The 942557-nt window shown below is 45.4% G+C and overlaps 2 protein-coding genes across 2 annotated transcripts in view; both read right to left on the bottom strand.

The window, feature by feature from the left end:
* Positions 1 to 83152: 83152 nt before the first annotated feature.
* Positions 83153 to 697616, bottom strand: LOC138510283 (transmembrane channel-like protein 2-A). The gene is made up of 18 exons (XM_069625813.1): positions 697265 to 697616; positions 691693 to 691851; positions 686748 to 686838; positions 652839 to 652920; positions 600347 to 600453; positions 596526 to 596624; positions 481668 to 481810; positions 410029 to 410176; positions 396057 to 396245; positions 337730 to 337909; positions 314457 to 314609; positions 296962 to 297090; positions 275309 to 275376; positions 250693 to 250932; positions 180283 to 180408; positions 129930 to 130008; positions 103025 to 103148; positions 83153 to 86078 (listed from the first exon to the last, which is right to left on the bottom strand). Exons 1-18 carry the CDS (start codon positions 697546 to 697548, stop codon positions 85870 to 85872), a joined length of 2610 nt encoding a protein of 869 aa, XP_069481914.1. The 5' UTR covers positions 697549 to 697616; the 3' UTR covers positions 83153 to 85869.
* A 117648-nt stretch (positions 697617 to 815264) lies between these two features.
* LOC138510277 (transmembrane channel-like protein 2-A) overlaps positions 815265 to 942557 on the bottom strand; it is a 1079160-nt gene continuing 951867 nt past the window's right edge. Inside the window, exons 17-20 of the mRNA XM_069625812.1 lie at positions 937572 to 937697; positions 922768 to 922846; positions 888704 to 888827; positions 815265 to 816344 (exon numbers count right to left, since the gene is read on the bottom strand). Of these exons, the coding sequence (XP_069481913.1) occupies positions 816106 to 816344; positions 888704 to 888827; positions 922768 to 922846; positions 937572 to 937697 (568 nt within the window). The 3' untranslated portion in view covers positions 815265 to 816105. The remainder of the gene's footprint in view (positions 816345 to 888703; positions 888828 to 922767; positions 922847 to 937571; positions 937698 to 942557) is intronic.

Here is a 942557-nt window from a genome sequence, read left to right as displayed (position 1 = left end):
TTCAGTGTAGGTAAAAAAAGTGGTTTTTACCACAAGAACAGGGGTTAGGGTGGGGACCCCCCCAAAAAAAAATATAAATAAAAAAAAAAAGTTTTTCGAACCTTTGTTTTCGAGACTATTGACTCCAACCTTTTGTCATTCAACCCTTTGTAGTCGATCCTTTGACCTATAACCAAGTGTATCTACATCAGACACGAACGTAGGCCAGTAGAAATAAAGGGAAAGCCTTTCCTTAGTCTTCTTGAAACTCAAGTGACTAGCCAAAGAATCCCGTGCGCTAACTGTAGGAACTGGTGTCTAGTCTCTAGAGTCACTATAAGTCTCCTGTAGTCCCCTGGGATAGACTCAGTTGGTTAACTGTAGACGAGGCAATCTTCCCAGTATAAACTATGCTTCCCTGGCTCTTGACCATCCAGCTGGGAAGCTGCCTGTTGGCAAAGGCCTTCCAGAGTAGGACACTCTCTTTGACCTCTGCTGCTGAAGTCTGCCCTACAGGGGCCACCTTCTGCCAGTAAAGACTGCATCTCAGGATGGTCTGTAGGATCCAGATCTCCAACAGGGGGAAGTTCTTCTTCCAGCTCTGAATCTTCAACAGCTGATGATTCAAGCAGTCCTGGTTGTTCCTTACACTCAGCTTCAGCTGGTGGAGGAGTCACAGGTTGTGACTTTGGACACTCTTCTCGGGGATGTCCTGGTTGGTAGCAAAGGAGTGCTTGCTGGCTTTTTCTTGGAGTTTTTAGGTGTCCCCTTGTCCTCCTTTTTCTTTGAAATAGTCAGTAATTCCTGTGGACTGGGGGTTATAATTTCCTCTATAATTTCCCCTAGAGATCCTTTTAAGGTACTCTCTCTGGCCTTCCTTGTCTGTTCCTGTTTCCTCTTGCTGGGAGGCCTGAGGGTGCTTGATACAACTCCAAGAGTTTTTAAGTCATTCTCCAACTGCACTCTCCCAGGTACTTCACTCTGCACACTAACAGGTATCTTGACAGTCATATCATTGCACTGGATGAGAGCTGGTAACTGTGGAAGCCAATGGACAGGGCCTCCAGCTAGCTTAATGAGGTATTTGGGTGCCTTAGCAACATCCTCAACATTGAAAAAAGATTCATCTCCTACAGTTATGCTGGCCCCTGCGTCTCTGATGGCAGGGCTATCCTGACCATTCACAAGTACACTGTCTTTGTAATATTCTTTGGTATTGTCTGGGATGGAATTATAGACATCTACGTTCTGTTGTTCCCACAGTCCCAGGGACACTAAAGAAACACTTGCTGAGACCTCAGCAAGTAGTTTAAAATTTCCACCTGCCATTTGTACTTCTTCCTCTGGGTAGAAGGCTATGGAGACAGTGTGGATCCTTGAAGGTTTAACCTTACATCTAGGATTCTCTTTCACATGGTCAGTTGACCCACAAGCAAAACATTTCCCAAATGTTTTGATACATGGGTGTTTGGTCTGACCTCCCTCTGGTTTAGCACCAGAGGTTTCACTAGCCTGATTTGGTTTCCCTGGGGGCTTACCCTTATTATGTTTGTGGCCCTCCTTTGGAGTGGAGGTATTGGAATTCTCTTTTTTATCTTTCTTGTGCTGCTTTCCCTCATCCTTCTTCTGAGTAGCCCCAGAATCCTTGTAGATTTCCTTGGAATCAGCCAAGTGCTGTCTGAACTCAGGAGAGCAGGCATCATAGATAGATTCTAACATGAACAGATTTCTCATACCTTCATTAGTGTTAACCCTGTAGCTGTTAACCCAACCATCTAAATGTTTCAAACATTCACACACCCAGGTAGCCCAAGGGGTACCATCATGCTTTTTGAGGGTTCTAATCCTCTTAAGATACCGGAAATGAATTTTCCCAAACATAGCTGTCAAAGCTAGTTTCACATTTTCATACTCCATCCTGTCTATTTCCCCCACCTCCATTACAGCATCAGTTGCAACCTGGGGTAGTCTAGACAAAAGCCAAGGAATCAGCTAATTCCCTGTAAGTTTCTGAATCCCATAGTTAAATTCAAAAGCAGCCAACCAATCCAAAATATCAAGCTTAACCTCATACTTACTTACTGCATCTTTGGGCATGCGAGGCATTTTAGGCCTGGAAGACCTAGAAGACTCTGGGAGAGAACCATTCTCAAGAGACAATTTCTTCATTTCAAGAGCATGTTGTAATTCAGTTTGCCTTAGTTTAAGTTCTTGATGTTTACTTTCAGTTTGTGCTTGGAGCCTTTTGAACTCTGACTCAAGTCTCATCTTCTCAAGAGAGACAAATTCCGACTCAGTACTTGACCTGGTAGGGTCCCTTTGACTAAAGGTTGAGGCCTAATAGCGGTTGTATACGAATTGTTCGTTTTACAACTGTTCGAATTACAATTGACCTTTTCACAATTGACCGAATTGTGAAGGTCAATTGTAACATATATGTGGGGGGAAACCCCCCAAAACCCCCCACCTAACGCCAAACCCCCCAAAACCCCTATATATATATATATATATATATATATATTACCAAACATATATATATATATATATATATATATATACGGTCAATTGTGAAAAAGTTGATTGTGACCCTTTAAATTCGGTCAATTGTTCATTCGAACAATTGTAAACGAACAATTTGGGTAATACCCTAATAGCAGGTAGAGGTGCAGTAGGGCCTACATCTTGAGACTCCTCTGCCTCTTCTAACTTATCAATAACATTTGAGTTGGACTCTGAAACATTAGTATCCTCATCATCAATTTCCATATTTTCTACAGAAGTAGGTGTAGCAGACCTATTTCTCAGACTTTGAAATTCTAACAATCGTTCTATCAATTCATTGTTTTTGCCTTTAACAGTGAGGTTGGAAGTTTTATACATTTCCTTTAGTTGATCAACTATTAAAATTACTATGGCCTCCTGTCTGAAGTTATCCATATCAGGCATGATAAAACAATTGCTTTTCTAGTGGTGTTTAGCCTTGTGAAGGTTATTTGAACAACAGTAAGAGCAGCAGTCTCAATGTAACAACTATACTCTATCCTCACCACTTGCCACAAGTGTTAGGCAGAATTACATGCAGTTACCCTTTGGGAACACTACACACAATTAAGACTACAGGTGTAAGCACAATCTCACCTTTGGTATAAGGCTGTACTACACAGTTTTGTGGTAGCAGGGCTGAGCAGCAAGGTTTATCTCAAGAGGGATGTGGGTAGTGTATGGTGTTACACAAAGGACTTGCAATCACAGTGGTTCAAACAAACACTTACTCAAGGTTTCTTGGTAAAACATAATTAATTTGTTTACACGGTCATTTATAAAACATTCCACTAGCAATAAGTAGCTCAATATCACACTATAATACACTCCAGTACCAAACCAGGATGTTTCTGAATAAGTTATGCTCCCCAGAAGTGGGAGCAAAATGGCACTTCAGTAACTTTAAATGGGAGTAAAAAGACACAGGTTATAAGAACTAAACACAAATACTTTCTCAGGCAGGGCAAACAGTTTCAGTTCACTACAAGAGGCAATTCAATTCAATAGGCCTGGACCAAAGTCGATGGATCAGTGTCTTGGATAGGATAGCGCAGTTCGGGTAGTAAACGGTTAAGTCTTTTGTTCTTAGAAGTAGTTTGCACGAAAAAGAGTTATATGTCGGATTAGGAGCGAACAAGACTCCAAAGTTGGGAAATTTTCACTGCGGCAGAGAGGATTTCTCAACCGTGTTTGCACAGTACCTTGGTAATGAAGAAAAGCTGTAGCTGAAGCAATTGTTCCTGGCAGTTCCTGCAGATCACGCTGTTCCTGGGCCTCAGTCTTGGGGACAAGAGGGAGGACATCGGGAGGTTCCTGCACTACACGGGGACAGATCCACAAGCTTGGCAAAACATCAGTTTAAGGTGCGAGTGCCTTATAGTCCACAAGCTGGTATCCTTCTCACTGGCTATCCGGCTTTCAACAGCACTCTGAAGATAATTCGACTAGTATGGAGATGGTTTCCAGGTGGCTTGCAAGTTGATTGTTCCCACCAGCTCAAGGGAAGAATTCGTCCTGGAAGGGGCTTCTCTGTTGAGGGAGTTTCAAGCTATTCGGACCTGAAGCAAGGTTTCAACGGGCAAACCAACAGTCCAGGAGTTGCAGCAGTTGTCTTCCTTCAGCCCGCCTTCGGTTCTTTCGTTCCAGTGGTCAACACTGCCTTCCAAGTCTCCGAGAACAGTTTGCTCCCATTCATTCCAACCTGGCTGCCACTCACCCAGCAGGGTGGCTGTCCTTGCCAGACAGTCAGCCAGCCAATCACACCAGAGTGCATTCAGGTCTCCTAGGAGACTAAGCACAGGGAGTTTCGGGCTCCTCCCTCACATCCTGTCCACCCCAGACACTCAGGCGCCAGAGGGGAGCTTCAGTACTGAAGCCCGCCAAAGGCAAACAAACAAAGGGACCAGACCTGGTTTTGTGCACAGAGAGAAACACTTGAAGGACCTTTCCAAAATGAAATGGTACAAAAAGTTGATTGGAACCTGTTTTTACAGAGGGCTCAGACGCCATCTTGAAAGACATGGCTCTGGTGGATTTTAGCTACCGGAGCGTTTAAATGGGTCACGGTCTGGAAAATCATGGTAATACCACTGCCATCAGCCATTCTGAGAGGTAAGGGTAGCATTTGAGTGCTACATGATTTTTCTAGGCATAGGGAATTCTAGGTATTCCCTCCAGCACTCCGCTGCAAGGCAGTGTGTGCTGGGTCTAGCAATTTAAAAAGACTAGCAAAGTCACTTTAACTTTACATTCACAGGGAGACAGTAGTCAGTCCTAGAAAAGGTTTTTAAACCTTGGGAAGTCTGAAAGACATCCCTGTGCCACGTAGTTTCTCTAGGTTCTCGATGTTTACAAGCATGTCTTAAATACGCATTGGAAAGGCGTTTTCAACGTTCTTTCTGCTGGCATTCTTGGTGAATTTATGTTGTTCCGATGTTCACGCATGTTTCTATTACAGAAAGAGTTTACATGACAGTGTGGTGTCACCCGGCGACCTCCGGTGCTGTTCGGTTTCAGTATGTGGAACATTGCTTTATGTTCCCTTACACTCTAGGTGCTACATAATGCTAGATGCGATGAACCTTTATTCCAGGTGTCCAAGAGAACTATTCCTGTTTTGGGCTTTTATCCTGATGCAATAACAAAATGTGCTTGTCTGCACAGTTCTTAACAAGTGTTTTAAATTACATGTGTTGTAACACACCTGCTCTTTTCTTACCATCACCCATGCATTTGCCCCAAAATCTTTCTTTCATTGCAGTGTATGTATTGCGGTTTTGTCATACCACTCTGCATGTGTACGTTGTGAAGGGCAAGTATACAAACAAGAATTAATGCTTACATAAGAATGGGTTGGATTCAGGAGGGACAAGCTGCAGGCTATGGTGTAGAGACTTTGCAAAATAGCGTTTTTGAGGCCTAGAGCGTATGCTTTATTCTGCGAGTAATCATCAATATCATTGTATTTATTTATTTATTGAGCATTTGTTAGGTGCCTGTAAAACAAAATAGTGTTTCAAGGCGCCACAAGGCAAAGTGGGGAGGGAACAAGGGGAGAAAAAATACATAATGGAAAAAGACAGAAAATATACAATCATGGCCCTACTAGGCCTTGTGGCATTCAGGCATACAAGTGCTGTGAAAAGAAGTGCAGGAGAGGGGGTAGAAGAGAAGGGAAGGTATGGGCAAGTGCTGATGTGGCCAGGGGAGGAACTGCTGGCTAATTGCTAGGGTGAGCGGTTCCCAAAGGCGGGATGCACAGCCACCCGGTAGGAGGCCCAAAAGGGCAGTGCTGGGAGCGGGTGCTCGTATCTACTGGGCACGGGCCTGGTATCAGAGAGATTCAGGAAGGTCCAGGCCAGCAGTCTCAGTGGCAGTGGGGTGATTAGCAGGGAAGGGGAAGAGGGAGAGAAAAGCAGAGTTTTGAGAAGTTTCCAGAATTTAAGGTGGTCCGGCTCAAGTCAGAGAGTGGCAGGGAGGCTGATCCAAAGAGAGGCACAAGCCTAAGAGAGATCTGCCCCCCCCCCCCACACTCTTTGCTTGGAGAAGTGTTTGACATGCAGAGAGCTGGAGTTAGAGGATTAGAGGGCTCTAGCAGGGAAGCATTTAGCAAGAGAAAGCTGTAGATAGTGTGGTCCCAGACACCAGAAATTCTTATGGATGATGCAGAGTGTACTGAATTTGATCCTTGCAGCCATTTGGAGACAGTGTAGAGATTTTAAGGCTGGAGAGATATGATCCCTGGGTTTAAGGCCAATTATAAGTCTTGCAGCTCATTTCAGGATTAGCTGAAGGGGGCATAGGGAGGAAAGGGGAAGATTGAGGGAGAGGCTGTTGCAGTAGTCCAACCTTGAGAGGATCAGAACTATTGAAACGTTGAGCTTCTGGAGAAAGGTGAGGAAAGGAAGAATGCCTCTAAGAACGTGAATCTGAAAGTCGGCCTTCTTGGCAAGGTCTAACATATGAGGGGTGAAGGAGAGGTAAAAGTCCAAGATGACCCTGAGATTTTTAGCTTCAAGGGAAGATGAAGGTGAGGGGCCTAAGGAGGGAAGCCAGAGGGATCAAGGGATACAGGGTGCTGGTGTCCAAATAAGAAGGATCTACGTCCTACTGGCATTAAGACAGAGGTTGTTAGCCACACACCATGCCTGGATAGCTGTCAGACAATCGGGGAGTATGAAGAGGACGTGGTAGAGGGAAATTTGAAAGAAAGCTATGTTTCATCAGCATAGCACTGGAAATGAGGAGAGGAAGAGGAGATCAGGTGAGCAAGAAATGTAAGGAATACATTGAAGAGCCATGGCGATAGGATAGGGCCCTGGGGGACACCACAGGCAGAGAGTGAAGTGGTGGAGGAGTAAGGGCTCAGCTGCAACTGGGATGGGCGGTTTGTGAGGAAAGAGGTCAGCCAGTCCAGTGCCCGATCCATGAGGTCGAGGGTATCACGCAGCCATTTTATGGGGATAGAATGATTGACTGTGTCAAAGGCAGAGGAGAGATCAAGGAGAATGAGAAGAGTAGGAGAGTTAGAGTCAAGATTTGCAAGCATGTCTTCATGGGTGTTCAGGAGAGTAGTTTTCATGCCTCTGGTTGCCCTGAAATCAGATTGATGGTCATGGAGGCAACCAGCGAGTTCAGTCTGAAGGATCAATAGAGAGAGGACCAACTTCTCCAGGAGTTTGCCCATGAAGGGCATGATGGAATTAGGGCGATAGTTAGCTGGGCAGGTAGGGTGAACAGATGGCTTTTTTAAGACAGGGTACTCAAGGGAGTGCTTGAGGGATAGAGGGAAAGAGCCAGTGGCGAAGGAGAGGTTCCAGAAATCGGTAAGAGCTGGGGCTAGAGAAGAGATGTTGTCCTTGATGGTCCTAGAAGAGCAGGGGAGCACCTGTTTGGATGAGACCTTCATAGAGCTGACAACTTTAGAGACCCCATCAGGTGCTATGGGCAGGAGGGAGGGGAGTGTCAGGGGTGGAGGGAGGGGAGCAAAGGGAGGCAGGAGGGCGGGAGTGGGAGTGGAGGTGGGGTGGTGGAGAGTGAGGACAGGATGTCCTGAGTTTTAGATGACAAATGGGAGGCCAATGTGGTGCAGCGGGCCTGAGAAGGAGGAAGAGAGATTATGACTGCAGTTGGATTGGCAACTTCCTTATTTTGAAAAGCTCTGTTGTATTGTTAGTGGCTCCAGAGATGCAGGCTTGGATGTGAGCCCTCTTGCTGGTGCGGATAGATGAACGATATGCTTTTGGAGCAGGTGACAGGCCAGTTTGTTAGAGGATGAAACCGAGGTCTGCCATTTCTGTTCAGCTATTCTGCAATTAAGTTTCAGAGCTGCTAGATCAGAGTCATACCAGTCATTGAACTTTGAGGCAGGTTTCAAGCAGGTCCTCATGACAGGGGCAAGGATATTGAGGGTGTTAGAAATGGCAATGTGCAGGTTGTCGAGGACAGAGTCAGAGGGAGAATCAGGGGCAGTGGTGGGCGGGGGGATGAAAGTATAGAGACAAGCAGCGACTGACCCTGGTATAGTGAACAAGTGTAGCAAAATACAGCTGATTAATGTTAAATACATAGAACACAATCACAGACTTCTGGGTGCATAGCCTGCCCCACAAGCCTAAATAAATTGTTATGTGGGATTAAAAGGTGTGCTCCTATAATTTGAACGGTTGCTATCATATGGTGAACATATCTTTCAAATCAACAGTACTGAGGCCAGCAGGCATGAGGAAAGAGGTTTGTGGAGGGGGTGGGTTGAGTAGGTTAGCTTCCTTCCAGTCCCATGTTCACTGGGTTTAGTCTTTACAGATGAATGTGTTTTAACCAGTTAAAGTAAGTAACCGACACAGCCGGGTTACAAAGGATATAAAGAATGTTTTCTAAAAAGAAGGGAAAAAATGAACACATTTTTGGATTTGGCAAATTTTTGTGGCATGAGTCCCAAATTTGCTGATACGATTGTTAGAAAAGAGAGAGACTGGGAATATCTAAGTGGCATAACAACCAACCATGCCACGAAATGAAATGGCCAACTCACTAAAATGCATATTTCCAAACATTTCTGCCATACTAGCCAATGAGGAGCACACTAAAAAGATTTGCTCCAATCAGCAGCTTTGTAAGAAGCAAGTCGGTGGGCTTTCCACTTCTCAGCTGCGTAGAGATTTCCTCTGTTGGGCGAATTTGGGCCATGTTGCATACTATTGGGCTAATTTGGGGCTACTTTTGACAGCAATCTTTTTTCATTTCTCCCAAGGCTGCCTCTTTATTACCACCCACCCAACACATGCCCACTCTCTGTACCCCACTCCAACCCTCTCTGTCCTCACCCACCCCACGCTCTCTACCCTCACCAACACAATCCCCATTACAGACCCGATAGCAAATCCCCTCCTTTCGCCCAACTCTTTTTTTGTCCAGAAGTCATTTTCCACCACACAAAAGTGCTTGCTTGATATGCAGTGTGCTCACGGCCTCCTTGCTGATCGAGCTGTACCTGTCTGAATCATGATATAACATATTGCTGAGCAGCGTTCACAAGCAAAACTTTTTACGTATGCACAAACAACCGAGCACTAGTTTACAATCACACACAGCAGCCCATGATAGCGGTACATTTGCAAGTACGCATAACAAAATGCACCATTCCAGTGGGATCACTGCTGAACTACACCTATAGTACCACAGACTAGAATAGTGTGAATGTGAGTGCAGTTAAGCACACAAATAAGAGCATGTTATGTAAGAGGAAAATAAAGATACACTCTCTACCCCAGGGGTGCACAACTTGCTTTGCTGGAGGGCTGGCTGTAATATGCAAGCCTTCATTGATGGTTCGGACTAAAAATGCTGCAGGCTTTTTGCACCAGAAAAATAAAATGAGAGAAAAGGTGCATTATGAAATGTATTTATTGACTATCTTGCTCTGTGTCTTTTTTGTCTGAGAAAATCCTATAATATTTCGTAAGAACACAATGAAACCATAAACATTTGTTTGTTAGAGGAAAGTACTTAAGGCCTGTGGTTAACAAAAGGATGCTGACAAAATAAACCCTAAGCTTGAGATGTACTGTTCCCCTAACTGTGATTGTGTTTTATATATGGATGCTTTTTAAAAAAAAGAATACGTTGCCGTTTCACTTAACCAATACCATGCATGTTCCACGTGAACTATGTGTCATGCTGCATCATACCAAAAATAAAATTCAATCATCTGAAGGAAAAAAACGTTCAAATGCTTAAATAAACCACTGAAATTTAAATAAGTCAAGTTGGCACCCACTTGTCAGTCACCTTTTTGTCTAAAATGTAAGGCCTAATTGCTTTATCATGGTACAAATTAAGCAATATCTGCAATGTTTTTGTTTCACTTGCTTTGGTAAATTTGTTCTCTTAGATGTATAAAATAAATGAGACTGAAGGTCTCAGCCTTAAGTGTTGCTATGTTTGCTCTCTAACGTTTAGAGGAAATGAGCACACAACGGCTGCACCTTCTTTTTGAACTCCCCTGGTCTGGAGGGCCATGAATCATGATGTGAAATGCTGCATTTGCCCCCTCCTCCCCTGTATGTTGGGCACCCTTGCTCTTCCCCCACCGACCCCGCCACATTACATGTGTTGATTGGGTTATGTGTGTACTATCTTGGGCTACACTTGATAATGCCTCCAAGACTGATTTGTTGTTCATGTTTCCTGCCCCCAACCAAATACCACCACTTATTCACCCCACCCCACTCTCTTTGCACCCACCCTATCCCCAATCCCTCTCACATCACCCACCCCACTCCCGCTCCCTCTACACCCACTGGACCCACCCATTACATGTACTGGTTGGATTATGATTGGGCTATTTTGGGCTACATTTGAAAAGTTATTTTGAGGCTGATTGGTTGTTCATGTTTCCTGCCCCCAACCAACTACCATCACTCACCCACCCCACCCCCTACTCTCTCCACCTCCACCGACCCTACCCCCACTCTATAAACCTTCACCCACCCTACCCCCACTCTCAGTACCCCTCCCCTATCAATCCTACCCACACTCTCTTTCTATATCCCCCAACCCACCCTTCCTCTACTCTCTCTATCCCTGCCCAACCTCTCCTCCGTGCCTCGTGCCTATAAATACAAAATGCAAAGTACAGAACGCCCAAACTATTGGCATGGCCAATGCTTGTTTTTAGAGAGTTTTGGAGCGGGAACTTGGAGTGAGTGTATACAGACGGGAACACACAGGGTTGGAATTCTGATCAGTTTGATGCGGCATTGAAAATAGGGTGTGGTGAGCTTAGCTGAAGGAAGAGGTGCCATACCTTTCTTTCCATTCCCCTGCTTGTCCTTGCGCCTGGACTCCTGCTGGACGCTGACCTGCGCGAGGCAGAAGAGGCAAAGGGCAAGGCGGGCTGCTCGGAACTCCATGGTGTCGCGTGCAATGAGTGAGAGGCGAAGGCCCTCCTGCTTAAGAGTTGCTCTAATCAGAAGCGGCTGCCGCAAAAGCACTTCCAGACCTCCCTTCAGCATTCCCAAATCATGACATAGGAAGCAGACGTGAGCTTCTTCACAGGCGGGGGGGTTGGGATGGGGAGGTGATAAAGAGAAAGTGGCTCTTCCAACTCAAGATCAAATATTGGGAAAACTGGCTCACTGTACTTGGGTAATTAGCATTTATTTAAGCAGAGTAACTCATCTTGTGTATTCAAAATCGGCCAGTGATGGCAATTTCATATTGGCACATTTTATTTTGTTATGTTGTTCGTAAACACCACTTTCTCATCTCTCCACAGAATCTTTGGCCACAATTTACAAAGCCATTTTCTCACTTTTGTGAACCAAGTGTTCACGCACTATAAGAACGAGTTACATTACATTTGATTACAAGAAAGGCAATATTTATTTATTTTTATTTATTGGTCATTTATGTACCACCTATACACTTAAAAAGCATTTCAAAGCGCTCCAACACAGGGAGGGTGAGTAGTTAAGCAAACATTGACATTCTTAATAGGCATTGGAACATTCAGAATGGTCAAGTGCGATGCATTTAGAGGTACAACATACAAGGAGGAATACAAAGTGTTACCACATATGACATAATTATTGCATGTGCCTGACGGTGGTTTCAATAATGCAATAGCTATACATAAAGAAAGGGGAGGGGGTAGGGTAAGATGAACAGAGTAGTATAAGTGCATGAGACACATAGTAGGAGAGGAGGGGGTGTGCGGGGTGGTAGGGAGGGGCACACTAGACACACCAAAAACACCAAAAACCAAAGTGGCTGCATATGTAAAGTCACCTAAATAAGATTTTTAGCAGAGGCACACTAGACACACCAAAAACGAAAGTGGCCGCTGCAGATGTTAAGTCATGAGAAATCGAAATTAGGTGAGCTGCCAACTCACAAGTAAATCTGGAGGGGTGCCTGAAGTTCTAGAAGACCAGGAACGAGGGATCCCTGACGGCCCCCAAGTCCAGGAGACTTAATGAAGATGTGATGTGATGTGGTGGTGGAGGAAGAAAACAAGAAGGGGGGGTGCCCGTTCCAGCCAGGATCGGACATGCACAGAAAGGAGCCTAGATCACGGGTCTTGAAGACGAGTGGCATTTGCCAGCCGACTCGCCTGATTGGTGGTGAAGAAGGTGGCTGGTCCAATCACAGGCAAGCATGCTCAGGGCCAGGCCCACCAGTGTTGCTGGCAACAGGGTCGGCCCTCATGTAGAGGGGGCCATGTACAAGAAAGAATGGTGTTTCGGAACTCCGGCATGCAGCTGCAGCTGGATGCTGCTGTATAAAAACGATGGACACATTCTTTTCGTTATGTAGGAAAAATAAAGTAGATGTTGCAGGATAGAGATATTTTATACAAACGCCCAGTGTGCTGCGTGTCCAGGCCCCATAATAGCCCAACAGGGCTTACCTTCTGTGCTGTGATTCTCCTCAGGCCTCCAGGCTGCGAGGTGGGAGAGAAACCCCTTCATGGATAGACGACATCAGAGATGTCAGATGTTATACAGCTCAATGCCTGCCTTTTGGGTAGCCTCTTGGCGCTAGGTTCTGTGGATAGGGGATGATGGGAGGTAAGTGGCAAGAGAGGGAGAGGCAAGGAGTGAAAGCTGACGTTGATGAGTGCAGATGTAAAAAGCACGTTTTATGTGTGCCTGTAGTTTTTTTTTTTTAGAGATTTGGTGTGGGAATTTGGAGTGATTGTATACAGATGGGAACATATAGAACTGGAATTCTGATCAGTTTGCAATCAAAGAGCTGTTCCCTTAGAGCAAGGATGTGTGCATGTTGATGGATGCAGGCTTGGGGATCCTTGCTATATTTGGTTTAGTCACTTTCAAATTTCTGCTAAACGAGGTTACGCCTGAAAACATTCTAGTTTTCCCCAGATTGTTGTGAAATGCACAGGAGTGGATCTGATCTATGTGCAGGAGTGAAACACGTTATGGATTGAGGCTAATTGGCAAGATGGGGGTCCTGGATGAGATTCAATCCCAAACCAGAGTTTTCAAGCAGTAAATTGAATGCAGTACATGACAGGTCTTGAGCACCGGGGTTTGGCCTGATGCTTTAGGGTGGTCCTGTTTTCCCAGGTTCATTGGGAAGAGTATGTCAGAAAATTTGACCAAGCAGGGACGATATATCAAGCAAACCACATTCACCTTAATAACGGCATTATGCTATTCAGCATGGTGTTCATCTGTTGGTTGTGGTGCCTCAGACTTTCATCTTGGAAATGTTGATATATTGAGTATCATGAGTAGTTAACAGTAGTGTAACTGATTATGACAGTGCTCAGAAGAGCATCTACATAAAATGCAAAATAAATTACCAAATTATTATGTGACTAAGAGCCACATTTCTGAATGGATCATCATATGGTTGTCATGAAGCCAAGGGGATGCACAGCTACAGACACCAAGATAAGGTTGAGGGTTTTTTATTATGAATAATTAAGACATAAGGAAGGTGCATATAAATTTGATCATCATGGCTGTAACCTAAGAGTCCTTGGGATCAAGCAATGGTGATAAAGGTACTACAAACGTCGAAAACAAAGATACAGAATAAGTAGCTCTCCACATTAGTTTATTCTGGTGCTCAGATTCCTTTCTTATGGACAGACCACAAGGATTCACTGCCACTCTCCATATTTAGGGATTTATCATCTTCTATAGTCTCCAAAAATACAGCCACCTTTCTGAGGCTGAGCCCGCCCCCCTTCTCTGTCGCTCACTCTTTTGGGGATTATGTTTTTTTCTGATGTTTTATTTGGGCAGCATTCAATTCGACAGAATTTTCCTCTCACCCTAACCCAGGTATGCACAATTTCTATTAATTGAATAAAGTAATTTTTTGTACCAAGGACCCACCAATTTAATAATTATGATTTCCAACAGTCTCTCGCCCCTTTTGGGACAAGAAACATGCAGGGTTGCACAAAAAATATATGTATTAATACAAATAGAAATCATTAAGTCAAACATAAATATAAACACATTATGCATCTATGAAATTTCTATTTAAATAGTGACTACAATGAAGAATGATAAATACACTGGTTGCCTCACTTTTCTATGCTACATTTACTTGAATGTGGACTTTTGAAACACACACATCACCATATTTGGTTTACCCTGAACACTCATCCACTATTATTGAAAAATTCATGAGGACTCAGAACAAAGCTTTCATTGATTAATTAAAGTTGAAACAGAATAGCCTTGCCTTTCCAAGTCTCTCTACCTCCGCTTAACTGAACATAGATGCTGCCCCTCTTACCCCATGGACATATCAGAATTTCTAACAGCATTCTAGCAAACTCAATTGAAATACCTGCATATAAATCACTTGCAAAATAAAAATATATGATGGCTAGATTTATTTCAGTGGTGTTATTATTGCATTTGCATGGAAAATTAGTTGCAGTGAATAACCCATTCCCCTCTATCTTGAATGGTTCAGAACCAGTAACATAACTCCGGTTGGTGATTGAATCACAAAATGACTTCAATTTACATAGTTTAGATATGCACACAGAGAGATATCCTTTTTACTCACAGAATACTTCTTATGTATTTGACTATTTATTACACAGAGAAGAAGGCAGGTGATCTCCCAGTATACACACTATAGCACCTATTCTATCAAATATATAATTCCAGAAGCACATACACTTCTGAAATATTCCCGAATGTCTCAGGATGTACAGCCAATGTATACACCCCCACCCCTCAGTTCTTTCAAGTGACAGGGGCCATGGATTTATCTATTCCTCTTTAGGGTATCATGCCCTCAATGTTAATATGATACTAACATATTCATTTCCTTTGGCATAAGAGCTTTTTTAAATTCTCCCCTCAGTAACAGGTGGACATCAGTCAACAAGATGGGGTCAGCTTCCCTCCACACCCTGGTTTCCTTATTTCAGTTTTGGACATGTCTGTTGTCTCTTCTGCTGAAGAAGGCCTGGATCTTTAACTTCGGGTAGACCTCCCTTACAGTGTGCTGCTTGTGATCCAAAAATAGGTGTAACAGAAAGCAATCCATTAATACTCTTTCTGTTATTATCAAGTCTCCTTCCTTGTTTCTCCCCCTTCATCAGTCAGTGAGAGAGTGAGTGAGTGAGTGAGTGAGTGAGTGAGTGAGTGAGTGAGTGAGTGTCTCTTCAGAATCTCTGGGGTTAAACTTATACAGAGCAGCAACTATTGACTTCACATCTAGAGGTGTGTTTAATTGCACTAATCTAATTGGTCAATGTATGTGATTGGACAGGATTCCAAAAGTGGCATCACACTAAACTACCCCTTTGTACAAACTGGGAAATGTAATGATGAGAGCAGTCTAATGTGAATAAATTCTACGCCCAGTTTCCCTCCCATTTGATGTGATGTCATCTTAGAGATTTTGACATTACACAATTGTACCTTTCTAAAATATCATATTCCTTACATGTAAGCATGTTACTAATCAGATTGGTCTCACTTAGACAAATCAACTAATGTCATTTGCATCTCAACTTGTCCTATTGTGGTTGTGCTACAAATGTTGGCCTTGTATTCATGAATACTTCCACAAAAAAAATCAATTTCAAAATAACAGGCTTGCTGAAATGGATGGTAGGATATATAAATCACTGGTGTATACTGTTTTTGTGCAAAGATAGCCATATTTGCTTAATTTACATAATGAACACAGACAAAGATATCGTTTGATAGAGATTTTCAACCTGAACATTAAAAAAAAATAACTCTCTAGGATATTTAATTAAATAGTTAGAACTGATAAAGTGATTCCAGATTTGTGAACCAGGAGCAGAAATGTAAATCTGGCCATGTTTTCCAATGTCAGCCATCTAGACTGGTGACGGCACGAGGAAGTAGGTGTGAATTGAGGGAGTTCAAAGAGAGTCCTGGCAGCAAAGTTAATGATCTTGCTGAGAGGACAGAAAGCATAGTTGGGATACCAAAGAGGATGCTTTCACAGTAGTCCAGTTTACAGAATACAGGAGTAGTCAAGAGATGCTTGGCTGTGTTGAAAGGAAGGAGGTGTCTGCTTTTCCTAATGTTTAGGATGTTGAGGTAAGCCGCCATTGCAGTTTTGGAGATGTAAGTAGAGAAGGTGTGAGCAGGGTCACAGATGACACAGAGGTTTCTAAGAAAACACATGTATTCACTTGTCCTATTGGTTAGTAAGATATAGCACCAATATGTTCTATAGGCAAAGGCTACTACTATTAGTTATTCTTTAACTGATAACCCCTCCTAAGTTCATCCTCCTAAACAATGTCACATTTAATACTATTGCTTCACTAGTTGCCTCTATACATTGGTAGCCAACCTAGTGGATAGAATTCTAGTTAGTGGATTGTTTGCTCATCTGACTTGGGCATTTTAATGTGATGTTAGGTTGCCTGGTGAGGAAGGAGGAATGAGGGGCTGCTGTGATTCAGTTTGAAGAAGTTACTCCCTTCTCATTCCCAAGCCTGCAACCTTATCTGCCAATGTGTTTGTGGCCTTGGCGTCTGGTCCCTGTGTCTGGATGTACCAAGGGAGTAGCAGGTGCACTGTCTAGTTGAGCCTCGAATAAATGATCATTGTTCCAATCACATGGTAGACGACCACTGTTCAGAACTCATTTTCATATACTTATTGTGTTTTCCTTCTAACCTAGCCTGTCAATGCTGAACTGTGTGTTTATTCATTAGGAGGCTGTTGGGCATGGTAGCTATTCGCACCATGAGATCAAGGTTATCTGTACTTTCTCACTGCTAAGAATAGAAACTAATTCACTTTATAGTTGCATGCTGTCCACTTCTGGAGAACATTATCTAGTGTGGTTTTAATTCCTTTTTTGGGCCTCCTTCCTTCCTGACATTGACATCTGAGTGCCTGTCTGAACATCACAGGGCTTTGGATTGTGTGCAAAGCAGTTTGATGTCACGATTCAGTATTTCAGAATAAAGATTTTTCAAAGTTCTTTATAAAAATGGTGGTTCCCTGGTTCAATCTCTGCCATGTTGATGTTCTCTGTGTCTCGTGTGTTGCATGGCACTATACATTATTCCCTGCCCATGTACTCTGCAACCTAACCCTACCTATGCCCACCTCCATGCTACTTGTGTGACCCTACCTGTGTATTCTGCAAACTTTCCTTAAATATGTGAGTGTGCTCTACTTCTTGACCTACTTGTCCAGCTCAACCTATTCAATTCTTTATGGTGGTTGCATTTTCACTAATGTTTAAACTGGCTGTTTACAGGTCACTTGTCAGCTACTCACCTAGCCCCCCTTAAATCTATTTACCACTCTGCCGTCCGCACCCTCTGTCTCCTCTCCCGCCGTGACTCCATCTCTGCTTCCCTTTCCTCCCTAGGTTGGCTTCCCTTTCACTCCCATCTCAAATTTCAATTTCTCTGCCTAGTCTTTAAATCCCTCCACGGTCTTGCTCCCCCTTATCTCGCCTCCCTCCTCTCGTTCTACACTCCCTCCCACTCCCTTCGCTCAGCTGACCACTTCCTTCTCACTGTTCCTCCTTCCCCTTGCGCCTCATCCTGCTTCCGCTCCTTCCATCTCCTAGCCCCCTTCACTGGAACTCCTTACCTCTCTCACTCCGCTCTATTTCCACCTTTTCCTCATTCCGAACTTCCCTCAAATCTCTCCTCCTCCATTCCCCACCTTGAAACCCCTCCCCCTTCCTACTTCCCTCCCTCCTTGCCTTATCTCCTTGATCTTCTCCCTACCCGACTCCCTCCCCCATCTCTCCCCTCTCCCCTTCCTTTCCCTTCTCCCTCTTCCCCTCCCCCTCTCCCTCTCATTTCTACTGCACTCCTCTTCTTCTCTCCTCCAACTAATTGCTCTACTTATTGTTTTGTTGGCCCAATTCTCAATTTGTTAATTGCTTCTACTCTTACTGTTATAATGTTATTTCTCATGTATCCTGTTGTTAAAATGTGCAGCGATTTGGTGTAAAGCGCTATATAAATAAAAATAAATACAAATATACAAAATAAAAATCTGGGGCGTAGCCAAAATTTGTGTTGATTTTAGCTGCATCATCACACTTTCAACCACTTCAGAGTAGTATGGAAAGAGAGATGCAGGGTGAAACTAGCAAGTAGATTTTGGGTCAGCCCCTTGCTTTTTTAAGAGAGGCGTGACCATTTGGTAAATAGGGGGAAACTAAGCATAGTCAAAGAACACGTTGAAGAGTTCAGCAAAGTGAGAAGCCATTAAAGGGGCAATAGGCCTGACTAACTAAAAAGCAAGAGGGGGTTATCCATAATCAGTAGAGATTATACTTCTTCAGTGTTAGTGTGACTAAAGTGGGAGATGGAGCCAGAGGATGATGGAAGAATAGACAGAGTGTAGTATATGGGAACAGGGAGTGTGAGAATTGTCAGGAGAGAGTCTTTAATTTTTTTAATACATTTTTCGTTGTAATCAAAGACCTGCCCAAGACTTATCTTTTTTAATATTTCTGTAGATTTCTTTATACAAATCTGATTCCCAGTCCTGTAAACGAAAATATACACAATGCAAAGCCCAATTTGATTTTCGACGACATGTGATATGTAACGCTTTTCATCTCATATTGCACAGTTCTCCATTCTAATAAACGTTTGGTGGATTCTTTCTGTTAAACAACAATTCCTTATTGTGCTTGGTCAAATCATTGTAGACATTCAGGGCTTTAAGTGGGCCCGAGCCTGCTGGGGCCAGGCCCCGGCAGTCTCCAAAAAGTGAGACTGAGCCGGGGCCCTGCCGGGGCCCACCGATGCCACCAAGCCACGGCGGGTGCATCTCCCGCCACAGACGCACGACGGGAGATGAGCCCGCTGGTCGGCGCCGGTCGCCCATCAAGAAGTCAGGCGCCTGCGCCGCACAGCAGAGTCAGGCAACACTGCAGGCAAAGCTGTGACTGACAGACTTGCCAGCCAATCACAGCTTGAGCGACGCTGTGACTGGCTGACACTTCTGCCAGTCACGGCTGCCTGGAATGTCGTTGGAAATGGCGCACTTTCACTCCTCTTGAGCCTCGGTGACGTGACTTCCTCAGGCTCACTCACGAGGTGTGAAAGTGCGCCATTAGATGTGTTTGGGAGTGGTGGACTGGACCGTCCGTCGGTTTCCTTACCTGCTTGCTTCTTCTTGGCACTGGTAAAGTAAGTCTGCCACTGGCTGCCTGCTTTAATGTTCCTTGCTGTTGCAGCTTCAGCTGGTCAAGGCGAACTTCGCACTTCAATGTGTACGTGTTTGCCTTGGAAAGCTGAAACTGCAACAGACAATTCTGTTACGTTTAAAAATAAACGTTATTTATTTTTCAAATCAATGTTCCCCTTTACATGTTTTACTTTTCTGTTCCCGCGCATGCACTTTCTGCATTTTCTTTAGTTTCTTTCCCGTTTTCAAACATTTGGAATGCGGAAAAGTAACTAAAGAAAATACATGCGAGGGAACAGCCTGTGTTCCCATCATAGTTTCTTCATTTACTATACCTCCTGCCAGGGCCGTCACGAAGGGAGGGTGGGGGGGCAAACTGCCCCAGGCCTCGGGCCCTCGCGGCCGTCTGGATGGCAGAGATAAACAAAAAAAAAAGATTGAAAAAAAAGGTAAACACAGCATGGATACATGATATGATATAGGATTTATTTTATTTATGTCGCGCTCATGCACAGGTGTTTCAGAGCGTGACCAGGCAAAGGGAAGGGGAACAAACAGGGAAGAAAACAGAAACAAACGATCTTACTAGGCCCAGTGACATTGAGAACGCCAAGTGCATGGGGAAGGGAAAAATGGGGACAGTACATGGGAGGGGGGAGAAAGTGGAAAGTGCAGAGCATGGGAGAGAAACAAGATAAATAATAAGTTAATGAATAAATGGTGGGGGAGCGGGGCGGACAATACTTTGGCACATGCCCTGTAGTTCTCACTAAAACATACACATGAATGTGATGTGCGAGCGGAGTGGAAAGCATATTTCATCCTGAGTGCATCCCTTACTCATAAAAGCATGTTGCATGGGATACCCTACATCTGCGGCTCCTTCTACTGGATATGGTCTGCCCTGGTGGAGGCCAGGCCCAGCAGAAAGCACGATTCAGAGACGGGTCTTTTGATACCCCGGCTTGCATGGCCATGCCTAGAGCGAAAATGCTCATGGCAATCATGAGCCTTACCCTTCGTTTTTGCCTTTCAACGCCTGTAATATATTGCTTGCACTGAGTGTCAAAAATGCAAGTTGTTGCACCTCATTTACGCTACACGTACGTGCTTAACTTAGAAATCTAGACAGGCACAGTGGGATTCATTAAACTTACACTGGTGCAAGTGCAGTTATGCGCTATGGCAAAATCCGCCCCAGTACAATAAAAGTGTTCTTTTAATGCATTGTGGCCCCCAGGGCCATATTTGTCCTATTGATAATAAGGCATGGCGTTTTCCCTGGGCAATTAATTGCCCTGATGCAAAAATGCATTGAAAGTATGAATGTTAGCCCTAGTGCCAATACCATATCTTGCAACGTTGCACCTTTCTGTACCAAGACTTATGCAGGGCCTTCACTGGGGCTTGAAATTAGTGCTTTGAAATGCTTGCCTTATAAGTTGCCTTTTGACACTGGTTCCTCCACATCAACCACTTGCTGACAAAGGAGGATTTAAAGATTTTCAGTGGGCATTGTGTTTCAGCTCCCTGCTGGCTGGCCGTCTTGTGATAATCAGCGGCTATTAACTCCTAGCTGTATTTCTTTGTCTGCATCATAATGTATGTACCGAACGGGTGCCTCAGACTGTTTTCCGCTCTAAGTAATCATCTTCAGCCATGCCTAGGTAAAGAAAACATAAGTGTTATCAGGTGGCTAGACTGGCCTGCATTGAATATTGGGCAGTCTAGCCAGTAATAACACTTATGGTGCACAGCTAGTCTGCATATACATTCCGTGGCATGTTTCTTTTTTTTTTAGTGGCTGTGAGTTCTTATATGGTAATACTGGCCCAGATGCCGTTGGGTTTGGCGCGCTTTACATATGCTGAATAAATAAATAAAATAGATTGATTGCAGTCTCCATGGACATTCTTCAGTTCAAAAATTAATCAGCCACCACTGAACATCATCTACCTGTCACTGTGTATGATGTGTGTTTTAATGTGCACAAAGGGGCAGGGCAGTCCTCCCTAAAGCTGGCGTCACACCACCCGCCGTCATGCCATCCTATATATATTTATGCATAAAAATGTTAGTCTGGAGTGAACTTGTCTTCAGTAGAGAAACATAGCTTAGCTGTAGTTGATTTGCTGTCATAATAAAGAACCATATTTGGGATCCTCCACACACACCAGGGGAGAGTTATCGCATCTCCTGTTTGCGGCGGCGGCGGCGGCGCCGCTGGTTGCCCAGTACAAAAAATCATTAGGGGGCCTCACCAAACATTTTGCCCCAGCCTCGCCACACTTTGTGACAGCCCTGCCTCCTGCTCTTGTCTTCATGATTACACACAGCTGCTTTCTTTCCAAGGAGAGAGTCTTCCCTCTTGGCTAATCTCAGCTCTTGGAATTCTCGGCTTTTCCCTGGTGTCGTCATTTTCTTTGTCAAGTGTTTTTCCATTAGGGCTCTGCTTCTGTCTCTCCATGGACCTTTTTATGCGGATTTCTTTACGTCCCGTCTCTCGTCGCCATTTGTAGGGTTCTTACTTCTAATGTATTTAAATAAACTTCTTACAAATTCAGATTTGTGTTCACTTGTGATGTATTGGTTACACAGAGCTCAGCATTGCATTCTCATATTATGGCACATTTAACCAACCGCTTCAAACGGTCTCCACGGCCAGAATGTTCGGGCATATATGGTTCTACCCTAGGGTGTGCTCCTTCATTACATGGCATGTGAGGTCAGCACCTGGCGGCAGCGCCTGGTGTCCCACCTCACTACATAATGCCCCTGTGCCATTGAAGAGAATTCCAAGTGCTTCCCCTTCATAGTATCTGCCAAGTTGTGGAGCTCCCTCTTTGCTTTGAATCCTTATTTGTGTATGCTTGCTCCACAAATCAACCATGTATTGGGAAGTGAGAAGTAAACTCACTGAAAGTGAGTGTGTTTGTTTGTTTGTTTCCTCATTTATAAGGCGCACCAAACCCTCGGGTAACTGGGCGCAAAGGTTACAAGGTTACTTAAAGCTTCATGTTACAGACATTGCATGATATATACACAAGGTACAAAATTGGGAGTACAAAGAGTCCAAAACAGATGATACAGTATGGGAGACTATATTGCAAGCATCAAGGTAGTTAAAAGGTCAACAGGATAGTCGAGAACAAAGTGAGAACTATAGGTTATAGTGTAAAATTGTGTGGAAAGTGTAAGAACTAAAAGTATATGATTAACTGCAGAGAGGTCCAAGGGAAAACAGTAAAGGATTAGGCAGCCGACAGTAGCCATGGCCTTTTACCACACTATGCTCTACGCTAAATCTGTCTCTTGGATGCTGCAGTGTGCGCCCCCTGGCTACAGGGTGCGTTCAGGTGCTTTGCATCATCACATCGATACCCAGAAGTAAAATGCGAGGTTGGGGACACTACATACCTCTGTGAACTGAACTCACACTCTTGTGTTGTAAGATATCACATCCCATCCTATAGGAAGGGTCTCATTATTGGAATAGGAAGGATTGAGATTTCACATCTCAGGCTATGGGAAGGGTCTCATGTTTGGAATGGGAAGGAGTTGGATATCACATCTCATGTTATAGCAAGGGTCTCAGGTTTGGTATTAGAAGCATTGAGATATCACATCTCATGTTACAGGATGGATCTCAGGTTAGGAATGGCAAGGTGTCGGATGTCACATCTTATGCTACAGGAAGGCTTTGAATCCATTTATTAGTGGTTGTTAGGTTTATTTACCACCCAAATTAGAATACTGCCTTTGTCACTGCAATAACATGTAGTAATTTATATATAAACTAGGTTCAGAGCAGTAAACCACATTTTCTTTTTTTACAGATAGGAAGCCGAGAGTTTCGGCCGTGCACAGGTTAGAAACAGATCTGCTAGTGATACACCCATGATTTTGAGCGGCCATTAACGATGTCTGCGGTACTTCCCAAGCGCAAGTCTGTGCAGACTTCATTGTTTGACTACTTGCCATCAGCGAAAAGATGTAAGGTGGAGGAGGCTGCCACCATTCTGAGTGGAGATGAGGAAGCTAGCCCAGTCAATTCGAGAAGTGAGGCACCAGAAATATGCCAGGATTCTTGCGCTAAGGAGGCCAGTAGCTCCAGTGCATCTCCCGCTACACTGCAGCCTGTGCCAGAAGAGCATCTTCTAACCCCTGATTGCTGGAGCGTGCAGCAATGGTGCTATTTTAAGGGGGAATATGAATGGATTTTTCTGGCTTCAGGCCACATTGGATGCTCTGTGTGTAGGGACGTGAAAGCAACAGGTGGCTTAGTGCACTCATGTGGGCAAGGTTTGCGCATAAGCATGGAATGGGCCGATGGAAAGGTGGGTCCTTCAGGTTTTGGTAAACATGCTAGGCAGAAGCAGCTCCGAAAGAAGATTATGGAGCACAAGTCAAGTGGTGCTCATAAGGCATCACAAGACATTCTAACGGCGCGAAAAAATAACCACTTGACAGAAGTCATGCAGCAAAGCAGTGGCAAACATTTGGAAAGCACATGCAGAGTGTTTCACACTGTTTTCTACTTGACCAAAAAGAATCAGCCATTCACAGATCACCCTGATTTGGTGGACCTCCAGGAGGTGAATGGTGTTGAAATGGGTCGTGTGTTGCGCAGTAATGTTACTGCAACAGAGATAGTGAGACATATTGCATCAGAAATGCAAAAGAAGTTAGTGTGTTATATCAGAGAACACAAGCCAAAGATTTCTGTGTTTGTGGACGAGAGCACCACTGTCAGCAACAAATCAACTTTGATTATTTATCTCCTGGGTCTTTTCGGGGCTTATTGTAAACCAGTCACCATTTTCTTTGGTCTAGTGGAGCTCCAAGAGACAAATGCCTTGGCCATAAAGGAAGCTCTGCTGGGGTATTTTGAGAATGTTGGCATCACAAAGACCCTGTTGCATGAGATCTGGATTGCTATTTGTTCGGATGGTGCAGCTGTAATGTTTGATAACAAAGGGGTGGTGATAACGTTATTGCGAGCGGAATTCCCAAATCTTGTGTTATCGTGGCATTGTCTAGCTCACCGCCTTGAACTGGCCGTTGGAGACACTATTGATGATGTTGGTGGGGCCAATCATTTTAAAATGTTCATGGACTCTTTATATGCCACATACAGCATATCACCAAAAAACACAAGACAGCTACAAATGGCTGCCAGTGATCTGGGTTTGCAGCTGCAGAAGATAGGGAAGATGCTGGACACACGATGGGTTGCATCAAGTTATAGGACGGTTCAAGCTGTTTGGAACTGCTTCCCTGCTTTGTGTAAGCATTTCGGAGAAGCTGCTAAGGATCTCTCAAGACCCACAAGGGACAGAAGCAAATATGACGGTCTGCTTAAGAAGCTTACCTCCAACTCTTTTGTGAAAGATTTAGGGTTTATGTGCGATGCCCTTCAAGAACTGAAAGACTTGTCTCTGGCTCTTCAGAGCCGGGATATCACAATTGTGGATGCACACAGACTCTTGGTGGGGCAAGTACGGAGATTCTTTGCGATGAAAGAATCTCCGGGGGGAGTTTGCTTCTACCGCTCAGAGTGCAGTTGATTGTGGACACTTCAAGGGCGTTCATATTTCCCAGGGAAGGGCAAACTCTGTGTCTCTGAATGAAAGGCAATTTTATCAAAGCCTTTCAGTTAACCTTGCCAAAAGGTGTGCTCCAGACTTGGATAAAGAACTTGTAGCCAGTTTCAGTGTCTTGGATGCAAAGAATTTACCGAATGATGAAGACATTGTACTTTATGGTGAAAATGAGATTCAGAGACTGTGTACGAAATTTCAACTCCCAATCAGAGACACCATCCATGCCTTCAGGGATTTTAAGGACTTTGGTGGCAAAAGGTGCCCTGAAGCATTTAGGGCTTTGGTTGCTTGCATGGAAACGTTGCCCGCAAGTAATGCAGATTGCGAAAGGGGCTTCAGCGCCATGAATTTAATTGCTTCGCCAAGCCGAGCATCCCTCCATATGGCCACTATTTCCTCATGTTTATGGCTGAAACTTAATGGCCCTCCAGTAAAAGCATTTAAGCCATTGTCCTTTGTAAAAAGCTGGCTGGCAAAAGGGAGAGGAACAGCTGAGGAAACACACTGCGAGCAAGCTCATGCAAAGAAGGACTCCCTTGAAGATTATTATGTGGGGTTCTGGGAAATCGTCAATTAATTGTTTACACATTTGAATGCACCTGTTAATGTACTTCAACACCTATCCTTTTGTCAACGGCCCAGTTAAGGGTCCAATACATAATCACCTTGAGCTTTGATTTGTTATACTTTAAGCCACGTAGCAAGCAGTCTGCTACACAATATGTACTTAGTAATGTAGGCCCGACCAGTTGGGAAATTGTCAATTAATTGTCTACACATTTGAATGCACCTGTTAATGTACCTCAACACCTATCCTTTTGTCAACGGCCCAGTTAAGGGTCCAATAAATAATCACCTTGAGCTTTGATTTGTTATACTTTAAGCCATGTAGCAAACAGTCTGCTACACAATATGTACTTCGTAATGTAGGCCCGACCAGTTTTACCATGTTGCATTTAGGCCCCGCCCACCAATTGGGCCACGCCCATCATGTCTTAGGCCACGCCCCCAAATGAGGGGCCCCCCTCAGTTTCTTACCCCACTTAAAGCACTGGTAGACATATACCTTTATTGTAGATAGGCTGCAAACATTACACATGTCCCTGCATGCATCATTTTGCAGATGCTGTGTGCATGCTGTATTGTACATTTTGGTTTTAAAACTAGTGCTTTTCTTTCTTTGAATCTTTTTCTTTTGCCTAGATTTCCCTACAGGGCACTCCCACTCTCTGGTGTTCACCCGCTCTTGTGGGACTTAATGGACCCCCCCCCCTCTATGAGGGTCACTACCTCATCTGGGATCAAGAGATAATCTCCCTCTCTGCTGCTCTATCCCACTTTTTGGGATGAAGAGGATCACCCACTCTTTGGTTTCCCTCCCTTCTTCTGGGGATAAAGTGACTCCTGCACTTCTCTTCTGCTCTCTCCCCTCTTCTGTGGATCAAGCAGCTTTCTCCTTTCCAGTTCTCATCCCCTTTTGGGAATTAGAGAATCACCCCTCTCTGCTCCCCCACTCTTCTCTTGATAAAGGGGATCACCACCTCTCTATTGCTCATCCCTCTCTTAAGGGGATTCATTTAGTTATTGTATTTTATATATTTTTATAGCACCTTAGGCCAACGGCCAAACAGGCACCGAGAAATAAAATACAAACAAAATACCAGAGAAAGAAGGGTAAAAATGAAACATACGCAAGACACAACCTTACAGAAAAAAACAGAATAGGAAATGTCTCCTCAACAACTTCAAGCAATTCACAAACAAAGGATAGGCAAGATCAAGTGAATCCCCTTCTCCGCCTCCTCTGCTCGTGACCCTCTTCTGGGCATCAAGGAGCTCTCCCCTTTCCTGATTCTCATTCCCACCTTTTGGGAATCAATGTGCTCCCTGTTACTAGTGCTTTTCAGCTTCATCAGTGAACCCTTCTCTAAAGCACTCAGAGAAACCGTTGATGGCTCTAAGCATCTGATACAATTTCTCACCCTCACATTACTTTGTAAAACTAGAATTGGTTGGCGAATTGTTTTGTTGTCAGGCTTGCTCTATTGGTTGTTATATTCTAGTGTAGAGGATGACCTCCACCTCCAATTGGATCTGGGAATTTGTAGTTCAGGACCAGTGAAGACGGATTAAAAAAATGCCACACTATTTTGGAATTATTTTGCTATGCTCTCAATTTAGGAACTTGTGTTTTTCTTCCTGCTCTTTGTCATCCTTGCTTACTAGGTGTCCCTCAACATTGGAGATGGATTTGGATTTTCCGTATTGGTTAGAATTCCATCATGAGGGGTAAAACCCCTTTTCCTTTGAGAAGGGGCAGAGAAACATTTCTTTCATTAAGTGCTGCAGTTCCAGAGGTGGGAGGAGGGTCTTCCCATAGAACCTCCTATGTTGGGAGGGAAAGAGTTAGGCTTCTCCTTCCATGGCTCCCCGCCTGTTGTCTAGAGCTACTCAATGGTTGGGCTACGATTCTCCCATAGCTTATCTTCTCTGGATCCCTAGAAGACATTACCAGATCCACTCCAGGTTTTTTCTACCCGAGCATGGTCCTTAATGGGAGATGCAGTACAGAACATTCAGACTCTTCAGAACATGGTAGTTAAGAGCCATCTCTCCGCAGGGCCTCAGGGATAGTCCAGTGATTGTCTGCCTAACATCTTGGGTCCAGTTAAGAAAGTATCAATGGTAAATTACTTGGGGAAAATCATGTGGGGTTAGTCTGTAAGGAAAAATCTCTCGCTTTCTCTGTAGAACCTCTTTTTGCAGGGGACAGGACATAGTGTGACTAGCTGGCCAGGTTGCAGTGCATGCTCAGGCTCTGTCAGTCTCACTCTAAGTGTGATGGTGTGCACAGCTCTTTGACTATGTGACACCTCCAACACATTCTCTCTGGTGCCTGCTAGCTTTTCCTACCTTAGATGGTGCCAGCAGTATGTTATTCTATACAATTCTGACTTCTGCTCTCTTTACCATATAGCTGGTCCAACCAAAAACATTTCCTGGTTGCACGAGCTAGGGTTTGGCATACCTTCTTTTAACTTTCCAGGGTTTGGCTAAGATCAGGTTCTACATGTGGTGGAGCCTCTCCCTAATAGCCTGAGTGTGTCTTAATAAGTGTCATTTTTCATTTCCCAGGTTTTTCTTTTGCAGTCTTATCTCAACAATAACTTTAATTCAAGGAGGCCGGTTGTCAACAGTCCGTTTTTTGGTCTCCCTGGTATTACTCATTACTCTTGCTTCAACCCTCAATGATATGTTCCTTTTTCATTAGCACTTTGGCCATGGAGAAATATTCCAAATAACCATGGATGAATAGCATTGCCACACCAGTTTTCTCAAGATATGCTGCCTAGTTAGAATTCTGGGAAGGCAGTCTTCTCCTGGCTTCTCCTGTACAACTTGGCTATTAAATTCTGATAGTTTAAACTCACCTCTTTTCGGAATCCTCTTTGGTCTTGCTGAGGGACCTGTATAAATACATGGAAGTCTACTAACTGTGTTCATCATTTTTCCACAGAATGTGAACTTGGTTGGGAACGGAGTATTTCCATGGATAACGAATAACACATTATTGTGAATAAGACATGCAGAAATGTGCCTAGGTGGGCAATTTAGGCTGTGAATGAATATATCATAGCCTGACATAAACCCTAAACAAGAGAGAAAACATGCTTAATAGTTGTTTGTGTGTCAAAAGGGAACTCAATGGTCAAAAAGTATGACCAGTGGTTAGTGGGTAATGCCTAGTCCTATTAAGGTACGTTAAGCAAGGTGAGGAGGATGTGCTTGCTGCTATGAGTGTGCAAAAGGTATCATCACTGGCCTGGGCGGGTGATACATATCTAGAGGCTGAAAGTATGTGAGTATGAATCATACTTTAAAGCAGTGGGTGAAGTGTACTTACTGTTAGGAGAGAACAACTCTTGAACGGGGTGCTGCCCATGATACTGTCAATGTTGAGACAAAAAGTGAGCTGGGCACTAAATTCCTGAGTCTCTGAGTTTTTGAACATGAAAGAGGTTCCCAATTAGGGAACTCCCGTCCCCCGCACACTGTCGCACAAGTTTAAAATGAGGTAATTATGACAATTGTTTCATACGTAGTGTTACAAATGTGTCTTATATACAAATAAGGTCTTATGACTCTGATCATGACTATACATGGAAGAATGTATTTATAAGTGGAACTAAGTTTTAATATTGTTTTATTTATATTATTTTGTGTAACTGATTTCAAAATGTAACCCCTGATGAAGGGAATGATTTTCTAGAAAAACATTGGGCCTCATGAATACTCATTTATATGTTCAACTATTTGCCTCAAGACAAATTTGTAACACTAACTATGTATGAAACAATTGTCATAATTACCTGATTTTAAACTTGTGTGACAATGTGCGGGGGACGGGAGATCCCTAATTGGGAACCTCTTATGTTCTTAGTGTAGTTTTTCAACCCATGTGTCAGGGTTGATCGATTCTCCTCCGCACCTTGAATTTATAAGAATATCTTTGGGAACAACACTCTACATATACTTTCCTTTTAAAAGTTATACTTACGCCACTCATGATACCCTGATGAATTCTGTGAGTTTTTGAACCAAGAAGCAGGCCGGGTGCTGTATCCCTGAGACTAAGGTCTGAAACAAGGAGCACCTGTGGTTTTATCTCTCTGAAGCTCTACATTAGACTAGGAAATCCTGAACAGATCAATGAATCAGAGTTTCCTTAGATAGGCACTTGGGCCGTTCCATGCCAAAACCTTTAATAATAGATTTTTGTTCTTCAGGAAAAAATATCTATTGTCAGGGAATCATAGAGAAGACCCTCTGCATTACTTCTAAGTTCCGAAAATGCTTTGAATTATTCCTTCTTGACACTTTGTTGTGTAGTGATATTTGTTGAGTTTGGCTGGAACACTAGCCCTACATTTTGCCATCTTACCCATCCAGTAATGCATGAATAAGGATGCTTTGTGAACTGCGTGTGGATCTCTTGAGTTGCTATTACTCACTTCATAACAGGGCATAGTTGTAAATTGAGAGAGAGACAGAGAGGGAGATAGAGGGAGGGAGGGAGGGAGGGAGAGCGAAAGAGGGAGAGAGAAAAGGTGTTTTTGGATGAAAATTGGAATAGTTTCAACAATATGGTTAAAAATGGGCAGCAAAATATGAGGCAAAACTAAAATAACCCTAATAAGATTTAAATTAGATAGTGCCTAAGAACAAGAGTATTGGATAAACAAAATCAATCCATAGAGTACATAAAATGAGCGTTCACTGATACATGAGTTGTATAGAGAGAAGAAAATGATTGATCATAGGACTCAGTAGTGGACAAACAAGAAGCAGACACAATACAGTAAGGAGGGAGGAGGTAGGGAAGGAGGGCACAATTAATACATTCATTCATAAATCAACAAGGATATATGCGACAAATATTTAACATTGGTAGAAATTGATGAACATTAGGCAAAGAGAAATCAAGTCAAGAGCCATGAGCGGCCATATTAAAACAATCTAAATAGTTGATAAATGGAGCCCATTTCATGTTGTACTTGGGTATAGTATCAAGGTAGGTGGCCATACAATTTTCAATTATATGTAAATAGCAAATATTGTTCCAACTGCCCTTAATAGTAATGTTTGGAAAATGTGTTCAGTTGGTAGTTAGAAGCATGACGGCAATAAAAAGTCATATAATATGGAGGGATGGGAGTAATCCAACTTTTCTGATAGCAATACTACCAAGGAAAACATTATCAAAAGAAAGAGGGATGTCATCTTTAAAAATAGTTTTCAAGAGTATCCAAATTTCCTGCCACGTCTTAAATACAAAAGGTCAGTCATAAACATATGCTTATAAGAACCAGGGGTATCCCAACACAACCAACAATTCCTGTCTGATTCCCGTTTAGATTTTATCAAATTTTGAAGGGTTATAAAGGCTCTGTGCATGAAAAAGAGAAGATGTTGCGTAATGTTGGCCGAGGTGGAGACACACCTGATCTTAGGCCATAATTGAATCCACGTATTGTCATCGAAGACTTGATCACAATCTGGCTCCGATAGGGATTAAACAAGCCACCTGATGGAAGAAGCCACCTGATGGAAGAAGAGTCAACAGTAGCAAGCAACTTGTACAACTTGCCAGCTCTGACATCCAATATTCAATAGTTGTTTCCTGGAGGTATCTGGTGTAAGAAAATAGCTTGAGTGTGTTTGAAGGCTGTCAAGACAAGAATTTACCAACTTGTTATAAAAGGTGAAGTCTGATACAGGTAGAGAGAAAGGAATGTTAAAGGTCTTGACATGACGCGATAGTGTGTTTTTGTACAATTTGATAAATTAATCTGGTGTCCTTGGGGAGCAGGACCTATCATAAAATACTCTGTTGTTGATATTGATGAACCTGTTATACAACAAATATGGTGAGAGTTGAAGGGATGGGGATTTGATTGATATTGGAGGGAAAAGGAAGATTCTTAGGGCAGATCTTGAGACTTTGATAGGGTCGGAGTGTAAAGACTGGAGGGGGTATCTGTACTCCTGCCCTCAATATGGCAGAGTAGAAGCACAGAGCACTACAGACAATATTCTCTATATGGTTACATGTACAAGCAATCAAGGCTTAAGCTCTCAGGTGGTGATGCAATCTGGTTCTTAAGTACAGTGCAGTCCCCAAGCCCCCCACAAAGGAATGTCCACCCACTATGTTATGTGATAAAGCAGATATTTATATAAATAAGGTTCAATATACATATATATACACAATCAATAATACACTTTGTGTTTTGGAAAATCTTATATGGTAAATATATACAATGTCTATGTGGTACCACCGTTCACTCTTGACTCCTTTAAAATGCACCAACTGTTGACAGTTCCAATGGCATACAAATCAAATAGTCATGTGAATCAACATCAGACAAGTTAGCTTAAACAAATGGCAGTATAGTACTTTTGCTACTAAGACACAGTTCTGTGTGAGGATCTCCCCACCTGGGCAACCTGTGAATGAAGTGTATCAGCAAGCCAAGTCCATATATTTTTAAAATAGCCTTGTTACCTGCTAAAATGTTCTAGCACCCCAATGTAACTGAGTTTAGCAGAGTTTCTTCAATTGTTAATCGATGGATCCCTCGAAAGTGAACTTCCTTTGAAGCAGGAGGATGCCGGGTGTAGGCGGTGGCGCCGACGATCAGGACTCGACCATGGCTGGCTTTCGGAAATCCACCAGCAGATTCTCCTTAGTTCGTCGACAATCTCGACTTTCTCCTGCAGGACAAAGTGGTCAACGGTGATGGCAAGGGGGTCCTTTGATTTCAAATGTCTTAGGCAAAGGTGGAGCGGCACGGCTCCAGTTGTCGAGTAGCATGGCATCAAGCTGTCCCTCCTTCTGGGCAACAGGAATCAACTGGCTTCCAGCAGTTATGGTAATCCTCCGAACCCCAGTCGATAGCAATGGACTTCAACGGCCTTGATGTCCGGGTGCTTCACTTCGAGATTCCTCGGCGGTCGCCGTCTCCAGTTGACAGCCTTTCAGGACTGTCTTCAAGGGTGCCTCTGTGAAGGTCAACTTTCTGCACAATGTTCCCTCATAGCTCGGGGAGAGGTCTTGTAGACAGGTCATCTCTTGGATCAGTCCTCGCCAGACTACACAGCTTTCGGATTCGGTCAAAGGAAGCAGCAGCAATTCTTCTTCTTCCAGCTGGGATTTAAAGATAAGCAGGTTCAAGTTTCAACTTCAGCTTCTGAACAATTCTGGTAAGTGAGAGGTCCCCATATATACTGTTCTGTCTCTCATTAACACTGCTGAGCCAAGCTCAGGCTGCCAATCATTCAGAAGGGCATTCATTCAGGCAGGCAGTCAATCAGGCTCACAGTGCATTCAGGCCATGCATTTCCACCCAGACACCCATAACGAGAAATGTGGATTGGGGCAATCGCCCAGCCTTTCAGCACACCACACAGCATTCATGTCAGTTTCAGGCAGGGCTGTCTCATTCTTTGTGTCTCTCACACACACACAGATACCAGACACCCATAACATGAAGTGCATATTGGTCACACACTCCATTCACCCAGGTCCCATCCCAAGGATGTACCCACAACATACAGTCACTGGGAAGGCTTCAGCCAGTCTAGCCTGGACTTCCACACAATAACATACATGGTTCTTCCACCCAACAGACTGTCAGGGGAAGGGACAGAGTCAGGGATTCCCAGGACTTTGGGAAAACAAAGTAACAGGTCATAGAAACCAAGAGGCCACAGGGGCCATCTTGTCTCCTATCAGGAATAAACTGCTTCCTATGGGAGGGCCTGAGTATCCCAAAATGGTGGATACTCAGAGCACCTGTCAAATTCAGTATGTAGCTGCCACCAGCCCATACCCTGCAGGCCACACAGGTGCCCAAAAACATACTAAAAGGGTACAGGGATTAACCCCCACCCATGCGTGCCTTAAGGGTATCCCAAGAGTTTCTGTTCACACAACCAAAAAGAGGAATAGCTGCACTGCCAGGAGTCCCACATAGACCCGTGTGCAGAAAACAACACAGAACAAACATAATAAGGGAGTACAGGACAAGGAGATGGAGGCCCTGTCCCTCCAATGCATTTCCAGCATCACACAGAGTATGTAGCGGGAGAGTGGCCAACAATTTAGAATATTTCAACAATTTCACAAGGGGAAACTAATTGTTTCTCAAGTTTGCACCAAAAGGGGATATCACCAATATCAGGCGAGGCAAACCAGCAATTGGTCTGCTTAAGTAAGAAAGAGTTGTGATATGTTTTAAAGTCGGGAAATCAGACACCTCAATTTTCAAAAGGAGTTTTGAGCTTGTTAATAGCAATTCACTTGCATTTACCCTTTTCCCATAGTAAATTAAGCAATATTGAGTTAACAGACTTAAAAATATGTAGTTGGAATAGGTACAGGAATCATTTGTAAGTAATATAGGATAATGGGAGATAAAAACAATTTGATAGTATCCAGGCATCCCCACCAGGATAGATAAAGAGGAGACCAAATAGAAAAAACAACCTGTAAGCCTATTGAGTAAGAAATCCATATTCAATTTGATAATGTGACTGACAGAGGAAGCAAACCATAAGCCTAGGTATTTAAAAGAGTTATCGCACCATTTAAAACGAAAGACTTCCAATTCATACTTGTGGAAGAATGGATTGAGAGGTAATAACTGTGATATATCTCTATTAAGCTTATACACGGATACTGAAGAACATTCTTGTAACTTGGCCGAAGCATGGGGGAGGATTTGTTTAGGGTTTTTCAATAGAATGCGAACATCGTCTGCATAGGCAGCTATCTTGGTTTCATGGATGCCAGAAAAGATCCCGGGGATATTTGTATCCGCTCTAATTTGTTCCAAAAAGAGGTTCAAGGGATAACACATACAAAATGGGAGATAAGGGGAACCCCTGCCTCATACCTCTTTGTGAAGGGAAAAAAGAACAGGAACAACCATTAATGCATATGGAGGAATTCAGATCAGAATATAGAATTTTGACTAAAGATATAATGCCCTCCCCACACCAATTCCAATTCAGGGCCTGGAACATATATTCCCAATGAACTTGATCAAAGGCTTTATCAGTATCTAAAGCAATAGCGTCATAGCCCAATTTGTCATTTTTGTCCTTTGAGATAATGTACATGGCATCAAAAAGAAGCCTTCCATTGGCCGAGATGTGCCTGCCTTTGACATAACCCACTTTGTCTTGTTTAATTAAGCTGGGAAGGTAAAATTCAATTCTGTTGGCAACTAGTTTGGCACAAATCTTACTTTCTACATTAACAAACAAGAGAGGTAGGTCTATATTGTTCAGGGAGAACCAGATCTTTCACTGCCTTTGGGAATAGTAGGAGGAGTGCCTCGGAGAAGGTTCCAAACAAAGAAACCTTGAAGATAAAAGAGGAGTATAGGGTTTTAAGTCTAGGAGTTAAGGGGCCCGAAAAATTATTAAAACACTCTGTGGATAGACCATCTGATCCAGGAGCTTTGCCCCATCCCAAGTCCTTGATGGCTTTGTTGATGTCCTGTATAGTTAGGTCACTTTCTAGGGAACTTAGGTCTAATGAGTGAAACACACTTCTACTGATGTTCTCAAAGAAAGCTTTAATATTAGCCTCAGGGACCAATGTTTCCAGAGAATATAAATCAGTAAACAAATTCTTGAAGACTCCAATAATACTAGCAGGATCCATAATTAAAGAGCCAGAAGGATCTTGAATATGGGAGATAAGTATTTTTTTCTTTTCTGGCTTTGAGATAAAAAGCTAGAGCTTTGCCACATAGATGGAGGTTTGGTAGATTGTGGATTTATATTTTAAGATAGGTCCTGAGGCTTGTTCAGCGAATTTTTTATTAGTTTGAAAACATAATGACAGAACAGTGCATAGGTCGATATTTGAAGAGGAGCGACAATATTGCTTTTCTGCATTGGTGAGTTGAAGATATAAAGCATCAAGGTCTTTCTTATATAGCTTCTTTTTTACACTAGAATAGGCAATTTTGTGACCTCTTAAGGCAGCTTTAAAAGCATCCTAATTAGTGGACACTGAGGTATCTTCATCTAAATTTTCAGCAAAGAAATGTTGTTGGAAGAACACAAATCAACTGGATACATTGTTGATCCTGAAGTAGACTGTTATTGAATTTCCATCTGGAGGATGACTTCTTGATATTAGAGGGATCAAAGGAAGTGATGACTAGCGCATGGTCCGAAATAACAATATTGGTTATGAGAAAATCAATAATAGTATTAGTGAGGGATTTGGTAGTGAACATGTAGTCAAGGGGATGAGAATGGAAGGTATACTCTAAGTCGGATGGGTGGGCAAGTCTCCAGGTGTCAATGAGGCCGGTTTCTGCTAAGCAGACCATAAAAGCTTCATAGAACGTTTAAACAAACATTTGGATTTTCAATCTAAAAAGAGGTCCAGGACATGGTTCATGTCGCCGAATAAAATAAGATTAGTGAGATTTGATTTGAGAATAATCTGTTTGATCAAATCCCAAAAATCAGGATCAGGTAGAGTGGGACCATAAATACTCATAACAGTGAAAATATCTGACCCAATAGATGTTTTGACCCAAGCCCATCTACCATTGGTATCAACATTTTGACATAAAAATCTATATGATAACCTCTTACTAATTAGAATGGCCACTCAATTTTTGCCCCAACAGCTGGACTAGCAATAGCATCCTTGACCCAGAAGGATTTCACTTTCATAGCTTCCGTAAAACAGAGGTGGGTTTCCTGTAAGCATGCAATAGATGGATTCAACCCTTTGAGATGAGAGATGTTATGCCTCTTAACTGGGTTATTGCAGCCCTTAATGTTCCAAGTTACGCATTTAAAAACCATTGTACCTCAGAAGCATGGTTAGTACTGGTTTGTAAAAATACCTAGGGAAGGTAAAATGTTATAATACTGTAAGCTAAATCAGCATAGAGTACAACATTAGCATCGATATATCAAACTGAGATAAGCACCAAAAATACCAAGGCAAAGCACAGAGGGGCAACAAAAAGGAAACAGGGGAAGGAAAGGTAGACTTGACCAAGTGGAAAACACCAAAAATAAGAGGCATAACCCTCAACAGAATTAAGGGTAAAGACCCATCGAGTATAGGAAGAATAGAGAGGATCAAGTTACAAGAAGGAGAGAAGAGGGGAAAAGATATAGGAGCAGACAGCACTAGCAGGGCCAAAGAAAAAACAAATAACAAACCTCGCCCTGGAAGAAGAAGGGTACACCAGCGGTGCCAAGTCCACCATCATTGAGGGGAAAAAATGAGCTACTGCAACACACAAGTAAAGAGTCAGAGGAGGAGGCATTGGTAGGGAGCGGTTTATCCATACTGTCAGCCTGAGGGACCGGATGTAAGCTTTAAGGTCAGCCAGATCATCAAATATCGATGTACAAGCTTCATATGACACATTAAAAGAGCACGGATGATATAGTCCCTATCTAACATTAAGTTGTTTCAACACAGGACCATAAGAGAGGAACTCCTTTCTGCATTGGGCAGTCTTCTTAGCCCCATCTTCAGATATATGAATCCTATTGCCATGCTGTTGGGTGCATTTAAAGGCCCCAAACAGAAGTCCTGTTCACCTGAATGGCGGACATTTAAACTCTGCAACAAAAACGCCCTGTCTTTTGATTTTGTTTCATGTAAAGTTAAAGAGCCATTTGAAAGGGGGCCTACCTATCATTATCAATGGACAAGCAGCAGTTTGATTTACAAAAGAAGGAGGAATCAAAGAATCCTGTAAGATGGAAAACAGGATTTTTCAACAGTGAAAGCAAAAACAGCCTGCACATGTGTTTGCAAATAAAAACAACTTTAAAAAGCCAAAATGGGGAAAATAGCACTGCTTGGCAAAAAATTTCAGGAAAGCAAAACACGATGTGTTGCTGACCAAAGCAATGTATATTATGTTTCACCCACCAAACTCAAGTGACCATTGGAAGAGACACTTAGGGCCTCATTACAACAATTGCGGAATGGGTTAACGGGCGCCGCTAATGGTGGCGGCGCCGTTAAACCCATTCCGCAATATTACGAGGTTCCCCCGCGGGACCCGATGTGGACTTCTGGTTTTACCAGACGTCCAGAGTGGGTTTGTCGAGGGGACCAGGAAGCTAACAACGGGCCCGTCGTAATCGGCCCGTTGTTAGCTCCTGCAACCATTCCCATTGAGCCCTATGGGAGGTTCCCTCAAGGAGGAATTACCGGACCCTCCAAACTCAGAATGGCCCGGTAATTCCCCATTTAGGAAACCCAGACCCGGACCCGATTTTGGAAGCAGCCATGCCCTTAATAAGGGCATTGCTACCTCCAACGTCATAATGAGGCCCTTAGTCTTCAGGGAAACCCTGTTCTGGCTGACGGCAAAAAACCTCACAAGGGAAACCCGCTTCCAGCTGGATGTCACATCTCATATCTAATAATGCGCAATAAAATGTGGTCCTGCTAAATGCGTCAAAATTCAGTATACTCAAGACCTACTGACTAGGGAAGCAAGGACTTCAAGCGAAAGCAATCCTTGGCTGGAGCATGACTAAAAGGTGTGAATCCTTGTTGCACCCACTTCAAAGATACTCATAAAAACCGTAATTTCCAAGCGGTTTTGGGGATATAAAATGTATCTACCTGTGACTGTGGGAACTGTAATGGCCAGTTAGACTAGGTTTCTGGCTGTTCTGAAAATGGTACAAATGTGAGAGTCAGTGAAAAGGTGGAAAATGAAATTAGGAATATGCTGAATAATTTACATCTTCATAACTGCTGTACATTTTATGAAAATAGCAGAAATATGACACATGGCTATGCTACATCGTATAGATTTGGCACTAGGCTTATCTAATTCCCCATGATCAGCAAACACAGAACATATGTTTCATATGGCAGTTGCTAGTACAATTATGAAGTTATGATACATAACTCGCTTTTGCCAAAAAGTTGAAAGGTGAACAAAGGATGATGACAAATTGGAAAAGACAGATTTTGCTCCAAACCCCTAAAACAATCCTGGCTGGGGGCAGCGAGAGAGAAGGTGACTGTCCAATCCTAGTGGCAGGGATTATTGCAGGCTACTTCCCATAGATTGTAAAATTGTTGAGGTCATTTCTGCTATATAAGCGGGGTTGTACTAGGACTCAGAAACACACATACAGGGCAGACAGAAAAAGGAGGATGGCAAGAAGGCTGCTGAAACTTACCATCTTTGAGAGTGGAGTGATCAGACTCTTGTCCTATCTTTTCAGAGTGTCCTGAGGTGCAGCTGGCTTTCCTGAACCTTAAACAAAGGCTTGCAATGTAAGTATCAATAACCCGAGCCCTAAATTGCATAAACCCTTCATTCTTGTAGCATTGCATCCAATGTTTCCCCTTTGAAAATTCCCCATTGAAACCCCCAATTGCCTGTCTAGTTCAGTCAACTCCTCATAGAAGAATCTTTTGTGTGCTGGTGTATGCTAGCATATCCCCATTGAAACTCCCCTCCTTTGTCTGTGTAAATCCTTAGTATTCTTGTGAGTAAATCCATTAATTCGCCCATTGAATTTCACAGGATCGGGATTAGTGTAATTAGAAAACAGCAATCTTTTTCCCAGTGTTTTTGTTAATTGTTATACTTATAAAGTGTTGCCCCAAAATACTGATTCCCATTGTGATCTTAGAAACAAATTTGGTCCTGTGTTTAAATTGTGCCCTGATAAAGGAATTTCCATTTGCCACTGTCATTCCTCTTTGCATTTGCTATCCAAACCCAAACCTGATTTGCCTTGAGTGAGCCACCCCCTTTTTTCCCAGAGCTTACCTGTCATTTGCAGCCTCAGTAGAAAAAAAACAATTTTCATTTTGTTTTCTATTGAAATTCAGCTTAACATCCCAAAAAAATGATTTCTCTTTTCTGTTCCTCTTTCCCTATTTTGTGGTCAAAATTATTGATGGGGAAATATGGTACATTTTCAGTGCAACATGTTATGCTATTCTATCAACAAAAGGTGACTCCAATTCTAACCTACGGCATTGAATCCTTAAAGCCAAAAGATCACAAATGGTGGGATAAATTAGAATTCCTTTTCTGGAAGCCAGTGTTACATCTTCCAAACTCCACCCCATTACCTTTAATCTGATTTGAACTGGGCCTACTCTCCATGTACTCTCAAGTGGTCTGGAAATGTTGTGCCCTGTTGCGAAAATGTCTGCTGGGCCTGAGTTCTCCTAATATATTGGGTGTAATGGCTCACCATCTACTTGATCGGAACCAGATCTTTTCTGAAATCTGATGCCAATTTACTTGAATGCTTTGGCTGATGCCTCGGTTGAGTTGGAACTCCTTTTAAATAATCCGGTACGTTCCAAAGTAAAGATCTTTCAACATGATTGGTGTGAGAATCAAACTAAGTGTTTGCATTACAAGGATTTTGATACAAATCTGTTTGGGCACAAGCAATATCGAATAATGGCAGACTACTTAATCAAATCACCATCTTCATATATTCGGTATAAATATCTTTGTTTCAGATTAAATCTTTGGCCAACATTGGATGTGTTGGCCAGAAGAAAGCTAATTTCAAAAGATCAAAATGATTGTCGCTTTTGCAAGAAGGAAACACAAAGAGAGACGTTACAACATTGTATAGTATGTTGCCCTCAGTTGAATCATCAGAAAAGTTGTTTTTTAAGAATCTAATTGAACAACACTGTACAAGTGAATGGATGGAAATATGGCAGTGTATATTCACCAGCACAAAATTGGCCATCAGAGTGTCAGTAGTACAATTTTTAGATTCAATCTTCTCAGAAAATTCAGACTAATTATGTAAATAGAATGCCTTAAGTTTTCTCTGTACAATCAGAATGAGAAATGATTGGAGAATGTTATGTTTTTATGGTAAACATGCCTGTATATATTTTTGTATGTCCTTGTATAATGATGTAAAGATAAATGTGATTTATGTATATTGTAATGAAAATCTTTGATATAATTTGAAAGTTTGATTTTATCAACCAACCAAATAAAAAAAAAACTCTTTTTCATTTGCATTACATATGTGGTATATTCTAAACATCGATTTTCTCCTTGTGTGCTGATTAGTATTCCCTAAAAGCTCTGCCTGTCTTTATAAAAATAAGTAAGCAAATTCCCTGTTTTTCCATCTCTTTCCCCTAGCTTTTGTGAGAAATAATAGAAAACCCCATTCTTCCATTGGTGCTCCAAAAACAGATTTCCCCCTGCTTTGCTGGCTCCTCATATTGTTTCTGTGGGCATCACCCCAAAACCGACTTGTCCCCTGTATACCTGCTCCCTGCCACTGCCGTCCATTCAAAGGAATCAAGTCCAATTGATGTGGGGTTAAGTGTTGCAGGTTGGGTGCTTAACCTTCATGCAATCATTTTGAGTTGAATTGTTTTTGTCTTGCTTTTTCATTAAAAAAGGAAGGAGTATCACCGGATATCTTAACCTGGTTGCCTTCTAGAAGTCTTTGTATTTGTGTTGCCACAACATTGGTGGCTGTTGTAATTGGTTGATTTTCCTTTGACATTAAATAATAAATATCCTATTAATACACACTGGCCTGGTTCCTAGCCCATTGTGACACAGGGTGTTTGTGGCAGTTGGGTGCAAGACAGGATGGAGGCCTACTAAAAAATAATCCGTAATATACTAAAAAAAACGTGTTTTATTGTGCGCCACATTCATTTCAGGGGAAGGAGTTCCCTGGCTTGCGTGTGCCGTGTCTTAAACCGTGACAATGCCAGACCAGCGTTTTGTTCTCTTTAGCTTTTAAGATGATAAGCTGCATTTGGGTGTATGCTTTGAATTTTGAGGGGGATTTCTTTTGGGATGTGAAGTAAGGCCGATAACACATTTTGAAGAAACAGGATAGTGTCATTCACCTCACATCCCTCGGGAAGGCCCATAATGCATAGGTTGTTGAGCCTACTTCTGTTTTCCAATTCTTCATTATGGTTTGGAGGTCTCTCACCACCTTTTCCACCTTTCATCTAAGTGTTGTAGTTTTTGGTTGGTGGTTTCAATAAAAGATTTGAGAGACATAATTTCTTGTAAAATGGCCTCATTGGCAGGGTCTGTGGTGGATAGCGGCGGAGGTAACTCACTTTTGAGTCTTTTAAGAGTGGCAGATTGAAAATCTTTTGAGGCTATAGGGGATTTCTGGTTATTTTTAACAGAGGCCATGTTGAAGAATTAATAGCAGATGGAAAGCAGATAAAGGAATAAGAAGCACAATATCACACTGAAATAAGATATAGTTATTTCCAAGGAGAGGTGTTATAAGGTTACTGTTAGATAAAGAAAATAGGGTTACCTCCCATATTAAGTCCAATGCTATTAATCTCATGAGTAAATCCTCTTCTCCTTTTTAGTAACTTTTTTTGTTATAATTCCCTTTCCCTCCACAGTACTATGAAGTATCCATTATGTAGCACTGGATTTTGAATGAGAAAGCCTGACTAGGTCCGAACCAGCTGAATGTGTTACCGCCACTGCCGGGAGTCTCCAACCGGAAGATGGATTCTTTCGAAGCCAACCATCTCAGGGCACTGCATCGAGTGGACAGGTCAGTTCCAGCAACGGAGCATGCTCAGTGAAGAGTTATGCAGCCCGTAACTGTCACAGTGCGAAGGTAAGGAGAGGAGGAGGCTCTTTATTTTATATAAAAGGTGTTGCATTATAGAAAAATGTGAGGTGGGCCGGAGCAGCGTGCCTATGTGCCATCTTCTTCGGCACCAAGCCAGGCCCCCCCCAGAAAAATTATAACAGACATAAATGTATTATTCTAACAAACACATACACACTTGTCTTTCTTAAGAAATACATGTGATGTTAAAGGAATAAAGTAATTCTTTGTCCAATAATATGTTAAATAAAACTTTGAAATAGATACATATACATGTGTCGTTATGTATGGACTCATTGAGTACATTTGGGGTCAGACAGCTGCTGTTTTCTTGGGTAGTCAACTGCTGCATGTCTGCCTGAAAGTAGCTTCACTGTAACCGGTGAAGAAACTCAACTCCTTTTAAATCCTTCCTTTTCACAAATCAATATATTTTATCCCAATAAGCCAGAGGAAGAAACAGATCTCCTTACCTCCCACCGACCTGAAAACCGAATTGCATGTGTAATTTTCATGATCTTTTTGTCCTCTTAAATGTCTGTGGGGTCATTTTCTAAACCCACTGGATCGGTAATGAGTTGTAGGAAAAGTGGCAGTTATTGTTACTGCTCCCTTTCACGCCACCTTTACAGATCTGGAGGATTTTACTGACCTTGTAAGATAGTGCAACCTTAAAGGTCTGCTATCTTAACCGATCAACCTTGCAAATCCTACAGCATTACCCCAGCATGTGATTTTCATGCTGGTGGTAATGCAATGGATTCCTAATGGATCCTCCTGAATCTACCAACTAAATTCATGAGTCTCTGAGTTTTTGAACATGAAAGAGGTTCCCAATTAGGGAACTCCCGTCCCCCGGACACTGTCGCACAAGTTTAAAATGAGGTAATTATGACAATTGTTTCATACATAGTGTTACAAATGTGTCTTATATACAAATAAGGTCTTATGACTCTGATGATGACTATATATGGAAGAATGTATTTATAAGTGGAACTAAGTTTTAATATTGTTTTATTTATATTATTTTTGTGGAACTGATTTCAAAATGTAACCCCTGATGAAGGGAATGATTTTCTAGAAAAACATTGGGCCTCATGAATACTCATTTATATGTTCAACTAATTGCCTCAAGACAAATTTGTAACACTAACTATGTATGAAACAATTGTCAAATTTACCTGATTTTAAACTTGTGTGACAATGTGCGGGGGACGGGAAGTTCCCAATTGGGAACCTCCTATGTTCCTAGTGTAGTTTTTCAACCCATGTGTCAGGGTTGATCGATTCTCCTCCGCACCTTGAATTTATAAGAATATCTTTGGGAACAATACTTTCCTTTTAAAAGTTATACTTACGCCACTCATGATACCCTGATGAATTCTGTGAGTTTTTGAACCAAGAAGCAGGCTGGGTGCTGTATCCCTGAGACTAAAGTCTGAAACAAGGAGCACCTGAATGAATCAGAGTTTCCTTAGATAGGCACTTGGGCCGTTCCATGCCAAAACCTTTAATAATAGATTTTTGTTCTTCAGGAAAAAATATCTATTGTCAGGGAATCATAGAGAAGACCCTCTGCATTACTTCTAAGTTCCGAAAATGCTTTGAATTATTCCTTCTTGACACTTTGTTGTGTAGTGATCTTTGTTGAGTTTGGCTGGAACACTAGCCCTACATTTTGCCATCTTACCCATCCAGTTATGCATGAATAAGGGTGCTTTGTGAACTGCGTGTGTATCTCTTGAGTTGCTATTACTCACTTCATAACAGGGCATAGTTGTAAATTGAGAGAGAGACAGAGAGGGAGATAGAGGGAGGGAGGGAGGGAGAGCGAAAGAGGGAGAGAGCAAAAGTGTTTTTGGATGAACATTGGAATAGTTTCAACAATATGGTTAAAAATGGGCAGCAGAATATGAGGCAAAACTAAAATAACCCTAATAAGAATTAAATTAGATAGTGCCTAAGAACAAGAGTATTGGATAAACAAAATCAATCCATAGAGTAAATAAAATGAGCGTTCACTGATACATGAGTTGTATAGAGAGAAGAACATGATTGATCATAGGACTCAGTAGTGGACAAACAAGAAGCAGACACAATACAGTAAGGAGGGAGGAGGTAGGGAAGGAGGGCACAATTAATACATTCATTCATAAATCAACAAAGATATATGCGACAAATATTTAACATTGGTAGAAATTGATGAACATTAGGCAAAGAGAAATCAAGTCTCGAGCCATGAGCGGCCATATTAAAACAATCTAAATAGTTGATAAATGCAGCCCATTTCATGTTGTACTTGGGTATAGTATCAAGGTAGGTGGCCATACAATTTTCAATTATATGTAAATAGCAAATATTGTTCCAACTGCCCTTAATAGGAATGTTTGGAAAATGTGTTCAGTTGGTAGTTAGAAGCATGACGGCAATAAAAAGTCAAATAATATGGAGGAATGGGAGTAATCCAACTTTTCTGATAGCAATACTACCAAGGAAAACATTATCAAAAGAAAGAGGGATGTCATCTTTAAAAATACTTTTCAAGAGTATCCAAATTTCCTGCCACATCTTAAATACAAAAGGTCAGTCACAAACATATGCTTATAAGAACCAGGGGTATCCCAACACAACCAACAATTCCTGTCTGATTCCCTTTTAGATTTTATCAATTTTTGAAGGGTTATAAAGGCTCTGTGCATGAAAAAGAGAAGATGTTGCGTAATGTTGGCCGAGGTGGAGACACAACTGATACTAGGCCATAATTGAATCCATGTATTGTCACCGAAGACTTGATCACAATCTGGCTCCCATAGAGATTAAACAAGCCACCTGATGGAAGAAGCCACCTGATGGAAGAAGAGTCAACAGTAGCAAGCAACTTGTACAATTTGCCAGCTCCGACATCCAATATTCAATAGTTGTTTCCTGGAGGTATCTGGTGTAAGAAAATAGCTTGAGTGTGTTTGAAGGCTGTCGAGACAAGAATTTACCAACTTGTTATAAAAGGTGAAGTCTGATACAGGTAGAGAGAAAGGAATGTTGAAGGTCTTGAAATGACGCCATAGTGTGTTTTTGTACAATTTGATAAATTAATCTGATGTCCTTGGGGAGCAGGACCTATCATAAAATACTCTGTTGTTGATATTGATGAACCTGTTATACAACAAATATGGTGAGAGTTGAAGGGATGGGGATTCGATTGATATTGGTGGGAAAAGGAAGATTCTTAGGGCAGATCTTGAGACTTTGATAGGGTCGGAGTGTAAAGACTGGAGGGGGTATCTGTACTCCTGCCCTCAATATGGCACAGTAGAAGCACAGAGCACCACAGACAATATTCTCTATATGGTTACATGTACAAGCAACCAAGGCTTAAGCTCTCAGGTGGTGATGCAATCTGGTTCTTAAGTACAGTGTAGTCCCCAAGCCCCCCACAAAGGAATGTCCACCCACTATGTTATGTGATAAAGCAGTTATTTATATAAATAAGGTTCAATATACATATATATATACACAATCAATAATACACTTTGTGTTTTGGAAAATCTTATATGGTTAATATATACAATGTCTATGTGGTACCACCGTTCACTCTTGACTCCTTTAAAATGCACCAACTGTTGACAGTTCCAATGGCATACAAATCAAATAGTCATGTGAATCAACATCAGACAAGTTAGCTTAAACAAATGGCAGTATAGTACTTTTTCTACTAAGACACAGTTCTGTGTGAGGATCCCCCCACCTGGGCAACCTGTGAATGAAGTGTATCAGCAAGCCAAGTCCATATATTTTTAAAATAGTCTTGTTTCCTGCTAAAATGTTCTAGCACCCCAATGTAACTGAGTTTAGCAGAGTTTCTTCAATTGTTAATCGATGGATCCCTCGAAAGTGAACTTCCTTTGAAGCAGGAGGATGCCGGGTGTAGGCGGTGGCGCCGACGATCAGGACTCGACCATGGCTGGCTTTCGGAAATCCACCAGCAGATTCTCCTTAGTTCGTCGACAATCTCGACTTTCTCCTACAGGACAAAGTGGTCAACAGTGATGGCAAGGGAGTCCTTTGATTTCAAATGTCTTAGGCAAAGTTGGAGCGGCACGGCTCCAGTTGTCGAGTAGCATGGCATCAAGCTGTCCCTCCTTCTGGGCAACAGGAATCAACTGGCTTCCAGCAGTTATGGCAATCCTCCGAACCCCAGTCGATAGCAATGGACTTCAACGGCCTTGATGTCCGGGTGCTTCACTTCGAGATTCCTCGGCGGACGCCATCTCCAGTCGACAGCCTTTCAGGACTGTCTTCAAGGGTGCCTCTGTGAAGGTCAACTTTCTGCACAATGTTACCTCATAGCTCGGGGAGAGGTCTTGTAGACAGGTCATCTCTTGGATCAGTCCTCGCCAGACTAGACAGCTTTCGGATTGGGTCAAAGGAAGCAGCAGCAATTCTTCTTCTTCCAGATGGGATTTAAAGATAAGCAGCTTCAAGTTTCAACTTCACCTTCTGAACAATTCTGGTAAGTGAGAGGTCCCCATATATACTGTTCTGTCTCTCATTAACACTGCTGAGCCAAGCTCAGGCAGCCAATCATTCAGAAGGGCATTCATTCAGGCAGGCAGTCAATCAGGCTCACAGTGCATTCAGGCCATGCATTTCCACCCAGACACCCATAATGAGAAATGTGGATTGGGGCAATCGCCCAGCCTTTCAGCACACCACACTGCATTCATGTCAGTTTCAGACAGGGCGGTCTCATTCTTTGTGTCTCACACACACACACAGATACCAGACACCCATAACATGAAGTGCATATTGGTCACACACTCCATTCACCCAGGTTCCATGCCAAGGGTGTACCCACAACATACAGTCACTGGGAAGGCTTCAGCCAGTCTAGCCTGGACTTCCACACAATACCATACATGGTTCCTCCACCCAACAGACTGTCAGGGGAAGGGACAGAGTCAGGGATTCCCAGGACTTTGGGATAACAAAGTAACAGGTCATAGAAACCAAGAGGCCACAGGGGCCATCTTGTCTCCTATCAGGAATAAACTGCTTCCTATGGGAGGGCCTGAGTATCCCAAAATGGAGGATACTCAGAGCACCTGTCAAATTCAGTATGTAGTGGCCACCAGCCCATACCCTGCAGGCCACACAGGTGCCCAAAAACATACTATAAGGGTACAGGGATTTACCCCCACCCATGTGTGCCTTAAGGGTATCCCAAGAGTCTCTGTTCACACAACCAAAAAGAGGAATAGCTGCACTGCCAGGAGTCCCACATAGACCTGTGTGCAGAAAACAACACAGAACAAACATGATAAGGGAGTACAGGACAAGGACATGGAGGCCCTGTCCCTCCAATGCATTTCCAGCATCACACAGAGTATGTAGCGGCAGAGTGGCCAACAATTTAGAATATTTCAACAATTTCACAAGGGGAAACTAATTGTTTCTCAAGTTTGCACCAAAAGGGGATATCACCAATATCAGGCGAGGCAAACCAGCAATTGGTCTGCTTAAGTAAGAAAGAGTTGTGATATGTTTTAAAGTCGGGAAATCAGACACCTCAATTTTCAAAAGGAGTTTTGAGCTTGTTAATAGCAATTCACTTGCATTTACCCTTTTCCCATAGTAAATTAAGCAATATTGAGTTATCAGACTTAAAAATATGTAGTTGAAATAGACAGGAATCATTTGTAGGTAATATAGGATAATGGGAGATAACAAAATTTTTATAGTATCCAGGCATCCCCACCAGGATAGATAAAGAGGAGACCAAATAGAAAAAACAACCTGTAAGCCTATTGAGTAAGAAATCCATATTCAATTTGATAGTGTGACTGACAGAGGAAGCAAACCATAAGCCTAGGTATTTAAAAGAGTTATCGCACCATTTAAAACGAAAGACTTCCAATTCATACTTGTGGCAGAATGGATTGAGAGGTAATAACTGTGATATATCTCTATTAAGCTTATACACGGATACTGAAGAACATTCTTGTAACTTGGCCGACGCATGGGGGAGGATTTGTTTAGGGTTTTTCAATAGAATGCGAACATCTTCTGCATAGGCAGCTATCTTGGTTTCATGGATGCCAGAAAAGATCCCAGGGATATTTGTATCCGCTCTAATTTGTTCCAAAAGGGGTTCAAGGGATAACACATACAAAATGGGAGATAAGGGGAACCCCTGCCTCATACATCTTTGTGAAGGGAAAAAAGAACAGGAACAACCATTAATGCATATGGAGGAATTCAGATCAGAATATAGAAGTTTGACTAAAGATATAATGCCCCCCACACCAATTCAGGGCCTGGAACATATATTCCCAATGAACTTTATAAAAGGCTTTCTCAGTATCTAAAGCAATAGCGTCATAGCCCAATTTGTCATTTTTGTCCTTTGAGATAATGTGCATGGCATCAAAAAGAAGCCTTCCATTGGCCGAGATGTGCCTGCCTTTGACATAACCCACTTTGTCTTGTTTAATTAAGCTGGGAAGGTATGATTCAATTCTGTTGGCAACTAGTTTGGCACAAATCTTACTTTCTACATTAACAAACAAGGGAGGTAGGTCTATATTGTTCAGGGAGAACCAGATCTTTCACTGCCTTTGGGAATAGTAGGAGGAGTGCCTCGGAGAAGGTTCCAAACAAAGAAACCTTGAAGGTAAAAGAGGAGTATAGGGTTTTAAGTCTAGGTGTTAAGGAGCCCGAAAAATTATTAAAACACTCTGTGGATAGACCATCTGGTCCAGGAGCTTTGCCCCATCCCAAGCCCTTGATGGCTTTGTTGATGTCCTGTATAGTTAGGTCACTTTCTAGGGAACTTAGGTCTAATGAGTGAAACACACTTCTACTGATGTTCTCAAAGAAAGCTTTAATATTAGCCTCAGGGACCAATGTTTCCAGAGAATATAAACCAGTAAACAAATTCTTGAAGACTCCAATAATACTAGCAGGATCCATAATTATAGAGCCAGAAGGATCTTGAATATGGGAGATACGTATTTTCTTTTCTGGCTTTGAGATAAAAAGCTAGAGCTTTGCCACATAGTTGGAGGTTTGGTAGATTGTGGATTTATATTTTAAGATAGGTCCTGAGGCTTGTTCAGTGAATTTTTTATTAGTTTGAAAACATAATGACAGAACAGTGCATAGGTTGATATTTGAAGAGTAGCAACAATATTGCTTTTCTGCATTGGTGAGTTGAAGATATAAAGCATCAAGGTCTTTCTTACATAGCTTCTTTTTCATACTAGAATAGGCAATTTTGTGACCTCTTAAGGCAGCTTTAAAAGCATCCTAATTAGTGGACACTGAGGTATCTTCATCTAAATTTTCAGCAAAGAAATGTTGTTGGAAGAACAAAAATCAACTGGATACATTGTTGATCCTGAAGTAGACTGTTATTGAATTTCCATCTGGAGGATGACTTCTTGATATTAGAGGGATCAAAGGAAGTGATGACTGGCGCATGGTCCGAAATAACAATATTGGTTATGAGAGAATCAATAATAGTATTAGTGAGGGATTTGGTAGTGAACATGTAGTCAAGGGGATGAGAATGGAAGGTATACTCTAAGTCGGATGGGTGGGCAAGTCTCCAGGAGTCAATGAGGCCAGATTCTGCTAAGCAGACCATAAAAGCTTCATAGAACGTTTCAACAAACATTTGGATTTTCAACCTAAAAAGAGGTCCAGGACATGGTTCATGTCGCCGAATAAAATAAGATTAGTGAGATTTGATTTGAAAATAATCTGTTTGATCAAATCCCAAAAATCAGGATCATGTAGAGTGGGACCATAAATACTCATAACAGTGAAAATATCTGACCCAATAGATGTTTTGACCCAAGCCCATCTACCATTGGTATCAACATTTTGACATAAAAATCTATATGATAACCTCTTACTAATTAGAATGGCCACTCAATTTTTGCCCCAACAGCTGGACTAGCAATAGCATCATTGACCCAGAAGGATTTCACTTTCATAGCTTCCGTAAGACAGAGGTGGGTTTCCTGTAAGCATGCAATAGATGGATTCAACCCTTTGAGATGAGAGATGTTATGCCTCTTAACTGGGTTATTGCAGCCCTTAATGTTCCAAATTACGCATTTAAAAACCAATCGTAGCATGGTTAGTACTGGTTTGTAAAAATACCTAGGGAAGGTAAAATTTTATAATACTGTAAGCTAAATCAGCATAGAGTACAACATGAGCATCGATATATCAAACTGAGATAAGCACCAAAAATACCAAGGCAAAGCACAGAGGGGCAACAAAAAGGAAACAGGGGAAGGAAAGGTATACTTGACCAAGTGGAAAACACCAAAAATAAGAGGCATAACCCTGAACAGAATTAAGGGTAAAGACACATCGAGTATAGGAAGAATAGAAAGGATCAAGTTACAAGAAGGAGAGAAGAGGGGAAAAGATATAGGAGCAGACGGCACTAGCAGGGCCAAATAAAAAACAAATAACAAACATCGCCCTGGAAGAAGAAGGGTACACCAGCGGTGCCAAGTCCACCATCATTGAGGGGAAAAAATTAGTTACTGCAACACACAAGTAAAGAGTCAGAGGAGGAGGCATTGGTAGGGAGCGTTTTATCCATACTGTCAGCCTGAGGGACCGGATGTAAGCTTTAAGGTCAGCCAGATCATCAAATATCGATGTACAAGCTTCATATGACACATTAAAAGAGCACGGATGATATACTCCCTATCTGACATTAAGTTGTTTCAACACAGGACCATAAGAGAGGAACTCCTTTCTGCATTGGGCAGTCTTCTTAGCCCCATCTTCAGATATATGAATCCTATTGCCATGCTGTTGGGTGCATTTAAATGCCCCAAACAGAAGTCCTGTTCACCTGAATGGCGGACATTTAAACTCTGCAACAAAAACGCCCTGTCTTTTGATTTTGTTTCATGTAAAGTTAAAGAGCCATGTGAAAGGGGGCCTACCTATCATTATCAATGGACAAGCAGCAGTTTGATTTACAAAAGAAGGAGGAATCAAAGAATCCTGTAAGATGGAAAACAGGATTTTTCAACAGTGAAAGCAAAAACAGCCTGCACATTTGTTTGCAAATAAAAACAACTTTAAAAAGCCAAAATGGGGAAAATAGCACTGCTTGGCAAATAATTTCAGGAAAGCAAGACATGGGCCCTCATTACGACCCAGGCGGTAAGTTACCGCCTGGGTCGTACCCTTACCACCATGGCGTAAACTATGTTTACGCCATGGTGGTAAACCCTTACCGCCCTATTCCGAGGTCCCTTAGCGGGACCCGCAAAGGATGTGTGGTCTGACCACACATCCTTTGCGGGTCCCGCAAAGGAACCATGGCGCTAATAACGGGCCGTAATTAGCGCCTTCCCCATTCCCATTGAGCCCTATGGGGGTTCAAATGGGAATGGGGAATGGTTTACTGAACGGGGACTTATAGGGTCCTCCAAGGTCGGAATGACCCAGTAAGTCCCCATTCAGCCAGACCGGACCCGGACCTGGGTTTGGAGGCAGCCATGGTGCTAATAGCACGAAGATAATGAAGATATTTATACCAAATATATGAAGATGGAGATTTGATGAGGTAGTCTGCCATTATTCGATATTGCTTGTGCCCAAACAGATTTGTATCAAAATCCTTGTAATGCAAACACTTAGTTTGATTCTCACACCAATCATGTTGAAAGATCTTTACTTTGGAACGTACCAGATTATTTAAAAGGAGTTCCAACTCAACCGAGGCATCAGCCAAAGCATTCAAGTAAATTGGCATCAGATTTCAGAAAATATCTGGTTCCGATCAAGTAGATGGTGAGCCATTACACCCAATATATTAGGAGAACTCAGGCCCAGCAGACATTTTCGCAACAGGGCACAACATTTCCAGACCACTTGAGAGTACATGGAGAGTAGGCCCAGTTCAAATCAGATTAAAGGTAATGGGGTGGAGTTTGGAAGATGTAACACTGGCTTCCAGAAAAGGAATTCTAATTTATCCCGCCATTTGTGATCTTTTGGCTTTAAGGATTCAATGTCGTAGGTTAGAATTGGAGTCACCTTTTGTTGATAGAATAGCATAACATGTTGCACTGAAAATGTACCATATTTCCCCATCAATAATTTTGACCACAAAATAGGGAAAGAGGAACAGAAAAGAGAAATCGTTTTTTTGGGATGTTAAGCTGAATTTCAATAGAAAAGAAAATGAAAATTGTTTTTTTTCTACTGAGGCTGCAAATGACAGGTAAACTCTGGGAAAAAAGGGGGTGGCTCACTCAAGGCAAATCAGGTTTGGGTTTGGATAGCAAATGCAAAGAGGAATGACAGTGGCAAATGGAAATTTCTTTATCAGGGCACAATTTAAACACAGGACCAAATTTGTTTCTAAGATCACAATGGGATTCAGTATTTTGGGGCAACACTTTATAAGTATAACAATTAACAAAAACACTGGGAAAAAGATTGCTGTTTTCTAATTCCACTAATCCCGATCCTGTGAAATTCAATGGGTGAATTAATGGATTTACTCACAAGAATACTAAGGATTTACACAGACAAAGGAGGGGAGTTACAATGGGGATATGCTAGCATACACCAGCACACAAAAGATTCTTCTTTGGGGAGTTGACTGAACTAGACTTTGGCAAAAGCGAGTTATGTATCATAACTTCATAATTGTACTAGCAACTGCCATATGAAACATATGTTCTGTGTTTGCTGATCATGGGGAATTAGATAAGCCTAGTGCCAAATCTATACGTTGTAGCATAGCCATGTGTCATATTTCTGCTATTTTCATAAAATGTACAGCAGTTATGAAGATGTAAATTATTCAGCATATTCCTAATTTCATTTTCCACCTTTTCACTGACTCTCACATTTGTACCATTTTCAGAACAGCCAGAAACCTAGTCTAACTGGCCATTACAGTTCCCACAGTCACAGGTAGTTACATTTTATATCCACAAAACCGCTTGGAAATTATGGTTTTTATGAATCTCTTTGAAGTGGGTGCAACAAGGATTCGCACCTTTTAGTCATGCTCCAGCCAAGGATTGCTTTCGCTTGAAGTCCTTGCTTCCCTAGTCAGTAGGTCTGGAGTATACTGAATTTTGACGCGTTTAGCAGGACCACATTTTATTGCGCGTTATTAGATGTGAGATGTGACATCCAGCTGGAAGCGGGTTTCCCTTGTGAGGTTTTTTTGCCGTCAGCCAGAACAGGGTTTTCCTGAAGACTAAGGGCCTCATTATGACTTTGGAGGTAGCAATGCCCTTATTAAGGGCATGGTTGCTTCCAAATTCGGGTCCGGGTCTGGGTTTCCTGAATGGGGAATTACCGGGCCATTCCGAGTTTGGAGGGTCCAGTAATTCCTCCTTGAGGGAACCTCCCATAGGGCTCAATGGGAATGGGTGCGGGAGCTAACAACGGACTGATTACGACGGGCCCGTTGTTAGCTCCCTGGTCCCCTCGCCAAACCCACTCTGGACATCTGGTAAAACCAGAAGTCCACATCGGGTCCCGCGGGTGAACCTCGTAATATTGCGTAATGGGTTTAGCGGTGCTACCACCATTAGCGGCGCCCATTAACCCATTCCGCAATTGTTGTAATGAGGCCCTAAGTGTCTCTTCCAATGGTCACTTGAGTTTGGTGGGTGAAACATAATATACATTGCTTTGGTCAGCAACACATCATGGCCCTCATTAGGACCCAGGCGTTAAGGGGTTTACGGCGCCGTAAACGGCGCCGACCCTTAACGCCTGATTCCAAGGTCCTTGCAGGACGTTAAAACCCATGCCGCAAAGGGACCTTGGTGCTAATTACGGCACCGTAATTTACGGTTGCGTAATTAGCACCTTTCCCCATTCCCATTATGCCCTATGGGGCAAAAATGGGAATGGGGAAGGGTAAAATGGGAAATGGGGATTTACCGCCCTACTCACCTTGGAATGGGGCGGTAAATCCCCCAACCACCATGGCGTAAACATAGTTTGTTTCTGTGTCCATTAATTGTTCCATCTAAAAGTGACTGGCATTAATACCATTTTTACAAGGTTTTACCAAATTTCACATCTGTAAAAGACAGATTTCAGAGTTGCAATGTAACTGATCAAAACCTGACAACAATATATTGAAAGTACGAAGTAAGTCCATTTCAAAGTCAAAAATATTATTTAGCAATCAGTTGAAAACACCACTAGTTGATCCACAACCCTTTTCAAATACATAGTTAATTTGTCAATCATCACCTGATATTATTGTAAAGACTGGTGGGGGGGTCTGTACTTCTGCTCTCTATATGGTAGAGGAGAGGCACAGAGGACCCCAGCCAAGATTCTCTAATACGGTAGCAATGGGCGAGCAATCAAGGCCTAGCTTCTCAGGAGGTGATGCAGGCTGGTTCTTAAGTACAGTGTATCCCCAAGCCCCCACAAAGGAATGTCCACACACTGTATTACTGAAAACACAGTCTTTATATAATTAATATTCAAGGGTTATGTACACTTATCACAATAACGCACTTTGTGCTCAGGAAAATCAATAATGGTAAATATCTACAATTCTAAAGTGGTACCACTAATATTAGACCTCATTAAAGTGCATTCACAATACTGTAAAAATGGCACACAGATCAATAAGAAGGAAACCAGCAATAGAGAGAGGAGAGATAAAAGATGGTTGAAACAATAGGCAGAATACTGGCCCTAGCTACTGGACACAGTTCTGTGTGGAGATCCCCCCACCTGGGCAACCTGTAAAATAAAGAGATATAACACAAGCCCAGTCCAGATATTGTTCAATAGTCTTATTCTCTCCTGCAATGTTTTTACCCCCCCAATGTACCTGGTGGAGTCGAGTTCTTCGAGGAGGCGTCGACAGATCCTTCTTGAATGACCCCCTTTAAAGCAGGAGTCACGGATCGTCGAGAGGCGTCGAGAAGCGTCGAGGAACTCGGTGTTCGGTGTCGGGGAATCGACGGCCCTTCTTGAATGCCTTCCCTTTCAAGCGGGAGACACGGGGCGTCGAACGTCCGACAACAAACAAGGTAGAACGGCGTCGATGAGGCGGCAGGCTTCGATCCGAGCGGTGCTCGTCGGCGTCGAGACGTCGGCGTCCTGCGAGGAAGAGGCGTGCGGGGCACCTCGGCGACACTAGTTCTGGACCGCAAAGATTGTGGATGACGGTGGCCCAGCAAGGGCGTCGAGTCGCTCGAGTCTTTGGGGTCGTGAGGTGGCGGGAAACCCACCGGCGGATTCTCCTCGGCGCGTTGGTCGTCCTCGACTTTCTCCGGCAGGACAAAAGCGGTCGACGGTGCGGACGAGGGAGTCCTTCGAGTCAAATGTTCTTAGGCAAGGAGCGGACGGCTCCGGTCGTCGGCGGCACGGCGTCAAGTGGTTCCCACGGCTGGGCAACACAACTTCGACGGGCCTCCAGCGGTTACACAGACCTGCGAACCCTGGTCGACGGCAATGGACTTCGACAGCGTCGATGTCCGGGTGCTTCACTTCGATCTCCTCGGCGGTCCCGTCTCGGGTCGGCAGCCTTTCGAGGGTCTGACTTCCAGGGCGCTTCGGCGAAGATTCAGCGGTGCTCGATGGTCCCTCGGAGCACGGGAAGAGGGCGCCTAGCCAGGTCCTCTCTCGGGTCAGTCCTCGACGATTTCGACAACCTTCAGTTCTGTCGAAGCAAATGCCACAGCAAGTCTTCTTCTTCCAGCTGGACGTCGAGGATCAGCAAATCCAGTTACTCTTGAGTGGAGACTCAGCTTCTGAATGCTTCTGAACAATTTCCAGTGGTGAGAGGTCCCCAGATATACTATTCTGTCTCTCATCCACACTGCTGGCACACACACAGCAGCCAATCACACAGAAGGGCATTCATGCAGTCAGTCAGCCAATCAGGCACACAGTGCATTCAGGCCACACTCCTCCCTTTCAGACACTCACAACAAGGAATGTGGATTGGGACAAGTACCCAGCCATTCAACACTACACACTGCATTCAGGCCAGTTTCGGGCAGGGCTGTCTCAGTCTTTGTCTCACATGCCAGAAACCAGACAACCACAACAAGAAGTGTATATTGGTCACACACTCCATTCACCCAGGTCCCACCCACAGGAGGTACCCACAACATACAGTCAAAGGGAAGGCTCCAGTCAGTCTAGCTGGGCCTTCACAACAACACCATATATGGAACTTCCACCCAACAGCCAGTCAGGGGGAAGGGACAGAGTCAGGGCTTCCCAGGACTTTGGGAAAAACAAGACAACAGGCAATAGAAAGCAAGAGGCCACAGGGGCCATCTTGTTTTCTATCAGGAATCAACTGATCCCAATGGCAGGGCCTGGGTATCCCAAAATGGAGGACACCCAGAGCACCTGTCCAATTCAGCATGGAGCTGCCACCAGCCCATACCCTGCTCTGTGGGCCACCCACAGGTGCCCAAAAACATACACTAGGGGCACAGGGTTGTACCCCTACCCAGGGGTGCCATAAGGGTATCCCATGGGTCTGTTCACCAAACCAAAAGAGAGAGCTGCACTGCCAGGAGTCCCAAATGGACTCCTGGGCAGAAAACATAACAGAACACACGATAAAAGGCAGAAAAGGACAAGGATTCAGAGGCCCTGTCCCTCTGATGCATTTCCAGCATCACAGTCGCCCCCCCCAGACTGAGGTGGAGGGTGTCTAATCTCCCACGGGATAGACACCCTCATCCAGACGGTCAACATACCTTCTGGAAAGGCCATCCGCATTATCGTGACTCTTCCCTGGTCTGTGCTCTATGGTGAAGTCTAGCCCTTGCAGGCTAATGGACCACCTGAGCAATTTCGGATTCTCACCCTTCATCTGCATAAGCCACTTCAGGGGCTTATGATCTGTTTGGACCTTGAAGGTAGACCCCGTAAGGTAGGGCCTAAAACGCCTAAGGCTCCAAACTATGCTAAAACACTCCTTTTCAACAGTAGCCCACCTAAGTTCTCTACCCTTGAGTTGTCTACTGATGAACATGATAGGGTGTTCTCTCCCTTTGTCATCTAACTGGGACAAGACAGCTCCAATTCCGGTGTCGCAGGCATCCGTCTGGACGATAAAGGGTCGGCTGTAGTCAGGCGCACACAACACAGGTGCCCTACACAGACTTTCTTTCAAGCCATTGAAGGCCCTCTGACAGTCTTCGGTCCAATTAACCTTCCTAGGCTGTTTGGGCGAAGTTAGAGCTGTCAGGGGTGCAGCTATGGTTCCATAGTCTGCCATGAAATTGCGATAGTACCCAGTGAGGCCCAAAAAGGCTCTCACCTGGGTTTGAGTAGTGGGAGTCTCCCAGTTCTGTACGTCCTGTACTTTACTGGAGAGAGGTTGGATTTGACCCCCTCCTACCTCATGACCAAGATAGGTAACTTTCCCCTGAGCTATCTGGCACTTGGTGGCCTTGATAGTGAGGTTAGCCCTTTTCAAGGCCTGCAACACCTTATCCAGATGTGTCAAATGCTCTTCCCAGGTGGAACTGTAGACGGCAATGTCGTCTAAGTAAGCCACACAAAAGGCTTCCAGTCCACTGAGCGCATGGTTGACCAATCTCTGGAAGGTGGCAGGGGCATTCTTCAACCCAAAGGGCATGACTCTAAACTGGTAGAGTCCCTCAGGTGTGGAGAACGCCGTCTTTTCCTTGGCATGGTCCGTCAGAGCTATTTGCCAATAGCCTGAGGTAAGGTCAAAGGTGCTCACAAATTTGGCAGCACCTATGGTGTCCACGAGCTCATCAGCCCTGGGCAATGGGTGCGCGTCAGTTTTGGTGACGGCATTGACTCCTCGGTAGTCCACACAGAACCTCCAATCCTTGGTACCCGCCTGGGAACTTGCCTTGGGGACAAGGACCACTGGACTGGACCAGGGACTGGTTGAGGGTTCAATAACACCCAGATCCAACATCTTGGCGACCTCAGCCTGGATGTGGTTTTTGACGGTATCTGACATACGATAGCTCCTGCTCTTGACAGGCACACTGTCACCAGTGTCAATTTCGTGCTTACACCACGGTGTAAGGCCCGGTGTCAGTGAAAACAGAGAGGCATACTGCTGGAGCAAAGCCCTGCAGGCCCTCTGCTGCTCTGTTGTCAAATCGGGAGAGAGTTGTACTCCCTCCACTGAGCCATCCTGAGGGTTGCTATGCAGCAAATCAGGAAGGGGCTCACTCTCATCCTCTTCTTGCCCTGAAGCTAGCAAGAGACATGAGACCTCTGCTCGCCTGTGGAAAGGCTTGAGCCTGTTGACATGGAATACCTGGGGGGCTACCCCAGAGGCTCCCATGTCAACCAGATAATTGACTTCGCCCATCTTGGAGATGATCCTGAAGGGTCCAGTCCACTTGTCTGCCAAAGCTCTAGGCTTGGTAGGCTCCATCACAAGGATTTCCTGTCCCGGAGTCCAATCCACTTGCGAAGCTTTAAGGTCATGCCAGTACTTGTTCAATTCCTGGCTGGCCTTGAGATTTGCTGTTGCCTGACCCATCATTTGTGTCATCCTCCGCCTGAGGCCTAACACATAGTCCCCCACTTGCTTGGCGGGACCTGGAGGGGTGGCTTCCAAGCCTTCTCGGATCAAGGCGAGGGGCCCCCTCACGGGATGTCCAAAGAGTAACTCAAAGGGGCTGAAACCAACACCCTCTTGAGGTACCTCTCTGTAAGCAAACAGCAGGCATGGCAGGAGGAGATCCCATTTCCTCCTTAGGGGCTCTTCCAAAGCACCTAGCATGCCCTTGAGAGTTTTATTAAATCTCTCAACCAGACCATTGGTCTGGGGGTGGTAAGAGGTGGAGAACTTGTAGGTTACCCCGCACTCTTTCCACATGGTTTTCATGTAACTAGACATGAAGTTGGATCCTCTGTCAGAGACAACCTCCTTGGGGAATCCAACACGGGTGAAAATGCCCAGGAGAGCCCTGGCAACCACCTTGGCAGTAACAGTCCGAAGGGGTATTGCCTCAGGGTACCTGGTGGCATGATCTACCAAGACCAGGATGAACCGATGTCCACCTGAAGTGGGAGGGTCAAGGGGACCGACGATGTCGATGCCCACCCTCTCAAATGGTGTGCCAACCACTGGTAATGGCTGCAGTGGGGCAATGATCCTGCCTCCAGTCTTGCCAGACAACTGACAAGTGGGGCAGGTCCTGCAGTGGGACTCCACCTCTACCCCCATCCTTGGCCAGTAGAAATGGGCAGAGAGCCTCTGCTTAGTCTTCTTAGTCCCAAGATGACCAGCCAAGGGCACCTCATGCGCCAACTGCAGTAGGAAGGGCCTGTAAACCTGGGGTACCACCAACCTCTTGCGGGCACCAGGTTCAGGCTTAGTGGGCTCACTAACAAGGAGCTCACCCTCCCAATAAATCTTGAATGTCCTAGGCACTTCACCTTGTGCCTGGGACAGGGCCTGTTTCCTCAGACCCTCGAGAGAGTGGCACTCTCTCTGTCCTTTACAGAAGTCTGCCCGGGAGGGTCCCCCTTCAGCTAACAAGCATTGAAGGTCGGGGTGCTCCTCCGGGTTAAGAACCTCTCCCACAGGAGAGTCTTCTGCCTCTTCTCCCACAGGAGTTGAGTTTGGGTTTTCCACTGGACCCAGCCCGTCCGGAGCATGGATCCCAATGGGTGCTGTCGGAACAGCAGGAAGAGAAGGTGTTCCCTCCACAGAGGTGGCCTTCTTGGTCTTCCGTCTTCTTGCCTTAGGCCTCGCCTTTGGCTCGGGTACCTGACTCACAGCCAGACCCGGTGTCACCTGTGACCTAGTGACCGCAGCAGCAGTCAGGGGAAGACCATCCGAGATCAACCCCAACTCCACTAGATCATTACCTAACAGAATGTTAGCAGGGACATTGTCCTGAACCAGGACAGGAAGCTTTGCTGTCTTGTCTCCAATCATGAGTGTGACTAAGGCTACAGGTGATAATTTGGGAGGCCCACCAGCTAATCTGGTGGTTTGCAGAGGAGCACCTTCATAGTCCTCTGGCTTGAGCAGGGTCCTGTCCACCACTGTCATGCTTGCCCCAGTGTCTCTCAAACCAGTAGAAGGCTGGCCATTCAAGAGGACACTTCTCAAAAACCTACGGGTGTTCTGTGGGATAGTCGCCAGTACTTCTGCGTACTGGTCCCAGGCCCCAAGGGACACTAAGGACATCTCTACCGGAGCACCAAAGGTGATTCCGGTAGAGGAGGGGAGGACAGTGGCCTCCACCTCAGACACGGGGTAAGGGTAGGTCAGGCTGACAGCCTGTACTCCAAGTGCCTTACCTTTACACTTAGGGTCACCCCTTTTGTGATCCAGAGCCCCACAATCCCAACAAGTGCCAGGAGTGCGGGGTACGGTACTGGAACCACTGGGAACCTGCTTTGCAGCAGGTGGACCACTACTCTTATTCCCACCCACAGAGGACTTATCCCCACTAGATTTTTGGGTCTTAGGAGAGGAAGGTTTTGGTTTACCCGACTGTGACTGCTTTTGGGACTCCTCAGCTTTCTGAGAGGCCCCCTTTTCTTTGTCCTTGTCCTTCCCACTGGAGTCCTTAGGGGACACCCGGTGGGAGACCCACTTGTCAGCCAACCTAGCCAGCTTAAAGGGGTCCAAAATGTTCTGGTCAGCCACATACTGACGCAGCTCTGGTGAACAGGCTTCAGAAAAATGCTCAAAAAACAAGAGGTGGGACAACTCAACAAAAGTTTTCACCTTGTATCCATCAATCCACCCCATCATGTTCATGTGCGCAGTACTCACCCAGTCAACCCAAGACACATTCTCTCTTTTCTTAAATTCCCTGAACCTTTTAAGGTATTGGGTAGGTGTCTTGCCAAACTTGGCAATCAAAGCAGACTTCATACACTCATACTGACCCCTTTCTTCCACACTCAGCTTCAGAATACAGTCATATCCAGTTTGAGGCACTCTGCTTAACAAACACTTAGCCCAATCTCTTTTATCCACATCATGAATTGCACAAGCCATTTCAAACGCTTCAATCCATTGGAGGATATCTGAACCCTCCACAAACACACCAACCAAATCTTTCATAAACTTGGTGGCTGGGGACCTGACACTCTCACTGGATCTAGCTGAAGTCTCCACTCTAGCTTTCTCTAGCTGGATTCTCTGACATTCAGTGTCCTGGCTTTTGAGTTCAAGGTCCTTATTTCTGAGTTCAAGATCCCTATTCTTGAGTTCCACTTGCTGTGCCAGCTCCTCTTTCTTAAGCTCAGCTTCTATTTCCAACTTGCGATATTCAAAGGCTAACTTCATCCTTAATAACTCAAGTTCCATGGAATTGCTGGGGTTTGGAACAGAGGCAGCAGGAATGGTGGCATTCCCAGAAACAGATTCAGCGACAACCCCAGGGGCAGAGTCCTCACTGGTTGCATCCCCCCCTTCCTCAAGAGTTTCACCATCAGTCTGGTAATCCACCAGGGCAGCTATCAGCTCAGCCCTAGACTTATCCACAAAGTCTAACTCCCTGGCTTCACAAGCACTCTGGAGAGCCTCTAAGCTCATCCGAGTGAATTTACCATTTGCAATGGACTCCATTGCTTGTAATGCAGTTATTTGGAACACACCCGAACCTTAATCTAATAAAAGTGCGGATATTTTGTAAGTGGCACGGTTATACACTGAGTCTTAAAACCATAAGCATCCCACCGCTGGCCACCAGACTTTGTAAAGACTGGTGGGGGGGTCTGTACTTCTGCTCTCTATATGGTAGAGGAGAGGCACAGAGGACCCCAGCCAAGATTCTCTAATACGGTAGCAATGGGCGAGCAATCAAGGCCTAGCTTCTCAGGAGGTGATGCAGGCTGGTTCTTAAGTACAGTGTATCCCCAAGCCCCCACAAAGGAATGTCCACACACTGTATTACTGAAAACACAGTCTTTATATAATTAATATTCAAGGGTTATGTACACTTATCACAATAACGCACTTTGTGCTCAGGAAAATCAATAATGGTAAATATCTACAATTCTAAAGTGGTACCACTAATATTAGACCTCATTAAAGTGCATTCACAATACTGTAAAAATGGCACACAGATCAATAAGAAGGAAACCAGCAATAGAGAGAGGAGAGATAAAAGATGGTTGAAACAATAGGCAGAATACTGGCCCTAGCTACTGGACACAGTTCTGTGTGGAGATCCCCCCACCTGGGCAACCTGTAAAATAAAGAGATATAACACAAGCCCAGTCCAGATATTGTTCAATAGTCTTATTCTCTCCTGCAATGTTTTTACCCCCCCAATGTACCTGGTGGAGTCGAGTTCTTCGAGGAGGCGTCGACAGATCCTTCTTGAATGACCCCCTTTAAAGCAGGAGTCACGGATCGTCGAGAGGCGTCGAGAAGCGTCGAGGAACTCGGTGTTCGGTGTCGGGGAATCGACGGCCCTTCTTGAATGCCTTCCCTTTCAAGCGGGAGACACGGGGCGTCGAACGTCCGACAACAAACAAGGTAGAACGGCGTCGATGAGGCGGCAGGCTTCGATCCGAGCGGTGCTCGTCGGCGTCGAGACGTCGGCGTCCTGCGAGGAAGAGGCGTGCGGGGCACCTCGGCGACACTAGTTCTGGACCGCAAAGATTGTGGATGACGGTGGCCCAGCAAGGGCGTCGAGTCGCTCGAGTCTTTGGGGTCGTGAGGTGGCGGGAAACCCACCGGCGGATTCTCCTCGGCGCGTTGGTCGTCCTCGACTTTCTCCGGCAGGACAAAAGCGGTCGACGGTGCGGACGAGGGAGTCCTTCGAGTCAAATGTTCTTAGGCAAGGAGCGGACAGCTCCGGTCGTCGGCGGCACGGCGTCAAGTGGTTCCCACGGCTGGGCAACACAACTTCGACGGGCCTCCAGCGGTTACACAGACCTGCGAACCCTGGTCGACGGCAATGGACTTCGACAGCGTCGATGTCCGGGTGCTTCACTTCGATCTCCTCGGCGGTCCCGTCTCGGGTCGGCAGCCTTTCGAGGGTCTGACTTCCAGGGCGCTTCGGCGAAGATTCAGCGGTGCTCGATGGTCCCTCGGAGCACGGGAAGAGGGCGCCTAGCCAGGTCCTCTCTCGGGTCAGTCCTCGACGATTTCGACAACCTTCAGTTCTGTCGAAGCAAATGCCACAGCAAGTCTTCTTCTTCCAGCTGGACGTCGAGGATCAGCAAATCCAGTTACTCTTGAGTGGAGACTCAGCTTCTGAATGCTTCTGAACAATTTCCAGTGGTGAGAGGTCCCCAGATATACTATTCTGTCTCTCATCCACACTGCTGGCACACACACAGCAGCCAATCACACAGAAGGGCATTCATGCAGTCAGTCAGCCAATCAGGCACACAGTGCATTCAGGCCACACTCCTCCCTTTCAGACACTCACAACAAGGAATGTGGATTGGGACAAGTACCCAGCCATTCAACACTACACACTGCATTCAGGCCAGTTTCGGGCAGGGCTGTCTCAGTCTTTGTCTCACATGCCAGAAACCAGACAACCACAACAAGAAGTGTATATTGGTCACACACTCCATTCACCCAGGTCCCACCCACAGGAGGTACCCACAACATACAGTCAAAGGGAAGGCTCCAGTCAGTCTAGCTGGGCCTTCACAACAACACCATATATGGAACTTCCACCCAACAGCCAGTCAGGGGGAAGGGACAGAGTCAGGGCTTCCCAGGACTTTGGGAAAAACAAGACAACAGGCAATAGAAAGCAAGAGGCCACAGGGGCCATCTTGTTTTCTATCAGGAATCAACTGATCCCAATGGCAGGGCCTGGGTATCCCAAAATGGAGGACACCCAGAGCACCTGTCCAATTCAGCATGGAGCTGCCACCAGCCCATACCCTGCTCTGTGGGCCACCCACAGGTGCCCAAAAACATACACTAGGGGCACAGGGTTGTACCCCTACCCAGGGGTGCCATAAGGGTATCCCATGGGTCTGTTCACCAAACCAAAAGAGAGAGCTGCACTGCCAGGAGTCCCAAATGGACTCCTGGGCAGAAAACATAACAGAACACACGATAAAAGGCAGAAAAGGACAAGGATTCAGAGGCCCTGTCCCTCTGATGCATTTCCAGCATCACAATTATATTCAATAAATATGTTTTCTTATTGCTAAAGAATGCGAGCATGAGTTATAAAGTGCAATGGAGTTAAGCAATGTATTATTATCTGTTAGAGTTGGAAATCGACTTGACCAATACATTAATCAAACTAACAAGACAGGCCAGTTACATACACCAGCTGAAACACATCGCTCTTCAAATGCTCACATTCTAAAATAGAGCATCACATAAATAATGACATGTCCTGTTGTATTATTGGATAACTCTAGATGTCATCTTGCAACACCTACGGGTCAAAACGTAAAATGATATTAGGTATTAAAATATGTAGTTTAAAAAAAGTTGTCTACTGAGATAGTGCAGATAAAATAACTGTAATGCCACTAAGTAAAGTCAACATATCTATGGATAATATGGAAGCCATCCTTCCGTTTAAATATAGTTATAAATAATGAAATTCAATTTTGGAATTATCACCTCATCATTGAGACTAATCTTGTGAAATATATATTTAAACTATATCGACTGTAGATGAGAGAAAATGTTTAGGACGAGTAAATTGTATTAATTTAAGCTGAATATCTTGAACACACCCACACCATTTAACAAGGACACATTACAAAAACTTTTATAGCTGCGGGTTCCATTATAGAAACATCCATGTTATTAAAGTGTGTGCAATGGTTAGCAGTCTTTGCTAGACCTGTTGATTTGTAACTTGCTTCTACACAGTGTAAATCAACAAGAGAAGTGACAAAAACACGTGAAAATGTTACATTGTTTTCTTGTTGAGAAACAATGCAACGTAAGTGTAAGGTACAGGTCCCTATTTACATAACCAAGCCAGTAGAAACGGTAATGTATCAGTTGACTGAGAAGGCAAGTACAGGTGGGCATCACCTTGTTCTTGAGTGTGTAGATTTTTCTCCTGAGACGTCAAATCTAAGTAGAAGGAGCTACCAGACTGTTTGATGGTCCTCAAACACCTGGACCAGACAATACAGAAATACACAAGAAGCTGGATGGACTCACCCAGCTAAGTCCGGTGCTCTCACAATGGCTCAGTGTGAGCCTAATTATTTTGTGTTTCTTTATAATTCGTTTGCTCAGTTTTGTAACAGATCAGTCATTAGTGTTTGTTTACTGTAGGTACATATTTTTCTTTTTATTTATCCAATTTTAACAGATATTCTTATGCAATATAAAGCGATTACTATAGGAAGCATTTCATAAGACAGACCATGGCTTGACTTCAATGCCTATGCATTTAGGAGCGATTCTCCATCCTCAGGGCTATACAGAAAATCCATTTTTGAGTATAAAATGCAGTTTCAATGCAAGAAGTAAGAAACAATGAGTAGCAGCACCAGGAACGTACCATATATATCCATGCATGATTGCAGATTATGGTGAGACACAATAGAAAAAAGAGAAACACAAATTGCTAGCATTAAGGGATTGGAATCAATGATATATAATGAGACGTATAAATGTACTTTAAATCAAAAAACAAACCAACACAAATGTACCTTGTTCATAGCCATGTTGCTGTGCTTGAAATGTTGTGAAAAAGATTAGCAAAGAGAAAAGAAACCTGTTTTTCAGACCTGTATTTCCACAATGCCATATATACAAATGAATGATATTTTTGTATGCTAGAAAGCAAGTCTACCTTGCGTTCTGTGAGGTTCCACTCACTCATGTTCTCGCACTGCGGTGGCGTATGAAGTGAATAAAAAGTGGCTATTACCAACTGCCTGTTGTTTCTAAAAGTTGTTTCTCTGTCTGAACTCTACTGAGCACTTACCTTAACACTGCTGAGTCTACGAAAAGAATGAGCGTACTAGTATGCGCACAAATCTGTAGCGTATAATTATATGCTGGTTTCCATGACGATCGAGCATGGCGATGCGGAATGGCAGCAGACGTGCTGATGCACCTGCGCCTCGCGTCCCGTGTCCCCTCGGAGACAGGGGAACGGGAATATGATTGTGCAAATGTAATGAAAGGTCAATCTAATCTACAGATGTTAGTAACTCGGGGCCTACTCAATAACATTGTTAGTGTGTATAAGGGTTGTCAAGCTGTAGGCTACATGTAAGGATACATTTTATAACCATTGCTTATAGGAAAATGCTGGTGTATGCTCACAGCCTTGTGTTCCTCGGAGAGTTGCCGGCATGGCTAACTGGCGTGTTTATTCAAATTATGTGCTCCGATGCGTGCCGATGTCAGTAAATTGCATAAATCCTCAGACTGTTAATTATGGTCCTTAAAGTGCATATTTACGGTTAAGGAACGTGTACATGGAAAGTTATCACGTACATAACTTGATGGCTAACGTGAGGTCCTAAATTGTGAAACACTTTAGGAGTGCAGCTCGTACACCCCTGATTCTTAGTTGTGAGTTATTAGCAAACGAGACAGCCTAAGTTGTGAGACATTACTGAAGTACATCTAATATGCTTTTGATTCCGAGTACTAAGTGGTGTTATCAATAATACTGTATTGTTCATCAGTGGTCTCAGTCTTCTAGTTGGCCACACGACTTTGTGGTGATACGCCTAAGTGGTGGGTAATTTATACAGCACATATCAAAACCCCCTCATTGGAGATTACATTCATGAGGATAGATCATATTTGTAATTGGCATTGGTAAACTAATAATTGAATCTCATAGGTAGCATCCCAAACTGATCTCCTCATTAAGGCCCTTGGGTGCAAGGGACCCTAAGCGGTCGATCCAGAAGGCTTCCCTTCTGTCAAGTCTTTTTTGTATATTTTCATGTGATTCCCTTTGGCTACTACTTCCAATATGAGGAAGCAAAATTGCACTAAATTATGGGCCTCATTACGAGTCCGGCGGTAACCGCGGCGGTAAAACCGCCTGGTTACTACCGGACTCGTATTACCATTCCACCTCCGTGACTCCCGGAAATACCAGGGCATTACGACCCTGGTGTCCTGGGAATCCCGGAGGCGGAATGGTGTAAATCCCCATTCCCATTGAGTCCCATAGGACTATATGGGAATGGGGAAGTGGAAACACCGGCACCATCTCGTGATGGTGCTGGTGTTTCCACGTCCGCCTGCAGGCGGGAGGTGTTCAACCCGCCAGGTCAGACCTGGCGGGAAGATCACCTCCCGCCTGCAGGACTCGGGATCGGGCGGTCCGGAATTAACAGTGGCGGCGGGTTTACCACCACTGTTAATTCCGGACTGCCCAACCTGTAATGAGGCCCTATGTCTCTTATCTGCCCAGTGTCTGGCTACTGCAGAGTTAGCATTCTTGTTGTGCATACATGATCTGTGTTCATTCCAACACAGTTTTGTTTTCCTTTTGGATTGTCCCACATAGTAGAGTCTACATGGGCACTTGATCCCATAGATTATATTTGCTGTATCACATGTTGCAAATTGTTTGAGAGTAATTTTTTCTCCCAGTGTGGGGATGGTTCATTCTACTTCCTTTTTGCACGTAACTGCAGTTACTGCACTGCAAACATGGGAATGTGCCTTTACGTTTCGTTTCTATTTTGGCGGAAGTCGTTTGTGTCTGCACCAGACAATCACTAAAGTTCCTGCTGCGCTGGTATGCAAACGTTGGGTAATCTTTGAACATGTGTTCTACTCTTTGATCGCATGAAAGGACTTGCCAGTGTTTCTTGATGATGGATTTAATCCTGTTGCTTTGTTTAGAAAACTTCAATACAAATACTAAGGTAGGTTCTTTTTTCGGTCTTGTAGGGGCCAGTAAGAGGTTTTCCCTTTTTCGTTGTTCAACCATGTTTTTAGCTTCTTTAGTTTCCATCTCTTTGTATCCTCTCTTGATGAACTTTTCTCCCATCTTCTTAAGTTCCACACTGTAGTCCTCACGATCACTAACAATCCTTTTTACCCTCAGCATCTGGCTGCAGGGCAGGTTGCGTATTAAGCTTGGCTGGTAAAAGCTTAATTTGTGAAGTAAGTTGTCACGATCAGTTGCTTTACTTTAGATGTTGGTTTTGTATCTGTCACCTGTAGATTGAATGTTCACGTCTAAAAAATGAATGTTTTTCTTGGAATACTCGTTGAAAATTGAATCTTCTGATCAATTGTATTCAAATACTTGAAAAATTCTTTCAGTTGTTCTTCAGTGCTGGTCCGTCCAAATGCCAGAAATTTCATCAATGTATCGTATCCATATTGCCAAATGTTGCTTCCATATAGGATGGTTTAGTATAAGGTCTGTTTCAAATTTGTGCATAAATGTGTTGGCATATGCGGGCACTAGGGTGGCCCCCATTGACGTTCCTGAAGTTTGCAGAAAGAACTGTTTGTTGTAATTTAAGTATGAGTTTCTTGCTATAAATTGGAGTAATACAATGATGAACTCTTTCTGAGCTGCAATCTCTCCTGTATTTAATAGCAACCATCCAACTGCTTCAATCCCTAAGTCATGTGGGATTGATGTGTATAAGTTCTTTGCATCCACTGTGAACAAAATCTGTGTTGATGTATATGGTATTGCACTTAAGAGTTTCAGGAAATGGGTGGTATCCTTAATGTATGTAGGCATTTTTTGGGTCAAAGGTTGTAAAAAATAATCAATATATTTCCCAATCTTATGTAATAAGCTGTTCACTCCTGCCACGATTGGTCTCCCATGTGGGTTATCTAAATTTTTATGCACCTTGGGTATACGTGGGTGGTCATTGCGTAGGTATTGGTGTGTATGATGATTTATCCAACCGTTCTCTTCTGCTTCCAAGAGCATTTCTTCCAAATCGTGTTTGATAGACATTGTAGCATCATTATCTAATACTGCACGTGTGTTACTATCTGCAAGTTGACTTTTGCATTTGTTGTCATAATCTTCAGAATTCATAATTACCAGTGCTCCGCCCTTGTCTGCCGGTTGATTGTGATGAGATCGTCACTGTACAGATTCTTTATTAACACTAATTCATGTGGTTTTAGATTCTTGTGTTTCGTCTTCCCGAAATTTAGTCTTTCCAGATCTCTCAATACCTGTTTTTTAAAAATGTCAACTGCTGGAATGTTTATCTGGGGGTACAAAGTTACTCGTGGTTCTGAATTCTTTATATCCAGAGGTATCCACTTCTGGTTGGTTTTGTTATTCGAGTTCTTCAAAAAATGCTTTTAACTTCATCTTTCTTGTCAATTTGTACAATTCCACTTTAGTATCAAATTAAGAGCTATCATACGTTGGCACAACACTTAATTCTTTCTGAAGGGTCTCTTTCTCTGCAGCTGTCAAGATTCTGGTGGAAAGGTTTATGACTATGTCCTCCTCTGTTGTAACCTTGTTAGTGGTCCTCTGCGTCCTTTTTCTCTTCCACCTTCTTGTTCTCTTGGTCCTCTTCCTAAAAAAGTAACCCTGATGCTGCTGGAGTAATTGGTGCTGTTCCTGAGGTACTAGGTTGTTGTCTGTCCATGTCCCTTGTGGATTCTCCAAATGTTTCTGATTCGGAACTCGATCTGTTACTAGGCTTGTTCAGTCTAGGTCTCCTCATTGGTGGTCCATATTTATCCATACAGGTCTAAACCTATTCATTGATATAATCATAAGTATCCCTCTTAAACTTCCTGATTGTCAGTAATAGGTGTTGGGGCAAGAGAAGGCCTGTTATGGGTAAGAAACGGCTTTGAAATGGCTTTGAACTACAATTCCCAGCAGGCTGTGGGACATTGTGTAGATCAGAGCATTCGCGCGGCAAGCCAGATGTGCAATCAGATGACTTCTTAAACCGCCAACCGCCCGTGCATCAGTGCGGATAATTACTGATGAACAGCACGGGCGGTGGCAGTGTGTTTCTTGGGTGAGCAGAATTGCAGGCTATTGAGACACCAGAGGTATGTTTGCTGAGGAGAGCGGCTGTGGTGACATGCTAATTCAGGAGCCCGGGTTGCGGCGGTGAACAGTGGCTGCACTGACTATATTCCACACCATTCTCCAGGGTCCAGGTATCCTCGTGAGGTGCCCAGACACACAGATAAGTGGCTTGCTATCTATTTCCCTCTGAGGAACTGTGTACTCACGTCTATCGTATTTGTCGATGGGAAAATGTACTTGCGTGCCGAGCGCACGCTATGTTAACTTGTAAGGAAACGAAGTGAGAGAAGTTAAGGTGATGCTTCTCTGCTTTATAGTGTTTGTGCCCATGAGGTTTAGGAGCACGACTTACGTGCTGATAAAGAACATTGAGGATATTTTATTTTCGAACATTACATGCCATATAGGGGTGCTTCTCCAGACAAGGGGAGAGGGGCACAGCTAAATGTAATGATTTGCAATGTTTGTTTGTTGCCTCTGCGTGCCCAAGGGGCCAGGTGTCTTGTGTTTTCATGAAAGGGACCTTCCCTTTGTTTGTGCCATAACGCTTGCAGTTAAAACCATGCCCTGCATCATGACACTATAGTTTGTTGTTTGGTACTACTTTCTGTTATGCTTCTTGTACCTAACACATTGTTGAATGTGCATTTATGTTTTGGCTTGGGCTACACAAGCACATGCTATGTTACAAAGAATACGCCTAGAGGCAGGAATAAGGTTGGAGTAGGACTGAACAGGTTTTGGAGGTCAGATTTAGGAGTACAAGCTTAGGTGTACAGGTTTAGGAGTATTGGTTGTCAATAGAATTGCTTGCTCTGTATATGCATGTTTTCTCTTTCCCACCTTCCCTTTATCTTTCCACACACTTTCCCTAATTCTGTCTTCCCGTTGGCTGCCACGTGGTTACCTGTGCTACTAATATCCAGGCACCCGTGCCAACCACGGTTGAAGTGTCGATCTATTCGGCTTCTGTGGTTCAGGAGAGGGGGTCGATACTCTTTCATCCCTTTACGATTTTGACAGAATTATCCACCCCCGATTTCCACCCAGGCCAAATGGAAGCAAATCCTCCCTCTTTAGAGGAAGTGCAAAAAGTTTTGCAGGATATTCAACTGGAATTAGCGCTTGCCAAACAGTAATCAGGTACTCTTAAGGCTCAGGTGGAATGTTTGGTAGCTCAAAGTACCCCTCTGGAGGGGGCTGGTTCATCCACAGGTATCACAACAGGTAGGCCTTCCACTGTGATTGGCAGCACCAGAAAGGTTTGTGGTGGATCCCAAGAAATATATGACGTTTCTGATACAGTGCAGATTGCATTTCTTGTGTAAACCCACCAAGGATGATCCGTTAGTGTACAATTGGAATAGGTTTCTGGCAGAATTTGGAAGACTGTTTGATCGCAAGGAAGTTTCGTTGGCACAGGATAAAGAATGGCTGGCTTTAAGGCAAGGAACATGTGATTTGGTCTCATATGTGACCCAGTTTAATAGACTGGTCATTGAGACAGATTGGCCAGAAAATAAACAGACTGTTTTGTTTTACCAAGGGTTAAGAGATGAACTAAAGGATGCAATGGCTCAAGTAGAACCTCATCCTAGTACCTGTACGGCCATGATTGACTTAGCCTTAAGATTGGACCATCGCATGAAGGAACGCAAGGGAGCTAAGAAAAGACCGGAGGTAGTGCCGTTTGCACGATTGGATAGGGGTAAGAGAGGCAGAAGTGCGGAAGGAGAGCCTATACATATTGGAAGAGTGAGAGGGCCCATATCCACAGCAGAGAGAAGGAGCAACATAAGGCTAACAACCTGTGTCTGTATTGTGGGCAACCAGGACATTATATTCGGACACGCCCAAAAACTCCAAACAAGGGAGCAGGAGGGGATAGAAGCATGGTGGATACGGGAAAAGGACTGGGCCGGCCTTGGGGGGAACTCAAGTGTCTGGCCCAGCTGAAAGTTGGTTCCCCAGTTGGGTAGCTAATATGGCAGGAAAGGGGAATTCCCATTTGTACATTCTAGTGACGTTATTCTTTGCTTGTACTAAACAGATAGTGTCAGCTATGGTGGACTCCTGGGCCACAGGAAATGTCATTGATATTAGTGTGGCCAAAAGGTTGTGTTTACCGTTGAGGGAGAAATCACAGGTGGACGGGGTTCAGTCGGTAGATGGGTCACCCTTAATTTCCAGGCCCATTTGTCAACAGACTCAACCAATTCGAATAAGGTGTGGGTCGGGGCTGGTGGAAGAAATTGTGCTTCATTTAATAGCGGCACCTCAGTTTGGACTGATTTTCGGTATGCCTTCACAGCATAATCCTAGAATTGATTGGGTCAGTCGGGAAGTCATCTTTGAAGGGCTGGAGTGTTTGGGTTATATGGAGGAGGAGATGGGTCCTGCTTTGTTCTTGGCGGATCAGACACCGGAACCACAAGTGGTGGGAGCTGTGGGACTAAGTAGTCCAGACCAGTATCAAGATTTTTCTAGAGTTTTTGACAAAGGGGAGCAGGGATGTTGCCACCCCATAGTTCGTTTGATTGTGTGATTGAGCTAGAGCCTGGGACCAAATTGCCTTGTAGCAGAATATATGCTTTGACAGATACAGAAAATCAGTATTTAAGTGAGTATTTGGACGACATGTTGAAAAAGGGTTTCATTAGACATTCTACTTCTCCAGTATCCTCACCTTTGTTCTTTGTTCCAAAGAAGGAAGGAACGCTCAGTACCTGTATTGACTACTGCGCTTTAAACAAGGTGACGGTGAAGAATAGGTATCCCTTGCCTTTGATTTCAGTGTTGTTGGATCAGGTAAAGACAGCAGTGGTGTATACAAAACTGGACTTAAGAGCTGCATACCATTTGATCCGAGTAAAAGAGGGGGATGAATGGAAGAAGGACTTTAGGACCAAAATTGGGTTTGAATACCTAGTTACACCTTTTGGACTGTGTAATGCTCCTGCAGCCTTGCAGTATTTTATGCAGGAGGTCTTAAGTGAGTTCTTAGACTTGTTTGTTATCGTGTATACTGATGACATTCTGATTTACTCCTCTTCAGAAGACCAACATATAGGACATGTTAGAGCAGTGCTGCAGAAATTACAAGACTATCAGTTGTATGTAAAAATTGAAAAATGTACCTTTCATAACACTCAGGTGGAGTTTCTTGGATTTATTTTTACTCCTTCTGGAATATTAATGGAAAAGAACAAGGTTCAGGCAGTCACTGACTGGCCAGCGCCCCAATGTATCAATGATATTCAGTCATTTTTGGGTTTTGCTACTTTTTACAGAAGATTTATTTCAAAGTTTCCACAAATTGTTACACCCATCACTACGTTGTTAAGGAAAGTAGCTAGCTTTTGTTGGAACCAGGAAGCAGAAAGGGCTTTTCAAGAGTTGAAGGAGGCATTGGGCCTCATTATCAGTGCGGTGGAAAGGCAACAACGGCGCTGGTAGTGCTACCGGCGCCGTTGCTACCTCTCCACCACACTACGAGTTCTGCTCATCGGTGCCGGACTGCAGGCCTGGTCTGACCAGGCGTGTATACCGGCACCCGCGAGCAGAACTCATGATTGCACCGGCACCGTTATAAATGGTGCCGGTGCAACCATGCTCCCGACCCTCATTCTGCCCTGTGGGCAGACCCGGTAATTTCCCCGCAAATGGGAAATTACCGGGTCCACCAGACTCTGCATGACCCGGTTACGGCCCATTCGCGAGTGCCGGAAAAAAAACAACTCCGGTGGCAGCCGTGCCCTAAATAAGGGCACAGCTACCACCAGAGTTATAGTGAGGGCCATTCACTTCAGCTCCAGTATTGAGACACCCAGACCCTGAGGAAGCTTTCCAAGTGGAAACAGATGTGTCAAATATGGAAGTGGGGGCAGTGTTTTCTCAAAAAAATGAGGAAGGGGTTTGGCACCCAGTGGCTTTCTTTTCTCCTAAACTCACTAGTTGTGAACAAAATTATTCTGTTACAGATAAAGAGCTATTAGCCATCCGAGCGGCCTTCTTTGAATGGCGACATTATTTGCTGGGTGCCAAGCATCAGGTGATGGTGTTACTGATCATAAGAATCTGCAGTACTTTAAAACAGCACATACTTTGAGCCCCAGGCAACTACATTGGTCGTAGTACTTTAATGATTTTGACTTCTTGGTGACTTTTAGACTGGGAAAAAGAAATGGGAAAGCGGATGCTTGTCAATACAGCAAAATGTAGACAATATTGTGACAGAGGTAAAGACAATCATTCCAGCAGAGAAGGTGGTAGGAGCAGTCATGAACAGATTGTTGAGACAAGTAAAGTAGGAAATGAGAAAGCAGTAGAGGTTAAAATGGGGAGTGGAAGATCCCTTAGAAATCTTTTGTGATGGTCTTCCCTACTATGCGGGAAGGTTATGTTTACCTACTCCTGATTTACAAAAGAAAGCTATGCATTGGTGTCATAATTCGCCTTTAATGGGTCATTCTGGAAGTAAAAAGACACAAGACATGCTGGAAAGGTATTTTTGGTGGCCAGGCTTGAGCTAGGATTCTATTAAGTACATTCAGTGGTGTGAAACCTGTGTACGCAGTAAAACAGGCCATACTAAGAAAGCGGGGTTGCTTCAGCCACTGCCCACTGCTGACAAGGTCAGGACCCATATATCTATGGATTTTATTACAGATGTGCCTCCTGATGAGCAGTAAGACACTATTTGGGTGGTGGTAGACTAATTGTCTAAACAAGCTCATTTTGTGCCCTTTAAAGGAATTTCAGGAGATGGGAAATTGGCAGAATTATTTTTGCAACATGTGGTCAGATTACATGGGTTGCCTCGAAGTATTGCATCAGGTAGAGGTCCCCAATTTACTTCTAAGTTTTGGCGTGCCTTCTGTCAGATGTTAGGAATTGATTGTGCATTATCCACAAGTTACCATCCCCAAACAACAGAGCGGGTCAATCAGACTCTTGAACAATATCTGCGCTGTTATCTGAACGATGGCATGGAATCATGGGTTCAAGCATTGTGGTTAGCAGAATTCATGGGTATGGCACCTAATGAATGTTTATATGGACAAGTGCAAAATATGTTGCCTGAGCATTTACCTGAGGTGGAAAACATTCCAGTGCTTCAAGAAAGAAAACAATTGCTTCTGACCATCAGACAGAAGGCACAAGCCAATTTAGAACAGGCTTAAGAGCATAACAAGAAACATGCAGACACAAAAAGAAGAGAAGCTCCCCAGTATAAAGTGGGAGACAAAGTATGGTTGTCCACACACAATTTGCTTTAGGTAGGACCGTGTAAATTTGCGCCCAAGTTTATTGGACCATACGAGATTGTGAAGGGCGTGTCTGCGGTGGCTGTCAAATTATGATTGCCTCAAACTTTAAAGATACATCCAGTATTCCATGTGTCTTTGCTTAAAGCCGCAGTTCCTGGGACACGTGTGCAGACGCCACCCGCACTATCCAAGGATGGTCAGATGGAATACGAGGTGAAATGAATATCGGATTCAAGGCAAAGACAGCAAGGGTTGTGGTACCTAATTCAATGGTCCAGTTATGGTCCGGAGGACTATTCTTGGGAACCGGCCAGTTCTGTTAATGCACCCTTTTGGTAAGACAATTTAATTTGCGCCATCCGGAGAACGCGGGTCCTGGGAAGAGCCCAGGGAGAGGAGGTATTGTCAGGAATAGGTGTTGGGGAAAGCAAAGGCGTCTATTGGGTAAGAAACAGATTTGAAATGGCTTTGAACTACAATTCCCAGCATGCTGTAGTTCAGAGCATTCGCGTGGGGAGCCAGCTGTGCAATCAGATGACTTCTTAAACCGTCAACCGCCCATGCTTCGTTGCGGATAATTACTGATGAACAACACGGGCGGCGGTGGTGTGTTTCGTGGGTGAGCAGAATTGTGGGCTATTGAGATGCCAGAGGTATGTTTGCTGAGGAGGCCGGGCCACGACGGTGATCATGAGCGGCTGTGGCGAAATGCTAACTCAGGAGCCCGAGTCGTGGCAGTGAACAGTGGCTGCCCCGGCTATATTCCGCACCATTCTCCAGGGTCCAGGTGTCCTCGTGAGGCACCCGGACACACAGATATGTGCCTTGATATCTATTACCTATTAGTATGGTGGATTATTTGAAACGGACCTGGTATCGGACATCTAAAACTGTAGCACAGAATCTGATTGAGCTTTGAAATTGTAATCTTAATTAATTGTTTGGCTGCTCTCTGTGGATATTATCTGATGTACACAGATGCACATTTTTAATTTGTATGTAATGTAAGTAACTTTATACTCTAGATATTTTTTAATATGTTGAATTGATTTTTGTAATGTATGCATTTTTATTCTGTTAATGGTTTATGGATAATTTGTTTCCGAATAAACTTTTATGATGGATGGATGAATATCTATTACCCTATGAGGAACTGTGTGCTCACATATATCATATTTGTCAATGGGAAAATGGATGTGCGTGCCGAGCGTACGATATGTTAACTTGTAAGGAAACGAAGTGAGAGAAGTTAAGGTCATAATTCTCTGCTTTACAGCGTTTGAGCCCATGAGGTTTAGGAGCACGACTTACGTGCTGATAAAGAACATTGAGGATACTTTATTTTCGAACATTACATGCCATATAGGGGTGCTTCTCCAGACAAGGGGAGAGGGGCACAGCTAAATGTAATGATTTGCAATGTTTGTTTGTTGCCTCTGCGTGCCCAATGGGCCATGTGTCTTGTGTTTTCATGAAAGGGACCTTCCCTTTGATTGTGCCATAACGCTTGCAGTTAAAACCATGTCCTGCATCGTGACAGTATAGTTTGTTGTTTGGTGCTACGTTCTGTTATGCTTCTTGTACATAACACATTGTTGAATGTGCATTTATGTTTTGACTTTGGGCTACTCAAGCACATGTTATGTTACAAAGAATACGGCTAGAAGCAGGAATAAGGTTGGATTAGGACTGCAAAGGTTTTGGAGATCAGGTTTAGGAGTACAGGCTTAGGTGTACAGGTCTAGGAGTATTGGTTGTCAATAGATGCTCTATATATGCATGTTTTCTCTTTCCCAACTTCCCTTTATCATTCCACAACCTTTCCCTAACTCTGTCCCATCCCCATTGGCTGCCACGTGGTTACCTGTGTTACTAATATCCAGGCGTCTATGCCAACCACGGTGGGAGGGTCAATCTATTTGGCTTCTGTGGTTCGGGAGAGGGGGTCGATACCCTTTCATCCCTTTATGATTTTGGGCCTCATTACGAGGTAGGTGGTAGCCATGGTGCCACTAGCATAGCACCATGGCTACCCCCTTACCGCATTCCGGGTCCGGGTTGGCAAAATAGGGATTTACCAGATCATTCCAACCTTGGAGGACCCGGTAAGTCCCCATTCTGAGAACCATTCCCCATTCCCATTCAAGCCCCCATAGGGCTCAATGGGAATGGGGATGGAGTTAATAACGGGCCCGCTATTAGCTCCCTGGTCCCCTAGCGGCTCCCGCTAAGGGCGCCTGCTAAAACCAGGCACCCATAGCGGGACCCGCTAAGGGACCTCGAAATAGGGTGGTAAGGGTTTATCCGTAATGGTCTCCTTACCGATACCCGTTAACCCTTACCGCCCACCTCGTAATGAGGCCCTTTGACACTGATCTTATTATTTTCCAATTCGGATTTGTAATTAGCCAATTTTGTGTTGATGTCCAATAGTATCTCTTCTATCTCTTCTTTCTTCAATTTTAAAGTGGTTGCCAGTTCTTTATGTATTTCTTTGATTTCCACATGTATCTATTGACTACATGCTAAGTTTTGATGTGGAATTTCAGGGTCGCAATACATCCTGTCGGAGGGGTCACACAGATATGCTTTTTATTCTTTGTACAAATACAGATCAGTCAAAAAAAAAACAAGAAGAAATGTATGTGTATCTTGCAGGAGTATCGATGCAAGGGTCCACATTTTCCAAGCCACTTTAGAACTGCCCTTTCATCGATAAAAGAATGAAATCAGGCAAAATCATATTTTTGCATACATTTTTTAATTGTCCTTTCGTCAGTGGATTTCTGGTCCAAATGAGTCCAACCTCTGACAGACTTTCTTGATTGGGAATTCAGTTGGACACTAACTCAGTTTGTCTTCGTCTGCCCTGGTCAAATTTCATAGATCTGATGGTTTACCCACTGAGTTCCATTTTAATTAACAATGTCAAATTCTGTTGATTGTTATTTCACACAAAAAATACCACTCAGGCCTAATTCTGATGATTTGCCTTGAAAAACATTGTCTAATTTGATTTACACTAGATACATTTTAAAAATGTAATGATTTATTCAAAAAAAGTGACAAAACAACTCAATACAATCGAGGCTCCTCTTCCTCTTAAAGCGCAGGTTTAAGAATATGGACAAGACAAGTTAATTGCCATCAGCGGAAAGGTACATACAGGCCTATTCATGGAATCAACGTGCGCCGGAAAAACGGCGCACGCGTGTGAAAACGTGCGATTCGCAGTGAAATAGCGAAAATCGCAGTGCAAGTGCGATTATCGCAGTGCAAGTGCGATTATCTTATCGCACAGAAAACATCGCACATCTATTCATGGAAGTCCGAAATGTGGGATGTGCGCTGAAAAAGCACTGAGGCACTATCCTCCAATTACGCGGGTTGACACTCGGACGTGCAGTTTTTGGTCTTGTAACATTCCCCCGGGTACAGGGACACGCCCGCGCGTGTCACGTCACAGACGCGCCTGCGCTGTCAGGGCCTTTGGTCCAATGGAATCGCGTACACAGGCCAATCGCATGTGGAACCTCTCGCGCACCCATGGAATACACGCGCCCAGGACAATCGCATGTGTAACTTCTCGCGCACCCCCTGAAATACACGCACACAGGCCAATCGCGTGTGAAACTTCTCGGGCACCCCTGAAATACACGCACACGCTCCCCCAAGCCCGATCGCATGTGGAACTTCTCGCGCGTGAAAACACCCGTGAGCCCCTGAAATACACGCACCCAGGCCAATCGCGTGTGGAACTTCTCGCACACCCCTGAAATACACGCGCCCAGGACAATCGCGTGTGAAAACACCCGCGAGCCCCTGAAATACACGCACCCAGGCCAATCGCGTGTGAAACTTCTCGTGCACCCCTGAAATACACGCACACGCTCCCCCAGGCCCGATCGCGTGTGAAACCACCCACGAGCCCCTGAAATACACGCACCCAGGCCAATCGCATGTCGAACTTCTCGCGCACCCCTGAAATACACGCACCCAGGCCATTAGCGTGTAATACTTCTCGCGCACCCCTGAAATACACGCGCACGCTCCCCCAGTCCCGATCGCGTGTGAAACCACCCGCAAGCCCCTGAAATACACGCGCTCAGGTCAATCGCGTGTGGAACTTCTTGCGCACCCCTGAAATACACGCACACTCTCCCCCAGGCCCGATCGCGTGTGAAACCACCCGCAAGCCCCTTAAATACACGCGCCCAGGCCAATCGCCTGTGGAACTTCTCGCGCACCCCTGAAATACACGCACACGCTCCCCCAGGCCTGATCGCATGTGAAACCACCCGCGAGCCCCTGAAATACACGCACCCAGACCAATCGCGTGTGGAACTTCTCGCGCACCCCTGAAATACACGCACCCAGGCCATTCACGTGTAATACTTCTCGCGCACCCCTGAAATACACGCACACGCTCCCCCAGATGCGATCGCGTGTGAAACCACCCGCGAGCCCCTGAAATACACGCGCCCAGGCCAATCGCGTGCGGAACTTCTCCCGCACCCCTGAAATACACGCACCCAGGCCATTCGCGTGTAATACTTCTCGCGCACCCCTGAAATACACGCACACACTCCCCCAGGCCAGGTCGCGTGTGAAACTTCTCGCGCACGCGTGTTCCCGACACCCGTAATACGCGTTCCCCGCTTTGCGTTTGCTGTTTGCCAGTCCGGTAAACTGGTACAGGGTTGGCGCAGCCCTTTGCGATGGTTTTGCGATCTTGATGGCTTTTCCTTGCGCGAGGGCGTTCTTGGGGGTGTAACTGGCGCTGCTGCAGGGTCGCTGTGCCACTCTGCGCCACGTCTGCTTTTGGAGGTGGGAATCCATGAATACGCTGTGCGCGGAAATTGATTTTATCGCACGCGGCTGGCGCAGACATTCGCACGGGCACGCTGTGCGCCAGCCGCGTGCGACACTTTTGAGAGGAATTACATGAATTGGCCTGATAGTGTGGCGAAAACATAATGGACCTGATTTACAAAAGCTCATTTTCAATGAGAACCCCCACTGAAAAACGCCAGACCCAGAAGTGAATTGTTTTTTGGTACAAATATTGGATTAAATTGGGTCACTAGCTGGGTTACTACAGGCAAGGATGTTTTATTCCATTTAGGGATACATATAATCATTTATTTAACCAGGACTTGGAATAGAAAGTGAATACCTTTGTGGTCAGAGCCTTGCAGCATTTGTAATCTTCTGTTGGATATGCTTGAATCTGTCCCTGTCATGGATGATAAAATCACAATGTGACATCACTTTAAAACCACTTTGAAATTAACTAAGCACAACAGTCAGTATATTGAAAGGAATGGTGTAAAGATAATTTGCAGAATGAGAACCAAATATGGTTGTGTTGGATTCTGGATGCTCTAGCAATTTTCTAGGATAACTATAACCATGGACAAGCAGTGCCTTGGTCTTCTTATAAACTAAGCCACAGTGATGTCAGGAGTTCTAGGATACACAAAGAGTTGAAGGGAGGATTTCTTTGGATTGTGGAGATGTATTCACATGCTCAGAGTATGTGGAACTTGCAAGTACAAGAGGATTTAGGAGTTGCTCAGTGACTCGATATTCAGAAAAGACACGTTAGAGAACTATCTGTTCCATGTGATTATTCCACATTTTGAAGGCCACACACAAAAAAGACAGACATTTTTCAGTCAATTTTGTGTGTCCTTCAAATGCAAAATTATCATGATTTTCGGAGGGTTTAATCCCCGGTAACTCAGATGATCCTGCCCTCCATGCTCCAACCCTTGTTCTGGCACGTACACCTTTAAATCAGGGGTTTTCACTGCCTGAACCCCCCCTTTGCTCCAGCGCCCCTCTCCCTTCCCCGAAAAAAAACAGAACCCCAAAAGGCACACACTCACACAAAAATGCAATTGCACTTACCTGTTCCCCATACCTATTTTCTCCCGAGCCACCTCCCTTCCACACTACATATATTTCCACCCAGCCCCCCACACAGAAAAAAAGTCACACAGATAGACGCACACAGACTTACCTCACACACGTGTGACTTCCATCTTTTGACTATGCCTGTCAGCCCCTGTGAGGTGATGAGCATGACTAGTCAATTTAGAAAGACAACTCCTTATGTCTCAGATCGGTCTTTCTAAATTAACCTTTTTTGTTGGACTTTTCAAAAAGATTTGTTTACTGCATGCCGAACTATCAGTTCCTACCTTGCTTTGGATGCGCAAGATATATTTAAAACATATCAGTTCCCACTGAGGAAGCACACACTCAACAGGAAAGACAAAGAAAGGTGTTGGACCATTAAGGAAGATGTTGGATCACTTTATCATGTGCTATGGTCAATTGACCTGACTTCACGCCACAGAAACAGGCATTTCAATACCTTAATGTCACATTGGTATGCGATATGACATGTTTTAAATTGCTTGTATATTTGTTTAGATACTGGATATTATAAGCCTGATGCAAATATTGTTATCTAGTTGCATTGGGGACTCATGATTGCATGCAAATATATTATGTGACAGTGGAAGGATAACAACAATCATTCCATAGTCAATTTACTGGTGAAGAGGAAATAATATAAATATATAAGTAATGAGAGCATGGATTTTAAGACATTCGCAAACCACTTTATGAGTTTGAAATATGTAATTATACATTTTCTGAAAATAAAACAAATCAGTCAGATGGTCCCATTGTGCAGGTGTGGTGTTACGTAATGTCCCGTCTTTCTTCCTACCCCTTATTTTCCTTGGCTTTTTCAGTCTGGATCTGTGATTTTTAAGTTGGTTGAATATTGTTGAATGCTACTATTACCATTGACACCTGCATACAAAGTATACGGTTCCAATCGTATGAATTCATTCTGTCATGTTCATTACGTTTCAAATACACAGACCTATATTAGATTGGACTCAAGTGAACTAAAACGTGTTCTTGTGTAACAATACATCTATTTCTAGATATTATGCATTATAAGAATGTGCCACCTTTTTTCAATAGAGCGTAATAATTAATCACCTGCCATTGAGAGCATAGGCCTTCTCCCATAGCCATACAAACAGAGAACATTTACAAAATGTTGTAACAAAACACTGATATACTCTTGTCAAAGTTAACACTGGAAATGTGTGGTAGAAATATTATATGGACAGCCAAATTAAACAATCATTTTAATTGTCAGCTAGTTGTTAAATGGATTTGGTAGTTTTTTTCCTCAATGTATAGTAATGAAGTAGCAGTAACACTCAGCTGAGATCCAACAGTAGCAGTCGATAATATGCCTGTGTAAAGTATTTGTTATCAGACTTTTAATGCAGTTATGTTATCTATGGCAAATTTGAGCATGGTTTAATACTTCTGATGAAATAAAATTAAGCAGAAATGTGTGGGTATAACCTTAACATTTCCTAAGGGAAAAAATAATTAACATCCCAAAAGAAGAAGATATTTAGATTAGAGATATTGTGTAAATGGATAAGCACACCCCCTTACTCCCTTCATAATATGTTCTCATGCTGTTGATGTTAAATTGTACTGTAGTATGTATGTTGTTATTCTATTGGTTTCCATGGTTTTACATGAGACTGTAAATAGTTTGACACGGCTGCCCCTATCTTCCCAAAAGAAAATTAACAAGAGAACTCAAACCTCTTTGAGCGTTGTTATTGATAACTGCAGACACGTATTTTCCCCACATGTGACATATCTTAAAACATCAACAAGGTCTGTGAAGTGTGTGATAGCACTCTCTTGAATTGTGGGGGTGAATACATTTTACTCTTTTCTGACACTTAAATGATCTATGTCCCATCGAGTAAAATTTCACGTTTATTAAGGAAAATCTCATTTCCCATGCAATGCACACAATAATAAACACTGGGACATACAATAAAAACAAAAATCCGACTGTGTGCTCAACAACAATTAATAACACCTTACCAGTTATCTTTCTGATGCTTGGAACATATACAAAGAGTTGCTTTTAAGATATTTTCCCATAATAAAACATACTTCGTTGGAAGGTAAGATCATTAAAAAATAATAAACTGGCCTACATTTAAATAAAACATCTTCCTGTAAAATCTCTATTAAAATGTCTTATAGGGTATTTTATAAAAAGGACAGAAAACAAATTAGCGAAAAACAGTTTTTATTTGTGTGCATATGAATACCACAAAGGAAATTGCTGGATTATTCTATCCATTGACAATGTAACTTTCTGTGTGGCTAGGGGTAATATAGAAAATCTCAGACATGTAAGGTTTATTACCCCAAGTACATGTATCCAGTAGAGATATGATAGTTACCCATCAGATGGCTGAATTGGTGTGTACAACTTAACCAATGTCCCATCATCCTGTATATGTAATATAATGAACATCCTTGTCATTCGCTACCCTTTATTTCATCATAAGCTTTGCATTTGTGCTTTCCAGTAATTCGTGATGATGTCTGCCCCTTGTTGCACATTTTATGATATACCTCTTACCTTTTCTCTCTCAGTAATGAATTTGACAGAACTTTATCTTTGTCAATACTTTATTTTTGTGTAGTCTATAGAAACTGCCTCTACCAATACTTTGAGTATATCTGATCTCTGATATCTGTATTTTTCCCACATCATCAAGTAAAGTTTCAACGTTTCTATTTTCCCACAATATGCATCGGCTAATACATGCTATCAAGTCATATTTGTCCTGATAATATTCTCTTTCCTTCAATTCTATCACAAAGTAGGTGTTGTATGCTGAAATAGTGTCTACACTGATTACAATTTTCCCTTTGTTTCTGCTACACGTTTTCTTTAAAGATAAGGTTTATTCTCTCTCACACCATTAAAGGGACTTTCAAATCTACGAATTGACTCTACCTCCTAGTTAAACTGCTAGCTCTGCTTATTATTTACCAAAAGTAGCAGAATGACTTGGAACCCAAGCATTGCATCAGGCAGATGAAGTGATCTCACTTAAGTTTCCAAATCAAGACTGCTTGTGTTGCTCGGCAGACCCGATGCAATCCCAGGCATAGGTTAAGGTGCCTCCCTTTGATAAGTTCCTGTGAAGTTTCAATGTGCATGCATCCTCTTATTAAATTAAGAGATGTGTCTTGCAGCATAAAGGTGTCAACCATAGCTAATCACCAGTCTGCAAGATGAACATGGATTCTTCCTGCTCAGTAGTTCGAATGTCATACCTCGTTTTAAAGCTACTCCCGAATGCAGCCTGGGGGAGGCCCACCTGGCTTTCATTTGAAATTTCATCCACCCAATTCCCTTCACTTATTTTTTCCTACCTACTGAATTATCATTTAAAATATACCATAGCCACCTGAACCTCGTGAAAGACGGCAGGACAGATATGAGGAAGACAAGGACACTCATTCCGAGATTGGTGGTAGTCATGGCGCTATTTGCACCAATAACGGGACCGAGTCCGGTGTGGTGCAATGGGGACTTATTGGTCTAGTCCGACCCTGGCGGGACTGGTAAGTCCCCATTGCACCAACCATTCCCCATTCTCATTTGAGCCCCTATCGGGCTCAATGGGAACGGGGAAGGCGCTATTCATGGGCCTGCTAACCGCAGGCCCGTAGTTAGCGGCCTGGCCCGCTAACGGGACCCGTAAGGGACGTGTGGTCCGACCGTTAGGGGACCTCGGAATCGGGTGGTAAGGGATTACCAGCACCGGTCTCCTTACCAGTGCACGGTATCCCCTACCGCCCGACTCGTTATGAGGCCCAAGGTGTTTGTATTGAATGTGTTGCTGTAGTCTGAGTGTTATCAGATCTATACTCTATATTGATATCAATTGAGACCCACAACGTGAATGTGTGCGCTCTTGAATCTAGTGACGTTATGACTTCAATGATGCATGCGTTCACTGCATTCACAACACCAGAAGAAAAGACAGCAACCAAAGGCAATAGGGCAAGAATAATGCTGGCGGAAAATAGGGCAAGGTCATACTGAACATTTCAACACGCCCTTTTCAAAGTCTCGTATGTAGTGTCAGTTTCATGAAAAGGACATGAGTGTAGAGCTGCATCAAATAACATTTATATTTCCTGAATACAATTCCAATAAAAAATGTAGGCGTCCCTTTTACATTGGGTGGTTCAGAAAACGAAGGTGTAAAAGCAAGACATTTTGGAGCTCATTTTTTTTAAAGGCGTAATTTGGCAGCGGAGAGCCATTACGTTTACACTTTAACGTAAGCGGGTCCCTGCTGCCAAATTTCCATCATTAACCCCACCATTAATTACGGCAAAGCGTAATTTGCAGGTGTCGGTTACTTTTTTGCAAAAGGGAGAGTAAAAGCAAAGTGTAAAGGCAATTATGTTTGGTTTTACTCTTTACATTTTCAATGCGCCTTACAAAAGTTGAAAATGACCTCCTTCATGGTCAAAACATTAAAACACATACAAATAGAACATAAGTGCATATAAACATGCTTAGTAATTTTCAAACGGAACACTCATTTTTCATTTGCTTTAAAATAACCTTATTTTAGTGCAACAATCACCCCAATAGTTTATAAGTAATCTTTGCAAACGGTAAAAAATAAAATAAAAAAAAATGTTTGTCAGGACTCACAATAGTTCAAATATTTGTTTAAAAAAAATGATATCTTACACAAAAGGACAGTGCAGCAGGCATTTCAATAGCGTACAGAAAGGTTATAGCTGCTTAATTGCGGGGTGGGCCTCTCCCTGCCCCAGGAGGGGGCCCCCGTGGCTGGAGTCCAGGCCTTGCATTGCCCTGTGGTTTTGTTACTGCTACACGTGGAGTTTGTTGTGGCAGAGGAGCCCCTTTTGCCGGTTTGGTGGCAGACGCGCTGTTCTTCTTTTCTTTAGGTACTTCCTTGCTTTTCTTATCCAGGTTTAGCTTGTTCTCCTCTGGTAAAAGAACATATATATTTTTTAAAAAGCACATCTACAAGCCAGTTCGACACATTAAAAGAGAGATCCTAAGATATACTTAAATATGGAGCATTGGTAACAAGAGATATTTGGCTGGATTTACAAAGTCTAACAAGCTAATGTGATCAAACAAAACTGTAGCCGATGTAAAGCAGTTCAAAAATCAACATTTGCAGCAGCATTCTTTGAAGATGTGTGTGTGCAAACTCAGGAGGGTCAGATTGCAAATGAGGTCAATGATGTGGTAGCCAATCGTGTGGCTTGCATATGCAAGGGGGATCATTCAGGGCAAAACAAGAGTGTGGCAAAGCACATGCAATGCAGAGACAAACCAGCATAGGGGCAAATCCAACAGAAGTGGTGCTGACTTACAAAGTAGAATGCATCCATTTTAAGTAAGACAATAATGTTTTAACTTATCGATACCCGGGGCAGAAGTACATTTGTGAAGGACGAAACCCCTTCGGCACAAGTGGCTGGTGCATTTCTTAATTGGAGGTGCAGAAACTTCTCCCAAGTATATGCCTGAACGATCGAATGTAGCAAAAGAGCCCAAACCAACCAATGGGGCCCCCCGTTGAAACTTTTTACAATAATAGGTTAGAATTGTGCATTATTTTACAACACACTTTCTCTGAACAATTGAGTAAAAAGCCACTCAGTTTACTGTCAGTTTTGTAGTGTAAGACATGAAAAAATCTGTTAGGTGCCAAGCCACCAACAGTGCACAGGATCATTTTCCAATGCATTTTCATGATGTCTTTGCCCACTATATGCCAGTATAATAAATCATGTTAATGCTGACTGTGCCCCTTCATGCTCGTGCTGGCTGAAACAACATATGCCAGAATTCCCACATACGAACATACGTATGTTTCCTTTGCACATGATGCCAGCAATGACACACTGGCTCTGCCAATATAAGCCAGTACCCTCACCCAAGAACATACTCAAGTTGGCATTGCTCTTGTCACCAGGAAAAAAAAGCCTAGCCACAGTAAGAAACATGTCTTTGCTAGCTGCTCAAATGGCCCACTCCCCATATGTAACAACACTCATGATGTTGACTTTGCCCGATACAACAGTATAAAATGCTATGTCACATTAAGAAAACATGACTTTGCTGGCTGCAAAATTAATTGCCCAACCCCATGTAAGAACACTTCGATCATGTTGGCGTTGCCTTTAGCACCAGTGTAAAATACCATGCATTGGTAATAAAACATATTTGGTGGCTACACAAATGCACCACCCACATGTAAGAACATCTAACATGCTGGTTTTGCCCTTAACACCAATATAACATGCTATGCAATAGTAACAAAACATGCCTTTGCAGGCTACACAAATGCCCCTCTCCCTATATGTACGAACACTCTGCAGGTTTGCTTTGCCCTTCACATATCAAATATAGTATAGTACAGCCAGTATAAAATGCCATGGCATAGCAAGAAAACATGTCTCTGCTGGCTAGACAAAATCTCCTCATATGTAAGTACACAGCACAAAGTCGCTGCTCTTAATGCCAGAATAAAATGGCATGCCACAGTAACAAAAAAGTGACTTTGCAGACTGCACAAATGCCCCTCTCCCTATATGTACGAACACTCTGCAGGTTTGCTTTGCCCTTCACATATCAAATATAGTATAGTACAGCCAGTATAAAATGCCATGGCATAGCAAGAAAACATGTCTCTGCTGGCTAGACAAAATCTCCTCATATGTAAGTACACAGCACAAAGTCGCTGCTCTTAATGCCAGAATAAAATGGCATGCCACAGTAACAAAAAAGTGACTTTGCAGACTGCACAAATGTCCCTCTCCCTATATTTATGAACACTCTGCATGTTGTCTTTGCCCTTTACATATAAAGTATAGTATTGTACAGGCAGCATATGTTATGTTATGTTATTTGCCATGTATATTGCGCCCTATATATCATTGGTATGATCTCAAAGCGCTTGTGGTTTGAACGCCCTTGGGGACCACAGTCCAGGTCAGTCGAGGGAGTAGGATAGAATGCATTGCTTGGGTGCACTAGATATGTGTGCAGCCAGTGTGATTTGCGTGATGGTGGCTACATCCCAACACTAGGTGCAGTGGTAGTGAGAGAGATCAGTCGAATGTGTGCAGTCAGGTGGTTGTTCTCGGAGACGGCATTCTGGTGGCATTAGGCCTGTGTAGGACGTGTATGTGTGCAGCTAGGCCAAATTCTTCATGGGGCATAGCTGCCTTCTAATAGGTTGTTGCCCTTAATGCCAGAGTTTAATGCCATGTCATAGTAAGAAAACATGCCTTTGCCGGCTACTAAATGCCCACCCCCACATGTAAAAACCGTCATTTTAGCTTTCCCTTTAAAGCCAGTATAAAATGCCATGCCAAATCAAGCAAGAATGTCTTTACTGCTACCAAGCGCCCCCCCACAACCCCCAAAATGTAAGAACAGTCATCATGTTGATTTTGGCCTTAATGCCAGTTTAAAATGCCACGCTATAATAAGGTAATGTGTCTTTGCTGGCTGTGTGCCCCAATGCCAAACCTCAAGCTCATGCATTTGCACATTCAGCAATCATCTGCATTCAACCAATCACACGCACATTCACCAGCATCTTTATTAATTCAGATGCACATTCAAAAGCATTTATTCACTTTTACATCCGCCTTGCCCACCTCACTTGACTTGACCCACATACACCCTCAGGCATATGCATACAGCACTCACAAACAAGCACACACATTCACAAACACACAATCACTCACATACATGCACACACCCACACATACATACATTGTGTTTAATGAATGAAACCCTTATCTGTTTGTTGAATCAGCTTCAGGCTCCCTCCACAGCTCCACTGTTACCCCAGATGTCCTACACTGCACACCATCCAGACAGGCAACAGGGAGAGGTGTCTATCAAATCTTGGTGTGTGGAGAGTGAGATAGAGTGGCCCAGAATGATATTCTTAAAGCACAGAAGGGGGCAGGAAAACCTCCTGGGCATTTTGAGGGTGCAGTACCCCAACCAGCATGGCAAGTGGGCCATGCAAGTGCGGACGCAAAATACCTCAGGTTGTGCATGGCTCATTTGCCATGCACAGCTGGGTTACTTCACCTAAGGGAAACCTTGTTTACCCAAAAAACAGTCTATCTAGTAGTGCACCCTGAGCTACTGCCGCAGTTGAGGGGGTGCTGCAATTTTCACTGGGCATACTTCGGCTTCCGCGTTAAGTATAGCAGAGAGGAGAGAGTCCGCAGATATGCAAGGTGCATTCTGCCCCTCCTCTCCACCATACAATGAATGAAAATGAGCCATGAGGTGAATGGAAGATGGATCAGCGCCCTGTTCCCATTTCCATTCGAGTTTGTGTTGGACAATTGTTGCTGCAAATAACCTTGGCATGTTTCTGTGGCATCGGAGGATTAGGAGAGAGAGAGAGATAATTCTACCAAATAATGTCAACCCCATCCGATGATGACAAATAAATGACGTTTAAGCATTTAAAGAAGAATTTGACTTGTCAAGAAATAGCAGCAAGGATGTTTATGATCCTATACCAACAGATCTTCTTTCCATATTACGTTTCCGATGTAATTGGTGGGCTGTATGAAGAAGGAACATTTCTCTACCCATGAGTTTAAAAAAATACATGTTCTGTAGCCAGCAGTAGCCGATTGTGAAAACACTAGCTCTATGTGAAAGAAAAAATGGCGTGAGTCATAAAATTGTGGACAAAGGGTACATACAGATCATATAACAGAATAGGATGAAGCTGTCATTTGGTGTAGCAGTTTTTCAGCTACAATTGATATCCCATTTTCCAAAGTAACTGTGTTTGGTCAATTTCCAGCTGATATATATATATATATAATCAAGGTTGTTAATTAGTTTCTTAAAAATATATTCAGTTCCCAATCAGTATTTAGTCAATTTTCTACAGCTTTCATGATCCACATCTTATAAGCGTCTCTTTCACGTAATCACAAAAGCTGGTTATATTCCAGGTGGACAGAGCTTTACCTGGAGGACTGAGAGCCTCCTCTTAGTTTAAATTGTTCTAATACAATAGTCATGTTGGATAATAACATTGTCAGATGCCTATATACATTAATGTTATGAAATCATTTTGAAAACGTGTTGGCTGTAATTCCGCCCACTCCTTGCATTCACTAAGGAGAAACAGTATGCAACCAATAACTGGGTGGGAAAAGAGCTCAGTTTATATGACATTTCACTATCTTACCCGCATTGGGCCACTTCTGGGAATGTGACGAATGACGCAGTGGATTCTCTTTTAGGTTTGAAGTTGAAGTGACAGTTTATCAAACTACCCTAAGTGTACCCAAATCAGCTGGAAATGCCCAAATGATGAAGGGGGTCGTTTTTGTGGGAGCATTGTTTCAAAGCTCTAATGAGCTACACTTGTCTGGGACTGATTTTTGTTTGTCGTTCCTTTTGTGAAAGATGATAGGAATTGGGTTCGGTGTTGAGGATATTCTTATTTTCTTATTTTGGAATGTGTCCTCGATACTAGGCATCCAGTGGACCCTCTTTCCTTTCTTTTTGCGCCGTCCTTCTCTCCATTGGATACAATAGTAGAGGGCGGGTTATAACATCTAGTTGAATACACCTTGATAAAAAGTCCTGAACGTGTGCAGTATATTCACAGTTGTAGTTTTCTTCTCTTTGTGCATTTCACTTTAGTTTATGGCCCATTTACTCCCCCAATGTACATGGGCTCTGGTGCTGAGTCAGGGTCTTATGTATTCTTACAGTAGTTTAGGCTGGATTAACAAAGAAAAGAAGTCTAGTTTGTGGTCTCTATTTTGTTTAATAAATCTCTGATCAAGCTGTACTACCAAATCGATATAACCAGAACAACAAACAGGTGGTGGACAACGTGAGCTGGTGCATCCTTCATATCAGTCTTTGAACCTCAATAGACACATAGTTATTGTCTAGTCCGACCCTTTTCTTTCCATCACTAACCGGTTAAAGGTGTTTATATGCATAAGCACATCTTGAACTCCGTGTGTGAGAACTAACTATTCGTTTTTAAGGTCTTAGGCATGAGACCTTTGGGCAAATCATGTTTCCATGTCTTATTTGAATCCCATATAATCCTGAAATAAAGGGACTTGTCTCCTGATTAGAGGAATGAACCTGTTGGCAACATTCTCTCCAACATTTGAGACAATAAAATCAACTTTGGTTGAGTCATTTGGGGAGGCTTGCAGACTGCAGAGGTAATGTAACTCATACTGATTTTCAGATATAGCCTAATATCGAGGGCCATTGCAAAACCTTTCAAGTGGGGCAAAGTTAACAGGTGTTGTAATAATTTGTACAGGAGTCGACACAGAGCCAGGAGTTGGAGGAATGTTGTGTTATGTTATGAGTGTTTTTTATAGTGCGCTACAATCACCCAGAAGGGTATCTCGGCACTGTCATGTTTTGAGTAGGGGGCCCAGAAGCATAAACATACTAGAGATTCAGCGTAGCAGTAGTTATACATTAAAACAATGGGGTTTGAACTTGGTACTAAAGGTTAGGTTTGATTCTTTCCATAGCTTAGCAGGTAAGGTGTTCCAGCATCTAATGGCTTGTACCAATAATGAGGGACCGCCAGCTCTCTTTCCTGTACATCGGTGGATTCAGTATTCTGTCATGTCTTAATCTAGCTGAGCATGCCTCAGCACAGGTATTGAGATTCGTTGCTAGAGGCATAGCTGTTGGATGTTGCAGGCATTTCAGAACAATGCACATACCTTTAAAGGTGATTCGGTTTGTTACAGTCAAACAGTGCAGAAAGCAGATTACCATCCCGGGGTATGTGTTGGAATTTATTTTGCTTGCTTAAGAGCTTTGCTGCAGTATTTTGAACCTTTTGCAGACTATTGATAATCCGGCAAACCCAGGTAAATGGCTGTGTGAAATTCAAGGCGTGAGGAAACGTGGGTGATGCATACTAACATCTGATGTGCTTGTGCTAGGTACGGAAAGATTTTCTTTAATGGCCTAATAGTGAAATAACAGGCCTTTGTCATTAAGCAACATATTCTCGTCATTAATGATGCCCAAGTTCTTCAGCTCTGTGCTGCTGGGCCTAGCGTATTGCCCAAAAGAGTCAGGCCAACATGTTGGAGACCAGAGACTATAGTTCATATTCATTACCAAGACCTCAGTTTTATCAGGATTGTTTTGATAATTCATGTCCAACCACGCCTTAATGTATAAGACAATGCCTGATCTTACTTGAATGCTTTCTGTGCTCTACCAGGATCTGGGTCTTATCTGCGTAATTAAAGAAGGTTACCTCAGCCTGTTGGAGGATGTGCATTAAGGGTTGAAGATACAGATTGAACAGAAGAGGCAATACGGCTGATCGCTGAAGCACTCCAGTCTAGTGGGGATGTAGATGAAAGAAACTAAACCAGCTAACTCTGCTTGGTGTAGTTCTGTAAAAAGGAATTAATCCACATCCACACCGTGCCCCACAGGATCTGGTGATCGATGGTGCTGAACACGGTTGACAAGACCAAAAGTATCAAGCTGCCAGTTTCATTCTTATCAGCCTTATCAAGTGGTCCATCACTGACAGAGTCACTAGTTCTGTACTACGTAGCGGCCTAAACCATAGCTGGACAGTATCCAACAGCTTGTTTGTCTCAACCATGTTTTGAATTTGGGAGAAAACCGCCCTTTCCAGTTCTTTATAGAGGAAGGATAGTTGGGAGATTGGGCGATAGTGTGATAGCTCTGAAGGGTTTCTTCAGCAGAGACTTGTTGACTGAGCATTTCCAGGATAAAGGAATAGCCCCTCAGGCTAATGAGGCATTGAAAACATGGAGTATTTGGTTTGAGTAGATCAGGATTATCTGCTGAGGTACTTTAGTTGGTACACTGTGCAGGAGTGAGCCGGAACATTAAACTGTGGTCAGGAGATAGATAATATTTGCCTCCCTTACTTCTGTGAATTCTCTCATAATTGTATCAGGTGAGTGCTGAGGGGCTGCAGTTACGTTTTGGTGTGCCTTATTAGCTGCATTTGTGGGGGTCAGTTCTGCTCCAATTTTCTCAATTGTGAGCGTGAAGTAAGTGGCCAGTTGCTTACAAAAGATTATGATGGTGGAAAACCCTGGCTGTGTTTACAGAGCTCCTTGACTACCTCGAAGGTATGCTTCATGGAGTTATTTTCTTTTTTGTAGGCAGATTGGAGTTGCTTCAGATGATGCAAATCATTCTCTTTCTCAGAATGTCACCACTTCCTCTCCAAGTTTCTTTAAAAAAATATTTCGGATGGATAACGGGTGTTTTGCCCTGTTAAATTTCATCTTTCTCCTAAATACCATTTTGTTTGTGTTTCGGATCACACATAAATCACAATTTTTGGTGAAAAACAAGATTAGTGCTGCAGAAAAAAACACGTCAAAAGGGCAGCACAAAAGAGGGAAAATGGACCAGCCGGTGGGATTTTCACCCGTCCACAGTTGCTTGTGGTCTCGTGCAGAAAGGATGTGGCCAAGCAGTTCAGGCTGGACTGACCCTTTTGGGGTGGGGCCAGGCCTGATTTACACATGATCTTCCCTTTTTTCTAAAGTCTTGGCAGGCTAAAGAGCAATGATCTGGAGGGTTGCTCAGAGCAATTCCGGAGGTTCAGCTTAATTCAAAACCTTCCCGCCATCACCTCTTTGGTTTTGCTCATTGTTTTCATATACAATGGGGATTTATTAAAGACTAACTTTGGCAGGGGTGATTAATTTTCTTTGAAAATAGTATTTTTGTAGAGTGAAGTATTATTTCTGGGCACTGTCCAGTGAACATTTACCCATGTCTCCTGGCTTTCAAACAACTTCTGAGTCTTTCACGAGGCAGATGGGCTGTGTTCAATGGATTATAGCTTTGGAGTAGAATGTGTATCCACGTTTGTTTTGCGAGTGAGGATGAGGATGGTTAGCATGTCCATATTGGATGTCCAAGGGATTATTCGAGATAATGTGGAATGTTTTTGGATAGGGTGGTTGCAGCTGGTAATTATTGAAGTGTGTTGCGGGTTCCTTGGTAGCTTTGGTTTAGCATGTAGCCTCTGTAATGAAGTAGGCCATGCAGAAACAAGTGTGGACTAGTAGGTGTTGGAAAGGTGAGTTTTATCATAGTACAGAACATTCTTTGAGTTGATAATTCTTGATGGAGTGTGGATGAAATTGTGATCTCTACAATCTAGAGGCATTAGTGTCTGCTTTTTCAGAGTAGAGGAAAAGGTCATAATCCAATAGCAAATATTTTCATTAAAGTGTGTGCGGTTCATGCTGTGTTTTGTCAAATTTGGTTCAGTGCAGAAGTTGAAAGCAAAGTCTCTGATGGCATAAAAAGTGGTTTCTTCCAGTTTGCAACAGGGCAACGTGGATGTGTGGAGGACAGCTGTGCCATCATCATGTTTGGATGAACAATGTGTCTATAATGCTCATCTAGAGTCTTCATTGGCAACAAGGCCACCTACTAAATCCCCCTCAAGGTTCATGCATCTCCCCCATCCTCTACAACATCTACACCAAACCCTGTTTCGATCACCTAGATAACCAGAGAATCCCATGCACCAACTTTGCTGATGACACCCAGATGCTCCTAAACATCACAGTTTTTGTGGTCATCGCCCCTACTCTATGGAACTCGCTCCGACCACTCATCAAAGACAAACCTTCCTACCTGACCTTCAGAAAACTACTATAAACTTTGCTCTTCAACAAATATGAATACAAATGATCCCTGCTGCTCATGGACTGCCTACCTAACCTTTCATGTGTCTACTTGTTCCCCTGTACCAACATCATTCCATGTTCCACTTTGGTACTAGCGCTGTGATACCTCTCGGACTCGGGTGCTTCACAAATGAAAGAAAAATAAAAAAAATAAACTTAAGAGCTTCTGTTGGTATGTATGAAGGGGAAAGCTTTATAACTGCTAGCGGTGGCTGAAATTACAACTGGTGAAATGGAATTGGCGAAATTCAACAACAATTATTTTAGTGTTTTTTTTGTGCAGTAATGTCGTTTTCCCCTGAAATTCAGTTTTTTGTCTGAAACACAAATAAAAACCAAAATTTAATGTAGTAAAACACCCAAAATTTCATTTTTCGAAAAATGACATTTAAAAAAATTAAATTGTGGGTTGGAAAAGGCCGCACACTGTCAATTCTGCTCTACAGGTGAAATTGGCACTGAGTTGTCTTTATGCCTTAGTTGTTGTGAAAGGTATGATTTTATTGTGATTAGATGTGTTTGCATGGGGAGGAAAGTTGCATGTGTGCCTGTGTAAGGGCGAGATGCAGTGTTGTGGGGATCAGTGACATGATGGGATGTATCTGTGGTTTTCATTGAAGGTCTGCAGGCCTTTGGAAACTGCATGAGCTTGAACAGGACCAAACTGAAGATGATACCATATTTAACTTCTCCAAGACAAGCATGTCCATACTAGATGCACTACGAACATAAGTCAAGAGGAAACAATGTGGAGCACATGCCTTACATTTAAGAGTTATATTGGCCTATCTGAGGTCCAAGATGACATCCAACTTCAGTCTTGGAAAGATGGCTTGTTGACTTCATCTGAACTTTCCGCTGCTAACTTAAATATGCTTTCCATTGATGCTGACCACGGGGTGCGGACCAAAATAATACTACAAGCCGGGCAATAACAAAAACTTGTTGGAAGTTGAACTTTTGGCTTATAGTTTATTGCAGCAAAATGATATTAAGAATTGTTTCACATTGGGAAGTGCTTGCCAAGAGGGTTAAATATAACTGTACTCACAAAATATGTCTCATTGCCAGGGTTCAAGTTATCTAGTGTGGCCAATCAGGAGGAGTCAAAAGTAAACCTGTTCCTGGAACCTACTGCAATATTCATCTGAATTTAAATCGTATGTATCAGACACACACCTGTTAAACAATGGTGAGAGAGTGCTGAAAATGGTGACAGGCTAGTAGGGAAGAGTGGTTTGCTCCTTTCAGCTTAAACGTATGCAAGAAAATGTTCACTATTCCAGTTAGCTTGAATATCGAAATCAAGGTTTGACAGTAGGACCCTGTTCGTAGTCTCAGTGATTTCCTTCAAGAATGAACTCACTCTGGAGCACACCCACACCATGTGCTCAAAGGAGCCTGCCCTGTGGTCATAACCCCAACAGGCATCAATGTCAACCAAACTGTGATGTTAGGGGAGGATGACCTTTTGGAGGATCTGACCTACCCACAAAGAAGTTGGTTTTTCAGGGCTGCCCTTTCTGCTAAGAAAATCATACTGAGGGATTGAAAGGGTGTTGTTTTTCCTTCTAAGGCAGCTTGGGTTGAGTATATGCACAAAATGTCACTCTTGGAAAGGGTTATTTTATATAAGCAGATAAAGATACATTTATATGATGGAATATGGGGGAGGTTTTTGGAACTGGTGTGATTTACTTTATCTGTGCTCTTTTTTTTTTAAATGTATTAGTTTAAAGTGCAATATTGGTTAATTAAAACCTTGTACACTGAAACATATAGAAATACAAAACCATTTTTTACATTACAAAATGTGAAATGAGTTAAGAGAAATCACATTATTTCCATTATTCCTATTCATTCATCCTCCACAGATCGTATTTATATTTAAACAACAAGGAGTCAAGAAAAATGGAAACCGATCTGATTATCCATGGGCATACAATTCTTATCTCCTGTCTAACAATATATATAAAAGGTTACATATCTTCTTTATGTATTAAGTGAAAATACATACAATTTTAAAAAACCTTTACACACCTATTAAAATTATCAAATATTCAATATCCTCCATTTAAAATTGCTCTCTTCCATATATAAATTGTGGCCCCAGTATATACCATGGTTTCACCCTCATAGATAGTCGACCAAAACTGGTCTGATCTTATCATAAAAGACTCACTCACCAACTTTCCATAACCTTTAAAATACCATTCCTGCAATTTTGTACATTGAGTGAGTAAATGTCTAATAGTTTCTATCTCCGTAATGCAATGCCTACACCGTCTTTCTCCCCAAGGTATCTTTGTCCAAGCTCTGGTATATTCTTTACATGGAAGGATATTAAAACGAAGTTGCATAATAAATCTCACACCATTTCTAATTCTCGTTTTTATCAAATATTCTCTTGGTGTGGCCGCTTTTAGACCTTGTAGTGCATATCCTTTATAACGTTTCTTAGTATAAAGGTATGTCTGATTTTTACACAGGTCCCAAGTTATAGCTTTTCGCTTAAGAGTTTTAAGTAACCTAGGAACTTCCTTGTTCTCAGTTGGGGCATTTAAACCAATTTCATTCAAAAACAAGGGGACAGTTATTTTTAGGCTTTCCATATAAGTATTCATTTTTCCCTCCCATTCCAGTTTTTTTCAATCAGTCTCATAAGACTCTCTTCTTCTCCCTCCCCCAACATAATTCTAAAGTAGTGTTTATAGCACCTTATTTTCCACAAAGTTTCCATCGAAATAAGTCCAAGCTCACACCTTATTGCTTCAATCAGGGTAGCTCCAGAGAGGCCTAACAATGGTCTCCATAGCTTCCCATCTAACTTCCCTAGGTTATTCAAAAATGTACTCTCTACAGTTTCCCATGCGTAAAGTACCCCAGGTATACAACTTTTATATACCTCTAAGTATCCTTCAATAGAATACCCCCCTTACAGGTCATGTACCATCGCACAACATTCCACTTTTTAATTATTTCCACTACATCTTGTATTATATTTTTGGGGGGTTATTCATAATTGGAATTCCTAAATATGGGTAAGTATCCACTACTTTAAGTATCACTGAATTTATATGTAATCTAAAAATAGTTTTACCTTAATTTCCCTTAGGTCTCAAAATATAATTATTTTCATTTTACTAATATTAAAGCTTAAATTATTTTCACACGAATAGAGGTACAGTTCATTCAACATCCTTTGAAGTCCCACCAGTGTTTTGTCTAGCAAAGTGGTATCATCTGCATACATCAACTCACAGATAGCCTTACCTCCTACTTTAGCTGGGTAATTGTTAATAGTGGTATATCTATCCCATAAATCTGACACGTAAAGGTTGTACAGCACTGGGGTCATCACACATCCTTGTTTAAGGCCTACATTTGTTCTAATAGCTGGTGATACATTTCCCCCCTTAACCAAACTAACCACCACCATAGTGTCTCTATACATTTCTTTTAGGAAATGGAGGATTCTAGGGGAAACATTTCTTTCTCTCAGTTCTTTTCCAGAAAATGTCCTTATCCACACAATCAAAGGCTTTTGAATAAATGATATGACATGTATACAAACTTGAACATCAATTATCCATAGTATCAGCAATAATACGGTTCAGCATGGTCAAATTATCTATTATGCTGTACTCTTTCCAAAAACCTGTTTGTAAAATGGGTAAAATACCCTTGTTTTTATTCCATTTATTTATGCTATTAACGAGCAGAGAGCAAAACATATTACAGCTGCTATCCACCATTGCAAGGAGCCGGTAGATGTCAGGGGCCTTTCTGTCCCCTTTTTAAAAAATGGGACAACTACCGCTTCTCTCCAACTATCTGGGACAATACCCGTCTCCCAAATCTCCAAAAAATGTTGGTATAACAGCAAAGCCCATTTTTTAGGGTTACGTTTAAGTACAATATTAGCTAGCCCATCAGGGTCCGGGGCACGAGATGCTTTCATTCTTTTAATAATTGCTAATATGTCCTTTATTTCATATGGGAAACTCTGTTCCTCGTATTCCCAACCATTTTTGTTTGGTTCCTCTATCATTCTGTCTCTATAAAAGGTCTTCGAAATATATTGCACCCAAGTGTTCCATCTCGGTATTTCCACTATTACTTTCTTCCAATAAAAATTGCTGATATAAATACCAAAATTGAGTTTTACAGAGTACAAAAATACTCCTCCAATTGGCATTATTAATATTATGTTATATGCTTTCAGCCAATTTTTGTATCTCATCATAATATTTCTAGTTCTTACTTTCTTCCCCTCGTCATTAAGTTCTGGCATTCCTTTAAGGGACTTAATCTCCTTTTAGGCCTCTCTTTTTCGTTATTCAATCTGATAGTCATATTTATTTACATGGGTTTTTCTCTATTTGTGATCACTATTTATTTTACAATTCACTTTCTGAATCAAACCCAGAATCAAACCCAGTAAATTCCCAATTACCTTAGAGCCATTGAGAGCCATTTCATGGCCATCTAGAGGTAGAATATCAAATAGTCTATCACATTTCTCTAAATTCTTTTCTGACCATATTATCCTGTTTCCGCTAGCTTAGGTCTGTATATTCCTTATTTCCCCTACTTCCCATTTTGGTTGTACAGTATTAGTGAATTTTCCCTTTAGAACCTTATGGTCATTGAGTACAGTCTATTTGCTCAAAGGATCTCTTAGAATGTATTAATCTTTTACTGGCAAATATATAGTCAATACGAGAGCCAACCTTACCATTTGTCCAAGTGTTAACACCCATTGATCCCTCATCCGGTTCCAAATATTCCAAACCCCAATTAAATAAGAGTGTCAGCCAATAGAAACCATTCTTTATTTGTTTATAATGGATCTGATATGACCCTCCATTTCCCATTAGGGCCGGCATAATGTCAGGGGAATCTTCCCATAAGTCCTTCTGTTTATTCATCTCTTTCAAGGCAGCATCACAATATGAGTTGAAATCCCCTACAACACATACCTCTGAGTTCGGGGATTGCACTAACCATCCTTCCATGGTATTATTTACGATGTCACCTATTTCCTTCATATTTCCACCACCAGGACAAGAATAAATATTAATAAGCAATATTTCCCCAAACGGCTCATCTTATCAATTACTACGCACATAACAAATGGGGATTTCCCAAAGGAGTCATATTCTCTACAGGGGATATAATGTTTAACCCCTATACATAAGCCACCTGAAGGGCGGCCTTTCTCCCTTCTGATGGCTGTTTTGTTCCATGTATTATATCCCTCCAATGACATTTCACCACACACCCAGGTTTCTTAAAGGGCAAATATATCACTTTCCTTTAAAAGTGCTATGCCATCAGGATGAAGTAGGGAATTAAAACCTCTACTGTTCCAAGACAAGAGAGTTATCTCGTTTCTCCGTCTCTTATCTCAGTACTCTGGGAAATAACTACTCTCAGGGATCCAAATGTCCTTTTGGTTTCCCTGCATACCATTTTTTTATTTATTGATTCCCACCTGACTCAAGGTTATTATCCTTTACTTCCAAGTTGGAGTATATCTTGCATATTATTATCTCAAAGTCCTTATCCCAAATACTTTTTACATGTTCTCGAATGAGATCTACTAGACCCGTGGAACTAAATGGTACAATGGCCCAAATTTCCCAACTATCAGTTTCACAAAGTATTACTACATCAAAATCAATCAATTTAATATTATGTAAATGTGGAATTTGTTTCAATTGTTCCAGCAACCAAGTGCAGTTCATATAAAGACTCTGCTCAGTGGTAACCTTCTCAATAATTTTAATACTTTTTCCCAGAAACCCATCTATCAGCTCCACGTTAGCTATAGTTTTACATGTACTTATTCTGGAGTCTCCACTCATCGCTAATCGTTCCATTTTAGCTATGTATATCTCTCATTCCTTATTTGGGAGAGTCTGGGCCATTCTATTAGTGGGGATATTTAAACATCTTATTTCATTTCCAAGCATTACTTCGTCTTCCGGTTCCTTTCCAAGGATCTCTTCATCCTCCAAATCTAACACTTCAATCTCCTGCTCTTTGTCTCTCAGCCATTTTTCCAAACCCCCAGCTTTTTCAGGCGGAATCTTTTCTATATCCACACTCTTTTCTTTTTCCAGGATTTCAAACCTACTACCCACTTCCACACATTCAACATCAGAGGGTGCTGTAAGTGCCAAAGCCTCACTATTCCTTTTTATACTTTTATTCCTTCTCACTTTGGTAATTGCAAACCTATGCCGTTACATTTTTTGTTATTATTTCGTTTGTGTCGTGTCCTCTTCTTTGATCCATATGAGGCATTTGTTCCCCCCTTGTTATTATCCTAATTTTCCTCATTAACCACCATGTCACCTATCAGATTCTCTGCTATTAATTGTTCACCTTCTTGTAACATACATCTCTCTTTCTCTTTTTCCACCACCAAACATAGTTCGCTCATATCACCCATACCATCATGGCCAATATTAAGTTCATTCTTCTTACAAACCAAGCATTTTCCCCACTTTCTTCAATCATTATACCCAGTGCTTTTGTTTTCTCTATGGTCTGATACCAAAGACTTAATATCATTTTGTTCCTCTAATAACTTAGTACAGATACCAAAGAGAACATCAATAGTTGTTGTCAAAGCATCCAAATCCATGTGATTTGCTTTATCTGTGCTATGTTTTACCGACTAGTTTGTTCGTGTTGTTATATTGTAAATAAACATGTGAATACAAAAACAATTCCAGTTAGCTTCATCAAGCTAGTAAATACCTAATGTGCTTCCAGTTTATAACAATATTCTAATGGGGCACTTTCCCTACCCTAAACAAACTTTAAATGAAGTAATGATGCTAGATATCTATGCCCTAGGAGTAGATCTGACACCGACCAGCTGTACCATACTACCACCACCTTAATGTTTTCACATCTTTTCCATCTGACTTCATGAGAAGGCCTCCCGCTATTTTATCTGAACCATCTGATGTCATTTACTTAGTCACACGGGGCTGAGCACTATCGCCTGCTCCATTTCAGATTTTTCGGGAGCTAGCCTATGTGATCATTTGGACTGTGGATCTTTAACTATGTGGATGAAACAATGAAACACATGTGCTTCTTGTGGTGCACCTTATCACTAGGATTTATACTGGCACTTGATGCAGAGATAGGGAACAACTTTTTAAAGTTAACATATTAAAAAATACGACACTCCTTGCCCCCAGTGGTGGCCCGCAACATAGGGCTTTGCCCCATCCTTGGCAAAATGAGCTCACAATGTGATTTATCAAACATTTTATACTTTGAAATGCATATTTATTTCCTAGCAAAATTACAGAAGCTACAAAATGCTTGGCTCGGCTATGGAGTAATTTTTCAAGATGTCACACATGCCTACTGTTCACACATTCTCGATGTTCGTCCTGATGGGTAAGAACATTCTTTTAAAAGTGTTTACTCGACCCAATACGCCCTTTCTCAGACCATTACTCTCCTCTCGTTCCGTGCTATTGCCGGTTCCATGGTTCATTCATAATAGGATGGCTGGATGCTTATTCTCTCATGCATAGAAAGAGTTACCCCTCAGCAAAAAATCATAGCAGATCATCTAATCCAGGGTTGTTCAAATCCAGGTCCGGAGGGCCAGGAGCAGGTCAGATTTTCAGGACACCCTCATTAATATTAATGAGATAAATGTGCATACAATGATTCTAAATATATGCACATGTTTTAACATGAATAGTGATGAGGGATATCCTCGAAACCTGTCAGGATTCCATCCCTGGCGGTCTATATGTGGGCAACCCTGTTCTAGTCCTCCCTTAGGAAAGCTAAAAAGACCTGACTCAGAAAGCAATGAAGAACTTTCTAGCATTAGTCTCACTTATTTCTACTCTGTACTTGCCACCCGAACCCCTAGTGGTGTTAGTTTAGAAAGGGTGCATTAAAATTGCATACAATGACTCATTAGCAGAATTACTCTAAAACACTATATAACATAAGCTCTGTGCCTACCCTGACCAGAAACACTTCTTACACCTCTAGCAATATTATTTCTTCATGAGTGTCATTCTCTTACAATAGCCTTGGAATGTCCTTTAACATACATGCTTTATGGTAAATGACCTCAGCGGGAGGTGAATATGAGAATCATATTCCATTACCAGCTTGTATTTGCTCGTTTTTGATGGCCAGTTTTGCACTCGGAGGCAGCAAATCTTCTAAATCTTTCATCGTTTCATTGGTCGTTGCTGTGTTATTTCGTCTATTTTTTTCATCATCTCGTTGCTACAAAAAACAAGAGAGAAAAGCAGAATGTTCTTATAAGAATAAGTCTTTCTTATGAAAAATATGTCCTTTGCTCGAGCAGTTAAATACAAAAATCTCTACAGTACAATAAATGTTACAGTTTGGTTAATGGGGATGTGCTTTTCACTTTGATGAGTCAAATGACAATTATACTCTCACAGACGAGTCTGGGAAATTTCTCTTGGGAAATTGCTCAACCATCACTCCATGCAACAGGCATTCTGATGACATGATTCAATGGGAGGTAACTCTACATGTTTGGGAGCTGTGCTAGTTTGTTAAGACCTTACATTTTCTAAGAGCATCAGAGCAGCATTTCAGTAGAATGGCATACAGCAATGTAACTCTCCCGCCACCTTCCTCCACAAGTCAAATTTAGCCTTCTCTGGGCTCATAAAGCATGACTAGGCACTATCTTAAAAATGTGAGAGCTTCAGATACCCTGCGAAAAATCAAGCATTGCCACATGTGTTGTTATTGTTTGTTGTTTGTGTGTTTGTTTATTAATTTGATAATGCGCACCAAGCCCCTGGGCAGCTGGGTGGACAGTACAAGAATTCTCAAAGCTTAGTTACAGTGCCTATCACAAGTTAGTACATACATGTGAGTACAGTGTGTAGTATAGTAAATGAAACATTACAGACATTTGAATACAATGTGAATACAGTGAGTGAAGCAGTATAGACATTTGCCATTCATGGAGCATGGAAAGGTATACAGGACAAGGGTCAGACTTACATAGCGTAAATTAGTGAATGCCTACAGCTACGGCTATGGACGAACAGGGCAGTGAGTAAGTCGCAGCAGTGTTGTCAGGTGCAGTGGTTGTCAAGGTGTAGAGGTTATGGGTCGTTAGAACGAAACCATTTGAGAGCATTGATTCTGAATCTGGCATAGGGTAAGGGATGTCTGGGGTCTATTGGGAGTGTATTCCATGCTTGCACGGCTTTAACTTGGAAGCTAGTTCCTCCAGCCGTGGTAAGTTTAAATCTAAGGATTTCAAGCAAGAATGTGTTGGCAGATCTTAGGGATCGGTGGTGAATTTCCTGGTGATTCTTTCTGATAAATAAGGAGGTGCTAGATTGTTAAGAGATTTAGAAGTGAGAGATATAGTTTTAAGGAGGATTCTATCCTTAATTTTCCGCCAATAGGCCTCCTTCCTGAATTTAGAGATGTGCTCTCTATATGGGATGTTCAACGCTGCTCTTAAAGCGTTATTTTGCAACCTTTCGAGTTTGTCAGTGACATACTTGTTGGCTCCTGAGTACAGGGTGTTGCAATAGTCTAGTCTAGACATGATAAGAGCATTAGCCAAGGTGATACAGCTGGCATTGGAGAGGAATGGTCTGGCAGCTCTGGTTAATTTACATGTGTAAGCTGTGGAGGAGAGAGAGTTAACTTGCTTTTTCAGGGTGAGCGATGAGTCCAGATAGAATCCTAGAGTTGTTACCTCGGGCATAACCTTAATGATATTGTTTTCAAAGTTAAAGGATGCATAGTTTGGGGTCCGTTTTTTTAGGTTAGTGTCTGATCCGAAGAGTAGAATCTCGGTTTTATCGTCGTTCAGGCAGAGGCCGTGGGTCGCCATCCATGCCTGAATGAGGATGTATATTTTATTCACTGAGGCCAGGTCCACGTCATAGTTGCCCGAAAGGGGTATGAGGATCTTGGTGTCATCTGCATAATTAGTGTAGGTGACACCGAGTCTGTCCAACTTGTCAAATAGTGGCTTGGTGAAAATGTTATACATAGTGGGTGATAAACAGGATCCCTGTTGGAATCTGCATGTTATTTGGATAGGATCAGTGCAGGTGGAGGTAGAGAAAACTCTCATAGTCAGGTTAGCTAAAAAGGATTGGATCAAGCTATGGCTTCTCCTGTGAAGTTAGCAGCGAGCCTTAGGTGGCTGCATAAAACTGCATGGTCCACCAAGTCAAAGGCTGCTGATAAGTCCAGTAGAAGTAGCAAAGCTGTTTTGCCACTATCCTTTAACTCCTCATTTTTTGTCTTAAGGTCTAGCAAGGCTGTTTCCATACCATGGAGAGGGCGGAATCCCGATTGCGGAGAGCCTAGCAGATGATTAGTTTTCAGGTAGTCTTGAATTTGTAAATAGGCTACTCTGTCAATAATTTTGAGTAGGAAAGGTACAGTAGTGATAGGTCTATAGTTAGTGGGGATGGAGGGATCAAGGGTTTGTTTTTTCAGCAAGGGGAGGACCCGGGATTCTTTCAGGTTGGTAGGTACTGTGTTTGATTTAAAGGAGGAGTTGATGAGCTTCGAGATAAAAGGGGCTAAGTCTCTGGCCGTATCCTTTATTATTTGCGCTGGGCAACTGTCGCCCTTGCATTCGGAGGGTTTCAGCAGAGAATGACCTTTTCAGTATCAATGATTGAGATGGTTATGAAGCTAAACAGCGGAATAGTATTGTCATCACATACATATTGAATTAATGCATATGCTAATGTGGCAATCCTATGTGTATGCACATGTCGACACATTTCAAGTAAAGTCAATTCCTCCAAGGTCAGTTTCTGGGCACTAAACATTTCATGAGACTTATTCAGGTCAACATGCAAATATGTGTGAGCTAACAAGAGGATGCACCACACACTTGTTCATTTGTAGAGTTAGTAAGTAGAATATTGGAAAGAGTGCATCTATCCATCAGAGAGTCGGGTAACACCTGGAGCTCAATCCTACATTGCAATTTGTGTTGGGCATGCACTAAACGAAACCTTATATCTCTGGGAGAAGATTCTGGGCCTCACAGTGGAGATTTAAGCAATTATGTATGGTGCTAATCCTTTGCAGATTTTCTTAGGCTGCGAGAGGGTGCGGAACAGACTATTCACATGTGGAGAGGAAACGAGGAGAAAGGGAATTTAGGGGAGGGAATATGATTCAGAAACTAAGAGAGGAAGAATAACATGTAGAATAGAGAGGGAGAGAGCATCTAGAAAAAGGCAACACATATACACAGAGAGCGAGAGGATATCCGTATTTTTCTATGACTAAAGGCTGAGATTTGAGTATGTAGTGGCAATAGAAAGTCGTCCACAGCGGCACATAATCGTAGCATACTCCTTCCCTGTAGCATAAATCAAGATTCGCCTCTCATTCCATTGTTGGATTTTGATATTGCCATTATAATATAGTTATGTGAATATTCTTAAATCACGCTAACACATTTGTTAAAACTTTGGTCTTAAAATGGACAACATCACCACACAGAGGTAAGATCAAATGTCGGATTTAGGGGTGCGTGTACAGAGCTGGCATTCTGAACTAACTTAGGGGTGTGCATACATAGTGTAGTGGGGTGCAGGAATTGTTTGAAAGCTGCATTTATTTGCAGGCAGGAGAGCATGCAAAAGTTGCTGTTATGGCTGTTTTTGCTTTGCGTGGAAGGTGTTGGAGCATTCTGGCCACTATTTGTGTATACGTTTACTTTGTGCAGAAAATTCCATGAATACGCGGCCATGAATTTTTTATTCTGTGCGCAGGCTTCGGCAGTGTCGTTCTCGGCATGCTGCCTTTGCGGGATAAATATGCATTATTCAGGGCCTATGTCCCTAGAGGATTTTAAATACTCTGTCAAATTATGGGTGCTCTCAGACCTGTGATATTCCATGATATCAAACAAAAATGCATGACAAAATTATACAAATCTTTGTAGAAAGAGAGGGGGCCTAATAACCCCACGTGCAACAAGCAACCTTACACAATAAACAAATTAAAGCTGTTCCCATGGAGAGCATTCCATGATTCTTTACAAAAATATGCATATAGTTGAAATTCAAATGACTTCAAGAAATCCACAATTTATCATGGAATAAAAATATACCATACATAATGCAATGGAAATATTTTATTGAATAAAAGTTAAACAAGTAAACATGTAATGAGAAGATAAGTGACCAGTACATGCTCAACCACTCATGCTACTATCAAACGTACTTAATTTATACACCATACAATGAACAGGTTCTTGATTCAAACAATAATAAAAGGATTAAAAGCATTTTAGTCAATAAATCAGTTGAGGATTAAGTGGTAGAATTGTAGCCATGATTTGTTACAACACAGAATTAAAGCTACATGATGGATATGAACAATTTTAATCAGAACAGTAATATTTTAAGAAAAGAAAATTAATAGACATCTAAGTTCCAGAAAGCAATTCCATGTGGATCTAAGGGTCAGCCGGCAGTGCCGTAACATTTTGGGGGTCCAAAATAAATGTCATCAGTCGAAAGTGACCATGGCTTTGAATGTAGCAAAATGTCTAAGTGACATCATTGAGCAAGTCTGAGGTACGAGGGGCATGTGGCTCCAGTGGTCTTAACCTTTTAGTGTGTATCCCAGAGAGGAAGAAACCTGTGGCCTGATTTCCAAAAACACTTTTGAATGGGAAAACCCAATTTAGAAAGGCTTTGTTATTAACTGCTTGCCATAAGAATGAGGTTGCAGTACATGCAAGCATATACAAGACACAAAGCGGCTCTGTGGTCCAGAATTCTGATTAGGTTTTGCTGTTTAACTTTTTTGTGTTTTCAGTTGTCTCCTGATGGTACCGGTTGGATTGTCTGGGATTCGCAAACAAAAAAATGCAAAAAAATGCATTCGATGCAAAGCAAAAAAATTAGATGCAAAATTTTCCCAGGAAAGGGTTTCGATGGAAACCCTTCTGATGGAAAGACCATAAACCCACATAACCTAATAGCGAAATTGGTGCCATTTCCACCTGAAATACTGCCAAACTGTATTCATGTAACCACATGCACTAAGCATGGGTTTTCCTAAAAGGGTCCATATGATTCTGAGTCATGCAGATCCTTCAGTTATTCTCCATTATTTAGTCCCATACAACACGTGAAGAAATGCCTATTCCCACACGGATGGGGTATTAGCACTAGGGCTAATACCAGAGCAATTGAGGTTTTTGTTTGGATGTAATTATTTCCACACAAAAGCAAGCAAAGTTGTAGAGATTCTGGTTAGAAACTCGGCATTTGGGAGAGTAGTAAAGCAGGCAGCGTTTCCAATCAGCACATCTTTTACTGTTATTGCCAAACTTTAATCAGGCCCAAAATGCAGACACAAGTTAGTATAGTGCACGGTTCACCTCAAGAATAAGTGGGCCTGGTGCTCAAGAAGTCCTGGACAATCATGCAATGATGTTTCCACATTAGTGCACACAATCCAACCAGGAATATGATTTAAATAGGGATCTTGCTTGAAGAATCATAAACTAGACCACAAATGTGCAGAATACCAATGAGAGTTCAGGCATTCTGTGAGTCTGTAATATGGTGGAGATGTTTTTGGCGTGACATATTTCGATTATTAAATGGATACCAGAGAAACAGACAGGAATATCGAATCTTCCAAATGCTCACTTCCTGCTCCTAGCAGAAAAGTGCTGTCACCCTCAGGAGTTTATAATCTCTGGCCATCAACAGATGATCTGCATATTGAGATGCAGATGTTCAAAATGCAAACATACAAAAAAGGATTGAGAAGGAGGAAAATGCGAAGGCACCTCAGACCAGGTGTTGGAAGATGGTGGATGCTGAGGCTAAACCGGCAGAGCCAAACAAGGCTGAGCACAGAGAAGCAAGAGCATTTGAACTCACAATGCTGAGATGATAAGGAGATCAGGAGGCTGTCCTAATGAACGTATCCAAACATCCCACACAAACCTCTGATACAGGGATGCTATCAAAGGAGGAGGTGGTAGGGAAAATCCGCCAGAACAGAGTAATAGAGAGATGGTTGCAGAGCCCGGTGTGTGGAACAAAACTAGGGACGTCATTTCACCAGAATGCCAGGGGTAGCGGAAGTGACATCACACGACCTTTGACCTCTGATGACATCACAGGAAGGGATGTAATTTGACCCCACCCCGGAATGACATCACAGGAAGCGATGGAACTCGACAAAACAGGAAGTGGTATCACATAGCATTGTTTCAAAGTATATTACGAACAATATCACTGTAAAGTGATATACATTTCATACAGGAATGGATCACCATATGTATGATTAATATCAGTGCTTATAGGCCCATATTACCAAATCACTGTGAATGCAAACAGACGTCCTAGGCCAAACGATAATGATGTGCTATTAAATAGCACTTACACTTAAGCGATTCATATAAAACAAATATACATACAATATCACCCAACCTGTGTTGGTACTCATTTATCAACCTCAGTAGGATGAAAGGCTGAGTTGACCATGCTGGGAGTCAAACATGCCACCTGTAGATCACGCACACATTGCAGCAGCCAGCGCTTTACCCACTGAGCTATCTTACCAGCTATAGCTATCAGAAAACCAGCCACTCCAGAAACGAAGAGCCGCATGCTGCTTGCCAAAACCCATGAGCCTCAATCTAAAAAAAAAAAAAAACTTTTTCTTATTTTTTTTTTTTAGTGGTAGTAAGGGAGACCAGAGGGGTAGCAAGGGGGGGCCTCAGGGGCCCCTAAATGACGTCCATGAACAAAACACACATGGTTGAGAAGTAGACGTGCACAGGGGCAGAGAAGTCAGTCATCACGGATAGATTCCAGCTAACTCTAGCATATGAGAAGAAGAATCCAAGTGGGGAAATCATGGGAGATAACCACAGGTGCAATGAGGTCATGAATAAAGCTAGCCTTTCAAATGAAAGAGAATGATGAATGTTGGGACGCGTAGTACATTGTCCCTGAGCAGTATTGAATCAGTCAAGCAATACCAAAGGTAAGACAGAATTGAAGTCCCTGTAGCGCAAATGGAGGCGCTCAAGACAGGGTTATTGGTGGCAGGACGGAAATGACATGTCCTTCTCCCGTTTGCCCTTTCCTTCAAAAACGGGTTGGTTTCACGACATCACGCGACTTTTATGCTGGCGTGAAACCAATGATTTCCTAAGGAAACTGTTTTTTTCCCCATCATAAAGAAAGCAGTTTCTATAGGAAATCATTGTAAATGGCACTTGCCATAGGTACATGGCAAGCAGCATTTACTCTATTTGAATTGCGCAGTGCAAATAGAGAAGTGTAAATGGGCTTCCACCGACTCTTTAACACTTCTCATTTGCACTCTGCAGTGGAAATGATGAACATTGCCTGGAGGGCACCTGTTTACTCATAGGCGCAAATGTAAGTGGTCCCCTCTGGGCGATTACGTTTTTCTTTAGCATAAGCTCCATAGTCAATAGTCTCAGAGAAAGGATTTAAATGCTAAAAAGTCAAACCAGCTGCCAAAGTCAGAAACTGCTAAGGAATGGAGACTGATGTATGCTGGGATCTATTGCTCATAGTCTCAAAAATATTCTTGAACGATTGAAACACTAAAAAGTAAAACCAGGCAAATTCAGAAATAGATTAGAGGAAGAGATTGCTGCTTCATGGGATATGGCCTCCACCACCCGTGAGGACGAGCTGAAACAGTTAACCGCTGGCAGATGAGCATGCTAAGAAATACAGAAGCTGTTGCACGCTGTTCCAAACCGCCCTTGCAAAGCATAACAAACATTTACAGGTTATACAGTAATAGAAAGACTCAAGTTGAAATGTTTTCCCATTCTAACAGCAAGTACAAGAATCTAACTTCAAACTGGTGATGAAGCAATCCATTTCCTATGACCAACAGCCATTCTGGGAACCCAAGTTTCGAAAGAAAAGAAAAAAACGTTTCCCAACTCTGACTATCATTGCAAGAATCCAAGCATACAACGAATGGCGAATTAAGCCCATTTCGGTTTTGAAGCACCATTGAAAGAATACCGTGCAAAACTGTTTTTCTAACTGTATGGCTCTATGAACAAAATAATATGAAATTAAATGTTGCCTGGTGGAAGATAAAGTAGGACTAAAAGATTATCAGGCCTTGGTCATGATAACCGAGAACAAACTATCAGTGCTGACAGAATAGTGAGCAAGCTGGCATGTACTAATTAAAACACATCTTGACAAGGATCAGACCAGCCTTTAAAGCCGACAGGGAGTGATCATGAAACAGAGACTTTATGAAAATGTTGTTTTGACTTACAGGCCGATTCATGGAATAATTAGCGCGGCGCAAGTGGGCAAAAACGTGCGAATCGCAGTGGAATAGCGAAAATCGCAGTGCAAGTGCGAAAATCGCACGAAAAGCAGCGCACGTCGATTCATGGAAGGCCGTGCGCGAGAAAACCAGCGGATGTGCGATAAAAAAGTGCGCCGCGCACGTTGGCGCACAGGCCATCTAACAGCGTGCGCCAGGTCACAGCGAAAATCGCACAGGCCACAGCGAAATTCGCACATAGCGCGGCGCACGCAACAAAAGTAGGCGGAACACGGGCGTAACACTCGGAATGGGGAACAACTTGCAAAAACGTGGGCGTCACGGAGGAAGTACAGGGCACAAGTGCGCGGAACGCCCACACGCTCGCCTACAACACGTATTCATGGAATAGAATAGGGCAAAAAAGCGCACGCTCAAACCAGCGCACAGGCACAAACACGACCGCCACAAGAAAGCAGGCGGTAGTGTCTCTGCGGCTGTAAGAAATGTGCGCCAAAAGGTGCGCCAACAAATAGCACCTATATACTGCCATGATGAATGTCCTATACTGTGGCCCTCCAGGACAAATGACGTGCAAAGGGGTACCCACAAACACGGACACCCGCTGACAAAAAATACGTGTGCGTGTATACCGGGGTGCGCGGGAAGTCTCACACGCGATTTCAGCAGGGTACAACTTCACGCGATCGGGCCTGGGGGAGCGGGCTACGTGTATTACAGGGGTTCGTGTGAAGTTTTTCACGCAATCGGGCCTGGGGGAGCGGGCTACGTGTATTACAGGGGTTCACGTGAAGTTTTTCACGCGATCGGGCCTGGGGGAGCGGGCTACGTGTTTTACAGGGGTTCGCGTGAAGTTTCTCACGCGATCGGGCCTGGGGGAGCGGGCTACGTGTATTACAGGGGTTCGTGTGAAGTTATTCACGCGATCGGGCCTGGGGGAGCGGGCTACGTGTATTTCAGGGGTTCGCGTGAAGTTTTTCACGCGATTAGCCAGGGTACGTGTATTTCAGGGGTGCGCGGGAAGTTACACACGCGAATATACTGGGCGCGTGTATTTCAGGGGTGCGCGGGAAGTTCCACACGCGATTCCATCAGGGTAGGTGTATTTCAGGGGTGCGCAGGAAGTTCCACACGCGATTCCATCAGGGTACGTGTATTTCAGGGGTGCGCGGGAAGTCCCACACGCGATTACAGCAGGGTACGTGTATTTCAGGGGTGTGCGGGAAGTTCCACACACGAATAGCCTGGGCGCGTGTATTTCAGGGGTGCGCGGGAAGTTCCACACGCGAATAGCCTGGGCGCGTGTATTTCAGGGGTGCGCGGGAAGTTCCACACGCGAATAGCCTGGGCGCGTGTATTTCAGGGGTGCGCGGGAAGTTCCACACGCGAATAGCCTGGGCGCGTGTATTTCAGGGGTGCGCGGAAATTTCTACACGCAAATAGCCTGGGCGCGTGTATTTCAGGGGTGCGCGGGAATTATCACACGCGATTTGGCTTGGTACGTGTATTACAGGGGTGCGTGGGAAGTTACACACGCGATTAGGCTGGGTGGGTCCTCACAGGTGTTCCCTGTACACCCTCCACGGCCCCTGCAGGCAGCCCACAAAACAGGGGACTACCCTGCACACCTGCTCATGTCTCCCACCACCCCCACCCCCCACCATCCAGGGGCACCCTCCACCAGGCCCCCACTCATGTCTCCCACCACCCCCACCCCCCCCAGTCACCAGGGGCACCCTCCACCAGGCCCCCACTCATGTCTCCCACCACCCCCACCCCCCAGCAGTGCAGGGGCACCCTCCACCAGGCCCCCACTCATGTCCCCTATCACCCCCACCCCCCCAGTCACCAGGGGCACCCTCCACCAGGCCCCCACCCATGTCCCCTATCACCCCCACCCCCCAGCAGTGCAGGGGCACCCTCCACCAGGCCCCCACTCATGTCTCCCACCACCCCCACCCCCCCGCCACCAGGGGCACCCTCCACCAGGCCCCCACTCATGTCTCCCACCACCCCCACCCCCCCAGTCACCAGGGGCAGCCTCCACCAGGCCCCCACTCATGTCTCCCACCACCCCCACCCCCCAGCAGTGCAGGGGCAGCCTCCACCAGGCCCCCACCCATGTCTCCCACCACCCCCACCCCCCAGCAGTGCAGGGGCAGCCTCCACCAGGCACCCACTCATGTCCCCTATCACCCCCACCCCCCCGCCACCAGGGGCACCCTCCACCAGGCCCCCACTCATGTCTCCCACCACCCCCACCCCCCAGCAGTGCAGGGGCACCCTCCACCAGGCCCCCACTCATGTCCCCTATCACCCCCACCCCCCCAGTCACAAGGGGCACCCTCCACCAGGCCCCCACCCATGTCCCCTATCACCCCCACCCCCCAGCAGTGCAGGGGCACCCTCCACCAGGCCCCCACCCATGTCCCCTATCACCCCCACCCCCCCGCCACCAGGGGCACCCTCCACCAGGCCCCCACCCATGTCCCCTATCACCCCCACCCCCCAGCAGTGCAGGGGCACCCTCCACCAGGCCCCCACTCATGTCTCCCACCACCCCCACCCCCCCAGTCACCAGGGGCAGCCTCCACCAGGCCCCCACCCATGTCCCCCTGCCCCCAGGTCCTGACGATACACAATCATGGCAGTAATGGGCAGCATACCCAGCACAAACACCCAGGCAAGGATTGCATCCACCCACATAGTGAATGCAATTACATGACACAACCCCAATGGCAAGTATGTAAATGAACACATGTCCGTCACACACACATACACAATGGCTGCAAGTGAATGTCAAAACCCATATCATGACATGTATGAAACCAAAGACAAAATAACACAAGTGGAAGTAAAAATAAAAAATGTATTAAAGATTAAAAATAAGTAAACAAATCAAACATACAACTATGTGGATAACAAAATAAATGGTCCATGTTGGAGAACAAAAGTAAAAATCAAAAAACGAAAAAGGAATACAAAAACAAATGTTGACCAAAGCAATATCAAGTAGAAGCAAAAGAATGAAAAACCATTTCCACATGGTGAACACAATAATGAAAAAAAGAAAACGTTCCTTCAAAAAACAAACTAAATACAGGAATGTACCAGGGTCCATGAGCCCAACACCATAAAGGAAACCTACTACTACCTAATGAAAAAAATATATACAAAAAAGTGGCCATTGTCCGAGCGGTCCAAAATAATAAAAACAAATAAAGGAAACCTAACACTAACTAACTATACAACTATATACAAAGGCAGCGGGCAAGTCCTGCGGCTCACTTGTTGATGTTGCTGGCCAGGGCATCATCGAACTCCATGTCGATGTCCTGGAGGCGGGACTCTGTCCTGGCCCCGAGGTCTCGCAGGGATAACCCCATGTTCAGCTCAAACTCCCTGCGAGCTTCCTTGAGGCACTCAGCCCGCCTCAACGCCCGACGCATGGAGAACTCCGCCCTGACCATGGCGAGCCGCTCCTCTTCCGCCCGCTGCCGCTCCGCACCTATCCGCTGGACCAACTGCTCCCACACGGAAGACACCACCATCCCAGGGTTGCCCTGCCCTCCGGCCGATGCCTGCCCCTCTGATCTTGATGGCCCCGAGCCATGATGCCTCCCACGTCGAGCCCGCTGCTGCCTCCGACGCCACTGCCTCTGCCAGCACGACGGCATCCAGGCTGATGGAAACCACCGACGCCGTCGTGCACGTGCCCTGCCTGATGATGCTGTCACATCTTCCATCTGCTGGGGTCCAGTTGCTGTGTTGTCCACCCCTGCTGGACCTCCGACTCCCAACTGTGGCAGGGATGGGATCCCCACCGAGCTGGCTGCATTGGTCGGGGCAGGTCCACAGGGGGCCCTGTTGGCATCTGGGCTGGAAGACGGCAAGGAGAACGACTGGTGGATAGCCTGCACAGAGGAGGAGAGGGCCGCCACATTGGCCAACACATGCAGGAAACCCCCGAACATGGCCGATCCCAATTGGGCCACGTCAGCACGGTGCACTTCGTGATGACGTGCGTGCTCCTCCCGGGAAGCACGCACGGCATCACGAATCACAGCCGTGCACATCGCGACCCCAATCAGGACCTTCTCCGCACGGCCAGGGGTTCCCACGTCCGCAGGTGGAGGGGAGTCAGGTGACATGGACATCCCCTCTACCTGCGGACGGGCCTGGGACGGGGCATCCCTGCTGGTGCATGGTGGTGCACTCACAGGGTCAGGGACAGCGAAATGCACAGGCCCCTCCATGGTGACCTGTGCTGCCTCCTGCCCCTGACCCTGGACTGCACCACTTGCACCAGCAGGGATGCCCCCACCAGGCCCCATGTGTGCCCCAGTGGCGGCCTCCTCCTCCTCTGTGCAAACCACCAACCTGGATGGCTCCTCACCGTCTCCCACCGTAGCAGGCCCCTGTGGGGGCTCACCCACCCCCTCCGCTGCAGCCGTGGGGGCATCCCCGCCGCCTTGCTCCACAGCGCCGTCTCCGCCCTCTTCTTCACTAGCCGCTGCGTAGAGGGAAACAAAGAACACAAGCATCAGGGCACTGTACAATGGTCCCCTAGACAGGAAGCAATAGCAGATGAGCACCACTGTCAAAGTACACTTCCATCATGTCCCTCCACAACACATGGGTCAGTCCAGGCAAAACACACACAGTAACAGGCATGGTGCATGCCATGGACATTTCCATGCATGTCCAATGGACTCTTGAAACATTCAATGATATGTAACTCACATGCATCATGGCTCATGCCTATCACATGCACACACTTCACCTCAGTCACATCCATCTGGCCCCAAACACACCAAACACAGCGGATACAAGGGTAATTTGGCTGCTTCACTGAATCTGTGCATTGTCACACACATGTGTCATGCATCCATGGCATGCACAAGTCACAGACACGCAGGTCAGGCACACAGACATGGCTACCATATATGTACCTGGCATCAGCACCCATCCCTCACCCCCACCCATGTCCAGGTACAGAGACTGGCATGCTCTCATGTTCAAAATCTGCATAGGGCTCCCCATGCGGCATTTGAACACATGCAACAACCATGTGGGTCACACATCACTGGTCGCACATGCATTACCATGATGTCCCTGCACACATACATGCATACATGGCCTATGGCACACATACAGGCAAGTATCATAGAACCAGCACACCGCAACATGCCCTGTCTCACACAGTAATGCTTGGACACTTACCGCTCAACTCCAGACGGGCCTCCCTCTCAAGGATCTGGGCGTGGAGCGCTGGGCGTACGCGTTCCAGGACCCTCATCTGGATGGAACTCATGCGGCCCCGGCCCCCCTCCACGAGGCGCCGGGCCTTCACAAGGGTCCTGGACCTCAAGTCCTCCCAGCGCTTCTTGATCTTCAGGACGTCGCGGGTTGCCACCCCCTCCGCGTTGATGGCAACCACACAGTCGGCCCAGATCCTCTGCCGTCCTTCCTTGCTGGCGCGGGACGATCCAAAGAGGGCATCATACTGCCCCAGGACATGCTCCACCAGGACACCAACTTCGGTGACAGTGAAGCTGGTGCCCCTCTGCCCCTCTGGCCTGGGGTTGCCACTGGTGCCAGATGTGGAAGTGCCCGACATGGCAACCCCAGAGGCAGGTGTGGGTGGGCAACTGGGTCCTGGGGCTGGGCTGTGGAGCGATGTAATCCCAGTCGGGAGTCTTCAGTTCCAGCAGGGGTGGACACAGCAACTGGACCCCTGCAGATGGCTGATGTGCAGGCACCAAATGGCAGGGCACGGTGGCAGCAGGCAGGCAGGCAGGCAGCAGCAGATGGCACGTGGGAGGCTGCTCGGGGCATTGGGGGCAGTAACTCGGCCTTCTGGGCAGGAGCGTGGTCTTCCGTGTGTTTTCGCGTGGCCAGCTTGATACGGAGTGATTTGGCACGTGAAAATCCTGCACGTCAGCGTGAAATCCGAGGAAAGGCCCTTAGCACGTAAGCGCGTCAGCACGCATACGCGATTCTATTGGACCAGAGTCCCTCAGCGCGTAAGCGCATCTGTGACGTGACCCGCACGGGTGTTCCCCACTCAGCACGTGATGACGGGGCACACGTGGAAATACTGCACGTCAGAGTGTCATCGCGTGTAATTGGACAAAAGTGCGCGTACACACGATTGGCCTATGTACGTGTATTTAATGGGTGCGCGGGCACTTACACACGCAAGTACGTCAGCGAACCTGTATCCCGTGGTGCGTGTGAATTTCCACACGCTATTGGACTGGGAACTGGATTCCAGGGGTGCGCTGGTCACACGCTGTATCCCGTGGTGCGTGTGAATTTCCACACGCTATTGGACTGGGAACTGGATTCCAGGGGTGCGCGGGTCACACGCTCGCCTAGAACACGCGCAAAGCATAAATTTGCGCACTTTAACAATAACAAGCTCAGACGCCAGGATGAACATACCGTTCCTAGCAGCAGTGGCAGTGGGCTACCAAAGGAGGAGGAGGAGGATAGTCAGGGCCAGAATATTCACACCCAGAACCAGCCTTTTTGGGATGCCTGATGACCAGGTGTATGGGAGGTACAGGTTTCCACCACACATTATACTGGACCTGGTGAGTGAGTGGGAGGATGACCTCACATCACCCACCCTGTGCTCCCAAGCACTCAGCCCCCTGGAGAAGGTCCTCAATGTACTGCACTTCTTAGCCACTGGATCATTTCAGCGGACAAGTGCCATAGTGGGTGGGGTGTCACAGGCCACCCAGTCACGCTGCCTACACCAGGTCTTGAACATCATGACTGCACGCCCATCAGTCCGCAGGCACATATACCTGCCCAGAACACCTGCAGAAAGGCATGCTGCCGCCCTGGATTTTTACGGTGTGGCACGATTCCCCAAAGTGCTAGGTGCCATCGACTGCACCCATGTGGCTCTACGTCCCCCCAGGGCATCTGAGCACATCTATAGGAACCGCAAGCACTGGCATTCCATCAACGTGCAGGTAGCATGTAATGCCAAGGGAATCATCACCTCAGTATATGCCAACTATCCCGGCTCCACCCACGACAGCTTCATTTACCGAATGTCCACCCTAAGCCAGGACCTAGAAGCTGGGCGGCCTGGCGATACATGGCTGCTTGGTGAGTATGTATGCCACTGCACATGCATGCATGTTGGATACTGAGCAAGGTCACAACCCCACCAATGATACCAATCACCACCTCCACAGGGGACAGTGCCTACCCTCTCAGCCCCCACATGATGACGCCAATTCGGAACCCCACCACGCCACCCGAGGTAAGATATAACACAGCCCACATTACGACCCGGGGCATAGTGGAGCGCACATTCGGAGTGCTAAAGTCGCGCTTTCGCTCCCTTGACCGTTCTGGCGGGCAGCTGTTATACGCTCCCCCAGTAGTGTGCAGGATCATAGTGGCAGCATGTGTCCTGCACAACGTTGCAACACGCCGGGGCCTGGCCGTGGACATGGTGGTGGCCCCACATCCCCAACCACATGCACAGCCGCTGCGCATGGGAGGGGAAATGGCACGGGGGGAGGCAGCCTGTACACAGCTAGTGGCTAATTACTTCACATAGAAATCACACCCCTGTGGAGTGCACACTGCCCTGGCACATTCCATCTGACAATCAATGATGACTCAACCTGACACTGATCCTGAATGTCTGGAGAATGAACCGTGAATACCATATCAGCCTGAGATTGTTCACCTGGAAGTGTCACAATGTGTGCATCACTACCCACACAGACACCACCAATGCAGTTTTGTGAAGTTACACATTCAAGCAGCTAAAATGATTACCCACTTGCAAAATGCAACAAGAGGACAGTGCCATGTCAGCCAACCCAACCCCAGTACCGCCACACGACACACCGTGCCATGTCATGCTAATTGCAGGTAAACAAAGTAATCCCCACAACATGACACTAGTCTCACTATGTACAGTGTCCCTATTAGAAACCTGCAACACCTGAAATGCTCACAGCAATGCCGGACCAACAACATACTTGAGCACGAAGTACCATTAACATGACATCACAAATGTTACATATTAGTAGTCTCACCACCTGGAAATGCCTGCACTCCCACCACTACCAACTGTGCAGTGTTGGCGCCATGTAGAGTTGTAGGTGCACTGCTGCCAACATGGACCCCATCTCCAGACTAGAGGTCCTTGTGTAGACATGAGGAAGGGACCTGCAAATTGGGAGGTAGACACAGAAGATGAGTTACACATCAATGCAACATGCAGTGTACAACACAACAGCAATATGCACTAGGAATGTATACACAGTATTGACTACAGACTGCCCACACAGCTCATGGGAGTCCAACGTCACTGTGTAATTCACTGTCACTTGGGCACACCCTTTGCAAGCCCATGGAAACGGGAAGCAGGAGGGGTGTGTGTGACTCAAACCCAAGCATCTGAACCAAATACATTACAAGCCTGCATGTGCCCAGCCACAATGCAGTGTATGCCCACAGGAACCACGGAAGCCAACAAATCGTCCCAAAAAAATAGGGAATAAAAGAAATAACAATAAAAATAAAAATAAGAAACAATCAAAAATGGCCATTGATGGGCCCGGGGGGGTTGGGGAGGCCACCCAGGAGGTCCGAGGACAGGATGCACACCAGAACCCACCTGCGTGGATCCTGGGAAAATAAAACACCTCCATGGGCTCATGGCCCACACGGCTACCCTGTTGTGGGAGTATCACTGCTGTCGCTATTATCACCTTGTGCAGCTGCATCCGGAGGTGGTTGCACTATGGGAGGCAGCCCACGCAAGGCCCTAGTCTGCTCCTCCATGGCTGCAAGCATGCGGGTGTGGTAGGTCTGGTTCTGGAGGATGAGTGTGCGGAGGTCCCCATGCAACAACTCACGGGATGCCCAGACCTCCGCCCTCGTTGCCTGCATCTCAGCTGAGAGCGTACGGGTGAGACGCTCCAGCTGCTGTTCTGTCCTTTGGTGTGTTGAAGCCTCAAGCTCAACAAGAGTCGTCCTGAGGTGAAGGAGCTCCTGCCTCAGGGCTTCCCTGTGGCCCTGGGACTCAATGGAGATGGCCTCCTGCAGAGTCGCCAGTGCCGCCCTCCTGTCCCTGTTGGACCCCAACATGTCCTCCCTGTGTGACTGGCAGATGGAGTCGGTTGCCTGCTCTAGTCTCTCCATCAGCCTTTCTGGGGGGACAATGGAAGTGGCCACCCTATCCATGGCCTGAGCCATCATCTCGGATGATGCAGCCTGTTGGGTTGCCATACCGTAAATGGATTGCTCCCATGCGGTATTGCCGGGTGGCGTACGGCCACCACGTCGGCGGGCACCACACCTGTCTGGGGCAAGGCGAACTGCGCCTTGCTGTGCCGGCACTGCCTTAGGCTGCAGGACTGCATTCCCCCTCTGATCTGCTGGCCCAGGAACAGGATCAAATGTCGCGGAGTGTGACCCTGCATCCGTAACCACCGAAGGCGTAGCTGCCAACACTGACATCCCCATGGAGGGTTCTGACCCTGGTGCAGGTGGGTGAGACAGAACAGAATCCCTCCCTGGAACACTCACCTGCGACGGCACGTAGGTCTCATCCGAATCAACACCTGAGTACAGCTCGGGGGAGGTGCAGCCAGAGACACCCCTTGAGAGCACGACCTGCAGCACTTGTGGGTTCTCCCCCACCACCACACCACGTCCCTCACTGGTGGTTGGTCGGCCCTCGGACCCCTCCTGGGTCTGCACCATCTCCACAACCCCAGCAGTATCAGGTGCGTCTTCCCCTGCAAAGACATGAAAACAAAGAAATGGAAACAGGCATTAGCACCATGGCACACAATGAGGGCTGAGAAGCAAGAGAACCAGTACGAAGTGCAGGCAAATGGCACACACTGATGACACCAAGATGGAAAATGAACACATTTTCTGCATGCTGCCTGGCAGTGGCATCACACATTGGCCTGTGATTGCCAGGTGAAACACACATGCCATCACACAGATGGCATGTACCATTGCTATTGAGTGAAGATGGAGAGGAGGGCAGCACCTATTCATTCAGTCCAGTTCCCGCATGTAATTGCTTTTCTGATTCTAACAGGTCAGATTTTTCACCTGGAGCTGCCAGTCTGAAATGGTCCAATTGCACAGGGACATGTGTGTACAAATGATATCCAGGTAACAAAGTCACTCCACTTCACCATTGCCATGTCAGACATGTGACTAGTGGACAGCGACATGGCTAGTAAAAGTGGGGGAATGCAAACAATCTGACTGAATGAACAGTGAAAAATAAGCAACAATGTTGTGGCAAGGTGACACTTCAAGGGCAACTGGCGTGCAGTTGGGCTAGATGTCTACTGTTGGCAGAAGGGATACTGCTATGGCCAAATGCAGCTGCGCAGGAAGTATTGCATGAAGCACATGGCTGACCCATACGACTCAGGCGCACACACTCTCACCTGGCACACAAACAGAAGCCCTCACACACACCATGCACATGGATGACACACACATGCATGTGCACTCACCGGACAATGCCTCGTAATCAGCCAGATCTCCCATGCCTTGGATCTGTTCCTCCGTGACGTAGGTCCCAGCGACTGACTCATGTGGAGTGAGTTCCATGTCTACTACTGGAGACCCACCTCCAGTCACTAAAGTTGCGGCATGACTTGAGGCCAGCTTACTCTTTTGCGCTTTAGGTCATTCCAGCGCTTATAGCAATCATTGGCTGTGCGCCTCACGATTCCAAGGGCACTTACGATGTCCGCAACGGTCTGCCAGTGTGCCTGGCGTTGTGCAGGTGTGGTCTTGGATCCTGCAACAATGACCATCTCGTTGTCATGTCCGGACACATACTCGACAAGTGCATTCAGTTCGTCATCCGTGAAGCTGGGCTTCCTGGACGGGCCGGACTGTGTAGCCGTGTCTGGGGCATCAGCCTGTGCCGGACGAGCACTCGTCCTCTTCCGCTTGGAAGGTGGTGGTGATCCTGAGTGTCCTGCGCCGCTATGGACACTAGGGGCAGGAGCCCTGGTGGACTCTGTATCAGGAGTGTGGGATTGCACACTCAGCATGGGAGTTGGTGCAGGCATTGGCTCTAGTGTGATGGTGTCAGGGGGAATGTCAGCAGCATGGACTAGGACCGACACTGTCCTGGCTGGGTGTGTGAGGGCTGGGGTGGATGGAGCCGCAGCTGCCCCTGCAGCCTCTCCGCCCTGCCTCCTTGGTGCAGCAGATGACCTTGCTGCCCCAGATCCACGTGGCATGATGGCATCAACGTGCACCAGCGCACGTGTCGTAGCCCTGCTGACCTGGAAGTCAGCCATGGAGTCAGCCAGGTCTGGTGCCACAATGGGCTGGTCCAACAAGGACTGAGCATGGATGGTGTCAGCCACATCAGCCTCAACGGGAGAGGGGAGGGGGGATTATGGGTGCCCGTGACTGGTCCTCCACACATGGGGGGACAGGCTCACCCTGCAAGTTACGACCACGTCCCCTACCGGATCCACCACGGCCACCACTTGTGGCTCTTCCACCTTTGCCACCCTTACGGAATCCTCGCCTCCCAGCCATGGCACTGATGTTAATCTGCGTATGGGAGTGGATGTAGACTATTGTCCTGGGCAATTGGGGGTCAAAGGGGTTGGGTACCAGATGGTAATTGTACCCTAGTGCTCTAGCAAGGCTGATTGTAACCCCTGGGGAAAGATGACGGGTCACGCAACGCACAGGAGGCCCAAAAAAGGGAGATGACGTGCACGCAACCCCTCCTAGACCACGTGTGCAGAAAGAAAAACCTGCACTACGCTGTGGCACCCAGTAACACAAGAATGAACGTATGCGTGTCACACGCAGCCTAGAATGACCTCTGAAGGGGTAGGCTACACACAGGGCAAGCACAGATGTTAGATATGTGCGTGACTCACCGTCTGCCTGGTAAACGAGCGTGTAAAAGGAGCACGTTTGGTTGGCAACACCCCCGCCAAAAGAAGATTTGTACGCTGTCTGAGGAGACAGGACAACAGTAGAAGGGAACACTGTTTGAGGGAACAGGCCCAGGTAAACCAGTAAAAGAGAAAAAAGAGAAAAAGCTGTCAGAGGTAACAGGGAATACGAACTTGAAACGCTGTGAAGTAAATCGCGTGTGAAACGACAAGAAGTACAGAATTCACGCACTCGCTCTCCACGAAAAGCACGTACAAGGAAAACGTGTTCTACACGTACCTTTTATACAGGCCCACACGTCCAGCGTCACTTACGCGGCGTGTACGCGATAGGGCCATTTCCACCAATTACATGCTTTGTCACTTCTGCGTGTAGGGCCATTTCCACCAATCACACGCGATTACACTCTGACGTGCAGTCTTTCCACGTGTGCTCTGTCATGACGTGCTGTGTGGGAAACACCTGTGCGGGTCACGTCACAGACGCGCTTACGCGCTGAGGGCCTTTCCTCAGTTTTCACGCTGACGTGCATGATTTTCACGTGCCAAATCACTCCGTACCAAGCTGGCCACGCGTACGCACACGGAATACCACGCTCCTGCCCGGAAGGCCGAACTACTGCCCCCCAGAGCCCGAGCACGCTCCCACCTGCTGCTGCCTGACTGCCTGCTGCCCCTGCACTGCTGGGGGGTGGGGGTGGTGGGTGACATGGGTGGGGGCCTGGTGGAGGGTGCCCCTGGTGACTGGGGGGGTGGGGGTGGTGGGAGACATGAGTGGGGGCCTGGTGGAGGGTGCCCCTGGTGACTGGGGGGGGTGGGGGTGGTGGGAGACATGAGTGGGGGCCTGGTGGAGGGTGCCCCTGGTGACTGGGGGGGTGGGGGTGGTGGGAGACATGGGTGGGGGCCTGGTGGAGGGTGCCCCTGGTGACTGAGGGGGTGGGGGTGATAGGGGACATGAGTGGGGGCCTGGTGGGGGCTGCCCCTGCACTGCTGGGGGGTGGGGGTGGTGGGAGACATGAGCAGGTGTGCAGGGTAGTCCCCTGTTTTGTGGGCTGCCTGCAGGGGCCGTGGAGGGTGTACAGGGAACACCTGTGAGGACCCACCCAGCCTAATCGCGTGTGTAACTTCCCACGCACCCCTGTAATACACGTACCAAGCCAAATCGCGTGTGAGAATTCCCGCGCACCCCTGAAATACACGTACCCTGCTGAAATCGCGTGTAAAACTTCCCGCGCACCCCTGAAATGCATGTGCCCAGGCTATTCGCGTGTGGAACTTCCCGCGCACCCCTGAAATACACGCGCCCAGGCTATTCGCGTGTGGAACTTCCCGCGCACCCCTGAAATACACGCGCCAAGGCTATTCGCGTGTGGAACTTCCCGCGCACCCCTGAAATACACGCGCCCAGGCTATTCGCGTGTGGAACTTCCCGCGCACCCCTGAAATACACGCGCCCAGGCTATTCGCGAGTGGAACTTCCCGCGCACCCCTGGAATACACGTAGCACGCTGGGAAACATGAGTGGGGGCCTGGTGGAGGCTGCCCCTGCACTGCTGGGGGGTGGAGGTGGTGGAAGACATGAGTGGGGGCCTGGTGGAGGGTTCCCCTGCACTGCTGGGGGGTGGGGGTGGTGAGAGACATGAGTGGGGGCCTGGTGGAGGGTGCCCCTGCACTGCTGGGGGGTGGGGGTGGTGGGAGACATGAGTGGGGGCCTGGTGGAGGGTGCCCCTGCACTGCTGGGGGGTGGGGGTGGTGGGAGACATGAGTGGGGGCCTGGTGGAGGGTGCCCCTGGTGACTGGGGGGGTGGGGGTGATAGGGGACATGAGTGGGGGCCTGGTGGGGGCTGCCCCTGCACTGCTGGGGGGTGGGGGTGGTGGGAAACATGAGTGGGGGCCTGGTGGAGGGTGCCCCTGGTGACTGGGGGGGTGGGGGTGGTGGGAGACATGGGTGGGGGCCTGGTGGAGGGTGCCCTTGGTGACTGGGGGGTGGGGGTGTTGGGAGACATGAGTGGGGGCCTGGTGGAGGGTGCCCCTGGTGACTGGGGGGGTGGGGGTGGTGGGAGACATGGGTGGGGGCCTGGTGGAGGGTGCCCCTGGTGACTGGGGGGTGGGGGTGATAGGGGACATGAGTGGGTGCCTGGTGGAGGCTGCCCCTGCACTGCTGGGGGGTGGGGGTGGTGGGAGACATGAGTGGGGGCCTGGTGGAGGGTGCCCCTGGTGACTGGGGGGGTGGGGGTGATAGGGGACATGAGTGGGGGCCTGGTGGAGGCTGCCCCTGCACTGCTGGGGGGTGGGGGTGGTGGGAGACATGAGTGGGGGCCTGGTGGAGGGTGCCCCTGGTGACTGGGGGGGTGGGGGTGGTGGGAGACATGAGTGGGGGCCTGGTGGAGGGTGCCCCTGGTGACTGGGGGGGTGGGGGTGATAGGGGACATGAGTGGGGGCCTGGTGGGGGCTGCCCCTGCACTGCTGGGGGGTGGGGGTGGTGGGAGACATGAGTGGGGGCCTGGTGGAGGGTGCCCCTGGTGACTGGGGGGGTGGGGGTGGTGGGAGACATGAGTGGGGGCCTGGTGGAGGGTGCCCCTGGTGACTGGGGGGGTGGGGGTGGTGGGAGACATGAGTGGGGGCCTGGTGGAGGGTGCCCCTGGTGGCGGGGGGGTGGGGGTGATAGGGGACATGAGTGGGTGCCTGGTGGAGGCTGCCCCTGCACTGCTGGGGGGTGGGGGTGGTGGGAGACATGAGTGGGGGCCTGGTGGAGGGTGCCCCTGGTGACTGGGGGGGTGGGGGTGGTGGGAGACATGTGTGGGGGCCTGGTGGAGGGTGCCCCTGGTGACTGGGGGGGTGGGGGTGGTGGGAGACATGGGTGGGGGCCTGGTGGAGGGTGCCCCTGGTGGCAGGGGGGTGGGGGTGATAGGGGACATGAGTGGGGGCCTGGTGGAGGCTGCCCCTGCACTGCTGGGGGGTGGGGGTGGTGGGAGACATGAGCAGGTGTGCAGGGTAGTCCCCTGTTTTGTGGGCTGCCTGCAGGGGCCGTGGAGGGTGTACAGGGAACACCTGTGAGGACCCACCCAGCCTAATCGCGTGTGTAACTTCCCACGCACCCCTGTAATACACGTACCAAGCCAAATCGCGTGTGAGAATTCCCGCGCACCCCTGAAATACACGTACCCTGCTGAAATCGCGTGTAAAACTTCCCGCGCACCCCTGAAATGCATGCGCCCAGGCTATTCGCGTGTGGAACTTCCCGCGCACCCCTGAAATACACGCGCCCAGGCTATTCGCGTGTGGAACTTCCCGCGCACCCCTGAAATACACGCGCCCAGGCTATTCGCGTGTGGAACTTCCCACGCACCCCTGAAATACACGCGCCCAGGCTATTCGCGTGTGGAACTTCCCGTGCACCCCTGAAATACACGCGCCCAGGCTGTTCGCGAGTGGAACTTCCCACGCACCCCTGGAATACACGTAGCACGCTGGGAGACATGAGTGGGGGCCTGGTGGAGGCTGCCCCTGCACTGCTGGGGGGTGGGGGTGATAGGGGACATGAGTGTGGGCCTGGTGGAGGATGCCCCTGCACTGCTGGGGGGTGGGGGTGGTGGGTGACATGGGTTGGGGCCTGCTGGCAGGTGCCCCACAGTGCTGGGGGGTGGGGGTGGTGGGAGACATGAGTCGGGCATGAGTGGGGGCCTGGTGGAGGCTGCCCCTGGTGGCTGGGGGGTGGGGGTGGTGGGAGACATGAGTAGGGGCCTGGTGGAGGCTGCCCCTGCACTGCTGGGGGGTGGGGGTGGTAGGAGACATGGGTGGGGGCCTGGTGGTGGGTGCCCCTGGTGGCTGGGGGGTGGGGGTGCAGGGGGACATGAGCAGGTGTGCAGGGTAGTCCCCTGTTTTGTGGGCTGTCTGCAGGGGCCGTGGAGGGTGTACAGGGAACACCTGTGAGGACCCACCCAGCCTAATCGCGTGTGATAATTCTCATGCACCCCTGTAATACACGTACCCAGCAAAATGGCGTGTGATAATTCCCACGCAACCCTGTAATTCACGTACCCTGCCGCGTGTGATAATTCCCGCGTACCCCTGTATTACACGTGCCCTGGACAATCGCGTGTTGAACTTCCCGCGTACCCCTGTAATACACGTTCCCTGGACTATCGTGTGTTGAACTTCCCGCGCACCCCTGAAATACACGTACCCTGGCACCCTGCCTAATCGCGTGTATAACTTCACGCGTACCCCTGATATGCACGTTACCCGCTTTGCGTTCCTTGTTTGGCAGCCCTGTAAACTGGTCCAGGGTTAGCGCAGCCCTTTGCGATGATTTAGCGATTTTGATGGCTTTTCCTTGCGCGAGGGCGTTCTTGGGGGCGTTACTGGCGCTGCTGCAGGGTCGCTGCGATACTCTGCGCCACGGCTGGTTTGGGAGCCTAAAATCCATGAATACGCTGTGTGCGGAAATCGGTTTTAGCGCACGTGCCTGGCGCAGACAATCGCACGCGGACACTCTGCGCCAGCCGCTTGCGACACTTTTCTGCGAAATTCTATGAATTACCCTGTCAATGTATTGGAAGACTGGAGGGTGCATGGAAGCCTCTTGGATCCCACCCAGAGTGATTACACACTTTGAAGGACCCACACCACATCCAGTGTTTGAATAAATAACTTACATTTCACTATCTAGTTAGTCCTTCTTTTATGTTGGCAGATAAAACCCTAACAGGTGATAAAAAGAGCAATGGCTAAATTGGCAAATTACTATAAGACTAAAGGATAGTCTTCTCTCAAAGACTTCCAGAAACAGTGGAAGCATAATTCTGGTACTAGTCAACCAGCAGTATACATGTAAGCAGCCAAGATGACAAATGTCTGTGAATTTAAAATACAATTGGTCTGTCTGTGTTGGTTTGTGGTTGCAAACCCAGCGGTGCTCTGGCAAGCTGTTGAAATCACAGCTTCACTCAGCAATGAGAGTTGTGCTAAAATTGAGTTAATCAATTCTGGGGTTTTGAGCATCCAAATTCTCACCGAGAGTGCCTGGGTCTATACAGGTGCCTCCTACCTGTGCAACGTTGGAACCCTGGCCATTAGGGTTACCATTTATCACCTGGCCTGCAAAACTCCACTTGAACCTTATAACCACATAGATAATTTGTATTGTATTTGTATTTATTGATTTATAAAGCGCCTTACGCCAAAGCGCTGTACATGGAACAATATAATACATAAAACATAAACGATATAACAGTTGAAGCAATTACAATATGAATCAATCAAACAACAAAACAATGAGAAGATCAATTAACTGAAGGGGGTAGGGAGGGAAAGGGAGATGGGACAGGATAGGGGGAGTGGAGGAGAAGAGTAGGAGGAGGAGGAGAGGGGAGGGTGGAGGAGGGGAGGCAGGAGAGGGGAGAGGAGAAAGTCGGGGGAAAGAGTGAGGAGGGGGGAAGCAGAAGGGGGATGGGGTTTCGAGGAGGAGAATGGAGAAGGAGAGATTTAAGGGAAGTGCGGAATGAAAATAATTGCTTCTCAGAGCGGCATATGTCCTCCATTTTTCCAAGCAGTTAACATCTAAAACTGTGGAATTTATCTCCAGACTTCAAGACGAAAAAGCAAATACGAGTGACCACCATATTAAGGTTGAATGACATGGGTAGCACACACCTCACAGGATTATGGCCTGCTTGGGCAGGGTGTCCAGCACAAGCCAAGAGCTGTAGCGATGAGGCTGTTAAGCCAAACACCAAATCATTATCACTGTGCAATAAAGAGTGGGTGGAAAATTACTGGAAGAAATATTTGCCAGGAAGCGAATGATAGGATATGCATGGTAGTGTTATGGAGATAACATTGTAGCTTAATGATGGCATTGGGCCTCATTACGAATCAGGCGTTAAGGGGTTAACGGCGCTGTAAACAGCGCCGACCCTTAACGCCTGATTCCGAGGTCCCTTAGCGCCATGGTGAGTTTAACGCCTGCTTTTTGCAGGCGTTAAAATCCATGGCGCTAAGGGACCATGGTGCTAATTACGCCACCGTAATTTACGGTGGCGTAATTAGCGCCTTCCCCACTCCCATTATGCCCTATGGGGCAAAAATGGGAATGGGGAAGGGTAAAATGGGAAATGGGGATTTACCGCCCCACTCACCTTGGAATGGGGCGGTAAATCCGCCATCCACCATGGTGTAAACATAGTTTACACCATGGTGGTAAGGGTACGACCCAGGCGGTAACTTACCGCCTGGGTCGTAATGAGGCCCATTATCACATTGGAAGGCACTGGTTAACTAACAGACTTTACAAAGGAACAGAAAGATGTGCGTCTTCAGAGCAGTTGCTTGTGTAAAAAGAGAACTGGGATAAGATGGGAAGCAAATAAGAAGTACCAGTGTGTAACTCCAGTCGAGGATGGGGTGTTCCGGCCGAGTTTAGGAGAAGATCTATTCACAGCGAAAAGCAAATTACACAGATTCAAGAACATGTAGCCTACATGGATTTCATTGTATGGATTGCATGTGTTACCCCTAATCTGCATTTCTCGATGTTTTTTGTTTCTCTTTATTTTACTGCACCATACCATACATCAGCAGTATTTTGATTGACGTCCGTTACGTTTAACAGTAGAAATTACAATACGATAGGTAACTCAACAGCACTTTAGAGGTGAAACACCCATCTTCTATAGGCAAAAACCACCCATTTTAAACCCACCACCATATCCCATGGAAAAGGCTACTACAAAAGAGAGGGTCATATAGTCACCATTTGCATTTTCTTCTTCAGCTCTGCATTGGAATTCTGGTAGGCCTTTGAAACTGCATTAAGGTAGTAAATTGCAAGACTGCAAAAAACAAAATGACAACTTGTCAAAACAACTTTCTGTGATTGGCAACAGGCAGTTCAATATTGCTAACAACCAACGTCAAAACAATCTTCTCCAAAAAGCTAAATATGATGGATCTTTTCAAAACAGTCATTGACAAAGCCACTAGTTTTGGCTTCTGTACACCACTGAATAGGCATTTAGCATGTGTAATCATTTGCCTAGGTGCTACCGTCATTTCAAATTCTAGGAGAAGTAATTCAGCTATGTTCCAACTAGTGCTATGAAAAGGCACATGTGCATAGACCATTGTCAATTTTTTCCATTAAAATCCAGGTATTCATTCCATGGCGCTCGCACGATCGCTGGCCAGCTAAAATACACATTCACAGCTAGAGATCACATACACCCTTAATGCTGTATAAGCACATCCTACTACCCACCTGCCCAAGGGAGAAGAGCATGTGCTTCACAGCAACACTCTAGAACGATTTTGCATGCAGAGGTCTATACACACAGCACATAATCTTTGGGATGCACTGCATGGTCCGGGATTAATCCCATTTGCCATCTACTATCTACATGACAACAAATGTCCATGTGGTTGCCACGCCACCAAACAGTCTGAACTAGAAATGGTGGAATGGAATGCTATCAAGAAGAAGTCCCGTGGTTAAGATGTGCTAACCCAAGCGTGTCCCTCAAATACCTTTTGCTTTTCACAAACCTATGGAATCAGAGCTCGGATTTCCCAATAAAAATCACCAATCAATATCAATTACAAAATGTGAAAACAACTCTAAAAACTGTTACTCCACTTCCTTAGCAAGGTGATCAGCTCAGCATGCAGTTAGCCAATTTAAGCAAGTCTCGCCATGGTCCAGTTCCACAACAGGTAATGTGTTATGTTGTGGTATGTTACTGGGATCCAGCACTGCCACTTGCATGGTCTCCAGGTGGTCCGCATGACATAGAACCTTCATAACTGAGTGTGACTGAAGGATATTGCCACATTTGGTCATTGCTGACTGTATTTTCACTTGTAAAGGTCTTACATCAAGCAAACACACAATAATAGTGGCACAGTGAGACAGTGAGGCACCAGTGTAATGAATGTAGAGGTACCCTATTCGGAAAGATGTCTTGGATTTATTAACAAATATTTTATTAACCATCCCAAATATTTATGTTTTAGTACAGCATATGAAAACAATATAAGTAATACTAAACAAAGGGGAATGTGTTCCCGGTGGACTTTAGTCATATCATCAGTCAATCATTTCAATAGGCTTTTAATGCATATATTTTAGGCAACGTAAAGTTCAGGACTGTAGAGAGTCTGCATTAACTTGAAGTACGAAGGTTATCGCCTAAACGTGTTTAGATTGTGGATATGTTACAACAGTGAAACACGATATACCACATATACATTATTACAAAACACATGGAACATGTAATATGTATTTGTTTTTTATATTAATGTGTTTGTGAATAGTGCAAAAGGATGCATGTTTTAGCCATACGCACTTAAACAAAAAATCAATTAAACATATTATATTTGAAATAAAATGCGTGCAATAATAGACCACGATATTATACGTATCTTTTGATTGCAAGGCAATCATGTTTGTATAGAAAAGCTGACAGGTTCACGTCATTCAAACTTCTATATACTAAATAGCCCGACTATTTTAGGCTCAAATAGCATGACATGCATGTGAACCAGAATGTATGTGAACAAAAACAAATAAATGCATGGAACAATCTCAAAATGAGTCTTAGAAATAGATGTCTAGAGACTGAGGCCCAAATATACAGAAAAAGCGCTAAGTCTGCACAAAGTAGTTAGCACAAGATTGAACATTGCGCGGACCAAATGTACTGCACCGTTAGCTGATTCACGGAATCAGCTAACAGAACAATATGCATGCAGAAACCTGCAGTGCAAAGAAAAATGAGTAGTGCACGGCTTCCCCCCAACATATCCATAGAGTAAAAGAACATAGCTCTGTCAAAGTACTCTGGCCACAATGTGAAGCGTGACATTGGCTGGACTGATGGGAAAGATTTAATCAAGGATTACTTACCAGCAATAACCGTTACTTCCATTCCTCTTCTGCGATTGACAAGTCCTCAGCCCAGTACCTCCAACAATCTGTCTGACAATCCTACATTAAGGCTGCACCTAAAAGTCCCTGTCCCAGTACCTCCACCAATCTTTGCCCCCCCCCCAATCCATCATTAAGGCTGCACCCACAAGTCATCATCCCAGATCCTCCACCAATCTGCACCCCAGATTCCTACAACAAGGCTGCACCCACAAGTCCTTGTCTCCGTACATACACCAATCAGCCCCAAAATCCTCATCACTCTTTGCCCACTCATCTTCCTCACATTAATGCACCCCAAATACACAGCACCCCAATAACCATTCTTCTATTGCAGAGTATTGACCCCAGGTGTTCGATGAAATGTCAAATGTCTGAGCGAAATCCTTTCGAATAAGCTTGCTGCAGTGGTCCATGGTGAAGTCCTAGTCCATCTTAATAGGCCTCCACCACTCCCACGTAATTTGGCTACAACACTCTCTTGACAACAGCTCACTGGATGTCCCCTCCATACTACTTGCAATTAGGAACACAATTGGATTTCCACTGATGAAATAATCTTGTTGGATGGTGAACACACAGAATTGTATGCTGGCCCGTGCTGTCATGAAAAAGGTACAATCTCATATCCAGCATTGATAGATCCCCAGACACACTAACAGACCCTAAAAGGCTCTGAACAGGTTTGCAGGCCTTGCTCAGTACGATGATGTTGTCAGCTTACAATGTTTGCAAGTGCAATGGCACCTGCCAGCTGTGCACACTGAACACCCATGGCCCAGTTTAGTGTTGAGCACTTACCTTACTCAACTCTTCTGGCCTGTGTCTTTCATGAAATACACATGGCAGATATCCTCCTCCAACCTGATCACTTGGAAGCAGTGCTGGTGGTTCCAGAAAGGTCACCTCTTCCATGACTTCTACTTGGATCCCATTCAGCTTCACAACAACAGACAACTACATGGTTTGTTTGTCGTTCCACCTTAGCTAGATACAGTCCTCATGTTTGGTGGGCAGCTCATTAACTCGAAGGGATCAAACATCCACAATGCTAATATGCTATATCTGTTGTGGAAGTGTCAGCACTTACACATGGACAAGCAAGTGCCAAAGGGCCACCTAAATTGCTGTGGTGTAAAGGAATGCCGTGTAGAAGAAATGGCAGTCTGGAGAAGTGAATGTGCAGAGATGAATGAGCTGTCTCCAGATTCCTCAAATAGTCAAGCACTGGAGAACATCTGGTCAGACACCTTAACAAATGTCTATCCATCCTCAACAAGAGACCCAACATATCTTCATAAAAATACATCCTATCACAAACTGTCTTCCCACATCACTACCAGAAGATACACAATTCAAAACATACTCAACTACCACTGCTTCATCGAAAGCAAACATGCAATGCCCTTCCACCATGAATGGCATCAATCAATCATAGCTTGCAAACCACACCCTTGCAATGCTCCCTTCCCTACTGGTGAAACCCATGTCCACATGGCCAGATGAGCAAGTCAGTCAAAGTAATTCCACGTTGCCAACCTCAAATAACCCCCACCATGAATCAACACCCATGAAAACATTTACAGAGGAAGTGCCATGCCAACCACAGCTCCATGCACATCATGTAAATGTGTGAACATTAAGACTTTATGCCAAAGCACGGAAGCTGCTAAGCAACAGATGTGAACTCTCTACATGCCTTAAACTCACGCATCTCTAGACATATGACCTCCCTTCATAAGCCACAGTCCACATGTGATCTGCATACATACATTGGCCATGAAGACATCATTCTAAACATCACACTCACCTGAAGCATGCACACATGTTCCTCATCAAATAGGCCAGTTTCACTATGAGCCACATAGTGTGACATAAAACCGCCTGATAGCCATAGGACATGCTCAGTTGAAGATCATGTTGTAAGAAAAAGGTGCACATGCCCAAAGAAGCACAAAAGCACACATGCAACAGCATGCCAAGACATGCTGCACATGGCACAAAAAGATGACACACTGTTGAATTACATAATACAATAGGTATTAATGGAAACTATGTACAAATGTGAATAGAAAATGTCATATGCAACAAAATAAATAGTATAAAAGGATACCTAATACTACAGAACTATGTACACAAGTCAGCAGGCTAGTTCATGGGCATTTCTGACAATGTCTGGGCTAAGGCCAATTCTCCATCAACATGTTTCTCTTGCAAGCAAGCCTCGGTTGTCTCATGGAAGGCCTCCTTCATCCTTGACTTAACCTCCTTCACTGCCCTGAAAGACTCCTCCAGAATGGCAGCCCGTGCCTGCGGCAGCTCTCCACAGCCTCGACCCTGGCAATTTCCTCCTCATGTGCCTGTGGCCTCTCCTCATCCTGCTGCCTCAGGAATTGCACCTGTGAAGACATCAGGGCATGCACCCATTGTCTTGCCTCCTGCTTTACTTGCTGGATGTTGTGAGGAAGTCAGAAATGGGAGACATACAAGTAGATAGAGTTTTCTCACGAGTAGCCATTTTATTACATTTCTCCCACTGATCTGTTTGCCACCTGAAATGCAGGTCATATTCCTCTATCCCTTGATAATTACTATAAGGAGGGCTTGTCTCCTGCCTCCTCAGGGTCCCTTTTACACCACTGATTGGTGGCAGGTAATGTTTCTATTTCAGGTATCCCTCATTGGGAAAGCTGTATCCCCTTTTATTTATAATTGCCATTCTTTAGCTCAGGCAATGATGGTTGTTTCTTCCATGTCATGTTCTTGTAGATTACATTCACTTTGTTCCAATATTGCCCCCTCTTTACTTTTGGAATGGTGGTTACATTCAGTTTGTTCCAATATTGCCCACTCTTTACTTTGGCAATGGGTTACATTCACTTTGTTCCAATATTGCCCACTCTTTACTTTGGCAATGGTGGTTACAACATTGTTTCACTTAGTCTCTCCCAACATGAGAGTTATGCCAAAAATGCTTTAGTTCAAAAAGGTTGCTTTGAGCCAGAGGTCTACTGTGGAGCACCACAGGGTTACCGATCAAAGGCTAACTCACCGGTATTTCCTTGTGCTTCTTATGGACATGCTGCTGCTTTAACCTCTTCTTTCGTCAGGACAGTTTGGGCGTCTGACAGCTTTAGTCACACTCCTGTTGCTTGTGCATCCTGGAAAGGGAGCCTTCTTTGCTCCTTACATACTCTGGTGACTGCCACCCACCGGAGTAGTCTGCACATCTCGGAAAGCTTCTCTCTCCTATGGGACAGCTAGACCCAGCATAGCTTCCCATTGCACGTTCTCTGTATTCAGGATTCCCGACTCCTGCAACTCTCTCGACATCATGTCCCGCTGATAACACAACAGCGATTCCGGCCTCTTCTTCCTTCGGATTCTGCTGCTACCACTGCTTATTCCTCATGGCCTGAACCTGAAGGGGCTTTAAATATTCAAAGGTTCTGCTCAGGTGTTAAAGGTTCTGCTCAGGTGTGGGTCATTCTAACTACTAGACTGCACACAACAGTTCTGTAACTGTGAGTCCATCTTCCTCGTCTCAGTACTCAGAGCATTATGGGACTGGAAGTCCCCAATGTTCATATTCCTTTTAAAGGTATTCACCTTATTTTGGTTCAGTGATTTATAAGATATATATTTAGGGAGAGTTCTCAAAGGAAATAATGGTTGTTTCCTGCTTTCACAATTCATGCATACTTTTGAATTATAACAATCAAAAATAGTATTAATTCCCACACTTTTACATGTTTTATTTTCCTGTTTACCACAGGGATGTTCATACTTTATGCCTTGGGGAAATCTGGGAGCGGAAGATTTGATATGATAACAAGCAATGAATATTCAGGCATTAGGGAACCTTCACCCTCAGATGTGGATAAATACTGTGTCTCCCCTGACAGAGTCCTCACATCCTTTCATTGAGGGTCTTCTCCCCCCATGTGATCCACCAGGCTAATGCCACCCCCAAGGTCAGGATCAGGTAGTGGCTGCCTTCCCTTGGACACATGGGAGGAGATTTTAGGCGTGGATTCTGTGAGGATTCCACATGATTCATCACAATGTGTACTCCTTCTTGCCTCCTCCTGGCAGCTATCCTAGCAAGGATTTGATTCCTCAGCACCAACATCTACTGCACGGCAATGCTTCTCTGGTGCAGGTACTCCCTCCGATTGGATGACAAACTTCTTTGGAGAAGCACTGAACCTGCACTGTGATGACTGGCCTGGGATTCCTCCTCATCCTGTTCCCCTGTTGGTTCCTGGGCAGGCTCTGTGACCACCTCATCTGCGTGTATACTGGCGTCCACCTCTACCAGGGATACAGGCACATCCAATGGTGAGGCAGGGGCACAGGAGGCCATGTAGGCCTCAGTTGAGGTTGACTTGAGTACAGTTTAGGAGGAGGATGAAGGGGCATTACAGTAGCCCCTCCAGAGAGGCCACTGCCAAGTAGCAGTGTTACCAATTGTGATAAGAGAAGGCACACGTCACCATGATGCTGTCCAAATAGCTTATGAGTTGCATGAATAGCATCACAGAGAGATGCCTGCCACCTCAAGTCACCCACCATCAGTGGCAGCACTGCATCATGGATGCATCATTGGCTGGAAGTGCATGATCTGCCTATGTGGAGCCATCAGCGATTGTGAGTAGTGCTGTAGCAGATGCCCCTAGGACAGGACGATGTGCTGACACCTCCTGTCTCAGGGCCAAATGTGCAGCCTACACATCCCCATCATTACCCCCACCTGATGCGATGGGCAGACCATCAAAGGCCTCCTCCTCCTCCTCCTTCAACCCTGACACCACCAATGAGGTAGCCATGGCTTCGGGTCCATGCATGGTTATGTCACCACTACCCTGTCTCTCTGCTGCTGTGGTGTCACAACAATGATGGATTTGAGGGATTCCTCCTCAACAGAAGTGCCATCCAAAGTTGACGCTCCCCTAGACACATGGCCCTCCGAGAAGGTGGAGGTAATTGGGCGTGCGTGGGATCTCGGTAGCCATCTAGAGGCCAGAGCCCTGGTATGGATCTCCACAGAACAGGTTGTCCCCTCTTCAGCTGCCACAACTGTGGAAAAGAGAAGATACAAAATAAGAATCTGTCATAACTGTCAATACATGCATACGTCCCTCAATTGCATTAGTAGCATGCAGTCATCATAAGTCATCAAGCAACTGCCTCACACAGACACAGAGACCCTTGCTTGGAAATCTGAATTAATCCAGTCTCACAAGTTAAAATGAAATGTCAAGTTACAATGATGAGACCTACACATGTGCACATAGCACATTGGCGTGTGCCCACATACACATAACAACAACTAATTTGGCATTGCGATATCGATGAAGTAGCAAATCAAGTTTATCCTGCAGGCAGGGTCGTGGAAAGGGCACCGGGCCACATGTGTCCGTGGCCTCATAGTCACATCTCCATCCAACCACATCTTGCTAAATGCATCCCTGACAATCCAACATGAAAGTTTCCAACATGTACATGCATCCATTGCTGCAGAGCAGCAATACTGTCTCTCCTAACATAAAAAAAACTGTTATGATGAAATAACATGCATGCCCCCACATTCAGTGGCCTGACTGGTTCAGATAGTGAACCAGATTGTCAAATGCACTTAATAGCCATGACCAGACATATAAACGCATGTGTCAGTCGTACTTGCTGGTGGATACGATGCAATCATCATTCCCTAATTAAATAGCCCACAAAGTAGTATTAGCACTAGGGAAAACTTTGCCCTGGTGCAACAAAGCATTGTAAATGTATCTTTTTTTGCACTAATGCCATTTTTACCATGCCAAACTGCACTTGTCATGGTGTAAAGTTTTTCTGATATGACCCACTGTTTTTAGAAATAGGGCAAACTTTGCCCTACTGGTAATACTGCTCAACTTTGCACTTTCATCAGTGCAACATTTCTGTAATCTGGCCCCTGGTGTTCAAGTGGTGGATGTGTGAGTTCAGTTGAGGTGTGAGAGCAAGGGGGTGGACATTGCATGTACGACAGTGATAGGAGGTGGAGGGATTTTGGACAGGGGTACACATGAAAGAACAAGACAAAGGTGATGCGTCATGGGTGAAAGGGAGGGAAGGGGAAAAGGGTCAATGTGTAAGCAGTGACCAAAAACTTGTTCAGTGCAAGTAGTTGACCTACATGACCCTCAGGAAGCCTATATGGTTGCACTTGATGTATGGAGGCATTGTGCCAGGGGCTAGGTTTGCAATAGTTTGATTTTTGGGCCTGTGACATGGACATGTTTCTTTCTACATGACATGAGTATGGATGTGGTTTGTGCACATTATAGCAAGGATGTCAATGAGGTGGTAGTGTACTTTTAATGTTATAGTGTACACACAGTTGGCCAAAGAGACACATTATCAGGGTGTTGTTATGGGCAAACTGGATTAGCCTGATGTCATCATTGAAGGACATAAAGGACATAGCTTTGGTGTGTGTGCTCTACAAAGGCTGTAATGTATAAAGCATGTTTGTACTACCTGGTTGCATGTGTCCAGTCCCTGTGCTCTTTGACCTGCTAAGGTAAGGGCTGGTGCCTGTGGATGAGGGCACAAGCCCGCCTGCAACTCTACTGCTATGCTACAACGTGTGGCAACATTATGCAATACAAAACTTGCCACATTGAGTTTGCATACTACAGTTGGTGCATATAGTAGAACGTCACCTGAGTGGGCAAGAGAGTGGAAGCGTGACTTAAGCACTCTGCATGTGCGCTCCACTATGCCCCTGGTGGCTATCTGTGTTGTGTTGTAGCGTGCCTCACCCGTGGTGGCTGGATTCCTGATCGGTGTCAACAGGAATGGTGACAGGGCATAGGCGCTGTACCTGCAAAGGAGTAAATGGTAATTGATTACATGTTGTGATTTCTTGTGTTTTTGTTTGTTATGTGACTGATTCTGTGTGTGTGATAGTTGATACTTACCTACGACAGGTGTTGCCAAAGGTTCCTGATCCCAGGGCCTGATGTATAGGGGAATGACACAAGATGAAGCTATCATGCATGCATCCTGGGTAATTGGCATTCCCATGTATGATATGTCCTTTGGCATCACAGATAGTTGCACATTTATGGAATGCCAATATTTTCTGTTGCAATATATCTGTTCAGTGTTGCAGAAGGGTTGCAGAGCTACATGGTTGCAGTTGAAGGCTCCCAGGACCTGGGGAAAGTGAGCAACTGCATAATAATCCTGACACACTATTTGCCTTGGCTGCAGTGTGTGTGGCATGTCAATGTGCCTATTCACAGGTGCTAGGATGCAGCGTGAAAACTGGTAGAGGTACCTTGATTGTGTGGTCTGTGTGATACCCCCCTAAAATGGCTGAGGTACACTGGAATGATCCAATGGCCAGAAAGTGCAAGGCTGATACCACTTTGAACTGAGCTGTCACAGCCTGTGAGCACATGGTGGGTGATACAAGGTAATTCTCCCACTCACTGACCAAGTGTAGGATGACATGGGGAGGGAAGCAGTACCTTACATACACCTCCATATATATCATCCCAAATATTGTTGTTTTTGGACGGTAGATTCTGGCCTACTTCCTCCTTCTCCTCCTTCCATGTAGTAATATCAGTGAAACAAATGCAGAATCTGGCATTTTGCCAATCGATCATTCGATGGGATTGCATTGTGCTTTTTATAGGTGGGGTTTCATAGCTATTATTAGCTAGTGCCTGATTACGTGCCACCATAGCCAGTTGTTTCTGCTGTCCGTGCTAAGTCAGTTCTGTATTGTGACTATCCTGCACGCACTACGGGCTGCAATAGCCTTTTTCTTCTGCTGTCGTGCTAATGCAATCCTGTATTGTTATTACTCAGTACCTGATTACGTGCCGCCATAGCCAATTGTTCTTCTGCTGTCCATTCTATTCCTAACCAGAATTGTGACTACCATGTTCCTTTTATATGGGATGCCCATTTTTACTACATAATAGGGTCACTCACTACAACTTCTCGTGTTTCGTACCTTGCATAGCTTTCCACTTGAACTCCCACACCATGATCCTAGCACCAAATATCTCCTATATGCGCCTGTATCCAGTACTGCTTGTCACTTACTGCTTCCTGCATCTTGCTCTTTTTCCCAATCACTACTGTTAGTTGTCGCACAGCCCAAATCCACACACCCTCCTCACCTCTCCCTGTGATATGGCCTTACCTCTTCTGTGGGCAGATAACTCGCCCCTCCTACCTGAGCACCCAAGCCTGTCCATACCCATTCTCACCCCAAATGAAGCCATCACAGCTAATACCCCTGACTCCCTAGCCCACAGATTCATCAGGCTGAGATCACGCACCAAACCAAAGCATTTCCAGGCCTGCCCAAGGCCAACTGAACTCAGCAACTTCCTGCAGGGTGGGCGATCTTCACCTCCGCCAGCCCCTCCGCGTGCAACCTCCCCCTGCAAAACTGAAACTACTGACTACCCCTGGCACCCCGCCCCTCCAAAAATGACTTCCCTTGTGGAATTGAAGTTGTTGTTGCCACAGAAGATAGGAAAACGGGCTAGTCGTAAGGGTCACCATCCTCTCACCACCCATCTCACATTCACTGCCAACCAACACGATACCACCATCACCCAACCAACCCCACTTTCCGGCCTGCACACCACTAAACCAAACTTACCCCCCAGCCCCTTTCAATTTGCCCTCATTAACGCACACTCACTCCCTGCCCACGCCACTGAGGTCCATGACCTCCTCACCAACTTGGACCTAGACCTCCTAGGCATTATCGAGTCATGGCTCCATAAAGCTGCAGGGTCCTGCCATCGCCATAGCTATGCCACTAGGGTACACCATCTACGGCCAGGACTGACCACAGATGAAACGGGAAGGAGTAGACATCACTGCCAAGGACTGCCTACTTATGAGACCAATAAACTCCAATCTAGCTGATTCCCTGGCCACCAAACTCTCCCTCTCCCCAAATTGCACGATCACGATCTATACCGTCTACTGACCCCCGGGCCACTCCACCAAATTTCAAGAAAGCAAACTCCATCTTTTAGCAAAGAACTTAAAAACTTTCACAAAAACAATCCTACTGGTGGATCTTAACTTAGGCCTCAACAATCCTAAGGACAAGCAAGCCAAAGCCCTGATCAAAGAACTTCAAGAATTGGGATTCATGCAAAGGATCACTGAACCCACACACTCCAAGGGACGCACCCAAGAATGGGTTGCAGATCTCAACTGCTCTTCCACCATCAGCTCCAACACCCCCTGCCCCTGGACCGATCACACTCTCACCCATTTCACTATCCCCAGCCCCTCTACTGCCAAACCTAACACCCCTATACCACCTTCACTAACCAGGAGTGCACGTAAACTGACCAAAGTTTACCTGCTACCTTTTCTCGAAGGTCTATGCTTCAAGCCTCCCTTCTCCAAAGACACAGTGATTCTAGCAGAAATATACAACAACACCCTTAAACTAGCAATTGACACCATAGCAGCACTTGAACAAAAAAAAAGCTCAAGTCTTAAAACATCCAAACTCATGGTTCACTTCTGAGCTTTAGGAATTACGCACCCTCAAATGTAAAGGTCTTACTAAATGGCAAAACAATCCATAAGAACGATTCAAAGAAGATTTAAAAAAACAATCAAACTGATACAAAAAAAGCCATTATCACAGCCAATGCAAACCTATATAACACCAGAATCTCCAATGCCACATCTGAATCTAAAGAAATGTTCGCCATATTCAGAGATCCAGCCGCTCCTGCCACAAATTCCCAAGACATCGATAAAAATGAAGCCTGGTGCTCAAGTATCCAAAGAGCCATGCTGAACAAAATTGAACTTCCGCAGAGAAAATTTCGAGCACACCATAAAGCTCTTGACAAAGCTGACCTCAACTCCTCTCCCACCAAAGATATACCTAACCAGGATACAAATTCATTCTCCTTTAGGGATGTCTCGGAATCTGAAGTTGTGGCTCTGCTCAAACATCTTAAACCATCCAACTGTAAAGGTGACATCTGTTCAGCAAAATAAGTCAAAGAATGCGCTGAAACACTTTCTCCGTTTCTGACAGCATTCATTAATGCATCTTTTGCCTCAGGCATCGTCCCACCCTGCCTAAAAGAAGCCTGGGTTCGCCTGCTCTTAAAAAAGCCAACTCTAGACCCCTCCACCCCTAACAACTCGCGTCCCATAACCACGGTACCATTTTTGCAAAAAATCCTGGATAAAGAGGCCTTTACCGAAATCCAGCTCTTCCTTGAATCCAACTTCTTTTGGTTTCCTTGGTTCTGTCCTAGTCTGGTTCTCATCTTACCTATCTAATTGTACCTTTGCTGTTTCTTGGGGCGGCAACAACTCTCCTTCCTTTCCTCTTGCCCATGGTGTTCCCCAAGGCTCTGTCCTAGGTCCTTTTCGATTTATTTTTGTACACCGCTTTTCTTGCTCCTATTATCTCATTTTTTGGAGTATCACATCACTTCTATGCTGACGACACTCAGCTTTTTCTTTCTTTCTCATCTGTCACCCCTGACATTAACCACATTCTCTCATCTTGCCTTACTGCCATTAAATCCTGGATGGCCTCTCACTTTCTTACCCTCAACGCTGGTAAAACAGAGGTTCTGTTGTTTCCCACTAATGTTTTCCCACCCCCGGCTTCTCCTTCTCCCATTTTCTTTCCTCCCTCTTATCTCCCTATCTCCCCCACTGCTCGCAACCTGGTCTCTATTTTGACATCATTCTTTCCTTCGCTCACCACATCTCTCTTATTTCTCGTGCTTGTCGATTTCATCTTTACAACTTATGCAAAATTCAGCCTTTTCTTACTTTTCATGCCACAAAGCGTTTAGTATCTTCCTTAGTCTTTTCTCAAGATTATTACTGCTCTGTCCTCTTTTTTGGTCTCGCTTCTTCTTGTCTAGCTCCTCTTAAATCAATCTACCATTCATCCATCCACTCTCTTTGTATTCTTTCTCATCGGGACTCAATTTCTTCTTCCCACGCCTCACTTGGATGGCTCTCTTTTCAGTCTCAACTCAAGTACAACTTCCTCTGTCTTGTCTTCAAATCTCTTTACGGTCTCGCCTCTGACTATCTTCCATCTCTCCTGTCATTCTACTCCCCTTCTCGTACTCTCTGCTCTGCTGCTCAAGTCTGACTTACTGTCCCTCGTGCCCCCTGTGCACCATCCCGTTTTTGATCTTTCCAACTTGTTGCACCTCTTCACTGGAATCTTCTTCCCCTTTCTCTCTGTTTCATTACCTCATATTTCCAGTTCCGCTCTTCCTTAAAAACGCACCTACTCCAGTCGTCTATTTGACTTGTTACTGGCTGACTCTGAACATCAATCTCCATGGCCTATTTAAATGTACTGCTAATTGTCTCTCTGTAAAGTGCTTTGGCGAAAGGTGCTATATAAAACATAATAAATACAAATAAAAATACAAGTGCCTTTTAGGCAAGAGACAATCATTCTTTGGCCCAGGTCATGCGACTGAAACTGCCCTACTAGATTTAAAAAACCAACTGGCTGAAGTAATGAATAAAGGCAAACCCATGTGTCTCCTTCTTCTTGATCTATCTGCAGTGTTTGATCTTGTGGACCACAAGATCCTCTGCAGACACCTCACTAAGTCAGCACAATTCACCCCCCAAGCCACTACCTGGGTCACCTCCTTCCTAGAAGGTAGAGCTATGAAAGTATTCTCCGACCAGGCTTGTGCAACTCCTACCACCATCCACTGCGGTGTCCCCCAAGGTTCCTGCACTTCGCCCACTCTTTACAATTTGTTCACCAAACCGCTTTTTGACAAACTTGACACTCACGGCATAGCTTATACGAACTATGCTGATGACACGCAGGTCCTCCTTCCTCTCTCTGGCTCATGTGAACATGACGCCATGACACTGCATCTGGTCTACTCCACCATCCAAGAGTGGATGGCAGCAAATGGGCTATGCTTCAATTAGGATAAAACAGAAATCCTCATTGTTGGCCCCAGGGAAATTCTCAGTAAACTGGATAAACAATACAGCATCTTCATGGTAGACAATACATTAATTTCTGTTTCACCCTCAGTAAAGACTTTGGGGTTCTACCTTGACCCTACACTCTCTATGACTCGCGAGGTCAGCGCCATTGCCTCCTCGGCGGCATTCGCAACTAAACTCATTAATGCGGTCAAGCCATACCCAAAATTGCCTCTCACTAGCTAGAGCCACCATTGGGGCCAAACTCGATTATTGCAACATACTCTTTGCTTATACATCTTCCAATAACCTGCACCGACTCCAAGATATTCAAAATAATGTACTTAGGGCCACATTAAACATTCCTAAAAGAGAGCATATCTCCCTCTCCCAGGCCCAGCGTGAGGCCCATTGGCTTACCGTGAAAGAGTGCATCACTTTTAAAACCTTATCCATAACACACAAATGCCTCACGCTGACAGTCCCCTTTTTCCTCTCAGACAAAATTGTCAGGAATAACTCTGCCAGACCTGAAATAACTAATTACACACCCAATTGATCATCCCCACCTTCAAAAGGGCCAAAGCAGGAGGTGCCAGTTTCCCCTTCTTTGTGCCCAAACAATGGAATTCTCTCCCAATCACCCTCAGGAATCAGACCTCTCACATTGCCTTCCGGAAAGCCCTCAAAACCACTCTCTTCAACTAGCCCTGCTTGCTCCTCTCTGCTTTAGAGGTCAGTCATCCTATAACCTCCTATTTTCATCACCTGGCTAGGTGCTATGCTATTGCCCTTGTATTTCTGTTTTTGTCTACTGCACTCTCCCCATTCTCACTGTTGTAAAGGTTCCATGTAACCACGAATCAACACGGTTGTTAGGGTTCTCTGTAACTTTGAACCACCTGTTCCATGTCTTACACTATACTTTAATTTCTTTTGTCTTGTAACTAAGCTAAATTCTGCATGCAACAGCGCCAGGATGCTTAAGGGCTGCTATGTGCGCTTTACAAATGTAAAACAAATAGCACACTTGTGCTTTGCAACGGGTCACCGGTGGTGGTAGGATCGTTCTCCTTTGCAGTCAATGAAAAGGCTCTATTGATTCTGTTAATAAGATCTAGTTAGCTCTTTTTGGGGCATGGTTGTAGTTTGCCCTGTGCCTCGCTCTCCACACTCAGGTTATTCCCCATTTTCCTCGTTTAATGAAGATATGTGCATGTTCTATCCCTTTTCATTCTTTGCTCTGGCCTTTCCCACGCACTGAGTGCAATCCCATCAAAGTACTCTCACAGGGAGCTAAGTCGGAAGGACCAGCGCAAAGTCTGATCTGTGAATCGGCATATGCTGTTTAGCGTGACATAAAGTGTACTTTTTTGTTTACACCGCGCTAATCCATTTACAAATTAAGCTCTGGGCCTTTATATGTACAGGAAACTAAAATGATTGTGGATGCATGTTAGGCGGAAACCTGTGCAATTCCCTCTGGGACCACTGCAAAAGATTGAGGACTACAGGTGTTTGGCAGTAAACCCACTTGGTAGCAGTCTGTACCACACAGATTCACTTGGTAGCTGTGGCTGAGCAGTCAGACTTCCCCCAAGAAGAGTTAGGCAGTATACAGAATATTCACGATAGGTCAAGAGCACACAATAGAACAAGTAAACACTGACCAGGGCTTGGTGTAAAAGAGATATAATTATTTATTTAAAACCACATCTAGAAAAACACACAGGCACTAATAGTAAGCAATTCAAAAACACGAGCACTAAAAGATATACACTCCCTTAAAAGAATATTAGACAAGTCTTAAGTAAAGCTCCACTTATTTTCAGACAGCGGTGAGCACTTAACGTAGATGGCACTCTAATAGTTCGTTTTAAAAAGGGAGAGAAAAGCAGAGAACAAATTGAAACAGATCCCAACACTTTTACAAGAACATAGCAAGAGAGGAAGGCAAAGGAAACCGTGAATTCAGAGTCAGTAGGCCGGATCCGCTTTAAGAGGATCAAAACGAAATGTGTCCAAGGTCACACGGTTGCAGTGCACAAAAGTCTTGTAAGGGTTCAAAAAGGAGTTGGATCAGAGAAAGGGACCAGTTAGAGGGTCAAGGCGGCAAGCCCAGTTCAGAAGGTTAAGGAGTTATTATTACCTTGTTGCAATCTTTAGAAAGGGAGGCCTGGCGGACACGGTACCTTAAAGTGGTGAGAACGCTCCAGCGGGGGCAGTTGTTCCTGGCAGCGGGTGCAAGTCGTTGCTTTGTCCGGGGGAAGAGAGGATCTCGTCGTGGAGGAAGACAGGAGTCCGTTGCACTGCCAGGGAAGAAACCAGCCGCAGAGTTTCTCAGGTACAAGGAGCGGTCCGGTGGGTCGCGGTTCAGTGTTGAGTGGCTATCCGGCTGCCGGGGTGCTTGGCACGGGCAGTTGGACCACAAACCGGGTTGGGGTGCGAAGAAAGAAAGGTAAACTGGTTGTGCCCACCAGTCAGGGGAAGAAGCCTCTCCAGCTGGGAGATCTTCTCTGTCGTCGGGAAGTGGTGAGTCGGTTCTGCAGGGCTCCACCGGTGGTGTCGTCGTGGTAGGCCGGCTCAGCTTCTCCCTCATCGGATTCTTAGGTCCTGTGGCGACTTCTGAAGTTCCAGTCCCCAAAGCCCTGCTTTTATGCAGAAAACCCCCATTCACTCAGGCTAGCTGTCACTCAAACATGCTAAGTGGCGAGCCAGTCGGCTCACCACTTGGGCCAATCACACCAGAGTGCGACTTGAGTTACCAAGGTAACTCAGTCCAGGGTGCCTAAACCCCCTCCCACACCCCATGTGGTACCCAGACAGAGTGGCACCACTTTTGGAGGCTTCTGTGGAGAAGCCCGCCAAAAAGTGGAACAAAGGGCTCAATTCGGGTTGGAGTCACAGAAGAGAACACAAACGCCATTTTAGAATCGAGTCTTGGCAAAAAATACCAACCGGAGAATTAATATTAATTAAATAAACCGGCGGTATGTTCGAGGCTATGAGAATTAAATAATTAAAGGTGGTAGCCTCGAACAATGGGAAAATCCCATAGGAAAATATTGGCGGTCGAATATAAAAAGTAGTTTCCACTGCCACCAGCCAAAACTCGATCAGGGGAGACGGAGACTTGCCCCCTCGACCAATCGAATTGCCCTGACCAGTACGTCCACAATATGATGGTTTGTACTGGTTTCTGTTAATAATTTGGGACTAGTAAAGCCAATGGTGACTTTACATGCCCTGGGAGACAGTAGTCAGTCCCAGGGTATGGAGTCTATGGTGGGGTGTCACTATGACACCCCTATGTTACTGCACGGAGGGTGCTGTGTACATAGGAAAAACGCATGAGACCCTATGGAGTAAAGGACCCCATAGCCCACAAAACACATTACCAGTCAAAGGAATACCATAAATCATGTCCAAGAGTGGGAGGAAAAGAGTCTCACTCTTGGCAGGAGGAAAAAAGAAACTCCAGAAATCCAGCAAAGCTGCTGGGGGACTCACTAGGTTAGGGAATTCAGCTTAAAGAGAGAATTCTCCCTAACAATGCAGGTGTTTGAATAAATAATACAGCACCCTAACAAACACTTGTTTCTCTGTACACGTGCCCTTCATTCGCTCATCAGCATATTCATACTTCACATAACAGTTAGGAGAATGTATTTGTTGCAATTTTAAAGAGTGTTAACTATATTAGGTTTTTTACACATTTATTTATTTATTATTTATTATTACATTTATTATACAACCAAACCCAAGGGTATCACGGCGTAGGCTACAATATGCTTCAAATCTGATTGCAGGTGAGTGAAGATTACAGGTTACGATTACATATCATGTCATGAGTACCGATATTGATTCACTGATTCACTTTTTACAGAGCGGGTTCAGAATAACATCTAGTCCAGAATTCCACTTTATAGGCATTACACAGTCATGATACCATTTCTTGGGGTTAGTATTTATTGAAGAACCAAGTTTTCAATGCCTTTTTGATTTTCTGGTGGGATGGCTCATTTCTGGTAGTATGGCGGAGGGAGTTCTACGTTTTAAGTGCCACTACTGGGAAGCTGGTCCCTCCCGCTCTTGTGAATTTGAAAAGTGGGACAAAGAGTTGGGTACTGCTGTTGGATCTTAGGGTTTTCATGGTTTTGTTGTGGCTAATGGCTTTGTTGAGGTAGGTGGGATCTATCTTACTAATACTTTTGTGGGTGATGCAGAGTGTTTTAAAAATGATTCTAGCTTTGAAGGGGAGCCAGTGAGCTTCCCTCCTGGTCTTGGAGATATGGTCAGATTTTTTTATGCCTAGAGCTGCTTGCAGCGCCTTATTTTGCAGGAGTTGGAGGTTGGCCAAATTGGTGGTAGAGGACCCTAGCAACAGTACTTTGCAGTAATCCAACTTGGACAGAATAAGTGCATGTGCAAGCGTGGTGCAGTTTTGTGGGGTCAGGAATTGGAGGCTAATCGCAATAAGTTTGGATGCATATGATGTAGATGATGCTAGTGCATTAACATGTTTATTCATTGTAAGATTGGTATCTAGATAGACGACCAGCGTTTTGACCTGTTTGAGGATAGGTATGGGCATGCTTTGAATGGTGATGGAGGCATAGGGCCTCATTCCGAGGTTGGAGGTAGCTATGGCACTATTTGCGCCATGGCTACCCCCTTACCGCATACCGGGTCCGGGTTCCCTGAATGGGGAAATACCGGGCCATTCCAACCTTGGAGGACCCGGTATTTCCCCATTCAGGGAACCCATCCCTATTCCAATTTGAGCCCCCATAGGGCTCACTGGGAATGGGGACCAGGCTAATAACGGGCCCGTTGTTAGCATGCTGGTCTTTTAGCGGCTGCCACTAAGGGCACCTGGTAAAACTGCTGCCTTTAGCGGGACCTGCTAAAGGACCTTGTAATGTGGCGGTAAGGCATTAACGGTACCGGAACCCTTACCGGCGCCATTAACCCCTTACTGCCCATCTCGGAATGAGGCCCATAGTCTCAAGGTAGAGATTTTATTTTGGCTGGAGAACCCACGATAAGAATCTCTGGCTTTTCGTTGTTAAAATATAGGGGGTCATTCTGAGTGAGGCGGTTAGGGGTTAGCAGCACTGGTAATGGTGCCGAAGCCGTCAACCCCTTACCGCCTCATTACGAGTCTGCTCGTGGGAACCCGCTAAGGTTTCCTGGTTTTACAAGGCGCCCTTAGTGGGTCCCGCGAGCAGACCAGGGTGCTAACAATGGGTCCGTTATTAACAGGCTCGTTGTTAGCACCCTCCCCATTCCCATTGATCCCTATGCGGGCTCAAATGGGAATGGGGAATGGTTCTGGTATGGCCCATTAATTCCTCAGTCGAGGAACCCGGACCCGGTACACGGTAAGAGGGTAGCCATGCCGCTAATAGTGGCATGGCTACCTCTTACCTTGTAATGACCCCCATAGACTGTTGTTAGCCATCCAGTTTTAGATTATGGCGTAGATTTTGTTTATATTAATCGTATCTTGATTGTGGTTGCTGGTGATGGGGATGAGTATCTGCGTCCCCTTGTGGTATGCCTATGGGGACCAGATAGGGTCCGCCACTTCCTTACCTATGGCAACTCCGTTCAGAGAGGAAGGATTTGACCCAGCGGGTGGCTTCAAGGGAGAATTTGAAATTGTCAGATAGTGTATTGCATAATTTGTTGTGGTCTACCAAATCAAAAGCAGCTGATAGGTCTAATAAGAGTAGGATGCACATGTTCCCAGAATCTCTTATTGAATCTATTTGGATTTTAAGGTCTAGTAGTGCTGTTTCAGTGCTGTGACTAGGCCAGAAGCCGTATTGTCTGGCATATAGGAGTTGGTTTTGTTCAAAATGGTTTTGTATTTGGGTGTAAGCAATTATTTTCAATAAGAAGGGAACTGTCGTTATGGGACAGTAATCTGTGGGTACAGTGGGGTCCAATAATGTTTTTTTGAGAAGCGGGGTAACCCAAGATTCTTTGATGTTGGCTGCGACAGTATTGGTGTGAAATGAAGCATTGGCAAAGTCGGTTATGATAGGAGTTAAGGTTGGTGTGCGAAGTTTGATTAGGTGGGCTCCTTTGCAGTTGGAAGGTTTTAGTGTGGCTATGGTGTCTAGCACCTGGTCCTGGCTAACCTATGAACATTTGAATTGTGTTGCTGAGTTATCATGATCAGTGCCCAAGAATGGGGGGTGAGCTTTTGCCCTCTAGTAAGGATCTCTTAGCTATGATTTTGTCTTTGACCATGGTTATTTTAGAGGCTGGAGCATTTTGCATGGTAGTGCACCAATCTTTGCTCGCATTAGTAGAAGTGGTCAAGGGGATGGGGTTCTCCAATTCTTTGAGAATGGTGAAAAGTTCTTTAGAGTTTGAGGCTGCATTAGATATACGAGTGTTAAAGGTAGTGGCTTTATGTGGTATAATGGTAGTTTTATAGAGTTTGTTTGCTGCTAGCAAGGTGTTGGCTGAGTCGGCGGTGGGGGATTTCTATGAACATGTTCTAGAGATCTTTTGTTTTGCCGTAGTGCTACAAGTTCCTCATTAAACCAAAAATTAGACCGTTTGGCTGACCTTGGAATTTTAGTTTTGAGCAGAGCTAAAAGGTCAAAAGTGGTTTTGAGGCAATTATGGTAGATTTTGGCAAGGCTGGTGGGGGTTGTGAGGGCCTCCACCAACACCGGGATAAGGTTTTTTTCCAGTGATATTGCGAGTGTTTCTTATTTCTATAGGGCTGAGATAAGTGGGGTGGGGCGAGAGTTTGGGGGTCATTCTGAGGCTGGAGGTAAGGAAAAAACAATGCTGGTAAAGGATTACCGGCATCTATTACCGCTATGGGCTATTCTGACCAGTCAGACCGATATTTACGGTACCATAAAGTATGATGCAGTAAATAGCGGTCTTGGGTCGTGCGCGTGACACACCATGCCGATATTAGCAGCATGGCGTAAACCGGAGATGATCACAAGTAATGCGCACATGTAAATAATGGCCTCCTTAAGGCCGTAAAGTATTTTACCGGCATGGAGTAAATACAGGCATCTCAGAAAAGGTGTAAAGAACCCTGAGCAGTGGTACCCAGAGCCACAGGTGCACACAATCAGCACAGGTGGAGGCAATGGAGTCTGCCACAGCAGAAAAGGATCACACCCACACACCACACCCCCTCCCACACCAAGATGATACCAATAGTGGGAGCAGTACATGAAGCAGGAGGCCCTGCTTGCAAGGCCACAACTACAATAACAACACCAACAACACCAGGCCCCACCACAGAGGAGACACAGGAGGAGAAGGAGGGTGAGAGAGGCCCAGCATGCAGCACCAGTGCAGCCACCGTCACCACCCCGGCAGCCCCCAATCCCATGCATCAGGTCCGGTCCCTCAAGCTAACCTTTGAGCAGATCCACACCCTGTACCTACCCATGAGATATACAACACAAAAGTTGCCTCCCATGCATTGGCAGGCATGCCAAATTGCATAAGTGCCCTTGACTGCATCCACGTGGAGTTGGCGGACTCACATGGCATGGAGGTGGCGTATCGCAACCGCAAGCAATACCACTCCACCAATGTGCAGACGGTATGCAACCAAGCAAGATCATCACACATGGGTGGGTCCGACATCCAGGATCAACTCATGACCCAATGGCCCAGCTGAACTCCACGCTCCCCTGCCACATGGTGCGATATGCAGGACGACGTGCCTGGCTGCTTGGTGAGTTGTCTGACTGTGCCATGCCAGTGCATCAGTGTCATGAGGTGGGTGCCTGCATACTCAAACCGGGTTGAAATGTTGACGCCAGTGCACGATGTGTGCCCCACCAAACACTGTGCCACAGAGCCAGTGTAACGGCACATGAGTACATAATCCCACATTGATGAAGTAAGGCACACACCTAACAGTACATGACCAACATGTGATAAGGCCACATCCCACAAAACATGCATCACTCATCGGCGGCCCTCACACACCGTAAGGGCATATTGGAAGACACACTGCATATGCACTATGTGGCTGCCTCCAGCAAATCACCACACTGGCGAGTCATCCCTGGGAGCGGATCGAACTGATGCCAGCAGGGATACCACACTGCATCACCAGTTTGGCACACCCATAGGAGTGCTGGAAGTCACCATAGTACGGATGTGTGCAGTATGATGAATATGCCACTGTCTACAGCCAACACACCCAACTACGGATTCTCACAGTACACAGCACTTCATGGATCTAACCCCAAGACTGCTGCATGCATAAACGATGATTGTACTACAAGATGTGCGTGCCATAGTTCATAAACCATCTCGAAGACGCTCCCTCTTACATCATTCCATTGCACAGGACACATAGCGGGGCCAGGAATGGGGTAAATGCATCCATGGACATGTGCGTATGGGCATAAATGACCTGCTGCCATGTAAGACTAGTTCAGTTCTCCACCATGACAGTCCAAACACTTACCTTCATTGCAGGTGATGGTGGCTGTCCCTTGACACCGTGGCTCAGGACCCGTCAGAAACCCACAGAACAGGCCCGAGGAGGCCTACAATACTGCCCATATCCATGCACGTCTGGTTATGAAGCAGGCACTTGGCTTGTAGAAGGCACAAATGAGTTGCGTAAGCTTGTCGGGTGGGGCACCCATCTACTGCAATGTGAAGGTGTCCATGACCCCCATGTCATGTGTAATGCTGCACAAAATGTGCATCCCTTGGAACGTGGCCCTATTCCCTGACATGGGACTGCTAACACCAGATGATGATGAAGTGTCGGAGGAGGAGGAAGGGGCAGGACAGCATCATGGTGCCGGTGCACAGGAGGGACATGTCGTGTAGTAAACAATGATTGGACATTAAAACCAAAAGACAAGTCAGCAGAGGGTGGCATGACATGGGGACATAGGGCACTGTGTGTGAGGATACTTGTACACGATGCACTGTCAGATATCATAATACACATGCTCAATGATGAATGTCCACACAGGTTTAACTTTGCAACACAAACGGTGTATTGAAATTTAAAGTGCATAAGTGTAAAACATACCCTCCACCACCCCACCCCTCTCCCCCCACTCCCCACCACACCCTCCACCACCCCACACCCTTACCCCCCAACTCCCCAACACAATCTCACCCCCATCCCCCTCCCCCCAACTCCCCAACACACCCTCCACCGCCCCACCCCCCTCTCCCCAACTCCCCAACAGTAGTCCCATGGTGTCCATCAAGGCCACATGTGGCAGCTATGCTAACTACTCCGTGCTCCCGGGGCCTGGGGGTGGCATGTCCTGGCGGTGCTGTGAACGTAGTGAACGTCGCATTGGGCTTGCCGGGGTTGAGCGACTGGTTGAGGGGGTCTCCTCTTGCTGAGCCAACTGAGTAGGACGCACAGCCTCAAGGGCATCAGCAATGCGTCCGAGGACTTCGCAAAGGCGGTTCGTACTGTCCGTCACCACCTGACGCATTGCCCTTAGTTCCTCAAGCCATGCTACCCTGCCCTGGCGATTGTCTTGCATCACCTCAGTGTTGAGGGCAGTGAGCTGTGCTGCACACTGTGCATCAGTTGACGGGGTGTCATCCCTGCAGGGGATTATGCTTCCATGCCCTGACAGGGCTTCGACTGGGGGACTGGGCATGGGATTGGCGTCTTCCTGTGCTTCTCCATGTGCACATCGGCCATGTGTGTCAGGCTCCCCTGAGTCGCAGCACGACACCTGTGGGTAATTGCTAGGCTCTGGGGTGTGGACGGTGGGGTATGAGTCCTCCTCTGATGCTCCACAGATGGACAAGAGGCTGTCCACGGTTTCCAGGGGGGCCGTGGCTGCCACTTACCCAGCGATGCTGGACTCCTCGGACCTTGGGGCCGACAATGTACCTGGCGCCGATGCAGGGAGGGTGGGGGTGGTGCACCCTCCATGGGCCTTGGAGGAGCTGGTATGGGTGTGTCTTTCCTGGGTGGTATGCGGCCGACCCTGCCTTTGCCCCTGGAGGTGGCCTCGGGCTCCTCGCTGTCATGCTCACTGCCTGTGGGGGTAGAAGAGAGGGACGGCATGAGTGATTATTTGAGACGCAAATTACATTCATGGCTACATTCACATATTCAGTCATTTGGGGTTTATGGCCTTTTGGGTATGCAACTGCACTACTTTCTATTCATGGGTGCGATATGTATGCAGGTGTCGGAGTCACTCATCCTGGCCTGGTACCGTGCAGTCTGACTCGTACACTGGCCACCCAGCTGCACAGTGTGCATCATGGCATGTGTCAGTTTGTATGTGTGATGTGCGTTATGACCTTGTACTTGGGCCTTGCTTGGGTGGCAGTTGGTTCGGCAAGATTTGGATGGGGGGGAGGGCACCATGACAAGGTGCCTTGGCCGGCCCTTGGGAGTGTATATCATGTAATTAGCATTGGCAGTGTTGACTTTGGACACTCACCTCCATCAGAGGACAACGGTGCCCCACACTCCATGTTGCCGACACCCTCTATGGATTCCATACCGATCAGTCCAGCACATGTCTCCTCTCATGGCATAAATTTCATCAGGGAACTTGGGCCCCCTCCGGTCTGCTGTGCCTGGCTGTGGTTGGTGGAGAGGATGCTCCGCACCCTCAACCGCAGGTCATCCCACCGCTTGCGGCAGTCCTTAGGGGTGCGGGGGGTGGTGCCGACTGTGCTCACCCTCTGGGCCACTAGTGCCAAGATGTTCATTTTCCGGAGCACCGCCTCTCTACGCATGTTCCCGCTGAACACGATGTCAGTGTGCTCCTCAAGGGTGTCTACCAAGGCCTGCAATTCATCTGGGCTGAATCGCTGCTTGCGGATATTTCAGGTTCCGTTATTTGTGGATATCGCTGTTTCCACTTTTTCTATGGCGGTATTGTTAGGTACGGCGCGCATCATGCCGGTAAGGGCTTTTTTGGGCCCTTTTGAGGTATGCCAATAGGTGCTTTACTGCCATGGCGCAAAGCTCGTGCCCGCAAAGTCGTAATGGGCTGCAATTAGCAGTCTGTGACCAGATCGGACACATTCATTGCTCCATGCCAGTAAATCCCGGTACTTACCTCCAATCCCGGAATGACCCTCTTTATCTTGGGAGTTTAAAGCTGATCAGGTGATGGTCTGACCAGTTGATAGGTGTGTTGGAATCAACGGTGAGGTGGACATTAAACGTCAGTATCCAATCTAGTATTCTGCCTTTTTCATGGGTGGGAGTAGTTACTAACTGTGTAAATTTCATGTTCGTAAGAGCTGTGTGGAGGGCACTGGCTTTGTGTTCTTGTGCATCATTAAAACCTAGATTAATGTCTGCTAGAATGATGAATTTCGTGTTGGGCTTGAGGAGTGGTGTGATAAGGAGAGGGATGTCATATTCCGGTTGGTGGTTGTGGTTAGGTGCTCTATATATATATTGAGAAGGTTGGGGTAGTTTTAGGGTCCATTGTCATTTTGATGAGAAGCATTTTGTATGCTTCCAGTGTGTCTAGCGGGCATGGCCTGAGTTGGAGATTGGTTTTAGCAATAATAGCTACACCTCCGCCCACTGAATTCTGTCGATCAACCCTGATCATATTATAGTCTGGAGGGATGGATAACATAAGTAGAGGGCCAGAGGCTTGATGCAGCCATGTCTCAGTGACCATCAGGAAGTCTAAATATTGGTCTATGATGAGGTTGTGAACTTTGATGGCATGTGCTCCTAGGGAGCATACATTGAGTGCACCCTTGAGATTGGGGGCAGTCTCCTGGTCAGGCTGGGGTAGAGCGTCCTGGGGCGGTGGGGGGTTGTATATCCTCTGCTCTAGCAAGTTATGTGTTTCTACATATGTGGTGATTCTGGTGTGGCAGTGGTTGAAGCGTGAAGCTAGTCTTGTGTTTCTATCGCTTCCTAATATGGGACTCGTATTAATTGCAGTAGCTAGTGGTAGTCTGGAACAAGGGCATGTTGTGCGATGTGGTCCAGTACAATGGATGCTATTGGAACTTGTAGACTTGGAGCTTATGTTGGGGCCATTTTCTTTGGTTGTCATTACAGTTGAGTACCTACTGCAGTTCCTGAGTGGGCTCTGTTGGATCAAATAGAGTAGGGACTGTGAGAAAGGAGGAGTTTTGGGCAAAAAGGGGGTAGGCCAGGGGACTGGGTGGTGGCACAAACAACCAAGATTCGCCAGGCCATTGCCCAGGATGGTGTAAGCGCCTCCCTTGCAGGGTGTGAATTCATCTGCGTTGTGGGAAGAGTCTGGGTTCATGGTGGAAGCTACTAAAGTAGGAGTGTAAAATCTATGGTCTGGTGGACTACCTAATCATTGGGAGGTGTACCGACCTTGTTAAGTGCTTGATGAGGCAGATCCTAGGTGATATGGATAAGGTAAGAGGAAGATAGAAAGTAAGTTTTGTTGGTAGAGGTTGGACCTATGAACAACCAGGGACGGTTATGCTACCATTTTAGCCTTCGGGAATCTGTTTAAACTGCCATTGGTAGTATCAATATAGAGTTATGCTAAACATTTGTAGCAACAGAATGCAATTAAGCTGAACATTTGTAGTAACGAGATGCGATTATGCTGCACATTGGTAATATCGATATGCAATTATGCTAAACATTTGTAGCAACAGTATGCCGTCTGTTATGTTTTATTCTTATATCACTTGGAACTGTACAAGAGATAGACAATTTTAATATATATTTTTTATATCAAAATACAATTGATTTATATTTTTGAAATTTGACAGGCTCAATTGGGCTCCTAACTGTTATGTGAAGTATGAGTATGGTGATGAGCGAAAGAAGGGCAAGTGTAAGGAGAAAAAAGTGACTCTTTAGGGTGCTGTGTTATTTATGGTAATTATATCTGGTAGAAAAAGAGGCATTGAACCAGACACCATCTTTTTTGATGCAGGTGTTTGAAGACAGGTTCTCCATATAAAATGTTTCCCTCCTGTTCTTGCACTTCTATGCAGAGGCGCAATCTATTTCTATGTCTCATTTAGAGATTGTTCAATGCATTGATTTGTTCTTATTCATATACATGCTGTTTCACTTGTATGTGCCACTAACTAATGGCTTGGCAGGCTGAGAAATGATGGGCAGAAGGGTTGCCCAGAGCTTTGCCCATGATTATGATTAATGCAAAACCTTCTAGCCATCACATTTTTGTTTTGCTTATGTCACCCCCAAGTGGGATAGTTATGCCCAGACATTGTCCCCCAGCCTTCTAGGCCTAGAGACCCATGCTACTCCTCACTGATGTTACCCAACAATGCTGAAACATGTCTGGGGATGCTTGTGGTCTCGTGTAGAAGGGATGTGACCTAGCGGATCGGGCAGAACTGCCCTTTTTGGATTGGGATCAAGCCTGGTTTGCATATGGTCTTCCCCTACTGTAATGGATTTGCAGGTTGAAAAACGATAGACTGGATGGTTGCCCAGAGCTGTGCCTGTGGTTATGAATAATTTAAAACCTTCAGGCCATCACCGTTTTGTTTTGCTTAAGTCACCCTGAGTGGAACAGCAAAACCCAAACGTGGGTCATGAGCCTGCAGGGCCTAGAGACCCAAACTGCTCCTCACTGATGATGCCCAAAACCTGTCTTGAGGTATAGCATCCTTTCACCGGCACCCGTTTTTACGACAGGTGTTTTGCCACAGGTTTTTTTCTGAAAAACGTCATCGAAATATTTTGGGGGTGTAAAAGGGCAAATAAAGGGTTGGGGGTTGGGAAATTAAAAAAATAGTTAAATGAAGGAGGGCTTCCAGGGAGAACACCCCCAAAATATTTTTTGCAAAAACTCACGCGGCAAAACACCCGTTGTAAAAACGGGTGTCAGTAAAATGACATGGAACCGTCCAGGGATGCTTGTGGTCTCGTGCACAAGGGATGTGACCTGGCAGTTTGGACTGGACTGCCCCTTTTGGGGTGGGAACAAGCCTGAATTGTATATGGTCTTTCCCCTTCTGTAATGGCTTGGCAGGCTGAAAAACAATGGTCTGTAGGATTGCCCAGAGCTTTGCCCATGGTTTTGATAAATTCAAAACCTTCCAGGCATCACCTTTTTGTTTTTTTTAAGTCACCCGATTGGAATAGGTATGCCCAGACATGGAACTCGAACCTGCGGGGCCTAGAGACCCAAGCTACTCCTCACTGATGACACCCAACAAAGCCAAACCATGTCTGGGGATTCTTGTGGTCTTGTGCAGAAGGGATGTGATGTAGCAGTTTGTGTTGTACTGCCCCTTTTGGGGTGGTAGCAAGCCTGATTTGCATATTTTTTTTTGTTCTGTAATGACTTGGCAGGCTTTAAAACAATGGTCTCGAGGGTTGCCCAGACCTTTGCCCGTGGTTATGATTAATTCAGAACCTTCCAGCCATCAAAATTTTGTTTTGTGTAAGTCACCCCGAGTGAGACGGGTGTGCCGAGATGTGGGTCCCAAGCCTGCAGGGCTTAGAGATCGAAGCTACTCCTCACTGATGACGCCCAACAAGGCCAAAACATTTCTGGGGATCCTTGTGGTCTTGTGCAGAATGGTTGTGACCTAGCAGTTCAGGTTGGACTTCCTCTTTTGGGGTGGGACCAAGCCTGAATTAGATAAGGTCTTTCCCCTTCTGTAATGGTTTGGCAGGTTGAAAAATGATGGTCTGGAGGGTTGTCCAGAGCTTTGCCCGTGATTATGATTGATTCAAAATCTTCCAGCCATCACGTTTTTGTTTTGCTCCACTAACTATTTTAGCCTAAAATGGAAGGACTATTTAGTGTATAGAATTTTTACTTTATGAACTTTCTAATTTTCCACTTGTTTTTGAATGGCATGAACTTGTCTGGTTTTGTATAAAAGCATGATTTCCCATGCAATCAAGCTATATGTAGTATATCGTGGTCTATTATTGCACACATCTATTTCCAATATGTTTTAATATGAATGATTATGAATGATTATGTGGCATATTGTATTTCACTGTTGTAACATATGCAAACTCTATTCACGTTTAGGAGAGAACCTGTTATAATTGTTGTAAAATATGCTCTAACATAAATTATCTTTGTACATAATAATTTTCATCAATAAATCGTACTTCGGGTTAATGCAGGCTCCCTACAGTCCTGGCCTTTAGGTTTTCTAAAATATACACATTGACTACACATTGAAATGATTAATTGACAAATGTGTTGACTAAGGTCCACCTGAAACACATTCCTCTTTGTTTAGTATTACTAATTTGACTCTCCAGTTCCCCTGTGAATGGGGTTTCCTGCCCATCTGTGTAAATATCAACAGTATACTGACATGTCAAAATTAATGGCAACATACATAGGTGCCTATGAATTTTACTTAGGCAATTATATGGTGTCAGTAGACTTCCAAAAAGAACAGCCCTGATGAGTTAGCTTTGTTTTCCTCATCTCATGCAGATTCATATTTTTAATTAAACATGAATTAATGGCAACATCCCCTCCAATGAAGAGACTAAATAGAGTAGACTGTCCTCTGGAATGTAGCTCGGATTTGCTGTTTCCTCTAAGGATTCCTTGTCCTTTGTTTATTCTCTGGAAGTGAATGGGTCTGATTTCAATTGCTTTGGAGGCCGTCAGTAAGGCAAATAATGCATAGAATTCTCACCTTGATCCTTTCCTAAGGCCTAATTATTGATGTTAGTCAGACAACATGCAAGATTACAGCCAAAAAGCGGATACTATAAAGAGCCGCGGCTAACATAGCATTGTAGTTGTTCATTAGTTATATATGTGAGACACACAAATCACATTATCAAGTGTAGATTCAGTGTAACCATCACATGACTACACTGCTGTTCATAGAATAACAGCAAATACAAAAGAATCTAGTGTGACATTCAGCAGCGTGTAGCCAGTCATTTCTAATCACCAACATTTGCTAATCACATCAAGCTAGAGGGTGCGTATCAATGGCCAGCGCTAATCATTTCTTAACACCCTTTCTAAATAACTTTTCCAAAGAAATTGTATAATATGCACACTTGTTTTTTAAAACAAATCATACATTTCCATGAAATCAAAAGGCACCACTTGCTCCAATTAATACTATCAAAATATGCAGTTTATCAATATTGCTGCAATTCTTGTGAAATAGTTTTTGTACAGATATTTTAGTGACTACTTGCACCCGGACTAGCAAGAGATTCCATTTGCTTCAAGAATGCAAATGAATTGTGATGATCCCTTTGACTCTTAAAAGGAATTTGAGATTCAAATTAGCAACATAATAATGGGACTTTTCCACTATGGTGAGGGGCTACATAATCTATGCAGCTTCTGTTATACATGGCGATGTAGCATTCATGGTAATAGGAGGCAGCATAGCATGGTGACATTTTTACCATGTGGCAAGTTGGATAACTCAGTGAGACCATTAACCTTTTTGTTCTTCTTTCAGTCATTCCATTCGATCTGTCCACTTCTGATGCTCTGCACTCTGGCAGCAAAGACTTCCCATGGGACATATATGGGGGAACAACCAAGTATTCACCCTCTTGGGTGCTATTCTAATGAGTCTGAAAGCCATACAATCCAATATTAGTCATAATTGTATGCTGAGTGAGTGGCTGCCTCCTGGGTCTTGGGGTGGAAGACCCAGTAATTTGCAAATTAAAGTAGCATTATTCTTGTGACAAATTAGTTGTCCCCTTGCCAGAAGCTAAGCGCTCTTCCCAGGCCCCAGTCACCTAATTCACTCACAGGCTGCTGTGAGTCCAAATGTAAATCAGTTATTGTCTTCACAGTAATTGTTACGGTCACCCTGTCACTGACCATAGATGCTCTTTAGTGGCATCATTTCATTGTCATCACATTGTACCCTAAAGTGATGGCCACGTGCTACAATCTATGTTCTGTACCAGGGAAACTCTGCCAAAACGTTATCCCAGTAAAGAAAAAGTAACCCAAAGAAGGAGCGTATACCAAGCAAGAAGTAAAGCAGATGTATTGGACCCACACATCTGGGAGCTCCCTGGAACTGAACTGAATGAGATGAGCTTGATGCCGCCCACTACGGCTAGACATTTTATACACAAATTACAAAATCAACATACAACATTTTAGTTACATTTTTAGGGCAGTTCACAAAAGCTAATTGGTGGAACTAAGTCAATAGCCTATGGGATTGTATATCATAAGTGACCCTAATTGGATAAAACCCCTAGATGGCCAAAATCACGTTAACACCCCTCATGATGTCACAAATCTTCTGACACTGCCCGACAATGACTTAATGTGTTGATCAGTCACAAACATCCATTTGCCGTTGGTTGGCATTGTGTAGGTTACAAGTGTATTAACTGCTGCATATTGATTGGACACAACATATAGAGATGGCTGGAGCAAGACATTCACACCAAGTCTGACCAATGATGTGCCCTGCGGACATCGGCAATGACACGTTCCAATTTTGCACCCTAGGGACTCCAAAGCCTCTCTGCTGATTGGCTCCCTGTCGTGCGCCCCATACCCCTTACCCTATTGCTCTGGCCCCCCAGCTCCCTTCTCACACCTTGCTGCCAACAAAGTCTATACCCCACAGTAGCCGGATTTTAATTAACAGGATGTGATTTATATTTCTCTGGCAGTTCTTCTGGTGCACCCAGGTGTCTAACTCAATGGCCTTGAAAGTATCTCTTAGCGTGGGTTCAATGAGACTAAGTTCTACATTTCAATCTTTCATGAAAACAAATGTGGCAAGGCTGACGTTTCCCTGTAGAACTCCTCAGCAGTCCTTCATTATTCTTCTGAGAAGTCAGAAATATGGTTGTTCTACAATATAAAGCTGCACAAAGTTGGTTGATAATATTACTGTGAGATTATGAATATGCAAGCTCTCTCTTTTATGCATAATTAAATGCTTTTTCCATGCTCAAAAATGGACCTGGTTCATAGATTGCACTCCTATGGAACCATGTTGCAGGCTCAGAGTCCCATACAACGTCACTAGAGCAATGTTTTTCAGAGGACAGTATGGGAGAGGGATGCTGTCCTGACTGGTTTGTTTTACTGGTATTGAGATCTGTGCATTCCGCCAAGGTCTGTGCATGTTGGTGCATTATATGAGGCTCGAAAGATGTGACAGCAATGTTGTTCTCATTAATCCCTAGCACACAGTATATTCGCACAAAATGCAGGTAGTGAGATATGTTGTTGTTTGCCTGGTTTGAAGAAATTACACACTTTGGATATTGATGGTGCACAAAGACATTGGTTGTACTCATCTGTCTGACAAGGTTCTGATGGTGGTGCTGTTGGTGCTGTGACTGCCATACACTAACATTTTGCACGTTCATCGCTGTCCCACCCAATTTGAAAGACCCTGGAAACATGCACAGGTGTAGCGTTTTCTATTTCACGATCACTGTATCTGTGGTTTATAGATCTCCTCCTCAATATCAGTAGTTTCCAGGACCATGTGTTGCAGTCTTGATGATAGGTCATAATCTTTATCTTGCTCATCATCATTATTCTTAGCCTCATCAGGGCATGTGGCTGGTGGTGGGGACCAAGAAGTTCCTGTATCCTTCTTGTCCTGTTAGTCTGAGTACAGGTAGTGCTGTTATGATAAAAGATGAAGTATTTCTGGACAGTGCATGCATTACCACTGTGCACCTTTACTGGTTTCATTACCAAAACCCTGTACACCGGTTTGCTATAGTGTGGATGTAATGACCTCGACACAAATATATTAACAGATGCAATATATTGTCCTTGCAGTATTACATTTATTTATTTGCATTTTTAAAGTGCTCACACAGCCCAGGGGCATCGAGGCACTGTTACAGATTTTTTTTTTTTGTTGTTATCTTAGTTGCATATTTATAACGTGCTTAAATACCCAGAGGTTTGTAAGCGCGGACCCAGGGATCAAACCTGTGTTGCTTTGTGTCGTCTTGCTTCCAAGGCGAGCATGTTGCCACTGAGCTATCCTCCCGGGATTAAAGAGTGTGATGGTATTGCATTTCCCTAAATGTGGGTGTAGAGGAGGTCCCAAGCAAGACCCGCACTCAAAGCGTCCATTTGAAGTACCAGGAACGTTCACGCCGAGATACGTGACGTACGATGAGCAAATAAACCAGCAGAGAGCAGCAGTAGGGCTCTGCCCGGTACCGCCCAGACCGACAGCACCCATTGAAGTACTTACACCTAAGAAACGTTGGGCAGTAAGGTACCCATTGAGAAAACCTTATCAACAAGTGAGACAGAATGAAGATTGTCAAAACGTGACGCCTGAAGAAGCCACAAAAGTCCTAAAAGAGGACGAATGGTGACATCACAAGAACTCAGACTTACTCGCAGATAAAGAAAACAACGACCTGTGAATAACGAAAGAGACGAAACATCATGGATAAGTGACATCCTGAGTTGAAGTTAAAAGGACGATGTCAAGTATAAGAAGCATATGCCATAAAAGTGATGAAGATATGCAACCAGATTACATGTGTACATATGCTTGGAAACGGAAGAAAGCTGAGGAAATCGTCCGGCTTGCTATGCTTAGTATGAAATTAGATGTGGCAAGCGCCTCAAAAGGAGCACTTTATATAACATATATGTCCACTTTGCAAAAAGGCAGAACCAACCGCAAGTTACCAGAGGCCCCAGAAGCGAAGGACCTCAATCACGGGAATCAAAAGCCAAGAACAGAAATGAAACTCAGGTGCATGAAGCCCGTGCAAAGAAACCCAGGTAATTTAAGCTGACACAGGCTATTCCAATTTATGACAACTAGAGTGGAGTATCCTGTTCAAAGGAGTCGAGATAAGCAGCAGAAGTCATTTGGTGGACAGAAAGCTAAAATCAAATACACAAATTACATGGAGACGGAGACGATTTCACGCTGACTAAGGCACATGAACTCCCAAGCAAGAAGAGTTGGGGCCTTCACACCTACGCACAGCCTTGGGCCATGCACAGATATCTGAGTTCTCCCAGACAGAGAGGCAGCATTGAGGCCTATAAATTAGAAATTAATTGACACATGGGCAGTGGGTCAGTGATGGATGGTGGTACTGGTTGGTGGGAGGCTGGGGGAATTGACGGGCACCCTGCACCTGGCCAACCATTCTGCATGCTTCTAGGCAAAGTGGAAAAGTACAAGGTGACGTGGTATCAACCCAATCACAATGCACCAAGTAATCTATGATCCTATAGCCTGTAAACCAATTAGACGTCACACTCTTTGTGACGTTTACAGTGGTCATTCTGAAGGAAGGGCTTAGATGCCCCACCTGACGCTAGTTACCCAATCCCCTCTCCCCTTTACCATATATGATATAGTACCTATATTAAAGTACCTTCTTATAACCAATAGAATTGCATGCAACATTTTTTGCGTTTCACGTCAGTGATGACAGGTTTTTAGTATAAAGGATATCATTTTTGTGAAGTTCGTTGGATTTGAAGCGAGAAGGAAGATCGTGCCACTGCTGATATTCATAACTCCCCGTTTTTTGTACTTGTCATTAAACGGACTCCCTTTGCCAAACCATTGAGTTGTCATTATTGATTTGATGTTTGAGTACGAATCTGCATCCCCATCCTTCTCACGGGTGCTGCTATTCCATCTTAAAGTGCAGTTTGGGAGAACCCCAGTCCTATGGGCCGGCTGGGGTCCCTCCTGCACACTTGGTAGCAGAGATTGATGGTTATCGATTATCGATTAGATAAGACACCCATTGACCGTCGACATAAAGTAACTCTAGGTCCTCGGCAATATCACAAGTCCTTTGCCATCCGGCTAAGTAGACCGTGAAGCTCCCCATAAATAGTGGTTAGAGTAAAGAGCAAAACCTGCATGTGTAGGCCTGAAGGGACCTGTACTTTCCCCTACAAACCCTTCCCACTTCTACAGGCAGCTGAGCGGGCGAACGGCAGGAGAGGCGGTGACAAAGGCGGTGATCCCAAGCATCCAGAGAGGAAACATGCAAACAGTGAGTGAAAAAGACTAAATACTTTGGCAAAACTCCCTTTGCCAAACCATTGAGTTGTCATTATTGATTTGATGTTTGAGTACGAATCTGCATCCCCATCCTTCTCACGGGTGCTGCTATTCCATCTTAAAGTGCAGTTTGGGAGAACCCCAGTCCTATGGGCCGGCTGGGGTCCCTCCTGCACACTTGGTAGCAGAGATTGATGGTTATCGATTATCGATTAGATAAGACACCCATTGACCGTCGACATAAAGTAACTCTAGGTCCTCGGCAATATCACAAGTCCTTTGCCATCCGGCTAAGTAGACCGTGAAGCTCCCCATAAATAGTGGTTAGAGTAAAGAGCAAAACCTGCATGTGTAGGCCTGAAGGGACCTGTACTTTCCCCTACAAACCCTTCCCACTTCTACGGGCAGTTGAGCGGGCGAACGGCAGGAGAGGCGGTGACAAAGGCGGTGATCCCAAGCATCCAGAGAGGAAACATGCGAACAGTGAGTGAAAAAGACTAAATACTTGGGCAAAACTGCATGCATTAGAACAAGTAAGGGAAGGTAATGGAGGGAGGTGGGAAAACAAAACTATAGTTAGAAGTAGAGTAGAATGTATATATATGTATATATATATATATGAATATATGAAGAGGGGGATACCAGGAGGATACCTGAGAAAAGAAGGGAATACCGGGGAGGACACCCGAGAAGAGAAAAGTTACGCCCAAATTCCTACACTTAATATAGCGGTTAGAAGAAGCCTGCATCCATAGTCCTGAATAAAATGGGAATAAATAGGAGATCACAGCGGTTTAAAAGGGATGGGCTTACACCCCATGTCGGGGTAAGAATAGGGGCAGAATTCTGTGTAGCCAGCTGGAGTTTGTCTAGTCCGTTAACGTCTGTCTTGTGTGTTTTGAGTTGTGATGTCATAGGATGAAATATTTCCTTTAAGGAACGAGCATAAAAAATTATTCAATTAAGTACCTGAGATATTGTGGAACAGAAATTGATATTTTTTGGTTGAAAAAAGAAGCATCATTTTTGTGGGAAAAAACGGGATTGGAGCTTGCGACGATTGGTGCTCTCTCATATTATTGGAGTTGTTTAACGAAACAGAAGGGCATAACAAGTGTTATATGAAGGAAAGGGGAACAGATTTAAGCATTGAGGATATGAATCCATTAGTACACCTGTGCAAACAGTTGCCAAAACATGCACCCAAGCTGAAGAAGTACAGTGCGGAATGGGTTAAAGGAACCGTGAGCAAGATTTTTATGCCGTGGCCCCAGGGTGGATGGTTGTCTAAAGCAGTCCTACAGCACATGACAACATATTTGCACGCCACATATAAAGGAAAAACGTTAGATAAACACCAAGCTATTATAGAGCTTTGGAAAATGTATCAAGAAGATAAAGAGGAGGAGCCAGCGTTAGATTGGATACTCAACGTATGTACAGAGGGGTATGAGACACCTTCCGTGCCACCTGCCCCATCCGAACCAAAAATCAAAGTCAATAAAGAAGAAGGATTATACCCGCTAAAGAGAGCTTAAAGCAGCCACGGGGTACAGCAACCCGGCATATGAGTCACCTAGGCAAAGTAGTGATGAAAGTCCAGACAAAGACAGAGGTAGAGATATCGCCTCCAAGGTCCCAAGGGACAAGGAGGGACGCGAAAACGAGAGGAAAGACCAGGCACAAACAAGTATGTCTCCCAATACCGAGAGAGAAGGCAAAAGATGGAAAGGAAATGAGAATAGAACTGATGAGATAGCATTCGCACAGAACGAACGGATGGGAGGTTAGATTCTATTGAAACTCGATGGTAAAAGCATTGGTGTCGCTAATCGAAAAGAGAAGTTAGACCATGAACAGAGAATGAAGAAGGAACAGGAAAAAGGATTGAGAGATGAAAAACTTGGGAAAAAAAGATAGGCAGAGACGAGAGCAGTTATATCGCAAAGAGCAAGAAAGACAACACGATCATAAACAGAGAGCATCTAATGATCAAGACAGGCATGAACGAAGGCGAATAGAAGATGAGCAAAAGATACAGGAGATAAGAATAAAGAGACAAAGGGATGTGGAAATACGAAGAGCAAATGAACGTAGAAATGCAAAGAAAGAGGAAGAGGATAGAGTTAGGAAGAAGCGAGGAAGCGCAAATAATTCAGTGACGGCATTCAACGCAAATGAAGACAGTGAGCACGCAACCTTCAATATCTGGAAAGAGGTTCAAAAACCTGATTCAGTAGTAGACTGGGAAGACATTGAAGAATTTTTTCCTGTGTACGATTCAGTAGCAGGTACCTCTAGGGCAGACATCGAGGATGACTTCGATACCAGAAGCATCGGAGAGACGATTGATAGAATATATGATGAGATGGGACTAGAACAAGTACCCCAAGGGGGAGGGAAGGATGAGCAGCCTGGAGAGCACTTAGCTTTATGATGCTGAGGACGTCTCCCTAAATAGTAAGCATAGAGAGCTATCCCTAGATAGGTTGGAAATCAGTAAGAACAAGGAGGATGCGAGAAGTTGCACAAGTTGGGCACAGATAATGTCAGACACAGAAAGAGAAGAATAATAAGGAAAAGGAAGACGAGAGAAGACGCAAAAGATGCTTCTCAAGGGGAAAGGGAAAAGGATGGTTGGATTCTAGTGTGTCTGCACCGAGGGCATTGGAATCAGCCACACCGTCAGGCCGACACAAATAAATATTGTATGGTCAGAGGGGGGTGTCTATGTGAGCAGACTGAGGACATTACAAGGTAGACGGCGATGTGAGAATATCACTTCTGCAGTAGATAAAAATACAATGAGAGAAGAAGGAGAGGACTATGCATCCCAAATTCTGTTTCTTGAGAAAAGAGGAGCAAGACCACAATATATTCCATGGCCACACATGGATCAGGAAAACCTGAAAAACAAGCTTCCAATGCTGACTTCGGGAGCGGAAAATGGATACATGAGTTAGAGAAAATGACGGAAGGAAACACGTTGGCCATTGGGGATATTAAGGGTCTTTTAATCGTCATACTTGGTGATCGAGTTGACAACGTGTGACACGTGCAGCTTACCCTGGCGTGACTACAGTCAATACTGCACATGACAGAGCACCGTTTAACAATTGTAGATCCGCAGAATGGAGAGCATTAAGATCGCTCTATCCGGATACTTCCGACATGGGAGCTATAATGTCACGGTAAATGAAAGAGTCAGAAGACCCTTTGCTTTACATTCAGAATTTCCAAGACACATGGGTATTAGAAACGCAGGAAATTAGTAGGAATCAAGGCCAAACCGTGGTCTGAAATACAGTTCACCATAGCTCACTATTGCAGGCTGCTGCAAGAGAAGAATCGCAAAAAAGAAGCTGCACGGAAAGGTGAAGAGGCAAAATTAGTACAGAAGAAATTGGCAAAGTATGACATGGAATAGATATATATTATAGAGCAATGATAACTAACACAGATGGATCAAACATGCAGAAGGACAATAATCAACAGCAGGGGAATCAGGGCAATAATGAGTTTTACCCCAGAGGAAGAGGCTTTAGAGGAAGAGGATGGCATAGCAATCAGGGAGGTTTCCAAAACATGCAACATGGAAGTCAGGATATGTGAAATGGGAAAATAATAAGGGAACCGCCAATATGTTGGGTGTGTGGGATGACAAAGCACCTAGCATGCACATGCAGAAGTCAAGGCATGGTGCAAAATGACCAAGGAACCAGAGCAGGTATGGTGAATCCACCTGTTTTATTACAACAGGGAGGAAATGGAGTTGCACAGAATCACACGGTGCAACCTCAAACGCCAGAAGCACATCAAAATTTGCAACCTCAGAATTTGATAAATTGTCCACAGGGACAGTCCCAACAGTCACTGATGCAAATGTTACAAACAACAAGTATAGGTCAGGCTGTGAACGATGGAATGAGAGTTAACACTGGTGATGGGGGAAGACCATTCACGCAAAATGGGACAAGATGGTATATGGACTAGGACAGCTCACTGGGAGACCTGATATGTTCTATCCTATCAGTGACACCTGACCCTCACCAGGAAGCAAGGATGGATGTTGTTATACAGGCTAAAGAATATTCCTTCTTAGTTGGCACGGGTGTGACACGCTCGTGTATACATGAAGGCAAGTTTTCCTAGTCCGGCGATGCTCTAAACACTCAGGGCTTCACAGGAGCAACAAGTTGTGTTCCTTTTACAGACACACTTCCAGTCTCTATAGGAGAGTGTGACATGAGTGTGCCACTGTTATATTCAAGGTAAACCCCAGTAAATATATTGGGACGAGACTTAATGACAAAGTTAAACATGATAATCTTGTTCACAGAGAAGGGCATAGTATGCTCAACTCCAGGAATGCACAATTTGAATGTATGGGAGATAATTAGAGCGTATGCAGGACACATAGCCATGAGAGCTATCCCATTGGAGCCAGCAATATTTGCATACGGAGTACGGGTTTTGATGGCATGGCTACCAGGCCTTGCAGACAAAATCATGAGGAACCCAGATGAGTTTTTGTTTAGACCAAGTATACCTATGCATAAGGACAAGGGACGAGTATTTCCTTTGATGATGCACACAGCCATAATGTGAGGGAAAATGGCTTTGATTGATGGTTGTGATGATGAAGGCCGACAATGGCGCACAGTGATCACCATTGAAGAAGGGTACAGGTTAACTGACGTCACGGATGATGATCTGTACAATGAACAAACAGACGCTGAGGAAATAACAGTTGAAGTGAATCTCACTTTCTGGGCAAAGATGATCAAGGGAGAAGTGCCCCAGAGAATGATGTTGGCACAGAACCGTCCTGAATATTTTTAGGTTGATATGGTGCAGGTGCCTGTCTCAGTATGGACCACAGGCCCCTATGACGTAGGATTATTGAAAGGAGTAGGAGAAGTCAAAATTAAACTGAAACCAGGAGCCATTTTACCAAAGGTACGACAGTATCCCATGTCTAGGGAGGCAGATGAAGGAATTTTCAAGACAATTTTGGCTATGATGGAACAGGGCATCTTAGTGACATCAGAGTCATCATGCAATACCGCAGTTTACCCTGTCAAGAAATCAAAGGCAGGGTCTTGGAGGCTAATTCAAGATCTACGCCCAATACACGATATGGTAGAAGCCGAGTTCCCTTTAGTCCCGAATCCGGCCATACTCCTATGTAATATACCTGTGAGGCAAAAATATTTCACGGTGATTGACTTGAAAAAGATGTTTTTCTCAATCCCATTGTATCGAGACTCAAAGGTTATGACATCATTTACCTTCAGACAGATGCGTCTGAAAAGCACGAGGTTACCCTAGGGGTACTGTGAGTCTCTCTCAATTTTCAATAGAGTCCTACAGATGGACTTAAGCAATATCACATTAGAGAGTGCTGTCTTGCAATATGTATATGACATCTTAATTTGCAGCACCACGGAGGAAAAGTGCAGACATGATTCCATTCAGCTATTGACTATATTGCCTCAGAAAGGATATAAAGTTGACAAAGAAAAGTTAAAATATTGTCAGCAAGAAGTGCTGTATATAGGCCAATTGAACTCACATGAGGGGAAAAGAGTTACCCCGGAAAGGGCTGAAGCCATACTGAATGCAGCCAAGTCACACATAGTAAAACAGATGCAGAGCTTCCTAGGTCTTTGCAATTCTGTCAGAGCATGGGTATTTCACTACAGCTCACATACCAAGCCCTTGTTACAAGCTCTAAAGAAGGCACAGGTGACGAAAGATAAAATCGTATGGTCCAAGACATGGAGGAAAGGTGTACTGAGCTCAAGAAAGACATTTGCACGGCACCAGTTTTAGAGATTCCCAACTATGCAGAGGAATTCTACCTGTTCTCACACATGAATGGCAGCGTCATGACGGCAGTACTCACACAGAGAACCACATTGGGGTACAAGCCCCTGGCATACTACAGAGGGAATTTGGACCCAGTGATGAGAGGCCACTTCCCGTGTGAACAAAGTTTAGTTGGCGCAGCGGTCGCCGTAAATAAAGCCACAACCATTGTGATGGGATGCTCAATGAAGTTGTACATCGAGCATGCACTGCTTGCCATTCTAGAGAAACCGAAAGGCACATTGACATCTCAGAGAGCTTCTGCTTATGAAATAATCATATCTTCTGATTAAGATTGTTCGATGGAAGATAGTGAACCCAGCTATGTTTATAGCAGAACCAGTCACTGAAGGAGAGTCAATACATGACTGCGCGAACTATGAAGAATTTTATGATGAGATTCCCAGAGTGAAAGAAAATGCATTGGCAGGAGGAGAAATTGTCTTCGTTGATGGTTCCTCGAGGATCAATCAAAGTGTTGGGCAAAGATATACAGGCGCTGCTGTGATGAAGCACACAGCAAATGGAGAGTTTCTAGTGCTCCTTACTGCACGATTGACATCTCATTATTCTGCACAAGCTGCAGAACTATTGGCGTTGATACTCGCGATTGAGAATCATGCAGACCACGAAGTGACGGTATACAGTGATTCCGCCTATGTGACTTCAACAGTGCACGCAGGCCTAGCATGCTGGAAGAGGAGGGGCTACCTCCGAGCAGGCGGGACGCCAGTGCATCACGCAGCCTTATTGGACAAGCTGATTAAGGCACTACAGCTCCCATTGGGCATATCGGTAATGAAATGTGCCACCCACAGAAAGGGGACAGATTTTATCTCACGAGGAAATCAAGCAGAGGAGACAGAGGCCAAGCATGTGGCATCTTAGGGTGAACCCATAATGGACGTAGAAATAACTGATGTAAACGAGAAAATGATTGTTGCACAAAGTGAACCTGAGAGCTATAATTATATGGGACAGACCCAGTTAATGGAACTCCAAGGGAAGGCACCGCAGGAAGAGAAGAATCTCTGGAAGCGGCGAGGGTGTTCTTTAAACCCCTCCGAAAGCTTGTGGCAACAAGACAGCACTGTTAAACCAGTAGTGCCTATAGCCCTGTTAAAATTAGCACTGGAGCAGTTACACTATCCAGCACATATGACAAAAGAGAATCTTGCGGCAATGCTTGCTGAAGACTGGTTTATACCGAATTTAGCAGAGCATGTTGCATTTTTTATCATGAACTGTATGACCTGACAGCAGTTCACGGCTGGGCACACACTAAAAGTAATCAGAGGAGTCATCCCAAAGCCCGATGGACCTTTTCAGCACTTGCATGTCGATTATGTCGATATGATTCAAGTATGTAACAGGTACAGGTATCTAATTGTTGTGGTGTGTCCATTCTTTAGATGGATAGAAGCAGGTCCATGTACACACCGAAACTCTACCTGTGTGGCCAAATTTCTAGTGAGAGAGGTATTTCCCAGGTGGGAACTATGTGATGTCATGAGGTCAGATAATGGGGCTCACTTTGTCAACAAAGTTTTTGAACAAAATAGCTTGTTGCTTGGTATAAAGCACAAGTTCTCGTCAGCATATCATCCAAAAGGTAATGGGATCTGTGAGAAGCTCAACAGCCTCTTAAAGGAAAGGAATGCCAAGTTGAAGGTTACTCTAAAGAAAGGATGGCTGCACTGGCTCCCACTGGCACTGTATGCACTCAGAAACCAACCTGGTTTCGACCACCACCTTACACCACACGAAATAGCCACAGGAAGTAAGATGTGCACTCCCCTGACACTCCGAAGCAGAGCTAGTTGTGATGCTCAGCAGACAAGAGAAATCTTAGGGTCTGAAATGCAAAATGACTTGAACTGCATGACATCTTGTCTTACTGTAATTGCAGGCCAGCTGCAGCAACAATGAAAAGGGAGCAGGGCAGCACAGAGCTACTGCAGACACAGCTCTGAATCTATGTGTTCCTTCAATCGTCCATGGAGACACTGTCCTGGTGAGAAATCACACAAGGAAAAAGTGGGACGAGCTAAGGTTCAACTGACCATTCACAGTTGAGGACGTTGCTCCATCTGCAGCCAAGCTAAAATGAAGAAGAGCTTGGATCTTCCTGGGTGATATCAAGCCATACGTCGGAGAAATACCCCTGCTTGCCCCCCACCACGAAGAGACTACAGACAATGGGGAAAAACCACAGCACATAAAGACGAGATCCATGACGAGGAAGAAGGATGCATGACCAGCAGCAAAGCAGAGACAAATAACTTTTGTGCACATTTGTGGCTTGTAAATGGACATTCCTCTGAGCAAAAAAGAAGAGGATAAGGACATAAAAATACAGACACTCTATACATCCTAGTTGCATGGTGAAGGAGAGAAGTGCATATGCAAGCCACAACGTAGGTTATTGACTTTGAACTTTAGACTGTGTCATACTGAAGCCCTGATAAGAAAAGAGTATGTCAAATTTCAATCGCAGACACACGAGTTGGAAGAAAATACAGTATCCAGACTCATTCAAAACAGGAGCATTGTTTGTACTCAAAAACAGCGTCCCACTGTCGCAACATCAGCAAAGACGTTTTGAACTACCTTCACCTAGTCTTGAGGTCACACCTATCACTAGTGGGAAGGCTCACAAGCATCCCTGAATTTCTGCTAGATCCTGAAAACAGCAAGATAATAAGAAGGCTGCTCACTGTGATCGCCGAGCATTTCTTCCAACTACCAGAATACAGAGAGGAAAAAACAAATGTCCCAAGCGTAAGAAGAAGCGAATACACTCTTCAACGTGATATTTTTTGTCTAATTGAAGAGCACCCAAACTTTGTCGGAAGACACACTGATGTATTAACATTTCTTCGAGATCCAGCAAAAACAGAATGCTTGAGCATAATCTTGAACGGCATCATCATCCAGGTCACTCTCCACATCAACCTAGATCGCAGAAGTTACTCACAGTGAGTACCAAACTGTTCCAGAATTCAGAGAAGGCTAGGCAAATGTCCCTGTCACCAGAAGATAGCAAATTGGCGAACAATGTCTTCTTTTGCCTAATTGAGGAATTTCCAGAACTTGTAGGGAGACCTGCCGGTGTTGACGTCCTCATGTTCATCAGAGACCCAGCAAAAACCACCCAGTTAAGCATGCTCCTGCATGGTATTGTAATACAAATCAAGCTCTCCAATCAGAGTTTCCGGAAGAAACCTTGAAGCTTCCCGATAAAGACGCAACATGTCGACTGTGATGAAGCAAATAAGAGGCATCCACTAGGAACTCGTATAAGTTGAACATGCACAGTAAGGAAACGTTTTGACCGCATTATCCGATTTTGACATTTCCTTATATGCAGAAAGGAACAACTGTATCCAGAGATAACAGACAATTCAGCGTCCAGGCAAGAAGGACAACTGTTTCCGTACATGCAATCCTCAAGAGAAACCAGCAGTATCCAGGAATAATATTGTCTAAGATTGTATTAAAGCATTAGCTTTGTCCTTAAAATGTTCGAGATGAGAAATCAAAATAGCAGCCATGTTCTACCCCAGGAGGAGAGACACCCTTATTTTTCCAGCAGTAAATGTTGCAGGCTAACCTATAAGAGTATCACATACTTATGCATTATATTCATCATTGTTTTATTGTCGGTGACGCTTAGAACTGCATTTTGTATTGGTAGACAAAGCACCCACCTTAAGATGCACACATGAAGCCCACGAAGGCACCCAGACCCTATGTGGTCATTCCAGTCCCTAGAAGATCTGACAATGGAGTGAGTGAACTTGAGATGGATATGAGTAGCCATGACACACACATAGTTGCAGTAACAAGCACATTAACAAGCTTGAGACAGGGTTGGCATAATATGAGTGAAAACAAGTTGCTTACAACCACACGCATGCAAACAACGAGTTCACATATACCAGATCTAATTTCAATACCTACAGAACCACAGGCCAAAGAAGGGGAGAAGTTAGGGCAACCAACTGCGAGCAGCTACCGCACAAGTGAAGAGAAAAGACAAAGGGGAGAAGCTGAGCCTTTGAAAAGACAAAAAAGAGCTGAAAAATGAACCAACAGTGACATCATTGACAAACACACATGATCCAATGAAGAGAACAAGCACAAGTCCTGCAAAACTATCACATGCAGAGATAGTGGCAGAATCAATTTGGCCATTTATAACCAGAGCCAAGGAAAGACAGGAGATGAGGGAAAGAATTGCAAGACTTTCACCTACCTCATTGGCCTGAACCATGGATGGAAGTGCCTGCGAATCCCCAAGTAAGAAGAAGCTACACGGATGTTATTAAAGATGTGATGATAGCAAACTACATGAAAACCTTGAGAATTAAGAGAAGCATACAAGGAGATGACAGTGAACTAAACGATTACCTGGACAGCACAGACCATTTGGGAAACACCATATGGCACCAACATATCAAAGAAGTTGGAAGACAGAGCTCAGAGGAGGAATGCTTTGTTTGCACACACACCCAAAGCATGGGGAAATCAAAGATCTTTGTAGCCATAGAAATTGACGTCCAAATAGCACACTGTCTATCACACGTAGCAATGTGCAAGACAAGAGGTCAATTCATGTGAATTGATGCTTCCCTTAAATGGGCAACTGAAAAGACAGATCCAGAGGAAGATGAATACATACAAGATATAAAGACAAGAAACAGAGCCCATACGAGAAATCATGTGATCAGATATGAGAAGCCAGGAGAGAAAGGAGCTGGCACTAGATGGGAAGTGAATAAAAAACTTGATGTCAAAGGAAAATCTGCAGAAGAGGCCAGAAAATGGAGGAACGGAGGCCAAGTGCAAATATAGGGAACAGTGCTTTTACCAGATGGATGGGAGAAAGGAGAAGTGACCTGCAAAGCATGGATGGTCACCGGAGCCTGAAAAGAAGCAATTGAAAATGCAAAGAAGATATGCAAGCCACTATGGCCAAAACTTGCAAAACTATTGACATGCGTCGAAGACAGAGGAGGACCCCTACAGATAGTGCCATTGGAGAATCTGAAACTGTGCTTCTGAAACAATGGTACAAGAAAAATGGAAGAAAATGAGAGTTGTGGACGAATCTTTGACGCTCCAGGAATGGTACACAGTACTGCAGTGAAATCATTATTGGGCATGTGGATCCAAAGCATATATCAGACTGCCGAAAAACTCGGGAGGTATATGCACATTAATAAATATCCATGTTCCAGCACTGGTGATTCCAAAAGGTGATTTGAATATTGACAGTTTTCCGAAAGCAAATGCTCACCTGAGGAAGAAGAGATCTGTGGAAGTAAGGAGCAGAATGAAAAGAGAACATTATTTCTCTGCCAAATCAATAGAAGCTTTTGACTCAATTCCATATGAACACAGGATGTTCAGTCAGACCTCATCAGTGTTCACGACAATCTTCATGCCAAGAATCCAAGTAGGAGCAAATACTAAATGGTTACAAATAACCAGATGGGAGTTACTGCAGACAATCAATACAACCATAAAGGATTCAACGAGATCAAGGAAGAGTTAAGGGCGATTCGAATAATGACTCTTCAGAACCGATACGTCCTTGACATGATCACAGCCATGGATGGAGGTGTTTGTGCAAAAATCGGGAATCATGTTGCACATTTATACCTTCTCATGATGAAGAAAACGGAACTCTAACAGAAGTCATAGGTATGCTGACAATACTACAGAACCAAATGATTGATGAAACCGACGAAGTAGACGATGACAGTTGGTTTGGATCACTGTTCTCATGGGTTCCACAATGGATGGCAGACACATTCAAATTCCTAGGAGCCCTGCTAGTGATGATTTTGCTTGGATTTTGTGTTATCAAGATAATATTCTCTCAATGCTAGAAAACTGCGAAAAGAGCCATAGGGATGAAGATCATGATTGATGTTGAGTCAGAACGGAAACCGAAAGACCGGACTGATGAAGAAATAAGAGACTTTGTAAAAGCTAGCAGTCACGCACCAGAAGGAACAAAGTTTCGATATCCAAGGAGACATGGAAATTATGTGGGGACATGGATTTATTGCAGCCCAAATGGACAATGTCAACTTATGACATGGAACAAAGATGAACACGTGAGAACAGCAGGAAGCTTGAAGGGAGTGATAAAAATATGGACACCAAAGAGACATTTCTTCAGGCAGTCATGTATAGACCAAGACGATGAAGTGAAATTGAATGCAGAAGATGCAGAAAAGGTGGATACCAAGATAAAGTAAAAGTGGTTGATGAATCGCTCAGAGGGGGAGTGTAGAGGAGGTCCCAAGCAAGACCCGCACTCAAAGCGCCCATTTTTAAGTACCATGAACGTTCACGCCGAGATATGTGATGTACAATGAGCAAATAAACCAGCAGAGAGCCGCACTAGGGCTCTGCCCATACCGATCAGACCGACAGCACCCATTGAAGTACCTACACCTAAGAAACCTTAGACAGTAAGGTACCCATTGAGAAAACCATATCGACAAGTGAGACAGAATGACGATTGTCAAAATGTGATGCCCGAAGAAGCCACGAAAGACCTAAAAGGACAAATGGTGACGTCACAAGAACTCGGACTTACTAACAGATAAAGAAAACGACGACCTGTAAATAACGAAAGAGACGAGACACCATGGATAAGTGACATCCTGAGTTGAAGTTAAAAGGACGATGCCAGGTATAAGAAGCTTATGCCATAAAAGCGATAAAGATATGCAACCAGTTTACACATGTACATATACTTGGAAACGCAAGAAAGATGAGGAAATCGTCCTGCTTGCTATGCTTAGTAGGAAATTAGATGCGGCAAGTGCCACATATACATATCTACCTCAAAATGAGCACTTTATATAACATATATGTCCACTTTGCAAAAAGGCATAACCAACCGCAAGTTACAAGAGGCCCCAGGTGTGAAAGGCCCTCAAACACGGGAATCGAAAGCCAAGAACAGACATGAAACTCAGAGGCATGAGGCCCGTGCAAAGAAACCAAGGTCATCTTAAGCTGACACAGGCTAATAGTTTATGACACCAAGAGCGGAGAATCCTGTTCAAAGGAGTCGAGATAAGCAGCAGAAGACATTTGGTGGACAGAAAGCTAAAATCAAATACACAAATTACATGGATACGGAGACGATTTCACAGTGCCTAAGACAGGTGAACTGCTAAGCAAGAAGAGTTGGGGCATTCACACCTACGTGCAGCCTTGAGCCATGCACAGATATCTGAGTTCTCCCAGACAGAGAGGCAGCATTGAGGCCTACAAATTCGAAATTAATTGACACATGGCTAGTGGGTCAGTGATGGATGGTGGTACTGGTTGGTGGGAGGCTAGGGGAACTGACGGACACCCTGCACCTGGCCGCCCATTCTGCATGCTGCTATGCAAAGTGGAAAAGTACAAGGTGACGTGGTATCAACCCAATCACAATGCACCAAGTAATCTAGGATCCTATAGCCTGTAGAACCAATGAGACATCATACTCTTTGTGACATTTACAGTAGTCATTCTGAAGGAAGGGCTTAGATGCCCCACCTGACGCTAATTACCCAATCCCCTCTCCCTGTTACCATATACAGATATAGTACCTATAGTAAAGTTACCTTCCTATAACCAACGGAATTGCATGCAACATGTTTAGCGTTTCACGTCAGTGATGACAAGTTTTTAGTATAAAGGATGTCATTTTTGTGAAGTTCGTTGGAGTTGAAGCGAGAAGGAAGATCGCACCACTGCTGATATTCATAACTCCCTGTTTTTTTGTACTTGTCATTAAACGGACTCCCTTTGCCAAACCATATAGTTGTCATTATTGATTTGATGCTTGAGTATGAATTTGCATCCCCATCCTTCTCACGGGTGCTGCTATTCCATCTAAAAGTGCAGTTTGGGAAAAACCCAGTCCTACGGCCCGGCTCGGCTCCCTCCTGTACATGGGTTTAATTACAAAGTCCGTGTGTGGGGTGCACTCAAAGGCCCAAACAAAAGTACCTTTCACACGAACAGCAGGATTTTAAACACTGAAACAAAAACCGTTTGGCCTTTTTTTTTTCAAGCAAAATTGAGGAGCCATGTGGAAAAGGGGCCTCCTGTCATTACCAAAGGAAAAGCAGCCTTTGAATTTACAAAAAAGGAAAAATCAAATATCTCTTTCACATGGAAAACAGGATTTCTAAACACTGAAACAAAAACGGCTTGCCCATGTGTGTGCAAATAAAAGCAGTTTAAATGTGAAAATGTATCACTGCTAACAGAACATTTTTAGAGTAAAGATATGATGACGGGAATGGGATGAAGCAAGCATCAAATACATACATGCTAGGAAACATGAACACTGATGTGTGTTAGAGATCCAGGGGAAGTTGCTTGGGAACTAGGAGAGGGTAAGGTGGTGACAGTGAATGCTGGTTATTTGGTCAAAGGGGATAGCAGGATTTAGTGCTGAGGCGCATGGGTATTGCAGTTTGGATGAGCAGTGTAGGGGTTTACAGTAGTATTCCACATTGCCCATTTAAAAAACATGGCAGCGGTTGAGAAGGTTAGCATCAGACATATCTGCACGTTCATCTCCTGTGTTACCTATTTTATTATTCCCATGCACCTGTCGCATTGAAGGGAAGCATGGATTTGAATATATTCAAGTGAGTTTTTTCACCTCTTGGGTGGAGTTTGAAATTGGAAGGAAGAAATTGGAATAAATGAATGAAGTGCTTAAACTTACAATGTAGTAGTAATCATGGCACGTAGCATTCCTCCACCAGGTACATAGTAAGGCATGATCTTAAAACAGCCAGTATGTATAAAAAGTTGATTTCACCGTTACCACTATACCCATAATGATGTGCCCCAGAATTATGTGATCCAAGTCTAAAAAAAAGGACATTTCTTTCAAATGATACACCAAGGCCTGCTTTCAAATGCACAATTCTAACTTTGTTCAACATACCGAAGATGATCAGACCACCATGGTCTTTCTTTTCATTGGTCCTTGTCTCTTTCAGCATGAAAAAAGTTAACCTACAACTGCAATTTACCTTTCAATGTTAAAAAGCATTGTCAGTCACCTTTGTGTTTACTACATTTCCCACTCTACATGTTGCCTTGGTGTTCAGTACTGTGGGCAGAATGAGTATTCCATACTCACCCCTAAGAAACCAGGACAGTTGTCTATCTTACCTTTTAACTTACAGTGAACACGGTGACTCAGCAAATTAATTTACATAGAACAATGTTTTTCCCCTTTGCTTTAGAATGAGTTATAATGTGTGAGAAATCGTCTGGCAGTATTAATATAAGGGAACAGCATACTCCAGCCATCACTTACATCATAAGAAGAACTGCAGGTATAATCAGTCCTGGATTTGCCACATAGCCGAAGATCTGGACAATAAATGCAGGGAAATCGGACACCATTGTCTCCTGAATGATGTCATACATCTTGTTTTTTCCACTAGAGACATAAGAAATATTCAGTGTTAAGGTAAAAGTAGAGTCAATAACAACCATGCATACTTAAAAAATCTAGAACAATGTTCATCTGAGAAAGATTGACTGGTGATCTTCAAGCTAAGCATGAACATCATATTCTTCTCCATGTTGTAAAGGAAACAAGTAAGTAAAACAATGGGCCTCATTACGAGTCTGGCGGTAACCGAGGCGGTAAAACCACCTGGTTACCGCCGGACTCGTATTACCATTCCGCCTCTGTGATTCCCGGAATTACAGGGGCATTACAACGCCGGTTTTCCGGGAATCACGGAGGCGGAATGGTGTTAATCCCCATTCCCATTGAGTCCTATTGGACTCAATGGGAATGGGGATCATGGAAACACCGGCAGCATCTCGTAATGCTGCCGGTGTTTCCTCGTCCGCCTGCAGGCGGGCGGTGTTAAACCCGCCACGTCAGACCTGGTGGGAACATCACCTCCCGCCTGCAGGAGTTGTGATCGCCCGGCATGGAAACAACGGTGGCGGCGGATTTACCGCCACTGTTGTTTCCATACCAGGCGATTTGTAATGAGGCCCAATGTGTATTCACAGACAATGGGCCTCATTACGACCCAGGCGCTAATGGGTTAACGGTGCCGTAAAAGGCTGCGGCGCCGTTAACCTATTAGCGCCTAATTACGAGGTCCCTTTGCGGGACCCGACCTTAACGGCTGGTTTTATCAGCCGTTAAAGAAGGGACCCGCAAAGGGACCTTGGTGCTAAGTACGGTGCCACAATTTGCGGCACCGTACTTAGCACCTTCCCCATTCCCATTGAGCCCTATGGGGCAAAAATGGGAATGGGGAAGGGCCAAGGAGGAAGGGGGAATTACCACCCTGCCAACCTTGTAATGGGGTGGTATTTCCCCCTTTCTCCATGGCGGCGTCGGTAACTTACCGGCATGGACCATGGTGCTAATAGCACCATGGTCTTCCGCCAGGGTTGTTATGAGGCCCAATAACTGATATCCCCAGATACCTCACAAATTGCTCCAGGAAGAAGGCTGGAGTCTGCAGGGTGAGATGTCACTGCTTCAAAACCATCTTTGGCTTGTAAAGAGAGTGACATGTACGACCTTAATAGAAAACTACAAGGTGCCAATGCACTCTTCATGGGGATCCATGAGAAGACTTCTAACTTGCAGAACCCCTTTCCTACTGGTCTGTGCTCTTCAGACTGACAATCTGGGGATCCTGTGACACTCTTGTCTATAAGAGCCCAAAACAGTGGCATTACTTTCACTAAAACAGCACAGATACGATGGCAGAAGTGATTTCAGGAATCTTTAGCAAATTGACTTCACAGAAAGTGACTTCATACAGCCTGTGACCACATGATGAGTCAATTACTTTTTTTTAAACACGCATTACTAGGACTTGTATGGATAAGTATTTTGGGATAACTGGGCGCTGTGAGGTACAGGGGTTCATGCATATGTAGTGGTAAGGGGTTCAGGTAGAAATACAAACATCATAAATGATCGCCGCTCATCAGGAATGAAATGCACATATTCTTGCAGTGAGCACATGTTTTGAAAATGCTATAGTTCAGGGTAACATTTCATCGGTCTGGCTTACACTATATCTAAGTACTAATGTGAACTAACAATCCCATCCCAGAACCTATAACATGACATTAACAAATTAGTGCAAATGGGTCCAGATGAAATAACCTGAAAATGATTTTGGTAAAGTGCTCTTCTGAAATGGAGTTATCAGCTGTGTGGTATCATTCTGAAACGTGCAGCATGGCATGAGCTGTGAAGATGGAATGGGCCCTTTTGTAGAAACACCATTGTGTGTGCAGGAAGCAATGTTACAGTTATAGCAAAACCGTCATTTTCGAAGGGAAAAATACTGGGCTGAAAGGATGAGGTGACATGATCTAAGTAAGGGGAAGGGTTATTCTTGAGTGACAGCGAGAAGTTTTAAAAAGAATGCGGGAGAGGGTTTGAGTAAGACGTACAGGAGTGACTTGGGAAGCAGGGATCCTCTGACATCCAGGTTGGTGTCCAGGAGCTGGGCTGAGGCAATGCTGGCAGCTGCTAGGATCATGACATTCCTTATCAGTGGCAATCCAGGGGAGAGGGGTCTTCCACAGTCAGCAGTGCAAGGAATCCCATCCATTGCTAGGTAATTATGGTTCTAAGTAAGGCAGTGGTGGATTTGCCTGTCCGATAGTCAGTCGGGAGGGGGTCATTTCATGTGTAATGTGTCAATGTTAAAAGTGCATGCAGTTCTGAATGTATATATTTTTTTTTATTGTTGGATATTCACAAAACAAAACTCCTGCTAAGACCTTTAACTCAAGGTCAGGTTGCCTGGGCTGATTACAGTTCATTCTTTTCTTGAGATATGCCTTTTGAAATTGTTTTTTTTTTTTCGTGTTCGCACTGGCAAATGTATTCCATGCATAGCTGTTACCATGTGTAATTGGTAAATGTATCTGTCATGATAAATACACAGTATAAAAATGACTTTGTGTTCTGATGCATTTTGTGACCTTTGGTCATTCTATTTAATCTGAACACACAGACAAGTGCGCAATAGTAAAGACTTTCATGGGAATGATTTGATGTCAACTCTATAGTTAGAAAGTGAGCGAGTGTGCGGTATTTCATTTAGCATGTTTACAGCTGTGCAGATCTGCCATCAGGACATTTTTCAGCATCGTAGATAAGTTGCTGAATGGTAAATTTACCACCCAAGCTAAGTGTAATAAGTCAAGTATCAAATATTAGAAAAGACTGGGATAAAAGAAGACAGATGTTAGAATATATTCTGAGGAGAGCGCCAACAGTATAAAAGGGGATTATCACAAGAGGTGCTATGCTACAATAAATGCCACCATTTACCACCATAATAAGCTACTACAGAATTAGGTATAACTCCTTCAGAAAATATATCTAACATATTTCAAGGCTGTAGCATATATGTATAAATTGCTTAGCCACCCCTACACTGCCATCCAGCTAGATATTGAAACAGAGAAAGGAAACAGTATCTTGGGACACCCTGAGAAGCCCAATTGAGTTCTGATGTCATAGTCATGCTATCATCACATCTAGATCCTGAGGCTGTCCTAGCGAGTATATTTGGTTCAATGTTGTAAGCATTTTAATGTTAGAGGGAGTGTTGTGCAAAATTAAATATACACCAAGCCCAGTGAGCATTATATACTCAGTGATTCTATTAATTCGCTCTTTTACCATGTAAACAGTTCGCAAATCTAAAAGATATGTAGTCATTCTTATGTTCTCAGAGTGTTCTTTGATTAAATACCAATCACAATGGAACCTCACTGATTTTATGTGTCGCCTTCCCATTTCTCAAAGGGATATTTCAAAACAGTACAATAATATTGTAGCAGACTGTCAATTTTGGAATGGTAACATTTTATGAAAAAAATGTATTTGGATATGCTAGGCTGTTGTTATGGGCTTAGTAAGAGAAGTTTTTATTACAACTAAAATATACGAGGCAAGTGATCATTAGCCGAATAGAATATTAATAATCAGTTTACCATGTTAGTACATCTAAATAATGCCCTTTTTTTTTAAACACAGCCCCCATCAAAATATCCCCCTTTTCTGGTCTCACCAGACAGCAACAGCTCTAGCAAAGAAGCAACTGACAATACAACTCTCCCCCATGCAGAAAGAGAAAGAGATAGAATGAGACATAGGGATAGATAGAGATAGAAAAAGAGTGGCATACACAAGGACAGAGAAAGAGAACACAAACACAGCAAGACAGATAGGGGGAGAAAGAACAGGGGCATAATTTCACCAAAATGGCAGGGGTTGCAGAAGTGACATCACATGCCCCTTGACCTCTGATGACATAACAGAAAGTGATGTAATGTGACGCCACCCGAATTGACATCACAGGAAGCGATGGAACATGACCTTTCACCCCTTGACAAACAGGAAGTGGCATCACATAGCATTATTCAAAAGTACACTACAAAAATATGGCTACAGATCACTATAATGTGACATACATTTCATACAATAATGGATCACATATTTATTGTTAATATCATTGTTTATATAGGCCCATATTACCAAATTACTGGGAATGCAAGAAGACGTTCAAGGTCAAATGATAATGATGTGTTATTATATAGCACTTACCCTTAAGCGCTTTCTATAGAACAAATATGCATACAATATCACCCAACCTGTGTTGGTACTCATTTATCGACCTCAGAAGGATGAAAGGCTGAGTTGGGGTGTTTAAGAACAGACTAAATCAGTGACTCACCCCCTGGGTGTGCCTGAAATAAACTTTTAATGAGTCTAGCAATTGTCATCTAAAATTCTAGAAAGACAAATTATTTGTTATTCCTATTTTTTCTTATTTAGGGTCACGGCTCAAAGAGTTACACTTGTGGAACACCCTCTTTTATTAAGAGGCCTCAACAAGAAACCAGCCACTTCAGAAACAAATAACCACATGGTGATGGCCACAGCCCAGGAGGTTACATCTAAAAGAAAATAAAACAATGTTTTTTAGGGGTAGCAAGGGAGACAACAGGGGTAGCAAAGGAGAACACAGGAGTTTTAGCTGTGACCCATGGTGACCCCAAAATGTCATCCCTGAGAAAGAGAGAGAGAGAGAGAAAGAGAGAGAGTGCAACATTGGCATATGATATATTAAGTACAGCTAGTAAACCATGATTAATAAATGTGTAAACCACCAAATAAGTAGTCAAATGCATACAAAAAGGTTGAGAACAATGATTTAGGGTCAAAGTGGCTTCCAATTCTTCGCTTAAATGGTACTCACCTGGGAGCAGTAGCCAAGATATAACCTCGTTGCATTTATGATATTAAATTCTGACACTGTACTTTGGACATATTTGTTATAGCAATCTAGTGGTAGATTGAGAAAGGCCAAACATGTGCAAGTAAATAATTCAATACTGATGATGTTTCTGATCTATTTTAATGATTTTACATTCCTCCACCCACACCTATCTTTCAAATTGGTAGTTCCTTTCCCAGTTCATGCCGACCAGATGAGCCTTTCTCAGCCCTGCCCTCTCACTCCGTTGCTTTACAACCACTGTACTGCCCTCTACCCACCCTACCCTTCCCCGATTTGGCTGCAGCGACCAGGAGACTAGCCTGGAGCACTCCCAACATGCCAATCAAATGGGTAGTTCATTTCCCCGTTTGTGCCGACCAGAGGAGCCTCCATGGACCCATCCGTGGTCTTGTAAGGTCTGCAATACCATTTTCGGACCCCTGCCATATTTTGCAAAATCTAAGTGCATTCTGCGCTCTCTCAGGCTTGCCCTCTTCCTCTGTTGCATCACAGAACACACATCATACACACACACAACACACACATCACCCTCTACCCACTGTTGGGAAGAAGAGAGGGTCTTCCCAACCCCCAACCCCTTAGGTGATGCCAAACAAGAACTAGATGCTAATAGAGCACATCTGGGGAGCAGGGGGAGGGGATGCACATACAGGGGGGTGTGCAATCACCTTAGTACATGTGTTACAGGCTATATGGTAGATACAGGTGTAAACGCCATCTTGGCAATGACAGCCGTTTTAGAAGTTAGGCACAGGTGTAGCAAAAAGGCACTTTATGTATTAGCATTAGCCCCCTTGCATGAGCATGAACACCACCCCCATCCTGGCCAGGTCTCAGAAATGCACAACTTCCTCCTTTGTTCAGAGAGTTACAGGCTCTTGCGCTGCAGTGAGGTGCAGCGTGGTATCAGAATTATAGCCCAAAACTAACCTTGGTAGTTGCTGATCTGTCTTGGAATGAATGAAGTGTGTGTGAGTTAGTGTGACCTTGGTTCTCCCCCGAGCCCATACTTGTATCCGCCAGGTGCATTGTTACTATTGTAAAGATAACATTGTGTGTCAGAGTAGCTAATTAATTGTTAGGTCAGCTCACTGCAGATGACGAGCCCAGCAGCACCCACGTGAACAGAGACTAACAGATGAAGATGGATCAATGGCTTCCGCTAATCTGTCTCATAGAATTGTACTGTATAGTATGACATCATCAGTGATGCATTTGTGCTTATAACCTATTGCAAATGCCAACGGACCTCAGAACGTTCCGTGGCAGCAGAGTTCTTTGCTGATGCATTCCCATTTTTGTAGAAATAAATACTTGTTATCCTTGCAAGAGTGTCCTCTGCCTTTTTCTCAAGTGGGCTGTATTTTTTCTGGTGTGAGCGTGTAGGTGGTGCCTTTATTTGGTGACCTTGATGTGATCTCAGCGACCCATGCACTGGCAGAGACTTCCAGGCCTCTTCTTCCGAGGGGCCACACCCACCTGCAGTGACAAGTCCCAAAAAACACCTACGTCCCAGAGGTGTACAGGAGCCATCTTTGAATAATTCCTGTCTGCTCTTTGAAGCAGGGCGTAACTCCGGAGAGAGTGCAGGGCAGTATTGAAACCCCTTGAAAGAAGAGTTCAGGTGAAAACACTTATGTGACTATACACTTGCAAGGGATAACAAGTACGGTAAGTTCATTTGGAAAGGAGTGTGGTTGTGAGCATGAGGTGCACGAGCTTTTAAGGAGTATATTAAGGAAAAAGAAAATGGAAGTGTAGGGAGCTTCCCCTAGTGTGGGGAGATGGTGGTACCAATTTTATAGTGTAATGGAAGAAGAGGAAATAAATAGAATAAATTAGTGGGCTCGGGAATGGCAGTGGTTGTTATTTCAGATTGTTATTTTAGTTTATTGTTTTTGTGTTTTTTATTAGCAAGGTGGAGGTCCGAGGAGGGGCATTGTGCACATAGCAGTGTGTTGTGGGTGTGTGGAGTGTGAGAGTGGGTGTGCGTGAGGGGGAGGGGAAGTAACGAGGGCTGACATATAGGGGAGAACGATACTGATTTTGTTGGTTGTGATATTTGCAGTGTGCGCAGCGCACGATTAGGAGTGTAGGGACGCCTTAGAGCGCATGCATCACTGCAATGGGAGTAGAGACACCTTTAGAGAATATGTACAAAACCCTGCCCTTTTAATGGGAGAATATCGAGGAGTATCATAAACAGTGGATGACAGAAACAAGAGTAGGCTGCCACATTCCTGGCCAGAGCAAGTTACCCGTAATAAGGTAATACTGGAGCACATGACTATGGGCCTCATTACACGGTAGGCGGTAGGGGTTTACCGGTACCGGTAAGGGCACCAGTACCGGTAAACCCCTACCGCCTTACTACGAGTTCCCTTTGCGGTACCCGACTTTAACGGCTGGTTTTACCAGCCGTTAAAGTAGGGTGCCGCAAAGGGACCTCGGAGCTAATTACGGTACCGCAATTTGCGGTACCGTAATTAGCACCTTCCCATTCCCATTATGCCCTATGGGGGCAAAAATGGGAATGGGGAAGAGCCGTGGTGAATGGGGAATTACCGCCCCCGCTCACCTTGGAGTAGGGCGGTAATTCCGCCATCCACCAAGGCGGACACGGTAAAATACAGGTGGCAACCATGACGCTAATAGCGCCATGGTTACTGCCTACCGTGTAATGAGGCCCTATGTTTTTAGCAGAAAAAGTTAAGGGTAAACAGTTGCAGAACAGAAAGGACATTTTAGATATATTGAAGATGATTGAGGACATGGAAGACTCCAATGAGGGAGGGGAATAGGACACCCATGAAGGGGGGCAAGCAGGCAGAAGCGGGTGGGACACAACCAGCATAGAAGGGATATATCCATTGGCAGCACTCCCAGCAATTGGGTGCAGTAACCCGACATATGTAACCACCCGGCCAATGGTCCCACCACCCTCAAATACCACCATTTCAGCAATGGCTCCCCCGCAAGAGTGCACAGGATAGAAAGAGTTAGAAAAAGCGCTAGAGTCAGCATGAGCAGATCTAGAGCGGCTGCGAACAGCACAGGGTGAGGAAAAAGGGAGCGGTTTAGATGAGTGGCGAGCGGGGGACATTTTGGTCAGATTAGAATGCACGTCGATAAAAGATGTGCATATAGAGAAGAAAGAAGATGAGAGAGCACATAGCAAAAAGTATGTAACTGTAAGATCCGAAAGAGGCCTAGGTGGTGATCAGGGTGAGGATGGGTGCAGTACATTGGACGAGTTTCAGTATGACGGTGAAGAGGAAGCGTAACAGGTGCTGCAAATGACACCACAAGTGGAGAGTTTGTGGGATGAGAGGGTACAGAGGTTTGGTTGGATGGTAGTAGCAAGGAGAAGGGGAAGTGTAGGGAGAAGAGAAGGGAGTAAGGTGGGCTTCCAAATGACTTTGATTCACAAGGGCATAGGTAGAGAACGGTATGTGTCCTGGGCACAGATGGAGAATGACAACTTGATCAAGGCACTCCTGCCGTTAACAGAAGGGGCGGGGAAGTGGGTACACACATTTGAGAAACAGACTGCAGGTGTGCCCCTTGCCATGGACGAAATGAAAAGTTTATTGGTGGTGATGATGGGGTTGCAGGCTGGGGACGTTTGGGTTAAAGCAGGGTACCCCAGAGTCAGGTTGGACGACGATGCACCATTCAACAACATCAGAGCGCAGGTATGGTCCGCGTTTCGGGCACATACCATGATACCACCGATTTACGGTCGGTTATGCAAAACAATATGGGCGATGACGAAGATCACGCGCAGTACATTATTAAGGTTCAGGAGTTGTGGAGAGCGTAGACAGGGGACCATTGGGAATGATCAATTCCCTGTTTCCATTTTGTCATTAAAAGGGGATTATCAAAAGAGGTGCAGAAGGTACTAGACAAGATATTGGGCATTGAAGCGAACGGGTGGCTGGAAATACAGAGTATAATAATACACCACTGCAAACGAATAAGGGAAAAAGAAAAGGAAACTACACAGCAGCTACAGGCAAATTAAGTGATATTGGTACAGAGGAAGCTGGCAAAGATAGCTGTTAAGGTGGCAGTACCACTCTAGCACAGACACACGGGACGGGGAGCACACAGGGATCTGCAGATGTTTCAAATAGCAGCATTTTGGCCTGAAGGAGGACAAGGGCGGTGGGGAGGCTGACCGCAATACCCCACCCAGGAGTGGCAGCAAGGAAGTCAGCAGCATGGGAGGGGCAGGATTAGGGGCAAAAGGGGGGGTGCAAGTGGGGGCTTTGGAGGTATGGGATTGAGGGGACAGAGCATGGGGTTTTCAAACTGCAGGAAGTAGGGGAATTTTTTCTGAGAGAATGCAGTAGCAGGCCATGGCCCGGGTTTAACACATACAACACCTATCAGCCACCACCCCAGAGTACACAGCAGATGCCAACACCAAGAATGACCTCCACACCCTATGAAATACACTAAGCATACACGCAGCTCTGACCCCGGCCACCAGCAGTGTATCCTCAGCAACCGCAACAACAGTACACGCAGCAGCAGGAGCACCCACAGCAGCAGTACCCACAAGAAGCGATGCCCCAGCATGGAAATGGGAACATGCACACAAGTAACAAAGTGACCAATGGCAATATAGTGCCATACCAAGGAGTGAGCATGATAAGAAACAACCCTTTCATGTTCCCAGGCTCAAACATGTACCCAGATTAGGACAGCCCACAGAAAGCACTTGCGTGCCCAGTACTATCTATTAATGTACACCCTGATGAGGAACCCTTAGTGGGCGCAGAGAAAGGAAAAACACATTTCATTTTCTGATCAAAACAGGTGCCACACAATCATGCATCAGTGAGGGAGATTTCCCACTTTCGGGCCAAACTCTTGACACTCAGGACTTCTATGGGACTGTCTCCATGGTTGCATACACTAAGGGGGTTGACATCAAAATAGGAGGGAAGGTGGAGTGGGCCCCCCTACTATATTCGGAAAGTTCACCCGTGAACTTGTTGGTGAGGGATCTGCCCACAAGCTCAACATGACAATATCGTTCACAGCCAGTGGCATAGTTTGCGCAAAGCCAGGATGTGCACCATCAGAGAAATGTTAATTATCCATGCAATGGGAGGAGAGGTGGTTGTTTGTGGTATCCTCATAGATCCGGACATGTTTGTCTATGGAATAACCGTGCTTGTGGAGGCGGTGCTTCGGATTGGCAGATGGTGTTGGTGAGTGCCCACAGAATCTATTTTTCGTCCTGTCGGGTCCCCTGAAATGGTAGCAGGCACCAATACTGTCCCTAGATTTACAAAGATTGGTGGTTTCAGCAGAGGATTGTTGTGATAGGGACCCAGCATGGGTGCAAATGGCGCACAGTATTTTTCATTGGCCTGACAATACCAATACCCCTGAAGGAGGTGACTGATGCAGAATTGCTCGATGACAGACCAGATGATGGAAAGATTGTGCTAGCAATATGCATACCCTTTGAGATAATGGTGCAATACTGAAAGGTTCAGTGTCACACAATGGCCCTTATGGCCCCAGCCTAGTTTATTGAAGCAGACTTAGAGCAAGTGCCAGAGAGACTATGGACAACAAACCCCTATGACTTGGGGCTCCTACAGGGAGTGAACCCATTACATATTACACTGAAGCCCGGATCAGTACTACCACGAGTGAAGCAATATCAACTTTCCAGGGTGGCGGAGGAGGGGAAAAAAAGGCCCCATCAGTGCACTATTGAAATGGGGGATAATTTTACCCTCTACCTCCCCATGCAACACGGCTATCTACCCTGTGAAGAAGGCAACAGGGGCAATTGGAGGATAATTGAGGATTTACTCCCCTAAATGACATTGTACCATTGTATCATGTAGTACCTAACCCTGCCATTGTTTTGTGTAGCATCCCCACGAAGTGACACGTTTTTCAGTAGTGGACCTCAAAAATGCCTTCATTTACATACCAGTGCACCCAGACTCACAGTACCTCACCACCTTTACTCATGAGGGGGATGTGATTTGAACACACAAGGTTACCTCAGGGGTTCTATGAGAGCCCCCGTATTTTCAACAGAATAATACATGCATATTTAGGGAACATTCAAGTTTCCAGCACAATCATACAGTATGTGGATGATATGCTGGTATGCAGCGATACTGAGCACCAATGTAGACAAGACTTGATCACACTCTTACAGCTTCTGGCTTGTAAGAGGTACCAAATTGACAAGGCAAAACTGCAATACTGTCTAAAGAAGGTTTTTTACCTAGGACAGTTGATCTCAGCACATGGCAAACGAATACCTGACCGCACTGCCTTGGTGCGCGCCTCTGTCCAGCCCCTGACAGTGCAAGAAATGCAGAAGTTCCTAGGGTTGTGCAATTACTGCAGGGCATGGATTTTCGATTATGCAGCATACACAAGGCCTCTCTTACAGGGCCTCAAAGAAGTGCAAAAGACTGAAAACAAAATTACATGGACTGAAGGGATCTTGCAAAATTTTGATGAACTTAAAAAGGTGATCTCATCTGCACCCGTTTTAGTGGCCTCGACTACACAGAGGAACTTAATTTATTCTCTAATTCTAATGGCCAGTTTATGACTGCTGTGCTATCACAGAGAAGCACAATGGGCCATAAGACACTGGCCTATTATAGGGGCATGTTAGACTCAGTGATGCACGGGAAGTTCGCTTGTGAACAGGCTCTTGCAGCTGCAGCATTTGCCATCGAAATAAGTTCCACAATTCAATAATGCTTTACGTGGAACATTCCGTCTTTGCCATTCTAGAATGGTCAAAATCTACCCTGACTACCCAAAGAGCATCTGCATACAAAATCATTCTGTCCAGCCCAAACATACACACATTGTACAATGCAAAACAGTGAACGCTGCAACATTCATTACAAAAATAAGCACTGATGAAGATTTAGTCAGACACGACTGTGTAACTTACGGGGGGGAAGAGAATGACATTCACAAAGCAAAAGACAGACCATTGGAGGGAAGGGGGTCCTCTTTGTTAATGGGTCAGTGACAATCAAACATACGGGCACAGCAGTAGTACACCTAGTTGATAGTGAATATAAGACATTCATTTTGAAAAGACTACTAATGCATTACTCAGCACAGGCAGCGGAACTCATTGCTCTCATTGAAGCACTGCAATCTTCACAGGGCTGCCACGTGACCATTTATTCAGACTCGGTATATGTCACTACAACAGTGCATGTCAGTCTGTCACAGTGGAAAAGGAGGGGCTTCAGGAGGGTGTATGGGTCGCCAGTACAACATGCCGTGCTGTTAGACAAGCTAATTTACATGCTATCCTAGCCTTCTGTAGTGGCGGTCGTTAAATGCACCACCCATGCCAACAGCACAGGCATGGTGTCACTTGGAAACGCTGCTGCTGACACCATGGCCAAATTAGCAGCATATCTCCCCATACCAATTGTGGCAGAGTATGTTGTCATGGCCCACGCCCTTGACCAGCCACCTGTCTCATAGAATGCCCTGCCGAGAGCACAGATAATACAGCTACAGGGTAAAGCCCCAGAGGAGGGAAAACAAATGTGGGTAAAAAGAGGATGCATTCAGTCCCCTACTGACTTGTTGTGGAGGCAAGAGTATACAGGGAAGGCAGTAATGCCCCACGAATTGTTGATAATAGTGGTGACCAAAGGCATCACCCTTCACACATCGCTGCTGATATACAAGAGGATTTGTTCATTACAAACATTCAGGAACATTTAACAAGCAAGGTTATTAGGTGCACTATGTGTCAAAGCTTCAGCATAGGAATGACACTAAGAACACTGAGGGGCACCTTGCTCTGCCCTACTGGACCATTCTGCAAGAAATTATCAATTGTAGAGGTGCAATGCCCAGTACATCTTGCTCTATGCAGGCTCAGGGGCACATTTCAGTCACACAATGTAAGTATCAAACCTGTTGATCCAGACAGCCTGCAATGCAACAAAAACCCTAAAGGAAGAAAATTCCCAAGGAGACCATGCCTGGTGATACAAGGATTGGAATACATAAATAACAAAATGGCAACAAACGTCAGTGAGCTGCATGCCAGAAGGTCTGGCGCGGGCAAGCAGTGTGCGTACCATTCTGGATTGAACATATCACAAAGCTAACATGGATTGAAGCAATGCAGAAACTAGTGAAAGTACACAGAGAGGAATCATACGAACCTTGCTTTTACAGTGCCAGAACAGTATCTGAAGGGGCCAATGAACATTGCAACAAAACATTGCTCATTCCTGATTTCAAGAAAGGCATGGAGGCAGTGATGGATTACTACTCGGTATGCGGTCAACAAGGGTACTTGCACCTCCCATGATCACAGAGGGGCTATTGTTCGCTGGCCACGCTACACTCAGCCCTGCTCGTAATCCCAGAAGTACACATGCAAGGGGGACTAATAGAGACTTTTGCCCCTACCCCCTTCCCAGCACCTGAAGAAGAAACAAGAAACATGTTGCCAGTACCAGAGTTCCACACTCTCCCAGTAAAAGATAAAGTTGTGACTCTGCAAAGAAAGAAAAGATCACATTATATATCCAAAGACTCATCAAGCTTGCTCGAGGAAATACCAGCCAAATTCTGACTATTCACCAAAGCAGAGACCTTTTTTGCCTCATTGCTATTACCCAGTGTGCAAGATGTAGCCAACGGTAAATATATGCAGGTTGTCTGCTGGGAGCTGATCCAACTTGCTATTGACACCAAGCGGGGTTCAACATCATAAAGGTATACCTCTGTGCCTTGAGGCTGATGATTATGCAGAACTGCTATGTCCTCGATATGCTGAATGCCATGGAGGGGGGCATGTGCAAAAAGATAGGAGACTCATGTTGTGCATTTATGCCCCCCGAAGATGCTGAAAATGGTTCAGTGTCGCATATAATTGAGGCTGTGCACAACCTGGGATTGCGCATGAAGAAAGAATACAAGATGAGGACTGGTTTGATATTACATTTTCTTGGACTCCATCATGGCTCTGGGCACTTATGAATATGCTGGTACCCATCATCATCTTTATTTTGGTCATTGTTTGCCAGATGGGACTCCGATGTTGTGCCAAAGCAGTGCCCAGTAGCGCAATGATGATGGTCTCAATTGGGGGGGCACCCTAAACACTTCACAATTCCACAGAAAATGGTACCCAAACAGATGACCCAAACAAACCCTGCATGGAATAAATATACCACACATCCACCCAACCCCGAGAATTGCACGGAGCACTGGATCGTTTGAGCAGGGGAGGGGGGTATTTCTATATGACATGTACCCCAGAAGAATACACCCAGTCTGGCACAAGCTTACGAGATGTTTACAAAGCATGGGTTCCAAAAGACGGGTTGCTGCCATACTTGGAAGCTGAAAGGTTGGAGAGGGTACATAGGGGGGAGGAGAAGATATATTGGAATTTAGTAGCAAGCAACAATGTGGAGAAGTTCATTAATTGAGGATAATTAAAGGGGGGAATGTTGGAAAGGAGAGAGTGTCTTTCCACCCCTCTAGGCGATACCGAACAAGAACTAGATGCTAATAGAGCACATCCAGGGAGGGCTGGTGAGGGGGGTGCATATACAGGGGGGTGTGCAATCACTTTAGTACATGTGTTATAAGCTATATCATAGATACGGGTTTAAACACCATTTTGGCAAGTGGCCGCCATCTTAGATGTTAGGCCCAAGCGTGGCAAACAGCACATTGTCTATTTGTATTAGGCCCTGTGCATGAGCGTGAACACCAACCCCATCCTAGCCAGGTCTAAAAAATCCACAACTTCCTTGATTGTTCAGAGAGTTACAGGCTTGCACGCCTTGGGAAGAATGCACCCTGGAAGGTTATTTGAAGGGAGCAGAATGCCACTTGGTAGTACCATCCCACAAAGCAGATAGCAACACCCTCCTCCCCCCAAAAATCCTAACACGAGAAATACATCCATGCCATGCTCTCATTACATGACCCCCGCATGCCACAGTAACATTGAAACCCAGACCACTGACCATAAAACCTTTAAAACCCTCAATCAATCACTAAGATCAAAAGGCAAAGCTATCGCACCTTCCAGAATGGGTCACATGCAGCGAGGTGCAGTGTGGCATCAGAATTATTGCCCAAAACTAAGGTGGAGGACCTTGGGAATTTCTGATCTGTCTTGGAATGAGTGAAGTGTGTGCGAGTTAGTGTGACCCTGGTTCTCCACAGAGCCCCTCCCTGTATTTGCCAGGTACATTGTTATGATCGGAAGAATAACATTGTGTTTAGAGTAGCAAATTGATTGTTAGGTCAGCTCACCACGAATGACGAGCCCAGCAGCACCCACATGAACAGAGGCGAACAGATGAAGATGGACCAATGTCCTGGCATCCCATATGGAGCAGCCCTAAATCTATAGGCCTGAACCAATAAGTGTCATAGGATTGTACTGTATAGTATGACCTTATCTGTGATGCTTTTGTGCTTATAATGTACTGCGTATGCTAACGGACCTCAGAACGTTCCATTGCAGAAGACTTCTTTGCAAATGCATTCCTATTTTTGTAGAAATAAATACTTGTTATCCTTGCAAGAGTGTCCTGGGCCTTTTTCGCTCGCAGGCTTTTTTTGTTTGGTGTGAGCGCAGGGACGTCACCAGCCTCACCTTCCCTGATTGTTTGCTGTGACCAGGAACAGGCCTTGACTGAGTGTCACAGGGCAGCCTGGCCCAGGCAGCCGGCTATGGGCTCAGGCAAAGGGTACCTTCGACACCTGTTTTCCATGGGAGTCCCAATTCTGCATGATATAGTTATTGCAGTCTGCAGTGACACACAAGTAGGAGACTTCGTCATTGTTGTAGTGTTGCATTTTGAGCCCTGTTGGTGTTGTTTCTGCCGTATTGCATTTCTCTCCCACTGAGCACCCTTGGTTGGGTCTGCCTTGCAATTCGAATCCTGTTACTATTGAGCTCCGCCCCATTACACTTTTCTCCCACTGTGCTCAAGGCTAGGCTTGAATTGTGACTCTCGCTATGTTTAGGGTCCCCAGATTGTATTCCCATTCACAGTGGTTCCTGGATTGAGTCTGTTTTCCATTTCGAATCCTGTTAGTATTACGTTCCACCAAATAACATTTTTCTCCCACTATGTTAAGGGCTGGGTTTGATTTGGAGTTCTCGCTGTGTTTGGTGCCACCAGATTGCACTTTTCTTTCAGGGTGAATCCTGGGTTGGGTCTGCTTCACAGATTGGATCCTGTTTGTATTGTGTTCCATCACACTGCTTGTTCTCCTACTGTACCCCCATGGTGTGCATTGCAATTTGAATCCTGTCAGTTTTGGGCTCCTCCACATTACACCTTTCTCCCACTGTGCTCAGGGATGGGCTTTAATTGTGACTCTTGCTGTGTTTGGTGTCACCCCATTGCATTTCCTTCACAGTGGTTCCTGAGTTGTGTTTGCTTTGAATTTTGAATCCTGTTAGTATTGTGTTCCACCACATTACACTTTTGTCCCACTGTGTTCTGGGCTGGGTTTGATTTGAGTTCTCACTGTGTTTGGTGCCATTGGATTGCACATTTCTTTGATTTTTATTGCATTTGTGATTAATGTGTTACAGTTAAAAACATTGCACATATGATTCATAATATTTCATACATATTTACACAATTTCATCAGACATAAAATGGAAACATTACTAACCACAGTATATAAAACCGCAATATATATATATATATATATATATATATATATATATATATATATATATATATAACCACAATAGATGCAACCACCATAAAAGCAAACAGTGATTTTAAAACTTACCAATTCATTTCATAATATGCAAATCCAGATTTGTTATAGCATACAACCAAATACAATAAAGTGCTAAGTGCCAGCTATTGCTCTGTGTATTCATACACAACCTCCAAATATCAGAGCTTTTAATAGTCTCCAGGTTATATACAAAGTTGCTCAGATTTGAATCATATACTGACCCCAGACTTGCACATTCTGTCAGCACATGCCTGCACTTTTCTTTCACAGTGATTCCTGGGTTGGGTCTGCTTTGCATTTTGAATCCTGTCAGTATTGTGTTCCGCTACATTGTATTTTTCTCCCACTTTACCCCTTGGGTTGGGCTTGCCTTGCAATTTGAATTAGGTTAGTATTGGGCTTCACCAAATTGCACTTTCTCTCGCTGTGCTCAGGGCGGTGGGTTTGAATTGTGAATCTCGCTGTGTTTGTTGTCACTGCATTGCATTTCCTTCCACAGAGGTTCCAGAGTTGGGTCTGCTTCACATTTTAATTCCTGTTAGTGTGTTCCACCACACTGCATTGTTCTCCCACTGTACCCCCTGGGTAGGGTCTTTCTTACAATTTCAATACTGTGAGAATTGAGCTCCACCACATGACACTTTTCTCCTACTGTTTTCAGGGATGTTTGATTTTTAATTCTCGCTCAGTTTGTTGCCACTGCATTGCAATTTTGTTTCACAGAAGTTCCTCGGCTGGGTCGCATTTACATTTTGAAAACGGTTATTGTTTTGTTCCACCACATTGCATTCAGTTCCACAGCGCCACTTGATTTGAAGTTGGTGCTTTTTTTAATCCAGCTAGTATTATGCTTCACCACATTACGCTATTCTCCAACTGTGCTCATAGCTGGTTTGGAATTTGGAATATTGCTGAGTTTGATTTCAGCCACATTACATTTTTGTTTTACCGTGATTCCTGGGTTGGGCCTGCTTTGCACTTTGAGTCCTGTTAGTGATGTGTTGCACTGCATTAGAGAGGCGTTACTAGAGGGGGGATGAGAGGGCTATAGGCCCTAGTCCTTTGGTTGTAGCCCCGGATGGAAACTCAGAGGCTACAACCAAAAGGCTAGTTAGCCCCGAGTCTTGACAGCGCTGACATTAGCATAGCCCCGAATCTTGTCCAGACCTAGCAACACCCCTGCTGCATTGCATTTCTATTTCACAGCACCACTTGATATGAGGTTGGTTGCATTTGAATCTAGCTAGTATTGTGCTCCACCACATTACACCTTTCTCTCACTATGCTCAGGGCTGGGTTTGAGTTTTGAGTCTAGCACTGTCAAATGGCACCGCATCACATTTTTCTCCCACAGTGATTCCTGTGTTGGGCTGCTTGCATATTTGTGTCTCATTGGGTTGTTTTCCGCCACACTGCATGTTTGCTTCCACTGAGGTCCCCTAGTTGGTTCGTTCTGCATTTTCAATCTTGCTAGAGGTGTGCCCCACCACAGTTTATTCCTCCTTCCGTGCCTCCTGGGCAAGGTTCACCTGCACTTCGGAATCTAGAGAGTGCTGTGTCCCTCTGTTTTGCATTCTCTTCCCACAGTGCTTCCTGGGTTGGATTCACATGTTCCAACCTCGCTTGTTGTGCTCCACCACACTGCATTTTCCTACTTCCACATTAAGCATTGCCAATGCCTGCAGTGTGACACACCTGTCAATACCTATCTCAAATACTACCATAGTAAAACTGGAGCTCCCATGCACCACGAAAACTGGAAACTGAGATACTACACCACAGGGAGCCCTTCACCACTGTGAACCCAATAACACTACAAAGCCCTAACACTTGGGATCACCAAGCACCATGAGATTCTGAGATTGACATACAATAACCCCAGAGATGCTTTCAACACTTTGAACCCGGTAACACTACAAACCCCCTGAAACCTGAGGACCCCAAGCCCCACAAGACTAAGGGCCTCATTACACGGTAGGCGGTGAGCCATGGCGCTATTAGCGCCATGGCTCATGCCGGTAAAATACCGGCACCGCCTTGGCGGAAAGGGGATTTACCGCCCCATTCCAAGGTTGGGGGGGCGGTAAATCCCCCTTCCGCCATTGTCCTTCCCCATTCCCATTTCTGCCCCATAGGGCTCTATGGGAATGGGGAAGGCGCTAATTACGGCACTGCAATTTTGCGGTGCCGTAATTAGCTCTGAGGTCCCTTAGCGGGTTGGATTTTAACGCCTGCAAAAAGCAGGCGTTAAATCCCCCAACCCGCAAAGGGACCTCGTAGTAAGGCGGTAGGGATTTACCGGTACCGGTATTTTACCGGTACCGGTAAATCCCTACCGCCATCCGTGTAATGAGGCCCTAAGACTGTAATACAACCACCACAGAGAGAGACCTTCGACACTGTGAAGCTGATAACTATACAGGACCTCCTAAAGGGAAGCTCAAACCATTTGGAGGCCAAAAAAATACTCATCAATGCAAGTGACCATCGCTAAGTGAACTCATGACCGGGAAGCACAACACATTGAGAACATACCACTCTGAAATCCTGCTCTGGGGAATAATCTGTCCAGGGAATAGCTCCATCCAGAAATAGTTCCACCACAGGAACAATCTCACTCGTGAGATAGCTATGCCCTGAAACAGCTAAGGCCATGGGATAGCTCACAACGCTGGCATAGCTTACACCACTGGGATAGCTCAAGCCCTTTAGATAGCTCACTCCCCTTAGATAGCTCATACCCGTGGGCCACATCATACGCTAGAGACAGCTCATCACCCCCGGACCCAGTGATAGCTCCCTACCCCAGTGATGGCCCCTATCCCAGTGATAGCCCCTCTGCTCCTGGGATAGCTCCCAGCTCCTGGGATAGCGCCCAGCCCTTGTGATAGCCCCCAGTCTCTGAGATAGCCTAAGCCCCAGGTCTCTGAGATAGCCCCCTAGAAATGTGTCCTTTGTCTAGAAAATACTGCCCTCATTTAGTATTTCTGGTAGCTTTGCAAATCGCCTGGTATACTCCCCTGCCAGGACTCATCATGCAATTCCAACTTCCTGGTGTACTCTCCTGCCATGACTGCACCTGTGATTGCACTTGCTTGGTCTACTCTCTTGCCAGAACTTCTTATGAGCTTCAATTGCTTGGTATCCTTCCCTTGCCAGAACTTCTTAGACATTTCAATTGCCTGGTATCCTTCACTTGCCAGGACTTCTCATGTATTTCACAGTTCCTCTGTATCACCTAAACTGCATATAGCATTCTTGGCTAGGTATATCTGTCTGTGGTAATTATTATTAATATGTGCATTTATAAGGCACCAAAGTCCTCAGGCACCAGGACACCGAAAGCCCAGCAATAAGGGAAGGAAGGGAAGAGACAGCAAAGGATTTGCCCATACCCCTGGCTCACTTACTTCTGGGGATAGACAGGCAAACCATGTCACTTGATCTGGTAGATCTACAATGACGGTGAACTGTGATACATTCTTTCAAATAACCGGGAGCTTTGTCATATAGACATTTATGGACAATAGTCATGGTCGTGAAGGAAATCTGTGCTTCCACAGAAAGCCAATCTAAGTTCCTTCTGTGGGAAGAAATTGGCTGATGTCTAGCAGTCCCTTAGATACTGCATCATTCTGCAGGACTTGGCGGCGCCTAAAGCTGTTCTTAATGTCCCCAATCATCAAGGCGTTGCAGTAGTCAATCCTTAGCATTATCAAAGCACGCACAAGAGTAGTGCAATTAGCCCCAGTAACATAAGGTTTAACTCACCTGTGAAGCCTAAGGAAATATGGAGCTTTGCTAAAGACATTTTCGATGTGCGCATTGGAATTCAGAGAAGACTCAAAAGTCACATCCATTGTCTTAACTTTGTCAACAGTTTTAATTACATGATTTTCAATACAAAAGTCCACATATTGACTATCCAATTTCGATCTGGCCTGGGGAGAGCCAAATGGCATGAGCTCAGTTTTGGTGGAATTCAAACACATCCCATTATTGGCCATCCAATATTGGATTGCTGCATGAACCTTATTTACATGTTCCACATCCTCTGTGTATATGCCACTCAACTCGAAGACAAGTTGGGTGTCATCAGCATAATTGTACACCTAACCTGTCTAGAAGATCATAAAGAGGGCAGCAATAGAAGTCGAAGAAGGAGGGAGATAGGCAAGAACCCTGAGTGCCCCCACATTCCAGCAGCATGTATGATGAGTGTGCATTGCCGATATTGTCCGAGACAAATGCTTGGTCAAAAAAGACTTTGTCCAGGCCATAACCTGAATTAAAAAAAGAATCCTCGAAGACAAGCCAGTTAACAGTTTCTCATGGTTGACAAGGTCGAAGGCTGCTGACAGATCTAATAACATACACAGCCCCGCCTTGCCATTATCCATAGTTTGGAGTATTGTGTTTTTCGTGTTCAGTTGTTCACTCTCTGTACCATAACCAGATCTGATTCCTGATTGCCTGGGGTGAAGGATTCCAGAGGTTTCCAAATGCTCTGGCGGGTGGCCACTTCATCCAATATCTTTAACAGGAAAGGAGCATTGGAGATTGGTCTAAAATTGGAGAACACCATCTGATCCAGGCTCAGCTTCTTTAATAATGTAGTTGCAGAGACGTTTCTCAGTGCGGTAGGCGGACAAGATTCTCTGAAACTGGCATTTATAAAGCGTACCAAGAAAGGGAGGACTAATTCTCTATTGTTCATAATGATTTTTTATGGAAGAGGTTCCCCCCACATGTAGTAGGTCTCATTTGCTTTGTAATATTCAATAATGCTTCTTCTGAAATATTCCCAAAGGAAAAAACTGGAGTTGCACTTTGACCAGGACCAACACCAATTTCATAAGAATCAGTGGGCTTCATGTTGGTCAAATTAATAGAGTTTTGAGATAACGCAGTTGATATTTTTGAAGAAAAACCACTCTGAATGGCTTTGCAGTCTGCATGTTAAGGATCGATCTGGTGAACCATAACCTTAGGTTTTTCAAGGTCCCTGAGAATTTGGAAAGGTTTGCTCAAATTATTTTCAGCCTGAACGATTTGATTATCGAGCAATGTTCCTTTAGCATGGAGCATCTCTTTTTTATAGAGCTTCTCCAAGGATTTCCATCTATTCCTATTCACCTCCGATTTATCCTTCAACCAGGCTCTTTCAGCCCTCCTCTTTTCTTTTTTTCCAATCGGACACAATAGAAGTGTACCGTTTCTGATCATTACACTTCTCCCTAACCTATTTCAAGGTAAACGGCGCAACACGATTTAAAAACTTGGTAAAGTGATTTTTCAATTCTGAGACAAGATGTTCAGGAGAGTCAATGTCATGGGTAGATGCAATAAGGGAGCTGAGCCATATATCCAGGTCTGTCTGTTGAATTGTATTGAAGTTACGACTAGAGAAAAGATGGTAGGGATTATTTTTAAGAATTTGCAAATGCAGCATTGCATTGCAACAAAAAAAACGACACAAAGAAATGGTCCGACCATACACACGGCTGAGCGTCCACAAGGCCTAATGGGAGATTTTTGCCAACTATGCAGTCCAACACATTCCCCAGCTAATGTGTCATGTCACTTCCACTCCCAATAATAAAATGATTGAGTGTAAACAGCTGAGCCAGCCTTGTTGCTTCTTGGTCCAGCAGATTCCCCAAACATCTGTTAAAATCACGCAGTATTCTAGTGGATGTATTGGGTTTATGTGCTGATGATACAATGCCCACAAGATCATCTTAAAAAGTATCTAAATCTTGAGGTGGCCTATATAGCAAGATGATATGAACAGAATTATTAGGTGTCGGGGTAGTTTTTATAGAAAGGATTTCACATTGTTCAATCTTTGCCACACACTTGCATCTCATGCATCCGTAGCTCATTGGGGCTGGAATCTGTACTTTGCCTTTTCTGCATTCTAACAATCGTCTTGTCATTTTGGTATTAACAATCTCATAACATTCTGATTCCATGGCACAGTCGCCGGAACAACCAGGGGTCCTCACTTGCTTTCGGTTGACTCACCGGTTCTCTCCAGTGTCTTCAGTCCTGTTCACACTTCTGCAGTGTGGGTCTCTTGCTCACTTCCCATTCTGGATTGTGCAGATGCCCTTTTGGCTTCCTTCATAGCTGAGCGCTCCAGTGCCTGCTTCCCTTTAGGTCCTAGTATGGAGATCGCTGCCTCTTAGAGCTGTCGAACGCCCAGGAACTCTCTCCCAGCTCCCAGCATTTCCATGGTACATCCTGCTTACGCACTGCATTTCTACTTCTGTCATTCACGCTCGCAAGCCTCTGCATAGGATCCAACATCTTCTCTTGCACTGCCACACTCAGTAATGAGGTTGCCATCTTCAAATATCCCACTCACCAGTGATTCTGTAGAACATCTATTCTGCACATTGAGCTTCAGGCTCCTGCTACCTTGTAGCAACTCCTTTCTCCTCCTCATCTCAGTATTTAGGTGATTAGGAGAGTTGGAGTCCATGGGTGTTATTGAACACACAGTGTTTTGATCGTTTTTCTGAGTAGTTTTACATGAGAGAACAGATCACATAAATGTACATCAGAAGAAAACAAGGTTTTGTTGGAGCTTTGTGTGTTTAGGTCATAGGTGGGGGTTTGACCTAAAGAATATGAGGAAGAGGTTGCTTTACTTCCTCTACAACGGGGAACAGCTGACAACAGACCATTAAGGTCTTGGGCATTCAAGGGTATTTCTCATGGGAAAGGGGAGATACCACGTCTCATCCAATGAAGTCATGACATCTCTCTGGTACTTGTCTCCTCCCCTGTGATCTCCCCCCCATATTGAAGCCCCCAGGTTCAGGATAAGGAATCGGCTACCATCCATTGGCCACGTGGAAGGAGTTCAGTGCCAGTGAATCCGTGATGACTCCATTGGATTCATCACATACCCTCCCCTAAAGACCTGGCTTCCCGCTCTAGGGCTAGTACTTAGATGATAATCAGCAGCCTCCGCTATATAAGGAAAAAGGCTCCTTAGTGTGGGTTTATCACTTGCAGTTAGGTTCTTCTGAAGTGAAACTATCTTCCTTCCATGAATAAAACATGGGGCAAGGAAGAGGTGTCTTATTGGCCTTTTGTTGTATGATTTAAAAGTTAGGAAAGTCTGTGTCCATTTTTGTTTCTTCCGGTAACCCAGGAATAACAGCAGCAATTATCTCAGTGGGTTCCCCTTGAACTCAAATGCTAACTTTGGTCCTATGATATATCTCTTTGTCTCCATGAACACAGGCAACCTTTCTTGGGGTTCCCTTTCTAAGGTCCCGGATAGATATTAGATTCAATATTATTGCTGTCTGTTTACTCCCTGAATCAATTAGGGTCTTAACCGGGACTCCATTTACTATGGCAGAATCATGAGTTTTAAAAAGAGTACTGGCACAAAAGAAAGGAGGGTGGAGCAGCGAACTAGAGCTTTGGTGGGGCAGTACATGGTTTAGTTAGCCCCAGGTGGCTCCCTTGGTCAAAAGATCCTGTGGGTAATACATTATCAACCCATCCACTTTGACAGAGCCCACCTGAAAGAGCTGTATCTGAAGCACATGCCCAGTGTAATAATTGTGTGCAATGTGCCAACAACTGTCCATCTAGATTACAGTGCAGGTTGATGGCAATTAGCCAGGGGACATTAGGGCTTGCCAATGACTGACGGGCCAGCACCCTGTACTGGAGCTGTCATGACCATGGGGGAGCTGGAGCCTGTGGGAGTTGGGGATCCGGCCTCTAGCCCCCATTGGGAACTCTAGGCCAACAGAGGACCGGAGTTCACATCTTATCCTGGAACATAGCTGGGGTAAATAAATACCTCGTGGACAACGACTGACATGACTTTGTCCTGGGACATGGGATAGTTAGTCTACAAGAAACCTGGGCCGTCAACGCCCATCACATTCAGTGGTATGCCACCTTTGCCATTCTTGCTATTAAGGGAAAGCAGGGTCATCCAAGTGGGGGGTTGTTGTAGTGGGTGGATATCTCCTTCTTCAAATTCATATAGGTGCAAGATTGTGGGTCCATGAATCTGTTTGACCTGCATCTAAAAGTTCTAGATGGCTCTTAGATCCTTCTCATAAACCTTTACAACAGGGGCTTACCAGGGGTGGGCAATGACCTCATACAGACAGTGACTAAGAGAATTCATATCTGAAGAGCAAATGTGTCCAATTCGCTGAGGATGGTTGTTATGGGGAATCCTAAACTCCAATTTGAGCCTTTAGACAGTATGGCTGAAATAATGGATGAGGAAGACAGCCACTGGGGCATAATCATCCTAAACTTGGCCAAGTCGAGAAGACATTATAGGTATGCTGAAGATGTGGCATCCTAAACTTAGCCAAGCCGATAAGACAATATAGTTATGCCGGAGATGTGGCAATCCTATTGCTCTCGGTTAACCTTAGGGCCTCTAATGGTCATTTTCATAGGGATGCACCCGCAAGGCCAACCTACGACAATGAGGTGGCACACCGCAAAAATAGAGTAGATTTTTATCAATGTGGAAACCTGGTTGTATATAAATAGCTTTGCTATCCAGTGTAGGCCCGAAAGTGAGCATGACCCCTTGGTGCTGGACATGAAAGAGTTGTTCCTGGGCCTGACTGATGCCATAATATCTAACGTAACCAAGGCCAATGTACCATTGAATATTACTGGCCATTCCAGATGTAACATTAGGTGGGCAAACTTAGATCTGGAAAATACCCTGCCCACAGCGTATCATGACATCCCCCCACTTTTAGAAGGATTTGCTTCCATGGATCCCAAGAAACACACTCAAACAATGGGACTCCATGAGGATCTGACTGGGAAGTTGGTATAAATATTTTGAAAAACCATGGACAGTTGTTCATAACTTAGTGGAGTTAAGGGTGACTCAAGGGGATTCTGGGGAATTCGGGGGGCAGGGCGACAAATAGTCAACATTATTCAGCAGGGCTGCATAACTCAAGCCACTTGGGTCGACATCTTTTCAAGGGTAACTGGTTCTGTGGCGTAGAGATCTATTGGAACCCTATCCAGTCCGGAGGCCATCTTCCCCCGCATTTCCCTGCAAGAAAGATCTATTCTCCTTGTAGAGCTCAACTCATCCCAATCAGCTGGGTCACTTCCACGACAAACGTGGGCAGGGAGGATAGAGCTTTGGAGACTTCATCCCAGCTTCCAAAACGGGGGGAATTACGCACTGGAAATTGGCCTCACTCTGGTTGGCAAAAAGTCCAGTTTTGTATAATACCAGGCAAAATTAAACCATTGTGAGAGCATGAAGGATATTTAGGGGTTCCATAGCTGGATTCTGCACCGTGCCCCCTAAATCACCTTCTTGTCCTCACAAAAGAAAACATATGACTTGCTATCAATGTTGGTAATATAAGCCCAAACGCTATTCATCCTTTGCCTGGCAATGAGATGCTTTGTCTTGGTGAGTTACCTTACCTGAATGTATTTCTTTTTCCACATTGCCAATAGGTCTAAAGTGAAACTAACTGCACTTCTTCACTTTCTCAACGCTGTCTTTGTTTTAAAAGAGATCCCTAATGAACTATCTGGCCAACAAGAACACACATAAACCAAAAGGGGCAAGGTTATGACTGCTTCTAGACTGACGATTAGGAAACCAAAGAGATCTACTACTGAACAGGTTTAGATAACCCATCCTGGGATCTACACTGCATAACAACCAACACTGCTTTGCATTATCTGTAAAAAAAAAAAACACTCATAGTTTTGGATTACCAAAAGAAAGAATAAAAACACATGCTGCATTTAAACAGTTTGGGCCACCATTTTGAATGTCTCTTCTTTTAATTTGGAGTGTTTACGGGTGAGGACTTCTTGCTTGTATCTAGATATAAACTTGAATCCCGCTCTAGCCCCCTGCCAGGTGTTTGCACCTTTTCACATGGTGGATTTCTGTCTACCCTGGATGCAACACGTCAACAGACCACGATTAAGGTGTGAATCGTTGATGGATGTATTCAGCATAGTACTTCATGAAACAAAGCCCAGACTTTTGCAAACATTGCGTGCACCTGTAACCGTCCTACCCCATTCAAAGGGCCCCATGTTGAAAAGGATTCCCAATACATTTTCTGTCCTTTGCAGCTCATGAGCTACTTTAGCTGCTGCACTCTTAACCTTTCTTGTGCAGCGCCAACAATCATTGGCTCACAGATGAGCGCTATTAAGCTGAAGGAGCTTGTCGCTTCTGGGTGTTCTCTTACAGAAATGACAGATTTGTTTGTAACTTCTCCAGACTTTCCTCAGTCTGTCATTTACTTCCACTGAACGCAAAGTAGAGGAGAGTTGCGCGCGAGGAAGAGTAATTACAGTGGATGTTGTATTATACACTATTGAAGGAGGACGTGCACACACATTACAACTCTCCCTGTTTCTTAGATTTGCATGTTTCCCGAAGTTCTGAGTCGTAGAGCATCACTCATGCCAATGCAAATCAATAGCCACATTCAGTACTTTCAGTTTCCTTCACAAAATATCCCTCCTCTCTGATCTAAAACATTGTCCTGTAGGAGAGGCCACTTCAGTACGTGAAGTCCAATGTATGTGTGTTTTTTGCATGGCTCGGCACAGTAACATTCCTTTTCACTTTCCTGTGTTTACATTAGTTGGTGCCTGTGTGATAACATTGATTCCCTGAATAAGGAAGGTGATGAGCAATCTGTGACCTAGCTCAAATCTCTGCTATCCTTTTGTCATGGGGTTCAGGACTGAGTCATCTACCATGGTTGCCAAGCTCTCGGCTGGACATTGATGTGAATCCCAATTTTCAGTTGCATTGAGCTGAGACGCGGGGGAAGCACTGCTGTGCTAATGTCATTTGTATACTGTACACTAGCCCATGCCTCTCAACTCACCAATATTTGGGTGTAGGGCATCAACTGACATAATGTTGTCCGCCCACCAAAATATTGTTACCTTCAACACATTTTTCACATTGTTGACATGTATTATAATGGACAAGGGTGCAGGGTGATGAGCTCCCGATGGGGCTCTGGTCATTTTCCTGCTCGCTGCCGTCCGTACATTTGCCACACTCCCTGGGATTCTAAGGACTCAAAAGGTCCCTCAACTTGCAGTCCCCTTTTCCGCCTTCGCAGACAGCCTTCCCATCCCTTGCAGAACCAGTAGGAAATTACTAACCGTCAGACCAAGGCGGCAGGATCCGCTCTTCGCAGCCCCTGGTGACAATAAGTTGGGCGCTTGCAGTATATTCACGGGTGAGGCTTATAATTTAATAAATGAAATCAATCTTTTTTTGGAAAGTACTTTGGTATCTAAGGGGAGTTAGGTAATTGAGATAACTAGGAAAGGAAAATCCAATAAGTGCGGTGGAAGGAAACATGGAGAGTCAGAATTTCCAGCAGCAAACATTGGAGCTGGGAAGGGCCATTTGGTCCATTCCATTTCTAGCCCTGGGAAACGCAAAGCACCCTTCCTGGATCTGGTGAGCTGTGCGGTGACAAATTGGGATAATGATCCCCTAAGGGTTTCCGAATCTGCTATCACTGCATCTTTTGCTGTAAATGACCCTCCCCTGTTACCTATTTCCGCCCCACCAAAGTCTTACCACGAGAACCAGATTAAGCCTCAGATGAATTGGATAAATGATTATATGACTGCGTCACCCATAACACCTCCAAACATAAACTTGGAGGGCACAAAGGCTGCTGTTCTTGTAAGTGAGACATTTAGTTCCCACATGGGAGAAATGCAGGAGAAGAGGATCTCGCCACTCAGGCCAATACCGCTAGAAGACGCTGCTCATTTTTCAGCAACTGCAGGATGTTTGACACATGGGAAAGGGCCTCCCCTGTGCGTAAATCTTCCCATTGTTGGGACTCCACCTGGATTGCCATCATCCCCTGCCCCCACCTCCATCTCTTCTGTCATCTCCAAGGAACCAGCACAGGGCTGCCATTGCGCTCTAGTCCTCACTGAATTGGAGATCATGAAGGTCCTTCTGATATGGATCCTCAAAACCTGCAGATGCGTGGGAGGAGTAATTTGAGGGGAGCACAATCCACGCATTGATGCTATCTCAAGGCAGTCTGAACCAGTAATGGATAAACCCTGCAATAGCTTACAGATGTCCGAGACTCAACCTGCTCCAAACGGCCCCCTGCTCATTTTGAACTGCCTGCCGGAATGCTAGTGAATAAGTGGCTCTGGAATCAATCTGATCGCGGTGCTCTCCCCACAATCATAAACCTGCATTATAATTCAGTACAAACACCTGGGCGGGCTGGCTCTGGGGAGGGCCATTACGAGGATCAGAATAACCAACTCTGGGGGGAGTGGTATTTATGCATAGAGTCCCCAAACACCCCAGCGATCAATTGGATAGAGAGACTCTCTCACGAACAAATGCATCCATTGGCTTAGAACAGTCTATGGATGGCGCTCTCTAATTAGAGAGGACATTTTGGGCTGTTAAAGGCTGTGCCACAATGAGAGAAATTCCCATGACACTATCTGCATTGAACTAAGGGACCCAAGTCTGGCCACTGGCTTATTAGGCATTACGACCCGACGTTGTACACCTCCAAGTAGCTCAATCATAATCGGTGCTTCCCCCTTTTTTAAGAGAGCCAGTCCTAAAGGAATTTTGCACCCCATGGAACTGAGGATTCTGTACCAAAAGCTTTCTGGAGCTAACATTGTATTGTTGGGGGAAAAACCTGAGGAGGTCGCCAGCCGGCGTGGGAGGACTTGACAATGTCATTTGTGTAGTCTTTCAATTCCCTAGAAGCAGTTAACAACAGAATAGTTCTGCCTGTGATTTGGGGGGAGGGCGGGGTCAGTTTATGCTTATCTTCCTTATTGTATATTATTTAATTGTAATGTTTCTTATGTATTAATGTGTACTTTGATGGCCCTATGGTCGAATTAAATTAAACAAACTTAAACGTAATTGAGTTTTGGGGGGGAGGGGTGTGTGTGTGTGTGTGCGTGTGTGTAGTAATGTTGTGTTTCTGTTATGTATTACACTGCCACCTAAGACCTGTCCTGTGACTACAGAGACGTGGATGGTTCACAGAAAACAGTTGCTCCGGACAGAATAGGTCTTTGAAGACATGCTGTTCATGGATGAGACACCTGCCGCTCTTTAAATGTACAACAGGAAGGCACTTCAGAAGAGAGTGGAATGCAGCCGAAGCATCCTCTAAAAGTTAATGTCTCAGGGGGCAGCTCGAATCTAGGCTCATTGTCTTCGTCTAGTGAATAAAGGACACAGCCTTATTCTCAAATGTGAAAAATCTCAATGGACCCAAACAAACTCCAGCTGTTTGCATTCCCCAATAGGCCCACATGTGAAAAGATTGTATCTTGTGTCCACAGGACACCAAAAGTTAAGGATAATGCAGTCCATTTATCCTAGAAATTGCCATCTGTAAAATGAATTGAGACCCACAGCCTTAATTTGGTCTGCGTATCCGGAGATACATCCAATTGAAAGAGTGCAGGTGTACCTCAAAGAAAGTTTGAAGTGGGTTAATAAAACCATGAACAAGGCAGAGATTATTAGTGTTGGTTTTAAGAACTATCCGAAGACATTTGCTGCAGGCCATTTTCCCATTTTAATGTAATGTAATTAACCAAATATGTGGTCCCCAAAACTGTACTGCATGCCGTTCTCATGGCAAACCTTGCCCTTGGGTCTGTTTCTATAACCCCACAGTCGTCTCACCTGCACTTATCAGACACCCCTTGTCTGTGTTTTAACCTTGCACTTCCCACCTTGCTGGCTGCACTACTAGTGGTTGTTTTAACATCTGTTCACCACTTTCCCCCTTCGCCCTCCCCTGCACTTGCACGTTCTCAATGTCACTGGGCCTAGTAAGATCGTTGTTTTTGTCCTCCCTTGCCTGTCGTGCTCTGAAACACTTGTGTATGAGCGCGATACAAATAAAACATCATATCATATGTAGTTGCCTTTTTGAGAATGGGGATAGAATGGGAGACAGTGCAGGGTGGGCTTTTGGTCATGCAAGTTTTCCTCAATCATTGTGGTGGGAAGGGAGGTAAGCACTAAGAGATGGAAGGGATAACTCTACATTATTCAAGGGTTCAGGTCACCCTAAAATAAGTCTGTGCGGAAATACATAGACAGGGACAAACTCTGGCACACATTGTTTCATGTGAGGGGCAGATGACACTTTGGGGGGGGGGCGTTCCATGGAAAGGAGTCAGCCCTGCATTTCCTGAGCTCTTTTTTTTTTAGCACTAAAGCATCCCTGTGTCTAAGCGGGAAGTGTCAGGACCACAACATACAATACTGTACTTCCGTTATAAAACTGTTACAGTGCTTATATTGTAGCTGAGGGGCGGGAAATGTACTCTAACAGGGAAACAAAGAAAACAACTGTTCAGCAGCGATATGAAAAAAACAGGGAGCCATTGGTATATATTTGAATGAAGCATTAACAAAATAAACATTTCCGGGAGCCAACAACCCGTTCCACTTCTCCCCCAATATACAGCCATATACTGACATTGCACAAGTAGCTTTAACGCTGAACAGAAATGATAACCAACTTGAGAAGATCCTAAAATGCCTCTGGGTAGTTCATGAGCAGCCAGGTCTAAATGACCTTCAACTCACCTCTTCAATTAATTCAATTCTCATGTTTGGATTTCCCAAACTGTGCAACCTCCCTGTTCAATACCCTGATACCTTACCACCTTCCCTGCCCTGCCCTTGCTCAATCCCCAGGGAATATGGGGTTTAACCTTGACACTGATATGGCTTTCAACCTGCCAAGTGATAATATCTCTTGCAAAGCTCTCTTCAAATTTCACATGCTGTGCAAAAATGCATCCAATACTTAGAGATGACATAACGAATTGATTTAATCAGAGTACACATTCTGTACACTTGTGTGTACTACAATTCTATGCAAGTAGGCCTTGTGAGGCACCACAGCCACCATATTAGTCCATTCTAGAATTGTGCTGCAAGACAGATATTGGGCCCCTTCTGCTCTCAAGGCGTGGCAGTGGTGTCCATTTGAAGCTAAATCCACCTGAATGTACTTAGCTTGACACCTTGGTGCCTGCTCAATAAAGGCCCTAAACACCTCAAAGCCCTATTGATGTCCATTTTCTTTTTCAAAAACGTTAGCCCTTTAAAACATCCTCTCGATTCTAATCAAATTAAAAATTCCGAGGCATGGAGGATTTTTATTTTGGGCTTCCGGTAAAAAGAAAATGTTGAATGACCTACCTACATAGCTGAGAAGTGAACACAGCTGCAACAAGCTCAAGAGCATGCTAGAGTAAGACCTATTTGAGCAAGCATTCTTAAATGAGAGTGGTAAATGAGTTTCCAGAGGTCAGGCCAAAGAATCATCTGGCTGGCGATATCCTAGGCCTAGATTGCACTGCTTGCTGACCTTCAAGGCTCTCCACAGGATCACTCTTATTACCTATTTTGCTGTTAACGATATGTTTGCTATTATATGTTTTATCTTAACTATTCAATACTTTCAAATGGGCATTTAGGGGGTAATTCATGGATTATTTGCGCCGAAAAAAGCAGGATTTGTGCACCATTCTGCCCGCAAATCCCTGTTTAACAAATGGGGATTTGCAGGCAGAATGGCGCACAAATCACGTTTTTTTCGGCGCAAATAATCTATGAATTACCCCCTTAATCTAATCTGTACTGTATAACAATGGTCCGAATTCCCTATCCCGCTCCCCTCGTGTGTCTAATCTAAACATGAGTCTCTTTAGCCCTGGTGCTTTAATATCAATTGTAAATCTTTGGCATTGATTTTCCTTGAACACAATGATCATATAAATCTTCCTACACAGACACTAAGAGGGTAATTCATAGAATTCAGCGCACAAGTGGCGCACGCGGCTGGCGCACAGGGTGCGCGTGCGAATCCCTGCACCAGCCGCGTGCGCCAAAACCCATTTCCGCGCACAGCGTATTCATGGATACCAGCCACCAAAACCAGCCGTGGCGCACAGTGGCGCAGTGACCCTGCAAAAGCGCCAGTTACGCCCCCAAGAACACCTCTCGCGCAGGGAAAAGCCATCAAAATCCCCAATCCAGCGCAAAGGGCTGCGCTAACCCTGTACCAGCACGGCAAGCGGGCTACGTGTATCACTGGGGTGCGCGGGAAGTACCTCACGTCATTTCAGCTGGGTACGTGCATTTCAGGGGTGCGCGGGAAGTTCCACACACGAATGACCATGCCACGTGTATTTCGGGGTGCGCGGGAAGTCTCACATGTAATATCAGCAGGGTATGTGCATTCCAGGGGTGCGCGGGAAGTTCCACACGCGAATGGCCAGGCCACGTGTATTTCGGGGTGCGCGGGAAGTTTCACACGCGATATCAGCAGGGTACGTGCATTCCAGGGGTGCGCGGGAAGTTCCACACGCGAATGTCCAGGCCACGTGTATTTCGGGGTGCGCAGGAAGTTTCACACGCGATATCAGCAGGGTACGTGTATTCCAGGGGTGCGTGGGAAGTCACACATGCAAAGTCAGCAGGGTACGTGTATTCCAGGGGTGCGCGGGAAGTTCCACACGCGATTTCAGCAGGGTACGTGGATTACAGGGGTGCGCTTGAAGTTCCACACGCGATTCCATCAGGGTACGTGTACATCAGGGGTGCGCGGGAATTTTCACACGTGAAATCAGCAGGGTACGTGCATATATGGGGTGCGCGGGAAGTTCCACACGCGAATGTCCTGGCTACGTGTATTTCGGGGTGCACGGGAAGTTTCACACGCGATATCAGCAGGGTACGTGTATTCCAGGGGTGCGCGGGAAGTTCCACACGCGATTTCAGCAGGGTACGTGTATTACAGGGGTGCACTTGAAGTTCCACACGCGATTCCATCAGGGTACGTGTACATAAGGGGTGCGCGGGAATTTTCACACGTCATTTCAGCTGGGTACGTGCATTTCAGGGGTGCGCGGGAAGTTCCACACACGAATGACCAGGCCACGTGTATTTCGGGGTGCGCGGGAAGTCTCACATGTAATATCAGCAGGGTATGTGCATTCCAGGGGTGCGCGGGAAGTTCCACACGCGAATGTCCAGGCCATGTGTATTTCGGGGTGCGCGGGAAGTTTCACACGCGATATCAGCAGGGTACGTGCATTCCAGGGGTGCGCGGGAAGTTCCACACGCGAATGTCCAGGCCACGTGTATTTCGGGGTGCGCAGGAAGTTTCACACGCGATATCAGCAGGGTACGTGTATTCCAGGGGTGCGCGGGAAGTTCCACACGCGAATGTAAAGGCCACGTGTATTTCGGGATGCGCAGGAAGTTTCACACGTGATATCAGCAGGGTACGTGTATTCCAGGGGTGCGTGGGAAGTCACACATGCAAAGTCAGCAGGGTACGTGTATTCCAGGGGTGCGCGGGAAGTTCCACACGCGATTTCAGCAGGGTACGTGTATTACAGGGGTGCGCTTGAAGTTCCACACGCAATTCCATCAGGGTACGTGTACATCAGGGGTGCGCGGGAATTTTCACACGTGAATTCAGCAGGGTACGTGCATATATGGGGTGCGCGGGAAGTTCCACACGCGAATGTCCTGGCTACGTGTATTTCGGGGTGCACGGGAAGTTTCACACGCGATATCAGCAGGGTACGTGTATTCCAGGGGTGCGTGGGAGGTCACACACTCAAAGTCAGCAGGGTACGTGTATTCCAGGGGTGCGCAGGAAGTTCCACACGCGATTTCAGCAGGGTACGTGTATCACAGGGGTGCGCTTGAAGTTCCACACGCGATTCCATCAGGGTACGTGTATTACAGGGGTGCGCAGGGAGCACCACATGTGAATTGCACGTGTGGGTCCTCCCAGGTGTTCCCTCTACACCCTCCACGGCCCCTGCAGGTGGCTCACACCACAGGGGCCTACCCTGCACATGTCATGCAGGCACCCCATCCACCATGGCCATGCCCCCCAGCCAACCCACATGTCAACTTGCACTACTGCCCACCAACGCATGTCCCCCTGCATCCCCAGCCACCAGGGGAACCCTCCACCAGGCCCCCACCCATGTCTCCCACCACTCCCATCCCCCAGCACTGTGGGGCACCTGCCAGCAGACCCCCACCCATGTCCAACTCATGTTCCCCACCACCCCCACCCCCCAGCACTGTGGGGCACCTGCCAGCAGGCCCCCACCCATGTCTCCCACCACCCCCACCCCCCAGCAGTGCAGGGGCACCCTCCACCAGGCCCCCACCCATGTCTCCCACCACCCCCATCCCCCAGCAGTGCAGGGTCACCCTCCACCAGGCCCCACCCATGTCTCCCACCACCCCCACCCCCCAGCAGTGCAGGGTCACCCTCCACCAGGCCCCCACCCATGTCTCCCACCACCCCCATCCCCCAGCAGTGCAGGGTCACCCTCCACCAGGCCCCCACCCATGTCTCCCACCACCCCCACCCCCCAGCAGTGCAGGGTCACCCTCCACCAGAATCCCACCCATGTCTCCCACCACCCCCACCCCCGAGCAGTGCAGGGTCACCCTCCACCAGGCCCCCACCCATGTCTCCCACCACCCCCACCCCCCAGCACTGTGGGGCACCTGCCAGCAGGCCCCCACCCATGTCCAACTCATGTTCCCCACCACCCCCACCCCCCAGCATTGTGGGGCACCTGCCAGCAGGCCCCCACCCATGTCTCCCACTACCCCCACCCCCAGCACTGTGGGGCAACTGCCAGCAGGCCCCCACCCATGTCTCCCACCACCCCCACCCCCGAGCAGTGCAGGGTCACCCTCCACCAGGCCCCCACCCATGTCTCCCACCACCCCCACCCCCCAGCACTGTGGGGCACCTGCCAGCAGGCCCCCACCCATGTCCAACTCATGTTCCCCACCACCCCCACCCCCCAGCACTGTGGGGCACCTGCCAGCAGGCCCCCACCCATGTCTCCCACTACCCCCACCCCCAGCACTGTGGGGCAACTGCCAGCAGGCCCCCACCCATGTCCAACTCTTGTTCCCCACCACCCCCACCCCCCAGCACTGTGGGGCACCTGCCAGCAGGCTCCCACACATGTCCAACTCATGTTCCCCACCACCCCCACCCCCCAGCACTGTGGGGGCACCTGCCAGCAGGCCCCAACTCATGTTCCCCAGCCAACATGTCATCACAATCTAGAACCCTGGTCCCTATGGTCAGCCTCCAAATGCAAAACACCCACCCGAGTATTGCATCCACCCACTCATAATTGGCAATTACATGACAGAACACCAATTGCAAGTTTCGAAACAAACACATTTCCCTCACATACACCCAATGGGTGTTAGTGAATCTCAAAACCCATATCATGATATGCATGAAACCAATGAGATACTACACATTGAAGTTCCATAAAAAAAATATGTATTAAAGGGAACATAAATAGAATAAAAAATAAAGAAACAGAAATGGGAATGTACAAAAATGAAAAGAAGCATGTCCGTGAAAAAAAACAAAACCAAAATCATAATCCAAAGTAATGGTGTCCAAAGTCACTGTCCACAAAAGAAAATCCAATGGGAAATAATAATTGAAAGCCATTGCTCCATGGGTAAATTGGGAAAGAAAAATACAATCCAACAGTGAACTATGTACAGACGAACAAGCCAGGGTCCATTATCCCAACAAAAGAAATGAAACCTATCTAACTACACTAACTAATAAAATAAACTATATACAAAAATGTGGCCAATGTCCAAAAGGTCCAAAATAAATTTAAAAAAAAAAGAAACCTAACACTACCTACATAACTATGTACAAGGGCAGCGGGCTAGTCTGACGGCTCACTTTTGGATGTCCCGGGCCAGGGCATCATCGAACTCCTGCTCAATGTCCCGGAGGCGGTCCTACTCCATGGCCCAGAGGGTCCGCAGGGCCGTCGACGTGTCCACCTCCAACCCCCTGCGGATTGCCTCGAGGCACTCGGCCCGCCTCAGGGCCCTCCGCGTGGAGTTCTCCACCCTGACCATTGTGAGCCGTGCCTCTTCCGCCTGCTGCCGCTCCGCATCTATGGCGTGGCCCAACCGCTGCCACACGGAAGACACTCTCTGTCCTGGGTCCTCCTGCCCTCCGGCCGATGCCTGCCCCTCCGATGTTGAAGGCCCCGAGTCTTCATGGCTCCCACCACGTTGCTGCTGCTGCTGTGCCTCTGCCCGTGCACTGCCTCCTGCTGCCTGCACATCCTCCGCCAGCTGGGGTGCAGTCGTTGATGTGGCCACCCCTGCTGGACGTCCAACTCCCGACTGTGGCAGGGATGCCACCTCCACCAGCCTGGCCGCACCGTCAGAGACAGCTCCACAGGGCACCCAGGTGACTGATGGGTGGGAAGATGGCACGGAGGACGACTGGCGTGTAGGGGGTTCAGTTGAGGAGGGGGTCGTAGCAAGCCCCATCAAACGGAGGAATCCGACCTGGGTGACCTGTCCCAGCTGGCTGACGTGGTCAACGAGCCATTCGAGATGATGTGCAGTCTCCTCATGAAAAGACTGCAGGTCACCTCGCATGGCCCGTTGACGCAACGCCACACCAGTCCGGACAGGCTCAACCCGGACCCGGATAGCCATGTCTGCAGGCAGAGGAAGGCCAGTTGTCATTTGCTCATCCCCTGCCTGAAAACGGGTCTGGACTTAGGCATCCCTGCTGGTGCAAGATGATGCAGGGACAGGATCAGGGACAGGATTGCACACAGGCACCTCCGCGGCGGACTGTGCTACCTCCTGTCCCGGGTCCTGCACTGCACCACTAGCACCAGTGGGATCCCCACCTCCAGACCCCGTCTCTGTAGCTTGCACGGCCTCCTCCTCCACCAAACCCCCCACCAACCTGGATGACTCAGTGCCGTCTTCCCCCGTTGGGCCCTGTGGGGTCCCAGCTGACCCTTCTGCTGCCGAGGAGTCCAACTCCAACCTCCGCCTCTTGGACCTCCCCCCGGCAGCTGCGGCCTGGGACGAGGCACCGGACTCCTCACTCCCAGACGAGATGACAACATGGGAGGGGAGCCGGGCCTTGCGTCTCCGGCTGGCGGTGGGATCCCCGCTGCTGTGCTACACAGCACCTTCTCCGCCCTCTTCATCAGTTGACGCTGCAGACAGGGAGAAATGAAACACAGGCATCAGGGCACTGTACAATGACATGACAGTTGTACATGAGTGGCATTGGCAAACCTCAGACATGCCATCATAATCCCCAACACACATGTCATTTCAACTCCCACACATGAGCCATACCACAGCCATATCGCAACTGCCAGCACCATCCATACCCATACAACAGCATGAGCAGGCAAAGCTGAGCCAGACATCACATGCAACACAGGAAGTGCACCACACATGTACACACACCACCACACTTGCATGCATGTGTACACCTCTGCCAAGTGTTGCAGTGTTCAGATGGGCATCCATGTCACATCTGCCAATCAGGCTTCCACATCAGGCTGTCACATGCATCCATGTGGCATCACTGTTGCACCCTTGTCAAATACACACAAATGCACATGTACACAGTGCTGATACATGCAGCTGAAAACAACATACATGCGTGACATCACAGACATGTCTACTTACATACACATTCATCCAAACATGTGTGCCACACAACTGCATTCGGCATGCAAGCCTACACACACAAGCACCATCCATGTATCACACATTCCAGCCCTCGCATGTGTTAGCACCACGGCCCTGTACACCCCCACCCATACTCGACCCCATACAAACAGATGTGCAACCTGCACACTACTGAAACATCACCACACGCACAGCTCACAATCAGGATGCATGTACACTTACCGCTCGACTCCAGACGGGTTGCCTCTCAAGGACCTGGACGTGGAGCGCTGGGGATATGCATTCCAGGACCCTCATCTGATCTTCCGACAAGTGGTCCCGGCGCCCCTTGGAATCCGCTGCCTTCAAGAAGCGCTGGGCCTTGTTCAGGGTCCTGGACCTGAAGTCCTCCCAGTGCTTCTTGACATGTTGGAAGTCGCGGACTGCCACCCCCTCCGCGTAGATGGCAGTCATGATGTCAGTCCAGATCCGAGTCTGTCCTTCCTTGTCGGCGTGGGAACTTCCGAAGAGGGCATCATACTGCCCCAGGACTTGCTGCACCAGGGCACCAACTTCGGTGGCACTGAAGCTGGTGCCCCTCTGCCTCTCTGGCCGGGGGTTGTCAGTGGTGCCAGATGTTGCATTGCCCGACATGACAACCCCAGAGGCAGGAGTGGGTGTGCAACTGGGTCCTGGGGCTGGTCTGTGGAGCGATGGAATCCCAGTCGGGAGTCTTCGGTTCCAGCAGGGGTGGTCACAGCAACAGCACCCCTGGCTGATGTGCAGGCAGCAAATGGCAGGGTACGTGGGCAGGAGGCAGTCAGGCAGCAGCAGATGGCAGGTGGGACCGTGCTCAGGGCTCTGGGGGGCAGTAGTTCGGCCTTCTGGGCAGGAGCGTGGTCTTCCGTGTGCTTACGCGTGGCCAGCTTGATATGGAGTGATTTGGCACGTGAAAATTCGGCACGTCAGCGTGTAATTCGAGGAAAGGCCCTTAGCGCGTAAGCGCGTCTGCACGCATACGCAATTTCATTGGACAGAAGGCCCCTGAAGCGCAAGCGCCCCTGTGACGTGACGCGCACAGGCGTGCATGGGCATTTCAGCGCGCGTGAAAAACTGCACGTCCGCGTGTAATACGAGGAAAGGGCCCATGCGCGTAAGTGACGTGACGCGCGCGTGCGTTTCCCTCAGCACGGGTTAAAGGTGAGCCGGCCCAGCAGTTCGCTGTACGTGCCTTTCGTGGAGACCGACGTGTGTTGCTGCTTCCTGTTGTTTCGCGCGCCATCACAACTTCACAGCTATCAAGGACGTATCTCTTCTTTTGGCGGAGGTATTGGCTACGCATGTTTTTCTGCATCGCGCTAGTCAGACGGTGAGTCGCACACGCTCTTTTTCCCACTGAGGGTGACCCTGTGTATCGCACCCATTTTCGATGTCATAGTAGCCTGCGTGTCCCACGCGTACGCGTTATTCGTGTTACTGGGTGCCACCGCGTACTGCGGGAGGTTGAATCCACGCACGTAGGCTTCAGGGTTGCGTGCACGGTTTTACTGAAGTTTTGGGGTGCCTGAGCGTTGCGTGACCCATCACCACATCACCGGGGTCACATACAGACTTGCAGGTGCAGGGGGGCTGTTAACATCTTGCTTCCCACCCCCTTCACCCCAATTGCCCAGGTCAATTGTGGTGTACACCTCCCATTGGCACCACTCCATCTGTGCTAGCACTACTACATCTGTGCCATGGTTGGGAGGGCACCAAAGGTGAGGGGCGCCACAGCTGGGCGTCCTCCTCGTGGCGGGCGTGGTCGGGGACGTGGTACCATGGTGACCAGGGAGTAGGGGGACTCAAGGGTGTCCAGGGCAGCCACAGTGGGGGAAGAGGCAGGGGTGCGCCACTTGAGCACAATGTTGTGCCATGTGTCGGTGCAGTCATGCCACCAACCCCTGTGGTTCCGGGGGTTGCAGCTTCTGCATCTGGCACTGGCGCCCGTGTGACCTGGCAGTCCGTTCCATCGACTGCCACGGGCCCAAGGGTAGTGGTAGCTGCAGGTGCAGCTGTGGACACCGCCACCCAGGCGGGGTCTGCCAGCGCAGGCTGCGTTGGCACTTGAAGAGCCCTTGGTAGATCTCCAACAGGCCTGGGGGGAAACCATAGGGGCAGGCCAGGCTGCTCAGACCAAGACACGTGTCCTGGGGCAGTCATGTCATCTGCTGCCCCGAACAGCCGGGTGTTGGCAAGTGCAGGGGCAGATGCACCCAACAGCACCCGGTTGTGAGTCTGCCAACCAGGACCGTTGCGGTCAATGACCCTGTCACAGCTGGCGTTGCTGCGCAGGGTCCATTAGTGGGCACCCAGCTGCCACTGACACAAGTCAGGCCTTTGGTCATCCCTCCACCTGCCACTCCCTTGGCTCAATCCACCGAACCCACTGGCCATACTGGTCAGGGCGGCATTAGCCAGCCAGGGTCTGCGCCACAGTCCAAGAGGAGGAAGGTTGCACCTGCAGCACAGGCTGGGACCCCACACACAGCCACGACCTCCTGCACGTCGAGGAAGAAGCCTTTCTGTAAGCAGGAACTGGACTTCCTCGTGGACTACGCGCAGGGCCACAGCCGTGACATGCTAGTGGGTGCCAATAGTCAGACTACGGCTGCCCAACGTGACACCCACTGGAAGCATGTTGCGGAACATGTCAGTTCATTCGGCCATGAGGTGCGCATGGCGCAAGAGTGCAAAAAGCATTGGAATGACATCAAACGCAGCACTAAGGCTAAGCGTGCATCTAATTACAACTTGACTCTCGTGACTGGCGGTGGGCCTGCACCAGAGGAGGAAGAGCTCACTCCGCATGAGGCACTCGTTGCGGAGTTCATACCACCTGAATTGTTCCAAGGAGTGGGAGAGATGCTGGACTTTGATACCCAGTCCAGTGAGTGTTGATGCGTGTTTGTTGAGGACGTGTGTGTTTTACTTGTGGGATGTGTTGTGTATGATTGCCGCTACATGTGACGTGTACATGGTTCTGATGTGTAAGTAATGCAATGCTTCCGTCATGCATGTCTCCTCTGTCTGCATGCGGGGACTCCATGTAGGCATGCTCCCTTGCCCCTCCTCCGCCACTCTGTACCCCAGTTCCACCTTTGCACTGGTGTTCTTCAATCTTGCCAATGTGTACTTTCTTGTTCATGCGTCCTGTGTAGATGCTAACTTCCAGCGTAGAATCTGCCAAACATATGCCTTGTGGTACAGCCTTAGTACTTGATGCAGGGTATCTCACTTGTACTGTGCATAGGTCAGATCTCCCGCAGGGACATGAGTGCCCATTCATGCTCCATGTGCATTGCACGCATGCCCCTATGTGTCCTTGACTGGATGATCACTGTAATACAAGTCCTTGGTTACATACATTGCCTGCCATCTCATCAGCCTTCCCATGTCAACTGTGGCTCAGTCCTGCGTTGCACACATGTTTAGGGTCTGACAATCTGTGTGGCTCACAGGCCTCAGCCTGTTCAATGGCCAATGACTCTGTCCAACTGTTGTTGTGTCTTCTTCACACATGGGCGGAATCCAGAGTTTTCATCATGTGTCCTGCTTACTGTCCCTGCATCATTTGCAGTGTTGTCACTTGAATCACATTCAGCTGTTGATGCCAGTCAACACTGCCTGTCAATACACAGGTGTATGGTCAGCCTTTTGATACCATGCTAGGCATCCCTGCTTTGGTACTGGGGTGGAGGGGTGCTTGGCTTCTAGATATGGTACACATTGAATGCACAAAGCACGTGATGTCTGAATTTGACATTGCACTGCCTTCACATTTCCTGCCACACACCATGGAGTCCTTGTACATGTAGGTAGTGAGTGGCGTACACATTTTCTGCACTGCATAGACCCACTTCCATGGAAACTGCCACCTTTCAACAGGTCTGATCACAGAAGCAATTCAAAGTTGACCCAGCATGCATGGCAGGTTATATGTTGTGTGTCACATGTCTGCCTGATGCGTTTGCTGTCGGTGTGTGTGTGTGTTGTGTGCTTTTGACATGTGTAGTGACCTTTTTTCTCTCTATTTTTTAGGTGATGATGCAATGGAGGCGGAGGATGTGTTGTCATGCCAGACACAGGGTTGGTACCGCTACATCAACCCGGCACTAGTGGGGGTCGTGGGGTGGTAGGTCACGAAAACCCCCAAGTGCTACAGTCCATCTTGTCTCTGGCTGCCTATGAGTCCAGCCTTGATGACGACTCTGACGTCCATGTTGAGTTGGATGAGCATCAAGTCCATGTGTCAGGGGTGAGTGATTCTGATGTGGACACTCCTCTGTCTGCGACACCTGCACTGAGGGATCAGACAGTCTTGGTTCCTCCGCCCGTGGCGGAACGGGACGCAGGGTCACCCTCCACACCAGTCACTGATGTGCCTGGGACATCACGTCGACGGGGGCATGTAGTCGTGCAGCCGCGGGCGGTGCCAACACAACGAGGACCCCCGGTCCTTGGGTCCCGCAGGGGTCAAGCCCGGCAAGGCGGTCGCCGCGCGCAACCGCAGTATACTGAGTGGGAGCAAGACATGACTGCCAATTCAGAACGGCAGGGGGCAGCAATGGAGAACATCGCTGAGAGCATGGAGCGTGTGGCCCGATCTGTGCTCCCCCCTGCTAGGCAGGTGCTTCTCCAGCAGCAGGCAGCATGGTCCACGGCAGGCATGGCGGCCTCAGACAGGGCACGCCAGGCTGAAATGTCGTCTCTGCGTCAAGCAATTGCTGCTCACGCAGAGGCGCACATGGATACCCTGAGGGAGGAGTATGCTTCCCTCAGATCCACTCTGGGTGTCCTTATGATGTCCCAGAGGCAGCAGGCAGAGGAGAGGTTTGCACAGCTTGAGCGTACCATCTTGGCTGAGCTACAGGCTTGCCGGGAGGTGCAGCGGTTGTCTAGCCAGGCCTTGCAGGAGGAACTCTGTGTTACACGTGCTACCTTGCAAGAGGAAGCACGTGTATCACATGAGGTTCTGCATGCAGACCTACGTCACATCGCCACACAGAACCAGGCTCACCCATCCGGCAGACTTGCTGCCGACGAGGGGCAAGCTGCGGCTAGGCGTGGCCAGGCTACTGTGCCACGTCCTCCTTTCCAGGATGAGCCAGACTCGGACGACCATCTATCTCCCACATAGGTCGGGCTGTGCAGGCGTTGAGCCCATGGAGGTTTTTTTTTGGCTCAGCATCATCGCATGTGGAGGTTGAGCAGCACCCTGTACCTCCCCCCTCCTGGGTGCCTCCCCTCCCCCCCGGGTCGTATGTGGCCATTTTTGATTTTTCTTTTAGTTTAGTTAGTTAAGTTTCTATTTGATAGTTAGTTTAATTAGGTAATGTAGGTTTTCCATAGTTAGTGTAATTAGTTAATAGTTACTATAGTTTAAAATTGCCCGTCTATTGTGCTTTCATGTGACGGTGCGGTGCTTTGTGGCTTTTGAAGGCATCCACTGTCTGTTCCAGCTGGGCCCTTCAGGCTTGTCTTGTGTATGTGTTTGCTGCTTGGGGTCCTTGACTCACATATGCCACTCCTGCCTCCCTTATCCATGGGCTCGCAAGGATGGTTCGGTGTTACAAAATTTTACACAAGGGCCTTGGACTGCCATATCTGTGGCATGTCTGGTGCTGTGTGACTTGTGTTTACACCCCTAGTGGGGATGATTTTGGTGTTATTGTCCACTGTTCAGCTTTTGCTAGATGGGGTGTTTCATGATTAATGTGTACATGCATTGCTATGCATTGTGTAGTATGTTTCTTATCTTTACTGTACACGTGCTTGTTGCAATTCATGCTGTAGATAGTGTTACACACTTTGGATGTGAAAGACGGACTGATGGTGTGATTTATGCTGTGACTCTCTGACATGGTAAAGTAATGAGATGCCTAAAGAGACACACACAGATGACTTTGAAGCATTAATCATGTGTTTCATGCCCTTTCTGCAGGGGGATGAGCCTCCAGAGCACCTTAGCTAGCAGACATGGCCCATTGGACGATGGAATTCTGGACACGTTTGTTGGTGCCCACATGCACATGTGTGCACAAGCAGAGGCACAGGGATTGCAGACCTACATCCTAGAACTGCTGACGTGTTCCAAGGAACTCCAGGCAAGGTGAGCAGCACAGGGGGGCCACTACACAGCAAAACTTGCACCAGGCGAGTTGCACATGCAGGCTTAGTCACAGCACTGAGGGTGACCTTGGACGAATATTGGTGTTGAAGCACACAATGCAGCTCAGATGTGTTGGTGGACTGATGGATGTTGATTGTAGGGTTGTCTGGGACACCTCCAGGGGCAGTGGCACATGCCCTCCGGTACACCAAGGTCCATCGAGGCACTTGTATCAACCATGTAGCCTTCCGAGACATGGAAAGAGGCAGCTCACAGGGACATACAGCAAGGGACATACTCGGGTGCAGTGCATTTCATTTCCATGTACTTTATGATAAATGCCCTGCCAACTTTGTTTCGGTCATGGTGGTACGCAACTTGCTCTGAAGTCATGGCTTGCTATATGGGTCTGTCTGCTTACCCAGGGAACATTGCATGTTGTGTGAATTGTGACACATTGGTGTTCCATTTGCCACGCACCCACCGGCGGCTGACTTACTGCATTGACTGTGTATGACCCGTCACGGGGGTAATGTTATATATGGGTACGAAGCATCTACACCAGATTGTCTGTTTGTAGAGTAGTTTGTTGCTATGGGGCATGTTTGGTGGTGTGTTTTTGTGTAATTGGCACATACAGGTTGTTGACTGTGGCTCTCTTTGCAGCATTGCAGTGCTCCTATAACCGGACCTGAGAGTGCGCAGGCAGGAGGCCAGCACTCAAAACCAGAGCTAAGTGTCTTGTTGTTTTTCTTTCAAACTGCTCTGCATAGGCTTGCTGGGGGGTGCACTAATGCATGGATGTATGTGTGATTCAATTTGGTATGTTTTTTTCCCCCTAATCACCCGGAATCCTATGCAATGTTGAACCCTGTACCCTCTACCCGGTGTTCCTGCTTTCCGTACCTATCCAAGCAACGTTCCCTAACCCACTTTCCCCGCTGGGATTGCGGATGCCTGTGTAAGCCCCGAACTTGCATGCGCCAAAACCCTAGAGGGGGTGGTTGGTTCGTACCACTCCTAAGCCTGGACTACAGAAGGCCATGACAATGATGTCCAAGTTTGTTTGGATTGTGAATGTGTTCATGCAGGTAGTACATTTTCGTTCATTCCCTACTTTCATGTGTCATTCCTCCTCCCCTCTCCTGCCACTCATTCCAGTTATCCAGTGTGCCAACACCTGTCCCGACTGCACGCCTGAACCTCCTTCCCCACCAGGGTCTCAGGGGCCTGTGTGAGTTTGACCTTGCAGGCACCCGGGACACGGTGGGGGTGGTTGTTTCGTGACACTCCTGCGCCTGTACACGGGACCTGTGACAATGCACATCCGTTCATGATGCATCATCCTATGTTATGTACCACACATGGTTCACATCCTGTTGTGACATTGTTTTACTGTGCTACCTTGGTTGTTGCATCATTGTGGTAGTACTTGGCCTTTTTTGAGGTACTGCTACGTCAAGTCATCTACTGGAGGGTGTTCGGGTTCGTTTTTATGCCTTGTATTTTGTGATTTTGGAAATGAGTGTGGATTCTGAGGGTGCAGGCATCTTTTTACACACAAGGTGGGAGATGGTGACGAAGGGTAAAGGTGATCCTGTGGCCAGGTGGAATTGAGGGTTGAAGGCTCCATGACCCAGGTGCAGTTGTTCAGTGGGTCATGGTCATTTGTGAGGGAGGGGGGGCGTTGTTGTTGATAGTTGCCTTGCCCTGCAGTGTGATGGGAACTCTGACATTGTAATGGTGGTATCCTATGTACATGTTGTGGTCTGCTGATCAATGCCTGTTAATGTGTTGTGTTTAGCTTTCAGGTGCGAGGGGATAGTTGTGGTTTGACATGCTGGGGTGTACACATGGTGAATGTTCACATGTGATGTGTAGAGAACACTGATGGTCACTTGAGTGCACATGCATATGTTGAGTGCATGTCCTTGCAGACCCACACACTTGCACTCTGATGCACTACATGTACTCCCACCCTTGCATATCCATGTGTACACTGTTTGCCTTCTGGTGGCCACTGTGTCCCTGCAGCACATGTTCTGTGACCAATTATGGATCATGTACATACCTAATTTGGTTTTTGATGTGGTCTGTCGCTTAGATGTGATGCTCAGGGTGTGCATCACACACAATGGCTGTTCACTGTGCTGTGCGCTGAGCAGTGTGTTGCAGGAGTAGGACACAGCACACAGAAGCTGCAGTGTTGATTTTGCAATGCACAATGTGCATGTAGACAGGCATTCATTGTTATGTTACGTCTACAACTCTTGCAATGCATTTGGAAATGACTTATTTTGGGTGGGTGGTTGTTGGTCTGTCATTTCATCTGATTCCTGGTCAGGCATCATTGTCTGATGCCACTGTACATTTTGGAAATGGCAATGTGTACCTTATTGTTGCTGTGTTGGTGTATGGGTATTGCTTGCCATGTCATGTTGTGGTTTGGGAGGGTTTGAGTGACATAACACTGATGGCCATGGCCTGTTGTGCAGGTGTGTGTGATGCACACCTTGCATGTCAGGGTCATCCGCTTTTCAGAGCAACTAGCTGGGGGTAGATCTCTCTCCGCGGCAGGGCCCTCCCTCTGGAAAAGCCTTCCTGCCTCACTTGAACTTGAGGGGAACCATCTCCGGTTCGGGAAGCACCTCAAGACCTTCCTCTTTGCTTCTGCTTTCTCTCTGCCTCTCCCTTGCGGAATTCTTCACTGGAACTGCACTGGATCTGCAACTGGGCCACTCTCACCGACCTCGGTCTCTGGCCCAGCCACACTCCACTTGCACTGGCTCCCTGGCAACCCCTGCACTGTGGTACTGTCTCTCTATCCCTACAGCCCCCCCTTCCCAGCACTTGTCTGCACTTACCTTTGCAGTTGCCACCAGCTGACCTGTGTATTTGTTTTTTGGTCTACTTCCCCTGTACTGCACCCCCCTCCCCTTCCCCTTGCACTTTTCCCTTCCCCCTACCCCTGCACTTGCACAATCTGAATGACACCTGGCCTAGTTGTACCGTTGTCTGTCTTCCCTTGTTCCCCCCTCCCTGCCTCATCGCACCTTGAAATACCTGTGTATAGGGCATATCATGTCATATGTCATATGTGTGCCTTTTGGTCACACAGGATAGCTTGTGTTTAAGTAGCTAGGGATGCAGACGATGTGGCACTTCCATGGCAACATTCTCAGGGTGGTAGGGTTGTGACAGTTGACTGTCTCTTTGTCATCATCGATTGTCACCTGGTATGTGCCAGGCCTGTGTGCACTCCGCAGGGGTGGGAGTTTAGGTGAAAAATGTGGCCACAAGCGGGGTCCGGGCTTCCTCGCCACGTGCCCTGTCCCCTCCCATGGGCAGCGCCTGTGCCTGTGGTTGGGGATGTGGGGGCACCACCATGTCCACCGGTACGCCCTGCCGTGTTGCAACATTGTGCAGGACGCATGCTGCCACAATGATCCTGCACACTACTGGTGGTGCATAGAGTAGTTACCCGCAAGAGCGGTCAAGGGAGCGGAAACGTGATTTGAGCACTCCGAATGTGCACTCCACTATGGCCCTGGTTGCAATATGGGCAGCGTTGTATCTTACCTGCGGTGGTGTGGTGGGGTTCTGGATTGGCGTCATCATGTGGTTGCTCAGAGGGTAGGCACTGTCCCCTGGGGAGGTGATAATAGTTGAGATTGTTAGGGTTTGGGTATTTGTCTGTGTGTGACTTGCATGCATGTGCAAGGGCATTTGTACTCACCTAGGAGCCATGTGTCGCCATGCTGCCCAGCTTCCAGGGCCCGGCTCAGGGCGGACACTCTGTATATGAAACTGTCATGGGTGGAGCCAGGGTAGTTTGCATAGACAGAGGTGATGATTCCCTTTGCATCGCATACCACCTGTACATTGATGGAATGCCAGTGCTTGCGGTTTCGGTAGATGTGCTCAGTGGCCCTAGGTGGACGTAGGGCCACATGGGTGCAATCTATGGCACCGAGCACTTTGGGGAAGTGTGCCACCCTGAAAAAATCCAGGACAACGGCCTGCCTTTCTGCGGGTGTTCTGGGCATGTATATGTGCCTGCGGACTGAGGGGCGCGCTGTCATGATTGCCAGTACCTGGTGTAGGCAGCGTGACTGTGTGGCCTGTGAGACCCCCCCCACTATGGCAGTAGTCCGCTGAAATTACCCAGTGGCCAAAAAATGCAGGACATTGAGCACCTTCTCCAAGGGGCTCAATGCTTGGGAGCAAAGGGTGGGGGATGTAAGGTCATCTTCCCACTCCCTGACCAGGTCTAGGATGATGTGGGGTGGAAACCTATACCTGCCATAGACCTGGTCGTCAGGCATCCCAAAAAGGCTTGTCCGTGGTGCGAAAATGCGTGCCCTGGCTATTCTCCTCCTCCTGCGGTGTCCCACGATCAGTGCTGCGACAAATGGGGCATTCATCGTGGCTGTATATACGTGTTTGTTGTTTGCGTGCACTTTTGTACTGTGCGCGGGGACGCTTCCGCCTGCCTTCGTGTGGCGGACGCGTTGACGCTTGTGTGAGTCTTTTGCCGTGCGCGGGTTTCCCGTATTCGGATCTATGAATATGGGTTGTTCGCGTGCGTGTGGGCGTTCCGTGTAGTTCCCTGCAGTACTTCCCCAGTTACGCCTTCTTTTTCACGCGTTGTTCCCCATTCCTCGTGTTACGCCCACTGTTCCGCCCACTTTGGTTGTGTGCGCCGCGCTATGTGCGCTTTTGCTGTGCGCGTAGCGCACGCCGTGTATGCCTGCGTGCGCCATGGCTGGATTGGGCGCACGGACAGCGGGAAACACGCGCAGCGTCTTCCTTGAATCGCACGCGTGCGCGTGCGCTGCGTTTCTAACGCTTGCGCTCCCTTGCGCCTGCTTGCGCATGGATTTTCGGCGCACGTTTGTTCCATGAATCAGCCCCTAAATAACCAGCAACAAACCCATGACAGGCCCAACACCTTTCAATCTCCAATCTAGCACAGACCTTTGTGACCCCTCTTTTATAAGGGGTTTTCCATTTTCTCACAATAATCCTGCCGAAAAGGTCTCTTGGACGGCGGGCCAAAACGATCTGAACTATGGCAAGCGCTATGTACTACAAACCCAGGCACTTACTATTGGCTCCTTAGTAGCACAGAGCACATTACATTAAACTCTAAACAGATAAATACAAGTAATGAGGACGAGTATGTTCGTCGTATTTGCACAGAGATGCATTATAGCCCGGATGGTGAGGGGATAAATAGCTATAATATGCAAGACACTGGTAAATCTCAGAGCCTCATATCCCCGGATAATTACATGAAATGAACGTTTTTACCTTAACTACTCAGCCTCAGTCATCTCATGGCCATTCACAAGCTCATACTTCCGGGGCTCGGGGCTTCACTGGGCTCGGGCTGGCCTATTAGGCAATAGGGAAGTGCCCAAAGTGCCAGCTCGTGAGTCTAGATTTGCAATTTATTTTTGACAGACTGGACCACTTTTTGGGCCAGAGTGGACCGGTTTCATAAATGACTACATGAGGTTTAACCAATGTTACTAAGGATATATGTTTTTAGATCCATTATTTGCAACATTTTTCATCAGAAACACCCCCTTGCATTTTGTTCTGGATAGTAATAAGTTGTGATGTGTGATTGAGGGCCACTGTTTCATTGGCGGCTGGATGGATTGTATGGCCCAGTCCGATCCTGCTCAGCACAACCATGAATGCACACCTACAGCTATCATATGACAAGTACAGCCTCATATTGGCAGGTAATGCCATTCTTATCCCATGCACCGATATGCTGTGCCAGGTTCAGCCTCATATACTCAAGCCCAGATTTTTTTAGGCAAGGCAAAGTGTAATTAACCATCATACTACCATTTACCTCCAGGTGCAACTTCATCTCGAGAGCTCCAGATTTTTATTCTCAGGTTCAGCCTCAAACGAACAGCTGCAGCCTCACATGGCCATGTACAGTTGCATATGTCCATTCATTGACTCAAATCGCCAAGTAAAGCTTGAGATGCACAGCCATAGTCCATTGCACCTAGACACAGATTCATATGCCATGTTATCATGCTCCTGTCCAGCGCTGACTCACAGCCATAGTACATGCAAAGCAGTGATCCTTCTCGTGGTGGAGTGTGTCCCCACCTAGGGAAGCCAGGCCATTGTCTGCAGAGAAGGAGAACACGAGCAAGAGTGAAATAAGATGGAGGGAAAGTGGGGAAGGAGGTTGCAGATGTAGAGAAGGAGTCAGTTGGAGGGAAATGCTTTATATTACAATGGAGTTGTGCTAGTCCTCTATGTCTATGCATAGGCTATTCTCTAGAGCGATAAGACACAGAACAGTATGTGTTGGTTGAATATATGCATTGGCATTCCAAGACAGTTTAGGAAGAACTGTGGGTTAGAGATCGAGCAGTTTTCTTTGTCTGAGGGGCTCAAGAGCATATTGGCCAATCCTGGCAGACCTATGCACAATGTGCTGCACCATATGGCCAGGTGCACATTCTTCTGCAGGGGAGAATCACATTTTGGCAAGCTATTGCCACTGTATAGCAGGTGAAGACTGATATGCCAATCTAAAGCCATCATATGCCTAACAACTGCAACCATATGCCCATGTACAGCCTTGGCTCTCTTGCACATATCAAGGTGTCGGAAATTCTGAGACAGGGGCCGATACTGGTTCTCTCTTCCTGCACATTAGCTGATTCCTGGATGGCCCTGCCTCTGTGCTCAGGAAGAAGTAGCAGAAAACTGAGAAAGGCAAAGAAATCTAAAAATTATACGGGCCTCCCCACAACCCAACTATTCAAGCTCCAGTCAATGCAGGATAGGCTGTTGGCTGGATAGCAGTGGGAGCTGCATCTCGGGAGAGGAGAGATGGATTGTGCAGTGACACCTAAGCAAGTGCACGCTGCACTAAACCATCAATGTGTAGCTGTGAGCTATGTGAGGCCAACTGTTACTAACACGATTGAACGCTTGTACGACCGGATTGTGTATTTGGCGACGTTAGTGCTATTTTAATCCCAACATCATTAGTCTCCACCATCTGAAAAAAGTACTGCCCTTTCTTCATTCCACAACAAAAAAGACGCAAAGCCCTATTTCCACAGAATTACAGGGCTACTTTTTTGAGTTCACATAAGACGATGTGTACCGTCCAATAATAATGCTAATCCAATAATAATGCTAAATAATACGTGGCTGATCGTAGATCCACTCATTCATTCCCTAAGTGCAGTTATTAAACTAGGCCAAGCTTGTAGTGGTTTGATGCATTGTGAAGTCTGATATCCCCCGGGTAGGAGAGGGATGTGTATACAATTGACGCCTGGAAAGTCTCCAGCTTTCATTCATTGCAACTCCTCATGCATTGTTCTTGCTGCTTCCTTTCAGTTCATAGTGTTCTTTGAGATTCTATGTAATGAGTTCACATGCAATGGTTGTGCATCGATTCCCTGTCTTAAGTTCCAGGGTCATATTTGTTTTTCAGAACAATTACCTGCAAGTAGCTTATGATAAACCACACACTCACTTAATGTATTTCTCAATCATTACAGGCACTGTTCTTTTATGTTGAAGGCTTTAAATAACATGTTTCCAGCGTTGTAATTTTATAAGTGAAACTCATTTTATGGTGATAACCTTTGTCTACAGGTATACATGTGTAGTGGAGGGATCGCACTATGCACCTTATTGGGAGACAGGTACAGACAGACACACACTATATCTTATGCCTTAACTTACAGCTTGACCCGCCGCTTACCTGTTTCCAAACCCCATTTACGTAGGTTTCAAGATTACCCTGGTGAACCCCGCTGTGATGTGGATAAGTAATGGGAAGGCAAAGGTCATGGCATGATTTCCCCACAATCCCTCTAAGGAGAAAAACACTGGGTTAGAATAATTGGCACACAAAAGGAAAGGTGGACACAGGAATGCTGGTGTACGGTCTTTAGTTGTTTGAATAGCTTATACTTGTTCTTCCATTACACCAGCAGGGTTTTGTACATCTTTTTTTCTAAAAAAAGGGAAAAACACTATATACAAACACGATTTACCTAAACCTAAGCAGCTGCATAGCTGAAAGAAACTTTTCAAAAATATAAATATAAAAAGTCCTTTAAAAATATTTTTTAAAGTCCTGAAAAAAGATGTATGACGTCTTTACAGTGCACTGTATAAAACACTATGCACATGTTTCCTTACTTTCTGAGACAACCTGGCCAGGGCTGTCTCAAGGTCCCTGCTGCTGCTCTTTTTGGGTATTCTTCTTTTGAGGTGATGGCTACGGCAAGCAGTTCATATGTATAGGTAGGCAGCAGCAGCAGTGTGTGGGGGCCCTAAAGACTTTGCTTTGGCTGGGCTGCTTATGCAAGGTGTAGCCCAGCAATGAGAATGCAGCGTAGGGGAGTCCCTTCTTTAAGATTGGTATAGCTGTGTATGTCAGATGCAGCCTGGCTTCACTGCAACAATGGGGGCCCACAACCCTCCTCAATTTGAGCCACGTGTGCCAGGTGTGTCCCAGGGAGTCCTAGTGGGCATCATGGAAGGGGGTGACCAGTTCAAATAAATACACGGCCCGGAAGGATTGTAACATTGGGTGCTCCTCACTGTGGGCAGCGTCATAAAATAGAGGGCCTCAAGGCCCAGGACGTGACAGGCAACATGCCGGGAAGGCAGCAGTGTTCACAGGCACTCCCCTGAATGTCTGGGAAGTGCCTCAATCCAGGCCCAGCAGAGGAAGTGATAGAGTAAAGGAACCCTTGCATTGCCACCCAAGAGTGTCCTTTACTGTATTGCTTTCCTTTCCCTGTTGGAAAGGATCCCTGCATGGCTCTCCCTTTGAACTCTCCATTGGCCATTAGGATATCCTTGGCCCGCTCAATGAATTAGTCAAGCCATGATTTAGATGGACAGGCCACCAGTTGCCACTCAGTACCCTGACTCACAGGCACCTCCCACAGTACCACAACACTCCCATGAACCTGCTATAAAGAAGGATGAACTGAACACAGTAAATAACAGAAAGTGTGAATCTCACACTGGAGCTTGGGTGAATTGTAAGTTAATTTCATAACAGGACTGCTCCCCCTGGTGGTATGACAGAGAGCAGTCGGGGCCTCATCTAGTGTCTCCCTCGGACTCTGTAGAGTGCTGTGCACAAAGTCACGGACCCTGTCTTTCAGTGGAAGAATGGGTAAAGGTTACTCTGCCATGTCCACCGTAGATGGGGAAATTGGAACAGGATCAGGAATAGACTCTGAAGGAACACTCTCCGGTTGAGGTTGTGCTTCCCTAGAAGTGGGATCTAAATCTGTGGGTTGTGATGATTCCTGTGAAATCATCACCAAAAACCTGGTATTGGCCTCCCCTCATGTGGCCAGATAAAGGCAGCCGCTACCTGATCCGGACCCTGGGGGTGGTACTATGAGGGAGGAGCACATGGTAGGAGACACAGATCAGAGTAAAGTGATAACTCCATTAACAATCTCCCTGAAACGCTGATGGCATATTGTAAAGTCGAGCCCAGAATTGTAACTTCTAATATTTACACAACTGTTTTTGACAAAATGAAATCTAACCAACAATTGATACAATATAGCCTTGAAAAGTGTGAGAACTTTATGGTCTTCAATTCCCATAATTTCATAATAGCTATGGTACTGAGACCAGGAAGAGGAGAGAAGAGTCAATGTGAAACAAGAACAACCTTAAACCAAAGGTGCAGAATAGTTGTTCTACTCACTATCAGCTGTGCGGGAGATTTAAAGATGGTGCACCTTACTATTCACAAGAGAGTGGCAGAAGAGGAGCAGATGGTCGCAGCCTGAAGGAAGAAGCAGAACGCCATGGAGGAAGCAGAGCCATTCTGAAGGAAAGAGATGCTAACATGCACCTGCCTGGAGATGTTGTATGCCAGGGGAGAGAAACTCTGGTAGAAGGCACTGGCTGCAAGACCCAACGGGATGCGGTCTAGCAGAATGGTTGAGGTTCCACTGGTGGCAGCAAATAAGACGAACGCAGGAACCAGGAGAGACAGCATACGTCTGTTACAGCACACGTTCATCCGGTGAGTCAAACAGAAACATTGGGGACCCAGGGACATGTTGTGACACAGAAAGGCTAAAAGGGTACAATTCTTCACTCATGAGATGCTAGTTTGGGAAAACCTGGAACCCGCATTGCGACCAGCCAAGAAAAATTGAAGGAAAGACAGAAGGTTAAAAGGGTACAATTCTCCTCACAGGAGATCTCTGTTTGAGGGACAATTGGAACCCACAGTCAAGAGACTTTTCACAAGAGCCAGAGTGCAAAGAGGGTACAATTCTCCTCACATGAGATGTCAGTTTGGGGAAGCGTGGAACCCACATTGCCACAGGCAAATTAACATTAACAGGTGTGTGAAGTAGAATCCATAGCTGGAAGGTGAGTAAACCAGAAGGGGACAGTTGGGTAAAAGTGAAAAACATTCCTTGCAGGTGAGTGAACCAGGAAAGGAATACAGTGTGCAAAGTAGAAAGCATTACTGGCAGGCGAGTAAACCAGGAAAGGAGCAATTGCTTTTAAACAAGAAAGAAATGTGTGGTCAAAAGAGTGTGAATATTTTTGCTTTATCATCGTGACAAGAGTATTCTTTGAGAAATACTATTATTACATCCTTCTGAGTAATCATTTTGGAATCTTGAAAGGAACACTTTGTGAGAGAAACAGTTGCTCTGGTTTTGAAAAGCTATTCTACGCAGTGGCGTCGCTAGGAGGGGCCTGGGCGGACCGGGGCCCCCCTTATGAAACCCTGTGTCACCCCTTTTTCCCCCCACCTAAGATGAGCCGTGACCATGTTCTCCTCCTACGTTTGTCTGTGCCCCCCTACTTTTGTCTTTGGCCCCCTCTGTGCCCCTCCTAAATTTGATTCCTGGCGCCGCCACTGATTCTATGACAAAGACTGTTATTACATCCTTCTGAGCAACCAATTTGACATCTTGAAACGGATGCATTGTGAACAAAACTGTTGCTTTGGTTTTGAACTAGTGTTCCATGGAAGAGACATTAGTTTTGCCATGTTGAGAAATGTGTGGGATGAAAGAGACAATTTGCATTGAACTGAATAGAATATTGTTGGAACAAAACTCTTTAAAATCTCTTCCTGAATTGAACCAGGGGAAGGGAGTCAACCCTGAGTACAAGGATTAATGTATTGGAGTAAACATTTTGAATTGTTGCACATTTCTGTTCAACTAAAAACAGTCACATTTTCCTTGCACACTTTGATTGTTTATGTCATTGTGAGGGTCAGATATATTTTGGAATACGACTTCAAGATGGCCACCGTGGAGGGAGGCCATGTGTGAGTCGAGCTGCGTCCCCCCTCCCACGCCACAGCAGCGGCTAAAGAAACTCAGCTCGCACGAATGACCTGACCGGGCCCCAAGCCCTTGCAGCACTCGCCGGTACCACACCGAGGCAGGAAACGAACGCTCCCCCAGGCGCATCACCCCAAGGGCGGATGCATCAATATGCGGGAGGGCTTCCCGCCGACCACTTCACCCGAGGGGCAGCGTTCGGACCAACAGAGAACCCGCCCCACACGACTTAACTGCCGCCGGGGGGGACGCCCACAGACCAACACAACGCCCCCGGGCCAGAAAACCGGGACCCGACGGAGAGATCCACCCAAACCACTGGCCCGACCCGGGTGGCGCACTTGCGAAGCCTACACGCCGCAGACGAGGAGGAGAGGAGGCAGCTGAGGTAAGGCCCGAAGACACGGCTTCTCCGGCAAAAGCCCCCCAAGCGCCACCTCCTCCACCCGCCCCCCCCAGCGGCCCAATCGGCGTCCCCGCCAGAGGAAACCGTGCAGGGAGAGCCCCCACCAACGGAAAGGCACCCACGAACCTCTCCTTGAGATTCTCCATTGTCGCTGGAGCCCGGGGGCATGACGGCCCCTCCGATACCATCTTCAGGGGACGGGCAACACAACGGACGAGGAATCCGCCGCATCGGAGAAGGGGGCGAGCTTCCCCTACCGGAGTAATAAACAAAGCCCACACCGCAACCGGGAGCCCAGATGTCACAGACAAGAGGGAAGCAAAAACAGGAAACCCCCTCGTCCCACACGCAGAAACAGGACCAGAACCTGGTCCACCTCTGGGGGGAGACAAAGGGAACCCAGACAAGGCCGGAGCGCACAAACCCCCAGGGAGTGGACGCTCCCCACTGTAAGAGGATTCAATTCAACACTACAGCTAAGTCAACGCCTAGTCTATAATACTGAATGAAAACCCTCATTGATATATCTTTATGTCCAGTTCATGCGTTCTGGATGACTACCCCTATATAACACCGCTCTCTTGGAATCCCCCTGACCCCACTGAGCCAAGAAGTAGTTCTGTTTTGCAAGTTAAAAGGTTTATTTGATAATTTAAACAAGAGATGTATATATCACACCTTATAATAAATTAATAATTGAATAGCACACTTAATCTGATATGATAAAGATTAACAACGGAGAATCTGGCACTAACACGCTTCTCTATAATCAATAAGGAGTTGACATGAAATGGATAAGGTAGCACACAGGTGAATAGGAACAAAAGAAGAAGGTGGTACAAAATGCTTTATAGAGTTCAAATGGATGCAAGGTTGAATGAATGAAATGCAGTATAGAAATACTCAATATGATTTCAACAAAACAATGTAATCACTTTTCTCTGGCAATCCCCTCCCCCCCTTGATGCAAGGCAAGGAAATGGAAGGAAAACACACAGTTCTCAGAAATGCAATCAAATGTGATTCAGTTCACCCCAGCAAGCTTAGACTACAGAAGTTTGAAAACACAGGCCCAAATTGCTTTGATATGTGCTGGCAATGAATTAAAAAATATGCTAAAATGCTTTTAATTCCCTTTCAGAGGTTCAGGGTGAGTGATAGCTACTCTCTATGAATTCAGGATCACCTTAACAATGCTTTAGTAGTAACTAGCAGGTAAACGAAGTTTTTGGCAAGGAAAAGCAAAACTGCTGTCTTTTTACACGTGAAGAAATTTGCAAATCGCGGCAAAATTCGCGGATGCGCCGAGCGCTATTACAGAGGAACCACAAGGACTATCTCTATCGTTTTGGGGTCCTAGGAAAGCCTAGGATCTCAGCTTCCAAATGAAAGTTACTGCAAGTCTCTAAGACAAACGGTCGCGGAGATATGAGCGATTTTGTGAAGGTCGTTTTTCAGATTTGAAATTTTAAAGTTCAAAAAGACCCGTGCAGCTTGCAACTAGAAAATGACAAGTGACAGATTTGGAGCTATCAGGCAGTTCTACTTAGGTTAAATAGATTGAATTAGATGAATTTAAACTAAGAGATTGGGTCTACACAGTTCTGCTGGGTACTCACACTATATTCTTGAATTAAATGGGCCTCATCACGGATCTGGTCAAGGTTTTAGACTGGGCTCTGGTCTCTCTCTGGGCACAGCGTCTGGTCTCTGGAACTGCTCGCTCTCTGGTCTGGTCTCTTAGTTCTAGATAGATTGAAGTCTCTAGTTTGGCTTTCTGGAGGTTGATGAATTTGAAGTCTGGATCTCTGGATGTTGTATGGTCCGGCAGAGCGCGTTGCAGCAAATGGAATTGAAGGTCCCTATCTGTCCTGTCTGTCTGCTTTTATGTGTTTTGAGAGTGGGTGGGTATGTTGGTCATAACTAAACTTGCCCCTCTCACTTGTCATTGGTCAAATTTCCATTCCTCACTTGATTGGCGAAGCTAAGTTGTGTCAGAGTGATGTCATTTTATGGTATGCAGATAGGACACTCCTCTGTCAGATTGCACACATTCTATATTTGATAACAAAAGACATATTTCACAGTTACACAGTTGCTTGAAATTACATATAAATGGTGTGGCTGAATTTAGCCATGTCTCTGTCCAAATCTGTTGTTTCTAAGAGCTTGCATTCAGAAATGGCACATAATTGACTTTTTAACTGATTTTTCAATTTCTGACATTGACCCAACTTTACATACATGTGCGCAGGGAGTATGGACATTAACTGATGAAGTTTCAGATTTTTAACATGCATACATTTAGAGTAATATCCACTTTTCCGCTGACACCCCCCTGAACATACCACCGGTTCTAAAAACCTCTTAAACTGTGGGCAGAAAAATCACAAGAATTATGGTATCATTTATAAAATTTTCACATGTCCGCTCTATGAATGATCCATCTTTTTAAAGTTATGTTCTGGCTCCAAAGGGGTGTGGTTTCCTCTCAGCACAAGGTAGAAATACTGGTTTATCCAGTTCTGCCAAGCCAGCTTCTGTCTCCAGTTTCTCCCCCTCCCAGTTTCTGCCAAGAGTAAGCCACTTTTACGACCCCTGCAATATAAGATTTGCTTGGGTCCTGAAAGGCTCATTGTTCAAGAGGAAGCCATTTATGATCCTCTCAATAAACCCTCTGCCTGGGTGAAGGGAGTTGCATTGTTCACTCTCCTGCAGAGCACAGGTAATTCAATTATCAGATAGATGGTATATTCTTAGTGTGGCCAGCAAAAAGGCAGATAGTCCTGGGAACACAGCTGTGACTCAAGTTTCACTCCTGATGGGGATAGTTGTCAAGCAAAATCAAGTTCCTTAAGCCAGACTTTCAGCTAACTGTCATGTTTTTTGTTGCTTTTTAAATTAACTTGCAATTTTACACATGCAGCTAGAATGCTGATTCTAAGTGCAAAACTATGACATTTCAACAGTTACAAAGGCATGTGACACCAAACATAGGTCACTCATTTAATCTAAACATTTTCGATTTTAGTGTCTTTAAATCCAGTGCAACTTAAACTGCTGACTCCATAGCTCAGCCAGTTTTGTTATAAGCATTGTTCTGGGCTCTTCATTTCCCAGATTTTGTAGGCACACAAAACTCCATTCTGCCAAATGTCTGCTGGTGTTCAGTGAATATTTTGCACATATTGTAATGTTTGAAAATAGGCATTTTGAGCCTGCCTTCAGAGAAACACAGGGTGGTTTTAAAACGCCGGCTTTTGGATAGTGGTGAGTACTGGTACTGCACCCATTTTTGGGATTTAACAAATGAATTCCCCACAATTCTAAGTTGCATTTGGCAATCAGCATTGCCATTCCCAATGGTTTCAGACTACTGTGCGGGTAGTCCAATGGTGGTTTTAAAGCGCTTTGAAGCTAACCGGTGCTACTGTTTTTCCTTTGGCAACCCATTTCCCTCATGGCAACCCGGCCTTTCATTCTCGGACTGGTGGGTGGCAAGTGAGGCAACCATTTTGGTGGGCGCACAAACTGCGCAGCTTTCCTGGATTTCGGCGCACATGTGGGTTTTCCGCCATCTTGACTTTTCTAAGCCCACAGCACCAAATGTTGTAGCATGATAGCTTAAACGTGGGTCAGGACACCCAACACCACGCCGAGATGGCCACGAAGGAAGATCTAAAATCGTGGTTCGGGGAGTTCCAGCTGCAATTTATGGACTCTATGAACTCGCATCTAGACGCCATGAAGAACACATTTAAATCAGCGCTGAAGGAACTAAGAACAGAAGTCTACGGACTGGGTGAAAGAACGAATACCCTAGAGAAAGTAGTACAGAACATCAAGGAAGAAACACAACAAATGGCAGAACTGCAGGAACATCTGGCCCGTCAGACGCATAATCTAGAGATCCAACGTGAACATTTAGAAAATCGATCGCGAAGGTCCAACATCAGGATCAAAAACATGCTGGAGTCGGTTGAGGATAAAGATCTTAAATCAGCCGTGCAAGAAGTCTTCCTAGACATCCTCGACCTGCAGGAGGAAGAAGAAATTCCGATAGATCGAATACACAGGGTGGGCCCACGGAGAACGATGACCCAAGGTAACCGCCCGAGGGATGTCCTGGTGGCCCTCACGAGATATGCACAGAAGGAGCAAATCCTTCGGAAGGCCAGGGCAATGGACCATATCCGAATAAATGGAGAGGAGGTACATTTCTATCAGGACATTGCACTATCAACGCTCTAGAAAAGAAGGGACATGGCCCAAATTACAAAAGAACTCACTACACGTCAAATTAAATACAAGTGGACATTTCCATTTGGACTCCTATTCACCTGCGACGGCGCGCAAAAAAGGATAACCACAAAAGAGAAAGGTTTGACCATATTAAATCTACAGGAGGAGGACAATGTCTCCCCACAAGCAAGCGGCACGGTCCCATACGCGAGGAAGAGCAGGGGGGAATGGAAAACGATAAACAAAAGGGTGGGGCGCCCCAGCAAAAGGAAATGAAGACCGACTGAGGGCAGGAATGAGGAGCCAGAAGCTTGACAAGGTGGTGCGCAAGGAGCCAATAAGATGACTGCAGGAAAAGCGAGTCCGATATAACAGGTGCCGGGAGGAGAGGGGAGTAAGACCCAGGGGCACAGAAGTCATGTGGAAGGGTTTAGGAACCCCTTCAAAGTTGTCCCTGAGAGTGTTAGAGGGTATGAAGCACAAGGCGACACGCCTGAGCGTTAATAGGAAATCATGCCATCCTCAGGGTTGTTGGGGGAGGGAAGAGGGAAAGGCGCCAGTTGGGGATAGCGCAAGTTTTGGGGGGGTGGGCGTTGGGGACAGGGGACAAACCGAGCATAACACAAAAACAGAAAAAGGGAGAAAGGATCATAGGACATGCCAGATAGCCCATAAATACCAATGGGAATAAAGATCTTGACACATAACGTCAGAGGCCTCAATTACCCCATTAAGCGTAAAAAAGTGGAACATTCCATCAGGCAAGGTGCATATAATATCGTAATGCTTCAGGAAACACACATTACACAGCGGGATAAGCAAAAGGTGCGGCTCAAGGGCTTCAATCAAATATATCAGGCGAATGCACAGGATAAAAAAGCAGGGGTACTGACAGCGCTCAAAGATTCCCTACATGCACAGGTAAACTCGTCCTGGAGAGACAAACAGGGAAGTTGCCTAATAATAACATTAACAATTGAAGGCAGGCACCTCACCTTGGCCACAGTATACGCTCCCAACATGGGTCAGGAGGGTTTTCTGAGGGATTCCCTGAATAGAATAGAACAGCAAGTGGTTGGGGACATCATACTGGGGGGGGGCTTAAACATGGCATGGGACCCCTCCCTAGACAGATCTGGACCCAGACAACGTGATCAAGGCACCCCATCCAAAAACTTAAAGCAGAAATTCATGAACCTAGGGCTGACAGATGCATGGAGGAATGGCAACCCCCAACAGAAAACCTTCTCCTATTATTCACACGTACATAATACTGCTTCGAGAATATATTACCTGTGGGTATCAGCGGGGCTCCTGGGCAGGGTAAAACAGATCGAGATGGAACCGATCACACTCTCTGACCACGGTCCGCTGTGGGCAGATGTTATCTGGCAAACATGGCCACCGCTTATGGAACTGGCGCCTCCCAGAGGACATCATTAGAGACCCGGTGATGAGCCAGGCGCTAAGAGAACACATCATAGAATACTGGGCCATTAACAATCTCCCCGGAACAAATATGGATACTTTATGGGGCGCCCACAAGGCGGTCATTAGGGGACATCTCATAGCGCTTAAAACACAGAAAGAGAAGACGCACCGCCAGTGGGAAAAAAAATTAGAAGAGAAAATTAGGGCGATACAAACAGAAATGATTCAGACGCCCACCAGAAAACTCATGCGCACGATGAGACAGGTTTAGGGGCAATTGGAAACACTCAGAACGAAAAAAGCAGAAAGGGCACAAAACACTGGCACTATGTAAAGGCAAACAAAGCAGACAGACTCCTGGCAAGACAGCTGAGGGGGAAACAGCAGGCTCAGACAATACGAGCAATAAAAGAAGAATCAGGCAAACTTAGAACACAGACGGAAGAAATAGGAAGGATAGACAGGCCTTGGATAGGGACATCACCATAGAAGAAGTACATGCAGCAATACATCCCTCCCGAAAAACAAAGCCCTGGGCCCGGACGGGTACACCGCCATATACTACAAGACATATAGGGATATCCTCGCCCCGATACTCACATCCCTGTACAATAAATTTGGGGAGAAGGGGGATCTGACACAATCCATGAACGAGGCAAAAGTGCTGGTCTTTCATATAAAGGGAAAAGAAGAGCAACTCCCTACCTCCTACCGCCCTATAGCTTTAATCAACCTGGATGCCAAACTGTACACGAAGATCTTAGCGACCAGACTGGCCCGAGTACTTCCCAGATTAATCCACCAAGGCCAGTCAGGATTTGTTCCAAACCGCCAGACACACGATAACATCAGAAGGGTCCTACACCTAGTAGAAAAGATAGGCATCAAACAAACCCCTGCAGCACTGGTAGCCCTAGATGCCGAAAAGGCGTTTGATCGAGTAGAGTGGTGTTACCTTTTTCGGGTTCTGCAAAAGATGGGAATGGGCAAGGGGTTTATAGATAAGGTCAGGGCCAACTACAACTCCCCGTCCATAAGAATAGCGGTGAATGGAGGGCTATCGGACATAGTGTACCTAGGAAGAGGGACGAAGCAAGGGTGCCCGCTCTCCCCCCTCCTATACGCTATATACTTGGAACCTCTCTTGGCAAAAATTAGGGATTTGGCAGAGGTGGAGGGGATAGAGATGGCGGGGATGACCCACAAAACGGTGGCCAATGCGGACGATATGTTGGTGGCCCTAGGAGACCCAGAGAAGTCCCTCCCACACTTAATGGAAACCATAGAATGATTTGGAGAGATTTCAGAGCTGAAAATAAACAGGCAAAAATCGGAGGTGTTGATTCTGGCGGGGAATAGAGAAAAAATTGACTCAGTGGCCACAGACTGCCAACTGAAAATCGCCACCTCGGGCGTCAGATATCTAGGAATCACCCTCACAGACCACATAGACAAATTGTATTCCCACAATTACCCGCAAATCCTAGAAAAAGTTAAAAATGACCTGCTAAAAAGGAACCCGTTAGCGATTTCCTGGTGGGGGAGAATCACGGCAGTGAAAATGACAATCCTCCCCAAACTAATGTATATGTTTCAGGCCCTCCCGATAAAGCCCCCACAGGCCTTCTTCAAAGCACTTAGGAAAGCGACTTCCAAATATGTCTGGCAGAACAAGACCCCAAGAATTTCGGATGCGGAATTGACAGCTCATAGGAAGGAGGGGGGATGTGCCATGCCACACTTCAAAAAATACTACAAAGCGGCCCAGCTGTGGGTCATGGGGGATTGGATATCGGAACAGGGGGAGAAAATCTGGGAGAGGCAGGATCGGGCGGTAGCGACAACATCCCCCAGGCACATGCTATGGATCAATAAAAGATTCCGACATGCAAACACCCACATTAGCGAAATAATGAAAACGGCACTGGGGGTATGGGACGCCGCCACGACAAACGAAACCTTGACCAAGGATCCCGCCCCGTTCATGCCAATATTCGTAAACCCCGAATTCCCCCCGGGAATGGACAGGAGAGCTTTTCGCAAGTGGGAGGAAGGGGGGTGCAAGATGGTGGGAGATATGCAACAGAATCAACAGATCAGATCCTTCGAGGATTGCAAAACTCTCTTGAATCTGACACCAAAAGACAGATATAAATATGATCAGATACATCATTGGCTTAACACTCCCCGAATAAAGGAAGCATTGACAGGGACCTGACCCACTTTGAGAACTACATCATGACGCACTCTGGATCCTGAAAATTTGTTTCCAACACTTACAAATTTATTGATGCACAGAAGGAACCTACCACATGTCTTTACATGAAGAAATGGGAGAAAACCCTGGGCTACGCACTCTCCAAAGAAAGGTGGGAATACTTGTGGGGCTTGATGCCAAAACTGACAAGAGCCATTCAAACGAGAGAAATGTGGGTGAAGATGATGGTGCAATGGCACTATACACCGGAGAAACTGAACAAAATGTATGCTACCTTCCCGAATATCTGTTGGAGAAAGTGTGGCGGGCTGGGAGATTGGAAACATATCTGGTGGGACTGCCCGAGGATAAGACCATACTGGGGAGAGATAAAGAATCAAATGAGTGGAATGTTCCAGGGAACAGAACACCTGGGAGAGGAAATATGGCTAGGGGGCTTTTGGGATCCAAAAGACAAAACGCTAACTACCCCGCAGAAAAGAAGCTTTATGGGCCTCCTAATAGGTGCATGGTTGGAAATTGCAAGGAACTGGAAACACGAATCCCCACCACTGGTCGTTGATTGGACACGAAGGGTCTGGTCACACCTGGTTCTAGAACTAATAACGTATAACATCCAAGGAGATCATGGGAAATTCCGAGAGGACTGGGAAAAAGAATATAAAGAACAATGGTGCCCACACAACATAAGACTATTGGACTTATTCACGTGAACTAGGAAAAGATCTCCGACATAAAACATACACAGACTGAGTTATGCAGGTTGGGGGGGGGGGATTTCTTTGTTTACTTTGAATGAAGTTTGAAGTTTGAACCTTGTAAGGTATAACACTGTGCCAATAGAAACTTAATAAAAACATATTTAAAAAAAATATATATTTTGGACACAAGGTCGACTTTCCTTAGTTTAAGTTTGCTAGGTATGGACAATCTTGGTAGAATAGGGACATTTAGACCTTTATCTCAACCCCTTTTATAGTTAATAAACATGGCAAATGTTGAGAAAATGTCGACTTTGCGTCCATCTCTCTTTTCGGACCCCTCAAAGGGTGCAGGGACCCACACTAGTGTGTGATCTAAACCATGGTCTTGGTAGGTGCCAAAATGATCGCCCTCTGCATCAGATTTCTTCACTGATTTCCAGCTGAACATCTTCTGGTCTCATTGAATTGGTAACTTGAGAAGCTTCAGAGGACTGAGAGTGTGGTACGAGTGGTTAAAGGCTGAGAGTGGCATGATGGAGAGCAGCTGGGGCCTCATCTAGCGTCCCCCCGCGTACGATGGAGAGCAGCCAGGACCTCATCTAGTTTCTCTCCCAGACTCAGCAGAGTACTCTGCACCAAGTCGAGAACCCCATCTTCCAATAGAGGAATGGGTAAAGGTTCCTCTACCACATCCACCGTAGTAGGGGCAATTGGAACAGGATCGGCAAAAGACTCTTAAGGAAAACTCTCTGCTTGGGGTTCAACTTCCCTAGAAGTGGTATCTCAATCTGTGGGCGTAGGGACCCACAACAGTATCTGATCTAACCCATGGTCTTTGTAGGCATCACACTGATCACCCTCTGCATCAGCGTCTACACTAGCTCCTGGTTGGCCTTCTTCTGGTCTCATTGACTTGGTAGATTGAGAAGCTTCAGAGGAATGAGCCTTCAAAGGATCTTCTTTGTGCCTTTCAGCATGACAATGCTGCTCTCTTGTTATCATCCCCATGGCCAATTCTTCTGCAATCCCTTCCGGTGTCAGCTCAACCTCATCCACAACTGGGAAAAGATGGTATTCTGGTGCAAGGTATTGATGTTCCTTGACTGGCTCTCCTATTACAGTCGATAGAGAGCTCTCCTAGCTGATGCTAAATGATGAATGGCTGAGACTCCCACTTGTCACCTAACTTGTTGCATCTTCTCTTACCTTCTTTCGAGCTGATGTGCTTGCTCCTGATGATGGTTGAGCTGTTTAACATAGCTGGTTTAATTCTCTGTGCCTGTTCCTATGATGACAACCCAAAACACAGGTCTACAGGCAGCCAGGCAACCCTTCCAAACATCAAGAAGTATGGTGTAATACCAGTGGCATTGTTCTTTGTACAGTTGTAAGTGTGGGTCAGGGTGGCCACATGCTGACTCCATCTGTTCTTCTCTTCTGGCCTCAGTGCGCCCAACATTGCCAAGAGGGTTTGATTAAACCTTTCCACTTGGGCATCCCTGTGAGGGTGATCTGGAGTTGTGTGCGTCTTCTTGATGCCAACCAGCCCCAGCATCTGAATTGATGAGCATCTCAATTCAAAATGTGCTCCCTGGTTGGAATGAATCCTGTCCATCCCACAAAATATTTCTCCCACAGCACACATGGGCAACGGTGGTAGTACACTAATCTTTATTGGGAAACATCTGTGCATATCAATTGAAGTGGTCTGTCACCACCAGGAAATTCTGCACACCTCACCTGTCCATCTGTAACTTGAGAATACAGACAAAGCCCATGGGCCCAGAACACTTCAGATGCTGACGATAGGCTGAAGGATGAGCCACTCTCTTCCTGGTGAAACACCTGGAACAGTGCTGGCATTGATACTCGACATCTGCCGCTAGTCTGGGTCAGAAAAGCCTTGAGCGGACTAACTCAAAGGTTCTATCACTGCCAAGATATTCATGCTGGTCATGGAGTGCATAGAATACAGCTCAATGGAATCTCTGTGGTAACACTGGGTGTTATAGTAGCCGGTCTCCAGCATTGCTCTCCTTGTACTGGATTACACCCTTCTACACAAGCGTCTTCCACTCGTTCAGCATCTCAGCTTGCTCAGGGTCATGAGAGAAGTCTTTGGACACATCTGATCCCGTGGTCTTGGCTTTCAGGATCAGAGCAATGCCAGGACCTGCTAGCTGTGATATGTGGATTTCATCTCGGGTCATATGTGGTGGCTCAGATGCCTCCAGATTGGTGATGTTGCAGAAGATGAAGGCTACCACCTCAGCTGAGGATCCCAAGCATTCCATGCCCCTGGCTCTGTCTGGTCTCTGCTGACTTGCAGCCTGACAGATCACTCTGACATCTGCTAAAGACACCTCCTTCCACGATTTACATCCAGCTGTCTCATCCAGTTTAGCATGAGGACTCAAAGAGAGGGCATCAGCACTGATGTTAGTGTGTATAGGTCTGTATTCTAAACTAAAATTGTTTGTGGATAGTACATTGAGCAATCAGTGTATGGTAGCATCCAGTTTCGTCAACTTACCTAAGAGGTGTGCTGTCCATACTCACATTGAAGGTGGCACTGTAGAGATAATCCAATGGGACATATTCTTTCAATATCCACTTTAAAGAAATTACCTCAACAACTTACTAAAAGAGCACCTTGCAAAGCTGTGTGAAACATTTTGCAAGAGTTGGCTGCGTTGTCTCCCATTGACCTTATTCACATTCAGGAATAAGCCTGCTTCTGATCACCATCTGACCCTGCACAAGAGCATAACAGGCAGGTGGTTGCATTCTTCACTCTTGCCTCCATGCACTGCTTCTGATCCTCAAGGTTCTTCTAAGATATTGGGGGAAGAGTTTCAGGGGTACCTTAGGGCCTTAACCAATGTTCTAAGGTAATATCTCTGCAGGTGGCCCCCTGGCAAATCTAGCTTTCTGTGCCAACAACAGACACCCCAACACCACAGGAAGAAGCACCACTGTTTCAACTGCCCACAATCTAACCTGGGGACAGAGTCCTGAATATAAACGTCTCCAGGCGCTGGAGTCAGCCCCACTTCCTTGGCCTGTTTGCGGTGGTCTACACTACGTTGACAGCAATCAAGGTGGTGGGTCAGCGACCATAGATTCACATCTCTGCCTTCAAGAAAGAGAAGGGAACCGTCCTCGGCAGGAGCACAAAGAGAGGTTGTAGACAGAAGGGAAGTATGGGCCTGCTGACTATGACATTTGTATCTTGGTTTCATCTCCATGGACAAAGAGACTATCCTTGCTTATCTTGCTTAAAGAGTTTTGATGTATATATTGTGTATTGGTTTTGCTTTCATTTTTACTTTCCTTTTGTTAGAGTTTAAATTGATGTTAAGAAAGCATAGTATAAATATCACTGATGTATCAGGGGATATTAGTTTATCAGTGACAGACTTAGAAGTGTTTTTAACAAGGAAATTATTTTGGGCAGTGATGGAGATGACTATCACACAGAGAAGGACAACATGTTATAACCACATGAAAATATTGGGAAGAGAGAGTTTGAATGAGAAGAGCAACACGTGCTTGATCATTACACATGCAGCAGGTACACCAAAGCTCTTTGTACTGCAAGAGATATAGCCACTGACAGCACATTGTTTAGTTCACTTGTCTCTATGCAAAGTGAAGGTTTTGTTTCAGTGTCACGGGTCTCACTTGAAATGGGTTGAAGAGGGATATGATATCTATAAGGACGATTACATTCAGCTCAAAAGATGTCAGACAATGCAGAAACAAAACATGTAATATTACATTATGACACTGAGGGATTTAGGACGGGAGAAAAGTCATTCACAACACAGCATGAAGTAACTTGTGAGAATGCAACAGGGGATGCATCCCATGGTGTAGGAGAAGGCCACAGCTACATGAAGAAGGGGCTGTTTTATATCAAAATAAGTTGGTGGAACAGCTGGTAGCATGTAGTGCATAACAACTGGTAGGATTGGGCCTGGATGTGGTTGAGTGCATCAACCGAACATGTCTGGTTCTTTGGGGAAACTCTGTCGAGAAGCTGACCTATATTGATGAAAACAAGCCACCAGTTAAAATGCTGAAGCTCACACAATCTTCCTTAAGTTTCAGATCACGTAGCACAGTGCACGTAGGGCAGCATGGAAACTGAAAATGCATCATGCAAATTCTTGGCCTAAGAGGAGGGACAGCAGCATTGATGATCTACTACTGGGTGTGTGGCACCCTGGATAACACCCATCTCCTGACAAATTGGCCGGCAGCTGAACCCTGCTACCACCGCATTTGTCTGCTTTGATCATTCCTCAAAGCCATCTTTTGTCAATAGCTAAACATTCCATTCCCGAGAACCTGAACTATGCAAACCAGTGGCCACGACGATCTAGATCTATGGACTTGCAGAGAAGAAAAAGGGAAAAAAATTCCAAGATATCAGCTGATAGTTTGGAGGAAATACCACTGGACTTACTCAGCAATACTGCAGTATTCTTTTCATCTCTTCTTGTGCCAGGGTTGCAGACGGCAGCCAATGCAAAATGGCTGAAAATTACCAGGTAACACCTTTTGAGGTTGGCAATTAGTACAGAGCAAGGGCTGAATACCACCAGGGAGGATCTTAGGGCTTTCTGTTTGACCACCCTGCAGAATCACTACATCCTCAACTTCCTAACAGCTATGGAAGGAGCAGTATGTGGGAAAATAGGGTCTACTTGATGCACCCTAGTGCCTTCAAACAACAACACAAATGGGAGCCTCATGGCAGCTATAAACTCCTTACATTCCTTACATACTGCCATGATACAAGAAACTAACAAGGTGGTTGAGAATGACTGGTTTTATAGACTGTTTTCCTTGGTGCCCACATGGTAAAGTAAGCTACTGAAGCGGCTTGTCCCCATCCTTGTTATATTTCTCATTGGCCTTTGCATTTTCCAGATAGATTTGAGATATTTAGCTTTGTAACATATACATTTTAGTTATATTTTGTTAATGTCTTGGTTGCTGAAAAGAATAGGTTATCATCAATGTGCTTATGTGATCACCTGTTGATATATTGGTGAGTTGTAATGTTCATTTAATACTGGTTTCTTGCTATACTAATACTAAATGAAACAAGAAACAGAAGAACGAATGCAAAGCAAAAGTTGTGGAAAGAAATATCAGCTGCATAATCCTTTGCAAGTGAAGACAGACTTCTTTCATGCTCTAAAGTTTCAGGAGAGAAAGGAAACAAAGGCATAATGAAACATCAAGTAATTAGTCTCAGGAGGATAGCTCAGCAGCAACGTGCTCGCCTTGGAAGCAAGATGGCACGAAGAAACACAGGTTCGATCCCCGCATCCGCGCTTAGAAACCTCTGGGTATTAAGCGCATTATAAATAACCTCTCATATCATATACTATGCGCTTACTAGCAGGTATTTGTCACAACCTAATAGCTCAATAAACCATGTGCCCCTCATACAAGGGCCTCCACCCTTTAAACATTCACATTCATGTCATCACTAATGTTATCAATGCACTGTACCTGAAGGGTCCACAGTCAAAGGAAGGCGGCAGTGACATTATGGTGTAGGCCACGGGCAGCAGGCTCATGAAAAGGACAAGCAGTAAAAGTCCCATATAAAAGTTGTTGGATTTTGATGCTTTGAACACACGCTCATGGGGCACATTGCTGCTCATAACGGCCCAGACCTGGAAGTACATTGAAGTTATCAGGCGTATTATGTTCAAGCCAATCAGCCCTGGGGCATAAAAGGCGCCCATCCTGAAAAGGTGGGGATAAACAGGTTAGTTCAATTGTATAGAGGATTTTTCCTTTTTTCTAGCTAAAAAACAAACTTAATAACTTGGTTAAAAAGGAATGCAAGTTTAACCCTACCAACATTTGTATATCAGAAGCTCATTGTTGGGCTTCAGAAAGAAAAAAATATAGACAAAGCAACAATAATCCAATGAAAACACCAAAGATGAATGTGAATTGCTGGCATGACCTGTCAATATGCTTTTGTGTTATGTTTAAACAATATGTATTGATATAACAGATATGCTATTTTTGCACCTACATCAAATGTATTTTAACCTTACCTCGAAGTCAGTGAATGCATTCTCACATTATGTTATTTCAATAAAAGAAAAGAGAGCATATTGTTGGCAAAACGTAATCACAAAATGTTAGTTTATCAAGGTATGTCAAATCCGCAGTCAGGTATTAAAGTGGACTTGGGCTAGGTGGGTCAGTTTCCAGGCAGTCTACAAAATTGCTCCTGAGTCAGGGTTCTATTGAGCCTCCCCTCCTATTATCCCTTGATTGTGGCCATGCCTTTTTGTGCAATTCTCACATAGCTCATGTGAAGAGATGGGTACACATTCTGTTTGCTGTGCCCGACTTTCCTTTTCTTTGTGATTCTGCAGTGCCGACAACCACAGGCATCCCTTTCACCATGCGGAAGCAACAAGCACTGTTGGATGGGGATTAATTTAGAATAATGGTACTCAAACTAATTTATGCTGAGACGCCCGCCTCCCCACTTGAGTAAACATATTGTAAGCAGGCCACACAAAGGAAAAACCTGATTATATTTTTTTATTGAAAGTAGTAATTGTTCTCTTGTTTCGTCCTGTAAAGTAACCCAGTCCAAGGTGTTTTGGGAAGTCTTGAGCTGTTTTGAATGTATACTGTTAGGCTGTATTTTCAATTCCTACTAAGCACTAAGGACTCAACCTCTTTAACACTGCAGATTCCTATTATCTACCAGCCCCTACATTGTGACTCAGGCGTTGGCACTATTTTATTAAACTAATTTAATCTGTTATAAAGCCTTCTCTCCCTCTGATAATACTTGCAGACTTTAATTTAGACTTCAACAAATTCTCTCCTGGCTAATGGACATGGACTTTCTCTTCATCAGTACTTCCCGACCCATAAAAAGCTTGCCCCCTTGACTTGATCATCACATGGAATATTAAGCCAATTACTCCATATGTACTACCCACTAACTGGTCTGACCACGGAGCAGTTCTTTTCAGCCTTCCCTCCCCACAACCAACTCAGTCTCTGATGCTGACATTAACCACCATTACTTATCGCAAAAAGCAGAAACTGAACACTGCAACTCTTGACCCTCTGTTCAAAAACAGAGAGAGTAGATCAGATGAAATTACTAATGCTAAGGATTTAGCATCTATTTACACCGCCACTGTTACTAAGATAATTCATTCTGTTACACCGTTAAAATCACTATCAAAGACCAGGCTTATCACATGGTTCACAGCTGAACTGGATTGTCTCTAGAACTTGCCTCAGTGTCTGGAACGCATATGGAGAATTCATCCCTCCAAGACATGAGTGGGGAATTAAAAAATCCTGCATCCTCTATAAACATTCTATTTTGGAAGCTAAGAAACAGTATTATGAAGGACAAATAGACACAACCACTCATTCCTGAAAGGACGTTTTTTAAATCCTAAATAGCGTAATAAATCCCTTATCTAATTCACCTCTAGTACCTTCATCCTCATTCTGGTGCAATAAGGTGCAAAGTTTTTTCAGAGACAAGGGGCCTTATTACGACCCTGACGGAAGACCATGGTGCTTTTAGCACCATGGTCCATGCCGGTAAGTTACCGACTCTGCCATGGAAAAAGGGGGAATTACCACCCCATTACAAGGTTGGCGGGTGGTAATTGCCCCTTCCTCCATGGCCCTTCCCCATTCCCATTTTTGCCCCATAGGGCTCAATGGGAATGGGGAAGGTGCTAAGTACGGTGCCGCAAATTGTGACACCGTAATTAGCACCAAGGTCCCTTTGCGGGTCCCTACTTTAACGGCTGGTCTACACCAGCCGTTAAGGTCGGGTCCCGCAAAGGGACCTCATAATTAGGCGCTAATAGGTTAACGGTGCCGCAGCCTTTTACGGCGCCGTTAACCCATTAGCGCCTGGGTCGTAATGAGGCCCAAGATCTTGAGAATTAGATCCAAAATTAACTCCTTCCTATGCTGATATTCAGTTAAAAAAAAACCACAACAACATTGCTCATTGACCAATCCAATTCACAACCGGAAGACCAGATCGCTATTTGATTTTCACCCCATCTCTCTGGATGAAACTAACGGGGTCATTTACCAAAAAAGTGCTAGTTTTGCACTAACTTCTTTGTTGGCAAACAAAAATGTGTGCTGTCACAAAACCTTTGTGCCTGACCCATATAAAAGAGTAATCACGGATTACCTCCAAACAATCATCATTCCATCCACTCCTCTCCTGCGACTCACAAGTCCTTGTCCCAGTAACCCTAAAAAACTGTACCCCAACATCCTAAATCAAAGCAGCTCCCTCAAATCCCACCGAAACTGTGCCTCGTCCCCATACACCAAAGCAGCACCAGTGAACCCCAGCGAAAGTGCGCTTGTCCTCCTAAACCAAGGAAGCACCCTCAAACCCAAGAGAAAGTGTGCCTCTTCCCCCTAACCAAAGCGACCCCTGTGCACCTCAGCGAAACTGCGCCTCATTCCCTGAAACCAAAGCATCACTTGCATACCCCAGCAAAACTGCACCTCATCCAGCTAAACCAGAGCAGCACCCGTGAACCCTGAAAAACTGTACTTCATCCTTATAGACAAAAGCAGCACCTGTAAGTCTGGCCTCCTTCCATTACTCCTACTGACGTGTGCCCCAACCCAAGGGAGCACCCACAAGACTGCCCTACTCTCAGTAGCCCTACTGCCATGTGCCCCAACCCCAGGCACCACCCGCACTTCTGCCCTCCTCCCAGGACCTCCACTGAACTTTGCCCCAACCCCAGGCAGCACCCACAAGTCACCCCTCCGCCCAGTACCCCACTGAACTCTGCCCTAACCCAAGTCACCACCCGCAAGTCTGACCTCCTCCGAGTATCCCCACTGACATCTGCCACAATGCAAGGCAGCACCCACAAATCCAAACTCCTCCCAATACCCCCACTGACCTCTGTCCCAAATCCAGGCAGCACCTGCAAGTCCGCCCTCCTCCCAGTACCCATTACTGATCTCTGCCGCCAACCACAGGCAGCACCCATAAGTACACCCTCCTCTCGGAACCCTCAACTGACATCTGCCCCAACCTCAGGCAACATCCACAAGTCTGCCCTCCTCCCAGTTAACCCACTGATCTGGGCCACAACCCTCAACAAAAGGCAGCAGCCTCAAGTCTGCTCCCCTCCAAGTATCCCTACTAACCTATGCCTCAACCGCAGGCAGCACTGGCAAGCCAGCCCACCTCCCAGTACCCCCACTGACCTCTGGCCCAACCACAGGCAGCGCCTGCAAGTCTCCCTCCTCCCAGTGCCCCTACTGACATGTGCCCCAATCCCCCAAACCAAGGCCCCACCCTCAGGTCTGTCCTAGGCCAAGTCCATTGTGGAGCACCAACCTACCTCAGCTCCCTGGCCTGGGCCCACCATGAAGGAGACCTGCCAGATATCCTCCTCTAACATGAACAGCAGACCATCCTCAGGGACCAAAATCTGCCTGGTATTCACAACTATTAAGATATTCATTAATGTCTGCAAAGTTATATTCGCTCAATGCTCGATAATTGCAGATTTTTGTCACTGAGAATGGTCTGCTGACTGAAATGCAGTGTACTGGATTTATTGCCATTTGTCTCTGGAATAAATTCATTTCTTTCATGGATACTAATTTGTTAAACTTTATAAGTACTTCTAAAGTACTAGAATGTGTTTGTTGAATCACTCAAGAACACAATAAAATACTTTCAAATATTTAATGTCGATAAACACTGGCAGTGCTTCCAATTTTCTGGGTTATCTAACCAAGGATCAGTTTATATTTAGTTGGGCTGCCGTGTGCAAAGGGAGTTTATTTTGGCAACGGGATCATTTACCACAGTGCAATATATGCACATTATTGAGTGTTTTTTTTCTTTATACTAATAGTTTGAAGAGGTGCCCACTCTGGTGGATTTTGCACGTTGCTGATGATGTGTTCCCATTAATATGGTCAATGTATGTTGAGGGAGAAGGGTGTGTTACCTTACCTTTTAATATTTGTCTGTGCATCCTGTGGTTGGCTAGTTTGCGTTCTGCTATTCCTGAAGAGCATCTTCATGATTGGACATGGGCATGGTGAGGTCATCAGAGACATGTATGTGGAGGAGGTGAGTGGTCAGCTGTTGATTTTCAACATTTCAGGAGCATATGCATGGCTGTGGTATGTGAAGGTGAGCAGGTCCAGCAGGACCAGCAGCAATGGTGCAGAGGGAGACATAATGAAGATGGCAGTCAAGTGAGACCTTTGTTGCAGTTGGTGCATGCCACTCAGGGGATCACATGTCATGGTGACATTGTGTCTGGGGATGTCTTCACTCTGTTCTGAGATTTGACCTGTGTTGAGTGGAGGTGAACAGGTCCAGCAGAAATGGTGCAGAGAGAGACATGATGAAGATGACAGTCAGGTGAGGCGTGTGTTGCAGTTGGTGCATGCCAATCAGGGAAGGCACATGGTATGGTGACATTGTGCCTGGGATGAATTAACTCTATTAATGATTTTGTGTTTGTGACATAAAAACTGCAATTTCTACTTGCTATGACTGCATGGGTGGTTTGTACACTTGATGGGATGGATGTTGATGTGTTGGCATTGTAGTTTTCAAGTTGTGGGGCACACACAATTTGCCTCTCACAGACGCATCTTCTAAGAGGTTGTTATGGGCAATCTGGATTGGCCCAATTGCATCATTGAATGGCATCATGGATGTGGCATCACTAAGTGTGTTCCAAAGGGGTTGCAGTTCAGTTGAAGTATGTTTGTACAACCTGGTTGCGTGTCCTGTACCTCTTCCCTTTGGACTACTGGAGGAATGGGTGGTGCCTGTGGAAGAGGACAGTGTCGCTCCTGCAGCTCTACTGCTATGCCACAACGTGTGGCAATATTGTGCAGGACATAACATGCCAGAATGATTGTGCATACTGCAGGGGGTGCATATAGCAATACACCACCTGAGTGGCTAAGTTAGCAGAAGCGTGACTTGAGCACCCCAAATGTGCACTCCATGATGCCCTACTGGCTATGTGTGCTTTGTTGTAGTTGCATCACCTGGGGTGGCTGGATTCCTGATAGGTGTGGACAAGAATGGTGAGAGAGGGTAGGCATGGATGGTTGTTGTTAGCATTGATTGTCATTGCTTGTTTTTCTGTCTGTCATGTGACTGTGCATGCTAGTTGATACTCACCCAGCATCCAGGTGTTTCCAAAGGTCCCCAATGCAGGGGACTGGTATATAGGGAATGGTGGTAGATGTAGCTGTCATGCTTTCTTCCCGGATAATTTGCATTCACATGCATGATGTTTTCCTTGGCATCACAGATCACCTGCACATTAATGGAATGCCAATATTTCCTGTTGTGATGCATGTGCCCAGTCTCTTGGGGGGATAGAGCACTAGATGTGTGTAGTCGATGGCTCCCAGAACCTGTGGAAAGTGTGCAATTGCATTGAAATCCTGGCACACTCTCTGCCTTTCCTGCATTGCGTATGGGATGCATATGTTCCTAAGCACACGTGCTAGGATACACCATAACAACTGTTGGAGGCACCTGTACAGTGTGGGCTGTGATATGCCCCTGACAATGGCTGGTGCGCTGGTATGATCCAGTTGCCAGGAAGGGTAATGCTGATAGTACTTTCACCAGGGGTGTCAGTGTATGTGAGCTCATGGTGGGTGATGCCAAATCATTCCTCCACTCCCTGAACAGGTAAAGGATGACATGGGGAGAGAATCTGCATCTTCCATACACCTTATCTGTTATCACAAATAATGTGGTTCGTGGATAGAGGATTCTGGACCTCTGCCTCATCCTCCTCCTCTTTCTTCCATTTAGTAGGATCAGTGCTAGTAAAGCATGATCCGGCATTGTGGGCGTCCTATGTTGGATAGGGTTGCATCGAACATTTATATTTGAGTTTTCGTTGAGCTTTGTAGTTGGCAACATGTATCAGGTACCTCTAAGATTACGAGATGTGCGTTCTCCTTTGGACTCCAGGCAATTGTGCAATAACTTCTGTTTAAAAAAGGGTTTCCTTAACACTTGATAGGTCGTGCTTGTTGTTTGCTGGATGTGTGTCCCCACGCCCATGTTCTTCCTCATTTTCCGCATGGAATGGTGATTTTGCATGTTACACGCCCCCTATTTTATTCTTTGCACTGGCCCTTTCCAGGCTTTGTGTCCTACAAAGTGCTCCAGCACAGCGCAATGTAGGAAAGTCTGATACACAAATCAGAAAATAGTGCCACGCTAAATATTTTGTATATTAGGATCTTAGTATTTTCTGGCCTCTTTGAAGCCTACTAAATGTTTTGCTGGCCTATGTCCAACTTGTGTTGCTAAAAACTGTACAGATTCCGTCAGTAACCTGATCAATAGGCTCACTAATTCCGCCTTTTTTGGCAGTCATGTTCCCAAAGTCCTTAAGCGGGCCCGGGTCACACCTCTTTTGAAGAAATCCAATCTGGATCCAGAGAATTGCATCAGTTACTGTCCCATCACAAACTTTCCTTGCCTTCTAAAAATCCTAGATGAGTCACCTCCTCTCAAATTCATAGTCACCTCGAGGAGCTTTCCTTATTAGGTGACCGCCAATCTGGCTGTCGTCCCCAGAGAAGTACAGAGCTGGCCTCTTGGATATGAAAGATACCCTCCTACAAATTGTAGATAAGGGCTAAGTAGGAGGACTCATGCTTCTTTACTCATCCTCGGCCTTTGATACTATTGACCACACTTTTTTTGGTACAAAGAGTCAGAGATGTCACCCATGTCTCCAAAAAGTCTGCTGATTGGATTCTTTCCTTTTCCTCTAATAGATCATCTCATGTTAAAATTGATAATTATGTCATGGTGATATTGAAGTGGGGTATCCCACAAAGTGCATGCATCTCCCCACTCTCTTCAATATCTACTTGAAACATCTACATATTTTATTCCTAGATCAAGGTGCAATGTTTCTAAACTATGCAGAGCGCATTCAGCTGGTGTTTCGGCTGAATAATGATCCAGAATCCAACACTTTTCATTTGCAGCAATGTTCAGCCATATTGAATCCTAGGTGGCTGAAAACTGGCTTGGGCTTTAACAGAAAAAAAACAGAGATTGCGATTTTTGCATCCACTGCTAAAATTATTAAAACTTTGACTTTCTATCCTCATTTCGCTATAGTAGGCCATACAGTAAGAACCCAAACCAAGGTCAAAACTTTGGGTGTTGTTTTAGACTCCTCCCTTACACTAAACCCACAAATAAATAAAGTTAGAAGCAGGTCATTCTTTCTATTGATTTTTCCAAAAACAGGCAAGACCTCTTGTCTCAGAGAAACATTGCGCTATTGTTGCACAGGCTTTTGCGGGTGCCCGTCTGCACTATTGCAATGCTCTCTATGCTGCGATTGCCACCTCTGCTGTACAGAAACTACAGGTCATCCACAATTCTGCTGCATGAATTGACACTAACACCCCGATACAGGCACATTTTTCTCCTGTCTTGAGAAGGCAACACTTGCTTCCAGTGAAAGCATGCGTGGACCTCAAGCTTCTAACTATAGCACACAATGGCCCTCATTAGGACCCTGGCGGAGAGGGGTTTACGCCAGCGTAATGCATGGCGTACCTCTCCGCCAGACTACGACATTCCGTAGCGCCATGGAGATTTCTACGCATGCTTTTTGCAGGCGGAAAAATCCATGGCGCTACGGGACTTGTTGTTAATTACGCCACCGTAATTTACGGTGGCGTAATTAACGCCTTCCCCACTCCCATTATACCCTATGGGGCAAAAATGGGAATGGGGAAGGGTAAATGGGGATTGGGGACTTACCGCCCCGCCAACCTCGGAATGGGGCGGTAAGTCCGCCAACCCCCATGGCGGTGTTGGCAGCTCTGCGCCATGGTCCATGGTGCAAATTGCACCATGGACCTCCGCCAGGGTCGTAATGAGGGCCAATGTATGTTATGCCACCGCCCCCCACCTTCATTCAACATCATTGGAGATGGCACTCCTCAGCAAGTCCTATTTTGTTTTTTAGGGCAACTTATTATTTTCTTTTTTATTTGGCATTTGGTTAAACAATCCTAACATTTTACCAATCTTCACAAATACATATAAATTCTAAACAGAACAAGTAAAAAAGGGATGAAGAAAAGAGGGTTAAAACAATAAAAAAACACATTCCCATAAGGACAAAAAACATAAAAGAAAAAAAACACTTTTCATTATGAAAAAACAATAAAATGACTTCACTGTACATTAGCTCTTCTCTTTCCTGATCTTCAGGAAAAACAATATAGAAACAATAAATATCATAAAAAACCCTACAGGTCATCAATAATTTGTGTTCTGTTTCAGACTTCCGAGATTAAAAATGTCTTGTTGAAGAATGCTACAAGAACAACTGGGTAAGGGCCCGCTCTCAGCAATGCTATTCGCATTGATCATTGAACCGCTAGCAGTCATACTGAGGGACACAACGGCATGGACGGGTTTCCGCTGGAACTCAGGTTGGGAAGATAAAGTATCTCTCTACGCAGACGATCTTCTGGTGTACCTAGGCGATCCAATAACCTCCTGTCCCATAGTCACTCAAATACTGTTAGATTACGGGGCCTTTAGCGGCCTAAGAGTGAACTTGTCCAAATCAGTGCTCTTCCCGGTGAAAGGTGTAGACTGCATTCCACCACAGGGTTCCCCATACCAAGTCGAGCACAACCAGTTTCGATATTTAGGCATCCAGATCACAAGCAGACTGGACAGCTATATAACGTATAACTTATATCCGTTGGTCAGAAGATTTGCACAAGACGTGACCCATTGGGAAGCACTGCCATCAACACTACAGAGCAGAGCAGCACTTTTAAAAATGCTTGCCCTACCTGGATTCTTGTACATCCTACAAAATGCCCCCCTCCACATCCCAGCAACAGAAATCCATAAAATAGACAGAATCACACGCAAACTATTATGGGCGAGGAAACATCCAAGGATAGCTCTCAAAACCCTCCAACGCTCAATATGGGAAGGGGGAATAGGACTCCCGGATATCCAAACCTATTACTGTGCGACCCAGATGGTGACGGTAAATGATATATTACATGGTAACCCAGACCTCCCACACATACGGGCTGAAATAGCACCAAGGCACGACATGTCCCCAATTGAAAGCCTATATACCACAAAGAACCACTCCCCTGAAGGTACGATAACAGCACATACGTCCCAAATCTGGAGAGAAGCACACAAACATATCGGATGGGACAAAAAAATTACCCCAGTCCAGCCCATCTGGAACAATGCCTGTCTTGCAGGACTCAGTCGGCTCCCCAAGTGGCCAAACTGGGAAACTGCCGGTATACATACCATTCAGCAAATATATGTAAACAATGAAATATTCTCATTTGCCGAGATCTCGGCCACATATAATCTTCCTGCCACTGAGAGCTATCACTATGGCCAACTATGTCATGCTATCACCAAACTAAGGGCCCAACTGTTAGACATGCCGGAATGCACGCCCATCGAAAGGAACATAGTGGTGGACAGCGTGAAAACCAAGGTGAAATCCACCATGTATAATACCATCTCCTCTTTCGCCAAGAAGGAATTGGCGAGTCTAAAGCTGAAATGGGAAAGTGATGTGGGCTCAATACTGCCTGAGGACTGGATCTCGACCCTTATGTATCCTAGAGAGACTGCAATCTCGGCCAGAATCTGGTTTATACAACTTAAAATACTTCATAGGATATACTATCCCCGAGTGGCACTATACAAATGGGGTAAAATAAATGACTCTAGATGTCTACGATGCAAGCAAGAGGAAGGAACCTTCTAACACATCCTATTCCAATGCATGAAAATACAGCGCTTTTGGCGCAAATGTGGTGAGAGACTCTTCAGGGTCATGTGTCCAACAATTCCAATTGATCCCATACTTCTCCTAGGAATTACAGAGGAAGGGGAAATGTCTCGCTTTGAAAAACTCCTGTTTTCAACCTCCACAGGCATTGCCAAAAGAAACATTGCACAGCTATGGGGTTCGGAATCCACCCCCAAATATGAATAATGGTTGTCAGGCATGGACGCCTGCATCCTAATGGAACGCCGAGTATATCAAGCAAGAGGCTGCCCGGGCAAGGCAGAGAAGATATGGGCAAAGTGGGAACAAACTGTGTAATATACATACTGACTGAACCACTAGATAATGATGTATAAACCTCCCACTATTTCGGAGAGACATATCCTGTCCTGTCATCCTTAGAATAAGACTAGCATGGACGCGACCAAGAAACATATACTATGTCTGTTTGTGCTGACTCGCCATCTGTATGCACAGTTACAAGTTTGTGTAATGTATGTCTTTTCTTTGTTTTGTTTTGTTGGAAAACCAATAAAATTTGTTATTAAAAAAAAAAAAGAATGCTCCAAGAGCTAATATTATTGTTAAACCCTCTACATGGGTTAATGCAACCCATCATTGCTCCGCACATCTCAAACTTTGGTTATTGATACATTTTGCCAAAAACTTCATTCTCTGCTCGGTCAATGATGTACAAAACAGGACCAGATATTTCAGAGCCTCCTTCTCATTAGCCACTTTACACAACCTACATGAAGGATCAGGGTTTTTGTCTCTACTACGTGCATTCAGGATCTCGTCAGTCGGGAAAAGATTTAATCTGAATCCCAGGTACTGCATGCAGTATTTGCTGTCTGGGAATTTCAATAAATACTGGGACAGACTGTTAAATCTTCGACTTTCAGGAATCAGCTGCCTGTACTGTTTGAAGGACTGTCTCTGATCTTGGGACGCTATCCAGTCTTTTGACCACAATTTGTCCATCACTGAAGTCGGATTTGCAACTAATGTCTCATCAGAAACATTCAATTTGTTCAGAATTTCTTTACAAAATCAACCTTCATTTGTTTAGTGTTTGGTTAGAACAACTCAGTAGGCTCCCTTTATTATGGAGAACCCTCTAACCGGTTTAGATGCTATACGTTTCCTATACAGTATTACAATTTTCCATACCACCACAGTGTACATGGATATGAGCCCCAACTCTTCTCTTAGCACCTGAATAAGTACGCATTTTGGAAGAGATAAAACTTGCTTCCAGAATAGACCTTTGAGGTTTGACCACACTCCAGCCGGGAGCGCAAAGAAGGCCTCTGTGCCATGAGTAAGGATCGGAATCACCTTCAATCGATAGAAAGATATCACTGCAATCAAGGAAAACCTTCCATATCTTTTCAAGATGATCCTACCAAGTGACGCTAGATTTCTTGCCTTCGAGTGCAGGACCTTCTCTCTAGATGCATACCTGATGCTACTTCCCAAGTGCATCTGGAGGTAAACATTGGAGTATTGTTTCACCAGAGTGTCCTTTCCTATGTGCCATTGGTGCTTACAGTTTACCTTCCCACATGGTTGTTGTAAGGTAAGGGCTCTGGTTTTGGATGCATTCTTTGGTAGGGCATTTTCTGTAACATACCTCTGCAAGGTGTCCAGCTGTCTTTGCAGGCCCACTGAAGTTTGGTCTATTAAGACCAAATCATCCGCGAATAACATCCTATCCAAAGAGTTGCCCTATATCTTTAACGGGAAACTTGTGACCATTTTTAGAGATTTGCCCAAGTCTGAGATAAATAATTTAAAGAGTGCTGGTGCAAGAGGACATCTTTATTTAAGGCCATTGTCAGTTACAATGGTATCCGAGATTGACCCACCCAGATCTAGTCTCACCCTGAAGGATAGTTCAGTATATAGGCTTTTTATTGCTCCTAAAATGTCATTCGGTCATCTCCATGCTCCCAGCTTCCCCCACAGCTTCAGCCTGTAAACTGTATCGGAGGCTTGGGCCAGATCTATGATAGCCAAATATAATTTGTTTTTTGCTCTGATTACATTTGTTTTCAGAATATTCATTAAACACACATTCAACCCAGTGCCCATCCCCTTAATAAAACCTGAATGCAGAGGGTCCCAATTGCCAGAGTGGTTAACCCACTCCAAAAGTGCTCTCAGCACTATAGCTGCATACATTTTTCTTGTGGTGTCTAAAAGGGCGATTGGCCTATACTTTTTTGGATTGGACCTATCTCCCTTTTTAAAAATTGGGACCACCACCAGGTCCTCCAAGACTTTGGGGCCATTCCTGTGTTTCCTATTTGCTTAAACAACTCAAAAAAGTACTTTGCTCATTCCACTGGGTGTTCTTTTAGCATCCGGGCCAGGTGCATGAGAATTGCTGCCCTTTTTAATTAATCTCGTCGAGCTCAATTGAAAATTACCATTTGCCTTGACAAGACGTTTTTGCCACTATGATTCCAAATTCGAAGGCCGAAAAAAGACTGGAGAAATGGTCGACCCAGGATTCTGCTGACACAGCACTGATGGTTACTGCTGTTCCAGTTGTATACATTGAGTTTATAAACTCCCACATTTCGCCAGTCTTTTTTTGTTCTACCTTACTCAGCATCAGTTCAGCGTCTTGTCGTAGCATTAGATATATTCTCGTTTTAAGCCAGATTCGGTACTGTAGTTTGAGTTCTTTAGTCTGATGCTCCCCCCGCTTTGTTTTTAAGTTTTCTCAAGTCAGCTTTTAGTTTTCCTTTAGCATTTTTAACCTCAGGAACGTATGCATGTAAATGAGTGATTTGTTGGCTATTTTCACAAATGTTACCAAAATGTCTAGTGTAATCCAGGGACATTTCTGCTTGTTCAGGGGGATACTTGGTCAGGTATTCTGTGAATCTCTCAGTTAGATCCTCTATTCTATGTTCATTCATGTAGAGTCTATTCCTACTGCTTGCTAACTTGACCTGTGTTTAGTAAACCTCTGTAACTTTACACTCCCAATTGTAAGTTTCACAATATTATGATCACGCTGGGTTGTGTGAATTATCTCTTGTCTCGAGCATCTAGGCTGGATATTACCTGAGACAAAAATATAGTCTAATATACACTTTTCGTCACATTCTCCAGGTAACTTGGGCTGCAATGTCACCCTGTAAGTGCCCATTCAGCATATGAATGTACCTACTAATCAGTTCTTTACACCAGGCTTGGATCTCTTTTGTGAGGGGGTAGAGGCCACCTTAATCACAGTGGAAACATCCTTTATGCTGTCAAAACAGTGTACATTTAAATCACAACATATCATTGTCACTGAGTCTGACCACCTTTCGAAGGCTCTGTTCCACAATTCTATTTCTGATGGTTGGAAAGATTTAAAACCTTCTACAATTGCAATCTAATACAGATTAAACAGCAGCAACCACCTGTGGCCCCCCAAAGACCCCCATTCACTTCAAGTATCAACAATTGAATGTATGGGGTTGGATTGAACATTTCCAACACAGTTAGACCCCTACTGTTTTTGACTGCAATCAGCAGCCCTGACATCGGCCTTCCCCTCAAACCCCTTCTGGCATAATTCAAATACACTGTAAACCCATCCAAGATAGGCGGTTTGGTCAGCCAAGCCTCTTGCAAACAGATCACATCATATGAATCAAATTTAAGATCCCCACTAGCAAAGAGGTGGGAATGGCCTCTAGAATTCCAGGATCCTACAATAAAAGCTTTTATTGGCTAGTTATGGTAGTTATGCTCTTGCGTTGCTGCAATTTGGAGCTTTTGGCAGCCAATACCAACTGTGATTGTCCTGTGGCTGTGACAGTGGAGGTCCTGGTTTGGCCACCACTCTTGTGGTAGCAGAAAAGATGCAATCTGATGTAGTGGTGTTTGAGGAAGTGATGTCATCATTAGTTTCTGAGATCTTAAGGCATCTCTGTGGTTAACTCCACTTTGGCTTCTATTCTTTGTCACCATGTCTCTGAAATTCTGTAACTCCTCTAAGTCGAAGCCCAGTCGCAGCTAAAATGACACCTCTGTCAATAAGATCTGTTTCGACAGGTTTGATGGTAGATGAATTGCCATCTTATCCAGCCATTGTTCATCTAGGAATTCAATAATTTGTATGTCCTTAGATGATATTGTGCCGAATTTGGGTATATGATGCAACAGTCTGATCACAATTTCTCTCTTCAAAATTAGGCCGTCATTTACTTGACATGTTCTTTCCAAATGTGATCTTATTGGGTCCTTTTGAGAGGGCCCCTATTGCGGCTGCATACCACCCTTGTTGTTAGCGATCTCATTCTCTTCCCTAGGCCCCTCTGTTAGTAGATATAGCCATCAAGTCCTTTCGCCTTTACTCCATGGTCATGAAAAGAAGAGATTGTGGATCACTTGATCTAATTTCGAATTTGAGGTTAACCCTTCAGACAGCAATGATGCTTTTTCTCGTCGCATTCCATCTTCACTCGGCCCATGGTTCCGGTAATCATCCGGTTGTTCCCTACCGGAATGGATAGCCACTCTTTGAGTGTTCATCACTCTCTCTTGTCTGATGGAGCACTTCTGTGGCTGCTGCTCAGGGGATCTAGCCATAGGCTTCCTGTGCATGGACCCCAAAAGGTCCCATTTGTCTTCAAGAGTACAAGGGGCTAGACAAGCTGGTGATGCAAGTTCCAAGAACCAAATCTCATTATTGTGGGATACTGTACCAACAAACTGGACTTTCTTGTTGCCCCCCTCCCTCCCACCAATGTGTAATGAGTTTAACTTTATTGAATTTTGGTAACCCCTTATTTCTCAACCAGTCTGATGTGGCCCTTGTCATGTAATCATGTGCTCTTTCCTGGATTGTGTCCTTGGAGGTCAAGATTTTCTCCTCCACTTGATCCATAACTACTCTTGCAAGTTTTTGCGAACATCCGCTACCGGCACCAACGTCTTCTGGTTGACAAGTTGGGAACCTCAATTATTTCCACTGGAGAGACTGGATCTGAGATTGTGTAGGTTGAAAGGTTCATCAGCTCATCAAAAGAGTTCTGTTGGCATATCTCTGTTTCCCGGACATCTCGAGTGCCCTTCTCGTTGTTTGAAAATGTTTTAATCAGCCTATTTCTAGTGTGAGGTTTCCAGGTTTTGTATTCCCAGTATACCCCCACTTGGCCTACCCAGGTTTGCTCCACTTTGACAATCACAGAAAAATCCTAGTTTCCTCACCCTTCATAATGTAAGTTTGACAATCACAGTTTAACCCAAATATACAAAATCGCAGAATACCTTCAGTTTGTTGACCCCAGCTGGTCTACATTAGCATATACCCATTATCATCAAAACGGTGGTAGACACTGTATGAATCCAATTATACTCCCTCTTCTCAAAACCAGCTTTGACAATCCTAGTAAATTCCCCTATTTGGTAATGGTGGTATTTTAACAGTTTGTCAACTCCAGGGTATTCCCAGTTAAAATCAATACACAAACACAACACGTTTGACAATCCCAGATTTCATTGACATCAACTATCACTCTATACTCGAATTTTGTTATCCCCAGTTTTCATGATCCCAGTATATTTACAATTTGACATTTATAACATATTTCCAATTTGACGTTCATAACATATTTACCTTGGATAATACCAATTTGACATCCTCTGTATATATCAGACCTGTAAATATCCCGTATATTCTGATTTAAAGAATCCCAATATAGGCACTATTTGCACAACCCCAGTTTGGCATCCTAGCATAGTTCCTCAATCCCAGTAAACTACAAATTTGACTAATCAAGCATACTCACAATTTGGCTCTTCCCGCATATTCACACTTTAAAAATGGCCAATACACTGCAAGTTTGACAATGGCAATATATTTCTAGTTTTCAAAACTCAGTACACTCACAGGTTATGCAATTACAGGATAATCCTAGGTTCCTTATGGCCTCATCACGAGTTGGGCGGTATCGCAGCTGGGATATCGCCCAGCTATATTAGTGTTAGCGCCCACTGGTCTGGCGGTATTACTGCCGGATCATGGGTTGGGCGCTACCGGTTAATCCCCATTCCCAATCGGGTCTGTTGGACCCAATGGGTATGTTTCAATGCAATTAATGCATGGTGATACCACCAGCGGTAATTGCATCAAAAATAGGAATTTGTTCAGGGAATTTAACCCCAGCTCAGAGCTGGGGGAAAATAAGCCAGACTCATGATAGGGTCAGCCCATAAATGCAGCGGTAATACCATTATCAAAGAATATGAGGGCTACTGCCCAACTTGTGATCAGGCTCTTAGTACAACAGAATCCATTTGTTTTACAAACCTAGTCCATTCTGGTTTTTACTATCTCAATGTACTCTCAGTTTGCACTATGCAAGTGTATTCCTAATATTACTACCCAGGCATGTAATAAAGCTGTCAGATCCTAATATGTAATCAATGTGCCTGTTACCGCATTATTTTTATTTTGCCCAGTATCCCATCATATGTAATTTGTATAAACGTCCGTTACTCGACACACCACTAGATTTCCAGTAATCAGATTATGCACTGATAACAGAAACTGTGAATTGAGGTAGCATCAGTTATTCAGAAATGTACACTTTTTCACGAATGGGGTGCACAGTGTTTCATTGTTCACCTTTTGGCATCAACACATCCTACATATACAGGTACTCTCACTGCACGCAGAATGTAAACAGTGGGTGGCTGTAACAGGAAATCCTGGCTGTTAAAACGCCCAGGATCTGGCATCTAAGAGGAACTTGGAGGCAAACTGCAGTATTAATGTAGTATTACATGTGAGAGTCACTTGGCATGAGCAAGTCTACTTTATCTGGGCTGAGCCAGTGGGATGAGACCGGGGAACTTTAGGCCACAGGGAATGGAAGAGTTAAAATTGAGATTTCCTTCATTCGTTGATAGAAACAATCAGCAATAGTACATGCCACATGAAGGCCCTCAGTAACCCCAGAATGAGGTAGACTGGGTCTAGGAATTGGTGCAGAGTACCCCACGATGACCCTGTGGAGAACCCCAATATATGCAAGCTCTGAGAAGACTGGAGGTGGCTGAGGAGCAAATCAGGGATCACATAAGCTGTTTTGGCGCTAGTCGAATTGCCATACTGTGAGGAACCAGGAATGAAACCGTTATTGAAATAATAAAGGTGTGTGGGAAATGCCTTACTGTCCCTAATCTAGGAGGTATTTCCCTACCTCAAACAAAAACTAAGGGTCTGCCCTGTGTCAAGATGTCCAAAGCAAATATGTCCTGTGTCCAACTTCCTAGCCTAGCCCTCTCATTCTAAAAGTAACTATACGGTGCTTAGGGTAATGTCTTTGGCTTGGGAAGTGCACACATGTTCAAGTTCAACAAAAGAATAACCACATTCTTTGTAGTCCAAGAGGATAACCCCCTTCTTTGGTGTTGCAATTCACTTCCGGGGAAATTACTCCCTTCCACAGGTATTTTCCAGATTCAAATTCCTAAGGCCAAGAATCTTCCTTTGGTTTCTCTCCTTGGAGTATCACAAACACAATTCAAAAACCTAAGGGCATGTATCTTCCTTGGGATTCTTTCTTCTAAGTACCACAACGTGGTTACGGGCTCCAGACTCATACCTGTTATACTCCCCTGCTAGGTTCTTTTGCACAGTTCCTCTACATCATTTTGGGAGAGGGTCCCAGACTTGCAAGTGTCTAGTATACTCTCCTATCAGGACATTTGTTCAACTCTTTACAGGTGCAGATCCCAGATCGGCTCCGCACCTGGTATACTCCCCTGCCAGGACTTTTTATTACAATTCTCTCTCGCTTTCATTCAGTAATATAAATCAGTTTGTGATGTAAGTCATAGGGAATTGGTCTTCTGCTTCAGACAGCGAATATCTTCTCTAGTTTACTTCCCAGGGCCCCAAACTTCCTCTGTGGGATCACCAGTTTTAAGACCGCTCCCTTGGCTCTTCTGACCCGCTCAGTACCTTCTCTGCTTCTGTTCTCTCTTTCCGCATCAGGCGATGCATCTCCATGGCTGATGGTGGTCTGTGCAGTATGAGGAAAGATTCCCATTTTATGTGAAGTTTTCCCTCCAGTTGTGTACTCCCCTACATTTTGCTTCTGTTTAACAACATAGTCTGACTTTGCCAGAGGAGCACAGCCTTCAGCTGCACTCCTGGGGGCTTTTCATTCACTTTGTTATGCAGAAACTGGCATGCCCTTAAAGACAGTCAGTACTGGGCGACTTTTTTTTCCCTTAGTCCTTGTCAATGTTGCAACTTTTCTGGAACATGTTGCAAGTGCACAATGTACCTTACAGTATAGTGCACTTGGGTCTTCCTGCCATTCTAAAGGCCCTAGATACTCTTGAAGGATTTTTTAGGAGAAGTGAAGATGTGCTTTGGACAGGGCTGGTGGCAGCATATCATATTAACGCTTTCCTGCCAGGTAAAGTGCGATTACTGTGTTTGGCAAGAATAAGTGGCCTGGCTCTAAAATGGCCATGCCACAAGGTTCTTTGTCCTGTTCTTTGGCCATCTTGTCCTTCACCTTCCCCAGGTCAAGCCGACCAGGTCAGACCTTATTTAGGCCTGCATTCTCCCGCAAAAGGCCATCCTTTTGCAGGCTTCTGCATGCCTTGTGTGTGTGCTTCTAGGATGTGGGTTGGACTGTCTGGTTCCAAAACACATCCTGGGTGCCAGAGAGTTTGGTGTGCTGTGAATGCTTGGGACTACCATGGTCCAGGATTGGTCCACGTATTGTGTGCCTGTATGTGAGCAGAACTCCCATGCGTCCTCTTTATTTTGGTGCGAAGGAGATTCTGGATAAGAAAAGGCTCCAAACACCCACACCATGTCGATCTCTTGAGTTCTCACTGAATGAAAGAGAGGATCCACGCATTCTGAAACTAAGAAGCCGAGTCGAGGAACCAATGGTGACCCACTGGAAGGTTTGGCACCCTGAGTCCGCTGTCGTCCTGCTGGACCCCTCTGCATCTGATCGAACTAGAGGTCTGCTAAGATGCTTTGACCCATTGGATAAGTGGGATCAATTCACCTTCATCAAACCCTGCAAGTAAGCCTTCTTGGAAGTGTCCCTGGGCCAACCAGTCGGCTGAAGAGCTTGCACAGGACCTTTGCTGTGATACCTCTGCCATTTTGAGGAAGCCCTTGAATCTTGGTTCATCGCAAGCTCTCTATTCATGGCACTCTCACACCGAATTACATCCACTTGGCATTCCCAGGTCTGGAGTTCAGAGAGAGCTCCCGAACCGGAGTACACACGGTTACTGTGTCACCCAGCCGTGGTGACAAACTTTGCAGGTGCATTGCAGCTGTGCCCCTCTGTGCCCTGAAGCCTGATACAGTGAAATTGGGCTGATCCATCCATGAGGAGCAGAGAAATCGCCACTGTCCCATTTTGGAATCAACGCTGTAACTTCATTGCTGAAAGCTGCAGAGCGGCAGAATTGCTGCATTTGAACACACAACCTAAGTGGACTCGACTGCCGAAGTTTGGTCCTGAGTTCGCCAGGTTTTTGTGAGTAATTGCAACCCTTAACGGTAGCCCCTAGCGCATACATCCATTTGTATGCATTAGTGGCCCCTGTGGGCCCCTCTCCTTTCCACAGATAGCCTGATCTATGAAACTATTACCAACTGCAGGAACCTTTTCTGCCCTCACAGGGAGACCCTACACGAATTTGGGGAACCTATTCTGCATCACCTCACCCTCTTCCTGAGCCCTACAAGTGACCCCGTTTTTGCCCATCGGCACTCGCACGTGCACCAGCGTTGCAAATACATTTGAGTAATAGGCTCCCTTCTTATTAGGGACTGGACTGCCTTTTAGTTAGGATTGTGATTTCTGCCGAACTGCCTAAAGACTCTTTGCACTACCTGCTTCCTTCCCTTTTCTAATTTGTGGACCCATTTTGTGCATTAACCCTTTAGGCCACTTGGTCTTTTATATATGCATTTTAGTAGGATTGTGTTGGTTTAAAAGTGCTACTGTTAATAACTCTTGTGTTGAAACCCAAAGCCCTTGAATAAATGTATTTGTATTTGTAATATATATACACCTGACTGGGAGTGATTTGTAAGTGTCCTTTACTCTGTGTGCTCATTGAGGTCTTTCAGTCACCCTCACCCCTCCCTAGACCTAGTCTTGACCGCTGCCAATGCTACCTTGATTGGTATGGCTTGTCCAGAAGCTTACCCTGTTCCAAGAAACTAGACTGGCTTTTGAATCTCTGCCCACCAGGTCAGAGTTCAGAACTCCATTTTAACATGCGGCAGTCCGGCTTACCTTGTCGGTGTGAATCTCCTGGCTCGCCTCGTGTTCCGCTCTGGTGTCTCTCCAGCCGGCAGGAAGGATTCTTTGCTCCATATGTCGCCTTCCTCATTCTCTCTGGCTCTCACTGCATTTTGGATTCCCAGCCTCAGCTGAAAAGTCTCCTCCACAGTTCTCCTGCATCCCCACGTTTACCTGTCTACCTGGCAGCTTGGCTTCCATGGCAGTAGCTAGCCTTCCCTCCATTGCACAGCTGTTCCATCTTTGAACTCCCGCTCAGAGGAAGGGAGTTATCCACAGCCAATTGGATTTCTCCAACTACTAGACTTCCCGTTTTGTCTTGATCGAGCAATCTTCATTTTGGTTGCCCTCTTCCTCGTTTCAGTTTCTGTCATTGGTTTGGCTACAGAATATTGAAGGGTATTGTTCCAATATGCCATCAAGCCATGAGGAATGGAGGGTATGCTCCTAAAAGGAAAAGGGGGATATCATGTCTCGTCTGATAATGTCTCACTCTCCCCTTAGGGTTAGATCCCCCCATGTGATCCTCTGTTGGGCAGCCCTGCCCAGGGTAAGGATCAGGTAGTGGCTTCCATCCCCTGGCCATATGAGCAGGGGTTACCTCTGGGAAAGGTGTGATATCACAATATGCATCACAATGCAGAGAACAGGGACTGGGTCAACTCAGGCATTGGCCAAGAACTGGAGCTAAAAGCCAAACCTTTGAACATAATGGTAATGACAGGCAGCTGACATATGTGCTAGCTATGTAAACATCAACCACTACAGTTTAACTTTACTAGCTAGATAACACTGACATAGTGACAGCCAGTTCCCTGGCTTGGGAACTAGTCATTATATTTCTTCGTACCTTCAACATAGACGGTCTGTGCGAGGATATGAATTGAAGTATTAGAAAACTCCATGCATCCACAGTTAATGAGGATGTGGAGGAGGTGGTGGACACACAAGATCAAGGCCAATCAGAGAGGAACACAGGTGCCAATCGGAATGCTGATTGCCCCAAACATGTTCTTATTCACATTGTAAAAGGTAACAGTACTCCACTGGAATTACCCAGGTAGGTAACAATATCTAAACATGCTATTCTATGTGGCGCACCCCAGCATCACCGATCTCTATGGCAGGAGAGGTGATATGTTTGTACCACCCCACTGTGTAGACCATCAGACTCCTGAGGATATGAGGAGTCCAACCATTGCTGAAAAACATCTCTACATCTCAGGATGTGCCACAGGCAAGACACAGAAACTGAGGAGTAACCAGAGCCCTAAAGGTCCAGACCCCCACATCTGAACAATAAAGAACAAGGGACATAATAACTGCCAAGAGTCTGTGTGTGACACTGTTGAACCTTATTTATTTATTACATTTATAATACGCCCAGACCCTGAGGTATCACAGCGTAGTTACGGTCAAATCAGGTACAGTATTAATGGTGCTCTTTACAACACGGTAGTACCATTTTGGTTACATTTCTACAAAATATACTGTTATATACATTTATATGAGGATACAGAGATAGTCTGGGAGACGGGCGACTAGGTTGTGTTAAAACTGGTTAAATAACCTTGTTTTGAGCAATTTTTTAAAGTGTGGAAAGGAGGTTTCCTTCTTGATATTGATGGGTAGGGCGGTCCAGTGCTTAGGGGCGAGTAATTTGAAACTACTCCCCCCCTGCTTTTTCTCTCTTTTATCATGTGATTTCGAGGTTGTCACTATTGTTGGATCTAAGGAGTCTGGTCTATGTTTTCTTAGTGATTGTGTTGAGGAGGTATTTAGGGGCTTTGAGGGTAATGCATTTATGGGTGATGCTAAAGGTTTTGAAAAGTATTCTACTTTGATGGGCAGCCAGTGATTTTGCCTCCCAATGTCGGATACATGCTCCGATTTTTTTATGCCCAGTGCGGCACGTAGGGCTTTGTTCTGCATGAGTTGGAATTTGGATAGGTTAGTGTTAGACGTTCCTAGGAAAAGGATGTTGCAGTAATCGAGCTTTGAGAGAATGAGTGCTCGTGCTAGAGTGATGCAGTTTTCTGGTGTCAGGAATTTGCGACTGAGAGATATGAGCTTGGCTGTGTTGGAGGTGGATGAGGCTAAGGTGTTTACTTGCTTAGACATGGTTAGAGTCGCCTCAAGGTACACCTCGAGTGTTTTATCTTGTTTAATAACTGGGATTGTGGTGCCGTCAATGATGAACGATGTGTAGACAGGCTGCAGGGAAGCGATTTTGGATGAGGAACCTAGTATGAGTAGCTCAGTTTTGTTGTTGTTAAGGCACAGGCTAATATTGGCCATCCAATTTTGGATTAATTAATAGATTTCATTGATGAGCAAGGTATCGTGCTCAAAGTTGCCTGTTAGTGGAATGAGGATCTGGGTGTCATCTGCGAAGTTGGTGTAAATGACACCCATGGCATCCAGGGCTGTGAAGAGCAATTTGGTGTAGGTGTTGTATAATGTGGGGGATAGACAGGAGCCTTGCGGGACGCCAATTGGGACTGGGATGGGATCTGCTGATTCTTCCCAATGGCCACTCTTGAGGTCCTGTCTGCGAGGAATGATTTAATTCAATCGGTGGCGGCGTTGGATAGGTTGAAATTGTTGTTTAGGGTGGCGCATAGTTTGTCATGGTCGATCAAGTCGAACGCCGGGGATAGGTCTAGGACCATCAGTAGGCAGAGTTTACCAGATTCTCTCATGGCATCCACTTGGATCTTTAGGTTGAGGAGGGCTGTTTCTGTACTATGGTTGGGGCGGAACTGCCCCAACCATAATAACTGCCAAGAGTCTGTGTGTAACACTGTGGAACCTTGTACTGAGGTGAGCCTTCAGTAACCATGGTGTCTAGAATAGGGGCTGGACTCTTGGAATTGTGACAATAGGTTTTTTTAGTGAACATTGTTGTTTCACAAATCCCTAGAACTGTTGGATTGTAGAAATAACCCATATTTTGTTATATGGATACACCTTAGGTCCATTAGGAAGACATCCAAACCATTCTCAAAACCTGAAAAGGGAGTGTTTAAGAGTATGTGATCCATCTCAGTGTCATGATTTAGGGACAAAGACTGTCCCACAAAGGATGTGAGTTGTGCAAAACACCTGAGTGTGGGTCCTTAATAGCTGGTTAATAGCTGGGTTTCTAGGCTGCTTACAGACATCATCCAGCAGTGAAACTGTGTAGAGATGGGAGCCCTATTAGTATGTGTTTGTATTACCCCTCTATCCAAGGGTTGACTATTTCTATTATTTCCTTCACTTTCAACCTTATGCTCATAAAAATAAACCTCTGTGAAAACCAGAATTCTGGTCCCAGGTGTTTCTGTTTCTCCCTTTTTGTGGCAGACCACTGGACTCCTATTTTAAGAAGGAGATCAGCAAGTGCAGGACAGGTGTACTGGCTTTCAGTGCTCCCATGGTACCACTATTTCGGCCTTGGTGCTGGAGTTGGCAATTTGGAGTTGTACCTTACCCATGAATATTGTTTGTGCTGCTAGCCTCAGGTAGTACTACAACCCTTTCCCGGGTTTAGAAACACTGGATGCTGAAGATCACCAGCAAGATTCAGACCAACATCCTCTTGTACCACTAGATTTAGAGCCAGTCTTTGGCATATGTTAATACAGGCAAAACATTGAGCACAGACCCTGGACACATTTTACCTGTTTGTCTTTGGGGCCCACTGGGCACAGCTACTTTCAAGCTGGGGTCAGAAGGGAACCAGCATTGGGAGGTAGTTGGGAGACCAAACATGAACATGTTTTCATTGAATCCATTTTACAGATGGTGCTAAATCAGAGAAATTGCTTTTTCCAAATCCACTCCACTGACCAATGGAGTCCCAACATCATAATACACCTCTCTCATGGCACAGTAGAGTATTTTGCAAAGGGGAAAGAATTAAGAAAGAAAAGTGAAATCAAAGTGGCTTACCATATCATTCCTTGATTGAATATCAATCCTAATACATTTCCACTGATATCAAATTCAGCATAGGAGGGCTGTAAAATGAAGTTACAAGTTATTATCTCTAAAAATGGCAAAGTGATTTGTTGCAGAATTCTATGTATTTGTTAACAACTAACTGAGGAAATGCATCTAGTAAATTGGGCAGTAGTTAAGAGAACGGTAAATGAGAAGGTTCTGCAAAATGACTCAAATGCATACCAAATGGTTATGCCCCCTGGCCCTGGACATTTTGGACTGCTGAAGATTGCTCAGAATATTAGGGTGTGAGTTGAACTGCAGCTCCCTACTTTTCAGAAGAAGTGGCACAGGAAACTCTAATGGGGGGCAATGAGGTTGCACCCTCCTCAAGAGAAGATGTGCATGTGACCGGATCAGAACCCCTTAACCCCTGCAGTTACTTACTCAAGTGATCAGTAGAAAGATCTGGTGTAGAGTTCATATGAGACACTTCTGTGGAAGCTCAGAAATTGAAAACAGAAAAAAATTATATTCCTCTATTCTGTTTATCCAATTTCTAATATATTACTGATTGTACTTTTGACATCATGTCGTAAACTGGGGCAAATCCAGATCGGACATCTTTTGTACGCTGACGATTTAACAATATTCGATCAGACAGAAATAGGTCTGCAGCGGAAACTTGATGCTCTTCAAATATATGCCATAAAGAATCATTTGGAAATTAACACGAGCAAAACAAAGGTTATGATCCTTCAAAATAGCGAGAAAAAAAAACAAAGAAACAAATTTAAATGGCAACTGGGAGAAACTAATCCCGAGAGCGTTGCACAATTTAAATACTTGGGAGTGATTATGGACAGCTCTCAAAGAGAAACAGCCATGCAGGCGGAACTTTATGCAAAGACCAAAAAACTAGCTGCCCAAGCCAAAGTTGTGGATGGCAAATTCGGAAAATTCTCCTTAGTACCAACGATCAATTTTTACAAAATGAAAGTTGTACCGACAATTACGTACGGCGCAGAAGCAATGCCCACCCTACCAACAGGATTGTGGTCCAAATTGGAAGCGCTGTTCTGGCGCATAGTACTACATCTTCCGTCTTCAACACCAGGGTCAGCAATCAGGCGCAAATTGAGCCTACTATCGCTAGAATGCACAGTCCTCTGCAATTCCATCATGCTGTATAGAAAATGTCGAATGGCACACAATAATGAAATCTTCAGGTTATTAAAATGCGAAATGGACAGCAGAAAATGCAAAATGCTAAATGAGTGGCAGGATAAAAACCAATTGATTCTGAAGACCATCGCATCTGAAGACCAAGAGCTCATAAGCAATCCATGCAGAATACTAATAAAATTAAAAGACAACGATTGGGCTTTGACAATAGAAAACGCTGCCAAATTGAAACTCACTCTGCATCTTCCTGGTAACACGTTAAAAAGGAACGAGTTACAAAGATATGTAAATCAATGCCCAAGCAGACACATACGAAACGCAATCCTGCGAGCACGGCTGAACTTATACAAAACGAAGGAGATCCTACATATTCGAGGACAAGCAGCAACAAACAGATGCCGCTTCTGTGAAAACAATCCTGATCCTCCAAAAGAAACATTAAGGCATTTGATTATGAGCTGCTCAGCCACAACTGTCATTAGGCTACACTATCTACCATCTATGGCAGGTTTTGATATCTTGGCAGAAGAAAAGACATGGTGGTGTCGACTAATAGGAGGCGAAAAAAACACATGGCAAATTGCAATGGCACAAATGATTCGATACATCGAAATCAATCTACTAAATGAAAATGGTGAGCAATAAATAGAACAGTATGTGGAAAATCACCTGTTCCATCACCAACCAGTTGAAATGGATGTAGTGAAAGCAAAGATTAACGCTTGCTCGAGCTTAACAACTTCAATAACAAAAAGCAAGAAAAGCCTTGGCAAAGTCCTGCCCTGAGAAAAGGATCTGATGATGATGATGAAAGAACTTATATTCTGTATTGTAAAATCTTATTTTTAAACAATAAAAAAAAAAAGATAATTGTTGCCTCTCCTATACCTTCTATTCTGTTCTACCATCACTACAATCACATATATTATGCTCTATTAATCAGTTTCCTTTCGTTTTGTGTACTACTTCCTTTGGCTTCCTTTTTCCACAAAGTAAATATTTTGTGGTAATACACGTCGAAATAGCTTCGAATTTTACTTCAAGCTTCTATTAATTTGGGGATTGAAGGGTAAAAGGGAAGTGCACAGGGGTTTGGGGAGAAGGGTGGCAGTGAAGGGGGAAGAGGGATTTGGGCAGGAACCCCACAATCAAATACATTTGAAGTATACTTTCCAAGTTATTTCCATGAAGTAAATTACAACAAGTAATTTATTTTGTGGAAATGATATGGAACCCCCCTTTTCATTAAACATGGGTGCCATATGTGATATGTTAGAGTGTTTCAGCAGAAATAAAAATTGATAAATTACATTGCCATGACATTCCTCATTTCTAATTGATATGCTTGTGTAGAAGCTACTTAGTCTCAAAACATTAATTTCCTCAAAATAAGAAATGTTATTTGATGATATTTACCTCAAATTCATTAATAGTCTTGAGTAATTATGAGTGTGTGACATATAGGGCCTCATTCCGAGTTTAGAGGCAGCCATGGCGCTATTTGTGCCATAGCTGCCTCCAAGACTGGGTCCGACTCCTACCTGGTTCAATGGGGACTTACCGGTCCATTCCGACCCTGGAGGGACTGGTAAGTCCCCGTTGAAAAAGGCAATCCCCCTTCCCATTTGAGCCCCCATAGGGCTCAAAGGGAATGGGGAGGGAGCTAATAACGGTACCACAATTTGCGGTACCGTTATTTGCTCCCTGGTCCCTTTGCGGCTCCCGGTAAGGCCACCTGTTAGAACCTGGCGCCCATAGCGGGACCCGCTAAGGGACCTTGGATTAGGGCACAAAGGGATTTACCAGCACCGTTGTCCTTAACGGTGCCCGGTATCCCTTTGTGCCTGCCTCGGAATGAGGCCCATAGTGTTACTGTTTGTTGCATCAGCAATAGTTTTCATCAATCTTCTCAAGTTTGTTTTTCATTTAGCCCATGACCCATTTAAATCCCCCATTTCTGGATTACAGATGTGGACTCTAATAAGAGACATTATTCTAGACAAGATGTGATCAATGCCTTGCAATATAACCTGCAATTTCCTTACAGTATTAAGTTTTAACTCTAGCACAACTCAAATAAGTACCCACAGCCTTGTATGTCCCCCACATTTTAATTATCCGGAGCTTTGGTAAAATGGCCCCTAAAGAACTCCTTCCAGTTAGCAGGTGTTTTTTCAATTTGTAATTTAAAAAAAAATATGTAATACTGAAAATGTTCAAAAAATGTGTTAACAAAAATGCAGTTACTGCCATATCTGCTATTACCGAAATATATCCATATCATCAGTATCTTCATGCATCAAAGTACATTTCATCATAAATGTTCATCGTCATATGTCACCTTACATCCACTTTGGAGACACTGGCCCTCATTAAGAGTCTGCCGGTAACCAGCTGGTGGTACTGGAGGGCGAGTTGCCTTCCCATTTCCACCACATGATAATCCTGTGCTACTGGGATATTACAGGTGACGGAGGAACGGTAAGTTGCCAAAAGGACTCCACGGAAATGGGAACCCTGAAGCACCAGCACCGTTATTAACGGTGCCGGTTCTTCGGTGAAAGATCTGCCGGTAGGGGCCAGCACTACCGGCAGGCTCAAAGTAAGCCAGTCCGGAAAAGGTGCCATTAACAATGACCGGCTCAGTTATAATGAGAGCCACTATATCTAGTGATAATTATTGCTGTGGGGCTATCTTTTGTGAGCACATCGAAAATGATCATCCAGCAGGAGTTCAAATACACTGCCCTCAGAATACAATTGGATACTTCACTATTTCATAGATCTGAAAATAAATCTATTTCTATACATCTAAATCTGTAGTAAACCAGCAGCAGTCACATGGGAAACGGTGTTATGTTTTGCAGTCAAAACGACGAGTGGAGTAGTGCTGTGTGCTTCATATTCTTAGCCGTTAGTGCGGAAAGCCTGCTGAGCAATACTTTTGCCAAGTTTTTTGCGTTGTCAAGATTTGTGTGTACACATCACTTCTGGGAATGATATCAATGTACTCGGTCGAATTCCACCGACCATATGCAGGAAAGTCTGAGAGCCCAGTATAATGCAGTGACTGATTATTACAACAGCAATAACAGACAACTGAAGAGTGCCTACCTAACACGTACATTGTAGAAGATGGTGGTTAATGTTTGCTCTTAACTACTGCCTTTTGATGATGCCAACCCAGTTGGTTGGCCTGTACGGTACATCCCTCAGTGGGGCTCTGCCACTGGTGTATCCTTAAGGATTTGAACTTTCCAACATAAAGAAGGAACATGACTTGTTTGGTGATGCAGAAGAAGCACAGCTTGCCATGAAAACTACTCTTAACCTTCTTATGGGAACCACACACTTGTGGCATGAAGAGCAATGTGAAGTATCACATGGACCTTTCCTTGATTCATGGTTTAAAGTCAAGGAGGCGATGTTTATACAAAATGTGCATGAGATCGAAATTGAAGACATCAGAGTAGTTTGTCATTTGCAAGAGGACATGCTAACCATATTCAGGGATGCACTAAGGAAAGATATAAAGACCCAAATGGAACAAGAAGAATGTGAGCAGTGTCAGAGAAAAGTAGGTTATTGAACTGTGCACACTTATCTTCTGGCAGACTTTAAGTGGCACCATGATGAGCTTTTGAGCAGCCGAAAATCCTAAGAGATTCTGGGACACACTTTCTCCAGTTATGGGCTGGCATCAGGGTCCTGAGAATAAAGCAGGACCAGTGCAGATCAGATGGTTGATCTGTATGTGTTTAACACATGTCAGCTGGGTAGTGACGACAATACACTGCAATTCTGGCTTTGCAAGCAGTAAAGGTGGGGAAATGTGCTTGATCAACTGGCTGTGGAGATCCCCTGTTACAGTCCAGTGTGAACCTGTATTTATCGTGGCTGAGGATATTGTTGCAGTCCACAGAAAACCCCTCAAGGACACCCATGTGAGAGAGTTTATGTTAATACAAATTAAAAAAGAATTTAATCTCGGAAGACTATCGAGGGAGCACCAGGACCAAGACTCGGGAAACCAAACTACAGATTCATCAGATGATATACGATTGAGTACCTTAAGTTAAAGATTACTTTTTCCTTCCCTTAAAGTTCAGCTTCTACTCAGCCAGTCAGCACTCACGTTAAATGTAAGTTATGTTTAGTTTCTCCTTGCTTTAAAGTTTATTTAGAGGTTAGTTTTTCCTTAAGTTAAAGTTAAGTTTTTCTGCCCAGTTCTTGGATTCCTCTATGTTTAGCCTGGTTTATTGTGACAAAGTACTCTGTGGAAATTCTTCCTGAATCAAGGCTAAACCCCCACCAAGACTCCCATGCTCACATTCACACCAAAACCTCATTCATCAGCCCAACCCAAAGATTCTATGTAGGTCCTGTTTCTACCTCAGTCTCTTTGTCTAGCAGTGGAGTCTGATTCCTGCTTCTTCTTTAATCAGCGTGTTAAAACCAATGCTTTACTCCATGATGTATCTGCATAAATAAAGGGCCACACTATACCAAGACTTCAGTGGTCAAAGTCACTTTCAAACTCCAGGCCTCAGGCCAACCCAAAGAGTCGATGTCCCTGATGGTTCAATGTGTCTCTACCTACCATTAGTGCCCAAATCCAGACCATTGTATTCCTTGGAGATTCTGTCTCATTCTATTTGGCTCTGCTACCAGCAGAACAATGACCTAGTATTGCATTCACAAACAGATGATTCTATTTCAATTTAGCTTAGACCTACCTACCGGCAGAGCTACAACCTTGTAGTGCACTCTCAAAGTGGTGGTTCTGCCTAAATGTATTTGTATATACAAACCAGTTGAGACAGTCCTATTTTGTATTGACTACCCCATTTTATCTGTAATCTCCTACTGAACCATGTTTCCTATCGTTCAAGCCTCTTGCTCAGTCACCATCAGAAGGATAGGGTGGTGCTGGAGGATGTGCATTCTCCTAAGCAGTGTGGTCCAGCTCAACCTAAAGTACAGATGGACCACAATACAGGAAGTATGTGCCTGCATGCTTCATCATTCCATCGCTCCCGAATGGCTGAACTAGCACCACACTCTGAACTTTAACAATAGGAACCCACTCTGTGAGTAGTTGTATAACCATGTCCCTGTTTGTTGATGGGTCTACTGGGTCAGCTGCGCTGGGCTAGACTCTCAAGGTTACAAGGACATTTCTGCTGGCGGAGAGGGAATTGGGGCTGCTCCTTGCATGGCTGGCAATGAACTGGAGTGTCATTCAACACTTCTTGTCACTGCTAAAAGTGATTCAGGAGGCTGCTGCAGTAGCAAAGTCAGTGGCATGTAATGTGTGCTTCTTGTACCCATCCTTGTGCCATGTTGATAGTGCTTGAATGCCAAGGAGGTAGCCCAAGGTGCCCTTCCATGTGGAAACCCAATACAGTGCAGAAGCTGAAGATTACACTTCGGAAAGCTGAAGCACTGCCACACCCATGACCAGATGGTTGCGGATGTCATGGATGGAGATGACCTTCTTGCCCCCACCCCCTCACCCACTTAAAGGAAGCTTGAGCCTGAATTGCCCTCTCTTCCTGAGCAGCGAAGGTGCAATGGCCCCACTCTAGACCTCCTGAAATGGCAAATGTACAGTGGCTTTAGTCTCCTCCCCCTGAGCCATCTCCGGGGGAACTATCTCTCTGACTCCTTACTGTATGTCCCCCATTCTAAGCGTTGCTGACAACCTCACTGGACACTGTGATCGAGGACTCGTCCAGCTCCTCCTTTCCAATTGTCATTCCCTCCACAAGAAGCCACATGTTGCTCAGTGGCAACTGATGAATTTATTTGTAGGAGAATTAATGTTTCCGGTGAATATGCAGGAGTCACTGAGCACGTAGCATGGGAGCCCAAAGCAGCCACTAAAAGCTCAGGAGGGTCTTGCTCTATCAAATTTGAAAAGTAATGGATTCAATCTGTGCATTTTTCAGCACACTTTCTGTGAAAGAATCGATAAAATGTCTTAGTGGGCAATCAGTTTAGTTGGGCAACATATGCACAACCTCAATAGATTCCAATTTACCAACAGTTCACAGGGGCATTTCCCAACACATGTCATTCATGATGCCTTTGCCCAAAATAGGTGCCAATATAAAAAAAAGAAACATGTTCATGCTGTCTGTGCTAATATGTGACATATTCCCACGTAGAAAAATACTTTTTGGCTTTGCCTGGAAAAAGGTAATGCCATAAATAGATAACATGTTCAGATTGGCTGCACTAATGAAGGCCAATATGGCTATCTGAGACCACTTATTATGTTTGCTTTATCCTGATGCTTGTAAAAAATGCCATGCTTCAGTAAGGAAACCTGTCCAGACTGGATTAACTAATGTAGGCCAATGATATATGTTTTACATCAATTCAACATACTCATACATATCTATCTATCTATCTATGTATATTTATAAAAGTGAAAATGTTTGGGTGGCTGGGTTTGTGACAAATTGTTATTCCTTATACAATTCCACATTGTTTCACCAACCAAATGTTGCATAGTTACCTGTTAGGGACCTGCGGACAATACTGGCAACACAACATTTGGACACTCCACCCTTTTCTCTGATTTTAGCACAAGTCAAAATTAGTTTGTGGCTTTGTGGCTTGGAAATAGCGTTGCTCTTCACACATGAGACGGTTGCCTGGAATCAGCGAAACATCAATATGCTCGTAGAAGGACCGGTCCCGACACGAGGAACAAAACTCAAGGCCCAAGGATGCACAGTTACTGAGATATTTGCACTACAATGCACCGCAACGAACTGCACCGTGCCATGGTGAGGCGACCGGTGGGGAGAGAGCACAGAAGGTCCTAGTAGGCAACAGCACACCAACTCTAGCCTCCCCCCAACGTCTGCTCTGGGGTATGTCAGACAGCCACACACGCCCATTCTCAGCGCAGTTTACTTCAAAGTGCAAAGCACATTAAGCGATAAGCGAATCAGAACAGCACCTACGGGATCACTGATTTTCAACAGTTGACGACAGTGATATCATGTCTGTCCACAGAACCTGTTCAGAGAACAGGCATTTTTTGCGAGCAGAAGTATACATCCTAAATAAACTTTGAATTGAGACAAGTGGTCTGCATTACTTAACCTATTTGAATTAACAAGTCACATTCTTCAAATAATACCTTGTATTAGTGTCTATTTAAAACACAGAAGTTGATATGGATTCTCTCGGGAAGAAGTGTTCACCCCAAAACGTTATTATGATACTTTTGAAGATTACAAGGAACATGTTTTACAGTAATTTGGGACATTTTTGTTGCCCAATTATTAGTAAAGGTTGTAACATAATAATATAATGTTTTCACTCTATGTAGCTCATTTTGAATGAGCATGTTATATAAATGGATGGCATTGAAGCTTTGTGTACGGCTTTTCATCCGTTCATTCACATCACGGCTCATTTGCATCTATTTGCAAGGTGGAGAGGGGTGGATCGTAACTAATGTTCCTGCCACTGCCTTCCTCTCCACTATACAAATACTACGACATTTGTGCCTGCATGGATTGTCATGCCAGCGCATATCCTATGGATGCCTATGGAGTCTGCCTGCTTTTTACACCAGCAAAAAGCAGGCGACTCCATAGGAATACATTGTAGACACCACCTGCCTTGCATACATTGCCGGTGGAGTATATTTCAGTCGCACAGCAGAGTGCAAAAGGGTGGCGTACAAGCAGCCTTTTTGCCCTCCCATTTTGCATCCTGCCATGTACATGAGGATTAGTCGGAAGCAGGGATCTGCGCATGCAAAAGTGCAAACATAACAGGTCCCTGCCCAGTGGAGTAACTTTGCTGAAAATGTTGGGGGGACATCTAAAGAAAAGATGCCCTAGCCAAATGAATGGGGACAAAATGTTGTGCCATGAAAGTTGGGGGGACAAAAACCCCTGTCCCCCCCTAAAATTACACCCATGTCCTTGTCGCGGAATTGCAGGGACTTGGAAAATGAGCCCCAAAATGTTCTACATAAATAAGTGTGCACATTTAATGCATATGGTTCTATATGAAAATGTGTGTTCTGAAAATTGTTTCATATTATTCAAGTTAAATTATGGGCATGATAATTTGGTTTGGAATATGTGAACATTCTTTGTATATATCATTAAAACAACATAAAAGTATGATGAGCATATTAGAAATTGTGTTAATTTGATCTTGAATTATTTGTTGGTATATTTCCCTTGAAGATACCGACTACATATTTGATGTAGGAAATGAGCGTTGTTTTTCCATAAGAGCAGGCAATGTGGCTGGCCAGAATCAGGTGACGGACAGGTATGCATGATTCTCAAATATTGCATTCTTTCTTCAATATAAAAATGCCTAATCTTTCCCTAAGCCTTTTAATAATCCCTACACTAAAACAGAAACAAGAAAAAGGATGCTTGTCAGGATGACTAAACACAATTTGAGGTTCTCAGTCCTCAGTCCAGAATCCTATTCTGGCCTGTGCTCATTCCCTATCTCTCAACAAAAGGAGACACAAAACAAACAAGTCATATGTATGGGTTATTGCCCAAGGAAAGGGATTGCTGTTGCCTACTGACCCCCCCACCCCTTTGTCACTTTGCTATGTTCACAGTTCCAATTTATATAGTGCCATCCTTGTACTCCAGCCATTTATCTCTGCTTCGTATTTAAACGTATTTATCTCACAGCCCTACCTTCGGGGAGACTTTCTGTCTATCTCTTCTCCAGGTATGCGGTTCTCTCAGTGTCCTGCTCCCCACTCTTATTTTTTTATTTATTTTTTATTTATATTGCGCTGGTAGCTCGCGAGCATCAGGGCGCAGAAACAGAGACACAATAGACGTGCATACCATGGACGAGGACGAAGAGTACGGAACAAACACAATCAGGGTATCATTTTAACTGCACTTACTGGAGTGCATGGTTTATTTGAATAGGAGTGTCTTCATTTATTTACGAAAACACAGATAGTTAACTTCCAATCTCATGTTGGCTGGTAGGTTGTTCCACTTTCCGGCTGCTACCGTGGGGGATGCTTTTCTCAATCCGAAAGTGCGTTTGTGTGAGGCTACACTAATCTTACCCAAGTCCGTAGATCTTAATGCTCGACTGGGAATGTAGAAGTTGATTTTAGATTTTAGTTATGCTGGGGCTTTCCCGTAAAGGCATCTGTGCACAAGGGTCAAGGCCTTAAACTGCACCCTATCTTCAATTTTCAGCCAACAAAGTTCTCTTCTGGCCTCGCTGAAATGATCAAATCTTGACATTTGCTTGGTAATTCTAACAGCATTGTTTTGAATTTGTTGATAGCTAGTGAGGCATTGTTTGTTTGCACCTAGGATAAGTGCATTGCCATAGTCAATGCGTGATGGTATAGTTGCCCTTGCTATAGTGGCGCAGTTGAAATACAAAAGGTAGGGTTTAATGGCTTTTAGCAGCCTAAGGTAATAAGAACAGTTTTTTTTTTTTTTTACATATAGTGCTTGGGCTTCAGTACCCAGAGATGCTTTGAAAATCATTCCTTAAGTTTGAACTATACCCAGAACCTGGATATGGGTGTCCTTTATCTGGAAGGTACCGTAAGAGGGGGATAATATAGCTCTGGTTTGATGTGAACCAAACACCATTAGCTCTGTTTTCTTACTGTTCAGACACATCCAGTTTGCATCCATCCACAATTCTACTGTGTTATAGATTATAGATAACGGTTCACTGTTCTTCTTGTAGTCACCACTCAATTCAATCACCAGCTGAGTATCATCAGCATCATTTATGAAAAAGATGTTAATGGGGTCAAGAACAAGACAGAGATATCTCAAGTAGAGATTAAATGGTAGAGGTGAGATACTAGCTTCCTGTGGGATGCTGCATAGGATGTCTTTTTGAAAGGAGAGTTTGTCCTCCCAGTGCACTTGCGAGTTTCTGTTTTTGAGAAAAGATGTTATCCAACCAATTGCCTCTTTAGAGCACTTGGCAGTTTTCTCTAAAGCCACTTTAAGGAGGTCATGATCTAGAAGGTCATATGCAGCACTTAAATCCAGGAGGATTAACAGGCCGGCCCTACCTTTGTCCATTATGCTTAACATTTTGGTTTGTAGGTCGAGCATGGCAGTCTCTGTACTGTTGGCTTCACGAAACCCTGATTGTTGGTAGTGCAAGGATTCGGAAGCTTCGACATGGGCCTGTAATTGCTTGGTCGCTATCTTGTCCATGATTTTCAGGATAAAGTTGCAGTTTGTGATAGGCCTCAAATGATTAGGGTCTCTTTGGTCAAGGTTCGTTTTTTTATCTCTTTTACCAGGGGTGTTACAGTAACTATTTTTTATTGTACTGGGTACTACTTGATCACAGAATGAGGCATTAATGATTTTCATAAGAATGGGAGCGAAAATGTCAGTATTCTCCAATATTATTTTGGGCGGTAGTATATTTTCCATAAAGGAGTTGGCTTTCATTACGGCCATCACTCTCACCATTTCCTCATTGGTGATTTGCGTGAACTTAAAGGATTCAGTGTCCTTGATACTAATCTCCGATGGAAGATTGTTTATCTTCCTTTTATTGGATTGAGCCTTTACAATTTGGTCCCTAGCACTGGAGATTGTATGGAAAAATGCTGTTTGGGTTTTATCGCATTCCTCTTGAGTAGTAAGTTGGTGTGATTGCCCTAGGTTTTTCTATTGATTTCAGAATGTTGAAGAGTTTGCTCGTGGTATTTGCTGCAGTTGAAATTTGTTCATTATAATGATTTTTTTTGGCCTCAATAATCCCGTTTTTACATTTTTCCTCACAATCCCTCCAGAGTTCCCTGTTGGATGTGAAAGGATTATTTTTCCATTCATTTTGCCTTTTTCTTTTTTCCTTTTTTAGTTCTGCAAGTTCAGCAGAAAACAAATTTTGGTGTTTGGTGTTAGATCTGACTATTTTAGATTGCAACGCTGGAGCTCTGATCTCTCTTATTCCCCATTTTGGGGTTCTTTCCTCCTGTCATTTGTTCTCTCCCAAATCTGGGGGTTCTCTGCTCTTTCCCATCACCAGGGCTTGTATTTGCTTCTCTCCCAAAATGGTGAGGCTTCTAGCTACTTTCCCTTTAACAGGGGCTTGTTTGTGGCTCTCTGCCCACTCTGGGGTTTCTAAGTTCTTTCCCCACTCCAGGGCTTAGCACTGCTCTCCCCCTGGTCTGTGGCTTTTCTTCACTGTACGCATTCTGGGGTTGTTCTCTCTATTTCATCCCTCGCAGGAACTTCTCTATTGCTGTCCCCCATCCCACTTTGGGGGTCTTCTCACTCTATCTCGCCTTGCCAATTCCTCCCTTTGCTCTGCAGCCATTGCGGACCTGCTTGTGATGAGCCGTGCTCCCTGGGAATAGTGTGTAGTGCGCCAGGCCGTCTTCTCACCGCAAAGTAGCTTACACGACTTATCAACTTGACTCTGCGTCGGTCGGTGTGTTCTCTTTGTTCCTGCTTGCTTGGTGAGGTCCTGTGGCCTCTACCTCGGTCCTCTGAAGTGTTCTGTTTTTATTGTGGCTGCTGTACCAACTGGTCTGGTTAAACATCCATGGGGCCTTGTTACCCTCTCCCAGTGCAGACCTGCAGGTGGAAAGCCACGTCTGGCATTTTATCTCTCCCACTTGCCACACCTCCTATGTGTGCTCATGCACAACTGAATTGTGTGTGCTTCACGGATACTTTTTCCTGATTGGTTCCTCAAATGATATGCCACCAGGAGGCTGGTCTTTTTGCCATTCTGCTGGTTTCCATGAGGAGAGCTGAGAAATGTTTGGGTCAGAAGCCAAGCTGTTATTAAAGGGTTTATAGGGTTTTCAGACACATTAGCTTCTACAAACCCCATAAAGGCGTTAGTGTCTGGGAAGTCATGGTGGCCTAGGTCCCTCTCTGGGGTTTTCTTGTCTGTCAGTGGGAAGTCACCTCCAGAGGGATACCACTTACCCTGCCACCCAGGGGTATTAAGCATAGAAGGCTCACTTACCTAATACAAAAGGCGTTGGCTCCTCTCTTGATGAGAAGTGACAATCTCCTTAGATTGGTTTTAGCATCCATAACTTAACTTAACGTTCATAAATGATATTCCGTTTGTTAACTAGCTTAATGTAAAATTTGAAGTGCAGCCTTCAATCTTTATGTAAAATTATTTGAAATTATGTAGTACAGCTTTACACTTGATGACAGTATAAAATGCATTACCACAGTAAGGAAATTCTCTGAAGTGACCATACTGGTCAAGTACGGATTGGCTGCATCAATGTAGGCCAGTATGAGCATGTAAGAACACTAATCATGTTGCCTCTATCCTGGATGCCAGTAGGAAATGCCATGTCACACTAAGAAACATGTCCAGACTGGCTGCACCAACTTAGTTCTCTATGGCCACATACATCATCATGTGGACTTTAACCTTGATGCCAGTATAAAATACTGCTAAATCAATGTAGGCCACCGCATCCATCAAACAGAGGCCTGTTCCTCTGTTGGCACAGGCACAAACACACACATTCATACACTCCCTCATTCACACGAGCACACATACAACATACACACTCTCATTCAAACAGCATACACTCTAAGTCATTCACACATGCATACAAACATACATAGTTTAATTTTATTTTGTATCTTTTTTATTTTGTTTCCATTTTAAGAGTGTTTTCACGGTATAATCATGACTTTAAATACCATTACATCACAAAACAAACATATTCTTAGAACATAACCTGTTGAACGAACAGCATACACTGATCCTATTTCAATCTAGTGGTGATGCAGTTCCATTCTGGACACTCATTATCCACACGACCCTCCCGAATCCCTCCCTATTGTCATCCCTGTGCCCTCATTTCTCCCTTATGTCTCTCATGGGGGTTTGTCATCTTGTGAGAGGAACATATGCTGTACCAACACATTCCAGGCCCCCGCCTCTTTGCTGCTTTCCATCATACCACTCTGTAAGGCCCAATACCATACCATTGTTTCCACCATGCACCACCTTCTAAAATCCCGCCACCAGTTATCCATGTGCAGTCCACCACTGGATTTCCAGGCCATAGAAAACCATTGTTTTGCTAATATACAATCTAAGTCTATCATCTTGGCAGTTGGCCTAGCCTATCTCGGCCTGGGAAACTTCAGCAGTAGGCAGGCCTCTGTCTTCTATATGAAACGTGTTATCCCACTTTTCCTCACCCTTCTCTCCACTTCTACCCAGAACCTTCTAATCACTACAGATTAGCAAAATATATGCAACATTCTGCCTTTTCCACTGTGCATCTGGGGCACTATGTGTCCTGTGCTCCAAGGAATTGTGCTATCCTGTTTGGTGTTAAGTATGATCTATGTGGCACATAGAACTGCGTGAGCTTGAACCTGGCATTTCCTAGATACTGTCTTGGTGTATAACAGCATATTTTCCAATTCTTGATCAACGAAAGCCATTCCCAGGTCCTCCTCCCATTTGTGCCTTATTTTATGTCTGTAGCACTGGCGGTAATCCCTGGTATAATCTCAACACCTCAAAGCCCCCCTCTGATACACCATACAATAATCCCAAGGTGATAGCTTCTTCCGTTTCCTCCAGGAAACTCATTCATGTCACCATAGCATGTATCTGCAGCCTTATATATGCCAAGTACTGTCCAGCATGCACTCCCATATTTCGTGTCACCTCATGGAACTCTTTCAGTTTACCCTCCGTGAACAGCTCGCCCCATATCACCACTCGTTTGTCCTCCCATTGAGACGTAATGTTGACCATAAGATCCCCTTCATCTTTCCTGTATGTTGCTGCTATAGGGATTTTGGGGAGCATGGTTGTCTCAAGTTCTGTAATTTCATGATCCATGGCCAGATATCTTTACCTAATCTCACTACTTCAAGGCACAGTACTTCTTTCATCAAGTATGGTGTAATTACCGCCTGACATAGCTGAGTTTCCTGCATTTCCTCATCTGATATCCATTGTGCCACCCACTGTGGCAGTGCTGCCAAATAATACAGCTCCATATGTGGGAGCTTCACTCCTGCGTCTGTATAATCCTTACACAATGTGCTTAGAGCCACCCTACATCTTCCCGCCCCCAAACAAATTCATTCAATGTGGCGTTTAGCTCCTTAAAGAAGGTCCTTGGGATATTAAATGGTGCATTGAGAAAATAATACAGCAGACAGGTTAGTACCACCATCTTGACTAGCGCCACCCTCCCCATCGGAGATAGCAGCATCTTCTTCCACAATTCAATTGATTTCTCTATCTCTCTGTGTGCTTTAACTGTATTGTGTTCATGCGTAGACTTAACATTGTGGTGTATGTCTACCCAAAGGTATTGGAATGTCCGGGTTGTGCAGAGGAATCCTAAATTCAGCAAACCCGTTTCCTCTTGTCCTACCCATTCCGCCAGTGGGAATATGTCCTACTAGATGAGATTAATTCTGCTAAATTTTCAAATAACTCAAAGAGAATTGATAGATTATCCTTCGGGTTTCTGACATACAGCAGTATGTCATCAGCATATAACGAAACAACGTGGTTAACCCCATCCACCATCAGCCCAGCAATTAGCGCTAGGGGTACCTATGCTAATATGAATAGCATTGGAGACAGCATGCCTCCCTGTTTTCTGTCCCTTTGCAGGCTACACTGATCCAAGACATACTTGCCTATCCGCAGTGGTCAACTTATAAAGAAGCTTCACCCACCTGCTGGATCCATCCCTTACTCTGAAGCGCTCTTGCGCGGCATATAGCCAGTCCCATTTAACAGAATCAAAAGCCTTAACATTGTCCAGTGTTATCCATGCACACCTGCATTGCGGGCTTCTTTTTCTATCTATCACTGCTTGCAGTCTCTTCAGATTCATTGAAGTGTTTCTCCCCCCGGTACATATCCCGTCTGGTCGAGGTGTGTCAATTGGCTCATTACCTTCTTCAGTCTGCCCGCAAGTATGGGCACCAGTATCTTACAATATTCATTTACCATCAATAACCGCCCATACGACTCACAGTTTTGGGGCAGATTACTTGATTTTAATATTGGTACAATCACAGATTCCCTTATACTCCAGTACAGCCTTCTCTTTTCATACACCTCTTCGAAGGTCTCTAATAGTGTAGGAATCAATTTGTTCGAGAAGGTTTTGTCGAATTGTGCCCTGAGTCCATCGCCTCCTGGTGTGTTACCTGATGGCAGGTCCAGAGTGAGTGGTGCACTCAAGGCCTTTTTCTGTTTGTGAGTCAGTTGGGGCAGTTCTATCTTGGATAATTTCTCTACTATTTCCTCCATGTTGTCAGTCCGTCCATAATGTACAGTTTTCTATAAAATCTACTGAATATATTATTCATCTCTTTCTGTAATTTCAACAGTTCCCTGCATTCATCAGCTATCTCACTAATCATAGTTCTAGCATTATCTCTGTGGCATATCCAAGCAAGCATCTTACTGGGTTTATCTCCTTGTCCATGCAATCTAATATTCTTGCTTGCATAATCAAATGTGCCTATTCTTTCCCAATGGTCCAGGCACTCTTGGTTTAACTGTAAGGGCTCTATTTCCGCTCCCTCAGACTCTGCTTGTGTGCTTTCAAATTGCTTAATCTTCCCAGATGATACCGACAGGTTTCTCAATAGTTCACTCTTGACCCCTCCCATCATGGATATTGCTTCTCCTCTGATCACAACCTTAAGTGTGTCCTGCAACACTCCCTGTCCTTCCACGCTAACTTCATTGATCTCAAAATACTCCTCTATCTTCTCTGACATGAGTCCTCTGAAACAAGAGTCTAGCAGTTCCCCCACCCTTAGTCTCCATGTCAGAACTGGCGGGTGGTCTTCATGAACTATCCAGTTAGCCAGTAAAGAAGAGCGATTCAAGAGCGTCCTACCCTCGCCGTCCCATGTAGGCATCTCAACCATATCCAAATCTTCTCACACTTTTCCCAATATTTTGGCCGGTGGCACCGGGTTTATGTACCTGCTATCTGATCTGACGAACCTTGGTTCTAGTGTACAGTTAAAGTCTCCCCCAGATCCACCTTATCCCTCTTAATGGGGCAAGCCTTACAGATAAAGCTCAGAGGCGTGAGTATTAAGGATGCACATTTCCTTATTATCAACGTTGCCCTCTACGAGGACCTTTCTCCCCTCATCATCTGTCATATGAAAAGGTACTGTGGGAGCCACCCATATTATCACCCCTAGCATAATTTGACTAGACTGCTCCATACCCGTGTCCTCCCCACTGTTTCAATATATTTCCCTTCTTTTCTGCCGCAAGGTGTGTTTCTTGTAGCATCACTATTCCCAATACCTTTTTGCTTAAATATGTAAGTATCCTGTTTTTTTTAACACAGCTATCCTTTCCGCATGTTCCAGGATATCACATTCAAAGTTTCAGCCACAACCATGCAGTGCCACTCACCCCTATCTAATTGGGAATCCCACTTGCCCTTCCCATGACAGGTGTATCATGTCACCATCAGCCCCTGGTTTGCTCATCAAATCCGAGACCTCAAGTAGTACGTGCCATCATATCTCTTGGATTTGAACATTAAACCCCTGCTAAGGCTCCTCTCCCCCACTCCCATTTCATGACAGTGCTGTCGTTCAACTGAAACTTAAAAGAAAACAAACTCCCCCACACCAAAAACAAATACCCAAGCTAAAACTACAACTACTCGTCCCAACAGTACACTGTGGCTCAGGCCTAGCTGCCATTCGTCCCATCCAGCCTTGTGTGGTACATGACAGTCAGATGCCGAACATGGCATCCTGTGTTTACATCCAACATAGGGGGTACTGCCAGCTGGTGTCAAGTAGGCCTAGTTGACTAGTTGACTTTGTTTCCTGCTGGTACCAGTCTGACATTGCATCCCGGTCTTCGGTTAACTCCTCACATCCCTCTTGTCCACAAGCACAATCATGTAACGATGTTCAGCAAGCCCCTCTGTTAATCATTCTGTCCTGATTCAATGATTGTTGTTCCGCCTCTTGACCACTGGGGCCATTGTATTGTCGTCCATCCACTGGTTAAGCTCAGCCGAGTGTTCAAAAAAGTGTTCTTTCCCATTGTGCAGTACCTTTAGCTTGGCCAGGTACAAAAGCATGCATTTAAATAAATCCCTGCTGTCTAAGTCTTTCATTTGTGGCGATGAATTGGCTCCTTCTCCTCTGAACTTGTATGGTGTAGTCAGGGTATATGGCTAGCGTTGCTGATGCACGCCTGATCTCACGTCAGTCTCTTGAGAACACCAGGTTTCTTTCCATCTCCTTAAAGTTGAATATCTATGCAATGATCGGTCTCGGTGGTGCTCCTGGGGGCAGCCTCATGGACAGCGATCTACGCGCTCTTTCTACCATGAAGCCTTGTGTTAACGTGCCTGGTCGCACCTCTTGTAGTAACATGTTTTTCTACGTATGTTGTTGGGACTCAGCCTTCGGCCCCTTCTGGCAGCACCAGGATTCGGATGTTACTTCACCGCGCCATTGCTTCCGCTTCTTTGGCTCCATTTTGGAGTGTGTTCACCCTAGTCATTAAGTCGTGCACTGTAAAGTGCAGTTCCTTCGTGGCACCGGCCATTTCCTCCCCCTGTGCTTCTGTATCTACAACCCTGGTTGCAAGTGAGTGCACATCCTGCCTCAGCAGTCCCACGTCGCACTTTATTTCATCAATTCCCGTCTCTTGGAGGCTGTCAGTGCTGCAAGTGCCTCTAAGATCTTCTTTTCGACACTCTGCTATTCCAACATATCTCCTTCTATACCCAGGTTTGATTCACACAGTGAGTCCAGTTTAGTTTCCCTCTTCTTTGCATGAGCATCGATATTAATCAGCTTAGGCCTCGCTGTGATTTCCTGTCTGGCATAAGCCTCTCGGTGGTGCCCGCCTTGTTATTTTTCCATTCTGCTGCTGTCTTGTCAGGTTTTCTCACTCACTATTAGTGCTGATTAGCACTGCAGGTCCGGTGTGTTCTCCAAGGCTTAGACTCCCGATCTGCCTGCCCGATGCCGTAGGCACCTGCTGCAATATTTGCCATTCTGACCCTTCTGCCAGCAGCATCCGATCTGTTTGTGGCCAAACTTCTCTGCATGATTATTCAGGACCCAGCTGTCTTCTCTGCCAGTGAGGGTCCTAGTATTGTCAGGGATCAGTTCTCCCTGGGCCTGCAGGAATCAGCCTGTTAATCCTGCTGGGTGCCTCCCCTTACCTCAGGGCTTGCCTCACTACTGTGAAAGCATACAAATATATCCCAGCTCTTACCTCATAAGCTGCACGTGTGTTTGGGGTGCCCTGCTTCTCGCTATTTTCCTTCTGTCCAATGCTCCAGTTGACCTTTTAGTGCTCTGGGCACTCTTCCCGGCATGCCGACTCTCCACTCCAATATACCACTGGCGGGCTTTGGCCTTGCCTCCCTCTTGGTCGGCTCAATCTTCTCAAGGCCCAGGCATCTGCTGCTGTTATGCTGGAGGAATCTTCTCTGTGCCACCACGCAGTTCAATACAGAGCGTGGATGTCATAGCCACCTCCATGCCCCCACGCCTGCCTGTCTAGACTCTGCACTCTGGTTCATCCTTACAGTGGTGGTGCAACTTGGCAGAAGTGCGCTGCTCCACAACAAGCCACTCTCTTTAATCCTCCTGTGCCTCTCTGCTTTCTATTGGTGTGCTGGGTTTTTGTATTGCCACACGTTAGTGGCACAGAGTCGGTTGCAGTGCTCTCAATGCGGGTTTTCCTGCTCTCGTGCGACTGCCATTTTGTTGTTACAGGTGCTGAAGTCCGCTCCAACTCAAATCACCTGCTGTTGCTCGCTCTGCCTCCCAAAGCTCTTCCCTTGCATGTTGGGTGTTCCCAGGCCATTGATCTTGCTGGGGCTTATAATACATTTATTGTGCTCCTTCAGGTTGCATATCTATTGATTGGAGATGCCGGAAGCTGCACAGAGACACATCCTCTCTACATGTTAGCTGGCCACACATCGCCATGCATTCAAACATACATACATATTGTATGTTCTTACCTGCTGCAACAGTCCATGTTCTAAACACCACCTTACGCTTCCGGCCATGATGTCCTTCAAGCTCCCGTGCAGCACGCAAATGGACCTCAGCAGTAGGAAGAGTGTGTTAGCTTCTGTACTAGCACGGTGGACCTGAGCACCTCAATTTCATTGCCCCTAGGCCTCTGAGTGAACAGGGGGTGCAAGTCGACATCATAAACACATTCAGCCCTGCAGGGCCCCAGCCTGCATCCCCAAAGGCCCTGCAAGGCTGGGAAAGCAAAGCAACTCCATTGGGCATAAACACTGGGATACTGAATTGCCAAAGGGGAAACACATTTCCCTGTACAGTTAAAGCCAGTCTAAGAACACTCCCTGTGAGACCGCAGTGTTTTCAATGGGCTGGCTTGGCTCCTCAATACTGGGTGCTAGGTCGCCACCCAATAATCCATTATCGAGGAACGAACCCTGATGTTGCTGTATGGTTGTGTGTTTCTATGGTGTGGGACTAAGGTATCAATAAGCAATGAAAAGAGAGAGACAAAGACAAACACAAAGATACACTCAAGAGTCCCACAAGGGGAAAGGGTGGTTGCAAAACACCAAAATAAGGACAAGGAAAGTGGGGGAGCACAGGACGAGTTGTAGGGTACTACCAAAACAAACAAACTAATGGAATGGTAATAGGAAACCTTTTTTTCTTTTTTACATTATTTAGATAATAACAAATGGAAACAAGGAGAGGACATTACGATTGGAACTTTTTGGGCTTTAACAATTTTTGGCTTTAACATTTTTTTAAATATTTCAGTCAGGTTAATAAGGGTACATTTTGAGAAGCCTAAAAAACACACACAAACAGACAAGGGATAAAACATGGATCAAGAAACACCAAAAAAGGACAAACAAAATAAATATGCCTACAAACCCCCACCAAAACTATCATAAACTCACCAAAAGCAAACCAATACTCCCCCAACACACTTATCTGTGTTCCTCTTTCCACAGATCAAAAAACCCCACAAGGTAAGCAGGAAGTGAGCTGGGCCTATTATGGGCCCCTAAACATTTTCTAGATGACTTTAGTCTGTCAACTGGGTGGTCAAACTATTTTATTGAGGATGAAGGCTTGCAATTACCCGCAGGACTCAAACTCTGCCTCAAGACCGAAGGCTAAACTCAACCAATAGGAAATCCTGCAGGAATTCCACAGATGTGGCAGGTATGCCCTGAAAAGCTTGAATTTTCTTGTCAGGCAGATGTTAAGGAAGTGTGAGCACCCTTAGTCTTAAAATATGCAAATATGCAATTTACCAATGTTTTTGCCTCAATGGAAGGCATTATAAAGAAAATAATCATAAACAATGCAATTCTGCTGTACTCACTCATAGTCCTTCAGGACCCATGCAATTAGTACAAATATGGTATGGAAATGGATAATTGTGTACAACTGTTATGCAGATAAATCACTTACAAATCCAGCTTCTAAGTCCCAGCACCAGCAGTAGTTTAGAAATCTAACACCTACAGCCCGGAGAAAATCTCCGACCAGTATAGTGCCATATGTCACTTGTATATCCGACACTGTCAGCTTGACAAATTCCTATGGGAAAAACAAACACAGAATATAATTTTAAAACTCATTGAGAGTTAGAAACATTTGCACAGTATTGTTTAATAATGAAGCACACACATATACACTAAGTCAAATTTACTGAGCAGTTGGCGACATGACGCCATGTGCACAGTGCACATCCTGAGAATAGGCCACATAACATGAAAGTACTCAAAGATGATCTTTGTGTTGTAATGATAACTGAGCTGTGAATAAAAGAGCACAAATGCTGCTCAAATCACCACACCCTCCAAATGAAGGTATTGAGTGCATAACCAAAACTTAAAGCATTGGCTACAAGCCATGAAGTGGGTGGCGTGACCAGCATAATGTGGAAGCAGTTGTACATTTCAGGTGAAAATCATTAAAAGGACAATTACCTAAATGCTTGTAAAACTTCTACACACCTCATGTAGTTGTATAATTGTAAAACATACATGTAAAACTTGTATAGAAAATGTTGTAATTGAACATAACTGCACAGGGCTTTGCAAGGAAAGCAAATGTCTAATGACAGCAATGTCACCATCTTATTTCCTTGAATTTGTCTTGGAAGCCATTGACATGTGAATAGATTTTCTGAATGTGTCCCTAAGTGCGAACCAGAGATGCACCCAGAACTGTGCTTGAAGCACAACTCTCTCCACCCACACAGCATCTTCTGGCACCTAAGGCAATTCTCAAAGGATATTTGCATGGTTGCTAATAAGACTGTCTCTTCCCATGTGCCAGACTGTTGCATCTGAAGAGTCTTAAACAATGCGTTTCAAATTAATATCTGAGATCACCTGGTTCACAAATGCATGTTCTAAACCTACTTATTTACCCATTTTCATGTGCACTTTCCACAGAACTGGGAACATTATTTTCTGAAGTAGCACCTTGTTAGCATTTGTATCCATATAGATCCACTATTCAAGCACACTGATCCGTCTCTTATCACACCACGTCTTTAAACAGTTTTACACCTCTTCTTGTGTTATCCAATTAATCTAATCAGTGTATTGTGAACACGTGGGGAGTATGCCCTCTGAGGTCCCGTCTTATTGATACCTTCCTGCAAACCCCAATTGAGGAGAGATACTAAAAAATCTTTGTGCAACGGTAGCAAGATTATTAGCCACCAACATTGAATTTAATCAACACAATGGTACTATTCAGTTCAATTAGGATATTCTTAAGACACAAAATTATTCTATTCTTTATATTCTATGAAGGCTGCTGCAAGAAACACTGCAAGAAACACGTACTTGACTGAACACCACTCATTTAAATAAAATACAATTATATCAGGAGGCATTGGGCAAGATGATGCTGAGGGTATATATTCATACATTTGTAACGGTTTGATGGATTATTTTATTCAGTCCTACCTCCAGTTCATCTAATATCGCTTGGATCTCTCTTCCTGAGCTACCAATGAGCCAAGAACCAAGCCGGTGTGCAGGAAATATATTTAGGTTTATTTGGATAAGATGTTACAAAAGTCGTACTGAAATGTCAAACACCACTTTATACATGGCACAACACAATAAACTTCTCTCAACATAAATAAATCACAAACGTGAGTTGAAAAGAACACAAATCAAAATTCTTTACTTTCTACAAATTTCACTTCAAGAAATAATTAGCGCTGGTCAGTGAACACATTTATAGATGTAGTGTTGAGCAATTTCGATTTCCCCGCGTACTTAAAAGGCCAACAGTTTATTTTTTTTAAAAAATGTGTGCAAATACATGTAGGAATTATTATTTCACCCACACTTTCATTTTAAAATAAACACAGAGTGACTTAGCGATTTGTTTTTCAGCCCCCCCCCCCTTAGTATGGTCCAGGTCAGGAAGTTTGACAGAAAAAAATGATTTATTTGGGAATTTTGGATTTTAGACCCCCCTCCACCGTAAGGCCTGTGTTTGGGAAGCTGGATGGTAAAAATTGTGATGATTTCAGAATTTAGGATCTTCAGCCCACGCCCCCACCTAAAGGCCTTTGTTAGGGGAAAGTTGGATCAAAAGATTGGACTGATTTAAGAACAAAGACTCCCCTCTTTTTTAAAGTAGTCGAGGTCAACAGGACAAAAAGGATTACCAAATTAAAGTACAGGCTATATTGTTTCAGGGTACAATTGGAGTTGAGCTTTGTTAATTTCAAATTTTAACAAAAATCACATCGCAGTGTTCTACCGAATGGGGAATTAATTAAATTAATATGTTTAAGGAGCTGCACAGTTTTCCCCCCCGTTCACTATAAAGGGAAACGTTTTAAGGCAAGCTGGCTCACCCACCTTTTGGTTTCCCAGGGCTCACTTCGACTTACACAGAAAGTCTCTGTTTGAAGTTCAGTGAAGCCAGCTACAAGTCAGGACACTCTGTAAAGATAGAGCAGGCATCTGGTCACTCACTCTCAAGGATGGCCACCTCCTCTCCACCATAGGACTCAGTCAGCTTTTAGGCATTCTTATAAATAGAGAGCACTAACCAGATGCAATCTCAGCAATCTCCTCTGGTGTTTCCTTGCAGCTGTCAGATGATAGGTTTCAGCAACCCTCCTGATGGTAAATGTCAACAGCTCTTCCCTTCCTTGTAGTGCATTCCCCCTTATATAGCAGCAATAACACCATCAAGTTTACAATCTGGGGCAGTGCTCTGCAAGAGGTCTCGCAAATAGGATTGGACAGTTACCCTTTTCTCTCCTCCAAATCCAGCCTCCCTGTAAGGATTGGTTTAGGGGTTTGGAGCAGACATATGACAACTCCCATTTGCAATCCCCCTTTGTTCTTATGTCAGATTTTTGGCAAAAATCTAGTTATGTGGCAAAACTTCATAATTTTACTCACAACTGTCATAATATAAACAAGCCAGGCAACAGTGGCGAAACACTTTAGTTGCATGCACTCTGCTGGCATTTAATATTTTTGGGACGATGAAGGTTTTAGAAAATGAATGATGGATATTTTAATTAACATTTTGGACTCTTTGCCCTTACTTCCAAAGGAATTCTCATGGGAGTGCTGTGCATCGTGACAGCGTTTCTACGCTGTCAAATTTTGAATATATATATATATATATATATATATATATATATATATATATATATATATATATATATATATATATATTCTGATTCATCTAATCATAGGGAACTAAATAGGAAGACAACCAGGTCTGCACCGTTTTGCTCGGCTGTGGGGAAATTATCTGCCATTTTCACAGAACGCATAATGGTTAGAAAAATGCAATTCCCCATACTCCTAATTTTAAAATCCACCTATTCACTAACTCTCACATTTAGAACATTTTCAGATCAGCCAGAAACCCATTTTACAAGGCCATTACAGTTCCCTGAGTCGCAGGTGGATTACTTGTATACCTCCACAATCGCCTGAAAATGACATAAAAAATGACACATCAATAAAAAAATATGACTTATGGTTGCTGGGAAAAAGGCCTAAGTTATAATAGTCCTTTCAAATTAATTGTAAATCTGTATGTTCAACAAATGGGAGCTCTGCTTCATATAGCCATTTGTCTCTCTGGACACATTTGTATTTATGAATCTCTTTGAAGTTGGTTGTTTGCGCTTTGAAGTTGGAGTTTTAGCCTCCCTTAATTGTAGCCCCCATCTTCACACCTACTATCTACATTCTGGTCATGCATCAGCCAAGGGAAATGGTTGTGCAGAGACAGACAGTCTAAAGGACCCTTGGTTTTCCACTCCTTTTAAGCAAGCCACATTGTATTGCTGTTGTTAACACTAGGATGCCAGTCTTCCATTTGGGGAGTTCTTTTGACATGTGTCCCACAGCCAGCCGAAGGGTTTGCCTCTGGCCTACAGAAACAGTTTTTATGGAAACCAAGTAGGATTTTCTTTTCAAATGTTTGCTGGGATTTTGTATGCAAAACATATGCATCACTTTTTGTCAACATGAACGTCTTTTTCCCTGACATTTTTATGTTGGCAGAGGTACTTTTTTCACATTTAAACTGAAAACACACATGCAAAGCAGTTTTGTGTCAGTGTTTCAAAATCCTGTTTTTCATGTGTAAAGGATCTTTGAAATCCTTCTTCCTTTATGGATTTAAATAATGCTTTTCCTTTGGCAGTGACTGGTATGCCTTTTCCACATGGCCCTTCTGTTTTCACTTGCAGCCAAACATGCAAAGCCATTTTTGTATCCGTTTTGAAAAATCATGCTTTTTATGTGAAAGAGACCTTCAGTTTGGGGCCTTTGATTGCACTCCACACAAAGATTGCGTGATGAACGCCTATTCTGGCCAGAAAAGTAAAGGGTGATCAGTTGACAAGTCTTGTACCACAACTCAGTTCAAAGGTGTTTTAGTCATAAAGATGAAAGACGTACAAGTATAGGGCATACTTCATTTACATCTATTTTGTCTCCCTGAGAATTCAAATGCCTTCACTTGTCAAATTACCGTCTTCTGTCGGGCCAAATTCTTTTTATAAGTTCAACCAACTCGACAAAATTATCTTCCTAACGTGAATGAGGTGTCAAAGTATATCACAGTAGAAACACAAGACTTCCTGAGGTGGGTCTCTTTCAGCTGATGAAATCTCTGGAAGAAAGGGCTATTCGATGACTCAATATTGGGGTGCTAGGACAACGCCACTAGATGTGACACCATACACAAAATTCCAATATGTGAGTTTAACATGGGTTTTCATGTATGAAATAAACCCAATTTTGCTTAAGCTATTAGGCATAGCAGTCAATTATATTACTATGTATTCACTGATTATAAGCTTTAATGCTACAAAGATCAGGATTGCCAAATCACAACTATTTTATTCCAAATTCCATTTCCTTAACCAGTGATTCATTAAAAGGAAAAAGTGTGGACACTGCTTTTCAGCGTGCCCCGTGCACACACATTACAGCTGTATTTGACTGTATTCCTGAAAGCCCACCATGTTTTTTAAAGGCTGCTGACATTTTAGAAGACTGTAGCCATCAGAAAATATCTATGTACTATGTCTATATAGGAGTGCCAGTTATTCAGTTATGTAACCTATGTGCCAATAAGCCTACCTGGCTAGCAACCACTAACACCACTTTTTAAGTAACAGAGCATTGCATTAAAAGGAGCCTGTTTAGCAGACATAGTTATCATTCATAATGCATTTTTTGAAGCTCCTGAAATGTGTCAACACTTGGGAGGGTTCACCTAGCAGTTGCACACCCATCACAGATAGAGCATTGAATATATTTGTTTTCAAGAAATTAGTGAGTTCTGCTATTTTATAGATCTTCAATTATATGCTTATTCCTTCAAAATATCGATTGCTGCTTCCTTGTAAACTACATACAGCAGTACACACATTTCTGGTTCTCGCATTTTTAAATAAATATGCGCACACAAACTGCAGTGGGGCAATTTGTGAATGCAACATTACACACATTTTATGTATATGATGATTAACAATGACTCTTGTATGCGCCAAGGTGCCATTTGCGACTTCACAATATTTAAGGCGAAAAAGCTCTGATTGTCAAGAAATTAACAAATCATTTATGCAAGTCCTTGGAAGTAAAATGTAATCTCTGATGGGAGTGAGGAGTGGGCATAAAGTAAAAGTATTGCTTTTCATGCAGTGGTGTCAAACATTGAAGGAAGTGCACCTCTGTCAAGGAAACATGATTAAGAGTGTTTACTTTATTCTGGGCGGTTTGCTCATTTTGCATGTTTGAACAGGGGCACCCTACTACTGGAGCAAGTGGGTAACTTTTTCTTACTGGAATTCGGGTGCTATATCTGCATCTGTAGACGTGTTTCTCATCAATAAAACTATTCTTGTTACAACATGCATGTTACATTTTTGCTAAATTATGAAGTACATTTTGAATAACACAATATAATCACTGTCAGCATTTGTGTTTCGAATTTAATATGACGGTGGAAACATTTCTTAACAGAAATCAATGATCTGATTCTAAGTGTGTATTTTCTCTTTAGATAAATTGAAATGATCCATGAGGCCCATATTTTATGAATATTTAAAATTGCATGCCCTATATCCATGAACCAAAGCAAGACATTCAGCTTTTCCATATCAGACTGCATGTGTTTACTTCTTTGTTGCTGTTCGGTGCAGTGTCACCTATTGTGTGGAGAAATGAACATTGTCATGCATCTGGAGTGAAGATTTGCATGGGAGGCAGCGAATAGTGAAGGAAAATTCACTCCTACATTGACACTAGGGCTTCCTTATGGGTATGTTGGCAGAGGCGTTGCTAAGGGGGGGCTTAGGAGGCTACAGCCCCGCATCTTTTAGTTGTAGGCATGGATAGGAACTCAGGGTTTACCACCAAAAAGGCTAGCTAGCCCCCAGTCCTGACAGTTCTAAAATTAGCGTAGCCCCGGGTCTTTTCCAGACCTAGCAACACCCCTGTATGTTTGGAAAGGAATTAGCCAAATCGATAGTAAAAAATCAATTGAATGGTACATTTGATCAATTTTGGTCAGTACCATTGATTGATTTTTCAAAATACCAAACACCAAACACGGAGAGCGTGGGTGTCCCCTGCTCCCCATGTTCGGTGGTATTTTTGGATTTCGGCGGTGCAGGGGTGTCCCCCTATTCCTCAATATTGGAGGTGGGGGACAGTAAAAAAAAGAAAGAAAAAAGAAAAAGGGACCCTGCAGCATCGGAACCAACTTTTGTTAGAGGGACGGAACTGACATCGCAGGGGACAGGATCATGCTGGAGGTAAATCCTCCATTTGTGGGTCAGTGCAGTAAAAATAAAAGTAATTTTGTTGCCACCAAAAAAGTGGCGGTAGCAGAACTAGGGTGACTTTTTCACCACACAGACAAATTCGAAATTAGGCCTGTCTCCTCTTTCTGCTCTCGTCTATTATATATTAAATCATGAAATGAGGAAAGTGAAAAAACAGAGCGGCTGGTAACAGCTATGATGTAGTGCTTTCAAAGAAATAGCACACACAACTTTGCAGTATGTTTTGGACTGTTATTTTCTTGTCAAATGTAACTACTGTTATTAGCTGTACATATATTCAGGATGTTTCTTGAGCAGACTACATCAAGTAGAAGTTTAACTTAACCAATGCCATGTTCCATGGGAAATGTGTGTCAGACAGAATCATAACTATGACTTCAAAACGTTCTGTTGGTACTATTATATGTGTTCACTTTGAAAAAAAAAGGTTATACAAATTGCTTTCACATTCTTCCACTTCAAGTAAGTACAATGTTATTTGGGTGAATTTGCCAACCAGTTGCCAGTTATGTCGTCTACCAAATGATGACCACGATGACGCTAATTGATTTCCCAGTATCTCTTATTTCACAGTGAACAGTATCATTTATTTGCACCACTATCAACACAATATCCTTTTTTGTTTTCCCAGAGCAAGAAACCATGGAAAGGTAATGTGTTGAATGATCTACATATGCAAATATGGCTGAGAAACCTGGGTGCATTTTGTAGGAGGAGGAGGAAAAAGCCAAAGTACTGAGAACCCCACATATATTTATTAGGAGGAGGAGAAGGCTAAAGCACTGATAACCCTATATGCATGTAGCAGGAATTTCATTATGTAGGAAAAAAAACAATGCACTGAGAGGCCCACATGCATATACAAGGCAGAGGAGAAGATCAACACACCAAGAATCCAACTTGCATTTATTAGGTAGAGTAGAAGTTCAAAGAAGATCAAATCATTGAGAAACCTTATACATTTAGGCATAGAAGTAGGCCAAGCCCTGTAATCCCCATGTGCATTTTGCAAGGAGGAAGGTGAAACGTCCAGGAGGATGGAGTTCATGAGGATGAATTTGAACCCCAACTATCCAAGGCACAAGAGGTGAAAAAGGTGTGATCTGCTCAGCAGCAAATAGACCTATCCATGGATGAGTAAGACAAGTGGATTCCTGGAGATTCTTGTGATTTCTGTAGACCCATACACCAGGGGACAACTTAGCAAAGATTAAGCTCTAAACCCTAGATCAGGTTTCAGACTCTGACACCTCAAATTTGACTATACAATATATAGTGAGTGAGAGCAAGAGACAAGACAAGCAGATGCAGGTATTTACAAACTCATTGATACGTCCCAGTATTATTTGCGTTAGCGCCCATCCCGCTGGCAATATTACCACCAGATCACGGGTTGGGTGCTAATCGTTATTCCACATTCCCCATTGGGAATTTCAGCACAATTACCACGTGGTAATACTGCCAGCAGTAATTTCACAGAAAATGGGAATTTTTCCATCATGTTTACCCCCAGCTCTGAGCTGAGGGCAAACACCCCAGACTTGAGATTGGGCGGAGCAGTAAATGCTGAGCTAACACCATTACTGCTGCATTTAAGGGCTACCGCCCAACTCGTGATGAAGCTCTTTATCTGTATTACTGAAACATAGTTGTCTCCTGCTAATTCTGTTATCCCTGCTGTATTGATGTTCTCTTCATCTGCCTTTTTACATACCTCCTGTCTCTCGTGTTGTGGGAGTGTTGTCAGCATTCTCTACCACTCTCCCTACACCGTCTCTCAGCCCGCGCCCAATCTTCCTCTTTTCTCTACAGTTGAATATCAATATACTCAGGTTCTCAAACCTGATCCCTTAGCTTTTCTCCTGATCTAACACTCCCCATGTCCACCAACATCCTTCTGTGAGGATCTTGATGCTCTTCTTTCCTCTCTCCTCCTGTCTACTGTCCCTCTGTTTCTTCTTGGTGACTTTAATCTCCACTTGTCGATGACTTGCACTTCTTTTCCTCTCCTATCCCTTCTTGGTCCCTACTGCCTCTCGAATGCACCAACCCCAATTTCTCAGATCTCTGGATCCTGCCTATATCTAATGTTTTCCTCAATGTCATCTTTGACATCTGTTACTGCCTTTCCCATTCTCAACTCACATCATGCTCTTCTTTCTTTCTCTCTTATTCCTCCTCCTGCCTCTCTCTTTCCACCTCTGCAGCTTCTCGTGTCTTACTTCATTGCAACCTGCATAGCTTTGATGTTTTTGTCTTTTAGCTCTGCCAACACTACTTATCTCCGCTAATTACCTGAGCTCGCTTATCTCTATCTGCCTTTCAATGAGCCTCCTATTGTTCTTCTAAAGGTGCTTCCTTGCACACTTCCATTATCTCACGTTTCCCCTTTCCTTCTCCTTTCAGTTCTCCCCATCTCTGTTGATCAGCCGTTCTGCGTCTGCCTGATGCAGATACTGCTGCTTTTCTGCATCATGCCCATCCTTTCAACATGCTATGATTCTTCCCATGCTCATGAAGCCTACGCTGGCTCCTTCTCTCCCCTCTTTCTTAAGCCCTATCTCTCTCCTTCCTTATCTCTACAAGCTTCTTGAGTGAATTGTCTACTCTCAGGAGTCTACCTCTATTAATTTTCACTCTCTCCTTCCTCGCTACGAATCTGGCTTTCACTCTTGTCACTCTACTGGGACTGTGCTCCTTTACTAATTCTCTCATCAGCTCATCATGAAAAGTATTTTTCTCTGCTGGTACTTCTAGATCTCTCAGAAGCCTCTGATACTGCCAACCGCTCTCTTGTACTTGCATCACATGCTTATCTTGTTTTCAAAAACTTTTTTCTTGATGGGTTCCATAACTATCTCTGTTATCATAACTATTCAGTCACTTGGGCTTGAGACACTATGTCTACTGACCCTCGTCAACATGATGTACCCCAGGGTTCTGTCCTGAGCCACCTTCGATTTTCCTTGTATACTATTGCACGTGCTTCCATTATCACCTTGTCCGTTCTATCCCACCACTTCTACGCTGATGACTCAAAACGTTGTAATTCCTTCTCATCTTTTACCCCTGCTGTTTACAAGACTATCACATCCTGCCTTCTTGCCATCCAGTCCTGGATGTCCAATAACTTCCTTTATCTTAACCATTCCAAGACTGAGGTCCTCTCCTTTACTATTTCCTCCATTACTCCCCCTCTAACGTTCATTTCATCCCCCCAATTGTATAGCTTCCTCACTCTCGGCTCGCAATCTTAGTGTATACATTGATGCTTCTGTTACTTTCTCTGCTCTCATTTCTAAATGTTCTCGGTCATGTCGATTTCACCTCTTTAACCTCTGGAAAGCTAGACCTTCTCTCTCCTTTTCTGCTACTATACTACTTCTTTCTTATTTTTTCTCACCTTTTCTACTTTTCCACTCTTCTTCTTGGCTTTCCAGATTCACATCTTGCTCCTTTCCATTCGATCTACAATTCCTCCATGTGGAACGTATACCTAGATGTTCCCTTTTTGTAGTTTGCAATGAAGCTTGACGTCAGCAATGACGAGTTTTTACTATCTAACTCATGTTTTTTTTTAAATGTTTCAAAATCATGCTGTGAGATGTTTGAGTATCTTCTGCCTCCCCATCCATCTCAAAGTAGTGCTACCTCGTCTTAAAGGGCTGGGTCGGTAATCCAGTTTCATAAGTCTTGTAGAGTGCTTTAAAGAAGTTTGGGTGAGATATGTATGGTATGGTATGGGACTTCCCCTATGTGAGGCAGGGTTAATGGTTTGTGGCGACACCATGCAAAGTGTGTGTATTGTATGGAGTGGGATCTCTCCTCCAGTATGAAGTGTGGTCACCGGTACTGTTGGACCACACCTTTTAGACATGGCTGGGTTTAATGGAAGTGAGGAATGGGTCAGATGTGTAAGTCAATAAGGGTGGGACACCTTCCCATTCATGTGACTAGGGCATGTAGAGGATGGGCAGAAAGGGGGGACGCATTCCGTAAGAATGAGTGGCTGCTGTTGGAGGCACAGCCAGTGTGTTAGCTGTAAATTTAGGAATGCATATAGTGAAGGCTCCAGTGTATGTCAGTTGGAGAACCCAGCTTGGGTGATGGGACCCAGTGGTTCATACTTGTCATCTTAATGGATCATAACCTGACTGGAATAAAGCTAACTTTGACAGATGTGTCCAAGGAACCTACTTTTCTACAGGTTTGATTTTCTGAAGTGCAAGATCTGTAGCCACATGGTTTCTACAATGTTTAATCTGTGCTTTTGGAAGGCTTCTGTCAACAATAAAGCTCAGTGACTGGGCTAAGTTTGTCCGTTGTGGGCTGTATGTTTCCAGGTGCATGTCATCCTGCCATTTTTTAATGAGTTCTTCTTTGATGGGAGGACTGATGAGGATGCATTTGGTCTTGGCGGGGTTGAGATTGGGGTAGGCATTTGACATCCATGTCTGGATGCTAGCCTGACATTAGCATAGGCAAGGGATGTCCTCAGGACCACTGACACTAAGGTAAAGCTGAATGTCATCAGCGGTCTGATGCATGTCTAAATTGGGGTAATTCAGGAGAGTTCACATTGGTTCCATGCATAGTTTGACGATGACTGGGGAGAGGATGGAAACTTGGCAAACCCCACACGTGACTGAGAGTTGGTTAGATCTGAAGGAGCCCATCTGTACGGCCTAGTGCCTGCTACTGCAATGGGATGCAAAGCAGTTCATGATATTTCTGGAGAAGCCCTTCCTGTCAGTGATGAAGGAGAGAAGTGTAAGGTGGTCAACTGTGTTGAAGGTAGCAGAGAGGTCTAAGAGGAATAACATGCATGAGTATGCTGTGTCTGGCAGCTGCGTCCTATCCTCCAGGCAGGTTTCTCTCACTTTTTCCCTGGCAGTCTCTCATTGTATGCACCTGGGGCAGGTCTTTGTTTTCAGTTGTCTGACCATAATTAAGCTTTTTAGCTGGAAATGCCTGACATTTGCAGTTATTTTGTAAGGAAGGAAAGGGGAAAGGTTGACAGTAACCTGTACATGCTGCTGGGACTGAAGGTTTATTGTGAAAAGGGAAAGGAGGATACCATGTCTCACCCAAGGACATCCTCTCCCCACTCCCCAAGTCTTCTCCACCCAGGTGATCCTCCCTCGCATATCCGCCCCAGGGTCAGGATCCAAAAGCAATGGCCTTCCCTGGCCACTTAGGCAGAGGATGTTGGAGAAAAGGAAGTGAGGATACCCTCAGGTTCCTCACTGAGACCCAGTACCTTTCCTGGGCAGGGATACTCGGGTGCATTTGGGCAACCCCAGACCAAGTGGGAATTCATCATCTAAGATACCCACATTGACTGTTTCCTCTTCTTCCTCCTCCATGAGCATAGCGCTGACTATGGCTGTCTTGCATCTACCCTTGGATGTGGGATCGCTCTTCCTATGCTTCTGGCATCTGCAGGCAAAGCAGACTTGAGGCTGGGAGTGTGGATGCCCCAGTGCCCTCACTTCCCCTTTCTGCCGAGTGGATGATGTAGGTGACAGAATTCTCCCTTCAAACTTTTGGGGTCCTATCTTGGCAAGAGGGTGTGGACCTCTGTCCTTACCCTCTTTTGATTTATTTTTCTTAACCTCCTTGTCTTCTGGTTTGGATGCACTATCCATGGCCTTCTTCTGGACGTGAGTATCCACAAACAGATCAGCTGCCTTTACAAGCTCCAGAAGGTCCATGATACTTATGTCCACTAGATGCTGGTGTAACTCCATCTCACACTGTCTAAGCATACTCTTACATGCAATCATATTAAACATGCACACAAATGTGTGAACATTGTTACCTGTGACCTAACCACTCAGCTACTTCAGGAAATTATGCATAAACACCTCAAACTTTTGACTGTCCTTCTTGGGGAGCTGCCTAAAGCTCTTGAGGTTCTGTTCTGGTGTCTTGCAGAAAATCCTGAGGATGGCAGCATTCATTTTGGAATAGATAGGCCTCTCCTCAGGAGTAAAGTGAATAATTACATCAGTTTCAACTGTCGCTAGAAGGCACATATGTTTGCACACCACTGATCATCTTCCACCTCGTGGAGGTGGAAATCTAACTCCAGCTTTTCGAGGCAGTCAAAACTATCTTCCCCTCCTCATATGGCATGAGTAAGTCCTTGGGGAGGTGGTGCCTAGACTTACCTTGGGAGCCATCACTGGAGACACTTCCTTTTCCATTGGAAGATTTGGTGGCCTATTTCTGGGTCTCAAGCTCCACCTTGCACGATTCATCACAAGGTCCCTTTGTTTTTTCTCTGCCAGGGCCTCAGCAGACTGCTATTTCCATTCCTCCAAGGCCATATTCCTTTCTTCCAAGGGTAATATGGCTATGGGATCCGGATCTGTGCTGGTCCCTGGGCAGCCCTCCATACCCCTAGCTTCCTGAAAGGATTGGAGGCTTTTCAGAAGTCTGGCCTTCTTAACCTTACCACCATGAGGGAGACAACCCTCACAACAGAGGTCGCGCAAGACACTTTCTGCCAAGGTCTGTGCCATGCTCATGTTGAAATATATGTAAAAATACCTTGCAGTAGAAACTGACGTTAACTGCACACTTTTATTTTGGCTGGCTGAATTGTAGGAACAGTCTGTTTCACATCCCAACCACTGACACCAGTGTTATTTTGTCTCACAGGAGTATACGATTGAGTGGGGTAAAATGGCCCACTCACTCCTCACACTTCTAGAAACCAAAACACAGAATGATCATAAAGGTAAAATAGGGACAGTTAAGAGATATACCTCCTTTGCCTTTTGTGGTAATGTTGACTGAGAGAAGGCTACACTCTCAAGAGGGGTGTGAAGTTGAACCAGTAGAGACCCAAGCAACACAGTATGACAGTCCAAAATAAAGGAACTGTCCAATCAAGGTTCGACAAAAATATAAACACTTTAATTAAACACATCCTCTGTACGTAGTACAAATAGAAAATACTGTACAAAAACAGAGAAGATGCTACAGATTGGAAAAAGTAGTACTCTGAGCTTCGTTCCAGGGGTGCTATGTATGGTACAAAGTACAAAATATATCTTGTACAAAACAGTGATCGTGGCCTAAACAATCTCAAGGGTCCCAGTGGACTGTGGTGGCAGTTTAGATTCACAGTACCTGGATTTAGTTCTTGGTGGGCTGAGGCATCAGACCTGGAATTGAATGTTGATGAGAGCTGATCAGGCTCAGGCAAGATCATGCAGGCCTGGCAGCAAGCAGCCATACAGTAGGGCAAATGCAGGTGCTCTGTGCGGTTGAACAGCAGCTCTTAACAGATGCTGGTCGGTCCCAAGAACGCTTTGCAGTCCGAGCCGGACTTTAGTTGCTTGGAAGGGGTAGGCAAGTGATGCTCTAGCGGTTCGAGTACGCGGGTGATGGTCAAATTGGTGATGAAGGGTGCGTCGATGTGCGATCAATGAGGTGGCAGTTCTTGGGCTAGCTGGGCCAAGACGTGGTTTTAATCTCTGGTTAGAGTTGGCAAGTGATCCTCCAGTGATTCGGTTCGGTGACTTGCATGGGCACTTACTTCAGGCCTGAAAGGTGGCAGGCTTCTCTAGGACACATTGACATTTTGAGCTGAATTAGATGCAATCAAATAATTTAGTTTGTTGGCGGGGTGCAAGAGCCTGCATCAGTGCTTTCCCTGCGACCAGTTTGGTGCAGTAGAACGTGGAGCTTCAGCAGGGTTCATCCCCTGGTGTTGTGAGGCTTTAAAAAAAGAATGGAGGACAGGATGGTTCCATTTAGGGCCTGCTCTCCTAGCTTAGAAGATCTGTTGAATAATGGTTGATCCTGTTTCACAGCACTGGTCACTGGGAGTGGTTAGGGGACAGAATTCTCTTCTGTCTTGGACAGCTCCTTCTTCACCTCAGGCTGAGGGCTTTGGACAGTGCAAATGTTGCAAAAGAAGTTCAGATAAGAATCTTCAGAACCACTCTTTGGCCTTAAAGGATCCTTGAGGAACTGTGTGAATCTGCTGAAGGGGTGAGAGACCTCTTCCTTTAAAGGCAGACTTCTCCAGGTGATTGGTCTAAAGCTAGTCTGATTTAGCAGACTATTCCCTGCTCCTGGTCAGAATGCACTTTTCATGTTGATGCCAAGGGATTCAAAAAGAGGCTGGGTTTCTGTCTTGCTGGTTAGCAGTATCGGCCCATCTAACCCGAATTCACATCCCCTTCCAAAGCAGAGCTGACTCACAGGAACTGACACAACAATTTGGATGTGGTGGCAATGATCATAAGTTGCACCAGGCACTATGCCTGAACTCAGGCATAGTTTATTTTTAGAGAGTATCCTTCCACCAGCATGGGGTACTCATGATCATGACAGTTTGGGGGTATATCTTAAATGCCGCCCATGTGCTGCAATGCCTTTGCGTTGCTTGCACTATGGAGTGGGCATCTTTGACCTTTGAATCTGCTCTGCGCCATGAGGGGAGCAGGAGATGAGGAGATGTGGACCAGGCTACTGATGCAGCAGGGCACAAGTACACTACGCTTTTGGCATAAAGTTGTGACAAAGGGTACTCAACCACATACTTGTATGTTTTATTAAAAATAAAAAATAAAAAGTATTTTTGCACCCTTGCCATACAGCAATTCCTCAGACCCAGAACACAGCCAGAATCGTGTTGGAGGTCTGAGAAATCTGAAGCTTTTCCAGTCTAATGTTGCGGAAGAGATTCTACTGCTACCATCCCCACAAGTATACAGGAAGTGGGAGGATGAAAACACTTACATGAACAAATTGTGGACATTAATCTGGCATGATCGGGGATCAAGGCAATCGATGCAACTAAGGGATGACGTGAAGGACAACCTGCTTTCTTGCATATGTTTGAGGGGTGTCACTGAATGAGCAATACACACGTCTGCAAAGAGGAGGCATCGGGAGTCCTGAGGTCAGATTCTATCCTGGCTGTTTGACAGTCGAGGCAGCTACACAGGCCTGTGAGAAAACTCAGCAGGTGGACTCGGCATAAAATTACACATATACTTGGAAAATTGGATGCTTTTCATCAATCCCACAAAGTGTTTTCTGACTGGACCAAGGCATCGGTTTGTGGCACCTCTCTGATACAAATGGACAATCTCAGAGGCGACATTCTATTCCTCTGGCTGAAAACTTTCAAAGGTTTTGGATAGAAACATGTGCTAGGTTACCAAACAGTTGTGTGCGTCTCTCAATCACCATGGCTAGGAGACCATTTGCAGCTTATGACACATACTGGAGTGTAGGAGTTAGGTAAATTGGCAATCCTCACTGAACGTTGGTGTGCTTGGGCTTCTCTTTGAAAGAGCAGAGAACAACATAATGGATCTCCCAGATCTCCCAGTAGCAGCTGCAAAGGCTTTATCTATGCAGAGCATGCCATGAGGAACCAGGAAGAGGTGCTTGGAATTAAATCTTTCAAATTGTGAGTCAATATAATTCCCCATCCTCCAATCACATAGGCGTTCGCAAAAATAATCACTGGTGGTAATTCGGCTGGTGGCAATTACTCCATGGGCCTCATTACGACCCTGGCGGAGTGGGTTTACGCCAGCGGTATTCGCGGCGGACCCGTCCGCCCTACTACGAGTTCCCGTAGCGCCATGGAGCGTTTTCCGCCTGGTTTTTCCGGGCGGAGAAATCCATGGCGCTACGGGACCTTGTTGTTAATTACGCCACCGTATTTTACGGTGGCGTAATTAACGCCTTCCCCACTCCCATTATACCCTATGGGGCAAAAATAGGAATGGGGAAGGGTAAAATGGGGAATGGGGATTTACCGCCCCGCCAAGGTCGGAATGGGGCGGTAAATCTGCCAACCCCCATGGCGCTATCGGCAGCTTTCCGCCGTGCTCCATGGTGCATTTGGCGCCACGATTTCCGCCAGGGTCGTAATGAGGCCCCATGTATTGGGAGGTAAAGTGAAAGAAATAACTCTGGCTAATTTCAGGAGTTATTATAGAGAAGTAGGTAAATCCTTTACTTTCCCTGCAAACCCATAATATACTGGTGCAGTAAGTTTGGTGGTAATCCAGTTACCACAACTTTTTACAGTGCTAGTAATAATGAGCCCAAAGTTACTGAGTTTCTTCTAAAAAAAGTTATCAACTTCAGAATTCGTGATGTACATCCTAGCGTTGATAAAAGCAGACAGAACATTGGAATTTGTATCTAATACACATGCTGGGTTCAGATGCTAGGTTCTTTCCACTGTTATGGTAAATAATACAGTTAGTCTATAAGGTTGAACCTTCCAGCTGCACGAGGGAGACTTTTTTTTCCCTTTGATAGTCTTATTTGAACAGGATACGTAACCTGGACAGTAATTCATGGCACTAAAAATGTGATATCCAAACTGGGTGTCAGTCGCTCAATTTCTAAAATTGCTTACTCGTGATTGGTCTGGCAAGAATGCTGCCTCTCGCTCTGCAGTTCGGACATGTCTCTTTTTACTTTCTGTTCGAGTCGGTTTGCGTTTGGAAAACTTCCATAGGAAAGTGCAACACTCTACTTTGCTATAGAAAATAAGATGGCCCCAAATATGCATGCAGTGCACCACTGCCACAGGGCGGAAATTACTTACAATGCCAACGGTTGTTTCCCAGCAGGGACCTCTGGGCACATCTGCGGGACTTATGGGAGGTGGGGTCAGTGAGCTTCCATTCAATGAAGTTAAATTGTAGTAGCTCGCAAACAACTCCAGGGTTTTATTTTTCACATGTTCCTCTTCTGCCAACTGAAATAAAAATTAAAACTGTGTTTAATAATCATGTTGTGAAAATGTGCTATGTTTTATTTTCCATTTACTGCTGTCCTTAATGCATAGAATTCCACATCTATCTGTTAATATATGCAGAGATCAAAATACAAAATGCTACGTATAATTGGACTATTTTTTTATGGTACAACGTCCTTTCATCGCCTGCTTTTACATCGCCAGGCTTTTTAAACGTGCACATTTCATCGAATGTGCTCATCTTTTTTTTTTAGGGAGGGGTGGGAAAGGGCAAATAAGGGGTTGGGCGGGTGTGCAATAGTAAAAAATAAGTGTGGGCATGGGTTTCAGGGGGGGACCCCCCAAAAAAAACCAAAAAAAAAACCATGAGCACATTTAATGGAATGTGCACGTTTAAAAGCCTGGCGATGTATAGGGTATGTGTTTATGTATATATACATGTATACTGCCATTGTTAGTTATATGAAATAGCACCATAGCATGGCACGGGGAGGCTGGTAGGTCCATCTCTACTTTTTGGAGGGTGGCAACTTAGATGGCAGGGGCATAGTCCAGAGGGCTACTGAGGGCATTGCAGGGGGTCTATTTAACATGGATAGTTCTCGAGAGCGAACAAGTGGTGGGTCAAGGAAGCTAAAAACTGAGGATTGATGTTAGGGTCTCCACCACCTGGGAAATTAAATTCGACAAATGTAGAAATTAACTTTGGATGTACCATTGCCTTTGGGCACAATCTGTAAAACTGTCCTCTTAAAAGGTGCCTCATTTCCTTCCTTGTGTGATCTCTTTACCTTATGAGGTGATTGTTTGTTATATGGAAGTTAGATTAATCCATTAAAATGAGCACATTTTATGTCGGATTGTAAACCTATTAAAGAGCAAAAATGAGCAAGGTCATGGGATGCCTGGCTCAAGAACGAAGGGTGAACACACTCCTATGGGGGTTACACCTTGGCAAGTGTGTACACGTTACTGTAATTGAATTCTGACAAAAATGTATCAGGACAATTCTGAGTACTGCAGTCAGATTTTTAATAAAACTGCAGTTTATGTGTTAGTAGATACACTTAACTGGGAGTTACACAAGATACAACAGTATTTACATATATGTCAGGTATAGTGACCAATTAGTAAGTGAAAAATGTCAAATATTTGTAGCGTCTGTCCAATGCTTACACATCCACTGAGGGGTCATTGGGAAGGAGACCAGTGGACTTAGTGAGGTGATAGCATGTAATAATCAGCACATATGCATCAAAACAATGTAGGGTTGAACAAGGACAACACAGACAATATAACAGTGAACACAACAGTGTTTCAGCCAGAAGGTGAGCTAGGATGAGCTCTGATGGGGTGGCCTTCATCAGGACGAGATATTCCAAAGTGGGAAGTATCTTATGGGGTCTGTTGAGATAAACAGACGAGATGTTATAGGAGTGGGCGCATTCGTGGGTATCTAGCACAGGTAAAAGTTTAAATACATGAAGGACCGGTGCTTACCGGAACTTGGGACCGCAGTGGCTCAGGGAGTAGCAGTGTCAGGAGTACACTGGGGGATTTTCGAGGTCCTAGAAGTGGCCGTTCCTGTGGAAGTAGGAAGGACATGGGGGCTGTGTTAAGCCATAAAGAGTGGGGGAGCAACTAAGGGCTAAAAAAGGGGTAAGAGCAAAGCTTACCTTAAGGAGGTCTGTTACCATGCAAATATTGTGTGGAAAGGCTGGCGTGGTAAATACGCAAAGTCAACCGCAAGCGTGAGGGGCTGTGGAAAAAATGGACTCAAGGGGCTCAGATTGCAGGCCTCGGAGTATGATAAGTGTCATGGTGCACGTAAGAGCTGGTGAGGCGTGCAGGTCACAAAATGGTGTGGATGAGGTGTGGCGGATCTAATCACGGGTGGGTAACATAACATGTGAGTACCACGCGGAGGTAGGTCTGAGCATGACTTAAAAATGGACAGAAGTACGAATACGTAGTGTTCGCGGTGTCAAAACATCCGTGATGCTTAAAGGGAGTCATTACAACCTTAAAAACCCAGGCGGCCGATTGGCGTGATCACCAGTGTAGGATGTCATGCTGAGGTGAAGATGGTGAAAAAGTCTGAAATGGTGGCTGGGCTTCCGTTCTTAAGTGAGACATGCAACCGAGAAATAGGTGCAAGGGATCACTTGGCTGCAGTGGTGGCATGCGCGTGTACTCACCTCGGGTTAAAGGAGGGATGAGCGCTGCAGAACAAGCTGTCAGCAGTCGCAGTCCCTGGCTGCGCACGGGGTGAGCTAGGGAGCGGACTGCAATTAAAAGGGGAGAGCGGCCATGATGAGGTGCTCCTTGTTTTTTGCATTGCTCATGGGCTGTATCGATGACAAGGATCAGCCAGTCACGGCTGCATTTATTACCGACCCCGCTGAAGTTTTTGTTAAATTTGGGGTTATCGGTAAAGACACATGGTATATTTTTCATCAAAAACGCCAAGAAGCGGCCACCAACACCGACCGCACTATATGTCTCACCAAAACAACCAAAAAGGAACTTGACAGACTGGTATGTGTCACCACCTTTAGCCCACTCAGTGACCTCATTAAAAAGACCATCAAACTACACTGGCCCATCATCAAAAACGTGGGATCACTACAAAAAGCCCCACTGTTTGCCTTCAAGAAAAACCGGAACATCAGAGAATCCTTGGTACACACCTTCATAGAACCCTCCAACTCTACCAGCACTGTATGGAATCTCCCACCCGTACAAGGCCACTAGTGGTGTGGCAAATGTATGGTCTGCCAATCCACAGAAACTACTAAAATATTCCAACATAATGACATTAATTGGACTCTGAAGCACCACACCAATTGCAATACAAAACAGGTCATATATGTTATAACCTGTCCCTGTGGACTCATTTACGTGGGCAAAACCATGAGACCAGTCAAGACCAGGATCTGCGAGCACCGCTCATGCATAAAAAACAAAGTACCTGACAAAACCCTAGTAGATCATTTTGTCAAGAAAAATCACACCAATATGGTCCTCAAATGGCTGGTAATACAGAAAGTTACAGCCACCATCAGAGGGGGAGACGTCGACAGAATCTTAACTCGTTTAGAACAGAAATGGGTGCACAAATTAAATTCTGTCCGGTCAGGTTTAAACATTTGCGTAGAGTGGAAACATTTCCTGTAATTGAGACAATGCATCCACTCCCAATTGACCTCATGCTGGACGATGTAACACCACCATATTTTGCAAATATGTGCCTTTTCCTGTGTCACTGTTAACATAACCACCATCAATAATGGGGCATTTCCTGACCACAAGGCCATCTACTTCATGATTGGCACCACTGCACTTTGGACTATACCTGGAACTTTGACCGTGCAGATTTACCCAACAGTTGCTTACTGCTGTACCTACTGTTCATTTTGTGTAAATATTTATCATGATATGTATCACCTAAACATGTTGTTGTGCTCACATCATCCATTCCATTTCTTTAACCATCTTTAGCAGCTCTGGGCACCATTACCACCATACCTTTGACTCCGACCAATCAGCATCCTAGCCTGGCAGTGAGGCCTCCCTCGCCCGCCTGCCTGGATATGGACAACCAATCTGAGCCACGCATCATTTCATGCGTTTGCGCACTCACCAGTATGCTGTCCCATGGCTGAGTGTGTTCTTTACTTTGACTTTGGAACCAGGCGCTAATTCCGGTCAGGCACCCTCACGGGCACCCCGGCCTTGCGCACCTCATCATGGCCGCTCTCCCCTTTTAATTGCAGTCTGCTCCCTAGCTCACTCCGTGTGCAGCCAGGGACTGCGACCGCTGACAGCTTGTTCTGCAGCGCTCATCCTTCCTTTAACCCGAGGTGAGTACACGCGCATGCCACCACTGCAGCCATGTAATCCCTTGCACCTATTTCTTGGCTGCATGTTTCACTTAAGAACGGAAGCCCACCCACCATTTCAGACTTTTCACCATCTTCAACTCAGCATGACACCCTACACTGGCGATCACGCCAATCCGCCGCCTGGGTTTTTAAGGTTGTAATGACTCCCTTTAAGCATCAGGGATGTTTTGACACCGCAAACGCTACGTATTCGCACTTCTGTCAATTTTTAAGTCATGCTCAGACCTACCTCTGCGTGGTACTCACATGTTATGTTACCCACCCGTTATTAGATCCGCCACACCTCATCCACACCATTTTGTGACCTACATGCCTCACCAGCTCTTACGTGCACCATGACACTTATCATACTCCGAGGCCCGCAATCTGAGCCCCTTGTGTCCATTTTTTCTGCAGCCCCTCACGCTTGCAGTTGACTTTGCGTATTTACCACGCCAGCCTGTTCCACCCAAAATTTGCGCGGTAACAGGCCTCCTTAAGGTAAGCTTTGCTCTTACCCCTTTTTTAACCCTTAGTTGCTCCCCCACTCTTTATGGCTTAACACAGCCCCCATGTCCTTCCTACTTCCACAGGAACGGCCACTTCTAGGACCTTGAAAATCCTCCAGTGTACTCCTGACACTGCTACTCCCTGAGCCACGGCGCTCCCAAGTTCCGGTAAGCACCGGTCATTCATGTATTTAAACCTCTACCTGTGCTAGATACCCACGAATGTGCCCACTCCTATAACATCTCGTCTGTTTATCTCAACAGACCCCACAAGATACTTCCCGCTTTGGAATATCTCGTCCTGATGAAGGCCACCCCATCAGAGCTCATCTTAGCTCACCTTCCGGCAGAAACACTGTTGTGTTCACTGTTATATTGTCTGTGTTGTCATTGTTCAACCCTACATTATTTTGATGCATATGTGCTGATTATTACATGCTATCACCTCACTAAATCCACTGGTCTCCTTCCCAATGACCCCTCAGTGGATGTGTAAGCATTGGGCAGACGCTACAAATATTTGACATTTGTCACTTACTAATTGGTCACTATACCTGAAATATGTGTAAATACTGTTGTATCTTGTGTAACTCCTAGTTAAGTGTATCTACAAACACGTAACTGCAGTTTTATTAAAAATCTGACTGCAGTACTCAGAATTGTCCTGATACGTTTTTGTCAGAATTCAATTACAGTAACGTGTACACACTTGCCACGGTGTAACCCCCATAGGAGTGTGTTCACCCTTCGTTCTTCAGCCAGGTATCCCATGACCTTGCTCATTTTTGCTCTTTAATACGTGACTACCCACGTGGGTAGAGCAAGGCATCAACCAGGTGCCCTTTTTGATAAACATTCCGGATTGTAAACCTATACACTATTTGTAAAACAAAGTTCTGAATACAAACAAATTGTTTGAAGTTCCCCCATCAGACCCCACCATAAGCATTATGGAAAACAAAACCCACGTATAAATAGAAAGAAATCAGGAGGTCTTCACCGGGAATTGTTAACTAATTAACAGTCTACTGAGCCTCAACCCCCCAAACCCCTATGCTGTTGGATGTTTGATTGTGATCACCAACCAAAGACAAAAGCGCAGGTCACCAAGCGCCTAAATCCTGCTATAAAACAGTCACTGCAATTATAACCGGATACATTTTTGAAGGTCCTGTACTATTGTACAGGGACTCTGAGTCAGCACTAGTGGAGAAACAACTTTTTAGGAAAAATTTAGTTAACTATTGTTTCCTCATCTGTGCTAGTAGAGCAAGCACAGATGAGCAAGTACTTTCTGCAACTTGTCTTTTGTTATTTGGGAGGTTTTCTATTTTCTTGATACTTACAGTAACAGTATTGTCTATATCATGTGAGAGAGTGTCAGTATGCATTGTAAAGAGAGCTCTCTGCTAGCCCTCACTGATGTAGCTATTACACTCTTCAGAGGTTGTTCCTTCTTGCATCACTTGATCTTCAGATTTCTGTCAAATTCTCTTTGAGGGATACAGTAATACATGACAGTCTGGAGGCTAACTGATGCAAACAGCACATTCACTTCACTGAATCACAGTGAGTGCCAGTAGCTTCACATTATGTCAACTACCACATGTTGCTGTAACTCCAACAGATAGTACACCGTTTCTCAACCGCATAAAGATGAGCAGAAGAGACGGCCCTCCCAAGCAGGATGCACATAGATCTCTGGAAATCTGCATATCTGTTTACCTGGCCCAGTGGGACGACCACATTTATTTGCCAGAGCATATGTTTTCTCCTCTGCCACACACTAGTGATATACATGTACACTTAATGCAGACATTGAACATTCTAGCTAAAGCCAGTAATGTGGGCTGGCCACTTGTCTTACCTAACACCACTATTTCATGTGCACTATTGGCTCCATCTTAAAGATATAATGCAACAGGGCTCTCATATCATGTTGCCCAATATGGAGAGTTTGTGCACAGGTCATTATGAATTACTATGAACATTGTAAATGTTTGACTAGCAGAATGAATTATGATGTTAGTTCAAAAGCCAGGACTGGCAGATTATTTAACACTTGACATGTAACAATAGGAGGTATCCCTAAACTGTGCTAAGGGTCATTATGCTTTCAGGAAATAGACACACCACCTATTCGAAAGAGGCATGGGATTTTTTCTATGTCATAACATTTTCAGGTACTTAAAAAGGTCAAGAGGTTTTGACATTTAAACTAATCAGTCATGGTCCCGTCAACATGGCCTCCTCTACTTAAAACGTTTTCAACATTATGTTTTCTTTGCGATTTAGTTAAGGTAGGTGTATGCACAGATTAAAAGCCAACTAGGGGTTTTGAAGAACATATGAGCCATCCAAGTGCTAATGGCCGACAAATCAACATTTAACATTAGATGGTATTCGACAGAGAACATGTCATACTCTTTCTCATGTCTGCTGCAGCCACAAGTAAAAAGAAATGTGGCCTATTAGAAAATCCATTGCTTGAAATAAAATAGTGACACATGAGTGTTTTTGGGCCAATGTGAGACCCTGCTTGAGGTGCATGACCCTCAAGAGGTTCACTCAAAGGGATCAACTGCACAAAAGGGTCAAGGACTTCCCACAATTGATCTGGTTCCCATCACTGTTTATCCAGTGTTGGTGGCAAGCCCTTCCTCCCGCCAGTTGATATGCCACTGACAATGCCATTTAACAAGCCACCTACACATACCTAGAACCCTGTTCTCTTCATTTGAGTAAGCAGTGAACACTGAGTAAAAGGAGGCAGGCTAGAAGTAGAGCAAGCACAGATGTATGTAGGCATCAAATAACCCTCTAATCCATAACCCGGCTATCAAAATCAAATGCAATGTCCTCCCTGTATCAGTGAATGGGAAGCGGAGATGCTGAACTAGTCAATACCCCTGCTTGTCTCATTGGATTTATCTCCAATGGGCCTGTCTTGTGCCTCCATAACTCTGCCTCCTCTTAGCATACCAAGGCTGCAGGCCACTCACTATGTTTCTGAGCCGTCTCCTATCATCATGTGTGTTGTAAATGTTGGAAGCGCGAGTGGCCCCTATGACACAGGACCCTTCACTAATCTTTGAGACTTGGCTTTGTGGATATTTAGTTTCAGGTACCATGTGTGCTCCGGGGAATCTCTGTGGCATGGATGTGGTGGAGGTGTCGGCTGTCAGGGGCTGAGGTAAATCTCCCACTCACACGGCAATCCCACAGAACCAGAGGCAGAGAGGAAGACTGTGGCAGGCCACAATGGAACATCAGCAGCCACCTTATATGCATTCCACCCCTCCCCTGCATATAATGTGGCAGGTTGTGCCCTGGACAATAGAAGACCTTGGCTCTCATTCGACACCCTTTCTTTTTAGTTGTACTCTTTATCATTTTCGTAATGGCATAACAGATATGTTGCAAATATAGGAACAGAGTCAGCAAAATACATCATAACAATTCAAATGTTAATGCCAACAAAAGATGACAGAAAAAGAAAAGAAACAAAAAAAACACATACGGCAGTTCCCTTTTCATCATATACATTCACATTTTCCAAGGCCACTATCCACATCCAACCCTATGTATTGTAACCAGATTGCCATGAAATGTGCAAAAGAACATACATAGACTGGGCCTCATTACAAGGGTGGAGGTAGCCTTGCTGGTTTTACCAGCAAGGCTACCTCCAAACTTGCATCCAGGTCCGGCACCAGTGAATGGGCAATTAACAGGCTATTCTGGCCCAGCCAGACACGGCAATTGCCCTTTCGTGGGTGCCGGGCCTAATACATCCCCATTCCCATTTGAGTCCCATAGGGCTCAATGGGAATGGGGAGGGTGGTAGCACCGGTACCGTATCGGTGCTACCATCATGTTCTGCTCACGGGTGCCGGTACGGCCACCAGGTCGGACCTGGTGGCTGCAAGGGCACCCACGAGCAGAACTCCTACTATGGCGGTACGGTAGCAACGGTGCCGGTAACAATACCGACGCCGTTGTTGTCTTACCGCCATACTTGTAATGAGGCCCACTAGTATGACACAACTCAGACTTATACACACACGCCACAAACACACATGCCTAAATCTTCTCAGAGCACACAATCACCTCAACTCCCATAACTATTTTGCTGAAAATATTAACCTCCTCCATACATTTCAAAATATGGTGCCCACATTTCCTAATAATCATCCTCACGTTTTTGCTTTTGCATTATGAATTTCTCATAGATGGATAAAGTCTGCAAATCTGATAACCAGCCTTCCACCTACGGCTTTTTCCTCGTTTTCCAAACCCTCAGGATTTGCTTAGCTGCTACCACCAGCACTTTTTCTATCCAACTACCGTACCCCCGAGCCACACTACATCTCCCTGAATCAGAAAGCAGGATCACCAAACAAGGTGACCTAAGAAACACCACTTTTAAAATTGAATCTGATCTATCCAAAACCTCTCCTGAAAAATCAATCACTCTTGCGAAGTTTTATAACATGTGTAACAAGGTGCCACCCCTTCAACCAAAGCCACAGCAGGACTCCTCAATTGTCATGCCTAATTCAGGCATCCGCATTGGAGTCCAAAATAGGCGGTTCAGAATTCTCTGACGCATGAACCGCAGATTCAAATCCATTTTTCGTTTTGCACCCACTTTCATCATACCATAAATCGCTCAACAGAATTGGGCCAAATAAGAAACAACTTGGGCAGAAAGCATTGACTTAATTTACGGTTCAGGTTTGTGGTCATTCCGTTCAGTATTTTTTAAAATCTTTGGCGGTCAAGGGGCTGCCCCCTTCTCCCAAAAATATAGCTTTATCTCCCATGGTGCTTTGCAGCAGAGAGGCTTTTTCAGAAATTAAAAACTTTTGTTTTACTCACTGCAAGCAATAATCGCGGCTATCCCTGGGTTATGAGAAAAAGAAAAGTGTTTTAAAAGCTGTTTAGAAGTGAAAAAAGGATTTATGGATGACATGATAGGGGTTGGGGGGACGCTATGTGAAAATGGGGAATCTTCGATGGAGCATATAATGAGATCCAATTGAAAGAATTTACTATTAATGTGAGAATAGCGCAGTTTGACCGCAGCTATAGTACCGCAGTAATATCATAACAAATTCAAAATTGAAGTGCGCCAGAGGAAAGGTCGAGTGAATATTAACAGGCAGTGCTGTGGGATTATGAGAAGGGGGTAAAGTGGGTTTTGGTGTGGGGATGGTGTTCAAATGATAAAAAGGGCACAAGTGCATTTTTTGTCAAATTATCATGGTTATGGAGTGGTGCATTTTTGTATAGCCGCTAGTAATGGAACATTGGGACAATACATAGGGTTCTAATGACATATACCGTAGAAAACTGATGATTTATGGTCTATCAATTCACTACTTTTAATTACTTTAAGTTAGGAAAAGTAACTTTGGGGTCAAAGGAGGTGGGGTTACTTGGATGGGAAGAACATTAGTACATCTAACAAGGGTAAAAAAGGGAACATATTTTTTGTAAGGTTTTTTTTTGTTGCTTTTTCTGTGAAAAGAGGGGGTAAAAATTACCACATAAAAGAAAACTAGCAGTGGCAGTTCTGTTGGTGGTTTACAAAGTCTACACTGCCCACTCATCTCAAGTGGCCCCCTCATGGTTATCCTGATGTGTTATACAAGGCATAATATCATGAACTCGTTGAGGTTAACTGCGGGTAGCATGCCAACATGCTGGCCTCCAGATGTTACTGCCACTGTCCCGCTTGAAGTAGAAGATGCAACACTTGTGCTAGCTCAGGATGTTTCTTGTGATGTCCCTAAGTGGATTTGGCTGGAGCTGAGAGTGCAGATGTGGAGGTGGAAGGAGCACTGCGGGTCCGATGTGCTGATTATGGTCCGTGAGTCTTCACCTTGTATGTTAGGTGAGCCTGCCATTAGGGAATTCAATGGCTTTTCCTTGCGCAAGGGGCATTCTTGGGGGCGTAACTGGTACTGCAAGATGTTTACTGCGCCAGTGCTCAAAATGGCTTGGAAAATCCATGAATACGTGGTACACCAGAATGCTGTTTAGCACACATGGCTGGCGCACGCTGGCGCATGCTCCCTCTCTGCGCTGGTCGTGTGACCATGCCTTGCAGGCAGCCCACATGGCAACATGCACTTGTGAGCCCCAGGCCACGACTCATGTCACCCACTCACCCACCATTGACGGGCACCTGTCAGCAGACCCCGACTCATGTCCCCCACGCATCCACCATTGATGGGCACCTGTCAGCAGACCCCGACTCATGTCCCCCACCCTCCCATGGCCCCCACCCACCATTGACGGGCACCTGCCAGCAGGCCCTAACTCATGTCCTCCACCCACACACCATTGACGGGCACCTGCCAGCATACCCCGACTCATGTCCCCCGCCCACCCACCATTGATGGGCACCTGCCAGCAGGCCCTGACTCATGTTCCCCACCCATCCAACCACCCACCCACTCTGCAGTGACTGGCACCTGCCAGCAGGCCCTGATACATGGCCCACCAAACAACATGTCCTAACAAAACAGGCCCATGTCCCTAATGCCAACCCTATTCCCCCTTGCCCCCAGTACAAGCCCGCAACCATCCACTGCACCCACTCCCAATTACCCATGCCATGAGAGTCTCAAAAGAAACACCATGGCCATGCATAAATGTACAACAGAGCCACACAGTGGCAACACATGACTGACCGATGTGCTGATTATGGTCCGTGAGCCTTCACCTTGTACGTTAGGTGAGCCTGCCATTAGGGTTGGTCTACTACGTCCCAGTGCACTGGGACCAGATGTTGTATGAGGGTCGAGGTGCCCAGGCTCTTGGACACAATGTTCGACGGATCCCATGGCAGCACCTTACGACAGAAGGTGCTTCGGACTGACTGCACCTCCTTTAGGCTGTGGTGCTCTAGCACCAGAAAGTATCTCCAGCTGTCTGAAGCCTACATTATGCTTTTTGCCTTCTTGTGAGGGTGGGGCAGCTGAGGTGCTGGAGACCCAGACAATCGGGGTAATTCATAGATTTCAGCACAGAGGCAGAGCATGCGAGCAGCGCAGAGAGGGAGCATGCGCCAGCGTGCGCCAGCCATGTGCGCTAAACAGCATTCTGGTGCACCGCGTATTCATGGATTTTCCGAGCCATTTTGAGTGCTGGCGCAGTGAACATCCTGCAGTACCAGTATGCCCCCAAGAATGCCCCTTGCGCAAGGAAAAGCCCTTGAATTCCCAATGCGGCGCAAAGGGCCGTGATAACCCTGGACCTGTTTACAGGGCTGCTACACTGTAATCGCGTGAAAATACTACGCGTACCCCGCTCACGGCAGCCAAAACGCATGAAAATTTACTTGCGCACCCCTCGGAATATGCGTACCCCTCTCGCGCCAGGTAAATTGCATAGAAAAAGTACCCACTGTGGTGTGGGCTGCCTGTTGGGCATGCCCAGGGTGGATGGCCTGCCTGCGGGGCATGGGGAGGGTGATTGGGCTGCCTGTGGGGCATGCCCAGGGTGGATGGGGTGCCTGCACATATTCCTGGGGTACGCTGGGATTTTCACATGCGATAGGCCTTGTGCAAGCGGGGTACGTGTATTTCGGGGTTGTGTGGGAAGTTTCACACGCGATAGGCCTGGCGTGAGCGGGGTACGTGTATTTCCGGGGTACGCAGGGATTTTCACATGCGATAGGCCTGGCGCCAGTGGGGTACATGTATTTCGGGGGTGCGCGGGAAGTTTCACATGTGATAGGCCTGGCGCGAATGGGGTATCTGTATTCTGGGGGTACGTGGGGATTTTCACACGCGATAGGCCTGGCGTAAGCGGGGTACGTGTACTTCGGGGGTGCGTGGGAAGTTTCACATGTGATAGGCCTGGCGCAAGCGGGGTATGTGAATTGCGGGGGTGCACAGGGAGTATCACATGCGATTCTGCTAGCGCCAGTGGGGTACATGTATTTCGGGGGTGCGCGGGAACTTTCAGACGCGATAGGCCTGGTGCGAGTGGTTTACGTGTATTTCAGGGGTGCGTAGGGAGTTTCACACACGAAAGGCCTTGCATGAGTGGGGTACGTGTATTTCGGGGGTGCACAGGGAGTATCACACGCGATTCTGCTAGCGCCAGCGGGGTACGTGTATTTTAGGGGTGTGCAGGGAGTTTTACACGTGATTTGGCATTGTGGCCCCTCCCCATGCCTTGCAGGCAGCCCATACCACAGGGGACTACCCTACACCCCTGACCATGCCCTGCAGGCAGCCCACATGGCACCATGCACTTGTGAGCCCCGAGCCACGACACATGTCACCCACTCACCCACCATTGACGGGCACCTGCCAGCAGGCCCCGACTCATGTCCCCCACCCACCCACCATTGATGGGCAGCTACCAGCAGGCCCTGACTCATGTCCCCCACCCATCCAACTGGCCACCCATCCACCATTGACGGACACCTGCCAGCAGGCCCAGACTCATGTCCCCCACCCACCCACCATTGACGGGCACCTGCCAGCATGCCCCGACTCATGTCCCCCACCCACCCACCATTGACGGGCACCTGCCAGCATGCCCCGACTCATGTCCCCCACCCACCCACCATTGATGGGCACCTGCCAGCAGGCCCCGACTCATGTCCCCCATGCACCCAACCACCCACCCACCCAGCAATGTCGGGCACCTGCCAGCATGCCCTGACTCATGTCCCCCACCCACCCACCGTTGATGAGCACCAGCCAGCAGGCCCCGACTCATTTCCCCGACCCACCCAACCACCCACCCACCCAGCAGTGACAGGCACCTGCCAGCAGGCCCCGACACATGGCCCAACAAACAACATGTCCTAACAAAACAGACCCATGTCCCTAATTCCAACCCTATTCCACCTTGCCCCCAAGTACACGCACACAACCATCCACTGCACCCACTCCCAAATTACCCATGCCACGAGAGTCTCAAAAGAACCACCATGGCCATGCATAAATGTACAACAGAGCCACACAGTGGCAACACATGACTGACGCAATGCTCATAGAGATATGCACAAAACCAATGAGAGTAGACCACACCAATAATGAAGATATATGATATGTATTAAAAAATGTAATGAAAAAAACATATTGAAAAATCAACCTTGAAAATTAAGAGATAATCCACAAGAGGAAAAAAGGGAAGTGGTCCATTTCCAATGTCCAAATAAAGTCAATGAAAAAATCCCAAAAAAACCATTGATCCATGGTATGTCAAAATAACTACAGTATGTACAAGTCGGGAACTATGTACACTGCAAGTCTAAAGGGTCCATGATGCCCAAACCAAAGGAAACCTACCAGAAATCCTACAAAATAACTATGTACATAAAGTGGAGCAAAGTCCATGAACTCCAAAAAACAAAAAAACAAAAAAGGAAACCTAACACTAAAGAACTATGTACAAAGGCGGCGGGCATGTCCTAGGGCTCACTCTTTGATGTTCCGGGCCAGGGCACCATCGAACTCCTTTTCAACGTCCTGGAGGCGGGCCTCTTCCCTGGCCCAGAGGTCTCGCAGGAATGCAGTCATGGTGGTCTCCAACTCCCTGCGAGTTGCCTCAAGGCACTCAGCCTGCCTCAATGTCCTGCGCATGGAGTTCTCCGCCCTGACCATAGTGAGCCGTGCCTCTGCAACCTGCCGCCGCTCCGCATCTATTTTCCGGCCCAACCGCTGCCAAATGGAAGACACTCCCAATCCAGTTTCCTCCTGCCCTCTGGCCGATGCCTGCCCCTGTGATGTTGATGGCCCGGAGCCATCATTGCTCCCACCTTGAGCCTGCTGCTGTGTATATGCCCTGCTTGTCGATGCCTGCACGTCCTCATCCTGCTGGGGTCCAGTTGTTGGGTTGGCCACCCCTGCTGGACCTCCGACTCCCGACTGTGGCAGGGGTGTGTCCTCCACCAGCCTGGCCGCTGGTTCAGGGTCAGCTCCACAGCGTGTCCAGGTGATACACGGGCAGGAAGATGGCATGGAGGATGACTGGCGCATAGGGTGTCAGTTGAGGAGGGGGTCGATAGAAGTTCCAGCACACGGAGGAACCCAGCACTGCTGACCCATCCTAGTAGGTCGACGCGTTCAATGAGGCATTCAAAATTATGTGCATTGTCCACACAAGAACCCTGCACGTCATCCTGAATGCCATGTTGACGCAACGCCACCCCAGCCAGGACAGGCTCAACCCGGTCCCGGATAGCCATGTCCACAGGGAGAGGAAGGCCAGTTGTTGGTCGTGCATCCCCTCCCTGAAAACGGGTCTGGACGAAGGTATCCCAGCTGGTGTGGGATGATGCAGTCACAAGATCGGGTACAGGATTGCACACAGACACCTCTGCGGCAGCCTGTGCTGACTCCTGTCCCTGCCCCTTTATTGCACCACTAGCACCAGTGGAATGCCCCCCTCCAGGCATCGTGAGTGGGCCTTCCACGGCCTCCTCCTCAACCAAACCCCCCACCAACCTGGATGACTCTGTGCCATCTTCCTCCATAGGCCCGTGTGGGGGCTCAGCTGCCCCTTCTGCTGCTGAGTAGTCTACCTCTGACCTCCGCCTCTTGGACCTACACTCAGCAGCTGCGGCCACGGACGTGGCACCAGACTCCTCACTCCCCGAAGAGATGACAACCCGGGAGGGGAGCTGGGCCTTGCATCTCTGGCTGGCGGTGGGATCCCTGCCGCTGTGCCCCAAAGCACCGTCTCTGCCCTCTTCATCAGTTGACGCTGCAGACAGGGAGAGACATAACACAGGCATCAGGGCACTGTACAATGGTCTGATACACCCATGACAGTTGCACATGAGTGGCAGTGTCAAACTTCACAGATGGCATCACACTCCCCAACACACATATCATTTGAACCCACACACATGCGCAAATTAACAAGAATGTTGGAGCAGGCAAGATCCATACACATACAACAGCATGAGCATCTGAAGGTTAGCCTGACATCACATGCAACACGGGGAGTGCCGAACAGATGCACACACGTCACCAGACATACATGCATCTGTACATCTCCACCACCTGTCACAGTGAAATCATCGGCAACTATGTCACATCTGCCAATCAGACTCCTACATGTCTGTGTCACATGCATCCATGGCATATCGCATTCGCACACATGTCAAACACACACAAGCACATGTATGCCGTGCACGTACATGAGGGTGGAACCAGCATCCATGTGTCACACCCCAACCATGACATAGTACATACACAGATTTGTGAACATGTGTGCATCCCCACATGCATTTGGGCATCATGCATTTCAACACATACACCCTTGATGTGCCTCACACATGACTGGACTCACATGCGGCAGGCTCATGTCTCTGTACATACACATCCATGCATGGGCCTTTCAAGACATATGTCCATGCTGCACACTCCTGGCACACCTCAACATGCACTGAGTCCAATCAGTACGCATGGACACTTACCACTCGACTCCAGACGGGTCTGCCTCTGAAGGACCTGGAGGTGGAGCGCTGGGCGTATATGTTCCAGGAACCTCATCTGGTTGTTGGTAAGGTGGACCCGGCACCCCTCTGCATGCGCTGCCGCCAAGAGGTGCTGGGCCTTGCTGGTGGTCCTGGACCTGAAGTCCTCCCAGAGCTTCCGGATGTGTTGTATGTCGCGGGCTGCCACCCCCTCCACGTTGATGGCAGCCACAATGTCCTTCCAGATCCTCTTCCGTCCTTCATTGTCGGCGCGTGGTCTTTCGAAGAGGGAATCATAATGCATCAGGACTTGCTCTACCAGGATACCAACTTCTGCGGCACTGAAGCTGGTAGCCCTCTGCCCAACCGGCTGGGGGTTGCCAGTGGTCTGTGATGGTGTTTCCCCCAATGTGGCAACCCACGAGGCACGTGTGGGTGGGAAACTGGGTCCAGGTGCTGGTCTGTGGAGCAATGGAACTTCAGTCGGGAGTCTACTGTTCCAGCAGGGGTGGTCACAGCAACTGGACCTCTGCAGACGGCTGATGTGCAGGCACCAAATAGCAGGGCACGTGGCAAGCAGGCAGGCAGGCAGAAGCAGATGGCAGGTGGGAGCAGGCTCGTGGTTCTGGGGGGCAGGAAAATGGCCTTCCGTGTTGTCGCGTGGCCAGCTTGATACGGAGTGATTTGGCACGTGAAAAAACTGCACATCAGCGTGTAATTCGAGGAAAGGCCCTTAGCGCATAAGCGCGTCTGTGACGTTTCCCTCCACACGGGTGCATAGTGATTCTACACGTGTAAAAACTGCATGTCTGGGTGTCACTGCATGTAATTGGAGGAAAGGCCCTCAGCGCGTAAGCACGTAAGTGACATGGCACGTGTGGGCATGGTTAAAAGGTACGTGTAGGACACCATTTTCTTGTACGTGCTTTTTGTGGAGAGCGAGTGGGTGATTCTTGTGCTTCTTGTCGGTTCACACGTGATTACTTCATAACGGTTCCAGTTCGTACTCCTTGTATACTCAGACAGCGTTCAATTCTTCTTTTGGCAGAGGTGTTGCCAATGCGCACACGCGCGTCTTTTCACGTTCCTTTTCTAGGCAGACGGTGAGTCGCACACGTATTTTTCAACTGTGGTTGCCCCTGTGTGTCGCGTACCCATTCAGAGGTCATTGTAGCCTGCGTGTGCCATGTGTATGCTTACTTTTGTGTTTCTGGATACCACAGCATAGTGTGGTTCCTTTATTCCATGCACCTGGGCTACCAGGGGTCGCGTGCATGTTAAATTTTGTTTTTGGGGTGCCTGAGCATTGCATGACCTATCATCTTCAACCAGGGGTCACAGACAGCCTTGCTAGAGCACTAGGGTATGTATTCCATCTAGTACCCTGCCCCCTTCACCCAAATTGCCCAGGACAATTGTTTATTGCACCTCCGATTCGCACAAAAACATCAGTGCCATGGCTGGGAGGCAACCAAGTGGTAAGGGAGGAAAAGGTGGTTGTATTATTTTGCAAGAGGGTAGACCTTCATGCTGCATGAATGTGTGCCTTTTACTGACACAGCATTGGGTGTGTTTAAGTAGCTAGGGATGCACACAATGTAGCACTTCCAGGTAAATGATCTCAGGGTGGTATGGTTGTGACAGTTGACTGTCTCTTTTGTCATCATCATAAATTGTCAGCTGGTATGTGCCAGGCCTGTGTGCACTCCGCAGGGGTGGGATTTAGGTGAAGGAATTTGCCACAAGCTGGGCACGGGCTGCCTCACCACGTGCCCTTACACCTCCCATGCGCAGTGGCCGTGCATGTGGTTGGTGATGTGGGGGCACCACGATGTCCACCAGCACGCCCCGTCGGGTTGCAACGTTGTGCAGGACACATGCTGCCACTATGATCCTGCACACTACTGGGGGCGCATATAGCAGCTGTCCACCAGAGCGGTCAAGGGAGCGAAAGCATGACATCAGCACTCCGAATGTGCTCTCCACTATGCCCCGGGTTGCAATATGGGCTGCGTTGTATCTTAACTCGGGTGGTGTGGTGGGGTTCCGTATTGGCGTCATCATGTAGGTGCTCAGAGGGTAGGCACTGTGCCCTGGGGAGGTGATAATGGTTGTCATTAGTTGGGTTTTCCCATTTTTCAGTGTCTGACATGCATGCATGTGCAGAGGCATTTGTACTCACCAATTAGCCAGGATTTTTTGGGGTAAAATGTGCTTTTTCTGGTAGAGTAAAACGTCTCTCACTCCAAGGTAAAAAGCAATGAAAGAATCATACAAATGTCCTTTAGGTGTGGTGAAATTATCATGGTTAAGAGTGCGGGCCGATCAGGAGCTGTGTTGAGGAGATGTGGGAGGCGTGATCAAGTTCACATTGTGGGCATGGTTTCATAGCTGTGTTAACAGGCAGAATAAAGGGAGAAAAAAAAATGGATTGAATTCACTCTAACAATTAGAATGGCCTAAGGAAGCTTATTTGTGGTGTGGCCTATTACAGAATAACTATAAGAATAAATATATAAACATGTTCAAGATCGCTTGTGTAACTGTGGAAATTACACATATGTCTTCATATCCGAGATGACAGCCAAATGGGAGCTTCCCTCTCTTAGCTATGGTAAAGTGCAGTACAAATGCCCCAAACAATGTAAAAAAGCAGAATTTGGGTAATTTTAATGGCTTGTAAATGCTAAATTGTGGTGTTGGCTATGGTTGTTCAATTTCCAAATTCCACTTTAAGCAATGTCACACAATGACTGTGTAGCCGTGTGAATACTGTGCTAACACGCAATTTTTACGGTAGCCGTGAGAATAACGCGTCATATTTTTTAGATGGGTTCCGATTAATGTATACTGTACACATACACTTAACGGAGCCGTCTGAGACTGGACACCTTTAAGTGCTTGCATACATAGGGATAAGCTGCAGTGTACGGCACTTCAGCTACCTCTTTCTTCACATGTTGTGTCCCCCAGGGCTCCAGCCTCCCCCCATCCTGGCTCTTTAACACTTACCTTGCTCAGCTGGCACTCCTCATTTACTCCTTCTCCCCCAACTTCCAGTGTTATGCAGATGGCACACAACTTTTTTTTCAAACCTCGTGCTGACCCTCTTGCATCTTCCATCATCCCGGACTGTCTATCTGCCATCCAGTCCTGGTGCACTTACAACAGGGCTCTGTTTAGCTTGTTAAAAAGGACTAACATCGAAATTAACCTCCACTTTTAGACTAAACTGGATATATCTCCAACTACCACTCACATATTTCTTCCATATGAGGAATAGTTTTCTATTATTTCTAGATCATTCAGTGGATAATGTAATTTCTTCTGGGAGTTTTGGCAAATTCCAGCAGTGATTCCCCCCTTTGTGTCTTGTTAGATTAGATGGGTCTTGAGTTTTGCCCTGAAATACATCAGGTTTTGCAGTACAATCTTCTGGGAGGTTAATTCAGAGTTGGGGAGCAAATGTATTGACTCATTGATATTCTGGGGGAATCAACATAATATTTGGATTATCAAATTGTTGACCTGTGTGGAGCATAGTCCTCTGTTTGTCAGCATTGTGAGACATATTCTTATAGGTGGTATAGTGCAGATCTTTCCAGAAATAATAATAATAATAATAATAATAATAATTATAATAATAATAATAATAATAATAATAATAATAATAATAATAATTATAATAATAATAATAATTATAATAATAATAATAATAATAATAATATTAATAATAATAATATTGCTTTGAATCCTACAAACATTGTATAGGATTCTGTTTGTATGCAGATTTTGATTTTGTAAGGAGTTTCACTTGAAAAAAAGTTGGTTTGAGTGCAGTAACAGCAAGGGAATTTGTGCTGAGTGATGAAATCTTGATTGCATACCTGGGGTAACATAGGGTCTGTTTCCCACAAGAAGGTGGACGGGTAAGGGTGAAGAAGTTTTTCCTATGGAGGTGAGGGCTAGGTTTTCAGTTTAAGTTCCACTGAACCTAAAGCTGTTTTCCCCATGAACTTCTCTGTGTCATTTAGTCCATTTGACACATTCACAAATTGCATGTCATAGTTGTAGCAGTAGAAGGGAGTTGGTGTTTGCATATAAGGTCCATGTGTCTTTGAAAATGTAATGTGGCTAAGGCTGTGTTCCGAGGACTGATTTAATCAGAAAAGAAGCACTTGAACCACCTTAGTTCTTGAGGCAAAACAAGGACAATGTGATGTGGATGGATTCGGAGGATGATGTAGTGCACTATATCAAATGGATAAAATGGATACAATGAGTAAAGTGTTTAGTGTCATTCTGTGTGAGCAAGGTGAAGGTCACAAAGACTCGACTCACCAGTCCTCCTAATCTCAAGTCAAACCAATATTCAAGTCAAAACAGGAGCGATCCAAGATGGCTACTCGCTGTTAGTCTACGTCATGGGTCATGTCACCTTCCTAAGCGATCTATCGTCCCAGGTTATTTTGGGCGCCTTCTCTTCAGCTACCTCTTTCTTCACATGTGGTGTCCCCCAGGGCTCCAGCCTCCCCCCATCCTGGCTCTTTAACACTTACCTTGCTCAGATGGCACTCCTCATGTACTCCTTCTCCCCCAACTTCCAGTGTTATGCAGATGGCACACAACTTTTTTTTCAAACCTCGTGCTGACCCTCTTGCATCTTCCATCATCCCGGACTGTCTATCTGCCATCCAGTCCTGGTGCACTTACAACAGGGCTCTTTTTAGCTTGTTAAAAAGGACTAACATCGAAATTAACCTCCACTTTTAGACTAAATTGGATATATCTCCAACTACCACTCACATATTTCTTCCATATGAGGAATAGTTTTCTATTATTTCTAGATCATTCAGTGGATAATGTAATTTCTTCTGGGAGTTTTGGCAAATTCCAGCAGTGATTCCCCCCTTTGTGTCTTGTTAGAATAGATGGGTCTTGAGTTTTGCCCTGAAATACATCAGGTTTTGCAGTACAATCTTCTGGGAGGTTAATTCAGAGTTGGGGAGCAAATGTATTGACTCATTGATATTCTGGGGGAATCAACATAATATTTGGATTATCAAATTGTTGACCTGTGTGGAACATAGTCCTCTGTTTGTCAGCATTGTGAGACATATTCTTATAGGTGGTATAGTGCAGATCTTTCCAGAAATGTGTTTGCAAGGCACAGCATCTTGAGGTAAATTCTGGTCAGCACCGAAATCCACTGTATGTGTGTGACTTGGATGGTAAAGGTTGACCTTTTCCTAAGCAGAATATGAGCATATGTTCTCAGCAATAGAATGTGTGCCGTCTCTTACTGTGGTTGGGAGTCATGTAGGACCAGAGGGAAGCCTTCATAGAGAATATGAATATAATCCTGTCTGTGTTTACTAACACCTAGGACTACACTCCTTCCACTGCTCACTCTATCTAAGACTGGGTGATCCGATCCCCACCGTTTCCTCCCTTGTTGCTTGTAGATCCATTGCTGGCAAACTGCCCACCTTCTACCCTCCCTGCTGTTTGCTCCCCACTCCCTTTTTTCTCAGCTCCCCTCACCATGCTTTCCCCCTATGATTGTAAAGTGCTCTGTTGCTTCTCAAAGCTAGGCCTGCACTCAATAAATATAATAATAATAATAATAATAATAATAATAATAATAATAATAATAATAATAATAATAATAATAATAATAATAATAATAATATTGCTATGAATCCTACAAACATTGTATAGGATTCTGTTTGTATGCAGATTTTGATTTTGTAAGGAGTTTCACTTGAAAAAAAGTTGGTTTGAGTGCAGTAACAGCAAGGGAATTTGTGCTGAGTGATGAAATCTTGATTGCATACCTGGGGTAACATAGGGTCTGTTTCCCACAAGAAGGTGGACGGGTAAGGGTGAAGACGTTTTTCCTAAGGAGGTGAGGGCTAGGTTTTCAGTTTAAGTTCCACTGAACCTAAAGCTGTTTTCCCCATGAACTTCTCTGTGTCATTTAGTCCATTTGACACATTCACAAATTGCATGTCATGGTTGTAGCAGTAGAAGGGAGTTGGTGTTTGCATATAAGGTCCATGTGTCTTTGAAAATGTAATGTGGCTAAGGCTGTGTTCCGAGGACTGATTTAATCAGAAAAGAAGCACTTGAACCACCTTAGTTCTTGAGGCAAAACAAGGACAATGTGATGTGGATGGATTTGGAGGATGATGTAGTGCACTATATCAAATTGATAAAATGGATACAATGAGTAAAGTGTTTAGTGTCATTCTGTGTGAGCAAGGTGAAGGTCACAAAGACTCGACTCACCAGTCCTCCTAATCTCAAGTCAAACCAATATTCAAGTCAAAACAGGAGCGATCTCATTCCAATTCAGGGGTAGATTTCCAAAAGTGGATGGTTTAATGCTTAGATGAAATGAGGATATTTGTTGCGAAAAGTTATCCACAGCTTTTTTGACCTATATTTAGTTTAGCATTTGTTAGGCGCTTATACAACTATATCATTTCTTAAAGACAGAATTATCTTACTCGCACAAATGCATTACAATGTTAAATTCTTGATCCGTCAATCAACTGATTTCTACCATTCCACAAACAGATCCTACAGATAACTTGTAACATGGGTACCCTCAATGCCACCATTTCTGCCCATAGGTCAGAGACTGTTGCAAATGTTGATCATCCACTACCTGTCTCTCTCAAAAGTTGCTGTACATTTTGTGCAGTCACTCTTCAGTGAGAATGTCCATGTCTAAATACTGAGAGCTACATGGTCAGTCTGTTGCTTTAAAGCTTTAAAGCACCTCCAACTAAGGCATTTTAAGGAGTCACCAAGATCTCAGAATCCATTGCCATAGTACACAATCTTCATTGTTCACTTACACTGCACACAATGTCCAGTCGACAAATGTCTTTATCAGTATAATATATTTTCAGAGACAAAATGCAAATTGAAATGTAGAAAACCAGGAACGTGTTTTTTTAGAAGACCACATGCTGTATATCCATGATTGTAATGTGGAGCAATGGCGACATGTACTACGTTTGCAAAGGTGACAAAGATATATAATATAAGACATTGTTGGCCACACGCCATAGAGAAACATGGAGGTAGTACTGTGCAATGTGCAGACAGAAATTGAAGGAGCAGAACTTTCATAGAGTATTTTACAATCTACTAAGGTTGATGGGATAGTTAGCAAGACGGAAATGAAGAAGTAGGCAAGACAATAACACTCTCTGTGTACATTTAGTAGTGAGTTTTAGAGAAAGTAGAGATCATTCTCACCTTTAAATTGACATCGTCTATTAAAGCCAGCAAGAACGTGTAGAGATTTCCTAGAAACAGAGCAAAGATTCGACCCAGCTGCCACTTTAAAGCAACCCGTGGGTGGTAGTGTTCCATAATCGCAATTGTTTCAAACAATGGAGGACAAAACATTGATAGCAAGGACATAACGATCTCAACCTGCCAAAGAGAAGAAGAAGCAACTAGTGTTAGTTTGCAAATTTTTTGTGCATTGAGATCCAGTATAAAACAAAGGATTCCTTTTTAAATGCCAGCAAGATTCTCACAAGTGAAAGAGGGCTAATACTTTTGTGTATAAAGAAATATAAAACAATTTACAATAAGCGAAGTGCAATCTGTCACGATGAGAAATTTCTGTACATTAAAATTGTTACAAAAATGATAGGATTGTGCAGCAGCAATATGTATGAAAATCAAATTTATTTTCCTAAAATCATCATATAACAGACTTACTTAATTTATCACATTCCTTAAATATTTTTTCTAAAAATCGAATCACTGCTAAAACCAAGAATACTATCTCGCCCACCAGCAAAGCTCCCCACCACCCTTCTTGTGTCATTCTACTGCTTTCGGAGAAAAACTTCCTGAGGCACTGTGTTCACATTTCTGTCAATCCTGTGCAAAAAAAACAAAAGGTGCTGGGGTGAATCTATGTGATTCTTAGCTGTGCAAAATCTGCACATTGAATCTGTTGCACCCACTGACTTCCTTGCAAATAAAATTTCGTTAGTAGACTAGAGATTCATTCGAAACCATAAGAAATTAGCACGATAATGGCGAATAGGAAACATACTCAAGTATCCTGGGAGGGCATTATAAGGTCTGCAATGAAGGCTACAAGAGTGGGACAACTTACACGGCATCTTCTCCTCCTGAGTCTCAAGCCAAACCATCTTCCACAATTTCCCTTTTACACTGATTGCATTTGTTAATAACTCATCTTCAGTCATGCCGTATTTCAAGACATTGCAACAAGCAAGTTGACAATCATTCTAAATACATTTATTTTTAGTTTCAGCAACATATCCCTAATGATCTGGAAAATAGTAGGGCCATCTTTAATAGGTATTTCCGATACAAAGATAATGTCTTCCACATGACCATAGCCTTGAGCGAAAGCAGACCTAATTTGTGGTGAATAACCTGGATGGCCCTCCAGCTCCAAATGAGGCCTCTGAGTCGTAGGTTAATATAGCCACTGTTTTTAACGTATAACAATCCAAAACTGGGACTAACTAATAGCGACAAGACCTTCTCAGCAAGGCACGTCGCTGGGCTGCCAGATTTTTTGCCTTTGCTCTTAAGACTTTTTCTCTTGGGGCATCAATTGAACTGATATTTAAGCACATACCCAAATATGTAACGTGTCCACCTTTTATAGGACCTCTTGGTTCAGGCACCCTTGAAAAGCAGACTTTAATTTGACCAATGCTGAAAAGAGGTTCAGGTCCCTTGATTTGGCCATATTTACCCTAAGTCCATTCCAGTCTACATATACTTGAGATGCATCATGATAGTGCTGTAAGCCTATTGGTGTCTGATGTAAAAGGACCAGATCATCCACGTAAAGCAACCAGCTCAATGCCCTAATATCTATGCGCAGTAGAAAAGCTATAGCTCTTTCAAGAGTTGCACCCAGGTCTGAAATAAACAGATTAAACAGGGCTGGCAACAAGGGGCAGTCCTGTTTTAGGCCTTTACCAGTTGTTATAGGACTAGATAGACTTCCAGTCAAGATCAACCTCACCCTTATCTAGGTATATGAATATAGGGATTTTATTGCATCTAATACATCACTGAGACAACCCCACACTTGTAGTTTAGACCAGCGAAGTTCGCTGTCTATAATATCAAATGCCTGGGCTAGATCGAAGAATGCTAAATATATCCACATAATTCATAAGCGTTCAGGTTTTCCTAATATTGAGCAGGAACACATTAAGAGATGTGCCCACTCCCTTTATGAAACCCGACTGAAAGATTTCATGTTGATCAGAGGACTCCAGCTATTCAGCCATACTTTTCAAGATGAATGAGGCAAAAACCTTACCTGCCACATCCAAAAGGGTGATAGGGTGATCGTTTTTAGATTCGGTTATGTCCATCTTCCATGATGATGGCACTTCCCTCAGCAACAACAAAAATTCTGCCCATAACTCCTGTTCATTTTCCATTGTGGCTTTCGTTATGCCGAAAGGGCTTGCTGCACGCGGGCTACTCACTTTTTAACTAGGGCTATAATGTCTTCCTTTTCCATTTGAAAGGACCTTTCTAGTCCTTGGGACTTGTCTGTTATCTCTACAACCTTGACTGATGTACCAAAAAGACTAGAGAAGTTGTTCACCCATAGCTCCTCAGATACTGCATTTGTTTGAAGGGCAAGCTGCAGGCGCTCTAACAAATTGATCAGTTGCCATATTTCACCAGATAATTTCTTTACTATGTTTCTCAACTTGCTCTTCGCCTCATGCTGCAACATAATAGCCCTATACAACCTTAACCAATTCTCAATTTCAGGCCCTTTTCTAACTTTCATGTGCCTAATTTCTTTTTAAGCAGTTTAATTTTCTCTGCTACTATTTGATCAAAGGTTTGCTTTAAGCAGAAACATGCACTTAGCAACCCAACTCTGAAATTCTATCAAAATTGGACCGTGCTAAAGGAGATTTGATCCAATTGAGCCCTTCCAATTAGTTATACAGTCATTATACTGCTCTTTAAATTCAATGATCTCTCTTGGTCGCATTCTTAATCGATTCCTGTTCTGTATACTATCTACTTGGTTTTTGTATTAAGACTCATGTATTTTCTCTAGAGTTCCCCTTGTCATTTGTAAAATATTATCATCACTACTGACCAATGGAATCACTTCAATCCTCGTTACCAAATGGAATACATTTCCTGAAATGTACATGTAGTCCAGGATTTCTAGTTGGACGCCCCTATGCCAAGTTGGGCATGCTGGCAAAACCCTCAAAACTTGCCCATTAAGGAGTTGCAGACCCCTAAAATGTATTTCCCCTAAACACAAAACCCCTCTTTTTTTTACCAGGGTTTGGAAAGAAATCTCTCCTCCTTCAAAGGCTGTCTCATTTTATCCAAGCAGGTGATGTTTAAGTGACTCCAGACCAGGATAATCATGTTCTTCAAGTTCACATGACACTCATCAATTAAATCTGTAAGGGTATCCACAAATGTATCATCCGCTATCACCAATGGATTCCAATACACTTTGAAGATTGCATACACATGTATACAGGTCTTGCTCATGTCATACTAACAATGCATTACCATCTGTATATAAGGGTTTGGGTTTCGAGACTCTATTACTGCAAATCCCAAACCAGTTTTAATAGATACTTAGAAGCCTGACATAGGTCTTCCCCACTCTGGTTTTACTGCTGGGTCTAGATATATAGAGAATCCATTTAAACTTAGGCATGTGCGCAACTATATCTCCTGAAGGCAGAGTACATCAAATGCCTCAAATTTAAATTGATCTTTACCGGATAAATGTGTGAAACCTCTTGTATTCCAAGAGCCTATTAATTTGAGTCTGGATTTAATTACTTAGTTATTTCCCTTTTTTATCCATTACCAAAGACTTGGAAAGCCAAGCTCATGATCCCTCATCAGTGTCCTAACACACCTCTCTCTTTTGTGCTACAATTCTTCTATTAGGACTTTCTTGACATCTGATTGTTATATTGAATGGAAATCTGGGCTGGAAAAAAAGGGGGTTCTTCCTGCCCTACTAAAACATTGTCTCGAGTACTATAGCCAATCCTATCAAATGTTTCTTTTTCCCACTATTGTCTTTGCGGCGGAATGACAAGAGGGGTATGTTTGCAGTTGATCAAAATTTGGAAGCCGTTTCTAAATATAAACAGATTTTGCATCTCCATAACGAAAATCATGATGAGAAATGCACGCTGCACTAGCTGATTGCTGGCATCATTCACCAGCCATTCCCACCTTTTTTGTTTTTACAAATTGCCGAGTGCAGCATGCCAACAGCATCTATGGCCTGATTAGCATTGGCCTGACCGTGGCCCTTCCATCATGGCTGGCACTGTGTAAGTCATTCTGCAGGCACCCCTCCCACTCTGCTATCCAGCCCCCTGCATCCTGATAGGCTGGCCTTTTTGTTTTTACCCAATCAAGGGTTAATGGCAGGCTTTAGCCAGCCCCTACCAAAGGCCCACATCTAGGGCCCCTCTCTGCTCCCTGTGCTCTGCCTGGATACTCCTGGAGGTCCACCCATACCCCCACCAGCTCAACGGCACGGGCACTTCTGCTCTCCCCAGTGGAGTCTGAACTGTGGCACTCTCACACTGTAACAACCATGGTTTAGCTGCCTCCCCTTACTTTGCTCCACTGACTTTCCCCCTGACTTTCCGAACTTCACTCCCACCCCCCTCTTGTGGGAGTGGCTCTTAGTCTTTCTGCCAGTTGCTGTTCATTATTTAACATGCTTCCAACATTCAAGAACTTAGTCTGCCCTTGTGGCTAATTTCATCTGCTGCCAATTCAAAATTTGTGTGCATCTGTGGCTGTACTTTATTCCACCTGCCGCCAATTCAAACTTTGTTGTGCCCTTGTGGCTGATTTCATCTGCTGCCATTTCAAATTTTGTGTGCTCCTGTGGCTGTACTTTATTCGATCTGCTGATAATTCGAACTTTGTTGTGCCCTGGTGGCTGATTTCATTTGTTGTTTGTTGTTGTTGTTTAACATTTATATAGCGCACCGGGTACCCTAGGGCTTAAGGGCGCTTCGAAACGAAACGTTCACAATACACAAACGGACAGGCGGGTAAAACCCAAATAGAAGCAGATTGTTCGTATACAGAGAGAAAACACAGATGAGAATCCAACCTACGAAAAGAAAGCAGTTTTCAGCCCTTTTTTAAAGATTTCTACGTAGGTAATAGTCCTCAATGTAACAGACAATGAGTTCCAATTGAGAGGGGCTGCTGAGATGAAGGCTGACTCTCTGGATTTTTTGGTTTTCACACGTGGCATGGCCAGAGTGTTTGTTTCATCAGAACGCAGGGAGCGGATGTTATTTTTTACTAAGACTAGTTCTTTTAGATATAGTGGCATAACTCCATGTATGCATTTCTGGGTGATAAGAAGCAATCTAAACATAATCCTCGCTTTTACCGGTAACCAATGGAGGCTACGCCGGGCCTCCGACACATGGTCTCTTTTTGATAAGCCTTTCACAACCCTGACTGCTCCATTCTGAATAACTTGCAACCGGTGGATGTCAGAAACCGGCAACCCTATGAGTAGGCTGCAGCAATAGTCAATCTTAGAGCCGATTATGGCCCTAGCCAATGTTTCCGCATTTGATGCCAACTCAAATTTTGGATGCACCTGTGGCTGTACTTTATTCCAACTGTTGCCAATTCAAACTTTGTTGTGCCCTTGTGGCTGATTTCATCAGCTGCCATTTCAAATTTTGCGGTGCCCTTTTGGCTGTGCTGTGTGCTTTTCACTTGAATTTGGCTGTGCCCAGTGACTACATTGTGCTACTCTTTCCCTCTGTTCCTATCCTGATCTACCTTCCCTGCTTGCCTCGCTCTCTCTCCACTTCACTCCTCCTCCACTTCACCCATGGCACACTCTATTTCTCCTATCTTCTCTGTTTCTCCATTGACTATCCTTCCCTTCTCACTAAGTCTAGCAGGAAGAATTTCAAAAAGGATATCGTGTTCTCCAACCCTGGTCTCCCAATTGCTGACACCTACACCAGTGGATCCTCCGGACAGACCCTCACTTACAATCCTCTTTGTTGTTCCCTCGCAAGACCTATGGACTCTTCATATGGTCTATGTGCTCTCTCCTTTCTCTTCTTTTCCCATTAATGGTGGCAACTGGATGGAGGCCCTCCTGGCCCCCTTCCACTCCTCTAAGGTCACCATTAATGTTTACCTGAATGGCACCGTCTTCGTCCAAGGCCCTCAGGCCAACCTTCTCCTCTTTGATAGATGCTTCCCACGCCTCATCCATTTCCTTTCTTCCCCTGCTGTCCCTTCTCTCCCTTCCTCGGATTCCTTGCCTCCCCCCTGCTGCCCTCCCCTTGGCTACATTGCCCTCTCCTCCTTCCTCTTCTCCCTCAGCCTCCTTCTACATCTCCGCAGGATGTACTTCTGATTTGTACACCTCCCCAGAAGTCCTTCAAGGATGTCAACCTCCTCCATATTTCCACTTTCAACTCTCTCTCAGCTGTTAAACACTCGTCTGATGTCTGCCGCCTCCTGGAATAACTTGACCTCGATGTCCTTGCTCTCACTGAGACATGGTTCACGGCCAGCTCTGTCACAAGCTGTGACACTCTCCTCCCTGATGGCTACAAGATCATCTCTGCATCCAGATCCAACTGTTCCAAAGGGGGTGTAGCCTTGATCTCCCTGGAGTGGATTCCTGCCTCTGTCATTCCTATGCAGGCCTACTCCTCTTTCAAATGCCTTGTCTGCAGGCTTTCTCTCTCTCCTGGCCACTTTCTTCCAGTGGCTACCATCTATTGGCCACCTTGTCAGATCAACTCCTTCCTCTCTGAGTGGGTGGACCTCTCCTCCTCCCTCCTGGCCTCGACCACTCAACTCCCCCTTCTTGGAGAGTTCAACATCCATCTGGATGCTTCCTGTCCCTTCTCTGGACTCTTTCGCGACCTCTGCGACTCTCTCTCTCTTTCTATTCTCCCCTCTGGCCCGACTCACTCTGCAGGCTACACTGAGGATGTTATGATCTCTTCCGACCTCCCCCTCTCTATCCCTTTGACCACCCCTCTCTCCTGGAGTAACCACTCTCTCCTTTCCTCCCATCTCTCCCTCTCTACCCCTCAGGCCAAGCCAACTCCAATACTGCCAACTAGCTTCTCGGTCATCCGACCTATGAAGCATGTGTCAGTCGAGGCTTTTGCTACCACTTTCTCCCCCCCTCCTCCTCTGGCTGATTAACATCCTGACACAGCCCTTTCCATTCTCTATTCTTCTATCTCTGATACTTTTGATGTTCTTGCCCCTGTCATGAGCATCCGCTTGAAGCCCAAAGCCAAGTGCAACTCTTGGTATGACTCTGACCTAGTTACACTTAAACGCAAGTGTAGGGTTGCTGAGGGGAAATGGCGGACTTCTTATTCATCCTCTGACAAACTCGCCTGCAGCCTACTCCAAAGGCAATACCGGCTCCTTGTCCGCACTAAGAAGAGAGCCCACATCCAAGCCTGCATCTCTGTGGCATCTAAGGACTCGGCCTAACTCTTTCAAATCTGCAAGGAGCTGGCCAATCCTGCTGTAGTCTTTACCTCTTCTGTCACCTCCCAGTCCCTCTGCATGGCCCTTGCCTCTCATGTCATCTACAAAACACAGGCCATCCAGTCCACCCTCTCGTCCTCTCCTCTTCCTCCCCCTTCTCTCTCTCTGCTACCCCAGACCTCCTGCAGCCACCTCTCCTCCCTCTTTCTCATCTTTTCCTATTTTCTCCCCTGAAGAGATTTCCAGACAAGTCCAATCTATGAAAGTCTTGTCAAAGCATGTTCTTCCCTGTTTGCCCAAAACCATCAAGGACCACATTGACACCCTTTCTCCTTCTCAGGCCAATTTCTGCAACCATTCCTCCGCCTCTGGAGCCTTCCCCTCCCCTCTGAAGCACTCTCTTGTGCACTCTCTTCTCAAGAAACCCACAGCCGACCCCACTTTTCTGGCTAAATATCGCCTGATTTCTATCACTCCTTTGCTGGGCAATCTCCTGGAAAAGCTGGCCATCTCTCAGCTTAATCATCGCACACATTCTGTTGGTTGTCTCCATGACCATCAGTCTGGCTTCAGAGCTGCTAGAAGTATGGAAACTGCATCCTGAACATCTGTGAAGACCTTCTCTCCAACCTTGATTCTAATAACCCATCTGTCCTCATCTTACTCAATCTTTCTTCTGCCTTTGATACGGTCAACCATGTCATCCTGCTCAATCACCGCCATGATAGCCTGGATATCACTGATCAGGCCCTGGCCTGGCTGACCTCCTTCCTCTCCAACCGACCCTCCCAGGTAAAACTCAGGCACATCCTTTCCTCTATCTCACTTTCTTCCTTTGGTGTTCCCCAGGGGTCTAACCTCTCTCCTTGGCTTTTCAACCAATACCTGGCACCAATGGCCCACTGCATTGCTGCTCTCTGCTGAAACCTTTAGTGCTATGCAGATTTCACCCAACTTGTGTTCAGGCTCCCCTCTGCCAACTCCTCTCCTTCTCTCATTTCTGACTGTCTGTCTGTAATCCAGGAGTGGAGTACTGCCAGCGACCTCTGCCTTAATGCCAGTAAGACAGAGATCCTGCTCATCTGCACACCTGCACCTTACTTTCCTGTCACTCTCTGGCCGGCCTCCCTTGGCCCTCTCCCTGATCCCACTTGCGAGGCTAAGCACTTCTGGGCCATCTTCGACTCCACATTTTCCTATTCTCCACACATCTCTGATGTCTCAAAAAAGTCTAACTACCAACCGCAATCACCGCCATGATAGCCTGGATATCACTGATCAGGCCCTGGCCTGGGAGACCTCCTTCCTCTCCAACCGACCCTCCCAGGTAAAACTCAGGCACTTCCTTTCCTCTATCTCACTTTCTTCCTTTGGTGTTCCCCACGGGTCTAACCTCTCTCCTTGGCTTTTCAACCAATACCTGGCCTCCTGAGAGGTATTCTTTCTCTCCTCTCCTTCCCCCAGATGCTCACTGTCTCCAGAGCTCTCGTTCTCAAGGCTGGACTATTGCAACAGCCTCTTTCTAAATCTGCCTGCAACCGCACTCTGCTCCCTGCAGTTCATCCGGAACAGGACTGCAAGTCTTATCCTTGGCCTCAAGCCCTGTGATCATTTATCTCCAGCCCTGAACTCTCTTCATTGGCTCCCTGTGGCTGCAAGGATCAAATTCAAGACCCTTTGCATTGTCCACAAGGCTGTCTGGAGCCTGGTTCCACAATACCTTCAACTCTCCCTCCGTAAATACCTTCCTAATCGTGCTCTTCACTCCTTCACCGCCAAATCCCTCAGGGTCAGTCGCTTCTCCAAGCAACAAGTTGGTGGTAGATCCCTTTCCTCGGCTGGGGCCACTCTCTGGAACAGTCTCCCTGCCTCTCTGAAACTTGAGGAGAACCATCTTCAGAGGTCGGATGACCGAGAAGGTAGATGACAACAGAGCCAGATTTTCTCCTCCAGTAGAGTTATTTCGATTTACCATGAGCGATAGATCCCTCACCAGATCCCTCATCTCTCCTCAGATTGCTTTACTAATTGGCAACTGATCCTCTCCTATGCAAGTGTGTCCCCCACTTCTCGATGCATAAGGTTGGGGGGTCTGTTTTTTACATGTCAGTGCTCCTCTTGCCAGCTGCCAACTGCAGCCACACTGCAGCACTACTGCACTCTGTCAGCACACACGCTGACACTTTGCGCCAGGTGCAGTTCATATAGTCTTCCACTGTTAAAGGGCCAGAAGGTTAGTGAAGACAGCAGAGAGCACAACATAAACCCTGAATGCTCCACTCTCCACAGCACGACTGCACTCCATCAGCACTCGTTAAACATTATTGAGTAAAAGAGATGACAACATAATGGCTTTTCCAAACCATTTGAATGGCTGAAAAACATGAAACAAACTTCAAGGTGTGTTGCCTACATTTACATACCTTTTTATTTGGAAATTTAAAAGTAAACAGATTTGCTATGATGAAATAAATTCGAAAGCAAGATTGTTATGAAATTTCATAGGATGTGCTCCTATTCCTCCTGTATGTTATCAACTATTCCATGTACCGAGTTGGAATTGTCTAATATGCTAATTGCATGCCTGAGCCATTTTAAAATGGTAAGAAATAAGTCAGCTGGTAGCACGGAGAGGCAATTTCCAGAAGAGGTAATGACACTGGATTCAAACGCGTGGTCACTTTCTTATGTGCGGAATTGAAACCGAAAGAAAATGCTTGTAAAGCAACGTTTTCAACATGGCGGCAGTCACTGAATGAAAGCAGCGAGCAGTTAGATGAGTGCTGCAGAATGTGGGAGGAACACGTTCTAAGAAATCCTGGACTAAGGAGACCAGAGGAGGACCGTTACCAGAGCCCAAAAGCCACCAAGAACCATGGCTTCGGTCAATGGTGCCTTCTCCTTCTTCTCAAGGCGTCTGAGCTGCATGTAGTCTGACGAGCGGAGCGGGGAGAAAACGTCCTTTGCACCAATGTGACCAGCTGACACCAAACAGAACATTTTTGAAACCCTGTGGGAATCTGGACACCCCACCTCACAGCGGCGGTGAGAGGACAGTCCATTCAAACTCACATGCCCTGACGTTGACACGAGGACTACGAGAGAAGGCGAGAATACACTAGACAAATTGGAGTGCAACATGTGAAGTAGACAGCAGATCTGGAGGACAACGCAACTGGGGACAGCTTAACCAACTGCTGCTGCAGGCACAATCTAGGTGGAGGAGGGCAGCCACGTTCCTGGAATCCCATGGGGGTCCTTGTGAAGAGATGGAGACCCAGACAACTCAGTAGGAGAGGTATGAGTTGCAAAGCGGGCTATAATGGTGAAATGCACACCACATTAAATGAAGTGGATCTGAAATGGGGACAGGTTTAAACGTAGTAATCAAGTCAATAAACTTCCACAAACTGCATACGACTATGTGGTTCTAAGCCTAATATAACTCTGGGCAAGAGAGAAAACCCAGGATGGGAGAAAGGCATGTGAGAAGAGATCTGCTCTTACTCAGCTGAGAAAGGGAGAGACTACAAACAGGCACTACTTGGTAGAGGGGTATACCACGTCTGCCAGATATTAAGGAAACAGACAATAATACTTTTGCTGACAAATAATGATCAGCTACAGGAAAGATCATGGGAAGTGGATTGTCCGCCTGGCAGCGCTAAGTCCTACAGGGACAAGGAGACCTTTTATGTCATATAGAAAAAGAGATTAAGAAGACCAGGGGAAGAGGATTGTTCCCCTTGGCACTTGCTTTTTGAATGCTTTGCAAAACCTGATTTACCTATTTAATAAAAGAAGGCTAAAAGAGAGCAGTCCAGCACATTATTATTTGACCCATATAGTAGTTGGTGACATTTGAGTGTGAAGGTCAGAATAGGTTTTGACACAGGACAGTGGATACAATTTAGGACATCCTGACCGAGACTGGTCCATCGGTTAGTTTTCTTGAGGCAGGGAAACCGCTCATAGGGTTAGGAATAATGAGGCATTTTCCCGATCCCACTTTTCCATTTCTGGGCCACCACCAGCCTCCCTGCCGTATCAAGGCCTACCACATCCTGGGCAATATTTCCACCTCCTCCTGCTCCTCGGGAACTCCCAGTAGTATAAGCAAAGGGTCTAACGCTAGTGGGACACTTGTCACCTCCTTGACCCAGCCAAGGAGCTCCTTCCAATAACTCTGTATCCCTGTGCAAGACCACCACACAGTGCGTAGGGAACCCTCTTCCCTGCACCCCCTGGGACAAGGAAGGGAAAAATCTCTATACATTTTCGATAGTGTAAGGGGTTGCAGATGCCACCCATGAAGCATCTTGAAATTATGGTCTATCGATGATGTAGGAACATGATGTTGTACACTTTCTCCCACATGCCTTCCGAGATTTCCCACCACATCGTACAGCCCACTGTCCTTGAATTGTTGTCTCCCTCCCAGATCAGCTGTCACCAAGACCCTATACAATTTGGAGACCCTCCCCTTTCTTGAGGTCGCTCCAATCAACACCTGATCAAAGTGCGACAAGGGATGCACCAGTTGCCCCTCCCAACGGGAGTCCATCAACAACCCCTTAAACAAGAGATAGTCAAATATGGAAACCACTTCCTCCACAGCATGACCTTTACCTCCTTCAAAGTCTTGACAACCCCATGCTAAAATAATGGCCCTGCCCTCTCCAGCCCAGTGTCCAACCACTGCTGTGCATGACAGAAGTCCCACTCCCAAGGTTTAGGGGTGGTCACCACAGCGAGCTCAGCAGGGAATGCCATGAGGGCAGCCTGTCATTTGCCCCTCCCTTCCTCCAAATGGACCACAACACTCCCAGTGATGGGTGGGTTTTCACCCCGTCCGGGACCACCTTGTGAGGAGACCATAGCAAGTCGCTACCAATCCTCGATGCATGACCAATACATTCTCAGGTCTTCTCTCAGGTGTTCTACTAGCACGTGGGCCACACAAGAAGAAGTCTGGAAAACCAAATCCCCCATGATCACTCTGCAAGACCAGGGTATTCCTCCTAAGACCAAGGCATTCAAGTCCTTAAAAAATCCCTCTGGCACCGTCGTTGGAATAGCCGTCAACAAATACAACAGACGCGTGGAAAAGTTCATTTTAACCAACGTCATTCTCCGGTACCACGACAGCATTAGGGGGGCACGCCGGGTTAAATCTGCCTTTATCCGTGCCACGAGGGGGATAAAGTTTAACCGCACCAGCAATGCAAGGTCCCTAGGCACCTGGACCCCCAAATATGTGATCGCCTATAGCTCAAATCCCATGTCGCCATTGGAATTTCCCACCTTCTCACGGAACATCCAGAGCCCAAGAGCATAACACTGTACTTGACCACATTAACCTTCAGTCCTGAGAAGGAGCCAAAGGCCTCAATCTGATCCAATAGAGCTGGGATAGACCTGATAATGTTCCCCAAGTATGCCAGGATGTCGTCCACAAAACAAAGACATCTTAAACGTTGCCTCCCCACATCGGATTCCCCTGATCTCTGTGCTCTCTCTAATGGCAATCGCCATGGGCTTCATAGAGAATGCATAGAGTAGGGGAGAAAGCGGCCACCCCTGTCTCGTGCCCCTGGATAGCTTAAGCAGTGCTGATATCATGCCGTTAACCTGCACCATCCCTGTCAGGGACCTGTACATCAATGCTACCCACCTACATAAATTGGGGCCAAACCGCATCCTCTGCAGCACTCTAGCCATGTACCCACACCCCACCCGGTCAAAGGCCTTTTCTGAGTCAAAAGACAACAGGCATGTGTCCTGCTCATGAGCGCATGGTGAATTAGGGTTATCGTCGTCCGCACGTTGTGTGATCCCTGTCAGCCCCTAATAAATCAGACTTGATCCCTGTGCACTAAGGAGAGCATCACCCTTTCCAATCTGTTTCCCAACATCTTTGCCAGGATCCTGACATCTGAATTGAGCAAAGAAATTGGGCGGTATGGCTGACAGTGGGTAGGGTCCTTAACTACCTTGGGGAGAACCACGATAATGGCCCCCAACATTAAGTCCAAAGATTTCCTCCCTCCAGGACCAAAATAAACAGTCTTTCCATAAACGGTGCCATGGTTGAGCGAAACAGCTTATAAAAGCGGGTGTAAAACCGCCTTCCCCATGTGAAGTGCCCCCCTTCATTTGCCCTCTCATATGGACCTCCTCCATCTCTGTAATCAGGACCTCAAGGGCCGCAGACGTCTCCCGTAATAGTTCCGGGATGGGAAGCGCATTCAAGAAAGCATAAACCCATGGTTCGCCCTCCCCACATTCCGCAGTATAGAGCTTCTCGTAGAAGCCCGAAACTACTAGTTGAGGAGGAAGTATTCCTGGATACTCTGCATGACCGAATGGGCCACCTCTTTGTCTTCAAGGAGGAGATTACCACACTGCTACCTGCCCCCAAGTTCCCGATTCCTCCAGTCCCCTATCACTGTCCTTACAAAGTCATGGTCTGACCACGGAATGAGCTCTGTCCCTGTCCCTCTGTACCTGCCCCTGCAGTCCCGCATTGATTAGAACATAATCAAACCTCGAGTGAGAGTCATGAAAATGGGAGTAATATGTGAAAGGCAGAATCAGCCCCTGTACCCTTGCATAAGGATCTACCGCCCCATTACGCCTTTGGTCTGGCTAAAGTGGAGAGCCTGGGCAGCACGAACCAGAGAGGGACAGGAGCCAGGTCCACCGGCGCAGTCTGCCACTGTGTCCAGGGCCATATTGAAAACACTGCCCACTATTAGAAACAATTTCACAAAGCTCCAAAGCCTCTTCTTACCTTTGTCCCAGAACTGGTTTTACCACTCATTAGTTCAATAAACGGTTCCCACGTCAGCCCCCATCCTCTAGCCTTGCCTTTCAAAAAGAGGAAGCGCCCCTCAGGGTGCTTAAGTTCCCTATCCACCTTCATCCCCAATTTGCTGGCAATTCTAATTGCCACCCCCCTTTTCTTGGCCCCACTTGAGGCGCTATATACCTTTTCTATGGATCTGGTGTTCAGTATCGGTTCTCTCCCCTTACACCACTGGGTTTCCTGGACGCATCGGACGTCCAGCCCAAGAAAGTTAATCTCACAAACTCTGGGAGAGCTTTTAAATGGAGAGTTCAATCCTCACACATTGAGGGATCCCACTCTGAGGCAGACAGATGTCTCAATCATGCAGCCCCCCCCGAAACATCTTTACACCACCCATTAATGCCAGATCACCATTCGAGAACCTGCCTTTCCTAAGTGCGCCAGTCCAACCTCTATTCCGTTGACCATGTAAAACAACCCCAATGGCCAAACAAAACATTAGACACCCCCTTCACCGAATCCCCCTACCTCCCACACCCCCCATATGTCAGCGTCCAGTCTTCTGCCAGCTATTGTAGCAACTAACAACCAGACCACCCGTGTCCCCCCACGGCTAGTTCACCTCAAGCCCCACAGTCCGGCTCCTGAGCCCCCCCACCCCTCCAAACCATCCCCCAGAAAGTATCATCCCCATCCCCTGGCCCATGCTTACCCCACATCCACCCCCCTGACCAGCAAAGCATGACTCTGAACCTCTCTCCACTGGAAAAACCTCCCCATCTCCCCCGAGCCACAAGGAAGACTCCCAACACAACAAACCACCAAAAGGCCCCTCTATTTTCCCAACCTCACTCAGGTTTCCACTGGTGGAGGGGTATTCAACTTCTTGAATTTCCGCACCCCCTGAACCTGCTTTTGGTCTCACCCCCCCTCACCCCCATCAACCCCAGGGGGGACAGAGAGTGGTCTGAACTCTTCTTCTGTAATCACCTCCCCTGAGACCCTCCGGATATCCTCCTCCGTGATCAACCTATATTTGGAGCCCTCAAGCTTGAACGCCAACAAAAAAGGGAAACCCCACCTATACATCACTCCCTTCGAAGTGAGCCATTTAGTCAGGGGACTACATTGCCACCTTCTATCGAGAGTAAATGAAGAGAGGTCCTGGAAGATGGAGTGGCGCACCCCACCGCACTCGACTGGACCCACCCTCCTAACTTTGTCCAGCACCTTGGAATTCTCTGCATAGTACTGAAATATTGCCAGGCTTGAGCGAGGGCCACGGCCTCCACCTCCCGCCCTGTGGGCCTGGTCAATTGCAGGCACAGTAATCATGTCATCATTAAAAAACATTCTTGATGACCTCATTGAGTCCCCTAACAATGTCACCTTCTGTCTCCCCCTCCCTCTCCATGATACCAAAGAACCTCAGGTTGTTACATCTCTCCTGGTTTTGAAAGTCATCACTCTTCAGGATGATCTCCTCCTTTCTCCTCTCCAGTTCTCAGATTTGCATGTCCATTTACATAGCAAGGACCTCAACAAAGACTGATTGGTATCAGGTAATATTATCCCCACCAATAATATTGCCATATATATGGTTGTGGGGTAAGGCCATAGGCAATATTATTAGTGGGGATAATTCATGGGGTTATTGGGACCGGGGGTTGCAGGGGTGTCCCCCGCTCCAATTAAAAAAATGATGGTGGTTGCGAGGGGGTCCCCCGCAGGTTCCATGGCTTAATATTGCCGCAAAAATACGGCGATATTCTTGTAAGGTGATATTTTTGCAGGGATATTAACACATGGAACTACTGATTGACCTCCAACCCCTCCAGTCTGCTATCAATCGCCTCCACCTTCTTGTTAAGGCCAGTAATCCTCTGCCTAATGTCAGAACGAATTCCCCTGATCTCCCTGTTCGTTGACATCCCTTCCGCTGCCTCCACAATGTTCAGGGCCTTTGTGTGGGCTCTAACACCTGGAGTGGGAGTATCTTCCCCCACCCTTTAGTTTTGAAGAGAGGCCTTCCAACTCATATAGGCCTGGTAGGCTCCCCTCCGTTTACCATTAATGGATGAGTTGCCTCTTCAAGGAATGTGAACCCTTCTGGGAGTTAGGCAGTCACCCCCACTTCCGACACCTTCACCTGGATTTGACTCCTGCTGAGAGCACCCCCTCCCCATGGGGGAGCAGTGGCCAAGAAGTAGAGCAGACACAACTGGGAGACTCCCCGTAGGTGGCAGACTATGCCCAGGCCAAGAGGGAGGCCTGTATTCAGACCCTAAGATTCACTTGCACTAAAGATCATTTGCAAATCAGCCTGGGTCACGGAGATGGGTTGCAGGATGAGTTGCACACGCCCACCAGCCAACACCTCAGAGGCAATGTCCCATGGAACAAGTGGCTAATCCCTGTGGAAGGACTGCACCTTTGGCAAGAGCCTTCTCCACATGTGCTCAAATTTTGCCCACAAGCACTGTGGAACCTCAGGCCCCAGGTCCCAACAAGTTTGCCATCCTGAGTGAGGGATGTATTACGTACACAGCTTTGTAGATTGAGAGCCACTGCCCTCATTGTTTGAGGAAATGGGCAGGCAGCACCACTGTGCTCCAGGAAACACCACTGCCGGAGGTGACCGGGACCCACTCCCCAGTGTAAGTCAATGAGGAGTGAACTGGGGCATCCAACCCAAACCTTTAAGATGAGATAGCAATACTTAGATACGGATGGGGATGCAGAATGTTACTCAAACATCAATAATCAAAACTGACTCAGGAAGTTGGCCAATTGCGACTGTTTTAATGTCAATTATCTAAAACAGGGAGTTGAAACGAACATCAACATGTTTGCTCGGCCTTCACACTCAATTCAACACATAATAAAAGCAGTTTATGTACTACAAACTCGTCACTATTGACGTCAAGCTACGTTGCAAACTACAAAAACATATATGGAATAGTGATAGGCTTACAGGGAACATCTAGGTATATGTTCGATACTGGTCAGGGAAAGTGATTCGGTCTCTAACATCAGGTGGGGCAACTAAGCCCTCCTCTAGTGCAGGTCACTACGAACATCATCAAATACACAACGTCCCATTGGTTATATAAACTATAGGGGTCTCTATTACGTGTCCCTCTATAATTGGTTGACACCCTTGTACCCCTCTGTAATATTCCACATGTGTAAGCAGCATGCAGGCTGGCATCCAAGTACCAGTGGGCTGGCCAAAACCATAGCTTCCCACCAATTAGCCCTGGCATCCATCATCACTCTTGCAGTCTTCTAGTCAATTAAGGCTTTGAACTCGGCCTTGGAAATGTTCTCTGTGCTTGAGAATATGAGGGATTATAGCATACTCTGTCTTCTTGGTTTTGATACAGTTCATCATAGTGTCTATTTTCATCTGATCACGTGACTGTAGACCAATATTTCGAGTCTTACTGCATTTAAAATACTACTATTTAATGAACCTCTGATGTCTTCAATGTTCTCACCTCTCACTAGAGACAGGAGTTTTGTTCTTTCCCATGTTCTGTAATTGTTTTTACGCACATCCAGGCCCAAGCAACATTGACTTCTTGGTGTTGATCCAACCAAGGCTTTCTTTGATCCACCGGCATGGTTGAATTTTTGATTTCTAACTGTGACACACTGAAAACGTCTTTGTGCTTTCGGAATCCAGCTCTGCTAAAGCGCATTGTGGAATCATCCATAGTCCTTACGCTTCTTTTGTATATATGGTTGGTGCATTGCCACAATCTATTCACTACATAGCCAGCCTTAAAGAATACTTTGTCAACTTGCGTTACTGCGACTGTATACTTATAAAATGACTCAATAACCTCTTCATTATTTCTGTAGCATGAACATCTTCATCTCCAGCCTGAAGTGTTGCTCATCTTTAACACCTTGAACTTAGAGCTTATAGAATCTTTATGTTCTCTCGTCTTCTGCATCTCTTAAGGGTGCGTCAACTCCATTTTTCATGACATCACCAATCTGCTTTCTCGCTTGCTTTTGCCTCTTTCTTTGGGATTTGATTCAAATGGCCATCATATTGTCGTGTATCCATGTACGGCTTCCTCAATGGAAATCTTACTTCCAATATTCTCTTTGGTATAGGTATTTTTACTGGCAATGCACGTGTTTCACAGTCTGGCTCTCAACATATAGGCATCATGGGGGAGGAGCTTTGGGTAGGGGTACTTGGCTCCACCTTTACAGGAGGACATCACCCGGTCCCCCAACACTTCTCTGCTTACCCGCTCTTCTTTGTAGACGCTGCCACTTGTCCAGGCCATGGGGGCTCTCCTGCACCGGCTCTCCTCTTCAGCTCTGTTCCTGAGCAGAATGTGCCCTTGCCCGCCGGGCACACTCACTGCCTCCTCCACCTGCTGCTAGGGTGTCGCAATGCAGGAAGCAAGCTCCCGAGACTGCCTGGCTCACCTGCCCAGCCACCCAGGACTTGCCACTTGGTCGGGCCTCCTTGCTACTCCCCCCGGGCCATCCGCTCTACTCCTGGGCTGCTATGTGGGGGTCTTCTCGTATGGCCTGCATGCCTCAGTCCTCTGGTGACTCCTGGCACACTGCCCTCTTCAATTGGGGGCCTGGGGCCTGAGGGGATGCCGCCCTCTCTCCTTCTTCCTCCCTTCAATCTCAGGCCCCAGGCTGGCCTGGAACATCTCCAGTTCCCGGGCTGTGTTGGCTCCCTTAGATCTCCGGCATAACTTGGCCGATTGCCCCCATTTTCACTCGAGTTATGACCCAGAGTTTCAGGGACCGGGGAAGGGTCAACTCATCATCAGCAGTCACATATTTGGGGCCACTCAGGACCCCTAAACACGTGGCGGGACGGTAGCTGCACAAAGAGCTAATGCATCACTGCGCCCCCTGGTGGCCAACTCAGAATTTCATTTTTGTTTGAAACCGATAGACTAAATTATTTGAGAGTCTGTTTGCAGCATGATTGAGGTTTGACCTGCCTGTTGAAGAAAAAACCTTTTCAGTGTGGACACAACTCAACATGTACAACAGAGAGAAATGTTTTAAAATGAACTAAGATATTGGAAATACAATTGCAACACCATGAATAATGTTTTATTGTGAAGAATACATTTTTTAAAGCATTGGCGCCACCAAGGGAGAGCCGGGGGGGGTCACTGCCACTCTTATAAAAACACTGCCCCCCCACCAGTCCCCTCCTGCCTCTTAAAGTCAAAGAATGTCCACCCAAAGAACCTCATCAGGCCACCCCTACGAAAAATATCTCGGGTGCCACTGCTTAAAAGGTGAAGATATTTTGTTAAAAATATTTCATCAGCCTGGATGCTGTTTTATTTGTGTTGGTTAAAAGAACATGGAAACTATTTGTTTTAATACATAACATTTCAATTAGACAAACTTGATATCCTTGCAAATCGTTCAGAAAGATGGGTTCTGAGCTAAAATTATTATACTTTTTTTATCACTTTTTTTTATCACTACAATGTGCAAATGTGCAAATATCCTGGCACAGCTGCGTCCTTCTAGCCATAGAAGGAAAAGCCTAGAAATCATGGTGTAAGAGTTATAGAAGGTATAAACCCAATTGATTCACTGATTCATGCACACCTTGCTATTTTATTTGACAGTTGGATAAGCAAACGTTTTTGTTGTTTCTCTACCTGGAAGAGGAGGAGCTAGTGCTTAAAAGCTCCTTGAATCCGTGGAACTGCCAGGTAGCTGCTGCTGAGGTGCTGCAGTCTGTGGAACCTGTGGCAGTCTGTTTGCTGTTTCTCTACCTGAAATAGGAGGAGCTAGTGCTTAAAAGCACGTTGAATCCTTGGAGCGGCCGCAGAGCTGCTGCTGAGGTGCTGCAGTCTGTGGCAGTCCACAGCCGCCGGCGACCCATGACTCATTTAGCTCCATGAAGCTGCTTCACCCTCGAGAATAGGAGAGCCACTGGCTTAGAAGCCAGCGGACCAGGAGCGACGATAGCGGCCTTGAACATCAGAGCCCATTGAAAACATTGCAGAAAAAAACCCGGGGGTGTGGCTTGTCAGCAAAGCCCTTCAGGAGAACTCTCGACCGGGTGCTATGAACATGGAAATATCCTCCTTGCAAGCTAACAATACAAAGTCACCGCAAGGAGAACTGGACATGAAGACCTCAACTACCTTGAGTGAACCCAAGGAGCTGCACAACATGCCTGAGATTCACTCTGTTGCCTAGCGTGACACTGTGGAAGGAGGTGATCCCGTCGTGGCTGCCAGCTTTCCATCAGCGCTGCATTCTCTCCTGACGGTTCCATGCCATTTGGAGGCAGCGGCGGCGGACACGGAGGTGTGCCATGTGGCCGGTCTGGCCCTGCTCCCTGCTGACAGGGCGCCCAGAGCCCCGCGAGTGAAATTCTCGTTCGGCGAGACTGATGACTCGGGGATCTTCCCCTGCAGCGTTCAGACGAGCGAAGACCTGAAAGTAGGGAAGGCAGCTCGCAAACCAGCGAGCCCACTGCACGAAACAGGCCTTGCAGCGCCCTCTGGCACTGACATACTGAGTCCGACACAGGACACTAAGCGCGAAAAGGACCACAGACAAGAACTTCCCAAAACAACCCATAATGATTTAAAAGCTGTGAAGAAAGAGGTAAAGAGGATTGTGGAATCCACCTCTCGGAATGAACAGGCTAACTTGACAAAACCCTCATGCGAGGAAGCAACCAAAGCTCCTCCAGCTTTGAAGGACACACAGAAGAACTCAATCCGTTTAGCAATTGAAATTCACCCAGTCGCAGCCATGGAGGATTTGAAGAGTCCGATTAACAGCCCAGATGATGTGTTTGACTATGAACTTGTTAACAACCAGTCATACGAAACAACTGATGATCCTGAAACGGACACTGAATCACCATCAAACAAACACAAAACACTGGTTCTCCTACTGCAGACTGACAGTAAACTGATGAAGGGGTCATCCTCTTCCAACAAGAAGTTAAAAGAAAATGGTCGAATAAAAGGATCTTGCAGAGGGAAAAAAACTAAACGCTTAGCTCAAATCACCCAGGACTTAGGCAAAGTATGGGGGAACTTAACCAAGCCAATAAATACTAATCCTACCCGATTTGGCCCCTCCAAAAGACATCCATACACATTCAGCATTGAGGCGAAATTAAGTGACAAGAATTTCAAACCCAAACAAGTGCCTCAATCCGAAAGGGGGGTGGGGGGGCAAACACCTCCTCTGCTCTTAAACCGTATAACAGAAGCAATACAAGAAATGAAATTTCAGATGCCGAACTACCAAAAATACCCTCAAAGAATTGCTAAACTCTAATTCAACCCTTGAGCAAAATCTATCTACTCCTAAACAGGCCACAAAACTGAACAAGTCGCTGAGGGACAAGATATCAACTCTACAAAGGTGGCATTTCAAGTCAACGCCGACTTCATCCACACCTAGATGCATCCCTCCTACGGGTCCCAGGGGGCTCTTTGAAATGGCCAGTAACACTGTGCATACGCATGAAGTTACTTGTGAAGGAAAAGCAAACAACAGAGCTTCCTCAATAAACACTAACATTAATCCAAAATCTAACATGGGTGACCAGGAAAGAAATGCAGCAGAAACTATAACCAAACCACTGCCATTATGCTGCTACTCTTCAGATATCCGAAAGGAAAACCAAGTAAAGGGCTTGCACAGAGTTTCAAATGAGGCCTACACCGAAGGGAACCAGAAGATCCACACTAGCAAGGATGGACACAAAAGCATAGACTTGGGCCAAATCTCGAAGATCACCAAGGGGAACCTTCAGTTAAAACCCTCAAACGCATACAGATACTAGCCAGGAGACTCAAACATAACCTTCATCTATAAATTCTGCAAGAAGACTCCTGAGACCAAGTGACATCTTAGGGACCAGAGATTGTGAAAAGCCTACCAAAAAGCTAGACTCATTCTCCATCATGTCCACCCTAACTATCGCCCTAGCTCCCTTCACAAAACTTTATGAGGCCTTGAATGATACACTTAAGGACCAGCTCACTATGGTTGCATTTATTCAAACAAGACTATCCCTGGTAGAAGGATTCATCACTGCTAACGAACATAAAAGATCAGTGTGTAGAGACTCGGCTACTCACACTCAATTATTGAGGTCAAATGTTTCAGAAGCCGTCAACACTCAAAACAGATCCTCCAATAGTAAAACCATTAATTTTTGCTGCCCCTTCTACGCGGGAAGAGATTGATGTAGCACGGGAAGCCCCTCCTTCTCACTGAGACCAACTTTCTTTCATGAATGTCCCGTTAAGACAACCCAAAACACACTCACAAACTCCGATCACTTTATCTAAAATATCTGACAAGGACGTTTGGCACCCTGACCTCAATCTTCCTGTCCCGTCCCCAGTGAGACAGCTCGTCTGTAAATCGAACAAGATCAAAAAGAAGCTGAGGAAAAACGGATGCATGCTCCTGGAGCTAGATGTGGCCATACAGCCCCTAGTGGAGGGTTTAACCAAAATGAAACTCTGTGTTAATCGACCCACACTTCTAGATGTGAGCGAAGTCAAGTCGCAAAAACCAACTACGGCTAAACAATCGCTGCTCTCCTTTGAAAAAAGAACTGTCCTTAAAGGCCACAGACAATTCTACACTGCGCCTCCGGGGTCTTCCACCCAAGACCAACTTGACACAGTAACGACCCCTCCTACAGAAAGCGACTTGATGGAAACAGAATTGGACCTACAGGCTCACTCCCTTGAAACTGGGGAAAACGAGCCAGAGTTGAGGCAAAGGGGTAAAAGGAAAGTGGTCTCCCCTCCTCAAAGTCCTTCCATCGAAGAATCTGAATCAGAGACTGGAACGGATGCTCCCATATCCCAAAGGTTTCTCACGCTAGAAGATAAAATTAACATCATGTTGAAAAACCATGGGAACATGTCTCGTATTAGAAATCAGGTAAATGAAGGCTCCAATTCAACAAGGAAGCAGGACACTGAATATCGGAAAACCACAACTCAGTACAAGGAGCATGAGGACAACGAGCACCGACTCACTATAGAACCCAGGACTCACGGTACCTCAAAATGGAGATCGAAGGTTTTTGATACTCAGAGACCAAGACCACTCTCGAAGTTGAGAAAGAGCAATGACAACAAAACAACTGAGTACAATAAGATACAAGAGGATATAAAACGTCCTTGTGCAAGAACAGTTAGATCAAGATCACCAAGTCGAACGAAACCATCCTCCAGTCGCTCGAAAGCCACGACTACTAGAGGTAGAGAGTTTTCCAATACAAGAAACCGGTGGAAAAGAGAAGAGAAAAGACAAAAATGTATGGGACCAGCAAGATCCTCCAAAACACGCTCTTTTGCTCTAGAGTGCCTTCTAGATGATGGAGAACACACCATACTAAAAAAGAAGACGATAGTGGCACTCCTGCACCACATTCCTTCGCTGAAGCACCTTACATCTGATGACATCGACATCATCGAATTTCAAGACAAGGTGATGGACAGAGTGTACCTACACATCAAAAATCCAGAATTAAAAAAAATCCTCCTAGAAGCCAGAAGGAAACTGAGAATACTGGGCTTTGACCTCAAAGAGATAAGCCACAGATCCAGTAACAAGAAACTGTCCCCAGGATCCTCTAAAAGGCAAATCCAAGATAAACAAAAATCACCAATTGCTTGACAGGTAAAAACCGTGGCCAAGTGCAGCGCTAAGTTTAGAGAAGACAGAAATTCCTTCCCACGGAACACTAGCCGGCACACTGACAGAAGGGAGAGGAACGAAGATGCCTCGGAAAGCCCTAAAATGCGACAATGCAAAATTACTTTTGTGGCCCGATAAAACAACGGAAAGAAGAGGACGCAAGGGGAACTGCCCAGTCCTCCATCGACCAGATTAACAAAATGAGACCCACAAGGACAGACCAAGTGGAACACAGGAAGGATCGACCAGTTTCGCAGATATTGGGGTACCAGACCTGCCTCGAAAATGGCAAGCGACCAAACACAAACAAGGGTAAAATCGCACGGGATATGTCCTTTGAAAAAGAAAGGGACCCTAGCGGCCATCAAAAAAACTGGAACATCACAATACTGCAAGATAGAGTTAACACAAAGAGCAGAGGCACGGCTACAGGAAGCGTACAGCCAAACTGGGGCTGGCTACCAGAAGTTCTAGGCATCCTCAAATGATTCTAGCAACTAAATTCAAAACATCAACCAGTCCATCCAGAAGCACAGAAGTCCCTCTCAAGTCACCTGCCCACTCAATTAACTATCGGATTGTGGAACACTCGAGGTTTTGTACATCTCACAAGCACTTCTGATGTGAACTTAGACAGCTCTGATGTCCTTTTTCTTCAAGGGACGTGGTCTACAAAGGAACCGAGCATTGACGGATGTGACTTGGCTTTTTCTCCAGCTATCAGAGCCCCAGTTGGAAGACCTAGAGCCAGCTTGATTACAGCCATCCGTACCGGTAGAGCTCTACACCTTGAGAAAACCCTTCGGTGTGAGCCACATATACTGGCTACTTTCATCTTATGGACAGCAGGCTTACCCACTATAAACCGCAAGAAGACAGAATAGTTCATGTTGATGAATCTTTATTGGAACCCAAAAGATCCATCCTCAACCTTCATCCCAAAATTGAAGCCTTAATAGCTGATTTCAGAGAAGAACACCAAGCGGAACACATCATAATCTGAACGCCTCTATACATGCAATTTCTGACACTAGATCTCGGAAGCACGAGGTAAACTGTGGACAGACAGCATGGACGTCAAGGACATGCATAAATTACACAGTTTATCGATGCAAGGACCCCCCCTAATGGCTACATGGGAAAGCCAAGGCCACAAAGCAATGCTTGATCACATGTACATCTCCCGCAAACTCTTCACAAGTGTAGAGGCCTTCGAGATCAAACACACTTTCCACAGTGACCATAATCTTTTGAAGGCAAGCTGGAACCAAGGGATACGCGAGTACCAATATATGACGGTCAGTGTTGACACCAGCTAAGGGGGCACAAGACTACGACTAAAGTCAAGGACTATTAACGCGATCACAACAGAATATCTGTTAGAGCGAGCAAGGAATAATAACGCAGCCGGCTTGGCAAACCTGGACTAATGCCCTCTCATCGTGCCCTACAAGTACCCAATGAAGGGAGACGTAAAGAGCACCTGTCACCATCACTCCAACAATCCAATCTTGAAAGCCAAAAGAAGCAAACTTCGAAAGCTGATTCGGAAAACTAAAAAATCTCTGACGTGGCACAACATTGAAGCAGCCATCACAGTCAAACGTATGTACAAGAACTGGCTAAAATCCTATAAAAGCATCTTGTATCAAGATGACTTCAAAAACATGCTCCAAACACTGAGTGGAAAACAACCAAAATCATTTTGGTCGTTAATATCGGCCGAGGGACGAGCAACTCAGGATGCTCTCCTAAATAGTGTGAGTGAGAAAGCTTGAATATCACACTTTACGAACCTGTTCGGTCAAGTTCCAACAACACCTAGGAGTGAAAAACTTAACGCAGACAGGTGGGACATTGAGTTTGACAAAACCATGATTGAAAATAAAATCGGCAAACGGAAATTGTCTCGAGCGCCTGGCCCGACGGGCTTTCCAATGTCGATCTAAAAACCAACGTGGAGGCTTGGGCTTGCCTGATATCTGAAATCTTCAAAACCTGTTCCATCTCCAAAATGACCCCCCCCTCTTGGAAGACAGCCAACATCGTGCCAATTTTCAAAAAAGGAAACAGGGGTGACCCACTCAACTATCGACCGATAGCTTTGCTAGATACCATCGGGAACATTTTTGGTACTTTTCTCCTAGAAAAATTCAAACTTTGGGTGGTATCCACATCTGGCTTCAATCACTTCCAAACCGGGTTTACCAAGAACATTGGAACAACAGCGAACATTATGCTTCTCGGCATACTTAAGGCCAAAGTAGTGGAAGGTGCACCTAGCATAGCGCTTGCAAGGTCAACAGGGACAAACTAAGAACAAAACTTAACAACTGGAAGTGCCCAGAAAGCATTCTAGCTCCAATCAAAGAACTCTATTTGGAAACCTCAATGAGAGTACGGCTTAGTGGAGCAGGACTACTCTCAAAGAACATCAACACATACCAAGGAGTCAAACAAGGCTGCCCACTGATGCCGGCACTTTACAACGCCTATACGGGTGACTTTTAATATTCTGTAAAATCTTTTAGAGTCTTCCTGCCTGGAAAAATAAGTAGACTACTCTATGCCGACAATATTATTCTCATAGATCAAACGGCAGTGGAACTACAAAGAAAATTGCACAACCTCATCACATACCTACAAACAAACGACCTTGAAATCAACATCAATAAAACGAAAGTGATGTTTCTTGAAAAATCAGCCAAAAGAAAGGATTCGAAAGTCTGGCATATTGAAGGAACCCCACTTGAGTACAATCATTCCGCTATCTGGGTGTCATTTTCAGCAAAAACAACCTGACTTACCAATGCAAGAATACATGCGCATGAAAACCAAAAACCTGAGGAATCAAACGAAAAAGCTAGACAAGAAATTCAGTCGCTTTCCCATCCAAGCGGCCCTGAACTTCTACAAAGCTAAAGCTGTCCCAGCTATCGTTTATGGTGCCAAGGCAATGCCTGGGATTCCCTCCAACATTTGGGGAAAACTTGAAGGTTCTTTTTGGAGGGCAGTCCTACAACTACCGGCGTCACAACCAGTAGTGTTAATCAGGAGGGACCTGGGCTTAATATCCTTAGAAGCAATTGTAGAGCTCAACACCTTAATGCTCTTCAGGAAGATATACAGTTCAAAAGAACGGATCTACGAGATCATCCACAAAGAAATGTCCAAAGGGACGAATAAAATGTTAACTAAATGGTCATTGTTAGGGAGAATTCTCATAAATGGCTAATTTCCCTTACCTAATGAGTCCCTCAACAGCTTTGCTGGATTTCTAGGATTTTTTTTTTCACCTGGTAAGAGTGTGAGCCTTTTTCCCACTCTTAAATGTGTTTTGCTGTGTGTGTTTTTACCATTTGTGTGATCAGCTACTCCAAGAGCACCATTTTTGTGTGTGTTACACAGCACCTTCAGTGCAGTAACACAGGGTTGTCTTTTAGACTTCCCTCGGACTCAATTATTCTGGGACTGAGTACTGTCTTCCAGAAACATGTAAAGTTGCCATTAACTTTATGTAGTCTCTTTAAACTACAGACCCAATACACCCCATCTTACATGGAGTATTGGAAAGGGTTAATTCCTATCCCATTTTGTCTGTGTCTCTTGGAGCACTGTTTCTCTCCCTTTACATCAAGACTTGGCTGGTGGCAGTGGTAACTACCCTAGCTTTTCTACCGTGGTTATTTTATATAATCATGGTATTGTTTTAGGCTATCACATTAGCCTCAAACATAAACCCACTTGACCAAATACATTTTATTTTGGCTCCGGCTGGATTTATTCACCATTTCTTTTTGTCAAAGTCTTTATCATGTTCTTCTCTGTGCGCCAAACCGGGGTTGATTCCTTTGTTCGCCGTCTTTTCGCGCCCTCCTTAAGGCGGCTGAAAGTCTGGCTAGGCAGGATGTGAGGGAGGGGTCTTAGGACCCCTGTGATGGGTTCCCTTGGTAACCCAAGTCGCACTCCTGTGTGATTGACAGCCAGGCTGTGTGAATGGGGGAAAACTGCATAAAAAGCAGGTCTCTGGGACTGGAAAGGCAAAGTCGACACTGGAACGAAAGAACCAACGAGGAGCTGTTGGAAGAGGACCCCTTCAATGACTGAACCACCCGATGAAGCCTGAATCGTCAGAATCCGCCCACAGAGAAGATCCTCCCGGAAACTTCTACCGTCGAGTTGGTGGGACCAACCAGTTCGTCCAAACTGAAAGCCAGGACCCCTCCTCTGGTCGAATTCACTGTACAGAGCTACAGTGGGCCGGATAGCCAGGAAGGTCGGACCCTGCTTGGGTTTTAAGGAGCGCACCTTTTATTTGTTGCTTTGCTCTGCTGCTGGTTTCTTCCCTGGGTAGTGCAGGACCCTCCAGTCTTCCTACTTCTTGTCAGTCCGACAGTCGCTTGAGCCTGCAGGAACTCGCAGGAACCTCTGCCTCAGCTACAGCTTCCTCTTAGTTTTAAGGTACTGTGCAAACCCGGTTGCTCGTTTCGTTCAGCGGCGGGGAAAGTGTGGGAAATCTGTCTCCAATCCGAGGTCTTGTCCTTCTCTTCTCTTTGAACTAACTTTTCTACCATCCAACCTCGTCTGAAATTCGTGGCACAAACTTTACTGTGAACTACCCTGAACCGTGTGATCTTGAGCAAAAGACTTTTGTCCTATTGACTTTGGCCCTAAGCCTTTTCGATCTGATCCTATCATTATTGTTCCTCTTGCTCTATTGCCCTGAGTACTTACCTGTTGGTGTGGTTCACTTTCTATTAACTTTGTCTTTCCCTCCCTTTTAAATTGCTGGAGTGCCATTTTGCTCCCACTTCATTTTGTGAGCTTAACTTGTCTGGGATTTAAGGGAAGTGGTATGGTGTATTAAGAGTGGGATTTTTAAACTGCTTATAATGGTGTAATGTTATACAACTGAAGAGTGAAAAAAATGTATATTCTTTTACTTGAAAACCTTGAGCCAGTGTTAGTCTTAATCATAGTAATTGCTGTCCTTTGTGTATCTATTTGATACTGCTCTCTTACTCTTGAGATAAGTCTGGCTGCTCAGCCATCGCATCCACTTTAACTGTGTAGTATAGGCTTGTACCAAAGGTGAATTTGTACTGTCACTTGTAGTCTTAATTGTGTGTGGTGTTCCCAAAGGGTACTGCATATAATTCTGCCTAACAGTCATTTTAAAAACCTTGCATGCCTCGAGGAAATTGGAAGTTCGCAAGAGGAACTAGTCAGTAACCCAATGAAAACAGCTAAGAAACTAAAAGAACAAGACTGGTGTGAAACTCAGGACTCAGCAACAAGATATAAATATATAAGGCATCTGCCAGTTAACATCCAAAAATTCCATGAACCAGCAAGCTATCTACTTAAATTTCCGAACAAGAAATTACGATCGACCTTCATGAGAGCCTGACTGAGCATCGTAAAAAAAAACAAAATTCTTAGTGTTTGAGACAAAACCAGATTAAATGGATGTCGATTCTGTGACCAGGCGAACGTGCCGGAAACCTTGAGACACCTACTCCTTCAATGTAAGAGTCTATCACTAAATCGAAAAGTACATCTAGGCCACCTGTTCACAAAATACTGCAGTATGGATGAGGATTATTGGTGGACGATACTAATGAACAGGGCCAACTGAAAACCAATCATTGCAGTCGGAAATTTCATTGAGAGCCTTGATCTGGAACATAAACAATGGAGGGGCATAAGGGATGTTTGATGTAAGAATCTGTATAAAAAAAACAAATCACTTAATGAACAATCGGATTGACAAAAGGATTGACAAGGTCGAACTAAACAGATTGAAGAATATGACCAAAAATTCAACTTTGTAAAAACTGGTAAAATACAGTTAAATCAAGGGGGAAAATAAAAAAATAAAAACAATACAAAATAAGCAAACTTTTATATTTTATTGTGGACAGGCCCATCTCTGTGCAACAGAGCTCTCAGATAAGCCAGCCAGGTTGAGTGAAAAAAAAAAATAGAAAGCTCCTCTGGCAAATGATAAGGATTTTGGAATTTTAGCACTGAAAAGGAGTTGCTTTCTTTTAGGGAAAGAGGTCAAAGTCACCAGAGTTAAAACTCACATCAGCAGGTGGAACCTGATGAATCCTCATTTGTGTGGCTGTCATGTAGCAGGGAGAGCATGAAACTGCTCATGTTTTCGGCTCTCATGAAGCAGTGAGTATAGAAAAAAAACTCATTTTTGAGAGATTCGTGCAGTAGGGGGAACATGAACACTTCTAATTTTTGGCTCTCATGTCCAAGGCAGAGCCTGAATAATTCTCTTAGGTTTGGCTCTCGTATATCACTATCGTGCAGCAGGGAGAACATGGACAATGCTCATGTTTGAAGCTTTCCTGCAGAGCGCCTGCAGTACCTTCTTAGGCTTTGGGTCCCTGCAACAATGCAACAATATCATATTTGTGCCTCTCATGCGGCAGGTGAAAAAAAATATGCGCAGCTGTGAGAAGCTAAATACATTTGATGTTTGCAGCTCGTTCGCAGAACAGTTTTCATAATTACAAATTCCCACCATTTCCATTTTTGCAGCTACCTTGAAGCTGAAAAGAACCCAATAAATTCTCTTGATTTGGGGAATTACTGAAGCATAGAGAGCAGAATAAATGCTTGTTTGTGTTTCTTGTGTAGCAGGGAGAAACCAAACACCTTTCATGTTTGCTGCTCTCATGAAAGCAGGGAGAATCAGGAACATTATCATGGGTGCAGCTATTGTGCAGCACGGAGAATCTGAAGAAATCTCATGTTTGCCACTCTTGTCTAGCGGGAAAAATCCTCACAAGGATCCTCTTCTGGCACACCCTATTATACCTTCAAGGCGAGGCAGCCCTGCCTCTGACCTGAACCAGACCAATAATGCATGTGTTCATGGAAAGGCTCTCTCTTCCAAATCAGGCCCGGCTCCAGGAATTTTCATCTGGGGGGCCAGGGGTGTAATCAGGGGGGCCCACATTCCATTGGGTGTGGGTCTAGGAGTACCATAAACAAAGTGCTGGCGTTGATCCAGATTTCCCAGATCCGTGACCAGAAAAAAATTTCTTCCCAGGTCTGCAAAAACACATTTGCACCCCTCTATAAAAAACAGTACATGGCAAAAGAGAAGCAAGGAAAATGGTGTTGCAACATCAATCTACCTATCTTCCCTTCCCATCTGCTCTCCCCTTTCTGTTATATCTGACCCTCCTTCACTTTTCACCGTCCAGTCACCTTCCTTCAGCTGCCCCTGCCCACCATTCCCATTTATCTCCACTCCCACCTACTCCCACCAGCACCCAGCATGCCTTTCCTGGCCTGGCTTGGGAGAATTGAGGGTGATGCCTCCTCTTGCTCCTCTGAGAGGGCTGAGCAGTGAGGCCCCCAGTCTTTGTACCATCTCAGATGGTATCCGCCTAACAATACCTTGCTGAGCACTGTGGCTACTCCCAAGAGACCCCGGAGGAGATGCTTGTGCTCCCTCCATCTTGTTGGGAAAGACATACCCCCTGCACATAGAATACCGAAGCAAGGAATATGAGATTTTGTTTCCTATAAAATTACATTTTTTTTCCAAACTTCTTTTCATTTCAAGGACAGAACATAACATGTCCAATCAATACAGGTAGCCTTGTTGATCTTAAGAATATTTCGAGCACAACAACATATCCTCCAATAATAAACACATGTATATACAATTCTCCCTTCACCCACCCATTCCACAACCTCCTCCCCCCTCCTTTCCAACTGAACCCCTACAGTAGTCCCATTCTAAATGTCTCCCATCAATGGTTCATGTCCAGAAATACATTTTAACCACAAAATGTTATTTTGTGTAGCATTTTTGCAGCACATTTTAATTGAGTTGAGAGTGCAAGGGCTGTAAGGGCTGCATCAGGAGGCAGACGGTGCTGTTTGAGAGGTTTGCAGCCTCCTGGTATCACTCCTGGTGGGGAGTGCCCCTATACATAATTTTCGGGTACATACTGTTAACATACTGGTTATAATATGCAATTGTCCATGATGACTCTTTGTTTGATGTGTTTACTTTGATTTGCTATTTAATGACACAATTCTGTTCAATACATGTGGCCCAGATATTTTCAAAGTTAGATGTGTGTGCATTCTAATGCCTGTGCTGCCCATCTATTAAACCATGAGTGAGGCTTTTTTGAATAGCTTATAATGCAAACTGAATCACTTCTAGGGGCACCTAATTTTAACAGGTAAGGCATAGTGAAATTAAAAAATATGCCAAAGATCACACACTTTCGTCAAGTCGTAAAGCCATAATTTGAGCCTAGCATGAAATTTAGATACTTGTCCACACATCTTCCGAGCTCAAGTTGGTAAAAATATGTGTTGAAGTTTGGCTTTGAATACCTAAAATAATACTAAATGTTATGCAGATCACTTTAAAAATGCACAAGTCACATGATAAACCAACCTGACAATGTATTTATCATTGTAGAAACATATTGATGAAAAGATTAAGGGGGGGGGGGGGCATTTTGTTTTGAATCCTAAATTGCACTGAGCGGAATTCTCCTGTTTGCACCTTTTTTGCAAAAGGGGCCATTCATTAATGTTAATTGTTTTCACCAAATACTGGAAAAGTAAAGAGTAAAACACAGGCGAAAATTGCATTTGCTCCTTTCTTTACCACTATGTGTCTGGAAAAGTGTAAATTACTTCCACAATTAACAATTGTGAGAGCTATCCACAATGTATTCCTTTGGACTCTGCCCGCTTTTACCAGGTGTAAAAGTCAGGCAGATCCCATAGGAATCCATTGGTTTTCTGCCAATGTAAAAATGCATGCTGGTGGAACACCAATCGGATTTAGCAGGGGGACCTTGTTAAGTCCGATTTGCTCTCCAACTTCGCCTGTCAAATCATACAAAAACCTGCAGCTCATAAAAAGTGGAACTAAATGCATTTAGCGCCACTTCTTCCACTACGCTTGACCTGGAATATTATCCCCTATGACTGTAGCTTTATTTTCCCCATCCTGAATTGAAGCCTACAAGCTCCAGCATAGCAATTAATGAGAACTTACAAAAAATGTCATACAGACTTTACTTTAAATTATTTGTTAGGCACAGCCAAAGTGTCCCGGAGGCACACGGGCGCTGAAGACAGTAGTTAGCAAGCAGTCAGATTGTAGGAGTCTGAGGACCCCTTTATTTAAACAAGAGTGTTATAAGTTTGTTCTTGAATAGCTCGAGTGTCGGGCAGTTTCTAAGGCTTGAAGGTAGAGCGTTCCATCTCGCCGGGGCAGCTGCCCAGAATGCGCGCCTTTTAACGAGTTCCAATGAGGTTTTTGGAATTTGCTCATTTTTGCCATCATTAGAGCGCAGAGTGTGCCCCACCTGTTTGTACTTCAGTCTGTTTGATATATAGGCAGGAAAGGATACATTGAGGGAGTTATACGTGATGGTAAGCAACCTAAATTCAATCCTTTCTGCAATAGGTAGCCAGTGGAGCTTTCTTCTTATCTCCGATAAATGTGCAAACTTACATAACCCCATGATGGCTCTGATCATGCTGTTCTGCACCACTTGAAGTTTACAGAGTTCTGTTTTACCCACTCCTATGAGAAGGGAGCCACAGTAATCCATTTAATCGCTTGAGCGATCGTTTCGCAACCCCGTTGGGATAAAAATGGACAAATATGCGCATGGAGCCTGATATAATAGGCCGAGGTTGACACTAGGCTATTAACATGATCGGACATATTCAAGGCCTGATCAAATGTCACCCGTAGGATTTTTATGTTGTCCCTTGTCGGGGTGTCGTGATTCGCAATGCAGAAAGATTCGTACTGTGATGCAAGTTTTCCAATTCTAGGTCTGGATCCGATGATCATAAACTCGGTCTTGCTATGATTCAATGCCATCCCACTCATTTCCATCCACAAATTCAAATGAAATGCATGACAAGGTTGTTTCACACAGCTTGCTCTGTATCCCCTTAATTACTAATTACTCAACAATCACACTTAAATAGCTTCTTAAAACCCTATATATATTTTTTTTAAGTGCCACAGCAATGGTCACTGCCTTTTTCCTTTTCTCATCTCTAATAACTTCCTATTGTAAATAATCTGCCTCTGAGACATGTTAAAAAGATAAGATCTCACTGGTAGGGCCTGTTCAGCACTGCTGTTTGCATCTGATGGGAGGGAAATCCACCTCTGATTGCACTCTTTAGAATATATTTAAATACTGCTTTTTATGTACACTTTTTATTCTTTGTCCGTAACATTTTAGAAAATGCTGTTATTTTACAGGTGTTCATGTTTCATTTCCGGCACTGCCTAAACACCCAGCACCCAGGATTTACATCATACTTACCAAACAAATCCCACAACACACATGACATATTCTGTTTGCATGCAAACTCTGTAAAGTTAATCAAACAGAATGAGGTTATTAAGGCAGTACTTATCAGTTTGAATCATGAAACGTTCTGGCAGAGTAGACTATGCTTCCAAACAAAGATACATTCTATTTAGGTCAGAGCCCCACTGGTAAGTATGCATTGGAAGATCTGAAACTGGCCAATACTTGCCAACCTAGTCTTATCATTTTCAGGTAGAGCCTTGTTGGACCAGCTCAGTGAGGTGCAGCTTGATTCCATAGGCATAGCAAGCAAGACACCAACATCTGGGCATATGCACATTCACTTAGGGAGACAAAGAGACAAACTCAAGGCAACATGCACTGGCCTAGCCAACAGCTTGGGCTTTTGATTAGGCATGGATTGGCATTTGCCAGGCACTGCCATAAGGTTACCAGCTGGCCATAAAATGGGAAAAGGTGGAAAATGGTGTTAGTAATTGGGCATATGATGGCATGGAAAATGTCTGCTACTACCTATACGCATGCCAAAACTGCTGGCTTTGTGATTGCTTGTTTAAGACAGGACTTCAGTGCAAGTCAGAAGCATTGACAAATATATTGCTTATAAAATCAACTTGCTGAAGACACACATTAAGAGAATTTTACTACAGCAGGAGCTCATTTACAGAGGCAATTAAGTAATTAAACACTCAAAAGAATGCCCAGCTATAACACTGGCAGGCCCTATACAGCAACACTTTTGTTGTTACTTTGGGATAGAGCTTGCTCAAAGGGTTCTGGAAAGGTTAGATTTTGGTGGTGAGGCATTAACATAGCCATGGCTAGTAATTAGGGGGGTAAATGACCAGACACACCCATAAGATGTGTGTTTCTCCTCACAGTTTATTGCCATCCTATCTGTGGTCCACAGCATGCGTTCTGGTTGTACCTATTAGGTAAAAAGTCTCTGAATCAATTAGAACCACCATCATTGCTCTGGCTAGCCTTCTATACCATTGTTTGCATATCGGTCTTGGCCCTGTCACTAATGTCAGAAGCCCTCCCAAAACTGCTAGACCACAGAGACAAAAGATTCATGTGGTTGTTTGTGTTCAAGTGCAAATGGAACACGGCCTAGCAATTGAGATTCAACTGCACCTTTTGGTGGCAGCACCAAAAGTAATTTGCTGATGGCTTTTCCCCTTCTCTAATCGCACAGACATACTACAGAATTATGGCATGGAATGTTGTGCAAAGCAACAGTAGTGGTAATGTTTAATTCAAAGCATTACATCTATCACTTTTTGATTTTACTACACTCTCCCCTCCAAAATTAAATTTGTGTTACTACCAACCTTATCTTTTCACTTAAACTCAAGTAGTTAATGCAGCAGAATATATACTATGAATGTAATTTGTAAGTGCCCCCCGTCAGTTGACGCACCTTCTGCAGAAATCTGTGTTAGCAATTTTACCTGTCATTTATTGTTCGATATAGTTAACCATTTTATTACGCATGATGTAAAAAACCACTTTATTCCCACAAAAAACAAACATACTTTAAATTAAGGAAATCAAAATTGTGATTTTAGGTTTCAGAAAATAGTTGTAGCCAGCCTGTTTGAATAAGTGTGCTACCTCACTTAGAGATGTGAATGTCCCTCCATCTCCCTGGTCATTTGTACTTTTATGGCTTTGGGGCATAAATCATTGTCTAGGGTAAGAAAACAAATCCTGGCCGGGGCTCCTGCAATTCAGCCTCTCAGAATGTCTCAGAGGTTGCTGCTGAATGTTTAGAGTGACATCCACCTCCACTCCCTCGTTTACCAGTAGTGTATAACACACCACTGACATGGCCTCCTTTCTATGGGGGGCAAGAGGCTGGCTCTGGGGGGGCCTGGCCCCCTTGGCCCCCCTGCTGGAGCCGGGCCTGTTCCAAATGCAGATAGTCTAAAACACAACTTAGCCAAAAACCCAATCCTACGTCATGGAACAGAAAGATTGCCCTTTTAAGTGAAGATTTCTCTGTGAGTTGAATGGAGTTAGAGGTAGTGAGTGCATTATAACTGTTTTTTGTTTACCCAGCACACTGAAGGTACTTGCTTTGACCGTCCACAGAAATAATGCAGAACATCACAGTTCCGTGGATACCTTGTTTGGTCCATGAATCTCCAAGCATGAAGATTCTCACTTACAGTGCTATGCCTGTTCCCAAATCAAAGTATCTGGCTCTCGAGGCAACCATATTCACGCTGAATCGAATAAAAAAAACGTGCTTACCCTGCACATCCTTATTCAATAATCCACACTCTAGAAACACCACATCCCTCAGCCCTATGCAGGCTCCCTCTGGAGGGAAAGAACAATACATCTGAAATCAAAGATGTGTGGGGGCAGGATATAAGCTTGGCCCAAGCCCTGAGACAAAATTAGGCATGGGTCCTCAGTGAAGTTAGCCAATCTAAGCCCTCACACAATCACTACTCACAGGTGCAGACCCTAAGAATAAGGCCCAATCAGGGGAGGAGAGAACAGGAGGATCAACTTTGGAGATGGCTGGAAATGTAAGAGCAGTGGGAGAATGGGCGAGTGGAGAGAAGGAAGAGGCTAAGTGGGTGGTGGAAGCAAACAGTAGAAGAAGGCAGTAACATCAAGGTTGGAGTGCAAAACTCACAAGTTACTGGTGATAGTGAGATATGATCAGTAGTAGGTGCAGACATTAGTGGAGAGTGATCAGAATGAGGTTGTGGTAGCGAGACAGATCAAGGAGGTGTTAGCAAAGGAAATACAGGTGGAGGTAAAAACATCAGGGTACTATACTGAAAAGAGGGACATGATGGTTGCAGGGAAGACCTAGAAGTTGGAAATTAGAAGATAAGTTCATGGAAGGAGAAATGCTGGAGTAAGTGGTGGCAGCATCTTGAGTAGAAACTACACATATGGAGGGCAAGAGAACATCAAGAGTGGAAAGGGGACAGAAAGAGGTGAAGGTGGTGACTGCCCTGGAGGTGGGTGAAGTGGGAACCTCAGGCACCCTTGTGCTACAATCATAGAGTGAAGATGGCATATAATTAGAGCTGGTCAGGGAACAGTAGACCCAAGGGAGTAGTAGCTGGTGTGCAACCAAAGGTCTGGCAATGACACAAAGCCAGTCACATCAGATGGAAAGTGTTTCACCAAGGTAGTAGAAGGAAAGCAAAAGAGGACAGAGACGGAAAGAGAGTGAGAGAGAGACCCTAACATTTACACGAATCTGAGGAAGGTTCAATCAGCCCATGATGGCCCTAAGTAGGCCCAGCCAGTGGCAGTAGGGACCAGACAGGAACATCAAGTTAAAGGTCAGCTCAGAGAGGGGACAGGGAAGGAGTTTGGTGTGCGATCAGTCTGAGTCAGAAATCCCTCCCTCGATCTCCATGATTGTTGCCATGACTGCCATACCAGTCTACATGTAAGAAGTAGGGCTACAGTCAATCTTGGAGTTCGAGACTCTGGAATATTTGCAACTAGCTAGATGGACGAAGAGGAATCAGGACACCCAGAAGCCACAACTGCAGAGGAAGGTTGCTGAGTCAACTTCCATGGAACTAGACCTATAAAGATTCAGACAAACACAACAGGGGCTCAGAAGGCCAACCACCATTTCAGAGAAAAGAGACATTCCATTTGGGAGAAGATCATCCTGACTTTTGTTATAATTATTCTCTTGGGTTATTTTATTTTTGGGGTTTTACCTTTTGCATCCCTGTTGGCCTTCTACTGTATATAGTCTTCTAATAAAACAGGCACTAAACTAACGGTACTCAGCTTTGGCTTCCCCCTGAAATCAGGTGTCCCACATGATATATTGTATGAGACATCGGATAAAGTCGTCTTTGGCTTGTGAACCAATGATGCTACCTCCACCACTGATCCTAAAACAGAGAATCCCTTCCTCCTTCAATAATACAAGAAAAACACTTCTACCCCTCCTTGGCGAACCTTGATAGGAAACTAAGACGTCTCCCCCTATGGGCCATAACTTACCTGTCTCCAAACTTAAGTCTGGAAATGGAGCATGGTTAGTTGCCACACAAACCTGAGCCTCCACCACCTGAGCAGATAGTGGCTATCCAGGCATCCATGCTGACAAGAATTTCTGAGGCCTCTTTCAAATAAGCTGGGATGTATCTATATACCAATGAACCTTTAAACCATGAGGACTCTAATAATATCTGGGATTCTGCAGACAGGGGCAGCAAGCTGGAGTTGGGACCGGTGGGCATTTAAGCCCAGGTTGGAAGTCAGATGTTTTTTAACAGTTAGGGACAACTACAACCAATCTCCTGATCATCCATCCTGTGATACTGTGGGTCCTCAGACTGTAAAGAAGCCAAAGGGAACCAACTGGATTAAAATCAGTCCCAGTATCCCAATACTTCAGACATTGGCCACAAGGTCCCAAGCAGGTTAAGACCCAGATGCGTATCTCAGCTCATTGTAAAGGTGGAATCAAAGAGGGCAGCACAGCTTTGACCAACATGACAAGTTGGTGAAAGGACAATTAACCATCTGCAGGCACATGTAGAGCAGAGGGCTCTGAATGTCCTGAGCCCAAATTAGGCCTGAGGTGCTCAGGGAAGGTATCGTATCCAAGCCCACACTCTATCACAGCTCACAGGTTCAGACCCTCACATTAAGGCTCACCCGGGGTGAGGAGGGAACACAGCATAAATACTGAAAGCCCAGTTCTCAGGTGTGGAGTCTCCAAATTTGAATAGACTAAGAATTTGAGAGCAGAAAGAGAATAGAAGTGCAAAGATAGAAGGGTTTGTAGCAGTGTTGGCAGCTGAGAGAAGGAATCAGCAGCAACAATAACATGGAAGTGGTAATAGGGGGACAGATTCAGGAGGAAGTGATGACACAAATGGTAAAGAATTATCAAAATCAGGAGGTGTTACTGAGATGGATGAAGGAGGAGGTGATTGCATCAGTGGTGGAGAGTGATCGGAATGAGGTAGTGTCAGGAGGACATATCCAGGAGGATGTGAAAGCATCGGTTTTTCAGAGTGAACAAAAGGAGGTGGTGGCATCTGCAAAGAATCATAACGTGGTAGAAACATATAGGGTTCAGTAACAACAGACAGGATGAATCGGTGCTAATAGAAGGGATCTAGGAGGAGGTCTTGACAACAGAGAATGAGATTGTACAGAAGGAGGTACTGGTAGCAGGAGAGACTATTAAGGATGCAATAACATCAAGAGATGAGTATACATCAGAGGAGTTGCTGGGTGTAGGGAAACAACATGAGTAAGTGGCAAAATCAGGAGTCCTGCCAAACCTTAACTGCTGTTGGCAATTAGTTGCTTGTTGAATGTGCTGCAGGCATTACTGGTGGGAGTGAGACATAATGAAGATGTCACCCCTATATCTCAATTGTCTGATGGCTCCACTTCTCAGACCTGCTGCCACTGGATGCTGTGACTTTGTGAAACAACACAAAGTTGAGGAAAGCCTTTAGCAAAAGCATGTGCACTGAAAAGAGTGCTTGCCCTAACTGAATCAGAGATATTTTCTGAGTCTAAGATCAATGGGAATTTACCATCCAACTTACCAGTTGAAGAACATCCCTAAATGTTATAGTTTCCATTTTGAAGTGGTAGTATCCTATCCAGAGATTGAAAAATATGAGATTGATGACAAGGTAGAACATTTTGTCTTTCTTTTTTAGCAGAACGATATTGCTCCATAATGTAAACAAGTAAGGGGGAATTCTTTCAATGGCCACTTTTTCCAGAAGGCTATGAATATCTTGGGATTGTAAAGTTGTCCCGTGCCTGCAGAACCAACATTTTCTAGGGCACGAATGTAGTTTGGGCATTTGTATCCAATCTATCCAAAAAGAATAGCTTGATCTTAAAATGTTTGTTGCCATGTCAGCTGGTTGACTAAAACACACAATTGTGCTTGCTGGTCAATATGAGCATTTGACATATGAAATGTCCTTATGATCTTCACCTACTAGTCAAAAGTGGGCTCCTGATTTGACACCAGTTTTTTTAGTAATACATTATTTGACAGCATTTATCAGTATGGCTCCCACTGAACTTCCCCCATAGCTCTCCCCTACAACCACTACACTATTACCATTGCTTTTCCTTCAAATTGGCCATTCCCCATTCCTGATCCACTGAATACAGTGATGTTTATCAGTGGGTCAGCCTCTCTCCTGGCCCAGCACTGCACTGAATTTGTGTTTTTTTTTAATTTCCTTTTCTTTAAAATACTTACTACCCTGAAACTCACTTCCTAATCCGGTTCGTACTCTGCCCCATTGCCTGCATCCCTGCCTCGCCATCCTGGTACACAGCCACCCATACCCCCTTAACCAAATTTCCTGACTTATCTGCTTTAGCCTTCCAAACAAAGGAGAGTTGACACCTGTGTGCACTCTTTTGTATACACTGGCTCTGCCATGCATTCTCAGCCTTTTCCTATGAGTGTACATGATAATGCACAAATCCCTACTTTTTAGAGAGCAAACTGTGCTCATGTACATATGTGAATGTGTACCACTATATATAGAAAAATGACTGCCCGCCACTTCATATTTGATGAACAGGAGTAACACATAAGCGGTGGAGTGGCCTCTACTACATGGGTGCACAACTTACAGCCCACTGGCCATTTGCGGCCCGCCATGCTGTTTTGTCCGACCCACTAGCAACAAAGACTTTCCTAATGGAGGGCGGCCCGCAAGCAGCATCGGCCGCCCTCCATTAGGAAAAGTCTGTGTTCTCTTCCGGGCCGGACAAAACACTGGCCCTCATTGGCTCAGGGCACACAGACCACGTAGCTCCTACGAGCCACGTAGTGTGTGTGTGCTGCACCAATGGAGTGCCAGCACTACAGCTGGCGTGGTCAATAAGGCTTGATGCCGGAAGGCATTTCAGCCTTGCCACACCAGCCGTAGTACCAGACCGCGCCAGCTTTCCAGCTAGCCTGCCTTCCAGCACGTCCGGTAAGTACAGATTTTGTTTGGGGGGGTGTTTGTTTGTGTGTGTGTGTCAGGTCTTTGTCCTGCTTGTATGTTGAGATGCGGGTGTGGGGTGTGCGTTAGGTCTGCCTGAATGTGTTTGTGTGCAACTGCAGTGTATGTTGGGATACGTAGGAGGGAGGGGGGTGTTTGTCCTGTCTGCCTGAATGTGTTTGTGTGCAAGTGTAGTGTATTTTCAGATCCGGGGGGGGGGGAGTGTGTGTCGGGTCTGCCTGAATGTTGTTTTTTGTGTGCAAGTTCAGTGTAGGTTGAGATACAGGGGCGGGGTGAGTGTCGGGTCTGCCTGAATGTTTGTTGTTGTGCACACATTCAGTGTATGTTGAGATGCAGGGGTGGGGTGTGTGTCGGGTCTGCCTGAATGCGTTTGTGTGCAAGTGCAGTCTATGTTGAGATGCAGAGTGGGGGTGTCAGGTCTGCCTGAATAGGTTTGTGTGCAAGTGCAGTGTATGTTGAGATGCAGGGGGGGAAGTGTGTGTCGGGTCTGCCTGAATATTGGTTTTTGTGTGCAAGTTCAGTGGAGGTTGAGATGCGGGGGTGGGGTGAGTGTCGGGTCTGCCTGAATGTTTGTTGTTGTGTACACGTTCAGTGTATGTTGAGATGCGGGGGTGGGGTGTATGCCGGGTCTGCCTGAATGTGTTTGTGTGCAAGTGCGGTGTATGTTGAGATGCGGAGGGGGGGTGTATCAGGTCTGCCTGAATGTGTTTGTGTGCAAGTGCAGTGTATGTTGAGATGCGGAGGTTGTGTGTGTGTCAGGCTGCCTGAATGTGTTTGTGCGCAAGTGCAGTGTATGTTGAGATGCCAGGGGGCGTTGGGGGTGGGTGGCTGGGGGGTGTCGGGTCTGTCTGAATGTGTTGTGTGCACGTTCAGTGTATTTTGAGATGTATGGGTGCATGCATGTAAGTTTGTTTGGTGAGTTGGGGGGTGGGGGTATGGGTCTGTATGGGTACATAGTGTATTGTTGTAGGTTTGTGAGTTTGTGTGCTGAGTTGGGGGTGTGGGGGTTCGGGTCTGTATGGGTGCATGGTGTATGCTTGTGAGTTTGTGTGCTGAGTTGGGGGTGGGGGGGTTCGGGTCTATATGGGTGCATAGTGTAATGGTGTATGCTTGTGAGTTTGTGTTCTGAGTTGGGGGTGGGGGTTCGGGTCTGTATGGGTGCATGGTGTATTGGTGTATGCTTGTAAGTTTGTGGGCTGAGTTGGGGATGGGGGTTTGGGTCTGTATGGGTGCATGGTGTAAGCTTGTGAGTTTGTATGGTGAGTTGGGCGTCTGTATGGGTGCATGATGTATGATTGTGAGTTTGTGTGCTGGGGTGGGTTGTTCGGGTCTGTATGGGTGCATAGTGTATTGCTGTATGCTTGCGAGTTTGTGTGCTGAGTTGGGGGTGGGGGGTTCATGTCTGAATGGGTGTATGGTGTATGCTTGTGAGTTTGTGTGCTGAGTTGGGGGTGGGGGGTTCGGGTCTATATGGGTGCATAGTGTAATGGTGTATGCTTGTGAGTTTGTGTTCTGAGTTGGGGGTGGGGGTTCGGGTCTGTATGGGTGCATGGTGTATTGGTGTATGCTTGTAAGTTTGTGGGCTGAGTTGGGGATGGGGGTTTGGGTCTGTATGGGTGAATGGTGTATGCTTGTGAGTTTGTATAGTGAGTTGGGCATCTGTATGGGTGCATGATGTATGATTGTGAGTTTGTGTGCTGGGGTGGGGGGTTCGGGTCTGTATGGGTGCATAGTGTATTGCTGTATGCTTGCGAGTTTGTGTGCTGAGTTGGGGGTGGGGGTTCGGGTCTGAATGGGTGTATGGTGTATGCTTGTGAGTTTGTGTGCTGAGTTGGGGGGTGGGGGTTCAGGTCTGTATGGGTGCATAATGTATTGGTGTTTGCTTGTGAGTTTGTGTGCTGAGATGGGGGTTGGGGGTTTGGATCTGTATGGGTGCATGTGTATTGGTGTATGCTTGTAAGTTTGTGTGCTGAGTTGGGAGTGGGGGGTTCGAGTCTGTGTGGGTGCATGGTGTATTCTTCTGAGTTTATGTGCTGAGTTGGGGGTTGGGGGGCTTGGTTTGCATGGCTGCATGGTGTATGCTTGCGAGTTTGTATGCTGAGTTGGGGTGCAGATTTTCGGGTCTGTATGGATACATGGTGTATGCTTGTTAGTCTGTATGCAGGGGTGCGGCAGTTGGGGTCTGTATGAGTATGTATGCATGGTGCATGCTTGGCGGCATGGGGCATAGTGTTTGGTTGGGGAGTGGGGAACATAGGTCATAGTGTTAGGTTGGGGGGTGGGTGCCATGGGGCATAGTGTTTGGTTGTCGGTGGGGTCATTGGGCATAGTGTTTGGTTGGGGGTGGGTGTCATGGGGCATAGTGTTTGGTTGAGGTGTGGGTGTCAAGGGGCATAGTGTTTGGTTGGGGGGGACCATGGGCATAATGTTTGGTTTGGGGTGGGAGCCATGGGGCATAGTGTTTGGTTAGGGGGTGGGGGCCATGGGGCATAGTGTTTGGTTGGGGGGTGGGTGTCATGGGGCATAGTGTTTGGTTGAGGGGTGGGTGCCATGGAGCATAGTGTTTGGTTGGGGTGGGGATCATGGGGCATAGTGTTTGGTTGGGGGGTGGGGGTCATGGGGCATAGTGGTTGGTTGGGGGTGGGTGTCTTGGGGCATAGTGTTTGGTTGAGGGGTGGGTGTCATGGGGCATAGTTTTTGGTTTAAGGGTTTGGTTGGGGTGGGGGTCATGGAACATAGTGTTTGCTTGGGGAGTGGGGGCCATGGGCATAGTGTTTGGTTGGGAGTGGGGGCCATGAGGCATAGTGTTTGGTTGGGGGTGGGTGTCATGGAAATAGTGTTTGGTTGGGTGGTGGGGGCCATGGGGCATAGTGTTTGGTTGAGGGGTGGGTGTCATGGAAATAGTGTTTGGTTGGGTGGTGGGGGCCATGGGGCATAGTGTTTGGTTGGAGTTGGGAGCCCTGGAGCATAGTGTTTGCTTGAGGGGTGGGGGCCATGGGGCATGGTGTTGGGTTGGGGATGGGGGCCATGGAACATAGTATCATACTCCAATAGTGAACCCAATAATAAAGCTAAAACAGGCACAGTTAGGACGTGTACATCCTTTGATTTTTGTGGGAACCTGACTCAACAAAGGCCATACTCCTCTTGGGCAACCGAAACAGCAAAGTATAGCACTCCAAAATAACGGAATGTCCAATAAAGAGTCAATAAAATATATGTAATTTAATTAAACAGATGATATGCAATAACTAAATAGAAATAAATGATAACAATGGAAAATGTGTAGAACAAAATGTAAGTTTGAAATACAAATAGAAATCGTTATACCTTAAAAACGTATTCTTTTTCCATGTGTTTAATAAAAACTGGGGGTTGTAAAGGCCTCCTGCCACGCCCCGCCGTGCCTATCGCCCTACCCACATTTACTTTTCAGGCCCACTATAGCCATCATATAAGGTACTTTCGGTCTTCTGTCAAAATCAGTTGTGCACCCCTGCTCTACTACAACCACCATGGAGAAAACTCTGAGGAAATATATATGCCTAACTATTGAGTGATGTATGGTAGCTAGATAGGTACTGACATCATTGACATTGTTAACAATCAAAAGAACCATTAGGACGTCTGCCTACCATATTCCCAAATTTCCTAAAATGTCTCCCTTTTAGAGCTAACTGAAACATTGAAATTACCTAGGAAAGATATTGCCTCATGACTCCATCTGCTAAATTCTGATAAACAAAGGAAGGAAAACGCTCTAAAATTTGTGAAAAGGGAGGAATTGAGAGTCTATGACAATAAACAGGGAAGTATCTTGCCCAACCCATGTAAGAAAAGGTTACTAATGTACAATTAAACATTAATTTGCAAGAAGAATAGGAATGTTTGTGAAGCAGTTAATTTAATCAGACCAACAACAAGCCATGGCAACAAAATCTTGGGGAAAATAAACATTTAAAATCACATATAGAAAAGTATGAAGGATTTACAGAAATCCCAAATTCAAGACACAAATCAACAATTTAAAATCATTGCATTACAAAGAACATGTCGTGAAAATGCAAGAGCAAACCATGTTAGAAGGCTAACATAGAAACTATATTATTATACAAAATTATTATTATAAAAAATTATTATAAACATTTGAAAAAAAAAAACATGTTAAGAAAACCTTTTGGCACAAAGTTTACCATTTTAATGACTTGAGTTTCAGCTTTAGGGATAGTGGCACACTTGTATGTCCCAGCATTCATCAGGACAGGGCGGGAATGTACAACTGCGAGAATAACACCATGAGTAATCATACTCAGGAAGCATGTTCCACAGAAACCTAAAAGAGGCCCTACAGAACCACTGCACTGCATACTGGGACACAGCTACGATAATATTACTAGAATGCACAGAATTTTACTTCACCCACGCCAACCTGAGAGAATGGTTTTCAGATTGTATTGAATAGATACAAATACCCATCCCCTTTTGAATCATATATGCATCTCATTGTACAATTTCAGAATGAGGGGTTCCATGGGATTTCCTTGCATACTATTTGTATTTAAAAAGAAATGACTCCTTTAAGCTCCCTTGCATTCCTAATTATCTTTTTAAATATCTACGCCATCCACAGGTTGCAAATTATTAACAGATTCTCTCTCAGGCTATGGCACGTGGGCCCTCAATTCAAAATCTGTACTGCCAGCTATACCTGTGAAAGCATACCAGGTTCAATTTAATGAGGTTGCAATTTTAAAAGTTTTACACTTCAACTGCATAAAATGCTATTCTGTATCCTGACACACACGGCTCAAAATATATTTTGCTTTGGATTGGATATTTCCTATTTAATCAATGTGTATTGATACTACCTTCCCAAACCATACTGCGTCTTTGGACTTGACAGGAACATAAACATGGTGGCTGAAGAACCGATATAACTTCATTCAGGGAATTATCATTCTCACTTTAGGTCAGTCTTTAAAGGAATAGAACCAGCAGACACCCTCAAGTGTTCCCAGAGAAGTCTCCCTTTTACCAATTCAGGACAGTTATAGGCCCCCTTCCCTGCAATTTCTCTTGTGGACTGGACTCATACCCTGGAACAGGAATCTTTTTTTCTGCAGCCCATACATTGTTCTTGCTCTGTTTCATCCATCCATAATAATCCCTAATATTGTTCTATGCTTCCATTTCTAATCAAAGATATTCTTATTCTCTGTCATCATGATGCTGCATATTCTAATTGGTAAAGCCCTTTCATTGATTTGCCCAACAGTCAGATACTCTCAGAGAATACACTCCCCCAGTCTTCACTGGATGTTCATATTTCTATATTTGTGATCATAAAAAGGTGGGGGTACAAACTGCTCCCAATACTTCACATGCTAATTGATTTTTATGTTATAATTCAGGGTTGCAGCGCGCAAACTCAATGAAACCTAGATTACTGTAATCTGTCATCATAGGTCTGGGTACTGGTTATGTGACATGAATGTATAGCATATTCATAATTTTATTAACATACATTATTAAAAATCATAATTATATGGCTACAGAATTGTGAGTAATATTTACTTTTGCATATAGGATCAATGGTAAATAACATGTGCTGTTTAAACCAAGGGAAGTACAAAATTGGACATGACCTGTATTTCAACTGAGGGCATCGTGCTCAGGACATCAGTTGTATGCAAACAGCTCTTTGTGATTGATCAGGCACATTTGACAGGCCCCAATGTCCTGCTCCCATTAGACCAATGCACATATTTAGTTTCATGGTGATAGATGCTTCAACATGTCATTTTAAGTGCAATGAAAATTGTTTGAAGCTGGCTATAAAAATGAACAGGTTCTTACCATCAGATGTTAATCTCTACATATACTGCAAACCACAAGTTATTGCAATGTTAAGTTACTTTTCAGGAGTCCCCTGGAAAATATTCACAGAGGTGGGTGTCTCTTTACTATGATTTACAAACTGGGTGTTAAGATGGATTTCTAAAACCTGTCCTCCTGGACCGATTTTAGAAGGCCACCCTAGGTATAGCGAACCAGGGACTCTGGCAGTGTAGCCAAACCGAATCAAGGTAAGCATGGAAAGTGGTCTAGACTAAGGGCCTCATTACACGGTAGGAGGTAACAATGCCGCTGCTAGCGGCATGGCTACTCCCTTACCGCATTCTGGGTCCGGGTAGGCGGTATGGGGACTTACCAGGTCATTCCGACCCTGGAGGACCCGGTAAGTCCCCATGCGAAATACCATTCCACATTCCCGTTCAAGCCCCCATAGGGCTCAATGGGAATGGGGAAGGAGCTAATAACAGTAAGGCAATTTGCGGTACTGTTATTAGCTCTGAAGTCCCTTATCGGGTCCCGTTCTTAACACCTGGTCAGACCAGGCATTAAGGACGGGACCCGCTGAGAGACCTCGTAGTAGGGCACTAAGGTATTACCTGCACCAGTGACCTTACCAGTGCCAGTAATCCCTTAGCGCCTACCGTGTAATGAGGCCCTAAGTCTCAGGAGAGGTGAGTGGGTGTCAGGGGTCCATAATGATTCCACACAGTGAAATACACAATAATTACATTTAGACAGTAAGCAGAAAAAATACTCTATTGTAGGCCCAAAAATACAAGAAGGTAATATTATCACACAACACTCCAAATATAAAACATGTATACAGTCACAGTTAGTTAATACGATGCATACAATTCACCGCAGTACCTGAAAGGGAAGTAGTTAAGCAATTGTATCAGTAGTCTACAGGAATAGGAGTCCAACCTGAATTTAAATGAGGCCTTGAGCCCAAAAATTCACAAAGTACCTTTACAAGAAAGGATAAAGTTAGGAACTGTTCCTGTGGGTGTAAAGATTGGTCCAGAAGATGTTCAAAGGGATTTACAGGTGAGTAAAGTATTTTTCCTAGCTTCTCCAGTAGCTTTTCAACAGACATTTAAAAAGGAATGGAATGGAATATAAATCAAACTTCTTCACATACTTTATAATGCAGGAGATAGGGGCATCAGTAAGTATTGTGACTACTCACTTCCCTTACTCCGATTTTCCCAAAGGACTTTGCAGGTGAAATGGGGGTTACTGAAAGTAGTGTGATGACTCCTATGGAGTCATCACTAAACCCCAACCTAAAGCCTCCTCCCATGTGGCATGGGGAAGGAAGCCACTATCTGATCCTAACCCTGGGGATGGTATCATGAGGGAGGATCACATGAGAGGTGATGGCTGTCAAGGGGAAGTGGTGACTCTTTTGGGAGAGACACAGTATTCATCTTCTTATGAGGATGAGTTTCCCAAATTTGTAATGGCATGATGTCATCGTACAAGTCCCTCCTATTAAAATATCCAAAAGAACATGTTGCGAAAAGTATTTCAATTAGGAATTAAATGTAGCTTTCTTAGATCTGCATACAGCTTCTGATTCTGTTTTGAGAGAAGCTCTATGGAAGATTGTGTTAACTAGAAAATCCCCCTCTCTCCTGGTCTCGATACTCAGAATGCTATATAAAAACTCTTTGGCAACAGTACGGTATGGCCTTGGGGGCGAGGAGACGCATTTGTTTCAGGTTAATAAAGATGTCAGACAGGGGTGCATCCTGGGTCCTATTCTCTTCAATGTATATAATCAGGAAAATATAGATGCTTTGATGAGAGAATGCCAGGACTGCCCTAAAATGGCCAATAACTAATATCCTGCACTTTTTCACGCATTTGAAGTGGTTATCCTTTCCACTACGCCCCAAGGCCTGAAAAAATCATTAAACATCTTTTTTTTTATCAAAATGGAAAGAGCTGTATCTCGAGGTTAATACAGAGAAATCCACAGTAGTGGTTTTCAAAACAAAGTTTGCAAAAAGTAGTGCCCTGATTGTCGAGGTGAATGGTGTTCCTATGCAGCAGGTTGGGTTTTTTGACTATTTGGGAGTGTGGTTCCATGAGACTGGTGGCTGGAACTCAGAGGAGGAAACATCGGGAATAATACTGGGGAAATCTAGTGGGGCCATTAGATCTTTCCCTATACGTCAAGAGAGCCGATCAGTTTCACCAGCCCTTAACCTTTTCAAAAACCATGCCCTTCCTGCAGCTCCTTATCGCTCGGAAATATGGCGACAGAAAGCCCCAGGGAAAATGGATCTCTGAGAACACAAGTTTCTAAAGAAACTGCTCATACTTCCAGAAAGAGCTCCGTTGGAGTTGGTACATTTAGAGCTTGATCTTAACTGTTGCGTCTCAGCTGGCCCTCAAACCTGCGTTATATTGGATATAATTATGGCAAAATGAGGGGCTGGAGAGTTATCAGGGTGCACTGCCGTATCTAATGGCCATGGAGGATGGTAAAGGTTTGGGCAGTGTGGTCATGTTAAAAATCCTTTGCAAGCCCTTGAAGAAAGTGAATTTTGTGAAATCCCTATGGCTTCTTCTCAACGGTCTATTAAAGGCCTAACAACATCTGCCAAGGAAAGAGTAAAAGGCCCAACTTGCAATGAAAGCCAAGACTCTTAAGACTGGGAGAGAATATATTGAATTGGGCCTGGCACATGGATTCCCGAGCTACCTAGATGTAATTAACCCAGCGTATGACAGATCCCTGTATTTACGGATGAGGTTTGGAATACTCCCGGTAGCCTCATTTGCAAAAGCATGGAAAAATGCAGAGGTGGGGAAATGCCCCATGTATGCGGCTGCTTGTGAAACCCGTCACATTTCATATTGGTTTGCCCTAGTACAGTCATTCTGGCAAAATTGTATTTGAGACCAATTCTGTGGGCTGTGGGAGTCCGCTGCGTAGCAGAAATAGTGCGGTTCTTTAGATAATCCATGTCTCCAAGTGTTGTCTTTTCAGCCGCAGGATATTTGCAGAGGGCCTGGCTGAAAAGAAAGAGGGCCCTGAACTAGACTCTAAAATGTAGTGTTTTACTTTCTGAACTTAGGTATTGCAATACAATTATTAGGCCCAATGTTTGATCGTTAAAATGTGGTTTGACGCTGCAAGCATTGCTCTCCTCTATTTTACTGTATTTTCTTTTTAATGTCATGTTTTTTTATTATATTATATGTTATTAAGAAATATGGGGACTTTTTATTGAGCATTTTTTATGTACAATGCAATGTGATACTTAAAGTATTTATAATAACGAATAAAAGTTTTTCAAGACAAGAGAAGAATAAATATAACATTCTCTAATTGTAATGATAATGTCTAAAATAGAGGTTCAAAATCCAATGTTAAAATACCAACCTTTTATGCAAAATTCCCTAACTCTGACAATGTGAATTTCACAAAGCAATTCAAAATAATTGAACATAAAAAACCCAAACCCATTATGAACCTCAGGATCCCAAATGCCCTTGGTACTGGGACGACTAAGAGAGGCCCAGCGTTAGTAAGGATCAACAATGCCATTAACCATATGGTGCGGTATAGTTGTTGTTGATAACAACACCTGAGCGGGACATATACACTCAGGAATGAGTTGCAAGTGTCAAAGGACGCTGAAGAAGAATCTGAGGCAGAGGCAGACCAGAATGCTGGGTCAAACACAGAAGAAGAACGAAGACCACCAGCTGATACCAACATGAGATATGAAGGCCAGTGGCATGGAAGAGTAAGCGCAGCGGGAAGCAGTGTCTGGCAAAGAATCCTGACCGAGAGAGAGATGTTCTCCCAGCCCGACCAGAAACGCTTCAGTGTGCATGAGGACCACTGGAGCTGTCGGAGCACTGGGAAGAAGATGTGCAAACTGCAGGAGTTATGCTGGAGCTGACAGGAAGGCAGAAAGAAGTCAAAAGGTCCACTGCTGCACCAGCAAAGGAACAGGAGACCCCAAAACAGACTTGTGAGTTAGCCTAAATCTAACAGTAACCCCAGGGTGCTCTGAATAGACCATGTATCAACAAAACAATAATTGTGAATACTGAACAGTTAAATAAATACAAGAGCATCATTCCCCTTACCTGGTACACTAATTGGGGTAACCTATAACCCACATTGCCAACAGCCAAGAGGCTGTGAAGAAGCAAAAGAAAGGCAACTAGGGTGCAATTTCCCTTACCTGGGACACCAATTGGGCAAAATCTAAACCTGCATTGCCAACAGCCAAGAGCCTGTAAAGGAGCAGAAGAAAGGCAACACAGGCACAACTTTACTTATTTGGGATAACAACTAGCGTAGACATGCAACCCACATTTCCAACAGCCAAGAGGCTGCAAAGCAGCAGAAGAAAGGCATCAAGGGTGCAACCACCCCCCATTATCTGGGACACCAACTGGGGGAGACTTGTAACCCACATTACCAAAGGTCATGAAGCCATAAAAAGAAGCAGACATTGTTCAAACCTCCCCACAAATGATAATGGTGTGGAGAAGCTTGGAACAACTATTGCCACAAAGCATCATTTTATTTGTAGGAGTTTACATCCTGGCAGGCGAGTAAACCAGCAAAGGGACCAATAGTAGGTAGTCCTGGCAGGCGAGTGGGCCAGTAAAGAATATGTTGTTCTGGTGGCAAAGAAGTGTAATGAAAATAACTTATTAAAGATAATTCATTTGAAGAACAAGTGTGGCATTATCAGAAATAGTTGCTGTGCTATCCTAACAAAAGTAATTCATTTGAAGGAGAAAGGTGATATGCTGACAATTGCTTTCATTTATGAACTTGTGTTTTTGAAAGAACGACATTTATGCTTTCCCAAGGGGAATATTGTGAAAGACCAATTGTTTTGAAGTTGTGGAACAATGACGTGAAAGAGACATTTACTTTAACATGTGGAAAGTCGCCTTGGAAGGAAAAAATTGTGTGTGTTGAATTGAATAGAACTTTACCAAAATATAACTTCTCCAAAGGTATTCCTGTATTGATTCAGGGGAAGGGAATGTGACCCTGGTCACAAGGAGTACTTTTCAAAGCTTGCAAGTTTGAACATTTTGAATTGAAGACAGACAAATGTTCCTTGTGTTATGTTTGTTGAATGTATCAGTGTGAGGGTCACCAGGTCATCTTTCTTTAGTTAGTTTGCTAGGTAGGGATTTCCTTGTTAGAATAGGGAAAGATAGGCATTTATCCAACCATATTCATTTACTAAAATGGCAAACATTGATCAAAATGTACCTTTGTGTTTGTCTCGCACTTCTGACCCCTCACAGTGGGTTTTTCTGCTGTTGGATCCAGTAGACGATGCCCAGGAGCTGAGGGTGCAAGGAAGTTTTTGATTGGGTCCAGGAGCTGAGTGCAATCCTTTCCAGTGAAGAAATACAACAGGCACCATTGCAGGACTCTTAAGGACACTCTACCAGATGTGGGAAGGTAGGTGCCAGTGACAGTCACTGCAAACGGGCAACAGCAGTTGTCTCCGTAGTCATGAACAAAGGAAGCCTCCAAGAAAAAGGTCAGTTGATGGAGGGATGCTCAAATCTGGCAGGAAAGTGAATTGTAGGATTAGCTGCAGACCACTGAAGCTCTGTTAAGAAAAGTGGAACAGCGATGCTTCTGGTATGGTAGCCCAAAACATAGCTGGTCAGTCCACTGGGTGGTCCAGTAACACTTCCGAAAGGTTCCAGGCTGCAGGATTGTGAGAAGGCATCAAGACTGGTTGGTCCCACTAGTCCAAAGGGTTGGAGCACCAGTGAGGGTCTTCTGAGATCAAGTAGTCCAGCAGGGCTTCACCTAGGCAGCAGCAATAATGGTCACCAGGCCTCTTCAGGAATCATCCTCAGGTCTTCAGTCATCTGCACAGCTACAAAGGATAATTGGCTCCTTTTCTGATCTGTTAGAATGGCTGCAGGACTACTCTTCTTATCCTAAATTCAGGTGAGAGATCATATTAGAAGGGGGTACTTTTTTTTGCCTATGAATAGTGTGGTCAAATCTCTCAAAAGACTTTGTGGATATGTCACACAACCTTGACATCCCAGGCACGCAAAGCGCGTAGCAAAGGCATGAGTTGATAACTAGGTGTAAGGCCCCGGATGAGTCTAGCTGCTTTGTTCTGGATGCTGCTTGTAGTTGCTGTTAGAGATTGTTGGGTGACCCAAAACAAGACACACGTCACCTGCAATCTTTGGAACATAATTAGAAAAGGAAGGAAGGGAGGTTTTGCTTCAGAACATGCACCTGTAAATGGGACATCTTTGTGAGCTTGTCAACATGGAAGGCACAGATCATAAGATTATCAGAATTAAGTCATATAGGAAACAAGAGTTGGAGTTTCTTGTAGGGAGAGAGACCAAGCATATTGATCAAAAGTATTATTTTATTGCATCTTTGAGCCAAGGCAATGTTTGCCTTAATCCTAATACTGAACAGTATTAGAACTAGTGCACACATTACCCTGGTGCAAACATACATTGAAAAATATGTGTATGTTCACTGGGGCATATTAACCTAATGCAAATACTGTGCAAATTTGAACCTTCACCAGTGGAAAGCTTATGTAATGTATCCCCAGGTGTGCAGACACTGCAGGGAATTAGAATTTCTTTGTCTCACTGCTATCAGCCATCTCGGCCCTCTCATAATGCCAAAAGGTGGTAAGACTCTGAATACAATTCTGAATGTAAGTCACTACTAGCAAAACAAAGAAGGTGATGGTCAGAAGGTTTATAATTAATCTTAACCTCTGGCATTGCTCTGGGCAATCATCCAGACCACTGTTCGTCAACTGCCAAGCCATTTCTAATGGGGAAAGACCATAAGCAAATCAGGCTTGGTCCTACCCCAAACGGGACAGTCCAGCCCGAACTGCTAGCTCCCATCTCTTCTGCACGAGACTGCACGCATCCCCAAACATGTTTTAGCATTGGTGGGCCTCATCAGTGAGGAGCAGCTTGGGTCTCTAGGAACAGCAGGCACAGGACCCACGCCTGGGCATACCCATCCCACTCTGGGTGATTACAGCAAAACAAAAGAGGTGATGGCTGGAAGGTTTAGAATTGATCTTAACCTCTGGCATTACTGTGGGCAACCATCCAGACCATCGTTCTTCCCCTGCCAAGCCATCACAAAAGGGGAAAGACCCTGTCTCTTCAATGTCTACTTGGCCCCTTTGGCACACCTTATCTCTACCTTCTCCTGTAAACTTCATTGTTATTCTGATGACACTCAGCTCTCCTTTAGGCTACCCTAGCCTCCTCTCTACTCTCACGCATTCCAGATGCTCTACCCGTGATTGAGCAGTGGTGCGCCTCTACCAATCTCTGCCTTAATGCCAGTAAGACTGAGATCCTTCTCTTTGGGACCACTGCTCCCGCTTTCCCTCTCTCACTCTGGCCACCCTCCTTGGGCCCTCTTCCTTTGCCTTCCTGTGAGGCTAAAAACTTTGGTGTCATCTTCAACTTCACTCTCACCTCTCTTCACATCACAGTCCTTGCCAAGAAGGTCCAGTACCAGCTGCACCTCCTGTGAGGTATTCTTCATTTCCTCACTTTCCCCCAGAGCCCGGGTTCTCTCTAGGCTGGACTACTGCAACATCCTTGTCTCAATCTGCCTTCCTCTACTCTCCGCCCTCTGCAACTAATCCAGAACAGGACTGCAAGACTTGTCCATGGCCTCAAGGCCAGGGAACATATGTCTCCAGCCCTAAAATATCTCCACTGGCTCCCTGTGGCTGCAAGGATCAAGTTCAAGACCCTCTATGCTGTCCACAAGGCATTCTGGATCTGGGGCCCACACTACATCCAACTCTCTCTTCCTAAACATCTTCCTTCTCTAGTCCTTTGTTCAGCCACCTCCAACTATCTGAGGGTCAGATGCTTCTCCAGGCGGACCGTGGGGGGTAGATCTCTCTCCTCTGCAGGTGCCTCCTTCTGGAATGGTCTCCATGCCCTCTCAAACTTGAGCCAGACCACCTGTAGTTCACGGAATCAGCTCAAGACCTTCCTCTTCGCTTCTGCTTTTTCTCTCTCTCTCCTCTGTTGACCATCCTGTATACTGCGCTGACTTGCTGCCTGGCTACCTTCAGAGTCTCATGGCTTTCAGGCCCCCCGTTGACCAGTAGCTCCTGCACTACCTCCAAGCCAACCTCTCGCTTAGGAGCTGTATCTGGAACCCTACTTATCCCAAGCCCTGTTGCCCTGGCTGCACTTACTCAGAGCATTGCTGCCCTGATTTCACTTCCCCGTTCCCTCCCCTTGGCACTTCCCGTCTCCTTCCCCCTTGTACTTTGCGTCTCGCACTTGCATGATTTGAATGACACAAGGCCTGGTAAGATCGGTTCTTTTGTCCTCCCTCTGTCTTCCCTCCTTTGTCTTGTCACGCCTAGAAACACTTGTGTACAGGCGCATTAGAAATGACTTAACACATCATATCATATCATATGCAATTCAGGCTTGGTCCCACACCAAACGGGGCAGTCCAGCCCGAACTGTTAGGTCACATCCCTTCTGCAAGCATATTAATCAAGTGTATTGTTTAATTGTATTTTTGGACCAACGCAATATTTCCCTTAATGCTAATACAGAACAGTATTAGTACTAGGGCAAACATTACCCTGGTGCCACCATACATTGAAAGAATATGTCTATTTTCACTGGGCATATTAACCCAATGTGAATACTCTGCAAATATCAACTTGCACCATTGGAAAGCTTATGTAATGTGGCCCCTCTCATACTTCCAGAAGGTGGTACAACTCGGAATATAATAATGAATGTAAGTTACTATTACACGGATGGCGGTAATGGTTAACGGTCACCGTTAATGGTAACGGTGACCGTTAACCATTACCGCCTTACTACAAGGTCCCTTGCTTTTGCAGGTGTTAAAAACCAACCCGCTAAGGGACCTTGGTGCTAATTACGGCACCGCAAAATTGCGGTAATTAGCACCTTCCCCATTCCCATTATGCCCTATGGGAATGGGGAAGGGCAGTGGTGGAAGGGGGAATTACCGCCCCGCCAACCTTGGAATGGGGCGGTAATTCCCCCTTCCACCAAGGCGGTGCCGGTATTTTACCGGCATGGACCAAGGTGCTAATAGCACCTTGGTCCATGTGCTAATACCGCCATCCGTGTAATGAGGCATTAGTCAAATATGTCATGCAAATCAAAAATATCAGTTCCTAGTCCACACACACTGATATTTATTTCTGGGTCAATTGAGAGGCATGTGGTTCGAAAGTTCAAAAATGGATTATTATATTCAATTGGAAGTTTGAAGAGAATAACAGATCTCTTAAAGGACGAGGTTGTTAAGAATGATCGCAACAATAAAAACATAGAGGGGTGGACGAGGGCATTGATTACAGAATGATAAACATTTCTGGGACTAAATGAGGTGTATTTTTGGTTCAAATGAAAGAGGATGCCACGTATAAATGATTGATGTATCTAGAGCAAAACATGTTTATTGTCTTGTTCTTTCCATTGGTGATTGAACAAGCGTTGGTTAAGCTAAGAAGACAAGACCGGAGACTGGGAGTAGGGAGTCAGAATATGCAGAGGCAGATCAGTAAATTAAGCACTTGCTTTAAAGACATGTGTGTGTCCTGCAATTACTCTTCCAAACGACTCCCCACTTCATCGTCCCACGGCCAGTATGTTGATTACCTTTAAACTGGGAAATAATAGCAACTTTTATAACAGAACTTAGATGCAGAAAGCCTCTGACTTGGAGTGATATAAAAGAAAGAGGCGCTTTTCTATATCCCCACTACATGGATTTGAAGCAATCTGTGGGAATAACCAAATTCTAGGGTGGCGTTTCACAAGTAAGGGTTTGTAACCTAGGGCCTCATTACACGGACGGCGGTAAGGGTTAACGGTCACCGTTAATGGCAACCGTGACCGTTAACCCTTACCGCCGTACTACGAGGTCCCTTAGCGGGTTGGAGTTTTAACGCCTGCTTTTTGCAGGCGTTAAATACCAACCCGCTAAGGGACCTCGGAGCTAATTACGGCACCGCAAAATTGCGGTGCCGTAATTAGCGCCTTCCCCAGTCCCATAGAGCCCTATGGGGCAGAAATGGGAATGGGGAAGGGCAATGGCGGAAAGGGGATTTACTGCCCCTCCAACCTTGGAATGGGGCGGTAAATCCCCTTTCCGCCAAGGCGGTGCCGGTATTTTACCGGCATGGTCCAGGGTGCTAATAGCACCCTGGACCACCGCCTTCCGTGTAATGAGGCCCCTAGTCTTCTCTTAAACCAGGATATGGTGTTTGGACTCACAAAGGATTTACTACGAGCATCTCTGACTTACTCCTGACTTACTCCGAGTAATTACGGAGTAAGTTCGAGTCATTAATAGTAACTTCTTTGTAAATTGGCCCCTCGAATTCCAGAAAACCCTAGTAAGCAAATGGTACACATAAAGGGGGTTTGCCAACAAAGGCATTAGATCCCCATCAGGCCTCCTAATGCACATATGTTTTGAACTATGAGGCCATCAATCAGTGAGTTTAAAAGGGCAAAGCAGTAGGTTTCTTCAAAAGCCTTACTACTTAATTTTGTTTTAGGAATTCGACATCTGACGCGCCACATTGCTTAAGTAATCATTCAGGAAAGATGTTGAAACCTTGTCTTTTGAAGCTAAAGCTTTGAAATGATTCCTTGATCAGAACAACACTTCTCTGAAAACCAGCAGGTAAAGCCAGGAACATTTGAAGCGTAACAGTGAACAGTCCTTCGATTACACAACTCCAGAAGTGGCATGCAAGGCCGCACTGTGATGAACAGAATGGTATGTAATGGCTGGTTTGTATCACACAAAAACATAACAGCGCATCAAAGCAAATGCGATAACAACGCATGTAAAATAACGCATTTCAATGAAAATATATATGGGGGTTGGGGTAGTCATTAAAGTGGGGGATGTCGGGGAGAGGAACAGATACATGGGGGTTGGGTTGGGGTAATCGTTAAAGGGGGGGTGTTGGGTAATTGACTGCGGGGGTCTCCGCCGCATTTATTTTCATTGAAATTCGTGGTTACAAAATTCGTTGCAGTCGCATTCTCAGTTAAAGGATGCAATGAATTCCGGTTTGGACAAGAACCAGCTTTCCAAGAGATGGTGTGTGCACGCGCCAACATTGTTGCATACTTCAAGGTAAGGCACGTGCTGAGGCTAACTGCATCGCCAACTGCCAGTGGCAACCCACACACTTTTCAGTTTGAAGTCTAAGAAACAAAATCTAATTCATTCAACTCACCTCATTGCTCTCATACCATCCAGCATTATCCATTTGCTTAAATTTCTGTGATCTTTTTACCACAAAGTAAATCAGATAACCGCTTCCACCCAAGCAAACTAATATGAAAACATTCGCCAAAACGCGAAGGAACCTTCTCAAATGAATATTTTCATCCTTTGTATTTTCCTGCTCATCCACTATGGACTCCTGTGCATGTGAAAAGAAAAACATACATGAGGCAGCGTAAACCAGACTTACAATGCAGCATGCTCACAAATACAGAGGGCAAATGGGCGGAGACAGGTGTTCTAAATTAGCACACGCAAGATTTGTAAATATTACATTCAATGGAAGGCGTGTGTGTTTGAAAATAGTCTGTTGAATACTAGCAGTGCATCAACCTCTCACCTTTTACTGATTCTGGATTGATAACACATCTTTAAAGGTCAAATACGTATTAGATTTGGATCTGCAAGAACTATCAGTCAAGAATTATTAATAACTATCATTAGTACATGGGGCTGGGTGAGCAACCAATCCAATTGCTCAGATCGTGGGCTGAACCTACTGTTCCAAGCACGCTTTCCAAGCAACCTTCTTATTGTCGTGCTCCGCCCCAGCCCCACACACCTGATTACCATGGCGGTGGCACCCTCCACCGCTGCTGCGGCTGCCTCCTCCCGCTGTCCTCGATGGCCGCCATGGAAATGGAATTCCTGATCCACAGTGGTCAGCTTTAGTGAGTATTTTATTTGAATTAATGGGGCGCCATGAGGAATCCCGTTCATTCAAACAAAATACTTTGCTCTCATCAGGCCAGTTTATCGGATTGGCAATCCGGGATACTATTAGCAAATTAATACCCTCTCCAGCAAGCCGGAACGGGTGTTAACGGCCAAACACTGTTGCCATGCTCGGGCTTTCAACCCAGCTCTGGGTGATTACCACCCAATCCAGCCTGCATAATTGGTTATTGTTGCTTGATAAGAACCTGGCGGGAGTGAGTGGGCAGTTTCCCAGGCAATAAGTAGGCCTGGAATGGAGTATTTACCTCATGGGAAAAGCCCCCTCTCCGAGACTAGCAGTTCTAGTTCTGTATCATTAATACATTCCCCCAGTTCCACCACATGGGCCAACACAGATCAAACATTAGGTAATGCTGCAGTAATCCTAGAAGGTTCATCCTTCTTGCCTCCATCCAACATCCTTTCCTCCTGTACTGTCCCCCAAATTCCCAGAGTTCGGGTTCTGTCCAACATTCTGAGGGTAATAATACTGCCCCTCCCATTATCTAATACTCTCAATGCCTGAGTGTAATACCCTCGCTCTCCTAGCCATACTTCCCCGTGCGGGGACATTACTCAACCTCCTGCGGCAGTCAAATCACCCTTGCAACACGCAGAGTGACCTTCCAGCTACCACCCATAGCCGCAAACAGGCCTGCACAGTGCTGGGCCATGTGTCGCCCTACGTGACGCACTGACCAGTGCGCCGCATGTCAGTGATGGGAATTGCAGTCCCAGCAGAACACCAATTCCGTAGTTAGATTCCGATTCTCACTTCAACCCCTGCACTGTTTTAGACAATGTTGTCTGATGTAATGCACACTTAGCAACGATGCCAACAGCTGCCACTACAGGGTATTGATTAAACTTGGCGAAAATCGGATTCACCTAAGATTCGAGTAAACTGATGTTTAAAAGCAGCACAGTTTAAAATATCCCCCTCAGCCCAACAGGAAATCTTTTAAAACAATAATAACACTTGTAAACACATCACACGACAAGTAAGACACGACAGGTATTCTTTAATGCTTGAAATCATTGGGTGCTATGAGATTGCTGTTTTTGCAATGTCTACTGGATAACGAGTACTGTTTTGACCCTGCTCATTACTTAGTTTTAGGCCTAATAAATTAGGGAGATAAGCATTCACTCTATAGTCTAAGATGTACATCTATACATATTGTATAATCTCAACACAACTGCCCAGCGCAATTTGCAATAAGGGTAATAGAGAGCAAAATCTATGGGGTAAGTCTATGAAAACCTAAGGTGCTCCATCTGGCCACTCCTCAGTCCACAGAAGCCAGCAATATTGTCATCCTCGTTTTTAATGGCTTAGGCCTGATAGACTAACTCAACATTGATCTGATCACGGTGAGTCGGAACCGAAGGTACCGCTCTCAGTACCATTACAGCCCACTGTACTCATGACTACAAAAGTGACCAGACTTCATAATTGTAGTAAAGACATTCCAATTTACACTAAAGTCAGAGGTGGTTATCAATGTAAAGGCGTAAAGGCGTTTAAGTGGATGCCTTTAGAAAAGTCCACTCAAAGGTTATTTTTGGTGGATTTACCATGAGGGGTCACACTGCACAGTAAATCTGCTGATAGTGGGCCTTAAGGTGGAGGCTTTAGCTGCAGCATTTTTCTATAGGTAAACACTCCACTTTTAGGTCAAACTCTACTTTTAGGTCCACTCTTTGGCAGTGTGGTATATATGGCAGTAATTCCTTTACTACCAACAAAAGTGGCAGCAATGGAATGCCAGCCACGTTTTTACCATATCGCAGAACCTGTAATGAGGCCTGTGTTGTTATTGTGCGTGCTTGTCCTGCATGCTGCACACAGAGGAGCATTGCTCATACGAAGGATGTGAGGGAGATGCAGATAGTCTTGGTGGGGGTTAGTCTTCTGACAAACCTTATAAGGGATCATAGGACCATGCTGTCTGACCTACAGTTGCATTTGTTATTTTATATATTTTTTGTATTATTAATTATTGTGCAGTCAGTTGGCAGGATCCAAATTGAAACATTACATTGGTGCTCACAGAAGAATCCGATTATGCGTTTTAAGCTGACTGCGACCCTTTCCAAAAAAGTAAAGTTATTGTAAGTGACAAAATGGTGCTGATTATCAGCAAATGAAGGTATAAAAAAGAAAACAATTTAATTCTAGGAACATTGTAAAGTGTATTGATTTAAAATGTTGCAATGTACATTTCTAAAAACCTCCAATATGTTATGTAGTTGTAATAGGAATGTAGCACTTGTTTTACTGAGCAACGCATGTTTTCAAAAACTAGACCATGTAAGTTTGGTACAGCCATTTTGTACTCTTTGAAAAGAATACAGATATGGGAAAGAAGAAGGAGACAAATACCACCAATAATGTTGTTGTGCTACTTTCCATACAATCTAAGGGCCTTTAGGAAGATAAGAATGATTACAGGTATTTTTATTTGATGTATGAGTGTGTCTGCGATGAAAGGGTTCGAAATGTCAATCACTAAGTACACCAAACACAGCGGATCTGGTGCTCATGTCTCAGAAAGGAAGCAAACATTCTTAAATAATTTATATAGGATCAATTTATCAACATATTTATGGAAAGTGTAGGTGAATGCAGAGGCAATTAAGATGGGAAAGGAGTCTTCACTTTCAATTGAAGGTTTTAAACCATTCATTCAAACATTTGGTGGCCACCCCGTCACTGAGTGGTGCCAGATTCAAACGTTCCACATTTAAAGTTGAATCCAGATACCATGCAAACATCCGGCAACATCTGGTTTTGTCAAGTGCAGCTTTCGCGTTAGAGACAAGCAAATGCCTTGTTGACCATGTATGGCATCTTCAGGGACCCCCTCAATCTCACAGGTCATGTCACACTGTTGGAACTGGCCGTCGATTTACACTAGGGTTCCTGGAAAGAACACCCACAGGGTATATATAGTAGGTTGGACCCCACTGACATCTGACAAATATGGGATGATCCCAAGCAGCAGTGACTGCATATCTATCTGCCTGAGGAGACTCACACAAGGAAGAGGGTACCTCTAGGAGACCATGACACTGGTATGTGTAATACTTGCAGAGCGCATTCCGATTAACATGCCTGATGTGGCCTTTGATGAGGACTCAACAGGGAAATAGTAAGTTCACCACAGAGTAAAAGAGTGAAAACAACAGAGCTATCAGAGCGTAGGTGCAGTTTAGGATATTCAGTTTCACTGTGCTCTCACCCCCAGATTACCAAAAAGAGATAATGCCCCTCAGGATGGGCTGCAGCTTCTTAGCTGGAAAAACCTCTAAAACATCCTCATGAATTGCCATTACTAACTTCCACTGTATGCTCACTGGTGAAGTATATCCTTTGGAGAATGATGGACCACTGCACCGATCTGGGATTCTCTCCCTTCATCGAGATATTCCTCTTTAAGGACTTATGATCTGTATGGATCATGAAGGTGCACCCACTCATCAGGTGGTGCTGGCCTCATGACGAGCTAGGCAGCTTTCTGAATGTAAATACTGTATGTGGTAAGTACTGTTACCACATCTGCTAAACCTGGAAATCTGCCTAATTATGAGAAAACAGAGAGTTTGTAACAGAGACAGATTTCCATAAAGACTGCAAGTGGTGTTTCCGAACATGTGCATGCAAAATGTGTCCTCATTTTCAGAATGCACGAAGGATCCTGAGCACAAGGGTCTAGATCAGGGTTTTTGTAGAGTTAGAATGAGTTTAGAGTAAAACATTGATACATTTTCTGCATGTTGAGAAGTTTAGCACACGCAGCAAAGGTGGTGGTAGTGATGAATTGTTGCAGTCACAGTTCACTACCAAAAAGGACCCCAGGTTTGAGTTTAGGCAGGGAGTTGATAGGAGAGGAAGTATGGCGATGGCACTGGAGTGGAAAAGAAATATGACTACCGTTTCAAAGAGTTCAGCATAAGGCACCGGAGAGAGATCCAGTGATGGATTTCAGTGAGACATCTTGTAATGCTTTAAAAGATGTCTGAGATGAAGAAGGAAAAGGGGAAAAAGACTTGACCATCATCATCAAATTAGTGAACGTGAAAGCCAAAGGCTCTACCCAGAGAAGAGGAAAAGAGAGCAGGGGTTGAATGACTGATACTTTGGGGGACACTGACATGAAGATAGGAGGGTCACATTATTGTGAGTCCCAGCAGAATTTGAAGTGTGAACATCCAAGCTGGAAGAAATTGAGGATGGAGGAGATTTGTGAACCTCAAGGTACAAGTAGATTAGAGTTAGGAGTGGTGAGCATTAGAGAGAAAATTGCCATCAGTGCACTCTCAGCAGAGAACTTACTACAGAAGGCACATTATAGTAAGTCTCGAAGGCCTTAAGGTATTATTAAGGTAATTAGTAATCCAGTTGCAGACCACCCACTCACAGACCTTTACAGTTGCAGATTTCATAGAGGCAGAGAAGAGTCCAGTGGAGGAAGTAACAAAGTCTGTCACCCTTTGAGAAGCAAACAAGTGGTTGGAATATGAAACTGATTGGTGATTCAAAGAATGGGTGCTAATTGATCAGGAAAGGGATGGAGAAGTAGTAGAGAGTAGAAGGGGTAAGGTAGAAGTGATGATTGAAAGAGGATGGAGAAGTGAGGAGGTATGTGACAATGTCATGAATTTTAGATATGGTGTAGGACAATAGTGAACAAAGTCACAAGCAGAGATAGAGGTAGCAATACCTGCTAGCTTTGGAGGTGTGAGCAAAGCTTGTAGGGTAGATCAAAGTGTACAGAGTTAATTTTAAGAGGAGATTAGGTTTGTGCAGTTGAAGGATTTAGCAGCATCCAGTGACGAGAAGAAAACTGCCAGGAATGTCTGTAAGTTAGGAGTAGTGTGGGAATCCAGGATTTTCAACTACTTGTTTGTCACAGAACAAGTTTGGTTTGAGGGTCCAGATCTCAGAGGAGATTTAGGGCTGGTTATGGGGGCAGGATGCAGTATACTATTGGTTAACATGGACTCATAAGTGCATAGTGATATTCTAAGGGAGAATAACTGAACAGGAGAAAGCTCTTCACATCATTAAGTTAAAGGGCATAAAAGTCCTGCTTGAAGAAAATTGTGGTAATTTAGATGGGAGAGGGGGATTTGTAATTTTAACAATAGAACGATCAGAGGGTGCATGGTCAATGGAGAGGTCAGAAGAGGAGAGAAATATATGGAGAAAGACAAGGTCAAGAGACTTCCCATCAGAGTGGAAAGGCTGGTTTTGGTACAGTAGAGCAGAGGTAGAGGTCCGATTAAAGGGATTGAACTTCAAAGCAGGTGACTGTGGAGAGCTTGGGTAAGTTAAAGCCCCCCGGCATGACATGTCAGAAGAAAGTAAAACAAGGATAAGGCTCAGGTCAGAGAAAAAGGAGCTGAAGGGCATAGGGTGTTAACATAGAGCCAAAACATTGAGAGGAGTAGGAGGGTGGAGTTGAATAGTGACATATGAAAAAGAGGAAGGGGTGAGGTTGGCAGAAGAAGAGGGGTAACAACGAGGGCCATATTGTTAAGAGACCTTACTTCACTATTCTTCCCAACAGGTCATGGAGAGTGGGAGCAGATAGCAGAGTCACTGTGTAGAGCTGCTAAAGTAGTTTCATGGCATGTCCGGGCTTCTTTAATAGCAAGAAGTGAAAGTTCAGAGTCATAAGAGCCAAGTGGTCAGTGATGTACAAAGAGCTGTGGTAGAGGGATTTTGCAATCCAGAGGCAAGGTGAAAGAGTAATAGAAGTTGCAGTGGAGAAGCAGGTGCTGTGCTGCATTTGAGGGGAAGGATGAGGTTAGAGAACCCAGGAGAATGGCAGTGTTGGTTTGAAGGATGCATTTTCAAAGGGGAAAGGTGGTAATTGGGCTGGGGGAGAATGGGGTTAAAGTTAGAAGAAAGTGAGGATGAAGGATACAAGAGAAAAGGAAGAAGGAATTGAGCACATAGATAAAGGGAGTGAAGACAAGGTGCACAATGAAGGGTAAACAAAGGTGTCAAGTGACTACAGTGGAGGAAGAGCACTTCTTAGGAACATCCAGGAGATGCTTTATAATGAGGAAAGCCACATGCCATATTGATGTCTTTGAGCAAATCAGAATGTTCAAGTGAGCTTCTAGTCTTCCTGGCAGCCTGGAGGAAGAGTTCTTATTGTTGTAAGGGCAGAGATCTTTGTTTATGAGGCAGGACCCTCAGATCTTAATCATGATACATCTGAGTCCAGATATAGCTGGTCCCATAGCACAGTGAGTAGAGCGCTCGCTTTGACATCTGTGCACAGAGCCTGCTGATGCAGGTTTGAATCCCAGCAGTGCCAAACAGCCTTTCATCCTTCCGAGGTCGATAAATGAACACCACACACCGTGGGTAATAATAAGCAGCGGTCAGATGGATGTGGCAGGAAAGTTACTTTAAAATGTAAATACAACCACACAATGGGGTGACATGACACTCTAAGAGCCAATGCTCAACATTCCCTGAAGTATTTCTGGCAGGAGGAAGGCAGAATCCTTGGAGCTGCAAGCCCAGAGAACTCAATATTTGAAGCTGGACCGTCAGATTTTGATCAGGATCCTCTGGAATGGAAAGATGTGTCAAGAAAATGACTTTAAAAATGAAATTCCAGTCACATGATGTGGTCATCTGACCTTGGTGTTAAAGGCCTCAGGAGCTTCATATTTTTGGCAGTCCTCTCATATCTTGATCATTATCTTTAGGGATGGCAGGATGGGGCAAACATTTTTTACAATAAAATTCCTGTCACATGATGCCATCACCTGACCCTCTTGGAGGCAACCAGAATGCTCAATATGGCTTCCTATCTTAAAGGCAGGATGGAGGCCGAGTCATTGATGTCGAAGTCCTGGGAGCTTCATTTTTTGACACAGAATCCTCAAATGTTGATTACTATCCACTGGAATGGCAGAATGTGGCACAAATATGACTTTAAAAATAGAAATTCTAGTCAGATGATGTGGTCACCTGACACTTAGCAGCAAATAAGAATGCTCAAGATGGCTTCATTCTTCCTGGCACGGTGGAGGCAGAGCCATTAGCTTTTCAGGCACAGGGAGCTTTGATTTTGAGGCAGGACTCCCAGATGTTGATCAGAATTCTCTATAGAAGCTGCCACAACATCAGAAATTGGAATTTGCCATCAAACTAGATATGCCTGTGTGTAAAATATGTTTTGATAGGGAAAAATGATGTCCATATGTTCAAATGTCACCGAAACATCATGTTATTATACACATGACAAATTGTACCAATATAATGTCACAAAATGAAGGTGAAACCTTCTCACTCATGTCGGTCCTGCACCTCTGCTAAGGGAAACATTAATAACATGCTCTTTGAGTGCCTACCAATCACTTTAGTTTGGACATATTGGAAGATGTTTGCTGGATGTGCAAGCAATAGACCCCTTCTCCCAACGTCAAACCCTTATTGGCAGGTCTCATACACTGGGTCTAATGGAAAGCACCTCAATTGTTGGCTTGCAAACGACTAAGAAGTCCAGAAACTGAGAACAAACAACATGAATTTCCCACATGGCAAGGTGGAAACTACTCTCTAACTCTGTGATATCATTTGGCAAACAAATCCTGGCCAAGAATATACTCGGAAAAACAAGCTGGTATTGCATGGATTAGACCTGGACAAATCCTGAGATACCTTCACATATAGATGGGCAAGTTTCATATGTTTGAGCATCTAACTTTTCAAAAGCCATACTAATGCTAACAACTATACCCTGGCCATCATTATCTACCGGCCACCTCAAAATATTCACCAACTTCCCTGCAGTGGTGAACGATTTCATGCCATCTGCTAGGGTGCAAACATTGTGCGTCTTAACCTGTGGCTGCACATTAAAGATAATAGTCTGACTCCTAGGTACCATGTACAGCCTTGGCTTCAGGCAATCCCTCCACAGTCCCACTCACATATAGGGCCATACTTTATATGTCATCTTTACCCACAATAGCAAATTTAAAAACAATAAGATCAATCCCAGTACCCCCCTCTGGCTGTTCTTTGATACAAACCTGACTCCTCCCCACATCCCTCTGGCCTGGGGCCTCTAACTGGCCATGTCAAGCTCTTATGTAGACCATTGAAGAACATCTCCTTAGAGTGCTTCAATTACCTAATTTTCAACTTTAAAGCCACTGCCCATAGGAATGATCCAGAATAGTAGCTATCACGCCTGAAGAGTGCAAATGTCACTAAGCTTGACACTGTAGCCACTATCATCCAACATCTGAAAAAAATGACAAGGCCAATTATACATGGTTTGACCACTCATGAGCCGTAGTGAATAGAGAAGTTCACAAACACAAAGGATGGTGGTTGAAAGAGCAGTGTTCTGAGGATAAATGGAAAAGTATAGTATACTCCAAAAAAGTAAAGATTCTACATCAACCAAACGAAAAAAAAAAAAAACTTTATCCCCAATAACATCTGTCAAGACACTAATAAACCCAAATAACTTTCCAGGGCCTTTAAAAGATTAGTTCACCCATCACATAATCCTCAATTGCCACCCCAACTCAAGAGATGACTGATATTATGGCCTTGATCTTCCAGTCTGAGAAGTCTATCACAGAATCCATCTTCAATGCCCACATGCCAGTACTGCAAACAAACCCTGCCATGCAAACAAAGTCCAGTTTGGAATTCACCTAAATCATTATTGTTGTCACTGGGGGCACATTCAGTAACAACTGGCATTTCCCCTGTACTCTGGCACCTTTCCTGCTGCATTTAAGAACATGATCATTACCCAATTACTAAATCCCCCACCCCGGATAATGAGGTACCAGCCGTTTGGCTAATCCCTACCCTCCCCCTTGGAGGCAAAACTGACTGATAGGATGGTGAACACATAACTATAAAGCTACGGTGAAAACACTTCCCTTTCAACAATGTATAGTCAAGCTTCAGACCAAGTAGAAGCACAGAGACTTCACTAATGGACACAAGAGCAGACATGCCGCTTAACCAACATGATGTTTGCAAGCTTGCTGTTATTCTTCCCAACTTGTCTGACACAGATGACACCATCGAAATTAACACCCTTGTGCCTAGACTAAAATTGTATATGGGCATCAGAGTTGAAATACACTCCTGGATCGCCACTTTTTTAAACAGCCCAGCCACAGTGAGATGGGGCAACTTCACTGCTCACTATTTCCAGCATGCTTGTGGAGTCCAACAAGGATTGACCCTCTCAAGATGGCTGTTGGATTTCTACTCCCATCCCTTGGCAGACATTCTTTATACCTTTGACATGACATTCAAAATCTTCACTGATGACACAGATCAGTACTTTCCTGGAAAATCACCTTGCTCCTCATACCTCTAAATTATCTACCTACCTTTCCACAGTGAAATATTGGGTGAATACTAGTTAACATGAACAAAACGCTGACAAACCCCAAATCATCTAAAGTGATAATGCCCCTGTGTTGCCTATCCCTGCCATATGGACATATGATTTTAAGCCAGCCCCTTGCCGATTTAAAAAATAGAACATCTTTGGGTAACCTTTGACCAGTACTTGACCTTTTATCATCATATCCAGTCTAGAAGAGCAGCAGGCATAATACAAAATTTTGGGTCTGACAAAATGTGAATATATGATTGGGGGCCTTAGAAAATCCACATTGGTTACCTGTCCAGCAATGTGTAGAATTAAAAGTTGACTGGATCATGAGTCAAGCAGTCTGGGACTGTGGCCAAGTTGATATCTCCCAAGGCCTAACCAAGCATATCCACAGAAGACCACTTAAATCAGTACACCTAGTAAGTATAATACATTCAGAAAGAGGTCCCTTGCTTTACCAGGCACAGAACTGGGGCACACTCTGACCAAGGAACTCAGGCTCAAGCGGAACCACTTGAAATTCAGAAGAGCGCTGAGGGTTTCAACACTGGTCCTTGTTCTCCTGTGCACTAAACCTACCTATTGTGATTACTTATTTCATGATGGGAATGGGATCTGGATGTTATACCTTGGAATTACGTCTTTTACTTGCATCCATTTCCCTTCCTCTTCCAATCTCCTCCTCCAGGTGCTGTGAGGTATTTTTTGCATACATAAGGGATTTATAAAACACCAAATAAATAAGCAAAAAAAGATCTGAGGTTGAACCGCTTATTGGACTGGTGAGATTAGATGGCATCTCCTTGAAGGCTTTTTGTCTCATACACTCATGCTCAGACCATAAAAATGTCCATGTTGCCCTGGAGGAGCTTGCACAACCCTCATAAACCTTCCTCGTTATATGCCTATAGCTTTATTGTGGAGCTACAAGCCAATTAATTTGGTATATTACATTTCCATGTTAAAATGTTGTGTGACAATGTACCTATCCTCTCAATACACCCATCATATCCCCTTGCTGTCTCTTCCCTCCACTTACTCATCTTTCTTGTCCTGTTTCCTCCACCTTCTTTCTCTTTGTAGGATCACAGATGAAGCAATACATAGTGGTAGGGTGTTTATGTAGAAAATACAAACATCACAAATGGCTGGTGCACATTGTAAAAGAAATGAACGCATTCTGACACTGGCACATTTTTCAAAATGGTCTACTTCAGGGTAGACAGATGATCTGTCTGGTTTGCACTATGTACATAAATGCTAACATGAACTAATTAATTAACAACCCCTTCCCCATAACTGGTAACCTGTTAACAAATCAGTGCACAATTGACTCAGATAAGATGAACTGAATGTGGGTGCTTTTCTACAACAGAGTTGAAATGTGCAAATATATTTTACTGGCTTTGTAATTTCTTTCAGCATGGCACAAACTGTGAGGCTGAAATATGCACTGTTGAAAAAGCACCATTGTATGCGCAGGAAGCAGTTGTTACAGATATGTTTGCAAGGCTATTGTGTTGAAGGGAAAATTACTGAGGCAGCTCGGATGATGTGGGCATGTTTACAGAGGGGCAGGTCCTGTTGAATGACAAGAGTAGCTGTTAAAAAGAAGCTGTTAAAGGAATGGAGACAGGGGGTGTGAGTTCAGACTGGCACAGCAGAGCTTCAGAAACTTCCTGGGTGACGGCAGGAGGAGACGGGCGGTAGACTGGGGAAGCACTTATCCTGGCAAAGAAGTTGTGTCATTCCTGTGGGCTGACCGAGTGTCAACAGGTCACAACACTTCTTTTGGCTGCCAAACCAACACAGAGGGGTGTTCCAGAGATAGCAGAGCAAGGACCTCACCAAATTTCAAGGTGAATATACCAGTTAATAAGTGAGGGCATGCCTGAATTTTGCGGTTTAATAGTTAGCCAGGGGAAACTCATTTCAAGTGTAATGTTTCGATGTCAAAAGTGAATGCAGTTCTGACATTACACGTTTTTTATTAAGCGTAACTTCTGCCAAGTCCTGCAATTCAATGTCCGGGTTGAGCTGACTACAGTTCATTCTATTATTGAGTTGTGCCTTTTGAAATAGTTTTTTTCTTCTCGCTTCTCCACATTCACACTGACAAATGTGTCCATGTATAATTGTTGCAGTGGATAATTGGTAAATTATCCGTCAAGATAAAGACACATTACAAAAATCACTACATGTTCTGATACATTTATATGGCATTTGGGTCATCTTATTAAATCTGCTCATATAGGCAAGTGCATATTGGCAAATGCTTTCATGAGAATGATCAATTGTGGGCTCTGTAGCTAGAAAGTGAGCAAGTGTGCGGTATTTCATTTTTGCATGTTTACAGCTGAACAGATCTGCCATCAAGACAGTAGCCCAGCATCGTAGATAAGTTGCTGGGGATAGGCAGTGACAATGTCAAAATACAAGTGTAATAAGTGCAGTAACTTTTATTATATGAGGCCCTGGGGTGGAATTCAGACATTAGTGTATGTTCTGAGGTGAACATTATAATTATAGATAGGGAAGACACCAATGCATTACTACAGTGAAACCTAACACCATTTTACCACAATAGAAAACCACATAATTAGGTGTATCCCCTCTCAACAATATCTCTAACACTCCTGCCTGCCTGTTGAAATTATGTGTCCATTTAACTAAAACAAAAGGGGTGAGGTGAAAATACATTCTTTATCACATAGTCCAACAAAAGGTGCAAAAAGTGTTGTGGTTTGTACAAACTCAGATGGGATCCTGATAGGCCCTAGACTTTGAATTGCATTTCATTGTTCAAGAGTTTAATAGACTTATTCTGATTTGAGCAGATGCACAATAATTAGTTCAATGCAAGTCCTTCACATCTGCACATTCAGGTGGGAACACCACTGCAGGGAATTGCGTTATGCCCATCATTGTGACATTAGTTAATGTCCACAGAATATGCTCTGTTTTTCTGTGCCAGCAAGAACCTGATCACTAACTGTAAATTAAAGGTGCAGTGATGGCTGCCATATTTGCTTATGCAATCATTAGCAGCCATCATTACCGCTGCCATGTGCAAGAGCACACTGCAGGGGTAACCCATCATTGATCAAATGATTCCATTGGAAGTCACAGAAAATTGGATAGATTGCAGGGACACATGCCTTTCAGTGCATGCACGTGGTGGAACCCTTTTTTTTTATTGTGACAATTCTCCTTCCCGGTCAGGGAGTACCTGTCTATGCTTTGCATGCATGTTTACATCCATGCATGCTTTTCATCAAGGGTGCAACTGCCAATGAAACAAGATAGTGTTCAGAATCAAATGGCCACAGTGAGGCTGGTTTTCCTCGTGAGTTCATGAGCCTCCAGTTAATACTTCACAAAAGTGATATATCATGAATGTTGTTCAGTCTTTGAGATAGTTATCTGCCATTTTCAGCAACATTGCCAGATGTTGTTTGCACATTTGCTGATTTACTCCCAATAAATAATGACAACAATTCCTTGCAAATGAAAGTGAGGACAAACTTATAGGTGATCTTATTCACCAAATTGAGAGTTGTGAAATTCACTACGTGGTGAATGCAATTCAATTAGAATTGATAATATTTTGGAATATAATGTCTGTGCATGATTTGCAATGTTACCAGTTCTGTAAATGTGAAAGACACTTTTCAGAAGTCTGATCAGCTGTCTGTATTTCAGTCTTGCGGCCACATAAGCTTGTTACAAAATCCCCCAATAAAGAAATAAAGATAAAAGAAAATATGCATCCATATGAAGTAAACCTGTGCTACTTACCTTGAAGCTGGTTGTGATTGAGGCAAACTTGTTGTCTGCTGTTTCGGGATTGCCAATAAGGTAATCCCAGCTTGTGAACATCTTCCAGCTAAATCCATATTGTCCATCATCGGCATCTCCCGTGTTTTCATTGGCATTTCTGGCCATTCTGCAAACAGGCATAAAATCATGAGAGGCCTACATGCTCTTTACAAACAAACCTAAGAGTGCTTTAAAATCAATGCTTTATCTGTACCCCACCTTTTAAGCTGCATTGGGAAAAGGTTGTCGGGATAGAAATAATAAGTGTTGTAGCAGGCAAAGTTTGTGGACATTAGGTTTTCATGCAGCCATTACCACCCTCAAAGAACAGTAGCAAAGGAATAATTGTTTTAGGGCATAGACCACAGCGGCAATTATTATTCTGCTGAAGATCATATGCACTACCAAGAAAGCTTCTTAGAATATTGGTGATATAGAATATATTTCTCAAAGGATGTTTTTCTCAGCACTAAAGTAAAACCGCTTGATAGACTTATACAACAGTTAGACTGTAAGAATTTGGTACAAAAGAAAGTTGTTGTGTAGTTTGTTGAAAATATGTGTCCAGCTAAAGGTATATCTGTAAAAAAAAAAAGGAATTGCTAGATAGCAAATTCAATCAAAAATATACATCTGTTTGCTGGTGCTTTTGCTCAAATATGTGGTGCATCGACCATCTTGGTGTACAGGAGCCCACTCTTGTGTTCTCAGTCAGTGTTTTGAAAATATAGAGCAGTGGGATACCAAAGGAAAGTGGGGCAGAATGACACAGACATGTGTAAGGCAACGCCATTTTGGAGACAGAGCTGCATCAAGTTTGTTACAGTGTTTACATACAAAGCTGATGTGACGAACAATGGGGACAGTTGGTCAGCGTATGTAACTGTTTGTATAGCCACTCCTCAATAATAACCTCTCTCCACGTCCTCCTGATCCCTCTGCTCTTTTCTACCGACTTCCGACCTTGTAGAGTATTTTACTTCCAAGGTCACTACTCTTTGCTCTCCTTTTACTTCCACATCCCCTACACAACTCACAGCCATTTATATATTTTACCCTTTCTTCCCTGTCTCTTTCAGTCTTCTCCTGTCTCTTTCAGTCTTCTCCCCTCTTGCTGACCTTGGTACTGCTTGCTTCTTATCCCGTGCCCATCACACTGCATTGCCTTCGGACAACACTACACTCTACACTCATTCCTTCTGCATTCCCCAGATTCTTCCATACTTCACCGCTCTCATTAACCTCTCTCTCACCTCATCTACTGTTTCCTCCATGTTCTATCATGCTACTATTATTCCCATTCTAAAAAAAAAACTCTCTTGACTGTTCCCTTCCTTCCAACTTCTGCCCTATCTTTCTTCTTCCCTTCTTATTTAAGCTTCTGGAGCACATTGTCTATTCACAGATATCTTCCTACTTGCACCTACACTCTCTTCTTCCTCCACTCCAGTCAGGCTTTTGGCCTGCTCACTCCATAGAAACAGCTCTCTTACACGTTTCAAACTCATGCCTCTCTGCATGCCACAGTAAACTCTCTTCAATCCTAATACTTCTCAACTTATCTGCCTCCTCTGATGCTGTTGTCCATCCTACTTTACTCTCTTCTCTCTCCTCTTTTGTCATCTCTAGCTCAGTCCTCTCATGGTTTAAATCCTACCTCTCTGTTTGCTCCTACTCTGTGTCTTGGGCAGGTCGTATCTTTTCCCCTCTACCTCTTCTTTACCGTGTGCCCCAAGGGTAAGTCCTTTGCACACTTCTCTTTTCCTTCTATACTATCCCTCCTTTATCACTTATTTCATCCTTCAATCTATCCTGTCACTTTTACGCAGAAGATTCTCAAATGTTCTTCTCCTTTCCTAAATTCACTGATGCCATCCACTCCAAAGTCTGCAAATGTTTTTCTGCCATCCATTCTTGGATGTCGTCCCATTTCGTCCACCTTAAAATCTAGCCAAAACAGAGGTACTTACTCTTCCTCTATCCTCTCCCTCTCCCCTTCCCCCTTTTTACCTCTCTTTCCCCCCTCTCAGCTGTCCTTCCCTCCCTCTCCCTATTATTTTAGTGTCCTTTTTGAGTTGCCTCTCTCATTCCCTCCCCACATTTCTGTTACAGTACGCAACTTTCACTTCTTCCCATTAATCTCTGCTGAGCTCATTCTTTCCCGTCCTTTCACACCTCTAAACTCCTAATCTGTGCTCTATTTTTCTCCATGTCCAGACTCACCCCGCTATGCTTTATTTAAAATTCTGCTATTCGTCTACTTTTCTACCTTATTCCTCAGTTTTCAATTTCTTCCTCTCTACTATCGGATTCTATCCTACCATTCATATCAACACTTTTCCTTCACTTTCTGTCAATTTATTTCAGATTTCTTCATGGTCTTGCACCTTCCTAACTCCCCTTTAGTCTCCTTCTATTGCCCTGCTCGTCCTCCATGTTCAGAATCTACCTTTCACCTCATTGTCCCCAAACCTTCTTGTGCGTCTTCTCGCATTCGCTCATTTTCTCTACTTGCCCCGTCTCTTCCACTTGCTATCTGCTCATCTTTTACACATCAGATTTTTCAGACCCACGTCAAAGCTTATCTTCTATCCCCCTTATCTGGCTCCTAATCATGTGACTTGAAATATTGTATTGACATCTTTTAAATTTTGTTTGTACTGTGTTCTCTGGTTGTTCAGTGGTTTGGCAAAAGCGCTATGAAAATCACAATAATTAAAAATACAAAATACATCTTTATATAGAACAGTCTATTAAGAACATCATCGGAATGTGTAAAAGAACAGCACAGACAAGAGGCAAACATGCAGACTGTGTAAGTGTAGGCCACTTTCAATCAGGATATGGCTTAGTTTCATGAGGTTATTTCAGGCATGTGTTTGAGATAAGCACAATGACTTTGGAAATAGATGCTATGTGAGATGACACAGGTCTCAGGGTTTGAAAATATTTACATACCTTTGCCAGCACCATCACTATGAACAATAATACAGTTACAAGGTGTGCAGGAGATATGCAAGTGTTGTGTGGTCAAGGATGAGGAACACATGGGAAGGATAGTATGGTTCTGCAGTGTTTTGAAATTATACCCACTGGGGTGGGTATCTACAGGGGTAGGCTGTTTGTTACGGGATGGTATGGAGGGAGCGTAGTGCCTGAGGCTTCTGGCATGGATGTCACCAATGGTAGTTTTGGGTTCTTTTCAACATGGGCATTACATTTGAAAATTGGACAGGAATTGTGCCAGAGCCCTGGACAGGGGCACAGAGGCATCATCAGCAGGAGCTAGTGAAATGTCTTCTATTTCACCTGACAACAACACTATTTAATTTATTCTATACTCCGATATCCGTCTGATGTCCATCATTGGCTAGACTGGAGTGGGGATGTGGCAAAGTGGTTAAGCAGATGTGCAGGTGGGGGTCGAGGGACAAGTTTGTGAGACAGAGTCGGGATCGGGTGGGTGTAGTATGCAAAGGATTAATGGGAACAGTCATGGGGGAAGTCAGAGGAGGTTGATTGGTTGCAGCCATGACATTCTGATGGGTAGAATAGTAGAATGGTATTCATCTGCTAAAAATGTCCTTTCTTTTTTCTCTTCTTTTCCGGCAACCATACAGCAGTAATGGTAGTGTTGGTCAAACGTTCACAAGTTTGTGATTGGAAATCCATTTTGGGAAGAAGAGAGGTGGTGGAACTCATCCCTGATCCACAGCAGAATATTTTGGGGGAAGATTTCTAACCTCAAGCCAATTTGGAGAGTTTCATTAATTTCACAGAGATAGTGAATTCCACCTCACATTTTAGCTGACATAAATTCTTCCTTAAAATGGTGGTACTTAATATTCTGTTTAAAATGGTTGCATGACCTGTTCAATAATACGGTGGGGCTGGCAGTGTTGATGGTTGCTCAAGCTTGTGTGGAGGCTTCAAATGACAGTTATTAATAAGGAGAAAGAATGGGCAAAAATTCCCCAAACTTCCCCCGTGAAGCCTGGCATACTTAATTAGCGGATTTGGTTGAATCTGTGGGAGCCTGCCAAATAATAAACATTTCTGAATTTCCCTCATGAGTTCAGATGACATCGGGAAGCCCATATGCAGATTTGAGTGTTGAGCCGAGAGAGTCATAGTGACACTGGATTCGGGTGTTCTCACAAAGAGTCAGGCAAGTTCTAAGGCAGTAAGCTTAGCTGCGGGAAGGCAAGGCCAGACTGAGCCACAAAAAGAGTAGGAGAAAGAGGGACATTTTTGTGGAGTTAGGAGGCTTTTCCTTTTTTGTCATGAACTGTGTCTGTTATTTCTGATTTAAATGGTTTTTGTTTCGTTAGATTGATAGGCAGGCATTCAGGTGGTTTGTTTGGGGGGCCATTTTTTAGGGAAACGTTCTTTCCAGTTGTGATTTTTATTTGGAAAATGTGTTACTTTTATTATTATTATTATTATTATTATTATTATTATTATTATTATTATTATTGTATTTATTGAGCACAGACCTAGCTTCAAGAAGCAACAGAGTGCTCTACAGAAGCATACAGCAGTACAGATGTATAACAGAGTGTTACACAGCGAGGGTAGTAAACAGAGGGACACAGAGGGGGATACAGCTGTACAGGGTGGTGGGAGGAGAGGGGCGGGTGGTGTCTGTCAAGGCAGGTGCCGCTGGGGTGACATGATAGCCTAGGTGCTGAGGAGGAGAGACTCCTTGAAGAGGTGGGTATTGAGTTATTTTCAGAATTGTAGGAGCGTGGGGGTAAATCTGATGCTGACGGGGAGGAGTTTCAACAGTCATGGGCCATAGGCAGAGAAGGCTTGTTTTCTCGTAATTTCCTTTTTACAGCAGTGGATTTCAAGTCTGCATGTGTCCTGGATTCTGGTGGTGCGCTGTCCAAGCCGGAGATGCTGAGTTTCTCTGCGAGGTAGCTGGGTAACTTGACGGCGACTACCTTATAGATGATGGAGCAATAATTGAAGGTTATTCGTGCATGCAGTGGGAGCCAGTGAAGGTCGATGACGAACAGGATGATGTGGCCGTAGCTTTGTATACCCATGATGAGGCATTTAGCCGCATGTAGGACAATTCTCGGAGGAATGTACAAGGACAACGGGAGGCCTTCGAGAAGAGCATTGCCCCATCCAGGTGGGATTGGAAGAGTGCATGAACGGTCGATCTGAAGATGTCCGCAGGGAGGAATGGCTTGACTTTCCACAGCAGGGAACGCTGATACCAAGCTGTCTGAGTTTTCTTAGCTATATGTGTCTTGAAGGAGAGGTATTTATCGATGTGGAACCCAAGGGACTTGGCATAGGGGTTGAGCTCGGGAGTGAAGCCATCAAGGTTATGGTCAGTAGCCAGGTCTGTATGTCTCGGTGTTCAGTGTTGTTGGTGAGGAGAAGGAATTCGGTCTTGGAGGGGTTTAGCTTCATGTATGTACTGGACATCCAAGACTGGATCAGCAAGAGGCAGGTTTTGAGCCTGTGGATGTCCTTGATGGAGTCGGTCTTGAGGTATAGCTGTTTGTCGGCAGTGTATTGGGGGATGTGGATGGTGTGTGTGACTAGGAGGGTTCCCAGCGATTCCATATATAGATTGAAGAAAAGACGGGAGAGGATGAACCGAGCAGGACTCTGCAGGTGATGGGCAGCATTGGCGATCTAGAGGAGTTGATCTGAGCAAACTGCTGGCGGTTGACGAGGTAGGACGTGAACAAGCATAGGACAAGGTTGATGATCCTTCTGTGCCTTTGTAGGGTGTCTGTGAGCATGTGATGGTATAGGGGTGGAGATGACTGCTTCAAGTATAGAGTCTGAGTTCCAATGGGGCTGTTCGGTCCAAGTGAGGTGAGGGTTGCTGAGGTCTTCCATGAGGGCTTCCACTGGGAAGTTCTTGAAAGACCTGAAGGTTTGTTTGATGGATATCTGCTGGTAGTGCTTGACTGGGGTGGTGTTCAGGATGTTGAAAGGTACGGCCAGGTTGTCAGACCAGTCAAGCAGGAGAGGAGAGCTGTAGTGCAGGGAGGGCAGTACGGTTATGATTAAGTCGAGGATGTTACCTTTCTCATGCATTGGGTCTTCTGTGTGCTATGTGAGTCTGAGGGTGTTGAGAAGGCCACGAAGAGCTTCCTTCATGGGTTTGGTGGCCTTGATGCATCGAAGATTGAAGTCGCCTAGGAAGATGTTGTTGGTGTTCATGAGGGACATGATGGTGACCAGGTCAGTGAAGTTTTCGATGAAGGCACTGTTGTGTTTGAGTGGTCAGTAGATGAGGTGGAAGGAGGCTGTGTCGGTTGAGTAGTGGAGGAAGTGACAGGAGAGGAATTCAAATTGAACTAATGTTGTCGACGTCAAGTCTGGTGCAGGGCCAAATTAAATTGAGGAAGCTTTTATTGTTTTCTTACTTTTGACGATGCTTTATTTGAGCAGGCAGATTTGTTGCTAGAGAATCCTTTAATATTTTACATTTGAAAACAAATTTTTAGAGAAAAAATGTACATTTATTTTGTTGAGTAGAAACTTTTTATTGGCAACAAAGGCAGGTATGTTGTGCAAGGAAATTATGTGGTGCTCCCTGTGCAGGAGTAGTGCAGCAATCTGGATCCAGTGGACATGGTTTTCTTACTGTCTTACATGAAATCTGAAGAGGGGAGGCATAGTTGATCAGGATCCATTAGAACAGGCACACAGACAATCTGACTCCTCCAGCAGATGATGTTGCTGAAAAATGTGCTGTGGGGATTAACAGTGATTATAATGATGCAACTTAGGGTGAAGTTGGGGGCAGTGGTAACATGGAGGCATGAGAAGCCTGAGCAGGTGGCACAGCACTGGCACAGGGGTCTGGAGGAGAGGAATCCCCAAAGAATTCAGGAGAAGGAGAGCCAATATTGCCGGGGTCAGGAATAGGCAAGAAGCCCAGTGAGAGATCAAGGTCCAGGGGTTTTCAGAAAGTAAGGGTGGGGATGAAGACAGGCTCCTCATTGCCTCAATCATCTTGGCCTGAGACTACTTTAAGGTGCCTGTTGGGGTTTCATCAGCAGAGGTTGAAAGCATGGAGTGAACCTTTTGACCAGAGTCAAAGTCTGTTAGGAGGGGGACATTCTCTGTGACCTTTTCATTGGGTATCACGGTCCTTCTGAACCACCTCTTGGGCTGGCACCAACATGTATATGACAAGTTCCTTCCACCCCAAACCCATACCAGCGATGATGAAGAGATTGCAGCAAGGTCCCCCCAGGAGGACACAAGGCAATGGTGACATCATTGTCAGAAGTTCATTCTTGTCCATACAGTGAACAAGCCCTGCTCACACAGTAAATTGATGGTACCTACTCAAAAAAAGGCCCAGGTGCCACTGCAGGCAATGTGGAAGACAGGATCAATGTCCCGGAGGGCAGTGCCATGAACAATATTGCCTGACATGGCCGTCTCTTGTTCCTATTGTGGGGTCACGTGGTCAGCCGGGGAGAATTACTGCATGAGACAGTAATTGCCAGTGCACAGCATCATTTTAAGAAGCACGCCCTTAAACTCTTTAGTTTTTTGCTGTGAGGGCATGTCTAAGGGAATTTCAGAAATATATATTTTTTTGTTTCTTGAGAGGGTTTATTTATTTTATTTTCATCTTCCCTTCCCTAAAACAAAATATTTAAAATAAATTCAAAAGCAATAACACTGAACAAAAAAAATCAAAAATACCAACAAATACATACCCCAAATAATGACATGTTAAACTTTGTTCAATTTTTTTTATTGTCAAATAACATATTAAACTTTTCACAACAGGATAAAAAAAAAAGCCAGAATGACCTTCAAAATGAAAATATAAAATTGTTTTTGTTTGTGTTTTGCATTTATATAGCGCCACAAACCCTCTGGTATCTGAGCGTTGCTTATTTCACATGGTGTGTCGTGTTCATTTATCGACCTCAGAAGGATGAAAAGCTGAGTTTGGCCTTGCCGGGATTCAAACCTGCGTCAGCAGGATCTGCAGGGATGGCAAAGCGAGCACTCTGCTCGCTGTTCTATCTGACCGGCTTGATGAAAGTGTAAAATTACACTCCTATTCTCTTACACAATTTGCATACAGCCCATTCATGTTAATAACCTAAGAAGTGTAACAATTTCGCTCAAAAACAAGGTGAGGCAGATAATACAAGCATGGTTGTTCCTGCTCCAAAACACCTCCCATATCACAGGCCCAGGCAAGGTTACCGTCATCCCTGCAGCGCGTAATGCAGCCACCACATAACAGGTGCCACTTCCCCTTCCACACAAAAGCGAAATTCGCTTCCAACTCTTGCTGTCTGGCACCATGCTATCTCAATTTACCTGGTTCTGGTGGTATTCCATTTTTTTTAGGTAATCCCACACCAGGTAATTACCCACCAAGTGTTCAATGTATTAGGGTGTTGCCTTTCTTTTCAGGATATAGGTCATCAAATCAGTAGCAGAAGTGTTTGTAAGGAGATTCACTATCACCTGTTCCTGTCCATAGTTAACTAGTATGACTTTCATATGTATCTTAACTTGGGGGTAGGGAGAGCTAAGGAGATTTCCTGGAGCCTGTGTTAACCATCTGTTGGCTGTAGTGCAGAGCTTGGCCACTTTTCTGGATGGCATAAAAGGCGCTCAAGACTGATGGGCATCAAAAATCAAAGGCAGCAGGGTGCATGTCGGGGCATTAGTCAACTTCCAGAAAGTGGTCAAACAGCTCAGGAAAATTCTACAAAGAATGAGCATCACCTTGCACTCCAATAAAACCATCTTAATCACTGTACGTTGAGGAAGATGCAATAGGCTCATCAACAGACATCTTTCCAAATTGGACACTACATCTAGTCTTGAAGTTGACCAAGTTTCAGCACCGTAGAGCACAAGGGATACCAACTTCGCTTGATATAACTGAACCAGCAATCCAGCATAAAACCCCCCTCCCTTCTGAGCAAAAGAGCGGATGCCTCCAAAGGTCACATTGGAGCTCAATCTAGTTTGATCAAAATGGTTTGCTCCACTCAGACTGGGGTCCAGGTGCAATCCCAGATATTTGTAGAATGGCATCACCTCTAGTTTAGCCCCGTCCAGCAACCAATTTTCCTTTTCCTTCTCTGTGTCAAAAAACATAATGTTTCTTTTGGTGATGTAGAGGAGAAGTCAAGTACCCCCACCAAAAGCTCTGCCGCCATGTTGCCTATATGTTAGGAAATGGAAATTGCGACACGTGCAGTACCAGTGAGGATGCCTGTACCACAAAGAATCCTTGAAACAAGGTATGCAATGAGAAAACCCTACATGCATTCACGAAGATATGATGCCCTTTTGGCCAAGGTCCTGGAAAATTGTGAAAATAAGTGAGAAAGAAGACTGGTGACGTCACATGAGGCAGAACTGATGCACCCTGAAAAGATGCATGAGGCGAAAGAACATAAACATTCTATAAGAACTGAAGAGGAGGTGTTAAAGTTGAGCAACATTTCGGACTCGAGATGAAGATGCTCATGCTAAAGAAACGCTGAAGAAAATACAAAATCAGTTTACACTTGTACAGATGCAGTAACACAAGTAGACAAAGTGATCTTGAGGCTGTCTATGTAGTGAATAGTTTGCGGTGATGCACCAACGTATATGCATAAGAATGTATAGAACCTGGATGTTCCACAATGCACTTTAGCACGGCTTGAGACCACGTGATTGGAAATGGTTTCAGTGTGGGGCAGTTGGAAAATAGCCGATGGCAAAGGAGAAATTCAAGAAATGCTTGCCTGGCCCAGAACCAAGACGTCGAGGCCACTGTGAGCCTGGTTGTCCATCCAGTAGTTACATGAACGTGAGAGGGAAACAAACTTCTGTTTGAGGTGGAATGGAAAAGGCATCAAGAGTTCATCATTTAATAGTATTAAATGCAGCGAAGAGCTCGAAAGCGCAGTCTCCAGTCACATGGTCAGATCAAAATAGACATTGGGTCGAGGTACACCGAAACCAAGAAGATACTCCCTTTTATTCTCAGGCACAGAGAGCTTCTGCAAGGCAAAGTTCAAAGCCTTAATTGACTGGCAGACTGTGTGTGATAGTGTGAAACCTGATAGTATGGAGAAGCCTGGTTTGTTATCATTAGAGAATCATTACCCATTTAGGGATTAGTTATCCATAATTGCATCCTGTTTAGTTATCCATCATACATTCTGATTAGTACTGATTAGTAGTTACATGAAATAGTAACATTAGACTATCCACATTATTCTGCCACATATATGTAGCCATTTGCAATTTGCAATAGAATGAGGCCTGTTATATTCGAAGTGCCATTTAGAGATATGTTATATTTGTAGAGACACATGTAGAGATATGTTATGTATTATGTATGCATTGTAGAGACACGCATTGAGTGTGCACTTAGAATATGCATTGAGCTTTAAGTATAGTGCTTGGTATGAATGAATGTGTTAGGCACTACATTCGAGAATAGAGAAAGAATGAGGCCTATCGCATTATGAAGCCATTCCATGGAGACACACAGAAACTATTCGTTCCGCGGAGTGCAGAGGGAATGTTATGAGTTACAGTGTACAAGTATTCATAAACATTTGCTTGGCAGACACAGATAACATGAACCTTGTCTGAGTGGAGAAGGCAGTGTGCCTTATTAGCATGGCTGGCTGTGTATCGCAGAGAGAGACAAGCTGGGGCCAGCGCCATGGGGAGAGGGAGAGCTTTTGCAGGCAGAGACATGCACGAAAAGGATAGAGGGATTTGAATGGAATTGAATGGAGAAATAGATGGTAAAATGGTGTACCGCAGGCAGACAGAAGAAGGCCATGATATAGATAGGCTGAAATGTCACATTGACAAAGAACATGCAGTGATTGCAAAGTACAAGTACATGCAACACAGACATTTAGGCACTACTCAGATTTAGAAAAGCTGACAGACAGAAATAGGCATTTTAGCTTGAAGAACGAGTGTAACCATAGGGATTTGTATACATCATTGAACAGTATAATGAGATGTGAGGCTGAGATTTGAGGTAGTTGCTGCTCTGCTGGTCTGCTCTATGGGATGTAGTTGGAGATGGAGTTTTGGATGGAGCTGCTCTCTGAGAGATTGAGCTGAGATTGAGAAAGCTTGGGGAAGCATTCTAATGAGAGCAGAGTTTGAGAGATTGGCAGAGGCATTGAGGCATTTCGAGTGACCAGGCTGGTTGCAGAAGTTAGTGGGAGAGGAGAGACAGAGTAAAACAAGAAAGAGGAAAAGGGGAGTATTGCTGAATAAGACACGTGCATTGGGGAATTAGAACAGACACTCACACATAGCTATAGATGGTGTAATCAAACAGGGTCTGTCTGAAAGAGAGAGTGTGAAGTATGGAGAGGAGGTGTAATGCTTGCATTAGAAGCCTGTAAGGCTTACAGTTATTACTCTGCATGGTAGAATTGTACCAAAAGCATAAAAGGTGCAAATTCGAGTTTACATTATAGTAGTGCTTGCACCATGCATTGTTATATATGAATAAAAGTGATTTTATTGTTGAATTGATTCATGTGTTTTCTTTGTGTCTTATGTTAATGTGTCCATTGGAGTAAGATAGGAGTATGTTGCTAAGAGTCATCTAGGAGTATCACAGTGCACAAAGGCCCTGAGCTATAAGAGCAGGGGGGCATAGTGATCCACACCCCCTAGGTCTAAGACTGATGCAGGGTCGCCCAGAGGGGCTAGGCCAATGGTAGATTTGTCTAATTTGCAGCACGGTCGCACAAATGGCACCCGTAACGCGGGGCTTCACTAATGTGGAACATGGAACAGAGGGTTTAGTCGGCAGAGTTTTGCAGCTGGCTTTGATCCACTTATCGATGAGCTGAAGTAGAAGTTTGAACATCGTATGCAGCTGTGTTTTCTGTTAGTTCGTGGGAATAGATATTTTATGTGTGTTTTGTCTGTCTTGGGGATGTTATGAATTAGAGCATGCTTCGTCCACAATTTTGTTCACCGTAGGAAGGGGAACACAATTGTCTGACTTACTTTGAATCCAGAATATGAATTGGAATTGATCCAGAGCAGTATTTCATGACTGGCAATTTTTTTGGGGGAATGAATGTTCATCCATTTGGCTGAGCGAGAGAAACAGTTTTTTCTGAAAGACGCTTGTGGTATTTTGTTTGTTTGGAATTGTGCGGAGGCTGACACTTTTTGGGGAAATCTGACCTTTCTTTTGGATTCCTATTGGGATTTGTGCCCATTTTTGGCAAGTCGACTAATGTATCGCAATGTTTAGAGAAGTTTTGGAACTTGTTTTTTTGAAAATCACTTGACTGTTGTGAGGTTTGTTTGAAGAGAAATCCTGAGGGTGAATAATTAAAACTACAAAATGAGCTCATTTTTTTGTGACTTGAAGGCAATAAGAAATTGGCTTAGAAATATGCTTGCTGCCTGGAAAGTTTTGCCGGCAACAACCATAATGATTGAAGAGTTGAAAGTGAATAGTGAAGAAGCAGGAACAGAAATGACACCATATATCAGTGACTTGCAAGCAATAATATATCGTCTTAGACATGTAATTGAAAACTGGAAAGATGTCCCAGCAGTGAATTACCCATTGAAATTTTTGTCAACAGCATTGATGGTTGGGAACAGAGTTCCTAGAGAAATGAATATTGTTTATGGGGAGAAAGAGTTACCTCAGAATAATAAAATAGAGGAAATGGAGAGTGCATTTTTGACAGATATGTGCAGAATGCATAGAGGGTTTGCCTATGAAGATTTGCATTATGAAATTGTATCATTGGAGACACCTTTGCATGGAAGCAGTTATGTGCATGGAGGCAGCTAGGTGAAAATCTTTGATTTGAATAGAAATGGAATTTGTGATGACATTTTTGGCAGGATTGATAACAACAGTATTTTGCCTACGTTATCGAGTAAAATATTATTTTGTCTATTGACATAGAAACTGGGATAGCATTGAAGGAGAACGTGAATAGAGTGAATCATGCTAAAGTTGGATGTTCTGAGATAAAGGATTGTTTGAATTTTTTGGGTTTGAATGAGTGCATGGAAAGAGGGGTTGTTTACATTAGACAGAAACATTGCGCGGGATTAGCAGACTGTTCAGGAGTAAGCAGTAAAAATAAGGAATGTTGTTTGAATCTGAATTGTATTTCACATGCGGGAAGCAGTGTCTATTTGAATTAAATCGATTTGTTTTGTCAACATTTAGTGATTCAGCATTGTGAATACATTATGTTGAAAGGGGAGTCTGTGACTAGAAGACATGGAAATGACACATACAGTAATGCTTTTGCAGGAAATGGAGTGCAATTGAATGAGAGGAATGCAGTTGTGCAGCATTTGAATGAGCAGTTTTTGAAGGTGTATTTCTTTGAGTACGTGAAATGGGCTGTTCTCTTTTGTTTTGAGAAGGATCGAGACGGGGGCAGGAGTAATGCATCATGAGGCATGGTTAGACAGGCACTGATAGACTGATACACTGCAACTGACATTGGGTAGACACTGGGAGAAACTACATTGATGTCTTTTGGGAGACATGGGGAGTTTAGAACTAGCTATGTTCACTGAAGCATATACAGAGGAAATGCTGTTTTGTTTTTGGCTTTGAATACACCTGAAAACTGATGAGAAAACTGATACTTGCAGTTTTGTTTTCTTTGCATGAAATCTGGAAAGACACCTTGACCAGACCGAGATTTGCAGACCGTCATACACCTTGGAGATCGCATTGATGACAGACCAAATTGCAATGCATGAATTGACCAGACCATGATTGGCAGCAGTATGATGACTGAAAGCAGCATGAGCAGAATGATAGATTGACCAGACCAGATTGACCAGACCTTGATGAAACTATGTGACTTTGCATCATGGCTGTTTGTTGCAGTAATGATGAGACATTGGTAACTGACACCTACATTTTGCAGCAACATTTCTGGGGAATGCTGACCGACCGATTCAAGGCCTTAGGGTGTGGCTTTGTCTATGGCTGTGCTCTGAGAAGGTACCCAGAAAACCTGCTTGCTACCTGACTTCCTGGCATGACAACTTAAGCCATGGAAAGTGAAGATCATGACTGACTTGAAACCGACACCTTGCAGCATTCTGTGCCAAGAGAGAGAAAGAGAGTGAAAGATGCTCAGCAAAAGGAGAAATCATTTGTGGGCTGTTTTGTAACCTGCAACAAGAATAGAATCCATTTGGAATGCCTTACCTTGTGAACCAGAACCAGACACAAGTTTGGGCCGGAGGAGAAGAGAGAAATGCGGGAATGAGCAGGAAGACGCGCTCTGAAAGCATTTGAATTCCTGGTGCTAACCACGTTTGAAAAGCAGTGAAGCTTTGTCTCTTGAGTGAAAGAGAGAGAGCATTGATCTGACACCATGGTGCTTTGAAATCTGAACTTGCATCCAACCTTAACTGGTTCCTCATGAGAAGAGCAGGAACTAGCATGGCATGAACTGGAATACTGGCATGGCATGGCAAAAACTGGCAACAACTGGAATACTAGCATGACCTGGCAAGGAAGGAGAGAATTTGAATCTGGAGTTTGGCTTATGTGAAGGGCCTATGTGAAATTGCATGGAATTGCCACAGGAGAGTTGCCATCTGCATTGTTTTGCAAACACTCTGAATGAGTGCCACGTGAATGATACATTGGTATCAGAAGAGGATAGACTAGGGAAATCTTTGGAATAGGGAAAGTAGAGACATCATCATCGAAGGGAGCTTGCAGCAGTGAGGCTCTGGAATTTGTCACTGAAATTGTCCATTTGCAGGACACACACTTGATTTCCGTTTGCAGCAGGAACTACATTTTGCTTTGGGCTATGCTTTGATGCTCGTTCACATGTTTGCTGAACATATATATCCTTGTTGTGACACATTTGTGACCCATTTGTGAACACTCGCTTTGAACTCATGCTTTGTTGACATTCCTTGGCTGAGAGAATTGCATTAGAACTGGATTTGTACTGACTTGGAATTTGCACAGATGTGAGGGCACACATACTGATTGGGCAACAACTGATTTGATCACAGACTGACATGAGTGAACCTGGAAATAACTTGGACTAGAAATGCAACTGAATTGGCCTGTATGACCAATACACTGATATGTATACATTGGAAATGCATACATCTGAAATGAGCTTTGACACCAGTGAAAGTGAGATTGTAATTTTGTGCTTGACACATTGAAACTGAAAACACATGAATCCACAGAACATATGCATTGATTCTATGCATTGCATTTTTTCGTTTTCAATAATCTGCTTGTAGACACACTTTCACACTTTTGGCTTTTGACTTTTGACTTGACCTTTTGCTAACAGAAACGTGAATATGCTATTCTGAATTTTGACACATTTGCAGCTAAGAATTTGAATTTTTAGCTTGCCACTGATAGAGTGCAATGCTTGCATTTTAGGGTTTTTTGCATTATGAAATAGAATGTTTTTTCTCTTTGCAATTTTTCCTGATTTAGCATGCCACATTGAGACATGTTTTGACAGGTCGTTACTAATGATTATATAATGATAATAGGAGAGATTGTGAAACCTGATAGTATGGAGAAGCCTGGTTTGTTATCATTAGAGAACCATTACCCATTTAGGGATTCGTTATCCATCATTGCATCCTGTTTAGTTATCCATCAAACATTCTGATTAGCAGTTACATGAAATAGTAACATTAGACTATCCATATTATTCTGCCATATATATGTAGCCATTTGCAATAGTATGAGGCCTGTTATATTTGAAGTGCCATTTAGAGACATGTTATATTTGTAGAGACACATGTAGAGATTTGTTATGTATTATGTATGCATTGTAGAGACACACATTGAGTGTGCACTTAGAATATGCATTAAGCTTTAAGTATAGTGCTTGGTATGAATGAATGTGTTAGGCACTACATTCGAGAATAGAGAAAGAATGAGGCCTATGGCATTATGAAGCCATTCCATGGAGACACACAGAACCTGTTCATTCCGCGGAGTGCAGAGAGATTGTTATGAGTTACAGTGTACAAGTATTCATAAACATTTGCTTGGCAGACACAGATAACATGACCCTTGTCCGAATGGAGAAGGCATTATGCCTTATCAGCATGGCTGGCTGTGCTTCACAGAGAGAGAAATGGTGGGGGCAGTGCCATGGGGAGAGGGAGAGCTTTTGCAGGCAGAGCCATGCACGAAAAGGATAGAGGGATTTGAATGTAGAAATAGATGGTAAGATGGTGTACCGGAGGCAGACAGAAGAAGGCCATGATGTAGATAGGCCGAAATGTCACATTGACAAAGAACACGCAGTGATTGCAAAGTACAAATACATGCAACACAGACATTTAGGCACTGCTCAGATTTAGAAACGCTGACAGACAGAAAGAGACATTTTAGCTTAGAGAACGAGTTTAACCATAGGGATTTGTATACATCATTGAACAGTATAATGAGAGGTGAGGCTCTGAGATTTAAGGTAGTTGCTGCTCTGCTGGTCTGCTCTATGGGATGTAGTTGGAGATGGAGTTTTGGATGGAGCTGCTCTCTGAGAGATTGAGCTGAGATCGAGGAAGCTTCGGGAAGCATTCTAAGGAGAGCAGAGTTTGAGAGCTTGGCAGAGGCATTGAGGCAGTTCGAGTGACCAGGCTGGTTGCATAAGTTAGCTGGAGAGGAGAGACAGAGCAAAACAAGAAAGAGGAAAAGGGGAGTATTGCTGAATTAGACATGTGCATTGGGGAATTAGAACAGACACTCACACAGAGCTATAGATGGGGTAATCAGAAAGGGTCTGTCTGAGAGAGAAAGTGTGAAGTATGGTGTGGAATGGAGAGGAATTGTATTGCTTGCATTAGAAGCCTGTAAGGCTTACAGTTATTACATTGCATGGTGGATTTGCACCAAAAGCTTAAAAGCTGCAAATTCGAGTTTGCATTATAGTAGTGCGTGCATCATGCATTGTTATGTATGAATAAAAGTGATTTTATTGTTGAATTGATTCATGTGTTTTCTTTGTGTCTTATGTTAATGTGTCCATTGGAGTAAGATAGGAGTATGTTGTTAGGAGTAATCTAGGAGTAACACAGTGCCCAAAGGCCCTGAGATATAAGAGCAGGGGGGGCATAGTGATCCACACCCCCCTAGGAGATTGTCTAAGACTGAAGCATGGTGGCCCAGAGGGGCTAGGCCAAGGGTAGATTTGTCTGATTTGCAGCATGGTCTCACAATAGATGTTGGGCTAAGTGGGAGGGGAAGCATGATCACACCGACCCTACCTGCACCTGGATTGGTAGCCTGCATGCTGCTAGCATGTGGAATATTCCAGAAGGGTACAAGGCGGCAAACCAATTGTAGAGGGCCATCTAACAGAGAGCCCTATAATTTTTGTAACCAATGGATCGTCATATATTTTGTGACAATGAAGATGACTTGCACTAGAGGAGGGCTTAGTTGTCGACCTGATGTTAGAGACCCAATCACTTCCCCCGGTTAGTATGGAACTTATACTTAGATGTTCCTTGTAAACCTATCACATCCCCAAGTAGGTTTTAATAGTTTGCCACGTACTGTGATGTCACTGATGATGAGTTTTGTCTATTAGAGTTGTGTTTTTTATAGAATGCGTTGATAGAAATCGAGCAAATGTCTGTTGATGTCCGGTGTAACTCCCTGTTTTAGATAATTGCAAATAAAACAGTACTGTGTTTTGCCAACTTCCTGAGTCGGTTTGATTATTGATGTTTGAGTACATTTTGCATCCCCATAAATCTCTAAGTTTTGCTACCTCATCTTAAAGGGCCCTAGGTCTATGGGTTGAGAGATATTTATCACAAGAGAGTTATCGTCAGCATATGTTTTCAATTTGGTCAATGACATGTGTAACCCTCCTGGAGTAAGGACCAGGATTACAAAGTACTCCACATATCCTAGCCATTGGATCGGTATAGACCCAATTTAGACGGAATAGCGGCTGATGATCCCAGGGCTTCGCCTAGATCTGAGAGGTAGAGATTAAACAATATTGAGGTTAGCGTACAGCCTTGTTTGAGGCCTCTTTTTGTTAGGATTCAGGAGGTGTTCCCGCCCTGCTCATGGAGACTGATCTTTACCCTAGTCTGGGAATATAACAGAATAATCACTCTTAGCAGCCCAGGAGGGAAGTTATTTTGTTCAGCTTTCCCCACAGCCCATTCTGGTCCATGGTAGAAAGTGCGAGGACATTGATACTGGTGTTAGAGTTCTTCCAGAAACCTGTCTGGTTGTAAGGGATGATGTTACAATTTTCTGCCCATTCCTCAAGCTCTTTTAGAAGGACCCAGGCAAAGATTTTTGCGGATACGTCCAACATGGCAAGCACTAGTATCGACACAATTATTCTGTCAGGACAAGAACTAGGAATGTTCTGCAGCGACTCAATGCTACAAAATAAGTAATGCAAGGCCTGCGACCAGATGCCAGGGTCTGACTTAATGATGGAGCTACAACTCCCATCAAGGCAAGGAACCCTGGAGGATTTAGTAGTTCCTATAATCTTCAGTATTTCATTAGGGCCCATGACATAAGACCAGTTAGCCAAATAGGCCATTGATCCTAAGCCACCGACAAACGTTCTACCAAGTACTTGCTGGATATACTGAACCCAGCCTGTCTCAGATACGCTGTGTAAATCTCTAGAGCGCTTTTACCAACCCTTTACGATTCCCCAAAATCTTTTGATGTAATTAGAGAGAGACACCTGTACTAGCTCTCGCCAGCGAAGACACTCCTTAACATACTTATGGTTATACAACCAATTACGTTAGTTGTGTTTTGCAATGCTTCTCCTGTTGCTGTGGGACACTGACAAAACATCAGACCTGACAATGGCCTGCAGTTCCCTCCTCAGTTTCGTCTCTCAGTCCTGTACTTCCTCTTGAAAGAATGAAGATAGGAACTTCTAGGGCCAAGACCCACCGTAACCATGGCATGAATAGTTGTCAGGGAGCCCCCCTTATGATTCTCATAGCCCTCTCGAACTGAGGAACCACTGAGAGGACACGCCTCTCCACAAAATGAACAAAAGTACCCAATGTTTCTCGTGCGACTGGAAAAGTCAGGCCCAAATTCTGATGACTCCAGGAAATGCGGTTCATTCCAGTATTGACACTTAAATGTCCAATGGGCATCAGAGCCTGCTCCATAGTCCGTAAGTCCTAGTGTGCCAAAATTGGAAAATGGTCACTCTCCAAACAGGAGTAAACACACATGTCCATCCCAATGGAGAGAAAGTTGGCAATGAACAAGTAGTCCAGGATGCTTCTCCCTCCGATGCCCACCCAGCTGAAATTAGGTGAGTTGTCTGAGGAACGCATGCCATTGATCATGGAAAAGCCATGCATAGACAGCAGGCATGCCCACCGCAGCCCCCAACGATGGTCTCTGTATTTGTGCCCACTGTTTGCGGCCATCCTCTTATCGAAAGGTTCTTCCTCCAGTGCAATATCATATAGTAGTATCCTGGCATTAAAGTCACCACAAAGAAATATTGGCTATCAAAGTTCAAGTCACCCAGTATTCCCTCCATTTCCTTAAGCAGGATAGATACACTTCCTTCATATGGGGGTACATAGATGACAATAAGGAGTATTTCCTGCGGGCAAGCAGAGTAGTATTCTGGGCATAAAGACGTTGTTCCCATTAGAATATTACTAGTGGTGGAAATAACCTCAACCAGCCCCATAGAGTTAGTTACCCCCAATGCAAGGCCACCCTTGGGGTGGCCTCTACAGCCCTTCTTGGCCTCACGTGTTATAAAGATCCATCCATCCCCCACAACGGGGGCTTAGAACTAGGTCTCCTGGAGCATGAAAATACTAAACCCATCAATGTAATTGAGTAAGCCGTCCTGGGAAAACAGATAAGTGTGTCCCTGTGTGTTCCAGCTATAAGTCAAGAATGGAAATGTGGAAACATGGTTAGGAATGCCGTGCCCCCCTCATCTCTGCCAAATTCACCAGCCATGCCCAATGTGACTCATCCCCCTTGGTCCCCTGCCCTGTTACAGCATTCAATGAAGTCTGTTCTATCATTTGTTCAAAGGTTAAGGTTGCGCGAGGAGCTCCACCACATTCATTGCCATTATCTTCACTTCTGGCCAGTATTGGGGTTTTCCTAGGGTGCACTGCGGAGCCCGGATATTTCTGGCCATTATAACTGACCAATTCAATCATCGAGCACTTGTAACCCAATTTATAAAGTGCCTCATGATGTTCCAAAATGTAGTGGAGGAGATCTTCAGAATAAAAGTATATAAGGGAAGTGGCTTGGATAGAATCCTCACACATGTCCACAATCTTAATATCACTGCTATTTATATAGCGTAGAGGAATAATTGTGTGAAGTAAGTACAAAAAGCAAGAGTGATTTAGATGGAAACTATGGCCCTTTCAGAATAGACTCTGCACCTGTAGAGCTTTGACGGTGTATACTGCTGCCATGTGCATTTTAATCAAGCAATTATCTTGGACGTTAAATTTCTTACCAACCTCATTTGCCTGGGTCAAAGTGCTGATGGCAAGACGTACAGGTTCTTTCTGGTATGAGGCTGTATTAGATGTTAGCGAAGCCACGGGGCTAACAGATGTTGCAACATCAGACACCATAGCCCCACAATGTGTTGGCCATGGGCCCATCCTGCCTTGAATTATCAACTGCGGGAAAACACACACACTGATGCTGTTGATTCTTGAGCGACATTTATCTTGAACTTTAGGTATGTTGTTGAACTGAGACTAATCTTTTGTTCCATCCAAAACTTTCTCTCCTAGGCTCTCAATCTCCAGGTAGGTTGGCGTTGCACAATTTGACACACACTTAAGACCTATCTCTTTCATTAGTACCCTTTTCTTCCCATAGGTAGCCTGTATGATCTGTCTCTCAGCGCCTAGATGCCTACGGGCTTTGGCGCGGTATAAGATAAAATAACATAACATAACATAACATTGCAAGTGTTTGTGGCTTGAGTCCCCCACCCCCAGCCATTTGGGACTCAACTTGTAAAAGACCAAGAATGATATTGTATTTTTTGCTGATTGTGTCCTTCCTCTAGACAGATGAAAGGAAGCCTTCAGGAGCTCATTGATCGGATGAGCTAACTTATCAAATTTGCTGCTTAAAGGATAGTTCCGGGACTTTTTTTTTATTGTCCCTACGGTTCGGCCATGTGTTTTTAAGCATAAATCGGTAGATCGTAGAAAACTTTCCTATGGACCTTACCCGACTTTTCGTCCATTAACGCACTCGAAATCAGCCGCCATTTTCTGATAATCCTATCATTTCCCCCCATCGCCCTGGCTCACCTGCTTTTGCGGCACTAAATCAAATCCCCCGCCCCTGAGCCTGACATCAGCAGACGCGTACCGCCCATTTCCCAACGCCAAAGCACGTTTCGTGTCAACAATCGCTGCGCCTCAGCTAATGAAGTGTCGCCATGGAAATGGCAGGACGCCTCTTTCCTCAATAAGTATAAACACACCGTTTCACAACACACAGCAGCAGATTTTCGATTCCATTACTCTCTCTGTGTTACTTTGAGTATTCTGTGACTCGTTTCTGTGCTCTGGTCAGCTACCTTCGCCGCTTCTAGGCCTTGTGAACACCTGTACCATCTCTGTAAATTATTTTACTTTCTTTACCACACAATGGCTACAATAATGCCGTATATGTACGAGCCCGAGTACACCGAGGAGGAACTACTGGAAAGGCAAGCACGCGAAAACGATGGGGATTCGGACGGCAGTTGGGAGGACCAGTCAACGGATGAAGAGCCTGGACCATGTCGCATGGACGGCGTCTCCACCTGGTGCACGTGCAATCGGTGCGAGCTAATGCCAACTGAGGAGGAGAACTGCTGCTGCCGTGAAAATTCCGGGTGCTTGGCCTACATTTCGGAAGGCGAGCCAAGTCCGCAATGCATCACCGAGCTGCCAGAGTTCAGGGAAGCCTGCCTCTCACGGACCGTGTTGAGGATGATGATGGTGCTTATGCACGAACTTCGCGGCACTGTTCGTCCGCGTAATCCGAGTAACAAGTAAGTATACTCTGGTTGTGATGTCAGTGATGCCACTACTATTTCATGGTCGTCTCCCACATATAAAATTACATCTACATATCATTCGAACGCATGTAAATTGGTTCCATATTGTGCATTTTCTAGATAGAATTTTTTTCAAAGCAGAATGACATTTTTCACCTGAATCGACATTGGTAAGAAAGTTTTGTCATTTTAATACAGTTTGCATCTTTCTTTGTCACAGGTGGTACAGGCTGGTGGCCTATCGTTGCTTCACTTGGTGGCTTCACGGGAGGCTCGGACACCGCGTTCGGAGAGTAATACCTGCCTGTGCGGTACTTGCCATTAGACAACATTTCCCCAGCGACAGTGGACAATACCGCGGATTTTCCCTGGATGTGCTGCAACCGGAACTTTACAATGTGTAATGTTTATTATTTATGTTCAATTGAAATTACGATCTAAAATAAAACCCAACATATATTTTAACAATGGTTGTTTTGATTTTTTAAATGAATCTAGTGTGTCTCCATTGAATAGTCTTCCTGTGCCTTGTCTTGTCACACCACATGTCCCCTGCGGCAAACGAGTCTTGTCTGCACGACCACCGCCCCAATCCACACCCCGCCCTATCGAAGGCAGTTCGCACCGGGGTACTTGCGCTGGCAAGTGGAGCTGTCAGGGAGCGATAAAGGCCAAGAGGTGCCAAAGACCATGTGCACTTCAAAGTGGTCTATAGAGCATGGGTTGTTGTTCCCATGTCTACCTCCAGACCCCGTGTTTCCTGCCAAGCATCCCCCCTCACGCTGGACGCCCCCCTACAATCCACATAAGTGTGTCTCCATTCCCGAGTCTTCCTGTGTCTTGTCTGCACGACCACCGCCCCAATCCACCCCCCGCCCTATCAAAGGCAGTTCGCACCGGGGTACTTGCGCAGGCAAGTGGAGCTGTCAGGGAGCGATAAAGGCCAAGAGGTGCCAAAGACCATGTACACTTCAAAGTGGTCTATAGAGCATGGGTTGTTGTTCCCATGTCTACCTCCAGACCCCGTGTCTCCTGCCAAGCATCCCCCCTCACGCTGGACGCCCCCCTGCAATCCACATAAGTGTGTCTCCATTCACGAGTCTTCCTGTGTCTTGTCTGCACGACCACCGCCCCAATCCACCCCCCGCCCTATCAAAGGCAGTTCGCACCGGGGTACTTGCGCTGGCAAGTGGAGCTGTCAGGGAGCGATAAAGGCCCAGAGGTGCCAAAGACCATGTACACTTCAAAGTGGTCTATAGAGCATGGGTTGTTGTTCCCATGTCTACCTCCAGACCCCGTGTCTCCTGCCAAGCATCCCCCCTCACGCTGGACGCCCCCCTGCAAACCGCATAATGCCACAACATATACACGTCATTCATTCACAAACACACCCCTGTTTCGAATTCTTTATAACCCACTTCATATTTCTAATGAAAACTTCTTTGCGCTTTGCTAGTCAACCCGTGAAGGTGCTGGTTATCTGCTCTTCGTCTCTGTGAACTTCCGTGACCACTTCGAGGAAACTCGTCAGTTTGCAACCTGTGTACTGCTCCCTGTTCTACGACAAGAAACTACTCTGATCCCTGCATCTAACTGTTTGTTCGTCAAGGTAAGGCCATGTACCATAATCATTTTGCGTCCAATTTCTTTTCGTTCAAGAGAGTACATGCAAGGAACTAGTCACATGTTCTGAGTTTAGTGAAATTATTTTTCTATTTTTTTAAAGTTATTCAAATACTTATCCGCATGTGAATAACGTGTATAGTTCCAAGAACCAAAGAGAACCTTGCATTGAACCTTTTATGTGTCATTTAATTTTTTAACACATTGGTATTCATAGAGAATTGTTGAACTTTACTTTTCAGAACTTTCCACAATGCCTGCCTGTTCCATTGGCGGTTGCCCTTCGAAGACTCATAGTAAATCTGAAGGTACTATAATGCATGTTTTCCCTAAGACAATAGATCAGATAAGAGAATGGGTCCGATATTGCGGATATCCACCGTCTGAGCTTGAAAGTAGAGTCCTAGAAGTCTTTGCGGACAAGAGGGGTGATCGATACCGCATCTGCAGCAGGCACTTTACCTCTGACATGTACTCCACATCATTGCTAATAAAGAAGAACACAGCGCGAGCGAAGCGAAAATTGCTCTCAACCGCTATTCCCACTCTATTCGTCCACATCCCTCCACTGGTGAGTCAAGTTTACGTATTTATCTCTCGGCCTTGCGGTAGTGTGTAGCATTAGCTAACAATAATTTCCCCATTTATGTATCCACTCAATATGAAGGCGGAAGATTCTCCATCCGTGTCGTTATTGCAGTCATCAGCCACTTCAAGCGCCTATCGGGTAATCTTACTTACCTATTCGGCCACTGACTTGTTTTAGGCATGTAAATCAATAGTTTTAATTTATCGTGTGATTATTTTACCTAATGGTACACCCTTGTACTCGTCCTCTAGTCTTTGCTTTCAGTTATAATTATTGTTATCCAAAATAATGCAAGTACTGTCTTTCAGGGAGATGCTGAGGAGTCCAACGCATTGACGACAACCGTTGATGTCACTCAGATGCTCGAGGTACGTTTCCGGACTGTTCCATCGATGGAGATCATCAGATCTTGCATTCTTGTAGCGTGATTGTTACACACAATGTTTCTTTCGTTTTTAGCCATTGATATGTCATTCTGTCGTCGCCCTCCTATGTGTCTTCTTTTTTCAATAATGTGTTGATTACTGATGAAAGTCCTATGTTTCAGGGAGTCGATGGAGCATTAGTCCAAGAAGAAGGGGGAGCATGCAGTTACGGGTCGGCGCAACAGATTGCAGAAGTGTGCACCGCAGTTACATCGTCCCTTGATGTTCTTATGCATTTCGAGGTATGTATACTGACAATTCGATCAAGCGAAATCATATGACGTGATTACATCCGCTATACTTCCTTCTTTATTAACGCAAGTACTATGTTTCAGGGAGATGACGGAGCTTCTTCTACAAGAACATCACCCCTAGTAGTTGATGCAGATCTCTGGGTGGTGACACTTCCAACGATCGAGCAAATCGAATCATATTTAGATATCCATTATTTAACTGATCATTTGTGCAGGTCTATTTAGATGAGCCGTTGACGCCTGCACAAAGTGCATGTTCTTTTTAACAAAATAGAAAACCATACTAATGCAATTACTGTGTTTCAGGGAGTTACTGAAGCATCATCTTCAATAATATCATCAATGGAAGTCTATGAGGAGCCCGAGGTATGGATCTTGACAGTTCCATCTAACTAGATCAAGAATGCGTGAATAATTGTCGTTTGAATGTTCTACACAAAGCGTTTGTTCGTGTTTTGCTATTGAGATGTACGTGGGTATTGGTCCCCAAGTACATTTTGTGTTTTCAATATTATTATACATACTAATGAAAGTTCTATGTTTCAGGGAGTCGATGGAGCGTCAGTGCGTGATGGATGTGCTTATCATGAAAATATAGTCGTTGCAGCGCAAGAGGAAGTGGAGACATGCACACACGAGTCGGAGCAACAGCGTCCCGATGTTGAAGTTCGAGGCAAGAAAGTTTCAAAGAAAAGAAAGCAAAAGAAGGTTAGTGTCCTGGTCACTATATTATGTTGTTTTTCACTGTTAATAGTTCAATACTGTAAGTTGTGTTTAAACTGAACATCCTTTTCCAATCTGTCCTCTAGTTGCGAGTGGGTGTACGAACTAGATCTACACAGACAGTGAAGCGAACGAGAGATGTTGCTTGTCAAACCTTTTGGCAGGGACTTGAGACCGGAGATGCATCGTGCCAATGAGAAGAATATGAAGTGATTGACAACGGAGCTATACCACATCCATCAATTGATAGTGAATGTCCTCCTGGTAGTTCGGATGCAGTCGGAGATCAATTCACAGAATCCACACCCGCAAAAACTAAGACCGCGAGAAAGTTGAAGAAATTGTTTTATCCACCCATCGCCGGAGAAGGAACAGATGTTGCAATGGAAGAGAATGAAGTGGACGACAATGAAACACCATAAATATCACTGAACATAGCGGAAGACGATATCAGAGATTCTACCTTTCATGTGAGTGACATGTCCTCAACGTTACAGGCCGAACCAGCTGGGATGCAGAGTGACAGTATAAGGAAAGAGGCCAAATTCATTGTATTCGATAGTTGTTTGATTGATATTATTATTCGGATGAAATGTGGGCATTCGGTTGGTGGGGAAGTATGTGGGGAGCCATTGATTAATGTGACTCGTGCAATTCGAGGCACTAACCTTAAAATACATGCCACCTGTACAAAATATCATCCTTTCTCATGGTCTGCACAACCCATGCTGGGGCAACTGCCAGCAGGCAATCTACTTTGTGCAGCGGCTGCACTTTTTAGTGGTTCAAGTTTTAAAAAGTTAGAGTCTTTCTTTCAGTTTGTGGGAATCCATTTCATTGCGAAAACTCAGTTCTACAAATACCAAACCGATGATCTATTTCCAGCCATTAGCGAAGCTTGGAGAACGGAAAAAATGTCTATTGAAAGTACATTCGCGGGCAAACGGTTCAGGCTAGCCGGTGATGGACAGTGCGACAGCCCAGGATTTTCAGCCAAGTACTGCACCTACCACTTTCAGGTCATGGAAAGTAAGAAAATTGTGAGTTCGGTGGTCGTGCAGGTGTCACAAAGTACATCCTCAGTGGCCATGGAGAAAGTTGGCTTTGTAGCATCATTGCAAGAACTACAATCGCGGGGAATGGTGATCGACCTGATAGCCACGGACAGACACGTTTCAATTGCCAAGACAATGAGAGAAGAGTACAAAAATATAAATCACCAATTTGACGTTTGGCATCTTGCAAAAACAATCAATAAAAAAATGTCGGCTGCAGGTAAAAAAAAAGATATGCAAGGTATTTCACAGTGGTCCAAGTCAATCAGCAACCATCTTTGGTGGAGCTCAAAAACATGTGGAGGGTCGTTGGAAATTCTACTGGAAAAATGGCGGTCAGTAATGCTACACTGTAGCAACGTTCACCGCTGGACCACAAACCAACATTTCCACAATTGTGAACATGGCCATTTGTCCACAGAGGAGGCACGGAAGAAGAAGTGGTTGATTCCTTCATCACCCACTCACAAAGCCATTGAAAAGATTGTATTTGATAAAACTATAACAAGAGATTTGAGGGGACTCACGGAATTCTGCCACACAGGAGATTTGGAGGTGTTCCACAATATGTGCCTAAAGTACAGGCCAAAACGATTGCATTTTGGCATGGAGGGCATGATAAATCGGACTCTTCTAGCGGTCTTGGCACATAACCATAATGTTGGCCGTCAACAAAGTAGGACGACCGGAACTTTAGGGACGCTTCGCTACAATAAGGCCTTCACTAAAAGAAGTAAACAATGGGTGATCAAACCAGTGTTTGAGGATATGCAATATGAGTTTATTGAGAGACTTATTGTTGATGTCCTAGATAGGCACATACATGGAGTTGTGAACGAACCTGTGCAGGGGACAACTGCATTGCCACCCAACATTGCCTCTGTTCCATGTCCACCTAAAGCAGAGCTCATTGAGAAATACACATCACGGTTTAAATGATTGTAATTTGATTGTCTGTTCTCTCGAGTCTCCTCATGTTGCAGGCCCATTGAATATGTGTATCTATGTAATGTGTAAATAAAAGTGATTGCTCAGTGTACATGCAATGTGTCTCTCCACCCTTGCCCCTCCCTTCACCGTGCAGTAGTGCGAACCACCCGGGTGTCACCTGTGACTTTGCTCTGGAGTCTCCTCATGTCACAGGCCCATTGAATATGTGTAGCTATGTATTGTGTAAATAAAAGTGATTGCTCAGTGTACCTGCAATGTGTCTCTCCACCCTTGCCCCTCCCTTCACCGTGCAGTAGTGCGAACCACCCGGGTGTCACCTGTGACTTTGCTCTGGAGTCTCCTCATGTCGCAGGCCCATTGAATATGTGTAGCTATGTATTGTGTAAATAAAAGTGATTGCTCAGTGTACATGCAATGTGTCTATCCAACCTTGTTCATTTGCGCATTAAATTAAACCAAACAGTAATATAAATAATTTTTCAAAAAATATAGAATGTCTCCGTATTTATGGTTCTCTGGGGCTGCAAAGCACAAAGACAAAATGCAAAGATGGAGTGTAAATTTCAAGTCCTGTGAGATGGCCTTACACTGAATGTAGCTAACTAGGAATGTGTGCTCGTTCAAAGTGAAGGTCAGCTGCTTTGATTTTTTGCTCGGGTGCCGGAATGGCCCACGACTCAGTAAAAGGTTCTATTGTTATTTGACCTTGACAGGCCGGGACCATCCCGAAAGACTTCTTTTTGGGGGTGTGGTGCAATAACGTAAGAAACGATAATGAATAAAATTTCTGAAACGATAGCCATTTAATGTTCGTTCATCAGAAGAAATAACGTCGGCATAGAAGGAGTGGTATTTCGGGGCTGCCCTACGCACAGACACAATGGAAAATGCAAATATAATGTAAGTAACTCTTTATATGAGTTTATACCGCAATTTAATTACTATACAGTAGCTTTAAAGACGGGTTAAGTTGTACTTGTTCGTTCTATGTGGCATATTGTTTTGTACCGCGCACTATCTTGAGGAGAACCATCTCCTTTTACGGAAGCATCTGAAAACCTTCATCTTTGCTTCTGCTTTCTCTCTCCCTCTCCCCTGCTACAACTGGTCCACTGTCTGCGACCTCGGTCCTGGGCCCTTCCACTCTCCACCTGCACTGCCTCCCTGTCAACCCCTGCACTGGGGGACTGTCTCAGTACCCTACAGCCCCCCCATTGACGTATAATACCCAGTTGCACTGTCCTAGCTATGAAATAATTTCCCGACCTAATATATAAAATGAATAATTTTAATGAAGATCTGATGGTGAGACTAATTTCATTTTTTATGTTTTTAAAACAGGTACATCACTCATTATTGTATGTGTCACGAGTACCAGACACTGGCGGATGGCTTTTATAACCGCCAGTTGCTTCTCCGCGTGAACAACGTTACCACCCTGACCATTTTATGGGACGATCGCCAAGTACAAGTATGCCCTTACACGGTACTAACGGCTAGATGCAACATACAGACCGTTGTGGTGGCCTAGTGCCTCGTTGTTGGAACAGCCATGCGATTATCAGTGCGACCGAAGAGCTTATTTTATCGTAAACCAACACCCTGTGTACTGCACACGAACATCGCTTGCCTCAAGACGAACTATTTTGGATCGAGAGCAAAGAAAAATGCAAATCGCTGAATATTCTCGAAACATTTGATGTCCAATAAATGTACTTTGCCAAATGTACAATCTTGCCGTTTGCTTTTAAACCACAGTTTTATATTCCGAATTGTGGCGCTGCATTGTGAGATGATCTAAGACCCTGTGTACAGCAAAGGAACATCGCGTGCCTCAAAACGAACTTTTTGGAACGTGAGCAAATAAAAATGCAAATCGCTGAATATTCTCTAAACATTGGATGTCAAATAAATGTACTTTACCAAATTTACAATTTTGCGGTTTGATTTAAAAGTACAGTTTCATATTCCGAATAGTGGCGCGCTGTGTTGTGAGCTAATCTGTGTTGGTTTCCGGGTTCTGTGTGGAGTCGCGTAGAAGACGCCTGGGCGCGTTTGCCTACGCAGCACAGTCACGTCACGGATAGAGGCGGGGAATATGAATGTTTTGATAAAGTCTGTTTCAGGGGCGGGGGATTTGATTTAGTGCCGCAAAAGCAGGTGAGCCAGGGCGATGGGGGGAAATGATAGGATTATCAGAAAATGGCGGCTGATTTCGAGTGCGTTAATGGACGAAAAGTCGGGTAAGGTCCATAGGAAAGTTTTCTACGATCTACCGATTTATGCTTAAAAACACATGGCCGAACCGTAGGGACAATAAAAAAAAAGTCCCGGAACTATCCTTTAAGGCTTCCAATTTGGCTGCAGATGCCTCACTTTTAATCAGCAATTGTGTTAAAGGAGATTCCAATATTGAGAACATGGCTGCTGAGGAATTGCTATCTTCCAGATCTTGAGTGTGGCAGCTTTGTTTCTCAGCTAGGTGGTTGGGCACATTAGGCATATCAAGCCAAATAATACTGATAGGGAATGTGTAGAAGGATGTACGAACAGATGTCCTATGCTGAATGCACTGTCCTCAAGAGGTTGCAATGGTTGTGGATCTTAGGCAGGGCACAGAAATAATCAGTTCATCCTTCAAGTCAGTACAGAAGTCACAGACTGCTTCTTTATTTACAGTATCTTGTACCGGATAGCAGTCTGTCATTTTCATTCCCCTAACTTAAATATATCAATCCTGTTTTAGAGAGCTGTTGCTCGGATTGCCTCTCTAAGCACAGAGAGTGAAAATAGGGAAATGTATTGTTCCTAAGAAAAGAAACACTTGTTGGTCAGGATGCTGGAGAGGCTACCCTGTGGCAGCAGTGTAATATGCAGTGCTGGGATTTGATGATGATATTTTGCAGACCACATGAAGATACTCAGGTCAGACTTCAGGGTGGTTCATCAAGCAACTCCTCTCTATTCAGGATCATATCTCCGGAGGGAGATGTAAATACTGAGTGTATGCCCTCACCCGTGTGAATCAGGAGGCATGCAGCATTGTAGTGTGTGCCCTGAACCCTGTGAGATAGCAGAGAAGTACACATTCAAGCTGTTCCCCCACTCATGTAAAAGACGAGATAAGGACAAATGCAGGCTGTACACTCACTCTTGCAAGTTAGGAGAGGCATACACATTACAGCTATGCACTCCATCCTGGGATATATGAGAGATATACACATTCAGTCTGTAACCTCACCCCTCTGAGACAGGAAAGAAGTAAAAATACAGGCCACATGTCCACTCCTTTGACAGAGGAGGCATGTATAATTTGAGTAGGTGCCCTCATCGCGGAGAGACAGGAGAGATGTAAAAATGGACTGTTTGCCTTCACTCCTGCAAGGCATGTGAGATGTCAAATATCAGCATGTGCTACAGATGGAAGTAATGTAAAATTGTAGGCTGTGCCCCCCACTTGTGCAAGAGTGGCAAGATGTACAAATTGAGCATGTGCCCACACCTCCGCGAGAAAGGAGAGACATATATATTCAGTCTGGACAATCACCCCTGCGTGTCAGGAGGGATGTAAAAATGTAATCTGCACCCTCGTGAGTTTGAAACAGAGAAGATGTAAAAATTGAGTTTGTGCCCTCAATTCTGCAAGAGAAGAGAAAAATACAGACTGACTGTGTCCCCTTATCCCCGTGAGACAGGAGAGACATTCAAATTCAGTCTGCACCATTATTCCTGTGAAAGAGAAGAGATGTACAAATTGGGTGTGTGTCCTCAGCCCTTCAAGACAGGTGAGATATGAAAATTAATTCCGGGCCCTCATCCCCTGGGTCAGAAGAGATGTAAAAACTGTGTGCCCTCATCCCTGCAAGACAGAAAATACATATATATTGAGTGTGTGCCCTCACCACTGTGAGACAGGAAAAACAGACAAATTCAGTCTTAGCCCTCACCGCTGCAAGATATATGAGATGTACAAATTTACGCAGAGCCCTCACTCTGTGAGAGAGGAGATATGTAAAAAATGGAGTGTATGCCTTTACCCCTGTGATACAGGGGGAATGTAAAATTCAGTCTGTGCCCTCAAGCCTACCAGAGAGGAGATAACTACAAATTGAGTGTGTGCCCTAACCCCTGTGTGACAGGAAAGACTTAAATATTGAGTGTGTGCCCTCATCCCTGCGAGACAGGTGTCATGTAATAATTTCAGGCTGTGCTCTGACTCTTGGGAGAGAGAAGGGATATAAACATTGAATGTGTGCCCTCCCCCTTGCATGACATCAGAGACATACACATTCAGTCTGTGCTGCACTCCTGCAAGTGAGGAGAGACATAAAAATGGAGTCTGTGCCCTGACCGATCCGAGATAGGAGAGAAATACATATTGAATGTGAGCCACCACCGCTGCAAGCCCAGAGAGGCATACAAATATGGCCTACACCCTCACTGCTGTGAGACAGGCATATCATACACATTCAGGCTGTGCCCCCACTCTTGTGAGAAAGGAGGGCTGTACATATTGATTGTGTACCCTCACTCATGCAAGAGAGGAGAGAAATAAAAATGTAGACTATGCCTTCAACCCTTTGAGACAGGATGGACATAAAAATGTAGGATGTGCCTTCACTCGTGTGAAAATGGAGAGGTGTAAAAAAAATGTGCGTGTGCCCTCCTCACCCCTGAGAGACACGCAAGATGTACACATTTAGTCTGTGCCCTCATCCCTTTGAAATAGGAGAAACATAAAAATGTAGTATGTGGCCACACTACTAAGAGACAGGAGAAACATAAAATTCAGTGGGTGAATTAATCTTTTCAATTAAGGAACATCTACTGCAAAATGATCATGCACCTTACTATGCTCTGATAGTAGACAAAAATAATGCAAAACACTTGAAAAGTCACACTATGAAGGAGTGTGTCATGAAAATTGTTGTTCATCATCATCATCTCAGCTACACCACCATCCATAAACTCCACAATGCAATGTAATCACCCAATCCTCAACTAGTACTATCAAGGGAAACCACAGTAGCTGCCGTCCCCTTTGGACTGCTGAGGCTGCCTGGTCCACTGGGATATAGGTCATCCTCTTATTCTACTATCTTCTTCTGCTGACTTTCAACATCTTCTTGCCGTACTAATGAAAGTAACAGTATCTTGCCAGAGTCAACTGGGATATGATGATAATTCATCATCTGATTGAATATCATTTGTTTTACATGAGGTACAAAGAGGCTTCTCCTGAAGTCGGGAACAATATTGCCATCAATCCTAAAGGTGTGCTCTGATTAAGCCTTAGCTTGAGGAAGCTTAGGATGTCAATGGCTAAACATACAAGTGTGTTTGGCCACAAAGACTTCTTGGAGAACCAATACAGCAGTGAGTCATCACTGTTGGCAAGTTGGCAGGCTTTGCTCAAATACACATCCACCATTCCTGTAGCTGTAGCTCCTCTACTGCTATCTGTTGTTCTCCCAGGCCCATTGACATTCAATAATGCAGAATTTGGAAAGGAGTCCCATATGGTTAGACGTGTGAATGTTGCGCAGCCTACATCAGATTCCCCTGAAATAACGCAGTGGAGAGGATACTACCAGTTGAAGACAGAGTACTAACTGGTTGGTGGGGATGCCCAGTTGGTGTTGTAGTTGCCTGTCCTTGAATCCTCTGCTATGCAAGCACGTCATCTTGAAAATGCCTCTTGAGTGCTGTCTTGCAAATTCCAACTGTGTCTTCTGTACTTGCCATCCTACTTCCCACAGTCTTGCTTGTGTAATCATATTCTGTTAATCTTTTGGATAGGCTAATTGCAAGAAAGTAGAACAATTGAAATACCTCACTCTGTGACACTGTGCTTCCGTAAAGAGACACAGCAAACAGCAGACATTGGGGGTCATTCCGAGTTTGGAGGTAGCCATGGTAGACCCGGACCGGACTCCAAACCCGGGTCCGGGTCTGGTCAGGCTGAATGGGGACTTACCGGGTCATTCCGGTCCCCATTCAGTAAACCATTTCCCATTCCCATTGAGCCCCCATAGGGCTCAATGGGAATGGGGAAGGCGCTTATGACAGGCCTACAAATAGCGGGCCCGTTATTAGCGCCCTGGTCCCTTAACGGGACCCGCAAAGGGAACTCAGTATTGGGTGGTAAGGTTTTACCGGCACCAGTATCCTTACCGGTGCCCGTAAACTCTTACCGCCCAACTCGGAATAAGGCCCATTGTGTGTGAGCTGCCACTGAGTTGGTGTGACATAGACCCCCATACAATTATTGGCTGTAACTGTTGTTTTAGTGACTTAAAGCATTGCTTTTCTCACAGAACTGATCAAGAATATGTAATGTTGAACTCCAGCGAGTTGGAACATTCATAGGTGGTGGTGCGTGAGTTTGTTCTGAATCTGTAACACACTCAAAGCATTTCTGGTGCTGAATGGCCAGCTGAAATTAGAGCAGATCCTGTGTACTACAGCATGCATATCACAGTTAGGGGAGAAATCACAGAGAGAATGCCCCAGCACAAGGTAGAGAACATGTTCAAAACATTACACAAGCATTGCATTCCCTAGCCTTGGTGCAGCAATCATATTGGAGACAGTGTCTGCTGCCACATAACCCAATGCTGTTTTCTGGGGAGTTGGCAACTCTGCCACTACCTGTTCCACTTCATCCCATATGCCCGCTCCTGTGTGTGTCTCCTGCCATCAGAAATTTGCCTGTACAAAGTGGATTGTTTGTACAGCATGGGATTTCTCCATTGGCTTCCCTTGCTTGCACAAGAGAGCAGGTGAACCGATATACTCTTACAGCCAGGTAATCAGTGCTTTGCCTGCTTGTCCCCCTATCCATAGTAAAGTGGATGTATGCTGTGAAATATGTTGGTCCCATTCATGTGCATGATGTCGCTTCATATGGCCCAACAAAAAAGACGTGGCCAGATTGATCCCTGCTTCCCAGCGGACACAACATTTCTGCATGTTGGGCCTGTATCAATGCTCAGAGTCGTAACAACCGCTCCCAGTGTTATCTTACAGGATAATGGGGTGTAGTCAATGTCCTGGTCATCATAATGACCCAAATCCTCATCCACCTAATGCCATCATCAACATCAGAGGCCAAATGAGTGGAAAGCGTGGTAGATTCAGTGGATTTGCTAAGCCAGACATGACATTGGAAGGACTAGTAGCTACCCCAAAACCAGAGTTTGAATGCTTGCAGTACTTGTTTTAGCAGTGGTGGATGTACAACTGATTATTGACCGGCATTGTACTATTCTACGAGCCAGAACTTGTGCACCCCGAGCAATGGCAGCAGCAACTGTTTTTACAGTCAACCATGTAATGTTTTCACAACATATTCCTCTTCCCTTCCGCATTTAGCCTTTGGCTTTGAGGACAGCTTAAGTGATGTCGCTTTTCACCTCAACCAACACATACACTGGTAGCCCCTTTTTCAAAAGGTGGTAGCTCTGTTTGATTTTACACCTGTCCTCACCTGAACAACTTACATTTTTATTGAATTTTATTTGAATTTTTTTTCAGCACTGGCCCTAACCAGAGAGTCTCGGAGCACCTTACAAGGTTGAAAGTTTAAATAAGTGGGACGTGAAACAAAAGTTATAAAATGTTTTCAAGATAGGACAGAAAGATTAGGATAGACAAGTGGTAGCAGGGGAGATGGATGGGTGGGGATATGTGTGAGTGAAACAGGTATGTTTTAAGGGTCTTTCTGAAAGTGGTAATAGAGCATGCAGTGTGGATGTGAAGAGGTAGGGTGTTCCATGTCCTGGGTGTCTAGTTAGTAAAGGCTTGCTTTTGTGTTCATACTAGTTTGCAGAATGAAATGTGTACGAGATGCTGGTTTGCTTGTCTGATGTTTGTGTTGGTGAAGGTTTTGAGTTTGTTGTAAAAGTAAGATGAGGTTTTGTGGTGGGTGGCTTTGAAAACAATACAGAGCCCTTTGATGGCAATTCTTTGGGAAAGAGGGGGGCAAAGGAGATGGGAAAGAGCTGGGGTGATGTGTGAATGTTTGAGTAGGTGGATGATGAGTCTAGCTGCTGCCTTTTGTAATGCTTGGAGGTGGGCAAGGGTGCTGCTGGGGTGTCCAGTGAGGAGAGCATTGCTGTTGTCCAGCTTGGACAGAACCAGTGCTTGGACTGACGTGTGGATGAAACCGGTGGAAGGATGGGTCTGATCTTTTGGCATAGTTGTAGATTGCATGTGTTGGTGACATCAGCCGTATTATTATTATTATTATTATTATTATTATTATTATTATTATTATTATTATTATTATTATTATTATTATTTTGTATTTATTGCGCACAGACCTAGCTTTGAGAAGCAACAGAGTGCTTTGCAGAGGTATACAACAGTACAGATGAATAACGAAATGCTTTTCAGAGGTAGGAACAGAACAGGTAAACAGCAGGTGGTAGGGTACAGAGGGACACAGAGGAGGGGTGCAGCTGTACGGGATGGCCGGGAGCAGAGAGGTGGACAGCATCTAGTGATGACCTAGCTGTTGTGGGGGAGAGATTCCTTGAAGTTCTTTTGTGAATTGTAGGAGAGTGGGTGCGAGTCTGATGCTGATGGGCAGAAGGTTGCATAGTCATAGTTATCGGGTGTTTGAAGAAAAGATAGGTATCAATTGTGAAGCCAAGTGTTTTGACAGGTGTGGAGAGGGATAGCAAGTTATTTGACCCAGGGGTATGTGTGGGTTTATGTCCGGGGGGCAGATGGGAGGTGCTCTGTTTTAGCCATCCAGGTAGTGATGGTGGAGAGACAGGGTTTGAGGATGTGGAGTTGTGAGTTGGATGAGGTTTGAACATATATTTTCATGTCATTTAGGTAAATGGATGTTGTGTTTGCTGTCCAAGGGATTCAACATATATGTTTGATGAGGAATGAAGACAGGGAGGAGCCTTGCAGGAGTCTGAGCTTGACATGGGTGGAGTTGGATCAAAAAGTGTGCATGGAGATAAAGTGTGTCCTGACAGTAAGGAAGGAGGTGAACTAGTCGAGGATGGGGCCTGCGAGTGTCATCCTGTGGTATAGGATGTTCAGCAGTATGGGGTGGCCAAGTGTGCCTAGGGCTACATAAAGGTCGAGGAGTACAAATAATACTCTGTTTCTGTTGTCATTGATGCTGTGGGGGTCATCGAGGATGTGAAGTGCAGCATCTCACTGTTTTGTCCAGGTCGAGAGTCAGATTGAAAGGGGTGGAATAGATTGTTTATGATGATGCATTGCTGCATTTGGTTAGTGATGAAGCATTTGATGATTCTGGTGAGGTATGACAGGATAGTGATGGGCCGGTAATTTTTGGGCAGTGTGGGGTCGAGAGATGGAAATCAGGTTCCTCTCGGATTTGACTGATCTCAGTCATGTTGCATGTTGCATCACTCAGCCGATCAACCTGCCATTATTGAGCACTGCCTGTGATCACTACCACCACCACCTTCAACAATTTTCACAGTATCACTATTTTTTGTTAGGCACTCCCTTGTGCGCCCGCTCCTCAAGAAGCCATCTGCCGATCCTACCTGCCCGGCAAACTATTGCCCAATCTCCATCACCCCTTTCCTGGGCAAATTCATGGAAAAGCTGGCCTTTTCTCAGCTTAATCTTGACAATGACAGGCCGATTCATGGAATTAATGTGCGCCGAAAATCTGCGCGCAAGCGTGCGAAAGTGTGCGAATCGCAGCGCAAGTGTAAAAATCGCAGTGCATGCGTGCGAAAGCCGCGCACATCGATTCATGGAAGTCCGTGCGCGTGTAAATACTGGGATGTGTCCTAAAATCCTGCGTGGCGCATGCGGGCGCACACATCATCAAACGGCGTGCGCTACGCGCACATCGAAAGCGCACATAGCGCTGCGCACACAACAAAAGTAGGCAGAACACGGGGCGTAACAAGCGGAATGGGGAACAACGCGTGAAAATGTGGGCATTACGGGGGAAGTACAGGAGGAAAATGCGTGGAACGCCCACACGCCCACCTACAACATGTATTCATGGAATCGAACAGGGGAAACGCATGCGCCAAAAAAGACGCGCTAATCCGGAAACACATACACCAGCAGGAAGCAGGCGTACGTGGATCCGCAAAACCATAAAAGTACACGCAAACAACAAACAAGCTCAGACGCTGCGATGAATATACCGTTCCTCGCAGCAGTGGTCGTGGGACACCGCAGGAGGAGGAGGATAGTCAGGGCCAGAATTTTTACACCCAGGGCCAGCCTTTTTGGGATGCCTGATGACCAGGTGTATGGGAAGTACAGGTTTCCACCTCACATAATACTCGACCTGGTGAGTGAGTGGGAGGATGACCTCACATCACCCACCCTGTGCTCGCAAGCACTGAGCCCCTTGGAAAAGTGCTTGGACTGGTTCATTTCAGCGGACAAGTGCCATAGGGGGGGGGTGTCACAGGCAACGCAGTCACGCTGCCTACACCAGGTGTTGGCCATCATGACTGCACGCCCATCAGTCCGCAGGCACATATACCTGCCCAGAACACCTGGAGAAAGGCAGGCTGCCGTCCAGGATTTTTACGGGGTGGCACACTTCCCCAAAGTGCTAGGTGCCATTGATTTCACCCATGTGGCTCTACGTCCTCCCAGGGCAACTGAGCACATCTTTAGAAACCGCAAGCACTGGCATTCCATCAACGTGCAGGTAGTATGTGATGCCAAGGGAATCATCATCTCAGTATATGCCAACTATCCATGGTCGACCCATGACAGTTTCATTTACAGAATGTCAACCCTAAACCTGGACCTAGAAGCTGGGCGGCATGGCAATACATGGCTGCTTGGTGGGTATAAATGCCTCTGCACATGCATGCATGTCAGATACTGAGTAATGTCACAACCCCACTAATGATACCCATCATCACCTCCCCAGGGGACAGTGCCTACCCTCTGAGAACCCACCTGATGACGCCAATTCAGAACCCCACCCGCCACACGAGGTAAGATACAACACAGCCCTTATTGCAACCCGGGGCATAGTGGAGCGCACATTCGGAGTGCTCAAGTCACGCTTTCGCTCCTTTGACCACTCTGGTGGGCAGCTGCTATACGCGCCCCCAGTAGTGTGCAGGATCATAGTGGCAGCATGTGTCCTGCACAACGGTGCAACCCGCCGGAGCCTGCCGGTGGACATGGTGATGCCCCCACATCCCCAACCACATGCACGGCCGCTGCGCATGGGAGGGGAAAGGGCACGTGGTGAGGCAGCCCGTACGCTGCTGGTGGCTAATTACTTTACCTAAAATCACACTCCTGTGGAGTGCACACAGCCCTGGTACATACCAGCTGACAATCAATGATGATGAAATAAGGGACAGTCAACTGTCACAACCATACCAGCCTGAGATTGGTCACCTGGAAGTGTTACATTGTGTGCATCCCTACCTACCTAAAGACAACCAATGCTGTGTCACAAAAAGACACACATTTATGCTGCATGAATGACTACCCCCTTGCAAAATAGAACATGAAAACAGCGCCATGTCACCCAACCCCTCCCCATCTCCGCTACCCAACACACCATGGCATGTCATGCAATGTGAAAGCAAACAAAGGAATGCACAACACATGACACAAGTGTCACAAAGTGCACTGTCCCAAATGGAAACAGGCCACAGACAATATGCTCCCAGTAATCAATAACAAACAGCACACATGACCAAATACTTACCAGCAACACAATACAGCAACACAGGATGAAACATTGCCAAAATATGACAGTACCAAATCAAAGTAGTGCAAGTTTTACAACCTGAATAAGCCAGCACATCCACCCTCCCAACTGCAGAGTGTTGACGTCAGGCAAATGTGTCAGTGTACTGCATACAACATAAACTGCATCCGCAAAGGAGACGGCCTTGTGAAGACATGAAGAAAGTACCTGTGAATAAGGAGGAAGACATGGATGCACAAGCACATATCAATACACCATGCAGTGTTCAATACAACAACAATCCACACTAGGGATGTACACACAGTTTTGACTACAGACTGCCCACACAGCTCATGGGAGCCCAATGTCACTGTGTAAGTCATTGTCACTTGGTCACACCCTTTGCAAGCCCATGGAACGGGAAGCAGGAGGGGTGTGTGTGTGAGGAACCCAAGCATCTAACCCAATCACAAGACAAGCCTGCATGTGCCCAGCTGGAATACACAGTGGATGCACACGGGAGCCACACAAGGCAACACACTGTAAAAAAAAAAAGAAATGGCCATGTGGGAGCGGGGGCACGGGGGCACCCAGGAGGTTCGAGGACAGGGTGCACACCAACACCCACCTGCGTGGATGTTGCGAAAAAAAAAATACCTCCATGGGCTCATGGCCTGCACGGCTATGCTATTGTGGGAGAACTGCTGCTGTCGCTCTCTTCACCCTCTGCTTCTGCATCAGGAGGTTGTGGTGCTATGGGAGGCAGCCCACGCAAAGCCCTGCTATGGTCCTCCATGGCAGCAAGCATGCGGGTGTTGAAGGTCTGATTCTGGAGGATGATAGTGCGGAGATCCCCATGCAGCACCTCACGGGTTGCCTGCATTTCTGCACGCATGGCCTCGCGTGATGCCCAGATCTCCTCCCGAGTTGCCTGCAGCTCAGCTGAGAGCGAACATGTGAGCTGCTCCAGCTGCTGTTCTGACCTTAAATTTCGGGAAGCCTCAAGTTCACTTAGAGTCTGCCTGAGGAACTGGAGTTCTAACCTCAGGGCTTCCCTGGGACCCTGTGACTCTACAGAAATGGCTTTCCGCAGAGTCTCCAGTGCCACCCGTCGGTCCCTGTTGGACGCCAACATGTCTTCCCTGTGTGATTGGCAAATGGAGTCTGTTGCCTGCTGTTGTTGCTCCATCTGCCTTTCAGGGGGGAGAATGGAAGTGGCCACCCTCTCCATTGCCTGAGCCATCATTTCAACTGATAATCCCTGTTGTGCTGCTATACCGTACATGGAGTTTTCCCATACAGTATTGCCTGGTGGCGCACGGCCACCGCGTCGGCGGGCACCACACCTGTTTGGGGCAAGGCAATCTGCACCTTGCTGTGCCGGCACTGCCTGAGGCTGCAGGACTGCATTCCCCCTCTGATCTGCTGGCCCAGGAACAGGATCAGATGTTGTGGAGTGTGACCCTGCATCCGTAACCGCCAAAGGCGGAGTTACCAACACTGTCATTCCCATAGAGGGTTCTACCCCTGGTGCAGGTGGGTTGGACAGAACAGAATCCCTGCCAGAAACACTCACCTGCGACAGCACATAAGTCTCATCATCCGATTCAGCACCTGAATCATAGAGGTCTGGGGAGGTACAACCCGAGACACCCCTGGAAAGTATGGTCTGCAATAAGATTGGGATTTCACCCACCACCACACCACGTCCTCCACTGGTGCCCGGTCGTGCCTGAGATTCCTCCTGGGTCTGCACCATCTCCTCAACCTCAACAGCATCAAGTGCGTCATCACCTGCAAAACATGAAAGACAACAAATGGAAACAGGCATGAGCACCATAGCACACACATAGGCCTGACAAGCCAGAGATCCAGTACATGATTTACACATGTCCCACATGACAATAACCCTGGCATGCATGCACTGTCAATGAGTTGGAAGGGGAGGCAAAAAGCAGACACCGAGGAGACCAAGATGGAAAAGCAACACATTTGCTGCATGCTGGGTAGCACTGGCATCACACATTAGTCTGTGAGTGTCATGTCCAATACACATACATGACACATGCCAGAACACAGATGGCATGTAGCCTAGCCATGGTACATTTGACAAGTACAGCCATATGTCAGTGAATGAGTACTGTCACCCATCCATGTGAGATGGACATGATGAGATGAAAAATGTTAAATAGTGTGACAAAATATGCATGTGCCACACACTTCAACACATCCAGTGTACAATAATACAGTGATTGCAGGCAGATGTACACATCAATGGTTGGTCACTTCAACATGACAGGAAACAACTATCATGTTCCACATTCAAACAGGCCCCAAAAATTAATGTGAGCAGGCCAATACTCAATCAGCCTGAATGGTCTAATCATTCACATAACAAGGCAACAAATGTTGGCCAATGTGGGGTGTATTCAATGACAGAAGCTTGTCACATATGTGGCATTAGGACTGAAAAATGCATTGCAAAAATGAGAGAATTGAAACAATCAGCCTGAATGAACACTGAAAGATGCAGAACAATGTTGTAGCAAGATGACAGTTCAAGGGCAACTGAAGTAATGTGGTGCTAATTGGTTACTGTGGGCAGAAGGGATACTGTCATACCCAAATCCAAGGCCAGTGAATGTTTTGGAGGAAGCACATGGGTGACCCATACCACTCAGGAGTACACACCCTCACCTGGCACTCAATCAGAACCCGTCACCCAAACAACATACACATGGATTACACACACATCCATGGGCACTCACCGGACAATGTGTCGTAATCTGGTAGGTCTCCCACGCCTTGGACCTGTTGCTCTGTGACGAAGGTTCCAGCAACAGACTCATGTTCAGTGAGTTGGTTGTCCTCTGGTAGAGACCCACCACCAGTCACCAGAGTAGAGGCATGATTTAAGGCCAGCTTGTTCTTTGCTCTGCGTTTCAGGTCATTCCACCACTTGTAGCAATCATCAGCTGTGCGCCTCACAAATCCAAGGGCACTAATGTGGTCCACGATGGTCTGCCAGTGTGCCCTACGTTGACTAGGTGTGGTCTTGCACCCTGCAGTCACCACCATTTTGTGGCTATGTGCCGACGCATAGGCCACAAGTGCATCAAGTTCGGCATCATTAAAGCTAGGCTTCCTTGACGTGCCGGAGTGTGTAGCCGTGTCTGAGGTCTCAGCCTGTAGTGCCAGAGCACCTTTCTTCTTCTTTTTCAAAGGTGGTGCGGATCCTGAGTGGCTTATGTTTCTCTGGTCAGTAGGGGCAGAAGCGCAGGTGGACTGGGTACTAGAAGTGTGTGAATGCACAATGACCATATGTCTTGGTGCAGCCATTGGCTGCAGGGTGACGTTGGCAGGGCCAACGTCGGTTTGATGGACCTGGACCGACACTGTTCCGGCTGGGAGACTCAGAGCTGGGATGGATAGAGCTGCAGCTGCCCCTGTAGCATCCCCACCCTGCCTACTTGGGGCAGCAGATGACATTGCTGCCCCAGATCCACGTGGCCTGGTGACAGCAACTTGCACCACCACACGTGGCTTAGACTTGCTGACCTGGAGGTCAGCCTGGTAGTCATCCTGTGCCGGTTCAGTTGCCAAAATGGGCCGGTCCAACAAGGGCTGAGCTGGGATGGTGTCAGCTATGTTTCCCACAACCATGGGGGGGGGCATGGGCGTCCTGATTGGTCCTCCACACACGGGGGTCTAGGGACACCCTGCAAATCCTGGCCACATCCCCTACCGCGCCCACCACGCCCACCTTTTGGAGGTCAGCCACCTTTGCCTCCCTTACTGCTTGGTCGCCTCCCAACCATGGCACTGATGTTGTTGTGCGTATGGGAGTTGCAGTAAACAATTGTCCTGGGCAATTGGGGTCAAAGGGGTAGGGTACTAGATGGAATTTGTACCCTAGTGGTCTAGCAAGGCTGTATGTGACCCCTGGGGGAAGATGACAGGTCACGCAACGCACAGGCACCCCAAAAACAAAAGCACACGTGCATGCAACCCCTGGTAGACCACATGCATGGAAAAATAAACCCGCACTACGCTGTGGCACCCAGAAACACAAAAATAAGCATATGCGTGTTACACGCAGCCTACAATGACCTCTGAAGGGGTATGCGACACATGAGGGCAACCACAGTTGGAGAATACGTGCGCGACTCACCGTCTGCCTTGAAAAAGAACGTGAAAAAGACGCGCGTGTGCGCGTAGGCAACACCCCTGGCAAAAGAAGAAAAGAACGCAGTCTGAGGAAACAGGGAGTACAAACTGGAAACGTTGTGAAGTAATCACGTGTGAACCGACAAGAAGTAGAAGATACACCCGCTATCTCTCCACAAAAAGCACGCACAAGGAAATAGCGTGATACTCGTACCTTTTAAGCCAGCCCACACGTGAAACGTCACTTACGCACTTAGGTGCTAAGGGCCTTTCCTCAAATTACACACTGATGTGCAATTTTTTCACGTGCCAAATCACTCCGTATCAAGCTGGCCACGCGAATACACACGGAAGACAACGCTCCTACCCAAAAGGCCATTTTCCTGCCCCCCAGAGCCCCGAGCACGCTCCCACCTGCCATCTGCTGCTGCCTGACTGCCTGCTGCCCACATGCCCTTTATTTGCTGCCTGCACATCATCCAGGGGTGCAGTTGCTCTGACCACCCCTGCTGGAACTGAAGACTCCCGACTGGGATACCATCGCTCCAGAGCCCAGCCCCAGGACCCAGTTGCCCACCCACACCTGTCTCTGGGGTTGACATGTCGGGCACAACACCATCAGACACCACTGGCAACCCCCAGCCAGAGAGGCAGAGGGCCACCAGCATCAGTGCCAGGGAAGGTGGTGTCCTGGTGGAGCAAGTCCTGGGGCAGTATGATGCCCTCTTTGGAAGTTTGCACGCCGACAATGAAGGACGGACCAGGATCTGGATGGACATCGTGACTGTAATCAACGAGGAGGGGGTGGCAGTCCGCAACATCAAACATGTCCGGAAGCGCTGGGAGGACTTCAGGTCCAGGACCCTCGACAAGGCCCAGTGCCTCTTGTAGGCAGCAGATGCCAAGGATCCACCAAATGAGGGTCCTCGAACGCACACACCCACCGCTCCACGTCCAGGTCCTTGAGAGGCAGACCAGTCTGGAGTCGAGGGGTAAGTGTACATGCATACTGATTGGATGCTGTGCGTGTTGTGGTGTGCCAGTAGTGTGCAGGTTGCACATGTGTTTTTGTAGGGCCATGTATGGATGTTTATGTACAGGGGCGTGAGGCTGACACATGTGAGTCCTCTCATGTGTGAGACACATGGATGGTGTATGTGTTGGTAAGCATGCAGGCCAAATGCAGGTGCGGGAGCACACATGTTTGAATTACTGTGTATGTACGTTGGTATGGTTGTGGTGTCACACATGGATGGTGGTTCCAGCTGCATGTATCTGCACTGTGTACATGTGCATGTGTGTGTATTTGACAAGTGTGCAACTGTGATGCAACATGGGTGCATGTGACACTGACATGTAGAAGGCTGAATGGCAGATGTGACATGGATGACGATTTCATCACTGCGACAGTTGGTGATGTACACATGCATGTAAGTGTGGTGGCCTGTGTGCATGTGTTGTGCACTCCCCGTGTTTCATGTGACATCAGGCTCACCTTCAGCTGATCGTGCTGTTGTTTGTGTATGGATGGTGCTGCCTGATGGAATAATACTGTTGAATTGATCATGTGTGTGAGTTGAAATGACATGTGTGTTGGGGAGTGTCATGGCATGTTTGAAGTTTGACACTGACACTCATGTACAACTGTCATGTGTGTATCAGTCCATTGTCCAGTGCCCTGATGCCTGTGTTCTATCTCTCCCTGTCTGCAGCGTCAACTGATGAAGAGGGCGGAGAGGGTGCTGTGGAGCAGAGTGGCAGGGATCGCACCACCAGAAGGAGACACAAGGCCCGGCTCCCCTGCCAGGTTGCCATCTTGTCGGAGAGTGAGGAGTCTGGTGCCACGTCCCAGGCTGCAACTACCGAGGGTAGGTCCAAGAGGCAGAGGTTGGAGGTGGACTCCTCGGCAGCAGAAGGGGCAGCTGAGACCCCACAGGGTCCGATGGAGGAAGATGGCACGGAGTCATCCAGGTTGGTGGGGGGTTTGGTGAAGGAGGAGGTCGTGGAAGGGACACACACGGGGTCTGGAGGTGGGGATTCCACTGGTGCTAGTGGTGCAGTGCAGGGGCAGGTACAGGAGGCAGCACAGGCCACTGTAGAGGTGCCTGTGCGTAATCCTGTCCCCGATCCTGTGACTGCATCATCCCGCACCAGCAGGGATGCCTACGTCCAGACCTGTTTTCAGGGAGGGGATCTGCTTACAACAACTGGCCTTCCTCTACCTGCGGACGTGGCTATCCGGGACCGGGTTGAGCCTCTCCTGAGTGGGATGGCGTTGCGTCAACGGGGCATGCGAGGTGACCTGCAGTGTTTTCGTGAAGACACTGCACGTCATCTCAAATGCCTCATTGACCGCGTTGACCTACTGGGACTGGTCACCAGGGCTGGATTCCTCCGTTTGCTGTATCTTGTTCCAACCCCCTCCTCACCTGAACACCCTACGTGCCAGTCGTCCTCCATGCCATCTTCCCACCCATGTATCACCTGGGTACCCTGTGGAGCTACCTCTGACCCAGCGGCCAGACTGGTGGGGGACACATCCCTGCCACAGTCGGGAGTCGGACGTCCAACAGGGGTTGCCACCACGACAACTGCACCCTAGCCAGAGGAGGATGTAAGGGCAGCAAGAGAAGGGGCACAGGCACAGTAGCAACAAGGTGGGAGCCATGATGGCTCGGGCCCATCGACATCGGAGGGGCAGGCATCGGCCAGAGGGCAGGAGGACCCAGGATTACAAGCGTCTTCCGTGTGGCAGCGGTTGGGCCACGCCATAGATGCAGAGCGGCAGCAGGCGGAAGAGGCACGGCTCACAATGGTCAGGGCAGAGAACTCCATGCGGAGGGCACTGAGGTGGGCCGAGTGCCTAGAGGCAATTCGCAGGGAGTTGGAGGTCAACATGTCATCGTCCCTGCGAACCCTCGGGGCCATGGAAGAGGACCGCCTCCAGGACATTGAGCGGGAGTTCGATGATGCCCTGTCCTGGGACATCGAAAAGTGAGCCGTCGGGCCAGCCCGCTGCCATTGTAAATAGTTTTTAGTGTTAGGTTTCATTTTCATTTTCCTTTGATTTGGGGTGATTGGACTATGCCCCACACATTTGTATATAGTTTTTTTCTTAGGTAGTTTCTTAGGTAGGTTTCATTTCTTTCGTTGGGCTCATGGACCCTTGACAATAGATTGTACATAGTTGGACAATGGATTTATTTGAACTTTTCATTTGGATTTGAACATGGATTAATGGATTTTTCTTTTTGACAATGGATTGTACATAGTTGGACAATGGATTAATTTGAACTTTTTCTTTGGATTTCACCATAGATTAATGGATTTTTCTTTTTACGTTTCCTTTGGATTTGCTTTGGTGGAGGGAGAGTTTGGACTATTTTTCTTTTGGATTTCTTTGGATTGGTTATACTTTTCATTTACTCATCTTTTGGACATGCTTTTCATTTCATGTTTGCTATTTGTTTATGCTTTCATTTCATTGCTTTATTTTTGTCCATTATACATTTTGATATTTCACTTCCATGTGTGTGATTCGCTCATTGGGTTCAAGCATGTGAAAATGTGGGTTTACGCAATCAATGCCAACCAGTGTGTGTGTGTGACGGACATGTGTTAATGTACATAGTTGACTTTTGGTTTGTGTCTTGTCAGTGTGGGGTGGATTGGGAAATCATTGTGTCTCAAGACTGGGGTGGCGTGCTGTGGTATTTTGGTGTAGAAGTGGGCCATGATTGTGCATCTTTATGTCATGTAGGGGGGGCATGAGTGGGGGCCTGCTGGCAGGTGCCCCTCACTGCTGGAGGATGGGGGTGCAGGGGGACATGAGTGGGGGCCTGCTGGCAGGTGCCCCTCACTGCTGGGGGGGTGGGGGTGCAGGGGGACATGAGTGGAACATGAGTGGGGGCCTGCTGGCAGGTGGCCCTCACTACTGGGGGTGGGGGTGCAGGGGGACATGAGTGGGGGCCTTCTGGCAGGAGCCCCTCACTGCTGGGGGGTGGGGGTGCAGGGGGACATGAGTGGGGGCCTGTTGGCAGGTGCCCCTCACTGCTGGGGGGTGGGGGTGCAGGGGGACATGAGTGGGGGACTGCTGGCAGGTGCCCCTCACTGCTGAGCAGTGGGGGTGCAGGGGGACATGAGTGGAGGCCTGCTGGCTGGTGCCCCTCACTGCTGGGGGGTAGGGGTGCAGGGGGACATGAGTGGGGGCCTGCTGGCAGGTGCCCCTCACTGCTGGGGGGTGGGGGTGCAGGGGGACATGAGTGGGACATGAGTGGGGGCCTGCTGGCAGGTGCCCCTCACTGTTGGGGTGGGGGTGCAGGGGGACATGAGTGGGGGGCTGCTGGCAGGAGCCCCTCACTTCTGGAGGGTGGGGGTGCAGGGGGACATGAATGGGAGCCTGCTGGCAGGTGCCCCTCACTACTGGGGGGTGGGGGTGCAGAGGGACATGAGTTGGTGATCACTAGTGCAAGGTGACATGTGGCCTGGCTGGGGGGCATGCCCATGGTGGATGGGCTGCCTGCGGGACATGACCAGGGGTGCAGGGTAGTCCCCTGTAGTGTTGGCTGCCTGCAGGGCCCATGGAGGGGTAGAGGGGACACCTGGGAGGACCCACACTGCCAATTCACATGTGGGATTCACTGCGAACCCCAGTAATACACATACCCTGCTTGCACAGGCCCTACCGTGTGTGAAACTCCCTGCGAACCCCAGTAATACACGTACCCCGCTCGCACAGGGCCTACCGCGTGTGAAACTCCCCGCGTACCCACAAATAAACGTAGCCAGCTCGCACAGGCCCAATCACGTGTGAAAATTCCCACGCATCCCGGTAATACATGTACCCTGCTCACACAGGGCCAATCGCGTGTGAAACTTCTGGCATAGCCCGAAATCCACATACCATGCTCGCACAGGGCCTACCGCATGTGAAACTCCCAGCGTACCCCCCAAATACACATGGCCTGCTCGCACAGGCCCAATCGCATGTGAAACTCCCTGCGAACCCCAGTAATACACGTACAACGCTCGCACAGGCCCTACCGCGTGTGAAACTCCCCACGAACCCCAGTAATACACGTACCCTGCTCGCACAGGGCCTACTGCGTGTGAAACTCCCCGCGTACCCCCCAAATACACGTAGCCTGCTCGCACAGGCCCAATCACGTGTGAAACTTCCTGCGCACCCCCGTAATACACGTACCCCACTCGCACAGGGACAATCGCATGTGAAACTTCCCACGCACCCCTGAAATCCACATACCACGCTCGCACAGGGCCTACTGCGTGTGAAACTCCCCACGTACTCCCCAAATACACGTAGCCTGCTCGCACAGGGCCTACCGCGTGTGAAACTCCCCGCGAACCCCAGTAATACATGTACTCCGCTCGCACAGGCCCTGCCGCATGTGAAACTCCCTGCGTAACCCCCAAATACACATAGCCTGCTCGCACAGGCCCAATCGCGTGTGAAACTTCCCGCGCACCCCTGTAATACACGTACCCTGCTCGCACAGGGCCAATCGCGTGTGAAACTTCCTGCGCACCCCCGAAATCCACGTACCCCGCTCGCACAGGGCCTACCGCGTGTGAAACTCCCCGTGTACACCCCAAATACACGTAGCCTGCTCGCACAGGCCCAATCGCAGGGGGACATGAGTTGGTGATCACTAGTGCAAGGTGACATGTGGCCTGGCTGGGGGGCATGCCCATGGTGGATGGGCTGCCTGCGGGACATGACCAGGGGTGCAGGGTAGTCCCCTGTGGTGTGGGCTGCCTGCAGGGCCCATGGAGGGGGTAGAGGGGATACCTGGGAGGACCCACACTGCCAATTCACACGTGGGACTCCCTGCGAACCCCAGTAATACACGTAGCCTGCTCGCACAGGGCCTACCGCATGTGAAACTCCCTGCAAACCCCAGTAATACACGTACTCCGCTCGCACAGGCCCTACCGCGTGTGAAACTCCCCGCGTACCCCCCAAATACACATAGCCTGCTCACACAGGCCCAATCGCGTGTGAAACTTCCCACGCACCCCCGTAATACACGTACCCCGCTCGCACAGGGCCAATCGCGTGTGAAATTCCTGCGCACCCCTGAAATCCACGTACCACGCTCGCACAGGGCCTACCGCGTGTGAAACTCCCCACGTACCCCCCAAATACTCGTAGCCTGCTCGCACAGGCCCAATCGCGTGTGAAACTCCCCGTGAACCCCAGTAATACACGTACCCCGCTTGCACAGGCCCTACCGCGTGTGAAACTCCCCACGAACCCCAGTAATACATGTACCCCGCTCGCACAGGCCCTACCGCGTGTGAAACTCCCCACGTACCCCCCAAATACATGTAGCCTGCTCGCACTGGCCCAATCGCATGTGAAACTTCCCGCGCACCCCCGTAATACATGTACCCTGCTCGCACAGGGCCAATCGCGTGTGAAACTTCCTGCGCACCCCCAAATACACATAGCCCTCTCGCACAAGCCCAATCGCATGTGAAACTCCCCGCAAACCCCAGTAATACACGTACCCCGCTCGCACAGGCCCTACCGCGTGTGAAACTCCCTGCGAACCCCAGTAATACACGTAGCCTGCTCGCACAGGCCCAATTACGTGTGAAACTTCCCGCGAACACCCCCGTAATACACGTACACCGCTCGCACAGGGCCAATCGCTTGTGAAACTTCCCGCGCACCCCCGAAATCCACGTACCACGCTCGCACAGGGTCTACCGCGTGTGAAACTCCCTGTGAACCCCAGTAATACACCTACCCCGCTCGCACAGGCCCTACCGCATGTGAAACTCCCAGCGAACCCCAGTAATACACGTACCCCGCTCACACAGGCCCTACCGCGTGTGAAACTCCCTGCGTACCCCCCAAATACACGTAGCCTGCTCCCACAGGCCCAATCGCGTGTGAAACTTCCCGTGCACCCTCGTAATACACGTACCCCGCCCGCACAGGGCCAATCGCGTGTGAAACTTCTGCGCACCCCCGAAATCCACGTACCACGCTCGCACAGGGTCTACCGCGTGTGAAACTCCCTGCGTACCCCCCAAATACACGTAGCCTGCTTGCACAGGCCCAATCGCATGTGAAACTCCCCGCAAACGACAGTAATACACGTACCCCGCTCGCACAGGCCCTACCGCATGTGAAACTCCCTGCGAACCCCAGTAATACACGTACCCTGCTCGCACAGGCCCTATCGCGTGTGAAACTCCCCACGTACTCCCCAAATACACGTAGCCTGCTCGCACAGGGCCTACCATGTGTGAAACTCCCCGCGAACCCCAGTAATACACGTACTCCGCTCGCACAGGCCCAATCGCGTGTGAAACTTCCCGCGCACCCCCGTAATACACGTACCCCGCTCGCACAGGGCCAATCGCGTGTGAAACTTCCCGCGCACTCCCGAAATCCACATACCACGCTCGCACAGGGCGTACCGCGTGTGAAACTCCCCACGTACCCCCCAAATACACGTAGCCTGCTCGCACAGGCCCAATCGCGTGTGAAACTCCCCGTGAACCCCAGTAATACATGTACCCCGCTCGCACAGGCCCTACCGCGTGTGAAACTCCCCACGAACCCCAGTAATACATGTACCCCGCTCGCACAGGCCCTACTGCTTGTGAAACTCCCCACGTACCCCCCAAATACATGTAGCCTGCTCGCACCGGCCCAATCGCGTGTGAAACTTCCCGGGCACCCCCGTATTACATGTACCCTGCTCGCACAGGGCCAATCGCGTGTGAAACTTCCTGCGCACCCTCAAAATCCACGTACCATGCTCGCACAGGGCCTACTGCGTGTGAAACTCCCTGCGTACCCCCCAAATACACGTAGCCCTCTCGCACAAGCCCAATCGCATGTGAAACTCCCCGCAAACCCCAGTAATACACGTACCCCGCTCGCACAGGCCCTACCGCGTGTGAAACTCCCCGCGAATCCCAGTAATACACGTAGCCTGCTCGCACAGGCCCAATCGCATGTGAAACTTCCCGCGCACCCCCGAAATCCACGTACCACGCTCGCACAGGGCCTACCGCGTGTGAAACTCCCCACGTACCCCCCAAATACACATAGCCTGTTCGCACAGGCCCAATCGCATGTGAAACTCCCCACGAACCCCAGTAAAACATGTACCCCGCTCGCACAGGCCCTACCGCATGTGAAACTCCCTGCGAACCCCAGTAATACACGTACCCCGCTCGCACAGGGCCTACCGCGTGTGAAACTCCCCGCGTGCCCCCCGAATACACGTAGCCTGCTCTCACAGGCCCAATCACATGTGAAACTTCCCGCACAACCCCGTGATACACGTACCCCACTCGCACAGGGACAATCGCATGTGAAACTTCCCGCACAACCCCGTGATACACATACCACGCTCGCACAGGGCCTACTGCGTGTGAAACTCCCCACGTACTCCCCAAATACACGTAGCCTGCTCGCACAGGGCCTACCGCATGTGAAACTCCCCGCGAACCCCAGTAATACATGTACTCCGCTCGCACAGGCCCTACTGCGTGTGAAACTCCCTGCGTACCCCCCAAATACACATAGCCTGCTTGCACAGGCCCAATTGCGTGTGAAACTTCCCGCCCACCCCTGTAATACACGTACCCCGATCGCACAGGGCCAATCGCGTGTGAAACTTCCTGCGCACCCCCGAAATCCACGTACCCCGCTCGCACAGGGCCTACCGCGTGTGAAACTCCCCACGTACCCCCCAAATACACGTAGCCTGCTCGCACAGGCCCAATCGCAGGGGGACATGAGTTGGTGATCACTAGTGCAAGGTGACATGTGGCCTGGCTGGGGGGCATGCCCATGGTGGATGGGCTGCCTGCGGGACATGACCAGGGGTGCAGGGAAGTCCCCTGTGGTGTGGGCTGCCTGCAGGGCCCATGGAGGGGGTAGAGGGGACACCTGGGAGGACCCACACTGCCAATTCACACGTGGGACTCCCTGCGAACCCCAGTAATACACGTAGCCTGCTCGCACAGGGCCTACCGCATGTGAAACTCCCTGCGAACCCCAGTAATACACGTACTCCGCTCGCACAGGCCCTACCGCGTGTGAAACTCCCTGCGTACCCCCCAAATACACATAGCCTGCTCACACAGGATCAATCGCGTGTGAAACTTCCCGCGCACCCCCGTAATACACGTACCCCGCTCGCACAGGGCCAATCGCGTGTGAAATTCCTGCGCACCCCTGAAATCCACGTACCACGCTCGCACAGGGCCTACCGCGTGTGAAACTCCCCACGTACCCCCCAAATACTCGTAGCCTGCTCGCACAGGCCCAATCGCGTGTGAAACTCCCCGTGAACCCCAGTAATACATGTACCCCGCTCGCACAGGCCCTACCGCGTGTGAAACTCCCCACGTACCCCCCAAATACATGTAGCCTGCTCGCACTGGCCCAATCGCATGTGAAACTTCCTGCGCACCCCCGTAATACATGTAGCCTGCTCGCACAGGGCCAGTCGCGTGTGAAACTTCCTGCGCACCCCCCAAATACACATAGCCCTCTCGCACAAGCCCAATCGCATGTGAAACTCCCCGCAAACCTCAGTAATACACGTACCCCGCTCGCACAGGCCCTACCGCGTGTGAAACTCCCCGCGAACCCCAGTAATACACGTAGCCTGCTCGCACAGGCCCAATTACGTGTGAAACTTCCCGCGAACACCCCCGTAATACACGTACACCGCTCGCACAGGGCCGATCGCTTGTGAAACTTCCCGCGCACCCCCGAAATCCACGTACCACGCTCGCACAGGGCCTACCGTGTGTGAAACTCCCTGTGAACCCCAGTAATACACCTACCCCGCTCGCACAGGCCCTACCGCATGTGAAACTCCCAGCGAACCCCAGTAATACACGTACCCCTCTCGCACAAACCCTACCGCGTGTGAAACTCCCTGCGTACCCCCCAAATACACGTAGCCTGCTCCCACAGGCCCAATCGCTTGTGAAACTTCCCGTGCACGCTCGTAATACACGTACCCCGCTCGCACAGGGCCAATCGCGTGTGAAACTTCTGCGCACCCCCGAAATCCACGTACCACGCTCGCACAGGGCCTACCGCGTGTGAAACTCCCTGTGTACCCCCCAAATACACGTAGCCTGCTTGCACAGGCCCAATCGCATGTGAAACTCCCCGCAAACGACAGTAATACACGTACCCCGCTCGCACAGGCCCTACCGCATGTGAAACTCCCTGCGAACCCCAGTAATACACGTACCCCGCTCGCACAGGCCCTATCGCGTGTGAAACTCCCCACGTACTCCCCAAATACACGTAGCCTGCTCGCACAGGGCCTACCATGTGTGAAACTCCCCGCGAACCCCAGTAATACACGTACTCCGCTCGCACAGGCCCTACCGCGTGTGAAACTCCCTGCGTACCCCCAAATACACATAGCCTGCTCACACAGGCCCAATCGCGTGTGAAACTTCCTGCGCACCCCCGTAATACACGTACCCCGCTCGCACAGGGCCAATCGCGTGTGAAACTTCCCGCGCACTCCCGAAATCCACATACCACGCTCGCACAGGGCCTTCCGCGTGTGAAACTCCCCACGTACCCCCCAAATACACGTAGCCTGCTCGCACAGCCCCAATCGCGTGTGAAACTCCCCGTGAAACCAAGTAATACACGTACCCCGCTCGCACAGGCCCTACCGCGTGTGAAACTCCCCGCGAATCCCAGTAATACACGTAGCCTGCTCGCACAGGCCCAATTACGTGTGAAACTTCCCGCGAACACCCCTGTAATACACGTACACCGCTCGCACACGGCCAATCGCTTGTGAAACTTCCCGCGCACCCCCGAAATCCACGTACCACGCTCGCACAGAGCCAATCGCGTGTGAAACTTCCTGCGCACCCTCAAAATCCACGTACCATGCTCGCACAGGGCCTACTGCGTGTGAAACTCCCTGCGTACACCCCAAATACACATAGCCCTCTTGCACAAGCCCAATCGCATGTGAAACTCCCCGCAAACCCCAGTAATACACGTACCCCGCTCGCACAGGCCCTACCGCGTGTGAAACTCCCCGCGAACCCCAGTAATACACGTAGCCTGCTCGCACAGGCCCAATTACGTGTGAAACTTCCCGCAAACACCCCTGTAATACACGTACACCGCTCGCACACGGCCAATCGCTTGTGAAACTTCCCGCGCACCCCCGAAATCCACATACCACGCTCGCACAGGGCCTATCGCGTGTGAAACTCCCCACGAACCCCAGTAATACATGTACCCCGCTCGCACAGGCCCTACCGCATGTGAAACTCCCTGCGAACCCCAGTAATACACGTACCCCGCTCGCACAGGCCCTATCGCGTGTGAAACTCCCCACGTACTCCCCAAATACACGTAGCCTGCTCGCACAGGGCCTACCATGTGTGAAACTCCCCACGAACCCCAGTAATACACGTACTCCGCTCGCACAGGCCCTACCGCGTGTGAAACTCCCTGCGTACCCCCCAAATACACATAGCCTGCTCACACAGGCCCAATCGCGTGTGAAACTTCCCGCGCACCGCCGTAATACACGTACCCCGCTCGCACAGGGCCAATCGCGTGTGAAACTTCCTGCGCACCCCCGAAATCCACATACCACGCTCGCACAGGGCCTACCGCGTGTGAAACTCCCCACGTACCCCCCAAATACACGTAGCCTGCTCGCACAGGCCCAATCGCGTGTGAAACTCCCCGTGAACCCCAGTAATACACGTACCCCGCTCGCACAGGCCCTACCGCGTGTGAAACTCCCCACGAACCCCAGTAATACATGTACCCCGCTCGCACAGGCCCTACTGCTTGTGAAACTCCCCACGTACCCCCCAAATACATGTAGCCTGCTCGCACCGGCCCAATCGCGTGTGAAACTTCCCGCGCACACCCGTAATACATGTACCCTGCTCGCACAGGGCAAATCGCGTGTGAAACTTCCTGCGCACCCTCAAAATCCACGTACCATGCTCGCACAGGGCCTACTGCGTGTGAAACTCCCTGCGTACCCCCAAATACACGTAGCCCTCTCGCACAAGCCCAATCGCATGTGAAACTCCCCGCAAACCCCAGTAATACACGTACCCCGCTCGCACAGGCCCTACCGCGTGTGAAACTCCCCGCGAACCCCAGTAATACACGTAGCCTGCTCGCACAGGCCCAATTACGTGTGAAACTTCCCACGAACACCCCTGTAATACACGTACACCGCTCGCACAGGGCCAATCGCTTGTGACACTTCCCGCGCACCCCCGAAATCCATGTACCACGCTCGCACAGGGCCTACCGCGTGTGAAACTCCCCGCGTACCCCCCAAATACACATAGCCTGTTCGCACAGGCCCAATCGCGTGTGAAACTCCCCACGAACCCCAGTAATACATGTACCCCGCTCGCACAGGCCCTACCGCGTGTGAAACTCCCCGCGAACCCCAGTAATACACATACCAACGCTCGCACAGGGCCTACCGTGTGTGAAACTCCCGGCGTACCCCCAAATACACGTAGCCTGCTCGCACAGGCCCAATCGCGTCTGAAACTTCCCACGCACCCCCGTAATACACGTACCCCGCTCGCACAGGGCCAATTGCGTGTGAAACTTCCTGTGCACCCCCAAAATCCACGTACCATGCTCGCACAGGGCCTACCGCATGTGAAACTCCCCGTGAACCCCAGTAATACACCTACCCCGCTCGCACAGGCCCTACCGCATGTGAAACTCCCAGCGAACCCCAGTAATACACGTACCCCGCTCGCACAGGCCCTACAGCGTGTGAAACTCCCTGCGTACCCCCCAAATACATGTAGCCTGCTCCCACAGGCACAATCGCGTGTGAAACTTTCCGTGCACCCTCTTAATACACGTACCCCGCTCGCACAGGGCCAATCGCTTGTGAAACTTCTGCGCACCCCCGAAATCCACGTACCATGATCGCACAGGACCTACCGCGTGTGAAACTCCCTGTGTACCCCCCAAATACACGTAGCCTGCTTGCACAGGCCCAATCGCATGTGAAACTCCCCGCAAACCCCAGTAATACACGTACCCCGCTCGCACAGGCCCTACCGCGTGTGAAACTCACCACGTACTCCCCAAATACACGTAGCCTGCCGTAGCATGACCAGGGGTGCAGGGTAGTCCCCTGTGGTGTGGGCTGCCTGCAGGGCCCATGGAGGGGGTAGAGGGGACACCTGGGAGGACCCACACTGCCAATTCACACGTGGGACTCCCTGCGAACCCCAGTAATACACGTAGCCTGCTCGCATATGCCCTACCGCGCGTGAAACTCCCTGCGTACCCCCCAAATACACGTAGCCTGCTCGCACAGGCCCAATCGCGTGTGACACTTCCGTGCACCCCCGTAATACACGTACCCCGCTCGCACAGGGCCAATCGCGTGTGAAACTTCCTGCGCACCCCTGAAATCCACATACCACGCTCGCACAGGGCCTACCACGTGTGAAACTCCCCGCGTACCCCCCAAATACACGTAGCCTGCTCGCACAGGCCCAATCGCATGTGAAACTCCCTGCAAACCCCAGTAATACACGTACCCCGCTCGCACAGGCCCTACCGCGTGTGAAACTCCCTGCGAACCCCAGTAATACACGTAGCCTGCTCGCACAGGCCCAATCGCGTGTGAAACTTCCCGTGCACCCCCGTACTACACGTACTCCACTCGCACAGGGCCAATCACTTGTGAAACATCCCGAACAACCCCGGAATACATGTACCACGCTCGCACAGGCCCTACCGCGTGTGAAACTCCCCACGTACCCCCCAAATACACGTAGCCTGCTCGCACAGGCCCAATCGCGTGTGACACTTCCTTGCACCCCGTAATACACGTACCCCGCTCGCACAGGGCCAATCGCGTGTGAAACTTCCTGCGCACCCCTGAAATCCACATACCACGCTCGCACAGGGCCTACCACGTGTGAAACTCCCCGCGTACCCCCCAAATACACGTAGCCTGCTCGCACAGGCCCAATCGCATGTGAAACTCCCTGCAAACCCCAGTAATACACGTACCCCGCTCGCACAGGCCCTACCGCGTGTGAAACTCCCTGCGAACCCCAGTAATACACGTAGCCTGCTCGCACAGGCCCAATCGCGTGTGAAACTTCCCGTGCACCCCCGTACTACACGTACCCCACTCGCACAGGGCCAATCACTTGTGAAACATCCCGCGCAACCCCGGAATCCATGTATCACGCTTGCACAGGGCCTACCGCGTGTGAAACTCCCCGCATACCCCCCAAATACACATAGCCTGCTCGCACAGGCCCAATCGCCTGTGAAACTCCCCGCGAACCCCAGTAATACATGTACTCCGCTCGCACAGGCCCTACCGCGTGTGAAACTCCCTGCGTACCCCCCAAATACACATAGCCTGCTTGCACAGGCCCAATTGCGTGTGAAACTTCCCGCGCACCCCTGTAATACACGTACCCCGCTCGCACAGGGCCAATCGCGTGTGAAACTTCCTGCGCACCCCCGAAATCCACGTACCCCGCTCGCACAGGGCCTACCGCGTGTGAAACTCCCCACGTACCCCCCAAGTACACGTAGCCTGCTCGCACAGGCCCAATCGCAGGGGGACATGAGTTGGTGATCACTAGTGCAAGGTGACATGTGGCCTGGCTGGGGGGCATGCCCATGGTGGATGGGCTGCCTGCGGGACATGACCAGGGGTGCCGGGTAGTCCCCTGTGGTGTGGGCTGCCTGCAGGGGGTAGAGGGGACACCTGGGAGGACCCACACTGCCAATTCACACGTGGGACTCCCTGCGAACCCCAGTAATACACGTAGCCTGCTCGCACAGGGCCTACCGCATGTGAAACTCCCTGCGAACCCCAGTAATACACGTACTCCGCTCGCACAGGCCCTACCGCGTGTGAAACTCCCTGCGTACCCCCCAAATACACATAGCCTGCTCACACAGGATCAATCGCGTGTGAAACTTCCCACGCACCCCCGTAATACACGTACCCCGCTCGCACAGGGCCAATCGCGTGTGAAATTCCTGCGCACCCCTGAAATCCACGTACCACGCTCGCACAGGGCCTACCGCGTGTGAAACTCCCCACGTACCCCCCAAATACTCGTAGCCTGCTCGCACAGGCCCAATCGCGTGTGAAACTCCCCGTGAACCCCAGTAATACACGTACCCGGCTCGCACAGGCCCTACCGCATGTGAAACTCCCCACGAACCCCAGTAATACATGTACCCCGCTCGCACAGGCCCTACCGCGTGTGAAACTCCCCACGTACCCCCCAAATACATGTAGCCTGCTCGCACTGGCCCAATCGCATGTGAAACTTCCTGCGCACCCCCCAAATACACATAGCCCTCTCGCACAAGCCCAATCGCATGTGAAACTCCCCGCAAACCCCAGTAATACACGTACTCCGCTCGCACAGGCCCTACCGCGTGTGAAACTCCCTGCGTACCCCCCAAATACACATAGCCTGCTTGCACAGGCCCAATTGCGTGTGAAACTTCCTGCGCACCCCTGTAATACACGTACCCCGCTCGCACAGGGCCAATCGCGTGTGAAACTTCCTGCGCACCCCCGAAATCCACGTACCCCGCTCGCACAGGGCCTACCGCGTGTGAAACTCCCCACGTACCCCCCAAGTACACGTAGCCTGCTCGCACAGGCCCAATCGCAGGGGGACATGAGTTGGTGATCACTAGTGCAAGGTGACATGTGGCCTGGCTGGGGGGCATGCCCATGGTGGATGGGCTGCCTGCGGGACATGACCAGGGGTGCAGGGTAGTCCCCTGTGGTGTGGGCTGCCTGCAGGGGGTAGAGGGGACACCTGGGAGGACCCACACTGCCAATTCACACGTGGGACTCCCTGCGAACCCCAGTAATACACGTAGCCTGCTCGCACAGGGCCTACCGCATGTGAAACTCCCTGCGAACCCCAGTAATACACGTACTCCGCTCGCACAGGCCCTACCGCGTGTGAAACTCCCTGCGTACCCCCCAAATACACATAGCCTGCTCACACAGGATCAATCGCGTGTGAAACTTCCCACGCACCCCCGTAATACACGTACCCCGCTCGCACAGGGCCAATCGCGTGTGAAATTCCTGCGCACCCCTGAAATCCACGTACCAAGCTCGCACAGGGCCTACCGCGTGTGAAACTCCCCACGTACCCCCCAAATACTCGTAGCCTGCTCGCACAGGCCCAATCGCGTGTGAAACTCCCCGTGAACCCCAGTAATACACGTACCCCGCTCGCACAGGCCCTACCGCATGTGAAACTCCCCACGAACCCCAGTAATACATGTACCCCGCTCGCACAGGCCCTACCGCGTGTGAAACTCCCCACGTACCCCCCAAATACATGTAGCCTGCTCGCACTGGCCCAATCGCATGTGAAACTTCCTACGCACCCCCGTAATACATGTACCCTGCTCGCACAGGGCCAGTCGCGTGTGAAACTTCCTGCGCACCCCCCAAATACACATAGCCCTCTCGCATAAGCCCAATCGCATGTGAAACTCCCCGCAAACCCCAGTAATACACGTACTCCGCTAGCACAGGCCCTACCGCGTGTGAAACTCCCTGCGTACCCCCCAAATACACATAGCCTGCTTGCACAGGCCCAATTGCGTGTGAAACTTCCCGCGCACCCCTGTAATACACGTACCCCGCTCGCACAGGGCCAATCGCGTGTGAAACTTCCTGCGCACCCCCGAAATCCACGTACCCCGCTCGCACAGGGCCTACCGCGTGTGAAACTCCCCACGTACCCCCCAAGTACACGTAGCCTGCTCGCACAGGCCCAATCGCAGGGGGACATGAGTTGGTGATCACTAGTGCAAGGTGACATGTGGCCTGGCTGGGGGGCATGCCCATGGTGGATGGGCTGCCTGCGGGACATGACCAGGGGTGCAGGGTAGTCGCCTGTGGTGTGGGCTGCCTGCAGGGGGTAGAGGGGACACCTGGGAGGACCCACACTGCCAATTCACACGTGGGACTCCCTGCGAACCCCAGTAATACACGTAGCCTGCTCGCACAGGGCCTACCGCATGTGAAACTCCCTGCGAACCCCAGTAATACACGTACTCCGCTCGCACAGGGCCAATCGCGTGTGAAACTTCCTGCGCACCCCCGAAATCCACGTACCCCGCTCGCACAGGGCCTACCGCGTGTGAAACTCCCCACGTACCCCCCAAGTACACGTAGCCTGCTCGCACAGGCCCAATCGCAGGGGGACATGAGTTGGTGATCACTAGTGCAAGGTGACATGTGGCCTGGCTGGGGGGCATGCCCATGGTGGATGGGCTGCCTGCGGGACATGACCAGGGGTGCAGGGTAGTCGCCTGTGGTGTGGGCTGCCTGCAGGGGGTAGAGGGGACACCTGGGAGGACCCACACTGCCAATTCACACGTGGGACTCCCTGCGAACCCCAGTAATACACGTAGCCTGCTCGCACAGGGCCTACCGCATGTGAAACTCCCTGCGAACCCCAGTAATACACGTACTCCGCTCGCACAGGCCCTACCGCGTGTGAAACTCCCTGCGTACCCCCCAAATACACATAGCCTGCTCACACAGGATCAATCGCGTGTGAAACTTCCCACGCACCCCCGTAATACACGTACCCCGCTCGCACAGGGCCAATCGCGTGTGAAATTCCTGCGCACCCCTGAAATCCACGTACCACGCTCGCACAGGGCCTACCGCGTGTGAAACTCCCCACGTACCCCCCAAATACTCGTAGCCTGCTCGCACAGGCCCAATCGCGTGTGAAACTCCCCGTGAACCCCAGTAATACACGTACCCCGCTCGCACAGGCCCTACCGCATGTGAAACTCCCCACGAACCCCAGTAATACATGTACCCCACTCGCACAGGCCCTACCGCGTGTGAAACTCCCCACGTACCCCCCAAATACATGTAGCCTGCTCGCACTGGCCCAATCGCATGTGAAACTTCCTGCGCACCCCCATAATACATGTACCCTGCTCGCACAGGGCCAGTCGCGTGTGAAACTTCCTGCGCACCCCCCAAATACACATAGCCCTCTCGCACAAGCCCAATCGCATGTGAAACTCCCCGCAAACCCCAGTAATACACGTACCCCGCTCGCACAGGCCCTACCGCGTGTGAAACTCCCCGCGAACCCCAGTAATACACGTAGCCTGCTCGCACAGGCCCAATTACGTGTGAAACTTCCCGCGAACACCCCCGTAATACACGTACACCGCTCGCACAGGGCCAATCGCTTGTGAAACTTCCCGCGCACCCCCGAAATCCACGTACCACGCTCGCACAGGGCCTACCGCATGTGAAACTCCCTGTGAACCCCAGTAATACACCTACCCCGCTCGCACAGGCCCTACCGCATGTGAAACTCCCAGCGAACCCTAGTAATACACGTACCCCGCTCGCACAAACCCTACCGCGTGTGAAACTCCCTGCGTACCCCCCAAATACACGTAGCCTGCTCCCACAGGCCCAATCGCGTGTGAAACTTCCCGTGCACCCTCGTAATACACGTACCCCGCTCGCACAGGGCCAATCGCGTGTGAAACTTCTGCGCACCCCCGAAATCCACGTACCACGCTCGCACAGGGCCTACCGCGTGTGAAACTCCCTGCGTACCCCCCAAATACACGTAGCCTGCTCCCACAGGCCCAATCGCGTGTGAAACTTCCCGTGCACCCTCGTAATACACGTACCCCGCTCGCACAGGGCCAATCGCGTGTGAAACTTCTGCGCACCCCCGAAATCCACGTACCACGCTCGCACAGGCCCTACTGCTTGTGAAACTCCCCACGTACCCCCCAAATACATGTAGCCTGCTCGCACCGGCCCAATCGCGTGTGAAACTTCCCGCGCACCCCCGTAATACATGTACCCTGCTCGCACAGAGCCAATCGCGTGTGAAACTTCCTGCTCACCCTCAAAATCCACGTACCATGCTCGCACAGGGCCTACTGCGTGTGAAACTCCCTGCGTACCCCCCAAATACACATAGCCCTCTTGCACAAGCCCAATCGCATGTGAAACTCCCCGCAAACCCCAGTAACACACGTACCCCGCTCGCACAGGCCCTACCGCGTGTGAAACTCCCCGCGAACCCCAGTAATACACGTAGCCTGCTCGCACAGGCCCAATTACGTGTGAAACTTCCCGCGAACACCCCTGTAATACACGTACACCGCTCGCACACGGCCAATCGCTTTTGAAACTTCCCGCGCACCCCCGAAATCCACATACCACGCTCGCACAGGGCCTACCGCGTGTGAAACTCCCCACGAACCCCAGTAATACATGTACCCCGCTCGCACAGGCCCTACCGCATGTGAAACTCCCTGCGAACCCCAGTAATACACGTACCCCGCTCGCACAGGCCCTATCGCGTGTGAAACTCCCCACGTACTCCCCAAATACACGTAGCCTGCTCGCACAGGGCCTACCATGTGTGAAACTCCCCACGAACCCCAGTAATACACGTACTCCGCTCGCACAGGCCCTACCGCGTGTGAAACTCCCTGCGTACCCCCCAAATACACATAGCCTGCTCACACAGGCCCAATCGCGTGTGAAACTTCCCGCGCACCCCCGTAATACACGTACCCCGCTCGCACAGGGCCAATCGCGTGTGAAACTTCCTGCGCACCCCCGAAATCCACATACCACGCTCGCACAGGGCCTACCGCGTGTGAAACTCCCCACGTACCCCCCAAATACACGTAGCCTGCTCGCACAGGCCCAATCACGTGTGAAACTCCCCGTGAACCCCAGTAATACACGTACCCCGCTCGCACAGGCCCTACCGCGTGTGAAACTCCCCACGAACCCCAGTAATACATGTACCCCGCTCGCACAGGCCCTACTGCTTGTGAAACTCCCCACGTACCCCCCAAATACATGTAGCCTGCTCGCACCGGTCCAATCGCGTGTGAAACTTCCCGCGCACACCCGTAATACATGTACCCTGCTCGCACAGGGCAAATCGCGTGTGAAACTTCCTGCGCACCCTCAAAATCCACGTACCATGCTCGCACAGGGCCTACTGCGTGTGAAACTCCCTGCGTACCCCCCAAATACACGTAGCCCTCTCGCACAAGCCCAATCGCATGTGAAACTCCCCGCAAACCCCAGTAATACACGTACCCCGCTCGCACAGGCCCTACCGCGTGTGAAACTCCCCGCGAACCCCAGTAATACACGTACACCGCTCGCACAGGGCCAATCGCTTGTGACACTTCCCGCGCACCCCAAAATCCACGTACCACGCTCGCACAGGGCCTACCGCGTGTGAAACTCCCCGCGTACCCCCCAGATACACATAGCCTGTTCGCACAGGCCCAATCGCGTGTGAAACTCCCCACGAACCCCAGTAATACATGTACCCCGCTCGCACAGGCCCTACCGCGTGTGAAACTCCCCGCGAACCCCAGTAATACACGTACCAACGCTCGCACAGGGCCTACCGCGTGTGAAACTCCCGGCGTACCCCCAAATACACGTAGCCTGCTCGCACAGGCCCAATCGCGTCTGAAACTTCCCACGCACCCCCGTAATACACGTACCCCGCTCGCACAGGGCCAATTGCGTGTGAAACTTCCTGTGCACCCCCAAAATCCACATACCATGCTCGCACAGGGCCTACCGCATGTGAAACTCCCCGTGAACCCCAGTAATACACCTACCCCGCTCGCACAGGCCCTACCGCATGTGAAACTCCCAGCGAACCCCAGTAATACACGTACCCCGCTCGCACAGGCCCTACAGCGTGTGAAACTCCCTGCGTACCCCCCAAATACATGTAGCCTGCTCCCACAGGCACAATCGCGTGTGAAACTTTCCGTGCACCCTCTTAATACACGTACCCCGCTCGCACAGGGCCAATTGCGTGTGAAACTTCTGCGCACCCCCGAAATCCACGTACCATGATCGCACAGGACCTACCGCGTGTGAAACTCCCTGTGTACCCCCCAAATACACGTAGCCTGCTTGCACAGGCCCAATCGCATGTGAAACTCCCCGCAAACCCCAGTAATACACGTACCCCGCTCGCACAGGCCCTACCGCGTGTGAAACTCCCCACGTACTCCCCAAATACACGTAGCCTGCCGTAGCATGACCAGGGGTGCAGGGTAGTCCCCTGTGGTGTGGGCTGCCTGCAGGGCCCATGGAGGGGGTAGAGGGGACACCTGGGAGGACCCACACTGCCAATTCACACGTGGGACTCCCTGCGAACCCCAGTAATACACGTAGCCTGCTCGCACAGGCCCTACCGCGTGTGAAACTCCCTGCGTACCCCCCAAATACACGTAGCCTGCTCGCACAGGCCCAATCGCGTGTGACACTTCCGTGCACCCCCGTAATACACGTACCCCGCTCGCACAGGGCCAATCGCGTGTGAAACTTCCTGCGCACCCCTGAAATCCACATACCACGCTCGCACAGGGCCTACCACGTGTTAAACTCCCCGCGTACCCCCCAAATACACGTAGCCTGCTCGCACAGGCCCAATCGCATGTGAAACTCCCTGCAAACCCCAGTAATACACGTACCCCGCTCGCACAGGCCCTACCGCGTGTGAAACTCCCTGCGAACCCCAGTAATACACGTAGCCTGCTCGCACAGGCCCAATCGCGTGTGAAACTTCCCGTGCACCCCCGTACTACACGTACTCCACTCGCACAGGGCCAATCACTTGTGAAACATCCCGCGCAACCCCGGAATCCATGTACCACGCTCGCACAGGCCCTACCGCGTGTGAAACTCCCCACGTACCCCCCAAATACACGTAGCCTGCTCGCACAGGCCCAATCGCGTGTGACACTTCCTTGCACCCTGTAATACACGTACCCCGCTCGCACAGGGCCAATCGCGTGTGAAACTTCCTGCGCACCCCTGAAATCCACATACCACGCTCGCACAGGGCCTACCACGTGTGAAACTCCCCGCATACCCCCCAAATACACATAGCCTGCTCGCACAGGCCCAATCGCGTGTGAAACTCCCTGCAAACCCCAGTAATACACGTACCCCGCTCGCACAGGCCCTACCGCGTGTGAAACTCCCTGCGAACCCCAGTAATACACGTAGCCTGCTCGCACAGGCCCAATCGCGTGTGAAACTTCCTGTGCACCCCCGTACTACACGTACCCCACTCGCAGAGGGCCAATCACTTGTGAAACATCCCGCGCAACCCCGGAATCCATGTACCACGCTTGCACAGGGCCTACCGTGTGTGAAACTCCCCGCATACCCCCCAAATACACATAGCCTCCTCGCACAGGCCCAATCGCGTGTGAAACTCCCCGCGAACCCCAGTAATACACGTACCCACTCGCACAGGCTCTACTGCGTGTGATAATTCCAGCGCACCCCAGGAATACACGTTTCCCGCTCGGCGTTTGCTGTGTAGCGGCCCTGTAAGCTGGTCCAGGGTTAGCGCAGCCCTTTGTGCTGATTGGGGATTTTGACGGCTTTTCCTTGCGCGAGGGGCGTTCTTGGGGGCGTAACTGGCGCTGCGGGATGTTCTCTGCGCTAGGGCTCTTTTTGCCTTGGGAATTCCATGAATATGCAGTGTGCCAGAATGCTGTTTAGCGCACACGGCTAGCGCACGCTGGTGCATGATCCCTCTCTGCGCTGCTCGCGTGCGCTGCCTCTGCACTGAAATCTATGAATTACCCCCTGAATCTGTTGGTTGTCTCCATGACCATCAGTCTGGCTTCAGAGCTGCCAGAGGCACGAAAACTGCTCTCCTGAACACCTCTGAAGATCTGCTCACTAACCTTGTTTTTAGCATTCCTTCTGCCTCATCCTCCTTGATCTTTCCTCTGCTTTCAACACGGTCAACCACGCCATCCTAATCAATCGACTCCATGGGAACCTGGGCATCACGGATCGGGCCCTGGAGTGGCTGACCTCCTTCCTCTTGGACCGCCCCTGCCAGGTCCAACTTGGTCCCTTTCTCTCTGCCACCTCTCGCTCTACCTCTGGCGTTCCCCATAGCTCTATCCTCTCACCCTGGTTTTTGAACCTCTACTTGGCCCCTTTGTCCCACCTGATCTCTACCTTCTCCTCTAACTTTGAGTGTTATTCAGGTGACACTCAGCTTTCCTTCATACTCCCCTCAGCCTCCTCTCCTCTCTCGCTCATTCGTTCCTGTCTATTCATGATGCAGGATTGGTGTGCCTCCAACATTCTCTGCCTTAATGCCAGTAAGCTGGAGATCCTTCTCATAGGGACCCCTGCCCCTGCTTTCCCTCTCTCACTCTGACCACCTGCCTTGGGCCCTCTTCTTTCACTTTCCTGCAATGCAAAAACATTGGTGTCATCTTCGATTACACTCACTCTTTCTCTCCTCACATCTCAGGCGTCGGCAAGAAGTCCCACTACAAGCTACACCTCCTCAAAGGGACTCTTCCCTTTCTCACTTCCCCCAGAAGCTCACTGTCTCCAGAGCCCTGGTTGTCTCTAGGCTGGACTACTGCAACAGCCCCTTTCTCAATCCACCGTCCTCTACTCTCCACCCTCTGCGACTAATCCAGAACATGACTCCAAGACTTATCCTTGGCCTCAAGCTCAGGGACCGTATCTCTCCAGCCCTGAATTCTCTTAAGTAGCTCCCGGTGGCTGCAAGGATCAAGTTCAAGACCTTTTGCATTGTCCACAAGGCTTTCTGGGGACGGGGGCCACACTACATCCAACTCTCTCTTCTAAAATACCTTCCTTCTTGAGCACTTCGCTCAGCTACCTCCAACTCTCTAAGGGTCAGAGGCTTCTCCAGGCAGAGTGTGGGGGTTTATCTCTCTCCTCTGCAGGTGCCTCCCTCTGGAATGGCCTCCCTGCCCCTCTCAAACTTGAGCCAGACCACCTGAATTTCCAGAAGTAGCTCAAAACCTTTATTTTCTCCTCTGCTTCCTCACCATATGCTTAGCGTAGATAGTTTAGGCCTTGACTTTCCATTCTTAAAAAGAATCGGCATATAATTAAAATCTGTAGTGTTTGTATCTTGGCACAAACCTATTTGGGGAACGGAAGGGCAGTGGGATATGGCTGTTTCAGACAAAAGGGAATACATTCTTCTTGTTTGTGGGGCCAGCTGACTTAAAGATTCAAATCAAATTGGAAGATGTGAATGACCATCTCTGGGACTGGTGGGTTTGGTGTAGTGTCCACACCAAAGCAAGTGGTAAACCGACACATGTTGAGATGACATGAAGTGGTTGTATGTTAGGCACACCTCCCTGGAGACATTTCACTTTAAAATCCAAGCACACTTTTTCAGTTTCCAATTCAATCTTTACATTGTAATACATTTTGGGCATCTAAGGTAAGGCAATTACCTGTTTAAATTAAACATGTATCCATGTCCCTAAATAGTGGCCATCCAATAAAAGGTTTAAGTAATTGGGTATGTCAATTATTTACTCCTGGCTTGTAGAGTTTGAATTAATAATTGTTCCCTGAATTTTAGGGAACTTTCTGCAATTCAGATGCATTTGTATACCGGGGCAAAGTTTGCCCTAGTGCTAATACCATTCCGTTTTAGCACTAGGGTAAACTTTGCCCTTGTGAGAAAATGTACCTTTGTGTGCACTATGGTAATTTTTGCCCTGGTGCTTATACCCAATTAAACTGCACTTGTCATGATGCAATTGTTGTCTAGTATGTCCCAGTTGTTTAAAAATAGGACAATATTTGCCCTAGTGCTAATAACGTGCACTTTGCACTTGCACTTGTGAAAAGTTTCTGTAATTTGGCCCACTTATGTTTTTATCTTAAATACTAGAAAAACAGAACTTCTACTTATAAAGATGGTTAGGAGATGTTTTTGAATGTTTTTAACAATGTACCTTAACTGTTTGGCTCTTGAATTGATCGAAGCGGGAGGTCATGGCCATGTCCTTTAGCAATGTTTCAGAGGCATGCATGAAAAACTAAAGTGTACGGGACTTGGAAAAGTGTCAAACTGTGTGCCTGCAAATGAGAATTGTGTTATCTTGAGTGTCAACTAATTCAAAACATACTGATTAGTTATGTCTTTGGTTTCAGCTAACATATGAAATCAAGGAATCAAGAAACTAATTATATGAAGCATGCATATTCCCTTGCTTTAAACAATGAGTATTTTGAAATAAGAGGCTTAAAGAAGAGGTTGTTAATTATTCCTTAGTTAAGATTAAAATCCACCAGTCATGCACATTATTTGCTCATTATGAGCCACATATTATTGGTGAAACAAGTTTGGAGGACTTTTTATGAACGTTCTTTGAAGATTCTGATAACTGATTAGAAAAGATTTAAGGACGTTTTCAAGAATGTTTTTGAGTATTTTGAGCCCAGATACAGACAGTTGTTGGGGACTTTTCAAGAACATTTTTGAAGATTTTGAGGACTCTGTAAAGGAACGTGTTTGAGGATTTTCATACAATTGATGACTTATCATTAAGTCACTGGAAGGTCTTCACAAAGCTAGTATTTTTATATCAGAATTCATAATCAAGACCTTCACAAGAAATTGATACACTGAAATAAGGATTACAATGAACCTCAAGTAGAATTATGCATGATATAAATCAAGCTGTTGGACAATGAGAAATGATCTTTAGGACTCTGAGAAAATGTTATTGAGGAGAGAAATTTTCTTTAAAGCAAGGACTTATCATAAAGTGATTGAAGTTTCCACCTGTTACACATAAGTAAACCTTTTGAAATAATTATTGGTGCAACAGTTATAAAAGAAAATTACGTTCTATAGCTTCTTACCTACTTGGCAGATACAGAATATTTTTTATTACACATACGAAATAATACATTTTATTTGTTAGAACGTAAGCGCCATAGGGCAATGCACATAGGTACTACAATTCCACATACCCGAGCCATGCAGTTCGATAATTCCTGGAGAATGGTTACCCTATCTACGGCATCTACAGAGTAGTGCAGCATTCCTTGTAGTCACTCTTCCTGAGGTTATTATGCCCTGTACGCATAGACTTAGCTATAAGTGGCAAAGTTCATGGCTTGCAAACACTAGACTCCTGGAACATTGGTATTGTCTGCAGTGCTCACAACAAAGGATCAAAAGTTGTGTCACAGTGCTGTGGTCGCTGTGGAAACAATAGTTTTTCCTAACCTAATGTTCCACCACACTTTTTCAGAATTCCATCGCTGGGTCTAGTTCTTTGCAAGAGGGCGCCTGCGCTATCATTGCCTTTTTATTTGGCATTCTCTGCTGACTGCATGCATTGTAACCCTTGTATATCCTCTGGGTAAGATGTTGTGTTCCCTTCTCCCTTGCCCTCCTCTTTTCCCACTGAAATCTCCTGCAGGTCCATTTCATTGCCTGTTTCGCTCAAATTTCCTCTCCTTTGCCTTCTGTTGTTTGCTGCCCTTGCTTATGCCAAGCCTTTTCACAACCTGCTTGGATTGCCTCATTCTTCTGCTACTTTAGGGATACTTCGGACAAGCCTCATCCGTCCTTAACGAACACTTGTTTTTGGCGTTCTGGCTTTTTCCCCATTTGGGTCTTTTCCTCCTGTCTGCCTCAGTTATTTTTACCTGTTACCTCAGGCAACACTGCAGCAGCAGGTAGGGAAATACCTTATGTATTCAACAATAACCTAGGAGATAGGCTGAAGGGGATGAAGAAGAAAAAAGGAGGACACCCAAAAGGCAATGACACCGGCTTGCATAAAGACAGAGGTGCCAGGTTGTCCTATGATCACTGTGTCTAGCATGTTTTATCTTGTTTAAAAAATGGATGACACACACATATGAGTGCTAATCGTCCATTATGCAAAAAAGAAAGTCAAAGCAGCCTGAAGAGGTGTGTTAAGTGGGGAGATTGGAGCAGTGGGCCAGAGAGGAGGGCAAACAGCCTTGCGAGTGGAGAGGGTTGAGGGATGGGGGTGTGGCAGGATTCCAGCGGTGTCCTCTGGGACAATGTAAGATCTGAACTGGGGGAATTGAGCCTGCTGGTTCTGCGATGTTCCCGGGATTGTGCAGGGTAGGAAGGGGAGGTGGCTGGTGGAGGAAGAGAGATATCCATTTTGGAACTCCCATTACTGAAATAATAGTCCAGACATGGTTATTTAGAAAAGAACACACACAATCTTGTCTGGGGCAGGATCATTCACTGAATATGATTAACCTGCATGATGTATATCAAGGACACGGACAGTGGCCATGCCCTGCAGGTAGAAGGATCATAATTTCAAGGATACATCATATATAAACACGCATACAAAGCTAGGCTTTAAAAATCAAATATTTGGTATCAATGACTGAAAGATTTGTTCAAACCATGACATGTAAAAACACACTGGATTCTGACAAACACTGTCAGAAAATGTATTCAGTGCCAATATGGCTTGTCACATGTAAATTGATTGTGGAGAATCTGACTGTTTGGGCATTCTTGCACTTTAAACAGATGGGAATGTGTCTGAGTTTGATAATGCAACCTAACTATATGGTTAGCAGTTCCCTAACTCAAACCAGACCCGAGATGCCATAAACTAGAGCAGTATTATAAATATGTAGTTTAAATCTAAACACAACAATAGATTAATTGAAAATATAGTTAAACATACATGGAGCTAGCAACACAAAAATACTTAAAGTGCTTAAAGTGTCAAATCTATTTGTTGTGTGTGTTCCTATAGCAGCTGTTATCACAAATGCCCATGCATTTATACATCTGTCCAGGAATGGCTACCTAAATACATTTTGTGGCTCACTCAATGTTATAAGAAATAACACAGCTACCACATGTCATCATAAATTATCACTTGCAATCAAAAACATTTAAGTTTTTGATTCCTGTAAATTGCATTCAAGCCATTTTACCACTGGCATGAAAATGTTTGCCTTAGTGTTGGCTCTGCAGATTACATAATGTTTAATCTTTTCTGAAATCAATGCCCAATGTGATTAGTAAACATATTTTTAATAATGGATTACAGAATCACTATGTGTACTGTATACCTATCACCTGAGCAAAATCTATAAATTACAAAAGGTTATATACTTACGTTCTAATGACAACTATCAAACTGTAGCCAAACACGCCAACTCCAACCAAAAAGTATGCTAACGGCAACCTGTATTGTAACCATCCAATGGTCCTTTGATTATTATAGTAGCCATAAAATAATGCTGAATATTTGATATACCCCTAAATGAAATAAAGAGAATATGTTAGTAAGATTTTGTTGAGTGTTGAACTATTTGTTCTTACATCGTTGTGAAACCCAACCGCCTACATGTGCGTGCAGCGAAACATGAGCATGGTGTAAAAATGGAGGCAAAGGAGCAGTAGGTCTTATACATCAAGAAATGACAACTCTTCATGTGTGACACAATAGTTAAAACAGAGAATACAAGTAGCTCACCAAATAGATTACATAGACGATGGTGAACAAAAGTAAAATAGAAGGTAAAAATGCCAAGATACCACAATGTAAGAGAAGGGCTATATAACACGCTGCTTAATTCCATACATTGTTAATCATCTTAAAGGATTTAATGCAGATTAATTATATGCTTTAAAATGTTCAATTGCTCCAAAACTGTGATTTATTTTCATATCTGGATTTAAAGCACATTACTCACTTTTTAAAATAGCATTGTGGCACTGCTTTTCTAAATTCACATGACCTATGGGCACATCTCTGGCTTCTTGCTCACACTTTAAGGAACAGCCTTCAACAAGCATCCACTACAAGCAAGTGTTTCAGGTAGAACTGAAGTCAGTGATCATGTCAGAAAAAAAAACTGCAGGGACAGTAATAGAAATTGTCACTGAAGGTTCTGCAGCCTGAAATCTGATCTTCACCCAAACTAGGGAAGACGAATGATTAAGGTGGATGGCCCTGTTGGGGTCTCTGTGCCTTTATCTTTGGAGTAATCTGACATAGTAAATGGAAATGTTAATGTTGAAGTGGCAAGAACCTTTTTAAGGCATTAGGGAATGAATGGATCAGTCCCAAAACACACTCATTCCTGAGTGAACGTTTTTCCTTACTCCAGTTTTCTACAGATTACCAAAGATTCACAAACACCTTACAGCTCCTCCACTTAGACCTATAGTTGCAGAAACTGAGAGCATATTCGATCCCCTAGCGATCTACGTTAACAAAATCTTACAACCTCTGATTCAACAGACAGATATTTACATGACACCACACACGTCTTAAATACTTTGCATGACATACCCAATGCAAAAGATACTTGGGTCCTTTTCACTTTAGACGTGAGTAGTCTTTTTACTTCATTCATACACAATGAATGCATCAAAGCAGTTGAGTGGTTATTGCTACATTCTGACTCAGTCGTGGCTAACAGAAAGTTCATAATTAAATTACTATGACTTATAGTAATCAATAACTACTTTGGATACAGTGAAACCTTATATGCTCAAGCATCAGGCACTTGGATGGTGTCAGCAATTGCCCCCTCATATACAAATGCTTTTATGTATCTTTTTGAAAAGAAGCATGCTAGACACACCATCTGGTCGGATAAAATCTTATTTTGGCGAAGCTACATTGATGCTATTTTTGGAGTCTCAGGGACACAAGTGGAGAACTTGCTGAGTTCTTACTATTCCTTAACCGGGTACACTCGAGAATCAAATTCACCATAGACGTTGGTAGCCCCAGAATACACTTCTTAGATGTACAGATAGAGATCACCAATGACCAATTCTTCACGAACATCTGTCACAAACCCACAGACTTTAACAACTTACTGCATTTCACAAGTGCACATCCAAGATCGATGATTAAGAGTTTACCCTACAGCCAAATTCTAAGACTTAAAAGGATAATTTCTAATCATATCACATTCAAACAAGAATGCAACCATCAGAGGAATGTTTTATAGGAAGATGTTACCCCAAAGAAGTCTTGAAAGAGTCTTTCCAAATAGCACATTTGGTGGATAGGGACTTGCTTCTACACAGCAAAAACACTCTGATGAATTTCCACTGTTATATGCCTCTAGGTTTTCAAGGTAGAGTGCACACATCTCCCAGTTCATCAAAAGACATTGGAAATGTCCTAATTTGGATCCCCAATTATTTAAATTATTTCTCAGGCCACCTAAGATGGCATATTAAAGAGGAGGGAATTTGAGGGAGTAACTGGTGAGAGCTGAAAGGCCTCCGATAGATACTCAAAGATCAATTTGCACACAAAAGAAGGGTACTTTCTCCTGTCTCTCATGTAGTAACTTCAATAATGTGATTAAGAATAACACTATTTTACATTCTCACACTGGAGAAAAGATAGCCCTGAAACATTATGCCACCTGCACATCATCTGGGGAAATGTATTTAAATGCCCTTGTGGACTTCTATACATTGGCCAAAGTTCATAAACTGCCAGGAAACGCTGGCTGGAACATAAATCCAACATCCGTACCAATAACAGCAAATTTCCTGTTTCAAGACATTTTAACACCAAACATCATAATATCTCTGAAATTAGATGTTTGATACTTGAAGTGGTGAAGAAAACGCATAGGGGTGGAGACATCACCAAGTGATTACTGCAAAGAGACATGTACTGGTTAGAGCATCTCAATACACTTTTTCCAAAAGGGCTCAATGAGGAATTTAGTCTTGTATGGACAAAAATATCAAAGGGACATGAAGCTCACCATGAACACATCATGGCCATGTTATGGCATGAGATGTATTGAAGGATGTGTGAGCAGGACCCAAATGGATACGACATCAAAGTGGGTCCGGGAGTTGGCTCTATGAGAGAGCTCATATGGTTGTCTGGAACAATGATGGCATACAAAGTTCACATGATCAGAGCCAGCGAGTGCCACGGGATATTTTCATTCGAGCCATGTCTGTCTGTTTTTAGCCGAAAGACCCACTTTTGTTCTCTTTTCAATAAAAGGCTAGCCATGTTGCCCCCTCTTCTGGGGCATTTGACCTTCTCGATAACAGTCCAATGTAAATCGTTGGCCTGATGTTTTTGCCGGGAGAAATGTTCCACCATGGGGGCATTTTCACGCTTGGTCCGTATACAGGACATATGTCCTTGTATATGTTTTTTGACTGGTTGGGTGGTTATGCCAATCTACTTTTTATCGCATGGGCACGTGATCAGGTAGATAACATTGGATGAATTGCAGTTTGTCAATGAATTTTGTCTCCATGGGGTACTAAGGCCAAGGTCAAGAGTCTTGGTTCTTTTCGTCAGAGTGCATACACTACATTGTCAATAGGGGGTGTGTCCAAGTGGCTGAGTGGTATCCCAGAGGGTCGATTGGTCTCAAACCACATGAACGGGCGCATATGAGTGTATCAGTGTGTCCCTAACATTTCTCCTCTCTTTCATTGCAAAACGGGGACAGGTAAGATGATGGGGCCAACAGTAAGGATGGGCCACAGCTTCACGATCTCCCTCTTGATCTGATTGATTTTATTAGAATAACTGACCACTGCTGTGATGGTTTTCTCTCCTGTCGGGCGCAGCTTTTGTTGCAATGTGATCTCACGGGGATGTTCCTCGCATGTTTCCTGGCGTTTTTAATGAGTATATTAGGATATCCTCGTTCCAAAAGGCGATCAGTGAGCACCTTTGCCTGTGTGTCATATTCCTCAGTGCTAGAGGAGTTGCATCTATAGCACAGCAATTGGCCAAAGGGCAAGTTTTTCCGGAGACTCCTGGGATGAAAGCATGAAAAATCTAGCAATTTATTACGATCCGTAGGTTTTCGAAATACGGTCGTGGAAAGTTTCCCTTCAGTCGCAGAGATCTCTACATCCGGGAAGTGGATGGTATCTTTCGCTATGGAATGTGTAAACCTCAGATAACTATTTCTTGAGTTCAACCAGGTCATAAAGTCATTGAACTCCAGTGCTGTTCCTGTAAAGATGGCCAGCACATCGTCAATGTACCTAGTCCATAAAGAGACCTGCGATCTGAAAGGGTTCTCTGTTTGATATATATATGTGTCTCTTCGAAATCAGCAACAGAAGGGCATGTTTGCATCCTTTGTGCGTGTAGGCAGCCTAGCAATGACTGCCTGACTATGTAGGGACAGCCTAAACCTAATTGGAGGTTTTGCCTGACTTCCTGTCCAGGCGCCTGCTGCCGCTCACATGACCTATGCCGTGTCACGTGAGCCGGCTTTAATACGAGAATGTTAGTTACCTCTGTGAGAGCTCCACACTGAAGATGGGTAGCAGGACGCAAATCTAGATGTGCCTACATACACCTCTGAAGTAAGTGCCCTCGGATACAAATGCATAACGGGGCTTATGGCTCGCTTTTACGCTTGCTGGGTCCTGAGCCTGCTTCAGTGAGAACGAGTCACATGCCACTTCTTTGATTGATATATAGCTTACACGCCGGCAGGCTCCAGCATCATTTTTGTGTATCTGTCTCTGAATGACTAATCACATGTTGTCTTAGTTAACTACATGCTAGCCACTTTCATGAAAAAATGCTTTTCTTTAATAGAACACCTGGGGCTTGGATCCACGTGTTCCAAAGATATGTGGATACATTGAACTCTCTGCATTGACATCATATACAGGGACCACCTATTCTATGGTATATGGACCCAGCAGGCTTTCTGTCTTGTTTCTATCTTGTGACACGTGAATTATGTAGCTGTCGTTTAGATATTTGGCTTTGTTTTGCCTACTTCGGGGAAAAATGTGGTAACCACCTTATTCAACTACTGATGCTCCGATTGGAGGGGATTTAGCTTTGGGGGCACCCCACTGTACAATAGGTCTTCGCCCCGCGTTACTGACCAACAAGACAAAACCATATAGATGTTGGTTGTGTGTGTTTAACCACTATCTGACGTTGGTTTAGACTATTACAAGTACCTGTTTTCTCCGCCAAATGGAACAGACCTACTAGCAGTGTTGCATTTGTGAATGACATCTAATTTAGTGTGATTCATATCCAATTCATTTGAAGTTACTAGCTCGGAGGTGAATATGGCTTCAAAAATTCCTTTTGTCTCCCATAGGTTCCCTCTAAAATTGATCCAGCCTCACGCCAATAACGACGTGGTGGTAATATTTCCATACTTCCAATTGTCGTACATATATTCTCTCAATATGGTCAGTACTTAACTTTTTTTCACTGAACCGATTGATGGGAGTAGAAGACTGTCCTGATGAAAGTGGCCTCACCTATATGTTTGCCACTGAAACCGGTCGACGGTGGTTGCTACACACAAGAGGCATAAACTGGGCCTCCCTTGTAGTCTGAGCATACCTTTTACCAAACTCCCACACCCCGTTACACTAACATTACCCCAATACAGAGGATGGGAATTTGGTGTCTTCTCTGTTGAATGTTATGTTGAACATTGTTTGTCATTGTGTTTTTGTGTCGTTTTTAGATCTGAGTCCACCATGGTCAGATAGACAGTCTAGAGGCTAATACATTTATAATACTCCACTAGATGTCTACTTGGTTGACCATTGGTGTACCATTTTAAGCTATCAATATAGTTGTTCTCTTCCAATACACACTCACACATAGTGGAAGAGAGTGAAAAAGGACCAACAAGGCTGAAAGCATTATCCATCTAAAAGTGGCTAATATACCTCTTTTTCTATCCCCTTTTTTTTGTAACCTAGTGGAGACATTAGACTTAGGCAGGGTTAGTTATATACTCGCTCTATCCTTTCTGTCCTCCTTCCACAGCCTTGTAGTGCACCCTCTCTTGGGTGACAGAACATCGGTCCTTGACCATGCAGGTGTTTAAATTATTTGACCTTAAGATACAATATTGACACTTTATTAAACATTGTTGGCTGTTATCACAGCATATAAGTGTGCAGGGGACGGGAGTCCCTGATTTTTGTGACACCATTGCCATTGTGTGTATTTGCTACCTTGTGCCAGTGTTGTTTGTACTTCTCCTGCACCTAAGCCGTTGATTGTTAATTCTTGAACCCTAGTTACATTCTCAAGAGTCGGTGCGCACTATACACACTCTCTTTCCTGTTAGGAATCTTATCAAAAGCAGTAAATCTGTTCTCATTATTCATTTGGCTCATTATAGATGTGTGGAAAATATAAATTCCTCACATTAGAATGAGCGGGTTGCCAATTTCTTACTTCATGAAATTGCAAAATGTTCCCTTTTTAGTATACAACTGGCACTATATTGGCACAATACAGATTTGCATTATACTTTTCTCGTAGAATTGCATTTTACATTATGTGCAAAATGTAATTCGTCAGCAAACAATTTTACACCAAATGTTTGTGAAACATGTGATTACTATTTTCACACTGCTGCATGAATTCTGAACCATTAGGTGATTTGTGTATGATGCTAAATTCACATTGCAGAAGATTAAACATTGCGTGGGTGCATTTGTTAAGAACAATCCGATCTAGTGTTAAATACACCAAGAGAAACACAGTATGAGTAGTTACTATCAAGCACCGCACACCATAGGCCTAACAACAAATGTTCAATGAATTTCAAAAGAAAATTCAACAAAATGATCAACAAGCAGACACATAGCTGTCTGAGCATAAACAAGAAATCTAGTACAAGCTACCAGCTAATGCTGACTTACTAACAGAACACATACACGTGTCCTTGCCAGATTTAGGTGTAGTTTACTCCCTAATAAAAGACAGCCGTGAAGGTGGACCGAAACATGAGAAAATGGAAATCTTACAACACTTCATCTTTTGTAGTCTTTACACAGACACACAATGAGAGACTTTAATTGTCATGTGTGAAACAATTAAATGTAAGGAATATTAAAGACGTTTTGTACAGTATATTCTCCTTAAATACCTTTCTATTTGTAAGATGTTGGTATGGTTTGTAAGCTGCCTTGCAAAAAAGAAAAGTTGTATTGAAATAAGCTGCAGGAAAATAAATCAGGAAGCCTAAGGAGCATGGAATGTTGAGCATTGATGTAATTGCTTTAAACTCTATTGTAGCTAAAAGGATCTTAAAATATGGGTACAGCCTGATGTTGTTTTGTATATTGTTATGGTGTATATGATTCTTATACTCTGTGTAACATGTGGCTATTTGATCTTAATATTAAATTATGGAAATGTTTTATGTGTGTTATGTTTTGGGGTGCATTTCACACTGAAATAAAGGACATCATTCATTCAGAAAATAATGCATTTACAAAACACTGATCACAATGACGTATATTAATACAATGGGCCTGATCACGACTTCGGCGGTAACCCTTAAATCCGGCGGTAGCGCTAATACCGCCGGATTTAAGGGTCCGCCGAATCAGGGCTTCGGCGGATTTTGCCCCAGCTCTGAGCTGGGGGGAAATCCGCCGAAAATCTGCGCTATTACCGCCGGCGGGAAATCCGCCGGCGCTAAGAGCGCGAAAATTCCCCATTGAGCCAAATGGGGAATGGGGCATTCCCGAATGGGCTCAATGGGGAATGGGGAATTACTTTACCGCCGAACTCGTGATCCGGCGCTATTAGCGCCGGGGAGTTCAGCGGTAGGGCTATTACTGTCGGCGGTAATACCGCCGGCGGTAACGTACAAGTCGTGATCAGGCCCAATGAATGGATACTGTGTAACAAAAGCCCACAATTGAAAATTAGACCTCAAAAACCAATTGTGACTGAGTAGAGATTTGTACTTGATTCTCTGTGTACTAACACAGATAAATAAAAAAGATAATGGCCCTCATTACAACCCCGGTGCTAAACCATGGCGCTATTAGCACCATGGTTGGTGCCAGTGTTGTAACGAGTCCGCCATGGTGGAATGGGGAAATACCGCCTCATTCCAAAGTTGGCGGGGCAGTATTTCCCCATTTCACCATGGCCCTTCCCCATTCCCATTTTCGCCCCATAGGGCTCAAGGGGACTGGGGAAGGCGCTAAGTACCGTAATTAGCACCGAGGTCCCTTTGCGGCACCCCACTTTAACGGCTGGTAAAACCAGCCGTTAAGGTCAGGTCCCACAAAGGGACCTCGTAATCAGGCGTTAAGGGTTTAACGGCGCCGACACCTTTTACGGCGCCGTTAAACCCTTAACGCCAGGTTCGTAATGACCCCCAATGTGTATATATATATATATTTGAAAAAACAGCCGGGCTTCCAGCACCCCAAAAGGATTTGCACTTCAGTCGATCTGCACGGTCCTTTGTGCAGTGCCAAATCCCAAAAACCAGCCTGACTCGGTCGACTCCTCACAATATCCAATTTTATTTAATTATGAAACCATTTAAAAAAAATATGAGATGAACGGTCGTACGACGCGTTTCGCAGCATACTCGCTGCTTGTTCACATACAGATAATCAGAACACCAATGGTGATACATATACACAGACACACCCTGCTCTCTATGGTTTCGGCTCTAGAGTTGTCCCTTTTCTCTTTCCTCTTTTGTTCACATTCAATGCATTGTGTAAGGTGTTTAGCACAGACACTGTGGCGGCCATTTTGGAATGGTTTGCTGACTTCTGATGGCATGCTTACAGGGCCTTTGTATAGGCTTCATAATAGTATGTTTTCTAGTTAGTAAAAGCAGTTTACCATTTTAAACTATACAATGCATCGAAGCTATTCTTTTTAAGAGAAAATTCAATTTGAAAATGCTAAATGCGTAAGAAACATAGCAGCTACAATCACTATTTCAACATTAAAGTGCTCAGTGCCTAAAAGTGCTTAGTGCATTGATATGAACAAAGCTGCCAATGTTGTCATTCTGATCATAAAATTCTTAGTGCATTCCTGCAAAATGTGCATCTTAAAGTGGATCATGCATTCCTCATAGCAGCCATAGTGATTGTTTCCAAATTAAAAAGCTAAATGTCAATCCTGTAGTAGTGGGAAGAGAGGCAATGATTACTAACACAGATAAATAAAAAAGATAATGGGCCTCATTACGACCCTGGCGCTCACGGAATGAAGGGATCGGCACCCTTCGTTCCGTGAGCACCGATTATAGGGTTCCCTTTGCGGGACCCGGACCAGACGTCTGGTAAAACCAGACTTCTTTTCCGGGTCTTGCGAGGGGAAGAGGGAGGTATTACCTCCCTCCCCATTCCCATTGAGCCTATGGGGGCTCAAATGGAAATGGGGAATGATTCCTGCAAGGAGGAATTACCAGGTCCTCCTATGTCGGAATGACCCGGTTATTCCTCATTGCAGGAACCCGGGATTGGAGCCCGGTTTGGAGGCAGCCATGGTGCTAATAGCACCATGGCTGCCTCCAAACTTGTTATATATAATATATATGTAAATATATATATTACATGGTCACGGTAGTGGCCATGTAGTTATGGTTAAGTTGCTGTTTCCATAGGAAGAGCACTTTTTGGGTGGCTTATAACTTCGCTCTCCCTGGACGGATCCTCACCAAACTTTGCAAAAAAGTAGTTGGGTCACTCTGAATTTTTTTTGCAAAGTTTGGTGAGGATTCGTCTAGGGGGGGAAAAGTTATAGGGGGGGTCCCAAAACTTTTTTTTTTCCCATAGACTGAATGGGAAAAAACTTTGCGCACGGCTACAGCCCGAACCGCTGGACGGATTTACACCAAATTTGCGGCAGGAGCGGCGGCCTGGTGCCAAAAGCGTGCTTTTGTAAATTTGGTGTAAATCTGTCCAGTAGTTTTTTTAAAAATGACCAAAATGTAAGGCAACAAATTAGTGATATCTGTGTTCGCTTTGCAGACGGACTTCCCTGTTCGCTCCGCGGACAGCACCCCGATTGGCCCATGGCCTTGCGTCATGTCCGCGGACATGCGACGTGTTCGCTGATTGGACGGCGAGGGGCGTGGAGCGCGTCAGATTTTCTGTGGCGCCCGCCATCTTGTATTCGCAGTCGACCGCGTACAGCGCAGTGAAACGTGGATAAAAATTGTAATTAGTGCCGTGTGTTGGTGTGTAAGAGTGTTTGGGGAGGGTGGGGGAGTATGAGATAGGTTCAATGTTTTGTTTTTTTATGTGCTAGACGTTTTTGTTGCGTTCGATTTGTCCACGGAGAACACCGCTGTTCTGACATTTTGTAAATAAACTAAATGGTGGGGTGTTTAGAGGACGGAGTATGTGTCAGTTTTGTTCGCAATGAAGGTAAAAATGAGCTATGAACACTCGCGGTGTACTTAATTGTTTGTAAATACACAAACTGGGGGTGTCCTCAAGGGCGCTGTCCGTATTGTAATCTGTCTAGTTGAATGTGTTCTAAGAACACTCGCAGTGTCCCGAAATGGTTGCAATTACACAAAATGGGGGTGTTCTGAGAACGTTGTTTGTATTGTTCGTTGTCAGGGTGAAAGTGTTTTAAGAGCACTCCTTTTGTCCGCTAATAGTACAATTTCCTAGGGGCGTCAACCGACTTTTTGTCCACTAAAGAAACGATAAATCCGGCTGGTGTGTGCCGACATTATGTGATAATCCTATGACTGCCGCTATTGACCTGGCTGACTTGCTTTTGCTACACTAAATCATATCTCCCGCTCCTAAGCCTGATATTATCAAAGCATTCATATTCCCCGCCTCTCTCCGTGACGTTACAGGGTGCGTAATCAAACGCGCCCAGTCGTCTCCAGTACTACGCGACTTTACACAGAAGCCGGAAGACAACACACATTATGTCACAACACAGCGCGCCACAATTCGGAATATGAAACTGTGATTTAAAAGCAAACAGCAAGATTGTAAATGTTATAAAGTACATTTATTTGACATCAAATGTTTAGAGAATATTCAGCAATTTGCATTTGTCTTTGTTGTCGATCCGCAAAAGTTCATGTTGAGACACGCGATGTTCTTTTGCGGTACACAGAGTGTTAGATCAGCTTACAACTCAGTGCGCCACAATTCGGAATATGAAACTGTGGTTTAAAAGTAAACAGCAGGATTGTACATTTGGTAAAGTACATTTATTTCACATGAAATGTTTAGTGAATATTCAGCGATTTGCTATTGTCTCTGCTGTCGATCAGCAAAAGTTTATTAGGAGCCACGCGTTGTTCCTTTGCGGTAGATAGGCTGTTGGTTTATGATAAAAGCAGTAAATGGTCGCTCTGATAATCAGAAGGTTGCTCCAACAACGAGCCATTAGACCACCCTATTGGTTGGTATGTTGTTTGTAGCCGCTAGTACTGCGTAAGGGCCTATTGGTCCTTGGCGATTGTCCCATAAAATGGTGAGGGTCATGAAGTTGCATATTTGGACCTGCAACTGGCAGTTGAAGACCCCATCCGCTGGAGTCTGTAAATCGTGACATAGGCAAAATGGAGCCACATACCTGTTTTAAAAAACATAAATTAGTGTCACCAGCCGATCTTCATTAAAAATCATCATTTTATTTATTAGGGCGTGAAAATATTTGCTATCGAAGATAGTGCAACAGAGTATGTTAATAATAAAATAATAATATTTTCCCATTCATATAGCGCTAAGAACCGTGAGGTATCTAAGCGGTGCTTATTATTAACCATGGTGTGTGGTGCTCATTTATCGACCACGGAAGGATGAAAGGCTGAGTTTGGCCTTGCCGGGATTCAAACTTGCGTTAGCAAGCTGTGCACGGATGTCAAAGCGAGCGCTGTACTCACTGTGCCACTTGACAGGCTACAGTGAAGTGGCACAGCGAGTAGAGCGCTTGACCGCCTATAGACCGGTTAAATTATTTCTATTAACCCACCCTGTGTCGTCTGCCTTTTTGAGAGCCCTCTAAACGACAGGGGATCAATTCGGCGGTGATAGTGCGCGGTAGAAAACATTATGCCACTTTCAACGAACAAGTTCAACTTGAGCGGTCTTTAATGCTACGCTATTGTAATTATATTTGGTATAAAGTAATCTAAAGGGTAACTTACAGTACAATTGCAATTTCCATTGTCTACGAGTGGTGCAGTCCCAAAATACGACTCCGCGTGTGCAAACGATCTTTCGCATAGTGATATAATATATAAAAGTGGTTTCGTTTCAGAAATTTCATCTTTATCTTCTCTTACGTTTTAGTAACACTCCTTCAAGAGAAGTCTTTTATCACAATCTCTGTCTGTCAAGGTCAAAACACAATACAACCTTATAGTCCACTTCGTGAGCCTCTCCGGGGCCCGAGAAAAAAATGGAAGCAGCTGACCTTCACTGTGAACGAGCATAAATTCTTACTTTGCAACATTCTGTGTAAAGCCATCTGTAGAAGTTGTGGAAGCAGCTGACCTTCACTGTGAACAAGCATAAATTCTTACTTTGGAACATTCTGTGTAAAGCCATCTGTAGAAGTTGGTTTTTGCACGCCATGTTTGTATAATGTTTGCGTGATATTAAAAAAAGTTTGTTTAAAGGACGTTATGGTTCTAAGTACAGCCGAAAGACCCCTGAAAATCGCAAGTTATGGTAAGCTTTAAAAAATAACTGGCGCCACCACTGTGCACTGCTAAGACTAACACCCAGGACATTAAAGATGACATTGCAAATGTCATTGATGAAATCACTGATGACATCACGTGCGTATGTACTTTTCATGGAATTTGTGTACTAGGGATTTTTATTAAAATGTTGTGAAAAAAGTGTCAAGGATATTGCAATAAATATCATACCGTTATTAGTGCTTTGAACGATGCATTGATATAAATAGCATTGTATTATGGGATTCTATCTAGTATACTGAGCTACTAATGGAGAAACATAGCATTGTGTGCATAGTACAAGATGAAAGTATAATATGTGTAATGTTAATATTTTGAATAATGAAATAATAATTGTCCTGAAATGTTCGAAAATTCACAAAATGGGGTTGTTCTGAGGACGTTATTCGTATTGTGTGATTGCTTAGCTGTATGCAATGAGGGAATGGAACAGAGAGTAAAGTGGACGCCGTCCGCCGTCACCGCGGCTGTTCGTGGACAGGGCGTGCTACATCGGGGTTTTTCCAGGAAATCCAACATGGAAAGAAGACTGTACGGATCAGCCAATCAGATGTCGAGGTTGTGGATTTGTGTTGAAAGAGACTGTGTGTGGTGAAGATGGCAGAAGTGGAGAAAGTCAGGGTGTTGGTGCTCGGAGATATGTTTGTGCATGGTTCACAGCAGTACGCTGAATGCAGGCATGTTGCAAAGAACTTTGATGTCAAAGGAGTGGAGGTGGTGTGGAGCAGTGTGCCTGATTGCAATGTACAGGGAATTGTACAAGTTTGTGAGGATATGGCCACAATGAACAGTCTGCATGTGGTAGTTTTGCACTATGGTGCTTTCCATTTGGGCAATGTCAGTGCCCCTACTTTGTTGGCTGATTTGGAACGCTTGGTTCAAGCAGTAATGAAGATCCTTCCAAATGCAAAAGTAATTTTTTCTGGATTACTACCTAGGGCAATATGGGACAATAGTTCAGTTTTTTGTCCTCAGCAAAATATTGCTAGGTGTGTCATCAACCGAGGCATGTGTGCCTTCATGCTTAGAGCTGGTATGTTCTTCTGTAACAATGAGAATATTGATGCCAGTAATGCTGTTAATTTTAAAGAAGATGGCATTTCTTTATCTTTTACGGGAAATGCCTTTCTATTTTGGAATGTAAGGGTTGCTTAGGAGAAGGTTATGTGAAGATTTTAGGAGTAAAGTAAGAAAAAAAAACAAGAAAAAAAATACAAAATAACAGGTGTCTGTCAAGCATCTGTAAAAAAAAAAAAAAACGGCTCTTTTCAGAGCCAACTTCAAAGGGGAAATGGGGCACACTATTTAAATTTACATTCACCACGCTCAGATTTTCGATGTGTGCGCGGACATGGCGGTAGTCCGCGGACATGAAAATCACTTCAAGGGGGTTAGTATGTTCTATGTTACATGTATATGAAGTAAGGGATATTATGGTTAAGTTGTGCACTAAAAACCTATGAAATTCAGTGAAAAAACTTTGTTAAAGGGACGTTATGGTTAAGTTCCGCTACTAAAAACCTATGAAATTCGGCAGTTATGGTAACATAAGCAACCATAACTTGCGCTACCGTGCACTGCTAACACTAACACCCAGGACATCAAAGATGACATCACAAATGTCATTGATGACATCAATGATGACATCACATGGCTGGCTCTCCCTTTTTATCCTTTACTGACATATCGAAGCCACATAGTTTTCTTCAGTAACAGTCAGGAAGTAAAAATTGAAAAGGTACTATATTTGTAGACTTAGGGTCCAGTCACATCATATGAAACATATACATAGCGGAAGATACAGGCTTGAAAGAGAGCAATCTTTTCTGTGCATGAAGATAATCATTATGGTTATCAGCACTTTCTCATAGTTTTATTTTTATTACTCTAGCTTCCCTCTATATGCTCATATTTGTATACATTATACTCACTCTCCATAGAGTGAATGGGAAAAAAAATGTTCTCGCGCCTACAGCCCAAACCGCTGGACGGATTTCCACCAAATTTGGACCAGGAGAAGCAGCTTGGTCCCGAAAGCGTGCTTTTGCAAATTTGGTGAAAATCCGTCCAGTAGTTTTTTTTTAAATGACCAAAAAGTAGGTCAAAAAAAATTAGTGATATCTGTGTTGGGTTTGCGGACACACTTCCCTGTTCGCTCCGCGGAAAGTGTCCTGATTGGCCAATCTTCTTACGTGATGTTCGCGGACATGCAAAGTGTTCGCTGATTGGACGGCGTGGAGCGTGAAGCGCGTCAGATTTTTCGGTAGCGCCCGCCATCTTGGATTCACGGACGTCCCCGGACAGCGCGGTGAAACTTTGTTCAAAATGTGTATTGGTGTGTAGGAGTGTTTGGGGAGGGTGGGAGTGTATGAGATAGGATTAAAGTTGTGTTTTTTATGTGTTAGACGTTCTTTTTGTGTTCGATTTGTTTGCGGCCATCACGGGTGTTCTGAAATGTTCTAAATAAACTGACTAGGGGGTGTTCTAAGGAGTCAATATGTGTCAGTTTTGTTAGCAAGCAAAGTGAAACTGTTCTAAGAACACTCGCGGTGTCCGGGGAGTGTTCGTAGGGGGTGTCCTGAGGACGCTGTCCGTATTGCTCTCTGTCAAGTTGTATGTGTTCTAAGAACACGTGCGGTGTCCTGAAATGTTCGCAAATAAACAAAATGGGGGTGTTCTGAAGACGCTTCTAAGAACACTCGCGCTGTCCGGGGAGTGTTCGTAGGGGGTGTCCTGAGGACGCTGTCCGTATTGTTCTCTGTCAAGTTGAATGTGTCCTAAGAACACTCACGGTGTACTGAAATGTTCGCAAATAAACAAGATGGTGATGTTCTGAAGACGCTTCTAAGAACACTCGTAGTGCCCGGGGAGTGTTCGTAGGGGGTGTCCGGAGGACACTGTCCGTATTGTTCTTTGTCAAGTTGAATGTCTCCTAAGAACACTCGCGGTGTCCTGAAATGTTTGCAAATAAACAAGATGGTGGTGTTCTGAAGACGCTTCTAAGAACACTCCCGGTGTCCGGGGAGTGTTCGTAGGGGGTGTCCTGAGGACGCTGTCCGTATTGTTCTTTGTCAAGTTGAATGTGTCCTAAGAACACTCGCGGTGTCCTGAAATGTTCGCAAATAAACAAGATGGTGGTGTTCTGAAGACGCTCCTAAGAACACTCCCGGTGTCCTGGAATGTTCGTAGGGGGTGTCCTTAGGACGCTGTCCGTATTGTTCGTTGTTAAGTTGAAAGTGTTCTAAGAACTATTGCTTTGTTCTGAAATGTTCGTAGGGGGTGTCCTGAAAACGGTGTCCGTATTGTTCGCTGGCAAGTTCAAAGTGTTCTAAGAACACTCACATTGTTCGCGGACATTAAAAGTTTCCCATAGATCATAGTTGAAATGTTTGACGCCATGGATGTGATAAGCTGCAGTGGTTGTTGCCAGGGCATAGAGTCTTGGGTGCATGGCCATTTGTTGCCCTGGCAACAACCACCGCAGCATATCACATTCATATTTGCTTATAACTTTGGGTGAAAAACAAATGTATAAGGAACAAAGGTATTAGATACTATGGATGTGATATGCTGCTATGATTGTCCTTATTATTGTATACTTACTGTTTGGTCTAGTAATGGGAGTCCATGTTTTTCTTCTTCATTTCTGTGATAAAAGAAAATAGCATGTTAGTGTTAGTATTTTGTAATGACTTATTACATTGTATAAGCAATATACTTTTATTTTTTTTCGACCCTCATATTTAGTAGAGTACAAATCAGAGTACTGTGCAATTTGCTCAGTTTCTGTATTTGTTGCTAAAATCTATGGGTCTTTGGGAGAAAAAAAAATCCATGTTGGATTAAAAAAAAAAACTTTTTTCTGTTATGCTACAGTTTATTTGTTTGTTTGTTTTCAGTGTTCACTTGTTTCTGGCTAATGCTTTATACTTTGCTTTGTTGTATTTTTTTTGGAGCAGTAACAGATTCTTCATTTGTTTTGATATTATAAAATTTTGGAGCAGTTAGATACCAATTGGCGTATTTTAACTGTCTATTTTTTTAATATATTTTAGTGGTTTTGATTTATCTATTTGGATATTGTTACATTTTGGGACAGTTAGATACCAATTGGCGTATTCTAACTGTGTATATTTTGGCCTAATTTAGTGGTATTCATTTATCTGATTAGTTGTTGGAGAATCTTTGAGCTGTTAGATAGCTTTTGGAGTATTCTAACAGTTTATATTATTTTAACACAAATTTATAATTTTGGGACAGTTAGATACCAATTGGCGTATTCTAACTGTGTATTCTTTGGTCTAATTTAGTGGTATTCATTTATCTGATTAGTTGTTGTAGAATCTTTGAGCAGTTAGATAGCTTCTGGAGTATTCTAACAGTTTATATTTTTTTAACACAAATTTACTTAAAGGTTTAAATACAGTTTATTTATCAAATTTTGGTTTTAAGAACATCAAATAAGCGTTTGTAAGATTTGCTGGTAATCTCTGCTTTAGAGTAATGGTACTATCATTACATTCAAACCATCCACATTTCTTTTTCATATATGCAGTGTAGTACCCTGAATTGGTTGTGGCTCCTGTGTGGTAGATTATACCTATTGTTGTGAAGGTTTTCTTACCAAGTGATATTTGACCATGTGTGAATCCAGTCAGCTTGCAGTTGTTTTTGGTACCATCTGCATTGTAACGTAGAAGCATTAGTATTACGTATTTACTATGTGTTTGTATTACTAACGTGGAGCGATTATCTGAATTGCAGGTAGAGCATAATCTACCATGGTTTGCATTTTGTACAAGTTGCTGAAATGGAATGGATTCACAATTCGGTATTGATATATATATGAAGCGTTCATTGGAGATTTCTTCTTGTGTCACATTGTTGCAGAGAGTGCATGTATGTTTCCACATGTATGAAATCTGAAAGATTTCATTTATAGGAATGTTTTTGTTTTCCAGTACTTGTAGTAAGTACATTAGAAATTATTGTGGATCTTCCTGTGAGTTTATAGTGAATTTAACCATTCCAGCACAGTAGTCCAATTGTCGTCTTATTCCAAAAACACTATATGTGTTGTCAGGATTGTTTGCTGCATTTCTGTGAAGTACTAACATTTGCAAACACAATGGGTCTGTACTGTGTAAGTAAATGTTGTCAACAATTGGTGGTAATTGAAATAGAATATTCATTGCTACATTTGCATAGCAACTTACACCAACTATATTTGAGAATTTAAATGGTCCAGGTAGTTCTGTATCTAACTGCTTTTTTTGGAGTTTGTCTTCCTTCTTTAAAGAAGTACCTGGTTTATTTTCTCTAATTGATTCTTTTTTGTTTGTGGTACTTGATGAAGTATTAGTTTCTTTTACTCTCTTTGGAGGATATGCAGTGACGTCCTGTTGCATTTCTGTTTGATTTAGTTTTCTTTTACAACGTTTTAGTTTTTGTGGAACAGAATATGTGTTTAGATGGGGAGTGTATAGTGAGTGAAGTCTATTATATTCTAAAATGCAAGGAATATCAGTGTTTACTTTACTTGCATCAAAGTTGATTAGAAATAGACCGTCAAGTGCACTTAAGCGTGATAGTGCTACGTAGCTCATGCCTTCTTTAAAGACTGTGTTACCAATATCTATCATTGCTTTGTCTAGGGTAAGACCTTGTGATTTATGAATCGTGACTGCGTATGCAAGAGTTAGAGAAAATTGTTCTCTGCGTGCATACATATCTTTGAAGAGAAGGAATCTAGCTGTTGAGCATCCTATCCGTTTTACTTCTGAAAGTTTGTCAAAGAGTATATTGACAAACTGAATTTTGTTGTCACGTGGGTATGTTTGAAAGCCAACAACTGTACCCAGTGCTCCATTAACTAGTCCTTGGTCCACGTCAAGGTTACATTTAAGCATTACTCTGCAATTTAAGGATAATTTTAACATCTTTTCTAAGCCTGCTGTGTTTGAGATTGATTTTTCTAAATTATTTAGTCTTGTTGTGGCTTGGTCACACATGGGTAGTGTCATACCATGTACATCTAGTTTGTCTGTGATGCTAATTTCCATTATTGGTTGCATTTCTTTACTTAGCATGATTTCATTGAATTTGAAACAGCTTGCAAGAGTTGGCATTAAGGCCATACAATTGACATTTTTGTGGGCTAATTGTTGCATAACATCTGTAGCACATGCATTATCGCCATAAAGTGCATTAATGTGCCGGGTTTTCAATGTTGCTTCTGCTTCTTTAGAAAGTATACCAACTCTCAAACTTTTTAAAATGTTGGCATAAGTTAGATCTGCAGATTGGCGCATGTTTTCTGTTAATTCTCTGTATTGGAAATGTTGCCAAAGGTTGACATTTCCAATGCTGCCAACAGTTTTACGGCAGAGTTTGTGCCCTAATGTTTTAAAAATAGGTTCACCTTTTACTGGTGTTAATTGAAGCAGATCTCCAAAAACAATAATGTGTTTTCCTGCAAAAAGCTCTTCATAGTCTGTTTTGAGTACTTCTTGTAATCTGAGGTGAATCAAAGCTAACATCAGGTTGGAGACCATGCTCACTTCATCTATTAGTAGCATTTTAATTTGTTTCAATACTATGCGTAATTCCATTGCAGCTTTTGCAGAAAGTTTGTAATAGTCTAATTTGTTCTGGTGTTCTACTGGTAATAGTAGTAATCGGTGTAATGTAACACCACCTATGTTGTAGGCAGCTAAACCTGCGGGGGCAGTGACAACAGCTGACAGTTTGTTGTTTGTCAATTGTTGAAGGAACTTACTAATGATTTTGATTAGGAATGTTTTGCCAGAACCAGCTTCACCACTGACGTACAGTAGTATAGGTTTATAATTATGGCAGGAACATTCTTTATTTTCATGTTTTACACCATGTGCAATTTGTTTTGTTACTTCTTAAAAAATGCTACTTTGCTCATTGTTTAGTTTTGATTGTAGTATAGTTAAGTCTTCCTTATCTTCATACTGACACATGGTGTTTTCTACTTCTATCATAGCTAATTCTGCCTCATTTTTTATTAGTGGTTCTCCCAGTGGTTCTTGGCTTCCTGTTACAGAAGGTTGACTACTGTCAGGAGTATCCTTATCTAGTTGGGCTTGGAGTTCTTCTTCATGTTGCTGTTCATTGTGCAACAATGTTTTGTACTGTGTAAAGTTTACATCAGTTATAGTTCTTTCATTTGCTTTGAAGGCATCCTCATATGAGTCATAGTTATCTAGTAATTGTTCTTCTTTTCTCCATGGTTTGAAGAGTTGTAGCAGGGACGTGTAATATACTTCTTTACGTTGAGGAGTCTTCAATGACAATTTGATATGATTAATTAAATTTGGTTTAGTGAGTTTAACTAAGCTGCCTTCACAGTCTGTCACTCTATATTTACCTATTTTTTCATCAGGTTTCATATTATTTTTGTATGTGTAGTTTTGGGCTGTTTGGTATAGAAACATGTTTTCCAAAGAATTACTTCTGTTTGGGTAGTATGTGTCCAATAAATTGTTTTTTAAAATGTCTTGGCTGTTGGGATCATGTTTGGCTATTGTTTCTATATCTTCATATTATTTTAGAACTCTTTTTCTAGATTTAGCTGGACCAAGACTTAGCCATACTATATTTTCAGATTTACCATACAATGAAGTACCAATTAAACGATCAGCTGCTTCATAAGATCCACATTCTCTATGGGTGAGCATTTTTATGCCCAAGCTGTATAATTTCTGAGATACTGTTTTATCTGATGACAGGTCATTCCAGAGGTCTTGGAGCTCTGTCTTTTCTGCTTTAGTTAAGTATGCTGTGACATATCGTGCAACTGCAGTAGAATTGTCTGCAATGTACTGCACATCTATGTTTGCATTCCATAAGTGGGCAATGATTGCATTATAATCAATGATATATTTTTCTTCTTCTTTTCTTTTTATGTAATATGTATTTTTAGGTGACTTACCTTTAACACTATGTCTAACTGAAGACATGAGGTTGTTTACTTGACCTGTATTTGTAACTGGTCTAGGGAAACCAAATCAGCATTTGGTGTAGTATTTGCCTTTGTTTTTGTTTTTGTATTTGCGACGACAATATTTTCCACATTTGTGTCTTTGAAATTGTAAAATTTGTGCACGAAGATCACTATTTGTGGCTTCTGATGGAATTTCACAAGTGACATATTTTTCAATAAACTGTAAAACAGTGGCATCACTGTCTTGACCAAATTTAGGAGCATCTTTAATCCATAAAAGCATGTGGATATGTGGTGCTACTCTGGCTTGGTATTCTTTTCTCGAAAAGAAGTGTTGCACTTCTCCAAGGGGAGGAACAGTTTTATTACAAATAAAATGTAGCATAGCAATGAAGCGATGGTGAAAATATCTTGAAACATTAACAGGATCCAAAGAACAAAGTTCTCCAGGTGTTAGAATATCTATGTTTGTTTTGTTTTTATTTGATATGCGTAGGAAATCATGTAAATCTTCCCATGCATATTCTGCACAACTTAATTTAACAAACCAAGTGGGTTGGCCAAGGTTTCTGATCATACAATGTACATCTCCATGACGTCGAAACCAGTGCTCTTTAGTACCACGCATATTTGCTAATAGATTTGTAATATTTGATTGTAAAACCTCATCTTTTTGTTGCACTTTCTCTAATAATTGTGTAGCTGTCATATTTTGAAAGTGTGATCCTGATTTTAATATGTGTGCAACTCCGTAACATAAAGTTGCTAGTTCACTTTCAAAGAGTAGGTGGAATATGTATTCCACATTTTGTCTAAATCTGGGATCTTCAGAATACATCCGTAATGAGCGGTATTCTGAAGCTGATATTTGAATAGGTCTATCATCATACCTTCCTCCTTTGCCAGTAGGAAAGAGTAGAGGAAAAGCACACGCTTCTATACTTTTTTCCCATATACTGATTGGCGATCCTTTTGTTTGACGCATTTGGTAAGTTTCCAGTACATCTTGTACGGTGTCATTACAGTGCAAAGGATGAATTGTATAATGGTCTAAAGTATTTGATATTGTTGCAGGATCTAGTAGCTCAAATTGACCAGCTTCTTGTGTTTCTTGAATTATTTCAGTTGTATCTTTCAAGTTTTCTTCAATATTAATTTCTTTGTAATATTCATTATTCTCTTTAAGATATTGGAAGGCTTGTCTAACTTTATATAAATCTACCAGCTGTTGCCATATTTTTTTGTCTTTTGTAGATACTCCATTTACTAATATAATTAAAGATTGCTGCATTGGACGTTGCACTCCTAGAGTATGCACATTTTCTTTTAGATTTAATGGTAAATAAACTACTTTTCCACAAATGCCTTTTACCAATTCAGAGGGAGGTAATTTTGCTGTTTTTGGTTGAAGGCGTATTATTGCTTGAAATGGGTGTACTGTTTGAATTATGATGCTCTCATATAAATTAAGTTGTTGTAGAGGTTTTGGTACTGGGTATAATTCCAAATTATTTGTGATAGAACGTGAAGGAGTTTGGTTGTTGTCAGTTTTGTAGTGCAATAACTGCAAAGTATTAAGGGCTCAGTTATTTCATATTTGTTTTCTGCTAGAAGGTAGAGAGCTAATTCAAACCATTTAGAATCTTCATTGTCTTCTATTTTGTATGATAGCTCCACAGTTTTTGTGTTACTTTTATAAAAAATTCTACGGCAACATACACATACATGGTTTGGTACTTCAGCTGATGTACTTTTAAATTTTAGTATTTCTTTTTTGTATGTGTTTAGCAAAAGGTTGCCATGTGTAGAATTGTTGCTTAATTGGTTTAAAGCTATTTCATTCTGTAAATGGCTTTCACTTCCAAAATATTTTTTCTGGATATAGTGAATTTCTTCAAGTAGGTCTTTTGCTGTACCATGTAGACGGATGTTATTTAACTTTGCTAGTGCTAAAGCAGGACTTTTAGCATAGTACAGTTTATAGACTAGATTTCTTATAGTTGAATGATGTGTTGATATCCTTTTGTTATCATGGAAAGTGGTTTTACAAGTAGGTCCTGTAATGCAGGCCAATGAATGTCCTTGTAGTCCTGTGTACTTGCGCACTGGACAGGTATCTATATTTTGCAGTAATTTAATTTTGATTTTGTCTTTGCTTTTTACATATTTATTGAGGAATTGGTGTAAAGATTTGAAACATTGTTTGGGAATGTTACACATTGATGTGCATCGCCATTTGTACACTAGACGTTCTGATTCAGTTGAATGGAGGGGTAATTCTAAGTTTTCAGGGCATATTTTTGTAAGGAGTACTTCTTGTTCCATTATGGTATTATTCACTTTTTCATAACCTCGACCACTGCTATTTATGGCAATTGTATTCGTTTGCTTTTGTTTGTATGCTTCTTCATTAAAATATGGTTCTGTGCTCGTAGTGTGATTCCATTCACCTCTGCAGATACTTAAGAAGTTCTTTCTGTTGACATTTCGCTTATTGAGAAGTCTTTTTTGTAATTTAGTTATTAGTTTTGTTAGTGGTTTCATTTTGTTTAACAGTAAAATAATACATTTCTTTTGAGAAGAATTGCACTGTCCATCAATGCTTCTAAGATTAATTTCCTACGATAGGTTTTAAGCTTTGAACCTGATTTCTCTCCTGTTTTTATAAGATTTTGAAGGACTTTGTGACGTTATATTTTGGCTAAAATACTTTTCTTGGTATGCTTACTTTGCACTATATTAAAATTTGAAGAAGTAGTTTTATCTGTACTGATAGCTGATTTTCTGTTAATTGTTGTTGTACTTGAAACTTCTTGTGTTTCACTAAATGATTGTATTAGCTGTTTTGTTTCAACTTTTTTTTACAAATTCTGCTAGAGATGGATGCTTATGTTGGACACCTTTATTTTCATTTGCTCTAATTTTGCGTTGCTTTCTACGGAGTTGTCTTTTGGTAGGCATTCTTTAGGGTCTGTTGAAAAAAATAAAGAAGATATGGGTTGGGGTGTTCTGGAATGTATGTGTGCTGTGTGCATGAGTGTTTGAGTAAGATGATAAAGATGTATGTAATGGTGTGTGATTGTGCATTGGGAACTACAACTAGTAGGGATAGGTATTTTTGAATTGATGTGTTACTAAACTGGGGTTCAGATGACAAAAAAAAGTAAGCTAGTGGTGTGGAAAAGTACAAATAGTTAATCTAATGTATAGAATTAAAACAGTTGTTTGTTCTATAATATGAAAATTGTAGTGGTTCAGTTGGCTAATTTGTCTGTCCAAAAATAGAAATTTGTGGGCCGTTCTGGCTGTAAATCACTGTTTAAGACATGGAAATTTTTGGACAAAATGGTACAAAATCTCTATTTTAAGAAACCAAAATAGCTCGTATTAATGTTATAGTATATTTGATTAATAATATACATATTATGGTGATATTTTATTTACTTTTTTTTAAAATTAACAGGTAACTTCTTAGTTTTTCTTTCTTCTTCGAATTCGGCTGCTTCTTTTCAGAAAAAACTGGTCTTCACTGCAATTGTAAAAGTTTCAAATAGTAACTTTGTTTGTATATAGCACTGTTTTTAATTTAGATATTGATTTTTTTAATTGAAATCCTCAGTGCCTTCTGTAAAACCATTAAACTAATTTATTTACATAAGATACATTGCATCAGTTCAGTACATATGATATGTTCTTAATGAACAAATTGTATTGAATGACTAACTGTAGCAAAAAAAAAATATCTTTACTATGTCTTGTGAAATTTATAATATATTAGTGAATACCACTATTTCTGTAAGTAAACTGTTCTAGGTAATAGCGCCTCAATGTCATGTCTAATTTAAAGTAATTAAGTAAATAAATAAATAAACACTAAAAATATGAAATTGTATAAGTATTTTTATAAAGGTTTAAACATAGATTGTGTTTGCATGCAATTTTGTTTGAATATATGTAGTCTATATATTTCATTTAAAAAATGTTAGTTTAACATGATTTGAGTGTGTGTGTATAAAGAAAGTAAAAAGTATAAAGGTTTATAAGTGATAGTTGATTTTAGGAAATTGAAAAAAGTACAGTAAATTCATTTTACAGATTTTACAAGGTAAAAGTCTGTTTGAAAATGTGTTCATCTACTATACAGAAAATATGCATACCTGAAGTTTGTGTTCACGCATATTGATATCCATGGAGCTGCAAGTAGAAATCTTGAAGACTTGTACAGTATTTCTGGTAGATGCTGCTTGCCAATGATATGACACTTGTACTCAGAGAAATTCAGAGTACATTTGCAGTGCTGATCTATGATGATGCAGTTAGATGTAGAGGTCTTGAATGTGATTGGTGCATGGTCATGTGATTTTTGAGGTACATCCAATGAGGGAATGGCAGAGAGAGTGTAGTGGAAATGGTAGAAGGGCTGTTCATGTTACGATATGTCCGCGGACATGGCGGTAGTTCGCGGACATCGGGAGTTACATCCGGGGATTTTTGGGTTCAGAAGTCATGCAAATGAGAATAAGCACTGAAAGGGATTGGTCAGGAAAGTTTGGTGGGTGTGTTGTGCCAGGAGAGATTTTCTCAGATACTCTTTTTGCTGAGAGAACAAAAGATAGCTATGGCTGTGTGTTTCAGAAAACAGATTGTTTGGATTTTAGGAGATTTGTGGATACATTGGTTGAAGGTGCATGCAGAAAGCTGTGGAGTAGCTGTAGATCTTGGATTCCCACATGTGGAAGTACACTGGCATGGAGTACGTGGAATGAAGTGGTTGGACTTGCTACCTCTCTGTGCTACTTTGGAGACAGAGCAACATCCAGACATAATTGTGATTCATTGTGGAGGGAACAGTTTAGAACATGTGACTGGAATTTTTTTGCAATTTGCTATGAAAGAAGGACTTAGGAAGGTTATGGACATGTTTCCTAATTCTCAAGTGATATTTTCACGGATTGCGCAGAGACAAATGTGGCTTCGTTCTTCTTCATTTGGTCCACAAATGGAAAAAGCAAGGCGCAATGTTAATAAGGCTGTTTGTGGCTTTCTAAGAGATTTTGGCATGTCTTCTTTTCACAATGAAAATATTATGTTTTGTAGTACATACATTTTTCGCAGAGATGGAGTCCATCTTACTTATGCTGGCAATCAGATTTTTCTGAGAAATGTACAAAATGCATTGCAACCTTTTTTGGAATTACAACAACGATTTTGAAGTAGATGTTAAGCATTTACAATTTTTGACTTACAAACACCACCCAAAGGCTCTTTTCAGAGCCACCACTTCTTTCCAGAGAAAATTACAATGTTTGTGATGGAGTAGCAACCCAATTTTTTTAATAATCGCGAACTGTCCGCGGTCTTCTAAAAAATACAAAGAGCCCTGCTTCATTTATTTTCACTTCTATTTTTTAACTGGGAAAGGCGGCTCTGAAAAGAGCCTTATTTTTTTTTTGATTTTTGTAATTTTGTATTTTTTTTGGTTTTTCAGAAACGACACACTAGGAGAGGAGGGTAAAGAAGGGTAAAGGGGGGTACACCAACCACAGGGATAAGAAAGGGCGAGCTGAGAGAGGAAGATGTAGAGTGGGTTTTATTTGGGTAGTGAGCAGGTCTTCTCGTGCTCTGAGACGATAGTCTCAAAAGCACTCCGAAGTCGCTCCCCCCTGCAGAGTACTGTGTCACAGTACATACATACAACTGTGACCCTCGAAAGGTAAGGGTCATCAGCATTCTGTATGGCCTGTGAGGCAGCTTGAGAAAGACGCTGTCCCACAGAGGTGGTCCTTGTGGTGACAGGATCAGAAACAGAGGATGAAGTAGAGGAAATCAACCTGCTACGTTCTTCGCAAGGTACAACCCTGCGAATAGCCCCAGAGTGAAATGACCTCAGGTGTTGCTTCATAGTAGTGGTCCCAAAGCTGTAGTTACCGTGCTTCCCGCGACTGAGTATCATTTTGCACTCATTGCAGGTAACATGGTTCGCACGAGCCTTAGGACCATTCCTATGAATGGTAAATAACCGCCACACCCAAGACTCACGCCTAGTGCGGGTAGTAGGGATTTCCTCTGCCTCATTCTCATCATCCTCTTCTTCCTCCTCCGCATCCTCAGTCCTGTTCCCCTCTTCAGGCCCTTGGGGAGGTGGTGGTGGTGGAGGGGGAGGTGGTGGTGCTGAAGCAGGTGCAGCACCAAGTGTCAGTTCAGCAGCCAAGGATGCCATCTCGATGATGGTGTAGTCTGCAGGTGGCAGCAAAAATCACTGTGTTCTGAAGAATAGCCAGAAACACAATGGGAATAAGCTCTTGGGCGTGGTCTTTTATAGGGGTGCTTGTGCGCGGTCCGCGGACATGCGCACTTTGCGCGGACAGTTCAAACACAAAAAAAGGATCGGAAAGTTTCAAAAGGTATATAGAAACTCAAGATTGCTATGTGGGACTTGTGGCATGGTGAGATTGTATTGAAAAATATTATGGATTAACTGAAAATGTACTTTTAAATTGTTCGGGGACACGAACAGTGTCCGCATTTCAGGACACACAATGAGCATGGGCGCGGTCATATGATCCGTTTGCGAACTAGTTCACGAAGGAAGCGCCTGTCCGCAGGACACCAAGTGCATGGAGATTGGTTAGCGCATGCGCATTGATGTCCTACGGACACTGTTCGGGTTCTGAAGTAATTAAAAGTGCGTCACACATGAAACGAACATTTCAGGACACCGCGTGTGTTCTTAGAACAGTTTAAACTTGGTAGCGAACAGTAAGGACAGATATAGTGTTCTTCAGGACATGTGTAATTTAGTTTATGTACGAACATTTCAGGACACCAATTGTGTTCTTAGAACAGTTTCAATTGGGTGGCGCACACTACGAACAGGTATAGTGTTTTTCAGGACACCTCCATTTTCGTTTACGTACAAACATTTCAGGACACCAATAGCGTTCTTAGAACAGTTTGAACTTGCTAGCGAACAGTACCGGACAGGTATAGTGTTCTTTAGGACACTTTAATTTTTGTTTGTTTACGAACAATTCAGGACACCGCGTGTGTTCTTAGTACAGTTTCATGTTGCTAGCGAACACTATGAACAGTTGTACTGTTGTTCAGGACACATCATTTTCGTTTATTTACGAACATTTCAGGACACCAATTGTGTTCTTAGGACAGTTTAAGTTGATAGCGAACATTACAGACAGATATAGTGTTCTTTAGAACACTTTAATTTTTGTTTCTTTACGAACATTTCAGGACACCACGTGTGTTCTTAGAACAGTTTCAACTTGCTAGCGAACAGTACGAACAGGTGTGGTGTTCTTCAGGACACCTCCATTTTCGTTTTGTACGAACATTTCAGAACACGCGCACTGTCCGCGGACACTTTTATTGTTTTTAAAAAAAAACGGAACCTATTCACAATACAATATAAAAATTAAACTTTATTTAACATATATTAATAATTTATGACAGAGAAGGTGAGGCAGAAACAGAAACAAAAACAGGAGAATTTGGGGTTTCAACATGATTGGTATTAGATGAAGAAGGGATGGAAATCTCATCAAAACGTTTTGGATTATGGAGAGGGTTTGGGGATAATTGACTGGGATATTGTGAGGAGGGACAAGTACATGTGGGGCAATGGTATGACGTTTTTGTTTTAAAATGATCTTCAACAAAAGTTTTCAAATTATTAAAATTGGTCAACAGTAAATCAATTTTTTCTTTTATGTTGTCAAGCGTGTTTTCCATAACAGCTTCTTCAGAGGTAGTTTCTATTTTGTTATGCTCTGTACAAAAAAAATATATATATGTTAAATGTATACAAAATAATAATATTTAAATGGTTTATATTATAAAGTGTTTACCATTAGTTTCACTATCTTGTGACATTTCTTCATGTGGGAAATTGTCCTCTAGCCATTCCAGAGTACTAGACATTTCTGTGAGAAAAAAAAAAAAGATAATATATTTTTTAATCTAATACAGAAAGTTTATAAATATATGAGTAAAATGAAGTACACTTACTATTTCTGGTAAGATAAGTCCTATGTATTCAGTGGGTCTGGTCTTGTTCTCAGTTCTGTTGTGTCTGTGAGGTAATTATGTTGGAAGCCAATTTATGTTCTTGTGGTATATTCCATTTCAGAACATATTGTATTTAAATGAATGGTTAGTGTGTTACATATATGGGTTACATTTCTTATGTATTACTATATATAATGTGTTTGTGTGCTGCTTTTTGAATTTGTTAAATGTTCCTATATTATGATATAACAATCAAACATACCCCACCACCCCCCCACACAGTTTTTAGGTAGTGGTACTGTTCTCCGAACATGTCCGAGAACATTAAATAAGTTCGCGGACATCACGTTCATAAGAAGAGATCTAGTCAGTTCCATATGACATGTATAGAAAGTCAAAGTCATTATTGTTAAGTTTTGCTACTAAAAATCTATGAAATTCAGTGAAAAAACTTTGTTAAAGAGACGTTATGGTTAAGTTGCGCTACTAAAAACCTATGAAATTCAGTGAAAAAAACTTTGTTAAAGGGACGTTATGGTTATTTTGCGCTACTAAAAACCTATACAATTCAGTGAAAAAACTTTGTTAAAGGGACGTTATGGTTCCAAGTAAAACCGAAAAACCCTTGAAATTCGCCAGTTATGGTAAGCTAAGCAACCATAACTCGCACCACCACCGTGCACTGCTAAGACTAACACCCAGGACATCAAAGATGACATCACAACAGCAGTTGTACACAAATCCAATATGGCGACCAATTAAAAAAATATGACACACTTACGCTATTCACCATCCACTCAGCGGGGGCGTACCATGACCACGGACATCACATCGCCCCCTGATTGATCCAGGTGGGTGTCCGTGGACAGAATTGGAAAGTGAGTCCGCAGACCAGACCCAGATATCCCTAATTTATTTTGACTGACTTTTTGCCAGTTTTTAAAACACTACTGGACAGATTTAAACCAAATGTACAAAACCATGCCTCTGGGACCAAGCTGCCACTCCTGGTGAAAATTTGGTGAAAATCCATCCTGTGGGTTGGGGTGCAGCCTTGAGCAAATAAATGTTTCCATTGTGTCTATGTGGATTTCCACAAATTCTGGGACGCCCTATACCCCGCCCCCCCTGTGGATGAAACTGTAGCAAACTTTATTACCCTCCAGGGGGGGCAAAGTTATTACCCACCCAGAAAGTGTTCTTTCTATGAGTTGAGAAAATTAACCATAACTGCAGGACATATATATATATATATATATATATATGCTTCTGTAAGGTTGTAGCACTTCAAAAAGCCTTACTATCTGCATGTAAACAATAACAACCAAGCACTCACGACCTTGCTACTTTAAAACAATATCTTTTAATCAGTAAATGTACAGCACATGACAAACAATGGTTAACATGTTAAACAAGTTCACCCAAATGGCAACCATATGGTTGTAAAACACTCACCCATCGGGTGGAGAAAGTCACATATTCCACCTGATTACAAGTTTTGAAAGGCAATGCTAGAGCGGTCTGTTTCACTTCCTGTCACGTGTCCCATGATCATGTGATCGCATGGTATAGTTACTTTTGTATCGAAAGAATGGCCTCCATATTGGAATGGTCGTTTGTATATTCTAATCATGGTTAAACACCCTTATAAATTACCATTGCTTCTTTAATCAGATAATACTGTGACATTGGGAAACGATTCCGGCCCCTCCGCTCTGCCATAACAACGTATTACATTTTACGTTCTTTCGGTGCATTTTCATAAAAGTTCACACTGTGTAAGACCTTATGTTTGCAAAAATACATACATCTCAGCATCTATATTGAGTCCTTTAGGTATTAAGGTATCACATTTGCATATCAAAGAGGCTTCCAGTTGCTGCAATTTAAATTCACGATTACCTAATCTTTTATTGGGCGGTATATGTGCCAACCCCAGAAATGACATATTTTTTAGATCAGCATTATGTTTTTCCTGAAAATTACCTGTGGGGAGGGGGGGTGTTATATCCCCATTCTTTATGGCTCTGTAATATCTGCAGTTTCAACGGTCCTATAGTTGAGGCAATATAGTGTAGACCACATGCACATGTTATAACATATACCAAATATATCGTGAGACATGAAATTCTGTGTTTGAATTTCTATTTTACACCATTCATGCTGATAAAAGGATCCTTAGATACATAGCTGCACATTTTGCAACTTGCACATTTGTGAAAGCCAACACTGGAATTTATGTTCAACAAGCTGGAGTTGTTTAATGATTTTGTTATTATCATGCTTGGTGACAGCATGGTTGTTCTGATAGATGTGGCTACTGTTATAGCCACGTCTATTGAACCATACATTTTCTGTGTAATAATCATATTTTTGTGTGGATGATACAGGTCAAAATTTTAAATAGAGAACAACAATGTATTTATGTATTCAGGCACAGTTTATTTTCAGATAGCTACATATCAACTATCAGGAGGAAGTTAGAGACATTAGGCCCCATTTTGAGTTTGCTGGTAACAGGCCTGTACTACCAGCCAGTTACAGACGGGTTACCAACAAACTCGCCTTACCGTTACCAGCGCCCGATATCCCGGTGTGACTGCATGTGTCACATCGTGGCAGGGATGGCGGGTATGGAATCGCTGGCGCGGGATCGCTGGCGTGACAGTCCTCCATTGATTTCCATGCTCGGCTGATCCCTGTGCCGTCCTAGACGTTGCGCGCGTACGTGGCCGGAAGTATAAAGATCATCGCTTCCGGGTTACGTACGTGTAGCAATGTTCCGGGTTCCTTCCTGTGTTGCTGCTGCTCCCGTTGTTGTTTCCCGCTGTCAGCCCGTTTAGCAAATTTCTCGGCACCCTTGCTTTGCTGGGTAATGCTTCTGCCACTCCCTTGTTCCCGTTAGATTTTTCCTTCCTTCCCTCCTTCTCCCGTATCGCTTCCTGCCTTTCCTTTCCTCTTTTCTCCTCCGTCTCCTGTCCTCTGCCTGTCGTGCTCCTTTTTCCTTTTCTTTCCCTCCTCGCCTGTTTCCTTCTATTCTTCGTTGTTTTCTTTCATCCTTGGCCTGCTTACCGGACTGCCTTTGCTACTCCCTTGTACCTTGTTGGATCTGCTGTTTACCTGACCCGTGCCTACTCACCGGACTGTCTTTGCTACTCCCTTGTACCTTGTTGGATCTGCTGCTTACCTGACCCGTGCCTACTTACCGGACTGCCTTTGCTTTTCCCTTGTACCTCGCTGGACTTTCTGGTTCCCAACCTGTGCCGGTTGGTTGGACTGCTCATCCATCACCTACCTTTCTTCAGCGCATCTGCCAACTTTGCCAATTCTACCAGAAGGAAGTCTTTAGGGTTTTTTTGTGCCTTTGGCTTTTTCCCCTCGGTGGCACTCCCGGTGGGAACGCCCCTGTTGCCCCTATCTTAATGGCACAGTGGCATCCTATCGAGGGTGTCCTTATCTCCATAAAAAAAAAGGAGAAGCCTTCAAGACGCAAGGAAGGAAACCCCAAGAAGAAAGTGGAAGGTGAGGAGTTGGGGGAAGGGGGAGAATCTGCTTTATCGTCTGAAGAAGAGGATATAACCAACGTTTGTGACAGCATGGGGTGGGAACTACAATCACTGGTGATTCTGCCATTTCTCTGTTGTTAGGGGCCTGAAATGAACTGACTGCTGGAGGTTCACTGCCCCTACCGGCAGACTCGGAGTGAGCCAATACAGTAAAAATGTAACTAGTGATTGTATCTAGCTATTGAAATGCCAAGGCAGCCCCTTGAGGGATCCCTGTTACCAGGGCCATAGGTATAGATCTATATTCCCCTTTATCACTGAGGTGGTATATTTACTAAGGAAGGATTTAAGCTAGTTGAGGGCCACACCATGTATGGCAAAATTATGATAATGTATGTCCAGGAGCATGCTATGGTCACCCACGTCACAGGCTAAGAGGTTTTATAATATCAGTATAGCAGGGTAGTTATAATCCAGGTCATTCAGTATTTCATCTCTTATAAAATTAGAGTTCTTCCTGTACTCCTAAATGGACAGAGGTCTCCTTGGTTGTCATCAAACAGATAGCAGGATGGTTGTATGATGACAGCTGTTTGGTGACCTATTTTCGAGATTTATTGCAACAAAAAAAAGAATGTTAGGTGTAGGCCTCAATTTTCAGCAGATCCAGGTCTGTAGCAGATTATTTGAGCAGTGATGAAACATGACTTGTTTAAATGGCAGTGGGATGAATCCCAACTTTAATGATGCATTGATTATATCTACCAAAGAGGTGGATAATGTTTTCATGAAGTCTTTAAAGAGGATGACTGGGCACAGTTTGACTTATGCTCCAGATGTTCTCATGGAATTTGCCAGTTTGACAATCTCATCAGAAATTCATTGATGCAAACCTGAATGGGAGGGTGGGGGAGCGGGCTCACTGGGTGTTGGTAGTCCTAGCATCACAGTGATATATTTTTATTGCAGGTGTTTTCTGTAAAGGTCTCTACCACCTTGTACACTCACATTTGTGATGATTTCAGTGGAATGAATCAGGGTTAATTTTAACACATATCTACAATGATCTCCTTTGGATCTTGTAAAAGAGACCTATATTTGCTGACTATTTTCCCTATAGAAGCAACAAAACGTTCCCTATTTTGAGCTGACAAAGTTTCCTCTGGGAAGCAATAGTGTGCCGCTTATCTTGAAATGGATAGCAGAGAAACTATATTGCCCTATCTCTCTACAAACTATAACACGTTGGTGTAGTTGACAGTGAAGCCCATTGGTATCTGTATGTGGAAAATCACAGGCTCACATGAACCTCAAAAAGAAAAGGGGGAGTTACATGGGTGGAACCCAAGACGCCACCAGAGTGTCCATGAATATAACTATTAAAATGGACTACAAATTAAGGAATATTGTTCCTATATTCCTCCCTCATTTACACTCCATCTCAAATCTAGTTATTCCTACTTTTGACGCTAATAACATGGCATCCACTACAATAATGAGACGCCAGTACAGGTTGGTTGACCGGTTTCTGCAATATATATTTATTTACATTCATCAGGACCTAGGGTGACTTGATTCAATAATTGTTGAAACTTCATGTCTTCGGTTTTTTTGCAGCTGTTTTCTTTTACTGAATTTTCAAATGCTGATAAATTCAAGTTTTGTAGAGGAGAGGTAAAACAAAAAACATGATTTTTTTGTATTCTCTATATATATAGAGATTTTTACACATTGTATCACATTTGTCTAGCATTTGATTATCAATGCAAAACTAAACTTTCCTATATGCTTGCTTTTATGACTTTTAATGTGATTTTTTAAAATGTAATTATATTTTACTATGAGGTCTTGGTCATCAATGGTGGATACAAGTTCTACATCTGTGGAAATAAAACATGCTCCATTCAGAGTAGGACAGAATTGCCTTACATTGTTAAAAAGATGGCAATCAATCTGTCATGCAGAAAAGTCAAGACAACGATTTTTGTCATTTATACCTGGCTAGATTAAATACCTGCTTTTTCTATTCTTTTTCACAGACGGCCCAGAACGCCAGTGCAATGCTTCATATGTGTTTGAATGAAAAACTGTCAGAGCGCACCTTTTATGTTTTTTTCAGATTGGTCCGATTATGTGATAACATCACACGCTTGCGCCATTACGCATGACATCATACATTACACGTCAGCAAAAATGACTCTAATCATGTACCCTTTTTGTACATGGCATTAACACAAATAGAAGGGGTCAGTCTAAACGTATTAAAACATGACCATGCTCGCATTTTCTGTTGCAGGAACAGACTTTAGAATTTGTAATTGGACAGAGGAGTGGATAAGTGAAAAACAATGTATTCCTTGCTTGTTAAATATTTTCAGTTCTGAATGTTTTTAGCTTCCCATCTTTGGGCTGCCTTTAACAAATTCAACAGTTCATTATAATATAGGATGACATAATACATCATTTTTTTTAAATAGTAAGTGAGCAAAGCCCATTCTGTTAGTATTGAGTGGCAAGAACTCCAGGGGGAGGTGGAATAAATGGTCCTCAAACGGTGCCAATACTGCAGAGAGCCAAGAGCTGCCGGGCAGTCAACGGAGAAACAGACGACTGCCGACAGTCCCAGGAAGAGCCACCGTTGTGCAGGGAGCTCCCAGAAGGTAACAGGAAGCATGGGTCTGTCAGCAGGGATGTGGAGATAGTATGGGAAACTCATATGCTGCCACTCACCACCAGAGAAGGGTATGGGATCCTTCTAGAATATTGAAGCATCCGAGGAGAGCTTCCTCATTGCAGTGGCAGAGATAAGCCCAGGTGCCACTAGAAAAGGGTCTGGGACCCCAACATAAGTGAAAGAAGCATCAGAGGAAATCTTCCTCATAGCAATGGCAGAGATAAGCCCACTGAAACCCACAGAACAAATTGGGACATTGCTGATACTGTGAGAGAGTGGCAAAGTGAACACATTAACTTTCGTGCAATAGCACTTTTGCAGTCTGTGTATCAGAAACTAGGGAAAGGGAGTCTTTCTCACTGGAATATATTGGTAGGACACTGGAAAATACTTCAAAACACCAGAAGGGGGCGTTCTCCTGGGGAAGAAACCCAATCCTGTTTTAATATACTTGTGAGAAGCCAGGGGAAGGGATTTGTTCCCCCTGGCTTTATGCTGATGAAGAACGTTGTGAAAACCAAACCAGTACACCAGGATAAGAGAGCCATTCTCCTGGTGATGGCACTTTATGTTGAATTATAACATTATTTAGTTGTAATGTCAGGTTTTGGCACAGAATGGCAAACTTGGTTTTAAGGGACATTCTGACAGTTCCTTTTAGTTTTAGGTTGAGGCACAGAAACCCCTCATAGAAATTGGGATAGTTAGATTTTTGTGTTTGGCAAATAAAAGTTAATAGCCAAAAGATGACCCCGCCACGTCAGTCTCCTTCTTCTACACCCTAACAGTTAGCATGGTTTATGTTCTGTAATTAGTTTTTTGACCGGTTTACTATTAATGCCTATAAATTGTCATTTGCATGGACATATAATGAAACAGATACATTAGTGGAGTTACAGTTCATCAAGTGCTTCTGGATCCATGGTTTATGTCATTCTATGTCAATTTCAATGCCACAATTAGCTTTATCACAAACTGAATGCGATCCAAGGGTTATGTCCAACGGGTCTCAGAGGGGACCATAGTGGTTGTTGGTGATCCACAAGTTCCCATGCCGAAAGCATGTACCAGGGAATCTCTCCAGTTCTCGCATATTTTAATAGCAAACCTTGGTTGTGGTAGTTGGGCATTTCCCACGTTTAGGATCAGGCACAATTTGTAATCTAATTTATTATTTTATTCACAAGATGCTAGTAGCTGAGAACCTCTGTAATTTGTTCCTTTTGTGTTTGTTGTCTACTGTTCAGTCTTAGGAGGGTAATTTTGCATGTTTTTTTGTTTGCCCTCTTGTATGATTGGTGCAATATTTTTCTGGGGTAGCCACGTGCCACCAGGTAAGATGCTAGATGTCTGCCTGTCGATCAAAGTCTTGCAAAGTGGAGCAATTTCTTCTATAATGAAGGTAATGTCAAAATGGGAGATTATCCCAGACAGTCTGTAGAACAAGTAATGTAGAATGTGGAGTTTGGAATTGTAAAAGAAAGATGCAGCAAGGAAGGAGCAGTTAAAGAAAGTGATTGTGGGTTGCTAGTGGAGTCGGTGGGGCTTATACCATGCCTGTGTGAGATTAGTAATACTTGTACTGATCTCCTATTTGTCCAAGTACCTTAACATTGAGGATCACAAAGGCATTGAATATGAACACATGTAGTAGTCATGCAAGGTGTACCACCTCTGAATTATTTCTTGGACACCCAAGGTGAATCCAATATACCCTGGAAGCACTGGAAGAACTGTTTTAACCATTACATTTTGGCTTTGTATGGTTTTAACTTTGCGAGTGATAGGAGAATATTTCTTTGAATGCATTGTTTGCGACACTATGGACAGGAACAATTTGATAATCTTTCACCACTATCAGACAAAGAATCTGAAAATCTCTCAGAACATGGAAGGTGCATAAGAGAGGGAACAGAGTGAATCTGTGGAACAGTATATTACAGCTCTTAGAGGTTTTGCAGCCTGTGCGATTTTGGGAGCACTCATAATGAAAAACTTCGGAAACAATGTTAGAATGCAATGATGGAAAGGTGAGAGAAACATTGTGTCAAAGAGTAAGCCCTCTCCTGATGTAGTTATTACAGTGGCAAAGGAAGTAGAACATACACAAACATGTGCTAAAGAATTAAAGAGGAGAACTGAGCCAGACACAAAAAGGTTGGAAGAAGAGCAAGTAATGGAGGTTTTGGTCATACAAGGAAAAAAGGTAGACAAAAGGAAACAGGGACCTGAGGAAGAACATTTAAAAAAAGGTCTTGAGTTTCTAAGAGAAGAAAGATGAAGAAGAGAAGAAAGGGTGTTTTTCCGCTGTGATAGTTTGAATCATTTTTCCCATAGTGAGAAGTGTCCTGGCATCAAAGCCCTGTGCAAAAGGCGTAACAGGCAAGCTCACTTTACTAACTGTTGAAGGACCAAAATTGAGACTGTTGTCTGTATTGATGATTTATGCAAAGACTTGAAAAAATTTACATATGTCATAGATGGCATGGTTGATGAGATTGGCATCAATGAGGATAAGGATACTGATGTTGAAAACCCCATGTCCACCATCAAGATTGAGGGTAAAGTCATGGTAATAGATGCTGGGGCTAACTATACTCTTATGCCCAAGGCCATTTTTGAGGCAACAATGCAAAGGAACATCAATTTGTGACGGATTCTACCCATAAAATGGGGCGTACGCTTGATCTTGTGCTGGCTGACATATCTGAATTATCCATCTTTCCTGCAGAACATGTTCTGTGGTCTGATCATTAGCTTTTAACCATTTCTATGAGCCCCACATGGTCAGATCACTGTCCTCCACCATCAACCTCACCACTTCTGTGATCCCATCATAGGAGCACTGTGATTCGCGGTCCTAGTTCTTCAGCACTAAAATTGACACTATTCGGGCTAACATCTCATTGGCTTCCCAGGCCACTGCCCCAGTCAGTACTGTTCCAGTCGCTGCCATGGTGGAATGCAACTCTGAATGGGCACTGTTCCCGTCATTCTCAAAGACACTGTTCAGTGTATCGATAAATCAACTAAAGTCGGCAGCCCCTTCAGATCAGGTGCCACTGTCGGTGATGAAAGATATATCGACTGATCTTCTGGGCGAGAACACCCAGGCTATTAATGTGTCCTGCCAGTCAGGTTACATCCCAAGGGATTTGAAACAAGCTACTGTCATTACACTTCTTAAGAAACCCTCTCTGGATTCTTCACTTCCCTCTAATTTCTGCCCTATTTCACTGTTGCCCTTTTTCATGAAGCTCGTAGAGGCCTTGATCTCTCTACTTCATTCATCTTTTTTGGAAACCTTCGGGTTCTTTAACCCCTTCCATTCGGATTCCGGCCAGGCTGGGGCACAGTGAGTGTCCTGGTGTTAGTCCAGGGTGATATGGCAAGGCTGGTCAACGCTGGTGGGAGCCCTGATTTTGCTTGATCTGTTAGCAGCATTTGATACCGTTGACCACCCCACCCAGCTGGCCTGCCTGGCTCATGTCGGCATTGCTTGCCTGGTTTATCTCGTTCCTGGCTCAGAGAGGCCAAATACATTAATTTCCTCCATTTTCTTCACTCCCTTGCTCTCTTTCCTCTGGGGTCCCTCAGGGCTCTGCCTTGTCCCTTATACATTTTAGCATCTATTTTCAGCCACGTATGTGTCTCATCTCCTCCTTCAGTATTAGATGCTACTCATATGCTGACAGCACTCAGATTCTGATCTGGTTAGGTCTTAAGCAGGCTGCGATGTCATCATGCCTCTTTCAGTGTCTTTCTGCCATGGGAGATTAGATGAACCACAACTGGTGAATCTTAACAGAGACAAGACGGAGGAGCTGGTGGTGGGTGACCCTCCTGAGCACTCACTTTGGGTATCTTCTTCTGGCCGAAAGTGCTCCCCCTTTTACCTCCTAAACTCTGGCCACCAGTTGTAGCCGCCCTGGTCCTCAGCTGCTTGGACTATTGTAACACGCTTTATCTAACCCAGCCCAAAGGTCTTGTCCAGCAGCTTCAGCGCCTACAAAATCTTGCTGCCCGCATTGCCACTGGATCCCCACATGGAGTTCACATTACCCAAGTTCTGCGTGCATTGCATTGGCTATCGGTAGCCCAGCGCATTATATCTAGATCACTCTGTCTGGTTCACCGTGCCCTCTGGGGTCAAGGGGCTGAATACCTCTGTGACAAATTTGTTCGCTACCTCCCTAATCAGATGCTTCAGTCCAGGTCTGCTGGCCTGTTATGTGTGCCTTCTTTCTGCTGCCCGAGATTGGGTGACTGGGATTTCTCTGTGGCAGCGCTCAACTGTGGAACGTCCTACCGCCCACATTTAGAAATCTTTCAAACCATCTGCAATTCAGGAGATCCCTGAAGACTCTTTTCTTTCAGGTGACAGTGCCTAGCCACCCTATGCTTTCCCAGTGCCAAGATACCGTCGGGTGACAGTGCGCTTTATAAGCTTTGGCAACATAACATAACATAACAAATGAAAGGCAAAATGTACAGAATCAGTACGAAGCCCAATTGTATTCCAGTTGTGCTATATCGATTTGAGATCTGCGAATCGCTGCATTATAAAGACAGACATGCTTTACGCAATATAACAGAGATGTTAGGCACTCTTAGTGATGAGATGGATTTGAAGTCTGCTTACCATTAGATTGTATTACATCCTACCTCCAGAAATATCAAAGCCTTCATCACTCCAGAAGGTTTATTTCAATGCAGACAGATGCCTTTTGGTTTGGTGTCTGCTGTGGCAGTGTTTCAAAGTGTCATGTGTCAACCTTTTCATGATGTAAAAGGAGTGCTACGTTTTTCAGGATGATGATTTGGTTTGTGGGAAAACTGTTGAGGAACATCATGCAAGATGGAGTAGGGTGTTAGATATATTCAAAGATGCTGGTCTAATGCTTAGAAGGAAAATAAATGCAAGTTTCACTAAACGGGCATACAATATTTGGGGCATGAGATTTCAGAACACAGCTTTTGACCGAAAAAGGATTTGGTGAATAGTATTCTGGGTTTTCCTAGCCCCACTGGTAAAGAGAAGATTGCATGTTTTCTTGGAATGGCTGAATATTATTCCAAATGGATTCCCGATTTCGCTATGAAGTCTGTTAACATGAGGAAATTAGATAAAAAAAGGAGTGAGTGTGAGTCTGAGTTTCAAGGGATTGAATTAAATTTGAACAAAGCTCCAATGTTAAGTAACTTTGATCCAGGTAAGAAATATGTGTTGACAAATGATGCCAGCAATCATCGACTAGGTGCAGCTCTGTCCCAGAGGGGTGAAAGAACAGATTATGATATTGCATTTGCATCCAGAGTGTTGAAAAAGGCAGACGGGAAATATTCCACTATTGAGAAGAATGTATTGCTGATCAAATGGGCAATTGATATGTTTTGCCCTTTTTTGTGGTTGTAAAGTCATTGGGCCTCATTACGAGTCCGGCAGTAGCCGTGCCGGAAAAACCGGCAGGCTGCCGCCGGACCTGAAATACCATTCCACCTCTGTGATTGCCGGAATCACCGGGGCATTACAACCCCGGTGACCCGGTAATTCCGGAGGCGGAATTCCGTAAATCTCCATTCCCATGGGGACAATGGAAACACTGGTTCCGTCTATGACGGAGTCAGTGTTTCCATTTCTGCCTGCAGGCGGGTGGCGTTACTATCGCCTGGTCAAACCTGGTGGGAGTGACACCGCCTGACTGTAGAACTTGGAATTAGCCGGTCGGGAAACAATGGTGGCGGCGGATATACAACCACCATTGTTTCTGGACAGGCAGGGTCATAATGAGGCCCATTGTTTGGTCAGACCATAAACCTTTGAAGGAGATATTAACTGCAAAAGATTTGAACAGGGTATCTTCAAGGATTCGTTAATGGGTTGCTAGTTTTCAAGAATGGAAAGTAGAATATGTAGCGGGAGTAAAGAATAAAGCAGTAGTAGATTGTCTTTCAAGGTTAACAAATGTGGTTGAAGAGAAAAAAGAGGGTGGTGATGAAAAATAGATCAAGTACTAGGATCAAGTACATTTTCCTCCGGATGGAGTACAAGGCAACTTTTTACAGATGGCACATGAAGGTCATCAGGGTACGAGAAAGACTAAACAATTGATAAGGTAGGCTTACTGGTAGCCAGGTATGGATTAGCAGGTGGAGAGGTTGATCAGGGCGTATCAGGTTTATGAGTATGCTACTAAAGGGTACACTGCAAGAGTAGAACCAAAGACACAACTGTCCATTCCCTCAGTACCTTGGGAGCTGGTAGGTTTAGATATTGTAGGGCTAGTGAGGAGTTAAGGAGGAGTTAAGGAATATTGAAATATTGTATTGCACTGGTGGACATGTTTTCCTGTTGGGTGGAGACTTCTTTGCACCAGGGATATTATCAACTTTGTGGACGGAGTATTTAAGACTGAGGGTTATCCTTCTATTATATTTATGGACAATGGTGTTCAGCTGGTTAAAGAGGACATGGCAAGGTTCTTTAAAGGGAATGGCATGGTTCAGTGGATAAAGAAACAAAAGGAATTTTAGAAAGTTTTAAGCGAGTCATTAAAGATTGTATCAGATATGCCGTTTTGTAAGGTAAGGATTGGAGGAAAGCAGCTGAAGAGACGGTGGTAGCATACAGGTTCACTCCTCATTCAACAACATGGGTTTCACTGTTTTGAATGCTTAGGGGAAGGAAACCAAATATCAGAGTTTGTCCTCCTTGGTTAGACAGGATGTGCCTGATGGACATTGGGCCTCATTACACGGAAGGCGGTAATCCAGGGTGCTATTAGCACCCTGGACCATGCCGGTAAATTACCGGCACCGCCTTGGCGGAAAGGGGATTTACCGCCCCATTCCAAGGTTGGAGGGGCGGTAAATCCCCCTTCCGCCATTGCCCTTCCCCATTCCCATTTCTGCCCCATAGGGCTCTATGGGAATGGGGAAGGCGCTAATTACGGCACCGCAATTTTGCGGTGCCGTAATTAGCTCCGAGGTCCCTTAGCGGGTTGGTACTTAACGCCTGCAAGAAGCAGGCGTTAATTCCTCCAACCCGCAAAGGGACCTCGTAGTACGGCGGTAAGGGTTAACAGTCACCTTTGCCATTAACGGTGACCGTTAACCCTTACTGCCTTCCGTGTAATGAGGCCCATTGACTTGAAAGCAGTCAGGGAGAACATCAATAAAAAGCAGATGAATAATAAGATTTACTTTGATGTTAGGATGGCCACGAAGGAAAGTCTGGTTGAAAAAGGGGATTGGTTGAGCATTCAACTTCTCCAAGGTAGGAGAGTTTGGGAATTGAATTGGCCTGAGCCTGTAAAAGTGGTGGAGAGGTTAAAGGGAGCTATCAAAACCTAAAATCGTAGAGTTTGGAATGTCAATAGGATTTTCAAGTGTGTCAGCTTAAGGTCTTTGTGTGCAAATTCTGCAATGTTGGAGTCTGAAGAAACAAAAAGGAATGACTTGGCGGCATCTGTAAAACCTTTTTACACCCATAGAAACAGCTCCATATCATCTTTATTCCATTCACTTACCCTTTCCAAACCATTTTTCACCAACCAAATAACTCTAAATGTGTTTCCCAAGCTGTCCGTTCATGGCGCTGTCCGCAAAATATTGCGGTGTCCACAGACTGCTGTGACACATGCCCAATCTTTTTCCACCTACAAAAATAGCCCCATATCATCTTTTCTCCACTCCCCCACCCTCCCAGACCTTCTATCCACCACCAAATAACCAAAAATGTGTTTTTCAGACTGTTACTCCCTGGCCTGTCCGCGCATACAACATGGTGGGCATTTCCAAAAATATGACTCACCTCACACTTTTCACCATCCAATCAGCGGGCGTGTCTGATGTTGACGGACCAAGCAGAGGTTCGTCCACAGACCAAACCCAGATACACTAAATTTACAAAATCACTATTTTGGGACCTAGCTGCTGCTCCTGCTAAATATTTGGTGAAAATCCATCCATCAGTTTGGGCTATAGGTGTGAGCAAAATCTTTTTCCATTGTGTCTATGGGAAAATCCACACATTTTGGGACCCCCATCACTTTTCCCCCTGCACGAAACCTCAAAAAACTATGTAGAATCAATCTGAAGGGGCCATATACTTTTTTTGTAACATTTTGTGAGGATTCGTCCAGGGGGGGCGAAGTTATAAGTCACCCAAAAAGTGCTCCTCCTATGGGTTGAGCAACTGAACCATAATGAACCATAACTACACGGCCGCTACCGCAGGCCGTGCAATATATATATATATATATATATATATATATATATATATAGGGGAGGTAAACATTTACAGCACCATTCCATTTTGCATTTTGAAGGCAATTGGGCACAGTCTTCTGACAATTATAGGTTAGGGGAGAGTATTTACTTGCAGCCCCCGCATGATAGCTGCCGTATTTGTTACAGGCTTCAAGAGATGCGTCCATATTCCATTCTTTTCAGCATTGTCACCAGAAACTTGTTGAATATTTCACATTTTGGACATCACCATCCACACACATGTTGGGAAGGAAATTAACCTCTCCCACACACCTTGGCGCTTTAGAGTAAGGCGAATCCCATAACTACACTTGCAATGTACCAGGAGTTAGGGGGGCATGCTAAGAGACTCTGCACGAACAACATATTACATGAAATATAGATGCTTAGTTCGGGAGCCGAGTTTGTGGAGCAGTCTGCAGCAGTCACTGCCTTTCGCCGTCCTTTTGCGGAAGCAGATCCTTATTAACCCGAACAAACCCGCGGAGCGGGGAGTGGAGTTCGGGAGCCGAGTTTGTGGAGCAGTCTGCACCAGTCAGTGCCTTTCGACGTCCTTTTGCGGAAGCAGATCCTTATTAACCCGAACAAACCCGCTGAGCGGGGAGCGGAGTTCGGGAGCCGAGTTTGTGGAGCAGTCTGCAGCAGTCACTGCCTTTCGACGTCCTTTTGCGGAAGCAGATCCTTATTAACCCGAACAAACCCGGGGAGCGGAGTTCGGGAGCCGAGTTTGTGGAGCAGTCTGCAGCAGTCCGCTGCAGACCCGGAGCAGGACCGGCATGGAACCCGAGGTCCGGCCGGGGAAGAAATCAGGCAGAGCTTTGAACATGCCTCCCACTAACACCGTAAGAGGTAACAAAGTAACCAAAATAACCATCGAGGAGGAGCTGCTCGTCGAGCCTGAACGCCTACGTACGGAGGAGAAAGTGCAGGAGACGAACTTGGTTGTGACTGACAAAACGCAGCAAAGCAGTTTGAAGCCGGGGGTAATCCCACTCCGCAAGCAAGGGGGTGAGACAGGTCCAAACAAAGCAAACCTTGTCGAAACCAGTGCGGCCCAGATGGACACTCTCCCCACAGACTTTGCAAAATTACCCGGTGAGAGGGAGCAAGCACCTACTAGTTCCCGGACCCCGCCTCAGACGCCTAGGGGAGACGGAGCCAGAGAGGTGAGGCCCGCCAAGACCGATGATGACGCCGACGACGTATTCGCAGAGATTCGAGGCTGCCCGCCCGTAGCCAGCAGAGATCGGTGTACCGCCCTAGAGGCGAGTGCCCCGAGCGTGGGAGCGCTCGGAGGACGGCCCACGCTCGAGGCTAGCCAGAGCGTCGCAGGCGGGACGGGCAACCTTCCAGCCATGGACCGGGAAAGTCTGGAGCCGGCTAAAACCATCACAGAAGCCGGTGTCGAACAGGACTCTCAAGAGGTAACGCCCGGGATAATCATTATACAAGAAAGCGGAGTAAAACCCAGTAAAAAGCCAACTCCGCAGAGTCCCAAAGATTTAGGGCTCACGGAGAAGCTAAACGAAAAAAGAAATGACTCAGCGCCGCGACCAACGGGCACAGACCAGTCCAGAAAGGGACATTTAATAATAGCACAATGTCATGGCCTGGACATAGGCGACCCCAGGCTACCTATAACACTGGAAAACCAAGCGCTCAACACAAAGACGACCCCCTCGAAAACGGCAAAAAAGCAGACATCAAAATCAACAAATAACTGCGCAGTCTCGCAAAGCGAGGCGGAAGAAATCGCCACAGAGGATCAGGAGAAAAACGAACCAGTTCCGGAAAGAAACTCTGGGGAAAAACTTCAAGTAGCAGCTCGAAAAACCACACAAACAAAGCGCAGAAAACTAAAAAAAAAACAGCCGAGAAAAAGAACCATACCAACAAGGAAAGAAGCCAAAAAAGGTCCGGAAACCGTAGGGGAGGAACAGAAACTCCCCCCAAATGAGCATGAAATTGTAAAGATCATTAAAAGAAGTAGAAAAATAAAGGAAAACTTACTAAATCCGCTCTTCTCACGTCCACTGCAGTCTTTCTTCACTAAACAATACAAAAGAAAGTTAACTGCTGAATTAGAAGTCTCCGACGCCGAAATGTTGGAACTAACTCTTGAACAAAGAAAGAGCTCCGAACAGAAACACACAGAATCAATTTGGACGTACAATCACCTACAAGCTAGTGTACCCTCGACCGTAACGGGAAGCGAGGGCGAAACCATGAACAATGATAAACTGCCAAGCCTACCAACTCAAAATACGCCAGGGCAAGACAAACTAATGGGGTCAGCGCAAGCAGGAAACAGGACCACGACACCGAAGAGCCCTACAACCGAGCAATCAGCAAACGGGCAAACAGGCCCAATAGAACAACGATACGCATGTACCTCACCGCATCTACCAACAACGTCTCCAATAAACCCCTCAGAAACAACTAGGGAAACAGAGTCCTTACAACCGAGCCGGGCAGGTGAAAAACAAAAGTCGACAAAGAAACAAAACAGAGTCGGACAAGACCAAAACAGATCTATTGATCTTGGAAACCGTGACCATGAGATCCTACAAAAAAGGACGGAGAACACTCCCTTTACGCCAAAAAACCGCCGCCTCAGCGACATCGCAGTAGGTTTGCAAAAAGCTACCACAAATGACAAACCTGATATGATCGCAATCATGTCGGCAATGTCAGTGGTCTTAGCTCCTTTCTGCAAGCTATACGAGGCAATGAAAGAAGACATCAGAGACAACACAGCGGTTCTGATGAATACAATCGCAAAGATCACACACGTGGAGAGTTACATAACGGCAATCGAAGACCAGGAAAAATGTGCAAAACATCTCAGGACTAAGAAAATCGAAGAGCTGGAAAGAAAGATCGTCAACCTAGAAGGACGTATAGTCGACCAGAGGAGGTCGGGAGAAGAGGCAACAAGATCACAGCCGGCGGGAGAAAAAAGGGAAGAAAAAAGGCTGTCAGCGCTTACAAACCAGGGGACAAAACAACTCCAAGTAAGCACTTGCCCTGGCTCGAGCATGGCGTCAGGCAGAGTCAGAGAAGAAGTCGTTCATCTTAGGCACACTAGCATAGAACAAACAGTACAGCAGAAAGAAACACAGAAAGCGGACCAGATTACCATAAGCTCACCACGAACAATAGAAGACTTCCTGCTAGATAACGTCCTAATGAATATGTCTCAACATGCAAACATTTCAATTAGCTCAGACGAGGACAACTCCCCCCTAAACACGGGAAAATCATCACCAAATAGAGCAAGCCATTACAAAATAACACAAGGGACTGAACAAGTTAAATCAAATGGAGCAAAAACGAAAGAACAGTTAGGAGCAACATTGCCTAGAGAGCCAAGACCAGTCCCAGGGAATTCCCAAGAAAAACCAAGGACGAAATGGAGAAGTAAGGCGACCTCTCAGATTCAACATAATAAGAACAAAATACGCCTTTTCAAACTGGAGCAATAAGAAGAGGGAAAAAATCACCTGATCCTAAACCATTCGACGGTAATGTACCTGATGAAGAAAACGAAATCTCTGAGGAACATGGTAACAGAGGACATAAAGCGGTGGAATCCTATCACAGAAAAAAGTTAGCTAAAGCATATTTACATGTCAAAAGCGAAGCAGTGGAAAAACTTGACGGTACAGCCTTTGAAGAAATGAAGAAAATGGGTTTTAAACTAATAGAAGTGGCAACCGTGGAAAAAAAAGAAGAAACTGAAGGCAATGACCCAAGACAAGGAGAGAAAACAAGTTTGGAAAATACATCAACGAAAATACAGACTCCTGACCCACAGAACCACACAGAAGACACTGACGGGAATAAGCCTTACAAAATGGTGAAGGAGCGCTACCATGCACCTGGCCATGGAGCCAGAGAGGGAAAAGCAGAGAAAGACATAACAAAAAAGAAATCGGTAGATCAAGCCGACGATGTCCTGGCAAAAACCAAATGGTATGGCCTATTCAAGCTGGAACCATGCAACGCAGCGAAGGAGAGACCACCGTTAAACCGTCCAAGATACTTCAGATAATGAACAGTGCAAAGGAGTTGAGACACCTGACGACGGAAGACATCAAATTAGTCGAACCCTACCACAGGCAAGACAGACCGAAAGCATACATACACATTGAAGCAGATAGCAAGAAAAACATAGGATTAAAAGCCTATCAAGAACTGAAAGAGATGGGCTTTCTGCTAACAGATCTAAATAACCAGAAAACGAAAAATGAAGGAAATCAGCAGATACTATCTAACAGACAAAAACAAAATCCAAACAAGAAAAATCATATAAAAGAAAATAGCCAGAATCATCAGGACCTACGCCTACAAGGGAATAAAGACGTGGCAGAACACCCAGAAGTAAGGAAACAGAGAGAATCAACGCCGCCAGTGCGCAAACTACAAGGTCCATGGAACTGGTTACGCTCAACGATAAACGCAAACAATACCAAATAGCAACGACAAGGGCCAGTCCTCCAAAACAGCCAGAGCCCAGTGGGAAAAGAGGATCGGCCCGCAAATGAGATTTACAGCCTGGGGTCATGGAACACCCGAGGACATAACCATCTTACTCAGACAAGCGACGTAAATCTGGGTCGTTATGACATATTATGCCTACAAGAAACCTGGCTATCAGCCAAACCAACACTTGATGGCTTCACGGTTCAGATTTCTCCGGCGGTCAAAGGCCTTCTGGGAAGACCCTCAGCGGGCCTTTTGACAGCGGTTAAAACAGGCCGGGGCATGGATGAGCCAAAGAAATGGAAGGAAGCATACGAGATGCTGGTATCGCTGACCACTTGGCCCGCCCAAAACAACAAACAAAGAGGAAAGTGCAAAAAAAAACTCGCCATTATCAATTGCTATTGGAATCCCCAGCGGATGTCTCAACCGAAACCTTCTGTCTAAATATGGGGAGCACAATAGATCAGTTATACGAAGCATTCAAGGACATCAATATCATCATATGCGGTGACCTAAACGCGAACTGCAGCGAGACAAACAGCACAACCCCGAAACGTTCAGTCCACTCTCAAAACCGAGGGAAAGCCTGGAACGAACTGATTTCTGGAAGAGACATCCAAAACATCGCAACGCTATTCCCAAACCAAATCAATATTCCGACCTGGGAAAGTGGAGAGTCAAAAGCCTCAATAGACCATATTTGCATGTCAGCAGGCATGATTGACTCGATGACGAGTTTCAGAGTTGAAAAAACTAGCAACAGTGATCACAACCTGGTCACCTGCTCGTGGAAAGGTACAAAAACAACAAAACTAAGATACCCTCTAGAAACAGAAGCCAATAACCAGAGCACCAGATTAAAGCTCACAGAAAAAGATATAAAGAAATTTAGGCTTGCATGGGGAAACAAACTTAAGTCAAACAAAAAGGAAGATATAAAAGAAATACCGGACTACACACCTTTCCTAGTTCTCTACAGAAAACAAAGGGGAAAATCCAATCAGGTCTTCAACCACCAACACGCTTTCAACATTGAACTGGTGAACCAAAGAAAATTGAGCCGTACTCTAAGGAGAAGAGCCAAAAAATCAAATGCCGAGTCAGACTGGCACCTTTGGCATAAAGAGAGGAAGAAATATGCAAACTGGCTAAAACAACATAAGGCACTTCAATACCAGATAGATGCAGAGGCGATGATGAAAATTTTGGAGTCAAAAAACTCAAGTGCATTTTGGTCCCTTCTTAACAAATCGACCATTGCGAAATCTGCACCTCTGTGTAATGCAGTATCGGAGGAGAAATGGATAACCCATATCTCATCAGAATTCGAAGAGGCTGAAAATCCAACATCGCTCGTACCAGAAAACATCTGCAGAAACTGGATAAATGTAACAAGTCAGGAAGATATAAAAGCAAATGATCATGAAGCTAAAGGCCTCCAGAGCCCCGGGACCGGACGGGCTCAGCAACGCAATGCTAAAACAATTTCCCACACAATGGTCAGAGGTAATAAGCGAAATTTTTGAAGAGTGTGAACATACTAAGAAAATCCCAGAATCGTGGCTCAAAGCGGTTATAGTCCCGATCTACAAAAAGGGCGCCCGCGAAGACCCGGCAAACTACAGACCAATCGCCCTTTTATACGTCATCGGCAAAATATATGCATCTCTCCTGCTAGACAGCTTCAGGGTCTGGGAAAAAAACGCCAATTTCAAAGACAACCTACAAGTGGGCTTTCAAAAAAATGGATCCACTGGAATAAACATCATGATTATCAACATCCTAACGGCCAAGATAAAAGAAGGGGCCCCAAAGCTCTATTTAGCTTTTATCGACCTATCTAAGGCTTTCGACAAAATAGATAGAAACCGTCTGTGGGCAAAACTCCAGAGCTGGAACTGTCCATCGTCAGTCCTGGAACCTATAAAAGCGCTGCACACAGACAACACTGTCAGAATCAAACTCAGTCAGGAAGGAATTCTGTCAGAGGAAATCAAGATAACACGTGGGGTTAAACAGGGTTGCCCCCTAGCTCCAACCCTCTTCATTTAATTTCTGAGCGATTTCCAACACGCCGAAAAAGAAATCAGGTGTTTCCCACCAAAAATAGGCAACACCACGGTACCAAGATTACTATACACCGACGATATTATCTTGATAGACCAGACAAAAATAGGTCTCCAGCGGAAACTAGACAACCTGGCGAAGTACATCAACCAAAACCGCCTGATCATTAATAAGAACAAAACAAAAGTGTTGGTTCTCGAAAAAACACAGAGTTCAAAATCCAAACAACGAATACTCTACTTGGAAAAAGAAAAGCTAGAAACAGTTAAATCGATCAAATACTTGGGAGTCGACCTGGACAGCACCAAAACAGCTCAAACAATGCAGCAGACTCTATGGGATAAAGCAAAGCGGCTAGCATCACAGACCCGACTGGTCGATAAGAAGTTTGGGAAATTCTCCCTGACACCTGCAATTAACTTCTATAAAGGAAAAGTGATCCCCGCTCTGACTTATGGAATGGAAGTATCACTCTCAATGCCAACAAACATCTGGACAAAACTGGAAGGCCTAATATGGAAATCAGTTTTGGGAGTCCCAAATTCTACCTCAATGGCAGCGATAAGAAGGGAGCTAGGCTTGGTATCACTCGAATCCATGGTGGATCAAGCAGCAATGAACTTTTTCAGGAAAATCGTCCTGGAGGAGCGCTCTCCAGCCATCGCTATGATCAAAGAGGAGATGGATTTAGCCAAATGTGCAGCCTTGGAAGTATGGAAGGAAAAAAGAAGAGCAAAATTACTAGAAATTGCGTGCTCAGAGAAAGAACGGAAAGAAAACCCCGACAGAATAAAGAAAAAGTAGTCATGATGGACTGGATCAGAACGGTAGATCTCGCAACAAAAAACAAACTTCTCACCCACCTCCCCCCAACTTTCAATAAAGTAAAATTGCCAATCAAATACTGCAAAAGATTTCCAGATAAAAGGAAACGAAACCTTCTCATAAAAGCAAGATTAAACCTGTTACCTACCAAAGAAATACTTTCGATTAGATCGACTTCAGAGGAGGCAAACTGTCGATTATGCAACAAACCAGATACAAAAGAAACCTTAAAGCACCTGATACTCACCTGTGAAAATAACAAACAGAACAGAAATACGTACCTACTTCCTTTGGCAGAAAAATCCATGGACATTTGAAGAAATAGAGATATGGAATAGACTGATTTCGGGAGAATCTACAAGGTGGTCGATGGCCATGGCGAACTTAATTGAGGCAACTTTTAAGCAGCTAAGAGAAAGCCCTGCAACAGTGACTCCAAGTGTAGTAGAAGATTCGGGCACAGATGATAGGGAGACTCCGGTCCCAAGGATCAACAAACAAACAACCAACAAACAATATCTAACAACTTTGAGCACGTACACTGTGAACAGGGCCACATAGCCAGGGTCCTTATATCCGAGGCGAGATATAGAGACAAAGAAAGAACGACAGAAGGAAACAAAGGGAAAAAAAAAAAAGATAAAGAAGAAGCGTCAAACTGTTCGATACATTTTTCAGATTTTCTTTTCTGAACAAAATAAATCGGAGGAAAAAATAAATAAATAAATAAATAAAGATGCTTAGACTTAGTGCGCACATATAAGAAAGCGCCATTTCTGTGGTTATTGTAGAAACATTCGTCCCTACATGGCTGAGTGGTAAACACAGACCAGACCGAATGTAGAAACCTGAATAGGCCCAAGCTCTGATGATAGAGAGAACAACGCTGCTAGCTCCCATACAAAATGTACTTTGTTTAATAACTGTTGCTAATATGTGTTATCCCAAGATGGAATGTGCCATGCAAGGCCGCGAGACAGTACAAGGTGCCTCACAGTGCACGTTTATCACAGCCAGGCTGAAAGCAGACCTCCAACCCCCACCACTCCACCATGAGTTATAACGCCCACAACTATCCCAGTCCAAGACCCCTGAATTCCGCGCTAGTATGTGACCCGAGACCACCAACCATAAACCCAATGGTCATAAAAGATCTAAAAGAACATGAACATTCCACCTTATTTCATAATGACAAACTCTGTAATACGAGGTACAGGGTGGAATAAATTATAGTCCATAGCGAGGGTGGAAGCCTTGGTTGTGAAGAGTGCGATAACCTATTGAGTGAGGAATGTCTGGGTCAGTGCGATCTTAATCCCCCCTTTTGCCAGTCCCCGAGCCTCCCAGGTGCACACCATAATGATAGAGTAGCATTGTCTTGCATAGTATCTAACTGCAAACTCAACCTTGGTTCCCTGGAGATGATGAGCCCAGCAGACCCCATGTGATGGAAGACAGACGGACAGCACTGGGACCAATAGCAGCCTGGTATCCTCTATGGAGCAGGCCACCCATGTATAGAGTCTCACAAACCAGCTTCACAGGTTTTGTTCTGTATATTTGTTCATCAGTGATGACGATGTTCTTCCTTATAACATTCTGCTTGTACCATTGTTTGGCAGAACATTCTGGAGCAGCAGAGTTCTTTGTTGGGATATTTATTTTTTGTGTGATTAAAACGTCTTATCCTTGCAAGAATCTCTGGGCCTTTTTTTCCCTAGTGGGTTGTATTTTGTCTGGCGTGAGCGTTTGTGGGTGTACCTTCATTTGGTAACCCCCAACGTGATCCCTACACCCCCCATTCCTGTGGAGGTGTGCAGGAAGCCTCTCCGAAGGGTCCATGCCCGCCTACAGCGACCCGTCCTCAAAACGTGTATTTCCTAGTGGCCGTACAGGAGCTGTCTTTGCAGAATTCCAATCTGCTGTTTGGAGCAGGGCGTGGCTCTGAGCAGAAGTGCAGATCGGTGTTGTTGGAACCCCGTGACGGAGGAGTTCAGGCAAACATGTGTACATGAGTATAGCCTTGCAAGGAATTACAAGTAGGGGACAGATGTATGGGAGAGTGTGAACAATGTGAACACGCAGATATTGAAATTGTAGGTGTGGCATGCATGTGGATTGTATTTTTTTTGGTATTATACATTTTTTGAAGAGACTGTTAAGGAAAGGAAAATTGAATGGTAGGGTGCCTCCCCAAGTGAGGGGAGATGTTTGTGCGACTCATACTGTATAACAGAGGACAAGAAAATATATAGGAGCCCTGCATAATTAGAGAGCTCAGGAATAGTAGTTGCTGTTATTTTAGCTTGCTATTTTAGCCTGTTTTATTGGAGTTTTTATTGTGTAGGAGGGGCAATGTGTGATTTGCTGTATATTTTAGGGTGTGGTGTGTGTGTGAGCGGCAGTGTGGAGAGAAAGACGGACACGTTTCAATTTTTTTGAAAGGGGGTCAGGGTTGAAGTGATCGTATTTTTTGACAAACTATAACATTGTGTGCAGCGCGTCGTTACAAACATAAGGGCAGTAAGGGCGCGACCACCACCACCACCATGGGAGAAGAAACCCCAATAGAGTATATGGGTAAGGCCCTACTGCTATATTGAGACAGACTTGAGAAATATGATAAGCAGTAGGTGACAGAGAAAAGAGGAGGCATGCCCCGCTCATGGCCGGAGCAGGGCTCCCACAATTAGGGTGTGTTGGAACATATGTCCATATTCTTTTTTTGTTTTTATTTTTTTATTGACATAGCTGATATAAATCAATTTTACAATATCATTATTAGAATTCCATATTCCTAATTGCCAAATATAAGAGAAAACAGTTACAAGAGAGGAGGGAGATCTTAGAACTTTGGAAGATGTTCCAAGACACAGGGCCTCCTTAGGAGTATGGAGGTAGCAATGTCCTTAATAAGGGCATGGCTGCTTCCATACCGGCTCCAGCTCCGGGTTCCTTCAATGGGGAATTACCGGGCCATTCCAACCTTGGAGGACCCGGTAATTCCTCATTGAAAAAACTCATCCCCATTCCCATTTGAGCCCCCATAGGGCTCAATGGGAATAGGGAGGGGGCTAATAATGGGCCTGTTAACACTGGGCCCGTTATTAGCTCCCTGGTCCCCTTGCGGGACCCGCTAAGGATGTCTGGTCTGACCAGACGTTCTGAGCTGGTCCCGCAAGGGAACCTCGTAATAGGGCATCCCGTAATGAACAGTGCCAGTCTGGTACCGGCACCGTTCATTACGGGACCACCAGGGTCGTAATGAGGCCCACAGAAGAGTGTAAGGGGGAGGACGGACAGGATAGTAGCAAGGGTAATTGCCCAGAATGAGAGGGCAGGGTGGCGATGGAGCGCAGAGGGATATACCTATTGAAGGCCCGCCCTGCAGTAGGCTATATTAACCCTACATATGTGTCCACAGCAGCGACAGCCCCATCGCCCCAATATTTGTTCTTCTGGACTCCCCAGGTCATGCCAATGTCAGCAAAAAAGATTTAGAACTGGCATTAGCTTTGGCAAGAGCAGAATTAAATAGACTGTGAACAGACAGGTACTGCAGGTACCAGATTAATGGAAATCAGGAGATTTTCTATTCAGGGTAGATAATAAACCCTAAAGAAAGTGCATGTGTAAAAGAAGAGAGAAGGAAGTGAACGGGCGGACAGTCTAGGATTTGACAATGCTGACGGGTGGAGTACATTTGATGAGTTTCAGAATGAGGAGGCAGAACAGGCACCCAAACAAACCCCTAGGGTGGAAAGTCTATGGGATGGGAGTTTAAGGAGGAGATTTGGCCGAATTGGCAGTAGCAAGGAAGAAGGGAATTGGGAAGAAGACACAGGGGAACAAAGCACGACTGCAAATGCCTCTCGTACATAAGGGGACCAGGATGGTCACAGATGGCCAAAAATAATCTACGGATTCTATGGATCTATGCATTTGAAAAACAGATGGTGGGAGTGCCCCTACCAGTAGGAGACATCAAAAGCATATTGGTAGCTACTATCAGAGATCATGCTGCTGATGTGTGGGTAAAAGCGGGGTACTCGGGGTTACTCTGGGAAACGTTACACACGATGGAGCATCCTTTAATAAGATTCAAGTGCAAATATGGTATGCAATGCGACAAGCATTTCCTGACACTCCCGACTTGCAGTCCATAATACAATGCACTATGGGCGAAGACACTGCATAATTTGTTCTTAAAGTTAAGGTGATGTAGAGAGCAGAAAAGGGTAACATATGGCATCAATTAATACCCTTTTTCTAGTATATCATTAAACAGGGCATGTACAAAGAGGTGCAGAAGGCACTAGACAAAATTGTGGGGGTTGAAGCAAAAAGGTGACCTGAAATACAGAGCATAAAAGTACACCATTGCAGAAGAATAAAAGCGCGTGACAAGGAAACAATACAGAGGCAACAAGCAGAGGAAGCAAAACTAATACAAAATAAATTAGCTAAGGTCAATGTAGTGGCGTCAGTATCGACGCCGGCACAGACAGACGTGGCAGGATACCCTCCTAATTTTGCGAATGCCAGAATAGCAAGATTGTGTTCAGAAGAAGGACAAGGACAGTGGGGCTGGAACACACATTAAACGGGCCTGCAGTGGCAAGGAGGAGAACAGCGAGGAACAGCGAGGAAGAGGTGGGTTCTGAGGATTAAGGGGAGAGGGATTTGGAGGGAGGTTTGGAGGAATGGGGCCCAGAGGGAGGGGAAAGTGGCCATCGCAATGTTGGAAATGTGGAAAGTGGGGACTTTTTTTCAAGTGAGTGTAGAAGCAGACAGGGAATGTGGTATAGTTACAGTCAACAACATTACAGTGTGCCGCCCCAAGGGGCCCCAAAAGGACCAACTCCCAGAATGACCTCCATACCCCACAAAATACACCAAGCATACAAGAAGCTGCCCCCTCAGGTACCAGGCCCTCCCCCACAGCAGCCACAACAGCAAACAACACAACATAATATGCCCCACAACAACTTCCAGCAGACAGGAAACATTAACCCATTTAACAGAATGCCCAGTGGCACAGTCAACCAGTTCCAGGGCTCAACAGTAGTGGGGGGAAACTCCTTCTCATTCCTGGGGGGCAATACATACCCTGATTAGGACAGCCCACAGAGAGCACTTGCTTGTCAAGTCCTGACAATTACCCTCAACCTAGAAGAGGAACCCTATGTGGGGCAGAGATAGGAAATAAGTAATGCATTCTTAGGGTTGATTCAGGCACTGAGAAATAATGCATCAGTGAAGGGGGCTTAACATTATCTGGCAAAACTTTTGACAAACAGGAATTAAATATACTAATGATTCGGATGTAAAATTAGGGGGAAAGGTGGTGCACACTCCCCTATTGAACTCTGAGAGTTGCCCTGTCAACTTGCTCAGCAGGGATCTGCTTAGCAAGTTGCACATGACGATCTCAATTACTGACCACAGCATTTTATGTGCAACATCAGGAATGTGCACAATGAGAGCGATCGTCATAATAAACACCATGGCACATGAGGAAGTAGTGTGAGGCATACCCGTCGACCCAAACATGTTCATATATAGCATAACAGTGCTCACAGAAGCAGTGCCACAAATTGCCAAAGCCTGCTGGAGAGTGCCAACCGATTTCAAACAGGGCTGGAACCAATAACACCTGGGTATCCCCTATGGAGCAGGCCACCCATTTATAGGGACTCACCAACCAGCCACACTGGCTTCGTACTGTATATGTGTGCATCAGTGATGACGATGTTCTTCCTTATGTACCATTTTTCGGCAGAACGGTCTTGAGCAGCAGAGTTCTTTTCTGGCATACTTATTTTTTGGTGTGACTAAAACTTTTTGTCTTTGCAAGAATCTCTTGCCCTTTTTTCCCTAGCTGGTTGTTTTTTTGGTGCCATGACCGTTTGTGGGTGTGCCTTAACACACTGAAGGAATTCGTCCAAACTGAATATCTCCAAGTCATCTGATCTTTTACATAAGTCGAGGGCTTCAGATATGGGGTGGAATCCCCCTAATCTCAATAGTGTTTTCAAATGAAGTAATCTCTGTCCCTGTGTCATTGGGCATAAGAACATGAAATGGGCAACAGTCTCCTCACATGTGGTGCATAGTGTCCATTAACGAGTATTCCCCCAGGCCCTTGTCTAGGATGTCACCTTCAGAGTTCCTAGACAAATGTTTATAAATAGGGCACAAGCAAAAGGGGGCTCAAACAATCAAGGTATTCAAGTCATTTATTATCCTTAAATCGTCGGGAACCAGCTTCAAGTGACTGCAGGCTGCCACCATATTCGCTGTGTAGTGAGCAGAACAGATCTTAATTTTGATTCTAGTAGCAATAGCTTTATTAATCTGAGCTGGACATGTCCATAGATCCTGTTCCCCCAAGTCATGCAAGCCTTTCTTGACATGGTCTGCCACGGCAGGTTCATGCATCCTTCTAACTTAAGACATGTTCCAGATCATTCCTAAAAGTCATAAGGTAGGGGGTTTTGCATAACTGTGCCCAATATATAAAAGGTTTTGTTGTTACAATAAGATCTACAGGGCACAAGTCAATTTGTAGAGGCAAGAGTGCACTAGGCGTGACCATTGGTAACAAAATAAGGGCCTTTAAAAATGAATTTTCCACCATGGCTAACGCCCTTGCATCCATGTACCCCCACATTTCTGCCTCATATAGAGTGGCTGTTGTCTCCTGCTTCGCATACAGATTCAGTGCTGCTCTTATTGCCCCTTTGCCATGTATATTAAAGAAGGCACAGGTCCCACCACTGTATTTTACCAAAGTGGATGAGGACTTTGCCAACTTACTGGTCGAGGACCCATTCCTGCTGAAGCACATTCCCAGGTAATTGAATGATTCGACTTGCTCTAAATCAATACCCTCAGTCACTATTACCAATTTTTGATGTTTCCCAAGCTTTGGTCTGGAGACGATGGTCTTTGTTTTATCTGTGTTCAGGCTAAGTACTAGTTCTCAGCATCCGCTCACGAAGAATGCCAGAGACTGTATCAACGCAGTAGGGGTGGTGGACAGGATCATGGAAAGAGTGACAAGAGCGTGGGTACTTATTTTAGCCTAGATTGGGGAGATCTTTGCCTTCCTCCAGCAAGGTCTGAATAACCTCCCCTCTCTCTCTCTCTCTCTCTCTCTCTCTCTCTCTCTCACTCTCTCTCTCTCTAGTTATGCTTAAGTTGCTGTTTCCATAGAAAGAGCACTTTTTGGGTGGCTTATAACTTCGCTCTCCCTGGACAGATCCTCACCAAACTTCGCAAAATAAGTATTTGGGTCACTCTGAATATTTTCGCAAAGTTTGGTGAGGATTCGTCCAGGGGGGGCAAAGTTATAGGGGGGTCCCAAAACTTTTTAATGGGAAAAAACTTTGCTCACGCCTACAGCCCAAACCGCTGGACGGATTTACACCAAATTAGCGGCAGGAGCGGCAGCTTGGTCCCGAAAGCGTGCTTTGCTTTATTTGGTGTAAATCCGTCCAGTAGTTTTTAAAAAAATGACAAAAATGTAAGTGAAAAAAATTAGTGATATCTGTGTTCACTTCGCAGACACACTTCCTTGTTCGCTCCGCGGACAGGACGGTGATTGGGCTAACAGCTTGCGTGATGTCCGACATCTGACGTGCTCTCTCATTGGATGCGTGAAAGCGTGCAGTGTGTCTGGCTTCAGAGACGCCCACCATCTTTGTTCCTCGCATGAGAGGCTTTGTATCCCGCCTGCACAGTAAGTCCCCCACCCCCGCTCATGCCCGTGTCTGTCTCCTGTTCCTCCCACCCCCCGCTCATGTCCGTGTGTCTTTCTCCCTCCCGCCCACCGCCGGCTCATGTCCGTGTGTCTTTCTCCCTCCCTCCCGCCCACCGCTCATGTCCGTGTGTCTTTCTCCCTCCCGCCCACCCCCCGCTCATGTCCGTGTGTCTTTCTCCCTCCTGCCCACCCCCCGCTCATGTCCGTGTCTCTTTCCCCCTCCCGCCCACCCCCGCTCTTGCCCCGTATCTCTTTCCCCCTCCCGCCCACCCCCGCTCTTGCCCCGTGTCTCCTGCCCCCTCCCGACCACCCCCGCTCTTGCCCCGTGTCGTTCCCCCTCCCGCCCACCCCCGCTCTTGCCCCGTCTTTCCCCTTCCCGCCCACGCCCGCTCTTGCCCCGTGTCTTTCACCCTCCCGCCCACCCCCGCTCTTGACCCGTGTCTTTCACGCTCCCGCCCACCCCTGCTCTTGCCCAGTGTCTATCACCCTCCTGCCCACCCCCGCTCATGCCCCTTGTGTCTCTCCCCCTCCATCCCACCCCCCATCATGCCCCGTGTGTCTCTCTCCCTCCCCCCGACCCCCCGCTCATGCCCTGTGTGTCTCTCTCCCTTACCCCCACCCCCCGCTCATGCCCCGTGTCTCTCTCCCTCCCCCCACCCCCGCTCATGCTCCGTGTGTCTCTCTCCCTCCCGCCCACCGCCCGCTCATGCCCCGTGTGTCTCTCTCCCTCCCGCCCACCCCCCACTCATGCCCCGTGTGTCTCTCTCCCTCCCGCCCCGCTCATGCCCCATGTGTCTCTCTCCCTCCCCCCACCCCCTGCTCATGCCCCGTGTATCTCTCTCCCTCCACCCACCCCCGCTCATGCCCCGTGTGTCTCTCTCCCTTTCCCCCACCCCCCGCTCATGCCCCATGTCTGTCTTCTGTTCCCCTCGCTCATGCCCCGTGTCTGTCTCCTGTTCTCTCCACACCCCGCTCATGCCCCATGTCTGTGTCCTGTTCCCCCCACCCCTCGCTCATGCCCCGTGTCTATCTCCTGTTGCCCCCCACCCCTCCCGCTCATGCCCCGTGTCTGTCTCCTGTTCCCCCCACCCGCTTATGCCCCATGTCTGTCTCCTGTTCACCCCACACGCTCATGCCCCGTGTCTCTCTCTTGTTGCCCCCACCCCCCCGCTCATGCCCCGTGTTTGTCTCCTGTTCTCCCCACCCCCTGCTCATGCCCCGTGTCTTTTTCCTGTTCCTCCCACCCCCTGCTCATGCCCCGTGTCTGTCTCCTGTTGCCCCCCACCGCCCCGCTCATGCCCCGTGTCTGTTCTCCCCACCCCCTGCTCATGCCCGTGTCTGTTGTTCCCCCACCCCCGCTCATGCCACATGTCTGTCTCCTGTTCCCCCCACCCCTCGCTCATGCCCCGTGTCTGTCTCCTGTTCCCCCCACCCCCGCTCATGTCCGTGTGTCTTTCTCCCTCCCGCCCACCCCCCGCTCATGCCCCGCTCGTGCCCCGCTCGTCTCTCCCAACCGCCCACCCCCCTCTCTTGCCCCGTGTGTCTCTCCCACCCCCGTGTGTCTCTACCACCCGCTGCTCATGTCTGTGTGTTTCTCCCCACCCGCCGCCCGCTCATGTCCGTGTGTCTCTCCCCACCCACCGCCCAATCCCCGCTCATGTCCGTATGTCTCTCACCACCTGCCGCCCACCCCCCGCTCATGTCCGTGTGTCTCTCCCCACCCCCGCTCATGTCCGTGTGTTTCTCCCCACCCGCCGCCCACCCCCCGCTCATGCCCCGTGTGTCTCTCCCCTCCCGCCCACCCCCGCTCATGTCCGTGTGTCTCTCCCCACCCGCCGCCCAACCCCCACTCATGTCCCGTGTGTCTCTCTCCCTCCCCCCACCCCCACTCATGCCCCGTGTGTCTCTCCCCCTCCCGCCCACCCCCCGCTCATGCCCAAGTGTCTCTCCTCCTCCCGCCCACCCCCCGCTCATGCCCCATGTGTCTCTCTCTCCTTCCCCCCACCCCCCACTCATGCCCTGTGTGTCTCTCTCCCTCCCCCCCACCCATGCCCCGGGTGTCTCTCCCCCGCCCGCCCACCCCCCGCTCATGCCCCGTGTGTCTCTCCCCCTCCCGCCCACCACCCGCTCATGCCCCGCGTGTCTCTCCCCTTCCCCACCGCCCGCTCATGCCTCGTGTGTCTGTCTCCCTCCCCCCACCCCCGCTCTTGCCCCGTGTGTCTGTCTACCTCCCCCCACTCCAGCACTTGCCCCGTGTGTCTTTCCCCCTCCGCCCACCCCCGCTCTTGCCCTGTGTGTCTTTCCCCCTCCCGCCCACCCCGCTCTTGCCCCGTGTGTCTTTCCCCCTCCCGCCCACCCCTGCTCTTGCCCCGTGTCTCTTTCCCCCTAACGCCCACCACCGCTCTTGCCCCGTGTGTCTTGCCACCTCCCGCCCACCCCCGCTCTTGCCCCGTGTATATTTCCCCCTCCCGCCCACCCCCGCTCTTGCCCCGTGTCTCTTTCCCCCTCCCGCCCACCCCCGCTCTTGCCCCGTGTCTCTTTCCCCCTCCCGCCCACCCCCGCTCTTGCCCCGTGTCTCCTGCCCCCTCCCGCCCACCCCCACTCTTGCCCCGTGTCGTTCCCCCTCCCGCCCACCCCCGCTCTTGCCCCGTGTCGTTCCCCCTCCCGCCCACCCCCGCTCTTGCCCCGTCTTTCCCCCTCCCGCCCACGCCCGCTCTTGCCCCGTGTCTTTCACCCTCCCGCCCACCCCCGCTCTTGACCCGTGTATTTCACCCTCCCGCCCACCCCTGCTCTTGCCCAGTGTCTATCACCCTCCTGCCCACCCCCGCTCATGCCCCTTGTGTCTCTCCCCCTCCATCCCACCCCCCATCATGCCCCGTGTGTCTCTCTCCCTCCCCCCCACCCCCCGCTCATGCCCTGTGTGTCTCTCTCCCTTACCCCCACCCCCCGCTCATGCCCCGTGTCTCTCTCCCTCCCCCCACCCCCGCTCATGCCCCGTGTGTCTCTCTCCCTCCCGCCCACCCCCCGCTCATGCCCCGTGTGTCTCTCTCCCTCCCGCCCACCCCCCACTCATGCCCCGTGTGTCTCTCTCCCTCCCGCCCCGCTCATGCCCCGTGTGTCTCTCTCCCTCCCCCCACCCCCCGCTCATGCCCCGTGTATCTCTCTCCCTCCACCCACCCCCGCTCATGCCCCGTGTGTCTCTCTCCCCTTCCCCCACCCCCCGCTCATGCCCCATGTCTGTCTTCTGTTCCCCCCGCTCATGCCCCGTGTCTGTCTCCTGTTCTCTCCACACCCCGCTCATGCCCCATGTCTGTGTCCTGTTCCCCCCACCCCCCGCTCATGCCCCGTGTCTATCTCCTGTTGCCCCCCACCCCTCCCGCTCATGCCCCGTGTCTGTCTCCTGTTCCCCCCACCCGCTTATGCCCCATGTCTGTCTCCTGTTCCCCCCACACGCTCATGCCCCGTGTCTCTCTCTTGTTGCCCCCATCCCCCCGCTCATGCCCCGTGTTTGTCTCCTGTTCTCCCCACCCCCTGCTCATGCCCCGTGTCTTTTTCCTGTTCCTCCCACCCCCCGCTCATGCCCCGTGTCTGTCTCCTGTTGCCCCCCACCGCCCCGCTCATGCCCCGTGTCTGTTCTCCCCACCCCCTGCTCATGCCCGTGTCTGTTGTTCCCCCACCCCCGCTCATGCCCCGTGTCTGTCTCCTGTTCCCCCCACCCCTCGCTCATGCCCCGTGTCTGTCTCCTGTTCCCCCCACCCCCGCTCATGTCCGTGTGTCTTTCTCCCTCCCGCCCACCCCCCGCTCATGCCCCGCTCGTGCCCCGCTCGTCTCTCCCAACCGCCCACCCCCCTCTCTTGCCCCGTGTGTCTCTCCCACCCCCGTGTGTCTCTACCACCCGCTGCTCATGTCTGTGTGTTTCTCCCCACCTGCCGCCCGCTCATGTCCGTGCGTCTCTCCCCACCCACCGCCCAACCCCCGCTCATGTCCGTATGTCTCTCACCACCTGCCGCCCACCCCCCGCTCATGTCCGTGTGTCTCTCCCCACCCCCGCTCAGGTCCGTGTGTTTCTCCCCACCCGCCGCCCACCCCCCGCTCATGCCCCGTGTGTCTCTCCCCCTCCCGCCCACCCCCGCTCATGTCCGTGTGTCTCTCCCCACCCGCCGCCCACCCCCCACTCATGTCCCGTGTGTCTCTCCCCCTCCCGCCCACCCCCACTCATGCCCCGTGTGTCTCTCCCCCTCCCGCCCACCCCCTGCTCATGCCCCATGTGTCTCTCCTCCTCCCGCCCACCCCCCGCTCATGCCCCATGTGTCTCTCTCTCCTTCCCCACCGCCCGCTCATGCCTCGTGTGTCTGTCTCCCTCCCCCCACCCCCACTCATGCCCTGTGTGTCTCTCTCCCTCCCCCCCACCCATGCCCCGGGTGTCTCTCCCCCGCCCGCCCACCCCCCGCTCATGCCCCGTGTGTCTCTCCCCCTCCCGCCCACCCCCCGCTCATGCCCCGCGTGTCTCTCCCCTTCCCCACCGCCCGCTCATGCCTCGTGTGTCTGTCTCCCTCCCCCCACCCCCGCTCTTTCCCTGTGTGTCTGTCTCCCTCCCCCCCACCCCCGCTCTTGCCCCGTGTGTCTGTCTACCTCCCCCCACCCCAGCTCTTGCCCCGTGTGTCTTTCCCCCTCCCGCCCACCCCCGCTCTTGCCCTGTGTGTCTTTCCCCCTCCCGCCCACCACCGCTCTTGCCCCGTGTGTCTTTCCCCCTCCCGCCCACCCCCGCTCATGCCCCGTGTCTGTCTCCTGTTCTCTCCACACCCCGCTCATGCCCCATGTCTGTGTCCTGTTCCCCCCACCCCCCGCTCATGCCCCGTGTCTATCTCCTGTTGCCCCCCACCCCTCCCGCTCATGCCCCGTGTCTGTCTCCTGTTCCCCCCACCCGCTTATGCCCCATGTCTGTCTCCTGTTCCCCCCACACGCTCATGCCCCGTGTCTCTCTCTTGTTGCCCCCACCCCCCCGCTCATGGCCCGTGTTTGTCTCCTGTTCTCCCCACCCCCTGCTCATGCCCCGTGTCTTTTTCCTGTTCCTCCCACCCCCCGCTCATGCCCCGTGTCTGTCTCCTGTTGCCCCCCACCGCCCCGCTCATGCCCCGTGTCTGTTCTCCCCACCCCCTGCTCATGCCCGTGTCTGTTGTTCCCCCACCCCCGCTCATGCCCCGTGTCTGTCTCCTGTTCCCCCCACCCCTCGCTCATGCCCCGTGTCTGTCTCCTGTTTCCCCCACCCCCGCTCATGTCCCATGTCTCTCCTGTTGCCCCCCACCCCTGCTCATGCCCCGTGTCTCTCCTGTTGCCCCCCGCTCATGCCCCGTGTCTGTCTCCTGTTGCCCCCCACCCCCTGCTCATGCCCCGTGTCTGTCTCCTGTTGCCCCTCACCCCCCGCTCATGCCCCGTGTCTGTCTCCTGTTGCCCCCCACCCCCCGCTCATGCCCTGTGTCTGTCTCTGTTGTTCCCCCCACCCCCCGCTCATGCCCTGTGTCTGTCTCCTGTTCCCCCCACCACCCGCTCATGCTCCGTGTCTCTCTCCTGTTGCCCCCCACCCCCCGCTCATGCCCCATGTCTGTCTCCTGTACCCCCCACCGCCCGCTCATGCCCCGTGTCTGTCTCCTGTTGCCCCCCCGCTCATGCCCCGTGTATGTCTCCGGTTCCCCCCACCCGCTCATGTCCCGAGTCTCTCTCCTGTTGCCCCCCACCCCCCGCTCATGCCCCGTGTCTGCCTCCTGTTGCCCCCCACACCCCTCTCATGCCCCGTGTCTGTCTCCTGTTCTCCCCACCCCCCGCTCATGCTCCGTGTCTGTCTCCTGTTCCTCCCCACCCCCTGCTCATGCCCCGTGTCTGTCTCCTGTTGCCCTCACCCCCCGCTCATGCCCCGTGTCTGTCTCCTGTTGCCCCCACCCCCGTTCCTGCCCTGTGTCTCTCTCCTGTTGCCCCCCACCCCCCGCTCATGCCCCGTGTCTGTCTCTTTTGTTCCCCCCACCCCCCGCTCCTGCCCCGTGTCTCTTTCCCCCTCCTGCCCACCCCCGCTCTTGCCCCGTGTCTCCTGCCCCTTCCCGCCCACCCCCGCTCTTGCCCCGTGTCGTTCCCCCTCCCGCCCACCCCCACTCTTGCCCCGTCTTTCCCCCTCCCGCCCACGCCCGCTCTTGCCCTGTGTCTTTCACCCTCCCGCCCACCCCCGCTCTTGCCCCGTGTCTTTCACCCTCCCGCCCACCCCTGCTCTTGCCCAGTGTCTATCACCCTCCTGCCCACCCCCGCTCATGCCCCTTGTGTCTCTCCCCCTCCCGCCCACCCCCGCCCACCCCCGATCATGCCCCGTGTGTCTCTCTCCCTCCCCCCACCCCCCGCTCATGCCCCGTGTGTCTCTCTCCCTTACCCCCACCCCCCGCTCATGCCCCGTGTCTCTCTCCCTCCCCCCACCCCCGCTCATGCCCCGTGTGTCTCTCTCCCTCCCGCCCACCCCCCGCTCATGCCCCGTGTGTCTCTCTCCCTCACGCCCACCCGCCACTCATGCCCCGTGTGTCTCTCTCCCTCCCGCCCCGCTCATGCCCCGTGTGTCTCTCTCCCTCCCCCCACCCCCCGCTCATGCCCCGTGTATCTCTCTCCCTCCACCCACCCCCGCTCATGCCCCGTGTGTCTCTCTCCCCTTCCCCCACCCCCCGCTCATGCCCCATATCTGTCTTCTGTTCCCCCGCTCATGCCCCGTGTCTGTCTCCTGTTCTCTCCACACCCCGCTCATGCCCCATGTCTGTGTCCTGTACCCCCGATCCCCGCTCATGCCCCGTGTCTATCTCCTGTTGCCCCCCACACCTCCCGCTCATGCCCCGTGTCTGTCTCCTCTTCCCCCCACCCGCTTATGCCCCATGTCTGTCTCCTGTTCCCCCCACACGCTCATGCCCCGTGTCTGTCTCTTGTTGCCCCCCACCGCCCCGCTAATGCCCCGTGTTTGTCTCCTGTTCTCCCCACCCCCTGCTCATGCCCCGTGTCTTTTTCCTGTTCCTCCCACCCCCCGCTCATGCCCCGTGTCTGTCTCCTGTTGCCCCCCCGCCCCGCTCATGCCCCGTGTCTGTTCTACCCACCCCCTGCTCATGCCCGTGTCTGTTGTTCCCCCACCCCCGCTCATGCCCCGTGTCTGTCTCCTGTTCCCCCCACCCCTCGCTCATGCCCCGTGTCTGTCTCCTGTTCCCCCCACCCCTGCTCATGCCCCGTGTCTCTCCTGTTGCCCCCGCTCATGCCCCGTGTCTGTCTCTTGTTGCCCCCCACCCCCCGCTCATGCCCCGTGTCTGTCTCCTGTTGCCCCTCACCCCCCGCTCATGCCCCGTGTCTGTCTCCTGTTGCCCCCCACCCCCTGCTCATGCCCCGTGTCTGTCTCCTGTTGCCCTCCACCCCCCGCTCATGCCCCGTGTCTGTCCCTGTTGTTCCCCCCACCCCCCGCTCATGCCCCGTGTCTGTCTCCTGTTCCCCCCACCACCCGCTCATGCTCCGTGTCTCTCTCCTGTTGCCCCCCACCCCCGCTCATGCCCCATGTCTGTTTCCTGTACCCCCCACGCCTGCTCATGCCCCGTGTCTGTCTCCTGTTGCCCCCCCCGCTCATGCCCCGTGTATGTCTCTGGTTCCCCCAACCGCTCATGTCCCGAGTCTCTCTCCTGTTGCCCCCACCCCCCGCTCATGCCCCGTGTCTGCCTCCTGTTGCCCCCCACCCCCTCTCATGCCCCGTGTCTGTCTCCTGTTCCCCCCCACCCCCTGCTCATGCCCCGTGTCTGTCTCCTGTTGCCCCCCACCCCCCGCTCCTGCCCTGTGTCTCTCTCCTGTTGCCCCCCACCCCCCGCTCATGCCCCTTGTCTGTCTCTTTTGTTCCCCCTACCCCCCGCTCATGCCCTGTGTCTGTCTCCTGTTGCCCCCCCACCCCCCTCTCATGCCCCGTGTCTGTCTCCTGTCCTCCCCACCCCACGCTCATGCTCCGTGTCTGTCTCCTGTTCCCCCCCACCCCCTGCTCATGCCCCGTGTCTGTCTCCTGTTGCCCTCACCCCCCGCTCATGCCCCGTGTCTGTCTCCTGTTGCCCCCCACCCCCGTTCCTGCCCTGTGTCTCTCTCCTGTTGCCCCCCACCCCTCGCTCATGCCCTGTGTCTGTCTCTTTTGTTCCCCCCACCCCCCGCTCTTGCCCCGTGTCTCTTTCCCCCTCCCGCCCACCCCCGCTCTTGCCCCGTGTCTCCTGCCCCCTCCCGCCCACCCCCGCTCTTGCCCCGTATCGTTCCCCCTCCCGCCCACCCCCGCTCTTGCCCCGTCTTTCCCCCTCCCGCCCACCCCCGCTCTTGCCCCGTGTCTTTCACCCTCCCGCCCACCCCCGCTCTTGCCCCGTGTCTTTCACCCTCCCGCCCACCCCTGCTCTTGCCCAGTGTCTATCACCCTCCTGCCCATCCCCGCTCATGCCCCTTGTGTCTCTCCCCCTCCCGCCCACCGCGATCATGCCCCGTGTGTCTCTCTCCCTCCCCCCCACCCCCCGCTCATGCCCTGTGTGTCTCTCTCCCTTACCCCCACCCCCCGCTCATGCCCCGTGTCTCTCTCCCTCCCCCCACCCCCGCTCATGCCCCGTGTGTCTCTCTCCCTCCCGCCCACCCCCCGCTCATGCCCCGTGTGTCTCTCTCCCTCCCGCCCACCCCCACTCATGCCCCGTGTGTCTCTCTCCCTCCCGCCCATGCCCCGTGTGTCTCTCTCCCTCCCCCCACCCCCCGCTCATGCCCCGTGTATCTCTCTCCCTCCACCCACCCCCGCTCATGCCCCGTGTCTGTCTCCTGTTCTCTCCACACCCCGCTCATGCCCCATGTCTGTGTCCTGTTCCCACCACCCCCGCTCATGCCCCGTGTCTGTCTCCTGTTCCCCCCACCCGCTTATGCCCCATGTCTGTCTCCTGTTCCCCCCACATGCTCATGCCCCGTGTCTCTCTCTTGTTGCCCCCCACCCCCCCGCTCATGCCCCGTGTTTGTCTCCTGTTCTCCCCACCCCCTGCTCATGCCCCGTGTCTTTTTCCTGTTCCTCCCACCCCCCGCTCATGCCCCGTGTCTGTCTCATGTTGCCCCCCACCGCCACGCTCATGCCCCGTGTCTGTTCTCCCCACCCCCCGCTCATGCCCGTGTCTGTTGTTCCCCCACCCCCGCTCATGCCCCGTGTCTGTCTCCTGTTCCCCCCACCCCCGCTCATGTCCCGTGTCTCTCCTGTTGCCCCCCACCCCTGCTCATGCCCCGTGTCTCTCCTGTTGCCCCCCGCTCATGCCCCGTGTGTCTCTCTCCCCTTCCCCCACCCCCCGCTCATGCTCCATGTCTGTCTTCTGTTCCCCCCGCTCATGCCCCGTGTCTGTCTCCTGTTCTCTCCACACCCCGCTCATGCCCCATGTCTGTGTCCTGTTCCCACCACCCCCGCTCATGCCCCGTGTCTGTCTCCTGTTCCCCCCACCCGCTTATGCCCCATGTCTGTCTCCTGTTCCCCCCACATGCTCATGCCCCGTGTCTCTCTCTTGTTGCCCCCCACCCCCCCGCTCATGCCCCGTGTTTGTCTCTCGTTCTCCCCACCCCCTGCTCATGCCCCGTGTCTTTTTCCTGTTCCTCCCACCCCCCGCTCATGCCCCGTGTCTGTCTCATGTTGCCCCCCACCGCCACGCTCATGCCCCGTGTCTGTTTTCCCCACCCCCCGCTCATGCCCGTGTCTGTTGTTCCCCCACCCCCGCTCATGCCCCGTGTCTGTCTCCTGTTCCCCCCACCCCCGCTCATGTCCCGTGTCTCTCCTGTTGCCCCCCACCCCTGCTCATGCCCCGTGTCTCTCCTGTTGCCCCCCGCTCATGCCCCGTGTCTGTCTCCTGTTGCCCCCCGCTCATGCCCCGTGTCTGTCTCCTGTTGCCCCTCACCCCCCGCTCATGCCCCGTGTCTGTCTCCTGTTGCCCCCCACCCCCTGCTCATGCCCCGTGTCTGTCTCCTGTTGCCCTCCACCCCCCGCTCATGCCCCGTGTCTGTCTCTGTTGTTCCCCCCACCCCCCGCTCATGCCCCGTGTCTGTCTCCTGTTCCCCCCACCACCCGCTCATGCTCCGTGTCTCTCTCCTGTTGCCCCCCACCCCCGCTCATGCCCCATGTCTGTCTCCTGTACCCCCCACCGCCCGCTCATGCCCCGTGTCTGTCTCCTGTTGCCCCCCCGCTCATGCCCCGTGTATGTCTCTGGTTCCCCCCACCCGCTCATGTCCCGAGTCTCTCTCCTGTTGCCCCCCACCCCCCGCTCATGCCCGTGTCTGCCTCCTGTTGCCCCCCACCCCCCTCTCATGCCCCGTGTCTGTCTCCTGTTCTCCCCACCCCCCGCTCATGCTCCGTGTCTGTCTCCTGTTCCCCCCACCCCCTGCTCATGCCCCGTGTCTGTCTCCTGTTGCCCTCACCCCCCGCTCATGCCCCGTGTCTGTCTCCTGTAGCCCCCCACCCCCCGCTCCTGCCCTGTGTCTCTCTCCTGTTGCCCCCCACCCCCCGCTCATGCCCCTTGTCTGTCTCTTTTGTTCCCCCTACCACCCGCTCATGCCCTGTGTCTGTCTCGTGTCCCCCCCTCCCCCAGCTCATGCCCCGTGTCTCTCTCCTGTTGCCCCCCACCCCCTGCTCATGCCCCGTGTCTGTCTCCTGTACCCCCCCACCCCCCGCTCATGCTCGTGTCTGTCTCCTGTCTCCCCCCACCCCCCTGCTCATGCCCCATGTCTGTCTCCTGTTGCCCCCACTGCTCATGCCCCGTGTCTGTCTCCTGTTCCCCCCACCCGCTCATGTCCCGTGTCTCTCCTGTTGCCCCCCACCCCCTCGCTCATGCCCTGTGTCTGTCTCCTGTTCTCCCCACCCCCGCTCATGCCCCGTGTCTGTCTCCTGTTCCTCCCATCCCTGCTCATGCCCTGTGTCTGTCTCCTGTTGCCCCCCACCCCCCGCTTATGCCCCGTGTCTATCTCCTGTTCTCCCCACCCCCCGCTCATGCTCCGTGTCTGTCTCCTGTTCCCCCCACCCCCCGCTCATGCCCCGTGTCTGTCTCCTGTTGCCCCCCACTCATGCCCCGTGTCTGTCTCCTGTTGCCCCCCACCCCCCGCTCATGCCCCGTGTCTGTCTCCTGTTGCCCCCCACCCCCCGCTCATGCCCTGTGCCTGTCTCCCGTTGCCCCCCACCCCCTGCTCATGCCCTGTGTCTGTCTCTGTTGTTCCCCCAACCCCGCTCATGCCCCGTGTCTGTCTCCTGTTCCCCCCACCCCCCGCTCATGCCCCGTGTCTCTCTCCTGTTGCCCCCCACCCCCCGCTCATGCCCCGTGTCTGTCTCCTGTACCCCTCCACCCTCGCTCAGGCCCCGTGTCTGTCTCCTGTACCCCCCACCTCCCGCTCATGCCCAGTGTCTGTCTCCTGTTGCCCCCCCACTCATGCCCCGTGTCTGTCTCCTGTTCCCCCCACCCACTCATGTCCCGTGTCTCTCTCCTGTTGCCCCCCACCCCCCGCTCATGCCCCGTGTCTGTCTCCTGTACCCCCCCACCCCACGCTCATGCCCCGTGTCTCTTTCCTGTTGCCCCCGACTCCCCCGCTCATGCCCCGTGTCTGTCTTCTGTTCCCCCCACCCCCTGCTCATGCCCCGTGTCTGTCTCCTGTTCCCCCCAACCCCCGCTCATGCCCCGTGTCTGTCTCCTGTTGCCCCCACCCATGCCCCGTGTCTGTCTCCTGCATTCCCCCACTCCACGCTCATGCCCTGTGTCTCTCTCCTTTTGCCCCCCACGCTCCCCGCTCATGCCCCGTGTCTGTCTCCTGTTGCCCCCCACCCCCCGCTCATTCCCCGTGTCTGTCTCCTGTTCTCCCCACCGCCGCTCATGCCCCGTATCTGTCTCCTGTTCCCCCCATCCCCCGCTCATGCCCCGTGTCTGTCTCCTGTTCTCCCCACCCCCCGCTCATGCCCCGTGTCTGTCTCCTGTTCTCCCCACCCCCCGCTCATGCCCCGTGTCTCTCTCCTGTTGACCCCACCCCCTGCTCATGCCCTGTGTCTGTCTCCTGTTGCCCCCCACCCCCCGCTCATGCCCCGTGTCTCCCTCGTGTTCCCTGCACCCCCCGCTCATGCCCCGTGTTTCCCTCGTGTTACCCCCCGCTCATGCTCCCTGTCTCCCTCGTGTTCCCCCCACCCCCCGCTCATGCCCCTTGTCTCTCTCCTTTCCTCCCCACCCCCTGCTCAGACCCCGTGTCTCCCTCATGTTCCTCCCCACCCGCTGCTCATGCCCCGTGTCTCTCTCGTGTTCCCCCCACCACCGCTCATGCCCTGTTTTTCTTTCCTTTTCCCCCCCACCCTCTGCTCATGCCCCGTTTGTACCCTGTTCCCTCTCACCCCCCGCTCATGCCCATGTGTCTCCCCTGTGTCCCCCCAACCCTGCTCATGCGCTGTTGTGTTCTTTATACACCCCTCCTTCCCTTTCCATGGTGGCCATCTTGGTAAAAGATTTTCCTTCCTACACCGAGACGCCGCAGGTGTCCCGGCGTAGGAAGGAAAATCTTTTTGGTTTTTTTACCACCCGGCATTCCCACTTTGAGGACATAAGATGTTAGTGGTCTTCATCTATTGAAAAGGATGTTATGGTCACGTTGTACTAATAAAAACCTTTAAAATTTAGTTAAAAAAAATGTTACAGGGACGTTATGGTTAAGTTGCACTAATAAAAACCTATGAAATTCAATGAAAAAACTTTGTTAAAGGGATGTTATGGTTAAGTTGCGCTACTAAAAACCTATGAAATTCAGTGAAAAAACTTTGTCAAAGGAACGTTATGGTTCCAAGTAAAACCGAAAAACCCTTGAAATTCGCCAGTTATGGTAAGCTAAGCAACCATACCTCGCGCCACCACCGTGCACTGCTAACACTAACACCCAGGACATCAAAGATGACATCACAAATGTCATTGATGACATCACTGATGACATCACATGTCTGGCTCACTCTTTTTTCTTTTGCTGACATATCTAGGCCACATGGTTTTCTTCAGTAACAGTCAGAAACTAAACATTTTATTTTATTTGTAGACGTATCCTTCAAGTAGGTTCTTACAGTAATTCTGTTAGAGTCCAGTCACATCATATGAAACATATACATACGGGAAGACACAAGCTTGAAAGACAGCAATCCTTTTTGTGCATAAAGATAATCAATAGACTTATGAGCACTTTCTGATAGTTCTGTTGTTTTTTTTTATGGCTGTACTTTCCCTGTGGGTCCAATCACATCAAGTGATACATATACATAGGGTGAATAGCAGCTTTGAAACAGAGCAATCATTTATTTGCATGAAAATAATCAGTTAAGTTATGAATTGTTTCTGCTACTACTTGTGCTTTTTTGCTAACTTCACTTTCCCTGTATATACCCATATTGGTATGTGTTCTTGTGTCTTTGTGTTTTGTCTATAGTAATGTTTTATTAGCTACGTATTACATATTTCACAGTACACAAAAATCTATTAAGAAAACAATTATCATTTCATTATTCAACATATTAACATTACGAATATTATACCTTCATCTTGTACACTGCACACCATGTTATGTTTCTTTATCAGTAGCTTAGTATACTAGATAGAACCCCATAATAGAATGCTATTTATATCAATGCATCGTTCAATGCACTAATTAGGGTATGATATTTATTGCAATGATCCTTGACACTTGTTTCGCAACATTATAATAAGAATCCCTTGTACACATATTTCATGAAAAGTACATACACATGTGATGTCATCAGTGATGTCATCAATGACATTTGTGATGTCATCTTTGATGTCCTGGGTGTTAGTCTTAGCAGTGCACGGTGGTGGCGCGAGTTATGGTTGCTTAGCTTACCATAACTGGCGAATTTCAAGGGTTTTTCGGTTTTACTTGGAACCATAACGTTCCTTTGACAAAGTTTTTTCACTGAATTTCATAGGTTTTTAGTAGCACAACTTTACCATAACGTCCCTTTAACAAAGTTTTTAGTAGCGCAACTTAACCATAACGTCCCTTTAACAAAGTTTTTTCATTGAATATATATATATATATATATTACAAGGCCATGGTAGTGGCCGTGTAGTTATGGTTAAGTTGCTGTTTCCATAGGAAGAGCACTTTTTGTGCGGCTTCTAACTCCGCTCCCCCTGGACGAATCCTCACCAAACTTTGCAAAAAGGGTATATGGGCCACTCTGATTTTCTTTGTAAAGTTTGGTGATGTTTGGTCCTCGGGGGGAAAAGTTATAGGAGGAGGGTCCCAAAACATCTTTTTTTCCCATAGAGTGAAAGGGGGAAAAACTTTGCGCACGCCTACAGCTCAAACTGCTGGACGGATTTTCACCAAATTTGCGGCAGGAGGAGGACCTTGGTGCCAAAAGCGTGCTTTTGTAAATCTGGTGCCAATCCATCCAGTAGTTTTCTTTAAAACGACCAAAAAGTATGTCTCAAAAAATTAGTGATATTTATTTCCGCTCCGCGGTCACACTTCCCTGTTCGCTCCGCGGACAAGATACTGATTGGCTAAGGGGCTTGTGTCATGACCGTGGACACGTGACGTGTCCTCCGATTGGATGGAGTGAGGCGTGATGTGCGTCAGATTGTTTGGATGCACCCGACATCTTGGATCCGCCGACAGCGCTGTGCCGACCAGAGGCGAAATGCTGTTTTGGGGAGTGTTTTGGTGTGTCGCAGTGCTTGGGCATGTTCGGAGAGTAAGAGATGAGTGAAATACTGTATTTGTTTAGGTGGCAGGTGCTAATGATGTATTTGCCATGCCCGCGCTTTCCGGGATGTTTGTAATTACTGAAAATGAGGGCTCTCATCAGGATAGTATTTCCGTCCGTGCTGTGCGCAGGCAAGTTGAAACTGTTCTAAGGACACGCGTGGTGTTAGCGAATGTTAAAATTGACTACATGCCGCAGTTAAAACTTTTGTTTCTATGGGTGTGGTACTGACTTATAAGCCACCATGGGTGTGATATGCTGCGGTGGTTGTGGCCAGGGCCTAGAGTCTTGGGTGCATGGCCGTAGGCTGTAGGCCGTGGCCATACTCTCAAGACTCTAGGCCCTGGCCACAACCACCGCAGCATATCACTGCAATAGATACACCTGTAGCATCGAATATCGAGCAGGTGGTTGTGGGGAGGGCCTAGAGTGTTGGGTGCATGGCTGAAGGCCATGCACCCAAGACCAAATTTATACGTAGTAAAGTTATAATCCACAATGGGTGTGATATGCTGTGGTGGTTGTGGCCAGGACCTAGAGGGCCTCATTATGACCCTGACGGTAAGTAGCCGACATTACCGCCATGGCGTAATGAACGTTTACGCCATGGACCGATGGCGGAAAGAGCGCCACATTCCGACCCATCGCGCACGAGCATTACGCCATGGCGGTAATGTAAATAACGCCATGGTGGAAAGGGCCCCTACCGGCATCGTAGGCCGCGCAAGGTGCACTACCGCCACCCATCTCAGCGGCCACCATAATTAGCGGCCACCGTAATCAGCGGTGGCCGTAATTAGCGGTCACCGTAAAAAAGCGGACCCGGAAATAGCGTCATCGCGGCGGAACGGGAAACAGCACGGCGGCCATCTTTAAAAACACAGTCCATTGCCATCCTTCCCAACAACACCAGATCCAACCCTGACACCTGTCCCAACCCATCACCCACCCACTTAAGCACCCGAAAATGCCCAAAGTTGTCAAGAAGGCATGCGATCGCCAGCGCCAGGACAGATTCTCCCGGGAGGAACTGAGCATGCTGGCTGAGACTCTCCAAGACAATGAAGCCTTAGTTTTTTCGACGCAAATGACCAGGCCGGCGATAGCCAAAAAGAAGGCCATATGGGCCCTGGTGGCAGAGCATGTCAGCGCGGTGGGGACCATACCCCGCACCCCACAGCAGTGCAGGAAGCGGTGGGATGACCTTAGGCTACGCGTAAGAAGCATCATCTCCGCCAACCGCAACCTTGGCCTGGCTACCGGTGGAGGTTCTGAATCCCCACTGAAACTCCAACCGTGGGAGGAATATGTGCCAGCACGATAGGCATGGAAGGCATCGAAGGCGTCAGAGGGATGGAAAGAGGAGTACCGACATCAGGCGATGAAGGTAGGTGCCTCAAATCAAGACATGCCATAGTCACTGAAGTCCATTCATGTGTAGCACAATGTTGCCCTAGAGTGTAAGTGCAACAAATCAGCTGGACACTGCCCACAGCCACATGCGAGCTCCACCCTGTATACATGTAGCATGCACACCCTAACTGCCGGCACCCACATACCTCCATCCTCATTCCACACAAAAAGGAGACAACCTGCATGCCCCTGCCTCAAATGTGCCTCATCTACTGACCAAAATCATGTCAATCATTGTCATTCCAATGTCCGCAGACCCATCAATAATGCTCTCCCTCCTTTGCCCCACCACAGGCTCAGAATCACACCCGAGGACGAGGACACCCCTGCGACAACAAAAGCCAAGAAGGCTAAGACGACCATTCACGCACCCTCAACCTCAGCTGCAGTGAGCCAGACCCCACAGCAAGCACAATCCACTGCCAGCAAACAGGACGGCCCACCGGCAAGCACCCCAGTAGGCAGCAGGCCAGCAGCAGCAGCACCACCTGTTCCAACATTGCCTGCCACAGAAGGCACCGGTTATGCGGCCAGCAGCACCATTGTAGAATCAGCTGCCATTGCAGCATGCTCTGACTCAGACATTGAGGAGCACGACGTCAGAAGCCCCACTGACCTTCCACATTCCCCCTGTTTGTCCCATGCCAGCCCCCATGAGGATCCCACACAGGGGCACACAGAGGAAGAGGAGTGGCCATCTACCCCATGCCTAGCTCTAAGTCCACAGGAGGGGAGCAGCCCCTCCATCACACCACCGGCAATGGACATGGCCCAGCAGGGGCAACAGTCCCTTGAGGACATCATTGAACGGCAGCAACAGCTGTCCACGCTACTCACCGAGCATGCTGCGGAATGTGTGGGGGCTAGGGCAGCCATCGAACAGGCTACGGAGACCCTAAGGGCCGAAATTGCGCGGAGCACTGACACCCTGAGGGATGCAATGCAGTCCACATCAAGGGACATTTGTGGCGAACTTGCCGGGGTGCGCCGTGTGCTCTCAGAGCTCTCCCACACCCTACAGGACATGTATGCACGGGAGCAGACAGGGACATCCTCCGCTGCCAGTTCTGCCCAGAGCAGCCCCGTCCGATGTTCAGGACGGAACCTGCGCTCCACAGGCAGGGGTGCCCCGGGGGCCAGGAGAGGGGGCTTGTAATAGCCTGTGCCCACTGTTACAGGCATCTGTAGACACTCACAGGGGGTGTGTTGGGGTGTGCAGGGGGGAGGGAGGAGGGGGTGTGTTGGGGTGTGCAGGGGGAGGGGGCAGGTGGAATGTGTGTTGGGGTGTGCAGGGGGGAGGGGGGAGGGTGTGTGTCACAACAATTAATGATTAAAATACACTTTTTCCTTTTTCCGAAATCAAATGTGTGGACATTTTCATTGCATATGTGTGCTTTATTGGTGTACAGTCCACAGTGTGCATGTCCCAGAGACACACAGTGCCCCAAGTGCGGTGCTCCATGTGATACACACCAGCCGTGTGTGCAAGAAGCGTTGGTCGATGATATTTTGACGCATTTCACGCCCCTCCTGTGCATCGCCTCCTCCATGAGGTGCGGCCCCATCTGCACCCTCCTCATCCTCATCGTCAGGTGGTTGCAGTTCTGCGTCAGGGGGCAGGGGCACATTTTGTCTGACGCACATATTGTGTAGCATGACACATGCCATGACCATCTTTGCCACCTTCTCATGGCGGTACAGGAGTGCCCCACCAGACCTGCTGAGGCATCGGAACCGTGCCTTCAATAGGCCGAATGTCTGCTCAATGACCACATGGGTACGTGTATGTGCACGGTTGAAGTCCTCCTCGTGCTGGTTCTGCGAGTTACGGACTGGTGTAAGGAGCCACCTCTTCAGGGGATAGCCTGCATCACCTGTATGTAGGCGAGAATGTATGTGTCAGTCATGACGTCTGATCAAGAACATGATGTGCCACCATGGCTTGCATCCAACTGTTACTTTGGACCACTTCTAAATGCACTAATTGATTCACACAATGCGACCAGTATATGCTCATGGCTCTCATGGCCTGTTTTGCATGCCATCACCCAATGTATTCAGATGGGTGGAGTGCATTGTGAGTGCCCATCCACTGTGTCCGTTCATGCTGTTTGTTTTGTTGGCCTGGCACGTGTCCTGTGATGTCAATGCGCACATCATTGCAACATTGCTGTGGGCCTCATCATGACCCCAGTGAGCAATGCTGATGTTGATAGGGACATTTTGGGGGCCCTGCTGTCTGTGTAATGGTGTGTTGATGTTTCTGTCCGTCATGTGCCTCCTTCGTGGGCAGTTATGGGGGACAGGCCTTTCGGTTGATGGTGTTTGGTGACGTGCATGTAGGTGCATTTCATTGTTGACAATGTGGTCTGAATTGGTAGAATGCACTTGCAGATGGTTGTGTCATGGTTGGGACACAACCTCATTCACATGGTAGGACTGCATACATTGGGTATTGGCTTTACTGGTGTTGGGTGGAGTTTGGGTTGCTTTAGGGTATGATCTGTCTCCGTTCTCTCTGCTACTCACAGCCAGGTGGAGTATGCATCATTCCCCCCCTTTCAGCCAGGTGGAGTATGCATCATCCCCCCCTTTCAGCCAGGTGGAGTATGCATCATTCCCCCCCCCTTTCAGCCAGGTGGAGTATGCATCACCCCCCCCCCTTTCAGCCAGGTGGAGTATGCATCATTCCCCCCCCATTCAGCCAGGTGGAGTATGCATCATTCCCCCCCCCCTTCCAGCCAGGTGGAGTATGCATCATCCCCCCCCTTTCAGCCAGGTGGAGTATGCATCATTCCGCCCCCCCTTTCAGCCAGGTGGAGTATGCATTGGTACGTCGTTCACCTACCCACTTCACATTTCCATGGTCATGACATTAGACTCACCGAGTAGCCAGGATCTTGGGCCTGCATGTCGCTCCATGTAGCGTGGTATTGTGGAGTTCCTCAGGACCATTGAATCATGGGTTGATCCGGGGAATCGGGCACAACAATGTGTGATGATCTTGTTGGAGTCACAGACCATTTGCACGTTGATTGAGTGGAATTGTTTCCGGTTGCGGTACGGTACCTCCATGGCATGTGGAACCACCAATTCCACATGGGTGCAGTCGATGGCACCAATGCAACCAGGTATGCCGGCTAGTGCATGGAAACCCACTTTGGTGTTTGCAATCTCCTGGGCAGTCCGTGGTAATGAGATGTGGTCGTCTGTGTGCTTGAGGAGGGCATCGAGCACTTGGATAAGTGTACGTGAGAATACTGGTTGTGAAATGCCATGCAAGTGCCCCACTGTGTGCTGGTAGGTGCCTGTGGCCAGGAAGTGGAGTACAGACACTACCTTCAGTAGGGGTGGGATGGCGGTTGGACTTTCTATCATGCTGACGATGTCGTTGTGTGTCATGTCTACGATGGCGTTGATGGTGTCCCGGTCCAAACGGTACAGGGTGTGGATCTGCTCAGCAGTGAGGTTGAATGGACTGGCTCTGATGCGTGGGATTGGGGGCTGCCTGCCTGGTGGCACTGGCTGTGCTGGTGGGGCTTGCTGGCCCTGCCTTGCCCTCCTTCTCCTCCTGCGTCTCCTCTGTGCTGCCTGTTGTTGTTGTTGTTGTTGTTGTTGTTGTAGTAGCACTTGCATTGCTATCAGGTCCTCCAGCCCCAACTTTGCAAGTCGTATTGGTATCATTGTGGAGTGTGACTGGGTGTGGGAAGGGGTGGGGTGTGCTCTTTTTGTACTTCCTGAGTCTGTATTGCCTCCACCTGTGCTGTTTCTGTGCACCTGTGGCAGCTGGATTCACTTTACATGGCCATTTACGGTTGGTTCGCGATGGCGTACTTAGCGCCATGGCGATAAGGTACTTAACGGGCTGGGTGATGGCGTTAGGTGCATGTCCGCTTGGGTCGGCATTCGCGTACCTTTCCGCCATGGCGCTAAGTACGGTGTGGGAGGTCGCGTGTGCGCGTCCTTGGCGCAGATAGCGGCAGCGTTGACTACGATGCCGCTAATGGCATCGTAGTTAACGGTCAAGGGTCATAATCGGACCTAGCGGAAAACGATGGCGTTAATCATTTACCGCCATCGTTTTTCGCTTAGCGCCAGGGTCGGAATGAGGCCCTTGGGTGCATGGCCAAAGGCCATGCACCTAAGAACACAGTTATAAGCACTGGAGTTATAAGCCACCATGGGTTTTATATAGTGCACGCCCATAGAATCGATTATCTATGGCCACACACCCAAGACTCTAGGCCCTGGCCACAACCACCACAGCATATCACAGCAATAGATACACCCGTAGTATCGAACATCGATCAGGTGGTTGTGGGGAGGGCCTAGAGTCTTGGGTGCATGGCCAAAGGCCATGCACCCAAGACCAAATGTATACGTAGTGAAGTTGTAAGCCACAATGGGTGTGATATGCTGTGGTGGTTGTGGCCAGGACCTAGAGTCTTCGACCATGCACCCAAGAACAAAGTTATAAGCACTGAAGTTATAAGCCAACATAGGTTTTATATAGTGCACGCCCATAGATTCCAATATCTATGTCCATATACCCAAGACTCTAGGCCCTGGCCACAACCACTGCAGCATATCACAGCTATAGATACACCTGTAGTATCGAACATCGATCAGGTGGTTGTGGGGAGGGCTTAGAGTCTGCAGTTAAAATGTTTTATTCTATGGGTGCGCTAATGACTTATAAGCCACCATGGTTCTGATATGCTGCATTGGTTGTGGCCAGGGCCTAGAGTCTTGGGTGCATGGCCGTGTTCCATAACATCAGTAGCACATGTGTTATCTCCATAAAGTGCATGGATGTGCCGGTTCTTCAATATTGCTTGTGCTTCTTGAGATAGTACACCAATTCTAATACTTTTTAAAATGTTGGCGTAAGTGAGGTCTGCAGATTGACGCATGTTTTCTGTTAATTCTCTGTATAGGAAATGTTGTCAAAGGTTGATATTTCCTATGCTGCCAACAGTTTTACGGCAGAGTTTGTGTCCTAAGGTTTTAAAAATAGGTTCACCTTTCACTGGTGTCAGTTTTAGAAGATCTGCGAAAACGATAATATGTGTTTTCCTGCAAAGAGTTCTTCATAGTTTGTTTTAAGTACTTCTTGCAATCTGAGGTGAATCAAAGCCAACATTAGGTTGGAGACCATGCTCACTTCATCTATTAGTAGCATTTTCATTTGTTTCAATACTCTGCGTAGTTCCATTGCAGCTTCTGTAGAAAGTTTATAATAGTCTAATTTGTTTTGGTGTTCTACTGGAAGGAGTAGTAATCGGTGTAAAGTGAAACGCCTATGTTGTAGGCAGCTAAACCTGTGGGGGCAGTTACAGCAGCTGACAGTTTGTTGTTTGTCAATTATTGAAGGAACTTGCTGATGATTTTGATTAAGAATGCTTTGCCTGAACCAGCTTCACCACAGACGTACAGCAGTATGGGTTTGTAATTTTGGCAGGTACATTCTTTATTTTCGTGCTGTACACCATGTGCAATTTCTTTTGTTACTTCTTCAAAAATGGTGCGCTGGTCTCTGTTAAGTTTTGATTGTAGTACAGTTAAGTCTTCTGTATCTTCTTCATAGTGACACATGGTGTTTTCCACTTCTGTCATAGCTAATTCTGCCTCATTTGCTATTAGTGGCTGTCCTAGTGGTTTTTGACTTCCTGTTACAGAAGGTTGACTACTGTCGGAAGTGTCCTTATCTAGTTGGGCCAGGAGTTCTTCTTCGTGTTGCTTTTCATTGTGCAACATTGTTTTGTACTGCGTAAAGTTCACATCAGTGATAGCGCTTTCATTTGCTTTGAAAGCGTCTTCATAGCAGTCATAGTCATCTAGAATCTCTTCCTCTTTTCTCCATGGTTTAAAAAGTTGTAACAGGGACATGTAATATAGTTCTTTCTGTTGAGGAGTTTTAATGACAATTTGACATGATTAATTAAGCTTTGTTTGGTAAGTTTCACTAAGCTGCCTTCACAATCTGTCACTCTATATCTATCTTTGCTTTCATCAGGTTTTATATTATTTTTGAATACAAAGTTTTGTGGTATAGACACATGGTTTCCAAAGTGGTACTTCTGTTCGGAAGTATGTGTCTAGTAAATTGTTCTTTAAAATGTCTTGGCTGTTGGGATTATTTGTTGCCATTGTTTCTATGTCCTCATATGATTTGAGAACTCTTTTTCTAGATTTAGCAGGACCAAGACTTAGCCATACTATATTTTCAGATTTTCCATACAAAGCAGTACCGGTTAAACGATCTGCAGCTTCATGGGTGCCACATTCTCTATGAGAGAGCATTTTTATGCCTAGGCTGTATAATGTGTGAGATAGTGTTTTGTCTGATGATAGGTCATTCCCGAGGTCTTGCAGCTCTGTTTTTTCTGCTTTTGTTAAGTAGGCTGTAACATATCGTGCAACTGCACTGGAATTGTCTGCAATGTACTGCACATCTATGTTTGCATTCCATAAGAGGGCAATGATTGCATTGTAATCATTGATATATTTATTTTGATTCTTCTGTTTTTTTTTATGTAATAAGTGTTCTTAGGTGATTTACCTTCAACACTATGTTGAACTGAAGACATGAAGTTGTTCACTTCACCTGTTTCAGTAACTGGTCTAGGGAAACCAAAGCGGCATTTGGTGTAGTATTTACCTTTGCATTTGTATTTGCGACAACAATATTTGCCACATTTGTGTCTTTGAAATTGTACAATTTGTCCATGAAGGTCACTATGTGTCCTTTGTGAAGGGATTTCACAAGTGACATATTTTTGGATGAACTGTAAAACAGTGGCATCGCTGTCCTGACCAAATTTAGGTGCACCTTTAATCCATAAAAGCATGTGGATATGTGGTGCTCCTCTGGATTGGTATTCTTTTGTCCAAAAGATGTGTTGCACTTCTCCGAGGGAAGGAACAGTTTTATTACAAATAAAGTGTAGCATAGCAATGAAACAATGGTTGAAATATCTTGAAACATTAACAGGATCTAGAGAGCAAAGTTCTCCGGATGTTAGTATATCTCTGTTGGTTTTGTTGTTTTTTGATATGCGTAGGACATCATGTAAATCTTCCCATGCAAATTCTGCACAACTTAATGTAACAAACCAAGTGGGTGGTCCAAGGTTTCTGATCATACAACATACATCTCCGTGACATCGGAACCAGTATTTTTTCGTACTACGCATGTTTGCACACAGATGTGTTATGCTTGATTGTAAAACCTCATATTTTTCTTGCACTTTTTGTATTAATTGCGTAGCTGACATATTTTGAAAGTGGGTTCCAGATTTCAATATATGTGCAACTCCGTAACACAGGGTTGCTAGTTCACTTTCAAAGAGTAGGTGGAATATGTATTCCGCATTTTGTCTAAATCTGGTATCTTCTGAATACATTTGTAATGAGCGGTATTCTGATGCTGTTATCTGAGTGGGTCTATCATCGTATCTTCCTCCTTTGCCAGTAGGAAATAGTAGTGGAAAAGCATGTGCTTCTATACTTCTTTCCCATATGCTCATTGGTTACCCTTTGGTTTGTCGCATTTGTTAAGTTTCTAGTGCATCATCTATGCTCTCATTAAAGAGCAATGGATGAATTGTATAATGGTCCAAAGGAGTGGATACTGCAGTAGGATCCAGAAGTTCAAATTGACCAGTTTCTGATAAGTGTTGAATTATTTCAGTTGTTTCCCTTAAGCTTTCTTCAATATTTATGTCTTTGTAGTATTCATTATTGTGTTTCAGATATTGCAAGGCTTGTCTAACTTTACGTAAGTCCACACGTTGTTGCCAAATTTATTTGTCTTTTGTTGATACACCATTTACTAAGATAATTAAAGAATGCTCTGTTGGATGTTGCACTCCTATAGTGTGCACATTTTCTGTCAGAGCTAATGGCAAATAAACTACTTTGCCACAAATGCCTTTCACCAATTCAGAGGGAGGTAATTTTGCTATTTTTGGTTGAAGACATATTATTCCTTGAAATGGGTGTACAGTTTGAATTATGATGCTATCATATAAATTCAGTTGTTGCAGGGGTTTTGGTAGTGGGAATAATTCCAAATTATTTGTGATAGCACGTGAAGGAGTTTGGTTGTTGTCAAGTTTTTAAGTGCAGTAACTGGAACAAATTAGGGGTTTACTTATTTGGTATTTGTTTTCTGCTAAAAGATACAGAGCTAATTCAAACCATTTGGAATCTTCATTGTCATCTGTTTTGTATGTTACGTCTATAGTTTTTGTGTTACTTTTGGTATTATTGATTCATTCATATCCTCGTCCACTGCTATGAATGGCAATTATGTTTGTTTGATTTTGTTTGTATGCTTCTTCATTAAAATATGGTTCTGTGGTTGTTGTGTGACTCCATTCACCTCCACAAATATTTAAGAAGTTATTTTTGTTGACATTCCGTTTATTGAGAAGTTTCTTTTGTAGTTTAGTCTTAGTTTTGTTAGTGGTTTCATCCTGTTTTAGAACTAAAATAAATAACTTCCTTTTGAGAAGGATTGCACTGTCTACGAGAGCTTCTAGGATTAATTTTCTATGGTACGTTTTAAGGGTTGTGGATGATTTCACTCCTCTTCTTATTAGATTCTGAAGGACACTGTGGCAGAACATTTTTGCTAAAATACATTTTTTACTATGGTTTCTTGGTAGTATATCAGGATTTATAGGAGCAGTGTTAGCAGTAGTGGTAGCCGAATTCTTGTTAAGCATTTTTGTTTCGTGCCACATTTTGATAGAGGAGGCAAAGTTTCTGTAGTTGAAGCTTCATTTGTTTCCCTAAATGACTGCATTAGCTGTTTTGTTTCAATTTTTCGTTTAAACTCTAGTCGAGATGGAAGCTTACTTTGGACACTTTTATTTTCATTTGTTCTATTTCTGCATTCCTTTCTATGGACTTGCTTTTTGGTAGGCATTCTTTGGGGTCTAGTGAAAAAAAAAGAAGGTATGGGTTGGTCTGTTTTACAATGTATGTGTGCTGTGTGCATGCGTATATGAGTTTGATGGGGAAGATGTATGTGGTGGTGTGTGAATGTGCATTGGGCAGTTACAATGAGCTAGGAAGGCTATTCCTCTGTTTGTATATTACTACACTGCGGTTCAGATGAGAGTAGAAAGTGAGCTAGTGGTGAGGAGAAGCATTAAAAGTAAACGTAATGGTATAAAATTAAAACAGTTCTTTGTTTTGTAGTACTAACATTCTAAGGGTTGACTATGTTATTTGTGTTCCAAAAAAATGGGGATTTGTGTGCCATTCTACCTGCTAATCTCTATTTAATAAATGGGGATTTGTGGGCATAAATAACCCACACAGACTCTTTGAGGAACAGTAAGAATATAAAGGTAGTTTTGTGCTTACTTTTTTTTGTGCAATGACCAGGTTTCTTCGGATATGTGGTTTGTAGTGTATTATGCTGTTGATTTTCAGGAGAGTGGTCTTCACTGCAATTGTAAAAGGAAGAAGTTAGTAATTCTGTGTGTTTATAGCACTGATGTTAATGTACATTTATTTTTCAGCTTTCGTTGAAGTATTCTCGTTTGCTATCTCAACACAGTGTATGCGAGGATTTCATTTGACTATGTTCAGCCTTCATATGTTATTTGCAATATGTTAGTTGAACCTGCTTCGCAAATGAGTACAATTTTAAGTTCATGAAATTCCCTTGTTTTTTTGCAGCTGTGTTGTAGATAGCAGAGAGGTTTGGAAGTGATAGGTTATTATAGTAGATGGGAAAAATGTGAATACTTTCATATTATAAGTAGGAGCACCTGAGAGGGAGATGTCACCACAGCAATCGGGAACGTTTATTTTTCTTGTACGATTGCATTGGAAGTAGCATTACTTTAGGCGGAAGACAGTAAAAAATTGTGACTTTTTTAATGAAAAATCGAGTTTCTCGCATAAATCGGGAGGGTTGGCACATATGTATAGGTTATGCGGGAGATAGTAAGAAGTAGTGCTAATTTTCAATGAAAAATCGGAAGTCTTGCGCTTAAAGCGGGAGCAATGGTATGTATGTACTGGCTATGCAGATTTAGTGGCATTCATTTGTTTAAATGGAATCATAAGAGTTGCACATGTACTCTGAATAAAATATGCATACCTGTACTTTGTAATCATGCATGTGGGTATGCATGGAGCTGTAAGTAGAAATCCTCGATACTTGCACAGTAGTTTTTGTAGTAGGTGCTTTCCAATGATATGAGACTTGTATTCAGAGTGATCAACAGTACATTTGAAGTGTGGTACTCTGATGACGGAGTTCGATGCAGAGGTCTTGGATGTGATTGTTGGATGGTTGTGTGACTGCTTAGCTGGATTTGCGAGTGATGTGGAAATGGTAGAAACGCTGGCTAAGAGTTACGTGCCGCACAGACACTGCTCTTGACCGCAGGTAGGGCATGCCACATACAGGGTTTTCCAGCAAATCCAGCATGGAAAGGGGACTGTAGGGATCAGCCAATCAGATGTTGACATTGTTGATTTGTGTAGAAAGAGAGTGTGTGTAGTGAAGATGGCAGAGGTGGAGACAGTCAGGGTGTTGGTGCTCGGAGATATTTTTGTCCATGGTTTACGGCACTATTCTGAAGGTAGGCATGGGGCAAACAATTTCGATGTAAGAGGAGTGGAGGTGGTGTGGAGCGCTGCGATGGATTGCAATGTAGAGGCAATTCTCCAAGTTTGCAGAGATATGCGTAGGATGAACAGTCCCGATGTGGTAGTTTTGCACTATGGTGCTTTCCATTTGGGCTACGTGAGTTCACATACTTTGTTGGGAGATTTGGAACAGTTGGTTCAAGCAGTCATTAACATCTTTCCAACTGTGAAAGTAATATTTTCGGGCTTACTGCCTAGAGCAAAATGGGACAACAGTTCTGTTTTTTGTCTTGATCAAAGTATTGGTAGATGTGCAATCAATTGCGGCATACGTGCTTTCATGTTAAGAGCTTGTATGTTTTTCTGCAACCACAAGAACATTGTTTCCAGTAATGCGGCTCATTTTAAAGCAGATGGTGTTTCTTTATCTTTTTTGGGAAATGCCATGTTCCTTTGGAATGTAAGGCTTGCTTTGGAGAAGGTTATGTGATGATTGTAAGAGTAAACTAAGAACAAAAAAAGGCAAAAAAATACAAAATAACAGGTGTCTGTCAGTCATCTGCAAAAAAACCCCAAAAAAACTCTTTTCAGAGCCCACCTTAAAGGGGAAAAAGGGGAACACTATTTAAATGTACAGTCGTCATGCTCAGATCCTCTACATGTCCGCGGACATGGCGGTAGTCTGCAGGCAGCGCGTACTACATACGGGGATTCTGGGGTGGAGAGGCATGCAAATGACAATGAGCAGAGCTAGGGATTGGTCAGTAAAGTTCAGTGGGTGTGTTGTGAAAAGAGAGACTTAGTGAGAACGTCTTTTTCCTGAGAGGAGAACAGACAGATATTTCTGTGTGTGCTCAAAAACAGATTATATGGATTTTGGGAGACTCATGGATACATTGGTTGAAGGTGCATGCAGAACGTTGCGGTATATTTGCAGATCTTGGATTCCCTCATGTGGAAGTGCACTGGCATGGAGTGCGTGGAATGAAGTGTCTGGTCTTGGTACCTCTCTGTGCTACTTTACAGACAGAGCGTCATCCTGATATAATTACCATTCATTGTGGAGGAAACAGTTTAGGGTATGTGTCTGGAATTTCTTTTCAATTTGCAATGAAGGAAGGACTTGAGAAGGTCATGGACATGTAATTTTTTCACGTATTACACAAAGACAAATGTGGCTGCATTCTTCTTTATATGGTCCACAAATGGAGAAAGCGAGGCGCAATGTCAATAAGGCTGCTTGTGCCTTTCTAAGAGATGTTTGCATGTCCTCTTTCCACACTGAAAATATTATGTTTCGCAGCACATTCATTTTTCGCAGAGATGGAGTCCATCTTACATATGCTGGCAATCAGATTTTTCTTCGAAATGTACAAAATGCATTGCAACCTTTTTTGCCATTCTAGTCACCTATTTTGCATTACATGTTGAGGAATCCAAGTTTTCCAAACACAGAAAAAAACACCAAAAGGCTCTTTTCAGAGCCAACACTTATTCCCAGAGAAAAGTGCATTGGTTTTGCTATGGTTGCACCCTAAAATGTTGTCTGTCCTAGGACTGTCCACAGACTTTTTGAAAAACGCACGGAGGCCTACACCGTTTACTTCATAGTTCCATTTTTAAACTGAGAAAGGCGGCTCTGAAAAGAGCCTTTTTTTAATTTTTGTTGTTTTATATTTATTTGGATTTTTTACACACGACACACTAGGAGAGTAGGGGAAAGGAGGGTAAGGAAGGGACACCAACCACCATCGGGGATAAGAAAGGGCAGGTGGAGAGAAAAAGATGTAGGGTGGCCCTTATTTAGGTAGGTAGCAGCTCTTCTGGTGCTCCGTGTCCGTAGTCTCGAAAGCACTTTGAAGACTCTCCCCCCTGCAGAGTACTGCATCGCAGTACATACACAATATTGTGACCCTCAAAAGGTAAGGGTCAACAGCATCACGAATGACCTGTGAGGCAGCTGGAGGGATGCGCTCTCCCACAGGAGTGTCTCTTGTGGTGAGAGGATCGGACATGGAGGATGCTGTGGAGGAACTCAACCTACTAGGTTCTTTACATGGTACCACCTTGCGAATGTCCGCACCGTGGAACAAAGTTAGGTGTTGCTTCATGGTTGTCATACCAAAGCTGTACACACCAGGTCTCCCACGACTCAGCACCAAATTGCACTGTTTACAGATGATATCAATGATATTTGTGATGTCATCTTTGATGTCCTGGGTGTTAGTGTTAGCAGTGCACGGTGGTGGCGCAAGTTATGGTTGCTTAGCTTACCATAACTGGTGAATTTCAAGGGTTTTTCGGTTTTACTTCAAACCATAACGCTCCGTTAACAAAGTTTTTTTAGTGAATTTCATAGGTTTTTAGTAGCACAACTTAACCATAATGTCCCTTTTTTTACTGAATATATATATATATATATATATATATATATATATATATATATATATATATGCAGAACAGTTGGGGGGTGGGGGCTAGCACACACCCTTGTCTTACCTTATCCTTTGGTTACATTGAATTGTGTAGTAAATTCTCCACCCAAGCTTACTCTGACAACTGTCTTGTTGTTTCTCTACAGTGATTGGATGGCGGAGATTAGGGCCTTGGGCATATTTCTTCTGGCCAGTACCCTGGTAGTCAAATGCTGTTCTCGGGTCCACAAATGTGTCATACAGTTTGCTGAGGGCAGTATATTTTTGGATGTGGTGGAAAAGGCAGAGGCCCTCATTACGACCCTGGCGGAAATCGAAAAACGATGGCGGAAATGCAATACCGCCATTGAATAGCGCTCGGTGCGATTATGACCCGTCACCGTAAAGTACGATGCCATTAGCGACACCGTAGTGAACGCCAACGCTAACTGCACCAAGTACGCGCACGCGCGCCATGCGAAACCGTAATTACCACCATGGCGCAACGGTACGCGAATTCTGACCCAAGCGGACATTTACCTAACGCCATCAAGCATGGCGGAAAGTACCATTCCGCCCTGGTGAGAAGTACGGCAACGCGAACCAACCGTAAATGGCCCTACTGAGTGCCTGTACACCACTCCCTGGCCACATTGCACAACTCCTCGTAGGTGCAATGAAGTCACACAATGCAACCAGTGAAATGTACAAGTCACCCATGCATGCCAACGAACAAATGAATGTAGGGGCTCCAAGTGCCTTGTGAGTGGCCATCCATATTTGCCATGTCACCATTGCCGTACTGATGCAGCACAGGCATGTGAAGGTTCAAGTACAGCAATATGAACTGAAATATGAGACAAAACAACAACAGGCCCCCATCGCTTGACACCAGTGTAAGGCAACATTCAAAGCAGTAACCTGAGGGAGACTGCACCAGCCCTGTACTCTTGCCAGTAAACAAACCAACCATCAGCATAAGCATGTACCACACAAGTTGGCAGAGTGACTGAGCAGCCAGGCCCATCTCAAGAGGGGCCAATGGGAGCTGCAGGGCACAGATGGCACGAATACAGAAGCTATTCCAATGGACATGACCTCAGTCTCCCTCCAAGAAACGCACGCAAACACAGGCACCTGTGACCAGCCATATTCTGATAATCACATCATTCCACCAATCCACCTGGCTGACCGGCATCTGTTACACAAAAGCTAATCCCCCGCCCCTGAGCATGACATCATTAAAACAGTCATAATGGCAGCCCCTATCCCTGACCTCACTGGGCTTCGTAGGCAAACGCGCCAAGTACAGTACCACGCAACTATACTCAGAAGCCGGAACCCAATGCAGATCTTCTCACAATATATCGCTCCACAAATAGGAATATGCTACATTACTTGCAAAGAATAACGCTACACGGTTAATATCATAATAGAAATTTAATGCACAACAAAATCACCAAGCCCATACAGCTATTAGGTCATGAACTCCAAAATATATTTCATTATTGTGGGCTGCATCCGCAATAAATGACCAGCTTCTTCATGTGTGACGCCCTGTTCCTTCATGGTACACAGGGGCTACATTCACGTTCAAAAAGGCAACATGGAAGTGCCTAGAACCGCAGGGCCGTCCCATTAGGTAGGCACTAGTCCAGCTGAAAGGTCGATATGTTGCTCCTAGCCACTAGCACTGCGTAAGGGCATGTGGCCCATTGGCGATCGTCCCATAAGATCGTAATGGTGCTCCACTGATTAACATGAAGCAGCAGGTGTCGGGAGTAAAAGCCATCTGCAGGAGTGGCATACAGATGGCAGCGGCAAAAGAGGAGGAGATACCTGTCACCCAAATGAAATGAAAAAGAATGGTATGGGCATCAGAACTTAATTTGAATTACTCACTTCAATGATCACACTAAATCTACAGCCATATGCATCTTAGCCCACTCAAAAGGATTATTCCCACCCAAAAATCACTTGCGAATCATAACTATATAAATCGAGGTGAAAACACTATTACAAACGAGTCTTTGTGTGCATGCGTCTGTTAAAACAGAATCCATTAGATGGGATTAGTAACGTGCATAGACACAAGTGTTTGAAGGCGCGTCGAGACAGGGAGGGTTCAACAAGGGCAGATAGACGATGGTCCCACTATGGCAGCTCTGCATCACATAGCGCAGGGGAAGTGGATAGATTCCAAAAAGCCATGTACATGGTAAACTCTCAATTAAATCATCTGTCCATGCATCCATACATCATTCCCTCATCCCGGTATGAAAACGCCTGATTATTTACTCACATAACATGTGAAATTTCCATTGAGTCTGTGCGTAATGCAGTCTGCAAAATCCACTGTGCTCCAGCCCGGAATTCTAGTGTTGTGAAGTAACATGTATTTGGGAACGTCCTGCCTTATCGTCCACTACGCTATTGCGCATCCCATACTATTCATATCAATCATTGCATTCTCGCCATGGCCCCTGTCCGAAGGACATTAAACAATAGAACTTTATATCTGTAGTCAGACCTGTGGGCGTCTCCTCGCCGCTAGCTGAAAACCGAAAGCGCTGTCCTTCGAATTCCTCATTTGCAACATCACGTCGAAAAGGCATCTGTGACCGCTTGAAATCACAAATTCATCCATGTAGTGCGGCAGTGTGTGCAAATGGCAACTGCCTTCACTCACAAATGGGACGCCCCGCCTGTCGGTGAACCTCGGTACAGTGCTGCATGAGGGTCCACCGTTAATCGAGTACTACATTCCACTGACCCTTCACAAGTTTGTTCGCGACTGTAAAGATAGTATGTGAAACAATGGGACCATAGCAGAATGAACATATGAACCAATATTCCACTGCCATCGGGATTAAATACATGATTGTAATAGCAAGATGCCATGCGTCGAATTGCAGCGTTGTGTGCGGGACGTGCTCGCCCAAAGGGGATTGCAGCTTGCACAGGTGGAATGAATCACCACAGGTGGAGGCTATACTGCCTGAAAACACATAAATTGCACACCCAACCCCCTCCCACAACCACACCCACTCCAAAATGCTACCGGCAGGACTAGCGATGTTGGCCCTGGGGGACCTGATAGCACTGCAAGTACTCCAACTTCAAGAAGAAGACGAACACCAACTACTACAACAACCGGCCGCACAGAGGAGACGCAGGAGGAGGAGGAGGGCAAGGCAGGGCCAGCAAGGCCCACCAGCACAGCCACTACCACCACGCAGGCAGCCCGCAATCCCACGCCTCCGAGCTCATCCGTTCAACCTCACTGATGAGCAGATCCACACCCTCTACCGTTTGGACCAGGACACCATAACCGCCATTGTGGACATGACACACGCTGACCTTGCCAGCATGATAGATATCCCAACCGCCATCCCACCCCTACTGAAGGTGGTGTCTGTACTACACTTCCTGGCCACAGGCACCTACCAGCAGACAGTCGGACAGTTGCATGGCATTTCACAGCCACTGTTGTCACGGACACTATTGCAAGTGCTCGATGCCCTCCTGAAGCACGCAGACGACTACATCTCTCTACCACGCTCGGAGCAGGAAATTACGAACACAAAAGTGGGATTCCATGCACTTGCCGGCATACCGGGTTGCATTGGTGCCATCGACTGCACCCATGTGGAATTGGTTGTCCCACATGCCATGGAGGCCCAGTACCGCAACCGAAAACAATATCATTCTCTTAATGTACAAATGGTGTGTGACTCCAACAGGATAATTACACATTGTTGTGCCCGATTTTGTTGTGATACCTGTCACCCAAATGAAATGAAAAAGAATGGTATGGGCATCAGAACTTAATTTGAATTACTCACTTCAATGATCACACTAAATCTACAGCCATATGCATCTTAGCCCACTCAAAAGGATTATTCCCACCCAAAAATCACTTGCGAATCATAACTATATAAATCGAGGTGAAAACACTATTACAAACGAGTCTTTGTGTGCATGCGTCTGTTAAAACAGAATCCATTAGATGGGATTAGTAACGTGCATAGACACAAGTGTTTGAAGGCGCGTCGAGACAGGGAGGGTTCAACAATGGCAGATAGACGATGGTCCCACTATGGCAGCTCTGCATCACATAGCGCAGGGGAAGTGGATAGATTCCAAAAAGCCATGTACATGGTAAACTCTCAATTAAATCATCTGTCCATGCATCCATACATCATTCCCTCATCCCGGTATGAAAACGCCTGATTATTTACTCACATAACATGTGAAATTTCCATTGAGTCTGTGCGTAATGCAGTCTGCAAAATCCACTGTGCTCCAGCCCGGAATTCTAGTGTTGTGAAGTAACATGTATTTGGGAACGTCCTGCCTTATCGTCCACTACGCTATTGCGCATCCCATACTATTCATATCAATCATTGCATTCTCGCCATGGCCCCTGTCCGAAGGACATTAAACAATAGAACTTTATATCTGCAGTCAGACCTGTGGGCGTCTCCTCGCCGCTAGCTGAAAACCGAAAGCGCTGTCCTTCGAATTCCTCATTTGCAACATCACGTCGAAAAGGCATCTGTGACCGCTTGAAATCACAAATTCATCCATGTAGTGCGGCAGTGTGTGCAAATGGCAACTGCCTTCACTCACAAATGGGACGCCCCGCCCGTCGGTGAACCTCGGTACAGTGCTGCATGAGGGTCCACCGTTAATCGAGTACTACATTCCACTGACCCTTCACAAGTTTGTTCGAGACTGTAAAGATAGTATGTGAAACAATGGGACCATAGCAGAATGAACATATGAACCAATATTCCACTGCCATCGGGATTAAATACATGATTGTAATAGCAAGATGCCATGCGTCGAATTGCAGCGTTGTGTGCGGGACGTGCTCGCCCAAAGGGGATTGCAGCTTGCACAGGTGGAATGAATCACCACAGGTGGAGGCTATACTGCCTGAAAACACATAAATTGCACACCCAACCCCCTCCCACAACCACACCCACTCCAAAATGCTACCGGCAGGACTAGCGATGTTGGCCCTGGGGGACCTGATAGCACTGCAAGTACTCCAACTTCAAGAAGAAGACGAACACCAACTACTACAACAACCGGCCGCACAGAGGAGACGCAGGAGGAGGAGGAGGGCAAGGCAGGGCCAGCAAGGCCCACCAGCACAGCCACTACCACCACGCAGGCAGCCCGCAATCCCACGCCTCCGAGCTCATCCGTTCAACCTCACTGATGAGCAGATCCACACCCTCTACCGTTTGGACCAGGACACCATAACCGCCATTGTGGACATGACACACGCTGACCTTGCCAGCATGATAGATATCCCAACCGCCATCCCACCCCTACTGAAGGTGGTGTCTGTACTACACTTCCTGGCCACAGGCACCTACCAGCAGACAGTCGGACAGTTGCATGGCATTTCACAGCCACTGTTGTCACGGACACTATTGCAAGTGCTCGATGCCCTCCTGAAGCACGCAGACGACTACATCTCTCTACCACGCTCGGAGCAGGAAATTACGAACACAAAAGTGGGATTCCATGCACTTGCCGGCATACCGGGTTGCATTGGTGCCATCGACTGCACCCATGTGGAATTGGTTGTCCCACATGCCAAGGAGGCCCAGTACCGCAACCGAAAACAATACCATTCTCGTAATGTACAAATGGTGTGTGACTCCAACAGGATAATTACACATTGTTGTGCCCGATTTCCTGGATCAACCCATGATTCTATGGTCTTGAGGAACTCTACAATACCACGCTACATGGAGCGACATGCAGGGAACAGATCCTGGCTACTCGGTGAGTCTCATTTCATGCATGATAATGTGGGGTATGTGATGCGGCAATGACCTGGCAGGAAGGGGGGGGGGATGCGTACGTAGCTATGTCATTCCACAAACATCCTTTATTGTCCACATACAGGTGATGCCGGGTATCCACTGAAGAGATGGCTCCTTACACCACTCCGGAACCCACAGAACCAGCATGAGGAGGACTACAACCATGCCCACTCACGTACCCGTGTAGTCATAGAACAGGCATTCGGCCTACTGAAGGCTCATTTCCGCTGCCTCAGCAGGTCTGGCGGGGTACTCCTGTACCGCCATGAGAAGGTTGCAAAGATGGTCATGGCATGTGTCATGCTACACAACATGTGCGTACGTAGAAATGTGCCCATGCCCCCTGACGCAGAACTGCAAGCACCTGAAGATGGTCATGATGAGGGTGGGGATGTGGCAGCACCTCAAGGAGTCCGCGAGGCACAGGAGGGCCGTGAAATTCGTCAGATTATCATAGATTCATGCTTCTAGCACTCACGCCTGGTGGCTGATACATGGACATGGGACTTGTGGCACTGTGTGTGTCTGGAACATGCACAATATGGACTGTACGCCTATAAAGGCCTCGTACACAAAGATCAATGTCCACACATCTCATTGGATGATTGTGAAATGTTTATAGCATATGTGAAATTATGTTACACACCCCATCGACCCGCGTCCCAAGAAAGCCCAACACACCCCCTCCACCCTCCTACCTCCCCCCCGAACACCAGTGTCCAAAGATGCTCATTGTCAGTGGGCAGACGCTATTGCAAGCCCCCTCTCTGGGTATCAGGGGCACCCCTGCCTGTGGAGCGCAGGTTCCTCCCAGATCTACGTTGGGGGCTGCCCTGGACGGAACTTGCAACGGATGATGTCTCTGCCTGCTCACGTCCATGCATGTCCCTAAGGGTTTGTGAGAGCTCAGTGAGCACACGGCACACCGCGGCAAGTTCAGCACATACGTCTTTGGACGTCGCATGCAGTTCCCCCCTCAGGCTCTCGGTGCTTCTCTCCATTTGTACCCTCAGGCTCTCGGTGCTTCTCTCCATTTGTGCCCTTAGTGTCTCTGTACTTCTCTCCATTTCTGACCTAAGTGTCTCAGTTGATGTTTCTATGGCTGCCTTAGTACCCCCACATTCATCAGCATGCTCCTTGAGGAGCGTGGCCAGTTGCTGCTGTTGCACGATCACCTGGTCGAGGGACTGTTGCCTCTGCTGGGCCATGCCCATTTGCGGTGGTGTCACAGAGGGGCTGATCACCTCATGTTGCCTTGCCACAGGGCTTGTGGGGGATGGCCAGTCGTCGTCTTGTGGGTGCCCCTGCGTGGTATCCTCATGGTGTACGGGATGAAACAAACAGGGGGATTGAGACAGGTCATGGATGGATCCTACATCGACAGCACCGTTTTCTGTGTCGGAGCATGCTGCCATTAATGCAGTGTCACCTATGGTGCTGCTGCCACCAGAAGCAGTGCCTTCTGTGGCATCCATTGGGGGGACCTGTGGTGCTGCTGTTGTGGGCATGCTGGCTGCTGGGGTGCCTGTTGAAGTCCCCTCCTGTGTGCTGCCACTTGATTTGTGCTGCTGCCGTGTCTTGATCCGTGCAGCTGAGGTGGAGGGTCTTTGGCCGTTGGTCTTGGCCCTCTTTGCAGGTGTGCTGGTAGGGGTGTCCTGAAGCTCGTCGTTTGAATCGGACCCTGTGTTGGAGTAAAGGAGGGCGAGCGTTATTTATGGGTCTGTGGAAATTGGAATGGCAATGTGTCACATGCATCGGGGTGGTACCTGAGGGTGATTTGGGTCAGGGCCTTGGAGGTGGTTTCATTTTTGTGTGGATTGAGGATGCAGTTGTTTTGCAGCCTGCAGTTAGGGTGTGCATGCTGCACGTGTAGAGGGTGTTTTTAGGATTTTTAATTATTTATGTATTTAAAGTGACTTTTAAAGTGCGCTATCAGGCCAATGTATGTGGACGTTCTCCTGGACATGTGTTTCTGTTGCACTATGTGGACACATGGTACTTCACATGATTGGACATTGTGGATTTAGCATTGTTTTATTTGGCCCGCCTACCTGATTCTTCGGATGTCTGCACTCCTTTCTCCATCCCTCCGACTCCCTCTATACTCTCCATTCCAATGGTGGAGGCACAGATTTCTTCCCAGGGGGTCAACTTGATGGGTGATTCCGATCCTCCCCCGGTAGCTGTGGCAATGTTACGGTTGGCTGATAGTATGCTCCGTACGCGTATCCGCAAGTCGTCCCATCGCTTTCTGCATTGCTGTGGGTTGCGGGGTGCGGTCCCCACCTCACTTACCCGCTGTGCCACCAGGGCCCATATGGCCTTCTTGTTCGCAAGTGCCGTCCTGGTCATTTGCGTCGAGAAGACGACGGCAGCATTCTCCTGGAGGGTCTCTGTGAGCACGGTGAGTTCCTCATGGGAGAAGTGGACCTGCCGCTTGCAGTCGCACACTTTTTTTGCAACTTTTCCCATTTTTATTGTTTTCACTAGGGTGGCTAACGGGTTGGGATGTGTCTCAGGGTAGGATTTTTGATGGTTGTGTTGGGATTCTGATTTTATAGGTGTACGGCGCGCTGTTTCCCGTTCCGGGCCCATGTTTTTACTTCCGTTTCCGTATATTTACGGTCACCGTATTTTGCGATTACCGCTCATTACGGTGACCGCTATGATGGGTGGCGGAATTGCACCTAGGGCGCCGTACGACGGCGGTGAAGGGCGTTTTGGGGACATTTCCGCCATCGCGGACTTTGCACTTCCGCCATGGCGTAGTGCTCGTGCCCGATGGGTCAGAATTAGCCGCACTTTACTCCGTCGTGCAATGGCGGAAACGCTATTTACGCTATGGCGGTCAGGTCAGTTACTTTCCGCCAGTGTCGTAATGAGGGCCAGAGACTCTTATCTCCTGTGCCTTTTCCACACTGAAATCCTGCTTGCAGTGTGCCAACTGTTTCATTTTCATCAACACAGGACTGCAAATGCTTCAAGATAACCTTGGCAAAAATGTTGCCTTAGCCATCGAGCAGCGATATAGATCAATAGTTTGGCGAAGGCCTGATACCCTCCTTCTTATAGATGGACACCATTTCTGCTAGGCGCCAGGAGGTGGGAACATAATAAGTGTTATTGGATGCTTTGAAAAGGTTTCACAGAACCAGTGCCCAAATAGAAGGTTCATCTCTAAAAATATCTACTGGGACCTTATCGGCTCCTTCCGCATTAGCTGCCTTATGTGTCATTATGGCAGACTCCACATCTGCAATGCTGAACGCCAGCTCTCTATCTCCAACTTCGGGAAGGGAATAAAACTTTGCCCCATGTTCACAATCCTGCCCTCCATCATACAGTGCAGAAATGTGGCTCAACCAGGCCCCAGCAGTAATACAACTCTGTATGGTGCCATCCCCATTACCTCTTTGCCTGTTACCAGCTTCAAAAAGGTTACACTGGGCCTCATTACAAGAAGGGCGGAATGAGATTAACGGCGCCGGTAATGGTGCCGGTGCCGTTAATCCCATTCCGCCCTATTACGAGGTGTCCTATGGGGGCTCAAATGGGAATGGGGAAGACCGGGTCCGGGTTCCCTGAAGGAGGAAATACCGGGCCCTCCAAAGTCAGAATGGCCCGGTATTTCCCCATTCAGGGAACCCAGACCCGGACACAATTTTGGAGGCAGCCTTGTCCTTATTAAGGGCATGGCTACCTCCAAAGTCGTAATGAGGCCCACTGTCTCCACTGTCCAGCACCCCTGCCAGGCAATCCCATTTTGATTTGCGATAACTTTCATTTTTCAATTTCGGAATTTTCTTGTATTCTGAATTCCTAGTGCCTAATTGTTACGCTCACCTGGTTCCCACAGGGGCGTAGATCGAACCCGGACAGCTGTGGCCTCCACCAGTGTGAAGCGTAGGGCAAAGATGACCGTCTGGACAGACCCCCTCAGTCTTGTACGCTTGATTCGTAGAAATATTCTCCTGTAGATGGAGAAAGGTATTTAGCCCCGTGGGTGTGAATGCAGACCCCCCTCCCTGCTCCCGTTCTCCCCACTTGCCACCTCCGATATTCCCGGTCAGTGTCCTCACCTTATGTTTTTGATTGGTGAGCTCTCCATCCTGCGTGGTATGCAGGGGCGCGTAGAAACCAGTTACTTCACTGGTTTTAGGTGTTGGGGTTCTGGACGATTATTGAGTCCGGAGTTTGCCAAGTTTTTAAAGAGTTCAAAATGTCCAAAGTTCACTCTTGAACTCCCCTGTTGATTTGCGGCGGCAAACTCTGTCTGGAGGTTGCTGGCGGCGTTCAGTTAAGAGTCTGTATTCCCAAACTATCCTGTAAAGATGCGTGAGATTAGCTCACTGTCTTTTCCTTTTTTCCTGGATGCGGCGTATTGAAGAATAAAGCCTCCGGTGATAATCAGGTAAGTCTTGTAATATAAGTGATTGGGCCTCATTCCGAGTCCGGCGCTAATGGAAAAACAATGGCGGTAAAGTAATACCACCATCCTTTTCCGCCGTGGACTATTCCGACCCATCACACCGTAATTACCGCCGCCGTAAAGTACGACGGCGTAAATAGCGGACCAGTGTCGCGCGCCCGAGACACCACGTCGTAAATAACGCTAAGGCGTTAACCAGTGCTGATCCCAAGTAAAGCGGACACGGTAAAAACGAGCTCCACAAGGGCGCAAAGTACCTTAACGCCATCTCGTAATTACCGGCATCGCAGAGAAGGTGTTAACAACCCTGAACAGTGCCAGAAAGAGGAACAGGTGCACCCAATCAGCACAGGTGGAGTCCATAGAGTCAGGCACAGCACAAAAGGAGCACACCCACACACCACACCCCCTCCCACACCAAGATGATACCAATTCTCGCAGCATTCATGGAGCTGGAGGCCCTGCTTGCAAGCCAGCAACTACGACAACATCAACAACAGCAACCACAGCAACCACAGCCCCCACCACAGAGGATACACAGGAGGAGAAGGAGGCAGAGACAGGCCCAGCATGGCCTACCGGTGCAGCCACCATTACCACGCCGTCAGCCCCCAATTCCACGCATCAGACCCACCCCCTTCAACCTCACACCAGAGCAGATACACACCCTGTACCGGCCTGACCGGGACACCATAACCACCATAGTGGCCCTGATACATAACGACATAGTGAGCCTAATAGAAATCAGCACTGCCATCCCCCCTCTACTAAAGGTAGTGTCTGTGCTCCACTTCCTTGCCACAGGGACCTACCAGCATACAGTGGGGCACATGCATGGCATTTCACAGCCCATATTTTCCCGGATACTCAACCAAGTGCTCGATGCCCTCCTCAAGCACAGAAGGGACTACATATGCCTCCCCCGGACTCCCCAGGAGACATATGATACCAAAGCTGCCTTCCATGCACTTGCAGGCATGCCAAATTGCATAGGTGCCATCGACTGCACACACGTAGAATTGGTGGTTCCCCATGCCATGGAGGTGCCGTATCGCAACCGCAAGCAATATCACTCCATCAACGTCCAGATGGTGTGTAATGCCAGTAAAGCCATCACACAATTCAATGCCCGATACCCCGGATCAACTCATGACTCCTTGGTCCTGCGGAACTCTACACTACCACGCTACATGGCGCGGCATGCTGAACGACGTACCTGGCTGCTTGGTGAGTAACCGGAATGGGCCATGGAGGTCCATTGGGGCTGTGAATAGGCTGTCAGCATACTGCACCCGGGTGGTAAAGGGTGGGGTAGAGAGATGCATACGGATGGGACAGTCAACGCCATTGTACGATGTAATGGGGTGACTGTATCCTGGGACATGTGTGCATGGTCAGTGAACACCTGCTGCAATGTCAGATTAGCACAGTTCTCCACCATGATTGCACGAACACTTACCTTCATTCCACTCTCATGCAGGTGATGCTGGCTACCCATTGAAGCCGTGGCTCATGACCCCGGTCCGCAAGCCACAAAACAGGCACGAGGAGGACTACAATAGATCTCATATCCGTACATGGCTGGTGATAGAGCAGACCTTCGGCCTTTTGAAGGCACGATTTCGTTGCCTCAGCCGGTCAGGTGGGGCCCTCATCTACAGCCACGAGAAGGTGGCCAAGATCACCATGGCATGTGCAATGCTGCACAACATGTGCATCCATCAGAACGTGCCACTGCCCCCTGACGTGGGTCTGCTACCACCAGATGAGGAGGGGGAGGAGGAGGAGGAAGGAATGGCAGAACAGCATCACGGGGCCGATGCACAGGAGGGACGTCACGTGCGACAAGCATTGATTGACCAATATTTCTGAGTCACAAGTCAGCTGAGGGGGTGAGGATGACAGGACATTGGGCACTGGGTGTGGGGATACATGTACTACATGCACTGTGAGACATTAAAAGACACATGCACAATGATCAATGTCCACTCTGTTTTCCAGGATACACCAAACTGTGTATTGTATAATCATGTGAAAACGTGTACAAATAATCCTCCACCCTCACCCCCCTCCCCCCCAACTCCCACGCACACCCTCACCCCCCTCCCCCCCAACTCCCACGAACACCCTCACCCCCTCCCCCCCAACTCCCACGCACACCCCCACCCCCCTCACCCTCCCCCCACAATAGCCCCACAATGGTCCCATCAATACTACATAGGCCACGTGTGTGGCTTCATAGTCAATGGGCACTCCCCAAGCCTGGGGTATCATTTTCGCATTGTGCGTTGTGACCTGCGGACCGGGCTGGTCTGCGTGGAGGAGCACTGGGAGGGTGGTTCCTCCTGCTGGGGCTGAGGTCTGGGGGTTGCAGCCTCCAGGGCATCAGCAATCCTGCCGAGCACCTCACAGAGCCGGTTTGGGGATGTAGTGATGACCTCGCCCAGAGCCTGCAGGTCATTGTGATGCACCAACCCTGATTCCCGGTTGTCCCGGAGAAACTCCTCTATCATGGCCGTGAGGTTCTGGGAGTGCACAGCTTCTGCGGCCGATGTGGGGGATGTGGTTGGCAGGCTTGGTATTGGGCCTGCAGGCCTCTCAGGTGTTTCGGCAGGGGAAGTGGGCTGATGTGAGACAGGTGTTACCCCTTCGCCTGTGAGACCTGGGCCATCACTCGACCCGAAGTCGCTGTGTGCAACCTGGCTGTACGATGGTGACTCAGGGCTGTAGACATTGGTCTCCTCCACGTTGATCACGGAATAGGATATGGGGCTGTCTGGCACACTAAGGAGGCACATGGCAGCATTCTCCCCTGACATGCTGGATTCCTCAGGGTGCAGCGTGGGGCATGTTTCCGGCGGAACTGCAGCCATGTCCAGGTGCGCGGGTGGGGATTGTGTACCCTCCATGGGGGTTGCTGGAGCAGGTGGTGTAGTATGGGCCTTATGTCTGCCAGCAGGTATGCGCTGTACCCTGCCCCTGTCCCGGGAGGTACTTGGCCGGGAGCCTTCCTGCTCCTCACTTTCATGACCGCTACCTGTGGGGGGCAAGAGAGAGACAGCATGATCAATGATCTGGGGGTCATCATGACTTCAAGCCTATGGTAACACATTGGGAGAGCAGCGTCTTGGTGATCTTTTGGTCGGTGAGTGAACTTGGCTTGGATGGTAAAAGCATACTGTTGGCGGGGTCAATCATGTTGGCGGAGTACTGTGGTGAGTGACATTGACCAGCTTTCTGTGTGGCATGGGCAATATGGGTGTCAGCCTTGCACCTGACATCATCCTGGGTTCCACTTGTTACAACATGGTTGCAGGTGGGGGAGGGAGGGGGGGGTCTACGAAGCAAACATGATGTGACTCTTTGGCCGGCCCTTTACGGTGACTTACATTAGGGATGCATGTACTGTTTGGACTCATGACACTCACCTGCATCAGCGGATGAGGGATCACCGCAATCCATTTCGCCAACACCCTCGATGGCTTCTGTGCCCATCATCTCCGCACATGTTTCCTCCCAGGGCATCATTTTGATGGGTGAGCCTGGGCCTCCTCCTGTCTCCAGGGCCTGCTGACGGTTTGCTGACAGGATGGCCCGCACCCTGAGACGGAGGTCATCCCAGCGTTTGCGGCAATGCGTTGTGCTGCGGGGGGTGTTCCCAACGGCGCTCACCCTCTGTGCGACCAACTCCCATATCTCCTTCTTTCTGAGGATGGTGGGCCGATGCATGTCGCTGCAGAATACGATATCTGCATGTTCATGCAGAGTGTCGACCAGGACCTGTAACTCATCCTGGGTGAATTTTTCTTTTCGGATGCGCGCAGCGCCCTTTTTCAGAACTTTAGGCATGATGCTGTTCTCTGTAGTATTTTTGGTCGATCTGAGTCCTGTATGGAGTCCTGTTTGTCCTGTATGGAGAGGATTGCAATGGATTGTGATTTTAAATATGGCCGCCGTGATGCTTCCCGTTCCTGTGCGATGACGTTATTTCCGTTTCCGGTATTTAAAGGTGGCCGTAATTTACTCTTAGCGTAAATTACGGTCTCTGCTAATTACGGATTCCATCGAAGGCGATGGTGTTAAATACGTCTAGGTTTATGGCGGTAAGGGGTTTGACGGGACCTTTTGCGCTATGCCGCAAGGGAGTTTACCGCCATGGCGGAATACTCGTGCACGCGAAGTCGGAATATGGTGGAAATAGCGCCTTCCAACCACATCGTACATGGTATTTACGCCATGGCGGTAATTAGTGTTAATTACCGCCGGACTCGGAATGAGGCCCATTGTCTTTTTAGTCTCTTTAGGCTCACCTTGCTTTTTCTTGTCTTTTACCCAGGTGTTGAAAATCACTGAAAAAGTGACGGAGGCAGCGCCAAGTCGGAGATGCTGTGGGCTGGTGAAAATGGAGCGGCGCTGCAGCTGGGATGCGACGCGTGCCGGGAGAATGTCCCTTCAGGCTCGGAGCGATGCAGGATCCGAAATCAGGTGAGGAAAGTCTGTAATCTAAATTTTTCTTCTGTTTTCCTTTCAGTCCTAGGGGCTCCGTGTTCGAGGCGGGCATGGCAGAAGGCTGGATGCAGGTTTGCAGACACGGTGAGCGTTACGCTGCTAAATGCAGAATAATGCAAAGCGTGTGTTGAAGATCGGGCGTGGTTTAAATAGCTTTGAAAGTATTCCCAGGTAAGAAGTCCCTAGAACCACACCTGAGTGAAAAGTAGTCCTTGTGGAAAAATAGTCCCTCCAGGTCTCACGTTGGCCTGGATGCATGTGCAGCATGGTCTGCCTGAGGTAAGTGATGACTATGAACCTGGCGCCTTAGGTGCCAGGACTGATTTGTACTATGAGCCTGGCGCCTAAGGCGCCAGGACTGAACCCAGATAGCCCCTAGCCAGGGCTTCTGAGGTTTAAACAGATGTCCGGATGCCTGCTTCGGGGGCGGATGGGCTTGGTCCAGCTGCCCGGGGGTAGGCATCATTACAGCACTCCCCCCCAATGCCCTCCCTAAGGTTGTTCTCCTCTGGGCCCTGGTTTGTCTGGGAAGTTCCGATGGAATTTCTTCACTAATCGAGGTGCATGGATGTGGTCACTGGGTTCCCATGACCTTTCCTGTGGTCCGTAACCTTTCCAATCGATTAAATAAAAAAGTTTAGATTTAACCATCTTAGAGTCCAGGATATCTTTTATCTCGAATTCAGGTTCTCCATCTATTAGGATGGGATCAGGTGGCTTGGAAAATCTTGTTCCGGGTTGAAATAATTTTAGAAGTGAAACATGGAAGACGGGATGGATCCACATACTAGAGGGCAATTCTAACTTAACTGCTACCGGGTTGATTATCTTTTTAATGGTGTAAGGCCCCAAATATCTAGGATTAAAAGTTTGAGTCCCTTTTAGGGGTATGTGTCTGGTTGCCAGCCAAACTTGATCTCCAATCTGATAATCGGGAGTGTCACTCCTATGCTGATCGGCATTCTTCTTGTATTTCTCCTTTGCTTTTTTCAAATGTTCAGTTGCTTCCTTAAAGGCTTGAGTAATAGTAGAATGCAGATGATTCACTGCCGGCATTTCCAAGTGTTGGGGTGAATCAAGTTCTGAGGTTCGAGGATGATGACCATAAATGGTATAAAAGGAGCTTTGTCCGGTTCCTGAATGTACTGAGTTATTGTATGCGTATTCGGCAATCCATAATATATCCCTCCAATTGCCCTCGGTCTGATGTAACATGCAACGTAGGTATTGTTCCAGAGTCTGGTTGGTCCTTTCCGTCTGACCATCGGTCTGGGGATGGTGACTAGTAGATAACCTCATGTCGATTTGCGCTAGTTGGCAACATTTCTTCCAGAATTGCGAAATGAATTAACTACCTCGATCTGACACCAATACAGAAGGAAATCCATGTACTCGAACGATGTTTTCAAGGAATTCCTTGGCCAAAACTGAAGCGGAAGGTAATCCCTTTAAAGGAATAAAGTGAGACATCTTGGAAAAAAGGTCAACAACTACTAGAATGGTGTTAAACCCATTACATGGAGGTAGATCTGTAAAAAAGTCTAGGGACAAAGTGTGCCAAGGTGTAGGCGGAATATCCAAAGGCTGTAAAAGACCGGCTGGTTTCTTCTTCTGGCTTTTGTTTTGGGCGCAATCCCACAAGACAACACAAATGACTTTATGTCCTTTCGCCAGGTGGGCCACCAGAATTGTCTTTTAATTTTAGCTTCAGTCTTTGCAATACCTGGGTGTCCTTCCATCAAAGCATCATGGTAATTGGAGATTACCAGTTCTTGCAGTTCCTTGTGTGGTAAAAACAGACGCCCTTGATAGTAGGGTAACTCATTAATGACTGAATAATCTGGGCCTCTTTTGTTCCAGTCCTGCAGGGCTGTTGAATCGAAAAGTTGTTGAATCTTTAAATGAACATCTTCTAAAGTCTGTAAAGTACTTACGCCGAGGATTCTTTGTCCTGGAATTATGGGTACTGGTTCTGGGTTCGAAAATGCTTCTCCCAGTCCTATTCGGGATAAGGCATCTGCCTTACCATTCTTGCAACCAGGTAGATAAGTAATCACGAAATCGAATTCGGCGAAGAATAGCGCCCATCGGAGTTGACGGGATGATTGGGCCTTGGCTGGTTTTAAATACTGCAGGTTCCTGTGGTCAGTGATTACTGTGATGGTGTGCCTAGCACCGAGAAGGTAATGTCTCCAAGCTTTGAAGGCGGATTTGATGGCTAACAATTCTTTATCGGTAACCGCATAGTTCAAGTTCTGAGGTTCAAGTTCTGAGGCCCATCCTGACCCAGCAATGTCATCTCTGTAGTGGAATGAGTTACAGGCCCTGAGGCAATTTCAGTTCCATCGACTGTGGTGACAACATCCGGAGTGGTCTTTTTGCAGAGAGATAGATTCATCCTAGAAGCCAATTTATGGTCCATATAGTTTCCTACGACCCCGCTATCGATATATGCCCTTGCTGCGTGCATACGTGATGGGAGTCTAGGATCAATGAGGACCATTGGTATGATTAGATGCGAGGTCTGAGTGTCCTTCTTCAAGCTCGGCAAGTGGACTTCTACGCTTGTCGGGCGTGGTCGTTTCCCGATTCAGTCTCTGTTTGATTTCTAACAGTTACTCCGGCTACTTTCTTGGATGGTTTAATTGGGCAATCTCTTAGAAAATGTCTTGAAGCCCCACAATAAAGGCACAATTGCATTTGTCGTCTTCTTTCTCTCTCTTTTTGCATTAAGGGTCCCTTAACTCCCCCGATCTGCATGGGTTCTGATGTGTCAGATCCTTTGGAGGTAACATGTGGTTTGACCAGAACTCGATTCTCGAATTTAGCTCGATCAGCCGTTCGATTCTGGAGTCGGTGGTCTAACTGGACTACTAAGTCTATATATTCTGTGCAATCCTGGGGTGGGTTCACCACTTGGGCCAAAACATCTTTGAGTTCACCCCGAAGCCCACGATGAAATAAAGTAATTCTTTTCTCCTCTGGCCAGCCGGTTTCTACCACTAACCTATTGAAGGTTGCGATATAGGTTAACAGATCCTGAGTGCCTTGTCGTAGGGATAAAAGTTCGTTATCCAAGGCCTGACCCTGCGAATGCCTGGCAAATAGCTTTTCCATACTCGATTGAAAACCTTGAAAATCCCGAAGAAGAGGGTCATCTTGGCTGACCAGCGGGATTGACCAATCTGCTGCGCTGCCACTAAGGTACGACAGTACAAAGGCTACTTTGGCTTGGTCATTTGGGAAGGCTCCTGGTCTGCATAGGAAGTGCAAGCGGCACTGGTTCATGAACACGGCGAACCTTTTCGGGTCCCCAGCAAAACCTTCGGGTGGAGCTAAAGGAATGCTCCCTGGGAGAACCACTTGCACAGGATTGCTCGAAGAGACAGGATTTGGATTCCCTCCGAGTCCAGGTAGTTGTGCTTGGCCGGCTTGGCTTTGCAGCAGTTGTCTAGCAAGATCATCAGTGCGTTCCTTTGACAAAATAAGTTAAGTCCTGAGGGCATTAGTCTCTTGACGTGCAGAGTGCACCTCTGCCCTAAGTTCCCCTAACAGTTGGGCTAGTTGGTCGGTTTCAGAGGTTTCCATAACGCCCGGGTGGGGTTTTTTAGGTAGGCTTCGCGTTCTGTTACGCTCACCTGGTTCCCATAGGGCCGTAGATCGAACCCGGACAGTTGCGGCCTCCACCAGCGTGACGCGTAGGGCAAAGATGACCATCTGGACGGACCCCCTCAGTCTTGTAAGCTTGACTCGTAGAAATATTCTCCTGTAGATGGAGAAAGGTATTTAGCCCCGTGGGTGTGAATGCAGACCCCCCCTCCCTGCTCCCGTTCTCCCCACTTGCCAACTCCGATATTCCCGGTCAGTATCCTCACCTTATGTTTTTGATTGGTGAGCTCTCCATCCTGCGTGGCATGCAGGGGCGCATAGAAACCAGTTACTTCACTGGTTTTAGGTGTTGGGGTTCTGGACGATTATTGAGTCCGGAGTCTGCCAAGTTTTTAAAGAGTTCAAAATGTCCAAAGTTCACTCTTGCACTCCCCCGTTGATTTGCGGCAGCAAATTCTGTCTGGAGGTTGCTGGCGACGTTCAGGTAAGAGTCTGTAATACCCAAACTATCCTGTAAAGATGCGTGAGATTAGCTTACTGCCTTTTCCTTTTTTCCTGGATGCGGCGTATTGAAGAATAAAGCCTCCGGTGATAATCAGGTAAGTCTTGTAATATAAGTGATTGTCTTTTTAGTCTCTTTAGGCTCACCTTGCGTTTTCTTGTCTTTTCCGCAGGTGTTAAAAATCACTGAAAAAGTGACAGAGGCAGCACCGAGTCGGTGATGCTGTGGGCTGGTGAAAATGGAGCGGCGCTGCATTTGGGATGCGACGCGTGCCGGAAGAATGTCCCTTCAGGCTCGGAGTGATGCAGGATCCGAAATCAGGTGAGGAATCAGATTAAGTCTGTAATATAACCTCTTCTTCTATTTTCCTTTCTCTCCTAGGGGCTCCGTGTTCGAGGCGGCCGTGGCAGAAGGCTGGATGCAGGTTTGCAGACACGGTGAGTGTTACGCTGCTAAATGCAGAATAACGCGAAGCGTGTGTTGAAGATCAGGCGTGGTTTAAATAGCTTTGAAAGTAGTCCCAGGTAAGAAGTCCCTAGAACCACACCCGAGTGAAAAGTAGTCCTTGTGGAAAAATAGTCCCTCCAGGTCTCACGTTGGCCTGGATGCATGTGCAGCATGGTCTGCCTGAGGTAAGTGATTACTATGAGCCTGGCACCTTAGGCGCCAGGACTGATTTCTACTATGAGCCTGGTGCCTAAGGCGCCAGGACTGAACCCAGATAGCCCCTAGCCGGGGCTTCTGAGCTTTAAACAGATGTCCGGATGCCTGCTTCCGGGGCGGATGGGCTTGGTCCAGCTGCCCGGGGGTAGGCATCATGACACTAGTAGCCCTCTTTCAACTAAAGGTCCCTGTGCCAATATGGCCATTAGAGCCTGTTGTACTTGGGTGCAGTCCTGGTCATACCACTCGGCCTTGGTCAGATCCTTTTGTTTAGCTTGATGGCTTGGGTAGGTGACAAAAGGGGAGATACTTGCTATTGTTTTCTCAAAGGCTTGAATAATTCTCATATCCTGAGCTCTTTCAGAGCAGAGGTTCTCAATGTGGGAAAAGATTGTCTCATAGAACTGTGGTCTGAAGTCAGTGCATGCTGCGTTTACCCATCTAATACTCCTGAGGGCGTGGCCAGATACATCCAAAGCCTGGTTTGGAGCATTGGCGACCTGGGCCAATGCCATTGACTGAGTTAACATAAAAGTATGCCTGTGGTCAATGTCATTCTTTTCCAGAATTTCAAACTTGGTATCCTCTTCCAAGCCCCACCTGATATAAAAATATAATCTATCAGTGAGGAGCCACTAGGGCTCATGAATCTATTACTTGCTTGTTGATCATGGGGGAAGTGCTCATTACAGGCTCTTAACTCTAGCTCATGTAAAAGCCTAATTACATCTATGGCTAATGTATGGGTTTACTTAGCGCGAGGGGCCAATAGAGGCGGGAATTCCCAGACCTCATCTTGGTTCTAGGTCTGAGTGTGGTTCCAGTTGCATATTTAGATTTCAAGCCACCATAATAACACTACTAGAGGAATGGGAACCTCCTTCCCATGCTAGAATGAATTCATGTATTTCCCAGATGGCGATGTGAGAGAATTGGACATATTATATACATTAAATAAAAGAATACATTGGCCATCCAAAGCTGTTGCTACTACATATTGTAGGTCTGTCCTGCTAGCCGCATGGGGTTCCACCTTCTATTTCATGGCTGGGTAAATCAGCATTAGTAACTTACCACATGGGCAGCTTCTAGGGCCTTTATAGGCTGGAATTTGTCACAACTGATTACCTTGCATTTCCACTGTATCAGCTGCCCAGGTCTCTTACAAAAATACAAGTTGGTATCATCTAATACGGTTGGTCCTGCTAGGTTTTGTCATGTGCTTTATAAGTCCTGCAATGTTCCAGGGGGGTTCGCATCATCCCTCAGGTTGTTGTCAATTGACACATTCCAGGCCTTGCCCACCCGGAACAAAACTTGATCTGCGTGTTGCAGGATGTTCATGCGTCATGACTTATTGACCAGGGTTTCCACCATATGTTCCCTTTTGGCCCACAGGATTGCCTGTGGTGGCCCCTTCCAGTTCATAGCCTGGAAGGTAATCCCTCAGGCATATTGCGGTTCCCTTGGGTGTGTATGTTTTATAATCTATGGACAACATGCCCTCTGCCAGGTGATAGTATATTTGGATACAATCAGATAAAAAATGTACACCTCTCCTTCTTGCACACCTAAATATATCTTCCCTGATAATAGAAGCACACCCTTTCACGTTCCTGATCCAATGGATACCTTTATTTATTAGGGATGCTTGACTTTCATACAAAATCATGTGTCAACCTGGGGACATTATGCCTGACCACAAATGGCTATCCCTACCCCGGTTCTACCATTCCTGTGCGGTCTACCGCTCTCCTAGCTGGAACTCCCCTCCCAGTCCCCATGGTGCACTGTGCCCCACCTGCTTGTGTTTTCCTGCACACATGGGAGTCAATAGCTTCAATTAGGGGTTTTAAGCAGTTAGATGCTAATCACTCTTCATTGAGGCAGGAAGAGTTTCAACTAGCTGACCTGCTAGTACTTTGTGGGGCAGTGTTGGGGCAATCAGCCGCCACAACCTGAAGTGGCGTTTGGGTTAAGGTTCGTCCCTCTGGGACTTGCGGTCCCCCTTCCTTACTCATTCTTGTCGCTGCTGCCTCTACCCAGGTCCTGCTCCTCTTCACGTTTTGTACTCAGTTCCTTTATGCTGCCATCCAAGGATCTTATCGGCTGTGTAAGTTCTTGGATGACTCCCATTAGCTGCCCCATGTGAATATGAGTGTCTCCCATAGGGTCTCCCCTTGTGCTTGGATTGCTCTGCCCGACCTTGTTAAACCCAGGGCTCATGTAGTGGTGACAGGCACCTTATTATTGTTCACACTTCATTTGGGGTGATTGGAACTCTCTGTTTGCAATAGTTTATTTTTCTTACAAGCTGAGCTAAGAGAACAATTCCTACTTCTTTTCTGCCTTGCCTTAGGACAACATCTTTGAACCAAAGCAGTACCCTGCTGAGCCCCCCAAGCACTCAATGCAGAAAACCTATTTAATGTGTGACTCTAGGGTCATTTATGACAGTATCGACAGCCAGTACATAATTAATTAGTGGAAACATCATGTAGTCCTTCAGTATCTCAAATAGTTTTGATATTTATACTTGTGACAGTGCTAACCTCTGTCACACTCTTCGGAGGGTCGTCTTCTGTAAAAACACATATATTCGGTCCTACATCGCCAACTACATCAACTGGCACTATAAAATTCCTATCGCCTCCTCTTGTATGTCCCTTTTTCCAATTTCAAATGACTTTCAGGGGTCCTCAACTTTCTTTCTTAGCCTACTTTTGGCCAACATTTTAGCAGTCAGAATGCCATTTGTGGATTTGTTTGTGCAACGGGTACCCATATTGTGATTTCATCCTCAGCACTTTCTAAGACACAGTTTGAAGCAGGGTTCAATGCACATTGATTTATATTAGTTAAGGGGGCTTTTTCTACAGCCCTCGTCCCTCTCCTTCCAGTAGTGTCCAGACAATCAATGTCTTAGACCAAATCCTTGATTTCGGATGTCAAAACATTGACATCCTTGATTGGGCCAGGCATTTTTTAAATATTTTTTTTTCGGCCTGCTGGAGGGATAGAGGACATGGCTTTTCTCTTAGTAATGTAGCAAAGTGAAAAATGCAAGACACTATAGAATGCACTAAATTGTAAAGTGCAATGTGCACATGCTGACTAATAACCATACTTGCTAAAAATATAAAAAAAGTATCCCAAGTCTACAGCATTACAAACATTCATTGTTAACATTAAATAAATGTTCCTATGTGAATTTGTTACATTTTCAGCTCCAACTCTGTGATAGATATCGGGCCTAATTCACAGAAACGTTTTATAATGGTAAATCCCCATTGGAAAGTGTTCTGTGAATTGACTCCATTGTCTGAACATTCAGCCCACAAAAGAGATCATATCAAAAAGATGAATGACTGAGACCAGGGTCCATTACAACATAGGCATCAAAACATTGTTTGGTTTATTTTTGTGAGTATGCTTTGTGGAAAAGTCTCTACTCATTTTTGAAGACTATTCAAAAACATTGAATAACTTTTGGAAAGTGAGGCGAGATGCATTTGAGGCACTATGATGGGCCGGGGGGGGGGGGGCAGTGAGAGGGATGCCTTCCCGTTTGTCAGGACCTCATTTTAATATAACCAAAAATACTCTAACTAATTAATAGTCTAAAGGTGCGAGCAGCATTGCTATTTTGGTAGATATTAGTAATCATAGGTAGATGGGAAGGCCTGCGCTTTAAATGCGACATTGCATGCACTAGGCCCAAATTCACGAGACCACAGAAATCTCCTGCCGTTCCCGAGCTCCCATGAGGACAATCCACAGCCCCAACCGTCACAACGCCTATTACTTGTTTTAACAGTGTTGCAAGGATGTGTTTTTTACCCAAGATGAATGTGCTCTACAAGGCCGTGATCAGAGACCGGTGCCTGGTGTGCATGTTATCTCACACTGGCCAAAGCATGAGCCGGGTTAACCACAAGTTATATCACATATAACTGACTAAACCTTAAGATCCCTGAATTGCATGGCACCAGGTGCCCTTTGACCACCATCCCCAAACTAACAAGTCCTGAATTGTTCAAATAGGACAGACAGGGCACATCTTTGAGCTACAATCGTGTGATTTGTATTTCAAGGTGCTGGGAGGGATAAATTATAGTTCAAAATGAGGATGGGGACCTTGGAGCCAGATGACGTGGAGGGGAGTGAGTGAAATGCATGTGTGAAGGTTAGAGGGCCCGAGAACCTCCTTTGTGTCTGTTTTAAGGCCTGCCAATTGCACAGCATGAGTGATAAAATATTTATATGGTAGGAGTATAATTAATTTGTTTTCTGACCTTCGACATGAGAAGAAGATGAGCCCTGCAGCACCCACGTGATGTAAGACGGACGGACTGGGCTGGGACCAACAGACCACCACCCCTTATGGGTAAAAGTGGAACATGTAAAGGGTCCATCAAATCAGCCGCGCTGGTTTTTACTGTATGTTGTTGCATCATCATGATGCTGTGTATCTTTAAAAGTTTCTGCTTGTACCTCTTTTAGGCAGAACGTTCTTACCAGCAGAGGTATTTGCTATTGCTCTCATTTGCATGTGAGATTAAAACTTGTTATCCTTACAAGATCGACTTGGGCCTTTCTTCCCTAGCGGTTAGTATTCTCTCTGGTGTGAGTGTTTAGGGGTGTGCCTTCATAACCTGAAACATGACACTGGTGTCTTTGTTTTCCTTTCTCCTTTCTAGCAGTGTTTATGTCAGTGGGCTACATCAGACTCATTTTACAGCTACAGTAAATCTCATTCTGCGAAGTGTTTGTTCCACAGATCAAAAATGTATTTCATTAAATGCATAAATGCCAAGGATTCAGAAGCCGCATTGGCCAATATGCTTCCACAAGCTTGCAAAATTATGATGTGCTGTCTTGGAAAATAATTTGCAGAATGTGGCACAGACTGCGCTAACAGCAACACATCCCAGGGCCCTGAGGGTTGTGCAGCATTTGTACACCTTCACATCACAACTTTAATTGGCTTGAAGCATTGGATGGAGAGCCACACAGGAGTAAAGAATGGCCACTGTGTTGCTCAGCCCCAATAATCGGCAACTAAATAAAGCATGATGTTACCCCCTGCAGAGATATGTTCAAATAGGTCTTCATTTTCAGAAATCAAGAGGACTGGCAATGGGCGGTGTCTTGGGTCCTTCCGTAGGAGACCCTTTAAAAGCAGTGGCTTGATGCCACCTTTTGATCGAACAGGGATAATAATTATAATAATTATAATTATGGAAGATCAGGATGCATTCTTCTCCCACTTCAAAGTAGGGTCGGCAGCACAATGCTTTACTATGCAGACTAAACTGAACAAAAGCATGCTTCTGTTTTGCAAGATCTGTGCAAATCTGCAAGGAGTGTTGTGAGTAAGCCATATGATCATTTTGTAGTTGAGAATTCTGTTCCAATCAGCATCGTATAATTTGAACAAATTGATTATGAAACAAAATTACAGGAACTGCCAAACAGTGGATTAATAAGGCAACATGTAATAATGATCAACCTACTTAAAAATTGTGTCATATTATTTTAAGCCATGAAGAGTGAAAATGGAGGTTCAAACGTGAAAACCCAACATAAAGGGTACCAACCAACAGTCTGGAAAGGCAGCAAAATACAATAGAACCCAGTAAAAATGTACATATTGGAAAAACACAATTTACACTGAAACCACTGCATATAGAAATCTATCAGGCTCCAAATATGGAGATCCTTGACGGTTTGTAGTTGTTTGATAGAGTGCTGGTAATTAAAGAAGAAATCAAGTCGATTGGAATTATTATTTCACTGGTATAGAGGCTCTATTTATAGTCTAAGATTCCTTGCATTTTGGATCTTCCAAGTGATGAGCATCCTAGCTTTGAAGGCCGCAAACACCCAAACGATCTGAAACATTTCTGTTAAGTAGGAAAGAATCAACTTGATAGTCTGTTTTAGGATGAACCAATGAAGGAGCTTCTAGAGAGGAGTGCATGTTTACAGTTCATGGAACTTGTCACCAATCTGGCGCTCACCTGCATAGTGGCAGGGGAGCAAGAAATATAGTGGGTAACTACAGGTAGATGATTTTTTTTCAGTCTTGCTGATAAATCACAAGCACTTGAGCCAGAGCATGGCAGGAAGTTTGGAGACATTCAGGTTTGATTGCCTGCAGGCCATAACGGGGGAAATCAGCCTTTTTAATAACATACTGGACTGAAACCTTAAAAGACAAGAGGGGGTCCAGCAGAAATCTTGAAGAATTTTCAGTGGGGGCTGTAAAAGCATCATGAATCAAGACACAGACAACAGATTCAAATTTCTAAATAAATGATGTATTACTCTTAAATATCAGGATGGACTAAGACCTAACTTGTGCTTCACGGGAGCACTGGTGAGCAGCGTCTGCCGTCTTCGAATCTTGCTGTACGCAGCTCTGCTCTTCTTTAGCAGAAGCTACCCATGCCCTGCGGCGACCAGGAGATTCGGTGTTCCACAGATCCTGCTGCGGACACAAGGCAACAACAGCTGCAGGTTTCTCAACCCTCGCACAGTCAACTCTGGCCCCGGCATCTCTTTTGCCCTCCTGCTCAGCACAGCGTCCTTCCTGCCGATACCTCTCAAGCCCGCCCCGCTTCTGAAAGCTGTGTCCTTCTCTCCAGGCCAGTTTCTTCTCACTGCTGGGCGGTCTTGCTTTTTATAGACCTGAGGCTTGTTAAATGTTTGCAGGTGCAAGTCCTTCACTTCAGTTGCCTGACCATAGTTAAGCCTGTTATCTGGACATGCCTGGCTGGTACAATGGAACTCCTCCACATCCCTCTTCTTTGTCGCAGTAACAAAGTGGTGTGAATGAATGGAAATGTGCATAACTCCCAGTTGTTTCTTCCTTGGTTTGGTATTGATTTGATATTCTTCTGCATTAAAAGGGGAGGCTGATGGGTGTTTAACATGCCCAAATGAGGAAGTGTTCTCTTAGTGGATCTCTTCCTCGTCCCAGCATAACAATGGCCTTTCTGAGGGTCATTTTGCAAGGAAGGAAAGGGGAAGGGTTGACAGTAACCTTCAAAAGCTGCTGGGACTGAAGGTTCATTGTAAAAAGGGAATGGGGAATACACTGTCACCCCTTGGACGTCCCCTCGTAACTCCCCAAGTCTCGTCCACGCATGTGACCTTCCCTTGCAAATCCACCCTGAGGGTCAGGATACAAAAGGGATAGCCTTTCCCTGGCCACCTGATGTCAGAGAAAAAGAAGTGAGGGCGCCCCCTGGTTCGTCGCAGGGCAAGACGAGGAATAACCATGATATTTCCTGCATTTCCACCTGGACAGCCACAAGCAAAATCGTGTACTCCTTCTTGGTGAGATTTAGTTTATGCAAATGATTTGTCACCAAGTTTCAATTTGACTCAAGCAGCCTTTCAGTTAAGATTGTCTTGGGCATCAGGTAGAACTGTGAGCCACCTGCAAAGTGGTTCACCGTGTCCCAAGGCACTTTCAGCGTGAAGATATTCCAGTGGCTTCATCGATAGGTGAAATATCTTGGGGACGACATCAACCCCTTGGGCATGCCAAATGAAACAGCAACAGGGGCAGGCTTGCATTACCCACCTGGCCTAAATAGGAACTGGCAGCCAAGAAGATCAAAACGTTGTGAGTGAATTTCTTCCAATGTTCAATGCAGATCATGGCACAATCGACAGAGAGAAACAACAACTGAATGACGCAGGCCCCACCAGTATTCAGAATACTAATACATCACCCAGCACCCAAACGTCCACTGAGAAAGAGAGAAGGTAAAAAGACGAGAGGGCTTTTAAGCTAATGCTGAGACCAGGATTTTACCAATGAAGATGAAAAGAGGCAGCTGCATTTAAAGTTGCTTTAATCTGCTCTGTGATGTTGGCTACAGAACTATGACATGAGAGGGTTTTGTGTTTTCCTAGATCCAAAAGCACAACACTATCTGTTACCATATTAACTACCCGTTGAAAACAAGGAAATGCATCATGTGGTGAAATGCAGTAGGCAAATGAACTAATGGTAAATTGTTTGTCTCCCGAGATGTTATCCCAATAATTAGCATTCCAATTGTTTGATGTTTGCAAAATATAAGATACGGTTTTAAACAATATTCTAGAAGGGAAAATGTGTTTACCCCATAATCAGTGAGTACGCTGAAATCCATAGCCTTGTCTTGTTCATTTCGTGGCACAGTCTTTCTCGGCATACTCCCATATGGCTGTCCCATCAATAACTGGTTTAAAGAGACAAAACCACACATTTAAAACCCATTGAAACAGAAATGCATCATTTTTTTTCAAATCAATTGGGCCTCATTAACAGTTTGGTGGTAAATCTGTGGTAAATCTGCATATTCTTAGCCAAACTTGTTTATTTATATTACCACTCTATCCCATGGAATTACCATGAAATTACGAGTTGTGGTATGGCAGTGTTCAATATGCACTTTTAAGGTCTATAGAACTTCATGGGGATTTTTGCTATATTGAGTGGTAATACCGTGCAGTAAATCCACTGATTTTAGGAGGTAAAGTGGAGAATTCACCTCTAGTATTTTTCTAAACATGAATCAGCCTAATCCTAATGTTTGTTCTGATTACAAAATATGAGGGTTTGATGTATATGCATGATCCATATAATAGCAGTGTACTAAACACAAGAATCTTGAAGGAAACTACACCTTGTCATGATTATCGATGTTCATATGTCCTATGCTCTGTATTCTGAATGTGTGTGTGTTTAGCACATGATACACTTGGAAAGTAACATAAGGTTTAATTTACAAAATACATAAGTATTTAATTTGCCTTCTAACGTGGACAGGTGAAATATTGTGATAGTAGTGATCAGGTCGCCATTTTCATGCACTTAACAGTTCCAAAACCATTGCCAAAACTGAGAATCTAGAAACTAGAGCAACCTTTGAAATGTACTTCTTTTGGCTTGCCAAGAATTTCGTTTGGACGCTAAGCCGGTATTGGACTTTCTATCCATGATTTCACAGGTGACTCTAATGTCTGTACTTCTGCTAGTCTATAATAAGAGAATTAACTATTTTTCATGTAATGCAAAGGATTCCAAGTCAAAAATAGAAAGAACAGAGATCGATTGAATCTCATTCTAACAGTCTATATAGTACTGAATCCTACTCTTTCTTGGTAAATTCCTGCAAAGAAAAAAGTGTAATGCTGTGTAGTACAGATTTAAAATTACATAAAATGCAGGAATTGTATACCTTGTATTAGACTAGCTGAAAATACTATGCAGAGATGGAGCAATGCATTAGCTTTCAAAGTTCCTCAGACTTCTTTGTCAGATTGTTCAGAATGTTAAGATCCGCTCTGATATATTGGACTCTACAGTGGTCCTGGACACTCCTGTTTTAACTGTCCTACCCACAATATTGTGATTTAAGGGTATTTTTGTTATCTTCCCTATGGTGAAGGAGGGTCAATTTTGCCTGATTGTTAATACTCGTAGATCTACTTCTCCTCTTGACCCTATACCTATCTGGGTGTTGAAGAGTATGGGTCCTGCGCTGGCACCTCTTCTTACCAGAGTGGTCAATCATTCTGTACAGACTGGCCTCATTACAGCATCTCTTAAAAACGCTGTTGTCTCCCCTTTATTGAAAAAGGTCTCCTTGGACCCGGAAATGTTGGCAAATTCTCGTCCTATTTCACTCTTACATTTTTTGATGAAGATTTTGGAGGCCATTGTGACACCCCAGTTGAGGGACTTGCTTGAGTCCAATTCTATCCTGGATCCATTTTAATCAGGCTTCCACCCATTAATGGGTATGGGATCAGTCTTGGTCTCTGTTATTGACGATTTGATTCTGACATTAGACTAGGGTGGAGTAGGTGCCCTTATTTTGTTAGACACAATTGATCGCACCATTTTGTGTCAACGCCTGGAAGAGGTTGGAATTGGCACCACTGTTTTTGACTGTTCCAATCCTTTCTGTCAGACGGTACACTGTCTGTCTCTCTGCCTCTGTTTTCATTGGCCCCTTATACTCTTTCATCGGAGGTTCCAAAGGTATCAGCTATCTCGCCTTTATTGATTAGTATTTACATTCTGCCATTAGCTAAACTAATCTATTCATATGGCTGGCGTTTTTACTGCTATGTGGATGATACACAACTTGTTTTGCGGATTGATCAGGATGGGGGGCCTCTGGCTAGTCGTCTCAGGAATTGCTTGGCTGACATTGGTGCCTGGATACGAACGAATTGGCTCAAGCTAAATCTTGAAAAAAACAAAGTTATGGTTCTTGGTGCTGATTCTATTGACTGCTTCCCTTGGCCTACAGAGCTCACGCCTGCGACCCTGGGTCCCTTTCCATCTCCAGTTAACATTGTAAAAAATCTAGACATTAAAATTGCCTTTTCTCTTTCGGCCTAGCCTCAAGTTAACCCCAAAGGTAGTGCCACACACTTCAAGCTTAAATTGCTCAGGAGGATTCTGTCTTTCATCTTGGCTCATTTGATGGGGGACTGTGGTTTCCACCACAGTAATACAACTTTGGATTACTTTAATGCCACTTTGTTGGCACAACCAAAGACCCTTATCCAACACTTGTAGGTGGTTCAGAACTCTGTAGCATGCCTGGGCATGGGGCTCCCTAAATCTGCAGTGCTTAGGAAACTCTGTTGGCTCCCTATGGAGGGCTGTATTAAGTTTAACGTTTTGTGCATGGTCCACCGGGCCTTTCACTGTTGTGGAGCTTTCTTCCTGTCAGAAAATGAGAAGATATATTCCCTCCCAGAGTCTATGTTCTGCCAATTTTTATTTGTTGTTGGACGCCCATTTCCATACATCCACGGTTGGTGCAGAGCCTTCTTGGCTGCTGACCCAGCTATGTGGAATTCTTTGCAATTTGGGCTATGACTGGCCATCTTTCCTTTCGAAAAAAGCACTGAAGACCTTTCTACTGTTGATTTTTTTCTTCTTGTGTTTTGATTTTCTAGTTTTGGTTGTCTGGCCTTTCTTTTGGAAGGTCAAACCTAGCAACAGGATACGTTTGGGTTTTAGTTGCGCTTTTACAAGCTAGATTAACATAACATAATATTACATAACCAGTGCATCACATCATGTGCTCCCAGTAAAATGTTTGCCCTATGAATATGGTGATGTTTGACATCCCTTTCTATATTATGAGACAAATAACAATGGAGACAAGTGTTGCCCACAACGATTCAGAATCCTCTCACTATTTTCTGGGTGGGACATGAGGCATGCCCCTGTTAGCATTCATCCAGGAAATGTATAAATCCTTGTTCACTTTAAATAAGAAATGAGAACAGACTCTAAGCATAAAAGTAATGTTTAAAACGTATCCTTAGATCCCTTTTTGCAGCCAGGACTTTTTGAACAACGGCATATACCTCATGCACATAAGAATGTATGAACAGTCAAAATAAAACTCACATTCTCTCATTTATAAGGAGACCTGTGTTTTGTGAGAAGGCCAGGAACCTATCAATGTGCTCTTCCACCATTCCCCTTATAAATAAGGGTCATGGACTGTATAGGGGGCGGCCTATGGATCTATTCAGAGACTCCCTGTACCCTTGTAAGTAAAGGGATAAAAGTCTGCTGATGTCAGGAGACCCGAGCCCTCCACTCACAAGGGTACAGGGACTGTGATCCAGATGGCAGGCCTAAGTAAGGGAGTGGGCAAATATTAATGTATACACCTCATGGACCTTGGGATACATGAGACAAAACTAGTTAGTGGGCCTGACATACAGAAAGGGCATCTCCCAGGTGCACACAGGCCTGTATGTTACTTTTGAATATTTAGATGTGCATCAATATGCCTTATCCAACAACTGTCGACTCATTCACAGGAGTGAAACTTTTGTCTATGATTTTAAAAAGTTGTGGCACACATTTTATACTTATAAGACAAATGTATTGTAGATAATGTTTTTGTTCCCAATATCTTACCTCTGGTATGACGACCAAGCCAAACATCAATCCCAAAAGGACCATGTTCACTCCATATAACCATCTGAGGAATATGAAATATGAAGCTACAGATGAACCAAAGTGACCTGCAATATAAAAAAATAAAAAACTTCACAATCATAGAAATATTGCACATCAGTTTGTAACAATTGTCATGGCTCAACAACAATGGTGCAATGGATCATACTCGCCGGAACAAAACAAGCAATTTGGAGAAAGGCATATAATTACTCCTTTCTATGTGCATTTCGAGCTTCCCAGGGGATGACATTTATTTTTGCTCTAGTTGCCCTGATTTGAAGGAACTACCTTGTTCAAAGGGGAGGGAGGTAGTTGCTTGACATTTATTTGCTTGACATTACCAAGGAAACTAATTGTCTTCCTCCTAAAATGTATATTAAGAGCCCTTGTATGCTGTACATTTTCATCTGGTAATTTATTATTTTTGCATTTAAATTTAATATTTTCTGAGAATTTCATTTTGGGTGATTAGGTGGGGAGAACTGCAACAAAACATGAGAGAAGAGAGAGCAAAGAAAAATGGGAGTTTTTTACCCCTTAGAGACTTAGATCTCAATAGAAACAAATGTTAAATATTATTTTAAGAAACAATGCAATTATGTACAGTTCCTTGCAATTGTTGAATTATCCTTACTTTGAGCTTATGAACATAGGTCAGATGGACAATTTAAAATATATAGCCCATAGCTCAATTCAAAAGGAATTCTTTATGGGATCCACCATTTTCTCTCCATGCACCGTCTCTTAAAGAACTCCTAATTCTGTCGAGATGCCCGTTCAAGCTTTACACCCATTACATTTCAAATAACCTCATGGCAATGGTAACCAAATTGGGGAGAAGCATGCATAGATAAATGACGTATGCCGCCTTTGTGGACTTTAGCGCCACCTTTGATACTGTTAATAGGCAGGCACTATGGCACAAACTCCACTATTAGAGGCTGCCTCATGGATTATTAAAAATTATAGTTGCCCTCCATGAAGACACCACAGTGAGGGTTAGTTATACCTTGAATGGGAAATGGACTGAGGAAGTACTGACCTGTATGGGGTGGCGACAGGGATGTGTCCTAGCCCAAGCCCTATTAAATGTATATCTGGCGGATCTACAAGCTGTCTTTGGAGGCAAGGGCATGTATCCCACAAGGGTTTGATCACAGAGGGTGGGTTGGCTGGGATATGCCAATAATTTGGCGCTCCTGGATACTATATATCGTATTGTTGAGTTGGAGTGCATGGAACGGTTGGAGTGCATGGAATGGTTGGAGTGTATGGAACGGTTGGAATGCATGGAAAAGTTGAAGTGCATGGAACGGTTGAAGTGCATGGATCGGTTGTAGTGCATGGAACAGTTGAAGAGCATGGAACGGTTAGAGTGCATGCAATGGTTGGAGTGCATGGAATGCATGGGGCATGAAGGTGCTCGATCTCAAGCACCTACTGAAAACCACCTTATCACATCACCATGCTTACTCACTTCTATACACCACCACTCAACTAGAACACAGCGATACTATGACACATTCGGTATAGCTGTTCTCATACCAACACCAGCCACATAATCCCCATCATCCTAACTAATCACAGCTGGCTGCACACCTGCCAGCCTAGGCGTTCTCCTCAGGCCTAACGAAGCCAGAATCAGTCTGGTATCACTCTGCCAGAAGTAACACATACTCCTAATCTCCCAACCACCACACCTACCGCTAAGAAGCAGCTAACATACGAGTGCCACACCAGCTGCACACATGTCCAGTGCACACAAGCACTTTATGACTCTTTCTCTTTCTCTACTGACTTGAACTACGGTTCCTGAGGGCGTTCAACCCGTCAGCACCTTGAGATCATACCAATGGTACATAAGGTGCTATATAAATGCAAATTAACATAACATAACATAACATAACATAACTACCCCTGAGAGATTACAGAAACAGCTGGACGTATTAGTTGCTTACTTTGGGAATAATCAATTGGTAATTAGCATCACAAAAATGAAAATGATGTGCTTTAGAGCACCCCATCAACAAAGTCCAAAATATAGATGGAGAGTAAATAATAATATGGTAGAAGTGGTGGAAAATTATAAATATTTGGGGATCATGACTGATAGGCAACTTACATGTACTGCACAAAGAGAGCAGAGATGGGTGGTTATCAAGCAGTCAACAGCTCAAGTATGGATGTTCACCATAAGACACAGAGGATATGCCTTAAGAGCTTTGAGGGAAATCTGTCTGTTAAAAGTACAACCTACGATATTATATGACACAAAAATCTGGTCTTTGGGAAAAGGAAGTATACCGAAGAGAATAGAAGGATATTGTCTTCATAGTAGCTTCGTTCTGTCAATGAGTGTCCTGGTGGAGTACTTAAGGATGGAATTATCATTGACATCTATCAATGCTGTGGACATACAGCGAAGTTATCTGCTCATTAGAAAACACAAAAGGGCTGAATCTGGAACCCTAGCACATCTTAACTGCACTGGGTTCAAAGAACAGGTGACTATCTTGAAACAGATAATTAATGAACCACCAGCCTATCGGAAGGAGTATGTCGATGATATGTCCCCTGTAGCAGCAATCACTGAAAGAGTGTATGAATTGAATGTAAAAAAGAAAATAAAAAAACATTGTCTATGAGCAAAACAAAGTTAACCCTGCTTCTAGAACTAAAGCATCGGCAGTCGAATACCACAGGTACTTACCTGAAGTCAGGGTCTTGCCTCGCTAAGTGCAAGAATTTCCAAATCCTATTGTCCGCGGGACTATTTATGGATTAAATTTAATAGGGTTTGCATGGGAGAGATTACTGGCTCTAGATACGGCATAGTGAAAACCGACAGATCATGGCGTTTCTTTGGAAATAAGCCTTAGAAAGTACAAGTCACTGGTTGACAGAGTGCAAACATTTTAAAAATATACAAGATAAACATATAATGGAATATATTGGCACTATGGCAATTGATATTGAACCCAGGCATATTTGAAAGCGATATATGCTGGGTGAAGACACAGCACTAATCTTATATCTGACCTGCCTATGGTGAGGTTTAGGGAATAATATACATAAAAAACATATAGTAACGACTGTATGCACTAAGATATGATAGGTTATTTATAACGCGCTTAGTACCCGTAAGTTTCTAAGTACGACCCGGTGATCGAACCTGTGTTGCTCTGTGTCGTCTTGTTTCCAAGGCGAGCATGTTGCCGCTGAGTTATCCTCCTGAGACAATATATGGACCTGGTCCCAACATTGGAATGTGTATATTTGTCTCAAGCGACTTGAATAACATGCATACTTATATTAATGTGAATTTATGTATTAGAATGTTGGAATGTAGTAAGACCGTTAGTTGCGCCAACTCGTGCCTTATTCCGTTTTCCTTTTGATTTCATGTAAAATTGTATTAATGCTTGTAATAATTTAAATGAATGTGTGAATCAGATATTCATATATGAAAGGTCTTGAATATAAGACCATTATATGTATAGCAACAACAAAAAATCAAATAAAGCATTGGCAAAGCCAATGTGTTTGCACTGTAATTTTGTAAACCCCAGTTAGACCAACATCATACTTCCTACCTTTATAAAGCCAGACCTATTGGCTTTTCCTGTGTTTGTCTTATTAACAACTACAGTGGAGGTCTAATTGTGTCACTGTGTGTGTAAGCCTATGTCATTAAGTAGCTGCACTTTTATTTAATGTAACAGAATTTATTGTATTTATATTTTGTTTTGTAAACGTTTTAAAATAACACAGTTGTTCATGTGCCGACTAAAACATTTCACATATATGTTGAAATCAATTTCAATGATTTGAATCAATTAGAGACAAGTCTATATAACCATACAAAAGCTTAGAGAAAAGCAGTCTTTTTCGTCACAAAAGAAGAACCTAACTAATAGAATATTTAAAGATTGAATAGGTTATTTGTAATAATGACTGAATAGAGTGATTTGTGCAATTTGCGGTAAACTTCACAACACATGTTATCTAATTCTCTGTGATTAGAAACAATAATATTTCCCAGGCAGCAATGTACCATTCACTTAAAAAAAAACAGGCACTGTCAATCTTATTATTCGAGCTGAATAAGACAAGTTTAAATGCATTGGTTTTCGTCCAAACATGCAATGTTCTCTGGACAATTACCCAAGTCTTATTTCCATTATTTGGATTTCCGTTCTTTGAGCACCAACACTTTAAAATATAGTACCAGGTTATCAGTTGTCATGATGGGATAATAGGACAACATAGTTGGTTAACCACCAACTACTGTCAACCATACAAAGTCTGACCTTTTGGTGTAAACTTATTTCTACTCAATTTAACACATTTGAAGGGATACAATTTATATCAGAAAACCAGTAGGCTGGCCCTGTAGGGGACACATTTTTCTCTCTAAAATGAAGCCAGGACATCTTGCCATCACAGAGTGCTTGCACGATATCATCAAGAAAAGTATTTTCTTGTCAGTTGCTGTCCTTTGTTTTATCCAATATAGTCTTCATTTAAGATCAAAATCTATGAAATATTTCCTCGTTTCCCAAAGTAGCATTCCAGTGTAAGGATGAAACACAAAATCTGCACCAGAAAAAGATGTTCTCGCCAAATTTTCTTTGTCTGGTGAAATAATGACTTACCCATTACCATAGGCACCCAGGAATTTTCAACAACTCTATTGTAGTTAAACGAGATTCCCCTGGTAACCTCATGGGGAGGGACATCATGAGTACGTTTAACATGACCAATTAATTCACTGAGGAAGCCATAGTCTGCACATACCATGCTAGAGCTACTGAGGCAAAACAAGCACTTTGTGGCCACAGTGCCCTGTGGGGCATGAGGCTTCACCAAGATTTGTTTTTCTGTGGGGTAACAGTTCTGTTAGGTTGAGAAAAAAACGTTATGCATACTGTGACAAATTATTGTATGTCCTGCCTTCACCCATGGGGGAGAACCCTACTCATATGGCCAGGGTGGTGCGGCCACAGTCTAATAATAACACCCTTGAGATGGTGTAACATGGGGGCTCACATGGGGTGGGTAAACCCTTGTGGGATAAGGGATGAGACCCCAGTAGAGACCCCTAGAGAGACACAGTATATTTTGTACAGTATACATATTTTTTGGTCCAACGTTTAAAAAGTAAATTGTCTAGGCAGCGTTCTGCTGCGCCTCTCTCCCGAATCTCCATTCATCCCCTTCCACTTCCCTGTTATTTAGCGTGCCAGCCTCCCATCAGTGTCACACTTACTGCTGCTGCTGAATCCTTGGTTTGCATGCTGTAATTTTTGCCCCAACTCGGTTTAAAAGTAAATTGTCTAGGCGGCGCTCTCCCCGCCTCTCTCCTGATTCCCTGTTCATTCCCTTCCACTTCCCTGTTGTATAACGTTCCCCCCTTTATCCAGATATTTAGACATCCTCCACTCCATCCAGCACCATGCTCCCAGCCCTAGGTGCTCCACTGCCTCTACCGGGTCCAGCCCTAGCTGCACTCTAGCTTTACTGCTGTGCTCAGAGTGAAACAACTGCAGAACTAAGTATCTGCATAGTAAGTCTCCTGCGGTTGGGGAAGGAAGACTGGTAAGGGTCATGTCTTGTAGCCTCTTCGCCGGGCTCGCCCTCTGCCTGCCGCAGGATTCTTTTCACTGGTCTGGACTTCCTTTCACATGTACCAGATTCGTCTGTGCCTGCCTTGCTGCTTGGCCACTTGTTGAGTTTGTTGTACATTGTCCAGTCTCCATCCCCCTCTTTCTCCCCCTTTCATCTCTCTGCTCTTTCCCTTCATGATGCTTTCCATCTTGCCTATCTTCTCTAACTGCTACTCCATCACCTATCCTATCTCTTTTTCTAAGCCTGGAAGGAAATATTTTAAAAAAGATTTCCTGGTCTCCAATACAGGCCTGCCTATTGCTGACACCTAAGTCAACACTTCTTCCATGAAAACTGTCACTGCCATCCGCTTTGTCGTTCCCTGTCCGGACCTTTGGATTCCCCATATGGTCTCAGTGCTCTCCCCTTTCTCTTCTTTGCCCATTAATGTGGTACACGATGGGAAGTACTCTTGGCATATTTCCCATCTTCTAGGGACATCATTAAAGTCTACCAGAATGGTACTGTCATGAACCAGGGCTCTCAGCCCAACTGCCTCCTTCTTGATAGGTGTCTTCTGTCTCTCATCAACTTCCTCCCTTCTCCTGCCACTCCTCCTTCTTCCACCCCTATGGCCCCTTCGCCACCACCGACGGGCATAAAACATTCCTGTAACCTTCCTTGGAAGACCTTCAAAGGTGGCAACCAGCTCCACTCAGCTACCCTCAACTCTCGCTCTGCCATTAAACACTCCTCTGACATCTGTCACCGCCTTGAAGACTTCGACCTTGACATTCTTGCTCGCAGCGAGACATGGTTCACGCCCACCTCTGTCACTATTTTTGACACACTACTCCCGGAGGGCTACAAGATCCTCTCTAAACCCAGGCCTAACAGGTCTGGGTGCGGAGTGGCCCTGATCTTCCCTGAATGGGTCCCTGCTACTATTATACCCATTCAGTCCTACTCTTCCTTCAAATACCTTGTCTGCAAGCCTGGTGTCAGTCCAATCCTCTCGCTAACTCTTGCAACCTTCTACAGAATCCCTGGTCCAGTCTCCCTTTTCCACTCCTGAGTGGTCTGACCTTTAACTCTTCTCTCTTGGCTTACACCTCCAAGCTTCTCTTCCTCTGAGACTTCAATATTCACCTTCACTCCACTGATGTGGCCTCTGGACTCTTCCGTAGCCTCTGTGACTCTCGTTCTTGCACCATTGTTCCCTCTGTTCTTATGCCCTCTGTCAGACACACCTTGGATGCTCTCATCTCATCAGACAATCCCATCTATATCCCTCTCACTACAGCTCTCTCCTGGTCTCATCATGCTCTCTTGTCCTCTCACCTGGATCTCTGGGGTCCCCCGGCTAAGCCTCTGCCCGCACTGCCAGTCTCCTTCTCTGACATTCGACCAATTAAGCGAGTGTCATTTGGTGCCTCCTCCCACTCAGGTCACTGACTTTCACACTGACATAGCCCTTGCGAACCTTCCCCTCTCCTTCTCCAACACTCTGGACTTCCTTGCCCCTGTCATGAGGATCCACATGAAGCCTGCCTCCCAGCGCAACAACTGCTATGGTTCTGACCTAGCCTCACGGAAACACAAGAGCAGAGCTGCTGAGCGGAATTGGCAGGCTTCAAGCACATCCTCTGACAGACTGGCCTGCTGCCTTCTTCAAAGGCAATACAGACTCTACATCTACTCAAAGAAGACAGCCTATATCCAAGCTTGCATCTCTAGAGTCACTAACAACTCGGCTGAACTGCAACAAACTCGCCAATCCTACTGCAGTGTCCACTTCTCTTCTGCAATCCCTGACCCTCTGACTGCACTGAAATCTCACTTCATAACCAAACTCAGGACATCATGTCCTCACTCTCCTCTAAAACCCTCTCTTCTTCCTCACATGCTGCCAGGCCTCCGATGGTCCTCCTGTCCCATTCCCTCCTACTCTCCTCTTTCTCTCCCATATCACCTGATGAGGTCTTTAGACAAGTTCTCTCTATGAATGTCTCCTCCAAACAGGTGCTCCCCTGCTCCTCCAGAATTATCAAAGCCAACATTACCTCACTTGCTCCAGACTTGGCCGATTTATGCAATTACTCATTTGCCACTGGCTCCTTCCCGCTACTCCTCAAGCACTCCCTTGGGTACCCTCTCCTCAAAAAGCCATTTGCCGACACCTCCTTCCTGGCTAACTACTGCCCTATCTCCATTACCCCCTTCCTGGGCAGACTCTTGGAGAAGCTGGTCATCTCCCAGCTGATCCACCTCACTGAATCTATTGGTTGTCTCCACGACCTCCAGTCTTGGCTTCCGAACAGCCAAAGGCATGGAAACTGCACTTCTGAACACCCGTGAGGACTTTCTCTCAAATATCGATTCCAACTCTCATTTCATTCGCATCCTTCTTGACTTTTCCCCTGCCTTTGATATGATCAATCATGCCACCCTTATAAATAGGCTCTGTGATGCCCTTGGCATCACAAACCTGGCACTGGACTGGTTGATCTCCTTCCTCTCTGAATGACCATCCCAGGTTCAACTGGGCCCTTTCCTCTCCTCCATTACACTTTCCACCTGCGGCATCCTTCAGGGCTCTCTCCTCTCGCTGTGGATCTTCAACATCTACCTAGCCCCTTTAGCCTGTTTGATCTCTGCCTTCTTTGCTCACTTCCAGTATTATGCTGATGACACACAGGTCTCCTTCAAGCATCCCCCTACAGCTTCCTCTTCTTCCTCTCTTATTCATGACTGTCTGACTGCTATTCAGGCATGGTGTCCTGCTAACTATCTATGCATCAATGCCAGTAAGTCTGAGATCCTTCTTATTTGGACCCCAGCTCCCTCCTTCCCTCCTACTCTGTGGCTGCCTTCCATGTGCCCCCTCTCCTTGCCCTCTTGTGAGGCAAAAACAACTTGGTGTCATCTTCAACTCCTTTCTCTCCTTCTCAATTCACATCACGGACCATGCCAAGAAGGCCCACTTTCAGCTGAACCTCCTCAGAGGCATCCTCCCTTTCCTCACCTTCCCCCAGAAACTAAATGTCTCCAGAGCTCTGGTCCTCTCTAGGCTGGACTATGGCAACAGCCTCTTCCTCCAGCTTCCTAAATCTTACCTTCGCCCCCTTCAACTTGTCAGGAATAGGATTTTGAGATGTATACTTGGCCTCAAGCCCAGGGACTGCAATTCCCCAGCCCTAACATCTCTCCACTGGCTCCCGGTTGCTGAGAGGATCAAGTTCAAGACCATCTGCATCATCCACAAGGCTTTTTGGGGCCTGGGACCCCGCTACATCCAACTCTCTCTCCCTAAACACCTCTCTGATAGAGCCATTTGGTCTTCTAGCTCCAACCCTCTGCAGATCAGATGCTTTTCCGAGCAGAGATTGAGGGTCAGATCTCTCTCTTTCGCAAGAGCCTCCCTCTGGAATGGTCTCCCCATCCCTCTGACACTAGAGACAGATCTCCTTAAGTTCCAGAGGCTTCTCAAGACTCTCCTTTTCTCTTCTTCCTTCCCTCTCCCCCTCCCCTGCTAATGTCCCCCTCCTTGCCCAGTCTACTCCAGCACCTTGATTGTCCCTGACCCCCCCAAACTGCACTTGTCCTACCAGGCTCCCTCCCCCTGCATAAACCTGGCTTGGCCTGCACCCCTATTGAGCCCATCCAGCCCCCCTCCTTGCACTTTTCATGAGGACCTTCATTCCCCTGCACTCTCTGTATTCCCCTGGCCCACGTCCAGCTGCCCTCCACTTAGCACTTGCCTAGCACAGGTGCCTTCCTACCTCCTTCTTCCTCCCACATACCAACACTTGCACACTCTCCACCTCAACCTGCACTTCCTTTCTTCGCCTACCATTAGCGCATTCCGCTGTGACCGGCACTTCCCCAATCCTCCCCACTTCCCTGTCCTTCTTGTTACTGCATTTGCATGATCCAAATGAAACAAGGCCTAATAGGACCATTTGTGTTACTCCTCATCCCTGCCCCCCCTTTTGTCTTGTTGTGCTTTGAAGCACCATTTGCTGTACAGGTGCATTATAAATACCCAATAAATAAATAAATAGAATATTTCTACCACTGCCCCATCTCCCTCACACTCTTATCCTCTCCAGATTCCTAGAATCCTCCATACGTCTATGTATATGAGCAAAGTAGAACTTTGCCCTCCCCTAAATAGTACTGTGACACAAATATAACAATTATATCACCACAGAGAAATGTACTGAGATGAAGAAGATGCAAAGTGCAGAAGCGAACCCTGCGGAACCACAGTTAGCAGAACAGTCTATTAAATCTAGCCTAACCCGGCTATAAAATAAAAAGAAAAGAAGGACTTCCTACAGAGAGCAGTCCTACCTGGAGGAGCTGCCAGGAAAGGCACTTTGTGTCTGCCTGAGAGGGGTAGAAAGACGGGATGCCCAGAATAAATCAGGGCTCTGGAGTCGGTCCTGAGACAGAGGCAGGGACGGCAGGCTGATGGACACAGGCAATAGGTGGTCCTGAGGTTTGGAAAATGCAATCGCTTCTAGTAGGACAGTTGGTGCTGCAGAGCCACCACAAATCAAAGGAAGCCTCCCCAAGCACCATGAGTTGCACGGCTGACGGATGCCCTTGCTAACCATCAACACAGGTACACAGATGGGCAAAAGACACTGGGAACCAGAGAAGGTTGTGGCAAGCCGAAAAACAGGGACAAATATTCTGAACCTATGGCATGGGACTCTGAAAGTAAAAGGAAGTGGTGGCAAACAGAGAAGAGGGAGAAATATCTGAACTGAGGGTCTGGGACCCTGAAAGTAATATTGAAGAAACTTTCATATCTATGATAATATATGGTAGTGCTTGGCAGGAGAGTAAAACAAGCCTACCTAGAAAGAGAAATACCAAAGACAGTAGAGTCTGGACATGCACCCATGACAGAAATACGTCAGTTGGTCATCATCATAGTCACAGTACCTGGGAGAAAGGTGAACCAGGTTGACTGTGAAATAGGTAGTACTTGGCAGGTGAGTACACCAAGTCTACCTAGAAAGAGAACTGCTGAAACCAGGCGAGTCTGGGACTCGCATCCATATAAGAAGGACAATCGTTACTCCTCTTCATAGTCACACAGGATAGAAGAGTGAATCTGGTTGGCTGTGCAACGGAAGTGAAAAATGAACCTGGGGAAGGGATTTATTCCTCGTGGGACTTGTGAACATTGTGAGAAGTGAAGAGAAGGGAACATTCTCTTGACCCCTGTGGAACATTTTTGTTTATGCACTAATTGGAACTTTGTGTTATGAACTACAAAACGAACTATGAATGACCCGCTGAGAAGACAACCCATTTGCACTGTATATTTAGTTGTTAGTGTAAGGGCTAGAGTTAGTGTTTTTAAAACAAGTCAACTTATCTTTATTTGGCATCCTGATGGAACCATTTGACATTTGTGTTGAGGCAGAGAAACCCTTCTTAGTGTTAGGGCTAGACATCTGTAGAAACAGACATTTCATCTGTGTCTTGCTCTCTCACTACGGCACCCTCACAATACCTGCAGAGTTTCTATTCAGACCAGCCTTCCCCCTTGAGGTAACACCAGGCACTATCACCACATTAGATTTAGAAGCAGTGATTATCAATGCAGACAAAGTAATACCGTCTGGCATAGATGAGAATGACATTGAATGGTGTACGGTCCTAAGCATTGATCAAGCACAGCAATTGCAAAGGTGTCTGATGAACAGTTGTTTGAAGACGCCAATGACATCGTAGAAATGGTTTTTGAAATATGTATAACTTGTTAGACAATTATCGAACAGAGAGAAGAGCCTCATACCGTGCTCCTTGTTAAAACACTGCCCCCACCTGAGGGAAGAGTTAGAGAAGGTGCTCAGAGAGCTATGGACCAGAAGCACCACAGTGTAGGTCTATTTGAAGGGATGGGGCAGTCCACATCAAACTGAAACAAGTGGCTGTGCACCCAGTGAAAAAAGCAAAAGGGTTGTCATAGAGGATGATTCAGGACCTACACCCATTGAACTGTATTGTAGAAGCAGAGTTATCAGTGGTCCCTAATCCCACCACCGTCCTTTGCAATATTTCCACCGCAGCAACCCATTTTACAGTAAAAGAACTCAAGAAGGCATTCTTCTTCATCTCATTGCACCCTGACGCCCAGTATCTTACAACATTCGCCTACAGGGGGCAGAGGTTCCCACACACCCCTTTGCCACAGGTGTATTGTGAGTCCATAAGCACTTTTAATAGGGTACTGCAAATGGACTTGGGAAACCTACATGTGCCGAGCACAGTAATTCAGTATTTAGACGACATCCTAGTATGCAGCACAGCAGATGAGCAGTATAGAAATGACATAGTTGCATTTCTAACCTTATTGGCGAAGAAGGTATACATGGTCGACAAAGAGAAATTGCACTACTGCTAGCAAGAAGTTGTATACATAGGACAGATAATATATGCAGTAGGAAAGTGAGTAACACCAAAAAGGCCAACAGCAATACACCACAATCTGCAGCCATCTACAGTGAAGCAGATGCAGCAATTCCTACGGTTAGGTAACCATTTACAGCCTGCATATTCAATTACTCCACCTACACCAAACATCTATTGCAAGAGTTTAAATAAGCACAGAAAGTTAAGGGATCTATTATCTGGACAGATGAAATGACCAAATCATTCCAAGAAATCAAAAATGCAATCAGTAATGCACCACTTTAGCAATGCCTGATTAACATAAACAATTCTTTCTGTTTTCACATTCTAATGGTCAAGTGACCACAGCTGTCCTCACTTAGCTGAAATCAATGGGACACAAACCTTTGGCTTATTACAGTGATCTTTTGGACCCAGTAATTCAGGGACATTTCCCATGCGAACAGGCTCTAGCTGCAGCTCCGTTTGCAATACAAACATCTTCCACAATTACAATGGTATGCCCGGTCACGTTATACGTGGAACACAGAGTTTTTTGCTATACCAGAGAAATCAAAATCCACTCTCACAACACACATTAGGATACAAGGTCATGTTGTCCAACCCTTCCATTCACTTAGTGAGATGTCACACAGTCATTCCAGCAACATTAATTTCAAAGCCAGTATAGCCATATGACCTAGTAGATGATTGTGCTACATATGAAGACACTTCCGATGACACCACTCAGGTCAGGGAAGACAAACTTGAAGAACGAGAAGTATTCTTTGTTGACGGGTTGTCAATGATTGATCAGAGTACTGGAGCGAGGCACACAGGGGTAGCAGTAATAAGGATTGAAGAAGGTGAATACGAAGTAATATCTAAGGTATGACTGCCCTCACACTACTTGGCTCAAGCAGCAGAGCTCATAGCACCACAAAGAGCATTAGAAATATGAAAAGGGTGCTGCTTTGCTACCACTTACTCTGATTCAGCTTATGTCACATTGACAGTACATTCAGGTCTCTCCAGTTGCAAAGGGTTCTAGAAATTAGACGGCACACTTTTTCAACACACTGCCCTACGTTCTAGGCTAATTAATGCATTAACACTCCCCACAGCAGTCACAGTAGTTAAATGTGCTGCTCATACCAAAAATACAGATATAATTGTTTATGGTAACAATGCAGCAGATCTAGCAGCAAAATAAACAGCATATCTGGAAGACCATAATCCCACTGTGCCCCGTGAGGCAGTATTACATCAGGTAGACTAAGATTCCTTACAATGCATCCCCATGGACACTGATTATTGAAATTCAGGCAAAGGCCTCCCCACAAGAGAAGGAATTGTGGACCGAAAAAGGCTGTTCCTCATCTCCCACGGACCTAATTTGGAGCAGAATATTTCAGAAAAAGCTGTAATGCCCCAGGAACTGCTTATAATTGCCATTGAACAGCTACACTACCCTGTGCATGTACCCATGCAGTGCATTGCAGCTGATTTACAGGAAGACTGGTTTATTCTCAACCTCCAAGAACATCTTGATAACTTCCTACCTAACTTTGCCACTACCAAAATGTACACTACAGGTCACACCCTTAGAACATTGAAAGTGACATTACCCTGCCCCTCAGGGACTTTCTGATACCTCCACATTGGCTACGTGGACATGGTTAACAGGTGCAGTAACCTCCATTATGTAATTGTTGTAGTGTGCCCATTCTCTCGTTGGCTTGCAGCAGATCCTTGTGTCCACCCTGATCCCAAATCGGCAGTGAAATTCCTAGTACATGAAGTTTTTCCCCGATGGGGAATATGTGATGTCCTCAGATGTGACAATGGGATACACTTCACTAATAAGCTCTTGAAAGAAATGTCCTCTTTAGTGGGAATAAAGCACAAATCGTGCTCAGTGTATCACATGCAAACCATTGGGATTGCAGAGCACCTAAATGTCCTATTGAAAAAATGTCTTGCTAAGATTTGTAACACACTGAAAAAGAGCTGGCTTTCTGTCTGCCATTAGCTGTGTTTGCTCTTTGTAATCAGTCTGGGACAGATAATCATCTTACTCCTCACAACATTATAATTGCAGAAGAGTGCATACTCCACTCACACCCACATGCACAGCCACCAATGCACACAATTGTGCCCAGATTCTAGGAGACTCATTTCAGGGATATTTTAGGGAGTTAACCAAATCTGTCAGATTTATCGGCCAACAGATCAGGCCCATCCAAGAGAGTTAACTCCAGCAGTGGCAGACACACAAACAGCACAACAGGATTCTGCACTTCAACAGCCACAACAGCTCTCCCCGGTGATAAAATATTAATCTGCAACTTCCAACAGATATCAAACCAACTAAGATTTGAAGGACCCTACGATGTCATCTTCCCAGTGGTTAAGGTTGCCAACTGGAATATGGGGATCCACATAACAGACACCCGGGAGGACAATAGATACAACACCCCTCTCCCCCAACAGGAGGAGAACAGGGGGGGTTACCAAGATACTTGAGACTTTAACTCCTCTGAACTCAATGCACCCCTTTGGGGAGATGAATGCTAATGTTTTTTCACTGTCGTCAGGAACAATAGACGGTGTTAAAACCATTGTGCCTTGTATCGTTTTTCTTTTCTTCTCTCTCTCTCTCTCTCTCTCTCTCTCTCTCTCTCTCGCTCCCTCTCTATCTCTCTCTCTCTCTGTTTCCTGGTGGTTGAATTCATATGGTTGTTTTCTAAGGGTGGATCTAATATTGCCACCAACATTGCATATATGCCAGTGAATAGCATTGTACCCAAGCCCAACATTTGGAGGGATGTTTCACACCCAGGAATTTATTTAGGCAATGCTAAAGATGTGTATCACCCCAAGACTGACAATATATAGTACAACCACATGAAGGTGGTGGGAAGAGGGAAGTCAAGCAATCCTTGATATGTGTGTTCCTTAATCCCTAACGGACAAACCCAGGCTGTTGATAACACAGGAATTACCACCAGAAGTAGCTCAAGGTTTAGTGCACCTTGCTTTATGTATGGTGCAAGGGTTGCTTCAGGGACACAGTTTTCAAGCCCAATGGGTAGAGGCTGGTACCACAGCATACACATATACCTACATAAAGGTAAAGACTATGGCAGACATTGAGGGTTCAAATAATCTCATATTGAGCTATCGACCATGGGAGCAGAGGAAAGGTGAAGCTGTCTTTATGGTAGCACCCCTGATCAGGTATCCCGATGAAGTAGGACAGGAACAGCTTCAGTGCAAAACACCACCTCAGTTGCAGATGTGAGGTGCTGTTTATGATATAGACTAATGGTTCAAAGGGCTGATGGGGTGCCAGGTAGGAGGGATGGTTGCCCTACCAAAGAGTGCATTGCTGCAAATAAATGAGAACTGCTTTGCTGTTTGGGAGAATTTTGTCAAGAAATGGACATAGATTGACCATCACGAGAAGCCTATCAAGACACTCACACTGATACGATTCTCCTTGTGTTTCAGAGGCAATGGCAGCATGCATGTGGGTACTAAATCACAGTGTAACATTACCATCTATCTACCTGACATTACAGGGGGAACAGCAGCCCTGATGGACCTATAATGGGTTTGTGGCGGTCTGGCATAAACCCAATTGCCGCCATTCCAGAAGGGTTTGTGTTCCTTGGCAACCCTGCAGTCTCCCATGCTCATTGTCCCAGACTTGAATGTCACTGAAATCAACGAGCACCCCATGACCAACCCAGTGCACCACATGCATCAGTGGGCCCGGCGCTCCTCAGGATTGCAACATTATTGAATTAGTAAATATCTCTCCAGGGCACCAGTGACAGACAAAATGCAGGCAGTTTAATAAAGCTGAGACATTCTTTTCCTCTCTTCTTGCTCCCGGTATACAGGCACCTGCAAATGCAAAATGGCATCAAATAACATGGTGGGAACTACTTCAATTTTCAAATGAAACAGAACATCGGCTAAATGCCGTGAGATAAGAACTGAGAGCCATCAGGTTGACCAACTTGCAAAACAGATATGTATTAGATTTACTCACGACCATGGAGGGTGACGTCTGTGCTAATATAGGTAGTTCCTATTGCACTTTCATACCTTTCAATGATGCAGATAATGACTTCTTAACTCAAGCCGTTCACACACTACACACTTTGCACACTTTAATGGAGAAGAAAGGGGGGACTACAGAACAAAATTTGTTAACGTCTATGTTTTGGTGGGTACCGTCGTGGATGGGCGATATACTGATTCCTGTCCTCGCCCTGTTGCTTGTCATTCTTCGCATATGGCAGCTGGTTATTGGTTTCTGCAAACAGGCAGCGGACCAGGAATGTCTATGATGTCACTTACACTTAAAGAAGGTAAGTTCACTCCCCTTTTGAAACATGTACACCCGCAGACAGAGCAATTTTCAGATTCAGTATTTATTTTTTAGCCCAGTGATCACATATATCCCCCAGAGGAAAATGCAAAGCAAGGGAGTGACCTGCATCATGTCAGTAAGGTATAGGTACCAAAAACTGATTTTGACAAGCTAAAAGCAGCAAGGAAGTTAGTTAATGAATTAAAAAAAGGGGGAATGTGGATATACAGGTGCCAAAGTCCTAAAGATGAAGGCATGTACTAGCTGAGAAAAGAATAAAAAAATAGGGCTCCTGGTGTGGAACATATTCTACCCAGGAGGGTTAACTAGGAAAACAAAAGATACAAATGAATAGGTCGAAGGATGCTAGGCTCAGAACAACACCTCCACATGTATTATCAAACTCTGCATTGCTAAGGAAGGAATCACTCTTCAATAGTATGTTGTAGAGATAAATCTCATTTTTTTATATTAGAGTTGTGTGCAAAAAGACATAAATCCAACATTTAGAGAAATTAAGACATCAAAATGGTTTGCTAAAACAGAACAATCAGACAAAAAAACAGAAAGATATTTACAACACACATTGCCAAAAAAACATTTTTTGGGACAATCTCCAAATTGTGTGTGTGCAACAAACCCGACTCCTATTAGGATTTGCCAAGAAATTCACATATTGCAGTGTACATATTCAAGTCAACATTTGTGGAAAACACATAGAACAATGGTGGGTACACAAAATTATTTTTCTTGCGTAAACAGCATTAATGTGCTGTAGTTTTGGGGGGAGTAGTGCGTCTACACCAGGTGTTTCGGCCGTTTCTAGGTGGGCTAGGTGTACCTCATCTTTAACACGGCCTTCATCAGGACGGAGTTCTGTGTAGATTGACGTCTGTGCTGCAGGGGAAGGAGACTACAGTCAGGGGGGTGTCTGAGCCAAAATTATTTAGTTTGAGTGAATCATGTGTGGTTGATGTAAAATCAAAAAGCACATAGCTTACCTATGGGTTAATAGATTTCACAGGCGCTAAATTTGAGATCTGCTAGCCGCATGGGCTGGTCTCTGTATGATCCTGTTGCAAATAACAGAGAACGAGAGAAGCAAAGGGAGGTTGAAGCTAAACATGTCCCCGTTTAAAAAGGCATGAAAAAAGTTCAGGGAAAAAAGTCTTACCTCTCGCTGGAGGTCGAAAAATGCTGATCCAGGGTGGTATCAGTGGGAAACAGACACGGCTTGCACAGCTAAAAAATATATATGGCTCAAGGTGAGTGTGGTTACCTAGTAACAACTGTCTCACATATATAGCAGTAAGTGCAGGGTTTATTTTAAAGTACCTGTGAGGGTTGCAGCATGGGCAGCCTGTCTGCAAAAAAGTACAATCTGGAGCTCCTCGGGCTGCTGAGTCACAGATGAGACTGCAGGGGCCTGACTGCAAAGCGTTGGTAATGCTGTTGCTAGGTCCCTGTAGGTATTTATATGTCGGCCATCTTGGAATGGCCCTAGGATCGAGTGGGAAACAAAATGATGGATTCTGCTCCATCTGGGGGGCACAAAAAAAGCTCAATCAATTTTGGGTGTGATTAGTGTCAACGTGTGTCTAAAAAGTTAATTTAGACAATATTGTTGACAAACGGTTGTCATGGCAACCGTAAGCATTGCGGAGTGGCATTGGTTTTTTATACTCTGAAACAACATAGCTAATGGCCTGTAAGGATATTTGGCGTGTTACAGCCCAGAGTACAGCACTACTGCACAGGTAGCAATTTTTTTTATGCAGCACCACCACAAGGGTGCGGTGCATTGCTATATGTGTTACCAGATTAACAAGGAAAGACAGGCTATTCAGTCAAAAACGATTTTAACATATAAGATGCAAATCTATTTTTACAGTTAAAAGCACACGTGCACATTCAAAAATGCACACTATTTTTCACCTGAAATGCCTATGGTGCAAGAGACACATTTGAAAATTAATAACTAACATTACTCATAACTAACCTGACTAATGAAACTGAAGTTAACATAATCCACTAATAAAAATGTGTCTCCACTGCAGAAATAGGCCTACTCTGAAAGTGAACTTTTAAACGCACATTCATTTTTTTTTTCGTTTTCTCTGCTGCTCTGTCCACATAACTACAGGAAGCAAAAGGGCTCGAAAGAACAGGAAATCAGTTGGTTACAAAGTATTACTATAAAAATGAGCCATTGTGTAGAGAGGGAGGAGATTGCATGATTGATTCTGATTGGAGCAGCGTCATAGCAAGTATCATGCTAGAGGCAGTGATTAGGGTTTTGCTGGGGGAGTTTGAAGAGAGAGGGAGGACAGTGGAGATTTGGAGAGCTGGGAGAAGAACCTGTTTTTTCCTGGTTGGAGCATTTCTGCTGAAAAAGCTGAGAGTTCCAGGCAATGTCCCCGGTTTGAGAATGAAAGGCGCTCCTTTTCACTGGGGTTAATCTTCAAGGGAGCCACATTCAGAAAGAGAACAGCTGAAGAAAACTCGGGCTGAACAGATAAGGTAATTACATAAGTGTGGGAGCTGAGTGTGTACGAGAATATTCAGTCAGAGTAGGAAAGGAGATTCCGGTGCCTTAATCACATGTTAATGTTGCAAATTGAGTTCTTTTCTCCGCCACTCTCTTTTCAGTGTATCACAGACAATGCTGTTACTGTGCTATTTTATTTATTTCTGTAAAGAATGAGATCGTGTTTAAATGCAACTTTTATAATACAGAAAAATATTTGAAAGCAGACGGGTGGTGTATTTTATATTTACCAATACAGTGCTGATGATGAGGGGAGATTTTTAAACAGTGCAATTGTCATTTTAAGACAGATGTGTGCATGATCATATTCAGTATGGACAGTTGAGAGTGATTGTTTGTAGTATAGCTCGTTGGAGGTACATGAGCCAACGGGAAGAGGGACTCTCTGGACATAGTTCCCTACCGTATATAAGGTAGTGGAAATTACCACAAAATTACCACATATAGCTCTCTGTCGTAAATAAGTCAGTGAGATCGCCCATGGTGACACACTAACACTAACACTAACACTGAAAATGTGGTATTCCTGAAATGTAGGTCTGAGGTCTCTCTAGTGATTACACGAAAAATCTAAGCAAAGATAAGGGATTCTGGACATTGGGGCCACAAATAAAACAAGGGAATTATGCTCACCAAAATACCACCAACCACGCATACCAACCACGCATACCAAATATGCATGTCTGGGTGCTGAAATAATGCATGTCCACTGTATTATTGTTGCACATGGCCCAATCTGAATACAAGGAGTGATTATTGCTAAGTTATTTTTCGGCGGTAATAAAATACCGTCAGGCCCCAAATCTCCACAAAATACCCTACATATTTATGGTGCGTTGCAGGCAGGGAAAGTGATCATAGAGTACCTACTGGGCGTGGCAAGCGTGTCTCACACTGCCATTTGCACATTAAAGGGAGCCCATTTTATAATAGCAGTGTGCCACTAAAAACGAATTTCAGAATGTCACAAAGGGAAACCACATTCTCAGATCTAGTGCAATATTTAGAGGCAAAGTTGTTTGCACATGGGAATTGGTCGTCGAATAGCACGTTAGAATGGATTAACCGCATTCAGGGTGGGGTGCAGAAAGAAAAACTAGACAATATTTTTGCAGAAGGCAGCATAATTCAGGTCTGCCTTACAAGATTATTGAATGCAGCCGATAAAAGTGCAGAGAAAGATTGATTAATATGGCTATGCGGCAAAATATGGTTTATTTTAAACAAGTCCCTGCGAATCCAAGAGAATGATACTCAGCTAATTAACAGGTTAAAGACTGAATTAGATGGGGCAAGTAAAAATCAGGAAATGTTGAGAGCAGAATTGGATGTATGCCAAAAAGACATGCAATTAAAATGCAGAGACTTTGATACTCAGTTATCCAAAAGCAAGAAACAATTTGAAGATAGTGAGCAAGAATTGGCACACTTAAAAGCCTTAGTGGATCACATTAGACGGGATAAAGATGAGGTTGTTTCAGAGATGTAGATTTTACAAAAAGAACATTGTGAAAAAGAAGGTGATCTCCAGAGTGCAGAACAAGAAATGATTAAAATGATTCAAGAAAGAGACAAGAGAAATAAAGAGTTCAATGAATGCCAAATGCAAATGTGCGACATGCAGGAGGTGATTAATAAGATGAATGGTGAAAACAACTATTTGCAAGATGAAGCCAACAGACTCCTTAAAAAGTGTAAGGACTTAGAACAGCAAATGGGCATTCCCAGGTCCCAGGAGAGGCGGCAGGGTACCACATTTAATGGAGTGGAGGTGAATTCTAGCTCTGCCCAAAGAGCTAGTGCTCCAGTGACTGGGCCGGTGACTGAACTTGGTTGCAGCGCCCTTGGGGGATTTGATACTCCCATTGGGGGCAGCCACCAATCTCATACACCTGAAAACAGGATTGAATCACAAAATAGTGCAATTCCATGCATTGCAACAAGTAGCCCCATAAAAATAATGAAATCCATTAAAGCCCTGATCAAACCATTTAAAAAGGGAGGTGAATGCTGCATTGAGGATCACTTAGAAGCGGTGCATGACATTTTTAAAGCACTCCAGATACCTAAGGAACAGTACAGACAATATTTTCATTTAACTTTAGATGCCCCGACGGCCAGCATCATAAGGGGATCAAATGAACAGCAGAATATGACATGGTCGGAGTTTGAAAAAGAAATTAGGCGTCATTTTTCTCCTTTTCAGTCATTGCAGGAGGCAAAGAAAGTCGCGTACACAATTACTGCTGGACCTAATACATCTCCTCGCCAATTTTTACAAGACTTAAAAAGAGCATTTTCTCGCTTTGATGTATCTTTTGACTCAAATTCCAATGAGTTTAAAACTGCATACTTCTATGGGCTACAGAAAGACATCATATCCCAATTGGTCCGTGAATTTGACCGTGACAAGTCCCTTGAATGGATTGTACATCAAAGCCCAAAACTATATGAGGTACTCTATTGTCAGGGTAGAGAAAGTGATAAAATGAAAGATACTAGACCTAAATCTAAAGAACCCTCAGCCACAGTAATGGAAATCAGGTCAGCCAAAATGTCCCTTGAGTCTGCTCAAAGCCAAGGTAAAAATAATGTGACACCTGAACAAAGGGGTAATCAACAAAGATCGCCATTTCCTGTACCAATGTTCCAATCACATGATCCTAGTAATAGAGAGAGCTACATCAGCCCTAGGTATTTAGGGGACAGACCCCGGGTAGGATATCGGCCTGATATGGCAGGTATGAACAATAACCAGAGACAAAATCAAGATCAAATAAATGATGGTCCCTACCAGTCATTGGGGACACAGAGCAGATTTGATCCCAACACCATGATATATGGTAATCAGGATAGGCCCCGATATGTGGATCGATTTACTGATAATGGAAATCAACCTAGGGGCCAGTACCCACAATCTGAGAGACAGGACATGAGGCAAAACGTGAACTACAGTCCACGCCAGTACAATGATTCCCCACCAGGGGACTATAATCAAAGGATGGGTGCAACCCGCTCCCCTCCACAAATGAATCAAGAGTTCAGAAACCATCCCAACCGACATCAATCACCTGAGAGGTATCAGAATAGATCCAATCAGGGGGAAAACAACCAATATCGACCTAGGCCACAGAAAGAGGATCCTAGAGAGATGGAAAGGTTCCAATGCTTTGAGGCCCAAGTGAAAATGTTAGCTGAGCAAATAGGAAAGCTCTGTACAGCGCAAAAACAACCTTCCAAAGAGGGGGCTGATGTCCATAGCATTGACCGGGGGGATTCCGAAAAGTGACTAAGTACTCATGATAACTGCAGTGCCAAAATGACAGATTGCTCTGATATAATTTTGCATAACGACTCTGAGATGCCTAATGGATTAAAAATGAAAGTGCCAGTAAATGAACTTGTGACAGAAAGTGCAAATACTTCTAAAAAAGAGGTACGGTTTAACCTGGAGCTAAATAAAACAGTAAAGATTTGCACAAATGAAAAAGAAACATTAGGAATTTCAAAAGAACAAAGGGACCGATTTAAGAAAAATGACTCATGCATGGGGAATACCAGTGAACAGGGAGTAAGTGGGGATGCTATAGCTCCTTCCCTGGGCAAGCAAAACAATGACCAAACACAGACAGAAAAAGGAAATACTCACAAGGAGGGTACAAGTCAATCACCTGAAGAATTCTTTGAGCCACATATTTTTGAAGAGGCTGAAAGGGCTGGTATCACCCTAAATGATCACAAATGCACAGAATTAAAAAATGACAAATTGCTGAATGATGTTGTTACACATGTTCAGTTGGAGGATTGTAATGTGGTCTCTGATGTTACCCAGATGGATGGGCGAACAGTGGCCACACTCAAAAAAACCTCTGATCATGGAGAAATGAATAAAATCTCTCGCGCAGAAATAGGTAAAAAGGAGGGAAAAATGTCTTTCCATTTACCAATGTGTTTAGCCAAAAGTGAAAAAGACCTGAGAAAGGTGAGCCCTGAAATCAGTAAGAATTCACATTTCTTATGTGTATTAGAGGAAGTTGAGGACAGATATTATGCACCCATCACTGTAGATGATAAATGCCACACCTTTGCTATGATTGACACTGGCGCACAGGCCACAATTATGTCCAAGGAGCTGGTAAAGAGTATCAATGAAGGGAGACCCCCACAGAGTCAGATCACAGTGAAGGAAAATCAAGGCCCAGTGCATAACTTTAATGGGGAGGAGGTGCCCATCATAGGTGTAACTGAGGTTGACATAAAAATAGGAAAGCACAGAATGAAACAAGAGGTATTGATCACATCTATTTGTGAAATTCCATTTTTGATGGGGACAGATTGTCTGAAAAGATTGTCTCCTCTAATAGATGGGGTGAATGGAGTGCTGTGGTCCTTAACCAAAAAACCATTGAGGCCTAAGAAACTAAAATCACAAAACAGCAATATAAATGAATGTCACACCGTTGCCAAAACAAATGATGCTGTGGAGGTATATCTCCAGAATAGCTGCATACCTAGTGTCACTGTTATATTAATGTGTCAAGACAAAATGCAGAGCGACAATGAAAAACTACCTGTACAAATATACTTGGACCCAAGGAAAAATTGGCAGACTGCCATAGATGAGCACACATTACGTTTTTATTTAAAAGAGAAAACATACAAACAGAATATTGCTCCTAAAACAGATTCAGAAAAACACATTACCACTCTGGCAGAAATACACATGGAAGATGAGCAACATGGGTTCATGTTGGTATAAATGACTATTTTAAAACAATAAAAGCCACTTTAGCGCTTGAACATGAAAGGAGTTTCATTAATGAGAAATTGTTGCAAAAAATAATGGAAAGGGAAGAAATCCCGAGATTTAGGATTAAAAACCAATATGTTTCTGGGTTGGACAGTCCAGACTTTGAAAACCGAATTGCAGGCAGATGCATGCTTAAAATTAGCATTGGGCAGAAAACAATTTACCATAATGTATGGATAGTCCGTGGAGCACAAAATGAATTTTACATGGGAAATGACATCATGCACAGAATGTGTATGGTGTTAGATTTCCTTAATCAAAAAATATGGTCACGCCTAGGTGGTCCGGCACCTGAATTTGAAGACAAAAGAAGGGCTTATCATTGTGCACAACTGGTTCCTTATGCAATCGAATTACAAATGAGGAAAGATACTATTATTCCTGCATTTACAAAACAGTTTGCAATAACACTGAAATGCAAAAATGGACAGCAGATGAAAGGCTCTGATGCATTTGTATGCCTGAATGAATCCATAAAACAGCAAGGCCTGGATTATGAATACGTTCCATTGGTAGATATTGGTGAAGGATCTGTAAAAATTATGGTAAATAATAAAGGTTGTCAGGATATTCATTTAGAGGAAAACTCCCCATTAGGAATGGCCATACAAAAATCACATTATACGGCAGATTTAAATAACATGGTGATTGGAAATATTCCTGAAAAGTATGTAGATGCCAAGGGTGAGTTACCAGAACACCTGGACTCTCAGCCCAAAGGAATATTTAAAATTCATTCTGTGTATCCTTATGATTCAAATGAGACAGTGTGCTGCCATCAAGAGGATTGCATAATATTTAATTTAAATGAAAATGAAACAGAAAATCAGCCCATTGAAGTGGAAGCTGATATGCCAAAATATTTAAAAGTGGCAGCTTTACAAAAAGACACAGCCACACAGTTAGAGGAAAGCGCCGAGATTCCCTTACCAGAAGATTTTCCAGAATTTTCCAAAATGGTAGAAGAGCAGATCTCCTTAGCGGATGCATGTGAAAGCAATGAAGAGAGGGACAATCTGAGGGAGATATTTATGGAGTTTAAGGATGTATTTGCAAAAGATGCTTATGATTGTGGTTTAACTGATTTACATGTGGCCACACTACCAGAAGGGTGTAGCAGAAATCCAGTGTTTGTACGCCAGTATAGACTACCGCTGGCATGTTTAGAATCATTGGCAGAGATTATTAAAAATTTGGAATCGCGGGGAATCATCAGGCCCATTCATAGCACATCCAATACACCTATTTTAGGTGTGTTAAAGCCAAATGGTCAATGGCGGCTGTGTGCAGACTTGAGAGAGTTAAATAAAAGAGTACCAGTATCTAGATGGCCACTGCCATTCATTGATCGGGGCCTAGCTCAAGTACATGGTTCAAATGTATTTACCACATTAGATCTCACCTCTGGATATTGGTGCGTGCCATTGGCAGAGGAGATACAACATTTATTTTCCTTTACATTTGACAGGACTCAATATGCCTGGCTTAGAGCTCCGTTCGGGTACATCAATAGTGGGAGTGAATTTGGCATATTTTTGAGAAAGGCCATGCCGGATGCAGCGGAAAGAGGAACAATAGTTTATGTGGACGATGTCCTGATAAAAAATGAAAGCCTGAAAAGCCATTTTGATGAAATAAGACATGTACTTGGCCAATTGCAGAAAGCAGGCGCCAAAGTATCTTTGCAAAAAGCACAATGGTGCAATAAAAAAGTGAACTTTCTAGGGCATGAAGTGACTGAACATGGGCTAAATCCACAAAAGAAGAAAATAGAGGCCATACAAAGATTAAAAGATCCTAAAAATGTGAAAGGAGTAAAATGTTTATTAGGGATGACAGGCTATAACAGAAAGTTCATTGAAAATTATGCAGAAATCACTCAACCATTGACTAAACTGCTTAAACTGAATACTGCCTGGAAATGGGAAAAAGAGCAGTCTGATGCAGTGGCTAGATTAAAGGAATGTCTTGGAAAGGCACCATGTTTAGCATACCCCATAAAGGACAGGGATTTCTTTATAGAAATAGGTTTTTCTGAACATTGTATGTCAGCAGTGTTATCACAAAAACACGATTTGAATCACAAAACCATTGCATATGCAAGTAAGGCATTTTCCCAAGTTGAAATGAAATTTAATTAATGTGAAAAGGCCCTATTAACCACTGTGTGGGCGCTACAACATTTCCGCCCCATTGTTCAGGGAGAAAAGGTAATTATTGAAACAAATCATCAACCTTTGCAATTTTTAGAGAGTAAAAGAATTAGATCAGGTAATGTAGCGCAATCCAGAATCACTTCATGGACGCTGGCATTACAAGGTTTTCCCGTAGAAGTGAGATATGGACAAAATAAAAAGAACCCAATTGCTCAAGGGTTAGCTGACTTACATGACTGTGCAGCTGAACAAATACCAAATGAAATGGAAGTAGAAACTAGTTTGCAGGAATTTGAACAATCACCACACAAAGCTTTTGATGAAAAAACATGCAAGGATTTGCCAACTGTATATGTGGATGGTTGTGCTTTTCACATTGAAAATGACAGTAATAACCAGTTAGTGGCAGGAATAGGAAATGTCTGGTTGAAATGTGAAGGTGTCCCCAGTATAGGGATGAGGATTGGAGATAGGAGCAGTCAGGTGGCGGAATTGGCAGCCATTTATAAGGCAATTGCTACTGCAGTTGATAAAAAGTTCAGTGAAATTGTCCTGGTGACTGATTCTGACTATGCACGGAATAGTTTTGTGGAGTATTTGCCTGGTTGGAAAGCAAGAGGCATGGTTACATATAACAAAAAGCCACTTAAGCATGGAAAAATGATACAAGCCATAGACAAATTGGTGTCAGAGAATAAGTTAACAATATACTGGAGAAAAATTTGTGGGCATTTAAATACACTAGGAGAGGATAAGGAGGGAAATGATAAGGCGGACCACCTGGCTAAGATTGGGGCTGTGATGGGAGAATTGCTACCTATCGATTATTTAATGGGTGAAATACAAATTGATGCAGTCACACGTTCTAAAGCACCAAAGGAGGTAGATCAACCGGTGGTGCAGTGGAGTCATGACACGCCAGACCAAGATTTGATTGAGGCACAAAAGAATGATCAAATTTTGGGAATCTATTATAATCATTTGATAGATCCCGAACAAAATCCTTTTAACAGAAAATGATTGTATGGGAAAAGAAGAGTTGAGGGTGCTATTAAAGAACAAAACACAAATTAGATTACAGGATGGACTCATGATTAGAGAGTCCATAACAGGAAAAATACAGTGGGTAGTACCCCTTTCATTCAGAGGACTAATGCTACACCATGCACATGATGCCATAACTGCAGGCCATAGAGGTTCACAAAAAACATTAGAAATACTAAAAGATTATGCTTACTGGCCACATATGTCCCAAGATGTGGAATTATATACTAGAGGATGTCTAGTATGCGCCCAATTTAAACCTGCTTCACCAATGCATAGAGCACCATTGATGAAAAGAGGCCTAACTCTCCCATGGTCAGATTTGCAAATAGACTATGTAGGTCCTTTAAAAAGGTCGAGCAGGGGACACCGTTATATTTTGAGTGTGGTATGTTTGATGTCGAAGTGGATTGAATGCATTCCTGCACCAGATTGTAGTGCGCAAACAGCAGCCACATTGCTGGTGAACCATGTGTTCTCAAGGTTTGGGTTGCCACAAAGAATTGAGTCAGACAGAGGAAGTCATTTCACAAGTACTCTAATGAGTAAGGTATGGCAAATACTAGGTGTGAAAAGGAAACTACATATCGCATATCGGGCGGCGTCTTCAGGTACAGTTGAAAGAAGCAATAGGTGTGTTGTGGATATTTTAAAGAAATTTGTGGCAGAAGCAGGTTCCAGCTGGGATTTACGTTTACCGTTGGTTTTGATGGCAATCAGGTCAACTCCTGCCAAAGCAACAGGTGTTAGCCCCCATGAGGTCTTGACAGGTAGGAAAATGGTGTTACCACAACACCTACTATATAGAACACAGGAGCAGACACTTGTGAGTGCATCCACAGTTCATGAATATATTGATGAACTGAGGAGACATTTGCAACATGCATTTGCTTTTGTGCAGAGAAATCTGGAAAGAGCTGCTGACAGTGCAAAGTCTTATTATGACAAAAATACATCAGTAAAGGAATACAGTGTAGGGGATCAGGTGTACAAGTTTCATTTTGGAAAAAGTAAACAGAAAAATTCTAAATTTCTAGCAGCCTGGCAGGGGCCATTTCGAATTATAGATAAGGTCGCTCCTGTAGTTTATAAAATTTTGAAAAATGAAGGTGAAAGGGCAATAGAGCAGTTTGTCCATGTAAATCAAATCAAACCATGCCATCCCAGACATGAGATCAGGCAGCTTGAGCATGTAGAAACAGATAAAGTCCCTTGAACACAAAAAGAGAAAATAAATAGGTGCAATCAGGAGGCAGTGACAAAGAAGTTAAAAAGTTGATTGTTATAATGGCACATAAACACTGTAATATATGTAAAAATATATAATATAAAATAAATAAATGAATAAATAAATATATAATGGAAGCTCATGGTTGGTGTGCGGAGAGAAAATGTATTAAATATTGAATGCTGTTTATATGTGCTTGTTTTCTTTTAACTTGTGTTTAATTTCAGAAAAAAAACAAAATATTTTTACCAAGCATGTTTTATTTTTGGCAAAAGGGTGAAGTTAGTATTGTGCTATGTACTTAATTTGTTTATTTTCTATTTGATTTAGGAAATTAACATTATTTGGTCGGAGGTTCCGGGATCAGAGGCCACGGGAGACGATGGAGTCCTGGAGTCCCCTGGATGAAGACCAAAAGATGCCTTCCTCCAGGTGGAGGTGAAGACAAGATAACCAGAATGCTAAAAAAAGATGACTCCTATGGATCTAAGATTGCCAAGATGAAAGTGTACTCGAATGAACCAAATAACATCGCTGGTCGGGACATATCAGAGGCAGACAAGAGTCATGACATATGGAGTTCCACGTATTTATTATTTTAATTATTTATTTTAATTTGTTATATTAATTATTTGTTTTGGTTAGTTGTTTTATTTCATTGTTTTTAATTGACTTGTAAAATCTAAACTTGGAGTAATGCCACTTCCACTGAGAAGGCAAATGTAGAACATTTTGTAAACTAATGAACCCAGATGAATACTGTGTTGATTGCAACTTTTTCATTGATGCACATGAATGTTCATTTTGTTGGATTGCTATATTGTGAAAAGAAGAAAAAGAACAAATTGTTTTTAGGAATTGGCTTGGATCGTAGCCAAATTCTAAAAACAAAAGGAGGGTATGTAAGGATATTTGGCGTGTTACAGCACAGAGTACAGCACTACTGCACAGGTAGCAATTTTTTTTATGCAGCACCACCACAAGGGTGCGGTGCATTGCTATATGTGTTACCAGATTAACAAGGAAAGATAGGCTATTCAGTCAAAAACGATTTTAACATATAAGATGCAAATCTATTTTTACAGTTAAAAGCACACGTGCACATTCAAAAATGCACACTATTTTTCACCTGAAATGCCTATGGTGCAAGAGACACATTTGAAAATTAATAACTAACATTACTCATAACTAACCTGACTAATGAAACTGAAGTTAACATAATCCACTAATAAAAATGTGTCTCCACTGCAGAAATAGGCCTACTCTGAAAGTGAACTTTTAAACGCACATTCATTTTTTTTTTCGTTTTCTCTGCTGCTCTGTCCACATAACTACAGGAAGCAAAAGGGCTCGAAAGAACAGGAAATCAGTTGGTTACAAAGTATTACTATAAAAATGAGCCATTGTGTAGAGAGGGAGGAGATGGCATGATTGATTCTGATTGGAGCAGCGTCATAGCAAGTACCATGCTAGAGGCAGTGATTAGGGTTTTGCTGTGGGGAGTTTGAAGAGAGAGGGAGGACAGTGGAGATTTGGAGAGCTGGGAGAAGAACCTGTTTTTTCCTGGTTGGAGCATTTCTGCGGAAAAAGCTGAGAGTTCCAGACAATGACCCCGGTATGAGAATGAAAGGCGCTCCTTTTCACTGGGGTTAATCTTCAAGGGAGCCACATTCAGAAAGAGAACAGCTGAAGAAAACTCGGGCTGAACAGATAAGGTAATTACATAAGTGTGGGAGCTGAGTGTGTACGAGAATATTCAGTCAGAGTAGGAAAGGAGATTCCGGTGCCTTAATCACATGTTAATGTTGCAAATCGAGTTCTTTTCTCCACCACTCTCTTTTCAGTGTATCACAGACAATGCTGTTACTGTGCTATTTTATTTATTTCTGTAAAGAATGAGATCGTGTTTAAATGCAACTTTTATAATACAGAAAAATATTTGAAAGCAGACGGGTGGTGTATTTTATATTTACCAATACAGTGCTGATGATGAGGGGAGATTTTTAAACAGTGCAATTGTCATTTTAAGACAGATGTGTGCATGATCATATTCAGTATGGACAGTTGAGAGTGATTGTTTGTAGCATAGCTCGTTGGAGGTACATGAGCCAACGGGAAGAGGGACTCTCTGGACATAGTTCCCTACCGTATATAAGGTAGTGGAAATGACCACAAAATTACCACATATAGCTCTCTGTCGTAAATAAGTCAGTGAGATCGCCCATGGTGACACACTAACACTAACACTAACACTGAAAATGTGGTATTCCTGAAATGTAGGTCTGAGGTCTCTCTAGTGATTACACGAAAAATCTAAGCAAAGATAAGGGATTCTGGACATTGGGGCCACAAATAAAACAAGGGAATTATGCTCACCAAAATACCACCAACCACGCATACCAACCACGCATACCAAATATGCATGTCTGGGTGCTGAAATAATGCATGTCCACTGTATTATTGTTGCACATGGCCCAATCTGAATACAAGGAGTGATTATTGCTAAGTTATTTTTCGGCGGTAATAAAATACCATCAGGCCCCAAATCTCCACAAAATACCTAGTAACAACTGTCTCATATATATAGCAGTAAGTGCAGGGTTTATTTTAAAGTACCTGTGAGGGTTGCAGCATGGGCAGCCTGTCTGCAAAAAAGTACGAGCTGGAGCTCCTCGGGCTGCTGAGTCACAGATGAGACTGCAGGGGCCTGACTGCAAAGCGTTGGTAATGCTGTTGCTAGGTCCCTGTAGGTATTTATAAGTCGGCCATCTTGCAATGGCCCTAGGATCGAGTGGGAAACAAAATGATGGATTCTGCTCCATCTGGGGGGCACAAAAAAAGCTCAATCAATTTTGGGTGTGATTAGTGTCAACGTGTGTCTAAAAAGTTCATTTAGACAATATTGTTGACAAACGGTTGTCATGGCAACCGTAAGCATTGTGGAGTGGCATTGGTTTTTTATACTCTGAAACAACATAGCTAATGGCCCCATGAGGTTGTGATTACCGAAAATACTTCATTTCAATATGTTGTGGCATGGATCACAAAATGTGTATGTGTCTCAGGAATCTCAGCAGAGAAAAACCATAATTAAGTAAGTAGACAGTTTGTATTGTATTACTAACAGCCCGAGAGGGTGAGAATTAGGGCGTGTCGCCTGAAAACTTAATACATAGTTTCATAATGACAGAAAACATTTGGAATTAACAAAGAAAGTATAGTTTTTCATGTAGGTGATTTCATACATTGACCAAAAAAACACACACAGTGCCATAATTTCTACTGACTTCTGCATTTCATGAAATGAAAAATGATCATAGTGTTAAGAAGTTCATAGCTCATACTCAATCATTGGGCACATGTCATTACAGGAAAGACTTCCATTCAACTTCCATTAGCTGTGCAAGCCGTGTCTGTTTCCCACTGATACCACCCTGGATCAGCATTTTTCGACCTCCAGCGAGAGGTAAGAACTTTTTTTCATGCCTTTTTAAACGGGGACATGTTTAGCTTCAACCTCCCTTTGCTTCTCTCGTTCTCTGTTATTTGCAACAGGATCATACAGAGACCAGCCCATGCGGCTAGCAGATCTCAAATTTAGCGCCTGTGAAATCTATTAACCCATAAGTAAGCTATGTGCTTTTTGATTTTACATCAACCACACGTGATTCACTCAAACTAAATCATTTTGGCTCAAACACCCCCCTGACTGTAGTCTCCTTCCCCTGCAGCACAGACGTCAATCTACATAGAACTCCGTCCTGATGAAGGCCGTGTTAAAGATGAGGCACACCTAGCCCACCTAGAAACGGCTGAAACACCTGGTGTAGACGCACTACTCCCCCCAAAACTACAGCACATTAATGCTGTTTACGCAAGAAAAATAATTTTGTGTACCCACCATTGTTCTATGTGTTTCCACAAATGTTGACTTGAATATGTACACTGTAATATGTGAATTTCTTGGCAAATCCGAATAGGAGTCGGGTTTGTTGCACACACACAATTTGGAGATTGTCCCAAAAAATGTTTTTTTGGCACTGTGTGCTGTAAATATTTTTCTGTTTTTTTGTCTGATTGTTCTGTTTTAGCAAACCATTTTGATGTCTTAATTTCTCTAAATGTTGGATTTATGTCTTTTTGCACACAACTTTAATATAAAAAAATGAGATTGATCTCTACAACATACTATTGAAGAGTGATTCCTTCCTTAGCAATGCAGAGTTTGATAATACATGTGGAGGTGTTGTTCTGAGCCTAGCATACTAGCTGAAAAAATCCAGTTAGCATAAAGATTTGACAATTTTTAGTGTTAGTATTTCTGTTTTCTGTCACAGGATTTTAGGCCATTTTTGACATAAACTAGAGAACACTGGGCCACAGAGTACATGGTGGAATAATTGGCATCAAAGGATATTGTTAATGGTTCCCAATAGCATAAGGGCCCCTTGCCACATGAGGTAGAATACTGCCATCTTGAAGTAGGCCACATATCTGAACTTCGGTCCTTCCATTTAATTAAACCTTATTTTTGCTTCTCTCAATAGGTTTCAGTGTGCCAAGGGCTTTGGAGCAAGGGTGATGTGCAGTACACATGGAAATTATTGTTGTTGTGTCTAGCTGTTCTCAGGAGCCTTGAGTGAAATGTAGAATAACACTTTGTTTTCTCGATGCCAAAAGCGCCAAACCAATTTGTGGCTATACTGTCCCCTATGGGGTGGTAGGAAAACTGGGTTGGCAATAGAATGGCCTGGCAACACGAATAAGAGTTAGCCAGAAGAACATGTACCAGGGATGGGAACATGTTTCAAAACGGGAGTTGCAAAAAGTGCTGCAGAGAAAGCTGCTCGAAGGCCTGGGAACTGTCTGGATTGTCAAGTTGACTGAGCTCCTGGGAGAGAATATTACTGTTTCTAACTTGCTGACCTCACTGTCCGCACCCACTACATGAATAAGTAGTTGTTTTGAGCAATGAGGGTATGCCATTTCAGAAATATGTTACAAGTATTTAGCCAATCAGGATGGAGTAGTTTCTGCTGAATGCACAATTAGATCATTTGTATGGGGCTGTACTTAGGATGGTCATGGGTTATGTACTAACCACTAGAGCATGGTAGTGTAGGTTGTGTTTAGGAAATTATATGGGTGGGAGCCAATAGCCAACATGGGATCAATATGCATTTGAAGGCCATCACTATGGACGGGCCAGTGAAGCATTGTCATTCAAAATAATCAGTGTTCCACTAGGAGCGACTTCATAAACAGAAGACTCTTGTATCTCTTCCTGAAGTCGAGAAGGTTATTAGACTCTCTAAGGTCATGGGGGAGTTAATTCCAAAGCTTGATGGCATCCCTTTTCATCCCCCATAAAGCGTTTTGAGTTCTTAAATGTTTGCCTCCTCCCGGTATTATTGTGGGAATCGATCGCATCAAGTAAAACATTTTCATTTCTTTTTTAAAACATTTATTTATATATTTTTGTACATATGTCCAATACATATGAATATCAATAACAATATACAAACTCCAAGGTCCATAGAATATTGCAATATACATTGCTCAATAACATTGAGTAATACAATATACGAAGATAAAAAAATAATAAATACAAATGTTGTAACTGTCAGTACATTCTAATCACCAAACATGACAACTTATGGACAAATACTGTACAGCCAAATACACATATGACACAATACAGAGGAAAAGAAAACACTCATATGAGTTACTGAAGGGGCTCCATAACAAGATAAATATAACACGTTATAACAAGGCCGATGTAAATAACTTTTTTTAAGGGGCAGAGGCACACCCATGTCTCTGCCAAATATTTAAAAAACTACTGGATGGATTTACCCAATACCCCTCAAGGAAATTAAGACAACTCTTTGTACCTAAATTGTTTCTTATTTAATCCAATAAGTGGTTTAGGGGCTACAGCTGTTCAAATTATGCACTTTTGCTCTATGAGAAAATTAATTGGAGTAGGCTGAAAACTATTGTTTTATGTTTTCTTAATAACATTTTAATTTTATCATGAATTATTTCCAGAATGTTCAGTTTAGGGGGTTCTTGACAAATGTTTTATTTGAAAAATTGCATTCAAATGCACTCAGAAAGTTACATTTTATTAGCCTCACTCAGCCTCTCTGCTGTGAAGCACAGGGGCTCTTATGAAGGTTTAAAGGTTGAGGGGGCATACTGGCATACTGGATGTATTTACCCCAAACCAAATAGCACTTTTTGTCAACAGGAAAATCAATGGGCTGAAAACTGTGAAACTGTGGTGTTTTGTTTTCTTAACAACTTTTTAATTGTATAACTTATTGTTCCCAAAATGTGCAGTTTAGGGTTTGGGTGTTCCTTCCTTGACAAACTTTTTGTCTTGAAAATGTCATCCAAATCCATCCAGCAAGACAAAGGTTATAGCCTACCTTTCCCTATCGCTATAGGTTGTTCCTTACCTACTTTACCTACTAAGGTGCTCGACAGTCGTGAGTCAATGTCCACAGGAATAAGTCTGCTGTCCAAAACTAACCTATCTGACTCTACGACTAGTTTAATCAACTAAGGTCAGGAGAATGACTCCCTTCTCCTGATAGTTATGCTTTTACACCTTCACTTATTTTAGAGTCCTGGTTATCATACCATTTTCAAATAGTCTCTTGTTATCCTTTGTATCAGATCCCGCAATTTCCTTATGGGACTGTCAGTCTTTCTCTCCTCTTTTATGATGATTTCATTTTCCTTTGTTTGGATGCTCTGTTCTGGGTCATAGGATTTTGAATATTCTTGTCTAATGCCTTCTCTTTTGTGGCGTTTGTTTTCCAGATAATTATCTTTCAGCTATTCCACATGTAGACTTTCTTTTACATTGCTTAATCTGTGAACTTCTCTGGTCTTTAATTCATAGTTATCTCTCACTATACTTTTAGACTCTTCATGTCTTGCAAATAGTTTACTTTCCTCATTTCCCAAGTTAAAGATATCCCATTCCAATTTCTCTCGGTCTTTGGGATTTCTTTGCTTCTCTTTATCACATGGATACAGTTCAACTTTATCAACTTGTTGTTCCCAGTTTAGCCATAGGTATTGGGATGACTTTCTCTGATACTATAATGAGTCCCATTTGTCTTCCCATTCTCCCCATTCTCCTCATTACCTTAAGCTTTGCAGGGGGAAAATATATGGTGCCGGCAGGTCCTGCATTCCATGTTGTCCAATTCTTGCAGGTTTCTCCTTCTGTTTCGGCTTCTCAGTGCCAGTACGGTCAACCAGACCAGTAATTGTTTCGACTTCGTACACACTGGGCTTCCAGTCTCCTTCTCTGACTTGAAGCACTTCTGAATTTCGTGGGCTCCATGCACCGCTTCCGCTCCACCTCCTTCAGGAGTTCCATGCACAGAGGGCATCCCCTTTGTGTGTCTGCTGTCACCTCTCTTTTGTTCTCTCTACTTATCACTTTGCATCTCCTCTCTCTTCAATGTACTTGTCCAAGTCAATTGGAGACTTGGATTGAAAGAGACAACTGTTCTTTCTTCCTGTGAACAACATAACTTCACTTTCTCTTCATCCTGGTCCTGGAATTTGCAATTACCTTGTATATTAGCTGGATCCATATAGGCCATTATGTGAGGGGCATGAAGTAGTTCCTCACAGGAACGGGAGACCTTATCCCCAAAGGGGGACTCTCTACTGGTCAGGCCCCACTTTCCTCGATCCCTAGGGAGGGGTTGGGGAGCAGGCTCAACTCCCAAAACTCAAAGGGAGTGGCTCCACCTTGGGGAGAAGTGACAAAGTCCCTCACATTGTCACAGTACACTATTGTTTTTTTTTTCCAATTTCTAACTGTAGGGCCACTTTGATTTGTGGTAGATATAACATAATCACATATATCAATATTTCTCTTTGCTCTTGGCTTGCCTATCTAAGTGGACTAGATCGATAATTCAAAAGACATTGGGGTCATTCCGAGTTTGGAGGCAGCCATGGTGCTATTAGCACCATGGCTGCCTCCAAAATCGGTCCGGGTTCCTTGAATGGGGATTTACCGGGTCATTCCGACGTAGGAGGACCAGGTAAGTCCCCATTCAAAAAACCAATCCCCATTCCCATTTGAACCCCCATAGGGCTCAATGGGAATGGGAAGGGAGCAAATAAACCAGGTAAAACCAGCCGTCCTTAGAGGGACCCTCTAAGGGACCTCGTAATAGGGCGGTAGGGGGTTAACAGCACCGGCATCCTTACTGGTGCCGCTACCCCCTACTGCCAGGGTCGGAATGACCCCCATTATATTGTTTTCAAGAAGGATCATGATAGGCTGGGCATTTGTTCTAATCTGGGCTACTAAGGGATCACAAACCCTCTGTAGACTGAACATGAGCTATCTATCTATACTCTTCACCAATTTTCAAGATTACAGAACAAAATCTATGTTTGAATCACAAATGTATGTACAGTGGGCACTTAAGGGGTATCTGCCATTTAGGGCCATACATGACATGGATGCTGCAAAAATTGTGTTCGCATTTGGACCGATATTATTTTGGGCATTGCCAGTAACACAACCTCCCAATCTTCATCCTCAAGTTAAAATTCCCCAATTAACTAACTTTCATTAAGTGGCCACTGAAATTGGCTCCCTCTGCAACAGTAGGAGCCTTCATTCCCTTTTAGTCTTAAACACTCACATTCATTTTTTAGTCAAACATCCATTGCTTATTTTCCTTGCCACACACACATTACTAGACCACAAAACCAACAAAGGCAACATACAAAATAGCTCACACACAGAATTAAGTATTCTTGCTTTGCCAAACCATCCTAGCATTGCCTGCTTGCACATTTGATCATCTGATAGAATTCTGTAAACAATCTACATCTTGCACTGATACTGTGTTTTTTTAATGATATTTCCTTGCCACTAGAATGTTTGAAAATCACCCAATCTTTTTACAGTCTATTACTGATCACAGAGTCCCTAAATGGAATCTGTGCTTTGTTTTCCATTGTTTCATTTACATCTCACTCCACAAGTTGTTGTCATCACATAGCTCCAACTTAACTCTCTCCTACTACAGAGAACAAACATAGAAGTTAGGCTTGCAACATTTCAACAAGCCTAAGTGCACCAACCCAGTAGTACAATTCAGTGACAAGTGATAAGCAGTTACGGGGGGTCATTCTGAGCTTGGTGCTAAGGGAACAACGATGACGGTAAAGGAATACCGGCATCGATTACCGCTATGGTCTATTCTGACCAGCCCGACTGCTATTAGCGGCATCGTAAAGTATGATGCCTAAAAAAGCGGTCTGTGCGCGGGTACGCGACCCACCATGCCGGCAATAGCGGCATGCCGTAAACTAGACTGGATCACAAGTGAAGCGGACATGCAATAACGGCGTCATGAAGGTGGAAAAAGTGGTTACCGGCATGCCGTAAATACCGTAAATACCGGCATCGCCGACCTACCATAAAATGCCCTGAGCAGTTTTCACAACTGCCACAGGTGCACACAATCAGCACAGGTGGAGGCAATGGAGTCAGGCCCAGTACAAAAGGAGCATACCCACACACCACACCCCCTCCCACACCAAGATGATTCCAATAGTAATAGCATTACTGGAGCTGGAGGTCATGCTTGCATTGCCACAACATCAACAACAACAACAACAGCCGCCACCACAGAGGAGGAGGGTGAGACAGGGCCAGCATGCCCAACCAGTGCAGCCATTGTTACCACGCCAGCAGCCCCCAATCCCTCGCATCAGAGCCAGTCCATTCAACCTAACCCCTGAGCAGATCCACACCCTGTACCGTCTGGACTGGGACACCATCACCAGCATAGTGGAGCTGATACACGATGACATAGTGAGTCTCATTGAAATACGCACCGTCATCCCCCCTCTACTAAAGGTTGTATCTGTGCTCCACTTCCTTGCCACAGGCACCTACCAGCACACAGTGGGGCACATGCATGGCATATCACTGCCCTTATTTTCCTGGATACTGAACCACGTGCTGGATGCCCTCCTCAAGCACACAAGGGACTACATATCCCTACCATGGACTCCCCAGGAGATATTTGATACAAAAGTTGGCGTCCATGCATTGGCAGGCATGCCAAATTGTGTAGGTGCCCTCGACTGCACCCACGTGGAGTTGGTGGTCCTGCATGCCATGGAGGCAGTGTACCGCAACTGCAAGCAATACCACTCCATCAGTGTGCAGATGGTATTCAAAGCCAGCAAGATCATCACACATTGTTGTGCCCGATATCCTGGATCAACTCATGACTCTATGGTCCTGCGGAACTCCACGCTACCACACTTCATCGAGCGACATGCAGGACGACGTGCCTGGCTGCTTGGTAAGTTGCTTGACTGGCACATGGCATTGAAATGGGGGGGAGATGAACACACCACCCTGGTGTCATTTGTGTGGTGACTGCATGATGTGCACATCACCGAACACTGTGCCCCAAAGCATCACAAACGGTACATGACACCCAAATCACATAGGAATGAAGTAAGGTTGACACCTATCACTACATGACTAACAGGAAACCACCCCACATCCCACAACATGTGCACCACTCATCAGCGGCCCTCACCCTCCGTAACTTCATCCTGTACCATGCAGTGCATATGCACTATACGGCTGTCTCCAGTATATCACCACACAGGACAAGCATCCCTGTGAGTGCATCAAACTGAACCTACTAGGGAATCCACTGTCTGGCACAGGGCCGGCACACCTACAGGAGTTCTGCATGTCACCATGGGAATGATCAGCGCTGAGTGCCCAATATTGCACATACTACTACCAACGCTCCCTCTAAGTAAATCTCACAGAGCACAACACCTCACTAATTTGACACTAACACAGCTGTATGCGTACACTATGCATGTGCAACAAGATGTCAGTGCACACCATGTATCATCTTGAAGATGCAACTTACACCATCAGTCCACGGCATAGTACACATTGAGGGATTGAAAAAGGCATCAATACATCCAGGGACATGTGCATGTGGCCAACTTAAACCTGCAGGCATGTGTGACTAGTACAGCTGTCCATCATGATTCGCCTGACATTTACCTTCAATTGCCTCTCATGCAGATGATAGTGGCTATCCCTTGAAGCCGTGGCTCCTCACCCCTGTCCGGAACCCACAGAACAGGCACGAGGGGGACTACAATCGTTCCCATACCCGTATTCGTGTGGTCATCGAGCAGACCTTTGGCCTTTTGAAGACACGATTACGCTGCCTCAGCCGGTCAGGTGGGGCACTCCTCTACAGGCATGAGAAGGTGGCCAAGATCATCATGGCATGTGTCATGCTGCAAAATATGTGTATCCGCCGGAACATGCCCCTACCCCCTGACATTGAACTGCTACCACCTGGTGATGATGAAGGGGATGAAGAAGAAGTGGCTGGACATGATCACGGTGCCGATGCATAGGAGGGACGTGCTGTGCGCCAGTCAGTGATTGCACGATATTTCTGACACACATGGCAGCAGAGGGTGACATGATAGTTGGCCAGAGGGCACTGGGTGTGGGGGTACATGTACACTATGCACTGTAAATGAATAAATGACACATGCACAATGATGAATGTTCACTCAGGTCTTTTTTTTCACACAACCGGTGTATTAGATGTAACAATGTAATCGTAAGTGCGAAATCCCTCCACCACCCTCAGCCCCCTCCCCCCACAACTCCCCCACACACCCTCACCCCCCTCCACCTCCCCCCACAACTCCCTCACACACCCTCACCCCTCTCCTCTCCCCCCAGAACTCCCCCGCACAAGTCCCATTGAGTCTCCAAAGCCTACATGATGCTGCCCCGATGAATAATTGTTACTGCCTGGTCCAGGGGGCGGCATGTCTTACCGGCGCAGAGTACGTGCCAACCTGCTGTGATAGTGTAGCAGGATGCCCTGCCTCCATGGCATCCGCTATGTGGCCTAACACCTGCCGGAGGGCTGAGACCTCCTTGCAGAGGCGGCTGGTGTTGTCAGTAAATGATTTGGCCAAGGAGGCAGTGTTGTCCGTGATGGACCTGCCTAGAGCGGCTAAGTCCTGATGCCACTCCTCTCTGGCCAGTCTGTTGTCCTGGACAAACTCCTGCACAAGGGCAGTAAGAAGGTCAGACCGCTGCGTCCCAGCAGGTGCAGCTGTGGAGGTAGTCGACTCCTGGCTGTCCTGCCCAGCCTTCTCAGCCACCCTAGTGGTGAAAATTAGACTGAAGTGTCCCTCCGTCTGCTCATGACCAGACTGCTCTGGGGTGGTGGCGTGCTCTGTATCGAGCGACGATACTTGGGGGGATGCCGGTGAATTTGCGGTATGGACCACTTCCGAGACATCATCCTCCATGGGCACCCAGATGTCTTCCTGTGTGTCCTCCACAGCCAGGGGTGCTGTGGCTGCCACCTCCCCAGCCAAACTCGACTCCTCGGATCGTGGTGCCTCTCATGTATCATCAGGATGGCCAATGGGTGGAAGTGGTGGTGGTGCTTCGCCCTCTACGGGCCTTGGTGGCACCGGTGCAATGGGTACCTGGGGTGGCTTGCCTGTTAGTACACGGCACCCCCTGTGTTGTCCCCTCAAGGTTGAAGGGCAGTTGCTGTCATCCTGGGACCTCTTCCGGGTATGGCCTGTGCAGGGGTTGCGTCTTGGCCATCGCTGTCATGGTCAGTGCCTCTGGGGGTCGAAGAGAGGGACGGCATGAGTGATGTTTAGATAGGTATCATACCTACATTAGGTCAATTGCTCACCCACACAATTGGGGGTAATAGCCATTGTTTCTGGATGAGCACAGTGTTTGATACATGGGTGGTTTATGCAGACATATGTTGGCATCACTCATGTTGCCCAAGAGCAGTGCTATGTGACATGCATAGTATTTTGGCCATTCACGCTGTGTGACTCATGGCATTTACATCTTTGTGTGGTATGTGTCATGTACGATATTGCCTTGCACCAGGCATCTGCATGTGTCTGTTGCATCAGCCTTCTTTGCTGGGAATGTGTGTGTGTGTGTGTGGGACCACGGCTTGACTCTTTGAACTGACATATTGGTTGACTTTCATCAGATTTGCCATTGCACCAATGTTTACTTTGGACACTCACCTCCATCACCCGATGTTGTGGCGCCACACTCCATCTCGCCAACACCTTCGATGCCTTCCATCCCTATCATGCTGGTGCAGAAGTTCTCCCATGGGTTGAGTTTGAGTGGGGAACTGGGACCTCCTCCTGTTCCCATGGCCTGGCTGCGGTTCACTGAGAGGATGTTTCTCACCCTTAGTCGCAGGTCATCCCAGCACTTGCGACAGTCTTTATTTGTGTTTGTGGTGTTCCCCACAGCACTGACCTTCTGGGCAACAAGTGCCCAGGTCTCTTACTTCTTTAGTACAGCCTCTATCTTCATGTTGCTTGAGACCACTGTGGCAGCATGCTCCTGCAGTGTGTCTACCAGCATCTGCAGCTTTTCCTCACTGAACCTTTCTTTCTGCTGGCGGGCAGCTCCCTTCTTCAGGGCCTTGGGCATAGTGGTGTTGGAGGTGTATCTTTTCTGAAAAACAGCAGAGTCCCAGGGGTCCTGTGTGGTGAGGATGGCAATGGATTGTGTTTTTAAAGATGGCCGCCGTGCTCCTTCCCGTTCCTGTGCGATGACGCTACTTCCGGTTCCGCTTATTAGCGGTGATCGTTCTTAGCGGTGACCGCTAATTACGGTCATTGTTAATAACGGTCACCGCTAATGCCGCATTGAACAATGTCGGTAGTGTTATCTGCACTATAATTGATACCTCTATGGGCATTTTGGGTGCCTTTTACCGCATGGCACAAATGACCTTTCCCGCATGGCATAACGCTCATGCCCACGAAGTCGGAATAGTCCTCTTTTAGCGGACAGGTGACAGCCCGGACACGCTATTTATGCCATGCCGGTAAGGGACGTTACTTACCTCCAAACTCGGACTGAGGCCCACAGCTTCTATGCATTTTCTTTCCTGCTGCTACAAGCAACGACCAGTCTTATCACTTATAACCACTTATAACCACGTTTCATGCTTTCAACCAGACCATTTGCCTCAGGTAGATATGCACTACTGTTTTGTTCACAATTCAAAAATGGCAAAACTCTCATCTATGCTGAATAATCCAATGCAAACGTATTTGCCCAAATTCTGAATCCCATGAATTTAAACTTTCCTGAGCTTCCTTTAGGATTTGGGCAAAGTGTTTGACTTAGTGTGCACTAATATGTTATAAATACAGCATTTGTATTTTCAAAATCATGATCTGTCTTGTAGCCAGAGGCCGAGGACAGTGGTTGATAGAGCAGTGGTGGGCAAAGTAGACAATTCAAATTTGATTTAGGTTAGAAAGCTAAAATAAGATTTAGTTTAAGGAGAGGTAAACAATTGACATGGGAGCGCTTTTTGAGAGTAGTAGATGTTAGTCTCATAGTAACCACCTGACAGAACATAAAAGCACATGCCATTTTTTGTCAGTGACAATCGAGTGAGGAGAAAACCCTGGAATTATTTGTAGGCATGCCAAGACTACATTTAGTGACTATAAATGAGTTTTCCATCTTTTGTGATTTGACAAAATACTAGTTATGAAGTGAACATCGTGGAACTATGGGTTTGAATGCAAAATAATACATTCAGTGGCTGTAACTGAGGGTACCAACTTTTTGTGAGGAATGAAACATAATTCTAGTGAATGGAAAATCAGACCATCTTTTGCTGGCCAGCCTTACACTTAGTGGTTCCATCTGAGTTTCCAGCTATGTGTGATGGATGAGACACAGAACTGGCTTCAAAGATTTCCAAATAGACAAAATGTTAGCTGTAAAGACAAATTCGTAAAACTGTTTGTATAAATTAAATTACATTCAGTGTATGTAAGTAAGGGTGCAAACTATTTCTGATGCACTAGATAAAAAAAAACTAGTTGCAGAAGAAAATCAATGATTGTATTTGAATCAGGGGCTTACATTCTGTGACTGTAACTAAGTGTGTCAACTGTTATTGTGCACATGGCAAAATATAAGTGTTGAAGATGTGTAGTGCGCAAAATACTACTTGTGAAAAAAAAGAGATTAAAACGTATGGGGGGCAGAAAATTGCATTAAGTGGATATAAAAGACCTGTTTTTTTAATGGACAAGACAAACTACTTGTTCCAAAGAAACAATCATAGCATATTTGTGAATAGGCAATTACATTCAGTAACTGAAACAATGTGTTAGCACATGTGCCCTCTTTTTGTAGCAGGTAATTCAAGAGAAGTGAGAATCATAGTAGCCAACTTGCATGGTGAACATAGACTTGAAATCTCTACATAGGGACTACAGAGGAAGGGAAAATCACAGATTTACATTCAGTAGCTGAGTCTGAGAGTGGTATCTATTTGGCACCACTTAGGCAGGAATCCAAAAGAAGAAAAAATCCCAGAGTTGGTGGGAGGCAGGAAATAAGATTCAGTGGATGAAAATTAGTGTGCAGTGGCACACAGGTCATCATCTTTTCTTCAGGGAGGAGAGGTGACCAATATGTCAAGAGAACCTAAACATGGCAGGTACAAGGTAGGAATGTGTAAAAGAAGCCACAGCATTTGTTGAGTTCATCAGGGAACTCAAAAACATTGATGGTAAATTGAAAGAATCAACTATTCATTCAGCGGCCGAACAATTTGCCACATATGACTGTGGGGTGCAAGATAACATATTACATGCTAAGGTGTTGAAGCAGAAGGGGGACAAGTTTCATCCAACTGTCTTTGGGTCAAAAGGAGGAGAAGAGAGTTAGGTTGTATATTCAGATTGTGAACAGGGATAACATCACGCACAGAATGAAGAGGAGCAGGATATGGATATGTCCTGGTCTCTGACACCACCCATATCCACAGGTGAGACTGAGAAAAATGATTAGGATGACCAAGATAAAGATTATGACCCATTTCATCCCAGACTGCAACACATCATTCTGGAAATAAGTAATGCTGAGGAACAGAACAGGGCAACAGTTGCAGAAATAGAAGAGAAAGACAAAGTTACTGCTTCATCTTCCAACAGTGTCTTTCAACAGTGTCTTCGACATACAGCCTGGCAGACCCCAAAGTGCAATATGTCAAGGTTGAACCACCAAACAGCCCAATCCACAACCCACATTGCATCCAGATGTGCACAGTAGGTCATGCATTTGTCACAAATCTAAAGTGTGCAATTTCGTCATACTGGATAAAGAATGATAGCATCACTTAGAATAGTAGAGTAGAATAGTATCAGATGCCATTATCGTTTGTGCAACTACTGATATGTACTGACCAGTATGAGTCCCGCTCTTGCTATTTTACAACCACAATTATGATCAGAGCTCCACCTTCCAACAGGACAGAAAGTTCCCCTAGCAGTGTTTTATGATCTTCCTGTCAAAGGCGAGCTGCAAACATGATAGTTATTTGGGTTGTACCTGTTACACAGAGGCTCAAACATTAAATAAGAAATTCCTATTAAATTAATGCAAATAGGAGAATTGAGTGGGGGTCTCCATTTTCATTTGTGAGCTGCAAACACGAGACTTGTGTTTGTTTTACCTGTTATACCACAACCACAAGCATGGCAATGTTTTTGGTTTCCCCTGCAATGAGGAATCTGAAAATATGTGGGTTTTAAGATCTAGCCAAGGCTCATTCAGCATCTAATTATGCATTATTATTGAGTAGAGGCTCTTCCAATTCTGTTGTCACAACTTGAGACATTGATGCGTTCTCAGGTAACGTTCTCTAATTTTACAATCTAGTGAGTTTCAACTGCAGTCATTTGCAGGGGTACATTTTCATGCACAACCTAAATGTCTTTCTTGTAACTGTCCAGCAAATGTCTTAACAGTTACTTGAAAAAACATACCATACTATCAGCCCCATCAATGACAAGATGGAAAATCTGTAGAACTAACAAAGTACGATGTTGACATAGTCCTAATGGGCTATATCATTTGAAAAATAACACCACATATCCTCTTCAGGTTTTACATTTCTGTCTTCTTTCTTCTGCCCAGTATGATGATTCACCGAGTCTTGTCACTTCTCCCCAAGTGGGGGAGCCCTTCTCTATGAGGCTATGTAGGTGAGGCTGCAACCCAATAATCCCCCATAGGGGTGATATTAAGTGAGAGGACCTCATAAGGAGAGACTCCCATCATGGGGACAAGGACTTCCGTCGGCTGGAAGACCTCCTTAAACCCCCAAAAACCTTATTTGTGTGGGCTCATTCCCTTTCCTCCTTAGAGGAATACATTGGGCCTCATCACGACTTGGGCGGTAACCCTTAAATCTGGCGGTAGCACTATTACTGCCGGATTTAAGGGTCCGCCGAATCAGGGCTTCGGCGAATTTCGCCCCAGCTCTGAACTGGGGGGAAATCCGCCGAAAATTCACGCTATTACCGCCGGCGGGAAATCCGCCGGCGGTATTAGCGCGAAGATTCCCCATTGAGCCCAATGGGGAATGGGGCATTCCTGAATGGGCTCAGTGGGGAATGGGGACTTACCTTACCGCCGAACTCGTGATCCGGCGCTATTAGCGCCGCAGAGTTCGGCAGCAGGGCTAATACCGCCCACGCTAATAGCGTTACTGTTACCGCCCAAGTCGTGATGAGGCCCAATTGTCTGTCATTTGCAAATTCTTGTAGTATTGAGAAGAGGAAGCTCAGCAGAGTGATGCAGACTACTCCCTGGTTAATCTAGACAGTACTGAGAAGAAGAGGCCCCAAGGAGACATGAAGTTCAATACATGGAAATTAAACAAAGACTTTGACAGTCCCCTGGGGAGAAACCAGTTTCAGAACTTAAAAAGAGAAGAAGTACTGGATAAGAAGAGAAGTCAGAAGTCTGCTTGAATGCTGGAAACCCCGGGAAGTTCAAACCTGGGAGCAGAGAGACGAACTGCAGAAGTTGGTTTCTTGAGGACGAGGATGCTGTATCCAGGTCCGCAGGATGCTCGGGGGATGGCAGTTGTGTCGTAGCAACCGGCAGTTGGAGAATGGTCCTAGTGTCATGACCTCACAGAGGTTATGTTATGTTATTGTAACTAATAAAGCGCGCGGTCGCCCTGGGGCATTATGGCGCTGGAAAGAAAGGCTGCACAGGCGAGGAAACCGATGAAAGGCTAAAAATTAAAACAGGTAGGTTTTGAGAGCTCTTCTAAAGCCAAGATGGTCATCAATGGCTTGCAGTGACGGAGGAAGGCTGTTCCACAGTTTGGGGGCGGCAATAGAAAATGCTCTGCCGCCAAGCCTCTGCCGATTGGCTCTAGGAATGGTCAGACGATTGGAGGTCATGGAGCGAAGGTCCCGACCTGGAATATATCTGCGAAATTTGGACTGTAAGAATTTGGCGCCCAGGGCATGAATAGCCCGATGGACGATACACAGGGATTTGAAGTGAATTAGTTTCTTCACCGGCAGCCAGTGAAGTTTGCGCAGCACTGGTGTAATGTGAGCCCCAAAGGGGGAGCCAGTGGCTAACCTGGATGCGAGGTTCTGCATGCGTTGGAGGCGATGGATAAGACCAATGGTTGTGCCAGGTACAGTGAATTACAATAATCCAACCATGAGATCACCAGCGCAGCCACCACGGGGGGGGGGCGAAGGGCTTCAGGAATCATAGGCATGACCCTCTTGAGGTCCCGGATCTTGTGATGAGTGGACTGACAGATGGCTGTAACCTGATTCGCCTTAGACAGAGAAGCCGAGAGGATGACCCGTAGGTTCTTTACTTTACTGACTGGACTAGGTAGAGGGCCCAATGCAAGAGGCCAAAAAGCAGGGGTCCATAATAGAGGGTTCGGAGGACACCCTACCAATAGTACCTCCGTCTTATCCCCATTCAGTTTTAGCGAGTTCTGGTCCATCCATGTCCCGACTGCCCTTAGACAGTCATGGAGACAGGCTGAAACCTCAGATTTATCCTGATCTAGGCGAATCAGGATTTGTGTATCATCCGCATATGAGTAACAGTTGAGCCCATAAGAGCGAAAGAGACAAATCAGAGCCCAGATATATATATTGGATAGAATAGGCGACAGAGAAGATCCCTGGGGCACCCCACAGATGAGGGTGCATGGAGCAGAGAGGAAAGGAGGCATAGCAAGGGTCTGGATACGGTCAGAAAGAAAGGAAGTAAACCAGGCCAGTACAGAGCCGGAAATCCCAATCTGTGAAAGACGGGAGAGGAGGATGGAATGGTCCACCGTGTCGAATGCGGCAGAGAGATCTAATAGGATCAAAGCCCCAGCTCCGCCAGCATCGACAAGTCTGGAAAGGTCATCTTGCACAGAGACAAGGACACTTTCAGTGCCTCTACCAGGCCTGAACCCTGCCTGAGCTTGATTAAACATTTTTTGAAGATTCCAGAAAGGAAGACAGTAAAGGAGTAACCAAAGCTTCCAAAAGTTTAGATAGAAAAGGAAGAAGAGAGATAGGACGGAAGTTAGCTGGAATAGAAGGGTCGAGGTAAGGCTTCTTAAGGAGGGGAATCACCCTTGCTGATTTCAACTCCGATGGTACCAGGCCAGTCTGGCATGAATTATTTATCGCCGTGGTAATGTCAGTTAAGATGTCAGGGGCAATCGTCTTCATCATCACGGCCGGGATAGCATCCTCAGGGGAGGAGGACTTGAGCTTTGAGATGGCTGCCAGAACTTCTGCTTCAGTAAACAGAGGGAAAGAGGACCAGCTTGCAGGCGTGTCAGTGGGAAGAGGGGGGACAAAGCAGGGGGTATCGGGCGGCAATAAAGCAAGAGATTTAGCGATGTTAGCTCGGATAACATCGATTTTTGTAATGAAAAAAGAAGCCAAGTCATCACACAGTTTTTGAGATGGTTGAACCATGGAGGTAAGAGTCTCCGAGGAGGCTAATGAATGTACGATGGAGAAGAGGGCTTTAGGTTTGCACAATGAAAGTTCAATTTTCTGGGCAAAAAAGCTGGATTTCGCCACTTTTACACTGGCCAAATAAGTAGTCAGGTTTGACTTATAAAGGTCTCTAAGTGCGGGACTATAACATGCACGCCATTTATGTTCAGCTTGTCTAAGTTGAAGGCGAGCTGCTCTAAGCTGGTCCGTGTAGAGGTTGGCTGCGGTCGTCAGAGAGTGAGAAAGGGAAGTCAGAGATAAATTCTTCTGAGAGGCACAGCTAGAGGTAATATGGGCACTAAGTGCCTTTGGGTCGACTGCGTGCCACGAACGTAAGAACAGCTTAGAAGGTAGAATCTTTCGGGAGGAGGTAGTGGGTAAAAGAGAACAAGAGACCAGATGATGATCGGACCATGTCACTGGTTCGATCTGACCAGGGCACAATACAGAGTCTTTTGCAAATACTAAATCAAGAATGTTACCCTGTTTATGGGTAGGAGCTTGCACCCATTGGTGTAAATGTAAATCCGAGAGACTATCGAAAAAAGACATAATTTCAGCAGAGTTAGGCATGTTGGGGTGCAGATTAAAGTCACCTAGAATAACAAGGTTAGAAAATTGAAGGTTCAAGTTTGCTGCCAAACCAGCTAAATCTTTACCAAAGGATCCTATGGGGCCCGGGGGGCGGTAGAGAAGTAGAAGGTGAAAGGTCCATAAAGGCGAAATAGCACATCGAATAAAAAGAGCTTCCATGTTGAGTGTATGAAGACATGGTAGTTCAGAGGTGAACCGGTCATTCCAGTAACAACGCGAGAACCAAAGGGCCCAACACTCCGCAGAGCCAGTGCAGAGTGCAGGGGAGCGGAGACCGTGGAAGAAGCAGCAGTCAAGCAGAGGTTTCTCCAAGAGAAAGGTAATAGGACCATGGTAGAAGATTGGGGAATCAAGCATGCAACAATGCAATGTAAAAGGTCCTGAGTCTAGAGAACTATAACTGCTGCAGGGGCACACGTTGGAATGTAAAAGGAAGACAAGAAAACTGAAATAAAAGTAAAACAATGTTTAAGGAAGACTAGAAAGCTGAAATAAAAGTAATTCAATATTTAGAATTGTGCTAATCACCCGCTCTGGGGACTCATGCATCCGGTAACAGCAGGCCAGTCAAGAGTCCAGAGCTGATATGGACCTTGTCCGTACCTGACCATTAATGCTATTCGAACCACATTCTTTTTGGGGTGTTTATAGGCTTGTTGTTTTTGTTTGGTAAATTGGCTCCACATATACAGGTCTGCAGGAAATAGTAAAGGGAACTAGTACCATCTTGCTATAACAATGAATGAGCAGACACCTTTTTTATGAGTAGGCAAACAGGGCACCAGCCTTGGGTGGGATCCCACCTGCTGTCCAATTTAGGGGGCAAGTATCACTTCATGGTGTGGCCAGTTCATGATGCCAGATGACATTTTGAATTATTTCCTTCAAGGGCTCTCAGGGCCCTGGCTCCCTCCGGGTAAAACAACCCCAGAAGCAGCATGGACGGGCCTCACTTGTGGGCCCCCATATCATTGCTCTGGCCCCGGCAGTAAAGTGGCATGGCAACCTGCCTGGTGGCCGGTGCCCTGCCCGCGGGACACGTGCTGCAAATAAAGCACTCCACACAGGCCTCCTGTTGTTAAGGCCTAGAGGGGAAGGCTTATGGGCAGGCCTATAGTATACTGGAAGCTGCTGCTGCACACATGCTTTCAACCAAGGCTTCTGCTGCATGTGCGGATGCACGGTTGCTTACAGCAGAAGCAGCAGCAGGCAGCTTAGCTCTGCCACCAGCCATGCCTAGCCAGCAGTCCGGTGGCCATGTGCAGCCAATCCCAGCCTAGGACCCAGGCAGCCAGCAGCAGCAGAATGGCACACTCACTGTATGAGAAAATATTTTGGTCCATCTTCCTTCCTCCACTTTCATAACTCCCCTGCCTCTCAGCTTCCCCCACGAGTCCACCTCGGCATGAATTTGGGTGAATTGTCCATATCCGAAATGACTGAGGAAGAAATGACCGAATGTAATTTGTTTGAAAATAACATTCAGTATTTCCTCCTGCAGCCATTTCGGATAAACCGATCCCACCCACCCCATTACTTACCATTTGGCGGCACACTCTGCTGTGTGTGCCCCCGACTCACCGTGTCACTGCAACACCTGTTCCCATTCACTTCGGTGATCGGAAACCGGCGCAACAGGGTCCTTTTCTTTTCTTTTTTCTTTATGCAAACTGGTCCCCACAACCAACGCTGACATTATAGAGGAACAAGGGTATGGGGTGAACCCCAGAGCTCCCGCTCCCCTTGTTCACTACAATGAAAGAGAATGGAGGATTTGTACACATTTTTTGGCTGTTCAAAATGTTTGTTTGGCTGGTATTCGACCTTTGGATCTTTCCCTTCAGCATTATTCCTTTCACTTCCCCTCACCACCCTGGTATTTGTCCCCCTACCCGGCGCATTCCCCCGCCTTTTCATTCTTTTCTTGCCCCTCCCAACCCCATCCCAACCTCCATGCCCAGTATGAGGCAGGTAAAGGGGGCAAATGCTGCCCACCTACCCCTTAGCTCTTAGAATGGGGGCAGGTCCACTCACTTTTGTCCCCCAACTATTTCTGTTACCCACATTGCTGCCTGCTCGAAGTAAAATACTATATGCCAAATACTATTGGCATCATGAATTGTGTGCCTCATGTATATGTCTTTAAAGCCAATAGTATTTCATGCAGTCACATTCCTATCCAGGCAGCAAGCATTGTGTTATGCAGTAAATTATGCGAGGAATACTAAGCAATATGCAACATGTGCACACTGTTTGGTATTCCTCCTCACATAACTGCATAACACAATGTAGTTGCTGCCTGGATAGGAATGGATGTGACTCAATAAAATATTATGGTCTTTAAAATTATACACATGAACTGTACGCATCATATCTATGACTTTAAAGTCAATAGTATTGTATGCAGTCATGTTAAGTCCTATATCCATCTAATGCATTATGTTTTGCAGTTATGCAGGGAATATCGAGCAAGGTTCCACATTGTATGATTTCCATCTCATAACTGCATAACACAATGTGGGTGCTATCTGAAAAGAATGGATGTGACTGCATACAATACTATTGTCTTCAAAGGCATACACATTAACTATTTGCATCATGTGTATGACTTTAAAGCCAATAGTATGTTATGCAGTCACATCCTTTCCTTTCCAGGTAGCAACTACATTGTGTTATGAAGTTATGCAAGGAACACAATGTTGTCGCTGCTTGGATAAGAACAGATGTGACTTCTTAAAATGCTTTAAAAAGTCAGGATGTCATGCTAGTTAGGTACCAATTTCAGAGAGTGTGTGCTGATGGGGAAGCAATGAAGGTGCCATATGTTTATAAATGGCTGATCCCTCATTCCGGAATGACTGTAGGCATATGATAATGGGGCATTGCTTGGATTCGGAGTTCAAATATCCACACATTTGGGGGGCAGTTGAACAATTCCCTACTGCCTGTGAGACTTATGGACATTTTGTTTGCCGAGTCCTTTGAGAGGTAGGATATGAAGCCCTAAATACTTGTTTACAAATAGTTTTGCTTTATTTGGAATACATTACTTGACAAATAATGTCAACATGGCATCAATATAGCATTGTTCTGGGGAAAAAGGCTGCAGACATGTTTAATGTTTAAATGTGATTAACAACTAGATAATCCATTCAAAGACCAGGCGAGTTGATGTTGAATTTGATGCGAGCTATGTAATTCCTTCACTTTCATGGTTGAAAGTTTGGGGGAATATGGGATTCGAGAGGGACCAAAACTGTCAGTGCCCTGGGCCCAAAAAACTGTTAAGATGGCTCTGAGAATGAGATCATTTTATGAAGGTCAAAAACACTCTGGAAAAAATTGAAACTGTTTGGAAAAGGTACGAAATTGATGTGCTACATCCTACACTATCTCAATTGTACAAGCAAAGATGATATATGCATATCTTGCAATGACAGTGTGGACTAGACTGCCTAAACAACTGATTGCTACTATTTGCTTTAAATGCATAATTGACAACATAGAATGAAATCGATTTATAGTACATTGTTTTTTAAGAGAGTCAAGGGCTTTAAAAGTGCAAATTCTGTTTCTTTTCAAGTGATGGCATTATTTTCCTGAATGTGTAACCCTACTGCTGAAGGGCTCCCATGCCACGTAACATATTGAAGTAGTGTCATTTCCTTTTTTCAGATCTGCCACTCACACGTTAACATCAAACTCAATGTTGAAATCGTTCACTTACTTTCAACTTCTTTAATCTTCATTTCCCATGGTATACATGCAGTTTTGAAATTGTCAAAATCTCTTTTAAATTTAATCCATTTCTGAAAGAACAAGAAGATTTCATAAAATGGCAAAGAGAAAAAATTACTAGTTACTGCACACAATGTAAATCACAACTTGAAAGGTCAGAAAACCTCTGTGCAAGTTTATGACATGTACTGAACACAATGAAAGCAAAGAATAACTAGTAGCACCAATTCAACAGTGCAAAGAGCCTCTGTAGTCAGGAGAAGGTATAAACATTCTGGGTGCAAACGGGTCAAAAATTGCATTTCTTTGGATTGCCAGATGTGGACTGAGAACCAAAGGAGGCCCTGAAATTATTTTTCAAAGTGGCCCCATATTACATCACCCGAGCAAGCTCACATCCTATAAGTTAAAAGATAAAAGAAAAAATGGGTCCAACTCTTGAATTCTAAATTACATTTGACGCTATATGAAGATCCCAAAGTAGTTAAATAAAAAATAAAAAAAGTATAACAGTTAAGGTTGAGTAATTGAAAGCGTTATGAAAAATGCTTTACTTCACTTGGAGGTGGGAGGTGCAATGGAAGGAAAGGGGTGGGTGCATGGGAGAAAGGTAAGAGAGCAGAAAACGAGGATAGCCACACAAAAGAGACCGGTGGTGCAGAGGCCTACTGTGAAATCTTCAGACGTCCCTGTCAGACAGTTCACCACTGTGGCTTGGCTGCCGATTTGTTTGTGCTTGGATAATGAACGCATGGCATAATGGTCCAGAGTGCACGCTCTGCAATGCCAAATGCATTGGAACACTTGGTTTAGTGCATTTTAACAGGGGAGCAGGGGGTCTGTGCAAATGGGAGACAGGCCTGGGCATGTTACGTGAATTGATGGCAACACTATCCACACGGATCACAAGTTTAAGCTCTGCATCCCCTAAAGAAGGAGGGCTGTGCGGAGAGCAGGGATGATCCTATAGACCAACTGGTAACTCGTTAGTAGGGTAATGCCATCAGACTGTGACCTTCTGAGAAGAGCCGTTAACACTGTCAGAGTCAAGTACCCTGTGCCTTGGCCATATAGATTCCTACTGTACATCACACGCCACTGCAAGTAGCATAGATAGATGTGAGTGCTCTGGCACATATCCCCATATAAGCAAAGTGATTTGGATGATGGACAGGCTCACTCTTTATTACTCGGTACCATTTTGATAAAGAGGCCAGGCCAGTATTTAAGATTGACGCAGGCTGATGCTATCCATTGGAAAATGCAGGCCAGTCCAAAACACATCTTTTTCCGACTTAAGGCTTAGTGACATGGAAAGAAATGGGCCTAGTTGAAATCTACTAATATTGACAAGTGTGCAAATGGAGAAAGACACTCACTTTTCACAAATGAACTGACATTTAATTGGAAAGGCCTACTTGGAGTATTAAAGGGGACATCCATTTCCCATGGTAAATAATGGCCTTTGCGTGGACAAAAGCAAAGAGATACTCTTGTCGTTTCAACTGTAATATTAGAGAAATACATTGCACATGGACAGATTTAAAAACTGCAGCAGTGTACATGCGATGAAAAGAAAAAGTTGCACATTTGGAAGCTAAAAAGGAGGACTACTGCCTTTTCATTTAAGAAATAAAGTTGAAGGACAGATTGCTTTCATCAGAAATAATGATACTTAATTTCATTATATAAAATGACAGCATGGACAAAGAAGGGCCTATTTCATTTGGTGTAGATTTGAATACTGCTTCCTGATGTAACTATGGCCTATATGTGTGGATCGAGTGAATTTACTTCTGTTTATACAGTATGTAAATAATTATTGTATTTATGAACAACAGGCCTAAATGTAATCCAAAATGCAACATGTTAAACTTACAGTGCCAATGGAAAATGTTATTCCTTTAGGACCTTGCAGGTAACTGGCTGCTGTTTTTTTTTTCTCCTCTGAGCTGCTTGCTGGTTATCTGGAATGTGACCAGAACTTTGGGGGCTGGTTTCCCCAAGGCAACCGGCCTGTGCGTTCAGTAAAAATATAAAGAAATACAAAGCCAGAGATCCAAACTGTGGGTTATGTATATAAAGTCAACCAGCAGAAGCGTATTTAAGGTTAAATATGCACATACAAAGTGCATTAGCTCTGAACAAAGACCCTTTGAAAATCTGAACTCAAGACCTTTGGCTCAGGACACCAGGAGAAGAAGGTCTGGTTGTCAATTTAATTGCTAAAATATACAAAGAAGTACATTGATAGTATGCGATGTACAGATAACATGACCAACAGAATTGACCTTTAAGGTCAGGCTCCACATAAAAAGTGCATTCATCTCCAAGCAAGGCCCTTTTGAAGTCTAGGAGAAAAAGTTAAGATAAACATGGCTAAACCAGATTGCTTGTCAGATGTTTTAAGGGAAATTGAAACTATTTGGGTCTGATCTGAATGTGATACTTAGGGTCACGTTATGCCCTGCCATTGATTAAACATTTAACACATGTTTTCTTAAATAAAAAGTGCAGAGTGTGTCCCACCAGGCTCAATTCAGGCTTATTTTACACAGAACAAAGAGGCCATTATGTCCCTGTAAAAACGAAATTTGTTTGATGTACACAAACACAATTATGGGAAAAATTATGATTCTGCCATTTTCATACACCTGAGAAAAGGGAAAGTTGGAAAAGGGATAGATCATGAGAGTAAGGTTTAAGTTGGAAATGGTCCACTTATTTGCTATTTCGGTGCAGCAGCAAACCACAAAAAACAGTTGCTCCCCCAGGAAAGGAGTGCCGAAATAAAATTAGTATTGTCTGACTCGTCACAAAATTTAGAGGTCAAAAATACCTATATTCATATGATTATCTGAAAGACCAAGGGAGTTGACACATTATGTGATTTTTCAGAACACAAAATGTGAAACTCCTTGTCATCAGCAGGAAGTGGGTGTGGTGGGGGGAATGAAGGGAGCAAGATAGGGAAGTCCTAATAGCAGGCAGGGGGTGAGGTGGGGATAGAGAATGGAGTGAGCTAGCCAATCCTATCCAAGGGAATGCTTACACGGTTGGAGTGTCATCTGTGCTATAAGAGGTCATGTTTGCATTGGAATAGGGCGTTTTGACTTTATTCTGGGAGATAGCCTGCAGCTGGACTATAGCAAGTAACAACTAGAAGAAAGGCAAGGAGAGCTACCAAGACCATCAAGGTAAACCTTGCCTGCAGACCTGGGAGCCCTATCTGAGAGAGGCCTCTCTGGAGGGACCTTGCTGTGGGAGAAGCCTGGTGTGAGCTGCCCAACAAAAGAGGGTCCTATACATCTGGTGGGCTTCCTGAGCAAAGAGTAGAGAGCTCCCATGTAAGTAGATATCCCAAAGCCATCAATTCCGTGGGGAGCCATCTGACTCTATCCCTCTCTATGAGTGGGTAAAAGAGGGGGAGTGAAACTGGGTAGGCCCTTTGCACAATGTATTTAAGCTCATTCAAATCATTTCCCCATAGAAAACCACCATCTCTGTTGAAAGAGAATTATGTTGGGATCAGCCACCTTCATCCTTTTCATTAAATTGGGGGAAGTGGGAGACCTTGTGTAGACCCTTAGCACATTTGATTAAAGTACATTAAATAATTCCCATATAGAAAAATCATGGGATGAGTTTTGTTAGAGTTTGAAATTATCAAAGCTCATGCCCAGTGTGTTAGAGCCGGTATAGCCAATAAAGACTTGGTTGAGAGTGTTCTGAAATCCTTGACTTCATTACAGAAGGGGGTTGGGGTCCTGAATCACAAAAGAAGTAATCCACACAACACTGCCTTTCAAGTCAGTCTGGAGAGTGCAACACAAGATTTCCCAGTCACCCACATTCATTTAAAATCAGAATTGCAAGGCATTACATCTCATCTGTATGTGTGTTGCAAAACAAAATGTCCCTTTTGTTCTCATTTACTCTGACCCAAATTACAAAGTCCTGCCTTTCATTATCATATGTGTTGAAAAACGATTTCCGTGTGAGTTTCTTTTCCCAACAGTGCCTTACAAATGTACGCTTAAAATTAAATTCCCCATTGATTCCCTTACCTCCCAAACCAAAATCCCAAAGCATTGCCTGTCCTTTGGATGTGTGTTGCAAAATGCAATTTCCCCTTTGTTCTCATTTTCTCTGACCAGAATTTTCAGGCATTGCTTCTCATTTTCCTGTCCGTTGAAAAACGATTTTCCTTTGAGTTCCTTTTCCGAACTGTATTTCAAATGAAAGCCTAAAAACAAATGTTCCCATTGATGCCCTTGCCTCCCAAAACCAGAATCCCAAAGCATTGCCTGTCCTTTGAATGTGTGTTGCAAAACTATTTTCCATTGTATTGTGCATGTTTTCTGTTGGTTAAATTGAAACTGAATTTTTCGTAAATTATTACTGCATGTTTCAAAATTGTACCTGTGTTGTTTTAATAACCGAGTTATTGTTGTGATTGGTGACTGATATTGGCTGCTAGTCACTCTTGTTAAACCTTAAAAAAAATACATATATATTCTTACTATACACCAGCCTGGTTCCTAGTCCTTTGGATACACAGGGTATTTGTTGGGGTAAGTGGGAGATGGGCTGAAGGCCTCACCAAAGTGATTCTGAAAGAAATAGCGCTTTATTGTTCATCAGCTTGCTTGGGGGGGTACCCCCTGCGTTGCGTGTGACCACCTAATATACTGCAACAAATCTGGGGGCTTGTGGCTGGGGATTGGTAGGGTGTCTTAGAGTGTGTCAGTGCAGTAGCAGCAGACTATTCATTTGGTTGTAATTGCACTGCAGTGGATGGAAAGTTGTGTTGCATTGTGAAGGTGCCATTCGTACCTGTCCCCTGGGTTTCAGGGTGCTGTATAGATAAAACAGTGTTGATTTTGAGTTGCCATTGTGAGTGGAAATAAGCAGTAAGAGGGTTGAGATGTTTGCCCTTCCATAGAAAGTATATCAGGTGCAGAACACCCTTCCATAGAAAGTATATCAGGTGCAGAACACATTTCAGAATGAGCTTCGTAGAAATCAATATGGCCAGGAAGCACCTCCTATCCAAATTGTTTATTAACAGTGAATGGGTAGAATAAGAACATTAAATGTGGCAAGCTAGAATAATGCAGGAGGTTACCTCTCCCAATGTTGATATGTGGCAGGATAATGGGCTGTTACATAAGGTCCTGACCAACTTTTACATGATACAGACTAGCAAAGATGAGCAAATTAAAATGGTTCAGCTCACAGCATATATGTAATTCAATATGGGGCCGCCAGAAATGCATTGCACGCCGCCGCTCCTAAGCCTTTGATTTCGGCTGTGCCCAAGAAATGGGAAAATATTATATGTTTGTATTTTGTTAACAGTTTTAAATATCCTAATCAGTGTGTGTGTTTGAGTATCCAGCTACACCACTATATTGCTTGCAAGTGTAGCAACACATTTTTTCAGAGCAGGCTATTCTCATGTATTGAATTTGTTTAGACTACTGCAAGCTTTAAAAAAGGACATACATGACACACACACACACACATAGCCTAGTTTAAAATATAAACCCATTTCATTATAAAAAACAAACATACCCATGTTTAAAACAGTGCACAAGTTTTAAAGGCCCATTTAACTATAGCATGTGCTCTATAAGGCTCTAATAGCCATTTAAAAAAATAACAAAAGCACACAATTGCGTCAGCGCTGTCCACACATTCACATTTCCCATCAGCGCAGGAACATTACACTTGTTTTGCCAGGTTGTATTTTTTCAATGGTTCCATGGTCCTTATAAACATACATGCCTGGGCGTGTCTGCCCACGCCGCATCCCCAACAATGGCGTGACCATAAACCCCATTTCTATACTGAATCCATGTAAAATCATGTCAGCGATCCCCCTTGGATTATATTCAAACTTTCTAAAAACCCTATCAAGTCGTTACATCATTTAGCGTGCCTAGATTTATAATCATAAAACACACCCAATTTGCATAGCTTTATATTTCATCTCTATCAAACTCTCCCACACACAGGACCACCCACTACTGTGTCATCGCCATGTCACCAAACCCTAACACTCATCCCACTCTCCTTCGCCATTCCCTCAGCAAGTAGACCACGTATAAGCAAAAGGGGGAGACATCTCACCCCTTCCGTATATATTCACGCAACATAACTTTGACCAGTATGCCAACAACATAAGGTATGCACGTGTTTCGAGACTCCATTTTGTGTCCTGCCAACCGCCATCTTTTACTAGACCCAAAATCATTCCACTGAGATGTCAGCTCTCTCTTCCCTAGCACCATGCAGAGACAGCCCACAACGCATCCACCCCCTGTCATGGAAATCCAGCCATTTATTGTTGCTATTAGTTAGTATTGCGTCCTGACAGAATGTGTTCTCTGTGGAGTGTGAGACCAGGGCAAGCTCCAAACCCTCTGCCCATCCATCTCCGCTGACCCACTTGTGCCCTCTCCACCCCCTCCCTGCCAGGCCATGGTGTACTGGCCCCCTGCCCTACACTCTCTTTGAAAGTAACTGCCTGCAGGACACTTCCCAACAACTACACCACATCACCCACCATATACGTAATCTTGTGCAACACTATATTCTCCCCAAAACGAACACCTGTCTATATATTCGTTTGAATCGTGAGGCACCAGGAAACATAAATAACAGATCAAACGCCACAGATAAGGGACTTGGGAGAGGGGCTCAATGTCACCGAACCTCATGAATGCAAGGGTCAGTGCCAATATATCTGTCTATACTCTTCAAAGGCCCCCCATCCATGTAAAGGTTTATGCCCTCTATTATTCTCTGTATGCCAATATCTGTTGTTTAGTTTAGATTAGTCAGAAATGTAACTCTACTTGACCTAGCCCAACCTTCACACCACGGAGATGAGCCCAGCAAACCCAAGTGTGCCCTGAGCGAAGGGGATCAACGTCCAATTAGCATCCGACCTCCCCTATACTATCCAGTATGGCATACGCCTTCCCCCAATCCAGTGCCAAGATTGTACCCTATTATGAAACATCATGACTGATGAAGTGTGTCTTCTTAATGTGATGCCCGTGTATTGTTTGGCTGAGCGCTCCCGGGCAGCAGAGTTCTCTGCTTGCATTTCACATTTTATACAAATTTGTTTTACTTGCAATCATTCTCCTGGTCTCATTCCCTAGCAGGGTGTGTCCTCTATTTTTGGTCTATTGGATATTACGTACATTGATGGGAGTACGCCTTCACCCTCAACCAAGCAACAGCACACACACGCTCTCCCATATCAAAAACATTTTGATATACACTTTATAATATTTTGATATAAACTTTATATCAAAACGTATCAAAGTACACTTTATATAGCCTTTTATATAAAGGAATATCAAATCAATATAAAATGTGATATAGCAACTTTTCGATATCAAAAATAAATTGATAAATTCCATATCAAAAAGAAATCAAACCCATATCAAAAGGGGCTGGGAATAAGGACAACCAGGGGGCGTTCCCACCAGTCAAAATGTTTACATTGGAAGAAAGGGGCCCCCTATAACTACTAAGGTAAAATGTAACACGAGGGATTCTAATCAATCAGATGTTGCCTAAACCCGTCCATCCTTGTGAGTTTTCATGTCCATTCAAAACAGAGCAAAGTTGCTGTCTGTGCAGGACAAAACAGGCAAACTAGACCTAACACATTAATGCTGCAACACCTGAGACATGTTCAGGGGCACTGAAACACCTTGCAGGGTCACATTATAGACTAGGATATGCATTAATGGGTGGGAGGAAATAGCCTGCTTTACCCGCCCATTGATGGTGAGGCAGTGGCACACTTTCTCCATGGCAGTGTACCAGTTTTCTTCGGTGAATAGCTTCAGATTAATTAATTAACTAACGAGGGCGAGTGCAGCACCTAGTCCTACTAGGGAGGCATTGGTGTTCTTGACATTTCAGGTTTATCGGTAACAGAGGAGAGCATTAAACGTCGTTCAAATTTGGAAAGGCAGAAATGTTTGCTTCTCTCCATTTAAACAAACTGGCGTGGCTATTTGCAGAACAGGTTAGTCAGTAGCCCAGATCGAAATTAAAGTTGAGGTATGAAGCAGCACTGGTGTGCAATAGGCTCTAGTAATGACCTTAATTCCTCGGTATTTATTGGAAGGCATGTGGCTTGCTGACACAATTCCCCACTTCATACCCCAGTTACTTTAAAATGGCGGCTTTCAGAAAGCACTTCACTGTATTTGGTTTAATCTAGAGTCCCTCAAAGAGTTACAGACAAGGCCGAGATTCTCTTCCCACTTTTGGCTGTGGATCTGAAGTGACTATATACATGCTTCATGTTTTGTGACTTTTTGAATTTTGTTTAGTAAAGGTCAGATTCTCAAAACAATTTTTGGCGCAAGTGATGAGATGTGTGATCAATCGTTTTGGGGAATTTGCCCCTATACTTGTTATAGAGGCTTGTTCAGAAATTCATTTTATTTTGATACTTGTTATAGAGGCTTGTTCAGAAATTAATTTCTTTTTGATTCTTACCGTAGCCTCGGGGCAGATTCTGGAATGCTGGTGCAAATATCAAACAAAAGAGTATGCACTTTTTTATATGAACTAGTTTCACAAATGCGCTGGTCACCTTATTCATAAAGGCGACCTGCACATGTCAGTGGATCTGGCCAGTGGTGCGAATGATGCGCTGGCCAAATCGCACTCTCGCCATTATGGATGGGGCGCTCCAAGCACCCATATGGATGCAGAAAACGCATTTGACAGATGTAGACCCTTAACGAAATGCAAAGAAATGACAAAAGCATTTCTATCCCTTATTATGGGATAGAAATGCAGGCAGAGGCAGAACAGCAGTGGTGTATGCCAGTGCTACTGGAAAGAAGGTGCATGACAGGGTCAGGATTGACCTTGTCATGCATTGCACATCTCCCTACACCTGTTCCAAACAGGCACAGTTGAATGGCTTTCACTTTGCATTTTAAAGCGCACCTGCTTTCTGAAGTCGGGATGCACATTGGAATGTGCAGGGATGCCCTGTTTCTTCTGCTAATGCGCAAGGGGGTGGTAAAGTGCACCTGGACGTGTGCTATGCACATTCAGATACCCATTTTGAGAACAGGACACCACGTTTTTGGATGAAGTAAACTCATCACTTGAGCCAAAATAGGTTTTGAAAATCTGCCCCATGGCCGCTTTGGGGAGGATTCTGCCGCCAAGTTTACTAAGTTTAATGTGTTTTACTTTTCTCATTGAAACGCCACTAATCCAAGACGTTGCCCCCCACCCCACCGATTACTTCTGGCCAAATACAATTGTGTCACTTATGCAAACAGTGGTAACAAATAGGTAATTCCCTCTTCTTTGTTGAAGGGGGCATTGATCTCTTAGCGGGAAAAGCACATGTGTAAACAAAGGTAGATAAGATCGATTACCCCACTCTTTCTCCGGTAGTGTCGGTTAGTGCACCAGATTGACTCTATCACCAAATAGATTGATAGATATCACATGTTTTCTTCACACAGTTATCGTTAAAACAAATTGTATTCATAATTATACAATTCAACAAACATATAAACAATTAACATAATCAAGTGTCTTGTTCAAAAACATCTTTGTATAAACGCTGCATTTGCAGAAACATTTTTCAACAATTATAATTCAGCAAGTTAGGAAAACTAAATCAACTACGGGGTTAGTAAGTGATATTAGTTATGCAAACATAATATTAAATATAAAAGGCATAAGCATAGTGCATCTGTGGGCCCTGAGAACAAATATGTGCAGCCGTGGTTCAGTAGTTAGTTGCCTGGTGTGCTCATCTGCAATTCCCAGCCAAAAGTGCAATTAGACTACCTCGCAAGATACTTTGCATACATTATAACAATTCATCACGGCAGAACCGTTTTTGTTGGCAAAGAAGCAAGATCTCTCGGTTTGCTCGTGCATTTGGCGAACACGCCTTGACGCTGAAGGGGAGGACCATCTGAAAACCCCCAGCGTGGCTGAAGAAGTGTAGCAGTCCCACGACAGTCACGCGAGATTCTTGGGAGTAGCCTCGTGTATAAACTGCTGCGGCAAGCCTCGGTGGATATCAAAGTTTATGTTCAATTCGGCTCAACTGTGATAAGTTATCTCGACTTTGGAAGCTGTGTTGGAAACCCATTTTAGTCGTATACTGAGCACTTTGACAGAGTAAACTGAAATGACTTCCGCCTACTTACTGAGAATTAAAGGTTTGCAGGAGACGGGGCTGCAATGACCATTAGAATCTGGGTTGGACATGCAGGGAAGTGAGGTGGTCTTTAATTTGGGGAATACACAAAAGTGATGAAACCACTCAAGGGGTGTTCCCATGCTAATTTAACAAGGGAGCAATTGGGTATTAGAACACCCTAGAGGGTGTTTGAAGGCCGTGATTGTTCAATCTGTGGGCTATATGAACTGGTATAGTCTGCAGTTTGATTACAGTCCGGAAAAACGTTAGCAAAGATTACTTACTACGAGTCGGCAGCAGTTGATTTGAACATGGCACACAGAACTGAAACAGTTAAAGTTCTGTGTGCCGTGTTGTATTTGCAGTATGCCTGGCGTGGCCTGCCCCATCAAGGAAGCAAACTTCCTTTTGTTTTCATTTGCCAATATCCCCCAGTACTGTGTGCACCGGCACAACTTCATTCCACATTGGTATGAAATGCAGGGATTTGAAGCATTCACTTTGCCCCTCAGAACACGTCATCCCAGCCACGTTATAAGAAAAAACACGTTGGGCTGCAGAAGATTGCTAGGGAGGCACTGAAGAAATGTAACTCACAGTTAGTAATAAAACCTACAGCTACATAGTAAATATGGGTAAAATAGCTGTATTACACAGTTTAGATTTTTAAATGACATGTGAATAATTTGTAAGTAGTTCAACCCTATCTCTGCATACATTAACATATATGTATCATTTTGCATTTTTCTGCACTTTAAACGTTTCTCATTTATTGTACTTTAAACACTGAAGGTGTTCTAATAACTTTATAGACCTGCAGCTTGGGCCGTACCGGGCGTTATGGTCCCTCATGACTCGGTCTTTAGGGCCCATAATGCCCGGTACGGCACTCACTGCAGGTTTATAAAGCTATAATGTGGTATACTCTGGCCCAAATGCAGACTGTAGTATGCCCCTGCAAGCAAAGCCACTAAACTTGTGTGCCCCATTCTCAATGCTGTTACGCTTTGGAAAAAAAAGGCCTTCAATTGACCCCAAAATGACCACCTTCTTCCCTAAATCAGACTCTGTGCCTCCTTTATTCACATTTGAGGAAGGTTTTGAGGGAGCAATAATAAGGATGGGCTGTCCTAACGGATACAGATATGCTGAGGTGACTGCAAACAAAAATAGCTGCCCAGGAGGAAGAACATATGCATTTTGGTTTTGGAAAAGTGTTTTAAAAGCAGTTACATGGAGCGCAATTAATTACGCCGAATCAAAGGGGGTTTGAACGTGTAAATTACAGATGATCCTGTGACAAATATTCAAAAATATACAAGTCGAAGGAGCTGGCCTGCTATCAGAACCACCTGCTTTTAATGTGTTAAAGAAGAAATCAGTAATTCAGGATCCTCGATCCCCACCACTCTAGTGAGGGTGAGGTGATTTTGGCATGGAGGTATATCAGCAGGGCATTATTGGGGAGCCAAATAGGTCTGTGGACTGGCGAATATCCAATGTGGAGGATCTTAGAGCACCTTTTTCAACTTCATTTACAATCTCGCAGGTGTTGTTTAACACCCCTATGCGAAGTTCTGACCCCGGCACGTAGCTCCCCTCCACTCCGGGAATATAATATGTCCGGTCCTCCTCTTGGTGCCACAATTTTATGGGCCTTGAATTTTGTGTTGACTTCATTGGTCCATTCATATGATAAAATTATAATTGAGCAGACATCAGTGTTAAATGTTTTAATTTCAAAAATGGCATTTTTAGTGGGATACGTTGGGGTAAAGAGTTTGGACAACTGCAATAATAACATGGTTGGCAGACTTTTCTAGCGTGAACACGTCATCACACACACGTGATGATGTCATTACGCCGGCACACATACGTGCGGCGATGTAAAACATCATAACGCTTGTTTTTGACGCGTATAAATAGCGTCAGTACTAATACTAAAACTATGCGCCCGACAGGAAGCATCGATAACTTTGTCAGGTGGACTCAGAGCCATTAAACTGCTATCCATAACCAAGGCAGATTCTGAGCCTTAGTTTATCTATAATCTCTTAATTTCAGGTAAGACCATAGCCCTTGCCATATGTCACCAAATGTTTTTCACATGTCAACAGGCTCCAACCCCTAACCTTTCCCTCTCAACTTTGCTGTGTTTTTTCTTTCTTTCCTATTTTAAATTTTTTGTCTACATTAAACAATTGAGCAATGCAAAATTGGTACAACACACTGGAAAGAAATTGATATTTCAGTAAGCAAAGAGTGAATTCGAAAACGATATGAATATTGTTCCTAAACTTAAGGAGTAACCCTTCTAAGAAGGGTAAGCATTCAATTTCTTCTGTGCTAAAGTATTTTCCTTTGTTTGTGTAATAAGTTGAAACAAACAGCTATTGCTTTGTAAATTAATATTAACAATTCTCATATTTGCCAACCCTGAACCGCCTTTACTTTGTTTTTAGGTATAGTGAATGAACTTGATTGTACAAAATCTCTCCTGATGATCCGTTTCAAAACAATTCAAACGGTGAAACACATGTAGAGAGCCAATTTTGAGTGATAATTTTGAGAGATATAATTCTGCGAGACAATTTTGGGAGAATAATTTGAAACAAGAATGCCAATAAAAATATGAAAAAAACATAAAACTGCACTATTTCATCCTTTTTCAAGACTGGCATCTAACAAACATGGGAGCTAAAAGAACTCAAGTTGGCGCAAAAACAATCTGCCCCAACCATGTACCTTTAATGGTTCGTAGGGATGCATTGTTAAAAAATCAAGAAATTCTTAATAGGGATGTTTTGACCTATGAGTCTGTATTGGGAAATACATTACACAGTGATATGTTGGACCATCAACGGAAAGTTATTGAAGCAAAATTGAATGCTGACTTGACAGATTCTGTGCAAGAGGTGTTAGTAGTGCCTGATAATTTAGATGATATTAATCAGGAGGTTGTTTTGGTACAGGAGGAGGGTGAAGGGCACCCTGTATTAGAGCAGGCTAGGGCTCCTGGTTAGTTAGACCATGTGCAAGATCAAGATATGTTACAATACTAAATTTTATATACAAGGAAAAAGAGGAAACAAGTGAAAAGAAGGAGTCAGAGTAAAGTTAAGAGAACAAAACATATGAAAACTGTGGTGGTATCCTCCAATTGTGGGTCAGGGAAGTTTGTAAGAGCTTAATCCCTTCCCCCAAAAAATGGGGATATGCCAAAGGCTGTGCAGGTTCTTCTGAGAAAAGTCTCTCCATAGGTTGACAAAAATCAGGAAGAACTCCTGAAATACTGGTTGATGAAAGTATGAGTGATTTTAAGTGTAAGGAGCTTTTGGGTATTTCAACATATTCAGAAGATCCATCACCCTTAGTAGAAGCTGTTATATATCAAGCAAGGGAGTTAAGTGGTTTAGGGAGTGTAGAAGGATGCTACCACACAGATTAAACAAAAATTGGTATCCAATTTGTGTGCAGTTAATACGATAATGTGTTTCAGGCTTCCTCTAATACCCCTTCTATCACATTAGAACAACAAAGAATATTGTTGAATCATAAAAAACAGCAGGAAAAGAATCAAGGGAAAATAGGCTTGGAAATAGGGAAGGGAGAAGGTGAGGAGTCTTCAGAGGAAAGGTGGCTTCTAATACAATACATGTTGACATCGAATGAGAACATCATTCTGAACAGATGTCTTTGTGCTATTTCATACTATACCAGGTCTTCGAGCAATAGTGTCTAAAGACATTGATTTGGTGGAAATTGTTGTAGATTCAAATTTAGAATGCATTTGCCTACATATACATTCTAAATTAGTAAGGCACATGTTATTAGCCACTGCTCCCCAAGGATTGCCTTTTGAGTATGATCTCATACAGGTGAGTTACGGAGATTTGCGAAGTGAGGAAAAAGCGTATAATAGTTGTCAGGAAATGGGGCATGAAAGCCTGCACTTTAGTCGTGTGGGGCAGAGGGAGGCTGATACTCCGGCACAGGACTCCTGTTCCCAGGTGCTCCAGGGAAGATGGCACGCATGGAAGTGTTGAAAATCGGGTGGTGTGCTTTGACAAGTGCTTGTGATTCACCCCAGGAAGCACATGCTTCGCATGTGTATTTCCTTTTCTTCGATATCAGCTTGGTGCAGGCCGCGCTGGCGGGAGACATTGTGGAGGGGCCGTCGGGCTGTGGCAGTGCATCGAGGACACCTGGGTAGCAGTGGTGAAGGGTGGAGCCAAGTCCCAAGACTGAAGCAACACTGGGGCTGAGGGGGTCATTGTGGCTGATGCTGTCGGGCCACGGCAGTGAGCGATTCCCGGTAATCGGATGCCTGCTCCACACCTTTTAACTCGTTTGCGGGTCCACGGGCCTCAGGTAAGTGCTCGTTAAAGTTGTGGGAGCAATGCTTTTGCTTTGTTTTTGGGGAAAGGTGTTAAAGCCTTTTTTGGTTTCTGTTGCAGTGTGGCATAGTCTGAACTGCTACTGATTTTTCCTATCCTCAGACATATGAGCAGTATTGAAATTAAGAAAATGAGAGAAGAGTTTCAAAGAATAAGGGAAATCCCATTCCCTGCACACTGTCATAGGCTGAAACAAATCAGCCAAACATTCAATGAAAAACTGATATGTATGTACTTTGTCTGATTAAAAAAGATTTGTTTTTAATTCAATATATAGGTTGCACACATAATTGTTGATGATATCAAAAAAAACTAGAGTCTCATATGGAGAACAGTGATGATTTGATGCACAGAGTTTCTTTATTGATATGGCCGAATTCGTTTCAAGAAAAATCTCTCTTAATCATACAAAGGCTTCATCAGCGTAAATTCAATACTTCATATTCATACAATGCTATTAGTCTCATAACTCATTCAGCGATTTTAAGATCAATAACTGAACGTGGATGAATTTGGTTACGCACTACTGTTTTTTAAATATTTAGATGTTGATCTTTAAATCTCTGAATGTACATGAGTTCTGAGACTAAAAGCCTTGTATGAATATGAAGTATTGAATTTACGCTGATGAAATTTTTGTATGATTAACCCTGAAGAAGAGAGATTGTTCTCGAAACGCGTTGGGCCATATCAAGAAAGACTATTCTTCAAATCACCACTGTTCTTAAGTTGAGACTCTAACTTTCATTTACATCATCAACAATTATATGGTGACCCTATATATTGAATTAAAAAAAAACTTTTTTTAATTTCATGAATATACGTTTTTGATTGAATGTTTGGCTGATTTGTTTTGGCCTTTGACAGTCTGCAGGGGATGGAAGTTCCCTTATTCTTGACATTTCCCGCCCATGTGTCAGGGCAGGCTTTCTCTCGCCAGCACCGAAAGATTAGGAATTCCACCCTTAAGACACATTCTCTATCATTTTATCTAGTACAAATTGATAAATAAGGAGTACATTGTATATATATTTTGAGTGTTGAAATCAATACAGTGTTACATTTTGGACTGACTAAGAGGAGCAACTATGAGTTAGGCAGAAGATGTACATCCTGTAATTAGGTGAATGGTGCTAGGAGTATGTTCAGTGTTAGGATGATGTTCAGTGTCAACTGAAAGCATGCAGTTATACAGACAAGGAGTGATGCGTTTACACATGAGTACATGACAAGATAAGGTATTTGTTAATACAGGGATATCTGATGGTTTCAGGTGTTCAAGTGGGGCAGGAGGCAAGTGGTGAAGACTAGTGAAAGGAACTGTGTGCTCATTTGGTGTAGGAGAGGTTTGTGACAAGAGATTAGTTCTTGAAAACAGTAAGAATGCACAATATGTGTTCTTTATATTTTCTCTTTGTCCTCCTGCCCATCCATTATAGCTTCCTAAACCTCTTTCCAGTCACCCTAATTCTCTGTACCTAATTTCCTGTACCTATCCACAACCTCTCCCTAGCGCTCTTCCCCCCATTAATGTCCTTGAGGTGGCCTGTATATCAAAGTGGGCATCTCTTGTCAACCAAGGTAGGCGGGTCATGTACATGCAGCTTCTGTGTTTAGGCTGAGGGTGCGGATAGCACTGTTGACAAAATCATAAGCCCACAGATTTTACACCACCTGAGCAGCATGGACACGATGGCCTCCACCTCGGCGGATATGATGATGGTGTTATAAGAGATGCAAGAGAGAGTTGCAAAGGTTTAAGACTGAGACCACAGCATTGTGGGCTCTAGTGCAAATACTGACAGTCCAGGCTACTCCATTGCATGTGGGGAGCAGCACAGCATCCTCATCAGGAGGAGGGTGGGGGCGGGACTCCCATATCAGTGGTTGCTCCCTCAAGACAGGTTCCATTGGCAGCTCCAGAACGATTTTTAGGCAGTGGGCGTACATTTCAGATTTTCATGACTAGTGTTTTGTGTAAGCCATTGGCCATCCAGTCTACGCAAGTGCGGACGGCATTTGTTATTTTGTATCTAGTAGGGATACAGATGCTTGGGCTATCCCATTTGTCAGCAAGGATGTTCCTATACTGAATGATTGGGGCCAGTTTAAACAGTAATTTGGCAAGCTCTTTGACCAAAGAACCATTTCTTTAGCAGCTGAAAAGGAATTGTTATCAATGAAGCAGTGCACTAACGATTTGATCACGTGTGTCAGCCAGTTTAATCATTTAATGATTGAGGCAGAGTGGCCATTAGAAAAGAGGCAGGTGTTATTCTATCAGGGGTTTACGGATGATTTGAAAGATGCTATACTACAGGTGGATCTTCACCTCTGTATATAATTTATTGATTTAGTGGTGCGATTGCAAAAGGGCAAAAGATTTGAGAGGTAATGAAGTGAACCCATTCTAATTGGCAGTGTCCGAGGACTATTAAGTGGTGAAGAAAAAGTGAAACGGCAGAGAAACAATCAGTGTCTGTATTGTGGTATGGCAGGACATTTTTTACAGGACTGTCCTAATACCCCTAACACCTTTTGGCAGATGAAGGGGGGGCAGAAGAGGGGGCTGGTGGAGTTGGAAATATGGGGGCAGGAGGGAAGTGACAGGCCCCTACTTATACACCATCACAGTTGGCTTGGGGAGAACCCTATATTTCCATATTGGTGACCTTGACTTTTGATGACTATTATGTCACTATGGCAGCCATGATAGACTCAGGCAAAATTGGGAATTTCAGTGATGTGGGGTATGCACAGGAGTTGAAGATACTGTTGCAGGAGAAATCCATTATTGAACTAGTATGATTAGTGCATGGGTCTTTGTTAACGTCAGTCCCCATTACTACACAGAAGCAGGATGTGGGTATGAGTTGTTTCCCCAATCATGAAGAGAGTATAGTGTTTCATTTAATTGCAGCTCCTCAGTTTAAGATTATTTTGGGTATGGCATGGTTGGTGAAACATAACCCTATAACTGACTGACAGACAAGAACAGTGGCCCTCATTACGACCCTGGCGGAAATCGAAAAACGATGGCGGAAATGCAATACCGCCATCGAATAGCGCTCGGTGCGATTATGACCCGTCACCGTAAAGTACGATGCCATTAGCGACACCGTAGTGAACGCCAACGCTAACTGCACCAAGTACGCGCACGCGCGCCATGCCAAACCGTAATTACCACCATGGCGCAACGGTACGCGAATTCCGACCCTAGCGGACATGTACCTAACGCCATCAAGCATGGCGGAAAGTACCATTCCGCCATGGTGAGAAGTACGGCATCGCGAATCAACCGTAAACGGCCCTACTGAGTGCCTGTACACCACTCCCTGGCCACATTGCACAACTCCTCGTAGGTGCAATGAAGTCACACAATGCAACCAGTGAAATGTACAAGTCACCCATGCATGCCAACTAACAAATGAATCCAGGGGCTCCAAGTGCCCTGTGAGTGGGCATCCATAACTGCCATGGCACCATTGCCGCACTGATGCAGCACAGGCATGTGAAGGTCCAAGTACAGCAACATGAGCAGAAAAATGAGACAAACAAAAACAGAATAGAAATTTAATGCACCACAAAACCACCAAGGGCCATACAGCCATTAGGTCATGAACTCCAAAATACATTCCAGTATTGTGGGCTGCATCCGCAATAAATGACCAGCTTCTGCTTGTGTGATGCCCTGTTCCATCATGGTACACAGGGGCTACATTCACGTCCAAAAAGGCAACACGGAAGCGCCTAGAACCGCAGGGCCGTCCCATTAGGTAGGCACTAGTCCAGCAGAAAGGACGATATGTTGCTCCTAGCCACTAGCACTGCGTAAGGGCATGTGGCCCATTGGCGATCATCCCATAAGATCGTAATGGTGCTCCACTGATTGTCACGAAGCAGCAGGTGTCGGGAGTAAAAGCCATCTGCAGGAGTGGCGTACAGATGGCAGCGGCAAAAGGGGAGGAGATACCTGTCACCCAAATGAAATGAAAAAGAATGGTATGGGCATCAGAACTACATTTGTATAACTCACTTCAATGATCACACTAAATCTACAGCCATATGCATGCTAGCCCACTCAAAAGGATCATACCCACCCAAAAATCACTTGCGAATCACAACCATAAAAATCGAGGTGAAAACACCATTACAAACGAGTGTTTGTGTGCATGCGTCTGTGAAGACAGAATCCATTAGATGGGATCAGTAACGTGCATAGACACAAGTGCCTGAAGGCGCGTCGAGACAGGGAGGGTTCAACAAGGGCAGAAAGACGATGGTCCCACTATGGCAGCTCTGCATGACATAGCGCAGGGGAGGTGGATAGATTCCAAAAAGCCCTGTACATGGCAAACTCTCCATCAAATCATCTGTCCATGCATCCATACATCATTCCCTCATCCCGGTATGAAAACGCCTGATTATTTACTCACATCACATTTGAAACTTCCATGGAGTCTGTGCGTAATGCAGGCTGCAAAATCCACTGTGCTCCAGCCCGGAATTCTAGTGTTGTGAAGTAACATGTATTTGGGAACGTCCTGCCTTTTTGTCCACTACGCTATTGCGCATCCCATACTATTCATATCAATCATAGCATTCTCGCCATGGCCCCTGTCCCAAGGACATTAAACAATAGAACGTTATATTTGCAGTCAGACCTGTGGGCGTCTCCTCGCCGCTAGTTGAAAACCGAAAGCGCTGTCCTTCGAATTCCACATTTGCAACATCACGTCGAAAAGGCATCTGTGACCGCTTGAAATCACAAAATCATCCATGTAGTGCGGCAGTGTGTGAAAATGGCAACTGGCTTCACTCACAAATGGGACGCCCCGCCCGTCGGTGAACCTCGGTACGGTGCTCGCCCAAAGGGGATTGCAGCTGGCACAGGTGGAATGAATCACCACAGGTGGAGGCTATACAGCCTGAAAACACATAAATTGCACACCCAACCCCCTCCCACAACCACACCCACTCCAAAATGCTACCGGCAGGACTAGCGATGTTGGCCCTGGGGGACCTGATAGCACTGCAAGTACTCCAACTTCAAGAAGAAGACGAACACCAACTACTACAACAACCGGCCGCACAGAGGAGACGCAGGAGGAGGAGGAGGGCAAGGCAGGGCCAGCAAGGCCCACCAGCACAGCCACTACCACCACGCAGGCAGCCCGCAATCCCACGCCTCCGAGCTCATCCGTTCAACCTCACTGATGAGCAGATCCACACCCTCTACCGTTTGGACCGGGACACCATAACCGCCATTGTGGACATGACACAGGCTGACCTTGTCAGCATGATAGATAGCCCAACCGCCATCCCACCCCTACTGAAGGTGGTGTCTGTACTCCACTTCCTGGCCACAGGCACCTACCAGCACACAGTCGGACAGTTGCATGGCATTTCACAGCCACTGTTCTCACGGACACTATTGCAAGTGCTCGATGCCCTCCTGAAGCACGCAGATGACTACATCTCTTTACCACGCTCGGAGCAGGAAATTACGAACACAAAAGTGGGATTCCATGCACTTGGCGGCATACCGGGTTGCATTGGTGCCATCGACTGCACCCATGTGGAATTGGTCGTCCCACATGCCATGGAGGCCCAGTACCGCAACCGAAAACAATTTCATTCTCTTAATGTACAAATGGTGTGTGACTCCAACAGGATCATTACACATTGTTGTGCCCGATTTCCTGGATCAACCCATGATTCTATGGTCTTGAGGAACTCTACAATACCACGCTACATGGAGCGACACGCAGGGAACAGATCCTGGCTACTCGGTGAGTCTCATTTCATGCATGATAATGTGGGGTATGTGATGCGGCAATGACCTGGCAGGTAGGGGGGGGGTGCGTACGTAGCAATGTCATTCCACAAACATCCTTTATTGTCCACATACAGGTGATGCCGGGTATCCACTGAAGAGATGGCTCCTTACACCACTCCGGAACCCACAGAACCAGCATGAGGAGGACTACAACCATGCCCACTCACGTACCCGTGTAGTCATAGAACAGGCATTCGGCCTACTGAAGACTCGTTTCCGCTGCCTCAGCAGGTCTGGCGGGGCACTCCTGTACCGCCATGAGAAGGTTGCAAAGATGGTCATGGCATGTGTCATGCTACACAACATGTGCGTACGTAGAAATGTGCCCATGCCCCCTGACGCAGAACTGCAAGCACCTGAAGATGGTCATGATGAGGGTGGGGATGTGGCAGCACCTCAAGGAGTCCGCGAGGCACAGGAGGGCCGTGACATTCGTCAGATTCTCATAGATTCATGCTTCTAGCACTCACGCCTGGTGGCTGATACATGGACACGGGACTTGTGGCACTGTGTGTGTCTGGAACATGCACAATATGGACTGTACGCCTATAAAGGCCTCGTACACAAAGATCAATGTCCACACATCTCATTGGATGATTGTGAAATGTTTATAGCATATGTGAAATTATGTTACACACCCCATCGACCCGCCACCCAAGTAAGCCCAACAACCCCCCTCCATCCTCCTACCTCCCCCCCGAACACCAGTGTCCAAAGATGCACATTGTCAGTGGGCAGACGCTATTGCAAGCCCCCTCTCCGGGTATCAGGGGCACCCCTGCCTGTGGAGCGCAGGTTCCTCCCAGATCTACGTTGGGGGCTGCCCTGGACGGAACTTGCAACGGATGATGTCTCTGCCTGCTCACGTCCATGCATGTCCCTAAGGGTTTGTGAGAGCTCAGTGAGCACACGGCGCACAGCGGCAAGTTCAGCACATACGTCTTTGGACGTTGCATGCAGTTCCCCCCTCAGGCTCTCGGTGCTTCTCTCCGTTTGTACTCTCAGGCTCTCGGTGCTTCTCTCCATTTCTGCCCTAAGCGTCTCAGTTGCTGTTTCTATGGCTGCCTTGGTACCCCCACATTCATCAGCAAGGTCCTTGAGGAGCGTGGCCAGTTGCTGCTGTTGCACGATCACCTGGTCGAGGGACTGTTGCCTCTGCTGTGCCATGGCCATTTGCGGTGGTGTCACAGAGGGGCTGGTCACCTCATGTTGCCTTGCCACAGGGCTTGTGGGGGATGGCCAGTCGTCGTCTTGTGGGTGCCCCTGCGTGGTATCCTCATGGTGTACGGGATGAAACAAACAGGGGGATTGAGACAGGTCATGGATGGATCTTACTTCGACATCCCCGTCTTCTGTGTCGGAGCATGCTGCCATTAATGGAGTGTCACCTATGGTGCTGCTGCCACCAGAGGCAGTGCCTTCTGTGGCATCCATTGGAGGGACCTGTGGTGGTGCTGTTGTGGGCATGCTGGCTGCTGGGGTGCCTGTTGATGTTCCCTCCTGTGTGCTGCCACTTGATTTGTGCTGCTGCCGTGTCTTGATGCGTGCAGCTGAGGTGGAGGGTCTTTGGCCGTTGGTCTTGGCCCTCTTTGCAGGTGTGCTGGTAGGGGTGTCCTGGAGCTCGTCGTTTGAATCAGACCCTGTGGTGGAGTAAAGGAGGGCGAGCGTTATTCATGGGTCTGTTGAAATTGGAATGGCAATGTATCACATGCATTGGGGTGGTACCTGTGGGTGATTTGGGTCGGGGCCTTGGAGGTGGTTTCATTTTTGTGTGGATTGAGGATGCACTTGTTTTGCAGCCTGCAGTTAGGGTGTGCCTGCTGCACGTGTAGAGGGTGTTTTTAGGGTTTTTAATTATTTATGTATTTGATGTGAGTTTTAAAGTGCACTGTCAGGCCAATGTATGTGGACGTTCTCCTGGACATGTGTTACTGTTGCACTATGTGGACACATGGTACTTCACATGATTGGACATTGTGGATTTGGCATTGTATTAGTTGGCCCACCTACCGGATTCTTCGGATGTCTGCACTCCTTTCTCCATCCCTCCGACTCCCTCTATACTCTCCATTCCAATGGTGGAGGCACAGATTTCTTCCCAAGGGGTCAACTTGATGGGTGATTCCGATCCTCCCCCGGTAGCTGTGGCAATGTTACGATTGGCGGATAGTATGCTCCGTACGCGTATCCGCAGGTCGTCCCATCGCTTTCTGCATTGCTGTGGGTTGCGGGGTGCGGTCCCCACCGCACTTACCCGCTGTGCCACCAGGGCCCATATGGCCTTCTTGTTCGCAAGTGCCGTCCTGGTCATTTGCGTGGAGAAGACGACGGCAGCATTCTCCTGGAGGGTCTCTGTAAGCACGGTGAGTTCCTCACGGGAGAAGTGGACCTGCCGCTTGCGGTCGCACGCTTTTTTCGCTACTTTTCCCATTTCTATTGCTTTCACTGGGGTGGACGACGGGTTGGGATGTGTCTCAGGGTAGTATTTTTAATGGTTGTGTGGGAATTCTGATTTTATAGGTGTACGGCGTGCTGTTTCCCGTTCCGGGCCCATGTTTTTACTTCCGTTTCCGTATGTTTACGGTCTCCGTACTTTCCGGTTGCCGCTCATTACGGTGACCGCTAAGATGGGTGGCGGAATTGCACCTAGGGCGCCGTACGACGGCGGTGAGGCGCGTTTTGGGGACATTTCCGCCATCGCGGACTTTGCACTTCCGCCATGGCGTAGTGCTCGTGCCCGATGGGTCGGAATTGGCCGCACTTTGCTCCGTCGTGCGATGGCGGAAACGCTATTTACGCTATGGCGGTCAGGTCAGTCACTTTCCGCCAGGGTCGTAATGAGGGCCAGTGTCTTTTACAGAAAAGCAGTAAGCGCAGTATTATGACGATATGGGGAAACCAGTTGTCGAGATAGTGGCTAGTGTCAGCTCTGCTCATCATGTGTGTATCATTAACAAAGAAATACTGCCCTGGTGTCAAGATTATGCAGACATGTTCAACAAGAAGAAGGCAGAGACACTGCCTCCTCATGAGTCATATGATTTTGCCACTGAGTTGGAGCCCAACGTCACATTGCCTTGTAGTCGCATTTATGCACTGACGGAGGCAGAAAATGTGAATCTACTTGAGTACTTAGATTAAATGCCCTCTCAGGCACCAGTTTTGTCCCTTTTGTTTTTCATACCCAAAAAGGAGGGAACGCTGCAAACTTGAATAGATTATAGAGCAGTGAACAAAGCTACGGTGAAGAACAGGTTTCCCTTGCCTTTAATTTTGCTATTACTACATCAGATACGGCCAGAACAGGTGTTTACGAAGTTGGATTTAAGGGTGCATACCGTTTGGTGAGGGTGAAGGAGGGAGATTAATGGAAGGCAGCATTCAGAAATGAATTTGGTTTGTTTGAATACTTGGTGATGCCGTTCGGGCTGAGTAAAACCGTACAGCCTTTCAGTTTACATGCAAGGGGTATTACAAGGGTTTGGGAATGATTTTGTGGTGCTCTACATAGATGATACTTTGATATATTCTATATTGAAGGAAGAACATAGAGCACATGTAAGACGGGTGCTGCAGAGGCTGCGAGAAAATCAGTTGTATGTGAAATTAGCAAAATTGTTGTTTGAGACAACTACAGTGGCCTTTTTCGGGTATGTGTTGACACCTAAGGGGATTCTGCTGGATTTGGTTAATGTAAGGGCAGTGGTGCAGTCTCTGTGCCTAAGAAGGTGAAGGATGTTCAATCCTTTGTATTTGCAAACTTCTATTGCAGATTTTTTCTGAGGTTCTCAGACACAGCGACTCTAATTACAAGGTTGCTGAAAAAGGGGTTAGGTTTGAGTGGGACGAGAAAGCAGGAGAGACCTTTGAGACATTGAAACAAGAATTTACCACTGCTCTCATATTGATACATCCAAATATGGCTATACCATTTCAGGTGGAGACAGATGCATCTGGTGATGTGGTGGGGGCTATATTGTCTCAACATAATGAGAAGGGTATGATGAATCTCAAGGTTTCGTTTTCACAATAATTGTCCCCTAGCAAACGCAATTATGCAGTGGCAGACAGAGAATTGTTGGTTATCAAGGATGCATTGGGTGAGTTGATGCATTATCTCATGGGTGCGAGACATACCATTACTATAGGGACGTGCTGCTGAGATGAGTAGCGCTGAAGGTGAGTGAGAGCGCGATGCGCGATGTGAACCTTTCGTATTTGTATTGAACTGAGTTCTTTTTCTGTGTCTTTGTAGGTGCCGCGACATTTTCAGCATGGATGCCGGTTATGAAGAATAAATGCGGTGAGTAAAGTGGGTCTTTGGAGGGATGGAGAGGCCCTTGAGGGCCATGTAGGTGATTGTGGCCTGGCTCCAGCCAGACATCTTGGAGGGCAGGGGACATGAGGGGCAGGAATCATGACAGCACTCTCCCCCCAAGGCCCCTCTCAAGGTGGCTCTTCTGTCTGGTCCTGGTTTGTTTGGATGGTTTTAATGAAATTGTCTAAGCAAGAGAGGTGCATGGATGTACTCACAAGGCTCCCATGTCCTGTCTTGTGGACCATACCCCTTCCAGTCTACTAAGTAGTATAATTTGGATCTGACATACTTTGAAATCAGGATGTCCTTGACTTCGAATTCTGGTTCCCCGGCAACTACTACTGGCTGCGGTGGCGTTGCTACCCGGGTCCCAGGTTGAACAGGTTTAAGGAGAGACACGTGGAACACAGGATGAATCTGCATGTTTGACGGCAAAGCTAGTCTGAACGCCACAGGATTTATCACGGAGGTGACGGTGATTGGACACATGTTTAGACGCCAGCAAGACTTTGTCTCCCACTTGGTAGTTGGGAGCCTTTGCTCGGTGTTGATCAGCAAACTTCTTTTGGCAATTCTTAGCTTGAAGTAGATGTTCAGCTGCCCTTTTAAAGGTTTGAGAAATGGTTGTGTGCAAGGTTTTGACTGCTGGCATTTCCAGGGTTGTAGGAACGTCCAACTCAGAAGTACGTGGTGGCCTGCCATACATGGCATAAAAGGGTGTCTGCCCAGTGCTAGTGTGTAGGGAATTATTATAAGCATATTCAGCTATCCATAATAGGTCGAACCAGCTTCCTTCAGCTTGGTTTAACATGCAACGCAGATACTGCTCGAGCGTCTGATTTGTCCTCTCAGTTTGACCATCCATTTGGAGATGGTGACTGGTGGATAGCCATATGTCGATCAGGGGCATCGAGCAGCATTTTCTCCAGAAGTGAGATACAAATTGAGTACCTCGGTCTGAGATTAAAACTGAAGGAAACCCATGGAGCTGTACAATGCCTTCAAGAATTGCCTTTGCCAAAGTGGAAGAATTTGGGAGCCCCTTAAGAGGAATGAAATGTGCATTTTTGAATATAGGTCCACGACCACAAGAATAGTGTTAAACCCTTGACTGGGTGGTAAGTCAGTAATAAAATCGAGGGACAACATGTGCCAGGGTGCTGGTGGGATTTCTAATGGTGATAATAGCCCAGCCAGTTTCTGCTTGGATGACCTGTTTTGAGCACACACTCCACAAGATAGGATGAATTGGATGATGTCTTTACACCACGTGGGCCACCAATAATTTCGTTTTACCTTGGCTATGGTTTTAACGATTCCGGGGTGGCCCTCGATCAAGAAATCATGATAACCGGACATGACTTGTTCTAGTAGTTCTTGGTTTGGTAAGAATAAACGATTCCTGAAGTAGGGCAACTGATCTTTTATTTATCATGTAATGTTCTCCTTGTGCACTCCACGCTTGTAATTGCTCCAGACTCATCAAGTTTTGGATTTCTTCATGTAATTCTTTCTGAGTCATGGTTGCTGTGATTCCTAGGAGCTTGTCACTCAGGATTATTGCTATTGGGTCAGGCGTCTGATACCCTTGCTCTTCCACCCCCACATGGGAAAGGGCATCGGCCTTCCCATTTTTCACCCCTTGTCGAAATGTAATCACGTAGTCATATTCATCAAAAAAAAAGAGCCCAACGTAGTTGTCGTGAGGATTGGGCCTTTGCCGTTTTTAGGTACTGAAGGTTCGGGTGGTCAGTTATTACGGTGATTGTGTGTCTGGCGCCCAAAAGGTAGTGCCCCCATGCCTTAAAGGCTGACCTAATGGCCAGGAGTTCTTTGTCTTTGATAGCGTAATTGAGTTCAGGGGGTGTGAATTTACGTGACCAGAAGGCAACAGGGTGTAACTGGCCCATTTCGGGGTCCTTTTGTGAGAGGACGGCTCCCATAGCCATGCTTGAGGCATCCGTTTCCACCAGGTATGGGAGATCAGGGCGAGAGTGGCGTAAGATTGGGGCAGATATGAATCTTGCTTTGAGTTCCTGGAAAGCTTCCTCGGCTTCTGTTGTCCACTGGAACTTTTTGTTGCTTTTCCTTAGCAATGACGTGATGGGATGCACGATTTGCGAAAATCCCGGGATGAACTGGCGGTAGAAGTTTGCAAAACACAGCATACTTTGAACCCCCTTGAATAAAATGTGGGGATGGACAGTTCGGGATATCTTCTACCTTGTGTACATCCAATCGGATTCCATTCGGGCTGAGAATAAAGCCCAGGAATTCCACCTCAGAGATGTGGAATGAGCACTTTTCGAGCTTGGCATAGAGCTGGTGTTCACAGAGTTTCTCCAATACGGATCGGACGCGTTTAACGTGGACCTGCATTGATGCGGAATACACTAGAATATCGCCGATGTACACTAGAGCACAGACATCAATCAATTCCCGTAGGACATCGTTCATGAAGTTTTGAAATGCTGCAGGTGTGTTGCAAAGGCCAAAGGGCATTACTTGATATTCGTACAAGCCGGATTTGGTGCAAGAAGCGGTTTTCCATTCGTCCCCCTGTTTTATGCGAATAAGGTGATGTGCCCCCCTCAGGTCTAGTTTTGTGTAGATTTGGGCATCTTTGACTTGATCAAGTAATTCAGGGATCAGTGGCAGGGGGGAGCGGTTTTTTACGGTAATCTGGTTCAGTGCGCGATAGTCAATGCACTTAAATCCCACTCCTTTTTCGGTACGAAGAATAGAGGACTGGCTGCTGGAGATTTCGAGGGACGGATGAACCCATTGGCCCGGTATTGGTCAAGATAGGCCTTCAGGTGCTGGTTTTCTGGTTCAGTGAGTGCGTAAATTCGCCCACAAGGGATTTGTGCGCCGGGTATCAGGTCGATTTGGCAATCGTATGGTCTATGCCGTGGCAGGGTATTAGCCTGTTCTTTCTGAAAGACATCTTGAAAGTCCTGGTATTCACTTGGTAGGGTGCCGATTCCCACAGTCGCAAGCGTGGAAGTTCTGGTGTCTATTGGTTGTTTCTCTTGGCGATAACATGTGTGGGCGCAAGTCTCGGGAAAGGCCAATTCTTTTGCTCGCCAATCGATTCGAGGATTGTGAGCTACCAACCATGGCATTCCCAAAATCACCCGGAACTGTGGTGCCTTAATGAGTTCGAAAACAATAGATTCTTGGCATCCATCCTGGCACAGAAGGGTTAAAGTTGCAGTGCATTGGGATACTGGACCAGAAGCTATTTCCGTGCCGTCGACAGTGGTAACAGTGTCAGTGGTTGATTTAGGGTGTAACGGAAGCCCCATCTTTGCCGCAAGATCCTGGTCGATGTAATTCCCAACGGCTCCACTGTCAATGTACGCTCTTACTGCATGCATCCGAGATGGTTGTTGGTGGTTGATCAAGACCACAGATAGTGCAAAATGGGAGGTCTGTAGTTCACTTTCTTCGCTTGACAAGTAGACCCCTACACTTGCCGGGTTGGGGAGTTTTCCGATTCCTTGATGGTATCTTCCTTGTCCGTGGTCCCTACCGTTTTCCTCGGTGGCTTCACAGGGCACTCTTTAAGGAAATGACCTGACCTTCCACATTACAGACATAACTGCTGCTGTCTCCTTTTATCCCTTTCCACTTTAGTCGAGGGGGATCTGACCCCCCCGATTTGCATTGGTTCTCCTGAACCTTCCGTTGTGCGGGCAATATTGTCCTTTGAACGCACATACATAGGGTGAGGGTCCGGTCTGGTTCGATCTGCTCTTCGGTCCTGCAACCTATGATCCAGTTGAACAACAAGGTCAATGAATTCTGAGCAGTCTTTCGGGGGGTTCACTACTTGTGCGAGAACATCCTTGAGCTCCCCCCGCAACCCCTGATGAAATAACGTGGTTCTCTTCTCCACCGGCCATTCTGCTTCAACTACGAGTCTATTGAACATGGCTATGTATGTTAAAAGGTCTTGATTCCCTTAGCGTAGGGACAGAAGTTCGTTGTCTAATGCCTGCCCATGAGTATGACGGGCGAACAGCTTTTCCATCTCCTGCTGAAAGCCCCTGAAGTCATGCAGCAAAGGATCATCTTGGGCCACAAAGGTACAGACCAGTCCGTGGCGTTACCACTCAGGTAGGATGGCACAAAAGCGACCCGTGATTGGTCATTCAGAAAGGCCCCTGGTCTACAAAGGAATTGCAGGCAGCACTGGTTCATGAACGTTGCAAACCTCTTGGGATCCCCCGTAAATTGTTCGGGCAGCGCCAAGGGAACTGCCCCAGAAAGGGTTATCTGAACGGGATTGGCTGATGGTGCTGCCATCGATGGCACGCTTCCCGGCAATGGTGCATACCCTGCTTGTGACTGGAGAAGTTGCCGGCTTAAATCATCAGTGCGTTCTTTGGCTACTATCAGCTCTCTCCTCAGGGTGTTGGTCTTCTGCCTGGCTGCATGTACTTCGGAACGTAGCTGCCCCAACATGTGGGCTAACTGGTCAGTTTCTGATGTTTCCATGATGCCCAGGTGGATTTTGATGTGAGGCTTTGTATTCTGTAATGCTCACCAGGTATCCACGGGAATGTCACTCAGCCTGTTCTGACCTCTTACGACCTCGAACCCTTCCCTGTAGTCTACTCGACTGGAGACTGGGCCTGAAACACAGGATTGGTAGAGTTTAACTCCCTATTGTCTCTGTGTGCTTGAACCCCTTCTTCCCCATGGTCCAACCCTTCCCTTTGATCCACAGCTCACCTTGTTTTCTTGGAAAGTGTGCTCTCCGTCCTGCTTTCAGCGCAGGGGCGCGTTGATTGATGCAGGCTCGATGGTGCCTGGTTACTTGACTGGCAAGAGTCTGACAAGTAAGTATCATGAGTCTTTTGGACAGTTCTCTAACTTCGTTCCTTTCCTTCCTTAGATGATGGCTGGCGTCCGGGGATGGCGTCGTGCTGCTGAGATGAGTAGCCGTGAAGGTGAGTGAGAGCGCAATGCGTGATGCAACCCTTTTGTATTTGTATTGAACTGAGTTCTTTTTCTGTGTCTTTTAGGTGCTGCAACGTTTTCAGCGTGGATGCCGGTTATGAAGAAGAAATGGGGTGAGTAAGCGCGGTGTGCGGCGCCTCTAGATGTTTCCACATTAATCCTCTTGCAGATGGATGAGAAGTTCCAGGGACAGAGTTCCCCCAGAGCGGCTGGGATTCAGGTAAGCGTTTGAAGCTCGTACAGTCTTTAAAAATAAGCAAAGATTTGCTGAATGCTTACTAATGCCTTTTTTCTGTTCTTTTCCCTTTTCCTTAGGAAACGGCGTGCTAGGATGGGAATGACTCTGCCGAAGATTCCCGCAGAACAGAAGAAGCGATGAATGATGGGCAGAAGCGCCCCAAGGTAAGGCTGTTCCTAACGGTGTTCTTGTTCTTGCAGGAGCTGTGCGCAGAAGAAAGATGCAGGCCTACTGGAGACCGATCCCAACACGGTGCGTATCACGCTGCAGGTGCAGAAACCACAAAGCATGTTTCTCAGCCTGGGCATGGCTTAAATAGTCTCTGGGTATCCCAGGTGTCTCTGGGCTGAACCACACCCAAAGGACTAGACTGCCCATGCAGTTCTGGGAACCGAAATATGTGGGGGCATCCATCTTGTCCCCATCAATGCACTACAAGTCCAATCCCCAATGTTATCCTATGGGAGTGAGTGAGTCTGGTGCCACAAGCGCCAAGTCTGACTCCAAGTGGGTCTTTGGAGGGATGGAGAGGCCCTTGAGGGCCATGTAGGTGATCATGACATGGCTCCAGCCTGACATTTTGGAGGGCTGGAGACATGAGGGGGACATGAGGGGCAGGAATCATGACAGCAGTTTTGGTGGGCACTGTTGTCACAAATGGTACAACAATGCATAGGGAAATATGAGTGTGTGTGCATGAAATAAGGCATTGCATCAAACTCATGTGGGGTTGCTTGAACCACTATTATACCCGAGTGAGCTGTGAGAGGACATTTCCATGGACTTTGGAACGGCGTTGCCCAATATTAGGGGCTGTGATACCATTTGGGTGTTGGTGGGTTACCTGACAAATATGGCTGTAAGGGAGTGCCAATGGCAGGGCACCTAGCAGAGATGTTTGTGCAGAAAATGGTGAAGTTACATGGGTTGCCATTTTTGGTGGTCTCAGACAGGGTTTTTCAATTCACTTCAAAGTTTTTGAAAGCCTTCTGCAACCAAACGGCCACTCGTATTAAATTGTCCAGAAGTTATCACCCACAGACAGATGGGAAGACACAGGGAGTTAGTCAATCAATGTAACAGTATTAGCGTTGTTTGGTGGCTCAACAGAAAAGTAATTGTTTGCAGTCACTATGGCTAGCGGTGGTGTTACAACAACTCTGATCATGCTTCTTTTCAAATGTCAATGTTCTTTGGATTATATGGCTATCATCTGGGGGTGCTGCCTGATAAATTGCCAGTAGTGTCTACAGTACCGGCAGTACAAGATCAGAGTCAAGAGATCCAATTGGGTTGGCTCATCAAAATTTGGAAAGGGCTAAAGAGGCGTACAAGAAATATGCTGATTTAAAGAGAAAACCTCCCCCAGTATATATGGTGGGGGATAAGGTGTGGCTATCATATACACATTTGAGATTGAAGGGCGACCGAACATTACAGCCTCATTATGTGCGACCATTTGAGGTAGTAGAAGTGTTAAAACCTAATGTGATACAGTTGTAGTTAACGAAGGGTATGAAACTCCCCCCCCAGTATTTCAAGTGTCTGAACTAAAACCAGCAGATGCAGAGGTCAGGACACAAGAGCTGCCAGCATGTGACAGCGAGGAACAAGATGAGCATGAAGTAAGCCAAATCCTGGATTCTAAAAGATGGTGGCGAGCATTGTGCTACTACGGAATTGGGTGGGTAATGGTCCAGAGGATAGGTCATGGGAACCAGCAGAAAATGTGCATGTACCAGTGAAGGTGAAGCAGGTCCATCCATGTTCTCCAGAGTGTCCAGGCCCTCTGTTTGAGAGGGGAGGGGCCTGAGAGCAAGAGGCAGAGTTGTGTGCAGCCGGGGGAGGCTGAGAATCCGGCGCAGGAGCCCAGTTCCCAGCTGCCCCAGGGAAGATGGTATGCATGGCATGCATAAAAGAGTTGAAAAGCAAAAGGTGCTTGTGATTCACACCAGGAAGCTGTTGCACACTACACTGACGTGAGACTTTGTGGTGAGCAGTGCATCAGGAGCCCCTGGGCCACAGTGGTGCAGTGTGGAGCCAAGTCCCAAGGCTGAAGGAACGCTAAGCGGGGGGGCGGGGTAATTGCTGCTGATGCTGTCAGGCCATGGTGGGCGGTGAGTGACTCTGGATAATTGAATGCCTGCCCCATGCCTTTGAACTCATTTGCTGGTTCAGGGGCCTCGTATAAGCAGCTTGTTCTTCCCTCCATGTTTAGGATATTGCACCTGCATCCCAACATCTACCTTGATGACATTTCGGTTTATTCCTCCTACCTCTCGGAACATAGGGACCGTGTACGCCAAGTACTTGCCAGGTAATGTGAAAATCAATTGCTACCTAAACCAGAACATTGTCATTTCAATCAGACCTCAGTGCATTACTTAGGGTTTGTTATATCCTAGTCTGGTATATCCATGAATCCCTGTAAAGTGGCTGGTATCCTCGACTGGCCTATCCCAACCTCAGTGAAGTAAGTACAGCGTTTCCTTGGACTGGCCAATTGTTACAGGATGTTTATACCTGCCTTCTCTCGTGTGGTCTTGCCCATTACCCATTTACTGAAAAAGGTTTTCCCTTCCTCTGGTCTATAAATGCAGAATATTTATTTCTCTCATTGAAAACATGTTTCACACAAGTGCCTGTCCTATGTCAGCCCGCCATCACCAGACCTTTCATTGTGGAGACTGATGCTTCGAAATGTGCTTTAGGGACCATCCTGAAACAAGTTCAAAGCATGTAGAAGAACATCCAATCACCTGTCTTTCTCGAACCCTGAACGACAGTGAAAGGCATTTACCATATTGGAAAAGGAGTTCCTAGATAGAAGGCAAGCTTGAATGGCATGGCGATACTTGCTAACAGGATCCTCAACCCCAATTACGATACGTACAGATCATCAAAATCTGCAAGCATTACAGGTCTTGGAGTGTCAGAACAGCAGACAAGGCTGCTGGGCATTCTTCTTTTCCAAATATCAGTTCCAACTCACATACATCCCAGAAAGCCAAAATGTGATATTGGTTGCCTTGTCCTACATGTACGTTGATGTTGAAGCCCCTCCTATGCCATACAATACAATCCTGCAAGTTATCATTTGGACACCTGCTTGGCTCTAATGCAATGTGAAACCAGTGCCTCTTTCCTTTGGCACATTCTGTCCAACTCAAATCCCTGGAACCTACAACAAAATCAAGGATTCCTTTTTAAGGATCAGCGTTTGTCCCTTCCTATCAGGAAAACACAAAATACTATGATCCATCTCTGTCATGATTCCATGCTGGCATGACACAGAGGTGTTCCAGACATTCTGAAAAATGCTCAGATACAAGTTTTGTGGCCTTCTATGATATCTGCTGTTAAATGCCATATCAAGTCCTGCCTTATCTGCACCCTAACCAAGACTCTCAAAAACAAGCCAGCTGAATTACTGTTACAGCCAACAATACCTCAAGACCGTGGCAGAAAATCACAAGAGACTTCATTCTGAACCCACCCCCCACAAGAGAATGCACTACCATCATGGTTACAGTCAGGATGGCCCATTTCTCCACATTATCGAAAAAACCTACCGCTGCAGAAATGGCTAAGGTCTTTTTTATGGACATATTTAGACTACACTGTTTATCTGCAACCATAATATCAGATCACGGAAGTCAATATTTATCAAGGTTTTGGGCAGATCTTTGTTGTATCATTGGTATCAAAGAGCCCTATCCTGGGGCTATCATCCCCAGAGCAATAGAGTTACTGAAAGGGGTAACCACACCGTAGAACAATTTTCTCTGCTGTTTTTCTACCCAGGTAGGTTCAGGATGATTGGGTCACTTTTCTTCCAGTAGCAGAACATTTTTACAACAACACCACGCATGCATCCACCAAATGATATCTTAAGGTCTGTCTGTTTTTTCCTACCTACCTTTGTCATCATTACTTTGTAGGCATAGAATTTCCTGCCTTTTCCCTTTCCTAGTGCACCTTCAAACTTCTCCACAAAGGACTGGGCATCTCTACAGGAGCAAAACAGAGGGTAGATCATAGAACAAAAGCTATAGAGCACTGTCTCACATTTGTGCACTGCCTCAAATTTGTGCAACATTAATTATGAGTTGTTCAAATATGTAAGATTTCAACAACTTTCAGGAGCAACATTTTTGTCCATTTTATTTTCTGGTAAGCATAGATACATGGATAAAGACAATTTCCAGTGATAATTTATATCAGACTTAATTGCTTTTGTAGCATATGAACAGGTGCAACGGACAGATACAACAGGCAATTTGTCAAGGCTGCTTTAATCAGTATACATGGAGCTCAACGTTCATGCCAAATCAGGAGGAAAAGAGCCATCACCACCAGCCTAATCAAGTCAATTACAGGCCTAACTGTGACCCAAACCAGACACCATAGATAACTTGTAAAGGCGGTCCTCTATAGAGATACAATCGTTACTTGGGCTTGGTGAACAATTGTAACAACGTTCGACAATCAGACAATCACACAAGAACAAGATGCCTTCGTCAAGCTAGACAGAAACAGGATCATTGGTCAGCCACAGGACACAGACCCTCTGAACCACAAAATAAAAACAAATAATGGCAACATGTACATTTAGTGGCCAGAGTTAGCTTGACTGACAATTTGTTGTTAGTTTTCTTTACATCCAGTGGATTCAATACAAACACGTTTCCTTAAAACCACTGTACATTTTTACAAATGTGCAAATAGTTCTATAAGACCTTGATTGAAGACACACTATGAATGTCAACCAGGAGAAGAACATATACTATGCTAGTGGTGGGCACCCACAGCCACTCTTATGTCTTGGCCACATTCGTACTGTCACAGGGTGCCACCTGACGCCAAGACTGAATGTTGTAGGATGTTTGTTATTATAAAGTGTCAATCCCTTATTTACGGTTCCCTGATGTATAATCCCACCTCACAATGCTGGGACAAGAAACACGCTGCGTGTATAAATACAACCAAAAATGTATTTAAGTAAAAGAAAATCAAAGGTGGTTACCATACGTCATGCAGGAGAAGTTAGCAAAATAAGTGCAACATCTTTCATCATTTTTGTTTACACAATTGCAATTTCCTTGTCTATGATAATTTTTCTATGAGGTGGCAAAAATATTTAATCCTACCATATATCATTAACATATATTTCTGTCATTTCTAATCATAATGAATACCCTCCAACCTCGTAGCAGCATTCTCAATTCTATGACAACCTTGCGTCTTATATCTCAGTTTATTAAAACGTTCTCTTCAATTTAACATTGCAAATAACTTGGGAGCTCATGTTCATGTGAGCCGTAACGTCAATGGATGACGTAAAAGCCTTGATAAAGTATTTTATGCCTCCATTGATGCCACGGCTCATTTTCAATCATATGTATCGTGGAAAGGAGTGCGAAACACATCTTGCATTTCTGCCGCCTACCATCCTTTCCACCATACAAACGCTCCATCATTTGCGCCGGCATGGATTTTCATGCCAGAACAAATGCTGGAGATCCTTTTGGGGTCCGTCAGCTTTAAAGCTGGCGGACCGCATAGGTATCTAATGTACACATTGCCATGGCTGGGAACGTGTACAATTACAATTAAAGCCTACCCGACATTTTATTTTATTTTATTTTTGTATTTGTAAAGCGCCTAGCAGCTCGGGGGCATCGAGGTGCATGCAACCGGGGAGGGTTTCATTTCAATTGGGAACACTGCATGGTAAGCAGTGTTCCCAATTGAAATGATACTATAGCAGGAATCTTAGGGATAGGAAGCAGACTTGTATCAGTGACAACTGAAAGAAAAGTAAAGTTTCCATTTATTGTATGAATTGTGCAATATGGTGGCTATTGGTCAGAAAAAATATTTTAATCCATTGTGAAAGGGATGATGAATTTTTAAATCTGGATAAGCAACTATTTATTTTATATTACTTCTTTAGAATTATTCCTCTTTATACGTCTTAATCTGTGTATTGTGAAACTTTATAATGTTAGCATTTATAATTGAAGTTAAACTGTATTTCTTTTAATGGCATTGGGATATGAATTTGGATGTTTGTATGACTTTGTGTCGAAATAAAGCTATATTGAATTGTACTGTAATTGTGAGCGCCGTTTGCCATGTGTGCATGGCAAGCGGTGCTCACAATGAAAAGTGAATACTGCCTTATTATTATTATTATTATTATTATTATTTTTATTATTATTATTATTATTACATTCTTTTAAAGCGCATCATGGCCATAGGCCTCAGTGCGCTAACAAATGAACAAACAGATAACAGAAAAAAGCAGTGTCAATTAAGGAGGACCAGGGAGAATCGGGCACAAAGACTACAGGATGGAATTTTTCCTAATTCTAGAATTAACTAAAAGGGTTTTTATTGCTTTTTAAAATGCTAGCATGCCATGGCAGGCAGCATTAACTCACTTTGCACAGAGAAGTGCAAGAGGGCAGGGTAAAAGGTAGCATGTATACCGCTTTTTGCCCTGCACGTTTGTTTCCCACAACGCAAGTGACAAAAATGTTGTCACAGGGAGCCATTTACATTGCAGTGCAAACGAGAGCTCCTTGGTGTTGTATGCCAAAATATTCAAGCACTCTGTTTTCGCCAATATGGAAAGCAAGTATTGGCATCGGAGAAAGGTTGCATAGAACACTTGCATTTTGTTAACCACGTCTAATGAATCCCCTCCACCTGTGTGAATGTGGCTGTTGGTTAGTAACATATGTGCATTGAATTTGCATGCAGGCGTTAATATGTTTCTTCTAAGTCTAAAGGTCTGGTAACATACATTTCAGCAATGCAATTTAAGAAGAAAGCATTGTTATACATTTAGAATGCAGTGGATATTGGATCACCCACACAATATATAAAATTATTTTGATTTTCTAATACAAGGATCTGTACCCCTCCCACTTCACTTTGCAAATCGGGTCCCACAAGTGCAGAACCGATCCTCTACTGTGCAATATCAAGAAACAGGAGAGGATGTATTTAAATTTATATAATTGATCATGGCACTGGAATTAGGATGGCTAAACTCCATTTTACCTCCCCAATCACTTTTTACATTTCTGTCGCTTTCACGGGTTGCAAGTTATCAAGCAATTCTCCTTTAGGCTATTTAACATGCACATTCAAGCCACAGACTGACAAGTTGTCTCTACCTGTGTACACATGCTGCATACAATATATTTTAATTTATTTTACAAAGAACAGTTTATTTGCGCAATATTCAGTTCTACTTGGGGGACAAATCACAGGAAAATGGCACTGGTTTTCATTGAAATTACATCTCACTCATCTTTAAGTAGAGTGAAAGCAGGAGGCAATTCACACTAACAAATTTCGATAGCTAATCCTCATTATGTCAATAGTAATGTATCAGCCGCTGTGCTCTGTGCACGGAAAATGCTGTTTCCTGAAAAAAGTCAAAAACTTGAAGTTAAATATTGTGAGAAAGTACAGTGTGTTTCCCAACTATAATATCAAAGTATTCTAATTAAAATGAACACCCCCTAACAGCAACCACTTCCCTGTTCCATCCCACTTCCAAGACCTAAATTACATTGCGCTTTGTGTCAGATTCCAGCCTCTACGTACGGGTCCCGGTTTTCAAGACAAGCACCCCGGACTCAACATGGCAATTATTCAAGGGGCCTTATCAAAGTATATTTAGGGGGAGTTTTCATACTCACATTTCAATAATTCTTCAAGGCGCAGAGCCAACAAAGACCTTCAAGTGTTCCAAAGGAGTTCACCGTCAGCAGGCCTCTACTGGTCCCTTGCTCCTTTTATTTAAGAAAGAAGAAACTTTGCCCTAGTACTAATAACATTCCCTATTATAACTAGGACCAAGTTTGCCCTGGTGCAAAAATGCATTGAAAGAAGCGTATTTTTGACAAAGTGTAAACTTTGCCCTAGTGCTAATTCCATTAATAATTGCACTTGTAAGAGTGCAAACGTTTTCTAATGTGGCCCAAAGGTTTTTTGCACTAGGTGTTAATAACGTGCACAATTGCACTTCACTACATCAAAGTTTCTGTAATCTGTATGCTGATCATCATCTAGAAAGTAGTTGTGAGCCTCTGAGCGAAAATCAACTCTGTCATGAGGAAATCTTTACATTTAATATCACAACAGAAATCCTGTAATAAGGAAAATTACCCCATGGTGGTAGATACCACAATAAACACCCTTTTAGATTATGTGAATGGCCTATTTGCAAGGGTTACCATGATCCAGTTTCAGAGGCCCCAAAAGGGCTAAACAAGGCAACCTGCCGCAAGTATAACCCGAAAACAAGGTTAACCATCTCATTCTTGTGAAAGTGCCTTCACTCACTTTAGTTGCCTATCATAACCTCATATTCAAATTCTATCCAAGGCAAGCCCCAAGAAGCTCCTCTATGAAAACTACCCCTAATGGCAAAGATATGTGTAACACAACAAGCTGTCCTGCTGTGACTGCCATCAGACACATATATCATAGGATCAGTTACAATCCTCACAACGCTGCTATGCCAGAACATCAAACGCATCCCAACCCATTTGGGTCTGTTTCCCTTCTTCAAGTTATTCTCCAGTTTGTAGCCACTGGGGGCAAATATGTTTGCAGTGCATGGTGAATATATATAATAAACATAAATATTGGTGACCCTCAAGAGTAGTTTCCCATCAGACCATTACCCATTCAATTCAGGAAAACCCCTGGTAAAATGCATTTAGTAATCAGAGTAGAAAGTAAAACCCAAACAGGAGCATTAATTACATACTTTATAGTTGTCTTCATTGTAATCGCTCAATGTCCTGGTAATTTCTTTACCCGTTGAAGTATGCATTTACCTGATCAATGCCAATTTCTTGTGCATTCGCCAAGGCTTGCTCCTTACGCTTGCTATTAATTTCTTCTTTTCTTCCACCTGCTCTTTTAGCCTGGCGACCTCTCCTTCTGACAAAGACTCGTCTGAAGAGTTGGAATCCGATGATGAGGACGAAGATGAGCTAGTAGTAGAGATACAATGTCACACGTAAATGGTAATGTTCATTCACCCCAAAAATCTACAATCTATTACAAATATGGCAAAACTCATTATTAAAATGTGGACTTATTCTGAGTGACATTTGTTAGGAAGCTTGCCTGGTGGGGTCATGGGAGCCATCTTCTTAGAACGCATTACAGAAGGAAAACCATTATGCAGTAAAGCAGCACACTAGTAGTTTGTAGTTTCACAACAAAGTGTGAAAATCACCACGATGAAACAGTGGCTTGTATTACTTTGATTTGGAATTTGTAAAGCGATAATAGCCAACAGGTATCTCAGAAAAGCATATAAACAGGGCACATATATTTCCCATATCGAAAAAGTATAGGAAAGGATAACGGGAACCGGAAAAGTTCTCTGCAACACTCACTTTGCACCACCCTAAGGTAGCTCATGACATTACCATGACCCAGGTCATACAGATGTGCTAATTCAGTTCCAACTGACTCCCACTCACGTTTGGGATCCCCCAAGGTTCCATTTGCTCCCCAGTCATCTTCAATCTATACATGAACTGTTGGGAACTTTCCTAAATTACCACAAAGTAGCCACCCATGAATACGCTAATGCCACACAGCTGGTCACTGGCCCCAATGACATTGCTCACCTCATTGAATGCCTTTCTACTGTCCAGATATGGTTGTCTAAAGCTTACCTCAAATTGACCCCAACCAAGACCGAATTTGTCCTCATTGGTGACCCTAAAACACAATGGGCCTCATTACACGGAAGGCGGTAAGGGTTAACGGTCACCGGGTAGACCAGCCGTTAAAGTTGGGACCCGCAAAGGGACCTTGGTGCTAATTACGGTACCGCAATTTGCGGTACCGTAATTGGCGCCTTCCCCATTCCCATTGTGCCCTATGGGGCAAAAATGGGAATGGGGAAGGGCCATGGAGAAAGGGGGAATTACCGCCCCGCCAACCTTGGAATGGGGTGGTAATTCCCCTTTTCTCCATGGTGGTAGCGGTATGGTACCGGCGGCAACCATGGTGCTGATAGCACCATGGTTTACCGCCTTCCGTGTAATGAGTCCCAATAACTTGTGCAACAATGGCTGTATGGCATGCGCCTGGCAGGATTCACCCCTCAGCTGTCAAACTCACCCAAATACCTGGGATTCATTGCTTACAGTAGACTTTCCTTCCAAGAGCACATAGCCAAAAAGGCACAAACCACATGACTGCAGATCCACACTCATTGCAGTGTGATTTGGCAGGGTTTGGACTTCAGCTGTGACCATTTTGTTGATGTTTGCATCATTATTGTTGTTTCATGAACAACCATAATGATGATTCCTGTGATTTAATGGCGATTTGTCCCATGTTGTTTGTCTGCAATACAATACAGTTGAGTTTGTTGGTCTATCACATTCATGTTGTTCTTCTATGTAATCTTTTTGGTTATTCAATTTCTATGTCACGTGTGTGTGTGTGTGTGTGTGTGTGTGTGTGTGTGTGTGGGTGTGTGCAATCATCTTTTGTACTGCATGTCACACTGGTCTCTTTTTGAGGATGCAAGCAACATCATCATGTCGCATGTGGGAGCTGGCCAGCATGCAACATGTATGCTGTATGCAGGGGTCATGATCACAGACATGCACCGTGGTATTTCAAATTGTGAATGTATTCAGTGTGGCCATCTCAGTCCGTGGATGTGATTGATGCATGTGCATCCGATTGTCACATGTAATTGTGTAATAGTCATGTATCCATGTGTGTTGCCTGAACAGGTCTATCTTTGGCTATGTGTGGTGATGAACGCTGTGCCTTGTTGTGCACATGGATGTCGCACTGTAGACGCATGCTTGCATGTGATGTGGTTGATGGATATGACCACACTACTCATTTGTGTTTGTGATCGTGATTGTGTTGCAGATGTGTCTGTTCTCTCATGGGTGGCGTTGCGATTGCCAAGGCTTTTTTGTGTGGAGCATGGGTGTCACAGGTGTGTTGTGTGTGGTTGTGTTGCCCTGTGATTTTCATAGTCCCAGTGATGGTCAATATTGGGGATATATGTGTGGCCGGATTTGTGGTTTAGGCAGGGTTGGATTATTTTCACACAACATGACTGCTGATGCATGTGTTACTCACCAAAGGGAAGTCCCACATCTGTAGGTCTGATTGGTGTGTGCATAGGGTTGTTTGTGGCTCTGCATATGCTTGGGGTGTATGTGTGTCAACAGCAGCACACGTGGCCATTGTATGTGGCCATTGTTTCTCCATAGGGTACTTCATGTGGTGCTTATCTGTGTAGTATTTGTATCTGGACAACCAGTGTACTCGGATTGGTGGGAATGTGATGTCACAATGATCCCTCACATTTTAAGGGATGGTGTGGCGGAACATTGAAGTGGGTGTGCATATATGGCCTTGGGTCATGGACATCATGCATATTTGTTGATGCAGGTCATGTGGTGTGGTTCTGCTCAGGAGGGGTGTTATGGTTGCCCAGTAGTTGGTACAGGCATATGGTGTACAAATCAGTGGTTTTGGTGGTGGGTAGTGCAAGTTAGATCAGTGACTGTGGACACTCATGTACAAGGGGACACACACAGGTTGTACTTTAGATGTGGTTTGCTCAATGTCCATGGACAGGTTAAATTTGGGTGTTGTGGTTGCACACTGGAGGTGGTGTGACTTCTGGTTGGGTTTTTGGGGTATTGTGCTGGGTACTGGCATGCCTTTGATTTTGATTTGACTACAGGGCAATATTCATGTGGGGTGCAGTCCACGAGTGACACTGCCTGTAGTGGCCCTGCCCATGGCCACAGTCCAGCCCTCCATGCATTTGCCTTGCCTGTACGTCCAGCTGATGTGCTTAGTTGTGACTCACATCCAACTCTGGACAGTTTGTTGGGCTTGGTGTGTCCCCAGTGGTGTGGATTGATAGGAGAGTGTGTCATGATCTACCTCACGGGGCACATCAGGCTATTACCCTGATTAAAGCATTCTGAAGGAAGTATTGATTTCAGTATTATAAAAGGAATCCTTTAGAAGAAAGGATGTGTGGACGTCGTTGGCGTGATGACGTCATTGCGAAGTGAACGTTTCATCTGATGTTTGCAAGCCACGCCGAAGAAATACAGGGAAAGACCGAAAGGCTAAAGAAATGTAATGGATGGCGTTGTGCGCATTGGAGCTTTTATATCCATGGATAGTTGGATTGCTACGTGCGTGTGCGTTGTGATGACTACAGCTGTGTTTTTGTTCGCTATAAAAAAAAAGGAGAATGTTTGGCTGGCAGCAACGTGGCACATAAGGGCATTATGTCAAGGCCATAAAGATAATTGTGGAATGTCTGTACAATTACCAGCAAGGCATGCTGATAACAATCAGTGCATCGCTCTTCAGGAATGAGATACTCCGCATTGGCTTCTTAATACGGCACTGGAAGTAATGGGAGCAGGTATAAAAAAAGAATGAATGTGCCGTCTTTGGAGACCAATGTAAGGATAAAATAAAGTGTAAAGAGCAGCAGCGTTAGTATAGCGTTTCTATTTTATTTTGGGTGCAGTAAATAGAGTCAAGGTACTGTTTTTCTTTCATCATTAATGAAAGTGAGTGGTGTTCTTGGTGAGGACATATTATGTAAGTTAGTGTGTATTTGATTGTTAGTTTAGTTGTGGTTGATGAAGTTTAGCGGGCATGGCAGGCCCGAGTCTCCGTGTGGCAGGCGCAGTGGAAGGAGTGTATGTCTCAGGTAAGAGTTGCGAAGACGATGGAATGTGGTTTGTTGTTGGTTAGTTCTTGCAGGTGGTAGCTGTGAGATTCAGGAATTATGCCAGGGGCAGGGACGCACAAACACCACGGCTTTGGGTCTCACTTGTGCATCAGTCTCTCCTCAGTTAAATATGACAATGCATTCCTGGGGGGCACACATGCCTGGGGTGGGGTGTTGGATTCCTGCCTTCATGTGCACACATACAGGTGATGGCTGGCCATCCACATGCTGCACCACACACCCGCTAGCAGGGGTGGACAGTTCCCATCCACCGGTGTGCTCCCACTGGTATGTGAGGATGGTGACAGCCAAGTGACATATATCTGGCATGGACATGTGCCCTATGTTTTGATTCAAGGGGGATGCATGGGTACTGTGTTGTACAGTTTTGCACCTTGTGTGTGCTGGGCCTTTGAGGGGGATACATGTGTGTGGGATTATGTATGTGGTGTGTGTGTGGTGTGGTGATTGGTGGGAGTACAGGGTTTGGGGTTTTTGGGTGTAGTGGGTATAGGTGCAGTTTGCAAGTAGTGTGGCTCTGTTTTTTTGGTGTACATGGGATAGGCATGATGGGCGTAGGTGCAGTTTGCATGTGAGTGTGACTCTGTTTCCTGGGTGTACCTTGAATAGTAATGGTTGGTGTAGGTGCACTTTGCATGTGTGTGGCTCTGTTGCCTGTGTGTGCCTCGGGTAGGAATGGTGGGCATAGGTGTACTTTGCATTTGGGGGTTTTGTTATGTATTTTGTGGAGTTCTTGGTGGATGTCATGGGTGCAGGTGGTGGTGGTCATTGCTTGTGGGTACACATCATGCTATTTTTTCGTTTTTCAACTTCATCTGGTATCACGGGTTGAAATGTGTACAAATCTGTCAGTTTTGTGGCTCCTTTCTTTGCACGAGGGGTGTGTATGGGCGTCTCGGGTGCAATCCTATATGATTTGCACTGTTGATCCCTGCTTACGCTTGTTTCTGTAAATCGCCTACTCCCTCGATTCCTTTCTGCCACACAATCCTAATGCACCCGCTTACTTCAATCTGGCAATGATACAGTTGGTTTGACTAAACAACAAATAGGTCTGGCTAAACAACAACAAATTGAGATAAAAAGTTAATAAGGCTGACTGTGCAAAATGAGTCAGACTATGCGATTGATTTGATGGAGAAAAACAAATTAGTAAAATCAGCGAGTCATGTTTTTCTTGCTTACACCATGTGTTTGGTAGTTCTAATGCCTTTGCTTGGACACTTGCATCATTTAATCTCCACAACACTTACACACTTACATGGATCAGCAGGCACATGCGCAACAACGGTTTTAGCAATCGGTTCATGTGTTTTTGCCACTTGCACAATGCACTTTCAATGTAAACTGTGTCTTACTACAAGATGGCGCTCAGAGGTAATTAGCAGGTTCAAAGATCATGTATGAGCAAAATGCCTATTTCATCCACAAACCTAGGAGGAACATAGCTCTTGTGATAGTCTCCCACATGGTTTCAGATTGTTTTAGCAAAGGAGATTTGACTTCCAATTTGAAAATGGGAGCTTGAGTATTTCGAGGATGATTGTAATAGCAAGGGACCTTTTAAAGCAATTCGCAAAAAGAAGAGATTGCACACGCGTTATTCGGGACACTTGACACTTCTGTACCTGCTGTCTTTCTTTTTCTTCTTGTTGCCATTTTTGTGTCCTTTGCCTGCTTTGCTTCCCTGCTTGCTTTTGTTTTCCTCTTCCTTTTGCCTTTTAGTCTTTGATCCTTTGCTTTTGTTATCAGCCTGTCCATTCCTCTTCTTCCCTTTGGGCTCCTCGGTCTCTGAGTCACTCTCATCCTCACTGTCCTCGTCTTTTGCTGGTTTCCTTCTGACAACCCTTTTTCTCCGGGGTGCATTATCTTGCTCCTCTTCTTCACTTCCTTCCTCTTCGTCGCTGTCCATTGCTTTCTTTGCATATCGAGCTCGGCCTCTCCTGGGATTGATGACTTTTTTGGGCCTTTCTTCCTCTGAGTCATCTGTAAACCAAGACAGTTTAAACCATTACACCAAGTCTCTTGTAAAAAGAAATACATGGAGCTTGGTACATCCATACAATGAAAATATGTATAACGTCATTCTGCGTTCAGCATTCTGTACTTGCACAAGCTTTGGGCTGAAGCATCATGGATGAACTAAGGTATCCCCATACCTTGCTGCTTAAATTATAGTCCAAAATGTGTCCCCCCTGGTTTGCGCCAGCCCCCTTGATTACAGTAATGGACATTTTTTGATTTGTAGTGCTTTTTATTATTTGGTTGCCCCTATGTCGACAAATGTTTCGACCCTTAAGTCTGTATCAAGATAGGGATTCGCATCATATTGACAGTCAGCATTTGCATTGTGTTCCTCTTGATAAAATGAATTGCTCAATTGTATATTTAGTTAGCTCAAGGCTTTCATCCTGTTGTTCCCACCTTTTCAGAGAAAGGCAAAGTGGTGTGGTGGTGACAGCCCCATTATAAGTATCGCATAACGGGACTGTCAATATGCTGACTATGATACGAATGAATTAAAACGAGTACAAAATCTTAATCTTACACTAGACACTAGAAAAACCTTCAAATGTGCATGTGAAAACTCCCCTGTCCAATCACCACCACTTCTGTTCCACACTGGCTCTAAAACCATGTTGAAGGCCATATATGTTTGACCTTTGTGTTGCTGTATGTTTTGTTTACTTTTTATTGCATTTTAAATTGGAGCATTTTAAGCTTTTGACATATTTGACAGTTTTTTCCATGAAGGAAATATACATCTTTACTTTCAGTGTTCTTTATTTTTGTGGAGTTATTTTTACTTTGTATCTTTTAATCGTGGTTGGAGGTGTTATATACCTGGTTGGAAACCTGGGTGCCACCTGGAGAGCTAATTGACTCCCAGTATGCATGTAACTGACTGGATGTTGGTTTTCAAGTGTTTCCTTGTTTTGTTTTCTTTTTTTGTCTACATCTTGCTTTTCCAGAGGGTCTTGTGCACCATCTAAGGGTGCTAGCTCTAACACCCAGGACCCTGCCTACATCTTACCTAGAAGCCTGGAATCCATTTGAAGCACTGTGATTGGCTCCCAGATGGTCATGCAACTGTCCCCCCTTCATGTGTTTCCCATGGGCGCCCAGCCTGGGCGTCTGCATCTCAGGGTCAAATGTAGCAACTGGTAACTCCTGGTTTACAGGTTCGGACTGCAATCGGTTTAGGGCCAGAAACCCTGTCTCAAGCCAGGACTTTGTTGAGCCCACTTTTTACCTGACTTCTGCTTCCATCCATAGGAATCCTTCCACACACTGACTACGTATTCACCACGGAGCATATGTTACCTAACAAGATTAAGCATCAATACTGTTATGGTCCTGTTAATTGTGTTTTGGTCCGTATAGCCCCGTTCTAGTCCAATTCAGAACTTACGCTTGTTGTTTTTCAACCAACCATCCCCCTTCTGTTTCCTCTCGCCACCTGCCGTGTCTGTCTTTTGGGCTGGCTCCGCCTTCACTCGCCTATTTCTTTTACCATCTATCATGCACCTTGACTTCACGCCTTATACACACTCATCTTCCCTTCTCTGATAGCCTTTAGTCTGAACTCACTATAACTGCTGACTTACTCTTCCCTCTCCCCATCTCCCTACTTCTCCTCTGCACCCTCACCTCTCAAACACGATGCTCCCTCTTCCCTGGGCTAGCAAGCTCATCTATCACCCTCACCTACTGCCTATCATCTACTCCTGCCCCCACCTCATTTCATTCTTATAATTAGACTCTACAATGCTCAATCCCTCTGCATTAAGCATCATTACATCACTGATAACTTTGACCCTTGTCACCTCAAACTTTCACTTCTTGATATCACAGAAATCTGAATGTCTGCTCATGACTCTGCTACACTGGCAGCATTGTGGGGTTCCTTATCAATAAGATCCTTAACACTGCCCCATACTCCTGTCTGAATTCATCTCTTACTCTTTTGAATATGCCACTATTCAAATCCTCCCTCCGACTCCTATCACTGTTTTAGCTTGTTATCCACACCCTAGTCCTCTCAACTCCCACTCCCCTGATCTGAACTGTGTCTGTGAGTCACTTTCTACCAACATCCCCATTGATATTTGGGGAATTTTAGCCTCTGCAGCAACCTGCCCTCAACTTAACTACTTCTGATGTGACTTTTCCCTCTACTCCCTCCACGACCAGTCTACCCATTCTGATGGGAACTCTCTTGACCTAGTCTTTCTCTCTAATTCACTCTCCTCCTCTGACCTCACCATTGACCTCTCTCCCTCTGATCACTCCATTGTTCACTTTAACATGTTGGTCCCCCATTCTCTTCTCCTCCTATCTCCCTTCATTATTGACTAAGAGGAAATGCAGGACTCTCTTGCATTTTACCCTGACAAAGTGACGACATCTCTCCTGTCTCTCTCTCCACTATTCATTCTTCTTCCATTGACCATGCTTTTTCTGAATTTCACTATGCAGTTATGACTCCCTTTTGCCAACGCTATCCTGTTCATCCATTCACATCTTCCTGCCCACATCCTCAGCCGTGGATCACTTTTTAAATTCCGACCCTCAAAAGAAAGATGTGCAGTGATCGCTGACGCTGGCACAAATCACTGACTACTACCCTACCTCTCTTATTGAATTTGCATCCATCCTTTGCAGTACCAACCAATTTTGCATTCCGATGGGACTGTTTGCTCACCAAATTCTGAAACACTTAATGACACATTAAAAGTCGCCCGGTCGGGGACTACCATACCGTGTCTGCTGCCCGATATCTGTGGCGGAGATGCCAGTAAATCCCCACTTCAATGGACTCCATGGGATGGGGATACCGCAATCACCAGCATCGGTAATACTGGCAAGAGTCTGCTGGTAGGATCCTGCACTACTGGGTCAGACCAGCAGGTAGATCACAGCCCTACTGGCAGGCTTGGAGTTTGCCGCTCTGGAAAGTTACTGGCACCTTATTTCCCTACCGGCAAACTCATAATGAGCCCCTTCGTTTCAATCACCTGCTCTTATATCTCTGAGCTATTTAAAATTGTTCTCTCTGCTGGACTCCTCCCTCCATTCTTTAAATCGGCAACTGTCCTATCGGTTTTGAAAAAAAGCCTCTGCTGACCCAAACTATCACCCAGTTTCCCTCCTTCCCCATTATTCAAATGTCCTTGAGTGGGTGGTCTTCTAGCAGATCATAAGTACCTTGAGGATAAGAAACTGTGAGATCCACTTCAATCTGGCTTCCATAGTAAACATTCCACCAAGACTGCAGTCATGCATGTCTCCAACTTTCGCTCTGATGCAGACCACTACAGACTGTCTTATATGTGTATTCTTTTAGACCTCTCTGCTGCTTTTGACACTATTGACCACGTCTCTCTCCTCACTCTCCAGGACCTTGGTTTTCACAAATCTTCGCTTGCCTATAGTGCCCACTACCTGGAAGGTTGATCCTTTAAAATCTCCTGGAACCTGTAAACCTCTGTCCTAACCCCTCTCCCTTTGTGCGCCACCAAGGATCAGTCCTTGGACCACGGCTCTTTATCTTCTATACCACTCCACTAGGAAGACTTAACTCATCCTTTGACTTTCATTATCACTGATTTGCTGATGATCCTCACATCTTTTACTCTGATCTTACTTCACCCTTCCATCCTACTTGTATGAATTACCAACTGTCTCACTGCAATTTGTCAGTGGATGGCTCTCTGCTACCTCATCCTGAACACTTAAAGAATTGAAGTCATCTATCTTTTGGCTTCCAATGCCATCACTCCCCACCCCTCACCTGTCTCCTTCACACCTGACCTTCTGTATACCTCAAGCAAGGCCTCTTGGGGACCTCTTCAATAGTGACCTCCAACTGCAACAATTCATCACTACCACTGCCTCCGCTTCTTGTCTTGACTGCCTCAATATTTGGAAAATGTGTCAATATTTTACTAACCACTATAGAAAATCTCTTATCTCCACCCTTGTACTCAGCACATGTAACTACTGCTCAAGCCTGTTCCTTGGTCTTCCTCTCTACTCCTTCCTACCTCTGGACAAAGCCCTCACTTTGCTACCCACACCCTCTGCAACCAACACAGATTCTCTCCCACTTAACCTACAAACAACATGCTGGTTGGCTCCCCACGCACAACTACTTCCTTTGCAAGTTCCTTCTCTTAGTCTACAAATGTATCAATAGTCTTGCTCCTTGGTACCTGCCTGATAGTATCTTTGTTTACTCACCACCTCATACCTTTGCTACTTCTGTGCACTCAACCTCACTGCCCCATGCCTCCTATGTGCCACCTTTCGTTTCTGCTCTTTCTTCTTAAATAGCCCACTCCACTGGAACCAGCTGCCTATCACAATCAAAGCCAGCTCAACTGTTGATCTTTTAAAAGCTTGACTTCAACTTCACTCATTTGCTAAAGAGGGAGCTCCCCTCCCCCCATCCTCTCTACCTGATACCACCCCTCCCTCCACTGATTCTTAGTAATGTAATTTGTGTATATTAATACAGTACTCCTTGAACATGTTTTTTTCCCTTCTGGTACATTTCCCAGTATTTGTACACCCTCATAAAATGTGTCGCTACTTGTTCTTTGTTCTCGCCTTTGTGCTATTGTACAGGCACCCTTCAGAGTAATGCCTCTGACCATCTGTAAATGTGTAATTATAAGTCATTTCTCACCAAAACTGGCATCCCTGTTCTTCAAATAAATACAATACAAATAGAAATCATTTTCCTGTGCACTTATGGCCCTGACACTGCCTATCTTTCCCCGTCTATCTTCCGTTCTCCTCCAAAATCACACTCCATTTGTTATCCCAACAGCACCCAGGAATCTCCAAATGTACTGGTACAAAATAGCTCATTGAGTTAATTTTCACCTTAGCAATTGATCACAAGAGGATAACCTGAATGTTGAGGGGTTGTGTGTCTGGCAACTAGCAATTGCATTACACTGTTCAAACTCCTATTAAACAGGTGCATAGATTGTTTTAAAACGTTAATACATGCTTTCTTTACAATACAACCTAATTATTAAGTGTGATCCCTCTTTTTCAATAATGTGTAAAAATGTAACAGAGATGTGGCTATGGCACCAATGAAGCCAAGAACGCTGCGAAGATCTAACTCAAGAACTGACAGCAGCACTACGACTCATGCCTTCAGATCTAGACGGAGGTTGGTTGAGCATAGAAGAATTACAATATCTTATCTTAAAAAGTAATACACAGATGTGATGAACGGGGCCTTGAGCCTCTGAGGGGGCCCACGCAACTGCGCCCCATGTTGCCAATCACCAGTCTTGTAACATGGCAATATTTTCCTTTCTCTATTTTCATTCTCGGGCTTAAAACATGTGCTTTACAGCGCTCGCATTACAAGCTGCATCTCCCGAACCCTTCCGTCTGTCACTTACGTTGGAATATACAAAAGAGTTATCACCTCATTGCCTTCTAACACTGGTTCCTCCACATCAGTCACTTGCTGACAAAGAAGGGTTTATAGCTCTTCAATGAGCATTTAGTGTTTAAGATCCCTGCTAACTGCCTGTCTACTGATAATTGGGAGCTGTTAACCTTATCTTTGTTGCCATTTGGAATGTGTGCACGCTATGGGTGCCTCAGACTGTATTCACTCTAAACGGGGGGCCCCTAGCCATTATGTTGAAATGGGCCGCTACACCTCTTCACCCAGGCCTGGATGTAGGCATTCATTTTCTTGACAACAATACCTGAAAAACATTACTCTGCAGTTGTGGTCACCAGCAAAGCGGCCTTTGGGAGTAAACTGGCCCCTCTCAAAAATAGCTCGATAAGGCGCTTTTCCTCCTCCATTGGAAAGGTTTGGAGAAAAAAATATGCTGTAGCAGTTTTATTAGAGCCAAAGTTGGCAACACAAATAGTTAAAGAAGGAAGAAGAATCTAAAAGTACGTCTGTTTTTAAGTCTTTTGTATGAAGAGATACATATTTATTCAAAAGTGAAATGGTGTATAGTTTTACGTACTAAGCGAGGGAGTAATCCCAAATAAAGTGTGCTTGTAAACAACAGGACCAATTTGCGTGGCAGGTCAATAGAGGAAGCAATTCCTTTTCTGCCGGTGTCGCCTTCGTCCATACACGCGCATGCGGTTCTCTCGTCCTTTGTCCGAAAGAGGCAATGTTAAGGATACCCCGACAGCCATTTCAATCATTGAAGGTTTGGCATTTGATCCCCCTGGCTTTGACATGTCAGTCACCTTAGATCCCTAGTCCTTGTAATTATTCAAGACCCAGTTAGTTAACAGCTGTGAGGAACAAATTACTGGATTAGGTGACAGACGAACACAGAGACGAAAACTAAGGTTAACTGAACCCAAGCTTCGCTACAATAGCTGGAAAAAAAACCCGGCAGTAAGTGAAAAAAAAGCAGAAGCAGAAGTTTTCTAAATACAAGCAGTACTATTTAAAATAACATGGGAAAACCCCCATAGATCACAATTTGAAGAACCCAAATCAATACTTGTAGACGCATAATAACTTAAATGTATAAAAGAAATTCGAACCTCATCTAAAGCAATGCATATCATTCACAGCTAAAACAACCAGCACCATCTATTCTTCAGACATGATTCTGCTTGCTCTGGGAGGTTAACAGGCCCTTAATAAGGATGAGTCCAATTCCATTTCCTCTTTGTGGATATTGTCAGACTGTCTGAGCAGGTGTGCACAGGGCAAACCCACAAACTGTGTTTTGGGAGACTTGCTGGCTTGTCATTTTGTGTGTTTATTAGCTCTCCTTTGAAATCTTTAATTAACACCAAAATATGTTTCTCTGTCCTTTCCCCTGTAACTTACACCCTTTGTGCCACCAAAAGAGTTTAAAGAAGTCAAAAAAACATGTTCTCTTGTTTTCCTATTTGCGTATGGTTTGGATGTTTTTTGGTCTTTCTATGCCTTGTGCGATTTCTTGCATTTTTTCCCTCGTCCTGTATTTTGCCTAAAAAATAAAATAATGAGCAAACATCCATTGCCTTGTATGATATAATATGATATGATATGGTATGTATGACTGATACAAATTGTATCCATTTGTGTGAACTATATAATCCTTTCTTTAGTCACCTTTCTCTGTGTCTGAGAACCCTGCACAAATCCTATTTTTTCCTTAGTCAATCACTTGTCTTTATTGTTTTTTTTTAAATCTAGAATGTGTACTTCTTCAAAAGTAATTGAAATCAGGATACAGGGTAGGTGTTGTATTTGGAGGGTGAGCTGGAAGAGAAAGAGGATGTTCACTTCTCGGGATCCAGGATGTTAATGGTTAGGTAAAGGTCTTGTGGGATAAATTGTATGTCTCTTCTGGTTGTGAGTCATATTGGTGCCAGACACCCACAGTAACAGTTGCATGAGGTGGGATAGTCATTGGGGATAACTCTGAAAAAAAGAGATGAGGAAAGGTTGACAATGGACTTTTTGCCACAGTCACAGAAGGAGGAGGCAGTGGAGGTTGTGCTAACAATGGATAGATTGCGATTGCCGCAAGGGCAGAAGGTGGAAGGGGAGGTAGGACCACTGCAGGGAATCCTTTTGCCAGAGGTGGGGCAAGCAGGTGGTGATGAGTCTGGCACTAGGCAGCAATAATTGACTTAGTGCATCCTGAGGGCATTTTAGTTGTGGATACACTAAAGTATTTGGTAAACAATGACAATCAAATCTGAAGTTGTTAGTGGAGATGTTATGTTATCCAGTATTTGTAGAGCGCACTGTGACCCAAAGGTATCCTGGTGCTAAACGATACTGGGGGGAATGAGACATGCCGAGGTCAGGGTTCCAAGACACTAACTAAATAGGATACCAAAAGGTCTTAAGTGCTTTCTGGAATGTTGCCTAATCTTCCATAAATCTAAGAGCTAAAGGAAGATTATTCCACAAAGAGGGAGCTGCTACTCAGAAGGCCCTGCAACCAAAATACGCCTTCTTAAACCGTGGGACAACAAGGAGGCGAAGATTGGCGGAGTCAAATCTCGAGAAGGTTTGCAAGAAATGATCTTGTTACAAAGGTAGGAAGCTCCCTGACCATGGGGAGCATGATGAATCATACAGACGGTTTTACATTTCACTCTACTTTCAACTGGAAGCCAGTGTAGTTGACATAGTAAACAGGGGTGGATTGGGAACCAAAGGAGGTCCTGGAAATAACTTTCAAAGTGGACCCATATTACATATTCCCCATGAGAAAATGTGGAAATAAGATAGGTTACCATACAAAAGAGTCCCATGGTGCAGAAGATGACCAGAAAATCTACTGATTTCCCTATAGGGCAGTCCACCCCTGGTAGTACCGCTGAAATATGAGTGTAATTCAACAAGCCAGTAGTTAGCCGACCCGCAGAGTCCTGTAGAATTTGCAGCCGATTAAGGTGATATTTGGGCCAACCCAACAGGGTTGCATTGCAGAAATCAGGAATTCCTAAAATCGAGGAAGCCTCCACAGGCCCCCTTAAAGCATGAGGAATAAAGGATATCATCTTTTTAAATATTTGAAACTTAAGATGGCCAGTGCTGCATCTGGTACTAATGTGAAGGTCAGGGGAAAGAGAGGATGAAATGTGTACCCCGCCAGGGTAGGAAGCGGTCCAAGTGAAGTGAGCCAAAACTTGGGAGACCACAGAGAGATCTGGCGGCTGGTGGATGAATCACCAGAATTTCAGTCATATCCTCATTTAGTTTCAACCAATTGTTGTTTATCCAATCTCCGATAGCGCCATACAGCCCCTTAGATGCCCAGCTGCTTCCTTCCAGTTCTGGCCCACTTTTAGGATCAGCTGTGTATTATTGGCAACCATGCAAATGAATATGTCTACCAAAAGGGCAGACATAGGGCCTCATTACACAGATGGCGTTAAGGGTTTACCGGTACGGGTAAATCCTTACCGCCTTACTACGAGGTCCCTTTGCGGGTTGGGGAATTTAACGCCTGCTTTTTGCAATTTGCGGTACCGTAATTAGCGCCTTCCCCATTCCCATAGAGCCCTATGGGGCGAAAATGGGAATGGGGAAGGGCAATGGTGGAAGGGGGAATTACCGCCCCGCCAACCTTGGAATAGGGCGGTAATTCCCCTTTCCACCAAGGCAGTGCCGGTATTTTACCGGCATGAACCATGGTGCTAATAGCGCCATGGTTCTCCGCCATCCGTGTAATGAGGCCCATAGACTTTAAAAGAAAAATGAGGAATAGCTGAACCTTGCGGATCTTTGCAGGTAAGGGTAGAAGGAGCAGACTTAAAAGGAGGTAGGGATAACATTTGAGTGTGGTCCGAATGAAAGGTCCTGAACCAGAGTACAGCTGCCTTAGTTACCCAAGCACCTTGTAAGCAACGCACAGAATGGTGTGGCCAATAGCATCAAAAGCTGCAGACAAGTCCAGCAGGATCAAAAAGCCCACCCCACCCTGGTCTCACATTATAGTCAGATCGTCAATGACTGATACTAACACTGACTCTGTGAACATAGATGGGCGAAAGCCCGACTGGAAGGGGTCAAGAATAGATACTTCTTCCAGAAAGGTCCTTAGTTGGGGAGTAACTATAGATTCCAGAATTTTTATGAGAAGTAAAATAAGTTGGAAATTAACAGGAAGTGCCAGGTTCAGATTGGGCTTTTTTAGAAGTGGAGGGACCAGAGCATGTTTGAGAACTGCATGAATAAAACCCTTACACAATGAAGAATGTATGTCCATAACAAAAACTGTAACTCAGTCCACACTAACCTTCTTCAGTATTTTCAGAGGAATAAGGTCCACTGGAGAGCCGGATTTTAACTGTGACATAACTGCCAGGAGTTGCTCCTCTGTAACTGGATGAATGTACACAGGAGAGGCCTCCTTAAGAGGGGGCAAAGACAAAGGGTGGTCTGCACTTTCTCTTCAGGGGCGGGGATGTTATCCCTAATAGTAAGAATCTTCTGAATAAAAAACTCTGATAAAGAGTCTCAAAGAGCCTCAGAGGAAGAAATTGGGGCAGAGAATACAGCAGGCGATGATAACTCCCCCACCACAGTAAACAGCACCTGGGGGCTTTTTTATAGCCCCAGTAATGTGTTTAGCAAAGTATATGGATTTTAACTCTTTAATAGCTTGATGGTATTTCAAACGATGGGGGTAACTTGGGTAAAGGGTGCATGAGATGAGCGATGTGGGGCAGCCCAGAAAATTAGAGGGTGCATGTGATCAATCCAGGAGACAAAAGAGCAACAAATGGAAAAGACAAATATAGTCTTCAAGAAGATGCCTCATGAGGTGGAAGAGACTGGGATGGGATAGTCATTGGGGATAACACAAGAAAATGAGAGCAGAAAGGTTGACAATATAATGTTTTCAACTGTCGCAGGGTGGGGAAGCGCTGGAGTTTATGCTGACAATATATTGTCATTGCCACAAGAGCAGAAGGTGGAATGTGAGGTAGGGCTGCTGCAGGGAGACCTTGTGTCAGGGGTGGTGGAAGTAGGTGGTTATTAGTAAGGAAACTGGGTGACAATAGTTGCCTTAATGCATAAGGAGGGCACTATGGTTGTTGTTAATGAACAATGGCTTTATTGGAAGATTCATGATTGTGCATCATTAAGCCAAAGGTTAATTTATTATACAGCGACTGTATTGATTTTAATAATCTGCTTTAAATTTTATGTGTATTTGTTTTGCTATGAAATGTGATGTTAGATGATGTGAGTTTGATTAGATTGATTTAGGATAATATTTTATAAGCTGTGTTTTGTAATTTAAGTCTACTGGATGATTTGAGAATAATTGTTTTTCATTTCTTTCGTTTTAAAACATGTATTTGCTTTTTTATTAAATATTGTAAAGTTGAAAAATGTCAGCTAAAACAATAAAAAAACAAATCAATGGCTTTATCAAATTTGGAGTTGTAGTGGAGATGGTAGTAACTTGGGAAGAAGGTGCAGGAGTGTTGTGGGGCTGCCCAGCGACTGAAAACAAGAGGGTGCATGTGGTCATGCCAGGAGACTAATAAGCAAAACATGGAGAAGACAAATATAATTTTGCAGAAGATGCCTCACGAGGTGAAAAGACTGAGTCTGCTGCACATGTGCCTGACCTTGTAGAGCAGGCAAGGCAGGCACAGACATTCTTTGTCAAGTTTCAGGCAGGAAAGGGGACATTATACCAGTCCATGATAGTGTGCACCCTGTTATGCGCCTGGGCCTCTTTAACATGATGGAGAGGAAAACTTTGGAAGGGGCGGAAGGCACTGTGATAAGCAACCTAGCCAAGATGACAGGGAACAGAGTGAAGATACTAGGGAAGGGTTTCTCTTTGGGAAAAATGGCTCTGCAAATGCATGGATTTCACCTTCCATTTACCCTTTTCTCCACAGCAACGTCCATCGGTGGGGACAGCAATGGGTGCTGTTGCTCATAGCTAGAGAAACCAGCACAGGCAGTTATCGCTCCCTGTCATCTGAGAATGACCAAGCAACTCTGCCCTCCATGTACACAGTGCCAGTGGCACTATACTCCTCAAGAGCTTTGTTGCCACCAGCGCCACTATCGAAGGTAGCCTTGTGGGTGTGGTTCCATTGGCAGGCACAGAGCAACCAACTGATGCATCATGCTGATACATATTACCTGAGTTGCCAGATGACCATTTGATCTATGAATAAGCCCATGGGTGTGGACTTGTTACTTTTGTTACTTGTGTGACTTTTATATTGTTTAATGTATGTATTTATTACAACATTAATCCAAGTAGCTCTACATATTTAAAATGGTAAAAAGGAGAAATGCAAAGATATAAATGAACAAAACATGAACCAGACATGATAAATCACGGCACAGACAAAAGTCAAGCAAATGAAGCTTTAAGGAAAGTAGATTGTAAAAGATAGAGTTTAAGCTGTTTTTTTTAAATATAATTAAAATAGAACACAAATGCATTTTTAAGGGGAGAGAGTTCCATAATTTAGGGGACAGTAGTTGAAATGAACAGAATCGAGAGGGTGTGCAAGGGGTTCAAGGGACAGAAAGAAGAAACTAACAAGCAGAACAAAGAGCCCTTTGAGGATGATACAAAAAAAAAACAAAGAACACAACAGCCAGGAGCCACAGTATGGATACACTTAAAAGATAATTAAATTAAAATCTACATTTAACAGGCGTCCAGTGCAGATTAATCAAATAAGGAGAAATATTGATGTCCAAACCTTTGCCTAGAAGAACAGAGCTAAGAGAAAGGAGAACATAATCAGGAAGGCCAACACATAAAGAACAACAATAGTTAAGTCAAAATAAAAGTGTAATAATAGTTTAGTTGGGGAAGAAGATAGGAGATGGTGAATGTTCTTCATATTAAAGAGTTGGAAATGGCAAGATTGGAACACAGTAGAAACCTGGGTCTGCAGTGTAAATGAGGAGTCAACAATGAATCCCAAGTTACAAGAGCAACGCCCTGTTGATAAATTAATGGGAGGAAATGAAACTGAGGAGGCAAAGTAATTGAAGGAAAATCCATAAATATACTGCCAAAGGGCTGCTAGACAGATATTTATGAATGTTACATATATGTTTGTAAATCCAGCAAATGCAAGAACATGGTGGTTCAATATTTGGACATGTAATAATGAGATAGAGAAATATTTAGATATAACTTGCCTTAAATTTGTAAAAACTCTACTGACGACCGCAAGATTGAGAATCTTACCTTTGCTGAGTTTTGAAAATGAGGCCATTGCGTTTTAAATAGATAGTATGATTTATGTATGGATTAATATTCCTGTACCTTGTGCATGTAATATTTTATGGCTGTGCCCGAAATAAAGATAATATTTAAACTATCATCAAATGAAGGAAAGGAAAGGAAAATGTGGCTTTCATATGCACAAAAGTCTTCCTCAAAACCATGATTAGAAATCAATGAATGCCAAAGGAGAAAGGTAAATGATGAAAACCAAAGGACCAAGAGCTAAACACTGGGGAAGCACATCAGCAAGAGGATAAGAACGGGATAAATAACCCTTCCAAGAAACTTGTAAGTAATGATGGGATAAATAAAAAGAAACCAAACTGAAGGAATGGCGGGCAAGATCCTATATTGCACACATAATATTGTTAGTACATTAACTAGTTTCTTATAGGTTACTACAAGTTGTATGGTTGCACAACACATTCACCTTGCACTTTGGTGAACAATTGACATCAACCAACGAATCCTGAGAACCTCCCAAGAAACTGGGTCCACCCCTGTAGAATACAAACTACCACTCGTTATACAAACATTACAACGTGATTTAAAACATTTGTCACTTCTCTTGATCTTTAAAACTCTATTTTATGAAAGTCATGCTCCATCTTAAAAAATGAGGCTGACAGTGATTGGCCAACGCATTTCGAACCTGTGGTCCATCCTCAGGGCATACAGCCAAAATAAGTACAATATACACAATCAAACTGTTTCCTCCCACAATCTACACATCCCTCTTGAACCAAACTTAAACAATATCTTACCAGCCATTATGGTGTGGAAGAAGGTACTTCAATGGAATGCATTCAAATTAAAACAAACAGTACAATCTGTAAGATAACCAAAGCAAAAGAAAATATCTCCATGACTGCAAAATCAATCCCTATTCAATGTTTACTCATTCAAAAAGGTTTCCTCTCCATATCGAATTCCATCAATTACTGATTTTACATACCTTATCTCATCTGAGCATTAAGGGAGACACATTAGTTGAGATTTCCATGGCCAGGTATGGAATCTGTAACAAAGAAGCACAAAACCCAGATTGTGATGGAAAATACCCTAAATCTAAATGTAAAACTTCACTCATTTAGTAGTGAAATATCCAGATTATCACAAAATCCTTACCTCGGGCTAATCTCTTTCAAACGTCCACCGTGGACTGTGTTTGTACCTATGGCTGCCAGTCTAAAGGTATGCAGGTTACTCAAAAACACCTAAAGTAGAGTGTACATTTTGGTGCAGTGACATCCTCATGCAAGGAGCTTCATGACATCATCGCAATCATATTACAATGGTAAAATAAATAGTACAAACCGATCCGTAATTTGATGACATTGTGACAATCTACGGCACATTCAGCCTGATACATGTTGTAATAGAGGTCATCTTGATTTAAATCACCAGCATGTACTTAACATTCTCTTCTCATAGATTCTGCCCAGACATGGTGACATCAGCACTGTGGAAGCTCAGCAGCATCCCCGCTGCTATCCGTGATGTTATAATATCTTTAACAATTTTCAAAAAATGATGCATTCACAAATACATTATTCTCACTGTATACATGTGTTATGTTATACTTAATCTAGCTCATGGGACTCCGCTTCCACGAGCCCAGTGTTCCAGCCCCATCCTCACCGAACCTTCCCAACTCCCCGTTCTGTTTCGGTTGCTGTGGTCCGACCTCTGGGGGCCGCGGAATAAAGCTCCTGAATCCACTATACGCTTCGCCTCTTTATTACATTGGCGACGAGAAGGGGAACCGGCCCCTGGAGCGCAGCGGACTGCCTCAGCTGCCAACCTCATAAGTCAAGCGTGACATTAATAAGGCTCCTGCTCTAGCAATGTTCGACTGTAAGGCTAAGACCATCATCTCCGTCGATGCGAGCAAATATGGACTTGGTGGTGTCCTGGAACAACAGCAAAAGGGAAACATTGTGACCATTGCCTTTGCCTCAAGAGTCTTGCGAGGCGCTGAACTAAATTATTCAACAATAGAGAGAGAAGCCCAGGGGGTGAAATGGATTTTACAACATTTCAGGAACTTAATATGGGGCTTACCTATACTACTCAAAACTGATCACAAACCGTTAGGAAACATCCTTCAATGCAAGACACCACATCTCATTTCGCCAAGAATCAGGCGTTGGTTTCTCGATATCATGCAATACAACCTCCAAGTCTGCTACACTCCCGGCTCATCAAATGGAGTAGCAGATTGCCTCTCTAGACTCTCTACCAACCAGGAAGAAGAGACCGATCAACCTCAAGAAGTCATCATAGCTACAATCAATCCTGCCATTTCCAAAGAAGATTGGCTGAACATCACCAACAATGACACAGAACAACAAGAAATGAGAAAAGCCATAATTAATGACTGGATCAAACCAAACCACATCCTAACAGACTTCATACCGTTCAAGGACGAAATAAGTATGAATGAAAAACACATAGGCCCTCATTAGGACCCAGGCTTTAAGGGGTTTACGGCGCCGTAAACGGCGCCGACCCTTAACGCCTGATTCCAAGGTCCCTTTGCGGGATGGTGATTTTAACGCCTGCTTTTTGCACGCATTAAAACCCATTCCGCAAAGGGACCTTGGTGCTAATTACGCCACCGTAATTTACGGTGGCGTAATTAGCGCCTTTCCCCATTCCCATTATGCCCTATGGGGCAAAAATGGGAATGGGGAAGGGTAAAATGGGAAATGGGGATTTACCGCCCCACTCACCTTGGAATGGGGCGGTAAATCCGCCAACCACCATGGCGTAAACATAGTTTACGCCATGGTGGTAAGGGTACGACCCAGGTGGTAACTTACCGCCTGGGTCGTAATGAGGGCCATATTCAGAGGAGACAAACTAATTCCACCTGTAAAGCTTAGAGAGAAACTACTTGAACTAGCCCATGAAGGTCATTTGGGAAGAAGCTTGACGAAAAATAGACTCAGGAGCAATTACTGGTGGCCGCACATGTGGAAAGAAGCAGAAGAAACTGTAAAAAGTTGCATCGCATGTGCCTCGAGCGACAAATCAAAAATTGTAAGGAAGACCCCTCTCCAAATCATAGAACCACCCAAGGAAGTCTGGTCAAAAGTTGCTATAGACATTATGGGCCCCTTCGAGAACCTTGAAAGTGAGAAAATATACATAATAGTGCTCGTAGATTATACCTCAAAGTGGACTGAATGGGGAATAGCTGAAACAAACGTGTCATCCAAGAAAGTAACACAATTCCTGACAGAAATATTCAACAGAGAAGGGGATCCCAAGGAACTGCTCTCAGACAACGGATCCCAGTTTATATCGTCTGAATTTCAAGAATTCCTCAAGCACAGATGCATCAAACACCTAACAACATCCCTATACCATCCTATATCAAATGGATTGGTGGAGAGGATGAACAGACTTATAAAGAGCATAATACAGCTGGCCATCGCCAACACTCTTCCATGGAGAGAAACCCTCAAGGAAGCCTCGTATGCGTACAGAACAACACCACACACCACCACTAACATCGAGCCATTTAACCTGATGCGTGGTAGAGCTGCAACCAATCGTCTAAGACCAGCTTGGATATTCATGAATGGTGGAGAAGTGAAGATTGACATGGATAAAATCCAGAAGAGGACAATTGAGAAACAGACAAAATACAAAACACATTACGACTCCAAAAATGCAGTAAAAGAAATGCAAGTGCAAGCAGGAGACTGGGACTGCGTCAAAGAACCAAAAAAAACATCCAAGTCCGAAAGTAAGTTGAGACCTCCACAGAAGGTCATCCAATGTCACGGCAAATCCGTCACACTTGATGATGGAAAGAAGTGGTCAGGAGACGACATAGTAAAGATAACGATAGACGTTCACAGACCGAGTACCTCCAAGCACACACCATTGGGAAATCCATCAGAGTCAAATCCTTCTTCCACGGGAGCATCTCAAATTAGCCAACGTGAAGACAACACCTCTCACATGGACACTGAGAAAAACCTCAACAGCAGACTATCGAAGAGGAATCGGAAGATCATACAAAACTTCAATCAAGACTTCTTATATTATTAACAGTTTCCATATGTATACTCCCCTTCCCCCCCTTTCTGTTTTCCTAACAGCGGAGATGTTATGTTATACTTAATCTAGCTCGTGGGACTCCGCTTCCACGAGCCCAGTGTTCCAGCCCCATCCTCACCGAACCTTCCCACCTCCCCGTTCTGTTTCGGTTGCTGTGGTCCGACCTCTGGGGGCCGTGGAATAAAGCTCCTGAATCCACTGTACGCTTCGCCTCTTTATTACAACATGCTAGCCTCCAAATGTGTTAAACAAAACCTGGATACTTTTTATTCATAAACCCCAATTTAATTGTCAAATCATGCTATTATAAGGAAGACAATTTGTAAACATACAATAATATACAAAGATGCATCTTTTTATGAAACAGCATCAGGTGGTGCAGATTACATTTCAAATTCTAGAAGTAATTGACTCTAATATACCAGTTGTGGTTAAACCTGAACAGAGAGAGGAATACTTGATCAACAAATTGGACACCGTTTTTCAGTCAGAGATGAATGAAGAACTTTGTCTGAACTCCTTCGCCTAATGTAACTTTTTAGAGTAGATTGTGGCATACATATTTTTGGATGAATGTACGTTAGCAGTGGTGACATAACAGACACAACAATAGATCTATCTGGATATCTAATTTTGAATATTCAAGAAGAAATACAATTATTTATGAGTGTATGTATTAAGGTTTATGTGCCCTACAAAGGTTGTGTCAATATGTCTATTGTATCATCATTTAAATGTCTTCCATATTTTAGGATGATTTCACATTCAAATTGTGGTTCATAATAAGATGCATCTTTGTATATTATTGCATGATTAAACATTTCTTCCTCGTTCTTCACACAGGGAAAGCAACCTGGATGGTGAAGATTTTTTCATTCATCTTTTGTACCTATGCTTTACTTTTGAGAGCAAAACAAGAAACACATATACTTAGTTGTTTAATTATTCTGTCTATCTTGATATAAAAATCACAATACACAATGATACAGGTTGTTCAATGTTTTGACACACACTATAATAAAGGTATGTCATACACTGTGCACAGACATCAACTGACGGTACACCACTTGGCACATGAGCCATATGGAGATCTGAAATGTTATTTGGAACTGCCACGCATTGTGATTTAATTATCACCCTGAAGAATGTTCTGCACTACTTGGAACTGAAACATGTTGGGGTATAACACGGTGTATAGGGGAGATTACACAGTTTGCTTTTTCTGTTATTAGTTGTTGATTTATTTTCCACGTTTCCAGTGATTTTGTATCTAGTTGTTTATCAGCACTATATCACTGGGTATGGTGGTGGTTTGATTGTCAATATTCAGAAGGTTACTTTGATTTATAGAGGTTTAAAATTCTGATGTTAAAACAAAACATTCAATAAACTTTGTTAAGAGACGTTCAATAAGCGTTGCTTGAGAATGAATTTGAAAATTAATAACTATGTGCTTTAATTGAGTTGACATTCACTATTAATAAGCAGATTGGGTGGGTATCCTATCTGGAACCTTCTCCTATTTTTCATAGGCATTGTATTTTGAAGTACCCAGGTTTTCAGGGGGCTCCATGGTTCTAGCACTGGATCCCTCTCTAAGTTCTTCTCTATTCAAGTTCAACATCATGGATAACAGCTGGGATTCTGTTGCACGTCCATTGTGATGACGTCACCATGCCTAAGCAGAAACTCAGAGAAAAGCATTTTAAGTACATGGTGATGATTTGAATCAAGATGACCTTTTTTACAGTATGTATTAGGCTACATGTACCGCAGATTGTCACAATGTCATGCAATTATGGATCGGTTTGTAATGTTTATTTTACCATTTTAATATGACTGCGATGACGTCGTCATGCTCCTTGCGTGAGGACGTCACTGCGACAGAACGTACACTACTTTAAGAGTTTTTGAGTAGCCTGCAGATCTTTAAACTGGTGGCCGTAGGTACGAACATGGTCCACAGTTGACGTTGGCAAGAGATTACGTTGCAGTGAGGATTTTGTGATAATATGAATATTTTAGTATGCAATGTTTGCAGTTTTACAAATAGATTTAGGGTAATTTCAATCACAATCTGGGCATGGTGCTTCTTTGTTACAAATTTCATACCTGCACATGGAAATCTCAACTAATGTGTCTACCTTAATTCTTAGATGAGGTAAGGTATATATGATCTGTAATAGATGGATTACGATATGAAGAGGAGTCTCTTTTAAATGAATGAACATTGAATAGGCATTGATTTTTCAGACATGGATTATTTATTTATTTAGCTATGATCATTTTACAGATGCCACTGATTGTTTTAAATTGGATGCATTCCACTGATGTACCTTCTTACACACCAGACTAACAGGTATGACATTGTTTAAGTTTGGTTCAAGAGGGATTTAGTATATGTATACTACGTAATTTGTAGATTGCTAGAGGACACAGTTTGATTGGGTATATTGTACCTATTACTGATGAATGCACTGAGGTTGGACCACAGGTCCAAAATGCATTGGCAAATCACTGTCAGATTCATTTTTTAAGATGGAACATAATGAATTCAATAAGCCAGTAAAATGGCTCAGCAGATTAAACACTTGTTGCTGTGATCTGTTTTTGATCTGCAGGTCACAGGTTCAAATGGGTAGGTATAATAATAATGTATGTAAATATGTCCTATCTAAAGCACTTTACATTAAAGCACTATATAAAAAACATATTATTATTATTATAATAAAATAGAGTTTTAAAGATAAAGACAAGAGGAGTGAAGAGTTTTCTTCAATCAAGTTTTAATATAGATCAGAAATAGGGCGGAAATTAACCAGCTTACTAGTTTTGAAAAATTGTTTCTTTAATAGGCTTTAAAGGAATCAGGAAAGATTCCCGATGATCAAGAAAGATTAAAGACAATAGATATAAGTGAGGAAAAGGAGGCTAGAAACGGGTTTGATTAGGAAGGCAGGAATGGGATCAGAAGGAGCAGAAATAGTATGAGAATGAGCAATATTTAATATGATATAATTTTCAGAAATTGGAAAGAGGAAAACAAGTTATTACAGCAGGAATAGAAACTTCTAAAATATTTTGTACCACAAATTGATTAGATGGTCTATAAATACTGTCATATCTTGTACTTTAGATAGGAATTACGCAAACTCATCATAATCAAAAGTAGTATTAGATGAAGGGCTAAGAGGAGGTGGAGACAAGAGTTTTTTTTTTAAATAGAAAATAAAAACCTAGGAGAACAAAATTGTGTTTGAATTATAGATTGAAAATAGTTGGCTTTGTTCTAAGTATAGAGGAAAAGAAAAAAGAATGAAGAGCAGCATAAGCTTGACAATAAGTCTTGGTTCCATATTTAAAGCCATTTGCTTTCTGACATAATAAAAAGAGTCCCAAGATGTTTTAAAGATTCAGACAACTATGGTGGAGGTGGCTTTCCCTTCCCTTTGGTGTAAGTGCCGAAAGTGAGCGTGGACTATCAAGAGATATTGAAATAGCAGAATAAAACCTTTTAATAATAAGATCTGTGCTTGAAGCAGTAGAGAAGTCTGAATTATGGCATTTGGAGGAAACAGAATCAATAAAAGGATTGAGATTATGAAAATCACAACTAAAGAAAGTAGTGTTAGAATGAGAAAGAAACAGAGGGCCCATGAGGTAAAACAACGGATGAAGAAATCAGAAAATGAGAAGCAGTAAGGATAACATTGGTCAAAATGGAAGAGACATTTGAGATATCTGAATAAATAAAAATGTGATCAAAGGTGCCACCTTTAATATGAGTTGGTGGTGATTAAGGTGCTATATGAAAAAAAAAACTAATTATTGGTATTAAAATGAAACGGAGTTTTAAAGATCAAGACAAGAAGAGTGACAATTATTTTCAATCAAGTTGTAATATTTATATAACCAGTGGCATATTGTATTCTACTGGGTCACGTCCAGTTTCTTGGGCGGTTCTCAGGATTTGTGGGCTGATAGATAAGAAGAAAACAATTGACGAACAACACCAGAAATATCCAGTGAAGACAGACTAGTGAGCAAAGTTGGATGATCCACTGTGTTGAAAGGAGTGCTGAGATATAGGTGGCGGGCATGAAGAATATAATTTGAAACAGACAAAAGAGCAGTTTTTGTAGAATGACCTGGATAGAGACCAAACTTATTACATGGAAGTAAGTGCTGCGTATTAAGATTTAAGATCAATTAAACACTAGATTCGAGAGGCTTAGATAAATTGGATAGATGAGAAGTAGGCTGTAAATGAACCAGTTTGCTAGTTATCAAGGATTGTTTCTTTAATAGAGGTATTACAGTATGCGAGAAACCTGAAGGTGTCTCACCCACTGGTCCCCGGAGATCTGTCATCCAGGTGGCCAGGACACGACCATTGCTATTGGATCCAGTTCCTGGGGGTGGACCAGTGGGAGAGGATCACCTGGATGAGGGGTCTTGGGGGAGTGGAAGTGGGTCATCGATGGTTGAGACGCAGTACCCCCTTCCTTGTAACACCTTTTCCTCATCCTACCCTGTAGGATACTAAGAAGCTCCACCCTCCCCCCTTTTACGACAGGAACACTTTCTTACACCATAACAGACAATGGACTAACACCAGAGCGTTTACTGCATATGTCCCGACACACAGGTCAGGCAGAGTCAGGCAATTGACAATAACCATGCACACCTGACGGCCCTTTACTTTCCCAACAGGGATAAAAGGCAGAGCACGAAAGGACACTTCAAGCAAGGCCAACCGCACGAGGAAGCAGCTAATCCAGGCCGGTAGTTTAAACGGAGACGCAAGGCAGCAAGACCTGGAAAGATGACAAGGAGGGAGATGCTCTTGCCCTTTTCAAACCAGGCCTGCAAAGCCTCTGAAAGAGAAAACATAAGACCGGGATGTACAGCTGACGTGTGCTGCAGCAGCAGATGTCAGCAGTGCATGGGGGCCTCCCGCATTGATAGCCCAGGCATGGATGCATGCTGGGTACCATGATACCGCCCTTGACTCCAGAGGTGAAGGCAAGCAAATGGGTTCCGCACAGCTGGTGAGTCAGAAGGAGCTGATAGCGAACCAAACTGTGTTGAGCCCAAGGTTGCAAACAGCAGCATATTTTGAAAGCAAGGATCTGATGAACAAATAACTTGTGTGTTTGTAAACTTTAACGAAAGCCCAGTCAAGGTCCAGGTGTAGAGGGGCCCCGCACCACGTGGGTGCTAATTCGAAAAACTCTGACCGGGACCTCTTTAGAAACTGCAAGTACCAGAAGGCCCTTGGAGAGGGTGGCATGAGGCATCAGAGTGGTATTAGAAGGGCCCGTCAAATCATTTGTACAATAGAAAGTTTCGGAGCCATTTCCAGGAGAAAGCTAGGATAAGAGAACCCCGCTTTCTGGCAAGGTTGTGAACTGTGGAATAAGGCAAGTGTGAACCCGACAGAGGGATACCGAAAGAAGGCTAGGAGATGGGAACCCAGTCTTTAGATGAGATGAGCAAATCATGAACTGTGTTAGAAACTCATGAACTGTGTTAAAGATGGCTATGTGGTTGTATACAAATTGATCGGATTACAATTGACCGATTCACAATTGACCTTCTGTACAACCAACCGACTATATATATTATAATACCGAAATGGTCAATTGTACAGAAGGGCAATTAGGACTACTTAAATTCAGTAAATTGTGTCAAAAGGTCAATTGTGATCGGTCAATTGGGGAAATACTGGCTATCTGAACCCAACGGAGGGAGGCCAAGGGAACAACTAAGACAAGTAAATCCTGTATTGTGATAAAGCAAAGTGAACATGAGATCGGCAGATGTGAACCCGACAGAGAGATGCCTGCGGGTTGGGGTGAACATTGTGTTGACGAGAGTGAACCCAGCCGAGGGTTGTCCACAGTGGGAAGTTGTTTAAAAAGACATTAAGACACTTGAACTTTGCAAGCTGCATTTAAAAGGCTGCAGTGAACGCAACAGAAGGAGGTCCAAGTTGCAAGGAGTATCTAAGCCCGGCAGAGGGAGATCCAAGAAGCGAAGAGCAATTGTCCAAGGTCCAAGATTACCGAAGGAACTTTTGTTTGTTTGTTGTTTTGATCCATCAGACCTTCTAAGGCAAAAGACTTTGTAGAAAAGACACTTGGCCCCTGAAGGTTCTGGTATCTTTGTACTGGAAATGTGAACCTTGTGCTGGAGAGGCCCGGGAGTGTGCTGTGGGCAGAGGTACTGCCTTATCCTGTACTTGAAACATGGGGAAAACGTCCTGCACCTCTAACCAGGAGGGCATGTTGCCTAGCAAAAGGGACACCCAAAACTCCAGCTATGGCAAGCTGCAATGTGTGCAGACTATGCAGGTACTGACAGCAGACAAGGAAATAAAATAGAAAACATTTCTGGAACTAACGTTGCTCCCCGGGACAGCATGCACCAAATGTCTAGCTCGATTTCTAAATGAGCAATCACCACCAGTTAAACCACTCACATTTGGAGAACTCAGGCATACAATTACGAGAGCAGACATTTGAAGAACATGGTCCTGGAAGACATCTGTAACATTCCGCTTGGCATGCAGGGCAGCATTTGGTGAAAATGGTAGGCATGCTGAGCGGTGTGCAGTGGATTCAGAGCCCTGTGTTTTATCCTTATATACTGTGTGTGTGTTTTATATGTTGTATTGTCCTGTCTGCATACCCTATTTGTTAGTCCTATAGAAGAAATAATTGAAACATGCAAGGTGTAAGGCAGTGGGGATTCATTGACACAAGGGACACATCAAGCATGAGTAAGAGTGGCACATCAATCCACCCCTCAGTATCCACATCCCCAAACTAGGAATATGCAAAATGCACAACCCCACAGAAATCCAGTTCCATGCCAGAGGAGCCAACGGTTTCATGGGAGGTGTGGTTTGATTAATTTCAAGTGGTGTACCTCTCTGTCATAAGGTGTCATCGTTATTGATATGAGCAAAAGCAGGCCACATTTTTATGCAATGAAGATTTCAGGATCTTTCTCTCCCTGCCAGACTTAGTCGAGAAATGGGGGAAGAGAGATGTGCGGGGGTCCCTTCTTCAAATTGCAACAGCACCGGGAGGATATTAAAGGCTCATTCTTCAAACAATACCTACATTGTTTTAGAATGGGCCCATTTAATTTCATACAAATAATGGGTAGGGCGAAGAGCATTGATAATTGCATGACACTACTTCAGGGTTTATAGTGAATTGTGACTTCCCTGGGATCCAAGATAAATATCTCAGGGACAACGCATGTGTTACTTGGCAAAGGACAATGTACACATGAAACAGTGGAAGGCATGGAGATTGCACATGATGTGGAAATGTCAGACACGTGTGTGCATGCTATTGGGAAGGGGTAAAGCACAACAGCACTGAAGGAGGTCAAGTGCATCACCACTGAAAATGATGGGGTCAACCATTACTGTGGTTAATGCTGTAGAGAATATTAAAAGGGAAGATCGCAAAAGGGGGAATGGGTCCGTTCCAAGAGTACACAAGTTCACCTTATCTTGCCCCAAGACCTTCAGAAAGGTTACCTGTAGGGGACATGGTAAGGCTTCATAGATGTGGACAGTCAAGTCATGTTTCAGATGATAACCAACGTCCGACCATGAGGTAGGAGGATCTGAAGTGTGGGTTAAATGGTTATTTTTCCAGGATATGCCACAAGGGTGGGAAATGTTTGGAGAATTATATTTGGGAGACAATGTGGATTAGGAGGACTTAGATGCTTGCTTTCCAGAATTATTGTGAAAATGGACTGTGAGGTATTAGGAATTGTGCATGCTTATTGATAGGTAAGGTACATGTTCTTATATAGCACCCTTTTGCCAATAATGTTGGGATGCCCGCACATGGATCTGTAAGGGAAAAATAGCTAGCAGTGTTAGTGGTACAGAGGGTAGATCAGATGCAGAGGACTGTGGTATTGATTAATGAAGGTCAGAAGAACCTATTATCCATGTGCCGGTATATAGACTCTTCTGTGTTCATGGAGGGGTGTAAACTTGCACAAACAGTGATGATTGTGGTGGGGCTATTGATAGAGATGAATAAGGTAGAAGTTTGATTAATTAAATCTAAGGTACTGGGTGTCTGATGATGATTGAGGTGTAAAGTTGCAAGATTTTAATAGTAAGGAGATAGTGAGGGATTTGAGAAGTGGGAGGAAGGAGAGCGATGATGGGCTAAATTGCTTTTTCGGTTTTGTTTGTATATTCCTTCCTTGTTTGGAAAATAAAGGTGTAGTCTAGCACCCTGTTACAGAGGAAATCGTCAATCAGGATGGGTGTCTGATTAGTCATCATCCACGGGGGGTTTTGCAAGTGGATGTATAAGAATGAATCCAACTAGGATTTTGACTTTTGGGTTAGAGATCCTATTTTATTTAGATATTAATTGATCAGTTGTAGAACCTGGTCACCCTAATGTCGGTTGATAAAGGTGGGAAAGTGGTTCTCTAGGAGGTGGGAGCTATAGCAAGTTTTTTGATACTGTCTAAACATCTTGTCCGTGTTCAAGAGGTGGTAGATACAAGGCAGTTTCTTGTTGTGTAGCTGTTGGGTCATTGCTATTTCACCAATTTGGTTAGTTGAAGAGCCATGTCTTCAGATGCTTTCGGAATGTTAGGTGGTTCTCTTCCAGGCCTAGATGCTTAGGTAGGGCTATCCAGAATTTGGTAGCAAGAAGGAAGAATGAGGATCCTGATGCTAGGAACTAGGTCTAGTGCAGCATTACTGGACATTAATGTCCCGGAAGGCATGTCGTGCTGGAACGTCCTTGTGAGGGAGAACCGGTACATCCTATGATGTAGAGAGTTATACATATGTATTCTTTTCATGATGAGTAGCAAATGTAGTATTTCTGCAGTAATGTGTTCAAGCCTTTTCAGTCTGAATAGTCTGGCTGCTGCATTTTGTACATTTTTCAGTTTTCTCACGAGGTATTCCAGAAGTCCAAAACAGAGTCTGTTTGCACACTCCAGTCTTGTTGGCAGTAGTGAAATCACATCCATAGGGCTGTGGGTGAAACTTAAGTAAGGTATGAGGCAAAGTTTGAGAAGCTATTCGTTACAATGGCTCTCTTTTGCTGTCCATTGTGGTTCCAAGGTTTCTTAATGTGGAGGACCATACTGACATGGGCACATATAACCTCGCCAAGGGGTTGAGGAGGTGCTAAAAGGAGCTGAACTGCACACCAGTAATTCTGTATTGGTAGGTTTGAATTGAGGTATAGTGTGTACAGGAATACCATGTACTGATATTACATAATAATTTGTTTCTAGAGGTATTCCCTGATCAAATCAAAGCCTGTTGACACTTACCATCAGGCCACTTGCCTTTGAAAAGAGTCCCAACATGGTGCTAGGCTTACCACAGAGTATACCAAGCTTCAATATGAGCCAGTTGTCTATAAACTGCACATGGTAGAGAAATGTCGGACATGGTAGGATGAACATGACAGGAGGCACTTCTGCTCGATATTCACCCAGCAAGGAAGATGTCCTATTGAGTGTGTGTAGTTGGTGCTATCTCACAGTTCTCTCAAGGAAGATAACACAGCTATTTTAAAGGACAAAATAGGCCTGCTGAGGAGTTTAAGCCATTGGGCCTCATTACGACCCAGGCGGTAAGGGGTTTACGGCAGCGTTAACAGCGCCGACCCTTACCGCCTGAGTACGAGGTCCCTTAGCGCCATGGCGCTTTTAACACCTGCTTTTAGCAGGTGTTAAAATCCATGGCGCTAAGGGACCATGGAGTTAATTACGCCACCGTAATTTACGGTGGCGTAATTAACGCCTTCCCCACTCCCATTATGCCCTATGGGGCAAAAATGGGAATGGGGAAGGGTAAATGGGGATTGGGGACTTACCGCCCCGCCAAGGTCGGAATGGGGCAGTAAGTCCGCCAACCACCATGGCGTAAACGTAGTTTACGCCATGGTGGTAAAGTCACGGCCCAGGCGGTAACTTACCGCCTGGGTCGTAATGAGGCCCATTGTGTTATATTGAATAAGGGTATTCTGCCAAAGATACACAAGTCACGCTCCATTATTGTTGGTCTGAAAGAGGAACCAGCTTTGCAGCTGGAATGTTTGTGCAAGACCAGGATTATTGACCCAAAAGTAATCCTTAATCAGAACCTCCCTCCAATTCTTTGGAAGTCTAATAATACCATAGAAATCTGCATTGATGTATACAAATTTAACTCATGCATTTGGTTGGATAGGCACCCTCATTCTAATAGCACCCAGCTGTTGACCACCATGGGTCAGGCAATGTTGTTTGACATTGGATGTTTCCTCAGTCTATTATCAGTTGACTCTTCAGGAATCTTTTAAGCAACATTCTTTGTTAGCGACTCCTTTGGGTGCCTACGGCTACTGCTGAATTCTTTTTGGACTTCTATTGGTGGTGACAATGTTTCAGAACTTCAGCACCTTTATGCATTATGCAGTGACTTATGAGCTATCTATATAGCCTGGATTCGATAAAGGCAGCTCTGCCGAAACACGTGTCATCCACAAAGGCTCTAACATCACAAAAATAAACAGGAATTGATTAATCATCACTACTTGCCATTCCATTATTTTTCGGCGCACTATCAAGGGATAGCTCAACACAACCATTATATATTGTCACAAACGGAGTGGAGGGACTCTAAGTCTCCGTAGTAGCTAAACCTGGTGCGACGCAAGATCTTTAACATCACCTCAACTCTCATGGACAAACCCTTTTAATTTAACGGGGCGCGTAGGTAGTGCAGCAGGTGTCATCACAAACAGTCCCTCACCAAGAATGCAATGTTTCAGAGGATCCTGTAAAAATTATTTGAAAAAGGGATGTCATGTATGTATATAACCTAGGGCAATATTTTAATTACAAGCCTCCCTGAGTAACATCATGATACCTGTTTACCAGGAGCTGTATGCATTTTAGCTTAGAAAGGTGTGATGTTGCAGTTGGAGAAGTAGTCTACTAAGGTGAAGGCCTTTTCCTGTCTAGGTAACACCTTAGTAGGGAAGAGAATGCAGTCTAAGTAGGGTTTGGTTAACAGCATCCTGTAGTTGCTTTCTCCTATGAGCAGGGACCAAGTGTGCACTCTATTTACAAGTCTAAAGTAAATGTCCTAAATCATACAAACATTTGTGGAAACAATACAGTTGTTGCATAATCTTCTAAAATCGGTGTCAAGGTTATCTGAATGCAGGAGTTACAGTTGGAGTTTCAGGGACTGAGGATGGCCTTTAACAATTAACCATCTCACCAAAGGCAAAATTATGCTCATTGTCATGCCATTGTATGGGGTATCAGAGCTGTGTTAGGTCAAGGTCAAAATGGCTCATTTGATATCAATGCATTCACATTTAGGCCATTGTGCAGCCCATAAATACATTATTCCACCATAGAGAGGGCGGTTTTGGCAGCATAATGGGCTGTTAGGCACGGCTGAACGCTGATCTGGGGCTTACTGGTGATATTTTGTGCAAATCACTAATCTTTGGGGCATATATACACCTTGTGAGGGCTGTCAACATCTCCACTTATTGGTAAATATATGTTGGAGCTGTTGATGTATGACATTTCATTGCCGTACATATCAGGTAACAAGACTTCAAAACAATTATAGCTGACTGTCTCATAAGGTTAACAGTGGATGAAGGAATTTAGCCTAGAGGGGGAGGATGGTAAGTGTGGAGCAGACCATAGTGGTCATGGTTAACACTGCTTTTAGCAGGGAGTTATGCATTGAAGAGCATTGAGAGCCAGAAGGATCAACCGGTAAATTGGATAACAAAGGGCCTCTTCTTGTTGTGATATGTGCAGCAACTGTGTGGAATCCTCAGTGACATTGAGGTAGTAACTCACATACATTGCCCTTTGGAGCAACCCTAGAAGCAACATGATGAAATACCATAAAAGAGACAGAGTCAAGCAAGTTGAAGTGGTGTTTCCATGTTTTTGAAATATAGAAGTGCCTTATAACACGTTTGGTAGTGTGGATAAAAATTGGTGATAATTTTGTTGCCGCCACTTATTTTAGCAGTAATGGAATTACCACCATTTTTACCACACCAATGAATTTCGACTTTGGAAGAAAAGTCGAGGATTCAACTCCAGCAAAAAGCTGTTGGTGAATCCTCCACTTTTGCTAAAAAGAAAAAAAAAACACAACAGAATTACCATGGCAGAATTATTGCTTGCGATACTTCTCCCAAATTCCTGATGAAGTCCAATTGAGTCCTAAAATTGGATTTTACAATGCCCTTCAACCACTTGTAATACTGTGGTAAGCACACAGGCCAGATTGGCTGTAATTGATTATTGCAGTAATAAAGTGTGTTTACTGCTGAATTACAACCATAATTTTAATGCGGCCCTAAGTGTGGTGCAAGCTGGCTGTTATTTTGATAGGTCCATTACATGTCACGGAATCACACTTGTGGGATGTTCTGACACACTAGGCCTGCAAAATCACTGAGTGCTGCTTTCATCAGAAACAACAGGATGGCCGCCCAAAAAGCTCTATGCGCTAATAATCTCTGAGAAGTGCGCAGGGAAACCTGAAAAATAGCTCGCCAATCCACTTTGCCTATGTCAACGGTAAAACAGGAGACCACACTGCCAAAACCTGTCATTGGGCTTTCCACAGAGTGAAATTGAACTATTTGAAAAGGCAGTGTTGCATGCCAGGGAAAACCCAGAAGTGCTCTAAAATATGTTTTTCTTTGGCTGTTGAAATTGCAAAATCACGGTTCCCTAACCTCAGAAAATATCCAACATCCCTGTTGGGTGTTAAACATCACCTTATTTAAGGAATCCCCATAAGCACAATGTCAGGAGAAGCACACTTCATCCCAAAAATATCCCCATTCAAAAAGGTGCTTGCCTTGAAAAATAGGTCAGAATATGGGCGCAGTACTTCCGCCTGCCTGTGTCAAAGCTGTCAATTACTTATACTGGCAGTTTAAAATATGTGTCTTAAAATCAAATTGTGGAAAAGAAGAGACTTGCCATCAAAAGCAATATAGGTTGCTACAATTCAATTTCTATGTTTCAAAAGACTGGAATGAAGAGATCTGTGGGTATATTTGTTGAAAATGTAAAGTTTATTTAGAAAAGACAAGGTTAAACAAAGTGTTTTACAGTAAAATGATACCAGAGGATTTCAAAAGCACATTCCACAGATTTCTCCAACAAAGGGTGCCTCCCTTTTGCTCTCTGCCCAGGAACTATCATTTAGATGCTAATGAAGGAAGGAGGGGGTTGGCTCTGCTTCTGTGGGAGAGAGGCAATAGGTTTCCTGGACTGAAAGGAAATGCAAATTCGGGTGTCAACAGAAACCAACTGCCAGCAGGAAAGGAGCCCTGGACTGCTCTGGGCCCATCAAACTCTGGGGGCGGGACCAGACAGATTTGTGTATCTTAAATTATCTAATCCTATCCAAAACCATTCTATCACATCCAGGACTGCATTTTAGAAACTCTTTTGTCTTTTCTGAATCTTTCCCTCATCCATACAGTCCTTTGTTAATTGTAGTGATAAATTCATCTTTGCGCTAATATATTTTCTGATGAAAGACAAGTGTCTTGGCGGGCAAAAGTCAGAGCAGAGGCCCTGCTGTTCTGGTGGTGTCAGTTTGGTATCTTGCATCTTCATAGCCTCCTTAGTGTAAAGAATATCTGTTTGTAATTTCAAAAGCTCATCTTACATTTGTAGATTTTGACTCTGAAAATAAACAACCTCTACTAAAACCTTCATAACTTCTGAACCGTACATGCTAGAAACATTTCTCACCCGCTGAAACGTTTGCTGCGGATTCGTGTTTGGATCAATTTAATCAAGTGTAAAACAGCTATTGCTTGCATCTGACCTCCCGGTTCAAATTCAGTTTCATATCTGCTAGTTATCCAATCATCATTGCTAGTGTTTACCTGGAAGTATCCAAAGCGGCTCCCACTAGTGACTTAAATCCATTTTTAGCATTTTTCCCATTCATTCCAAGCCACATTCAAAAGCCTTTGAACTGTTTTGAAATAATTCCTGTTTCTCACTGCTTGCTAGGGGGAACTGGGATTGAAACTGTATTTGTTGAGTGTTTATTCCTGAAACCTGTGTTCTCTCCTTCCACCTCTATATTGCATATTGGGAATTGAGTAGTGTACAGGGGGGAAAAGTGATGTTGGGGGTCATTACGACCTGGGCGCAAAGGGATACCGAGCACCGGTAATGACACTGGTGCCGGTAATCCCTTTGCGCCCTATTCCGGGTTCCCTTTGCGGTCCCTCCCTTAAGGACTGGTTTTACCAGGCGTTATGGACTGGACCAGCAAAGGGATACCGGGGTCAATAACGGTACCGCAATTTGCAGTACGGTTATTGCCACCTTCCCCCTTCCCTTTGAGCCCAATGGGGGCTCAAATGGAAATGGGGAATGGCTCTGATGAATGGGGAATTACCGGTCCTGCCGACCTTGGACTGGAACGGTAATTACTCCCTTCACCAGACCGGAGTCGGACCGATTTTGGACGCAGCGGTGGCGCTAATAGCACCATGGCTGCCTCCAAACTCGGAATGAGGCCCATTGCATTTGATTGAATCCCTACCAAGTATTATTCTAGGCTGCATTATTTTTCTTATCCATACACATTCTGATTAAAGAGATTGTTGATTGTTGTGATATCACCCAATGCTGATCATTGAATAAATATGAATAGTGTGATATCTAGATATTGTTCAAATTCATAAAAGTGTGATATATATATTGTTCAAATTCTCAAAATAAATCTTTTAATTTTGCAAAACAGCCTACTTCATGGTTCAGTGAGACCGGGGGGATTCAAAGAGAGGGGCGTGATATAAGGATCATCATTCAGAAATAAAAGAACTCATAGACAAAAATATATATAATTAAGCGTTCCAACTGTGCATCACATGCTAGGCCTTGACTTAGGTGGAGTGCCGGGTTGAAATCTCTTAAAAACTCTGGGTATCTGGTTGACTACATGTCCAAATGGACTGAGTGGGAGGAAATGTATTTCACTCATCACTGAAAAGATTATAATGTTTTGATAATTTCTTTGTGCAGTAAGGGGTCGCGGACTCATTGGTTACTGGCATTTGTGTACATTTGTATTCACAATCGAGGACGTTTTGTAGGGCAGGGTTGATCATTTGTCTGTCACCAGGGCAGCTTTGTATCATTCAGCCCCCCAATGGCATAGTGGAGGGGCTGAATCATTTCATTGAGGTAGTGGTTCAGTTAGAGGTTGCAGGTGGATTGACTTGAAGACAGTTCTGAAAGAATCAGTGCCTACTTACAAGTTTCCAATACACTAATTTACTGAAGAGGACCATTTTACACCCATAACCAACAGGAAGACTTGCTACGAATTTACACCATTGTGGGCTAGGTCAGTTGGGCATTCACAGATGAACACAGAAGGAAGCCATTTTAGCGTGAGAGAGTGGAAGCAGAGCAGATGTAAGACATATTGATCAGAAACATGGGTCACTAGAAGTTACAAATGTAGTAGGAGATTTGATAGTAGGTTTGCAGGACCCAAGGGACATAGGAATAGTGTGCCACGATTACTTTCTGTGCAGCAGCGATTTCAAAAAGCAGGCAGTAATGATGTGTTAGTAGATGACACAGTTAGAGTTGTGGGTGTGTTCTCACACTTCAGAATACCCCCAGGCTGAACCCCTCATGTCCATAGAGCAAACTTAAAGTTTTCGGATTTTTTGCAATTGTGTCATCATTTTCCATTATTTAGTGTCCTCCTTTCTGTTTCCCTATGAAGGTGGGTATTGTTCCTAGGCCCCATGACCCACCCTTTTTCCTGTTGTCATCCGTTTAATGTTAGTGTTATTTTATTGTGCTCTGTTCCATATGAGAATGTAGAGTGCAATATGTTGAGCTCCTGACCAGTCATATCGTCTGGAGCGTTTGCTGGACTGAATCTTCAGCTCCCAAAAACAGTCTAGGGAGCTCATTTTGCTCCTGGTGTACTGCTAATTGAATGTGTAAACGTACTGCATAGGACTTGTACACATTCAATTAAAAATGTGCCTCATTTTCATTCATTTGTATGGCAGAGAGTAGGGGAGGATCGTAAGTTACAATTCTGTTTCCCCCTTTTCTAAGCCATACAAATACGCCATGCATTTGCGCCAGCATATATTTTCATGAAGGAGCAAAGGCTGTGGATTCCTATTGAGTCCTCCTGTATTTTACACCAGCAAAAAGGAAGCAGACTCTACAGAAATCCACTGTAACTGCTGACTGCCATGATTACATGGTAGGCAGCCTTTACTACATTTGCACGTTGGAGTGCAGAAATGTGGCAGAAAGGCGAGTACACCTCCACTTTACACTCTGATGTGAAAATGTTGAAAATTACACAGAGGGGTCCTGTGTATGCCAAAGTGGAGTTGTAACAAGTCCTTTCAGTGTAAATTAAGGGAGAATTCCTAAATGAGCCCCTATTTGTCTTCATTGAGCACCCCGCAGCACTCTTGTTAGAATATTAGAAGTCCTGGAATCCTGACATTGGTTGTTTGCTATCCTTGTTCCTTTAGCCCTCCAACCAAACAGTATTTTCATCCCCTATATTTCTATCCCTTACAGAATAGCTTTCATCTACTTTTCCCCTCATCTCCACAAACCTTTCTTCCCTAAGGTTAATTGTATTTACATTTTCAGCCTGGTATAAATCACAGATAGTGTAATAAAATATATAAAAATCTCAAGTAGGACACTTGTTGAACAGCAGCCTCAGTAAAAGTCACTGCTCACCTTGAGGTCACCTGGTCTCCTTCCCCACATCAAAGGCACTGCCCATCTTTAAGACGAGCCATCATCAACACTTGAACATGGTTAACTGTCTTGCAAATGCATCCTCTTTCTCCTGTGTGTCTACAGCCAAGAAGGTCCCTTTGCATTTCAGATGGGACAGTTGTAAACTTAGCTGTATGCTGATAGAGGGGAGTTTGTAATGGCAATTGAGGGCATCCGCCACAGCAGAGGTTCTCGGGAGGATAGCTCAGGGGCAACTTGCTTGCCTTGGAAGCAAGACGACGTGGAGCAACACATGTTCAATGCCCGTTTCCGCGCTTAGAAACCTCTGGGTATTACGCGCATTATAAATAACTAATTACAATTACTACAGAGGTCTGGGCTTTTATACCACCAAATTCATTATGTTTATGTTTATTTATGGAGAACTCAAACCCATGGGCATGACAGTGATGCAGGGCGGCTTATTTACCCGGGTTAGCAGGATAGAGGTGTTTGGATCAAGTAGGTCTTGTGCTCTTTTTACCTGAATTAAATTCAGACTTGAGGGAAGAATGAAGTTTGTTCCATTTTATAGGAACTAGCACAGCAAATGTTTTCCCACCAGCTGAGATAAGCCTAAATCTGGGTCAAGTTAGAGAATTAAATGTGGCCGCTCAACCGGGTGTCAGTAGTGCTGTACCAATTTAATCTATTTTTAACATATACCAGAGCTTTAACATCAAGGCATTTGTGCACCAAAGTGGCAATTTTTAATATTATTCTAGCCGAAACTGGCAGCTAGTGTAGATATCTCAGGGCTGGAGTAATGTGTGCATGATAGGGATGGTTAATGACAGTTCTGGCCATGTTATTCTGTAGAATGTGAAGGTTAGGAAAAAGTTTTAGGCAGTCCTGAATATATATCGAATTACAATAGTCTAAATTTGATATGATAATTGCTAGTAGTGTCGGTAGAAATATTCGGATCAACATGTTCAAAAAATTCAAAATAGTGAGAATTGTTAGCAATGATTTGGTTGATTTTAAATAGAAAAATCAAAAAGAGGATAAAAAAATCTAAAGACTTGAATGTTGTGAGAGTCTAACTGAAAAGAAGAAGAATATTGGGAAGTCAATCCTTGAGAGAAGCTATGACAGTATGCAATAATCATGGAGAGGTGAGAAGGTTGCTGTGGTGGGGGGGTCTGCGGTTACGTGGATTGCCTTGGATACACAGACAAACTCGGTTTGGGTTGGATGTCTTCATCTCCCAGACCTTTGCAAATACTTTTGGGTCATCCAGCTAGTACGATTGGTTCTTCCAGGCTCTGGTTGACCCTTCTTTGTGATTGGAAAGATGGATTCTGGGCTCATACATATATGGATGAGAGTTGTTTGGGAGGTGTCCACCGAGGGGGTTTCCCAGGCTGGGAAATAGGTGGTTACAGTGTGGCGTCAGTTGTTGGCTAAAATCGGATGGGAGATCAGAGCAGTGGAAGATTAGCAACTATGGGGACACAGATTGCTGCATGAACTATGGACCATGGAGGAGTCCAGTGACTGGGGTGAGAGGGGCATGTGGCATCTTTGGGATGTGATCGTCAAGGGGTCTCTTTCCTCATTCACACATCTATGTGCTAGATTTGGCCTAGGGACGGACATGTTCTTCCAATATTTGCAGCTACAGAATGCACTACATAGGCAGTTTTGGGGGGGGGGGTGACTATGATATACCACAGGAAACACTGCTCCTCAGCAACATTTCAACAGAGTTAATTATGGCAAAACCAATATCCAATGTATATAGGTGGATATCAGGGGTTACTAGGAAGTGCATGGAGGCACTGAAGGTATGATGGGAGGGACACTTGGGCCCACTGGAGCAAGCAGATTGGGGTAGTGCATTGGGCCAGACAAATTAGTTAGGCATTAGTGGCAACCTTAGAATGATACATTATAATTTCCTACATAGTCTGTACTATACTCCCAGACGATTGTACCTCATTGGCAGGAGGGAGGACGACATCTGTCTCAAAAGTAAAAATGCACAGGGCACATTCTTGCATACGATCGGGGGGTGCCCCAGGATACATATCTTCTGGGAAGGGGTGCTTTTGGGAGTGTGCAGTGCTGAGAGAAGAGATTATGATAGATCCCAGGGTGTGTGTGCTGGGGATATAAGGATTAACACGTCCCCATTGACATGGGACAGGAAGCTGTGTGAGTTTGCACTCATCATAATCAGAAGGGACATAGCCAGAGTTTGGGGTTCAGAGGACACCCCATACCTCACCAAATAGGGAGCAAATGACAATCCAGCATGAACCGGTGAATGGAGATGGAAAGGCTCGTCTACACGAACAGGAGATGCTCACAAAAATATGAGAAAGTGTTGTGAAAATGCATGAGTAACAGGGAAGAACGTGGTTTGTTATGTGATCACTCTCGAGGGGGCGGGGTGATTTAGGTTTCACTATGGTGTCGGACTTGGTGTTCATAGGGAAGGGGAGGGGATTGAAGGGTCAGCAGGAAGGGGACTTAAGGTGATTAGTTTGGGGGGTGGTTCTCTGTATTTGATGAATAAGTGAAACCCCTGTATTACTTTTTGAAGCTGTTGACTAACTGGATGTCACACAAAATGTTAATAAAATTGGTTTATAAAACATCTGAATGTTACCCTCCCAGGGACGAAGTGGCAGGTAAATGATGTATAGTTGACATATTGGATTCTTTCTCATGCTGGTTTCATTTAATTCTCCCCAGTTGTTGCGGGGCTTGTCCTTTTGCTTCCCCGCCAGTCATTCCAAGTTGAGATTCGAGGAAGCCTCATTTATGAGAGTTAACCTTTCGGTGACTCCCTTTGCAGCGAGAGTTCAAAGTTGTGTTTTTCACTCACTACTAGGGTGCATTTTTGGTGGTACAATGAGTAGATTGATTTCACCCATTTTCATGTATATGAACCCTTTCTGCGCTTCACTTGAATTGAGCAAATTGTTCAAAAGGCATTTTGCCCACATTATGATTTATAGGTTGTTGCTCACGGGTGCAGGTTTGGGTAGAGCATTCTCATTCGCATATATATCATTTTTAGATGATTTATTGTTACTGATTTCAGATCATGTTCTTGGTCCGTCAGATGAGAGGCACCAGGTGTGACATTCAAGAACCATTATTGGTCCTTCGGTCCTGATGAAAACAATGATTGACTAAAGCTTTCATTACATGTTGAAACTAGTAAAGGGGATACTTAGTATGTTGCCCTTTGCAGGATCTCTTGGTTGAAGACAACTAGTCATATATGTTGTCTCCACTAGTAGACAGTTTCTCAATGCTCGAGTATGGATGCACGACTGTATCTCAAAGCTTGAGTGCGGATGTTTTGGCTCATTACATCATGGAGATGGTTTCTTTTATCCTTGCGGTACACATTGTATTCACCTGCCCGATTTGGTTATAGGCACATGTTACCCCGATTTTCCATCTAGTTGGACCTCCATTGTTTATTGTGTTAATTTTTCACATGCAGATTGTGTTGTTATTGTATGTATATGATTGGTTATCCTCTCTGATATTTAGCCCCTGACGGCTTTTTTAACATTTGTTTGTATGTATGTTTTTGCTCTATCTTATGTACATATTTGTCATGATATTTGTCTCCAGTGATGTTTGTGAACTTATCCACCAGTGGAGCGAATCTACAGATCATTAAAATGTTTCTATTTTCTACCTGTGGCCTCTATCTATGAGCCTTTATTACATTAGTTAGCCATTATATTTGGCCCAGTTACATTATTTGATTTACCTTGCAGTTCACAACTATTAAGGGTTTTCGATCTCAAATTCTTTCTCCCCTAAAATAGTGAAACAATCCTTGAGAGCCAAGATTAAACCCCTGTCTGCACAATTTAAGTGCATTTATGTGAGTCTCTGTATGTTTTCATTCTTACGTTATTCCTCTTAAACAGTTCCGGTTTTAATATACAGCATTTACATTATTCCTTTTGACTTGGGTTCATTTCTTAACTCTTTAGAGAGTTCTCTATGGAAAAAGCCTTGGGTCTGGCTCAATCTTCATCCAACTGCGTGATAAGGCCTGAATTGTGCTTGATACATTTGGGATCCATAGTCATATGGAAAAAGTTGCCCAATTTGCAAAACTCGCCTGTCCTCTAGTCAATTATCTATTTGCTGATCTCAAAAAGGTAATCGATGATATAGCTATTCCTTCCTTAGTGAAATTTGTAAAGTTGCCAGCTGATCTCTTGATCAAAATTGGATCAGATATTTGCGAATTAGCAAACAATCCTGACAGGACCAAGAAGAAACTATGAGAGGGATGGGAGACTCTTAAAAGAGCAAGTAAAAAAAGTATTGCACCAAAAGCTTGTAAATAAAAAGCTGAAGGCGAATTAAGAGCGCATTCGGCTCGGTAAAAAAAGTGTAGACCAAAATGCCGAACAAGTGGAGCAGGGGTTGCATGGGTGTCCCCCGCTCCTCTAGTTCAGTATTATGGGCTGCAGGAAATGCAGGGTTTTCCCTCGCATACATCAAAAGTAAAGCGGGGGACAAAAAGGGACCCTCGGGAAAGCTTGAGTTACAAAACGCGAGCAAGTCGGCTCTGTTATTTTGTAACTCGAACTTTTAGAATACAGTCTTTCAATGTAGATCCATTAAAAACATAGTCCTCATTTTCACAATATTTAAATTTTTTTGGGAAATGGGGCAATTTACCCAAATCAATAACCCTTTTTCCTTGTAACTCTGCAAGAACAGTTAACATGAAATTTAAATGTAATCATGTTCCTATCTTGGAACATTTCAGGCTGAGATTGGGCCTGACCAAATAGGTGAGTAATTGTAAGTTGTGCAGGGTGGATGATGCACTGGAAACAATGAAACACCTTGCTATTGATTACCCAAGCACAAAGTTGAGACATGTTTGCTTTGAAAGATCCTCTGATTTTAATTGTATTCATGGAGGTGAGCAATCGTGGATAAGAATTATGGATGGGGAACAGATCCCCCTGTTATTGGCACTAACTAGTGTTTAAATAATTTATATGAATTTTTGGAATTGTAAAACAATTTGGATATTAGTCTTTTTGAGGTATTGGTTCCTTAATATATTGTCACAATATGTATGGTTTGTAGAATTATATTACTGTCTTGCTAAATAATGTAATGTATTTTGGAGTAGCTAGCTCAACACCTTGGAAGTAGGCAGTCAGCCTTGTATCACTCGCTAATAAAGATTCCGGTGGCCGTAGGACTAGATAGGAAATTGTAGCCGAGCCATTTTGAGAGAGTGAAGATGGGGTTTATGATGGGATGTGCTGTTGGCATGGCAGCAAGTGTGTTCTTCAGTACATTTTCCGGTCTAAGGTTCAGCATGTGGGAAGAGAATTGATGTGTGGAATTGAAAAAAAACATGTGGCAGAGTGGGGACACATTTGGGACCTTGATGGCCATTGGCACGGGAATACGATGTTGAATTAAGATTTATTTTTGGAGAATATGATAAAACCTGCTAAATCATACATGGCATGTTGTGTATTTAAAGAACAGATCTAGAGTTTTTAAAAAATGTAATGAATTTTGATTATTTGATGACTTGTGTAAGGTTTTGATTTACAACCAATTCACAATAAAAGAAATCTCTTGAACAATTTACATCTGCGATCATAAACACGTGCGGCCCAAAGCTTTGCATCAACCACAGCATCATCTTGTTCTTCAATGCATCATGCAGTTCAGTGCTTATTGGTTTCACAACATTAACACTAGCCATGATCCACCCGTCTTTGACTAAATCCTTAGTTATTTGGTTAAAGGAAAAGCATTTCTGCATGTCAATCAACAGTTGGGTGTTTATTTGCTTGTGGTGGTGTGTCTTCATCTGTATTGCACTGACTCATGAAGGTATGCTATAGCAGCTAATCTTCTTTGCTCTGCTCTACGCACATAGCCACTTCTTTTCCCCTTTCGATTGCGAATGAAAGTACAGAGGTAACTAACTCAGTCTGAATATGAGAATACCTTAAAGTCTTGTCCTTAGATCATATGCTTCTGATGACCAGTGTAGAGGTAGCCAATTGCTCAGTTGCTATGCTTATTTCAAATTCTTTGTGCATGCCACAAAAGTTCTTACTTCATGCGATTTATGGATATTTGTGAGGGATGATCTTATTCCTTCCTGATTTGTCACCCTGGTATCCGCATTGACCTTCCATTTTTGAGGAGCCAGGAATGAGAAGCGAACAAAGAGTGTTCATAGTTTTGGCTATAAACATTTATTAAAAATTAAAGGGGATTGGAAAAGTCCTTGCTGTCCCTATTCTGGGAGGTGTTTCCCTACCTCAATGAAAACAAAGGGTCTGTCTGTTGTCAAGATGTCCAAAGCAAAAATGGTCTGTGTCTGAAATACTAATCTGACCCTCACATTCTAAAAGGAATTCGAAGGTGGAAAGGGTATTTTCTATGGCCGTGGAAGTACACATAATGTTCGAATTCAAAAGGAAAAAGGCTTAATTCCAACATAGAAGTTACCAATGGGTAAAGTTCACAGTTCCATGGTATTGCCCACTTCGACAGATTTTCTCGTCACAATACTTTAAACTCCTTAGTGTATGAGTCCTTCTTGGATTTCTCTTGATCCACAAAATTAACTAGTATATTAAACAATGAGGCTGTTAGTCTCAATTTCACAAAATACCTGGTTTACTCCCTGCCAGGTTTCTTTTCCACTTTAATGTAATATTTTCTCACAGTCTTGGCTTTGCCTGGTGTCTGTGTTGACCAGGACTTCCTGTGGTTCACTTTACACACTTGCCAATTTGCCTTTGCCTGGTATACTCTCTGCCAAGGCTTTCTCATGTACTTCATTTAACAAACGTGCAAACTTGCCTGGTATACTCTCCTGCCAGGGCTTTCTCATATGCATCATTTGCAAATTTAGCTTAGCATGGTATACTCTCCTGCCAGGACGTTCTCATATGTTTCACTTAGTACACTTGTAAACTTGACTGTGCCTTGTATACTCTCCTGCCAGGGCTTTTTATGTGACTTGCTTTACACACTTGATTGACAAAAGTACTTGGTGGCAGGTTCAAAATCGAATATCTGCATATTTTTGTTGCAACGACTTGGCCCTCCTCTTTGACACTCTTGGTTGTGCTTTATTTGTTTTTATTTTATTTTTTTTGTGCTTTATTTGTTTTTATATATTCACTTTGGGTTGCCGTCTCTGCTGCTTGCGTCTCATTCAGGGATATGATTCCCCTGCCACAAACTGGAGCTTTACCGGAAGGTTGCTTTGGACAGGTTGTCCAGGAAGTACTCCTCCTCAGATCACCCTCTCGCCTTCCTTCCCTCTCAGCGTTCTCAGCTTCATGGGACTCCTCCAGGCAGGTTCTCTCCCAGCCATGCTAGATGTGTCTTTTAAATGTCCCACCACCTATCAATAGTTCATAACAACTAGACCACATCTTGTGTCGTTGACATTCATGCATTCTCATTGCTCTCGTTGCATTACTTTTGCATGTATGGAAACGGTAGTCAGTTATTGGTAACCTATGCACAGAACTTTGAAAGGAATCCTCAGCAGCTTCAATGGGTGGATGAAGGGAGTCATGACAATATGCCATTAAGACATGAGGAATGGAAGAAGCATCCCTAAAAGGGAAAGAGAGAATGCCATCCAAAGATGTATCACCCATCTGAGTGTTACCTCCCCCAATATTAACCTCCTTCATATAAGCAACCCCCAGGGTCAGGATCAGGTGGTGGCTGCCATCCCCATAGCACATGAGGAAAGGTTACCACTGGGAAAGGAGTGATGAAATCATCAGATTCCTCCATGTCTTCCCGCTTCCTTTGTTGTGGACTTCTTAGTCCACAAATTGTTTAACTCCGTTTTCTATGGTGCGGAAACACTTCCTTTCATAGGAAAGAACATTATTAAATGTCCTAATTTGGAATGATAACACATAGGAATTGGTTTAGTTGAAAAGGATCATGCCATGTCCAGATCGGGTTTAGGATATTACCATGACTATATGGATTATGTCTTTACCTAGTCTCTTTATCGATTAAAGGCCAATCCACTCTATTAAAAATACAATGCTGTTATTCTGGCTTTTGGGGGTATTTCTTGTGTGAGCTTATTTGCTGTTTCTCAGTGTGATTGAGTGACATTTCTAGGATGTGTCAATCATCAGGTGGGTCCTTACAAGTTGGTATCCTTTGTGACACTATACGGTCATCAAAGATTGACTTTCCACTGGGCTTATAATATTTATTGAATCAACGCGAGTCTCAGGAGTCTTAAAGGTGCTACCTACTATAAAATCCTCAAGTCACTTCTGACTAGCATTGCTTGGATGCTAGTCTGTGAGCATGGCGTTGAAGGTAGTTTCTCAGCTAGAGGAGGGGTCTGTGTAACCCACAGCATGCCCCTCTGGAATAAATCACTCATTTATCTTTGCAATAATCACAAGGATATTGTCAGCTTATGTGTAGCATTATGGTGGCTATTGGGTGACACCACACTGGCTTTCACACTCCAGGCATTCAACATCTGGGCACTCATCTTTCGCTGGGGTCTTGTTGCAGATATATATTTGTTTGTATCTATTTTATCAAAACTTTGGCCTTCAAGTCAGGTTCATCTTAAAAAGTAGGCTCCTTATACTCCAAATCAGTCACCTGGCGCACACTTGTCAGAAGCTGTTTGATATTTGTTTTAACTAGTGACAGGGTCGGACTGGGACAAGAAATAGACCCGGTCACCCAAAAAAAAGTGGCCCACCCCTCGCCTCAAAAAAGTGGCCCATCCCTCGCCTCACGACCCCTGACCTCTGATGACATCACCGGAACTCATGTCATTTGATCTCTCCCCAAAGTGACATCCCGGGAAGCGATGAAACACGACCTTTCACCCCTTGACAAAACAGGAAATGGCATTAAATAGCATTGTTCCTAAGTACACTAAATTACTGTGAATCCAAGCAGACGTCCAAGGCCAAATGATAATGTTATTGTATAGCACTTAAGCTTAAGCTCTTTTTTATAGAACAAATATGCATACAATATCACCCAACCTGTATTTGTACTCATTTATCGACCTAAGAAGGATGAAAGGATTTTTGAAAGAAAAATAAATGTTGAAAAAAAATATTTTCTTCATTTTTTTTCTTCCAAACTGGCCCAAGCATGGCCAGAAACCGGCCCTCACTCCCGAGGGGCCTATCCGACCACGACTAGTGACAATTGCCAATGACATTTGGCAACATGACTTATACAAATTATGTATATTGGACCAGACTTACAAACTGGTAAAGGTTGTACAATAAAAACAATGTGGCGCAGAAAGAGCAGTGTATCTGTAAAAGGGTAAAAGAGGTATCAGAAAGGTATCAAAAGAGGCCCGACCTGGAAGATCCCATGAGAGATCTTACTCTGTTTAAAAGAGGCATCACAAGCTCAGTGGCCCCCAGTCCTTTCGCCAGGCATGGGCATTAATTAACAAAAAGTGTAAAAAACAGTGCAGTGAAAAACTGACATGCACTAGTCAGCATTGCTCCCATCTCCCCAGGTCAGACCACAGGATTATTTACCTCTGTACCTCCAATGCTTTTAAACAAGCAGCGCACAGCCATTTCCCATCCCATCATGCCTCTTCCGGGAACAACTAGAGCCGAGTGGTCGGATGCAGCATTCAGCAGTGTGAAGGGGGAAGGCCTGCAGAGAAAAGCCATGTAAAACGCACTAACACAGGCAAGAGAAATGCGAGAGGAACGTGAGAGGTTGCACCTCAGGTACGCATGGTCCACCGCTATGTACACACACTTGCGGCCACCTCTGCCACTTCAGTACATCTCACCCAGCTCATGTCAGCCAGAGAGCAAGTTTGCTAGCACTTGTGTTCTCTGCAAAGGTAATTATCAGGATCAACATGGAATTCGATATTGATGTATACCGCCTGTGCTGACTGACATCCTTACTCCATCCGCTGGGTATCACATGCAAGTCTTTGGTGCATGTGCTGACTGTCAGCCTGTAAGTAAGGAAGGAGCTACAGTTCTTATGTTTTCAATCTATCTTCACCTGCAGTGACTCTTTCTCCTCTTGCTGTGGGTTATATTGAATCAGGATCTAACTAGTCAGATTGGACAAGCCTGATTACCAACAACTTATTTCTCCCCAACGACTTATTTCTCTGCAAAGTTTCCTGTAGTCACTTGTTCTGTGTGTGCCTGTAGTCCTCTTTCTTTGGATTTCCAGTTTTCTTTGTCTTTGATGTATGCTTCCAACACCCTTCTGTCTTTGCCAACTCGTTCAGGTTTTTGACCCATGGCCACCCATCTGACCTTGCATTATCCTGGTCCTTACCTTATCTATCCTTGGTATTGCTTCTTCATTGTCCTAGTGGCCTGAGAGACTGAGTACTTCTGAAGCTTATATGCCTTATCCAATGCTGGAAGATTGCAAATAGAATAAAAATGTGATTCTTGCATGCTTCCGTGATCTGTTAATAATATCCAGTGGTGGTGGCTGTTTGAAACATATTTTTTAGATGGCTACACTTTTTGGGTGGAAAAATTACTTGCAGTTTAAACTACACCTATTGTGATCATCAGATTTTTTAAAAAGAAGGGATTCTTAAAGCATCATTCACTGAAAAAGATGCAATATGAGTGCAATAGCAATTGCCTTGGCTTCGTTTAGAAGACTAGCCAAACCCACCCAGATTCATTGACATACCTGTTATGTGGCTTTTGCTTCTCTTTGGCAATTTGAGTGTACAGGCAGGTGTGTATTGCAACAACGCAGTAACGTAGTGTTCTAACCTGACGATTTTACTAGTGGAAGTCACACTTGTGAACAGAAACACACACTGCAGAAATTACATTAGCCTTAATAACCCAAGTAAACACGATTCGAAAGGGGGACAGGCAGAGACAACGAAAGCATGATAACTCCGTGCTGGAGGTCCATAAAGAGGCATTATGAGCAGGGAATCTTTTCCAGCAAATGAAGTCCCTCCAGATTCGTGGAAACACTGGGATTTCTCAATCATCGTGTTGTATCCTGTTGACTGGGAAGCCATGATGGGATGACGTGTAATGAGCGCTGCGTGTGCGACGAGCTCCCAGTACATTCCTCAGACACCTCGGTCTATTCATGCACCGAACGGCAGGGGCGTTGCTAGGGGGGGGCTAAGGGGGCTATAGCCCCTGATCTTTTGGCTGTAGTCCCGGATAGAATCTCAGGAGCTACAGCCAAAAGATTAGCTAGCCCCCAGTCCCAACAGTTCCGACATCAGCTTAGCCCCGGGTCTTTTCCTGACCTAGCAACTCCCCTGCCGAACGGAACTGTGACATGGTCACTACGCAACAAAGATAAAAGCATTTCAAACCCCTCTAAGAAAAATATCGCAGAGTGCACCTGCTGTTTCAGCACTGAGCCTCTGCAAGGCAAATAAGGGACACTCTAAGTAAATAGTATAACGTGAAATACGCATGTTGCTAAATTCCTCACTCCTACAGCACTCACCTTCACTCCCCGATTCACTGGAACCTACAAACCCATCGACTTCAATTCCAACTGAAAGAAGAGAAGTTTTGTGTTCAGTTAGTTCATATCTTAAGGTGCTGTTTTAAATGTATCATACCAATAATAAGACGTGCGAACAGTTCTAAAAAGCTAATCAGTATGACGCCAGCAAGTATTTGCCGCAGGTGCGCAGGATGGCCGTCCACGTGCGACACAGGACTTGACAACGACGTGGACGGCCACCTCCTAAGAAACGTACACGTTATTATGTCTCGGACTGCTTCATATACTGGAAGTCATCAAACATCATCGCCAAACAGCGTGCACAACACTACATATTGTAAATCTAAACATGTATATGGACCCACAAAGTAGGTTCCATGTGGCTAGAGAGTTGAAACATACAGGGAGTATGCCCCTCTCATAATACACATTGGGTCATTTCCGGTGGCAGGCACTGCCACAACAATAACAGGTTACACAGTCTAATGAAAATGGGAGACATGCACTTAGCTTTGTATATAATATAAAGAACCAGGTTCATTGTACTGGTATTACGAAATTAAAGAATAGCTTCAACAATACCCGCCCTCCCTATGATCTCTTACCATCGTCCATTAACTCTTCTATGGGGTTCTTCAATTTCCGCACCATGGTGACTCTCCTCTGGGTTGATACGCCACGGCCTGAAAGGTAACTGTACTATACGTCTATTCCTCAATGTGCAGCACCGCTCCTCTGAAGAAATAACCCGGCAACGCATGTCCGTATTCTGCGGTAAAGTGATATAATCGTATGCTAAATAATGAACTAGAATCTCCACACCCGCTTGTTCAATGATACGTTTGTTCTTAATTAAAGGTGACTTCTCGGTAGTCAGTTTCCAAAGCAAGCACTGCTGCTTGAGAGGAGGGTGTGCTATTCACAGGCCTGGCGGGGACTGGCTGCTGCCCCCCCCTGGTGTCAGCATGTCCAGGTTCATTGTTCAGCGTGATAAAGAAGACATTCTGAATTCGTGGGCAGGGCACAGTGCAAGGCCAGTTCCGGTTTCTGTGACAGAGCGTACCAGCAGGCAGAGCAGTGCATTGTTTAAACGTTAAAGAAAAACGCAGTTGAAAATCAAGTGGATAGCACCGGAATAGTAGCTGGTAATGTATGAAATCTAGTAAGTCAGCTGTTCATAATTAGGGTCAACATACCCTATAGTACTTCAGTATAGTGTACAGGAAATAGTACATATGAACAGTGGCGTAACACAAAATGTGGGGGCCCCCCTGCGAGTCATGCTGCGGGGCCCCCCAACTCAGCAACAAATCACGGGTCGCGCCAAACTCTGGGCCGGCCTAGATTATCACGCTTGCGCAATAAGCACAATTGTGCTGTTGAAGGGGTATGCCGCACACTGCACTAGGACAAAGATATAAATATGTGTTTTAATGCAATATACAACACACTCTGAGAAAAACTGCCTAAAAAGCCAGAGTGTTTGCAATGGTTTTGTAGGGTAACACCAATCCAATACGTGCAAGTCACCAACAGTGGCCAGGAACATTAATGCTTTGCTCTTAAAAATGCCATGCCACAATGAAAACATGTCCATTGGCTGCACAATGTAGACCAGTATAGACACGTAATATTACAGTAAAGCATGCCAGGTCCAATTTAAACATACCTAGACTGGTTGCACCAAAATGCCAGCCACAGCAATAACACTCATCAAGAAGGGAGCACACATTCAAGCCCGGGTCTCTGCGGCCTCTAACAACATGGCCAAACTCTTTAAAATCTGCAAGTAATTGGTCAATCCTGTCACAGTCTTTACCTCTCCTGTTCCCTCCCAGGCCATCTGTATGGCTCTGTTCTCTCACTTTTACGCTAAAACTCAGGACATCCTGTCCCCCATCTCCTCTTCCTCTTCCTCTCTGGGCCCCCCTCTGGCAATCCCTACTTCTCTTCCTCCTTTCTCCTCTTTCTCTCTGACAATACTTGATGAGTTTTCTAGACAAGTCCGATCTATGAAAGTGTTGTCTAAACAGGTGCTCCCCTGCTCCTCTAGAACCATCAAGGACCATATTGACACCCTCGCTCAAGCTCTGGCTGATTACCTCTTTCACCACTGGAACGTTCCTCTTTCCCCTTAAGCACTCCATGTTGCACCCACTACTCAAGAAGCCGTCTGCCTTTCCTGCCTGTCTCGCAAACTATCACCCAATCTCCATCACCCCTTTCCTGGGCAAACTGGCCATCTTCCAGTTTACTCGCCACACTCAATCTGTTGGTTGTCTCCATGACCATCAGTCTGGCTCTTGAACTGTTCTCCTGAACACCCATGAAGATCTGCTCTCTAACCTTGATTACAGCATTCCTTCTGTCCTCATCCTCCTTAATATTTCCTCTGCTTTCAACACATTCAACCACGCCATCCTGATCAATCGACTCCATGAGAACCTGGGCATCACGGATCAGGCCTTGAGTGGCTGACCTCCTTCCTCTTGGACTGCCCCTCCCAGGTGCAACTTGGTCCCTTTCTCTCTGCCACATCTCTCTATACCTGTGGTGTTCCCCATCCTTTCACCCTGGTTTTTCAACCTCTTCTTGTCCCCTTTGGCCTGCATGATCTCTACATTCTCCTCTTATGCAGATGACACTCAGCTTTCCTTCAGGCTCCCCTCAGACTCCTCTCCTCTCTCTCTCATTCCTGATTGTCTATCCACGATTCAGGATTGGTGCGCATCCACCGATCTCTCCCTTATTGCCAGTAAGATGGAGATCCTTCTCATTGGGACCCCTGCCCCTGCTTTCCCTCTCGCACTCTGGCTGCCCACCTTGAGCCCTCTTCCGTCGCCTTCATGCGAGGCAAAAAACATTGTTGTCATCTTTCACTCCACTCTCTCTTACTCTCCTCACATCTAGGACATTGCCAAGAAGTCCCACTACCAGCTGCTCCTCCTCAAAGGGACTCTTCCCTTTCTCACTTTACACCAGGAGCTCACTGTGTCCAGAGCCCTGGTTCTCTCCAGGCTGCACTACTGCAACAGAATCTTTCTCAACCTGTCGTCCTTTACTCTCTGTCCTCTGCAACTAATCCAAAACAGGACTGCGAGACTTATCCTTGGCCTCAAGCCCAGGGATCATATCTCTCCAGCCCTGAAATCTCTCTATGGGCTCCTGGTTGCTGCAAGGATCAAGTTAGTTCAAGACCCTTTGCATTGTCCAAAAGGCTTTCTGGGCACGGGTCCACACTACATCCAAAACACTCTTCCAAAATACCTTCCTTCTCAAGCCCTACGCTCAGCTACCTCCAACTCTCTAAGGGTTACACGCTTCCCCAGGTAGAGAGTGAGGGGTAGATCGCTCTCCTATGCAGGTGCCTCCCTCGGGAAAGGCCTCCCTGCCCCTCTCAAACTTGAGCCAAAAAACAGCACCTGGATTCTGGGTTTCGCTGTTAACAAGAGCCCATCAATTACTAACATAAAACATTTCACTGTTAGTACCTGCATTAAAATCACAATTTTTTCGGCAATTGAAATCGTCATGTGGGTTTAGTACTTGCATGCCAGGGGAGTGACTCGAAGGATAGAGAGGGAATAGGAGGAGACCACTCAATTCTTGCAGCAGTCCATAAGTGGGAGTTTTCAACCTTAAAGGAGAGAGTTAACTGCTTGTAGCATTGAAGCTGCACTAGAATATTCTCATTAAAATGCAAAGAAATGAGATGCCCCCACACAAATAAGTTTGCCCCTCCCCCAGTGCCCGTGAAGTTAGCCCCTCTCCCAACATTTGAAGGGTTAGCCCCACGAAATGTAGGTTTTATTGCACCCCTGAACGGAAGCACACACACCATTCACCATATAAACACATGCACACCCAGCCACCCGTACATTTAAGTGTGCACCCTTTCACCATACAGGCACACACACCCAGGCACCCACCCATACATTTAAGTGTGCACCCTTTCACCATGCAGGCACACCCAGGCAGTCACTCGTACATTTAAGTGTGCACCCTTTCACCATACAGTCACACACACACCCGTCATGGGGCTGAGGGGAGCCCTATTACTTCAAAAAGAAATTGTTTCTTTTGGCAGTCTCTTTGATTTCTTAAAGAAATTATTTCCATTAAGGACCGAACCATAACGGAAATACATTCTTTATGAATGCAGAGTGACTTCATAAAGATACTGGGCCTCATTAGAATTTTACCGGTAGCCTTTCTGGTAAAACCGGCAGGCTGCCGCCAAACTTCTGAAAATATCTGGCGCCCGCGAATGGGCAATTAACGGGTCATTACGGCCCTGCCGGACCCGGTAATTGCCCATTCGCTGGCACCAGAATAGAATGCTCCCCATTCCCATTGAGCCCCGAAAGCTCAATGGGAATGGGGAGGTCGGATGCACTAGGCACTGTCATAAACGGTGCCGGTGCATCCGACATGCTGTGCTCGTGGATGCCGCTCTGCCCGCCAGGTTAAACCTGGCGGGCAGAAAGGCACCCACGAGCTCAACTCGTAGTTTGCCGGTCCGGGAACTACAGTACTGGCAAGCTTACTGGTACAGTAGTTCTGGACCGGCAAACTTATAATAAGGCCCGCTGTTTCTTTTTGAAGTCATAGGGCTTCCCCACCCCATGACATGGAGGCCTTCATCCTAGGGTCTTCCATTGCATGGGTTGGGGTATCCCTCGTACTTCAAAAAGAGAGTTTCTTTTTGTAGTCACTCTGTCTTCATAAAGAAATTATTTCTGTTGCAGAAATAATTTCTTTATGAATGCAAAGTGAAATCAAAAAGAAAAAAGATATATTTTTTTAAAACAATATTATTTTTCATTTTCTTTTCTCTTTAAGTGGGGGCCCCTCCAGGACATGTGCTGGTGGGGCCCCCACACTTTTATGCCAGTGCATATGAATGATAGACGATAGTTTAGAGTTAGGCATTGCCCATTGCAGAGTTTGTAAATGTTGTTTTACACACCCGCTAACACAGGCCACGATGTCAGAAATGGGTTAATGACTATGCAGTGGCAGGTGTTTTCAATGTCCATGTGTGAGTTGTTTAGTTGGTATGCGCATTGTGTGTTGGAAGCTTTCATTTGAGTGTTGTAGTGTTCAAACAGTGTTGGGCAGAGTGTTGGTGTTTTGGTGGAGAAGTCTGCTTTCTCCGGTAAACCGGTGGTGAAGTCTGTCTACACTTCCTATTGTGAGGCAGAGCACCCACAACCTTCAAAACTGCCTCTCCCGACGTGGAGCATCACAGAGTGTTTGCAGAGTGTTGGCAGAGGGGAATCAATCATTATGGAAGCATTGCCGTTGGAGGCCGGCTGTCATCAGCGAACCAGGCAACAAGCCTGCCTCCAACTTCTGAATGAACATGGAGATTCCATTCTCCCTGCGGTGGACTGTGTGACCTCTGCAGCGGACCCCCTGGACCTCAAACATAACTCCTCCACTATAAGCATTGAAACTCCTGGATCATTGACATCAGCATCCATCTTGCACGCACAATTACCCCCCCCTAATATCTTGTTCTGTAATAAGCGGACTACAAGAGCTTAAAATCAGCCCCACAAGCCCAACAGTATAGATGTTGGAATCTAGGGGGGGAGCACACACGCATTGGAATCTAACAAAACCCTGGCACTTCCAAGTCTCTATTTTCAACTGTTGGGAAATCGTGAGGAAACAGGGTGGCCCCCCTATTTAAAAGGTGATGCCAATTGGTGACTGATGCCGGTAAACCTAAGTTGCACTACAAGCGTCAGGAGCTGCCGGGGCCTTGGCTCCATACCTCGCAAAGATAAAATTTCCATACATGAAAGCTCTTGTCCAGGCGAGCAGGAAAAGAAGAGAAGCCAGGGAGGCTGTGGGCCACCTGTACCAACAGATGCTGTAACCCACGGCGCAGCAAATGGGTGGGGTGACCTCAACGACGCCAACATGTTGGAAAACGTGGAGCCGCGATTAACACACACTTCTCCCCTCCCCTCTAAAGCTCATCTTCCTCCGCCTCCTATGGTTTTTTATCCAGCTGAGGCAGATTCTACTGCGCAGTCACGGATGGGAGTCATGACCTGCACACCTGAGCTAAGGAGCCCAAGTGCCCTGGAGCAAATGATCTATGACCCACCATCTCAAAACCACTCTGAGGACTGTAATCATCCCAGGGAGATGCCACATCCCATAGCGGCCACAGCTGCCAGCACTCATTTACAAGATGGAGTCCAGCCTACGGAAGAAACATCCAGCCTCTATGACAACTCCACCCTTGCAGCGAAGCTTACTAATGACATTGCAAACCTAGCCTTCTGACTTAGCACAGAAAGGGACAGCCATGCTGGAAAGCGTCAAAATTCTGAGACAGGCGAGGAAACTGATTCGGTCTTCGCCACCCCGGCAAAAAAGCAAAGAAATGATAGTGCCCCCTCACACCTTGAGATGAACAGAGAGCCGCCTGCAGTTGGATTCCCCTAAGTCTAGAGGTACTCTGCCCTGTGACTGTGGTCAGCCCAGAAGCCCCTTGAGCATGAGTGAGGAGTCGGACACTCATTTTTCTACCCAGGACCAGCCTTTTTGGGATGCATGATGGCCAGGTCTATGGCAGGTATAGGTTTCCACCTCATATCATCCTCGACCTGGTCAGGGAGTGGGAAGATGACCTCACATCACACACCTTGTGCTCCCAAGCAATGAGCCCCTTGGAAAAGGTGCTCAGTGTCCTGCATTATTTGGCAACTGGGTCACTTCAGCAGACAACTGCCATTGTCAAGGGCATTTCACAGGCCACATAGTCATGCTGCCTACACCAGGTGTTAGCAATCATGACTGCATGCCCCTCAGTCCGCAGGCACATATAAATGCCCAGAACACCCGCAGAAAGGCAGGCCCTAGTCCACGATTTGTATGGGGTGGCGCACTTCCCTAGAGTTGTTGGTGCCATCGATTGCACATTTGTGGCCCTACGTCCACCTAGAGCCACTGAGGACATCTATCGCAATTGCAAGCACTGGCATTCCATCAACGTGCAGGTTGTATGTGATGCAAAGGGAATCTTTACCTCTGTATATGCCAACTATCCAGTGTCCACCCATGACAGTTTCATATTCAGAATGTCACCCCAACACCGGGCCCTGGAATCTGGGAGGCATGGCAACACATGGCTCATTGGTGAGTACAAATGGCCCTGCAAAGGCGTGCATGTCCCTCACAGACAAAAAATAAAATTACAACCCATGTCTCCTCCACAGGGGACAGTGCCAACCCTCTGAGCACCTACATGATGACAGCAATACGGAACCCCACCACATCACCCTAGGTAAGATGCAAAGCAGCTCATATTGCAACTAGGGCCGTAAAGAAGTGCACATTTGGAGTGCTGAAATCACGCTTCCGCTCCCTTGACCACTTTAGTGGTGAGCTACTACATGCACCGGCAGTAGTGTGTAGGATCATTGTGGCAGCATGTGTCCTGCACAATGTTGCAACACGGGTGTAGCGTACCGGTGGACATGGTGGTGCCCCCACATCTCCAACCACATGAACGGCGGCTGCACATGGTAGAAGAAAGAGCACGTAGCGAGGATGCCCGTACCCAGCTTGTGGCACAATTTGTTACCTAAAATCCAACCCCTGTGGAGTGCACACAGCAATGGCACATACCAGTTCACAATCGATGATGAAAAAGGGACAATCATCTGTCCCAACCTTACCACCCTGAAAATGTGTCCTTGTTAAGTGCTACATTGGCCCTCATTACGACCCTGGCGGTAAGGGGTTTACGCCAGCGTTAGCTGCGCCGACCCCTTACCGCCAATTACGAGTTCCCAAAGCGCCATGGTCACTTTTACGCCCGCTTTTTGCGGGCGTAGAAATCCATGGCGCTATGGGACCTTGGTGTTAATTACGCCACCGTAATGTACGGTGGCGTAATTAACGCCTTCCCCACTCCCATTGAGCCCTATGGGGCCGAAATGGGAATGGGGAAGGGTAAATGGGTCAATGGGGACTTACCGCCCCGCCAACCTCGGAATGGGGCGGTAAGTCCGCCATCCGCCATGGCGTAAACGGACTTTACGCCATGGCGGAAAAGTCCGTCGATGGCGGAAAAAATCCGCCTGGGTCGTAATGAGGGCCATTGTGTGCATCCCCTAGAACTTAAATCAACCCAATCTGGCGTGTCCAAAATAAACTCATGGAAGATGGAGTATGCAACAAACACCATGGCAAAGTACACATCCAAATGCTGGTATGTCACCTAACCACTCCCACACTCCATGTCACCTGGTTTGGTTTCCACACATGCCATGCCATGCAACATCAAAACTGAGAAAGAAATGCCCAGCACACAACTCCACTGTCACAAAGTGTTCAATGTTAAATTGAACAAGTCTAGAAACAACTCACTCTCAGACGTCAAAACCACAATGTACCCATGAACATCAATTGGCCAGTACAGCATACTGCAGACACGGCCCCCACGAGTGAATCTGTCTGACAGTGACCAATCACAATTGCACAAGTGTATCAATGTGTTGTAACTTACACATGGCACCCTTGACTTTTCAGTGTGACACTGATAACTCATGTGGGCAGGGAAGCACATACAGCCGGAAGGCCAACAATAATTGAGATTGGCAAGCCAAAACATGAAGATGGAACATGAACAAAGGATGTATCTCCACGTCCAAACAAAAATGGATGCCAACCATGCACCAGACAACTAATCATGAATCACACTATGGGTGTATACACTGGTTGGACTTGTGACTGGCCACAGATGAAATGGAAGCCCAATCCCTCTGTGTAAGTTACTGTCACATGCTGCCTTCCTTGCAAGCCCATGGAAAAGGGATGAAGGAGTGGCATATGTGTCTGGACCCAAGGCACAAACACCAACACGAGACAATCCTCTACCGGTCCAGCTCCATGGGTTAATGGGCTGCATGGCCATAATGGATTGGGAGAGCTGTCAATGCTGTCACCACCCTCTGGTGTAGCATTAGAAGGTGGCAGTGGTGAGGGATGTTCACCACGCATAGACCTGGCCCGCTCCTCTATGGCAGTGGCCATGCAGGATTGAGATGAGTGCATCTGCAACATGATGGCTCAGAGGTCCCCATGAAACACCTCAAGGGATGCATGCAATTCCTCTGAGATGGTGTGAGTCAGCTGTTGCATCTGCTGTTCAGAATGTCTACTGCAGGCTTCCTCAAGTGATGTCAGCGTAATCCTGAGGGACTGATATTCCTCCCTCAGGGCCTGCCCGTGGGCCAGAGCCTCTGCAACCAGGGATGCATGCAGAGCCCTCAGTTCCGCCCATCAGCTCCTGTTGCTGGCCTCCATGTGCAGCCGGTGTGAGCGGCATGTGGACCGCAATGCCTGCAGCAGGAGCTCCACCTATCTATCAGCGGGGATAATGGAATTGGTCACCCTATCCATGCCCTGAGCCAACATCTCATATGAAGCACCCTGTTGCCGTGCAACCCCAGACATGGACTGCTCCCACACAGTATCACCAGCTGCTACACGGCCACCGTGTTGGTGGACCCTACACCTGCCTGGCCCAAGGGAACCTGGCCCTTGACGTGATGGCGCAGTGTGTGGCTGCAGAACTGCATCCCTCCCTTGATCAGCTGTTCCAGGAACAGGAGCCAATGCTGCGGAGCATGGCCCTGCAGCCGTAACCACGACAGTCGGAAGGTCCAACACTGACTGGCCCTGTGAGGGGTCTTCTTCCTGTAGACATTTGGGACACAACATCACCCACAGGAGATGCACTCACCTGCGGCAGCACTGATGAATCCATGTCCAGTTCACCACCAGAGCCTAAGGTATCATCCGAGGATGACTCCGACTGAGTCTGGCCCAGGATGGCCTGTAGCACCAGTGATCTTCATGGGCTACCACACCACGTCCACCACTGGTGGTTGGTGGCGGCTCAGTAACCTGTTCCTCATCCAACTCCTCCTCCTCTGCATCCAGTGCCTCATCACCTGCACATGTACAGAAAAAGAAATGAAGACACATGTAAATTGCAGAAGTCACACACATAGGTATCACAATGTTGTCATGCAACACATTCACATGCCATGTCACCCATGGCACACACTCCCACACGTACGCTGTGTGAAGGTAAGGGAAGGGTAGCATGAAAGCAGCCATGGAAGTGTGTTGAATGCCTCCATACCACATATACTGCATGGTGCTAAGCACCTGCTGCACACATGTGCTCCTGACTGTCATAGTTGAGTCACCAACATCCCTGATGCAAATACACAGATGCCACGTAGCATAGCCAAGTGTCAAACCGCAGGATACTGAACTTCATGATCATTGTCGCACAGCCATGTAGAATGGATGTGACATAACATGTTAATAACAAACTGAAAACACACAAGTGTCACAAGGAGCAACTATGCAAGGCTGGTGGAATAGAGTGAATCCAGACACACATGTCCCATGAGGCTAGGTCATATTGACTTCACGCAGGCAAATAGGCACGGTGGAGGGTAGACCTGTGTTTCGAAGTGGGAGTGGGCAGTGCAGTACATGGGAACGGCATCCAATCAACAATGATCTACATGCTCATGTACAAAGAATTACAGCAGGCTGGCTGCAGTGGAAGGGCAAGTGCAGGCATCTGGTGTTAATTGCTGGTAGTGGGTTGCAGGGATACAGTAAGAAAGCCACCAAGTGCATGGGATGCCAGGGAGGCAGTGCATGTGTACAAGTGGTGGCCCAGAGACCCGTGTCAGAGATCAGAGTGTGGGCAGGTGACTATTGCATTCTCTCAGTCATCCTGGACTCAAGCAGGGGAGGGCAGGAGAGAAAGCACAACACATGAGGAAGCACCACATGTGCCTCCAGACCCGTAGATGGTTCACCTCCACTACCATAGAGCCAGGGAGGCTTTACCAGAGGGAGGCCCCTGCCGAAGATAGACATGAACCACCAACTCATTGCTATGGCAAGCTACTGGCCCAGAGGGAGTAAGAGAGGGATGATCAAAGACCATGAGAGGGAAGCAAATCAGGAAGACAGAGTCTAAGGCATTGCGGCCCCTGGACCCATAAGTCCTTGTGGAAAATGCACAAGGTTTTAATGTGAACAGTCGTAGTCACTGCGAGCCAGGGCAATCATCGCAGTCCTAGGGAGAACCAATACCTGGGCCCTGGACAAAAGGACAAGTCCCACAGTCCAGTCATGGATGAGTAGCAGAGGGAAGAGAGGAGAAGCATAGAAATCCTGGTAGAGGCCCTTGCAGTAGCCCAGCATATGACTGACCAGTCCACTGGAAACAGTGAGTTGCTGGGGAAGGAGAGGAAAGTAAGAATACCCCTGAGGAGGTGCAGGTGGTCGGGTGAACTTCCAAAGACGTCAGAGATGTGAGGAGTGAAGGTGAGTGTGGATTTGAAGATTGTCACAAGCCATCCGCCAACACAGGTTTGAGCAGGAAGAGGGCCAAGAAAGGCTGGGCATAGAGTGACAGGAAAGGAGTGAGCATGTGTTGCCATGAGTATTGTCACAGTGTGCAGCACATAGTTTACATAGGCCCTCATTACGATACTGGTGCTAAACCATGGCGCTATTAGCACCATGGTTGGTGCCTGTATCGTAACGAGTCCACCAATTTTCAATGGGGAATTACCACCCCATTCCAAGGTTGGCGGGGTGGTAATTCCCCATTGAACATTGGCCCTTCCCCATTCCCATTTTTGCCCCATAGGGCTCAATGGGACTGGGGAAGGCGATAAGCACGGTACCGCAAATTGCGGTACCGTACTTAGCACCAAGGTCCCTTTGCGGGTCCCTACTTTAATGGCTGGTCTAGACCAGCCGTTCAGGTCGGGTCCCGCAAAGGGACCTCGTAGTAAGGCGCTAATGGGTTAACGCTGCCGCAGCCTTTTACGGCACCGTTAACCCATTAGCGCCAGGGTCGTAATGAGGCCCATAGAGTCAGGAGTGAACTGGGAACTAAAAGAGGCCCTGGAAATAATTTTCAACATGGCCCCATATGGCACATTTTCTGCAAGCCCAGTGCTTTTCCTATGAGAACATTTTGAAATACTACACAAAAGAGGTCCATGGTGCAGAGGCCCACCGGGAAATCTCCAGAGTTCCCTATAGGCCAGTCCACCCCTGCATAGAGTGTGCTGGAGAACTAGCCCGTGTCATTCCACCATAACATGGTTCACCCATGGCAGTCATGTAAATGCAGGCATAACTGCCAGACAATTGTAATACATCATTCAATCTACAGACCCAATTCCTGGATGCACACGCTTCACCACTCATGGGACATTTCTTCATAATCTGGCAGGTCTCCCTTGCCTTGGATCTGCTCCACATCAATCATATCACTGATGAGTTCTTCCCGTGGAGTGAGTTCATTGTCCTGTCGTGATGACCCACCTACAGTCACCAGAGTACAGGCAAAGGTGTCAGCCAGCTTCTTTTTGGCTCTGCGCCGGAGGTCATACCAATGCTTCATTGCCTCAGCAGCGGAGCGCTTCTCATTACCCAAGGTGTTTATCATATCCATGACACACTGCCAGTGTATCATACGCTGAGCAAGTGTATGGGTGCTCCAGGCCTGCATGAGCTTGTCACGTCTGTGATCCTGCACGTAGTCCACGAGGATCTGGAGTTCTTCATCACTGAAGCTCCTCTTCCTCAACGTTTGGGTTCCCGGTGCCGTGCCTTGGGCTACATCCTGTTGCCCTACTGCACTCTTTCCCTTCTTGCAAGGACTTGCAGACCCTGTGTGGCTGCGACCACTTGGGTCAGTAGGTGCCGGGGCAATGGTGGCCTGCGCTAAAGCATCACACACTGATGGTGTGACAGTAGGTGCCCTTGCAGGTGGCTGTACCAGGGTGCCGCTGCCAGGACGCTTCACAGCACGTCCCTTCCCTTTTGATGCATGGACAGCATCGCCCCTGCATGTCAGTGTACATGGGTGAAGACCATTACAGGCCTGGCTGGGGGACCCGTACACTGGGTGGTGGGTGCTGCAGCTGCCCCTGCAGCTTCCTGACCCTGGCTGGCCTGACCAGCAGATGTCACTGCTGATACTGGTCCACTGGCGCCGGTGACAGCACCTTTGATCACATGTCCCTTGGCCTTGGACACAGGAACATGTGCCTCTGGGTCTGTGTGGACGAGGGTGTGCACCACTACAGGCCTGGCTGGAGGAACGAGAGCATAGGCGGTGGGTGCCGCAGCTGCCCTTGAGGCTTCCTGACCCTGGCTGGCCTGACCAGCAGATGTCACTGCTGATCCTAGTCCCCTGGTGCCGGTGCCAGCACCTTTGACCACACGTCCCTTGGCCTTGGACACAGGTACATATGCCCCTGACTCTATGTGGACCAGGGCCTGCACCACTACAGACCTGGCTGGGGGACTTGGAGCCTGGGTAGTGCGTGCTGCAGCTGCCCCTGCAGCTTCCTGTCCATGGGTCCTGGGGACGTCAGCATCAGCTGCATCTCCCTGACCCTATTGGGTGAGGGGCATGTCTCTCCCTGCATGTCCCTGGCCACCTCGGCCACCAAGTCCACCTCGGCCACCTTTGCCCCTTTCCCACTTGTTGCCCTCCCAGCCATGGCACTGATGGATAAGTGCAATGAGAGGTGCAGCATTTAATTGTCCTCGGCAATTCTGAGTGAGGGGGTAGGGTACGTGATGTAAAAAGTACCAATGTGCTCCAGCAATGCTCAATGTAACCCCTGGGGAAATATAAATGGGTCGTGTAACGCACAGGCACCCCAAAAACAAAGAAAAACCTGTATGCGACCCCTCTGTATCCCATGTGTGAAGGAAAAACGTCACGCAGTACGCTGTGGCACCCAGCGACACAGAAAATGCATACTCGAGGAATACGTAGGGCACTATGACCTCGAAAATGGGGATACGTGACACACAGGGGCAACCACAGTATGAAAAATGCATGCGCGAATCACTGTTTGCCTCATAGAAAAAACAAATTACATGCGGAGGCAACTCCCCCGCCAAAACAAGAAGTACGCACTGTCACAGTAGTGAACAATTTGCATGGGACCCCAAAATACTCCAAAGTCCACATGGCCATCTGCCACGAATTGCACATACCTTGCAATGTTGTCCTATGCACACCTTTAACCTGATACTGAACGCCAACGCCCAAAGATCAGCACGTGTCACGTAACTTACGCGCTTACGGCCTTTCGTCTAATTACACGCTAACGCACTGTTTCCGCACGTGCAGAGTCACTCTGTTTCCTGCTGACAATGCGAGTAACACGGAAGACCAACGCTCCTGCCTACCAGCCAATTTACCTGCCTCCAATTGCCCCGAGCTGCCTCCTACGAGCCATCTGCTGCTGCCTGCCCACTCTGTGTGCCTGCTGTCCACGTGCCCTGCATTTTGGTGCCTGCTGTACAGCCAATGCCTGTGCTCCTATCGTCGTGACCACCTCTGCTGATCCAGAAGACTCCCAACGTGCCATACCACCGCTCCACAGCCCAGCCCCAGGACCACCTTGCCCACCCACACCTGCCTCGGGGGTTGCCATGTCTGACCCAACACCATCTGAGGCAAGTGGCAACCCCCCGGCAGCGAGGCAGAGGGCTATCGGCTTCACAGCCAGGGAAGTTGACGTCGTGGTGGAGCAAGTCCTGGGGCATTATGATGTCCTCTTCAACCCACCAATGCAAGTCGACAACGAAGGACGGAGGAAGATCTGGGTGGACATTGTGGGTGCCATCAACGCGGAGGGGGTGGCACCCCGCGGCTACCATAATGTCCCCAAGTGCTGGGAAGACTTCAAGTCCAGGACCCACAACAAGGCCAGGTGCTTCCTCATGGCTGGTGAGGATCAAGGGGTGCGCCGGGTCCAGTTGACGACCAACAACATGCAGGTCCTGGAGCGCTTCTACCCAGCGCTGCACGCCCAGGTCTTGGATTTGGTGCTCCGTCTGGAGTCGACTGGTAAGTGTCCATTTGTTCTTGTCCACCATAGTGCATGTGCATGTTTATGTGTGGTTGGAGTGTACACCTTGGCCTTATGTCTGGCATGCCTCCTGTACAGATGTCTGTGTGCATGTCCCAGACACTGCTGCATGTGAGTCAATTCAAGCATGTGGAACATCAATGGTGTCTGTGTTGCAATGCGTGATGCGCACCAGCATGTAACAACATGTACATGTTTGCATCCCTGTGTCTGGACTGGGGCATGCAAGAGGTGTGACACATGGGTGCCTTTAGCAACATCATGGTCATGCATGGTGTACATGTGCATGTGTCTGAGAAGTGAGTGTGTAACTGGCCAACATTCAGGGATTTATGTTACTTGAGCTTTTGATTGTGTGATTGCCTCATGTTGCCAATTTGATCTCGAGTGCACTCTGGCGTGATAGCTCCGTGTCCTACTTCATGACTGTCAGGTGATGTGTGTGAATGGGATGTGTATGTCCCATGATGTGTGTGAGCTGAATGCACAATTTTTAGGTGCTGGCAGTGCCTTGTCCAAGGGTGTGAATGTTTGTTGTGAATGACAGACATGATTGTGCATGTGTGTGAATCACACTTCCCTGTGTGTAGTGGACGATGATGATGGCTGTGGCCTTTGACACTGCCACTGATGTACATTTACATTGTGAAAAACACACATATGTTCAGTACCCTTAACTTTGTGTTCTATTTTTCCCTATCCACAGCAAGGATGGAAGAAGAGAAGGCGCTGTGGAGCATGGCAGCAGGGATTCCTCCACCAGGCACAGACGCAGGGCCCAGTCATCCTCCCAAGTACTGTCATCTTCCGGGAGTGAGGAGACTGGTGCCACATCCAGGACAACGGCCGCAGCTGCTGAGGGGAGGCCCAAGAGGGTGAAGTTGGTTGTGGGCTCGTCGGCAGGGGCGATCCGATGCGGAAGACGGTGGGGAGGCATTCAGGTTGGTGGAGGTGGAGGAGGAGGAGGAGGCTGCATCAGCCCAGCACATGGGGCCCGGTGGGGGTGATGATGTAGGTGTGACTGGTGCAGTCCAGGGTCAGGGGCTGGTGGCAGTGCAGGTCACCGTGGAGGTGTTTATGCCTAATCTTGCCCCTGGGACTGCGACTGCACCTGTATGCACCTGCGGGCATGCCTCAGGCTGGACCCATCGCAGGTGGTGGCTGTATCCATGTAAACGGATACACCAATACCTGCGGATGAAGCAATTCATGACAGGTGGAACCTTTGCTAGCCATCCACGAGCCGTAACGGCACCATTCTTGATGATGTGCAGGCTTCCAATCGAGGGCTTGCACATCATCATGATGAGGTATGTTGTCTCATTAACTGGCCACTGCTGTGATCCCCTCCTCATCTTCCTCCTCTTTGCGCCAGTCATCCTCCCTGCCGTCTTCCGGCCCAGATACCACCAGGGCCCCCTGTGGACCTGTCCCAACCCCGGCGGCCAGTCTGGTGGAGACTAAATCCCTGCCAGAGTCGGGAGTTGAAGTTGGATCAGCCGAGGTAGTCACTACACAGATCCAGCTGGCAACAGGAGCTCTGGCAATGGAGGGAGAGCAGGCACCAAGGAGCAGGCCACGTGAATGATGGCACCGGGTGTTGTCATCATCCCAAAGCTGTCCTGGAGGCACAGGCACCAGGCTTTTTGGCAGCAGCAGGCTCGGAGTAGGAGCCGACAGAACTCGGGGCCTACAATTGAAGAGAGGCAGGTATCGGCCATCAGGCAGGAGGCAAACGTGGACCTTACCCAAAGGATGTCTTCCACGTTGGAGAGTTTTGGCCAGCAGATCGGGGCAGAGTGGCAGCGGGCACAGGAGGCACGACTCACCATGGCCAGGGGGGAGAATACACGGCGTCGGGCAGAGAGGCGGGCCGATGTCCTCGAGGAGTCTTGCAGGGAGTTTGCGAGGAGCATGGTGGAGTCCCTGCAAGCCCTCGAGGGGAGAGCACAGGGCCGCCTAGGGGCAGTAGACACAGTGTTCGATGATGCCCTGGCTGAGCCTTTGAGGGGATCTGGTGAGTCGTAGGACTAGCCTGCTGCAATTGCATATAGTTCTTTAGGTGTACGTTTCATTTATTTTTTCTTTGCGTTTTTTTTGGACTGTCCTCCACTTTTTGTATAGTTATTTTTTATTAGATTTTTAATGGATATTTAAGCATGCTTTTGTTGTAGGTTTGGGACATTGGACCTCTGATATTTGTAAATAGTTCATTTTTTTAAAATCCATTTTTGTTCACCATGATGTAATGGTTTTCTTTTCATTTGTTTTTTCATTTGGATATTCATTTAAGGACATGGACCTCATTTTTCAGTTGGTTTATTTTTCACTATCACCTTTTTATGCTTGAACATTCTTTTATTTATTTATTCCTTTGATGCAAATGCTATTTATTTTATGACTAATAGTATGGGTTCAATACTGCTTTTGAATATATATATATATTGTGTTTTAAAGCTCAAATTGGTGTTTGGTCTCTATGGTTTTCTGCAAGTTTCACTCTTCATAACTGTGTTATGGGTCACTGATGATGAACTATGTTGTTCATGTGTGTGCACACATGCATGCATGCATGTATCATGTTTGGCATCCATTTGCATGGTGCATGTTCTGGTATGCATGACCAATGGATGGGTCTTAAGGAGCAGTTGGAGTGTGCAGTGTGTGCTGGCATTTCATTTCACATGTGCTGCATGAATGTGGATTGGTCCTCAGTGTGGGAGGGGGCGGGGGTTGGGTGAGTGATGGGAGTGTGAAATGTTTTCAATGTTGTCACACGAATACCTTGATGCAGTGTAAGGGCATTTGCTGGCATGTTTTTGTGGTAATTTCATTGTCTCTCATGCACTTTAACATCCTGCTTTGCAATTCATATGTTGACATTGCCATGGTTTTACTAACAGACAGTCCAATGCTGCACTATGTGTTGTTTGTGAACTGTATGATTGACATGTACACAATCAGGACTTGAGTCATTCCTCTGTGCTTGTGCTTCTGGTACTTCTCTGCCCTGATGAGGTCCTGTGCAATTCTGCTATGGTCAGCTGTGTACCCTCTGAACTTGTCATAGGTCCCCTCACACACCACTTGCACACCTGCACTGGCTCACAGGCATGCATCATCTGTACACTGTGCTTATGTATGCCAACATACATCTGCCAACAGTTTGCAACTCCCGTCTGCAGTTAGGCTTGGATTTGACACTGGGTAGCCAGATTACCTTTGATGTCATTGTGGGTGTTTTTCTTGAGATGTCCTTCACATGTGCAGAACTGCTACTTCCGCAACGACATTTCATCAATCAACACTTCCCAGACACGGACAGCATCTGAATGTCAGCTGGCCTGGCAAGTTCCTTTTTTCTGTCTGCACTCAGTTCCCCATCCCGTGAGTCTTTGGCCCTTTGCACACTTGTGTACATGTGCATTCAGAATGACATGTGATTTTGTTGTATGTCATGTCCTTCACACATGTGAGGGTCGCTTGTGTGTTTATGGGGGTGATACATTGAGGTGATGTGTGCTCATTGAGGCTCATGACACAATACGCCAGGACAATGTCTCTTTATGTTTCACAAATCGATGGTGCTTTTCATTCTGGCACAGTGTGGGCATTTGTCAATGTGGTATTTTGACTTCACTCTGTCACATGCCATGCAGGGCCTATCTTTGCCACTCACTTTTGGGATGTGTATGTTGGGATGTGGATGCAGTCAGCAATTGTGTGGGATCAGCTGTGACACTGTAGCTTGTGTTCCAGGTGTATGTTATTTTTAGCTGGTTGCTGTGTGTTTTGTGTGCAGGGGGTTAAGGGTGTTGTCACTACACTGCATCTAATGTCCTGAGCATGCTATCAATGCCGTGAAAATGTACACTATGTCATCATCTGGCCTGCACGTGGTGTCCCATATGGGGGGCCTGCCTGCAGGTTGCTGTGATGGGTGATGGGGTGGGGGTGTCGCATGAGATGGGGTCTGCCTGCAGGTTGCTGTGATGGGTGATGGGGGGCGGGGGTGTCGCATTAGATGGGGCCTGCCTGCAGGTTGCCTTGACGGGTAATGGGGTTGGGGGTGTCACATGAGACAGGGCCTGCCTGCAGGTTGCTGCGATGGGTGATGGGGGGTGGGAGTGTCTCATGAGACAGGGCCTGCCTGCAGGTTGCCGTGATGTGTGTCGGGTGATGGGGGGGATCCCATGAGGTGTGGGCTGCCTGCAGGGGGAGTGGTTATGGGTGATGGGGGATCACATGTGGTGTGGGCTGCCTGCGGGGTGTGGGCTGCCTGCGGGGTGTGGTCATGGGTGATGGGGTCCCATGTGGTGTGGGTTGCCTGTGGGGTGTGGTCACAGGTGAGGGTGGGTCCCATGTGGTGTGGGCTGCCTGCGGGGTGTGGTCATGGGTGATGGTGTGTCTCATGTGGTGTGGGTTACCTGCATGGTGTAGTCACAGGTGATGGGGGTCCCATGTAGTGTGGGCTGCCTGCGAGTTGTGGTCATGGGTGATGGGGGTCCCATTTGGTGTGGGTTGCCTGTGGGGTGTGGTCATGGGTGATAGGGGGTCCAATTTGGTGTGGGCTGCATGCAGGGTGTGGTCACGGGTGATGGGGTTCCCATGTGGTGTGGGCTGCCTGCGGGATGTGCTTACAGGTGATGGTGTGTCCCATGTGGTGTGGGCTGCCTGCAGGGTGTGGTCATGGGTGATGGGGGTGTCTCATGTGGTGTGGGTTACCTGCGGCGTGTAGTCATGGGTGATGGGGGGTCCCATGTAGTGTGGGCTGCCTGCGGGGTGTGGTCATGGGTGATGGGGGTCCCATTTGGTGTGGGTTGCCTGTGAGGTGTGGTCATGGGTGATAGGCGGTCCCATTTGCTGTGGGCTGCCTGCAGTGTGTGATCACATGTGATGGGGGGATCCCATGTGGTGTGGACTGCCTGTGGGGCGTGGTTGTGAGGGCCTTTCCACACGATGTGCTGGTGCAACAGGGGTACACAATGGGCCTCATTACGACCCTGGCGGAGTGGGTTTACGCCAGCGTTATTCGCGGCGGACCCGTCCGCCCTACTACGAGTTCCCGTAGCGCCATGGAACGTTTTCCGCCTGGTTTTTCCGGGCGGAGAAATCCATGGCGCTACGGGACCTTGTTGTTAATTACGCCACTGTATTTAACGGTGGCGCAATTAACGCCTTCCCCACTCCCATTATACCCTATGGGGCAAAAATGGGAATGGGGAAGGGTAAAATGGGGAATGGGGATTTACCGCCCCGCCAAGGTCGGCATGGGGCGGAAAATCCGCCAACCTCCATGGCGCTATCGGCAGCTTTCCGCCGTGCTCCGCGGTGCATTTAGCACCGCGATTTCCGCCAGGGTCGTAATGAGGCCCAATGAGTTTTGTGGCGATTACGCTGGGGTGCGGATGGGCTACGCGTGGGCCTTTCCACGTGATGTGGCTGTTGCGACCAGGATACGCAATGAGTCTTCAGGTGATTACGCTGGGGTGCGGACGGGGTACGCACGGGCCTTTCCACACGAGGTGGCTGGTGCGACTGGGGTACATGCAGAGTTTTCACACGATAACGCTGGGGTGTGGATGGGGTACGCATGGGCCTAACACATTTTTTGTTTCATCACGAAATTTTCTGAATAGTATCTGCTGACTACGGTCAGACAAAAGTGTGCCCTGTGTTTGCCCACCAGTCCTAAGGTGGACCACTTTCCTGTTTCATTAGTTATGGGGCCTCATTACGACCCTGGCGGAGTGGGTTTACGCCAGCGTTATTCGCGGCGGACCCGTCCGCCCTACTACGAGTTCCCGTAGCGCCATGGAGCGTTTTCCGCCTGGTTTTTCCGGGCGGAGAAATCCATGGCGCTACGGGACCTTGATGTTAATTACGCCACCGTATTTTACGGTGGCGTAATTAACGCCTTCCCCACTCCCATTATACCCTATGGGGCAAAAATGGGAATGGGGAAGGGTAAAATGGGGAATGGGGATTTACCGCCCCGCCAAGGTCGGAATGGGGTGGAAAATCCGCCAACCCCCATGGCGCTATCGGCAGCTTTCCGCCGTGCTCCGCGGTGCATTTTGCACCGCGATTTCCGCCAGGGTCGTAATGAGGGCCATGGTCTTATAGCCGAGACCCACATAGGAGCACCTAAATCACACTATCAAAAAAAGTTATTTATGATGAAAATCTAAAGACGAGTAACTATAGATAATAAGTGAGTGCACCTCTACACTGTGTGTTTATCTCTGTATTTCGGCTATCCCAATCCTAGATGTTGCACCAACCAACTGACGACTACAGGAATGTCATTTTCAAAAATTGAATCTTTAACCAGCAACAGAGCAGAAACATTAGGTTTCACTTATGAAGAAGCATTGAGAATATTAAATCTAATCAAATCTACTGACCGTGACCTAGGTACTACCAACAAACCTGAAGAACAAGTGACACAATTAGAACGGTTAATTAGAAGGGAAATAAGCCAAAAACGCATGCTACCACTCTATCCCAATACTATAGAGCCCAGTGGATTCCAAAAGGTTTGCGCATTGACATAGAACCTACACTGTGTAAAGACAACCCGTAATTTGTCAAGAAACGGAGAAAGATTCTCAATAATGTTCTTTGGATTTGATCATACTTACGATAGAAGAACTCTCAAAATCCCTAGAATCGATTGACGGCGAGTTGGAAATCATCAAAACACAGCTGACAACTTTCATTACAAAAGAAGAACTAGCCCGGTTACTGGAAGAGACTAATTCTAAATTGGACACAATTTCTGGGCACTAATTAAAACTACAAACTCGAACACGGCCATAGAAATCACAAACTCAGTGTCAGAGGACAAATGGGTGTCATATTTAACGGCCCAATTCGACCTCCCGCAAGAAAGAGCACCGGAGAGTGACGAAGATGCCACAGCAGCGTGGGTAGATGTGTCGAACGTGGCTGAAATTGAAAACGCCATCCTCAAACTAAAAACCTCAAGAGCCCCCGGTCCGGATGGATTGACCAACGCAGATCTGAAAAAATCACCAAAGGCATGGGCGGGCGCGATCAGCAAAATCTTCTCCCACTGTAGGAACACTAACATGATCCACGAAACCTGGCTGAAGGCTATAATTGTCCCCATTTACAAGAAAGGTGGCAGAGAAAACCCAGAAAGCTATAGGCCTATAGCCTTGCTAGATATCGTGGGGAAGATTTTTGCATCACAGATATGTTTCGAACCTGGGCCAAAACTGCTCGATGCAACAACGCCTTTCAAACAGGGTTTCAGAAAAATGGGAGCTCCTCTATAAACATCCTATTGATCAACATACTAAAGGCCAAAGTGAGAGAAGGTGCCCCAAGAGTGATTCTTACATTTGTAGACTTGTCGAAAGCCTTCGATAAAATAGATGGGGCAAAACTGTGGTATACGTTAAATTGTTGGAATTGCCCCCCGGCAAATTTGAACCCGATCAAAGCACTCCATGCCGACACGAAAATCAGGGTGAAATTGAACAAACAAGGAGCACTGTCAAAGGAGATCCAGATGAAGCGTGGCGTTAAGCAAGGATGCCCCTTAGCTCCGGCCTTTTTTATTGCTTTTCTGGGGGACTATCAAACGGAGGAGGAACAAATCAGAGCCTTTCCACCCAGAATAGGTAAAGCACAAATATCGCGACTACTCTATGCAGACGACGCCATCATCATCGACCAAACGCAAATTGGATGCCAACGCAAATTAACAAACTTGGAAAAATATACGGAAACAAACCACTTGGATATCAATATAGCAAAAACAAAAATGCTAGTTTTCGACAAATCAACAAAGAAGTCGGCGCGACCACCAAAATTATATCTGAACAAAATAAACATTGAGGTTGTGAATGAGTTCAAATACTTGGGGGTGATCATTGATGGTTCGGCAAGAGACAAAGCAATGCAAGAACACCTATGGAGCAAGGTGAGAACGTTAACAGCACAGACGAGAGCGGTGGACAGAAAATTTGGAAAATTTTCTATGCTACCGGCCATCAATTTCTATAAAGGGAAGGTGGTCCCATCGATCATTTATGGCATGGAAGCATCACTAAACATCCCCAGAAGCAGGTGGCAGATCCTGGAAGGCCACGTTTGAAAGTCAGTTTTGGGTCTACCAAAGTCAACTTCCATGCCCGCGATCAGGCGAGAACTAGGCCTCGTCTCGTTAGCCTCACTGGTAGAACAAAGCAAAATGAGACTATGGAGAAAAATCTTGATGTTGGATACCTTACCAATTTACAACATTGTCGCAGAAGAACTAAAGAGTGGCTCATGTAAGGCTTTCAAGACTTGGTAAACAAGACTCCAACTCATTTTGACAGAAATAGCCTGCACAGAAGAAGATCTGATATCCAATCCCGACCGGGTGAAATGGAAAATGGAATGGTTGGACTGGATTTCAACAATTGAAAAAGCCAGTACTAGCAAATTTTTGGCCCACCTCCAGCCAATATTTAACAAAGTTAAGAAACCGCAAAACCATTGCCTGAAATTCCCAAACAAAGGCATGCAATGTATGATCTTGAAGGCTAGACTTAATTTACTAATGACGCATGAAATTTTAGCCATCTGCAGCCCGGCAATGGATAACAGCTGCCGCTTATGCAAGAATACGGACAAAGTGGAAACCTTGAAACATTTGACGCTGCAGTGCCCGATGACCAAACAAAGCAGAGTCACATATCTTCAACCTCGACTCCAAGGGGTAACAACGTTAGAGGAAGAGGCTTTGTGGAACAGGCTAATCTCAGGAGAGACAACACGTTGGTCCCTGACAATGGTGAAGCTAATAGAAGCAGCCTTTCGATCGATAAACCAGCTAGGCTCAGCGAGAGAGTAACTGAAAACTGGAGACTAAACCCAAGAGTCGAAGAGGGAGGCATCTGCATCGCTTAAAAACCAAACAAGAAAAGAGACTGTGAGGAAAGGACTCCGGACTCAGAAGCACACGTTTTTCGCTTCGGGATTCTCTAAATTGAGAAAAACCCTTGTAAAAATTAAAAATTTCTTTTTAATTAAAATTCAAGTAAAAAAAAAAAATTGGACACATACAAAAGCAAACTAGAATCTAAGAAAATGTGTACGTTCAGACGAGATACTCTCGACTATAAACTGGACATTGTGTACAGTTGGAAAGAACACTACCATCAATGAGACCAATCTAAAACAGGAGGTCTCTCATATCCAAGAAACAAAAGGCCTCAAAACCCAGAGAACACGTTATCAGACGCCTCAAGTGGAGAAGCGGATACTCAAACACCGGAACAAACAACAAATCTTGTTATAGACTCTCAAGTGTCAACCACATCAAGTACAATCCCACCAACCCCGGCGTCTTTTTTAGACCGGGCATGCTTAGAAGAGGCAAAAAAAAAAAACTTACCCAGGAAAGAGACACTTCGTCCAAAGAAAACTTAGTGATCAACATTTCAAATCACATTTTGACCAGATTCGAAAAACAGACATTACAAAAAGGTGTATCATTTGTACCTCAGTACAATAGTACCCTCCTGAAAGAGAAAACTTGTTTTATCAAACTAGCAGGGAAAATGAAATTGAAAGTATTTTTCTCATCTGATCTAATTGAAGAAACACAGACAACTGAATCAGAATATTTAGAAATGAGACCAACAAGCACTTTCATACCTCAAATACAAAACATCATATTAGACTCATTTCAGGAACAAGTATTGAATGATTTATCCAAAATTAATTTTCTGAAAAAAATCCCAAATTAACTTTTCACACAGAGAACAACAAGTGTTGGATCGACTTTGGAGCAATCCAGAACTAACGATAAAACCAGCCGATAAAGGCGGAGCACTGGTTCTGATGGACACAATAAAATATAAAACGGAGATTGAGAATCAATTACGTGACTCAGACACATACCTAGAGATCTTCACTGACCCAACAGAAGCAGTACAAGGCATTATCGCATCGGTCTTAGAAGAAGCAGAAACAGAAGGCTTCATCAATCATCGGACAAAACAGTTTCTTACAAATCTGCAGCCACTAATGCCAGTAATATACACACTTCCTAAGATACACAAGAACCCTCCAGACCCACCGGGAAGACCGATCATAGCTGCAACCAACAGCTTGCTAGAGCCTCTAGCACAATATATCGACAGAGTTGTACAACCATTAACACGGAAATTTACAACATACATCAAAGATATTAATGAATTCCTAATGAAATTACATAATATCCAACTCAATGAAGAAACCGATGTCCTATTTACTATGGACGTAACAAGCCTCTATGCGAACATGACACAACAAGGAGGTCTTGAAGCCATGAAATGGCTGTTACTTAATACATCGGAAGCATGTCTATCAGACCGCCTTTTCATTCTGAAATGACTCAAGATTGTGTTAAACAACAATTTCTTTATGTTTGAGAAAAGATACTTTGTTCAGATCTCCGGTACCTCAATGGGGGCATCAATGGCCCCCACTACGCAAATACATATATGGCATATTTGGAGAAACAGAATGTGATTAACAATAACAGATGGAACAAACACCTAAAACTATTTGTAAGGTATATCGATGATCTGTTTGGTATCTGGGACGGTACCCTTGAAGAACTCATCAAATTCTTTATATTCATGGATACAATGGCCCTGAGGATCAAATTTACTTCTAAAGTGAGCAAGACATCAATTGATTTTCTAGACGTAAGAGTCTATATGAAAGATGGGCACTTATGGACCACAATTTTCACAAAAGAAACAGATAGAAATAGTCTGCTGCACGCAAAGAATTTTCACCCAAAAACACATAAGTATTCCACTCAGCCAGTTCCTTCGATATTGTAGGATTATCTCAGACGATACCAACTATATGAATAAGGCTCAAGATTTAGCCAAGAAATTTCAACAAAGAGGATATGATTGGTTGACAGTTGAAAAATGTGCAACTAAAGCTACACAGATACAAAGGCAGGAAGCTCTCAATCCTAAAGAAAAGAAGAAAACAGAAAATCTAGTGTATGTGACAACTTATTCCAATCAGAGTAATAAAATAAAGAGAATTGTTAAAAAACATTGGAAAATCTTGACACTGGACCCCACTTTGGCTAAACTATTTCCAACCCCGCCACTATTTGCATACAGCAAAAGCAGGTCTAAAAGAGATAACTTGATTAAAGCAGACTTCTCAGCAAAAAGATCTATAAATCACTCTCCCATGCAATAATTGTAACAATTGCAACAACCTGATAAAAGGAGAATACATCAATCACCCGCACAGTGGATACAAAATTAAATTACATCACACATCAACCTGTGACACCAAGAATATAATTTATGGGATTAAATGTCCATGTGGGTTGTTCTATGTAGGGATGACAACCAGAAAAGAGAAAACACACTGGTCTGAACACAAGTCAAACATTAGGCTAAAAAATGACCATTCACCAGTAGCACAACACTTCCTGAGAGAATCCCATACAATAGCCCAAATCACATTCATCATCTTGGAACAGGTAACACTGTCAAGAAGAGGAGGCAACATGGCAAAAACATTGTTACAACACAAATTGTTTTGGATCGAAAAATTGGAGGCCATGCACCCAAAAGGAATGAACGTTGACTGGGACATGAGTTTTCATCTGTAAATGGTCACAAAGTATATTCTGTAATTCCTGGTCACATTGACTGGAACATGAGTTGTCATCTGCAAATGGTCACAAAGTATATTCTGTAAACCCGGGTCACTGCTCAATACGAATATTTTACTGGTTCACTTCTCAGAATTGGAAAAACGTCAAACACAGAATATTGAATATGAAATCAACATATCAAAAGTTTGCTTATATAAAAAACAGAATGAAATAAGAGTAATTAACATCTTCAATTGCGGCCAATTTTGCCACAAAATTACGTGTTCATTATTAGATGTTTAAATTGCAGATCGACATCTCGCGGAGAAAAAACAATGAAACTGAAAGCATTAAAAACATCCTGATTGTGTATTAAATTCAGCAAAAAATGAAAGACCACATCGATCAGACGCAGATAACTACACGGATTGACTTTCCAAGATGGCGCTCTGTATAGACAGGCAACACACCAGAGGCAAAATTACCCATCAACCCCATCCTTCGCCTAGACAACAGCCTTGCGTATAATTATACGAACAGAAAACACTTGCGCTTTCATTCCATGACACGCAGATGTTATTACTATGTATCTTGGAGATCACGAACAAGGAAACTTCAGTAATCCCAGGAGCACCACCACGCTCACGCCGAGCACGGATGAAGGATGACTTCCAGTTCCAGCCGGTAACCACGCATCCAGAATTAAAATTAAGCCAACAGAATAGATATAGCGTGCCACAGTAAAGCATGTTGATTTCAAAACAGATGCAGTTATTCAGCATTTAATATTTATACAATTATTGACAGAACGGAAATCCATCTGAGACAGAAAGTAGCATTTGCAACAATCAGAATGGGGAAACAAGAGCCTTAATCAACAAATAATGTGACAAACGGCAACTATAACATCAAGTCTATCACCACCGCGAAGAAGGTGAGTCATCAGAAATATATACTTTTGAAATACAGATGATTTGACCATGTAGTGGGACCCAGCGCTTTTTAGAGTGACTGTGTCCCACACACGGTTTTGTATAAATAGATTCATGACAAGTTTTTGAAACAATATATTTCTCTATTAGGTGTCAGCCTAACACACTCCTGAGATTCCAAAAATACCATATTAGACTCCAGAGAATCTCTTCCAGTCACTAGTGGATACTAAAGGACACAGGTCAGTTCTTTGGTTTAAATAACAAAGAGTCACAAATTTAATTATACAGAAATATAAATTCAATTCAAAATTCATATGGCTTTACTCTGTTTATTAACAGGGAAGTCAAAGTTGAAAACTGTACCTGAAGAAGGGTTAGTCCAGAAACCTGTCGTACAAACTTTTTTGTTCTAAAAGAATGACATCCTTTTGACAATGAAAATGAAATGAATTTTTGCTTGTTATAAATTGATGACAGGTTGTGGAAATTATTCACTGTCCATGCACTAAATGTATTTGTTTTACCTTTAAGACTTTCTGTTCAAATTAAAAAGTATATATTTTTTTGAAGTACATACGTTTGAATATGATCAGTATGTTATCTTGAAGCAAATTAACACATTTTTAGTTTCATCACCAAATTTTCTGAATAGTATCTACTGACTACGGTCCCCTGCGTTTGCCCACCAGTCCTAAGGTGGACCACTTTCCTGTTTCTTTCTGTGTGATGTGTCTGGTGCGACCGGGGTACGCGCTGAGTTTACACACAATTACGCTGGGGTGCGGACGGGGTATGCGTGGGCTTTTCCATGCGATATGGCTGGTGCGACTGGGGTACGTGCTGAGTTTTGACGGTATTACACTGGGGTGCGGACGGGGTACACGCGGGCCTTTCCACGCGATATGGCTGGTGCAACCGGGGTACAGGATTCTATAAATTGGGTCTTTAAATGCAAAGGTTTAATTTTTGGAGAAGTGAACAATAATTTTCTATGTCACTGTGGCCTATTTGTGAATAATACCAAACGTGAACTTTTATCTGTCCAAACTTTATGTAAAGAAAGATGGTATTATAAACAACATCTCCAGATATAATGCTAAATGTTACATGTGAGCATATCTTGTCGAATTAAAGCTGTATTTTCCGAAGTATGGATGCAGCTGGTGTTTTACACACTGAACTGAAAGGTCTGTGCCTTTGAAACTTTGAGCTGAAGACTTGTGGGCTGGACCTCCCAGGGAAAACAGGCCTGTTCACTTAGAAATACAAAGAAATAATAGAGAATTAGAACAAAATTGTGAGAGCAGCACATAACATGACCAGCAGAAATGACCTTTAAGGTCATGTCTTTCCATTAACTGTGTATTAGTGACCAACAGAAATGTCCTTTTCAGGGCTAGCTTGCTCTCAAGAAATGGCTTAAGAGCCACACAATTGTGGGAGCAGCACATAACACAGCCAGCAGAAATTACCTTTAAGGTCAGGTCTCCCCATTAACTGTGCATTAGCGTCCAACAGAAATTACCTTTTCAGGGCTACTTCGCTCTGAAGAAATGGCTCAAGAGCCACTAATGGATCGTCAAACATTGTGTAAGAAACAGATCCTGCTGATAAGCAGATATTCATGTCAGATCACAAGAACAGAAATTAATCGTAAATAAAGTTTTGGGCTATTGTGAAGCTCATGGGCACATGTGATGCCTTGCCATATGGTTAACATTTGTCCACCTTTTCTTTAAATAAATGAAAATCGTGTGTCCCAGTGAGCTTATCCCAGATTCATAATCTGGCCTACTCATAATTCTGAGGGAATGGAAAGTTTGTGTGGTGATGGGTTATGGAAGTAAGGTTTGAAGGATCCGATTTGTGACTATTTCGGAACTGGAGCAAATCAATAAAAATGGTAGCTATTCCCAGGAATTGTATGGCGAGATATGGGTAATAAAATCCGACTTGCCATAAAAAATGGAACTCAATATACATATGTGCCTGCAGTTATTTGAAAGGGTATGGTAGCTGCCATGTTGTCCATTTTTCCAGGACACTAAGAAGTTAAATCCAAGTCATTTTGGGATGAAGAATCTTTCTCCTCCCTCAGCCTCCATCATCCACACATGCCAACTCTTTGTCCTATCAGCAGGCAGTGGCTGTATTTGGTGATTTGGTAAGGTGGGGCTGACCAATCCGTAGCATGGGAATTATGATAATAATGGAGTACCAACAGCCCTATAAAAGATCAGTTTTCAATCTGAGAGGGACTTCCTTGGACATTTTGACTTTTTCCCTTGACGTTTCCAATCTATTGCTGGGTATGGTCTACTTCTGGACTCTTGCCAGGAATAACTATCAGAGAGACAGGGAGAGCTACCAATGCCTTAAGCATTGCATGGGAGACAGAGACTGGGAAATATAGAAGCTAGCTGGGCCTGCCATTCTAGAAGCCAGAGGAAGTCTGGGCGCTGGGGACTACTGTTGGCCGATCTGTTCTGTCCTCAGCTGAGCCCTGCTGTTTCTCTGAATGTCCCATAACAAGGCCTCCCATGTAAATAGATTAATCCAATTGCCAACAAAAGTGTGGGGGAGAATCTGACAGCCTTAATCTCCATCTCACATAGCAGGGAGGGAGGTGTAACTGGGGAGACCCTTGGCACAATTTATTAAAACTATCTCAAATGTATTCCACTGTAGAAAATCGCCCTAGCCATTTAAATTGAATTGTGATGGGAACTGCCTGCCTTAATCCTTAACATTAAATTGTGGGGAAGGGGTGAAACTGTGTAGATCCTTAGCACATTGAATTGAAGTTAAATGAGTTAATTCCCATATAGAAAATCACAGGATGAGTGTTGTTAGATTTTGAAATGATCAACGTTCATGTCTAGTGTGTAAGAGCCTGTAGACAATAAAGTACTTGGGTAACGCTATCTTTCTGAAACCCCTGTCTTCTGTACAGAAGGGGGGTGTCCATAATCCCAAAATAAGTAACCATAAAACTCTGCCATTCGTAATTGTACAAAAATGTCGCCCTCATTTGTGCGCCCCCGCAGTTACTGCGAAGTTGGGCGTGCAAAAAATGAGGGTGACATTTACTTCGCCCAAGCAGAGCGGGGGTTGTGGGGGTGTCCCCCACTCTGCTTGGGCATGGTAACGGGAGTCAGGGGTTGCAGGGGTGTCCCACGCTTACCATTTTGGTAAGCGTGGGACACGAAAGAAAAGCACCCTGCAACATCAGCTCTAACCCACGTTAGTGGGAGGAGCTGATGCCGCAGGGATAGCAGGGTGCAGGCGGCACACACAGGAGTGTGCCACCACCATGACAGGTAAGTTGGGAGTTGGGGGTGGGGTTAGGAAGGGAAAAGGAGGCCGGGGAAGCAGGCACAGGGATCTATATGATCACTGTGCCGCGCTGTAACTGGCGTCAGCATTTCGGCCATCGCAGTTATGGGCGACGCAGTGGACACATAGATCCTGCCATTCCAGTGAATGTAGACTGTGCAAAAACACAATTTCCCATTTATTTACTTGCCTCCCAAATCAGAATCCCAAGGCCCTGCATTTCATGCAAATAAAAAGCCCAAAACGATTTTCTCTTTGAGTTCCTTTCCTAAACTTTGCCTTTCCAATAAAAAGCCCATAGGTTTTTTTTACTGTGTCTATTTCCCAAACCCTGTCTTTTAACAAAAAGCCCAAACTATTTTTCTACTGTTTTCCCACTCCCTGTACCTTGCCTTCAAATTAAGGGGTCATATATAACTGATGTGCAGGCTTAGGGGTTGCGGGGAGAGAAGAGCATTGTGAAAACCCAAGCAGTCACAGTTTATTTTTCTTCAAGTTTCCTAATTGTTAATGTGCAAGAAATCATCTGTGTGTTTTGATGTAAAGTCTTTAACTTTGACCTGTGTGTTGAAGTATCTGTCAGTCCATTCGAAATATAAGTCAGTCAATTTGTGCAAGCAATTTGAAAATTGTGATATTGCGTAGAGCCACTGCATTGGTGGCTGATGTTTTGGTGTTTCTATTTTTTTTGTCAAACCTTAAATATATATATATTCTTACAATACACTGGCCTGGTTCCTGGCTCATTGGTGGGAAGAAGGGTATTGGTTGGATGAAGTGGAATAGGTTGGAGGCCTCACTAAAGTTGAATCTGCAAAGTGCTTTGTTGCACGCCACCTCACCTGCGGGGAAAGGAACTCCCTGAGTGGAGAGTGACCGCCTAATAAATTGGGAAACATGGCTCTGCAAGAAATAGGACAGGGTTGGTAAGCGAGGAAAGAATTATAGGATAGGTCCAGAGCCAGGTAAAACTGGTATCTGTGTGGTTGGTTTGCAGATGGTAGGTCGCATGCCTTGGCTTGTTTTTTCTGTACGGGTAAGGTCCAATGACTGGGATGTTTTCTGTGTGGCTGTTTGTTGTGTTTGGGCGAGTCTATGGGCTTCACTACGAGTCCGGCATTATGGCTGCCTGACCCGAAATACCATTCCACCTCCGTGATTGCCGGAATCACAGGGGCATTACAACCCTGGTGACCCAGTAATTCCGGAGGCGGAATTCCGTAAATCCCCATTCCCATGGAATCCCATAGGACACCATGGGGATGGGGACAAAGGAAACGCTGGTTCCGTCTATGACGGCGCCACTGTTTCCATTTCCTCCTGCAACCGGGTGGCGTTACTCCCGCCAGGTCAGACCTGGTGGGAGTGACACCTCCCGCCTGCAGAACTCGGAATCAGCAGTACGGAAACAACTGTGGCAGCGGATTTACCGCCATTGTTGTTTCCGGACAGGCAGGGTCATAATGAGGTATGTGCTTTATGTGTATATGGCTGGTATTTAGGGTTGTGCGCTCTGGCTTGTTGTATCTGTACTGGTAAGGTCCAGTGTCTAGGATGTTTCTATGTGACTGTATGTTATGTTAGGGTGAGTATGTGTGTTTTATGTGTAGATTGGCAGGTGTTTAAGGTTGTGCACATATTCTTGTTATGTCCATACCAGTAAGGTCCAGTGTCCGGGTTTGTTTGCTGTAAGCATGTGTGGCTTGTGTTGGGTGCATGTTGGGGTATAGGTTGGCTAGCCCAGTCGGCGTGTATAGTGTTTCAGTGGTGTGTTTGAGGAAGTAGAAGCAGGGTGGTTGGTGCTTTGGCTACTCACTAAGTTCATCTATATAGCTAATCTACACAGTCCTATCTGTTGTTACGAATTATCAATCTCCATAAATCTATCTAAGTGTGATGCATGGTTAATCTCCTCAATTCTATCCGGATGCGTGGCTAATCTTCACAATTCTATAAAAGTTTGGCACATGGCTGAACTTCATAATTCTCTCTAAGTGTGATGCAGGATTAATCTACACATCTCTATCTAGAAGTGACGCCTGGTTGAACTTCACAATTTTATCTAGGTGTGACTCATTGTTAAGCTTCTCAATTCTATCTGATTGGGACGTGTGGCTAATCTTCACAATTCTATATACGTCTGACACATGGCTGAACTTCACCATTCTGTCTGAGTGTGATACATGGTTAACCTTCACAGTTTTATCTAAAAGTGACGCATGGTTAAACTTCACAAATCTATCTAAGTGTGATGCATGCATAATCTTCACAATTCACTCTAAATGTGAGTCATTGATAATCTTTAGAATTCTATCATAATCTTATGCCTGGCTAAACGTCACAATTTTATCTAAGTGTGATGCATGGCTAAACTTCATCATTCTATCTGAATGGGACCCATGGCTAAACTTCACATTTCACCAAGTGAAATGCATGGTTAAGCTTCACATTTCACTCTAAGGGCCTCATTACAACCCTGGCGCTCACGTAATGAAGGGGGCCGGTACGGGACTGGCGCCCTTCATTACGGGAGCGCCGATTACGAGGTTCCCTTTGCGGAACCCGGATCAGACGCCTGGTAAAACCAGGCATCCTTTCCAGGTTCCGTGAGGGGAAGAGGGAGGCAATAACAGGCCAGTTGTAATCTGCCCGCTATTTCCTCCCTCCCCATTCCCATTGAGCCCTATGGGGGCTCAAATGGGAATGGGGAATGGTTCCTGCAAAGAGGAATTGCCGGGTCCTCCTATGGCGGAAGGACCCAGTAAGTCCCCATTGCAGGAACCCGGTAATGGAGCCCAGTTTGGAGGCAGCCATGGTGCTAGTAGCACCATGGCTGCCTCCAAACTCGTAATGAGGCCCTAAGTGTGGCGTATGGCTAGACTTCACAACTCTATCCAAGTGTGATGCAAGGCTAAACTTTACAATTCTATCTGAATGTGGCACGTGGCTAAACTTCACAATTCTATCTAAGTCTCACGCATGGTTAAACTTCACAAATCTTTGACACTGGGGGTCATTCCGAGTTGGGCGGTAGCCATGGTGCTATTAGCACCATGGCTGCCTCCCAAACCGGGTCCGGATCCGGTCTGGTTCAATGGGGACTTACCGGGTCATTCCCACCCTGGAGGACCCGGTAAGTCCCCATTCAACCAACCATTCCCCATTCCCATTTGAGCCCTCATATGGCTCAATGGGAATGGGGAAGGCGCTAATAATGGGCCCGTGAATAGCAGGCCCATTATTAGCGCCCTGGTCCCTTAGCGGGACCCGTAAAGGACATGTGGTCAGACCACACGTCCTTTACGGTTCCCGCTAAGGGACATCGGAATTGGGTGGTAAGGGATTACCGGCACCGGTCTCCTTACCGGTGCCCGGTATCCCTTACCGCCCAAGACGTAATGACCCCCACTGTGTATATTGGTTCCTTAATGCTTAAAATCGTGACCAATATTGCTGGATAATGTTCTTACAGGTACATCATTTGACACTAATCTTCCCAAAAAGTTTAACATTAAAAGAGGTTGATGATGCGTAGTGATAATCTTGAAAATGGCTGCAGGACATGTGCTACAGCAGATGAAGATGCATAACCCTTTGCACTGGAAATAATCCCCTCCAAACACTGTGCACATCTAAAAAGATCCTTGCCAACCACTTCTACTTCAGAGACTCCAACCAAAGCTCCATGGTGGCCAAGCTTCTCATGGACCTTTAGTGGATTTAGTGTATCAGTCATCTGGCCAATTTGGTAGCTATAGTTATAGGAGAAAATAGAACTACAATATTTGCCAGTACATTTCCCAAATATTTGTTGAGGAATAACCCAAAGCCCATGTGAAGTGCTCTTTAATTCCCACACATTTAAATGGTCTTGTGTGCTTTAAAATGCCCCATTTGCCACTTCTTAATCTCAAATTAGCCTTTCACATTTGCCTGAACTAGATGTGAACCTCTGCTAGATCACAGTTTATTGCTGCACATTCACTTGTTCTATTCAATGCATTACTATTATAATTTGGGTTGCAATCGTTTTGCAATAACCTGAAAAACAGGTTCTGTTAAGGTATGATTGCTGCTCACCATTCCATTTTATAAGCAATTGTTGCTCATTGCCCAGAAAAGGGTGGAGTCCCCTGACAGACAAAAATAGAGCACAGCAGGTCTTTGCAGTATAGAAATATAAATGTTTTTATACATTGGCCCTCATTAGGACTCCGGCGGAAAACCATGGTGCTATTAGCACCATGGTCGATGCCGGAGTCCGCCATGGTGGAATGGGGAATTACCACCCCATTCCAAGGTTGGCCTGGCGGTAATTCCCCATGCCACCATGGCCCTTCCCCATTCCCATTTTTGCCCCATAGGGCATAATGGGAATGGGGAAGGCGGTAAGTACGGTACCGCACATTGCGGTACCGTACTTACCTCGAGAGTCCCTTTGCGGGCCCCTACTTTAATGGCTGGTCTAGACCAGCCATTAAGGTTGGGTCCCGCAAAGGGACCTCGTAGTTAGGCGTTAAGGGTTTAACGGCGCCGACACCTTTTACGGCGCCGTTAACCCCTTAACGCCAGGGTCCTAATGAGGGCCATTGAAATTATAGGTTCACATTAGAGTTACATGACCAAATGTAATGCCCCTGAAATACAGACCCACCAAACAGTTTTGGGTAAGAAAAACAGATTGCAATTTCTGAAATGTCTAAATTAAAGAATTAAAGCCCATTTCGAACAAAGGTGGTCTCAAAGGAAAGAACTACAATGATATAGGTACACAATTCACACACGCGATCCACTTCCTTAAAACCAATTCTTGGTATATATTATACTCTAACAGATACTAGGCAGTCTAAACATGTATATTGCTCACCACTGTTTCCGACACAAATGTATTTCAGCATGAAGCATAATATTGTTGTTTAATTGAATCAAAGCAGCAAGTACTTACCAGTAATGTCCTTTCTATGGATTCGTCTCCCGCAGATTTCTCATCTGATAGGTGCCCCACCCAGTAACACCTGTACCCACCACCCACCATTGGGCCCGCTGATAAATGGATCCCCATCTCTGTAGATTCAAATTACTTTTCCAAAGACTCTGCAAAAAAGCTTGTGGACATTCCACAGCCGTATAGGGTCTTTAGCAAGGCAGAAACTTTCTTCACATCTTTTTTTTTTTACTGTAATACAGACAGCTGCCATCTCACAATGGTTATAGATAACAAGGTGGGAATTATCCAGATAGCTGATTTCTGAGCATTGACTCAACACCATCAAAGAAGAGTTGAGAGACATAAGGCTAATGATGCTTGGTATTTAATAGAACATATCCTCACCATGGAGGGTGGTGTTTGTACTAAAATCAGAAGCACTTGCTGCCCCTACACCTCACACCATGATTCCCATAATGTCTCCCTAACACATGCCATTGGTGCCCTACATAATTTACGTTTCAAAGGAAAGCGAATTTGGGGTGGTGAAGTACAATTGGCTAAATGCCATGTTTTCATGGGTTCCATCCTGGACGAGCAAAGCCATAAACGTGCTATTGCCCCTTGTTGTCCTTTTGCTTGTGTTTTGTTCATGCTAGTTGATCCTAAAATGCTGCATGAAGATGATGTCCTTTATGTGACTATTAAAACAGGTGAAGCCACTCCCTACTTGAAACATATACACACACCAACAGGCAAATGGGACAGTGGTATGAATCCATGAATGGTAAGAACAGGGGACCACATGAGTCCTCCAGTAACAGTTATTTATCACCCACCCGATCCAGAGAACTACACCGAGTATTGGCTAGATCCCGCAGGGGACAGAGGGTGCTGTTTTCGGATGTGCACCCTGGAAGAAGAGGCCATGAGCGGAGGAAGCCTGTGGGAGGTGTATAAGGTGTGTGTGCCCAAGGATGGTTTTGAAAGGGAAAGAGACAATGGATTAGTTATTGTATTAACTAAAGGGGGAATGTGGGGATGCAGATACAATGTCCCAAACGTCGGAGAAGATTCAGGCTGAATAGATTTATTTAGCATGAAGGCATGGGTCACTTAGTGATAGCATTGTCGCCATTTTTGTGTAGCATTTTGTAAATGTAGTATTTGTAGTTAGCTTTAACACACTTCCGGGAGCAGCATATTGTGGGGTGGGGGTAGACCTCTGATATCCTTACTCAAAATAGGCCCACATATCAAGACGTGAGTGCACATTTGTCCGTAAAGTAAGTTTATTGTATAAAACACCAAGAGGGGCTATACGATTCCTTAGAGACAGAACTAACCAGATTCTCCTTTAACAACAAGAAGGTTACACCTTATACACATTATTGCAACATTTAACACACTCCAACATATTTCATTACAAAGTCATCCCTCCAAACATAGTTCGCTAACAAGGAAATCTAATCCCCCTCAGTTCCCATGCACTAATTGGATACAGTCACTTAACAACATACCCTTTTGGACATATATTTGCATTAGCTCATATTTACAGCACACCCCTTTTTGGGATCTTTCCATGGTAGGTTGTGACATTGTCATATGGTTACATATTCATGTACAACAATACTAATTTATTACAAGTTCCATCTGGACAGTGGCCTCTTAACCCCAGGATTGATGCACATGGCTTTTACAGGGACACTTCATAAATATGAGGAGGTAGAGAAATAAACAAGTTCCCTTTGAACTGGTGATAAACATCTTACGCCGGTCAAGTGGCACAGCGAGTGGAGCGCTCGCTTTGATATCCTGCAGAGCCTGCTAATGCAGGTTTGAATCCCGGCGGGGCCAAACTCAGCCTTTCATCCTTCTGAGGTTGATAAATGAGCACCACACACCGTGGGTAATAATAAGCAGCGCTCAGATACCTGAGGGTTTGTAGCGATATATAAATGCTAAATTATTATTATTATTATCCACCAAGACTTGCTGGCATTTTAGGAATCTCTCATTTCGCCCTAATCTCTGACTACCATTTCAACACGCATGGCCTTTGACCACATCCTGGTAATTTCCCTGAGAATGTGACTGAAACCCATAAACCATTTGCCACCTCTGTCCTTAAGCATCCCTTGCACCAGGTTTATTACCTGGCCCCAAGTCGACCCTACCAGGTGGCTGGACTTCCATGGTCACTGAATACTGCCACATTCTCAGGAAAATGTCATCTCCTATCCACAATAGCACCAAGTTGTAAACCAATAAACAGCTAGCCCTTAATTTTGACCCGGCCGCAACTGACCATCTGTTATCGCAGCTGCCCAAATGCAGTTAGCTGCCTTCCCCCATCCTTCGACCTCGACCAACCAACTTCCCATGCTTCACAGATGTAATCTCACCAACCCAGGTTTCTGCAGCCTACACAAACCCCAACTATGAGGGACCCGCGCAACACAGCCTTCCCATGTGTTCATGTACTCACCATGTACCCCTTGCTCCCCAACTGTCCTAAAACCCATTTCTCTGAAAGCCCCTTCACAGTGGCTTCCCCATCCGGTAACCCTATTTCTCACATGCGCATATAAAGCTCCTCGCTTCCAATCTTTAAGCGCTGTATTGCAAACCACACAGCTACATGGTATTTGCACTGTATCTGCAGACTTGTCATTATGTTGCTTCGTGTATGTGAATCTAAAATGTATAAACTCTGGAACACTCATCCCATTCTTTTTAACTACACTAGATACATATAAATTGCAACATCGCACTAACATCGCATTTACCGTAGACACCTATATGGCACACGCAACGTGAACCCTTCTTTCCCATTTAAAACATTATCGACCACCCCAACAATATGATGATAGGAGGAGCCACAACAATATTGTTTAATGTATTTAGAGTATAGGTCCTGAATATTTTAAGAGCTTTGTGGCAGGTATTAGTGAATTAAGTTGTGCTTTGGTTGTATTTAGGAGAGTGTAGAACCTGTTGCTTTTGTAGTGAAGGGAAGCTGTTGTTGGCTGGTGAAAGGGTGGCTGGAGTGCCACACAGTGCAAGCATTATATAGGGTTGATGTTGAGGTATTAGTAACATAAGGACTTTTGAACACGTTAGCGCAAATTTGGCCATTTTGGAGCGGGCACAGTTAGTAGTTGTAGCTTTGTTAGCAAGAATATTAGGCTGCATATTGGAGCTTCTGTTTTGTTAATTTAATTAGAGTTTATTTGTGTTTTCCCAGCCAGCGTTCCGGCAGCCAAGGTCCCTGGAAGAGGAAGGATGTATTGCGCAGAGAGTAATTAATTGTATCAGACCGAGCAGTCCACAAATGATGAGAACACAGAGAAGGCTCCTGATGATTAGATTAGTGCTGCAGCGGTGAAAGACAAATACTAGTGAAAAAAAGGCCTGTAGTACCGGCATTGCCAAGCTAGAGAAATAGGTTGGAGTTATACTGGCCCCATTGCGAAAAGGCAACACAATTGGAACTGCAACACACAAATGGAAGAAAGCAAATAAATCAGAGAAATTAATTCCCTTGAGCAGTGTCTTGGCTGTGTTTTTATAACACCATCTGGCTCCCAATAGAGATAGTGGGGATGCGTGCTAGGGAAACAACATGTTTCAAGACAGGAGTCACAAGATGCGTTGCCAAAGAGTACAGCAGCAATGTCGATGGAGCCGTTCGGTGTTGCCAAGTTGTCTGGTCCCATGAGAAAGTCCACTTGTTATAGGGCACAGACTTCTTTGTTCACACTCACTCTTGATTGGGTCTTCTTGATGGGTATGCACATCAAGAAATGTCTGAAGTTGTTTTGAGCAATAAGGAAAGTTCATTGTTGCATCAATGTACCTGAGTGTAATTACCCAATCAAAACAAGGCATTTTCTATTGACTGCACAATTAGGTCGTTCACAGCGGGGCATGGATGCTACACTGAACAATAGAGGAAATATAGATGATGTTTAGATTTGTGAATAGGGGCTGGCCAATGGGAAATATGGGTTTGAATTGTGGTTGATAAATGTTGCATATGTAGATTTTGTGGTCTGTTCAAATAAAACTTGCAACTAAAATGGGTGTGTCGAGTGAGCTTCAGTTTTCCAATTCCACAGAGCTGGTTGGCCCTCCTGGCCGTATTTGCATGTAATAAAACTTGTTTTTCCTGCAAAGACGTGCACTCCTTATTGACCCTGTGGATTATGTTTATCAATCGGTTTTTGTGCACACATACACTACTAAAAGCTATGAAATTAAATGAAAAAACATTGTTAAAGGGACGCTATGGTTGCAAGATAAAATCGGAAAACAAAAGAAATTCGCCAGTTATGGTAAACTCTGCAGCCATAATTCGTGCCACCACCATGCACTATTAAGAAATAGCACCCAGGACATCAATGGTGACATCACAAATGGCATCGTTGATGACATCACTGATAACATCACATACAACATCAATCTGATGGAAAATCCCTACAAAGTGTTCTGTTTAGAATGTTCCAGACAACATATGAAGGGAGACATCTCATGAACTACTCCATGTATTGCAAAATGTACTTATTGAAACAGAAACATTCTACTTAAGTGTTGTTGATAATACTTCAATCTAATAATGTATACACATAGGCAATGGCTGCAGGATGTACCATAGAGTATTTTTAAACTGGTATGTTTGGCCAGTAGAATCATAAATCGTGGCCTATCAGAATATTGACTACTGTTAAACTTGGAATTAACAGCTAACAATACAAGAATGACTACACACATGTGGTAGTACAAATATATGTATGGAGAGTATCAATGCATATAAATCTGAGGCACATACAGAGAAACCCTAGTAAGAAGGAAACAAATACCATGATCAGAAAATAACAGCGGCTCATTACGAGTTTGGTGGTATCTCAGCGGTAATACCACTAAGGTACCACCAAACAGTATTACCATTACCGCCACTTGGCCTGGCGGTATTACAACTGGTGGTATTAACTCCGGTGGTAATACCGCCTGATTACAAGTGGAGGTTTGTTGGTGTAAATCTCCATTCCACAAGTGCTGTCAGCTTTCCCATGCTGCCCCCGACGAAAGAGGACCGTATCTGCTACAATTGTCCCTGGGGATATAGTGTGTTTTGGAAAGAAGCCCCACACCCTGTTTGCGGGCACCAGCTTTAAAAATCCATGATGCTCACAACTGCGCATGCACATCCAGGAGTGCACCATGAGTGCTGTTGGTTGTCCCAGGCGACCCTGGACTCTATATTGAAAGAAGACTGTGGGCCTCATTACACGGACGGCGGTGGTTGCTGCCGGTATTTTACCAATTCCGCCTTGGTGAATGGGGGAATTACCGCCCCGTTCCAAGGTTGGCGGGGCGGTAATTCCCCATTCACCAAGGCCCTTTCCCATTCTGATTTGAACCCCCATAGGGCTGAACGAGAATGGGGAAGGAGCAAATAACGGAACTGCTATTAGCGGTACCGTTTTTTGCCCTGAAGCCCCTCAGTGGGTCCCTTCCTTAACGTGTGGTCTGGACACACGTTAAGGACAGGACTCGCTGAGGGACCTCGTAGTATGGCGCTAAGGGATTACCAGCACCGGTGCCCTTACCGGTGTCGGTAATCCCTTAGCGCCATGCGTGTAATGAGGCCCTGTATCTGCTACGATCATCCCTAGAGGTATAGACGGAGTTCACAGAGAATCAGTTAAGACGTTTGGATAACTATATATACTCTGCACTTAAGGAGCTAACACACTTCAGATAGTAAACATCTATCACTGGTATCCGCAGACTCCCCGGGTAGGGGGTATTTGCCTGGTATTTCCCCGGTGCTCCTATTTGCACTGTATCAGTATCTAAAAGAATTGCTTTCAAGAATAGGCCTTTTCGCCCTTATTTAGGATTCTCAAACCTAGGTGTGTCTTCTCACCTGTCTCTAACATATGCATTGTGTAAACTCCTTAATCCTGGGCGTCTGTCCTATTGCTCAGCTTTCTTGACTCTCACTGTCTTGTCTGCCTATTCCAGTGTCCTTTGCTAATGCCTCCCCCTCCCCCTCCACCCCATCCTCTCCCACCTACATTATGGTGCTCTCTGTCTCTCCTATCTTTTCTAACAGCTTCTCTATTGACTATCCTGCTCTCCTAACTAAATCTGGTAGGGAAGAAGTTTAAAAAGGACATCCTGGTCTCCAACCCAGGCCTCCCTATCACTGACACCTACACCAGTGCCTCCTCCAAGGAAACTCTCACCGGCATCCTCTTTGTCATACCTTCGCCAGATCTATGGACCCTTCATATGGTCTCTGTGCTCTCTCCTTTATCTTTTTCTCCCATTAATGGTGGCACCCGTTGGAATGCCCTCCTAGCCTCCTTCCATTCGTCTAAGGTCATCATTAATGTTTACTTTAATGGGACCGTCTTGGTCCAAGGCCCTCAGGCCAACCTTCACCTCTTTCATAGATGCTTCCTGCGCCTCATCAAATAAACATCCTTTCCTCTCCTGCTGTCCCCTCTCCACTTTCTGTGACTACCTCTTCCCCATCCTTGGCTACCTTGCCTTCTCCTTCCCTCTCTGCGCCCTCTCGGGCTCCTTCCACACCTCCGCAGGGCATACCTCTGATCTGTACCCCTCCCCGGAAAGCCTTCAAGGATGGCAACCTTCTCCATATTGCCACCCTAAATTCTCGCTCTGCTGTCAAACACTCCTCTGATATCTGCCGCCTTCTGGAAGAACGTGACCTTGACGTCCTGGGTCTCACTGAGACATGGTTCACGGCCAGCTCTGTCACAGGCTTTGATACTCTCCTACCCGATGGCTACAACATCCTCTCTGCACCCAGGTCCAACTGCTCCGGTGGGGGTATAGCCCTGATCTTCCCTGAGTGGATTCCTGCCTCTGTCACTATTATGCAGGCCTACTCCTCTTTTGAATGCTCGTCTGCAGTCTCTCTCTCTCTCCCCTAGCCACTCCCTTACTGTGGCCACTATCTATCGGCCACCTGATCAGATTTCCTCCTTCCTCTCAGAGTGGTCAGACCTCTCCTCCACACTCCTGGCCTCTACCACTCAACTCCTCCTCCTTGGAGAATTCAACATCTACCTGTATGCCCCTGTCCTCCCTCTGGACTCTTCAGTGACCTTTGCGACTCTCTCTCACTCATTATTCTCCCCTCTGGCCTGACTCTGCAGGGCACACTCTGGATGTTCTGATCTCCTCAGACCTTCCCCTCTCTGTCCCTCTCACCACTCCTGGAGTGATCACTTTCTCCTCTCCTCCCACCTTACCCTCCATTACCCTCAGGCCAAGCCACCTCCATCACTGCCACCCACCTTCTCTGTCATCTGACCCATGAAGCGTGCGTCAGCGGAGGCTTTCTCCGCCACCTTCTCACCTCCCCCTTCCCCCTTTCTGACTCTCACCCTGACACAGCCCTCTCAATGCTCCACTCTGCTACATCTGATACTCTTGATATCCTTGCCCATGTCATGAGAATCCGCCTGAAGCCCAAAGCCTAGTGCAACTCCTGGTATAAATCAGACCTCGTCACCCTAAAACGCAAGTGCAGGGTGGCCGAGAGGAAATGGCGTGCTTCATTTGCATCCTCTGACAAACTGGTGCCGCCTGTTGCAAAGGCAATACCGACTCTCCGTCCGAACCAAGAAGAGAGCTCATATCCAAGCCCGCATCTCTGCGGCTTCTAACAATGTCACGCTCACCTGGTCTCCTCGGGGGCGTCGCTCGAAGATGCAGGAATGCTGTCTGCCCTGGCGTTACCCGGCTGGATGAGGAGACTTGCACGTGACTTCTCCTTCCCTGTCACATCCCCGAATGCTTTTGCCTACAAGGTCGAAATAGGACTTTGGGGTTTTATAAGCCCTGATGGGTGTCAGTGACTGGGAAAGGCCTGCCAGCTCCAAGTGTTTTAGAGCATGCACCATGACAAACTATTCAGCTGAACTCTTTAAAATCTGCAAGGAACTGGCCAATCCTGCTGCCGTCTCTACCTCTCCTGTCCCTTCCCAGGCCCTCTGCACGGCACTGGCATCTCACTTCATCTCTAAAACTCAGGACATCCTTTCCTCTCTCTCCTCCTCTCCCCTTCCTCCCTCTGCTCGCTGCTCTTCCTCTGGCCCTTCTTTGGCCACCTCTCCTCCCTCCTTCTCTGCCTTTCCCCTGTTCTCAGCTAACAAGGTTTCTAGACATGTCTGATCTACGAAAGTCTCGTCGAAACAGGTTCAGCCCTGTTCCTCCAAAACCTTCAAGGATCACATCGACTCCCTGGCTCCTGCCCTGGCTGATTTCTGCATTCACTCCTTCGCCACTGGAGTCTTCCCTTCCCCCATGAAGCACTCCCTTGTGCACCCTCTTCTTAAGAAACCCTCTGTCGACCCCTCCTGCCCAGCTCAATCTCCACACTGAATCATCAGTCTGGCTTCAGAGCTGTCAGAAGCATGGAAACTGCTCTCCTGAACATCCATGAAGACCTGCTCACCAACCTGGACTCTAACACCCCCTGCGTCCTCATCCGGCTTGATCTCTCTTCTGCCTTTGACACTGTCAACCATACCATCCTGCTCAACTGTCTCCGTGATAATCTGGGTATCACTGGTCAGGCTCTGGAGTGGCTGACTTCTTTCCTCTCTGACGACCCTCCCAGGTCCAGCTTGGGTCTTTCCTCTATGCTAGATTTTTCTCCACCGATGGTGTCCGCCAGGGGTCTAACCTCTCTCCCTGGCTGTTCAACCAGTACCTGGCACTCCTTGCCCACTGCATCACCACTCTCTGCCCCAACTTTCGGTGCTATGCGGATGACAACCAGCTCATTTTCAGGCTACCCTCGGCCTCCTACTCTCCTTTCCTCATCTCTGACAGTCTGTCTGCTATCCAGAAGTGGTGTGCCGCCAATGATTCTCCTCATCGGCACACCCACTGCCTCCTTCCCTGTAGCTCTCTGGTCAGCCTCTCTTGGCCCTCTTCCAGCTCCCTTCTGCAAGGCTAAAAACCTTGGGTCATCTTCGACTCCACACTCTCCTTCTCTCCTCACATCGCTGACGTCTCTAAGAAGTCACAATACCAGCTGCTCCTCCTCCAAGGGATTCTTCCTTTGCTCTCCTTCTCCCAGAGGCTCACTGTCTCCAGAGCTCTGGTTCTCTCTAGGCTGGACTATTGCAACAGCCTCTTTCTAAATCTACCTGCTTCTACTCTCCGCCCTCTGCAACTTATCCAAAACAGGAATGCAAGACTTGTCCTTGGCCTCAAGCCCAGGGATCATATCTCTCCAGGACTGAAGTCTCTGCACTGGCTCCCAGTGGCTGCGAGGAATAAGTTCAAAACCCTCTGCATCGTCCCTTCTTAAATACCTTCCTTCTCGAGCTCTCTGCTCATCCGCCTCCAACTCCCTCAGGGTCAGTCGCTTCTCCAAGCAACAAGTTGCTGGTAGACCTCTTTCTTCGGCTGGTGCCTCCCTCTGAAACTTGAGGAGAACCATCTCCGGTTGCGGAAGCACCTCAAAACCTTTCTCTTTGCTTCTGCTTTCTCTCCTCCTCACCTCTGCTGACCTTCTGTCTGAAACCTGAACCACACTGGCTACCTGGACACCCTCTGATCTCGGGTGAGGTCCCTCCCCTGCCATTGTCTCACACCTGCACTGCCCACCTGGCCAACCCCGCACTCTTGGACTGTTTCTGTATCGCTACAGTCCCGCTACCAGCCCCTGACACCTGTTATCTGCCCTTACCCATGCACTTGCCACGTGCTGGCCGCTACTCACTTATGGTTATCATCTTGTACTGCACTTGCCACATGCTGGCCATTGCTTACTTATTGTAATCATATGTACTGTACTTTCCCTGCCCCCTTCCCACGCACTTGCGTGATATGAATGACACCTGGCCTAGTAGGATCATTGTCTCTCCTCCCTTGTTTCCGTCCCTTGCCTTATCGTGCCTTGAAGCACTTGTGCATAGGCGAGTTATAAATGCCATATCATATCATATCATATCATATCAATCTGAGGGGAAGATGTGTGAATCAAAACGATACAAGCCCAAATATGGCACCAGCATTTAGAATGCTGGGGGTTGTCCGTACTGACTGAAATGAACAGAGGCAGTACTATAAATACCCGAACCTGGTATGGCCAAAATGCTTCCTTAGTTATCGATTGCATATTTGTAACAAAATACTGTTTAACATTGTCATTAACTTCGAAACATTTCCCAACGCCTACAGTGACCATGGTATGTTAAGTGTTACCATAGATTTGAAAAAACAGAGCAAGAAGTCCTATAATACTCCACACCTTTAGGGGCCGAATCATGGAACAAATGTGCACTGAAAATCTTGGTGGAAGCCGGCGCAAGCGTGAAAAAGCAAGCCCACGCGAACGCGCTGGCGTGCGATTCATGGAAGGGCCTGCATGTGTTTACTGCGTGATGTGCGCCAGATCTGAGCGTGGCGCCCACGGGCGAACACATCACAGCAACATCCCGAACGCCGTGCATGACGCACAAAGCGAAAGCGCACAACGTCGGCGCACACATCAAAAAGGGGGTGGGACACGGGGCGTAACACGCGGAATGGGGAACAACGTGTGAAAAAGAAGGCGTAACTGGGGAAGAACTGCAGGGAAATAGACGGAACACCCACACGCACGCAAACAACACGTATTGATGGAATCAAATACGGGAAACCCGCGCACACTAAAAGATGCGCACAGGCATCAACACATCCGCCACACGAAGTCAGGCAGAAGCGTCCTGCGTGCAGTATAAAAATGGGCGCATACAACAAACACTTATATACAGCTAGGATGAATGCCCCATTTGTCGCAGCACTGATCGTGGGACACCACAGGAGGAGGAGAATAGCCAGGCCCCGCATTTTTTTGCCCCGGACTAGCCTTTTTGGGATGCCTGATGACCAGGTCTATGGTAGGTATAGGTTTCCACCTCGTATCATCCTACACCTGGTCAGATGACCTTACATCCCACACCCTTTGCTTCCAAGTATTAAGCACCTTGGAGAAGGTGCTCAATGTCCTGCATTTTTTGGCCACTGGGTCATTTCAGCGGACAACTGCCATAGTGGGGGGGGGGGGTCATACAGGCCACTCAGTCACGCTGCCTTCACCAGGTGTTGGCAATCATGACTGCGCGTGCCTCAGTCCGCAGGCACATATACATGCCCAGAACACCCGCAGAAAGGCAGGCCGTGGTCCAGGACTTTTACAGGGTGGCACACTTCCCCAAAGTGCTCAGTGACATAGATTGCACCCATGTGGCCCTACGTCCAACTAGGACCACTGAGTACATCTATTGAAAGCGCAAGCACTGGCATTCCATCAACGTGCAGGTTGTATGTGATGCCAAGGGAATCATCACCTCTGTCTATGCAAACAACCCTGGCTCTACCCATGACAGTTTCATATACAGAATCTCCGCCATGAGCCGGGCCCTGGAAGCTGGCAAGCATGGCGACACATGACTCCTAGATGAGTACAAATGCCTGTGCACATTCATGCATGTCACACCCAGACAAATACACAAACCCAACTAATCACAACCATTATCACCTCCCCAGGGGACAGTGCCTACCTTCTGAGCAGCCACATGATGACGCCAATCCGGAACCCCATCACACCACCCCATGTAAGATACAACGCTGCCCATATTACAACCAGGGGCATAGTGGAGCGCACATTTGGAGTGCTCAAGTCACGCTTCCGCTCTCTTAACCGCTCTGGCGGTCAGCTGCTATATGCACCCCCAGTAGTGTGTAGGATCATTGTGGCAGCATGTGTCCTGCACAATGTTGTAACACAGCGGGACGTACCGCTGGACATGGTGGTGCCCCCACGTCCCCAAGCACAGGCGCTGCCAATGGAAGGGGAAAGGGCACGTGGCGAGGCAGCCCAGACCCAGCTTGTGGCCACATTTTTCACCTAAACTCCCACCCCTGCGGAGTGCACACAGGCCTGGCACATACCAGGTGACAATCGATGATGACAAAGAGATAGTCAACTGTCACACCCTTACCACCCTAAGAATGTTGCCATGGAAGTTCTACATGTTGTGTATCCCTAGCTACTTAAATATAACCAATCCCGTGTGACTAAAAGGAACACATGCAAGGTGTGTATCACCCCCCCCCGCAAAACAGGCCATGACAATTCCTGGTATGTCACCCAATCCCTCCCAACCCACAGCACCCTTGTCTGCCACACCATGACATGGCATGCAATAGCAAAAGCCCAACACATGACCAATAAGATACAAAGTGACATGTGATAAATGGAAAGTGGCCTGTGACAATGACACCTGACATGGAATCAGATGAAATGACTGACCAACAACCTCCCACACATACCAAATCAAACACAAATGCTTTCCACCAGTGGTAGCATGCACCAAACACTGAATGCCTGTTCACATGCACATTGGGCAAGTCAAAATCACTACTCCCGAACCTGTGTGCTGTGTGTGTCTCCTGCAACACACTGCTCCGCACACAGCACAAGTGAGCAGCCATTTTGTTGGGGATAGACCTTGAGCATCACATGAAAAGGACAAACAAAATAAATAACCTACTGACGCATGTAGAGGATCCCCAAATGTTAATTGATCATGTGCTGCAGGGACACAGCATGCCCGAGAAGGAAATCTGTGTGTGTGCACCTGTGGGAATGGAAGGGTGATTGTACGTGTGGTGGAGCATTGTGCAACTGTGTGTGTCAGTAGGGACATGCACTCAATATATGCATGTGAGATCAAGCGACCCTCAGTGTCCTGTACACATCACATGCGAACATTGCCCATGTGTACACCCCAGCATGTCAAACCACACCAATCCCCTGACACCTGAAAAGGAAACATAACACAGGAACAGGCATTGACCAGCAGAACACATCATGTACCCCACAATTCCAATGTCAGAGAGTGCCCAAACACTGTAGCCCAAGCCAACTGTCCAACAACAAAAGACCCTTCCTCATTTGCACATCACCATGACCTTCTGAACAACTGTGTGTGGGGTATGTAGCCTTCTTCCTTCAAGTCTAACTGGCTACAGGACCACCCTGCCCCTTGGTCTCCATGTTCCACCTTGCATGCAAATAGGGTCCAGCCCCCTCAGAGGCCACCTTGACTGGTAAAAATACCAAATTGCGGAGAACTCCAAGGAGCCAAACCCCCAAACCAGGGAAAAAGCCTCTAGGCACCAAAAAACCCTGCAAGAGTCTCCAGTAGATGACTTGAAGTAGCGGAAAATGTCCAAGCACATGTCTAAGTAGAATGATAGAACAACCAAGGTAGCACAGTTCAACAATGGTTCAACAGGATGGGTACCATTTTCAGTACACAATATACAATGAGGATGCAACAACTGATGGGTAGTGTCACAGCTCCAGGCACAGGAGTGGCACGAACCAACAACCCCCTCCGTGGTCTGGGTGCCTGCAATGTCAAACTTACACAGGCCTCCAAGACCATGGCAGGGAAAGAGGGTCAGGGATCAGTCATTTGAACAGGCATTGGTATTCAGGACAACCGGAAAGTGAGGCAGGAGAGGGGGGTTGGATTGGCAAGGGAAAGTAGGCAAAATACAAAATGCAACTATTGACAATAACACATACTCAATCAGAGAAACCATGTTCATCATGCATATTGTCCAAAATGAGTCAAATGCAAGCCAAAGAGAGACTTATCTCTGGGTTGAGTGCTGGCCTCCTGCCTGCGCACTCTCAGGTCCGGTAACAGGAGCAGTTCAATGCTGCAAAGAGAGCGTGAGTTACTAATCATGCCTCAAACTAAGTGACTTCTCTACAAACAAACACTCTTGTTTGCTGCTTTGTACACATATGTTGGCTTGCCCCCGTGATGGTTCATACACTGTCAATGCAGTAAGGCAGGCGCACGTGGCCGCGCAGTACAAAGAAGACAAATGTGTCAAGAATCACACATGATAGAACGGTCCCTGGGTGAGCTGCAAGACACGTATAGCGAGGTGCGACTTCAGTACCAGTCGTGTTCTGGCAGCCGCAAATCTCAATAGGTAGTGCATGTGGCAATTTGCACATGCAAATGATATGCACTGCACTCGAGTCTGTGCCTCGCTGGGCGCCCCCATGTGCTGTATTAGTGTCTGGCAAGGAACGCCACTGCGCTAACAACTCAGCTTCTATGGAGCAGGGAGGACTCGAGGATATGTGCGACGGCCCCTGAGTGTGCCCCTGACAACGTGTAAAGCTACTTGGCTTTTGTTCCTCAACGCATTTTAGCTGTACTGTGCACTTCTACAACAATGCCTGGCCAAACTCCCCAGAACTGGCGCTCCTTAGCATGCATGTGCAAGTGGCCTGTTGGAAGGTTGACTGCGGTGTGGCCCCTTGTGCTGCTCACCTTGCTTGGAGCTCCTGGAAACACGTCTGATTCTGTCGGACGTCTGAGCACAAGCCCTGTGCTTCTGCTTGCGCACACATGCGCACGTGTGCACCACTGAACGTGGCCAGGTTCCAGTAGTAGTTGGCCCGTGTCTGCTGGGAAAGGTAGTCTGGAGGCTCATTTTCCTGCAGAAAGGGCATAAAATATATAAGTCTGGAAAGTTCCCTGTGTGTGCGTCTTCATGCTGGTTGTCACTGGCTCATGTTTGAGACCTACATCCAAACTCCTCCCACCATCAGTATGACTTTGACAGACAAAGGGTGCAGGCTACTGTCTACAGCATGAAGTGCATCAAGTACATATACAGGCAAGAAAAGAACATACATCACAATCCACATCAATTAATGCAGATATCAATCATGTACTCACCCAAATTGATTTTAGACATGCCGTGGAGAAAACTCACTTAATCCCCACTAGGGGTGTTAACACAAGTAGTACAGCAGCAGTCACGCCACAGATTAGACATAAGTACAATGCCCTTGTGTAAATGGTTGTAACACCGAACCATCCTTGCGAGCCCATGGATAAGGGAAGCAGGAGTGGCATATGTGAGTCAAGACCCCAAGCTGCAATCACATACACGAGACAAGCTTGAACGGCCCAGCTGGAACAGACAGTGGATGCTTTCAAAAGCCACAAAGCACCACACCGTCACATGAATGCACAATAGACAAGCAATGTTAAAATATATTTACTATTTAAACTAACTATATAAAAACCTATATTACCTAATTAAACTAACTATAAATCAAAAATGGCCACATACGACCCGGGAGGGTGTACCTCAAACCCCACATGCGATGATGTTGAGACAAAAAAAAAACCTCCATGGGCTCAACACTTGCACAGACCGACGTGTGTGGGAGATAACTCGTCGTCCTCATCACCCTCTGGCTGAAAAGGTTGATGTGGCACAGCACCCTGACCACGCCTAGGTGCAGCTTGCCCCTCGTCGGCAGCAAGTCTGCGGGACGGGTGGGCCTGGTTCTGTGCGGCGATGACACATAGGTCAGCATGTAGAACCTTGCGTGATACGCATGCTTCCTCTTACAAGGTAACACGTGTAACACGGAGTTCTTCATGCATGACCTGGCTGGACAACTGGTACACCTCCGGACAAGCATGTAGCTCAGCTGAGATGGTACCCTGTAGCTGCTCCAACCTCTCCTCTGACCGCTTTCTCTGGGACATCAAGAGCACACCCAGAGTAGATCTGAGAGATTCATACTCAACCCTCATGGCCTCCATGTGTGCCTCTGCATGAGCAGCAATTGCTTGACGCAAAGACGCCATTTCAGCCTGGCGTGCCCTGTCTCGGGCCGCCATGCCCAGCCTGAGCGCAGACGTGGACTGTGCCGCCTGCTGCTGGAGTTCCACCTGCCTAGCAGGGGGGAGGATGGATTGGGCCACACATTCCATGCTCTATACGATGTTATCAATTGCTGCCCCCTGGTGTTCTGAATTGGCAACCATGGCTTGCTCCCACTCAGTATACCCCAGTGGCGCGTGTCCACCGCATTGCTGGGCTTGACACATGTGGGGCTCAAGGAGCCGACATCCTTGTTGAGTTGGTACCGCCCGCGGCTGTAGGACTACATTCCTCCGTTGATGTGATGCCCCAGGCACATCAGCAACTGGTGTGGAGGGTAACCCTGTGTCCCAATCCACCACAAGCGGAGGTCCCACCACCGTCTGGCCCCTCAGTGCAGGTGTCACGGACAGAGGAGCTTCCACATCAGAATCACTCATCCCTGACGAATGGACACGATACACATCCAACTCGACATTGTCGTCAGAGTGATCATCCGGGCTAGACTCATTGCCAGCCGTAGACAAGATGGTCTGAAACACAAGTGGGTTCTCGTGGTCTACCAGCCCACGACCCCCACTTGTGCTGGGTTGCTCGTGTGATAGTAACCCTCTGCCTGGCGTGACAACACCATATTCTGGCTCCATTGCATTATCATCTGAAAAGTGGAGAAAAATAAACATTAGTACACATGTACACACATAGACATCACATAGACAGCCAACACAAGAAGCAGACATGTCACACACAAATGAGAACCTGGCATGCAACCAGTGGCCTTGATATGCAAACACATCCAAAAAGCAGAAATGGATGTGTCTAAATAGCAAAGCCTACACAAGTACAAAATGTAGTAAATGAGCTCCATCAGATGCCACCTCTGTTAGGCACATGTCACAGGCAGAAAAGACAGATGGCAACTAAGAGATGCAACACACAATAAGCATTCCTGAACTGCAAATTGACCACTGCTGCAAGTGAATCCAAACACACAATGACACAGGTAACATGCATGTAGACATGCATCACTAAAGCATCATCAGCAATATAGCTCCATCCATCTGCAGCTCAGCCCGTACCGGGTGGCATGGGCCATGTAGATGTAGTGAATGTTCCAAGGAAAGCAAGAGCCTGCAACCAGGCATGAGGGACCATAACGCCCAGTACCGTCCGAGCTGCAGGACATGAGGCCTCCTCAACACCCCTCAGGGCCTGATTGAGCACATTGGGCTATGAATGTGCACTATTCCATCATTCCTTGTGTAAAATGTCCACGGCCAGGACCCACCATATTAGCTAAGTGGGCCTGGGCAAATACATACTGCACGAAAGTGAACCTTCAGGATCATGCAAGTTCCACATAACATGCGCTATGCAGAAATCTCACCAGCATAAACGTCAATCAACTACATATTAGTCAGTCAACAAAAAAGCTGCGGAAGACACATGTGTAAATGAATATTTGCAATGTTGCACTACACAACGTTGAAGCTGCTTGCATATGTACATGTGAAAGCGTTAAAAAAAAACATTTCCCCATACACCTCTATTGTGAACATGAGCAGCATCCAATACACCAAAGCAAGCAGCTACAACGCTGCTTGCCTTCATGTACGTGGAAGTGTACACATACACACGTGAAGGAAGCTCCACAGTCATTACAACCCGATTGGCAGGCTACATTCAATCAGCGCCCTATGTCAGTTGGAATAGGCCGCATATTGACCAATCAACTCATCTAAACAACCACTAGGGAGTTCCAATACTGAGTACATGTGTCACAGGATGCACCTGTGCCCGTCCCATTCATGACAGAGAAGGGATGAAAAACTGACCATACATGGCAGGTCACTTTGACATTGCATCAGTGAATAGGCATGTAGAACGATGTAACACGGCTCAGAAGTGGGTCGAGTGCAGAACATGTGTATGTTTATGATGTCTATCAATAAACGTGAAGGCAGTGCAAGGGCAAGTTCAGGCATCACATGCAATGTGCATGCAATGGGTTGCATGGCTACAAGCAACCCCTCCACCCCCCAAGTACACCAATACACCTTTAAAGGAGACAAGAGGTTCTCTGTGTTCGGCCCCAAGCTGTGGAATCAGCTGCCTTTTTACATTCGTTCATGCACTACACTGGCAACGTTCAAAAAGGAATTAAAAACATTCCTATTCAAATGAATTTAAGTAACCATGGTGACCCTAAGCCTTCACAGCTAAACATATAACATATAGTTAACATCGGCGCCCGAATCCAATTGCTTGCTTGGTGTGCGTAAGAAATGAATCAAAATCAAAATCAAACCAAGTGAAAATGCAGGGAGGCATTGCATGGCAGTGAAAGGGTGAGCAGAGACCTGTGTATTGGCAGACAGTGTTGACTAGCATCAATTGCATCATCTGAGTCAACTGACAACACAGCAGATGATAATGGGAGAGTAAGCAGGACACATGATGAACCTTCAGTAGTACACCCATGTGTGCAGAAGCCACTACACCAGCTGAACAGGGTCAGTGGGCCTGAAACAGGGGGGGTCCTGTGCCCCACACAGACTGTGACACCCAAAACATGTGTGTGATGCAGGTCTGAGCCAGAGTGGACATGGAATGGATGATCAAATGCCATGAAATGTAGGTCATCCTGGACATGTACTACAATGATCATCCAGTCAAGGACACATAGGGGCATGCGTGGTATGCACACGGAGCATGAATGGGCACTCATGTCCCTGCGGAGCATCTGCCGTATGCACAGTCCAAGTGAGACACCCTGCATGAAGGACAGAGGATGTACCACACTGTATGTGTCTGGCAGGTTGGCTGGTGGAAGTTTGCATGTACACAGGAGCCTTGAACAGGACAGTACGCCAACATGATGCACACCAGTGCCATGGTGAAATTGGGGTGTAGGGGGGGTGGAGGGGCAAGGGAGCATGCCTACTTGGAGTACCCGCATGCAGGCAGAAGATACATGCACGTCAGTCATGCAATGACATAGTCCCAGTGCTGAGAGGAAAGACACCCCAGGCTACATGCAGAAGGGCCAGTGAGCTGGAACATGGACCGGAGGGGGTGCCGGGTGACTAGCATGTCAGTAGGGTGTAAGTGTGGTGATGAGGACAGTCCCCGTCTGCTCTACATGTCCAGCATCCTGCACAGCAGGCACGCATCAGTAAAGCATTGCATGACTTGCACATGAGATCCATGTACACATGACATGTAGTGGAAGTCAAGCACAACACATCACACAAGCAAACCACACATGGCCTCGACAAACACGCGACAACACTCACTGGACGGGGCATCAAAGTGCAGCATCTCTCCCACTCCTTCGACCGTTCCTGCCGGTATGAACCCTGCAACGACTGACTCATGCGAAGTGAAGTCTTCCTCCTCAGGTGGTTGCCTACTGCCAGTCACCAGAGTCATGTTGTAATTAGAGGCACACTTCGCCTTAGTACTGCGTTTGAGGTCAACCCAACGCTTTTTGCACTCTTGAGCTGGGCGCACCTCATGGCCGAATGCACTCACACAATCCGCAACTTGCTTCCAGTGGAACATACGATGGGCAGCCGTAGTTTGACAATTCGGCCCCACTAGCATATCACGGTTGTGGTCCCGCATCTAGTCCACAAGGAAGTCCAGTTCCTGCACGCAGAAAGGCTTCTTCCTCGATGTGCCGGAGGCTGGAGCTGTGTCTGGGGTCGCAGACTCTACTGCAGCGGCAACCTTCCTCCTCTTGGACAGTGGTCCGGACCCTGGCTGGCAAATGCCGCCCTGATCAGTATGGGCAGTGGCGCTGGTGGATTGAACAGAGGGAGTGGCAGGTGGAACAAGGACGGAAGCCCTGACATCAGTGGCTGCTGGGTGCCCTGGAATGAACCCTGCACAGCAACATCCCCTGTGCCAGGGTCATTGACTGGGACTGTCCTGGATGGTAGACTCACAACCAGGGTGGTGTCGGCTGCATCTGCCCATGCACTTGGCAACACCCGGCTGGTCGGGGCAGCAGATGACATTACTGCCCCAGGGACAGTTGCCTCGGTCAGGGCAGCCCAGAGTTCCAGGGACTCTTCAGGTGCCAACGCAGCCAGCGCTGGCAGACCCTGAGCGTGGGTGGTGGTGTCCACAGCTGCACCTGCAGCTACCACTACCTGTGGGCCCATGGCAGTCGATGAAACGGACTGCCGGGTCACATGGGCACCAGTTCAGATGCAAGAACTGCATCTCCCAGAGCTGCAGGGGGTGGTGGCATGACTGCACCAACACGTGGCACAACATTGTGCTAAACTGGCACACCCCTGTCTCTTCCCCCTGCTGCCACCATCCTGGATACTCTGGACATCCTGGAGTCCCCCTACTACCTGGTCACCCCGGCCACATCCCTGACCACACCCGCCACGTGGAGTACACACAGCTGAGGTGCCCCTCACCTTTCGTGGCCTCCCAGCCATGGCACAGATGTAGTAGTGCCGGCACAGATGTAGTAGGGCTAATGGGAGGTGCACACGACAAGTGTCCTGGGCAATAGGAGTCAAAGGGTGGGATACAAAATGTTAACAGCACCCCTGCACCTGCAAGGCTGTATGTGACCCCGGTGATAAAGTGATGGGTCACGCAATGCTCAGGCACCCCAAAACTGCAGTAAAACCATGAACGCAACCCCCGGTAGCCCACGTGTGTGGAATTAACCTCCCGCAGTAAGCAGTGGCACCCAGGGACACGAAAAACACATACGCGTGGGACATGCAGGCTACTATGATCTCGAAAATGGGTACGGGATACACAGGGGCACCTGCAGTGGAAAAAATAGCATGCACGGCTCACCGTCAGACTAGCGTGATAATGAAAAACATGCATAGCCAATACCCCCGCCAAAAGAAGAGATACGTCCTTGATCCGCTGTGAAGTTGTGATGGCGCGCCAAAAAACACGAAGTAGCAACAACACACATCGGTCTCCATGAAAGGCACGTACAGTGAACTGCTGGCCCCGCTCACCTTTAACCAGTGCTGAGGGAAACGCCTGCGCGCGTCACTTCACTTACGCACTAAGGGCCTTTCCTCGAATTACACGCAGTGACACAGACGTGCAGTTTTTGCACGAGTGCATTCAACATGCACCCGTGGGAAGGGAAACGCCCGTGCACCTCATGTCACAGACGCGCTTACGCGCTAAGGGCCTTTCCTCGAATTACATGCTGACGTGCAGTTTTTTCACGTGTCAAATCACTCTGTATCAAGCTGTCCACGCGACAACACACGGAAGACCACGCTCCTGCCCAGAAGGCCATTTTCGGAGCCCGCTCCCACCTGCCATCTGCTGCTGCCTGCCTGCCTGCTGGCCACGTGCCCTGCTGTTTGGTGCCTGCACATCACCCATCTGCAGGGGTCCAGTTGCTGTGACCACCCCTGCTGGAACAGAAGACTCCCGACTGGTATTCCATTGCTCCACCGCCCAGCCCCAGGACCCAGTTGCCCACCCACACCTGACTCGCGTGTTGCCATGTCCGACACAAAACCATCTGGCACCAGTGGCACCCCCCAGCAGAGAGGCAGAGGGCTGCCAGCTTCATTGCCAATGAAGTTGGCATCCTGGTGGAGCAAGTCCTGGGGCATTAAGATGCCCTCTTTGGAAGTTCACGCGCCGACAATGAAGGACGGAAGAGGATCTGGAAGATCATGACATGCAACACGTCCGGAAGCGCTGGGAGGACTTCAGGTCCAGGACCCTCAGCAAGGCCCGGTGCCTCTTGAAGGCAAAGCATGCAGAGGGGTGCCGGGTTCGCCTTACCAACATCCAGATGAGGGTCCTGGAATGCATACACCCAGCGCTCCACCTCCAGATCCTTCAGAGGCAGACCCGTCCGGAGTCGAGCACTAAGTGTCAATGCGTACTGATTGGACGCTGTGCATGTTGAGGTGTGGGAGGAGTGTGCAGGTTGCACATATGTCTTGGAAGGCCCATGTATGGATGTGTATGTACACAGACATGAGCCTGCCGCATGTGAGTACAGTCATGTGTGAGGCTTCAATGGTGTATTTGTTCAAATGCATGGTGCCCAAATGCATGTGTCGGTGCACACATGTTTAAATATATGTGTATGTACTGTGGCATGGTTGTGGTGTGACACATGGATGCATGGATGCTGGGTCCACCTTCATGTATGTGCACAATGACAATGTACATATGCGTGTGTGTGTATTTGACATGTTTGCCACTGTGATACACCATGGATGCATGTGACACCAACATGTAGGAGGCTGATTGGCAGATGTGACATGGATGCCGATGATTTCACTGCGACAGGTGGTGGAGATGTACAGATGCATGTATGTCTGGTGGCGTGTGTGCATGGGTTTGGCACTCCCCGTGTTGCATGTGATGTCAGGCTAACCTTCGGATTCTCATGCTGTTGTATGTGTATGAATGGCGCTGCCTGCTGCAACATTCCTGTTAATTTGCGCATGTGTGTGGGTTCAAATTATAGGTGTGTTGGGGATTGTGATGCCATGTGTGAAGTTTGACACTGCCACTCATGTGCAACTGTCATGTGTGTATCAGACCATTGTACAGTGCCCTGATGCCTGTGTTCTGTCTCTCCCTGTCTGCAGCGTCAACTGATGAAGAGGGCGGAGACGGTGCTGTGGAACACAGCGGCAGGGATCTCACCGCCAACCGGAGACGCAAGGCCCGGCTGGCAGTGGGATCCCCTCCCATTTTGTCATCTCGTCGGGGAGTAAGGGGTCTGGTGCCGTGTCTGCAGCTGCAGCTGCTGAGGGTAGGTCCAAGAGGCGGAGGTCGGAGGTGGACTCCTCGGCAGCAGAAGGGGCAGCTGAGACCCCACAGGTGCCTATGGAGGAAGATGGCACTGAGTCATCCAGGTTGGTGGAGGGTTTGGTTGAGGAAGAGGCCATGGAAGGGCCACACACAGGGTCTGGAGGGGGGATTCCACTGGGGCTAGTGGTGCAGTCCAGGGGCAGGGACAGGAGGCAGCACAGATGGACGCGGAGGTGCCTGTGTGTAATCCTGTCCTCGATCCTGTGACTGCATCATCCCGCACCAGCAGGGATGCCTTCGTCCAGACCCGTTTTCAGCGAGGGGATCCGCTAACAACAACTGGCCTTCCTCTCCCTGTGGACGTGGCAATCCGGGACCGTGTTGAGCCTGTCCTGGCTGGGGTGACGTTGCGTCAACTTGGCATCCGGCATAACGTGCAGGGTTCTCGTGAGGACCCTGGATGTTATTTCAGATGCCTCGTTGATCGCGTCGACCAACTAGGAGGGATCACTGTTGCTGGGTTTGTCCATGTGCTGGACCTTCTACCGACCCCCTCCTCAACTGAACCCCCAATGCACCAGTCGTCCTCCGTGCCCTCTTCCTGGACATGTATCACCTGGCCACCCTGTGGAGCTGCCCCTGACCCAGCTGCCAGGCTGGTGGTGGACACATCCCTGCCACAGTCGGGAGTCGGAGGTCCAGCAGGGGTGGCCACCACAACAACTGGACTCCAGCAGGAGGAGGACGTGCAGGGATCGACAGGCAGGGTACATGCACAGCAGCAGCAGGCTCAAGGTGGGAGCGATGATGGCTCGGGGCCATTAACATCACAGGGGCAGGCATTGGCCGGAGGGCAGGAGGACCCTGGATTGGGAGTGTCTTCCGTGTGGCAGCGGTTGGGCCGGCAAATAGATGTGGAGCAGCGGCAGGCAGAAGAGCCATGGCTCACTATGGTCAGGGCGGAGAACTCCATGCGCAGGATGTTGAGGCGGGCTGAGTGCCTCGAGGAAATTTGTAGGGAGTTGGAGGTGGACATGGCTTTATCCCTGTGAGACCTCGGGCCAGGGAAGAGGCCCGCTTCCAGGACATTGAAGAGGAGTTCGATGATGCCCTGGCCCGGGAAATCAACAAGTGAGCCGTAGGACTTGCCCGCCGCCATTGTATATAGTTCATTAGTGTTAGGTTTCCTTTCTATTTTTTTTCATTTGGGGTGCATGGACTATGCCCCACCTTTTTGTATATAGTTATTTATTAGGTAGGGTTTTTTGTAGTTTTCCTTTGGATTGTTGGGCTCATGGACCCTTGGATATTTTCTTGTAAATCGTTTTCGATGTGGATTTCATTTTCTTGGACCCATGGTGGAATACTTTGCTTTTTTTTAGCCCTGATTTTTTTTTTATGGACAGACCCATAGGAGCCATTTTCCTTTGGATTTTATTGGTTGCAGCATTTATTTTTTTTAATCATTTTTGGACTTCTGGACTTGGATTCTTTCTTTTCATTATTGTGTGATTTTGTTTTATTCATTTTGTTGTTTCTACAATACACTATTTTTCTATACTTTACTTGTGTGGTCTTCTATCATTTGTTTTGTGCATGTCACAATGTTGTTTTTCAGAGTCATGTGTCACCATTTTGTGGGTCTGAGGGACATGTATTCATGGGCATGGTGGTTATGTATTTTCTATCATGACTTTGGGAATTCAATGTGGGGTGTTTGGACTGGGGTGGCCTGGGGTGGGATTTGGGTGGCCATAAGGTCCATGGGTCTGGAGTGTGATGACATGTCAGGGCCTGCTGGCAGGTGCCCGTCAATGGTGGGTGGGTGAGTGGGTGGGGGGACATGAGTCGGGGCCTGCTGGCAGGTGCCCGTCACTGCTGGGTGGGTAGGGGTGCAGGGGGATATGAGTCGGGGCCTGCTGACAGGTGCCTGTCAATGGTGGGTGGGTGGCTGGGGGGACATGAGTCAGGGCCTGCTGGCAGGTACACATCACTGCTGGGTGGGTGGGGGTGCAGGGGGACATGAGTTGGGGCCTGCTGGCAGGTGCCCATCAATGGTAGGTGGGTGAATGGGGTGACATGAGTCAGGGCCTGCTGGCAGGTGACTGTCACTGCTGGGTGGGTGGGGGTGCAGGGGGACATGAGTCGGGGACTGCTGGCAGGTGCCCGTCAATGGTGTGTGGGTCTCTGGGTGGGGGGACATGAATCTGGGCCTGCTGGCAGGTGCCCGTCAATGGTGGGTGTGTGGGTGGGTGGGGGGGCATGAGTGGGGAACTGCTGGCAGGTGCCCGTCCCTGCTGGGTGGGTGCAGGTGCAGGGGGACATGAATCAGGGCCTGCTGGCAGGTGCCCGTCAATGGTGGGTGGGTGGTTATGGGGACATGAGTCGGGGCCTACTGGCAGGTGCCCGTCACTGCTGGGTGGGTGTGGGTGCAGGGGGACATGAGTCGGGGCCTGCTGGCAGGTGCCCATCAATGGTGGGTTGGTGTATGGGTGGGGGGACATGAGTCTGGGCCTGCTGGCAGGTGCCCATCACTGCTGGGTGGGTGGAGGTGCAGGGGGAGATGAGTCGGGCCTGCTGGCAAGTGCCTGTCACTGCTGGGTGGGTGGGGGTGCAGGGGAACATGTGGGCTGCCTGTGGGGCATGCCCAGGGTGGATGGGCTGCCTGTGGGGCATGGCCAGGGGTGTAGGATAGTCCCCTGTGGTGTGGGCTGCCTGCGGGGCCTGGGGAGGGGGAAGAGGGCAATCCCGGGAGGACCCACACTGCCAAATTGCGTGTAAAACTCCAAGTGCACCCCCGGAATACATGTACCCTGCTCTCGCCTGCGAAATCGCATGTAAAACTCCCTGCGCACCCCTCAGAATACACGTACCCCGCTCGAGCCAGCAAAATCGTGTGTAAAACTCCCTGTGCACCCCTCAGAATACACGTACCCCGCTTGAGCTAGCGGAAACGCATGTGATACTCTCTGTGCACCCCTCAGAATACACGCATGCAGCCCATCCACCCTCCCCATGACCCACAGGCAGCCCATCACCCCAGTGCATGCCCCACAGGCAGCCCACAACACAGGGGTACTTTTACCATGCGTTTTCGATAGCGCGAGAGGGGTACGTGTATTGTGAGGAGTGCGCTGGGATTTTCACACGCGTTTTCGCTAGCGCGAGAGGGATACGTGTATTCTGAGGGGTGCGCAGGGATTTTCACATGCGTTTTCGCTAGCGTGAGAGGGGTACGTGTATTTTAAGGCGTGCGTGGGGATTTTCACACGCGTTTACGCTAGCTCAAGAGGGGTACGTGTATTCTGAGGGGTGCACGGGGAGTTTTACACACGTTTTCGCTGGCGTGAGAGGGGTACGTGTATTCTGAGGGGTGCGCTGGGATTTTCACACATGTGTTCACTAGCGCGAGTGGGTTACGTGTATTCTGAGGGGTGCGCGGGGAGTTTTACACGTGTTTTCGCTAGCGCGAGAGGGGTACGTGTATTTTGAGGGGTGCGCGGAGGGTTTTACAGCCGTTTTCGTGGTGGGCGCTGTATGCTGATCCACTGGCCTTTGCGCCATGTACTGGATTTGTGCAATGTTTATGGCGCACGGGGCGGTGTTGGGGGCGTAACTGGTGCTGCTGCAGGGTCGCTGCGCCACTCTGCGCCACGGTTAGTTATGAATGTTGAAATCCATGAATACGCTGTGCGCTGGAATGGGTTTTGGCGCACTCGGCTGGCACAGACTACTGCACGCGCACACTGTGTGCCAGCCGCATTCGCCACTTGTGCGCCGATTTCTATGAATTACCCCCTTAAACTCAACTTATGTGAGGCATAATCGACTAACTTGTCACAATGAAAAGATCGTAAAACTAATTATGGTGTTGTTGAAGGATTTTGAAAGTTTTTCATTGGAAACTAAACTTGCCTTTTATTCCATTCATTCTTTTAATTCTTATTTGCATGTTGTGTTGGAAACTTCATTAATAGGCAGAAAAGGGCAAAAAAATTCACAGATTCATTTACATGAATTCAATCCCTAAATTCAAGGGATGAAAAGGATTATTCGTAAACAGATTTCACAGATTAAGAAAGATTATTATAATATACAGGGCTCCTGGTTAAGGCCCTGGTCTTCCAAGGTGGGTGAATGTTAAAGACAACAAGTGAGCAAGGTCACAGAGAACCCAACACAAACTCCTGTTGGGAATTACCACATAGTGAAAAAGATTATTGTTTGACAAATTTAATACACAAAATGAATTAATATTCAATTTGCAGGCCGTCACAGGAGACTCGACAAATTATATACAACATCTATAGATAATACAATTTGTGCTTGCCCAAAATCAGTACTTAAGATTGTGATACAGAAAAACAAAGACATTCCCTGACATCCTATCATGATTAACATGAGAAATCAAATGTACATTAACAATATAAAGTGCTTCAATTCACTAATCTGAACAGTGTATACGTTGGACACTGGGACTGGGAGTCATATCTTCAACACAACTGTGTTTCAGCCTCATAGAGCTAAATGATGTAGTTGCTGTTATGTCGGCCTTCGTCAGGACGGAGCAAGTTTATACTGGGAGTATCCTGTGGACTCGTGTTTAGTTGCAATCACGGTGTGGACGTGTAAAATATCTGGGCATCCATATGGTCCCGATAGCAGGATTCGGTAATCCTGTGCAGGTCCAATCCCGCTCTTTCTACACGTAATGAAACTTACATTTAGATTTTCATTGGTAAGAGTCCATAGTTGTCTAACAACTTCTATAGTTGCAATTCCACAAAAATGAGTTATGTCTAGTGCAATGCATAACATTAAGTTACACACATCAACTTACATACCTTTGAAATTGCCAACTTCTTAAGGCCTAAAAGTCCATAGCTGCATAACTCTAACCTAAAATTTCCTCAAAATGTTATATACTAGCACATATTCTCGTGATCTTACCAGGACACCATTAGACTTTCAGACATATCCTTTGACCCTAACATACGTAAGAAGGATGAAAATACCAAACTGTAATGGCAGCACACTTATTCATTTAACATGCAAGGTCAAAACAAAGACTTTCCATAACAAGCGGTAAAAAGAATCTAAAATGCATGTCACCACTACCGAACCTAAAGTAATTTGCAGTCTCACTAAGATACATAGATCTTTGTAACGGTGGGCCTTAAAAGGGCATGGCCATCTGTGGACACAGCACAGCCAGCACAAAACAGATGCTTCCTCTTAGCACCACCAAAGCCTTCAGTTTACAGTACCTCACAGTCATGCGGTTCTGAGGGCAGCTGCGTTCTCTATCCTCTTCGTCCATTCTAAACATTTTGCTTCTTAGTGCCTCATTTAATTTCGGTACTGTACTTAGATTTGTTTAAAACATTTGTAATCTTATTAACTAGTTTTTAATTACAATTGTTTCCTGTTTTATATTGAAATTCCATGCAACAGGGATGAGCTGTTGTTTTCTATCTATATCTAAATGGAGTGTCATATGTTCTGTGTTTACTAATTAATAATGTGTTGGCTTTTTTCTCTATCATTATACATTTTCCTTGATTGAATGGAATAGGATGTTTTAATCTCTTTAAATGTAATATACTGTGTAAAGGTTTTTTGTTAAACCAACACAAATAAAGAAAAAAACAACATAGAAAGTCCACGGGGGATCCATCCAGAAAGTTCTACCGTCTACATACAATGAAACAGCTGCTCTGAGCTCTTTTAGGAATAGTTGAATATTAGCAGTAACATATTCAGGATTTCTCAACTGTATCAGGTTCTCTCACTGACTTACTAAAAGAGGTTAAGACGAACAGGATTAACTTGACAAGCACAAAACAGAACAGCATCTCATTAAATTAGAAAACTCAATATGGTATGAAACAAAGTACCTTGCTTTACATCGGAGGGTGGAGTTGCCAAAGGGGGCCATGAGCTGCCACAAGGTGCCTGATGCTGGACCACGAGGGGACATGGTCAAGATCCCTTGACTACCTCCACCATGCCACCAAGAGTTGGCAGGGTATCACCACAGGAAAGCACATGGGACCAATGTCCATTTAAGTGACACATTCCAAGTAACTATGTCTTGCCATGCACTGGGCTGTCCAGCGGCAGCACCTGCTGTATTCATGTCACATGACCAAAAACAGAGATACCCAAACTGATTAAAGAAAAATCCCAACAACGAACACATGTCCCCTTAAACAGAAAGCTTCAACACAACTTACTTGTTAAGAGTGAATAATGAAGGAGCAACAACACACCCAATAAACATCGGCCTAGGTGTCAAGCAAGGTTGTAATTTAGCAGCTACGCTTTTCAATCTTTACTTATGCGGCATCAATGACATTTGGAATAACCAGATCTCCTATCCAGCAAGGCTTGGCCATCTTAAGATCCAATGGCTAGCCTTTGCGGATGACATTGTATTATTTGATCGCACGCCCAAAGGTATGCAAATTAAATTAGATCTATTTGCATCCTATTGTCTGGCACACAATCTAAAGTGCAATGTTGAAAAATCTAACATAGTAGTTTTCAGGAATCTCAAGAAGGGAAACATCACACGTAAGTGGAGTCTTGATAACTTTCCTCTAACCATAGTTACTCAAATTCGTTATCTTGGATATATCATAACTGATTCCAATTTGATGGCAATGTGGAGAGAGGTTCTACAGAAGAAGGCTGCTCCGCTCGCCACGCAAATGCGATTAGTATATCTGAAGTTTTGTAAGTTTTCACTGTTGCCACTTCTGGAACTTTACATCTTAAAAGTAGAGTCAGTTATTCTTTTTGCTTTGGATATGTGCCTCGTGAATATTAACACCTACCTTGATCAATTACAAGGCTGTATGTGGAAGGGGGCTTTGAGGTTAGCCAAATCAACACCAAATATTGTGTTAAGGCAGGAACTTGGTCTTACTTCCCTATCTGCACACCGTAATTGGCGCTTGTTGGCTAACTTTGCCAGAATGTTATATCCCCCTGCCAATTGTCTATACGAAGATCTGGGGCAACTAATGACTGCACCGGAACGATCTTCCCTCACGATTTACCATGCACAAATGCTTCATTTATTGGACGAGATTGCACTTACACCAGTAGACTTGGAACTTAGATCAAACCTTGTCAAACATCGCATTATAGAAAATGACTGGTGTAAAACGGTTTCTGCAATGGCGGATCTTAAGGGTTATAAGGAAGCAGCACGCTTCTGTTCCTCAAGACGGCCGCATAAACCTTATGTAATTCAGTTCCCCTGTAATAAAGCTAGGGAAGCTTACTTGCGTTTCAAAATGAACCAATCCCTCACCCTAGAAAGAATTAGTGGCTGGAGCCTGCATTGGAAACTACAGGCGGGATTAGGGTGTAGGTTTTGTAATGATAGTGCAACTCAAGAAAACCTTAAACATCTAGTGATATTTTGCCCTCATTTTGAGTCAACACGTTTATTAACAATTGCAACTGATTGTATACTAACTGAGGCATTCAGGGAATGGATATGGTTAGCCTGTATGTGGGGGACTCGAACGAGCTTTATAATAGCCTTGTGTAGACTTCTACTGGTAATAAATAATGAACTTGAGAGGATGTTTAATAGGAAGATGGCGCAAGAAATTGTTGATGCTACTAATATCACAGCTGCATAGCAGCTGATCAGGTGAAGTACATAGACTAGCTGTTAGAATTCTGCATTATAGTGCGTGGCAAATTCATCTTACTGACACACAGGCCTAAGTCAATATAGATGTGTATTACTCAAATCTGAAATGTCGAAGTATTTTCTTTGTTATTCTGAAGTCATGAAATGAAGCGTTATTGTCAATGTCCCTCCACAAGTCAGTTATTATATCAACATGAAATCATGTAGATGCTATAGGACTACGTTAGGATGTATCAAAAATTATCTAGCATGATTCTTAAAATTCTATGTATATAAAATTGTTTTTGTTAGGTAAAGAGAATGCTGTAAAGGAAATGAATAATGTAGTCTATATGGAATTTGGTTATGGATTTTGTTTTAACTGTGCAACATAGAAAATATCTTTTATAAAAGTTGTAAAAGTTTGTTGATCGAACTAATTAAACAACGGTTTGAAATAAAAAAAAAAGCTTCAACATTGCCTAGGGAGTTCAGGAGCTGGTGAAGCCGTGAACACACAGGGACGTCACCTTACCAAAATGCCAGGGATCGCAGAAGTGACATCACACGACCCTTGACCTCTGATGACATCACAGCAAGTCGTTTTTCTGTTCTTTTTTTTTAGGTGCCAAGGGAGACTCTGGCGATCCCTAAATGACGTGCCTGTGAACACATAGCTTCACTTGTGTTCACCTTCTTCTTGCATGCATAACGTGGGAAGCAAAGATGAAGACAGCCCCATCAGGAAGATTAAATCGAAGGAGCTGAGATGGGTGAGTATAGAGGCCAAGAGGAATACCACTATTGGCGAAACCTCAGTGGTAGAGCAGAATAGGGTGAAGCCTCAGCCTAACAAGGGCGAAACCCAGGGAGGTTCTGTATTGAGCATGAGGTGGTGGTGCATGGAGAAGAGGCAGGTGAAGAACATAAAGGAGAGGAGAGGGAATATAGGAGTGCTCGTGGGTGTGCACACTGGGATGGATGTTGAGGTGGAAGTAGATAATGGACTGCTAGGCAAGAGAGCTAGTACCCTGAGCCAGAGAGGTGGTGAATTGCCTTTTGAGGAAGCAATGGAAACTATTGCATGGCTTCCTGTATGCTACAGACTTGGTACAGCTTGTGGCACCACTCCCACACAATTACCTGTCTGTACCTGAGCCCACAGGAGAAGGATGCCCCAATATACATAAGCTAAAAAGGTGAAAGGCAATCAAGAAATATTGTTGTACATTGCATGAAGGTCTGATATGTAACAATGTATGCTGGGACTTCTGACCCCGTAGATTGTGGAGTGTTGGAGTGTGAGGTCACCACGGATGGAATGTTGAGGTTTGAAGGGTAAGTCTATTAGCCTGGGCAACGGTGGCCAGTGCTTGCATGAATGGTGCATCTAGTGATATGTACTGGAGGCAATGGAAACATAATGCTTAATCATCTGAACCTGCAGGAAAACATACCGTGGGTGCTGGAAACTTATTATATCATTGACGACCAGCTGAACAAGCACACAGCAGGGGAAGGTGTTGTGGTGGGGGGATCAGCCAGCGGCAACTGCTGCCCCCTAGGAGGATGTCTGCCCTTGCCTAAGAGGACATTTGGGTAGTCTGCAGAAGGAAGCAGAGATGAAGGGAAGTTGTTGAGCATCCACAAGTGTGCTTTGTGAGGCGGTGCAGTGAAGAGCTGTGCTCCAGACCCGGTTGTGCCTGGAGTGGCACTGGTGTTGAGTGCTGTGTGGCGAGCACCCATTCAGGAGGCCTAATGGTCTGGCCGGTGCAGAGAGAGGGTGAGATCTCATTCAGGATGTCTAGAAGTTAGGCCAGTGGGTGCCAGGGAGCACTTGTGTGAAGGCACAGGAGGCGCTGATGAAGTGGGCGGGTGGATGTCCAGAGAACGAGCCCAGAAGTGGCTGTAGCGGAGGGAGCTCTGTGCACGTTTGGTCCATCACCCGGATGGATGACAGCAGTAGGTGGTGAAGATACCTTGGCCTAGCTGCAAAGAACATTCTGAGGAAGAGATGCCCTAATGGACAGAGGAAGGTGCTTTTCTCTAACATGTATTTCAGACAGGCCGGTAGATTTGGCTGCAGGGAAGTGTCAGAGGAAGAGCGAGCTACAGCAATGGACCATAATGGAAACAGAAAGAAGGAGAACGTTCTACTTGTCCGTTTCGGTCCTTGGGGTGCAGAAAAGGTGGGATCAGAAGGGGAGAGGGAAGCAGATAGACAAGTGAGGGCAAGCAAGAACCTTTGCTGTGCCAAGTGAGCGCTATTAAGCATGGAATTTAAGTGGAAGCACAGGAAGCATGGGCAAGTAAAAACAGAGGATAATTTGGCACACAGACTTATAGGAGATAGTGGTCAGATCCAAGGGGATAGAGGAACATATTACACAGAGACTAATGAGCATGACATGGCCACTGGTCGATGACCAAGGGAGAAAAATGAATCCGAGCAGTGTCGAGTAAAGAAGGATTGCCCTGCATGCAAGTGGAACTTGAATCTCCAGTGCTGTGAGCCTGGTGGAGTTTGCAGCAGAGTTGCTCCAGTAGTTGTCAAGTTTAAGGCTTACTCTCCCTGAAGGCGAAGGGGATGACGAGAGCGGGAGCAATGAGGGTGATGGGAGGAAGCAGGTTAAAATATTGTAATGTCAGATTTAGATGTCAGAAGCCATTCTCTCGCGATGAGTGCAGTTCATGTTGTGGCTTCAGTAAAGCGATGTCTAATGAAATGTATTAATACGCAATAAGTGAGCATAACTTTCGTGCAGTGTGGGCTGTGGGTAGTTCAACCTGCTTTTAATAATTGTGTGATGGCTAATAGGAGTTAATTATTTATGAACGTGTTCTGCAGGTAGACATTAGTATGGTCATGCAGGCTCTGACTAGTCAACCTGCAGTGGAAGTTGTGGGCTGTGCGGTGATGCAAGCTACTATTAGAAGTTAACGTTGTCTTGCAGGCTCTGGGAAATCAACCTGCGAATTGGGGTCATTCATCAGAAGTGCTATTAGTAGTCTGTGGGAAATTAAACCGAAGATGTCTGGGCTCTCCCATTAGGCAACCGGTAGAAATGTGTAGGGGGTCTTTTAGAAACAGAACCAGCTTAATGACAGTCCGTAGTGAGACATACTTACTCTTGGTTAAACGATGATGGACATCCTGATAACTGTTACGTCATGTTTTGGAAGGGGCAACTACCCGACAGGCTGACAGTATCATGTGGTATTGAAGACCTTTTTGAAGTGGAGACCTTTTTTGTTTGCAGGTTGAAGAAAGGAAGCTATGGTGTAACTTGCATGGAGGTCTTGTGTGTAAATATGTATGCAAGAACCTCTGATCCCAGAGATTGTGGAGTGTTGGAGTATGAAGTCCCCAGGGATGGAATGTTGAGGTTCTGAAGGGGAAGTCAATTAGCCTGGGCAAGGGAGGCCAGCGGTTTCTATATCGTAGATGTCGTGATATGTCCTGGAAGAAATGGAAGCAAAAAGCTTAATCAATAAAAACCGATGGTTATCTTGGGTGCTGGAATCAAATATAGTTCGAAGACAAGAATCGACGAGGAGATCGGTGAGAGACAATTTGCGTTGAATTGCATTGCTGATTGTTCCCAGAAAAAACTGCACAAACCCTCGCCTGTTGCAGCAGGCTGACAGCAGAGAACAGGCGCCAGGCTTGATGGGAGATGGATGACTTTCACACTCAACCAGAGAACTTGATGGGTAAGGCTAGCCTGAGGCTCACCCATGGAGGAATCGAGCACACCGCAGTGGGTCACAATTCTATATTCATGTTTGAACATGTTATTGTCTCCCTGAGGCTATTGATTTTATCCTTAAAAAAAGAACCCACCAATAAACAAAGTAAATAGAAAGGGGACTAAGTCCCTGTCCTATTTCCATTGTGGCCTCTGTAGCAGATGGGAAGAAGAACGAGAGGGAAAGCCGACACCTGATCCGGCCCTGCAGGTAAGTGAGGGGAGGGGCAGGGTTTTCTGGGGTGATTTGGGTTGAGGGTGGTGGGGAGAATGACTGGGGGAAAGACTGATGGGGAAGAAGCTCGGGACGCGAGCAGGACACCGGCAGTTCTCGTCCTTGTTTCCAGCCACCTGATTGGCAGGCTAAGCACCCTTCCAGGGGTGTGCATAAGCCATCGTCTCCATAATTTGGAAGCTCTTCCCCAGAGAAATAAATTATATGATTCTCGAGCTAAAATGTCTTGCTATCAAAGTCCTAAAATGACATTTTACAGGAAGCAATGTTACTCTGATTACAGATCGTGCACCTCTCACCTGACTTGTTTGCAATATATTCGTGCATCCATACCAAGGTTCCCAGAAGGAAGGTTGGAAGACAATTGACATTTTAAGTTGAAACTCCTTAAAAAAAAAGTGGAGAGTTTGGAAGAAAGGGTGACATATGTGACGAAGTCCCCACACCTGATTCTTGCGTGAAGATGCCGGCACCTCCTAACTGATGCTGAGCCTGTTTTTTGTTTTTATCATTACTCATTTCATCTTTGCTCGTCACCTGATGAGGATGTTAATAGGAATGCGAAAGCTGGGGAATTGTGCCAATCCAGCATCAAACGAGTTCAACAAAAGGTTTCAAATCTTGGATTTCCTTTGATTTTCAACAGTAATAGATATATATGTGATACATACAAAGAAAGGAAATACAAATAAAATACTGTTGCGTGGATTTGATACACCAGTGTTTTATTATTGACTGGGAGTTTAAGTCGATGTATTTTGCCACAATAAAAGAAAAATTAAGGTGGAAATAGTTTGTAGTGCAATGCATGTGCGTTCTTTGTTCTGAATGTCGAACTTTTATGCGACCACTAGAGAGCAGCATTTTTCCAAACGTTCACTGCCATGAATTCAATTCTGAATGTTAGCAGCAGGAACCATCTGGTTGCCTCCTTCATAAACATTTCAACGACTGGCAAGAAAGTGTTGCTTAAGTGACATGAGAGTGTTTTGAATGTGGGCGCTGCACAGTCTCTACGGCCAGACGAACTTGTTCATCAGTTGTGCGATGTTATCCACTTACAGCTCAGGGCAAGTTAGCATATCTTGACAGGACAAATTTAAGGGTTAAAGTTAAGAGTCTCAGAACAACTTCAATCAATTTTAGATCAGGAGGAGTTTGTAGACTGTGGTTATGAAGTAAGAACACTGATTGGTTTGTGTGGCTGAATCAACCAATAGACAACTTGGAATGGAAATTCCACCCATTAGAATAACACATGCTAATGTTGCTGTGAGCAAAACACCTGGAGGCTTCTGGTTTCCAGAAGGTATGCACGTGTTCTCATGTGTCTCCACACTGAAGAATATCCCAGAGTGGGCAGCGTGTTATGGACCCAAAGTACATAAAAGATTTCAAAAACGTTGCTCAAAGGTGTTCATCAATACATATCCTTGTGAAGTGTGCGACAGAAAAGATTACACAAGCAACGTGCATTGCTCCTCGTCATTATGTGGTCATATTTGGAGCTTTTTTTTGTTGGTGTTCTTTTTTGTGTTTTTGTGTTTATATTAATATTTGGAGGAGGAGCATGAACACACTTATTGACATAATCTTTTGTATTAAGTAATGTATGTTGCATATGTTGCAAAAAATGCCACGGTAACACATTTGATAGCGGAATTAAACAATATTGTACTCATTTGTGATAAAACCCATGTGTTCTCCATGATGGATAGCGTTAATTATTTCTTTCATACTCGTCCTTCCCATAGATATTCATTCATTTGGTACAGAAAACGTCTTTATTGTACCAAATTAATGAATATGTAACACATTTAGAAGGGGAAGTAATGCAACCTACTTTGGGCTGGATATATTGTTGCTCTTACTATTGAAAGGATAGAAGACACCCTCGCTTAAATGATTGTCAATGTTCTGGTCTACGGGCATTTTCGATGAAGCAAATTGTCTTACATTTTTTTTTCAGTTTGTTAGAATTACTGTTATCTTCCCTTCAAAATGTTTGGTGTATAAATCAGTGATTTCTCTTAGCAAAGACGTGAGATCCCCTCCACTGGCAATGGCCACTTATATGGGATGATGCCCTCTGCGGAAGCTCTACAATCATGGTTTAGCGCACTGTGCCTTACCAGAGGACAAATACCCATTTACATGTTAGACTGGTCCCGCTAGCATGAAGAAACACGCACGGACATGCTGGCAATGTTCCTCTGAACAAGCGTACCAACGACAATCCCAGAAATGTGTTTCTGTCTGGCTGGCTCGGCCATCGTCTGCGTCTTTCAAGGCAGCAAGAGCAGTAGTGTAGGGCGATCTAAGAATCATCTATGGAGCCCAATAAGAACAATATTTGCAGAGTGGAAGCTACACAGGAGAAAGACAAACACATTTGAGTTGTATAAAGAGGAGCCACAATATAGTGGGTACAGACGAGGCTTGGTTTTCTACGCGTGTAGTGTTACATTCACCAAATGATTCTAAAAGTTCACCAAGGGAAGACAAAATACATGTACATTTTTTATTTGTATTTCACTGTCAAATCAATTCACAAGCAAAACACTGATGCAAGAACAAACCAAGTCAGCTGTGAAAATAGGTGCACAATGATATGAACTATATACACTAAAATACACTAACATAGTGCTTTACTAATGTGATATGCAACACTAGGCCTGATGTAAAATAGGTAGCTATCGGCCTGATTTTCAAAAATATGCACTGGAGCAAATTATGACGCTGGAGCGCTTATGACCATCTCTGATTGGCTCCTGCTAAGTCATTCTTGATTCACAAAAGCTAAACATGGAGCATCTCTGAGATGCCACGCGCACGTGTGTTCGAAGGCATGTTAGAGATGCTGTAGACACCTCCAGATTTGCTCCAATTTGAGGCTTTGTGAATCAGGAATAAGGTAGCTGGAGAAAATCCGAGATGCTCATGGACATCTCTGATGATTTGCTGCAGTTCAGAACTTTGTGAATCAGACGCAGTGTCTCAGTCAAGCTCTTTTCCATTTTTTGTTCAAGGGCTTAGTTATATTAACAAGATCCAGAACTGGGAGAGTATATTCACAATATACAGAGTTGGGAGTGTAGACATCAGCTTTTATACAACAATCTTGCTTGTAACTTGCTTCCACATAATGCGTTTTCTATGCGCAATTACTGTGTTTTTTGTGTATTATTTACAGTGTCTAAACAAAGAACTGTTATTAGACCTTGCAATAATTAGCATGTTGAAATACCACCATCCACAATATACTTGTGAAATTGTCACAATAAGAAACCGAAAAGGGTGCAAATATTTAATGCCGTGGTTGCCCCCTTCCTGCTCCAGCAGGTGGTCCCCGTGGCTGAGGCCCAGGCCTTGGATTGCCCGGTGGTAATGCCCCCGACCTGGGCACAGGTGGCTTTGTTACTGCTACAGTTGGGACTTGCAATGGAGCTGCCTTTGCTGGGTTGGATGCAGGGGTGCCATTCTTTTTAGGGTTCTTTTCTTTGGTTGCTTCATGGTTTTTTGTGGCAGGATTTCCATGATTTGTCTCTGAAATTAAACAGCAGTTAAATGTGAGAAAGTTTGTCTACAGAAAAGCAGTATATATAGAGACATACATTTTCATACCATACAAAGCACAAAGTGTGACCTCACCAAAGGAATATGACTGAAGCAAGGCTTTAAAGAGGTTGAGTCCTCTGGGTCCCAAATGGTCCCAAAGCTGCAAAAAGCCCACCAAGAAAGATACCTGCCGGTTCCAGCCAGGAACTGCACTTGAAGCTGGAGTCCCAACCAGGGCTCTTCAAACAGTGGGCCCGAAGGATGCCCAGGGGGAGCACAAGGCTCTTCAAAAAGGGAATATGATGGATGCTTTTAATAGAAAATATCAGCAGATATAGCATTCGGGGGGCCCAGAAGCAATATTTGTACTCAAAGAGGGGCCCAGCAACAATTTTTTACTTAAGTTTGAATACCACTACGAGCAAGGGCATAGCTCAATAAAAACACCTCCAAATGATATCGCGCTACCTTGATATTTCATTGTGTATCATCCCAAGCACCATTCGACAAAATGATCTAAGCAAGAATCCACCATTATGCATTTTGTGGTAATAAAAACAAGCAATATTACAAATAACATCGGTTTATGCCAACTGCACAATAATGTGATACCTATTACATGTGGGAATACAAAAAGGCTGCATGCAGTATTTGGCTGACATTGCATGCATATGGTAAATACAGCATGGGACATTCTAGGAAAATCTGCATGCAGCATTTATGGCTTCATTTTGAGTTTTGACAATGGCATTATGTTCTCAAACAACACATCCAATAGGTAGCTCTAATGAACAGGTGAATGTGAGGAGTGACAATGGAAGACATATCATGCATATGTACAGTGCATCACCAGAAAATAGTTATAAAAAGGGTGTACACTGTTCCAAGATGTCGCAGGCTATCATTCAGTCAGATAAAGAGACAGGGGCATATTGTTGTATCTGTAGGAGATTTGGGTGGTGCACATTTTCAGATGGTGCACATTTCAACTAGACCTGGATCACAACTCAGACTCCTACAGAAGTGATATAATAGGGTGTATGGGAGACACGGGTGTTAGATAACATTGAGAATTCATACAAACCAGAGTGGAGGGATAACTTGGGATTTACCCTGTCAGGGCGGTGCACATTTTCAGGGAGTTTAGGGACTAACACCTACATGTACAATTTTTAATCTGCTAATTGCTAATTCTAACATGTAACAAACTAATACAATTAGTGTTTAGAATGGGACAGATGAGTCCATAGCACTTTGTACAAATCACAGTGCAAACTTAGGGTGCAAACTGGGATGTAAATGGGACTGCAGATGCAGGCTCTTGAATGCTGCTTAGAAAATAAATGCAAGAATTAAAGCTGCTTTTGTAATGGGGGGCGTGAGCTGGGGAATGTGAACAGTCATGTTGCTCAGAGTAGACCCTTTGTCCATGTTCTAGTGCAGGAAGCCAGAATATCAAATGTATCTCATCGACTCCGGCATTCATTGATCTAAAACTCTACTAAACGGTGACAGTAGAATAGGGACTTCTGGAAGCTTGCAGGAGGTTTGGCTATTCCGATCCCGAGGAGATGTATGATGGACATGTGACATCACAGTCAGGGGTAGGCAGCTCTTACACTTTGTGTAGGGGAATATACATGAAGTGGGCAGGTGGAAGAGGCCTTTTCTGCAGAAGAGAAAAGGCAGGATTTTTTGTTGTTGGCTGCCGAAAGAGGAAGAAAGGAAAATTGCAGAAATTGCACGATCGGAGGCAGACAGACCACGGCTGACTGTGGGAAAGAGGCCTTTTCTGTAGAAGAGAAAAGGGGGGAGCCAGAGGGGGAATTTGAAGCTGTGCCGAGACTGAAGGCACATGGTCTGTCTTCGCTGGCTCTGCAAGCATAGATCCTTCAGGCACCTGGGTAAGCACATTAGTAACCAAGTGAGGACATTACATCATTGTTGTGTGTGATAGAATGTTGAGAAGTTGCCGAAGTGAACACAGCAATTTCACATGCAGACTGAAAGCTTACAATCCTGCCAAAGTTGCTTTCGTCATTCAGGCAGAGGCCATGTGTTGCCATCCATGCCTGAATGAGGGTGTACATTTTGTTTACTAAAGCTTAATCCGTAGTGAAATTGCCCAAAAGGGGGATGAGGATCTGGGTGTCATCTGCATAATTTGTGTAGGTGACACCCAGTCTGTCCAATTTGTTGAATAGAGGTTTAGTAAAGATATTATACATCATTGGTGAGAAACAAGAGCCCCGTGGGACTCCACATGTTGTCTGGATAGGGACTGCCGAGTCTAAGGTGGAGAAGACTCGCATGCTTCTGTTGTCGAGAAAGGATTGGATCCAGGCTATGGTTAGTTACAGTGGAAAGGAGTTTATCTTAGATGGCGCAGTAGCTATCAAGTATATTTGCATCACTCCAGTGAAAAATGAGAGATGATTGCGATTTGCGCTTTCATTCTTGTATCATTGAAAATGTTATGCTGAGTTTATTACATTACAAGTTTTGTTTTGTTTTTCACCAACACTGTGTGTTGAGCTGAGAATTTGAATTGCTCATAAAATGCATGAAAGAATTGGATCAGTGCTAGTCTGTTTCTTGTGTGCTGTATTTATTTGTGGTAATGCATAGACAGGTGCAACGCTAATGGGTATTTTACCACTAGTGGTAAAAGGTAAAGTGCACCAACACACTGTGATCTGAGTCATACCATTGCAAACTGATTCCCCATGTTATAAACACATGATTTTTCAGGTGACCTGGTAAGTCTAATGTGAATAATTACATAGCAATCCAATATAAATAATTTGTATTTTGTAGATAATGTTTACATTATGTAGATACATGGTGCCCCTAGTGCAGCCCTAACACCTGTTTTTGCTTTCAGCAAATGATCCCAATGTGAGTCTAGCTCTGTGCTTTGTGGCAAGCTAGGAAACCTCACAAAATACCCTACACATTCCAACAGAGATCGAGACGTAAGGTCGGTGTTAACCAAGTTATTTAATTCAATAAATCTTCATTATGTAACAGCTGCAACTTTGCTTTCACACTCTCACTGCTTCAGCCCTCGACCAACGTCTGGTTGGTTCTAGATTCCAATCCCTGGAATCTAGAATCAAGCATTTCAAACTATAACACATCCTCTACCCTTTTAATGCCCAACAATTTATAATTATAATGTAAAATATAACATGTTGCAAGAATGATGTAAAGAATACAAAATAATAATAATTGCATCACCTGGAACAATGATAAACAACAACACATGAACAGTGGTTAAACAAACATTGAAAATTAATCAACCCTCATCTTACCCACCACAAAAACATATTAACAATAGTACCATGGAGGAATGAATATATACATTTCAAGATAATGTGCACCATGCATAATCCCACTACTTCATAACATAGGCCCTGGACCACACAGGTGGTCTGCACACCATCCTGCAGCCACCACTACTACTCATGCCATTACACATTCCTCAGTTGGTTCTGTACACATGCCCGTCACCTGTACCACTCTCAAATTGATAATTTCATCATTGCACATCTTGCCTCTCATTTGCCTACTCAATTTCTTCACCCACACCTCCTTACGTTCCTCCTAGTTCCACCTGTATAGGGTCAGAAAACCTTGACTCTTCCTTACATACCAATCATCCCTTTTTATCCTCACCCAAACTCCTACTACATTCTCCTTAGATCTCATCCACCTTTTGGCATCCTGAGCTTTCATGCTGTGTTCGTGGTTAATTTGTTCCATCACCTTAACATGATCTATTTGACCCGTACTCATTAGCTCATTAACCCATGCAGGTTAGAGCTTAGTATTCGAGTTCCTGCCACTCATCACACTAAACAGCGATTGTCCTGTCAACTTTTTTGAGATATCCTGACACTCCACAATCTTTCCTCCACAGCACTGAACACACCAGTTCCGTTCCATATTGCGTGTTCAGTTGTCTCCACCAACACCCTATTGAACCTTTCAACTAACCCATTTGTCTCTGTGTGATCATTTGCAGAATACTTCCACTAAATGTTCATCTTACCTGCATTCTCCAACAGTGCCTTCCCCTTGAACTGTACACCATTATAACTAATCACCTCTTCTGGGTATCCATCCTTGAGGAACACTTAGTTGATCCAAGAACCTTACCACCTCCTGGGTACTTGTTTCACATGTTATGTTATGTTACGTGGCATTTATTTAGCGCCTTATGTATCATTGGTATGATCTCAAAGTGCTGCTAGTTTGAACGCCCTCGGGAATTGCAGTTCAAGTCAGTAGAGAGAGAGTGTTGTATAGTGCGTGGGCACACAGGATATGTGTGCAGATAGGATGGTATTTGAATGATAGCTGCTTCTTAGCGGTAGGTGTGGTGGTGAGGTAATCAGTTGGACGTGTTCAGTCTGGCGGGTGGACACCCAGACTGAGTCCTGGCTGCGTTAGGCCTGAGTAGATGCCTAAGCTAGAGGTATGTGCTCAGCTAGCTGTGTTTAATTAGGACGATGAGGAGTTTGAGGGTTCGTGTTAGTATGTAATTTTTACTCCAGGTCACTTAGAGTAATAATGCAATGACTGGAATCTAGAATTGCGCATTTCAAACTATACCACTTATCCTGCAGTAGAGTGTACAAGACCTAAAAACCAACAAAATTGTAATGTGAAACGTAATTTAACTTTTCACAACATTGTAATGATTCTTGTCTTTGACAGACCTGAAAACTATCACAATCGTGATGTGAAACGTAATTAATTTCTTGTGATGTTTTTGCACAGGGTGTATCACATGATTTTTTGTCTTTTGATGTTTTTTTTTTATTTTTTGAGCTTGTGACGTATTTGCACAGGTTGTGTTACAAATTTATGTAGGATTTCTTTCTTTTTTCCCAATGTTTGGTGTTCATTTATTGTTCATTCTTTGTATATGTTTTTCGCACATACATTTCCTGATTTCAAGAGTCCTTTTCTTCATATCATTTAATTCTTTTAAAAACAGAATAAATTGGCAAATATAAGGCTCTTGTTCTTTTCATTTACTTCTTTTGATCATATTTCAGTTTTCAAGGGAAACTTAGTATGGATATCTGACGTACCAAACATTAATACAATTTGACTAAATCTTGATTTAAGTTAGAATTATTAAACCTTTTACAGCTTTTTGGACTTCTACGTGCTTATGTAGAGTGTACAAGTGTCATGTTGCTGTTGATCCGCAGGATCAGACCAAAATCATTGATACTACTGATCAGCAGCTCCTCACTCTGTATTGCCTGAAGAGGTACATCACCAGTTACAACCTACAGCTATACCCCTGTTCAGCGGCACATTCCTGTACTCCTTGGTATGGTTGTTGGATGGTTTCATGGAATGCCGTTGCCCACATGTTCTGCATCTTGGCCCAGTCCTTACATAAACTCTTCTAATGTAGCCATCATCACACTTAGCTCCCAATTCATGAGGTCAGCACCTCCTTCCACTTTTTTACATTTCTCCAGTTTGCTGCCTGCAAATGCCTGCTAGCTGTCTGCTGATTATCAATCAAGCTTGCAGCGAGGGGCCCGCTTAGCACACAGAATAGAGAAACACATTGTCTTTGTGATCTATTGAATTGGGAGATTTTGTGACAAACTCATATACTAATCAAAAATGATTGTACGATTTAAGGTGGAATGCATGCATGAAGAAGTGGGGTCTATATTTTTGTTAAAAGGGAATGGGAATGCGATTTGGGGCTTACCAAGTGAAAATACATGGCGTAGAGGCCCCTTTTCTTCTAGAAGTGTCTACATATTTGTAACAGATTCTGTATTTAAAAGGTGTGAAAACCTCTGCTTTATGGAAACAAACTAAGTAACCATAATATTTTGACTGCCAAAATCAATTGGGATTTGCCTAAAGGTTACCATACAGTTGCTGTAGGATTTAAAGTAAATTCAAAAATTAATAAAATTTCGTGGAGATTGAATAACATAATTACTTTTAATAATCAAATTCACTATTATTATAATAATACGACACTAGAAGAAAAAGTTGACAAATTTAAAGTAGAGAGCTTTCCCCCTTTTATTCAAGAAAGAATTGATGGTTTGTTGTTGGGTAATGGAATGTGTAGTACATATGTGTTTGATTATCAAATTCAAACTAAAAAAGAGACCTGTGAAGAGATATTAGATTATTAGAAAAGATTACCATTAACAGAACCTGAAAGCCTGGAAAAGAAACTTACATTTTGTGAAGTTTTTGAAAATTAGCTAAAAGCCATTGACATTTGTTATTGCAAAGAGATGGTGAACATATATTCATGACTGTACTTAAGAGAAATACTGCTAATTTCTGTGCACTGATTCAGAATTCTTAGCATAAAGGAAATACAATATACTCCCATAAGTGAGGAAAGAAGTAATTTGAATACACTTTATAACACACAACAGAAGGATCCATAACAAACAGATAAAGTCGGTCCTTGGGAATTGACCTGAACTATAGTGCAATTTTAGAACGGATTAGTAAAGTATCAAAGTCTAAAGCACCAGGCCCAACTGGGCTTAGCAATATTGCCTTTAAAGTTGCCCCAGAATTATGGGCCTCGATTCTCTTCCTACTGTTCATAGATATAACATAGATATAACAACCACTAAGACTATCCCAGCTTCGTGGAACATTTTGAGTAGACTTACTTTCTATAAAAATAGAAACTGTTAAATTATCATCCTATTGCCCTGTTGGATGTGGAAAGTAAATTTATTATGTCTTTATTATTAAGAGAAATTGAGATCTGGGCTAAATCTGTAGGAAGACTATAGAAGTTCCAAACGAAACGGGATTCATGAGAAGAATTAGTACGTCCCTAAAAGTGATTACTATGGAGAAATTAGCCCAGAAATCAGCATTCAACATGGTGGATCGTGGATTACTGTGGAAACAATTAAGATTTTGGCAATTCCCAGTCAATTTGCTAAGCATCCTAATCCATACAAACACGAAACTAAGGGTTTGTATGAATTTGCAGGCAGAATTATCTAAAGAAATATCTACAACCAAAGGCTTGCGGCAGGGGTGTGTATTAGTACTGTGTCTTTTTTATCTTTATCTCTCAGATATGGGAGATCATCTCGAAAAAAGTAGCTTATAATTCACCTAAATTGGCAGTTAGAATTTGGTGGACCCACGGGCATAGCTGGGCCCCCCACAGCTCCCACAGTGCATGGGCCCCCCCACACCTGTTCTGGGGGCCTCTCCACAACTGGTCTGGGGGGCCCAGCCCAGTGCTCACCCATCAGCGTGAAGGCTAGGGCGGGGCTTGAAGTGCGAGAAGGAGGCACTCAGTCAGGGATCGAGCTGAGTGTGATCTGTGGCACGTTTCAAATGCCATGTTCAGCTCCCACCCCTTCTCCTCTGGCTTCCTTGCAGCTCGCATTCAGGAACGAGGAATCTCTCCCGGCTTCTTGGTTCCTGTTTGTGAGCACACAGTGGATCTGAGGGTGGCCTGGAGTGACGGACTAAAGCTGGAAAAACAGATAAGAAGGCTTTTTTCAAATCTGATGTGTATTTTGTATGTGTGAAGAGCATGTAAGATGTATGTAAGTGCTATGGGTCAGTGAGTGGTCTGTGAATGAGAAGAAATGTGATAGTGTGTTTGAATATTTTGGGTGGGTGTGTGCCTGTGTGGAGAATTTCAGTGAGAGTGTATGTGGGAGAAGGTGCATGAGTGAGTGACTAGAGGGTGAATAAGTAGGAATGTAATAGTGTGTGTTTTAATGTGCTGGGCAGGTGGGTGCGTGATGTGTGGAGAATGCAATGTGAGTGGGCGTGAGAGAAGTTGTATGAGTGAGTGTGATTGGTGGGTGAATGCATAGGAATGTGATTGTGTGTGTTTGAATGTTCTGGGTAGGTGGGTGCTTTTCTGTGTGGAGAATACAGTGTGAGTTGATGCAAGAGAAGGTATATGAGTGAGTGTGACTGGTAGGTGATTCAGAAGAAAAGTGATATTGTGTGGTTGAATGTTCAGGGTTGGTGGGTGTGCGCATGTGTGGAGAATGCAGGGTGACAGAAGGTGAATGAGCGAGTGGCTCATGGGTGAACGAGTATGAATGTGATAGTGTATTTGTTAATGTTCTGGGTGGGGGGTTGTGTGCCTGTGTGGAGAATGCAGTGTGAGTGGATGCAAGAGAAGGTGGTGTATGAATGAGTAGTTGAATAGTGGGTGAATGAGTAGGAATGTGATGGTGTTGTTTTAATATTCTGTGTGGGTGAGTGAGTGCCTGTGTAGGTAATGAAATGAGAGTAGAAGTAAGAGAAGGTGTATGAGTGAGTGACAGCTGGGTGAATGAGTAGGAATGTCATAGAGTGTTTTTGAATGTTCTGAGTGGGTGGGTGTGGGCATGTGCAGATAATGCTGTGAGAGTGAATGTAAGAGAAGGTGTTTGAGTGAGTGAATGAGTAGGAATGTGACTGTGTGTTTTTGAATGTTCTGGGTGGGTGTGTGCCTGTGTAGAGAATGCAGTGAGAGTGGATGTAAGAGAAGGTGTATGAGTGAGTGACTGGTGGGTGAATGAGTAATAAAGTGACATTGTGTGTTTGAATGTTCTGGGTGGGTGGGTGCACACGTGTGTGGAGAATGCAGTATGAGTGCATGAGTTGATGCGAGAGAAGGTGTATGAGCCAGTGACTGTGGGTGAATGAGTAAGAATGTGATAGTGTGTGTTTGTTATGAGTGGTTGAGTGCTTTCCTGTGTGGAAAATACAGTGTGAGTGGATGCAAGGAAGGTGGATGAGTGAGTGTGACTGGTGGATGAACGAGAAGAAATGTGATAGTGTGTGTTTGTGATGTTTGAATGTTCTGGGTGGGTGAGTTTGTGCCTGTGTGTGGACTACAGTATGTAAGAGAAGGTTTATGTGTGGGTGAATGAGTATACATTTCACAGGGTGTGTTTGTATGTTCTGGTTTGGTGGGTGCATGGCTCTGTGGAGAATGTAGTGTCAATCTGGAAAAGTGAATACCCTTCATTTGAATGACTGGCATAACTTGATGGCCGTAGGCCAACCGTCTTATGCACCGAATTATAGAAATATAGACTGTTATGCTTGACCAACAAGTGGCCATTTTAAACGTAGCAAGAATCGCCATTTTGCTTGGTAACCATTGCTCACTGCTCATTGCTTTCTGACTAAAACTGCTTTGCAGCTTGCAATTCTTGCGGATTCTGCTTACTCTGCTCAACTGTTAACATTGTTGTCTGAATATGAAAGGGCAAGGTCGCGGGACTGAGGAGTTCGTTGAAAACTCCTCATGAGTAGCCCAGAATGGAATGCCCATGCTCCATCTCTGTAGCCTTGAGGGAGAGCTGCAGGGCATTTAATCACTTCAGAGCTGCCAGTACGATGGTAGAATATGTTAGAATAAAACAGCTAAAGGCTTGAATTATGCTCTTCCTACGGCCCCCCTTCGCAAAACCCTGTAGAGCGTGTCAGCTCCCAGGACACGAATAGCACCTTATAGATAGCAAAGCATGGAATGTGGCTCTTCCCCCGTGTTCTGTTCAACAACTAAAAGATGCCTCTGCACTTTCTAAATTGCACATTGTTACTAGAATAGACATCGAAAGTGTCATAATTGTCATACCCATCGGAAATGTCCATCGTCATCCCGAGTTCAAAGAAACTTAATAAAGGAGGGTGTTAAACATGACATAGCTGATTGTATGATATGCATTTTGTATATATGTAACTGATGTACGTAATTCGCTCTCTTGCGTCCCTCGAGGCCTAGGAAACTCACGTCGCGGGGCATGAGACCAGAATTGGCCAATTGGGACTATTTTTGCTTGGAATAAACTCTAGCATTGGGAATTTGAACTTCGTGTCTGGCGCATCTTTTCGTGTATGGTTATTGCCTTGTTTCCATATCACGAGGGAACCCTAGGGGCCCCTTTCAAGATGGCGCCCGAATAGGAACCCTCCCCCACTTGCCCCATCGTATACGTTGTAACGGAGTAAAGGCGGAAGAACGGCGAGGACGGGACGATCGAGCCGGGGTCAAGAGGTGTACGGGGCGCCCTGTAGAAGTGAGGAGAGATTCCTTCCACAGATCTGCACACATCTGATCCCTGATCGACGTACCAGGCCAGAGGGCAAAGGAGGCGAGGGTCCCGAAGCAAGGCAGAAGCCAGAGAAGCGCAGACACGACGTTGGGAGAGGTTGCGTTAGGACAGGCGACTTGTTTTTATCAGGTGAGTCATTCCCCGATTCAAATAAAAACCTGATTTTTGGTAGAGTGTTGATTTTGCACATTCAAACGTCCAGGTAAAGGTTAGCTAACCAAAGGGGAAAGTAAAAAACATGCCTGGAGTACTGTCCACTTTAGCGGGGCTTTTCAGCTGCGGTAGACAGTCCTTGGAATATGGCCAAAGTGCACCGCCTGGGGGAACGCCGGCTTATGACATGTATGCAAAATATGGTGTGGGTGCGATAATATTTTGTGAAATTTGGCATTGGCATACTAGAAAGCAACCCGACCATCAGTGGCCCATTAATGGTAGCTTTGAGATTGCGAGGATAGATAACCTAGAAAGGGTGTTGATTAGGAAAAAAGCGTGACCCGCAGCTTTTGAGACTGTCAAAGATTGGAGGAGGGAAGCAATGCTCCGACTTAGGAGTAGAGAGAAGCATGCGCGTAGGCACAAAACGAAGCTTGAGGTAACAGAAGAAAAGGAGGAGGAGGAGTGGACAGCAAGTCTAAGACGGGAAGGGAGACGTGAGCAAATGAACATAGAAGGAGTATACCCGCAGCAGGAACTACACATAGCAGACGAATGAATGGAACATTTGTTAACTAATACGGGTCGAGGCCCAAAACCAGAATCGAACCCAAACACGCCAGTAGTGACTGCACAGGCCCAACCAGTAGCTCTCGTACCCCCTCCCGTAGCCCAAGCACTTCCCCTCACGCAAGCATTAACCCAAGCCCCACCCACAGCTCGAGCCCTCACACAAGCGCAGACCGCAGACACACAATTTCCCTGCACCCAGGAAGGCCCTTCACAGATGCCACCTGTGTCACTTGTCCCATCCACAGCTCCCACTCCAGAGACAGATTCAGCACCATCCGCCCCTCCCGAAGTCGAAATTGAGACCGGGGAGGCGAGAGGCAGGGCTGAAGGAACAAGATTTGGACGGGTAACTCGAAGCGCGATCAGCAAAGAAAGAAAGATTGAATTACGGCAAGAGGCAGAAATGTACATAGAAGGAAACGATGGGACGGCAGCATTGGCCTCATTGTATGGGTACCGAAGAAGCGACGAGAGACAGGTAGTGTTGGAATGCATGGGGGAAATTTTGGTGGGAGAATGGAAAAAGATACTTGGGAATTTACCGCCACAGCGATTGTTAGATTTGAATAATTTAGCACGCAGTGAGCAAAGAGATGAGGATGTAAGAAAACATGTGTACAAACTTATTGAACTGAAAAATGAAATGGAAGACAGATATGCTGAAATGTTTGCTACAACTGAATATAGTAGTGAATGTATTAAGAAAGGTAGGAAGGAGGCGTCGAGGTTGTATATGCAAAAAATCGTGGCCGAGAGTTTTTTCAGGTGGTGCAAAGCATTTGCCGGTACCGGGACAAATAGGTGATAAACAAAGATTGCAGGTATGGGTGGGGGAAACAATGCGATGGATGTCGAACAAAAGAACGACAGTGAAGGAAGTAAGTGAGATATGTAATGGGTACCCATTGGAGATGAGAAAAGAAGCGATGCGAACGATAGTAGGAGTGTTACTGCAGCAGGTCATTGGATACAATAGAGGTAGAGGAAATGCACAAGGCAGAGGAAATTTGAATAATATGCACAGGTGTCATTGGGAGTAAATCAATGTGCGTACTGTAAGGAGGAAGGACACTGGTGAGCGCAATGCCCGCACCTACAGAATAGAGGTGGGTTTGGTCAGAGAAGGCCTCATAGAGGACATCAGGGGTCAAATGGCCCAAGAAGAAATAGCATGCAGCAGCAGCAGGGATATACCAATGGAGGTACTCAAAACCAATCCTATGGTCAAAACCAAGTGCAACAGAACCAGGCATTGAACCAAAGTGTTTCGAACTAAAATCAGGGCAGGCAGGGCCAACAGAGAAATTATCAGAGTGGAGGACACCGAGGGGGAAATGGGAACATTTTTGATACACAGCCAAACACGTATTATAGCAGCAGCGGTGACTACACATCGGACGATGTGTTATTCTCGCGATAGGACAGCCCACGGCAGGGGTCGGAACCAGTGTCTATTCCCGTGAATCAGAGAGGACACTACGTAGAAATGAGAGTCGGGAATAAGGAGCACCGTTTCCTTGTAGATACAGGGGCACAGAAGTGTTCGATAGACCACCACTTCCTTCCGGAGATCCCACTGTCGGGGCAAAAGAATGTTTCTGTAGGGTTCGCAGGTACACCAGTAATTAACCCCATGTCCGTAGCTGTCCCAATTACAATAGGACAATTTACGGAACAGTGTCCATTTCTTTTGACAGAAAATTGTGGAGAGAACTTGCTAGGATTAAATTTGTTGAGAAAATTGGGGGCAGTCATACATTGTACGGCAGATGGGGTGTTCCTCACGATGTGGCCTCACGATGTACCGGTGACGGAATTTATGTCAAAAGCGTTACCAGAAGAGCTAAGTAGAGTACCAACCTGTCTGTGGGCAATGCATGATAACGATGTAGGATGCTTGAAAATAGAGCCAGCAAAAATAACTTTGAAAGAAGGTGTTACATTACCACGAATTCCCCAGTATAAAATTTCTGTTGAAGGTGAGAAGGGAGTAAAAAGTATTGTTACTGACCTGGTGAGATTGGGGGTGGTTGAAGAAATTGCAGGTAGCACGTGCAACAGCCCGATTCTTCCAGTTTACAAGAAAGGAGGCAATGAAGTACCCTATTGTTTCATAATTGATCTGCGCGCATTGAACAAAGTGGTAGAACCACAATTCCCTTTGGTCCCAGATGTCACAACAATACTAAAAATGATATCGGCCCCTGCAGAATACTTTAGTGTAGTTGATCTGAAGAACGCGTTCTTTAGCATTCCAGTGGATAAAAGCAGTAGATATCTGTTCGCGTTCACTCTAGGAGGTTGATCATTCACATTCACACGCATTCCACAAGGATACACAGAAAGCCCGAGCATTTACAGCAGAGCACTAAAAGAGCAGCTAGACATGCTAGAATTACCCAAAGGTTGCGTACTCTTGCAGTACATAGATGACTTGTTATTAGCTGCTGACACAAAAGAGATCTGCAAAGAAAGTACTATATTACTATTGACACACTTAGCGACCCATGGTCACAAGGCAAGTTTGAAGAAATTCCAGTATAATCAGAAGGAGGTGTCTTATTTGAGTTACCTACTTTCGAAAGAAGGGAGAAGATTAACACCAGAACGCATAGAAAGTATTTCTAGTATGCCTATTCCAAAGACTCAAAAAGGAGTGAGAGCTGTAATAGGCATGGCCTCTTATTGTCGGCAGTGGATCAGTAATTTTGCGTTGATTGTGAAGCCGATGATAAAGTTAACTAAAAAGAATGCAGTGATGCCTTTACAGTGGGATGAGGAATGTCAGAAAGCGTTTGAGCAATTGAAAGCTGCATTGTGTGCTGCGCCAGTTTTAGGCACTCCTAACTATAAAAAGATCTTTAGACTATTTGTGAGTGAGAGTGAAGGATGTGCATTGGCGGTTTTGACACAGGAACAAGGTGGAAGAAATAGGCCGTGCGGCTATTATTCTTCCGCGCTGGACCCTGTAGCAAGCGCACTACCACGATGTTTGAGATCCGTCGCAGCGGCTGCGGCGTCAGTGAAACAAACGGAAGGAATGGTATTGGGGCACACTTTAATTCTGATGGTGCCACAAGCTATAGACGTTCTATTAAATAGGACACAGACGCAACACCTCACCTCAGCTAGACTAACAAGATATGAGCTCATTTTGTCTGCACCCCACATCCAAATTATCAGGTGTAGCGCATTGAATCCTGAATAATTAATGCCACTGCCCATAGAAGAAATTGGTGACAACGAATCACCACCCCATGATTGTTTAATGGTCACTGAAGAAGAAACAAAGGGAAGAATTGACTTGAGCGACATCCCACGGAAAGAGCCAGATGGGGAGTTATTTTGTGACGGCACTTGTTTTAAATTACCTGATGGCACATCAACAGCCGCATATGCAATTACTACCCTAGAGAGTGTTGTAGAAAGCAGAAGGATCCCCTACAATTCGGCACAAGCCGTAGAAATAATAGCACTGACCCGAGCCTGTGAACTCTCTGAGAATTTGAATGTGAATATTTATACTGACAGCCAGTACGCCTTTAGCAAGGTTCATAACTTTGGCCGACTCTGGGCTGAGAGGGGTTTCTTGACATCACATGGGGCCAGGATTCAGCATGGCCCTTTGATTGTACGATTGTTGTCTGCACTCACGTTTCCAAAGCGCCTAGCTATAGTGAAATGCGAGGCGCATAAAAAAGTAACATGTAAAGTGGGAGAGGGAAACGCAATTGCAGACAGGATTGCAAAGCAAACAGGCACAGATTTGGGAAATAAAATGATGACAGTACAGACTGAGTAAGTATCTTGTATGATAGAGAATGGAGTTGCCACAGTCAAAGAAATGCAGGCTGAGGCCACGACCGAAGAGATTCAGGGGTGGGCTGAGGGCTCTGCTGAGTTAGATTTGGAAGGATGTTGGGTGGACAAAGAGACCAAGAACTGGATGTTGCCAAATTGTTACATAACCGCGATGGTTACAATGGCGCATAGCCCTACCCACATTTGTGCGAAGAAGATGGTACAGCATTTATCCACCGTATGGAAAAATGAGCACATAAAAAAGAATGCAGAAAGGCTAGTGCAGAATTGTATTACGAGCCTGCAACACAATGTAGGGAAAGGAACCGTGACTCCAGTAGGTCGTTTTGGCCCACCCTCAATGCCATTTGAGGTGATCATTTTGATTTCATAGAAATGGAAAGGTGCCAGAACTACAAATATGTGTTAGTGGTGATTTGTGCATTCAGCAAGTGGGTGGAGGCATATCCTTTAAAAGACTATAATGCCATGTCAACGGCAAAAGTAATGTTGAAGGAGTATTTCTCCCGGTTTGGGTTGCCCCGTGTCCTGTGGTCAGACAAGGCCCACACTTTGTGGGCGCAGTAGTAGTACAGATCTGTGCAGGTCTGCAGATAGAGAAACAATTTCACAGTTCCAGGCATCCCAGTTCTGCTGGGCTTGTTGAGAGACATAACGGTATCTTAAAGTCAAAGATAGCTAAAATCTGTGCTGAGAGCAAGTTGAGTTGGGTGGATGCATTACCCCTAGGGCTATTGTGCATGCGCACGTCTGTGCAGGCTAAAACTAGGCTCTCCCCTTATGAAATTATAATGGGGAGACCGGCAAGTGTATGGTGCGCACCGCAGCCCAAAAGATTATGTGAGGTCGAGCATCCTATGTTAAGCACATACTGTGGCCTTTTAATGCAGAAGTTGCGTTTGATTCATCAGCAGGTGCAGGAGGCATTACCAGTGCGATACACCGGACCGGGGCACTCTCTGGAGCCTGGAAAATGGGTCCTGATTAAAAACTTTGAGCGGAAGACAGCATTAGCACCCAGGTGGCGCGGCCCCTACCAAGTACTTTTGGCGACGCAAACGGCCATTCGAGTGGACGGACGGAAGGCATGGATCCATGCAACACATGCCAAAAGATTCCCAGGACTGCTGACAACTTCCGACGAGCAGAGAAAGGAAACGGTCTCGGAAACGAAAGAAACTGTTGCCAGTCCATTGCCACAGCATCAGCCTGAGCGAGAAGTGAAAGTTGAAACAAAGCCCAAGCGAGAAGTGAAATTCGAAACAGAGCCTGAGGAGGCTGCCAGTGAGGGGAAAGGGCAAAAAGTGCCCCAACGTTGCTCAGCAGAAACAACATCACTGCCGAGCGACACAAACCCTGCATTGCAAACACGAGCAGAAACAACGCGTGTACCCCTTTGGCGCCCACCAGTTTCTGCAAATGCACCAAAGCCAAAGAAACAAACTACATCATTGCCACGGCTCGCTACCCATCATTGTGCCACAGGCTGACACTGAGCCTGATACTGGAAGTGCAACGGCACTATTCACGGATCATACAATACCAGAAGTGAAACGGTATAATTTGCGGCCTCGACAGGCAAAGTAATCCACAGATCTTTGGTGCTTTTCTTTTGCCTTTGGTTCCAATCATGGACGGAGTAGGAGCCAGGGGCGTAGAGGAGAGAAGTGTGAGAGTTGTGCAAGTCGGACAATTCAAGACTCACGGCTCCTCGGTGCGCTTATAAAAGTACACGTGTCAGGAGCCAGAGCAGGACAAGCTCGGACGCACATAAGTACTAAGGCTGATAGAGTGCATGTGTCCTAAGCCAGAGCAGGACAAGCTGGATGCACATAGTACTCTATCAATAAAGAACTGTTCAGAAATCGTCTGAGCAGTGGGAGAAAAAAAAAACACAACTAATCTTGCTTGGAGTGGATAGGTGATCTAGGCTGTGAAAGAGCTGGCAGAATTGAACTGTGACATTTTCGTTGAACTTTTCTGGCATCAAGAACGAGAGACATTTTTGCGACGAACTTTGCCAGAAAAAAGAAGGACGATGAAGAACAAATCAAGAACAGTTTCAGCCTCCTCCTGCACCCCTGCTGAAAAGATGATAGATTTAGAGACTGTAAATTTAGGGAAAAAGCATGGTAAAAGGAATAAGGTACTGATTTGGACATTGGTCCTGTGTTTCTTAAGTATGGTAGTACCAACAATAACAGCTATTACACTATGGTTCCTGGAGTCCGTGCACCCATTAGAAACACTTTTGCCAAAAGCAGCTACTGAAAGCCCGGTTCATGTAATCACTGGTACTTTGCCCCCAAAGGAAGAAAGACATAGAGAAGGATACGGCAACAATACATTGTTGCTCATCATGAACATGACCCATGCGGTTTTAAAGAAAAAAGATTGCTGGGTTTGTGCCCATTTACCACAGCATGGTGGGAAAGGGATAGGCTGGTATGTACAACCATTACCATTGGTTTATTCATGTGAAGTATCATTGAGTGCAACGTTCTTTGGGAAATGGAACAAGAGTAATACGGGTCAGCTAGATGAGACCAATATGAATTAATTTGAGGAAGTGATCATGAGACCTGTGGGTTGTTCCATATTCCACAAAGCTTGCGTGTTTTCACCAGATCCCATGAGGAAGAATACACGAAAGACAACAAAACTAGATAGATTACATGGGCAGAATCGACCAACCCCGCCAGCAGAGGAAACATCAGTAATGACATTTCGAATGAGGGATGAGTGGAATAAAGATGCTGTGCCCCCTGACTATACAGTGGATCACAGCCCCAAACTGCTCCCCTATGTTTACAGAAAAAAGGTACCTACAAAGTTGGAACGTTTAGCAACTGCCTTAACACAGTGGTTTTAAAGCACGAAATAGAACCCGTGTACGTAGGGGACCCTGTTTACTTTATATGTGGGAAAAAAGCATATCCATGTTTACCTAGGAACTGGGGAGGTACATGCTACCTAGGTCTACTGTTTCCAGGAGTGTTCCTCTTGGAGACAGCAGAAGTAGCCAGACAAACAAAAGGAAGAACTCAAAGGAGTAGCGAGGATGGAATGATAGCAATAGATATAGCCAAATCATTTATACCATTCTTGTCCCAAATAGAAAATTCCTACAATATAAGAAAACTGTCCAGAATATTAAAAAATACAATAGATTCAACAATGGATATTTTATTGAATATGACGTTAGAAGAAAAAGGAATAAGACTAATGGCACTCCAAAACAGGATGGCTCTCGATATAATATTAGTTGATCGTGGGGGAGTTTGCAAACTCGTAAAAACTGCATGCTGTGTGTATATAGATGATTACTCCCTTACGATATTTAAAGCAATCCGGAAATTACATGTCCTAAATTCCACACTCTCTACTGAAGAAGGGGGTTGGGGGAGAGGATCCTGGTTTTGGGGATTATTGCGGTCTTGGGGATGGAAGTTAATTTCGATACTAATGGTGGTACTTGGTATATTCATAACATGTTGCTGTTGCATACAATGCTTACCAATAGTTTGCACTGAAATAACTGATGGATGTATTAAGGGATGTATGCACATGGTGTCGAGAGGAAAACAAATGGATGGCCGGAATAACAGAGACACTGATGAAACAAAAACAGTAAAACAATTCATGGCTATAGACATTAATGATGATGATGATGCTCATAATAGCATGAAAGGTTCAGACATAGATACCCCGCACTTATCCTCATCGGAGGAGGATACAATGAATGAATAAGACGTTTGGCATACGGCCAAAAGGAGGGTTTGTCAATCTGGAAAAGTGAATACCCTTCATTTGAATGACTGACGTAACTTGATGGCCGTAGGCCAACCGTTTTATGCACCGAATTATAGAAATATAGACTGTTATGCTTGACCAACAAGCGGCCATTTTAAACGTAGCAAGAATCGCCATTTTGCTTGTTAACCATTGCTCATTGCTTTCTGTCTAAAACTGCTTTGCAGCTTGCAATTCTTGTTGATTCTGCTTACTCTGCTCAACTGTTAACATTGTTGTCTGAGTATGAAAGGGCAAGGTCGCGGGACTGAGGAGTTTGTTGAAAACTCCTCATGAGTAGCCCAGAAAGGAATGCCCACGCTCCATCTCTGTAGCCTTGAGGGAGAGCTGCAGGGCATTTAATCACTTCACAGCTGCCAGCCAGTCTCGTACGATGGTAGAATATGTTAGAATAAAACAGCTAAAGGCTTGAATTATGCTCTTCCTACGGCCCCCCTTCGCAAAACCCTCTAGAGCGTGTCAGCTCCCAGGACACGAATAGCACCTCATAGATAGCAAAGCATGGAATGTGGCTCTTCCCCCGTGTGCAGCTTGCTTCCAAGAACAGAACCACTGTGTTCTGTTCAACAACTAAAAGATGCCTCCGCACTTTCTAAATTGCACATTGTTACTAGAATAGACATTGAAAGTGTCATAATTGTCATACCCGTCGGAAATGTCCATCGTCATCCCGAGTTCAAAGAAACTTAATAAAGGAGGGTGTTAAACATGACATAGCTGATTGTATGATATGCATTTTGTATATATGTAATTGATGTACGTAATTCGCTCTATTGCGTCCCTCGAGGTCTAGGAAACTCACGTCGTGGGGCGTGAGACCAGAATTCGCCAATTGGGACTATTTTTGCTTGCAATAAACCCTAGAATTGGGAATTTGAACCTCGTGTCTGGCGCATCTTTTCGTGTATGGTTATTGCCTTGTTTCCATATCACGAGGGACCCCTAGGGGCCCCTTTCAGTAGTATGAGTGGATGTGAGAGAAGGTTTACTGTTTTTTTCACGCAAAGCAAAGTTCATGTGCGTCATTACCTGACTAGAATGGCATTTTGTTGCAGTCAGTCTAGTCTAGTATTACCTCGCTAGACTGACTTTTTGGTGTAGTGGCCTGTATATTTCTTACTAGAGCATGACTTTTTATTAACTGAGCATCTATGATGAAGCAAGCATGATAAGTGTTCTTTAATGATCTGGACTGGCTTACATTGGAACCAGTTTGGACATGTTTTCTTATTGTGACATGTCCCTTTTAATGGCCAAACCAACAGGAGTATGTTCTTCCATGTAAGTGACTTCAATCCAGCAATCCAACTAAGTCAATGCCTAGGATGGGATGCCCAATGGAAGCCCTTATTCATATATTTTTATGTCAAAGTTTGTTAAATCTGGATGATGAACCCTTATATAATGCCCCTCTCTTTGAATCCCCCTGGCCTCACTGAGCCAAGAAGTAGGTTTGTTTTGCAAATTAAAATGTTTATTTGAATAGTTAAACAATATATATATCACGCTTTTATGAATAAAATAATATTTGAATAGCACACTTATGAATATGGACGGTAATCAACAATGGGTGATATTTCAAAATTGACACTCTCTTTAATCACTTAGGAGTATGAATATGGAGGATACTGTAGCAGAGAATACTTTATGTAATTCAAGGAAATGCAATAATGGGAAAGAATGCAACACAGAAATAGACTTGATATGATTTCAATCAAAAGATAATATGATCACTTTTTCCCCTGTATCTACTCACTCCCCCCCTATGCAATATGAAGAGATGGAAATGAGGGCACACAGGTTTCAGGAATACAATCAAGAATGCAGTTCAATTCCAATTTCCCCAGCAAGCTTAGAGGTAAAACACGTATGATTTTAAAACACAGGTCAAAATGCTTTGGAATGTGATTGCAATGGATGGAAAAATATGCTAAAATGATTTTAATTCACTAAAGGATATTCAGAATAAGTGGCAGTTACTTTGGATTGGTTCAGGTCAACACTAGCAATGATTCATGAATGATTATCAGATTGAAAATGAAACTCAGCAGTGGAAAGCAAGAGACAGCTATTTTTACAGGAAATGAAATTTAGCCAAATTGCAATTCGCTCCAATTTTTCCGAATGCGTAAATCACGATTACGGAAAAATTATAAGGAATTGGAATGTTGTTTTAGGTTTGTTGGAAAGCTGAGGATCTTAGCTTTAACATTTTGCTTCTAGGACGTGCAGTTCAAAAGCTACAGATGTTTTTGTGAAGGTAGGTTTTCAGAAATAAAGTCAAGATTTCAGAATGACAGATGGCGCTTTACAGATATGGAATCAACAGGATGAACACAGGATTCTATAATGCAGTTCTGGATAGGTTGAACTGAATGGAAGCTGATTACTTTAAACTAAGAGATTGGTTCTGTACAGTTCTAGACTAGATACTCACTCCTAGTTTTGGAATGGAATGGAAATGGGCCCCATCAAGATCTGGTCAAGGCTTTGGCTTCACTCTCGCCACCGGACAGGTCTCAGGCCCTCTGGGTTCTGCGTTCAGCACTGCACAGCAGTCTGCAGCCTCTTAGATGGGATCTGATGGGTTCCGGATACAGCACTGCTTTCTGGGCCTAGACCTTGGTTCTAGCACAGGGTTCTTAAGCTAGAATAGAACAGCTCAGCCTGGCTGTTGAATGTGAGAATCAGGTTGCTAGATTCTACAGGCCTGCTGAGAAGAGTTCAGCTTGGGTTAGGCCTTTGCTTCAGGTTCTAGAGCTTGGTTCTAGAGTCTGGTCTCTGGATCTATCTGGAGTATCTGTCTGGATATTATCTCGATCTGGAGTCTTCCGGCAGGGTGCTGCAGCAAGAAATCGGTTGAAGAGTGGAATGAATGTCCTATCTGTCCTAAGCAGTCTCTTTTTATGTGTTTTCAAAGTGGGTGTGAAGGCTGATTCTACATGCACAACCCCCTAAGGATTTGATAGGTTAGAGGATTGTCTGTATTTTGACTGGAGAAAGGATCAGCGTGTCATGAGCTGTCATCATGATGCTGTGTTTATAGTCCACAGGAAATCCCTCCCTTTTGCTTTTTCATGGAAAATCATATTTCCAAGGTGCACAGCTTGTTCATAATACATACACACATCACAGATTGCTTAAGGTACATTCTTGTCCACCTCTGATCTTCCTAGGAGCTTTAGTTCAGAAATGACAACTTATTTTCGATTTTGGTGGGTTTTCCAATATTGGTTCTGCACCAAATTTGATACATGCATGCAGCTCCTCTCTGGGCATATTACTGTAAGTTCTTATGTTCATAGCAACAACACTACAGCTACAATATTCATAAATTACAGGGTTTGGTCTCAGAACATCACACAGCGTCCAGCTTAGTCTTGAACTGTGAGTGAATTTGTCATTTTATGAATCCCAAAGTTTCATATTTTTGTCAGCTTGGTAAAATTTGTTATGAGCAATTTCATAAAGCATACATTTGCTTTCAATTCAATATGCACAATGGTTTGTCTCCACCCCCAGAAGCTTGGCTCTGACTCAGAGGTCACATGTCTTGTTTCTCCCAGAGCAGTTGTTGGCCAGTCACACCCAAATTTAGCATATTCTATTCAGTCAAGGAATCTATTGTTTCTTTTTCCTGCCAGCAGGGGAAATCTCCTCCTCTCACAACAGTTCTAATTAACATGTCCATGCGATATCCTCTCCTGTTGGTAGGAAGGACAAGGAGTGAAGGGTTCCCATGGACAGAAGGCCTCTTGAAGTTTTAATTAAATCAGATTACCTTCTAGTCAATTTCAACACAGTTCCTTGTGAAAAAAATGCATTTTATAAACTTATAATAAGCAATATATCTTTAAATCAAGTCTTTTTTAACATGAAATCACTGTGTAGCACTCTATTTGGCATTTTGATGGAATTCTCTTCTTTGGCATATTTAGCTTCTGAAACACGGCTCTCCTGTCAGAATTTAGAGATCACCAGCACCTGACAGAGGCAAGTAACAGTACTACACCCATTTTTGAGAGCTGTCTATCTTTAAAAGAGGATTTAGCTTGATAGCATATGATTCTTGCTGACATTGTATTGATGTGGATTCTTGCAGTAGAATAATGTGGAACACCCAACAAGAAGGTTGGATCTTTTTGGTGATTTGTGAGCCATGATTTTAGCACATTTTGACAATCAAGAAAATTAATTCCCAAACAGCTCTGTGTTGCTTTTGGCAATCAGCATTGCTTTTTCCAAGTGGTTTCAGGCTGCTTTGTGGATGGCCCAATGGTGGTTTTAGGCAGTGATCTCCTTTGCTCACTAAGATAGGCAAAAGTGGATGGCAGCCTATCTTTCAGATTCTTACTGCTCCTTTTTGGATGGTTTTGAGCGAGCAGCATGCTTTCCAGTGGCTATTCCGATGTTTCTGCTGCCAGCAATGCACAGTACTGTTGCAGGGCTTGGATGTGTGGTTTAATACATCCCACATCCATTATTCAAAAACTTTCTCAGGGGAGCTGGAAGAATCCCCCCGATGCCCTCAAACACGTTACACTAGGTCCAAATCGCATACTTTTGGCCAGTGGTCGAAGTGGGCGGGAGCGGTTGGGAGCAGTGCTCCTCTACTTTTTTAAAATTAAGTTTTACTGTTCCTGTACTTTTATTTAAAAAAAGAAACATTCTGATGTTTCTGCTGCCAGCAATGCACAGTACTGTTGCAGGGCGTGGATGCGTGGGTTAATACATCCCACAAGCCCCCCTCTTGCGATGGCCATTGATTTTTCATAAATGGAACTTCGCAAGACTGGGATGTCAGCCTCATCTCTCCGGATTCCAAAAATGGCAAAGTTCAGCATCTTTTCCTCCATCAGGGGTGGATCGATCGGTTCTCCTCCCCAGTCCTGATGGGAGTATTGAGCGATACCCCGGGCCCCTCGGATCTTTGCTCCCATTCCACGGGTCGTCCTCCTTGGTCAGCCTCCATGGTTTATCTCTCTCTCCTTCTCATATAGGATGACAAAGCAAAAGGCAAAAACATATTTGTAGATATTTCCCCACCACTATTATTGTAGTGGGGCAAACATATACATTTTATAAATTAGGAGACATTTGCATTCTTATTATTGTATTTTATAGACTATATTTGGAATATTTTAGGGTTGGAATTTTATTGATCTGGAGCGGCCCCCTCTGGGGTTCCAGAGGACTCCTCCAGTTGCTGCAGAGTGTGCCTAGGGTGGCAACACTTTAGCTGATTAATATGGACCCACTTATCTTCCCCCTCTGCCAAACTGCCTCTTGGGATGCGGATCTTGTAGGCGACTGGCGAGATCTTGTCTACAATTTCAAAAGGTCCCTTCCAGGTAGGTAGAAAATTCTGCTGTTTGGCCTGGTTCTTTTGGAAATTGTATAGATAGACCCGGTCTCCTACATTGTATTCTTTCCTAGTAGTCTTCAAGTCATAGTGGGTCTTCAGGCTATTGGCTGATATTTCTAGATTTCGCTGAGCATAGGCAAAAGCATGTTGAAGGTGTTTTCTTAAATTTTCAATATACTCATGAGTTGTGGAGGCATTGAGAAATGTCTGCTCTTGGGTCCTGTAGAGCAGATGCTGGGGAAGCACCATCCTGCGTCCAGTCATCAGCTCAAATGGTGACATTTTAGTTGCAGATGAAGGGTTAGATCTGATGGCCATTAGGACAAGAGGTAATCGGATATCCCAATTTGGCCCATAATCTGCCACAAACTTTTTTAAGATGCTCACAATGGTTTTGTTGTAACGTTCTACTGCCCCACTAGAGGCTAGCCCGTAAGCAATATGTAGCTTCCTTTTAACCCCAAGTATCTCCCACATCTTTGTCATTACTTCACTGGTTAAATGGCTACCTCTGTGTGACTCAATCCTTTGCAGTAGTCCAAAACGCGAAAATGTGGTTGATCATCAGGGCAGCTGCTGTTTCTGTCTTGCAGTTTGGGGCCGGGAGACATTCCACCCATTTAGTAAACAAGCATGTCACAGTCAACATGTACTTATTCCTCCTGGAGGAGTGAATCACGGGCCCTATAAAGTCGACTTGCAAATCTGACCATGGCAGTGTGAACCCTCTCTTTTGGAGAGGCGCACGGTTTGTGAGGGATATTGGCTGAAATTGTGCACACACAAGACACCCCTTCAAGTATTGGTCGAGGTCCTGCCCCATGTGTGGCCAGTATGCAACCTCTCTTAAGATTTCAAGTGTTGTATGAAACCCCCTATGACCGGCTGTGGCCGCATCATGGGCATGACTTAACATCAGGCTTCGTAATGAGGTAGGAACCACCCACTTATCATGGCCAGCTTGGGATTTCCTTACCAACTAACCGTCTTGGATTCGGAAACTTTTTGGACATTTCATCAACACTCTGAGGTCCTCTTTCCCTATGTAATCGGTATCCGTCAGGGGAAAGTTCTCAGGGTCCTCAATGTGTTGGTAAAACTTACCAATTATTGGATCCCCTTTTTGAGCCCTAATCAAATCAGCATCTGGGGTCTCCTTACTACATTGTGCAGTTGAGAGATCATTGTGAGCATTTGTCTGGGACCTAGTGATAGCAGTGACCTGGATTTCCCCCAATAGGGACTCGATCTCTATTAGATCCCCCTGGATGGCCCCGGTTTTGGCCAGATGATCAGCTAAGCCATTTCCAGTTTTGTCTGGTCCCTCTACTTTGGGATGACCCTTGATCTTTTTCCAGTAGATGGTTATCCCATTCGAGGTGACCAGATCATCAATATTTTGGATTAAATTCCCATGTTTCAAGGGCTTGTTATTAGCACATAGCATGGTTTCCAATTAACCAGGTGCTCCACGAACCTGTTCCGTACATAATCTGAATCTGTGATTGTGACCAGTTCATGGAATTGATGTTGGACAGCAGTGAGGATGGCTTGATGCACAGCCATCAACTCTGCCACTTGACTACTTAGGGGGCCAATCTTGTACCCAGCGGAGGGGTCTGGGGAATCATTCACGCATGCATTCGCTACACCGGCCACAAGTTCTTTTTCCCCATTGTTTTCAAAATGGTAAGAACATCCATCCACATAGACAGTGGGCATTCCCTCACACTTGTCTTCTTCAAAGACTTTGTGTGGGGAATTAAGGTATGCCTCCATGTTGTCCTTGATTTTTAGACTTTCGTCCTCGAGACAGTTTTCAGCCAGACCTTGCGCGAGGGGACTCATATCTGACCTCCACAGGAAAGCCTTGCAGTGACAGAATCCGGGAAGTAATTCGGGAATTACTCACATTTCCAGCCCGGATTCTGTCACTTTGGAGATATTGCAGAGGCTGGTGTCTCCACTATGATGTGTTCCCCTGGATAAACAGGCAGTAATTCTTCCATGCCCACACCGTTGCCAGGAGTGCCTTCTCACAATCCTTGAATTTTTCCTCCACTGAGGATAAAGTTTTACTCACATAGGAGAGTACTTTGTTGACCTTGTCATGCTTTTGATATAATACTGCAGTCAAGCATGTATTAGAGAACCCGGTCTCCTTGTTTCTGACAGGGTAAGCTAGGCAAGGTGCTTGTGAGAGGCTTTTTCTGAGCTGTCTTACTGCCTCAGAATGTTCTGGACCCCATTCCCATTTGACCCCCCTTTCAAAAGATGAATCAGGGGTCTGGTGATCTCTGTGTAGCCCTCAATGAACTTTCTGCAGTAATTAGTCAGTCCAAGGAGGCTCCTTAGTTCCCGCAGAGTTGTGGGGTCTTTCAGTTTCCGGAGTGCTTCCACTTTCTTTTCCTGGGGACAGAGACCCTGAGGAGTAATCTCATGCCACAGGAAATTAACAAGGGTTCTACACCACTGTGCTTTCTGAATGGAAAGTTTTGCTCCGGCGACCCTCAACTGGGTCAGTACATAACGGATCTCCGCCATGTGTTCCTTAACAGTTGAGCTCTTGTTGAGGACATCATCTACAGAAGCCAGTTACCCCTTGTACCCAGGTCGGGCATGGCCTTATGTAGGAAAATGTTGAACTCATTACCGGAGTTGAGGTATTCGAAGGGAGTCCGGGTCCATGTGTACTGCTGGCCCCCAAAGGTAAAAGCCAGCTTGTATTGGTTCTCCCTACTGACAGGCACAGTCCAGTATCCATTGGTCAGGTCTATTGCAGTGAATACCTGTGACCCCTGGATCTGGGCTAGCCCTTGGTCAATGTAGGGGAGAGGCCATCGGGAAGTATGGACCCGTTTGTTGAGCTCCCTAAGGTCGGCGCAGAGTCTCCACTGGCCGTTTGGCTTCAATATCCCCAGCACCGGATTATTGAAGGTGCTGTGGACTGGACGGATGATCCCACAGGACTCAAGGTTCTTAATTATTTCAGTAAGGGACTCCATTGATGCGAGAGGCAAGCAATATTGCTTCACAAACACTGGAGTCATGCCCGGGTCTGTGGGAATTGTTGTTGTGTGGATGTCGGTGTAACCACACTCATATGAGTCCATCGCAAATTGGAATGGTGCCATGTTCTATATTGACTAATGGTGTTGGGTTTACCCCCAACCCTTGCTGTTGGAGAGAAGCATTTACATGAATATAAGCATCAGGGTTTTTCCATTTCTGTCCTTCTTTAACTTTCACTTCCAGGGAGAATTGTCGGGTCCTTTCTGGGATGGTGACTTCCTCTCCAATCTGAATTTCAACTGCATAAGGTAGCAATTGAGCTGACCTAAATGCTTTCTCTGGATCATCAAAGCCCATGGGATTATCTGCTAATCGGGACCAAGCTTTGAAGTTTATCAGGTCCAAACTAATGGCAAAGCGATTGAGAATATCACTGCCTAAATAAAAGGCGGCAGTGACGTCTCGCACAACCCAACAATTATGGACTATGCTCTTGTTGCCAATGGAGATTTTGAGCATACACCTGCTTGGCAGGCAATGTTTGGAATTGGGTGCTTCCAAATCCATTTCCCATTTGTCTATCAGTTTGAATGTGGGAATGGCTGGATCTTTTGGGAGTTGGCGGAACATGGTTTCGCTGATGAAGCTCTTACCGTTGTTCACACACACTGGGCCAGAAAAGAGTCCTTCCCATCATTTAACTGAACAGGGATGAACAACTGCTCTCTAATTTGCTAAATATCAGCCAGGCTCTGAGCTGATTGCACATCTTTCTGGACTATTAGAGTAGGAATGTCTGATTGTGGATTGGTAAAGAATTTCAGAGTGTTTCCTTCCAGTGTGGAATACCACCTTAAACTGGAATGAAGGTTGATTTTCAGAAATAGAGAGGACCCCCCATCACCAGTCTGTTGTCCTACTGCTATTGCTGTCACGTCTGGAATTTGGTTGTTCTGGAAGTGAAATTCTACTTGGTCAGACTTTTGTTCAACCATGTGGCATGTGCCGTTTAGACTAACATGGTTGACACTCTGTTTCAATTTTATGGGTCGGCTGTCTGGGTCCAGAGGACCTTGTTTATGCAATCTATTAGGGGTGACAACCTTCTCGGGAGGTCATTCCCTAGTAAACAAGGGGTGCCCTCTGGAGTCACTACTATGACCGGGTGTTTCACCTTGTGTCACCCAATTTTAATGTCCAGATCTGCAGTCCCCTCGACAGGAATTTCCTTCCCATCAAATTTCTGAAGTTGTCCAGGAAGAGATGTGAGTGGGATTTGGTAATTCTCCCCCCTTCCTGAATTTAGTTCATCAAAGGCCTTTTTGGACCGAAGGGTAGCTTGGGATTCAGTGTCCACCAGTGCCAAAATTGTACCCTGCCCCTGTACTTGTACCGGGGCATAGTATCTTCCCTCCTTCTCCGCAAGGGGGCACAGATAATGCGCATTTTTGGACAACTGGTAGGCTAATTTTCTGGTTTTGGACTTTGAGAGAGAAGAGATTTGGGCAGAATTCTGTGGAGAGTCTTGGGAATCTGAACGAAAAAGTTGGCAACTGGAGATAGGAGAAGTTTTGAGTTCCTGTGATTCCAGTTCTGGGCCGCCCACCCCCTTTTTGGGGGCAGTCACCAGAATGGGTTTGAACCAGGGGATTTTGATGTTGTTGGTTCTGGGATGAGATGATGGGTGGCGCTAGCTCAGTCCCCACATCTACACAGTCTGGATTTGAATCCTTTTGGACCCATTTTTCTTTGGGAGGAGTTCCCCCATCTCGAAGGAGAAGATTATTTTCCCATGATCCTCTGAGGATCCCTCTCCCTCCACAAAATGGTCTGTTTGGGTCATTTGTTTCTGCTACCTCCTCTGTGCTCCTTGAGTGGCAGACTTTCAGGGGTAGGAGATTTTGTTTCCGGTTCCTGGGTTTCCAGGAGCTGTTTACAAGTGGGGAAGAAAGCTTCCTCCAAGGCTTTACACTCCCCTTCCCATTGTGCCTCCTCCCTGGGAGCCGGTGAGTTGTCGGGGTGCTGCCCCCGTCATTGTTCTGGAGCACCAGGTCCAGAGTTTGGGGCATCCTGTGCCGGCATGCTCATCTGAGGGTTCTGATGAGCCCTCAGCATGCGACCCAGATCCTGTGCCATGTTTTGGACCTGGCGCTCGAGCTGTGAAACCCACTCAGGCTGATACGGGGTCCTGTTTTCTCCCCTGGGCTGATCCCGGGAAGGGTAGCTATCCCTTCTCTGGTAGTACCCTGGGTTGGGAAGATTTGGGTACCCCTCCACCCTTGGCCTCCCCTCTCCTGGATTAGGTGGTCTGGGATCAGGGAAGTGGGGAAAGAAGGATGGATGATTTTCGGGTTGGAAGTTGGGTGGATACCTGGGGAAAAAGTTCTGCCCAGGGTTTGGTGAATGTGTGCCCTCCTGGGGGAAGTAAGGAGGGAAATTCCCTGGGTTAGGTGCTTGGTTGGACCCCCCACCCCTTGGGCTGGAGGAGTTCACACATAACCCAGGATGGGTTGGTTTCCCTTGTAGCGGGGACTTACATAGTCAGGGGAGTGAGGGACCCCATTTGTGGGACTACCTCCGTGACTCCCTGTCTGTGACTGGCCCGAGGGCCTTCTGGGCTTGGAATTAATCTGTGCAGGCAAGTTTTTAGGCCCCCCCATCTCCAAATCGAAAATAGGGCAACCTTTACCTCTGCCACCTTGGCAGCAGCCGGGGTGCTGGTCGGTTTGGGGTTCTTCTGAGCATGATTTTTATTTTCTATGGGCTTCTGCACCTCATAGATTTGGGTGGCCTGTTCAATGACCCAGTCTAGTGACCTTTTCTTATGAAAATCTCTCACTAGCTGGGTCATGATGTATTTGGGTAAGTCATGGAAAAACGTATTTACAAATTCTTTACTGTCCATGCGCACCCTTTTGGTAGTCTGCGCAAAGGCATGCTTCAACTCCTGCACAAAATCTTGTGGGGCCTGATCCTCCCCACATTGCAAATTGTAGGCTGCCAGAAAAGTGCTTTAAGATGGCCGCCCTATATGTGGACCATCTTGCATGATTTTGGTCCTCCAGCCCCGCAAAGAAACTGGAGTATTCTGGGGAGAATGTCCATTTTACATGCTGAATGCAGCTACTGCTGTCTTTCAAATGGAAAGTCGCCATCATTTGCTCAAAGAGCTCCAAGTGTTCCCAAACTGAATACTTGGAGTTCTTATGATAAGGAGTGATGACGCTCCTTATTGTTTTGATCTGTTTTAAGGGGTCCTTAAGCAAGGCCCTTTTTGCTTTATTGGCCTTCTTGTTTCGGTAACCCTGGTCCATTCATCCTCTGACTCAGAAGCACTGCTCCCAGAGGTGCCCGTCTGATCTTCCAGGTGTTCCTGGATTCTGCAAGCCTGGGAATGGCTGGCAGAATGTGGGGACCTAGTCTCTTGTGTCCTGGGACGCTCAGAGGAGTCTTCAGATTCCTCCTTGCTGCCCAGATTTGATGTGTACCCCCCCCACTGACGTAACTGGGCAGAGGTTTTCAGGATGCCCTTAGTGGGCCTACTCTCCCAGGGTTCCCCACTAAATTGCACTGTACTTGGGTTCCCATACCCGGATGCCCGCCCATCCATTCCTGGGAGGTACTGGCCTATGAGCCCCATACTTCTGACTGGATAGTAATCTGCCATCCCCGTGACCCTGGGCTCATGTGCGCCATGGGACATGGGGGTGGCAGAGTCCAGGGACTGGAATAGATGGAGGCTTCTGGTACTAGGGCTCCAGAGGTTATGCTCAAGTGTTTCCCTTTCCCAGCGAACCTCATCTCTATCAGCCCCTGCTCCCTGTTGCCATGCAAGAGCCTGTGCTTTCAGTTCCTCAATCAGCCTTACTAGACTCTATCAGTCTCTCCTGCATGGCTACCTGTTGCCGGAGCCTATCATTGTGCTAACAGAGAGCCTCATTTTCCCTCTGTGCCTCCTGGTCGGTCCTGGAGTGCTGGGCCACTCTTTGCTGCAGGAGGGTTACCTCCTGAGTCCCATCCCTACTGGCCTGCTCCTTTCTTGTCAGAACATCTTCCACCCTCCTGGTGTGCTCCAACATGTTTTGATGCTCTCTTTGGAGATCACTCAGTCCCTGGAGGGCCAGGTGATTTTCTTCCAGCTTCCCTTTTAAGTGGCAGACTTCCTGGCCTAAGGTGTCCCTTTCCTGAGCAAGAGCCTTCCTCTGTGCCACCAGGCCGTCCCTCTGCCTTTGAAGGGCTTCCAGCTTTCTGGCGCTCTTCATCAAACTCTGCCTGGGTATCCAGGTCTTTCAAAATCAATTTATTGATCTCCTCTTTTTCTTTATCCAATTGGCTTTGCAGGGTGGCTAACTGCTTTGTGCATGCCCTGTTGAAATCTATCTGTTGCTCCAGCTTTTTCTGGCTCTGCAGTAGGGAGTCCAAACCTTCTTGATACTCCTTCTGCAAGGCCAGAATTTTGGTATCCTGGTCTGCCTTTTCCTGTAGCAGGATACCCATGTCCTCTTTAATTTTAATTAGATACTGCCTACTTTTGTTTTCTGACTCCTGGCTCCTCTGCAGCCTGTGCTCAGAAGAGTCCAGATCAGATTGGGCCATCTCTAATGCCATCAGTTGCCTCCTTGCCAGATCTTGGCCTTCAGCACTTTTGTCCTGTATGGCTGCCATATATAAATATAAATATGCCGCTAACCTGACAATCTTGTCGTGCTCATCCGTGGCCTTCGGGGCCATATATAGTTCACTCAGGGCCACGTGTAAGGGGCCCTGATCTCTCCATATATCTAACCCAGTTGCAGTGACCTGCTGTGTGATTGCCTGCAACCACACATTCTGGTCCTGCTCAGTCCATTCACCTCTCACAAACAACTTATGCAAAAGGTGCTCTGTAGCTATCTTGATATCTACCAATGTCGCCATTCTGGAAATTGATATCCTTCCTGACTTACAGAAGTTTATTATTCTATTTTGCAAAACAGACTGTTTCCTGAGAGTGTTCCTTTTTGAGGGGTGCTTTTACAGTGTAACACAGCGTGGTAGTCCAACAGGATTTATGTATCCTATTAGTTAGCACACTGTATTAAGCTGCACAAGTGGTAGATCTAATCCAGAATTCCCGGATACCGAGCCCCAAATCTGTAAGTGATTTCAATCTAGCAATCCAACTAAGTCAATGCCTAGGATGGGATGCCCAATGGAAGCCCTTATTTATATATTTTTATGTCAAAGTTTGTTAAATCTGGATGATGAACCCTTATATAATGCCCCTCTCTTTGAATCCCCCTGGCCTCACTGAGCCAAGAAGTAGGTTTGTTTTGCAAATTAAAATGTTTATTTGAATAGTTAAACAATATATATATCACGCTTTTATGAATAAAATAATATTTGAATAGCACACTTATGAATATGGACGGTAATCAACAATGGGTTATATTACAAAATTGACACTCTCTTTAATCACTTAGGAGTATGAATATGGAGGATACTGTAGCAGAGAATACTTTATGTAATTCAAGGAAATGCAATAATGGGTCGTTTTAGGTTTGTCAAGATTTCAGAATGACAGATGGTGCTTTACAGATTTGGAATCAACAGGATGAACACAGGATTCTATAATACAGTTCTGGATAGGTTGAACTGAATGGAAGAGGATTACTTTAAACTAAGAGATTGGTCTGTACCGTTATAGACTAGATACTCACTCCTAGTTTTGGAATGGAATGGAAATGGGCCCCATCAAGATCTGGTAAAGGCTTTGGCTTCACTCTCACCACCGGACAGGTCTCAGGCCCTCTGGGTTCTCCGTTCAGCACTGCACGGCAGTCTGCGGTCTATTAGAAGGGATCTGACGGGTTCCGGATACAGCTCTGCTTTCTGTGTCTGGACCTTGGTTCTAGCACAGGGTTCTTACCTAGAATAGAACAGCTCAGACTGGCTGTTGAATGTGAGAATCAGGTTACTAGATTCTACAGGCCTGCTGAAAAGAGTTCAGCTTGGGTTAGGCCTCTGCTTCAGGTTCTAGAGCTTGGTTCTAGAGTCTGGTCTCTGGATCTATCTGGAGTCTCTGTCTGGACATTATCTGGATGTGGACTCTTCCGGCAGGGTGCTGCGCCAAGAAATCAGTTGAAGAGTGGAATGAATGTCCTAACTGTCCTAAGCAGTCTCTTTTTATGTGTTTTCAAAGTGGGTGTGGAGGCTGATTCTACATGCCCAATCCCCTAAGGATTTGATAGGTTAGAGGATTCTATGTCTTTTGACTGGAGAAAGGATCAGCTTGTCATGAGGTGTCATCATGATTCTGTGTTTATAGTCCACAAGAAATCCCTCCCTTTTGCTTTTTCATGGAAAATCATTTTTTCATAACAAACATATTTCCAAGGTGCACAACTTGTTCATAATACATACACACATCACAGATTACTTAAGGTACATTCTTGTCCACCTCAGATCTTCCTAGGAGCTTTGGTTCAGAAATGACAACTTATTCACGATTTTGTTGGGTTTTCCAATATTGGTTCTGCACCAAATTTGATACATGCATGCAGCTCCTCTCTGGGCATATTACTGTAAATTCCTATATTCATAGCAACAACACTACAGCTTCAATATTCATAAATTACGCGGTTTGGTCTCAGAACATAACACAGTGTCCAGCTTAATCTTGAACTGTGAGTGTATTTGTCATTTTAAGAATCCCAAACTTTCATATTTTTGTCAGCTTGGTAAAATGTGTTATAAGCAATTTCATAAAACATACATTTGCTTTCAATTCAATATGCACAACAGTTTGTCTCTGCCCCCAGAAGCTTGGCTCTGACTCAGAGGTCACATGTCTTGTTTCTCCCAGAGCAGTTGTTGGCCAGTCACACCCAAATTTAGCATATTCTATTCAGGCAAGGAATCTATTGTCTCTTTTTCCTGCCAGCAGGGGAAATCTCCTCCTCTCACAACAGTTCTAATTAACATGTCCATGCGATATCCTCTCCTGTTGGTAGGAAGGACAAAGTGTGAAGGGCTCCCATGGACAGAAGGCCTCTTGAAGTTTTAATTAAATCAGATTACCTTCTAGTCAATTTCAACAGAGTTCCTTGTGAAAAAAATGCATTTTATAAACTTAAAATAAGCAATATATTTTTAAAATCAAGTCTTTTTCAACATGAAATCACTGTGTAGCACTCTATATGGCATTTTGATGGAATTCTCTACTTTGGCATATTTAGCTTCTGAAATACAGCTCTCCTGTCAGAATTTAGAGGTCACCAGCACCTGACAGAGGCAGGTAACGGTACTACACCCATTTTTGACAGCTGTCTATCTTCAAAAGGGGATTCAGCTTGATAGCATATAATTCTTGCTGACATTGTATTGATATGGATTCTTGCAGTAGAATAATGTGGAACACCCAACAAGAAGGTTGGATCTTTTTGGTGATTTTTGAGCCATGATTTTAGCACATTTTGACAATCAAGAAAATGAATTCCCAAACAGCTGTGTTGCTTTTGGCAATCAGCATTGCTCTTTCCAAGTGGTTTCAGGCTGCTTTGTGGATGGCCCAATGGTGGTTTTAGGCAGTGATCTCCTGTGCTCACTAAGATAGGCAAAAGTGGATGGTAGCCTATCTTTCAGATTTTTACTGTGCCTTTTTGGATGGTTTTGAGCGAGCAGCATGCTTTCCAGTGGCCATTCTGATGTTTCTGCTGCCGGCAATGCACAGTACTGTTGCAGGGCTTGGATGCGTGGGTTAATACATCCCACATCCATTATTCAAAAACGTTCTCAGGGGAGCCGGAAGAATCCCCCCGATGCCCTCAAACACGTTAGACTAGGTCCAAATAGCATACTTTTGGCAAGTGGTCGAAGTGGGCGGGAGCGGTTGGGAGCAGAGCTCCTCTACTTTTTTTAAATTAAGTTTTACTGTTCCTGTACTTTTATTTTAAAAAAGAAACAGTTCTGGATTGGTTTTGTTTCCAAATGAAAGCATAGGAAGAAGTTACAATGTTCCCTTAAACAGCAAGTGCATGTGTTTGTGGGTTTGTTTTGGGCAGGGGTGCAACAATGGGGTTTGTGGCGAGTGTGGGCAGGTCAGTAGGGAACATAGTTCCACTACTTTATTTCGTATACTTAGACCACTGCTTGTGACAAATATATACTCTTTCCAATAAAACAACTCACCGGCCACCACTGGTGGCTGGTATATCTGGGGACTACAAATGCCACAAGCTACCACCTCCACCTTTGTTTCAATTCCGCAGTTTATGAATACATCTGCAGTCAACCACTTTAATAACTGCAAATGAGTCTCCAACTTTTGTATGAAAATATAGAAACTCAAAATGTATTATTTTTACCCAAGATGAACATATCTTATCTTGTTACAACTCATCTAATAAAATAACTCACGAGATGTATACATTACATTTTTCAAAGTGCAATAGTGTAATTCTGGGTTAGTTTAAAGTGCCATTTGTGCAAATACAGTACACTTTTTGAGAGTTTTGTATTCATGTTCACACATGATAACACAGAAGTGTGGTGGTTTTCTCAGAAGTATTGGGTTCTTTGTTCTTAAGTTCTAGGTGAGTTGCCCATGAGACTGCTGGGTTCAAATCATTGAGTACTCATTGCTTTTAATTTAGAGACATTCACTCTTAGAACTGGTATATTTGGGAACCAGGCACTGCCCCTTCTTTCTATGCTAGGTGAAACATTTAAGCATTGATTAAAACACATATTTACTTCTTTCTCTTGGAGTAGTGTATGCAGCGGCATACTTCTCATGGGCACAAGTGGCTTGCAGGGGGTCCCCAAATCTTCTGCTAAGCCACTGGTTTGCATGGCAAGATAATATTGTTCAAAATATGGAAGAACCAGCACACCCATATTCAGTCAGCACCTCCCACCTTACTCTCAGCTGCTTGCTGGCCCAGACCAATCCTGCTAGAACACACTTGAAGTGAGAGAAAAACATTTTAGTCAAAGTCAGGTGGATGTTCAGACACAAATATAAAAACTTGGGAAGATTTGCCATTTTAATAAGTGTAATCCTCCTGAGTAATGATAATGGAAACCCTTGCCATCAGTGTACCTGTTGGTTCAGATCATCGAATCCCTCCCATAATTCTCTGCGAAGAGTAATTCTGGATGTCTCGTTATCTCTATCGGAAGGTATTAAGTGTGCCCCCTTGTCCATCTAAATCCATAATCATAATCATCCTGAAATATGTGTGTGTCGTCGATAAGAGGGAAAATTACTAACTTTCCATTGTTAATGCAAAACCTGCCGTGCTTAGTGAAACGATCCACCTGCTGCATAACTGGTGTTAGATTTTCTAGGGGCTGTTTAATAAACAACATCATGTCATCCACAGATAGGTATATATTGAACCTATAGGTATATAGGAGGATTCCTCTGTGTATATGTTGTTCAAATAGCATGGCTGCTACCGTTTTCATGGCCAATGTGAACAGCAGACGTGAAAGGGGGCAGACCTGTTGCGTGCACTGACTATCACCACTGGACCAGACCACATTCTATTAATGTTTATTCTCGCTGTTGGTAAAGCATATAGGACTATGATCATGGAGACAAACCGATTTCCCAGCCCAACTTTGTCCAATAATGCAAACATAAATGGCCACTCTATTGAATCGAATGCTTTTTCCGCATCCAGAAGAACCAAAGCTGCTGGACTACCTGGTTCAGATTCTTCAAAACGACTCCAAAAAATCTATGTAAACCAAAGGATGAAGATCTACCCAAGATGAACTCTAATTGATCAGCTAGCACCAGACTCTGCATACAGGGGAGGAGTCGTGCCACCACTAATTTAGCATATATTTTATTGTCTACATTGACAAGCGAGATTGGGCTATATGAGCCACATTGATCAGGCACTTTTCCAGTCTTGAGTAGTAGTGTGACTATGGCTTCTTTCATCATCACGGGGAAGGTTCCACAATCCTTTGCTTCTTGATAGACCTTCCAAGAGATGAGAAACTATAACATTAGCATATGTTTTTTATAGAAATCAATACCAATACTATCCGGCCCAGGGGCATTGGAGCCCGCCAGTATCTTGATTGCCTCTAACATTTCTGCAACCATAATGTCCTGACAAAGTACCGCCCGAAGCGCCAGAGTCAACCATAGCAGTTCAATATCCTCCAGGTACTGAAAAATCTTAATGGGTGTCGCCTCCCTCCTGGCTGTGTACTGGTCACGGTAGAACCACAGGAATAATGCAATATCTGTGGTAGCCTACTGCAATCATTGCTATCATCCCTGATAACTTCTATACAGTCCCTCCTCCTCCCACCCTCCTACATTCATGCCAATAGCACACCTGGTCTCTGGCCCTCCCTCCCCATCTTGATGCACCTAATGATGCCTACCTAAAAATGTGATTTCCCTTGTCACAATTTCTTAGTATTTTGACAATTCTTGTTGTGTGCCTACCAGTATATCCCTGCTCCCAGTGCACCGATAAATAATCTCCAGCCCCCCAAGTCTTTGTACTTTGGACTCCAAGTCTGCTGTAATGGGCCACTGGATCCCAGCCTCTTTAGCTCCCAAATATAACATTTGAAGGATTCCCACAGCTTAATATGTGATTTCAGTGAGCCCTCACTGTATTTCATCCCATACATCAAATTCAAATACATCATCCGGTAAGGCCTATGGTTTAATGTCCACCCACCCCCCTGATTGTGCTGTTTGCCCAACCCATTGCCTTCTAGCAACACTGAGGAATGGTCAGATTGCATTCAGGGTAGTATTGTACAGCCCCTCATTTGAGTCGCCAATACTTTGGGGACCATAAGAAAGTCAATGCAGGATGCTGTGTTATGGGCCCAGGATGGAAAAATGTATTCATTGGCTGGTGCAGTCCCATATATCCACTAGGTCATGCATTTTGCATATTTGTTTTAGTTTCTGAGCAACCCTAGGTTCTGCATTGACACCTACAGAGGTTCTATCCCTATTGGAGTCGAGGACAGTGTTAAAGTCCACTATCCATTTTATCATCAAGTCATCCTCTGTTGTTAAAGCATCCAGGTGGCCAATTCAAGTGATAATTGAAGGTGGGGCATCCATCTACTCATGCAAGACATGTAGGTAGTTCATGTAGTTATATCTCTCGCCACCCATCCCCTTTTAATATGCAAGGTGTACATGACATATTGTCCTGCCAATGTGCCTTAAAGCTCCCCCTCCAGAAATGAACATAACAATGGTCGGTAAACGTCCCCTTTCCAGTCCTGACCAGCATGTGCCTTGCCACCTTGAAAAAACATATAAAATCAGAATGCGTTCAGCAAGTGCTTCGTAAGTGCTGTTCTGCTGTGAGAACTGCTCCTGCATATCTGCATTTTGAAAACAAACTTTCCCGTGGGATTTTATGCTGGCTCCGCCCCTTTCTCCCTGAAGCCCTGAAAAGCATGAGCATGCGCGCATTTGCGTGCACGCATTCAGCAAGTGCTTCGTAAGTGCTGTTCTGCTTTAGTGTCAGAAATCCATATCTGATTGAAATGAAAGAGGGGCGGTGAGTGGCAGTCTTGCAGTCTGCTACTGCTATTCCAGTCTTTTGTCCCTGTCTACAGTGGAGGCGTGTTCCTGACACCACTTTCAAAACTCACTTACTCCACGGAGCGGATGCGAAGTGGCGGTGAGTGGCAGTCTTGCAGTCATGCCAGGCAAGACGGCAAAGACTGTTAAGATGGCCGCCCCACCGACTCCCTCTCTAGTCCTAGAAGATGACACAGGTCGCTGTTTGAGGAGTTCTCGCTCTCGCATGGAGCCCCGAGTCGAAATTACAGGCATTACATCAGAATTCCAACAATCATCCGAACCCTCGAGAGTCGAGAGAGTCGAAAATCGTTTGAATATGGGAAACGCCACACTAATACCTCCCACAGACTCTTGTGAAAATCATAAAGCTCCAACATTGTGCGTTAACCCACCACAAAATCATACCAAGGACCCCCCCTTGGAGCAAAATCTCACCTTGTGCGAGCCTCGCAGAGAAGTGCCCGCCTCCCCCATGATCCGCGCCTGGACTCAGGCTGGTATGCTTCCTCTGGAGCTCCACCGTCCCCCGGAGGGGGGGCAGCATTGACTCCTTTCGGTTTGCCGGCCTGCATGCTGCCCGGACGGGCTGGAATGGAACCCTCGCCGGCTGCCCCTGGGTCGGGATCTGCCCAGGAGGGCGAGAAATCTGAGACGCCGGCGAGGGAGCTTGGTGACCGAGGGGCTGGTCGCAGCGGTTTGAAACTGCTTGAACTGTTGGATTTTCCATCTCCGCAGATGCCTGGAGTCACGCGTCCCACATATCCCATGGAAAGTGAAAGTCTCAAAGACTCCGTTCCTCCTACTACCGTATTAACGGTCAAATCCCTGATCCAAGCTAGTCCATCGGCAGCCGAACCTACTGAAGCGCTGGGCTGCGCTACAAACAACGTTGAAATAACACCTTCCGCAGCCCCCCATGAAAAGGACCAGAGTGCCCCACAAAACCAAAAAAAAAAGATTACGGAAAGTGGGAGACTCGATTGAAGAAATTGAGGCCCCACTCGAAATCAATAAAACACTAAAACCTCCGGTAAGGCAAAGGATGAGTCAAAAGCAAGGCAAGACCAACAAATCTGGCTTTGTGGGTCAACAGGCTATAAGAAAGGGGATAACGAAAACCTCAACCCTCCCTAAAACCACTATCAGACTTTTTTTGTAAACACTCCAAAGCAATGCAAGAAAAATGTCAAGAATTAACAGGCACCGAAATCCTTGAAGCAGTACATGAAAATACACCACCACGCAAGCAGCGTAAATTGGCTACAGAAATTCAAAAATCTTCTTTACCCTCACCGAGATGCGGAGACCACCTCACCCAAAAAATAAGCAAGGATAAATGGCAATTCATAGGAAAAACACCACCTGCATTTGCACCCTTAAAGAGTGCCCTATCAACCTGCAAGCCAGAACCAGACAAAAATCTTTCTTCCACGCTCTCCTTAACACCCTCGAAGGTAAACAAAGAAATGGGTACTCCTGAACTGCACGAACCTCTACAACACGAAGCACCAAACAGCAACAAAAATGGCCTAGAAAATGAGTCACAAGAAAGGAGTCCTACCCTAGATGGAAACACGAGGGTGGAGGCTACCAACTCACTAAAGAGCCCCAACTCAGCCCTCCTCGACAAGAAGTCCTTTACTAGGTTAAATACACCTCCACAAAGTGATCTGACTCCTAATCGAGGAATAAAGGACATCCTGGCCGAGTGTGGCAATAGTACTGAGCAGGTGGAAAATTCAATACACTCAGTTTCAAAAAAGACAAACAGGCCCAGCAAAGGAAATCCGGGAAACCTTTATGAGAACAAGTATACTCAGAAAATGAAAAACAGACTGCAATTTCAGAAATCCCTAGACACTTTCTACACAAACCTGGACAATTACAACCCCCCTCGAAGATATGCTTTAGACCAACTTAATAGAATGCCGCCTCTAATAGGTACACCAATAATGCGGCCACCATCTCCAGCAAAGATCAGATCATCTTCTAAAAGTCCAGCTGCACCTAAAGAAACGCAATTAAAAAAAACAGACATGTGCACTCTGATATCGGCAATAACGATTGCCTTAACACCTTTTACTAAATTGTATGAAACAATTGGGGATGCACTCAAAGATCATACATCGATTCAAGCAACAATGCTAACCAAATTGACCTTCCTTGAAGGTTATATCACAGCATTAGAGCTAAAGGAAAACCCTGTAGACCCTGCTTCAGAACAACGATTACCGTCAGCTATTAGCCCACAAGAAGATGCATTAGTCACGAGACAATCATGTCAAACAAGGGTAACTTCCAAGTCAGAAGGTACCCAAACTCTTCCTTTCATTGATTTAACATCAACAGTGACTTCACCAACAGTAAAGTCTTTGACCCCCAAAAAAATCATAGGAGTAAAACCAAAACCTAGTGCAAAATTAACACTTGAACCTATCTTCCATCACCCGGGGATAACAAAAGGCAAAATGACGCTATCCACACCACTTCTAAGAATTCCAACGGCACAGCCAAAGTTGAAATCAACAGTAAAAGAAGTCCAAGTTCCTCTTACTGAAGTAATCAAGATAATTAATCAATCTCCTAGAGGGATTGAAGACTTCCAAGGAAATGAAGACATGATGAACATCACGCAACATGAGTACCCAGAGTCACCATTCCTCACCCTTGAGAATCGCAGACGTCGTGTGATCATGAAACATAAAGCTCAAGCCCATTACCTTACTCCCGTCTCACATCCTAGAAAGAACCATCAAAACCTAGACGCAGGAAAGCGAGACAAACCCAGATACCAGCCGAAGGAGCTCTATGACGATAAGTCCCGTAGGAGAACCCGAGATATCAATCCACTGAACGAGCTAAAAAACATCTAGTCCGAGAGCATGAAAAGGGATCCTCAAAGATTTTCTATAAATCAAAGACAGACATCTATAAAAAAAAACACAAATTCGATGGATACTCAAGCTAGAACAGATCTGTCATGATCACTGCTTCCAAGGAGCCAGGACCAGCCCAACGTCCTTGGAAGCAGGCCCCTAACCCTAATCCTAGGCACCAGCCGGTCCCTACTGGGACCTTTTGGACCTTGTCTTGGCGCCGGTGGCACCAGGCTCATCAAAACCATCGGTCCCGGCACTGGAAGCGCCGGGCTCATAATTGGTGTGAAGGTGCTTGGGTGGACTTACCTGCAGCAGACCATGCTGCTTACTTACCAGCCACTTAGAAGCCCTCTGTGAACAGGAACTACTTTCTTACCTGGGTGGGGCAGCTCCACTCCCTGGATACAGCACTGGAACTCTTCTGGAAACTGGAACTCTTTTCTTACCTAGGCGGGGCCGTGGAAGAAGACGCCTCATCACTCCAAGGCTATTTAAACCACACCCGATAGATGAAACGTGCTTCGCGTTATTCTGCATCTGCAGCAGAACGCTCACCGAGTCTGTTCCAGCCTTTCTTCTTTCGATCCTGAACCAGCAAGAATTATACTTACCATTCCTGTATCCAGTCATCATCAGCACCTGCAAAAGACAAGAAACAACAGGTTAGCAAGGCAACCTTTACACGCAGTGCTTACTCACCTGATCCATCGGCAGCGGCCGTGTCTTCACGCTGCACCTCCGCCTGCAAAGATAAAAGCATTGTTATACTTACCGGCACGCCGTGAATTCCGGATTTCTTCATTCTGCATCGCCGCCTGTGAAGACAAAGGCCCTCATTACGACCCTGGCGGAGATCCATGGTGCAATTTGCACCATGGTCCATGGCGCAGAGCTGCCAACTCCGCCATGGGGGTTGGCGGACTCACCGCCCCATTCCGACCTTGGCGGGGCGGTTAGTCCCCAATCCCCATTTACCCTTCCCCATTCCCATTTTTGCCCCATAGGGTATAATGGGAGTGGGGAAGGCGTTAATTACGCCACCGTAGATTACGGTGGCGTAATTAACAAGAGGTCCCGTAGCGCCATGGATTTTTCCGCCCGGAAAATCCGGGCGTAAAAATCACCATGGCGCTACGGAAAGTCGTAATCTGGCGGAGAGGTACGCCATGCATTACGCTGGCGTATACCCCTCTCCGCCAGGGTCGTAATGAGGGCCAAAGTATTGTTACAACTTACTGGCATTCCGCAGACTCCGGTGCTGCAAACCAACATCTGAAAGACAAAAGAAAAGACATTAAGCAGGTATTTACTTACGCCCATCACGCTCGTCGCCATAAAACGCCTGCGAATACTCCGGCGTCTCTTTAACACGAACTAAGCTGCAAGGAAAGAGACAGTTAGAGTGCTTGCCATACTTACGAATTTCCAGGCGCTTCACTCCATCTTCCATTTCAAGAGTCCTGCAATACATAAGGGAAAAGCATTATACATAGTCTTCAATATTAACGTGCCACGCATTTAAAGACTATAAAGACAAAAGGTGTCCAGAAACTCACCGCTCGTGCAGATAACGACGGTAACCATCCTCTGAAGTCAAGAGGCGTATGTTTCACCAGTGAAGGAACTGGCAACGGCACCCTGCATCAGACGCAGATGGAGAGCCCAGCATTCACCTATCTAAGGTGAGCACGTTGACCTGGGGGCTCTACGAAAAAGCTAAAAAGCTGGGAAGAGAGAGAGAGAGAGAGAGGTACATTCAACAACCCAGACCATTAACCCCCATATTCTTTCACCTGCAGAAACATCACTCTTCGAGTTCGACACACAGTGCAAAGAGGTTCGACCCCAGAAGCCAATCGAGTCCTGCACATCACTTTTCGAGTCACAGACACCTTCCTGCCAAGACCCGCTCCTCCGTGGGAATCAGGTGAGCGTTACAGAACACGAAGCCCACCACAAAACTCCTACCTAGGCGCAATGGAAACCTCAGACACTGATCAACTAGCCCAGTTGCTCGGGGAATTAAGAGCAGAAGTACATGCAGCTCGTCAGGAAACAAACTCTCTAAGAAGAGAACTGATAATTTCCAAGGAGCGAACTGAAGACCTCGCTAGACAGTTGCTACAAACGCAGGCAGGACAGACACCTTTGCCCGCTCCAGGAGGAAGTTATCCTTCTGTATCATCTTTAAATCCAGTGCAAATCAATCTGCCCGGTAATGTGCCCTTGGCTCCGCCCGAACGCTTTTCTGGTGATCCAAAGAAATTCGCGGTGTTCATCAACCAGTGCCGCCTCCACTTCTTATGTCGACCAGCTGCATTCCCAACAGACCAGACCAAGGTGGCTTTCGTGCTTTCTTATCTCAATGGCAGCGCCGCAGATTGGTCGATCCCTTTAGTCACCCAGGATAATCCGGTTTTACATGATTTCCAGGCCTTCCAGTCCAGCATGGAGAAACTGTTCGCAAGACATGCACAAGGGCAGGCTTTGGACAATGAACTTCTTTCATTACGACAGGGTAATCAAGACCTCTTGACTTATATAGCCTCATTCAACAGACTTATAGTGGAAACTCAATGGCCCGAGGATAAGAGAATAACGCTTTTCTACAGAGGCCTGCGTGGAGAGCTCAAGGATGTGTTAGCTCAAGTCGTGAATCCTCCACAAGAATGCTCAGACTATATTGACTTAGTTGTCCAATTGGACCACAGACTACAGAACAGGAAGGCAGATCATTCCAAATTTGATACCCGAGTGTTTTCTAAACCACAGACCTCTACTAGGGGAGCTGACACCGTGGAACCCATGCAAATAGGGGGCATGAAAGGACCTTTAACCCAGAAAGAGCGGGAAAGAAGAAGGCAGCTGCAATTATGCCTCTATTGCGGAAACTCAGGACACTTTCTTCGGGACTGTCCAGTGAAACCAGCTAAGAAGGCTGTAGGAGCCGCGGATACCTGTACCACAAAGTCTGAGCAGGGAAACGACCAAGCCCGACAAGAGTAGAGGTCCTCTTGCCGAGCGTTAAGATCTGTCCCGTGACCTCGCATTTCGTGGTACCCATGGTCCTCATTAGTCCTGAACGTCCGGATCGTTTGCATGCAATTGAAGCTTACATCGACAGCGGAGCAATCGGTAATTATGTGGACCGTGAAATGGTATCAAGGATGAATCTACCCCTTGTCCCTAAGGCTGTAAAAGACGTCATTACTACTGTGGATGGCACGGAGATAGCCTCCAGACCAGTAACGCATGCCACCCAAGAAGTGACACTAGTGAGTCAAGATGGACACCGGGAGAGAATCGTGTCTGATGTGATCAAGGCTTCTCAGTTCCAGATCATTCTGAGAATCCCTTGGTTAGAGAAGCACAATCCTCAGATCGATTGGCGAGCAAAGACGGTTCAGTTTCCAGAATGTTTTACCACTTGTTATCCTAGGCCTGATGTTTCATTGGCGGCAATCTCTTCTGAGGAGGTTCCCAAGTTACCTCCCGAATACCAGGAATTCCAAGACGTCTTCAGGAAGGATCAAGCTAACACCCTGCCTCCTCATAGGTCTTACGACTGTCAAATAGATTTGATACCCGGAACAACTCCTCCTTGCAGCAGGATCTATGCCCTCACCGAGCCAGAGAATCTTCACCTCAGACAATATCTGGACCAATACTTAGCTAACGGGTTTATCCGTCCTTCAAAATCTCCAGCTTCATCGGCTTTGTTCTTCGTTCCGAAAAAGGAAGGAGACCTTAGGACTTGCATAGATTATCGCGCCCTGAATCAAATCACCGTTAAAAACAGATACCCGTTACCTTTGATCCCTGAACTCCTGGACCAAGTCAAAGACGCATGTATATATACAAAATTGGATCTCAGAGGAGCCTACCACTTGGTACGGATAAAAGAGGGCGATGAATGGAAAACGGCCTTCCGCACCAAGTACGGGCTATTCGAATATCAAGTGATGCCCCTTGGACTTTGTAACGCTCCTGCCGCTTTCCAATATTTTATGAACGATGTCCTTAGAGAACTCATAGACGTGTGTGTTGTTGTCTACATTGATGACATCCTCGTCTATTCATCATCCGAAGAGGAACACCAGAGACACGTTAAAGAGGTTCTCGAGAGATTGCGTCAACATAATCTGTTTGCTAAGCTTGAAAAATGCGTTTTCAACGTAACTGAAGTCGAGTTCCTGGGATTCATATTGTCACCTACTGGAGTCCATATGGATTCAAAGAAAGTTGATGCAATCATCAAGTGGCCAACACCAACCTCTGTAAAAGGAGTTCAAAGCATGTTAGGCTTCGCTAACTTTTACCGCAGATTCATTCCTGAATTTTCTCGGATAGTCCAGCCCATCACCGCTCTGTTAAAAAAGAACAAACGTTTTGAGTGGTCTTCTGAAGCAGAACAAGCTTTTCAGGACTTAAAAGCTAAATTAATTTCTGCACCTGTTCTAAAACATCCTCGCCCAGAACTCCCCTACATCGTGGAAATGGATGCTTCTAGTCTTGCTATGGGGGCAGTTTTATCACAAAGAGATCCGGTCACACACCAGTTACACCCTGTAGCCTTTTGGTCCCGCAAGTTTTCGGCTCCCGAGATTAACTATTCAATTACAGACAAGGAACTTTTAGCTATCAGATCGGCCTTTAAAGCATGGCGGCATTATCTTTTAGGAGCCAGACACACAGTCACCGTAATGACTGATCACCGCAATTTACAATATCTAAAGACGGCCAAAGCTCAGTCTTCCAGACAGCTTCGGTGGGCTCTGTTTCTGGCTGAATTTGACTTTATAATTACTTATCGACCAGGCAGTAAGAACGGAAAAGCAGATGCCCTCTCCCGGATGGGAGTAGATGAACGTTTGACCAATCCAGAACCAATACCCATAATCCCAGAACAAAGGATTTTGGGTTTGGTCAGCATTCAATCATTTGAAGACATCAAGACCACGGTTAAATGACTCCTAACACAGGCCGATTTGCAGGACTGGCAATTAAAGGGAAAAGAATTCTCAGTGGATCAAGATCTACCATATTTCCGAGGACGATTGCACTTGCCCTGTGAGAAAATACAAAAACAAGTAATCTCCTGTTATCACGACTCTCTAATGGAGGGTCACCCTGGCATTACCAAAACAATGGAAAAGATTAAAAGACATTTCTGGTAGCCATCATGGAAAAAGGATATTAGAGACTTTGTACTCTCCTGCGGTGTGTGTGCCCAGAATAAAAGTCAGAAACAGAAACCAGCCGGCCTATTGCAGCCACTAGACATCCCTCCCTGTCCATGGCATACCCTGTCCATGGATTTCATCACGGACTTACCTCCATGCTCGGGATATACTACCATTTTAGTAGTCGTGGATCTATTCTCCAAGATGGCGCACTTCATTCCCCTGAAGGGTCTACCTTCAGCCTCAGTATTGGCCTGAGAATTCCTAAAAAACATCGTTCGGTTACACGGTTTTCCCTCAGTTTTAATCTCCGATAGGGGAAGTCAATTCGTCTCCCACTTCTGGCGCAGTTGCTGTCGTCTAGCCCAAATTGATGTAAGACTTTCGACCAGTCACCATCCCCAAACTGACGGACAAACCGAAAGGAAAAAACAGACACTAGAGCAATATCTACGTTGCATGCTCCAACAAACTGAAAACCCCGGGAAGGATATTCTTTGGATCGCTGAATACGCTTACAACAATTCGACTCATTCTGGAACCGGGAAGACTCCTTTTTTCCTATTATACGGACACCATCCTAGAACCTCTAACCTGGATCCTCCCCAAGAATTTGAAGGACCTGCTGTGGATCACTTGCACTCGGAGATCACCCGGGCTTTTAAGGAAGCCACTGCCCATCTGCAAAGAGCTAAAGCTCAATTCAAAAAGGGAGCAGATCGACACCGAAAAGAGGCCCCTCACTACGCTGTAGGAGACCAGGTCTGGTTTTCCACTAAGCACCTGCCTCTAAAAGGACCCCGCACCTTCATCCCGAGATACCTTGGACCCTATCTCATATCTGCCATAATTAATCCGGTGGCTGTCAAAATGGAATTACCTACGCATATGAAAATACATCCAGTATTCCATGTCTCCTTATTAAAACCAGAACAACCAGAAACCCGATTGACTTAACTCCCAGAACCGATTTTAGTAGATGGAGAACTTGAATTCGAAGTAAAGAACATCCTAGACTCCAAAATCTCAAAATCTAAGTTATATTATCTGGTTGATTGGAAAGGATACGGCCCCCAGGAAAGGTCTTGGGAACCCTCAGAATATGTCCACGCACCTCGTCTGGTCAAGAAATTCCATCTGAATCACCCCAACAAGCCAAAACCCCCGGAGAAGACACGCTTAGGGGGGGGCTTGAGGGGGGGTGCTGTCATGATCACTGCTTCCAAGGAGCCAGGATCAGCCCAACGTCCTTGGAAGCAGGCCCCTAACCCTAATCCTAGGCACCAGCCGGTCCCTACTGGGACCTTTTGGACCTTGTCCTGGCGCCGGTGGCACCAGGCTCATCAAAACCATCGGTCCCGGCACTGGAAGCGCCGGGCTCATAATTGGTGTGAAGGTGCTTGGGTGGACTTACCTGCAGCAGACCATGCTGCTTACTTACCAGCCACTTAGAAGCCCTCTGTGAACAGGAACTACTTTCTTACCTGGGTGGGGCAGCTCCACTCCCTGGATACAGCACTGGAACTCTTCTGGAAACTGGAACTCTTTTCTTACCTAGGCGGGCCGTGGAAGAAGACGCCTCATCACTCCAAGGCTATTTAAACCACACCCGATAGATGAAACGTGCTTCGCGTTATTCTGCATCTGCAGCAGAACGCTCACGGAGTCTGTTCCAGCCTTTCTTCTTTCGATCCTGAACCTGCAAGAATTATACTTACCATTCCTGTATCCAGTCATCATCAGCACCTGCAAAAGACAAGAAACAACAGGTTAGCAAGGCAACCTTTACACGCAGTGCTTACTCACCTGATCCATCGGCAGCGGCCGTGTCTTCACGCTGCACCTCCGCCTGCAAAGATAAAAGCATTGTTATACTTACCGGCACGCCGTGAATTCCGGATTTCTTCATTCTGCATCGCCGCCTGTGAAGACAAAGTATTGTTACAACTTACTGGCATTCCGCGGACTCCGGTGCTGCAAACCAACATCTGAAAGACAAAAGAAAAGACATTAAGCAGGTATTTACTTACGCCCATCACGCTCGTCGCCATAAAACGCCTGCGAATACTCCGGCGTCTCTTTAACACGAACTAAGCTGCAAGGAAAGAGACAGTTAGAGCGCTTGCCATACTTACGAATTTCCAGGCGCTTCACTCCATCTTCCATTTCAAGAGTCCTGCAATACATAAGGGAAAATCATTATACAGAGTCTTCAATATTAACGTGCCACGCATTTAAAGACTATAAAGACAAAAGGTGTCCAGAAACTCACCGCTCGTGCAGATAACGACGGTAACCATCCTCTGAAGTCAAGAGGCGTATGTTTCACCAGTGAAGGAACTGGCAATGGCACCCTGCATCAGACGCAGATGGAGAGCCCAGCATTCACCTATCTAAGGTGAGCACGTTGACCTGGGGGCTCTACAAAAAAGCTGGGAAGAGAGAGAGAGAGAGAGAGGGACATTCAACAACCCAGACCATTAACCCCCATATTCTTTCACCTGCAGAAACATCACTCTTCGAGTTCGACACACAGTGCGAAGAGGTTCGACCCCAGAAGCCAATCGAGTCCTGCACATCACTTTTCGAGTCACAGACACCTTCCTGCCAAGACCCGCGCCTCCGTGGGAATCAGGTGAGCGTTACAAGATCCCTGGTAACTATGACCATGTCATTCTAAACAGAAGAGCAATAATTGAATTATTCTACCACATACCAAAACTACGCTCGGTGAAATCATCAGACCTTCAGATTGTCGACCCAAGCCACGAGCGCTCAAAGGCGATCTCCCACTTATATATAACATCATCGACTATAAACAATCTTTTAAGAGCAGCAGCAGAAGATCTTCAAATTATGGGCTACGATTTAACTGAATCCTCCAGGAAAATAAAAGAAAACAGAAACCTCTAAGTCAAAAAGAACTTGGAAACCGTGCAAAAAAATGCTCAACTTAAATCAAATTTACTGGAACATCGCAGTACACCAAAGAGAACTAGAACTAACTCAATGGTTAACGGGATCCACACTAATGACCACCATAAAAAATCGACAGTGGTGTGTTTGAAACCAGAAGCTCGACTATCTAATCTCGCCCACCAAAACACTGTAAAAGCCAGCATAAAAGGAGACCAAGATTCTCTCACAGACTCAAGTTCTCAATCTAAGAACCTGCACCCAAAAGAATCTTTAAAAATTCTAAGGAACGTCCAGAATGAGACTTGCTCCACCACAATAAAACCACATCCAAGCACTTCACTCCAGACCATGTGGCCATGGCTCCCAAAAGCCCTGAAGATTCAACGCCAAAAATAGCCACTCAAGATTAAGGCAAACAACTCCTCGAGCGACTTTCGACTGGAAATCGACCAAAACACAATAAAGATGTGTTCATGGAACACCCCGGGCTTTCTCCATTTAACAGTCAGCGACTGTTAACCATAAATCGGGACGGGCACCATAAATCTGAGCAACTGTGATATTATATGTCTCAGGAGACGTGGCTACACCAAACCCCTGTTCTAGACAGCTACGAGATCAACACAGTTTCAGCCAAAAAAGGCTCCACTGGATGCCCCACAGGAGGGCTATTAATTGTGATCCGCAATGGATGTGGCCTAACGTGCATTCAAAAATTGAAAGAAAACCACTTCATGCTGGTGGTGAAGCTAAATTGGTCAACAACTGACGTGAAGAGAAACATAATCTCGACTTGGCTGGTGGTTATTATCACCACCTACTGGAACCCTGCAGTTGTCGTTTGTACAAAATTCATTAATATGATTGAGAATGAAATCGACTGGATCCAAGCAAGCCACCAAGCCGACCACATTGTTATATGTGGCGACCTTAACATCAGCTGCCAGGATAATATTGAAGCCAACAAGAGTAAACCCAAGAGACCACCAACTGATCAGAGGGCAAGCAAATGGATGAAGTTAATGAAATCAAGATCTTTCTCCAATCATGACCTGGTCTTCGATGAACCCAACAGACCTCCGACTTGGGAAAGGGCCAACTCAAAATCAATGATCCATCATATTTTTGTGCTACGATCTCTACTACCACAAATAACATCATTTGAAGTGGTGACGACTCCAGCAAGTGACCATAACCTTCTACAAACCACATGGTCTTCAAGCCCTCCAAACAATCCATCAATGATCGCTAACCTTGAGGTAAACTGCCAAGGCACAAGACTCAGAATGACAGAAAGGGCAATCAGCTCCTTAACGTACGCTTACAAGGATTTTAAAAAGTGAGAAAACAACACAGTGCTGGACTATATCCTGCTACTGAACACCTTTAAAGTTCCACAGGGAAAGAAAAAGCAACCTAAGATACAACAGAAACACACACATTATAAACTGGTCGCAGAAAAAAAGAGGGATTTTAGAAGAATCAAAAGACAGGCACGAAAACCAGAACCCCAGACTGCATCAAACATTGTTTGTGAGGCTCAAAAAACGTACAAAGCATAGTTGAGAGGCCACCGCCATATACTATACCAACAAGATGCCGAGAATATTCTTGAAGCAGAAACCGGCAACCATGGCAGAGACTTTTGGTCCCTCTTACATTCAACCTCAGTGGGTGCCCCTCTGTCTCAACTGAATGGAATTGGAGAATTGTCCTGGGAGACCTACTCCAACACTCTCTTTCAACTTCCTAAAACTACTTAAGAGGACATGGGTAGTTGTGACAGTGCATGAATACGGTTAGACAACAAAGAGGACATCCTGGACCTAATAAGAAAACTAAAACCATCACGTGCCCCCGGTCTGGATGGTAAAGAAACCTCAATTTGAAAACTCACCCTGAAGCCTGGTCATCTCTTCTAAGTGTAATTTTCAGACGCTGCTTCCAAATCCATCCCTCCATCATGGAATTGCATGAATATAGTTCCCATTTACAAAAAGGGAAACAGGGCTGATCAAGCAAATTATCGCCCAATTGCCCTTCTAGACCCAATAGGCAAAGATTTTGGGTCACTTCTTCTTCAACATTTTACAGCATGGGCCAATAAAGCCCCCTGTCATGACCACCTACAGATGGGAGTTAAAAAGAACATGGGCACGAACGTGAACATACTCATCTTAAGTTCCTTGAAAAGTAAGATCCGAGAAGGCTGCCCCAGAACATTCATCGCCTTTGTCGACCTAACACAGGCGTTCGACCGAGTCGATCGTTCCAGATTGTGGCAGAAACGTACTTCTTGGAAATGCCCACATGAATTGTTGGACCCAAACAAAGCCTTATACACCAACACGACCATGCGAGTCTGACTGAATCAACGAGGGAACCCTTCTCTGGAAAGATCAAACTGCCAGAGGTGTTAAACAGGGCTGCTCCCTGGCCCCGGCCCTGTTTTGGACATATTTAGGCGACTTCCAAGAATCTGAAAAATCAATACGATCATTCGCAGCAAAGCTTGGAGGCGAGCAGATCAGTCGCCTGCCTTATTTATTTATTTATTTATTTATTTATATTTATATAGCGCGCAAGCAGCCCAGGGGCATTGAGGTGTTGTTACTTGCAATAGCTTAGTTACATGGTACAGGCATAGTAGCGATTGTTGACACATTATGAATACTACAAGACATCATACTGTTGTTACAGATATTGCATTTGGTCATATATTACAACATACATGAAAAGTATTCGTGCTGATGTGTCTGGCCTTATGTGAAGAGGGTAGTTTTAAGCATTTTGCGGAAGGTGGTGAGGGAGGCCTCACCTCGGATAGTGGGTGGTAGGGCATTCCAGTGAGTGGGCGCCAGATAAGGGAAGCTGGATCCGCCCGCTTTTTCTTTTTTTACTGGTGGCACAGAGAGCATGTTGGTGTATGGTGATCTAGTTGGCCTGGTAGTGGAGACGGGGTGAGAAGTATGCAGGAGCAGTGAGGGGAATGCGGACGACTTGATCCTTTTAGACCACACTCCAATAGGTCTACAACAGCAACTTAAAAACTTACAGCAATACATGGCGGAAAACAATTTGAATATTGACGAAGGGAAAACGAAAATTATGGTAATTGAAAAATCAACCAAGAAGAACGAAAAGATTTCTCTTCGCTTGGGTCTAGTCACTGTTGAAAGAGGTACCAACTTTAAGTATCTAGGTGTCATAGCTCGACAAAAGAAAAAGCTATGCAAGAGGTACTTTATGAGAAAACAAAAAAACTGGATGTCCAAGGGAAAGCCATTGATATCAAATTTGGACGCTACTCATCGATCCCGGTCAGAGACTTTTATAAAAAGAAGGTTATACCATCTTTAACCTATGGTGCTGAGGCAATGCCCAATCTCCCTCCGGAGTTATGGTCCAAACTAGAAGCAATTTTCTGGAGAACAATCTTTGGCCTACCAAAATCAACTTCAGTTGCATTGATTAGACGCAAACTCAGTCTTTCATCATTGGAAACAACAGTAGACTTGAATAGCATTATGCTATATAGGAAATGCATCCTGAATGATACTCCATATGTCTACCGCCTGATAAACCAAGAAATCAGGCTCGGATCCTGTAAAATGCTGTCTAAATGGGAAACAAAGAACGTGGCACTTCTACATTCAGTGGAAAGTTGTGAAGACGAGCTTGTAAATAATCCAGTTAAAGTCATAAAAAAGATCTGAGAACTAGACTGGATAAAGACCTTAGAAACAGCAAACAAAAATAAACTCACCACTCATCTTCCCCGAAATTGAATACTCTTATCTTAACTCAATTTATTCCCGAGCAGGTTAGCGCGCAATTTTTTTCTGAAAATTTGCCTGAACTTACTGGAAACAAACAAAGTTCTGTCAATCAGAGGCTTAGCCTCAGCAAATGGTTGTCGTCTCTGCAAATCTACAACGAAAAAGGCAACTATTCATCATCTGCTCTGGACCTGTTCAGCGACGCGAGACATCCGCTCTCTATATTTGAATAATACCATTTCTAACTTTACTCATCAGGATGAGGCAAACTGTTGGTATAAACTGATTGGAGGAGACAAAGCGACCTGGTTACTGGCAACAGTGAACATTATGCAACACATTATTAAAGTGATGCTCCCGCTTCAAGATTTGAATACCATTTCACCTACACCAGTGAATTAACGTTAGAATTCAAGACTTTTTCTTTTCCTTTTTCTGCGTCCCTACTTCACAACCATGTTACTTCAATCATGTTCCCATCTTCTACCTTTTGTTAAAAAATCCGATTGGATTAAATACAAATTTAAAAAAAAAATATACATATAAAATCAGAACAAACCCCAAGCCCTTGCCCTCCCCACCCCACAGGCATCCCCGCCCAGTGTAATGCAACCCCCACCCATCTCCAACCAAAACTATGTGGCACACATAAACGCATGTTGAACAATTATGCCAATTGTTCAGTGCATTATCCCACCCACTCAACCCTCCTCAAGTTCGAAACACTTCCACAGGGCCCCAGGACAGTTTTGGAGGGCACAACTTGAACCTGTTCGGCAAAGGCAGATGCTGATTGAGGCAGGGTGAAAAATTGTAAGTTACTGTGGTGTAGCACCCATAGCTTAGAAGGGAACAGCATTGAGTACTTTATGTTGTTAGGCAGAATTTTATTCAGTGCCCTTTGGGAACACCACACACAATTAAGACTAGAAGTGACAGTACAATTTCACCTTTGGTACAAACCTGTACTACACAATTAAAGTGGTAGCAGTAGCGGAGCAGCCAGACTTATCTCAAAAGTAAGTTAGCAGTATCAAATAGTTACACAAAGGACAGCAATTACTATCATTCAGGCAAACACTGACTCAAGGTTTTCAAGTAAAAGAATATACATTTATTTCACTCTTCAGTTGTTTAACAGTACACTATTATAAGCAGTCTAAAAAATCACACTCTTAACACACCACACCACTTCCCTTAAATTCCAGACAAGTTAAGCTCACAAAATGAAGTGGGAGCAAAATGGCACTCCAGCAATTTAAAAGGGAGGGAAAGACAACGTCAAATAGAAATTAAATCACACCAACAGGTAAGTACTCAGGGCAATTGAACAAGAGGAACTACAGAGATAGAATCAGGTAGAAAAGGCTTAGGGCCAAAGTCATTGGGTCAAAAGTCTTTTGCTCAAGATCGCACAGTTCAGGGTAGTTCGCGGTAAAGTTCGTGGCACGGTTTCCGGATGAGATTGGTTGATACAAAAGTTAGTTAAAAGAGAAGAGAAGGACAAGCCCTCGGATTGGAGAAAGATTTCAAACAATTTCACCGCGGTTGAACGAAACGGACAACCGGATTTGCACAGTACCTTAAAACAGAGAGGGAGCTGTAGATGAGGCAGATGTTCCTGGTAGTTCTTGCAGGCTCACGGTTCCTGAAGCGACTGTCAGACTGACAAGAAGTAGGAAGACTTGATGGTCCTGCACTACCCAGGGAAAAAACCAGCATCAGAGCAAAGCAACGAATAAAAGGTGCACTCCTTAAAACCCAAGCAGGATCCGACCTTCCTGGCTATCCGGCCCACTGTAGCTCTGACGTTCTTTTCTCAGAGTACTCACTTCACTACCACTGTCAGGAGCAGTAGGGCAAGAGGCCAGATTGCATATTTGCCCTCTCTGCAGGCACCAAGAGCAGCAAAGGCACACAGGAGGCTTTGGGAGCCTACAGTTGCCCACAGAAGCCATATAGTTGCACGACACAGTAGGAGGCACCCAACGGACATCAGCCAGCACGTTGCTTTGGCTCAAGACTGTGACCTGAGCAGTCATGTCTCATTGGAGCTCCCCATAGCTAGCAGGCTAGTGTGTTAATATGTAAGTGCGAGTGCATTATGATCTGACAACCTGATGTGCAAATTGATCTGATAACCTAATGTGAAACCTGATCTGTCAAACCCTGAGTGGTGAGAGAGAGAGCTGAGTGTAGATTAAGATCAAGTATCTGAAAAGGAGTCGAGGAGCATTCTTCCATATCTCACCATACTTATCCATCACATCTCCCTAGTCCTCTTTCCGATGCACCTAAACCCCCAACCCATCCAATCAAGGGACCCTAACCATCATTCCCTAAGTGGGTCACGGCCCGCTGTGTTGTATGAGTACTGGGGCCAAGAATGCTAATGGGAGGAAGGAGTTTGTGCTACCTCAGCGCAGGGGGCGGCAGCTTCCAGTTCTATCAAAATCAAATGATTTCGTGGACACCTGGACCACTGCAGAGAATCTGGAGAAACCTGTATTCAGTCCCCATCATAGAATAGGTCCCCCTTTAGACTGGAAAGCCTGAGAATTGTATCTCACTCTCCGTATTTCAGGATCCTGGCATTAATGGGCCCCTGAAACTGTGTTTCTCATACTCCTACCAGGCGTATGTTATTCCTCTTGCACCAACTTTCCAGGTCCTCATTTTAGCAATCACCATCTTCAAAAATTCTTCCACTATTTGAGCCTTAGAGTAGGCTGTAGCGGAGGTGTCTTGTAGGGATGATATTGGGTTTTTACGCCTCCTCTGTCCTAGCACCATATTTATCCAATAAACCAGAAGAAAATCCACTTTTCTTGTCAGTGCATCGAGTTAATTTACTAATCCCTGCCCTCAGCTGTAACACAATCTCCTTCATATCTGCCGACAGGTCTGTAAAACTGCCCCCCTTTCCATCACTTTTTCAGAGCCCGATGCCACATCCACCACTGGCCTGGATGTTTTGGATGATGTGTGCTCAAAGAGAAGCTTTTGCTGTTTTTTTTCAATCTTCACCATTGCAGGCAAGCGTGGGATTCAGCGCTCACTCGTGCATGTGGCCCCCCGCCTTGTCCTCTGCAGCACACAAGGATACTGCAGACAGTCAATAGCCACTGTCCTCATACGGGCTGCTCCCTGGTGCCTCCCACCTCCACCAGTGCACCACAGGACACAGCCTGCTCACGGCACTCCTGCTTTGTTTAACAGGGCTGTTTGTGGGCAGCAGGGGTCACTTCCCAATCGACATGAGGGGGACACAGAGAGGCAGCACAGCGGCAACAGGATGCTTTCCTCAGGCTGTGCCGTCAGGGAGGCATGGAGGCACAGCTTCCACATTTTGGGTGCTCTCCAGTAGTCTTAGCGCTATGCAGATCGGGAGCGACCAATCTCGCTCCCAGCAGCACCAGCACCGGCCAGCAGTCCGTCAGCATGATGGTCCTGTGTGCCAGGTCTTTCATTGCAAGGCCACCATTCAGTCTGCCTCAACATGGCCGCTGATGCTGTGCTTCTGGGCACCCACCCTAACCAGCTACGCACTGGGTCTCAGCAGCACTTCAGTAATGCACTGAATGACATTTCATGGGGAAAGACTCCCAGGATAATTCAGGATTTAAGAGGATTCGATGATGGCGTCACAGAGCGCACAGAGGAACCGCTATCTATGTCAGGCTTGTGAGCGCCCACCACCACTCATTACCATAAATTACATGCAAAGAGTTGCGGGAGGCAATAATCTTTGTTCAAAAGAAAGGGCTGCTTGAAATTTGAGAAACTTTAGGTACCCATTTCACTCTCCTTAGTATGTTGGCCGGGTGACAGACGCTTTGCAGTTTAGGGCAACACCCATCAGGGGCAGCGCAAGGTGTTTGTCAGGGGGTGGTCAGGCAATCGCGGCACAGGAAAAAATCCCAGCGTGTTTCTGCCACAACTCCGAACCCCTCAAGACACACAGTCAAAGGCCAAAATTAAATGTTCCCCGTCTTCCAATGGCCATGACTCACCAGGTGTTCAGGCCGCCCCAGAATTTCGGTTTCAGTGTGATGCGGTTAACTTACAGGTTGAAGGCAAAGTGTGGATTCCTCAAAGTGTCCCAGGAAGCTGGGGGAAACCACCCTTCAGCTTAAAGGGTGCAGTGACTGCAGGATGTGAAGCAAAGCATGCTGGCGGCGAAGGAAAGGATGTTTTGGGGGGTAGAAAGGACAGTTTGATCTTAAGTTTGAAGTCTCTCTGGCCCTTTCGTAAGATTGTCTCTTTGCTCAAGTCCCTTACAAAGCTTTGTGCAGCAGCAAAATTATAAAACCAGGGCAAAAAAAGCCATGATAAGATGAAAGTTGAGTAACTTTACAGCACAGTTTGTGTAAGTCTGTAGGGAGGAAACTGTGATTTGAGGTAGCAGTTGGTGTGAGAGGTTGCTATTGTTTGTTAAACAGGCCCATGTTTCTTGGTGTTTTGGCTTAACTAATGGGACACAGTTATTGTATGTATCTTTCCACACATGCCTTGACCTGACTGGCTTCCGAAATGCTACAGTCATATCATTATCCATGGAAGCACGGATCCATAGGTGGTAGTCACCTGCTGACTTCTCAAATTGGTTTGCTGATGGAGTTTTCCCATATGTGCAGAGTGCATCCACTGTGAGGCAATTGTGTAGTTCAGTGGGCATTTCAGGTCTGCTAGCATGTCATTTTTAGGGGTTTTCTTTTTGGGGTTTAATGTCCTTTCTCAGGTGTAGGATGATGTGTACAAGACACTTATTGAGTTAAAATATCCATTTACACTCAGTCTGGTGTGTTGTGCTTATAAAACTTATGGGACTTTCTGCACCTCTGCACTCTCACCCGGAAGTGAACAATGTCATAAAAGAACCTGCATGCTCCAGATTCATGCCCATCTTTTCCAGATCATGGCACTGTACGAGTACTTGCAGGGTGGCCTTGGCTGGGCGGTGTTTGGCAGCGGTTTCTACTCTATTGGTAGGACGGGGGCTGGATGTAGGTGTTTGCCTGTTAAGTGTATGCAGTGATTTGTAGGAGGTGAGTCAATACCTGATCCAATGAGAGGACTGACGTGTACTGTTTTTCACGTGTAGTTGCAAAAGATTTTTTGTGTCTTACGTTTACCTATCATGATCACAGTTTCTGTGCACTTTTTCAGTCCTCCACTTTTCGGTATAGTCAAAAATATGCAATGTTTTAATTGTAGGTGCTAGTGAAACACGTCAGTATTTTACATGTACCACAACAATGGTGCTTACATATCTTTCTTCTGTAATAAAGTATTTGTATTTTTCATTTCTGGTCATCCATGTTCCTGGACACAGTGGGCCTCATTAAGACCCTGGCGGTAGCCGTGCCCTTATTAAGGGCACGGCTGCCGCCGGTAATGATTTTTTTCCGGGGCCCAGAAAAGGGCAAGAACTGGGTCATGCCGACCTTGGTAGACCCAGTTATTGACCTTTTCTGGGCTCCGGAAAAAATCATTCCCCTGGGAATGGGGAGGATGCTAACAACGGGCCTGTTAATGACAGGCCCATTGTTAAAATCCTGGACTGCTAGCGGGACCCGCTAAGGACGTCTGGTCTAACCAGACGTTCCATAGCGGGTCCCGCAGCAGTCCTCGTAATTGGGCAGCCCATACTGAACGGTGCCAGTCCCGTACCAGCACCGTGCATTACGTGGCCGCCTGCCTTCTAATGAGGCCCAGTGTTTCTTTGTCTTCTCATTTTGAGTGTTTGTTTCTGTGGCTGTTTGTTTATTAAACATGTATTGCACACGAGTTGGGTTTGGGGATAATGTCTGTACTAAGTGTGGGAGCAGTCCTTCTGCACTTACACACTTTCACAGTCTGTTCCATTTGCTCATTGACGTCATTGTTTTTGACGGTTGGAATGGATATGTTAATGAGTTGGTAGCCACAAGACTCTAATCAGTGGGTGTTTGCCGAATATTCGTTGACTTTCTACTTTCTTCTATTCAAACTTCATTTGTCCAACTAAATTGTTGGACTTTTCTGCTGTGTCACTCAGTAGTAGTGCATTTCTTCTGTTGTGCCCTCGGTGAGTTAATGTGACCATTCTAGTGAAAGGAATCGCTTTTCATCTTTTTTTATTTACCTTTTAATTAATCATCAAAGGGACTTTCAATAATGTCCAAAAACTGGATGCACATACTAGGGATGGAACAATTACACGAAATTATTTTAAATATATCTACCATAAGCAAAAACATAAGAGATATGTTCTACATATTGTCTGGCCAACAAGTCTGAGATCCCAAAATGTCACTGGATGTGTAATGCAGGGTCAACCAGTGTCAGAACCAATTACAAACCACCGGCAACCCATGGAGAGAATGAAACCAGCGATATGATCACATTGTGAAAGATGGAAGATAAGGCAGAACGTTTCTTTATGATTGAGCTGCTGTTGGGATACGCGTCTATATAGCATGTTACAATAATCAATTGTTCAGATGAGGAAAGAGTCAAGTAAACTCGTCAGATGCTGTGACTCAATAAAAGGAATAGCTCTTTGGAACAGTTTTAGCTTTAAAAAAGTAACTTTTACCAATGTATTTACTTGGACATCTAGGGCATTATCTCGTTGACAAAAGAAACCAAGAATTTTTACTTTAATGGCATATTTCATAGGGATGTCAAACGGTTTTTGAGCAGACTATCTGGCCTGGCAAATTGATTTTTGGCCATGAATAAAATTGCATACGTCTTGTTGAGATTAAGTTGCATTGTCTAGCGTCCAAGTTTCCACTTCATCCAGACAAAGGACCTCATTAAGAGTCTGGTGGTATCTTGGTGGCAAATCCACTGAGATACCACTAAACTGTATTACTGTTACCGTCACTTGGTCGGGCGGTATTATCAGCAGATTACAAGTGGTGGTAGGTGGTGTTAGTCCCTATTAATTGGATCCATAGGACTCCATGGGGGATTTCACTAGTATTACCGCCAGCAGCATTTCCCCTGGCAGTAATAGTGAAAAAATGTGGCCGATTTTGTGCGGTAAATTGGATGAATTACCTCCAGTGTCTTGCTGGAGGTGTTTCCTCCACCTTACCCCCAAACTCGTAGTTGCCCTTTGCGGTGATGCAGAGGTAATGGTAATAGAGCTGCACTTTCACTGCACCACCCAACTTGTATTATTTATTTATTTTTACATTCAAAGCAGCGCACTAAACCCAAGGGCATTTAGCTGTTAGTTGCAGTACCAAGATTAGGTTATACAGTTAGAGTCAGAAGATGGACACAGACCTATAAGGATTTGCCACCAAGATACCACGCACTGGAACGCTCTGCCACCTCACCTAAGACTCATTCAATCCCACCTAGCCTTCCGTAAGGCTATCAAAACCAGACTCTTTGTTTAACCTGAACCTGTATCGTCCACTGCATATATGCCTACCAATCTGTAACTAAGAGCCCTCCTGGCACCTGTCTGTAATCCTAAGTTTTCTTATCCTCTGTAACAGCGCCTCGATGCCTTATGGGCTGCAAGCGCGCTTAACAAATGCAAATAAATAAATAAAATAAAATAAGGACTGATAAAGAGGGATTTAAGTGAAGAGACAGGTTTTTCTTAAGGAGTTTGCAGAGGTAGAATATGATTGTTCAGCTCTCAAGGTCAACGGTAAGATGTTCCATAGTTTAGTAGTGATGACTGGGAAACTCAACCCTACCGCTGTGATCAGTCTGAATCTCAGTGTGCTGAGACGGTGGACATAGGCGGAGCGAGTCGGTCTTGATGAGTGGGCTCTTTTGAATTTTTGGCCAAGATAAGGTGGGGAAGAGTTGGACAGGCATCTGTGGGTGATCGCAAGAGTTTTGAAAGCAATGTGTTTGTGTATAGGAAGCCTATGCATGTCTCTTCTGGTGGATGATATGTGTCCTCACTTGGGAATGTTAAGGGCAGCTCAGAGAGCATTGTTCTGGATTAACTTGGCATTTAAGGATGTTTCTTGAAGAGGTGCCTTCAAATAGTGCATTACAGTAGCAAGTATGGAGCCCATCATGACCAAGGCTATTGTGAGGCCACTTTTGGTGGAAAGGAACAGTCTGCAAGCATTAATACATTTGTAGGTATGAGCCGCTCAGGAGGTGATAGCATTGACTTGGCAAGTTAGGGAGAGGGTGGAATTCAAGTAAACACCCAATGTCTTCACTGTTGGGGAGGCAGTGATTGTGTTACCATCAGTGGAGAACGGCCCATATAGTTGGTTTATGTTCTTAAGCACAATTGGAGAGGCTACAAGGAGAATGTCCGTCTTATCGTCGCTGAGGAACAGTAAATGAGCGGCCATCCATGCTTAGTTGGTTTGATATACTGTATGTAAAGTGTTAGAGTCAGCTGAATAGTGGCAGGTGAGGGGGAGGAGAATTTGCGTATTATCTGCGTAGTTAGTGTAAAAGATGCCCTGTGAGTCAAGGAGGTTGAATAGTGCTTTGGTGAAGATGTTGTATAGTGTAGGGTAGACACAAGAGCCTTGGGGTACCCTGCAGGTGGGAGGTGATGGATGGGCAGAGGTGGTTTCTGAGAAAACTCTAATAGATCTATCAGCCAGGAATAAGGGGATCCAGCTAGTAGCTACTAAGGAGAACTTTGCTGCAGACATCAGGTGCACACACAGGATCTTGTGGTCTACTATGTTGAAAGCAGCAGAGAGGTCGAGGAGCAGTATGAGTCCAGGCTTACCTGCATCTTTGAGTTTGTTGATCTGGTTCTTTAGGTCTAGCAGGGCTGATTCTGTGCTGTGACCTGGGAGGAAGCCAGACTGTCAGATTCCCAGGATGTTGTTGGCCTCTAGGTATGTCTGAATTTGGAGGCGGGGTACGCGATCCAGGATCTTTGGGAGGAATGGATGGTCGTGATGGGGCATTAGTTGGTAGGGATGGTGGGGTCCAAACTGATTTTTTTTAGCAGCGTAGGAACCCAGGCTTCCTTTATACTTGTAGGTGCTGCGCAGGTGGAGAAAGAAGCATTGATAAACCTTGTGATGAAGGGAATCAGGGCATCCGAACAGTCTTTGATGATTGAGGCATGGCAGGTAACACCTTTGCATCATTAAGGTCTTAGACCTTTCAAGATGAGGGTGGCTTCCGTTTCTGAGAAAGAGTTGAATCTGAAAAATGGTTGGTCATGCAGCAAGATGGCGGGTTGGTCAATGGGCGAAAGAAGAGAGCTACTGCTAATGGAGGATTGTTTTAATTCTAATGAGGCCCAATGTGCTAACACATCAGATCCAGGATTATGATGCACAGATTTAAAATAAATGTGCATATCATTTTCATAGGCATGATAGCCAAGATTATACTTGTCATAGAAGAGTCGTAGAGGGGTCTTATGTACAAATGAAATAACAAAGATGACAATGGCAACTCTTAAGGGACTCCCAATGGCAGCTCTTTCTGAGACGATATCAGGTGCCAATTTTACCCATTATGTCCTCTCTGAAAAAATAATTGGACCAATTGGACACTGGCTTTGCTATCCTTAACAAGTTCTGTAAAAGATGGATTGGAATATCGTGATCCACCATGTCAAAGGCAACTGTCGGATCTAGCATAACTAACAATGTACATCCACCATCATCTGCATGTTCTAAAATATCTTCCCAGATTGACAAAAGTGCTGTTTTTGTATTTGCAAGCCAAGGGAGTCCTGCAGGTATTGTGTAATTACAAGGAATTTAAGGATCTAAAGGTATTTTTTCAGTAGTGGTGATATCATAGTTTCCTTACTGGTAGGGTATTAGACCTTCCTCTAGGGATGTATTAATAAATACACTGGTAGATTCAGCTATGATATCTTGGAAGGATCTGGCAGTAAGTCTGAAAGAGGGCCCTCAGAGTATACTGTTGGTTTCAGATTCTTTAATATAATCATGGATTCAGGTTAAGTAATTGGACAAAATTCTAAACAGCTAGGAGGCTGACCGACATTAGTAGGAACTGTTTGCCTAATAGTGGCACAAGGCATTACCTGAGTGCTCCTAGCCATCTTCTGCATTAAATTATTATTTATCTTGGTTGTGAAAGAGTAATTTAACAACATACAATGCTAAACAGAGGCAGGAAATGACTGATTCATGACACGCGAATTTAGAAAAGTGGATATAATTTGAAATATTTATCTCTGAGTATTGCTAGCTCTGAAGATCTATTTGTGTAGATAAGCTTTCTTGGCTCTTTATATCGCTATTTCATAATTCTTACAGATTGTTTTAAGCAAAGTTAAAGAGACATCAAAAAGCTGTTTTTTCCTCTTTCTTTCTGCTCTTCAAATAGTGGATTTAAGTGCCTTTAAACTATCTACCTTCCCCTCGGCCCTCAAGACTGGACAAATCCTCCTGCTTCTCAATAAACCAACACTGAACCCTGATAACCTCAGCAACTACCGCTGCATCATCCATCTTCCCTTCCTGGATAAGATCCTTAAGCAAGCAGTAGCCACACAACTCCTGCAATACATCGAAATCAACAACCTCCTTGATTCCTACCAATCTGACTTCAGACCCACATCCAGTACAGAAGCGGCTGCAATGTGCTCAACAATGCCCTTAAAATCCTTGATGATGGCCATCCTTGCTTTCTGGTTTTCCTTGACCTCATGAGCAGCATTTGACATAGTAGACCACCAGACACTCACTCACAATCTACATCACCACCTGGGGATTAGCAAGATTATCCTTAGCTGGTTGAAATCATACTGTGTTAATCATCACCAGTTTGTACAAATGGATTCCTCCAGATCACCAACTCTACTGATCACCTATGGAGATGTGCATGGATCCATCCGCTCCTGTGTGATCTTTAATCTTTACATGGAACCAGGTGGAGCCCACTTCCCTCCACGCAACCTCCACATCCACCAATACACAGGTGACATGCAGCTGTACCTCAAGATATCCTCGATCAAAGACAGGCTCAAGGCATGCCTCTCACTGATCCAGAGTTGGAGGTCCAGTACTTATATGAAGCTCAATCCAATCCAAGACTGAATTCTTACTCCTGACTAACAACAGAAAACACTCTAAGCTCCAGAGCTGATTCTCTGCTATGCACCTGGTGGGCTCCAAACCCCAGCAGGCCACCTGTGCAAGTGCCTGGTGTTCAATATTGACGGGCACCTATTATTCAAATAGCACATAATAAGGTAGACACAAACAGCTTGTACCAACTATCTCGCCTGTGAAAAATCAAACCCTTCATCCCAGAAAACAACTTCAGATCTGCTGTCCAAGCCTTGGTCCTCTCGCACCAGGATGGATGGTGGCAATGCCCTTTTGGACAGCCTTCTGGCAAATCCCCTGGGACCTTTAAATGTGTCCTGCATGCTGCAACAGGACTCATCAAAGGGCTATGCAAATTTGATCACTTCACCTCAAACATCATTGAACTGAACTGGTTCCCATTGCAATCACATATCATCTTCAAATGCTGCTCTATGATCTACAATGCTGTCACCTTGAAGTCCCCAAGATCCCTCACTGAGGAACCCAGCACCTCTGGTACCCTAGGGCATTTGTAGATTTGAACTCCAACGGTACAGGAAGGAAACAACCAGAAGACATACCTCTTCTGTCTACACCCCAAGACTCTGGAAGCTCTTCCCTGTCGACCTCAGACTCATCCCCTTGCTTCTATAGTTCAGGACGGAGCGCAAGAGCCTCTTCTCCAAGTAATGGCTCTTCCTTAACATCTAAGTCCATACACACCTCCTCTCCCTACCTGAGACTGGGTGATCTGATACCCACTGTTTCCTCCTCTGGCTGTTTGTTGATCACTTGCTAACAGAAATTTACTTGTTTCCTTCCTCCCCCTTGTTGTCATTTCCCCACTCCCTTGTTTCTCTGACTCCCCTTACCATGTTGTTCCCCCTATAATTGTAAAGCACTCCATTGCTTCTTGAAGCTAGGTCAGCGCTCCTTGAATACCTTAATAATAATAATATTATTCCACAAACCAAGGCGAGGATTTCTTAGTGTGACCTTTTACAAGTTTCATTGCGGCCCTTCTTCCCAGATTTTAATAAAAGATTGAATCAATTAGTTTGTATAAACCTGGCAGGAAAAGGAAGACCAGAGCTCCACACATTCTAGTTAGCCCTCCATACAGAAGTAAGATTACGTCTCTTTACGCTAAATAGGTTGAGCTTGCAATCAATATTTATGTGAGGAACTGCCATCTGGCAGGGTTGCAAAGACCTGGTGTTTTTTATTTTTATGAAATAGTAAAATTATGTGGCTAGATCAGATTCCCCTCTCACAAGCTCCCTGCCAAAAGCATAGCATGTATCTCTGGCCTGCTGCATCTGTATTCTGATTCACAGCACCTGCTCTACCCACGGCACCTCACAGGTCCAGAGGTAACAGATGCCCATGTGACAGCAGCAGTGACAGAAACGTCTCTACCATGCAGGGGCAGCATTTAAGATGTGCACTGCTGTACCCAAACGACAATCATCATGAGTACCTCATGATGGTGGCAGGATAATCTTTGAAATAAAGATATACCTGAGTTTAGACATTCCAATTGATATCACACATGCATCTGCTCCTGTGAGTCAGCTCTGCTGTGAAGGTGATGTGTATTCTGGTCAACTGGGTGAAGACCACCAAATGGCAGAACAAGAACTGGAGGGCCCCTTCGTTAATCTCTTTGTGAGGGCAGGTAACACCCACCAGCCAGACAGCTGCACAGCAGGCAGCTGTCCTGAGCCCGGACATCAAAGGAGCACATCCATTCAAACAGAGTAGCCTCACACCAGGGTGCTGCATCTATAAACGACTTTACTGTCAGTGAGAATGGAAGGGACAGGAGTATGCTAGGGAGGAGGGCTCTAGTCAGTGGAAGACGACTTCCACAATCTTGATTCTCACTGCCTCATCGACACGCACATTAACGCCAAGATTACCACTTTGATGAACGTCGCTCTATCAAATCGAACAGCTGGAGCGTTGCTGATCAACCATTCCAGGCAGTTTAAAGCCCTGCTTGGCCTGGCCGACACCGAAGCGATCCTGGGACCGCCCCGACCTGCATTCTTGAGAGCCGCCCTTATACCACACCAAGCAACCGCTTTCATCCCTATTCGATGCCCGCTTGCCCCTTGGCTCACATGTTCCAACATGCTTGAACTAAGTCTGATGCGCTCGCATCATTGTTTAACTTCGGGTCTGGCTTCGTCAGCCCACGAAAAACTGAATCCAAGTACTGTTGACTCTGAACTTCCCCATCTGTCCACTTGGACTCTAGAGACTGGTTAGGTCAGGGTCACTCCTGTTTTCAGCACAATATCCTTTAAGTGGCTTATGATTTACCTACCACCCATGGAACTACACTGAGAGTACTACTTTCTCCAGTTTGTCACATGTTCTCTGTTCTTCCTTCGGGGTGGGTTCTGTACAGTGTTTTCTATGTGTTCTATTTGCAGATGGTTTGTGTAAGTAAAGTATATACATTTTTGGTTGTTTGTGATTTTGTTGACGGATTTTCTCAACTTCGATTTCATCATTTTTTTTGTGGTAGATTATGCTGCAAATATATGTGGGTATGACCTCCGCAGGCTGGCCCATAAGCCCACTAAATTATTTATTCACCTAAACCCAACCCCACATATATGTGTGACAAATTGAATTAAAATAAATTTGATGAAATCGAATTAGATGAAATCTGCTGCTGCAAAACCTCCCTAATCCATCTTTTTTATAGAACCTTGATTGGACATTCCGTTTATTTTGGACTTTGATACTGTGTTGTTTGAGTCACAACTGGTTCGCCTTCACACCACTCTTGAGCGTATAGCCTTCCCTCGGCCCGTGTTACCATAAAAGGCAAGGGAGGTATAACTCTTGATTTTTCTTGTCTTACCTTTATGATTGCATTGCATTTTGGTTTGTAGAAGTGTGAGGGTTGAGTGGGCTATTTTACTCCTAATCATCCTTGTACTCCTGTGATGGCAGAATCCTATTTGTCACAATTTACCCTCACAGACCAAGGATAATACAGTTTCAAAAATCATACAAAATGAACTGACCAAGTGAGTGGAACATTTTCCCTAAAGGTAATGTTGAAGTCTCTAAATAAGTCTCTAAATAATAACTGGTCGAGATAATGTTGGAGTGTTTGTATGCATGACGCGAGGACGCGATGTTATGACTTCGGAGTGAAAGATATGGAAAGGTTGGGTATTGGAAACCTTGAGCAGTACCTTGAGTGCATGATTATTATTACTAGTGCATTATTAGTGCAGATTAATAAAATGTGATGCACTTAGAGCAAAGGTCTAGTTGGGTTCTGGGACATATAGATCGAGTGCTGAAGGAGTGAGAAAGAGGTTGCAATACAAAATGCAATCATTGGCGGAATTGGAAATCTCAAAACAAGGCCAGAGTAGGAATGTAGCTAGAACACATGATATCCCTGAAGGCTTTTAAAAAGTCCTCTTTCAGATCGAATATAGATTGCCATTCCTATGGAAATATATTGATTGCTTTCACATGATTGCACATGCAAGTCTTATGGAAGAATGGAGGGACCCAACCCTGACTTTCCCTTTTTTGTTCCCTTTATTCCTTACCATCCCCAAAAAAATGAAAGTTGTAAATAAGAACGCATCAGATCAGATCTGTGCATTTTGCCACACATCGTATGTCTGTGTTAAATGACTTGGCACATGCTGTGCTGTTTTGCCTACCCATCACACCACCCCAAAGAGCCTCATCTTGTTTCAAATGATGTTCCCACTGGAGCATAACTCTCCACCCTCGATTTCCCATTCATACCTCCATCAAGTTTCCTCGCTGCCCCCACATCCTGCTCCTTGGAGCAGCCCTGCTTCCTTGGCACACCTGCAGAACACGCAGAATTATTTACTTTCTACCAGAGGGTTCTCCATCCAGTTTGGACCGTATCTTTGGAATGTGCCTGCATCCACTGTAAGGACACATCGATGGCATAAGCATTAAAGTGGGGGTAACATAAGAATGCATTCTGTATAGTGTGCCTGTGCAGATAATGGTATGGCATTATTGTTCCATAATCTGCTAATAAAAAGTATGAAAAGATATCGGACACCCTCTCCTTCCCCACGCTTCTCCTCTGCACATTTTTCAAACAAAAAACGCACCACAAAAATAAACACACAAAAAGGTGTTACTGAAAATGATGCCTACAAACCCTAGACGTGTATCAAAAAATTAAAAAAGTAAACTTTCTGGCTACTTGTATAAATGGCCGTAGAATCCGACCTTTATTGTAATGAGCGTTCTGCCTTCACCCGATTCCACAGGAGATGTCTGAGCCTCCTGATTAGCTTGTGAATCCTGCTGTTTATACTGCATCTATAGGACGAGGATCTGTGTGATTTATTTGCAGCAAAATTTCCCGCAACTGTAAAGTATGGTGAGCGAGGTGTTGCGGGGGACGCACCCGCAGCTCCCGCAGCTTTTTTCTTTATTTGTTTTTTTTACCGACCCCACCAAAACATACATACCACCAAAGATTTGAACTTTTAGTAGTTAGAACTTTTGGTGGTATGCTTTTTAGGTCTTTTGGTGGGGTCGGTAATTTTAACTCTGTAATTTCGTCCTATACCTAGGACGAGTATGCAGTAATTCAGAGGTAGCTCTTGGCGTACAGCCAGTGCTTAATTTGCAAAAAAATAAGTACCAGGGCACAAATATTTTCTACGACACCTGGGACACTTCAGGGCGGGCAACTCCCAGTCCACTATCGCCATCACCTACTACTGCGCTCCACAGTGTTAGCATATTTAGGGTTAAAGCTGCAATTCTGACTGCCTATAGTGGGTGATGGAAGCACTACCCATAGCAGATGTGCAATTTTCAGATGTTTAATTTAAGGCATATGTGCTTCTTTAAACACATAATTAGTGTTAAGGTTGTGCTCGGATTCTATAGGTGAAAAGTGAAACACGTTGACTATCTATCAACAGAAAAAAAGAGCAAACATGCTTTTCTCCTGTGGTAAATTGATTGACAAATGCAGGAAAAATCATTCCTGAACTGATGAACGTGCCGGCCAAACACTGCTGCAAAATCGATTTGTATAGGTTGGCACTAATGACAGACACTCCTCTTAGGCAGTGGCCTTTTCCCTGGCTTTGCCCCTCTGTGGGTGCTGCTGGCTAGTGACTGCCCTCTTGTTTTCAACTCACACAACTGTGGCAGTGTTACTGGTTATACAGTAGCTGAGCTACACCAATGTTATGCAGGATGACAGGAGCGGTGTGTGGGCATGGCCAGCGCCTGCATCCAGCATTGTCACTTTCCCACTCAGTGATGTTCATGGAAATAGATAACTAGCGCTGCCCTGCCCACCTGGGTCATCAGGTCCATGAACAGCAATGAGCCGGCCCTGGTTGAAGAGACTGTTCTCCCTTCACACTGTTGTTGCTAGTTGTGTGATAACTACAGAATGAGATTTAAAATAATAACGTTGACAAAACACTACATCATAATCAGACTGAGGCTGAGCCCTGGCAAACACCCCAACATAGTAAGCATTGCATACACCTCTAAAAAAAGTTTCATGCTGCTACTTATCGAGGCCCTTCTGTTTGGGATGCTTCAATGGTGGAGGGTTTTGGTTCCTAAACACCAGATCATTCTTACAGATTTATTATGGCTCTTAAGCAAATTATATGTGTCTATGGATTCAGTCAATGCAGTGCAAAATATGGATGTTCAAAAGAAATCTATATGCATTTTAGGGTCGCTCAGAAAACAAAGATTTTATAATACACCTTTAAGCACTTAAATTGAAGACTCTAAGAAGTATTCATGCATCATTTTTTGATCAATTCAAATTCTTTAACAGACATCTCTTCAAATTGTGAAGCATAGAGCATATGATATAGTTGGGGTTCGATGTTTTGTAATATTTAGTGAAAATAATTTTGTTACAAGGCAGCAAAGATGACCCTCCTTATCACAACAAAACCTGTAAAATTCGATGGGTGTGGAAAGTGAGAACAATATTAAAATGGAGTCACTCCTCCCCATAGATGTCACTTCTGCTGCCAAGGTGGCTCTCCTTAATGATCCCTGCTGAGACCTCATGGGTGAGCGCAGGGGATGGAAAACAGAGGGGATTCTTAGTTCAAATTGTCATTAGTCCCACACACACACGGAATTTCATGGGCGGTGGTGTGATAAGGTCGGTTATCTTGAGTCGGTCTTAACTACATTTCCTATGCTGGAAGGTGTAAATAACCTGATCCTTCTTGGCATGACCTAGATCCCTGGGTATTGTACGTTTTTACCATATAAAAAAGTCTGACCCCAACAAAAGACCTAAAACAAACACCACGAAAAGTTTGGACTACCAAAAGTCTGAACTTTTCGTGGTGTGTGTTTAGGTGTGTCGGTGGGGTCGGACTTGGGGCTGGGGGGTTGCAGGGGACAACACCCAGGCCCCGCAAAAATAAAAAATAAAAACAGGGGCTGCAGGGTGTCCCCGCAATACCCCGCTCACTATGCTATACAGTATAGTGAGAGGGGTGTTGCGTGAGACACCCCCGCAGGACACCCGAGAAAAAAGAAAAAAATAAATGGGGGCCTGCCGGGGTGTCCCCCGCATCACCCCGTCCGCTATACTTTACAGAATAGTGAGCGGCAGCTGCGGGGGAAACCCCTGCAGCTTCTAAAAAAAAAAACACAAAAAAAAGAAAAGGCCCCTGCGGCGCCGGTTCCCGATCACGGAAGTGAAATGGAACTGGCGCCATAGGGAGACAGTGTGAAGGAAAGGGAAGTAGGGGGTGTGTTATGGGTGTGGGTGGGGGTGTGTGGTGGATGTGTTGTGGGTGTGGGTGGGGGTTTGTAGGTGTTTGAATGCGTGTTCGCATGGGAAATGTGCGAACCTTTTGTGGTTCGCACATTTCTCATGCAAACTTTTCCGTCGTGGACTTTTCCACGACAGAAAAATCACTCAGATCCGATCCCTGGCCAGTGGCCACAGCTTTGTCCAACAATGAACCAGATCCTGCTGACCTTAGCCTTCAACAGTAGCCACTATCGACTTCATTTAGAGTAAAAAGCTGTGGCACATGTCCCCCTCACGATTAGACTAAAAGTGCATGACCGAAAGGCCACGGCCTTTGATCCACCGCCCCTCCCCTTGTCACCCTCCTTTCATTGCTGTGATAGTTTTCTTTGGCAATTTCCCACAGAAACAAACCACTGTGACTCCCTTTTCCATTGCCATTGTAACTGCACGAAAATAACGTCTTCTCCCTCCCCACTGCCATTCTACATGTGCACCCCTCCTCCTTTTGAAGTTGCCTACCTGCAACCCACTGTGTACATACCCCATGACCCTCTGCTTTTATCTCTTTCCCCCACTGTATCCCGTGAGGCACTTTTTTTGCATTCAGATCTTGCGATGCTCCTACTGAATGGCGCAGGAATCCTGTGGAGTTCCCACAGAAAGAATAACTATTCTGACACAAAACAAGTTTGCCAGCTCTTCCAAAAGTGTCAGGCTAACTGTTTTTAGTACTCTGTTGTGAAAGCACCCCTTACCCTCTACCAAATATAATGTTGATCCCTTTTATTTTTTAACATTCAAATGGCTACTGCCGGAGTCACTCGCATAAAGCAAACAAAACAGGACTGCTTTTCATTTCAGAAAAGCCTCACTACTGCAATGCACCAAAGGAGAAATATAAATATTTGTTTGACTGGAGCACCCCTTTTCCTTAAAATGTCTACAACTGTACAAGACAGATTTACACCAAACCAAAAAAAGGAATATCTGTGATACTTTGTGCCCAATTCATTTTTAATTTAGTGTAAATCCCTCCAGTAGTTTTCATGTTACGTATGTTCAATGGAAGCATGCTTTCACCTATGGGAAAAAGAATGAGAGTCGGCAAATAGTTTCTTGTTTTCGTCTTAATTAGTCTTAAACCGTATTACGAATTTTCCCCAAAAATTCCAGTTTGGCGGGGTGGCGTATGAGACATTTTTTTGCAACATTTCTTTCAAATCCCTCCAGCAAATCAGAAGCTATTAGCAATAGACTTTTTGGGAAAAGACAAGTAAAATTTGTTGCATCCTAACAACAAGGCTATCCTGCAATAAATACTCTGAGGGCATTGCTCACTGCCAGCATAGCCACTTACCTGCTTGTGCTTGCTCGTTTTTGATGGCCAGTTTTGCACTCGGAGGGAGCAAATCTTCTAAATCTTTCGCTGTTTCATTGGTCGTTGCTGTGTTATTTCGTTTATTTTTTTCTTCATCACGTTGCTACAAATAGAAAAAGAGAAAAATGCAATTACTACAAGAGCAATCTGTGTGCTTATGTGTTATTATTTTCAGCAAGCGCTCATGTTAAGTTAGAATCTTTCAAAGTACAGCTTAAAACACATACATTAGTGACAGTTATGTTTAACTGAATGCAAACCATTGCACATACCCCTGAAAAATGCAGTACATACACAACTTTCCAATCACTTATTTTATAAAGCTCTGAAAATAAGTGTTCATACAAGAGCTGTTACTAATAGCCTGGCCAAGGACCAATAATAATAATAATAATAATAATAATAATAATAATAATAATAATAATAATAATAATAATAATAATAATAATAATAATAATAATACTGATAATAATAATAATGATAATAATAAGGATAAGGGGCATAAGACCCTGATGTTCATCTGGTCAGTAAGTCAATGTGCATTGCTGTACACTTGAGCTCCCACACAGCCTGAGCAGGCTAAGCGCATGTGCTCACACATGTCGAGGAGGCGTTACCTCTCATTCTCCCTGGTCATCACAGTATTAACCACATGGCGTGCTGCTGCACCCTCCTTTTCGTTTAGCTAAATGTATGAGAATGTCTTCTCTGTCCCGAACTGTATCTTTTATCACCTCCCTTTCCCACAGCTCTACCTGTTAATTTTCGAACACAGATTGGGACCGTGCACTTGATCCTGCTGTTGCTGTGGTTGTGCTTGCAGATATCTTTGCTTCCTCCCCTTCAGGGCTGCGCTGTAGCAGGTCCAGGGGGGCAGTGGATGAATGGCTCTTCAGCCTGAGGTCAAGGCCCCAAACTGTGGCTGTGATGTTGCAGCGTTGTTGTTGCCTGAGAATATTTGCCTTTCATGGTGCCATGATCTTCCCACAGTGGATCAAGCAGGCCTCTCAAGGGTATCCACATGCAGTTAATGGTCATTGACCTTCTGCTACAAAACAGAGTGAAGAAAGAAGGTATCCTTTTGATATGAAATTACTTTGCCATAATGTAGGATAGCATACCCCCCATCCCCCTTACCTCCATACAGCGAAGCACTTGGCAAAGTGCAGTGATGGTGCATTGTACTGGTAGAGTATTATCTCAGAGGCAGAATCTACACTAGACATGCAATGGAGATAGCTCTGGGGTGGATGCAACGTTTGTGATCTCTAGACCATTCCCTAAAGCATCAGGCACCAAAGGCTGCCTCGCGTTGGGTGGCACGCTGCATGCTGCACTTCAGGGAAGCCGCCAGAAGAGTGGAACGAGGATGGAGCAGGGGCCAGTAAAGCTAAGTGGTAGGTTTGGGGAAAAGGAGGTGGAGTCTGGTGGAGAGTGGGGCCGCAATGCCCTATACTGCTACAGCAGTATGGGCCCTTACCCGCTTGATATGGACAGTGTCTCCTGCAATGTCGCTCTTATGTTTGTGGTCTTCGGACCTGGATCCGGATATGAGGGGGAAAAGATGGTGAGGGGCATGGTGAGGGGCATGGTTGCTTTTATACCAGTCCTACAGCTTAGGTTCTGCATTGGATGGGAATGGGAACGTTCTCATAACAAAGGAAGCCCTTGTCTCCAGAGTCCAGTTCTTCATCCTCTGAAAGAAGGAAACATCACAAGCAGTGAAGGAACTCTAAATAACAGTTGAATGAAGAAAACAACGGTCAAGCTAGTGAAGAGACAGATGTTGGAAGCCCTGTAAAATGCTGAGACAGCCTAGGATCAACACTTAGAAGAGTCCCTCTCAAGGTCAGCATCCTGTGCCAGCACATCAAATCAGGCACCTGAGGAAGGGGAGGATCAGATGCTTGCATATGAGGATAATGAGGCTGCAAACGTCACAGGAAATTATGTGAACCAAGCAGACCAGAAATTATCCTGGATGACATGCAGCTTAATTTCGCTTTCCCTGCCCCCTCCCTTGCTATGGGGAAGACATTATTTCGGTTATGTAAGGATACCCCCAGAGTGGCCTTTCTCGATGATGCTCAAAGCAAGATTCTTGGTTATGATGCACTACCTGTGGCTGTTCATCTAAATAACAGAAGCAGCAAGATGGACATACATAACAAAGCTGCCATTTTAGGGTCCAGTCATCTTTGGCCATCACCTGGAAACCTTTCTACAAAAAACCTTCAATAGACACAGGTAAGCTTTGTAAAATGAGGAGAACACTGCTCCTTCACCTCTAGTGTCACCCCTCCCAATGGAACAGTACCAACACCTCAAAGACCGAGGATCTCCTTTAAAGAGAAACCCAAGAAAATCCCCTCTAGAGGGTTTCACAATCTGCGCCCAGTCACCCCAACATAAATCCTGACTATCTTTGCAGTGACAGTTGCTCAAAACGGAAAGTGGGCAGGATACAACTTTTGCAACATAAATGGGGCACATGTCAGACTCCAGGCGGTCAAGCTCTGGAATTTACAGAGGTTCCTCTGGATCTTTCAATCCTAATCAATTCTATGCCCAAAAACAACCTGATACAACAGTGCCTTTCAGAGGGCAGATGTCAATGTTTGTGAGGAATGCCATTGTCCCATTTCTCCCTACTGAGATAACAAAGGCATTTTACTCAATTGCATTTCTAGTGTGGGCATTTAGACAAATAGTTAATCTGAAGTTATGTAAAAAACACATTAAAAACTCCCTTTCATACGAAAACACCAAAACATGCTATTTCCTAGATTTGACTAGGGGATGCATTTACATCAGAGGACTGGGAAGATGCCCATCTGCAAATCCCGAATAAGCGGAAACACCAAAATTAACTGAGGTTTGCAAAAAGTGCCTTGAGGTTGCAACTATGACTTTTGCCTATGAGCGTGTCAACAGTCCCTTGAATGTTCACACAGGTCCTGGCTCCTTTGATTAGGGAGCTGCCCAAGGTGGGCCTCAACGTGTATCCATACCTGGATGACCACTGCATCCTAGCACCATCCAGACAAATACCACAACATATGTTTGCTTCTTCCTTAAATCTCACAGGGTTCTCATCATCTTTGGGAAACCCCAAACCTCACCTAAATATCTCCAGTTCATTTTCATTCATTCGTACAAAGACAGTAGAATAGTTTTGTCACCAAGGGGAAGATAATTGTACTCAAATAGGTCTTCAGCACTTGATTACAACATTTCTGAACTTTGCTGATGCACTCTTTGAAGGTGAACGCTAAAAAGACAAAAGTAATGCAATGTACTCGGCGTAAGATTGCTCCAAAATATACGTGGCATGTTAAATCGACCCTGATTGAACTATTAGATCATTTGATCTATTTAGGTTTTCCAATCTCGGCCAAACCTCACAAAGAATACATAAAAGTTTGGCTTAAAACATGGAAGAACAAAATGCTTAGCCAATTGCGGTGAATAGATACTATATATGTAAAGTTTTCCATAATCCCTGCAGTGAGATACTACGAGGGGAAGATTGTCCGTAAAATGTTACGGTTGGAAATACAAGATTTTTGGGGGTTGGACTTTCTATCATCCTTGGGAAGTTTAATCTGGAAAAAGCTGTTGCAAACACCAAACTGCAGGCCTCTTGCTCTGATACGATAGGAACTGTGAACCCATTCGCTGAAAGCAAGGGGGAGCTGGACATTTCTAAATCTCTATCATAAAATCTTAAATCCACCAAAGTACTCCCTCTTTGTAGACTTACGACTTATGCTGAACAATAAGGGGGATAATTTTTTTTAATACGTTTCTGATCTTGCAGCAACCTTCTTGAAAAAATTGGGTCCACCACGAATGAACTAGTTACAAACCTGGGGAGAGTAAAATCTAACTTGTTTCATAACGATTGGTCTTTGACCATGGAGGAGATGAAATTGTACAAGTCCTTGGAGCACTTACACAGCGATTTCATAATAGCAGGTGGTCTTGCCCCTTATCTATCAATTTATCCTCATATTAGTACTAGAGGAAACTTCTTGCACTTTCGCCTGATCCTACTTCCCACAAGGGAGATTTTAATTTGATATGGTCAGTCATCTTCTGAATCTAATATGTGTAGATCTTGTCAGGTCCATGTGTCAGTCAATGAAAACATCCAGCTTGCATCAAAAGGAGTGCAGCTCCTACCAATACAGGTCACTGGCATGGCACCATAGAGAGGAGAGGAGAAGTGCTTGGACAAGAGACATGTGTCCCACAAGCGACGCAGTGCCAAGGCGAGATACTCCCATTTGCTCAACGTATGCAAGGAAGAGGCGGATTCACCACCTGTGCAGGTCGACGCCATCAACAAGTGAGTCTAATACACAGTCAAGCACAGAAAGATGCAAGGGATACCTATATGCCCTGGGAAATCCAACAGAAACTGCCCACAGACCTACACTGCCACTAACAATACAGGGCAAGACACACAACTTTCTCATAGATTCTGGAGCGACTCTCAACATGATGCTGGATGATAAATTCAAGAAACTAAAACAACTGCCATGTCTGAAGAAGGCCCAGATAGACATATACACCAAGGGTGCCAAAGAACCACTACCCTGTAAAGGGTCATTCACCACAACCTGCCATTATAAGGACAAGTCGTACCACATCACGATACATGTTATCAACACTGAGGCCACGAGTGGTTGCATTCTGAGTTTTTGGTTGGCCATCCAAATGGGATTCATCCACATTTTATGCCGCATAATTGCTGGCAAATACATCACTCCGATGGCAGAAATAGAGCCGACGTGTCCATCCCTATTCAAGGGAATTGGCAAACTAAAAGGTTTTCAAATAGAATTTAACATCGACCCCTCCATCAAGCTGGTGCCACAGCATCATAGGGTCATACCGCTGAACATCCAGCCACAGGTGAAAAGAGAACTACATGCACTCATCAAGGAGGACATCATTGAACCTGCCATGGGGCCCAAGTACTGGATATCACTGTTGGTCCCCGTGCCTAAGAAAGGCCCAGAGGGGAACATTCGATTGTGCATTGTCATGCGGATGCCCAAACAACCGATCCAACGAGAGCAACACCTGACACAGTGCATCACAGACATGATGCATTTGTTGAATGGGGTGACTGTTGTTTCCCGGATTTAAATAAGGCATATCACCAGATCAAGATCAGTGAGAAATCCTGTTACATAACGACCTTCACCACGCACCTGGGGTTATTCCGGTATAAAAGGTTGAGTTTCGGAATTTCCTCAGCCACCGAGGTCTTCCAGGAGGAAATAAGAAAAATGTTATGCCACATCCTGAACTCTATAAACTATAATGACAACATACTGATATTTGGCAAGTCGCATGAATCTCATGATGCCACAGTGCTGAGAATCTGCTGAGCACTGGAGGACACCAACCTGACCCTAAACAAGGACAAAGGTACCTTCAACTAGTCAACGTTGAAATTCTTTGGTCATCTATTCTTAGCCAAAGGAATCGAGCCTGGCCTGGATAAGATAAACGCGCTCACATACACCCCATGTCTGACAAACCTTATGCACTCGTTTTTTGGGCCTTGCAAGGTATTGCACATGGTACCTACCTGAGTTTTCTTCCATCAGCACCCCACTCTGCATGCTTTCAAAGAAGGACCAGAAGTGCACATGGGACGCACTGTGTCAAACAGGGTTCAATAACATCAGAAGACACATTGCGAAGGCTGTGTGCATGTCTTATTTTGATCCTAACTTAATGACCAAGCTCACCGTCGATGCTAGCCCTGTGGGGCTTGGAGCAATAATCGCACAGCAGTCTGGAAGTGACCACACACCAAGAAGGATAGTGTCTTATGCCAGCAAAAGTCTATCTGAAGTTGAACATTGCTATTCGCAGGCTGAAAATGAGAGCCTCCCCATTGTGTTGGCAAGCAAGCATTTTAACTTGTTTTTATACGGTAAGTCTTTCACAGTTGTCACGGACTACCAGGCTTTGATCACCATTTATGGGAAACCATCACAGCAGATGCCCCCTGACATTGCCCGGTGGGGTCTGATATTGCAGGAATACAAGTTCAGCATTGTCCATAAGCCCGAAAAGAGGCCAATCCGTAGGAGTTCCTTTCTTGCAACCCCCGTTGGGCCAGGTACGCTCCAATGACTGTGCAGAGAGGTATATGAATTATGTCGTACATCATGTCCACCCTCCCACGATCATGCTGGAGAAACCCGTCAAGTGGACAAGGGAGAACCCGACCCTGGCCCTGGACTGGGAATGCATCAAGAGTGGACGTTGGCACACAGCAGACAATGTGATGGCCAGGTTCCCGGCCATGGACACCTGCCTGTGGAGGACTTTGTTTCGACTGCGGGAAGAACTATCTGTTGCCCCCTCCGATGTCATCCTGAAAGGCAACAGGGTTGTGATACCATGCCGGCAACATTAGGGCATCATTGGTGTGGCACGTGAAGGACACCATGGGATCATCTCTACCAAGAGACTACTCAGGCAAAAAAGTATGTTTTCCGGCGATGGACAATTTACTGGAAAACCCTCATATCTTGCCATATTTGCATCAGCCGGCAGCCGCGCACTTTCCCTGAATCATTGCTGATGTCGCCACTACCCGAACATGTGTGGGAGGAAGCTGCGATTCACACATACATCTTGGTGTCGCTCGATGAACATTCACGATACCCGGACATGCAGCTACTGATTTCAACAGCTGCCACAGCAGTCATTCCTGCACTAGACTGCATTGTTTCCATATGAGGAATCCCGAAAGTAAAGTAGTGAAGTCAGATAACAGACCAACCACCGTTCAGCGGAAACGATTTCAAAGATTGTGCTAGCTACATGGGATTCGCGCACAGATGAGTTATCCTGTTTCTGGCTAAAGCAAACAGGGCCATGGAGCGGTTCATAGCCAACTTTAAGTGCACAGTGAGCATTGCCAGCATCAGCCAAAAACCTCTGGAGCAGACACTCCACCAGCTTCTTTGTGATTATAGGAACACGCTGCATAGCTCCACAGGGGTTTGTCTATCAGAGCTAATGTTTAGACACACAGTGCGCACGACACTACCACATACTCCCTGTCAGAAAAGACCAAAGGACAATGAGCAGAATGTGAGAGTACATGACACCAAAGCGAAAGAGAAGATGAAGGAGTACGCACACCATCACCGCAGGTCCTGTCCCTCTGACGTTTGTGTAGGCGAACAGGTACTGGTGCGACAACACACCTCACACAAAGGGATGCCACCATTTGACCCGACCCCACTGGTAGTGATGCAAAGAAAGGGGTCAATGGTCATAGCAGCTTGCCATGATAAGACCGTAATGAGGAACGTTTCACTGTTCAGGAAGATTAACTCTGACTCCAGAAGAGAGAACGCCTGGGACTCACGAGAGCGGGGAGGCTCTGGGTACTCCATCGATGAAGGTGAGTCAGCGGGTGAAGGTTCAGAGCCGGATGAGGATCAAGCCGTCAAGACACTCCCAGAAATGGGAAGAGGCCCTGCAGGACCGTAAGGCGCCCTCAGAGATGGATTGAAGAGTTGGGGTGAGAATTTTGTTTTCATTCTGAGATGAGGTTGTAGTGTCCCATGAGATGCTGCATAGTGCATGCCGGTGAAGTACACATGGGCCCTCAATATAAGTATGGCCATCGGGAAATAAGGGTGCCGGTAGAAACATACCAGCACCCATTCCGGACCGCCTTTCTGACCTGCTGGGTTTTCAGGCCCCTATCAACATGGTTTTCACTGAAGCACCGTCACTGTTAGCAACAGTGTCAGTGCTTCAGTGACCCCGTTTCCATGGGGTCCTCTAGGACTCCATGGAAATGGGGATTTACCATTACCGCTGCCGCTTTTGATATCCTGGTGGCACTAGGATATCAGACGGCAGTAAGGGTGTTACAATAAGGGAGTAAGGGCGTTACAGGGTTGCTGGAAACCCACCTCTTACCGCCGGGTTTTACCGGCAACCCCATATTGAGTCCCATAGTTATGCCACCATAAGGGATCTGGGAAATTCAGTGACCACCTACACTCCCAGTTACATGGTCATCCTTGCATCCTGTCATGATAGCGAATGTCGGGCCTAATGGCAGACACCATGGGGCTGTGCAAGCACACACATGATATGCTGCTCAAACATCCTTAATACATTAGTGTCGGCAGTGTGGTCCTGACACTAATGATTGAATAGCTTACAGTGCCCATAGGAATCCTGGGAGCGCATTTCACAATCACAAATCCTAAAATGTAAAACATGAAAGAAATTCTATCTGTGTTTGGGGGAATAGAAATGCGAGTAGGCTTGCAGCAGTTCATCCCACTTCTGTTCCACATAAAAAGAAAATGTATGACTGGTCAGAAATAACAAAGTTGTGCATTTTACAACCCTTTTTGCCTGTTGTCAACCTACTCACATCTCCTAAAAGCACAGACATTCTTTCATCAAACTCAAAAGGGAATTGGAGATTTCCTCCACCAACATTTGAACATCATGCAACCTTTGAAACAAGATAACGTCATAAGAATTGACTTTGCTGAGAGTTGGACCTTGATGAAATCGCACGAAATGCATCAATAATGTGGGTCCAAGGATACCTACTTGAACATCTTGATGAGCGAAAGAGCCTGCATCATCACGCGCAAAGATAGTGGAGACTCGGAAGACAGCTCTTCTGAAAGATTCACGAGCATAGGAAGTGCAAGAGTTACCATAAGCAAACTCCAAATGACCTTCTTGCAAAATCACATAACTAGTACACACACTAATGATGCAGCCCACCCCAAATCAGGAGAAACCGTCTGAAGGGGGGCCATTACAAAGACACAATAATCACATTACCCAAAAGCCGCAGGCCCACTGTGCACAGGGCAATGCTGCGTCTGGCAACAAAGTCACAGGGTCACCGTCTAGAGAGTCATACGAACAAAAGCACGTTGTGTAAAGGGTGCTCACCATTGTAGTCAAAAGAAAAAGAAGGTTGTATTCATGGCACTCACCTTTTCACAAAAGAGGCCAATGATCAACGGTCCCTCCTCCATTCAATCTAAAGGAGAATGCCACCATGCACTGGGCACTCTATTCTTCTTGAAACCAACGCCCTTACTGTCTACCCTAAGGCTGATGTCGGTGCATCACCAGCGAGGTATCAACACTGTGCCATATGTTCCAACACAATGCTCCATGAAACGAAAGTGAAAGTGAAAACTGTTCCTCAGTTTCTCTATCGGTAGGACAGCATTTTTTTAAAAATTCAAGTAAATGTTTGGATAAACTTGCAAAACTGCATGTATCGGGACCATTTCACGTGACAGTGTGAATAAAAACAGAAGTGTGATGTGTTCAGTTGTTCTATCTGATCCATACGTGCTTATATTTAAGAAAGACAAATACACTGGTTAGAAATCCTGCATATCTTATAGGGAGAAGAAAGGCATGGAAAGTGCTCAAATTAAAATTGCTAGCTCTGCAGTGCTTTTTTGTGTAAATTAAAAAGTGACTATATGCCATTGTTCTGGGCTGAAACTGATCACTAAACCCATGACTTGAAACATGGAGTGTTCAAAGATAGGAGGCCTCTGAATGGTTAAGAAAAGTGACAAAGGTCACAAGGGCAATCCTTTTGTAATCCTCTAACATGTGAGAGAGTGATTGATGGTATGTCCATTAAGGCAGGCATGTCGTTTGGAGGTTGCCTGGGGCATTAGTTCAGAATAGCACAGATAAAGGTCTGGACCCGCACTCAACTGGCCATCACTCTTAGAGTAATTGGCACAACCATGGCAGTCCTTTTGAAGCTATCTAGATGTAGACTATACATCTCAAGACTTTGCTACTCTCTTAAGACCCGGCGTCCGATTGTCCATTGCTACCCATGGTATTGGAACCATTGGTTACAGCCTGACTCCCAACATGACTTTGGACCATGGGGTCTATTTACTGATCTGAATGATACTGCACCTTTGTATAAATTATCTGCTAAGTTAATTGTAACCTGCCTAAGTGTAACCACTCGTCTAACTATGTGTAATTCTTGGAATCTATTGTATGTGTAACTTATTGTTGAAGATACGCGCCCAGTTGCTTTCGGGCCTGGCTGCGCTATATAAATAAAACAAATACAAATACAAACCAAATGTATGTAAATTTCCTGTAGCCAGCGCCTTGATGCCTCCGGTTTTAGTGTGCTTAACAAATGCAAAACTAAAAATATATATACATATATGTTTCCCCTGGACAGAGGTTCCTACGTATGGTCTCAGAGTTCCATTAAGCATCATATTGTTAAGGATTTCAATCGGGCGACACACTGGTAGTAATACTCAGTAGTAATCAGTAGTAATCCTAGTGTAAATTATGCTGTACTGCACTGTGCCATACTTGTCAAAGTCCACAAATTAACCTGCAGCTTCATCACGCGCACTCGCTCCTTCAACTGAATTGACTCACAGGAGTTCATCTACCTATGGCAGATTAACGTGCATGTTCCATTGTGAACTCCAGCTGCTTAGCATCACTACTATGCCCCCTAGAACTAGTGTTTTGACCACCTGCATTAAAATCGAAATTAGGTTTTGCCACTTCTAAGCCTAGTATGTCAAATTTCCTGTTATGCATTATATATTAGAGTGGAACCAAATGTTAGCATACTGCTCATTCTAGGCACGAGTGTTTCTGACTACCTGTACTAAAATCGAATTTAGGTGTTGCCACTTCTAAGCTTAGTATGTCAGATATCCTGCTATGCATTATATACTAGACCTGTACCAAATGTTAGCATACTGCTCACTCTAGGCACAAGTGTTTCTGACTACCTGTACTAAAATCAAATTTAGGTGCTGCCACCTCTAAGCTTAGTATGTCAGATCTCCTGCTATGCATTATATACTAGACCTGTACCAAATGTTAGCTTCCGTGCAGTGCATACAATAACTGCACCAGACGATAGCTTATAGCCCACTCTAGCCACCAGCGCTTTCAGCCCCTGTAGTAAATTTGAATTCAGTTACCAGCAAAACAGTCCCTAAAGGTATAGTACTGTAACTTACCTTAACAGTTAGACTGGAATGACACCTTAGTTGTTAATACATAGTTTGCTTCTGGCATTGGCACAAAATGTCCCCTGCCTATGCCTTTAAAGTTGCTCAGACCCTACTACTTACCTCTGCTATCCTCACTACTATGGCCATTACTACCAAAACATGCCCCCCAAAGGATAGAAACATGAGACTTATGTCCAGACTGCCCAGTATCTATGAACCTATAGGCAACCACCCCAATAATGCCAACAGACGTACTATCACCCAACCAAAGAACTCTCTTCCAATAGCAATGCAGTCTACCCATACTAGTGATCTAACCCCTACTAAGACTCACGCTTCTCAAAATATCCGTTCACCTAATATTTGTATAATAGCCAAACCTACCAGCTCCTTAACGTTAGTAGGATCCCTCATTAACGCTAGATCTGTAGTAGCCCACGCTACTGAAATTGCAGATATCCTAAACAATGATAACCTTGACCTACTAGCCATAATGGAGACCTGGCTACACGAGGCTGCAGGACCAACTCTAATGTTAGCAATGCCTGACAATTACCAAATCCTTAGAGATGACAGACCTAATGCCAGAGGTGGTGGCCTTGCCATCATTTTCAAATCTACCCACTCTATTAGACTTGCTGCGTCAGCTCCCTATTCATCTTGTGAAGTACTCTCAGTCAAACTGCCCCTCTCCAAAAATTGCACACTCTCAATCCACCTCATATACAGACCCTCTGGGCCTTTAGGCACATTTGAAGATGACCTAATTAGCATTATAGCCAACAATACTAAAGACCACTCTCAAACTCTACTGTTGGGAGACTTTAATCTCGGCTTCAATGATTCCGACAACAAACTTGCAGAATCAGTCGCAGCTTTGTTGAAGGACCACGGCCTTAATCAGAAAGTCCTTTCCCCGACCCATACTAAAGGAAGAACCCTTGACTGGGTATCTGAACTGAACTGCAATATTAATATCACCGACACTGTACCACAAATATGGACAGATCATTATCTAATAACCTTTTCCGCCACATTAGATCTCATCAGTTCTAAGACTAACAATATGGTACCCCCCTCATGACCAGAAGCAAGAAGGATATCACGGCTGAAAAACACATCCCTATTCTCCTCCCTGCTATATCTGGTTCAGAAAGTAATAACCGGGACACATTGGTAAATACCTTTAATGATGCTATGACCAATGCACTGAACGTAATTGCTCCTGCCAAATTGCGTAAAGCTAAACAGGAAATCCATTTAAATGCCTGGTTTACCCCTCAACTGAAATCTCTAAGACTACAAAAAAGAAAACTCCAATCTAACTGAATTTGCCAAACATTACAAAAAAGAAATAACCATATCCAAGAAAAACTCCTTCAATGACAGAATTGCAAAAGCTAACTCTAACACTAAAGAGTTATTCTCTATCCTTCGCAAATTGGAATCCCCAATTCAACCGATAGACAATGCCCCTAAAAATAAACAATGGTGTACTAACATACAAAATGCCCTATCTAACAAAATATCCTCTCTCCAATGCATAATTGCAAAGAAAAAAGACACATTATCTTCGTCTGATCAACAAGTATCTTAACCTCCGGAGACTAGAACAACTGCACCCTTTAGATTCAAAACTATCTCTATCATTGACACAGAGAAAATAATACTTTCCCTTAAACCATCAAATTTTAGGGGCGACATTTGCCCATCACAAATCATAAAGGTTGCAGCCATGGACCTGGCTCTCTTCATCCATAAACTGATAAACTCTTCCTTCAAATCTAATACAGTACCGGCCAACCTCAAAGAATCCTGGGTTCTCCCTTTACTAAAAAAAACAAAACTTGGACCCCACTATCCCCACCAACTACAGACCAATCACGACTGTGCCATTTTTACTTAAAATTTTAGATAAAGCTGCATACATACAAATTGAGGACTACTTGGAAGTTAATCACCTACTCGGATCACGGCAATCTGGCTTCCGCCCCCTCTATGGCACGGAAACAGCTCTGCTAGACCTTAAGACACAAATTGTGGAACTAAAGGATAATGGGAAAACAGCTCTGCTTCTCTTACTAGACTTGTCGGCAACCTTCGACTTGGTGGACCATGCAGTATTATGCAATCACCTCAAATCTGCCGCCAACTTCACCGGAGATGCCATAGCCTGGGTCCAATCATTCTTAGCCAACCGCACTATGCAAGTCTTCTCCACTTCTGCCTCTGCTGACCCCATCAAAATAACCTGCGGTGTCCCACAGGGATTCTGTGTCTCCCCTACCATGTATAATATCTTCACCAAGCCTTTGTTTGACAAATTGGACAGGCTGGGTGTCACCTACACGAAATATGCAGATGACACCCAGATCCTCATACCCCTTTCTGGTGACTTTGAGGCAGATTTAGCCTTGGTGAACAAGATTTACACCGCCATTCAGGCATGCATGGCATCTCATGGCCTCTGCCTGAATGACGATAAAACAGAGTTACTAATTTTAGGATCTGAAGTAAATATCCAAAATCTAAGCCCTAACTATGCATCAATCCTCATTGATAACAATCCTATCAAGGTGATGTCAGTGGTTAAAACTCTTGGATTCTACTTGGAATCCTCCCTCACACTTAAAAAGCAAGTCAATTCCCTTGCCTCCTCCACAACATACACCTGCAAACTTATCAGAGCAGCTACACCATACCTTTCTACGGCCAGCTGCATCACACTAGCCAATGCTTTGATTATGTCAAGACAAGATTACTGTAATGCCCTGTACTCAGGAGCCAATAAATACATTACAGATAAAATTCAAAGACTACAGAACAATGCCTTGAGAGCAGCATTGGATATCCCCTATAGAGAGCATATTACTAAATTCAGAAAAGAGGTCAACTGGCTGAAGATAACGGATAGAATCCTCCTCAAAATAGCCTCCCTTACATCCAAATGGCTGAATAACCTAGCCCCCCCCTACCTCATGGACAAAATTACTAGAAGAATAGCCACCCGCCTACTAGATCTACCAACACATTCATGCTAGAGACACCTAGGTTCAAACGATTGAATGCAGGAGGAACTAGCTTTCCTGTCAAAGCTGCACAATGCTGGAATAAGTTACCACTTGACCTTAGATGTAAACAACCCTACCCTAAATTCAAACACAAGCTACTCAAATGGCTACGCGCTAACGACACATAACCAGATCTACACCTCTCTCAATACTTCCGGCTTCCCACTCAATCTGCATCGGAGATCTAAATACGCACTCTAGGTAACCCTGCATGCATGAGCACCCAAAGGTTGTACATGCTGCAGAATTACATGATTTTATGATGTAAATTTTATAAATATGTTTTCTATATAAGTTCTCTACAGTTAAACATGTTAGTGTCCCCTGACACACTAGCTATGCTTTGTACTTCTGTATGCCTGCATCTGTTGTATATACCTGTGCTAAGCACTGTAACCAAGCTTAAGACTTCTTGTTGCACATTGTATTGCTGCGCCCGGCTACCCAAGGGTTTGGTGCGCATTACCAAATAAACAAACAAACAAACAAACACGCAAACAAACTGGACCAGGACCCTTGCCCCTAGCCTTGAAGGTAGAGCTCAATTGCGGCACCTTTCTCTTTATTTTCTGTGAATTCAATTTGAGATGGTTCACAACCCTTCTCACACCCCCTTTTTCAAATACCCCGGGTCACAATGGACCATGAACCAGGCCAGTTGGTGAAAATGCAATATTTATTTATTTTAAAATTCAAAGGAAATCATACACATTTTAATATCGGGCAGAAATCACCAATGGGGTGATCATTACAATGAAACCCACTGAAATACACATGGGTGACCTTCTATTAGAACATATCCAAAGCACAATTTAATAGGAACACGTTTTCAATTAGGATAGATACAACCTGAGTTAAGGTTTCCCTCTGCAATGGTCTCTCAACCCACAATTCTGAGTGGATAGAAAGGATGTAGTCAGGGATATGAGGCAGCAAGCAGAATCACAATCCGACCTTCCCTCACAAAATGAGAGGGAAAAACCCTTTGCAATGGCCTAAAATGACACTCAGATTTTAACAAATAATTAATTATAAGTGTGGTTAAATAAATATATACATATGTTTTATCACAGTATCAGGTATGTTATATCACTAGCAACCAGAAGGTAAGGTATCACAAAGGCATACAGTTCACAAAGCAGGTTGAAATTGAAAACCCAGTGCAGTCGAAATCACAAATGGAAAAGTTGCATTTTACACATTTGCAGTTTTAAATGTTAAAATGTATTTTTTTTTAAAACGGGTGAATTACACAAAATCGGAATGCGGTTTTTGGGCTGGGGGATAGATGCACATCACAGGGACAATATAGAAGTGAAAGGAGTGCTATAGCTGAAGAACTGGATGAGAGTTGCAAGATAAAAGGAGGGTTGTTTTGGTAAAATAAAGCTGTTAAACATGAGAACATCATTTTTGAAAGAAAGGAAAAGTTTCACCTAAACTAGATTATTCAGACTAAATTGTTAAAGAAAGACACGGTACGAGCCCGGGTTAATTTGCAACTTAATGCTTTCACCTCGCGTTGAGCTCTATGTGGTAATTAATTTAAGTTATTCCAAATATTGCTAAGGAGTTACAAGATGAGGCGAATGAGAGCATTCCGCTAACACTAGAAAAAACAAGGACAGGGTGCACAGAGAATTAGAACAGTTTAGACACATTTTCAGAGTATGTATAGGGTTGCTTAGAAAATGGAACAAAGACAAAAGTGAAGATACGGTAGGCTATGTGTTGCTATGGGATGGGGAAATACCCACAATCCACACTTGAGTTTGGATTTGGACAGTCAACCGGTTCTGGACTCCAAAGCTCTGGTCACAGGATAGCGGCGGACACTCCTAACAGCAAGCAGCTGGGCAAGTCTGGTCGCTGGATGGTGGCAAGGGCACAGCTGGCATGCAGAGAGTGGGCAAAAAGCTGCTCTGGTCACAGATGCTCCCCAAAAGTACCACAGCCTTTCCCCTTGGTTATTGGGATTTTAGTGGGGTTTTCTGGATCAATGGCCTTGCTGGGATAGGATCAGCTATGCTTTGGCCTTGCTGGGATAGGGTCAGCAATGCTTTGGCCTGGCAGTGGAATCTGGAATCTGGCTAGATGAATGTAGAAGATTAGGAACTGCAGGTGCTGGAAATTTAGGAGAGAGTGTGTCTAGAGTTCTGTCAGCCACCTTTATTTATAATGCCTGGTGACATCATAGAATGATATGGTGTGGCAGGCTTAGCTGGGCATGCCTCTTAACAACTGGGTTGGTCGGGGTGATTGTTACCGCCATGCTGCCAGCTGGCTGGAATTCTAAGGACATGACATCAGCTTTATGATGTGGCTTTACAATGCCTAGGATCATCCCACAGTTACTTTAGCTAAAATCCAGTTTTGACATAAATGGCACATTTTTACAGTTGTGGCATCTTAACAAATTACATAAGCAGATTACATATTTTATGCAGAGCATGGCAGTCCAATTCTCACGTTTGTAGGACTTTAGTTCATACGCTTAACCATTTTTCATTGTTTTTAGTGAGAAATATTTGTCCTAAAATTCTATAATTTTATACATGTGTAGAGATTATCATAAGGCATGTCAGTATTGAATTTCAAAAGGGCACCATGTACACTGTCCTCAGAATATCCCATTCTCTGCCATTTCTGTTCCCAATATGGCAGTGAAAGCTACAACATCTTAAATTAAAGCCACCAAAATTACTATAAAACTGTTAACTTTTTACGTTTCTGCAAAGTCCTGTTGCACAGATAAAAGTCTTAAAAGTTTATTTAAAAAATAGTCTTCTGAAACAAATGGTCTGCCTTTGTCCTCCAAATATGCGAAGACGTGTGACTTTCAATTTCGCACTTGCGTGTCCCAGAATCTCTATTGTAAGAGGCCTCTGCCCAGACAAATGTCTGACGAGCGTGTGACCTTTGTTTGTCTTGGTCCATTCAACATTTTCAAAGGGCGCAATTACCAAGTAGGTATCCTGGATATCCCTTGTGGCTTCTCTTGGGGGTTGGGTACTGTGGTTGTCAGCCAAATGTCCCTTGAGCCATGGCAGAAACCCGTTTGGGCTGATTTTCAGAAGATAGCCCCTGTCTTTATTTCTTGATTTTATTTTATTTTGTTGTGAATCAAAAGCATGCATGTCAAATAAAAACATCCCATATGTATTTCCCAGCAACAACCTCCTTACATTGCTAGGCTAGGACAAGGCCTTATCCAAAATACACTTTACATTTTTCTTATTTTGCAAGAGTACATTTAAACCTGGTGAATGCTGCTGGGATTTCACTTTTAAAAGGTTTGCTCTTCCATCTGAATTCCCAATATTGGTCTGCAGCCCCAGCCAGTTTCTCTCACACAGCAATCTGTTTAAGACACAGGTCCACTGAAATTGACCTATACGCAGAGAGCTAGGATTTGTGTTAAAGCAGTGATTTTTTATATTTTGTAGGCCAAAAGTCAAGTGTTTTCCGTGCAGCTGAAAATCAAGCTTCTTTTGATTTCTCTGATTTGGCTGAGACAGCCTGTCATTCAGGAATAATGCTCTTTTCTGATGGAGCACAATATGAATATGGATGGGCATGGCATGGCCTCACAAATAAAAGCAGAGTAATATAGAATAGAGGAAAAGAGCATCAGAGCAGCATCATTTTAAATTTAAAATATTTCCCTTTTTCAATGGGAAACTTTGGGCTTGCAGCAAAGCAGCACTGCTTTTTCACTCCGCTTCTTTAGTACACATAAGAACACACCCTGGCAGCCTTTCTCGGGGTGCTCCCTTTTCCATCTTGCCCAATGGCGCTTGGCAAAACAGTGCAGCGATCCTTTTGTAGCTGCAAAACACTGTTTAGAAGCGACGCAGTGGTGCTCAAAGGAGCCAGCACAGCCATTTTGCTGTTTCTGCTGAAGTGCAGCTTGGTTATGGATGGGAGTACTGCTGAGTGGGTAAATATATCCCACAATATCTTGAGTCCAAGCTAATTGGCATTACTATATGGCCATGCATGATACTATGTACATTCTTCCAGAGGACCATAGCATCTTGTGAGATTGTAGGTTGGGATGGGTGTGGTCTCTATACAATTTTGACATGGAGACTTTTGACATGATAACAATCTATCCCAAAAACAGAAAGATTCAATCTTTGTAGAATTAAATATGTATCCTGTCATATACAGATTATGTATATTTCTGACCCTATTACATTGATTCTGTAAATACAAAGAAGAGTAGATGAAGCTTGTGTGTGTGTTGTGTTGCAAGTCCCATTCATTTTAATAATTCACTTAACTCCAAGACCCTTCTGGAAGAATATCTTCAACATATAGCCACTAACAGCCTCAATTCTGTTGTATGCAGATGCAGGGGATCATTTAAAAAAGGCACTTTGTATTATTCCCTGAATCTCTATTGTGTGCGGTAGGTATGGTTTGGCTGCTGGTGCTTGCACACCAGTGGCAGCTCTGCAAGCATGTGAAACACAGCATCTGAATACACATACTGTACATTCAAAACTCTGAGGATTTGCCAACTGGCAAGGCTGCAGAAGACCTGGCTTTCTTTGATTTGCATTATATAATACAATTATGTGGGTAATTCCATCTCTGAAAGAGTAATCTGACGATTCATAAGCTTCATGCCAAAACCATAATGTACACTTGTGCCCTGCTGCATCACTAGCCTAATATTTAGTGCCTGCTCTCCAGTGGCACATAGCAGGTTAAGAGGACACAGCTTCCCATTTGACAGCTTCAGTGACAGCAAAGTCTCTGCAGCGCAGGAGCTGCATTTAAGGTATGCCCCTGTTCAAAAAACCACATGACTGTGCAGTTGCTGTCCTGGTGGCACACACAACTGTACATATAAGCCAGACCTGAGGTCATGTTATGATGGCCAGCCTCTCTCGTAGTTATCCAAGCCACATCAATTGGATACCACACATGTGGCAGCACTGTGAAGCCAGCTCTCGACAATGTTCTCATTAAACAAAAACTTTAAACAAAAAATACGTCAGAAGTGACATCATACTATGTGGCAAATAAGAAAAACCTACAATCGATTATAATTGGTTCAAGGGGAACATCTAAGTATACTTTCTATAGGGACAAGGATTGTGATTGGCTGCCCTACTGTCAGGTGGACAACTTATGCCTACCTCTAAACATGTCATCTCCAACACTACTAGGTACACAGTTTATCATTGGTTCTCGAACAATAAGGCCCTTCGTTATATGGCCCTCTACAATTGGTTGGCATGCTTGTGCGTTGTCTGGAACATTCGGTTCACTTAGCAGCATGGAAAATCGGATCCAGCTGCCAGGAGGTTGACTTGATTTTAACTCCCCGCCCATGCATTCTTGCCATGAAAATTGTCTTTGAACTTAGACTTGCAATGTGTCCTTGTCTGTGAGAATAAATGGGAGTGCATGCATTCGCTATTGTTGTTCTTGGACTCCAAGCTCAACTCTATTTCCATCCTCGGCTCACGTGACAGGAGACCACGATGTTGGTCCATTCTGCAGAATTTAAATGACTTTAATGAATAAAACTTGGCACTCTTGGTGTTCTTTCTTTGCCCCTTAATAAGGGATGATTCAGCCTTTGCATGTTCATTGCTTTCAAGAATAGATTACTGACCTTGGCTGCTTCAGTTTTGATACCAGGCCAGACAGCCTTGCCAGGCACTTCCACAATCTCAGCTTATTCTTGCTGCAACACAGTTCTTGGTCTTTCCTCTCCATGGGTCTGGGCTTACTAAATTCATGATACCGATGTCCAACTCCTATACAATGGCGACTTTGCTTACAGTCTATTCACTACATATAGCCAGCTTCTTTGTTATGTTATTTGTTATGTTATTTTTGCTTGTACCGCACCAAAGCCCGTAGGCATCCAGGCGCCGAGAGATAGATATAATGACCGAAGCTGCTTTCGGGAGTTCATACTAATTAAAGAGATATGTTTTCAGTTGTTTCCAGAACGCAAAGAGATCCTTAGTCTTACGCAGGGATGCCGGCTTTATTCTGGACTTTTTGTAGTTCTTGGATATTAGCTTTGCTTGTCCCACCTAGGAGCGCATTACAGTAGTCCACACGTGGCTCTTACAAGTTTGGTGCAATTTTCAACCAAGATAAGGGGGGCGACCTGCATGAGATTATGATGATAATTAATGCTCATAGTGATGGCTGTGACATGGGCTTCACAGTCTAGGCTATTTTCCATGAAAGTGCCCAAAGTTTTAACTTTCTGCAAAACCTTGCTGCCATCTATCCTGAAACGTACATACTCTTGGCCTAACAGGGTCTGTGCCTGACGGGGGCCAAATAGCATAAGTTCAGTCTTTGAGGCATTCAAGCAAAGCCAATTTGTGGAAATCCACTGCTTTATCAATAGGTACACCATATCCACTGTGCGTTGGTCAGCATTCTGATCGCCAGTGATGAAAATCATCAGTGTAGTTACAAAAGAAAATCTGAAAAGATTCTAATTCACTACAGAGAGGGAGAATATAAATGTTAAACAATAGTGGAGATAGACATGCTCCCTGAGGTACACAACAGGTTATAAGTTGTGATTTGGAGGCACTATCCCCTCAGTGCACCTGTGACCGTCGGCCCTCCAAAAATGATCTCAACCAAGCTATGGCATTGATGGAGAGGCCCCCGACAGTCTTCATGCTATCAAGTAGAATTTTATGATCAAGAAAGTCGAAGGCTGCTGATAAATCCAACAGCATCAGCAGCCCCGACTTACTTTCATCTAGTTTAGAAAACATGAAAGTCTGTAGATCTAAGAGAGCACTCTCAGTGCCATGGTGGCTTCTAAACCCTGACTGTTTGAAGTGTAGTATGCCAGCCATCTGTACATGAACCTGTAATTGGATGGTTGCTACCTTGCCTATAAGTTTAAGGAAGAGTAAAGTATTTGTAATCGGTCTTAGATTGGCTGGATCGGTAGGATCTAATCCTACTTTCTTTAGTAGGGGAGAGACTGCAACATTCTTTATCGACTGGGGATAACACCTAACCGAAACAAGGCATTATCAAATCTACAAAGAAAGGGCGCAAACAGTTCTTTATGTTCCAGAATGAGTTTAGAAGGAAGCAGCTCACCTGGACAATTAGTAGGATGCATCATTTTAAGAATATTTATGATTTCATCCATGGTAGATTCCCTAAAGGTAAAGCCGGTTGCTAATCCAGGTGAGGTAGCAATTTTAGGTATAAAATCCGGCTGGGTGTTTGTCGGATTGGTGCCTGGATAAGATTTCTCCGTGGGCACTGACATGGGTGTTACAGTAGGCAAAGGAAATGCTGATGCTTCTTGCTTAATTTTGTCTTGCACTTTTAATAATTAGTCTGAAAAAGCTTTCGTACCCGATCACAGTCTTCAGCTGCGGGTTTTATGGGGGGACTACAAGCAGTGGGTTTTTCCCAGGTTCTGAAAAGCGGTGGTTAGCTAGATCTCTAACCAGTTTGTCTTTTATGGGTGTAGATTTATCAAGCATTTCAGTGGTCTCCCTATTGTAACTATCTATAAGCATCTCAGGGTCATCGGTGTCATTGGTTATAGTCATCAAAGTGTGCATATAGTCGACCAAAATAGAGGTGGTAATATTCTTTAAATTACGAGCTCAAACTGAGTGCATAGAAACATGCACTCTACGTGCGAGGGCATGAAGCCTCAGTACACAGGTAACAAAAGAGTGATCCGACCATACACATGGTGTGGTCGTGATATCTTCAACTTGTAGATTACCACTACCAACCCAATCCAGTATGTGGCCCTTGTTATGCGTGGGATCTACATTGTGGATAATAATCTGATGATTTCCTAGCATTTTTTCCAATGCCAGAGCTTGTTTATCCCTTTTATCACCTTTCCAGCGATTACAGTCAAACATAATGACCAATCCAGTATTGGTGGTCATCATAGGTGTTACAATATTAATGATGTCATCACTGAAGCTGTCAGAGTCTTCAGGTGGCCTTTAAAGAAGGACTAAATTCAAAGTAAAATTGGGATTAGATGCCATTTTAGCATGAATCATGTCAGTCCCCATGCATTCAATCTTATCCTCATAAAAACCTAAAGATTTCTTGCATATAATGGCCACTCCCCATGGACCCTTCTCGGTGTTTGCCAAAAAAGACATAACCTGGAGGGGTCACCTGCTCTATGGTAGGGCCATGGGAGTCGGTGAGCCACGTCTCTGTGAGACACATGATATCCAGCTCTTGTTCCTGAATATAATCATGTATATCTAGTGTATGTTTAACCACAGAGCGCGTATTAAGTAATGCAACAGTGAGCTGGGTGTAAATCTCCTGCCCAGAGGGGGTGTTAATAAGGTAGTTATCAGAGGCGTATTCCTGTGGGCAACTAGAGTCCTTACCTGGGGATGCCATGAGGTCTGCAGTACCTAATCAGCAGAGTGGAAGGCACGTCTGCATGTCCCTGCACGGACCAGCACAGACTTGCAGTTCCGTTCGCACAGGCGCGTTCGTGCCGGAGGACGGGCTAAATGGGAGCACAGAACTACAATCCTGCTAGGAATTGTAGTTCAGCGTTTCACGTGGCTCGTGTGTGCCGGGAAGAACTCTAGGATACAAATCACACGGCTGGTATCAGAAAAAGAACTAATTATCTCACTCAATTGGCTCAACGTGGTGTCAGAGGCAACAGAAGTCTAATAAACAATTTAAAAATAGTATTAAATCGAATTTAGCAGAAGGTAAAATTGCAATTAAAATGCACCAACTATACTTTTAAAAATACTTAAAATCAGTATAACCCCCAGCGTGCAGTTCACACACACACAATCTTCTTTGATGACTTGGTCTACTTGCGTTTCAGCATCTGTACAATTATTGAATGGTTGATTTTCTGTAGCACTTCGCAAACCTGTAATCTTGGATACTGGATAATGAATACTTTCTTTCAAATATACTCTGCGGTATTGGCACAACTGCTGGTGTCAAACACGGCACAGTCTCCGATTTCCAACATATGTGAGGTTGGGGGCGGGATTTCCTGCAGAGGCATGTGCAGAGGCATGCAGTTGCTCCTCTACATTTCCCCATTTGGTCGAGTCCTCGGCCACCTCTTGAATGGTTTCCCCATCTTGAGATTTTCTCTTTTTCTTTTTTTAAACTCTTTTTATTCATGGCCACGGAGAGAACTACATTGCCAGTCCAACTCGCAAATCAATAATTGAACAATATACATTATGTGTTTCATACATACAGTAAATATTACAAAGATTCTTTGTCATCCGAAATCATGCTGCATAAATATCCCCTGAACGGGCCCCATATGTCTTTTGGCCTACATGTTGCTGTTTGTGTCAGTACATATTGTTCTTCTGTTTCATTAACATATGTTAATTTTCGAAGAAAATGTTCCATGCTGGGTGGACGCTTGTCTTTCCATTTCAGTAATATGCACTTTTTGGCCACAGCACATGAGATATTGAACAGTCTTCTAACCTTCTCTGAGCACTTGCCAATATCACCAAACAAGATTTTCTGCGGAGTCAACTCTGGGGGAACCTGCGCTATCTCTTCCAGCATTGAAGCCACATCACTCCAAAATGTAGCGACCACCGGGCATTCCCAGTACATATGAAGGGCTCCGGCGCGGGGCACATTGCACTTGAGGCAGGCATCCGAGCTTTCTGCTGCAAATTTTGCAATTTTTGCCGGTGTGTAATGTAACCTATTTAGGATTTTAAATTGAATTAGCCGTAGCCCAGCGTTGAGTGAAATGTTCTTGGTAAGGGAACAGTACCTGGCCCATTGAACGTCTTCTATGGATATCTATAGGTCCCTTTCCCATTTTTCTTTAATACGATTTACCGTAGGGGTATGAGCCTGCACTGCCTCATACAGCTTGGAGATCCCTAGGCCTCCTTTGGAAGTTATCAACTGTAGGCATGGGTGTGGGGGGGCGGTTATCTGAGGAGAGCGGCCATCTCTTTTGAAACGCAGCTCTCATGCGGGAGCATTGCAGTGTTTTTAGCGGCCCACCTCCCAGCGCCCGCACCAGCTCCTCCAAGGTTGCAAACCTCCCATTAATGAACATATCGCCCAATTCCATCTCGTGATGTGGATCCCAGGATTCTTGTATACTGCTGTCATGGGTGGGCGAAATTCCCTGGAAATTCCTGGGTTGTAGGGTGTCTCAAGTTTAAGTTTCCTGTGAATGGCCTCCCATGCCCTGACAGTGCAACTCACAGCGTTATAGTCACAGGTATCCCTGTATCGTGAATCGGAGATAAGTGAATGTATGTTCATGGGGTGTGTGGTGTATTCCTCTATCCATGTATGGGGTGTTCTGGATGAGACATTGTACCAGTACTTTGCAAATTGAGCCTGGCATAAGTAATAGTAAAGCTCAAAGTTGGGGGCGGCCAATCCATCTGAAGAGTATGGCTCTGTCATTTTTTCCCACCCTATCCTTGCTGTTTTCCCATTCCAAAGGAATGTCACCGCCATGGATCGAAGTCTGTGAAGAAGGCCCTACCAGGCCATATGGGGATGTTAACAAAAAGGTAGAGTAGCTTGGGCAAGATGACCATCTTGAGGACAGCCACTCTGCCATAGAGTGAGATCAGGAGGTGTGCCTACATCTGTAATTTCGTATGTATTATTTGCAATGTGTTTTTATGATTGTCTGCATATAGTGTACTCTTCTCCCTGGATACAAGGACTCCTAGGTATCTAATGTGTTGTTCCGACCACTGAAGGCCTTGTGTAGTGTCGGGGCATTTGGTAGTAGGTGTAAGTGGGAATATTTCTGACTTAGCCATATTAACAGTGTACCTGAATATGCTGCAAATTCCTATATTTCTGCCATGATGGGTGCCAGGTTTATTTCCGGTTGCCGGACATATAATAACATATCATCAGCGTATAATGATATCAGCTGAGTAAACCCTTTCATGCTAATCCCCCTGTCTGAGTGTTGCAGCCGCACCGCAGCCGCCATAGGTTCTATAGTTAATGCGAATAATAGGGGCGAAAATGGGCAGCCCTGCCTAGTGCCCCTACCCAGCAGTAAACATTTGGAAATGGATCTGTTGGTCAACACCCGTGCCCCTCGGTCCGTATATAATAGTTTAACATATCTAATAAAATTGGGGCCCACCCTAAATGCCTTCAGTATGGTAAGGAGATATACCCATGACACAGAGTCGAAGGCCTTTTCGGCATCTAGGGATATGGCCACCACATTTCTACCTGGATCTATTTGTGCCATTATGCTGAAGAGCCTGCAGAGATTTAAGGCTGTGACCCACACTTTGAAGGATTCCCACACTGTGGAGCACCTCTCCACCGATCTCAGATTGTTGGTAAAAAATTCACTATTTCAACATGAAGAGGTTCCGCCACCCCCAGGTCCCCAAGGAGCTCACCTGGCATTCTCTACCTTTTTCAAGGGCTGGGACCATCCCGGAGCGCCAACTCCAGTGCCACTGGGGAATGGTTGGAAAGTGTGCGGGGAAGAATCTCACATGTTTTCATTGCTGTGGTCATGGCCGTGGATATTAGCCAATAGTCGATTCTGGACTCAGAGTCATGAACCGATGAGTAATATGTGTATTTTCTGCTGCCTGGGTGTGTTTCCCGCCAGGCATCTAGCAATAAAAGTTGCGAGAGAATATGATTCAACGCTAGGGCTGTCTTGCTCGGGGCTCTGATGGTTTTCAAGGACCTATCAAGTACCGGATCTAGAACAACATTAAAGTCCCCCCCCCAAATCACATTGGAGATATTGAGTGAGGTGATTACCTCATAAATATCCATATAGAAAGTGGGGTCATCTATGTTGGGCCTGTATGTGTTAACCAAGAGCAATTGCTGGCCCGCCACCTTCCCCCATATCATGACATATCTACCCGCTTGGTGAACCCTATGGCCCTCCAACCCGAATACCAAACTTGGATGCATAATAGTAATAACCCCTCTGGATTGTGAGGAGTATTCAGTATGGAACCTTAAGTTCCCCCATTTAGGAAGGATATGTAAGTTGCTTGTTCCCGTTGTATGGGTTTCTTGTAGCATTAGGATGTTGGGGTCATGCCTAGTGACATAGTTACCAATTTTCTTGACCTTCATCTGGTTATTTAAACCCTGTACGTTCCACGTCAACAGTTTTATCTTTAGCCCATCACCCATCAATCGGAAAAGGAAATCATGACTCTATTTCGTCTATCAACGCAATAGTATCTATGCGATTCGGTCAGCATCAGCCTCCAAGTAACCACATTTTTAACATTAACCCAACAATCAACCTTCGTGAACCGTTCAACTAAACACAATACCCTTAGGTGTAAATAATCCATTCCGTTGTCTCGTAGTTGGTCAGAGCCACCAACTCCCGCTCCCTCTCAACATCATCACCCCCAACTTGATGTACCCCCATTAACTCATGGAGCATTTCAGGGGTGGACATGTTGCTCCACATGACCGCCAATTTGGCTCCAACACTCCATCAATAACCTTGGATGGAGCCGCCTAGACCATCATTTCTTAAGTCTGCATTCTAGGTGGCACAGCGGCCTTATAGATATTTGAACATCGAGTGTGTCCTAATCCTCCGGCCTAGGCCTGTTATTTTGTGCCGGTCTGCCCCCTCTGGGAGGAAGAGGTACAGAAGTCTCAATGTACTGTGTGGCCTCGGCCGGGGACTCAAAGAAGTGCGCCCTTCCTGCATGTTGTATCCTCATCTTGGCCGGGAACATCAAGGCGTATGGAATTTGGCATTCTCTGAGGAGTCTTTTTATCGGTTCATAGGATCTTCTACTAGCTTGAACCCCGGCAGAGAAGTCTGTGTATATATGTATAGGGTTCCCTAATTGAGGAGTCTTGCAATTATCGTGCGTGGTGGTGCACCTGGTTTAGGGGCCGGGGCCAGTGTGCGATGTTCTCTCTCAACTAGGAAATGCTCTGAGAACGCCTCCAGACCAAATACGGATTTAAGTAGTGCTTCAAGCTGCTTCTCCATTTGGCCCTTACCGAATGATTCTGTCACTCCCACTACCCGGATGTTGTTTCGCCTTGATCGCAATTCAAGGTCCTCGCACTTATTCTGCATTTTTGACATGGCCTCCTTGAGCTGGGTGATGTCACGGCTATAGTGTGCTATGCCATCTTCATTAGTGCTTATTCTGCTCTCTGTTTCCGTGATACGTGCACTCTCTTTCTCAACCCTTGCCTTGAGAGAGCCTATGGTGGACACTATGTCGTCTAATTTTATGTTCACTGCACGGAAACCATTTTGCACTATTGTTGTCAGCCTGTCCTCCTGCTCCTCACTCTCTGTACCCAGAGCCTCTTTAGCATTGGTGTGTACATCTGCAGTGGTAGTCTGCATTTGGCCACCTGTGTAAGCATCCATTGGGCCTTTTTTTCTTGTTGCTGGGAGTCTTGCCTCCCTATCCAGTTTTTTGTGATTCGCTCATGATGTTGTCAGATAGTGTACTGTTCTTTAGTCTTATTCTTTCCCCCTTTCCTCCCCTTTATGACAAGTTGTGGGGTGCTCCACACTCTCGCGGAGGGATCTAGAAGAAGGTTCCAGGGGTTTGGGGGCTGTCCACCGCCAATGGACTGTGTTATCCCACATATTATGTAGACAGGATATGAGTGTAGAGTAGATTAGTAGCGTTATAATCCTCCAAGAGTTTTCAGGGAGCTTCCACCGCACAGATCACGCCGGTCGGCCAATGTGGGCTGTTTATAGGTTTGACCCCAGGGATGGCATGCTTGCAATCCACCTGCCTATCAGTTCATTTGGGAAACGAAGGCTGCATATGTATAGTAGAGTGTGTAGGCCCAGAGCACAATGCAGCATCCGTCAGAGCGGCAAGGGGGGTCCGCGCCAGCTGCGGTGAGTAGATAGTTCCCAGATGACCTCTCTCCCCTCCTAGGCCCTCTTATTCAATTGCATGCGGATATTGCCGCTCCGTGTAACACTGCGACGCGGCGCGCCGCACACTCTATGGGGGGAGTCTTGGGGCTTGCGCCGAAGGATCTCCAGGCTAGGTACCTCAGGCAGAGTCCGATACAGCTCGCCTTTAATGACCACGGGCCAGTTGTTGCCACGGAGCGTCCAAGTCGAACGTCCGCAATATGTAGTTTAATATTGTTTGGAATCTGGATATGTGCAGTTCTTATTTTAATGTTTGGGTGGCCCCAGGGGCCCGCACCACAGCACACAGTCCCTCGGGTGGGTCAGGCCTTTATTGCGTGTCGGGAACTGCCTTTTTTTCTTGTTGCTGGGAGTCTTGCCTCCCTTCCCAGTTTTTTGTGATTCGCTCATGATGTTGTCGGATAGTGTACTGTTCTTTAGTCTTATTCTTTCCCCCTTTCCTCCCCTTTATGACAAGTTGTGGGGTGCTCCACACTCTCGCGGAGGGATCTAGAAGAAGGTTCCAGGGGTTTGGGGGATGTCCACCGCCAATGGACTGTGTTATCCCACGTATTATGTAGACAGGATATGAGTGTAGAGTAGATTAGTAGCGTTATAATCCTCCAAGGGTTTCAGGGAGCTTCCACCGCACAGATCACGCCAGTCGGCCAATGTGGGCTGTTTATAGGTTTGACCCCAGGGATGGCATGCTTGCAATCCACCTGCCTATCAGTTCATAGTAGGAAGACTCTCCCTAGTTACATGCATGGGGTAATGCAGCTGTTCATGTGCAGCCTTTAATAATGCTACTGGCATCACTGGCTTTCCAGTGCTGTCTTGTCACCATAATGATTCTTTGGGGGATAACGAACACCCCCTTTGTTTTACAATTCCTGCTCTTTCTGTGTTGTACTCCCTTGAATCTCCATTAGCTGGGTCATGGATAATTTATTAAACCCTTATTGCATTAACATGGTTGTGACTACTTTTTCTTTAATATTCTCAGTATCAAAACTCAAAATATCTGGGGAATATGCAGCCCTTTGTCTTCTTCTTCGTCTGCGACTTTGTTGCCGCAAGAGATAAAATCTGTTCGCTTAGTATGAACTGTGCATTTAACAACTGCTTTCGCCACCAGGAGTTCTAGTGCCTTAATAAGTCTATCCAAAAAGGATGCGTGCTGCACTGGAGTGCTGTCTGAGCGGAGGTAGCCCCTCTCTTCAAACATGCTAACCCTGAGTGTATAGTTGAGGTCACGTATGCAAAGTCACTGTACACTGTGACTTGCTGTCCTTCATGTTTTTCGAGTGCAACAATGAATGCTACTAATTCTGCTGCTTGCGCTGAAAAGTGAGACAGTAGCCTTACACTTGCTACAACTTTTAATTCTCCATTTAATTTACATCTCACTATTGCGGTGCCTGAATGCCTTTCCCCACTAGTCTGATCAATTTTCGAAGAAGCATCAATAAAAAGAATTTTCCCCTCCTGCTAAAGCATTTTCCTCCACACGGGGTATATGGTCAAATAATTCAACATAATTAGCACAGTCATGCACATGATCACCTTCGTCGATCGGCACAGCAATAAAAGTGGCAGGATTCACTATTTTACATCTTACAGTTTTAATCGTTGTGTTAGAAATCGTTACCTCATAAGCTGAAGCTCTTTGGGATGTCAATGTGCCTTTGGGTTTATCTAAAATGGCAAATAGAGCATGCTCCACAAAGAGAGTCATAGAGCAGCCCATGACAATACTTGTGGATTTCTCAATTGCGAATGCGGCAGCAGCCAATGTTTGTTCACAAGGAAATTATCCTCTCATAACTGGGTCTAAAATCCCACTATAATATGCTAAAGGTTTATATCCCAATGTAGTTCCCTGCATACACACTGCAGTCATGACTGTCCCATTTGTGTGCGAAAACAAATAAGATTCTTCAGCAAGACTGTTGTCTTCCTTTGATCTTCTGGGAGGAAATACAACACCTTTGAAATGGGTTTGGGAACGGGGAGGAGTTAAGGAAGCCAGAGAGAATGACATGAATCTGAGAAAAGGTTCCAACACTTTGTGTTTCTGCAGGGCTCTCTCTCCTTCCTGCACCCTGCCTTTTCTGTTGAACAAGGCAATTAGAGTATGATGAAAGAAGACAAGGGTCACTTGTTTATGTGACAAGGATTGGAACCTTTATAGCAGAGTTCCTTATGCACAATCCCCTGTGATCTTTTCCTTTTATAATGAAGAGCTCTGTCCCCTAGCCATCACTAGGGATCATTGGGGGCGAGCTGCTGTTAGTTCTGCCACTCTGCCAACTGCAATAGAACCAGGCTCCCATTTGGAGATGAAGTAAATCCTGCAGGTTCTAGCCTAACTCTTGGACTGGGAAGAGCAGAGTTAGAAGGACTCACCATGTCTTGGACCATTGGATCGGCACTCCAGACAACCAGGGGCCCAAGAGCAGCTGGCATCCTATTTGCACAGCTTCAATCTTCAAACTTTGTTTAAAACCCTTCAAGTTGATAGGACCAGTGGGGCTGCTTTTGACACTGCATGACTTCAAACTTTGCCTGCATCTTCAAACCAGCTTGATGCCACAAAGCCCCAGCAGTGCACATTGTCACTTCAGTTTCAACACTGAGTCACCGCTGCTGAAGCCTTCGACCTGCTGCATCTTCAAGCACTCTGAGCTTAGCGCCCTTTGGATAGCACGAATGCAGGGGATGGGATGAAGAATAACTCTGACACCAAATAATCAAACCAACTCAGGAAAATGGCACATTTTGCTATTTTATTATCAATTGTCTAAAACAGGGAGTTACAACAGACATCAACAGACATTCGCTCATGTTTTTCTCCTACATTTAATAAAAAATCACATTCTTATGCTAAAAATGTGTCATACGTGACTTCATACTAAGTGGCAAATGAAACCTACAAGAGATTGTGACACTCTCAAGGGAAATATCTAACTGTACTTTTCTATAAGGGGTGAGATTATGATTGGGCAAGTCATCCTCAACACTGTTAGGTGCAGGGGATATCATTGGCTCCCAAACTATAAGGCCCTTCATTATACAGCCTTCTATAATTGGTTGGCACACTCGTGCCATGTCTGGAACATTCAGTTCACTTAGCAGCACATAAGCTCATACCCAGGTGCATGGAGGTGAACATGACTTTACCTTCTGACCCAATTAGTCCAGCATATCTCATCACCCATGCCTTCTGCCATGAAGATTGTCTTTGAACTTGGTCTTGTAGTGTATTCTTGTCTGTGGGAATATAAAGGAGTGCTAGCATGCTCTATCGTAGTTTCTGGATCTCAATGTCAAATCTGTTTCCATCCTTTGCTCATGTGACAGGAGACAACAATTCGGATCATTTTGCAGCATTTAAATCTGCTAATTGAATAAAACTCAGCATGGTGGTGTTCTTTCTTTGCACCTTAACAAGGGATGATTCAACTCCTCATGTTCACTTGCCTTGAGAATGGATAACCGGACTGGGCTTGCTTCAACTTTGGTACCAGGTCAGACAGTCTGGCCACTCGCATCCACGACCTGAGCTAATTCTTTGCTGCTACACAGCTCTCCATCTTTCTTCCTCTTAGGTCGGTGCTTACTAAATACATGACACTGATGTCCAGTTTCTATATAATGGCGGCTCTGCCTGCAATCTATTCACTACGTACAGCCAGCTTCTAAGATCACTTAGTCTTCTTGTGTTGCTGCATCAATACAATTATTAAAACGGCTTGTATTTTCTGCAGTGCATTACACACATACAATATTCTTTTCGCATATGAAAGCTCACTCAATTCTTAACTTTGTCATCAGTTTATATATGGCCCATGCATTTTTCTTCAACTAGTCTTCTTAGTGCGTCATGCTCGTCTCTTGTGACGTCACTAGCTCCTCTTTTGCTCTTTCTCATATTCCTTCATGGGGTTCCTCCCTCAGATTATCATCTCTTTGGAAATATATTTGATAGGACTTTCGCCGGGGGTATCTTCTTTTGAATATTCTCGGTGGTATGGTCATAAACGCTGGTGTCAGACATGGCACAATCTCAGGCTCCCAACATACTGGAAGTAGGGAGCAGGACTTCCTGCAAAGGCATTCAACTGCTCCTCTACAACTCCATTGAACCAACAGGATCTCGTCTTGACCTGACTTGAACCTCGACTCAAACCGCTGGCCGCCATTGAGTCGACGCAGTGGTAAGATCGTCTCGAAATGACTTAACCGCCAACCTGAGCCTCTTGGAAATTTCAATGAACACTGCTTCAAACTCTGTATTGAAGCAAACAGAGCACTGTCTCGAAGCCGACTTAGCATCGACTCCCTGTCTGGATCAACACGACTTACCGAATCTCAAAACAATTTGGACCACAAGTACAGCACATAGAAGCCCAGTTTTAAACTGTCGAACCACCCACGTTCAAGAACAAGGTCGTTTTTAAAGGCCCTATTCCTCTGGTCCACTTGCTGGGGCCATAATGTCCTTCAAACCACTTCATGCACCTTCTCTTGAAAAGACACATCATTTTGAACAGTGGCATTGCTACAATTGCTTGCTTCATCCTATCTGCTCAATTACCAGAGTCACACCTATTCTGCATTCTCTGTGTTCTCTTCACAGCAGAGGGTTTTTGCTTGGGTTTTCATTGAGTTATTTGCATTTTTGATTGTTTATTTAAGAACATATATGTTTAGAAAACCTTGATTGGCCAATCTTTAATGTTCGTGGCATTGTACTTTTGGTTTTTGGGTTGCTCATGCGGTCAATTCACACCCATCCTGAGAACACAACTTGCCCTTGATCTACGTTACCATAAAAGGGTAAGGATGTATACCCATCTGGCTGCGTCTGTCTTACATTTAAATACGCAAATACTAGCCCTCAGCCACTTAGTCAGTGGTGCTATACCAGCCTCTCAGATTGGGATAAATACTGCCCAAAATAAGAGGCCAATATTGTGACCAGTCAGAGGGCTTGAGCATTCCGTTGCCTGATTGGTCACAATGCCTGGTGTTCCAGCCAATCATGTAGGCAGAATGCTACAGCCACTCTTATTGTCTGGAATGCAGGGCATACCAGCCAATCACAGCTCCCTCAATGCCAGTGTAAAGTGGAGTGAAATTATTGGAAGACAGCTCTGCTACTGCAACCGAATTTGGGGCGCAGAGGCCACTGATTCCGTTTCACTAGCACCAGCATGGCTAAAAATCAGCGAATTACTATGTCATTCATTATCCATGCTAATGCCATTGTAATCACAATCTCATGGCTGACATTTCAACAAACTGCAATACACAGTTTGCATATACAGCATACCACCACCCCAATCCAAAGCATTTTAAATCAACGGAAAAGCAAAATGTAAAGCAACAAATCCTTATTTAAAGGCATGTTACAGACAATGGGCCTCACTATAAGGTTGGCGGAATGGGTTTACCGGCACTGGTAAAGGTGCCGGTGAAGGGTAAACCCGTTCCGCCCTATTACAAGGTCTCCTCGCGGGACCCGGAATGGGCGCCTGGAAAAACCAGGCGTCCTTACCGGGTCCCGCGAGGGGACCAGGGAGCTAACAACGGGCCCGTCATTAACGGGCCCGTTGTTAGCTCCATCTCCATTCCCATTGAGCCCTATGGGGGCTCGAATGGAAATGGGGATGGACCGGTTCCGGGTTCCTCTGACGGGGAATTACCGGGACCGCCAAGGTTGCGATGGCCCGGTAATTCCTCATTCGAGGAACCCGGGCCCGGATTGCGGTATGGAGGAAATCATGCCGCTAAAAGCGGCATGGTTACCTCCAACCTTCTAATGAGGAATGACATTGTATGAGTTCTCTGCACAACTAATAGTGACAAATGTGGTGGGTATCAATCTGGCAGTGCTCATTTATAGGATATAATCAATGTTTAAAGGCACATGAAATGCAATCGTACACCCATATCTTTTAAGAAGCATACTGGGAAAAAGAAAAAGCATATATTCACCATCTGCATTTTTTTCTTCAGGTCCGCGTTGGAATTCTGGTAGGCTTTTGAAACCGCGTTAAGGTAGTAAATGGCCAGACTGCAAAACAAAACGGTAAACAATTGTTGAGCCGACGGGTATACGATGAATTAAAATACAGCCCGTGCAACAAACGAACAAAGCTAAACAACAACCTTAAAAAAGCAATACGTGGTGTGCTAAGATTATCATAATTTGTTCTCTTTTGAGTAAAACACTAAAGTGGGCCTCGCCATACTTTACAGGAAGAATGCGTATAAGAGGTTCTGCAGCCCAAAAAATGGGCGGTGCGACTGAAAATGAATTCCTCAGGCGTTTGGTGGAACTGGGAGCCGTTCACCTTTGTGTTCCAAGCTGACATTCTCAGTGTGGAAGGAGGCGATAAGAATGTTGAGTGTGTGTGGTGCAAAGGTGTAATATGTAATATAGTCACAGGGCCTCATTAAGAGTATGAAGGCAGCCATGCCCTTAATACGGGCATGGCTGCCTCCATACCAGGTTCCAGGTCCGGGTTCCTTCAATGCGGAATTACCGGGCCATTCCAACCTTGGAGGACCCGGTAATTCCTCATTGAAAAAACCCATCCCCATTCCCATTTGAGCCCCCATAGGGCTCAATGGGAATTGGGAGGGAGCTAATAACGGGCCCGTTGATAACGGGCCCGTTATTAGCTCCCTGGTCCCCTTGCGGGACCCGCTAAGGAGGTCTGGTCTGACCGGCACCGTTCATTACGGGAGCACCAGGGTCGTAATGAGGCCCACAGTGGGAGTGTTGCCATGGGTGCTGACTTTTGATTTTCATTACGGGGCAAGATTTTTATTTTGCACTTAACGGCTAACCCTAATGCTGCAAAAGTTATCACAATTTGCACCAGCAAATTGTAAACACCTTAACATTGTTGGTTAACACATGAGATTCTGTTGTAAGGAGTCTGAACGAGCGTGGCATAGAGACTAGTACAAACAAAGCAATCCGAATATAAAGCACAGTTATTAACGTTACCACTATTACAGGCAATATTTCCATGCAAATGTGTTTTCACGTACAGTTGCCATAAATTCACCCACAATGGTGTCCATGTCCTAAGGGTCTAGTACATCACAATGACAATTTTAAATCGAGAAATTCTGACAACCCAACATCTGCCCAAAAGAGGGGTGGGAGGTATAATGCATGCCCTTTCAAGCCATGGCCTGCCAGATGAGAGAGCAAACAATGGCGTTCCGCTCTGGACACGTGCTGTGATTTGATATAAAGCACAGGCCTACCCACTGAGAATGGAAACTTGTGTCACACGGGGAACCATTTCTGAGTTGTGATCGATGAATACAAAGCAATAGGAAACTGCCAATGTATTAGGGCTGGTGGGGGCCTATTTCAAAAAGATGGTTAGGTGGCCCTTTACCTACAGATGGAAAAAACAGTTCAAAACAGCTAAGATTATATTGCAGTTAAAACAATGCAGCCAGGCGGTTTAATATTTATTTAGGTATTGTACATTTCTTTGGCACCTATACACAGGTGTTTCCAGGCGCCACAAGGCAAGAAGTGGGGGGGGGAGTCAAAAAGTAGAACAACAAAAAATTGTTATATTGGCCTTGTGACAATTGCATGACAAAGTGATAAGTGCAAGGGGGACGGGGTAGAGGGAAAAGTGCCGGGGTGGGTACCCCTAGGGGGGGAGGCCTAGTGCTGGCAGGGCCCAGGCAGCAAGTGCTAGGAGAATAGGGGGGAACGGAGGGTGAGGCAGTGGACAGGGAGGACCAGTTGGGCTAGTCCGGAAAAGGCAGCCCGAGGGTAAGTGCTGGCGCAGGATGCTGAGGGAGCTGGTACGGGGTGGCCTGGCCTCTGTATGACTCTGAAGGGACCAGGCCCCAGTCACAGTGGCAGATGGAGAGTTTAGCACAGGAAGGGGAGAGGGAAGGAAGAGGAGAAAAGGAAAGTCTTGAGAATTTTCTGGAACTTAAGAAGATCCAGTTCAAGTCTGAGGGTCGGCGGGGGGCATTCCACAGAGAGGAGCCCGCCAAGGAAAGGGATCTACCTCCCACTCTCTGCATGGAGAAATGTTTGACCTGCAGAGAATTTGAGCCAGAAGACCAAAGAACTCTGGCTGGGAGGTATTTTGGTAGGGAAAGCTGCATATAAAGAGGTCCCAAGCCCAAGAAAGCCTTGTGGATGATACAAAGGGTCTTGCATTTGATCCTTGCAGTCACCGGGAGCCAGTGGAGAGATTTTAGGGCTGAAGAGATGTGCTCCCTTGGCTTGAGGCCAAGGATAAGTCTTGCAGACCTATTCTGGATTAGTTGAAGGGGGTGAAGGGAGGGAAGAGGCAGGTTGAGGAAGAGGCTATTGCAGTAGTCAAGCCTAGAGAGAAGCAGGGCTCTGGAGACATTGAGCGTCTGAGGAAAGGTAAGGAAAGGTAGAATGCCCCTCAGTAGATGAAGCTGAAAATTTTACATCTTGGCAAGGTCCATGATGTGTGGAGAGAAGGAGAGAGAGGAGTCAAAGATGATCCCAAGGTGTTTTGCCTCACACGTGGGTGGGGGGAGAGGACCCAAGGAACCTGGCCAGAGAGTGGGGGGAAAACAAAGGGCAGGCGTCCACATAAGATGAATCTCTGTTTTACTGGCATTCAGGCAGAGATCATTGACAGAGCAGCATGCCTGAATAGGAGCCAGGCAGTCGGGTATGAGGGATGAGGAGGAGGTAGGGGAAAGCAGCTTGATAGAGAGCTGTGTGTCATTTGATTAACACTGGAAATGAGTGGAGAAAGTAGAGATCAGGTGGGCCAGAGGGGCCAGGTAGATGGTGAAGAGCCATGGTGATAGGATAGCTGCAGATTATAGCTGCATAATATTATGGACAGACAGCCAGCGGGGAGCTGAAACACTAAATGTCCATTGAGAATGTACTGATCAGTATTTGACAGCAGGGTGCTAATGTAGAGGAAACCAGGGGTAAAAATGCAGTGAGCTGATAAGAAGATTGCCCAATGTATTTATTTATTTGTTGAATATTTATAAGGCACACTATACAACAAAAAGGTGTTTCCAGGTGCCACAAGACAAACAAGGGGGGGCAGGGCAGTGAGACACAATAACGGCCCTACTAGGCCTTGTGACATTCGGATAGTGCAAGTGCAGTAACAGGAAGTGCAGGGGTGGTAAGTGACGGTAAAGGGAAGAGGCATCAAATGCAGGGGGAGGAGGAGGAAGAACGGGCCCACGAGCTAGGCAAGTGCTGGCGGAATCCCAGGGCGGGCAATTGCCACGGGGTGCCTGGGGTGGATCCTGCAAGAGCCACAAGGGAGTTGATAGCCTGAAGGTGCCAGCAAAGGCAACCTGTAATGTGTGCACTGCAAAGCACACTTTTAATTTCCTGAATTAAAGGTTCATGTTGCTGTGTCATAAGACTGCCAACATGGGCACCCCCTGAGGCCCAGAGCTCATTTCAACTGAAAATGTTGAAAGGCCCTTATATTGTCCCTTGGAAACTTGAAAGAATCTCTGGCCATTCGAGTAACCCTCGGTAGGTGGGGTGAACACCACAATGATTGGTTGTCCTTCCCTCAGCCCTGTTAGAAGGAGGTCATCTAAGGGGCCTTGCGCTTCAGAAGGCCTGTGGTTATGATGCCCCACATGGAGGATGGACAATCTCTATTTGGATACTTGCTGCTTCAGCGGGGATATTGAATATGTTTCTGTTTTGTACATTTTGTTTCTGAGGGCTTGTGTCTGTTAGTAAATGCCTGCGGGTGGAGGTCCTGCGACATGAAGGGCCATTTTGCATATATTTACATAATCCCTGGATCTGCCCCTCCGCACTTGCATTCCCACACACACTCTCATCGTATTCCCCCTTCAAATATCCCTCCATCCCCCACTGTCTAGCCTCTACCCACTCTCCCTTTATCTTTTCCCATCTGTAACTCCATCTTCTTTCCATCCCTTTCTCCATCCTCAAATGCTTTTTTCCCTTTTCTCCTTCCATCTCTCCAACTCACACTCCCTCAGTCTCCCTCTCATCCCTACTTCACTCTCTGAACATTTTACTCCCTAATCCCTCTTCAATCATTCTTCCTTGCTTGCACCTTCCCAAACCCAGTTACCTATGCTTTTCCTCATCCCCCAAACTGACCTCCCTCCTTTACTCTCCACATTTCGATCTCTAGATCACTCCCTGCCTTTCTCTCCCTCCCTCCTCCTCTCCATGTCTTCACATAACTTCCTCCCTCCTTAACTTTCTTCCCCTCATTCTATCTTTAATTCCCTCTCTTATATTCCTCTCTGCCACTCGCTTAAGCAGCTGGATACTCTGGTTGCAGACAGCATCCCACAACAGGTGCATTAATATGGTGAGCTTTCTTTATCAGTTTGAATTGGGGACCTAAGGTTTAAAACAGCTAAGTACATGTGGTCTGAGTGTGGATGTTGTTTGACTCACCACTTAAGAGAGGGAGACAGAGGCAGCAGTAAAATCATGGAGGTGCGGGATTGGGAGGCAGAGAAAAGAATCAAAGAAAATGGGAGGGTTGACAGGTGAGATGACTGGAGAAAAAAAACTCCAGAAAGAAAGGCCAGGTCAGGAAAGAAAGAATGGCAATAAAGGTAAATGCAAAAAATCAAAGCAAGAAAATTAAACAAATTAAAGAGAAAAACGTAAGAAATAGCAAAAGGAGAACAACGTGCGCAGTGTGTCCACTACCCGCGTAATCAATGTTGAGGTGATGATGAGGTGGCCTTCCCACTTTGAAGTGAGCAGCACTTGCTAATTTTGCATGGTATATGCTAACACTTTGCCAACATTGAGCACAGCAGGAGAGGAGCCAGGTGCTCTGCCGTGCCCAGTGAGGGTGTAGACAGTCACAACTTGCTTGAGTTTTGCGACTGCCTTCACTTGATGCAAATGTTTTGTTATTTTCGTTTTTGGTCGCACTTACACAGATACCCCATGCAAATAGATAGATATTTTCCAGGTGGGCAAAATAACACCCCTGTCTATTGTTCAAAGAGAACAGGGGTAGATGGCATCTTTCCCCCATGTACTCAGCTCCAATGCGTGTTGCAGTATTATTCAGTGTCGAAATCGGTGACCTCAGCACTCTGTATTCCCTACATGGTCATGACAAGAATCGCTAAGGACCATTAAAGTTCTGCTTCAGTTTCTCTCTTAGCGCGCCTTCGATAGCTGTTTCCTCCGAACGTGTTAGTCATGACGGTTAACTATTTATTATTTGACAATTTAACATATGCTACACTGCCCGTTCGAAGGTGTTCTTGTAATGGAGCTCGTAGCTACTAGGCAGCAATCAGTATTTGATATTGACTGCAAATTATTTATTTCCATCAAGTTTGTCGAGAATTCTATAATTGTGTTTACATCCAGATGTAACAAATTGCCTTCTACACTGCAGGAGTAAAAGTAAGAGTTGAGATTAAAGTGCCTGCTCAGCCCTTACACTTCTACAAAGCAAGGGCCAGCACAATCATAAAGGCTAAACAGGCAGAGTTAAGAGATATTTAACAAGAGCAGGGAGCCCCGTCTACGGAGAACAAGCATTGCTCAAATAAGCTGTTTTATGGACTTCCTTCCAGTGGAGAAGGTTTACAACCACGTTTCTGCTCACTGACCCTTCAGAGAGGAGAAATATGCATTTGCATGCCAGTCTGGTCCCACCCACAATGGAATTCCAGCACCGAAATGCAAAGCAATTCTCCTCTGTAGAACAGTAGCATCAGCAACCCCAGACACATGTTTCAGCCTTATTGAGCCTCTTCAGGGTGTTGAAGCGGAGCCTCTCCAAGGCACAGTGAGCAAGGGCTCCATGTCTGGATTTCAGAAGGTTACCTAGGGTGAAACACCAAGTTTTACAAATTTAACAAGAGTGTAGGAGCATTTTTAAATTCAAAGGCCCTTTTGGTGTGCAACACCCTGGTGTGAGTGTAACATTTTGTGAATGGGTGTCCCTTTGATTTCTGTTCCCATCACAGCTTCCTGTGAAGTTGCTGTTCTCTGGGGAGGGTGTTACCTGCCCTCACAAAGTAACTAAGAAAGGCAAACCCATTCTTGCTTGAAGCAGCAAGGACAGCCTGTCTAGAGAAGCATAGACAAAACCCTTCCACAGCAGAATTTCACTCACAGGTCTTATGCATGTATGATATGGAATTTATGTGGCATGGATAACTATGAGAGATGCTAGCCACCGCAACTTAATCTCAGGTATGGCTTCTATTTAAAATTGTATGTGCCATCAGGACAGCATATGCAAAGTTATGCAGGTTTTGGAATAGGGGTGCACATTTTAAGTGCAGCCCCTGATCTGAAGCGACCTGGTTGTCACTGCAGCTGTCAGATGATCAGCTGCAATCTCTGAGCCCACTATGTGCCACCGGAGAACAGGCACAGCAGATCAGGCTACTGATTACCCTCACAGAGATGGAATTACTGCATCATTTTATTAATGAATACAAATCAAAAAAGCAAGGGCTTTGCCACCCTTGCCAGATGACAATCCCTCATAATAGATCAATTTGTCCACTTCACTGCTCCAATCCAGACTCTCTTAACATGGGCATAGCCAAGCAGTCACATTCATTTCTATGACAGCGTCACTTCAATTTAGGTGCATTTCTGGTGTCATACTTTATAAGATAACTCTTGCACAACTCCTAAAATGCCCCTTTCACCGTTCCCAAGCACTGCCTGTTCACACTTCTGGGTTATGCACTTGGCGCTGCAACTACTCTTCACCCTCACTACTACTGCACCCCTTTACATGAATCTCCCCAACATTATCCCACACTCTCTTCCCAAATATCTTCCTAGCCACACTCCCTTCACATGCAATTCCTTGATTATGTCATTTCCATTCCGATGTAACCTGAGTGCTATTGTCTGTTTTAATTTCTGGACTTCTACGTACAGAATGCTCTGCATGGCTTCACCTATGTTGGTTACCACGCCCTCCTCCCTGGTTAAACCTTATCTTGACCATTTGCCAGGAGTGATAACTGATGAACCCTTTACATGAATGTCCCTTTCCTTTCTCATTTACTAAGAATACAGAGGCCACACTCTCTTCACTTGAGCTTAAGCAAGCAGTAAATGCACCTCCTTGGTGATATCACTTTCTTTCATTTGTATCCAGTGTGTTGTCATCTGTAAGACAAATTCAACCCATGGAATGGGCCAGTCAAAAGTCTCAAGTGCTGCTTTGCTGCACTTTGACATATCATCTCTGCTTTGCATTCCTCCTTCGTCTTGGATGGCAAATTAATTTTATACATGCATGAGATGCCCATGCAATCGTAAAACCAAAGATCCCAATGGAACACGCCTTTGGTTAGCACCTGCTAATGACCAGAGAATTCCATTTGAATCCATTATAAAACACTGCAGGCAAAGCATACTTGCAGGCAGTATTTTTATATCTTTCAAAGCCTAGAGTAAAATTGGAGAATAAAGGCAATTTCATCTGGTTTTGGTTCTTCAGTTTTATTCTCTGCTTTGAGACCGACGAAACTTGCATGCAGGGGACCCATCAACATGTAAGGGCAGGCGTTGATGGTCCCCTGCATGCACTTTCTGTTTTTAGTGAGATAACCCCCTCAAAGTGCAAACATGCTTTAACATGCATTAAACATCACCTACTATTCAGTCAAGTTGCTCACAATAGCTTTCAATGTATTTTTGCAAACCTTGCCTTAGAGCTAAGTCTATGGCAAACATTGCCCTGGTGCAAAATCCAACAAGGAAAATGGGGCTCATTTTCGAGTTCCCTCTAACAACACGGTAGGGGCCTTTTAGGTTTACACATTTATGTACACAGGACCCTGCCATGTTATTTTTTTTAATTTGTATTTATTTATAGTAATTTTCCTAATTTGCATGGCAGAGTGCAAAAGGGGAGTGTAAAAAGGTAGTGTACATGCTTGTACGCTTACCTTGTGCACTCCGCTGTGCAAATTGAGAAGACACAGCCTGCCATGTACGCATGACAGTTGGCGTTTAAGATGTATTCCTATTGCGTCCTCCTGCGCCTACTCCACAGGAATCCACAGCATATGCTGCATCATGAAAATACATGCGGGTGCAAATGCTGGATTATTTGTATGGAGGAGAGGAAGGAGCTGGCGGACTCATAACTTAGAATCCACCCCTCGTTTCCACCATACAAATGAATGAAAATGAGCCTTGACATACAAAATGCATGAAAGCCTTTTACAAGGCTTGTACGCATTTGTTTACATTACAGGCTCATTCAAAATGAGATCCAATGTGTTTGCACTAGTGTAATCACATTTGCACCAATGCATTGTTTTGTAATATATCCCTATATTTTTAACTAAGTGCACTAAACATATGCAAACTAATGCCAGCACGCCCAGAGGGTTTAGAACAGTTGAAACCGATTGAATACATAGTTGGGCCCTTTAAAATTTGGTGATAATATAGGAAAAGTGTAAGTGGTTAGGCTGCCTAATTGCACAAGAAGAGTCCATCCACTGCATTCTCTTTCTGTGCCTTTTCTCATATGCTTGTCCATGGCATTCTTGTATTTTAACCTCTTGCAGTGGCATACACTATGATATTCACTTAGGAGCTCATGTTAAATGAGCACGTAATGTAAATGAATGAAGGCTTTTACGCCATTCATTTATGTTATGGCTCATTTTCAATCAGTGTATATGCCACCTTTTGCCTTGCACATTTGCACTGCGCCATGCAAATGATGCAAACTTGGCGGTGGGGAGACATTTACGCTGCAGTGATAACTTAACGGCTCTCCACTGTCAAATTACGAGCTTCATTAAAATTAGCTCCTTAATCTTTTTGTTTCACTGCTCTGATTGAAGATGAAAATGCATTGAAACAATGGGGGACATTTCTATGAAGTGGAATGTAAACTGGAAGTGTAAAGGCACCTTTATGTATACATTTTGCTCTCCATCTCTTATAAGTGACTTTGCAATGCATTGAATTATAGCAATGAGGAGTTTGCATCTCCTTTGTGCCTTTCTCCTACGTCTTGGAAGAGCACACGGTTTTGCACATTCATGATATTTTCATGCAGGCATAAAATGATTGAATTCCAATGAAATCCAGATCACATTTACACCTGGTAGAAAGCAGGCAGATTCCATTGTAATCCATTATAAAATGTTGCCTGCAAAGCATCATTTGCAGGAGGTGTTTTATTTCTCTCAAAGCCAGAGTAAAGCCCAATTCAACTCGATTTACTCTTCACAATAACGCTCTGTTGCAAGAGTGTTTGAAATTGCATGCAGGGCACCAGCAAAACGTAATTGTTAGCGTTGTGTCATAATGTGCATGGGCATGTGCACTGGAATTCCAGCTAACTTTGCGTAGTCGGCATCCCAGTTGCATATCAGAAAGGACAGTTGGGCTAGGCAGTGTGGCGGTGTGCCACAGGGTTTGCTTAATAAACGAAGAGAGAGCTCTATCTACCCGGAGTCTTCCCTTTTATTACTGGCGACGAGGATATCCAAAAGGAGCAGACCCCATGCAGTGCTTCCTGCTTGCAGGACTTGGTGTACCGGGTGGATCAAGTGGCGACTTCCTGGTCTAGGCACACTTCACGCTGACAGTACTCAGGGTGGTTGAAGTGAAGGACCGGAGTGCTCCAAGGGCACGGGGTGAATCGGGGCACCTTTGGACAATGGCTATCCACACCGAAGGAGCTTAGTACGGAGAGCAGTGCGAACGTTGGAAGCTAGCTAGAGGAAAGCACCTAGGTACGGCTGCATGCCAGCAGCCATTTTGGTTGCTGGGCAACTGAAGTAAAAGCTAACATTGAGTGAACAGAAGGAAAAGGAACGTTACCTCCTATTAAGGCAGAAGTAACGTGACATAGCAGGTCAAGGAATGGAAAGGTTCCTACAGGTATTTTAAGCATATTCCAGACCAAGGAACATTACAACACTGCAAACGATTAAAGCAACCAGTCAGGGGCAGCGTTCAACTGGGGCCTTATGCTGTGATTGCAAGTGGATGGAAACACGGTTTGCATGAAGTAGCCACAGTGGGAGGGGAGGCTGTGTTAGAAAACATCAAGGTGTGCCACTCACAGGTGGTAGTTGTGGATTAAACTGTATAAATTAAACTGGCTGAGCACACCGCAGTCAAGCAGCATAGAAATGCCAGGCCTCCACTGGCTTTTCTAGCAGCTCCAAGCATTCCATGGGACTTACGGGTGGATGCCTTCAGGGTGTACATGAGAGCGGCAGGTGGAATGAGGTGCATCGATGACGGGAAGGAGGCAGTGCTGCTAAATTGCATTGGGACTGAAGGACTCTGTATTTTCAGACATCTACCAGGGGAAAAGGTGTATGTGCCAGTTGGCAGAGAGAGAGAGAGAGAGTGGTGAGCGTCTACGAGACTGTTCTCATGAAGTTGGAAGGACGGTTTGGGAAAAGAGTTAATGTAGTGCTTGAGCATTACCACTTCTTCGTTAGGACGCAAGAAGTTGGGAAAGCATTGACTCCAAAGTCACGGCACTTCGGTTGCTATTGTCTACGTGCTGGTTTACTGGTGCACAGGATGAGTATTTTAGGGATCAAATTATGATGAGAACCAGCAATTCCAAGGTCAGGGAGAGACTGTGGATAGAAAGAGATTCCCCCTGGAAAAGGTGATAGAAATCGCCAGAGCAACAGAGGAATCACATGCCAGTGTCCAGACAGTCACTGAGAAAGCAGAGAAGCATGGACAAGGAGAGTCGGTTCAAGCCCGTTTGCCGTCATATAAGATGGGCGCCAGCGATTTCAGGAAGAAAGTGGAAAAACCTGAGTAGAGTCTGGCAATAAGAGCAAAGGGAACTATATTGGTGGAGTGGTTATGGAGTGATATGGTTGGTCCAGTCATCCCACTGGAGCCAAGGACTGCGCTGCTGGGGCTGTAGAATGCAGAAGGTGCAAGGTCAGAGGACATTATGCCAGGATGTGCACAGCGAACATGGAGGAGAGCAATGTACAAGGAAGACAGACAATCAGGATGATAGAACCGGAAGGGGGTCCAGGGTGTCATGAAACTCTTGATGGCACCAGGATGAGCGAGGGGGTAATTTTACATGTTGAGGAGGAAAAGGGGGCCATGGGACATGCTAACCGTAAATGGTGTATCCCTTGAAATGTTGGTGGATTCTGGTTCTCCGTACACAATGATTTCTCCTGAGGTGTACAGGGAAAAGCTTGGAAAGAGGGTAGCTGATCTCAGACCCCCTGATATCAACCCCCAAGTGCATATGATCAGGTGCCATAAAGGATATGGGGTATGAGTTGGTGCAGATTGAGTTTAAGGGGCGTAGCACAGAATGTAAGCGTTATGTAGCACACAAGGTTGCCAGTGTGCTGGGATGGGATGAGCAAGCTGCGCTGGACATTGAAATACGTCCTAGGAAAAAGCTACCAGTTTTGAGTGTGGAGGAAGGGCCTATATCTGCGCAGTATCTGTGCAGCAAGTACCACAAGGATTCTCTCACCGAAATGTCCTCAAAAGAAGGGTGGTGCCCAAGGTGCATAAGGTCATGGAGGTCCAGGTGTTGGCCAGGGAGGGTTTAAAATCTGAATTGGAAAAATTGAAAAATGCAGGCATCATAGAGAAGATAGAGAGCTTGGAGTGGCTATCTCCCATAGTACTGGCTCGGAAACAGGATGGGGGCTGAGAATGTGTGTGGATCTTAGAGAACTGAACGCAAGTATTTGGGTAGACCGCCATCCTCTCCCTAACATCAACAAGTTGCTTTTGACGATGGGGCATGCAGAGTGGTTCTCTACTTTCTATTTGTCTTCAGCATATCACCAAATTGATGTGCACGTTGACTCACGGCCGTTGACTTCTTTTGTAACATTATTTGGAGCATATAGGTTTTGTCGCATGCCGTTTGGTTTGGCTTCAGTGTGGGCTGTTTTCAGCGTCTCATGCAAGAGTTGTTTGGGGATGTTTCGGGTGTATTATTTTAAGGACGACATTTTGGTCTGGGGCAGGTGCAAAAAGGAGCATGATGACAGGGTGCATCAGGTGATGCGTATTTTGCAGTAGAGTTGTTTGAAAACTGTCCAAATGTCAGGTGGGGGTGCCAAGTGTGTCATATTTGGGGCATATTTTGGGTGCAGATGGTATAAAGCCAAGGGAGGAGCTGGTGAAGGTTATGAGAGAGGCTCCGTTCCCCATCAATAAGGAACAGCTCAGGTCCTTTTTGGGCATGACCGAGTACTATGTAAAGTTCATACCCTTGTATGCCGAAGAAACAGTGCTCATGCGGGCTTTGTTAAAAAATAAAAAATCTGATTCGAATGGTCCTGGGAGTGCCAATCTGAATTTGAAATGTTGAAAAAGGAGATGGTTGAGGCCCCATCCTTGATGTTTTTTTAGGCAAAAAATAGAATGGTACCTACTGTGGATGCTAGTGTGGTCGGCGTGGGGGCAGTTTTGGAACAGTGGCCGGATGGGGTGTGTAAGTCTGTTGCTTTTGCTTCTAGAGCACTGAGGGAGACGGAGAGGAGGTACGCAGTCATTGAGAGAGAGGCGTTCGCCGCAGTGTGTGCTTCGACGCATTTTATGACTTTCTTATGGGGGATCCCATATGTGATAAGGATGGATTACAAACCGTTGGTGTATATGCTCACGACCAGAGGTATCAGTGTCTCTGAGAATAGCAAGGTGGATGGTGGACTTGCAAGAGTTTACTTTCAGGGTAGAGTATCTCCCTGGGAAAAAGAATGTAGTGGCAGATTGTTTGTTGCAGCTACCTGTAGAAGTACCAGAGGATGTGGAGGAGAGTAATGTAAGCGCACAGGTAGTGTGCCTACTTCCCATGGTGGATAAGAGTGAGTGGGAAGTAGAATCAGCAAAGGATGTTGAACTCAATTGGATTAGGGAAGGTCTGCAGAGAGGTTGGGATGCGGTCAAAGACAGTGCGGAAAGTAAGGGGTATATGCAAGCTTTGAGTGAGATGTCAGAGGGACTGTGGGGTGTCACAAGGGGAGAGTGATTGGTTCCCCAGTAAGTATGAAAACAAGGTTGGTAGAGTTAGCCCATGAAGGTTAGTTGGGTAGTCCTTTAACAAAGAGGAGGCTGCGGGAAGATTACTGGTGGCTGGCCATGAATGAGGAGGTGGAAGTTGTAGTGAAAGAGTGTGTGGCTTGTGCCGTAAGCGATAAGAGTAGAGGGATGCGACTGCAACCTGTATATCCTGTGGATGTGCTCAACAAGGTGTGGTCAAATGAAGCTTTGGATATCATGGGGCCTATGGAGCGTTTGCAGGGTGGGTTGAGATTTTTGGTGGTCTTGGTGGACTACACTTTGCTGTGGGTGGAAGCGGCCGCTTTTGAAAGCATGACTACTGATAAGGTGATCGGTTTTCTCAAGAAGATTTTTGATAGGGAAGGGGTGCCTGCGAGTGTGGTTACTGATAATGAGGTACAATTTGTGTAGCAGCAAATGCAGAATTTTCTAAGGTATTATGGCATCAGACACCATCGGACTGCTTTGTACAATCCACGTGCGAATGGATTGGTGGAAAAAATGTACGGTTTTGTCAAGGGTGCGATTCAGCTGGCCATAGCCAATGGGTTATCGTGGCAGGATGTGTTGTCAGAGGCTTTGTCGGCTTACAGGAGGACGCCTTCGGTGATGACAGGTAGAACTCCTTTTGAACTGATGAGAGGCAGGAAGGCTGGATCTAAGTTGAGGACGGTCGCTCTCGGCGGGGGTGTGGTGACAGAAGTGAATATGGCTGCGGTGTTGTGGAGAGTGCAGTCTCATCAAGATCGTGTGAGGCTTCAGCAGGGTGGAAGAAAGCCAGTGAGGGTTGAAGTTGGCGATCAGGTGTGTGTAAAGAATCCAAGGTTTGTTCCCAAGGGGAGCAGTGTGTTTATGTCTCCTTGCATGGTAGCGGGTGTGGGGACAGGTTTGTGGTCCTTGATGACGGGACGAGATGGAGCAAGAGAAGAGTTGTAGTACTGGGTAAGGGTGCTCCATCATTGCTGCAACAGCAGGAGAGTGAGTTGGAGGGTGCTTTGTGGGATTTCCCCGTGGAACAGCATGGATATGCTAAGAGAGATCGTAATAACGGGGCATCTGTGGGAGATGGTCAGGAGGTTGGAGGGAATGTTACATCAAGTGAAGATGTGACCCATTATGCAGGTGTGAGAGGTGGGCAGCCTGCAAGGGTGTGTGGGCCTCCTGTCAGAATGAGGGATTATGTGTGGTAGTGAGTGTTGGTAAGATCATTTTAGTTTCATGTAGATATTCACGTGCATTAAACGTTGCTTTTAAAAGGTTTGATGTTTCTGTTTTTACATTTGTTTTTTCATATGGAACCATTTCTGTTAGGAATTTATGAGATCGTTTATCATTTATGATACTTATATTATGTGTTCTTTTGCTATGTAACACCAAGGGGAGAAGATGTGTCATAATTTGTATGGGCATGTGCACTGGAATGCTGGCTCGCTTTGCGTAGTCGGCATTCCAGTTGCGTATCAGAAAGGACGGTTGGGCTGGGCTGTGTGGCGGTGTGCCACGGGATCTGCTTAATAAACGAAGAGTGAACTCTACCTTACCGGAGTCTTCTCTTTTATCACGTTGGTTGTTCCGTGTATGCAACGAGTGTATGGAATAAAATTAACCTCAATATGTTTTTGCACAAGAGAAATGTTTGCTCTACTGCAAGTTGCACTTGCCAAGGTACAGCGTTGTTGTACCTAATCCCTAATTCCATCCAGTACAAATTGTAGAAATACATACTTCATTGATCACTTACACCATAAGAAGAACTGCAGGTATAATCAGTCCTGGATTAGCCACATAGCTGAAGATCTGGACAATAAACGCAGGGAGATCGATTTCCATGGTCTCTTGAATTACATCATACATCTTGCTTTTTCCACTATAAAACAGAAAAAAAAATCAATGACATGGATTAGAGGCCAACTAGTCACGGGTGAGACATGTAAAGTGCAATGATCCCTAATGCATCTGAAAAATAAAATATAGCTAAAGAATTATATACCACTGGTGCACCGACGATCATTGCCATTTTTGAAAGCAAATAACGGAGAGCCACTTCCAGCCATTACTTTTCAGAAAAACTGAGTGGACTTCACAGAGATCTCAGCACTGAATTTCTAGGTATATCCGCCAAGGGCCCGGGAAATTGCTACAATAAGACAAGTCTACATAGGTGCAGACCGCACCACCATCAGAGGGCCACTAGGTACACCATTCATGGAAATGTTAAATTTGGCCTTATTGTACGGGAGATAGCGTGCCAAAATGTCACTCGTGTGTGGGGTATAATGAAAGAACTGGAAGTGTTCCATGTCAATATTTCCCAGCTATTATGCTTTTCCATGTGACTCTATCATAGTCCACCAAATCTATTGTTATTGTGAATAGAGACCACACAGTCAATAATCCACATCTATTATTTAATTATGCATCATTGTCCAACAAAATCCAGCATAATTATTAAAATCAGTGTTTTAATTACATTGGCCCTCATTACGACCCTGGCGGAAATCGGAAAACTATGGCGGAAATGCAATACCGCCATCGAATAGCGCTCGGTGCGACTATGACCCGTCACCGCAAAGTACGAAGCCATTAGCGACACCGTAGTGAACGCCAACGCCAACTGCACCAAGCACGCGCGCGCGCGCCATGCCAAACCGTAAATACCACCATGGCGCAAGGGTACGCTAATTCCGACCCTAGCGGACATGTACCTAACGCCATCAAGCATGGCGGAATGTACCATTCCGCCATGGTGAGAAGTACGGCATCGCGAATCACCCGTAAACGGCCCCACTGAGTGCCTGTACACCGCTCCCTGCCCACAAAGTACAACTCCCCGTAGGTGCAATGAAGTCACAACAACCAGTGAAATGTACAAGTCACCCATGCATGCCAACGAACAAAAGAAACACAAGAGGGGCCAATGGGAGCAGCAGGGCACAGATGGCACGAATACAGAAGCCAATCCAATGGACATGACCACAGTCCCCCCCCCCCCGAAACGCACGCAAACACAGGCACCTGTGACCAGCAATATTCCGAAAATCACATCATTCCACCAGTCCACCTGGCTGACCGGCATCTGTTACACAAAACCCAATCCCCCGCCCCTGAGCATGACAACATTCAAACAGTCAAATTGGCAGCCCCCATCCCTGACCTCACTGGGCTTCGTAGGCAAACGCGCCCAGTACAGTACCACGCAACTAGACTCCGAAGCTGGAACCCAATGCAGATCTCCTCCCAATACATCGCTCCCCAAATAGGAATATGCCACATCACTTGCAAAGAAGAACGCTACACGGGCCAAATCAGAATAGAAATTTAATGCACAACAAAATCACCAAGCCCATACAGCCATTAGGCCATGAACTCCAAAACACATTTCACCATTGTGGGCTGCATCCGCAAGAAATGACCAGCCACTACTTGTGTGACGCCCTGTTCCATCATGGTACACAGAGCCACATCCACGTACGAAAAGGCAACATGGAAGCGCACAGAACCGCAGGGCCGTCCCAATGGGGAGGCACTAGTCCAGCTGAAAGGCCGAAATGTTGCTCCGAGCCACCAGTACTGCGTAAGGGCATGTGGCCCATTGGCGATCGTCCCATAAGATCGTAATGCTGCTCCACTGATTAACACGAAGCAGCAGGTGTCGGGAGTAAAAGCCATCTGCAGGAGTGGCATACAGATGGCAGTGGCAAAAGGGGAGGAGATACCTGTCAACCAAAAGAAAAGAAAAAGAACAGAATGGCAATCAGAACTACATCCGAACAACTCACTTCAATGATCACACTAAATCCACAGCCATATGCATGCTAGCCCACTCCAAAGGATCATCACCACCCCAAAACCACTTGCGACTCATAACCATCTATATCGAGGTGTAAACACCATCACAAACGAGTGTACCTGTGCATGCGTCTGTCAAAACAGAATCCATCAGATGGGAATGTTAACGTGCATGGACACAAGTGGCTGAAGGCGCGTCGAGACAGGGAGGGCTCAACAAGGCCACATAGACGATGGTCCCACTATGGCAGCCCTGCATCACATAGCGCAGGGGAGGCGGATACATTCGAAGAAGCCCTGTACATGGCAAACTCTGTATCAAATCATCTGTCCATGCATCCATACATCATTCCCTCATCCCGTAATGCAAACGCCTGTTTCCATACTCACATAACATGTGAAATTTCCATTGAGTCTGTGCGTTATGCAGCCTGCAAAATCCACTGTGCCCCAGCCCGTAATTCCAGTGTTGTGAAGTAACATGTATGTGGCCGTTTGAAATCACAAATTAATCCATCTAGTGCGGCTGTGTGTGAAAATGGCAACTGCCTTCACCCACAAATGGGACGCCCCGCCCGTCGTTGCAACTCGGTACAGTGATGCATGAGGGCCCACCGTTACTCGAGTACTACGTACCACTGACCCTTCACAAGTCTGTTCGCGACTGCACAGATAGTATGTGAAACAATGGGACCACAGCAGAATGAACATATCAACCAATGTTACACGGCCATCGGGTACAAATACATGATTGCAATAGCAAGATGCCATTACTCGAATTGCAGCGTTGTGTGCTGGACGTGCTCGGCCAAAGGGGAGAGCAGTTTGCACAGGTGGAATGAATCACCACAGGTGGAGGCCATACAGCCTGAAAACACATAAATTGCACACCCAGTCTCCTCCCACAACCACACCCACTCCGAAATGCTACCGGCAGGACTCGCGATGTTGGCCCTGGGGGACCTGATAGCACTGCAAGTACTCCAACTCCAAGAAGAAGACGAACACCAACTACAACCGGCCGCACGGAGGAGACGCAGGAGGAGGAGGAGGCCAAGGCAGGGCCAGCAAGGGCCGCCAGCAGAGCCACGACCACCACGCAGGCAGCCCGCAATCCCACGCCTCCGAGCACATCCGTTCAACCTCACTGATGAGCAGATCCACACCCTCTACCGTTTGGACCGGGACACCATAGCCGCCATTGTGGACATGACACAGGCTGACCTTGTCAGCATGATAGATAGCCCAACCGCCATCCCACCCCTACTGAAGGTGGTGTCTGTACTCCACTTCCTGGCCACAGGCACCTACCAGCACACAGTCGGACAGCTGCATGGCATTTCTCAGCCACTGTTCTCACGGACACTATTGCAAGTGCTCGATGCCCTCCTGCAGCACGCAGACGACTACATCTCTCTACCACGCTCGGAGCAGGAAATTACCAACACAAAAGTGGGATTCCATGCACTTGCCGGCATACCGGGTTGCATTGGTGCCATCGACTGCACCCATGTGGAATTGGTCGTCCCACATGCCATGGAGGCCCAGTACCGCAACCGAAAACAATTTCATTCCCTGAATGTACAAATGGTGTGTGACTCCAACAGGATCATTACACATTGTTGTGCCAGATTCCCTGGATCAACCCATGATTCCATGGTCTTGAGGAACTCTACTATACCACGCTACATGGAGCGACACGCAGGGAACAGATCCTGGCTACTCGGTGAGTCTCATTTCATGCATGATGATGTGGGGTATGTGATGCGGCAATGACCTGGCAGGAAGGGGGGGGTGTGCGTACGTAGCAATGGCATTCCACATCATACGTTTCTCGTCCACATACAGGTGATGCTGGGTATGCACTGAAGAGATGGCTCCTCACACCAGTCCGGAACCCACGGGACCAGCATGAGGAGGACTACAACCATGCCCACTCACGTACCCGTGTAGTCATTGAACAGGCATTCGGCCTACTGAAGACCCGTTTCCGCTGCCTCAGCAGGTCTGGCGGGGCACTCCTGTACCGCCATGAGAAGGTTGCAAAGATGGTCATGGCATGTGTCATGCTACACAACATGTGCGTACGTAGAAATGTGCCCATGCCCCCTGACGCAGAACTGCAAGCACCTGATGATGGTCATGATGAGGGTGGGGATGTGGCAGCACCTCAAGGAGTCTGCGAGGCACCGGAGGCCCGTGACATTCGTCAGCATCTCATTGATGCATGCTTCTAGCACTCACGCCTGGTGGCTGATACATGGACACGGGACTCGTGGCACTGTGTGTGTCTGGTACATGCACAATATGGACTGTACGCCTATGATGGCCTAGTACACAAAGATCAATGTCCACACATCTCATTGGTTGATCGTGCACTGTTTATGGCATATGTGATATCATGTTGAACACCCTATCGACCCGCCACCCAAGTGAGCCCAACACACCCCCTCCACCCTCCTACCTCCCCCCCGAACACCAGTGTCCAAAGATGCTCATTGTCAGTGGGCTGTCGCTATTGCAAGCCCCCTCTGCGGGTATCAGGGGCACCCCTGCCTGTGGAGCGCAGGTTCCTCCCAGATCTACGTTGGGGGCTGCCCTGGACGGAACTTGCAACGGATGATGTCTCTGCCTGCTCACGTTCATGCATGTCCCTAAGGGTTTGCGAGAGCTCAGTGAGCACACGGCGCACTGCGGCAAGTTCGGCACATACGTCTTTGGACGTCGCATGCAGCTCCCCCCTCAGGCTCTCGGTGCTTCTCTCCATTTGGACTCTCAGGCTCTCGGTGCTACTCTCCATTTGTGCCCTTAGTGTCTCTGTACCTCTCTCCATTTCTGCCCTAAGTGTCTCAGTTGATGTTTCTATGTCTGCCTTAGTGCCCCCACATTCATCGGCATGATCCTTGAGGAGCGTGGCCAGTCGCTGCTGTTGCACGAT

The sequence above is a fragment of the Ambystoma mexicanum genome, chromosome 6p (genome assembly GCF_040938575.1).
Source record: "Ambystoma mexicanum isolate Mex_15411 chromosome 6p, UKY_AmexF1_1, whole genome shotgun sequence".
NCBI lineage: Eukaryota > Metazoa > Chordata > Amphibia > Caudata > Ambystomatidae > Ambystoma > Ambystoma mexicanum.
This window is presented reverse-complemented; position numbering and strand designations above follow the sequence as displayed.

Excerpts from the sequence above, each read along its gene's own strand:
- LOC138510283 (XM_069625813.1), bottom strand. The coding sequence starts at position 697,548 with ATGGACAGCGACGAAGAGGAAGGAAGTGAAGAAGAGGAGCAAGATAAT. Across the intron at positions 600,454-652,838 it reads GAAGATTAAAGAAGTTGAAA|GTCACTTTGGTTCATCTGTA; the intron begins GTAAGTGAACGA and ends TTTATATTGCAG. Across the intron at positions 130,009-180,282 it reads CCTGCAGTTCTTCTTATGAT|TCTTGCAATTTACTACCTTA; the intron begins GTAAGTGATGGC and ends TGTTTTTTGCAG.